Source organism: Ursus americanus, chromosome 4, assembly GCF_024610735.1.
Source record: "Ursus americanus isolate L20-20 chromosome 4, mUrsAme1.1.p, whole genome shotgun sequence".
In the NCBI taxonomy this organism is placed as follows: domain Eukaryota; kingdom Metazoa; phylum Chordata; class Mammalia; order Carnivora; family Ursidae; genus Ursus; species Ursus americanus.
The window spans coordinates 41,729,664-42,734,384 of NC_142130.1; the positions used below are offsets into that span (position 1 = coordinate 41,729,664).

The 1,004,721-nt window shown below is 38.3% G+C and overlaps 4 protein-coding genes across 45 annotated transcripts; 3 read left to right on the forward strand and 1 right to left on the reverse strand.

Moving 5' to 3' along the window:
- The first annotated feature begins 79,966 nt into the window (after positions 1 to 79,966).
- ZBTB20 (zinc finger and BTB domain containing 20) lies at positions 79,967 to 851,821 on the forward strand. Of its 40 annotated transcripts, none has more exons than XM_087861260.1 (16): positions 79,967 to 80,084; positions 82,117 to 82,211; positions 159,878 to 159,970; positions 227,695 to 227,746; positions 277,686 to 277,770; positions 280,842 to 280,887; positions 316,863 to 316,937; positions 376,233 to 376,306; positions 482,819 to 482,866; positions 598,832 to 598,931; positions 673,267 to 673,306; positions 782,787 to 782,887; positions 790,805 to 790,968; positions 791,339 to 791,526; positions 819,286 to 820,890; positions 831,535 to 851,821. In XM_087861260.1, the coding sequence occupies exons 13-16, from the start codon at positions 790,958 to 790,960 to the stop codon at positions 831,954 to 831,956; spliced, it is 2,226 nt and encodes a 741-aa protein (XP_087717386.1). In that variant the 5' UTR covers positions 79,967 to 80,084; positions 82,117 to 82,211; positions 159,878 to 159,970; positions 227,695 to 227,746; positions 277,686 to 277,770; positions 280,842 to 280,887; positions 316,863 to 316,937; positions 376,233 to 376,306; positions 482,819 to 482,866; positions 598,832 to 598,931; positions 673,267 to 673,306; positions 782,787 to 782,887; positions 790,805 to 790,957; the 3' UTR covers positions 831,957 to 851,821. The 40 variants fall into 40 exon arrangements, with proteins under 40 accessions (XP_087717386.1, XP_087717385.1, XP_087717373.1 ...); XM_087861259.1 differs by lacking the exon at positions 316,863 to 316,937 and adding an exon at positions 356,804 to 356,865; XM_087861247.1 differs by lacking the exons at positions 277,686 to 277,770; positions 316,863 to 316,937 and adding exons at positions 641,316 to 641,431; positions 650,308 to 650,362.
- Positions 851,822 to 859,579: 7,758 nt separating this feature from the next.
- TIGIT (T cell immunoreceptor with Ig and ITIM domains) lies at positions 859,580 to 874,448 on the reverse strand. The gene is made up of 4 exons (XM_045785623.2): positions 874,298 to 874,448; positions 872,962 to 873,291; positions 870,764 to 870,870; positions 859,580 to 861,965 (listed from the first exon to the last, which is right to left on the reverse strand). The coding sequence occupies exons 1-4, from the start codon at positions 874,359 to 874,361 to the stop codon at positions 861,729 to 861,731; spliced, it is 738 nt and encodes a 245-aa protein (XP_045641579.1). The 5' UTR covers positions 874,362 to 874,448; the 3' UTR covers positions 859,580 to 861,728.
- A 22,768-nt stretch (positions 874,449 to 897,216) lies between these two features.
- ZNF80 (zinc finger protein 80) lies at positions 897,217 to 897,956 on the forward strand. Its single transcript, XM_045785599.2, is given in 5 exon segments — positions 897,217 to 897,332; positions 897,334 to 897,391; positions 897,393 to 897,457; positions 897,459 to 897,844; positions 897,847 to 897,956. Coding segments are annotated over 5 exon segments (735 nt in total).
- Positions 897,957 to 952,259: 54,303 nt separating this feature from the next.
- Positions 952,260 to 985,452, forward strand: DRD3 (dopamine receptor D3). Of its 3 annotated transcripts, none has more exons than XM_087861612.1 (7): positions 952,260 to 952,529; positions 962,588 to 962,700; positions 971,815 to 971,957; positions 979,296 to 979,492; positions 980,561 to 980,638; positions 983,369 to 983,714; positions 984,842 to 985,452. In XM_087861612.1, the coding sequence occupies exons 1-7, from the start codon at positions 952,260 to 952,262 to the stop codon at positions 985,036 to 985,038; spliced, it is 1,344 nt and encodes a 447-aa protein (XP_087717738.1). In that variant the 3' UTR covers positions 985,039 to 985,452. The 3 variants fall into 3 exon arrangements, with proteins under 3 accessions (XP_087717738.1, XP_045641581.1, XP_045641580.1); XM_045785625.2 differs by lacking the exon at positions 980,561 to 980,638 and having other exon boundaries at positions 983,432 to 983,567; positions 983,667 to 983,714; XM_045785624.2 differs by lacking the exon at positions 980,561 to 980,638 and having other exon boundaries at positions 983,432 to 983,714.
- Positions 985,453 to 1,004,721: the final 19,269 nt, after the last annotated feature.

Sequence of the window (1,004,721 nt, forward strand, 5' to 3'; positions counted from 1 at the left end):
CTTTCAACCTTCTGCCTAGAGGTCTCGTAACACATCATGTCATCCTAGAGGTAACCTATAATTTTTAGGTAGGCCCTTCTGGAAGTGGAAGGGGAAAACATGAGGGGACTTTTATAGCAGTTATAATGCAGGAGCTATTGTGATGTCAACTCTTCAGGCTTGTGGCGGTATTCCCCTGGGATTTTTTTTTCTTTTTTTAAGAGGATCCTATGAGCCAGTTTGAGAACCACTTGTTTAGGGTACACAGACTCATCATCAAACATTACTATCAACCACTGTCTGAATCTCAATCTCCCTATATTAGAAATTGTGACTGGAGACAGAGAAATCCCTTACCAAGTAACTTTCAAAGGAGAGGAAATGAAATGTAAATTTGTTCTACATTTCTCAACATCTGCTTCAGACATTTAAGATGCCTTCTAGGAACATGCTAACATCCTTTCATCTTTCTTATCAACTTACTTATTACCTCATAACAACAACCTGGAGTTCTTTATGTCATTCTACATATCATTCTGAAGAGCCACCCCTCCCTTTTTCACGTTCTCCCCTCCTACTGCCCGAATGCCATCTGCATTACACCAGTACTACCCTATAGATTGATCTGCAACACACCATTCTGTTTGTGCTGTCCAATCCATACCGATCACAACTGATACACGTCAATTCCAATATGTTTCACAATCTGTCATGCATATGCCGTTTTACTAAACATTCCCAGTGAATGGAATAAGAAATGCTGTTTTCTTTTTTTAAACATTGAGTACAAGATAACAAGTATTGTTCTTCAGTTCCTTGCATTATGGCTGACATAAGACATGGATAAATCAGTACTCCACAGGGTGACAAGATACACTGGATCATTCTGGAGACCATACAACCATAAGTCAATTCATTAAACCTCTTGCATTACTATTAAACACTAAATCTTTGGAGGCAGGCGGCCTTTTGGCTGCTTTGATATACACTCCTTTCTGACTTAATTTCTCTAGCACAATGAAATGTTCCAAATGGACAAAGGCTTTGTGAAACCAGGACCTTCATTACCACTAAAATGACTACTGGACCCGGGTTCACTGTGTATGACCCCTTAAAACCTGATCACCAACTGCATAAAGTAGGTGCGAGCCTATATATTGACATTCACACTCGCCAACTTAACAGGATGTTTGTATTGTTCATCCAACAACTATTCACTGTGCATCCCCTCCCCCTGCCTCAAGCAGTAGACTCTGCGAGAATACTGGAAGGCTGTACTCCTTTAGCAATCCCAAAACAACAGCTCAGCCCTATAGCACGATCTTTTGTTCAGCTCGTTTTCAATTCAGTGGTATCTGAACAGTTCACTGGGTGATACCAGAGGGAAAATAGAGAAAAACAAAATTCTCTGAGTTGTTTTCATAGTTGGATTTATAGAATATAGAGATTAATGATCTTTGGGGCGCCTGGGTGGTACAGCGGTTAAGCGTCTGCCTTCGGCTCAGGGCGTGATCCTGGCGTTATGGGATCGAGCCCCGCATCAGGCTCCTCTGCTATGAGCCTGCTTCTTCCTCTCCCACTCCCCCTGCTTGTGTTCCCTCTCTCGCTGGCTGTCTCTATCTCTGTCAAATAAATAAATAAAATCTTAAAAAAAAAAGAAATTAATGATCTTAGAGAATGTGCATTTTAATATATTATGATGTTGAAACACTTGAATCTATACTGACACACACAGAACTGGAATACAAAGTATTTCCGGTAGGGGAAAAAAAAAAGAGAGAGAGAACACAATGTTTTGCTGCTTTTAAATAAGCCAGTCAAATAGCTCAGCCTGAAAGGCTGTGTGTGTCAGCGTGAGATAATCCTGCCCTCTCTTCCTCTCTCCTGCTTCTCCAGGGAAATGACTCACACCTGGTCACTGCCCTTGATATGATGTTTGATATTCTAAATTCCCATCAGCCCCACACAGCTAGAATGATGTCAGCACAGTTGACATTGTTAGATCCCTGCTCTGCTTACATCAACTCCCTGTCGCTCAGGCGTCAGATGAGTGTGGCAAAGGGGAGAAGGCATCATCTTCTTAGCAACCAAGCCCACATAGTAAGGATCCAAAAATGACATCTGGCACTTTGCTTTGGGGACTTCCAGCACTTCCCAGAATTTCAGCCAGATTGGAATACTGCTGCTCTGAGTTAAAAAGGTATTGCTTCTCCTCTTCTCATCAGGATATGTATACTTTTACAACACTTGAGAACAAAATGCTAATCACCGAGCACTTTTTACCATGATCCCCATCCCATTATTTTATCAATTCTGTTGGGACACCCTTCATTGACTATTTAGAAAGAATCTTACAACTGGTTAAAAATGGGAAAGCTAAAATGAGACTGTCTTATCATCCTTCTACCTTAAATCAAAGATATGTATAATATACTCAAATTGGATGGAAAACAGCAATGATTGGGCTAATTATATTAAAAGTCTCCTAAAATTATTCTAGATACAGTGTGACAGTATTTTTGTGTCTTATATATATGCATTAACCATTAATATTTATATATATTTATATATATAATATATATAATATAATATATATTATAACCATTTAGCAAAAAAATACAGTAACACAACGAACTCAAACAATTGCAACCTATAGAGACACTTAATCATGTATCGATTACTTGGGGGGAATGGGAAGGGGAAGACTTTAGGATAGAGACCCAGGAGGACATTTTCCAAAGTACTGAGCTACAGTGGAAGAACTGTGGTAGCACCATACCACCATTCTACAGCTGTCAGAATTGCCAACAAGGGAGACAGTCTACGTTCCAAAACCAATCTAAGTCATCATGGGTATCTTGACTACTTCATGTCAATGGTCCCAATTATCTCGTAGCTCTCTGCTCACTTACTTATTCATCCAACAGATGTTTCTGGGTAGGATCCCTGCCTCCATGACACTTAGAGACAAATGGGAGAGTTAGGTAAGCAGCCAGACAACTACAGTACTATGTTATCAGTGCTCTCGTAAGAAATCAATCCAGGGTGCTGAGAGCAGGGATAACCAGACCCCAAGGAGTCCAGAGCCCAGATATGAGAAGTCCTCAGGGAGGGCTTGAGTTTTCATAATTCTCTGTTGTAATGCAAATGATTTTCTTAAGTCCTGACACCTTATCCATCAAACACTACTTACAAGATTTTTAACAGGTAGCTCCATTCATTCCAGACAGCTCATGTGCCTCCTGACATGCCTGAGCTACCCTGAGTACCCACATCCCACAAAATGAGAAGCAGGTAGTACCTTTAGCCTCCCATGGCAGGGAAAATGAGAAGACTTCAGAGAACTCTCTTTTCATACCTCAAGACCTGCAGAGGTAGGGGCTGTTGGTTGGGAGATATATACAGAACCATATAGTTCCCTCACCCCTCAGCAGATTACTTTCGAAGTCATGTTGTCACTGCTTATTTACTTATCCCTCACCTTCAAGGGACCGAGCACTTTGAAAGTATAATGATTCTACCTTATTTACCCCACAGTATCCGCTAGGTATCCCCACAGTCTGACCTAGGCTCTGGAATGCAGAAGGTGCTCAATAAATAAGTTTGTTTTATGCTTCTCCATCTCTTCCTGATTTGAATCTTGGCTTTACCCCTATAGTTTAGAGCAATGTTTCCTAACCTTTTCCAAATACTAGCCGACGGAGAAAATGACTGGGTTCATAAGGTACTTTGTAGTAAACAGGGGAGGCTGTTCCAGACTGTTAACTCCAGGTGAGCCCCAGGCCCTGCCTAATGTCCCAGGACCTCATCACCCACAGCCTGCCCCTCTCAAGAGCTCAGGGGATCCACATCAGGGCATAGCTGAAGCTCCTCAGATGGGAAGCTCTTCTGGTTTAGAGAATTAAAAAGGGAGAACAAGTTAACCTTCTTCCATTTGGCTTTTTGTTCCCCAGCTTTTCTTTTCAACATTTTTCAGTGTTTCTCCTATTAGTTTTCCGTTTTAAAAATATGGTTGTTTTAGGGGCGCCTGGGTGGCACAGCGGTTGAGCAGCTGCCTTCGGCTCAGGGCGTGATCCCGGAGTTCTGGGATCGAGCCCCACATCAGGCTCCTCTGCTGTGAGCCTGCTTCTTCCTCTCCCACTCCCCCTGCTTGTGTTCCCTCTCTCGCTGGCTGTCTCTATCTCTGTCAAATAAATAAATAAAATGTTTAAATAAATAAATAAATAAATAAAAATAAAAATATGGTTGTTTTGGAACACTTGCACGTTATTGGCCGGAACAGAAAAGGACGCAGCCACTGTGGAGAATGGTGGTTTCTCATATAGTTAAACAGAGAATTAACATGCAATCCGCTAATTCCACTTCGGGGTATATCCCCCAAAGAACTGGGCGCAGGGATTGAACAGATGTTTGTATATGCATGTTACAGCATTATTTGCCATAACCAAAAGATGGAAACAACTGAAGGGTCCGTTGATGAATGAAGGAACAAACAAAATAGGGTCCATACATACAATGGAATATTATTTGGCCTTAAGAAGGAAATTCTGACACATGCTACAACATGGATGAACCCCGAGGACATTAGAAGTGAAATAAGCTAGTCACAAAAAGACAAATACTATAAATTTCCACTTATTTGAGATAGAGTAGTCAAATAAAGAAATAGGAAAAAAAAAAAGGGTAATTGCCAGGGGTTCAGGAGAGGAGACAATGGAGAGTTATTATATGATGAATATGGAGTTTCAGTTTGGAAAGGCAAAAATTCTAGAGATGGATGGTGGCGGTGGCCGCAAAACAATGTGAATGTGCTTAATGACACAGAACCACACCCTGAAAATGGCTAAAATGGTAAATGTTTATGTTTATAAACATATATATAAACACATATATATGTTACCACAATAGAAGATAGCTTTTTAAATGGTGTATTCAAAACACTTAAAATGATAATTATTACTATAACTATGTATGGAATGATTAATGGGATGCCTGGATGCACTGTTCATTTGTCCAGACATCACGGGAGGCACTTTGTTTCTCATCTTACAAAGTAGAGATTGTCAATAAATGTTCATTAGTCTCAACCCCAACCCCTGCGCATCATTACTGCAACCAGTATCTGTTGTCCAGATGGGCCCCTAATATTCTACACATTATGAAATTCTCAAGTCATTTCAGAATGAATCTCGACTTGACTTCTTTGTCGTAAGTACAGACCCGTACACTTTTCCATTCTCACTCTTGCCTTAAATTTTTAATAAAATGTGATTGATTAACATTTAAATGCAAACACAAAAGCCTGGATCGACCTGCACTTACACTGATCAATGCTTCCAAGAAATGCAAACACTCTAGTCCCTTGAAAATGGAACATAGTTTTGGACTGACAGATTTTCATAGTGTGCTTAGCATTAGATTAACACTTTTCTCGTGATGTGTTTACATAGCACAGCACAGAGTTTAACATGACTCAAAGAGCCTATTCTTTTGCTCATTTCACTTGCTGCCTTTCCAAGTAAAAAATTACACGTTGTGTGTTTCTCTCTCACCCAGTGTCTATGCCTTCTTTCTCACCTTCATCTTAGACTCTAAATTAAGAGTCCCATTTCTTATTTTTGGATAAGAAAATCAAATTGAGGACAAGTTAAAGAATAATATTGCTAGGAGTCAGCAGAGGGCAGAAACTGGCCAACAAAAAGCATCCAATTCTAAAGCCACAAAAAATTCTGTGATCAACCCAGGAAAAATGGCCAGGAACATGATTATCCTATGCCTAAACACGAAGTTTAGCATTGTAATCTCTCCAAGGCACAATACAGAATCGAGACAATGCGATTGGGAGCTTATACTTCTGTTGCCTCACCACTGTAGTTTCAACCCCTTTCAAACTGCCCAGCACACAGTAGGACTTCAATTCCGCTCCACAGTGCCACCTTCTTCCTAATCAGTGACAGTGGTCACTGAAAACAAGGTGCTTAGTAGAGGGAAATGTAATCAACTTTTAACTTATCTACAATACTTTCTACATCACTGAGACCTGGCCCTGAAGGATGAGAAAAGGTTCCCTGGATGAATTACTATCCACATGAAAAAATCATCATCATCATCATCATCATCATCATCATCATCATCATCATCAAGTAGGAGAGGGTAAGGAGGAGTTTGAGATTTGTCCTGGGCAATGGAGACCATTTAAAGGTTTTAAGCAGGCAGGGGATATGACCAGATTTATATTTGGAAAGATCTGCCATTTGGAAATGAAACTGGATTGAAGAAGAAGAAAATATAGTGAGATTAACTTTTTTTTTTTTTTTAATACAAAGTGCTTCTTGGGCAAAGTTTTGAGGGATAAAATTTTGGTCATGAGGAAGCCCTGAAGGTTCACTGGGTCCCATAATCATGGTCTATATCAGACCATAAACACAACTTCAAACCAGAAACGACCCCCAAACTAGACTAAGCCTGCTCACGCTCATTCTACACCTAAAGCATTTGGCTCAGCTCCCAGAGGGTATCTTCACTTTCTAATTTCTTACGGAATCCCTTCCTGTTTGTTCCATAGATGCCTCATATCCAATATGCTTCAAACCAATGGCCTTTTTCTGTCCCCTCTCCCTCCCAGACCACAGCCATGCATCTCATATTTATTTCAATGAATAGCATTACCTTCTCTACCAGAGTCTGAAAGCTAGGAATCTTTGTTCTCCTAGATTTCTACACACACACACACACACACACACACACACACACACACACACCCTTCATTCTATCTCCTAAATACCTCTTAAGTTCCTTCCTTCTTTTCTGACCCCATTGATTGTGCCATAGTCCAGACCTTGTCATCTTTAATTTCAACTGTTATAATAGTTGCTACTAGGCATCATTGCACTCAGTCTCCACCTGGAATCCCCGCCTACACTGTTGCTGCACTGAACTTTCCCACACACGAATCCGGTCATGCTGCTCCCCAGTTTAAAATCCTGCAATGACAAACCAACTGAAACTCTAATTCCTTAGTACAGCTCTAATTCTTCGTACAGTTCTTGACCCCCTTGCTAAGTTGTCTGTTTAGCATCATCTAGTCACCCCCAACTTCAGCACGCCAGCCTTAATTACGATCTCCGATTGAGAAACTCTTACTCAAAATGTCAAACTCCACTTCCAATGTCAATTTCCCTGTGCCTTAAAAGGAATTAGCCACTCTTTTTGCTCTGTGTTCAAAAAGCACTTGGAATATGTTAGGTTCTAACATTATTGCTATTGATTGTAATTATTCATTAACATGCCTTCCTCCTACCCCTCAAATCCTAGGTCTTAATTCTGGTTCCACTGGCTCCAGGAGTTTTTGTTTTTTTTGTGGGGGACGGGGAGGTTCCATGTGCTTTCAAATAGCATGTTTGTTTGTTTGTTTGTTTTTAAAGATTTTATTTATTTACTCGTCTTAGAGCAAGCGCGCAAGCAGCGGAGCGGCAGGCAGAGCAGGCAGAAGAAACAGGCTCCCCGCTGAGCAAGGAGCCCAATGCAGGACTCGATCCCAGGACCCTGGGATCATGACCTGGGCAGAAGGCAGACGCTTAACCAACTGGGCCACACCCAAATAGCATGCATAATTCTGTGTACGAATGTGGGTCCACATATACAGATAACTTTCATCAGCTCTCAAAGGTGTCTACGACCTAAAAAAAGTTAAATAACCACCACTGCCCTAAAACATGAGCTTTTTAAGGGCACCGAATATACTGTGTGCTTTTTTGTATAACCAGTTTATTGAAGAGTCTGATCTCAGCAGGGCATAAACATGAAACAGTTTTATTTTTCTCTAATCCTTACTTTGAACTATGTTCTGTCAAATCTTCCTTTCCTGCTCTTTAATGACATCTCAGATTTTATAGCTTTCTGCTCTCTTCCGGTTATTAAAAAGACCAGTTCAGTTGCTTGGTTCCCAATTCAAACAAACCAACTCTAAAAAATACATCTTTGATACAGGGAATAGGAAAAAAAGAATTATGTTCTTGCTGATTTACAGAGAATTTGACTAATTATAAATATGCCCATTGCACTGATCATTTCTGTAGTTCTTTCACCTTTTTATCATGATGTAGTTTCTATCATATTTTTCTGAAAAATTAATTAGTTTTATTGTGCATTCTTTCTCATTTGTTCTTTAAGAGACCTGGAAATAATTTCATTAAAACATTTTTGGAAAGTCCAGTATGCTCATCTGAAACTATGAATAAAAAATTCATCTACCATAAAAAAAAGAATTAAAAATAAATTAAAAAAATAAATAAAAAATACATCTTTGAAATAGTCAAAAAATTTGACCATACACTGGTACTAAAGAATATCATGAAATTATTGTTAACTACTTAGTATAATAAAATTGTGATTATATCTTTAAATTTCTATACATTAGAGATATATAAAGCAGTGTTTTTAGATAAAAGCTATAAGATACCTGGGATTTGATTTATAATACTTCAGATAATATATTGATAATCACTAAAGTTGGAAAATAGGTATACAGGTATTCTATCATTCCATTTTTGTGTATATTTGAAATTTTTCCTAAAGTATTTTTCTAAATTCAGTTCAACCCTATCTAAAACTTCATTCTCATACCAGTGGTGTGCTAGTAAATGTTTGCAAACCAGCTTTATAGCAGGAAAAAAAGAAAAAAAAAAAAAGAAAAAAAAAGAAAAAGAAAGCCCTGGTTCGAAGCATTAGCCAATTTTCGTAGTGTAAATACTCCCATGGCCAATTCCAAATTACCAATGTGATATCACTGAATTCAGAGTTGGGAAAAAAGCAGGAACACACTACTCAGATAGCATTTCCAACATACCCAAAATAGTAAACGTAAATAACAGCATAAGTGAAATGCCGTAAAACAAGAAGTGATGAGTTTTGAGTATGTATTGCGTTTGTTTTCCTCCACTTTAACTGCACGCCAGCCATTACTAAAAATGAAGTTGTACTAGCTGATCACAAGATTCCTAAAAACTTCACAATTTACTCTCATGAACTGAAATGAGCCAGCTCCGAAACACCTCTGCAACACCCTCCCCTTTCTCAACCACTTGATAGAGAAGTTGAGAACCACTGTTCTGACCTGAACTGATAACCTCTCCGCCACTCCTTACTCATTGCTGTGAACATACCCAGTTCTTTCCCGTCAGGCATAACCAGCCAGGGAGACAGGCCAATCACTCCCCTCTATCTGCCACTCTCCCTTCAGGTCACTCGGAATCCTTGATTCAGGAGGGCCCCTAGAAGGACATCCTGATTGGCTCCCTGTCTTCCTGAACCCCATGTTTGTCTCAAAATAGTTATGCACATAACTACAGAATGTAATAAGTGTTTCCATCCCTCATAAAGTAATAGCTAAAGTTTTCACGTATTTTTAGGCAAGAGGAGGAGAGAAACGTTTCTATTCTGAATAAACACTGTTAAGTTACTGATGCCTTAAATTACTGAATGAGCACCCTGTTGGCTTAAGTTTAAGTGCAACATATCCATTCATTGTTTAAAACCACTTAAAAATTTTAAGTAATCCAATCCATGCTTACACTTGTCTTTTTCACATTCTAAATCCTGTGACTTCAACAATGAAAAACCATAATATGTATTCCCACATCCCAGTTGAGATGACTAGATTTATTTTGACCACTTTTCCCCAGAACAGCATCATGCATTTTAGGTAGAAGGAAGAGACCCAACAGAGTTACGCTAGCACAGCATTTTATCATCACTAAAACCAACAAATTTACTAAACAGTACATACCACACTTCCTATAATCTTTAGTCAATTTTTACTCATCCAAAATAGTACATGGATCATCCATCCATCCCTGGATTTCCATGGTATGAATCAATTCTGAGATGGCACACCTAAACCACTCGGCTTATTCAACACGTGACCCATTCATATACATCGTAGAACTTACTGCCATAGTCACGTCTGACAATGCTGGAAGAACTATCTAGCCACCATCTGCACCTCCAGAGATATTAAAATAATTTCAAAGTACGTACACACACACACACACACACACACATACACACACCCCAGCTAGTAACAAGAAATATTAGCTAGAATGAGACCCATTTATATAAATCTCATTTAATACTCATAATTCTGCTAAGTACTACAATACTCCTTTTATAGAAGAGGGTACAAAAGTTCGGAATGTTTAAGTAATTTGGTCACCCACTAAGGAAGTCAGGGAGCCTGGCTGCAAATAAAATCTGCCTGACCCCAAAGCCTTCAATCTTCGCCCCAAATCACGGAGTCTTCCAAACCTGGGGCTTCACTCTGGTCAGCTGACTCTGATGACCTGCACCACAACCAGCACCATCTTAAAAGCCCACATTTAAAGCTTCATTAGTGCAAATCCACGAAGGAGCAAGAAGCAAGTCCTGACACCCACTGAAGGAAGTAAAATCTTGAGCAATTCCATTCCTCCAGACTCTCCTAAACCCATGTGAAACTAAAGGCAAAAAAAGAAGTGATCTGTTTTGATGCTTGGTTTTCTTATCTGTTCCTACCACCACAAGTCAGAAGGGGGCTATAAACTAACCCGTACAGTGCAGGTCAGGAGAACTTGTTAGGCTTTTCCAGCCTCCAGCCTTCATCTCTGGTTTGCTGCTGAAGCCCCATCACCTAGAACAGTGCCTAGCCCAGCATTAGGAGCTCAGGAAATGTGTTGACCATACAGAAACTACTTCAGAGGAGCACGAATTTGAACACAGCAAGCTGCTTTAATGCCAAGATACAGGGCTCCTTTTGTGTTCATGCATACTGATTTAAAATGGGGGGGTCCTTCACACAAGAGAAGGCAATCATAAGCTCAACAAATGTGCTGCATTGCAGAAGCACAGGCTGAGAGGTTGAACTGAAAAAGCAAAAGAGTAAAAGTGGCTTTCCTTCTTGCGAATAAATGTTCCTTGCTTTTTACGACCTTTATGCTGAAGATTATTTAAAATATTACTGAAGAATGCAGCTAGGCTGCTATGAGATAGTCATTCATTTGTTGAGAATTCCCCAGAGACTTCTAAACAAGTATGCATGATAATTTTATGTATTTATTTTTGATGGAGGCTTTCAAGGTTTGTGCCCTTGTCCTCAGCGATTTTTTAATGAGTGTATCTGTTACCTCTGAGGGAGACGACTGCTACAACTGCTTGCAATGGTTCCTCATTGACATTCAGGAAGGATCTCAGAGACATTGAGCTTAAGAGAGAATCTGTACAGCCTGTCTGTTGGGAAATAAATGGCCCCGAGTGAGCACCAGGTAGTGGGCAGTTCTGCCCCAGAAGATGGTAGTAAAAATCAAGGAAGACATACAACATACTCTGGAAACTGAAGTGATTCAAATAAAGGGAGGAAATGTCATTGAAGTGCAAATAATGGTACCAAATTAATACATTTGCTATCATTTTTACCTTCATTTTTTAAAAGATTTTATTTTTGCACGCGTACACACCTGTGCACGAGAGAAAGAGAGAGAGAGAGAGAGAGAGGGAGAGAGACTGACCACAAGAAGGGGGGAGGCACAGAGGGAGAAGCAGGCTCTCCACTGAGCAGGGAGCCAGATGTAGGACTCAATCCCTGGACCCTGGGATCACGATCTGAGCTGAAGGCAGATGCTTAACCTACTGAGCCACCCAGGTGCCCCTTCATTTTTTTTTTTTTTTTTTTTTTTTTTTTTTTTTTTTTAAATTCAGAGACTTAAATGGAAACTTAGGCTAACAGTCCAAGCAAAGGGATGCTGGGCTCTTACTCAAGTTGGTGCAATAAACCCAGCAATCTCACCTATCAGGAATATAACATCAGCTTTTTTTTTTTTTTTTTTTTTTTTTTAAACCATACCTGGAGTGGGATTGGTATATACAGGGGAGGAAAAAGGAATGATCAAAGTTATTGTCACTAAATCCCGTGAGCCAGAGCACTCTTATTCTAGCATGCCAATCAAAACCTAATCATTCTGTTTGTGTACAATTCCAACAAGTCTGTCTTTGTGGTTTGTAAGACCACAGTACACTATAAGTAACACATTTTTATCAGCAAGAGGACCTACTTGATCATATACTATACACTGATAGTGGTGAGAAAAGGTATGTGTGTCGTGCTGCAAAATGAAAGACAATTAAGAGTGGATACACATTCAAATATCATAGCAATCTAGAAAGAGTAATGTAGAAATGAGTGCCTGGTATACCCTGATGGCCCTTGAGGGCATCACTGCTCTGCAGAATAATCATTGATGTGCACAAGGAGGACCTGGAGTCATCAAGAAAAGGTTAAATAATGTTCAGCCTTCTTTAATTAAGAAGGCAGCAAAGTGTACAATCCATTTTAGAAACATTTCCTTAATAAAGACCTTAAGTTTTACATAAAATTTTAAGCAGATAAACCTGTTACCTAAAAAGGACTTATTTCTGAATGGTTCCAACTCCCTGAAACTATTACAAATCCTGCATTGTAGCCTCAACATCCCTTACCCCGTTCTCAGAGCAGAAGACCATCTGTGCCTTTCCAAGCATCTGAAACTAGTTCTTTCTTGCTTGCTTTACCTTTTAGCTAAGTGATCCAGCCCTTCTCTTAAAACCTACCCCAGGGATCATAGCGTTTGTGGCCACCAAAGCTCCAGGCTATGTAGCTATACCTACCTAGTACCTAGTGAGACCTAATACCCCATCGGTGAGCCTATGGTGCTGGAAGTCATCAGAGATATGAAGGAGGGTGCAGGGACGGATTAGTGAAGGAGAAACCAAATGATCACAGTTACTGGTTATAGCCTGCTACGGGCTGAACTAGACCTTCCACCCCCCAATTCATAGGTTGAAACACTAACTCCCAATGTGATGGCTTTCAGAGCTGGGGCCTTGGGGAGATAACTAGATTTAGATGAAGTCATGAGGGTGGGGTCCTCATGATGAGATTCATATCCTTATAAAAGACCAGAGAGCTTGCTCCCTCCCCACACCTCCTACCCTCCCTGCCATGTTGAGGATACAGAAAGAAGGCACCACCTACAAGCCCCAAAGAGTTCTCACCAGAACCCAACCATGCTGACACCCTAATCTCAGACTTCCCAGGCACTGGAACTGTAAGGAATTTGTTTAGTTATCCAATCTATGGTATTTGTTAAAGCAGCCTAAGCAGACTAAGACATAACCACGCTACATGACCATACCCAGCAAACTTTTATTCACTGTTTGCTATCATACCTTTAGAAAAGAATCTCAAGTTTTCACCTTTCCATCTGCGGATAGCATGGGAAGGGAACAATCTCCCCAGGGAGGGGGCAGGGCGAAGGAGTGAATGATGAGGCTCATCATTCCATATGTGTTTTCATCAACTCTTTGCTCCAGCAGGCTTTCACTCTGCCCTCCTATTCCCTTGTGGACACCAGCACTAGCAGTCTGGGCCTCTGTAGTAAAGGAGTGGTAATAATGATCTCTATCTTAGAAGGGAAAGAGCAAAATGTAAACCACAGACAGAGACAAAGAGCAGTGTTACTGGTAATAAGGCAGATTTCCACCACAGATAACAGTTTTTTCAAATATGATCAGACAATCAAGAAGATTCTTGAAAGGGGTTACTCCTAAACTTAAAAATAAACTCAAATATTTCAGGTGCTCACTGAAAAGAAACCAAAGTTGATCCATTGTGAGCCTCCCCTCAGGGTGAAGTCAGAAAAGGCTTGAAGGGCCATGGGGAAAAGGTATGTTCAGGTCAAAACTGAGTGTTAAAGCACCCCCATTTCAACTGGATCTCCTGGAGCCGCCAAGATTTTCAAATGCTCTGTCCCCCAAATATTCAAAATATTACCCAGATAACATGTTAATAAAACAAATCTCACTTTGGTAAGGGAGAAAACTGCCTTGACAGTCTTAGTAGCATTAAGAGGGGAAAGAGAAGCTAGATTTATTGAGATTTTAGTCTGGTTAAAGCAGATCCTTCAGTGAAGAGGCTTGGTTAGAACTGCATAGGAATCATCATATTGTGGTTGAGGGCTGGTAGACAAAGCAAAACAGGTATTTTAAAGTGAGGACTTCTGAGGTCTCGAGGTGTAAATGGTCTTTGATATTTTCTATTAAAGAGTTGATGTGTCTTTCAGGAAGCTCCTGGAATGAACAATAAAGTTATAACTTTTGTCTTCCAGAACAAGAGCATCTTGGTGAAGAGTAGAATGTGTTACCACAAAACATGGCACTTTGGCATGAGTATTATTTTGAGCTGAAGGCAATGGAGAAGAAGCAGATACAAAGATAAGCCCTCTTTCCTGCCCCCATTTGTCTAAAAGTAATAAATAATTTGTATTACGGTCACTGGAGACAACTCTAGACTTATAGTGCAGAGATGGCACCAGAGGAATCTACATAACTTTACTAACTAGCCCTTATCTTTAATGTCCTCATGTATCTACCTCCCCACAGTTTGCTTCCCCTAGAACCTCAAAGATCTTTATGTTGTCATTCCTCTAAAAATTCACTGTTCTTTTGTTGAGACACTACCTAAGCCCAAGTTCTAACCACCCACTTTGAGTTACTCATTTAAGTGCTCCCATTTGTAAGTGAAATGCAAATACAAAACAAACTTTTGTTTTCTCCATTTAATATCTTTTGTTGGTCTAATTTACAGGGCCTCAGCTGGAGAACCTAGGAGGGTAGAGGGAAAAAAGTTTCTTCCCTTACACAGGGATAATGTAATACTGATGACAAAAGCCAAGAGTAAAGTCAGGTTATTGTAGAAATAAATTCTGTGGATGGTTTCCATTCTCACTCCACAATGCCCCTAATTGTATTCAGTTGTATACATGATGATTTCCCACCCAATAAATTGGAAGCTCTTTTAGAGCACATATTATATACTGCCCTTCAAACACTACCCATTGTCTTTTCTGTCCCCCATATTGTTTCAGCGTCAAAATCATCATCTCTAAGACATGTGTAACTTCTAGAAGTTTCTATAATTCCCAACCCTTCTGGTAAGCAAAAAAGCTACTAAACAGGATAATGAGAAACACTAGTTGTGGGTTTTCCTAAATGAAAAACTGAAATTATCTTGGATTCCCTGAGCATGTTCAATGTAATTCATTCAGAGAGCACATGTTTTGAGCTAATTTTAACATGGATTGATTGTTAAGACTTCTCAATTGTTTGCAAAACAGTGCTAAAATAAGATAGCTAGGGTATGTTAAAGTGTACTGTATTTTTTTCCCCAGCAGTGCTAAGTGTTTAAGAATCACAATTGTAAAAATTCCATTTCAGTGTGTCTTTATTTTTATTACACCAGTTTGTCATCAGCAAAACACTGTGAAGTTTCCTGAGGAGAGAAGAGTTCCTATGCATTTGAAATGCCTAAGAAATGTTTGTAATTATAATGGTTATTTCAGATCATATGTTAGTCACAGGTGGCCCACAGATGACCTTTCCTATGTACCTTTTAGATCTTGTGAAATGCTTCTCTTTTAGGAATTATGTTGATCTTTTCTCACTTTCATTGCATTTTATGTATCACTGCATCAAATATTATTAATTTACCTCAAATTCCCTTCCTTATAAGTTGATGGGAGGTTTCTCAAAGATATCACTTGAAGCTACAACAAGAATGCTCCATGAAAACAATATTGGATCTTTTTACTGCCATATTTACCACACCCAGCACTATGCCAGGCATGCTGGGCATTTTCTCAATTACTCCTTAAGCCTGTTTTCACATTCCAGATTTCAAAATGAGACTCTCGGGTAACTGTGCTGCAGAGAGTGTAAACTTTACTTCTACCTCACATCATTCAATAACCCTTCATTTTCTTAAGAAATCTGGTTAGGTGTCATGTTTGGGAGTCTAGGGCATGATTATAAGCCAAATTCAACACTCTTCTCCACAGTTGTCAAGTGATGAATCCTGGAGTCTCCTGAAGGCAGTGGAATGGTGTTATATGGGATTGCATAAGTCCAAATTGACCAAACCATGCCCCTGGCTCTTACATTTTACAATTTATTTTCAGATCATGATGTGTACCTTTGTAAGTGTTAGAGGAAAAAAGGCTGAGAAATGCTGCCTCAAGAGATATGGGAGATAAGGTGAGCCAGGCCTTTATCCAGCTATTAAAATCTTGAATGGTTTAACTACAATTTGGAAGATAAATTCCAACAGCTGTATTTCCCAAAATGTGGTAGATGTAATCAATAAATGTGTGAAAGGGGCACCTTCATCGCATAACTTTGAGAAAGCTGAATTAAACAAAGTTTAATAGATTCCTGGATTTCTAGAGTCTTTAATATGTTCTGAGGGGGATTTCTATGAAATGTTTTCCCAGGTAATGTATAAAATAGAACACTCTTTCACGGAATATTTCTTAGGACAATGTTTAAAGAAAACCCACTGGTAAACACAGGGACAAAGAATTAACAAACGATTCCAGATAACTCTTCCATTCTTTACCAAAAGCAGATGAAATTAATCTTACTAATTAGTCCCACGACTTTGGTAGGAATTATCTAAATAAATATGATGAGTTATATTCCTGTCCCTCACTATTTGCTGTGGTGAGAGGTTAAAAAAAAAAAAAAAAGTATGTTTGTTAGATGGCCTAAAACACATGCCCATCCCTAATGTTCCCACCTCTAGGAAAATGGAAAAGGCAATGGGTCAGCTTCACCCATATGGCCTAAGTGAAAAATCATTGGTTACTACACTGGCATAATAACAACTGCCTTATATGATTGTCGGGATGAAATGACAGCATATTTAAAGCACTTCAGCACAATGCCTGGCTCATAGGAAGTGATGAAAGAGTGGTAACTGCTATAATTACATGAATAGCATCGCACCCTTTCTACCTATTCAAGGCATGTCATCTTTAGGCTTCTAATCTCCAGCAACTGCCTCTTCACTGACCTCTCTCTAACTCCATCTGCTAATTCTTCAAACTGCATCTGAGTTACCTTTCACAAATGCTTATCTGAGCATGTCACTCACTTACTCTGTAGAATAAAGTTCAAACACTTGCATTCAGGAAGGTCTACTCTGTCTCCTAAGGGTCTACCTTTCCAAGTTTATCTTCCACCATTTGCCTGGTTCCATAGTCTCTACATTTCAGCCCTACTGCACCTCATACACCTGAAGACCCCACACATTCTCATCCAGTCGGTCTGTTTAATCACATCATATGCTCAAAATGAGACAGGCTTCCCCTGACTCTAACTGCAAAAAATCTTCAAGGCCAACTCAATTACTATCTATTCTTGATATCCCTAAACATAATCACTTTCCCCTCTCTGCTCCCCTATACTTTTTACCTCTATTATAGCACTCCACACATCCTCATATAACAAATACTTGCACAAGTGTATTTCCGTGTGTTACTCAGAACTGGCTGTTGCAGGTGATAGAAACTGGATTTGAACTTGCTTGGGTAAAAAATATGGAGATTAAATTGGAAATATCCTGGGTCACTCCTGTAATTCATAGGCTAAATAATCAAACTTCAAAAATACCAGAGATAAATCTAGACTTCTGGGGGAAAAAATTGCAACTACAGACAAAAACGCCTTCAGAATTTCGTTCCAAAGACAAACCTGCATCACAATTTTTCTCTGGGGGTGGGATTTCCTTTTCTCTGTGAGGTGTATGTACCATACCTGTTTTTGTTAAACAGTTCTAGGAGTGGTGACAAACACATACAGCCCTAAAACCACCATTATAAGCAAAGTATAGAATAGTTTGATCACCCTCCAAAACCATCCCCATGCCGCTATACGCAAACTCAGCTCCAGGCAACCACTGATCTACTTTCTCTCCCCAGTTTTGCCTTTTCCAGAATGTCATATGAAACCACACAGTATGTAGTCTTTTGAGTCTGACTTTTCACTGAGCATAATGGTCTAGAAGATTTATCCATGATGTTGCGCCTATCAATAGTTTCTTGATCCTGCCCTATTAACTAGGAGCTCCTATGCGATGTTTTGAACAGGAGTGGCATGAGTGGAGATCATTGCTTTCTTTCTCAATCTTGAAAAGCATTCAGTAATTCGCTACTAAGTACAATATTAGCTGTTCATTTTTTTTGTACATGGCCTTCATGGGGTGGATTAAGTCTCCTTCTCTACCTAATTTGCTGAGAGTTTTTGTTTTATAAACCACAAATGTATATTGAATTTTGTAGTTTATAACTTGTAAATACAGTTTTTTCATTAGTCTGCTGATACGATGAATTATATGAATTCATTTTCAAATGTTGAACCAGCCTTGCATTTACAGGATAAACCCCATTAGTCATAATGTATTACCCTTTTTCATATAATGGATTTAATTTTCTAATATTTTGATGATTTTAGCATCTGTTCACGAGGAGTAATTTTAGTTTATTGGTAATATTTTGTCTGGTTTTGGTATCACGGTAGAATGAGTTGACAAATGTCCCCTCCTCTATTTTCTGGGAGTGTGTAGATTTGGTATTATTTCTTTCCTAAAAGTTAACGTACTACATTTTAATAGATACAAGATTATTCGGGTTATCTATTCTTGAACGAGTTTCGGTAGACTTGCAAGACAAAAACTACATCATTCAGTTATTGATTATATGGACAGAGTTGTTTGTAATAATCCCTCATCCTTTTCATGTCTATAGAATAGTAACACTTCCTCTTTCATTGCTGATATTACTCATTTTTTTCATCTTCTCTCTTCCCCTCCCCTTGGTTCAGATTGTGTTTATCAATTCTATTGATCTTTTTAAAGTAGCAGCTTTTTGTTTCATTGATTCTCTACTTTCTCGTTTTTAATATCTTTGATTTCTACTTTTTATTTTTCCCTTCATTCTGTTTGCTTTGAGGTTTAACTTTTCTTTTTCTAGATTCTTAGGCTTAGATCATGGACTTAAGACCTTTCTTTTATAATATAAGCATTTCATTCTATAAATTGCACATATAATATTGCTCTAGACACACCCCACACATTTTCATGTGTTGCATTATTTTCGTTTAATTCAAAAGATCTTCTCATTTCCTTTCTGACTTTATCTTTAACCCGTGATTATCTAGAAGTGGTGTTTACTTTCTAAAATGTGTGGATTTTCCAGATATCTTCCTGTTACGGATTTCTAACTTAGTCCCATTATGGTTAGAGAATATACTCTGTAATTTCAATCTTTTAAATTTCTTTAGGTGTGTTTTAATAGCCCAGAACACTATCTACCTTGATGAAGGTTTCATATGCATTTGAACAGTATGCATATTCTTCTGTTGTTAGGTAGAAAGTGCTATAAATGTCAGCTAGGTCAAGCTGGTTTATAGTGTTCATGTCTTCTATATCCTTAGTGATTTTATCTTCTCTCAATTACAGAGTATTGACTTCTCCAGCTATAATTGTAGATTTATCTATATTTGCTTTCAGTTCTAGCAACTTTTGCTTCATGTAAACTGAGATGTGTTAGGTACATATATATTTAGGATTGTTAGGACTTCTTAGAGATTGAATTCTTTGTCATTATGTAATGTGCACGAGTAGTTTTAAAGTCCATCACGATTTCCTCACTCTGACGTCAAGAGAAATGCCAGACCCTGAGTTTCACATGTTGGCCCTCATTGTCAAAGAATGACTCTTTCTCAAGTAAAACTGACTCAAACTGACCCATGGTTTAAGTTAGGCACTCAACCCTGGAGCTGAGTATGTAAGAATATGGCATCTACCCCATAAATTCCATGGTTGGAATGAGACAAGGAACAGTTCATGGGGGGATGGATGTTGGGAAGATGGTACCAAAAGTATCTACCATACACTCTTCTAAACAGCGCTTCATGAAAGTGCTGAAGTCATGATGTTTGTCATACTCGTCCTATTCATCCTATAGAATCTAGCAAAATGTCCACCAGAGATTTGGCCAAGACCTTGGTTGTGACTGCTTGCTTCTCTCTCTGCCCAACCCTATTTCCTTCCCTTCCCCAACAGGTGTAAATGCTGAGAGCACTTCTTGGTATACTTTCTGCACACTAACCTCCATTCCAGAGTCTGCTTTCTAGGAACTGGACCTGTGATACAATTTCTTTAAGAATCTATTAAAAGATATAACTTTGCTTAGAATAATAAACATTCAATTTTATAAAATTTAGGACATACAGAGCACTCAGATTCTCACCATGAACCCTAAGAGAACAGTTTAATTCTCTCATTTTGCAGAATCTTAGGCCTAGAGGTATTCGTAATTTGCCTAAGATCATAGGATGACTCAATGGAAAAATGAGAACTAAATCCTTGTTTCTAGTCACATAGGCATTTACGTTTTCCACCATCTTGAAAAATTTGGAGCATTTGCCTATTTCTATATTTTTACTCAGATTAATAACCTAATAATTATGGAAAATGTGTTCCAGGCACTTTAATGTTTGTTCTGTATTATCTCATTTAATCCTCAGAGGAACCTTGTGAAGTAGACACAATTATCCCTATTTTGCAAATGAGGGAAATAAAGTCTTTCCAGAACAACTTTCTAGAGGTAGAAGAGCCAACATTTGGATCCAGTTGTCTCTCTATAGAGCCAGTTCTCAACAGCAACACTATATATACACATTGGCAATGCTTTTGTGTAGAATACATTTTGTTGATTTTTCCACATATTACAAATCCATACAGTAGGAAGCCTACATAAAATCTGAAAACCTGAACTCATTCCAAATGGTTGGTTTATTAACTCAGCATAACTGAGTGCTTACTACATGCCAGGAGCCTCAGTGACCAAGATATGGTCTCTGCCTATACAGAATTTCAGTCTAGCAGGGATATAGACATTATTGTAAGTATAAATTTAGTTAATTCATGCTGTTTCATTTTTATATCAAATCATGGTAAAAAAAAAAGGTACAGAATACATTTAATGCATTTAACAGGGGGACCTATAAAATTAGAGGGTGAGGGGAGGCTTTGCTAAGGGGTAATATTCACTCTGAGAACTAAGAATGAGTACAGGTGAGTCCAGTGAAACGAGATAGGGGTTCTGTATTTGGGAGGTGAAACAGGGATGGAAGAGCCAGACGTCTATTTCAGTGGAAGATAACCAGAGTTGTACCAGGATTCTGAGTGGCTTTGACTATCCAGGCCCCCATCTGTTCTGTTTTGAGCATGTTTTACCTTATTTGTACCATGTTTTTACAATGTTTGTTCTCTCAGTTCTGTAATTACTCTGCTTGATGAATGGAAATGAAATACTGTTAGTTCTTCTTTTCTTTCTGATAAAGGCACTCATCCCTGTAGGACTTGAAGAAAATGCTGAAAGCAGTCTTTATCCCACTCTACCACCTAACTCATCAACACACACAGCTATATTATGCCTCCCACTCAGCCTCTTCATTCATTCAAGTAATGATTACCCTCTATGGTCCTCATTTGGAAAGGCAAATCCTCCTAGGAGTGAATGAATCTGGCCAAATGATCTAATGACATCTTGTGCTTTCCTTAGGACCCTGATGAACAGGTGTCAGCAAACTATCCCCTACTTTGGAAAGGCTGAATTCCTGATATAGCCCAAGACTCAGGACCTGGTTTCCCCTGCTCTGTGACTGTGAAGGCTTCACTTTGGTCTTTGGTACTCTGCTGTGTCACTCAGAAGAAAAGTCTAGAATAGCGTTCAAGCTATTGATAAGGGCGTTTTCCACTCCCCTGGCAGAATAGCCAGGCATTCCCACAGCCAGCCAAGGGACCTTCAGATCTATGAATACTCTCGGAGCTACTCAGTCACAAGCTCAGCCCCTTCCCAGGCCCCCTTGATGAGAGGGGCCGTTTCTATTGCATGATTCTATGGTCTAAATTTACCATGTTACCTATAAAACTGGGAAAAGATAAGACATTGACAAGTATTAGGGAGAAAAAGGATTCTGCAGAGATCTTTAGGTTTAAAAAAAAAAAAAAGATTCCATAGCCCTCATTTTTCTCCACTGTAAAATAAGGTAATGGGACTAGGTGTCCTCAAAGATGTCCTCCAGCTAGGGCAACCAACTTTTCCCAGTTTGCCAGAGGTGGTCCTGATTTAAAGTTGAAAGCTTCACATCCTAGAGATCCCCTCAGTTCCTGGCAGCCTAAGAAAGGTGGTCACCCATCTTTCTCCGCTGGTCTGTGAGGGCACCCTAACTCTTCACTTGATACACACGTTTAAATTTATGTTTGGCTTAAATGGCAACAACCTCCACATCATGATGTTTAATTCCACAGAAATGCAAACATTTTTGTCTTCTATCTCACATGGGCTTTAGTTTTTTTTCTTTTTAATTGTTCATTTTTTTTTTATTTTCAAAGATTTTTTTTTTTTAATTTGTCAGAGAGAACGCGCGCGCACGTGTGAGCACACAAGCTGGGGAAGCAGGCTCCCTGTTGAGCAAGGAGCCCAATGCAGGACTTGATCCCAAGACCCTGGGATCATGACCTGAGCTGAAGGCAGACACTTAACCGACTGAGTCACCCAGGCATCCCAACTGTTCAATGTTTGTTAGCACTCATTTGCCTAAATTAACAGATACAAAGGTTGAGCTTTTATTTTGCCTTGTGAAATTCTTGGATGAACCACATGGTGTGTTTTGACCCCATGTGGCATGGCATCTTCTACAAGTGGCAAAACACAGTAACATGACGTCATCAGCAATCTTCCCAAGAGCTGTTCTGCCAGCATCATTTATCTGACAGGGCAAAGCACTTCACTAAATCTAAAACGAAAGGTCACAGGTATTTGTAACTGCTACAAAAATGACCAGTTGTTCTTGGGGCGCCTGGGTAGCGCAGTCGTTAAGGCGTCTGCCTTCGGCTCAGGGCGTGATCCCGGCGTACCGGATCGAGTCCCACATCGGGTTCCTCCGCTGGGAGCCTGCTTCTTCCTCTCCCACTCCCCCTGCTGTGTTCCCTCTCTCGCTGGCTGTCTCTCTGTCACATAAATAAATAAAATCTTTAATAAAAAAAAAAATGACCAGTTGTTCTTGATATTAACATGTTTCTGTGACTCTTCCAACTGTATTCCTAGTCTCCACTCTGAAAGGAAGCAATGACCTGATCCTTAGCTACTATTCTGAAATCAGTCATAGTGACTAAAACCCTTGTTTTCTTCACAAAAGAGAAATCAGATGACCTTTGCTCTGACCTTTGACTTGATATTTACAAAAGCTAATTATGGGGTGGGCAAGTGTCCTTTATCATTCAGGGACATTTGGTTAAGGTCTAATCTTTTAAAAAAAGGAGTCAGGGTGCTGTTTAGAGCTGCATACAATATGATGAAATCTAGAAAGGGATAGTTTTGAATTTTGGCCATCAAACATCAATTTTCTCAAAACCAACCAAGTAGAACACAGAGGCAATATAAGTCAGTCATTAAAATCGGTGTTGTGACTAACAAAACAGAATCCGTCATCTGGTGGTCTGCTGGTTAGAGGTCATAGAGATACTCAGTCTGACAGTTTTAGCATTAAACCTCTCGTTTTCCACCACTACACCCTCTGCTACTGCATCAGCAAGAAGGGACCTGCAGGCAAGTACGCATTAAACTCGGAAGGTTACTTGGCTAATAAAGGGAAGAATGCCCTGAAGACTGAGTGCAGTCATAGAGCCCTATATTGCACATAGCTTGTTCACCTTTAATACAATCTTTATGCTCATAAAAAAAGATTTTTTTTAAAGGGTAAAAATTCAGAAGGCGGGGGGGGGGGGGGAAGAGCAGCATTTGGCAATTCAAACAATAATGGAGGCACACAGCATTCCTCTCTCCCCAGGCTTCCCCTGGCAATCTTTTTCTCAGGGTAAAAGTAGAGGTCTGATTCCTTTTGTTCATTCCAGCCACCGCCCTTTAGCAATCTGAGTCTGAGCAAGACTGCCACGCCCAATCATGGGACAAAGGCAGAAATAGGGGAACTCTGGGCACCGAGGCAGCCCGGCTTTATTTATAGAAATGTAATAGATTGGTCTCAATGACACGAAGGTGCAAATCAGCTGCTATCTCTGCAAATGAACAATTAAAACACGGGGCTTAAAATATATGTATGTTCTAAAATGCTATCTGATCAAAGTATTCTTTTCCTAGAAAGAAAGGGATGTGGCCAAAGGACTGATTTTCAGAAAGAGGGTGAATGCTGCCCCCTTTTGACTGTTAAGAGCCATATATACCGTAAGCCTTAAACCTGAAAACTGACTGACGCAATGGATAGACTGTGGGAATAAAGATCCTATTTCTGTTGTGGGAAATCTGATTAAATCTTAGCAACTGGAAAGCAGAAGGGGGCTCAAAGTTCATCCAATAAGATTTTAATGGGCCTTTTCTACCTTCCTGGAAGATTGGTCATCCTTCGTCCAGCCTCCTACCTCATTTTAGTTGCACTTTTTATAGACTCAATTCTGCCTGGAATAATTATCTGAGTTCACTACTCGGGTTTCTTCCCCTGGTGATAGGCTCCCCGTGAGCCTGGGCCACGTCTTTTTTTTTTGCCTAAGTGTCAGAGTACCTATATTTGTGCACAGAGTGCTCAAAAAATATGTTCACTGAAAGCAAATGTCTAGCTAAGGTCAAGATCATAGTCTAGTTAAGAACGGTTCTCTGAGCAAAGAGGAGTCCATTTGGGCCTTAAAGTCAGGATACTCACATAAGTAGTGTCATACTTTAAACCAGGAATTCTAAACTCTGAGCACACATTTCCAATAAATGTTATGCTTATTTATAGATTACACAGATCTACTACTGAACTATTCTCTATTCAAATATACACACCAAAAAAATGGAGATAAAAAAACTTAGTCATGCAAAACACAGGCATAACACCGAGTGAAATAAACTAGACACGAAAGAGTGCATTTCTGTAGGATTCCATTGATGTAAAAACCAAAAACGGGCAAAACTAACGTATAGTATTAGGAATCAGGACTGTGATTATCTTGCGGGGGGGGGGGTGCACTACTGACTAGAAGGAAAAATGGGGGTGACTTCTAGAATACTACTACGGTTTTATTTCTTGATCTTGATGCTGGCTAGGCAAATGTATTTAGTTTGTAAAAATTCATTAAGCTATACACTTAGGATATGTGCACTTTACCTATATATTATACCTCACTAAAATAGATTTTTAAACAATATTTTTCTCGAATTCCAGGAGACGGACTTGCGTATTTCCTAGAGTCCTTATCCCCCCACCCACCCCCATTTAGGATACGTCTGCTTTAATTAACAAAACTAATCAGACTCTTCCAGCTACTGGTCAGACATCTAAAAATCCATATATACAAATCTCTAGCAGGAAAGTCTGGCTTCAGCCCCCTGGTGTTACAGCAGCTACAGAGCACCTATCCTTGGGGAAGGCTTGTTCATCTCCCCCCCCCCCCCCAGGTCCCTAAGATACTGTTGCTGACTTGGGAAAGTCATTTCATGCATGTGAGTCCATCTGCAGGGGTGAAGGAGAACACTTTCACAGTAAAGAACCTCAAGTTTGCCTCCCACAACCTCAAATTTCTCCTCTGTAAAATCGGAGAAGTCGACTTCATGGTTTTGTGGGAAGGATTTGCTACATTAAAATGCAAAGAGGACAGGACCTGGCAACTTGTTGACTCTTTAATAAATTTCAGAAATATCCTAGGTTAGGAAAAATATCCTGCTCTCAGTCAGAGGACCCAAATCCTAGACCCGGTTCTGCCGGCCATTATGGCAGAACCTTACTACATCACTCAACAGCTCTTAGTTACTTCAACTGTAAAATGACCAGATAGCCTCTAAGTCACATAGGTAAACACTTAGATGTGAATAAAGACTAAAAGAACAATACAAAACTCTGCCAGCCAGTGAGCAGAGGTTCAATTTATCCCTGCTGCATGATCAGAATTTTATGACTTGCTGGCCAGTTGCTTTCTTGGCTTTTCACTTTATTACTACAATTTCCTGTGATAGTATAATTTCCTGTTTTCTCCCCTGCCTTCCTTTTACCTTACTTAACCACATTGTGTTGTTGGACCATAAAGTTTTAAAGGAAAGGACTCTGAGGAGACTTTAAGCCCTTTGTGACGGACTGGTTAGCTCTAACAGGACGTGTCCTCTGACACACTGGAGGAAAATTATGGAAGAGCAAACAAAAATGCTTTGGCCTGTGTTGAAAGGTACAAGAAGGAAAGGATATTTTAGAAGGAAGGATGTTATTAAATTTGCAGAAGCTAAGAGAAACAATACGAACTAATTGCTATAAAAAAATAAACTGGAGATGATGCTATTCAAGAAAAATCTGGAGTATTTTAAGCATAAGAAAGGCCACCTTGAAAAACAGGAGCTTAAACCTCAAGTTATAAGTCTGCTTTTGGAGAATAATCAACTCCTCAAAGAAAAGAGGAACATTGCTCAAGGTAGAGGAACACAATTCCAGAAAATACAATGATGCCCAAACATAAATATTTAATAACAATGCAAACATATGAAAAGATACAAAGGGGTCAGGAGATATATAAAGATGTGGTACACTGTTCAAGACTCTGGAATAATTGAACAGAACTAAAGAACAAACAAAGGACCATGAAATTGTTGATATGCAGCCTTTCAGGTTTATCTCATTAATATTCTTGAGACAAGAGTTGAGTAAAAGATTAGACTATATTAAGGACAGTGTGATGGATGAATAGAATTGTAAAGAATATAAGAAAATGGGAAATTAGAGTAAGCTTTCAAAGACAATAAGAGTAACAGAAGCAACACAAGATAAGTATCCCTGTAGAAAAGAACAGATAACAACAACAACAAAAAGATTTTCACTGGAGAAGGCTGAGAGGCCAACGCAAATGCCACAACTGTCCACGCAAAAGGTCAGGGCCATGATAAGGAAGGCCACCTCCCAGCTGGAGGGCAGCTGCTTTAAGCTTACTTTAGAGAATCCACCATTTGAATGTTACCTAGATTCAGGTGCATAAATTCCTTTAATAAATGATTTGTTCAGAGTAACGGACTTTGTTATGTAAGGCAAGCTTTTTCTGGATGGCGGGAAAAGCTTACCAAGTCCTAAAGCTGTATATGCCATCAGAGTACCTATGGGAAACAACTGGCAAGGGGTCTGTACGTCTCGAATGCGGGGGAAAAACGTATTAGGTGGATTATCTCCCATGTCAGCGTTTCTCAGACTGTATTGTAAATAGGAACTACATGGGATCTTGTTAAAAGGCAGATCCTGATTCACCAAGTCTGGAGCCTGAGAGTCCACGTTTCTCAGAGGCTCTGGGTGATGCCCATAACTGGATAATGGTCTATGGGCCACACTTTTAGTAGCAAACATGCATTTTTTTTTAAAGATTTTATTTTAAAAAATTTTTCAAGTAAGCTTCGCCCCCAACGTAGGGCTCAAACTCACGACCCTGAGATCAAGAGTTGTATGCTCTACCGACTAGGCCAGCTAGGCGCCCCCAAACATGCACATTTTACAGGAGAAACATCAGTAGTAGGAGACATACACCAAATCACCATTAATTCCAGCTAGAAACTGAATGCTTCCTTTAGTAAACGAAGGTAACTAGATATACTGTTGACCCTTGAACAACATGGGTTTTGGGGAGTCAAATTTACATGGAGTTCTGACTGCACGGGGTCTGCACTAAGCCCCATGTTGTTCTAAGGGTCAACTGCAATTCTGGCCCTCGAGAGGTTCACTATTTGAAGATCTTTCAAGAACTGTAGTCCCCCCACTGGCATCCCAGCAACTCTCCCAGGGGTCAAACCCTCTCCCCATCCTCACTTCAAAACACTGCTGGCTTCCCACCACCCCTTAGAGACTCCATCTTCTAGGTTCCTGGACCCAATTCCAACATGCGAGGAATGGGGGGTGTCCCCGCAGCAATAAGCAATTCTCCAACACCAGCTGGGTGTCCTACCCTTCAACTCCGTTCTGACACTATCTGCCCAGAGACCGCGTCAGATTCCAGAGGGTTCAGTTCTACAAGACCGCTGCTGGCGGCACGCGTGCCCGTGTCCCCCATTCCCTCACACACACACTTCAGAGGTCAGTCACAAGCCTCGGTTATTGTTACCTGGGCTTCTGACCAACAGGCTACCGATCAGAGGTACCCATGAGCCCCTCCTCAGGTTCACTTAGCTTGCTAGAGCAGCTCGCAGACTTCGGAGAACAGTTTACTTACGTGTGCGGGTTTCTTGCGGAAGAACGATCGAGGATACAGATGAACATTCGGAGGGAAAAGAGGCAGAGGAGGAGGTATGTGGCGAGGGTCACTTCCATGCCCTCTGCACGTGCGCCGCTCTCCCTGCACCCCGTGTTCACCAACCTGGAAGCTTTCCGAACCCTGTCCTTTTCGGTTTATATGGAGGCTTCATAACAGAGGCACCACTGATTCAATCATTGGCCATCCGTGATTGATTCAACCTCCAGCCCGGAGGTCAGGGGGTGGGACTGAAAGTTCCAACCCTCCATTCACGTGGTTAGTTCTGGCAACAGCCCCCATCCTTAGGTGGGATCCAAAAGCAGCCTCATTAACATAACAAGACACCTTTGTAAGCTCACTTAGGAAATCCCAAGGCTTTTAGGCGCTCTGTGCCAGAAACAGGATGAAGACCAAATACATAGTTCTTATTATAAATCCCAGTATCACACTCCAGAACACACCTCTCTGCCTCGATTGGGCAGAAAGTGGGAGGAGTTCCTGCCTCCTGCCGCACGCAGGCTTTTGCCCACTCTTCTGTCACAAGACTCTGCTCCCACTGGCCTTTCGTCTTGTAAAACCTGAAATTAAATAGTCACTTATGTCAGGGGTTTTAAAATGAAGCTCAGAAGCCAATTAAGAGGTGTGCCTAATGCACGTCCTCACCAGGTAGAACCACGAACTTTTGAACTGGACCAAACTGAAAACACGCCAAGGAGTCCGCACAGACACCTGCAACTTGCTACAGTAACAGACTTTTTGCTTAGTGAGAGCCTTATCAACCAATTATATTTAGACAGGGTTAGTTTTCTGTCACGAACATACAAATTCTTTGTAAACAACATTTACAAGCATTCGCCTTTTGTCAGTAAAAATCCCCTGACTTTTGCTCTCTAGGGGATTACTATGTGGGTTGCTGCCCAATTTTGTGCACCCTGAATTGCAATTCTTTGATCCAAATAAATGTGTTTGCTTACTGCCTGACAAATTTAGGTGAACAGTCTTCCTTTGTGTCCCATCCTCACTCCCAAAGATTTGCTTCTATCCTTACCTCCTTTCTCAGTCCCTCTATCACCACATTCAGTCCCCACTCTTACCTCTAGACCCTAGCCACACAGCAAAATGCCACAGTAAGAACTGGTATTGCTACAGCTGAGACCACTGTAATTGTGAAAAGACCCAGTACCCAACTAAAGTGCTTTAAGTGCATTAGAAAAAATAAAATGCTATGTAGAAGAAATAGTTCATGTATTAGACTGTCACTGGGCATTGTATTTCAAATCAAGGATGTATCAGCCATGGTGGTTACTAGAACTAGCCCTGGTCATAAGCACACTTTATTTATTAAGGGAAGGAACTACTTTCTCAGAAGTCAACAACTTCTAAATGGACAAGTATCTACATTGGCTTTTGTGATACTAGACTCTACTAGTTCTCCTTGAGGTATTAGTTTTCCATAGCTGTCACAACAAATTGCCACAAACTTAGTTGCTTAAAATAACACCCTTTTATTACCTCGAAATGAGTGGGTCAGAGGTCTGGGCACAGAATAGCCTACCAGGATTCTCTGCTCAGAGCCTCACAAGGCAGAAATCAAGGGGTCAGGCTCAACTCTTACCTGAAGGCTCAGGAGAATATTCCACTTCCAAACTCATTTTGGTCGTTGACAGAATTTAGTTCCTTGTGCCTGGAGGGACCCAGTTCCCTGTTTTCTTGGCAGACAAACCCCTTCATCTTTATACCCACACCAGCATTTCTAACCCTTCTTTGGCTTGGAGCATCTAACTTCCCCCTTCTATCAGAAAGAGCATGCTCAGTCTTTCTAAGGGAGCCTAGGTTTAGATTAGATCCACCTGGATATCGGAATAAGCTACCTATATTAAGACCAGCTGATTACGAGCCAAAATTACCTCTTCAAAATCTGTTTTTGCTACCTAAGGTAAAAAATTCACACGAGTAACCCCAGGGAGTGAAGGTCATCATGGGGGCCAAAATTTTGCCTAACACATTCTACATCACTGCAACTTATTGTTAGTTCATCTCTACCACTACGGAGCTTTTCAGCTCTGAGTGCATATAACGATCACCTGGAGAGCATTAGGAAACTCTGATGCCCAGTCCCTTAAACCAACTAAGTAGAATCTCTGGGAGTGGGACCTGACTCAGCAGTTTCTAAAAGTTCTCCAGATGATCCTAACGGCAGCCCAAACGGAGCCACCGTTCACTCTTTCCTGGGTCAGTTTATCAATCGGTGTGCTTTTAATCATCATCTCTATGATAATCCTTCTCTGGTCTGCATCTTCATCTCTGGCCCCTCTTGCATTCCAGACCCAAATCTCCAGAACACCTACTGATGAGGAAATCAGCCCCTCCAGGATCATTAGGCCTTCATATCACATGTTCTAAAAATGTCAGTCACAGCTAAAAACGATCTTCAGTATCTGTAGTCTCCTGGGAAACTGCTATAAATTCTTAGAGAAACAATATTTCTATTTATATGTGCCCTTATATCCCAACATACTTTTGAATGTATGTGGTCAGTACCCTTTACAAAAAGACAATTGAAGTTTGCTTACCTGTAACAAAGTCCTTTTCTCCTTTGCTATTGAGTAGCCATTTGGTTCCATATTTCCCCCCTGAATGTTTCAGGAGAGCTCCCCCCACCACCACCACCCACCACGCCTAATACAAACCAATTCTCAGGGAAGCCTGAGGATATAGTTTAGTATAAAAATAAAGCATGCAATCTGGGTGTTTTAAGGAACTAGGGTACGATAGTTCCCGGCCCTTGGCTGTGAACACTCCCTCCTTGCTTGAGTAATGCCAGCCTTATGAACAACACTCTAGATTTTAAATTCTGAGTATGTTTCCCCCCAGGACAATCTAGAATGATTCAATATAGATCTCCTCTAATGCCTTCAAATTCAACATATCTAACACAAATTCACCAACTAGTGTGTGGATTATTTGATTGCCAACCTAGACTACATGACTAAAAGATTTTTACCAGAGCTTAACCTTACACAGAGCTCTCAACTTAGCCGAATGTTATTTGAAGAAAACAATGGGCATACACTCTCCATAGATATAGGTTCATTTGTTTGTTTCAGGTTAAATTTTCAGAAAATCACATATCCTCCAAGAAGCTAAGAACAATTATTATATTCTTCAGTTAACATTGCTTTTGTACAATGAACATGTTAATTTTACAACCAAAGAAGCAGTATAGCCCATTGTTTAAAAAGCTAGTCCTATAACCAGACTGCTTGAGTACACATTTCAGTGTTACTTCTTTGTGATCTCAGATAAGTTACTCATTTTTCTGGGCTTTTTCTCATCTGCAAAATAGGATAATAATGATAACTTTTTAATGGTGGTGATTCTGAGAATTAAATGAGATAATGCATGATAAAGCACTTACAGTAATCACTTTAAAAAGGCAGCCATTTAAAAATAATAAAATGGGTTTCTTTAGAAGATTTTTTGTTTATTTTATTTGAGAGAGAGAGTCGCACACCCATTAGTATGGGGGAGGGGGGGCAGAGGGAGAGAGAATCCCGAGCAGACTCCCTGCTGAGCACAGACCCTGAGGTGGGGCTCCATTTCATGACCCCAAGATCATGATCTTCGTTGAAACCAAGAGTCAGACTCTTAACCAACTGAGCCAACCCAGGAGCCCCAAGTGTTTTGTTTTGTTTTTTTATTAAAAAAAAAACAATGTTGGGGTGCCTGGGTGGCACAGCGGTTAAGCGTCTGCCTTCGGCTCAGGGCGTGATCCCGGCGTTGTGGGATTGAGCCCCACATCAGGCTCCTCCGCTATGAGCCTGCTTCTTCCTCTCCCACTCCCCCTGCTTGTGTTCCCTCTCTCGCTGGCTGTCTCTCTCTCTGTCGAATAAATAAATAAAATCTTTAAAAAAAAAAAAAAAACAATGTTACTGAGACTTATTTAGCTTAACCCTATAGAAACATTATCACGAAATTGGGATGGCACTTTAGCAGAGTAAAAGAATGAAACAGACTGCCTGGTTCAGATGCTAGCTCCACCACTTACTATGTGGCCTGGTGTAAAAGTACTTAACCGTTTCCTCACCTGTGCAATTGGGACAATATTAGAACCTACCTCACCAGGCTGTTTGCAGATTAAGTCAGTTAACGTTTGTAAAGAACTTAGAACAAGACTTGGTACATAATAAGAACTATGTAACCATTTACTGTATTTTAAAATGATTAATTTCTCAACTTTTATCAAGGGTTAATAGAGTTGCTATAATAATGACTAAATTATATATTCAAACTTATTATGAACTTAGTAACTTTTTAGTTTCTTAAAAGAGAGCATCTATAATTTCACATTCTCTCTTCTTATATTTTGGAAGTTGGCAACTCTTTTGGAAAATTTCTTAAGGTTCTCATGATAAAGCATCTAATTGCAAAATCAATGTTAATATTCTAATCACCTTAGAAACAACTTTGATTTGTTCTCAAGTTTCTATTTTTCCTTAAACTGATCTTTTTGGCTCTGGGATGTGTTGAAAAATTATTTCATATGTCTCTGGAGTAAAATATTTTTTCTACCTTCAGAACAAAAAGTTAGTTTTGTTGAAATTACCTAAGAAAAATGAAGCTTCATGTATTCCCCCCCTTTACTCCAAGAATGAGATTCAAAATCATTGTAATCTTTGTATCTATACAGTTTTTTCTACTTAGCAGATTGAAATACATCTTTTAAATATTAAAGACATAAGAATTGAGTGTGTAGAAGCAGCAGCTCTTTCTGACCAAGGTTCCTCTCCCCATGCTTTAATGAACTACCATTTTGCACCGAGGATGTCTCAAGAATTCTTTCTTGGTCTCAGCTCCAGACTCTACTTCACCGAATCTCACCTATATTCCAAAACTACATCCTACGGCTCCTGAATGTGGGGCTTTCAGTCTTTATATCTGGACTCTGAGCTTTGGTGCAAAATTGGTATTGACAGTCACAGAGGAACACAGAAATTACAGATAATATAGCATATCCGGAGGGGGAGGAGTTAAGATGGCGGAGGAGTAGGAGACACCGTTTTCAGCCGGTCCTCCGAGTCGAGCTGGATAGGTACCAGACCAGCCTAAACAACCACGGAACCAGCCTGAGACGCAGGAAGATGCATCTGGATCTCTACAAATGAACATCTCCAGTGCTGAGTATTGAGAGGCTGCAATTTGGCCGCTGCTGCTCTGACTCTCAGAAGAGGCACAGCAAACTGCCAGGGAAAGCCGCCAGAGAACAAAAGCCTGGAAATACCGGCTCAGGGAGTGCCCATCCCCATCCCCCCTCGCAGGGGACACGGAGACTCTACCCAAACAGGGCTGCCTGAGTATCGGCGCGGCAGGCCCCTCCCCCAGAAGGCAGGCTGAAAAATCAAGAAGCCCACAACCCGGGCACCTGGGTGGCGCAGTCATTGAGCGCCTGCCTTCGGCTCAGGGTGTGATCCCGGCGTTCCGGAAAGGAGTCCCTCATCGGGCTCCTCCGCTGGGAGCCTGCTTCTTCCTCTCCCACTCCCCTGCTTCTGTTCCCTCTCTCGCTGGTTGGCTGCCACATAAATAAATAAATAAAATCTTTAAAGAAGAAGCCCACATCCCTAAGATCCCTATAAAACAAGGGGCACGGCCTGGGACCCAGTCAATAATTTGGGCTCTGGAAACCCCGCAACCTCTCTTCATCAGAATGACAAGAAGGAGAAGCCCCCCCCAGCAAAGAAAAGACAGTGAGTCTGTGGCCTCTGCCACAGAAATAATGGATATGGATGTAACCAAATTATCAGAAATGGAATTCAGAGTAACGATGGTCAAAATGATGAGTAGAATTGAAAAAACTATTAACGAAAAGGTTACTGAGAATATAGAATCCCTAAGGACAGAAATGAGAGCGAATCTGACAGAAATTAAAAATTCTATGAGCCAAATGCAGGCAAAACTAGAGGCTCTGACGGCCAGGGTCGCAGAAGCAGAGGAACGGGTTAGTGAATTGGAGGATGGGTTAATAGAGGAAAAAATGAAAATAGAAGATGGTCTTAAAAAAATCCACGCCCACGAATGTAGGTTACGGGAGATTACTGACTCAATGAAACGATCCAGTGTTAGAATCATCGGCATCCCCGAGGGGGTGGAGAAAAACAGAGGTCTAGAAGAGATATTTGAGCAAATTGTAGCTGAAAACTTCCCTAATCTAGCAAGGGAAACAAACATTCGTGTCCAAGAGGCAGAGAGGACCCCTCCCAAGCTCAACCATGACAAACCTACGCCACGTCACGTCATAGTGCATTTCGCAAATATTAGATGCAAGGATACATTATTAAAAGCGGCCAGGGCAAAGAAATTTCTCACGTACCAAGGCAAAAGCATCAGAATTACGTCAGACCTGTCTACACAGACCTGGAATGAGAGAAAGGGTTGGGGGAGCATATTTAAAGCTCTGTCAGAGAAAAACATGCAGCCAAGGATCCTTTATCCAGCAAGGCTGTCATTCAGAATTGATGGAGAAATAAAGACATTTCAGAATCGCCAGTCACTAACCAATTTTGTAACCACGAAACCAGCCCTACAGGAGATATTACGGGGGGTTCTATAAAAGTAAAAAGGCCCCAAGAGTGATACAGAACAGAAAGTCACAGCCAATACAAACAAAGACTTTACTGGCAACATGGCAACATTAAAATCATATCTCTCAGTAATCAGTCTTAATGTAAATGGTTTGAACCATCGCATAAAACGCCACAGGGTTGCAGATTGGATAAAAAGAAATGACCCATCCATTTGCTGTCTACAAGAGACTCATTTCAAGCCCAAAGATGCATTCAGACTGAGAGTAAGGGGATGGAGTACCATCTTTCACGCAAATGGACCTCAAAAGAAAGCTGGGGTAGCAATTCTCATATCAGATAAACTGGATTTTAAACTACAGACTATAGTTAGAGATGCAGAAGGGCACTATATTATTCTTAAGGGAAGTATTCAACAAGTGGATATGACAATTATAAATATATATGCCCCCAACAGGGGAGCAGCAAGATACACAAGCCAACTCTTAACCAGAATAAAGAGACATATAAATAAAAATACATTAATAGTAGGGGACCTCAACACTCCACTATCAGAAATAGACAGAACACCCTGGCAAAGACTAAGCAAAGAATCAAAGGCTTTGAATGCCATACTCGACGAGTTGGACCTCATAGATATACATAGAACACTACACCCCAGAACCAAAGAATACTCATTCTATTCTAATGCCCATGGAACATTCTCAAGAATAGACCATGTTCTGGGACACAGAACAGGTCTCAACCGATACCAAAAGATTGAAATTATCCCCTGCATATTCTCAGACCACAACGCTCTGAAATTGGAACTCAACCACAAGGAAAAATTTGGAAGAAACTCAAACACTTGGAGACTAAGAACCATACTGCTCAGGAATGACTCGATAAACCAGGAAATCAAAAATCAAATTAAACAATTTATGGAGACCAATGAGAATGAAAATACAACAGTCCAAAACCTATGGGATACTGCAAAGGCAGTCCTAAGGGGGAAATACATAGCCATCCAAGCCTCACTCAAAAGAATAGAAAAATCTAAAATGCAGTTTTTATATTCTCACCTCAAGAAGCTGGAACAGCAACAGAGGGACAGGCCTAATCCACGCACAAGGAAGCAGCTGACCAAATTTAGAGCAGAAATCAATCAAGCAGAAACCAGAAGTACAGTAGAGCAAATCAACAGGACTAGAAGCTGGTTCTTTGAGAGAATCAATAAAATTGACAGACCCCTGGCAAGACTTATCCAAAAGAAAAGAGAAAGGACCCAGATTATTAAAATTATGAATGAAAAAGGAGAGGTCACGACGAGCACCATTGAAATTGGAAGGATTATTAGAAATTTTTATCAACAGCTATATGCCAATAAACTAAGCAATCTGGAAGAGATGGAATCCTTCCTGGAAACCTATAAACTACCAAGATTGAAACCGGAAGAAATTGATTCCTTAAACAGGCCAATTAATTATAAAGAGATTGAGTCAGTGATAAACAACCTTCCAAAAAACAAAACTCCAGGCCCGGACGGTTTTCCTGGGGAATTCTACCAAACATTCAAAGAAGAAATAATACCTATTCTCCTAAAGCTATTTCAAAAAATAGAAACAGAAGGAAAGCTACCAAACTCATTTTATGAGGCCAATATTACCTTGATCCCCAAACCAGGCAAAGACCCCCTTAAAAAGGAGAATTACAGACCGATTTCCCTAATGAATATGGACGCCAAAATCCTCAACAAGATACTTGCTAATAGAATCCAACAGTACATTAAAAGGATTATCCATCACGATCAAGTGGGATTCATACCTGGGATGCAAGCGTGGTTCAATATTCGCAAATCAATCAGCGTGATACATCATATCAACAAGAAAAGACTCAGGAACCATATGATCCTCTCAATCGATGCAGAAAAAGCATTTGACAAAATACAGCATCCTTTCCTGATTAAAACCCTTCAGAGTGTAGGAATAGAAGGTACATTTCTCAATCTCATAAAAGCCATCTATGAAAAGCCTACTGCAAATATTATTCTCAATGGGGAAAAGCTGGAAGCCTTTCCCTTAAGATCAGGAACTCGACAAGGATGCCCACTCTCGCCACTATTATTCAACATAGTACTAGAAGTCCTTGCAACAGCAATCAGACGACAAAAAGGGATCAAAGGTATTCAAATTGGCAAAGAAGAAGTCAAAATGTCTCTCTTTGCAGACGACATGATACTCTATATGGAAAACCCAAAAGAAGCCACTCCCAAACTATTAGAAGTTATAGAGCAATTCAGTAACGTGGCAGGATACAAAATAAATGCTCAGAAATCAGTTGCATTTCTATACACGAATAACGAGACCGAAGAAAGAGAAATTAGGGAATCCATCCCATTTACAATAGCACCAAAAACCATACGTTACCTTGGAATTAACTTAACCAGAGACATAAAGGACCTATATTCTAGAAACTATAAATCACTCTTGAAAGACATTGAGGAAGACATAAAAAGATGGAAAGATATTCCATGCTCACGGATCGGAAGAATTAACATAGTTAAAATGTCCATGCTACCCAGAGCAATCTACACTTTCAATGCTATCCCGATCAAAATACCAAGGACATTTTTCAAAGAACTGGAACAAACAGTCCTTAAATTTGTATGGAAACAGAAAAGGCCCCGAATCTCCAAGGAACTGTTGAAAAGGAAAAACAAAGCTGGGGGCATCACAATGCCGGATTTCGAGCTGTACTACAAAGCTGTGATCACAAAGACAGCATGGTACTGGCACAAAAACAGACACATAGACCAATGGAACAGAATAGAGAGCCCAGAAATGGACCCTCGGCTCTTTGGGCAACTAATATTTGATAAAGCAGGAAAAAACATCCGGTGGGAAAAAGACAGTCTCTTCAATAAATGGTGCTGGGAAAATTGGACAGCTACATGCAAGAGAATGAAACTTGACCACTATCTCACACCATACACAAAAATAAACTCCAAATGGATGAAAGACCTCGATGTGAGACAGGAATCCATCAAAATTCTAGAGGAGAACATAGGCAAAAACCTCTACGACATCGGCCAAAGCAAACTTTTTCATGACACATCCCCAAAGGCAAGAGAAACAAAAGATATAATGAACTTATGGGACTTCATCAAGATTAAAAGTTTCTGCACATCCAAGGAAACAGTCAGAAAACCTAAGAGGCAGCCCACGGAATGGGAGAATATATTTGCAAATGACACTACAGATAAAGGACTGGTATCCAAGATCTACAAAGAACTTCTCAAACTCAATACACGAGAAACAAATAAACAAATCAAAAAATGGGCAGAAGATATGAACAGACACTTTTCCAATGAAGACATACAAATGGCTAACAGACACATGAAAAAATGTTCAAAATCATTAGCCATCAAGGAAATTCAAATCAAAACCACACTGAGATACCACCTTACGCCAGTTAGAATGGCAAAAATAGACAAGGCAAGAAACAGCAATTGTTGGAGAGGATGTGGAGAAAGGGGATCCCTCCTACATTGTTGGTGGGAATGCAAGTTGGTACAGCCACTCTGGAAAACAGTGTGGAGGTCCCTTAAAAAGTTAAAAATTGAGCTACCCTATGATCCAGCCATTGCACTACTGGGTATTTACCCCAAAGATACAGACGTAGTGAAGAGAAGGGCCATATGCACCCCAATGTTTATAGCAGCAATGTCCACAATAGCTAAATTGTGGAAGGAGCCGAGATGCCCTTCAACAGATGACTGGATTAAGAAGTTGTGGTCCATATATACAATGGAATATTACTCAGCTATCAGAAAGAACGAGTTCTCAACATTTGCTACAACATGGACAGCACTGGAGGAGATAATGCTAAGTGAAATAAGTCAAGCAGAGAAAGACAACTATCATATGATTTCTCTCATCTATGGAACATAAGAACTAGGATGATCGGTAGGGGAAGAAAGGGATAAAGAAAGGGGGGGTAATCAGAAGGGGGAATGAAACATGAGAGACTATGGACTATGAGAAACAAACTGAGGACTTCAGAGGGGAGGGGGGTGGGGGAATGGGATAGACCGGTGATGGGTGGTAAGGAGGGCACGTATTGCATGGTGCACTGGGTGTTATACACAACTAATGAATCATCGAGCCTTGCATCGGAAACCGGGGATGTACTGTATGGTGACTAACATAATATAATAAAAAATCATTAAAAAAAAAAAAAAAAGAATTGAGTGTGTAAGGATGCCTGGGTGGCTGTGTCGGGTAAGTGGCTCTCTTAGGCTCAGGTCATGACCCCAGACTCCTGGGATCCAGCCCTGTATCATCAGGCTCCCTGCTCAGCCAGGAACTTCCTTCTCCCTCTGCCTGCGGCTCCCCCTGCTTGTGCGCTCATGTGTGCGTTCGCGCTTTCTCTCTCTCTGACAAATAAATAAATAAAATCTTTTTTAAAAAAAATTGAATGTGTAGGAAGTCTTTTGTTGAGAATATCTTCTGATTGGAAATCAAATCTTGAGATATCTTTTATTTAAATAAAAACGGCATTTGGTGATTTTGTAATATAGTTTCCATGTTCTAGAATTGTTTTTCTTCCTCCAGTATTCCCAATTATCTTCAGGTCAGTTTCTGGTTTCTTTCTTTCTTTCTTTCTTTCTTTCTTTCTTTCTTTCTTTCTTTCTTTCTTTCTTTTTCTCTCTTTTCTTCCTTCTTTCCTTTCTTTCCTGTTCTGTTTTTTTTTCTTTCCTTACTTTGTTTTTGTAAACCAAAATGTAATTTTTGTTTGTTTATAATAGTAGTCTTTATACTTTATTTTAGTCCATGTATAGGTTTTCTTTTTTTTTCTTTTTTTTTTTTTTTAAAGATTTTTATTTATTTATTTGACAGAGATAGAGACAGACAGCGAGAGAGAGAACACAAGCAGGGGGAATGAGAGAGGAAGAAGCAGGCTCACAGCAGAGGAGCCTGATGTGGGGCTCGATCCCATCACGCCGGGATCACGCCCTGAGCCGAAGGCAGACGCACAACCACTGCACCACCCAGGCGCCCCTTTGTATAGATTTTCTTAACATTTTCACTTTCTGTGTATGCTCAGCACAGTATTTTTGTATTATATATTTTGTATTACATAATATCAATTGTTCCATTATTTGATGACTAAAAAAAAAACCCCTAAAGTTCAGTTACTTCATTTAATAACATCACTATTTCTTCCTCAGAGATGTGTGTGTCCAATTATGGATATTTGTTTTGCAGGTGTTTGGAACCCCTTTACTTTACAATCTTTTTCTTCTCCTCTTCCTCATTAAAAAAAAAAAAAAAAGAATTTAGCCAGGCAGGACCATTTTGCATCATTCATCACTTCGTTATTCTCTCAGAGATCTTGCCCACTTCACACATTACTTTAAAAGTTATAGATCCTCTTTAAATTCTTGGAGCATCTTCTCAAATTGTAAAAGCCTCAAAAGAAAAAGAAAAAAAAAAGGTTGTTTTTTAAAAACAGTTCTCTGTGGTGGCCTTCAGATGTGCCTCACAGGCCTCCACCTCCAACCATCGGGCATGTAACTACCCACCCAGGGTCCTGCTGCAATGTTCTGAGATCCCCCTCTGTGGCTGCCCTGAGGCCATGCTTCCCAAGGGCTATTTCCAGCCAGACTGAACTGGTAGGGACACTAACAGGTCCATTCCTGCATCTGCAAGCCCACTTCGGCTCTGGAACTCCCCAGTGGGCCTTGCTTAGGCTGTTCTGCAGTTCCGGATGCTTTCATCAAACTTTCTTCCTTCGTCCTTCACTTAGAGTCAGACTGGCATCTCTTATGATAGCTCCCCCACCATTTCTCACACCAGCCATTTCCCTGATTAAATACATTTAATGAATTCCTTCTTGTCCTCTGTGTCTTGGAGGAACCAGACTAACACATTGCCAAATACATAGAAATATATTTGGAAATACCTACTATGTAGGTCTGAGGCCAAAAATAATGGGTTCTCTAAAAGGAAACAAGGAAAAAACAGGACACACACTATAAAGCATTGCTCTACTTAGGTCTTTAGTTGATAATTCAATAAATTTATTCCAACTGAATTAATCTGCCTTTTGGGGGTGGGGGCTGGGTACAGCATGTGGTAGAGGGATAACGTCTGTATGATTTCCCATCCACAAATCAGTCTGCGTTTTATTAGCTTCCTATTGTGTTTAAAACATAAACTTCTTATCACAGCCACAAAGCTCTGCAAGAATCAGGTCCCTGCCTACATCTCCAACCATACTTGGAACCATTATCACCCTCACTCCCTGTCCTAAGCACACTGGCCCTTCACTTCCGAGAACACACTAAGCCCTCTCCCCTGCCTCAGAGCTTTCCCTCATGCTGATCTTCCTGCCTGAGTCCCTCCAGCCTTCACTCTTTTTCTGGTTAACTTCTGCATCTTTCAGGTTTAACTTAAATGTTCCTTTCTCAAAGAGGCTTGCCTTGCTCCCCACCTCACAAAATCAGTTACAAGACCATGTTGCTTTTCTAATAGACTCTGTTGTCTTGACCTCTTAGCACCATTTGCAATTATAATTATTAGTATTTTATTGTGTGTTAAACGCCCCACCAGATTATAATCCGCGAGCTGTCAGGAACCATTACTGTTTTGTTTCCCTTTGTTTAGAGTGACTTATACAGCTCCTAGTAGTAAGTACCCTATCCATACATGTTGAATGAATAAATGAATGAATGAATGAACAGATTTCTTAAAACATTTTTTGAACAGCTAGGGTCATGTAGTAGCTTGATGGAGTATTTTTCTTTTTGTGTTCATTCCACTTTCTGATATGGAAGGAAGAAAACCTTAGTCACAGTGCAGGATACCTTTTGGCCCAAAGCCCATAAAATGTATACAATCTATGTAACCATGAAATCCCAGAGATATATATTTATCTTATTAGTAACAAGATTACATGTTTCCACTTTTTCTAGTTTGTATGAAAGTGGTGGTAATTGTCACCTACTCAAAACCTTAGGCACTATTTTAGAAAAACTTCTCCTCTACACTGATATCTGATATCTATCTCCCACTTGTCATTATTCCAGAGAGTAGACATAGCCTTCCAAATTGTTCTTAATTTCATTAGCAGCGATAGATACTCCCTGATAACAGTAGTTTCTTAAAATCCAGCATTAAAAGATCATTTTCCTCTATGGAGAACTTTTCAACAGTTCAATCAAAATTGGAAAAGTATATGCCCTTTGACCAAGCAATCCACTGAGGAATACTATACTGTCTTATCAACTAATTGCTCCCATTTGAGTTATTAAATTTACCCTTTGTTGATATCCTAATCCACGCAGGTTTCATATGCATCCTGGAATTGTCTACGTATCAACTCAGTTAGCAGTCTTTCCTTCTATGACAAATGTCTATCCCTGCCCTCTCTATCATTTCTTTTTTGTTAATGTTGGTAATAAATTAGTGAAACTGGGTTCACTAGAACAGGACTCCAATCCTCTAATCTCTAAGTGAGAAAATCTCAAGTTCCACTGTAAGAGAAAAAAGAATAGTTTCATCTCAACTAGGAGATTTCTAGCCCTTCCATAAATCAGCATTATTATTCTACACATTTGAGAGTAGAAATTTATCTCTATTATGACTGCTTCACTTGTAGTAAACCAACAGGTAAAAGCTTGGACTTTTAGAAGTCCTCGCAGAGCCATATAAAGCTTTCATTTCCATCAGCGTTCTACCTCCTTTCCCAGAACACACAATTGTGTAACAGGTTCAATCCCACAGCACAGCAGCATTCACAGGCATTTTTGTTATCTCATTCTTTCTCAGACCTTCAGGAATGTGTCCCAACCCACACAGACTCTGTGCTCAGGTGTGCAATTCTCTAAATAGTGGACAAAAGGGCAATGAAAGAGTTAGCGAGAGCAGAGAATTGGGTAAAGGGAATTAGTGTGGCAGTAGGGCTGGTTTCAAAGAGGAGTATAAATTCAAACCTAGTCCTGGCTTATGCAGATATGCTTAGGGATGAAGAAGACAAGGAACTATACGGAGAGTCCCTGGATCACTGGGCAAATATTTTGGTTGTAGTTAGGTTAGTCCAGGTTGAAAGAGGGCCTGAAAGTAAGAGCTGACCCCCCAGGAAAAGCAGATTAACAGAAAAAAGAAAGAGGATCAGAGCTCCAGATAAATAGCGTAGAGGTTAAGCCAAGGCTACCATCCCAGCAGGAAGCTGGACTGCACCCCAAAAAGGAAGCAGAAACCCTGGCATATGGACTAGTTACATATGTTGAACATTACTGGGCAGACTGCCCCTCACTGCAAAAGCAGGTGGCAATGAGCTTTGCCCAGGAGACAAAAACTCAGACTGAAGGCCACAGATTATTTCCAGACCCTATTCACTTGTTAATTTGAGCAATTAAAGTCTGGTTTCCACTGGCTCAGGTAGTTGCAGAAGTGAGCCTGTTGGAGAAAGGGCATTAGAGCTTGGAAATGGACAAGACTGAGAAAGCAAGACCCAAGCAATTTATATCCCAGAGTAAATGAAGGCAAAAGGACGAGAAGATACTCACATGCCTACAGAACTCACAGATACTACTTCACAGAAACTAGATGCTATCTTTCCACGGCAGAGGTGTACTGAGCGGTTAAAAAGAAAATCTCTATCCTGTGAACACTCCCACATCTTCTAATTATAAGACTTCTCAGCTACAACTCCCTTTATAAAGTATATAAAGTATATAAAGTTTTTATGAATGTTTTGTGTCTGTATTCCCCTCCTGAGAACAGGCTTAAACATGAGTGATAAGCGATTCATTAGGTTAATTGATATATTGCAAGGTACCCAGTCTATTTCTTTACTGAAGGTACACAAGCTATCCATGGTAACTCTATCTATAGTAACAGCAAGTATCTTAGTTCAGCCTGCTCTAACAAATTACCAGAGGTTGGATAGCTTAAACAAAAAAGTGTATTTCCCACAGTCTGGAGGCTGGAAACTCCAAGATCAAGGTGCAGGCATTTTCAGTTCTGGTGAGAGCCACTCAATGGTTTACAAATGGTTGTCTTCTCTTCATATCCTCCCATACTGCAGAGAGAGACAGAACGCAAAATCTTATACTGCTTCTTTTAAGGGTACCAATCTCATGCGTGAGGCCCGCATTCTCAAGACCTAATTACTTTCCAAAGTCCTCACATTCTCTACTATCATATTGAGGAATAGGATTTCAAAATACAAATTTTGGAGGACACAAACATTTAGTCGCCAACAACAGCATAATCATCTATCTGGCTGCTTGCCTTGACATCTCCCTTCTACACCCTGCTAAGGTCACTTGAAGGCCACGAAGATGTATATTTTTTCTCTCACTGGGAAAAATCGAGAGGCTCAGATGACAGCCAACCTACCTTACTGCTAGTCTGACCCTAAGTTCTTTGGGAAGGGCCTTGAACTTCAAAATTGGGGGTAATTTCATGTATAGATAATTAGTGGTATAAGTGGTTAGTAGTATAAGCAGTAGTAATAAATTAGTACTAATAACTGAGATCTCATCTCACTTCCATGGGTCTATCTTGTTTACTGTGCCTAATTGATTTTATTGATTATATAGTTCTTCATTCATTCATTCATTCGTTCACAAACTAGTAATTGAAATCTAGTCTATGCTAAACATTATTCTAAGTACTAGGGACACAACAGTGAGTAAACAGAATCCTTGTCCTTGGGACTTAATTCTAATAGAAGAGTTATTAGAGAGAGCAATATAGCTGAAGCAGTGTGTACATGGAGGAAGGTGAAATAAGATGAAGTAAGAGAGATTTAGTAAAGGGTCAGATCACATAAGGCCATGTAGATCATGGTAGGGAGTTTGGATTTTATTCTCCGTGGGATGGGAAGCTGCTGAGCAGTTCTGAACACGAAAGTAACTTGATCTGGTTTACATTTTAAAAGAATCACTCTGCTATGTGGAAAAGCTAGAGTGGAAGCAGAAAGGATTAGGAAACCACTGCAGTTGACCAAGGAAAGATGGTATAGTTTTAGCCTAGAATGAGATGAAAAGCAGTTGAGATGCAAAGTGGTTGATTTCTGACTTGATTTTTAAGGCAGAACTGACAGAACTTGTTAATGTATTGAATGTGAGAAGGGAATAAAAGAGATTGGGGAGGATTCCTAGGTCTTTACCTGAGCAACTGCATGAGAAGATGAGCCATTTGCTACAGAAATATCAAGTTTGGGAGGCTCAGTTTTGGATTTTGAGTATGTTAACTTTGAGATGCCTATTAGACATTCAGATGAAGATATCAGTTAGGAAGTTGGATAGAGCCTGGAAGATGAGGGGAGAGTCAGGCTGGGGAGAGATATTTGAGAGTCACCACTGGTCTTGTACAAACTTTTAAGAAAATATATTTGTTACAATGTTTCCAGGGAAGAATTTATTTCCTTGTGATGTAAATATGGTATATTTCTTTGCAATGCAAGTCCCAACACAGAGCCTGTAATAGCTACATTCTTTTGATTGCAGGCATCAGAAACTGTCTCTAGAAAGTGCAAACAAAAAGAGGACATGAATTGAAAGGAATCTTTTGGTTCCCTCACAGAATGAAAGAAAAAGTTGAAATCTCCACTCAGGAAGGGCAGCACAAGGCTTCACCTTAGTGGTAAGAGTTTGATACCATTAATACCATTCAGTTCAATGACGTTAAGTCTACCAGGGTCCGAGTAATGCCTTGCAAAGTCATGTCTTCCCACATTCAATTCCTTCATCTATTAAACAGGAAGTTGAAATAAATCTTTGCTCTTAAAAGGGTGGTCCTTGGACCAACAGCTTATTTGGAATGTGAATCTCAGGTCGCACACTCTAGACTATCATTCAGAATTTTCATTTTAACAAGATTCCCACATGATTCATAGGCACATTAAAGTTTGAGAAACACAGAATTAAATGATTATCTAAACTGGTCAGGTGTTTCATATATCAGCTACATTGAGGAAGGTTCTTTGGATTCCTACCCATATAAATTTTATTTAAAATAGAATTATGGGAGGTGGGGAGTGCCTGGATGGCTCAGTCAGTTGAGTGTCCAACTCTTGATTTTAGCTCAGGTCATGATCTTCGGGTCCTGAGATTAAGCCCCGCATTGGGCTCAGTCCTGAGCATGGAGCCTGCTTAAGATTCTCTCTCTCCCTCTCCCTCTGCCCCTCCCTGCCTGTGCTCTCTTTCTCTCTCTCTTTATAAGAAAAAAAAAAAGAATTACAGGGGTGCCGGTGGCTCAGTCAGGTAAGTGTCTGACTCTTGATTTCAGCTCAGGTCTTGATCTCAGGGTCATGAGCTCAAGCCCCACACTGGGCTCTATGCTGCATGTGGAGCCTTCTTAAAAAAAAAAAAAATAGAATTACAAATCGTTTTGTATTAAATGATCATAAATAGTTAAATTGTGTGTTTAGTGTACACCTTGATTATACACGGGTAGATTGTATCTTGTAGAAACATGATAAACGTCTTGCTATAGATCTTGTGACCCTTCTTTCCAGGAAGTTCAGAATTACTCTTCAGACAAACTTCTCCTCTGGTGATCAATATATTTATTGTATATCATGCAGTCTTGTAAGACTCATAGATTTGATATTTTGATTGCGTCCATGTGCTATAAAGTAGTCTTTTATTTACACTACATAACTGCTTTCATTGATCAGAATTCTGCATTTGTAGTGTTCTATTATTTATACTTTTTTGTCATACTTTTATGACATTATTCTTGAAATCTCACACTATCTACCAATTATAAAAATAATAGGAATGAGAGGAAACCTATAAATATTAATGCTATTTTTTGAGGAAAAGGCATGACAATTGTTATTTGATGGAAGTAAACATTGGCAGCTCATTAAAATTTTGGCTTAGAATTGTGGTCCAGAAAGCCAATGGGTCTTGAAATGGAATGTAACCTGCCAATGAACTCACAAACAACTCAAACTACTTCCATGATCCCTTAAATAGTCATGTCCAAAAAATTCTCTTAGAAATATACCTAGTAGATATGATTTAAGGAAAATATGTCAACTTTTTAAAGCTATTGAAACTTACTCATTAGCACTGTTTGTTGAAATGTGGCCCTTAAACCTCTTCTATTAGAATCACCTGGGAAGCTTATTAAACTACAGGACCAGACCTACCAAATCAGAATCTCTGAGGGCGGGGTCCAAGAATCTGCTTTTAAAATAGGTGAGTCTTATCACACTAAAGAAGGAAAATTACTGTATTAAACATTAGATTTTCAAGTTTGGTTTTCCATTGACGTTAGTGTCAATTTCCAATGACTGAGCAAAGAGTTTACCTTTATTTTTTCACATTGTATTTGTCCAGAGTCTCCATGCTTCACACTGGAATGACATTTTGACAAGTACGTGGCTTAATTTTTTTTCGTATTTTTCCAAAAGCTTTAAATGAATATTTCTTCTTGATAACTCATTAAGACAATATGGACCAAGGCCTAGCACTTCCAGAACACCAAAGAATATTGCCTTGGCAGGATTGGGGATCACTTTTTATAGAGGATCACTGAGCCACAGTGTTGGGGAGGGAGGAAAAAAGGAAAGAAAAACCAGAAAAAGAAGACATCAACTTAATTTAATATTTTAAAGTAGAAAACTATTTATCTTTTTACAAATTTAAGAAAACTCTTCTTTAAAAACTGAGGCAACTTTATTATTTTTTATAACATATGCTTGTTAAAGCCACAATAAAGAAGGTAGAAGTTCTCTTATTATCTTACATCCCATATAAAATAATATGAATATTTCTATAGTGCCTTAACAGTGCTTAGCACATAGCAAGTACACACTCTCTCTCACTCTCTCTCTCTATATATATGTAAATATATATATAGTTTGAATAAATAAATGGCATATATAATGTGTACATTTTTACACACTTTCTTGAAACTGATTATTTTCCAGTTATCAATATACCATAGAATTTTTCTGGAGCAGTAAAAATCTAATATTCTATTGTATTTGATGTGTCATAATTCACTTAAGCAAGCCCCTGCTAATGGTCATTTACTTTCAACTTATAGCGCTAAAGGCAATTCTGAAATAAACCACCAAACAATTGTCTGGTTTTTGAGGGGACAAATTCCTAAACTGGAATTGCTGAATCAAAGTTTATATACATTTAAAACTTTAATACATCTTGTCTTCCTAAAATGTTGATCCAATGCCATTTATAACTGACTATTCTCCCACAATGGCTATCTTTGTCAATCTGATAGTAAATATAATCTCATTATTTAAATTTGTGTATACCTAATTACTAATAAGAATATATCCATTTTATAAATTTATTAGCCCACTTATTTTTTTTATGAATTGCCTGTTTGTTTTTCTAGTGGCATGTCACAGGAAATTTTAAATTCTAATTAGTAAATAAAATACCATATAAATCATTAAAGATGGAAGTTATTTATAACAAACTGAAATCAAATAAAAGTTGAAAAAGCCACATATAATGAAACACAGAGAAAGAGAGTGAGAGAGAAGAACAAAGTCATATAAGCAGAGGGATACACTGAAATGGGCATAGAAATCGAGAACACAGCCCCATGTATATCTACATAAACACACAGACACAGAGACACATGGAGAGTTGCACTGATAAAAGCACAGGCAGAGATCAAAAGTAAATGGAGACGCCCGAAGAAAAAGCAGACCAGGCACACATGCTTAGGCACAGAAAGTGATAGTAAGATGAATATACACAGTGGTCTAGAGAGAGAAAGTCACCTAAAAAATTACAGCACAAACATGTGGGGGAAAAAATCTATGCACAAAAATACAGAACAGAGAGATGCAAGAAAAGATATGCAGAAAGTAGACTTAGCAACATGAAGGTAGGCAAAATCAGAGAGGTGGCTTTCGTGAATTAAAACCCTATAATATAGTTTTTTAAAGATATACTTACTAAGGCCTTTTAAATATATGTGGCCTCATCATCCCTTGTAGCCAAAGTTAATATGTCCTGCTTTTTCTTAGGCAGATCAGATGATCTAAAATCAAGATATAATCACAGACTTAGATTTCCCTCTTCATTTTGAAAAAACACAAAGAGGTACCCTACTAATAACACATACACTAAATTCTTGTTTTAGCTGTTCCACATAAATACACACATAATGTATTCATTTTCTTTCTTCATTTAGACATAGTTATGAAACATGAAAACTTTAAAAAAAGATGTAAATCCTATAGAGAGAACCATAGGTCTCACTAAAGCTGCTCATTTTACTAAATCCTAATGCCAAAATCATCCTAACAAATCTACCATTTTCTAAATTACTGCTGGGAAGGAGATGAAGGGAAGAGCTAAAATAACAACTGGGAATCAAGCATCTGAAGAGATTACAGTAAAGCTAATCTAATTTGTTTATGAAGTTCCCTTCTCTGAGAAGGGAGAAAGTTCAAACACCATTGGTTGTTATAGTCACCCTATTATCGAGTTAATCAAATCAACAGCATGGAAATTCTATCAAACACTCATCAATCAACCATTATGAATGACCAAAAACAAACAAACAAAAAGACTTAACTAGAAAACCATCAATTCAGCCTTGCTATACAGACACCGCCAAAGTATTGCAGGGAGGCATAAATATTTTGAAATATGTTTAAATAATGTGTCCTGACTGCCAGTAAAATTTTTCCAAGCAAATGTTATTGAAAATGTTTGGGCTATCCACAAATGTTTTCACAAGCATTCCTACTAGGCAACTACTGAAGCCTCAGAAAAAATTCTGGCCAACAGGAGAATTCATAAGAAAGAAGTGCTGAGTAGAAGGTGACCTAAGGAAATGTAGTCAGGAATATCCGAGCTGTTGGGATGGTTCAAAAACAAATGCATATTTCATGAAAGCTTTAGAAACAAATAGCTCTGACTAAAAACAAACATTTGGACAGTGAGGACACACCCAACAAAAATGTTTGTTTGCTGATACTAACATTTTATTTGGCACGTATTTGCCGGAGCAGAAGCGGGCAAAAATAAGATAAATGCAAACATCTCACAGAAGGCAAAATCACAGTAAATTTATAAGTGTAAGAAATACGAGAACATTTGTTTACTGAACATAGAGCAAAAAATAGATATTTATGGCTTATTTAAAGTAATGACAATTTTACCAGCATAAGATCAGAAGCACACACAAAAAAAATCCCTAAATATTAATTCTGTTGTACATTATTGCAGCTTTTACATTCGTGCAATGCGGCATAGTTCTTTTCAATTAACTCACGTAACAATTCTCTGAGATCAGCTGATGACAAGTATTATTATCCCCATTTTACAGATGAAATATATTAGCTAAGTAGGGCTGTTCCTCGTCCCTTATATCACATTTGCCTCCCAAAAAAGATGTATGCCATACACTATTGACTAATATTGAGAAATTAACTCAGATGATAAAGGAGAGAAACTAGGAATTGTAGGAAAATATAAAAGCTTATTTAGTGGTGCATTTTTTTAACAGCAATTTTTAGAACGCCTGCTGTCCACTCTGTTTTCATCCTATATCATACTCACCATCAAATTAAGTCATAAATACATAAAATCCTATTTATTTTTCCATTTTTCTCCCTCCATTCCTTGCTCTAACCAGGCCCCAATTCTCAATGTTGTAGACAGAGGCTCAGGCTCAGACAGAGTTCTCTCCACCCTTTTCTGGCCTTGGGTTTCTGCTCTCTTTTCCCTTCTGCTTGTCTTTTCCCTCCTCCCCTTAAATGTAGTCCATTTCATAGGTTTCTGGTATCACTTTTGTTCTTCCATGCTGACTCCTTTGCTAACTCCAACTCCTCCCAGGCTTCATGGTAGGCTGGGAGGAGAGGGAGAGCACCTTTATTCCTGGTCCCACTTGTCTCACAGCCAAACCTGACATTTCCAACTGCATGATGGATTTCTCCACTTGGTGTTCTCCATTAGCACACCTAATTCAAAATGTCTAAAAGTATTCATCAACTTCCCCCTACGACAAGCCAAATCTCCTCCATTTTCCTGGATGGCAATACCATCGACTATAGACTGAATATATCTCCCCCAAATCCGTATGGAAACCCAATCCCCCAATGTAATGCTATTTGGAGATGGGGCCTTTCAGACATGATTATGGTCAGGAGGGCGAAGCCCTCAAGAATGTAATAAGTGCCCTTACAAAAGAGACCCCAGAGAGCTCTGTTGTTTCCTTTCCGGGTGAGAACACAGTGAGAAGAAAAAAGTCTATGAATGAAGAACAAGACTCCCACCAGACACCAAATCTGCTGACACCTTAATGGTGGGCTTCCAACCTGCAGAACTGTGAGAAGTAAATTTCTGTTGTTTATTAGCAACCCAGTCTGTGGTATTCTGTTATAGCAGCTCGAACAGACTAAGGCATCACCCTTCTAATAACCTTCTAAAAATCCCTCTAGTTCCCAGTGTCTGTAGATCTGATCGCTAAATTCTATTGATTTTACCTCCTCAATATCTGTAACACCCAACATTCCCTCTTGATCTTCACCAACACTATTGCAGGTCAACCACCAATCATCATCAACTTAATTTTAATATTAGTATCATTTTACAATTTTTTCAATTAGTCATCTTCAAACTCCAGCAAACGGAACGGCTTTCTACACTCCAAGTGCATTCTACACTTCTCAACTTCTGTGTTTTTGTTCAAGGTCTTCACTTGAACACTGGAGTGTTTACAACTTTCATCTCCACTTGTCCAACTTCTTGCCTTCTTTGTGATATAAACTGGTCATTATATATTTGGGATATTCTTGTATAACATTGTGTAATAACTTTCTTCATTCTTTTAAAATTAGTTCTAAATATTTTCCTGTGTCATTAAATTTTTTCAAATATATTATTTTCAGTGACTGCAAGTAATTTCTCACTTGCCATTAAACATTTTCCTATTATTGGGCATTTATATTGTTAAATTTGGTTTTGCTATTGTAACTAATATTTTAGTGAAAATATCTTATTACATAAATACTTCTTCACATCACAGATTAATTCCTCAGGTTAAATTTCCAGAATTATTTTGAGTTAAAAAGATATGAATGTTGTTAAAAGCTCTTTATACAGATAGATGGTCAAAATGTCTTCTGTAAAAAGAGCTCTGATTTAAACTTTCAACAGAACTCACATTTCAATTGTGAGATGATTGTTTTCTTCACATCCTCACCAACATTGGGAATTCTCCCTGTTTTTAATTTGCCTATTCCAGAAATTGAAATTAGAACTAAATTATTTTTAAACCTACATTTCTTTGGTTATTGATTATAATAGCAATTATCATTACTGGGTTTTAATATTTTATATATTTCTCAACTGCTCATAAATCTCATTTTACAAAATGCCTGTTAATGTTCTTTGTCTATTTTTCCTTAGAGTATTCATCTTGTTCTGATTTTATTACAAATATTACTTTCTTTCTCTGAATTGTTTACCATATGCCTAAAATTTTTTATGTACAAAATTAAAAATAAATTTTAATGTAGTCTAATTATTTCGGTTTGTTTATTGCCAAAATCCTTTGAAAGATTTTCTCTTACTACAATACAGGCTAAATTTTCCTAAACAATCTTCTTATTTGTCCATTTCTCTTAATCACACTCAAATCTCCATCATCTTTCTATTCTTGCCTTTATAGTTAAATCTTTATAATCTCATCCATCACAATAGTTTCCTACCTCCCAGCATACCTTTCTGGTTCCATCCTAATTTATTTTTCTCAGGGAAATCACAGAAATCTTTTTACCTGTGTTAATCTGATTGTCTTTCCCCAGTTTAAAATTCCCCAATGACATCCTACTGCCCTCAGGGTAAAAACTAAAATCCTTCACAGGGTATGCAGTATGATGGAACATAAGAAGTAGGAAGATAGGTAGGAGAAAAAAGGGAAGAAGGAAGGGCAGGGTAAACAGAAGGGGGAATGAACCATAAGAGACTATGGACTCTGGGAAACAAACTGAGGGCTTCAGAGGGGAGGGGGGTGGGGGATCAAGATAGGCTGGTGATGGGTATTAAGGAGGGCACATATTGCATGGTGCACTGGGTGTTATACGCAAGTAATGAATCATGGAACTTTACATCAAAAACTTGGGATGGGGCGCCTGGGTAGCGTAGTCATTAAGCGTCTGCCTTCGGCTCAGGGCGTGATCCTGGCGTTCCGGGATCGAGTCCCACATCAGGCTCCTCCGCTAAGAGCCTGCTTCTTCCTCTCCCACTCCCCCTGCTTGTGTTCCCTCTCTTGCTGGCTGTCTCTCTGTCACATAAATAAATAAAATCTTAAAAAAAAAAAAATCCTGGGATGTACTGTACAGTGACTAACATAATAAAAAATTTTTATAAAAAAAAAAAGAGGGTATGCAGTATGGTACTTGCCTAACTCTACCTATCCCATCACACTCCCCACTGGTTTCTATTTCTAGTTGGCTTAACATCTTTCCACAGATGACCTTCACATGGACTGTCTCCCCACTGTGGTCTTTTTAACTCTTTTCCCTCCTATACCTACCTACATAAAATCCTTGAGGTTGTCACTGAAATGCCATTTCCTCCACTAAGTCTTCTCTAACTCACTCAGTACAATTGTGTTGTCATTGTTGTAAACAATAGCTACCTTCTCCAACAGATTGTAAACTCCGAGAGGGCAGCTATAATGTTTGACCTCCTCCTACCAAAGTGATCAATAGTATGTATTAAAAGGAAAAGGGAGAGCATATTATTTAACCAGTGCTACACTTTTTAAATAACTATTTTATAATATGTTGTAAAATCTGGCTGGATAATTATCAAATTGATTTTATTTTTAAAATGTAGCTTGAGTATCTTTGCCTATTTATTTTAACAGATAAGACATTTTGTCCAGTTCAAGAAGAAATATTATTGGTATACTTGGAATGACTTTGAAACTATAAAAACATATGGCCAGAAAAGACAACTTGATATTTGGCTCTCTGACCCAGGAGCATGACATGCTCTGCATTATTCAAGTCTTCTTTTACCTCCTTGTTTAATTAGAAAAATTGTTCATATAGATCCTGCATATTTTTTTAATTTTGAGAAATTTTGTAGGTTTGTTGTTTTGAAGAATGAGATCTTTCTTATAATATTTTATAATAAACCATTTTATTTAGTGAAGTTTTACATTTAAATAATTTATCATGAAGATAATAGAGTTCTTCTTTACCTCACATTCTGTTCCCTCTATTATTAACATCTTATATTAGTACGGTTCGTTTGTCACAATTAGTGAACTGATACAAGTATGTCATCATTAACTAAAAACCATGCTTTATTTAGGTTTCCTTTGCTCTTACCTATGTCTTTTTTTCTGTTCCAGGATACCACATTATAATCAGTAGTCATGTCTCCTTTGGCTCCTCTTGGTTGTGATGGTTTCTCAAACTTTCCTTGGGTTTGATGACCTCGACGGTTTTGAGGATACTGGTCAGGAATTTTGTAGAATGTCCCTCACGTAATATTTGTCTGACGTTCTTCTCTAATTATTGATTACATTAGGGTAATGTGTTTTAGGGAAGGAATCCACAGAGCTTAAGTGGCATTCTTGTCACATCATATCAAGGGCACACACTGCCGATATGATTTATCAATATTGATGTTAACCTGGGTCACCTGGCTTGAGGTAGTGTTAGTCATGTTCCTCTACTGTCAAATTCGTCTCCTTTTCCATACCACCTACTCCTTGGAAGAATCTCCTTTTATATTTTTAACTGAATATTTTTTATATAATTGAACATTATCGACTTCAGCATTTATATACTATTTTAAAGTAAACAGTTATCAAAACATTTATCATTTATAAAATATCAAAGAGAAATTAAAGTATTTGCATAAATAATGCTTGAGGAAATCTAATTTTTTAATCTCATTTTACAAAAATAGACTTAGTTTGCTGTGGTTTAGCAGTATTTCTATAATTTCTGGAAATACTGAAATTGTGATGGCAATATTTAATGATTTTATAAAATAAGAATAAAAATTCATGGCAAATGCCCGGTTATAAGTCCCAAGGAAAGCCACTTTGAATAAAATTTGATTCATTTAGAAGCACTGATCCTGTATATGAACAAAAAGCAACTTATCCAGCTATGTGCCTAAGGTGCTTATTGTGGTAGATTATTTGACTCTTCACCGAATGTTTCAGTTCCTTTGTATTAGTTATCTATTGCTACATAAGAGATTACCCACACAACTTAGTGGCTTAAAACAATAAACATTTAATATCTCACAGTTTCTGTGGATCAGGAATGTGATGGCTCAGCTGGGTCTTCTGTTTAGGGTCTCACACTGGGCAGCAATCAAGTTGTCCGCCAGAGCTGAAGTCATCTCAAGATTCAACTGAAGGCAAATCTGCTTCCAAGTTCACTCAGTGGTTGTTGGCAGGAACCAGTTTGTTGTTAGCTGTTGTACTTACTGGGAGGATCTCAGTTCTATGCTGGCTGTTGGCCGGAGGTCACTCTTATTTCCTAGTTACACGGGCTTCTCCAACATGGCATCTTGCTTCGTCAATGTGAACAACCCAAGAAAGCAAGAGAAAGAATGAGAACGTTCTCGCAAGAGAAAGAGTACTAGCAAGATAGAAGTAACAGTTTTGTATAACTTAATTATGGAAGGCCTATCCCATTATTTTTGCTGAATTCTATTTATGAGGAGCCAGTCACAAAATCCAGTCCACACTCCAAGGGAAGGGATGACACAGGGTGTAAGTACCAGAGAGCAAGACCATTAGGAACCATTTCAGAAGCTGCCCACCATATGATCTCTGTGATGTTCTGCTATAGGAGGATTATACAGCCCTATATTGCTGAACAAAGAAGTGACCATGTTACTTGCTTTGGCTCATGTAATCCAGACAGAAATAGCACATTTTATAATGTTTTCAAACATTTAAAACCCTATGTTATAAAAACTGCCTCAGAGAGGCTGGGACTTCTAGAATGGTGGAGTGAGTAGTTTGGCAAATCCTCTCCTCAAAAAGCAACAAAAAATATAGACATTTGGAAAAAAAAATTCTCAACGATGAAAATTAACCAAAGGCATACAATTAAGAAACATCTACTCAAGAAAAACTATCAAACCCGTGGTAAGTACAGTGGAGTTTATGGCATGTTAGCCAGGAGATGCTCCAACACCACCCCCAGGAGAGGCTGGCCATGAACGCTATCATCTTCACAGCCAAAGTGGACCGGATTGATTTGGAATAGAGTAGAAAATCTCCATGTCCAGGACACTGTCAAAAACAATAGTGATCTTGGTGACAACTGGGGCAAGCTCCAGGTAGACTAAAGTTGTGGTTAAGGTTAGGGCAAGGAATAGACTGGCAAACTTGTTAGAATTTAATGGGGAGAATGAAGAATGGTACAGCTTTCCTCATACTAAACACACAATTAACTCAAAATGGATTTTAGACCTAAATAAAAGAACTAAAAATATAAAACTTCTAGAGGAAGATGTAATAGAAAATCTTTATGACCTTGGGTTAGGCACAGAGTTCTTAGATGTGACACCAAAAGCATACTTTATAAAAGAGAAAAAAAGTTGATAAATTGGATTTTGTAAAATCTTGTGACAATGAAATGCTTTTGACAATGAAAAAAAAAAGGTACAGACCGGGAAAATCTGCCTACCATATATCTGATGAAGATTTTATGCAGAATATATAAATAACTCTTAAAATTCAGTAAGAAGAAGACAACTTAAAAAACTGGTGAAAGATATGAATAGATATTTCACCAAAGATATGGTTAATAAGCACATGAAAAGATGCTTAATCACAGTAGTTATTTGAACTAGAAAATATAAATTAAAACAGCAACAAAATACAGCTCTTTATCCACTGGAATGGCTAGAATAAAAAAACAAACAATAACAACTGTTGGCAAAATATGGAGAAAGTGGAACCCTGGTGTATTGCTGGTGGGAATGTAAAATGGCTAGTCACTTTGTAAAAGTTTGGCAGTTTCTTAAAAGTTACGCATGAATTTATCTTACAACCCAGCACCTCTACTCTTAGGTACCTACCCAAGATAGATAAAAACAAGATTTGTCCACGCAAATCTTGTGCATTGAGGTATGCAGCAGCTTTGCAGGCAATAGCCAAAAACCTGAAACAATACAAGTGTCCATCAACTGATGAACAGATACAAATGTGATACATCCATATAACAGAAAATTATTTAGTAATAAAAGGAAGCAAACTAACAATACAATACAGGGTAAGCGAAAGAAATCAGATGTGGTATATACTGTATGCCCCCTTAATACAGAATGTCCATAAAAGGCAAATTTCTGGACAAAAAGCAGATTAATTGTTGCTGAGGGCTGGGGGTAGAAATGTGGGTTCACTGTAAATGAGGACTAGAGATTTCTTGGGAGTGATAAAAATGAAATGTTCTAAAACTGGATTGCAGTGATCAGTTGTACAGCTCTGTAAATTTACTAAAAATCATTAAATTATACACTTAGAACGGGTGAATTTATGGAAAAGAAATTATACCTCAATAAAGCTGTTTTTTTTTTTTTAAGATTTTATTTATTTATTCGACAGAGATAGAGACAGCCAGTGAAAGAGGGAACACAAGCAGGGGGAGTGGGAGAGGAAGAAGCAGGCTTATAGCGGAGGAGCCTGATATGGGGCTCGATCCCATAACGCCGGGATCCCGCCCTGAGCCAAAGGCAGCCGCTTAACCGCTGTGCCACCCAGGCGCCCCAATAAAGCTGTTTTTAAAAAGCAAAAAGTCTGTGTGTGGTGTAAGTTTCTCTTCTTTGTATCAAGATGACCATTTACGTTCCAGATAAATGCTATTTCAACAGCCTGGGTTGCAAAATGAAGACATATGTGGGGCAGAGCTGTAAGCAAACCATGATGGATGTGAACAAGAAAACAACTTTGTTGTTACAAGCCACCAAGATTTGGGCATAATAGAACCTATCCTGACTGGCACATTTATTTTTCTAAGAAATAAAATGTATTATGACATACTTATGTTAAATTCTTCCATGAAAAATTTTCATTTAAGGAGTAAATTGTTATTAAATGTATTTTTTTGTAGTTTCATAACTTTATGGTTCTTTAAATTAAAAATACAAAACTTTCTGTAACGGTTTAGTGTTTCATGCAACTCTAAATCATGTGACAAAATTATTTATACATATTTGCAAAGCACCTTACTTAGGGATGGGAGTATCCTAATGAACAAAATCAACAAGGCTTTGTGAAGGTTATCACAAAGCTTATAGTCTAAAAAACTGCTTATTATCTGTATGCTATGTATACTGTATTACAAATGGATTTGAATTTTATTTTCATATTAATATCAATTCCTTTTTTAAAATAAAGAAACTTGGTGATTGTCCTTTCAGTCTAAACCTCTGTGACAATCACCTTTGACTTACCAGGTAATTTTTATTTTAATTTGTAGTCAGTTTTTATTTCCACCAGCAGGTGGAACCCTTTAGATTTATTTTGTCTTCTTACTTTAACAGCAATATATTCGTCGTGATTTTTCATATTTAAGAATTATTTTTTCTTTCACTTAATATTCATTTCTAGAACAGAAGTAAGCAATAGTAGGCAAGAATGGTCATTCCACATTCCAAAAAAGTCTCTACATTAATAGAATGCACATCAGCTTATTCAGTTGAAGTTTTAAGTTCACAGATGCTTCATCATATGACACTTGTCATGGGATAAATGCTTAAGACAGACTCTATACTTGTAATGGAGAAAAAATACATACAAGCTAAATTTTTTAAATTTTTTAAAATTTAAATTCAATTAATTACCATGTAATGTATTATTTGTTTCAGGGGTACAGGTCTGTGATTCATCAGTCTTATGCAATACCCAGTGCTCGTAGGAGCTAAAATTTAAGACATGTCTCTTTTCTTGACCAGGGGTTGGCAAATTTTTTGTAAAGGATAAGACAGTAAATATTTTAGTCTTTGTGAGGCTTACTGTATTGAAACTACTCCAGTCTGCTGTTGTAGCCCACCACAGGCAGCCATAAACAATGAGCAAAGCTGTGTTCCAGTAATATTCCATCTATAATAGGTGGGCAGATTGGGTCTTTGGGCTATGCTTTGCCCAGTCCTGCATCAGGCCAGTAGCTCTCACATTTGCCCATGCATCAGAATCACCTGGGGGGCTTGCTAAAGCACAGATTTCTAGTTCTGCATCTTCATTTACTGATGAGGTAGGTCTCTGGAGGGGCTCGAGGACTGCATTTCTAGCAAGTTTCCTGGTGATGCTGATGCTGCTGGTCTCAGAAACACACTTTACTCTGAAACCCCTACTCTGGGCACTATTTCATAATTTCTGCTGCCATATTTTTTCAACATTTTAAAACAGCTAAAATAGACTTTTTCTTAACATGAACACTATAACATTTCTTAAAGAGATCATTTGTCAGGGAAAAAGGTGGTGTGGGTGGGAAGTAAGACTATATTGTGACTTCCGGTTCAGTCATCACCATCTATTATAGTGCTGGAATATTTTGTAATTGAGGGTGATGCTATAGAAAATACATCTTGTATGGAGTCACAAGCTGGAAATGTGCTGACCGTGTAGAAAGTTGGAAAAAGAAGCACCGACCGCTCAGAGACAAACACTGCTTTTATCTTGATATAATTTCTGTATTTTTAATGCACATTTTTACACAATTAAGGTCATATTATAATACTATATATAATATTAAGGTCATAATATAATATATATGGATATGTAATTCATAATATATTATAAATATAATATGAATATTATAATAGGATATATACTATATATTATATTAAGGTCATATTATAACATACAGTATATAATTAATAGATATTATATAATTAATATTTGTGTTAATATATAATTATTAACACAAATATTAATTATATAATATCTATTAATTATATGCTATATATTATATGACCTTAATATAACATATAGTATATATCCTACTATATAATATATTATATTAATTATATAATGTATATTAATTATATACTATATATTATAATATGATCTTAGTATTACATATAATATAATATAATATCTTAATTGTGTAAAAATATATTACAAGGTATATTAATTTTATAATATGTTTTTTTAAGCTTAGTGATCAGAATCATTTCCCCTTGCTATTAGAAACTATTTGTAAACATTTTGATGGTGTATACTATTTCCTTATATATGAACATAAATTTTATAGAGATTTTAGAATGAGTCCCACCACCTCCATAATTCTTGTGTTCTCCTCAGTCTTTCCCTTTAGAAATAATCTTGCATGAATTATCACCATTTTTGAATTTTTTTGAAAATAATTAACAGAAGTAGAATTTCTGGATATATTTTTTGAAATATCTGGATATTTTTAAGGCTCTTGATGTGATATCAGAGGGTTTTTTTGGCTAAAAGTTCACCTTTATTATATAAGACAGCCCACTTCACTACACACTGTCCAACACTGAGCACTTCCGGCAGAATGGAGTCTGAAAGTTGAAATTAAGTTCGGTTGAGAAGTAAGAGATGAAATTTATATTTCTTGCAAGCTGGCTGTGAGGACTGAGACTCAAACCCAAACTCCTGACATTTTCTGATACTCTACCACAAGGTATGGCCCCAGTCGCTGTGGCTCTAGCCTCCATGAAAAGGATCTTCAGAACTGATGATGGATAAAATCGAGGTAAAAACATGTCTACACAGTATGAATGTTTTCAAATAACTGGATTACTGGTGGAAACAATATTGTATTGTGTGTTCAACTGAGTTGATGGTTGGGGAAGCCCAAATAGTTGATACGTAAGGTCACTATGATCACATCCTTGACAGCCTGACCAACTTTATAGAGAATAACTGCAGCAGAACCAAGTTTCTGTATTTATATTTCTTGCTTGAACTTTATGATGAAAAACATAAAACTGTTCTGAGTTATTTTAACATTAAACACATTCATCCTTGGAATTGGAAAATGCTAATGCTTTCCTATGTCCATATGCTGAATAAAATTGAAAGTAAACAGAGCTAGCATATTTTGGGAGTCGCTACTATAGTCATCAAACCAATTAAAAATTCACTTCAAGGTGGTTATTACAGTACTATTTGTTGTTATTTACATGTCTAAAAAGAGACACTTCTGTAGTAGTGTACCATACTACATATATTAACAATATAAAAAGAACCAAGAAAACTTTTCCATTTCATAAGTGCCAGAATTATTTCTTAAAGCCTAAAATTTTCAGAATCAATATCTTTTTAAAGACTTTTAAAAAAGACTTTCATTTATTTATTTGAGAGAGAGAGAGAGAGCACAAGCAGGGGGAGCAGTCGAGGGAGAGGAAGGAGCAGGTTCCCCAGAGTAGGGACCCCCACCAGCCTGCTAGGGAGCTCAGAGCTCGATCCCAGGACTCTGAGATCCTGACCTGAGTCGAAGGCAGACACTTAACTGACTGAGCCACCCAGGCGCCCCCAGAATCAACGTCTTAAAGGATGAAATCCTTTCTGCACCATTATAAATTTAGCATTTTCAAATAAAATTATGTGTATGGTCATAAAAGCATAATAAATTAAGAATAATAATGCTTGATTGTCTGACTCATACCTATATGAGTCTTTATTTGACCAGATTGCCAGAGCCTACTCATAAATTAAAAAGCTTTTAAGGAATTAATAGTACAGTTTGTCCTAGGCTATAATATAGTTTATGGTTTCTAACATATTTACCAGTTTAAAGGGAAAAAAAGTTCTATTGTAACAACTGTACCTCTATTATGCTAAATATTATCCTAAAAGATTTTATGGACTAAGACTTTGCTAGGAATTTCCTCAGTTAACATTTTCCCATATTAATAATTGCTTTTTTAAAAAAATATTTCATTTATTTATTTGACAGAGATAGAGACAGCCAGCGAGAGAGGGAACACAAGCACGGGGAGTGGGAGAGGAAGAAGCAGGCTCATAGTGGAGGAGCCTGATGTGGGGCCCGATCCCTTAACACCGGGACCACGCCCTGAGCCAATGGCAGAAGCTTAACCGCTGTGCCACCCAGGCGCCCCAATAATTGCTTTTATATAAGAATTTTGTCTCTTCAACTAAGGGTAAACACATAGAAGACAGAGAAAATGTTGTACATTGTTCTTTATAGCTCTAAGCATCACGTACTTCTGCAGGTTTGAGCCATACTTTATGTCTGAAAAAATCTCATTCTACATGTCAGAAAGCTTTATATGTACTCTTCTCTTTTTCTTGAAGACACATTAACCATAGTGTACCAAAAGGCGTTAATTAAATAAAAGCAAGCTAAAAGTACTACGTGGTATGTGAGAGGAAAATTGCAGTAGTGGCTATCATGCTTACAAATACCCCAAACATAGCAATGGTGGTCATTCTTGCCCTGTGCCATGAGAAGCGGTGGGTATGAAGAGCCTCTGTGTGGTCTCAACCTTCTCCAGGATACTGTTAACAGCTATACTGACATTCCCAGCCAGACTTATAAAGCCAAGATCTTTCCCCAGAGGAAATCCTGTTCTTGGATCCTGGATTCTGGCCCAAGTCACATCTGAAATTCCATTTGCACTTCCTAATCCCACTGAGTATCTATGTTGTCTTGTATTTTCTACAGCTCTCCATGAGTGTTGTTTAACATTATGGAAAGGTATGAGAAAGTCTTGGCTAATGGTAGATTTGCCCTTCCAAAAGACACCTGGCACACCTTCCCCGGTGGTTATACTGCCCGGTGTTGTAACCATTGCATTGGACTTATTAACCATACTTAAAGTTTAGAGTACCAGGGATTGAGATTTCTGTATATTGTGTGTACTCACAGAAGAAAACACATTCTTCTCTATTGGAATTTTTTTGTTTGATCAGTCTTTTGAGTTGTTTGCAATTTCTTTGTCTTGGGCTTTAAGGGAACCACTTCTGGAAGGAAGTCTGTGGCACTTTAAGCCATTCCCACAACCCCATTGTAGTTGAAGCTTCCACTTCCTCAAACTTATTTTGAAGAAATAAGGGAAGTCTGTGGCACTTTGAGTGCCTGCCATTCCCACAACCCCATTCTGGTTAAAGCTTCCATGTCCACAGACTTATGTTGAAGAAATCTGCCTGTCAGTTAGCTCTTGCTGTGTGACAAAGAACCTCTAAATCTCAGCAACATTTATTTAGCTCACGTGGTTGACAAGGGGTTGACTGATCTAGAATGAGCCGAGGGGAGTGAGCCAGTTCGGGCACTTAGCCTCTGCAAGTCTCTCATTCTTTTCCTGGGTCCAGAAGAATGGCCCAGGTCTGTTTTGCCATGGCAATGACAGAAGCACACAAAGATAAAAAAACAAAACCAAAAACAAATGCAAGTCCTCTTGACCTGGGCTTACCAAAGGCATATTGCCACTTCCGCCTCATTCTTCTGGCCAAAATAAGTCACATGGCCACAGCATCCAAAATCAAAGAATGAGAAAATATATTGTACTTTTTTAGCAGGAATAATGTGAAGTCTTATGGCAAACAGCACAAATACAGGGAAAGGTAAAGAACCAGAGCCATTAATACAATTTATCACACAGCCACAATTTATCACACTTTTCCTTACCCACAAATTACCTTGCGGTGAATCCCAGGATTACACTACCTTTGAATCACCGAGTTACAAATTAGCATCTGATCCAACAGCAGTATACAGCCCTCATATATGTTCTTTATTAATTGTAACTATTATTATTAGGATCTTAATGCACATTAGATCTGACTAATATTTCAAAATTCTGAGAGGAATAAGCCTAGTTCTCTAACAGTCACTAGCTATGTGATGTTGGGGAAGTTTTTAAACCTTTCTGTATCTCGTTTTGTCATTTGTAAAATAGCAATGGAAAAAATTGTATCTACCACATAAGATTGTTGTGATAATTCAAATAGATAAATATTATGTGCTTAAAACTGGGGTCAGTCACTTTTTCTGAAAAGGGCCGGAGGAAGTAGACCAAAACTGATGAACAAAAGGTTTCCATGAAACTTTAATGTTGGGTTTTAGTTACTTTCCCCTATAAATGAAGATGATGGTTCTCTCTGGCAACTTACAAAGAACAATGAAGAAAATGGAAATCTGTACAGACAAACAGGTTCTTTTCCTCATACTAGAAGTCATGCCTCTGTTGACAAAATGCCCAGGAATGGTACAGAATCCTGCCTAACTTCCAACATATACCAGAGGTCACTGAAAGACCTCTTGAAAGGACAAGTATACAGTATTCTTGATGGTCCCTGGGGTATCCTACAATTCTGAACAATGTGGAGGTGCAATCAGAATTACAGTCTAGGTTCCCTCACAAACTTTCTTCAGTATTCAATCCTAGAGAATTTCAGCTAAGCATATCAGCAGTTCAGATTTTGAAGGGAGGGAAACCAAAACTAAGCCCCATCTGAGAAGAGAGGCTTGATAATTTCCTTGGTGTGAAAGGGAAAATTAAAATGAACATTTTTCTTGCATCTGCACAGTATTCCTTCCCTCCACCACTGGAACAATAAACTTGCAAAGAGAAAGATGCTTCATTTTCTTTTTCTTTTCTTTCTTTTCTTCTTTTTCTTTAGATGCTTCATTTCTAAAATGGAATCTATCTCCTTGATTTGTTCTGGGATAGACTTTTGGGGGAGCTTTTGTTCTGAAAATTTGTATCAGAGATATAAATAGAATATTTCCCATCTAACGTGCCTGGCCTAACCATAGTACACATGTGTTGGCAAATATAGTTTCTATCAATGGATAGGGAAGCCAAGGAAATTTCTCTGTACTTTTCCTGGAGAAGTAAGAAACTGTACTTCCTAATTCCTTCTCTTTGCTGGGAATTCTCCCACTTCCTCCCTTTCAGCTCATGTGAGGATGGCAATGTAGTCAGAGTATGCTTATCTCCACATGGAGATCACATCTCTGCATAAAGACCCACTCAATTAGTAGGGGAAAAAACTGCTCCTGGCTTCACCTCCACAACTAGAAAATTAGTCCTTAATCAGACTAATTAAATGCTATAAGTGTTTTTGGGCTCACAGTCAAAATTTTTAAAGTTATATTAAAAATGTGTCCCAGTTATTACGGGTAAAGATAAAGGCTGTTTTGTAGCTATTATTCAGACAGCCCAACACTTTAATTTTAGAATCCCTTCTCCCTACTCTCTACAAACTAAGATTCTTGCTCACCATTCAGGACAAAATTCAAATCCCTATTTGCCATGAAGTCTCACTAGGCCAAGAATTCCACATTAAGTAGTCTCTTCTTTGATCTTACACCACATTTATTAGCAATATGCTTAACTGCTGTTTCCACGTTGTTTATGCTGCCCCCTGCCACACACTCACACCGCCTTGTGGAAGAGGCAGCCCAAGGGAGGAGTGTCCTTCACAGGTCACTCCTCCCCTCCACTCCAACAAACAGCTGGCTCGTGTACCCTTTAGCTAATGGCTGGGTGAGAAGAACTCAAGCTAAAAGAAGTTTGAATTAATTAGCTAAGTCAAATAGATTCTCTCTCAGGAATTTGAACTCAAACTCTAGAAAAGAGGGGACAGAGAGAAAGACAAAGAGAAAAATAGACCCAGAGAGTAGTCATAACCCATTAATGAATGGTAGACCATTGGTGCTGGGGTCCTACCCGTTGCCTTGAATCCAGAACAAGTCTCCAGCCCTTATCTTCCTATGACACCATGGCATGGATCTTTATCCTGGAGTTCCATGAGATCCCATCTCTCTTATAACATGAATTCTAATGAAAGCCCTCAGTGAGTCTCTAGGACTGGAAATGAAAATAACTAACTAAAACACTAGCCATTTATTATATGCTCTCCCGTGTTTTTATTGCAAATTGCATGCTTATCTTTTTATTTACTGAGACTATAAGCTCTTTGAAGCAGAGACATTATGTATCTTCCCAAAGGAGCTAGTCCAGTCTTCAGACACACTGAGACCCCCAGGAAGAACATATTAAATTGGAGTGACATCCAATCCCAACATTGTTTCTAAAACCAATTTAAAAATTATTCTAAATGTACGTTATATGTTATTTTCAATAATAACAACTGAATTCTTTCTTTCAGATGTAGGATGTCCTACAAGACTTCTTCCCAGACAGCAGAAAGAGCAGAAAAGTTTATCAAATCTATTATTTTCTCCTGCATTTAATTTACTTACACTAGAGACAGAGAATCAGCCAACAACTTCCTTAAACCACTACTATGTATGCATGGCACCAAATGTTCTGCTGGCAAAACTTTTCATCCCTTGGTTCTTTGCACAGATAAAAATCATACCTGGAGGTGAAAAAATGCCATGGAGAGGAAGAGTGAGAAAAGAGAGTGAGCCAAAAAAGTATCAGGTACGTGTATCCTCAGCTGTTTGAACTGCCCACCATTAGCCACACCCACCTTGGGGAATAGAAGCAGAGAATGGGGTATTATCTCTCAGCCTTCATCTCTACACTGCAGTCTGACAACACACTAGAGGCTCATTATATATAAGTTTACAGACTAACTCTACAAGGCTTTAGTTTTCCTCAAGTCTGTGATGTTTTGACATTTCAAACGATTAATCTTTAATAGAAAAGATAAATCAAAGGCAGGTTACCTTGGAAGGATTTTATTTAGCAATATTCTTAAATTACATCTCATACTTTGATCCTTCCCTGGAAGTCTATACTTGAATCTGCAACTTTCACAAAATTTTAAAGCTTTAACTTTAACTTTTAAAATACTCGATAAAGATGCAAGAAAAACAACCATGTATTTTTAAAATGTATTCAGGATCGAATTACTTGTACTGTTTTTCCTAATTAATAAAAAGAAAAAAAATTGCAAAAAAGCAGAGACTATCCTGTACGTCCTTTCATTAGAATTAAGTCCCTCTACCAGCCATCACTGCATTTCTACCCTTTGAAAAGCATGCTAATTCTTGCATTTTATGAAAGGATTGGGAGAAACTGTCATTTCCTACCAATTCTTCCTAAAACATGATTTATTCTCTTCTAGCTTTTGTTTCCAGAAAGCCAGACATTGCTTCTTTCTGTGTAAGAAATGCTATTGCTATAAATCTCAATTTCCCCCTCCACTGGAAAATATTACCTAATCTTTTCATACTCTAAATAAAAATTCAGCTGTTAGTACTCAAGAAGTTTAAAATGTTATTTTATTAGCCTGTGTGTCTATGGCAGGAGACAAGACCAACTTCCATCTAGAAGTTAAAATAGAACAACTGGAGATGTGATTCGGAAGTATTTTATAGTACACAGCTATTGTTTGGCCTGCTGCCAAAACTCGTCTCTGCTTGTGAAGACATAGTCACTCTCTCGTCTTTCGGTCTAGTGGGGCCTGAGACAATGGAACTCTCCAATAGAAAACTCCTTCAAAACTTTTGCTGGAACAGTAAAGAAATATGCATTCTGTCCTGTCGTTGTGGATATTACCTTTTCCAGTATCCATCTCACTTGCCACCTGTTACATAGCAGGCATTTGGCTTGGATGGGACCTTTACCAACCCCAACTCCAGACATGGGTCCTGATTAGTATGAGCCAATCAGAAGAATTCCTATGTGTCTAGCCCAAGGTATTTGTTCCAGGATGGGCGATGACATAAGCTAGTCCTCACAGAATGAAATACAGGATTTCCATCCAATAATTGAGGGGAAAGATTTGTTCTCTTACTCTGACTGATGTGCTATGCATCTGTGAGGCTAGGACCCTAAGAAGGGCTAAGAAAATCCCAGAGAGTCTGAACCACATCCCAAACTGCACTACGTCTGGAGTTCTACCTGTTATGTGATCCAGTACATTTATTATTTAAACCAGTTCGTGCTTAGGATCATGTATGCCTGAAGTTTTCACTTACCATTTTACCATTTCTGCTGCTACATGGAGATAGCCCACCTGAGAATAAAGCCAAAGTGAAGAAAGAAGAGCCAGGAAAGAGAGCAGGAGAGACTGATTGTTGGTAACAGCAATGAGGTTCCTTCTTCATATGTAAATTAATATAGCATCCTTTCTTATTTAAATTGACCTGAACTGGATTCCTTCTACTTGTGAATGCGGACTCCTGACTAATTCAGCAGTGTTTCTGATTTGTACAATTTATTGGCTCAGACTGGATTCCCAGTCCATTGAAAGGGCTATCATAAGAGCGTGATTTGAAAACAAAACAGAGATGAAACAAATATTATGATCTTTCAGAACTAAGTTGAATATAATATAACCATTGGTCAGAAAACCTGAATTTAAGTTGTTATTCAGGCAAAATCACCAATTTGCTACTTTAAGGGATAGTACAGAAAAAGTTCAAAAATGGCTTAGATAAATTACATTACCCTCTCAATACCTCACTAGGTCCTCATCCTATATGCTCCCTTTGGGTGATTATTGTCTATTTTATACTCCAGGCTGCAAAGGAGGGTCAAGGCTTCCTCTCTCTCCACCACCACAATGAATAAAGAAAGACTGCATGAATCAAGGCTAAGAGTTCTGCTGGACTCCAGTGCTAAGGGATGAAACTTCCAATATGAAACAAGAGGTTTGACATTGCTATGGCTTCATTCCTCTCTCCACACTTATCTTTTTGAAATCTCCTCTTTGGGTGCTATCTTTATGGGGGGATCCTATTCTGGACTTTTCTTTTCTTCCATGCATCTATTACTGTCACAGGAGTTTTGGACCCATCTTTCCAATAATTTTTCTACTCCCACCACCCTTAGGCCTCCTCACCAATGGACAGAACGTCAAAGGAGTCAGACAAGAAGGCCATAAGCTCAATGATTAAAATACAGGTTGAAAGAGAGCGAAGCTGTATTAGATGATATTTCAACCAGACTATCAAAAGACATCTCATGAATCAATTCAATCCCACAATAAAGGATATCTCAATGGTAACCTAGATGTCAGTCACAGTAAACTATTTGACATTCCCCGAGAATTCACTATGCTTTTAAGCTTGCTAAGCCTCAATTCTTCTCTGTTATAACAGAGATAATAATTGTACTTAACTCATAAAGCTATGGAAAAATTAACTGTATATATAGTCCTTAAGCATACAGTAAACATTCAATAAATGTTTGGTTTAAGGCATACCTCCACCATGGTCCTTATTAGATGGCAGTAGAATTAACATGCTTCTTTCACTAGACTGTGTGATAGGTAGACTACTATGGACTATCATAGACTGCATGAGGGTAGAGATTCATGAATATTAGTAATTTGTATAAATGCATACAGTATTTAGCAAAATTAGTAAGTTCTCAATAAACATATGTCTATACATAAATAACTGAATGTTTAGAGTTTAAACTTTGATTGGCCGTGAGGGAGATGCCTTACAGATATTTTAAGTGATATACAAATCATATTTAAATCATCATATATAAATTCAAATAACAATGTAATAATGTGATAATTTTCAGGATTTATGCCTTGCATTCTTAACAAATTCAAATTTTATATCATCTCTGATTTGAAGGGTAGGTAGTATGGACAACAAAGTATGCAAGCACTGATCCAGTATGAACAGCTTAAAGTAAATGAGATTGTTCATAATGAGAATCAGGAAATAGGTCTATGCCTTTCCTTTTCTTTCCCTTGGTCTCTGGCCCTCTATGAAGAAACACAAATTCATCTCATGCATATGTACTACTTCTCTTACACTACTGATGGGAAGCGCTAAAATGTCTGAGGATTGACAGGAAGTAGAAGAGCTAGCAAGGATTGTGATTCTATGCTCCTGGACCTTTTATTTATAAGCAACCACTTATTTGCTTGTCCCCCAAATTGAAATAATCCCAAGTTTCTGAGAATACAATCACTTATGGCAAGTGTTTAGTTCTTATAATCTTTCAACAGTACCAGTCTTCAAATCTTACAATCTTTCAATAGTACCAGTCTTCAAATCCTTGAACAATTGTAAATCTTTATGCTCTGAAACCCTCCTTGCCCCTGCCAGGGTGAGCTTCTTAGTGCCACCCATAATGACAGATGTGTATGGATCCACTGAAAATTTTTCATTCAGAATGACAGTCCAACGGTCTCACAATGTTCAACATTATTTGCAAAGTGTATAGGCTACAGAGGCTTGAAGGAAATGGTAAAATTAGAGGGCAAGGAAAACATTTTTCATGATGACTTATTTAAAAAGTAGAAAAAAAATCTTACCTTTTTTGGGGGGTTTATGATCTCTAAATAGGCCGAAAAAATCAAGTTAAACATTATGTGCTTGCATATCCTTAAACAACCAAGTTTATTGTATATCTATAAAAGGTGCTGAAAATAGGTACCATATTTTCAAATAGCCAGCCTTCAAACTGAAAAGTTTATTGTCATTTCCCCTTGTGGCTTCTGTACTTGCCAAAGATTTTTATGAGGATAGCTGTTTAATCCCGATTTCAGGAAGGCATCTTGTTTTGAAACTCAAAATGAAAAAAAAGAAAAAAGAAAGAAGAAACCCAAAATGTCCTTGGCATTTTGAATATCATTCATTGAGGTACATTTCATAAACCTCAAACCATGAAAATTCTAACTAAGATGTTCAAGAAACAATGGAGTTACTAAAAAGAAGTTTTAAACCAATCTTCTCTGGAGATTTAATGCAGAGCAGATTAATTTTCTGCACAAAGAGTTTGGAGATGCACAATTTGAAAATAAAAAAATTCTAATTTCCTTTCTGCTTTTTCTTACTTGGTGATGACTTTAGTATTTCTTTACCTAGAGGCATGGTTCACTTTCTGCAGGGTTCACAAAGACAGTGACCTCTCTCATAAAGTCATATTTTTTCAAGAAAAAAACAAGTCACTAAAGGTCTTTTTGTTTCTTTCTGCAAATTACAGATAGACAAAAAATAAAATAGCTTTGTCTTAGAGCATACTTGTCTGAATTTGCAAAGGGGACAAAGAAGGACCTTGGTGAAGCTCATAGGCTTTCTTCTGACTCTAGCTTCCTAGCTGTGATTCTGGATTAGACACCAATGCATTTTCCATTGGCCTGTGAGAGGGGTGTAATTAATCTTTGATAAACTGAGCTATTTCCAGACTGTTGCATGGTTTTGAAAGATCTTAAAAGAACAGATTTTAGGACTGTTCTCTACAAAACGTTTAGCAATGGAGAAATCCTACTTGCCATCTCTACCTCATCCACCCTAATGTCTACACCTTAGGAACTAGTCCAGAAACCCTTGAACTATATAGAAATTGAGTAGCTCAGTTTTTGGGTTTTGGAATTGCTGTATAAAAAATATTTACTCAAGGACTATTGCTAAGATTTAGGAAGTTATGTTTAGACTCTTAAGTTGGATTTTTAAAATGCAATTCCTATATTCCTTAGGCTTTTTGAGAGTATGAGGATGATAGTGGTAAGAGGCCTTCTGTGATAAGATGAATATTTATCCCTCTGCCAGAGAGTTCTATAATCTAATCCTTAGAACCTCTGAATGTGTGACATAACAAAGGAGACTTTGTAGATGTGATTAAGAATCTTGAGATGGGAAAATTACCCTGGTTTATCCAGATAGCTCAATATAGTCACAAGGATCTTCACAGGAGGAAGACAAGAGGGTCAGAGTAAAAACAAGAAGATATTAGAAGTAGAGAGAGATTGGAAAATGCTATGATGCTGGCTTTGAAGATGGAAGATGGGGCCATGAGCCAAGAAATGCAGGTGGCCTCTGGAAATTAGAAAAGGCAAGGAAATGGGTTTTCCCCTAGAACCTCCAGAAAGAACAAGGCTGGTGACAACCTTGATTTTAGCCCACTGTGACTGATTCTGGACTTCTCATGTCCAGAACTGTAAGATAATAAATTTTTGTTTTTGAAGCCACTAAGTTTGTGATAATTTGTTACAAAAGCAATAGTAGCTTCCCAATGTATACCAGATCTATGGACATTCTTTAACTTTAAAACGGTCCACATGTCAACACTGAGGCATTCACTGAAAAATGGAACCTCCAAGAGGGAGAACTTTACCGGGTAAATCACATTTAAATGATTGTTCTTTAGCATTATTGTACATTTTCCCCTAGCCAAAAATGTGACTTATCTAGGGACAGAAATTACAGTAGACCTTAGGACAGCGAAGAAAATAATTTCATTCCTTACTTGATGATTAGGACACACAGTTTGGAGGAAAGGGCTTGTTCTGGCCCCACAAGTGGATGAGGCAAGAAATCTTTCTGATGCCACCACCCATCCATTGCGTAGATGCCAAGAATAAACTCTCATTCATTTTTTTGGAAAGATCTCTAGAAAAAAATCACAATAAGATTTGAAGCCCAGGCTTGTGGGTCCATAAATGATACTAACATGGGGAAAGGGGTTTGAACACCAGGCCTGACTCCTAAGAAACCGAAGTGGGGCCAGCTGTAGTGACGTATGTGTTTTGTACTAAAGCATTATCTACCTTAGAGAGAGACCCATGAGTTTTCACAAAGACGCTGGATAGAAACAGAATCAGTAGAAACCTGCCCTAGTGAGTAAATCGGTTATTTTGGGCATGATAAAATCAGTAGGAATGACTGCCTTGACTTAATAAGCATCTCTGAGAATCTTAGACTTATCATTGGGACATCCTGAATTGGAATGAAGGACATACTTACTCTATTAGATGATGATTATGAATATTTAATTTGAATAGTAAAGGACAGGTAACCTGGTTTTATAAGCTCAACATAGTAAAATGACATTATTCATAGGAGTTCCAGTTTTGATGGAGTAACTTTGATTAGACTAATTCTGTGCCAGAAACACCTATAAAAACTGAATTATAAATACATAAAATACTTGAAGACAACTGATGCAGACAGGGTTTGAAGGGCTATGATTCCTGAGAGAAGAGAGGCACAAGGTGAGCTCTAAAGTCAATCTGGCCTTTTCCCTGAAGCATTGGCTAGTTCACAGAGTGGAGGACAGAGCCTGAGTAGAGAGCTACAGGAAAGAGGACAGGGTTTAACTCTGCCAAAGTGGTTGAAACTTGAGGAGCAGAATTTCAGAGAGGAAGGAATGGCCCAGGTAAGGCCAAAACTATGCATTCAATTTACCTTGAGAAGCCTGAACTTTTAAGCTATAGATGCAGAGAGTTAACTCCAAGAAATCTACCAGAAAACAGCAGCTATGAGGCTAGAGCTGAGCAGAAAATTGTTTGGAAGACAGAGGATGGAGTTCAAAGATTGCTAAAATGGAGGAGAACCTGTAAATACCCAGGCTTTCGTTTGAGCCCCCAGAAAGGCTCTGCCTGTGGAAATAAATCTGCCTCAAAGAGAAGTTCTCGAATAAACGCTAACACCAGACTGCATCAGGATCAAAGCGCTCTGCCTGCACTCTTCTGCCTCCCAGAAGAAAACTTAATCTCCATCTAATTGTTCATCACAATAATAGCATTCAGTAAAAAATTATATGACATACTAAAAAAACAGGAATGAATGACTCAAACCAAGAGAAAAACAACAGAAACAGGTCCACAGGTGTGGGAGTTTTACTTAAATAAGTATGTTTTACTAAATAAGTTTCATATGTTTAGAGTAAGGGGAAAAGCTGGAGAATTTCAGCATAGACATGACTCCATCAAAAAATATCAAACGGAAATTCTACAACTGAAAAATAGCTGAAATTAAAACTAAAATGTTAAATTTCTGCCTTCAGGCAGGATGCAGAGATAGTAACAGGCCATAATTCCCATTTGAACTAGGAAAAAAAAAATCACATAAATTACAGAACTGTATTTTTAAAAACACCAGAGACTTGTGGATACAAAGAAGAATTGAGGAACTAAAATACCAGAGAGAAAAGAGCTTCTCTTGGGTAAGCTGAATTGCCAACTACTTTTTCCTGGGAAATATCTGTTGTGTCTATGCATATACTGAGAATAAGGCCTGCCATAGATAGAGTGAGTCTATTAACGTAAAGGGGAAACAAGTGGAGCATTTGACATTTGTGTGATCTAGAGTGAAGCCCCAAACAATAGCTGGGAAGTCCAGTAGAAGGCCACTCAGCTGAACCTAGCCCAAATTACTAACTCATATAATCAGGAGCAAATAAAACGGTGTTTGTTTTAAGCCATAAGTTTTAGAATAGTTTGTTACATAGTAATAGATAAGGTACAAAATTCTAAAATTCCCTTGTGTAGGAAGATGATTCAGATGTCTGCAGCTAAAGAAATCAAACTGCAAACACAATTACATAAACAAATACATAAACAAAATCATCTGCTCACAGAGAAATAAATGTGGTGCTGTCAAAAACACTGGTTATGGCCACTTAAAAAAGATGAGTGATTAAAAAATAAAACAACACTATGCAAATTAAAAAGTAAATTTGAAAATTTGAAAAAAAATTGAATTTGGGAAAGGAATATTTTTCTAAGGAAATTTAAATTATCAAAATGACTCAGGAGGAGTTAGATAGGTATAGTGACTAAAGACTATAGAATTGAGAAAATAGATGAAGATCTATCCTTTTAAAAAAAAGAATAAAAACCGTAAGTATGGTAAAAGACATAATTTTCCCAACTAAATCTATAAGGCTAGCCCAATAAAAATCTCAAAATTAGATAAAGGCTGAACAAGGTTCATCCTACTTATGAACATCAATCTCTGAAGTTTGCAAATTCCAAAATAAAAATATTAGTAAATTAAATATTCTTTTTTAAACAGTAATAAAATTAAACAATTTATTTGGAAATGGAAGAATTGTTCGGCACAAGTAGATCTATCATTGTAATTCAATGCATTAACAGAATAAAGGGAAAACATGATTATTTTATACATTTAGAAAAGATATTTGATAAAATTCAATACTCATTCATGATTTTTAAGATACAATACTTTGGAAACTATGAATATACAGCAACTGCTTTAACAGAACTTTCAGCAAGAAACAGAAAGGGACAATGTCAAAAATTCAGAAATAAGACAAAGATGCACATACCATAACTACTATTCAACATTTTGCTCTCAGTCTGGTCAACAAAATAAAATAAGAAAAAGAAACAGTAGATAACAAACACTGAAAAAAGAGAAAAATTATCACTATTAGAAGATGATATGAATGTTGACATAAAATCAAGAGAAATAACTGGTAACTGTTAAGTGTTTGCTATAATGTCTGCATATGAACTCAATATGCAAACACAAATAGTTTTTCTACATGTAAGTAATAAAAATTGGTAGTGGAAAAAATATCCCTGTTTACAATTGTGGAAAACAACTATAAACTGGTTTCAGTGGTAACGAAATTTTGTGTGATCTATGTAAATAAAACTATAAAATTACCAATGGACATCAACTAAGACTTATTGTAAATGACACAAACCCAATTCAAATCACCTTAACCAATTAAAAGAAAATCATTGACTTGTGATAATAGAGAATGATAAGGATATAGTTGGTCTCAGGCACAACTGGGTCTAGGGACTTAAGGAAATCCCTGAACTTTTTGCTATGCTGTACATTTATTGTTTTTGTTTATCCTGTGCTCCTTTTCGGGACCGTTGCTCCCAGAATCCAGTCATGTAATTCAGACAGAACCATCAATTATAGTGCCCACCTCCCATTTGCAGGTGGAATACATAATCTAGTCCCTATTAGGACCTGAAATTGATTTTTCTACCTTTTTTTTTTTAAAGATTTTATTCATTTGAGAGAGAGAGAGAGCACATGTGTGCGCGGGCACATGAGTGGGGGGGTGCAGAGGGAGAGGAAGAAGTAGACTCCTTGCTGAGCAGGGAGGCTGACTTGACAAGGGGCTCAATCCCAGGACCCCCAGATCATGACCTGAGCCAAAGGCAGATGCTTAACTGACTGAGCCAACCAGGTGCTCCTGATTTTTATATCTTTTGTAAACTTGAGATTCAATTTCCTTTATCCCCTATTTTCCTAATGCCACTTATTGAATGTCTCTTTTCTCCCAGTAATCTGTGTTGATCGTATGTAACATTATCAAAAAGCCATTTATGCATAAGCATGAGTCTGTTTCTGGGTTCTCTTCTGTTCCCTTGTTTGGTTTGCCTATCCTGGGCCAACCACATACTAGTTAGTAGGTTTCTTCTTTTCCACTCCCTCTACTTTCCTTTCCCTAATATCACAATCTTTAGCCAAGTCCATTCTATTTTCATTATGTAAATGAGGTTTTGGTGGAAACTCATGGCTCTGCTGTGAGTTAAATCAATGGTTTGGGGTGAAAGAGAAAATATGCAAGGAAGTGAGTGCCTGGGTACAGGAACTTAGGAAAACACAAGCCCCTGCAAATCCAGTCAAATAATTATAAAGAGCTTCATGTTTCTACCATATTGGGGGGGGGCACGTCAAGGCAAATTTTAAATAAGCATCCAGGGCCTGAATAATTTCTATCACACTTGAGTTAACTGGATTTATAGAACTCTCCCTTTAGCTGCTTTGGATGGAATTGTCTAACCTTCATAATTGGCATTGTTGTCCTAACACATTTTGATGTTTACCTCCACTTTATTTCATTATGAAAGAGTCATTTTTCTTTTAATATTTTTATTGGCTATTATCTGCTCAGGTTAATGGTGAGCACATATATAGAAAAGTAGTACTTGTCTTTGAGTAAACGGCAAAAAAATATCAAGTGTATTTCATATGCGATTTTATGTGAGGAAAGGTGCTGAGTTCTCTAACAGATCCTTCAAAACACCATCTCAAAAGTCACTTCTTCCATTAAGATTTTCCTAATTTCCTACTCCCCATTCCTCAAAATGTAAACGGTATTTTTTTTTTTTCTGACCTCCCGTAACACTTTATTTATTCCATCAAGACTCTTCTTGTTTTGGCTAGTAATATAGTGTTTTAATGTTTATGTCTAATTAGTGCCCTTATTAGAATCTAAGTCCCTTGAGAGCATGATCTAATTTGGTTAACTTTCGTATTCAGTATAGTGATGAGTTCAGTGTATTGCAAATATTCCCAAATTTATCTTAAGAGTTAAGCATTCTTTCTTCAGTATTCCCACATTGTATATATGACATATGTACACAGCATAGTAATTTATTCCTTTACTTCTCTCCTAATACACAGTAAACTCTTTGGAGAAAATTGCCAAATCTTGTGTATCTTTAGTTTTTCAGTTCCTGGGGATTTTAAATACTCATAGTTAATGAGGAAATGCACTTAATATTTCTTAAATGGATGGATGAGTAAATGGTATAGTGAAAAAAGGAAAAGAGACTTGAGTTTGAAAACAAGCTCTGCCACTTGTGATGCGGATAAAGCATTCAAAGTCTAAGTGTCCTCATTTGTAACCTAGGAAGAATTCACTTACTGCTAGTTTGGCCTCTTGTAATGCACTTTGAAACTTTAGGGAATATATACTATTTAAGATCTGTGAAGGCAACAGGTTAGGGTCCTGAAAGAAATTCCTTATAAAACTCTTCTCTAAGGAATCATTTTTATTTTCATTTTCTATCAATCATCCCCCTTGCATTCTTTGTTACCACATAATTCTTATTGTTTCCTTTTCCTCCGTTCTGCTAATTGCTAAACCAAGAAAACATCTTTGTTGCCCTTTGATACAATTATGGAATTCTTGCTGCATCTTTTGGGATGTTTGTGTATCTGTGTGTGTGTATGGGGGCTGGGGTTGGTGGCTGAGGTCTGTGGGTGTGCAATATAAATATACAACTGAGGTGTTCCTTATAGACAGAGCATTCTAACCCCCAGATTCTCACATCAGGAAAACTGGATATAAATTAGACTATTTTATATTTAAAAATTAGAATATTAGCATTTTTACACTGCTTTCCTAATGATTTATCATTATAATCCTAACAAGTCTCATGCCAGTACATTGAATAATACCTTTAAAAACTTGTTGAAAAGGATGAGTTTTAAGTAGTACATAGAGGGAGTGGCCATTGTCCCTTGGAAAAAGTTAAGGGATTAACTATTTAGACACCTTTGTTACATTTTACTGAATTTTCTCATGTAAAGCTGATTTTTCTGTATGGAACACTTGTTACAGCCAGTACATGACTTTTCAGCTAAGATTTATACATAAATTCTAAAATATTTTAGCTTCCAGATTCAATAGCAATTTGTATACTTTAGTGGACTTCAGACTTGACACCTGATTCAGTATTTTTATAGATTCTGAGATGCTCATATTTTCCTCAAAAGATAGATTTAATTGTACTTATGAGGTCAAGGCTTTGTACATATTTTTTCACCGGGGCCAATTGATTTTGCTTAGGTCCCACCAAAGCCCCTAACCAAAGGCAGGCATCTGTGTGCTTCCTTGTAAAATCCTGTTTTAGCAAGAACCCTTCTCTGTCAGTTTAGCAAGAACCTACCCCTGGCCCCCAATCTCATCACTCTTCATTTATGATCAGGTTCCTCATCCTTCACCATTCTTCAGGTGATGTGTGATCACTCTGGCCTGTCTCCAGCAAGAATCCTTTTAGGTTGGTTTAGCCAAAATTCCCACTCACTAATGTTGCTTTGTAGTAATTTTCCATCCACTGACCTTCACCTTGCTCCTTGGCTAAAATTCACACTTGCCCATGATGCAGCTGGAGTTCAGCCCAATCTGCTCCCACTGCAAAATTCTATCACAGTGGTCCTATCTATCTATCTCAGTGGTCCTGAATAAAGTCGGCTTAACCACCTCTAACAAGTATCATGAATAACCTTTTCTTTAATGCATGCTGTATGTCCCAGTGAAGTCTAAGATAATATTCAGAGATCTTAACATCAAACGCACGTTCCATAAAAAATAGTTTTCAAACTGCAAATAAATTTTTTGCATGCATGGTATTTTTCATAAAGTCCCTTAATTTGTGATAAAGTATTATGAGTTCCCTAAAAGAGTGCAACTTTTTTTTCACAGAAAAAAATTTTTTCCTTTGTATAGTGAAAGGAAATTCCTCCCCCCTCCCCCCATCTTACCCCTTTTTAGGAATCCTTCCTGAGCATCTTGCTGGCCTTGAGCTTCATTTTTTTCCCCAATGCCTAAGTATTGGACTAACACTTGGTAAGAATTTGGCACTGGGGAGTGCTATGTTGAGTGACAAATGGATGAGGATGAAGGTTTTATTGAAGCATCTGAACCGCATTTAATTTTCCGTGTTGCTTTATTTGTTCCTTCTAGCCCTCAGGATATTGAATTCTGTGGGCTCCGGTTGTGTTGCTGGTACTTCAGGCGTTTAGTAATAAGAAACATAATCTGTTTTTCCCGTTAGGATAATATCCTCATTTTTATTAAGGGCGGCTTACTACGAACTGTTTTACACAGTGTTTTTCTAAACCTCCTGAACGGACCAATTTTCCCTCTGAGCCCTGGCATTGCTTCGGCGGCCTCTGCTGACCTCCTGGCTTGGCAACCTGCAGCCTACCCCGCAGGAATCAAGCCTGACCCAGTGTGGCCTTGCGCGCCACCGCCTCGCCAGACCCTCGCTCCTGCTCTCCTTCCACCGCCCTAGATCCGCTTCCATCCTGCTGCCTCAGCTGTCTGCGACAGCGACACCCCCTCCTCCCCTCCGCGGCTCCCCCCGCCAGCTCGCCGCGCCAGACAGCGGGTAACCGCCGCCTCCGCTGGGGCATCCCGGCTCCACAGGCCTAGCGCGCTCCAGACACCTGCCTCTCACTGGCCACCGAAGCTGCCCCTCACCCCGCAGCCCCCTCGGCAATTGGCCCCAGGCCGTGCCTCGTCATCCTCTGCCTCGCCGCGAGTCCCGCCTCCGTCGCCGGGTCATTTAAGTTTATCACAAATAAATAAATAAAGGAGGAAATAGAAATGCGTAGAAAGTAAAAGCAGTCGGGAGGGGGCGGGGATGTGGAGGAAAAGAGGAGGAGGAGCGGAGGAGTACACAACCAAACCTGATCGTGTCGGTGCTGACCAATCATGACTCACTCCAATCCGGTCTGACGGGTTGTCTCAACCAATAGCCTTCCACCTCTCGGATCACTGAACAACGAGATACGATTGACCTCTCCAGAGTGGGCGAAGGTGCGGCAGAGGTGGGGGGAGTGGGAAGACTGTCGACCAATCGCCTGTTAACAATTCTCTGAGCGAAGTTTCCGCTCCCCAATGGGTGTTTGAGATAGCGGATTGGGCCTCTTCTAGCCCAATCGAAGGTGGTAGAGATGAGGAAAGAAGGAGATGGGGGCGGGGACAAGGGAGAGGAGGAGGAAGAGTGCATTTTGTTTATGGGCGGCAACCTCACGAGGGGCGTCCCACTCTTATTGGCTCACTGAAGTCAAGAGTGACATAAGAATAACCCAATAACGGGTAAAGATAGAGGGTTCGCGGCGTGAGGCACCCAATGTGGGCCTTCTGCCGAAGAAGTAGGGGCGGGGGGAAGTTTAGGAGTTGAGGAAAGAAGATTAAAGAGCGCGAGGAGGTAACCCCCAAAACTCTAATTTGTTGTGGGGCGGGTGGGAGGGAGGGGTGTGTGCGTGCGAGAGGGATGAGGCGTCTGCGAGGCACTGGAGTAGGGGCGACGGGACGGGAAAGGAGGGGACTGGGGTGGGGTTGAGGGAGCGAGTAGACTGGCGAGCCCGCGGGCCGCCGGCCGGCCGAGCGCGCGCGCCCCCGCGCCCCGCCCGCGCCCCCTCCCCCCGGGCGCCCCTCCTTGCGCCGGGCGGCGGCTGCGGCCTCGCGCGACCCGGCTGGGAGGAGGGAGCACGGGAGGGTCCCGGGTCCCTGGAGCGGGCGGGCCGTCCCGCAGCTGGAAATGTGTCTTCTGCCTTCTTTTCTCTACTCCCTGCGCCTGGAGTTGCCGCTTCCAAGAAGAGGAGCTGAGGGGGACTAGCCGGGGCTCAGGAGCTGCTAGAGGCGCCGGCTTGTCTTCCGCCCCCTCCCTCCTCGCCCTCCCCCGCTTGCCGTGGCTCTCGCGGTCTCTGGAGCGTCTTCAGAGAACTGGGGGGGCGGGAGGTGTCCTGGCCCCAGAGCCGCTGGACGCCCTTCCAGACACCGAAGCTACCGGCCCCCGCCTGCTTCGCTGCTGCGACTCTAGAGGAGGGGGCTTGGGAAGGGAAGACACGCCTTTCCTTCTTTCTCTCCTCCTTTGGGCCCCTTTGGAAACATTAAAACATGTTTACGCGTTTCGATAGCTGAGATAGAACAGTTGGAAGCTTTTTGAAAGTTTAAAAGAAACGCACTCTCCTACACTGTTTAATGCATTACTGTCTGTGTGGCTTTCTGGTCCTCTTCCACCACCCACCCCACGCCCCCCGCGCTCCCTCCCCCCGCCCCCCCCCCCCCCCCGCACCACTCCCCCCGCAGCTGTTATCCTTTTTAAGGATGCTGAAGAGGCAGGAGGCAGGGATTTTCTAAAAGTTCTATTGATAAACACACTTGCACAAACATATGCTAGGCACACACATAAACTATAAACATTAGCGAAAAACACAATATGGCGTACAGCTACACTACCTAGCGCGGTAATCCGCTGATCTCTTAACACTGAACCCAGTTGAATGGGGTCAGTAGCAGGATGACAGTTCTCTAATAAAAATCTCAATGAAACAGGAAGTAATCTGGAAGCCTGTGGGTTAAATAATATCCTCAGAATCAGCATGGCCTAAACTAAATTGAACACGTTAACTTTCTAGACGTGTGAAAATTGTCTTCCATTACTTCTAGCCATTAAAAATACCAAGATGAAGTAAAGGTGAGAGTTTCTCACTGCGTGGTCGTGTCTCAGTTTCAGCTAATAAAATTAGCAGAGGCCACTCATTCCCCCATGTTTTCAAGCGAGTTCTATCCTAAAGTTACTATCGTAACTTGTTGCTATCGAAAGTTTTAAAACAAATTGTAACGACCATTTTGTAAATAAATTCCATAGCTGTGAACATTACCTTTAGATGATAAGCAGTAACATAGCAAATTCAGTTCATAAATGGTTTACTTTCTTACCTGTTGCTCGTAATCCCAGATACATTTGCTGTCACGTGGGAATAGTTAAAATATACCCTCCACTGCCCCTCATAAAAGTTTGACCAGTCCAGGTTTGGCTACTTTCTGCATTTCAGCTTTACACGTAGATATTTCTATATTTCTAGGGGGGAAAAAAACAATTTACATTGATTTTTCAAGTCTTTGCTCTTCTAATTCTTAATCAGAATGTGGCAAAGTTGATGCACAGTGCATGGTGATACCATTGTGCCCTCTTGGGAATGGTCTTCTCTCAAAAAAGCTTTTGGAATTACCCTTGTAGAATTGCCGATGTTACTCATTGTTCAGTGCTCAAGGTTTAATTCCTAAGATTGTGGTTGTGATTTCCATTGAGCTCACTTTTGGAGGGCTTTAGGTTTAACAATATATGGTGCTCAAGTAAACAGGTGAGAGGAAGAAGAAAAGCAAATTTTCTAGAAATATATTAGCTGCTCAGTGAGTCCAGCAGTTGGGTATTTTTGGTTTTGTGATTTCAGATCTCACAGACCAGTGGAATACAGGCCTTTTGCCTATGAAGATCAGGTGACAAGTTAACTGTGTACCAGCCTCCAAAGCAATACGCCCTTTCATGGTGAGGTCCCAATTTTAACAGACTAAAGAGAAAAGTTTAAGATTAAAAAGTTATCTAATTTTATCCATTTTTGGGAAGAAGTCTATGCTTGTCTGTCTAGTTCAATTAAGATGCCAGTATTTTAAGATTGCTACTACAGCAAGAAGATACAGATAGTTCATGTGTATACTCACTAGCTACTGAAAGACAATATGAGTTTAGAGAAAAGAAAAAACTTGTATGTGAAAGTTATAATTTTGGGGGGTATGTTTAGAACTACTAGATGTGATGCCAGTTAACTATGTAGTTAGTTCAGAAAGTTTTTGTGACCCACAGATATCCAACTAATCTTGCTGTCAAATTAATATGAATTTGACTACTTGGTATAGGAATAAAAATCTAAGGAAGAAGCCATTTTAAATGAATTATTTTTATCTCAGTACTGAAAATCTGAAGAGGGCTTTCTAACCAATTGGACTTCCCAGAAAAAAAGGCATGACTGAATATCGGTCAATTTAGAAGAGCACAAAAAGATACAATTTAGTTACTGTAAAGGATCTAAAATTTATAAGTAAATTAAAATTATTTAAAATAGAATGAGTGACACATAGAGACTTCTCTAAAACATTTGGAATACAGAAGTGGAGCTTGATGGGCTCTGCTTTATTCTCTGAAATAATCATGCTTTTCTGAAATGGATGTTTAAATTCATGAAATTGTTCTAGACACTTGGGATGTAACAGTGAACAAGAGATAAAATAACCTGCCTTTGTGGAGTTTATGTTCTAATGTCACATATAGTTTGCATACTTCAGATTGCCAGGAGAAGAGATTTTTGTATGAAATTTTAAAACCTAGCAGTTTTTTCACTTAAGAGAGTGCAATTTGAAAGAATTTACAGAAGTTCGAGGAGCAGGGAGGTGTTTACTAATTGCCAATGATAAGAAAGGAAGAGCTAACTTTATTTGTACCCTTTGTTATTGTCATGAAACATTCTCCATACATTTCAGTAGGTCTTTTTAACTAACAGAGGTTTTATTTTTTCATAATTTTGAGCATGCCTTTGAAATAAATAAAATGTTACTTTATATTAAAAAAAAATCTGTGTCTTGGAATTTACTGTAAAATTCCGATGGAGCTTTTTGTCTTGTTAGCAAATCGTGGTAAAACATAAACTAAAATATCTTAATTTTTTAGTAAGAATTTGTTTTAGGAGTATGTCTGAAAAATTAAGTGCCTAAATCTTTTTCAGTTGTGGTTTTATCAAGAGAAGATGGGAATTTGTTGTAATTAATTTATAGGTGACATTAAAGAGAGAAAGAGAAGCCTGCAAAAAATGCTTTGTTATTTAAACCTTTCTTTCAAACTACAAAAGCGTTTGATTGGCACTTCTCTGATTTAATAGACCATTTGTAATGCAAGAGGAACATTACAGAAGATTTTAGCATTACTTTAATCATTTAGTCTGTAGGTGTAAAAATCCTAGGTTTCTAACAGAAGGAAACTTGGTGCTTGGTTAACGGAGTATATGATTTAACGCCGAGTTTGTTGCTTTAAGTAGTGGGTGTCTCACCTTTCCAAAACCTAGTTCATAGTTCTCAAATAACAAGTTCTGATTTTTGTTATTTTTTCTGTCACAGTGAGTCTTATTTTGTTAGCCAAATCGGTATTCAGTTCTTAAGTAGTTTTTTAACACAATTCTCCCACCGGCAGTCCCCCCATCCCCTGCTGTGAAGGGCTTGAATTTCTATACCTACATTAGATCTCTATTTATGCTAATTTGTAGCGTAATCACCTCTTCCAGAAAGGGTACGTATTAATGTACTTTATAGAACAGTTGAGGTTGCTTCTGCCTATTTGTATACAGACCTGCCAGCATCTGAAAGCTATAAATAGGAAGATTTAGGAAGAAAAGCAGAGACTATACTAATGGAATATATTGTCTTAGGTGAAATCTTTTTTTAAACAGCAAAGTGGAAGAATGTTGCTAGAATGTTAAAAACGAAGAGCTTTTCCTAATTCTAATGGTTGATCAATGTGTGTTTATGTGTATGTGAGTATACATTTTTATATGAGCATTTTTGAATAAAGGCATATTTCAGTATTGGGTAAATAATTTCAGTCCTGCCTTGTGGTCCTTGACATGTTCCCCAGTGATTTTGTTTAACTCACTGTTACTTACCAAAACTTTGCTCCAAGCAACATAGAAACATAAGCTAATTAAATCTTTGTAAATTTTGTAATAATTTTGGATTAAAAGTTATTGGAAGTTTTTTTTTTTTTTTGAAGCATGATTAGAAGCAACCCTTTGAAATGAATGAAATCTAAAGTGAAGAGTTCTTAGAACCCCGGATCCACATAAGACAGTTGAAAGTTTCAGAAAGGGGTATTCATAGGGCAAAAGACAAATCTTGATATCTGTCAGATTCATATAGTAATAAAATAAGCAATAAAGTAAAATGACTAATCTATTAATATTCATATTTTTAAGGTAAGTGTAAGTATGTGTACACTGCATTTTATATAAAAATTTGGGGTGTTATTGGCTAGACACAGTCGTTTCTTTGCCAGAGATACTAGGCTGTGTGAAGGCTAACCATCTGTCAAGTGATAGAGACAAAGAAAGGTTTAATATACTAGTCTAAAATATCTACAAACTTGTTTTGAATTGTATTGTCATTTTGTTTTGGCCTTCGTACTCTGTGTTGAATATGCACTGGGTCAGTCACCCCACTTTGTTTTATGAACAAACTATTCAAGGTCTAGATAAGGTTATCATTGCAGCTGATGTGATCCAGAGGCATGATAAAATATGTTTTGATTTTACTTTCATGTGATGATCAAAAACTCACAAGTGGGCCACCCACTAGCAGTTATACAAATGACTTCAAGCACACTTATTTTCACCCACCCATTCTGAATTTTGGGTGTCTTAACTCTTTTGCTTTATATATTCAAGCCTTGTGTTTCAAACCCATTCCTGAGCTGTTTGGGGCTGGGGGGGGGGGGGGGAAGTAGCAACAGGAATCCAGATTGCCTGTTTTAGGTACAATATGGTGTGATGTGAAATTGAAACAGCAGATTGGTGAGAAACTTTAGTTTCAAACAAATATAAACTAGTTTGTTTAGTGAAGTCATACACAAAACAGTAGTCTCTATTGACAGGGCAGTGTTTTTTTCCATACCTTCCACATTATGAGGTTACTGTGGTTCTTTGGGCCAGCAGTCTATTTCCAAAGCATCATATAGGAAAAAGAAGCCCTAATATTGCTGATTGTAATGATATACTTAGATATAGCAGACTGAGGAATTATTTATAGCAGTGCTAATTATATCAATAAAAATAGCAATATTAATACTGTGAGTGTCAAAATCCATTCTTGACAGTATGAGGTAAACAGAACTATAGTCAAACAAAGCAGCCAGCCTGTTTCTACTGTCAGCTCATGAATATGCACTTCAGGAAAAATGTACACAATTGGTTTACTGATTTAATCTCTTTTTCAATTACTTTTGACTTTTTAAAAGATGTTCTTTATTTCTAATTGAGATAATATTAAAAAGATCTGGGTTTTATTTTTGAAATTCTTGGTATCATTTTCTTACTGTCTGTCTTTAGTAAGTTTCTAGAGGCTTATGTGTCCATAGTTAAGTACTTTATAATTAATTATAAGAAATTTATTTAAATGTACCCCCATTTTTGGAACACAGATTACCATTGCACAGGGAAATTGGAAGACCCTCTAACAATTTGCAAAACAAAACAATACAAGACAAACAAAACCCACTACTACCATACATGCACACACAACCAATAAATCTCTGGCTTTATTTAGACATTAAAAAATATCCGTTTCCATGGTTCTGATTTAAGGAAAAGCATAAATTTTCTTTGTAGTTTTCATTATTTGTCAGTCTTTACAATTTTATGTTATTTAAAATTTATTTTCCTACTAATAGAAAATCATGTAAGTAAAAGTTATTAAATCCAAAGGTTTTCAACTTGAGGGGACAACATCTAATCTTTTAATTAATCCCTCATCTCTTAGATTTAACTTTTATTTTATTGCACGTTGTCAGAAATCTCAGATGTGAGTTAGGAGAGATTGTTCCGGGCCTAGTGCTGCCAGCAGTTGTGTCATCTTGGGCATGTCACGTAATCTGAATCTCTGCCTTCTTCATCTTCAGGGTCTCTTTCAGCTCTGATAATATGAGTATCTTTCTTTTGACACTTGGATCCTTATTTTAGCTTTAGGTGATATGACTGGAAGTGATATGTAAAGTACTGGGAAAGAGCATGCGTAAAATATTTGACTTTGCTTTTTAATTTTAGTCCTTGATACAGGTTTCCTTTTAGTGATACTTGCTTTCAAATATAGTGTATCTGTGTAAGTATAGATGTGTAAAAATTAAGTACTTAAAATCTTTTGTAGTTCATAACTATAATAAACTTACTATTTTTCATAAATGTTTCACCGGTTCATTTTCATTCATGAAGGTATGTTGCTAACAGAATTTATAAACAGGATTCCTTGCATTTTATTCCACATAGAGTTGCTTAACTGGAGAAAGTGGGTAATAACAGAATGAATTAACTCAGAGTCATTTTCTAATTCTGTGAAATATGTAGAGAAATAGATATATTTTTCAAAGAAAAAAGGTAAACTTGGTTTTTGTGCTTCTCAAAGCAAAAAATATACTCTGAGTACTCGGGAGCCATTATAATTTTTACTACCGCATTTGATTTTTGATCCTACATTGTACCTATCCAGGGATAGATATACATAGAAAGGAAGCAAGGGAGACAAAGTTGACTTACTTGATGAAGAAAAGCTGAAAGACTCTGTGTTAGAAAAGACCTTGTAAATACTGTACTGTCATATATAGAAACAAACAGCCATACACAATTCATTTGTACCTACTTGTAGGTATTTATTTAAGGATAACCTCAAAGTTTTCATTTAAAATTTCACTCTCAGTTTCTTTTTAATTGACTCACATTTTTTTTTTTTGCTGGTATGAATGGTAGTGAGAGGCTCAAAAGCATCACATACTTTACCTATTCACAAATGGAAACAGCAGTCTGGAGAAAGCTATACAATCCCGGGATCCTTCCTCTTCCCTCTACCCAACCCATAGCTGTAGATGCTCTGGTACTAATTATAAACATTTTATAAATCTCCTCAGAGGCAGAATGTGTGTACTGTCCAATATAGTAGGTAATGCCAAGCTATTCTGGCCTACCAAATATCTAACCAAGACATGGCCAGAAAATTATTAGATCCACCATAGGGCCCAAAAGGTGATATGAGTGCTTCAATGCATGCAAATAGGGGAAAAATTTTCTAAGGGATATTTAGAAGGGAAGCTGATTTTATACTGTTACTTAACTGAAACCCAGACATACATCGAGGAATTAATGTAAACTCTGTTCTAAAGGCACTGTGCCAAAAGAGTAGCAAAATTTTTGGTGGGAAACATAGTGAAAATGAAATAAAATATATCTGTCCTTGTACAAAAACAATAATAACAACAGCAGCCAGCATTTATTGAGCACTTACTGTGTACCAGGAATTGGTTATAGCTGCATATTCTCCCATTAATTCCATAATCCTATGAGACATGTACTTTTATTATGGCATTTTTAAAGGTAAGCAAGCTGAGGCTCAGCAAAGTTAAGTAACTTGTTCATAGACACACAGCTAGTATATAACAGCTGGGGATTCAAACTCAGGTTCAACTCTAGATAACCTAAATTCTTAAACATCACCCCACCGTGACTCTATTCTGGGACCATTTTCACTCAGTGCTTGCCCAGATTAGTACTGGTTATTTTATTTCAAGAAAGGCATAGTGGATTTGGAGAAGGCTTCAGAGAAGGGCACAAGGTGAAAGAGCTATAAGTGGGAGGGATGGTTGCTATGGAAGAGTCTGTTTTTAAAATGTAACTGTCTAGTCTAGAATTACAAATGCTGAGAGGGACTTTGTCTAAAGGTTTTACAGTGGATGGACTGGGGAGCTGCTGCCTGATTTGGTTCTGTGGACAACAGTGGAGCTGGGTAACAGATGTTAAAAGAGGCTGAGGAAATTCTGAGTAGGAGCATGTCAAAGGAAGCGTTAGATACTGGGAATCCTGGAAGGTAGAGGTCACAAAGGAGAACTAAATCTAAGCAGCTATTGAGTAATCAAGAACTAGGGATCATACAGAAAAAAAAAGGATGAGGCAGAACAGAAACAGTATCTTCGAAAGTGGGACAGATTCTACTGACTTTGGAAGGCCCTTACATATGTTGTTTGTCCCCTTCGTTTGTTTCAGAAACCAACAGCTGGCTTAAATAGGGGCCACCCAGAGTTTAGGATACAAAGATTGCTGTAGTTTTGGCACTACAAAAAAACATGGTCATCAATAATAAGAATTAGGCAGTAAGTTTAGGTCTATTACAAAGAAATGCAGTTTAGCACAGAAAACTATGTGGTAAACCTGAGAATAGCTGTCGTTAAGTGTCTACTGTGTGCCACTCAATTCTGAAATCACTTGTTTCCAGAGACATTTATTTGCTGCCTTCTGTACAGTTTTCAAATATAAGAAAACACCTGTTAGCTTTTCTAAGAGTATGAATGGTGAAATAACTTCTACTGTAATTTTATTTCATTTCATTATGTAACTTAGCTTTTGATCTCCTTTCCACAGTACTGGAGTTTTAAACCAGGCTCCACAAAGCTTAAGGTGGAATAGAGTCTAGACTTCTCTTATGTAACTGTAACTTTTCCTTAATTTGTCACTATACTGAAAGAAAGGTTCAATTTTTATTTGATGGGATAAATGCATTTCTGTCAGTAATAGGCTCAAATGATCAGCCACAGTAAAGTCAGCATACATGAGTTTGGATTATATTTAGAATAGTCAACATGAGTTAATGAAAAGGGAATTACAGCAACTTTTAAGTGAATTTTTGTTATTTCAAATAATTTTGAAGACATCAAACCGATTACAAACAGCTATGTGTGCCATGCCCTTTGTCAACAAGGTACTAGAGACTTCAAAAGTTTTTAAGAGATAATATTCATTGTTGAGCTATATTATGTGTTGGGTCATCAGAATGGAGACAAAGAATAATGAAAGTGCTGTACCACTACTTATATGTTTTTACTGTTCCTTATGACAATATCTCTGATCTTCAGACTCTTCAGTGCACTAGGTAATATAGTACAGTAATCATTTTGCGTGTTTTAAATGGATACATCACTAAGAAAAATATACTGTGAAGGTAGAAAGATATACTCAGTTTATGCATGACACCTTTCCCCTTCAGGTTCATTGTCATTGGTACTCTTGTTCTTGTTCTTCTGGCATCTTTTGGTACCTAGTCTTTTTAACAGCTATGTTGTTTGCATCTGACCTTCCTTTATATATATGACCCTTAGAGTAATACCTTTGGAAACTTATGCTCTCAATAATCCTTCTTGTTCTAGTAAAGTGTTGAGAACAAGGCAATACTGTGTTGAAATGGGTGATTTGAGCTGATATACAGTATGGAAAAAAAAATGAACAGGATTCCAAGCTCTTCTGATTCAGATATTCTACATTATATTCTCAACATTTGTCATAAAGTGAATTTCCAAAGTATATAAAAGCCAAAAATAAATGGTTGTTGCTTTTCTGTAATTTCATGTTATGCATAATACCTTTGTTTCTATTTTTTGTGTAATGATGAGTTTTATTATGCAAAAATGGGTACATCCAGTATAAAGTAAATTTCAGTTTCATGTTTTATATGCAGTTTAACTCATGACTCAAATTCTTTGATAATCATTGCTCAGGAAAGGTAGCATTTAGAATTCTACTGCACTGAACTGTGCTTCTTTAAGGGCAAGTACCATGTTTTATTCATCTTTAAAGCCCTAGTGCTGAATATAGTACTTGGCACACTGGACGGATTCAATGTTGATCAGGCTCTTTGTAGCTGTCCTAGGAAGATTACTTGGATCCTTGCTTACCAGGCTATCTTTCCCCTTATTTTCTGTTGACCAGTTCAAATTTAGCATTGTCACAATTGTTATTACCTATTATAGGCCTTCTCTGTACTTTCTAAGACCCAAACATTTTATACATGCTCATGATCTTTCATTCTTTTAGATACTTAATGAAATTCTGTCATGGCAGAAGTTTCAATATAAAATTATATTTACTGTGATTCAGAAAAGAAATATATCAGATATCACCCATCAATGGTAAAGCAAATCTACTACAATCAATTCAGGATATTGTGTTGAATAGAGTACACAGAATTACATTACCTAGTGATTCAAGGATGAAACCCAAATTTCATATCCTATATGATTCCTATCTGGATAGTAGGACAAATAACCCACAGAATTTTTTGCACTTAGTAGATTGCAATTGAGCTTTTGAACATTTTATATGAGCTTCTTACTTTTTAAAAAAAATGTACATAAAAGCTCATACAATTAAAAAATAGACTGTTAGCCTATTTTACCTTATTATCTCAGTTGTTTAGAAGTCTAGTCCAGAGAAACACTTTAATGTTAGGTGATATCATTAGCTCTTTTAGAAAGCAAAAAGGGTTATTGGGCTGTGAACAATAGGGAAGGTAATGTGATGTAAGCCACCGTGCAGGATGCACATTTAATTCCTATATAACTCTGACATGCTTTTTCATTTATAAGACTTGCTAGTTGGATTTTGGGAAACTTTCATGATTGTGCAAAGTCATAATTTGTCTTTGTACTAATGGAAACTACAACACATTGATTTGAAGTTGTTTCTAAAACAAAAGATAATTATGTCCTGAAATAATTAAAGCTGGAATTGCATTAAAGCTTACTTCAAGTGATTAATAGCTGTAGTATATTTTGGGATCTGTATCTAAAAGCATGAAGAGAACAAACACATTGTCATTTTTATATATTTAGGAATAATGCTTTCTGAGGAAAGTATTAATTCTTGAGAATCAGTATAATAAAGTCCCAAACACACCCCAGATCCACACACCTCCCTTCCTGTAACATTTTTTAAATTAAGGATTCTGAAAACAAAGTGATCTACGCATATGGCTATCTTCCCCTTCACTTCCAATTCCTGACTGCCTTTCTGAATACAATTGCCATGATACCTCGGGTGGAGACACTGCTTTGAAATGTCTACTTTCACTTGGGCAAACAACTAGAGAACAGTACTGGAGTTCATAGATAAAGACCAGAAAACAGTAGAAATTGAGAAGAAGAGCTTGGGCTTCAGAGATGTGTGAACCACTAGGGGAGAAAAAGCAGTATTTCTCATTTAAGTATTTAAGTCTCCCCACCTGACTAATATGCCAAAGTTGCTGAATGTGCTGGCTGAGTTTTCTGTGTCCCTGAGACTGCAAAGAAATAGATAGGACAACAAAGATCTTCCTCCTCGTGCCTTGGCAGGGAACTGACAGACTCTACCTTTGCATTTCACTGAGTGTGTCTGCCGTTGAAGATGCTGCAACAACCAGAACTGAGCTCCAGTGAGCTATCAGTGAAAAATAACAATCCATTTAAGGGGACCTAGTAGTGAGGGAGATAGGAAGATCAGGTAGGAAAATGAGAGTACATACTCTAAGCAACTAGTGCTGTTGGCAAAAATAAGTGCAACCTGAATTTGGGAAAAGAAAAAAAAAACATTTAAGGAAACTCAAATTCAGAACAAAAAAGAATTTCAGATACTAATAAAACACTTACCTCAATTGAACAACTCAGTGGAAAAATTGAAGGAGAATATGATCGCCTTGAAACGTGATTCAGTGAACTGAAAGACCAAGTGCAAGAAATAGAACAGAGGTAAAATGTGAAAATCTTGAATAAAAAGGATGAGTCTTTGAGGTCAGATCAGAAGTCAAAATATGTGAATAATAGAAATTACAGAGGGAAAGAAAAGAATAGATGGAGGAGAGGTAAATTAAATGATAGAAGAAAATTTTTCCGAGATTAAGAAAGATCAGAATCTGTGGATTGAAAGGGTTTACTGATTTATGGTCTTGATTGAAAGAAAAGACACACACAGGGATATCGTGATAAAAGTTCTGAACTCTAACAACAAGTTGAACTGTGTTATAAGCTCCCAATAGAAAGAGCAAAATTTCTACAAAAGGGAAAATATCAAAGTATCATAGAACTTCTTATCTGCAACATAGCAAGTTAGAAGATAGTGAAATGGCATCTACAGACTACAAAAGAAAAATGACTACAATCCAAGAATCAACACTCCGAAAATTACCATTTGCTAGTGAAGGTGAAAGAAATACATTTAGGGATAAACAAGAACTCAGAACATGTAATTACTATACCCCATCTGAAAAAAAATGCCTGAGAATCGATTATAAGCAAATAACAAACCAGAACAAAGATTTCAAGATGAAGAAGATGAAGAAGAAAGGAATATACTGGTGAATAATAAGCATTTTAATGTTATTGAGTGTGTGTGTGTGTGTGTGTGTGTGTATAATTTCATTTAAGAGAGAAAGATAGGGGCACCTGACTGGGTCAGTTAGTAGCGCATGTGACTCCTGATCTCAGGGTTATGAATCCAAGCCCCATGTTGGGCATAGAGATTACTTAAGTAAAACTATAAATAAAAACTATTTAAAAAAGTGATAAAGATAGATGACTAGTAAATATGTAATAAAATTTCAGACTTTTGAAATAAAAAGATCAAATTTCTATAGAGAAACTTTTTAAAGTACTAAACTGTCTCATGAAAACTTAGTTGGGGGTGGCTGGGTGGCTCAGTCAGCTAAGCATCGGCCTTAGGCTTGGGTTATGATCTCAGGGTCCTGGGATGGAGTCCCTGCTCAGTGGGGAGCCTGCTTTTCCCTCCCCCCCTACTCCTCCCCCTTTGTGCTCTCTCTCTCCCTCTCTCTCTCTCTCTCAAATAAATAAAATCTTGTTTTGTTTTTTTTTTTTTTAGAAGAAAACTTAGTTGATGGGGGAATGGGCAGGAGGAAAGTAAAAGAGGAGGAAAAAGAGTAATGGAGATGAGAGACACAAGGATGAGAAGTGGGAGGAAAGTGAATGTATCCTAAAGATCTCATCTATTTAGGCGGAAAGGGGATAGAATCTCATGGTGGCAAAAAAGTGTCTGTTCATTAGAGCAGAAAAGGGAGGTAAAGAAGGGAATACAATAGTGCATCCTATAGAACCTCAATATTAGCAAGGAGAAAATAGAATGCAGAGCCACTTGATCAAATAAAACATGAAAAAGGTAGTAGGAAACAATAGTGTAAAATAAGAAAATAAAAGTAATTAGAAGAGATAAAAATAAATGCATCAGTTATGTTTAATGTGGATGGACAAAATACTCCCATTAAAGACAGATGTCAGAATGAGTTTAAATACATAAACCACTCAAATTATATTACAGGAATAACGCCTACGACAAATTTAAAGAGAAGGCTTTGTAAAATGGTGGACGTAAGAGACATCAGACCAATGCAAACAAAAGGAAAACAGAAAAAAAAAGGTGACAGCATTGATACTAAAGAGATACTGTACTGATAAAAGGCACAGTTTATGAAGAAAATAACCACATAAATCTGTATACAGCAGGTTTATTTATAGTAAATAAGTACATAAAGCAAAAACTGGGAAGGTCCAGACAGTTCTGTTAAACACATAGAAATAATGACTAAGAGAAATGGAATATAATTCATAAAAATAATATATATGTAAAATCTGATGTTCTTTAAATATTTCTTTTGAACATCTGTGTTTAGGTACAAAGAAAAATTTATAAATTTTAGGAAGATTTTTACAAGCACATTTGCTGATTATAAGCTAGTGTAAATAGAATTTAAAAGGTAACAAAAATTATTAACTACTTAGAAATTAAAATACTACATAACCCTTGGTTAAAGAGGAAGTCACTTGAAAAACAATGAAAAGGAGACTATTTTATATAAAAACCTATGGAAAATAGCTAAAGGTGTCAGAGGAGAGTTGATAGCCTTATATGCCTTTGTTAGTAAGAAAAATAGAAAATAAGGGGCAATCTACTAACTTTAAGAAATTAGAATACAGAATAATTTAAGATAGAAGAGGGGGATAAAAGAGGAAGTGGGAATTAATTCTTAAAAGATGAAATTAATGAAATGGAAAACAAAATATAATAAAATCAATCTAAAAGCTTGTTCTTTGGAAAGACAAATACAATACATGAAGATGAAAAAACAAAAAAGAAAACGGGCCCAGCAATTCTATGTGGGAGATAATTGAAAGCATATGTTCACATAAAACTTGTGTTCACATAAAGCAAATGTTCCTAACAGCACTATTCATAGTAGCCAAAAAGTAGAAGCAACTCAAATGTCCATCAACTGATGTATGTATGGATAAACAAAAATGTGGTGTGTCCATACAATAAAGTATTATTCAGCCATAAAAAGGAATGAAGTATTGATACATGCTACAACATGAATGAACTTTGAAAACATTATGCTAAGTGGAAGAATCCAGATATAAAAGGCCACATATTGCATGATTCCAGTTATATGAAATGTCCAAAATAGGCAAATCCATAGCAACAGAGAGTAGATTAGTGGTTGCCTGGGCCTGGGGGAAGGCAGGATGGGGAGTGACTGCTTAATGGGTATAGGATTTCCTTTTGTGGTGATGAAATATTCTGGAATCAGTTGGTGATGTTTATACAACCTTGTGAATGTACTGAAAGCAACCAAAGTGTACACTTTAACATAGTTAAAATGGTGAAGTTTGTGTTATGTAAATTTTATCTCGATGATAATAATAATAATAAAGTTTATGGAAAAGAGACTGAGCAAAACTAGACACTAATTGGGAATGAAAAAGTAGATAAAACTGAAATATGAGAGGAATTTTAAAAGAAATCTAAATGCAACTGTCTGGCAATAAATTTGAAATCGATAAGAAGTAGAATATCTTTTATTCAAATGCAAATTATAAAATTGACCTAAGAAGAAGTAGAAAACAGATACCTATTAGCATAGAAGAGGTTAGAAAGATGACCAAATGTGGGCACTTAAAGGAATAAATAATTTTGATAATTTAAATTATTCTAGGTCATTGAAAAATATTGAAGCCTCTCCTAATTTTACTTAAAACCTAACTGATGAAGATTGTACAGAAATAAATTATAGTCCAATCTCACTTATGAAATAAATGCAAAATTTCTACATAAAATACTAGCAACTAATATCAGCAATGGATCAGAAGGATGATACAGCAGGACCTAAAATTTTGCTTGTGTGTGTTTAAGTAAGAATTCAAGCAGATTCAACAATAGGAAATATATCAGCATAGTTCATTATATCACCAATGAGAAATACTTTCATCTTCAATAGAATTGCTTGAATATAATAAAGTATTTCCATTCACACCTAACAGAAAATGTAATCCAAAATGGTTAAATCCCAAAAATATTTCAATTAACATCAGTAACTAGATAAGGAACCATTTATCACAGTTATTAACACTAATGAGGAGGGCTTAGCAGATACAGTAGGCAGATGATACAGGTGACACTAATAGTTGTAGAGAAGAGTTTACAGTGTCTTTTGGACTGATCTCTCAACTTAAAAAATTCTAGAACTCTAAGAATCTAGAAAAATTACTAAGGTTAAGTGAAAGGCAGTTGGATGGAAGATAATTGAATGAAAATCAATAGGAAGTAATAGGCATCTAGGGAAGTTCTTTTTTACCAATAGGAAAAAAATATTTCATTTCCCATAGAAACAAAAGTTACCAAATGCTTATTAATAAAATTATGAAAAATTATATAGGATCTATATAAAAAAAGGGTAACAGCTTATTTAAGGACATGATCTGATTAAAGGAAGCACAGATCATATTTTTGTATGGGACAACAATAGCAAAATGTTAGTTTTTCCAGTCATTTTATGCTTATGTATTAAGTATATATATGTAATGCAATTATAATTAGATTCTCAAGGAGGATTTTTTTTAATTAAAAATCTTTTTCAAAATTATATGGAAGACAGAGCAATCTATACTTTCAGTGCCATCCTGATCAAAATACCAATGGCATTTTTCAAAGAGCTAGAACAAACAATCCTAAAATTTGTATGGAAAAAAGACCCCAAATCACCAAGGAAATGTTGAAAAAGAAAAAGCTGGGGGCATCAAGTTGCCTGATTTCAAGCTATATTACAAAGCTGTGATCACCAAGACAGCATGGTACTGGCACAAATACAGACACGAAGATCAACGGAACACAATAGAGAGCCCAGATATGGACTGTCAACTCTATGGTCAACTAATCTTCGACAAAGCAGGAAAAAATATCCAATGGAAAAAAGTCTCTTCAATAAATGGTGCTGGGAAATTTGGACAGCTATATACAGACAAATGAAGTATATTACAGAGGCTATATACACAATACACAAAGATAAACTATAAATAGATGAAAGACATCAATGTGAGACAGGAATCCATCAAAATCCTAGAGAAGAACATAGGCAGTAACCTCTTCGACACTGGCCATAGCAACGTCTTTCAAGACACGTCCCCAAAGGCAAGGGAAACAAAAACAAAAATGAACTTTGGGACTTCATCAAGATAAAAAGCTTCTGCACAGCAAAGGAAACAGTCAACAAAACAGAGGCAACCCACTGAGCGGGAGAAGATATTTGCAAATTACACTACAGATAAAGGGCTGGTATCTAAGATCTATAAAGAAACTTCTCACACTCAACACCCAAAAACAAATAAGTCAAAAAAAGGGGAGAACATGAACAGACACTTCTCCAAAGAAGACATATGAATGGCTAACAGACACAAGAAAAAATGTTCAACATCATTAGCCATCAGGGAAATTCAAATCAAAACCACATTGAGATACCACCTTCCACCAGTTAGAATGGCAAAAATTAACAAGGCAGGAAACAACAAATGTTGGAGAGGATGTGGAGAAAGGGGAGCCCTCTTACACTGTTGGTGATAATGTAAGTTGGTACAGCCACTTTGGAAAACAGTATGGAGTGTCCTCAAATAGTTAAGAATAGAGCTACCCTATGACCCAGCAATCGCACTACTGGGTATTTACCCCAAAGATACAGATGTAGTGGAAAGAAGGGGCACATGCACCCCAGTGTTCATAGCAGCAATGTCCACTATAGCCAAACTGGAAGGAGCTGAGATGCCCTTCAACAAATGAATGGATAAAGAAGATGCTGTCCATATATATAATGAAATATTACTCAGCCATCAGAAAGGATGAATACCCACCATTTGCACTGAAATGGGTGGAACTGAATGGGATTATGTCCAGTGGTATAAGGCAAGCAGAGAAAGACAATTATCATATGGTTTCACTTATATGTGGAACATAAAGAATAGCATGGAGGACATTAGGAGAAGGAAGGGAAAAATGAAGGGGGGGGAATGAGAGGGGGAGACGAACCATGAGAAACTGTGGACTTGGGGAAACAAACTGAGGGTGTCAGAGGGGAGAGGGGTGGGGGAATGGGTTAGCCTGGTGATGGGTATTAAGGAGGGCACATATTGCAGTGAGCAGTGGGTGTTACACGCAAACAATGAATCATGGAACACTATATCAAAAACTAATGAAGTACTGTATGGTGACTAACATAACATAATAAAAAAAATTACGTGGAAGATTAAGTGCTAGCAAAAAGCAAGAAAACTTGAAAAAGAATAGTGAGATGCTAAAACATGGTAGAACTTACTCCAAAGCCCGCTAACCAAAACAATATGGTAACAGCATAGGAATAGACAAATAGATCCATTGAACAGATTAGAGAATCCTAAAACAGATGACAATTTAGTTGGAAAATAATGGATCATTTAATTAATAGGATTGGCATAATAGGTTATCTTTATGGAAAAGAGTGAAAGTATATTTCCATTTTGCACATTAAACAAAAATAATTTAAGATGAAAGGCTTAAATGAAAACAAAACAGAAAACTTGCCAAAAAATCTAGGAAACTATAAAACATTTTTTTTTTTAAAGTGGCCTCCACACCCAGCGTGGGGTTTGAACTCATGACCCTGAGATCAAGACCTGAACTGAGGGGCACCTGGGTGGCTCATTTTGGTTAAGCATCTACCTTCAGCTCAGGTCTTGATCCCAGGGTTCTGGAGTTCCCTGCTCAGTGGGGAGTCTGCTTTCCCTCTTCCTCTGTCCCTCCCCTTCAGCTCATGCCCTGTGTCTGGCTTTCTCTCTCTCTCAAATAAATTAATAAAATCTTAAAACAAAAACAAAAACCTGAGCTGAAATCAAGGACCAGATGCTTAACCGAGTCACCCAGGTACCCCTAAAATCTTTTTAACAAGAGTGAAAACTGAGAAAGTTTGAGTTAACTTAATTACATAAAAATAAAGACCTTTTATATAAAAATAATAAAAGTCATTAGGAAAATATAGATTTGGAAAAGTATTTGTAATCTATGTTATCAGGAAAGGTTAATATCCAAGATCTGTTTGATGTTAAGAAAAAAGTTACAAAACAATCCAATATAAAAAGAAAAGACATTTCACAGGAAAGCAAATTCTGTTGGTTAACATATGAGAAGATGCTCAATTTCACTAGGAATTAGGGAAATTCAAATTTAAGTAACAGCTAAGTAATGTGTCTTAGCATTTAAAATTTGCGTTAATCTGATGGGGTTAACATTTACTGCCAGTAGAGATTTGGGGAGGTAACTCTTATTTGTTGCTGGTAGAAATGTGGTGTGTGTTACCTGTTTTGAAACGCAATCTGGTAACATCTGTTAAAAATTTCACTTCATAATATTGTTTGATTTAACAATCTCATCCTTGGGAATATATCCCATAGAAATGTAAGTATCAATATTTAAGGACATACTTTTTTTTTATTTCAATGTTGTTACAGCTTGTTTGTAGTGGTAAGAGTGGAAGAAATAGTAATTCCATTAATAAAGTAATGCTAATAAATAATGGGAATTTACACCATGGATTATAATGCAGTCACCAAAAGATGTGAATTATAGTTATCTCAGGTGATCTGGAAGAATTTCCAGGAATCACTGATGAGCAAGAAGAGCAAGGTATAGAAAAGTGTGTATAACATTAAATTTTTGTATAATGACAAAAATCCCTGAATATGTGTTTTATATGTAAGATATGTATACAGCAGATATGTATATATCTGCTTTATAGCAAAGTTATTTGCAAAGGGAGAAGAATATGAAAGGGGAATGTACTAAGTTGTTAAAATGGATTCCTTTGGATGAGAGGAAATGTAGAGGGAGAATAATAGATAGTCAAGCAATGACAGGAAAAGAAAAATTGTACTAAGAGGATATTCAAAATCCCACTTATGCTTTATAATAAAATTAATTAAATTTGAATATATATGTATGAAAAGATTAAATTAAAATGTTTATAAATACTATGACTAATTTGGTGGTAATGACTTCATATTTCTAAATATTGGCACCTGGGAAGTGATTTTTTTCTTTACATTTATGATTTCTTCAATTTTATACCACGTACTTCCAGAATTTTCTACATATTCTAAGAAATCTTTAGATAATTGAGCATTTCAGGCCAAATAAACTTGTCTACAAATGATTGGTAGTTTGAGATCACATCAAAGCCTGAGTCCTGTCCATGTCAGGGCTGACATGTAGCTGATATCCTTTGGTAAAACTTAGGTGATACGTTTCAATTTGTTCAAGTGTTCATTTTCTTTGGTACTAACCGAAGTACCTTAGTACCTTCTGTTGTTAGTTGTTGAGCATTTTTTTTTTTTTTTAAAGATTTTATTTATTTATGTGACAGAGAGACAGCCAGCGAGAGAGGGAACACAGCAGGGGGAGTGGGAGAGGAAGAAGCAGGCTCCCAGCAGAGGAGCCCGATGTGGGACTCGATCCCGGTACGCCGGGATCACGCCCTGAGCCGAAGGCAGACGCTTTAACGACTGCGCTACCCAGGCGCCCGAGTTGTTGAGCATTTTTAATATTACCCCTGTCAATGTTACAAATTAATTATAACAACAGTTATGCATGATTGGAAGTCTTGCACATAGAAGTTGCTTATTAAATACCTGCTGACTTGACATAATATTTTAGGTATAGTAGTGATTTTAACAAGGTAACAAATGTGGAAATAAAAGGATTTAAGGGTATTTAAAAATGAAACTAAAAGTCAGCATATATATGATTTTTAGGCAAATGACTTCTGTGTCTCAGAATCTTAATATTTAAAATAGCATATTTTCCTCACCTATTTAACAGTCTTTAGGTCAAATGAAGTAATAAATGTTTAAGTGCTTTGAAAAACATAATGCATTGTGCAAAAAATGATGATAATAAAAGTCTGAGGGCAGTCATATTTTATATTTAAGAGACATTTTATTATATATAGATATATTTCAAGTTGCATGTTTGATGTTAAGCCTCTTGACATTTCAATAATAGAACATATTACTGATAAAGCTATCAAAGCCTCAGCCAGACAAAACAGTGGGATCCATGGAAGGTGTGAATACATTTAATTGCTTAAAGTCCAAGATGAGTCTCCAGAATTTCTTTGTTTACTTTCCTGGTGATTGTGGGAAATTGTTTACTCAGGTATGTCTCCTGATTATCTCTTGTTCTAATATAGAGATATTAATATTTTGTGGGATGTCTGTGCCTTCATCACATCTGGACATAATGGTAATGTTGCATTGTGTTTTGACTTAATAAATGGCCTTGAATAGCTAAGCACAGCTGTGTAGTCTGTTGTTATATTTTATTACAAATTCCTAGTAATTTATAGCTGTAATTACTATTGACTATAGCATGAATACTTTAATAGTAAAATCTTTATTATCATTTAGTCGCCAGACACCATATTTGCCATTGGCTAATTTTTGAGAGTATGCAACAATCAGGAAATACCTACATTATAATTTATTAGTTAGAAACAACACAACAAAAAACACATTTACATCCTTTTATTATAGAAACATAAGTATAGTCTTATTAAATTTTCTAGAATCTATACTGTAGAATACTATTAAAGATACCTAAATTCTGGTTTGGAGAAAATGGAGTACATGAACGTGTTTTTCTAAGTCCAAATATATTTTTATACCTGACTCTTTCCAAGAATACATCCTTATTTTAAAATTTTCTTGCCCCAATAATTTGGCTTTTCCTTTCTCTATAAATATTCTTGCTATTTCACTGGTCTAATTTCCTTCTGTTTCTCTATGGTTCTTCCTGTATTGGAGACAGTGTTATAAGAAAGCTTAGAAGAGATAACGATCTTTGCATTTTTTTGAACAGACCTTCTGTGACACTAGTAGTAAAAACTACCTGAATTGATTCTTTTTGATACAATGTATTTCACTTAATGAAATCATTCTAATCAGGCATATTTACTCTTTCTGTGTATTGATTATCTTTATTAAATATGAAATTAACAGCAATTGTGATATATTTTTTAATATATCTCTCTACTCTTGTTTAGCAATACTAGTGTTGCTAGAGCAGAAGTACTTTAGAATATGCTGCATGCATTCTTAGACGTATATGCCATTGAAGTCATCTTTTAATTGTTTTTCTGCCTCCTTTTAAGAAAATTTCTGATCACCAGTGATTACTCCCTCAAATGCAGGTTGAAGTTTGATAGAGAACAGTGAGGGGAAAAGTAACCTTTTATTCTCATCCTAAAGAAACCAAAGTGATCTTTCCTTAATTCTTAACATTCTTTCAGTTTCTTATAACTCAGGAAAGAAGTTTCTTTCACTTCAACGTGAACCCAGTACCTTTTATCAGTATCTTCTGCTTCACTTTGGAATTGGGTGAAGCCCAATCATTATTTCTTAATAGCATAATCAACTTTCCAAAATATGCCACCTATCATTCCATTCAGTGGTCAGGTCAGTTTATTTAGTTTATTCTTTCAAGTCTCTGAATTTATTGAGTCACTGATGCTCAGTCTTAAAACCAAGGTTATTTATATTTTTTCTGCTTATTTTTTTTAAAGTGAGTTTTAATTTGACCAAATAAAATGCTTACATGTTTAAAGCATTATATGACAGTCTTTACATTTACTGTTGCCTTGAGTGTATCAATCTTTTTAGCTTCCATTGTACTTCATAGTTGGAAATCAGTGAATAGTATAGATATAGTCTGTAAAACCAGCAGCATCCACATGTGGGAGCTTAAAATGCAGAATCTCAAATTCTGCCCAGTCCTAATTAATCATCATCTTCATTTTTAATAAGATCTCAAGTTATTCATATGTACATTAAAGTTTGAAAAGTATTCCTAAAGTGTTGTCATTTTTCAGTTGGACTTAATGTGCACAGAATTGGTTAATTATGATTCAAAGTCATTGTTCCATTTATTATCCTCTTTTATTACATTCATTCATGCATTATTTTTAATCAAAATAAATACCTACCCAAGATTCAACCAAAGAATTAGAACATTAACAATTTACATCCATCTGTATACTCTTCCCCTACTCACATTGATACTCCCCAACGAGAGTAACCACCATTCTGAATTTTTGTTTATTTTCCATTGTTTTTTCAAAAAACAATATATATAGCTATACCACTTATAAAGTTGTGACTAAATAATATATTAATATGCTGTATTTATCTCTCAACATTAAGTTATTAAGATTACACATGCATGTTTTTGTAAGTAATTATAATTCATATGGTTAACTTTCACTTTTATATGCTATTTATGACAATGCCAAAGTATATCTATCCTTTCTGCAATTAATGGGCATTTGGGTTTTTCATTTTTTTGTTAATATGAAGAGTGCTGGTATAAACATTTTTGTGTATGTTTCTTGGTTATGTTTGCAAGACATTCTCTTGAGTGTCTACTGAGATTTGAATTGCTGGATCGTAAGGTATATAATTGCCCAACTTTGCAAGAGACAGTCAAATTATTTTTCCAAAATTGTATTACCCATTTATACTCTCACCAGTGATGTATAAGAATCTCTGTTAATCCATATTCTCTTTTACCCATAGTATTTTGTCAGATTTATTAATTCTTGCTACCTGAGTGGATAAAAAATATCTCACTGTGGTCATGATTTGCATTTTCTAGTTGACCATGAAGCTGTGAACATGTATATGTCTTTTCTCTTCTGTAAAATAGTTGTTTGTGTCTTTTGCCCATTTTCTTCATTTAATTTTTTATGGGCCTTTTTATTGATTTGCATGAGTTCTTTATATATTCTAGATACTAATTTCTTCTCCTGACTCATAGCTTGTCTTTTCATTTCTTTTAGGGTATCCTAATGAATAGAAAAATCATGATTTTTAACCCTTTAGAGAACAATTTACACTTTAACCTCTACATAAGGTACAAAAATCAACTCCAGTGTAAGCCACATTAAAAGATATAAAAAAACATTACCTATAAAAAATGAATTAATAACAATTTAGCTTTGGCTATCTTACTCATTTGCCTTTTTCCCTTCTCAGATGTCCAGAGCTTGTACAGTGGTGTATTTGTCAGAGGATTGACAAGTATTCTGCTTAATGTTTCTAGTAAAGACACACTTCTTTGACAATTTAATCTGTCTCCCTTCTTAATCCTTTGTGTTTCTAGAATGTGTATTTCTTTTGTTTCCTTTCTCTGTCTCTATTTTGATTTTTAAGATAAAAATATACAATCAGATAGGTAAATAATCATGTTTTATCAGTAACTCATATATGAAAACATATTCAACTATTAATCTGCTATTCTAGATATTTGTTAAATTATGTGAAAGGCAAACGTTAAGGAAAAAGAAGTTTCTATGTAATGGAATGAAAATAGGTGCTCAAAAATATTAAGACATGGTGACAAAGAGCCGATATATGGTAGTTTTAATAATTTTTACTGTGTGCTGGCCAGATATCTTCGGGGGATGTAGATTTAGGAAAGCGGAGGCAAGAACCTTCACTGAGTCACAATGGATGCAACAGGGAGAAATGTAGGATAGGACAGTACACAGAACTAGCCTATGACAGATCATTTAGAAAGGAGCAAGAGTTAGAACTTTATGGAAAGTCATACATGTTTTTCATGATGATTGGAATTTTGAGATAAATTACTAGGACTTGACCTTTAACTGATATATTTTTGTCTCAGGAGTGGGTATTTGGTATTAGAAATTAGTGTGTAGTGAAGCAGAATTTAGAGGGGTAAGCAGTAGTTGGAAAGTGATCTAGCTATGTGAGTGGAAAGGTGATTGTCAGCATGGAATGGACACTTGAGATGAGTAAAATGGGATATAACCTATGAGGGGCAGAAATATATTAGAATGCATAGCAATTGTAGGATGTGTGGTCAGAAAGAATGAAGAATAGGATCAATATGTGGATGGTCTTTATAAACAAATGTTCTTTGGAAAAGCCTCAGTTTAGACTTTTTGGGAAGGCAGGGCATATAAACCATTATGAGGTTGTGCAACTTTTGAATGAATTAAAATCTATAGAGAACTAAGGATATCCTTAGAAATGTGGGACTGTACAGAGATAAAACTTAATTTATATGAAATATAGGAAGGAATTTTTTGATTGAGGAAATTTTTATAGTTTAAGAGAGAATGGAGAGCAAGAAACAGCTACATGCTAACATTTTGCTAATGAAGATGGAGAAAAGAATTAGTTTCTGTTCATTGCATCTGCAATCTAAAGTCAATTGGGAGGGTTCAAATTTGAGGAGAATGTGTATCTTGATATTTACGTATGTATTTACTTATTTTTCAAAACCAGTGTAGCTTTATTGACTCAGACAGTGGACGCTCTCATTGTCCAGCCCACCCCACGCTTCCTGCCAAAACATCCACCTGTATCTTGATATTTAGATACATGCTTTAAAACTTCAGTTGGACCTTGCTAATTATGTCATTTTAACTTCCCTTTTCTCATCATTTCCCATCTCTACCTGCTAATTTTTGCCTTTTGTTTCATGATGAAAATTGAAACAGTTCAGGATAATGTTGTTCATCTTTTCTTTTCAGTGAAGATGTTTTAGATGTACTTGTATTTGCCGCACAGCTAGCTGCTAATAGTCTCTGTCTTCGACATTTAGACAAGAAACTGAAGTGAAATTCTAAATGTGTGGAAGAGTCCTCCAGGGTCCAGAAATATGTACTTTCATTAAGATTATAAAAAGACCACTGAATTTGACAAAGTCACTTTATATTCTAATTAAAAAATTAAAAAATCTAAAAATGGAAAAACTCAAGCACACAGAGACTTCATGGGAAATAAAATGTTTATAAAAATAAACTGAACTTTCAAAATTAACTGAGTCTTGGTGATATTGAAATTTTGTCAATAGTGCCAATTATTCTTTGTATAGGTGCTTGTTGGAAATGGAAGGTTTGTGATTGTGTGAATGTAAACATTATGAAATCAAACTTTGTGTTCCTCAAATCTAAATTCATCTTTAGAAACTATAATCTCAGTGAAGCTATACAATCATCTTGCCCTACTTCTTTGTGTCAAACTGAAAAAAGTCAGAAAATAATTCTTTAAAATACCTCTTTCCACATAGAAAATAGTTCCATTGATTGTCAACTAACATATTTAGACTATCCTTGTAACAGATTTTCACTTTATTGTCCCTGGCTTGTTTTTATTTGCCTCACAATCTGGAACCTTTCTGGTTTAAGTCTCAGTGGGTAACAGACTGAAAATATTGCTTGATCTTTTCTTTTTCTTTTTTCCCAAGGTGGTTCTGTTCTCATCTTAAATCAGTTCAGTCAGTTCGGGGAGTGGGGGGGATAGGTGGTGGTGGCAAATAGGCAAAATGTGAAAGGTAGAATGTTGTGAATTATTGAAATTGGATAATGGGTACAAGAGAATTCCTTCATTGTATGTTATTTTTGTATGCTTGAAAATTTTCATAATATATTTTTTAGGTGCAGTCAGAAAAAGTCAGAAAAATAAAACAAATTAGCCCAACCAACAATGAGTTTGTTGCCCAGTTAGAACTAGATATGAATTCAGGAATTTCAGGGTACAGACTATAAAATTGACCTTATCTCAACAGGTTATAATTTATTTTATTTAGTAAGGTCAGTCCAGGCTTTAAGCGCTTTGATTTATTACCTGAAAGGCAAAAGTTTGGATCTGAAACCACCAAGGGAGCTTACTATCACTTCCCCTTAATTCTGACGTTTCTTCCCTTGTCAAATGTCTAGTCTGTTTTGTTTCTCTTCTTGTTAAAGCCATTTGTGGCTGTTCCTTGCCATACTAACAAGAATACTTGAGTCTCATTCAAAGGTTTTCCATTTTGTTGCTTTTTTCCCTTCAGTTTACCTAATTATTGCCTTAAGTCAAACATGTTGTAATGTGCCGATCTGTTACAGTAGAAAGAGCACTGGATTGGGAGTCCATAGTTTTTAGTCCCAGCTTTCCATGAACTAGCTTGATGACTCTGGGTAATTATTTCACTTTTTAAAACCTTCTAATCTGAATTTCTCTTTAGTTTGTCATTTGGGGACTTTTAACCATTCAAAACTACTTAAAAAAAAAATGCCTTTCTTAGATTAAGGCCCTGACACTCTGTCATTTGCCAGTCTGACTTGAATGCATCCTGGTGGTCACATCCCTTCAAGTCTTCATCTTATATGTTTATATTCCCAAAACAACTTCCATTGACTTTTTTGATTGAATTTTTTTTTCAAATAGATACTTTTTTTAGAACAGTTTTAGATTTATAGAAAAAAATGAGAACATAGTACAGAGTTCTCATATATCCCATACCCAGGTTTTATTAATATTTTGCATTAGTATGGTATATTTGCCCCAACTAATGAACCAGTGTTTACATTATTATTAAGTGAAGTCCATGTTTTATTCGGATTTCCTTATTTTTTACTTAATGTCGTTTTCTGGTCTAGGATCCCGTTCAGGATACCACATTACATTTGAAGACTTTATATATTTAAAACAGTTTTTGGTTTGCAGTAAAATTGAGAAGAAGGTACAGAGATTCCCCATATACCCCTGCCCCACAAATGCATGGCCTCCTCCCCCATTATCATCACTCACCAGAATAGTACTTTTTTTTTTTTTTAACCAAGCATGAACCTACACGGACACATCATAATTACCCAAAGTCCACTTTTTACTTTAGGGTTCACTCTTGGTGTTGTTCTATGGGTTTGGACAAATGTACAATGTTATATATTCCTCATCATAATATAATGCAGAGTATTTTCACTGCCCTAAAAATCCTTTTTTAGAATGATGGTGTTCAGTAGGGTAAGAACAGGGAATCCTGAAAGTGCAGTATTTGAGAGCTACTTCATTCAGTTTAGAACTGTTAAATAAGAAATTGACACTCAGGTAAAGTAGAAAGAAACACAAAACACAAGCCAAGATTTATTAAATGCTTACTATGTGCCTGGCATTGAGCTTATTGAATTTAGCCTCCAAGGGTTTGTATTTAGAATTAGTCTGCTGGATAAATCCTGGTTTAGTGTACTAGTTATGGGACCTTGGACCTCACTTTTTTCATCTATAAAAGGGATAGTAATAGTACTTACTTATAGGGTTTTGCGTTTACTAAATGAGATAATATATATGAAGAATGTTTAGCAGTGTTCATTATATGGTAAAATGCTTGATAAATGTTACTTACTACCAATATTTGGGTTATTTAATTTAATCATTAGAAAAACCTTGTGCTATAGGTACTTTTATTTTCCCTAATTTAAAGAAGAGGGAAAAAGGCTTAATAAAATTAAGGTCTTTGTCTAAAGTAGTAGGGATTTGAACTTAAGCAGTCAGAATCTAGAACCCACATACCTTTAATTTTTATGCTCTATTTCCTCCTAATTAGCAAGAAACAGATACAAGGGACTGTAAGGGCTTAAAGAATTGAGTCTTTAAGTGTAGTTTTGAGAGTCTGAAATATCCAAGTGATTAATCAGCTGTACTTTCAGAGTTGGTTGGGTGAAATGGTGATCTTGTTTTAACGGCCCACCCAATTTAGACATAGCTATTTTCCAATATTATTTTGTGGGATTTTTTTTTGGATGAGTAGGTAATTACTAAGATATTTTATAACTACAAAAATAATATATGTACTACACAGAAAGTTTTGAAAATATAGAAAAGTGTATAGAAAAAAGTGGACGATTTCAGTACTCAGAGACAACAGCTTTTTAAAAAAGATTATTTGTACTATTTACTATTTTAATTTGTTCCCCAGCTTTATAAGTTATGATTGACAATAAGAATTATGTATATTTAGGTTGCAGAACATGATTTTTTTAAAAAGAGGTACAATATGATGATTTAATATATGTATATATTGTTAAATGATAACCATAATCAAGGTAATTAACATACCTGTCACCTCACATAGTTACCTTTTCTTTTTTCCTTTGTGGTGAGAACACTTAAGATGTACTTTCTTACTAAATTAGAAATATATAATACAGTATTATTAACTTTAATCAGTATTCTGTACATTCTATCCCCAGAACTTATTCATCTTATAATGTCATTTAGGAAGAAATATATTGATTACTGAGGAAATTTAGTGTATTACTGAAAAATATAAAATTACACTCTAAATTTTATTTGAAAGTCATTCTCCACCCTGAACAACCAGACTAGCTATTATAAGTTTTCATATAGGTGTATATTTGTTAATTCACTGTTTTTTTCATAAAAAGCTATTTTCTAGGAACGTGTTACAAAAGTTTTACAAAAATATTTGGCTGTACCACTAGAACCATTAGTGTTAAAAATGGGATTATATCTGTAGTGTACTTTGGGCCTAAGTAAGTAGTTTAATAATATGTATTATCATTAGATTTAACTTTCTTAGTATAAAACATTCTTTTTGTTAGTTCTAGCTAGGACTTTTTTTTTTTTTTCAGTAATTGGGTAACCAGCCTTGATGGAATGGTAGGTGAAGGTTCAATTTGGAACTTACTACATGCAAGATCTTATATGAATTATTTACTCTCTTTGAAGCTCAATTTATTACTGTATAATATTAGGATAATATCTAAATACTTCATAGGGTAGCAGTGAAAATTAAATTCAATAGTTGATGTGAAGAATTGTTTTAAGCTGTTACATGGTAACCAGATAAATATAAATTGTTCATGCAAATCATTGCTAGTTAGAAGAGATCCATAATAAAAAAAAATTGAGAACCTCTGGTTTAGGAATAAAAAGAGGAAATGGATTATCATTTAATGAGTTTTCACTACAGGTCAAACACTTTATATCTGTTTTTATTGAATATTTTTGCTCAATTTTTCCTAATGAAGAAACTGAAATACAAGGAAAATGAGTGAATTATTTCAGGTCAGAACTAGTGAACGTGGAAGCTTGATTCAAACCCAGGCTTGTTTGACTTTAAAACCCATGTTCTTTCTACCCAAACACTCTGTTGTCTGTACACTTAGAGATGGAGTGTACCATTCATGAATAATTAAGAGAAAGATGAAAAGCTAATCTTTCAGGTTCTCATTAAGATACAGTGATGCCTTACATTTATTATTCCCTCCTTTACTTTCTCTAAATATTTCAAAATGATTTGCTTATTTTTTCTTTATAACAGCACTATGAGTTGGGTAGAGAACTTTGTGAGATTTCATATGTGATTAAGTATATCACCAGCTGATTTTTCTCTACCTCAGGTCACTTACCTGAAAAAAAAAAGTCATGAAGAACATTAGTGGTTTATAATGCATTTCACAAATGAATAAAATATTTTACAAAAGATGAAAAATCTTAATTTTAGTGAAGCAAATGGTATATTTCATGTCTTTTCATTGATTTTTTGTAATACCTAGGGAGTCATGATTTCAAATTCACAGATGAGAATTGCCTGCTTTATACAGAAAATATCCCCAAGAAAATCAACATTTAAATGTTCCTTGTCCTCTGGGGAGGGTTTGAGAAATGGAAAGTTCCATGTAGTTTGAGTAATCAAAGTGGTGGTAGGTTACACAGAAGAGTTAAGTAAAGGGGTAGGATCATAGAAACCAAATTGCATTCAACTTCTTTCTAAATCAGCTTTTCATAGTGTAGCTTATTTTGTTTCAAGTGCATTCTCTTGTAAAGAACATTAGGCATATTCATAGTCTAACATAAATATAGAAACACATTTCAAAATCCAAGTAGAAATTACTTTTGGATTATCAATACCTTACTTTACATCTGTTTATACAAATAATCAAGGGTTATTGAATTTTCAAAAGCTCTGGAGAGTGTTACCCTTACTGCAAAGGTATAATGGAGTATGTATAAAAACAATAGCATGTTTTGCAATGCATGTGCAGTTGATTGATCATTTCTGTCAGTAATGGAGTTGCCCGAATTTTTACAAACAATAAACAGCAAGTTATGGTGGCACCCTATGTACATTTATTCAACAACATTTATTTAATTATTGAGCACTAAATATATTCAAAGCATTCTGTTTTGCACTTTATTAAGATATAAGGATGGCTACAACATAACTTTGCCTCCAGGAGACTTGAAATTTTATAGAACAGATAAGCCTGTAAACAACTAACTCTATTTGCCCTAATAAATACTCTTGATTTTGTACAATTAATCTCTTTCTTTCCTGGGGAAGAAAACTAACTTTTTATCACGTGTTTGTTATGTATAGAGACTGTACTCAAGAATTAATACATTCAGTGGGCTTTGAGTAATGCTTTCTACTTTGTAGGTGCTCAACAAATACTATCTGTTATTCTTATCAGTCTAATATAATCATCAAAACAATTCTATGAGATAGCTATTCTTATTCTCATTTTATAGATGAACTATACAAAGACATGGATAAGTAACTTGCTTAAGGATACATAGCCAGTATTTTTCAGATTTGACTCCAGTGCCCATCCTGTTGAACATTGGTCTCAAAAATAGTGGGCATGTGCCCTAGGAAATATGCAAGGGGACATATTAGGGTTTGAGAAGATATAAAAATTTTTATGGGTATTTTTTACTTAACAAAACAAAGGTTAATGTTTACTAATGTTTAGTTAAAGTTTACTAATGTTTAGTGTGTAAGTTGTTGCTGGCAATGTCAAAGTATCATTCACATGCATTGTATGTTATACAAAGCATCCTGAAGGGAGAATGGAAGTTGATTTGAGGGTACTGTATTTTATCTGTGCCTTGTTATGAGAAGTCACAGACTAAACTATACAGTTTTAACTAAACTAACTCTTACAAAACACAACTGACTAAAAAAAAAAATAGAATAAAGATGGAATTATAGTCAAGCATATTTGAACAAGAATTTCTGTAATACATGTTATGAACATGTTGTCAGCTATATTACGAAGTAAAGACAATGATGAATGAATCATATTTGACAATAAGTCAGCCAAAAATAACGATCAAGAAGTCTATTTGAAATGTGGATTTGTATTCACTCTCATTAAGGATGAACCTCACCCTTAGTGTATAATGTACCCTGAGCCAAAGTGGCTGAAGTAATGCATAAAAAATAAGGGGCAACAAACTATATCACATTAATTTGTCAGCAAATGCTGTTAGAAGATCATCTATGGAGCATAAGAACTAAGAAGATCGGTAGGGGAAGAAAGGGATAAAGAAAGGGGGGGTAATCAGAAGGGGGAATGAAGCATGAGAGACTATGGACTCTGAGAAACAAACTGAGGGCTTCAGAGGGGAGAGGGTGGGGGAATGGGATAGGCTGGTGATGAGTAGTAAGGAGGGCACGTATTGCATGGTGCACTGGGTGTTATACGCAACTAATGAATCATCGAACTTTACATCAAAAACTAGGGATGTACTGTATGATGACTAACATAATATAATAAAAAAAACATTAAAAAAAAAGAAGATGCATAGAAAACAATGCTGAAGATTTTAAAAAGTAAATCTTTAAACAAGACTTACTGAAATGAAACTTACTTAAACGAAAGTACCAATATTTCTAATATTTCAACCAATGGTATTTGTTAGGCTGTATTTCACTAATACAAAGAACTACATTTTAATGAATCACTAGAAGGGTTACTGGGGGAAATACCTGTTAGACATCAAAATACTCTTTAAGTAAAGTAATGCATTCTGGAAAAAACCATGTTAACATAGTTTTGGAGCTTTGGAGTGGTTGGCTTGGGTAAAGTGGAAAAGATTTCTGGTTAAGATTAGAGAGGTACTTCTACACATGAAATTCATTTGCTCATCATTTATGAGCAAGCTATTTTAGCACATCAGTTAAAGTCAAAAGTACACACAAATGCTGTAGGATGTTATTGATGTGGTTAAATTCTTTTTAACAAACACTTTACAATCTAGTAGAAAACACAGAATCAAATATGGAAGATTCTTAAAATTTTAGTAGAAGTTTTACAATACTTTGTAATAAGACAGAGAATAGCCGTGAATGGAGTTTCACTGGTTATTCAGTGGCAGAGTATTGGGAAGCAATATGAAATCCATGACAGTTATGCATTTTTCATTTACAGAATGACAAGAGTTCTAATTTTGCTGACCTTTTCTGTCGGACAGGTGGCTGACTATACTATGCTCTCTTACATACATTTTTGGAAAAAAAGAAACATACTTGATCACTTTTGGGGAGAACATCTTCATATTGAATGTTTGTAGTTATTTTCATTATAATGTAATTTTTTTGCCAAAACCAATGCAATTGTAAAACTCTAGTTTGTGCATAATTGAAAAACTGTATAAAAACAGTATCTGAATAGTTTTTAAAGCTTGGAATAGAATTTTATAACTTGTTTTAAATCTTCCAAATGAAACCTTTAATTAGGTTTTAAAATTATTTTGTTAAAAAATTAAGAAAATACTACATATACCTTTTAGTTTATAAGAACAACTGACGTCTGGAAAGATGAAAATTTACTAGACAAAGTTCAAGAAAATCTTTTACGTAATTGGTGGTTGGGATTGCAAATTGAGTATTGTGACTTAATAAGTGCAGCCAATGATGCTCTACTTCCATTTGGAACTAGTATTTTGTGAGGATTTTCTCCCACCATGATGCCATTACAGCAAGTATCACAATAACCTGAATGTATAACCAAATTTTCAAATGACTATTTTACAAAGTGTAAAACCAAGCCAAGATATAAAGAATGGTAAATATTTAACCAAATTACTCTAAAATTTTTTTAGTGAGGGCAAAAATATTTTAAAATTGCTAATACAACAAAATTAAAACATTAAAAAATATCATTTATTTCTTCTTTTCTCATCCTTTAAAGTGGCTGTTCATATGTTCTGTAATGTATGTAACATGGTAGTCTATGTCTATAACTTATAAATAATTATATATATTGAGGTGTGGGCTTGTACTAACCAGTGCCCAGTCAGAAAAACAGAAGTGACTCAAAATAGAGGGACCTTAACCCAAAGAATTGGTTGCAAATGTGTTGGAAAATCTGGTGGAAAGGAAAGAAGGTGGCAGTGATACTTAGCAACGAATATCTGTGGAAAGCAAGGGCCAGTTTTGTTATCCAGAGCTGATAAGCACGGTGCTGCTGAGGCAGCTGGAGCACCACTGCTGTAGCTGTTGGAATCACCATTGCCACTGCTTTGCAGGAAGCCAGGCACCCGCACTCCTGCCGCCCTGGCAAGAGCCCATCAGCCCACAGTTCCACCGATGCCGTTGTACTTGCCAGGGCTGTTAGAGCTTTGCTGCTCTTCTGCAACTGCAGTACCATTGCTGCCATCAGCAGTCCTAAGAGCCAGATCCCAAGAGCTCTGAGCTGCAGAGGCTGCTGAAGCACCATTGCCGAGATTGCTAGTTCCAAAAGCAGAAGGAGAAAAAAAAAATTTCTTTGATCTTTTGCCAGTGCTTCTCATTCTGGCAAAGCAATGTGGGAAATGTGGTTTTCAGGTTGCACCACAGAAGAGTATGGAACGGGTGGGAATGGAGTTGAGAACCAACAGATAGATAAGTGATCTTCGTAGACTTCAAATATTTTTAATGATGGAAGATATAATTTTTAAAAATTGGAGAATCCGTTGCTCTAGAGTATAGCAGTAGTAAACTACATCTTCAAATTTTATTAACTCGTTTTAGAAGATGGATTCTGGTTTGTTATCTAAAGCTAGGGTTGTTACTCAGGAAGTAAACACTGGCACTGTATCATTTATTTACAGCCAGTATCTGTTTTGATTAGTTACAGTGACATTTCTTATTGGTCTATGCCCATGACTTATAGCTATAAATATTTTGTATATCACCCACAACTTTGTAAAATCTGCTCTGATTTATTATTTCTTTATAATTATTAATTTAACTTTTAAAACAATAGTAACAGTGAAGATGTAGCACCTGGAAGACTTCAGAATTTGCTTCATTTATAATATCTAATATTATATTTCATAATATCTACTATTTTATTGTAAAATACATTTTAATATCTGATTAAACTGCTAAAGCACAAATTAATTATTTAATGGCACACTGAATTAATGCATTTATTGGTGGAGAGAGTTTAGGTGAAGCTGAATTATTTTAGGCAAAACCCACATGAATTTTATTAAAATATTAGAGTGGTTTTCAGTTTATTTCAATTGCAGATATGACATCATAAGAAGTGTGTATTGGAGTCCCAGACCATTAAATTTCTAAAATGAACTCCATAATGATGATTCATTTCTTTCATAGCTCTTTTCATAATTAATACAGATTTAATTATGGGCAGTGTTCTTCTCTTATTGATTACTAATAAAACTATTTCCTCAACTGGTGAGACACTTCTTTTATGTTCATATTTTACATAGGTTTAACAGATGTTGGGAATATTATTTGTGTTGCGAAAGGTTCCATTATTACATTTTAAGTAGCATAATGTCATCAGTTTGAAATAGCATAGGACATTTTACTTAATTTAGTGGTAAGTCTAAATTTATGGATTTTCAACATGAAATAGAATTTTTTGATAATTTGATAATTTTGAAATACCTGATATAATTATTAAAACAAAATATAATTCATTTCAATATTTCTATTTCATAAGAATCCTGTAAAACATTATACATCTATCTATATATCTATGTACTCTGATTAATGAGATATTTCTGTATTTGTTCTTCATAGAAATGAAAAAGATGGAGATTTTATAGAGATTCTTTTCCAAAAACTTGATGTGTCCTTATATGTTTAAAAGGTTATGGTTGTAAACCTATGCGTTATTGGGGCTAAATGAGCTTTCTTAAATAAAAATTAGAGATATTGTTTCTACCCATTTTGAATCATCCCTATGGCCTGTTGCCTCAGAGGAGTTAGCAGGCTGTTATCATGCTGACTCTATTATTAATAACTGGCTTCAATATAACTGGACAGATTGTTATTAATGTTTCCAACTCTTTAATCAAACTGGTTCATGGTATGTTTCTTTCGTCACTTTAGAAGTTTGTTTATATGCTGCTTTTCTTCATTATCTTTTCTTTAAAGGATAACTTTGAGATAGTTAATATGATTATTCTCAAATATATGTTAAATAATGTATTGAAATTATCTGGAGAATCCATATGCTCTCAAACCTGTTTCCCATCATTAGTCTTTTATCAAAATTTCTTCCTAATCTCACCAGTTTATTATTCTAGAAAATTTTTACAGTAGTTTCATCAAGCCCCTTCCTCTATCCCTCCCTGATTCCATTTGGATTGATTTTAGGCCTGACTTGTACCACCCTATTAGCTATGAGACTTTGGGCCTCAGTGTCCTCATCTATAAATGAAAACATTAATATTATCTTTCTTACAAGGCTGTTGGGAGGATTAAATGACAGTGTATGTGGCACTAAGCACAGTTCCTGACACAGCTAGTAGTGGTAACTTTTAAGACTGAATCTTTACAAATAGTAGCAGCTTTTGTAGATAGGAAGAATATGGAGACTGAGTTTCACATATAGAATCACCAAGCAGGACAATGGGGATTTTACCAATCTGTTGGACGAATAACAGCCATAACAATTAAGATGCCTCTTCTATGTATCTTCTATGTGACTTTTATTTTTCCTATAGAATACACTCGATAGTTTCTGTTTCTTTTTCCTTGGGTATTGAATATAGCCTGTGCATATGAATAAATTATTTTGTAAGTGTTGAAACTTTAAAGACAGTTGCCAGCACTGTCCTAGATTGTTTGGGAGAGAGGATTGAGTAGGGAGCAGGAAGAGTTCATGTAGTATATATGTCTAGTACATTTTTCTAGAGCCAGGGAGATATTACGACTGACATTTTTATGTTTTTTAATCCTTTGATTCAAAATTTATTGTGTCATGAAAGTACTCTCTTCCCCTATGTTTCTGAAGATATTCATATCATTTAAGATCAGTTTATGGAGGTAGTAACAACAATGAAATTACAACAAAATTGTAATTCAGACATTAATCTATGTTTCTTCTCCATATGACCATATTTCTCCTGTATATTTGTGGAAAAAGGTGATTGACTAATATCCATATCTGAATAATTCTGTGTTAAAGATACTTTTGACTTTTGCTATTCATCATTCACCATTTGTTAGCCACTATTCACAGCGCCGCTGGTCACTCCTTGGACTCCCGTCTCTTCCATTAAGAGGCTTCTATGTTTATAAGAGCTACGTATGGGTGATTTTATGGCATACCTTCATTTTTCCATCATTGTACTCCTCATTACACTACTAAACAAAGCCGTACAATATATCAAGCTTTCCAGAAGGTTTTAAGAGAAGACTTGCATCGCAAAAATGTGAATATCTTGTAAGTTAATATTAGGCATCACTGTCTTAAAAAAAATCTTTTGGCCACCTTGATATTGGGAATTTCTCACTGCCCACCTTTCTTTCTTGTCATTCTCCTTTCTTCCTCCTCCTCTCTTATCTCTATGCTCCCCTACCTTCAAATTGTTACTAATTTCTTACGCAGCACACTTTGACCCCACAGGAAGAATTATTCAGGTCCCACTTTCTGAACCTAACCAGCTTACCAAGGTATTTTTCTTCAAAGGGGACAGTTCTTCTCCTATGGTGAATTTTAGGGCCAACTTCCAACTTAAACACTTTTGCAATAGAAGTGAAAGAAATAATGGGTACATGAAATGTGAAGGCAAACTGAATTTTCTTCTCAGAGATAATGCAAATTAAAATTCTGCTAGCTATAGGGCAATACTTGCCCCCCAACATTTTATTATGAAATTTTTCATACACAGAAAAAAGTTTAAGAGTATTAATTTTTGGTCTGTTAAAACCATTTTTGTTTTTCACAAGATCTTAAAGTAAGAATATGCTTTATATGTAATTTAAAAAACATTTAAATGCTATTTAGAGGTTTATATCATCCTTAAAACTCAAATTTATTAAAGTTTTTAATTAACCAAGTTTTATAAATTCCATGTATTATTGCTTCTTTCATTTGTTCATTCATTCCTTTCATTCCTTTATTCATTCATTCAAGAAAACTCTATTGAGCTTTAATTATGTTTCAGGTATTCTTCCAGATAGTAGGCTGTCATGACTTAATAAATAGAGCCCCTGTTCTAGTGGGTCCCTCAGTCCAGTGGTAATGGGAGGCATATTAAAGGACAGATGACTATAGATGGTACTGCAAAGGGCATATAAAGGTACTCCCAGTGATGTAGTTTTCATGTAATGTTTTTGTGTTGTTGTTTATAACTTAAGTATTTGTTGACTAGAATTGAAATGCATTCTTCCCACGTAAGGATCATACTACTGGCCTACTATTGGTAAACTATGATTTATCTACAATCTCTTCTAGTTTTCCTTGGGACTAATGGGATACAATTTTAAAACAGATAACCCAAATTAAGGATATTACCTAATTATGCCGCACAGAATTGACTTTATGACAAAGTCAGTACTTAGTATAGCACTTACTCATTTTGATCCATTAACCCCAGTCTTTGCTTTTCCACCCATGTGCTGGGGCTGAAACTCCTGTTCTGTCCTTCATTGCAGCATCACTCTTTTTTTTTTTTTTTTAACTACTCCGCTTTTTTCTTTTGGGAATGTTCTTATGAACAATCTTAAACTATTTCAACATTTTCTTCTGTTTAGCCTCACATGATATAAAAATATTAATGATGCCTGAAAAAGGACTTGGCAAAATTATATTTGGGATAGTGGTAAATGCTTTTGAAATTGGTTGACTTTTTTTCTTTCCAAATTAAAAAAAAAAAAAAAGATTCACCCTTCGTGTACTTTGGGAAGTATTCATTTGACAAAGTACTCTATAACTCTAAAATTAATGACATTTCACGTTCCACGTTAATAGCTATCACTGATTTCCACAATCATTTAAGATTTTTATGTACTGTGTATTTGTAGAAGACACTTTACTAGGCACGTTGGGGGCAATGGATAAAATGGGCTCAATTGGACTATAAACCACACTGCTAGAGAATAAACTATTTGTCTCCAATCTAACCTCAGTACCTCCCCATGCTCCACATTTGTCTCCAGTCTAACCTCAGGACATCCCCCTACTCCTTGCGCTCACGCACATACACATCTTTCATAAGCCACATATTGAATTTAGGTATTTATATTTATTTTGTTGGATTTCATTTTTAGCTTTCTGAGGGAGAAGCACAGAGTTTAAGGTACTGCATTACATGGCATATCACATTATGGAGTGGCAAGATTATTTGCTTACACCAATATTGTTTACATGCCTGTCTACCACCAACCTGTGGAGTCTTCAAAAGCATGAACTATGTCATATGTTTTATCTTCTCTTTCACCCCAAAGTATTGTGAATGGCACATAATGGGCACACAATCCACGTTTCGTTAATGCACAAAGATCAGAGCAAGGGCAAATTCTTTCTTGCAGAATGAGTCATTAGTATCAACGTGTTCAGAATATATCTCTAAATAATTCAAAGTTAAAACCAAGTGTATAAAATCAAATGATGGTATTATTCAGCATCTCTTACAAATCATTTATAATTGAATCCTTGCTTTTTCCATGCTTTTGTCAGGCTATTGGGAAACAAGATATTTTTTATTTTATTTGATTTATTATTTATTTAGTTCTTTAAACAATTATTTGCATTAGTATTAGATACTGGATACTTGAACTAAGGAACCTTTAAGGACTATGTAGGTTTTTTTTTTTTTTTAATTTTGTTTGTATTTTTAAACACAGGGCATTTAAACAAATAATCTATGGGAACTATATATTATGCAAGTAGGCTTTATACATTGATAGCTCTATTGATTATAGGTTGTTTTTCAGTTCAAGCAAATGGAAGCGCATATTTATGGAAATTTGGAAACAAAGGTGATTGAATGGAGTATGTAAACTTTTAAATAGAGTTGCTAGACTCTAACACTAAATGTATTGAGAACTCTGTAAATTAGAAGAGCAAATTTGCACTATACCGTATTAGTAAGTGAGGTATGAGAAGTCGTCAGGATGTGTTCGGTTTGACTTGTAAGCACAGAATCTTATGGATAGATGGGACCTTATCTGTCATTAGATACTGGGAGAGAATAGGGTGCAGGGATTAAGCACATGAGCTCTAAGCCAGACAGGCTGGGTTCAAATCCTATTACTGCTATGCTGTGTGACCTCAAGCAAATCACTTAACCTCTCTGTTTCTTTACCTTAGAGTGCCACTAAAAATAATCTCTACTTCATAGGGTCACTAGGATTTAATGAGTTAATGAAAAGTACTTTGAAGAGGGCCTGGCAATAGTAAGCACCTAAGCATTAGCTATCATCATCATAATTATTATGTTATCCACTAAGTTCTTTCCTTTTAAATTTAATTTTATTATTTTTTTATGTGAAGAAATGAAAACTCAGGACGGTTACATGGCTTGTGCAGGGTATACAAACTGCTTGTGGCAATGCTTTGACCAAAACCAGTTTTTAACTCCCACTAGGATCTTTCTACCGGATGAAATTGCCCCATGGCATATCAACATACAAAACCACTTAATTTAATAACTATAACTTCCGGAGTCTGATGGTCAATTAGGATTATTGTTTCTGATAGTCAATTAGGATTATTGTTTCAATACATGTGTCTCCTGTCCCAGCAAGAAGAGTGTATCTTGAACTCTAGAAAGTACCAAGAATGTGCCACTTAGTGTGCTTGGAATCTAGTAAAGTGTGCAGGTACAGAGAAAGCGTTGAGGTGTTACGCATTTTTCACTAAGCCAAAATATTTGTTTTTCTTTTTTAAATTCAGCTAGCTAGTTGTTGTTTAGAAAAGGTGAATAGCTTTCACGGTCCTTTACATTCCTTTTGACTCCTGCTGGTAGAACTCAAATAATGTCTTCTTATTCTCCTTGGGTTAAAACAGAATGAAACAAAACAAAAATACCTAGAACCTTATTTTAAAAATCAGGACATAGTAATATCTAATTCGAATTAGTCTGTCAAACTGTGAGGCTTGTGTGCTTTTTTAAGTGGCATTTTTCTTCAAACATTTGAATAAGGCTTTAGAGAAACAATAGGGCAATAGTAGAAAAACAGAACTGCCAGGCTGAGCAGTAAGGGGCGAGATGCATGCTGGTACCTCAGGCACACTAAGTGTATTTTAGAAAGGTTTTTCTTAAGACGTGTGACCCAAAGCATATTCCCTTTATTTTATTGCATCCCCTTTCATGTGTTATCTGTCCCCTCTTTATTAAGCAACCATCCTTGAGGGGGGTAAAGCACTATTGCAGCACCTGAGAATTTGGAATTAGTGGTTTATAATGAGAGTAGAGGGTTGGAATCTTGGTTTCCTACTAGAATTTTCCCAGGACATTTTACGCAACGTGTGGCTAGACATCATCTTCTCATTTCTATGCTATAGGTTATCTACTCTTGAAACAGCTAAAACAATACTGATCTCTGTTCTGAGCATGACCCAAGATGTAACTGATTTTCTAAAAGATTTTTGTGAGTCAGGTGAAGATATAGTTGATCTGTAAGTTATATATTGAAGTAATTAAGTTATATTTTATTAACTGAAAACTGGCTTTTAAGGGAAGGAATTAATGCTTATATAATACAGTTTTTTTAATGCAAAGGAACACATTCTAATGTTTGAAGTATGGTAAAACACTAAACCATATAAAAGGGATGATTTTAAAATTAATACACTTAATATACAATTATTGGTGCTCAGATTCAGGGTTTGAATGGGTCAGATGCATTCATAGCTTTCATTTTTATGTAAATTTTCTTTAGAATATTTATCCTCTATTGTGATGTTCCTAAGTCCCGTCTAAATGACACACAGCCAAACTGTACAGAAATATTTTAAGGAAGGTGGTTGTCTAGGTAGACAAGCAGAGTCTAGTTTTAAAAAATTGGGGGACAAGAAGAGCTTGAAACTTGTTCTGTTTTCTGATGTTTGTAATTCCGTAGCTGCAAATATATCACTTATGGGAGAGAAAGGCACCTGGAAGTGGGGAAAAGGGGTGGGGATCACGTGATGTGGTGGGGAGTGTAATACCAGCATTATTTTGGTTCTAGCAAATGAAAAAATGGTTAGAGGTATCAGACAAAGAAAAACAGGTTTTTTTTTTTTTTCCTTTTAAGGGAGGTTTATTTAGAAGCATTGATTAATTTTATTTTCCCCTCCTAATAAAAGAACAAGGGGTTTCTGCTATGATTTCAGACCCATATTCTCTGAAATCTTGTCCTGCTTATGACAGAAGCTTCTTACGGGATTTATTTTTGTTGTTGTAACATTATCTACTATATGCATTGCACCTGTTCACACAGAGTACATTGCATTGTGATATTTGTACAGATAGATGCTTCAAATAAGAAACCAATCTGTCTCTTCTAGAGTACTAGTCTATTAGTTACTTAATTAAACTTAATTCTGTTTTTGTCTGCAATTTTGCATATGGTCTTGATTTATTTACTGAGCAATGATTTCTTCTTTGCAGTTATCAGTTTTGTCTGAGATCAGTTTTCCTATTGTATGGAGTCTTTCTTTCAGAGCCTCCTTTAAGACTGCCTCTGACTTTAAAATCATTACTAGGCTTTTGTCAGAGCAGATTTGTTGACACTCTCTCACATTAAAAAAAAATTTAAAAGATTGCACAAATAAGCTATGCATTGCACTATTTCCTGCTAATATGCAAAAATGTATTTATGATAATTACATGTACTGTGTGCCAGAACTGAAACAATACATTCCTCATAATGGAGCATAAATAAAGAAGGTGGAGCCAGCTGCTCTTAAACTGTTTATTTGCAAGCAGTAATGATATAGAGAATATACCTTTTTCACTCTGTTAGTCTGGCAATACTGAACCTGTTGCTGCATTAGACGAGTTGCCTTTTCCTGGATAGGGGAAGGAGGGCTGTCTGCTGTCTGGTAGGAGGGCTTTGTCTGTGCCTTTCTCTCTCTGTTTCTTTCTGTTTTTCTTTCTCTCTCCTCCTCTTCTCTCTCTCTCTCTCACTCGCTTGCTCTGTCTCTGTCTCTCTCTCCCTCTTTGCCCCCCCTCCCTCTCTCTCTTGCTCTCTCTCTCTCTTCCCGTCTCTGTGGTTTGTAAGGTAGGTTGCAGTGTGTGTATATACACAACATCAAGAGCAGGAAAATGGACTCATTAGGGAGGCAGGCAGTCATTACCACTCACACTGTACTTCCAGGGAGACACCGATTATGAGAAGAGAAACTCAGCGCTGGGGAAGAAGGTAGGGCAGACAACTTTCATAAAAAAAAAATCCTGCTTCCTCAATCCCCCCTCTACCTATCATCTCCTTTAGCCCCCAATGCTTTTATTCTTTCTTCCTTGAATTTTAATTTTCCAGATTTAAGTTTGACAGAGCTGTTGCTAGCTTAAAATTTGGAACATTTATAGGAGGCCTAGCCTCTACTAATTTTCTTCCTACTTATTTAAGGGTGTGCCCTTGTGATTCAGTTTAATTACTTTAAAAATAATTGCAAACAAACCTATTTTTCTCACTAAAGTACCAAATAAATCAGTATCTTTCACTCTTTTATAACAAACCCCTCCGTATGTTTGTTAGTCTCTTTGCTTTTCTTGTCTGTTTATGCAATTCCATCTGTCTGTCTATATATCATGTTGTCCTTATTTATTGCTAACTGGGTTTTGTTAGTTATGTGCCAATGAGTTTTAGCTGCAGTGCCAGTGCGGGTATTACTAAAGTGAGACTCTTGTTCTTTGTTTTACATTCAAGTTTAAAGTCCATATTTACAGTTTAAATCCTTCAAGCAGGTTGAGTACTTTTTGCCAGCATATTTATTTGATGGCATTGGCTGTAAAGTGAGGGGTAGTCACTGAGGGTGGGTAAGAATCTAGTAATTATTTTTATCATCACACACTCTTCTATATTACATCTGGGGGGTGGATTTTAAAAGGAACAAGGTACTCTTGTTTTGTAACTTTTATTTTGCAGATGGACTTTTGCATTTATAGGGATATCACTGGGATTAGTAAGAATGCAAACTTTCTTAACAAACAGTTTTTATCCTAGCACAGTTTCTTTTTAGTATGTTACTGTTTATTTATGCTTGGGGAGGGAGAGGTGGGGGCTGGCCATCTTTTTATGAAGTGGAAGCTATGAAGTGTATCAGGCCATCTTATGCAACAACTGCAAGTATTCATTTAACATTTCGGGGACTATAAATAATGGATTTGTTATTTCAAACATAGTTCTGAGGTGCTTTGTTTTTCCTTTATTTTTTTTTTCTTTTTTATGGTGGGAAAAGTTGCATTTCACAACTAGCTGACATTGTTGAACAGTTTTCCCAGAACAGTGTTCTTCGAAATTCAAAGGAGTAGTTAAATAGGTCCATTCGAAATGGACTCTTAATGGAGTTTTATTTGGATTTGTCGGAAAGTAAAACTGCCATTCATTTGATAAAAATTAAGTCAGATAGTAAGATATGCAGATGTTTTGAGCATATACAGGAGGAATGATAAAAAATGGATGCTGATCTATAGGGATCTTTGATAATAACAATCACCTTTTTCGTAATAAATTATTTATTTAATAGAAGTGGCAGACTTTTTTTTTTTTTTAATTCCATTAGGCCTCTCTGACAACACAAAGAAGTCCATAAAGCAATATTCTTAAGCCACCTGGGACGCTAGAGCAGATTCCCAAACATATTCTCAAGGTTCAGACCTAGTAAAATGTTTATTAAAAATCCATTATTCCAAGAGGGTGGTGAACTTTTGCTGCTAAAAGTCTTTTTTTCCCCTTTCTTTTAAAAAATTTATTTGGAGACTTTTAATTTGCTTCTATTGCCTAAAGTGTCTTTTAAGCTGGAAAGGACAGCTTTGACCAAGAACAGAACAAATACTAAGTACACTCAGGTCCTGTCAGAGATTTTTCTCCCTCAAAGATCTAAAGGGAAACTTTTGGGGGAGTCTAATGAAAGCGTGTGTTAATGTGGGTACATAGTATATGGTATTTCAAATGTGATTTTCTCCATTTTAAACTCTTGACCCCAAAATTTGTTTTAAAACTAACATGTTAAAAGTGTACATGTCTCATGCACCTGTCATTTTCTATATTAACGTTGTGAGGACTATCTAAAATTCTACCCTTGTTTTCAAAAGAAATCTTTGATGTATCTCTTGATCAACAATTCTCTTTTTCTGTATACATGTACATGTGGGGATATCTATATGCATATATGTGAATGTATGTATATATTCTCACACATGTATGGGTAAAGAAATCACAGATTCTTTGCAGATATGTCATTTAAAAAAATTTCATGTTAAGCATATTTATGTTAATGAGAAACAAATAAAAAATGAAGAGGCTTTTAGGAGAAGATGAAAATTTCTTTTAACCTTCTAGAAAGAATAAAAGAAAGTAAAAATTTAGTCATATTTATGGTTGGCTTGATTTTTAGAATATGTATATTTTTCTTTTGCATTATAATTCTTAACCTTCAGTAGATTTAAAATATTTTTAGTATGAAGAGTAATCTTGGCCTCTTTTGGGAGGGACTGTCACAATCTAAATACTGCAGGACATTGTAAAATGTGCATAAGTAAACTTATAGGGCTTTGGGAAGCTGAAAGGCTTGTGTCACAGGAGGGCTATAGTGTGCCAGAAAAAGTCATTAACTAGCCTCACTGCTTATGGTGGGCCTGTCCTATCAGCACATGAATTCTTTTGAGAGCCCCGAAGTCTTGGTCAGGTCACAATGGGTTTCATTTTAATATTGGAGCGGACAGTTATCTAACTCACCCACATGAGGAAGTGCTCTAAAGCAGTTATTTCATGCTTTGCCATGCCCTGTAGCTAAAACAATTTGGTACTGAGTGACGTGTGTGTGCTTTTTAACTTCTATCCGGTAAAAATCAGCTTTGGCTTCTTGAAAAGGACCAAAACAGTGGAATAGCAAGACAGTATAATTCAAATGCTAAGCATATGCTGGTTTAAACTTTTTTTTTTTAAGTTAAGGGAAGAATTACTATGATTATTTTTAATATAAAGACTATATGGTAATTTCCTGGATTTTACTAATTAAGATTTCAAAACTTGCAGATACTTTTCTTCTTCACATTTTTCTCCAGAAGCCTACATTCATCAAAAGGATCACAGCTGCATACTTTCCCCTGAAATGTGAACAAATAAATGGCATTCCTGTTTATTTATCTATTTTTGAATTTTAATGATTAGTCCTTGTGCTAATTAACAAATTCCCGTATTCATAAAATCTGGCACTTCATAAATATCCAATTGTGTGATTATCTACACATGTCCTGGCTTTCTATAAATATAGAAATTATCAGTGGATGTGTTCATGGCCTTGCCCAAGCCTGAGTAGGGGCTGGCCATGCTGCCATGCAGGAAACCAAGTTCAGACCCTGAGCAAATGTATTGTCCCAGGGCCTGGCAAGGTGTGTGGAAGTAGCATATTGCTACTATTGCTAAGTAGTGACCCTTTCTGGCAAAGGAAGGACTGATGTTGACATTCTTTGAATGCTGCTAGTTCCAGTCTTCTTCAGTTCTAGGGGTAGCCTCTTTAGGTCTAAAAGTTGATAATGGATATTAAAGCGGACTTGCCTTGGAGGCCACTTTAGAAATGTATTTTAACAAACTACATTTTTCAGGGGAATATATACTGAACTTGTACGAAAGAAGTAAAATAGTATGTACATCCCAAGTTCCTTAACCAGTGAGAATCTTATTAGCATGAAAGGTTGCATAGAGCTGAAAAGAAAATCTGAGTATTTTTGTTTGTATGGCTGTGTTTAACTATTGTAAGCAAATTACAGAAGTCAAATATCACAATAGGAATAGTTCATCTTCATCAAGGACAATAAACACTAGCAGTTGAGCAAGTGCATACATACAAGAGTTATTGTTAAATTAGAAATCAACTCTTTTAAATGATTTTTTTTCATATTGTATAAGCTATTTTAGAACCTCATACAATCATTAGGTATTATTTATAATGATTCAGGAGTCATCACTGGCTATTTCTTTGCTCCAAACTTTCAAATCCCGTTTAGGATTCCTAGGTGTTTGGCAAACTTGAAACTTACAATTTTCTTTCAAACTTATGTTTCATACATTTCCAACTCTTAAATAATTTCTAGCATTTTGCAGAATCCTCTGAGATTATAGTCAATGTCAAATAGCTAGTAAAATCCTTTTAATTCTTTATCAAAAACCCAAGGGCAATATCTATATCTAGAAATTCTAGAGAATGCCTGAATTTGTGTATTTTCCGGTAACAGTTATTATACATTTAATCATCAAATAACATTGATGCCAATTACATTTACTGTATCAAAATTATATTATTTGAACTCTTTTACTTCTGATTTCAACAAAGGCAAGCTTTTGAGGCTGTGGGAAGAAATAATGCCATCTATCATTACTGTCATGTATGTAGTAACCACTATAACAGATGTTGGGAACAACATTCAAGGGCCCATAAGAAAAAAGGGCTTTTCTGCCACTCTAGCTGTTCAACTGTAATAATAATTAAGTGGTGTGCAAATTATGCTCAACTTTGGCTTCATAACCTGTCATCTACTCTAGGATCCAGCCTTCGGTGATTCTACAGTTCACTTGAAAGTAATCAGCTTGAGGACATGGTGCTTGCCTTTATGGAGTCTTTTGATACTTAAGTGAAACTCCAGCCGGGGGTGTTTTGTAGTTCCATTAACCAATGCGATGCTTTTATACCTGCTTTAAATCAGGGAAAGTTAACTACTGACTTCCAAATAAAAATATTGGGACAAGGAGCAAGGGCTGAATTCATTGGCCCACCCAGTTACTAGATGGAAACTGAAGATATTATTATTAATTTCTGAATATTCAGTCTTATCTTTGAAACTGATGGAAAGGGTGGTCATTATAGCATAATGTGTTTACCTCCATGATATCAGAAGTAATTTAGCATTGAATACCTCTGTGTCTCAAGGTATGATGAATTTAGTGTACATATCTTATGTTATACGTGTAAAATGTTAAGAATTTATTTGAAAACTTACAATATTAAGAAACTAATGTAAAGATTTGCATTCAATACATATAAAACTACTTAATGGAATTTGGAGTTTTTGAAAATTAAGTAGATTTCCAATAAATTGAAACAAAAAATGGTAATAATTATGAATTTTATACATAATGCTATTGTTCTGTTCATCAAAAATTCTTAATCTAAACTTTTTAAAAACCAGGTTTGAATTTAAATTATTTAAATTTTAATTCTAGCTAATGGTTAGAAGCCTTTAGTTTTTTACTAAATGAGCCTGGATATTTGCTATTTTTACCTTTCCTTTCAGAAATGTTCTCTGAATTACTGTTGTAATCAAATTGTGATTTGTTGTTGGCAAATTCCTTTTATAGCATGAGCTTCTTTCCAGTAAATGAAATGCAACTGGGAGAAAATTAAAGCAATGTTGTCAGTTTGCTCAGGTACCAAATTAAAACTTAGAAAAAACTTACTAGCAGGAAACTACAAATGTTCTAGGCTATGTAATTTTTCTGGTAGATGGATGTATGTATATGAAGACTGTATGGCTACTATTGCAAACAAACAAAAACACCAAAGCATTTAAACAGTGAAAATGTTATCCTCTCTTTTATGTTTAAATAGGAACTAGACAAATATAGTTGCAAGGGTGGCTTTATACTCTTGGGTTTTTTGTTTTGTTTCATTTTGTTTTTAAATACTGAACACACTACAATGACTTTTGGACTGGTAGTTTGGGTCTGCATGTATTTACTGATGTCTCCATCTTCTTAGTCAAATGCACCTACCACCTGCACTTTAGGTTGGGTCAAAAGAGCTGGAACAGTTCTTACTTTATCTAGTTCCTCAAATCAACAGTGGTTTTATCACCTCCCCTCATCTGGAGAGGGGAGAAGAATAGACATAATTGAGAAGCAAATAGAGACAAGAATAAAAGTAAAGCTGCGGGTGGAGGGGTAGGTGCTTTTGAAGCTTCTAAATTTATAATGAAAGAAGAAGACTTTCTTCCCAACCCCCAGTAGAAGCCATCTGATCTGTCCAACAAAGCACTCACTACCGTCTTCCTATACCTCTTGACAGTAGGTCTGTTAAATTCCTCCTCCACTCCAAGATAGATTCCAAAGGTGCCACCGAAAGATCATATAAGAGGAAGTCATAACATCTCACATTTCTACTGTATTCACTGCCGGGATTTCTTCATACCTTTTGCCTTTGAAGCCTTAGGTTTGGAGTTGTGAGCAGATTTTCATAGTTGGTGGACAGATTTCATTTGTTTTGATAAGAAGCCTTCCTAACAAAGCATTCCCAAAGCATGCGGCAAAACAGCATCATGAGAGTTTAATTAAAATGGATGAAGTGATCGACTGTGTAAGTTTGTGTGTGTGTGTGTTTCCTCTCTTAAAATAAAATGAAGTCAAATACTTTTTATATAAAACAAAACAAAAAACAACTCTAAACTTCCTGTCAGGCTGAATGGATTTAGGTTTCTTTTTACAAAATGGCTTTCTGAAACCATTTTTCTCTAGTGGGTTTGACCAGCACATTCTACTCTATTCCCAGCCCACTTGCTACTTTGCTTTCTAAATGTTGAATGAATGTGAATAATTTGTTAGTTAAAAAAAAAAAAAAAAGAAAGAAAGAAGCATGTTCTTATAAGAGGCTCAGAATATATCCGTGAAGGTGTATTAGGACTTATATACAATAGCTTCAATCCTATCAACTTAGCATGAAAATATATGAATAAAAGTTTTGGAAACTAATTATTTTCCTAGTATGTTGAGAGAAACACTATGGTGTGGTTAAAAAAAAAAAAAAAAAAGCACTGCCTTGGAGAACAGGAGGCATTAATTAATGCCAAAAAGGATTTAAAGTGGTTAAATCTGGAGGCCTGGTTTCTAGTCCTGACTATAATGACTTTGAATAAATCATAATCTCTCTGTTCCTCAGATTCCTTGCTTATAAAATGAAGGGAAAAGCTCCTTTTTAGATTTTCTTTTATCTTAAAGAATGTATGATTTTATTTTAAATAGCTATATATGTAGGTAATTCTGCTTGCATTTTCTACCTATAAATCATAAACATCTGGAGAGAAGGTTAGGTTGGTAATGATGGAAGAATAAAGGGATTTTAGTTGATCTGAGAGAGCACATGTACTTTATATTTTTGGTCGTTGTTGTCTTTAGCTTAAGTGGATGTCACAATGCATTATTAGGTCTATTTAATGATTGAATGAATGCAATAAACCCCAAATTGCCATTTGTCAGACAAAGTAACATAATTGCCTATGGTTGGTTTGATAAAGGGGCTGCTTTTAACTGAGTGAAACACTATGGTTCCATTCCTCTGCTCTGGCCACTAGATGGAGAGGTGGTCCATGTCCACGGTCTTGCCCATGGTAAACAGTTCACTTCTGACTTTCCACTGGCAGAGGGGCACTATATTCCTTTGGACATTTCCATGAACACGCAACATGACACTTTGCAGAAACCATCAGAGAATATGTTCTCTTCTGTACAGGCATCATGTGATATTCATGAAATGTAAAACGATTTACTCCTTCCTCAGCCACCGTTAATGCTGGTAAACCAATGAGAAGGCCAGTAATACCACTCTGGTTTTAGTTGTCACCGTAGGGCCTTTTGCCTCTTTCCAAATTGTCCATTTAGAAAGGGCCCTGAAATGAATGTCAGCACGACAGTGCCACCTTGTGTCCCTGATGCATGAGCCAGTAAAAAGGAAAGAACAGGACATTTGCAAACATTTGGCAAATTGTTTCAAGCTCTGCTTTTGCAGTAGCTGCACAAAAATCTATGTTTTGGTGTGTTTGGCAATTCTTACTACCCAAGGAGAAATTAGGATGTGTGCACTTTACACCTTCCTTCATCCCACTGTGTATTAAAAATACTTAAAAAATTACAGGCACAAACAGGGATGTGTTTAGTTGGAATTGGGGATGAAGAAGTCAGGGATTGTCAGAGATATTCGCCTAATCTAACCACTTAGAAAGCCTTCGGCCAATCATTCCAGACAGTGAGGTGCTCCTTCTTGCTCATTCTTAGAGCAACTTTTATATGCTCTGGTAATATCACTTTCACATTGTATTGCTTATAATACATTTTTGTATTGTTTTGTCTTGTTTGTAAGCGTATCTTCCAGCTAAACCATGAGCTTCTCAAGGATAGAGTCTGTGTCTTATTCATCCTTCTGCCTCCAGAACTTTCTGTGGCATTCAGCCCAGAGGAAATCTGATGTTTGAGATCTGAATGAATGATTATGTCTGGCTGGTTTTAACTTCTTATTTGTTTTATTTTTATTTTTACTTTTTTGGTTTTAAATGATATTAGGGCCTTTTCTCTTTGGAAAAATACTTCTGATACCAGCTCCTCTTCAAATTTCCCTTTACAAATTTACTTTCTCTCACATTAAAATGACTGTTTCTGTTTTTGATTAAGAAGAAATTGCATTGCCTATTCACAAGTGTATATTGTAGTTGACTCTGGGGTAAAGATACTTAATTTCTAGTTTTAGCTTTATAGCAAATTTGCTATGTTATATGGAGTAAGATACTTAACCTTTCTGGGTCTGTTTCCCATGCATAAAACAAGCAGGCTGGACTAGTTGATCTTAAGGTACTTCGGACTCAGGGTTTTTGTAGGGGTTGGACACATGTTAGTACTACTCTAGCTGTATATTTGGTTTAACTGTTTTTAAAGTACCACGATAGATGAAAATTAAATGGCTAGCCTTTGAAAGTGCTATTTGATATTCCAGTTTTGGAAGAGGAAATTAAAGCACAGAAGTTTTTCTTACAGAGGGCTGAATTGCAAGTAGGCAGGGCGAATTGTAATTTTTTGTTTAACTTTTTTGTTTATTTGATTTTGATTATTTGAGCTACACTTTTCTTCTATCCTTTATCCGTAAAATAAATAAATTACAATAACTTTATGCTTCGATATGGGTCTATAGACTATTTGCAATTTAAAGACTCTTTCATGCTATTTTGAATTTTTTTTTTAGTAATACAAATGAGTACTAAATTTTAAATTTCAGAATTTTTGCGTGGAATTTACATCTGGAATTTCAGTCCATGTATTACCCCAAACAGCAGCAAACACCAATCAGACTTTGGGCAAGTTGCTTCAGCGTTTTTGCTTATTTGCAGAGAGGTAGTAATAAATATTACCCTTCATATCTACCTCACAAGGTAACTGTGAGGATGAAAGGAATTCATGTATATGGAATTTCTTCATAAATAGTAAAGCCCTATACCAATATTAATAATATTTATCATTATTACTGTTCTAATTAAAGGAGGATTGGATAATAGAAACCTAAGTCAAAGCAAAAGCACACAGATGAATTTTTAAAACACTGAAACTAATGGCATCTCTTAGTTGGAGTGTTTCTCGGTGATTGTAGGCTCTGGAAATAGATGTTATGTTTACCCAATTACCTATATTTTGGTTTAAAAACCTGTAATAATAATAATGATAGTGTTTATGAATCTAAAATTCATGTTTTCTTTGGATAGATTTTTTACCTATCATTCATAAGTTCATTTTTGATGGTGATAAATTTATTAAAATAGAAGGGAAAAAATTTAAAATAACCAAATAGGATGAAAAATTTTATATACCTTTTTGATATTGTGGTATTTCACTCCAGTCTAGTGGTTTTTTAACTTTAGTGTACTCTAAAATTACCTCGGGTATTTGTTACAATTCAGATTTCTAAGCTCCCTAATAGGTGTGGGATGGAACTCAGGCATCTTGGGTTCTACATGGTTCACACAGGTTAGAAAACACCACTTTCCTTGGCTGTTGTACATCATAATCAGCTGGGGGCTTTTTAAATGAACAGATTTCTAGCTTCTACTCCCAGATATCCTAAGTCGGAATCTTTAGATCTAGATTTGGGCATCAATGTTTTATAAAAACTACTTCACAGTTTCTAGTAAAATTGCAAAATCTGCTTTTGTTTTTATGGTATATTGTTCAACTATATTTACTGTTGCATCTGAGTTCACATAATTCACATTATTCCCTAATGAAATATAATCTCATTTGACATAGAAGGACAAAGTTGATTACATCTGTGTAAGAAAAGTTCAGCCTGGAAAAACAATTACCACTCTTGCCCCTATAACCCTAGAATTAAGGAAAAGAGAAGTTACTGAGCACCTTTCACCTAAGTTGCTTCATTTAGTCTTTACAACTCTGTTATATACATTGGTTTTCTGCCTCTGCTACAGACAAAAAAACCCCACAAAAAAAACACACACAAAAAACAATGAAGCTCAAGAGTAGATAGCCAGTTTCAAACAGCTGTTAAAAATCAAAGCTAGATTCAGAGCCTACACTCTTTTCTACTATATCATTATTTTCCCCTAATCAATAAATCTTTACCATATTCCTATTATGGTAAATGATAATGTCTAGCCTTGAGGGCCACAAAGTATATTACCAATATGGTATAATAATTATTACTTTCACCATGTAAAATAAATTGATATATATATATATGTGTGTGTGTGTGTGTGTGTGTGTGTGTGTGTGTGTGTGTGTGTGTGTATATATATATATATATATATATATATATATATATATATATATATATTTCTTATTCTGCCATTGAGAAATAACTTTTATCCGGAGGTAGAATTCAAGTTTTCTGAATGATCAGAAGGGGTCTAAGTAGTAATAATAATCATAATTATTGAACTGTTAAAGAACATTGTCTGTGGGATCTCCTTTAATCCCCATATCTTTGCTATGAGGAGTTTCTTAACCTAGTTTATAGATGAGGAAAGTCTGAATTGGGATGGTTAAGTGACTTACTGAAGATTGCAGTCCCCTAAGTGGCAGAACCAGGATTGAACTCTAGTTCAATCTAAATTTGACAGTAGTTGGTGCTCTTAACCACCGATAGATGTAATTTCTGACTGTACAGTTAACCTTCAGAGTCAGGCTGTTCCTCTGTTTGGTAAGTCAAACCACTAAATACTAATTAATCTTTGTGGGACTTAAATTCATTTCCTTTCTAGGGAACAAACCATTTGCCACACTTAATTAATCCAGTAATTTTTTTTTAAGTCTTATAAAGTTTGGTGTTAATAATACCTAATACTTTAGGGAAAATCCACTGAAGTGAACAATCTTTTGTTTATATTTTTATTTGAGAGTTGAAACTCTTTGATGGAACAGATTATTTGAATGAAAATTTTAATCTTATCTATTATGACATGCCATGAAATACAATAATTTCATAGCATAGCCATTGCTGTTGGTCTTAAAATTATTTATTTATATTTAAGGTCCAAAGCAAATGTAAATAGTGTCAATGCCACAGTGCTTCTAAAAATCGAAAAACTGATTCCTGAGTATTTTTGATATTCTTTTTTTTTAAAAAAAAGCACCTCATAGTATAAAATGACAGCCTAGGTACACAGTGTAGTGTACAAACTAATACAATTTGTCATTTACTAAGTAAATGAATTGTTAAAAATGTTACATATACATTTTTATAGATTTAATGATATTTTAAATACAGTAGAGGTATTAATAATTTAAAGGAGCTCTAAAATGCATTTTTAGGTGTAAAACTACTTATGATTTTATAAAGTTTAATATGCATATATTTGGGAGATATTCTTAATGCCTCTATGATTATATTTTAAAAGATATATTTTTTTAAAAGACCCACTAACCAGGGGATATAGTGTTGTTTTTAGTTGACTTTCCAGTTTATTAGAAATTTGGGTTCTATTTTAACTTTCTTCTCTAAGGGTGGTCTTTTCCCAAATGGCATTCTTTTAAATTCTATCAAGCAAATGAATGCTACCGTGAAGAAAGAAGGGTGAAAATATATAGTGAAGAAGGTTACCTATACTCCTTTTTCATATGTAGAAATTAAAACATGATTTTTTAGAAAGTCCCATTTAGCAGTAGAGCATAAATTGGAAAATTTGGTCAGTGATTTATTTAGACTCCACAGGGAAAATCCTGTAGGGTGTTTTTGAATATCCTAAATTTATTTTGATTTGAGACCAGCTTAAAGGGCATGTCTATCTTAAAACAGTTCTCCATTTTCCTGAGAAAAATTCCAGTGGAGCTAGTTGTGGGAGGTAATATCCCAACAATGAACCTTTTGGGGCCAAATAAGCAATTTCACACAACTTACTCCATCCCTTTCCTTAAACCAAAGCCTGTCTTGCCCACCGGGCTTGTTTAATTTTGACTGCTAATTTTATTTCTCTGCAGAGGCAAAGGAGACAGGAAAAAGGAGGGAAAATAACGGATGGCATGTGGGTGAGGTTTTGGCTCAGGGAATAAATTTTAAAAGATCCTAGCCAGTGTAGGGCTACAGAAAGCAGTTGGTGTCTGAAATTTACCCCTGTTTTACAGATTAGGAAATAGATGCCAATAGCGGTTAAATAAGTTGGCTAAAGTTACACAGTGGTTTCCGGTGTTGGAGTCCGTCTTGGGAACTAGGTTACTCATTGCTTCAATAAGACAATTGGTCAGTCCAGTATCTGTAGATCAAGATGTCCTTCTAATATCTCTATTCTCTTTTACTTTCCTCCTCTTTTTTGGGGGGGGAGGACTACTATTTTTTAACATCTAAAAAATTGTTCTGCTTATAATTTCAGGGTTAGAAGCTGGTAGAACAAATATATTTTGACTATTAAGACCATTTTGAACTAGCTGACCTGTAAGGGCGGTGTGTATCATGTCAAGCTTTCTGCCTCTACATTATTGGTGTACGTGGGTAATGAACATGGAACAGAAAAAAATGGTCTTAATAAATTAGTTCTGAGCTCAGGGCACACTTCTAAACATGTAAAAATGTGGTGGGCACCTAATAAAAGATAAGCCATTGTTTTTTTGTTTGTTTCTAGATTTACAAAAAAAAATTTGAGTAGATAGTACAGAATCTGCTTATTATTCCCCCTCCCAACCATGGATTCACCTTTAGTAACATTTACATTAATACAGTCCATTTGTTAAAATTAATGAAGTGATATTGATACATTATTATTAACTAATACCCATAGTTAATTCAAATTTCCTTAGGTTTTTAAAAATTATTTTTCAGTTTGTTTAAATAACAACAACAAAAAAGCAAAAAAAGTTTAACCATTTCCCCCCCATCCCCCACCTCTGGCAAGCTGTTCTATCTATAAGCTTAGTTTTGTTTTTTTAATTTTTATTTATTTATTTTTTAAAGATTTTATTTATTTATTTGACACATAGAGAGAGACAGCCAGTGAGAGAGGAAACACAAGCAGGGGGAGTGGGAGAGGAAGAAGCAGGCTCCCAGCAGAGCAGGGAGCCTGATGCGGGGCTGGATCCCAGGACCCTGGGATCATGCCCTGAGCGGAAGGCAGACGCTTAACGACTGAGCCACCCAGGCGCCCTGAGTTTTGTTTTTCTTAATTTAAAAATGTTTTTTAGATTCCACATATAAGAGAGATCATATGGTATTTATCTTTCTCTGTCTGACTTATTTCACTTAGCATAATGCCCTAGAGGTCCATTCATGTCTCAAATGGCACAATTTCATTTTTTTATGGCCAAATAATAATAATCCATTTTATATACCACAGCCTCTTTATTCATTTTCATCAATGGACCCTTAGGTTGTTTCCATATCTTGGCCATTGTAAATAATGTTGCAGTGAACATGGGGGTGCATATATCTTTTTGGATTAATGTTTTCATTGTCTTTGAATGAATACCCAGAAGTGGAATTACTGGATCATATTATGGTAGTTTATTTTCATTTATTTGAGGAACCACCATAGTGTTTTTCATAATGGATGTACCAATTTACATTCCCACCAACAGTACACCAGGGTTCCCTTTTCTCCACATCTTGCCAATGATTATTTCTATGGGTCTTTTTGATAATAGCCATTCTAACAGATGTGAGGTGATATCTCATTGTGGTTTTGATTTGTATTTTCCTGATGATTAATGATATAAAGCATCTTTTCATGTACCTACTGGCCATCTGTGTGTCTTCTTTGGAAAAATGTTTATATTCAGATCTGCCCATTTTTAAATTGGATTATTTAGGGTTTTTTTGCTTTTGAGTTCTTTATATATTTTGCGTATTAACCCCCTATCAGATCTATGGTTTGCAAATATTTTCTCCCATTCAGTAAGTTGCCTTTTCATTTTGTTGATGGTTTCCTGTTCTGTACAGAAGTTCTTTAATTTGACATAGTCCCACTTACTTATTTCTGCTTTTGTTGATTTTGTTTTTGGTGTCACATTAAAAATCATCACCAAGACCAATGTCAGAAAGTTTACTGCTTATGTTTTCTTCTAGGAGTTTTATGGTTTCAAGTCTTATGTTCAAGTCCTTATTCCATTTTGAGTTCATTTTTATGTATGGTGTATGATAGTGTCCAGTTTCATCCTTTTGCATACGTCCAATTTTCCTAGCACCATTTATTGAAGAGACTCTCCTTTCCCTATTATATATTCTTGGCTTCTTTGTCATAAATTAATTGATCATATATATGTAGGTTTATTTCTGGGCTTTCTGTTCTGTTGATCTATGTATCGATTTTTATGCCAATACAATACTGTTTTAATTACTATAGCTTTGTAATATAGTTTGAAATCAGGAAGCATGATGCCTCCAGCTTTGTTCCTCTTTCTCAAAATTGCTTTGACTATTCAGGGTCTTTTATGATTCCATTCAAATTTTAGGATATTCTGTACTTGGAATATGTCATTGGAATTTCGATAGGGATTACACTGAATCTGTATATTCCTTTGGATGGTATGGGCATTTTAACAATACTAATTCTTCCAATTAGAATATCTTTCAATTTATTTGTGTCTTCATAAGTTTGGAATATCTTTCAATTTATCTGTGTCTTTCTAAGTTTCTTTCATTCATGCCTTATAGTTTTCAACTTCTAGGTCTTTCACCTCCTTGGTTAAATTTATTCCAGATATTTTTTGTACAATTTTAAAAGAGATTGTTTTCTTAATTTCTCATTCTGATAGTTCATTATTCGTGTGTATTAACAATAGATTTTTGTGTGCTGATTTGTATTCTGCAACTTTACTGAATTTCTTTAAATTCGGACAGTTTTTAAAAAAGATTCATTTATTTATTTGAGAGAGAGAGAGTGCACGCAGGATGGAAGGGCTGAGGGAGAGGGAGAGAGTCTTAAGCAGATCACACTGAGCACAGAGCCTGATGCGGGGCTCAATTTCATGACCCTGAGATCAAGACCTGATCTGAAACCAAGAGTTGGCCATTTAACTGACTGTGCCACCCAGGTATCCCAATTCTGAGAGTTTTTTTGATGAAGTCTTTAGGGCTTTCTTTAGTGCTTTTCTATTGTGTCATCTGCAAATAGTGACAGTTTTACTTCTTCCTTTCCATTTTGGATGCCTTTTATTTCTTTTTATTGCCTCATTGCTCTAGCTAGGACTTCCGATAATATATTGAATAAAAGTGGTGAGAGTAGGCATCCCTGTCTTGTGATCTCAGTGGAAAACCTTTATGATGTTGGCTGTGGGCTTGTCATACCATATATTATGTTGAGGTATGTTCCCTGTATACCCACTTTGAGAGTTTTTTTTTTTTTAAAGATTTTATTTATTTATTTATTTGACAGAGATAGAGACAGCCAGCGAGAGAGGGAACACAAGCAGGGGGAGTGGGAGAGGAAGAAGCAGGCTCATAACAGAGGAGCCTGATGTGGGGCTCGATCCCACAACGCCAGGATCATGCCCTGAGCTGAAGGCAGACGCTTAACCGCTGTGCCACCCAGGCGCCCCCCACTTTGAGAGTTTTTATCATAAATGAATGTTGAATTTTATCAAATGCTTTTTCTGTATCTTTTGAGATGATCATATGATTTTAATCTTTTGTTACAGTTGTATATCACATTGATTTGCAGATGTTGAAATATCCTTGAATCCCTTGAATAAATCTCCCTTGACCATGGTGTATGATCCTTTTAATGTATTGTTGAATTTGGTTTGTTAATATTTTGTTGAGGAATTTTGCATCTATGTTCATCAGGGATATTGACCTATAATTTTCTTTTCTTGTGCCATTCTTGTCTGGTTTTGGTATTAAGGTAATGCTGGCCTTATAAAATGAGTCTGGAAGAGTTCTCTCCTCTTCTATTATTGGAAGAGTTTGAGGAGAATTGGCATTAATTCATCTTTGAGGGTTTTACAGAATTCACCAGTGAAACTTTTTCTGGTCTTAGACTTTGTTTCTGGGGAGGTTTTTGATTACTGACTTGGCCTCTTTGCTAGTAATGAGTCTGTTCAGATTTTTTATTTCATCATGCTTCAGTGTTGGTAGGTTGTATGTTTTTATGAATTTATCTGTTTCTTATAGGTTGCACAGTTTGTTAGTATAATTGTTCAAAAGTAGTCTCTTATGATCTTTTGTATTTCTGTGGTATCAGTTGTAACATCTCCTCTTTCATTTCTGATTTTATTTATTTGAATCCTCTCTTTCTTGGTGAGCCGAGCTAAAAGTTTGTCAATTTTGTTTATCTTTTCAAAGAGCCAGCTTTGAGTTTCATTGATCTTTTTTATTGTCTTTTTAGGGTCTATTTCATTTATTTCTGCTCTGATCTTGGTTACTTCTTTTCTTCTAATTTTATTTGTTCTTTTTTCTAATTACTTGAGGTATAAAGTTAAGTTGTTTATTTGAGACTCCTCTTGTTTCTTAAGGTATGCATTAATGCTATGACTTCCCTCTTAGAACTGCTCTTACTGTAGCCCATAAATTTTGATATGTTACATTTCCATATGTTACATTTCAGCTGTCTCATGGTATTTTTTTGATTTCTCTTTTGATTTCTTCTTTGATCACCCATTGGGTATTCAGTAGCATGTTGTTTAATCTGCAGATATTTGTGAATGTTCTAGTTTACTTTGTGTAATTCCTTTCTAGTTTCATACCATTGTGGTCAGAAAAGATGCTTGATAGGATTTTAATCCTCTTAATTTTATTAAGACTTGTTTTGTGTCTTAATATATTTTCTATCTTGGAAAATGTTTCATGTGTACTTGAGAAGAATGTGTATTCTGTTGCTTTGGATATGATGTTCCATAAATATTCATTAACTTCATCAGGTCTTATATGTCATTTATGGCTGATGTTTCCTTTTTAATTCTCTATCTGAATGATCTATCCATTGATGTAAGTGGGGTATTAAAGTCCCCTACTGTTATTGTATTGTTGTCTATTTCTCTCTTAAGGTCTGTTAATATTTGCTTTATATATTTAGGTGTTCTATGTAGGGTACATAAATATTTATAAATGTTATATTTTCTTGGTGGATTGACCTTTTTATCATTATGTAATGCCCCTCTTTGTCTCTTACTACAGTCTTTGTTTCAAAGTCTATTTTGTCTGATATCAGTATAGCTACTCCAGCTTTCTTTTAGTTTCTGTTTGCATGGAATATCTTTTTCCATCCTTTCACTTTCCATCTGTATGTGTCCTTATGTCTACAGTGAGTTTCTCGTAGACAGCCTATAGATGGGTCTTGTTTTTTTAATCCATTCAGCTACTCTGTGTCTTTTGTTTGGAGAATTTATTCCATTTACATTTAAAGTAATTATTGATAGATATGTGCTTATTGCCATTTTGTTAATTATTTCTAGCTATTTTTGTAGTTCTTTTATATTTCTTCTTCTCTTGCTCTTCCTTTTTGGCTTGATTTTTAGTTGTATACTTCTATTCCTTTCCCCTTGTCTTTTGTGAGTTACCATGAGGTATACATTTATGTATAGTAAATACACAAAAGATAAAGAGAAAGAAATCTAAGCATACAAGTACACCTATCATGATGAGCACTGAGTAATGTATAGAATTGTTGAATCGCTATAGTGTACCCTTGAAACTAATGTAACACTGTATATTATAATGAATTAAAATAAAAAAACTTAATAAAAAAAGAAATATAAGGATACTACTAAAGAAAGGCATTATTTTGTAAGTCCTAATTACAATTTATCATAGGATTTAAATGAACATATGCTACATTTTAATGCTTTTTCTCCTAAATTGATGTTAATATACGAATTTAGGGTGGAAAAGGGGACCTGAGTAGAAATATGAATCACAACCTTAGTCTTCCATATAGGGTTTATAACTGCCCCAAATATCTCCTCTGTTTGGACCCCATGGGAAAATTGCTTCTTGGCCCTAGTACTACTTTGCTGATATAGTGGGTATGTACTGAGTCAATTTCTCACTGATAAAATAAATATTTGCTTTAAAAATAGATAAAAGTTTTTTGATGTTGAGGTGCCTGTTGAGTATTACCAACTGCCTTTTAATGCCATTAATATGGTTCTAGATTCCAAACAAACTCAACTAGAATATGAGTTGTATTTGGTTATCTGCAACGAATTAAACAAGTATACAACAGAGCATAGAAATGATGTCATGATATCAGACCTGCTACAAACAGGGCCCAGTGCACTAACAAGTCCTGTAAATCTTTATTCAGAAATATTTAGGAGTTCTTCAGAATACCAATACCCCAGGGTAAGTAAGGTATATGTCCTTATGTTGACACATCCGCAGACTTGGGTTTTATTCTAAGAATTGCAGTTTGAAGTAATCGAGGTCAGAAGCAGCTACACATTTGATTCACCAAATGTGTCCTATCTACTTGTAAATAGGAGCTTATTTCCTTTTAGGGTCTGATAAGGTGGTTGTTGTTGTTTATATCTTAGTAATAAGAGTCTTTGGCAGCAGCACACACAGGCTAATTGTTAGAATATAAAGCTTTGTTAGAAATGGAACATAGGCTTTTGGAAATCGTCTTAAATTCACACCAATTGGCAGGAAATTGAATATGGTTCTCTAGGAAATATATCACAGAAGGCTTAAACTAGAAGTGGTTAAAAAAAACCCTTCTTCATAGACATTTAGTTATTTTCTACCCCCCCAAAAGTAATTTTTCTTTTATCTGTATCTTTACTAAGTCTTTAGGTGAAAGGGGAGAGTGGCAGCCACAGAATGACAGTGACTAGAAGTGTAAAATTATACTTAGTGGAGTTTGGATAATCTTTAGAGCACATATAACCCAGGATATTTATCAGTGAGCTAAAAGGGGAAATGCTGTTTTCAGCATACTGCAAATAAAATGCTTAATTAAAATTCCTTAAAAATATAATAACTTGTTCTTAAATTATTTTGCTTCTAAACAAATTAAAAGTAGAAAAAAAAGAAAAAGAAAGAAAGAAAGAAAGAAAGAAAGAAAGAAAGAAAGAAAGAAAGAAAGAAAGAAGAAAGCTGGTAGTTATAAATATTTTTTTTACATGTAGGTGCTTTTAATTTTTTTTTTAAATTGTTTTTATTAATTCCTAAATTTGAGTGAGAGGGAGATGGGAATAGATTAATTGCCATTTAAATATGCAGTTCCAGATTTGTAGTCATCCTTCTGAACCAGGATGGAAAGACTATAGAAAAAATTATAGTGTGGAAATTATATTTCATGTTGTGAGACACAAAGTCAAGAAGTTTTCTGTTCTAATAAGGTGAAAGTGGTTACCAAAGAAACAAAAGTTTCTTATCACTGTGCCTGAGGCAAATGTGGCATATTAAGCTTAAAATGAATTCTCCTCTCCTGAATGCACACAACTCTTATTAATGTCTTGGAAATTATGCACACATAGGAAAAGAAGAATAAGATTTTCTGGATACATTTGAATAAGCAGCCATTGGGGTGTAGGGGCTATCTAATATCTATGGATATGTTAGTGTCAAAATGGCCCCAAATCAATTTTTGCTATTTCACCATTCTTGGGTTTAACTTTTAGACTGAATGACTTGTTTTCCTCTTAAAAGAGGCCTTTCATTTAGTGAGAGTTAGGTTCCCTGGTGGCCCGAAAGAGTTAATGCAATTTCCAAGAGTGTCCAACTTACTTCCAGGGAGTAGTGCGTGCATGTGAGAGTCTGGCTCCAGGATATTTGTTCACATCCCAAAACCAATTTGGCACAACTTAAAATGTCTGCTAGGGAGAGGATTCAGAGTGTTGTTAGGCCACGCAATTAGTGCTTTATTTCATGAGCACCAAATTCACCCAGTAGTGTTTTGTTTTAAAGAAGAGCTTGAAATTCACAATAACGGGTTTCATTTATCAGAGCCATATGGGACTCACCATCTTTGGATATATTTGTAAGGCTTTCACAAAGAAGACTCCTTAGGCATCTCAGATTTCACGGATTGGAGGGCAATCTGGATGAATATCTTTTTTGGAAATGATGAACTATCTTTTTCATATGTAGTCTTCAATTTCAGTAATCCTTGAGAAGCTCAAGAATAAAAAATAAAACCAACAGGAAAGAGTTAAGTGAATCTCAGCTTATTAGCTTTTGCTGGAAAACAAAGGCCATAATTCTTAGATCTGGTTCAAATGCCAAGTATACCTTTGATGTTGAAATTTGGCCACCTAATCTCTGTAGTTTGTGATATGATATTTATGAGAGGGAAGGTGGGTCCTAAGTCTCAACCTAGTTTTGCACTTTTTGCTAGTTCTGTCATGGTCATATGTCAGTTAATCATTGTAAAGCTACCTGCAACATGCAGACTGATAATATAGCATTGTGGGGTTTTTTGGTGTCTACCCAAAATTATTTCTTTGCTGCCTCCTCTTTATCCATACTTTTCTGATCATTAGGGGTCAATCCTAATGCAATATTTTCTTGAGAATGTCAATGTGAATTGATTTTTTTTTGGATATAGCTCATATTTTTCTAGTGATCTTTAAATTTAGAGATTTAAAAATAAAATCAAATTGATCTTCATTTGGCAGTGATTGCTAATACTTTAATTTTTGATTCCCAGAATCTGTTAAGCTATCAGTGACCTATTAACAAATATTTAAGTGTTTATTAATTAAAAATGAATGTATTTTTAAAACATAGAGTTCTCTTGTGTTCTGATAGGTAACCACTAGATTTTTAGGTTTCAATTTTTTGTTTTCTCAGTTCTCTAGACTTTCTTGTAAAGGGCACACTTGATTCCGTTTGATAAATCTGGTAAGTCAGAATATTTGCAAGTCATAAATAGTACTATAACAATAGCTGTTGACATATATAAAGTCTATGTAAACTTCATAGGGATGATAATTTATTTTATTTTTAATTGTGGCAAGTTTGTAATTACTTGAAATAACTCTTGTTCATCTTTAAATACCATTTTACTGTATTCAGCCCTATTTTATTATCCTCTAGTTTATTTAAAAAAAAACTTCTAACACTTCACTTGCTAATGATGTTTATATTAGCATGTTTTAAGTTTCCTACAGAATGTCCACTAAATTTTGTTTTGAGTTATGAGCATGTTGAATAACATTAAATTAAAATAAATAAAACATTAAATTAAAATAAAATTTTGTATTCTTGGCTACCATTTCAACTTTATATTGATACCAATGTCATATATTTTAAATACTATTTCATAAAGATTCAAAAATCTACTCTCTACCATTTCTTCTCTAATATGCACTTAGACTTTTGTTACATAGCGTACCTGTAGAGTGCACACTTGTATTGCTATATGTCATTGGCCCCCATAATAGACTAATGAAGCTGCTAGACAATAGGTAGAACTTTGGAATTTTAGAATGAGTTATAAGTGCTTAAATCGACTTGAGCATTAATTATGCTGGATGGTTGAACGTCTCCTATTCTCTCTATATTTCATTCTTAGTGAAACATTCTAAAAAATCATTTAATGTGTATAATCAATTGTTAAAATACTCTTAGGATTAAGTTATATTATTTCTCTTTTCCTGCAAACATAAGTATTGTGACCCAATGAAATTAAATGTTTTTTGATGACTGAAAAAGTCATTATGGAATTAAACATGAATTTTTTTTTTTTTTTTTTTTTTTGGCTGATGCCTGCTGTTGTCCATAGGAATTTGGGAATATTTTCTTTGGGAAAATAATATAGTGTCAGTATAGTGGTCAGTAGTAACAAAGAAATTAAAGATGGCAGAAAGACTCAGGATAGAATGTGTGGATATAGATACAATGGTATTTCATAGGTCTTTGGATTTATATAAACTGTAGGCTGTGAAGAGAAGATAGACACATGGATCCACAAGAAAGTGTGGCTGTAATGATCAATGGTTAATTCTTTATGAAAATTTTTACTAAAGGACAGATGATGGGGGAAAGAAGGACAATTTGGTGGAATGTGTGTGTGAATGGTAAAATAGTTGCATGTTGAGAGGAGAGAGTGAAGAAAAGAGATAAGGATTACATGTGGTTTTGTGGCTATAATTGCCTACTTTTCTGCACTTACACTGAGTTTCTGTTGTAGGGATGAATGGCTCCTATATATGACATTTTTGGTATAAGTGGGATTCATAAATCATTTGGGTTGAGCAGGAATTTTATTTGCTTGTATAGATAGACCTGTTTGATTTTGAGGTGTGGTGTGCTATTATTCTTACCTTATGGTCAATGTAAAGTTTATATTGTTTTTGTTCAAATTAAGTATAATTAAGTGGAGCAGATGTGTTAGTGTGTGTGTGCATGTGTACACATGTAAAGAAGGACACTTTCACTTCCGTCTCTTTGTTTATCTGTCTCTTTCTATCTCTCCTGTGTCAGCTGCTTTTTGCTTGCCAGTTTTTCTTTGTGTCTATCATTTTTATCATTGACTCCATCTGGGTAGAAAATAGGATGCTTTGTTTGTAAATTTTTAAATTATTTTAAATTTTTTTGTTGTTTTTATTCCTTCAACTTGTTTGTACCTCAAGAATTAAGGCTCAAGTATAAGGTGTTTTATTTCTCACATTCAAGAGGTGTTTCTGTTTTCTTTCTTGTCCGTTTGTCCATATGTTTACGGGTCTCTGGTAGGCTCTGCAGTGAGACAGCAGTTTACTATCTGTGTGTGTGAATTAGCTAATTGGTGTTAGCAGAAATATTTTCACATGTTTTATAAGCAAAGTGCAGCAAGGTATATAAATGTAGATATGATCCAGACACGCGCACGCTCACGACTGTCACTGCTCATGCATAGGCGCTCAGAAGTAATTAATGTTAATAAGATTTTAATGTGCTTGTGAGATCATAATGAGGAGAAATGAATGCTCTGATTAGGAAAAGGTAACTGTGTGTGTGTTTTGGCTTAGAACAAGATTTCAATTTTTATAAACCGCAATTTTAGAACTTGTTTGTGATTGCATCAATTGGTTTTTATTTTCAAATTAGAGGTCTGTTTAGCCATTTGAATGATTAACCAAATAAATGGGTGAAACCCTGATCATAAGGAATACTGCAGGTTTTCATTTGCAAGGCAATGTTAGTGTACAGCAAGGCTGTGATCATGTCTTTTGCCAATGTACCATTTTTTATGTTGTTTTTTAAAAAGCTTTTTCAGAAGCTAGTTGTGGAGATAGAACTCATTTTTATAAATGTAGGTGTTATCTATATATTCTGGAGATACCAATCAGACACTGTAACTATTGTGTCTGAGATACATTCCTACCAGTCAGTCATGGCGTATTTGGTGTCCCAAGAATTTGTCTTATGCTTCTTGAAATGTTTATTGGGAAAAAACAACCAAGATATTTCTTCCTAAACATCATCTTTACAAATTTTAGAGGCTTCACTTCTTTGATAGTGAAGTAAAATATCCCAAAGTAAGCAAAGATGCTGTCTCATCATGGACTCAAATGCTATGCAGTCAACAGCCACACTATAGGCTGGCTTGAATCCAGCTGGACACCAGGGGTCCTTCTCCACAACAAATTTTTTGAAGATATTGTTTACAGAGCTTTGGCCTACATTTGCATTATTATTTTTTTAAATTATAGGATAAATCTAAATATCTATTAAGGGCCCTTACCCTGTACCACATAGAAATTACTTATACATTTGTTCATATAAATAGTGGGTTAAGATATTCAGGATGTAATCCCTTTTAAAAGTTAAGTATAGTGCTGAAATCCAGAAAGTCTTGGATATGAATTGGGATATGAGGTATCACACTTTATTTCTAACTAAATCCAACAGATGTGGTATAGGTTTTCCCAGGTTTTGGTTATATTAATACAATCTCTGCTGGGGTTTAAAAATGATGATGAAGAAAGAGAAGGTATTAGCATTTATTGTACTGAATGATTCTGCAATTTCTGTGATTCCCAGAGGTATGGTGGATTTTGCTTTCCATACAGTCCACAAGAATGATGATCATCTGACCGAGAGAGGCATTTGCCATTAATAATATTTACTTGAATTTGTTGGGACTTATGTCATTGAGACATAATTTTACTGCAAGTTTTTCCCGCTTGTAGTTTGTAAAGGAATCCATCGAAGCTTTCTTCCGGTACTTGCATGGTTTCCTATTGGAAATTTTCCTATGCAGTCATACATGTTTTTAGATTTTCTATTCTGTGCCATGGGTCTGTCCATTCATATGCCATGATTGCATTATTTTAATTATAGAGATTTTAGATTATGTGTTAATATCTGAAGTATTAGCTTCCCTCCTCACCCCCACCAGCACACTTCTTTTTCAGGGCTTTGCTGACTTTCTTGCTTTCTTGTTATTCCAGATGAACTTCATAATCAAGTAGTAGGCCTTGAGGGGGGCGAAAATCTTGATGGTATTTTTATTGGAATTATGATAAATTCATGAATTAACATAAGGACAATTAATGTCTTTATGGGGTTGAGTCCTCTTATTCAAGAACCTGCTTCTTCTTTCCATTTGTTCAGTAACTTTTGTATCTTTCAAAAGTGTTATACTTTTTCTCCTTATAGAGGTCTTAAACATTTGTTCCTAAGTTTGTTCTTTGGTGTTCTATTTATTTGTTTATTTAACTGGTTATTAATTTTTTTTATAGACTTGGTATCCTAAACAGAGTCTTCTCTTCCATAATATTTTCTAAGTGGCTTTTTGTTTCTGTATAGGAAGGCTATTGATTTTTGTATGTTAATTTTGCAAACTCCCACTTTGCAAAATTCTCTTATTATTTATAGTAGCCTGAGGTGGATTTGAGCCCTGCTTCTAGAACAGTATCTATGAGACTATGGACAAATTATTCTGAGCCATTTTACTCTCTATAGAGCACAGACAAGAAAATCCCAAACCCCCAGACTGATGGAGACTAAATGAGATCATATAGTAAAGCACCTAATATTTTGCCCAACATATAGTAGGTACTCAATTCTGAGGTTAAGGTATTTCATAGCTGTGCATGTGTATTTCCATTACTTCTTCTTTAATTATGATTATTGCATGCGTGACTCCTTAGCCCTGGAGAGTAAGTGGAGGGAACTTCTTGATCATCTAGAGTGATTATTCAGACCAATTCATGGAGTACATTGATTCTAGGACTTATTAATTACGTAAGTGGATGTGAGCATCTAATTTAAAGTCCTGTAACCATTATGTTCTACCTCAAAAATCTGGTAACATTACTTAGTAAACAGTGAACAAACTTGTGAATGAACGTTTGTGGAATAAATATGGAACATATATTATTGATGTAAGCAGAATAATAGTGTTTGCTGGTCCATTATATAACACTTGTCATGAAGTTGATGAAAAAACAATAATTGATAAAAATGTAGTTCATCCATGACTTCTCAACATCTATAATTTAACAAAATGGACTAACTTAGCAAATAGACTCTTAATTCAGCTGCCACAATCTATTGCTAAGAAATGAAAATGCCAGAATTTCAGGGCTCATTTTACTCCTACCTCATGGTTGTTTTGAGTGTTAAATGAGATAACACATGGGCGTTATAATGCTGTTAATAATGATGTTAAGGCAGGTGCCTGGCTCATGTTAAGTGTTTGAATATGGTAGCTGTTTTTGTTATTTTTATTTTATTATTACATTGGCTGACTTTTCACTCTCATCCCCACATGCATATTTTGCAACTAGATATAATCCTACTAGGAGTGTTGTTCTATGCTTAGAATAAATGTAGGAAACGTGTCTCATAATGGCCATTAAAAAATAAACATAAAATAATATATTTTATACAATTTTTCAATATTGAAATTAGCTAAGGTGGAAGTAAGAGCTCCATAGCTGGAGGATACGAAAGCCTGCATTGCTTGTGGATGAAATTTCTGAGGAGCTGCAAGGATGAAGAATGATTTCTGTTGAAGAATTATAGGTACATTTTGTCTACAGGTTAGAGTTTTCTGAAGTTCTGGCTTAGCACTCAGTATAATTACTCCTCCACAGCCCCATAGAACTCCTTTGTTCATTCATTCATACGGAAAATAGCATAGAGTATGTATTCAGTATAAAACATTGTTCTGGGTAGGATGAGATATACAAGTAGCAAGATTAGTTACATGAACTGTCTCTATTCAAGAAGTCTAGTAGGCTGTTCAGACAGGAAAGGAGATTATGTGCAAGGATTTTGGAGCCAGATTATTTGGTTTGAATCCCTGCTCTGGTACTAGTTGTGTAACTTTAGGCGAGTTATTTAGCCTATCTGTGTTTCAGTTTCTTTACCTACAAAAAGAGACTGAAAATAGTACTTACTGTTTAGGATTGTCCTGAAGATTCAATGATTGGGTATAGGCACAGAATTTAGAGCAATAACAAAAGCTCTCAATAAATGCTGTTTAACGTTAATATTATTATGTAGAACAGAATAAAATTAATGCTGTAAAACAATAAAAACAAAGTAATGCAGTATTGTAGAAGATGATAGTAGTAATATTCACTATGGCTGGGAGAATGAAATTAGAGGAGCTTTATTAGATGAGGTAAACTAAAACCTTGAAGCATAATTTCTATAGGGCAGGGAAGAATGCATGGGTATGGGTGAGTTGATTTCTAGGTTGAGCAAATGGTCTAAGCAAAGATTTAAAAGTGGTAGAGAAGTAAAAAAATAAAACTTCTGGGACTTTGCAATCAGAAAGACTCATTTCTGAAGCCCAGCCCCACTTATTAACAGTGTGGCCCTGGGCAAAGCAGGCTCTGTTCATGTTCTCTCCATCTGAGATGTAGTCTGGTAACTCTCTCTAGGCAGTAAGCTACAGCAGTTGTGGGGCTGACCATGGCATGTGATGCCTGTTGTCCAATGTCTGTAAACCATTATTTTGTCTAGTTTTTAGTAGTTTGAGGCAGGAGACTAAGTCCTGTTTCTGTTACTTTATCATTTTGAGAAGCAGATGACCAACATATTATTTTCACTTTTCTCCTCTTTGAGTTTGGAACCTATCGTCTAATTGTATTAGCACCCAGTAGCTGGTTACCTTGTTCTGTACTTAATACACTGCATTACAATTTTTAGCTAGCTTGTCTGTATCTTCATTTGTGCTGGCTCTTTGAGCACAGGCACTAAATCTGGTTCATCTTTATCTCTGCTACCAACCCACTACTCTTCGGAGTCTGGCACATAGCAGGCAGTTAATGGGTATCTTTTACTTTCAATTTAATTACTACGATTTGTAGTTTTGTGCCATACTGTGAAATACTTTGAATACAACACTAGAATTCAGATTTTATTCAGTACTAAATCACTCAGGATTTGTGAGGTAAATTCCTTGAGCCTTTATGTTGTTGTTGTTGTTGTTGTTGTTGTTTTAATATAAGATAACTCTAGAAGGATAAAGATGGATGAAAACGTTAGAGGTTGAAAGTAATTAGATTACTTAGGATTTTAAGCAATAACAGTGGGAAGAGAAAGAGTATTGGCAGGATCTGGGGATTGTTCGGATGGGTGCTGCTAAAAGGAATGGTGAGGAGAATGATGACTTGTTTTCACAAATTGTTGATCAATTCCTTTAAAATGAAATACTAGGTTATTTTGTCTTCTTTGGCACCTAGTTAAAGGATTTTAGTGTAAAAATTTGTGAACAAAATTTCACAGTGTAAAGACATAATGTAATTAATGGTAAGGGTTTATGTAAATTCTGTTTTAGTTTTTTACTAGACTAGAGCCTGAATTTAAGATATTTTATAATTCTTAAGGGAAAAATGGATTATGGATTTTATTTTCTTATGTAGGGCTAATTTTCTGTTATACTATAAATATCATTGTCTCTATATACATTTTCCTCATTATAATCCCTTTTTTAAAAAGGATTTTATTTATTTGAGAGAGAGAGTGAGAGAACAAGTGGGGGGAGGGGCAGAGGGAGAAGCAGACTCCCTGTGGAGCAGGGAACCTGATGCAGGACTTGATCCCAGGACCCTGGCATCATGACCTGAGCCAAAGGCAGATGCTTAACTGACTGAGCCACCCAGGCACCCATGATCCCTTTTCTTTGGAATGAAATATCTTTCCTGTTAGTTTTCTTTTTCTGAAAGATTGCTTCTTCTCGTCTTTAGAATATGTTGTTGGTGATGAACTCAGGGCTAAAAGTTCATTTTATGCAGTTGAGTGGGATAATACCTGTAGAATGACTTAGAGTGGGAATTAATTTTTCTCAAAAATATTTTAACCTTGATTTTTTAATACCACTTCTCATCCAAATGTCTTCTCTTTTTGAGAGAAGTTAGAAGAGCTAATGAGAGAGTGGAAGCAGTGGTAGAAGTGGGGGAGAACAAGAAACATTAAAACAATTATGGAAACCTCCCAGTGCCAACATTTATGTATACAGTATAATAGTAGTTTTTTGAAAAGTTAAGACAGTTGTAACAAGAACATGTTAACAGTGGTCTGAAGGACATTAGTTAGAACTAATGGGTTGAATATGTGGACATTAGTTAGAACTAATGGGTTGAATATGTGAAATCGTTCTTCCAATGAGTTCTATTCACTTTGGCATAATCCTCCTAGGAAGTAATGCTTCTTAAGAAGGATGATCTAACCTAGGAAAAAATGACACACTGTTCAAATCAACAATAGCATCCTGAAAAGGTAGGGGAATATTTTTAATATTAGATTCCATTTCTCATTTCAGTTTCTGATGTGAACTATTTCTTACTCCTGTTATAGAGAATGGCACAGACAATGACTATTATTTATTACATCACCCTTTGTGCTGGTAACTGAACTATGAGGTAAATATTATCTTATTCTTCACAAAAAATCTCATAAGGCAGATATTATTTACATTTTATCAATGAAGAATCAAAGGCTAAATTAGATTGAGTAACTTTCATAAGGCTACACATCTAGTTATAGTGGAATTATTTGGAATTAGTGGTATAATAGGTGAAAATGGATCATGAAGTCTGGTTTGTGTACTGCTATGTCTGATGAAAGGCGTTTCTCACTTTTATCCAATAAACAGAGGAAGATGAGCTTTTTGGAACAGGAGTGGAAAAGGGCCAAGAAGGAAGGGCAGATGTTTGTGTTTTTAACAGTGTAAATTTATCAGAGAATGAGAAGGCTAATGCTTCACGGTGGCTTGTCGAAACTTCCAAAGCATAGTTATTGCTTTTGGCACTCTGTTAGACAGTGATGGCCAGGGCACCTGAAAAACAGTATTATGCCTTGCTAAGGCCAGTTGAGAGGCCAGGAGCAATGGTGGCCACAGGGAAGTTTTCTTAAAACTTTTAACTCTATTTGCAATACCTTTTGTGGGTAAAGTTACTCTGTTAGAGCCCATGGGACCTGATACCGTGTAATGAGTGCTGCATCATCGTCACCACTGATATGACCTCAATGTCCATGGTCTTAACCACTGTGCTATTTTGTATAACAAGCATATTATTCAGTATACTTGCATCACTTGCAGAAAAACCCAACACCTATTCCTGCAGTGTTAAACTCCAAAGTAACATGGAGCTATAGCCCAGAGAGGGAAAACAATATGTAGTATGATCTCTTACAATGAGTGGGGAACCCCCCAAATGTATAAGCAATTAGAAAACTAAGTTTCTTTTGCTTGCAAGAATATTCACACCTAAGTGAATTGCAGAGATTAAAAAATCCTGACTCTGAAGTTCAGCTATTAAAAAGTCTAGTTATTTGCCTAAGTTTCAAAAGAATAGTTCCCTAAGTATTTCAAAATGTTCAACTGGCTGCCCCAGCCATTCTCTTTGGAAGCTTCTTTCTCATCCTCATGGCACATCCCTCTGGCATGCATGACCAGCTGCAAGCTAAGCCCTGTGGAATAAGAATTCTTTCATCCCTTTGTGTGATGTGTTTCATTTTCAGAGTTTGGATGATCCTCTTCAGCAGCAGCAGCAGGCATTGTTAGTTTCAATAGGCAGTCTGGATGCACAAGAACAGTCATCATAGAGAGACAGGCTCTAGGGTCCATCCCTTCGTGCCATGGTGCTGTGTTAGATCACTTTCCTCTGCTGGATTAATGGCCAGAGAAAAAGGGAAACAAACTGTACCCGGAGCAGTCCAATTAAAGTACTTGAACTTCACTGACGTCCATCCTACTGTTGTCTTAACTTCCTAACCTATGGTTAATTATTCTGACCAGTAGAAAGGACTAACATAAATAAGAGAATTATCCTAAATTCCCTGTTTTCTTTAGTTTGACAAGCCATCAAAATTTTGTTATATAAAATGAAATAATAATGTATTTGGTAGAGTTCAACTTTTGTTGTTGCTGTTAATCTGTCTCTTTCCTAATATCTTCACCAAAGTCACTGCCAGGACTTATTGTATGAAACTGCTCAGCCTTTAAATATTTATCTCTGTTCACAGTCTACACTGCAGCATTAGTTCATTCTGGGCACTTTGGTTTCCTTGAATCTCCAATTGATCCCACTCCCATGACTGTGATATTCTTTTCCTGGTTAATCAAGAATTCTCTATTTCTGCTCTGTCATCCATGCCACTGTAAGTAGGAAAGTAATTTAGGTTTTTGGCTCTCAGCCTCGTCATTTGTGAAATGACCTCCCCTGACTCTGAAGTTCTGTGTCCAAAATACAAACTAGGATTTCAAGTAGTAGTAATTTATATGTATGTGATGATTGATAGTCTGCAGAATGTTTTCATATATTTTATTTTATATAATTCTGACCATAGATGTGTGGTGGTGGATCTCCTTTTGCAGATAGAGGTACTGCAGCTCAGGGAGGTGAAATGACTTAACCCACATCATTTAAGTAAGTGGTAACTGGCTGAACCTGAACTTTAAATTCAGAATTTTTCCTCTAGTAGGGAGAAAGTTTCTTTCTTAAACCTAAATTTCTTCATTGATTATTTAAAAGTTTTTGTGTGTGTAAGTGTGTATGTTCATGCTTTGGGAAGGGGCTTCCTTGTACTTAATTGAATTTGGGATACAATTTGTCACCCTAGTTTTATCAGTGAAGGAGTCTCCTAGGATTTCTAATTAAGAAAGATAAGAAGGAATGTGTTACCTTTCTAGTATAGAATTTTGGTGTTATTGTGAACCCCTCTATCAGATTTAAATGTATTTTTCAATTGTAAATCCATTCTGCCAGAAACCTAATATACCCATATACCTATTAAATAGTATTGTTTGCAGTTAGGAAAGATATGAATATAATAGAAGCCATCTTAGCCAATCCTGCTTCAAGCGAATAGGATACTCTCTGAAAAATGATGTATTTTGTTTATCTTGTTTACTTGCTGGTATGCTTACCTAGAGTCATTTGTGTTTGTTTCCAAATTTTTTATGCCTGTTGAATGTGCAGTTGTAATTTAATTATGCAAACTGATGAAATAGTAAAACAAGTATAAAGTGTTGTTGATTTTATGAAACCTAAGTTAGATGCTTTGGAAAGACTTTTTAAAGTTGAATCACTAAAACAGATTACAATCTGAATAGGTGTGTAAGTAACTGTGTAAGATTGCCCAGGTTGGGGGTAGGGGACAAAGGTAAAAAATCTGGAAGGATCTTGCACTGAATTTGCTTTGCAAGTCCCTTTAATCTCTCACTGACTTTAAGTAATCCCAAACCTTTAAACTCTCACTGACTTTAAATAGATGATATGATGTGGTACAGTTTAAGCAAGAAGAATAATGTGACTTAGCAGACCAGGAGTCAGTGACAGCCCTTGATCCTTCATCGAAAGGTTTGAACTTTACAGGTGTAAAGTTTTATGTTTTACCTTTAAAAAAACTAAATATGTTAAAATTGCTTTAACTGACTTCTTTCTATGTCTCAGTGTCCTATGTAAAATGAAGATAAAAATAATTTTACCTAACAAGGATTTTTTGGTGTGTGTGCGGATTAAATGAATAGTACATGCATAACACCCAGAACAATGTCGGTCACAAGTACTAAAAAAGTTGTCTATCTTCATCATCATCATCTGAGATTGTCTCCTGTAGGTCATGTATATTTATATTAAACACATAATTTCTGGATCACTCCTGCCAGTGATTGGAGTATTTTAGTAGCAAGACATAATAATTCTGTTTGGGTTATCAGCAAAACTATTCATTTCCTACTTCCATTGCATCCTTTTTTTCAGGATTTATGGGAAGAGGAAATTAGACTATATCTATCTGTTCTCAGGAGATGCTAAGATCTGAAACTATGGTGAAAGGGCTAGGTGTAGTCTCAGCTGAAGACCATCAAATGGAGAGTTTATCGTGTATTGGTGGAGTGGTGTGGAATGCGTACACAGTACCTCCTCCCCCTGTGGAGCCTAGATCTAGCCCATTTCATTTCACTGAAATGAACGCTAAACTTCATGATTGCAGTCCTCTCACAATTGTAAATAGCAAACAGAGGAAAAGGAAAAAAAGAAAAAAAGAGTGACACAAAAACCTATTAGTTAAACTCGAGTAGTTGTGTGGTAGTCAAATACTGACTGCAACAGTTGCACTCCACTCGATGCCCGCAATTCCTAAATGCTTCTGCTAACTGGTAGGTTATAGGTTTTCATTATTGAATCCACATTTAGAAATTGCTTTTTAGAGGAGAATTAAGCTTTTACCTGCTTTCTTTCTGACTGTCGGCACACACATTTTCATATCATTTCACATCCTGTTTTTCTACCTAAGAATGTGCTCCTTATAGGAAAGAAGCTTGTACTTTGCTCGTACTTCAGGGTCAGAGACAACACCAACACCGCTGATGGTTTCCCCCTTGGTTTGGATGTTATAGTGATTCCAGTGCCATTAGAGTGAATACATTATCAACCATTTATTATTATTATTATTGTTATTCAAATTAAGTTATATAATTCATCTTCCGTTAATGATTTATGTATTAACAGTGGAAGCAACGTGGAATTTAAGACATTTTCCAAAGTTGAAAAAATTTTAAGTGGTATAATCTAAAGTTATTAAGTACCCTTTTGTGTTTTAAAATAGTACAAATAGCACTGTTGGTCACTTTCAATGGCTATTATGGAATTAGGTCTATTTGCTTTTCATATTGTAGCCCATTGCAAGGGTGCAGTGGAAGTAGAAAAATAAATATTGTTTTTCTACTTCATGGCTCAACCTAACATTGGGATTACCTCAGCTCATACAACATACATTTTTTTACCCATGAATAGTATTCAAATTTCTCCTCTACTCTGTCTTTCCTGTGCCTTCATTTCAATTATTATATGTCCTTCCAATTTCAGCTGTCCCCAGCCTTTTGCCCTCAGGTGTGTATTCATATATATATTTCTTGCTTTTCTGTGTATAGTCATTTGTTAACTTGTATCCCTCTTTCTAACCTACACTTTTATTCCTTAGTTTGTTGATTTAAATTTCACCCACTTTTTTTCTTTAGCTATACTATTTCCATAGAGTTATTTTACATGAAGACAGTAGTAGAATTTATAAAAACTAGGCAGTATCCCAGAAAATAGAAGAATAAGCTAGGTATTCAGGCTTCTATGCAGTGAGGATCTACCCATTATACCCTCCTGTTATACAAGATATTATTAAGGAGGTAGAATTCAAAAGAATTTCTTTCTTCATATGAAATTCCTGTCTGTCAAAATGATATTCAGAACCCCTTGCCAGGCACCTTCCTAGGCAGAGAAAAGATTCAGCCTCAGTTTGGATATGTTCAGAGTGCACTGTTCTTCACTCATCTCCCTGGGGACCAGCCCCTTGATAGTTTAAATTTTAGGTTGTGGATTAAGGTATTTCTGTAACTGACTTGGGATGCTTTACTAAACCCCAGGTGATGGATTAATACCTCATTAGCAGTGATTTCCTGTGACACTAAAATTGAGGTAGGTAAGCAAGTTGACATTAGTGAATAATAGTGGTCAGAATATCATGGATCATGAAGTTGATATGGTAGAAGAAATGTAAAATTAGGCTTATGTACATATACAGTGGTGCTATTTCTATTTGGTTTAGAAGGAAGTTTGGATATCCTTGCAAATGGTATGAAATATGAAAGGCAGTAACTTGATCAAAGTTCTAGCTAAGTTCTTATCTCTCCGTATTGTAGAGATGTAGAGAGGACAATCTAAAGTAAGAATATTAGCAATGAGAACATTGTTCTTTCACTTGTTTTTCAAATAGTATTTTTTTTGTTATATTGAAATTTTGCTTTGTTATCTATTGAATGATTGAACAGATGTTCAAATAAAGATCAGATTGATGTTTCTTGTAAAGATCTGCTGGATATATATACATACTTCTAAAAAATACATATTTATAACATTTGACCAAGTTGATCAGATATTAAGTTCCTTTGAATTATTTGGGTTATCAAATTGCAGATAAGCTATTGCTACCTGAGTTTGTCGGCCTGATGTTATCTATAATTTTATTTAATCATTCATTCATGCATTCATTCATTCATTCTTTCACTGGGTACCTATTATGTTGGGGATTGTATGTGGCACAGTAGGGAAAGCAAAGATGATTAAGACATCATCCCTGCCTACTAAAATATATAGTCTAGTGGCTTTTATATAAAACATTCTTAGATTTGGCCTTTACTGTAATAATATGTTGGTCCCTTAACTATTTTACATGCAAGGGGTCTAAATATTGTTCTTATGATCAGATTTTTAATTTGTATTTTAGTGTTCTGTATACTGAATTTAATGTAATGCTAATACCTTTAAACAGATTATAATCCCTAAAAGATACAGTAAAATATTATAAATATAAATATAAAATATTATGGTAAGCAACTTTATCAAAAACTTTTTATAGATTTAATACTGATTTTTAATCATATCACCCTCTTTCCTTTCATCTGATTCCTTCTTTATTTGGGAGAGGAGATGGGAAAGGAAAATTGACATTTAGTAGTGAAAATCCAGTGTGAATAGAAAACCCAACAGAAGTCTTTTGGCTTCCGCCTGGTTTCTAGTTCTATAAAATGCAAGATTAGGAGCCATAGGAGGTGAAGGTGGAAAGACATGCAGGTGCCTACTGTGAAATGTCTTCATCATATATATGCCATGCTAAGGAGCTAGAAATGAGGTAGGATCCACTAAAGGGTTTTAAGTGAGGAAATGAAAACTTAGTTCTGTTGAGAAAAACAAACAAACAAACAAACAAAAACAAAAACATTTCACGTAAAGTGAAGGGACTAGAGTCTGTGAGACCAGACAATTAACAGTAATCAGGATGAAGTACAGTGTGGGCCTCAACTGAAACAGTAGCTATGAAGCTGTGAGGAACATCAAGAAGGATGGATTCTAGAGATTTTTAGTAAGTGGCATTGATTTTTAGAAGGTGGAATTTGGGGACTGCCTAGATGGGAGTTGGGTGCCATTAAGGAAAAAGAGAAGTTTAGGGTGACTCTTAAGATTTTTGTTTGAGGACCTGAGTAGTGCTGTTCATGGAGGAAAGGATTATTTTAGGAGACACAGGTTGCTGGCCATTCTGAGGTCAGGGAGAAGGTGAGGGCGGGAGATAAGGAAGGATATAATTTAGTTGAACTTCCAACATAAATTTACTTTACTTTGAGAAACTGTGGTGTGAACCGGTGACCTGAAAGAGTAAAAATTGTGATAAGTCTGCCATGCTGAAGCAGGCTAAGGAGAGTGAATTTCATGGGAGAGTATTAATTAGGGAATTCTAATGGAAAATAGAAAGTTTAGAATCTGGTCTTTATTCTTATAATCATTGTTTGCCAGATTTTCCTTAATGACAGCTTTCCCCATTTCTGCTACCCAGAAGCTTATGGTTTTGGTTAAATGTTTTAACCTTACGATGTGTCTGGGAGTCCTCAGGGAGCAGCTACTTTAAGGAGTTCTTTATGTGAGGAGTCAGGATGGAAATGAAGGCAAGTTCAAGTATTAGCCATATGAATTGCTAGTTAAATAACCTTGTACAAACTACTTAACTTTTTTGAGTTTCCATTTTCTCACCTCTAATAGAGGGTTGAATCAGATGATCTCTGAAAACCTTTTATCAGTAAAAATCCTATGATTTTATGACCCTGTGAATAGCATAACTACACCTATAGGATTACCATCTTTGGAAACTTTAACAAACGACTTCCAGTGACACCTGGTGATTGAACACATTTTTCCTTGTTTCCTCCTAGTAAGGAACTAAAATTATAAATAGTAGACTAAAAAATAAAGGACTAAAAGAAATGTATTAAGCATAAGGAAGAGGAAGCAACACAGGAAAGAGATAGAATTTTTGGAATATATAAAGGGGATGGAAGAATTAGTAGAACTGAGAAAGCTAAGATGCTTGGAGAGTGTTATGCCAAGGAGAAAACAAGTCAGTTCATGCTCCAGAACTGGCTCAAGAATTGAAAGACAATAGCTGAAGTAAAAATAAATTATAATTAATGTACTCAGAGAGATAGGAAAGATAGTACTTCCATGAAACATGACAGGATGATAAAAAAAAAGAATAATTAGAGAATAAACATTCTTATAATACTGATGAAATAACTTTAATAAAAGGATTGAAATTTTCCTGAAAATAGAGCAAAAAAATGAAATAAATGGAAAATGGAGAGAAAACATAAAATCAGACAAATAATATAACAAGCCCCAAATCTGATTAATAGTTCCAGAAAATAGGAGAGAGCAAAGAAGATTATAAGGAAGGAATGGTCATAAAATTATATTATAAAAACTTTCAGAATTGAAGGACATTAGTTTCTAGTTTGAGAGAGTTTGCTGGGTGCCCATAAAAAATGTAAAGCAGATCTATATCAAGGTCTATAACTGGAAGATTTTAGACTATCAGCAATATATACATAGTAGAAGCTTATAGTTAGAAAATATAGACCTTACACCTTGGCTTAAGAATGAGACTAGTATCTGACTTTTTTTTTTTTTTTTTTATAGCTACATTCAAAGCTGGCAGATGTGGCTTTAAAATTCTGAGGGAAAATCACTTTTAACTTGTAATTCTATATCTAGTCAAACTATTAATTAGGTGTGAGAGCAGGAAAAAGACATTTTTAGACAACTGATCCTCAAATTTTACCTTCCATTATTGCTTTCTCAGGAATCTTTTGGAGGATGTGCTACATCCAAATGAGGAGAAACTGAGAAGGAAAGAGGAAGACAGAGGATTCAGGAAATAGATGATGATAATGAGGTGAGAAAGGTCAAGAATTGACAAAGCCGTGCATTGGTCTAAAGAGTAACCAGTCCCCTTAGTTGGGCAGGAAGATGAAAAACTTCAGAAATGGATATGTTCAGAAGGAAGAATTAGAATTGACAGGATGCTTCATCTGAAGGATGTGAAATATATTCAGACACGTTGTAGAGGCTTGGAATGGGGTGAAAGTGGCAGTATTAACTGTAGGAAGGATACATTGTTACTTAAGGAAGGAAATGTATTAAAAATGTACTAGCTGGCTGAATATTGGGAGGATGAAAGGAAGGAAAGTGGGTTTATAAGAGAGCTAAGTCTTTATCTTTTGTGATAGGAAAGTAATAGATTGTCTATAACATACAAATAAAAATTAAGAATATAATTATATTATTTAGAGATAAAGAGATTAACACTAGAAATAATTTTGACGGGGAATCTCAAAGGTTGGGATATGGGCTGCCATTTTTCTTTTTAAATCTTGTGGTACTATATAGTAAACTATTTGGATGTACTACTTTGGAAACAATGAGAAATTATAATTTTAAAATTTAGATTAGAAGTATTTTGAGTTTTGATTTTCTTCATATAGAAGAGTAACTCTTGATGAAGTATAAATATTTTAGTTATCTGGAGGAACTAAATAGTTTATACCTTGCCATTGCTAACATTTGGCCATTCTGTTTCTTGAGAATATTATTCGGAGGGGTTTCCTCTTATCCCTACAAGCAAGGTACACATACTGTTTGCATGGTGAAAGTTATGGTGAGAAATCTTAAAGTTGTTGCTACAATTCTCAGACCTGAAGTATACGTTCCAAATAAAAGACAGTTAGTGTTACTAAGGGGTATGGAGAAATAGAAACACCATGGGTAAACTTCCATTTGAAGTTTGGTAGATATAGTCGTATAGGGCAAATTAAATATAGTTTATCTGTTTAGCAAAGAATAGTGTCCCCTCATTCCAAGTAGTCTAAATACTTAAGATTTTTTCCTATCAAAACTTCACATGGCTAGTTCATGCATTCTCATGGAATGCATTTAACTGTTCACTGACTCATTACCTATTCATCTATAGCTAATGTAAAACCACTTTTGCTGTGGTTTACAAAAATATGGAGGTTATGTGATTCAGTGCATGCAGTTCAAAATTTAGATTATCTTTCAATAATAAAAAAATGCTTTGCCAAAAATCCAATATGAGTGTGCTCAAAATATCAAGTGCCTTTTGAAGTTTTTAAATAAAAAGCTTCAACAACAAAACCCAACAATAAACAAACAAAAACCCCCAGAACATGTCTTGTAAACAAAAGGGTTTAGCAGACATTCTTAAACCTCCTTGAAAGAATTTTTAGAACATAAGAGAGGCAGAAACAGAGACCGAGGTAGAAAAAGGGAATTTCTCCTTGATTTTTTTTTTTTAAACCAAGGACATTTGGTGTTGAGAGGAGGAGGAAGAGAGAAGTAATGAAGAAAGAACATGATTTGTCTCAAAGATTTATTTTATAATTGATTGTAGCTTATAAAGGTTTGCATTGATGGTTGTATGGGAGGAAGAATTCTAAGTTTCAATGCTGACACTTTGAAGAGTTGCCCTGTTGTTGCAGCTGCTTGGGCAGCCTTGCTCAAACATCAATGGTGCATTGTGGCAGCTTGCTCTGCTTCCCTGTTTCTGATGGACATTCTCCAGGCAGTGAAGGGCAAAGGGGCTGGCAATGCTGGTAACTGGCATAATAGAAGTTGTTGGACCAGTTTGGAGTCTATGTGTGTGAACTGAACACTTAATGACAACTTCTGTATTATGGTCAGTCTAAGTTCAGGGTCAGAAAGTACTTTCTGGTCAATTAATAGAGATGGGAAGATAGATAGATATAGATATAGATATAGATATAATCTCTTTTTTGTGGCATAGAGTGCATATTATTTAGTTTTTATGTAGTGATTGGTAGAAGGGGCTGTTTATAGCCTAAAAAAAGTTCAGTAGATACTCAGATACAAGTAAACTGAAATATTTCCATCATAAATAATTATCTTTTAGTGTTCATTATACTTAATTATTGATCTTTTAGGTTATCCTAATTAAACATTTTCTGCTATTTGTGAAAATCTGTTCCATTTTTTCAGCTTTTTTCCTGTATATCCAATAACACTCTAATTTATTCTTTTAGAATCATAAATTTTATAAGGGATATGAAAAGTCACCTCATACTAAATAGAGCCATTATCTGGAAGAATATGGCATAATTTTAAGAGGTGATACAGAGAAGGAAGAACTGATGAACATTTACTTTGTTTATATTTTTTCTGCTAAGAGGAAAAAATCTTCAAATTGGAAGAAGGAAATGGAAATTAATGATTGAATTAATTGCTAAGGGGTTATTTTGGCAAATTTAAAATCAAAGTCCAGAGGGTTTGGCAAATTCTATTCCAGAATGATAATACTAACCATAATTTTTGGAAAAAAAAAAAAAGCACCCCGCACATTTATATAATGTTTTTTTCAGTGTTGTCAACATATATTTTCACTACATCCTTATAGTGATCCTGAGAAGTAGCCACTACTACTTTGAAGAGCAGACACTAGGTCATACCTTTTTATTAACTCTCATTTATTATTCACTATACCCAAGAAGACACTATTATTTCCATTTATAGATGTTAGCTGAATTTAAATACATTTTTTTAACTCATAGCTATCCATCAGAGCACCTGAAATCCAAACCTGGGGCATTTTTCTCCAAAGGCTATGCTTTTTCCACTGAAATTCATGGCTTCTAGACATGATCACATTTGGAGAGTTGCAATGTATAAAATACCAGATATAAGCAAATGTGTAAAATCTTAAAGGTAAAATAAAGATGAATTCTGTAATCTACGGAGTTAACTTTATCTCTGGCAAAATTCTGAAGTGAATTAATCAGTTCATCCATGTCAATTAAATATCATTGAATGCTTTAAACATTTCAATTAAAAGATAGAGATAGACTAGAAAAAAAATAGCCAACCATATGCTGTTTATAAGATTACTATAGTACATAGAAAAATAGAGATAGATTAAAAATGAAAGGATGGGAAAAAATATACCAAACAAACATTAATCATAAGAAAGCTGGAGTAGCTATATTAATAACAGAAAAAAGTACAGTTCAGGACAAAGAATATTGCCATAGATAAAGAGGACATGCATATCCTAAAAATGTATGCATCTAATAACAGCTTCAAAATAAGGGAAACAAAAACTAATGAAAATGAGAGAAAAAATGGATAATTATACTTGGAGATTTAAACACACTTCTCAGTAATTGATAGAGTAAATATAGAAGAAAACAGTAAAGATGTAAAAGACTTAAATAACAGAATCAACCAATTTGATTTAATCTCCATTTATAGAATCTTACATCCTGCAGTAGCAAAATACACATTCTTTTGAAGTACACATGGAACATTCACCAAGATGATCATATGCTGGGCCTTAAAGCAAGTCTCGATAAATTTTAAATGATTGAAATAAAATATATTGTTTATACAGAACAGAATTAATTTAGAAATGAAAAGCATAGAGAAAGGTGGGAAGGGCTGAGATGGTAGAATACTAGGGGGACCCTAGGCTTTTCTTGTCCCTCAAATACAGCTGGGTAAATACCAAATCATTCTGAATACCCAAGAAATCAATTTGAGGATTGATTTTGTGCAGAACAAACTGCACAACTAGAGGGAGAGAAGAGGCCACATCATAGAAGGTAGGAGTTGTGGAGGCATGGTTTGGGGGAGAAACAGATTGCAAGTGCTGAAGAGAGGAGGGACCCCTTGTTGCAGAGAGGCATGCATGAGAAAGAGAGAGAGTGGGAGAGAGAGAGAGGAGCATGCGGGGAATTGCACAAGAAAAACACCTTTCCAAAGCTATTGACTGGGAAAATGAGAGAGGCTGATTTTCGAGAGTTTTGACAACCATCGGGGCTCAAAGACTGAAGTTTTGGAGGTCCATGGCATGGCTGTTTTCGAGCCCTAAGGGCACTGCCGTGCTCCTATGGAGGAGGGCAGATCACCTGGGGGCAGGTGGCACGATCTGAGGATCCCCTGGGATGTACTGGGAGAGAAGGTTCCCCTTTCTTGGAGTGCACCTGGGAGAGGTGGCATTACCTCTCTGGGGACAAAAGAGTCGGCAGACTCCAATTCCCTCCCCTGCCCCTTAGCATAAACTAACTTCAGTAAGCAGCACAGCACCAACAGTGGCAAGTCTAAATTGCTAACACCAAGCCTGGCCACCCTGCACTCTGCTGGCACTGCTTTTCTTGCATAAGTGTGCCTGAGAACTAGAGCACTGGGCCCCTCCCCAGAAGACCAACACAAACACCCCCCCCCTTCCTCTGTGGGTACCATGCCTACTGACCATAGAGTTCTGCAAGCCTTCAGCTCTACTGAAAATGGCATCAGATCTCTTTTAACAGCAGACCAGAGCACACCTAGTTAAAACTCACCACACTCTGGCCAAGGTCCAAACTGCCACTGCAGGCAAAGGAAACTGCAGAGAACCGACCTGAGGAAAAAAGCAGCTAAAACACAGCAGCAGAATGCACACAACATACTCCAGAGACACCTCCTAAAGCACCAGGCCCTGAACAGTATATGACTTTCTTCATAAAGCCATTAGTCTCAGGAGCAGTAAATTTAATGGGCTTTCCTAAAACACAGAAGAAGACAGAAACTTAGACAAAATGCCAAGACAGAGGAATTCATCCCAAAAGAAAGAACAGGAAAAGGTCATGGCCAGGGATCTAATTGAAACAGATGTAAGTAATATGCCTGATCCAGAATTTAAAGCAACAATCATAAGGATACTAGGTGGGCTTGAGAAAAGCATAGAAGACACCAGGGAATCCCTTACCACAGAGATAAAGAGTCTAAACACTAGTCAAGCCGAAATGAAAATCGCAATAGCTGAGATTCGAAACAAACTGGATTTAATGACAGAATGAATAAGTGATATAGAAGATAAAATTATGGAAAATAATGAAGCTGAAAAGAAGAAGGAAGGAAAAATATTGGAATGTAGACTTGGGGAACTCAGTGACTCCATGTAGCATAGTAATATTCATATCATAAGAGTCCCCGAAGAAGAGGAAGAAGAAGAAGAAGAAGAAGAAGAAGAAGAAGAAGAAGAAGAAGAAGAAGAAGAAGAAAGAAAGAAAGAAAAAGGGGCAGAAGGTTTATTTGAGCAAATTATAGCTGAAAACTTCCTTAATCTTGGGAAGGAAACAGACATCCAAATCCAGGAGGCACAGAGAACTCCCATCAAAATCAACAAAAGCAGGCCAACTCCAAGACATATTGTAATTAAATTTGCAAAATATAGAGATAAAAAATTCTAAAAGCCACAAGACAGAAAAGTCCCTAACTTAACAAGGGGAGACAAATAAGGTTAGCAACAGATCTAGCCACAGACACTTGGCAGGCAAGAAGAGTGGCATGATATATTCAATGTACTGAATGGGAAAACTATGCAGCCAAGAATGCTCTATCCAGCAAGGTTATCATTCAGAATAGAAGGAGAGATAAAAAGTTTCCCAGACAAACAAAAACCTAAAGGAGTTTGTGACCACTAAATCAGCCCTGCAAGAAATATTGAAGACTCCTTTGAGTGGGAAAGAAAGACCAAAAGTGACAAAGCCTAAAAAGGAACAGAGACAATCTCCAGAAACAATGACAAAACAAGTAATAAAATGACACTAAATTCATATCTATCAATAATCACTCTGAATGTAAATGGACTAACTGCTCCAATCAAAAGACATAGGTGTCAAAATGGATAGAAAAACAAGACCTATCTATGTGCTGCCTCCAAGAGACTCATTTTAGACCTAAAGACACCTGCAGATTGAAAGCAAGGGATGGAGAACCATTTATCATGGTAATAGACATCCGAAGAAAGCCAGAGTAACAATACTTGTATCAGACAAACTAGATTTTAAACCAAAGACTGTAATAAGAGATGAAGAAGGACACTATATCATAATAAAGGGGTCTGTCAAACAAGAAGAGTTAAATTTATTCTCCCAACTTGGGAGCACCCAAATATATAAAACAATAATAAACAGAGAGGAAATCATTGATAATAATACAATAATAGTAGGGGACTTTAATACCCTACTTATATCAATGGACAGATCATCTAAGCAGAAAATCAGCAAGGAAACAATGACTTTGAATGACACACTGAACCAGATGGACTTAACAGATATATTCAGAACATTTCATCATAAAGCAGCAGGATACACATTCTTTTCGAGTGCACCTGAGATATTCTCCAGAATAGATCACACACTAGGTCAAAAATTAGGCCTCAACAAGTACAAAAAGATTCAGCTCATACCATGCATATTTTCTGACCACAATGCTATGAAACTTGAAGTCAACCACAAGAAAAAATTTATATCCTACTAAAAATGAATGGTCAACCAGGAAATTAAAGAAGAAATTAAAAAAAAACATGGAACCAAGTGAAAATGAAAACATGATGGCCCAAAACTTTTGGGATGCAGCAAAAGTGGTCATAAGAGGGAAGTATATAGCAATATAGGCCTACTTCAAGAAGCAAGAAAAATTTCAAATACACAACCTAACTTTATACCAAAAGGAGCTAGAAAAAGAACAACAAATGAAGCCTAAAGCCAGCAGAAGAAGGGAAATAATAAAGATTAGGGCAGAAATAAATGATATAGAAACAAACAAAAAACCCCACAGTAGGACAGATCAATGAAACAAGGAGCTAGTTCTTTGAAAAATTAATAAAATTAATAAGCCCCTAGCCAGACTTATCAAATAGAGAAAGGATCCAAACAAATAAAATCATGAATGGGATAGGAGAGATCACCACCAACACCACAGAAATACAAACAATTATACAGAATATTATGAAAAAATTATATGCCAACAAATTGGGCAATCTGGAAAAAAATGGATAAATTCCTAGAAACATATAAACTACCAAAACTGAAACAGGAAGAAATAGAATACTTGAACAGATGAATAGACAGCAAAGAAATCGAATCAGTAATCAAAAATCTCCCAACGAACAAAAGTCCAGGGCCATATGGCTTCACAGGGGAATTCTACCAAACATTTAAAGAAGATTTAACACCTGTTCTTCTCAAACTGTTCCAAAAAATAGAAGTGGAAAGAAAACTACCAAACTCATTCTACAAGGCCAGAATTACCTCGATTCCAAAACTAGACAAAGACTCCATTAAAAAGGATAATTACAGACCAGTATCCCTGATGAACATGGATGCAAAAATTCTCAACAAATATTAGCAAATCAGATCCAACAGTACATTAAAAGAATCATTTACCACGATCAAGTGAGATTTATTCCTGGGTTGCAAGGGTGGTTCAATATTTGCAAATCAATCAATGTGATATACCACATTAATAAAAGAAAGGATAAGTACCATATGATCCTTCCAACAGATACAGAAAAGCATTTGACAAAGTACAGAATCCATTCTTGATAAAAACCCTCAACAAAGTATGGATAGACAGAACATAACAACATTATAAAGGCCAAATATGAAAGACCCACAGCTAATACAGTCCTCAGTGGGGAAAAACTGAGAGCTTTTTCTCTATGTTCAGGGACAAGACAGGGATGTCCATTCTCACCACTTATTTAACATAGTACTGGAAGTCCTAGCCCCAGCAATCAGACAACAAAAAGAAATAAAAGTCATCCAGATTGACAAGGAAGAGGTCAAACTTTCACTATTTGCAGATGACGTGATCCTCTGTAGAAAATCCAAAGACTCCACAAAAATTTGCTAGAACTGATACATGAATTCAGTCAAGTAGCAGGATACAAAATCAACAAACAGAAATCTGTGGCATTTCTATACACCAATAACGAAGGAGCGGAAGGATAAATCAAGAAATCAATCCCATTTACAATTGCACCAAAAACCATAAGAGAGCTAGGAATAAACCTAACCAAACCGGTAAAAGATCTGTGCTCTGAAAACTATAGAACACTTATGACACAAAGAAATGCAAAAACATTCCTTGCTCATGGGTTGGAAGAACAAATATTGTTAAAATGTCTCTATTAACCAAAGCAATCGACACATTTAAGTAATCCTTATCAAAATACCACCAGCATTTTTCACAGAGCTAGAACAAACAATCCTAAATTTTGTGTAGAACCACAAAAGACCCTGAATAGCCAAAGCAATCTTGAAAAAGAAAGGAAAAGCTGGAGGCATCACAATTCCAGACTTCAACTATATGACAAAGCTTTAGTGATTAATACAGTATGGGTACTGGCACAAAACAGACACATAGATCAATGGAACAGAATAGAAAACCCAGAAATGGACCCTACAGCTACATGGTCAACTAATCTTCGACAAAGCAGGGAAGAATATCCAGTGGAAAAAAGTCTCTTCAACAAATAGTGTTGGGAAAACTGGACCACTTTCTTACGTCATACACACAAATAACTTCAAAATGGATGAAAAATCTAAATGTGAGATAGGGAACCATCAAAATCCTAGCAGAGAACACAGACAGCAACCTCTTTGACAATGGCTGTAGCTTCTTCTTCTTCTTCTTCTTCTTCTTCTTCTTCTTCTTCTTCTTCTTCTTCTTCTTCTTCTTCTTCTTCTTCTTCCTATCCTTCTCCTTCTTCTTCTTTTTTTAAATATTATGTTAGTCACCATATAGTACTTCATTAGTTTTTGATGTAGTGTTCCATACTTCATTGTTTGCATATAACACCCAGTGCTCATTGCAATACGTTCCCTCCTTAATACCATCACCGGGCTAACCCATCCCTCCATCCCCCTTCCCTCTGAAACCCTCAGTTTGTTTCCTGGAGTCCATAGTCTCTCATGGTTTGTCTCCTCCTCTGACTCCTCCCCCCCGCTTGCGGTAGCAACTTCTCACTACACATGCTTCCAGAAGCAAGGGAAACAATCAAAACTAAAAGGCAGCCTATGGAATGGGAGAAGATATTTGCAAATGACAAATGTGATAAAGGGTTACAATCCAAAATCTATAAAGAACATAAAAACCTCTTTCATCCAGTAAATAAGCAGATAATGTATGAAAATGTGAACAAAATATTTATCTTCCTATGGTTTTGGATTGACTTTAGCTTTTTGTTGTTCTAATTGAATTTTGTAGTAACTGTCATTTTATTACCATCCTTTTATTGTTACTCTTTTCTGTAGATAAAACTACATAGTAATATTCTAGGCATATGTCCATATTAGTTGATGTATTAATCATAGCCTTTAATCAGAACTAGCATCCATACATAAAAATTTTGTTAAAAAGTTCCCTAAATTTATATGCTAATTAGCCTATATTTGTGGGATGGTATGTGCTTGAATCTTTATGGCAGGGATTATAGAAAGTGAAATGATTGTGAGATGTAGAGGATCGATCATGTAAATGCACATATTCCCAAGTTATCTTAATTTGTAAAGTGTATTATAAATTGTCTTTGCATAACTTGTTTGATAATGTAATACAAATTTTGATTTCAAAGAGAGGATGGAAGAGAACTTAGTTCATTCACTCACTTATTTAATCATATAGTTGTCAAATTCCATAGATACCCCCAAGTAAGATATCTGATTGTAAGTCAGTGGATTCCCTTTTTTATCATGGAAAAAGAAAACTTTGGGGGGGAACTTTCGATGCAATAAATAAATGTTTACTTGACTACCATGCTAATTTAGTAACATATGTATAATTAAAAATAGTGTCACATAAATTATATCAATATTATTTTTTCTTTTCTAATTTTATAGAAGTTATATTCACATTCTTCACATTTTTAAAATTAGCATCTTTTTCAAAATTTTCTTGTCTATCTTTAGTTTTACTTAAGTTTAATTTAGTTATAGCATATTTTAAATCCAGATGTGATGCTATCACTTAAAATGTTATCATAAGACACAAATGACATTTGCATAACCCTAGGGGATTCTTTTTAACACTGTCCCTCAAGTTCATATCATGACCTCTATGAGGTAACAATATAATTCTTTGCTTTTCTAAGTGATGTTTGAAAGTCTTATTTACATTGACATCTAATACATTTGTGAATTAAATTGCCAGGAAGAAACACTAAACATGCATTAATTTTTTTGTCTTCATTTTTTTTTAAAGATTTTATTTATTTATTTGACAGAGATAGAGACAGCCAGCGAGAGAGGGAACACAAGCAGGGGGAGTGGGAGAGGAAGAAGCAGGCTCATAGCAGAGGAGCCTGATGTGGGGCTCCATCCCATAACGCTGGGATCACGCCCTGAGCCGAAGGCAGACGCTTAACCGCTGTGCCACCCAGGCGCCCCTGTCTTCATTTTTTAACTATTCTATCAGAGTGACCTGTAAGACCATCCAAAACTAAAACCGATTGAAGTCATTTCTAGCTAATATCTCTTTCCCAAATAGTAGTTTGTTGTTTAAAATAAAGTAATTGGGAATGTGTTTCATAATATGGAACCTCTCTTCTGAGAAATAATGTTGAGTAAACAGTTTGCCTCGTATCCTGATATTTACCATATTTAGTCATTACTTCCTATTTGTCCAAATGCTAGAGGTATAAAAGTAATCACCAAATGCTCCCTGTCCTCAGAGAACATGTGGTATAGAGGGAGAGACTGGTAGGTCATCAGATATTTTCAATACTGTACAGTAATTGCTATTGAAGCAAATTACTACAGAGAGGTATAGAGGCATATAGGATGGGCACCTAACCCAAGCCAGGAAAATCTTCCTATAGGACATGATGGGCAAAATGGCACTGAAAAGGTAAGTCGAAATTAGCCAGAGGAGGAAGTGTTAATGGTACTATAGGAAGAAGAAATAGCTTGTTCAAAAGCTTGGAAATTAAAAAAAAAAAAAAAGAAAAAAGACCAAAAACAAAACAAAACATAAACAAAACAGAGTGTGTGACAGGTTCATTGGTGTGCAGACTCTTCAATGTAGCTGGAGTGAAGTTTGCAGGTGAGAGTGTGTGAACGTGTGAAAGATGAAGTTATAGACGTAAGCTAGAACATGCATGGGTTACTATAAATCCCTTTTTAGATAGAAATCTTTAATGTATATTCTTGTAGATCATTCAAAATTGCTATTTTAAGACAAGTGTTTAAGAAATGCTCAATTAAAATGTAAATAAAAATTTAAAAGTAGTCACATCGTTACAAAGGGCAGATTATTGGTTTTACTTCCTATGTATGTGAGCAAAGACTGATGAATGACCTTTCACAGTAGTCCTTAATACTTAAACTCTGTGATAGTAACAGTTGTTGAGTTTGATTCATTTTGTGAAACTTACGGCTGCTTTGAAATGTACACAGTAATAATCATCTCAACATTTGGTTTAATTCAGCCAAGATTATTTATTTTACCCGACAAAACAGACACTTCTGTTGGGATATTATTACAATTATCATTATCATTTACATATGAACCCAAGGCCCTGACTTTGGCATAGGCTTTAAACCATATTAAGTAGGGTGAAATAGATAAGGGGATTAAGAGTACACTTAACCATGATGAGTAATGTATAGAATTATTGGATCATTATATTGTACACCTGAAACTAATATAACACTGTATGTTAATTATACTAAAGTAAAAAAAAAATTAAGGGCTGACTCAGTAACAGGTTTTGTGGGGTCAGCCTCCAGGAGAAGGAGTTCAGAGGTTATCAAAGAACAATGAAGCAGAGAGGCCTTAATGAAAGTCCTCTAAAGAACCCACAAGAGCAGCTTGCAGGGAGAAAGATATAAGTAAGCATGTCACACACGGACATCATTAAGAACCCAGAGAGAGCTGAATAAGCAGCACCCAGATAAGCAAAAGAATTTTGCCCCTTTCCTTTTACTTGCCTACCTACCTCCATCACTGATCCTAAAAAAGACCCAGGAAAACAGGAGATGGAAAAATGAAGAATAAGAGCTTCATATTATTGAACGCATTGGGGAGGGGAGATGGGCAAGAAACTGTTCCCTATATCAACTCTCATTGACTTGTGTCCATTTAATAAATCTGGTTGCATAATTTTGAAAAATAAAATTAAAAAATAAAAGGACTTGAGGTTGTCTCAGAATGGACACACTTATGCTGAGGACTTTTTTCTTTTAGCCAAACTAATTCAGGAATAAAGAGAAATTGGATTGAAATAAAAATAATAGATTTTTCTTATGTGTGTGGATAAACTTCAAGTAAAAAGAGAATTGGTATTTGATATAAAAATTTTATCAGCTATTAATAATTATTTGTTTGGTTTATTCCAACATCATGATCACAATGTTACAGGATTTCTATTCCCTCAGTACCTGAGGTTCTTGGGCACGCTACTTCGAAGAATGAAAAGGTAGGCAAGATGAAGAGTGGTGGGCAACAACGCAAAGTTTATTAAGTGATAGTACAAAGCTCCCCAAAGAGGGATGGGACCTGAGAGGGTTGCTTTTTTGGCGGTTAAATCTAGGTGTTCTTATGAGCTCTTTTGTGGAATTATCCTAGCATCCAGGTGTGGGCCTCTTGTGGATTTGTTGCTAAGGCATGCCAATCAGGGCTTTGATCACACACCCATCCACCTATTGGGTTATTGTTCATGTGTTGATAGTCTTTTGAGCTGACATTTGGTGACTAACTGCCTCAACTTGTGACAGTGTCCAATGTTTTATGGTTAATTTTTTTGTCTCAGGATGTTTTGCAGAAGTCATTTCTGCAGAGGATGCTAGACAGGATGCTATTGTGGTCTTGTCTAAGCTGTAAAACAGGATGCCAGTGCTGTTTTGACTTAGCTGTCCCTACTCTATACCTTCTTGTTGGGGACCCTGGCCCTGACTACCTAATTGTCCAACTAACTCCTAACAGTACTGTCTCTGGGATCAGGGAATTGCCACAATTCCAAGTAACTACACAGGCACCAAGACTTGTAAACATCCAATTCCATCATATGTAAGGTAAACATATGTATAAGAGCAAACTATTTACCACCAATTAAATCATGATTTGTTTGTGTTGAGTAAATTGTGACAACATTCTGACATAGGTCTATATTCTTTTTCTTTTTTTTCATACTCTTTGTTTTTCCGGTGTTTCCTATAAATTATAAGAATTCCAACCTTATATCAGAAAACCCTCAGAATTTAGTAAGTAGGGACATAAGTCATAGTCTGTACTCTTGAGTACATTTCTTTCTAAGGCAATTTTGGTTGCAGTATGTATAGAGTAAGCAAAATCAGCAGGAGAATAGGAGGTTATATTTTCTCACTACCTGTCTATAGAACATCCACATGTGGGACAGAAAAGTCTTGCATTCCCAAAAACAGAACCTCTTACAGTGTCCCGTTAGTGAGTACTTCATTAACAATTCAAACATTATATCAATACTGCAGTAGAAAAAAAAATGAAGAAAAGAATTGATGAAAAGTAATACCAAGGGAGAAGGAAAGTACCTATTGGTTTTGAAAGAACTCCCACTTCATATCTATAATCTTCTTTGCTCTTGGTTCTACTACCATAGCTTCTTGGCCTCCCATTTTGCACTATGTTTAAAGAAGTCATGGTACTGTGACTGAAGTGTGTGGCTATTAGAAAGTGGGAATTTACATTCAGATTTGTATCTTCAGGTGCCACACACATGCATGAGTTTGCTGTAAAATAAAACTAACATTTGGGAAGAAAATCTTCTGAAATCATATCTATGATGCGGTATTCTGTTCTGCTTGTTTGTTTGAGCTATTGCTCAAGAGAAGTCCTTTTCAGATACCATACAAGCCATTCTGTACCAAGGAAGCCCACTTTTATATAGACTAGACTAGACTGCATCTGAGTTTTATTACTCAAGAGATCCATTGAATGTGATTATGTCTGGTGCTTTCTTTCAGTGTTTCATAACAAAGTATTTGGATGAAGCATGTTTCTTAGTCAGAGATAAAGGCAAGGAGGACTGTTTATGATGTGAATGGGTTGCTACTGAAAGTGTCTCAATTACTTACTTACTTTTTTAATGTGCAATAAAGATCTGTCTTCCCTGCATCACCTGTCCTAACTCAGACTTAGAGTTTTTGTCCTTTTATAAGAGTTTCCCTCATTTGTTGCCTGTGGACCTGACAATTTATCAAGGGGCCCATGAATTTCGGTAGTTTTAGAGAAAAAAAAAAGCAATGAAATAAGTTTGTTCAGGTTCATTTTGCAATCATTTCACAACATAAATTATATTTTCACAAGCTTTTGTATATGTACATATGTATTGTTCACATATTCATATTGCAAAGAGTTTATCTCAACTAATAGTGGGATACAGTATATGTCATATCATAGCTAAGATGTCTTTATGAAAGTTTCAGATTGTTGTTCTTTTTCTCTTATAGTCCCAGTTCACAAAAATTTATTAGTAGTTAAAATTAGGTTCATTGAAATATAAAAATAGGTGAAAATTTTAAATAATAATAATAACATTATAAATATAGTGAATATTCTGGAACAATATTGAATGTATATTTGGTATATGTTGGTAAAGTGAACATGGGGGTGTGATGATTTCATACAAGTACTTTAAAAATACAAGTGGAAGAGCCTAATGATGAGTATCAGCAGTTCTCTCCTCCTAGTTCCTAGTGTTGTCTCTCTCAAACTTTGTCAGATAATCAAAGGAAGCTACTGAAACTTTTTTGTCCTTTTTAATGGTTTCTGGTACAAAAAACTTGATGACTTTTGTTGCCAAGGGTGAAAAGATCAAAACTACAAAGGCTTAATTCAGAGTGGTACTCCTCAAAGCAAAAACAGATACAAGTAATGCACAGGATTGCTTTAAAACCTGGTAAATCAACCTTAAAGTTAGTGGCAAATCAGCTTCAAGACAAAGGAGAAGAAACTGTTGATAAGATTCCTTTATCAAACCACATTGTTTGATTTTGGATTACATCAGCACATTAATGCGTTGTGGAAAAATAGATACCGTCTAATGTATGTGCTAGCAGATAATTAAATTTCAAGTTGGAAGGTCTAAATCAGCTCTTGGCATTTGTGCCAAGAATATCTGAGGGAGAAGTGCTTGATGACTTTTTGTTCTGCTTATCACTAAAACCCCATATTCTACAATAGAGATTTGTGTTTGTTTTTAATAATGATTTTCTGAGCTGTGATGTTTACTGGAAGTGTCATTGTTACAGTAGGGAGCAGGGAATCTTGCCCATAGCAAGGTGAAGTTTTGTTATACATGAATCAAAATGGTTTCTCTTGAAATTCAATTCATAAACTACCTTGGCAAGTACGAATGAGGAAGAGAAATAATTCTTCATAATACTAATAATGCCTATAAAGACTATTCCTATAATTGCAAGTAATATCATTAAGTTGTATGTATCAGTTCTTAAATAGCCTTAACTTATTAATTTAAAGTGAACATGATTTTTAGTTGAGATGAGAAAGCAGAACTTTTTTAGAGTACAAAACCTGGTGCTAATTTCTTCTTTAGAAATTTAGTTTTAGAAAAGTATAGTTTCTTTGTATTTTTTAGTGGATATAAATATTATTTGTTTAATTCAAATGACAGTAACTGTTGTTTTACTTATAATAATGGTGTGTGCTTCTTGTACAAAATGAAGCTGCTACAAAAAGTTATATAGGCAAAAGAAAAATCTATATATGCATATATAAACATATATATTTTATATATGCATATACAAAAATAGGATCATACGCTGTATGTTTTGTGGTTGGTTGAACTTTGATATAAAGAGATAGAGGAAGAATGTTCAAGATGACTAACTGAATGAATGGGATTGATCAGTTCTTCCAGAACATAGAACCCTGAGTCCCACAGAGCTTTTTGTGACCCTATATGTGGCATGAAGATACTTCAGTGAGGTAACATCTATCAGAGGAAGCCCAAAATATGATTTGCTGCTTTTCCCCCTGTCTCCTGGTATAGCACACTGCTTTCTGAGATTGATGTTGGAAGAATATTCTTACTTCTTATTCACAGGAACACCGTGTCCCTTCTGTTGCACCGTTAGGCCCTATATCCATGCAGAACAGCAAGAGCTCTAACAGCACCAACAAATACTTGCGTGCATATTGTGTTACTGTTTTAGGCTCCTTACAAGCATTATTTCATTTAACCCTCATAATATCCATATAATATAATCATTATGTCTATTTTGGAGTTGAAGAAACTGACAGTTTTATAGGTTAAAAGCAGGCTGTGTTTTTAATAACCGCTAAATAGTCAGTAGCAACAACAAAATGCTATCCCAGGTATGCTTAAAACTTGGCTCTGCCGATTGAGATTTAATCAGTATAGGGTGGGGCTCTGGCATTAGTATGTTTTAAAAGGTTCCAAGTGATTCCTTATGGTTAGCTGCAATTTGAAATCACTGATGTAGATAATGACCAAAGTAATTTCATTTTTCAAACAATTTTATTTATTTATTTAATTATTTTATTTTATTTTTTTAAGAGATCTATGAAATTGCTTTCATGGTCCACTATTTTTTTTTGAAGATTTTATTTATTTATTTGACAGAGAGAGACAGCCAGCGAGAGAGGGAACACAAGCAGGGGGAGTGGGAGAGGGAGAAGCAGGCTCCCAGCAGAGGAGCCTGATGCGGGGCTCGATCCCAGACCGCCGGGATCACGCCCTGAGCTGAAGGCAGACGCTTAACGACTGAGCCACCCATGCGCCCCCTCAAACAATTTTAATAAATATTCCTTAATGTCCACAAACAAATGTCATTTGGTTTAGCTGTTTTTTTTTAAGTATTTAAAATTTTTTTAATGTTGTTTATTTTTGCCTTTTAGATTAACCTTGTAGTAGGACTGAAACACATTAGGCTTTAACTTCTCATTTAAGGTCTGAATCTTAGAGAAAAGTATGTGTGATACTTATAAATAAAATGACTGTTAACCCTGTAAATCAAAACCAGCTTTATGGATTAAGTGATTTTTTTTTTCTCACTGGGGAATAAAAGAGGGTAAACCAGCCTGGCTGGCAACAACATGCCAAAGTTCAGTATTACATTACATGAAATCTCTTGGAGAGTAAATCCTGAAAGTAAGGCTCATGAATTCAAGACAGTAGAAATGATGGAGGAGGGATAAGAGACAAAGAAAGTGTGAACTAAAATTATCTCAAAACTATTTCGATGTGGTTGGTGATCTCTTCTTTTCCGGTTCCAGCTACCTTTTTGCATTTCATTTAAGGAAGTTGTCAACCTTTTCAGAGAATGTATTTCCAGGTTAAAATATTTGTCTTAAAATCTACCACATATAAGATGTGCTGATTCATTGTGATATCATAGAAAATTTGTAAGTCAAGATGTGAAATGTTGTTAACATAAGACTTTATGGATAGAAACACTATTTTCAGAGTGAGGCAAGGAAAAGGATGTACATTTCTAGAAAGATGCGGCCAAAAACTGGGAAAACCAGAATTTCTGGAGATAGAAGGTAATGAAAAATTTTCAAATGACATGTTTTCAGTTAATTATTTTCTCTTTTTGTGTTAAAACCAAAAGGTTAGAGTTAACTTTGATTACAACACTTATGATCTAATAATAGTCGTCTCTGTTCATCTTTGCATGACCTTTTTTTGTTTGTTTAGTTGCAAAAGTGGAGTATGGTGATAAAGCGTGGAAAAGGTGTAGCTTCCTGGTGTAGAGAATGACATTTTTCAAATGTTCAAAAAAGGTTACCTCTTATTGCTGGAATAAACTCTCAGAAAAGAAAGAACTCTTTTTCATAATCCAGGATGAGTTATTATAGTTTCTTCCCCATAGGAAATAGGAAAGGAAACCTTCTACACTACTAAATATACAGTTTCACTGTTAACTATTCAAATTTTTGCACGTAAATTTAAAGGTATGATGATATGGGACAAGGAGAACTGATTTTTCCATAAGGAATTTATAGTCATTTGAAGTTTTTTTGGTCCTAAGTTACAAATCATTTATCTGTTTTGCTAATTATCTCGTCAACAAATTATCAACTCCACCCCGCCAAATGTAAAGAGCTTCTCTAGTAAATTCCCTGATGGCCCTAAATATTGGTCATCATTTTCTGTGCATGAAAATTCTTCCAAAATGATTCTCAGAAAAGCATGCAATCCAATTTATAGTATTTGCATTCTCTTTCTCTCTCTTTTCCATAGAATTGCATAGAATCATTTGGTTCTGTCCTCTCCTTGTCTTACCCATGTCATAGTTTTCAACTGTTTTTCAGTTGTGAAGCATGATAAAGTGAACTGAGGACTGGACTTATAATCACAAACTAGAAGTTTGATTTTGACACTATCATTTATTAACTGTAACATATAAACTGGGCAGGTAATTTAATTTTTATAAGCCTCAGTTTATTCATGTGGTCATGGTGGGGATCAAGGCAGAGAGGAGATATGGTAATATGAAATTGCTTTACAAATTTTAGGTGGTATATACATAGATGTATTATTCTAATTTCAAAATAAATGGAAACTTCTGCAAGAGAAATTTAGAAGCCCATTGAGCTCAAGGTTGTATTTCTAATTTGATCCAGATATTTTTATCTTTCTTGAGTTAACTGCCTTTTCCCTATTGTGCACCAATGCAGTCTTTAACTCTTCAAAAATGCTTATTCTTTTTACGGTAATCTACTTCATACCAATCAGTCTAAATAGTGTTCACTCATTTATGGAATTTTTGAATAAAGGAATTATTTAAGTCAAAATACAGGTTCAGAAATAATAACCGATATTATAAAGAATTGGGTGCTTCGTGCTGCCATTTGGCACTTACTAACATACCCTTGCTGGTGCCGGTAGTTGGAGAACTCAACTCCCCCTGAAATATGTTTCAAAGCAAAAATTAATATTTGAAGGAAATGGATTCCTCACACTGATGCTCATAAATTTTCTAAAATGCAAATCTGGTTATGTCACCCTTCTACCTGGAAATGTCTTCCCTTTGCATTCAAGATAAACCCAAATCCTTATATTGTCCAAAGGTATTTAACCATAAACTGCTTTGCCAATTTTATTTATATTTTCTCCTTACTCCATATCTTATACTTTAGCCTTACCACATTTTTTGCCATTTCTCCTAAACATGCTATGTACTTCCATGCCTCAGACCACATGATGCTTCCTCTGCCTAAAATACCATTCTCTTCCCTTACTAGCCAGTGAAATCCTAATAAACTTGTAAAATCCAGCTCAAATCCCACCTCCTCTGTAAAGTCTTCCCTGATTCTCCTGGGAAAGTTAAACACCATTTCAGTGTACTTCCAGAGCACATGCTTCTAGAATAAGATCCAATACTTTATAAAATGATTTTTGTGTGTCTGCTTAACCTAGTAGATTATAAGCAGAGGCCCTCTCTTGTTCTCTCTTTTTGTCTGCCACCTTGGAGTCTTTGGCACACATCAGGCTCTGAATACATATTTGTCGAATGACTGACTGAATGATTCAGTCAGTGAGTCATTTAGAACTTTGTCAGGCTGTATTTCTTGAAGTAGAAAAAAAACACCCCACAACGTTTGAAAAGCAATCACTATTGCATAAACTACTTATTAACTTGAGGAAAGGACAACTTTTTAATATTTTACTAATAAAAATCAAACAATAGTAGATTGATAACTGCAGACTCCAGGCAGCATCAGAAAAACATCTATAGCTCAACGAGAGTAAATAATTTAGTTCTTAGCTTTGAGAAGAATCATTGAGTCATATGGAAAAATTGCTCTTAAGGGTAATGTAGCCCAACTGCCCACTTTTTGAATAAACGCCTCCAGTCGCTTATACTAATATCTCTGTGAGCAACTTATGATGTTAAGTTCTTATTTACTTTGAATTGAAATCTGTCTCCAGTATTACCAGCCCATTATTTTAGTATATCCCTTGATACCATGCAGAATAAATCTAATATGAAGTTTTCAAACATTTGAAAATGTTCTACTCTAATTATTCCCCCAATCCCATAGGTAGTAACATGCAGTACCCTTGGTTCTTTCCACCATTCCATAATTCTAGTTTTGCACCCTTCCTTGTCTCCTTTCTTAGAATATTACAGTGATTCTGGGTAATTCTGTATCACGATATTGATCATGTCATCTGACCATTGCTGATAAGAGTCGGACTACTAACTCCCTCATTCTAGATAATCTTATTCTGCTAGTACAGTTGAAGATTTAATCTGATTTTTTAAATGTCCATATCACATGGTTGAGTCATATTGACCTTACTGGAGATACTATCTCTTCCTATTCAAGGATACAGTAACAGGTCACTGAGATATTATCTAACAATGATTTCAGAGAAGAAGCCAGTGATCTTCAGCAAAGAGAGAGAATGCAAAAAAAAAAAGAAAAAAAATATGTTAAACAAAAGGGTGAAAATTGTGTGAACTAAATAAAAATATGATAAAATGGCTAAAAGCTATTGAAAATATGCTAAACCTTTAGATTTTGCTGCATTTATATTGCAGACATGTTAAGCAAATGTTGATAGTATTATAGATTTTAGAATTACTGTCTAATTTAAATGTCGTTTTTGGCATTTCATTTTAATATAACAAGTGTTAATAGTTTATCAGAACATCTATTTTTATGAAATTTGTGATTTCTGTAAGGTTGGATGAATTCTTTATATAGGGAAACTTGTTTCAGGAAGATATACCTTTGATTTTATAATAAAAATTCTACTATGTAAATCATAGTAAAAATATAGTAAGGAAACTTTACTGGGATGAGTTTAGTCCATTAAACAATTATGTATGTTATTTTCGTTCCTTACTTTCTTAAATACTTAATAATTTACTGAGTATGTGCAGTGTATTTACTCATTTGGCTGCTTGTGTTTCCATCTATTTATTTGTGATTTTTTAACTTTCTATTGTAAAATCTGTAGAGCCAAGACAGTTTTCTTCTTGTGTTGTACTTACTCTTATAGAATTTTATGGGGTTATGCACACAAGGAGCAAGTTTTGTTATCGAAGAATTGTTAACTGGGTTTGTGAGCACCTTCAGAATGCAGGGTGTGTAGTACCCACCTTGCTCTTAACAAATGCATCTTGGATTAGTATGTGCTGGTTAACCAACCTTAAAGCTTACATAAATTTTCCTTGTAGGTCTTTGAACCTATGACATTTATTGTAATGCATGGGCTTTAAATTGGAAGTTTAACCCTCAAAGCTGCTTTTTTTTTTTTTTAAAAAAAGTACATTTGACTGTAACCTGATAATGTGTGACTGTGTCAGTGGTAGTGGCACATGTGAGAAATTTCATTGTTTGAATATAGCTTAATTTTTTATAGTTAGAAAAAATTTTTCTATAGTTAGCTAAATTAATTATTTAATTATAATTTTCAGCTCATTTGTGCTGCTTATAAGTTAAAATAGAATCCTCTGTATTAAAATGACAAAGAATAGGGGTGCCTGGGTTGCTCAGTTAAGCCTCTAACTCTTCATTTCATTGATTTCGGCTCAGGTCATGATCTCAGGGTCATGAGATGGAGCCTTAAGACCAGCTCCACACTCAGCATGGAGTCGTCTAGTCCCTCTCCCTCTGCCTACGGCCCTTACCTTCTGCTCCTCCCCCTGCTCATATGCATGCGTGCACCTGCTCTTTCTCTGTCTCTCTCTCTCTCAAATAAGTAAATAAAATCTTTAAAAAGATGACAAAGAAGAAATGTTTTCTAGTGGATATCTTTATCTAAAAAAAATAACACACAAAGCAAGATTTTGGAATAGTCACATTGAGGTACAGCTATGTTTTTTTTTTTTTTTTGCAGTAATCTATTAATCACTGCTTAAACTTCCCCCCTAATCTCCCCCCCAATGAAATTGTTCAATGTATTGATACAAGTACTCAAGGCTTGTATGCAGGCAGCTCTGGTTGTTCTTTAGAACACTTTAGCTTCAGGTGTTCTTGCAAGAGGATTTTTATTTTAAACTACCACCTAAAAGTCCTCTTTACCTAGTTAAAATCCTTGACTTTGGATTCAGATAGATGTAGTTTTTAAGAAGCACTTTAGTCAGTTTTCTTGATCTCATGATCTTTGTTTCTAAAATCATCAGATTTCATCAGGCTGTTAAGAGAAAAAATTGTAATATTTTATAAAGAATGCTGAACATTGTGTTTGCCATTAGTAAGAGCTCAATGAATAGTAATAATCGTAACTATATTACTGTCCAATCAGATTTCTCTCTGTGTCATCTATTTGAATCAGTAACGCCCATCCTTTTACAATTATCCTGATGCACTTCTGTTTTCTTGTACACTTCCTTGGGTGATGAAGCTGAGTTTTGTTTTGGATTGCTTGCTGTTAATTCTACGGAATGTTCTTAGTTTAATTTTATTTATTTATTTATTTATTTATTTATTTATTTATTTATTTATGTATGTATGTATGTATGTGCTTCATGATAAATTCTCTGAGGTCTTTGGGTTCTTTCAGAGGGTATTTTTTTTCATTCTCTAGGCCAAATTAGAAAAAGAAAATCATTACTGTTTCTTCAGCCTGATGCTTAGCAGTGTGAGTTCTCCACAATTTTCTTTTCCTTGGGAAACAGCAAGTAAAAAGTTAAAAAGCTTTGCTACTATTTTTTTCCCCATTTTAAAAACTGTGATAAAATACTCATAACATATTTGCTATCTTAACCATTCTTAAATGGCACACATATTGTTGTGCAACCAACACCAACATTCATCTCCAGAACTCTTTTCATCTTGAAAAACTGTAACTCTACCCATTAAGCAATAGCTTCCCATTCTCCTCTCCCCCTAGCTTCTGGAAACTGCCAAATTACATTCTGTCTGTATGATTTTGACTACTCTAAGTACCTTATATAAGGGGAGTCATACAGTATTTATCTTTTTGTGATTGGCTTATTTCATTTAGCATAATATCCTCAAGGTTCATCCATGTTGTAGCATATGTGAGAATTTCCTTCCTTTTTAAGGCTGAATAATATCACATTGTATGCATATACCAAATTTTGCTTATCCATTCGTCCATACATGGACACTTGGGTTGCTTCTTTGTTTTTGTTATTGTGAATAATGATGCTATGAACACGAGTATACAAATATCTCTTTGAGATCTGGCTTTCCATTCTTTTTAGTATATACTCAGAAGTGGAATTGCTGGATCATATGGTAATTCTATTTTCAATTTTTTGAGGAACTGTTGTGCTGTTTTCCACAGTGGTTGTAACATTTTCTTCCCACGAGTAGTGTACAGGGGTTCTAACTTCTCCACATCCTTGTCAACGCTGTTTTCTATCTATCATCTATCTTCTTTCTTTCTTTCTTTCTTTCTTTCTTTCTTTCTTTCTTTCTTTCTTTCTTTCTTTCTTTCTTTCCCCTTCCTTCCTTCCTTCCTTCCTTCCTTCCTTCCTTCCTTCCTTCCTTCCTCTCTTTTTATCTTTCTCTTTCTTTCTTGTAGCCATCCTAATGGGTATAAAGTGGTATCTCATCATTTTGATTTGCATTTCCTTAATGATTAATGGTGTTAAACATCTTTTTCATGTATTTATTGGCCATTTGTATCTATTCTTTTGAGAAATGTCTATTCAAGCCCTTTGCCTATTTTTCAACCAGGTTGTTTGTTTTTTTTTATTGTTGAGTTTTAAGTGTTTTTTTCTGTATTTTAGATGCTAATCCCTTATCAGATACATAATTTGCAAATATTTTCTCTCATTCTGTGAGTACTTTTTTACTCGGTTGACCATACCTTTTGATACATAAATTTTAAATTTTTTCATGAAGTTCAATTTGTCTATTTTTTCTTTTGTTGGTTTTGGCGTCTTATACAAGAAATCACTGCCAAATCCAATATTGTGAAGCTTTTATTTTATGTTTTCTTCTAAGAGTTTTATAGTTTTAGGTCTTGTATCCATAAGTCATGGATCCATTTTGCGTTAATTTTCATATATGGTGTTAGGTAAGGGTCCAGCTTCATTCTTTTGTGTGTTTTCCTAGCACCACTGATTGAAAAGACTATCTTTTCCTCATGGAATGAGGAGAAGATACTCTGTATGGTATCTGTCTTCTTTTTATTTTATTTTATTTTATTTTATTTTATTTATTTAAGAGAGAGAGAGAGAGCACAAGCGGGGGAGAGACAGAGGCAGAGGGAGAAGCAGACTCCCCACTGAGCAAGGAGCCCAACGCAGAACTAGATCCCAGGAGGCCAGGATCATGACCTGAGTAGAAGGCAGACGCTCAACTGACTGAGCCACTCAGGTGCCCCTGGTATCTGTCTTCTTACATCTGTTGAGACTTAACTTGTGGCCTAATGTATGATCTATACTGGAAAATGTCCCATGTGCAATTGAGAAGAATGTATATTTTTTGTGGTTGAGCAGAGAGTTCTGTGTATGCCATTACTCCATAATTATTTTTTTGTATTACTAACACAAGTGATGTGATAGCTTTTTATACCTCAAACATTCCCATTTTTATTCCCAGCAAATATCTAAAATATTTTATGTACCTTGCTCTCTTTGTAGTGACTGTATAACACATCTTATCCTGCCTTTCCCCCCTCCCCATATCTCCTGCATCGACACACTTTCCTTTCCCCATTACTCAGATTTAAAAATGTTGGTTCCTCTGAGGACCTTTAAGTGATTTGTTCATAATAACCAGTGATATAACTCATTCAACCAATAATTTATTATGTGCTTACTGTCAAGGCCATTTTATAGAGAGAATTCAGTCTGCACTATATTACATAAAATAGATGCTATTATTTTGCCTTTTATTTGATGCTAAAAGTTCTATAATGTATTATATATATTGTTTGGTTTTTAAAGAAATAGTACCACTAAATAGGCCAAAGAGGTTACGATTCTTACCACTGTTGAATTTAACTTGTTTAAACAATTTAAATTTTCCCACTTCCCTGGAAGCTCATAGGAAGACAATTTTGTTCTGATAATATGACACTACCTTATCTTTTGATAAGGATGTTAAAAGCAACCAGTCTGATGTACTCAGGGTTGGATAGCATGTCCTAATTTTTGTTGACTAGTGACCTCTAAAATGTATTACATTTGAGCCCACTTAATACCAAGTCACCTGATGGAAGCACATTTCTTTCCACCAAATCATTTTGTACTAATTCAGTACAATTTTGCCCATTTAATATCAATTGACACTAAACGATTTCCTGTGCAATGTCAATTGAAAATCACTGATTTCCTGCTAATACAGCACTTAGTGTCAATTTCTCTGTGCAGCAAAAGCATTTTTTCAATTAACTACACCATATAATTTTTTGTTTTTAGTTGTTTGCATGGCCTCTCTGATAATAGTTTTGTGAAACAAAGACATAAGAAGGAGAAAAAGATGACTTTCTTCTTTGGCATTAAATAATTTAAATCTAATGATTTTATTTTCAGTCTATAGGAGGTCAAATAGCTTATTGGAAAACTTTGGAATATATCAGACAATGTGGTAGTAAACTAACATTAACTGTAAATAAGATTGTGCATTTTTAGGTATTGTATATACTAAGCTATATGTAAAAAAAGTTTGAGTTATAAAAAAAGTCTTCTCTAGTATGTCTTCTCATGATTTAGCTCAGGAAGACCTACTATTGAATACGTATTAGTGAAAATTATTCTTTTTATTGTAGAGAGACGAGCTAATTTAAATATTCTCATATATTCTTACTAGAAAAGTGAGGTGACATTACCTCCTCTAATTCATGAGAACTAAGAAAGCTTTGTGGTCTGGCACAGCTAGGAGTAAGCACAGTTGAAACTGTTCTTCCGACTAGGTAATATCAGGTTTCCTCAGTAAGTGAAAGTATTTCTGTAATACTCAGTATATATCCACTATTCTGAATGTTACTAGATAAAGGAAGAAATTGGAGTTGACTCTTCCTATCCTAGAGAATTAGGTAAGTATATATATATATATAAACATAGAAAATCAGTCAAAGCTACAAATAAAATAAATATATATTGGATGTTTATTAAAGTACTAAGCTATTTAGCTAAATATTTTATAGGATACCTAAGTAGAATAAGACATGGCCTCTTCCTGTAACAGAGATTGACATTTGATGATAAAGAAAAGATTCATAAATGAGAAATAATTAAATAACAATAAACTTTAGGTGATAAATTGTGGGACACAGTTTGTGAGTAGTATATGTCTTTAGATTTTTGAAAAGATCAATATATACCGGAATACTCTAGGGTGACTCATTTAGTTGTACCCTGGAGGAAGCTGGAAAGATGTATGGAATAAATTCTCATTAAATAGCTATGTCTATTTTTTTTTCTTTTAGCCTTCTTATACTGTTTGATCCTTCTTATACTGTTTAGCTTCCTGTTGACATTAGCTCTGTTTTGGAATATTCTTGATTAGAAGAGATTTTAACAATAATTCAAATCGATTTTTAAATGTGAACTACATGATAATATAGTAACAAATACTAGTGATGCAGAGAGAGTAGAATATAGTTTTTTTTAACTCTTGAGGAACTTTAATTGTGTAGAGTGACATATATAAACAGATAATATTATAGGACACTAATTTAATAGTGTGCAACGTTGAGCTATGAGCAAACAAAGGGCACCTATTGTAACCTGATAATTCAGGCAGAAGTTCTTGATGTCTGAAAAGATGTCTGAAATGGTCCTTGAAAAATTAATATGAGATGACTGGACAATGAGAGAGAGACGATCTCTTTGGTCAGAGGGAACTTCAAGAGTAAAACTATGGAGATTATGAACAACATAGTGTGTGGGGGAAGTCATTATACCCAAACATAACAGATATTTTACAAAGCTGGGCTCATAATGTATATACTGTTTTGTAATGCTTTCTTCATTTAATAGTATATGCTGATCATGTTTCTCAGGTCCTTAGTTATTTTTCATAAGACATTTAAAAATTGGTACATGGTATTCTGTCATATGTTTCAAATGATTTTCCTGAATTTATTGTTTGCCTTTTAATTTCATTTGTTTTTGCTATGTAGACCTTTTCTTTGTTTTATGTGTTCAAATCTGCTATTTAAAAAAATCTATTACATTTTTCTTTATGGCTTCTGCCTTTGCTTTTGTGCTTAGAAAGACCTTCTCCAACTTAGATTAAAAATTTTCCTATATTTGCTTCTAGTTCTTTTATGGTTTCATTGTTTACATATAACTCTTTAAGCCATCTGGAATTTTATTTTGATATACAGTGTGAGATAGGCTCTAAATTTACTCTGTTCTAAATATTTAACCAGTTGTCCCAGCACCATCAATTGAAAAATCTCTGTTTTCCTCGTTGATTTGATATGCATTATTTATCATATGCTAAATACTTAATTTACAAATGGATTTGTTTCATGCCTTCTATTCGATTTCCAGCCTTTCTGTTTTTTCTCTTAAGTTCTATCAGTTTCTGTATTATTTATTTGGACTATGCTATTTTAGTTGTTGTGGCTTTTACAATACAGCTTAAACCTATTAATGAGAGCTTCCTTTTATTATTTTTCATTTTGAAAGATTACTAACTATTCTTATCTGGTTGATCTTCCATAAGAACTTTAGAATGAATTAATCAAGCTCCCTCTGTTCCCTCTTGTATAGCCTTCAGTTTCACTGGACTTCTGATAAGGGTTGCATTGAATTTATTAATTGTTTTGGGAAAACTGACATATAAGTTTGTTAGGTGGAAATATTGGGATCCAAAACTTTAGACGATGGGTCCAGTAATGTTCTATGTAGCTATATATTAACCTGGAGAGAAATGCCTGCATTTGACAACAGGTGTTTGTTGTTGTTGTTTTGTTTTGTTTTTGCTATTGTTACTGTTGCTTTTCATTCTCTTTTCCTTTTTAAAAACCCACATATGTTTTTATATAAAAAAGTAAATCCTTTGAGGGGCCCCTAGGTAATGCAGTCGGGTAAGCATCAGACTCTTGGTTTTGACTCAGGTTGTGATCTCAGGGTGCTGAGATGGAGCCCTGCATTGTGCTCTGAGCTCAATGAGGATTTTGCTAAAGTATCTCTCACCCTGTCCTCTGCCCCTCCCTGTGTGTGCTTTCTCTCTCTCAAATAAATAAACAAAATATCTTTTTTTAAAGTAAGTTCTTTGAATTTATTTTGTTTAATCAATGAACAGAGGTGAGAATAGGAGGAAGAGCTGTTTCTAAAGAGAAGCACTGGGTCAAGGGAGATTTGTATCAGAGTGAAGGTGATTTATATGTTCTGAAAATAAAGAGCCAGTGGAGAAGACATTGAGGATAAGGAGAAAGAAGTGATGATTGATAGAGCAAAGTCCTAGAAACTTTAGGAGATACAAAAATCAAGTGGAGGGGGTGGCCTCAAGTAGAAGAATAGTGATTGTGGGTTGGAAGATAAATAAATGAAATTATGATATCCATTGAGTGCATCTGTAATATAGGTATTGTTGTTCTACAGGTGGGAAAATTTAGTTTTAAATATGTAGGTGAAAAACAATTTTCAGAGTACTTTGGTGAGATGAGATGTTGGATTTGTGCAGTTGAGGTAAGTGAGGCAAATATACATTATAGATGAAATGATTTCAAACTATCATGAGTAATTTGGGATAGATGGATCATCAGTAAGTGCAGTACAGTGAACATGTAGAAAGTGGATGAGGGGGTATTGTCATAAATACTCCTAGTCAAAATGGACCTTATTTAACTTACTTCAGTTTTCTCCATTTCTAAGTTTCATGCCTTGCCCCCCAAACCATTAAGTGTTAGTTATTTATTAAACTTTCCATAGAGCCTTGAAATCTGCAAAAATATTAATTCTTGCACCTTCCGTATGTCTCTTAAATGTCTCTAGATATTTAGTTATGCTCCTGACTTTGCAACATTCATTTACATTAATGTGTTTTTCTATTCATGTAATCTTCAATCTATCCAGCTAAATTTTATTCAGCCACTTACTTTGGTTTAGGCATTTTGTTAATATTGGGGACACAAATATAAAAGAGGTTCCTATTATTTATGCAGACTCTTCAATTATGATATTGCAGTATCTATAAAATTTCATGTCAGAGAAGAATTGCGATATCTTTATGCAAGTATTCACACATGTATCAAGCCTGGAAACAAACATAGAGTTTATTCTGATTTAAGCCCTTCATTTTACAGGGGAGGAAACCCAGGTTCATAGATATTTAATTATTTTTTCCTATAGATATTATAGCAAATAATCCTTGTTTTTCTCAGTAGGTACATTTTGATTTTGTGATTCTGTGAATTGTTTTTCTTGATATATTTAAATATGTCTAATTTTTTTCTTTCTATTATTGCAGAATCATGTATTTGTAATTAGAAAACAATCCTAGGTTATTTTTATGTATCTGATGTAAACCTTCATAATAACATCAAAGAATAAGGGCAACTTTGATAATTACAATCCCCATTTTAGTAACAGTAGTTTCTAATAGTAACTACTACTACTACTAACAGTAGTAATCAGATTCAATCGTATTTCTTAAGTGAACAAGTATGTAGCATGCTGTGTTGTTTAAAAAATAATAATGTCAAGGCTATATAAAGGGAAATTTTATGTAGAAGAGTTAACCCCTTGTTGTCATGATTGAAATGTATGAGGAAGTTCTTCCTAAATTTTTTCTCCTAACAGATTTCTGTACAGTTCTTGTTATCCTCACTATTTAGCAACCAGTTCTTTTCAAATGGAGTGACTCATTAAAGTGCAAAAGAGATGTGATGTACATGCTTTACTCGTTTAATATCCAGTGTGAGTTAATTTGTGAGATTGTTTTCCCAAGACACCTGTCCAAGAGGTGTACCTTGTGGGAAAATGGGCTTAACCAACAGTTAAGTTTTAACAAAAACAAGAGAGGTGGGTTGCAAGTACACGGAAAATCCAAGAAATAAAATAGAGGACTCTGACTAGCCAGATGCATAATGGGGAAAGCAATCTGTTCTTATCATTAAGGGCCTTATCAAATTATTATATTGCAGTTCTGTTCCTGCCTCTCCACCTAGGTGTAAACTTCTCTATGTCAGAGAAGGCCTAATTAATAGCACCTACCACAGTTCCTGGCAAATAGTTAGGGTTCAACAAATATTTATCAAATGAATGAAAGAAAAAAGGGGATCTGGGAGATCAGGTTTATTACAAGAAAGAAAAAGGGAGGGTCTGAAGACAAACACCATCAGGTTCATTTTTTTGCCTTGACCAATATTGCCTTCTGGCAATAGTAGTCCTCTGATTTAGTCCTGCAAGAAGGGGAGAGCTACAGAAACTTTCTGTGTACTCTGAATCAGTGCAGCATAGTTAGGAAATAGAATGTAGATAACAAATATAAATGACTTGGTTTCTCTAAAAAATAATTTAATAAAATATGTTTATTTCCAAACTACTAGTCATTTAATATTTGATTCAGAAGGGAGAGATAATTTGGAATCATTTTTAAAATCCTAACTGTTGAACTGGCAATGCTTGGAAATACTGTTTAGTAATGTTCTGTTGAAAATAATATTTGCCTTTTTTATTGTCATTTTTCCCCTTCTCTGTGCCCATCAGCAGTGTCATGTAATATTAGGAAGGAGAGAAAGGAAAGGGAGGGAGGGGAAAAAAGTATAAAATTTGGAGATAGTACAAAGAAATGATATGAGAGAGAAGAAGAAAGGAATGAAAAGAAGTACAAAGAGGAGCTGTTGGAAACTCCATACTGTAAAAGTTTACCCAAGTTGAGTTTGTCTATAGGAAGTATTTTCAAACATCAGGTGAAAGGTGTTTTTTCCTCCTTTTCTACATTGTTATTTCCTCCCTCCCTCCCTCTCTCCCTTCCTTATTTCCTTCCTTCCTCTCTTTCCCTCTCTCTGTCTAGGAAGCAGGAAGATAGCTATTGGGGGCTTAAGTGGCAAGATCTGACACCAACTCCGAGAAAACAAGTTTCTGTATAGTATAATAAGCCCTGGGGTTCATGCTTCTTTTCTTATTTCAGTTTTATACATTAATAAAGGAAAGACAAAAAAAGAAGAGGGTCTTTCATTTGCCACAGTCCCCTTCCTTGGGTTCCATTTCTTTCTTTGTTCAGAGATGAGGATTCTGTGTTTTCTTCTCACACAGAATGCAGCCATTTTTCTTTTGCTCTATTTTAAAGGGTATAATATTTCTTGAACTGAGGGACACAATTTATAATGCAATTCCAAAGTGAGATTTTAATTTACTTGTCATTTTCATGGAAGATTTCTCTAAATTTTTGGCAAGAGATATTTGGTTATAATTGGTCACATTTATCTGTCTTTATTTCAAGGATCTCCATGGTACTGAAATTTCTGTTTAAAGAATTTGAAGAATGTTCAATTATATACAGCCATGCAATGTATTTACTTATCCCCCCCTCTGTTGTGTCAGCTATTCCTTTCCAAATGTTAAACAAGGTTGCTAAAAGCTCACTCTGTGTGTGTGTGTGTGTGTGTGTGTGTGTGTGTGTGTAGGAGAAATAGAGACAGAGGGAAAAAGGGCAGTCGTTGCATTTGAACCAATAGGCACATTTCTAGGGAAGGATTTTATTCTGAAGAATTTGTTTTTAATTCTACACTTTTAATATGTTTTGAAAAGGTTTACTACAATGTTGTTGAAACTAAGTAGAAATTTCCACCTTTTTGGTTTATTTTTTGTTGTAACCACTTGGGCATTGAGTTAATGTCTATTTAACTTTTGAATGACCCCAAATATTTTATGAATCAAAAATCTAAACATTTTCCATTGTTATCTCAGAAATGACACATGTTTTAAAGCCAAAAAGTTCATATCCGACTGGATATTTAGTTGCTATCACTGTTTTAAACTTGGGGTGATCATTGTTTTTAAATAGATATTTGTAAGGAACTGAGATTTATTGCAACCTACTCATTCCATGTACTTGTCATGCCTTGTCTTACATAATGCTCTGAACTTCTCTTTGCATTAATGTAATTAACTCCTGTTTATAGAAGATGAAATTGAGGTTCAGAGAGAGTAGGTAACAACTAAGGTGACTCAGGACCTGACAAACCTTTGTTCACTTCTCTGTCTCCACTGCTGCTGCTTTAGTGGGAGTTACCATGATCTCCATCTGGGACCATTGAATTAGTCTTCCTAACTTGTTTCTTCACTAACTGTCTTGCTGCCTTCAACCATTCTGCATGAAGAGCACTTTTATTCTTGAATTATGTCCATGAATTCCAGTGGCTTCCCATTTCACTTAGAGTAACATTCTTTATGGTCTCTCTCCATTTCTCTTTAACCTCATCTCAAATCCACTGTCCTTTTCACTCAGGATATTCTAGCCACAATGATGTCCTTTTTGTTCCTAGGTAATGTCAAGTGCTTCTCTTCTTTGGAGCATTCATACATACTGTTCCCTGCTCTAGCCTTCGCATCATCACATTCTTCTCATTCTTGAAGTCTCAACTGAAATACCACCACTTAAAACAGAAACCCTCTCCACCTTATTGTTAGAGGACCTTCTTAATTTTTAATTCACCGTTTGGTTGGTTTACCATCTATTCTTCCCTTTTCCCCACAGTACACTGAAATCTTTTTGAGGACAGAAATATTGTTTTATTTGTTACTCTTATACAGTGTTCAGCACTGTAGATGCTCAGTAAATATTTGCTGGATAAATAAATGACCGACTAAATAAATAAATAAATAAATAAATTTTCATATTAATTAGATTTGTAGTCATAAAATTTATCCACTTAGCAATATATATATTCTTTACCATTTTGTTTATTTTGGTTGTCCTTTAGTGAAGTTTGCAATATGTGAAATTATGTCACTTCTTTTATTTCCTTTGAATAGTTTTCTTTGCTAAGAACATGTCATCTTCCTGCTTGGCCAACCCAAAATATATTGTAGCTTTATGTTAGAAAAATATCTCAAACAATCATAAAATCATAGTGTCATGGAGGCCCCTTCAACTCCATCTATTCCCATTACCCCCCTGGGACCTGAGCCTTCTCTACAAATCCTCCACCAAGTGGTCATGGGGACCATGCTTGGACATTACTAGGTCCAAGGAACTAAACACCTGGCAAGGAAACCCGTCTAAATCTTAATGTATTTTGGTAATCTGACATTTATGTTTAGAGTTGTAGGTGTTAAAATCATTCCAAGTTTCTCCTGTCTGTTGAATTTTCACTATTTATGCCCTTAGATTAGTTTGAAATCCTTTCAGTTTAACCTAATTTTGTTGTTTCTTTTTATTTAGAAAATCAAGGTGACTTTTCCTCTGGATTAGTGGAACAATATTAGAAAGTTTCTTTTTGATTCAGTCTTTTTGATTGTTAGTAAACTTAATGCTGAGAGTAGGAGTTTTTGGAAATTTTCTGCAAAATGTTTCCATCTCTCATTGTGCCAATTCCATTCTTTCAGCCAGTCATTGAATTTATATCAGAATCGGTTCAATGTTTTAAGTACATTTCGGTTCAATGTTTTAAGTATGTTTCTTAAATAAATTTATGTTTTTCTTGGTTCCTCTGAAAAACAGGTCCATTTTATTGATTAAATCAATTGAAGTATCATTTATGACTTCAGCCTCTTCTTGAGATATTTTTTTCCTATATGTGCTTCATCACTTAGTTTACCAAATAATGCCTACTAAATTTGAATAATGGAAGAATACCATTTTCTGAAATCGAAAAAAGAAAAGAGAAAGGGAAAAGAAAGAGAGGGAAAGAAAAGAAAATTAGAGAATATTTTAAATAAAGTGTGCTATGTGTGTTCTGAATGCCATGACACTTTCATTTGCCAGGACTCTGCTAACTCACAATTAGCTGTAGAGTAGATACTTTACAACACTTGCTATTGTTCTATTACTTATTCTTTTTTATCAACTCTGTACTGAGCCCTTTCTTCTCTATTAGCTCCTTCTTCTTAGCATATAAACTTGTGCAAGTATCTCTCCCATCAAATATTAAAAAAAAAACCAACTCAAACAACAAAATAAGAAGAAGGGAAGCCTTTTCTTTTTCTTTTTTTTTTTTTTTTGAAGATTTGCTCTGTTACTACTTTCTTTTCTTTCATTTCTATTCAAAACTTCAGGAAAGAACTTTTACTTCTTCACCTCTCATCTTCTTTACAGCCCACTGAAAACTGACTTCTGTCCTTGAAATGTAATTTAAAGTATTACCACCAAGATTATAAATCATGAAATTGTCAAATCCAATAGAATATATTTAGTCTTACCTTACTTTATTTCTTGGATGTTTTTAATGCTTTTGACAACTTTCTTTTGCAGCTGTGTCTTCCCATTGGTTTCATGATACTTTTTGGTTTTCTCCTCTCTCTGTCCTCTCTTAAGTTTCCTTTGCAGGTGTCTTCTTCTCTCTGCCCCTACATTTCTTCCTCCTCCTCGCCCTCCTTCTCTTTCTTTTTTCTCTCCTTTTCCTTCTTTTCTCTTTCTCTTCCTTCATCTCCCATCTCTCTCCTCCTCCTCCTCTTTCCCTCTCTTGCTTTCACATAATACCTCTTCTTGGGTGATTATATTCACATCTTTTGTTTCAACTGTCATCTTTATTTTGATGACTTTCAGATCTATAGCTCCAGCACATATGTCAGCCCCATCATCCCTCTCCAGACTTACACTTACACCTGGCCACTGGATATTTTCAGCTGAATGTTCATTTCATAGGCACTTCAAACTTAACATGTCTCAAACTGCGGATATTTATCTTCACTCTAAAATGTTATATTTCTCCTATCCTTTCCATCTCTTAGAATGGCACCATCGTCCACCAAGGTGGTTTGGAAGAACCTGAATTTTCCCTTTCCTTTATTTCCCTACACTTGCCTTGTAGATCTGTATGCTGGGATCAAAGGCAGAGCCAGGAGAGACTGTATGTCTCTATTAGAGGAAATTTGCCATCAACATCCCACCAATATTGGAAAAATAACCACGAAAATGCTCCTGATAATAAGTAGGTTAAAAACAATTCTCTGTAACATTGAATCTTTGAGAGGTGGAAGGGTCCTTGAGCATTCTAAAAATCCCACCCATTAACCTTACATATGGAGAAACAGCCCTAGAGAGGGGAGGTGAATATTTAACATGAAAACAAGATAATGAAAGAACATGGATTAAAGTCTAAATTCACTTCTATAATTTTTGTATCTCTTTAATATTAGAAATAACTAATTCCTCCTTACCTATGTGATGACAAACTTTTTTTTTTTTTTGGTAGGGGATAAATCAAGGCATAAGAGTATAGGAGGCAGAGTCTAAACACAGTATATATATATATATATATATATATATATATATATATATATATATATATATATATATGAATTTCTGCTAGTGGAATTTAGCCTACATTACAAAATTTGAGAGTTCTTTTAAATTACTTTCCAAAAACTTGACACTGTTTGCATACTCACCCACCATGTATGATATCTATTTCCTATATGGTTACTAACCCTGAATATTATCCAGTTTTAAAAAGTTTGTCAGTCTGATAAAGGAAAATGGTATATCTGTAAGATTGAACATATTTTCATATGTTTCTTGGACACATATATTTTTTTTCAATGACTCATGTTTTCATATTCTTTGCTTTTCTACGGGGTTATTTATATTTTTCCTTCTTGAATTTTCTTATGTTTCTTAATTTTTCTTGTGGAACATATTCTTCAGATACATTTTTTCAGGCTAATTATTTTTTCTTGGGACTATTTTTAAATATTTGTTTCATTTAATATGAAGTACACTAATCACTGTATAGTCTTTAATTTATGTTTAAAAATTGTGTGGGTAAACATTCTTTGATGCTCTCCCCATCCTATCTGAATCCAAACATGTTAACATATCTTCTGAGCTTTTGGTTGAGGACCAGAATTTTACTTTGACAGAGCCAATCAGCCCAGGTGTTTGTATTTTCCTGTTCATTTGTTCTCCCCACCACACTGTCTCAGCCTTTCTCAGGCAGTGAGGACAAATCAGGTAAAAATCATTGGGCTTTGCTATTATAATTATACTCTGTCTTAGCTTGGGCTGCTATAAGAAAATGCTGTACACAGGTTGGCTTCTTAACAGAAATTTACGTCTCACAGTCTTGGAGGCATAAAGTCTGAGATCATTGTGCCAGCAGGGTCTGGTTATTGTGAGAACCCTCTTCTGGGTTTCAAGCCACTGACTTTTCATTGTACCCTCCCATGGAGGAAAAGCAAGCTAGCTCTCTGGCCTCATCTTATAAGGGCGCTGATCCCATTCATGAGGGCTGCACCCTCATGACCTGATTACCTTCCAAAGGCCCCACCTTCTAATACCATCATATTGAGGGTTAGTATTTCAGCTTGGAAGAGATTTGGAAGAGACACAGACATTCAGTTCACAACAGTCTAGAAATGGCAAGTAGGGGCTCTGTTTGTGCCTGCTCATGTGGCTCTTCCTTCTAGCCTCCTTTTTCCTCAGACTACTCTGTGTTATTTATTTTTCTCTTTGTTTTACATTCTACTAAGTGCCTATTTATTAGTAAAGGTAATCAGCTTTGGGAAATTATCATGGTTTTGCTTTCCCTTTCCTACTTTCTTCCCAGTAAAGAAAAAACAAATTGTGAACATTGACCATTTACCTTTCCCAGCTAAGGAAGTTAAAAGGGATTTCTAGTCCTTTCTCTCTGCCTCTCTCTCTCAAATACCTATACTCTTATAATAAGGTTTTCACATTTCTCATTAAATGTTTCTCCAAAGTGGGGGCTGTTAGTAAAGTTTTGGTTAGGATTTTGCCCACTCATTTTTTAAAACTATTTCTGATATGAGAGAATGTTGCAAATTAGGAGGTGTATTAGTTGTCTCTTTTTCCTTGGCTGCCACTTTTCAACAATTAAGGAAGTTGGTCCCTTCCTTTTATTAATTACTGCTGGCAATTATTTTCTTTGGGGAACTGAGAAAAGTTCTCTCGGAAGCCTCCAAATTCATTTTATTTATTTTGAAGATAATAAATACATAATGTAGGTATTCTCATTAAAAAAAGATTTATTATGAAAAATCTCAAATTTACACAAAAGAATGATATAACAGATCAATATGTGTACATCACATAGCTTTGATAATTGTCGATAAGAGGCCAACAAACCACATCTACCCCCCAGTTATTTTGAAGCCAGTCCAGGATGTCATAGAAATTCATTCATAAACATGTTAGCATTTAGGTATAGTTTCTTTTCTTTTTTTTTTTTAAAGATTTTATTTATTTATTTGACAGAGATAGAGACAGCCAGCGAGAGAGGGAACACAAGCAGGGGGAGTGGGAGAGGAAGAAGCAGGCTCATAGCAGAAGAGCCTGATGTGGGGCTCGATCCCAGATCGCCGGGATCACGCCCTGAGCCGAAGGCAGACGCTTAACCGCTGTGCTACCCAGGCGCCCCTCAGGTATAGTTTCTAAAGGTTTCTAGAGAAAGTCTCTTTGTTGGCTTTAAGTTAGATTACCACTCCAGTTCATCTATAGCCTATTTTATGAATTTGTCCAATGGGAATACACAGAAAGTAGAGGAAGAGAGAGCATTTGCAGTTTTCAAACTGCTACCTCCTTTAGGCCCTGGTCTGTTGTACTTTTGTCATTAAAGTATGTATACAAATTAATTCATTTTAATAAATATTTATAGAGGTTTTAGTGTGAATCATAGGGTTTTCTAGGTAATGCAGTTATTGCAGTGAACCAAGATAGTGCTCTCATGGAGGTTATAGTCTAGTGTTTAACTTTGAGGTGGATCTAAAGTTCAAAGTGTCTGTTGATCAAAGAATGTTTCGTTCTTTTTTGTTTTGTTGTTTCTGTTTAATTTTTGTTATTCATTTGAGGTTTAACATGTTTCTCATTAAAACATTGGTGTAAGCATCTTGTCAAGGAGTCTGGTGAAACAAAACAAAACAAGACAAAAAAATTAGCTCTTCATTGTACGGTCTCTCTTATAAATTTATAAAGTTGCAGTCATTTATAAGAGCCTGTGGAAAGAACTTCACTGAAAACCTTATTGGCTGTTTTAATGACATCACATCTTGTAGTTCTTTTATGAGGGGCATAACATGGAAGAAGTAGGGAGAAGTTTAGCTAGAGCTCTGTTTATTTACCTGCTGTGTGATGGGTCTCAGATGCCCTATACCCTATTGCAGGTGGAAATCATTGCTTATTATTTTAATGTAAGTTTGATTGGATTGTGACTAATTACATAAGAGAGTTATACAAGAAACATAAAACAAGGATATTCTAGATCTGCTAATTAAGATAATCAGTATGAGGTAAAAATAAAGTATGGTTTGTGCACAGATAAAGAAACATACTGTTTCATTACTGTATGATAGGGTTGATAAAGTTTTTTTGGACTGAATTGCCAATAAATATCTTCAAGAATAGTTTATGGTATAAATTAATAGTTTAAGATGGCAATCTTTGTTGCACTAGGCCAAGAAAAAGACAACAATAAGCTGTCACAGAGAGGTGTAAATTGAACTACATATTGAGGAAGTATGTTATCACTAATGTTTCCCTGGGATTTCTTTTATATTAAGGATTTTAAAATTTTAAATTGTGCATTATTGCATTTGTATTATTACCTACTTACAATTGTTTCAACAAATGTATGTTGAGTAAATACTGTGCTATAGGCTCTGTGCTTGAATTTGGAGATACAGTGTGATAAAATGAAGCATGGCTTGTGGATCTTATAGCCTAATTGAGATAGATATGTATATTTCCACACACACATATGCACGTAAACATTAAATAATAAAAAATATATTAATATTTACTTCTAGGTAATGCTACTAAATTGTGGTTAGTTTTGTACTGTGGTTAGTTTTGTATCTAGCTCATTGGAATTCATATTTCAATGACTTTTAAAAAAATGCGTAAAGTTTTTTTATGCCTAAAGCTTTTTTTTCCTCTTACAGTTTCAATTACAAATTGAATCATTGCTGATTTGTATCCATGAAAGTTACAGAGACGTCTTATTTTGTAGGAAGTTTATAAGCACTAGTATTTTCCGTTATTACTAAAAGATGCCTCAGTTGCCTGGAATTTATGCAGGGAAAACAGTGAATAGTGAGTTAAAGCGTTAGATCATTGGGTTAATTATGTTCTGCTAGAGTATCATTACTATCCTTTAAATAAGAAAAAAATTTAAGTTAGAAAATTTTTAACAAGTTAAAATTAACCAGGGACAATAAAGGAAAGTAATTTAAGCAGGATTATTTATGCCCTCAATCAAAGTTTAACACAAACAAACAAACAAACAAACCAAAAAAGATGTGTATGTGGCATCTTCTTATTTTTTGAAGATGATTCTTTCCGTCCTTTGTTCTTTGATCTCTACATGAGGAGAAGCTTATAAAGTGGCGATAGGGCCAAGGGTGCTAGATGTCTTGGCACTCATTAGCTATGGCAATTAGCACCATTTAGATTGATATATTTCCAAAATGAAAGCATGACTTGGAGCAAACAAAAAATCATGATGGCATTTGTGAAGGTGGAATGACATTGACCAATAAGAAACAAAAGAAACAAAGCTCATCTTAAAAGTCTTGGAATATTTGAAAAATTGATTACATGATAAGACTGTTTCAACATAACTACAATTCCCTGAGGACTTATTAATGCTTTGGTAGCATTAAAGTAAAATGAAAAGACACCAGGGCAGTTCGCTTTAATAGCTTGCTGGCTTAAACCCCAATACATAATGTTCCTGTAATAGTTTATGGGTGACTGCAATAAACTGGTAGCGAATGTTTTCCATTTTTTGGCTCTTCATATCAGATCTGCTCTTAGAGAACATTTTGTTCTGAGAATATTATGAAGGCAATTGATCTAGTTTAAAAGTTGCTTGACAATTTTAGTATAGTGTTAACTTTTCTCCCCTCCAGATTGTGTGATTTTTGTCCTTTGAGCTGAGGTCAAATTATAGTTTAGACCTTCGTTGTTTACTCATTTATGACTAAATACTTTGTAAGTACTGCCACAAAGAAGAAAAATCTTTTATTCCCCAATGCTTTAGTTACATTATCTGTCTTTTAGATAGCAGTTTAAATCCGTCCTTCTTCTTGACAGAGAAAACAATTTGCGATGGATTAATTTCGAACCTAGATAGTTTGTTGATGAATCATTAATGATCATATTCAGAAATAAAAAGAGAATTATGATTCACCAAAAGAAATTACTGTATTTTAAACAAAATGAAGGCTGAGAATTGTCTGGGATTTAGTGAACTGAAGTATCTAATATGGGGTGCCCTGAGGCACTTAGTGCATGCCCAATCTGTTTTTTAGTTTTTAAGCAGCAAATATTCATGCTGTACACACAATAAAAACAAGTTACAGACTTAATAGAAATTGAAATGGTCTCAATGTTAACATTAGACCCATGGAAAAGTAGAGGGTATCTGAGTACCTTATTCATTCTTTTAGTCTTCAGTGTGCCTAGGAACATTTGTTTCATATAAAAGTTATATTACAAAATTAATGGATTGAGGGCGGAAAGGGAATTTGGAGGAATGTGAAATAAAGTCTGGTTATATACTGAATGCAGGTGGAAGTTGTTTGAGGAACATTTATGGAACAAAGTGCAGTCTCTTCCTACTAAGGTCCAGGCTTCCAAAAGCGACAGGAAGAGTCCATGTGGTTATATAAAACTGCAAAGAAAATTCTGGTCAGACAGAGAGCTCTGAAGAGGTGGTACAGAAGCAGTAGAAGGAAAAATTGAGCAAATAAAAGAAAAATGCGGGGAGGAGCGAGAAATAATTAGAGAAGAAATCAGGTGCCTCAACAAAAATAGGAACAACAAAAATTCAGGGGATGTCGATGCAGAGCAGTCCAGCTGAAAAAGGATTTTAAACTTGTGTGTGCAAGAAGCAGACAACATGATTGGAAATGAAGTATTTGGTTTTAGTTGACGGGTAAGGCATTACGGGGGAACACAACTTCCTACCAGGATTAGTTGCACTTTTGCAAATGTATTTTGAAGTAAAAAGCTGAAAGCCACATGTTTTCAGCCACCCGAAGCACCCAGGGCCTTATGTAATATGCGTATGAGCTGATGTGTTTTATGGAATATACAGGAAAGACAAATGACATTTTAAAATTGATATGTATGTGAGCATGGTTATGCTGCATCTATGGAGTACCAAAAATAATATCAATAATAGTCAATCAACAAAGTCAGTTTAGTTTCCATATTTTAAAAACCCTTCAAAATGTTTTGTTAAATCCCATGAAAGTGGTTTCAGTGACAAAGGTTTCAGATTTTTGCAAATGATAATGAATTCGGAGACACATAATGAGAAACACTGTAGTGAGGTCTAGACAGATTTAGATAAATTAATGACCCGACTAGTTGATGGCAGCCACAGTCTTTAACTTTGAGTAAAGGAATCTTGAAAGCAGCTCAATGAAGAAATATTTTTTCTCTCCTTTTTCTTTTTAAAACATTTAATTGTCTTTTTTAAGGGTGATAAAGAAAAGATGAAATGTAGAGACTTCATTGTACTGTACTCATTATATTCTGTCTCCTGCCTTATACATAAATCTATTCTACTTCTTCAGATTGATTCACCTCTTTCTTTAAATGAACATATATTGTACATATAATATATACTTTTTCTATATGAAAGCATGTCATAATCTTTTCCATTTATGCTCATATAGTAAGTCTTTTAAAACATTTATTGAAATATTTGTTTAGGGTGGATTGATTTTACACCAAATAGTTTTATTACAAATGAAAGACTTTCCTTCTATTAAAGGGGAATTTCTTTTAATACTGGAATGAGGCAGAACATTATTGCTACCGTGTAACTTTGTATGGTGGGATGTCCTATTGGTTGTAGAACTCTTAGTTAATTTAAATTTTTGCAGGCTGTTAGATTGAGTAAAGGACAGAATGCAGTCATGGACTGCAGGTTTTTTTTTATCTCTTAGTTATTTCTAGAATTTGTACTTTAATAGGCAATTTTTATCTTATGACAAAAGTCAACGTTACATTTTGTGGGTTATTTGATTCTTCCTTCATATATGTGTAATGCCATTTGTAATGTATGCTATTTTTAGGGGAAATCTTTAAATGTTCTTTTCCTGGATAATAGCTTGCATGAGTATAAAGAACTTCATGTTTGAACTTTAAATATAATCGTTCTGATTTCTCTTTGAAAAGAGGTTTAGGGGCGCCTGGGTGGCACAGTCGTTAAGCGTCTGCCTTCTGCTCAGGGCGTGATCCCGGTGTTCTGGGATTGAGCCCCACATCAGGCTTCTCTGCTAGGAGCCTGCTTCTTCCTCTCCCACTCCCCCTGCTTGTGTTCCCTCTCTCACTGGCTGTCTCTCTCTGTCAAATAAATAAATAAAACCTTTAAAAAAAAAAAGAGGTTTAAAACCTATGAAGTTTGGCATCAAAGACAAAAGCAACCTTATTTACTGAAAGAGCACTATTATTTTCTAACAGCTTACTTTAAAGATGGGGACAGTATATGTATTTTCCAATATTTTATATGTATACACACATACAGTTTATTAAAACCTACATTTATGTAACACTAAAAATATTACTAAATGAAGTTTCTGCGTAATGAAACTGCTCTTTTCAATGATGTCTTATATTGTTAAAATTTGTTGAAAAATTTTTGTGTAATTAATGCAAACATGAACCCTATTAAAAATGAACATATTTGTATGTGTTCTACTATACAAACCAGGCAGTCCTGTAAAAAGGATAATGCCATCATTCTGTTCTGTCATCACTAAGTTCTACTTTTACAATTCAGTTTACTCTGGTCCATACTCAAAAGTCACCATCACTTAAAAAAGGTATATTCTTAAAATTAAATGTTTGTATCTTTGTTAAACTAAATATTATGTTAAATGTTTCACACATTTCCACAGAGAATGTTGTCTTTGTCCTCATTAAAAAAAAAAAAGAAAACTGAGAAGAGACATTTTAAACATGGCTAGACTTTCAGATCAAAATAAATATGCAATTTACACATCGGTAGAACAATTTTAGGAATTCACTGCATTTTGAAACTTTGTTTCTGAATAGCGGCAGTATTTTGGCCTTTAAGACACAGTATTCAAAATATTTTGAATAAGAGGTAAGAGACATTTATCCAAAAGATTAGAATTTTTCCACATAATAATTCAGGTGATCTCCATTTTTAAAAACCTAATTTATTAAAAGTTAGGATTTGCAAAAATAGATAAATTAAGGAATGGTGGTTTATGGAATGATGTTTATGGAATTATGGTTAGCAAAATATTTTAAAAGTATAATTTCATTATAAAATTTGATTTATACTTATTTAACATATAAAAAGAATCAACTCCATATTCTAAAACTCCTATTTTTTTTAAACAAATGCAATAGTCTGTTATGTAATGGAACTTTATGTATCCAAATTAGTATTATTCTTTGCAAAGTAGTCACCTTGGGAGATATTTCTTTATTAAATAGTAGAGCCATTGCTCTAAACATTCTAATGTGTTGGAATTGCCTGTAGAGCCAACAGCCTATCCTATTGAATATTTTCATTGACAACTACTTTTTAATTTGATTTGATTTTTAGAAATAGTCAAGAGTAATTTAGAACCATGTTTACTGAATAGAACCAAGTTTATTGCCATAGCAAAACCTGGCCTATTCTGACAGTTCTGTAAATCCCTTATCATTTCCTCACCTACAACTCTACAACCTACTCCAATTGAGTGCCCTTTGTCACATCCACTCCATTCACAGTACTCTTAGAATTCTAGGACTATGGCCTGTTTTACATGATCAACAAGGGCATTAAAAAAATTATAGAATTTATAAAGCCATTTATCTTGTGTGACTTTGTGCAGGCTCTAAGGGCAATTTCAAAAGAGATATAACTTACAGTGTTTTGAGAATGATAGAATTATGGAATAAAGGTAGTACCCTCACTGCAACAGAGGATATTTAAGTCTTTGATTTTTGGATTCCTGATATGTACCTTCAGTTCAGGACAGTAAATACTTACTGAGCATGTATATTATGCAAAACACTGTAGAAAGCACTGAGGCAAAAATGCAAAGGAAAAAATACCCTTCAATGGCGGGGGGGGGGATACTCTTCAATGACTCTACTGCAAGATAGATGTAAGTGTTCTCTTGGAGTGACAAAGCACTACATAAATACAGGAGAGGGAGGGATTCGTTTTAACTAGGGCATGGCAGTTAGGACACAGATGGAAACCTTGGCAGGTGGGGATGGAAAAAAGGACATTCTAGGAAGAAGTAACTCTTTCAACTGTAGAGCATAGTTTATGTCTTTCAAAAAATGAAATTTTTACTTTCTAGTAATAGTAAAAACTATAATATTTTCAACTTTACCAGCACTATAGAGTTTGCCTCAATTTAATTCAGTTGATTAACCAATATTGATATATTATTATTAACTAAAGTACATAGTTTACATTAGTGTTCACTCTGTGTTGTATTGTTCTATGGGTTTTTACAAATACATAATGTCGTGTGTCCACCATTACAGTATTATACAGAATAGTTTCACTGACTTAAAAATTCTCTGTGCTCCACCTATTTATCCATCTCCCCTACACTCCTCCTTTCCATGCCTCCAAACCCCTGGTAACCTTTATACAGTCTCTAGAGTTTTACCTTTCAGAATGTCATATACTTGCAATCATACAGTATATAGCCTTTTCAGACTGGCTTCTTTCATTTAGCAGTATGTATTTAAGATTTCTCCATATCTTTTTGTGGTTTGATAGCTCATTTCTTTTTATTGCAAAATAATAGGCCATTGTATGGATGCACCATGGTTTGTTTATCCATTCAGCTGCTAAAAGGAAGATACCTTGGTTAGTTTCAATGTTTGGCAGTTATAAATAAATCTGTATAAACATTTATGTGCAGGTTTTTGTGTGGATATAAGTTTCACCTAATTTGGGTACACACCAAGAAGCATTATTGCTGGATCATATGGAAACACTATGTTCAACTCTGGAACAAATTGCCAAACTGTATTCCAAAGTGGCTGTACTATTTTGCATTCCCACTAGCAATGAATGGGAGTTCTCATTGCTTCACATCCTCGCTAGCATCTGGTGTTGTCAGTTGTTTTGGATTTTAGTCCTTCTAATAGGTGTGTAGTGTTATCTCATTGTTGTTTTCATTTGTAGTTCTTTAATAACATATGACATCGGGCATCTTTTCATGTGCTTATTTGCCATCTGTTTTCTTTGGTTAGGTGTTTGTTCAGATCTTTTGCCCATTTTTAAACTGAGTTGTTTTTCTTATTGTTGAGTTTTAAGAGTTCTTTGTATATTTTGGATACCAGTCCTTTATCAGAAATGTGATTTGCAGATATTTTCTTTTGGTCTATAACTGTCTTTCACAGAATGGAAGTTTGAAATTTTAATAAAGTCCAATTTATCAATTATTTCTTTCATGGATCATGCTTTTGGTGTTATATCTAAACATTAATTGCCAGGCTCAACATCACCTAGATTTTCTCCTATGTTTTGATCTTCTAGAAGTTTTATAGTTTTGTATTTTATACATATAGGTCAATGATCCATTTTGAGATAGTTTTTGACAGGTATAATATTAGTGTCTAGATTGATTTATTTATTTATGCATGCGGATGTCAGTTGTTCCAGCACTGTTTGTTGAAAAGACTATTTTTGCTTTAGTGTATTGCCTTTGCTTTTTTGTCAAAGATCAATTGAATATATTTATGTAGGTCTATTTCTGTCTATTCTGTTCCATTGATTTGTCTATTTTTTCACCAGTACCATCTTGTCTGTAGCTTTATTGTCAGTTTGACATCAGGTAGTGTCAGTCCTGATTTTGTTCTTCAGTGTTAAGTCTTTTGCCCCTCCATAGAATCAGTTTGTTGATATTTACACAATAACTTGCTGGAATTTTGATTGAGATTGCATTGACTCAAAAGATCAAGTTGAAAGAACTGACATCTTGACAATATTGAGTCTTCCTATCCATGAACATGGAATATCTCTTCATTTATTTTGTTCTTTGATTCCTTTCACCCAAATTTTGTAGTTTTCCTCATATGGATCTTGTACATATTTTGTTAGATTTATACCTAGGAATTTATTTAATATTTTGGTGCTAATTTAAATATTTTTGTGCTTTTACTTTCAAATTTCAGTAGTTAATCTATGGTATATTAAAAAGCAATTGAGTCTTGGATACTTTTAATGACTGACTCTTGCTTTCTCTTAAAAAAAATCCCTAAACTAGTATAAATACACTCAATTACTCTTTGCTTTTGTATGGTTCCTGATTGTCCTATTTTATATGTTACTAGAAAAGAAACAGCCTCCCATAATACATTCATGATACTGCCATTGGTCACAGTCTCATATTTTCATTTTCACACTTGAACATTATTCTGGAATGTATATCAAATATGGCATGATATATTTCCAACCACATTATATTCATAAATTCTATTGGAAATAAAAGAGTAGTTCTGACTTTTTCTTAAAAAGAAAAATAGCAGGCTATAATTTATCTTATAATACTTTATTTAAAGAAAAATTAAAGTACTCATTTCAACAAACCTGGAAAACACTGAAGAGTACAATTTTTTTTTTCCAGAATTCTACAACACTGGTAATATTTTGGAACATAGGTTCCTGTGGTTTTTTGATTTGTGGGAAATGATACCAGGATTAGAGAGGGCAACTCTAGACATCATTTCTTCCTAGTAATCATCAAAGGTTGGGAACACATAAAAGTGTAAGCTAGTTCACTTAAATGTAGACATAAGTACTTCCTTCAATACTGCTAGTATTGAAAGAGGAGCTGTTACCCTATTTCTTTTCTCCTATTTTGAAATCATTGTTTTTATTTCTTGACTTCTCACTTATTCTTTTGATTATACTATCTATATTACTAAATTTAATGGATACCTTTTTGAAAAGTTAACATATAATTCACATATCATAAAATTTCACCCAAAGTGTTCAGTTTGGTGGCTTTTAGTATGTTCAGGAAGTTGTGCAAACATCACCACAGTCTAATTCTACAACATTTTCACCACCCCGAAGATTCCGCAGTGTAGTCCCTGAAGTCATTCCTGGAGATCCAGGCTATGATACTCCAGTGATTTTATAACTGACTGCTCCTCTGTCTACATAATGCTCTATCAAAAATATGTTGATGCTGGAGATTTCTGTCTTTGTCTTCTCTTTTTCAAGCCAACTCTCCCTAGTTGTTTCAGCCACCCCCACTCTTTCAGGACTTCTCACCATTCTCCATGATTTTTTTTTAAAGATTTTATTGATTAATTTGTCAGAGAGAGAGAGAGAGCGTGCACAAGCAGGGGGAGCGGCAGGCAGAGGGTGAAGCAGGCAGAAGGAGAAGCAGTCTCCCTGCTGAGCAAGGAGCCTGATGCAGGACTCAATCCCAGGACCCTGGGATCTTGACCTGAGCTGAAGGCAGGCTTAATCTATTGAGCCACCCAGGCATGCCTCCATGTTTTTCTTTATAGGCTTTTGATATGACCACGTCCTTATCAAAATGGACTGTCTTGAGTAAGACACAGGCTGTGTGGTCTGGCTAGTGCACATGGGATAATTGCTATCTTCTTTATTACTATGGCTGATGTTATTGATCATAAGGCCTTGATTGATACACAGAAATTCTGAAATCTGTCAACATTCCCAACACTCCCACAATATCTGTAGTTTCCTGCTTCTAAGGAATAATAATAATTTAAAAAAAAATATTGTGGCTGGAAGAAGGCAAAGGGAAGATGAATGTGGGGAATTACAACTAACAGAAACTTAATGTCCACCCAACATAACCATAAAGCATCAGTTGATCCACTACAGTTGCACTTCTGAACTTGCCAGTATCCAAGAAAATAAACAGATTAAAACTAAGGTTGGGAATAGGTGTATATCTTGCAATAGGCCAGACATCTGTGGGGTTTGTGATAGTACTAAATGAATAAGTGTTATATTCTATCACATGTGACATTATCTGCAGTAAGTAAAATGAGCAAATAATTATATTTTGAAGGAAGAGGGTAAAAAATGCTTACATCCCATTTCTGCTGAGAGTCTTCCCAAAATTATTAAATAAAAACAACATTTGTGACTTAGGGTGAAGCTTAGGAAATAGAGGTCTTTGCACTGATTTTTTTTTTCTTTAAATGTTAGACTACTACCAGTGAATAGTTTAATGATTCTAAATGGAACCTGTGGAAAAGCAGGTCTAAGAGTAACCAGATGTCCTGGGATTTAGAATGGTATTCTAAAAGTAGCTGCCTGTATAAAGTCTTTGAAAACTTACAATGTTTGTCATTTCTTATGTTCTTTTATGAACTATTTCAAAAATACAGTAAAGCACAGAATTAATATAAATACCAAATACCATCACTCATTTAAAAAATGTTAGCATTTACCATATTTGCTTAAGAAAATTTTTACAGAAATTAATCATTACAGAAATAGTTTAAGTCCCCTCCTTTTTACATTTCCCCATTTTTGTACTCAGAGGCAACTATTCTCCTGAGTTTAATATATATGCTTTCAGTCCATATTTTCTACTATTTTTATATTGTAATTTTGCCTGTGTGACCCCATGAAAATTTGGGGTAGTTTTGGATACCAAAAAACATTTATATACATCATACCTCATGGTTTCCAATGTCATGTTTTCCAATCTAGATACCAAGGTGCTCCCAAAGTGCCACAGTGAACTTACAGGTGTGCTGTGAGATATTTTAAAATTTCAAGAGAAACATTGCAGTGTTTAACGTCTTTCAGATACCAGATCAGCCTCTAGCTTGAGGTAGTTCACAATTTCAACATTTTAATTTCAGCACATTCTTCTTGATAGTGTTATGTCTGTGAGAAGCTGGTGTTTTGGTAAGTGTTGTCATAGAAAGCAGTGTGAAGATTGTGTGAAAGTCAGTACACAACAGGGAAAAAAGGTGGCAGTGTCCAATCTGATTTCAAGGTTTGAGAAGTTGTGAAGTGCTCAACAGGCACACACATCCCAATAATAACTAATTTAAGGATGGTTATGTAAGCATTGAATTAAAATAGTATTTTCCTTGCAATTTGTGTTTATTATTTTTTTGTATGACCACTAAGTGACTGGGACATAAATACTTATTGAGCTGTTTAGAACTAAACTACAAACTAAATGGTTCTATTAGATATATTTTTAGGCTAAGTTTGCTGAGAAAACATTACTAGGACACTAAGGGCTCTGTTAAAAAATAATAATGAGACACTGAGAGCTCTTGTGAACTGAGAAATACTAGGTCATTCTCTAGCATATTTTGGTTTCACTTAACATTATGTTCATGATTATCTGTTTTGGTACGCACGGACCCAAGGCATTTTAGCTGCTGTATATAGTGCTGTGTGTTATTCCATTGTGTGACTGAGCCACAATATATCCATTTCCTGCTGATGCACATTTAAGTGTTTCTTCTCTTCCCTTCCCATCCCCTTCATTCCTCTCACTTCACTCTTTTCTTCATTTCCTTCCTTCCTTCCTTTTTTCTTTCTTCTTTTTTACTTTTCTATTACAGTCAGTGTCACAGTAGATATCTTTGTAAATATCTCCTTGTGTAAATGTGAGGGAATTTCTGTATTTGAATTTGCTGGGTTTAGAGAATATACATTTTTAACTTTACAAGGTAATGGAAAATTGGTCTCCAAATTTTTTTCCAATAATAGATATTGATAGACTTTTAAACTTTTGATAAGAAGATTGGAGTAGTGTATCTATGTGCTACTTGAATTTTATCTTTTTTAAAAAGTTGAGCTTCTCTTACATATCTATGTGCTACTTGAATTTTATCTTTTTTAAAAAGTTGAGCTTCTCTTCATATTCTTACTGGCCAATCAGGTGTTATTTTCTCTGATTTTTTCAATTGTATTCTCTCAGCACTTTTTAAAGTTATAATGCTTATTTTTTTTATTGATTTGTTGCAGCTTGTTATATATTCTGAATAGAAATGCTTCAGTGGAGGGGGAATGAACCATGAGAGACTGTGGACTCTGGGAAACAAACTGAGGGCTTCAGAGGGGAGGGGGGGTGTGGGATTTGGAATAGGCCGGTGATGGATATTAAGGAGGGCACAGATTGCATGGAGCACTGGGTGTTATACGCAAACAACGAATCATGGAATACTTCATCAAAAACTAAGGATGTACTGTATGGTGACTAACATAACATAATAAAAAATTAAAAAAAAATAAAATAAAAGTGCACATTTACCCGGGGGGGGGGAGAGAAATGCTTCACTGGTTATGTATGTTGCAAATATTTTTTCTTAGTCTATTTCATGTCTTTTACCCATGTTTATAAAGTTTGGAGTTTTTTTGTTTCTTTATATTGAGAGATTGATGGTATTTCTCATTTAATCTCTGAATATGGTGTGTATCACTTAATATATCTTCTTTTTTATTGATGTAAAATTGGTATATGAGATTATATAAGTGTCAGGTGTACAACATTATAATTTGATATCTATATACACTCCAAAGTGATCGCTGTGATAAGTCTAGTTACTACATCACCTTAAAATTGAGCCCTTTGGCTCATTTTGCACAACCCCTTCCCCTCTGATAGTCACCAATCTGTTCTCCATATTATGAACTTTTGTTTTGTTTTTTAGATTCTGTGTATAAGTTGAAATCATAGGATATTTGTCTTTCTCCATCTGACTTATTTACTTAGTATAATACCCTCCAGGTCTATCTGTGTTGTGTCAAATGGCAAGATTTCTTTCTTTTTAATGGCAGAGTAGTATTCCATTGTGAATATACACCACATCTTTATCCATTCCTCCATCGATGGACACTTAGGTTCTTCCCATATATTAGCTATTGTAAATAATGCTGCAGTGAACACAGGAGTGCATGTATCTTTTTGAATTAATGTTTTTGTATTTATATTTTGTGATGTTAAACAATTCTTACATTCTTGGAATAAATATTCTATAATTGTTATGTAGTTATGTATATGTACACAAATGCACATGCATTTTGCTCATTTGGTTTGCTATTTCCTTTAGAATTTTTGCATCTAAATTCTTAAGTGAGATTAGCATATATGTTTCCTTTCTTGTGTTCTCTTTTTTAATATCAATTTTGCTATCAATTGATCATAAAGTTACTCAGGTTTTCTATTTCTCATTGTGTTGATTTTGTTATGTTGCACTTTTCTGGGAAATTGCCCATTTCATTTCAGTTTGTAAGTTGATTAGCCTTTCATTGTTTAGTATATTCTCTCATAATATTTTAATGTTTCCTTTATCTTTAGAGATATATTCTTCTCATTCCTAAAGTTTCTAATTAATTAGTGCCTTTTTCTTGCTTAATATTTAATGATTAATAATATTTTGATCAGTATAGATTTTATTATTAGGATGAATTTTGATAATTTCACATGGTTTACACCAATATTTTATTGTCTTTTTTTTTTTTTAATAATGATTTTTTATTATATTATGTTAGTCACCATACAGTACATCCCCGGTTTTCGATGTAAGGCTCGATGATTCATTAGTTGTGTATAACACCCAGTGCACCATGCAATATGTGCCCTCCTTACTACCCATCACCGGTCTATCCCATTCCCCCAACCCCCTCCCCTCTGTAGCCCTCAGTTTGTTTCTCATAGTCCATAGTCTCTCATGTTTCATTCCCCCTTCTGATTACCCCCCCTTTCTTTATCCCTTTCTTCCCCTATATATTTTATTGTCTTTTTAAAGAACCATTTTGGCTTTCCAAAGAACCCATTTTTGCTCTCTATTGTATGTAAGTTCTATGCCGTTAATTTTTGTTATAATCTTTATTATTTATTTCCTTCTCCTTTATTTGGCTTTATTCTGCTGTTATTTTTTAACTTGCTAAGTTAATCTTTAACTAATTAATTTTACAACTTTTTAACATGTAATATATGCATTTAAAGCCATAAATTTTCTACTAAGTACCACTTTAGCTGCATCCCACAGGTTTTGATATGTAGTGTCTTTATTGTTGTTTACTTTAAAATATTTAATATTTCCATTATGATTTTTTTTACTCATGGAATATTTATAAATGTATTTTTTAGTTTCCAAACATATAGGGATTTTTAAACTGGCTTTTTTGCCTTAATTCCTGATATTACTGCACTGTGGTCAGATAACATGCTTTGTATGATATGCCTTCTTTGGTGTTTGTTGAAACTTATTTTATAGATCAGTAATCATTGAATTTTATAAATACTACACGTTAGCTTGGCAAGAACATGCAATCCTTGAGGGGAAGAGTTTCTACACATCAGCTAGTTCAAAATTATTAGTTATACTTAAATCTCCTATATATTTACTAATTTTTTTTGCCTCATCTCTTGAAGTATCTTTTGCATCATGATTCACTCTTTTACTTTGTTTAGAGTTCTGCCAGAATTTTTTAGAATGCCTTTTTGTCAGCACTCTATCTAAAATACCTGCATCATCAGATCTACGCTCTCTTTTCCCTTGCCCTGCTTTTTACTTTTGGCATTTTTCTGTACAGGACCTTGTATTTTATATTTTATATACATTGTCTCCCTTACTAGAACATAAACTTGCTAAAGACAGGAATGATGTTCTATTCACTACTGTATCTTTTGGGTCTAATCATACTTGCCTTCAACAGGCATTTCATATATAGTTGTTGACTGAATGAACAAAAGAAGAGCTGTTTCTGATATTATGGTGAGCTTCTTTTTAGTTGAAGGGGGTTGTTACATGAGAGTTCTGTAGCTCCTTGCAAAGTGTTTTAGCATTCCCTTCTATCCTGTGACCGTAGATCTGTGCCCATAAGAGTCTAAAGAAATCCACATTCTTTTTGCATTAGTTTTTAAGCTTGGATTTTATGTTCTAAGAATAAAGTGTAAATGCTGATTCCTAAGGTGCCCATAGAACATATCTGGGTTTCACATTTCTTTCATGTGACTTTTTACCACCTAGAGCCCTAAGAAGAATTCAAGTGTTAATTTTTACTGCTTCTTCATGCTAGTCTGTAGATTTTTTTCTACTTGTAATCTGATGGATTGGGCATCCATTAATAAGCATGTCCCAGTTGTTCCTCCATGCCTCTCTTTGGCTTTAGGTCTTGTCTGTTGTCTACACATTGGTGTTACTATTCTATATATCATCCTAAATATCTGGGTATATGTGAATATGATGCCCTAGGGTCCAGTAAGTCTTCCGCCCCCGCCTCCCCCCTTCGCTCTGGCTTTGAGTTCTTTTTTCTGACACTCATAGATGTTCCTGTCTATCTTTTATTCTAACTTGGCTCAGTTTATAATTACCAAATTATCCTAAATATCTGTGTATTTGACGTGAAAGAGAGATAGGATCACGTTAGTAGAATCTGACATGTTTACTGCAATTAATAGCATTTCATAGTAGCCTGACTTTACTTCCGAAAGGTCCGTTAGGATCTTTATGTGAATCCTTGTCAAATTTGTTTATAGCATGGTAATCCCCTTATGGAAGATGCACAGTAAGTATACTAATGTATCTAGCACTTGATTTAGATCATGTTGCCCTATTTCTTCACAGGCTGACATCCTTCTGTGCTGTCATATCAATAATCATTTGTGATTTTTTCCAAAGAAAATATCCTTTAAGTTAACAATTAACATCATGCAGTGTGTATTTCTCTGTGTGTGTATGTGTGTGTGTGTGGTGGGAGGGAGGGTGAGGGAGAGTAAAAGAGAAGTTAAAGGGTTTAAGTGGGAAAAGAAACTGTTCCAAAGAAAACAATAGTTGAGGAGGGGATGGGAAGTGGGTGAGAATACAATGAGACAGCTTGTAGCTAAACGAGACAAATCTTTGGCAAGGTTGGTTTAATTCTTTTCAGGGAGACAGATGAACTATCGTAGAGGCAGATAAATTATCCCAATGCCAATCTGCCCTCCCCTTCAACTCCTTGGACCTGACTTCTTTTCCTAGATAGCCAAACTGGTCCTTTTTGCTGATACCTGAGTGACATTGAGAGGATTGCACTTACACTCAATTTTGGTTCTTTGTGATTTGTGCTGTGTTCATGTCTATAGGGGAAAATTGGTCCCTCTGAGTACAGAGCAAGTAACTGTCACCCTGATGTTATGTGAAAGCTTCTGTTATATCGTGATATTAACAGGAACCGAGGATCAGCAAACCTGTGTTCTTTTGGAACTGCTTTTCTTCAACATTCTCAATACATAGCAAGAACATAGGTAATAAAGGAGGTATTCATGTCTCACAAGTGAGACACGAGCACTTCGTCCTCTTATGCAAATATTGCAATGTTTTGTGATCTTTCATCAGAAAAGAGAAAGAATCTTCAGTTATTTCTTTAATGAATCAGTTACTTTATGAAGCTTTTGAAAATGTTATTTTGCAGATAGATTCAACAATCTTATCCCTATTGTGTAAGTTAGTGGTACGCTTTCTGCATTCATCTTATCCCGGAAGGTCAAGCTTTTTATGACCTCAAAAAGTCTGATCCTTGTTTTGTATAGACAATTACCTAAATGTTCCCATTATTTAGAATGGATATTTCAACCATCTCAAGGTTTATTTTTACTAGAATTCTCAAGTGTTTTCATTTATTGAATAGCGAATCCAACTGAAGCAGTTTTTATAATATTATCTAAGTTCTTATATTTTCTCATTTTATTTTAAGATTCATGGTTGTGTGACATGTGATGTAACTTAATAGCAAACTTTGCATTTAAATGTTGTAGCTTTCACGTTTTTACAGAAGTCTGGTTGAAGCTAAAAAAATATTTTGACACCATAGGCTCTAGAGATTTATGTAGCCAGAAGAGATAAAGTAGAATTGGATGGCAGAAAGGTAGAGTATTGATTATCACAAATAGAAGGGCTGATAACTTAATGAAAGCTGATTGGCGGTAGAATTTATTATAGCAACTGTAAAGTGGAGAAGAGAAAATGATAGTGCTACTAATTAATAAATAAGTTATCTCATGACAATGTGGATCAACATACTATCATTTAAAATCTTTACAAACCAAATTTTAGTTTAATTGTGTAGCTATTTTGGTGTTGGAATACAGTTTTGAGAAGCATAAAATGAGTTTTAGAATGCCTTTCGAAAGTAGTTATCAATCAGAATCAAGTAAAAGGGTATTTAGTACTTTGGATATATGAAGGTGTGTTTTACTTGAGAATTTTAGAGGACCTAAAAAATTTTGAGGAAGAAACAATTCTTGTAATAGATGTAATGAAAATGTAACTTGAAATGGCCTGACAACATTTTCAATAAAACACTGGAAGAGAAATCAGTAAACATCTTGAAGACAAAGGAATCATGAGCAATGAACAAAATGAGTTTATTACAAACAAATCATGCCTGACAAAATTAATAGTTGTTTAAAATAGAATTGCAAAATTAGCATGGATAAAGGGAATGTATTTTTTAAACTTCAACCAAGTATTTATTGTGGCTTTTCAAAAATAATTTTAATGTTAGGATACAAATAATATGATGGATTGGATATTTATGGAAAGATGATGATTCTGTATAAGGCCAAAATGTAATGCCAAGAATATGCCTAAATTGATTGTGGGATTAGGTGGCAGTGACAAGGGTGACCTAAGGGGCTTAGGTCCCTGTAATTCCCATCAATCCCCCAAAAGTATTTTAATTCATGTAAAAGCAACTTGCATATCTCGCAAAAACATCTTCTAATACAAGTCCTCATAATAGCCCTTATAATTAAATTTTGTTGCTTAATCTCCCCTATATAGAAATTCTGTAGGCTTTACTGATGAATTTAGACCAGAAGTCAACAAATCTGTCCTCGTGTTTTTCTTTTTTAGTTGGGACATAATTGATAAGTAACAGTATGTAAGTTTCAGGTGAAACATGATTTCATATATGTATATATTGCAAAACATCACCACCAATAAGTCTAGTTAACATCCATCACCACACGTAGTTACAATATTGTGTGTGTGGTGAGAACTTTTAAGATCTACTCTCTTAGCCACTCTCAAATCTACAGTATATTTTTAACTATAGTCACCATGATGAACATTTACATTCCTAGGGCTTATTTATTTTATAATTAGAAGTTTGTACCTTTAGACCATCTTCACCCATATTTCACATACAACCCAACCCTCTTCACCCCTCCCTTGCACCCTGGCAACTACCAATCTGTTCTTTGTATCTATGAGTTCAGTTCTTTTGTTGTTTTTGTTTGTTTGTTTGCTTATTTGTTTTTTAGATTCCATAAGATTCCATTAGATGTAAGTAAGATCATACAGTATTTGTCTTTCTGACTTATTTTGCTTAGCTTATAATGCCTTCAAGATCTATCCATGTTGTTGCAAATAGCAGGATTTCCTTCTTTTTTGATGGTTGAATAATAGTCCATTGCATATACATGCCACTTTTTTTTTAAATGCATTCATCCATCTGTCAACACTTAGATTATTTCCAGGAAGTCTTAGCTATTGTAAATAATGCTACAGTAAACATTGGGTTGCAAATATCTTATTGAGATAGTGATTTCATTTCCTTTGGTATATACTCAGAAGTGGAAATGCTGGATCAAATAGTAGTTCTATTTTTAAGTTTTTGAGGAACGTCTATATTGTTTTCCATAGTGGCTGCACCAATTTATATTCCCACCAACAGTGCACAAAGGTTTCTTTTTCTCCACATACTCACCAATGCTTCGTATTTCTTGTCTTTTTGAAAATAGCCATTCTAACAGGTGTGGGGTGATTTGGTTTTGCTTTGCATTTCCCTGATGATCCCATGGTTTTTGTAAGTAAAGTTTTATTGAAATATAGGCATGCTCATTTGTTTATGTATTTATTGCCCATGGCTGCTTTCATGAGATGATAGCACAGTTAAGTAATTGAGACAGAAACTGTATGACCTACAAAGCCTTAAATATTTATCATTTGGCCTTTTACAAAAAGTTTTCCGACCCTAGTTTAAATTAATGCTTTTTTTTAACCTTTAGAAACATTTAGAATTGTCAAATCTGAGCATGTTTGTACACTGTATGAAGGAGGCAGTGAATCTGTACATTTTACTACTCTTAGTTGTATCCTGACTCTTCCATGTTTCATGGATACCGACTCATCCATTTCGGCAATAAATATCCAAAATGAGATATGTGACACTGTCAATGCCTTCATTCAGTTTCATTCAACCGTTCTTGACATTATAAAAGTTGATGATGATGTATCAGTAGGTTTAATGGGGGAATGTGAAGGGAAGTGTGATTGAGAAAAACAATGATGTTAATCTTAAGTATCAAGACAGGCTAGGTTTAATTCTCTGACAATTTATTTTGTTTAGAACTCTCTAAGTGGGGGTGCCTGTGTGGCTCAGTCAATTAAGCATCTGCCATTTATCTTGGGCTCAGGTCATGATCTCACGGTTCTGGAATCGAGCCCCGCATTGGGCTCCTTACTAAGTGAGGAGTCTGCTTCTTCCTCTACCTCTGCTCCTCCCCCCTACTTGTGCTCTCTCTCTCTTGCTCTCTCTCTCTCTTTCAAACAAATAAATAAAATCTTAAAAAAAAAAACACACAAAAAGAACTCTCTGTCACCAAATTTATCTTGGATCTTTTTCCCAAATGTAATTATGTTAGGGGCAGAACATTCCTCAGCCTGGGAATTAACTTAAAAAAATCATCTTGTTCACTGTAAATGCTTGATAAATATTTATGGATTGAATATTAATAATTATTTTTGTTTGTATTTATTATTCAGATATTTGAGTGCTTAGTGTATGCCAGGCATAATGCCTAGGGGCAAGCAATTTGTCACTGAATTATATGTAGCTAAACTGATAGGATCCCTAACGTAGGAAGATAGACAGTGAATGAGTTTATAAATAAACAAAATGATTGCAGAGAGTGATAACCTGTGGAAAAAAGAAAGCTAGGTAGTAGAATCAAGAGTGACTTGGGGCAGAGTGACTTGGGGGATAAAGAGTTACGAGGTGCCATTTGAGCTGAGATTGAATGATGAGAAGGGGAAGCCATCATGTAATGATCTTGGAGAAGAGCTTTAGAAGAACAAGTTCAAAAGCCCCCACCAAGTGTGGCCTGATAAAGGAATAGAAGAAGACAAATGTGGATCCTAGTAAGAGTTTGTGTGTGTTGTGTTAAGATCCACCATGTTTTGTGTTTGTGAGAGTGTTAGTGGGAAGAGCACATGCGGTTAGCCCTGTGTATATATTTTTAGTTTGATCATATTTTCAAAACTGAAATGTAAGTGAGCTAAAATGAGAGCGATTGAACTGATTATATCTGAATCAATTTTTATTGAATCCGAAGGAAGACTATGCATAGTTTTCTGGATAAGAATAGGAGAAGAGTGAGAAGGGAAAGCATTGAGATAGAGTTTTGGAGAAATTGGAGATTAGCATTTGTTCTTTGGCTCCAAGACCATGTAGATTTCAATTACGTGAATGATCCTTAACATATTATAGGCCTCAATAAATGTTTGCTGAATCAATGTATACTGGTTTAATCTGATTGCATTGGAGGGTACAATTTCTGATTGGATTGGAGGGTACAATTTCTGCATTAATTGGAAGAGAGGATACACAGTAGAACCAGATTATGGAGGACTTTGCAAACCAAACACATTGGATTTGATAGTGTAAGTGATTGGGAATCATTATAGAGAATAGGGTATAGCTAGATGATTTCCAAATGTTTGTTTTATTATGGTATGTAGGATGAGTTAGAGACAAAGGAGCTGAGGATGGTATTTTATTCCAGATATACCTCTTATTTTAACCAGGTTTTCATTCCCAGCCTGGCTTGGCTGCATTGGAATTCATTACTTTATTAAAAGTCCCTGGATCTAACGAAGAAAAGCTGCCTCAGTTACCAAGGTTCTTTCTTGTTTTGCCTTCTTGCTTCTATATTCCTGTTTGCCCTTGCCCTGCTTTGTTTCCTGTTTATCTGATCTTTAACCATTTTCAAGACTCTGAACATTCTGCCTTATTTTGCCCTTTTATATCTGTATCTTACTGGTATCTGCTTGATTGCATTTATATGTAGGAAGTAATTCAATAAAAATTAAATGGAATAAATTTATAACTGAAAATGTTTCTGTACAAACTATAAAAAAGGTTCTTCCTTCCTTCCTTCCTTTCTTTCTCTTTCTTTCTTTCTTTCTTTCTTTCTTTCTTTCTTTCTTTCTTTCTTTCTTTCTTTCTTTTTCTTTCTTTCTTTCTTTCTTTCTTTTTCTTCCTTCCTTCCTTCCTTCCTTCCTTCCTTCCTTCCTTCTTTCCTTCCTTCCTTTCTTTCTCTTTCTTTCTTACTTTCTTTTCCTTCCTTCCTTCCTTCCTTCCTTCCTTCCTTCCTTCCTTCCTTCCTTCCTTCCTTCCTTTCTTCCCTCCCTCCCTCCCTCTCCATCCCTCTCTCTGTCTTTCTCTCTCTCTCTCTCTCTTTCCAGCCTTTGCTCTTTATGGGATTACTGAAAATATTAAGGTTGGTGCACTGAAAGCAAATGAGATACAAATTTGTTGCTATCTCTGGGAGCACGCAATCCCTTGGTGAGAAGGATACACCAAGAAAATTTTCACGTTGTTGCAACTTTGGCCACAAAAGCAACTTGTCGGCCCTCACCTTAGTGAACTGTTATTATGACAATATGGGCCATTTATCCTGTTGTCTTGGTTGCACATAGAGTATATAATCACTCAATTTTGTATCTCACCAGAACTATTTCCAAAAGGTAATGAAGGGTCAGCTTTCATTGTAGGGTTCCACGTTTACTGAGATAGTGGTGCCTTTTTTTTCCCATTTGGGCATTTGAGTCTGGGAAATTAACAATGATATAACTGCCAGCTGCATAAAGGTGGTGCCAGTTTTGTCAGCAACTTATGAACTACTCCCCAAAGGTATATGTCTGGGAAAAAACAGTATGAATGTGTCTTGCATAGCAGTGAAGAGGTGGACTTGTGTTACATATAAAACCGTGTAAGAAAAACCATCAGCTCATGACTGAAACAGAAAACGTAATAATTGTTTGTAGAAGTGCATACTCTGGCCTGATTGACTAGGTGTGAATCCTGGTTCTGCCATTCAGTAGAGAGGCGATCTTTGGGAAATCACATAATCTCTCTATGCCTCAGTTTACATATTAATAAAATGAGGGTAATGACGTCTGATATCTAGCTACCCACCTCCTAGTTTTTGAGTTTTAAATAAGCAAATATACATAAAAGTACTTAGAATAAAACCTGAATACAGGGAAGGTTTATATTTTTGCAATTTTCTGATAATCTTTAGAAGTAAAGGTGAACATTAAAGAGCTTTCTCTCTCACCTTACCTCCTCCAAGAGTTACAAAACTGTAAGAAGATTGTTGCCACTTCTAGAATGTGGAATGATTTGAAAACAGCACTATTTTGTTTTAAAGCTCAAGCTCTGGTAGTGCAATTATGCTAAAAGGAAACATACTTAACCTTTAACCAAGACTAAATTAAGCAAAGTTCTTTTTACACTCCCCTTTTAAAAGGAAACAAATCATAAGAAAATACTTCATTATTAGAGATGTCTTCAAAAAGCAACTTTAAACATTCTTGTTATGCCTGGGGTCGCTGTGTTGTCAGTACAATCTCCAATGTCTATGCATTTACAGTTTTGTAAAATTAGAGGGCAAACAATCTTTTGGTGGGTCCCTGTGGTGTGAAAATGTTGGGGTTTGGGCTGAACTTTCAGAAAGAATTCTTGAGACGTTTCGGTGCAAAAGGTGATTTTATTAAAGCACAGGAACAGGACCCAGGGGCAGAAAGAGCAGCACTGGGGTTGTGACAGGACTGATTAATATACTTTCAAGTTGGGAGGGGGTTAGGGATAGTGTAAGTCTCTAAGGAATTTTGGAAGCAAGGTTTCCAGGACCTTGATGGGATTAGCTATTGTTAGGAAAAGGTCACTTAATACTGTCTAATAAAACCTTAGTCATGAGATCCTTCAGATGTGTATGAGTGGGCCATATGCTTGGAGGATGATTGCCAAGATATATCCTGGGGTGGGATGGGGGATAGAGATAAAGGAATTTTCCAAAAGAAATTTGTGTATGTTTTATATGTTAAAGTAGACTTACAGGATCCTGGGGGGCAGGTCAGGATAATGTTAAGCTAAGCTTGCCTTTTGCCCTTAGCATAGTGTCAACATCGAGGCAATTGAGTTCCTAGAGGAAGGTCACTCTACCAGTTTTAAGGACTTGTCAATGGCTATAGGCAATAAGGGAATTAAATTTTTTCTTTTCCCATTGTTTCCCACATCACCTGGACTCCTAGAAATATAAAAAAATACTGTGAACATGTACATCTTTCTAAAGAAAGAGACCCGTGATTTTCTGTCATCTTCTCAGAGGGACTTATGACCCCCCAAAAGATTAAGAACCATCCTCAATGGGGCGCCTGGGTGGCACAGCGGTTAAGCGTCTGCTTTCGGCTCAGGGCGTGATCCCAGTGTTATGGGATGGAGCCCCACATCAGGCTCCTCTGCTATGAGCCTGCTTCTTCCTCTCCCACTCTCCCTGCTTGTGTTCCCTCTCTCACTGGCTGTCTCTATCTCTGTCGAATAAATAAATAAAATCTTTAAAAAAAAAAAAAGAACCATCCTCTGTGGCAGAATAAGTTTTTCATCTTTAATGAAGATAAAATTATAAAATCCTATTTACTAAGGCAGGAAAATCTGCTAGTATATCTTAGGTTTTTAGTTGAAAGAATCAAGGCAAAAACGTTATTGTTTCTGGTGAACCCTTAGCTAACCAGAATTTAATTAACCAGCATTCCAGGTAATCAATGTTTACTTGTACCAAGCAGCAGTCATTCTTCAATATATTAGCTGAGCTAGTATTTCATCCAGAGAAAATGATGAATTTTATTTACTGTTAATTCTTTCTTTTCTGTTCTTCTAGTTTTGGAATTATTAACATTTTCCATAGTTTTGTAATTGTATATTTCTTATGATATGCTTAGGAATAAGAACATTATATAAATGCTCCAAAATCATTATTATATCTATCTTATTAATACAATTTAGTAGAGAATATTTATACTCATTCAGTCCAAATGTATTGTGGAATAAAGTATCTGAAACAGGACAGGGGATAGTTGGAAAGAAGGGAATTTTACTGACCTCTGAAATCTTAAAAATGTGTTGTATTTCTTATGCACTGTGCTAATGTTTAAATTCACATTAACTTTGATGTTTTTTAATTGCTTTTATTAATATGGCTTAAGAGAATATTTTAAAATAATTGATTTATGAATTCTTAGAAAGGGTACACATTCCAAGCTCAAAAACTTTAAAGTTTTTAGTTGAAGGAGTTTAAGTAAATAATTCAGAAATGCATTCTGTTTACCTGTTAATAATTAAGCAGGTTAGACTGTGTACTTTTTATAGTCATTGAGTTTTAATTTATTTATTTGTTGGTGTGTTGGTTTTTAAGAATTTATTTAAGGCATTCTGCTATTGGGAAATAAAAATGAACAGAGTAAAGCTGCACATAATATAAGAAAGGGATTGGGTTACTTTTAAAGAGACAAGTGACAAAAAAAGAAATTGACTGGATTTTAGGATTAAAAGAAGTATTTAGTACATAATCTTTCTGAACTTTTCCCCTCTGTTTGGAGGGGAAACTGAAATACCTAACAGCAAGTATGACTGAGTCAAGTGAATAGTCTTTTGTTGTTGCCCTAGAGCCTGGTTCAGTGGAACTTGATTTGATCTTAGATGGCTTCATTATGGGGTTTGGTCCGGTCACTTTAATGGATTCTTGGAGAAGTCTACCATAGAACTTATCAGATTCTCTGGTGCTTTAAAAACTCTGGTAATATCCAAAGCCAGAATGTGTATCTTCATTCTAAGAAGTACCCAATTATGGACTAGAACTGAATTAGCCTTTTTCAGTATTCGAGGGACTGCATCTTGTCCTCTTGACCATGTATGTATAGGTTCTTCCTGAGGTTCTTTAAGGATTATAAATTGGTTTTCATTTGCCATTTTCGATGAGATACAATCAAACTTCATATTTAAATTTTTATTTAGTGAAGACTTATTTTCTATAATATCAGTATGGGATAGCCTTTAGCAGTTTCTATTTGTTTTGCTGTAAGGTTATCATTTGCTTGCTCTTAATTTTTATTTATTTGAAATTGAAAATATAGTGGTCCTATAACTGAAATTGATGCATGTTCTACTTGCTTTCTTTTATAATAAATAGTATGCTTACTATATAAATATAGCCTCAAACTTCTCAAGTTTTCTACATTCCAGGCTGTGCATTTCTTTGAAAATTAAGTTAAAGATGTGATCGATTAAAATTTGGCTCCTAGGAATCTAAGAGATATAATTATAGGTGGTTGCTCTTTTTGTTTTTGACAAATCTTATTTTTCTTTCTTTTCTTTTTTTGAATTTTCTTTCTTCTTCTTACCTCCCTCCTTGCTCCATCTTCTTTCCTTCCTTCCTCTTTTATTTTTATTTTTTTAAAATAAAGGTGGCCTTCAAAAATAGAGATAGATATACCTTTCAACTGGCTTTCTTAACATTCAGGAAATCTAGTAATATGTCATCTAATCTTTTTTCTGCAATATAGACTAGGTCTTGTTTTAGTGACTTTAATGTTTATAAAAATAATTTGTGTTTATTATAGAAAATTCGTAAAGAAATCACAAGAAGAAAAATATCTGCTGTAATCTTAATATCTGAGATTAGCGCTAGGAATAATTTAGTATATAGGTCCTTACATGCTTTTTCTAATGCATACATGTTTTTTCTGATACATAGATAGACACATACATGCAGATCTACATTTATTCACAGAACCAAGCATTGCATATATGCAATGTTTGGTCTATATATGTATATAGTATACACAAAATCATTAAAAATTGTTATGATTAGTAACATTTTGCAATCTGCTTTTTAAGCTTAATGATGCTTTGTAAATTTTCACTTGCTATATTTAATGAAAGCTGGCCATTATATCACATATCATTTATTTAACCAGTTCACTGTTTAGACTATTTAGGCTATTTTAATTTCCATTCCTTTCAGTACAGATTAATTATTACAGAATATTCATTACAGATAATTATCTATTACAGATTAATATTATTTTACATATATCTTATCTTGTGTTCTTCTATTGCAAATTGCCTATTCATTTGAAAAAAATGAGAACTTTGTTTCATTTATGTATTTATGGATTATTAACTATGGTGTCATATACATTAAAATATTGATCTGTTTTATTGTTGGCCTCATATTTATTCAAGATATTTTTTGACTTTGAAAAATTTTTAATTTTAAGTAGTGAAATTCATGAATCTTTATGCTTATGTTATATTCTACTACTGTCTTGTGTCTTAAAAGGCATTCTCACCTTGGAATTCAGAAAATTATATACAAAGGTTTTTTTACAGCTCTTTGATTACTTATTATATTCAGAAGTATCAATCTGTTTTATATTTTGGTGCCTGGTAAGAGGTAAGGAACAAAAAAAATTCTTTTCCTATATAATTAGTCTCAACACTATGAAAATGCTACCTGTAAGACTTACACCATATTAGAGTCCTTGTGGTCTATTCTACTGATCTGTCTCTTTCACTGCCAATATCACACTGTCATCTATATTTCAATCTTTGGTGAAAACTAACCTTGTTCTCTACTCCTTTGCTGCAGGGTCAAAAACCAATACTTGATGTTTTTTTCTGTTGTAACCTCCTATTTGGTTTTATTTTTTAAAATTTGAACTGTGAAGCATTAGAACTACTAAAGATAATTTTATTTATTTATTTATTTTTAAAGATTTTATTTATTTATTTGACAGAGATAGAGACAGCCAGCGAGAGAGGGAACACAAGCAGGGGGAGTGGGAGAGGAAGAAGCAGGCTCATAGCAGAGAAGCCCGATGTGGGGCTTGATCCCAGAACGCCGGGATCACGCCCTGAGCCGAAGGCAGACGCTTAACCGCTGTGCCACCCAGGCGCCCCTACTAAAGATAATTTTAGTTCAATATAGTTCAACAAGATTTACTGAATGTTTGCTATATACCAGTCCCTGTGCTTGTATTAGGAACACATAAATGAATTGGAAACCTGTATGGTAGAATCCTGTGCTAGAAAAATGTATTAATGTGATGGAGGCAGACAAAGTGTGTAAATGGTCAAGATAGTGGCCTAATATTGATAACTTTATTTTTTCTGATTCTTTTTCACTTTTTTTTAATCTACGACATATTGACTCTAGCCATTTTATATGCTTTTCTTTTTTCTTTTAAACCCAGAAAAGATTAAGTGACATTGGTTTAACAGAGTTAGATTGACTCAGGCATATGAAGTATGATGACATTTTTCATATTCATGTAGTCTGTTTTTTTCTAATGAACTGATAATTGTGTCTTCCTATTTTCAGTTCTGTAAATTTTTATTGAATTTGTGCTAGGCACTACTTAAGGAGCCATAAGGAAAGAAAAATGAATGTCTTTGACAAATTTATATTTTAGTGGGAGAAATTCATTATTTATAAAATAATAGCAATATAATAAAATAATAGATATTAAGAGTGTTGTTTGCTGTGTGCATTGTACAAAGCGAGGTAATATATATTAACTCATTTACCTCTTATAATAGCCCATCTAATCCCCTAGATACTTTTTTTGACTCTGTCTCACTTCATGCACACTTTTTCTTATTGTCACCTCCTCGGAGAAGCTTTCCTGTCCAAACCAATTTAAAATATCTGCCCATGTCACTCTCAATGCCGTTAATTTACTGTTTGCACTCATGGTACTTAATTATATGACATTATAAGTTTAAGTTGTAGAAGTTTGTAGTTGTGAAAGAGCAAAGTTTTATAAAATTTAACTTCTTTAAGTCCAGATTTCTTTATCTGTAAATGGATGCAGACTTAGTGCTTGTCTTATAGGTTGGTCAGTCTGTTCATGCTTTCATTCAATAAATATTCACTGATCTTAGTATATGGTGGACACTCTTCATGAAAAAAGACAGTGTCTGCCCTTATGGCACTTCCATTCTAGTGGGGCAGACAAGAGATAAATAAAAATTACTTTTATAATATATCATGTAATGGCCAAATTAATTTTCTCCAAATTAAATTTCTCCACCTCATCCCTACAATCTGAACATTTTTTTCTAGTTTTAGTTATTTTCTGTTTATCCATGATTAACGGTTCTAATCACACTCCTTCTAAAAGATTCTAATTTTCTAAAGTTTGGTGTTGCAGGGTAAATGTGATATTACTTAGATATCCTGACTATAAGCACCTTCCTTTCCTCAATCCCATTTATCAGGACAGCTTAAACTCAGGTTTGTTTTGGTTTACTGGTATAGTTTGCTGTTTGATTCTTTGTTTTCCCTTCATAAAATATTATTTATGCATATTAAAGATCCAATCAATTAAAATCCTTAGATCTTTTTCATTTTAATATTTTTTTATTTAAAATTTTTTTTTCTGTAGATGCACTGGCTGATAGGATTGGCTTATGTTTATGTATGCATTTCCATTAGTAAAACTGCTTTTAAGATTTTGAATGGCTGAATCTCTGTGGAGATTATTAGTAAATATGACATCAAGGTCATCATTGAGATTTCAGGGCAAATTTAGAGGGGTAATTTTTGAAGGACATAAAGTATCAAATTCAATTTTTAATAGGAGAATTGTTTCTAGTAAATTTTTTTTTTTTTATATTCAGACTCACCAAATTGGCCTTAAAGGCACCTCAACATCTTGCCTGCTTTACTGCTCCCAGTCCTAGCTTTGAGTATATACTATCAAATGCATGTGGATGGAAAAGAATTTAAAACTGATTCATCCATTTGTTTGATATCCCTGCCTCCAAATCTGAGTAGGACCCTACAATAATAGCCTTGCTTGCTGAGACAGGAAACATAAAGCCATGTTCTAATGTCGGTGTATTAGGTGCTATATACCAGTTCAAGCATATTGAACATGTTACCCTCTGTTCCCTGTTTCTTTCCATCCATTTACTTTTCATTCTCTGGACTATCTTCCTTTATGCAAATCTCTTTAATATCACTCATTATTTTGAGGATAAGGCCTGTGTTTTCTGTTTTTGTTTTTCTTAACTCATCAGTACTTACCACTATATTATACACAGTAGATCTTTACAAAATCTCTGATAATTAAGAATAGATAAATACATGGGATAAAACTATTTGGGATTAGTTTTTTTTCGATTATACGAACATAAATGTAAAACCTTAATTGTGTAAATTAAGAAAGCTGATTTTTTTAAATGTTTTTTTATTATATTATGTTAGTCACCATACAGTACATCCCTGGTTTTTGATGTAAAGTTCGATGATTCATTAGTTGCGTATAACACCCAGTGCACCATGCAATACGTGCCCTCCTTACTACCCATCACCAGCCTATCCCATTCCCCCACCCCCTCCCCTCTGAAGCCCTCAGTTTGTTTCTCAAAGCTTCTAATAATACTGTAATACCCTGGTCTATATTCTAAACCCTGTACACGCAGTGATTTAAAGCATATATTTGTGCTATACTTTACTTTGTACTTGCACTGCACATACAGAAATGAATGTGTTACCTTTTTTTTTCTTTTTGAAAACTATAGATATTAGTTGACACACACAAACTCAGCTACCTACATCTCATGACTAGTTATAGACATGCTATGGAAACGTAAATTGCTTCCTTGGAAGATTTCTAATTTTAAGTATTTCCTTTTTACAGTCACACAAAAAGAAGTATTAAGGATTGCCTTTTAAGACTCTGAAGACTGAAGGTAATGTCCAGTGATATTTTCTTGAAAGTGTTTTGTCTTCTTGAAAAGTTTCACAGTATTTAAGGACTTGGGTTTACTGCCTCAGATCTTTCTTGCCCTTTAACACATTAAATATCTTTTTCTATGTCTACCTAAAAAATAATCTGAAATTATAAGTCAAAAAAGAAGAACCCTTGTGTCATGTCAGAATGTCTCAGCCTAATTGGGTGTTGCTGTACCTCTTCTTCCTTCTATATGGGAATGGATTATGGCCCTTCCCTGTTTTTGAAATCAGTTTGGAACTCTTCTGGTTTTATACCTTTCCCTTTTCTTAAATAGACATATTGGCTCAAAGCCAAAAAGTTAGCACCCATTCCTCCTCAGGACGAGCTTTATAACTAACTGTATGAGATAAAAATACGTTTGTTACAGACAACAAAACCATGCAGGAAATCATGCAGATGAAATTTAGTGGCTACTTGTAGTCAGAAGTCCAGAATTTCAGGCAAGAAGAGTACAATAGACTTGTGTTGTTTCATTGTGTATAAAGAGCTCATAGGCATTGAAGAAGGTTTCTGAGACAAGAAGGGGCTGTAATTACTTTGCTTCTTACATGCATGGTTAGATCTTCCAGCGAGAATAACATGGTAGGGTAATTTATTATAGAAGAGTAAATCACAGATTACATTGGAGGGGGATGGGGTGCTGCGATCCAACCATCAGTTTTGTGAATACATACACTTAAGCATGTGTGATAGCTTGTTTTTAATTTCTTTACACCAGTGCACACCTCAAACATTCCGTTTAGCAGTGGGATATGCAAATTGTTCCAAATGCAGCAGCAGTACTTTCACCTGAATGTCAAAACTGTCAGAGAGCTTTAAATCAAATCTTTATAACATTTTTTAAAAACCAGCCAGCCCCAAGATTGAGGCACCAAACTCACTGCAAAAACTTGATTCCTATGCTTTCAAAATGCTCCAGTATGTCAACAGGGTAATGTCAAAGTTCTAATTCACCTGCTTTCTAATTTTAACCTTTTAAGGATTTTATTTTATTTGGCTTAATTACGATATTTTCTACAAATTAATGATAAATGCCTTGATTAATAAAACCAAATGTCAGAGAAAATGACAACTTGATGAAAAATTAATACTCGGCAATATTTTAAGGTACAGAAGTACTAAAGATGTACTCTTAAACCTCATACTTCATCAGCTCTTTTTGAAGGTGGGTAACAGCATTATTCTTGCACAGTTTCCATAGCCACATATGTAGATGTGTTTTAGCAATATAATTCTCAGCTGTTGTTTTTACTACTAGCTGTTATAGATAGAAATGTATTCATAATTTTTAATCTTTCCTTTTCCTCACAATATTATTTATTTTTATTTCACTAAATCAAGGTAAACTATATTTTTGGTTGGTTGTAGAGATGAAGCTACCACATTAAGCATCCAAACAGCAACGTACGTGTGTGTGTGTGTGTGTGTGTGTGTGTGTGTGTGTATTTCAAGAGATCTCATGGTATAAAATGTAGTAGTTTGCGACTGGATATCTGTTAGACTGTTAATTCATTTGGTTATGAGTATTTCAGCTGGAATATTTAAAAATTATTTAGTAAAAGTATTAAATACAAAAGGAGAGCACCTCTATTTCAAAGGGAAATAGATTTTAATATGGGGATTTATATTTTTCTCAACGTTTTTTTCCTGAGGTTTCATTAAAAGACCTGAATACCAATAAAGAGTTGTAATTTGCTTTTTTCCTATGAACTGTTGGTTAGATTAAAAAAAAATGCTAATGATTAACAAGTATGACTATTTTCCCCCTTTTACTGAAGATTATGGAGTTAAAAGAATTTTAAAGATTCCATTATTTTTCCATCTTCACAAATATCAGGATAAATTTTGGATATGAATACTTAATTATTTGATTAAATGTTATGCAGAAATAGTACTATGCAGGAATTATAGTCTGTGTTGGTTTTTTGTTTTCATATTTCACAGATGAAGCTGCCAACCAAATGAGGGAAGGCACAATGGCCTCTTCTGTGTTGTGCTTTTGTTTGGTTTGGTTGTTCAGGGATAAAAAGACCCACATAATGCACTATCAGTGAAATGGACACACTTTGACCATCTGTTCATATAACGACATGATGGCCATACCTATCAACAGAAATTTCTGCCAACTAATGTTAAAATCACGTTTTTTGTTGTTGTTGTTGTTGTTGGTAAGATGCTAGGAATTCCTAGATAGGTGTTTCAGGCATGTTGCTATGCATAGTAAGATAAATAGAGGTAAATGTTGGTCAACATCTTGTAAATACAATTATGCTAATCCCAAGGAGAAACATTCTTCAATGGAGATTTCTGGTACTGTTTAAAATTGGAGATGGATTGTGTTGAATCTTCTTTTAGCTGGCCATAGGTTTTATTGTTTTTGTGTATTGTCTGGTTCCAGACATCCAGTCTGTACTGGCAAAGCTGCTTGATCAGTAGGGGCCACCAACATCGCTGCCCTGACTGCTTTACATACCTGCCATGAATAATAGATTTGTCAGCTAGTTAATCATTGCATTCACCGTCTCTGTTCCTTCTTAGCTCATCACTGCCCAGAGAAGTTTAAGTTCCTCTGTAGCACAAAGCTTCTATTATGTTTCTATACCTGCATTTATTTGTATACCAAAGCATCTATTCTTCTTTTTTCAAATACTGGTAAATAAGACATGCCACACTTCTTTGACAATTCTTCAATTACATATTAAACAATGTAGTTTCCCGCCTTGTTGATTATATCCTTCTGCCTTTTACCACTTTACTTCCATATACAAAGCAATTAACTTTTATTCATTAGTTACAGGATTTGGTCAAGGAAATACTAACACCTACCTCACAATTCACAACTTCGTAAGTTTCTCATTGAGATTCTAGTTATTTGGGTCAATACTTTAAGAGAATGTTATCATTTCCCCAAAAATGTTTATGAACAAAGGAGGTAGACTAAACCCAAAATAATCTTAAAACACTTTTGCTTGATGTGACAATGTTTGATCCTAGAAATGAGGACAGCTGACCAAACCTTATACAGTTAAGAGTCTTCAGTTTCAGGAAGTTGGAGTTGATTTTTTAAACTTTATGCTGGTGTGAACACACACAACAATCAGCTGATGTTCTTTGAAAAATCTAAACCTTATGGAAAATTAAACCCGTTAGATTATCTCTCATCCAACAGAAAAAAAAAAAACCCCAAAACCTAAAAATAAATATGTTTTCTAATGGACTTAATATATGTAAATTTCCAGCTTTAGTACTTATAATTTGACCATACCTTCTCTCTAAATGACTTTTTAGTCCTTTTGGAAACTGTGTTCTCTCCTTTAAGCTCACATTGTTTTACTCTGCAAGCTCAAGTAATTGAGACCTTACTGGTTTGAAAAGATTAAGGCAGCTTCCGGAATTGCCTACTGTATGACATAAGTACCAGTAGAATGATCAGTTTCTCTCAATAGGATTCATTTACCTTCATTTCCTTTGCAAGCTTGTGTTTATTAATGAATAAACTACACTCATGAAACACACTGCTAAATAGATCAATCAAAAGATATCAAGAAAAACTGTGATCATTGTCCAAGATATGTAGGGGATTTGTGTTTCCTGCTTAAATGCTGCTTTCATTCTTCCTCCCTATCTACCATCCCCCCTAATATCCAGGTCTCTCTTTGTATCCTTTAGTGATGACAAGATGTTTTTTATTCCTCTAATGAAGTGGGAAACAGATTAACATGTTTTCTTCTTGGGATTTAGATTACTTATTATAGTACTGCTCGACGTATCTTTGTAATACTCCCCAACCTCTACCCACAACTAATTAGTGACTTTCAGAATTAGGGAAAATATTGGTTGTGTGGTGGCTCTATATTTACCAGTGATCAAGGAAGTGTTACTAATACACTTGTCAGTATTAAAAAAGAATTAAGTAAATAAAGGGCCAGATGGCCGAGCCCAGGACCTATCAAGAACCCAGTATGTGTGGGCTGGTCCAACGGAATGACAGAAGCATATTACCAGGCTAAGTGGAATCAGAGTTAGGTTTTCACTTATAAGAAAAAGGCCATTTTTCAAATGTGTTTTCTTATGATAATAGTGATTTACATGTTCAGACCTCATTTGTACTAGTAACATTCAAAAGCATATAGCTCCCTGTATATCAAGAGACAGGAGTGTTTATATGTATCAGGAAAGTCTCTTGGAACAGGACATAGTGGCATCAAAGTAATGCATTACTATGTAAGCATTTTTGCTGGTTCAGAGAAGAATCCTGCTTTGTTCTCTCACAAAAACCTATGTGTTTACTGTTACAGCTTAATTATTACGTTTTATTTTAATTGAATATTTGTCTCCCCCAATAGACTCTACTATGGCTTATGATATAAGGAACCTGGTTATGTAGAGGTTGTTATAGTGTATGGCCAGATGGGGGACTAGTAAATATTCTTTAAGTGTTTTCTTACAATAAGAGCATTACAATAGTGGTTATAATAAGATTAACTTAAAGTGAAGAAATAGAGAAAACAAATTCCCTTCCTTTCCTGTGATTTAATTGTCTTTAGATGTATACATTTATAAATATCTTGTTTCCTACTGTAATTTCCATTTGCATTTATTTTATCTTATTTTGCAAGTAGGTACTTTTGGAAGCCGTTTTAAATCTTCATGGTTTCTGGGATAGATAGATGGGTTAGTGAATTGCTGGGTAGGTAAACTGACTAAATAGAATGTACATTTTGGGGGGGCGCCTGGGTGGCTCAGTTGGTTAAGCGTCTGCCTTCGGCTCACGTCATGATCTCAGGGTCCTGGGATCAAGCCCCTGTAGAGCTCTCTGCTCAGCGGGGAGCCTGCTTCTCCCTCTCCCTCTCCCTCTGCCTGCTGCCCCGCCTACTTGTGCTCTCTCTCTGTCTAATAAATAAATAAAATCTTAAAAAAATAAATAGAATGTACATTTTTAAAAGATTTTTCTCAGCTACACAAATAATGGAGAGAATATTAGCTAACCATAGGCCTCCCATCTTCTTTCTCTCCATGCCTTCTTTCCAAACTCCAGCAGATATTTAGGAACTTCCTAGGTGCTAGATATAACTGCTGAACAATAGAGACATAGTCTTTATTCTTGCAGGGCTTTCTGTCTAATAGGAAAATATAATAAACACATAAATAAACATTACAAACATAGATATGTAATTAAATGGCTTATTTTGCTGAACTCCTCAATTCTGGCATGAGTTAGGGAATTTATAGTGGAGTAATTATCTTCAATGACCTGACGTATTAATAATAGTAGATCACTTCTAGATTTAAAAAGTGCAGGTTTGCCAGATTATTTCAGATTATGTTTTATGGGGTGGGGCCTTGGGATGAAGATAGATAAAGCAATACTTGCTTTCAAGGTGAGTCATAAAGAAACCAGCTTCATAAACCTGGCTTACTATATATGATGTAGGTGACCTTAATATGTGTTTTCAAATCTCAGATTGAAAAATCATAGGAGTTTTTTAAATGACAAAATATTCTCTCTTATAAAGATTGTTCATTAATAGTCCAGAGTTTACCTGTGAATTGGGTTGTAGTAATGGTGATAAAGGAATAGGTGATAGAAATGTATATTTTTTCTTTCTCTCTTTGGATACGTGTGTGGAGTATTTTTGTCTTCTGATCAGATTGTTCATTATGCTCCCTTTGGATGTGTGTACTGTTTGGCCTTCCAGCCTCGCATGCTCATTCAAAGGCATTCCAAGTCATTATGCTGGACTTCAGCCTTGTTCAGTAAAAAGGCCATTTCCTCCATCAGCTGTCCACTTGGACATACATCCTTTTTACTCTCAAAAAGATTTTATATGCATTCAGAGTATATTAGATGGATTTGTCAAATTACTCACAGATAATCAGTTTTTTAAAGTTATAATTTGAGCTATGACCTCTCAAACTGTGAATTATAAGGTTTGACCCTTTGGTTCACTGTTTGACACAGCAGCCATTAATTACAGTTTTTAAAGGACATTTTATTTCAGTTAGAATTTGTGTTATGAAAACAGTTTAAGTATTTTTTTCCTTTAACTTTCAGAAATAGATGCTGAAATGTAAATGTATGTATGTGTGTTTACGTATATATTTAGTTTTTGTATTTATTAAATATTATAGATAAATATGTTATATATAATAGCTATTATATTTGAATATAAATATTGTATATAAATATAATAAATTGCTAACTTGCATAATCATGCCATAATCAAGTGTATTTATGCATATTTTTACCACTACATTAAATCTGTTATACATACCCATAAAGATTTTTCTATTATAACCTGTGAGTGAACACTAAGATCATACTTATTTTATATAACTCTGGTATGAGGAGGAGAGTGACTTTTTAAATATGTTTATCAGGGTGACAGAGACTTTATTTGAATCTAGGCTTTTCTCTTTTCTTTTCCTTGACCAAGGGTACAGAGCTGGGTACATACCTATGAGCGCCCGGTGTCTGACAGTAATTTGAAAGTCCTCTAGATGCAAAGTAGCGTGATGAGGGAGAATATAAACTGGTCAGGTGATTTTCATAGATGGGTGTAGCTCAAGGTACTGAGACGAAAAAGACATAGCAGAAAGGTTGGTTTAGCTAAGTGGAGAAAGATATCCAGATGTATGGATCTTTTTCTGATTAAGTATATAGCTTAGATTGTATTTGTTTCCCTTTAGACCCATTATTTGTGATTTTTAAGGAAATATTTATCTCTATTTTTTTCCAAAAGAAAAAGTAAAGGCAGTATATACTAACTAAATGTAGAATTTTCAAAAGACAGAAAAATTCTGAAATTAGTTGTAAGCAAATTTTTATTTTACTAAGTAAATTTAATCATTTTCAGATTTCCCAGAATGTCCTGGGATATGAATCTACTAGATTTCTCCCCACTAGCTTCCATTAATACATAATCAAACAATCTTTTAGATAGACACATTTTAGGAATTTTATTTTCTCGTGGCAGAAAAAAAATAATTCTTTGTATTAAATGTAAGGGCTTGTAAATATACCATGGAGATTATGAAATTTGAAAATAGTTTTCAGAGAGCAGTACGCCGAGAAAAATTCAGTTTAATTTTCACATTTTATACTGACCTCATCTTTGTTTGATAAAGATATCTATTCACCTTTTCTTGTTCTTCATATCACTTAAAAGCTAGTACAGGATGACATTGAAAATTGTTTTTATTTAGGTCCCAATCTACATCCTGAGCCCCTAATTTCCAAACTTCTCTCCCACTTTTCCTATCCTGCCTCACCTTCTTTCCCTAAGCACACAATTCTTTCCACCCACACTGCACTGTTTGCTGTCTTCTTAACACACTATGTCCTGCCATGTTTTATGCCTTTGCCCTTATAGTTCGGTCAGCCTGCTGTGGCCTTTATGTGGCCTAGAAAAATGCTTTATTTATCCTCTAATACAGCATCGACATCTCTTTTCTTGGCATTTCCTTCACATTTGCTCACATGAATATAACACTTACTACACTATATCATAGTTAGTTTTTACTTATGCGTGTCTCCTTTCCCAGATGGTAAGCTTCTTGAGCGAGGGAATATGCCTTTTTCATCTTTGTGTTTGGCTTAGACCAGGTACTCAATAAATACTTCTCGAATTGGTTAGTCTATCCATAGACTTAGAGAAACTATATCATTAGTTGTACTCAGAATTTATTCACAACACAAACAGCAAAAAGGGATCCTTTAAAAAATATGTGTACTAAATTTCCTTTGTGTCACTACATGATTTCCTTTAGGTCTGAGTATTTGTTTTGGTGCTTATTTCTGTAGCTCAGTAAGGAAACAAAAGTTGTGTCCTATATGCTGTGATAAAGTTAAGTACAACTTTAAGACAAAGGCGTTTATTAGGGGGAAAAAAAGGAGGACCAAACCAGTGACTTGTCAAAGGAGTTTTAGATCTTCACAAGTGAGATAACATGGAAATGGAAGGATTAATACAGAAAGTCTTCAGTGTTTAATACTCTAGAATTTTATAGTTATCACTATTGATGATTATACTTAGTTTGAAACAGCTTTGTATATGTATAGACTTACACAGGGTCTGAAATTTAGGCAATAATTAGCCTCTCAAATGGATCTGTTTGGAAAGCATTATAAAATAATAGCTCCCTTCCCAAAGAAAGATGCTGCTGTGTTGAGGCTGCGCTCATTTAATGGTGTCTCAACTGAAACAGGTACCTTACTTGCTTTGTTCTCCAGGAGCGGCTTTATAGATTTAAGCACTGAGTATACGGTACACAGTGGCACTATTAACAAATCGGAATGAGGCCAAGGGAAAACTCATCTAGGATCCACACACCTAAATGCAGTTAGTAAACAGAGACACTAACTCTCATTAAGCATAATTAAACCTAATATTGACTGTAAACTGTTACTTACCTTAAACTTCTCTGTAGAGAGTGTGGAAAGGGATTAACCTAGCAGATTGGGACATTAATTACTACCTCTTTCACATTAAAGTTACCATCAAGAAGGGCTATATTCATAAATAAAACATAGAAGGGATTGAGAGACTGAAAATATGTAAATTTACTTTATAAAAAGGAAAGAAAAGCCTAAATTAAAAAAAAAATAAGGGAGCTGTGAGCAATGCCAACCCCCAGCAAAATGGAACTCTGGCTAATTACTACAAAAAAATAGGCTGAAATAATCACAGAAATGTGTCCTTGCCTTCTGACTGACAGAATCTGCTTCACAGGAGACTCCTGCTTAGCTGAGTACTCTTTTTTCATGCAAAGGTTCCTCCACCGCTGAATCTAATGTGGGGTTTGAGGAGCCAATGAAGGGACCTGGGAGAAATAGAATTTCTTTCCTTTTTTTCCCCTAGTCATTAATAGCTCTTTATTTATGAAATTGATTATAATGATTATATAAATGTTGTTAGACTTGTCAGTGAGAAGGCATAGTGCTGTTTTTTGTTCGGTCAAAATGGTCTGGTAACTGGTCTCCTGCTACTATTTAATAATCTCCTTCTTGGGTGCAATCTAAAGAGTATGTTGTGAAGGATATAAAAATGTCAGGTAAATTTAAGATCGACTGTTAAGTTTTTATATTATACTGCTGCCCCAAGGGGGTAGGCCAGGATCTGGGAGATAAGAATTTAAAGAGAAAAGCAAAGTAATGACAATACAAACTTATCTACCAGCCTTAAAATTGTCTTCAAAATCTCTCAGCCTGTCTTGCTTGCCATGAATGTATTCTGTTTTCTACTTGTTTTCTGTTTCCTTTTCAATAAGGAACCATATACTATACTCATTCATAGACTTTCTTATTTCTTCACCAGGGTGGGGTTCTTATTTTTGGAACTGAATCCGACCTACAACTTTGCTTATGGCTGTAGTATTAAACCAGAGTTTAGGGTCAACATTTTAGGCTCCTAGCCAGGTCTAGTGCTCTCATGCTAAATTTTATCTTTCAGGTGCTCATGAGCACCAGAGCAATATAGTAGCTGTGCATGTGAAAAAGGGAGCCTAGAAATTAAGCCTGGAAAAAAAAAAAAGTATTCATTTTTTTAAGAGGATGTGAAGTTTAATTTTAGAATAAAACCCTTAATTTTTTCCCATGAATTTAAAGCTAGTTTCACAGCTCTCGAGATGAACTAATGAAACAGAAATAATTAATGGACAAAAATCTATCCTTCATTTCCCCCATTGAACAAAAATTCACAAACTGGTTGGATGACAGAGGATGAACAAAAACAGTGAGAGTAAGAGTACTTCTATCCTCTGTTCTTGTAACAATCGTGACATTACGAAATAACCATAACAATGGCACTCTTATTAATCAGACATATTTATACAGAATTAGTGTTGGCTTCTGCTCTATATTACCTTTAGTTTTACATGAACTTTTATTATCTATGCATATCAAAAGAGACATGGTGAATGAACAAAGAAGCCCTGTTATGAGACAAGTATTATTTGACATTTTGGGAAGCTCTTATTATAGGGTTTCCTCTTAAGTGAGAATAACGGGAAGGTTGTCATTAGTTGCACTATTACAGACACTCTGGATTGTTAAAAACAGAAATGGAGCCCACTTTTTTCCTTGAAGAAGATTCATCAGTTAGAACAGTTCGAATGATCCAAGACTTCTGTGACTTGTCCCCCCACCCCGCCAAGTCTTCTCATTTTATCATGTGAAACAATGATCCCATAAGGCATCTCTTAAGATCACTGTTTTTCCCTTGGTTTACAGAACTAGTTAGCTGTATAGTTCTCTTATTTTTTTTTTAGATGCATAATCATTTTAGATTTCTGGAAAATCTTTGATTAAGCCAAAATGCAAAAGTCTTGCAAGGTCTATAGTCCTACTGCAAACTGGGTGCCTTTTATTTTCCATATCCTAAAAGAAGGCGGCTCTAAGTAAGTCCTCCTGAGATCTTCTCCCCAGGCTTATGACGGGTCTGACCGGGAATTACGGTGAAAAAAGCATGATTATGGGTAATAAAGAATCTCCTCTTAAACTCATTGGGCCTGGACTTTTAGATTGATCAGTGGTTATCTATTTTTTTGTGTTTTGTTTTTTGTTTTCCTACAGCTTGGGATAAAATTTTAAGTCCAAAGAATAAAAATAACACTGTTAAAAAGAGGGTAGGTGAGTCACTACACTTGCAATATATCAGCTGCCTGAATAAGAACAGCGATTCTGAAAGTGGAGGAAGTAGAGATCAAAATCACCTCGGGTCTTCACATGAACCTCCCCCAAATGGACAATTATTGGTGTGGATACTTGTCTAAGAGTCAAGGATACTAGAAAACAGTTTGACCAATTGATAATTTAGCTGCTTTTATTCTTTTGAAGTTTAAATAGAGAGAATAGATTAGAGATTTTATTATTGCAGAATTTCCCCTTACCCTCCATCGTATCTTCCTGTCTTATCTTAACAGACACTGAGTTTGGGGGTTCAGTGAAAAAACCAACAAAATCCCTAATAACATATAAGCTCTAAGGAAGAAAAAAAGGCTGCTACTTTTGAAGTTTAAACACATTTAAAGGCAAGCCAAGTTTTCTGAATGAGCTACAAAAAAAAAAAAAATCATTAAACTCCTCCTAATCACCACCTATCCTGCATAGTAATAGGACAGGACAAAACTGTTTTGTACCTTAAAACATTTAAACTGAATCCTTTTAAAAAGTTGTTATTTACTTGCTTATTTGTTTTTAATTTCCAGTGTTTTGTATTATACGTTTCAAGTTGGATGCTAGAAAGATAGGCAAAGTGATTTAACTTGTGGCTATTCTATCTCTAAGTAGGAGGATACTTAAAACCTATTAAAAATAGGAGAGATATCCTTGTCTGGAGTCAGGAGATTCTTTGGCTTTGAATTCTAGGATGAAATGTCTTCTCATTTTAGGGACATTCACCAAGCCATCTATATACTAAAGAGCCATCACTCTATATACTTTTCTTTCTCTTTCTTTCTTTTTTCTTTTTTTTTCTTTTGCTTTTTATAAGGCACTTACTACCTAAATAGCTCTGGAAGGTGGCTCAAAGCAGTATATATTTCTGCATGTCTTAAATCCCCCACCAGATTATAAACTGGGAGCAAGGAATGTATTATTTATAACTTTATATCCTCATCAGTGCTGTGGATATTGTAGGTATGTAGTGCATTTTTAGGTGATTCTTGTTTTTAATGTGGACAAGCTGAGGTCAGTGAGGAGAGTCACCAAATTGAAAGGTAATTCAGTGAACTTTTTAAATATCAGAATGTGATTCATCTTAATTTTCAAATACATAAAATTTTCAAGGAAATAACTTCACCTGTGACTCACAAATCACTAGTTTCCCCTAGTAGCCAATTATGTATAGCCCACCTATGACCTAATCTAAAGCTAGTTATACTTTGGGTTTGTACTATGTCCTTAGTAACAAATCCATCCTTTCATTCATTTAAAAACATTTATTAATGCTAACTATGTGTGAAGCATACAGATGAAAATATAGGGTGTTTGCTCTCAAGACACCTATGGGCTGCTGGAGTCTCAAATACAAAAGAATTCTGTGAGTATTAATACCTTAAGAGAGGACTAAAAAGGTTACTATAGGAACATAGTAGGAGATCAAGGGAGAATTCATAAAGATAATACTGGAATGGAGATTTGAAAGGTGAATAGGAGTGTGATACATGAAAGTGGGCAAGGGGGAGGGGAAGTGGTTGTATTGGGCAACATTCTAGGAAGACATTAACAATGTGCAAGAAAGCTGGGAGGAATGGGAAAACCTGACTCATTCAACTTCATCTTAGGGTGGAAGTAATATTGGTCAGATTATAAAAGGCCATAAATCCTACACTAAGGAGATTGAATTTTACCTTATCACTGTGAGATGAATGTAAGATGATATATCCAAGAAAGTAGTGACCAAATCTATACCACATAATATTCAAATAGGTATGGAGGGTGCTGGAGGAGTCATGAATGAGCCAGCTTTCTGGCTTTGGTGAGTTTTAGTGTCATTTATAAAAAGATAGAAAATGCTATTGGCTATTACCCTCTCTTTTTTCCCAACTACACTTAAATTTCTCCAGAGATGTTTATATTCTCCATTTCCATTTCCTCACCAATACATTCACCAGGTTCATCTTGTCTGTTTCAGAGACCTCATCACTTCACCAAACTCTTATTCAGATCTCTTTGGACATTTGATCTTGCTGATCACTTCCTTCTTTTTGAAATGCCTTTTCTGCCCATATTTTCCAGGCATCATGCCCTCCTGATTTTTTTCCTATGCCCTTTATTATTCCCAGATATTTCCTTTGTAGGCATATTCTCCCATATCCAGCTATTAAATGCTGGTAATCCTCAAGATTAGATTCAAAGCCCTTCCGTTGATGCCCAGCATTTTGGGTATCTTTGTAGTCACAAAACATTGAGATGTTTTCAGAGAATGTACCATAATTCTTTTAAAGTTCTTTTTGGAGGACCATGTTTCAAAGGTTATATATAAATACTTATTATTTTATTCTTTATTATAAGTGATGTACAGTTCTCAACACATGCCATAGGGGAACCCATATGGTAAATTTGGTTGTAACTGTACATCCTATAAAATCTTCCTGATGTTTATGTCTTAACCTTAGGCAATGATTAATCCTCCTGGAATCTCAGTTTCTTAATCAGTGGTATATGGGCAGCCATCCCAGCTCTAAGATTTCGTGATGCTGTGGTTTGATATTTTACAACTTGAAAAGGATAGTGAACTCTAAAGGATGTTCAGATGACACTTTGAATTCCATAGTCAAAGTTTATAAAATATTTAACTGCCTTTTCCACATCTGCACTTCATACATTGCTTCCTTTATATATTTCTAATTCCATGTTTACTTTAAAAAAATTTTAGACAGTTTTTGCCATGATATTTTATCAGAAGTTTTTGACCATCTGAATAGATTGTGTATTCTGGTTATTGCACTTACAGATGCTTATTTAACCCCACAGGAAGCCCAGATGTAAGATGTCCAATTAACCACCTGCGGCTTAAGCTTTTGGGGGATCTTACCCTTTTGTACATATTTCCCTTGTCTGTCTTTGGTTACCAATGTTGCTTTTATTTATTTATTTATTTATTTATTTATTTATTTATTTATTTTAAAAGATTTTTATTTATTTATTTATTTATTTGATGGAGAGAGAGAGACAGCCAGAGAGAGAGGGAACACAAGCAGGGGGAGTGGGAGAGGAAGAAGCAGGCTCCCAGCAGAGGAGCCTGATGCGGGGCTCGATCCCATAATGCCGGGATCACACCCTGAGCTGAAGGCAGACGCTTAACAACTGAGCCGCCCAGGTGCCCCCCAATGTTGCTTTTAAACTTGCCTATTGTGACTGGTTCACATTGCCAATGTACTTTCAGTACTCTGTGAAAACAGCCACTTTAAGGACAGGTTAAGTTAGATATTCAGGGCACAGTATTATCCTTGGTCAGTGCCCATTTGATGCTAATGATTTATTTACATTTAGCTTATTAATTAATTTTAAAATGACCTTTGTATTTGTTATTATTTGATACTAGACTCTCCTAATTTGTGTGCTCAAAATATATTTGAGGTGTGGGAATCTCCTTAATGTTTTCCTACTATGTGTGTGTGTGTGTTGTACATACATATTTATTTTTTGTTATTTATTTAGTAAAACTAATCTTCAAATTTTCCTACTTATTGGTAGCTAATTTATTACTTTGGCATACCAAAACAAAACAAAACAAAACTGAAACAACGACAACAAAAGAAAACTCACTTGGTATTGGTATTGGTGTCCCTTGTAAATTTAGCCTCATTTTTCTTATTTATTTACCTTACCCAACATCTAACAGATGCTTTTTTCTCCCTTAGGATAATTTTTACTACACTCTTGCAATATGCAATATACCTGGATTATCCCCTCAGACCTTCCACTCTGTGGCCTTCTTTTAGTCATCTGAGAAATTTTTCCATTTGAAAAATAAATGGTCTTTCTCTCATATTTCTTTGTTTTTATCATTTAAGCATACAGTGTGATATTCTCCATTTCCATTTTTCTCTTCCTTTGTGCTCAGTTTTTGGTCCTTGACATTTTATTGTATAAAAAAGTAAATGGTTGAGCAACTTGCATGATTTTCTGTTTTAAAAATACTCCCTTAAGCTTTGCTCTCTATCTCTAACTAATTGTCCATTAGTGTTCTTTAGAGGAAGTGAGAAATCAGTTCGTCTTAGGTTCTGGAAGGAAAAGAGCTGAATAATTAAGAGTATTTATGACTTTTAGCTTATGGCCTCTTTAAATTATAGTTACACATAGTTTGGTCCCAAGCTTGCCAGAAATGGGAGAGTTTATAAAAAAAATTAAGTGCAAGTTTACCATTTCTGCCTAGTTTATAAATTCAGATTATTTCTCTTGATATTTTCAAAATGTCTATTATTTTAAACTTGAAATCTGTAGAATAAAGACCTTATTCTGCTCTAAATAAGAAAAGTTCCCCCACTCAAGTGCAAATGTAAGTATTATGCTGCAATAGGAAGCTACCAGCTGATTTTAGCTTCTTTTAAAAATTTTTATATATTATACTGTTCCTTGATTCTGTGTGTAAGGATGGCAGATGAAGCATTATGAGCTGTTTATCACTGTCACACAAAGTCAGTCGCAGGAAGTAAAAAATATTTGAACTCTAAAAAAATATTACAGTATAAATCCTTTATACTAGAAACCATGGTTTCTCCATGGATCTTTTGTGTAGAAGATCCACCAAAGAGTAAATAGTCAACATAGATTGATGATAAAAAATTCCTAAAGTTTCGCTTTTAAAGGGGGCTTTAAAAATAACGAATCTTGGTTAGGCTTTAGGAAAAATCTCTCTCCTGAAATGTTATGTATTGAAAAGCACAGATATTTGTGTGGAGGCACTCAAATAGAGATGAATCCATTTTTAGTACATTGTGTGGGGAGTGACATGCATGGAAGTCCATTAATAGCAATGTATGTTGTGTTCTTTTCATTTTATTTTGCTAATGAATTTAGTATCAGATTGATGGGTGCTTGGAACAGAAGACAATTTGCAGAAGTAGTTAGAGCAGCATACATATCCCAACTAAAGGCCTACAAAGTGATCTTTATTGGGGGTCAAGCTCTAGAGACAAAAGGATAGGTGGAAACATGTGCTTCTTATCAAGTCTGAATTGAACTAGTAACCTTTTGTCTGTGGTCTTTCTTTACAGAGGGTGACATCACCTCCTAGGTAGCATTTAGAAATGTGTGGTGTTACAGTGACCTGGAAGCACTATTGTATTTTAGTGGATAGGGTAAAGAGATGACTAAGTCCTATGTTATGTCGACTGATTACTTAGAAGGGAGACTTGACCAGCTCTCAAAGCTAGCATTCTTGTAGAGAAATTCTATTTGGGCATTCAGATAGGTATCCTTTTAGCAGTAATTTTCAAACATTTTCATAATAACCCACTGAAAGAAATACAATTAAATCATAACCTAGTACACACAGACATATATAATTGAAATAAAAATTTCACAAGACAGTATTTACACTTCCTGTGTGTGATGCCTACAAATATGTTACATTCTATCCTATTTTATCTCATTCTACCTTATGCTATTTTTTCCTTTTCTTTAAAAGTCCACAACCCACTATCTTAATTTCAAGACCACTTATAGTATACCCTTACAATTTGAAAAACAGTGTTGTGGAGATCTTTACATTTCCTGGTAAGAACAAGATAAAGACAAAATAACTGAAGAATTGCCTCTAACATGACTTCGTTTCCTTTTATCCCAACCAGAGCTTAAAATTTCCACGTGTGACTATGGTCCAATTTTGTTTTAGGAGAAGCTGGCCCCATATGCAGCCATCTAGGTATGAAGCCTAATTGCTTCCTTTGCCCTCTGTTGCCATGACAATGAGGAAAGAGACCCCGAGAACACTATCCCAGTTCACTCACAGCATTTGGATCCAAAGACTCAAAGTTGCCTCCATGGTGCATATTAGGAACTATGTGGTATTATGTTAAAATGAACAGGATTCAATGAGATGAGAGTGAAACACTCTGCTCTTCCTGTCAAAGTGAGTCATCCCTAAGTTGTGGGATGGTGACTTGGCATATTGGGTGTCTCCCTTGCATGTTGTTGATTGAAACAAATGTGAAGTCAAGTAGTCTGCATGTTTTGGTGCAGTGCCCAATTTAGCATGGTTGTATAAAGTTAACAAAATTCTTGGCTTCTTAGAATATTGTCAGAATATTGGCTTCTCAGAGTATTTTTAAGGGGCATAGTTACTGATGGCAAGCCATTGTGCCTTAATTTTCTTTATGTCCTTCACCTGAAGTGATTATGCCAATTAAATCTAGTCCACTGTTCTCAGCTAAGGGAGGGAAAGGTTAATTGGAAAAAAAAAAGCAGCTTTTGTAATGATTTTAATATGTCTTCCTAGTAAAGGACCATTATTTGGCTATCCAGGATACCTGCCCTGTTCTCTTAAGTCATCAGGAAACAGGCAGAACAACATTTAGTCACACGGAGGTGAATTGAGCATGGGCAGTTTTCTGCTATCATCTTTCTGGTTCATGTGCTATTCTCATGAGCGTTTGTCTACCTGCATGACTGAAAAGGCTGGGATTTAGCTTCATCCTTGATTTCGTTATGTTCATCCAGTGACAATTGTAGAATGGATTAAGTAATGAATTGGAGATTTATATCTGTAGGATCTGAGTGAACTCTATGAACAGAGCTCAGGAAACTGTATCCTGTTTATTTTGGTCCTCAACCACTTGGTGCACGGATGGATAGCTGACTTTTAGTTAGAGTGTAGAGGCAGATAGTAGGAGGTACAGCTATCTTGTTGCTGGCTATTGCCATTTAGGGACTTGCCCAGAAGTCTCTGGAGCTGGAGTTGTCAGAATTCATTCAGTCACAGGATGGCTAATGCTACTGTACTCGTTACCCTGGGCTGGTGAGGGGCAGAATGCTTGATCTCCAACATCCAGGTAACCATAGTAGCAGTAGTACTTGACCCACCTGCTCTGGTGGGATAGGTGGGATCGTTGTGTGGGATGAAGCATAGTCGAAGACTCCCACTTGTCAGTAATGGTAAAAGTGGTTTCCTTTGGAATGACTATTAGCCTTTCTATAGATAAAGGAACTTTATCTGCAGCAATGGCAGCTGCAATTGAAGGCAGCTTTGTTTCCCTTGTTTCCCAGTATTAGACAGGTCAGGGTAAAATCTACCTAGCTTCATAAGATGTTGTTCCAGCCAGGACCCAGTATCTATTCCTCTGCTATTTCTCTCAGCAAATGGCTTTTCATAGTATTTGCTGTTGAGTGTACTTGAGGTGTCACAAACATTCTTTTACTTTGGAAGAGACGTGTGAGTATTCAGTTTTCACTTTCTCTCAGCATTCTTATTGAAGCATGCTGGAACTGGCACTTCTTAAACCCACTCTTTGCTTGGGTGGATCCATCTTGACTCCACAGTCTCAGCTTAAAAGATACCTCTCCAAAGCAATTTTCTCAGATTATTCTAAGGTAAGACCCTCTTGTTAATCCATACCACAGTAGCATGGTTATTTCCTCCTTAACATATATAGCTCTAGGAAATTGTAAGAGTGTGAGTGTGTGTGTGTGTGTGTGTGTATGTAGCAATAATTACATTTACACTTAGTGTAACTACTGACATGTTTGAATTTATGTCTTATATTTTGCTTCCTGTTTTTTTTCTGTCTCTTTTCCATTCCTCCATTTCCCATTCCCTGCCTTGTTTTGGGTTACTTGAATATTTTTTTAGTATTCCATTTTAATTTATTGATTATGCTTTTGACTATATATCTTTGTATAGTTTTTTTAGGGGTTCTGAGGTTTCCAATATACATACTTAAGTTTTCAGTCTTCTTAGAATCCATATTTTATCACTTCAAGTTGAATATAGAAATCTTGCCACCATGTAAGTTCATTTACGCTCCCAGTTTTGCATTATTGTTGTCCTGTATTCTATCTACATACATTGAAACCCCATCAGATAATGTTATATTTTCAGTTTTAACTCTTAAACATATTTTAAAGAACTCAAGCAGAATAATAATTTATTATTTTTACTTACACGTTTATCATTTCTCTTGCTTTCTCTTTATTCTTGATGTATAAAATTTCTTTCTAGTATCATTTTCTTTCTGTCTGGAGAACTTCCTTTAGTAATTCTTTTAGAACAGGTCTCCAATCAACAAATTTTCTTAGTTTTGATTTAATCTGAGAAAGTCTATTTCACTTCATTCTGAAAATATATTTTTATTGGGTATAGATTCTTTGTTGACATTTTCTTCCTCTCAGCACTTTAAAAAAGGTGTGTCATTTCCTTCTGGCTTCTATAATTTCTTTTTTATTCTTTTTTTAAAGATTTATTTATTTATTTTTGAGAGAGGGTGCAGTGGTGGGGAGAAGGGAGAGAGGGAGAGGGAGAGAGAGAAGCTCAAGCAGACTCCTGCCTAGTGTGGAGCCCAACGTGGGCCTTGTGGGGCTCATGGGGCTCGATCTCATGACCCTGAGATCATGATCTGAGCTGAAATCAAGAGTCAGATGCTTAAACAGCAGCCACCCAGGCACCTTTGGCTTCTATGGTTTCTGATGAGAAATCTACAGTCATTTGAATTGTCAGTCTCCTATAGGTGATGTGTGATTTCCTCTGGATGCTTCCAATATATTTTTTTCTTATCTTCAGTTTCCATGCTTTAATGTTCAGATAAATTTAAATGCTGTAATGGGCATGGATTATTTTTGTTTTTATCCTATTTGAGCTTACTACACTTCTAGAATCTGTAGGTTTATCTATTTCACAAAATTTGGAAATTTCCAAATACTTTTCAGATATTTTTTTCAGCACTCTACTTTTTCTGCTTTCCTCTGATACTCTAATGACAGGAATGTTAGACTTCTTGTTATTACCTCATAGATCCCCTAGTCTTGTTAATTTTTTTCTCTTTGTTCTTCATATTAGATCATTTCAATTGATCTATCCTAAAGTTCGTGACTCTTTTCTCTGTCATCTTCATTTTGTCATTGAAAGTATCTGTGATATTTTTGTTGTTTATTTTATTTTTCTATTACAAGACTGTTTCTTGTTAGAGCATTTTTGTAGTAGCTACACTGTCTTTTTCATTTTAGCTTTTCTAGTATGTGTGACATGGTAGACCATTATGGCATTAGTTTGTATTTCTCTAATGACTTGTGAAATTACGTATCTTTTCATGTATTTATTTTCCAGTTAGATATCCTCTTTTGTAATGTGCATTTTGATGTTCATTGCCCATTTTGTACTTGGGCTTGTTACTGTTTCTGTTACTGAATTGTTGGTGTTCCTTTATATGGGGTCTGGATGTATGTCTTTGTCAAATACACATATTACAGATATCTTCTCTTACTCTCAGGTTTGTCTTTTCATTATGTTATAGTTGTCTTTTAATAAACAAAAGTTTTCATTTTAATAAAATTCAAAGTGTCAATCTCTTTTTATAGTCATCTTTTTAAATATCCTGTTTTAAAAAGAAAAACCTCTGCCTACCACAAGATCATGAAGACATTCTCTGTTGTTATCTTCTGGAAGCTTAATTGTTTGCCATTAACATTTAGGTCTGAATTTTCCCTGGAAGGTATTTTTTGTATTAAGTGTGAGCTGGGGGTTGGGTATACAAGATTCATTTAATTTTATGTATTTATTAATGTAGATGTCTAATTGATCAAGCACCATTTGTTGAAAGGTGGTTCTTTCCCCAGATAACTTCAGCAGTAAATTTATCATAAATCAAGTGCTTACATAAATAGTGGACCTATTTCTGGATGTTCTATTCTGTTCCATCAGTCTGTGTGTCCATCCCTGTACCAATAATACATTGCTTATTACTGTAGATTTAGAAGAAATCTCGTATCGGGTGGTGTAAATCCTTTACATATATTCTTCTTTTAGATTGTTTTGGTTATTCTTGGTCCTTTGTGTTTCCATAAAAATTTTAGAATCTGCTTGTCAGTATCTACAAAATGATATTTTCTGGGATTTTGATTGAGATTGTATTTTGGGAAAATTGATATCCAGTCTCTAAATGCATTGTATTTTCCACTTATTTTAGTCTTCTTTAATTTCTCTTAGTAATGTTTTAGAGTTTTCTATGCAGAAGATTGCATACTTTTTGTTGGACTGATTTCTAGTATTTGATTTTATTTTATGATCTCATAAATTGTGTCTTAAGTTTCATTTTCTAAATTTCTGTTTGCTAGTATATGAGAAAACCATTCATTTATATATATTGATTTACCTTGTAGCCAGGGATTTGCTAAATTCACTTATTAATTCTGTTAGATTTCGTGGGTTCCCTTGGAGTTTTATTAAAACAATCATGTTTTGTGTGAATAATTACAGTTTTATTCCTACCTTTCCTGTCTAACTTTATCTTATTTTTCCAGATTTATTGAGATATAATTGATATATAGCATGGTATAAAGTTAAGGTGTACAATGTGATGGTTTATACCCTTTTATGGTGGAAAATGATTACCACAGAAGGATTAGTTAACACCTCTGAAACCTCGCATAATTACCATTTCTTTTTTGAGATAAGACCATTTAAGATTTACTCTCAGCAACTTTCAAGTATACAATACAGTATTGTTATATTATATCCTCAGATATATAACTGAAGTCCGTGTCCTCCATATACCTTTAATTTCTATTTCTTGTTACATTAGCTAGGACCTCTATTACAATATCAAATAAAAGCATAATATTTGCACTAGGATTTTTTGTTTTTGTTTTTGTTTTTTTTTTTTAAAGATTTTATTTATTTGACAGAGAGAGACACAGTGAGAGAGTGAACACAGGCAGGGGGGTGGGAGAGGGAGAAGCAGGCTTCCTGCTGAGCAGAGAGCCAGATGCAGGGCTCAATCCCAGGACCCTGGAATCATGACCTGAGCTGAAGGCAGACACTAAACGACTGAGCCACCCAGGTGCCCCTGCATTAGGTTGTTTTGTTTGTTTGTTTTTTCATTGCAAATGCCTGTTATCGAATTAAAGAAGGGTTGTTTTTTTTTTTTTAATTTCTCAGTTTTCTAAGTTGGCTTTATGTGAATGTGTGTGTTTAAATCATCAAGGGGTTTTGAATTTTATCACATTCTTTTCTGGATATATTGAAATCCTTTTTTTTTCCCTTTAATATGTTAACATTTAAATTAAAATAATTTATTTTTGAATGTTAATCCACTCTTGCATTTCTGGAATAAACCCAACTTGATGTTGATGTGTTATCCTTTTTTTTATGGGAAACTGGATTGAGTTTGCTAATATTTTCCTTAAGATATTTTTGTCTGGATTCAAAACAAGAGATTGACCTATAATATGATTTAAAATACACATATAAATATATATATAGGGGTGACTGGGTGGCTCATTCGGTTAAGCATCTGTCTTCTGCTCAGGTCGCGATCCCAGGGTCTTGGGATCCAGCCCCAGGTCAGACTCCCTGCTCAGCGGGGAGTCTGCTTCTCCCTCTCTTGCTGCCCCTCTCCCTGTTTGTGCTCTCTCCTGCGTTCTCTCTCTCTCTCTCTCTCTCTCTCAAATAAATAAACAAATAGAATCTTTTAAAAAAGGATAAATATATAGATACTATGTTCTTGTCAGGTTTTGGTTGCAGATATAGTATTCTCACAAAACAATTTAGAAAGTATTCCTCTTTTTCTACCCTTGGGAAAGTTTATGTATGATTGGTGCTGTTTTTTTCAGAAAGAATTTACCTGTAAAGCTATTGGGCCAGAAGTTTTCCCTGTGGAAAGATCTTAAATTAAATATTCGGTTTCTTTCTTTGTGGAAAGATTTTGAAATATGCGGTTTTTCCATTTCTTCTTGTGTCCATTTTGGTAATATGTGTTTTTCAAAAGATTTATCCATTTCGTCTAATTTTCAAATTAATTGATAAGTTGTTTACCATATCCTCTTATTGTCTTTGTAATAACCTCTTTTTCATCTGGGTTTTCAAATTTGTCAATGTGAAATTGTTCATCATATCCTCTTATCTTTGTAATGTCTGTAGCATCTATAGCAATGCCTCATTTTTCATTCCTACCAAGGTTATTTGTGCCTATTTCTCTTTGCTTTAAAATCCATTTCTAGAGGATTGTTACTTTTATTTGTCTTTTTAAAAAAGAAATTTTTAGATTTCTTCTTTTATATTGCTTTAATTCAAAATACTTGGGATATTTTGTGATTAACATTTTGTTATTAATTTTGAGTTTATGGTCAGAGAACACATGCTAAATCATTTAAATACTTTGAAATTTATTCAGACTTGTTTTCTAACCCAATTTAAGGAAAATTTTAGTAAATGTTCTATAAATACCAAAAATAATGTGTATTTTATAGTTGTTGGGTGTAGGGTTCTATACATATCAATTAGATTAAATTTGTTAAATCTTGGTGCTCAAAACTTTTATTTCTCTATTGCTATTTTTTACCCCTGTATTTTATCATTTATTGAGATTTATTTAAAATTTACTATTATGATTGTGGATTTGTCTATTTCTCCTTTTAGTTCTGTCAGTTTTTGCTTTTGAAGGCTATATTATTAGTTGCGTACTAATTTAGAATTGTGATCCATTTTAGTAGGTTAACTAGAACTTACCATTACTAAATTCTTTTCTTCTACTATATCTTGATTAGATATAAATTCTACTTAGACTGATGTTATAATGTATAGTTACACTAGCTTTCTAAAAGCAAATGTTTGGTAAATTCTTTTTTATCCTTTTACTTTCAGTTTTTCTGTGTATTTATATTTGAGGTGTGTTTCTTGTGAACAGCGTATTGTTGTTGTTTTTAACTTTCATTCTGACAGTGTTTGTCTTCCAAGTATAATATTTAGTCTATTTACATTGAATGCAATTAATAATATTTGTGGATTTAATTCTATCGTTTTACTATATTTTTCTACCTGTTTTATGTTTGCCAATTCTTCTCTCTTAAATTCTGTTACTGGTCAACACATTCTCTACATTTTACCTTGCTAATTATATATTTTTCATTTTTTAATGATTATCCAAATAAAGCCTACTATAAATTATACTTTTTATCTTTTTCCAGCAAGGAGATTGCATTTGTCTCTGTCTCACCATTTGTACTGTTGTTGTCCTGTATTAGAATCCTTCTGGTGCCCTAAATCCTATAAGAAATTATTATTATTATTTTTCTGCCTGTATAGATTGTTTTGTAGTTACTCAGATATTAGCCTTTTTGGTGTACTTCATTTCTTCCTAAATTTCCATATCACTGTTAGCCAATTTTCCTTATACCTGAAAGATATCCTTTATTATTCTTTATAGTAAGAATCTATTGGTGAAATTTTTTTCCAGTTTTATTTTTCTGAAAACATTTTTTATTTTGCCTTCATTTTGAAGGATAGTCTCATTGGTTATAGAATTCTAGGGGGGTAATTACTTTCTTAAAGCACTTTAAAGTTATCATTGCTTTGTTCGCTGATTTCCATTGTTTTTCATGAGAAATCAGCTGTCAGACTTATTACTCCTTGGAAAGTAATGCATTTTTATTCCTCTGGCACTTTTGAGATTTCTTTTTTAACTGTATTTTATTTTAAGCAGTTTAAAACAACAACAATAAAAAAAAAACCCTTTTGTCTTCTTGTGTCAGTTTCATTGTGTTTATCCTGCTTGGGGTAACTTAGAGATTCTTAAATTTGTGGCTTGATATCTTGTCAATTTGGGAGAATTCTCAGCCATTATTACTTTGAATTTTGCTTCTGCACATTCTCTCTACCCTTTCCTTCTGAAACTATAAACATTTGTATGTTAAACACTTGTTTTCTAACCATGTTCCATGTGTATTTTTTCTGTATTTTTCATTATTTCTCTGTTTTAGTCTTTTTTTTTTTTTAAGATTTTGTTCATTTATTTTAGAGAGTGAGAGAGCAAGCAAGCAGGAAAGGGGCAGAGGGAGAGAGAAAATCCCAAAGCAGACTCCACACTGAGGGTGGAGCCCAACATGGGGCTCAATTCCATTATCCTGATGTCATGACCTACGCTGAACTCAAGAGTCAGACACTTAACCAACTGGGCCATCCAGGCGCCACAGTCTGGCTATTTTCTATTGATTTATTTTCAAGTTCATGAATCTCTTCTTCTGTTTTGTCTAATCTGCATTAGCCCCATTTATTGAGTTCTTGATTTCAGTTATTTTATTTTTAATTCTAGAATATCATTTGGTTTTTTATAGATCCCATTTCTCTGGTAATTCTCAATCTTTTCTTCTACTTTTAAAACCACATTAATCACAATATTTAAAAGTTTCTGCCTGATGATTCTCTCATCTGTTACATTTTTTCGAGTTTATGTTTATTTTTTTCCTTGGTTTTGGTTATTCAGTCATAGCTTCTGTCTTGCCTGATGATGATCTTTGCATATGAAAATTGAGAAGGCTTTGTGTGATATTGTGTTTTTCCAAGGATGGTTTAATTTTCTTCTTGCAGATAATTAGAGTAAAGTTAATTCACCTTGATCCGATCAGGAATTGATAATTTGAAGGTGGGTTTCTATCTTTGTGATAGCTAGCTTCTCTCTGTTTGGCCCTTACTCCTATATATAACCATTTAGAGATTCAAATAAAATTCTGGAATGATTTTGAAGAGGTCCCTAAACTCCAGTTTTTGCCTTCTTGATACCATAAGACCATAAGAACTCAACACTAAACATTCTGTTTAATTTTCTAGTATCCAGGTTGATGCTTTCTGCTCTTTTTTTTCTTTTTTTCAGGGGAGAGTGCTTTTCACCACTTGAAAGGGAATCTGCAAATGCCTCAAGGGTTAAAAGTGTGAAACAATGTAGTTTTCACCCTACTGCGTTTACCTACTGTCCAGGATCTTTGCTCCCCAAGTTATGGCTATCTTGACAGCTCCCAAGTATATTTTTTGTTTTCACTCCACTAGAATACTTAATGCTCTGATCCAGAGCTTTGTGTTCCATGCCTCAGCCCAGTGCTACTTAGGATCACTAAATGCAAAAGTGGTAGACATCATAGACAGGACTTAAGTTATTGTTTTTCCCTTCACAATATCTTGAATTTTAAGTTAAAACAATTTTGGTTCATTCCTGGTCCCTTCATCAAACAGTTTTTCAAATAATTTTTATTTAGCTTGTATAGTTTTTCTCAGCAGAATGGGTGTTTTGATATAAGCCACCCTATCATGGTAGAACTGGAGGCCCTCCCCTGATGCCATTTTGGTTAACAGTTTATTTGGGAGTGCATGGGAGTTAACTATTTCATTACTTTATGAAGTAATTTATGAAGATATACTGCTACTTTCAAATGTATTTATACCCCCTTTTACATGAGTTCCTTACATCTTTTTGGACCTAAATATTATTTCTTCAGTACTTAAAAGTGCAAAAGTTTTGTTAGTGAAGTCCATTTGACTTGTATAAATTGATCAGTCTCCATTTGAATAGTTATATTAATCTCCCTAGTTAAATCTATTTTGAAATTTAAAAATCACCAAAAATACCATTGCTGTTTTCTGAAAGAAAGTTTGTTATACCTGGTGGTACAAAGGATAACTTCTAGTTTAGGTAATTGCATGCATTCTGAGAATCCAAATAATGACGATAGTTTTAGTGAGCTATAATATTCTTCTCCACTTCCCCACTGTTGTAAATCACGATTAATGTTTTCCTTTTTAATAAACTGGCGCCAGTTTCCTTTTACAATGGGTTAAGGGGTTTATAAAGGGAAGTCAATGTTATTTAAAAACTCCCATTCATGGATATCTTATGGTGATAGCAGCGAATAACTAAGCATAGAAAATAGCTTTGTAAATAGGGTATAAAGAATTTTTGAAACTATTTTGATTTACCCATTTATTTTCCTGAAATTTTCTTGTCTCCCTGGATAATGTGATGAATGTAATATTCAGTTAGTAAAATCATCATCAGCCGACATACCAGTATTTGTCCTAGTACTTCCAATACTGGAAACTTGGATAAAATGAAACCGTTATAACGAGAATTGAACAGTAAGGACCTGGAGAAGCTTACTATTTAGACAGCATGAAGATTTACTTATTGTTATTAATAACCCATTGTATTTTATAGTAATGAAAGCCTCAAAAGTTAAATACTTTCTGAAACAAAGAATAAAAAATAAATAAAAGTACCAAGTAATTATTTCAGGGGCTATAGAATCCTTAGGTATCTTGTGACTTATCTTCCATCTGGCCCTGCCAAACAGAGACATGTCTTTATTTCTATCTTTCTATCTTTTGTCTGTATCATAAACTGCTATGCCCATACACATTTTTAGTTCTAAATTGTTTATACATAATTTAGAAAGGCATTGCAAATCATGGATTCTTTTGATTTGAAAGTATTAAAAAACAAACCTGGAAGTAGGAGTCAAGTAGCCAATGACCTAGCTCCAGGTACATGTTGCTGTCAGGTGAGGCTCTTATCTTCTCTGGACTCCAATTTCCTCCTTCATAAAATGAGACATTATAAAGCATTTACCTTACATTCTCAGAGTCATTACAAGGACCAGATGAAAAGTTGTATATGAAAATCTTTTCCCAAAGTAAAACTATTATGCAAATTGAGGAGGTTCTTTTTGTTATCCTCATCATTATTGGGGGCCCATGATTATGGAGGGCTATAACATTGCTCAAAAGCATAAAACAGTTGAGACAAATTTTCCATAGTTTTTCTTTTGATAAGTGTAAAGTCTGCCTTCCTATCTGTAACTTATTACTGTCCAGTGTATTTTTGTTTCTGTTATTCTATTTGCTTTAAAAAATGGCTCCAAATTTGCTTTGTGGATTTTAGGAGATCAATCCAGTAACATGTTTGGATTACTTCTTTGACAGTAACAATGAGTTATAAATTCAGTGAATTTAACAAACTGGGACAGAACTCTATGTTATTAAGAATAGGTCCCCTAAGGTCTCTGAATGCATTTTACTCATTGTTGAGTGGAGAAGCAATAGGGGACAAACTTACCGAATTAAAAAGGGGAAATAGTTTATCCTTGAACCATTATGAAATGCAGGGGATGGATGATATTCACGCAAGGCCAATTTTGTAACATAAACATAGAAAATATTAACTTCTTTAAGGGGATGTGCATTATATTAATTCATGTAATCATTAAATTAATTACTTGAAGATCACAGATCATTAGTTGATGGATTTTAAATGGAAAATAAAAAGCATGCTGAATAAGAATATAGGTATGCATTACATCAGAGATGTCATGCAAGTATACTTAGAAAACTTACTTGTTAAATTAGGGAGCATGACAGCAATCTATGAAACCAGTGTTTGTGAGTAAACAGAGTTCTGTCTACCCTGAGAGGGTTTGGCTCACTATAGCAGGTTTCAGGATACTTTTCACAGTCAAAAGAGAGTCAGAAATGAATGGATAATGTCTTCCTTTCTTCATTTATATGAATTAATCAAATTGTAATCAGGTTCTGTCACTCATGTGAGTATTATAGAAAATCTGAAAAGCAATGAAATGCATTGTATTCAAATGGACGGATATTCTGAGGATATGGATATATAAATTTGAAATATGTATTGCCTATAAACAATTTTAGAATACAGGCATGTCTCAGAGTCATTGAGGGTTTGGTTCTAGGCCACCACATGAAGCAAATATTGCAATAAAGAGAGACAAATGAATTGTTTTTATTTCCCAGTGCATATAAAAGTTAGGTTTACGCTATATAGTAGTCTATTAAGTGTATAATACATTATGTCTGAAAAAATAATATATGTACCTTAATTTATGTTATTTTATTGCTAAAAAACATTAGCCCTGCTCTGAGCTTTCAGATAATCTTTGTAATCTTTTTGCTGGTGGAAGGTCTTGCCTCGATAATGGCTGCTGACTGATCAGAGTGGTAGCTGCTGAAGGTTTGGATGGCTGTGGCAATTTCTGAAAATACGACCACAATGAAGCCTCTGCATCTCCCTTTCATGAGCAGTCTCTGTAGCATGCAATGCTGTGTAATAGCATTTTACCCAGAGTAGAACTTTTTGCAAAATTGGAGTCAGTCCTCTCAAATCCTGCTGCTGTTTATCAACCAAGTTTATGTAGTATTCTAAATCCTTCATTGTTGTTTCAACGATCTTCTTTGTGTCATTATGAGGAGTGGATCCCATCTCAAGAAACCACTTTCTTTAGTGATCCCTAAGAAGCAACTCCTCATCCATTCAAATTGTATCATGAGATTGTAGCAATTCAGTCATATCTTCTGGCTCCACTTCTAATTCTAGTTCTTTTGCCATTTCTACCATACCTACTATTACTTCCTCCACTAAAGTGTTGAACCTCTTAAGGTCATCCATGAGGGTTGGAATTGATTTCTTCCTAACTCCTGTTAATGTTGATATTTTGACCTCTTTCAATAAATCACAAATGTTCTTTTTTTTATAAAGATTTTATTTATTTATTTGACAGAGAGAGAGAGAGAGAGAGGGAGCACAAGCAGGGAGAGCAGCAGGGAGAGGGAGAAACCGACTTCCCGCCCTGCAGGGAGCCTGATCCAGGGGTCTGTCCCAAGACCCTGGGATCATGACCTGAGCTGAAGTTAGATGCTTAACCGACTGAGCCACCCAGGCATCCCAATCACAAATGTTCTTAATGGCATCTAGAATGAATAATCCTTACCAGAAGGTTTTCAATTTACTTTGCCCATATCCATCAGAGGAATCAGTATCTATGGTAGCTATAGCCTTACAAAATGTATTTCTTTTTTTAAAAAAATATTTTATTTATCTATTTGTCAGAGAGAGAGAGAGCACAAGCAGAGGTAGTGGCAGGCAAAGGGAGAAGCAGGCTCCCCACTGAGCAAGGAGCCCCATGTGGGACTCGATCCCAGGACTCTGGGATCATGACCTGAGCCGAACAGCAGACACTTAACCAACTGATCCACCCAGCCATCCCCAAAATGCATTTCTTAAATAATAAAACTTGAAAGTCAAAATGACTCCTTGATCCATGGGCTGCAGAATGGATGCTGTGTTAGCAGGCATGAAAACAACATTAATTTCATTGTCCATCCCCGTCAGAGCTCTTGGGTGACCAGGTGCATTGTCAATAAGGAGTAATACTTTGAAAGTACTATTTTTTTTTCCCCTGAGCAGTAGATCTCAGCACGGGTTTAAAACATTCACAACACAGTTGTAAGCAGATATGCTGTCATCCAGGCTTTGTTGTCCTATTTACAGAGTATAAACAGAGTATATTTAGCAGAATTCTTAAGGGCTATAGATTTTTTGGAATGGTAAATGAGCATTGGCTGCAACTTAAAGTCACTGGCTGCCTTAGTCCCTAACAAGAAATTCAACCTGTTCTTTGAAGCTTTCAGGCATTGGCTTCTCCTTTTTAGGTATGAAACTCCTAGATGGCATCTTCTTCCAATAGAAGGCTGTTTTGTCTACATTGAAAATCTGTTATTTAAGGTAGCCACCCTCATGAATTATCTTAGCTAGATCTTATGGATAACTTCCTGCAGCTTCTACATCAGCACTTGCTGCTTCCCCTTGCAGGGAAAGATGTCATCTTTCCTTAAACTTCATGAACCCACCTTATAGCTTCAGACTTTTCTTCTTCTGTATCTTCCTCACCTGTCTTAGCCTTCTAGAATTGGAGAGAGTTAGGGTCCTGCTGTGGATTAGGCTTTGGCTTAATACTGGAGTAGTATTTTTAATTTCCTTCAAGAACTTTTAGTTTGTATCCACAATTTAGCTAACTGTTCAATGCAAGAGGCCTAGCTTTTGGCCTATCTTGACCTTTGACATGACTTCCTCACTAAGCTTAATCACTTCTAGCTTTTGATTTAAAGTGAGAGACATGCAACTCTTCTCTTCATCTGAACATTTAGAGGCCATTGTGATGGTATTAATTGGCCTAATTTCTCTTGGGGAATAGGGAGGCCCAAGGAAAGGGAGAGAGATGGGGGAATGGTTGGTCAGTGAAGCAGTCGGAACTCAACATTTATCAATTATTGTTTCTGTCTTACACGGGTGCAATTTGTGGCAACCCAAAAGAATTACAATAGTATCATTAAAGATCACTGATCACAGATCAACAAATATAATAATAATGGAAAAATTTTGAAATCTTGCAAGAATTACCAAAATATGACACAGAGACATGAAGTAAGAAAATGGTGTCAGAAAAATGGCACTGATAGATATGCTAAATGTGGTGTTGCCACAAATTTTCAATTTATAAAAACCGCAGTATCTGTGAGGCACAATAAAGTGAAACACAATAAAACAAAATATGCCTGTATAACGCTAAAGCAAACATTTTGTCACATTACTCTGTAACCTTTGATTTACTTGCATAGTGCCTGGCATATGATGACTCTCAGAAAATTGTTCAATTGTATGTTGAAAAGTGAATGCACTAGTGAACACACACATGTACATGTGCAGAAGATACTCCTTACAGTGATTGTAGACCACCTATACCGAGTAATCATAGAAGGGTGAATGGAATATCAGTTTTCATTCAAATACCCAATACCATAAAAACCTTCCCCTTTCATCTGTAGTGTCATTTGCAAATACCTTCTCCCATTCCGTGGGCTGCCTCTTAATTTTTTTGACTGTTTCCTTGGCTGTGCAGAAGCTGTTTATCTTGATGAAGTCCCACAAGTTCATTTTTTCTTTTGTTTCTCTTGCCTTTGGAGATGTGTCATGAAAGAAGTTGCTGTGGCCAATGTCAAAGAGGTTGCAGCCTATGTTCTTCTCTAGGATTTTGATGGATTCCTGTCTCACATTGAGGTCTTTCAACCATTTGGAGTTTATCTTTTGTATGGCGTGAGAGAATGGTCAAGTTTCATTCTTTTGCATATAGCTGTCCAATTTCCCTTTCAAGTCCCATCTTGGCTTTGTTTGATAGTATGTTGGATCATGAAGCCATTTTCTAGAATTCTTAAAGACAATATTCTTCAAATTTTTATTTGTTTTCTTTTTTTCTTCCATATCTTCATGTTTTTCTTATTTACTTTCCATTCTAAATTATTTAAATATTATGTTGGGGTTTTTTTTTAAAGATTTTTATTTATTTATTTATTTGACGGAGAGAGAGACAGGCAGTGAGAGAGGGAACATAAGCAGGGGGAATGGGAGAGGAAGAAGCAGGCTCCAAGCAGAGGAGCCTGATGCGGGTCTCAATCCCAGAATGCCAGGATCATGCCCCGAGCCAAAGGCAGACATCTAACGACTGAGCCACCCAGGTGCCCCGAAATATTATGTTTTTTTTTTCTTTCATTTTTCATACCTCATTCCTCCAAATAAAGGTTTCTTTATAAAAGAAAATTAAGAAAATTTAAAAGGCTGAAATAAGGAAAATATTTATATTACCATATTGGCTCTCTTTCTCCCAGTCTTTTCAAAGGTTTTAATTTTAATGATTATACTATGTTGTGTCTTATTTTTTAATTTTACTTAAAATATAAGTACCTTTTCCATTTTAATAATTATAGCATACTCTATTGAGTAGATATACCATAGTGACTTAATCATTATATTTGGATATTTACATTGTTTCCAGCTTCAGCTATTTTTAAAAAAGATGTGATGACCTTTTTGTGTATAAAGCTTTTTTCCCCCCTAGCATTTAGAATATTTCCTTGAGATAAATTCCTAGATTTGGAGTAAAACCACATGTAGTGACTATGGCAGTGCCCTTTTTTAAAAAAAAATTTATTTTATTTAAAGGTTTAATTAATTTATTTGAGAAAGAAGGGGGGGTAAAAGCAGAGGAGAGGGACAAGCAGACTCCATGCTATGCACGGAGCCCGTCATGGGGCTCCATCTCAGGACCCCGAGATCATGACCTGAGCCCAAATCAAGAGTTGGCCGCTTAACCCCACCCAGGTGTCCCTAGATCGCCTTTCAAGGCAAGCTGTTTTGGAGAGCATAGATAATTGACAGCTTCCAGCTGCCATACCTTTAGATTCACCACAGCATTCAGGCATCCACATGCTTCTCCGGGGCTGCTCCTAGGCAATGACCGAGCTTATCAGAAGCACTCCTGCACAACATGAGATTCTTCTAAGGGGTGATTTTGGCTCAAGGACTCCCTACCAACCTGGCTGAGACTTTATCAGAGCTGCTCTGCATTTGAAACTCTTCTTCCCTCTTTCCTTTCATAGGTGTCAGACTTGCATCATGGTCTGAGAATTTTCCTTGCCTAAGTTCCTCCCTCTTATCACAAACAGTTTATTGTCCCAGTAAACATTTTACATACCTAATTGGTGTTGGCACCGGAGGACCTAAACTGACACAGTATATAATCATTACTCTGGCTCTTGATACATAGTGCTTAATTTTCTTTCAAAAAACTTTGTACCAATTTCCATCCTCACTGAGTGCATTTTTTCAACACTGGATTTTTCTTTCCTTTTTTTTTTTTTATGTAAATTTAACTCTCATTGATTTGATAGATAAAAGTATGGTATTTCACTTTTAAAATTTCTGTTTCCTTCATGAACTTAAATATCCTTTATTTTCCATTTGAGATCTTTTAAAATTTATTCATTTATTTCACTAAAAAACTTTTCATATAATTTATATTTATAATGCTTCTTTCTAATCACTTTTTTTTGACAGTGTATTTAAATGAGAGTCTCATTGAATACTCATTTACTAGTAGTTGAGGTAAATTAAGAACAAGGAACAAATATCATGATCACTCATTTACTCAAGACTAAACTAAAACTGTAGATGTTATTTATGATTTTCCAACAGCAGCAGTAGTAGAATCCAGGTCTCCTGTATGTCTCTAGGAAAGGCATATCGTTTTTAACATTTTTGTGATTAAAATGTGTGTGTGCGTATGCACGTGCATGTGCCTATGCATCCACACACATGAGTGTGCGGATGTGTGTAAGTGTGTGAAGTTTGCTGGGTGAGAGGTAAGGCTTAACATTTCTTCACTTTGTTTTCTTATATTTTTTCCTGTTAGTAATCTTGCTTTTTTCTTTTGTTTTTCTTCCAGTATCTTTTCCCCACATTTATTTCTAAGGTGTCCCTGATCCTCTAATACTTATTAGGTTAAATTATGCACGTGCCAATCTCTGTGTCCCCAAACACACATAGCTAATCAAGAATAAAACCATTTATTGTAAATTTACCTCTAGAATGAATTCTCCTTTCTCTGATTTTGGGGATGGATAGATGCTCATTATGATCTGGTAGACAATTATAACATGCACATTTAGAGTGTAGGTGGATAGAAGCGTACTCTGTGTTAGGTGTGAAGACTTTTATTGTACTCATTTAAAGACAAAGATTTAAACGTGCTTGTTTAAATTCAACAAGCCTTTAGAGCCATGAGGCTTGGGGGTAAGAGGTGCTTAAAACCAAATAGCACAGGAGCTAAAGAAGTAATTATATGCCAGACTGAAGATAGAGCTGAACAAAGAGTGAGTTGATCAGGGAACAGGGGATGGAAAACTGAATTATGTTCCAGGTATGCACAGACCAAGAAAACAGAGTAGGAAATATGCTTCTTCCTACATTTTACCAACTTTTATAAACGACAATGCTTTTCAGATGGTTTGCTAATCTGATATTACTTTTTTTTTCACTTTTGCTTTAATGTAAATTTAAAAAATCTGAATTGGCAGGGTGTTTTTAGTGAAGAGCACAAAGACTCCATAATGTCACAAATACTCTGGATTCGAGGGGGCAGGAAATAAAAATAATTGGAATGGAATTTCAATGTTCTTATCTCCCTGAAGACCAGTCTGTAAAAGCCAGCTCACCTCCCTCATCTATTCCAAAACGTGGCATGATGGGGAAAGGAGAAGGTGAGAATCACTCTGAACAGATTCCAGGTATTCTAAAGCAGTGAGCTTTAATTCATATTAATGACTTAAAATATTTCACATTCCCAATCACTAAGAATGTAGTGAGAAGGAGGCAAAGAGAATATATTCTTTGTTCCAAATCCTTTCCCAGGAAATCTGGCCTATGGTGTAAGAAATGGCTCTAGGACTAGGAAGGAGGGCTCCCAAATGACCATAAACCCACAAATTTTTTTTCATTTCTTTTAAGTTTGATGGTTCATTTTTTGATGAAAATAAAAACCATACCTGTAAAAACTGATGTTGACAGGCCCATCAATCTGACTACAAAAAAAGGAGGTTGTTTTATATTTTTTAGAAACATTTTCTCAAACAAGCTCACTGTGAATATACAAGTATATGTTCTTACCTATGAAAATCCTTTTAAAACTCAAGAAATTGTGAAATTTTGATGTTGAGAAATACAGATTCCATTTTAGAAGCCAGTGTTGAAGTCCGTTTCCCCATAGCATTATAACAGGACAAAAAGTCCCGAGTTAGTAAGGAATTACTGAGCGTCAGCAAATAAGCAAGTGCATTTTGCTCTGTTTTTATTTTATTTGATTTTTTTTTTTTACTGAACTGTGCAAATTGAAAAGAAGGTGTCAGTAGGATACCTTTTTATAGAAGACTAAAAAAAAAAAGAGAGAGAGAATGGAAAAAAGACGGGCCACAATATGCTTATATCCTGCATGCATCTTTCATTAAAGTTACTCTGGAATGGTGAGAAGAGGAGAATAAAAGGGTCCCACTCATTTACTTATCCAATAAATATTTATTATGCACCAAATGTATTCCAGGTAGAGAGACTGTGGTTCAAAAATGTATAAGACAAATATCTGATTTGGAGGACCTTATATTCACTGGGAGGAAAAGGGAGAATATCAGGAAAGGGGACTTGCAATTTCAGCATAAAGCAAACTGCTGTGATGGGAGTAAGCGTGGATTGGGGGAGTGGTAGACAGCAAGGTTAGAGAAGGCTTTCCTGAGGAGGAAATAGCTAAGTTAAAACCTAAAGGGTGTTCATAGCAGCATTGTCCACAATAGCTAAATTGTGGAAGGAGCCCAGATGCCCTTCAACAGATGAATGGATAAAGTAGATGTTGTCCATATATACAATGGAATATTACTCAGCCATCAGAAAGAACGATTACCCAGCATTTGCAGCAACATGGATGGGACTGGAGGAGATTATGCTGGGTGAAATAAGTCGAGCAGAGAAAGACAATGATCATATGGTTTCACTCATTTATGGAACATAAGAAATAGCAGGAAGATTGGTAGGAGAAGGAAGGGAAGAATGAAGGGGGGGGTAAACAGAAGGGGGAATGAACCATGAGACACTGTGGACTCTGGGAAACAAACTGAGGGCTTCAGAGGGGAGGGGGGTGGGGCATTGGGATGGGCCTGTGATGGGTATTAAGGAGGGCACATATTGCATGGAGCACTGGGTGTTATATGCAAATAATGAATCATGGAACACTACATTAAAAACTAAGGCTATACTGTATGGTGAATAACATAACATAATTAAAAAAAAAAAAAAACCTAAAGGATGGAGAGGAGTTTGCCAGGGAAGCATCTGGGGGATGGGTGAGGAAGAAAAGAGTATATTTCAGGCAATGAAAACAGTATGTAGGATTTCAGTAATTCAGTGGCTTGACCAGATTTGTGTGTTGAGAGAGAGAGAGAGAGAGAGAGAGAGAGATTAGGCAATTATGTAAGAGGGGCAGAAGTCCTAAGGCAGGGTGTTTCAGTGATAGTGAGGTGAGTGGATGAATGCAGGATTGAGGTTGATCCTTTCCTGTAGCATTAGCAGGAAAGGGGAAATAGATGGTTATGAATGCAGTTAGTTTGTAAGTAAGGTACCAAAAAGTAGATCAAATGGTCTTGACTTTCTCACTGAATGGGCAGATACTGAGTGGGCAGGGGGTGGAGTGGAAAAGAGGGAAGATTTGAAATAGATGTCATATGCAGAAGTGGAGAGAGTTGCTTAGGGAAATTGAGGAGATTTGTTAAGGCACTTTGGGCCCAGCTAAGTGTGGGGGCCGAGGATGCATAGCAGTTACATTCTGTGTGTTTGTAAGGGCCTCTGCTGCTCCTGAGCTCTAGGAGTGGAGAAGGCAGGTGCTCCAGCATTGGGTCTTCACCAGTGTTTCTGTTTCTCCATACCGCTCATCTCTTGTCACTGAGGACTTACAGCTGATACTTGTGACTTTCTGTCTGAGTGCTTTTTTTCTGGATTTTTAGCAAATTTGGCTCAGGTTTTGGGCAGGTTTGAAGTGCCAAAGAGTTCATGTCACTAGAAGAAGCTTTGAGCAAATAACTGGTGGCAACTTAGTGGATAAATACCCTAGCATCCTCCCCCTTTACATGGGTTAACTGTGAGGCGTGTTCTGCACTGTTTGCCAGCATAGTCCAGTAGGATCAAGCTCTAGTTCGCCATAGCAGTAAGCTGCTTAATAAATATACCCCTTAGTGACTTCCTACATGTTTTATTTATGGCTGTGTAACAAACTACCCCCAAACTCAGTTGCTTTAAACAATAAGGATTTGTTATTTCTCACAGTTCTGTGGGGTGACTGGACTTAGCTGGGGTATTTTTCTGCTCTGCCTAGTAATACCAGAGGTCACTCATGTAGCTGCACTTGACTGCAAGCTTGTTTCAGTCAGGAAGGTCTACCCTGGCTTTACTTATAGGTCTGAGGCCTCGTGCAATGGGTGGAATAGCTGGGTTCTGTCTGGGCTCTTTCTGTCCAAATGGTTTCTTATTCACCAATCTACTCAGAGCTTCTTCACACAGGGTCTGTGTCTCAAGAGAGTGAAAGAGGAGGCTGCCAGGATTCTCTCAACCTTTGTTCAGAACTGGCATAGTGTGACCTGTGCTGCACTCTGTGGTCAAAAAGTGAAAGTCCAACCCAGGTCCAAGATGGAGGGAAGCAAACTCTGCCTCTTGATGTGAGACACAATATCTAAGAACAGGGATCTTATCTTTGCTGACAGTCTATTTTAGTTCCCTACTCTGCCTCACTTCCTTTATTCCTTACTCGTGTTTCCTAGGGTTATGCCCCATATAAACTACTTATGCTAAAATCCTCATCTTAGGATCTCAACCAAGAGAGCTTGGTAAATGAGACCGAGCAAAACCAGAAAGTGAATTGAGAATATTAACAAAAGAAGAAAGTGATGGGTCATGGGGTTGGCACTAGGTTATAAAGACAATATTAAAGGGGTTCAAAGAGTAGAAACTTTGTGAGGTCTAGGGTTTGACAGTACCTATGATAACCAAAGAACTAGACATGGTAAGTTTGGCTTGGAGAGAAGCCTGGAAGGAAAGGAGACTACAGTTGTAGGTCCAACAATGGTAGAGTGCACCCGGGGACTCCAAAGAGCAAACATCAGTGGAAGAAGAACAAGATTTCCTTGATCAGCCTCTGGACAGGCTGCTGCCACCATCTTAGTTGTGAGACTCACCACTTTTGAAGTCAGTTCTCTGGGTTGTACTTTAGGCAAACACTCCTTCAACTTGTTTTGTTATAGCTGAGTCATGGCACTAGCTCTGAAGAGGAGGTGACCATTAACACAGTCGGTACATAACCCCTGACAAACAAATTTCCCCAAAAACAGCTTGAGGGAAATTTCCTGCCTACCAGAGCTGTAATCCTAAGGAAGTATGCCACCTTTTAAAAGTGGGACATGAACAAAAAGAAGATGTATGGGAAAGAACAGACGATTTCAGAGTCAAACTGGGATCAAGTCACGGGGTCATCAGTTAGGTGACACATGATGTCCCAAAAATAACTTTGCATTTTTGAACTCCACTCCTTTTTTGCATCACATGGTGTTAATGCCTCATTTGATTGTGACAAGACTAAATAGTAAAACATTTGCTAAGTGCCTAGCCCAAAGTAGAGTATAACTAAATATTGGTTTCCTTTCTTTCATTCTTCCTTCCTCTATCCTATAAAGCAAGATTCATGGACTATGTATAACATACTTTCTCTTTCTGGTATTATAGCTTGTTTCTGAAGAAGCACAACATAGGTAACCCACAATATAGTACCCTAGTGTTCTCAAGGGTTCACTATGTCTCCCTTAGGTCTTTCTCACTGTGAGGCAGTGACTAGGGAGACTGTAACTTAGTGACAATTGTCTAATCTGAGGAAATATTTTTTAGTTTGAATGGAGTGCAAGAGGATTCATTTGTACTAAGTAGCCACACAATCTGCTTGGAAGGTATTTGGCATTCATGTGGAGTTTGGCAAGAAATAAGCTTCATCTGAACTCTGTTGCGCTCTTATTCATTTTGTTAAAGCTGATGTTCAAAATATTACAGTTATATTCAAGTAAGAATAGGGAAATTTTCACCACATAATTTATGTTTGTAGATTTTTGTGAATTGTAAATTAAACTTGCAAGCTCTTGGCTAAAGTATTTGCCTCTTCATTTCAAAGGAAGGAGTTAAAATTCTTATTCTTATCATTAGTGTGATTATACATTAATTTGTTCTTACTGCCCTTTCAGAACAAAATGAAGACCAGTGATATTTGATTCCAACCATTTCACACTTAAATAGAATGATTTAGAAAGGATGCAACTGAATTGCACATATGAACTATATAAATAGCCTTTTAGGGAATAGGAAGTTATAAACAGGAACTTGAAGGTAATTTTGTCCTCATCTTCAGGTTTAATTTAGCCTGCCAGAATTTGTAAACTGATAAAAATTGTTACTTGTTCATATAATTTCTGCTTATATTGACATGTTCATGAGGCGGAAAACTAGACAAATTCAAAATTCCTCCTCTATGGTTTTGGTCTTATTTCCTCACCTTGGAAGAGCCTTTGTCCCATAATAGAAAACTGACTCCACTTCTCTCCTTTCTCAACTTCCAGCTGCACAGAATCAACCTTGTGTCACTTCAGGATAGTAATAAAGGAATTTTATCTTCTAAGTGGACACTTGTTAGATCATCAACTGATTACTGGTCCTCTAGGTCCACAGCTCTGCCTATGTTTCTCCAGGCTCCTCTAGCCATTCCACTGTCTCCTGCTTCACTAGTTAACTCTGAGTGTCCTTCAGGCTGTGTAGTTAGCTCCTCCTGCAGTGTGGTCCCCACTAGCTTAGTTCTCTGCTGGGAGGAAAGCCTGAAGCACAGGGCTCTCTTTTCCTTGTTCATAGTGTTTACTTCTTCCTACTATGCACTATTATTATTTATGTCTGTATGTCTTCTAGTATGTATTGCTTCTGATAAATTATAAACTCCCTAAAGGCAGATGTAAAATTCTTTCTTATATGTATGTGTCTAACAGTGGACAGTAGAGCACCTTGTACCAACCAGGTATTTAATGCATATTTATTAAGGTTATTTGGATGAATGTAATCTAGGCAGTTGTAAAGAGCATTGCACTACTTATCATCCCATTTTTTGTTTCTCAGCAGAGTTTTTATAACGAGATATATCTAATGTTCTCAGAATCTTAAATAATATTATAGCATCTTTTTCTTGAAATTCATAACAAATTTCCAATTGCCTAACCTTCACATTTAAAATTATTTTAACACACCATTCACAAAATTATCCCAGTCACCTGAAGTACTGACGTGAATATGGTTCCTGCCTTTGTAGGTATGACAACTTCAGATGTCAGTTGATGATTTACTTGAAATTGGATGTGGGAGCCTGCATTTTTTTTTTCTTGTCTTCACTTTTCTAAAGAGGATAATCTATCTCCTCTGAAATCTCTTCCATAGGCCAGGGGTCTGAGGAATTTGCCGGATCTGTTAGGCAGAAATCATACAATAATGCCTAAAACATCGAAGAATCCAGAAATAAGGCTATGTATAGTCAGAGAATGCTACAGTTGGAGAATGGAAACCACCTATTCTAGCCTCACATTTCATATAAGCAAACTGAAGCCTTGATAGGTGAAGGGACTTGTCCAAGATCCCACAGATGCTCAATGGTAGAACCATATCTTCTGATGGCTGAAGGAATGCTATTGTTTTTCATTGTACCCTGATGGAATTAGATCCAGAGGCATACCAAAGGAGAAAAGAATATAATAAAATTACTTCAAATGATAGATCTCTTGCAGAAATTAGATTCTTGCTGAGTTTTCAATGAGATTTTTTTTTCTTACTATCTGATGTTATCATGTCCTATAATGTATCAAGTCTGAAAACAGATCTTGTAGTGATAAAGATGTATGGGCTCTGTTTTCATCTATAAAGTGAATGTGTTTTAGTTTCATTTTTAAAAAAGTTACATTTGAGTGTGTGCTTGTTTTTAATTTAGAAAATATAATTTAGTTGGGAACTTAATCATTGTCAGTTCTTGAGATAGTTTTTCAAGCTTTGGGAAGTGTTGTGGGTTACTGTAAATGTTGGCCAAAAAAACCCCAAAAAACAAAAAAACACAATTTTGAACAGAGGTTCTTTTATCTATTTGTTTTTCCTACTTTGGTTCTGAGATCTGATGAAAAATGTTGGTCTTGCAACATTTGACTGACATTTTTTTCCGCTTCCAAAACTTTTGAGGATTTGATGTATTTGAATTTCACTGTTATTCTTACTCATTTGGTGGCACGTATTTCTTTAAATTTATTACCCAGTTTATTGCCCCTTTCTTCATGTGTTCAGGTCTCTCCCAGAAGCAAGTGACATATTTCTAGCCTATTTAGTATAATTTTTATCTATACTTCCTGATACTTTTTTAGAGCTTTCTGTTACCCCAATTCATAATAAGAGTTTTGCTTCTTGTATGGAGAACTAAACTTCTAACGAACAACTCACTTGCAAATAACAACCATAAACTCAGAACAAAAGCAAAATAAATAAAACACAATACAATGATCTGAAGGTTTTGGAGAGTGGACAATAGTAGGAAGATTTTAGAAGAGAGCTGAAACTTGGATTAAGCAACTGGCATGGAGTGGGGTGAGTTTTACATTTTTGTGGCTTTTTCTTAGGGTATCTGCAGTTGTAGTGGCAATAGGGCAACTAAACTTCAAAAGAAAGCCCACTGCTTTCTGATTGGAGGAAACCTGGCAAAGAGTACAGATGCCAGAGAGTGAGGGGCAACTCAGGAAAGGAAAGAGATAGAGATGAGGGACCTCAAATTCTGTATATAAACTGTGCCTAACTCTGGCTGACTCCTGAACAACATATATATAGGACATACTGAAAGCAATCAACTGAGAACAGAATAGAACAGAGTTTGCAATTTGAGACTAGCCAAGTTAATGGCCTGCTAAAACAAAAATATCAGTACTCTCTGGCTCTGTATAACAGAATTCAGAGTATCCACAATTAACATTGACAGTGTCCAAGATAAAACCCCAAATTAGTTCAAATAAAAAAAAAAAACCCAACAACAAATTCTGTTTCTCAAGAGAAAGGAAAATCTACAGATGACAATCCTGAAAGGACCCAGATGTTGGAATTATCAGGCAAGAAAATTAAAGTAGCTACTACAAACTATGCTTAATGAGGTAAAAGAAAATATTGTTGAAATGACTAAAAAGATAGGAAATCTGAAAGAGAAATATATATATATGAACATATATGAACATATAACCAAATGGAAAGCTTAGAATAGAAAAATACATTATCTGAAATAAAGTATTAATAGGCTTAATAGCATAATGGAGGTGACAGAAGAAGTTGGTGAACTTGAAGATAGAGCAACAAAAAGCATCCTATCTAAAAAGGAGTTAAAGAAAGAATGGAAAAAATAAGTAGACTCTCAGACGACTGAAGGACATTTAAAAAGATCTAGCATATAGGTAATTGAAGAATAAGAATGAGGCAGAAAAAAATATTTTAATATTTTAAGAATAAAACAAAAAACTTCCCTGTAAAAGACATACATAGATTCAAATTTAGTGAACTCCAAACAATAAATTTGAAGAAAATAATGCTAGGAATATCATAATAAAACTGCTGAAAGTAAAAATTATATTGTATTAAAAAATCAGATTTAGTGTTATAAAAACATAAGTTCTAATTGAATGTACTTTTAAAAAGATGAGGAAACAGTAGAAGGTAGTATTTAAGTAATAGATTTGAAGAGCCTCCCTTAGCATCACTTTCTTCTTTTATAAAATTGTGATAAAGATGAAAATAAAACTACCTCACCGGGCTAATGTACAGATTAAATTATATATACAAAACTCTAGGCAAAGCACCTTTTAGGAGGAATATAAATGATAGCTATTGTTATCTTTTTTCCCTGAGTGTTCTTTGCTTGGTTGTACCTCTTAATGTTCATTATTGCAAATAATTTCCATTCTCATGACACCTTTATCTAGTTTTGATATTGATTTTTAATAGTCTTATACAATGAGTTGAGATACTTTCCTGTTTTCTCTGGTAGTTTTTATAACACAGACCATAACTAGGTTTGAAGGTTTATTAGATGTCTTCAAATGTATTCAGGCCTGGTGTTTATGTGTATGTGTGTGTGTGTGTGTGGGTGTGTGTGCGTGTGTGTTTATGTAGGTTTCTAACTAATTATGTAACGTTTTTATTTATAGTAGTCTATTTAGGTTTTCTAGCTTCTCCCAAGCCAGTTATATTTTTCTTTTCTTTTTTCTTTTTTTTTTGAGCGGGGAGAGGGGCAGAGGGAGAGGGAAAATTTTAAGCAGGCTTCACACCCACTGCCGAGACTGAGGTGGGCCTTGATCTCACAACCCTGAGATCATGACCTGAGCTGGAATCAAGTATCAGACTTTAACCCACTGAGCCACCCAGGCTCCTGCAGGTTATATTTTTCAATAAACTTGTCTTTTCATATAAGTTCTAAAATAGTTTGAATATTTAGCTTAAATAATAGCATAAAGTTGTACATAGTATTCAGTAATTATTTTTAAATCTCTAAACAGATTTGTTCTTTTTTTTCCTTTTTAATGCTGCTTATTCATACCTTCTCTTTTTAAAAAACTTCCCAACAATTTTTTTATTAGTCTTTTCAAAGAACCAAATTTTATTTTGTTAACTGTTGTTAGGTCTGTTTTTTTTTTATTTTTAATTTCACTTATTTCTGATATTATTTTATTATTTTCCTGCTTTTACATGTTGGTTTTACTTTATTGTACCTTTTCTAATTGATAATTTTTAGTTTTTTCTTTTTAACATAAAAATCTAAAGCTGTACATTTTCCTTTTCCTTTTCTTTTTAAAATTTTTAAGTTATTTATTTTTTTATTATGTTCAGTTAGCCAGCATATAGTAGATCATTAGTTTTTGATGTAGTGTTCAATGATTTATCAGTTGCATCTAACACCCAGTGCATATCCCAACATGTGCCCTCCTGAATACCCATCATCTGGTCACCCCATTCCCTTACCCCCCCTTCCCCTCTGTAACCCTCAGTTTGTTTCCTGGCGCTGAGAGTCTCTCATGGTTTGTCTCCATCTCTGATTTCTTCCTGTTCATAAAAATCTAGAGCTGTGTATTTCCTTTGCTTCCTTTGCATCCCTTGAGTTTTGTTATATGTTGTGTTCATTTTCATTAAGTTCTACATATTTTCTATAATTTAAAAATTTTCACTATTCTTTGACCTGTGATTTATATGAAGCTTTAAGAAAAAATTCTAATTACTGGAGGTAATTCAGGGGAAGAGCATGTTTTTGTTATTAAAATCTGAGCTTAACTGTGCTTAGAGGAGGTAATATAATGATTTTAATTCTTTAGTATGTGTTGAGACTTACTTTGTGGCTTGATATAGGGTCAATTATTGTACATTTTTCATATGTGTTTGGAAGACATGAATATCTTTTAATTCTTAGGTTCAGGGCTTTATATTTGTTAATTATATTTGCCTTATTAAATTAGCATTACTTTTTTTGATGTGCTTACTCTTGCAATTAATGATAGAAATATGACCAAGTTTTCTATTATGATTGAGAATTTTGCTCTTTGTGTTTTAAGTATTTTGCATCTATGCTGTTAGATGCTTAGACAGTTTACTGTATCTTGTTGATGAACCATTTCACTTTCATTATTTAATGACCATCTTTATTCTTTAATAATGCTTTTACTTAGAATCTAGTTTATTAAACATTAATATGCCTACCTTAAGTTTTTACTATTCTTGTAGTTGCAAACATTCTCTCTCATATATTAGCTAAGTCTCTCATAAATAGCATGTAATAGGACTTTTCAAAATTTGAACTGCCCTTGTTCTCAAATACTTTTTAGACACATGGTAGATCTTTTTATTTTCTTTTAAATCCCTTAATTTTTTTTATGTTTTTCATCTTTTTATTGAGTAAATTCCTTGGAATTATCTTTGAGTTCAGTAATGCTTCCTTTAGCTGCATCTAATTTGATATAGCCTCGTTCTGGGTATTAATTTTAATAAAAATTCAATTCTATGAATGTCTTCCTTTTTTAATCAAATCTGCCTTGTTTGTTTTTTTCTTCTTATTTTTTTCCTTTTTCTTTTAAAATTTCTTATCATTTTAAATGTTTACCCCACTAAAGTCCGAGATAGATATCCTGTCACTTCAGATCTTAAGACTATGCTCTGTTCATTTTCTAACTTAATGTTCATGTTCGATATAAAAGTTTGATATAAAACTTTTGTATCTGCTGACTTATTTATGGAAAAAACTTTCTTCATGTGTTTGATATTTTTGATATGTGAGTTCTTCTTCATCGTGGTGTGCTTTTTCTATGAGACTCCAACATGGACTGGGTTGTGGAAGGTGTCCTCACAGAGCAGATTTGCTTCTTCTAGGTACTCCAGGTACATTACTTGGTTGCCGTTCTCTGTGACCACAGTTATTGAAAACCTGCTTTGTGTCCCTGAGATATCCTGACTATTGCTGAATTGGATAACATGCCTGGGTGTTGTGGTAGCATTGTAATAATATGCCAAATGCCCCGTCATTTATATTCCTTTTTCTTTCTATCATTTTGGAATTTTAATGTCTTTCTCATGAGATCAAACATTTAAAAAATTTTGTTTATATATGTGTTTGTGTGTTTTCTCTTTTAAATATAGCACCTCTGTGTTTTAAAAGGAATATTTCTCTATGAATCTAGCCTGATATTTTATAGCAAACAGAAGAGCATACTCTTCCCAGAGGCCCTTTCTACTTCTATTCCTTTGGCTTGAATACCTTTTCTCCAAGAATATCTTCCTAATTAATTCCCTCATTTGTTTCAGGTCTTTACCTGAATGTGATCTTTCAATGATATCATCACCGGTTACCCTATCTAAAATTTCACCCCCAAATCCCCATTCCAACATTTATTTCTCCCTTCTTAGCTTTATTTTACTCCCTTAGCATGGACCATTGTCTATCATTCTATATATTTTAGTTCTTTTTCTTGCTTATGGTCAGAAGTTTTCATCTATTTTGTTCATTCCTTTATCTTCACTACCTAGAAAAATGACTTGAAGAGAACATAGACTTAAAAAACCATTTTATCACCACAGGTGGGCAAAGACTATAGATTCTAATGGCTCTTTTGATGAACTTTTTGATACCAGATGGGCATTTCTTGAGGTGGAAGTATGGAGGCATGGTGGTTACTTTTGATATGCAATGCATCTAAGACCTCTTTCCTCTTTCTTTATGTAGAAACAGACCAAAGAATACACACACACACACACACACACACACACACACACACACACACAAGAAAATAATGATTTAGAGAATCATTTTACTGAGGGAGCTGACATAAGTTTGACTAAAACAGTGAAAAAAATGAAAGCACTGAAGTGTGAAAAAAGAATTTCCAATAAAGTTTTCATGATACCAAGTTTTCTTCTTCAGTGTTGGTAACCACTGTCTGATAAGCAGAGAATGCAAAGAAAGGGCCTAACTCTACATTCTGCTGCCTTGTAATTGTACCTAAAGAGCAAGTACACATTTGCCTTTTATAACTCTGCAGGTAGTACATACAGGAGGATATGCTGTTACTTTATCATAGTAAATAATAAAGTTCATGGCTATATTTACACAGGCTGAGTTTCCAGCATGTGAAATCATGGGAAGAATGTTAAACCTCTAATATGTGTTTAATGTACATTTCAGTTGATTTTTCTCCTAACTATAATAGTAGCAATTATTTTATTTATATGTGGGGAAGGCTGTGTCACCTAAGGGAAAAGGTAATAGATTTCTTGGTAATTTTTCTATCATGTTAAAATCTCTTCCATTTCTAACTGTTATTATATTCCTACTACTCTGTCTTATGTTTTTTAGTTATAGTCCCTAGCACCTACTTTTTTTCTTCCTTTAAATTCTTGTTTCTTCCATTTTTCTTTATCTAAGATGTCTGTTCCTGGGCTTTTAGTCAAATCATCTCTCTATCTTGCTGCAGACTGGCTGGCCAATGCAAAAGAACTAATTTGTAATTGAGCCTCTTTTCCTAAATGCCATAAATTATACTACCAGCTGCTTTTACATATATAATCTCATTCAATCACCATTAACAACTCTGTGTGTTAGATAAAATCTCCCCATTTTAAATAGGATGAAACTGAGTATTAGGGAGATTATGTAAGTTCCCCTAGGATACACACTTAGTAAGCTGGAATTCAAACCCCAAACTTCTAATTGGAAGTGATTGCTGTTCTCATTATAATTCCTTTGCTTCTCCTAGATATTCCACCTTCAGCCTACCTAGAATTGCTTTTGAAGTTTTCCTGATTTGCCATTGATTGAATGGGATTTATAATAAAAGCGTTCTTACAGCACTGAGGTTTCCATGTGGTAGACAGAGTTGGAATGTAGGAAAAACAACGGTGGGGGTAGCTGTTACCTACCTAATTTTACAGTCTCTTTCGATTGAAAGCTGCTGCTCCAAACCTCATATTTATGCATCTGACTAATAGTTATTGAGTGTTTATTGTGTGTCAGGCACTAAACTAGACCCTAGATATAGAGTGCCAAACAAAATAATGTGGCCTCTATGGAGTGTACGACCTAGTGGGGTGAAAGAGAATAAACACATAAACCAATAACCACACGAATAATTCAAACTGTCATAAATGCTACAAAAGAATAAAATAATGGTGAGATCTGTCATCAGTTGGAGGTGGCCCCTCAGAGAGAGTAGAAGAACCACACAATTGGTCGGGGACTGCAGATCTCTTTCAGGGAACTCTGACTCAGCTTCTATCATACCATACCAGCTGTCTGTTAACAAGAGACATTTGGAGCACTCACCTCTGCCCACCCTGGGGCCAGACCAAGCAGGCTTTCTAATCTGTTGTGAACATTTGAGACTAGGACTCTCATCATTTGGTTTTGTACTGATTAAGAGGAAAAGTAGGATGGAAAGTAAAAGAAAAGAGGTTCAGAAGGTCAGTCCTTCAAATGTTGAAAAATAATTTAAGAATGTAATTCCTAATTTTTTTATACAGCATGAATTTCCTTAATCTTCAGGAATAGATGGTAACACAATTCATTCAACATTTCTTTAACTAGTATTTAAGCCATACCTACTATTTTTTAGGTATTGTGCTAAGGACTAGAGATGTAATAGTGAATAAGACAAAAACCCCTGTTAACATGCCTATAGTCTTATGTAAAAGACAATTACAATGCAATGTTATGATTATTATGACAAGATTAAGGACAGGTCATCAGATGCTGGAGGAGGAAAATATCTAAACTGATACCCCGGGGATGTGTACATGCAGGTCAGTAGAATTTTCACATTGCCTGAGAATAATCCTTTCCATTATCATAACTTCAACTTATATACAAGGATATAATTCTTAATGTTTATCTAAATTCTAGTTTGGTTCATTTTCTTGACTATCTCTTAAATTTTGATATAAGAATTAAAGTTTTAAAATATCATCTATTTAATAAAACTATTTTCTCTTTAATGTACTGTGAAGTGTGGATTACAGAATAAATAGTTATTTACAGTACATTATAGATCAGATTTCTTTGTGAGAGTTCAAATTCATCATGTTTATAATGTTATTTAATGTTATTTAATATCAAAGTTTCTAAACTTTGATATTAAATTGTTTCATAGCCATTAATACTAGAAAATTCAAACCTAGCATTTTTAAAATAAGCTTAGTTTTTCATACATTTAGTGGCTTTATTATAGCCAGTCTGACCTAAGGTGTAGACAGACCAACTGTGCTCTTGGCCTAACAGGTATTTATCGTATGATTTCCTTTTCCTTCCTTATTGCCCTTTATCTATTTCCAGTTCACAGGGTTGATACATAGATAACTGTTCCTTCTCATACTTTCTCTTTCTGATAGGAAGAGAGATTTGTTTAAGTGTGAAGGGCTAAATCTAGCTTAGTAATTTATAAAAATAAGCATAATTAACTAGTTTTTCAAGTCTACTTTTAAAATTATAATTCCTCTTACCCTTCATAGGCTTTCTGTTCAGATAAAACGACAGAAATTAGGACACCTCAATTTAAAAAATGAAATTGGCTTTATTGATGATTAAATTCAACATTTTATGATAACAATATAATAATGATAGAGCACTCAGCTTGGCTCAGTAGTGGGTCCAGAAGTAAACACATATGAAATAAAATAAAAATATTTTGGTTTACAAAGTGTCTTTTCTCAAAATAGGTTAAACTTAAAATGTAAAGCACTTAAAATGTTCCTAAGGATGCTCACTTGGTCACTGGGGAAGTAGTTTGTGGTTTAAATTTAGGTCCAGAGCTCTTTTATGGAGCCACTGGCCCCTGCAGACCCTGCTGAGGCCCTTTTCAGTGCCTTAAATGAATTGGCTATTCGATTTATTAATGGCCCACGAGTACCCCCCTCTGCCATTTCTAGCCAAGCCTAACCAGTATGGAGGGAAGATAAACTTTCCTGCACTTCCCAGCACAGAATTGGACTTACTCAGTTCCCATTGGGGAGTACAGCTGTGCCAACCTGGAAGTAAAAGAACTTAACACACATCCTCTATAGTATATCTCCATCTGGAATGGTGCTGATAGCAACTTCACCCTCATGTGACCCAAACCATTCTAGGGATTATATCTGCATGGGATTCCGAAGACACCATTGAACAATTCTGGATCTGTGCTGTCCTCCAAATCAAAACAGAAATAAGAACTGTCAGAACAACATCATTATTCCTTCACTTGTATATTCCAAACCAGGAGAGAAAAACTGATTATAATATTTTTTACTTCTATTTGCGAATCTTGTATTATTTGTAAGCTCAGGTCATTTGCAGGATCTCTTTAGAAAACATAAAATGTGATTCTGCCACTTGTGACTGACTGTTAAGGAGCCCACAACACCTTGGCCTCATTCCCGTTGAATAATTACATTTATTTCTTCCTTATTTTCTTGTCCCTGATTGTTTCAGTAAAGTATGGGAAATAAGCCTTCACTTTTCACTCAGAAAAATGGGCGGTATTGCTGCACATAATACTGAGATTCTACTGTCTTCCTCTTCAGTAATTAGAATGGTGCTTCAGAAAGCTGGTTAGGGTTGCTTATTGTGGCTCTTATTATTGTTACAGTGTTTCCTGACTCAGAGGTACTCTGTGAACATCCAGCACCTGACTGGCTCTTGGATGAGCTGTGGAATATAGAGTGATATCTTGAGTAAGCCATCTTTCTATCTCCTTACTCCTGCTTAGGTTAGCACTTTAGCTTAAAGGGACAGATATCCTCTCCTTTTCTCAAACAACTAGAGCAGTACTAATAGTGCTTCAACAATGCTTACTTTATAGCAGGCACTAGGCTAGTTCCTTTACATGCCTGTTAACAATCCTATAGGATAGGTAACATGATCTTCATTTTACTGACGGAAAATGTCACTTGCTCAGGACCACACGATTGAAGAAAGTGTGCTGGAATTCGATTCCACGTTTGTCTGATTGCAAAAACTAATCACTTAACCACTGTGCTCCGTCACACAACTGCTGCTGTGCTGAACTCTGTGAGCTCCAGATCAGTAGATCACTGATCACATGAGTAGCTTCTCTTCGTTATTGTGACCACTTCGCGCAAGCTGACCCCACTGACCAAACCTTAAAACCATTGCGTGTTGCTTCAGAGGGGCAAGTGCTGGTTACATTACGGTTACGGGCCAAAAGGAAGCTGAACTGCTGTTAAGTGAAGCTCTATGCTGCATCACTTTATCTGCACGACAAGAATGGTCTCACCCACCCCCATCACCACCTTTGGCTGTTAGAGATCCCTCAGCTTTCGTCTGTCCACTCCTATCTCCTTTCCTTTCCCTGGTAGTTTCACAACAGTGTTTTTGGCAAGGTTAGCAAGTAACCACTTACTTACTTTGGTTGCCAATAAATTAACTATAACCTGTTAATAATTGTGCATATGTTTTGTGTGGCCTTAGATAATCTAAGACAGGCTTAGACATCTGGCATCTGAGGTTGGGTTAATATGTCTTCATACCTGATCTCCTTTATATAATTCTCTATTAACAAAAAGTAGATCGTATAAGAAACAAAATTAATACTTAAAGGAATTTATTAGGGCATTTTGTAAGGGATATACACTTATGTACTCATGACTCTTTCTTGAATGTTTCCTAAATATCAGTTTTTGTGCAATAATATGAAAGAATAAGACTGATACATGTTTTCTTGCTTTAAAATGTACCATATCTGTCACAAACACCTTAAACTGTATTATGTTTATATCTCTGTGTGAGCTGCATGTACATATTTCTTACTTTGGTTTTTTGTTTTTAAGACTTTATTTTTTAAGAACAGTTTTGGGTTTCCAGCAAAATTAATAGGAAGGTATATGAGCATATTTTTTAGCACGTTTAAGTAGTTAGCTCTATGAGGGTAAGGTATATTCTGTTTTATCTTTTAGCATATCATAATGCCAAATACAACACTTTGCATGTACTAGATGCTCACTAAATATTGTTGACTTAGTGAATAAATTAGTCTGTAATAGGTTGAACAGATTTGCATTCCTAAATTGTTCTTGCTATCATTTCACTCTGCATAATTAAAGAAGTTTAACTAAGATGATTAAAAATGTGTTATTGAATTACTGGTGTAGATTCTAAAGCAGTGGGCTGAAAGAGACCCTGGCTGTACCCCTCTGAGGAAGCAATGAAGATGAGTTTCTCACTGTAGGTATACTTAGTGGATTTTATGTGTGACTGAATTAATTTATTTCACTTAGGAAGGTTAGATTTATGATTTCCATATGGCACTCTATAACTTTTTTCTTTTATTCCTATCCTGCCAGCTAATATTTTTTTCCTTGTTATAAAAGTAATGTTTACTGGGGAGACTATATGCAAAAGTAAAAAGCAAAAATTAAAATTATCTACAATCCAATTATCTAAGATATAATCATTTTTAATATTTTTGTATGTTCTTTCTGTTTTTTCCTCATCTACACAATTTCATTATGTCCACGCAATTGGCACCCTACATGTTTATATAACATTATAGTACCACAAGTTACCTTATGGATTGTTGCAAAATACTCCTTTACATGGATGTGCTATGCTTTATTTAATTACTTTTTCAGTGTTGGATATTTAGTGTGCTTTTAGTGTTTTTCTTGCTATCATAAACATTTTTCTTTTGTAGATTTATGGATTTCAGTCATATGAGATAGATTCCTAGAACTAAAATTGCTGAGTAAAAATTTTGAACTTTAAATTCTTGATACACATTGCCCAATAGTTTCCCAGAAAGTTCTTAGCAATTCACAGTCCCATCAGAAGTGTATGTAGATGGTGTTTCACTGAATCACCATCAAAATTGATTATTTTCTCTACACACTTTGAAGCATGTGTGTAGACCTACTGGCTTTAATATGTTACCTTCATTAACTATGCTTAGGAGTATATAAATGAAACACTTCAGTTTGCTTTCAGAAAGAATTGTGGAATATTTTGAAGGGTCCAAGTAGTCCAGAGGCCACATGCTGCAATGCCCTTTCCACCTACATACAAATATGTTTCAGGTCTAATTGTAAACTCTGCGTGCTTTGAGCTGGATTTACTTTGTCTTCTGTATTGATACCTACTTCACTGGCAGTTTTCTGGGTGCGCTTGGTTGAGGCATTATATCTGGTGTGACTTCAGCATTCCCTCTTGTATCAAAACAATCTCATTTCTATTTGCTCTTGTAACCTGAAGCTAATGAACATTCAAAGTTTACTTTTATGTATGTATGTATGTATGTATATATGTATATATGTATGTATGCATGCATGCATGTTTGTGGATTGCTCTACACAAGCACCTTTGTTCCTCACCAGTGTTCTATCCAAACTGAGTGCAGATGAATCTGAGTGGTTTCATTTTAGACAGTAGCAGTCATATTTGTTCTAGGAAGGCAATTGTGTTGGAAGTATACAAAAAAAAATCATTTTTAAGTGTTTGCTTTGTCCTCTAGTGAAAGCATTTTCATTTTAGGGGCCTTGTGAGTCATCGTCCCTTGCCTGGTACTTGTTTTTGATAACACTGCCAAGGGACTCTCTGTGTGTGTTTATTCACACATATGAATTTGGTGTGGTCTGAAATATCCGCTAGGGAAAATATAGATATAAAATTATTCACCTCTTTAAGGATTGCAGTCTTTTCTACTTCTCTGCAGAAACTGCCTCAGCGTAAATACTGGCTCCACTTACAAAATTAATTTTTACTTATATGATATCTTTGTTTTGCATTTCAGAGTGCCTGATAAATTGCACGTCTGTCTGTGCCCCCTAGCTGCACAGGTATGTATATGAATTACCTATAGTTATGTAAATCTGTGTATTAACTGACGAGTTACTAGTTTTGTGTACTAAAATTGCTTACAGATTTCATAATGTGAAAATGTTAATTTTTGAGTACTTATAAATATTGACAGCTTCAAAGGAGAGTGCATTTTATACATATCTTGCATTTCACTCTATTGTAAGAATCAAATAAACATTTCTAAGATTTGATGAGGCAGAATAATTTTAATTACAAAGCATTCATCTGGTGAAGAGATTAGAGAGTGTTTTATGGAACTGTATTATTAAAGCGACTGCTGATATGGGGTCAGAGACTATTGCAAAACCACTGTTTTTTACATTATTGTTTTATTTTCAAACTTTTTTTTGCCGCTTTGGAGTTTATTTTCTATGGTGGTTGTTTTAGGTAAGGAATGGTTGCAGATGTACTGTCTGCTGCACTGTCTCAAGCACTAGAGGAATGGGAAAAAAATGTTTGCACCTGTTTAAAATCTCAACTGTGCGGTGTTGTGGTTCCTGGGCAACAGGCAGGAATTCTCAAAAGCTTGGTTGCACCTGCTCAATTGTTTCTTGCAGCTGTGTCATATGAGTGAGTGCACAGAGAAGCTTGTTAGCAGTTTGCTCTAGCTGTTACGAATTTTGTGTACTCTGAGTTTGAAAGATTTTTATTTGATGCAGACGTTAAACTATTACATTGGTTTATTATAAAACTCACTATTTTCTCCAAATCCTTTGTCCTGAGTCTCAACTTTTTTTTTTTTTAATAGCTCTTGACTGCCCTAGATGATGTGCATGTTAACTTCTCTAAAGGATACCTGGGGAAAATAGATCTCTCTAGATTACTGGGTGGATAATAATTTTTGTCCTGGTGCAGACATTTTGTGTTTGGCTTAGTTTCACCATGTTGGCAACCCCACAATGTGAGACTGGATGTAGTTATTGATCCATTTAGCTGAACAGATTTGAAAGCATTTGGCTATTAGTGGACACATGGGGCATATTCAGAAAATTTAAGTGTATATTGTAAGATGATTTCTTGATTTGTGCATGTGTCTGTTGCAGTTGGGGGGAAGTGAGAGAGGAAAAAAAGTAAAACTTACTTAATGGTTGTCCTAGAAAAGGGTCTAAAATCCGGATGTAGATTTTAAGGCTGGAATATTAACCTTTACTTTTGACAAATCCTTGTCACCTGGTATTTTTTCCTAGGAGTTGATGTTTTAAATGTTAATAGCTCTACCTATTTTCTGATAAATATCTACATTTTTAGCATAGACAAGCTTTTAGAGAATATAGCTTATAGTAATTAGGTCAAGTTCTTTAAGTGCAATATAAAAAGTGGCAACTTAATATAAAAAGTATTTAAGTAAATAATGTATTTGGTAGTCTCAAATTCCTGATATTGAAAACTTATTCAAATAACTTGCATTACTTTCCTTAACAATGCTATATTAATAAAAGGCTAAGAAGTTGCCATTAGTATTTGGTAACAAAAATCTTAGAGCTGGTGTATCTTTTCTTTTTATTGTTCCATTTAATCTGCTTTTTTTTTTTAAATCACTGTAGTATGAATTTAACCTCTGTGAGAGTAGGAAACACAGGTACCTGATAAGTAGAGGACTATCCACAGCCTTTTAGTACAATGCTTTATACAGAGTAGGTGGTGAGTAAATGTTGAGTGAATGCATGTTGAATGAATAAAACATATCTGGAGTTGTATTAGAAATAGAGAAATAGAAAGTCTTAGAAATTTGTTACTTGTTATATATTCTGGATGGGTCTTCGGACTTCCTTTAGTTCTCATACTGCTGATTAGACAGAGATGAGACTACTGATAAATACTGTCCTTAAAATGAGAAATGAATATGTAAGAATTGATCCTCATTATAATCAAGAATTTACATAACACTATTTGCAATATGCTTTATATTTATTTTTGCTGACTATGAGAAAAGTCTTTATACCTATTTTTCACACAATGCTGAGATAGTCAATGACTAAGTTAGTTCTCACTTTAGAAATACTTTGCAGCATAGGAATAAACAAATCTTCTTTGTTACTATGATCAGTGCCCTTGGTTTTCCGAGCAGTCACTCTCTCCATCTCTCCCTCTCCATCTTTCTGTCAATCGCCTGCCTCCCTCCACCGTCTTTCCCAATCTCTACTTCACTGAAAACACAAAAATGAAATTTATGTTAACTTTCTTTGTATAAGATCAGATTATATTAAAAATCTGTAACTGTTTTTGCTAAACATAAGTAATGGGCCCTGTGTTTACTGTATACATGTTTATAATTATGGTTTCTGCTATTCACTAAATTCTAACTGTAAATAAGTAGAGATGAAGCCAAGTAGAGGTAAAGTCAAAATAGGATAGTTAAGACATGCTTTGGATAGGCCTGTCTAGAGATACATTTTGTGCCACATGTGGCAGTCATATGACAATGGCAGAGGCTGCAGAATGTGCCAGTGTCTAGTGCATCAAAACATTTTTTTTAGGGTTCTCAAATTTTGATACCACTTGTTAATGTTATTGTTGGGTACCTTTAGGCCTGGAAGTACCTTTCTTCTGAGAACAGTTTTTCTTGCACCTTAGTTTATACCAGTGGGTGAGAGGCCAGTATCAAGGGCATTCTTTTTTTCCCAGAACATTAGTGAGGTAGAATAAACTATATTCCTCTGTTAGTCTCAACTTTAGAAATTAAGAGACGAGGCAAGAATATCAGTTATCTAGAATACCAAACCAGATACCAGTAGCTGCTTCACTGACTTGTACTAGAAAGTATAGTGTAAAATCCCCAGGAAGGAGAAATTGCCAAGCCCTAGGATGCCTGGGCATAACTGTGGATTTTTCTGTGATTTCAGGGTTAAAGAAATAAAGGAAGAAAATTAACATTTATTAAGAACATAGCATGTCTAAATATACTTTCTTTTTCCCCTTTCTTCCCCTCCACCCTCCCCTCCTCACTTTCTTTCTTCTTTTAATTCTACACAGTAAATGGAGGCTCACTATTTGCCAGACAACAGTGCTAAGCTAAATGAATAAAGCAAAGTTTTTGTCTTCAGAGAATGCACAGACTAGTACAGGAAACAAAGATATGTCAATAGAGCTCTTTTTGGTTTCACCACTTACTATGACTATAGACCCAATCAACTTATGTAATCTTTCTGTTCCTTTGTTACTTCTTTGGAAAATTGGAAAAATAATAATGTCTACCTCATCTATTGAGGTTAATATCAGACAATACATACAAAATTCTTAGTTTGGTGGTTTGCACATGGCAAGTACTCAATAAATCTTAGCTATACTACTATTATTTCTATCAGTACCATCACGACTATAACTTAGATACTGAAGAAAGACCATCTGATTGCCTGAGATCAGAGATCCTGGCCTGGACATTGTCACATAGATTGTCTTAGAGGTTTTAGCCTATGTTACCTCTGCTTCTTATACTTTAGAAGAGATTCTAAACATCATGTAGTGTTAGAACTTGAAGGGACCTTAATGTCATCTATCTAACATCATTTTTGTATCCATGGTGAGGAAAGAAGCTCAGAAAAGTTCATGTACTTGTCAGTGTTATGCAGTCTAGTAGGTGAGAGATACAGAAGTCGAACCTGGAGCTCTTGATTCTTGGTCTAGTGTAAGATACCTCATGTGGAATACCTTCCTACTGGAGATTTGAGAGTTGATTGCTTATCTCCAAGAAGTAAATGGACTATGTCAAGTTGCTGGAATACGAATCATAAAAAAGCTATCACTATACTGAATCTAAAAGACCTTCAGGTATTCTTATGCTGGGGTTAATTTTATCCAAGTTGATTGAAGTTTGTGTTTGTAAATAACTGATTTCTTCTTAAGGAGAATAAACCGAGTCAGATTTAGCAAGACATCTACTGTCTATGTGACTTCAGATGCTTTAAAGGGGTCTGTGAATTGCAGATACCTTTTAGGATATCTGGATTCTAACTCTCTTGCCTGAGTTTGAATTTAGGAGCTTTGGAGTCCAGATGGCCTGCATTGAAATCCCAGTTCTACACTGCAGTAGCTATGTGACCTGACCAAGGTTGCCTAACCTTACTAAACCTCATTTTTGTCTAAAATGTGGTGATAAGGCATCTGTCTTTTAAATGATAGATGTGAGGATTAAAGTAGATTAGGTATACAAAATCCTTTATTCGGTGCACTACATTCATTAGTATTCCCTACATATTAGTTTTCTACTTTCCCCTCTTGTTTTTTTTTTAAGATTTTATTTATTTATTTATTTGTTTATTTGAGAGAGAGAGAGAGAGAGAAAGGCATGCAGGCATAAGTGGGGGGAGGGGTAAAGGGTGAGATTCCCAAGATTTCCCCTTGACCACGGAGTCTGACATGGAGCTCGAGCTTATGACCCATGAGATCATGACCTGAGCTGAAACGAAGACTAGGTCTCTTAATGACTGAGTCACCCAGGCACCCCTAGACTCACTATTTCTAAATACACATGCTACATATCTGGGGCTGGGGCTATTTAAAGAAAAACAAGATGAGGATAATCACATCCACTTTAATGTCTGTGATTATGGAAATGTACCTTTCAATGGAAGGGCTTTGATGCAACTCCCAGACAACTATCACCCCTCTTTTGAAAGTCAGATACCCTGAAAACCAACCTCTTGCAAACAATGAAGAACCCATCCTCCCCAATTAAACCATGTACTCTTCCATGCGTCCTAGGGAATTAGGTGGTTCTTTTGGGAAGGTTGTCACAATCTAAGCAGCCTCAGATTTAGGGAGCATAGTTGGCAATGAGTAAATGGCTGTATAAGTCTTTCTTTTTTTCTTGATTCCAGAAGGGAATTAGTGTGGGAAACTGTCCTGATACTCTCCTGTGCAAACTCCCTCAACAGTGGAAAAGTGGATTATGAATTTGTGTGTATGATTTTACCTTAATTATCTTTAATAAAAACTAGATGATCTTAATTATAGTAAACCAGTTTTTTCCTGCCATCCTGTTTATGTTGTAGCAGTATCTGCCTAAACAGCAATCAGGAAAGAAGGAAAAAACTCCAGATAATATACGGAATAGACTATTACTCAGCAAAGTTCATAAAGTTGTCTTGCCTAACGTCAGATGTACATCTTTGACCGTGATGAGTCAAGGTAAACATTGATGATTAATGAGATTTTTTTTTTAGTTGGGTATTAGTTTGCTAGGCTGCATCACAAACTGGGCAGCTTAAACAAGAGAAATTTGGTTCTCATAGTCCAGAAGTTCAATATCAGTGTTTTGGCAGGGCCACTTCCTTCTGAGGGCTGTGAGGGAAGGATCTGTTCCAGGCTTCTCTCTTACACACTTAGAGATGGCCATCTTCTCTCTGTGTCTTTTCACATTCTCATGTCTTCATGATTATCTGTGTGTCCAAATTTCCCTTTTTTATAAGGACACTAGTCATACGGGATTAGGGACCTCCCTAATTATCTTATTTCAACTTGATTACTTCTGTAAAAACCCTGTCTCCAAATAAGGTCTCATTTTGTGGGACCCATTTTACTTTGGTTAGGACTCCAACATATTTTTTGTTTTTTGAGGGGAGGGCTCAATTTAATTCATAACAGTTGGGTTAATAGCTAACATTTATTGAGTGACTTTTGTATTCCAGATGTTTTATCTGTATTAATGATAATGCTTACAACGATCTTAGGTGGATGTTATTCCCCATTTTACAGATGAGAAAACTTAAACTCAGAAGAAACAATATGTCCAAGATCACACAGCTAGTACATGTTAAATTGCTAATATTTGAACCCATAGAATTCCATGCTGCATTTTTAATGGATGAGCTTTATAACAACTCAGTCAAAAGCCCCCAAAATACTTTGAGCATTCACTTAAGGTCCTTTTTTGAGGGGGGATCATCGTTAGGGCTTGTGCCAAAGAACATTTTATCCATCAAAAATGGTGCATTGTGCTATTGCTAAATGCCTACCATTGACTGCCTGCGTCTTCACTTCTGGATTTTTTGCTGATAGTTGTCTTTGAAGGCTTAGTGTTTTAGCTCTCCTGCACCTGATGAAGCTTTTGGACAGGATGGATTCTGAACATAGACTGCATGGGTTGATTCTGGCCCCAGTTGGTGTGGATGGTGCTGAGAGCCAAGTCATGCCCAGGGTCTGCTACTCAGCACATGTGCACTCTGCTCTCCTTTCTCTCTTTCTTCTCCCTCATCTTTGTTTTTCACTCTTAACAGGTAGTTTGTGATTTTTTTTTCTTTTCTACTGTCCCTGCTATGAGTGATAAACATTGAAAGGGATGAGGTGTGAAGAATGACAGAATAGGAAATAGCTCTGCTTCTGTGAAAGCTAGTGCCCCTGTAGGTGTTTACCGTAAACTGGCTGCAGCCTTGTTACTTATTCAAACTAAAGAGCAAGGGGCATTGTGTACCTTATTTAAGTTTCCTATCTTACCAACGGAACAGTTTGTTTCTGACTTTGAAGTTTTAAAAACAGAACTTGCTCATGACCCAATTTCGCTAATAATTCTCTTAAGTAACCCTTGTTCTCATTTATAAGATTTTTTTTCCACCCACTGTCTGTCTACCCTGGTTTAAAAATTTTATATATGTACTTTTAAAAAATTGATTAGCTGGAGAGCTGCCCATTCCTCTGTGCTGTATAATAAGGATTTAAAAACTGCACACTGAATTCTGTATAGTGTAATTAAAACTGACCCACATTTGGACCTGAGTACACCAGGACTTAGCCAAACTTGCCATGAGCTGAGTTCTGGTGGCAGATGGGAACTAATGAGGACACACTCCACTCCAGAATTTCCCAGCTGCTTGGCCCCTTTTTGTACAAACAAGGTTTGGAGCGAAGTCCGGATCCCAAGAGCATGTTCTGTAAATGTGCTGTACCCAATGATTTGGGAAATGTTCTCACAAAATCAGGCTGTTTCAAGGTATCCTTAAGACCTCAGCTACTGTCAGATTTTAAACATGAAAATTAGAAGGGGCCTTTTGTGCTGGCTCCAACCGACTTTTAATTTTAAAGTGATTTAAAATCACATTCCTCTTTCCCACACCCACCCGTTTTTTCCCTATGCCTGGGAATAGAATGATCACTCATATCCAAACCTGGCGAATTGCAGGTGGTTGTCTCAGGACAGACTAGGTCTCCTTGCAACCTATGGATCTCTTCAACTGGTTTGATGTCCTGGGACTATTCAGGCAGATGTAATTGAATCAGTTTGAAGCAGCTGTAGCTGGCATGTGGTCTCTCAGATTGCTAGCACCTGCTTGTTTTTTTGCAACTCACTAGAGTGAGAGAAGTGCCAAAACCAGCATTGGTCTTGGAGCAGATAAAGCACTTCAGACCCTATATTCCATTCTCCTTCCAATCTTGCCACATCATCATTGGTGCCTGAATTAATATAGCCCCCTTTCATCATTCTGTCTGAGGTATACTTTTCCTTCTCACTCTTCTCGAAATTGAGATCCTGACAGTACTGACCATGCTAGTCCAAAAAAATAAGGGAGTATAATGGTGATCAGGTGGCTTTGGGGCTCTCTTATCATTAGACAACTGGGTAGCCTGTGGTTTGCAGAATCATTTAAATGAACGCACCAAATTCATTTGCTGTTCTAGCACAGTCTTATTGGCACAGAGAATGAGCAGTTAATGTATAACAAACTGTGAGCTGTTATGGAATATGATAAATACATTTGCTTAGCAGGGGGGTCATAAAATGGAACTATTTCTCTAATGTAACTCTAAACTAATCGACATGGATTTCTTCAACACTTATTATGTGAAGGAAGATGCAGTCTACTAAAAAAGGATGAAAATTCTAGGACATACTAAATATATAAAATATATTTTAAAAGACACAGATTTGGAATTTTTTAAAACTGTTTAAATTCACTTAAAAATGTGTATTTACTTTCTCTTCTCTTCATCCCACTGTATTATTTGGTAGACATATATTTAACCTTCAAATATTGCCAATTTCCTAATGTTTCATTTGAACCTGGAGATGACAAAGACAGTGTATTTCTTAAAGTTTATAGTTTATGTAACAGAATTCTTTCTGACATGGTTTTGGCGTTGATAATCTTTTGAGAGAAACCAAGAGACAAATTGAGTTTACGAATAATAGTAATAAGAGTGAATTCCAAAAAAGTCATTTCATTATCATAAGCAGATGCCTACTTTGCAAGGCATGCCTATACACTATGGACACAAAGAGTTCTATATGGTCCTTGACTGTAGGAATCTTATGGTGTTCTTGTAGAGACATGATATAAATTTAAAAATAAAATAAAATATAAAATAAGCCACTGTATTAAATGCATGCTGTAGACCTGGATTTGGTGTCAAATGAATGCTGTAAAAGTGAAAGTATCAGCACTCCTGTCAAATGAATGCCCTGGACCTGATGTCCTGCTCCCCTTCAGTGCCCATGAAGGACATCATGGTTCTCTCTGCCACTAAACCAGAACTTGATCGAAGACTCCTCCTGAAGACAACACTTTTGACAACCATTACCAATTGATGGAAGTTGGATGTAAAATGAAACTCATTTGCTCTTGCTGAATAAGTCATTAAGTACTAAAGATATTCCATGGAGATAGAGTGCTCAGTGAGGTGCAAGTAAGAAATGGGACTTGAACTAGGCCTTGAAATAACGTGAAACATAGGACATAAGACATTTGAAAGGAGAAAGGATATCATTTTCAGGCTGAGAAGTCATATAAACAAATGAGTTAAATATGGAATTGTGTGAATTATCAAGGATAATAAATAGTCCTCAGTTATAAATATATAAGGAGTTATGTAATTATTAGTTGAACATTTTTCTCCTCTGCTATACTACAAATTCCATGAAGTATTATATTATTGTTTATTATAAAATACCTTCTTAGGGAGAACTTCATTGACTCCTCCTATCTGAATTAGGCTCTCCTACATTTCTATAGGTTCTTAATTTTTTCCTTCGTAGTATATAATTCACCTGATGGTTTGGGGAGCACTTTCTCACTGCCAATATTCTATATTTAAAATTGAGGGTGATTCAAAGAGGACTTTGTTCTCTATAAATTTATGTAACAACAACTTTTTAAAACCTGATTTTTGTTTTTAGCAATACTGTGGCACTCTCAACACTAATTTGGGAGATTTTAGTTTATTAATTTAAAAAATATTTTTATTTTGGGGGGAGATTTTTTTGCTACATATTTCTCATTTCAGGGAACAAAGAGACAATACATTATAGTGGAAGGAATATGAGGTTTAGAAGTAGATCTGGGGGGCATCTGGGTGGCTCAGTCACCCAGTTGAGTGTTCTACTCATGGTTTCAGCTCAGGTCTTAATCTTGGGGTCATGGGATCAAACCCAGGTCGGGCTTGGGTATACCTCAGACATAATGATGAAATGTATCAGCTCAGCACAGAGTCTGCTTGAAATTCTTTTCCCATCTCTCTCCCTCCTGCTTTGCTCCTTCCCCCACTGGCAAGTGCGTGCTCTAAATAAATAAATAAATAAAATCTTAAAAAAAAAAAAGAAATAGAAGATCTGGATTTAAGTTTCTGCACCACACCTTTATTGGCTAGTAGATATTGGGCAGGTCCTCATGTCCTTTTAGGCTCAGTTTGCTCATCTGTATATATTATAGATGACAGTATACCGAAGTACTTTAAAAATACAATTAGCCCTTCTCCTTCCTCCTCTTCCCTTCTTCCTCCTAGTCTTTCTTTTCCTTTATCCTCATTATCATAAGTATACCCTGAAACCATGTACTAAATTGTTTAGCATGGTTACTGTATAGATCCTTCTTTCTCTACCGTTTTTATTATTTGCTCTAGCTCTCACCATTTTATTTTGCACTATGAATTGAGCATTAATTACACTTACCTAAAAAAGAAGCAAGAATTCAAGAAACACTCCATAACCTAGTCCTTACTAATATTTATTGTTGGATCATTTGCTTGATACCAATTTTCTCTTTCCTTTAAAATATAATTATTTGATATTAATAATTTATATATTTAAAGTAACTTTTATATTGACCATTTTATTTTTAAATTTTTTAAATTTTTTATATTGATCCATTTTAAACATTGCCTTTTTGTGTTTTATTTATTCATTAATTCAATGGAAATTGTTCTAGCTATTGATGTAACTGTATTCACTTTCCACCTGATTGTATAAATACCTTAATTATCTATATCTTGCTGAGCTTATAAACTGTTAGGAGACCAATGTCTCTAAAAACAATTAGAATATAAATAGACTCATCCCTGAGTTGTTAGAACCATTTATTCCCACCTTTAGTATATTTGGTGACTAGAAGATTGATTAGAAGGTTGGCTAACTAGAATGTATTAACTACAGAAACAAGTTCATTTACTAATAGTCAGTTACTGCACATTTCTCAGATTAAAAAAAAAGAAAAAATAACAATTGATGTTTGCTGTTTCCTAGAAGGATAATTCCTTCAATATTTCCTTCTTTGAACATATAACATTTAATGATGGATATCTATGTGTGCCATCATGATTTTGAGGGTCTTTAAGGGAATTTTCGAAAATAATTTCTAATTTTTTGAATATATGCATTTCTGTGTATTGGGGGTAAAATGTGTGAATAGATCTTTTATCTCTCAAAATGTATTTTCTTTAAAGTATTTGAAACTTTTACACTATTTGATTCTCATTCTTTGTTAAGAAGATCAAAATAGAATTGTACTATAGGTCATAACTTTTTGATAAAAAATGTAAGTGAATTAGGGTCTTTTGAATTTTGAGATTTAAGTAAGTATAGAAACATAATGCTGCATACAGAAAAAATAGGTACACTGACAATTATCTAAAAATGTTGCTTTTATAATGTCTTAAATTTATATAGCAAATTGGATAGCTGAGTTCAGTATTACTGAATGGTTAATTTTGGGTATTAAGAGACAAACATAATTTTTAATCATGCTGGTCTGACGCCTTAAGCAAAGCAATGTATACTTCCTGGTATCTTTGCCAATGTCAGGATAAGATATACCGTAGGCCAAAAGAAAATTTATTTTTTCCCCTGTGTATTTGTCACTTGATGTCATACTTAAATTTCCATTAATAAAAAATGGGTATATTTACTTTCTGAATCCAGTTATTCGACAACATAAATAATTTTTAATTTGTTGGCTTATTTGCATTATGTTCACTTGGGGCACCTGGGTGGCTCAGTAGGTTAAGCGGTTGACTCTTGATCTCAGGTCAGGTCTTGATCTTAGGGTCATGAGTTCAAGCCCTGCATTGGGCTCCACACTGGGTGTTCACTTAAGTGATTTTAAGAATACCTTTGCTATTGATCATGTACCATCATAAAATATTTAGTATTTATTCATGTCAGTATTTCACTTGGGATTCTGAGAAATATAAATGTCATAATTTTCTTTTTTAATATTTATCTATGTATTTAAAATCTCATCATTTTCTTAAAAAAAAAATGACCAATACCTGTTTAGACCGGTCTTTGACTTTCTTGAAAGTATGGGATTAGAAAGTATGGGATTTACATTACTTTAGGGTAGCATCTATCTGTAGGATTTAAGAGGGAACAACTCCAAATAGAGGGCAGTATATTCCACTACTACTAGCAATCATCACTGCAACCGCCCAGTAAATTTTCTCTTTGTTCTTTCCTTATACTTGTATGTTCCTATCAGCTGGACACTTTGACGTCACCATTTACACTTCTGAAACTGCTGTATCAGCTTCCACTTTGTTCGAGTACAGAGAGAGTGTATTTGTTTCTTAGGACGCTATAACAAATTGCCACGAACTGGGTGGCTTAAAACAAATTTATTCTCTCGTAGTTCTAGAAGTCCAAAAGCAAGGTCCGGCACGGCCACAATCCCTTTGAAAGCTCTAGGTAAGAATCTTTCTTGCCTCTTACAATTTCTAGTGGCCCCAGGTGTCCCTTGGCTTTTGGCAGTATAACCTCAAACTCTGCCTCCATCTTTATATGTCCATTTCCTCTGTCTGTGTCTCTCTGTTTTCTTCTCCTCTTATAAGGACATCAGTCATTGGATTTAGGGCTCACCTTAAATCCAAGATGATATCATCTCAAGGGGCTTAACTAGTTACATCTACAAAGGCCTCATTTCCTAGTAATATCATATTCTGAGGACCCAAATAGACATGAAATTGTGAGGGACACTGTTCAACCTACTAGAGAGAGTAACTTTATTTTTCTATAGTAAAATCTATGGAAGTCTTATTTACAAATTTACATATTAATCCCTTCTCCTCTCTGTAGTTGACACAGTTTATCTGGTCAACATTTATAGAATACTTGTTGCCTTAGCACCTTATTGTTTTTTATGGATTTAATTGAATCATGAGTCATTCTCTTGCATATTCTTTTAAACTACTGAAACTTCTTTTTATTATAAATGCTAAGCTTGAGGCATAGAATAGGTAATTAACAGGGTTACAGTCAGTGCAAAATTCAAAACTGACTGTGGTATCATTCAGCTTTTTTGTGAAGCCGTGTGTGTTGAGATACCAAATATCTCGTGAAGCACATAGAACTTTAAAATAACTTTACTTATAAACTAAATCATTAGTTGTAGAAAATTTTTTCATAATGGTCTCCAGATTCTGTAAGCCAAGTATGCACCTGAAATTTAGTGTTGTAGAATGACAAAGACATTGTGCTAGGTTTTAGCTGTTGAAACCATGAGATAGCTAAACTTACCTCTCTATATTTAGCACAGGCAAGGTCTTTATTAGAGAGTTATGAATCTGGCTATCTATAGAAATACACGTCCATTCAGCGATAACTGGAAGTCATGAGTATCCAGGACCAGATTGAAAAAGCAGGTCTCAGCTCGGAAAGGTCAATTTCAAACTTTATGTAGTCATTTAGTGACCAAGACAGAATTAAAGCTCAGCTCTGCCCAATGAAATGCCTCCATTTTTTTGTACTTCTCTCAAGTTGATTCTCAAGTTGTTGAAAGTATTTTTTGTTTCTCATAAGGAGTAGACTACTATTAAGGTAAGGGTTTACAGAAGGAGCAAAGTAGAGCCATTCCTAAAAGAATTGGAATAGAATTGGAAGCATTTGTTGGTCCTTCCCACCTCATGATTATGGACTATTTCAGGTATGTTTTTTTTAAGAATACTCAATAAACCAAAAACTTGAATTTTAAAAATATATCTATTAGTAGAGTGGCTATATGAATTATATGAAATATGAATTCATAATTATATGAATTATGACTAGTCTTATCTATTGGGCAATTCTTTAAAGTTGCAGTTCTTATGGTGCACTTTTGTTCTGGTGCACATAATTATGGTGCGCATAATAGTATGCTCATGGGATAGGAAAATTTAGAAATAAGTATTAGACTTCCTTACCAGAAAAAAATAAGGATTAAATAGAAATGAAAATGAAAATTAAATAATCTCTGAAATAGTGATATAGTTAAAGGTAAAAATGTGGTTGTGATTTACAAAACTGTGATTAGCACCCAAAATACATTAATTGAATTAACCCATCTAGTTTGTGTTTTTCCTGTTACTGTAAGAACCGAAAAGAAGAAAGTCTCCTTCTGCTAAATCACAGATTTCTCTCTGGTATGGATCACTCTTACACCACAGAGAAAGTCAGATCTAGTTCTAGGCACTAGAGATAGAGCTCTGAACAAGAAGACCCCAATTCTGTACCTCATGAAGTTAAAATGGCGGTGGTGGTAGTGTGTGTGTATGGGCGGAGGCCATAAACAAATTTACAAATACATAAATAAGATGCTTAGGAAGTGGTGTTTGCTTTGCAAGAAGTATAACAACAAAAAATAGGATAGAGAAACGCTGGGGGGTGGGAAGTGGTCATGGGTGGGCTTTCTGAGGAAATAGTACCAGAACTAAATTAATCTAAATATGATCTCTATATTCTTACAGGTTGCTCAGGATTTTGGTCCCAAGGTGTATGTGTATTAGAAAGAGGGACAAGGGGATGCATGACCTGACTGTTAGCTATTAACAATGTACAATTAAGAGGTCTGCTTCAGGGACAACCGTTGATGCTCCTCTTTATCCTGATAGTAAACACAGCAATAATAAGCATTCGGAAATGGACTAAAGATGGTCAACTATATCTCCCTAAAATTAAACAAACTTGTTGTTTATGAAAGCCAAAATTAGTTTGGCCACAGAGGGATTAGATTCATTGCTGTTCTTAGCTGTCCTTGTCAATTCCATTGCCTACGCGTGTGCCAGGGATTGGTAGAGGAGCTACAGGGATTCTTGAACCATCATTTCTCCTTCGGCAAATAATTTTTTCTAGGAGTAATATCACCCCCTTTCTGCTTTTTCCATGTATCCAGGCTGTAAATGAAAATGGAAGGTCAAACCGAATATCTTTAGATTTAAATTTTTTTAAGTATTAGTTTCACAGCTGGCCAAGATTAAGCACAGAACTTTTTAGGAATATGTAGTTAACTTTCCATTTGAGATGAGCACAGAAATCTGTTCTTTTCATCTTTACTTTCATTCTGAAGTAGAAATTTCTCCAAATGCTTCATTCAAAATTAAATTGTTTATCTCTAACTAGACAAGGACGTGTGGTGGTAAATTATTGAAATTGATGAGATTTGATTGAATTTTCCTGAGTTTAATGTGTCTAATCAACATTGCACTCACGGCACTATTATTTTCCCATTGCTTGCTGCTGTAACAGATGACAGCATTACCATGACCCAGGCTGATACTATATGAAAAAATGCACAAGGAAGTAGACAGTCTACTGTGGGCATTTGAAAAATGGAGCCAAATAACATTTTCAGAAATTATTAAGTTTTTAGATGAGAGGGCTTAATTTTTTTCACTAGAAAAACTAAAAGAAAAAAAACCTCTCAATATAATTTTTGATAGGCTTTACCTTTTTTCCAATTTATAAAACAAACTATGATGTGATTGATAATACAACATTGTTATCAGTTATACCATTGAATCATGGTTCTGTTCTTATCACAGTCATGGAAACCAGAAATGGAGGAAAGAACTCCTTTCTCAGAAATACAGTGCGAAATTTCCACTGTGTAACTTAAGTGAGCATATTCTTTGCCATTCAAACCGTGACTGAGAGTTTTTTTTTTAATTTTTAATTTTTGAGAGGTTTTGCTTTTAAAAACAACAATCCAAATGACGAGAATCTTAAGTCACAATGGAAGATCATTATCATACTGAAGCTTCAAATACCACAAATTAAAAAGATACAGAGCACTTCTTATAACTTGTGAGCATGCACTATAATGTTATAGAATATCACAAACTTTTAAAGAACGCATATGACAATATATACCTGAAATTATAAACCATTTTGACATTTTGTTCTACTCAAGTTATGTATTTGAGAGCATAGATCAAGGATAAATTCAAGTAAACACCTGGGCCAAGGTTAGAAGTTGGCAGTAAAGTACATAAGAAATACATTTCTGATCAGTCTTGTTTGGCATGTTTCAACACCTTGAGACCTGTTGAGACCCAGAAGCACTACTTGTACAGTGCGTATATTTAGTTTATTCAGCTTGTCAAAATTTTCAGCATTATACATTGTTCTCTGTCATCATAAAGACCTGACAACAGTCTGTCTACAAAGTACCAAATAGAGGTTTGTTAATCGTAGTAGCTATAGATGCTCAAAGTAGAGACTGAAATCTCAAACATATTTTTCCACTCTTCTGTACTCGATTCTTAAGACATAAAAATACAATCTGTGGAATTATAAGATAATTTACATACTATTTTTTAGTGTAATTCAATTATTTTACAGAAGAGGAAATGGAAACAATAAATAGGTGTAGCCAAGTACAGTGAGGGATCCAGTGATGCGGTACTCTACTTCCTTATAGAGTACTTTTCACCATTTATCACTACACTGAACAATTGTTTTTGTTGTTTTTATCTTAAAAATGCATGCACACGGTAAAACATTTTTGAAAATAAAATGGTATTCAAGCTATAAAATGAAAAGTGTTTCTTCACCAACTTATAGTGCAATTACCAGAAATAAAAAATTCCAAGTATATTTGTGTACAGAAGTTTACCAGTATACCTGCATTTTAAAAACAGAGAGGGGAAAAAAATAAAAATGAAAAGAGAATCATACCATTCAAGTTTTCTTTGTGTTTTGTTTTCTTAATACCATATCTCAGAGATTTTATCATATTTATACTATAGTATATTATGCTGTATCATCTTTTTTTAATAGCTGCCTAATATTTCCATTTTATAGATATAACAAAATGTATTTAACCACTGCCTAATTTATGGACATTTGGTTATTTCTAATTCCTTTTCTATTCAAAAAATATTGCAATAAACAACCTTCTAAGTATATTTTGTACTCATTTTAATATACATAATTTCCTAGAATATTTGTATAATTAAAATGTTTATAGCTATTAAAAATTTTCCCTCATAAACATTATTCTAATATATATTTCTAGCAATAGTGTATTAGAATTCCTGCTTTCCCACAGCCTGACCAAAACTGAGTTCTAACATTTTTTTTTCTAATCTGAAAAGTGAAAATGACATTCTATCATTATTTTGATTTCCATTTTTAATTTATGAGTTAGATTAAAAAAAATTTAAAAATTTTACTAGCCATTTATATTTCTTTTTCTGTGAATTGCCTAGTAAATATTTTTAACTTTTTCTATAGAGGTTCTTTCTAATCTTCTGTTGATTTGTATAACCTCTTTATATTAATGGAAAATAACAGTTTCTGTTAGAGATGCTTAAAATATTTTTTAGTTTTTAATTTGCTTTTTGACTTTTACTATAGACTTTTTATGTGGCTGTGTTTATTGGTCGTTTCCTTTGGGATATAGAAAACTCATCAAAAAATTATCCATGTATTTTTCTAGCACATTGGTGATTCAATTTCTTTTAAAATCTCCACCTTTAATTCAACAAAAATTTATTTTTATATACCATATATTTTAAAAATATTTATTAACACTTATTTTGGGGCATGAAAATAAACTTTTTATTTCATTATTTGAAATAAAAGAATCACTTTTTTGTTGCATGAACTTTTTTAGGAAGCACAAAGCACTAAGTAAAAAAAAAAGTGCTAGAGTAAGAACTGAAATGTCAAAATTGGCATATTTTTCTTTTATTTATCAATCACTGATGTCTATTGTTTATGACATAAGAAAATCCCAAGAAACTTTTTTACTTATGAGAATTAATTATTGTATTTTGATAATCTAAGCAATGATTAAATCAGTGAAAGTATCATAGCATAAATCAAACCCCTAGCGAGATACTTTTAACAGCAATTCTAGTTCGTATGGTAATGTTAATTTTACTTACTTAAGAGAAGCACTTACCTATCAGTAAGACCTTATAACTGTACAAATAAAATCAAAATGTGAATGTTGTAATTTAAGCAGGATGCAATAGCCAGGTGATAAATAGACATATTTGTACCTTGAAAAGTTCACTTCAAGTCATCCTCATTACAGAAGGGCAGTTACTTCGTTTGGTTTTCTAAGCTCAAGAAGCAGCTTGGAGACTACACTGGCTCTCATGGCTGACATTTTTGTAAAGTTTGTAAATAAGTAAAGGATCCATTCAGCTAGGAAAGTGAAATATTTATCAATAAAAGAACATTATTCTATTTAACATCTATTATATTCATGACTAGAATTGACAAGGAGAGAGGTGAGGACAGGTGAGATGTGAAATCTAAGTGAGGGAGAGGAATCAGGAAATGTAATTTAACTTTTTCCTACCCTTTATTTTTAACAGAGTAATCATTTTTCAGTGATAAAAGTAATAACAGCAGCATGGTAAAACTTGGAAAACACAAGAAAAGCAGAAAAAAGACAATAAAATCACCCTTGATGTTACTATTCCCATTTAGAGAAAGATCATTATTAACATTATGATGTGTGTATGTATGTGTACATGCAAAAATGTAGGATTATCCTCTGCATGATTGTAGATTCTGATTTTTCAACTAGCAATATATGGTGAACACTTGTTTGTGTTAATAAATAATTTTTCTGTGGCATGATTTTTTTATTGATTATATAGTATTCCACACAATGGATGTGTTATAATAATTTAGCCAATTCTTATTCTTGGATATGTAAGTTGCTTCCAGTTTTTCTCTGTTGGAAAACATATGACAAATATCATTGTGTACAGATTTTTATGAACATCTCTGATTATGCCCTTAGGATAAATACTATAAGCAGAATAGTTGAGTCATAGATATATGTGACTGTCAAGCTTTTGATGCCTTTAGCTATACCACTTACATGTTGCTGTGGCTTCACCTTCAAGTGCCTGCTCATATCTCCATTGGTTCTTGGTCTGTAACTTTATATGGCCCAAAGAAAAGCTATCAGTGGTCTGAGAAGGATGAGTACAACGAGGTAGGAAGAGGTCAAGCAGAGTTAAGTGATGTTTTTGTCTAGGAGATGTTGCAGGCTGCCCCAGGCTACGGAGAGCAGCTCCAAAATGAGCTTGCATTTTCAGGAACAGCTCAGACTCTGTTAACTTGGCACAGTTGAAATGTCCTTATTTGCTTTGAGGCAATGGCCTGACCCTTCAGGCACACACCATGTATTCAGTGATTGAGACCACTTACTCATACTAATCATTGCACACAGAAAATACATAAAAGATTTGTATTCATCACTCAATATGTTTTGCTCCTCAAGTGTCATGAAACATTCAGGGTATATTAACTGGCAAATGCACACCTGGAGAATGTTACTTAGCTTTAGAAACTGCTAATTTAAAAAAATCAAATATTTAATTTTGAGGAAAAAATCAGTTTTGGATTTTGAGCATATATATCATCTTTCATTTTGGCCCAATTAACCCAGCAGGTGTGTGCAAATTAGGTCACTACTTTGTCACCGTGGTAACATGCTTTGGGGAGGTGGATCTTAACCACCTCCAGCACAGGTGATGTTGGCTGAGTTGGTACTAAGAGATGCTTTACAAACAAACAAGGCAGAATTTAATCTGTTAAAGTGTAGAAAATAGGTCTGGTGCCGGGTACCAACAGATAATATTCTATGACATGAAAAATAAGTACAACCTCAAATTTATATCAGCAAGAGAGATCTAACAAGCCTTAGAAACAGAACTTTCATTTCATTTCAGTTCATGTAGAACTTACTGACAATCCCTCATGAGGTGATTGCCTCGGTCTGTCATCCAGCAAGGGGTCAGGGTCAGTTTCCCTGGAATTTAAGGATGTTTTTAGAGCTAAGCCATGATTTTCAGAAGACCATCAACACCTTCCTTTCTTCTCATTTTAGGGACCAGAATCTAGTCTGTACCTAGGGGACAGTGTCTAATTTTAAAAGGAAAGTTTGAAAGGACAGTGTCTCATCATTTCTTTTAAGTTCAATTTTGGATCATTATTCAGAATAGCTTATGGGTTAGGAAGTTGGCAGACTTGGTCTATGCCAGCACTCCAGCATTAATACAAGTCTCTAACTCAGGCTTCTTCTCACCAGGTGGAAAATCAGACATGCTTCAAGATCGCTGGTAGAGATTGTGCAATCTGTTTGGCTGCTGAAGGTTCCAAACCATGTGGGCATTCTGCAGCCCCACAGAGTGGTAGAATTTCTTCACTTATCACTGACAAGTTCACACCTCTTTTGGTCATTAAAATTGTAAATCTGCATTATCAGATGCAGAAAATAGGCCAAACTAATGATATTAAATATATTTCTAAGAAAATGCATCTTCCAAGACCAGTTCTAGCATCCACTTATGAATTATATTTCCATTGAGCCTGTGGGGCCAATTCAAATGTGGCTTTGTTTTTTAGTTTGTCCTAGTATTTTGCCTTATATCTGTATCACTTGTTGTAATTTCGAAGCATTTTTATATACCATATTTCATTTTTTGTGGTATTTTACACATGGCATTTCAGAAACTCGGATCCCTCTAGTGTTTATTTTTGTTGGTTGTGACTGCCGCTTTATTACTTATTTCATGTGTTTTCAATAGTTAATATTTTCAAAATACTGAACAAACTCTTCAAGATTGCATTCTATAATTTCCCTCTCCATGCATCAAAGATGAGAGGTACACTGAAGAGTCATAGTGACTCACCCTGTGTCACAGAGTATAGGAATTCACTTTCAAATGAAGATCAAGGACCCTGGTTTCCAGTTCTTTTTTTTTTCTTCTTCTCTTTTTTAAATCTCCCAGTAGTCGTCTGGGTTTGGAGACTTACAGAGGGGTGGCGTTGCAAAGTTGGAGAAACAGTTGATTCAACTCTTTATTTCTCCTTCAGTATATACTCCCTATGTTCAGGTCCTCCTTTCCCATCTCCTCCCCAGTGGATGCTGGAAACCGTTTCTTTTGAAGAGTTGGTTCATAACATAAAGACCAGAAGTCTCAGTAAAATCTGTTCTTACTAAGGGTAAGGGTATACATTTTTCACTGGAGAACAGGATGTCATATCTACCTTGTCCCTTAGTGGAACAAGGCAGGTGGCAACACAAATGAGCATCGGAACAGAGCTTTATCACAGCGGAATCCCAGGTTGTTTTAGGAATAAGACTCGAAACAAAAATATGTGAAGGGATTGAATCCATCAAATCTAATGAAGAAAATTGTAGTAGATTCAGGGAACTTGGACCCCTGAATTGTAGTAACCAAGCTGGGGAGGAAATGGGCAGTTAAACAAAGTAGAGCTGTATCTTTCATTGTTTGATGAAATAATTTTTGCCCCTTTTAACTGGTATGTTAAAAAAAAAAAAGGCCTGGTATATCTGAAACAAAGAGCTTACACAGTCACTGAGCTGGTTGGTTTTTATACCTTCCTTTACTGCGTATTGTCCTTCAGTACAATACAGAGCCATTTCTTTGTTCTCACAAGCTAGCAGTTAAATTGTATGTAAATGTATGCAAATTAGATGCTGTCTAATAAAGAGAGTCATTAGATGGAAGAAATATTTAGTTTAGAAAAAAAAAGCAGGTGTATTGTGTAAAAGAAAATGTAAGGCTACAAAAAAGCCCAAACTTTTGTGGACAGTTATAGAAAAAAATTATTAAAATAGATTTTTAAAAGACTTACGTCTTCCTGACCTTTCCTTTGTGCTTATATATATGTGTGTGTTTTTTAAATATTTACATATAAAACTAGGAGATTGGCTTCTTTCCCAGAATTACTGGAAGCACCTTCACCAGGAACATTTGGACTTGAATAATCTCCACAGCAGCATTTTCTTTCTTGAATTAAATGAATTGTAAAATGGATGATTGGCTCAGGAACACTGACTGCTTATGTGGGTTCCTTTCCTTTAGATGGAGAGGCTTATGGCTCCATGGTAGGTAGCTTGCAACTGATGATCTTGGCTACTTTAAGGTTCCCCTTCCACACTACTCCACTCTGGCCTTATAAAGGCTACTCTAGGCTCCTTAAGAGATATGGAGACTATAAACTTCTTTAGAGGAACCAAGAGTTCCTTTTGAGTTTGATCAGTGCTGTACTGAATGTTTAACACACTGCTTAGCACATACTAGGCACTCACATTTGTTTTTGAATGATTACGTGCATAATTGAGTATATAAAGAAAAAGTAACTTGACATACGTTAGACATTTTAATGGTCAGTAAAGTGGTCATGGGTATGTCAAAGATCTTTGCAAACAGTTAGTGAAGCAATGGCTGATTAGCATATAGCAGTTACATGGTAGGGGTACAGTGGAAAACGTACTTTACTGTCCAGTTTCCTCAAGTCCACCATAACAAGTGTGTTCAGTGCTCACCAAGTGCATCACTCATTGTGGCAGCTATTGTGGGGGCAAAGGTGAAAAGGCATGGTGGTTTCTCTCTGGGAGCTTCTCATCTTCCAGAGGAATCAGACACATACCAACTTAAAACACAGCAAACCGTACACAGTAAAGTTACAGATAAAAGATAAAATTGTCTGGGAGCACCAGAAAAAAAAAGAGAGAAATTCGAACTGAAGAGTGTCTGAGGTAGGTTCCTGGAGGAACGTGGGACTGAACAAAGCCTTGAAGGTCGTCAGGAGCAGATGGTTGGCTATGGTGGGTGGAGAAAAGCAGAGTTGCAGAATTCTCCTCGTTGCAGTCCCCAGTGAATAGAAACATACTAGATTTTCTTCTATTCTCTTATGAATTTCCAACAACAGCTTGATTTTAACCTCTGTGGAAACACAAATGAGGGCTGTGATGGATACAATAAGGACTAAAGTTAAATTATAACTTCAAGTCAAAATTTTAATCACATTCAGCTATTGAATAGGAAATAAGGTAAAGTATGCAAAAGAATTTTATAACTCTTTCATTCCAAGACATTAAAAATATAAAATTTTATTATTGTTCCTAATGTCTAAGGCTGTCCATGGTAGGAAATAAAATTTAGGGGATAAGAGGTTTGGAGACCTAGAATGGGATATGTCATATATGAAGTACCTTATAGTTTACAAAGTACCCTCCTAAATTACTGTTTTATTCTATCACAACAGCTCTTGAAGCTTCAGAACTGACTTTATTTATTTCCAGTTCACAGGTGAGGGAACTGAAGTTCTGATTAATTAAGTGACTTAGCCAAGGTCGCACAGTAAATGTCAGAGCCAGGTTTTCCTGAAAGGCTGTCCAGTTCCTTTCATATACCTCATTATCACCCAAAACAATGCATAGGATAACTCTATAGCTATATAAGGAGTATACATCCTGATTCTAGTTTGATCACAAATATTTTTTATTGATATGGGTAATGCAAGACTGAAACTGAGGAAGGCACACATGGGCAAGAATGATTATTTTGATAACTGATATGGATATGAAAATCAAGATGGATCTATGGATTGAAAGCATTTTAATTTATTTTCTTGACTTTTGAGTTAAAGAAAAGATTTCAATGTGAAAGTGCAAAATATGCCGCACCAAACTCATCTTGGAGGTAACCAAAGGGCTGTGGGACTAACAGCTTTTGATATTACTTAGTGCTTATTATTGTTATTATTATTATTTCTTTTTAATTATGCAAAGTGCTAATCAGTTTGATTATGCACAGTGCTAATCAGGTTAATTATGCAAAGTGCTAATCAGTTCTTCTTGAAGCACACGAGGAGAGCAGAGGTGCTGGCGGTGAATGGCGTTGGTTGATGGGGGTAGTCACGGCAGTCATTCCTTATTAAGATAGGAGTAGACAAGATAGCAAGGGGGATTTATCCATAAAAATAAGGAGGAAAGGAAAGAGAACTATGAGCACACAGAAGATTGTGGTTTTGGCAGGACGGTGCTTACGCATAGAAAGCTGTTTTTCCCCCTGTTGCATAGTTTGGTTGGATAGTCTCTGCTATATTTTGAAGGCACTCATTTGAAGCCAAAAAGACTGCAGAGGGAAAGAAACAGAGTATTGTATAGCTAGACAAGTTGTCAAAACAACTTATTGTAGTTGGCAAGCACCAATTCCTGGGAGGACAGTAGAGGAAGTAGAATCTAATAGACCTATACATGAAAGAGGACATCAATAAAGAGAATTGAAAAATTAAAGGAGTGCCACTCTGATAAAATAAACAGGTCCATCTCAGCACCGCACTGTTATTGGGATGGCCGTCTGTGTAGCAGGTTTCCTGAGGTGAACTGAGGGCTTTGTGGTGCTGGCAGTGGTCTCCACTGAGAGTGGTGATGACGAATATGACAATAAGAGTTTTATGTAATAGCTCCTAGTTGGATCAGCTTTGTTGCTGCTGAAATCAAAGTGAATTTTAATATTAACTTGCAGGTCTGTGCTTATTAAGCTGGGTGACTTCCTGTGAAGATGAGTTTATAGCAATATGTTCATATGTTTTTATAGAACAATGACCATGGAACTCCCCTAGGAAAGCCCTTTTGATTCACTCCTCCTGTTCTATTCTGTGGTTTGATAAGCTATCAGTGAAATGCTGCGATACCTACTTGTTTGAATGTATTCAAAGAGCAGAAAGCATTTCAGGATTATTAAGTGAATATTCATTTTTTAAAAGAAATGCATTCAGTCCATGTGACTTTTCTTTGACTCTAGAATTTGAGTAGGAGATTTATAAGTCATTTATAAAAAGGAGGGTCTGGTTTCCCCTTTCCAACCTGGGGTTTATTTACTTTTCCTTTTCAGACCTCTGCCTAAGTACAACTCATCTTCATGAATGCCTGTAGTGAGCTTGATTTCTGGAAATGTCCAAATAATGCTAAAACTCCTGCAGAGGCAAAGTCATTGGTGGTGTCTTCAAAATAGGGCATATTAATGAGGCATTTGTCCAGACAGCACTGGTATTTGGAATAAAGACAGGCCTTCAGTTTTCATTTTTGTTTTAACCAGGACCAATTTCATTTTAAAATATGAAGAGAATGACATAAATCTTTGGTTTCCAAGGAGAGTCTGGAAAGGAATAGATTGTTAGAGGACAGCGCCCACAAATTGAGAAAGCCTGTTGGGGGCCCTCTGAGAATTTGGCTGGAAAATTCTGTTATAAGCAGTCCTTCTGCTCAGCTTCATGGGAACATGGTTTTAGAAATGAAATATTGCTTCTGTGTTTCCCACCCCCCTAAAACTAAGATAAAGATGAAATGTTCATATTACCACTTTATCAAAATCTTTTGAGTTATTTCTAGATAAGTTAAAAAAATTTCTGATTCTACCCAAAGGACACCATGCAAATTCCATTCATTGATGGTATACTAAACTCTTGATTTCTGATGAAGTCATTTGAAAGCAAAGATCTTGCTATGTAAGGCATTTAAGATGTTGCTGGAAAATTTCAAGGAGAAGATGATGTGAACCAAATGGTAGACAAAAATTAATTTAGTAATATCCAACTAATATGTCCAAACTCTTGCATCCATATCACACACTTGCACCCATATCATACTTGCACCCATATCACACACACTCTCCCACACAAACCCACTCATCCCTTCATGAAACTAATATTATTTGGGCACCTCCTTTTGCAAAATGGGTACCATGTGCTAGTAACAATACTGTTTACTGTCCTAGAAAATGGAGATACAATTATTCAAAAAGAAACAAGTGCCTAGCATTATGGAGCTCACCCACACAGGATAAGATGGTATTTTTCTCATGATCTTCAGATTTAGGAACAAAAAGTTTGTACTTTATTCCCTCTCAAAACTTTTCTCCTTAGTAATCTATATGATTCAATTAGTTGGCATTAGTATCTTCAATATTTGCAAAATAAGAGGTTGCGCTAGATGGTTTCCAAGGTATCTTCCTCTCAGATATGCTATGTTAGAGTTTATTTAGATTATACTATAAAATGAATTTATTCTTTATTACCATATGAAGAGCCTTGGGATCATATGCAGTCTCTCTTAGACTTTGATCTTTGAGGAAATAAGGCAATTTTTGGCTAATTTTGTGGACACAGCCTCCTTGGATTTGGGCCAAAATTGAATAGATGAAGAGTGGACTTTGGAATTTACTCTTCCTGAGTTTGAATCCTAGCTCTTTCAGTTACTAGCTGAGCGAGTCATAACTGCTTTGAGCCTCTGTTTCCTCATAGTTCCTACCTCATAGGGTGGTTATGAGTATTAGTTGAAATAAACTATATAAATCATTGAACTCAATGCCCAGTGGCACACTGGAGCATAGCTTTGCTCCATAGTCAGTCCCTTTTTCATTTCTGGCAACTGTAGCCTTTCTGGCTCTTGCTACCAAAAATATCTTGAACTAATTCAACTTCCTTTCCCCAAGCTGCTTTTCCTTGGATTAAGCCTGTACTTTAATTAACTCGGTATTTTTTCTTGTCTCCCATTACATCTTTATAGTTTATTTCTCCTTGCTGTCCTTCTTATGTACATTGACTACTTCCCTGCTTTTTGTGAGTCAATTTTGGAGTACTTATATTTACCATATGTAATATAGCCTTGATTACAACAACAATATATATGTGCAACTATAATTCCAGTCAATTATATAGAAATATGCTGTCTACCTCAGAGCTGAACTATATTTGTTTATGATTTTGACTTCTTAACTGTACTGGAAACTTCTTGAGGGCAAGGTTAGTGTCTTTAATTCTTGTATTCCGAATATTTAACATGTGCTGTATCAAGAAGAATCCCACATCCTAACAAGAGGCAAGAATTTTAAAGCAGTAGCACATGTGATCTACTAGTGGGGGAAGTGGTAAGGAAGTGGAGATGTTGAAAGCTTCATGGAGTAGATATTGGGAAGGCTTCTAAGAGCAAATGATGTCTGAGTTTGCCTACTTTATAAGAAGTTCTTAATTTCTTTTTCTTGGTGGAAAGAGGGAAGAATAAATAAGTTTGTTTTGTTTTTTTTTTAAAGATTTTATTTATTTATTTGACAGAGAGAGACAGCCAGCGAGAGAGGGAACACAAGCAGGGGGAGTAGGAGAGGAAGAAGCAGGCTCCTAGTGGAGGAGCCTGATGTGGGGCTCGATCCCATAACGCCGGGATCACGCCCTGAGCCGAAGGCAGACACTTAATGACTGCGCCACCCAGGCGCCCCAGAATAAATAAGTTTTATACAGACATAGAGCTTAATGTGTACAAACAGTTGATTGGTGGCAAGAAGACAGGATCAGGTGACAGAAAGGAAGACAAAAGTTAAGTTGGGAGAATATTCTGAAGGACCTGTGAGTTGTTCAGTGTTTTGTGTGAATAATCTTAGCTTTCCAACATAAGTGTATATTTGGTTAAGAGAACACTGTGTTGCAAGAATATAGACATTAGCTTTTTGTGTGTGAAAAAAGAAATGGTAAGATTTAGCCATCAATGAATGCAGGAAAAAAGCAATGAGGGATCATGTCAGAAAAAAGGTCTGAATCCAATCCACATTCAATTCCATACTTGTTTTATGACCTTAAATAATTCACTTCATCTTCCTGAATCATATATCCTTTCATATCACTTTCTACCTCTCATTTAAATGTATATGAGTTTAAGTCACTTCTATTGATTATAATTAAAGAGGGCTTTTGTTTTGAATGCGTTGGATCTCAGAGATTGGTCTTGTTGAACAAGAAAGGTGAATTTTGTGCTACAGTTAGGTTAAGCCAGAGGTAGGATATTTGGGAAGAAAAGGAAGATGAATAAGAATAATAATGTTCTGACCAGAAAAAGGTTCTCTAAAGATAAAAGTAAAATTATGGCTATCAGAAGACTGTACGAAGGCAGAGATACTGAAAGATGTGTTTAACAGATTTTTGTCCTGGGAGATGGACATAGACCCACAGACCTGAAAAAAAAAAAAAAAAGGAAAAGAAAAAAAAAAAGAGAGCAGAGAGTATACTAACTTCTCTACCCTGTATGTTGAAAGTTAACTCCTATGACTGATACCTAACCAAAATATGAGACAGGGGAGGAGATGTGCAGAGGAGAAAATAAGAGGGCACTGGCACATGGTTTGCAAAGCTTCAAGGCGTGCATGTTTTCATGTAAGGGCTTATATCCCGTGACTTTCTTCTACCACGAGGAGGACTCCTCTCAGTTCTCCTCCTTCACTTCCTTCTGAGAATTCTATTCATGCTGCCGAAGTGTCAGGACTTTGGTAAGGTAGAACCAGGGGAATGGAAAACAACTGGGAAAGTGACCTTGGCTGGAGGAGGGGGCAGATAACTTATCCTAAAGCGGGAGGATTTTACTAGAGTAAGAGGAAAAGAACAGAGACAGGAAGAACAATGAACAGGCATGGGGGCTGCTTATGAAGGATAGACAGGATGGAGAGAGGTCTGGGCTGGGAGGTGAAGTGAGTAGAGAGAGTTTCTGAGGCACAATTGGTGACCATATTCAATGTGCCCAAGACAGAGGGGAAGGATTCTTCTCTACCTCTTTTTGGTGCTTTTTTGAGTAACTAAACAAAATGGATTGTTTTGTTTTGTTTTTAATATGTTTTTAGCCTTGGCAGCTATTTTTTGGATCAAATTAGATAAAACCTGGGCCACGATTTTGTTCTCACATTCCCACCTCCATTACCAACACAACACAGTGAAGAAGTGAGGCTCAGAATTATCCCAGTGTTCAGGAATCTGTAGACTTCTGCGATTTATGCTGTGTTTATCAGTTGTTCTTGATGTTAATTCCAGAAAAATACAGAAGTAAAGATGATGGCTAACCAGTACGTGATTCATATTAAATGGCCTAATTTCTAGTACATTTCACCTACATGTTGATCTTAATTCATGTTTTTTTACTTGTTAGTGGTCAGATCTGCAACAAATTTCATATTAACCACAACAAATTTGTGCTTAGGTTCAGAGGAGAACACTCTACATCTCAGACACTACTATGTTTTGGAATAATCCTTGGAAGATTAGAGAGGCAAGTAATCAAGATTTCTATAAGAAATGTTAGCAAGTTGGGGCGCCTGGGTGGCACAGCGGTTAAGCGTCTGCCTTCGGCTCAGGGTGTGATCCCAGCGTTATGGGATCAAGCCCCACATCAGGCTCTTCCGCTATGAGCCTGCTTCTTCCTCTCCCACTCCCCCTGCTTGTGTTCCCTCTCTCGCTGGCTGTCTCTATCTCTGTCGAATAAATAAATAAAATCTTAAAAAAAAAAAAAAGAAATGTTAGCAAGTAAACACTATCCAATAAAGCACTGTTAGTCATCATTGTTATTTAGGAATTAGATATGGTTCAACCAGGGTAAGTGTTGTGTCATGGAATCATTCTCTGTAAGATTGACTACTGACATATGTGGACATGCTTCAGTTGATGTGTCTGGGAACTTGGTGCCACCCCAGGGCTGGGATTTCCAGGACTGTGTGAAGACTTGCTGACATAAATAATATTTTTTATAAGGTGAATTGTGTACATTATCTAATGTCCATTTTGGAAATTTTCTTTTGTTTTTACTTTTGGCATGAAAAAAGGAACACAATTTTAAAAATCCACATTTATTTTATTGTTTTTAAAAAAGGGATTCCCACTGGATTATGTAACATTAAACATATGGCTACACAAGGATTAGAAAAGCCGTGGCCATCAGGAGTAAATATTGGTAATAACACTGATGGAATTTCACACATGTAGTTTAATGTGAGAAAAGTAGAAAGACTTTCATAGAACTTAGATAAAGGAATAGTCTTGTTTCTTAACAAAAATATAAATGAAGGCATTTGTTATTAAAATGGTAGCCTTTGAAATTGGCTTCCTGCTTTCACATAAGTGGAAACACTTTGTCACATGATTTTTTTTTCTCTGATGAGAATGAAAAATAACCAAACCAATCTATACACACTTTATTATGAAAAAAAATACTTGGAAGAATTCTATTGATATAAGCTAATGCAAGATGACAATTTATTTATTAAAAAGTGTTTTGCATGTCCTCTTCTATTGACCATGTGCAACTGGTATAAACAAAGATCCTGTGTATGGTAGAGGGCTTATATTTGCATTCCTTTGCATGTTTAGGCATTCTTTAGCAGGACTTATTTTTCTGTTTATTGACAGTACTCCTCAGATCTTTGTACAATTATGTGTACATCAGCAGTGGCAGCATTTGAGTGTGCAAGTAAGAGTAGGTTCTTTAATCAAAGTAGCCAGAAGAATAGAAATATTCATTGTACTGGTTTTGGTGCTTTGGGTGAAATAGATTTGCTCCAAGAGCCTCCCATTGCACAGAACAAAATGCTATGTTCAGAAGACATGAAGGCAGCTGAAATTGGTTTTGTTTGGGGAGTGCCTGGCTTTTCATCTGCCTGGGAAAGGAACAGGCCTTATTGCCAGTTGCCAAGTGCTCTAATGCTGAGAAGTGTGTCAGCTGTGGTTACTCTGGGGATTTGGGGGACAATAAGCACTTTTCCTTGAGAAAATCAGCATAGATGCCACACATTGGAATTGGACAAATTGCTTTTATTTTCTATTTTCTTTAAAAATTAAATTTGCTTTTCCTTCTTTTCCCAGCTGTTGCAGCTTCCTTGGTTTTTAACTCAGATGATGGGAGAAACACATGTTCTCTTAAGAGAAAAACCCACTTATTTTCTCCGTGTGTGAGCTCCTTGAAGTCACATTACTGGCTAACCCTAACTGAAGAACGATACTTAGAAGGAGATGTTCCGGGAGGGATGTTCGTGAGTGATGGCCGCAGTGGATAGGAGTAATTAAATCAGTATTTCAGGGGTATCAGTGTAAATCACATGCATTAGGAAACTTGAGTTTGCCATTTCTAGGATTCTTTTAGCTGAAAAACTTGGGGCCTAACCTCCGTGAAGAAGTCTTTTTTTTTTTTTTTTTTTTTTTTTTTTAGGATTTTAATTTATTTGTGTAACAGAGAGACAGCCAGCGAGAGAGGGAACACAAGCAGGGGGAGTGGGAGAGGAAGAAGCAGGCTCCCAGCGGAGGAGCCCTATGTGGGACTCGATCCTGCAACGCTGGGATCACGCCCTGAGCCGAAGGAGACGCTTAACGACTGCGCCACCCAGGCGCCCGCGAAGTCTTTTTATTCCCCATACTTTATAGCTGGAAACAAAGTACATATGTAGAGTTGGATTGGTTGGATTAGTGCACTGTAAGTCAGGCATTAAACAAACCTGACCTTTTCTGTCAATTCTTTCACTTTCCCTATAACCTTTTACCTCTCCAAGGAGAAGTTCACATCTGTTTTCCTACTGAGCTTGCCATTATGGTGAAGAACCAAAATTCCCTTCCAAGTTACTTAGGGAAAGATGCAAGTAGCTTTTATTCTTGAAGTCCAGATCAAAGTTTCTCTACCGTCTCTTATTTTACACAAAGATGCTGATCATCTGACCTGCTGCAGATTGTGTTTTAAAATCTCCCCCACTCCATTCTTAAGAGTCCAGGGCCCACAGACTATTTATCCTTTTCCTCTGGACCTGTCTTACTGTCCTTATTGAAGGAGGCTTTATCATCTTATAATTCCTTTTATGTGAGCCTTTCTTGGAAAAGCAATTTAAGAAACATTTATTGACTATTTCTGTATGTCAGACACTAGGTTCTCTACATACCATATTGGTCAGGGTTCTGCAGAGAAACAGAACCAATAGGAGATTTTACAACTTTATACATATATAGTTATTTTAAGGCATTAGTTCACATGATTATGAAGTCTGGTAAGTTCCTAGCTCTGCAGTTGGCAAGTTGGAGACCCAGGAAACCAATGGTGTAGTTTTAGTCCAAAGGCCGGTAGACTCAATACTCAGGAAGGACCACTGTTTTAGTTGGAATCCAAAGGAAGGAAAAAACTGATGTCGTAGCTCAAAGGCAGTTAGTCAGGGGGATTTCCCTTACACCAAGGAGGATCTGCCTTTTTGTTCTATTCAGTCCTTCAACTGATTGGATGTGGCCCACCCACATTAGGGAGGGAATCTGCTTTATTCAGTCTACCAATTCAAATGTTAATCTCCTCCAGAAACACTCTCATAGATACACAGAGTAATGTTAGCCTAAATATCTGGGTATTCTGGGGCCCAGTGAGGCTGACACATAAAAGTAACCATCACACACATGGTTTACCTAATTTAATCCTGACCAAAATACAGCCCCAAACTCCATGAGTAAATACTATTGGTTATCAACAAATTTAATGATTAAATGTATGGTTTCTGTAGTGAGATTGCCCATCAGTTAAATTCTGTCTCCACCACTTAGTGTATGACAGTGTGCAAGTTATTTAACCTCGGTTTCTTCATCTCTCAATTGGGGATAAATAGTATTATATACCTTGTTGGGTTATTGAGAGAATTAAATGAAATAATACATATAAAACACTTAGCTTTGAAGACTGGAACATAACTTAGTACTCAGTGAAGGCTAGCTACTTTTTATATGCACAAGGAAATAAAGGTTCAGAGAGGTTAAGGTTGTTGCCTAAGGACACACAGCTAGTAAGTGGCAAAATTGGGATTTGAACTTACGCTCTCTGACCCCAAAATGAGGCATTTAGGCATTCCTCTCTGCTCATCTTTACTTTACGGGGAAGCAGTGTAATGTAGATGGTTAAGGCTCTAGTGTTAGACTCCATGAGTTCAAATCCTGGCTCTTTCACTTACCAGAAGACTTTAGGCAAGTTACATAACTACTCTATGTCTTAGTTTCCTCATCTCTAAAATAGACATAAAATAGTACCCTTCCCAGAGTAACAAAGAATCAAAACATTTCTAGGGATATTGTCTTCATCCATAAATTTTAAGTGGTAGAATTTCAAGTACAGGAAGACTGTAGAGGAGAGATTTCTTCAGGTGCCCTTGAATTATCCCAGCTATTCTAAGATGGGTGAGATTTATGAAATCTAGAAAAGTATCAAAAGTACATTAACATATTACAGATAGAATTGTTTTGAAACAAATTTCTTAGAAAACTTTTTTTGAAAGAGAGAGAAAATAAAAATGTTTTTCATTTAGAATAATTGTATATATCCTCAAAATGAAGTTGAAACCAATGGATAGGAGGTGAAAGGAAGCCAAGAAGGAGTCCATTGTGGGATGAAAAGCCATGAAAGGTCCACTACCTGGAACCAAATACTTCTCTCTCCAGTATATAAGACAATAAGGCTCAGAATTTCAGAATGTTGTATCTGACTTCTCATCTGTCAACCAAAAGCAGCTGAAAGGCAAGAGCCCTGGAGAACTGTTTTCCTACATATGTATTTGTTTTTAGACAAATGTGTTTGTTTGAAGGTCTAAACACCATGGAAATGGGCACCATGGAAATGCATAGTTGGGGGGTAGAAGCCGTAGAAGTATTGACTCAATCCTTGATCCTTCTGTGTGATGGATTAAATGCCACATGCTTCAGTTTGCTCTGTGTGGGGTCCTTCAGCACAATTTATAATAAGCAGCAATCCACTATGAAGGACATAAGAAACTTACTGACTTTTTTTCCAAGAGATTAATGAGAGGTTGGTTGTCATCTGGATGTTACTTATGGAAAGAGAACTCCAGAGAAAATCATTGTGTGTCTTATTTTCTCCCTCACTCCAAAATGTTTATTTACACATGAAATCAGGTTAAAATTAATATTAAAGGCAGCCTTGAAAGGGAATCATAAAACACATGTGCAGGTTGAAGGGAATGCAGAAATGAAGGCGAGAAATGTGGGGCACCCTCTTGTCTGAGAGAAGGGGGAGAAACTGGAAGCCAGTTGCATATCATCCTCAACACTTTTGTATTCTCTTTAATTTGTTTTTAAATTTATCTCCTGAAGCCAGAGCTGGAATCATTCCTTAACAGGTTTCTCCTGGAGTTACCTACCACCCATGTGCCTCCTACAATTTGGAATCTTCTGAAAGTAGGCAATAGTTGTGGATATTGTTATGTGAAAACTAATGGAATCAGATGAAAATTTTACGATAAACATCAGATGGAAATGTCTTCTCTGCTATGAGGCAGTGGTTACTTTATCATACCCGTTTTATTTTCATAGAATTATAAGGATTATTTATTTATTTATTTATTTTTGGCAACTGACATGAACTACATCACACAAAGAAAAAAAATACTTCAGAAATAGGAGACCAGGAAGGAAAATGTAATTGTGTCTGGAAATCTTTTTGCCTCAGCTAAATAAATAAGAAATGATAAGAAGTACAATACAATAAGAGATGAGAAAAACTGAGGTTCAAGCAGACAACTTTATTTAATTCCATTTAATTTTATTGGGTTGAATTTGATAGAGACAATGTCAATGGACATGTACAGGGAGATTGGTAGTGGAATGCCTGGGGCTGTTGTATCATTGACATAAATGTGTATAAACAGAAAGGGAATGTTGAGTAATTCTGAATAGAAGAGTGATTTTTAGATATCATATTTCAGTTTTATAAGTGCATAGAGCAGCAGGTTGAAGCAGATCTGTTACCTGTATTTAGTTCTTGATTTCAGTATACTGATAATCAAAGATATCAATGTATTTTTTTCTTTTCTTCCTTTGCCAACAAGGGTTTAGAATGTTTTCCCAGCATTGCTGAATTCCCAGCTAAAATATATAATTCGGCTTTATTTTTAGAGGAGGAATTAACCTTAAGTAGGTTGCTAGCAATGATTAAACATTGAACTTAGGTTGCCTTGGACTCCTTGGTTTTCTTACAGAACTCAGCTTCCACAGCATACCTGAAGGGTCAGTTTACAAACAGAAATCTTTGCAAAACTTTGATTTCATGTAAAAGTAAAGCCAAAAGAACTGAGATTATTTTAGAGAAGCCAGACATTTAAAGTGGATTATCAGAGTGAAATAAATTCAAGTATGCACGCTCCTCCACAAGCTATACTTTGGTCAGTTAGGCTTTGAGAGAATTTATGTAGTGGACAGAAGGAGCACGTGTTACAGTCCCAGAGGGGAAACACAGGTGAGACTGCCACCTTTGTAGCAGTAACTTTTCTAATTAGTCCATGAATGATAGGGAGTTGGTAAGACCTTATTTATATTGTATTATTTTGTGTACTTCTTCATTTCTTTTCATTGAAATGGTATTATTCTTGAACTTATCCATTAATAACTGCACCTGGATTCCAGTTTGGGGCAGCCCAAATGAAGCTGAAGACTTGTGTAGATAAAGTTGAGAATAGACAACATAGATAGCTAAAATAGATAACTCATACCTTCCAGAACTCAGCCTGATGCCAGAATCCACTTTTCATACAGTGATTGGTCTGTCTAGGTAATTGTCAGATAACCACTCCTCTTTATGGATATATGTTTTAATTAATCAGTACACCTACATTTTGCTATAGTTTCCTCACAGGCTGAATTATCAAAGCATTAGCAAGTTAGGATGGTAAAATGATAAAAACAAACAAACAAGAATCACTGGTTTATAGAAAGTTCTTGCCTCATAATTACATTATATACAAAGACATCCTCCTCTCAGACACATAAACAATAATTTAAGCTCTGCAACAACAAGCACCTTGTCTTTATTTCTAGAACCTCTTACAATACCTGGCATATAGTGTGTGTTCAATGGATGTTTGTTAAATAAATGAACTCTATTGTAAAAAGGCTCATCGTTACCCTAGATTTAGTTACACACTGGTTCAAGTCAAACTTCTTCCTTGTTTCTCCACTTCTAAGAGTAAGCGTTTATATAGGCTGTTCCCAACTTACAAACAGGTTGTGTTAAAAAATTTGGACAGTTTAGTCATTTGGAACCAAGAATGCATCTGTCATTCATACATTTATTACAAGTATAGATTCAGCATGCATTCTGGCCTGGGCACTGTTCTAGCTCTCGGGAAACAGTGGTGAACTGTTCTAGCTCTCGGGAAACAGCAGTGAATAAGAAGCAAAGTCCCTGTTTCCACTAACTCTTAGAACAGTGCCCAACACATAGTGAATGCTCAATAATTGCTGACTGCTGTTTTTAAAGATTGACTCTACTCTTTGCAGGGGTGTTTATTCAGAGTCCTTAGCCTCTGTATTGAGTTATCAGCTTATGTTAGTTTAGGTATATTCTTACTTTAATTCATTAATCTTCCCTGGGCACCCACTTTCTAAATGGAAGGATCTTGCTCTTTACTTACTTACTTACTTATTTATTTATTTTTGCTGTTTGGTCTTGGCAAATTATGGGTCCTTCCATGTGATTCTCACCCGAAAATAATGAAGATGTGATAATATTCTAATTCACATGGAGAACACAGCAGAACTTAGTAAATTAATGTTTGCATAGTGCTTAGAAATCTGAGGTTAAATTTGCTAAGAGAAATGTACAGAACTATTACTGCCACTAAAATTATGATAGACATTTTTCCTCTACCAAAAAATACTTCAGTTAATTGGTGTTTGTATTTTAAAAGTCGAATGCCACCTTAAAGAAAATGTTCAATGTGTATCTAAAGGAAAACAAATAAAGATCATGTCATTTCATTATTACATGCTATACAAAATTTCTAAGGAATCACTAGTTTGGGGTAAGTAAATGGTGTTTAGGACTTTGTGATTCTCCAGTCTGGACAGATGGGTGACTGCTTCTTTTAACATAAATGACAGGTGGCAGCTCTGGTGAAATGGTTTCCAAAGGTCTTCTGGTTATCACCTCTCTTCTTTAGCTGTTGCTGGCTTGGAGTAAGTAGCAATCCACTCCAATTCCCACAGTAAGGAGGGCTTTGGTTTGGTTTGTTTGTTTGTTTGTTTGTTTGTTTGTTTGGTGTGTGTGTGTGTGAGTGTCTTGTCAGCTCTTTGGTTAACTCCATCCATTCAGTGGTCTAGCTAAAATGGCAGACTAAATGTCACACAGCAACAGGCTCTGATTTTAAACCAGGTCTGAGCACACTCTTCCCAGAATAGTGATTCTTGCATGTTGACTTCATACATTATCTAGACTGAAGGGTCATTGTATGTGATGCTCACTCTTCAGGAGATGAAATGAGTTTAAATTGTAAAATTTAAAGCCAAGTATTTTGGCTGTAAGTTTTATTTACTTGACAAATATATAGTGACTACCTACCATATATATCAGGCATAGTTCTCAGCACTAGTGATACCACAGGGACTAAGATAAAGTCTGGCTCACTCAGCTTATATTTTAGTACGGAAGACAGATGGTAAGCAGATAAATAGGTAATTTCAGGAAAGAATAAATACTATGAAGAAAACAAAGGAGGGTTGGGTAGGGTGGGAGTGGCAAGCTCTTTTAGATATTATGTTCAGTATAGGTCTCCTGAAAAGGTAATATTTTAATAAAGACCAGAATAAAAGAGAGTGAACATGCCAGACTCTGGAGAAAGAACATTCCAGGCATAAGTAAGATGAAGTTATCAGGGCCTGAGGTGGGACTTAGTTTGGTGTGTCCCAGGAAAGAAGAAACACTTTACGAACTTTGACAATCTTTGAAATCCTGTAGAACCAGGTATATGATGCACACTTCATTTTCCTTATACAACTTCCAGGGCGGGAGGACATTAAGGCATCCTTGCCATAAGTTTCAGTCTTGGATTTTAAGGCATCTTCATGCTACTTTTGATTTTAGAAAAATCACAGAACTAAATGCCTTCAGTCAAGTGGCACAGGACTAAATCTACTCCTCTGGAAGTGCTTTGGAAAGTAATGCCACGAGACAGTTAATGCATCTCTTACACGGGCGAGATTAACCCTGCATCACCGGTGAGAGATGCAGGGTGACTGCAGGGCAAAATAGATGAACTCACAGCACTGTAGGTGCTTCTTTATTTTTTAGCCTTTCCATTTAGAAGACATCTACCCTCACAATCACTGATAAGCACCTCCTGCCCATTGGTTTCACTGATGCAGGAGTGGGAGGAATGTCTGTTGTAATGTTGTAATCTGTAGTGTTGTTCTGCCTCGGGAAACCTCTGAGTCTTCTGAAAATACTGGCATTGCTTATATTATGACAACCTTTCTTAAAAAGCTTTATGAAAATAGAAGAAAATGAAATTTTGACATACTTGGAGTTGCTGTCTCCTCAGTGGAGGCCTATGGCAAGTCATGTTGTGAAACACATAAGTCAGATCCTCACTTTGTCATAATTTCAGAATTTTGTATCTTAGGTATTCACAGTGACAGACATCTGTGGAAACAGATTTTTCTCCAGTACCTTCTATGGTATTGGAACACGAAAGGCAGGGTAGTCCCTTGTCCTGTTTTGTCTATTAAAGACTGTTTAAAGCCGCAGACTTGAATCTAGATATGTAGAACAGCAAGGGGCTGACGTCATGAGTAGCCCTGTAGTTGCGAAGTGCAGTTTGAACCTTGCGTTCTCGAACTCCACTGTCATTTACTCTGTGCCTTTACAAAAGTAATTGAAAAAAAAAAAATAGTTCTTCACTGGCTATTGCAGTCTTTCATAAAAGACTACCTTGCTAGGGTATATCAGACTGCAGTGTGGAGTATTGGAGGCTGTTATAGGAATGTTTGGAAATAGCTTGATACCTGAAGGATAGCTGTAGACTCCAAGGGGGGAAAAAAAAGAATGCCATAAGAATTCACCCAAAATTCCCCTCTAAATCAGTGCTTTGAGTAGTAAAAGCACATGGATTCTGAAACAAAAATATTATTTCCTTATTCAAAGTTTAATACCACTTCTCCCAAACTAGAGAAGGGAGGGTAGGGGGATGAAGGAGGGAGGGAAAGAAGGAAGGAAGAGGAGGAGAGGGACAGAGGAAAGAAAAGAGAGAAAGGTAAAAAAGGGGGAAAGAGGAAGAATGCTTCTCTTGGCATGTAGAATGTTTCTATCAAATTCTTCAGACATGTTCTGTTCTTTTTTAATTATTTTTATTTTTTTAAAAAGATTTTATTTATTTATTTGACAGAGATAGAGACAGCCAGCGAGAGAGGGAACACAAGCAGGGGGAGTGGGAGAGGAAGAAGCAGGCTCATAGCGGAGGAGCCTGACGTGGGGCTCGATCCCGTAACGCCGGGATCACGCCCTGAGCCAAAGGCAGACGCTTAACCGCTGTGCCACCCAGGCGCCCCTGTTCTTTTTTTAAATATTGTTTTTTCTCATTATAAAACCTTGAAAGTTTAAAGTTGGCTGGTATATTGTAAGAAGCATTAAGTAAATGCAATTTCTGTTTTTAATAAGGATAGCTCAAATTTCATGTGAGCTCACACCAGCCCTCCAATGTAATTAAGTTTATGGCTTTCTTAGGCACTTTCAAATATCCACAATGTGTAGTTAACAGTAATTTTTTTTAGATAAGTATTAGGACACCACAACAGTGATGCCACAGTGGCTGGTGTCTCTAGTAAAGTAGATGCAACCAGGTAATGGACATTACAACACATTCTGTTGTAATTTGTCAAAAAAGGTCCGTGACAGAGAAGTCTGTTTTAGCTGAATTTCCAAAGTGATGAAGGGCTGATGTGTTTGAATGAAGGAAAAGGGTGTGAGGCAAAGACTGTACTTTGAGGCTGCAGACTGTCTGCACAGCACAGGTATTCCCAGAGGGCTCAAACATAACTTTATGGTAGGGAGCGTACTAGACAGACATTAGACTAGTAGCTCCTAAAACAAATATGATGTCCCATGATTTCTTTTAACATCAGAAGAAGAAGGAAAAAAAAAAACCCACGCAAGTAGAAACTGCAGGTGCTCCCTTTTTATTGCACTATGTAAAGAGAAAATGTAAAATGGACAAGCTTTCGACAATCATGTTCTCTTCATCAAGCTGTTATTGTTATTTTAGTGAGTCCACTAAAAAGAATTATCTAGAGCTTCTTGTTTTTACTTCTTTGTGTACTTGATGAATATGATTACCATTTTTACCTCATGTATTTAAACCCCTCTGCCATAATCCCATATTCTGCCTAAAAGCCATGTCTGTGGGAGCTTTTCCTCCTTCCCTGCAATAGTTTTTAGGGATATGACTGCATTTAAGCAGGTGCAGTAAATGCATTTTTGGCGATTTTCACTGTTGTATGCAAGTGCAAAACGTCTGACATAATTAAGCTGACATTAATAGAGACTATTAGTAAAATAAGCTTGTTTTATGAATGAAGACCTCACACTCATTCAACATAGCCTTTCTTTGACAAATGCACTGCATTCACTTATGTAGCACAGAATTGTATGCCTGGAAAGTGAATAAACATTTGTCAGGCTACCTTCCAGAGTTTTCCATTAACCCGTCTTCTAATTCCCTTCTTGTGGTCTGCAAAGGGAATCCGATTTTATTTTTAAATGGAACAAAGGGATTGGCCTAGCATCACAAAGGCCAGTGATTGTCAGAATCACAAGAAATCTTTAGTTAATTTTGGTCCTGAATTGTTCTTAGTCCTGTGTTTCTCTCACTTTAGAATTTAAAGCATCCTATTCAAAATGGCCACCATACAGAGGAGGAGGGAGCAAACGAAAATAATAAAGAACAGTGGCAACTGAGTCGATGCTGTATAAATAAGCACATTTGCTGTGTCTCTGTTCTGCAGTCTTTATGTCCCACTGATGAGAGAACTGGTTTGAGATGTAAATTGCTTCCCTTTGATTGAACCAGGGAGGAGATGTCATGTAACTCATCTCATCAGCATAGAGCATTGTGCGCCTTTGGTGAATTATAGGATAACAGAGCTAGGAAGAATTCCTTAACCTCTCTCTGCAGCCCTGTTCCAGTGCTTAATAACCACCAAAGGGAAGTACTTCCCTTCAGTTCACCTGACTATCTTATGTGGTTTGAGCTCATTTCTTCTGATCCTGTCCTTAAATGTTTTGTAAAGGATCACTGGAAAGTACCACTGTTTTAACTTGTCATGCATATCCTATAAATTAAAATATAAAGTCGTGGAGAGATTTTTTTGTTTTTTTGTGTGTTTTTTTGGTCTGCTTCTTTGTTTTAGGTAGACAGCATTTGAAAGATCGCTTTGGAAAATGAGAAAGGGGATGAAGAAATGACCGAAGGCAATATTTTCCACAGTGTGTCTCGCTTATCGAGCTTAGGATAAACCTGGAGGGGCAGCTCTCCATGAAACTGAGAAGGGAGGAGGGCGTAGGAGTAGGCATGGAAACAGGGGTAGGAGCTCCCCGTGATATCCATGAGATTGTATGCTATATGAGCAAATAATTACTAAATTAATTTAAAACAAAAGGGTTGGAAATAGGCCCGCAATCAATCTAGCTTGATATCCCAACAAACCTGGGACTATATATATATGAAATATATATATATATATATATGAAAAAATATATATATATGAAAAAATATATATATATGAAAAAATATATATATGAAAAAAAAAAATATATATATATATATATATATATATATGAAATTCAGGGCAGATATCACAGCCCTATCATGACAGCACGGCCTTTTCTTCCTCCCCTTCTATTAAATCTACATTTTGAAGGTGGATGGTGCTGACTCATAAATTAAATTGGAGTAATACATACAGTGTATATATATTTCTGTCACTTTGTCTCAAATTAAACACGAACCTTCTCCCCTGACAAGATGATAGAAAAGTTAATTGCTCGCCCTGGCTTTAAATTGGAATTTGAATTTGCAAAATGCTAAAGGTTTATGAGATCTAAATCATGAGGAGCTTAAATTACATTCCTGTGATAAAATATTAATAAATCAATTAAAACATAAGCCGAGTATAATATTACTTTTTTTTTTGTAGGAACCTTGAACACAATAATTCATTAGGGTGTAGTGCAGTAACAATTATTGTATCTTTTTTTAATTTTCTTTTTATTAGTTTTTTTGATAAATACATCATCAGATAACATTCCACATGGTGGATTATCATTACCCCAACGCGGCCTCCAGAAATCCTGTTGCACCCCTAAACAAGAGCTCACGGCCTAAATTATCTGCTATTGCTTATCCTTGTTGGCACCAGCTGCTTCTTTTACTGAAGGGATATTTTCCTTTGGGAACATCTGTTCAATGCCAACTCTGCCATTTTGTGGTTTCTGAGTCTCTCTTCTAAAAATGGGCATAATCATAACAATACTACCTCAGAACTGGCATAAGGATCAAATTAGCTAATGTATGTAGAAACCATTTGTAGGTGGTAAAGCACCATCAAATGTTAATTATTACTATTATGAATTGGGGAATTTTTACCTCTAGAAGGGCTCTTAGACATCACTTAATATCCACCTCCTTCATTTTAAATATGAAGGATCAGAAGTCCAGAGAGGTTAAGCCACTTGTCTGAGGTCACACAGCCAGATCATGAAACTGCTGAAACTAAAATCAGGACTCCTAAATCCCAACTCTGGGTGTTTTCCACTCTCTACCCTAAGCCACCCTACAAAAATGCTGAGAGGTCACATTAAGTTTGGTATGTTATTACTCTCCACATTGTTTTCCTTTTGAAGCTGGGTTTTTTTAATTGACTAATAATTTAATTGACTTAATAATTTTAGGAGTAATTTTCAAAGGGACTTGGTGGCACAAACACATTTCCCCACAGCTGTCAGGAAGGGGTTCATTTGGCTAAGGAAAAACTGCTTTGTCCTGCTGCTCCCCAAATGAAGACTCAGCAGTATGTCTTCCTCTCCTACGGGTTCTGGAGGAAGCCTCAGATGAGAGAAGATAGTGGCCTTCCTCTTTAAATCTCTCTCCCATATAATGATGGATGAGGATTCACCCACAACCAATTTTATCTCCCTTACCTTCTTCCTGCTCTCTGGACCTGGTCTGTGTTTTTGCTGCCCCTTCCCAACCCCGAGTCCAAAGAATTACTGGGATTTGCTTTTTACTTATTTTGAAAATAAAGAGAACCGCCTCTTTAATACTGAACAGACCTTTTCCGAATAATAATATTTGGAAATGAATCGATCTGTTTCTTCCTCTGATGCTAAGGGAAACCTAGCTCGACAGGGTATCGGCAGAGTAGAGAATAAGAGACTGAGTGCTACTCCTGTTTTTCCTGGTGGCATGGGATGTGATACCTGACACGTTTTTATCATTCCATCTTTGTTTCCCTCTTCTTGCCAATAGTAATAACAAGATCAATCTATACTAGTGTGTTGAAGACCTCCATTAAATGATTATGAAATGCTTGCAAAATGACAAAGGATTATATAGTTGCTATATAATAATATTCTGTGATCTTCTAGGAATGAAAAGGCATGAGCTCAGAGTGGATAAATTCTGTGCAATCGAGAACATTCACATGTATAATCATTACCTAAGAGTGGTATAGTTTTTACAGAATAGCCAGTGCATTATGAACAGAGACAATATGGTCTTTGTCCTGAAGGTTAAAATTAGGATATATTATTTTATAAGAGAAAAAAAAGTTAATTAAGACAAAAGATGTTAATTGAAACAGGAACTTTGGAAACTATAAAATTAGTTAAGGACATCAACAGATAGTAGATCTTAATAAAAGTTGATTCTATGGTGCCATTTAGAAGAAAGGGGAATGGTTCATGGAATAGAAAAGCTATTAGTCAAAGCATGGCAATAGATCAGTTGTCAAGTGTCATGAAATCTCAAGAACATAGAAATAAACAAAACAGGCTTTTAAGAAAGCAAATGGGATTTGGTAAAGTCTAAAAACTTCATATATTAGATAGCCCTTCAGGGAATCCCTGATTTTAAGACCTGTTTATGGAGCCCAACCTATGTAGCAGAACTTATGTAGATATGATCTAATTTTTCTCATAACAATACTCATAATGTTCATTTTATGGATGAGAGAACAGATTCGGGGATGTTAACTGATGAGCACAAGGACCAAACGCCAGGATTCAAACCATGTCTGTCTGACTCCAAAACTTCATTCTCTTCTTTATTACTCAGTACTACCTTTCAGGGCAGATTTAAGGCAATGAAAAAAAAAAAAACAAAGAAATAAACAAACAGAGCTATAGAAATGTACTGGGAAAAAGGAAGCAGGAAGAGAGAAAGTGTTGTTCCTGGAGGCAGACTCACAGAAAGCAGCGAGAAGTGCAATGGTATAGAGTTTAGCTGAACAATTAGGGTACACAAAAAGATCACAAAATCATATCAAGTTGTGTAGGGTAAACTGCCCTGTATACTTGTATTATCTTTGATAGTATTGAAGGTCCTTATTTTTATTTGGATAATCTTTTATTATTAAGTCCCTTATAATTTTCTGGTTGTTTATTAGTTTATAAAGCATTTTGATGTACACTATTTCATTTGCCACTCACAGAAAACCTATATGGTAGGAAAAGAGGACTGCTATACCCATTTTACAGATGGGAAAACTGAGGCTTGGGTAGCTTAAGTAATTTGCCAAAATTTTGTTTTCCACAGTGCTTAGAAGTCCAGTGTACTTAACTCCAATGTACTTTCACTCTGTCAAGTCATTTCTTTGTTTTAAAAAATAGGAAATAATTATAAAGATTTACACCTAATGTTTAAAAGGAAGCTGTTCAGTCAACTAGAAAACTTACTTTCTGCCGTTATTCTTCTATTATAGAAAGAAAATAAGGCAGTGCAGTAGCAAAGTCAAGAGATGAAAGCAACTCAACTTTATCACTTGCCCACATGAGATAATGTTACAGCTACTAATTGGGGTTCTCTACTTCTTTCCTACATCTTCCATATTTCTTGTCATTCTACAACCATAACTTCATTTCATAGCCTTATCTGGAAGGCCAAAGTTTAGCATAGGGTTTAAAGTTCCCTATTTAAATGCAAATATGCCCATGAAAGGAGACATGTAACGGTCAACTACTTTGAATACTGTAGTTGACAGCTTACAATGTATTAGTCCAGTTTTGGGGACAGGGATGGCCAAGTACTTAATTGAGGAAAGGGTTAGAGAGGAGCTAATAAGTGAAGTCCTGCTTTTGTCAATTAAAAGGACATACATGGGGAAAAAAAGCAATCCCATTTTGTATCTTCTTGTGCAAAACGCAAACAATCAAGCAAACAAAGAAAAACGATACACATAAAAAGTCTCTTCCTTTAGAAGCAGGCACAATCCCAAATCACAAACCATGGAATACTATGAAATTTAGACCAAGTCAAGGGGGGAATGTTGAGAGTAAATTAAATACATGCAGAAGGCAGAACCTCCAAAAATAAATGGAACAACCACAAGAGACACATGCTACAATTACTTTTATGGAACAGGAAAGTCTGAGGCCACAGGTAGTCTGTGGAATCATCTGTGGGCCTTATTCTATAGCAGAGGTTAACAGAGAAGGTGGCAGTGAATGAGAAATGGCATCAGCTTGCCACATGTACCAGAATTGGCATGTGAGGGTGGAAAGGTGGGGATAAGAAACCACTTGTGAGGTGGTATGTGAGTGTGGCAAGGTGGGGATAAAAATCAACTTTGCCATGTTGATCACGTTCAGGAGGAGAAAAGGAAACACTAAATCATGACCTGTGAGATGTGTAATATACAGGACTTCATGAAAATCCTTTTGGGCTGCTGTTAACCCAAGTGGGGAAATCAATGAGCAGAGGGGTATCCCTTGAGCAATGGACATAGTGGAGTTAGTGAGAAAGCTATAATGTACTAAGAAATACATCACCAAAATGAAACTCCTTACTGCTGCAGTTCACTCCCCCAGCCTCTCTTACTCAGCAAACAACTGATCAAATTGACTCAAAATTGAGAAATAATCAAAAGAAACCAGCATTGGACCCACACTTACCTAATTATAACACAAAAGTAACATTAGGAAAAGATCAAGATATATACTAGGAGAAGAGTTGTACTAGATAATAATATATATTTTCCATAGTAGCAAAGAAATAGAAGAAATTGTAGCATCTTTAAAATAAGAAGTCAAAGAGGGGCACCTGGGTGTCTCAGTTGGTTAAGCATCTGACTCTTGACTTCAGGTCATGATCTCAGGGTTGTGAGATCGAACCCCAAGATACTCTCTCTTCCTCTGCCCCTTTCCCACCCTCCCTCTCCCTCTCTCCCACACTCTCAAAAAAAAAAAAAAAAAAAAAGATGAAGAAGTCAAAGATCAAATATACAGTATCAAAGAGATAAGACAACAAAAAGAGAAATAAAATAAGCTGTGAAAGAACAGGAAAGAAATGGAAGAGAAAAATAAAACTGTTTTAGAACAAAAAGCCACATTAGATGTGGAAAGTAGAAGGAAAGAACTAACAATACCACCAGAACTGTGGGGAGGAAAATTTTTAAAAAATAATAAAGAATTTAAAAATAGTTTTTTAAAATGATGGGATAAAGTGATAATTATGATTGGCAACTCATATCTCAGATAAAAACATTATCTCTGTAATAAATCAGAGTTCCTGCAAATAGATAAGAAAAAGACCAGCAATTCAAGAGAAAACTGGCACAAGATATCCAAATGGCTCTTAAACATATTAATAGATATTTAATTCATATATAATGAGAGAAATAAAGATTAAATTATGCATGATAAGAAATGCAAATTAGAAATACATCAAGATGCATTTTCATCTATCAAAACGCCAAAAATAACAACTTCGAATTGAGGTAAATGTTATAATATCTGCTAAAATCACAAGTACATATACTCTTTGACCTATCCTGCTTTTAAGAACTTATTCTACATGAGTAAAATAATATCTGCACAAGATTATTCACTACAGTATCGTTTGTTGTTGGAAATATTGGAAACAATGTGAATGTTTGTCAATAGGTGACTAGATTAATTAACTTCTGAATATCCATCCAATCAATATACTTTAAGTGAAAATTCAAGGTATGGAGCAGGGTGTAAAATGTAAAAATATACACATAAAGAATATATTTTTATTTTCATGACATATCTGTTTTTTTTTTAATTTTAATTTTTGCATATCTTTTTTTAAAAAGCAACAAAGTAATAGCAGTGGTTATCTGTCAGAAAATGGTGTGAGAACTGGGTTGACAGAAAACAGGGTAAAAGACTTTTTACCATATATCATTTCATGCATTTGTATTTTGGAATCATGTGACTGTGTTATCTACTAAAATTGAATAAATGAAAATTTTATGTTAAACCTTTGGCAGGCAAAGGAAATATAGGGACAACTGATATTTGTAAAGGAAAGAACACATGGAAAACAATTTCAATGTGTAAAAGAATACAATTTTTCTGGAGTAAAGGTAGTCCTGAATCTTTATATTGAAAGGATACACTGCATTCCAGCAAAATTGTGGTACTGAGCAATAAGCACTGAGGCCTATCTTGATAAAGTTACAGCACTTCAGGACTGAAGAAAGAAACCTAGAAAGAAAGCATACAGGAAAAAATATTAAAAAGGGAAAGACTGGATTTGCCTCAAAATTTTAAACTGCAATTGCTCAGAGACTATAACACCATGAACTATCCTGGTAAACAAGTAAAACAAAGCAAAATGTTGAATGATAAATTTAGGCTACCGAAAGATTGAGAGAAGCCGTGATAAATAAGTGGATTGAGGCAACTTGAAACTAGACTTCTGACCTAAACAGTGGAGGTCAGTGGGGACTATGTCACAGAATGGAATGTAAATGGTATAAATCTTGATGATATAGAAATAATAATATGGCAGAACCTGAAACCTTTGAAAGGTAAAGAGGAGGTAGGAGGAAGAAAGTGTGCACTGATTGCTTGTGTTTCATGGCAGGGAATGAGGGGTCAGTACTGTCCAGAGCTGGTGAACTACAGAACAGAGATATCGATGTGTTACCTAAAGCTGTGAGGATGGCCACATGAAGAATTAAAAGTAAAAATTCAACCCAGGTCTGGTGGTGAAGAGGAAGGAAAGAGTGGAGGACAAAAGGAAGTGTAAGGGAGTATTTTCATAATTTTCTAGAGAATCCGAAGTTGTATTTTAAAGTCATCAAATCAAAAACAGGACCTTACTTCCCTTATTAAAATATATTAAGTTAACCATTAGAACAGTGTACTCGAGTTGGGTCATCAGACCGATGGAATGAGTATTACAGAGGTATCTCAATCAGACCTACTGCATTCTTAGGGTGCAGAGGAATGAGGCTTGGAATCTGTGTTTTCAATAAATTCTCTAGGTCTGAGAAACCCTGCAGTAGAAGAATTAATCTATGAAACAATTGCCAAACTATTAGGAAGAAAACTCACAGTAATAAAGCAAATCATTAGGAAAGAAATGAAGCGATTTAAAAAATACTGTAAAGTAGAATGACAGAATTAAGATCAAACATATATTTTATAGCAATAAGCATAAGGCTAAAGTCACCTTTTAAAAATATATGGTTTATTATTAGGAAGTCTACCACTACAATTAACCATATCAAAAAAGAAAAAAAAACATGGTGCGTAAAAGACATTTGAAAAAATTCAAGCCATATTCTATCATGGTGTAATGAGTTAGAGATTAATATTGGAAAGAAAAATTTAATAATATCTCTGTAAAATTTAAACTTTCAAAATCCATGTTTGAATTAAAGAGAGATTACAGAATTTACAGAAAATAAGCACAAATGGAGATAGAACAGTGTTCAAAGGAAAATCCATAGCTTTAAAATACTAAAATGATGTGAAAAAAATAATTGTTAATATATTACCATTTATGTCAGAAAGTTGGTTAAAAGAAAAAAAACAAATCTGCAAAGCAGAAATAAAGAACTAATAAAAACAAAATCAGAAATTAATGAATTAGGAAACAGAAAAGAGACACTAATAAATCAAAGACTTGGGTTTTTCAGAGAGAATAACAAAGCAATAAATAAATCAATATCACATGGTTTACTAAAGGAGAAAGGCCACAATTGCACAAAATTAGAAATACAGAAGGGGAAGTAACCATAGAAATAGAGGAAATTAAAATAATTATAATGAATATGGATAAATTTGAAAATTTTAGATACAATGGATGATTTCTAGGTAAATATAAATTGATCTAAGAGAAATAGAAATTTAGAAAGCTTCAGGGCTAGCACCAAATAAAGTGTGTGCATGTGTATGTGTGTGTATGTATTTGCTAAACAAATCAATTTGTCAACTTTGTTAAGAGAATTTTTTTCCTTTTTATCTCCTGAATGTATCCTCAGCTTTTTTTTCTGTTAGCACTGAGTAGTCAGGTACAGACTCCTCTGGCATTTCTGTTCTTTTCTTTCGCATGAGAGGACATCTTTTCTCATTGTTTTGCTTAACAGAGTTGGGGGGAGCCCAGTAGAGGCACTCGTTCCCTGTGTCCTTCACTCAGGTTTCTTCTGCCTCAAAGGCCCGCCGGCTTGGGGAGTTAGGACTGAGAGGATAATGAGAAAAGCCTTGGTTTCTAGGTTTGGTTCTGCTACTCCCTCCTAATAATATGTAACATTTGCATTCATTGCTCCGTGGCGTTTTTTGTTTTTTGTTTTAAATCTCTCAACGAAGGGATTTGGACTAGATTCCTGGTTCATATTCTTTTCCCAGGAAGCTGTATCTATCCACAAAATTGGGGGGCTTCACAGTCTTCCCAGATCTCCTCTCCACACCCGGAGAGTTTTTTTTTTTTTTTTTTTTTGGACCTAGGTGAGAGGTGTGGTTGTTGAAAGGATCCCATTCGCCTTTTACACAAACCCTCCCACACCCAATAGTCACTTCCTCCTTCTGCCAAAATAAACTTTATTGCACCAAAAAGAAAAAAAAAAGTCATTTATGTACAATCAGATATAAACTCATCTCTTTTGACTCCTGTGCATATATTTCCTCAGCTCAGGATTAGGGCATAAAAGTCAGGCTGGTATGCCAGACATGCTCTGCCCATGGCAGGGCCAAGGAGAGGATTCTAGAGCCATGCAGTAGACAATTTTAAATTGCTTTATAAGCCTCAGGGACTGCACAGCTTTAAAGTGAACACGAGCCTCAGATGGAATGATTATCATTGTGAAAAGCAGAACAAACTGGTGATTGCAGTTCGACTCTGGAGCTAGACTGCTGTAGTTTACATTTCAGCCCCTTTATTTACTGACTACAAAACCTTAAGCAAGTTACTTAACTTCTCTGTGCCTCAGTTTCCTCATCTGTAAAATGGAGAAAACAGTGGTACCCACTTCATAGGGTTGTTGGGGGGGGGGGCTGCAGTTAAATAAGTACGTTTCTGTGTGGTATGTGTGAAGCTCTTAGAAGAGTGCCGTAGCACAGAGGACGCTCTCCACAAATGTGAACTATAGTGTGTCTGCCTACCAGTTGTGAGGTGTGTTAGCACAGGGATAAACAAACATCACTTGTCTTTAATCTGCTCATTGTGAACCATCTCTCTTCACGTTTTGGTCATGGCCGATGTAGCACCATTCCCTGTGTGAACCTGTGATTGGATCCATTGGTCTGCTGTTAACGAGTAGTTATGAGCCTTGTTGTATGCAGGATGTTTTAGAAGAAGCCTTTTAATTCTAGAATTTCCTTCCTTAATTTGGGGTTGTTGATTAAGCATATCTGATCAGTAGAGGAAGCAGTTAGAGTAAACTAGGGATTAACTTCATTTTAAAAAGGGAATTATTTTTTTCATACTTTCTCCATTTTTGTAAAGTTTTATTTATTATGTATGTGTATATAATCTATGACCTAAGGATAACTACTTTCTTAGAAAAACACAGTAACTGTGTTTCACAGTAAAGTGAAAATATAAAATTATGATTTTAACTATATTCACCATGTATTTTTTTGAGGGGCATTTAAAGTTTAGAGATTATATAAGCATATAAATATCAACTGTCAATTAGAAAACAAAAACAAAAAAATTAACATATACAGTTTCAAGTAAGACATATAGTTTGCTATGTCTTTATCCTCTTTGGTAGAGAGCATTTGGTGATTTACTCATGGTCATAGAGAAAGTGTATCCAAGGAACAATTAAGTTTCAAAATACTGAACTAGCTTACATGGAGCCAATTTTATCTCGAATTTATAAACAGTTGTATAGAAAAGAGTCACATAAAGTATCAAAGGCTGCCTTGGTTGTATATCGAAGATAAAAGCCAAGGTTCTTACATGAAAAGAAATGTTGATTTATGTTGAATTTCAAAGGAAATGATTAGATTATCTGTGTTGCCTAGTTATCACAATTGTCTCATCTGCTCTGACCTTAGTTTATTTTTTTAAAAAACACAGTTAGTGCTTTTCTGGGGAGCCAGAGACTATCTCAATACTATCTCATGTTTATTATTTTTTTACATCAAATTTAATATTTTGAAAATATATAAACCCACCATGACTACTTTCTCTACAGGTTTTATGTTGGGCTGGTGCCATCTGTGGTTTCGAAGCCAAGTGTTCTGTTGGGGCAGAATAATCAAATCAAAGTTAATGGGGTGACCATCTAAGCAGGGCTCTTTGTCATTAAGGTCCACTCTTGTGATAGTAGCACATTATCCTGCTGATTGGATTTGTAGGAAGGCATCCACCTGTGGCCACGTTGGCAGAGAAGAGACTTGCTGTGAGGCAGTCCTGGCCAAGCAGGAGGTAGCTGTCCTGGGTAGCAGATTCTTTTGCTGGAAAGCCAAATCATACAGGACAGCAAGAGCAACATTAGTAGATGGGTGATTCACACATTATTTGGTTGAGTTAGGTCCTAAGCAAAGTAACCAAACGCAGAGGAGTAGAAACTGTATCACTGCAGAGTAATGACAGGTCTTGAGCCGGGGAAAAGCAGGTATATGCTGAGACACTAAGCAGATGGTCCTAGACAAGCTTTCGGTACGTGGAGCCCTTTACCTCCATCTCAGAATGCTTTCCTCTGTTTGGACAAGAGCTATTGTAAGAATTTCCATGTCTGTTGGGGGCACTGAGGCTCTCACAGACTATGGTAAACATGATTTGGCTCACACGCTCTCATAATCAGGCTGACTTGCACTGAAACAGAGAGCGCTCTATAGCAGTGCCAGGCCTCTAGCGGTACCAACTGTTAAATAATAAACAGGCCCTGTTTGTTGGCAGCCTTTTCCCCTCCCGCCAACATGGAGTGCCCATTCTCTAGGTTTACCTGCCTGCATGTGTCCAGACACTCAGAACAGTGTGCGTGGTGTGTGAGGTGGTGGCGGCGTGGAGGCATCAGTCTCCATCTCATCTGCTTAGTTTATCTCCTCCCAGGGCCTCGGGTGAGCTAGCGAGCACGCAGGGCTCTGGCAGCCGGAACAATGGCTATACTGTCATTCTAGATAATGTTACAGGCTTTGCAGAGTGCATTGGCTAATTGTTTTTCTTATGTTCATTTTCCCTTCATGTTACTTCTCTTCCTTTGAATTGGTTGGAGGGAGTGGGGATCAGGAAGGGTGAGAGTGTTTCTGCCAATTTGCGACTTGACTTACGGGAAGTTAACATTGGTGTTCATTGTTTTATTTTAAAAGCAAGATGTGTGTGTGTTTTATTCACATCCATACTGAACCAGACATTCAGTCAATCAACAGAAATATAATGAAGACCCACACGGTACACAGAACCCCACACTAGGTGCTTAAACTTAATTCATTGTGCGTTATTTACTGTGTTACTGAGCAACTGCCTGGGTGAGGCTGAAGTTTTCTCTCAGACTCCGGATACCAAATGTCTGTATAGATCCTGGTTGAGCAGTTCAGTAAAGAGACAACCCAGACACACACACACATTCAGAAGAGACATGGTACCTAGAAGTCCTCTATTTGGTCATAGAGAATTTTTCCCATTTGCTAGTCCCAGGGGTAACAACCTCTGGATAGTCTTAGTTTTCTATTGCTTTTTTGGCCAAAGGAGTTTGGTATGCCATGCAAATGCAATGCTAAAAAATAGACTTTTCTTAATTCCCAGAAACCCTCTTCAACCCCTGACGCCCAGCAAAGCCAGGGAGAAATAGTCTATGATACCAGTCCCTGGGAGGAGGGTTTTCATTGATCAGTGTAAACGAGGCACATTCAAAGTCAGGAAGCCAGGGCCATGTAGTGGTAGAGAAAAGGTAACTATGAAGCAGAAGGAACTGGTTTTTCTCATGAACTAATTCTAAAGACAAGTGCCCCATCTTTCAAATAATGACAGCATCCCTGGAGGAAGTTTCTCCCAGGATGACCACTATGAAAAATAGCCTTTATTAGTGGTCTATGTTATAATACATTTAAAAAATCCAGTCACATCCCTTTATAATGATGGTTCCCATGTGAGCAAGCTGTCCTTTGGCTGGAATACCAAAACCATTTGCTTGAGTGAAATGAAACTTCTTCTACCTCACTAAATCACTAAATATGCTTTCAGCTGTGGGGTAATCATTTGGTTTCTTGGACTAGCATAGTTTTTAGATCCAGAATACATATTTGAATTAAGAACTCTGGTAATAGCTCAGAGGGTATTCAGAAAGTTAGGGTAGTAATTCTGTATTCAACCTAATTTTTCCTGTGTTCATGCCTCAATGATGTGTAGTGGGTACATTTGTGGTATTCTTTTCCTTTTATGAGAAATGCAAAACCCTATCTTCTCATTATCTTTTAAGAAAGATTTAGCTAATTTATAGTGTCAAAAGTGGTTTAAAAAATTCAGACAGTAATGAATTCACTCAGAATGGTTCACAAATACCTGGTGGTAATATTGATAGGGAGACACTCATTTAAAAAACAACCAGCACTGGGTTATCTGGGTGGCTCAGTCATTTAAGTGTTTGCCTTTGGTTCAGGTCATGATCGCAGGGTCCTGGGATTGAGCCCTGCGTCGGGCTCCTGGCTCAGTGGGAGCCTGCTTCTCCCTCTCACTATGCCCACCACTCCCTCTGCTCGTGCTCTCTCTCTCTCTCTCTCTCTCTCTCTCTATCAAATAAGTAAATAAAATCTTTTAAAAAAAGAAAAAAAAAGCAACCAGCACTGTATAACAAGATAATTAATTTGTATTTGTTATTAGTCTCCTATTGGATCCATATCCCCTTGCCACTGAGTTCTCAAAGGTTTAATCCAAAGGGACTCCCTGATTAATTATCCTTCATGCAACAGATTTTGCCCATGTCCACTAGGCCTTCTTCTGACAAGCAGGCTTCAGTGCTCCCTCCAGAATACTACCTGGATGGGCTCTGTCAGAGCTCTCATTTCTCCCCACATTAAGCTGCTTGCAGCTACTAGCATCCTCAAGCTCATCTACACTCTTGAATTTGATCTGTTGTTGAAGGAAAAGCAGATACCCAAAGTTTTTAGAATTATGTCTAAAATGGATACTATATAGACTCTGAGTGAGGGTGTGAGGAGCTCTCTTAGGAGTCAAGCTCATGAGTGTGGTAAGTTCTGTTGATTGCCTGACCATTTTCTCTCCTGTGTTCCAGTGAGTTCAGTTTTGATTTCAAATACACTCATACTGTATTAGCATGTATAGTTGCACCTATAAAACCTATTATATGCTATATAATATGTATGCCTATAACATTGTGTATTTATCTGTCTACCTATTTACATCTCCTCTAATTGTTCTTAGTTATTTAGATGCTAAAATTTATGAAAAGAAGCCCTTGGTGGGGGTGCAGCGCAGGGAGTGTATCTATTTAAGCACCACATATCTGGAAGTCCTCCAGGTGCTTATTCAAGATTCCACCAGATTTCATATGGTCAAGACGTGTAATTGAAGACCAATATAGTACATTACCTTACTACTTATTAGAAAACACTTTATTGCCTACTGTAGTGTTTTGCATAATATAAGAATGTTTTGGTGTATTTAATAAAAATATGTATATAGTTAGAGTTGACTCTGGTTGTTGGGAAAATGGGATTGCTGGAACAGCACTTAAATAAAACGAATAGTACTGACCTACTTAGAAAAATTAATTATGAAAGAAAAAATAATGGATTATAGTTGCAGATAATGGTTTTGGGGACGCTGCTGGTTGAAATCCATCCTGAGGCTTATTTATAATTGGCACAATTAGAGTTTTTGAGAATTCAGCAGCTTTGATTTATTTACAGGGATTAATATAGTATTTGAGTTATTGAGGAGGTGGAGAATGGAAATGGGTAGGGAACTTTTCTGCTTTACATTGAAGTTCTACAGAATTTCAAATTAATATTTTGGGAGAGAAAGAATTATCTCCAGGAAAACCACCAGGTTCTTTAACTGAGAGAACTTAATACATTTGGGTCTTTATATCAATACAATTTTATACTGGATCAGATAACAAAAATTGAACATGACTTTGCACTTAAGACTACTTTATTTTCTATGGGGCCTACAAACTAAGTGTCCACAATTACATTTCACTCCTTGAAATTTTTATTTATTCATCAAATATTTATTGAATACCTACTGTGTATTCAGGTACCATTCTAGATACTTGGGATCCAGCAGTGAAAAGATGAAGTATATTAGGAGTTGATAAGTGCATGACCCATTTACTCATGATCCATAAAAGAATAAATTGGACTTTATCAAAATTAAAAACTTCTGCTCTTTGAAAAAATTATTAAGAGAAGGAAAGGCAAGCCGCAGACTGTAGGATTACATTTGCAAAGAATATATCTGATGAAGGATTTGTATCCAGAAAATATGAAGAACTTTCAAAACTCAAAACTTCAGGGAGAGAGTGGGTATGACTTGTTAATTCCTGTATCCACAAAGTATCTGGCTTACTAGCTAATTGTTGAGTGAATGAATAAATGTCCTTAGAGAAGAAAAGGTAGAGATGGAGAAGGTAGGGAACTCCAAGTGCCAAGAAACAGTTCTCCCACTTTGTAGTTTGCCTCGGGTTAGCCTTCTGTCCCAAGAGCAGTTCCAAATGGAGAGCTTCGTGATGTGATCTGTGCATAAAGCTTAACACTTTCAGAATCGACACCTATGCTATTGCCACGCTGACACTAAGGGAAGAAGCCGTAAGCCACTGATGCTTGGAAGTAGAGTAGTGTCATGGAAAGAAATTGAAACTGAAAAAAAGAGGCCCTACTTCCAGTCTTAACATTGGCATACGATGACCTCAGGTCCAACCTCTTGGAACCTAGATTCTGATATAATAAAGAGTTATACTGCCTGCCCTGCTTCTTCCATAGTCTTGTTTGAGAGCCAAAAGTGAGAATGGATGTAAGAGCAAGTGTTGAAATGCTATGGGAAGGTAAGGGTTTGTTATGAAGGGTGACAAGGTCCCATAAAGGCAATCTTACTTAACCACTGCATTATTAAAAATTGATGTTCTCAGGACTCTCTCTTAGGCTCTCTCTTCTCTCTGGACAGTCCTCCTGGTCAATCTCATTAACTTCCATAGCTTTGATTAGTATCTTTATATAGATGACCACCACATTTTTCTCTCCAGTTCAGACTTCTCTCTGAGCCCTACTAATGCTTCCTCCTAAGTGTTCTTTAAATCTGTTCCCTCCTCTCCATACCAAAGCTACCATGCTGATCTACAATATCATCTTTCTCACCAAAATTATTGCAACATTCTCCTGATTTCCTTAATATTAATCTTAATACGCTGGTTCCTGTCTCTGGTTCTAGCCTGACTCAGATAGCCTTTTCTCTAGCATTCTATGCTCCAGTCATGCAGAACTTCTTCTGGTGTCTTCAGTGCACTCTCATTTCTGGCCTTTGCTTATGTCCTTTCCCTTGTTTGGAATATCCTCCATTCCTCCCTTCTTTCCCCTTCTCTGCTCAGATACACTAAAATAACTTAGCAAATCTCAACTCTAAATCTCATTTTCTCTGGGATGCTTTCTCTAATTCCCCAACTAATTAGAATTGCCTTACATTGTACTCCTATAATTCATGCTTTATTTTTATTGATTTTTTTGCCTAGATCCTAACCTTTAAGATAGGGAATAGTAATCTCCTTCAAGGTTGTGTCTATGGTGCCTAACACAATGCCTGGTATTGATTAGGCATTTAATAAATATTTGTTGAGTGAATGAATGAGTACATGAGTATATAAATAAGTAAATTTAATAGGCACAAATAATGTTACGTCTAATCCATTACATTTTTCACTTTAATTTTTTATTTTTTATAATATTTGCCCAGTTTGTCCCTAGAAAAGTAAAAGCAAACAAACCAGCATTTCTTGAAAATTTGTTTCACTTTATTATATGTATTTTGAATGGATCTCACTAGTCTCAATTTTCTGGTATTAAGGGTTATTCCAGAATATGAAATACCTGAACTACATGATTCCTATCCTTTTCCCTAGAAAAATTATTGTTAGAACTCCTTTTATTTATTTTTTTTATCTGCCTTAATGTTAGGGATAACTGAAGGTGTCCATGATTGGTACAAATTTGACAACTTTGTCCAAGAGACTATTATGCTGTTATCAATTTTCTTAGACTAACATTTAGGAAAATTCTATTATCACAGTCTTTGCCTCTATATCTGGCTGACTTAAGCCCCGGCTAGATGGAAACATTTTTCAATAATACTCTGGCATTGCTTTCTGTTATTTGTCTATAAGAGTCTAGGGAGGATATTAAAGATGAGACAGTGAGGAACCTGACAGAATATGGTTCCACTGACAACCGAGGAGGTTGCTTAAAATGGCATAGTCAGTTTGCAGTAAAGGTTCGTTAAGACATTTGGTATCGCACAACCAGTTTCCACATTAATAAATCCCTTATGCTTTAATTAATACCGTGCTAAAATGTTGATTCTCAAGAAAAACAACAGTTCTTAACTTTTATAGGTATCTGACACACTTTTCAATTTATTATTAACAGGTTAATTGAATATTGAATATTGAGCAGAATAATATTGTGCTGTCAGAATGCCTCCAGTGAGCGAGGCACTTTACATACCTCCATATCTCACAGTGATCCTACAATGAGAACTTATCATTTTACTAATGAGGATCCTGAAGATCAAAGATATAAAGTAACTTTTTTTTAAGCTTTTATTTATTTATTTGACAGAGATAGAGACAGACAGCGAGAGAGGGAACACAAGCAGGGGGAGTGGGAGAGGAAGAAGCAGGCTCATAGCGGAGGAGCCTCATGTGGGGCTTGATCCCATAACGCAATGATCACACCCTGAGCCGAAGGCAGACGCTTAACGACTGCGCCACCCAGGTGCCCCAAAGATATAAAGTAACTTGCTTTTAATATCACACAACTCACATAAAGGAAACCCAGGTTTAAATCTGAATCTATCTTGCTTAAATATTTTTTCTACTCCATTTCATTACCTCTCTGTGAAACAATGACTTGTTCTGGGTATGTTAGTTTACCAGGGTTGCTGTAGGAAATTGCCACAGACCTGATGGCTTAGAACAACAGAAATATTCTCACAGTTCTGGAACCCAGAAATCACAAATATGAAATCAACAAATCACCAGGGCTGCAACGCCTCCAAAAACTCTAGGGGAGACTCCTTCCTTGCTCTTCCAGCTTCTGGTGGCTCCAGCTCTTCCTTGGCTTGTGGCTGCATAACTACAGTCTCTGCCTCCATCTTCACATGGCCTTCTCCTCTATGTCTATGTTATCTCTTCCTCTGTCTTTTATAAGGACTTGTCCTTATAATTAGGTCCTATCTGGATAATCCAGAGTGATCTCATCTAGAGATCCTTAACATAGTTAGATCTGCAAAGACCCTTTTTTCAAATAAGATCACATTCACAAGTTTGGGGGATTAAGATGTAGATGTATCTTTTATTTATTTATTTTTTTAAAGATTATTTATTTATTTATTTATTTGACAGAGAGAGAGAGCCAGCGAGAGAGGGAACACAAGCAGGGGTAATGAGAGAGGAAGAGGCAGGCTCCCAGCGGAGGAGCCTGATGTGGGGCTTGATCCCAGGACCCCAGGATCACGCCCTGAGCCGAAGGTAGACGCTTAATGACTGCGCCACCCAGGCACCCCTAGAGGTATCTTTTAAGTAGCCATCATTCAACCTAATATACTGGGTATTGTAGGAACTGTTTTGCTCTCAGAACAGAAGATATATCCTTGGAATATTTACTAGTCAAAATGCAGAAAGCTAAATTTCACTTATATATACAGATATTTGCAAATGGCTAGTTGATGCTGATTTTCCATCAAGACCAGCAGAATAGTGAGTGTCTCTCTCTCACTACTAGGACAAGAATGATAACATCTGACAGGATGCTGTTTATGCTTTTGGAGGGGCTTCACTAAAGCTGTGACCCATCTTGCCTATTTGGTTGCAAATGGAGACCTCAATAAATATGTTGAAAGACATCTAGTTTCCCTCCCTGATGCCAATCTCAAATCTATATACCATCATCGTCTATTTTGGTACATCTTCTATGAATTTCTCCAACTACTTAATCTTTTATTCTCTACTACCTTTCAAGGTAGGCATTCTTTAAAATATGGAATAGCATTTCATCTTCTGACCCTATTTGTGCTTCCCCAAACTTAAAGTTTGTCCTCTAGTGTTAATATTCTGGGATTTCATAAATAATTCTGTGCTTACCGTCTTTATAACTTTTATAACCCATTATGTAATAGATCAGGGTTCAGTGCCCTTCCTTTAACTTTTCAGAAAGTTCAACCCCAGGTCATACTGTGGATATTCCAATTCCAAAGCTGCACACGTCCATCTTCATTTAAGCTTTCATGGGTTGTTCAGACTGGAAATGAGTCATTACACATGTTCAAAGATGTCTTAATTTTACATAAAAATGGAAAAACCTTTCTAGCTTGTTTTCAGCATGCTTTATTAAGCTTTTTGACCACAGGTTCATATTAAGCTACTATTTCAAAGTGATTCATAGACTCTTTTTTGAGTTGTATCTAATGTCTCAAACACCATCATCTTAAAAATACAACTTGTGTTATTTTCTCCCAAAATGTTTGGCTTGCATTTATTCTCATTAAAAATAATAGCCAACAAACAACAACAACAACAAAAAGAATAATAGCCAACATTTATCCAATGTATTTGATTTGTGAGGCTCTATATTAAACATTCCATATGAACTACCTCATTAAAGCTCCAACAAGATGGTAGAACTACTTCCTATATTTTACAAATGAAGAAACTGAGGCTGTATTGCTGCTACTTTTTGCCATTCACACAACCTAATCTTCCTACTGGTTATCTCTTTGGTTTGAATGGTTTGAATGCCACTACTTTGAGTAAGATTTTATCTACTCCTTCTCTTTTTGATCATTGGCATAATGTTGAATTAGGATAGGTTCAAGTACTAATCCATGGGAAAATCATTTATTATTCATTCATTCACTAAATTTCAGGAACTGTTCTGCACACTGAGAATATAGTGGTAAGCAGTGCTTCTAAGATGACCCCCAGTGATCTCCATATCCTATGTCCCACCTTTTTGTGTAATTCCCTATCCTTTAGTATTGACTAGATCTAGTGACTCGTTTCTAAAGGGACAAAAGCGATAGGCTGTCACTTCCAAGATTAAGTTAAAAAAAAGACTGTGGCTTTCATCTTGGGTACTTCTTTCATACTCTCTTGGGTCGTTTTCTCTGGGAAAAGCCAAATGCCTTGTCATGAGGCAGCTCTGCAGGTAAACCCAATTGGCAAGGGATCAAGCCCTGCTAGGAACCAAGTGAATGAATTTGGAATTGGATCTTCCATTCTAGTTCAGATGAAACCATAGGCATGCTTGAGTTTGATCACACCCTAATGAGGGACTTTGACCCGGAGGCTTTGACCTAGACTTACCCAGGCTGCTCCCAGATTCCTGACTCACAAAAGCTATGAGATAATAAATGTTTGGGTTTTTTTAGCTACAAAGTTTAGGATAAGTTCTTCCATCGTAATAGATAATTAATATAGCAATATGGCTAAGAACCTTACTCTCATGGACCTTAGACTATAACAGAGGCTACACACACATGCAAACATACACACAATGTGTGAGTGAAGATGATAGTAGTTATTCCAAGAGGAAAATAAATTGGGAGTGCTTTGGATATCGTGGTCAAGGAAAGAAAGATCTCTTTGTGAAGGTAACATTTTAGCTGAAGGTAATGAGAAGGTATCAGTCAGGTGAAGATATAGGGGCAGGATAGTCCTGCTAGAGGAGATAGCTAGAGTAGGAATAGTAGGAATAGGCTTGGCTTGTGTGAGGGACAGAATGGGCCACTGAGGCAGAAGCACGGTAAATAAAAGAAGAGTGGTAGGAGATGACATCAGACAGGTGCGCAGGAAAGATAATGGAAGGATTTACTGATCATCATTTTGATTTTGAATTTCATTCTTATTGCAACATATATACATTGTGGATTTTGTATAAGGGAATAATATGATCTGTTTTTCATTTTAAGCTCACTCTGGCTTCTGTTTAGAAAATAGATTTTAAGAGGCAAGAATGGAAGCAGAGAAATCAATTAGGATATCAAATAAGAGATAATCGTGATTTAAGTTGGTCATAGCAGAGATGAGAAATGGTTGGGTTTGGAGTGTAGTTTTGGGGTTGAGTTAATGGTGATTATTGGTGGATTAGATATGTAAGGTCAGGCAAAAGGAATTCCAAGGCTTCTAATGTCTGGCCTGATCAACTGGATGGATGGTCGCACCTTTCACTGAGGAAGTACAGTTTGATTGGAGGTGGTACTATGAAATCAGGAGTTTGGTTTTGTATGTGTTATGTGGAACTAGCAGGAGAAGTGCTCATTAATCTCTATTTTGTTCTTTAAGCCAGTTTCTTACTCTGGAAAGCCACCTCTAACATTCCATAGTATCTTTATTCCTCCTAAGTTTTGTTTTTCTTTTATAGTCTATGTGGTTGAATTTTGTCATAGGCTATTTGAATGCTTATGTAGCATACACTGACTCCATCCTTTCAATACAGTGAGTTAATCAGCCGTAATTTCTCTATAAGTGCTACAAAATCCACTGAGGAAAAAAATCAATGCAGTATTTTGGTTATAATGTATCATAACATAAATACCACATTACATAAATATTACATAACATAAATATCAAATACAAGTCAGTGATGTCTCCTTGATCCAGACTTTGTTATAGCTTCTAATCATGCCTTTCCCTATTCATTAGTGATTTCTTCATGCCACCCCACTCACCTTAAAAATTTGTCACATCTTTGCTAAAACTTCCATAAACGCAGTGGGGGATTTGAGTGGATCATTTTTCCCTTCCTCTACAAATTCTATAATAACTACAGTTACATACATACATTTGGCCCATAAGACAAAGTGATCCAAAAACTCCAGAGGAAATGCTAACAATGCCAACAGTAATGAGAAAGTGAATAACTATAAAACTCAGTGTCTTACAGAATTTTAAAAAAAGAAAAAAAAGCTAAATTTCATCCAGGCTATTTGAACATCAGTGCCCTGCATGAAGAGTTAGCAAAAATGTCTTTAGGTATCTTTGTGCTGCCAAATATGGAGTGATTCTCTAGCATGCTGGGAAATTTAGAATTGACTCTCAGATACTAAAATATGAAACTGAGGGGCATAGTCTTGATCTGCTAATTCTGAGCCAATGTATTATAACTGCTGTGCATTGTAAGATACTAGTATGAACTGGTATATTATAAAATTAAATTGTATTGTATAGTACATTGCATTGTTCCATCAGATTTTGATATCCTCACTTTAAATAATTCATGGGAAGAAATGATCACTTCATAATGCCACAAACTCACAGCAGGCAAAACTAATTTTACACAATATGAAAACAGATTTTATTTATTTAAAAGGAATATTAAAAAAACACAACAACAACTTTTTTGACACCAGCTGCTGAGAAATAAATAGAATACTTTATGACAAAAAAATCTAAATCTATAAAAACTGCTCCTGGGAGACCAAGTTGGGAATTGTGAAGATACATTTAAATGCCCTGGTCAATGCTATAAGCCTTATTTTGAGGAAAAGGAACTCTTCCATCTTGCTCACTCCCTGGGGGAATAAAGTGGTATTGGGAGAAAATTAGCTTTACAAAAACCCTCCTGACACCTACAACATAATGCCAAGGAAATGGCAAGCTTTAGTTGTCACTCCAAGGATAACCTCCCCTCCCCCATTAGGTCCGAATAAACATCTATAGGTAAACGGTAACTAGCGTCCTTAACTACAAACTAGAAATTACTGCTTAGCTTTGTCGAAACCAGATCTTAACTGGAAATGGAAAGAATATTTTGGAGTGACCACAATAATTTTCCTCTCACTGTGACTTTAAGAGTAGAATGAGAAAGTAAGGTGAAAATATAAGACTATTTTCTTTGAGAGAGTTTATTAGATGGACATTTTTATATACAAATATCATACGTTTTTACACAGTAAAAAATATGGGCTTGCTGTTCAATTTGATAATAACTCCATATCTGACTCTATCAGACACTGACTTCAGACAAAGAACGGGACCCATGCCATGGGTGGGTCTGGGTTTAATCTCAGAAGCGTGAGGGTCCAGGCATCCTGGCGGTGTGCAGCCCTCTTCCCTGAAGGTTCAGAGAGACAAGTATGCAGAGGGGCAAGGGTTGGAGTGAAGGAGCTAAGAGATGGGCGAAAGAGAGAAAGATGAGAACAAAGTCAAAAAGAATCAGCTATGTCAGCACCAAAGCAATGATAATACATTCTTTTGGTAATATAAACATTGTTTATTGAATTTTTACTTTTAAAAAGTGTTTAACTGAAAAACTCTTGTTGACAGTGGGAATGTAAATCTGAGGCTAAGAGACTGACTCACCAGCAGAAGTTTATTATTATCTCTGATAACAGTTGAATTCCAGTCTTCTTTGTGTACTGTAAAACGGGGCAGATCTGTATATCCATGGCGTCATAGGCACCCTTAATGAAGGGCTTGTTTCTGGTTTTGTTATAAGTTTCCTCCTTGAGGGGTTATAAGTCAGGAGTTAGAAATTTATTTGAGATTTCTGAGGGTTACAAATGTGAAAGGATGCAAATTTGGTGCTATTTTTCCTTAAGTCTTCAAGATTTAAAATACTTTACAATGTAGCTGAGTTTTAAAATGTTTAATAGGTGTTACCAAACTCTGAGGGGATAGTGTTTTTAATACCTTTCTGTATTTTCAAGGGGCAATAGTTATACAGGGATAATGGGTTTCCTTTATCTTTAGTATGTCAGTGCAGTCTAAAATACACATTAACAATGCTGCTTCGGGAATAATAGGAAGAGCACTGAGATTCCAATGATCTAAGTTCAAAGTCTGGTTTCATTCTACTTGCCGGTTGTTGGCCTTATGCAACTCATTTTAACCTTCTGTGCCTTATTTTTTCTTTTTATCTGTCAAGTGGGGTTAACAATACCTATCTATAAGGGTCTTTAACCATTCAGTGAAATAATGAAGTTCTAGAAGGGAAGCTTAAAGTGCTATGATAATGTTGATTTAAACTTTTTGACGAATATTATATAAATTCTATTTCTAAAGGCAGCAGTGTTGCATTTTAAGGGATGGCTTTGTACATATGTAATGCAATATATGTAAAAATGACTCTGTTTCTGCTGAGCATTCTGCTAAAGCATCATCAGTTATCATGGAAACATTAACCAAAACAAAGCTGGTATAGCAAAATTAGTATTAGACAAACTGAGTAATATTGTAATGATTTTTTTGGTGAATGTATATATGTCAGACTATTTTCTTATGTATAGAAAGAAATAAAACCAGAAATTCCAAAATCTCTAATTTCATTTCTTTGATTTTTCTAACATTTCTACTTCACAGAATATAAAGTTCAGATCCTTTTTACTAAAATCTTTACTTCAGCTTCAAGCTTTTCTTCACAATTCAAGGGCTACAGATAGAATGAGACTTAAACATTATTTAAGCAGAATTATTTAAAGGCCATATTAGTGTTACAAAATTGTAGATATCCTGAAATAAGTTGTCACCTTTCTACCTGCTCAAGCAGGTGCTATAAGTCAGTTATCAAAACAGAACACACATACACACACACACACACACACACACACACACACACACACACACACACAAACAGATAACCAAACAAAACAGAATGCTGGCCTAAAATATTCATCTGTTTTATGTAGGAACAAGAATGGTCATACCTAAGTGGGGCAGGGTAGTGTAATACATGGATTTAGTATTTAAGATTTGAAACATCATTGCTGTCCATGCAATTAAGAACACTTAATTAAACTTAATTATTCACTTTGAACATAGATAATTTTAGAAATAGGAAAGATACTGTTTCATAACTTTTAGGAATACAGTGATGTTTTTATTGATAGAAGAATGCATTATGCTTAGTTACAAAATGTCAAAGATTTTGCCACTTGTGAATTTGGGGTTGTTGCCCTTTGCCACCTTTTGGAATTTACTTTGATCGACTAGATTGTCACACTCTTTGAAAGACAATTGATTTGATATTGACACCTGTCATCATGCCTTCATTAGAGATAAACAATAAGTTATGTGAGTAGCACTGGTACATTCAGCCGTAACAAAATTAGCTGAACATTATGTATATTATAGAATGAAGTGATTTTGGGGAGGGAAGAAGTTGTCCAAACTGGATGCACTTTTGTGGAAAAGAACACTAATGACTGTGTATTAGTTTGGCATTCCTACCAAACCTGGGATTGTGTTTATCCAAGGGGCTGCTCTGAGATTCAGCAAAATGACTGAGAGTGGACTGGGCCAGGTGGGGCAGAGAGAGGTCAGGATTCTGCTGACCTGGCAGAACAGGGTTTCAGGTTATCACCTCCAAAATAACATTAAATCCCTTTCTATGCAATTATAACATCTTTCATTTTCCAGGAGACCCGTCTATAGAATCTAAGAGGCTTATTCTCTTTCATGGAAATACTGCAGTTAAGCTGCTTGAAATCTCAACAGATTAATATAAATGTTCAGATAAAAAGTTAGTATTTTAATGGTAGTTTTCAGACATAATTAGTAATGAAATTTAAGCAGGGCCTGGGAGAATAGAACTGTACAATCCTAGGGAAAAAAATCATATTCTTTTAGAGGTAGAAGGGTAGTCCTATTCCTCTGTGTAAAAGATGAGGTGGGTAAATGACTAGACCAAGATCTTTAACTTGGAGTATATGGAAGAGCTAGAACTAGAAGCAGGTCTCTGGTCTCTAGTTGAGTGCATATTCTAGTAGAGCTTGACTTTTTTTATATCTGGACAATAAAGTCAATATCATAGAATGATATTGGCCATATATTTTTTCTAGGCAATTAAGTGTTCACCCACTCTTATAGCATGAATAATAATAGCAGACATTTACAGAACTTACAACCTGCTAAGAAGGACCCTAATTGTTTTACTTACAGTCTCTCACTTAAATCTTCATAAGAGACTTATAAAGTGGGTACCATTGCTATTTTCATTTCATAACTGAAGAAGGAAACTGAAGCACAGGACATTGAGTAAATTCAGCAAGGAAACAGACCCATTAAGTGGTAAAGCTTGGGTTGGAACCCAGGCAGTCTGGGTACCAGAGCTTCTGCCCTTAACCACTGTGCTATGCAGCCTCCCAGGCATTTATTAGTTACATGCCTGTTTAGAAATAGCATGGATAAGTTCTCACTCTCTAGAAGAACCAGTTTCAAGAAAGAATAGAATATATGTGAACAGCAGACATAACCATTATATAAAATAAAGGGTTTGAAGAACTGGAGAATTTTACTTACAAAAGAAGAAACCATAGGAACAATGTGATAGCTATGGGGAAATGGGATTCTAACCATTTTCAATGACAACAGAGCAAAGCTAGGGCCAATGGGTGGGAATTATAAGGAGACAGGTTCTGGCTCAATAAAGCAGGGCAGCAATCAGAATAAGCAGCCTTGGTAGTGAGTCCCCTCTCTGTGTATACAGGCTGCATGTCTGGTTCCTCTTGCTATAGACAAGCTTGCTGCACTGGGATAGTACATCAGAGTACAGTTATGCTCAGTTAAGTGAGAGGTCAGGGGCGACATTAAATTTCATCAGAAACAATGTTGTAAAGAATGTAAGGGCCAGAGCTCTAGATGGATCTGGCATTGAATTCTGGCAGCAACATTTTAATAGGTGCATGAACTTAGTCAAATTATTTAACTAAGTACTATGAATCTAACTTTCCTGAATCCCCATTTCCTCATCTATAATTGAGAAATTGTATTAATCTCCTAGACTTGTGGTGAGGAGGAGTAAATCAGATCATTACATAAAATGCTTAGCACTGTGCCAGGCACATAGTAAGTGCTCAGAGTGAGAGATTCATTACATTTTTCAAAGATGAACTACAGTGCTAATTACTCTTTCATATGGAAAAGGAAGCTTGGCCTAGCAGGTAATAAGTGGTACGACTTCATGGCCACCAGTCTTTCACTGCCTTTGGATAAGGGGCCATGGACTCTGGAACGTGAAAAGTGCTCATAAAGGAAGCTTTGTAATACGACTTATTTTGAATGCAGTAGAGCAGCTTATGATTTAAAAGCATCCTGTGGTGAATGCTTTTATAATGTGAATAATCACCTCCTAATTTATCTCTTTGGTAAGTTCAGAATTTGGCTTATTGAGTCTTCTTAAAGCAAAGAGTACACCTGCACTCTTCTGCCCACAAGGTAGCAGGATTTTCATGCTGGGCTGACTTTCGGGGAAATAGGGGTGCCTCCAGGATTCAGAAAGGCATAGGCCGGGTAACTGCTAAAACATACTGAGGGTGCTGTAGTCAGGGAGAACATTAATTGTACTTTATGATGCATACATTTTTAATGAGCATGCAAGCTCATATAGGTCAGCTGACCACTGGACTGTTGCACATAGGGATGTTGCCTAAATTGAAGAGTTGGGTACTTAAAAATAATTTCCCCCATACTCTTTTTCTTCCTCTGAAATTTCAGTGGAAGTCAACATGAAATTACGATATGATACATAGACCTTTGGGAAAAACTAAACAGCATTGGCAGACTGTGCAATAGAAAGATCACCGGGTTAGGCTCTCTGAGTAAGACCTGCCATGTACTAACTGCATGGCGTGGGATAGGATGCCACTTATTTGTCCTGTGTCTTAGTGTCCTAGCTGTAAAATAATCAGGTTAGACTTAGATCTGCTGTGTAACATCTAACTAAACATTTTAGTGCATCTGATTCATAAAATGAGGTGGAACTATTTTGTTTCTTTCCAATAGAAAGACTAGAATAGGAAATCATAGAAAGAACACTTATGAATAGTTAAGAGGTTTTCTTATTGCCAATCAGCAATACTTGTCACTCTGCCTCAGCTTGAACCCTCTTTTGCAGATGTGAAGATTTATAAGACATTTTATTTTGCTATGATATAGAAATGAATACGAACGTGGGCAAACTCAAACCAAATAAGTCTTTTCTCCCATCAGCCAGCAAACATTGACCTGTGTTTGGAGAAACTTGAATGTATTTGAGAGAAAATGACCTCACTCACAAATTAATTACATCTAGGGTTAAAATAATTATGTCTTTTCATTAATTCCCTTTATTTTCACAGTATTCATGGAATTTTGCCAATTCTTTATAGAGTGCTTTAAACTCATTTATAACTAACTTGGATGAAGCATACTTTGAATATATACTGGGGACTCTATCCTCTGCAAGTTGAGTGGAGGAATACCATGCATCAGATGGTCATGCTTAAACTATCTGGTGCTTCTCAAAGAGGGCCCCTTAAAAGCTCAGAATCCACTTGGAATTTTCCTAACTTTTTATGCTGGTTGCAATCCATGCAGAATGTTGAAAGGAGCCAGAATTCATAAATGGCACTGACTTATCTTTCATCAAATGAGAATTTAAAGCACATTTCTATATAGATTCATGCATTAAAAAGGGCTACTATTCAGCCCTGAATTTCTTATTTGTCAGAAGCTTCAAGCCAATTTTTGAGAGATACTGTTAAGCTTAATTCAATTAAAGAATAATGAGACTTCAAATATAACCAGATTGAAAATGCAGACAAAGCCTTAGTAGTCCATAATCATCTTCGGAATGATCTAAAGATGCTAAAATCACCAAGATTGTAAGCATGTGTGATGAGAGGTCATCATGATGCTGGGCATAATGGCCAGTGACCATCAGTGGTTCAGAACTCTTTACGTTCCAAAGGTGAAGAAGAATTTTACTTAGACTTCCATTTTGATTCTTAAGAGGAATATTGCCATGTATGGCTATAGGCCATTGCCAACTTTTTAATGTGTAGGCAAAAAACCTGCTCAGTCTTCCTAATAAATAAGAAATAAACATTAAAAGTTAATCACAGAAAACAATTTCCATGTTCCATTTTCTCTTAAGAATGTAGCAGAAACAGGAAGCATGTAGAAAGAAGCTATCATCAGGAATAATTAGAATAAGTCATTTAATATAAATTCAAGAAAGGTGAAAACTATAGTTATAGAAAATTGTCTAACATATGGGGTAGAGATTAAGATTTAATTATATGACATCTGATCAGGAATATACTACAGAAATTTCTGTGTGCAGTCAAAGATACAGACATTTATTGAGTACTTATTCAATGTTCAATATTTAATGTTGTGATTAATATAGATAATAAATACATAAATAGTTGCCTCAGATTGATTCTATTTGACAGTAAGATTACATCTACAGGTCCTATATAATAATGAAAATCCTTTCAGTAGATATATAAATTATCAACCAATTACAAGATCAAAATCGTGTTTGCGAAAATACATTTGCAAAAATAGCTTCATCAGTTAACCCCATTTAAGCTCATTTTGATTTCTCAGGAAGTTTCTGTAGTTACGTAATTAGAATGCAGATTTTTGAAGACCTCTGAGATCTCTTGTGGGTCTTACATTTGTGAAGCCTACAAGTTTAATACCAGTAGAAACAGTCAATTTCAAAGGAAAATAAGAACCAGGCTTGAGATTTGCTTGAGATATCCTTACATCTATATTGAAGTATTGGATATGGGTTCCATGATGGAGTTCAACTTATGCTAAGGCAGAACATTTTCTAAGCAATACTTGGTTTTCTTATTGGAGAACTGACAACTCATAAAAGCCCAAGAGCACCCTCTAGTGAAATTTCTGGAGTAGACCTAAGGGGTTTGCTCTTGACCTCAGCTCTCCTTTAAAATGACCTTTGATCACCCACAATATAGAAACTGGATTTCTACTATCTGATTTTATCTTCAAACAACTTCAAACAATTTCCATATTACAACAAAAGAGGTATGCTTGTCAAGTACTTCTAGTGGTAGAAATGCTTAAACGCTAGAACCTAATATTCGATGTTCCCATGATTTTTTTGATTTTACTTACAATACCAGCCTGATGCTCATGACTTCTCTTATAGTCATATGTTAAAATAGTTTCTGGAACAAATACAACTAAATGAATAGTGGGAAGCATGAAAAATGGTACTGAATGATAATACTCCTGCCCCTACCTCCACCTGTCTTATGCTTGCCACTCTTGGTTCGGATACACTATATCCAGGAACTTCTTTAGTACTTGGCATATTAGAGGTCAAGGGGAGCAGGCTGAGATAGTAAGTAGAGGTCAAAAATTATAGGAGAGGTCAAGAAGATTAAGTCCAAGTATTCATGCACTTCTGAGTTTTTATATTATCTGATTACTGCCAAGATATATTTTTGCTTAAATCTTGAGCAGGAATGAAAATGACATACCCCACAATGCTCAGGATAGCACCTTATTATATCAGAGCTGCAGTTAGAGAGATGATTACAAAGCAGGCCCAATCTTTGCTGTAAATTAGTTAAAGCTGTGAATATAATACAACTCATTTACATTAATAACTGTTATGTAATAAATGAAACAAAGCAAATCACTACTTGGTTTTGTAGATAGCATGCTATAGAATGCTATTGTTGGAAAGAAACTTTGAGATCAGAATCTCCCCATATTAGGAAAAAAAAAGCAAAACCAAATGGATGCACTTAAATGTTAAGTAACTTGCCCAAAATTATACAATCTGATAGTGGCAGCTTCAGGACTAAAATATAGGTCCCTTGTGCCCATTCTAGTGTTCATTATGCTGTAAGAATCCACTTATTAAAGAGCTTACAATGTAATTTCAAACCATTTCATTCTCATTGGTTATTGGTTTTTATGACTCTAATAATTTATAGATATGTCTGCACACTGATAGTGAGAAAAAGTGTGTTCCTTCTAATTTCATCCTTTTTCTATCTCTATGTATGGAAGAATAAGTTACTCTTTCGGTTACTATTGGGAAGAATACAAAAACATAATCATTAGATATGACTGATATTATTCTTGAAACATGGTGCCATGCTGTGTTAACTTTGCACAGTGAAAAGAAAAAAATGGCGGGGGGCGGGGACCTGGGTGGCTCAGTCGGTTAAGCATCTGCCTTCGGCTCAGGTCATGATCCCAGGGTACCAGGATCAAGTCCCACATCAGGCTCTCTGCTCAGTGGGAAGCCTGCTTCTCCCTCTCCCTCTGCCTGCCACTCTGCCTGCTTGTGATCTCTTTCTCTCTGTCAAATAAATAAATAAAATCTTTACAAAAATTAAAAAAAAAATAAAAAAATGGGGGACCTATAAGTCAGTTTGATAGTCTAGCATTACTGATAACCACCTCCATGATTCTGTGTTCTAATAGTACTTACTCCCTAGTGTTGATGGAAGGATTGCATGAGTGAATGCAAATAAAGCATGTGAAATATAGTTGTTATTAATTCAATGCAGTATCTGTATTAAATGTTAATATCTATTTTTTAAAAAGAATAAAAATAAGAATACCACATTCTTAGGATTTTCCAGTTGAAGTCAGAGCTAGGATCTCTGTTAAATACTTTTTAGGATTATAGTCTGATTTCTTGAAAATAAAAACAAAAAAATTCGAAGATCTCTGCAGGTTATTGTTTTTAATTGAGAATGATTGTATAAGAAATTGCCATTTGTCAAGGCATATCACATATTATCTTGGTGGAAGTTTATACTTTTCTCATTTCTCAATTAATTATTATATTTTTAATCTTGGCTTTAACTTTCATCTTACCACACATGACCTTAATATTCAACCTTTCATTCACATTGTTGATGTTGTTTAGTAGATGAGGTGGCTGTGTATGGTAACTCAAGGCACAATTACGTAACTTTAATTTTGCTATAAAGTTAATAATTTAGGGGCGCCTGGGTGGCTGAGTCGTTGAGCGTCTGCCTTTGGCTCAGGGCGTGATCCTGGATCCCTGGGATCAAGCCCCGCATCAGGCTCCTCCACTGGGAGCCTGCCTCTTCCTCTCCCACTCCCCTGCTTGTGTTCCCTCTCTCGCTGGCTGTTTCTCTCTGTCAAATAAATAAATAAATAAATAAAATCTTTAAAAAAAAGTTAATAATTTAATAAAGTTTTGTTCCTTGCTCTTTGCCTACTTTGCTACTTCTCAACACTCAGTGTTGGTATTTAGAATCATAAAATCAGCATGTATTAGAATGGGAAGAGATCATAGAGATCAACAGCTCTGATTCCTTCATTGGACAGATGAAGAAACTGACACCCTAACAGCAAAGATGACTGCTGGGGTTTTATTCTACATACTGACTATTTTAGTTCTAAAAGATCATAGTTTCTTATTTTTCTAAAAAAAAAATTGGATCTGTTCAATTGATTGTTTAATTTTACATTGATACTCTGAATCAATGGATTGACAATATAAATCAGTGTTATCTGTGAATAGATCATACACAGTATTTTAAGCCTATCTATTCAAGTAGGACAGTAGGCCACATATGCTTGTCAATTTTGTAATTCCTGTCACTTTACAATGATGTTAAAGCCCATACTGAAACTCTTAAGTGATTATCTTTAAGAATTCTTCTCCAGCCATGCAACTAAACAGTCTGCGTAATGAGACTACATAGTCTCTGCATGGTCTACTAAATACTTCTAGGAAGTGGAACCCCCTTCTGGAGTTATGAGAGAAATATCACTTCTAAAATGCCTTTAAAAGTGCTCCAGCATAAACATTACATTGGAACATTTCATTAGCTTTTTGAGAACAATAAAGAAATGTGGAGCATAATAGGCTAATATGTTTAAGTGGCCTTGGTAGAACCCTACTTAACTCAGTGGGATTTTCTGCAGCATGCAGAGGTGGAAAACCATTCCCTACATATTTATTGTGTAGGACTGCCTCCTTCTTTATTGCATGCAGTTTATATCAAAGGGAAGTGACTTTACCTGTAATTCTAAAATGAAGAAAGTCTCAAAATACAAGTTTTAGGAAAATCAATATTTAGATATGATGATGGACAACCAGCAGCGCTCGTTTTTGGCACTGGGGCTATCTGTCAATAAGGATGGAAGAGGGGCCAAATTCAATCTCATTATTTCCTAGCCGCATAAGACTTAAGTAGCCATCAGGGTATTAAGATGTGTGAAGTCTCTAAATTTCTAAAGAAAAAGGCAAGATGTAAGCCAAACCTTATTGGTCACAAATTGCAAAAACCAGTTAAATTAATAAAAATGTTCAGTTACCTAAGTCAGCAGTAAAACTTTTCTGCACAATATTTTGAATTAAGTAAAATGATAAGTTAATGAAAAAATGTAAAATGGTAATTTTTATGGTTTTATTAAAATTCCAAGTGACTGCACTGAATATATTGCTGGACTTGCAGTATGATCCTTTCCAATACTCTTTATTTCTCTGAGCTTCTATTTTCTCTGTCATAAATTGGGACTCATTAGTCTTAGGAACACTGTGATCATTGTGATTTTCTTGAGCTGGTAGGGAAAAAAATGGATATAAATTAAGCCCACAATTATAATATTTTCAGTAAGTTCAAATAGACATACATGATGACAAATTAAAAGTTTCCCTATAGGTGTTGATTTCCTTTGTGTAGACAACTTGTCACCAAAATTTATTGAAAAGTAAGAATTCCTATTTGTGTGGCATTGAATTAATGATACAAAAAAAGCCTCTTGACTGACAGCTCTAGTGGCTGAAGTGGCATATTTAAACCATTATGTTTGTTTGTTTCACTTACTGTCAAACTCTGTCTTAGAAATACTATCAACTGGTTATAATGATAGATGGAATCTGTCTTTCAGTTCCAGGATATGTTTTGTATCAAAGTTTTCTTCATTGGTTTTTGGAATCTATAGGCAAAATAATACATAAACACAAATGTAAATCCCAGCTGTAATTGTTTCTCAGCATTTGGGGACATCATAAATCCCTTAAGATTTATACTCGTATTGTAAATATTACTAGAACCATTCAGTAGGAGGATGAAAACTCTAAAGAAAACTTGAAAAATAATGCATATGCTTCTTCTTACTATGAGGAGCGTTTCCTAGCTACCCTATTTACCCCAGTGGAATTTTACAAAAATGTTCCTGGCTCTCAAAGTTAATCTAACAAAGAATCAAGTAGGTTTAATTTAAAATTCACCCCTAAATATGTTTGCTGGTTTTGAAATTCTGATTTTGTGCTTATGTAATACAAAAGAACTTTGGTTTTAAAACAAAAATTGGCAAAAAAAAAAATAGTAGTGTATTATTATGTGTTCTGATCACGTATGGTGTTTTGAAAAAAAGGATTCAAAATTGACAAAATTATTTCATTGGCATTGCAGTTCAAATGCATGGCTTTTCCTTCCTACAAGTTGCATAAAGTAAAAATAAAATCAGCAAATGTTTCTTAAATGGGTAGTACATAAACTTAACTGATTTTTGTAATATGTAATCTAACAACTGCACTACAGACAAATTTTAATTCTGTGTTTTTGTATCCTTTGCCTTACAGAATTTACTACGTTGTAGTTTATGGTCAAGTTTGTAATGTGTTTTAGCCTCAAATTTAAAGTGTCTGGGAGTCTCAAAAAAGTTTCCCCCGGTGATATGGATACTGCTCAGATTCTGGTATCTATGGCCCAGCTTTCTTTGGTTTTTCTTGTAAGTGCTTTTTTGGGTAAAATATATAAACTTAGAAAGAGAAGTTTCCTTGGCTCATATTACGCTCAAGAGACAATGATGATACTGAAGTCCTTTTCATAATCAGGGCCTTTGTAGAGATTGTCCAGGTAGTCTTAGCCAAAATATCCCTCTCATTGTACTCTACTCCAGGGCAACATGTGGCGTGCCAGCTGGATGCCCTCCCTACATGCCTCAGGTGGCCACATTTCAATGGTGTCTATAGAGCACAGGCCAAATTCTCATTCTCTGTGTTAATCAGTGGGAGAATTCCCATAGAAAATGGGATGGGAGCATATTTTAGGAAAATTCAAAGAGATTATCCAGATGATTAGGCCAGGACATTATAAACTCGGGTTTTATGTAAATTTCTATAGCATTATCTTATTTGACCAAAGAATGCTAGAAAATTTGGATATATTTAGAAATTAAAAATAATCATGCTTTTTATTCCACTGTGCTTTCTCCAAAGAGAATCCTACAGAAATTTTCTTTAGATACAATAGAAGCTCATCTTGATTCATAACATCAAAGACAACTGATGTACCTAGTAATATAATTTGATTGAACTTTTTCCCATGATCTTGAAAGGATCTGAATTCTACTTGTAGAAGTCTCATTATACCTCTCTTTTCAATTAAATTCTAATCAATTCTACAAACGTTTAGTAAGTGCTTACTATGTACAAAGCACTGAGATAGATGCTCTGAGTAATTCTGTGTATGATGCTTTATGATGTGTAACATATTTTCACATTCATTATCTTATTTGTGTGGTAAAGATTTACCTTATAATTATTACTTATTTAAATTGCCTAGGTGATGCTGTATTTTGCATTTGGGGTACAGTTTTGTTTTTGGTGAGTCCAGAGACGAGTCTAGAAATACATTTAGTTTCCCTTGAATGAATGATAAAGGCATATCATTGTATCATTATATTAAGTTGAATTGGGTTGGAAACAGCGGTATTTCCTGAGATTTTCTGTTGGTTTTGTATGTCACTAGGCTCAGTCTAAAGTGCATTTTTAATAACCTAATTGAAAAGATTTGTCAACATGTTCACAAAAATAATTTTTTTACAACTTTAAGGCAATATTGATTTATTACGTTTCATATAATGTCTTTTTTAAGATAAAAAAAATTTGATTTCTCCAGAAGCTGCTCTTATTTAAAATTATGTCAAATTCTGCTGTTCAACCATGAAGACTGTAAGTACTATACAACTTCTGGAGAATAGGTCTGAAAGCTATTATTCTCCATTTAGCATGTGCACTATTCTCTAATATTGTTGCATCTAATGCCTATTGAAATGTTCTATTTCTCTATTAATAGTACATTATAAAATCTTATTTCTACATATTTCTGAGATTTTTTCAAGTCATTTTCTCAAACCTACTTTGTAAATACTTTAAAACAACCTCAGTTTTATTTTTATTTATATTATTTCTCTTACCCATAGTGTTGAAATGGAATTTATCATTTAGCATTTTTAATATTTCCAAAAAATTTAAAGGGAAATCATCTTCATTTTAAGCACTGAACATATCATTCTTTTCACAAACCCAAAACTCAAAAACTGATAGGAACATCTTTATTTGCTTTCTTTCTGATATCAAATGTGCAAAAAGGCACTCTCCAGGTAACCTTCAGCTATGTCACCCTGGGTGTTTGGCCAGAGGGCAGTCATGTTGACCCCATCTGCAAAGGCTGGCTAAACTAGAATCTTGGACTATTAGAATCCCATTCATCAAGGTCCACATAAAGTAAGGTAGGTGGGAAGCAGGAGCACAGATGGTAGGGTCGGCAGCAAGGAACTTGCTTGTTGACATTGATATAGACCCTTCTTCTTGCCAGAGTGACTCCGTGGACTTGTTTTGGCATGGAAGACTAGGCCAAAGCTATCATCTTAATAGAAGGTGAGCTGCAGGCAAACTGGAGAGATCCATGCACAGTAGGTGTTTAAGGTTGGCTTAGATTTTGTCTATCAGCTTGACTGTCATACATACTTGATTGATGTGCAGTGGGGCTTGAAAGTGCTGCATTGATGTTGAGGACTGTGTCATAAGGTTCCTGATATGGTGCACATGTCTGAATGGAGTTGGACATTGACTATCCTTGCCTATGCCAAGCAACACCAGACTTGAGTGCATTATTCTGCAGTTGAGTAGCAGATGGTGAGTGCAGACGTTTGGAGGGGGTGTGCCTTCAAACACAATATGGAGCCAGCAAACTTACTTAGAAGGTTATTGCATGTCTTGACTTTGGCAGCTATTTTTTAAGCACTGATGAAAAATCCAAGTCCCATCCATTGTTACTCTCAGAATATTCAGCATGGTTGGTGTTCCAGGCAAAGGAGATGTGAAAATCAAATGCACTATTCACTGTGTTGGTCACAGTTGGTTGAAGGTGACTCCTTGGTGTTGGCTAAATGGGCTAAATAAACATTCTCAGACTGAATATTACTAAACTTGGTCCCAAAATAGTTATTAACAAAATAAGTAAACTTCATCTAGAAGTGGTGAGAGAAAGTACCATCAAAGCACTGGAAGAACACTGAGGTCAAATATGGTACTTAAGGGTGACTTTATTTTCTTTGGTTTTTAATTCAGGGAAAGTATTATGTTCTTTGGAAATAAAAATAAGAAAGTCAAATATCTCAATAGAGATTATGGAGATCCACAGATGAATGAGCAAAGTAATTCCATATGTATAGGAAAAGTGGTTTTTATTGGTGTTTGATTTTTTCCCCCTGAGTGGGTTCTGACTGAACACATATAAATTCATTTTAGGTGTAAAATAAAGGGTGGGTTTTTTTTTTTTTTCAGATTAAAAGGTAAAGTATGCTCCTTAAAATTTTTTGTACATTTCTAAGTGGATGTGTATCTATTTTTAAGTAAGAATTTGGATCATATAGTCTATATTCTGCTTTCTTCAATTAGCATTAATTTTATTATTAGTTCTCAGTCTTAAAATACTCATTTTTAATGGTTGCATAATATTATACCTTATTTATGTACCAAAAAATTTTAAACTTCTCCATATTTGATATGTAGGTCATTTTCCACTGGTATTCTTACTGCTCTAAGGACCATTCTTATATATACACTTTTATCTTGGATTATGTTTTCAGCATGTTTTTTAAAAGGTTGATTTCTGGGTTAGAGGATGTAAACTTCTCAAGGTTCTCTTGTCAGCTCCTCCCAAATTGTATGTGAGAGTGCTTTTCTAAGTACACTCTAACCTGCTTTAAATAGTATTATCTTATAAATATTTGGTAATTTAGCAGGCAACAAAAACCTGGCTTATTTTATTTTAATTTGCATCAGTTTGATTAATACGGAGCTGGAATGTCTTTCATGTGCTTATTTGTCATTGTTTTCTTCTTTCTATAAATTGTTTGCTCATGTTCTTTACTCATGTTGTCTTGATGACTTGCAAGATTTTTGAAATGTTAAATCACTACTTTTGTCAAACCTGAGACAGTTCTCCCAGTTTTCATAAGCCATTAAATTGTTTTTGTTGTTTTTGATGTGAGAAAGTGTTAAGTATTTTTTTTTAAGATTTATTTATTTATTTGAAAGAGAGAGAGAGAGAGAGCGTGCATGCTAGTGCACAGCAGGGAGGGGCAGAGGGAGAGGGAGAGAGAGTCCTAAGCAGACTCCGCGCTGAGTGGGGAGCCTGACACTGGGCTCTATCTCATGACCTTGGGATCACGAGCCTGAGATCACCACCGGAGCCCAAACCAAAAATCAGATGATCAACAGACTGTGCCACCCCGGCACCCTGAAAATGTTAAATATTTGTACAGTCAATTCTATTGTATTTTTTTCCCCTATGACTATGGCCTTTCTTTTATCTTCTTTTTTTATCAGCTTGAAGTTAGATAAAAATACGCCATTTTTCTAGTATCATCATGGCTTTATTTTGTATTTTTAACTCTATTCCTTCCAGAATTTATTTTAGCCTAAGGTATGTGATAAGCATCTTGATTTTGCTCCCAATAGTTAATCAGTTGTCCCAACACCTTTTCCCTATTGGTGCCATCTTTATTGCTTACTAATTTTTGTCAACATTAAGATCTATTTTTGAATTATCTGTTCTTTCACTGATTCCATACAGTTTCCATTAGAGCTTCACAGTAAGTTTACACATCCACTAAGTCAATCCTTCCTTATTTTTCTTTTTTCAAAAATACATTTGCTGTTGTCACCTACTTATTCTTCAAGATTAATTTACCTCATTCATTCATAAAAATGTTCCATTGGAATTTTTATTGGAATTTTATTAAACCTATAAATTAGTATTAGTATCTTTGTGATATTCAGTTTTCACATTCAGAAACATCATAGTTTCTATTTATGTAATGTTTTATACACAAATAAATTATGTCTTTCTATTCATGTAGGTCCCCAAATTCTTTATTATATGTATTTTTTTCTTTATTATTTTTAAGTATAGGCATGCTGTGTTCTTGTTATCGTCCTTAATTGTGAATATTCCGTTTTCTAATTGTTTGGTAGAAAAGCCATATCTTCTTTATAATAGTTTTGTTATGATTTGATTTACATAAATTTTAAAATGATTACCACAATAGGTTCAGCTGACATCCATCTTTTCATAGACACAGTAAAAAGAAAAGAAAGAAAATGCAAAAAAACATTTCTTTGTGATGAAAATTCTTAGGATTTATTCTCTTAACAACATTCCTATACATCATATAACAGTGTATGATATTTATTATTTAACTACTTTATTCAACTTTCTTAATAATTTTAGTAATTTTTTAGAAGTTCTCTCAAGTTTTTAAGGTTATTAAATTATCTGCAAACAATGATGACTTTATCTTCTTTTTTTCCTTCTTATTTCTGTTTAATGTCCTACTTCATTGACTAGAATTTCCAAATAGCTAAGTAACCATGAAGATAGGAAGTATCCTTGTTCTTGATTGTGTGGTAATGTCTCTAGTTTTTTTTTTTTTTCACAGTTTTAAGGTGTGTGTTTGTTGTTGATTTAAGACAGATATTCTTTGTCATATTGGGTTAGAATACTACTTCTAACCCTTTCTTTGTTTATTAAGAATGAGTGTTGAAGTACATTACATGCCTTTTTGGATAAATATTTTTAAACTCTAACTGATGGACATAGACTTTTGTTGTGATGTCTTTTTCAATTCAGATCAGTTCTAACACACATTTATACAGTACTTACTATGTGCCAGAAATTGTTTGCTGGGCATTGGAATTCAGATGCATATTCCCTTTCTTTAAAAATATAGGATTATTCAGAGCATGATAATTCAGCAAGGGATGTATAGTAATTGATTTCCCATTATTAAATTGCCCTTGCATTACTCAAAAAACATCATATTTAGTATTTTATGAAGAACACTTTGAAGGCTTTTATAACCTAATTGTATACCATGTCAAAATGTGGATTTTAAAAATTGCTAAAAGTAAAATTATTATTTACAATCAAACTTATGGGTTTTTATATCTGAAGTAATAGTGTTCAGATTCTAATGAAGAACATCTGTAAAGCTTGATAATGTCTCGGGAAATTCATAGTTCTCTATAATATAGATTGTTTACATTCTATATAATCAGGAAATTGGAATTTCCAAACATAATTTATCACTTCGTATAGCGTATGACAGAAATGATATGAGATATTGGGACCCATCACTTTCATGATGCCAACATTGCGTTTTCATTTCTCTGGGAGTCTCCTGCATTATCTGTGGGATTTAAGTATGCATTTACATTGATTTATTTTCAATTGAAGGGGTTTTTTTTTGTATTAATTTTATTGCTTCAATGTAGTTTAGCATAATCTGTCTAGATTTTCCCATCTAGTATTATAATTTATTTTATTTTTCAGAATTCTTTATTTTGTTCTTTTATACAATATGCATGAAGATGTGATATTTAAAACTATACCCTTTGACCTGATTATATTTCACTCAAATCAAAACAGCCAATATTGATCAAGAATCAATTTTCTAGTTAGCATCATGCTAGTTGTTATGAATTATAGTACAGAAAAACATAAATCACATACTGTCAGAGAACTTACTTTCTAGTTGGTACATAAGATACAAACAAGGAAAAAATGCAAAAACAACACATCCTCATGAAATATTTATTTTTATAGTGGCTAATATAAATACAGCCATATTCTTGTTTTATGTTTAAGCAAATGTATTAGAATTCACAGCATACCTTTTGTATATTGACCTCACCCTGGCTTCTTCATGCTTGTCCTATACTATTGTACCTTTACAATTATTTCTTCACTTGCTGCTTAAAAATTGTATTTACTTTTGCAAGATTTTTAAAATTCTCTTTGGAACAACACCAGATAGACAAATGTCATGCACATTAATTTCTGAAATATTACCGGTGATAACTTGTCGCACACAAAGGTGACCCTGCTCAGCATTTGGAAATAGGAGTAGAACAGGCTACTATAATTGTAGACTGAAAATCATTGCTTTCTGAATTTCTTATTTCATTAAAAAACTTGCCCTGATTTTTAGAACCATTCACAAAAGAATTAACATGTAAAGTAGGAGAAATCTAAACGCTAACATGAAGTTAGCATCTCTACTAAATGGGAATTTTAGCAGTAATCTTTGGTATTTTAAGGAAGATTAGAGTCCTATCCTTTGGGCTTTGATGAGTTTTTTATATCATGGGAACATCTATTTTAAATTTTGTCATTTGATCTATGTTCAAGTTATAACCTTAAAATTTTATCATATTTGGAAAATTTATATCTGCCTCAATTTTTAATGCCAGCGTTGCATAATGTTTGTCACAGACCACAATACCCATCCCTGTGGAACTGTTATTCTATCTTAATTCAAAAGTAATACTATTGATTAAGTAATACAGCTTCCAAACTTCAAGGCATTTTTTCAGCCACCATTCTCCCTAACCTCACTTTGAGCTTCCTGTGTGGTATCATTCATCTGAGGTCTTATTAAAATGTAAATAAATTACACCCAGCACACTTCCTCTATTTGCCCAGCTTGTTACTATATTGAAACAACTGTCTTAATGAAACACATATTGATGTATTGTGTATTTCCATGCTAAACCAAAGTGAGAAGGAAGTTATGTGAATATATAATAGAACCCACTTCATAACAGTTTTTGTTAAAGCATTTTATGAATTGGAGATAATCTGCGCCATGGGAGATGATGTAATTCTACATGACAGAGCTCACAGAAAGAGGATAGCTCCAAAGATAGAATTGGAATAGACTTTTGAGATATATGCTTTTGGGCTTTTATAGTGCTTTGCCTTTATAAGCATAGCTAACTTTCAGTTTTCCATATTAATATTATAGTATTGTGGTAAATATAGTAAAAATAAAAATAAACAACTTTGTTATCTAAAGTAGTTTCTCTTTGGCCTCCGTATACAATATTTGACTTTAATGTTTTTTTATTATGTTAGTCACCATACAGTACATCCCTGGTTTCTGATGTAAAGTTCGATGATTCATTAGTTGTGTATAACATCCAGTGCACCACACAATACGTGCCCTCCTTACTACCCATCACCTGACTTTTTGACATCAAATTTACCATTTTATTTTTGTTTTCCATGGATTAAGGAAGCTATTTCTAACATCCACATTATGGAGTGGAAATGGTCTAACACTTGTGTAGTGTCGTACTTCGTTATATATAACATAATCTTCATAGGGCATGATTTGATAAAACCTAACTCATGTAATGATGAGCAATAAGAATGAATAATAATAAGCATGAATAATAACCAGTAGCAGACCTATGAAATACAATGGTACTTTGTTAATTGCTAAATTAGTTTGTAGAAAATAACTGTTATTGCTTGAGTATATCCCAAATAGTGGGAATAGGAGGCAACTGAGTGATGTGCAGGAGAAAAAGAAGAAGCCAAACTGGGATTAAAATTTGTCACGTTTGAATGAAGTGCTGACATGCCAGTAGTAATTGATTATCTCTGTGATCAGACTTTCTGGTGTTTGTAGCTTTTTTCTTATACTTTCCTGTATTTTCCTTTTTTTTTCCTATTTCCAATGGGCATGTGTTAATTTTGTAGTCAGAAAAAGTTAATGTAAAAATGTGTTATGTATTATGTGTTATCCCCATTTGCAAATAATTCATTGAGTGAACTGTATAAAGTCTCCCAGGGAGAGTGGAAGCCACAAGCTAAATTTAAAGGCAAAGTATTCTATTACACAAATAACCCATTGTCTTAGAACTTATTAAATTTTTGTTATCACTTTCTTGTTGTTTGAAAATTTAAAACTGGAGACAACTTAATTAAGGAAATAGTAATAATAGGAGTAACATGTTCCACACCCACTTTTTGACTCCACCTAGGAAGAAAAACTTCACTAAGTTGAAAATATGATCTGATATATGTTGTTTTCAGCTATGGAGAAAGACAGTGTTAAAAGTATCCTTTTTCTCCTGCTCCGTTTCAAAGTCAGTCTCCCTGAGGAGAACTGTATATATAATTAACATCTTGTTTAGCCCAAGTCATGGAGACTCAAGTTCATGTGGTAAGGGCATTACTAGGAGGCTTACCTGAATATTTATGTAACATGTAGCAGTTAGAGAGCCCCTAAATATTAATGGAATTAATTACATTTTGTTAGAAATACTATAGAAATATGTTATACTGGGCCTCTTACTTTCATAGAGGGTTAGTACAACTTAGAAAAATGTGACCTCTTTCAGCACCTTTGTGCAAATTATAAAAATAATTTGCTCCAACTGGTGTAGCTTGGGCCAGGGAGCATAGCTTCTAGAGTGGAGCACACCCATAGATTGGGTGCCCTTGTACAAGGCATAACCTGCACACTCAACCATAGCTGCCATATGTTATATGTTTTATTAAGTATTTGAAAATAGTTGCTCCATAGGTTCCAAAGTGTTCTTCTCTTGCACAGAAAGCCAAGGATCACCTTCAGGTGACTTAGCAAAAATATGCTTATCTAAGCTTTAAAGTAGCCTGGGACCCTAATGATACAAATCTATTACTTTGGTTCAGACATGTGATTTGAATAGCACCCAGGGTAGAAGGAAATGAACTAAAGTCACCACAAAAACATAGATGAGTTTATCAAGTCTGGCTCCTGGATGATCTAGGTTGCATTTTGAAATTGCATCTAAAATTTTGGGGTATCTTATTATAAGTTCGGATGGCTTGATATACAAAAGGGTAGATAAAAAGAGGCACAGATGGACATCTTGTTCTGAAAAGAAAGAAAGATGGTTTAAAAGGATACATAGATATATGTTATAAATATATGTATCATATATTTGAAAGTAAATAAAGTATAAATGAAGTATATGATATAAATGAAGTAATTGAAAACTGAAAACATAAGGGGAAAATATAAGAAATAGACCTATATATTAAAAAAAAATCCTATAAAGAGTCTTATATACATTTACAAATTGGGTTCTTAACCATATGTTTTGAAGAAATACATTGCTGATACTCAGACTAGAAAGAACTATCTTCCTCTGGTGTTCTTCAGTATATAAAGGGGTCACTATATTACACCATGAATATCATGATCAATATTCACTTTTATGAGAAACAAAGAATATTTTGTAGGTATACTTCTATTATAGCTCTCAGTATAGATTAATAACATCTCAGTGATGTGCGATTTGATATTCTCAGTCTTACATGATACAGACCAGGTAGATGAAACTCTAATCTGATATAAGTCAAAGAAAGATTTTAGATTATATCTGATCTAACCTCCAATGGAAGAACTGCAATTTATATTGTTTTTCTAAGTTATGCCTCTAATTGTTATTAGATAACAGTGAATGCTAGATTGTATTACTGGAAAACAGCTATTTTTGTTAATTAATAGCAGAAACAGTAATCAAGTTAGGGGTTGGGTTGAAATCCTCTTCTAGAAATTGCAAAGACTCGCAAAAGCGCACAGCCAGAAAAAAATGTCCACCTGCTTTACCTGAGAAATTAGCTGGAGAAGTGTCATTTCATAGGACCAAAAAAATCTCTTTAAACATCTGTTTTCATTCTGCTCTAATATGCAGACAGTGGGAGATGGAGGCTCCAATTTCTTTGCTGTAGACCAAGTATTACCTAAGTTTCATATTACAAGGTGAGGGAATTTTATCACATACTGCATTACCAGACTTCCTTGTGTCCTTAAGCAATTTATGTGATGTTCTATGCTTTATTTTATGGATTAGATTCCTTGTTTTCCAAATAGAAGTAGTAGTATTTGCTGTTACAGGTTCTTGACTTAAAGGTGAAGTATTACGACATTTTCGTGAGATGAGGTTTGGTGAATACTTTGATTTCTTTGACACTTTGTAAATGTGAAGGATTAATGTCGATCCAAAAATATCAGTAAGATATTCAAAGTTAATGCATCATACATTCTGAATTTCTACTGCACAAAGTTTGCTGATTTTCCCATTCCTTTCAGTCTCTATGAAGAAAAAAAAAAGTTTTGAAAATCCTAGAAGCAGATACTACATGTTTATCTCATTTTATGTGATGAGTGATTTTGTAAATCTATTCATAATTTAAAGGCTCTAGGAGAATCTATTCTCAAGGGAATTTTATTGTGGATCATTATGTAAAGCAAAAATCATTTTTAAAGTGCATATTACTCCCTATTTCAATATGGTAACTTTCTGATTTACAAGTTATTTAAGTGCCCAGAGAAGCATATCCCTTTGGTATGTTCCTGAGGAGATATAGCCTGGGCATGCCATGAAACTGCGAGGAAATAAGTTGGAAAATACTAACTTGATTCACTTAAGTATTTGGACCTATTTAGAGAGATTGCTTAGCTACTATTTGGTATGAGATTAAGTCTAGATGACATGTCCTCTACAATTGCTTGGAATGGGTTTATTCTAGCTCAGTCCAGCTCCAAATTTTCTAGCAACTAATTATGAACCATGAAATGCTAGCTCTTCTCATTGTGTGGTTTCTCTCAGCTCTGTAAAGTCATGCAGAATTCTTCATCTCCCGTGGGGGAAGTATTGCACCCTCATACTCATCCTCCATCTACCTCCCAGTCCTCATGATTGGCAGAAATTTCTAATCTCCAGAATTTTTAGACTTTCTAGAGATGTAGTGGAACAGGCAGTTGAGGATTTCCTATACACATGTAACCATTATGGAAACTCTCATTCAAAGGCAGTTGGACCTCCCCACCCACCCATACACACCCCTGCAGCTGGGCCTCCAAATCTTGCATTACAAGGAATAGAATTAGGCAATGGTTATTTGCTGAAGGAATATCATAAGTTTTTATGCTCACTATATAAACGGAGTTCATAAATTATATCACCCGAACTGGATACTTCTGAGAGTAAAAGGGGACATATTAAAGATTATTGTTATATGACAGGCATAAGTGAGATCTGGTATTTTGGCTGGGACTACCTCCACTGCTTACCCTTCCCCAAACTCCATTGGCACAATAGATCTAAAAGGGCAGGACAAGCCACGAAAACTCCAAACTTCCTGCTGAAATGGGCTGCCTTGATGGAGTAGAACATGAAAAACCACATGTCCCTAGGTGTCACAAACAGTAGCAATCTCAGTGGTAAATAAACAGAGAGGATAAATATTACAGCTAGCCTGAAGTTGCAGTTCAGGTTGGGGCAGGCAATGGACTGGAAAATTGTATCCCTGGTGGTTTGGAAGTCTGCATATATTCCAGGAAAGACCAGAGAGGGTCCAAGATATCCACATACCCAAGGCTGACCCTAAAGCCTTGTACAAAGAGGAGAGAAGAGTGATCCCAGTAAAAAGTAAGAGCCAAAGAAGATATGTAAAGTGCCTGAACTTTGAATGCATTTCCAACCCATACATATATATCAGCAAAGGATGTTAGCTTATTGCCCTCAAGATGTTTGAGTAGAACTCCAGACCAATCATTAGATGTGAACTGCAAACTATGCCTGACATAGGGGCAAGGCTTAGCTAAAAAATAAAATAGTATTATAAAAACTGACCAGAGAATCAGCAGCTGTACAGCATAGGAAGACAGACCCCACAGAATTAGATTGATCACTAAACAAACAAATAAGTAGCAATAACAGCAACAGTCTCCTGGAGGGAAAAAATCAGAAGCCAGAGGTGCTATAATATATTGTATAAAGTGTCAACTTGCAAGAAAAAAAAATTATAAGACATGTAAAGAAACAGGAGTGTGACCAATACACAGTTACAAAAGCAGTCAGTGGAAACTCTCTCTATGTTGGAGAGGGAAGAGCAGATGTCAAATTTAGCAAAGACTTGAAAGCAGCTATTATAAATATATTCAAATAACTAAAGGAAACCATGTTAAATAATTAAATAAAATATTAATATAATTACTTTTAAAATAAAAAATATCAATATAGAGATAGCAATTATTTTTAAAAGAAATAAATAAAAATTCTGGAGTTTGAAAGCACAGTAACTAAAATGAAAAATATTCTAGAAGGACTCAACAGCAGATCTGAGATGGCAGAACAAAGAATTAGTGAACTTGAAGATAAATCAGTAGAAATTATCTAATCTGAAAAACGGGAAAAAAAATGAAGAAAATAAACAGAGCTTCAGAGATCTGAGATACCAGCAAGCATACTAACATGTGTGTAACAGGAAAGGAGAGAAGAAGAAAAAGAAAGGGCAGAAAAAAGATATTTGAAGTAATAATGGCCCCAAATTTGCCAAATATGATGAATAACATTAATCTACACATCTGAGAAGCTCAACAGACTCCAAGTATGATAAATGCAAAAGGATCCACACATAGACACATTCTATGTGTCTTTGAAAGCCAAAGAAAAAGATAAATTCTTGAAAGCACCAAGAGAAAAAAGGCTCACTACAGGAAACAACATTCTGATTAACATTTGACTTCTCATCAGAAATAATTAAAGTCAAAGTGCTGAAGGAAAAAAGATTTTTAAAGTGACTATCAAGAATTTTATATACAGCAAAACTGTTCTTCAAAATGAAGATAAAAGAAAGATATTCCAAGATAAACAAAGACTGAGGCAACTTGTTGGTAGCAGACCTGCCTTACAAGAAATACTAAAGGAAATCATTTAGACTGAAAGGAAATGATAGCAGTGACTAAAATCCACCCAAAGAAATACATTGCACTTTTATTATTATGTAGATAAATATAGATATGGTATAAGTATATAACAAAATTCAATTCAAGAAAAAGGAAGAAAATAATATAGTTAGGCCAGAAGTCAATGAAATAGAAAACAATAAAATTGTAGAGAAAAATCAATGAAAACAAAGTTGATTCTTTGCAAAGACCAACAAAATTGACAGATGTATAGCTAGAATGACCAAGGAAAAAGTACAGAAGATAACAGATTACTGAAATCAAGAATAAAAGCAGGACATCACTACCAACCCCATAGAAATTAAAAAGATTAAAAGGTAATACTATGAACAAATATATTCTTAAGACAACTTAGGTAAAATTTTCTAATTGCTGGAAATGCACAAATTACTGAAAGTGATTGAAGAAGAAATTGAGAATCTGAATAGATCTATAATAGCAAAGAGATGGAATTTTTAATTATGTCATCCCACAAAGAAAAGTTTAGATGCAGATATCTTCACTGCATCCTATCCATTATTTAAAGAGAAACAATACCAATATCTCACAAACTTTTTCAGAAAATGGAGAAGGAACATTTTTAAAATTCATTCTATGACAATAATATTATACTGAGACCAAAGCTAGACAAGCATATCATAAGAAACCATTATCCCTCATGAATATAGACACCAAAGTCCTCAACAAAATATTCACAAATCAAATACAACAATCCTTAAATGTACTATAACCTTGACCAAGTAGGATTTATCCTAAGAATGCAAGTTTAGGAAACATTCAGTAATTAATTAATTAGTTAATTAATTAATGTAATATACCATATTGGTAGAATAAAAGAGACAACCTTGTGACTATTGCACTAGGTACACGAAAAACATTTGAGAAGATCCACCATCCATGACAAAAACTTTCAACAAACTAGGACTAGAAGAGACTTCTATAACCTGATAAAGGGCATCTATGCAAAATCAACAACTAACATCATACTTAATGATGAAAGACTAACTGGTTTAACTGTAAGATTGGGAACAAGGCAAGGTTGTTAGATCTTACCGCGTCTATTCAACATTGTACTGGGGTGTCTGTCCAGAAAGATAAAAATAAATAAATAAATATAAAGAAAAAGAAAAGAAAGCAAGAAAAGGAGAGAAGAAGAAGAAAAAAAAAAAAACAGAAGAGAAAGAAATCAAAGGCATCCAGATTAGAAAGTAAAAAGTTAACACTTTTTATTTGCAGAAAATAAGTTATGTAGAAAAGCTGAAGGAATGCATTCACACACACAAAAGAGTTAAGCAAGTTTACAAATTATATTTTATTTTGTAATTATACAAAATTATATTATATATTATAATACAAAATATATATTATTTTGTAATTATGCAAAAATTAATTGTATTTCTATATACTAGCAGTGAACAATGAAATTTAAAAAAAAATTCTATTCACAGTAGCATCAAAAAGAATAAAGGCATTTTTGTAGAAATTGACAAGCTGATCCTAAAATTTATATGAAAATGCAAAGGATCCAGAATGGTGAAAATAATTCTGAAAAGGAAAACAAAGTTAGATGACCTATGCTCCCGATTTTAAAATTTACTATAAAAACTATAGAAAGAAGAGTATAGTACTGGCATATAAATCAATGGAATGAAGTTGTAAATTCAGAAAATTAACCTTTATGTTTTTTGTCAATTGGTTTTGACAAAGGTGCCAAAGCAATGTGGTAGGGAAGGAATAGTTTTGTTGTTGTCATTTTCAATAAATAGTATTAGAACAATTGGTGCTAGGACTATATGAAATATAAATGAATATCCATGGTGCTAGAACTATATGAAAAAAAAAAAACCTTTATATCCTTACCTCACACCATATACAAAGATTAATTCAAAATGGATCATCGACCTAAATGTAAGAGCTAAAACTATAAGACTTCTATAAGAAAGCAGGAGAAGATCTTCACGACCTTGAGTTAGATAGGTTCTTAGATATGGCACCAAAGCATGATACAAAAAATAAAAAACATGATAATTTGGATTTCAATAAAATTAAAAACTTTAATACTTCAAAAGATATCACTAAAGAAAAGAGTGGGAGAAAATTTGCATGATTTATTTATTTATTTATTTATTTATTTCAGATTTTATTTATTTTTAGAAAGAGAACATGAGGGTAAGCACAGGGAGGGGCAGAGGGAGACGAAGAGGGAAAGAAGCAGATTCCCCACTGAGCAGGGAACCCAACGTGGGGCTCGATCTCATGACCTTGAGGTCATGACCTGAGCTGAAATCAAGAGTCAGTCGCTTAACTGACTATGCCACCCAGGTGCCCCTGCAAGATTTATTATTTGCAAATATGTATCTGATAAAGGATCTTTGTCCTCACAATATATAAAGAATTCTTCAATAACAAAAAGACAAACAACCCAATTAAAAATTGGGCAAAATGTTTGAATAAATATTTCACCAAAGAAGATAGAAGAATCAGTAATAAGAATATGAAAAGATGCTCAAAATCATTAATCCTTAGAAAAGTATATTAAAACCATAGAGAGATACTGCTTTATGCTAACTAGAGTAAATAAGATAAAAATTGGCATGCAATTACAAGTATCAGTGAAGATGCTGAGAAATTGGAACCCTCATACATTGCTGGTTGAAATTTAAAATGGTACAGTCACTCTAGAAAATGGCTTAGCAGTTCTTAAAAGTTTAAATAAACTGGGGCACCTGGGTGGCACAGTTGGTTGAGTCTCTGACTCTCGGTTTCAGCTCAGGTTTCAAGATTGAGCCCGTGTTGAGTTCTGCACTCAGTGTGGAGTCTGCTTGGGATTCTCTCTCCCTCTGCTCCTGCCTCTCTCTCTCTCTCTGTGTCTGAAAATAAATAAATAATCTTTAAAAAATAAATCTAAAAAAAGCTAAAATAAACTTACCTTTATGACCGAGAAATTTCACTTCTAGATATCTACTCGAGAAATAAAAACATGTGTCCACATGCAGACTTGTATATATGTCAGTGTTCAGAGAAGAATTATTTGTAATAGTCAAAGCTAAAAACAATCCATGTGTTCATCAACTGATGAGTGGATAAACAAAATGTACATCCACACAATGGAATACCATTTGTCAATAAAAGGGAACAGGCATCTGCTACACACCACAACATAGATGAATCTGAAAAATATTATGATAAGCCACATGCATGACACTGCATATTGTATGATTGCACTTATATGAAATGTCCAGAAAAGGTAAATGTTTAGAGACAGAAAACTGATTATTGTTTGGGGCTGGGGGTAAGGGTAGGTTGACTACCTAAGGACATGAAAGATCTTTCTGGGGTGACAGAAATGTTCTAAAACTGGACTGTGATGATGATCACTCTAAATTTATTTAAAATCCTTAAGTTGTACACTTAAAAGGGTGAATTTTATGTTATGTAAATTATACCTCAATAGACTGTTAAAAGTGAAATTATGCTAATTAAAACTAAGAAGAGAAAAACCTGGCAGGCACTCCCTTAACCAAATGACCAAGATTAACATCCCCAGTGATAAGTCATACGGATATCATGTACCCCCCAATATGATGTTACAAGAAGAGCTCTTCATTCATTTGCATTCTTCTCTAAAACTCTAATCCCAATCTAATTATGAGAAACATCAGATAAATCCAAATTACTATTTATTTTTTTAACTTTTTTAACTTAATTTTATGCCAAAAAAACTTTTTTTTAAAGATTTTATTTGTTTATTTGACAGAGACAGCCAGCGAGAGAGGGAACACAAGCAGGGGGAGTGGGAGAGGAAGAAGCAGGCTCTTAGCGGAGGAGCCTGATGTGGGGCTCGATCCCACAACGCTGGGATCACGCCCTGAGCCGAAGGCAGACACTTAACGACTGTGCCACCCAGGCACCCCCCAAAAAATTTTTTTAATTAAATTTCCATGATTTATTACTTGTGTATTTAGATTAGTACAAAAAATATCTGACCACTACTCTTCAAAACTATCAGGGTCATAAAAAGAGAAAACTGAGAAATTGTCACAAATCAGAGAAGAGTTGGGAGAAATGGCAACTAAATGCAATGTGGTATCCTAGATTAAACCCTTGGAACGGAATAAATATATTAATGGAAAAACTGGTAACATCTGAATAAAGTACGTAGTTAATAGTATTGTATCAATGTTCATTTCTTCCTTTGACAAATTTGCCATCGTTACGTAAGATGTTAATGTTAAGTAGTGAAGAAAATACAGGAGTTCTCTGTGCTATCTTTATAACTTTTTGATAAATATGAAATTGTTCCGGAATAAAAAGTAATTTAAGAAAAAGGAGTGGGGGATTTATCAGTTAAAAGAGAATTATGATTTAAATGTAGTGTGTGGATCTTGTTTATAATTCATACTAACCAGCTATAAAAATGAACAGAAAGCAAAAAGCATTCAAAAATCAATCATTTGACCTAAGATATTTAATAACATTAAAGAATTGCTATTATTTTTGATGTGGGTGATGATATTATGATTTTCAGAGGCCATTATTTTTTAGTACTACATACTAACATATTTGTGGATAGAATGATATATCTGGAATTGTCTTTAAAATGAGCTAGTAGAAGAAAAAGTAACTATAGATGACTATAGGTGACTACAGATAAAAAAAAGAAAAAAGATGGCCCATGGGTGATGAGTACCTGGTAGCTCATTTTATTATGCTCTCTACTCTTGCATGTGTTTGAGATTTTCCATAATAAAATTTTTTTGAAGTGAAAAGAAAAAAAAGACTAAGAGAAATAATTAAAATATTATAATTTCCATCTACACTGACCACAGGCAGGGCTTGTCTCTTAAAAATCATCTGAGCAATGTCAGAATGAGTAAATTATAAGAGAGGTGAGTGAACTCTCAAAAACAATCTGAGCAAGATACAATCGATGCTGAATAGTTGGGAGAACATTAAGAGCAACGCCTGAATTAGCATAGAACTCCTAAACTAGAGTGCTTTGTTGTTCTTTTCTTGAAGTTTTGTGACCTGGTGATATCGAAAACTCTTACTCATGTGAGGATTTTTTAAAAAGTAGAGTGTGATCAGAAGCAGCCCTGTGTTACTAGTCAGTGTTATGATCTATAGTTCCTCACCCCCTTCAGTTTTCTTTATTGTCTGGGGCTTTGTTTTTTGGTCTTGTGAGTTACAGGATAGGTTACTGTAATATAATACATTTGCCACTTCTCTGGAAAGCCATTCAGAATCTCTAACTAGTGCAGAATGTACAACTCTTTTGCTAAAGGGCCTCTGCCAAGAGAAGCATTCTTCCGGGCTTTGTAATTTGCATTGATTACTGACTGAGCTGTTTCCCAGTGCATCGCTGGGTGTTGACTGTAATCTATAAAGCCTTACATAGTTTTGTCCTGATTAAAGAAGTCTGACACTGGTGGTCAATTTTAATAATGACCAAGATCGATCTGGTTGACTTTAAAAAATTTCAACAGATTTTGGGACCTGAAAAGTCAAGAGGAAGTTATTCTTATTGATTACACATACTCTGTAAATCTACTATTTTAAAGGTGGGTACAGTGTACGGTACTGAACTTGTAAAAAACAGGAAGTTGAAAAGTAGACAGTATTGCCAAAAATGTTCTAGCCCTGACTTTGTTCTCCCTAATCTAATCCGACATGCCTTCAGAATATTTCACTTCCTTGATGACCATTTTTCCAGTTTCTATCCAATACTTACCCCCACTACATAGTGACAGAGTTAATGATTATCTCATGAGGCAGATATGAATAGGAACAGTATTCATATCAAAGACAACTGGTCCCACTTCCAGGTCCATCTTTGGGCCAAGATATGTAGTCGCCAACAGTGAGTTGGCGACTGTATTTTTTGAGTCCTGGCGCAAAGTAGGATCCATCTGTTTTGCCCAGCCGTTTGCCTGAGTGCCACAAAATGGTCCTGTTATTAGTCTTATTTGTGGTCCTATTTGAGGTTAGGGGATAATATAAATAAACTTCAGTCCTCCTTGTGATGAATGTAGCATGGGAATTAAAAGTGGTGGTGTTGGTAGTGGTAAGTGATGTTGCGTCTCTATTTTCTCAATTGCTCTGTTTTCTTTGGATTGGGAAACAGACATTTAAGAATGAGTTTGTCATCTGGAAGGATAGTTGTGACCAAGTTTCCCTCAACAGGATACAAGATGTTATTTTTGAGCTTCATTACCCTCACCAAGGGGAAAAAAAAGAGAGGGAAAAAATAAGGAAGAAAGTGAAAGTAAGGAAGAAACATGCAGAAACAGAAGTGAAGAGAAAGGTCAAGGAGGATGAGGAATACATGCGGAGCCGAGAAGAATGTAACGCAGCAGACTGACGATTCATAGAAATTACTTTATTATTTTGAACTGATAGTTCAGTTAACTCAACATCTGGTGAATTGAGGAAAAGGAAATCTGACTGATTAAATTGAACTGCTAGTTGTCAGTTAAATAGTTTATATATAAATATGCAGCCTAGTTTCCATCACATTTTCCTGTATGAACTAGATAGTGAATCAGTTTTTCACTAACCATATTTGAGCGGTGAGTAGAACAATACCAATCAGTGATTCAGATTTATATAGAGGTGGACAGTTTTCATATTTCTGAATTGTTTATTGGGGATTATTGTTATTCCATATAATTTCCGAGCATGAGTTATTTTTGTCAGTTTCTTTTATGAATGTTTTGTTACCTTATAAGGAAATATGTGCACTCCCCTCCTCTCATTCAGTTGTCCCTGGTGACGCCTCCATAATTTCTGTCTTTACACTGGTGCATTTTTAGTCTAATTCAGGCATGTGTGAAGCAGGGGAAAAGTTTAGTTAGTCAATGTCAGTGATTTTTTTTCTGATCCATTCATGGATGGATTCCGTGAATCTGCACCAGTCTGCATATAAAATCTATATATATCAAATAGACACAATACCTAAAATATTCTTCCATATACTTGAAGGGAAAAAGAAAATAGAATTCATAAGTCAGACGAGTTGCATTTTCTAATAATAGATGCAATTTCAGGGGTGATTTATGATCATGCTCTCATATGTGGAGATATTAAAATATTACCTTGCACTAATGTGAAGGTGGACATAAACATACCACATTTAGTGCTACAAATATATATAAAAAAAGTACTGCCATGCTGTGAAGTAAAAGAAAGATAATTGTATTATCTTCATTTTACACGAAAAAAAAAAGCTATATTTTTCTATATCCTGTACTGTCAGTTATCTAAAGCTAAAAATAGGGATGACTTAATCTAGTCTGTTTTTTTTTTAACAGTTATCTTATTTAGAGATGGTGTTGTATGAAGAAAGAAGGGATTGAAAAATAGTGTGACATTTTAAGCCCAAATATTTATAACATAGTTGGAGATTTTAATGCCTGGACTCTTAATTTGAAGATTAAAAGTACATATTAAAAAATGTGTTCAGTTATTTAAAACCAGGAGGTCCAGTTCAAATCCTGATGGTCTTCTCGTGCTGCTTCACACAGCAGTGGCTGTATCTGATAAGATATATGTATATATGATGTGGTGTCCGGCATGCGAAGCCCACCATATATTGCAATGGGCGTTCTGTTTTGCTAAATATGTTCATTTACCTCTACTTCACCATCTGCCCCGCCACTGATGCAGCCACTTGAAAGTAGTAGATCTAACATTTTTTTTCCAATTCTATTTGAAGTCATAATTTCCCTTCAACATGTATATTCAGATAATAGATTTTCTTCTTTATTCTCTAAAATTAACATTTTATGTAATCTTTAGGCTGTGAAATTGTTGTTGAGGAGTTTTTTAAAAATCAGATAGAATTTAGCTGAAATTCAGAGGCACTGAGCTTCTAGTCATATCATTATGAAGTCCTAAACAGGGAGGCATATTTTGTTTTTCAGAATTGCTTTTTTTTTTTCCTCTTTAGATCCTTTTCTTTTCATTAAAAAACTACTCTGGGAAGAGGGTTTTTTTTTTTTTTTTTCCTTAACAGAAAAAAAAAAAAAAAAGCCACGCTTGACTGATAATGCATTGCTTTGGATGGTGAAACATTATGAAAGTTTAATTTTTAATTAAATCTGAAATACCAATTATAACTGAAAGAGATTTTAACCTGTTTCTTTTCAGACTGCCTGAAGTTACATTTAGAGACTGAAATCACTGCACCTTAAAAACAAAAGATTGAGCTGCACTGCATTCCTGTAAGTGAAAGCTTCCTGTACCTTCTTCCTCTGTGATTTTGTGACCAACCCAAGAAAAGACAAAAACATTGGTAACATAGTAACCAGGCATGAGTAAAAATTTGAATATCCCTGAAGAAATATATGCTTAAATGATTTCCTTCTATAAAAAAAGAAAATTTGTTGGGCTCAATATTCAGTATGTCTTTTTTATTCAACCTAAATTGTGAATCCTTTTTTTTTTTTTCGCCTGGTTTGAATTGCATTAGGGAGGGTGTCACCCACTGTGCATCCGCACAGTGACATACACCGTGACAAGAGGGATTCTCACATTTTTGTTCAAATCTCATAGAAGGTAACGGATTTCTTATGGAGTCAAAGTAGATTCCTTTTTCCTTTGTGATGTCATTAGAAATTTTTAGCCTTTGTGTCAATGGAAATGGAGAGAAAAAAGTTCATGATGACATCACAAGATTCTGTTGCCTTGAGGACTTTGGGCAAAACTAAGTAAAATGCATAATTCCCTTGTGTGCGTGTGTTCCCCATTCTGCTATGAAGCAGTCAAAATAGCACATCTTATGTCTTCCCGTGAGCTACAAGGCTGTCTCTCAGAGCCCCATTGTTCCATAAATGCATGTCAGAGTCTACCACAGTCTGGTCTACCCTTATTTAGCTGCTGTTTTGTCAATGTACTTGGAAGAACAATTAACACTTGGGATTTCAATGTCTGAATAACAGGCAGTGAATAGAACCCGAGCATATAAAAGATTCAGACGCCCAGGGTAAGAAAACAGAAGCTTATAGTTGGTGGGGGAAAGAAGAAAAGCATTTTAATGCTGCATTCAAAGGTTGTGAAATACTACGAGAAAAGTCAATCTTTTTTTTTTAATTTTAGATCAAAACGTATGTTTTGGTAATGAAATCCAGAAGGTTATGATGTCTTCCTAAGTTTTGCAGTTTAATGTGTTGCAAGGTCTTTCCTTAGACAGTCTTAAAACACCGAAATAACATCCATCTCCTTGAGTCATTGTTGGAAGGCTGGATGTGGGGTCTACTGCATCGTGGTTTTCAGAGTGCCACCATGTCTGTCCCACAGAGTGCACTAAAGGTGATTCACTTTCTTCCATTTTCACTTTGGTTCACTGTACTCTTGCATTATTGGCTACAGTGCTTGTGTGTTGACTGCAGATAGTCCAGAAGGTGTTTAAATATCTCTACATATGGTCTGAATTTCTGCTAGGTCCATCTTTTGGTGGGAGGAGAGAGACGATGCATGGACAGAACAAGATCACTTCACCGTCAGGGTATCTGATGAGTGGAAAGGGAGCTTATGCATGGTGCCCACTGAGCACAGTGCTTGGCTGGTATGAGGGAATAAATGATGCTTATTGTTATTTTTGTCATAACCACAATAGTTCAAACCCATAGACAGGAAGGTCTACAAAGCAGGGTCTGTTTCTTACTCGGTTTTTTAATCTCTAGTGCTTGGCATAATGATAGCAATGACGAAATAGTTATTGTTATTAATACAATTACAAAATGCGTTAATAGAACTTTAGGATTTATTCTGTCAGAGAATATTTATTGTGAAGAGGGGTTGAATAAAGTTCTTGACAGTCAGGAATACAATTTTAAAGGAATTTGTCAAAGGCAAACCAGCTGTTCATCACATCACAATAGGCATACGTCTCTCACTTCTTTCTCACCACCAAGATGAGGACGGCCTGTTCATACCATTTCCTTTTTTCTGTGAAACAATCTCCAGTAATTTTCCAATTAACTTGAGTGTCTTAGATCCCATACACTGGAGTTGTCTCCAAAGATAAATCTACTTGACTCCAGGATAGGCTCTTCACCTGTTGGTCTAATTGTCATGCAGTGAATTGTGTTTCAAAGAAAGAGGCACGTAGAGGCACATGGTACGATAGGTATTGGGGCAATCAGCCCGGGGAAGTTGCGATTAGAAGCTTCAACTTTCAGTGCATAAAAAGCCAGGACCAGTTTCTCAGTTTCTCAGCATGAATAAGACCACAATATTCTTTAGAACTCAGAACCGTTTGACCCCTTATGACTCCTTCAGCATTTAGCTTCCTGGTGGTTTTTGGGTTTTTTGGTTTTTGTTGTTTTTGTTTTTTTGTTTATTTTTTGCATAAAGTCCTCTGCCCTCCCCCACCAATTTTAATTTATTTCCAAAAGGGGTCCCTTTGTTTTTGTTAAATCAGCTGCTGCTGATGCAAATTAAAGCTTTCATAAAACGTGGCCTCTGAGGCAAAACTAAAATGATAAAATTTAGGCTTAGTGAATTGTACTGTTATCATGTTGAATAACATTTAAGGACATCAAAGAACTTTATAAACACATTTCATATTTTTTAAGATTACAAAACTGAGGTGAAAGGGATTTAAGGGTAGAGCTTCATCAAACATTACAGGTGCAGAGGCTGTAAGAAGCAGAAGTCCTAATAATCTCATTTTGAAATAAGTATATTGAGGCCCATGGTAGGGCATGCAAGTTACCCAAGCCATAATGACCACCAATGCAGATCATCCTTTAGTCATCTAGGCCTGAGAACAGACCCAAATTTAGACTCTGGGGCTTTGATCTTTCCTTTACACTCAGGGTCTGAGCAGTGTTTTCTGAGGAACAAATTGCCTTAGGCTCATTTATGAGACCCATTGAACTGTACTCCCCACCACAGACTTGCCCAAAATTAATATATAAGGGGTATTCTGGAAACATTCGTTGTTATCAAAAAAGTTTTTTTTTTTTCATTTTTTCTGTGCATTTTGATATGATACCTCTGGTTGTGCAATGAGTCACATAGAAGCAGATTTATTTGGTTGACTTAATATTCTTTATGATGATTTTCAAAATGGACAGAAGACCATTAGAAACTTCAGTAGTTTAATTGCACTTATAGGCATGATAAAACCAGTAATCAGAACAGAGCCATTGTGACATGGAATTCAGACTTCCCAAGAGTGTGCATCGTGCCTGGTGTCAGAATGTCACTGTTGCCAGGGGTCATTTCTGTCAGAGAAAAGTTTTTCAGGGTCTGAAAAAAATGAAATAAACTTTAATAATTTAAAATGAATTACTTGCCCTAGTAATTTATTTCAGGTTGCCTTTATTGGATTCTGTCATTTAGCAATCCGAAGAGACCAGTGTAGGAACTTTTCTATTATTTCACCCAGAGCTAAATCCTGGATATATCTTAGTTTCTTCCTCAAATTTATTTTATACCCTCCCAACCTTCCCATCCCCACTGTGAAGAAGCTCAAGTTTCTATGTACAGAATATTAGTTCTTATGTCTTTGTGTCCCAAATGAGGAGACAGTGTTCTCCCTTAAAAAAATCCATGGAAGCTTCGGCATATAGAGAAGGAAGAACTGAAGCATGAGGATGCCAGAGCAGGGACTTGGATGTAGGTGCCCAACAAGGTTATCTCTTCAGAACTCTTCCCTCTTTAATAATAAATTAAAATTTTTTCTGTGCCTCTTATGAACAAATCTTTTTACCAGGGTAAATAACTTATACTTCCTACCATCAAGGAGTTCATAATCTGTTTGGGCAATAAATACATCTTTCTTAAAGACAGAATGTTGTATGGGTACAGTAGAGTAAGTGAATAGTTATCATTTCTTTTGGACCATCAAGAAATTATCTGATATTCACCAGTAGCCAAAGTAGAGAGAGTAATGAAAATGAAAGTTGAAGGAGCCGTGAATAGTCATGGTGTGATCTGAGGATAGGATGCTGGTTGGAGCCAGTGTTTTCCAAAGTGTGGGTTGCAAACCATTCATAGGTCATGGAATCAGTTTAGAGGATCACAGTCAATATGCTTTTAATGAAATAGTATCAAAGGGGAAAATTTATAAAAAAGAGTGAGTTACATATTTTTAAGATAATGGATTGCAAAATAAATATATTTCTTACTGGGAATCATGCCACCAAAATATGAAAGCAGATATAAAGAAGATTGGTCTTTTAAATACTAACTCACATAATCCTAACTAAGGGATAATATTATTTTCTCCCTCTTTATATATGAGAAAGTGTAGGGATTAAGCAATTTGTCCCAGGTCATACAACAGGTGAGTGTAAAAGATAGAATGTGACTATGTCTGTCAGACTCCATATTCATACTCTTCCCATGATCTGCTACTGCTTTCCAAGGTTGTATGACTTCAGTTATTACACTACTGATAACTCACACATTTATATCTCTAGTCCTGATCTCTCTCCCAAATTTCAGTCCTATATTTCTAATGTCCTTATTTAAATCTTCAAATAGATACCACACTAGTTTTCTTCAAGTCAGTACATCAAAATTGAATTTATCCTCCTAGTGAAAATTAATCATCCTCCTTTTGACTATACTAATTTTCTTCATCTCAATTGTCCAGGTCATCCTGACTCAAAATGTATCATTCTTGCTTTCCTCCCACCCCCCAGGTGTCCAGTAAATGGCCAGGTCTTATTAATTATCCTTCCTTGGTACCTCTGTCTTAGGTTTTCATCTTCTTTTGCCTACAATAATCTCCTAATTGAGAGAGATAGGGGGAAGGGAGCCCAGTTCATCCTAAGCACTGCTGCCTCATTAGGTTTCCTGAAGCAAGAGCCCTAAGATTATGTCACCTTTGTTCAGACAAAACTTTAGTAACAATTTCTAACCAATATTTATGACCATCTAAAATCTAATTCTGACCTCATTTCTGACTTATTCTTATGGTTTAATATACCAAACACTCAGGCCAAATTTCCTTAACCACTATCACCATCCCCTCTTTATTAATATTGCTCCTGCTATCTAGAATGTCCATTATTCTGTTTTTCCATATGCAAATCTAACCCATCCTTCTGGGTCTATTTTAAATGCTATTAATTCCACAAAAGCTTCCCTCTTTCACCTACCCAGAAATAATCCACTCTCCTCTGCTTAACAAACTCACTTAGCACCTGTAGTGGCTCTGCTGACAATTTGATTTTGGACTTCTAGCATTCAAAATTGTGAGAGAATATATTTCTGGTAAGTCAACAAGTTTTTGGTAATTTGTCACAATAGCCTTAGAACCTAATGTAGCATTTATCTACACTTTTTTTGAGACTTGAATTACTTTCTATATTTTTAAATGATACTTATGTGCAGACTTTATCCCTTTACTAGAAAATAAATTCTCTAGGGATAGAGTCCATATTTAATTAACATTTCTAAACTCTACAAAATCTACCACAGTAGAATCATTAATTCATTACCCATCCATGCTTAATCCAGGGAATATAGAAATGATCCCTTAGGCTCTCATGGAATTTATAGTGTCCTAAGGGAATCAGACATTAAATAAGTAAACAAAAAATTACAAAATTATTAACTGTAGTGCATGAAAAGAGCTAATAGATAAGCAAGACAGAAATGCACGGGGAAAATCTGTTATGCTACCTGCTGAGTAGTCAGGAAAGAATTCTCATAGAAAGGGTAATTTAAGTTGATAGTTGAAGCATGGAAGAACCAGGTAGGTGAAGAATTTGAGGTGGGGATAGAAACATGCAAGGAAGAGAAAGCTCCAGACAGAAACAGCATGGACAATGCCCTGAGGCAAAGACAAACTTTGTGTATTCAAGGAAATAAAAGAATTCCAGAGTGGCTAGAGGAAAGTAAACAAAGGAAGAGAATAATTGGAAGTGAAGTCAGAGGAGTAGCCAGGGTGAGGAATTTGGATTTTATTTTGAATACACTGGAAAACACATAATAGGTGTATATATTAAATCAATCAATTAATTAATTGAATAGAACAAGATGAAAATAATTCAAAGGTAAATGGTATATACAAGCTCATAGTAACTATACGTTTATTTTGAACCTTTGTCAAAGGTTCACTTCTAAGTTTGAGGGGGTTTGGATTTCTGAAACTGAGGTCTAATAGTTCACAACATATTTCTTTTTTTTTTTAAGATTATTTATTTATTTATTTATTTGACAGAGATAGAGACAGCCAGCGAGAGAGGGAACACAAGCAGGGGGAGTGGGAGAGGAAGAAGCAGGCTCCTAGCGGAGGAGCCTGACGTGGGGCTCGATCCCATAAAGCCGGGATCACGCCCTGAGCCGAAGGCAGATGCTTAACCGCTGTGCCACCCAGGCGCCCCTCACAACATATTTCTCATCTGCATAACCAAAGCAGATTCCCAACAACCTTCTAAGATAAGGTCAAGTTAATTTTATTTCCTTTCTAGTTAATAATTATTAAGATTCTGTTGTTGGTTAATGAATCTCTTATTTTTGTTTATTTTTAAGTGCTCATTGCACAATGTGGGAATGAGTACCAAGTGTTTTACTCCTAGGATGTATTTTTAACATGTTAAACCTTAATCTTTTTTTAAATTTTGGTGTATTTTATCATGTGCAATGACCAGGGTCCTGGAGGCATAGAAAGCCTTGAAATGAATCATCATTATCCTCATTATTACTACCTTCATTATTACTGAATTTCGGGATTAAAAACAATCCAGATTATTTTAAAGTATGATGCATTAATATCATGGAATACCACTAAGTCAGAATGGAGATATTGGTTTGTTTACAAAATGATAGGACATTATCCCTTTTTGCCAAAAGAAAAAAAGAAAAGAGAAGAAAAAGGGAAAAAGAAATACAGTAGAGGGAATGTGAAAATTAAACCATAGAGAAATAGGTTAAACTCTAAAGATAGAGTTTACTGCTATAACTCAGTAAAAAGACACTAGAATCTTAAAATATTATAGTGACAAGGAAACTTAGGAATTATTTATTCCAGCCTTCTCATTTTAGAGATGAACAAAATTCAGGCCTAGAATTCCTTTTTGAGACATACAGTTAAATAGTTAATGGCAGGGCTGGAACTGTAACCCTAGTTCTTAGGAGGTAGATTAACAGAACTAGACCAGCTAATCAGTGATCAACACCCTACCATAAACCTTCAAGGTCTTAGGTGGAAAAAAAGAATATTAAGTACAGGAGATGAGTCTACAGACAAGCTTTAATTAATAAAAATCTGAACAATATGTATTACTCACAATCTGTTTACTTAATGTACCAGATGCTTTGTGAAAGTTGTCTTTAATCCTTGCTACCACACTCAGCAACCACTCTGTAAAGTAGGAATCATTTCCATTTTATAATGAGAATACTGAGCTCCAGAAAGATTAAGTAACATCCAAGATTGCAAAGCCAGTAAGTGAATTTGTATTGATGCCAGGCCTAACTGATTCAAACTGTACTATCTCCTGCTTGGTGTTTTTACCTATTGCATTTTGTTATCACCTTAGCTCATGTGGTCACACAGGTCATTAGTTCTCTAATAGCCCAAACTTTGAAAAGAAAGTTAGGAAGAAAAGAAAGTTAGATTTAGCAGATGCCCTCTCTGCATTAAGTTCTTCACATTTAATTCCGTCAACAGTACCTCAAGATCAATGTTATAATCCTTAGTTTAAAATTTAGAAAACCAAGGTTCACTGAGATGAAATTGCCCGATACATCTTCGTAAAAGCTTGAGCCAGAATTCTAACACAGATCTGTCTGATCCTAGGTGTTCTTTCCATTGTTCCATCAACCTCCAAGTCTGCTCTTCTCCTGGGTGCTGGTTAGTCTTCTACAGTCCTCACACCTCAGCTCCTTATCTGGCAAAGCAGAATTGTAATGTATGCTCTCGTAGACTTCCCAAGAAGCAAGAGAGTGTGTTGAGAGGGTGCTTTTATAATTAAGTTATATTACCTTGTCTGGAAATAAATACAGTGCCCCCTATATGTTTCCTCCTTTGAGAAATGAGGAGCTAGGAAGATAGGTGGAATCTGTGACATTACTCTTTCATCTCTACATTACCTTGATTCACTCTGTATCTGTGCCCAAGACCCTAATCATATCACAAGTAAAGGTACTACTAACCTATATCATACTTCCATACACCTTTGAAAAATAAAAGAAGTAAAATTATTGTATTTATGAGGCCAATATGAAGGAAGAAGTTTTATGTTTTCCTTCTCAAAACTAACTTATTTGAAGCCTTGGAAGTCTGATTAGAGATACAGGTCAATGAAAGAACTCATTGTTGACTGCTTCTAGAAAAAGTGCAAAACTGGAAATCCAAACATACTTATGAATTGTTAGATTGTTTTCTAATGACCAGTGAGGACTACACGAGAAGCAAACTTCTTGGTAAAAGCAAGAGAGTGAGACAGGGAGAGGGACGGAGGAAGGGTGGGAGGGTAAGAGGAAGGGGGAAATAGGAGAGGAGGAAGAGATTGGAAACAGTTTTTTAATGGCAGCTCCCACTCAGACATGATCCTGAATTTCCTTCTATGTGTCAACTTTAGCAGCACTGCATGTATACACCTTCATGTCTGAGAAGGTCATTTTCTATTATTAGATAGTACACTTGAACAATTATTCTAAAACCAATTGTCACTATGGAATGGCACCAATATACTAACAAATTTATGGTGATTAGAAGTGATGCTTACCTGTTAGCATTCTACAGCTGTTACTTTATCCTCTCTGTTTCTTGAGTTTGACTTCCAAGTCTTTCTGTGTGAAAGGGTCCATTCAAGTCTTTTAAAATAAATCTGTGAAAACCATCTTTCCTACTTTGCGGAAGGGACTTTGTTCTTTGGCCCATCCTTGCACTTTGCAATATGTTGCTAGTAGCCCTAAATCAGAAAGCACATTAATACATCCTTTGAACTGCTGGGTCTCATCAGGAGAAAAAAAAATATTTTTGACAATCTTGTAACATTTTGTTAAAAATCCAATTCTGGTTCAATGTTTTGTTCTCAAAGGAATTTTGAATGAAGAAAAGCTTTTGTAAGGGGGAGGGAAGCTTATCTAGAGACTGGTGGGAAGCAATCAGGAGACTTTTGACTCTTTGAAACAGTAAATTCCAGGGAATTGGAGTTTTACACTTCAGGTTGGAGCACCTTGGCTCTAAATGCACCCCTTCATGTGTCCCAAATGGCAATGTGAAAGCAACATTCTTTGAGTCAAGTGGAGAAGGGAGGAGGCCATGCTAAACTGACATTCTTTCAGGAGGTCATGAATACAGAATGAACTCAGTCTAATGGTTAGTATCAGATTCTCAGAATTATAAACCTCCTATGGTAAAATGTCCTCAAAGATATAGGCAAATGAGTTTGCTCGTGTTGATAGTTATAAGTACTAGAAGATTAAGATTCTTGACAGTCATTTACTTGTTTGCAATTGCACTAAACGACCATATGAAATTTGCTTAACCTTTGCTATAATTTTACTGAACTATTCTTCGCTTAACTTAGTTGAAAATTGTAGGACTCTCTTAAATAACCAATATATGTCTAACATTGTTATCATTGCCACTGTTGTTGCTATCAGAATTCTGTTTTCTTCTCTGGACTAGGGCTGGCAGGAACAGCTGAGAACCTGGGTTACACATTTTACTCTCTGTCTTACCTTCTTGCAGCCCTGGAAAGTGGGAGGGGCCAACTAGACTGGCTGCTCTGTAAGTTAACCTAGATTCACCTAGAAAACTTGTCAGTGAAGCTTTATTCATAAGCTCTTTTAGCAGATAGAGAAATAGTTTGCATGAAAAACCCTTGTTTTTTAATAAGTACTGACTCCCTCATGCTTCATGAGACTTTCTGATTGATTGCATCATACTATCCACATTATCATTGCAGTTACCACGAGGGAGGCAGCAAGTGTAATGGAAAGGAAAAAGCATGGGGCTGACTCTCTGGAGATTTGATTCAGGCATTGTCAAATGGTTTTGTCTTAAGATCATTTTCCTTATCTGTAGGGGACAGTTTTGTCGATCCGTGCAGACACTTTACAAAGAAGCCAAATGATATATATGAAGTATTTAGAGCTCTATGAAATAAAGGTAGTTCATAAATATCATGTAGTACTATTACAGTAAAAGTATTAGCAGAATTATAAATCACTTTGAGGTCTCCGGAGTAAGGTGCTTCATCTGAGGTCTTCCTGCCTAGAAATTAGTTTGTTTTTTGAGTTGCCATATAGGGAGGGACTCTGTTGCTGCTAAGCACTGTTCATACATTGGAAGCAATGACTAAGAATGAATTGCCAGTAATATGTTACTCTTTTTATTTTTTAAATTTTTCTTTATTATTTTTTAATATGTTATTCCTTTTAAAGATTTATTTTAAAGGCATTCTTTTTTTTTTATAATGATTTTTTATTTTATTATGTTAGTCACCATACAATACATCCCCGGTTTCCGATGTAAGGCTCGATGATTCATTAGTTGTGTATAACACCCAGTGCACCATGCATTACGTGCCCTCCTTACTACCCATCACTGGCCTATCCCATTCCCCCACCCTAAAGGCATTCTTTACTATAAATTCTCTCAGCAGTTTCTCTTAAATTAAAAAGAAAAATTAACTGTTCTCTCTCTCATATTAGAGAGTCAATTTCTTGAGGTAAAGAACCATGAGTAAGTTACTAGTTTTCTCAGTTACTAAAACTGGTACCAGATAGATATTCAGTGTTTGTTGAGTATCTTGTGTAAAAATTTAGTAAAATTTTAATAAACATTTTTTGAAAAGGATATTGAATTTATTAATTTGACTACATATATGCCATATGAATTGGACAGTTGTTATTGAAGATTATACAGCCATTTGAAAAAGAATGAATTATATCTATTGGTATTGATCTGGGAGGATGACCATAATTTATTAAGTGAAAAGAGCAAATTTTCAGGGTAATGAATATTTATGAATAAATTTGTTGTGCGTGTTCTATGACCATATTCTTCACAATGGTCGTCTCACAGGGTTGAGAATAAAAAAGGACTGATGGAAGATTATTGATTTTTTTCTTTAAGCATTTTTTATTGTTTCATTGGGGAATATCTTTATGAAAGTAAGTTTGAAAATGAATATATAAAATTATTTTTTAAATTCCTACCTTTTGTTTCTTGGAAAATCAGCCTGAGAAAAATAATCACCACACAGAACTTTTAATTTCATTGTAATTGCCTTAACTTCCATAATACAGAGAGTAAAGCACATACTCTAAATAGAGTGACACATTGACTCAACAAATATTTCCTGAGCTCTATGATGGTACTAGTTCCTAGTTCTTAATAAGTATGATGTGTGTGTGTGTGTGTGTGTGTGTGTGTGTGTGTGTGTAAAGCTGAGCTCTTTCATGATGCCAGTTCATACACAGAATTATATGCAGAGAACTAATAGTTGAACAAGCAAAAGTTGTTGAAAGTAATTTGAGTCTTTAGTATAGTTTCCTCTGAATATACAACCTAAAAATTCACCAAAAAACTTTTTGGGGTTTGGTTGGTTTTTTTTTTTGTTTTATTTTGGTTTTGTTTTTTTGTTATTTTGTTTTTTGTGTTTTGGCCATCTCTGTCATCCACAATACATCTCTCACAATAGCTGCCCTGAAGTTCCTGCTGCCTTTCCCTCTCTCGTCTTCAAGAGCTCTCACTAACCCTCCTTGGCCTAGGTCAATTAACTTTTCTGCTCACTTCCCAACTCCTTTCTGGATCTGTCTTTTTCTTCCCTTTCTGATAGTAATCTCACTAGACTTTCACGCTTCTTTCACTCACTGAGGAAGACAAAGAAGGAAGGAAGAAGAAAAGAAAAAGAAAAGAAAAGAGGGAGAGAGGGAGAGATAGAGGGAGAGGAAAGAAAGAAAGAAAGAAAGAAAGAAAGAAAGAAAGAAAGAAAGAAAGAAAGAAAGAAAGAAAGAAAGAAAGAAAGAAAGAAAGAAAGAAAGAAAGAAAGAAAGAAAGAAAGAAAGAAAGAAAGAAAGAAAGAAAGAAAAGGTAGGCAGGAAGGAAGGAAGGAAGGAAGGAAGGAAGGAAGGAAGGAAGGAAGGAAGAAAAAATAGAGAAAAGAAAAGAAAAACACCTCTGCAAGATAAGGTCTCAGGACTATATTCCCATTGGAAACTTCACAGGAGTTTTAAGTAATCAAAGGGGCAGACCTAGAAACCTTAGGTTAAAGATAAGCCCTGAAGGCCCCCTTTAGAGGGTACTTAAATAGACTTGAGTCTATAAGTTGGGCAGAATATCCAAATTGGAGCCAAGCAAGACAGTACTGTACAGTCTGAGATACTATATTTCCCAGAGTCAGTACATTCTATGCCCCATCACGGAGAAGTCCTGACAATGACTGACCTTTTACAGATAGAGAGCAGAGGTACCATAAGCTAAATTTAAAACACAGGAAAGTTGTAATATGATAACCACAACTAATGATACACAGGCATGCATACTTTACTTCATGTTATAGCCAGTTATGATAGAGGCTTTATGACAAAGGAGGGAGGGAGAGGGAGGAATGGAGACAGAGAGAGAGAGAGGAATGAAGGGAGGGAGGGGAAAAAGAGAGAGAGAGAGAGAGAGAGACAGACAGACACAGGCAGACAGAGAGAGAAAGAAAGAGAATCCCTCCTCCCAAATAAAAATGAGAGTGGGTGGAGAGTGGGAGAAGGTCATTGGTTAGGAGATTAGGAAGCATGAAAAAATAAAACAAAATGTATTTTGACACTCCCCAGCCATTTCTTTACATCTGCACAAATCTTCCCTTGTCCCCTCATGGGTCCTACCCTGGGTGGGCTGGCTCTGCTTGGCACTTCCAGCCATCCAGCTATCTTCTCCTTCCATTTAGAGAGTGCTGATTCAGAGTAAACCATTTACAGGTGTGGGGAGATCTCTAGAATATGCTCACGATTATGTTTGTTGCTTCTAACTCCAAGGAGCTGAAGAAGTCAATAAGCAGCTGGACATGGAAAGCTTGCCCAAAGGTGTAAGGCCCCTTCTCTGCCGTATGCATCCAGTTTAGGGGATTTACACAAAGAATGTGATTCTTCTCTGTTATGTGACTCCTACGTGTGCCCCAATAGTCTGGTGAGAACAGTAACTCTAGCTAGAATGATGTCAGATAATAGAGGTATGATTAGAAAAACAAATAGTGTTTATGAAGAGATTTTAATGAGACAAGAAATGCTTATGTGATGTTTAAGTGGAAAAAAAGCAAGACACAAAATATGTGTTAGTGTTCATTTCTGAGAGGTCATTATTCATTTCTTTTCCATTCTTTTCATTTTCCAGAATGTCACACACACACACACACACACACACACACACACACACACACACACTCTAAAGAAAAGGAAAAGTGCTCTTGGGTTATCCCATCCTTATTTGTAATTTTGTTTCTTTGCTTTTGATCAATGTTAATTTTAATATTGGTAACTCTTATAATGAAGAGATTTCACCTCAAATTTGAATGACATGATACTGTTGCTGAGAATTTTTTATAGGCTGCTATTGTGGTATAATGTTCTGATCATTTTTAATGCTCAAGCAACCCTCCACCTCTGGTGGAATGATTGGGGGAAGAAGGTTGTGAGGGAGATTACTCATTATCTAGTTACTGGTAATGGATTAGTTTAGCACAAACAGGACTCTTATCACTTCACCTATGAGATGCCCAAAGAAGCAAGGTAGATCAATAGATATATTCCAACTATGCTTTTGTATATAAAATAAATGTTTAGTCAGATGATAAATTACTTCACATGACACCTATAAAGTTCAGTTAGTACAAACATTTAAATGGAACAAAAACTATATACAATCAAGAAAGTTGATATTTCCCAAACTCTATAATCTCCTGTTCCTCTAAATATTTACCTATTTATCTTGTTCTCACCTTATGACTTTCTCAGATCATTTTCATGGCTTATGTTCTAGTTTAGGTCCTGGAGCTCTTTAGAACCTAGATGTTAATTATTCTTATAATTGACACCTCTCCTGCTCTTCTGTTTTTAACTAAAAGGCTACTTAATGTCTCCCTATTTGAGTGATTCTTCTGCCACTCACAATTCTGAGTTTCTCTTCCCTCCATTTTGATGCTCCAGGCCCCAACTGCTTTTTACAGGTGGTTTCACTTGATTACTCTTAGCTCTTCCTAACTTGGGATCTCTTTCTTTAGCTCAGAGTTTCCTAATCCTCGCTGCATATTAAAATCACCTATAAAGTAAAAAACAAAAACAAACACCAAAAAATGAAACACAAAACAAAAACAAGGCATTGGCCCCACCCCAATATTCTGTTTTCATTTGTCAAAGGTGGAGTTTAGCAGCAAGTTACACCTTTAAAATGACAAAACTCTTATTTTACCTCAAAATTTTTATTTCGGGTTTGGTTTAACCTGCTGCTTCACTCTAGAAAACCATTTTTTAGCTAACAACGACGTTCCTAACCAGACAATAATAAAGCTTTAACATTATGCATAATATGGCTGTATGCGTCTCACAGACATGCATGTCATACACACATTAAGCTAATGACCAAACTTGAACAAATATTTGATAAACATAGAATTGCTATTACCATAATAATTAGTTAGAAACTAAATATAGCTGACCAAATTTTAAAAGTTCTCTTTAAACCTGAGTATTGTAAATGAAATGTCTTGCATTGCTAAAGGGTATCAGAATATGCCTTGAGTCTGACTTATGGGGGGAAATGATGGCTCACAACAATGTCAAAGGGATGTACCTTTGATAGTCAGAAGGTGGAAACAAATCAAGTGAACATTGACAGGTGAATAGATAAACAAAATACGGCATATAAATACAGCAGAATAGTATTCAGCCTTAAAAAGGAATGACATTCTAACACATGCTATAACATGGGTAAACCTGGAAAACATTATGCTAAGTGAAATAAGCCAGACATAAGAAGGCAAATACTGGATGATTTCATTTATATGAGGTACCTGAAATAGTCAAATTCATACAGAAAGAAAGTAGAATAGAGGCTACCAGGGGCTAGAAGGAGGGAAGAGTGGGGAGTTATTATTTAATGGGTACAGAGTTTCGTTTTGAGAGATTAAAACATTCTGGGGATGGATGGTGGTGATGGTTGCACAACAGTGTGGATCTACTTAATGCCACTGAACTATATACCTAAAAATGGTTAAAATGGTAAATTTTATGTTATATATATTACCACTAAATAAAATAGAAGGAATATAAATGAATGAATGAATGAATGAATGAATAAATAAATAAATAAATAAAGGAATAAATAAAGGGATGTACATTTAAAAACTCTTATGGTGTTTCAGTAAAAATGGGTTGTAGTTACCGGGTTCAGAGGCACAGTTAAAATGGGTAGTCTCGGGGCACCTGGGTGGCTCAGTTGGTTAAGCGTCTGCCTTTGGCTTGCAGGTCATGATCCTGGAGTCCCAGGATCGAGCCCTGCATTGGGCTCTCTGATCTTCGGGGATTCTGCGTCTCCCTCTGACCCCCCAACTCTTGTGTGCTCGCGCGCACTCTCTCTCTCTTTCAAATAAATAAATAAATAAAATCTTTTTCTTAAAAAAAGAAATGAGTAATCTATTCACAGATTCATTATTCACTTCATCTTAGGAAATATAAAAATTTATTAGTTTAAGTAATAATCTTTATTTTGCTATTGAGGCCTGTCATATGTATAATATTCAAGTGCTGGTATTATCCTTGATTCATAAGCAGTAATGACTGTAATAAACTACAGAGACTAAATTCTAAATAAATAAGATTATTATTAAATGCTTGTAGCTGTAGTAGAATTCTCATTTTTGTTAACTGATGGGAGAGGCAGAGCTGCAGGTTTCTTTTTCACCAACAGTACTATCCCTTACCAAATTATTTTCTTGGTAGGAAAAGCCAGGGCTTTGTATGACTCTATATTTTTAAAATATTCTTTATTTTCCAATAATGCAGTAAGTAAGCCAGTTGCTTCCTTGTTTTCTCCTGAAAATGTTGAACATTTTTGTTAATTTTTATAAATTTCTTGGTTTATAATTCTGTGAATTTTAATGTATAGATTTGTGTCACAGCTGCCACCACTGTCAGGATACAGAGCTGTTCCATCACCCCAAAGAACTTTATGCTCTTTATCCCTCCCCCAACCACCAACTCCTGCAACCACAGAACTCTCCTTTATCACTATAGTTTTGTCTTTCTGAGAATTGTCATTCACATAAATGGAGTCATATAGCATGTAACCTTTGGAGACTGGCTTCTTTCACTTAGCATGTTTAAGATTCACCCATGTTGCTGCATGTATTAATGGTTTGTTTCTTTTTATTGCTGAGTAGCATTACCTCATATAATCGTACCAGACTGCTTATCCATTCATCCACTGAAAAACATTTAGTTGTTTGTTTGTTTCATTTGAGGGCAATTATCATAGAATTGCTATAAACATTTGTGTACAGGATTTAGTGCAGGCATAAATTTTCACTCTCTAGGGTAAATACCCAGAAGTCAGGTCAGATGATATATGTATATTTAATTTTATAAGAAACTGCCGAACTGTTTTGCCAAGTGGCTATTTTGTTTCGTATTCCCATCAGAAATGGATAAGAGTTCCAGTTGCTCCACAACCTTGACAACACCTGGTATTGTCAGTATTTTTATTATCTTAGTCATTGTAGTAGATGTGGAGTGGAAACACTTTTTTCATTTTGACCGCATATTTTAAAGCTATAGATGACAATGCGATTCTGGGGCCATAATCTTTCCTGACTTCTATTTTTAGAGATATTCTATTCCTATGTACTTTTTTCCCCACAGGAAAGGAAAGTGTGGTCTATTATTTTTAGATTTCTGATACTGTTACTTCTCCCCTACTCTTCTCAGAATTGCTATTTTTCCCAATGATAGAACATTCATTTAATTTTTCAGAAATTTCTTTCTTAAAAATCTAAAAAAAATTGCCTCTTCATTCTAAATTCTAACCTAGCTTAAAAATAGTGCATGTACCTATATAAATGCTAACTATGAGGTATTAGAAAATTACTGTACTCATTCAGTACATGTTTTTTGAATGTTTGCTATACCTTGGCCAGTCAGGTGAATAATATATGATACAACAGGAAAGGGCAATCTGAAAAAAACAAAACAAAACAAATTATAGTTCTGTTTGTACTACTTTTTTTTTTTTAAAGACTTTATTTATTTATTTGACAGAGATAGAGACAGCCAGCAAGAAAGGGAACACAGGCAGGGGGAGTGGGAGAGGAAGAAGCAGGCTCCCAGCAGAGGAGCCTGATGTGGGGTTCGATCCCAGAACACGGGGATGACGCCCTGAGCCGAAGGCAGACGCTTAATGACTGAGCCAACCAGGCCCCCTCTGTTTGTACTTCTAATGTTGAGGCAAATTATATTTGAGAATGTGGTTCCTGAAATAAAATTCTTCAAGATAAGCACATCAGGTGTTGAATGGGTCTTAGTCTCTACTTTAACATTTTGGAAAAATGAAAACATATTTATGTTAATGAGCACACATTTTCTTTTAGAAAAAAGAGCCCTGTTCTGGGAATTAGAAGACCTGCATCACCCCTCCACTTCTGCCACTTTGTAGCTTAGTTGCTGGGGCAAGGTATATTTCCCTTCTCCAAATTTATTTCCTTGTCTATAAAATTCTCTCCAGCTTAAAAATTAAAAACTAACATTGTGTCTTTCCAGGATTTACATCTAGCTAGCAGTGATGACAAGAAAGGCAACATTTTTATTGTTCTTAACAAATATTTACTTTATATCATAATGTAGCATAATTAACTAATTTGTTTCTTATTCCTTGCTACAGGTCATTGTCTGTACCCTGATACAGAGGCCTATTCTCATCTTATTCAGCCTCTCAGAAGCATTTCAAAATGTGATCTAATCCTTTTGTGTGCAGGTGTGTGCATGTGTGATAATATCTACCCTTGGCTTCTATGACTTCACACTCTCGTGATTTCCCTCCTACCTTACTGATTTGTCAGTCTCTTGTGTTAGATCCTCCTCTTCTCCATTATATACCCCAGATGAGCTCATCCAATCCAGTAGCTTTAAATACTCTTTATATGCTGATGATACCAGATATTTATCTCAAGTGTGACCTCAACCTATCACCTGGGCTCCAGACATAAAAGCAACCATTTACTTGCTGTCTTCCACTGGATGGCCCTCTAGGCATCTTAAATTTAGTTAAGAGATCTTGATTTAGTAAAAGATCTTAATTCTTCTCCCTATCTCTGGTGAATGGTACCATCCTGCTGGAAGAGGCCTGCTCCGGTTATGCTATATCTCATATTTTTTTTTTCTTATTTTTATATCTTTGGCAATACAGTTTCCTCAAAAACTTAGTTGGTCTGGTCCATTTGTTTCAGGTAATTTCTGTATGTGAGTAACCACAGCAGAAACTCTCAACTAGGCATAGTTTTTAAGCCTGAAAGCTCTGTGTTTATTTTTAAACAGGCCCTGCGCTCTCCCATCCCTACCTTCTTCAATTTAATAGTGGCCCTCTGGGGGCCACTGGAAACAACAGGCAGGATGGGAAAGCATGTTCATAATCTGCTTTTGCTCTGAGCAAGTTGCCATTGTCTAACTGACGGATAATACTTGAAGGGAGATGCTTTTTCCTGCTAAGGCTGCCATTTTGCTTTAGTTTTCAGTACAGAAGAAGTTGACTCTGTGTTAAGCCTTTTTCACGTTAGCCCTTTGCAGAAATTGGTCTTTATTGTCTAGTCCCAAGCTCACTAGATATTCTTTAATATGTCTCCTCCAGCTGAAGGGGTCTCTTTTCTCTCTTTCCTTCCTAGAAATGATCAATTCTGAGTGATGAACATGGACCATTCTTTTATTCAGAAACTTTCACTGACTCCTCATTGCTTGTGGAGGTACCATCCAAGTCCAAAGTGTGATAATTAAGGTCCTTCAGAATTCAACCAGTAGAATTTCTATATATAATAAACTTCACATACTGAAATGTATTCATGCATTTAAAGGGCATGTCACACTGCCTAGAATGTTAGGTACTAAATAATGGTCATTATTTTATTAACAAAATTGCTTGGTGTTGTAAATGTTTAAAGAATCCACTGTCAAAAAAGGTTTCTCAAAGAAATATATCTTAAGACCCAGTAATCCACTTGTAGTAATCTTTCCGTAAGAAATACTTGCACATACATCACAGTTTTCATTGCAGCTTTATTCATAATAGCAAACATTTCAAAACATACTCGATTTCCATCAAAAGATAAATGGTTGAAAACATTGTTATATTAAGCTATATCAAACTATTATAAAGCATAAAATAGATCCATATATACTGCTCTGAAGAGATTTGCATAAAGTATTTTAAGTTGAAATAGGAAGTTGTAGGTTAATATAGGTAATTTACTTATCTTAACCTCCATATAGAGTGAAATACAACTGTCTGAAAGATGTGGGAAGAGTATATTCCAAACTGGTTATCTTAAGTCGTGACTGAGAAAGACTGAAGGTACAGAGTGAGATTCTGTTGCTTCTTGTTAAAATTTATTTTTAATGGTGGGATTGTTTGTATTTTTTTTTAAATTGTATCTTTTGTATGTTTATAGGAGGAGGGACAGTTTTCAATAGTTTCAAATAAAAGCTTTTTTAAGTTAAAAAAGCCCCTGTCAAAATTTAAGATGTTGCCTTGGAAGAGCCATTAGGAAATATACACAAAATAGCATTAATTAATTTGATGATTCATTTTACCTGGGAAAATAAAATTTAGTGTTTGAGGAAAATATAAAATTGAATTTAAAGTAAGTGAAGCTTTTTGAACCCTTAACAATTTTGCCAGGACCAGCCTTATTTAGGACCATAAAAAATTTGCATAATAGCACCATTTTGTAGATCTTTAACTCAATCAGGAAACAGATACCAGAAACTTACTACACTTATAATTTTCTAATAAGTCTTCCAGAATTGTTAATTTTCTGTTATTTTGATTATTACAGAAGTGCTTACTTACACCTTCAATGATTGACAAATCATGTGGCATTTGACCTCAAGTATCATAGATTGACTTTTTAATTTTTTTAAATATGAAGTTGAGACTAAATGAACGTGTGAAAGTAAGTTCTTGATATTTTTGCTCTAAGTAAGGGCAAGAAATCTCTACTTCTTTTGGTTTGTGTTGAAAAGATTCTGTGTATGCTGGAAGCATCTGTTTTTACTACCTCCTATGAAAACTGACAAGGAGCCTAGAAGCTTCTTGGGAAATTCACGTGACTAACAATAGGAGTTTCAATAATAATAGTAATAATAACACCAACAACAATATAATAATAAAACAATGTAACAACCACAGTTGGCAAATCCAGCACCAATTCATGTGAAGTATGAATTTGGATTATTAGTTTAAGATACCAAATATTAGTATAGAAACACAGAATTAAATCATATGGAGATTCCCTTCAGTAGGGAAACTATCTGTATGTTGTATTTACTCTTTTGTTTCTCCGTAAGGCTAAGCTGATTTTCTCCCTGCCTCTAACATACCACTCAAATGCTTTTTCAACAGAAAACTTATTTCTCTGTAATGACAGGGGCCTGTGGAAGTTCAGTGAAATCTAAATTGTCCTGAGAAAATTAAGACAACAGTAATCTGCAAGGCAGATACAAGTATTTGATGCTACAGTTACATTCATCTGTCTACTTAATTATTAGAACATGTAGAGTATAGATAGGATTTATAGATTTTACTTTTTTTTGAAATGTACTGAAGGCACTGAACATCAAAATTATTATGCTTTTAAAGTAAGATAGTACTATAAAATCTTGAAGTTGGAAGAGTTCTGAGAAATAATCCAGTACAGTGACTTTGTTTTCTAGACCAGGGGTTGGTAAACTGTGGCTGATAAGCCGAATCCAACTTGGTACTTGTTTGTGTGTGGCCTATGAGGTAAGAATGGTTTTTATAAATGAACATTTGCAACTGATTTCATGCTAGGGACACTATCTTTGAAGCCCAATTAAGCAAATGTTATCCTTTAATAAAGAATTCTGTTATCACTAGTAGACCTGAATGACAAAAAATATTTATGTATTTAATTATTATTATATTTTAAATTTTGTTAATAAAATAACAGTGTGATTTATGTTACATAACTCTATTTAAAATTAAATTAAAAATTTTTAATGAAATAATTTTATTTAAAAAATATAATGTGATCTGTTTTCTTACTTATTATATAAGTACCAATATAATAAAACATTCCTGATTTTGCCTCTTGACCCACAAACGTAGAAAATTTATGATTTGGCTCTTTATAGAAAACATGCATCCACCCCTATTCTAAGTGAAGGACCTAAAGCCCAGAAAAGTTTAATAATGTTTCTAAGGTATTGGTTAGACCCCTTTCATCTCTTTGGGTCCAAATATTCTAATATTGTATGGACTCTGTAATGTCTAGTTTGTTTCCTAACTCCACTTTTTACTAGCCTGTTAATCTTCAGCAAGTTACTTAACTTCTCTTTGCCTCAGTTTCCTTATCTGTAATATAGTGTTGTTGTGATCGTGAAATGAGATAATATATGTGAAATGATTGCAATAGTGCCTTGCACATGGTTATTGCTCAGTAATTGTTACTGCGACAATCAGTGTCAATGTATTTAATTAGTAGGCAATCCTTAAAAGGAGATACTAACCCATATCTGATCCTATCTTTCATTTTCTTTTAAGAGGAGTGAGGGTATTCCATCTCCCATCTGGGAAAGAATTGGCATTTATTCACATTCTCATTCTTGCAGCACGATTTGTTCATCCTTTACAATAGCTCCACAAGTTAATCCAAAAAATTATGAACTTCTAAAATACAAACATGCATACATAATTTATAGGATTGAGAAAAACTTAAATACAGAACAGTTAAATGACAGCCACAGAGGACATTGGCCCTGAGCCCAACAAAGAAGAGTAAGACTTTTTTGCTCTCTCATCCTGCATGTCCTATGGACATTTTCACCATATTTAAGACTACTTGAACTGGTCACGTTTCTTTCAGTGATGGGGCAGAGGGTCGGCTGCTGTTGTTCTTCTCTTTTTTTTAAATAATCATATTTAATTGTATTCTGTGTAATGGTGAAGTGTTATACTTCTATTCATTCTTTTCTATGTTATTCACATAAAACATTATTTGCCCAGCTTATTGATGCTTTTTATCTACTGCTTAGACTACAAAGCCATGATGCCGAGCTAGATGAAATCCAGTGAGATAAATGCCCTATGTATTAAATCATTTAGTATTTTACCTGTTAGTCCCCCAGCCCATGGCAGCTCTAGTTAAGTATACTTTTTCATGCAAAGAAAGAAAAAAAGCCAGTTTAGGACCACATATTGTCTGCTTTAATAAATCTTGAGTTTGGGTTTCTAAGGCAGACCCACTGTATGGATGACAATTTTGGGGGAAATAATTGTTATAAGGTATAGGTTATAACTTGAATTTGAAGAAGAATCACAAACAAAGAGACCATCTCAAACCTTTACTTACTAAAATGATAAGAATTGGTGTTGCCTGTAATTGCTTCCTCTGCCTCCTATGTTGTGTTTGTTCAATTTAACAGTCCAAACAAGATGTTAATTTTCTTAGGCCTGTAGATATAATTTCACAAAAGAGAGCATATTTTTTTTCTGTTTCATACATTGTCACCATCATCTTCTTGAGGTTGCTGTCATTTATAATAAAAGATGTACCTTAACAGAAAAAAGAAACACCAAGGTAGAAAAAATGCTGCCATGCTTAGTCTTGAAGAGATTAAGAAAACAAATGTATTTGTGCTTGATATATCCATAATTAGATAGGTAGTTCAAAAGGCAAGATTTTGAATAGCAAATATTGTGTAAGACCCACATATGGCAGTCTACTCTGTAGATAAGCAACACCAAATCAGAAGAAATCCAAGGTCGATAAAAATCACTAGCACTTTATATTTGCCCCAATACAGTTCTGCCATATTTCTGGAATGAGTTGAAGTATAAATAGCTTACAAGTATGTTTTCCCATAACATCCAGTTCTTCACCTAACATAGAATATATCATATTGTAATTATTAATTGAATTGTCTGAATCTACTTCTTGGGCAGAGAGCCTATTCTGTCTTAACCACCATTATATCCAATGTACTCGCATAATTCAAAATCTGATATGCAGTAGGTCCTTGTATTAGGTTGAAAGAATGAATGGATGTATTCATTAATTGATGAATTTTCTAAGGGGCATTATTATTATTTTATTTACTAGGCTGATTACCATTACAGATATATATATATATATCTACTAATAGCCAGTTGTTCGATCACGGGTATTTTCATGTGTATCTGTGCATCATTCAGTTTCTAGAGTAAGGGTATAATGCTCTATTTTCACAGGTTTAGATTCATTATTATCATCAAGATCGAGCTCAAATATTGCCCCCTGTACTAAAATTATTTTGATTCTTCCAGGTATAAGTAGTTACTTAATTCTCTGATCTACTACAAAACATTATCTAGGACTCTTTTACTGAATTTGCTTTCAGACATTTGCCATGGTTTGACAGTCTGATTATATTTGTACCTCATGTTGAGCTTAGTTCTTCTGCCTTGTAAAGTGTTACATAGTAGATTCTCAAATATTTGTGAAATGTTTTAAAAAGAAAGTTATTGTTAAAAAAAACTTGCAAAACTTATAGAAGTTTAAACTTCAAATGTATTTTATGCTTACTGAGAGCATTTGTTTCCAGCACAGAGGTCAGGGATCCATAATGACCAGTCACTTCTACCTCAACATTTCCTCCCATTGAGTAGGAGTACCTGTGAGAGCCTTAGCTCTCCTGTTACACTATTAACTAGTTAATTAACTAGTTAAGTCATTCATTCAGTGAATATTTTACTAAGCAACTGTTGAACAAAAATAAATGGAACAATTTTTGTCCTCAAGTAGATCACTGTATGATCGAAGAAAAAAATGTAAACAGATAATTATGTAGAAGGTTAATTGCTTTGAGACATGCATAAGATAGTGTGGGTCATGTAAGTGGGGCATTCGCTTGTCAGAGTCAGCACCTTCATTTTTTTCTAAGAGTGTTCTCTCATGCTCCCACAACATCAGAAGATACATGCATCCTACTAAGCCTCCCCTGTTCCCTCATTTTTTCCTTTGCCTTCTAAGAATCACCTCTCGGTTACTTTAAGCCAGAACCAAATGCAGCCTTTTAGCTTATTCCTTTCAAAAGGTTGATAATCCCTGTCTCAAACACATCTAAGCAAACTAAACTGAGGCTTTTCCTCATACTATTTCATTATTCATACTGAGATGGAATATTGGCATACATTAAATAAGGCAACACATTGAAACACAGAATACTTAACAAGTCTCATTAATGAGAATACCCTTACCCCCTGAAAATTTTTAACAGCCTTGTATACATTAGTAGTAACAGCTATTTATTGAGTAATTAGTATGTGCCAGTCCCTGTTCATTTGTATGTAAAGATCTATGATTCCAATCTCACTACAGCTCTTTTAAATAGTTGCTATTGTTATTCTAATTTTACTGGTGAGAAAACTGAGGCACAGAGGAATAAACTTGCTCCTTGCTCAAGGCCAAGTAGGTGACAAAGCCAAAATTCAGTCCCAGGAAGTCTGATTCCAGAGTTTGCACTTTTAACAAGTTTATATTCTCCTCAGTAGCCAAGTATCCAAATTAAAATTTTTCCTTATGCAACACTGAAAAGTATTCACATTTCTCTGTTTTTGTGGGATAACCTGTATTTTTAAAATAGATTTTGAACATGGTCATTGTGTTTCCCTTCAATTTACATGTACTAGAGAAGTGAGTGGTGATATACGGTATAAATGAATCAACAGTTACCATGTTAGAAATATAGAACATGCTTGCTTATTTTTAAGGAGTCATGTGATTCTGAGAGGTGAAACTGTCTAAACTGTTCATATGTTAATAATCTAAGCAATTCTTTTAAAAGAAAACAGATGCTACCATCTTTGTAATATACAAGGCAGTCTCCAGCAAAGACCTGGATGCATGTTAGAGAATGAATCTCTGCTTAATGCTCTACTCCATGAAAAAGCCCTTCACTTTTCTTTTTCCTCTCTCCTTCTTTAACTTCTACTGTAAAGTCTTTTTCTGCTTTTCTCTTCATGTAACAGCCATTTTGTCTCAATACAAATACAATTTGAAGATTCAAATAGGCTTTGTTAAAACAGTCACATATTGTTTCTTCATCTGTAAAATGAGGCATTGGATTAGATGATCTTAAAGTTCCCTATGGGAAGACTGATCTATCTATATATTTGATGGAGATCCCATTTTTTTTTTTTAAGATTTTATTTATTTATTCGACAGAGATAGAGACAGCCAGCGAGAGGGGGAACACAAGCAGGGAGAGTGGGAGAGGAAGAAGCAGGCTCATAGCAGAGGAGCCTGATGTGGGGCTCGATCCCATAACGCCGGGATCACGCCCTGAGCTGAAGGCAGACGCTTAACCGCTGTGCCACCCAGGCGCCCCAATGGAGATCCCATTTTATTAAGAAAAAATACAGTAATCTATAATCAAGACACATCATGACAGTCATTGATGTAGAACATCTTTACCCAAAATTTAAAGTCTGATTTTCTTCATTATGGTTTTTTTAAAATTCACTAAACAGCTTCAAAGAAAAACATGTTAGCTTTACTTTTTTGTGTATGTATGCAATTTGCCTATGTACAAGGGGCTGTATAAATCCACCCAATTTGAAGATCTAAGTGCATAATCAAGGGGTGTTTATTGGAAAATTCATATTAAGTAACTGATAACCTGGGACTTTGATTAATTCAGGTCCCAGGAACATGATGACTAAAATACTAGAGACGAGCCCATGTCCTTTTAAAAGCTACCCAAGTGCATCTTATATCTTCCTAAATGTCCTTGACTCTTGATTTTTAAAGCCCCATTCATCTCAACCATTTCCCCACCATAGCAAACTATCACACCAAACTCATCCTCCTATATTTGTTGTGGCACAGTATATTTGTTATGGAGCAGTACAGATTATTAGCTTTCATAATTATAATAAATGCCAAGGGAGTTAAAGTACTTTTGTATTAGGATTTTAAAAAATCCTTACGTGTTTGATCTCTTCAGCACTCCAGTGTTTTATTACAAAATTTGCAAAGCCAAATGGGCCAATCCCAACTGATCCTGGCCACCCATATACCTGTGCCTTAAGTTATATAAGGAGTCAAGTAGTTACTCCTTAAGAATTTTCTAGATATTGTAGAGCTAAGGGGAGCTAGTTAAAATTAAAAAATATATATTACCTGCTCTTTAAGATCTTAGAGAAACAGGTGGGGTGCTGCTGAATGGGAATGTTAACAATTGCCTTCTGTGTTGTTGGAGGGTTAGTAAGTGAGTAGAGTAACTGTGGTATATGGTACTGTGAAAACCTGCACCATACTCAAAACAAAGATATGCATTCTGTTCTTCCAAAGTTAAGGTGTACATAGTGTTAAAATAAATAAAACAATGAGGCATGGAAGTATGAAGGTGGAATTTATATTGATTGCAGTTCATTCCAGATCACAACACTGAAGTCCAGAGACCTTGAACTGCCTCAGGTCAGGACACAGCTAGTAGTGGTAGCGAATGGAAAACAGCAATGCACTGAGATTCTCATTATTGATGCTTCCCCAAATGCATGTGCATGGGGATAACCACTGGTTTCTTTAGCCTCCTGGTAGTTTGAATGCCTTGGGATATATTTCTTCAGCACAATAGTTGTTTTAATGATCAGATTATCATTTGCTTATGTTGTTAAAAACTAGAGTTCTTTCTGTTTTTAAACCCATTGTCCAAAGAATGCTCTGTGGTAACTATATGAAAGTAGCAAGAAATAAACGACAATCTTGTACATATTCAGTCTTTGGAGTGTTATCCTCAAAAGGGGAACTCAATCTCTATTTGCTTTTTGAAGGTATTAGAGAATAGAGTCAGTGTTTCTACTTAATTTTCTCAGTTCTGCTCATTTGCTGATTGATCTAGAATCTCTTCAGGTCCTCCAGAACTTTTTTCTTCATCTGTATCAGTGGTCTACAGACATCATGTTGGTTATGAAGATTAATGATTTGGTTGTTGAAAAGCCCAATAGCTGAAAGAATCATGGGAACTGAGTGTTCCTTGTCCTTTTTAATGATGCAGCTTCTACAGATTTTTTCTGATGATTTAGTAAAAGTGGTAAACTGGGTGATTTGGTCATACAATAATCATTTTGCTATTGGACTTTTTGAGATTTAAGTTATTGTTTTAAAACATCTATTTAAAAATTCTTGGGTTAAGGCACCGGATGATCTCTGGGTTAATCTTTAAAAACCTATTGTCTTTTGAATAGCTAAAGGAAAGTTACCTCAAGTGCTGACAGAGGATCTTCACTTTTATAGCATAGTATATATGTGCCAAATACAGTGTATTCATGCCAAAGCAGGGTTACTAAAATTCACTGTACTAATGATTTGGGGAGAAAAATGACTGGTAATACATTATATATAAACATTTAAAGGGAAAATATGATAGACTTGTCCTTCACAAAATATGCAAATTCATATTAGAAAATTGGAGCATTTACATTCACAATCCATACCATCTGTTAAATGCCCCCACATACTCTTTTTGCCCTATTTATTTTCACTTACGACTTGCTGTAGATCAAGAGTATTCTTAAGAACTCTAGCATTCCTATAAAGAATTTTGACTTAAAATCTTGAGACCCTGTTTTCCACTCCTCCTTGAACCCAAGACTTTAGTGATCTCAGGAATGTGCCCAACAGGGGAGTCTTAAAGTTATCCTCTGTATTAGTTTCCCCATGGTTACTTGAACAAATTACTACAACACTGGTGACTTTGAAACATCAGAAATTTATTCTCTCAAGTTCTGGAGGCCAGAAGTCCAAAATTAGTATTGCTGGGCTGAAGTCAAGATGTATTTTTTCTGGAGGCTCTGGGGAAAAATGCACATCCTTGCCTTTTCCAGATTCTGATGACTGACATTTCTTGGCTTGTGGCTTCATCACTTCAATCTCCACTCTGTGTCTGTGTGAAATCTCCCTGTTATAAGGTTACATGTGATTACATTTAGGGCCCATCTAGATAATTTCCCCAGCTCAAAATCCTTAACTTAATTACACCTGTAAAGTCCTTTTTTTCCGTATAAGGTAACAGTCACAGGTTTCAGGGATGAGGATGTGGACACCATTGTGGGGACAGGGCATTGTTCAGTCCAGCACGTCATCTTTAACTGTGTACCTACTTTCCATTTCCTGCCTTTCTCCCTTCTCATGTCTATTAGCATCCTTAGCCAGGCCAAGAAAATATAAGAAAATACAAGAGATATCCAAAGACTATACTTTCCTGGCCACTCTTTGTACTTTCTACTTCAGATGGAACAAATATTCATACTATTATAGGATTGGGTAAAACTAGGTCTGTGAGCAGTGGTCTGCAGATTTGTATATTTTCTTTGGCACGGTTCACATAATTTCCATCTTAATTCTAGGGACACTTGCCTAAAGAGACCCAGTCTGCCTTCCTCAGTGTTAACCTTCCTCCATCATTGTGCCTACGGCAAGGACATCCCAACAGCTCAATCAGATGTCAATTCCCTGTCACACTCCATTCAGGAAAACTGTATGCTGTAGCAGTGGGTCTTGAGTGTTTATTCTTATGCTACATAATGAAGAGGGACATTGCAGAAAGGTGGCTGTGGGGAAAACATCTGGAAGAAATAAATTTCCTAGGATCAAAGGGCTCCGTGTGCAGCCCAGAGGGTCCTCAGGGTGCTCCTCAGAGCAAACAAACAATTCTCTTGATGAGTCACTGCAATTTTTTTCTGCCAAAACCCCACATGTGTTGCAAGATCTCAAGGAAAAGGGGTGGAGTAAGGAAAGAGAAGGAAAATTAAAGAAGGCAAAGCAAGTGATTTTAAAAAGAATTTAACCATATGAATAAAAGAAATCTGCAACATTGTATCACTTCTATTGCTACAGAGTAAAATGAAGTGTAACAAAACAGTTTTTAAAACACACACCAGAAACCAGCCGGGCAAAGACAGGATGTTGAGGAAGAATACAACACTCTGAAACAATGTATTTTTTTGCTCTAATACATGAAAACTGGCAGAGGAGGGTGAAGCTCAGGACTATGTCCCAAACCCTAGCCAGTGGCATTTTACTGAGAAAAAAAAGTTACTTATGAATCAGTACAGCCATGCTTTGTTCTGCATGAGTGTTTTAATAGAGCGAGTGTAATATAAGGATCAGGTGGGCTCGTGGGAATGGAACAAAAGGTTTTGTAAAATTAAAGCAAAATAATTATAGCTCTAGGTGCAAAGCGAGCATACTCCAGCAGTTGATAGCAAGGACCTGCTTAGAATGGAGAAGGGAGGGGGCATGCTGGAAGTTTTTTCTATTTTTTTTTTATTCACTAACAAAGGCTTTTAATAGGTAACAGTTGTAAAGCGTCTTTGAAAGTAATTAATGCACCCACACAAAAATTTATTAAAATGAAAATTTAAGGAATTGTCTAAAGTGAATTAATTAACAAAAAAAAAGAACATCATGCCTTTCTTATTTTTTAAAGAAGGAGAGAAGGTTAAGCAAAGCAGATTTTTGTGAGATTGGATTTTAAAATGTTCCTGGTTTATTTAGTATCTGAATAGCCCTAAAAAAAGAGAGTTGGCGGGATTTATTATCCATCGCCTTTAGAAATACTAAATTGGGACAGACATAAAATGGGGATTAATTTGCTGTGTGTGAGCCTCAAAGTCCCTCGAAATTATGATATTTCCTTATAAAATGACCAAAGTTTTTAATAAGTTTTTGGAGGTTTGTAGGAAGCAGAATGTAGTGTTCACAAGAGGAGGGAGGTATGTTTTTTTCCCTCCAGTGGCCTTCTCCAACCTGCATTGCTCTTAACCACGCCAGTATGACTGTGCTCCCTGTTGTGGCCTCATGGAATACAAAAGGAAAGCTGCACAGTGTGTCGTTAGTAATTTTTAGTGTATTTTCTGTCTCTACAGAAAAAAACAATTAACCGCATTTATCCTGTTTCTACAAGAATTTTTAATCACTATATTTGTTTTTCCTCCTATTTTCTTTTGTATTATTTCATACTGTGATATAATTATAAAGTAGGATATGTACAACCTGCTGAGAATTTACCCTTTACCATGAGAATCATTTCTAGTTGATTACAAAAGTATCCATTTTCAGCTTGTTGTTGTTATACCTCAAAGAATTTTAGGTTATGAACTTGAGTAAGTCTTCGAAAGTCAAGTTCTCAACCTTCCATGCTAAAAAAGTCATTGGAAATTATTGCCTTTCTTCCAATATTGTTATATTCTGTTGAGGCCACAATCTGGCTTTAGAAAAAAATATGAATAAGAAAGAAAAATAATTTGGGAAGGTACTTTGGAAAATAGCTCTGGTGATGCCATATAAAAATACAGAATTGTAGTTTTGAAAATGATTTCCTTTAAATGTATGGTTATAAGGTAACTCATGGGGCACACCCTAGTATACATATAGCCTGTGAATTTTGGACATGGCTGTCTGGATTTTCTTTACCTTCTTTTTGTTGTCTTTTAAATGACCATTATCATCATGTCTTCATAAACCCTTGACTATTCTAAGATTTTTATTTTCATTTTTCAAGACAATGGATTTAGTTGGTATGAGTGATGTAGCATTATTGGGATAGTATTCTGGCCTGTGAGGAAAAGGCATATCTGTGAAGCTTCTCGGTGAGGACATTTGGCATTAAGTCGATATATACTCCTCATGATCTTTGTCCTTCAGTCCTGTATTATTTCACTTTCTCTAAGGATGTGACTATAAAAAAGAAAATCAAGAAAAGAATGCATTTATAGTATACCAAGAACCTATGGTGTCCATAATAGTAGTTCCTGTTCCAACTCTTTACCATATAATTTTAAACTATTGTATCTATTTGTCATTGAATTAGGATGGTCTGTTTCTTTTCTATTGCTGCTGTAACAAATGACCACAAATTTAGCAGCTTATAATGCCACAAATTTTGTTATTTCACAGTTCTGCAGACCAGAAGTTTGGGTTTGCTCAACAGATTTCTCTGCTCCAGATTTCATGAGATGAAAATTACGGTGTCAGATGGCTGGCTTCTTAACTAGAAGTTCTGGGAAGAATCTGCTTCCAAGCTCATTCATTTCCTTGTGGTAGTAGGACTATGATCGCCATCTCTTTATGACTGTGAGCAGGAGGACATCCTTCGTTTCTTGCACACAGGTCCCTGCATCTCAAGGCCAGCAAGAGTGCCTTGAATCACACTTGGAATCTCTCTGACTTTCCCTTTACCACAGCCCTTTTCCCCAAATTCCAGCCAGAAAATGTTCTCTGCTGTTAAGATAATTAGATTGGACCCATCTGGATAACCTAGGATATTTTCCCTATTTTAAGGTCCACAATCTTTATATCTGCAATGTCCCCTTTTCCATGTAGTGTAATGTAATGTTTCCATGTAGTGTAAATGCTTGCCGGATGTATTGGAGGTTCTGGGTATTAGACTGGTGGACAGTTTTGGGGTGCAATTATTTTGCCTACCACAGATGAATTCTAGAATGGGTCACCTCTGTTATATATTTCTAGAGTACTCTGAGGTTGTGTGTGTGTGTGTGTGTTTTTTTTCTCTAGAAGCAGAGGAAAAGACTCAGTATGAGCACTTACAAAATATGTTAGTACATTTTCTCCTAACAATTTAAACATTGCTCCTTATATATCTCATGGAATTTGGTAATAGTTATTTTTTTTTTTCACCTGATAAGTAGAACAACTAGGGCACAGGAAACCAAGCTGACCATTAGGAACTGAGCTAAACTAGAGGTTTTCTGGCTTGTGGTACAGATTTTATTAATCAGCACCCTTTTATTCTCCACAAAGCATGCTAGAACCACAGTGGTAGCCCAACTGGGAAAGGGGAGTAAGCCAAGATTGAGTGAACCAGAAATGGGATTACTGAAATGTTAGTAGAGATGATTTATGTGGAGGACTGAGATAAATGCTTGCCGGAAAAGAGGAAAATCTCAAGTCTCTCACCGATATCTAAGAAAGTGTGCTCTGGTAAGTGCAGGCATGACACAAGGCAGAGTGTAATTAGTCAGATAGATGGCAGCACTTCAATTCAGGGATTGGCAAGTTGGGCTAAGGACATAGTAGTAAGAATCCAAGTTAAATAAGGACCTCAGTTTACAGCTGTAGTGAAAGACGGAGCACCCCAGAGAAAAGAGACCAAAAATAAATCTTTTGATAAGTTTGAAGGAAGGACTAAAAAGATGAAAAGGAAAGAGGGTCAAAGGGAGATAAGGGAGAGTAACTGGGGACAAGGTTCATCTACACTTCATATTTTTGGGGGTGCTCGAGTGGCTCCGTTGGTTAAGTGTCCAACTCTTGATTTCAGCTCAGGTCATGATCTCAGGGTTATGAGATTGAGTCCCATGTCGCCTCCATGCTGAGTATGGAGCCTGCTTAAGATTCTCTCCTCGCTCTTCCTCTGCCACCCCGTCCCCCCTCACGCGTGCATAAATACACACACACACACACACACACACACACTCTCTCTCTCTCTCAAAAAGAGAGAGAGAAAGATGGAAGGAAGGAAGGAAGGAAGGAAGGAAGGAAGGAAGGAAGGAAGGAAGGAAGGGAGGGAGGGAGGAAGGGAAGACTGACTTCACAATTTTTCTCCAGGTGGGTTCTGATATCTGGGATGTAAGACACATTTGTAAATTATTTGTCAACATGTGCCACTACTGATGCAAGATTAATAATAAAGTGCAAGTTTAACTTAACAGTATTGTTTTCTAATAGGATGATTAAATACACATTAATTTCCACACACATATGCCTGGACACACACACATACATGTATCCACTGTAGAGAGTTTACATAACATATTCAGTATACATATAAATATATCTATGTGCACCTCTAAAATAGCTAATATACTTTCTGTTTCACTCTTTTGGATCCACCAAATCCTGGTGTGGGAAACAAATGGCAGGGATATGAACTCATTTGTATATAGCATTTTCCTCATTTTCAGAGTAAGACATCATTGGTGCCTACGTGAGTTATGTGTAATGGACATATTTTGAGTGAAGTATAGGATAGTAGAAAAATCAAAATACTGAGCTTCTAGTCTTAGCTTTGCCACATGTTACATATGTGATACTAAACATGTCATTTAATCATTTATAGCCTCTGTTTTATCACTTATAAAATCAAGATATCGCTCCTATTTACTTCCAGTGTTGATATCCAAATCAGATGAGCTAAAGATACCCTAAGGCATTTAAAGATTATGAAATACTATGAAAAGTATTATGTTTTAAACAAATATCAATAATTTTCATTATTACAGTTATGGCATGGTCTTTGTCTTCAAATATGCACAGTCTAATTAATATGTTGAAATTGGTTTATTATTCCTTTTTTTTTTTCATTTTCATTGCTAAATCTTCATGTCATTTCTTGTGTGTTTGGTGAGTTGCTATTTACAACAGTAAGTAGCCCTGGTTTTCAACACTATTGTATATGTGAGAGCTAATGTTCAAAATCAGGACAGTATTACATGTCAGTGTATTACCAAAGGCAATTAACAGGGAGGAATGTAAAATTAATGATTAAAAACATGCAGAATCACTATAATATGATATATCTTGCTCCATGCTTTTCTTTATTTTTGTTAAATAGTTCATTAGTCAAGTCATAATTTTCTGTGTTCTAAGTTCCAAAAATAATGAAGACAGTCAGAAGCTTAAGAGTTGAGTTGGGGACCAAATTTGACACCTTTTTTATGTGTGTGCTTGTTGGTTGGTTTTATTTCCCCTTTCTTCATGCCCCCATCCTCACCTGTGTATTTCGGCTTGGTCCTGATTCTAGAGCCAGTGGTTCTTTACATTGAACTAATGGATGGTTGGAGTGCAGGGATCAGTTCAGAGTTTATATGAGCCCTTTGAAAATATATGCAAATATACTTTATATGTATGTATATGAAATGTGTATGTATCCTTTATATGCATTTATATATGTGCCCTTTCTTTCTCCCTTAGAGAGGTTCATAACTTTTTTTTTATTCTCAAAGGGGCACATGAACTTAAAAACACATGGACCCACTGCATTACAAATTTTATACCTAAGTGAACATTAATTGAAAGGAGAAATTTTCTTCCCCCATTGCCTTTTCAACTATCCCAGTTGTGTTCCAAAGATTTGGATTGGTGAGGAAGGAAGTGAGGAAGAAGATTAGAGGGCCAGCAACTAAGAAAGGGATGAAAGAGTACCTCTATTTGTGACTTTCTCTCTTTCTTTCCTTCTTTCCCACGTTCTCATCTTCTTACTTTCTTGATTTTATGCTTAATCACTCGATCATAGTCCCCTCCCTCCCTCCTTCCCTCCCTTCCTCCTTTCCTTCCTTTTTTCCTTCCTTCCTTCCTTCCTTCCTTCCTTCCTTCCTTCCTTCCTTCCTTCCTTCCTTCCTTCCTTCCTTCCCCTTTCTCTTTTCAATTACTCCTCTTCAGAGGAGAAAGCTTAGGCAAGCATTATTTTCAGTAATGGCTAAAACCATTTTTTTAATGCTGTAACATTGTCTCTTTGCTCATTCCCTTCTCATTTCTTTTCCCATTGATGTGAACTTATTCATTTTACTACCATCTCAGTTTGGAGAGCATTCTTTTCTACCCACCAGAAGTAGTGATGCTCGGCAGAAGGCATTTCTATAGCAGAAATCATTTAGAAATCAGTAGAAAGAAAAGGTAATACCCACATAAAAAATATCCCTTACCTTCCTTTTCAACATTTTCACTCCCTATTTGAACATCATTATCTAAGCTAAAATTTTTCCCAATGAAAAAAATAAAACAAATAATCAAATTGATTTGTGAATTGTTTAACATAGAAAATTGATTAAATTAAACTGTAATTCTTCTATTTAATGATATAATTGAGTTATTTTTGAGATGTGGACAGGGCCAGCTCCAAGTTCTATGAAGAATAGAAAAAGATTACAGTTTTGACCATCCTGAGTAACAACTTACTATTACCATAAAGAGTGAATATCTCTCTACACTTTTTCATGTCATCCAAGAACATCTCTGTACCATCATTAATGTTTTTTTTAGAGAGAATGAGTTTGGGAAAGAAAGAAAAAGATGATTGTTATTATGGATTTCTGTTGGCAGTTGAAAATGTTGCTGTGCAGAGTTTTCCCTGCACCCTGTTCTTGTAGGATTTGAATTTTCCAGTTGGATTGACTTGGCTATCAAAAAGTCAAGTTGATTTTTCTTTCCCCAGATTAAGTTGATAACTGGCTGAATAAAATGTTACGAACGATTAAGAGAGGTAAGAGTCTAAAGCCATTTAACACAACAAACAAACTTTATGGGACTATTTTGTCCTTGTCCATTTTTTATTTTTATTTTTTGTAACTTCTCTAGGGAACACATTGTATAAAGTTATACTTTCCTGTTCCATGAAGTATTTCTTCCTTGACCTACCTGCCATAACTGCTGAGTTTATACTTAAAGAGAAAAAAAGTTTCCATTCCACAATTGAATCCTTTTGAAGAAAAATCAAGGTACAGTCTTTCTTTTTCACACAAAAGCATTCAGAGCACTAGTTTTAAAGAAAGCTTAATTCTTAGGCTAGATGTTTTTGACTCTCTTCCTGCTCAGAATACAGGACTACCACTTCTTGTCTTTGTTACCACCTCAGGGCTTTTTATCATTTTCTGTGCCCATTTCAGATTGTTTTACTCTCAATATCAGCTAGCCTTCTTTCCCTCTACTATTGTTTCCATTCTTCCTCCTTACCCTTCCTTTGCCTCAGTTTCCTTATTTTTCCCCAGTCTTCCTCATATGTAAGATTGTCTGTAGCTTCTCATCTTCATGAATATCTCTTAATTTTGATCTAAACTCAAATTCCATTTCTTAATAATTCCCTTCTATTTAGGCAGCCTCTTCTGTACCAATAACTTCTCTTGGTATCCATTCCACCCTCATTAGACTATGTATTTTAAACAAATAAATAAAAATAAGTTAATATTTATCTACCTTGCTAGTTGAAATGCTCATTAGAGGTTGGGGACTCTTTCTTTGGTGTCTTCTATAGAGTACATGCCACTTGTCTTTTTAGTGAAGGTGGCAATATTTTGTTGAATTAACATACATTAAAAACTGTGCGTTCCAAGTATATTAGTCATCTAGTAATCACTCAAACATTAAAGGACTTATTTATTTAAAGCATATTAATGACACTTTTTCTGCAGACAATCTTCTATTTTTTTTTACCTTCTTAAACAAAGTGTTCTGAACATGATTTGATCTTCACATAATGATCCCCCAATCATCGTTCTTGTCTTAGTTTCCTAGGGCTGCTAAAATAAAGTACCACACACTGGGTGCCTCGAACAACAGAAATGTATTGTGTCTGAGTTCTGGTGGCTGGACGACCAAGATGAAGGTGTCAGCAGGGCTGGTTCCTTCTGAGGCCTGGGAGAGAGAATCTGTCCCATGCCTCACACCTAACTTCCAATGGTTTGCTGGCAATCTTTGGTGTTCTTTGGCCTGTAGAAACATCTCCCTGATCTCTTCCTTCATCTTCATAAAGAGTTCTCCATTTTTGTGTGTCTAGATCCAAAACCCCCCTTTTTACAAGGATATCATTTATATTGAATTAGGAGACTACCCTTCTCCCATATAACCTCTTCTTAACTCATTATATCTGCAATGACCCTATTTCCAAATAAGAGCACATTCTAAAGTAGTGGGGGTTAGAACTTCAACGTATGAATTTAGAGGGGACACAACTCAATCCATAAGAATTTTGAACAATATTTTTTTGTGTAAAGCTCTACCACATTGATTTCTGAGAGATTCAGTTATAGGCATGTTTGCAAAGTGTACATAGCTCTCAGCTTTGGATACTTCATTCCTCCCCTCCACTCCCCTCCCCTCTGTGTCTCCTCTTTATTCAGAGATACAGGGTGGTTACTGCTTACAGTTATCACTGTGCTTTCTTCCCATTTAACATGAATGGAGAGGTCCCAATAACTGTTACTGTGTATTAAGGAGGAATATATTGGCTCCAAGTACTGATGAGTAAAGATGGATTTGGCAAATAGTGTATATTTTATATTATACAAAATATATATATTTATATTTTGTAACATCTTTAAAGGTTTTTCAAGGGCTCTATTTTCTCTTTTGTGGGTTGTTGGCCATGTTAAATTGAGACAAGCCTATAAGTGAATATGAGCATGCTGGATAATTGAGGCATTAATGTAATATTTTCTCATGAGAGATATGAAAACTAAAGAAATGTATCTGATAAAAAAAGAAATATATCTGATAAAAGTATTGGAAGTTGAATTATCTTGACTACTAGCTGCCCAAGACTTTACCTGTTAATGTAGGAAAATTAGAGTTCTACTTAGAATCCTGTAAGGTGTAAAATCTAAGTAGAAAGGAATTATGCTTTTGTGTGATTTGTATAGTGTCTATTATACTGAAAACATTCAATAAATACAATACTAGCACAGAATTGTGTTGAAGTCTAATGCTGTGAGTGGGTAAGGAAATGTTCACATTCAGTTTTTAGCAGGTAGTCCTCCTAAGCAGGATGAGGGGCTTGCACCCCCAGGTGCAGACCTACCAGGAATGGACCATGTAGTTCTTAGGGCACCATGCTGATGAGCCACCCACTGTGGCTGACTCTAGTTTTGGCAGGCAGAGCCAAATCGGTACTTTGATCCTTGGAGTGGCTCTTGCTACAGTGAGTGCCTCTGTTGGTTTGCCCCTCCCTTTGGTCATTACTGTGCCCACCTGGCACTATAGGACAAAAAAATGAGAGGTGGGAGGGAGTTGTGAGGGGACACTTCAGAAACACTGCCAAGTATGAAAAGCTGCTTAAACAGTTCTGGTTCTACAAGCACATGTATAACATTTCTGCCAACCCATTAGTGAATACATTTTATTTTCTATATCATTCAGCAGTCTGCTAAAAATCACCTTTCTTGATTCTGTTTTCTCATTCCTGGAGTCTAGGATCTACCATAAAATGCAGCCACACAAATGAAAGGTTTCTTCTATTCTTTTAATAGTCTTGTTTCTTAAGTATCTGAACATGCTTGGAAACATTTACTTCATTTTATGCCTCAATATTTTAAAATCAATTTCTCTGCTATATTTGAAAATCAATTTTAGTGGCTTGATGATATTGGTCAAAATTTTTACATTGTATGAAATTTGTGTTGAAAGTTTTAATAGATTATGCAATAGTTTTTCCATTGCAGTACGCTGATGGAAAATGTAAATGTGACTATACCCATTTTATAGCTGAAAGACTAGAGACACTGAGGACCTAAATATGTTATTTAAGATTGTACAGAGTGTTAATGTCTGCCACTTTGATACTGGTAGCGTCATTCAGATATTCTGGAATTTACGGTTTTAGCTTATGCTCTATGAGATGATCAAAATATTGGATCCACATTATATTCATAATGTCATTTGGGTAATGTAGATAAGAAGACAGAAAATTGAGGGGTGCCTGGGTGGCTCAGTTAGTTAAGCGACTGACTCTTGATTTTGACTCAGGTCACAACTCTCAGGGTTGTGAGATCTAGCCCCACACTGGGCTCCGCATGTGGCGGGGAGTCTGCCTGGGGGTTCTCTCTCTCCCCCTCCCTCTCACACTATCTCTCTCTCTCAAATAAATAAATAAATCTTTTCTTAAAAAGAAGACAGAAAATTGAGACATAGGAGAATATTAAATGACTTGTAGCAAATCACACAGCAAGGTCACAGGAAAGCTGATAAGATCTGGGACTCCTTCACTCTGTGTACTAGCCATGACTAGTTCTCTGACAAGAAACATTTTTCTCCTTCAGGGAATCCCAATTTTCACATTTGTAGAGGTTGGAGATTTTCACTGAGAAAGCAATGCCTCAAGAGACTAGGAACTTTTGAAAAAATTTAAGGTTTTTAACCTCAGCCTAAGTACAGCCAACTATATTGATCAACATTTAACAATTTCAGAATGTTAGAATTCTAAAATTCTTGCTTAGACAGAAATCTAAATTTGAAACTGAAAGTAAATCATCTTTCCCCTCCTTCATTATCTAGTTATCACTTAGAAAACATTTAGGTATCAGGTATTTATAGATGTATGCAAAAATGTGTAAGTTTGTAAACTATAAAATATATGGGATTTATTTGGAAAAAGGTAATAAAAAATAGCATCTACTTTGAGGTGTTTCTGTAATAACTTCCAGTTGTCATCATTTTTGACCAGAAGATTAAATTTCTGATATGAGGCTGGAGACTCAAGCAGTTAGTAAGGAAGCAGGGATCCAACCAGGCCAAAATTGTACTAAGTCATTGTTACCAGTCTAGAGAAAGAGCACATGAAGTGGTTTTCCATACTTTAACTTTCAACCAGTGAGGATTTCCAGCTGAGAAATGAGCAGATTCTAGAAAGCTCTGGCTGCCCAGGTTAGTGTGGTGCAGGCAGTCCCTATGCTCACTAACTCATCTGCTAGTTTTCCCATACAAACCTGGTCTCAGCCAGAGTCCATAGGCTAAGGACCAATAGCACAGGGTCTAAGCAGTCCCTTATTCCAAAGAAATCTCCAAAGGAGAAACTTTACATACACATTCGAGTAAGTGAGAAGAGCCTTTGTGAAGCCCCCCAGTGACTCCTCCGTGAAGAAATACTCCATGTCACCTAGAACCAGCTTTATCACCATCAATAAATATGTGTTCCAATAATATTTGCTCCAATAGGGCAGGAACGGGAGATGGCTGGACTTAAAGAAGGTCCGAGAAAGAAGAAAGTATGGGGAGAGGGCATCAGAGCGCCTGGAGTTGCAGAAGGCTGATAGTCACGTTAGCAGCATCGGGTTATCTGAGGAGCGCAAGTGACTGTGCTGAGTGCTGGCTTCCTCGGTGAAGGCCAAATAGGGTTTTCCGTCTCCATGAAATAAAATGTAATATTGTATTAAACACTGGGAAAAGTGAGAAGTTTTTCTATTATTAACTGGTAAACTCCCGTGTCATCTATTTTTCTGTCAGCTGTTTTCTTAAACATAACCATTCAGCTATATTATAAACATTCTCAAAGGAAATTCTGCCAGATTACCAACCCCGATTTGCGTTAGCTAAGACTTATTTACATTTATTGTCTAAGGCAGGCTTAGATAATACATGTGTTATTTGGTCCAGAAATAGTAAATCTTAGTTGTAGCTGATAAGCTTTAACTCTGGATACTTGAAATGCTATATATTGTGCATCTATTCAGAGCTAGTTTCTAGGCTATGTACCTTATGTACATTATCTCCTTTAATTTTCCCCAACAAACCGTTTCAGAGATGAGAAAATTGAGCCTCAGAGAACCTAAATAATTTGGGAGGATGTACCGCTAGTAAGTGGCCAAACTAGGGTTTAAACGTAAGCCTTTCAGACTCAAAGTCCTCTCCCCTCTTTTTAAACCACTCACTCAGTCTGCTTCTAAAGATGGAGAAGATTCTGAATTACCTTCTACGGGTCTATGGAGTTTTAATAAGAGAGAAGGGGGCTGCCATAGCATATGGTTTTATGGTGCTAGTTTTTATCACGTAAAACATGCTTGATTCAAGCTTGTTGTCATTTAATCTCTCAGTGCAGCCCACGAGACTGTTGATACCATAAACACTATTTTCTAAGTCTTATTTTGTGAGACATGCCTCACAGTAGATACGGTTTAGCTTAATTCTCAAATTAACCTCAAAACCACCTTAATTTTGCTAGATTAAAAATAATAGCATAAGCCTACATGTGACTATATAACTGTAAGGTAATGGAACTGATTTTTGGTGGGTGTTATTGGCACTTGTCTGGTAGTTTACAATGAATCCACATAGTGCATATCCAGATTCACTACCGATGAGTTTCATAATCTGTTAAATGGAGACGATACTAGTACCTACTTCATAATATCATTGTGAAGATTAAATGAGATAATACATATATAATTCTTAGATCAGTTCCTAACAAATAATAAGCACTCAGTGGTAAAAACTATTACTATATATGAACATTACAGAAGTAAAAACCAGATAATTACTGGTACGCACTTGATCCATAGCAGGTGCTCAATAAATATGTATTGAATGGATTAATACATTGAATCAGTTCTTCAAGCTGGCTATGGGTTACTTATCTATGGTAAATGCACTATTCGGCCTCACACTGTTGAATTTAATATAAAATAAGACGTTCAATGTCATTAAGAATTATACACAATTTGCAGGAGCATTTATTGATTCTGAAAGAGCCTTTTTGGGGGGTGGGGTTATCATTTCTTTTCCCCAAGATTTTCGCCCTTAGTACTGTATAGCATGCCTTTTGTGACTAGAATTATATGTGTGACCACTAAATGGATATAGATTTTCCCCTTCCTTTAATGGTCATGTGGATATGATTTATCTTGTGGTACAATGAGAACAGAAGCTATACAAGTATGTACAGTAGAAGAAGATAAATGGCCTGGAAGAAACAAAAAGGCAATGTCTGTCACGAATGCTTCCTACTTGTCTGCCCCAACCGACACTCACTGAAAGTAACACACTGAAAGTAAGAAAGACATCTATTGTCATGACTTGTTCCAGTTCTGGAGATGCTGCATACTTTTCTGATGACATCCAGATATTATAGTTTGGGGGAGCATTTTTTTCTTAGGAAATATATTTTGAAATCCTGAAATGTTTGCTGTTATGGATCTGAAATTATCATGCTTTAAATACCACAGTTTCTAACTGGTCATCTAATTCCAGTAAGAGTTTTAGAAGGGGTTCAAATGTTTGTCTTTCCCTAGAATATTCTTCCTACCAGTGATATTCCCACTCTATCTTTAGAAGTAGTCTGTGTATTACTTCTAGGAGTTCTGCCTCCTACTTTTATGCGTATTTGTGCCATTGCTCTTGCTATGTTGTATTCTCGTGTTTTCTGTTTAGATACGCTTTTTCTGTTTTAGAGTCTAGTGACTAAATTGTGAGCTTCTTGAAGGCAAGGGCTGTGTGTTTGTTTTTAATCTCTGGGTACCCAGTATTTCTTAGTGGTTCCTAAAATAAATTAGGTATTCAACAAATATGTATCCAGTAAATTAATGAACTTGCAATCAGACACATACACACACACATTCGATCAGGGTCATGAATAAAATTTCCTATGTGTGTTTCTCAGCTGCTTATGAATGTTTGAACTTGCTTATGAACAGATTGGTATGTTTCTGAGTTCTCTACTAATGTTGAGGGAAATTTTCTAATCTTTGAAAAAAACCTGTTTTTACCTGTTCATATTCTTTGTTTTTACAATGAGCGTTTCTTTTGCACGTGGACTCAAGTGTGCTGTCGAGTACTGATTACTTGGTTAAAACACACAGACAGTGTTACGAATCTTTATTTTTATTTGCACGCTGTTTGGTGGCTTTGTTCAAGCACGTTATCTGTTTGTGTAAAAAAAAATACATGGATTGTGTCACTTTGCTGGAAAAGTCTTGCTTCCATAAACAATTCTCAGCATTTAATATACTGGTTGGCATATAGTTGGGATTCAATAAATGTTTGTGGAATGCATGAACAAATCAGCCATTATTATTAACTGTTTTGAGGATGAGGTATGAGATTTTTTTTAAAAAGACGAAATGAAATGCCCAGCAGGATAAGAGTGAATCTGATACTCATAATTCTTACCTCTGTGTTTCTAGACTGTCACGCAGGCTCACTGAGAAGTGCCTTATATGTCTGATTTCTCAACTTCACCCTGCAGTAAACTTTTGCAATCTGGAGGCTAGAGACCTCTTTTGTAAATGTTGTCTGCCCGAACTGCATTGGCACCAAGGAGGCCTTAACAGATAAAGTGGAGGAACATATGGCTCCCCTCTGAATACAAATTGGTGGACATAACGTGGTAATTCAGCTGAGATGTCCTCTATATTGTAAACTGAAAGAGTATGATTAGAGGTGTTTATAAACGGCGTCTGATTTTCCCCCGCACACCCCTCCCCACCCTCTTCCACTGTAGTTTTATCGGCCTGAATCATAGCCATCCAGCGTCCCAGTCTCCCTGCGTTATTTGTTAAAATGGCCAGCGTGAGGAATTATTAATTAAAGCTAACAAATCACCCTGACGAGTTGTGCCCTGGCATGGCTGAAGGTTGATTGGCGAAAGTGTTCTCCTTTGGAGAAAAGACTTTTTGTGCTCGTGACGCAGTCAGGGACGGATTATTGAATATGCAAGTTAGAAGAAAAATCACAGGACAAGCAAATTGAGTATTTACTGGCAAATAATTGCTCTCTTAAGCTGTGGCTCTCTTCCTAAATTCTTAACATTCCCGAGGGTTAGAAAGAAACACAGAAAAATGCATCGGTACAGAGTACATTTCAAAAAAAATACATAGACTGATGTTTCAGACTTGTGCAGGTAAGTGTGATTGTGTGTGCATGGAAAGTGAAAGAACAAGGGGATGCAAGGGAAAGATGGGGGGAGTTTTTAATCTGGTGGGTTTTTGAGAATCAATTTGTTGTTTATTGAAATACTGCTCGGCGTATTTCTAAGTTGACTGAGAATTTAGTTTCAGTGCTGCATTTACTGTGAAAGTTAGAGAAACGAGAGAGAGGGTTTTCTCAGAGTTACTTTATGTCTTTATCAGCAGAAGGATATGTTAATGTTTTGCCCCAATAATAGTTATAAATTTTGCTTGGGTATTTGTGGATAAATGTGTAAAATTACCTCCTGAGTTAGGGTTCTTTAGTTATTCTCAACATTTAAATATGACCTGTTTTAACAGTGTCCCAAAAACATTTGGGTACAACTCTTGCATTTATTTTTCCAAGTAAACTTGGTTTTCCATTTGCACCAAGCTAGTCCTTGTTCAGAATTTCGAAAGGGACGTTACAGTTCTGAAATAATTACTTAAACTCCAGGCATCTGTAATAACAAAAGTGTCCTTATTATCAGTTGTGCGGTCTTTTTATCTGAAATGTTGATCAGATTACTGAGTTTTGTGGACATTGTGAAATAAGTGAGAGTAGTTTAGAGGCTATTTCAAAATCAGACTTGAACACATTAAAATATTAAGTGTGGAAATAAAGGCTCATTCTATGTATAAAATATAGACAGTAAGAAAAAGATATATTCTCCTAAGTATAGCAGGGTTATGTGAACAGTGTTATCAAAACATACATATCCACTGAAGGTAAATTTCATATTCTGAAAACCTAGAAAATTTGCTTTCATTGACAACAAGCTGTTTTTGAAATGAGAATAATTGGCTGGCGAAATAGCATTTTAGGGTTATAATAACTATGAATAACATGGATTTAAAACAAAGGCATAAATATAATTTAAACTAAATTAGCTAATTAATAATTGCAAAGTGCTTTAACAATAAAACATCTACATGATAGTAATAATAGTCAGAATAATAATAAAAATGGAAAATCTGGCAATCACCCAGAAATTAGATCAAATGACTCTCATAAAGTTTTAGAGAATCAGAAATTTAAAATATAAATATGTAAAACTTCTAATCTATTCCTTGAACCATGCAATATTGTGCTGGTCAGGATTTTTCCTTACTATATTGTTTTATTAAAAAGTATAGTTTGTCTTAGTATAGTTTGTCTTAGAATAGAGCCCCTAAGAAAGTTTAGAAAATATATTTTTTAAGTTTTAATTCCCACTGGATAACATTCTGTCCTCGGTTTTCCTCCTTAAAGTTTCTTGTGACTATTTGAGGGCACAATTTGGTCCATTATTTTGAAATAGCAAAGGGGGCATTTAAAGCATATGTTCAGAGACTAAACCATCTGCCGGTTTTATTATGAATACCACAGAATTATGAGGACTTGGAAACGCTCAAAAATTGAACCAGAGTTCTATGCAAGATTAAAAAAAATAAAAAAACTACAGCACTTTGATTTTAAAAGTGTTTTGCAACAACTTACTTTTGCTAAGTATTTTCATTAGTCTACTATGGGAGAATAGTATCATTATACTCTTTTGATATATAAGGAATGCATGGCAAAATGTAGTTGAATGACATGAACCTATGGAAAGGTAATGGTAATATTTTCTCTCTGATTTAACCCACTAAATTTAAGTGCCTTTTGGAATTTGGGGTGGACTTGTCAATAATGAAACTCTCAGTGAATTGGAGAAACAAAATGGTGACTGCTGGAACAAAAATGAAGTCCAGCTGCTAGCTTCTGGACTATCTACAAATGAGTTGCAAGACACATGCAGAGGTCAGACTAGAGAGCACTTCTGTAATCCAATTGTGATGTAATGGAAGTATGAATCAGCTATTGGTTGCCCATGCTGGGGGGAGCCCACTCCCCCCAAAATGAGCATACTTGACATTATTCCAGGGTAGTACTATATTCCTTTGGTGTCTGGAAGAATATGAGATCTAGAAATTAATACAAGAACAAAAATCACATTTAAATCCCAAACATAATAGTATTTCAGCCCAGAGCCATCACATAAAGACAAATCAAGATGAGTAGCATCGTTAAGATGTCTCGTGCCCAGTTAGAGTTCTCTTAACTTTGCCTACATTTTACTAAAATCAGTCTGAGACTAGCTGGATCATTATCAGAGGAAATGCAAAAAATAGACCATACCAGCTTGAGGATGAGCTTTCAGTGTTGAGATGACTTATCCTTCTTTGTTGCTTTAATGAAAACTATTTAATTAAAGAAAATTACAATGGAGGCAAAGAACTGAGGTGTTTGGTTTGAAGAGTCTAAGTAAAATGTATGTGTGTGTATGTAAAATACATATAAGGAAATAATACATGTACACACATATTATTACATGTATCCATATATGATTTTTTAAAAGAAAAATGTTTTCAGAATTGTGCACTTTGTTAGACTGATTAAGCCTAGGACTGTTTCTTGTACAGTCAGTCTAAAGACTGAACACATGTATTTTAACATAGCTATAGTTGGCTTTCAGTACTTGAAGGATGTCAGATTTAATGATCTGGTGCTGAGAATACCTATGTTGAATTTCATATGAATTTTCTCTTAGAGGTATTTTAATTTTATGCCTCCCTAAGTTGCAATCCTGCAAGTAATCAAGTGAATCTATTACCCCAAAGACTACAAAATGTCTCCATTATTTTTATTTTATATTTTGGGTGGGTTTGAGATATATATATATATATATAAAACACACATACACACACACACACACTTTTTGTTTTGTTTTCTTCATTTTTTTCTGCCACCTTGTTCCAATGAGGGAATTAAAATGGCTGACGAAGGAAACCAAACAGATAGTACAGTGAAATACATGAATTAGAAGTAGGTAAGAAAAATAAACAAAATAAAACAAAACCATAAACAAGGGCAAGGACATAAAAGCAGAGTCAGGAGTAAAGTCAGCATACAAATTACATTCAGTGGAGTATCATACATTTGCCTTTAAACTTCCTTGCAGACAAGCAAAGAGAAAACCATGACAAGTCATACAATTTACAACATTCATAAGAATAATAAAATAATTTCCATCATTCATCGCTAAAGCTCTTAAAAAATGACAAACTCTGAGTTTTTAGAGAGCTTAGTGGTAAGACAACTCCAATTGAAAATAATTAGAGCTGCAGAGACCTAAAGGTCAGGGCAGGAGCAGAAGCCATACCTTCCCTGGGACATGTGTGGAGGAGTAGACTAATCTTTAAATCCCAGGGCATAAATTTCAGGGGGGTGGGGGAGGAGCCACAATTAGTGCAGTGATGTTAGCAAGACCATGGTCTTATGGCAAATTAGGAATTAAAGAGGGAATTTTAAAATTATTTCATATAAATATGTATGTATCTATTTTAAGAGTAAACCAAAGATTTAGAAGGCATCCACGTTTATAAAAGCCATTAAAACACATTTTACCAAGTAAACCTCTTGAATCAACATGCTTCCCTGAGTTGATTGTGAAACTGCTGCCATTCTTCTGTTTTTACTTTAAGCGCCCTGCCAGTCTTTGTCAAGATTTAAAAAGAACCCTTTCTAGCTTAAAATGTAGTGTTTCTTGCCCTTGCATCCTCCTTTGGTTCATTTTCAAAAGACTTAGTGAACTGCCTGGTCTTTTCACAGGTAAATTTGATGGTTGAGTCACATTAAATAGGCAAGTCTTTTCTCCATATTGAAAAGGTGAAGCATAAGAGTTTTTTTTCCATGTTATCTTTGTAACCCAATCCATAGTAAGTTGTCCAAGGACCACCTGTATCAGAATTTCCTAGGCTGCCTGTCAAAATGAAGATTCCTGGGCCTCATTCCAGAATTTCTGAATTAGAAGCTCTGAGGAGGGAGTCTGGGGATCTAAAATTTAGAAAGTTACCCAGCTTAGTAACGCACATGCAAGTTTAAAAACCACTGTTTCAAGATTTCGACTTTAAAATTTCTGGTATATGAACATAAAATGGTAGGATTTCCATACCACAGTTTATGAAAGTTTATTGTTTTAACACTAAGACACTAATGCATGTTCAATAGTATGTGATGATTGTCTTGCTAATAAAACTGGAAAGATCAAGCTTAGAAAAACTCTGCTTTTGTTTGACCCTTTAAGTCATATCTCAGCGTTGTATAAAACATTCTTTAATTTGTTTAGCTATCATTTATTGAAAACTACTATATGCTAAGTCATATGTTGAGTCTGGGTACTAGAGATACAAAGATGGATAGGAATGAGACAGTTGGTTGTCTGAAAAACCTCAAAATCTAGGATAATTTAGAATATTTAGAATATTCTCCATACTAGGGAATTGCCACACACTCTCCTCTTGAGTAAAACTCAAGATTTTCATTGTATTATATCAGAATAAGTATACATTTGCTAATAGCTATTTCACATAGTAGGATCCTGCCACAATTTGGAAGCTGCAAAACATAAATAAACCTTGTAGGGTCCTCCATCTTCCCTTTCAACAGGAGACTGTATCCCCCAAGACTGGGATGGGAGGCATCACTGGGACCTTCTAATTCCATTTTTATCATCATCACCCAGTGATTTGTTACTACTATCCTCTTTGAGAGGAGGTGTTAGCAAGTGTACCTGATAATAGGAAAACTTCTGTATCTTTTTGCATTGCCCCTCTCGGGGCTCAGCTGACTCGTAGGAAGTGCTGGAGTCTACATGGCAGCAGCCTCCATAGTTGGCAGGTAGGGCAAAATATAGAGACTCTCAAGCTGCTCTCAGCTAGTACTCAGTAGCTCCAGGAACTGGGTATCAGTAAGCTAGCAGGGACATATTGTACATGAAGGAATTTGGTAGTTGGTCTGAAGAACAGGATGAGAGCTTGCAATTTCATTGCTGATTCATATTTTTCTGGAAGAGTACTGAAAACACCCACCCCTTTTATTATTTCCAGAACAATATGAGAAATATTGTGAGAACTTCTATATCTTTTTCTTCCTTTTTAAAAAAACATACACTTCTTGAATATTTAGCGCCATGTTCTCTTCTAGGAACTCAAGATATAGTGGTGAATAAAACAGTTTATACCTTCATGAAGTTTATATTAGGGTATAGAGTATATTGGGGATAGAAAGTAAAATTACTAAATGTAAAATGTAAAGTAATATAAAGATAAAAATATGCTTCATTTTGAGACATTTGCCTCCTTGTATTTTCCATGACTTCCAGTTATATTCATGATATTTCATAATGTGTTTTTGTGAATGTGTGTGTGTGTGTGTGTGTGTACCTTAATGCATTCATAAACTTCTCTGGGAACAGACCAGTCAATTTAGGATACTTCTTGTGGGAAGCGCTTTTTCATGGAGACCTGCACATAATGTAAAGGGAGAAACAAGACACGTGCAAGGACCAAAGAGTGTGCAGTCAACCGCAAGATAATTATTTTTCTTTTTTTTTTTGCTTGTTTGTGTGCATGCGTGTGTGTGTGTGTGTGTGTGTGTGTGTGTGTGTGTAAGTGTGTTCTGGGTTGTTTGTTTGTAGGCTTTTAATGAACTGAATGCAAGTCACCCTAGATACCTAGGAGTCTAAGAGGTAAATAAATTATGAAGTCAGTCTTCACGGGACTAAAGATAGGTGACAAACAGTTAACAGTAGTATGTGGCTTTCATAAAGTTCTATAGAGGACAGAGTAAAGAGTACTGTCCTAGAATAGATCAGGGAGTAGAGCAACTAGAAAGATTTCCCAGAGGGAATCATTATTTAACTGAGACTAACACCCTACTAGTAAAACAAAACACAAAGAATTTTTTAAAGTAAAGTTCTAATTTTTTACTTCTCACCCAAGTACCATATGTCCTTGGTGAAAATATTTTGGACACTTGGACAACATATTTTCTTAAAAAGAGGGTGGAAAGGGAAATCACCTATTAGCTCAGCACTTAGAGAAACCATTGTTAACATTATCAGATCCTTTTTTGAACATATATTATGTTCTAGGGTTATGCCAACCAGCCACTGTCTTCTCAGAAGGGAGCATTTTAATTAGCAGGCAGTATGAAGAGCAGCAACTCAAATTTTAACTCCTGTTAGCTGTCTTCAGATTTGGGCTTACAAACCAGCTGGGTCCCAGTTCTAGTTGATGTAGACAGGACAGCACAAATGCAGTGTTCTCGGGCACACACATCATAGCACCTGCTATTACCCACACCTAATGTAGGTGTGAGAGACAGACTCATTGGGTTCAAAGTATGGCCCTGCTTCCTCTCCATCTGTGTGATCTTGGGCAGGTTGTTTGACCTCTCCCTGTCTCAGTGTCCTTCTCTGTTAAATTGGGTTATTAATAGTGTATACCTCATGAGATATTTTGAGAAATGAATAAAATAATGCATGTAAAGTGTTAATCACAGTACTTGGCACATAGTAAAGTATTCACCAAATGGTATCATTATTATGATGCTTTTATTATTATTATTATTATTATTATTATTACTATTACAATTATTTTCATTACCAAGGAAACTTGCTGAAAATATATTTTGTCCAGTGCAACTCCATTATCAATACTGACAAAACAACTCAAAACACATTTCCTACTGGGGGTAGGTCAGAGATATCATCTTTGAGACACACATTAAGAATCTGGGTTTATAGCTGAAAATTATAATACAATTTAGCTCAGTAGATAAATGACATTATGCAGACTAATTTTCTGTTTCTAGGTAGAAATGATGTTTAAATCTGCCTTAAATGACCTTCATGTTACAGATTTTGTTTCAACAATTTGTGACTAACTAGGTTTGTTTTATTAAAAGGAACTTTTAAGTCTAAAGCTCATGTTTTTCACATGGTTCCACATTTCTTTAGACCATCAGTGACAGAAAAGGAGGAGAAATACAATTTTAGCTGAAGAGGCATCTTCAGGAAGGAAAAGATTCTACATTGTAGATCTGTATTTTAACATGACAGTGAACAAAGATATCTAGCCTAGCATGTGCCACATAGTAGGTGCTTAAAGGATGTTTTAAATTGAATTACATTTAAAAAGAAAAGGCATGTGAACGTCAGTGTAGATGTTCTGTGGAAGTGTAAATGATTTTAAGAGAATGAGGACACAGTGGAATAACATTGTATGAGAACAAAGCAGTTGTGTGAAATCTTGACAACACATTATGGTAACTTTCTAAAACTGTAGGCTTGCCTGTAGGCAGAACTACATAGTGAAAAGAATGTAGATTCTGTAGTTGCACAGCCATGTTTTTGGTTACCACCTCCACCATTCAAATCATATGCTCATGGATATGCTATTTCTTGTGTCTCAGACCTCAGATGGAAAATGGAGCAATAGTGGCCTCATTACACAGTATGTGTGTACAGTGCCTACAAGAGTTCTTGGAATATAATTGATATTCAATAGATGATATCCATTAATTACAGCAATAAAAAGAAGATGACATAAAAGCCCTGTGTGCAATGAATATAAACTCATCATATATATATATATATATATATATATATATATATATATATATATATATATATATATCTCCCCGTGTATGTGTGTGTATGAATTATATACATGTAATTCATACTCATTAATATAAAAACACTAATACTTAAAATCATCTTGCTTAACCTTTGACACACAGTAGGAACTCTGTGAGTAAATTTTACCTGTTTAAATGCCTTCATGCAAAGATTTGCTTTAGCTATTCTAGTTAAGTGAAAATAGAATGCAAAAATCTAAAACTAACTTTATCTTTTGGAAAAAAAAATGACAATAAAAGTGAAAGAGACCGAAGGATTTGTTACTAAAATAGTCAAATAATTTGGACTTGATGCAAGTAAAGAGCAGGGATAACACTCCACTTCAAATAGAAGAAAAAGTGAATTAACGTGAGAAACTCTGAGGTGACCCCTAATTTGAATAGTATTAATTGGAAGTATTTTAAAGATCAAAAGGCTATTATTGCTCATTGCAGTGGTAGCTACATATGGAAAATGGCTGCAGAGATTCACAATACAAAAATAGTTCATTGCTAAATTCGAAATTCTGTTAATGTCACAAACAGTGGGATGTGAAACACAAATGAATTGTGATGACAGTTGAGTCCCAAGCTGCCTATTTTTTTCCCTCTGAGCTGCCCATATTTGGTTTTTTATTTTCCTCAGTCCTGATTTAACCCATCAATATTTGTATTTTCTGAAGCTAGCACCACCTTGGAACATCCATTTAAGGATTTTATTCCTAAATGTTTCTCAGTTCCTAGGAATTTTGCTCTCACTGCTTTTCTTCCCACAGGTATGTATTCTTTAATCCTTATCTCTCACCTCAGAGTCAGTTTCGATCACTTCTTAACAGTCTTCTAGGACTCGATATTGTTCTTTACTCCTCCATTCCTCACAAGTGCTTCAAGTGTCACTCCATTCTTCTTCATCTGCAGGGCAGATTTTTTCTCCATGTTGCTTTGACTTGGGGGCACTTCCTGTCATCCTGATCATCTGCATTCATTTCCTACCATACTTTTAAGAAACATGGTTTTCTAACTGTCACTCTTTTATGGTTGAAGGTCTCTATGATCACAGATTTGGGGGAACAAACCAGATACACAATTTTATGAACTGAAGAAAGCCCCCTTTTAAATGCAGCAATTCCATATAACCACAAGTTAGCTTGACTTTTGGGAAATGTCGCTTAAAAAAAAAACTCTAAAGAGTAATGTGAAAATGACCAAATTATCTCAGCTTCGTGAATTTTGTAGCATGGATAGCAGATCTACCTCCCAGAGCAATAGTCCCGGCAAATATGTTTTATCTGGATTTTACTTCAGGCAGTGGTTTGGCTGCCTTTTACTGAGTGACCTCTCCATACCAAACATTTTACATTTAATTCTTAAAATAATCCTGTGAGATAGGTACCATTATCTTTACTTAACAGATAAGAAAACTTTGACCTAGAGAGGTTAAATGACTTGTTAAAAGGTGGAAATAGGATACAAACTCAAGATTCTAAGACTCTAAAACCCATCCTTTCTCCATTACCGAATGCTTGTGTCTGGTTTTATGTTTACCTTGTTGGTAGTGGGAAAGAAGTTTGTAGTGTAATTTAATTGGGGGCATGGCCGATTTCATCAAAGCAAACAAAGTGATGATGAGATTTTACTGTGTTATCAATTTATTTGAAATATGAACCCAAGGCTATGGATTCCTTGGATCTCCAGAAGGGTGAAGCACAGGAGTCCAGGCAGCTTTCTTTACTGCCTCCTTTAGTTTTAGGAGACAGGTTGTTACTAGTTCTCGTAGACCAGGGGGTTTGACTTCCCATGAAAGGCCTTCTGTGTCTTGTCCTCATCTTTTTCTCCAAAATTAAAATCCGTTGATTCTTCCCAACAATTGTATTCTGCGGACCTTTTCCCCACCAACTTTCTGAAAGGATTAGTAGTAGTAATAGTAGTAGTGCTAGTAGTATTTAACATTTTTACAAAGCAAACATTTAAAACATTTTTAATCCACTCATCACCATTCTATATGTTTCTCTTATGAGGCATTAATATCACTTTACTTTTAGATGCCTCTTACAGTTCACAGCTTGGAAAATATATACAAAAAAATAGCACATTGTTTTTTCCTTAGGTTCACTGAAAATAGAGATATATAATTTAGCCACGATTTCCACATACAGTAAAGCAATGGGAGGACTACCCTTCAGATTGAGAATCTTTATTTTCCAGGGTGGTACTCAAGCCTGATTTTCTTTTCTTTTCTTTTTTTTAAGATTTTATTTATTCATTTATTTTAGAGAGAGAGAGAGAATAAGAGAGAAAGAGAGTAGGAGGAGGAGCAGGGGGGAGGGAGAGGGACAAGCAGACTCCCTGCTAAGCATGAGCCCAGTTCTGGACTCCATCTCACAGGACCACGAGATCAGAACCTGAGCCAAAACCTAGAGTCAGAGGCTTAACCAACTGAGCCAACCAGGCGCCCCGTAGACCTAATTTTCTAATTTGCGCTTGTGCAGTTGGACCACTGAGTACCGGTTTGCACTCTAAGCCCCAAAACTTGCTTTAAGCAGGGACTTGGGGCTTAGCAAAGATTGGCTGAGTTTATCACTTTACCACAACCACTTAACTCATCTGGGTCAGATCTTCTAAGAGAAGCTCCTGAAATTTCCTTAGAATTTAGAATGATATTTTAGCTAAAAAAAAAAAAAAAAAAAGAAGAAGAAAGAAAGAAAGAAAGAAAGAAAGAAAGAAAGAAAGAAAGAAAAAAAAGAAAGAAAAGAAAGAAACTACAACAAAAAACCACAAAATAATCTTTCTTCAAATACTTCCCTGAAAAAAAAAAAAACAGACAAACTTTATTATACGATGCTGAATTTTGGATTATACATCAAGAAGTTTTTCCTGGGCTGTATCTCTCATGTTCACCTTTCCTCCAGTGGCAATGAATGTTTCAATGTCCTTCTCTCAAATTTGAGCCATTGTCAATTTCGATTTGTGTCCTCACTATTATTTATTACTCTAAATTTAAAATGTGGTAGATGATTCATTCTTTTACTTTTTGAATATTCAGAAAGTTTTATTATGTTTATCGATACTCACTGTAAAACTTGGCCCCAAATGCTGGTTTTTTAAACAAATATTGCCATTTTCTATAAATCAGAATACCTTTGCCTATTTTCACCCTTTCTCTTAGTTCCCAAATTCTTCAAATTTTATTCTTCTCTGGAAAGCACGGAGTCCTGATTAAGTGAAAATTAACAGTTTTAGAAGATGAGCATAGGAAAGAGATATTTTCAGTTGTTTTCAAAATGGGCTTCCTGTCATGCTGTTTGTATCATTTTCACAAATGTGATATTGAGTAGATATTACATAGACATAAGGCATATTCCCAGGTATCCATTATTAAAAATATGGAGGAAAATCCCACGTGTAGATGTCCTTCCCCCACAGCGCATTTTGACATAAGACAGTATCTTTCCAACAATGGGGTATCATGTTGTGCTTGTGAACTCTAGCATTTGCATCCCTTGGTGTTCATGTTTGTGAAAAATCTTGAAGACTTATGACCTCTTTTTCCTTTTAGCTGCACAGGCTCAATGTAATACATTTTGAATATAGATTCAATATGGTTATAATCCCAATCATGCCACATTTAAAAGCAGAGTTCTAGACTGTGTTTCTCTGCCAGCATGACTCCTCAAAGAAAATGAAACCAGCCCTAACAAAACCCTCCTTAAAGCAGAGTAAAATGGGGCTTACAAGAGCCGTTTTGAAAAATGGCTTGAACAGTGACTAACAACCAATTTTTCAGACACCATTGTAGCCATTTCAGGCTGTAGAGTGGACAGTCCACGGGGGAAAATCAATAAAGGGAGAAGATCTCTGTCACAGAAAAGAAAAAAAAAAAAACAACTAAAAATACCATTAAGACCGATTCCCTCTCTATGCGTCTATTATTGCATTCCACTAAAAGGTGTTGAAAAAAAATCAGCCAACTTCTACTAAAACGAAGTGTCCAGACAAGCAAGTCTGTAAATAATTAAAAGAATAAGCTAGAGTAGAAAAAAGGGAATGGGGGTTGGGTGGGAAGGAGATCAAGTACTTAAAATGTTGAATGTACCAAAGAGCAGAAAACTCAGGGAGAGAAAGAACTTGTTCTTCAAAAAAAGATACTTTCCTTCCTTCCTTCGCCAGTAACACAAAATTGATAATAGAAGCCCTTTGGGTAAGGTTGGTGGGAAGAACACTGTCTTCAAAAAGGCTTCACTAGGTATTCAGTTGCCCAGGGCAATCTGATCAGAGTGTCCTTGTTTCTAGAGTTGAGTAAAACAAATCAGGATGAACAACATATGGTTTAATAGTTAACTTTTAGAACAAGGGACAGGAAGATGCTTTTATGCCACGGTCCCAGCATTCGTTCCAATCTCATTACAAAAGTCTGTTCTGAGAGCATTTACAGCTTTCCGGAGAGTCTGACTTTGGCTGAATCCTGAAGATAGAACCATAACCGTAACGACCTCCTTGTCCTGGAGTCTCCCTTAATACAGGTGAATCTTTGTGCTAAAACATGCTCTAGGATCCCAAGTCCTCGTATTAATATCATTATTAATAATATTGCTCCTTTCTTATGCTGGTAGTTCTCTCTCCATTTTTCTGTTCTATTCTAGAAGTAAGTGAAAGTTTTGTGAATATGCAGAGTTGCTTTCTCTGAGTTTCTCTGAGAAAGTTTATGTGTCTTCTTCCAAGTTGGAAATTTGAGATATTTTGAAATATAGCTGTATGTGCAAGTCCAATCCTGCTTTTTAAGACCAGAGACAGGAAAGATTTTAGAAACAATCTGTTATTTGACAAAGGGAGAGGACAAAGGAAGGGAGAGAACTGTGTTTTTTGGCTGATTAAGTTTTCACTGCTCAGTATTGTTTGGCTAGTGGTGTTTTTATCAAGGTCTCTGCTTTCTCATAATCCTAATCAGACTCTTCCCCCATGACTAAGAGAACCTCCCCATCTCTTAGCATCTTCTCCATGTCTTCAAAAGTAGAGTAACCATGGGCTGGGATTTAATTTTCCCAAAGAATGTGCCTTGGGTTATGAACAAGTACTAAGGGAAAATAACGTGAAAAATCGAAGGCAATTTCATGATAAGCACGGAGGTTGGGAAACTGTTGGAAAACCCTGGTACAGAGTTGGTGTTAGTGATAGAGCTAAACTAAACAGCAATAATAACAACAAACAAAAACCCGTACTTGTCACTCCCCTCTCCCCATTCCATTTAAAAAGAACCACTACTGCAACAACAGCCCAGCGAAGAGATAGCACGGCTCTGTATTTTTGCTCCCTGACCATCGTGTATCTTCATTGTAGGTACTCTGCCATACATTAACAGAGTTACTTATTCCTCATGTTTCTCAAAGATCACCTTTGCGCATGTCTCCAAAGCTGTCCTGCCACTGTTACTATTCCCTCTTCTTCATTCTCTCCTCTTATTTGAGTTCTTTTTTTTTTTTTTGCTTTTCATGTGCTCACAGAGGCTCTTTCTCTAGCCTCTTTAACACATTCCCCTTTTCATTAGGACAGATGGGTGTTTCCATATGATGTCATTTAAAGTGATGAGATAGTGAGAATAGATTTTGAACAATATTTTGCCAGTATTATGGAAAAATTAGCAACTGTATATTCCATGTACACTTGCAGAAGCTGCATAAAATGCAAATTCGATTCATGTCTGATCTCTTCTGCATTTATATAGTGACTATTGCTGTGGCATCTAGGCACTTTATGTTATTTCCTCTTATTATTATTTACCACCTGATCATTGCAAAGTGCTTTTTACAATCAGAGAATTTCATTAACAACCCATTCGCTCTCTCTTTGTTTTTCTGCACCCTTGCATGTGAAAGTATCAAGCATCTTAGTAGCTATATCAGATAAATTACAGTAAGATAGAGTACTGCTGACAGAAGCGTGGGAGAGAAAACCATCCCCAAGCATCTCCTAAAATCCAGTTTATGTTTTGTAGTATCCAAATAATAACATTACAGAAATAATTATAGAAATTATAGAAACATTACAGATTGAACCCAACCACTAGCTATGCACTTTTATTTATCATGGTTTCCATCATTGCAATGATCAGAAATAGGAGGTGAGCAAGGGGAGTACGGTCTGCACTTCACACATGGAGGGGTCTGGGCAGTTGCACCTTCTCACTGTGGAAAGCTGATGACTTCTTATTGCTTCTTGAGCTGCCTCTAGCCCAGAATCATAGAAGTCAATCCGTTTTAAAATTCGAAAAGGTACTGTTAAAAAAATTTTTTAAGCTAAGATCGAGATTTGTTTATAAAAGGTTCATTGTGATTATAGATGAAAGTGCGTGGTTGGTACCTGAACAGTTTGATTAAATTAAAGTCAAGTTCACTCTGGGGTTTCCTTCTCAGTTCTACTCCTTGCTTTCTCTTTGACTCTAAGCTAATTGCATAACCTCTGGTTGACTTGTTCCTCGTCTACACATTCAAAGTGAAATTCAGAAGTGAGGTTATTAATCTAACTAATGTAGGCTATAACATTATTTCTCTAAATATTTCTGTGAGAGAGTTTGAGATTTTTGACTTAAGCAGACAGTAATAAAAACTAACAATTGTATGCACCATCTCTTCTTATCCTTAGACAACAGCCCTGTGGAAGTGGATGCATCAGAATCACTTGGAGTGCTTGTTAAAACAGGGACTGCTGGGCCCCCCTCCTAGAGTTTCTGATTCTGAGTCTAGGGTAGGGACTGATGATTTGCATTTCTAACAAATTTCCAGATGATGCTGGTGGGAACCACGCTTTTAAAATCACTAAGAGAGATGTAGCTTACGTACAGAAAAGGAAATCGAGGCCCAGTGGTCTCAAGTCATGGCAGTAAAGTGGCAGAGTACAGTCAAAAACCTAGGACCCCTGACTTGAAATCTTACTATCTTTCTATTACACACATTTTTCTTGACTTGTACTACTTTTATGTTTTGAATGACTTTCAGTTGCCTTGAGATCCTGAGTGAAATAGCTTTGTAAAGGGATGGTAATTGGATCTTTTCCCCTTGGATCTAGTAGCTATTCTTATTGGATTTGTGAAAAGAGGGGAGGAGGCCATTCCAAATTTTAGTAACTTGCTTTGGTATGAAGGGCTTTTAAAACCAGCCTTATACTTCCATTTTGGGGATAAGAGTAATAAACTTGAGTCTTCTTTGTGTTCATTCATCATAGCCCATAGATAGATATGAACAGGTTCTCTTTGGTGGACTTATGACAATAATCTGCTGTGACAATGCTTTGAAAAGTTTCCTCCTGTATATTACTTCTTCAGATAGTCCTGATGAACGGATGTGGCTAGGAATACATGGTGAGGCAGGGGGAAAAGCCACTGCAAGGAGATTGAGGACACTGCTTCCAGGGCTACCTCATCCTGGCATGGGTCTACTGATCTTCACGGGGAGCAGGATAGCACAGCAGTGGTTCTCAATCCAGGCTGTGCATTACAGTCATCTAGGGGAGCTCCGAAACAAACACCTGCATCTGGGCCCCACGTGCAAGAATTTCTGATAAATAGTTCTGGGGGTAGGGTCTGAGCACCAAGAGTCTTTAAAAGCTTCCCAGATGATTCAAGTATGTAATCTGGGCTAAAAACTACTGGCCTAGTGTTTAAGAGCCTAGATTTTGAAATCAGAGGGATCTGAATTCATATCTTGGTGCTTCTACTTTGTTACTCTGCAACCTTGAACGAGTTATTTAATCTCTGTCAACTATAACACTTGCTTTGTAAGATATTTGTGAGCATTAAATGAGAAACTATGTTGAAATGTTTGACGTAATTCCTGTCTTGTGGTAAGGACCTATTTACATGTTAGCTGCTGTGAATGTTACAATGTTCTTTGATTTCCTTATCTGTACAGTGGGGGGGGGGGGTTAACTTATTAAATGGAGAACAGGTATTTTAGGATTCTCTATTTAAATGCTTGTCTGTTGCCTTATCCATAGTATCCTGCTCCTGTCCGTCTTGCCCTTTTATTCCCTAAATATACATGTTTTGTTAGGCGCAGTCTTTGAGACTCAGTCTTTATTATTATATTTTATCAACTATTACTAGTCTGTCCTCCTCCTTCCTATCAATACTAAAAACTTGAAAAACAGAACAAATCCACTGAAATTCCATATGGGGTAATAGAGGTATGATGTGTGGTTGACAAATAGGTTTAAGAAACAAATGGAAAAACTTTGTGAACATGTACAAAAACATGGCCTTCCAGTTTTCTGCCATCACCCACTCAAGGAGTTCAATCATTGGTAGCTTTTGTCACAGAGGAGGAAGGGTATCCACACCCCACTTCTTAAAGATTGCAGTTTTAATTCCCTTCATTTTCCCTGATTTCTTCCTGTAAAGTCTAAAAGAAGCCTTAATGACAATTTCTAACGGCAGCCATGGTTTTTCTAAGCTTGTTTGCTTGTCTTTACCTGTGTTGACTAGGTTATACATTTGAGATCATTTTATAACACCAGTTCAAAAAATTAGATCCCTTTTGAAAAAACTCCCCTTGTTTCTCCCTTAAAATATACAAATTATGTTTTTGGATGGACAAAGAGGAATTATTTGACTGTCCAATAAAAGTACAGATGGTTCCATTTTCCTTGACTCATCTCACAGCACACATTAGTCAGGTCACATGCCTATTTGGGAATTTTTGTAGCACTAGGTCACTTGCGGAGCTTTGGGGCACATAAAAGACTATTTGCCTGGCTTTTAAGTTTGTGGATCTTACACTGTGCCTGGCATGGAGATAGGAAGGACATTTTTTTCCATTAAGCTTTTTCACTGTGTTTTGAAAGGAAAAGTTGAAACAGAGTCCCTACTGAGATTTTAACATGTTCCATGGTGGTAACCATAGGAAATAAGGAAACAGAAAATTTTTGGACAGAAGGAAGCCAAGGAGTCCATCTCAGCCTGTCCTCACCTCTCAGATACCAGTTGGACTCTGCAATATTATTTTTATCTAGGTGTATATCTAATGCTTTGTGTTTCTATAGCTTGCTTTCGGATGGAAGGGAAACATTGCTACCGATCATCATGAAAAAGATTGCTTTCTAAACCGTACTCGGTTCCCTCTTCTGGACAAATCAATGGAAACATTCGTTCGGATGTTAATAAAGCTAAATCATGGGATTTTTTATTTGGAAAAATCCATTTTGATGTTTAAAGGAATTCTCAAAGGGTGTTACGATAGAGCCTATGTAAACTCCAGTTATGGAGAAAAGTACTTGTTTCACACAAAGATATATAAACACAGAATAATGACATTTTTCTTCATTAAATTCAAGGTGCTTAAATTCACACAAGTGCACACACTCCAAGCTCCCCTCGCATACACACACATTCTCTACCTGCTCTCCTTTTCCTTAGCTTACCCCCTGCTCTAACCTCCGGGGATCAAAATATACTAAAATCTAAATCTACTCCCATTTGTGAAAGATCCTATAATGCCACTTAAGTAAAAGTGCTTGACAAACAGATTTATTGGTCTTCTTCCCTGAAAACTTAAATATGAACATTCTGAGGTATGCTTGTGTGTGTGTGTGTGTGTGTGTGTGTGTGTGTGTGTGTGTGTGGTGTGTTCTTCCTACTGACAGGGAACATTTTTCAAATAATCTGGTCTGATAAAGCTCTATTGAAAATTCACCAGTTCGTTAACATTATACCTATGCTGATAGTTTCTCTTTCTTTTCATTATATGACACTTATTATGAATGAGATTCTAGAACACCACTTTCCATGGTTACATTCACATACCGAAATACAGCTAACCAACTAGTAGTCAAGGCTATTAGTAATTTTTTGATACACATTCAACATGGCAGCAGTTATATTTTCTTTTTTAAATCCACACTAGCACCAAACCTTAAAGTGAATTATGGAAATTCAAAATGATAAGTTTTTTAAAATCAAGCTCTTACCAGGTCAGAAATAGTACCTCACAACACTGGCACCAGCATTGCTGTTGTTGCTATTTTAAACTGGACCACCCCAGATTGCAAAATCCTACGGTAACACGGTAAAATTAGGTTTTTTTCATAATGCCTTTTGAAAGATAAACATCAGTACAAAAAAAGTGTAGATGAAATCTCTCAGAGCTACAGAGGCTATAAAATGGGCATTTTTCTATAAAGACAGGAGAAGGTTTGCTCAAGGAACAGGTTGAAAGGCTGAGTGGTACAATGTTAGAATGCCTGTGCTCTAGTGCAGATGCTACCACTTAATGAGTTAACCTCAGTTAAAGGATTTAACTTCCCTGTACATCAGTTCCCAAGTCTGGCTCATGTCCACCTACAACCTCCTACACTTTAATAATGATCCAAATAATTAAGGCTATCAAATTATTTTGAAGTATCCAATATTATATACAAATACAGTCTGTTAATGGTCAAGTTTTAAATGGGAATTGGGACCAAATCCTTGGGAAAAGTTTCCTTGTTCCAAATGAGGAGACTAATTGGGTGATGTCAAAGCCTGAATATTTTGCACAGGTTGACAACAAAGGTAGAGCCAGAGAGAAGGGGCTGCCTTAGGCAGGGCAGTGACATGGACTATGGTCCTTAAATTAATAGGAGAAATGGGAGATGCTGGAATCTTTGAGGAAGCATATTATTTGATCATATGTGTTATGTTTCATGAATTCTCCACTGTTCAACTTGAAGGATGAGTCGAAAAGGCTTACCTGACAAGGGGAACGTCTGGTGAGAAGCAGGGGTTTTGGCATAAGATATTCTCAAACTTAATTCTACTTCAGAGGCTGGCTGCAAATGCAGATTCTAGGGTCATATACCTACAGATTCTGATTCCACAGTAGCTCTTGGGCGGACTTGTGATGCTTCATTCTAACCAGCTCCTCTGGTGATTTGGTTCCTGATGTCCCGAGACCACTCTCTGAGTTTCCCGCCATAGCTATTCGGTGCTCTAGCCTTCAAATTGGCTTCAGGTTAGGGGGAAAACTGAAGGAGTCCTATAATGCTCTGCAAAGCCCTACAAGACAGAACTTTTTATTTGTTTAAATGGAAATTCTATATCTTTGAAATTCTCTGTGTTTGTTCCTACTAAATTTGCATGGTTTAGCATTTAGGAAAGAATACAAATAGATCTGTTTGGTCAGAATTTTTACTTAATTTGGCACTATGGGATTTATCAGAATAAGGAGTCTTTTACAAATTTTGTTATTTTTTGGTCCTCTTTTTACGCATGTGCCCAGCTGTCTTCACAAAACTAAAATGAATTTTAAAAACATAAATGAACAGTTCCATTTAATATGTTTATTACATGTTGTCATATGAGGTACTGGTCCCATCTGATCTAACCCCTCTAAAATTCTTGTGTCCATAAGGATAAGCAAGATATATCCCCATTACTAAGAATTTTTTTGTCATATGAAAGAAAATCTCTCTCTTATTCCACATATTCAATTTCCTTGTCATTTTACATTATAAATAAATAACAAACCAATTTGGCACATGCCCACCGATTAAAAATAAAAGTTGTCAGAGTGAGAGGGGAAAGACAAAAATATGAATTATTAATTATAATATTAAGCAGCACAAAAAAGCCTAACATGAAATGATATCACCTAAAAAGAGATTTTATCAAAGTGAAAATGGGACAATGATATAGTCTTTATCATATAATTTGCATTGTTGTCATTTTAAGCCAGAAATATAGTTACCATATCTGGTGCATTTATATCAAATTTGATGAAAAGGTATTTTAAGTATGGCAGAATAGAGAAGTTATTTATAGAATCGTAAGATTAAAGGAAAGCTCAATTTTGAAGTCATACAATAAATTATCATATTGACCTGGTGCTTATATTCACTATGACATCATACTCTTGCATATTGTTATTTTTAAAATGTCCAACTACAGAAAAAAAGCAAGAATACTTAATTAGAAGAGAGAGTGTTGTTTTTCTTTTTAAGATGATTTTAGGAGTTTACATAGCTCACATTAGAATGGGGATGAATCAGTTTTGGTGTTTTGTTTTGTTTGTTTTTTTCTAAGTAGAGATTTCAAGTGAACATACATTGAGTACTGGTTTATAATTAAATATGGTTTTTTAGGAGAGAAGAGTGATTTCTTCTGAAGAAGGGAATCTATCAGGGCTTTAATGGAAATACTTCCAACTATGTCTCTCTAAGTCAGTGTTATCCAACATTTGTGAGTGAATTGTTTTCTTAGTTAGGCTAGCCTTTTGTTTTTGGTAATTTGTTTTTGATAAGGTTTCACATGTTTCAACAAATGTCTTTAAATTTCATTTCAGAACAAGGGCAGCTCTGAAAAGAATCCCCACATTTGGGGTAATCCCATAGGAGTTATCTGCATAGATTCTGAGAAAAAAATTCACTCGTAATTCCCATGAGTAGCAACTTTGGTTCTGCTTAGCAGTATTTTTGTTTTAACACTAGAACAGCTTCCTTGACTTGGGTTAAGTTTGCTAGTCCCATTTCAGCTGGTTTTGCTCATTGCCTTGATAGCTTTTTCTCTCAGGCATGATGTTGTAGGACCATCTCAATTTCCTCAGCAGTATTTTTGGTTTTAGTTTTTATCTGAATTTAGTGCTTTTGGAGGTTGAGAGACAGGTCCATATCTAGGCACAAAGCAAAAAGCTATAATTCTGTATGCATCTTTGCAGTAAGCCAACGATTTGTTTGCTGTTGTTATTGCCTAGGTGAAATATTTTTCAAATCACTAAACTCTTAGAGTCCTATTTAAGAAAAGCTTTCGTGTCATAGAATACCCAGTCACGATGTCTGCTGAATGGGTTCTAATTTTAATGAATTTCTAACTTTGGCTCTTAAAAATATATCATTCTCATTGCTATTGCCATCATCACCAAGCATTTTTTAGGCATCCCATCTGTATCAGCATCCACGAAGATGTCTCCTCAATGCAGGTGATGCAGTAATGAAATCAAATGCAGTAAAAATTTTCATTTGTCTTATTTCTCATTCTGTTCTTAACCATAGTTTCCATTTGATCAGAGAACACCAGTCCTTTCAGTGTTACTATCTTGTGCAAATATTCATCCGGAAATGACTTCCCTGGCTCCTATAGTCTAAAGAGTCTGTTCAGGGGCGCCTGGGTGGCACAGCGGTTAAGCATCTGCCTTCGGCTCAGGGTGTGATCCCGGCATTGTGGGATCGAGCCCCACGTCAGGCTCCTCCGCTGTGAGCCCGCTTCTTCCTCTCCCACTCCCCCTGCTTGTGTTCCCTCTCTCGCTGGCTGTCTCTCTCTCTGTCAAATAAATAAATAAATAATCTTTAAAAAAAAAATAAATAAAGAGTCTGTTCATTAAGCTTAGGCTTATCTTGTAAATCACATAAGTTTCATGGCCTTCCATTTTTTTCTTTTGTTTCTTTGGGGTTCACTGATTCCCACCATGTACAGCCATTTCACAGCTGCTGTCATCAGCTGCTCTCCCTTGGTGTATTTTTAATAACATCCTTTTTGCCCAATTTTGATAACCATTAGTCTTAATAAATTCCTCATAATGTTTAGTTCTTCTTTGAGTTTTACTTTTTAAACCACTGAGTAGGAACAAGAAAATAACACAAGCAGTGACAGAAAAGCAAATACAGAACTACCAAAATGAAGCCCTGCAATCTTATCTGATAACTGGGGTGCAGGTGGTGAGATATTAGCCAGAGAACATTCTAGAAACAAAAAGAAATCTACATAGAACATCATTCCAAAAGGGAAGGACAGATAGTCAATAAGTTGTGAGTAAAATCAGGTCATAGGAAAAATCAGAAGCAAACAACTGGCTTTTCGGTGCTTAGCAATTTTAATAATTACAGTTAATATTTATTAAGAGTGTTTTATGTGCTAGGCAACATGTTAAGCAACTTTCGTTCATTATTTTATACATTCATATATTTCTTACTACAGATCTATGAGAATCAGTATTTTTATTATTTCTTCCATTTTACAGAAGTGAAAGCTGAGGCTAAGGCACTTTAAGTAATTTGCCCAAGGTCTCATAGCTAGGACTGTGGAACCTGAACAGAGACTCAGGTACATTTGTAACCTGTATACTATGGTACCTTTCAAGTCACAGCCTTTAAAAAATAAATACAGGCAAAAATTCTGGTTTAAAAAAAAATTCTGGCTTGTAATAGGGACCATGAAAGACCTCAAGTCAGTTTATTATTGACTTATATTTCAGTGTTAAGAAAGTTTGAAACATTTCTGTAGTTCAGGTTTTGGAAAATGGTTCTTTCAAATCAGGTTTGCTAGTTTCATTCTCTGTAGTGGTGGAAAATCATTTTTGGCTCACTCTTTTTTTAACATTAAATAATGACCAATTAATGTTAGGAAAAAGTCTTCTGGAATTTTTTGATATAACACATTTTGGGTAAATGTAAAATAAATGAATAAATGTCCATGTATTATGTAATTAATAAAAGCAGTGCTTCTTAAGTAAAGAAGTTTCCATTGACTTAGATTTTTTGGTTAGTATTGTTTAAACTAATATATTACATTCTGATAATCTGGCATTCTGTACTGAGTAAACTTAAGACAAGGTGACGTCTTTTGATGCATGGTATTTTCATGATAAATAATCTATTCCTCAATATAACAATATTATGTTTTTTAAGTTTGAAGGGATAGTAGCCAGTATATGAAATCTAGTTTGAGGCCCAATATATCTGCTGTATACAGTGGTTTAAGCTAGCAAGTCAGTGAATTCAGAAGTCGGGCAGTCTGGAACCAGAATCACGAGAATTATACAACCTCGAATTAGAGGGATCATGCAAATATTTTGATCCAGAGGTTTTTTCATATTTCTTTTAAACAACAATCCTCTAGCACTGGGTGTTATATGCAACTGATGAATCATTAAATTCTACCCCTGAAACTAATAATACACTATATGTTAGCAAAATTGAATTTAAACAAAAATAAATAAAAAATAAACAGCAGCATCCTCTTTTAAAAATAAATATGATTGGAGCCTTTATATATGAACTAGTAAGAGTAGTATTTTATTAAACTCATTTTATAAATTAAATTGTTTATCATATTAAATATTATAAAAGTCAGTTACTAAGAATATAAAGGTGAATATGCAAAGAAATGGAAACTCAGAACTGGATTATTATATTGGCTGAAGCTCAGTGTATTATTGTATGAGGGGTGGAGTACTACATGGTGTCCAGAAAATCATGAGACACATAAGCAGTTGCATGTATCAACAGTTTTTCGTTTGTTTTTAAACAGCTTGCCTTCCAATCTCAGGGCCTTAATTTGAGGCCTACATGAAAACTAGTTAAACCTATGTACACATTTAACTATTAGCAACATGTCAGTCTCCAATATGTTTTTTAAAATTATAATACATTTAACCCAGCCCCCTGCCCACTTCCCCTCTAGCAACACTCAGTTTGTTCTCTATACTTAAGAGTCTGTTTTCTGGTTAAATGGGTGATGGGTATTAAGGAGGGCACTTGTGATGAGCACTGGGTGTTGAATTTAAGTGATGAATCACTAAATTCTACACCTGAAACTAATATTACATTGTATGTTAACTGGAATCTAAATAAAAACTTGAAAAAGGAGAAAAAAACTAAATAATACGTTTAATCTGCATGTCATTTTTATCACAATTCTAAGTTAATACAAATATATAATTTTTAACATTTACATTTTAATTAAATATTTAACTGCTCAGTCATCTCTTTGTAATCATCTGTTTGTGAGCTTGGGGACCATGAAGCATAGTTTGAAAACCACTACTTTGGTTCAAAATTTTAGGAAATAACCTTATTTTTTCTCTCTGTTCCTCTATTATTTAAGGACAGTTCAGCCCTTTGGGGATTTTTTTTGTGTGGGTTTTGATATATTTAAATTCTTTCTTCAATAGAGGTTTGAGTTCTAAAGGGCACAAATCTTGTTTTTGTTTTTTGTTTTTTGTTTTTTTTTTTTGCTTTGTTCTCTTCACAAGACTAATATTGTGCATAGACACGGGTTTGCCCAGTCACTAGTTACCATCTGTGCACACTAGAGAATTTGAAAAAAAGGGCCCAAATCCTAGTCTCAGTCCTCCTCTTATCTGTCACTCTATGTTTCTCTACTTGTGTTTCTACATGATGATGTTGATAACAAAAACAGTTCAGTGAATTCTCTGGGCTTCTGGTTTTCAGAGCCCCCAAGATGGGCCTGTGAATTGACAAATTGTGGCTTTTACAGGGTGGGACTTGGAAAGAATAAGAGTGGTAGAGTGGCAGAACAAGGTTCAGGGACAGGACCTTCTGCTGATGAACCAGAGCAAAGGGAAGGAGGGAGAGGAGGCTTCGAGGTGGAGAAGAAATGAAAAGGTTAGGTAAATGCTGGGGATGAAGAAGGAACCATTCACATGCTAGAGGCAAGATAGTTCTGGTACTATTAGTGCCTTCTTTAAAAGCTTTGAAGTGTACAAAAGAGTGATCAGAATTGACCATCTGGGCCACAAATAAAAAATCAAGTCTAAAGAGAGAATGTGGTATAAGCTGTGACACCAACCAAATGACATCAGAACTAGAACAAGAAAAATGTGTGTAGAACCCAGAATACTCTTCTGCTTTTCAACCTTCCACCAGGTTTTGGGTGTCAGGTAGGCTTGGCCATTAGGGAACTCCCTAATATGAAAGTCATGCCTTACTGAGACCACTACTTAACAAACCAGTGAGGAAATGGAAGAAAATATAGTGTGCTGTGAATTCACAGAATCCAGACTAAGTCTGTTTTTACAAATGGGTAACATTTCTACTAACTTACTTGAAAAAAAAATCAGTTTCTAGAATATAGGTGTTTACATAAAACCAATAAAATGTCTTGTGTGTGTTAGAACATTTTGCTTTCATGTGGTAGACCATTTACCTCCTCTGCAGAGTCTGTTGAAACATTTATTTTATATTCTCTATTTCATTCCTGTTGCAGCATTTATGTATGATTTGTTTGTTACTTTTATCTGTTGATCTTGCCCTCCCCATATGCTCATGTCTGAGTGGCCTAGTTTCCCACATTCAGTATGTGATCTCTAGCCCTTCTTAAATATTAATTAGTGTAATTGAATTCCCTCCAGTATTTCTAACCTCAGGCACCTGAATCTTAGTGTTTTTATTAGAAGTGATTTGTGCATTCGAAGTCCAACCTGCCTTCCCATTTCCCATCCCCCCAAACAACTTTTCTTGATTAGGTAAAGGTCGGGGTACATGCCTGCCTCAGAGAAAGTCTTCATGGGAAAATAAAAGTATTATATATCACAACCTTTCTCAGTTACAGACTGAAAAATATAAAGCTGTCTTGAATCTTTGGCAAAGGAAATCATCCAGAGTGAATACGAAAAGGATGTAACCCTGTCCAGGTGCACAGCTACAAGTCAAAAACAGAAGCCAGGCAGAGCCATGCATAGAGATGAAGGCAAAGCCTCACCTAATCACAGCCCATTCGCCTCTGCCAGCACAGCCAGGCCCAAGGACAACACCTCAAGTTCTCCTTGCTCTTCCAGTTTGCAGATCTACCTCTGACCAGCATGCTATCTCTGGATGCAGTCCATGATTACACATGAGTGACTCTATTCCTTGGCAGGAAACAGGAAAAAGGAAAAGGAGAAGAGCCTGAAAATAGGGCTAGAGAGCCATAAGCTAGTGAGAGGATTTGCCAAGAAGATTACTAATTATTGCCATTCATATCTGAGGACAAGCAAAAAAAAAAAAAAATGACTAGGCGTGTAAAAAACTGTTCTGATTTTTAGAAAGAATAAGAAGGTAGTTTATAAGGACAAACAACAGTATGTCAGTCCTGAGCAAAGGCCTAGATGTATTATTCAAACAGTAAAGCATAAACCAGTGGTTTATGACTACCCTGAAAGAAGTGGTGCTTGCTGAAAACCAGAATGGCTTCAGTGAAAGCGCCTCTCCAATACGTGATCTGATCTTACCTGGTTAGACCTACGGATGGATTAGTAACCGATTGAATGACCACACTTTTAAGTGCAGACAAATGGCTCAATGTCATAGTAGAAGGGAGTCCTATGGAATAAGTCAGGAGTATCCTAAGCCTTATCTTGGCCACCATTTTTTCCCCAATTACTTGGATGAAAGCACATCCATCAGAGTTGCAGATAACATGAATCCAAATACATAGAAAAGTTGTTGAATTAAGTAATCATGTTCCAAACATCTTGAAAAATGAGAGCGATGGGATACATCTAACCAGAGGAAATTTCTAAAATGGATAAAGGCAAGATTTTTGTCTTTATATTTTTAAAAGACTGTTCATGAACTATATGAGTGATATATGACTTAACAAGTCAGTACAAGAAATCTAAGTGAATAGGAACATCATCAGAGGAAAGTGACCAGGAGGGTAGGGAAATGAAATGTGTGATATGAGGAACGGTTAATGTAACTGGGATTGTTTAGCAATTCACAAAGAATGAGTATGATAACTACGTGCAAGTATATTAAGGACTGTCACATAGAAGATAAATTATGTTGTTTTCTGTGACTCTAAGTAGAACACAAGCCAGTGATAAAACATACAAGAATAAAATATTCAGGTCAATATAAAAACTAACTTTTTACATCCTTATGTGCTCAAAGGTGGAAAACAGACAAGAAGGAAAAAATACTAGTCTGCAGGACAAACTTAGATTATAACTTGGTTATGCCACTTACTGATTCTGTGTCTCTTGAGACATGTTTTGAGTGTCCCATAATCTGTTTCTGTACCTATAAAGTAGATTTAACCAATTCCTACTTGGCAAGTTGTAGAACTTTAGTACCCGTATTAGTTTGCTAGGACTGCCATCACAAAACATCATGGACTGGTGACTTAATGTTTTCCTCAGTTTGGGAGGTCAGAAGTCCAGGAATCAAGGTGTCAGCAGAGTTGATTTTTCATGTGGTCTCTCCCGTTGGTTTGTACATGGCCATCTTCTCTCTGTGTCTCCTCAGCCCTGGTGTCTCTTCCTCTTTTTATGAGGACAGTAGTCCTATTGGATGAGTACCCCACCCTTATGGCATCATTTAACTGCATTTATCTCTTCAAAGATCCTATCTCCAAATACAGTGATATTGGGGGTTAGGACTTCAACATGTGAATTGGGAGGTGGAGGAGGGGTCATATTCAGTCCATAACAGTCCCTAATATCAACAAATATTAAGTCCCTCAGACCAGGATGTTTAAGCATGGACAGCCGCTTTACAGGGATATTTTATAGGGTGTTAAAGCCATAGACAGATAATTGTAATATATAATTTTAATGAACTCCAACACTAATATTCTGTCATTATAAAAATAAAATCTCCAGTGGAGCATCAAGTCTGAAATTCTGCAATGCTCTGAAAATGCTCAGTTGTGAGGTAGTGTTCACTACTTACAACAATCTTCTTTAATAAATGTTTTCATTTAGTATTCAGAATTTCAGTCTAATTTCACAAATATTTACTCATATGTTAGACCTCCCTTAACTTCTTCAGCACAAATTCCCAAGATGCATTCTAGGTAAAACCTCTGTGTCTTTTGTGGGAAGACATTGCTTTGCCAAACCTTTAAATGCTCTAAGTCAGAGGTTGCACATACGTAAATGAAGGAGAATATAACTATCTTAAAACAAAAAACACACAGGCAATTTGTACAAGAAACTGCATGTAAAAACTAGAAACAGAAAGAGGTATAGTAATTTAGTCCAGAAGTTTCAAAGTCTGAATCTATAGCTTTGAGACTTGAGTTCAGAACAACAAAATGAATGATTTAATTTGTTCATACATCTTATGCTGTTTTTCCTCACTTTAATATGCATAGGTATTGGCCATCACATATTTAGAAACTAATAGTTTGGGGGCGCCTGGGTGGCTTAGTCGGTTAAGCATCTGCCTTTGGCTCAAGTCATGATCCCGGGATCCTGGGATTGAGCCCTGTGTTGGGCTCCCTGCTCAGCGGGGAGCCTACTTCTCCCTCTCCCTCTGCCCCTCCCATGCTTGTGTCCTCTCTCCCTCTTTCTCTCAAATAAATAAATAAAATCTAAAAAGAAATAAAGAAAGAAAGAAGAAAGAAAGAAAGAAAGAAAGAAAGAAAGAAAGAAAGAAAGAAAGAAAGAAAGAAAGAAGAAAGGAAAAGAAAGAAACTAATATTTTAAAGTTGAGCCTGTGCCAGAAGCCAGCCTTTGAGGTTGGTTAGTCTTTTGCTTTGTCTTTTGTGTAATGACTATTTCAGTGGAAATAGGGCTGTTGTCTTTTGTGTCTGTGGATAGTTGGAGTGACTTTTAAAAGTTAGTATTCTAAGCCAGTGAAATAATACATTCTCTTCTTTTTCTCTTGACTAAGTAATATTATAAAGTTGTACATCTTCTCAAGGAGTGTGTACCTTTTTTGTCAGGTTAACTAAAAACAAGCAAAAAACCTGGACACTAGTAGTGGTTGTAACATTGGCATTCGAACAGACTTCCTCTTGAGAGGGCCAGTTACTATAACTAGACGTTTACAACTGAGAGTCAAGTCTATAGTTTGGAAAGAGCATGGCATCTTGAGCTGGATTACCTGCATTCTAGCTCCCTAGCTCTGCCATTTGTGACCTTGAGCAGGTTTCAGATTCTTTGAGCCTATTTCATGTTATGTAAAACTCTGGGTTTCTTTTCAGGTCTGCACAGAATTTGACCCAATGTAATTTATTTCCTTCTTTGATCCTTAATTCTCTCACCTTCTGATGGGTATAATATTAATACTTTTCCTACTTACCTATCCCATGGGATTGTTGAGACAATCAAATAATATGATGTTTGTGAAAGTGCTTGATAAACTGTAAAACACTATACAAATGCTATTTCTTTCTTCTTATGAGTGGATGGGGATGCTTAACTAGAAATGGAATTGGGACCAGCCAGGAATTAACGTTGATACTGTTTCCTAAGAGACGTTAGAGGCCTCATGTTTTTGTCTATTTAAATTGCCTGAACTGATCTGTAAAATGAAGATCTTTAGCAAGAGGCATTAAAGTTTATTGTCTATTTTTCTGTGGTACTTTCCAGGGAATGTAGAAAAGATTTTTTTCCTTTCAGTTTTTTTCCCCGTGTTATTGGGCTGCTGTCTGTTCTTGAAAATACTAAGACAAATTCTTACCCTTTGTAACTATGGGGATCTGGGCCCATGGTGCTTACTATCATTATTTCCGTTGTACTTGTGGTAATTGTTGTTATTGTTATTAATTATATTTTGTAATTTTATAGCTTCTTATTTTAAGGAAAGATAAATGGCTAAAAAATAAACAAGCTGCTGTTATTGAGAGATTTGCATGAATCTTCAAACAGAACTTTTTTTTTTTTTTTTGGTCTGCCATTAAAAATAAAATACTAACTAGTGAGATGGTGCCCTTAGAGTCATGCATGAGAAAATAGAGTCAGAGCCTTTCATTTCCTCTTTCTGCCTTTTGAAATATTTCTCAAAGTATAGTTACTAAATAGTGGAAGTTTGTTTAGGAGAAAGAGTTTGAAGCAGGAGGTGGAAATACTTGAACAGTGACCCAGGCTGAAGTAGAGAGGTCTTGTTGCCCCCTCTCACTCCTGATTTTCTGTTGAAGAAAAGAGAAAGGTGAAGGGTAACCTGAGGGGGTTGAAAATAGTTTGTGGATTATGGGGCAGGCAATCAAGCGTAACCGAAGTACAAAATGTGCAGCATGGATTGATAGAGGCTCTTTGGAATAAAAAGTCCACCCACTCTCTTTAATCCCTTGGCTCTATTGTTTTCAATTCTTGAATATTCTTAATGCTCATGAAGTTTCCAAGCTGATTGGCCCGGGGCCTCGTGGATCGTGGGTTTCCTCATTCCCATAGTTAAAGACCTGAATCCAGTAGTGAGAGTAGGAGGTCAAAGAAAGCATTTGTTTTTCCTTAGGTAACCTCCGTGTAGGTTCTGTGACTTGGTGTTCAAGTGGGAATGAAATTTTACAGGAAATAAAGAAGGTTATTCAGTTATCCAATTATTTCTCACATTGAGGACCCCCCCCCCCCGCCCCCGCCCATCTAACTGTGATCATCTTCTAAAGCAGTGGTTCTCAAAGTGACCAGCAGCATTTGTACACCTGGGAATATATTATAACCCAAACTCCTGGGCCTCACCCCAACCTCCTGAATGGAAACTTTGGGGTGGAGTACAGCAATTTGTGCCTGAATAAGTCCTCCAGGTGATTCTGATACTAACAAAATTTGAGAACCACCATTCTTAAAAGATGTTGAATTACACTGGGAAAATATTTGAGCAATTAAAAATTCTACCAAAAACCAAAAGTGACTTTTGAAATTTAGAACCTTCTATTGTTTTACCCCAAATTATCTTTTATTGTTTTATCCTGAACTATTTAACTCTTTTTACCTCTGACCTGAGTTCATACCAACATCTCCCCCACTCCTTCCAAAAATGATCTATCTCTCTTTCTAGACAAACCTTACTTAGTCTGAATTATCCAACTCAAGTATCACTCCTTGCAAAAACTTCACTGGTCATGTCAACATTCTCTCAATTTTGGGTTTCTTTAGCTCTCGATGTCTGTACCATTCATCTAAGTCTTATCCGTGACATATCTTGTATAATAAACTATCAACTGTTGCAAGAAACAACAGCTTGCATTTATTCAGTACCACGATGGTCACCATAGCCTTCTGAGAGAAGTACTGTGCCTGAGTTTCTGAGATCTTAAGTAGCTTACTCTAGCTCACACAGTATGTATCAAAGAGAAGATTCTCCTTTAGCCTTACACTTCACCACTAGGCTGTATTATCTAGTAATAGTGATAAACTTCTCTCATGTTGATATGTTTTTTCTCCACAGCTTAAATGTATGCCCGATTTTAGAATTAAAGACCATAATTCCCTTATCTTTACAATAACTTTTAGAATATAGAGAATTAATGCACATCTGTTAGCATATTGTACTATAAATTCTAAACACATTTGTGGAATTTGTCTTTTCCTTAGGAAAATCTTGAAAGTGAAAGGTTTAAAATTTCCTTTTAGATCCAGAACAGTCTCCATTTATAGGTTGAGTATCTTTAGTTTAGCAAATTAATTTATTGATTGCATTTAGAATATTTAACTCACCATTGTGCATTGATTTTTATCATCAATTTTGATAAATGCATTTCAAGAATATTTTATAATGGCTTTAAAGGAGGAAATAGCTACTCCTGTTATTTAAAGAATTTACCAGTTTTCAGGATGTTAGTTTATTGTTTTGTAAGAAGAAAAACGATGAGTTGAAAATGAATCTGACCCATGCCTGTATACTTGCATGTACCCAGTGGTGATGAAAAAAATTGAAGATAATATTAGCTAAATGCTAATTATTCAGAAAGTTGTATTTTAATTGAAAAAAAAAGTGTTTTGCTTTTTTTTTTAAAATCTGTAAGCATAACATACTCTGTGAACATGTTATATTTGTGCATAATTTAAATTCACCTGACTGAATTCTGACCTAAGGAAAAGAAAGCATTGCCTCTTCCAGGTCAGGCCACACTGTGTGGCTATTTGGGGGATAAATATTTGGCCAATTTCTCTTCCTTTATATAGCTGTTTTATCAAAGTGGGGATCGTTGATCCTGAGCCAAAATCACGTGGATGGCTGCTAAAATGCATTTTCTTGAGTTCCACCCCTACATACTGAATTCCAATCTCTGGGATTGGAACCCAGCAAGTTAACAATTGTAACAGTCACTTCCAGGTGATGGGAATGCACAATTAAATTTGAAAGTCATTCTTTTTGTTGTTGTTGTTTTTTGTTTGTTTGTTTGGTTGGTTTATTTATTTATTTATTTTTGAAAGTCATTCTTATTTGCATTCCTTTTTTCTCTCTGAGGGATCAAATCTTCCAGAAAACTAAGCAGTGAGTCTCAAAACTGATGTCTTTTAGGCACAGAGCCTTGGTGACAACCTTAAGTTATTATTATATTTGCCTTCAGCAGACTTTTATTTGGTTTTGATACTTTTGTTTGGCACATACTCTTATCTAAATTAATCAACTCAAAACCCAGATTGTTCTGTGATGTAAGTATTCTTGGCCCCATTTTAAAGATGTGATCATTGAGGCTTAGAGAAGTAACTACTTTTCTGAAGGCCACCCAACTAATAATTAGATTAAGTTTGACTCCAAAATGTGTGTTCTTAAACTCCAAAACAGGACTGAGTCACAATTTGAAATCAGATCTTTTCAATCCTGCCTTTTCTCTTTCTAAAAAAAGACAGCTGTGTAGTAAAGGTGACAACAGCTAATTCCAAGTTTGTGTCCAAACTCTGAGATATTATGATGTTAGTCAGCAGTCATCTTAAATTATTTGTTGGTAGCTGAAGGGTTTAGTCAGTAAACCATCACCTTCAATGTTATCGGATGGATCAATGGAAGCATGTCAACAGAAACCTGTTTTATAGTCTTCTTTGTCTTCTCTTGTTCTTAAGAGACCTGATATATATTCTATGCAAAGGTTACTAGAAAAAGCTTTTTATCATTTTATTAAGGGATTTTCTACAACAATATCAGGCTTCATTTCCCTCAACAATGATTTGTTTTGATAAATCTTCTGCAAATACAGCTGGTACACTGTAGAGCTGACTCAGTGGTTCTTAACCTTGGCAGCACATTCACATCACCTATGGACTTTTAAAAACACACAGATGCATAGGTCTAACTCCTACAGTTACTGAATCATTGGGTCTGGAGTGGGGGTTAGACGCTGATTGTTTATAAAGCCTCACAAGTGCTTCTATAGGCATCCAGGATTGAGAATCACTGATCTTACTCATGACTCAATAAAGAATTTGAGAATATCTTATACATTAAAAGAACAATTGAAGGAAGCAAAATCCCTCCATAAATCCTACAGTGAGTCCTTTGAAATAAAAGTGGGACTTGTGAGCAGCTTGAGAAGCTGTTGCTTGGGCTATCCAAATATTCAGATTTGACTCTCAGATAATGAAAAGGCAAGAAATAAGAAGCCATTAGAGCATGGTACTAAGTGGAATTATGGGAAACCATCTGTAAAATGCTGTGGGGTTTGGAAGGACCTGTTCTTTTTAATAGACATTTTTGTAATAGAAAACAGGGTAATGGAAATAGCATATTTTAATCTATCTACATTTCCTTCAGATAAAAATAAAATAAAAGGGAAGGGCATAACCTTGCAAATGTATCTTGATCTGATATTATTTTTGCAAGTTAGACAGATATGGGGCCACTAGTCAGCCCAACTCAGGGCTAGCTATCAAATCAGAGCTCACTCTTCAAATCCCAGCACTAATCGAGATGATAAAGAGCTACCTTTTGATTAATCCTGCTCTGGACTTTAGACGAAAGATACTGCAGTTTAATTACTGAGTGAAATTCACTTTGTCTGATCTGCCTGTCTTTGCTGTAATGTCATAATATAATCAGTATCACCCCCATCTGAAACATGGAGCTGTGAAGTCCAAGGACCTGTGTGATTGGAAGAAATAAAATGATGCTCAAACAACAACCAGCCGCAGTGCAGTAATTATTCAAACCTTGTTTTCATCTGTATGTCATTCTCCTATTGGCTTGTCATGGAAGCAACTGAGAAAAGGATGGGAGAGCCTGTGATTGAAAGGGAGATTGACCTGAAGGAATCAGACCAGGTGTGGGAGGGAAGCGCCAAGCTGTATAAAATCTTAAGGCTAATTAAACTTGGTTTTTCTTTAATATATATCCCACTGGCTGCTCCTGATCCCACAAGTCCAAGCTAAACCATTCAGCTGATATGTCTCTCTGCAATTAAAATCTCCCCTTCAGTTGAAACTCTATCGTTTTTGCTTCTCTGAAAATAATTTTTCTTTTAAAACTGGCAATTACTTGACAGATTTTTTTTTCTATGAGCCTCAACATAAATTTGTAAATTAAACTCAATAAGAGAAGAGGGTTCAGATTTTTTCTGTCAAAGATAATGGCCTTTGCAGGCATTCTTTCTAGGTTTGCATGGACCCACTGCCTTACATAGAAGCACTGAATCCAGAAAGGTACCTGGCTTCCCTGTGAATTGTTACCCTATCTTATACAAAATGTTAAAGGTGACTTGCCCTAATTCCGTTAGTTAGATAGTGGCTGAGCCAGGATTTGAACCAAGATTTATCTAACTCTGAGTCATACTTTTTTGACTCTACTCTCCTTCCTCCTTTAGTCTCACTAATTTATGGTTAATACCCCTCCAATTAATTCATTTAACACATTGCTGAGCACCTCCTGTATGCCAAGCAGTGTGTTATACTCCACATATACATTAGTGAAACTTGGAAGAATCAGCTAGTATCTGTCTTCAAAGGCTTTTAAGTTTGGTGGTTCAGTTGCTTGTGTGACTTTTATTGTAAATTGACATTTTAAATCCAAAGAGCAATTGGACCGTGAAGAACAAATGTAAAATATGAAGTCCAGAAGGTGTTTTCTATTTCTCTGTTTTTATTCATAGTATCACCATTCTACCCATCACCCCAAAATCTCAGAATCAAAATTCCCAAGAAAAAGTTCTTCCGATTGATTATATATATATATTATATATCATATATTTCCAATCATCATAATTTGCCATATATGACCCATCATCAAGGCCCTGAAGTATCAAGGTTAAGCAGGCAGGCTCTGGAGTCAGATGACCTGGGTTTAATCATGGCCTTATCACTTATTGACTGTATAAACTTGAAAAAGTTGCTTAACCCTCATCTTTAAAAGAGAAACAATAAAGTGGCTTGCCTTTTAGGGTTAACATGCAGATCGAATAGGTTAATCTATATAAAGCACACAGTCTAGTTCCTGGTACATAGTAGAGGTTTAATAAATATTATCCTTTCTTCCTTTACAGCGTCTCTAGAACATTTTATTTCTTTTCTATTTCTACCAATGCTGCCGAGGTCAGATACTTACAGTGCCTGGGTCATTGCAATGGTTTTCTCTCTTTCTCTGTCATTATCTCTGGGTTCTCCCTTTCTCAAGTTATTCTGTCCACCTTTCCCAGTTACTTATACTAAAATACCACTGTGATGATGCCAGTGCCCTACTTATAAATCTTTAATAGACCTCTTTTGCCCACAGGATAGAGTGGATTAGACAGTCCAATATTCAAGGAACCCCTTCAAATTCCAGGCCCAATTTATCTTTCCAACATTATTTCCTATTCCAGTTCCCACTAACTTGTTTATTTGTTGCTCCCAGATATGTCTTTCATTTTTCTGCTTCCATGTCTTTTCTCAGGCCCTTCACTTAACCTGAGTCTTCTTATCACTTCCCCAATCTTACACATTTTTCTTAGTTCAACTGTATTTTTTCACTGTAGTGAAGCTTTCCATTGTCCTCCTTGATATGAGACGGTTCTCTCTAAATCCCTATTGTGGATACTGAATCGCCTTGTATTGCAGTTATTTTTTTGACATTATCTCAATAATTAGATATTAAGTACCTCAGACATAGGTCAGTGTCTCAATATATATCATTGTTTGCCCGGCGGTATCCAGAGAAACTCAAGCATAGTAAGTATAAATGAATATATGCCAAATGAGTAAGAGGTCTGAATTTGGAGTTCCTTTCTTCCTCTAACCACCTTTTCTTTCTCACAAATCCCTCTGAATTTGTCCTTTATTCCTAGAGCCTGTCGGTTTTTGAATATTTTAAAACTTCTCCCTCCTTGCTCCCCTTCTCTGATCACTCACTTATAATGTCTTTCCATTCCACAGTCATCCCCTCGCTCATCATGTTCACTCTTAGACTGCTAATAGGTTCTGGTTCTTCCTATTCTAGTTCATTCTGTCCCAACTACATCAATGCTAGGGTAACTTATCTATAGAACAGAAATGATAGAACCTGCTCTTTTGCTTTTTGGAGTTGTCACAAATGACAGTATATGTATATGACAGTATTTGACAGTATATGACACTATCTCATAAACTGCAAAAAGCCGTACAACCATAAGGTATAGTCTATAGTGTCTAAATATTTTCCAGTAAGCATGTAGTCATGTATTAAATACATAATTAAAAATATCAGTAGTCAGGTCTGACAAGCTGTATCATATTTCTTTTATCTAAATAAGATATACATGTGTATGTAAGGATTGTTTCTTCTATATTTTTATATCTCTTCTTTTTTTCATGTAATCCCACTCTTCTCTTGAGTAACTCACATTATTTGACCTCACCCCATCCAGAGGGCAGATAGGAGTCTTCCTTAAAAGACCTCCACTAGAAAGAGTATTTTTTTTTTAAGATTTAGTTATTTACTTTAGAGAGAGAAAATGTGCATGAATAGGGGAGGGGCAAAAGGAGAGGGATTGGGGATGCAGACCGCCCACTAAGCAGGGAGCAGGGAGCAGGAAGCCGGAAGTGGGCTTGATCTTAGGACCATGAGATCATGACCTGAGCCAAAATCAAGAGTTGGATGTTTAACCAACTAAGCCATCCAGGTGCCCCTAGAAACAGTGTTTCTTAATGACTTTTTTTTAAATCAGCAAACAGGACTGATTTTAACAGACTGACAGGAAGAATCCTAGCAGTTTCTAACCACTCCTGGAACAGCATGAAAAATAAATCAACTCTATCCTATAGCACAAAGATCAAGATTATGCAGATTATCTAACCATGTGGATTTTCTTGAAATTTTTGAGTCAAAAATCTAAGCAGAGGACAATATTTATGATATTCAGACATTGGTCCAACTGCCTACATCCAATTTTTCCTTAGGTGGTATGTTTCTATTAATCAGAACTTGAAATCACAGGCCCTAACAACCCAGTATTCACAAAGACATTTCAGCTTTCTTTTATTATTATCAGATGGAACCAGGACAGGCAGATCAGTCTTTATTCCATGGTTTCTAATGAGAGAGTGGTTTCAGAATGTTCCGCTTGAGGTTCAGTGGCAGGCAGGCAGTATGGGCCAGCCAGCCTTGTATTGGCTAGCTTACCTATGTTTAAAAAAAAAATGTGTCAGTATTCTTCAAACACATACCTTTACTGTCCCTGAATTCCTGTGGACATTATCAGTGGATTCATATTCCCATTAATTTTCTGTTCCAGGAGGTCTGACCTCATTGCTCTAAGTTTTGAGATTTTGATGATAAGTAGTAGGTGTCTTTCAGACTCCTTTCTTGATTCCTGATACCTCACCCCCAATTCTACACGTCATCCAGCTGCCACCAAAATACTCCCTTGCCTAATTCTGCCACTCTCTTCCAAGGGGATCTGATATCCCAGAGGCAGTAAAATCTTTCCTTCTTCCTACTGGTCTTTTGGCTCCTCCTGCTTGTTTGGAGTCTTGAGTTAAATTTTTCAAGTTAATATTTAACTCATGAGATAACTGTTTACAAAATTGTTGGTTGGCAATCAGGGATTTTTTTCCCCTGGATTAATATGGTTAAAGTTTAACTCAGTGGAACAGCTCATAAAAAATAATAAATATATGTATATAATTAAATAAAAGTATTAACTCTGGGAATTTTGCTGATATGTTTTCATGACTCAAAATGGAATATTTGTTCTAGTCTAGATAAAGGAAAGACCTTGGTTATAGGCCTGGCAAGCCGACTCTGTGGAAGAATTTAAGCAGAAAGGGAAGCCAGAGTCTACTCCTGGGTGGCAAATTACATGCAAATAATGAGAACATCCCTTTTTTTCCTTAAGAAGATACCCTTTATTCATATTCTTGGTAATATCACATTCAGAGGAAGTTGTGGGATTCTCTCCAAATAGCATATTGGATAATTTTAGGCTTTGATCCGTCCTGTGCTATCTTGTGATATTTTGCCTTGTCAGTGACCTTATATGGTACAACATTATCAAAACTTAGAGATAGATACAGGGAGAAATCACTCTTTTCAGGTGTTGCCCTTCAGCCATATTTATAATTCAGAAAGGACTGTTTCTTCTCCTGAGACAAAGACAAACTCAAGCTCCATTTGATGATTGCTAGAGCATATCTTGTGTTCAAATGAGAAATTGCCATGCTTTTGCTAGGGTTCATGGGTACAACCTAGAATTGAAACCGTATTCAGGTTACTTTGGTTTACTTGGGAGAAGTATTCAGCTTCTTGCAATGTAGACCTCAAGGAGCAATTGTTGGAGAAACTGGGTGGGGCAATTAAGTAAATCTGGTAGAACTATAAGAGGCTGCATATATGGGAACTTCAAGTTTAACATGGAGTTCTCTGAAATTCTGTGCCATTGAAAATACTCGGTGTGTTGGCCATATGTAGAAATCTGTTTGGCAAGTTCTAGTTGAAGTATCATTTATGGAAATTCGGAAGTCAGTTGTTAATAATTTTTGCTATAAGAGTAAACAGACTTGAAACCAAAACAAGAAGTAGATTTTCTGCTGTTTTCTGTATTTCAGAATCATAAAGCCAGACATTCAAAACCCAGATATTTCACAAGCACCTTCTAAGAGTTTGTTGTTTTGCCAGATATGCTGTGTTTATCCCAAATCAGAAGTCACTTGAGATAGAATTGTAAGTAATATATTTCAAATTTGAAGAGACTTAAACATTAGGTTTTAAGTGACCAATAAGGTAGTAGGAAAAACTAGAAAGAGAGGTGTCCCAGAAGATAGCCACAGTGTTTCAAGTAGGAGGACATGTTAAACCACATTAAATTGCTGTTGAGAAGTTGAGTAAAATGAGAATGAAAATGTGAACATTGGATTTGGCAAGAGCAGACATGGTAGAGTAGAATGGATAAAAGCTTCATTGGAGTTGGTTGAGGAAAGAATAGAAAGTGAAGATATGGTAATCTATAATATAGATAATTCTTTTAATAAATTTTGCCAGGAGAGGAAGAAGACAAATGGAAGGTAACTGGAGAGAGACTTGGAATCAAGAGAGTATCATATAAAGATGAGCAAAGAATAGCAGTTTCTTGTTTTGTTTTATGTTTTGTGTTTGCTTAATCTGCTTTCCCAGTTGAAAAACAACACAAATAAGAATCAAAGCCTCAAATCTGGAGTAAAAAGAGATGAAAAAGGCAAAATCAGTCTGGTAAAATGTAAAAGGTATTGGCCAAGATTTTGGTTCTAGGTCAATTTCTATCAGCTACCAGTAATAATGGCCCTAAATAACATTTCTGTATCAGCCTACTTATTTATTGATAACATCTAAAGTCCATTTATGATATTCTAGTTCCAGAAAGGAAAAAATAACATATTTCAGAAATCCTTCTCTAATAGAAATAAAATTTATATCATTTTTAACCATTGATAAAGCTCTGTATTATTTAGAAAGCACTCACATCTTGTTAGTTAACCCTCACAAGACTGCTACAAGGTAGATGGTTATATTGTTTTACTTATCAGGTAAGGAAACCAAGGCTCTGAAAGATTAAGTAGCTGGCAAAGTCATACAGTGTGTCATTAGCAGAGGCAGGACTGAAACCCAGATTTTTAGGATATAATTCAGAGGTTCTTCCCACCCCATAATTCTTCTCCCTCTCTACTTCCCCTGTAGTGTTTTGTTTTGCTTTTCTCCCTCACTTTTCAGCGAATCCCCTTTTCAAAAATTTTTTTGATCCAATTTCCATTATTTTTATTTCTTTCCATTCTGCTTCCCCAGGGATTTCTGAGTCTGACCACCTCCCTAAATATCTGCATTTCTCCATAAAACAGAACCAAATGCATAGGATTGGTGGTCTGTATTAAGTGCATTGGAAGAACAATCCTACACCAAAACCTTTTACTAGTCTAGTGATCCTCTGTTTCAAACAGCTCATGGAAAATCAACACTCTGACCACAATGACCAGTGTTCATGGTGGAAACCCCTTCGTATTATCTTGTCATTTGGCCTTACTAGCTTTTAAAACCAAAGAATGGGAAGGGAAGAGCAAGAAAGGAGGAGAAAATGGGAAATGGGAAGTAGGAGAAGAGATGGCATAGAGGGGTACAAGTGTTGCTTAGTGTAGGCCCTGCAGACCAAAAATTATTGTGTTTCTAACACTATTGATTTTTTCAGCAGCTGATATTTCAATCTGGGTGCAGTGTGTCTGTGAGTCTACGCACACTGTCAAGAAGAAATATGATAGTGTCTTAAAAGATTAATAATATCGCTGGTCCTCTGGAGGCCTGTCTTAATTCACTGGCCTGTTCCCTGGCATGTACTGTAATTTATCTAGTCTGATTTGAATAGCAAATGGCAATCGGCTGCCATTAGGGAAATGGGCATCATTCTTATTGATCCAGCATGGGCTGGATTTTATTTAAGGAGAACTGCAAAATGTTATTACCTTCAGGAAGAGAAACGGAAAAGGGAGCTTTTCCCTCGTGTATTTTGGAAATGTTCTACCTTTAAAAGGGGGGAATGGATTGTGGATTTAGGAGAACACAGGGAGATGATGATCCTATTGTGTGAACAGGGACATGTATGTTTTCAGCATAATTGTTTACCAGCAGGAAAGAATGCTTATGATTATGAGAAAGAGGCCATGGCCTCAGAGGTTAGAACATTGGAGAGTTAGTAGGATCTGATCTGTTTCATTGTGCAATCTTGTGAAAAGCCCCTAGTTGCTTGGAAGCCACTTGTCAATCTGTAAAATGGGCTAAAAAAAAAATCTACTGGCCACCTGTAAGGTTTACTTAGCATTTGTATCACATCCTGAGAGCTTGGATATGGTGCTGTGGAATAAAATAGAAGAAACAAAGAACTCCTATTTGACATTGGAGGGTGGGGTTTTAATATTTATAATTGCTCTTCACTTAGAACTCTTGAAGGGACAGGTTATGCGCTGAGTGGCGCATGACGAACTAGCCTCATGATTCTCATTAACCATAACAGGCGTCTCTCAGGTTAACATTGAATATATTGACTTTAATGTTCACCTGTTAGTGGCAGATCGAAACCTGCACGTGTACTGTTTCTACAGAATCAAGGGGAGCCATCAGCATTATGGTAGCAAATGTGGGAGATAGTTAGACCCATTCTGCCGACTCCCTACCCACTTTGTCACAGGGCTGGGGGCCGAAAGTGCTATTCCCATTAGAGCAGTGGAGATGTGCTGTGAAGGAGCACATGCACACCCACCCTAGCCCCAACCTGTTTTAGCAGCCTCTGAAGGGGAGAAAAGGTATGACAAAGGTGGCTAGAGGAAGTGCTCATTGCTACTGAAATTCTTCTCCATTCCACCTCGGGTTGTTATGGAAAGAAACGATAATGTGCTACAGGAAATGGCCAAGTATAAAAGCAATAAAATAAATTGAAAATGACTTTGTTTTTTTGAGCGGCAGTAATTGCTATATGTTGTGATGTTTGCATAAGGAATTAGTTAATGTGTAGCAGAATGGCATGTGATACTTTTTATTTGCCTGATGACTATAGTCTCTGAGTGAATGACTTATTAAGGTTAATAAAGAAAAATTTGCTTGTGACTTGTAATGATCCAATTGCTAGAATTTAGCATCCCCTTATGCATTGTTGCCTAAAGGGGAGAAGGAAAAAAACCCACACACATTAATGGCCGACTGGCTATGATTTTTTATAGTGGTGTGAGAACAAACAATGTCTTCTAAATTGTTGGTCTGTCTATCTTTCTGCCTGCCTGGGCAGGAACGTTATGGCTTTCTTAATTCTCCTGTGTGATTTATCATCCTAAATTCATTGTTTTGCATAACTCTGCTCAAAATGAAGAAATGTCATTATTTTGCAGCGAAAAAGTTGTCATTTGCATAATGCCTGCCATTAATTATTGTGAGACTAATGCAGTTGTTGATATTTTTAGGGCACAGTGGTACAGCCTGCACCTTGTATAATGTCATTCTGAAAACATTGGTAGTTAATAGGTGCCACAACATTGCACAAATGGAAAAGAAGATGATGAAGAAGAAGGGGACACAATGGAACAGGCTGTGATCTTTATTTAGCTTTTTTTTTTTTTCCTGAAATGCTTGGTGAGGAAAGACTATAAAAGGAAGCGAATAGAGCAGGGAGCTGTGACATCCAAGAGAACAAAGGGATTGAAAAGCAGAGGTTTTCTATTTAGACTGAATTAGTATAACCTGGGTTCTAGCCAGTTTAATGGAGGAAGTCGTGCTCCTCTGTTTTGGCTTACCTACTTCACCAAAGCCCCGAACAAAATATAAGGTTGAGCTTTTTGAAACCAACAGTTAGGATAAGGGTTTGCTCTGAAACATGCTCATGTCGTGGGAGAATTCTCTTAGCTGGGCACTTGGCCAAAGTGAAGAGGACACCCGACAGTTTCATGGAAGAGAGCTGAAGACTCTGTTTCTCAGGTTTTGCTTCATCAGTCCTCTGTACTTTATGTCAGTATTGGCATCTAGAGCCATGGCTTTCTTTTCCTGCAAAAAGCAGAGGAGTACAGGAGCAGAATATTAGGGTGAATTTTTTTTTCCCTGCTGTTCCTTGCAATAGAACTAACTTTTGCATCTGATTCTTTAGGGCAAGAGCCTACCAAAGCTTTCTATTTCACAGGTAAATGAAAGTCAGTTATAAAAATTCGATCAGAGATGAAACTCATTACACTGAGTCTGGGAGGCATAAATATTACAAATGTAGGTAACTGTTGATCTTTTTAGTCATGGGAGCTTAAAAAAACAGGCTCACATCAAATAGAATTTTTTTCCTAATTTCACTGTTTCATGTGTATTATAAATTTAGATCTTTCCTCTTTATCATTAAATTTAAAAGACATAAAAGAAATGGAGCCTCAAAAGTAGGTCTAGTTGCTAAGAATGACCAGAGATATTTAGAAAGAAGATATTGCCCTTCAATGTTTAAAGCCTGGCATTGTAAACACTGCAAAATGCGATACTTTTCAGACTGTAATCCAGATTCTGATGACTATTCCTTGCCCAAAACTGGCTACTATTTTGGACCTCCCTAAGGCCAGATGATGCTTGTGAGGGGGCCATAAGGATTTGGAGGAAACCATGAGGGGCTGTCCCAGTTTGCGTTACAATAAAACCTCAGCAGAATTCAGGCTGGGATCCTTTTGGTAGATCTCACCTTGGATTTTAAAACTTAATCTGCATGTGTTCAGTTCTGGAATATGTAGAAAACACACACTCTGGGTTAGGAAAATTTTAATTCCCTACAGTGACATCACCATCATAAATTACCACATTTGGGGTTGTAAAAAACAGATGAGCCCATGCGTCAATGGAGACCAGTCTCCATTGCTGCTCTCACTTTTCCCTTTCTTCTAGAGAAAAGGAAGTTGTCCTAACACCCCAAATTAATATCCTTTGACCGTAATAGAATCAATACAAGCATAGAATTTTTAAAACATAAGAAAGAGCTCCAACATAAGGGGGCCATGGACAGAAAATAAAAAAAGGGATTTGCACTTCATACAGTACACTGGGACAACACAGGCCCACTCCTCCTTAATCCTCTCATGTTTGTGGCCCGATAATGTTCCAGTGTCTATGATATGTATGTCTACATACAGGTATAAGTCCTACACATAGATATATATGAACACCTGATAATTAAATTAACAAGTTATGTCACGATTAGGTGACCAGCTCATCTTGGCTAGCCCAGAACTTTCTGTTTTAACACGGAAAGTCCCACATCCTAGGAGTCTTATTTGTCTCGGGTAAACCAAGGCAGTCAGTTACCCTAAGGCCTATTGATTTAATAGTTGTATTATATATTTCATGTTGTGTTTGAAAAGGCTTTTATATTTAGTGAACAACCTGCTGTTAGGAGCTATTGTTTTTTTTATAACATCCATTTGCTGAAGCATTTTACCTCACTATAGGAGAGTTGAGTAAAGAGGTATAGACTTTCATGTATTGAATGTCTAGCACTTTGATCAGCAATATTCTGGAAAGTAGCAGTCTCATAGTAAATAATCAGCATCAGCTCTGATCCCCTGTGTTCAGGAAATAATTTTAGAGCTCAAGTCTTCCATAGAAACAGGGTAGGAATCCATATGTTAGTTGGCATGATTTTCATCACCTAACATCTGATAATCGTGTCAGACTGGCATTCTTTAATACTCACTGATTCCTGCCAGGACTTCTAACTTCTCTATCCTTTGCTTTGGAGTTTTTCTCCTTTTACAGCCAGACATCCTGCTAAGAACCAAGGATACAAGATGGATAAGACATGGTCCTTCATAAGAAGTTTTTCAGCTTAACCTATGAAGCTGCGAGAATGAGTTTTATAAAGTATCTGTCTAATTGAGGCATTGAGATTAGTTAACACTATCACAAAGCTTAAGACAGAAGACTAGCACTTAAAATTGTTATTGTTTGTTTCATGGATTGGTCTGTTCATTTGTTTAATAAACATTTATTGAAGCTCTACTATCTGCTCAGCAATGTTCTGAACATTGTGGATACAAAGATGAGTCATCCTTGGTAGTTTCACAAAATAGAGAGTACAAAAGGATACCCCCACTCCCTTTCCAGATTGGGAGTCCTTCAAGTGCAAGATTGCCACTTCAGCATTTCACGCCAGTCTAAGACACGAGGACCAGTTGGGCTGGGAAAAGTCTCCCTTTATAGACTCAAAGGAGACATTATTTTTAGTTAACTATCTAATTTCACTGCACTTTTCCCAAGAACTGTATTCTAAGACCTGAGCTGTAGCATGTAGGTGGGTACCCAGATTGGCTTGTGCAGTCAGATGGAAAGAACAGAGGCGTCTGGGACAATCCAGAGCAGCCACTACACCATGCAGAATAAAAATTTTCTATTTAAAGATGATATGACTGGGATGAGATTTGGAACACTTAATTCATCCACTTATTCATTCAGTCATTTAATATCTATCAGCTGCCTATAATGTTTCAGAAATTGTTCTAATTACTGGGGATATAGTGAAAAATTAACTGAAGTCCCCTAGGAAGCTTATTTATAATGAAAGAAGAGAAAACCAATAATTAAGTAAGCAAAAATATATCATTTTAAATAATCATATGATCTGGGCAGAAAACAGCGTATGGGGTAAAAAATGGATGATAGAGAGAGTGCCCTTTGAGATAGGGCAGGTAGTGAAGGTCTCGCCAGCAAGGGATATTTGAGGAAAGATTACAATAATGAGAAGGAACTACGCATGTCGTGATCAGGAGGAAGAGGATTTGGGGCAGAGAGAATAGATGCTATAAAGTAAGTAATTTCAAGTAACAACTTGAAATATTCCAGGAAGAGCAAGAAGAAATGTGTGGCTCAAGTGAAGTAAAGCAAGAATGATCACACAGCTAGGTATGGATCAGATCACATAGACTATGATAAAGACCAACAGGAAGCTGTTAGCAGGTTTTAAAAAGGGTATGTGCTCTTGGGGTTCCTGGGTGGTGCAGTGGGTTGAGCATCTGACTCTTGGTTTCAGCTCAGGTCGTGATCTCAGGGTCATGGAACCGAGCCCCACATCGAGCTCCATGCTTGGTATGGGGTTTGCTTGAGATTCTCTCTGCCCCTTCTGCTTGTGCTTTCTCTCTCTCTAAAATAAGTAAAAATAAATCTTTTTTAAAAATGGTATGTGTTCTAGTTTATAAATTAAAAGAGATCTGTGGCTACTCTGTGGAGAATAGGCTATAAGGGTCAAAGGCAGAGTAGGAAGACCAGTCAGGAGTTACCGTAGGAGCCCAGTATGTGATGGCAATGGCAGCGGAGAATAGGGAAGTAGTTCAATTCTGAATAATTTGATGTAATTTGAAAGCAATTGCTGAGGGTCTTGATGTGGTCTGGATTAGAAAGAGATACATGAGGTGTGGTGAGTTCTAGATGTTTGCCCTGAGCAACTGGATGAATGGCATTATCATGAACTCCATGAAGTTGGGAGCTATGGGGGGATATGGAGGAAAGAGCAGATTTGGGGGCAGAGATAATTATGAATTAATTTGGGACATGTTGACTTTGCAGTTCTTGTCCAAGTGAGGAAATTGAGTAGGCATTTGGATATATGACCCAGGAACTCAGAAGAAGGATTAGTGCTAGAGATACAAACCCTTGGTTATCTTTTTTTTTCACTTCTACATATGTATTTTCTTTTTTTATGTAATAATTTTTTATTATGTTATGTTAGTCACCATACAGTACATCCTTGGTTTTTGATGTAGTGTTTCATGATTCATTGTTTGCGTATAACACCCAGTGCTCCATACAATACGTACCCTCCTTAATACCCATCACGGGGCTATCCCAATCCCCCAACCCTCCCCCTCCGAAGCCCTCAGTTTGTTTCTCAGAGTCCATAGTCTCTCATGGTTCATTCCCCCTTCTATTTACCCCCCCTTCATTCTTCCCTTCCTTCTCCTACCGATCTTCCTGCTATTTCTTATGTTCCATAAATGAGTGAAACCATATGATAGTTGTCTTTCTCTGCTTGACTTATTTCATTTAGCATAATCTCCTCCAGTCCCATCCATGTCTACATATGTATTTTCTTTAGAATACAAGCTTACAAGGCATGGATTCTGAGTAGTTTTTGAGGTAAATATGTATCCCCTATGTTATTTAATGATGAATACACCGTGCTCCTTTATTCTTTCTGCTGTCTTTGGAAAGTCCCTGATGTATATAGCAAAGAGGTCCCAATGAAAACATATGAAGACTTCCTGAGGACTTATATGGTTTATGATCTCACTGCGATGTAAGACAAGCATAAATTATTGTTTCCATAATGATATAAGACGGAGGGGAAAGCACATACTCTGTAGTTTATTAATGGAGGTGGAATGCATGTGAGTTAGAAGGGAGGTAAAACTTGAACCCAATTTTGGAAGTGGGGAGAATTTAAACAGGCAGTAAGGAACATGCACAGTATTTCAGATCGGGGAAGTCGGGAGCAGATGTATGAAGACATAAATTCACTTTCTCTTTGGGGGAAAGCAAGGATGGAGACTTGCTTGGCAAGAGCAGAATTTTTGTGTTTGTGAAGTTAGGGAAGATGATTTATAAAGGTTGAATTTACCAGTGGCGCACTGGTCCTCATCTCTAGGGTATTTCGGAATCACTTTTGGAGTTTTGAAATGTGGATGCCTGGATATCACTTCTGGAAATTCTGATTCCATAGGTCTTGGAAGGTCCTTGGCATTTGTATTTTTCACAGGGAGCTTGTTCCGAAACGTACCTCCTTCCTAAAGCTTTGATTATTTCTTAGATAAAATAGACCTTATGGACTCCTATGTAGAGTTCTCTCCAGTCACTATTCTGGTGGAGGCTCCCAAGCTGGCTCTTCTGGTTTCTGCATGTTTATTTCACTACTCATGCAGAAATTGAAGCTTATAGCTTTCTCTGTCTTTTAGTTATGCTATAGACAGAAGTTGTTTTATTTTCTCTCCCTTGTGATCTACATTACTTGTAGAGAATATTTGGAAAGTTCAAATTTAGTTTGCTGCCATTTTCCGGTGGGAACCCAGAAGTCTGCAAATTTGTTTCAAGAGTAACTTCCTTCTTTAGTAAGTGGTTGTCATACTGCCCTACGTCACTTGTACATCATTTACACCTAAATCTATAATTCCATAGATTTGACATAGAAACTTGTGATGCTCCACTTTAGCTATTTGAAATTTCCATGGTGAAATCAGAAACTCAGACTTAAAGAAGTCTGTGTTTTGGATTCTATTGAAATCTCAAAGTTTGGATGTCAGATGTTATTGGTATTATTATTTTCTTTAAAGGACTAGAGAGCCAGTTTGCTCAGTGATGGGGATATGTCTTTGAGATGTACATGGCACAATAAAGGAGTTCTAAGGAGAGGTTCTGTTGAGGCCATTCCAGATGCAAGGCTGTTCCAGGGACCTTTGCGGGAGGGCTTCGTGGGACATTGGTCGACTGGGTATCAAGGCTTGGCTTTTCTTCACATCTCTGGCCAATTCTTCTGTTAGTACTAATAGACTATACGTCCTTTTCTTGTTTTATGACTTGAGATCACCTGTGACCTGCTATGGCTCCTCCATTTTCTTTCTCCTTAATAGTCCCTTGCACAGTAACCTATAGCTGGGTGTGGGTATACGGGTGAGTAAAAACTGGAAGGAGCAGTATCTCTTACAAGGACCTGTGGGTGCAAGAAACACCGTGATTATTACATCAAGCACTGCATAGGGAATTAGACTGCATTCAACTGAATTTTTCCTTACTTGGCCAAACCTATGGTGATTTTTCCTGAATGACTGACTCTATGTTTCACGTATTCTCTATAGCATCGGCATCTATGAAACAGATATCTCCCTGGTGAAATAAACAAGAGTTTGGAAATCAAAAAGGGCAAAGTGTTATGCTGCAGGCCTAAGTAATATAACTTAGCGATATGAATTGCTATTATGGAGCCTAAATTGAAGACAAAATGTAGGATTTCAGGAGAAATAGATAGAGTAGCCCTGTTCTGATTCATAAGATTCCACATCATTGGTATTGTTTTCTAAGGAGAAGCCTAAGACTAAAATCGTTGACTATTATAGGTTTCTAATTAAGAGATAGAGTATATATCATAATTATGTAGTCTCAAACACTTTAGATGTTTGAAAGCAACACATAATACCTATAAAAACAGGAGAGGGAAGACTCCTAGGTATAAAAATGCACATAGAAAGTCACTTTTTAGGCATTTAGGGAAGGACGTTTTATGTAGATTACTATTTTAAGTAATATTTTGCTGTACAAGTAATATGCTTTCATTATGGAAAAGTTCGAAAGAAACAAAAATTATTTAAAATTGTCCTACCCAGAAACAACCACTTTTAATGTTTTCATATGTATTTTCTAGCCTTTTTTCACTATGTGTGTACACATTTATCATATCTTAAAAAATATTTAACTTTGCAGGATTTACTTAAATAATAGATCAACCTTTCCGTGTTGTTGACTAATACACGTTTTAATTTAACAATATTCCAAAAACATTTTTCATGTCATCAAGTAGTATTCAAAATATAATATTTAATAACTGCATAGTATTCTAATATACAGCTGTACAATCATTTACTTACTTAACTTTCTGTTGTCAGACAAAGATTCCAAATTTTCACAATGGTAAATACTGCCATGGTAAAAACTTTTGCTTCTAAATCTTTGTGTAGATCTTCGGTTATATCTTTTAGATAAACTGCTAGATGTGAAATTTCTGGGTCGTTAATATTTCATGTCTTTTTAAGTTTTTGGTGCATGTTGCTAAGGTGCTCTCCAGAGAGTTGTGCCAATTTTATTCTTTCTGTGGTAACATCTTAAACTTGCCTTTTAAAAGAAAATTCCATTTAAAGCTGTGCCATTAGTTTTTTCAGGATTCTCTCTGGTCCGCCAGTTACAGCAGACTCAACTCAACTTTTACCTCAAGGTTATATTTAAAGTTATGGAAACATGTTTGTAGATTAGTAATGCTACATATGAGACAACTTAAGTAATATAATCTGACAGTGGATTAGAATGTGTTCCTGTCTTGTGCCTGCTGTGTGCAAGCATTCTGCTTATCCTGTATAACAATCAGACAAAGAGAAAGGGGGGAAGAGAGGAGGGAGAGAGGGAGGGAGGGAGGGAGGGAGGGAGAGAGGGAGGGGAGGAATGGAGAAAGAAAGAAAAGGAAAGGCAGCCAAGCCAAGGCAACACAAGAAAAGGAAGGAAGGAACAAAGGAAAGAGAGAGGGAGGGAGGAAGGAGGGAGGGAGGGAGAAATGGAAGGAGGGAGGGAGAGTTGGAAGGAGGGAGGGAAGAAGTCCAAATGTCTCTCATTTGGACTGATTGAGCGCTCACAGTATGTTAGGCACTGAACTGAACATGCATGAGACATGAGTCCTGCCCTCTGCCTTACAATTCCGTGCACCGTGATTCATAAGGCATCACATGAAAGTGGGCTTCTAGGCCATATGGGACAGGCTGACTACAAGACACCTGTGCTCCACACTTGCAGGTGGACTGTGTGAATAAGTCTTCCTATCTGTGGAGTCTGGGAGAAGGGAAGTTTGGGTATCTGTTTCAATTCTATAATAATAGAGAAAATTCAAGGGATTCGTGCAGGGGTAAGTAGAGATAAGTGTAGACTAGAAATAAGTGATGGTATGGGGAGAGAAAAAAAAATCTCGTTCCCAGTTTTCCCACTGTGTCCCCTCCAGGGTAGTCTGTGCCACTGGGAGGAGGCCAGGTTCCTCCGTGTGGTAGCTTTGAGTTCCTGAGGTTTCAAAACTGCTCAGGGAAGGGAATGGCATGAATATAGACACTGTTTTCTTGTGAGGACAGTGGGATGATATTTAAAACTGGGCCTCTCGTGAATAATCAGAAAGGTTGCCGTGGACCTGGGACATCCTGGAGAGCCCGTACCGTGGAGCCAGTGTGCTTTGTCACACTGCAGGGAGGTGTGAGGGGGCTGACGGTTGCTTGATTGAGAATTAAAGAAGCCGGAGTGCCTATCCCATTGCATGGATCAGGCTTTCTGACAGTTCCTGGGTTAGCTAACACTGGTGTGAGTTAGGGGGACGATTGTAACAGTGACATAAAAATTCCAAATAGCCCTTCTGCATAGATACACATTTTGAAAATGCATAATAAATGACATATAGTGAAAATGTAAACAAGCCATTTAATAACATTTTAATGCTTGATTCTGATCTCTTAATTAAAATGTGCATAAAAGAAAACAATGGTGGAACATCTGTGTGTGTTATTGGGATAGCAGGATTTATGCTGCACCCTGGGCTTTTTTGTCCGCTTCTCAGTGTGTGTGCACGTGGGAGGGTCTTCTCTTTGAGACACAGTTCCCTGCTGGAGCCCCACCGGGTCCCTGCTCCCACCCACCATCTCTTGCCAGTGGCTGCCTCTTCTTTTCTTTCCTCCTACATTAAATACTATATGGCTTGTTTGCTGCTGAAATGAAAGCACTCTCAGCATTCGATGTGAAAGCCACTCTTCACCCCACCCCTATAACCTGAAACCCTGACCTAACCCTGACTCACCCTTGTTATCTCAGCAGATGTACACAGCATTACCTAATGGTTCTGGCCTCAGTGAATAATCTCAAAGAGCTCTGGGGAACCATGGCCCTTTGTATCTGTGACCTTGCCACAGTTATCGCTCAGCTGGACACTGTGTGGCTTAGTTGTTAAAGACAGAAATTCTACTCACCCCTGGCGGTGATTTTTAAAAAATTATTATTCGTCTGGGGGATGTATCTCTGAGCTTCATTTGTCCCAGTTGTTAAATGAGAGTAGCCACAATCACAGAAGTCAAGGGTTATTAAGTGCTGTAAGGTCTTCCAGTGAAAATGTTACGCCATGAAGTGCTTTTATTTCTATCATTACTTGGAACATACCTGATCACCAGAAAGTTTGCCTTTGATTAATCCAGCCTAAAAAGGACCTCACATGTTCTTTTACTCCCAGAAGAACTGTTTATCATTTATGCAATAGAAAGCCACAGTCAAAAGGTCTCCTTAAACATATAATAGTTAATATTTAATGGCCCCCTTTATGAGAGGGACATTGCTGTGGGACTATGTCTAATCCTCACAATGTTCCTGCAAAATCGGTGGTTTTATTCTTCATTCCACAGGTAATGAAACTGAGATTCAGATCCATTTAAGTGATGCGCTTAAATCTATATTGTTAATCAGTGGAAGACTTGGGATTCAAATTCAAGTCAATCTCTCTCTCTCTCTCTCAAGGCCATAATCCTTCCACACTATCAGGCCCTTTCAAGGATAGCTCCCATTTCCTGGAGACAGTAGCGAGATGGTGTTCTGAAAGAGTTAAGTAAAATGCACCCTGTTTGTGACAAATGTCTGAAACTTGTTTTTATAACTTGGATTTAATTCACAAATAAAGAGTAATTATCAATATGTCACAGATGAAAAGCTGCATGTATGGATCAGTGTAATTTCTGTTCCTTGGCTTATGGATGCAGTATGCCCCGGGGAGTTTCACAGATCCACATGGCATCTCCTAGTGCTGCGTTCTGTGTAAGCTGAACGAGTCAAACTCCTGTGTGTTGGGATAGCTCGCCACTGGTTACTATCTGAGGAAATCTGTATGAAATCACCATAGACATGGTTGCGTTTCTGAATTTGTTCGTAACACTTAAGTGGGGGTGAAATACCAATTTTTGGTGCTGGCTTTGTATTTTTTGATTGATGTTTATTTTGGGAAGTGTTGTCCCAAGAGAAGAAGAGGGGTGGTTCGTTCTTTCTTTTGCTACCCTCCCTTTGCCTACTTGTGCCTCTGTTTCCCATCTGATTCAATTTTATCAGTTTGCTATAATCTTTTGATGAAAAAGACATAAAATGTTCATACACTAGAAGTTATTAAGACTTTAAATCACATAAGATTACCCTTGGGGTGATATATATATATATATATATATATATATATATATATATATATATTTTTTTTTTTTTTTTGTCCTGAATTTTGCATGTTTCGGTTTTCTCTTCGAGGGTTTGCACTGTATACTGGGGATGTGGAACTGGTACTTGTTCCACTCCCTTTATTTTTCTCTCAGCCTGACAGAACCTCTGCTTTAGGCTTATTATGTATCCTGAAGCAGTCCAGTTGTTAGATTCATATGTTTAGGCTGTGGTCCTGGGGAGTTTGCAGGGCATTCTGATGTGTATTAAGGGAAGCGTCATGATCTAGCAGGAAAAACACAGGCTGTGGAGTATCAGAGGAGCTCGGCTTCTTTGCTCACTAGCTGTGTAGCTTTGAATGAGTTATTTAACAACCAGGCCTCAGATGTTTTCTCTGTAAAATGGGCATGAACAAGAATACCTGCTTGATACAGATGAAATGACAGAGCACATTTAAAACATTTGGAACCATTCCTGACTCTCATTGAATGTTGGTTGCTTCCATTTCATGTAGCAAAGAAGGGGGAAAAATAGAAAGGGTGGAAATTAAAAGATGATATTGGGTCTAAGAAAAATGTTTTCATCGTTTCAAGCCAGCATAGTGCAGGATTTATCTCGAAGGCAGAGGCCTGGGTGCTACTTCCAGATCTGCCACCAGAAAGCTGGCAGACCCTCTCTCTGAGCCTGTGTCTCTGTTCCTCGTCTTTAAAATAAGTGAGTCAGAACGCATGATCTCTATTTCATTATATAGTTTTGCTTTCTGAAGAGTTTTTCTTCTTCCCAGAGTAGTCTATGGCTGTCACTGCTGAGTGTGTAAGTCTCAAGGATTGTAGACAGGCCTATTGTCGAGATATGCTTTTCCCTTGTACAACTATGTTTACATGTACATTTATGTTCTTGGTCTATTTGTCATGTGTCTGAGTATTTATGCACCTGCGTGCTTGTTGAAAGAAGCACACTAGCATACATTCATACATTTTTCGTGGGTATGTGTGTTTATATATAACCTATATATATACAGTATGTGTGTATATATATAAATATATGTCTGTGTGTATGAGAAACAGATGCACTGTAGGCAGATAAAGCAGATAAATATAGATCCAAATAGAAGCAAAGCATATAAATATAGATGTTATATAGAGTGAAAGCAAGCAGATCAGCACCATTTCATTATTGCGTGAAGTCTTTGTAATAAAAGAGTTGAAAATCAGTAACTGACATTGAAATTATTGATTGAATGACACTGTCAGATCAGAAGGCACAGTGTAAGGTAAGAAAATAACCTGTCTTTCAACTTTGAGGAGCAATTAGCAGGAAGATTTGTTACTTTTAATTATTTGATTTATGAAAGTTTTTAGATGCTATGTAGTGTGGTGTTTATTAAGAGCACAGATATGTCACCTTTCCTAAAAATACTACCAGGCAACAAGCAATCATACATAGGGAAAGAACACCTATTCCAGTCCTGAGAAAGGACTTGATGAAGGTGACAAGATCGCTTTTGTTTGCAGGCTGTGATTGGCAGCCCTTTCCTGTTTTTAGGTCCGGACAGACAGTTGGTTTCACGTTATTTTTCACACGCCCCTTGAAGTCTGTAAGGAAACGCACCTAAGGGAGATATTTTGAAGCACAAGGCAAAAGTCACCCTTGTTGAGTTATTTTTGTGGGGACGCTTGCAATTGTGTTTAGTGAGTGTGTTGTGTGAGTAAAACTGGGCTTCCATCTGTTAGTTTCATGTCACTGTTTTCACCAGTCAAAATAATTGTGAGTTTTTGCTTTATTTTGTTTTGTTTTAGTGGAGAGGGTATTGTGAGTTATTTTTAGCAGGTTTGAGTTAACTGTGTAATTTTTTTTTTAACGTTACAAGTTATATCTTGGTCATGCATTTAAATACTGTTTGAAAATAAGGAGTGCCTCCTATTTCCCCCCAAATCTCATCTATTTCCCTAAATAGATCGCGTCTCTTCTTCAGCTTTGTTGTAAGACCATCGAGAGAAGCTCAAATTTGAAGAAAGCCCTTGAAGTTGTGCTGAAACAAGTCTTGGTTTTGCCTAAGCAAAACTGTCAAAGTTGTTGTTGCTTTCTCTGTTGTTTAGTTTACTATTGCTTTTCCTTATAAGGATGAGAAAAGAAGGCCAGGAAGATGTTCTAGTTCTCTGCTCTTTTGTGCTCTTGCTAAGCCAGAAGTTAGTGTTTCTTCCTTCCTCCTCCCAATCAAATTTAGACTTAAAGCCCAAAAGGAGGGAAGGACAAAGCAATAAGGATGTATTAAAAGTTGAGGAATAAATTAGTGCTGCCTAAAGAACTGTTAATTCATCCTTTCAAATCCGTTTGGCTACTATTACTTTGTTATTAAGTTCTTCACCAAATGATGATTTTAAAATATATTTTAAAAAACGTCCCAGTGGTCTTGGGAATAGGATAGGACATCACACACACACACACGCACTCACACACACACGCACTCACACACTCCTCTTTTCTTTGTTCTTTCCTTTTCTCCTGCCTTAACGTATTTACTGTTTAGCTTTTGTCAAGCACTTTATATAGTAAATTACCAGAAATTTTGACAAGGAAAAAAAATCTATATACACATACACACATCATATTATATACACCCATTTACACACACATACGCACAGTCATATTAAAATTGTTAATGTACTAATCATCTGATTTAATATGCATTATATTTTTAAACTATTATCTAGTTATTTAGTATAAATCTTTAAAGGGATTTTTATAAACACTCAATATTGGTCTGATTTAAAAGTTCCTGGGAAATTGTGCATTTTCTTATCTATGACCAAAAAAACATTTTCCAAATATACAGTTAAAAAACCGGGATTTATCAGAAGCAAGAGCAAAGCAAAAACCTGTTTCTTTTTAGGAGTCATTTACCCTGCCCATCGCCTACTTGGAGCATGTACTCTTATCATTGGCATGCAGGTTGTTTTTTTGTTTTGTTTTGTTTTATTTTCTAGATGGCTTCGTATTCTGCTCCTGACTTTGTGGTGCATTACAGTACCTCGTGGGCCTGGGAGTCAAATAGGTCCTGATCCTCCCCTGTACAACTTTTTAATTAGCTCTCTGTCCTTAAGCAGGTTAGCTAACAGCTCTGTAGCTAGGGTGCTAATCTATGAAACTTCGGCCAATCTTATTTACTTCACAGGGGGTTTGCATTAAATGGAATAATGTTAATGAAGTACATGGGATGTAATATGTATCTAATATGTACTTAAAGAATGCTAGTTTCCTCCTGACCTATTAATTTTAATGTAGGTCTGTGATTTCCTCCTCCTGTCTCTTCTCACCACTGTGGCAGAGCATTGTACTGTAGCCGTTAGACATCATGGCCAATGCTAGAGAAATAGGAAAAATGAATTTTAAAAAATTATTAATTATCTAATACCCACCCTGAAAATGGGTGTATGAGGGAAGAGATCTAAGGAGACCATCGGGAATTCCTGCCTCCTATAATTATGTTTTTCTAGTTAGCAAACAGGAGTGGAAGACTTTTCAACACAGTGTTGCCAAAATCCTATTCACGTCAATAAAATGGAAATGAAATATGTATCCAAATGATGCACATTAAACCTTTTAAAAAATAGGACATCTTTTTATTTTATTTCCCACTCATATACCAGGTTAATGGCTTTCATCCACAGTGGATGCTGTTCACCTTAGCTCACCGCAGATTAGGCTCCTTAACTAGCACCTACTCCTAAAAAAAAAAAAAAAAGATTGATTTATTTGTGAGAGAGAGGGGCTAGGAGGGGCAAGGGGAGAGGGAGAATCCTGAGTAGGCTCCATGCTCAGGGCAGAGCCTGATGCAGGGCTCGATCTCACAACCCTGAGATCATGACCTGAGCCAAAATCAGGAGTTGGACACAACCAGCTGAGCCACCCAGGCGCCCCAGCACCTAGTCTTTTTTGGAGAAAGGTATGTGGTCAGAACCCAAATGTCATTGAAATTTCTGAATAGTTGCTTTATGTTTTCTCTTTTAAGGAATAAGGAGGGGAAAAAAAATACTTCCCACTCGAAAATATTTGGAGCTGTCTTCAGCCTAGAGCTGATCATTTTAGCTGACTTGTAAACCCCACAAGAGTTAACATTTTATAAGGGAAACAATGACACAATCTTAATTACAATGAGTCTGGCAGCAACATTCCTGTTATCCAGGGACCTCTTTCTCATGTCCAAGTTCCCTTTTTAACCTCCTCAGACTTCACTTTCCGTGTGGCTGCAATTTTTGTATGCAGCTCTTTCTGACTTTTTTTTTGGAATTGAGAGAGTTTGGCCAGTATCATGAAGCCACATTAAGCCGCTCGGATTTCTCTGGACCTTCTTCTGCTATGCCATAATCACTCCGAAAATAGTTGTATCTCTGGAATGGAAAGAAAGAACAGGGAAAAGAAAGGTGACATGGTGAAGTGGAAAATGAGTGGTCTGGAGATTGTGAGCTTTGCTCTCCATCTGATGAGATTCCTGTGACATAGGCTGCAGTCTCATTGACAGGGCTGGGATCTAGACAGCCGCAGTATCCTACGGCAAAGCCTACACGTCGTCAGTATGTTCTTGCAGATTTTATTTTTTAATTTGAGTATATGCCAAAAGCCTATTTATTGTATAATGTTTAAAGTTTTTCTTCCTTTATGACTTCTGAGGATTTCAAAGCACATTAACAAAACAATAATTTTTATGAGGAAGAGTTATAAATAAAAGTTGGAGAAAAAGATGCAAAGTGAGAGAAAGGGAAGAATTTGAGGTCAGGAATGCGCATAAGTGAACTAGAAACAGAGTTAAAAGTGACTCTATCCAAGAGCCAAAGAATAAAAGGGAGAATGGAAAGAGGAGGAAAGATTAAAGATAAAAAATGAAGTATAAAATAGCTTTAAGGTGAACATTGTTACATAATGTAGGATTCCTTATCTTATAAAAGAATCTTTTCAAATCTTTCTCTGTGGCATTTAAAATTAGATTCATCCTGAAACTAATATTATGGTATATGTAAACAAATAGGAATTTAAATATAAACTTGAAAAAGAAAAAAAAAGCCAAAAAATAAAATAAAATAAGATTCAGTTTATACATTATTAACTTATTCTATGCTATGGAGAAAGAAACTGGGAGCTTTAAACACTGGTCCCAGCTTTGTCTCAAAATATATATCCCTGAGAAGATTACTTTCTGAGCTTCAGAATCTTCATGAATAGAATGAGGGATCCAGGCAAGTGCTCATTCATTTTTTAGAATCCATGAAATGAAATAGCATGTGGGATGGTTTGTCAACATACTTCCAGGATGCTTATTTAAGGAAGTTGCTGAATTTGATTAGATCATATCATTGATCAAAGTTAAACAACAACAACAACAACAACAGAACTTTTAAAGGTTTTGGCTGAAATGTATATGCCTCGTCCTAGATGAATTAGCAAGATGGTAGCCCCACGATTTAAAAATTACTATGGCTGCCACTGCCAAACACGCTTTTAGTTAGTTGAATCTTCAACTGGAATTTTTGAGAGATTGGCCATGCAACTTTTCCTCTAAAGGTCTCATTCACCAATTCACTGAAAGATGGCATTTCTGACTTTCTAATCCAGAATTTTTTTTTTCTTATAAAACTCCTGTTTAACCAAGAAAATGGAAATCAGTACATTCTTGGTTGCCCTGCTATTAATTTAAATTTGCATAACCTAATCAAAACTCAACCTGCCTTGCCCTTCAACAAAAAGCTATATTCTCTCCCATTACTAAATGGCTACATTCTTCTCAGTATTTTTTAAAAGATGAATTATGTTGATGTCCCATGACTTTTCCTTTAGAATGTGTCCCTGGAAATTAAAATGGACTTTTCTGTGCCCAAGACTGAAATGAAAAATAGTCCAAAAGGGCTAGTGGAAATGAACACAAAACTTTGCTGATGCTATCAGCATTATAATTTTTGTTAAGTTTTTTTCCAATAAAATGGAACTGAACTCAACTGTCCCCAAATAACTGTCTGATACTTCCTCTACACCATCATTTTGTGTCTACAGATAAACGATAGAGTAATACAGCTTAAGATTTCCTGTAAATCATGGGAATATGTTTTTCTGAGGCTTTCCTAGCTACTTGTCTTACAGAGATGTTTCTCCCATCATCATTTTGGTGTTTCAACAAATACTTGCTGAGCACAGAGAATGTGCCAAGCGCTGTGCTAGGTGCTCAACACACAACATCGATTATTAAAGCATCCCTGACAAATGGATGAGTAGGCATCTGCTTAATATTTAATACGCTGAACTGGGTGAAAAGAGATGATTGGATGATCAGAAATGATGTGATTTTGGATTGTACTTTCTTTTGGATATGATTTTTCCTAGTCACCATTTACAAACCCACATTCAGGAAGGAAACAAGCTGCCTGTCCTGCCCTTGAGCTGCCTGCTAATAAAGAGAACTTCTATTTCTCTTCCTCACCTTACTAGTTGTTCTCAGCCATAGTAGGGCACTCAGGCACAGGAAGGTCCCGTGCCTAGCAGCAGAACCAACTTCACCCTTACTTGCTGGCCTGTGATCTGGGAACTCACGGTACGGCATGGGAAACACTGAGGGCTAGGAATGTCTATCATCGTCCTGATCAAAAGTTAAATTTTAAGTGCTCTCCATGGGCATAATGTAAGAAATTACTTAAATTTCTTTTTCAAGTGTTGTTCATCAGTTTAGAATCTTTCCTCATTTTGCCCATTTCTCTTTGATTATCCTGTATTAGGCAGCTCTGTGTAGCCAAATAATTTGTGGCCTATCTTCTTCCAAAGTAAAATAGTGACATTTTCAAAGATTTCTAAGTGCATTCTTCAGGCAATTTTTAAAAGGATATGGGTAAGGTAGAACGTGTTTCTCTTTGCCTTGTGTGTCTTTCAAATAGTATTTGCGACTAGGTAAACTAGTTGGACTGTCGCATCGGCTATCACAGATACGGAGTCACAAATGCATAGAGAGAATGATAAATAGGTGCATACGGAGAAGTCTGACAGTCGAGTGGAATTGCTTTCAAGTAATTTGACACATTAGTACTTTCAGACATTCACCTGCCAGTAATCCTCATTAGAAATAAGAGTGGAATATTGGGGTCACTAGCTCAAAGTCCATTTTTCTGAGATCTGAACAATAACCAGAAGTCAGAGCTCAAGGGAATAGGAACGAAACTGTCCTAGGCTTTAGAACTGTTTCTCTAAATGAGCTCTTTCTCTCTTTCCTCTGTTCCTCCTTTCTCCTCCCCGCCGTTCTCTCCTTTCTTTTTCCTCCCTCCCCCTCTCGTTCCTTTCTTTTTAGTGCTATGAATTCATTAGATGGCATAGTGTAAATCAATAGTAAACGCTACCCGCCTACTCTGTACTCAGTTACGCAACATCACATAACCGGTACACAGAGACAAAAAGGGAAAAAGCACACACAGCCTTTACATTCAAAAGCTCTTGCATAATTTTACTTTTCCACAGCCAAAAAGAAAAAAAAAAGGAAATAACAGATGGGGAAACTTACAGTTTTTTTTTTCCCTTTTCTCAGACTGTTGAGGGAGTTAGTTAACATCCGTGGCCATTTCTAGTTGCCCTAGGCTGCAGCAAAACATCCCATAATTGTCAGTGACTTTAAAACAGGATTTTGTGACCCTCCATGATGTGGCGAATTTTCAAGTAATATAAGACTGAAGTTATTCTGAGGTGTTTAATGCTGACTTGGTTTTTACTTGTTTTGTGAAAAATCAACAACATTTAAAGTATGAAATGAATTTTAAAATAGAGAATAAGGAAGACGGCTGTGTGTGTGTGTGTGTGTGTGTGTGTGTGTGTTTTCATTTGAAATGTATCCTGATGTAATATTTATGTAAAAAGCCAGTTATATAAACCCTGTCTTTCTCTCGCCTTTTACTTTGGGGGTGTAAAAAGCTCTAATTTTTTTTTTTTCTTTTTCTCGTGACAAACTCCAAAGTCTTAATGATACAGAAAACATCTAGATGCTATAGCACAGACACTTAATTCAAACTCCCTATAGAATTCATCCCCTAGACAACAGTTCCACTTAGGAGCCTGTAGTTTCTGGAATTTTCATTTAGAACTTTCTGTCACACTCTTCCCTGGCACAGGGAATTCATTGCACCACCTTTAAGTCTCTTTGTCCATTTGTAGCTGATCACCCTTTCCCACACCCCCACTTTTTCACCAGAATAGCCCCCCTCCCAGCCTAAGTGGGAACACCATGAGATTTGTCTGAGGTCTATCAGTCTTCTGTCCCTGTTTATAATATTTTATTTCATTTAACAGACTGATGTCCTGCGGGAATCAGATATGCACCTGATGAGGGACGTTGGAGGACTTTTGGTTTTGTTTTATGCTTCCTTTGTAGTTTCTGGCTATTGAATGGTCATAAAATGGGCGCACAGGACTAGGCACTGTTGGGTATCTGCTAGAGAAAGTAAGATCAGGTGTGTGAGGGGTAGTGCTGGTGGTAGTTCCGGTCATATTCTTTCGTAACGCAATCCGAGACGGGGAGGCAAGGAGATGAATCTCCTTGTACTGGAGGTCAGGAACATTCCTTCAGGTCATACTCTTTTCCTGGATAGAAAAGCCAGATGAAATTGGTTCATTTGGTTTTACTGAAGGTAAGAGCTGAGTGTTCTTCACTTTTTTAAAAAAAGATTTTGGCTATGTCCTAGTTTGTTTACCTTTCACTTACGCGTTAGCTATTAAATTAAGGATTCCCTTTGTATGGAAAAATCTGGTGCATAAAGACAAAAATCAAAGCCAGAAGAGTTCTATCTGGTTTTTAAGGTCTCATTGCCTCAATGTGTGTCTCTCTCTCAACAACCGAGTGATTAAGAGTATTGGGATTATCATGTCTCTGTATGTGTGATGACATGGGGACATCTTTAGTTGTCTTAATGAATAATAAGTAAGCTAGTATATACTTTTTAAGTATTTTATCAGTATGCTTCTTGGTTTTTTTCTTAAGAGGATCTATAGCTCAGGTAGATTTGTTTGTGGGAAAAATAAGGAAAGTTGATCAGAATACTCTGGTCTTTCACCAGGAAATCATATTCCTATGTATACATTTTCTGAGTGTCCCTCTCCATGTGTTATGGCTGAGTTTGGATTCCAGGATGCAATTCTGTATGTATATACCTGCATCATGTAAAATACCATACTTTATAATACAACTTGAATACAATTGATGATTATTCATCTGTAACCAAGCACTTATTTTTGGGGGGCAGTTCCATATACAGGGAGTCATTTTGTGCATCCTGATTTTCAAATGGGTTGCCTGGATTTAAAAGAAAACTTAGAACACTTTAGATAGAGCATTTTCTTGGTTGTCAAAAAGAGTTGGAGGCATGCGTTATAAAACAAATAGAGGAAAATGTCTTCAAGTAAAATATCTTTGAACTTTTTTTCTGCCCGTTTCTCAGAATAGCTTCTGTTTTCATCTCGATGGGTTTTTACACTCTCTGAACCATACTTAGGGCAGAATTGACCTTTCAGCGTCCGATGGCTGCCAGCTGATTCTGGTCAGCCCTCATTTTCAGTTGTAACCAGGACCCCGGAAACATATAGGCTACTTCTAGTTTTTCTTTGGTAATGTGGGATCCAGGCTTTGAAGGGCCGGCAGGCCTAAGCTTTCCGTTCCCAGGGCATCCAAGAAGGCAGGGAGAGTTTTAAACAGTTTCTAATTTTTCAGAAGTCCTTCATACCTCTTTCAGCCTAGCTTCTCCTCACTGTTGGAAGTAGTAACAGGTATTTTTAAATGTTGCGACATGAATCTAAGCCACTGACTTACCTTACCGAGCAGAATTACTCCAGTTGTGCCTAGCATATAGTAGCCCCTTCATAAATATTTTACCACGTTTTCGTGAGCTTGTGAGGAACCTTCCATGGTTGTTCCTTCACAGTGCTTATGCAGGTGAGCAGTAAGCCTTGAGAGGAAAAAAGGGGTAAGATGAAATCAGATGCAGTGCTCTTCAGGTCCCAGCAATGGACAGATCACCCCATTTTATAAGAAAGCCCTTATTATCCTGTCTCTGTCTTTATAAAAGTAACAAATCACAGAAGGCAATTTTATGTTTCCTAGAGGTCTTTTTCAGTGGTCAGTGCTGCAAAGAACAGTGGATCATTTTAAAAAACATAATTTTTGGCAAGCTGCTTTGGTGGTCCTCATTACGTTTCATATGCAAATGTGTTAGGAACTTCAGATTCTGGGTCTCAAACATACTCCTTTTGCCCTTTGCCACAGGATCCTTTGAATCTTGGCTTTTCTCATTTTCCCTGACTGTTGTGTTTTAGACTCCTTTTATCTATGTAAGTGTTAAGATGATGACTATAGACAAATTTATATAAAGTTCTTCCTTTACATGGAGTTTCATTACTTTTAGTTACAATAATTCCGGATCTTTCTAAATCAGTTTTGACTTCAGTTAGTTATGCTGGTTATTTACAAGGCTTCATTCTGGTGGTGATATTAGGGGTGGGAGGTGATCTCCGGTAAACCATCTATGGCTTCTAAATTATAAAAGCAGTGAAAAGACAAACACGTAGAATTATTGATAGACTGCTGCTCGTTAGGCAAGCAGTTTTTAAAATGCAGATTATATAATATTGGGGGATTTTGTTGCTCCACAGTAGAAGCTTTTTAAATGTTAATTTGGGGGTTGTTTTGTTGCTCTGTGACTTAGCATAAAAGGTTTTGGTTTTAAAAGGTTTCAGTTCAGTCATTCATTTGTCTTACAGGACTTGGAATATAATACTATACATTTATTTATACTCATGAAGGAGAATAAGGCCAGTAACTCACAACTCATGAAACCAGGGGTAAATAATCCATAACTTGTTCTCCCACCATTGCCACAATATTTATATCCAGAACACAAGTAACAAACAACCAAAAACAAGAAGAAACCAGTTTGTTTTTATTTATAAAATGTTTAATCAAAAGTACAGTAAAGTTCAAATGGAGCTGCAAATCCTGGTGGTTCACAATGGTTTGATTTATTTTTTCAAACAGACCATGGATAATTAACCATAAAACATAACTTTCCCAATACAAGTTACAGTGAATTGCAAAAGTGGGCAGCAAGTCATTCACAACTGGTTGCAACTGGTTCGAGCCCTTAAAGCTGAACATGCAAACAGCTGTCCATGCAGCTTTCCCAGTGCACACTTGTATGTTCCCTCCTAAAAGGAAGTCTCCTTTACTCTCTGTAGGGTATCACTGAGTCAGCGTCCCAAGGTGTGAAGTGAATGGGTTATTTTCCATGATCACTGTGTTGTCACGCATTTATTAAATGCCCAACATTTATGATATTCTTTTCATTTCAGAATGTATCGCCATCACTAACTGGATATTCCTCACAACTTTGCTGTCCGGTGAGTAACTTTCATTATCCCTAAATGGCAGTCTGCAATATTAAGGTGCCAAGAAGTGAAGTGTGTTTCTACCAGATGCTGAAAGAATTCAACCTAAAGGCTGTGGTGTGTCCACCACCTCAAGTACTAAATTGGAATAGGATGTGTTTTGACGTTGGTGAAGGGTACAGATTTTATATCGGGTTTGTTCATTTGAAATACCATCATTTAGAATGATTAGAAACATGATCCCAAGGACCTGTGATCACAGATTTCAACAAACATTTCACAATGATTTTGCCACATGGAGGTGGAAGTATTCAAAGGACTTGTTTGGCAGGACTCTCCAGAGATACAGATTTCCAAAGGAGATGCCTGAGTGGACAGAGAGGGTGATGTGGTGAAGTTGGAAACTGATGTTCCCCATGTGGAACACTGGATGCTTTGGCATTAAACAAGCAAACACAGAATTTTCCAGACACATTTTGTGATGCTTTGAACTACTTATTATTCTGTGATATGCTAAAAATTTGAAATGCATTTGCTTCATTTGATTCAATCTTAAAATCAGACATGATTGCTCTTGTGTACACCCACAAATGGAAGGGAAAATGTCCTGTAGGAGCATGAATATAGATAGCCACCTCTTTTACAAGCTAAGAGGACCAAGACAAGAGCTGCAAGTGAGCCTAGCTTTGAAAGCTTTGAGGTCTGTGTGTCTTTTAGTGGAAAATGGTGAAGTTTCAAAAAGTTTGGTATTGTGGCCTTCTAGAATTCTTGAGATTTCAGTGGCTGGGAGGAGAGTGCAGGTCAGGACTAAGGGTCTGTTTGCAGAGCATCATCAAGTCAGAAAGAGCCTAAAAGAGCTGCGTTTGCTAGAGGTTGGCCGGCCTGGAAATGTCCTGGCAAGTGTACTGGAGAGGGAGGGGGACTGAGGGGGGGACCTGCCTGGCATCTGGTGATATTCTGCCTGGCTCCAGCAAGGCCTATTTAGTCATGAGCATCTTTTCATCCAAACCTTTAAAAGTTACACTCTTGACTTCACTTTATATGAATGTGCATAAAATGAGGAAAATAATCTCTTGGGGTAATAAAGATAGCTTTCTAACAGGGACTTTCCATATCCATTGCACATAATCCATAGTTGTCACTTAATTTTTGTTTCTAATTCTGTCACATATCTACCTCTGTCCCTCTGAACATATCCATCTCACCAGTGAAGGCCTCGAGCCTTTAGGATTGTAACCACTCCCACCACCCCACTCCCACTCCCACTCCCATGCTTTATTTGTTATGCTAGAAACTCCTGTCAGTGTGAGCGTCAAGACTCAGGGACAGGCTTACTTGGTAGCTTTAATTTGTTGCTCCCATTGCTTTCATCGCAAAAGGATCTCATCACAAAATGGTCTGAATTTCACACTCTTTCTGGCTTGCAGAGAAGCCGGTTCCTCCCCTATTTCTGTCCGACACACAGAAAGCTCTTTATGTTTCTATGATCAGATAAAAATCTGTATTGACGTTTCTTTTCCTGTGGGTGTATTTCACTTCTAGGTATGAAGATTTAAAGTATCTGGGCAAAGCTGTGTGTTTGTAGTTTCTCTGTTTTAGTGAAAAGCTCCTCAGGAAAGGAGAGCACATCTTATCCGTTAATGAATAAAAATTTATTTTCATTTTAAAATGATACATGCTCATTAAAAATAATTTGGAAAAACACATAGGAGTAAAATGAAGAAAAATACAAGTAATTATTTCTATAATTTAAATACAATCATTAATAACCATTTGATGTATTTCTTTACTCTCATTTTTCCTTGAGGATATATTTTTTTAAAACATGTTGTAAACATACTTTGTACATAATTTTGTGTCCTGCTTTCAAAATTTAACCTAAGAATTTTACATGTAATTACGTGGTTCTTATAAACGTTATTTTACGTAAATATATATAATTCCTGAAGAGGAATAGCTTATTTAATCTAAATGGGCAACAAGAGCATTTTTGGGAGTTTTTGTTTTGTTTTAACAGTTTCACTTTTTATGTCCCCACAATGTCTTGCATATAAAAAGTAAATGAATCAATCAATAATGACTAAAGGAGTGAAAGTTCAAATTAGTATATATTTTTGAATTTTTATTATGAAATCTTTCAAATACATGAACATAGATACGCTACTCCAGTGAACTCCCATGGACCCATCCCCAGGTTTGTTCAATGTTGAACTCCTGGCCCGCCATTTCCCATGCTACTACCATATTATTTTGATGCAAACCCCAGACATCACAGCATTTAGTCCATCAAGATTTCAAACACAGAAGGACTCTTTCACATGTTAATGGTATAAACATTTAGATAAATAGTTCTAATCATTGTATACAGGAGGATTTTTCTTCTAAGTGTACTGCCATTATATTTCCTAAAATGTAACAATTGATCATAAAGTCTTGTCAGAGTGTTTCATAATATTCTTAGGTATATCTGTTATCCAAAGGGCAATTTGGTTGACCAGAGAGACATTTGACAGATTTGGCTAGGCTTCTCAGGGACTTTTTTTTTTTTTTGGCACTATTTTTACTTGTGTCAGAATGATAATATACTGCTAGTTTTATCATTATGGGATATACACTGTGTTATATACAATTCTGTATCTGAGGTAAAAGGAAAACGTAGTGCTCTGACTACTTTAGAAGCCCAGTGTGGCTGCCACTAACCCATAGTGGATAAATATGGCCAACCTACTTAAACCAAACGTAACACTGGACTTAAAAGCATCGTTTTTAAAAGATTTATTGGCAGAAAGGAAAGGTTTCTTCCTAAAGGGGCACTTAGGAAGTCTGAAAAGGGAGGAATTATATATTAATAGTCTGAATAATTAAAAAAAGAAAAGCACTGTTTGGGGAAGTGAGGGTCAAAAGAGACAGTATATTGTCGAACAAAGGGCACTCCCTACGTGCTTGTAAGTATTGCTCTAGTTTACTCTAAGAATATTTAAAGGACCTAGTTTTCTGTGGCTAGACTAGATCCTTTGCACGCAGAGCTCCACAGATGAAGAGGGCTCTGTGCAAATTAGGCTCTCCATAAAGAACCTATAGTTAAGGTTTAGTCTTGCCTCACCGTCTTTGAATTGCCGTCAGTGACGGTTCAGTAGTAGTGTGTTGTCCAAAAGGTGTATTCCGCTCATCAGAAATTCAGGATGTGAGTAACTATGTAACATACTGCATCAGTATAAACTGGATTTATGTGTTACTCAGGTCTATTTAATCTTAGGAGCACATTTTCCATTGGCCTCGAAAGTGAGTAGCTAGAATATTGATGTGCCTAACCCTTGGGGAAGAAAAAAAAAAGTGCTTCTCCACTATACTAAATCTCTACAAAAATATGAGGGCTTACAGTATGGACACATATAAAGTATTTTCAGCCAAAGTTGGTAGAGGAAAGCACATGGAGGGGAAAAAGAAAAGAAAAGAAAAGAAATAACATAAGCAATAAACTATTCCAAGCAAACAGAAAGCATCTGTAAAATTTGCCAGACTTGATGGTGTAAACAATACAAACTTTCTTTCTTTCCATTTCATTTTTTCTCCTCTCAGTCTTCTGATCCTCTCTATTTCTCCTTTACCCTGGCTTGGTGTTACCACCGTTAAAATGTCCTCCCTCAAAAGGTCAGGAAAGGATCTGATGGCTTGGCATTGAGACAGGCATTCCAAGGAAAGATGGTTAGGATCTGGCCACTAACCATTTTTTTTTTTTTTTGTATATTTATTTTCTCATTCATTTATAGACAGAAATGTCCAAAGACAAGTTCTATAATTTAAATATATATTTTGTGCCACTATTTTAAAGCTACACACCTCATAACACCCATCTTTTAAAACTGCTAACCTTTTCATCATTATTTTTAAGATTGATATTAACTATACAAAAACTGTAATAAAGACGTAAGTCTTCATCTCTTCCTGCATCCTTTTCTCATATGTGTTAATTATGTAGCTCATGTCCTATAAACCAGAATATAAACTGCCTTTTAAAGATAAGAGTAAGTTTACCCTTGGTTCTTTCTAGCTGATGTATTATACATTATACCCAAGTGAACCATCAATGCGTCATCCTGATAATAGCTATAATAATAATTATTATTATTAATGATAGCGGTTGCTTCTTGGTATATGTGTGTGGGGTTTCCTTATGCTCGGCCTTTGGGTCTGGTGTTTGTTCAATTGTTGTTATTTGTGACTATCTGTATCCTCAAGCTATAAAACAGCATTTCTTGGAATAAAGTAGTATTCCATATCATCTACTTCCTTCTCCCTAGGTAAGTTCAGAATCATCATTGGATGATTCTGCTTATACAGGGCAGGGAATCCTTTGTAAATGCCTATGTCAAGCCAGGATTTTAATTTTAGACCAAAGATACAGATAGTTGCAAAAGAATAAAATGGTTTATTCATATCATCAGATCCATGTTTCATGAAGTTGGCGTATTTTCTGGATAAACTTTATCGGATGTGTAATACGTCATCATATGCAATTAAATCAGGATAGGAATTATGGCATTCTCTTAGTGAGACCACTTGGGTGATCCTGCTTTACCTGGAGCAGTAAGGGAAGATTGAAAATCCTGTTCAAGACAGACATTCAAGATGCTTTTGCAGCCAGCTCAGTCCTTTTACATTGGAAATGCTGAAAAGAAGTCTTAATTTTTTCTTCCTTCGTTAAAGATTTTTCAAAGCCTGTGATATAGACAATATACTCTGGAGATGGTCTTCTCTTTGGGGGACTGCTCCATTTGCAAACCATGCTAAGGTCCACAGAGAGTTGGTTCTGCTTGTTCTATCCTACTCTGAAATATTCTTAACATGCTGTTGATATATACTTTTCGGTCAAAAGTTAATTTGCTTTCTGTTTTTTGATGGCCACTCTGTGAATCAACCTAATGTATTTGTGGTGTGGGGATCTGTAACCTCTGAACACTATTTAAAGACTTTTATAATTAATTATTTAAAGACATTTTAGCCCTTAACTCTCTCTCTGTCCATGAACAAGTTGATTGGTTAATCATGTCTTGTGTATTTTTATTGTGACTGCTGTACACATTGTACATGAAACAGGAAAGAGAAGAGCTGTTTATAAGCGCTAATTATAATGGCAAAATTGTACTTTCAATAACTGTTCTTATTTTCTTTTTGATTATATCAAGACCTGCACTTTAAGAAGTGTGTTTCAGTTTTGCTAGTACATGACAGAGGAGAAAGATAAATCCAGTTCTATAAAGTTATGTCAAGCGTAAGTTGGCACAACTACAAATATCAATAGTTCATTCAAACCCTATCCCTCCACTCCTGGAGGACTTTGATTTCTGGCCATCCTTTGATAAAGATCCAGATCAAGGAAGAGACTCTTGGAGGTCTAATCTTTTAGGAGGAGATGATGGTTCTAGTGGATTCTCAGGAGCCTGAGTTACTTCTGAGATGGCGTATCTAGCTCTTGGTAGAATCAGAACTCAAGTTTTCTATAGATCAAATACAAAAACCCGGGGGCTGAATCCTTAAGGTTTTCTCCAGGTTATTGTTTGAACAAACTTCTGCTGATGCTTCTTACTATGTGCCAGATAAATGTGAACTAACCAACTTTCTTTCTCCCTTTCTCTCTTTCTTTCTTGTTCTTTCTTTTTCTTTCTTTCTTTCTTTTTCTTTCTTTCTTTCTTTCTTTCTTTCTTTCTTTCTTTCTTGCTGTCTCTCTCTCTCTCTCTCTTTCTTGTTCTTTCTTTTTCTTTCTTTCTTTTTCTTTCTTTCTTTCTTTCTTTCTTTCTTTCTTTCTTTCTTTCTTGCTGTCTCTCTCTCTCTCTCTCTCTTTCTTTCTTGTTCTTTCTTTCTCTCTCTCTCTCTCTTACCTTCTAAGTCCTTTAATTTTTTTTCTTTATTTAAGCAAGGAGAAATCTCCTTATAGATTGCTAAGGGCCCTGTGCATATCTGCATGTAGCCAAAGATTCTGTCCCTTCTAGGAACTCTGGTTGTCAACTGGTGATCTTGCCTTTGTCTTGTCTTATAGTTCTGCCTGTGGCGCCTGTCACTAGCAGTCAAATAAGGACAATTTTACCATTCTCTCCTGCTGCTCTAATTTTTTTTAGTGCCGGTACATGAATTTGTTATTCTTTATAATTCCCTTTGAAGTTGGAAATCCAAGGGGAATCTAAAACCGACCAGATGTTTCTGCTGCTGGAAAGGGAAGAGAGTAGGATTAAGTTTAACAAAAACTTGGTCTCCCGGAAGAAAAATCATTTCAGCTGGAAATCATCTTTAAATGCACTCATTTGCTACATATCTGTTAGTTAATTTACATTTACTAGTCCTTTGTAGACAATACCGCCTGTCAATTTACTTGGGAAAATTCATAAATTTTGTGAACAAATAGACTCATGCTGCGGTTTGCTCAGGCCTACGTCCCTTTTGAAGTTTTAGTTCTTTCAGTTGCTCTACATATTACCCTCGCGTGCTTTACAGCGCGGGTTGTCTGTTGTGGTGGTGGTTGATGTTGTTGAGGGATCACCATCATGTCACATCAGGCCGGGAGGCCAGTTCTGCAAACTGTTGTGAGAGGGTGAGGTCAATGCAGCCTGCGGTTAGGGAGGGAAGGAAAGGAGATTTGCCAGAACGCTTTGCCTTTCTTTATGCAGAACTTCATCCGCTTTAGGGATGCGTAGATCAAAACAAGAATAAGACTGATGAAGACCTTCAGGGTAAAAAAAGGAAAGTTTTGTCGTCCCTCAAGGATTCAGCTGATGTTGCAGACAGCATGAATAAACAGATTGGGAGATGAAAAATGGGAGAGAAAGTGAAGTACATGAGAGAAAAGGGCGTCCGTGAATCGACATTTGTGGGGCCTCTCTCACGGGGTGTCCGGGGCTTCAGACGCCTGCAGGAGAGGGAAGAATGGTTAAAAAATCAAACTGGAGGAGAGTCTTAGAAACCAATCAGAATGTTTTGGTGGTTTGCTTAGCACTTCACAAAAGCGTCGGATTGCAGAGATGCATTTTTATTTGCTGGCTTCCTGCACGGCATCTGTCACGCTGGCTCCTTACGTTGCTGTCAGGATTTCCTCGGTTTCCCTAGGTTTCTGGGAGGACAGAGAGCCCCTGTGGATAACTGCTTGACACCCCTTACCTCGCTCAGTGGACTAACATTTGGAAACATTTTCCACACGTCACGAGGGATGAATACTCACAACTCATAGTTTCTATTGCCCCAGCCTATCTTCATTTTAAATAGAAAGTCTGAGTCCTCAGTAATTATATTAAGCTTCTTAAGCAGCACATATCAATTGCATATACCATTTTAAGCATTTTTTCAGCCTCTCAAAAGAGAGTAGGGGAAGAGACAGAGAGAAATCACTTAGCAGCTGATTCATTTATTTTAAGCAGCTTTCCCCATTTTAAAATATAAAAAATTCAGGTCCTGGAACATTGGGTGATTTGAATGTTCTGTAAGGATTTGAAAAAAGATTTTTAAAATATCATATGTTCTACATTCAGGGACCCGGATTTTCAATTTAGTTCTAAAAACAAAACAAAACAGGTTGAAATAAGGGAGTTTCAACCTAAACAGTTTCTCCTCTTTCTTTTCATTTGTTATTATTAATTATTATTAGTAGTAGTAGTAGTCAGATGGTATGAAAAGCATTCGTTGGTCTGACTGCTGTGACAGAACTTAACCTAATAATCCAAGACTTGGAACTTGGTGTTTCAATAAAGGAAACACTGTTTGAGGTATTTTCCATTCAAACCAGCATCAAAAGTTTTTAATTAACACCATCAGAAATTAATGGGCTACATGCAGGACAGGGTTCCTCCAGACCCAACTACCGGGAACAAGACAGCAAGAGGGACCCATTGTGCATGTTTTTATTTTATAATGTATTTTTATTTGCTTGTGGAAGCAGAGTCCCAGCTGCACATGGTGTGGCAGAGCCACAAGAGTGAAACCTGCTAGGGCTGCTTCACTCCAGCAGTTTCATGTTGCTCACTGATTATTGTCCTGAGTTCTTTGTGATTGTAATTGGTTAGAAAGTTTGAAATTAGCAAGTCCTTGTCAGCCCCTGAAAGCTTTGAAATCATGAGGCTCCATACAGCTATCAAGCCAGCTGAAGCCTAATCGCCTTTTGGGTGAAGAGCCTCAGAGGGGTGAGCGCCCCTCCTCAGGCTTTGCTCCAGTCACAGTTCCCCAGCCTCTGGAGCTCCCTGTGTTGGACGGTGGCTTTGTTTGAAGTCCTTTCCTTTCCATCACTGAAGCCTCTTTCGGGATGAAAGGATGGTAGGCCTGACTAATGGGGGTCGGGGAAGTGAGCGCAAATGGGAGAAAGGGTGAAGTAGAGGATCAAGGGAATCGGGAGGAAGGAAAAGGAGAAGAAAAGGCGTAAAAAAAAAAAAAGGAAGCAGGATATACGATGGAAAGAGCTTTGTAAATATTGACGTTTTGGTTTCTGTGCAACTGGATTTGATGTCTTGGGATGGAACTCACTGGCAGAGTCTAAATGGTCCCTGGGGCTTTTCTTTTTCTCTTTCGGAACTTTTTTAAAGACTTGCCCACTTGTCAGAGGGAAGCTACATATGCTGATATAAGGGACCATAACCTACCTACTACCACCACCCCCTTTTCTAGGGATTAGGAATCCAGTTTTTCCTTTATACATTATAATGGAAGAATGAGGGGTCTATCAATTCTTCTCCTGTAACCACAACATTTCTATTGTTTAACCTTAGACTCTGGGCCCCAAGACCAAAAGTCCCCAGAAAACTCCTACACTGCTAGGTGAATTGCAAAATAAATTCACCTTCATCCTTACAGCAACACAGGAACTGCTTGGGCAGGGTTACCTAAAGTGGATCTTGTCAGCAATGATGAAGTGTTTATAGAGGCTTAAAGGTCTGAATAACTTCCTGTAAACCTTCTCATTTATGTTCAAAGCCTTCAAGCTTAATATATTTAGGTGCAGTTTTTAACCTTTACCCATTTCTCCTCTGCTTTAATACAAAACAAAACAAAACAAAAATGCAAGCCAAATACAACAACATAGATATTATTGCCGTGAATTCAGAATGCCAGGAAGTTTTTCAATAGGCCCATCGTGACAAAATGATGCAAAAATGTATCACCATTTTTGGAAAAGCTCCTTAGAGCAGTTCAAAGATTTCTTCCCTGAAACACAGGGAGATCGATACATATCAACTTCTAGGGGATAATTGGTGAATGAGTGTCAGGATTTTCACAAGAACTGCAGAGTCCAGTCTTGACATCCTAGCCAGAGAATCAGGTAAGCCGATTAGCAAATCATCATTTTTCTATTTCTTACCTGAGCAGTGTCAAGATTTACTGTCGCAAAGTTTGACTTCTTGCAGGAGTCAGAGACACTTTATGTGGAATATAATTAGTAAAAAGATGTCATTCTAACCTTCCCCAGACCATCCTTTAGGGGCTGCTAGATCAGACTGCAATATATTTTTCCCCACTCCCCAGAAGTCTTTGTAGGCTACTCTAGCAGATGTGTCTGACACTTATCTCAGCCCCTCAGCTCACCTCTGATTTCAGCTCCACTTGAAGCAATTCTGTATTAGTCCAGACTCCACCTCAGGAGTGCTTTTCCCAGGACCTTTTCCATGGCTGGGGGAGCTCAATAAATCTACATTAGATAGGGGAGAGAGGGGCTTGGCCGCTTAATGCACTGGAGCAACTCTCAAGCAAAGGAGGAACGGAAGTGGAGAAAAAAATGTTTCAGCCTCTGTTTCTTTCAGATGGATACCTAGGATACCTCTGGAGACACTATGCACAAGTCTCAGAGATGCTGGTTGAATTATGTTCCCGTTGGTACACTGGTGGCCGGCCCCTTTGACACATTTTTATCATTGCCTTGTCCTCTGCTCTGACTCACTCACCATTCCTTCATGCCTGCCTTCTACGATCACCTTCCAAATTACAACCTGTACCCAGATCCTTGTTTCAGACTCTTCTTTGGAAGGAACCCAAAATGAGATGGGTACTCAGATTGTTTGTTTGTTTGTTTGTTTGAATTAGTCAGTTCACAGCATCCTCTTCTCTGCTCTGTACTACTTCCAGTGAATCATTGACCATTCATATCCTGGTTCCCAAAGTCCAATAGAATCCCAATTACTCACATCAATAGTTGTTAACACTTGAAGAGAGAGACACTGTTTTATTCATCTGTGGTCTCCTGTATCTAGCACTGTCTTGATACATAGTAAGTGCTCAATTAATGTTTGTTGGATGAGTGAATAATGCATAATTTATACCAGTCAGTGACTTGTATTGTAGGTAATAAGAAATACTCATGCGTTTCAATCAAGTGTGAGATGTGTTACAATAAATTTGTTATGAATAATAAACTTATGAAGTATAAGTATTTGATTCACTCTTTTAAAAATTAAATTAAAACAAACACAAGATTTTTCCTATAATGAAGTTTTACTCATATACTTGTGTTTTCTAACATGCTTTATAAAGTGGGAGCCAATGGGTAATGTTTTAGTTTGTACTCCAGAAGTTGCCAATAACTCTAGGCAAATCCATGAGAATGTGTTGGAATCTAAATATCATCTTTCTTTGTACACCAAGGTGGAGAAAAAAAGGTTGAGGACTTCAGGGTCATACTGTAGGAATGGTGACAGTATCTGCTACAATTTGAAGTATCTAGTCAAATTCAATAGGCTTTTGAATGACTCTTGTTTGAGGATATTTATAGCTATGATCATGTGAGTCCATTCTGGAGTCAGACATGGTGAAGTCCTCTTGGTGCCTGTTTTCTAGACAGAAATGTAAGATCCACTATATCTATGATCAGCACTGGGGAAGAGTCTACCGTCTGTGAGAGAAGTTAATGAGGCTCCAGAACACAAATAACAATGAGATGGAAAGTTTGAAACTCTCTTCCTGCTTCTCAGTGTCCAATTTTAAAGCTATTTCCAGGGTGTGGTGACCAAGAAGATCACCCTAACACCACAAGCCTCCTCCTTGTTACCCAATGACCCAGTCTGGACTGAAGAAGGCAAAGGATGAAGAATACTCCAGGAAAAGACGTCTCAATTTTCCAAGTAGTGTGTCTTGTCCCCAGGGAAGTACCAAAGAACCTGATGTTGCATGTTAGCTATATTCCTGTGGAAAAAAATATTTTCTTCCCTACTTTCAGAAAAAATTTTAAGCATTTATTCCGGGAAGATAAACTATTGGCAGTTCCTGAATTTGTCCCAAAAAAGAAAACAAGTGTCTGTCTCAGGAAGAAATGATGATTCCTATTTACTTTATTAGCATCTATTGTGACACCTGGAGATGTCTAAAGTTATAAAAACTTAAAAACATATTCTTCAAGCAAAGTCAACTGTCTCATCTGCTGTTTCCTAAAGTGGCCTTATTTAGAATTTATACTATGCCTTCCAGCATAATTTTCTAAATACTCTCATCTTTTCTTTAGTGGTTATTGATCAACTGCCTAGGAAGCCCCTTTACACACCAGTGTTGTTTTCCAGAAAATATCAGCTCAGTTATGAAAGATCCGAAATGAGGCTCAGAGCAGTGATGGTAATTGGTGATACTGTTTGAGTTCTGTAGAGTTTGTGGTTGTATCCAGTGTGTGGTTTGCCAACTTACGTGGGATGGATATGGATCTCCTCAGAGAGGCCTGCCTAGTGACAGCTGGAGCCCAAGGGTTACTCATATATAGCCCAGCAGAGCCTCCTCTAAAGCTCCAAATCTCTCCTAGTTTATCCCAGTGAATAAGACAATATCACCCTTTGCTTTCTCTTTTTAAAGAGTTATTTACTTATTTTAGAAAGAGCACAAGTGGGAGGGGCAAGGGGAGAGGGAGAGAGAAACTCAAGCAGACTCTGTGCTCAGTGTGGAGCCCCACATGGGGCTCAATCTCACAACCCTGAGCCAAAACCAAGATTAGATGCTTAACTGACTGAACCACCCATGTGCCCCTACCCTTTTCTATGTATGCCATGACCTGAAAAAATTTGAGAAGTACTACTAGTGTTATGGATTGAATGTCTGTGTCCTCCCAAAATTCATATGTAGAAGCCCTACTCCCACCCCCCATGTGATGGTATTAGCAGGTGGGACCTTTGGGGGGCAATTAGGTTTAGATGAGGTTATGAGTGTGGCGCCTCCATGCGGGGATTAGTGCCCTTATGAGAAGAGGAGGAAGCACCAGAGCTTCCTCTCTCTGTGCCATGTGAGGAATGGTAAGAAAGTGGCCATTGCAGACTGGAAGGAGGCCCCTCACCAGAACTCAACCATGCCAGCATCTTGATCTTGGGCTTCTCATCCTCCAGAGCTGAGAGAAATAAATTTCTGCTGTTTAAGCTAACAAGTCTATGGAATTTTATTATGGCAGCCTGAGCCAACTAAGACAACTAATCTAATGGATTTTAGTGGAGTAGATGTATGGAAAGGAGAAAATAGAGAAATAAAGACACGTTTGCTGTTAGAAAGCTACACTTCAGAAAGTAAACATGTATGTAAGGTTTTTCCATAAGCGAATACTGCAAGGTCATAAGTTTATCAGTATATTTATTCATACAGAGTGTCCTGGGATGCTGCATTCGCACTGCTTGTGTGGGAATCTAGTACAAGTCATTAGCAGGCATGTATATATATATGTGACTGGGAATCTATACTCACCATTAACATGAAGCCTGTCATTTGATTTGTTTGCAAGGCCCTTTCCTTTGACTGTCCTATCTGTGAATTGTTTCGTTATAAGATAAAGATAAACATTTAATCAAAATTATTTCCGTTCTTAGCTGCATACTCTTCCAGACTGTCTTCCCTGTTTGTGGCTGTTTCCTCCATAGGGCTACCACTATCTGTCCTTTGTGCCTTTGCTACTCAGAGTACAGTAGTATTAGTAATATCAGTACCACCTAGGAACTTGTTTGAAGTACAGAATCTGAGGCCTCACTCCAGACCTACGGAATGAGAATATGCATTTTAATAAGATCCCAGATGATTTTTTCTATGCAGTGAAATGTGAGAAGCACATACATGGCTAACTAAAAGGCATAGTAGCTTCTCCACTTATGAACTTTCAACTGACAACCTTTTCTCGTATATATGTGAATACATATGCTTATCTATAGTGGCAGGTTTTCTACACTTGTGGTGTGTGTGTGTATATATATACATATATATATATATGTATATATATAGAGAGAGACAGTAGATGTATACTATATATATAGTATATATAATAACAATAATATATATGTAATATATACTATATGTATAGTACAAAACCTGCCACCATGGATCGCATTTATACTTGTTTGTATATTAGTTTGCTATTGCTGTGATAATGCTGCATAACAAATAACCCCCAAATTTATGTGGCTTATAATTGTAAGCATTTATTTCTCACTTATAGGTCTATGTGGCATCTGGGTACCTCTCTTTCAGGCTGCATTTGGGTTCATATCTTCTCCACATGCTTCTTATTCTGGGACTCAGGATGAAGAGCCCAGATACTTGAGACAAAGTTTTCTTATTGCAAATTCCATGGGCATAAGAAGCCAAGCCAAATCACTACTCATACATTTCCACCAACATTCCATTGGTCAAAGTAAGTGACTTGGCCAAACTCAAAGCAAGGGGACAGAGTTATACTCTGCTCCCACATTAACAAACAGTACCGAGAGTTATAGTAAAGTCATGTGGTATGTGTGGATGTATAGTTCTATTATAGAAAGAGTGTGAAGAAGTAGAGAAAATCAGTCTGCCATATATAGTATCAGTTTGGACTCAGAAACAAATAGCTTACACCATAGCGTAAGCAACTTAAGAAGCCTGATGTGCTAGAACACTGCATGTGTGTGTGTGTGTGTGTGTGTGTGTGTGTGTGTGTGTGTGCACTCATAGCACATTCACAATCACAGTATCTCTAACCACCCTCCAAAGGGGTCTTCTTCATAGGTTACTTTTGAATTCCTTATAATGATAACCACTGAGTAGAGAATAGAGTGTAAGAGAAAACACACTGGGTTAGAAATGAGGACCCTTGGGTTCTATTCAAGCTCCATCTCTAAATAAGTGTGGAATCTTACACAATTCTACTAATGTTGCTGCCCAGTGTTATAGCAATTAATTAGGAATGTTTCTGTCCCAGTTTTTTAAAAAATGTTCTTATTATAAAAGCATACATAGGCATGGTAGAATATAGAGAATAAAATATAAGAGGACAATTAAAATCATTCACAATCATCCAGAAATAATTTCCTTTAAACTTTGGGGATATACCTTTCCAGTTGTTGTTGTTGTTGTTGTTGTTTCTGTGCCTTTTTATTTTTGGTAAAACACTATATACACCATTTGGAATCATACTTTGTCATTTAAATCTATATTATGAGTAATGTTTAGCAGAATGTTAAATACTTTTCAAGACCATTTTAATACTAGTTTACTGTATTCTTTATTCAGTGCCCTATTTTTGTGAAATCAGATATTTTTAAGTCTTTAAAAAGCAGAATATACTTAAAAAATAAAGGTATCATTATTACAATTATAAAATTTTAGAGATTGAAGAAAAAGAGGGATAGTAACATTTAATAAAGGCCTACTCTGTGGCATGCCCTATTCTTGGAACTTTACTTAAGCTGTCTCATTGAATAACCTTCTAGCCTAGGGCCCCTGGGTGGCACAGTTGGTTGGGCAACTGACTCTTGGTTTCAGCTTGGGTCGTGATCTAAGGTCGTGAGATTGAACCCCAAGTTGGGCTGTGCACCCCGTGTTGGGCTCCCTGCTCAGGACAAAGTCTACTTAAGATGCTCCCTTGCTCCCCCTCTGCAACTCTCCCCCCACTCTCACTCTCTCTAAAATAAATAAATAAATAAATAAATAAATAAATAAATAAATGTAAATAAACATTTTAAAAAATAACCTTTTAGCCTAATGAGCAGTATACATGATGGTTAAATACTGTGGTCTGTAGTCTGACTACACAGCCACTTACTAGCTTTGTGACTTTGTGAAAGTTTATTGTCTTCTCTTTGGCTCAGTTTCCATACTTTAAAGTGATAACAACAGTAATAGTACTCACTCCAAAAATATTGTTGTAAGGATTAAATGAGTGAATACATCCAAAATGTTTAGAAAAGTAGTATTCAATAAATATTAGATCTAATTTTCTGTCTTTTGATGCCTACATTAAAGTGTTCCATAAAACTTTCCATTAAAATATAAATCCACATTGATTTCAATTTTTTGGTTTAAAAGTAGGTTCTAAGAAGTAATTTAATATAAATGGAAAAGACTAAGGGTTTTCAGCTTTATAATTCTGGCTCCCCCAGCTTCTTAGTAGTGTGGCCTCTGGGAATTTAGTTAAGATTCTCACATTCAGTTATGTTTTTATTTAAAATGGATAAATACTAGCCATTTTAGTGTTTTTATGAGGAATTAAATGAGATAATATATGTTTGGAATCTACTGCCTGGCTTAGACAATAAATAACTTTGTAAATGTTAGTCTTTTCTCCCTTGTATTGCTATGAAATTGTCTTATTTCCTTTCAGTAGCATCTCTGGGCAGACAATTCATCTACTTTTGCCAGTACCACAGGCACTCTTATATTAGTATGAGATAGTAAATACTTATAGGCTATATGGAGGCAGTGATGTTAAGTGGTGAACTGGTACATTTCTCAGTTTTCTATAGTTTATAACCAGTTTTCCTGACTCTAGCTTGGAATGTACTCTTTAGATGTACCCATTGTTTATTTGATTCGATAATAGTAATCATAATATAATAGACTTCTCTTTTTTAGCCTGTTGATTTGTAAGAGATTTTTCTTGAAATGAACAGAGAACTTTTTTATAAAGCAGTCTTTAGTTTCTTTTGTGAGCATGTAGAATTAATGAATGAATACAAAATGAGTGAGTGAGTGAATGATTGAATGAGTGACTGTATCTTATCCATCTAACAGTTATTGAGCATTGGTTATGGCAGTGTGGTGTCTGGATATCATTACTTGGCCAAGTATATCAATACTTAATGCTTCCTTTCCTTTTTTCTTTGTAAAATTTAGGTGAAAGATTAAGGTCAATACCCCCGATTGTTAACCTTCTAGATTCTAGGAGAGAGACTTGGAAACAAAGAGCTTCAGTATAAATTAGAACAAAAAAGACACTGATGTAGAAGGATAGGTGAAATGCTGTGGGAAACCAGAGAAAGTGGTTGAATCTAAGGTGAATGAGAAGGAAAACTCAGGAAGGCTGTGATCTGTTGGAGAATGAATGAGTTTTTCACCTGGTAGAAGAATGTAGACTGAGGGAATGTCAGGGGAACTGAGGCATGAAGACATTTTTAGAATCTGGAATGGTGAGGAAAGGACTAGTGTGGCAAGATATTAAGGCATTACAGAATTTAGGGGATGAGGCTGTACATTTTTCAGGAGCAGATCATGGATGCCTCAGAAGGAATTTCTAACTAGGTTCAGGGAAATCATTAGAGATGACTTGTTTTTTTAAAGTAAAGAGTAGTGGAATCCAATCTGTATTTTTCAGAAGCCAGATACTACTTAATTCATAGTGGTCTCCATTGGCGATGAACTCTGGATCAGTTAGAGAATCACAGTTCTACCCAAAACATCACATCCTCGTGGGGTACTATAGTGATGCTATATCAGAACGCACTCAACACCGAAGTTACCTTTCTAGAAAAGTCATCATATCATTTCTTACCTTAAAAATGTTTCTTCATTACTTATAAAATAAAATATAAATTTTATTATATAGCATTACGAAGCCCTTTACAATCAATCAACACTTTGATTTTTCACATCTATGAGAAGATTATACCTGTCCTGTAGGGTTGGTATGAAGTGGTTCATATAAAGCACCTTATACATTACCTTGATACATGACAGGCCCTCAGCTCGTGGCAATTATGATTGTAATCACTTTATTATCTCTTCCCTGTTCTCTCTCACCAGCCCCATTTATACCCCTGCTACTATTTTTCAGATCTAGTTGTTTGTTCTTTGTATTGTCCTTGTCTATTAGAATGCCTAGCATACAGTAAGTACATAATAAATGTATCTTTAATGAATTAACAAATCATGCTAACTTCTGAAGAGCATTCTTATGCTCATGTACTCTAAATACAAAATGCATTTCTTTGGCATTATATTTTAATTAAATTCTGCTGAATTGAACTATTTTATTACAGAATTTCAGGAGAGCTTTCTTTAACCAAAAGTCCCTCCCTTTGAAATTATCAACTCCATACAACCTAAAGTCATACATAGCAAATAATGATTCTTCAAAGTATATCTAAACACTACCAGTTTTAGAATTATCCACTCCAAACCCTAAGTAGGTATTTTTTAAGGTCACAGACAAAATGCCACCTGTACCTTCAGTGTGGAGGCGAGGAAGTATTGACAAGGTCTGCTAGCTGATTGGAGAGTTTGTTACAGCAATGGTTATGGTTTCCATTGCCCTGAAACGTTTTCTCTCTTTAAGACAGCAGGCTTGGTGTCGTGTGAGTCCTACACATGCATTTTTCAACTTTTTTTTTTCAACCTCTTTTTAAAAACAGAATAGAAACCCAGTTTTCAGAGTGATGCTGACACTAGTTGAAGACGCCAAGCGCCCATGAAGGGCGTGTTTTTTAAGCTGAATATGTTCTTATTTTCTGGTTTGTTGATTTTAAAGCCAATCTAAACATGTGAAGAAAAAAAATTCAAATTTTGCCAATTTGAAAAGAACAAAAATAGCTAAAACCTTCTTTTAAAATTTCTAGGCCATTATGAGAATATTACAGACAAAAGATTGTACATGAAAGAATTTTTAAAAAAAAAAATCAGGTTGCTTTGCCTTTCTTTAGTCACTTCAAAAGTCTTTGTGAGATATGAAAAGGAAATATACTCAAAATGAAGAGTAAATATAATTAAAATGGTTCCTTGCCTTGACATATAAGCTTCTTATGGGCAAAAATCTGTATAAATTTAATACTATGAAACTTGGGTTTAAAAGAAAGAATAAGAAGGAGTGGGCAGGGAAGGAAAGGGAGAGAGGAGGTTCGATTTTTCTAAGAGTAGGCATAGCAAATGGAGGTCGTGAAATTACATTAAATTTTAATTGCTTTTGATGAGGAAATTTTAGATCCATAGTGTTTTTTTTATTGCCAGTACTTGGCATGTGCCTGGCACACAATAATCTCTTTTTAATAGTTAACTAATGAATGAATGATATTGCACAGGCCACATTAGTTCGCTATAAGCACAGAATTTCTGGTGACAGAAGGAAGTGACTCAGTTGATTCACCATCAAGACCAAATATTTATGAACACCTGCTCTGAATTCATTCTTTAGAAGGTAGTAGAGGGTTGTGGCCAAAGGTTCACATTTTTGAACACTTAGGTGTATGCAATCTCTTTGAGCCTTGGTTTCCTCCTGTGTAAGGTGAAAATTTTGAAAGTCCCTCATTCAGAGGATTATGGGGAGAGTTACGTGAGACAATGCCATCATGCACTTGGAAGAGCTCCTGACACACAATAAGGTTCACTAAATTTTAGATATTGCTATAAATATTACATTACTTATAATATTCTGAATAAATATATGTCCTGATAGAATTGTTATGAAGATTTAATGAATTAATACATGTTATTATGGTGGCGTCCAGGACATCTAAAGAGTTCAACAACATATATTAAGCATCTGGAAAACCATACACAAAACAATGAGGATTCATATTGATAATTTTTCTGAACACAAATACAGTCTAATGGAGGAAAGGGATCATATCTATTAAGAGATTACAATCAGTGATAACAAAGATAGCAATTATTAAACATCATTGACCCTCCACTGAGCTCAAATGGGCATTCTCCTGCTTAACTCTCACAACTACATGAAACTGGTATTATTATTCCTGCTTTACACAGGAGGAAACTGAAGCACAGGTATCAGTAGAGTTAAGCACTGCTGGTATGTGGAGATAGACCCTTTTATCTGTCTCCAGAGCCTGAGCATTACACTACTGTGATATTCAAAGGCAGCTATGTGCAAACAGGTGTGTAAGTGTTCAGAAGGGAAAGTGAACACTGAGAGCTGCTTAGCTGAGGAATTGCTTCAGGAGAAGTAAGGAGCACTGGGCTGTAGGGACCAAATATTCACTGTGTAGCAGCATCTGGCTCCCTCAGTTTGCATCCTGCCTCCTCTACTCACTGGCTGTGTGATCTTGGGCAAGTTTTTAATCTCTCTGTGCCTGTATTTCTGTATCTATAAAATGGATGTAATAATAGCATTATCTTATAGAGTTGTAAAGATTTAATGAGTCAGTCAAGATGTGTGATTATAGTGGTACCAAGAACACCTACGAGTTCAATAAATGTTAGCTTTGCTGTTGTTAGTAGTGACCGCAATACTTTGAAATATTTTCCTTCTTAATAAGTTGGCACTCAGAATTTAAGGAGAGACTAATATTTCAAAGGTGTAGATTATTAGAAGACTTAAAGCGTATTTTTTTCTACTTTCAACCAAATAATTAAGTTTCAGTCTAACATGATGGGAAAAGAAAACGCATTATGTCAGAGATTCCTTTGTATATTTGGGTGAAAGAAATTCAGTAAGAGGGTATGTTTGGTAGCCTCATGTGTTTTTGTTTGTTTTTTTTTTTGCTTTGCTTTGTGCCAGTCCATTGATATTTCTGTTAGCCTTCTTAAGAAAACAGTAATATCAAATAAAAAATTATTGTCATTTTTACTTCTTCTGGACATATAAAGATTGTTTTTAAAAATGCGCACACAGAAACCTTAGAACAGAATCTTGGGGATGCTAAACCACAGCTCACACTGTCACGTTTGGTCCATTTCATTACATGAACAGTAATGTGCTTAGTGGCTAAGTGTGTAGAAATAAAAAAAAAAAGTACAGTAACCTTATTCGTGAGAAGAATATGATAATATTCATTGACAGGGGAACTACAAGGAGCAATTATCCCAAGCTGTGTCTTTCAGACAATGCTGTCAGTTTTTCTACTTTGATGAGTACAGCTGGGCTTGTGATGCAGGGCAAGAAATTCCAGTGTGGCTGAAGGACCAGGGTACTGGCTACCATATTAGCTATATGGAAGGAAAAGTATCTTAAAGGAAAGGTGGATTTTTAAAATGTTATAACAGAAATGATTATTGGCAGCACTTGGCTGGACTTGTTCTCTGCTAGTGACCCTGGTAGAAGCAGTTTATCAGAAACCCTTTTTCTTCCGTGCTTTTTAGAGGCCCTTTGAAGCCAGAAAGCTATACCAGAACACCCATATTTTTGACGTGTGTGTGTATGCGTGTGTGTTTGCATGAATGTGTTTAGACACACATCACATTTGGAATATTTTGCTGTGCTGAGTATTGTGTATCATTTGACTTTTTATAAATTAAAAGGAATTTTTAATATTTACTACTTCATGTAAAGAAAAGCAGTTGGAACTCTGGCTTTTAGATTTTTGACTTTCTGTCTTTCTGCCATTTTGTCTTTCTTTCTTTCCCTACCCTATAAACAGAGTAAAGCTTAATTTCAGTATTTACAATGTAATTTGAGGTAATTTGAGTTTTAACTTTATTTTCTGGTACTCATTCACCTTAGTCTGCACCTGTTTTTACTCAGTACTGGATTTTTTAAAAGTGTAAATCTTTGAGGCTATGAGTTAATAATTAAAAATAGAGCAAGGTACCACATATTCATTCCTCTCCTTGCTTGCTTTCTTTCCCTTTCAAAATACTCAACTGCAAACTTTATTGCATGGAAGTACAGTACCTCTTTACATACAAACTACTTTGTGTGTGAGCTATAAAACAACTAGAATTAAAACTTGTCCAAGGCCCCAAAGCCTGTTCTTCACAAAGAACCTTTTTTACCCGATTTAGAAAGTGTTTTGAACGATGCATAACTAAGTAGAGTAACTGAACAATTGCTTTTGAGCATCTGAAGCTTGCCCATTAAGATGTCTATAGCCTTTTCTTTTGCTTTTTGTGGTTTAAGAAGTGATTCATGTTCGGTATATGAAAGTTCTGGGTTCAGCCCCTTGAGTTTTTGGTGGGAGGGTCTCCATGAATCTAATAAATAAAACAAATAATGTAAGAACTGAGGGCAGTTGAGCTCGTGTGAGTATATGCTCCAAAATATTTTTTTCCTGGGAAGAAAAGATACCTCTCATATGTTGTAGTTTCCTAAATTCAGAAATAAAAATACACCCTAGTTTTCTTAGGAGGATACACAGGAATCAAATTTAGTAAACAGCTGCTTCAAATATTATCTGGAACTTCATAGAATAACATCAGTACCTTTTCAGATAGAAAAACCATTACCTACCAATAGGGGTAAATTATGAACATATTCCAACTAAGCAAAATTGTAGTCAGGTGCCTTACTCATGCAAAATTTTAGATGTTGCACCAATGAGATATAGTCTATATAAATAAAAGACCAAAGTGTATTAGACCTCAGAATGTATGCCTGGGTTAGAATTATAATGCACCTGTCACTTCTGCATTTCCTGGCTTTCGTGAAACAAGACTAGTGACCCTCTGTCATCAGTGAAGAATATGGATTTATCTTAATTTTCAACTTTTGTTTCCCCTTTTTGTGATAACAGTTATGAGATATGATGATGTACAGTGTTTCTACTTAAAATGGTTTCTGCCTTGTCCCTTGGCAGCCTAAATCTTCTAGCTAATTCACTGATCAGTTAAATAGTCAAGGTTATTATTATTATAATTATTATTTTACATTTATATAGCACTTTCCTCCAAGGGGCTTGAGGCATTTTACACACAGTAAATTACCAAATAGGAATTAATCCTTATATCGCCCTGTGGGGTAGGTACAGTCACATAAATGAAATTCTACGGAAATCCCGCCTGTGTCACAACTGAGCTCTACTTCCTCCTACCCCCAATGCACCTATCCTGCCTAACCGAAGATAAAGTGGAATACTTGTGGCCTGGCAGGGTATGGCTCCCAGCGAGATCTTTGGGAAGATGGCCCTGTGTCCTGGCTTTGGTGCTTTGAGCTACCCTGGAAAATAACAGTAGTGAGAGCAGTTCACAGACATGGTTCACCAAATCGATTTCATTTAATCCTGACTCAAGACAAGTTAGAATGTGGCTCTAAAACTAATGTGCAAAAATTATTTGGGAAGTGGATTTCAAATGAAGATTCCAAGGCTTTCTAGCTCACAAAGAGTCTAATTTAGTAAGTCAGAAAGGAGCCCTTGGAATCTGTATTTTCACCTCTGGTGATTTAGAGACAAGTGACGCTTTCCCATGCTTTGAGAAACCCGAGCTTATTGGGGAAGAATTATTAGTCCCCGTTCCGCACATGAGAAAACTGATGACTCAGGAAGGCAGCATGTCACTGTATTTGGCACAGCTGGAACTAGAAACCAAGTTTTCAGATTCCAAAACCTGTGTTCTTTTGATTATGCTACAATGCTTCCCAGAAAGGGAAATCCCAGAAATAAATAAAATGCGATTTAAATGTAAAGGAAAGGAGAGGTTAGTTCAATGTGCCTGTTAAACATTTTGCATTATTATAGACCGGTGTCTGCTGGCTCCTGTAGAACCTCAAGTTGATTTGTGTGATGCCTGCACTGGGAAGACCAGCATCTATGGGGCATGGTTAGGCTGAACGCAGCCTGTTCCTTGATCTCAGAGCCATTTTGCTCCTTGTAGCCAAGAAGTCAGTCAACTAACTCTAATCCAGCGGGTGCCTGATGGATTTGCAATGTTTTGATTTTTCACCCAGCCCACAAAAAGAGTCCTCTCCTTAATAGGTGCTGCCACCAAAATAAAAAGTGGGCTTTGCCAGAAAACCAAGAAAAGCTCTTTTAATAAGCTTCCTGTTTACGTGAGTGGGCCGTTTATGGGATGGGATGGGTTTTACATTTTTTATTTGAAGCATTCTTACTCCATTTCTAAGACAGAGAGAAAAAATATAACAGGAAATGGTTATGAACAATTTAACTATTATTTTTCAATTTAGTATTCCATTTGGGGTAATTTCACTCATTTTTTCTTAAATTAATTTTTATTCAGTTTTCTTCAAAAACTGGGACAAGGCATTATAGGAAAAACTGCAGACAGACATAGTGCATCTAAAGATTTTATTTTGTTCTGAACCTCTTACTCAGAAGTGTCAGAATTCTGTGGTGGGGTTTAGAGGTGCTTGTTTGGGGTTTTCAGAAACCAGAAAACAGACACGTGGTGTTCCTCATGGTAAAAATTCCCACACACTGCTTAAACTCACCATATTTTTCAGTAGAGACTACTGTAAATTGTACTGAGAGAATTTCCCTATCCTTCCTCTTCTCAAATGCATGTATCCTTTAGCTAGGAATAATAATTATTACTGTTTTAGTGAAAAATTTTGTGAGTCTCCAACATACCTTTTATTCTTAGGAATTATCTTCTATCTCTGAAATTTTTATCTTGTTAAAACAACAACAACAACAACAAACAACACTGTGATTATTCCCAGCCATGAAACAGACAGAGTTTAAAAGAATCTAGTAACCTTGTAACAGTGGGGTAAGATGGCATCTATTCTTTGGCAGGAGTGGATGGCAGAGACAATAGGAGGGATATGTTTGGAAATGTGATTTATATATCCCTGTAAAAATACATTTTGTACCCTTCTCAGAATTGGCCTTTCAAGACTGTCAGGTTTGATCTCTTCAAGGTTATTTTATACTCAGGGTGAATCAGGATTTTGCCAGAAGCTTAAACTGTTTAGGGGATTCTCATTAAGAAAAAGAATACAAAATTATAATTACGAATTAACCTACAGGCATTTGCAAGGGGCCATGCTAGTGAGGGCCCTGAAGTTTAAACTTTATTAAATTCCCAGTAAATCCACCTCTGTACATCCCCATTTTGGGCTTTATTTATTATATTTATTAATATTAAAATATTACTGTTTTATGTAATAACAAGATTATTTGAGGATAACATTCTTTAAATGTCTAGTCTTTAGGTTAAAAGTAATAAAACATTCTAAAAAAAAGAACAAGCCTACTTAAAAACAATTTGACTAACTGGTTCCCTGTGATGTTCATCTCTGTTTATTGAGGTTAACCCTAACCTAATGCAGGTCAACAAATACCATTAGAGCAGACATCTCTGTGTGTAGCTTGGTATTTCAAGCAATACTTGAGACAATAAACTACAGGGCAGCAAAAAATGTCAACAGTTCCTTGAAGTTCTTTGTAATGGGATTATAGCTGAATTATGAAACTAATATCAGAAACTAGAGTAGGTTGCTTTTGACCCATTGTCTCTTCCCTCTGAGTTGGAAAACATGTAAGAGCCATGGCTTTCCCACAGCATTTTGCTTCCACCACCCATTTTTACACTTAATTGTACTGTTTCGTATTGTTCTTCAGTTATTTTAATTCATCTTTTCTCACCAGAACATGATAGTAAGCATCATGAGAGCAGAAATCAGATTTTTCCCCCTGAATCTTTCACAGTGCCAGGACAGTGCTGTTTCCTTTCTATTTTTTCCTAATTTAAAATCTCTTCTTTCGCTTAGTTCTAGAAGTAATTGTTAGTCATGATCTCTTGAAAGGGGGTATTTAACAGTTTTAAATTGACCTGCTATGAAAACCTATAACCATCTCTACCCTCCCCGCTACTATTCTTCTGACTCTAGAACTTCCCCTTAAGGGAGAAAAAAACAAATGTCTTGGAGCTAAATCTAGAAATTAAAATGGAAAACAAGGAGAGGAAAAGATACTGGCCGCTCAGAAATTGGTGAGTTTCCATTCTCTGTGTGGCTAAGCCAGTTTCACCTCTTGTTTCCTCATCAGTGTGAAGTGCCTGCCTAGGAAGCAAATTCTTGGGGTTCTAAGAGATAAGAAATAAAAGCCAATTATTCTGAGGCCCTCAATACATTTTAATTTCTGTTACCACTGACCAAAATAAAATTCAAAAGCAAGAGGGTGATTGCAGAGGTGAGTAAAAATGTACAACCTCACACCCCAAATGCTCATCTGAATGTCAGTTTCAGGCATCCTCTTTCATCAGAAAAACATGTGTTGCCTTGGACAAGAAGCCCCTTAAAATATAAAATGGCACATGTTTGAATATTAACCATATTAAAAATAATTTTCACATATTTTATTTTCTTCATTTTCAAATTTCATTTTTATTGGTTCTTCCTTTTATATGTAATCAGCATCCTTTAACAGTAGCAAGGAGTTAAATGTTTGCAGAATAGTTGTGGCTCACTGAAAAAATAAATTTCACACCTACCTTAGAGCTCATATTGTATTCCCTTTGCTGAAAAAGACTCTTGCACAGAAACCATTCTCAGACTCTGAGCTTTAGCCTCATTTGTCTTCTGAGAGAAGCAGTGTTCCAATATGGGGCTGCGGTCTACACAAACGTATGCTTGTGATACGTATAGAAAATACTGTGCGTAGAATAACCTACCATAGACGAATGACTCCTAACTTTTCAGAACTCACTTTGCCATCTTTTTTTTCCCCCGTGTTTTCACTGCTTTTTAGAAACCATTTCAAAAGATCTCTGTATCAGGATAACATTGCATTAGTCCATCACTTCATATTTTTAGACTCCATATAATTAAAAAAGGATGTTAATATTGTTGACTCCGTAATATAAAATTATCTGTTTGTAATATTTGACATAATTATCTACCAAACAACTCATTTTACCAGTTCTTTCCTTAGCGCCATATCCAGATTTGTCAAGTTGTATATTTGAAGTGGTGCTCCTTATAGGCATCTTCTTCAACTGTTAGACTATCCCATAGATTGAATCTCTTAAATGTTGATGTGGTCAGTGTAGTTTAAAGCCAGTATCTTTGGGGTAACAGGTTAGTACAAGGTTTCTCAACAGCAGCACTGTGGCCATTTTGGACTAGGTAATTCTTTTTGGTGTATGGGAGAGTGCTGTTCTGTGCATTGCAGACATTTAGCAATCTTCCTGGCTTCTACCCACCAGGTTCCAATAGCACCCTTCACTTGTGATCATCAAAATTGTTTCCCGACATTGTCAATTGTGCTTTAGGAGGGAGGGGGCAAAATTGTCCCCTGGTTAAAAACCACTGAATTAGCAGTATGCATTACATACAACCAGAACCACATTTTTTGTTGTTGATTTGTTTTTGTTTTTGTTTTTAAGAGAGTGTAGAAACTTAGGATCTGAATGAAAAAAGTTGGTAGTTCTCAGCTGTGGATTTCTTCCATAGAACTGTGATGGGTTCTATTTTAAATGTCAAATTACATAGGCAGGACTCAGAGTTGCCTTTAATGATATGTGTTAGAGAAAGGGTTCTAAGATTCGACATAGATGTATATTTTATTCTTTTTGTTTATTTATTGGTCTCCTTATTATGGTGATCTTTCTGAAAGGCAGATCAAGCTGGCACACTGCTATTGACTTAACTAAATTCCCTTTTCAACATTGACTTGCTTCAAACAGTTTAATAGTTGATATTTTACCCTTAGTAGCATGTAGCTAAAGAGAGATTCAGTGAAAACTAAAGCCGACCGGTCAGCCCATCCCGGCCTTGAGACAGAAAGATGGCAAATACACAAGCAGAGATTCGCTCCACTCATTTCAGAAGGTCAGAGACCAGCAGCGAAATTTGAAGATCCCTGGCCAAACAAAGAGACCAAAGTTTTGCTTAACTTAACTAACCTGATTTCAGTAACCTGATTTCAGAGAGGCAGCCTCATATTGACTGTATAAAACTCAGCCCTCACAGTAAGCATGGGAGGCCTGCACTGTTGTTATGCCATTCTCACAGATGAGGACGTTGGGCTACTGAGGTCAGTGGCTTGCTCAAAGTCACACAGCCTGCAAGAAGTAGATGAAAGTTCCAAATTAGCCAGTACTCCATAGTTGTTGGTCTTCTGAAGACCGTTATTTCAGAGTTGAAAGGTAAACTGATGGGCTGATATTTCAAGCATCCATGAACAGGATATTTATGCAAAAGAATAAATGAAGAAAATTGACCCTTCAGATTTAGGGGAGGGAGATGATCAAGAAAAAGGGCTACTTACATACTTAATAATCAGCTATGTTATCATATGACACTATTTTTTAAAATATATAATATTTACAAAATTTTCATAGAATATCTGTTCGGTCCACAGAATCTCAAAGTGTTTTCTAATGCCCCATTTCCATCTGCAGATTGAGAGATTATTTTGCTTTTGAGCCTGGTTGGCCTGTAACAGATAATTTCGTCTCTTTCATTAACTGTCAGATAATGCTATCTGTCATAGATACTTTTTCCAGAAAACACAAGAACTTAGACCATAAAGAAGTCAGATGCCATTATCTTTTTTTAATTATGAATTTCCAAGCACCTTTTTAAATATACTGTGCCCACTAAAACATTCATAGGTCTGGAACACTGTGGTTGAAAAATTATCTTCATACTTAACAATTTTCTAAGCATCAATATTAGAAATAGGTAAATACCCTTAGTTCTTAATTTATGTCCTGTAACATTCACTAAAACATTTGGGTCACCTCTTTTGATTATTTGTCATTTTTAAAAAATAATGCCAAAATGATGCTTTACCCTCTTCTCCAATTTATTGGCTGGACGTAAGGCTGCCATATTTTGTGCTGAGAGAGGAGCAGAGGGGTGGGAAGTTTCAGAAGCATAGAGTAGACCCATTTCTTTCCAAATGTGTTTAATGACAGCAGCGTGCAATTAGATCACATTTTGGTTGATATCAGAATAAGCTGATCCAATCCATTGGTTACCTTCAAGTCTAATGACATCCATGTTTCTAGAAATGATGAAATTATATATGTAGACTCATTCTTTTGGAAGTTATTTTGCCTACGGTTGTGCTGTGCTTATCAAGGCCATTCTTCATGAACCTAGCAAAGTTACTTTTGATAAATTTAAGAGACGTGATTATCGTGCAGGAGGGAAATTCTGATGTAGCTTAAAACAATAAAGAACTTTTCATTTTATTCTTTCATATATTTCATAGGTAATCTAAGCTATCACAGTAGCTTTGATTATTTTCTACCTATATTTTTAAATTATCTTGCCCATCTTATATCTGTTTTTAGTATTTGTATCTCACTGGAAAAGGTATTGCTAGTATGTCTCTTTGTAAAGCATTGTTACAGATGGGATTTCTACCCATGAAAATGAGTGAGATACCGTACTCACCAGAGTCTGTCCTATTTCTAAAGAGAACCTCATGGATAGTTTTTAAAAAGAAAGCCAAGAGTTTATCATGTATTCCAGATACTCTAAAACCCCATTTAAGATGCCTGCTTGTTCCTTGCAGATGAAGAGAACATTGTCTCCTCTTTTATTTAAGAAGTCTTCAGCAATTTACCAATCCCTAGCATGTGTAAAATCACAGAACAGAATCACTGTTCTCAGATTCTGAACTCGGAGTTCCTGATAATTGAGCCATGGTTGCCAAATAAGAGGAGGGTTTTGAAACCTATCACCACTTACCAGAAGTTTTTATAAGCAAAGAAAATCGTACTTCTTTCTGTCTGCCTACAGAAAGAAGTGGCTAATTAATCCTTGTTAGGTGAATTAACTATATCCAGAAGAAATAGGGAACTTGTAGAAAAAAAGTCTAATGGGTATTTTGGAATTCTATCAGGATACAATTTAGTAACCGATGTTGGTGAGTAGATTGCTATTGTGGTTTATAACAGGAGAACCACTGTTAATTTGTAATATATCTACCGAGGCAGAGGAAATCAATCATTCTTGACTGCGGAAAGTATATTGTATCTCTTCAACAAGGCAATGTGTTTGGGGCTTATGGAAGTCCACTCTAGATAGCATTATGACCCCTGCTAAGAACTAGACAGCCTCTCTACTTCTCATAGGAAGAGAGACATAGGGTAAAAGGAAATAAATCAAGGAAAATAAGTGGGAAAGAAACTGGGATCAAGGATCTGGATGTGTAATCATGATAGATTACCACAAGTAAAAATCAGGGAATTTAAGGGACAAAGGAGGCATGAGGTCCATTTAGGATAGTGACAATATCTAAAGGATCCAGTCTGATCTCCTCCGGCTGGTACAGCTGTAGGAAGAACTCAATAAAAGTTTGTTGAGTGGGTTAATAAACATAAACACCCAAAGCTGCAAGATCACTAGTCCATAAACCCAGATAATGGAGAAAATCAGACTTACTAAGAAGATGCCATGGTAGCCAATTATTAAGAAATGTCAATATGACATCTGCTAAATAACTTTTATTAACAACCACATCATTTGCATGTTTCTTGTAGTCAATAAATTGTTATAATGTGGCAAAATAGGGGCGCCTGGGTGGCACAGCGGTTGAGCGTCTGCCCCCGGCTCAGGGCGTGATCCCGGCGTTACGGGATTGAGCCCCACGTCAGGCTCCTCCGCTATGAGCCTGCTTCTTCCTCTCCCACTCCCCCTGCTTGTGTTCCCTCTCTCGCTGGCTGTCTCTATCTCTGTCAAATAAATAAATAAATAAAACCTTTAAAAAAAAAATGTGGCAAAATAACTTGTTCTCTACCAGCTTATATCAATCCAATTTGAATTCTTTAATGACTGCCCTGTGTAAGAAGCTCTGGAATGTTATGTCATAGGATCATGGTACTCTAAGAGCAGAGGGTTTTATATAAAGGAAGTATAACTTTTATTTTCTTTACTTCTCTTAACAGTGACTAAAATTTTCAAGGCCTTTTTGCCTGAAAGAGCTCAGTGGCCTTCAAGTCCCTTTCCTAGTTAAGACTTACAGCTATCCCTTTTATATATTTGGATATTTTGGTTGTCTGTGTTCACACTGCTACCTTTCTGCACACTTGGACAAGTACTGTGCCCCCTCAGCTTACCTTTTTTCTGCCAAGGGAAGTTCAATTCTGTCCAAGTATATCCATACTTGGATAATTTATTGTGGACTTCTTGTTCCAGATTATTCATCCATGCATTCAGCAAAACTTAACTGAGTTTCCACTATATGCCAGGCAAAATATGAGATGCTGGGGTGACCAAGTCATTTATAAATGCGTTAAGCAAGGTTAGACCTATTACCAATTCCTAAGGAATTGTAACTTGTTCTCTATGTTCACCATTGTCCATTTACCTTTAACTTGCTCTAAGCTTATTTTGTTTCCTTGCAATATTATACAAAACCATGGTGACACCACTTTTCTCACTTTGACCTTCTCAGTGTATATATAAAGCAGCTGCTTAGTGGCTCACAGACATAAATTTAACTCAGGAGCCACAAGCCTAGTCTAGTACTATATGTGGATGCGTGTGGATGGGTGCATTTGTGTGTGTGTGTGTGCATGTACGTGCGTGTTCGGAAGAAGGGTGAGTAGTAAACCTCTGAGAATTGTTTCCCACAAATCCAGTTTAAGTAGTGCTTCAAGAATTATACACAAGTGTTCCTCCATCGTTGCTGAGGCTGTCCTTTGGTTAGTTTTGTTGTAATGATGGGCTGCATAGTAATATATTGATTCAGTACGTTTGTTTCTAAACTCCAGTATTGTTTAATTTCTTCTTCTTGAAGTTGGTATATTTTTAGGCTCTTAGTTACTTGGTGTTTAGCATCAATCCTAATGTTCTGTCTAAAGTATAGTAAAGGTTTCCTTGTGCTTCAGTTCACTGCAGTGCTTGAGAGGGAGTCGCCATAAGTAATGATTTTGCTTTATTCCTTGGCAGTGCAACCACAAACTAGACAGTGGTTCAAAATCTCAGGTTTTGCAAGGGATTGTGGGAGATTATATGCAGCCTCAGGGAACTGCTAAAATGTTCAGATTAATTGCCTAGATTCAAGTTCATGAGTCTCATGAACATTTACTTTTGAGTTAGAAGAAACTCTAAAATCACTAAATCACTATTAAATGTCAGGGTAAACCACATGGTTTTATTGGAGGAAAATGGCATCGATTAAGAAGCAAAACTCTAAAATCTAAGATAGAGTTAATGTGGAATAGCACATGCCAGGGCAGCATCCATGAAACCTGTGGCAGTAATTTTGGCCTCTGGAGACTCTTGTTCCGTCCTTTTCCAAATTCACATTATGGACACATTTTGTTTATTCACACGAGTAGACAAACTCATGAAATGGTCTCCAGCAGCAAATGGCTTTGGAAATCAGAGAGCGCAAACTCATCTTTGGTTTATAAATGTGCTGTGATGCTAAAGAATGGCTACATTAACAATCAACTTTAACAAGAAATCAGGGGTTGGAGGGTAAGAAGCAACGGGTAAAGAACAACAATGCTAACAGCAAATGACATGCCTGAAATGTAAACTTCATCATTCGAAGAAAGATTATGTAAAACACAGCTTGAAAATAGTGAACGAGAAGGCCAACTTGGTATGTTTTAAAGAGAGTTAGTTGAGAGAAGGCGTCAATTTGGCTCTGACAGTGCTATTGCTAAATGTGGAGAGAGTGGAGTTCACATCCCCCAAAATCACATCTTTCAATTTTTATTTATGCTGAGCAAAGATAGGAAGAAGGTATATTTTCCTCCCTCATTACCAGACTTCTTTTTCTTTCTTTCCTTTTTTTGTTCCCAGACTGTAAATCAGTTAACTAGGCAGGGTCATTTTTGAGAGCATTCACAATGCCAAGAGACACCAAATGGTGAGGTAGATCAAAGGGACAAAGAATTATAGAGGCATTGAGCCACTTTCCTTAGGACCCTGAATACAATGTGAACAGTCTGCTTAGCTCCAGGCCCCAACCCAAGTATTTTGCACCAGACCCAGCCTGGATTTCTTGGGAAGTTCTCCTTGTTGCTTTTCATAGTTTAGATAATCCATGTGAACAATCCTGATTAAATCAGTTACCCCCAGGCTATGGACAAAAGCATAAATGGTTTTTAGGAGAAAATGGTCCTAAAGCCTGTCTCTATATGTGTCTCTCTCTTTCTTTCTCCCTCTCCCTCTGCACCCCCCTCTCCCTCTCTCCTTCTCTCTCTATTTCTCTCTCTCTCTCCTCTACTTTCTTCTCTCTTCTTTATCTGTATATTTCCTTGTTTTTCAGTTACTCAGTTCCATTTTTTCCTCTAAAATTCTATCTAATATAACGGTAAGTAGAGGGTATTACTGAGAAGGTGCTGTTTCCTACTTCACTTCATGATTCAGGTTTTGATTTTGAATTACATTACCTATCTTGTGCTGATTATGAACAGTTTTTTGAAAGGCTGACATCTAGAGGGTGGTTATCCAACAATATTATGGAAGGTCACCAGGCATTTGTCTCTTATGTCTGATTCTTTTTAAACCAGGCAATTACTCTATCATTTAATAATCCTTACCTCAAAGTTCACTTGAAAGAAAACTCATAAGGTTTAAGGGGAAAAAAAAAAAACCTAAAAATAAAAGTTAGGCTAGACTAGGCCAGGGTGGGAAATTCCATTGTGGCTAGAAGCCCATGGCAGGTAGAGTGGAATTTAATGAAGGAAACTGCTGTGTTTTTGTGTCTTTCTGTATGTTTTTCCTTTAAAACCAAGAGCTGGGCAGGCATCCCATTCGACCTGACGTGACCCAAGCAAATTGCTTCTTATATAAAAACAACTGCAGACTCTGAGAATGTGAAAATGCACTGTATCCTTCTCCAACTGAGGAAAACGAAAGCCTGAGAAACAGGACGGCCCTGTCAATACTCGTTGAGCAGAACTATCACTCAAACCTGATAAAGGGAGATTAGAACAGATTTCCTTATGCCAGAGGAATTCATTATAAGTCGGACTTTTTTATTTATTTATTTATTATTTTTTTTAAAACAAGCTCAGTAGTAGATGGAAAATACACTTTTTTAAGGCAGGTTTTATGTAGGAAATGATAGTATGCACAATTTTTAAGTCTTTTCATTGAATTAGCATTTTTTAATTAAAAAACTAATATTAAATTTAAAAAGACAAAGAGAAGCATTTTCCTTTCCTGCCACAGCCTTGGACAAGCAAAGAAGAGATTCAGGGTGTGTCCACTGATATTGCATTCAGATGTGTTGTCTTGGCTTGTGTACTGACAGATTTATTTTAAAAACAAAGTTTAAAAAATGCATTGTGTGCTAGTGAAGTCACTTCATAAATCTTTTCCTTTATGAATTATTTTGATCACAAGGCTCGTTGTTTGAATCACTGAAGGACTATTCTCCCTAAAAGAAAAATGCCTTCATTTCCAAACTGTCAGTTCAAAAGCCAGCAACTTCCCCTGAACAGCATGCAGGGATCCAGAGGGGCAGAGAAAAGGGGACCACATGAGTTCTGACTCTAACATAAGGCATAATCCAGTTTGGATTTGCTGTGGTTCAGAGAAGAGCCATGTTTTGAAAATCTGGACCCAGACTCTTTACTCTTCAAATATATGACTTAGTTTGAAATCGTGATTCTGCTTCAGGGAAAAAACAAACAAACAAGGGAACACAGCCTTTGATGCAGCTGGTCCGTCAGAGGGCGGAAGGTTAGAATTAGAATACTCTTCAAGCTGTTGCTGAATAATGAAGGGTAGGGCTTCCTAGCTGGGCAGTGACCACAGTCCCCTGGGAGTACAGAGGACAAATATTACCTAATGTGTACAAAGACTTTAAAAGTTAAGTTGATTACAAGCTGAGTGAGGAAGGTTGGATGAGGCAGCAAGGACTAGTTGCAGCAGAGACCTGATAGGAGTCACATGTCTCCATTTTTCCCTCAGTCCTTAGGGTTAAAGGGTTGGGTACCAATAGGAAGTCAGTGAGGTTCTTGAAATGAATAGCTTGCATGAAATCATTACAAAGAAGGAAGAGAAGTAAAACGACATATTGGAATATATGTATACATAGAGACTGATAAAATAAGTCAGATGAAATTTACACTGTAGGTGATGAATAAAATTTTCCTAACCAAAGTATATTGTGCTCATAGCTAAGGACTTTGTCTTGTTCTTCATTTGTTTTCCACACAGCACCTTGAATATTGTTGAAACATAAAATTAAACAATTAGGGGCGCCTGGGTGGCACAGCGGTTAAGCGTCTGCCTTCAGCTCAGGGCGTGATCCCGGCATTATGGGATCGAGCCCCACATCAGGCTCCTCTGCTATGAGCCTGCTTCTTCCTCTCCCACTCCCCCTACTTGTGTTCCCTCTCTCGCTGGCTGTCTCTATCTCTGTCGAATAAATAAATAAAATCTTTTTAAAAAAATAAAAATAATAAAATTAAACAATTAATAATTGCCCTGTGATATCAATTTGCCAGGGTAATTGGTCAGATGGAGTGGTAGGTGGTTCTAGGCTAAACACTGGAGGCTCTCTGGAAGAGATGAATTCCAAACTGATTCTAAAGGACAGGAGAGGTGGGCAGAGCTAGACAAGGTGTTTCAGGTTCATTGAAAACCACTCACTGCTTCAATCTGAGATCTCCATTTTACTGCTGCTTCATGAAATGAGCAAGAATTGTACAGAAAGGATGAAGAGCAAGTTTGCATGACAGGGGATGCAAGTTGCTAGCATAGGAGATGGGAAGAATATTAATAGGAGATACATATTGTCAGAACTAGCGATGAGTGTTGTGAATGAGTTTGATCTTAATTCTGAGTAGGCAAGAAGAGGGAATGGTTAGAATTTAATTTGGAGTCTGACTACCTGGGCTACTTTAGAAGTTCATCTATACAAATTACTTAACAAATGCCTGTCTTAGATTAAGGCTTTAAAAATGGTGAGGATAGAGTTACCCATTTTCCCTGGATAGGTATACCACATTTTTCAGATTCTCTGTTATAACCAGAAATATCACATACCATTAATCTCCCAAGCATGTTCCTTAAGGTGATTTTCTTTACTTGTAACTCTATTTCATTTCACTTATCTAGATTATTCTGTTTAATTTAACTATAAAGATATTCATTGGCCTTACTTAGTAAGTGGAAACATATAAATAGTATTTTCTCAATAGTAATACTCTCTTTGAGTATTTTGAGAAAATACTCAAAATAGAATTTGCTCAAAAAGCAGTCTATTAGTAGAGGAAATCCTATTGACACTGATTTTAGTGCAATTTTCCAAATCAACTTCAAAATACTATCTACCATAAAACAATTATTTTCATAGTTCTGTTTTTGGTAATGGAGGAATAACTTGTACTATTCCAGGACAAACATTTCCTCAGATAGCAATACCAAACCCTGGTTATGATTCTTTAAAAACAACTACATTGCAATTAAAAACGAACAAAGAATTATTTGAAGGCATTGGAGAGGGACCAAAGGCAGACAAAATCTGGAGTAAACTGTTCTGGGTGGAATCCACATTTCTCACAGCTTTTCCTCCAAGAAACTTTCCAGTCTGTGTGATGTGGGGCAGTTAGAATTTGAGAAGCAACTTACAATCTTATTGATTTGAGGTGCCAGAAGATTGAGTTTAGAGTTGACAGAGTAACTGAAATGGAGGGAGGAAATCTTGGAAAGAATGGAGCCACAGAGGGAGGTTACCTATAAATCTGCAAATAAACTCTTCTAATGTCTTGTTTGATTTGTGAACTGTGCATGTAGAGGGGAGGCTATAAGAACCTGGAGAAAAGGAACACCTGGAAGGCTGAAAAAGCTGAGCAAATATATCTGATGAACGGAGACAAAACTAGGAGTTTGAGTTTTACTAAGGTAGAAGGATTTGGTAAATGTCTAAGGCTTTACTTAAAATCCAGAAGGGCCGTGCCTTAGGAATATAGATGATTACTCAGGGCTAAGAAATAAATTCAAGAAGAAAGGATAAAATTGCAACATTGAAAGGCTCTAACAAAGCATAAAACTAAGCCACCAGAATGTCAAAGTGGTCAACCAGTAATTTAATTGTTTGCTAGAATAAAAATACATTATTTAGGGAAATATAACAGAACACAGAGTCTTCTACAACATATCACACACAAGGCCCAAATGCAATTGAATAATAACTGGACATGGAAACAGGAAAATGTAACCTCTAACTTAAAAAAAAAAAAAAACAGTTAATAGAAACAAATCCCTGGATTATCCAGATGTTCAAATTAACAGACAAGGACTATAAAGCAAAAGTTATAAATGTATTCAGGACCTAAATGAAAATATGATTATAATGAGGGAACAGATGAGAAAATAAGCAGAGAAATGGAAGTTATTAAAAAGAGTCAAAAAGTTAAGGTATAATATTTGAAATAAACAAAAATAATTAGAGGGGCTTAACAACATATTGGAGATGACAGAAGAAAATATCAATAAATTTGACTACAGATCAATGGAAATTATTAAAGAACAGAAAGAAAAAAAACTAAAAAAATGTGCTGTTAATGATCTATAGAATGATATCAGAGTCTACTATTCTTGGAATACCTCAGAAGAATGTAAAATGAATGAAATTATTAAAAAGAACCGAAGGGTTAAAGTATGAGTGTTGAAATAAAAATAATTCATTGAGAAGACTCAGTAGCAGATTGGAGATGGTAGAAGAGAGAATGGAACAAAAATGATAAAGAAAAGATAGTTGCAAATATCCAAAATTTGGTAAAAAAGCAAAAGTATACAAGAAAAATCACATGCAGACATTGTTTTCAAACTTCTATAAGCCGAAGATAAAAAGAAAAATCATGAAAAAGATATGGGGAGTAGATTGCCTATAGAGGAATAATTAAGTAAATGTCAACTGATTCCTCATCATAAATGATGGAGGCTAGAAACAATGGAATGCCATTTAAAAAAAATATTTAAAAAACTGTCAACCCAGAATTCTATATATAGCAAAGATATCTTCCAATAATGAAAAAAGAATTTTCATATGAACCAAACTTTGTCAGCAAAACTCTTTTTTTTAAAGATTTTATTTATTTATTTATTTATTTATTTATTTATTTATTTATTTATTTATTTGACAGAGAGGGAGACAGCCAGGGAGAGAGGGAACACAAGCAGGGGGAATGGGAGAGGAAGAAGCAGGCTCTCAGCAGAGGAGTCTGACGTGGGGCTCAATCCCAGAGCGCTGGGATCATGCCCTGAGCCCAAGGCAGACGCTTAACGACTGTGCCACCCAGGCGCCCCTGTCAGCAAAACTCTTATAAGGAATGTGAAAGGAAGTTCTTCAGGCTGAAGGGAAATAGAATCAGATGGCAAAAGTTTTTTTTTTTTTTTTAAAGAATAAAAAGCACTAAAAATTGTCAATCTAAGTACATGTAAAACAATATCCTTTTTTATTCTGTTAATTTTTTAATTGACCATTTAATGCATAAATTATAACATTTTATCATGGATCTATAATATTTATAGATTTAAAATATATAAGAAAATACTACAAAAGACAGAGTGGTGGTAAATAGAATTATACAATTGTAAGACTCACATGTTTACCAGAAGCAGTACGATATTAATTCTGAGTACACAGTGATAAAGAAGCCTAGTGTAATCCCTAGAACAACTGTTTCAAACTACTACAAAAGATATAGCTAACAAGCCAGTAGTGGATTTTGAACAGAATATTAAATTTTAATCCATTAAAAGAGGAAAGAAAAGCCGGGGAACAAGAAAGAAAGAAAGAAAGAAAGAAAGAAAGAAAGAAAGAAAGAAAGAAAGAAAGAAAGAAAGAAAGAAAGAAAGGAAGGAAGGAAGGAAGGAAGGAAGGAAGGAAGGAAGGAAGGAAGGAAGGAAGGAAGGAAGGAAGAAAGAAAGAAAGAAAGAAAGAAAGAAAGAAAGAAAGAAAGAAAGAAAGAAAGAAGAGAAAAGAAAGAAGAGAAAAGAAAGAAAAAGTAAATAATGAGATGGAAAATTTAAACTCAACCAGAGCAATAATGTCATTCAATGTAAATGGTATAAACACAACAATTAAAAGGCAGAGACTGTCAGACTGAATTTAAAAAGTAAAACTCAACTATATACTATCTACAAGTAATGCACTTAAAGTATAAAGATATAAAATATCTTGAGAGTGCAATGATGTGGAGCTATATACAATATAAATAGTACACATATGAAGGCTGGATTGGCTACATTAATATTAGAGTAAACTTTAAAACAAGGAGTATTATTCAAGTTAAAGAGGGTTTTATTTTATTCTATTTTTTAAAAAAAATTTTTTTATTTATTGGACAGAGAGACACAGCGAGAGAGGGAACACCAGCAGGGGGAGTGTGAGAGGGAGAAGCAGGCTTCCCACTGAGCAGGGAGCCCGATGTGGGGGCTCAATTCCAGGACCCTGGGATCATGACATGAGCCGAAGGCAGACCCTTGATGACTGAGCCACCCAGGTGGCCCTAAAGAGGGATATTTTATAATGATATGTGTTAAATTATCATGAAGACACGAGTAATAAGCATGTATACCGAAACTGTCAGGAAAAGAGAAATAGAGAAATCCATAATAACTATTGGAGATTTTAACATCCTTCTCCCAATACTTGAATAAATAATAGACAGAAAATCAAGAAAGATATACAAGATATTAAAAACACCATAGGGGCACCTGGGTGGCTCAGTTGGTTAAGTGACTGACTTTGGCTCAGGTTACGATCCTGGAGTCCCAGGATCCAGTCCTGTGTTGGGCTCCCTGCTCAGCAGGGACTCTGCTTCTCACTCTTACCTTCCCGCATCTCATGCTCTCTCTCTCTCATTCTCCCTCTCTCAAATAAATAAATAAAATCTTTAAAAAAATTAAAAAATAAAAAACAAATAAAAACACCATAAACACCTTGACTTTTGATGTTTATAGACAATTATTCCCACTTGCAAAATATACATTATTTTGTACATTTACAAAATATACAAAGATATACCTTCTTTATAATGTACATTCTCTACACATGGAACTTTCTTTTTATTTTTTTAAAGATTTTATTTATTTATTTATTTGACAGAGTGAGAGCAAAAGCAGGGGGAGAAGAAGCTGGCAGAGGGAAGAGAAGGCTCCCTGCTAATCAGGGAGCCAGTGCCAGGGCTCAATCCCAGGACCCTGGGATGATAACCTGAGCTGAAGGCAGATGCTTAACTGACTGAGCCACCCAGACTCCCCTACACATGAAACTTTCATTAGGGTAGATAAAATCTTGGCCATCAAATGAGTTTCAAATATTTTTCAAAAGAATGAGATACTATAAAATGTGTTCCTTGATCAGAATGCAATTAAACTAGAAATAAAAAAACAATAAAGTATCTAGAAAAGACCATTTGGAAATTGAATAAATGAGTTCTAAATGCTTGCATGGATAAAGTAATGAGAGGAATTATAAAATATTTTAAGCCAAGTTATATTGAAAATTCAGTATGGGTTAAAGAAGGGCTTAGTAGAAATCTAGAGTTTTTATTCCCAAATCAGAAGAAAGAAAGGTTTAAAATCAACCATGTAGGTTTCCACTTTAGTTAAGTAAAATGTATATATATATAATTGTGTTAAACTCTAAAGTAGTAGAAGAAAAGAAATAGTAAAGGCAAAAATCCAGAAAATTAAAAACAAACAATAAAGATTTACAAAGGCAAAACTTTATTCTTTGAAAAGATAAATAAAACTGATAACCTCTAGCAAAAATGACCAAGAAGAAAAGATATAAAAAACCAATATCAGTAATGAAAGAAGGGATAGATAGCATTACATATCACACAGATATTGAAGGGAATTTATGGAAACATTATGCCAGTAATTTCAGCAACTTTAATGAAATAGGTAAGTTCCTTGAAAAACATGTTGCCAAAACTGACACAAGAAACACAGAAAATCTGAATACCACTATATTTATTAAAGAAATTGAATTTGTTATCAAAATCACTCCTAAAAAGAAAACCCCAGGCCCAGATAGTTTCAATGGAGAATTGTATAAAACATTAAAGGAGGAAATAATATTAATCCTACACAAATTCTTTAAGAAAATATGGTAGGAGAAAACACTTACTGAAATGTTTTATGAGGCCAGAATAATCCTATTAGCAAAACCTGAAAAAGATACTATCAGAAAATTACAGGCCGGTATTCCTCATCTATCTGGACACAATAATCTTTTAAAAAATTAGCAAGTAAAGTCCAGCAATATGCAAAATGGATAATAACTCATAACCAACTGGACTTTATCTCAGGTATTCAAGTTTAGTGTAACATTTGAAAGTAAATCAATGTAAATTCACCATATTACTAGAATAAAAAAGAAAAATATGATCTTTTTTGAAAAAGCATTTGAAATAATTTAATAGGCATTCATAATAAAAACTTTCAGGAAACTAGATGAGATAGAAACTTCCTCAATCTGATGAAGAGCTTCTGTGAAAACCTACAATTAATATCATACTTAATGATGAAAGACTAAATGAATGCTTTCCACTTAAGATTTAGTATAAGGCAAGGATATCTATTTTTACTATTTCTGTTCAACATTGTACTAAAGAACCTATCCAAGGTAATAAAGCAAGAAAAATAAATGAAAGGTGTAAGGATAGGAAAGGAAGTAAAACTGTCTGTATGCACATATACCATAATTGTTTACATTAGAAATCTTAAAGAATATACAAAACAACTACTGGAGCTAATAAGTGCATTTAGCAAGGTCACAGGATTTTTAAAAATTGATTATATTTTTATACAGTAGTGACAAATAATCTGAATATGAATTTTTAAAGTCAATTTACAGTAGCAAAAAACATAAAATACTTAGGCCTATAGGCCTTCAAAAGGCCTATACTCTCAAAACTAAAAAGGCCTTAGAGAAATATCCATTGTTCTTGGATGAGCACTCAGGTTGTTAAAGTGTCATTTCTCTCTAAATTGATCTTAGGGGTGAATACAGTCTGAGTCAAGATTTCAATGGGTGTTTTTTTCCCCTAATTTTTGGAAAAGCTGTTAAGTTGATTTTTAAATTCATGTGAAATTGCAAATAACCTAGAAAAACAAGAACAAAGTTGGAGTGCTCACACTATCTAATTTCAAGACTTTCTATAAATATGTAGTAATAAAGACAGATTATACCAACTTCCCCCCAGGTATCGGCTCTAAGTATGTAGTCAATTGATAATCAACAAAGGTGACAACATAATTTAATTGGGAGAAGCAAAATCTTTTCAACAAATGGTGCTTGAACAACTGGAAAAAAATATGGGAAAAAATTAAAACTTGGCCTCTGTCTCACACTACACACTATAATTTGATATGTATTAAACCTGCAAGAACTAAGATAATGCTTCTAGAATGATGCATAGGGAACAAAATGTCATGAGTTTGGGATAGGTAAAAATTGTTTAGAGGACACAGGAAACCCTAAACATAAAAGAAAAAAAATATTAAGTCAGATCTTATCCAAATTAAAAACTTCTGGTTATCAAAAAACACTGTTAAGAAAATGAAAGCATGAGGTGCCTGGGTGGCTCAGTCGGTTAAATGTCTGCCTTTGGCTCAGGTCATGGTCCTGGAGTCCTGGGATTGAGCCCCACGGTGCTCTCTGCTCAGTGGGGAGTCTGCTTCTCTCTCTGCCCCTCACCCCACTTGTGCTCTCTCTCTCTCTCTCAAATATATAAAATCTTTAAAAAAGAGAGAAAGAAAGAAAGAAAGAAAGAAAGAAAGAAAGAAAGAAAGAAAGAAAGAGAAAAAAGAAAATGAAAAGGCAAACAACAGACTAGGTGAAAATATTTGTAAAATATATCAACAAAAGACTCATATCTAGAATATGTAAGGAATGCCTACACATCAATAACAAATAGACAAAGTTTAAGAATGGGCAAATGACCTAAATAGGCACTTCATAATAGAAGATCTAGGCATGGCCATTAAACTCATAAAGAAAGGTGCTCAATATCATTAATCATGAGGGACATTCAGATCAAACGCACAGGAAGATTATAGTTCATGCTTTACCAGAATGACTGGAAGAAAGAAGACTGACACATTACAGTGTTGGCAAAGATGTAGAATACTTGGCGTTCTTATTACATTTGCTAGTGGGGAAAGTTCCAATTTGGAAAACTGGGTAAATAATCTTATAAAATTAAATGCATATATCTACCGTATGATTTGGGTATTGTGTTCCTGAGTATTTAACAAAAGGAAATGAAAACTGTGCCCTCAAAAAGACTTATACAAGAATGTTTATATTAACTTTTTTCATAATTGCCTAAAAAGGGAAACACCCCAATGTAGAAAATGGACATACAAATTGTGGTGTATTCATAGAACAGAATACTAATAAGCAAACAAAACAAAATATAATACAGACAATGTGGATAAATTTCAGAAACATGTTGTGCAGAAGAAGCCAGGACCCAAAAAACTACACATTATATGATTTTATTGTATGAAGGCAAAACTAATCTATGGTATTAAAAATGAGAATGTTGGTTGTTTATGAGAGATGGGAGTTGACCTGAAGTGGGCACAAAGGAACTTTCTAAATCTTTGTTAGGATGGTGATTATACAGGTGTATACATTTATCAGAATTCTGTGTTGTACACTTTAAAATCTGTGAATGTTGTTTTATGTAAATTTTACCTCATTTAAAAACAAAACAAAACCCCCAATGCTTGACCCTAAACAGCTTTCTCCTGAAAGTATTTCATCCATTTTGCTAACAGTTTTCCTGGACCCTGTTTTAACTGACCTGCAAAGGTATATGAAAACTTTTATTTTCTGCCTACTGCCTTGAATGCAAGAGATGTGGGTAGAACATAAATTGTCAAGATGTGGAAACCCAGGGAATGTTCAGGGTTAAGGAAAGAAGTATCTAATAACAAACCCAGACATGGATTTGGACAGGCATTGCTACTTCAGGCAAGTTTTCACTGCTCATGTTCAGTTTTTTTTTTCCCCCTTGCAGACGATATTGTTTTCTAAATGTGCCTCATTCATTTCTTGAGCAAGAAGAATAAAGTCCTTCACATTTACTTTTTGTTTGAACATATTGCAAAGTTAATAGCAAACTCTAGCTTAAAAACTTCAAAGAATGTCAGGGTTTTCAAGTTTTTCCTTTTTTCTACTATCCAACCATTAGTTTTGTTTATTCCCTGGTTTACTCTATACTTTAAAATAGTCATAGTCAAAGAAAAGAATAATTGAATATTCAAAACTGACAATAAACAAGATTTCAGGTTTTTTCCTCCAAATGTAGGCTTACCACTTCCCTGTGTTTAACTGTGAAGCTGGTATTCTGGCAGTATCATCATACTTGAGAATTCTGCTTTACCTAAAACCCTTTTTTGTTTTCAGCTTCTATAGGTGTCATCAGGTCTTGTCTGATTTTACTCTTCTCCACCCACCCCAACAAATCTATGAATGTCTTTAACAAACAATGTCCAAGTCTGACTTGTAATGCAGCCTTTCTTTGGTAGTGAATATTTATTAAAGCACTTAGTACCTGAATTATGAAATGTAGACAAGAGTACATTAACCTGGCTGAGTTATGTCCTTTCTTTCCTTTTTTTTTTTTTAACACATATTCTAGCCCAGTCTATCAACGCCAGATGGCAACTACATTTTGATACACTGAATATTTACCAAGTCATGTGGTATGCTTTTGAAGTATTTTTTTTACCCTTTCCGTCAAATGAGCTGACTCATCCCTCATTCATTTATTCCTGCTTTTAACAAGTTGCATTTTAGAAACTTGACCTCAGCTTTATCAAAATGATAAATGATGTTTTAAAATGATGCATCAGAAGTTCTGAAGACCTGACTATATCTTATGTCCTGTAACTATCTTGTATATTGTTTAATTTTTAAATGTTAATGAAGTACCAATTTCCCTCATATATTTTAATGAAACTTTACTCCAACTGCATTGCTATATTAGCACAGAGGAATGTGGTGGGAGTATATTTGTACTTAGACAGCTTTGGGATATTCAGGGAATTAAAGCATTTATGGTTGAGATAACTTAAAAAATGATCATGAAAATAACAACTGAGCAATTGATATTTATGTCCAACTCCTAAATAAAGAGACTTGTATTTCGGGTCTAATGAAAGATGCAGCCTATTAGAAATAGGCAATAGGCCTAAAAATGGTAATAAGAAAAAGAAGAAAAAATAAAAGGACATCAGAATACTTTAACTTTCATGCTTTCTTCTTGTTTTCTTGGGTTCATAGGAATATGCATTTGTAGGCACACTCTCAGGATATTTCTGTAAATAAATACTGATATTCCTTAATCTAGGGATATGAAAAATAACAGAAGAAATTTTTGATGGATAAAAGTATATGACATTGAGAAATTTGGGTGGAAGCCAATGCATATTATAAGAATTCTTCCTGGCCTATTGATCTCTGAAGAATATTTTCAGTTATTATTTAGGTTTTTATGGCTACTTGTCAATGATTTTTCAGAAATGGTAGAGAATATTGTGTGTCTTAAAAAGTTAACCATCATTGCTTTTATATAAGAGTGGCAGTTTTCTTTGTGAATACTTTTTTCAAAATTATTATAGTTTTTTCTTTTTAAAAGCAGACATTAGAGATATTTGGAGAGATTCAAACAGAGAAATATGAAAAGATCTATTCAGTTTTACCAAAAATCCCCCGTGATATTCTTATCCATTATATTTTCTAGCTCTGTTATATAATTAAAATTGCTTCTGTCTTTTGTGTGTGTGTGTATAATGACACATTTTGTATGGTGCCTAGTCTGGAGTAGGTTCTCAAAAGCATTGATTGCTTTATTAATTTATTAATGCATGTAAAACTCTCAGCAAAGTACCTGATATGTGGTATGTATTCAGTTATTCATTATTACTGTATTAGTATTGTTGTTATTATTACTACTTTCAAAAGGAAATCTTCGACTGTCCTTTAGAAGTTATCTCATTTAGCATATCTTTTTTATAAAAGATTTGAGAAAAAAATAAAAATTTAAAAATTAAAATTAAAAAAAAGATTTGAGAAATATGCAATCTACCTAGTGTAAACTTACTTTTATCTATTTTTTACCTAGTGTTAATTTAAAGTTTAATAAATGTGAGTTATAGTCTAGAGGCAGAAAAAAAAAGACCAACAATGGTATTGAATTCATTAAGGTTTGGATCAGAATTTGTTTTTTTATAAGTATATGGAACTTGAGATCAAATACATTTTCTCCCTATGACACATGTGGAATTTCTTTCTCTGTAGGCTTTGTCGGCTTATTCACCTATATGACCCTCAAAAAGAGGAAGTACATCCTGCTGAAGTATACTCATGAGTCACAAAGCAGGGGCTCAAGTCCATTGTGTACTCTTGTAGGTTTTGTAGATGTACAGCATTGTTAGTGGTTTCTTTAGAAAAGAATCTCATGGAATTGCACATTCTCTTATTAAATGGGCTCAGAAGATTTTCTACTAACCCTTTCACTTTTTTTTAACCCTTTCACTTTTAATAGTCCTTTGTGTATATTCAGCTTCTCAAGAACTGGAAATTCTGATGTCTATTTATCTTCTTTATTTTATAAATTTCACTTGAATGTTACTAACTTCATGGAGACTCATGTGATTGAATGGTAACATTTTGTATTCAGTTAGCAAGAGAGTTACTTATACAAGCATGGTGGTGAACACACACACACACACACACACACACACACACACACACACACACCAGATTTTCCATAAAGTTTATGTTGTTTTCCTTACCCTAATGTAAAGTAACAATGAAAGAATATCATATTTTCTTTGATTCCTCTGCCAGATTACACCATGGAATAATCAAGTTCTTATATTATTTGGGGAGATAGGAAATGGATGAGTATAGGTTAAATTTTTGAACTGTAAGGCACTTCAGATGTAATGAGGATTATTTTATTTAGTAACATATTGGTCAACTTCTTAAAGTTGTATTATTTTTAAATCTTTAAATATTTAATTTCTGAGCCTGCCGATTAGTCAAAAGAGTAAGAGCTGGAATAAGTCATGATATTTGCTTTACTTTTATTTTAGGAGGCACTACTTTCTATGTCTGCATTACTTCAGCTTGTTGCCTTTGGGTTGAAACTTAATGATAATCCCCTGACAATGTCAATGATCTTTGCCTGTTATATTTATGAACTCTGAAGTAGATTGGGACAAATTCCAGTTAACCTAAAGTATTTGGTTTTTCTAAATTCTATATTTCAGATGGAATTTCGTTCCTCTATTAAGCTGTTATTCTAATGGATTCTTGTGTACAATTTATCAAATGCTATCTTTTAGGAGCAGCCTTTCAGTCCTGTGTAATGTAAGATTATTATTGCATATAGCACAAGCTAGTAAAGTAGTTAACAGTACACTTTTATGAATGACACTTTCTAAATTTAAGATATTACCATTCTATTCTATCAGTGCTTGAAAGACTGGATATGGTGAGTTTTCCTTTAACAAGAAAAGATTGTCATGTCTCTTCATTTATTTGCTTCCTCTTAGCTCATTAGGTCTTTCACAGTATTAACTGAAAATGTATACAAAATGCTTAGCAAAATGTGGTGCACAATAAGCATTAGATAAATAGTTCCTATTATTATTATACATAATATATGTATAGCTCTTAATGATATTAAAAATACTAATAGTGTGATGAGTACAATATCTAGTATATAATAAATAACAAATATTAATTATGTTAATTAATAGGTGCCTTGGTACATTTTTTATTAAGATAATAATGGAGGGAATGTCATAGCGAATCCAATAGTACAGGTAAAACAACTAATCAAAACATAACACAAAATTTAGTTAAAATTTACACTTAATATACTTTTTACTCTTCTGGTGGACAACCAGATCAAAGTATAAGTAGAGAATATCTTCTGTAATGTGAGAACGCTAAACACCATATGTTTGTGAAAAATCTCTGAAGGATTACCCTTAAAAATAATCTACTATTGTCTTCTGTTTCTTAGTTCTGATCGTTAGTTTTTTTCAATTGATAGAAATCTTTTTTCTTCCACTCCTAACATTTCATCAATTAGTAAATGAAGAGATGTCAACAAAGTACCATCTAGTCAATCATCAAATGACTGTTACAGACAGCGAATGCTCTCAGGATTAAATCTCTTTCCTTTCTTCCACATAAATGTGTTGTTTACTAGCTCCTTACTCCAGATGCAGTTTGGAGAGCTACTAGAGAAATACTGAGTACTGACTGAGTACCTGCATGGTATATGGAACACAGATTCCATAGGTAATCATCATTTTAGAGATGACTAAACTGAAGTTTAAACTCACGGCTTCAAACTCATGGCAGCCTGATCCTAAATCTATGCTTTTCCTATCATGTTGCTTTTTCACTCAACCAAAGTAAATTGCCAAAAGCCTTTTCCAGACGTTAAACTTCACGTTAGACTACTGAGACTTCCCAGTTGTCCCCTATGGCTTATTATTTTAAGGTCTTTTATCTTTCGGTCACCAAAGGAAGAGCTGTGGAAGTGGAAGGAAGAAGAAAAGGAAGGGTGTGTGTGCGTGTGTGTGTCTGTGTGTATGTGTTTTTGGAGGTAGCGTTGGGGAGAGAGATGATGAACATTCCTCTCTGACTTCCTCTCCATGATAAAACTCTTACCTTTATTCCCAAGAGGAAAAATGTAGAAGTCCTCCCTTCCTGGAAAGTATAAAACTGTCTTGACTAAGCTCCTTTCCATCAGTGATTGACTAGCAGTTCTAGTCCAGAATTCTAAATCTTTTCTTTTCCTTTCCAAGGTAACTCTTAAACCTTCCCTTTTACTTAATCTTCATATTGTACTGAGGTTATTTATCTTGCAACATTTTGTAGGTTCCCCTAAGAATGTCCTTAGCAACTGACTTCCATACAAACTTTCTGGGAAAGTTTAAGGGGATCAAATCCCTTATAACTAAACAAAATAGAGCATTTGAAAGGAAATTTAATAGCAAATTAGATTGGTGTCATTACAAGAGGATGAATGAAACTTTTGGGGTTTTTTACATTTACAGTATAAAAGTCAACAAACTCTCAATTATACAATAGACTTGAAGAAAGAGATTATTCTCTTTTTTGGCTTATTGTACAATATAGCTTGTTTTTACCACATCGACCTCCAAAGCAAATCTTAAACCTGGTCTCTCTTTCCCATTGCCATTGGCTGTTGCCTTGTGCCTTGGCTATTTGCAAATGTTCTCAGTTGAGTGTTCATTAGGAAGAAGTTTTCATTAGAAGGAAGTAGACTTTTCCTCCGCCAAATACAAACTCTAGTACAAGGAAGAAAAGATACGTCTTTCACTGTCTTTGAATCAGGGCTTCCACTTGTTTTCATTCCCTTATGAAAATTTTCCAAATTTCTCCCATCTACCACAAGCCTACTGAGGGAAGGCATCAAGGCAAGAGCTGGTTCGGGTAGCCTCCTTTGTGGCCTACAGACTGCTATCATCCTCCCACTTAGCTGGTTTTCAAATAGTCCTCCTTTCTTGTGTAGAGATTTTGGAAAACTGAGAAATTTGAGAAAAATGTATTCTTTTTTTAAAAATAATTTTTATTTTGTTATATTAGTCACCGTAAAGCACATCCCCAGTTAGAAAAATGTATTCTTAAAATGTGTATGCCCCCCCCCTTTTTTTTTTATAAAGGGTCTTAAGGAAATGAATAAGGAAAAAATGGTGGCTCTTCTCTGTCAGCACTTCTGATCACCTTCAGTAATTCTGCTAATCCTCTGCATTCTTTTCTGACTTGCTCCATGCTTTGGACTTTGTGCTAGAGTTGAGTGTTCTATTTCATCAATATTTCTTTTCCTTCTATTCCTTAAAGCTACATCATTTGCTAGTAAAGAACTGAGAATGAAATATCTCTTGCTTTATGGATAGTTTTCACATACATTCTTAGTAATTGTGTGAAGTCAGAGAAAAGTGTGTCCGTTTGCTGAAGCCAAATGGCTAAAGTGATCCTGATTTAATGGATAAAGTTAATTTGGCTACTATATAGCAAAGGTTTACTTGTACTGGAAGTCTGTTTAGCTTAAGGAGACTTATTAAATCTCCATGAATCAACATACCTCCATGGGGCACCGGTGGCAGGGGTGGGGGATGCAGGAGTACTAATGATAATACTAAAATAAAATAACTTTGACATTCAACAATACTATCCATTGTAAACTGATGTCAGCCAGAAAGATACCAGAAAATAGTTGGCTAACACAAATATACTTGTTTCTGGAATTAAAAAATAAGGCTCATTTCTGGATAGTGCTGCCAAGACAAAGGAATATGCTCTTTGAATGACTGGCAAGAAGCTAAGAGGTGAGATTGAGGGACCCTCACCATTTGGATATATAATTAATTAGATTTGTCAGTAATATTTTAAATTGTATTTGTAAAGATTTGAGGTAGACATTAAGTAATCATATTTAGAATTCTTTGATAATGTATGTGTGTTTGAGAATAGTTGGTAGTAAAGAAAATTCCTGTACATAAATATTTACATACAAATGTATTATATGAATTCTTAAAGAAAAGATAGATCATCTTTGGTATTCACTCACCAGTGTAGTCTCTAGCAATGAGTCCTTTGGAACACTAGCATTTTATTTTTATATAGGCAACTCTTACGATATTTTCATAGGTCTTTGAACTTTATAATATTCACTTCAACATGGGGCGCCTGTGTGGCTCAGTCAGTTAAGTGTCTGCCTTTGGCTCAGGTCATGATCCCAGGGATCGAGCCCCGCATGAGGATCCTTGCTCAGTGGGGAGCCTGCTTCTCCCTCTCCCTCTACACCTTCTCCCTCTCTTTCTGCCCTTCCCCCACCGTTCCTGTACACAAGGGCACGCCCTCTCTCACTCTCTCTCTCAAATAAATAAATAAAATCTTAAAAAAAAATTCACTTCAACAAACATCTTTAGAATCCATAGCTTGTATGTGTGTGTGTAATAAATTGTATTATATTTGAAATGAATGTGTATACATTACTAAAGCATGCTATTATCCATAAGGAAAGAATTTTTTAACTTCTAAAGTAATTTTCTGGGTTGTTTTTTTATGCTTAGAGCTCATGAATTTATTTAAATTATATCCTAAATATGCTTTATCCTGCCCACCCACAACTACATAATTCTGTGATGTAAAGCCTTATTAGTCTTGTTTTTCTGTATTACTAACTACCTTGGCAACATCAATAATTAGACACAAAATGAACTGCAGTGATATGCAACAATGTGGATAAACCTTAACAATATAATATTAGTAAAAATAATTAAATCTCAAAGCATTATATGCAGCATAATAGCATTTTATAAAGTTAAAAGCAATCAAAATATATACATATTAGATACATATTATATATAGATATATGTATATACACAAACATAAATTTAGGCATACCTGTAGACATGATAAAACTATATGGAAAGGAAAACAAATAAATAGTAAACATAAGAATCAGGATAATGGTTATCTTAGGTGGGAGAGGCAAGAATATGAGATGGGGCAAACTGTATGGAAAGATGGAAAGGTTATTATAAAGCTCCTAGTTTTTCTTTTAGGGACTTAGTTTGCTGGTGTTTATTAATTCATTAAAAAAAATAGCCAACTATATGAATTAAAGTAGGCCAAGCATGGACCAATAATGAGTATGCATCATGTGCCAAGGATTATGATCAATCCAATTCTGTGCACCTGAGGGGTGGGGGTGGGGGGAAGCCATAATCACTCCATTAGTTATCTGTTGCTACAAAAAAAAAAAAAAAAAAACCTCAAAACCTAGTGACTTCGAGTAATAAGCATGTATTATCTCTCGTTATCAGGAATTCAAAAGTAGTTTAGTGAAGTGGTACTGGTTTCAAACCTTTCATGATGTTGCAGGCAAGATGTCAGCAAGGGTTGTAGTCATCTGAAGGCTAGAATGGGGCTAAAGGATCCGCTTCCATGGTGACTCACTCACAAGGCTCATAAGTTAATGTTGACTGTTGGGCTCAGTTCCTTACCATGTGAACCTTTCTATAGGATCATGACATTAGGGGTTGGCTTCTCCAGAGTGAATGATCGAAACAACTAGGAAGACACAGTAATGGTTTTTCTGACCCAGCACTGAGAGTCACATACCACCACTCTTACCACATTATATTGGTTACTCGGGCCAACCTGGTACAATTAGGCAAAATATGCAAGTGTGTGAATGCCAGGAGGCAGGGATCAGAGGGGGTGATCTTGGAAGCTGGCTACCACACAAATCAAACCTTGAATATCTAGCTTTTCTATCTACTGCAACTCTTAAATTCCAAACATTTCTCCTATTCTGTTCTTGGTGGCTTTGGAGAATTTATTCTCTCCAGAGTTATAGCAACAAGAAATAACTTTCTGCTTTGATATAATAATACCAGCTAGCATTCTCATTTCAGTCTTTCCATTTAATGTTTTAATAAACAATATAGTAGGTTTCTTCTGCATGTGCTTTCAATTATGTTGCGCTATTATTATTTTTTTCTTTTCCAATTCTAGAATTTCTCATTTTTAACCTTCTAGGTTACATCTTTCCTAAATATCCTTAGAATTATTAATCATTTTGCTGTTATCATGGATGTCCCTTCAAACTATAGATGTATTAATTTGCCTAATTAAAAGTTTCCTACTGTTCACTTCATAACATTTACCCAGGTGGTTTTCCATGCATTCAATACACATTTGTAGAGAACCCATCATGTGCCAAAACTAGTCTCACTGTCAAGCAGAATTGGGAATGTATGGGAGTGAAAATATGTAGGGAAAAGAGGGGGAGTGTTACAAGGGAAAGTAAGGGCAAAATATAAAGTAAAAAATCAAATTAAATAGCTGGAAAGATTCTCAGTTGTTTTACTATCCTTTTTGAGGATTTGTAAGAACTATTTGAAAGAACTATACTTCAACCATGCCAATTCAGTAGTTGACTGTCACACTTAAAGGTCAACTGAGAATCATGTAACAAAACTCCAGGTTCAGGCTTTGTGAAATTTTAATACCTCTGGGACTTTTCACTCCTCCTTATGGGTGAAATACCTTAAAATGGGGGTTCAGTGATCTGATGGAACATAAAAATGTGTGTATATTTATGTTTGATAACAAGACAAACTTGTCTAGTACTTTTTCAGTAACTGAAATTAGCCACACAAAGAGTCCCTCTCCCACTATTGCTTCACGCTTTTCACAATGCATTCAGGTGAATAAACCACAGAGGGATCAATTGAAGAACGTGCAATGTATTTATTGTCCCCCAGTGTCCTATATCCCTTCCAGCCCACATCTATGAAGAAAGGGGTTTTCATTAAAGGGTTTCTTTTTTTCCTTATTAGAATTCATTTCATTAACAATAGAATAGGAAGAAAATTATTCAGAACAAGAAGCCATCAGCACAACAAAAAAGCACATGGAACAACTAAGAAAATTCTGTAGCCTCAAAAGAGGAATACTCATGAAGGAATAAGCATGTTCCAACCATATGTTTTTATGTAATCGTTTATAAATGTATCCAACCACATGAAAACTAAAAATAGCCATTTTGGCGGGAAAGATGACCCCTTTCCTTAACAGTGAAGATTTTAGGATATTTATTTTTCATATAAATGGAGAGATGATTAATGATGTTGTAAGATGTCATAAAATATTTTTCCTTGAATTTTTTCTTAGCTAAGACTTCTACCTTAAGTCACTTGAATTCTAATTCGAATTTTGTAGCCTTTTGGTATCAGATCAAGTACCACTTACTAAAACAGATATGGAAATAACATATCTTAAATTCTTCTGAAATTGTTTACAGTATGTTCTAGGATTACATACCGTAATCTCCAAAGAAGTGAATGACTAAGAAGACAATGAAAAAGGACTGGCCCACATTCACTTATTTTTGGAATTCATTTATCTGGTGACCTTCAAATCTGGGAGGTTGAACCAGAAGAGTTTTAGAACCCAGGGTTGCCAAGTTTTAAGAGATAGTAAAAATTAGCTAGAAAGGTTTCTAGAATAAAGACTAAACTCAATTAACTTGCTTGGCTAAGTATTTAAAACCTGAAGTTTGCAGTTTTCCAACCTGCTCTGATCTCAGCCAGACATTGGCAATCAAGAAAAATGTTCCTTTTGTGGTACTCCAATTACTGCCACTCTCCTAGATGAAAACTACAAAATATCAGGGTGCCCTGTTGCTCACAGATGAAATCCTTACGCTGCTGCCTTCAGTCCCACTCCACCAAAATTTCCCTTTTCCACTCTGAGCTATTTGTTCATTCCTGGATTGCCAATATCAGTTAAGTGTTGATCATATTCTAGAAAATCAGAGTAATTAACAATAAGGTGTGAAGGAGGTTTACAGGTTCACAAGGCAGATTTGCATTTTAAAAGAGGGTCTTGTTAAACACAAATGAACTTCTAATAGATAGAATGTGTGAGAGAGATTTTTCTCTCCAAGGGGTGGGGGAAGATATCTAGAACTCTTTTTTAGCCCAGGGATACCTATTCCTCTCTGCAGTCTCTTGCCATTCACTCCTCTTTTTGTCCTACTACCTTTGCAAGCAGAGTATATTTAAAATTGAGACTCATTGGTTAGAGGGTTAATTGATAGAACCTTGTACAAACCCAAAAGATCTTTGAGGCCTCAAATTAGGTACAAGAGCCCCAATCTCATAGGAGTCAGTTTAAACATACAAAAATGCCCTGCATTATCGGATTAGCTCCCCTTTTAGGGTATTTACCTGTTTAATTATTGGGCTGAAGAATAATTCGTAAGAACTTTTCCTGCAATTACTGAAAGCTCTAAAGAAATCTCTTCTAGTCAGTGGCAAGGTGGGGGAAACTCAGAGAGTTTTTTAAAAAATAAAATCATTGATTACATTCATATAGATGAAAAACTAAAAACTAACTGAAAAACTAAAAACACTCCCCATATAATTTTTTATGTCAGGTAGATTAAAGGAATTAAGTCAGAACACCCAAATGTTTTGCTGGGCCAGAGAATTTAGAGTTTCAGAGAAGAAAGAGCAGAACATGAACATCTTAGAAGAAAGAGGAGTGTTATGTACAGAGATCCAGGAATATCTTAGAAAAATGTGCCAGATAATAAGAAAAGCTCTCTGCTCCATGAACTAGCCTTTCTCCTCCAGCCCCTCTTACTGCCACGTTTCCCTTTTCTTTTGAGAAAAGATTATCTATGTCAGAAACTCATGAAACATGTAGTACAACTTTTGACCAGAGTCCTGTGTTTTCAAGTTCAGCCTGAGATCGAGCCCCACATTGGGCTCCCTGCTCAGTGGGCAGTCTGCTTCTCCCCTCATTCTCCCTCTGTGCCTTCTCTCTCTCTCTCTCTCTCTCTCAAATAAAATCTTTTAAAGAAAGTAAAGTTCAGCCTTTCATTTTCTGGCCTCAGTACATAAGGTCCTTAGTCTTTTCTCCTTTGATCTTTGTGGGCCATCAATGTCCGTGTACAGTACAGGGGTCACCCAGAAATGTGATGAAACTATGTCAGCAGAGAGTCCAACCAAAGACCCCTGCCCTCTCACCTGTGGCTCAATATTAGCTACTGTTGGCAGTTTTTCTTCAGTCATACAAGTGTCCTAGAAGTTGCAAAGGGAAAAGCTGGTTTTATTATTTAAGAAAAATAGTAACTGTTGAAAATAGGTTACCTTTTTACAGTATTTATAGCTCTTTCACTTCTGGTTTCTAAAATGTCCTTGAAGACCATTTGGAAGGGGTTAATAATAATGATGTTCACAGAGATTATTTGAATTTGCCAATTGAGCAAATAGTTGAGTTAGGATTTAAATCCAAGATTCAAAGAATTTCATTTCAGATCTTGTGCTTTTTTTATTATAACAAATTTTAAGGGGAAATAAGCCTTCTTGTTTGAAATAGGGCTAACAAAAAAGCCAATACTACCTAAAATTAGGAATCCTAAATAATTCATTGAAATATGATTTCCCAAAATTACTCTCATCTTACAATAAACTTTTAGATGGCAAAATCTCTCTGGCTGAATCATTGGGATTAAAGTAATAAACTCTTAGTTATTTCTCTCTTTACAGAACTTGACCAATAGTGATTATTTTAATTTGCCCTAAAGAGAGTGATTATCACTGCAAATGGTGCTATAAATAACTTCTCTTAAAACTTCTTTGTAGGATAGCCCCATAATTTATCATCCAAACTGGGCACTTTTGAGAGTAAAAGTGACCACTACTAATAATTGTACTTGAACAGTTGGAACTAGAATTATTCTGAGTAAACTGGGAGATATGGTTACCCAACTTAACAAGACATAATCCTGAGTCTGAGAGTGATGTGTTTTGAGTGAAAAAAGACCACAGAATGAAAATCTTGTATCTGACCTATAACTTGTCTTGATTTCCAGCTCCCCTGAAGTTGGTTCTTAGTAAGCACTACCCAACACTTCAGTCTCATGTTCTGCCCAAGAGGTGATGGATTGTTGCATCCGTTTAAGACCAAGTCAGAAGGAAAAGTATCACCTGCTGAGACTCAAACCCTAATTTTTTTATACCACTCAGGAGCTGGGGGCTCCCATCTAAGCTTTGACTATGCATAACCCAGACTCTCAGATCAAAAGACATGTTCTATGCAGTATTCCTCAGAAAACTTTAGCCACTTTTATGGGAGTCTAAGTGACAAACATTAAACCAACATTTGAAATGTTAAAAGGGAAAATCTATTCAGCAGTTTAATCATTTTTACAGCTGATCAAAATAAGATTATATAATGGAAGGGTCTTAAGTTAATAATTAATAAAAATAATTATGCTGCTAAAAAGTAGATTTTTATATACCAAAACTAAATACAGTAGCATAGAACTGTGTTTAATCTTAGAACATCTTCGTAACAGGAACAAAAATAAATTTTAATTTGAAAAAAGACACTATTTATGAGAATGTATTGTTATGCATCATCAGTGTAACAGTCTTCTTTGCCTATAAAATGCTGTATTGAAAGGTGACCCTCAGAGAGTGGTACCATCAACAGGGTAAGACTACCAGAAAATGATAGATCAAGAGAGAGAGTTTGAATTATTGCTAATTGTTGCTGAACTATTTGGAAGTTTTTCAAATGAGATTAATTTTCTCCACCAAGTTTAAGAAGTATTTTCCCAGTCCGTATAAAGTTCAAATTAATTTCATTTGGTTCCTGAAAATAAAAGTCTTTTTTTTTTTTTCCTTGCACTTTAAAATTTATTTGAGGTAGAAAGTTTCCCTTCTGGACATATTGCAGCCTGGAAGTGGTAAAATATCGGGGGGGGGGGGGAGGACTAATGAAACTTTGTTGTGGAATAGTTCACAAAGGAATACAAGATGCATTACATAATGCAGCCCTTTGTTTGTGGAGCCTCTGACAGAATCCTGCAGTTTGAGCTCCAGCTGAAAACAGCCACCAAAGTCCTCCCTAACTCCAGGCAGTTCGGAGTCTCTCTCCTCACCTCCTGCTATGATTACTCTGGCTTCTTATTAAATCACACCTTATATTTAAGGTCACTAACCTAAAATGACTCAAAGCTACTTGTTTCTTTCAACAGTTCCCCATTACTTGTAATATTTGGAAGGCTTGAAAATAGCTTCTGTCCCAACTTCTGTAGTCTTTTCTCCAAAAGCAAGTTCTATAACAATTTCCTCACTCATGGGTTAAACCTCAGGTGAAAGATTTTGGAAGCTAATTAGCATGCTAAAGACTTGAGCATCTGGGTGAGTCACATTCATGCTACCTGAGGGACAGAGAAAGTGTCTCCTTGCAAGTGATATTTAATAAGGGCTGGTTCCTCAGTTTTGATGCAGCTGGAACTGCATTGCATTGTGTTCTTTGTATTTAATAGAAATCTTGTTTATATGATCTCTTCTTTAAAACATCTATCCCTTTGGGGCTATTCTAATGTTTTATTTCTTACTTAAAATAAATTTCTACTAATTTTGGAAAACTTTTAAAAGTTTCTTTTATTATATGAGTAACTGAACTAGGTTGTAACAAATTCTTCTCATAGAACTTCTTTAGACTGGATTTTTTTTTTCTTTTTTGACCTGGTTTAATTCTCTTTTCTTAGTACAATTACAATTTTCCCATTTGCTTTCAGAGTGAGAATTTCATTACATGTATTGAATGTGTAGTATATATAATCAAGATGTAAAGCAAATGAGTATTTATTAAATGCCAAGAATGTAACCGATGTTTGCCATTTGGTTAAGAAGAATAGTTTGGATAATTTAAATTATGAAAGTTATTTCTTGGTTAGAAAAATGTTCAGGGGCGCCTGGGCGGCACAGCGGTTAAGCATCTGCCTTCGGCTCAGGGCGTGATCCCGGCGTTATGGGATCGAGCCCCACATCAGGCTCCTCCGCTATGAGCCTCTTCTTCCTCTCCCACTCCCCCTGCTTGTGTTCCCTCTCTCGCTGGCTGTCTCTATCTCTGTCGAATAAATAAATAAATTCTTTAAAAAAAAAAAATGTTCAGTAGCAGAAATCCTGAGTTGAGTGGCTTAAACAAATAGTGGTTTGTGTTTCTCACAGAACAGGAAGTTCAGAGGTAGGGGGTCACTGGTGTGTGATAAAGTCAGGGCCAACATCTCTGGGGTTCTCTTTGCCTTTTGTTCATGCTTGTTGCTTTAGTATCACCAAATAGTTGCTGCAACTCCAAGCATCATGTCTATGGTCAAAGAAGGAAGAGGGGTAGGGGTATCAGGTGTTGTAAGGAAGTGTTGAATCACTAGATCGTACACCTGGAACTAATATTACACTGTGTGTCAACTAACTGGAACTTAAATACCAACTTAAAAAAAAAAAAAGAGGGAAGAAGGGAGATGCCAAAGGATTGGCCTTTTACCTCTATCTTTATCAAAAAAGAAAACGCTTTCTCAGAAGCCAGCAGATTGCCACATAGATCTTAGTAGAACCGGGTCCCAAAGCCACCCTTGGTTGCTAGGGAGGCAAGGAAATCAGGGAACAGATTTGTCATAATTGGCTCAGAAATATCATAACTCATCATGCCGGACTGGGCACATTGCCATTCTGAACAAAATAGGGGTCTGTAGCTAGGAAGAACTGGGGGAATGGGTATTGGGTAGGCAAGAGTGTCAACTCTAGCTGTGTAGGCAAAACAAAAGGAAAGTTAATGTGGACCACAAAAACTACAAAATGATTTATATGGAGGTAGAACACAGGATAACTAAAGCAATTAGATCAATAAAGAATAACAATAGGACACTCCAACTAAGGGAAGAACAAAAGCTTAAAAGCAGGAACATATATGCTATATTTGCGAAGTAACCACTGCATTGTGAATTCCTTAGTTCTTTGAAGGCAGGAAGTAAGCCTTATTTCCATTTATTTTCCTAGTGTCTCACACACAGTAGATGCTTATTGAATCATAGTAAATGAATGCGTAATATTCCAACCCAGAAGTCCAGACATGACTTCACAAATTATGGAGATAACAGAAAAGAAAATTTAAAATTTAGGACTCCCTTGACAATACCAGGATAAAGGCAAACACTAATACAGTCCGGCTATACTTTAGAATACTTGTTGGGAAGGATTTGAACCTGGGATGCCTAAGCAAGGTAGAGCAAGAAGTGGAGGTGAAATGCCAAGTTAATAAATTGAACTTGATCTGTGAAAGCCTGATTATGTTTGTGGAATCCAATTTTGGTAATACACAAACAGCAGTGCTCGCCAGGCCCTCCATGCGTTAGAAGCACCAAGCCTGCTGCTGTCGTTTACTCCTTTTGCTCCAAGTTCTGCTCTCTGTGACCTTCAGGGATTTCCAGTGCACTAGGAGCTTTGGAAAAATGAAAAGTAGCTCATTGGAGATTTCCTAGATGACTACTCTACAACAATTGAAATTTTACATTTATTCGGTGTCTGTTGTATGCCAGTCACCCTGCTGCAGTTTTTAGGAGATTATGAAAATAACCCTGACTACAAATTGTTTACATTCTAATTAATAATTTAAATGTTTTGATTGATTTAAGATAAAGGAAAAAAATTTTAATACTGCCCCCCAAGAAAGAAGAAGAAATCAAATCAATCAAAAGGATAATTTGACTGGCTTTTATTGTTATTGTGCTAATTTAACCAAACATCTGAGCCAAGAGTTAAACAAACTTGTTTCTGCAAATACTATACAAGTAACTTCCACCAAAGGGAAATTGCCTTTCTCACTATAGGCCTGCCTTTTTTTTTTTTTTAATTTAACAATGTAGAATTTAAATCTACTTTACAATCTACAATATGGCTTAATAGTAGACTGAAATAATAGATAAAAATAATTTCATTTTTGAATTGCACCTTCATGAATCCCACATAATTTCAAAGATTTGACATTACCTTTCGTTTGTACAACCTTGATTTTACCTGAGAAATATGCCAACAGATTGGGCGATAGGTATAGTATTAAAATAGGCAGCCTTAGTTACTTGGCATTTCTAGCACACTTATGGTCTATGGCCATTTAATGAAGTTTACTTGTTACTTTAAGCTTCAGCCTCCCTGTTTAGATTAGAAGACTTCAGATTTATTTGAGCTGAAGAGTACTTCTTATTTGACAAAGGAACATCTATTTTGTTTTAATTGATTGAGTGATATATTTTCAGTGGCAGATCTTTAACAACTCCTCTAAAGTCTTGTAACATTGCTAATATTGTACTTGAATAAGTTACTTAATTAATCTGGGCATCAGTTTTATCATCTGCCAAATGAGTTAACTGGACTTCTGCGATTTCTAGCTACTTTTGGCTCTAAAATTGTATGACCTCATTCTTCCGTTCAATTCAAGAAATATTAGTGGAACACTTACATAATGCAAACCAATATGGTGGAATCTAGATGGATACAGAGGTGAATAACATGATCTTTTTATGTAAGTATCTTACAATTTGATGCATTCAAGGTTGAGGTGTCTATTTCCCAACACATCCTAGCTCCTTATGTTTGAGATGTCATTTATGAACAAGGGTATATAATTTATTCCCAAAGGGGTGCAAATTTAGTCATCTGTCAATGTTTCTCATATCTAGATTTGAAGAACCGAAAAAAGGGTCTGAACTATCATGTTAATAATATCGTGCATTTGTATCCCACCTTTACTTCAGAGAATTTAGAGCATTTCAGAACTATTATCTCATCTGTCCCTAAAGAAGCCCAATGCATGTAGAAAAGGATAAATATAGTTATTCCCATTTTTGTGATTAGAACCTGGATCCAGGGTTTCCTGGAGTTCTGTACTGAGCCAGTGAGTGAGAACACATGATTATTTAGGCGCTGTCATTCAGGCCTGCACAGCCAACTTCACTTGGGTGCGACAGTTTCTTTTAGCAAGTTCTGTAGGGCCTGACGGCTACATTGTCCTCCACACCAGATCCTTCCTTAGTCCCTGTTCAAACAGCAGCTTAGCCATTGATGATTTCAGTTGTATCAACAGGGGGAAAAAAAGTTTAAGGGAAGAATGGCTGTGTGCAGCAACACTTGTGATAAGCAAACAGTGATACCATGATATAATGTTTCAGTGTTGGGTGTACATTAAAATTAGAAGTGAAAAGGGGATGCCTGGGTGGCTCAGTCAGTTAAGTGTCTCAGGGTCCTCAGGTCATGATCCCAGGGTCCTGGGATCAGCTTCTCATTGGGCTCCCTGCTCAGCGGGGAGTCTACTTCTCTCTCTCCCCCTGCCCCTGCCCCCTGCTGGTGCACACTCTCCCTCTCTCTCAAATAAAATCTTTTTTAAAAATAAAATAAAATTAGGAGTGAAAAGAAGTTGGGCACTCCTTCATCACTCTAATCAGACTACAGAGGCCCAGCAGCCATAAAGAAACCTATACTTATGCTAAGTGAGAACATCATTCTAAACATTCCATCCTGAAAACTCTACGTAAGAAATTTCCTTTTTTTTTTTTTAAACAAATCTTGCAAGCAGCTCCTTGGAAACAGGTGATTATATTTCCTTCTTTACCTAAATCTTCCTAGGTAGTAAAAAAGTCATATCCATGTTTCTTCTCATGGTTTCCTTAGTCAAAAAATTTGCATCTAAGGCCTAGGAAAATGTTTGGCCTTCACAATTCAATGTTTAAACAGGTGCACACCGCACTAGGCTGGCTGAGGAAAGGTAGTCTCCTCCTTCTGGAAACCCTGACGTTAAGAGAATGATTCTTGTGTCGACTTTTACAAGTGCTTGTAAAGGAAAGTTCAGGTAATTCTTAAATCTTATTACCTGGTTACTAACCAACTTGCCTCCCCCCATTTCTGTGTTCTCATGAAGAAATTGATTTAATAGATTCAAGATATTATTAAATACATTCTGCATTAATATTATATGTCCTCTTTGAATCCAAGTGGCAATACAATAGAATTTCATTTTATAAATAACACCTTTCAAGCTAACACCACAGGGCACAGTACAAAAGAATCAAAATAGAACACAAATGCTGTAATCAAATGCAGACCCCAGGAAGGCTGATTAAAAAGGCATGTTGCTAGTAAGAGCAGCCGACAGGGTAAGTATAGTGGGTCAGAGCAGAAAAGCCTGCTGAACAGAAGGGCAAACTAAAATAAAACGGACTCGCCTGCCTGACTCACATGGGCTCACGGCTCTCCTTTGTCATCATCCCCCTCTGGACTCGGGAATCACCAGGGAGAGGTGTGTGTCTGTGTTTGTTGGGGAGGTAGGGCTCAAACGTATGTAGGGTCATTAGGCTTATCCTCAGTCCTTACACACAACACAAAGGACGAACATCCCAAAGACAACTGCCTGCAGCTGGCAGCGATGCCGCCAGTGATTGTGAGACAGGCTGACGAGGCTTGCTTTGCTCCATGAACCACTGGTTTTCAGAAAACGCAACCGTGAGGAAGCAAGCAGGTCCTTTCCATAACATCAAGCACAGACAGTACTACTTTTGGCCAGGCATGGGGAAAACTGGGTAAATGAGTGAGATGCAGACTTTGTGGCCTTAGCCTAGAGATAGTCTCCTCTCCAGAGGACCCTCTTCTCACAGAACTGCTTTCTGTGCTTTTGGCCTCTCACTAACACAACCTTTCCTAATGTCAACAGTTTGTGTTTTAAAAACCTACCTCTGATTAGAGAATAAAAGGTTCAGACCTCTTTTTATTTTTATTATTATTTTTTAAAGATTTATGTGTTTATTTGAGAGAGAGAGCGAGCATGCAAATGGGGGTGGGGAGGCTGCGGAGCGGAGGGGCAGAGGGAGAGGGAGACTCCCAGCTGAGCAGGGAACCTGATGCAGGGCTCCATCCCAGGACCCTGAGATCATGACCTGAGCTGAAACCAAGAATCAAACCCTTAACCAACTGAGCCACCCCAGGTGCCCCCAGGCCTCTTTTTAAAGGAATTAAGGAATTAGGTAAACCAGGGTCAGTATTTCTGCAAGATACCTCCTTGTCTATATGTAAAACCAGTTCTGAGAGTGATCACTGTATACCTTGAGGAATGTACCAAATTGGTCATTTCCTGATGTTTCTCTGTTTGATATTAAGGATATAACAATATAAGATAGGAACCATAGGAAAAATTTCCTACTAAATATATGATACATTTTTCTGAAAAATAGCAACCTATACTTAACAGCCCCCCCAAAAAATGAGTCAACAGCAAACATGGATTCTGGAGTCATAAAAAGAAAAGGAAAAAAAATGGTAATTAAGACAATTTTTACCTCCCTTGAAGTTGTGGGTCATTAGTAATGACTCTCTGATTATCCGTTTAGCTGAAATTCTGGACTGGGATCACTGATGCATTAATTTGGGTTAATAGTTTGGTATTTCTGTGTAATAAAAAAATTTTAAAAATAAAATCAAATAAAGATAAAAATATAAAAAAATAGTTTAGTATTTCTGTACATCTTTTTCTTAATCTGTAAATTATAAACAAAACACACATGGGCAGCACTTGAGGGAAAAAGGTTATTATACAAATACTAGAATTATTACTTTTTAAAAAAAGATTTTATTTATTTATTTGAGACAGAGAGAGAGTAGTGCGTGGAGGGGCAGAGGGAGAGGGAGAAACAGACTCCCCGAGGAGCAGGGAGCCTGATGCAGGGCTCAATCCCAGGACCCTGAGATCATGACCTGAGCCCAAGGCAGATGCTTAACTGACTGAGCCAACCAGGCGCCCCAAGTATTGCTACTTTTAATAGAATCTTATTTTCCTTAATTCTAGCAGTATTTATTTAGCTATGCAGAGTCAATTTATTAGTAAAGGTGAACAGTATTATAGTTAAGTTGAGAACATTGGATTATAATCAGCAAAGTGGGTATTTTTATAAAGTATGTGAGCACATAATGATAACTTGGAGTTATCAACGCATTGCCACTCCAGTCCAGATTTACCTTTCTTTACCTTCTCTACAAAAACGTATCTGAGTCCTTTAAATATATTTATTTTCCAAGCTGGTGTGAGTGCACTTTGTCAGTAGGGGGTTCGGAGAGACATTACAGGAAGAAGAGGTTTTTCTTGCTGGTTCCTGGGTATTCCTTTGGCAGATTCCAGCAGTATGCATAGTTTCTCCAGGGCCTGGCTCCTGCAGCACACGCAGCTGCTTTGGTGTCCAGCAGCTGGAGAACATGTAGCTTCTCCAGGGCCCAGCGACCAGCAGCCTCCCCCAGGACCCACCACACATGTATGCACGCACATGCATGTACACATGCGCTCACACACACACATTGGGTGGTTTGTGTAGTGGAGTGCCTCCGATGAGACACCTCCCTATGAACAGCCTCCCTGCTCCCTAGAGTGCAGATTTCCAGCAAGATCTGCTAATGCAGCTCTCTAGCAATTTCCCTGCTGTTCATTCATCAATATCTGTGCCTGGTCCAAGATCTGGATCCCACTCCAGGGCTGGAGGGGACTCTTCCTTGGGCACTGTATCTCAGCCCTACAAGTAATGGTTGCTCCTTATATTTGCTATTCTTATATAATTTAGAATTCTCTTTACTTCTTACTAGCTACTCCCTCATTACTGCAATCCGCTGTTATAGTTAATAATTCTTTATATTAAACTTTTCCTGTTCAAATTGCTGTGTGGTTTCTCTCTCCTAATGGACCCTGACTAATACATACCCAAAGAATATTAGAATAATCTATATTCTTTGGGAATATGGAAAAGTAAATACGATAAGCCATCTCTTTATGGAATGGATTAGCATTGGTACAGGGCACCTTATCTAGGCCTGGCTATTAGATGAACAAAAACTTTTGAGAGGGTGCCTGGGTGGTAGGAAGCCTACTTCTCCCTCTCTTTCTGCCACTCCCCCAACTTGTGCTCGCTCTCTCTCTGTCAAATAAAGAAATAGAATCTTAAAAAAATAAACTTTTGAGAATCTGATGCTAGATTGAAAGATGATGTAATAATATGATGTTATATACTATTTTTAACTATGCATTGTTTTAAGGACCATTTTAAAAATATTTTACTAGATTTCACTGAGGATTTCTTATATGTGAACTATAATAAAGCAAACCGCAAAGGTCTAGACTCAAAAGTAATTCATTGACCTTGAAAAGATGTTGCAAAATAACACTATGATGTGAATTGGTAGATTATTAATGCTAGGATAATAATGATACCCATCAGTTCCTGAGAACTCAGAAAGTCCTTAGCACTTTACATTAATTTATGGAATCTTCATAGCAATAGAGGTGGGCACTATTATTATCCCCATTTTACCAGGGGGAAAACAGAGGCTTGGAAAGGTTAAGGATCTGGCCTAACATGATATGTGTGGTAAGCTTCAGAGCTAGGATTTGAACCTAGATTTTCCTGCGAGCCCTGGTTCTTAACCACTGCCCTTTGCTTCTAGAACACTACCACTGAAGCAGATAGCAAGTTACCCGGGAGAACAAACACAAAAACTTGCTTTTCTTGTTTTCATCAAATATCCAGGAAAAAAAAACAAAACAAAACTCTGAAGTATCCCTAGAATGTACGCCACGCTTTGAGCTATTTCTGAGACAGGTAATCTCTCAATTGTACTCAACAAGATATGGACAAAACTGGAGGAACACTGGTGATCCAATCCCCCAGAATCAAAGTGTTAACAGTGTATCAAAAACCTAGCAGCCTTTATTCAGAGCCGAAGTGAAGGCAGATGAAATATTAACAGCAGTTCTAGCAGCACAAAATGAAATATGAGATCCTGTATCAGAAATTATTAGTAACCTGTTAAAAGAAATGCTGAAAAATGGCAGTTACCAAATTAAAACTGGGAAACAGAGCCCAAATGGGAAATTTCGAAAAGTTTGGAGGAAAATAAATGACAGATTGTCCTCTTGGCTCTTATTACTATGCCATCCTAAATCCTACTTGGCAATACATGGTGGAGGTGAAATAAGAACTGCATCACTGCCAGTGCTGGGCCTCAAATTTGTAGTCCTAAGTGTCTGTGATGATGTCTGAGATTGATTGGAAAAGTAGTTAGAATGTGGTAGCATTTAGCTTTATCGAAACTGAAGAGTCTGGAGACTCTTATTATGAAAGGCTTCCTCTCATTTGTGAATTGGCCCCTTTGCTCCACTTTTGGATGGCTGGCTTCCTCCAGGCCGAGCTACACTAAATGCTCTACAATGGGAAAGCTATTCTCCTCAAACGCCTTCACATTTAAAGCATCTATCTGGTTAGGTTCATGTTTCTGACTCCAAATATCTAGCACCAAAAGAAAAAAAAAATAAAAAGAGGGGGGGTTACAAATACAAAATACTGGATAGGAAATGAGGGAGATATTTTTCCATCAGTAACTGGGAGCAGAGAAAGGACTATAAGCAGAGTGGTTGAGCAGTTGATGCCAGAGAGAAAAAGGAAATGAGCTATAGGACCATAGAATCTTAGTGTTGGCAGAGACTATGGAGTTCATGTGGTCCTACCCTATCATTTTTCAATGAAGAGACTGAGACATGGGGAGTTAAGGGACTTGACTTGCCCTAGACACATAGTTGTTTACTGACAGTCAGGCCAAAAACATTTCCCAGTTCCCAGTCTGGAACTCTGCAGTTCAGCGTGCTATTGCCATCCTCTACTGAAAATTAACACTAACCCAGCCTGGAACATAGAAGAATTCAGCATCTGTATGGAACAAGAAACATGATGAATTTTGAGATGGAAATCAGTCTGGGAAAAAGAGAGGGGAAATGGATGATCCTGCTTGGTTGTGACTCATTGGCCAAGCTTGTGCAAGACATTTTGTGTCCGTTTACTCCCCCGTGCCTTCCCACAAAAAATAATAAAACCTTCGGTTATAATCCTCCAGGGTTTATATTTATGCATTCAGATTTGATTTCCTTGGGAAACTGTCCTGCGTGCAGGTTATCTCCAGGTATGGATTGGTGGCAGTGCTATTGATCCCTGTGATTTACAGGAGCCCAACTTTCCTTCTCTAGCAGTGAAATATGTTCCAGAGTCTTCTCCATAGGACACTCCGAACTGAGAATCAGATGTAAGTTCAAGATAGAAGAACTGTCTTCTATTAACCCTTGTGTTCTGTTAACCACATGGAGAACTTGAGCAATATATGGGCCTTTTAATCAGGCTCATGAGTTAGGTGAAAAAAAAAAAAATATATATATATATATATATACACACACATACATATATATATATGTATATATATGTAGAATTTGGAAGCACAGATTAATTTAAAGCAAAAGAGTAGCAAAGAAGATACAATAAAAATGTCTCAATAGGATTCCCTGTGAAATAGCAGTACAGGTCTTTTAAACCAAATATTTTTCAGAATAGAGCAACCGGAAATGAGAGAATCAGACAGTATGATGAAAACTACAGATGGAATGCTTTGCATGAAAAGTGATTATAGACAAGAGAGGGCTCAGGACAGGGTAGGCGTGGAGTTGGGAAGGAGGGGGTAACTGAAATAAGAGAAGATAATGCTTGACCAGGTCTAGTAAAATATTCCCTGCCACAACCACTGTTCCATGAAGAGATTGAGCCAAGAGGCCTGAATAAACTAACCTTAAGTTCAGAGTTGCCATTATTGTGGGAGGCATCAGGGAGAGCACATCCGGATTTGTGTTACACAGTAATCACTGCTGGGTGTCAGCATTCATCAGCCAGATGGTCAGACCCACAATTAATCAATTAGGCTGGGATGATCAACTGGACTAAGTTTTCCCCTTTGGTAAAAAACCCTCATCATGTGGTCAAGGCCAATAGCACTTTTATCCTGTTGCTTTTGGAGAACCTTCTAAAAATCCCTCTTTTCTTTTTTAGGCTCCTAGTTACTGGACACTGTTAAGCTTCAAGCTGCTTTGACAATATAGATACCCCAAATTGGGACTTTAACATAATAGATTCTCAGCATCCTCTGTGTTCAAGTATAATGTCTAACACACCCAGACAGAAATGAGCTTTTTAAAGCAGCGTCTCTGAGGAGTGTTACTCAACTCATTTTACTGGAGCCTTCGTACGGGTTCCACTCAATCCAGGGGAACAACACTGGAAATGACTCTTTCAGTGGGCACTTAGGAAGATATGATAATCAAATAAAAACAACAGCAATTTATTGAGTGCTCACCATGTGACAGATACTGCTCTGATAAGGACTGACAAACACTGATTCAGTCCTTATAAATATTTCAACAAGGGTGATAATACTCCATTTCAAAGACAAGACAATCGAGGCTAGAGAGTTCATCTGCCTAAGGCTGAGTATTTAATAAAGATGTGTTGAAATAATTTAGTACACTCTGGAATGAAAACTAAATAAAATTTACTCTCCATGTTCTGACATATCTTACATACGTATGCATCTCTAAGAGATACCAATTAGTAATGTATAGTGGGTCCTTATTATTCCCTGTCTAAAGAAGTCTTTTACTAGTGTTTCCGAGCTCTGCAGATCTTACTCTCTTTCCATGCCATTCTTGCTGCACACTATCTGACGTGAGATTGCTTTCTTCCTTTTTATGAGGTCATCACTATTATTTGCTGATAATTCTCAGTCTCCACCTCAGTCTCCTTATCCAGATACGGTTCCTCTAAGGTTGTTTCAGATATTAAGATTTTTCCTTATCCATTGGCTCATAGGGCAATTTGCCTCTGACTGATTTGTTATGTTGAACCTTGTTTTTCCCTCTGATATTTTATTTTCCCTCTCCTCTTGCTGTATTACGGCAACACTGCAGAGGGAGAGATGTTGGAAAGTCTGTTGGTGGGAAGCCTCTATTTCTGATGGACATCTATGCTGACCCCATTGAGTATATGTACGGACACCATATCATATGTCCTTTGCGTTTCACCATTGAACTTGGCCCTCTCTTTTCTCTCAGCTCTTCTCTACCTCCACTCAAGCTCGACTTAAGGAGTACTTCTCTTTAGCCATTTTGTGATCAGTATTTTGCAGGTTATACAAAGACACTATTGACTCAAATGTACATCTTTGAGATATGTCTTTTATTTATAATTGCATTCTTTTATGGAGTAGGAGGCTTCTTGTTATTTAACAGCAGTGCTTTGCTTTTATGTGTTTGTTTTGCTACTTACCAAATTGGGAAAGCAATACCAAAATGCCAGGATAGTATATAGGTAACCACTGTTTCTTAAATCAAGTGCAGAAGCACATGGAAAAAAAAAAGTATTCCAGAAATCTTAATGAACCTCTATTCTCCTCCAGGGCTCTCACAGTGCCCTTTTTTCCTGCCTGTGGTACTCTGATTTGTTCTTGTTATGTTTGGTAGGCAGCTGTTCGAAGTTTTTCCCTGGCTGCTCCTTTTTCTGCAATCCTACAGTCTTCACCCCCCAGCCGTGGAGGCTCTTTCATTTTGACCTGCAGTATCTCCGTGTATTGCAGAGCCGAGCGCTGCCATCTAGACTGCCTTTCTGCTTCATTTTGCTCCTGACCTAAACCCCCCTGCTATTCCAGGCCTGGCCTCTCATGACCAGAGACTGCTGACTCATCCTGGCCTGTGCCAAGCTGTGCAGTCGCTTAGCGATGTGGACAGGAGTCGAAGGACTAGAATGAGATCACTGAACTCATTTCACTTGTTGCTTACGGTACAGTCCAGCATGAGCTGGAAATGTAGGAACCTCAGCCTCCCGAGCAGAAAGAGTAAGTAGATCACACACACTGCATCACCAAGTCCTCAACAAGCAGTGGTGGGGTGGTGGGTGGGGGCCGGCTTTCTCATGGCCGTGGCCAGGGCATTCCGGTTCATCAGGAGTGTTCCTTTGTCCTCTCTTCTTCCTCTCCTCCACGATCGTACCCTCCCCCGCTTCCCTGAACTTCCCTTCTGAAAATGTCCGGATGGCACAGCAATGATCTGGGCAGAAATGAAATTTTGCTAATAGGCAGCCTCTGCAAGAAATCCTGGAACAGTGACACTGTTGAAACTGCTTCGTTTAGCTTGTCTACTGGGAACTCACATGAACTTCCCAACAGAATTCAAGGGGATGAAAAAAATCATTTTTGGTGTTGTTGTTTTTTTTTTTTTTTTCCCTTCTTGATTCTCTTTTTCTTTCTGTTTTGAGGGAGGTAGTTTCAGGAGACATGGCTGCATTCTGGTGTGGTGTAAAGTTTTCCGTCGGGAGACAATAATGTACATTCCTCTGGCAGAACGGGATGGGGTTTTTTTTGTTTCTCTTGCTGTTGTTTATTTATAAGACATTTCCTCTCAGTTAGTGGAAGTTAGATCGTAAGAGGCTCCAGTGATTTTCCTTCCACCTCCCCTCCCTAATTTCTGTGCTTCAGCACTCTGGAACACTGTGAACTCGACAAACTAATCAGAGCAGGGAGCTTAGCAGCCAGGCCTGGACACTCTCAAGAGACTGTGCTGATTCTCAGTCGACACTCCTTGGATCAGGAACCACAGTCCTGGTGAGTGGTGAGGTTCCAGAATTTGATGTGTCAAGGATTCTATTCTTGGTGTCTCTGAGGCAGTCAGGAAATAAAGGGTGTTTAAAAAAAAATACAATTTTTTTAAAACGCTACCAAACAATCCAACGGAATGATGAAGATTTTAGTGTTCACAGCTGAGAGCACTCTATGGACAATGGCAGAGCCTTGAGTCCGTTCTCAGGAGGATCCTGCAGGCATAGGTTTCATGCTGCCACCGATGGATGTCAGCCTTGACATGCCTAGCAAACATGCTTGTGGGAGGAGGAAGGTAGGTGAGTGTGTGAGGGCAGGGAGGTAGCTTTCGGGGTGGTAAGAGGGGGAAATGAAAGTGGGACTCTTCGTTCATTTGGAGTTTCTCTCTACCAACTTCACGCATCGCTATTCTGGACATTTACATTCTGCTCAGAATATTTAACGTCCCCAGCTAAACGGGAAAGAAAAGTAGATGCATACCAAAGGAATATTGTTAATACTGTTTTTCTAAAGATCACTTTGCTAAGAACTGGTTGCTTTTAAATGTGAGGGAACCTCCCCTCACCCGACCTTTGGAAAATATTATTTGTCACACCCTCTTCTTTATTCTTCTGCATTCATGGTATCGAATAGAAGAATGCAGTGAGAATCCTTATTTGGTTCCAGGGAAATTTATCATCCTGACATAGGAAAACTAGATGACTGTCCTCACAGTATTAAACCCAAATATAGTATTGCCCTCAATATAAAAGACTCTGATTGAGTGTGCTCTGGGAAGTTGTCGAAGGAATGGAATGGGGGTGGTTGCATCCTGTTTGATACGAGACTAGCAGAGGAGTCAACAGACGAGCTTTCAGAGCCAATGTGTGCCTTCCGTGTCCTTACTGATAACTCACACTCTCCCCGGAAGTGGAATTTCAGCTGAAATGTATATTTGCCCTTTGCCATCAGGTGACTACTAAACTGCTCTTACAAAGGTATTTGATCTTACCATGTTTTCTTGTCTTCCTTCCAATTTCAAGAATCTGGCATATTCCAAAATATTTAAAGTGGAAAAAACAAAAAACAAACAAACAAACAAAAAAAACATGGTAGCCATAAAAGCATTTGAGTGTGTGGCAGCATCTGAAGTAAATTGCTCTTTGGAAAGAGGGAGGAGTCTTTGATGTCCCCAATATGGTTCTCATACGCTAAAACTTTGAAGAACCACAATCCAGCCTAAGGGGCACTTACTAGATGTTCTTAAATATTTGGAAAGAGATGCTATTTTATTGTTTTAGTTGTCCTTGCTGTTAACACATTGCCAGTAGATTCCTCCTAAAAGTCAAAAATGCTTTAGCAATAGTTGATTTCATGTTGAACCAGATGTGTATTGTGTGTGCCTGTTGTGTGCACTCTTGTCCAAGCTGGTGCAGTCATCCAACACATTACATTGATACTTAGCTTTGAAATTTTGTTTGCTACTCTGGACGATTCAGATTCTTAACCAGAGAACTCACACATGCTCAAATATCCCAAGTTCTCTGCAGAGACTGACCCCTGCTACAGCCTCATCAAGGTCTGTCATGACCTCTACAACAGAATCAGGCTTGTATCATGATACCTATAATTTGTGAGGCACATCAAATTCCTCACCTGTCATCATGACAGGAAGCGGTCTCCACGTTTTATTAGGATGAGTATGATAAACATTTCAGTGATATATAACGGTAAAGTTTGCCTATTTCAGTTAGGCATGCTAGTTATGGCCATACTATTTGTATGTTATAATGTCTCTTGGGGATTTTCCATTAGTCTCTTGTTTTCTAAAGAAAGAGGTTGAATAGGAAAATGGTGTTAAAATTTTAAAAATATGGTATAAAAATGTAACTAGCTTTTAGCCCATTACCACCAAGACCTATGTAGGAGGTTGTGCTTCACTCAGTTAACACTCAGGCTGTAGACTCCCAGGAGAATTATCTGTAAGGATGTCTATTAGGGCTATACCAAAGGCAGGCTGGATCTCCAACACTTCGAAAACATTTTGATGTTGAAATCTCCTACATCTAATATATAAAACTTTCTGAGCATCTGTAAGCAGAGAATAGGTAAACATGAATATCTCAGAGTGTATCCCAAGAGATGACATTTTAAAAATATAACCTGCCAGAGAGATTTTCCTTATTATTGGCAAGATCTGGAGGTCCACATGGCTATGGAAGAATTCAACGGCGAAGTTGGAGTATATACATCTGAATATGATCAGTACATCTCTGGAAGGCAAGATAATGATGTGTTTCTTTCTGCTTAAATTATATTAATACCTGATTTTGTTTCAATGCCTGTGTTATAAACCTTAATAGTGTACTATCATTAATTCAGTTTTTCAGGCTCATCTCAAAAATTTGTAATGTCATTTCAGAGGATGCATGCTGTAGAATGTATACTTTCCTGCATGCACATTTTAGCTATTAGTGCTTCCTGCATGTTACATTCATTTAATTAGGCAGTCAGAATTAGACAAAAATGACATCACTAAATAACAGAATTATGATTACACCAATAAGAAATTATTCTCTCTTATTTGTATAAAAATGCTTTTTGATATTTGATTCCTTTAAAAAGATACATATTTTTGAAAGTTAAAAAGAAGTTGATTCATTGTATCATGTGTGACCGTGTATGTATGTTAGCTTGTAAGTGCATATATACTTGCATTATGGCATACCTATACTCAACTATTGAAAATATGACTGACTACTACCTAGGTTTACTTGCCTTTGAATTCAACCAGATGTTTTACAAATTGACCTTAAATGAAGTGTAGTTGACATTTTATCGCACTGACAACACAGAAATTTTGTACAAATATTTATGAACAGTATCTATAAAAGGTGAGATTTGGTTAGCCAATAAGATTAGTAATTATCCTTCATCAAATATACATGTTAGATTATAAATGTAAATTCTATTATGCACAGTCTCAAAATAATAATTGCTATATGTATAAAGTAGTTAAAATAAGTAGAAAGTAATTAAATTGCTATTAATTATCTTAAAATTGAGGCTATATTTAATGAATTTGCTTTATTTTGTAAGAATGAATTTATGTACAAATTCCCAATTTATTCCAGTTTCTCAGTTACTTAGGTGTATGCTAAATACTTTGATGCTGTATTTACATATCAGCATCAGCAACTATAATTTTCCAGACACCTTTTCAAGACACCCCACCAGATCATATCCTTGCCCAGTCACACTTGTTTCTCTGAAGTTGTTTATGATAACCCAAACTAAAAGTTAACTTCCCCTTCTGACATGGATAGCATTTTAAAAATCTCTAGGTTTCAGTTGGCACTTATCATATACTGCTTTGAACTGAAGTTTTTTGTAGGTATGAAACTACAGGTGGTTAGAAGGCAGGTAGTGCATTTCATGTTTGTCTCCCTCCCAACCAGTGTCAAACTGCTCAGTCTGAGTGGAAGATCAGTGAGTAGGTGATTAAGGAATATCTGTATGTCAGCGCATTCAGTGTATATGTTTTACTTATCATAACAAAAGGAGTATGTCCAGAAAGCAAATCAATAGATTCTTCTCTATCTGAACCCCTTAAATTCCCATATCAGATCTTCGGACTCACTGACGGCACCTGCCACTATCTACAGAGGTGCCTTCTCAAATTTCCACAATGCACAGGATATTCCTGACAGAACATGGGGTCTTGAGCTTGCAGTCGTTCCATTCATTTTCCAGGACTCTTGAGGGGGCCACATACCCAGCTTGTTGCGCTCACACAGTCTGACAGGACCAGACTCACCTAGAATTTATCATATTGACCAAAGGCCTCTCCAGCTTGCCAGTAACTCAGTCAATCAGTGGTTCTTCCTTTCCTCAGAGCCAACATCTAAGGAGCTCAGCCTGATGTCAGATATGGATAGGCTGATGTCAAGACTGCCTCTGAATGCCCTGTGAACTAGACAGTAGTGGGGGTGAGGGGAAGACAGACAGCACAATAAAGACAGGGGCAAAAGGACAGGCAGCCAAATCATTCGCCCTATTTTAACAGGCACTAATTAAGTGCCCCTTTTTAGGGAAATAATAGCTGAAAATAGCTAAGTGCAATTGTTTCTCATGGATGAGTAGAGAAATTGGTGGGATCTCTTGGTGCTGCTTCAGTCATTAAGCCACAGGACACTAAGGCACCGTTAGTGCTCTGGGGCATCAAAGAAGAGAAATTCCAGCACCTTACATGGCAAGTGGCTGACATGAATTACATTTAGGGAGTAACTTCATATACTATAAACCAACCCTGATAAACAATAACTGAAAGAAACCAAGATACTGTATAAAATGTGCTTTAGTCTGTTGTCAGTGATCAGTCACCTTGGCCGTCCTCAAACTACATTTAATTCTGTCTTCTACACTGAATTCTTTTCCAGATCTTCAAATATATATAAATGAAATGTACTAGTTTCATTTCCATCTATTTTCCCTACTTATCCTTTAGTAAACTGAATTCTTAGATGTAAGCAGCCAGAGGGAGAAAGAGAAGTGGTTCACATAATGGATAATTAACCCTTGAACAATGGAAAGTTAACTCTCCATAGACATGCCAAAAACTGAAATGTTTTGTTGTTGAATTTGCCCTCCTTTGGGTGTTAACACATTAAGGACACCTCCGTTAGCACAAACGTGGCATCAAACAACCTGTTCATCCTCAAGATACAAATGCCACACTCACCTTCCAGTTAATTCTGGCAGGATTTGTAGCCTGATGTCCTCTTGGGTAGCCATGTACAAACCACTCTGAGGGGCAAAATTGTATGAGTGCCTAATCCACTTTTGAAAATGAAAGAAAAGGATCTGTTTTATGAAAGGCACCTAATAAGGAAAGACACAAATTGTAATAAAAGGTATTAGCGCCTTGCACCTCCAGTTAATTGCCTTCTTAGTCAAGAGGAACCAAAATAGTGTAATAAATGTTAAAGCTACATCATGAGCAGAGATTTGTCTTTACCTTTTAATACTGAAATGAAAAGAGTAGCAAACCTTAAACTACCCATGCAGTCTTAATTTAGGCTCCTAAACTTTCAGTTGCTTCATTTGTCTAACGAGAATAATACTACCCACTCAACTTACTTACTGGTGTTGTTATGAGGATCAGATTACAAAGACTGTTCTTCAACACATTCATAAAGCATGGATTTAACATTAATTCATTCACTCACTCGTTTATTTATTAATTCAAGAAACATTTTGAACCCCTACTCTGTGTCAGGTATTATTCTAGAAACTAAAGATTGATGCATTTATTAACAAGTATTTATAGGGGAGCACATACTGTACACCCAGAGCTTTTGCAAGGGCTGGGGATACTACAGTAAACAAAACAAAAAGAAGTCTCTGTTTTTGTAATGCTTACTTTTTAGTCAGGGGAGAAAAATGATAAGCAAGTACATATGTCAGATATATCATGTTGGATAGTGATAACTGCTACAGAGAAAAGTGAAGGAGGAAAGAGAGTGAGAGTATGTGTGTGAGGGGTCAGGTTGCAATTTTAAATTGGAGAGAGGGAATGCCTCATTGAGGGGGCAACATTTGAGAAAAGAGAGAAAGCAAAATTTATAGATATCTAGGCAAGAGCATTTTTGACAGTGGCACCAAATGCAAAGGTCCTGGACAAGAATGTATCTGGCAAGTTTGAGTGATAACCGAGTAGTCTTTGTGGCAGGATCAGGGTAGGCAAGGAAAACGTGGTTGGGGATACTGTAGGGGAGGCAGTGGGGCCCGAGCATGTAGGCCTTTATATGCTGTCGTGAGGGTTTTGACTTCGTCAGTGACAATACAAACATGAATAAGACATGACCTCAAGTTGCTCCACAGGGGAGACAGATAGGCAAACAAGTTGGGATGATGCTATATGCTAAGTATCATAATTGAATGATGTTCAAGGAACTTTGGAGGCGCAAGAGAGTGTGTTCAGCTGAATGTACCTTGGGGCCCAGGGTCAGGGAAAGCCTCACAGAAGAGCTAATGAATCCGTGCTGGGCCTTGAGGGATTTTCCAAGATGGTCAGAGAGAGGAAAGGCTGCAGGGGCAAAGGCACTTCAAGAGGAAATTGCGTGGCGAGTTGGGGATCCGTGTCACTGATGTTTAGCAGAGCGGGGGGGGGGGGGGGAGAAATGATGCTGTAGAGGTAGTCAGGGAACAATCATGTTGGGCCCCGATCACCATGCAAAGAAGTTTTAACTTCATCTTGTGGCATTTGGGGAGCCATTGAAAGTTTTAAGTAGGGAAGGTTAATGATCAAATTGTGTTATGGAAGCTCGCCCTGGCAGCAGGCTGGAGGATGGATTGGAGGGATGGGAGAGTGGAGGCAGGAAAATGAGTTAGGAGGCAACTGAAATTGTCAGACAGGAAACAATGAAGCCCTGAACTAGGACAGTAACTGTGGGAATAGAGAGAAGGAGACATGTTCAAGAGATAAGAAGCAGAATGAGCACAATCTAATAACCTTTGGGCTGGGTATCGAGAGAAGAAGGCATTTTGGATTGCTCCCAGGTTTCTGCCTTACACAACTAAGCGAGGAAAGCTCTGAGGAGAAGGAGCAGGTTTTGTAGACAGGGGAAGATGATAGATTTGCTTTTGAATGTGTTTATTTTGAGATGGGGGGGGCATCCAGACTTCTGGTAGGCTGCTGGATTTAGTCAGGAAAGCTGAGGACAGGTCAGTGAGAGACAGAAGTTGGGCAGCCATCTGAATTGTCAGCATCACAGTAGCAGTTAAAATTATGGAGTGGACTTTTCTCAAGGAAAATTTATTGACAGAAAGCAAAGGGAGCAGATCCTTAGAGTATACTACATTTATGAACAGAGAGAGGAAGAGGATCCTTAGAGAAGATTATTATTATGAGCAGCTATCATAAGCCAGTCGTTGTGCCAAATGGTGGGGGAACCAAGATGACTGGCACCCACAGTTTGTACAAATGGAAGAGGTTATCCTTACTATCACCAGCAGCCTGGGACAGTGCTAGCAGAGGAAATGCCCATTTCCCAAATCCCCAGAGAAAGTTGTGCGGAATACTTAATTAGCATCAAAGGAGATTATTATAAAGGCAGAATCCTAGAATGTTTGCTGCATGCATTTTTGCTATACAGTTCATTCCTGATTTCTCTAATACTCATATGTGTATGTTCCACTGTTAGCATGGGTTCAAGCTATTGGCAAAACAAGCCAGGTGTAAATTATGGTAGAATTGAAATCGATAGCGCTTTGAAGCACTGGAGTGCCCAGTTCACATCAGAGCGTGCGTCTGTGTTCACTGAAACATGGCTATCAAGTGCACCCCGAGTCATTAGATGTGTTATCCAGTGAATAACAGCATAATGATATTTTAGCAGAGCAGCCTTATGATAAATTCTGCTTTAGTGAAACTCCATATACAGAGCAATTTCTCCTGGCCGTGTATATTGCATGGCAAAGAAAGGATATCCTGCTGCGTATCAGAAGGCTGTAATTTCATTTAGGGGTTCTATTGACATCGTAAACTGCAAGAGCAGAGCTCAAGTGGCTATTTAAGTCATAGGAACTTCAAGCTAAAATTACTGCCTGGTCCTAATCGCCACCTCCAGGGGACTCCTGCCTATACATATGTGCTTTATATTTCTATCTTTGTGTCTATAAATACTCAATCACTCCAGGGGCTGAAGTGATAAGCTGTCCTAAAATATGGCAGGTATCAGTCACCTTTGTAGCTAATACAGGCTAAGGGCCAAAAGCAGCTATATTATTCGTTGAAGGTCAAATGCTAAAAGGGGCCAGAAACCCCTGACAAGTTCAGGGATTGGGGGTTCCTGTTTATCTTGCTTACAAGATATTCTCTACCAAATTTAAGGTCACGGTCTTCTAGTATGTTGAGGCCAGAAAGTAGGGATTATAGACTTATGCATACAGCTGGGTTTACAGCCAATAGGTCCTTGGTTTACTTTTTCCCCTCTCTGTTTTGACGCAGATCACTTATGAAAATAATAGTACTGAATAGTCTTATACCCAGGAAGATACAGGTTATATAGTACCCCATGGAAGTGATTCCCTAGATGTCTAAAGGGGACATTTTTTGTCTTGAGATATAATCAAGCTGAAAGTTAGAAGCCGTAATAATTGACTTGAATGTCTATGATGCTTTAGAATTGATTCCAGGAGACCAAAAAAAGAAAAAGTCAGAGCTAAGTATGGATTTTTGTTTGTTTGTTTTTTAATGAAAATTTCATGTTCATAACCCTACGCTAACAGTCAACTTTGTCAAGAGTAGACACTACAAAATTGGACACTGGAGTTCAAACTTCTTCAGCCAGTATGGTGCTGGTATTTTATTTGGTCACTCTCATTCCTGGGGTTGGGATTCATCATGCCGTCTTAATAAGAAATTCCTGCAGAATTATCATGGCTAAGAAAATCATGGTAAGAATAGAACTTATGATTCCTTGTAAGGTAAATGTGTTCTATAGTCATCTTATTAACCCTTATGTCACCCTGTAGAGAAGTGGAGGATGAGGAGGTGGAGAGCTGGACCCACACATAGTGGCTGACTGAAACTAAAATTGTCACTTTCCATATCAACTGGCCTATTGTTCTACCACCTCAGTGCAGTATTTCTTTATTGTTTAAATAGTATAATAAAAATTAAAGTCTTTGGGAGCCAAATCTCTCTCATCTGTTACCACTATACTTTCATTATATTCTTGAACAACATAATATGCCATTGTTAAACATTCCTGAGCAGGGCTACTGCTCTAGTAAGAGTACCCTCAGATCATTTATAGGAGTATAAAAAGATATTATGTAGGCATAGACAAGCTCTGACCTGAGATAGTACAATCCTTCTATTGCTCCTCTGGATTTAGGCAGCATAGCAGAGTGATTAAGAGGACAGACTGCCTGGGTTCTACCATTCACTAGCTATGTGAGCTTGGAAAAACTAATTCTCAGTACCTCAGTTTCTTATTCTGTAAAATGGGGATAATGATACCTTCATCATAAAATTATTGTGGGGAGTAAATGATCTAATGAATGTAAAATATTTCAACCAATATCTGGTATACAGGAAGCACTCAATAAACATTAGCTGTTGTTATAATCACCATTATCATCCTCCTCATCATTTATTCCTTTCCTGTAAAGTCATGGTTAATACCTGTTAGGAAAAAACCTACACAAGTGTGTGCCTGCCCACATATACAAATACACATGCACACACCCCATCCTCCTAGGAAGGCTTGCTTACCCCAGCTGTGGGCTTAAGCTTCACCTTCATGTTAAGCTCAATGTCTTCTTAAGTGGAGAATATAATGAGGAACTCATACCTTGGATGCAGAGGGTTTGGGTCTAAGTTTAGCCTTAACACTGGTTTCAAGTACTTGATGCAGAATTACTTAGATGCTGGACTCCTATTACCTACTCCCTCCAGTTGCTCTCATCTATCACTTAAGTCCTTTCTAAACTATAGATTCTGTTAAGCACACTCTAGTCCTGATCTCTTGATCAGTTCACCATTATAGCTCAATAAATTATTGTATCAGCTCAGTCAATAATTGTAGGATGAATGAATGAATGAATGAATGAATGAATGAATATTCTACTTACAGCCTTTTCACTTAGGTCCTAGTCCTGGCTACCCGATGTTCTAACTGCTGACCTCATTGTCTACCTAGGTCACTGTATTCACTATCCCTGACTATTATTCTCAGTCTTCCAGTCCAGACTCTCCTAGTTATTTTGTCTTCTTGCCTGATTTAAAACTCTGAATACTCATATCCAAAAAATATAATAGGCCTACCCCTCTATCTGCTTCATTTTTTCCTTCATGGAGCCATGAACACCATCTTTAGAATTGTGTTCTTTATGCCTCTCTCTGTGCCTTTTTCCCATTTGAAATTTGAATTTTAATCTTACAAGTGATTCATTTTCCATTCACATTTTAATCTGATGTCCTTAGTTCTAACCTTGATTTTGATCTTCATATCATGTTGTTCACATACCCCTTTCTGTATTTATTATATTTTGAGAAAAATATGCTTATATCAATAATAAGTAAGTGAACGCTGATATCAAGCCCTATCTGTAAGAAATAGCATTCAACAACCTTGGCAGACTGAGTGTTGTACCATTTGCTATGCTTCCCACAGTGGTCCTTATCTTAGCTCCTTGATGAATTTTCAGAGATTGTGTATCTTGAACTTGGTCTCAGTTGCTCTATGGCTGCTCTACCTCTAGGCTGGTGCTAAAAACATCCAAATATTAATTAATGTAGAATTTAATTGGGCGATGTTGGCATTAGTATAAAGTGTGTCCAATAGTAAATATCACATGTGAGAAGGAAAAGAACTAACAGCAAAATGCAACATTGTTGCAGCCAGTAAAGACCATTTACCATGGTATGTTGATATATTTATTGTGTTCCCTTTATTGTCACTATTTTTTTGACTCTTAAAAAAAGGGGAAGAGGTACAGTTTAAATTTAGAAACAATTATGATGATAATCTTAATTAGTACCTGTCACAGTAGTTAACAGTGTTACTGACTATCCAAGATACAATAGCTGCTCACAAGGAGCTTATAGTTTGTATAGGCTCGTTGCAGAGATTAGTAATTAGATCCTAAAACTAATTAAGTGGAAATTACTAGTCTATTATTATGCACCAAAATGGACAATGAAGAAAGGTAGTCAATGCTACAAAAATTCACGTCGGGGTGGCCTCTACTAGCACATGGAAGGCTTCATAGTAGAGGGAGAGCTTTAGCTGTGTATGTAGAGGTAGACGTAGTTGTAGATATAAAAGCTGAGCATTGAAGAATGGAGGGAAAAGGGTCTTTTGGGGAGAAGGAAAGATGGACTGCCATGGTGTGATATCAGAAAACAGAGAAGTAGTGAGAATGAAGAAAACTTTCAAACAAGGAGAAAGCATGGCAGTGGGAATGAAGTTGGTGTGCACAGGAAGTAATGAAATTAGAGATGAGATCCATGTTGGTGAAAATTAAGATATGAATTTGGAAAGGCAGATGGAATCCAGAATCTTTGTGGGTGATGAGAACATACAGTTGTACAATTAAAACTCAGTAAGGGTTTGCTGAATAATTGAGCAAGCAAAAATAATGAAAGCAGTGTTTTAGGAGTTGACCTGGCTATCGTGTGCAGAGTGCTTTGAGAGGGATGGGTCTAGTCAGAGATGCCAGCTGGGAGAAAATTGCAGTCACTCAGATGTAGAGCAATCAAAACTCAAATGTAGTCATGACTGCGGAGATTTTTTTTTTTAAGGGGGGAGATAGATATTTCAAAAACACATTAACAGCACTCTCGTTGTCTCTTCCCTGCCAGCCCTAACTCTAGTCTCACCTAACCATAACTTTAACTGGAAAATATCTCCTAAATGTGGGGTCCTCCTTACCTTTTGGTTTGATTTTAGTGAATTTGGTTACTACTTATAAGGCAGAACCAGATTGGGGAATGGACCCTCAGGGTCACTCAAGCCTCTGACCAGTGAGGGCTTTATTATATCCCTGAACAACATAATATGCTCTCAACGTTTGACTGCTCAGGGAATAAACTCAGGAAACACACAAATTCCTCTGGGTTCCCATTTGTGAGTCCTGGATGTGCACAACTCTGCAGGAAATCTCAAATATCATAAAGTTCTGACATGCTTGGGGGGTTCAGGAGGAAGGTTCTTTTGGTTTTTTTTTGTTGTGGTGGTGGTGGTTTTGTTTTGTTTTGTTTCTGTTCTATCCATCTCTATGCTCCCCCTGCCCCCCAAGGGGGAAGGTTCTATATAGTTCCCAGCTCTCACTGCCTGACTCCTAAATAACAATAGAAACATTTTCCTCCATTTTTCTCCCTTCCTTCTTCAGTTCAACCGGATCAATACCAAAAGACTGTATGCTAGCAGAAATCTCAAGACAATTCCAAGCATTGTCTTCACCCTGGAAGCAATCTCAGAGATCCCAAGGGTATTCTCATACTTTGTTTTGAGAAACAATTCTCTTTAACTTGTCCTTTACTGTGTGCCTAGTTCACCCATCATTATCAATCATGTTCCCAGTTGGCCTTTCTTTGGACGGTTCTGACACTTCTTGAAGAGTAACAATTTGGCCAGTATATCACATCTATATTCAACTTTCCGTTGACCAAAAATTGTGTGTATGCATTGCTATGTTCTATTCTTAAAGTAAGGGCCCCATTTTATACTATAGTTATTTGAGTATTTTCTTACCTACTCAGAGCTCCTTTCAGGTAAGACTATGCCTTATTTTTCTGCCTTTTGGGTTTAGCATAATGTATGCCCCATGGTAGACCACCAGTGTACATTCTTGGACACTCCGGATTTCATGCATTTTTTAAAGTAAACTCTATACCCAGCGTGGGGCTTAAACTCACAACCCCAAGATCAAGTCTCATGCTCTACTGAGTGAGCCAGCCAGGTGTCCTGATTTCATATTTTGAACAGGGACAACCCTCCATGAAGTTTTGAGTCTCTAATGTAGAAAATACCTCCTAAGTATCAAACTCTCTTGCCTCCCCAGCCAGCAGTCCCAGATACATACTAGGTCTAATTTTTCCCAGCAGTTGGCATAGGGAATGCGAAATCGATGACTCTGCTTGTCAAACCTGTCTGTCTGCACAGTGTAGAGTAGCACCATTTAGAGGAAGGGTGTTTAGAAAATTAAACAAGGACTGTCTGAATAGGAGACCTATCGGCCTGCAATGGAATGACAGGTTTCTGCCCACAAACTGGGGTTAAGACCTGAATATTGATGCTTCTTTTCACCCATTTGTGAGTAATGGGTCTCACCCCATTAGTGGGTGAATGTGTTACACCACTGGAAGTTGTTATGCATTCTCTGTAGGTCTGTATGAAGGAGCCGTAGATATACATAAATATGTACTTGCTGACAGATCTCTGTATTTATCTGCCTGTCAGTGGGAGCAGACAGGGCAAGCTCTTTGATGGGCAAGAACTGCAGGTCAAAGCTGTGCTCTTGCTCTTGCTGCTGCTGCTGCTGCTGCTACTTCTGCTGCTCCTGCTGCTGCTGTGGCTCTATCATTGGAGTCCCAAAGGAGGCTAGGGGCAGCTTGTCAGTTGTCATTCTAGCCTAATCTGAGAGGCCAGCTCTGGTCACTGTCATAATTAAAGAGACCTTGCAAATGTTGACTGCCAATATTGGACAAGTGGAGATGGACTCTTAAAGCTATGGCCACCTACCATCTATAATCTTTCAGTTGTGCCTCGAGAGTCCCTACCTCACTGCTACCTCCAGGCACTGTCTCTAATGCTGTTCTGATGCTGTCTGATCCTCCCGGGTTCTGAGTCAAGTGCATTTCCTGCTGCAGGCTGTGCCACTCTCTGTCTCTTAGCCTCTACTTCGAGACACACCCTCTCGCAGTTGGAAAAAATTATTGCGTTTCAAGTTTCTAAGGGAAATAGTCTACTGAACTAGGTGCTTATTTAAGAAGCAGCCACACCCCTGCAAATACGTACATCAGTGAGCGTGGTCTTGATCATCTCAATACGCAATACTAAGAAACAGAAAAATACTTTTTTCCTCCGAAGTAACAACATAGTCGTGATGGCAAACTGAATTTATTATTACTTTGTATATAACTGAGGAAAATAAGCAGAGCAAACTTGTGTTTTTAATCTAGGCCCGTTTACCAGTTTAATTTGATAGTGGGAATTAATTGTGCAATTCTTAATATAACTACAGTACAACCACAATTAAAGGACATTCTTTACAGTCATTGCCCCTCCCTCTCAAGCTTATAAGAGGGCATGGACCATTCTTTTCCCCAAAATTCAATTTTCCTCAAGATTGTGGAATTATTGCAAAAGAAGTGACAGGAGTATTTTTGTTTTTTGGTTGGTTTGCTTGGTATCCATTTAGTAAGAGTCTGACTGAAAGACACAAGGAAGGGAGCTCATCTTAGAGAGTGTTTTCTGACTGTGCCTTTTACCAAAAGGTAGTTGGAAGAGCAGAAGAGTTTTGTCTCAGCCAGAATTTGGAAGGAAAGAGAATAACTCATCAGAGAGAGGTGAGATGATGTAAAGGGCTTATTTCTGAGTGTCAAAAAGGTGAAAGACAGATGTTTCACTGAGCAGGAAGGGCACTGGGCTCCAATGTAGAGGTTTCTATTCTGAGTTATTTTTGTTTGGTTTGTTTTCTTCTTATTACTATTGTTAATATGTCTGGGATGTAACAAAAGCAGACTGATTTTTCTGAAGATCACCTCCAAAAGGATAGAAATTAGTAATTTGATCCACCAGATTGACAGACAATTAAATAAAAACAAAACAAAACAAAAAAAAAGAAACTCTGTTTACAATTAAGGATGTTTACTGAGCACAGGCTTTTTTTAAAATTAATTAGAGATTGATATTTGGGAGTTAGAAGTTGATGCTTCAGTGGGAGTGAGCTAGTTAAGAGCCCCATTTGGCTTTTTGCTTTTGCTAAAAGTCCTACAACTCAGAAATATATCTTACGTTATTTTAAAGGAGCATATGAGTTTGTAGCTTTGCTCTAACAGTCTGCACCTGCTTAACATGTTGAAATGGAATGATTCATTAGGAATGAAGAATTTTTTAGCTGCTGTCACAAAGGTTTCTCTGGGACAGTGTTTCCCAAGTGTGTCCTTGATCCTCAGAATCATCGGGGTTACCTGTGAAATATGCACATTTGTGGATCCCACCTCAGACAGAGAATCGGAAACTTCCATGGAACAGTCTTGGTATTTGTATCTGACATAAAAAACCTAGTCAATCAGTAGGATCAGGGAAGTTTGGGAAACACTACTCTAAGAGATTTTTTTAAGACACATGGAAAAAGGGAATGACGTATCAATTTATTCGATATTAAAGTGATCCCTATATACCTTTCTCCTGTGTTCTTCTCAGGAATTCAGAGGCATTTCAAGTGAGTGTTTCTCTAGGCCAGGGTTTTGTTTTGTTTTGTTTTCTTATAGCATCTCATATCTCTCCTTGTCCCTCCATATTAGTGACCCTAAGACTTTGTATCCCCCTCCTTTCTACTCCTCATCCCTACCTAATAAATGATCATCATGTAAAATAGAAGTTCCTAGATTAGGAATTTGGAGCTTGAATTCTAGTTCTGGCTGAAACTCTGAGCTATGTGACCTATACCTCTGCATAACTTAAGTGTTCACATTAGAACAATGATGAGGTTGCACAAAATGTTATTTGTGAACGATTACCACCTTGACATTGTTACAAATAATAAATAACAACAAAGTTGTAACTTTGTTTAGGGACCATAACCATAAATGACGATTTTTGTGCTTGATGGAAATGTGTGTTCAGGTTTAGACATGTGTAAATATTATTTCCACTTTTTACCTATTTCTGAACCTAAGTTAAATTACAGTTTAAGATAATAAACTTGGGCGCCTGGGTGGCTCAGTTGGTTAAGCATTTGACTCTTGGTTTTGGCTCAGGTCATGATCTCAGGACCTGGACTCCAGCCCCACATCAGGCTCCCTGCTCAGCAGGGAGTCTGCTTGTCTTGCTCTCTCTCTGCCCCTGCCCCCACTCATGCACACACACTCTCTCTCTATAAAATAAATAAGTAAATCTTTAAAAAAATAAGATAATAAACTCTTTGGAAAACTTACATTCTGCTTCTAACTGTTAGAAGTATCTTCCAGGGGGAATTATTGACAAGGGCTTGTCATATTGAAGCCACATGATGGTTAGTGATATGTTAAGAGAGTAAGAGAATTAAAGAAGAAAGAAAGAAAGAAAGAAAGAAAGAAAGAAAGAAAGAAAGAAAGAAAGAAAGAAAGAAAGAAAGAAAGAAAGAAAGAAAAATGAACGAACAACCTGGTGCAGGTGCCTCTTCTAGGAGCTAACACTTTCAAGTCTATAGAGGTAAGGAGAATTAGATCCTTCAGCTAAATGTTGGAGGATTGGTAGTGACAATAATTTTTAAATACATATAAATGGCCAAGGCTTGGGATTGTTACAAAGCCATATGAAAACTGTGTGGCTGGGTGCAACTGTAAAAAATAGGAAAGGGAGAAAATGCTGCTCCAGAGTTCTGAAGGTGAAAACAGAGAAGTGTAGTGGTAGAGGTTTACGTTTCCTAAACTCCCTTGTCAGCTCAGCATGTCCTCAGTGTAAATACACATGTGACAGTGGCCTATGCACTCATTCACACTTCAGAGAAGCCCTTGGTTTCCTTTTCTCCCTCCATTTTAGCAGTGGGCAGCCTGCAGCCTTTTGATGCAGCTGACTTTGTACATTACATGACTGAACTCAGCTATGCCAAACATCCTTGAGGAAGTTGACATTTGTGTACTTTGAAAGAAAAAAAAAGAAAAGTGAATCCCAACTGCTTCCTCCTGCCCTTTTGATTAAGAGAACGGTAAGTCAGCAGGAGAGGTGCTGCTTTTAACAAGCAGGGGTGTGCAGAACTGATTGGTATCTTTCTTTGAAAAAAAGTAGAAAAGATTGATGTTAAACAACACTAATCAGAGTTGATTACAGGGACTGAATGAATTCATTGATGGGAAAGAGCCATGGTTCCAGAGACAACAAAAGAGATTAGATAATAGTCAGGGGAATAGTATTTGGAATTGTTCTGCTCATCTCTGACACCCAGGAATCAGTGCCCCTAGCTCTTTAACCACTCTTTGGAATAGACTTATCTATATACTGAGTGCTCTTCTCTGCTGGGAATGCTCTTCTCCCTGAGCTTTGCATAGCTGGCTCTTTCTCTTCACCTAGGTCTCAGCCCTCCCTGACCATCTTATCTAAAGTGGTGCTTCCATCACAACCTGGGTGGGCCCTACCCACTTCTGGAACCTCATTTCCTGCTATTCCCAAATATCACCTAGTACTCTGTCGGGAACCACCTGTAGTTCCTTGAATGGATTATACTCTGCCTTTCTCTGTAATTTAAAAAAAATTTAATTTTATGTTTTATATTTTGTACTTTTGCTCTTACTATTACCTGGTATCTCTTTCCATCCTCTCTGGTCTTTGCCAGATCAGTTCCTCCCATCGTACAAGTTTCAGCTCAGGCATCATCTCCTCTAAACTTAATGAGCCTTCTGATTAAAGGTTAGGGTCCCATGCCTTGTTCTCACATAGCTATTTATGCTGAATTCAAGTATAGCAGCTATCATCCTATGTCATAATTAGTTGGATTTACTTTCCTTTCTTCCCAAAAGACTGAAATATTTGAGGGCAGGGACTATGTTTCCTTATCTCTGTATTTTTAATGCTAGCAAAATACCCAGAACATTTTGGATGTTTATTAATAAAGAATCAATCAATCAATACTTCCTTCCTATGTTCCTCCATGTTTTATTTTTTTTCTCCATGTTTTAAAATGACTGCCTGAAATAAGTAACAACCCAGAAGAAGAAATTCTTACACAGAATGGATAACTCATCAGTTACCTGTTTACCAAAAAATTAATGGGACAAAAGAAATGGGGAATCAAATTTAAGAGATTTTATAGATTGTTCCAGATAACACTCTGGCTGTAAATGAGGAAACCTCTGGGGAAACAGCTTGTTGGGCTAAGGCTATAATTTCTGACCAGTGAATAAATGTGTTGCTTATTATACAAAAATTAGGCTGCTGTTATTAAACTTACAATTAATTATAATATACTGTTTATATAGGCTTCTCCATTAGGAACCCCCATGTATTCAACATAATCATCAGCCTGATGCTGTATTTTGCCTCATGTTAATAATCTTATACATACTGAATATACCACCTGAGTACCTTAGAATCTTGATAAATATTATCTAGCAATGAATATATTATACTCATTATTTTTAATAGTCTCATACATTTAAACTCCTACAGAAATGTGTTTTCTTCTTATACAGCAACAGGTAGGTAACCAGATCTCCATTCAACACATGGAAAGTAGATCATATGGAGAATCACCCCAGGCTTTTCTTTTTAAAGATTTATTTATTTATTTATTTATTTATTTATTTATTTATTTATTTATTTGAAGGGGGAGAGTGCGAGCAGGGGGGAAAGGCAGAGGGAGAGAATCTTCAAGCAGACTTCCCTCTGAGCACTGAGAATGATCAGTGATCTCATGATCCATGAGACCATGATCTGAACTAAAATCAAAAGTCAGCCCCTTAACCAACTGAGTCTCCCAGGCGCCCCTCACCGTGGGCTTTTAAATGGAATTTATCCCAACAAGTTCATGATTACATTTTATTTATTTTTTTTTTATTCTAACTAGCTAACATATAGTGTAATATCGGTTTTAAGAATAAAATTTAGTGATTCATCACATACATACAACACCCAGTGCTCATCACAAGTTCTCTCCTTAATCCCCGTCACCCACTTAGCCCATCCCCTGTCCCTCTCCCCTCCAGAAACCCTCAGTTTGTTCTTTATAGTTAAGAGTCTCTTATGGTTTGCCTCCCTCCCTCTCTCTCTCTCTCTCTCTCTTTTTTTTTTTTTTTTTTTTTGCCCTTCCCCTATGTTCATCTGTTTTGTTTCTTAAATTCCATGTTATGGGAAGAATCATGGTATTTGTCTTTCTCTGGCTGACTTATTTCGCTTAGCATAATACAGTCTAGCTCTATCCACATTATTGGAAATGGCAAGATCTCATTCATCTTGATGGCTGACTACATCTTCTTTATCCATTCATTAGTCGATGGACATTTGGGCTCTTTCCATAATTTGGCTATTGTTAATAGTGCCATGATTGCAACATTTTAATATCATTTTAGATTTGACTAGTAACTCCATTGGGTCTAGAAAGGAGTAGCTATTTAATAACATCATAAGAATGCTATTGAGCTAGAGAGGGAAGAACCTGAAGCATTTTATGGTTCAAGGTGATAGAGTCCCAAGGAAGCCAAATACTGGTTTACCACATCGGCTGAAATATTGGTTGCACCAGTGGCTACAAGATGGGGGAGCTCAGGAACCATTTTATCATTGCCATGAAACTTTCATTTTAATTTCATATGAGATTATTCTTGAATTGGTCAATCTCACATTTTTCAATACAGTTCTCCATCTTACATTCTCCAGTGTATCGTGGAGATCTTTCCATATCAAAACAGGGAGAGCTACCTTAACTTTTTATTCAGCTGCACAGTATTCCATTACATAAATGTGTCATAGTTTATTGTACCAGTCCCTACTTAGAAACAGTTTTCATGATTTTAAACAATGCTCCAGTGAAAAACTTTGTACATTAATCATTTTGTAGATGTGTTGGTTTTCAGCAGGATAAATTCTCAGAAGTAAAATTGCTGGTTCAAAGGGTTACATTCATCTTAAATTTTGAGAAATTTTGCCACATTGATTTCCAGAAGGGTCATATAAATGAGCAGTCCCAATGCTAATATGTGGAAGTATCCTTTTACCCCCAGCCTCAATAAAATAGTGTCTTTTAGACTGGATTTTTGCCAGTTGTATAGGTAAAAGATGATATCTCACTATATGTTTAATTTGCATTTTCCGTATTATGATTGATTCTGAGCATCTTTTAATGTGTTTGATAATTTGGGTGTTTATTTTTCTATAATGTGTCTGTTTATTTCCTTTACTTCTTTCTGTTGGATTCTTAGTCTTTTTCTTATTGATTTCTTGCTATTTATACATTAAGGAGATAATCCGGTCATCTATGTGAATATTGAAAATTCCTTTATCTACATGAAAATTTTGCAAATATCTTTCCTAGTTTACTTTTTAAAAAACTTCTCTGTTTATGGTGCATATATTTTTGCCATACCGGAGGTTTTTTTTTAATGCAATCTTTTCTATTATGACTTCTAGATATTAAGCCATAGGTAAAAAACCCTTCCCCATGCCAAGATTATGAAGGGATTTACCAATGTTTTCTTTTAGTACTTTGATAGTTCGGATTTTTATATTGAAAAATATTATTTATTTAATGAGATTTTTAATCCAGAAGATATTTTCAGGATAAAGGAGGCTCTGAGGAAAGAGAAGCCATAATGTACCCGGAGCTTACTGAGCTGTGGCTGACCTACTATCATTTGCATAGTATACTAAATCTCATTCCTTTCTGCCAATAAGATACAATACAATTATGATGAAAAAGAACAATCTGGATTTTAAAATTAAACTTAAAAATGACCATGTTTAGCCTTTTGAGGTGTTCACCTTTCTTCTTTTTCTATATTGCTCTTTGTTTTATTCTTTGTTTCATCATTTCTGTGAGAAGGCGGTCTACTAGGAGAGAGGCCATAAGCTAATGGCATTATTTATTGGTTTCAAATTCTAGTATATTATGCAATTTAGCTCTAAACCCCTATTGCTTGTAAAATACAAACTGGTATAAAATAGTTATAGAACCTAGCCCTTGGAGCCAGAGGCCCTGAATTCATTTGCTGTATACCAGAACATGTCTCTTTGCCATGATTTCCATCTGTATAAAATGGAAAGAATGAGATCATTATTTCAATAACAGTAAGAAAGCAAATAGGTGCATTTTAGAAAGTGCTTTGAGTTCTACAGAAAATTAGTTCATGAAGTTATTAGTTGATATTTTCAAATTATATGATACGTGAATTTTTGGAAGGAGGTTTTAGTTAGAAAGCTTTTTTCCCCCATACTCCAGTTAATATTTGCTTACTGTCTTCTATATTTTGCTTTCATTTTCAAAAGTAGTCTTCCAAAAAGTATCTGTTCTAGGTTCTGGGGTAAACAAATTAGACAAATACAAAAAAAGTCATGATTTTCAAGGTGCTAGGATCTGGAGGGGAAGGGCAGAAAATAAACAAATACATAAAATATCAAGTATATTAGAAGTCAATAAATGCAATAGTGAGCAATAAAGAGGGAAGGAGATGGGAAGTGTTGTGAAAGAGATATTTCTATGATATCTAGAACCAAAGAATTCTACACATTTAGCAGTGGGCCTTAAAGGATATCTCAGGGTTCCAAATACACTGAAATGATTGTATCATAGGGAGAACCAGAACTAAATATAGGTAAGTAACCAATCGTTAATGAATATATAAGGTCAGATGACAGCTTACATCAAACTTTTCTACAAATATTTTACAAGTACACAGATACCATCTCTGTCGTCTGAGCCAGACTCACCATCAGCCCTTAAGCAACTCTATAGGATTTGTTACTGAGAACAAAGGACCGATGCTGACGTGATTAGGCACTGATGAGAGTCTTGTTTAAGTCATGTGATGTGATTAACCTCAGTAGATGGAGCACAATAATCTCAGCTGGAATAAGACTCATTAGATGTGAAGACCTTTTCTCTACCACTAATGTAGCATCTCCCTATGAAGTCCAAAACCTCAGAGGCTGTGACAGGTTACTCTCTACTGAAATTATGGTGCTAGTAAGTTGTTTACTGAACTTTCTTTAGATTTATATTCTTGACAGAGTAATGTTCTTTGGTTGGCACTTAAGTTCCCCTGTTATCTAGTCCTAATTTACCTAAAAATTATCAATTTTATTTCTTGCTACTCCCTTTCACAAACTAAATTATTTGCTTTACCCAATGCATGATGACCTTTTTGTTCATGTGGTTTATTCTGCTTGAAATGCTTTCTCTTTCCTTTCCATATTTTGAAATCCCGTCTATTCTTCAGTACTTCTGCATCTGGAATTTCCTTCCTTAGCCATTTCTTAAGGTCATGATTAATACATATTTAATCTAGTTAGCTATTATTTATCTATTTACCCATCTATCAATCTGTTTATCAACCATCTATCATATGTCTATCTACTCATTCTCCTAAGGTACTTGGTATTTATTGTATAATGAATAAATGGATGAATGGTGAAATGGAGATAGAGGACAGCTATGGAAATATGAATGAGTAGTAATTAAAGGTGATCTTGAGTAGATCCTATAGTCTGGTTATGAGAAAATATTAAATGAAATGTAATGTATTAAATATTAAATAAAATGTAAATGTACCTTGTTTGAATTGGTCTAGAACCAGGGAGGCTATCTAGTGGTTTCCCATGCTGCTGTCTTGTGTAAAATAATCTGGAACAAGGTTTCCTCTTAAAATTTATAAAGTATACTTCTAGCTGATATGTCTAAGCTACCTCATAAGGGTATAGACTCTGCTGACCTCTCTCACTTGATACCTGTTGGCATGCTAAGGTTGGATCTTATTTCCTACCTGAGCTCTAAACATAAGAAAGCTCATACATTTAATAAGGCTTTTGTGCTCCTGATTAGTTGAATCTAGTGTTTTCAAACATTGCTGCTTTTCTCAGGATCTGAGCAACAGATGGTTTATTTTTAAAATTCCATTCTTTCTGAATATTTTCCACAAATAAAGGATGTCCTGAGAGAAGAAGAATTGAGACATTAATTTAAACATGAGTCCCAGTTCTTCATGAAAAAGCAAGCACCAAGATGCAGCTGGTTGTTAGAAAGAAGTGCCTTGTGGGAGCATATAGCTTGGCCTCAGTCAGGAACATAACACACTCATGTCTGATGAGACTAGAGAGAGAAAATAGCACTTCAAGCCCAGAGTCAGGTTTAGTTATGAGTTGAAGGTGAAGTCAGTACTATTTAAAGTTTCATTTTATTTATAGGACTCATTAGTAAGTATAGGGTTTCCAAGAAAGTAGAAGACGTGGTTCCAGAAGCCTTTCAATATAATGAATATGATGAATCTACTACAAGTATTATTAATACATATTAATATATATATTAGTAATACATATTACTGAAACTTATAACCAAACATACAAAGTAAGTAGGTTACTAATTAATTTATCTAATTGGAAATCTCAAAGGAATTTTCTGTTCTGTATCATGTGTGGGATAGGGCCATCAGGTGAAGTATTATTGTTTCATACAAATTCCACTGGACCGCATAACCAGCGAAAAGAAAAGAATGAAATAATCTCTGGAAACTGATGGATTACATTTAGGAATTACCAGAACAAGGAGGCTGAGGAGAGGGAGACAAGAGGTTCTAGAAAGTGATGCCAACACACAGACTGCTTCTAGTATAACACATAGGCACAACCTTCACCTGAACCCCTGCCTTACATCAAGTCTTCATCACAATCTGTTAGGAATCTTTTTCTATGATTTTATAATGTAATTGCTCTGTGATTTGATAATAGAAGTTAAGCCTATATATTTCCATAATCACCTTCTCCAGAACACATCCATTATGCAAAGGAGGGAAACATGTATGGCAATAATGATAATGTTTTATTTTAGGTGTACTAAGTGCTTTCATGTATATTATCTCATTTGGTCCCCGTAATAAATCTCTGAGATAGGTACTATCCATTTTAGAGGTGAGGAAAATGGAGTCCTAGAGAAAGAAATTTTATAACATTTTATTTGGAGTTCTCTTTCATACACACACACACACACACACACACACACGCACACACGCAATAATAGATAAGAAAGCAAAAAGGAAGCTCTGGGCATGGTTTGCACTTCTGAGTAAGAACTCCTGTAAACCTACTCTTAAAAATTATCTTAAGGGAGGTTTCAATAAGTCCAAGGTAAATCTGAGTCTTATCTGCCTGTTAATGAATTTGTGTCATTTGACAAGTTTTTCAGCATTTCTAAGTCTTGGTTTTCTCATACATAAAATAACAATAACAATAAGAACAACAACAATAGTGGTATTTTAAGAATTAAATACAAATAGTGTAAGTAAACTGCCCAACCCATAAAATCAGTCAATGAACGTTAGCCAAAATAAAAATAATGATTATCATTATTATCTTATTTTCAAAAACAGCAGCAACAAAGGTGGGAAAATTCTTAAATTTGTTGAAAAGAGGAAAGGTACTTAAAAGATGACTGGTAACACCCAGGTGTTTGCATGGAAGAAAGAGTCAATACCCTACCTCAGAAAATAATCCTCAACAAATAAAGTATTGAAAGGTGTTATAATCTATAAGTCAATTACCTAAGAAATAATACCAAGTATATCACCTCTCTATGTTCTTCTTTCAACTTCCTTAGCTTTGAAGAAATTCTAAGGCACAAGTACCTTGCAGGGAAGCATCTCTATATGTTCAGAAAAACAGAGCATTTCTGAGCCCTCCAGAAACTATTCTGGTGCAAGCACTATAATAATTGTAGAGCATCATGAGGCTACTTTTGCTTCCAACTCCATGGAGATCACAAGATCTCTATATAGAGATTCCAGATACTATTCTGAAATGGTGCAGAGATCATGCATTTCAGGGAGAATACCAGGAAGGAAGACCTATCTAATTTTGAGAAGTGCCACATATAGCCTGTGCTGCTCCAACAGCGTCCTAGCAATCAAAATCAGTGTGCTGATGGAGGGTGTCCAGGAAGATATATAGCAGAACAGCTCATAATGCTGTTTTGGGTCCCTCCACCTAAAAGAATGTAAAGAATCTTTTTACTTTCCCCAAAGTTGAGGGGAGAAAAGACTTCACAAACTGGACATAACCCACCAAAAATTCAACAGTGGTTATTGTTGAGCCAGAGAATTACAAGGCTTTTTTAAAGGCTCTTTTTAGTGCTTTCAATTTTTTTATAACATGAATTACTTTTATATAATCTATTTTAGAGGTGATTCATTTTAAAATATCATATAAGTTTTTTAATGCAGAGGAAAAATAAAATTCCTCATAACCTTGCCATTCAAATATTCTTACTGGCATTATTTTTTAAGCATATAATTGGAAATTCAAACAGAATAGAAAAAATATGTGTAATCAAAAGTAAATATCTCCTTGTCCCTCCAATCAAAAGTGTCTTGTGTGTTCTCCATGAAAAAAATTTTCATGTATATGCCGGTATATATACACAGATGTCTTCATTTTATTCATGCAAGCGGATTTATTATATATGTCATGTATCTTATCACATAACATATAAATTTATCTTATTCTTTTTTGGCAACTTCATAGTATTCCTTATAGGGGTGTACCACAGTTGTTTAACCAGTCACTGAATATTTGGTGAACACTATTACATTTATGATCAGAAAAACTTAATATGCTTTTTTTATGTGTTTGCTAGACCTTATCCTAGAGTAAACTAAAACCTTTCTATTTATTATATGGTCACAGGAGAAAAATCACTGTATGTGTATGTATGTATGTATGTATGTGTGTAAGATATTAGAGATGATTGCCTTGATCTAATAATTTTATAGTATAAGATGTCAGAATGGCCACAGGCAAAGTGGATAATGTTTCTTTGTAATCCTGGCTGAATTGTGGCTTCACATGGAAGTTGGCATACTTCTAGAGAGTTTTAATGCAGTCACTGATTACAGTGGCTGAGATTTTACTGCAATTTCCATTGAGTTAAAACTCATTTTGTCTTCAAAACAAGTCTTTGGACTTCTGCAAGATGGCAGTGTAGGAAGATCCTGAACTCACTTCCTCCTATGGGCACATCAAATCCACAGCTTTATGTGGATCATTTCCCTCTGAAAAAGGTCTGAAGATTGTATTAACTGTTCTGTACAAAAAAGGATAAAAGGGCCACATTGAGATGGATAAGAGAGGCAGAGGCATAGTCTCACCCAAAACCCCACTGCTGGTGTAGCAACCCAGAGGGATCTCACCGGTCTGGAACTTCTCCTGGAGGAGTGAGGGGTTGGTGCCCCACATCAGATGCTCCAGCCCCTGGGATCTGTACCAGAGAGATGAGTCCCCAACATTTCTGGCTTAGAAAACCAACAAGGCTGACCCTTTTAAAGGGTTCCCATGCTGTCTCACTTGCCCTGAGATCCAGAGGAAAAACAGCAGTTTGAAAAGCACCTGGACTATAAGTAAAGGACATTTATTTGCTAACTTAAAATCCTATGCTAGAGCAGTGGGGGTCACTTGAAACACGGCCTGTTGGAGGCCCTGGTAGATACTATTTTTACACTTTCCACCTACCCTGTGGCACAGGCAGGTGAGCTCCGACGTGGCATCCTCCAACCATCTTGATAAGACAGGCAAGGCAAGTGGTCACAGCACTATTCTGCTGCCTTGCTGAAGCAGAAGAGTGCGGGTGGTTGCAGGACTACCTCACTCCCAGGCTGGGGCTGGTGAGCACAGTTGCAATATACTCTCAGCCTAAAGTTGGCACACAGACAAGACACTGCTCCACTGCATTATTGAGGCCATGGGTGGACCCAGTCAGGACATTTATCTGCTGCCTCTCTGAAGCTGGCAAGTATGCCCTGCCCTTACACTCTGCAGCTGCCTAACTAAAGCCAGTGGATGTACCAATCCACACAGGGGATGCCCCTTAATGGCCTGGCCCTGGAGGCCAAGGGTGCTGGCATTCTTGAGCTCCATGGATTCAGAAAGACAGTTCTTGATGGTCCACCACCGCCAGGGCACTGAATAGACAGACTAAAACACAGTCCCAGTCTTCCTGTGTAAAAGGCCTATATACTTAGCCTGGAGCTTCAGCCTAAGGATAGGCTTTAGTTTTCCTCCACATCTAGAAACTAATATGGTGCTTCCAGGGAATGTAAGCAGGAAAGCACCATCCTTGTACACCCCCTTGGCCTCACTACAGATTGACAAGACCCCAGAAAGGAGCCTGTGCACACATTTGGATCCCCAATTTTGCAACTGTTGCCCAGAAGACACCTCCAGAACTCCTGGTCTGGAGGCCAGCAGGGATTATGATTGCAGAGCCAAAGGACTGCACATGTTTATATACTTTAAAAGCTACTGCCTGAGGGTCTGGCTTTCAGTCATCCTGAAACTAAGTGCTCAGTTAAATTCCTCCCCTTGGAACACTCACAGGTCTTGGCATTCTTTCAACAATGGGAACATATCAAGAAAATCAAGTGGTTTAGATAATCACAAATGTTTGAAGGACAACCAAGAACTAGGGTAAAGTTGAACAATAAAGTTCATTATCCACATAGGCCACTCCTTCAAGACTGAGGGAGATAGCTGTTTTGCCTATACATAAAAACAAGCACAGAGAGTCAACCAAAATGAAGTAACAGAGAAAGTATTTCAATGAAAGAGCAATACAAAACCCCAGAAAGAGACCTTAATGAAGGTAGATAAGTAATCTACCTGATAAAGAATTCAAAGTAATGGTCATAAAGATGCTTACCAAATGGGGAAAGACTGGATGAACATACTGAGAACTTTAACAAAGATATAAAAAATATAAGAAAGTACCAAACAGAAGTCACAGAGCTCAAGAATACAAAAGCTGAACTGAAAAATACACTATAGGGATTCAACAGCAGACTGGATGAAACAGAAGAATGGATCAGTGAGGTAAAAGACAAAGCATGGAATCACCCAAACTGAGCAGCAAAAAGAAAAAAAAAATAAATTATGACAACTTAAGGGGCCTACAGGACAACATCAAGCAGAATAACATGTGCATTATAGGGGTCCCAGAAAGAGGAGAGAAAGGGACAGAAAACTTATTTGAAGAAATAATGGTTGAAAATTTCCCTAACCTAGGGAAGAAACAGACATCCAGGTCGAGGAAGCCCAGGGAGTTCAAATAAGAGAACCCAAAAAGAGTCACACCAACACATTATAAATAAAATGTCAGAAGTTAATGATAAAGAGAATCTTAAAAGCAGCAAGAGAAAAACAGTAACATACAAGGGAAACCCCATAAGGCTATTGCCAGATTTCTTAGTAGAAATTTTGCACATCAGAAGAGAGTGGAATAACATATTCTCAGACGAGATCAGGCACGTTCAGGGTGGTATGGCTGTAGACTGGAATAACATATTCTCAAAGTGCTGAAAGGAAAACACTTCCAACCGAGAATACTCTACCCAGCGTGACTATCATTGAGAAGCAAAAGAGAGATAAAGAGATAAGCAAAAGCTAAAGGAGTTTGCCACTACTAAACTGGCCTTACTAGCAAGGTTAAAGGGACTTTAAGCTACAATGAAATGGCACTAATTAATAACAAGAAAATCTATGAAAGTAAAAATCTCACTGGAAAAGACAAATATATAGTGAAGTAGTGGGTTAATCCCTTACAAAGAGACTATGAAAGTTAGAGGACAAAATAGTAAAATTAAAATTATAATAATTAGTTAGGGAAGACATAAATAAAATGATATAAAATGTAACATCAAAAATATGAAATGGTGGGATATAAAAATACAGAACTTTAGAATGTGTTTAAACTTAAGTTGTTAAACTTTAAGTAGACTGTTACACATATAGGTTGTTTCTGTAAGCTTCATGGTAACCACAAAGCAAAGATTTATAGTAGATACACAAAAGATTATGAGAAAAGAATCTACGCATACCACCAAAGAAAGTCATCAAACCACAAAGGAAGAGAGCAAGAGAAGAAAGGAACAGAAGAACTATAAAACAACCAGAAAAATTTAACAAGATGGCAATAAGGATATACCTATAAATAATTACTTTAAATGTAAATGGACTAAATTCTCCAATCGGAAGACAAAAAATGGATTAATGAATTAAAAAAAAAAAAAGACCCATCTGTATGTGCCTACAAGAGACCCACTTCAGTGTAAAGACACACACAGACTGACAATGGAAAAAGATATTCCATGCAAATAAAAATTAAAAGAGAGCTGGTATTTCTATACCCATATCAGACAGGGTGGACTTTAAAACAAAGACTGTAATCAAAGACAAAGAGTGGCAGGGTGGTACATAATGAAAAACAAAGGGGTCAACCCAGCTTATAAACCCATCAAATGTGTATATGAACCTAACATAGGAACAACAAAATATATAAATCAAATATTAACAGACCTAAAGGGAGAATTTGGCAGTAATACAATAATAGTAGGGTACTTTAACATCCCCACCTACATCAATTAATAGATTATCCAGACAGAAAATCAATAGGGAAACATTGGCCTTAAATAACACATTAGACCAGATAGACTTAATACATATATACAGAACATTCTATCCAAAAGCAACAGAATATACACTCTTCTTAATTGCACATGGAATATTCTCCAGGATAGATCATATGTCAGGCCACAAAACAAGCCTCATTAAATTAAAGAAGATTGAAATCATGTCAGAAATCTTTTTGGACCACAATGATATCAGTTACAGGAAAACTAAAGAAACTACAAGTACATGGAGACTAAACAACATGTTGTTTGTTTAACAAGAACAACTACAACTATGGGGTCATAGAAGAAATCAAAACATATCTAGAAACAAATGAAAACGGAAATACTAAACAGACACACTAAAATCTATGTGATGCAGCAAAAGTGGTTCTATGAGGGAAGTTCTTAACAACACAATCCTACTTTCAGAAATAAGAAAAATTTTAAATAAATAATTTTTCACACCTAAAGGCACTATAAAAAGAACAAATAAAGCCCAGAGTTAATAGAGGGAAGGAAATAATTAGTTGGTATAGAAATAAATGAAATAAAGACAAAAAGGGGAATAGAAAAGATCACCAAAACTAAGAGCTGGTTCTCTGAAAAGATAAACAAAAGTGACAATCTTTCACTAGACTCACCAAGAAAAAGAGAGAAGGTGCAAATAAATAAAATCAAGTTATAGAGGAGACATTACAACTGATATCAGAGAAATACAAAGGATCACAAGACTACTGTAAACAACTATAAGCAAACAATTTGCATGACCTAGGAGAAATGGATAAATTCCTAGAAACTTAGTCTTCTCAGACTGAATCATGAAGAAGTAGAAAATCTGAATAGACTAATTATTAGTTAAGAGATTGAATTAGTAGTAAAAAGCCTTCCAAAAAACAAAAGTTCAAGACTAGACAGTTTCACTGGGAATTCTATGAAACATTCAAAGAATAATTAATACTGATTTTTCTCAAACTCTCCCCAAAAAAGAGAATAAGAGCAAACATTTCCAAACTCATTTTTTGAGGCCCCATTACCCTGAAACCAAAAGCAGACAGGGATATCAAAAAAAAAAAAAAAAAAAAAAAAAAAAGGAAGAAGAAAAAGAAAAGGAGAGGGGAGAGGAGAGAAAAAGGAAAAGGAAGAAAGTTACAGGTGAATATCCCTGATTAACAATAGATGCAGAAATCCTGAATAAAATATTAGCAAACCAAATTCAATAATGCATTAAAGAGATCATACATACATCATGATCAAGTGGGATTTATTCCAAGGATGCAAGGATGGTTCAACACCTACAAATCAATCAACATGATACAACACTTTAACAAAATGAAGGATAAAAATCATATGATCATCTCAGTACATGCAGAGATTGCATTTAACAAAATTCAACATTCATTTGTGGTAAAAACCCTCTACAAAGTGGTTATAGACAGAACATACCTCAACATAAAACCTTATATGACAAGCCCACAACTAATGTTATACTCAATGGTAAGAAGATAAATACTTATCCTCTAAGAACAGGAACAAGACAAAGATGCCTATTCTCCTTACTTTTATTGAATATACTATGGCAAGTCCTAGTCAGAGAAATTAGGCAAGAAAAAGAAATAAAAGGTATCCAATTTAGAAAGGAAGAAGTAAAATTGCCAGTGTGCAAATTTCTTTGCTATATATAGAAAATCCTAAAGACTCCACCAAAAACTAAACAAACAACAAACAAACAAAAAAACCTATGGGGCACCTGGGTGGTTCAGTCAGTTAATCATCCAACTCTTGGTTTCAGCTCAGGTCATGATCTCAGGGTCGTGAGATTGAGTGCTCAGTGCTCAGCAAGGAGTCTACTTGGGATTCTTAACCCCTCCCGCTCCTCCCTCCCCCTTTGCTCCTCCCCCTGCTTGCACTCTCTCTTTCTCTCTCTCCAAAGTAAATAAGTAAATCTTTAAAAAAAAAAAAAACTATTAGAACTAATGAATGAATTCAGTCAGATTGCAGGATACAAAATCAATATACAAAATTGTTGTATTTCTATACACTAATAATGAAATACCAGAAACCAAAATCAAGAGAACAATACCATTCAAAATCTCATCAAAAAGAATAAATACCTAGGCATAAATTTAACCAAGGAGATGAAAGACCTATACATTGAAAACTGTAAAACACTGATGAAAGAAATTGAAAGAGACACAAATAAATGGAAAGATATTCTGTGCTTGTGGATTGAGAAAATTAATATTGTTAAAATGTGCATACTATTCAAAGCAATCTACAGATTCAGTGCAATCCCTATTAAAATTTCCAAGACGTTTTTTCACAGAACTAGAACAAATAATTCTAAAATTCATATGGAACCACAAAAGACCCTGAATAACCAAAGAAATCTTGAGAAAGAAGAACAAAGCGATATGATATTGGCATAAAAACAGACACATAAATCAATGAAACAGAATAAGAGAGCCCAAAAATAAACCCACATGTATATGGTCAATTAATCTACAATAAAGGAGGCAAGAATATACAACAGGGAAAGGATGGTTTGTTCAATAAATGGTGTTAGGAAAACTGGACAGCTACATGCAAACAAATGAAACTGGACCATTATCTTACACTATATACAAAAGTTAAAATGGATTAAAGACTTGAATCTAAGACCTGAAACCATAAAATTTCTAGAGGAAAACATAGGCAGTAAGTTCCTTGACATTGGTCCTAGTGATGGTTTTTTGGATCTGACTCCAAAGGCAAAGGAAACAAATGAGACTATATCAAACTAAAAAGCTTCTGCAGAGTAAAGAAACCATCAACAATAAAAGGCAACTTACTGAATGGGAGATGTTTGCAAATCATATGTCCAATAAGGGGTTAGTGTCCAAAATATATAAAGAACTCATACATCTCAATAACAATAAAATAAAAAATATAATTTAAAAATGGGCAGAGGACCTAAATAGATATTTTCTAAAGAAGATATACAGATGGACAACAGGTGCATGAAAAGATATTCAATCGCTAATCATCAGGGAGATGCAAATCAAAACCACAAAATATCACCTTACATCTATTAGAATGGCAATTATAAAAAGGATAAGAAATAACAAGTGTTGGCTAGAATATGGAGAAAATGGAACCCTCGTGCAATGTTGGTGGGAATGTAAATTGGTACAGCCACTATGGAAAACAATATGAAGTTTCCTCAAAAAATTAAAAATAGAGTTACTATATGATCCAGCATATATACTATCTATCCAAAGTATCTCTCTGAAGAAAACAAAAACAGTAACACAAAGAGATACAAGCACCATTATGTTTATTGCAGCATTATTTATAATAGCTGAACATGGAAGCAACCTGCGTCCATCCATAGATAAATAAGTAAAGAAGATGTGGTAGGGATACATGATGGAATACTACTCAACCATAAAAAAATAAAATCTTACCATTTGCAACAGCATGGATGGACCTTGAGGGTATTATGCCAAGTGGAAGAAGTCAGTCAGAGAAAGACAGATATCACAAGATTTCCCTTGAATGTAGAATCCAAAAAGCAAAACAAACTAAACAAAACTCAGTCTATAGATACAGAGCACAGGTTGGTGGTTGCCAGAAGGTGTGGGTGAAGGGGATCAAGAAGTACAAACTTCTAGTTATAAATTAAATGGCATGGGGATGTAATGTAAAGCATAGAGAATATAGTCAATAACATTGTATTAATTTTGTATGGTGACAGATGGTAACTAGACTTATTGTGGTGAACATTTCCAATGTATAGAGATGTCAAATCACCATGTTGTACACCTAAAACTAATATAATAATGTATGCCAATTATATCTCAAGAAAAATAAATAAATAAGTCTCTAAAAACAGAAAATAATTTTATTCCCATGACAGGAAGTAATTCCTTTCATTTTATCTCCTAACATAAACAAAGAAAACTACTAAGAAATCATTAAAAAGTTGATGCAAAAACAAAACCCCTTTTGAATGTATAAGCTACATAACTTTATTCTCCAAGTACTTGCTAAGGTCCCAGATACCCAAGACGGAGCCAGATGCAGGAAAATAATTCATACCAAGACTTATTGTAAGGCCAGTAAAAAGGCAGTTGAAGCTTTTTGAAACCATATTGCTGCAGGTTGAAAAAAAAATAACCTGTGTGCTTTTGAATAGAAGGAAGAATTTTGTTTGTGGGCATTGGCATGATTGCTCTATGTAAAATGTGGAGATTGCACAACTCTAGTACAGAAAAGAAAATGCGCAAGCAAGCCATATTCTAACCTTGAATATGTGGTTGCTTTTAATGACACAGTGCATCAAGGTCAAGAGAAGGTGCCCTCAGCAGATGGAAGACTTTCAAAGTGAAAAAGCTTCATTTACATTTAAAATACATTGCGTTTCACATGATTTCTGAGGAACACTTGGTTGTTCTAGTTATAGCCATGGTTCATTTCTGTAATCATGCATCAAGTAACTGACTCACCTCATATGCTTCCCTGGGAGGTGTTTTCTGTGGAAAGGTAGGGAGAAAGAGGTGGAGGAAGGTATTCCTTAATATCTTGTTACAAACCCACTAGGTGTCACTGCTTTCAGTGGGACTCTGGAAAGGAAACTGTCAGAGGACATGTCTGTGTCTTGGCAAAAATTAGATTTCATGGCACCTTGACTTTTAGCCTCTAAAATACATGGAGAACTGCTTAGGGGACTTTCTCGTGTTTATTTGTGCCTGTGGTTCCTTTATTTTGATTTTTTTCTAAGATTGAGCTTTGCAGTATTTATATTTGAATCCTATTTTGTTCAGAAACAGTTTGTTGAAGCTATTCTAAAACAAGTATCCACCTTAACTTTTTAAATACGCAATGAAATTATTAAAGGCATTTGAGTGCTTCGGTAACACACAACGCATTCACAAAGTTTGATCTCACATCGTTTGCAGGCGCTTTAGAGATGAGATGCCACATGCTTTCATGCCAGTGGTATGGAAGAGATTTTCTTTTTTCTTCTTTCTTATCCTGCCTCTCATTCTGTGTTCTTTTTCTCTTCTTGCTCTTCCTTTCTCTCTCCCAGTTTCATGAAAATTCATTTATCTGTGACATTTAAAGACTCTGTCTGAGAGGTGTCTGGAGCTGTGGCTGGCTGTGTACATCAATAGTTTCTTGGAATCTGGCACTCTGTCAATATTTGGGGGCCTCAATAACCGCACTTAAATGCATTGCCTGCCAGTCATCACTCTCCTGGTGTCTCAGTAACGAGTCCGAACGAATGGATATTAGCATGTCAACTTCTTTTACAACTGGCAAGACTTTGTTGACAGTATATGGGCATCTTGCATTTGCCTGCTGCACCTTTGTGTTTGTGTGCTTCATTTATATGATGTCATTTCCCCCTCTATGTACAAAAATAGGAATCTCTAAAACATGCTATTATGACACTGAAATAAATGGCATCATTGTACAATCATGATTAGGTGGGTTTTATAGTATATAGCTATATGCATAGGCAATACAGTCTTTATTATATTCTAGGTATTTCTTTCTTGTTTGGGTTATATTTGGACCAAAATAGTTGTTGCTATTTTATGGTAGAAATATATATGTTGAGACTTTATAGGTGAAGTCTCCATAGTTTATGTATGAGTCTCATGTGATAGAGATTTAGCTACATACAGAAGAAATATTATTAGGTTGGAGAGAGAAGATTATTCTCTGAAACAAAAACAATTTATATTTTCAAACATTTCTCAGTTATCCTTTCTACTCATCAGTGAAATGGCCCATTTATAAGTTAAATCATTAAAGCATTATTACGTCAACTTTCCCATGAAATGTCTAGATAATAGCATATTGGCCTTTCAAGGTTTGTGAGAGAGACCAATAGCAGGGCAACATTTTAGTTACTGAAATATTGTGTGCTCTCAACCCATGTGTAATCATGACCATATCCTATAATAAGAATATGTCAGGAATCTGGACTTTAAAGAAAGGAACATGGAAGATGAGAGTTTACCAGCAACCAGTCTTACCTTGAGGATCTGCATCCAACCTAGGATAAGTACAGAAGGATTTGCAAGCTTTAGGTCATGCTCAGATTAAATAATCCAGGTTTCCTATATCCAAGAGACTATTCTGGAACTATTAATGCCCCTGGATAGAATTATTAACTGCTGCTTCCTTGGACTCGTTGGACCAGTAATAACTCCTGAGTTGAATGAATTCACCCAAGCTTCATTTCATTCAAGGATCTTTCCCATTCTGGATCTTCTATTCAGGTCCCTAACATATGAGTACTTGCATTCATATAGGATCTGCTATATACCATGGCAAATTTTCTTGTTAGGACTAAAAAAAAAAAGTACCTAATGAACAGTATTAATGCAGTTTCAGTACAACTTATCACAAACTCAGGCCTTCTAGGGCCTTTACTTATATTTCAGAAAAGGAAATACACATATTTATTTGCCTCAGAATTATAAATCATATGTAAGGCTAAAAGTTCCCTTGATCAGCTATAAATGCTGCCTCCAGATTTTATGTCATAATATGTAAATCGTTGTTTAAGTCCAATCAGTCATCATCTTTGATAGGATGAAGGCCTCTTGGGAGTGTCGTATTAAACTAGACAGCATGGATGGACAAAGAAATGTTACAAGGATTCCAACCACCAAAAATCATCTGACACTTTCGTGCAGGTCTTGAATTCAAAAAGGAAAACATAGGCACAAGGATTGAGAGAAGAGGAAAAAGGAAAGCATAGGTATGCATGAGTTTGTAACATGGCCTGCGTCAAGGAATTTAGTATTTTTCTTCATAATTCATTTACAAAAAAATATAGTAACATGTATGGATCCAGTATAAGAAATAAAATGCCCTCCTGCCTCTGTCTATACTGAGATTGTTTTTGTGGTCTCACAGAGGAAGGGAAAAATACAATATATGGCAGTAATCAGAAGATTTTTATACCAAAACTTCAAGATTTAATAGAGAACATTTTCAGCACCTTCCATGAACGAATTAGAAACATCTCTATTACTATCAGTAAGACTTATCTGCTAGGCTAAGATCTTAACCTCCTCTTGCTGTGGATTCAGAATTTTATGAATATACATTATATCTGTTCTTTATTATATACTGTTTGTTTAATGTTAGACACTAATCCTTTCTGGGGCCGGGGAAGAAAGCAGAATAAGATGAGAACATAGAATCATCCTGCAGAATTTATAGCTAAGGACAGAAGGAATTTTGTTTTCTTTTGGATTACTTTAGACACACTTTGGAACTGTAGTTGAAATTTGATGGGCTGCAATTTAACCATCTCTTTCCATTAATACTAAAATGTTTTCTTGCCTAAAGCAGGAAAGATTTGGATTCTTCTTCCTTAGAAATCCTAGCAACTTCTTCAGCTCTTTCTTCGCTGGTGTATATTTTGTCTTCTGATAACAGAATGAAGCGACAGAAATGAGGACAGTGGGACAGAAGTGCTGAGAAAATACCTCTGATCCCACCTCATCAGGGAAGGTGCATAAATTGACTCTTCAGCATTGGCTACCCATGGCAGAAAAGAAATAGCTGCCTGACTGGATGGCTAATAAGCAACAGAATACTTGAAGGGGTTGTTTACAAGGTCTATCTTAACATAAAGTGAAATCTATCATTGTTATGGAGATGAGGCATGTTGGTGATAGATATCAGTCAAAGACAGACCCACAACCCCCACCCCAAATGGCACAAGAGGTAAATGGCCTATCTAGTTTTAGTTTTGTTATGATCCATCTGAGGGATATCTTTGCTCAGAAATCTGTCTCCCTTTATTTTTTAGGCAATAAATTGTTACTCTCAGTTTATGAATGATTGAATGATTTATATAATGATTACTACCTTGACCTTCCTAAGAAGTCTATTTGCCAACTTTCAACTTAAAAGGACCCCAAGTAAGAAGTGTTTTATTACTAAAGGAGTGCTTTTTAGGACTCACCTCCAGATCTAGTGTAAAGAAAAAGCAAATACTGAATTTTGAATATACATACAACAGAATGGGGGCCATTGCCTTTGTTCTTTTAGAAAAAAAAATGAGCTTTTGAAATAACTATATGGTTCTCTATAATCTATGCCCTCTTTTCCCCAATAATTGTAAAGTATATACTTCTCAGTTTCTACTCATGTAATAGTGACTTAAAAGCTACGTGCTTAACTAGCAGTCATGGATCCAGTGACCATTTATGTATCTAGAAGTAACGAATATTCAGTTTTGTAGGTGAATCTCTTAGAATTGTACACTGGGGGGGCGCCTGGGTGGCACAGCGGTTAAGCGTCTGCTTTCGGCTCAGGGCGTGATCCTGGCGTTACGGGATCAAGCCCCACATCGGGCTCCTCTGCTGTGAGCCTGCTTCTTCCTCTCCCACTCCCCCTGCTTGTGTTCCCTCTCTCGCTGGCTGTCTCTATCCTGTCGAATAAATAAATAAAATCTTTAAAAAAAAAAAAAAGAATTGTACACTGGGAATAGACTAGATTAGGGTTTAGATTAATAGATTAAGTAAATTATAACGGTTATAAGAATAGATTGTACCTTTAGAAAATATACACTATAGACTTCTATAGAATAAAATTCTATAAAAACAATAGGCTAGTCAAAAATTGAGAATAGTTTGGATAAAGGAATAGATAGGACTAAGTATTTTAGAGGAAGATTCTCTAGAAATTTAATAAATGAGCTGCTTATTAAAAACATTGTTATATTTATATTTAATGTAGTTTAAAAATAAGATCAATATAGAAATTCAAACTCTTGGCCATAAGTGTTGCTCTGTGGCTGATCACCCAGGAAGGCTGCAGTTATGCTCTAGCTCAGCTTGTGGGAGATGGTACTTTCACATCTACCTTCATTGTCTCTTCTCTGCCAAAATGAAATTCACTATTTGGGAAACTGTGCCTGAAAACAACCATTTTAATACTTCTATCTGACATCGAATGTAACCTCCATGCAAGGAAATATCCCAGGTAAACCCTGGTAAACTGATTTGCCAGTCCTGACAATGCTAGGGCACTAGGTAATAACCAACACAATGCCGTCCTAATATGTTTTGTTTCTTGGCACAATGAGAGTTCTGGTGAACGAAGGCAAAGCTAGAGTTATGATCTCACTCCACTTAACTAGCAGAGCTTTAAATTTTGTCTCAAATGACAATCAATCAATCAAATTTCTAATCTATTTATTTGGTACCAAGCACGTCAGAATTCTGAAGAAATGTTTGTTAGGGGACCAGTCAATATGGAGAAGTGGTATGCCATTGGTGTCTGTCCTGGATTCTGGTCCTTGATTACCTTGATTATTTAGACACATGGTTTCCAATACGAACAAACTCAGTGTGGTCTAAATTAGTGGTAGCAGCATTTCAATATGTCAAAACAAAATCCATTTTATTTAAAATTATATTTTAAGAAGGAGTAAGCAGGGAAAGTGATGCAAAATCACATTAACAACAGGACACCAGAGATTCTAAATGGTTGTAAATCACTATTTTAGATGTCGAGAACAGGGAATGTGTGCTTTCAAAGTATAGTGCTTTTATGCACAGTGGCCAAATAGCAATAATTTGAGACTTCAGAGAGAGGACAATCATTTAAAATAAACACTCAGTAAAACAGTAAATAAACAGAATGTCATTAAATAACGATTAATATCAGCATTCTTCACAGGAGGGAAAGCAAACCTCCCAAGGGGCAGTTCATTCCTCTACTCCCTCAGCACATATAAATATATATAAAGACAGAATTTCATAATAACTGCACTAGCTTGCATATGTTAATAACTGCTAAACTAATACCACACACCTGAACGCATATATCCATGTTGCTTACTCTATGTGGGACATTTCTTCTCTCTTCACAAATTAAAGAGTCTGCAAGGGAAGACATATAACTGTGTTTCTTCTGAATCTTCTTCTAAGTCTTGTGTTTTCCATTACTGATGATGGTTTGGTAAATGTCACTGATGGACTGAAAATAAAGAATGACTAGCTCTGTGGGCAAAATAACATCTAGAAGTAGAGCATAGAAAGTTAACCAAGAGTGTGAAAGGTAAAACAGAAATTTAAAAATAGCTGTAATAGTGAAATGTGTAAGAAGCATGCAGAATATAGACATTTCTACTATTTCCTCTGAGCATAGATCAGACACTTAATCATGCTTGTTCTGAGTTCACTAAAATTTGAATGAGCATCTTACAGAGAGAGTTATAAAACCCCTCCCAATAAAATTTAAATGTAACATTTTGAGAAAAAGAATTCTTTAAGGAAAAGTCAAAGACATTGAGACTTTTTTACTCATCTTAGAAAAAGGAAGGTTGAGACGCTGAGCTAATACCAGTTTTTAGGCAAGTTAAGGGAAATAAGAAATGAGACTTTCTCTCTTTTCTTCACTGAGGACCCATAGTAATAAAATACGCTTATCCTGTGACAGAAAATGTATAGGTTTGATAATGAGGTAGGTTCTTGATAATGAGGCTTCTGAATACTGAAAGGGAAGTTGTGGGACTGTCTTCTGTGAAGCTCTTTAGCTTAAACTGGATAGATTCACGTCTTCCTCAAACATGTGTCAGGGAGAAGAGAAGGAATGATTTCTCAGGAGTTTCCTCTCAGGAGGAATCTTATGCAGGCTCCACACTGGGTGGGGCTCGATCTCACAACCCTGAGATCATGACCCGAGCCAAAATTAAGAGTCAGAAGCTTAACTGACTGAGCCATCCAGGCGCCCCAACTTCTCTCTCTTTTTAAAGTCGCTGTTATTATTCAGAGGCAAAAACTGCTGGAAGCTACAGGGACTTCTAAATATGCTTGGCATATGTTAAAGCCATAGCAGTGCCACCAAGGTTTTAGTGGACAATTCTCAGGAATCACAGGATGTTACCCTTTGTTACATATAGTCACATATGTATCCATCACACTGTGTTCTGGTCATTTCCTATAACAACTGATTTACTACAAACTTGGAACGGTGGGTATAGCTGCTGAAAAAAATTTGCTTGTGAACAAAGAGATTAGAGCATATCGTTCAGTGTTCTGTAAAAAGTTATAAACTTTTAGTGGAAAAGTTATCACATTTCACCCTCTGCTTGTTGCTGTCAGTACTCAAAGCCAAACCCATTACCATTAAACTTACACCATTCCCTTGCTACTATACTAAATGAAGTGTTTTTGATTCATCCCCCAGTAAGTGTTGGTGGTATTTGCTATAAAAAAGGGCAGGGGCCCACAGAATGCAATTAGGGAAAAGACATCCTCAATTACGAAAAAAAAAAAAAATCTTCCATACTCTTTCTGCTTGCCCTGCACTCATCCAGGAACTGGAGTTACACAAGTAAATAAGTTTCCATCAGTAAAGAGTGCTCATAGTGAGGGAAACAGACAAGTAAATAGGTAACTCTGGTACAAAGAGATATGCATTGGAGTAAAGGCATGTGCAAGGTACTATACAGATTTGCCTGGGACAATTCTGGCTTGTGCCTATGGTCTTGGTATAATTATTCACAGGGGCTTTTCACAAAATATGTCCTGGTTTGGACAACAAATTATATGGTTACCCTATAAATAGCTATAACCATCAAATCTGCCTGGGGTTGTCTAGCAAGATTTTCCACAGATTAGGACAGAAAATCAAAGAGATTAAGAATTCTTTGCCACACATGTTGTCTACATCCAAATGGAAATGAAAAACTTAGTAGACTGGCTGACTTTCATTTCTTCCAGCATTGTCAGAGGAATAGAGTGGGATTTTAACTCATGTGCGGTGAGGGGAGAAGGGCAAAACAGGACAATCGAAACCCACTTATTGGTATATGATATGCACAAGGGGTGTCTTTAAATAAGCCATTAAATTATGGATCCCCTAAAGCTCTCAGGATTGAAAGGTGGTGTGAGAAAAGACTAGAAGCCATGGAGGAAATTTTAGAAAGACAGCTTAAGGTTCAACATAAGGAATCTTATTTGGTGCCAAATTTTGTACAGAAGGGTTCGAAAGCAGGATTGAGTTGCCCGTGAGGCTGGGAGCCCTATGCCCCTGTTGATGTGCAGCAAAGGCTGAATGGCCCATGAGCAAACTCAGTCACAAGGTCAAAACTCGGGCCGCTGATTATTTAGGGTTCTGTACACATTGCCGATCCTATGATTTTACATTATGCATGGGGTCTTTTTGAGTAGCTTTTAAGTAAGAATCCTATGCTTGGGAAAATGCCTAGACGCTAAAAAAACAAAACAAAACAAGAAAAAAACAAAAGGTAGAAATATCATGAAAAACAAATAGAACAAACAAACAAAACACAGTTTGTATGAGCTAAATGCTCTTGTGACCCACTCTGGACATACACTAAAAAAAGACCAGGGAATGTCAATATAGATCTCGTAGAGCTTATTCTTTGCCACTCTTATTACAAGGAAAGGAGCTACTAAACACATATTCAGAAGACACATCTCCCTCAGAGGTCCCTACCTCTTGGACACATACTCATTTGAAGACTAAGTTGCAGAGAAGTCTTGCTTACCAGTTTGATTTGCATAGTTCCAAGTTACGTAGGAATGGGACTGGTGGCAAAGCTATCATTAAAGAGATACAAAGCAGAAGACTGAACAAAGGATACATTCTGTGCAAAGTTTGAAGTTTATACTGTCTCGGTGAGCCTTGTCATGGTAAGAAAGGCGTCCACCCCTTCCCCCACCTAAAAAGAATAACAGAAAGTGACAAAAGGAGGCTCCCTGGAGGTAACACCAGGAGCAAAGAGTAGGGGAACTAAAGACTGTACACACGAAGAGAGAGAAAGGGGTTGGCATGGACACAGGAGATGTGGCCAAACACTCTGCATTCACAGCAGAGATACGTGATTAGGTTAGAATCACTTTCACCTCTTCCCCAGGGTATGCAAGTAGGAATAGGTCAGGTTGGGGCAAAAGGAATGGCATCTTGACGAGGCTCAGCTTTCCCAGGGGCCTAAGAAAGGTGGCAGTACAGCTAGAACCAGAATATTCTCACTGGTCCTTTTATATGAAATCGTGAATATCTACATTTACAGATTAAAATGTTTTCCAGTACACCAGAGAGAGAAAAGTCTTCTGAAAGCAGTGGAAATGACTTTAGTTCTCCAGTGGTTAAGAATATAAGGGCTTAAGAGTGAGGAAAGCTAGTTTCAAATCTCGGCTACTTAACAGATTTATGGTAACATATTTAAATTTCTCTAAGTTTTAATTTCCACATGTTAAAAAAATGATAATGCATACACCATTGAGCTCCTGTAGAGACTCTATTACACATGTAAACTGTGTAACACATGTAGTTTTGGCAAATAATTATTGATAATGAAATTTTTATTCAGTGAGGATTGTCATCCATTTCCATAACGTCTGGTCACCCATACCAAGCTCTGCTTCATTTTACGTCATTACTTTCTGTCTGGTCCTTGACATTCCACACTGTTTCAGCTTTGACCTACTTCCCCAGATACTATGATATCTCTCTGCTTCAAAACTTCATGCTCCTGTGTTCTTTGAAAGGTCTACCTGCAATTATTTGTAAATTCAGTACTAACAGTGTGCAAATATTTTAAATCATAAAAAATACGTGCTTTTAGGAAATACTCTTCTTGTTCTTGAGCTCTGAAGGCACTCTTCATCTCTGATAATATTGACCCTGGGCCCAATTCATGTTGAGTGAACAAGGTATTATTTTATACCCTCTTCCCAGGAGGTTAAAATGACTCAGCAAAAGTCGCTCAGTGATCTCAGATGAGGAATCCAATGAATCAGTCTGGAAATCTTGATCTAAAATCTGCCAGGGTCTCCATTTACTGAGAAAAAGTCAGCCGAGAGAGGATGATCCCCAGTAAATTTTATATTATGATATTACTTTTTTTTTTTTTTACTACATGCTTAAAATGTTTTCTGGATTTGGACTGGCCCTCTGATTACCCACAGAATAGAGGGAGAAAGCAGTGTAAGTTTCCTTCTCAACAGTTAAAGCAGTCCTTGTCACCAAAACTATCATATGTTAGATCACATGTCAGTGTCTGTGACATAGTCAGGCCTTGGCTTCTCAGGATCCACTCATTACAAGTGAATTTATGTGCCTTGAAGCATATGGCCTTGATATATGATCCCAGAGCAAAAGAGCAAGGTATTTCAAGCTGGCCACAATTTTATTGACTCTCACAGGCCTGCTTTGTAGTCATTCCAATAAACTAGACGAGAAATTTCTGATGCTCCAAGCTATCCAGTCTGCAGGACTCCATTTCATGATTCAGAGTCCAACTAAACAACTCAAGAGTGCTTTTGTGTGACACTGTGACCACAGGAATAAATAATTGCTTAGTAATTCTCTTTGAGGCAGAAAATTCTAAACATGGAGGAACCATTTCCCCTTAATGGGAGCCAGAAATCCTGTAAGTGCTTGAAATGGCATTCACAAGTCTGAATGGTAAACAGATAAAAACAGGAGCGCACCAGTTGCACAAATGACTTGCTTGTCACAAACTTGTCATTGCAGTAATCTAACATTTCTTTCACAGAGCCCGATGGAAAGGATGGAACAAACAGGCCCTGCTGACGTTTTGGCTCTGCTAAGCCTTCCTCGGAGCTAAAGCATCTGCAGCATCTTCCCGTTCTAGACCCTTTATCTGCTGAAGTTAGCTGATACTGTACATGTCAAAGAAATGTTTGACTATTGCATTAACAAGTTGATGACAAGCAAGTTATTCCTGCAGCTGAAATACTGCTGCTTTTAGCGGGCTGCCATCTTGACCTTCGTCTTCTCCTATAGGAGAACCCCAGCAGAGCAGAGCACTGGGGAGATAGCAGTATTGTTGCCCCAGGCTATACAGATAAACAAGGACCACCTATTTGGAACTTAGGCGCAGCGGTATAAGGGACACACCAGGCAATTCTATTCAGGTTATGGATAGCATTTCCCTGGAAAACATAAGCGTTGCAAACACACTGCACTGTCCCAAGGATTCTCTTGCTGGAATAAAGGGAGCTGCACAGAAATTATTCCCTACTGCACCTCCTCCATCCCCCACATACATTGGGGGACCCGTATATACTTTATAAAGCTGGGAAAGTTAATGAAAAGTGTATACCTGCTTCAAACCTAGTTTTTGCCAGTTCTTGGAGTTCCTCCCATCAGTAGCCTCTCTCCTAACGTCCTCCTCATTCAGGATAGCATCTGGAACTCTCTAGACCTAGTCAGAGCGATGCTCTTGTCCCTGAAAAGTCAGGTAAGTCCATTAGCCTCCTCACAGAAACCTTCAACAGCCCTCTCTAACACACCACCGCTTCATCTCCAACCTCAGCTGCCAGCAGGGAGTGCTCATACGCTGTGCAACTTCCAGTTCTTGCCTTGCTGTTTGAGTAGCCCTCCTCCCTTGGGGGATCCACCCTTGGTGTTCCTTGGGTGTGCAGTGTGGGGGTCCCAGGCTTATCAGCATACAGACCTGATCTGGAGCCTGTAACAGGAGCCTGGCCTGTTGTGCCAGAGTGTTCTGCCTCTGCTGGTGCCTTGGGCGTATCAGCACTGGGAACAATGGAGCCTTCGCCCTAAGCCTTTTCATAAAGCTGAGCGTCTCTTACTCATCAAGGTGTCAGGTGCCCGGTATTATTTTTAGACCCTTGGTTAAAGGTGCATTGGTATTGTTTTGTCTGGTTTAAATATCGACGAGAAAAACTTGCATTCTCAGACTTATTTTCTGCTGTTGGCTTAGGTGCTTTCATTTTTGAAAGTCTTGTGTAAAAGTGGTTATCATCGTTCAGCCATGAGAACCCATATTTCTTGACAAAGTAGTGATGGGGCTTACATTTCTCTTAGATTTGGTGAACTGAGCACAGTACTGTCTCCCAAATGAAATGTGCTACTCCCATCCCAAATATCTCACACTGCAATCTATACCTCTGCTTTGTTACCTCAGAAGACAGGTGGGAAGGGTATGAGAGAGGGTCCTGTGTTTTTCACAGTTAAGGATATTACCTCTGGAAAAGGAGGTGGAGGTAGTTTGAGGCAGGGCACTTATATTTTCTGTAAAAGAACACATGTGAATGAACTACTTGAATTTTAAATGGAGTTCTAGTGACTTTTTCTTTCTTTTTAAAGTTCCTAATAGGATTTCTGTAATGACTTTGTGTTTTATTTTTTTAATAGAACTTAAATGGCAAAGAAATAATATGCTATTTTTGATTCAGGAAAAAAACAAAGTCTTTTTTTTATGGGAACTCTCTTTTTAAATACACATCAGGGAATAGATAATGGCACCAACAATAAAAAATGTTCTCTCTTCATAGTCTGAGGGATAGCTGATTAGTGTATGTGTATGTGTTTTTAATATGTATTTACTTATTTGCTTGCTTATTTGTCTATTTATTTTAAGAAAGGAAGGAAGAGAGAAAATAAAAATTCTTATGCTGGAGTAATCTCATCAGATTCATAGGGTTTTAGGACTGGAAAGGAACTCGATGATAGTCTCTGACTTTGTATCACACTCGCACTTGGATATGTGGATACTGAGACCCAAAGATGTTTAATAACGTGAACAAAGATACACAAGATTGTGGCAGAGCTAGGCCTAAAAATTTCTTTTTAACAAACAGTCTCATTTGAATAATTCACATTGATGTACTTAAGTCTAATAGGGCTTTCGTTTTTGGAATAACTGGGGTTGTGTCCTGGCTAAGCCAATTTAGGGATATATATTTGAATAGTTTGGCGACATTTCTTCCTAAGCTGTATTTTACCTGAGTCACGTAAGGAACCATTACAATTTCAGTTAAATTTTTTCTCTTATAAGATTTCAAAGAAACACTTTCCCCATTCCCATTTTGGCAGCTGAAAACATATATATAATTTTTTTAATTCTTTTTTTTTATGATTTTATTTATTTATTTGACAGAGAGAGAGACGGCCAGCGAGAGAGGGAACACAAGCAGAGGGAGTGGTAGAGGAAGAAGCAGGCTCCCAGCAGTGGAGCCTGATGTGGGGCTCGATCCCAGAACGCCGGGATTACGCCCTGGGCCGAAGGCAGACGCTTAACCACTGAGCCACCCAGGCGCCTCCGAAAACATATATTTTTAAATGGGTCTGTTCCTTTAATAAGTATTCATTTAAGTAGGTCATATTCTAACATTCTTGGAGATAAAAAATCTTTTATCAGATTAAAAGAAATCTGGTTTTTATTCCCACTTTTAGCCATGTTTGAGGTGGTCCTTGTTAATTGTCAGTTTGAACAAAACACTGATTAAGTTAAAACATCAATGTTTTTGTGTGTTTTGGTTCTTTTAGTTTAGCACAAGGGGAAAATAAAAAATGCATTTACCTTTTTGCAGCCATGATAATTATATACTCTATTTTTCATTTATGCAAAACTTTATTTTTGAGGGTTTTCTTTTTGTTTCATTTCTCCGTTTTTGCATTTTCCAAACATCTGTACCGTGGCTGGTGGCGAGAGTAGCAGTGGCTGGCACTTTTCCTCCACGCTTTGAGAGAAAGAGAATTGGCTGGAATAAAACCTTGCCTTCCATATGGTCGACTTGAAATACAGCATTGAAAAGGTATCGTCTCTTTTTTCTTTTCTGAAACCAGAGGTGAAACGCACGAGTAAATAGCAATGTTGGTGCCAAACCACCTGTTGATTCATATCAGAATAGTCCTTGGCAAGGCACCCCCCACTTAGTCATTTGAAAACCTGACTAGATGATCTCTGTGCGTTGGTAGCATCATATCAACAGCATGTGCTGCTGGTCAGTCACTTAAGAAAGCCTAGACTCTACACATAGTTAAGAGATGAATTGAAAGTTTTGCTTTTGCTTTGACAAAACGAACCCTTTGTAAGTATGTTAGGCTGTGAAGTGTTTGCTGATTCCTGGAGTATTGGGATCTATTGTCAGGGACAGTGAAAAGAAGGTGGCAGTAGAGCTTTCTCTCACCTTGATTAATTCTAGTTGGGAAAAGCAGTAGTCTCTGTCTTATCAATTATTTTAAAGTAAAATTATTTTAAAGTAAAGTAAAGCACATAAAAATATAAAGAGTAATGTGAACACGCAAGAGTCCACACCCAAATTAAACAAATCTTTGGCACTCTTATTTCTAAACCTGTTTTTTGTCTTTTATTATTCTAAGTTACATAAAACGATGTGCACAAATTAAGTATGTAGCTTGATGAGCTTTTATGTAGGTATGACAATATCCAATCCAAGGTACAAAATATTCACAATACCTAGGAAGAGTTCTTTGTGCCCTCTTGAGTGTGATATCCTCCAAACCTTTAACAAAAGGTTAAAAACAAGCAACACTGGGGCGCCTGGGTGGCACAGCGGTTAAGCGTCTGCCTTCGGCTCAGGGCGTGATCCCCGCGCTGTGGGATCGAGCCCCACATCGGGCTCCTCTGCTATGAGCCTGCTTCTTCCTCTCCCACTCCCCCTGCTTGTGTTCCCTCTCTCGCTGGCTGTCTCTATCTCTGTCGAATAAATAAATAAAATCTTTAAAAAAAAAAAAACAAGCAAAACTGTTCTGACCCTCTATCATTATCATTAGTTTTACATAAGCCACAAGCCGTAGTGTGGCCTATATAAAATGTATTCTACTGTAGATATCACGAAAATTTGTTTGTTGAGTCTCTCATTGTTAGATGTTATTTCTGGTATTTCCCAATCATAACTAATACTGCAGTTAACATTTTTATACATGTTTTTACATGGAGGAGGAATTGCTTAACTATAAGAAACATGCATTTTCAGTTTCACTAGGAATGTAAAATTTCTCTCCAAAGTTGTAGTAGTAATTTATATTCTCATTAGCCATCTGTGAGAACATCTCCACATACTTCATAATATTTGGGATGGCTAGACTTTCAAATGTTTTGTCAATTTGATAGGTATTAAATAGTATCTCATTTAAAATTTTTTTACTTATAAACCGTTGGGATTTTCTTGTGTGTGTTGCCTGTTTATATCCTTAGCCATCATTCTATTAGGTTATTTGTTTTGCTATTGTTATTTGGACCGGTTTTGGTTTTGGTTTTGTTTGTAGTATTCTGGATTCTCATCCTTTGGGCAATAGAGATTACAAATATATTTTCCTAATCTGTGTCTGTAGTAGCTTATTTTGAAAAGTTTCTAATTTTAATGCAGTTAGGTTATTGATATTTTAACCGTTATAGTTTGTGCTAGGGCACCTGACTGGTTCAGTCAGTAGAGCATGCAACTCTTGATCTCAGGGTAGTGAGTTCAAGCCCCATGCTGTGTATGGAACCTACTTAAAAAATGGATAGATGATAGATAGATAGATAGATAGATAGATAGATAGATAGATAGATAGATAGATAGAGATAGATAGATAGTGCTTTTATGTCACTTAAGAAATCCTTCCATAGGACAACTTTCTTTTATTTTCTTCATTCCTTTATTTTCTTCTAACAGTTTAAAAGTTTGGCCTTTTACATTTAGATCTCTAAACTTCTTGGCATTTATTTTTGTATGTGATATCTTACATGTACCCTATTTTATTCTTTTTCCATGGATAACCCAATTATCCCAGCACCATTTAACAAGTTAGCCATCCTTACCCACTAATTTGTAATGCCATCTCTTGCTTACATTAAATGTTTTTTAGGGTCTTTACTTCAACTAGTAAACTGTTTCTCTATTCTTGTGCTAATACCACAGTGCCTTAATTATCATAGCTTTCTAATATTCTTGCTATCTGGTAAGGCAAATCTCTCTACATTGTTTTATAAAATTCTCTTGGCTCCCCTTGCCTTTTGCTATTCAATATAAATTTTAGGATTAGTTGGTCAAGTTTTACAAAAGACTTGTTGATTTTTATTTGTAATTACATTAACTTGAGAGAATAATCTGGGGGAGAATTGACATTTTTATAAAATTGTGTCTCTCTACCCATTAACAGACTATATTCCTCTACTAAATCAGATCTTCCTCATGTTCTTTAATAATGTTTTATAAGTTTTACCATAAAGGTTTTGCTAGAACCTATTTTGTTAGATTTCTTCTTGTATTACTTAGATTTTTGTTCTTTTATGTATAGAGTCTGTTTTCCATTTCATTGTTTATTGGTTATTACTGGTATATATTCAGCAACTTTGCTGAACTCTCTTATTAGTTCTAATGACTAAACTTAAAATTCTCCTAGATTTTTTACATAGGCATGTATATCATATGTAGATAATGACAGCTTTTCTCTTAAATTCTAATTCTTAAGTGTTCAATTTCTTTTTCCTGTCATATTGCATGACTAAGCCCTCTATAGAGTATTGAATAAAAGCAATGATATGAATATCTGTTCTGTTTCTTACTTTAATGGTAATTTGGGGAATGTGACATCTGCTTAGCATTTTGATAAATTGAAATCATTATGTTAAAGAAGTTTCCACCATCTATTTATAGTTTGCAATGCACTTTTAATCAGGAATACTAGTCAAATTTTATCTAATTCTTTTTCTGTATAATAATATGATATAGTTGCCCATTAATATGTTAATATTTTAGGGGCGCCTGGGTGGCACAGCGGTTAAGCGTCTGCGTTCGGCTCAGGGCGTGATCCCGGTGTTGTGGGATCGAGCCCCACATCAGGCTCCTGTGCTATGAGCCTGCTTCTTCCTCTCCCACTCCCTCTGCTTGTGTTCCCTCTCTTGCTGGCTATCTCTCTCTCTCTCTGTCAAATAAATAAATAATTAAATATTTTAAAAAATGTTAATATTTTATATATTAATACCTTTCCTGATATTAAACATTTCTTACATTCCTGGAAAAAAACTTTATTTGGTCCTGGTGTGTTATTTATTTATTTATTTTCTTTTAAAGATTTTACTTATTTATCGGACAGAGACACAGCAAGAGAGGGAACACCAGCAGGGGGAGTGGGAGAGGGAGAAGCAGGCTTCCTGCTGAGCAGGGAGCCCATGCCGGGATCGATCCCAGGAACCTGGGATCATGACCTGAGCTGAAGGCAGATGCTTAACAACTGAGCCACCCAGGCGCCCCCTGATGTGTTTTTTTAATCCACTGTTGAGTTTAATTTGCTGGTATTTTATGTAATATGTTTGTACAGGGAGATTAGTCTTTAATTTTCCTTTCTTAAACTGTTATTGTAGAGTTTTGGTGTCATGGTGATATTAGCTCATAAAATAAATTGAGCAACATTCATTTCTTTCTCTTTTTTTTTTTCTATTTCTGAAATAGTTGTCATATTAATAGGGATTACCTATTCTGAAAATGTTGTTAAACTTGCCTGAAAAATCATCTAGACCTGGTATCTTCTGTCTGTAGTGGGAAGATAGATTAGGGTGGATTTCTAATTATCAGTTCACTTTCTTCCATGGTTATTGGTTTATTCAAGTGTTCTATTTCATCTTAAGTCAATTTTAGTAAGTTTTTTTAGAAAAATATACAATGAATGGTTAATCTACACTTTCAAACTTATTGGCATAATGGTGTCATGATTTTTAATTTTATCTTTAATATGTCCCCCTCTTATTCCTAATATTATTTAGCTGAGTCTTTTTTCTTACTCATTGTTAGACATTCTTCTGTGTCATTTACTTTTTTTAAAACCTGTCTTTTGATTTTGTTAATCTACTTTATTGTGTCTTTGTATTCTATATCATTACTTTGTGCTTTTATCAACATTATTTTCTTGAGGCTACTGTCTTATAGAAATACAAGATTGTTTTTTTCTTTTTCTAGATTCCTGTGTTAAATTATTGCTCATTTAATTTTGATGGTTTTTCTTATTTTCAAAAATGAATTTTACTAAGTTTTCTTCCAAGGTTTTAATTAGCTGCATAGCTTGCTTTGATATGTACTTTTGTTCAATTTTAAATATTTTGTAATGTCTGCTTGATTTATTTTTAACCCTTTGATTACTTGAAAGTGTATGTTTTTACTTTCTAAACATAAATTTACTCTATTTTTATTATTGATTCAGAATACAATTGCATTATAATGAGAGGATGTGTTTTATATGCGTTCAATTAAAAAAATTTTTTAGCTTTTTTTGTGACCTGGGACATGGATTTTACTGCTGACTTGAAATATGTAGGTGGCTTTTTGGTTTCTGCAGTGCTCATATTAAAATATTTGTTTGTATACCTAACTATATATTTTTCTAATAAAAAATAATCCGTCTTTTAGTATTTCTGGCTTTCTCCTTAATGTAAAAAAAAAGGTGACTAGCATGTTTTACCTACTTACTAATTATCAATCTGTTATAATTATTGAATGAAGTTTTAGTTTTACCTGTTTGTTTTAAATATATGCAAAAATGGTTATCATTGATTTTTATAGTTAATGCCTAATTATATTTACTCATATATTTTAGCTATTGCTGTGTCCACCATTATTCTTGGATGATGTGGCTTCCTTTCTGGGTTCACTTTTCTTCATGTTGAATTACATCTTTTAGGAGAGCCCTGGGGAGTATACTCTTTTTATATATCTAAAAATGTTTTTATTTTATCTTTTATCTTAAATAGCAATTTATCTGGGTATTTTTGTTCAGCAGTTGAGGATATTACTCAATTAATCTTACCCAATTGTTCTTCAACTATCATTACTTAAGAGAAATCTGCTATCAATCTAGTTTTCATCTCTTTGTAGGTAGTCTGCCTTTTCCCTCTGGTGACTTTTAAAAGTTTTTCTATATCCTTGATGTCTTATAGTTTCTCTCAAATGTGTCTAGATATGGATTTATTTTGAATTATCAGTCATGAACTCAGGGTATACTTTCTAATCTCAGGACTGTAATGCTAGAAAATTCTCAGTTATTATCTTTTCCTTTATTGTTTCTTTGTTATTACCTCCATTTTCTTCAGGGATTCTTATAAGATATATATTGGTGTTTCCTAGTCAATTTACATATCTCAATTGCTCTTTCATTTTCTAAAAATATATTTTACTTTCTGTGATTCTTTTTCTGAGTGCATTCCTTAATATTACCTTCCAACTCACTAATGCTCTCCTTGAAACTGCCCAATCTTAAATCACCCTATCTATTGCATTTTTAATGTCAATGAACCTGTTTTTCATTTTTAAGATTTCTGATTGGTTCTTTATTTACCTATTCTTATCTTACTGCTCTCTGTTGTTATTTAATAATTTCTTATTCTCTTATAAGTATGATTTTTTATCTTGAGCATTACAAACATATTCATGTTGAGGTCATTGTCAGACAATTCTATAAAATCAAATTCACCTGCAGTGAATATTATAATTATTAATTTTGTTGGTTGTTTTTCTTATCATTAGATTTCTTACTATGTTTTAGAATTTTGTTTTGCAGGTTAATGTGGGTCATAAGTATTTTTTTGACTTGTCTCTTGGTTTTCTTTCTTCCTCTCTTTTTCTTTGTTCATACATCCTTGACTAGTGGTTTTACAGTTGCCTCTATTGGGATTCCTCAGCTCCTAGTCCCAATCCAAATGTTGTAGTGGTAGCTTTCAGCTTTTTCTCTTTAAGGGTATTTGATCATGAGGCTGTGTCTTTATCCTTCCATCTCTCAGTGCCTACAGCTCTATAAGCTATTGCACCAAGTAGCAGTTCGCCAAATTTTTTGCAGCCTCTTGCTGAAGTAGTGAGCTAAGCTCAGGTCCATCATATCATACGGAGCCTTTTATCCTCATTACTCCAAGAGCTAGACTTCCACCCACCTCTGTGTGTTTCTGGGTCCAGATTTTAGCAGGCTTATGGCTTCAGCCCCCTTTGCTGCTTTTAGTTTCTTTGTAAATATAGTCACTTTCTTTTTTAAATTTCACTCTGCTTCTTCAGTTTTCTCATTTTATACTGTATTAATTTTTTTAGTTAATAGTATCTCTTAAGTGACACTCCTTTGATTTTCACCTCTCTTTTATTTAGATATATCATTTTAAAACAAATATTATAAATAAAAGTTATTATTGAATGTTTAGCTGGACTAGACACTGAACTTTATAGATAATTATCTTATTCAATCCTCTCTATAATCAGTTATTTTTATTACCACTGTATAAACTAGAAAATTGAGGCAAATAGGCTAAATAAACTCCCCCGTAGGAAAGAGGTTATAACTAGTAAATGGCAGAAGTAAGATTTGAACTCAAGTTTCTCCACTACCAAAACTAGTGCTCTTAAAATAGTATTCTATAGATAGATTTTGTGTTTAAAAAAAAAAAAACTATGCTATGGTGTTTGTTTTTTATTTTTAATAAATTAACTATTATTTATTTTTGTAAAAATATGTCTGGTCCTACCTCAAAAAATTTATTTTATATTGTTTGTGTTTTTATACATCCTTGGTCATGTCTCTGTCCCCCTCTTTTCTTCTCTCCCTCTCTCTCTTTTCTTCCTCTTTTGATATATGATGGCTCTATTTGTTATTAATCTAGCAATTTAGAAGTTATAAAGCATAGTCTATTTTTCTGATAATGATTACTATTATTTTTTAAAATCCAGTCCTGTTTTCTTTAATTATCATCATTAATGAAATTGTATGCTGTATGAAATGAGAAATTTAGGATGCTGTTTCTTCATTTCTCCTCCTATTCAGTTTCCCATTTTTTGTTATAATACATTATGTCAGTTATAGATTATTATTAGTTTTACAATACAGCTGTAAGAGAGGATAATCACAAAAAGCTAAATCACTTATTTGGGTAACAGAGAGCTTCTAACACAAAGTAGGTACTTAACCAAATATGTATTGAGTATGAAATGAATGTACCTTTTTTATGTATATACACGTGCATACAGAGAAAGAAAACAGCTGAAATGTCATTAGAGTATCCCTCTACTTCTAGATGACCCACCTATTCATTTAAACTTTGGATTTTATAAACTGTTGGGCCACCATATGATTTAATAAGTACTCTTTCTTTCAATTCTTTTGTTAGGCAAACACATGCTTTGTGAAACAACCCTTTGCAATCAATGTGCCTCTATCCAAGTTAGTCCCACTCATAGCTAGTTCCATCTTTGCCCCTTCTATCCCATCCTACCCCTACAAATAATAAAGATACCTGGCAACTTCCATTCTCACATCAGCAACTACTCTTAAGTTTTCATTTGCCAGATACTGTGTGATTCTTGAATGGGAAATAGTGATTAAATATCAATAATTGTATCATATTCAATTGCTAATAGCCCATGTTCTTCCAGAATACTTCATGTTGTTTACTCTTTAAATAGAAGCATTTTGAAGTAGTTCTTATTGCTTTATTTTTTAAGGATAGTTCTTAAAATCTCCAATTATAGTCAAAGGAAATTCTTTGTAGAAGATGCTAAGAAAATTGGATTTTCCTTTGAATACCACTAGATATTAACAAGAAACTTAATGATGATCTGTAACACGCTAAAAAAATATGATGCTTCTATTGTAGCAAAGTATATTAAATAGAACAATGTAGATTAACAAGAAAAAAGCAAACTTGTGTAAACTGGGTCATTGCTGATGTGCAAATTTTATGGAAATTTTATGGCACATTTGATCAATTTATAAGAAGTGCATATTTGTGTTTATAAGAACACTCAAGCTTCCTATGTGGCATGATTTTAACAATCTTTTATATGTAAGAACAGATTGAAATTAAACTGTCTTCCTGGCTGTTTCTATTCTTTAAATTGTAAAAATGACTTTTATTATTCTCTATTTAAAAGTCACTGATCTGGGAATCAGGAGACTTAGTTTCTGGTCCCAGTTCTGTCATTTAACTAGCTCTATTCTCTTGAGTAATTTATTGAATTCTTTGAGCCAGTTTTTTTATTTATAAATATAAAGAATTGGACCTGATGCTCTGTAAAGCCCCTTCCAGTTTTCATGTCTAATATTCAGCATTGTATCTGTCTGTATCTCTCTCTATTATGTATAAATATCTACATATAAAAACTTAACTGCATATAGGTTCCATACATCAACAACCTAAGTTATTCAACAGAATTCATAAAGAAATATCCAAGAATAGGATTAATTTTCTCCTGAATAAAGCAGTTAAATTTAGCTGATGAATAAATAACTGGAAGCTACAGTAGGTTCTTGATCTGGATAAAAGCAGCATGATATTTTCAAAAGTACTGTTAGGCAGCAATGTATAGAATGGATTAGAATGGAAGAAATCTGGAATAGAGACCGGCAGAATGATGCCATGGTTCAGGATGACATAAGGAGAGTCCAGAATGTAGTGATAACATCAGACATAGAGTAGAAGCAAAAGATATGAAGATACTGAGATAAATATTTGCTTAAAAAAATCTAAAAAGATTATGAAAAGGAAAATCATAAAAGAGGAAATACGAATGTCTAACGAACATATGAAAAGGTATTATAACTCGCTAGCACTTCAAGGCATTATTTATAAAAATAATACTTCTCAATGCTAGTAGGTGTGCAGTTAAACTGGCACTCATATAATGATGGTGAGGATATGTATTGACACAAAATTCCACAATGTAAAATGGCATTATATTATCAAGAAACTTTCTTTAAAAATGTATCTTTTTGGCTCAGTAATTTTACTAATAGGAATCTATCTATCCAGAATAGAAACTCTAGACTGAGATTTATGTATAAAGATGTTCATCACAATGTTCATTTACAAAAGTGGAAAAAGAGAAAAACAATCCTAAATATTTATTTGGAGAGATTATTAAACAAATTGTGGGACATCCATAGATATCATTGCATGTATACTTATTAAAGATATTTTTAAAAATTCTTTTACTGGGAAATGCTCATGAAATAATGCAACAGAAAGAAACTTGTACACCTAACATGATCCTAAATTTGAAACATTAAAATATATGGTTATAATTGAAGGAAATACATTAAAATGTGAAAAACATCTGTACGGTATAATTAAGTGATATTTCTCCTTTTTCTTAAACTTTCTAAATGTTCTAAAAATACTATAATAATTAGAAAAATAAAAATTTTAAGCAAACAGCAAATAATGTAAATAATATTAATTCCAAATTTGATGATAATTCAAGAGATGAATACATGTTTATCATGTATTTATCACCCCTTAATGGAATTAAATGTTTTGCTTTTCCAATTTATTAAGCTTTTGAAATATCTGTGATACAGATTTTTGGAACCATATCATATTGAATATGATATGGCATGTATTTTCTGAATCAGACAACGTTGTTTCTGTTGTGCCCAGTGCTTCTCAGAGTATCTGTTTTGCTTTTTTGTGTTTTGTTTTTTTGGATCCTTGTACATTTGCCTCAGGTTATCAGCTTGTGCTCTGACATTCTAGAACCTCATTTTCTTTAGTCCATCAGTCAGTTCTGACATTAATACACTCAAAGCACATGCACATGTATACAAAATTATTATAAGGGAAGAAATCTAGATCACTCTTTATGTTTTCAATTGTTTTAACTTCTAAATTTCTCATCCTGTAAAAGTTTCATAATCTAATAATAATAGCTTTTTGAGTAATTGAGACACATGAAAATGAAGTAAAGGACACAGCCAATATGTCAGTATAAAGTCACTTTTATTGGTAGAATAAACTACTACCGATAAAATTTATCAGGCACCCATCTCAAGAATAGAATCTTGGCTACTCTGTGTAAGAATGAATAAACATAACAACTTACTTAGCTCTGTACACAGAACTTAGCCAAAAAAGAAACCCAGTTAGATGCCAGAAAGAATGAACCAGATAAAGTTTTATTGGCTCAAAATACACAAGTAACTTAGTCCACTCCTTTTCTAACAAAACTGCTTAAGTAAAAATGTAATCTTTTTTAAAATCTAAATTCCTTACACTAGCCAATGGCAAAGTACTGGAGTAACTAAACATTTCCAGACCGCACCCTCTTTCCCTTCTGCCAGGAGAATGAACCACTCTTTCTCCAGCTCAGGCCTCCACTGACTACAAGTTAACATAGAACTATTTATACGCAAGTTCATCTCTTTTTCAGAACAGTAATTCCAGTGAAGGTAGAAGTTATGTCCTATTTACCTTTGTTACCTCAGGTTCTGGCAAAGTGCATGATTGTTGAATGAACTAATGAAAGATTGGCAGCTTACTTTAGATGATTTTAGTATCTATAAAGATAAATGAAGGAAAAGTTAATTTGGTTTCAAATGTTCGCACCCTATGTATTATTATATAACCAATCTCACTAGCATTTAGGCAAGTTCTTTTACAGTGATACTATGACCAAATCAGGAACATCTTTGGGAGTAAACATCTTTCAATGTGGCTTCTGGTTAAGTGATCAGTTAAGGGGCTGACTCTTGATTTTGGCTCAGGTCAAGATCTCACGGTCCTGGGATCGAGCCCCGCATCGGGCTCTACACTCAGAGTCCTCCTTAAGGATTTCTCTCCCTCCCCCCCCCGCCAAAATAAATAAGCAAATCTTAAAAAAAACAAACAAACATGTATTTTTCTGCAAGGCATAAGACTAAGAGTTAAAGTAGTGTAGTTTTTAAGAGCTCTTGCAATGACTGGTATGAAACCCACAATAAGCTACTCAATCTCTGAAACTCAATTTCTTCATCTGAAAGATGGGAATAGTAATAATGCTTACCGTATAGCCCTTGCTCTGGAGACTGGATGAGATCTTGCATATCAGATAGCATCATGCCTGGCTAAGCCCTTGGGCTATTACTACTAGAATTAATTCCTCCCAGGACAGCTGGTTTTACTTGCACATGTATCTTGACCACTGGGACAGAGGGTAGGTATACCAGTAGGCCTCACACTGGAATCAGAGAGCTTAAGTGCCTATGCCAGTGCATTTCAGGCTTTAGAGCCTAAGAATTACTTGGGAAGTGCATTTAAAAGGTAGATCGTTGAGTTCCACCTCAAGACATACTAATTCAGTTGATTTGCTCTGGGGTGTGACCCTGATATATGTCTTTTTAACATCCTCCTCAGGTGATTCTTGTATAGCTGGTCCCAGACCAAACTCTAGGTAACCCTGCCATCATGACTCCATCCCAGACTCAGTTGCATATCACCTCCAGCCCTATGGCATCATTGCCCAGGACTTACCCTGCTGAATACTTACGTGGCTTTGCTGCCCCCACTCCTTCGTGGTCCTATCCCATTGAAAGTGGAAGGTAAGAATAGGAAAGACAAAGTCAGTCAGGAGAACTTGAGTAGCTGCAGTAAATTATTTGTTATTTTGTATTAGTTGGACTAATGGTCTTTTGCATTAGTCCAAAACTGAGCTGATGTGACAGGTAAGCTTGAACTTTCGAACAATAGTTTTCCTCCAATAACTGTAAAATGATTGGCTGTAGTGAAGTTTACCTCCTGGGTTTGTTTTTTTGTTTTTTGTTTGTTTGTTTGTTTTTTGTTTTTTTTGTGGAATTGCTATCTATAGAACTTAGATGAATAAGCACAATTGAAGTGCAAAGTGTTAAATGCATGCTTTGATGTAGTCGATGCATTTGCACATTGAAGTAATTAGGATGTATTTAAAAGCATTCTGCTTGCAATACTTTGTTCTCTATTTCCTACAAATCAAATTAGTGAGGGTAGATTTGATTTTGACATCATTTTGAAAATATTTTCTTTTTCTTTTTTAAATTTTCTGAGTATTACATTTTTACAAAGTTCAAAACACAACCAACTGTGACTAAATTCATAAAAACAAAACAAAAAGTCCAAAGTGCAGGAAAATGAAAAACAGCACAGAGTAATATGCAGTAGAACAACATAAATCATAGCTCACAAATATAGTTGTAATAATACACCTTATCCATATCTGATCAATTAATAACAAATACACATTCAGATAGCAGATAGCTCATTCTTTTCCTTTGATTGAGAGCCCCAAATTTAATTATTCATCTCAGTCCAAATAAATATGAAAAGGTAGCCAGACCTTCTTAGAAAAATCTTAACCATCTCCTATTTTCATTGTGGTATATGTAATGCAATGAGTGAATGTGAAGAAAGAATATAAAGGGTGTTTTCCTTGTTTGCTAACAAAGCATTCAAGCAGGATTTTTTTTTAAATAAAGTTAGACTTGATAGAACCAAGAAATGCTTATGGAGCTATTTGCACAAAGACAGACCTGAGTTTAAATCCCAACCCTGCATACTGTCTGTATGATCTTTGACAAATTATTTCACCTCCCTGAGCCTCAGTTTTCACATCTGTAAAGTGAGGGTAATAATATCTACATTGCAGCATTGCTGTCTTAACATTCAATGATGTATTGGAAGTGTCTGGAATTTAGTATGTACTCAACAAAAGACATTTATTATTATTAAGAAAGAAAGTTTGAAGGGATAAGAACCCTAAATCTGCTGAGGAAAAAAGACCAAACAAAAATATTCTGTATTTTCACATTCTCAGAGGCTATTTACAGGCGTCTCGGATTTTATCCCAGAATTTTATCTGCAGAAGAGAGAGTTTTACCTTTATAATTTTCTTGCCACCCAAATTGTTGTCCTTAATGTAAATCAGTGACCTCAAAACACATGTTGAGAAATACCATTTATACTTTTGAAGTGCATATTTGAATGACTATAATTTTCTAATACAAATTATTATCATATTCTTTTGTTGAAGATAAACAGTACTTTGGCCTGGGTACAGATTACATAAATCCAGTTCCTCTTATTTTTTCTATACTAACCTTGTAGTTTTAGAAGTATATGTGTTTATGCATAGAAGTGAAGGGGAGAGAGAGAGAATGGACAAGAACAGTAGATTCATTTGTGCTTCTTAGGAAGCAGAGAAGCTATCTTGTTCAATCCTATCGTCAGTGATGAGCTCTATGTTTCATATATAGAAAGTGTTCAATAAATGATTGTTGAATTAATACATGGGGAGGAACAAAATGCTAAGAAAATATCCGTATAGCATAAAGGAGCCAGCTCAAAAGAGGTGTATGCAGATAGTAAGCAGAGAGCTTAAAACTTACTGAGGGGTGTCAATACTCCTTTAGTTAGGAGGGCTCCATGTGGAACTACTGGTAGTCATTTTTATTCAGAGCCTCTAATTTTCTCTGGAGAAAGCAGCAAAACCAGAAGAGCCAACTGATCCTCAGTCAGAGAGCCATGACATGACCTTCATAGAGCTGCAAGAACCATAGAGATTTGTTAATACAGGGTCCTCACTTCCCAGCTGAAGGAAATGAATGATTTCCCCAAACATTTGGTGACAAAGTTTATTGATACTCAAACTTCGGTTTCCTGATTCTGGTCCAATTCAGTTTATATTGTACCATATTGCCTTTGTGTTAGCAGACTGTCCCCCTGGAGGTTCCCATATATCTGAAGTGGCTTCTCTTCTTTTGACAAGACAGTGCAATGGGACATCCAGCAATGCCTCTGATTAGAATCTTCTCACCTTGTCTGGCATTTTCCTTAGAGCCTAAGAGGCTTCAATAAAGAGATTCTTCCTTTGACTCTTAAATTCATTTTTTTAATCAAGAAATAATCTATATTAAATTATTATTAACCATAAAAAGCTCATTCAAACTACTTTAGCTCCTTTCAAGTGATTAATTGGAGCTAAAAGGAATGGAGAAGAAAGAACCATTATAATTTGACTGGAGAAAGAGAAGGAAGAGTTCTGTCCTTGAGATGTTAACTAGGTCAAGGCAAGGCTGGGTAGGCTGTGATGGGGGAGAGGAGATCCAGAGTACTCAGCAAGTCACTGAGAGATTTGAATCTCAGAGAACAGGGGAGAGAAGAAGAGGTGAAGGGATAGAAAGAAGAAGTAAAAGGGGGGGGGGGGGTGCTGCACGTAGACTTCATAATTTGGTCTTTTGCTTCATTATTTACTGTGTTTGTAACCCTTGTGCTCAGTGGGGAAGGAAACCTTGGGTTCAGGTCATTCGTGTCCTGATATAATTTATATTGCTACTGTCAAGCAATAACTAGAATTCCTTGAATCAATTATTAACGACATCCATGAAAGAAGAAATAAAGCATTTAATAGGTAAATATCTTCCCCTTCCACCTAAAGAATGGAGGAAGTGTTGATGGGCTGTTGGTGAGTTAAACTGGCATACCAGGAATTTTTATAAATGGTTTTCCCATGCTCCATTGAATCTGTAGCTGAGACTTTAGTTGTATACCAGCTGTGCGTGCAAAATCTCATAATTATTCTTACTGTATTAAGCATTTTATAGCAATTTTAGCTCCAAAATGCTATGCAATAGTTTTTATGCAAGTGTACCAGACATGTAAGCTGTTCCAATGAAAACATTTCCTTTCATTTAGACACGTGGTTTTAGGTTTCCAAACTTAGCTCTTTGCATTGATGGAAGAATCTTTAGGCCAGACATCAGGTTTTCTGGTGGGGAGTTGGATTTTCTTGCACATACTTTATTTCTCCAGGCAGCCTCATGAGAAAAGGGGCGTTCCACTGAGTATACAACAGTGATATTAGCAAATACTGCTGCTGACTACTAGCTCCTCCACAGCCCGTCCTGTTGAGAAAGGCACTGGAGAGGAAGCTAGGGTTATCTCGGCATCCCTCTGGGGCGTAATGACAAGCAGGCAGAAGGACTTGGACTTAACCTCTCTGCAGAAGGCTGACACCTTTAACACTGCCGCACATGCTGCTGCGCCCTGCAGTGGCAAGTCTTGGGCCCGAGCCCAAAGCTGGTGTGGAGTTTGAACCCTTGGCATTCTGGCCCAGGGCCAAGTGCTATCAATGGAACCCCACTGACACCTTTAGTTATTCTTCCTAGATTAGGATAGTAATTTACTTGTCTCTTTGATTTCAAGTGTCTGGTTTTGTTTCCAGATGCCTCCCAGCTCATCTGTATTCCAGGGGTTTCAAAAGACTTTAACCTCATTGGTTCTCTCCTTTGTCAGTTCCATTTGGTGAACACAGGAGGGATACAGAGACTACAGAGAGGCGAGGGAGGGGGTAGTGTGCGCGTGATGTAGGGGGCATGTGGGGAGGGCTTGGTGAGACTGCAGGAATAAATGAAAGGCATATTCACTTTCAGAACGTCAGCTATTGTACTGGAGCAAGTCAGGGTGGAGTAAAAGAGGTGATGTGTAGGACAATGTAGTGAAAAGTGTCATTAGATGGATTCATGTATAAAAGCCCTCCAAACAGCAGTAATCTCAAACTCCCCCAAATGACCGCAGTATATGAAAGAAATGGAGAGACCATAGACATTTTATCCCAATGCCAATAAGGTAACAGCACTTGGATTTTAACATGCTATGGTAGGAAAAGGCATTTATGCAGGGGTGTCATTTCATGTTTACAAGGGCCTGTCTAGCACTGTTTATTGATTTTACTGCAGTTCTTTCCCCAGGACCCTGTAGATAGATAATTGCTAGAAATGTCCATCATTAGCAGAGCAACGAGTGCAACCATCACACTAGGAAAAAGATACACATAGGACCCTGCAAGCAGGCATCAGACGGGGGTAGGAGTCACACAATAACACGTGCAGCTATAACTCTAGGCAAACACACACACAACACCCTGTGTAGCCATTGCACTGAGAAAATACACACAGCCCCCCATGCAGCCATCACACATCAGGAAAATACACACATGACACCCCTATGCAACCATCACACCAGGCAAAAGCACAGACATAAAATGCTAAGTCAATAGGAATGAACAGCTCATAAAAGCCTACTGGAAGAGATCACATCACAGCCAGGTACATCTGTTCTCAGCACTAACCATTATCGTTAGCTTAAAATGCTTAAAATCGCTGCGCATCCTCAGGTCTAGGGACAGATTATTCCAAGAAGATTCTGCTAAATAGATTTGGCAATGCAGTGAAGGGGACCTCTACTACATTAAAGTGATGCATTTTGCATCTCAAAGGCTGTCAGCTGTATTTAGAGGAACTCTGTGATTGAAGAACAATGCTCTAGGATGGAATAGCAATTTTTCCAGCCCTTCGAAACCTGGGGGTGACTTTTACCCCAACTTGAGTTAAGTGTACAACTGCAGGGGCAGCTATCAGATTGGGAGGTGACTAATAAAAGCCACATTGGAAACGGCTTTCATCTGTGCTGCAAAGTAAGCCCCTCCATCCTGTTCTAAACTGGAACTCTCAGGTGGGATATCATACCCAGAGGTCTTCGTGAGGTCAGACTTCAAGCCATCAACTGGAGATAAATAAGTAGGAACTACAGTCCTTGCTTCAGAGGGTTTTCTGCCCAACTGGGGGGAATAAAGGAACCACCCACCTCTTCTCTTGCCAGAGCCTTCTCTTTATCCTCTTGCCTTGGTCTGTGATGTTATCTTCACTGTGTGACACAGGGGTCACGCACTGCAAGGGAAGCTCTGTGTGTCCTTCTGAAGACTGGCCCCAAAAAATAGTTAGAAAGAGTTTCAAGCTTGCAGTTCCATGTTTCAATTACAGTGGCGTTATATGTTTCTACTGAGTGAGACAAGTTTCAAGCTAGCTTGTTAAGAATGATTTACACCATAATTCGAGGAAAAAACAAATGTGAGTGACTGAGATTTGAAAGGGAAGAGTAGGGGGGAAGTGCCAGACTAAACGAATCCTAAGTAAATAGGGTGGGGTGGGGTGGTGGGTGTTTTTTTGTGTGTGTGTGGTGTTTTTTTTTTTTGGTATTTTTTTGTTTGTTTGTTACTTTGCCTTTTTAGAAAAAAAAAGAAAGAAAGAAAAAAGAAAGAAAGAAAATGTATTGTTGGTAATTACTTCCTCACCTGGGTGGAATGAAGCAAAAGAAAACAGAATTGCTCCATTTGCTCCTTAACCAAATTTTAAGAGAGGACAGGTGTTTCTCTTAATTCACATGACATCTTACTGGGAAAAAGCAGTACTAGAAATGAGAACTAAGAATTCCACTTCTTTTTTTTTTTTTTTTCAAATGTGGTGGAAAGGTTTTGTTAGGGAGAGAAAAGCATTTTCCATAAAACAATGCAGTAGTGACATGAGGTAATTACATGGTGACTGGGACACACCGCATGGCATACTGGAGAAATTGCATGATACCTACGTGATAACTATAGTAACTCTAGTTATCACTACCGTATTATCTCCTGATAACTATATAATTAGTTTGTGTCACAAAAGCACCCTAAACGTATGCCTGTTCCAGCTACTCTGGTAGGAAAAAAAAAAAAATAAACTTTTTTGCAAGGGGGAAAAAAAGCTAATGAAGAAAGTTGCCAAGAACAGATATTTTGTAATCTGTGCTAAATCTCTGCTGGAAAACATGAACAGTAACGAAGCTGAGAAGACAGTAAAAGAAATTCGGGGCAAGGTGCCAGACGCCCAGACGGAAGGAGAATGTGGACCAAAAGATTGCGACAATCGGGTAATTATGGTTTATGAATTTCAGCTTTAATCTGTAGTTCAGTGAGTCCTGATTAAATATCTGTTAAACACAATTAAAGTTTGTTTTTGTATTTCACCGTCTTGATCAGAATAATTAGAGACTGCGTGTTTCATGTCAAAAGTAGCAAGAGGAATTTTAGTGAATGAACATCGTTTTTAAAAGCCATTTGTAGCACCAGCTGTTGGCATTATTTTATATTTTAGTGTTATCAGCATAAAGATGGTCCTCTGGATGCTGAATAGTTTCCAGCAGGACAAGGATGTTAGGCTGTCACGATGGGCCTGTGCTGCCGAGGCTTCAGTGTTGGAGGGCTCATATTCACAGGAGGTAGTGGACAGGGGAGATGTAGGTCAGGGAAGCAGATATTTTAGGTGAGAGGAGAAGGAAGACGTTTGAGTTACATTTATCCAAACAAGGAACTGAAAGGGGATTTCTTATGGTGTAGTCATTTGTGTTAACACCCGAAAATGCTGGTGAGCCTATGGAGCAGGTCGTATAGACATCGTGCCTGAGGGAAGGGCACAAGAAAGGTATGATAAGCTGTATTGGAACTCTGTCCTGGTTGGCTTTTGGCTGAAAACCTGGACCTTTTATTCCTGAAGTTGGTAGAAGGTAGTGCTGAGAGAATTTGCCATACTAATCATTCTTTGGCTGGGGATAGCAGTATGAATTCTGCGAAAAGGACAAGTTGGAATATAAGAAGGATTAACTAAAACTGGGTAAAGGAGCAAAATAAGATTCTGCAAACCAAAACTAAGACTATGATTTCCATACGCATGGGCCAAAAGGGAAGCTGGGGAGTTGTAAATTGCTATCTCCTAAAAATTATGTGAGGGTATGTGCGAATACTTCTATGCAGTTTACCGTGATATGAGCTTTAAAGAAATAAAATACTCTCTTGCTTGCTATTTGAAATTTGGGTACCTGGAAGATTTCGATCCCTGTGGTACACAGAATGATAACCCCTTCCCCATCCTAATCCTCAGAACCTGTGAATGTGTTGCCTTACATGACAAAAGAGACTTTGCAGATGTTAGTTAAGGATCTTGAGATGGGAAGATGATCCTAGATTATCTGAGTGGTCCTAATTAATCACAACAATCCTTATAAGAGGAAGAAGGAAGCAGTAGGGTCAGAGTCAGAGAAGATGTGACAGTGAAGCAGAATCTCAGAGAAAATGAGACAAAAGATGTGGTACTGTTGCCTCTGCAAATGGGGAAACAGCCACGAGCCAAGGAATGCAGGCTGTGTCTAGAAGCTGAAGACAAGAAGGGGAGTCTCCTCTGGAGTCTCCAAAACAAATGCAGTCCTGCACCTTTATTTAAGGACTTCTGACTTCCAGAACTGTAATCATTCCTGTTTTGTAGGCCATGAGCAGAATAGGAAACCAATATAGAACCTGTGAATCTGCTCTGTGGATTTCATCTCCATGTAAAAGTAGTCTAGCTAAAAGTGCATCTGGGGATGAGAAAAACAACCAGCCTCTACGAATTTCATCTCCTAAAGCCCATTCTCCAGGCTGTCTCTGTGGTGTCACTTGGAGGTACCTGCCTATGTATTATAAATTAAAATCATGGGCAAATTCAACCCCGCCCACCCTCCAATAATACATTCCACATGAGTAGAAATATTTACAGGAAGGGAAGACTATAAGGTGAAAATAATTTCCCCAAAAACAGCAGTTAACATTTGAACACATAACCACAGGTTGAATCATTTCTCTTTGTCAATTTCCACCTCCAGAAATGGCAATTTCATGTGGTCCCACATACCCAGTGTTATCTCATTTAAACCTTCTAGGACTAAAATTAAAAATTTCTTCCAAGATTATAAAATTAATAAATGTCAGAGTTATGTCGGGCTAATAAAATGCTTATGTGCAACATTCAGGTAAAAATGAGATTAAATCCCAACTGGCCAGAGGTGTTTTTTGCAGAGTTGAGGATGCAGACATGTGTCTCCCGTGCTATTCCACAAAGTGACAGCTTGAGTCATGAGAAAGCTGTAGGGTAAAGTGAGCATAACCCAAATAGACAAAGACAATGATTGAAATTTGCTACCTAGCATCTGTGTATTCAAAAGAGCATATACTACCACAGAGGAAGATAGCCTAGCAAGTACTTTAGAATGGTATTGCTTAAAGGATTCCTAGCTTCTTTGCTTTAAGGCTTCCACCAATAATCTCATGAAAGCTGTGAACCCTCTCCCCACAAAAGGACAGCATCTTGTCAAAGGATTCACAGGCCCTCTCAAGCCTATTGATGGACCTCAGATTAATTACCCTTGGTTTACAATTGTGTTCCAAGAAAAACACTGTGGGACTGACTGGTCTGACATGATTTAAGACCAGAATTATGTGATACTTATTTACCACATGATTTTGGACCAGTCATCAATGTACACCAAGGTCCAGGCTTTTAATTAGTAAAATTAGTACTTCTGGTGCTAATGTGCTAGGAAAGTACATTTTTGTTTTTAAAACATTTGAGGTGCATTTAAAGACCACCTGAAAAACACTGGTATTGCTCTTGCTTGCTGTCCATTCTTTTATCATTTAGTCATTTATTCATTCATTCATTCTGCAAGTGTTTATTGAGCCCTTACTGTTTATAGGTACTGGGAATATGATAGTGAGCAGGACTCACAAGGTCCTCTTTCCTCAGGGAACATTCTAGATAGAGAAAATACTTAATAAATATGTAAATACTATACTAACACACACCAATGGATGAAAAGAAGAAAACAAGAGTATAACCTAATAGAAATAGCATGTAAAAGAAATAGCAGGAAGATCGGTAGGAGAAGGAAGGGAAGAATGAAGGGGGTTAAACAGAAGGGGGAATGAACCACGAAAGACTATGGACTCTGGGAAACAAACTGAGGGCTTCAGAGGGGAGGTAGGTGGGGGATTGGGATAGGTCGGTGATGGGTATTAAGGAGGGCACGTATTGCATGGAGCACTGGGTGTTATATGCAAACAATGAATTCTGGAACACTACATCAAAAACTAATGATGTACTATATGGTGACTAACACAACATAATAAAAAATAAAAAAAATAAAAAAAGAAATAGCATGTAAGCAGGTGGCATGTGGCTGAGACTTGAATGATGTTAAAAACCAGCCACTTGAAAATCTGGAGGAAAAGCATTTCAGGTAGAGTGGAATAGCAACTATAAAGACTCTGAAATTAAAATGAGCTAAGCATGTGAATTATGAAAGAAGGTCAGTGCATAGAAGTATATTAGAAAGGTGATCAGAGAAGAGTCAGGATCCAGATTATACAGGCTTCATGCTGAACAGTTCAGATTTTATTCTAGTTGCAAAGGGCAGTCATCAGAGATTGATATGGAAGGGTCTGATTACACATACAAAGAAATCATTATCATTGCTGTATAGAGAAAGGAGTATAAAGGAGCAAGAAGAGAAGTAAACCCAACTAATAGTTAAGAAGATGCCCAAAGCTGAAGATAGCAAGTAGCCTCATGGCCACATAATATATTATTACCTCATAGAAGATTTGAGATGTCTCATGTTGAGAAGCCAAGAGAGCAGAAACTGATTTATGAAGTATAGCATCTCTTATGTTTTTGGTCTATTAAAGGATTGTTTTGGCCTAAAAATGTTCTTCCTGAGAGGAAGAGGAAAAGGAAATCTGAGCACAACAGTCTAATGATATTGGCAAATGAAGCAGTTACTTGGTGGGGAGAGGATTGTTGAGGTAACTGAGAAAGTCACCAGCAACCAGGAACCTCAATAGATAAGGGTGTTATTGAGGGTTTGGGCCCATTTCACTAAGGTTCCTTACAAGTCTGCTTCTTCTGTTTTCCTGAGATGAGCTTAAGATCACAAGTCTTCTGAACTCTCTTCTGCCCCTTTTAAATATGGGTTTAGGGGCACCTGGGTGGCTCTGTCAGTTAAGCATCAGACTCTTGATTTCAGCTCAGATCATGATCTCTGGGTCCTGAGATCAAGCCCCACATCAGGCTCCACCCTCAGCATGGAATCTGCTTGAGATTCTCTCTCTTCCTCTCCCTCTGCCCCTCCGCCTGCTTGTGGTCTATAAACAAACAAACAAATAAATAAAATCTTAAAATAAAATAAAATAAATATAGATTTAAATGTCCTGCTTCTCACCACCATCTACCCCTCAAAGTAGTCTACAGAGAAGATCACTACAGGGATTAGGGGCAAATGTAATGTGACTTGAATGAACGTCAGGAAAGGAAGAAATTCCGTTGTTCTTGAGTTTCCCAATAGAATTAGATATTTGTGCAATGTATTGGGGCTTTAGTGAGTCACCGACATTACCTGAAAGAAGTATAGTTCAATTATACTTTGTCAACCAATTGAAATCCTTTAATAAATGGCGAACTGTGATAGATACCCCCAGGAATAATGACCTATATAAAAATAGTGATGTAGTGTTAGCTTATGGACAACTTATTTTCACTAATTTAGAAAATTATATAATTCATTGCTCAATGACATTCATAAGTAATGCAAATTGGTAAAATATGCAACTATATATAAAAAGATATTTAGAAAATCATTCAAAAGACAAGGGGCAGGAGCCTTTTCCAACTGACATTCCTATGAGACTGTAAGTTACAGCTTCAGGGTTCAGTGTGAGAAAACTGCCCTAGAGTGAAGGGGAACCAACTGAAAGTGCTGTTGAATTTCATAATCAGAGTTCCTAGAATGAAAAAATGCAAATTATATTTCCAGGGAAATATGAGTGTGATAGTATAGTATTATGGAATAGCCATAGTCCATGGACCAAAAACAATTAGGTACTATATATGAAAGACCTGTTGCAAATACAACATGCATGGAGATTACGTTAAGTGAAGGCTTAACAAATGGTTATTACTGTTGTTGGTTGTTGTTGTTTAAATTAAAGCTGAAGTATTATAATAGAATTTCCTGCCCTTTTGCCACCTCAGGTATTTATGCTGTTTTAAACCTTTCCCTCCCTCCAGTTCCCAAACTGCCCTTTCTCTGGGGAACAGAATATAAATTATCCTATCTAAATTTTGAGAATGACTATTCCCGTGTGAGAGAATATCAAAGCTGAGAAGAGAATACAGAACTCTTAACAACCAGTACTATTCATGCCAGCTCATCTGCTACCTCCTAATAAAACTGGTTGTTAATCTTCCCTGATTTGTCTACATCTTTCAGGTAATAAAAGTGTCTAAACCATAATGCATTCTTCCAGAGAAGATAATCAGGTAACTTAATACCTCTCTGCTCAGCAACACAATGTCCCTTTGTATCCAATCCTGAATTGGATTGACATTTCTAGCTGACGCTTTACATCAAAGGTCATTTTGCTCAGTTCACTATCTGATCTTTTTTATTGTCTTCTAGCATATTCCTAATTCTCAAAAAGATTTCTTCATCCCTGGCGGTATACTGAGAGTTCCCAATTTCATTATCTCGTTGGTATATTTCATTAATTATTAAGATCTCTCTAATTGTAAGTTTCTCTTCCCAAGAAAGTGTCTGAGTCTCATCATTAGAGATATTAATAAGCTGAATTTTGTGAACACCCAAAGTATAGTTAAGTTGGGCATAACTCTGAACTGCCAAGGGAACAGAGATCTCCCAAGTAAAAAACCTCTTTGAACTGTAATGATTTCGTAAGGGTGATTCATTACTTAGTAAATTTTATTAAAAATGGAATGAATCAATGTGAGTAAAAGATTCGGTTTCCTTCATTTATTTATGTTGAGCCATTCCATTCATACAGGTTGGAAAATAATTCCCCAGGCAAGACCAACTAATGTTTTGTGTGTTAATATAGATGCTAAGTATCGTTTATTTTCTCTTCAGTTTTGGCTGTCTCTATTTTACCCCCTAAAAAAGGAAAAGCATAAAAATATTATGATCTAATAAAATAACAGGATTTTCAAAATTTATTTACTAAAAATTAAACTGTAGTCATTGAGTGTTTAATACTATCAAGGTTGTTAACAAAAAAGATTGGACTGGGATTAGAAGTCAAAAATATATTAGGAAATCACATCACAGAAATATGAAAAATATGGTGCCCTTTCTAGAATCTAAAAGCCCTGAAGATATAGTACTACTACTAGAACTAAGGGAGATGGGATCAAAAGAGAGATCACAAGAGAATATCCAACTTTCAGAAGGATGTCTGAGAGCTGAGGAGGAGCTATATTTTGCATGAAACTTTCATAGTGATAGAGCATTTACCAAGGTACAAATAGTCTATAGAGTGCAAGATGGCCTATCTCCCAACAAGATTTAATAGTAAATGCAGTTGAGATTAGGAGGGTAGGGAGGATTGAAAGAAAAAGGTCAACATAGGTTAGATGAGGAAACAGACCTGTGGGAGATACTTTGAAAATCATGAGTTCATATTACATAACTGTTCATCTTTATCCTACTTTGTAGAAACGATGTGTGAACAAATCCAGAGGTGGAGGAAAGCCCACAGGAAGGAAACAGTTAACTTCTCTCTGGCATGCTTATTCTGGTCTTTAAAAAAAAATTATGTTTATATTGGATGGTGGGATGTTGTTACCTTCCATTGAGAGAGGATAAAAAAAGGAAAAGCAGAAGGAGTGGAAGGCAACAATACCTGTGTTATCTTCCAACGTATTTTTGAATGACTCTGATCTAACTTCAGTTTCAAGCTGTTTAAATCTATCTCACTGACGGGTCCAAATCTAGTGCTCACATGTTTGGGACAATTAAAATCAGCAGGGTCTGTGGCTCCCTAACCCAGGCTTTATTGTATAAGGGGTAAACAGCCACTTGTAATTTAGTGAGTGAGTGCAGGTCTTTCATGATGCACATACCAGCCCCTCTGAAAACCGATCAATTTCTGTGCTTGGCAGTGGCATTCATAAGGCCCCTATGGAGCATTATCCCATGCCTGAGGGTCATTACTCTTCCACAGAAGCACTGACAGTTGTGATGAATGGCGGTACCTGGGAAGAGGAGTGTTTGGATGTTTAAACAGATTACATTTTCCTTTTAGAGCAGTAGACATTAGATCACATCTTAGACTGTCTACCCATGTGGACAGTGAGGATGAAATCAGAGCAACTCGTATGTGACCCAGTGAGATTCAGGTGTACCAATCATCATTTCTGTTGGGGGAAATGGACTTGACTTTGCATCCTGTCACGATATTGTATGTGCTGCCAAGCAATGGGTGATAGCCACATACAGCTGCTGAGATGCTAGGCTGTCAACAGGCATGAGATTCCGTCCATCACTATTATCTACAACAAGACTCATTACCTGCCAGCCAGTAAACATCCTATTTACACCATCTGCAATGAATTAAAAAGTGACGAAAAGAATCAGTATCTGTTTGAGTTGCAACATGATTGTCAAGTTCATTTTCATCTCTGGAAGCCCTTCAGTTCTATGAGAGACTTTGGGGAAAAATATATGATGAAGAAACCCAGGAATAGCCTGGCAGTGACAGTTGTCACTGACAATTGTCAGGTTTTTAACCAGGCATTTACAAATACAATTAGCTTCTTAAAGTGTAAGAAAAGTCCAGGCCTTTGTCAATTGCGTTTTTTCAGTTGTTCCCTCTCTGGTTTTCTGGTGTGCTAGAACTGGGACTCAGTGTTTGATACTCCTAAATTGATGCTGACTACAGTGAGAAATATTTCATAAAAATGTATATTTCAACATAAACTCTGAGGCAAAGCTGCCACTGTATCCAGAGAGGAAGTGATGATTAGTTTCTAATTTACACGTGCAGTGATTTCTTTGGCAAGTGTGAATTCCATGTCCTACAGTAAGGTTCTCTGTAACTGTTCCTACTTGAAGCAGTTATGGGGGTATTAAAAAGATGCAGAGGTCTACTGGCACTTGAGGCTGTTTACTTCTCATATAAGCAAACTAGCTGTCTGTCCAGATTACATGTGCGGGTGGTCAGGTGGTGGGAACTGCAGAGCAAAAGATCAAATAGAGGTGTTACCCACAAACCACGTGAGAAATAGAGGAAAGATTTGACATTTATTCATATGCATCACCTTTTATTAGCAGAATCTCTTGGTTTTTTTTTTTTCCATCTTCCTTTTTCTTCATCAGATATTCCAACAGCAAGGAAATGACTTTCATTCTTACTTTGAGGATAGGGTTTCTCGGTGCTGCTCAAGGTACTGCTCTGAGCAAAGAGACCAATTCTGAAATGAGGGTATTGAAGATAAGCCCTTCTGAAAATAGCCCTGGCTATGCAGTAGGATTTCACTCCCAGAAATCCATCTCTTCCTCCCACAAATTGCCCTTGTGGTAGTAATATAGGAAGGAGATTATATATTACCTCATCTCCTTACAGAGAAAAGGACAAGTGCTATGGGAAAGCTTTGTTTCTTTTAATCATTCCAGGCATCCCCTGCCTTCAATATTTCACTAAAGAGGTCCTCAGTTGCCTCTAGAAAGACACTCTAGTGAGAGAGAAAGAAACAGAGTAATGAAAATGATGACCTCATCTGGAAAGGCTTTCTAACCCAAAGGGATAAGCTAGCTGTGACCCCCATCCTCAAATCTGTGAAGCAGACAAAGATAGAAAGGTACTACAAAGTTATGACTACCTCCTCAAAACTGTGCTTGGTAACTGTTCAATCTGATACTACGGTTTCGCAGGAGACATCTTTTTTCGCAAGCTCATCTTTATGTTTTTATAAAGAGGGGAAGTCACAAACCTCTATGTAGATTTTTAAAGCTACTGACTTTGTGCTAGAAATAAGGAAGAGAAATGTCACATTGTGGGAATAAGGAAGCTATTTTGCAGAACCTAGGAAGGGAGTGAGTAAGTTTCATTCTCCCTTCCTCTTATCATCTACCCATTCCTGAACTTGTATACTGTATTAATTCCATTAGGGCAAAGTTAACTGATGATGGAGTCTTTGCTTCTCTCAAAATAAAATCTTTTTATATTTGAGTCATTTCAGTCCTGAACAGCACATTTTCAAACTACAGGTAGAAGGAATGTACCAGATAAGTTATGCCGTGAATTTATGGTGTTCATTTTAAATAATAAATTGGACCAGCCTAAATAGTAAGTTTGGGTTAGGAAAGCTAGAATCCATTTCTAATAGCATCAGAAAAAGGAAGTCCGTATCTGTAGTAAATGTACACGTAATCAAACACAAAATTCTGTTTTCACTGAAATGCCAAAGATCAAAGAAATACTTTAAGAAGGATGGTAAGAAGAGGTTATGTGTTTGGGAAAAGTAAAGTTAAATTATGCTTTAATCTGTTATATTTTTCCTACAAAATAACTTAATGTACATGCCAGAAATTGATAAAAGTTAAGCTACTGTACTCATAAAGTGTTGATTAACACTTTGCATACCACATCATACATCTATATAGAATACAGCATGGTGGAGCTCTTAAAGTCTTTTATGTGTTACTAATATCCATTTGTTTTGGCAGTCCTATGGTAATGTCTTGGACTGGATTGCTTCTCAAGTCTAAATGAATTGAACATGAGGCATTACTCCCAGTTGTTTTATTGGCAAGATACCATATAACTGTCTCATGAAATAATTTGGAGAAGGTAAATTTTTGAAACTACCTTAAGAACATACTTTTAAGTGGGGCGCCTGGGTAGCGCAGTCGTTAGGCGTCTGCCTTCGGCTCAGGGCGTGATCCCGGCATTCTGGGATCGAGTCCCACATCGGGCCCCTCCGCTGGGAGCCTGCTTCTTCCTCTCCCACTCCCCCTGCTTGTGTTCCCTCTCTTGCTGGCTGTCTATCTCTGTCTAATTAATTAATTAATTAATTAATTTAAAAAAAGAACATACCTTTAAGTGACCCAATATCGGTAGTCCGATTTGGACTTACTTTCTGTGTTTCTATTAAATAGTGTTATTGAAAACAATAATTCTGAGGGCAAAAATCTAATACAAAGTAATAGGCACCATGTTCATATGTATCAAACTTCTAAGCTTCTGCCTTGAGAGCAAGTAGAGAGAGACGATATTGGAATACCTGACCTTTGTGCCTAGCTTTGTCTTACTCTATCAAACACAAGAAGATTGTATGTGAGTGTGTATGTGTGTGTGTGTGTGCTTTAAAACAACTACAAACATGGATCAAATTGCCTGATAGAGCAGCCAGCGGCCACATCTGCAGCAAAGTCTTTTTTGTGGGAGCTCCTAAAGTTCATAACCATGGAGTGATCCATAATTACATTGTTTAGAAATCCACGTTCAGAAAAAGCTCTTTTGACTTTAACCATTTCCTCCATTAATTTGGGGCTGTTTGGAAACTGGCCATAGGAATATTTATTTGAGTCTCTGTAACTTTTCTATTATTTCAGTGGTTCTAATGTAGAATTGATTAGTGAATGACTAAAAGAGATAAAAAACCAGGAGGAGTCAAGTGAAACTTCAAAAAGGTACCACTGTCCTTGACTTCATGATCTTTTTGGATTAGATTTGATAATCCTTGATGTCCATTCCCAGAGAACTTTAACTACGGACAAAATAATAAAGAGATATGGTTAAGCTGTAATAGTAAATAGATACCCAGGTATCTAGAATGTCCATGTTTTTAGGAGCAGATGAGTTTCCACTTATTTATGAATTAAAAGTGTTCTAGGGCACCTGGGTGGCTCAGTTGTTAAGCGTCTGCCTTCAGCTCAGGTCGTGATCCCAGGGTCCTGGGATCAAGCCCTGCATCGGGCTCCCTGCTTAGTGGGAAGCCTGCTTCTCCTTCTCCCTCTCCCACTCCCCCTGCTTAGGTTCCTTCTCTCGCTGTCTCTCTCTCTGTCAAATAAATAAATAGAATCTTGAAAAATAATGTTCTAAAACAATAAAAGTTCTGTAAGCCGTATTTCCTTGAAGACCATATTGAAAAGTTTACAAAAACATCTGGACACAATCAGGGTTTGTCTAGTCACATTGTTACATCTACTTACGTCCTTTCTGACTTCAAACGTAATGCCATTATAGGCTGGAAGAATATTTTACATTGAATACCATGGGATGAGTGGCAACTTTGCTTAGGATAATTTGTAAGAATAAAATCCAAAATATTATCTATGGTTTCCATAGAAGAGCATTTTTCCCCCCTGAATAGCCCACTTGTGATCTAACACTCTTTACTAGGTTGTTTGTATAAACGTCTATCTTCATTTCTCTCTATCAAATGTTAGCTATCCTTCCGACCCATTTCAAATGCCACTCCTTTTATGAAACCTTTCTACCTCCTTCTCTTCACCTCTCTCTGTAGCAAAAGTCATTCTTCCTACAAATGCCCCCCAACAAAATTTTGGTGAAATTTTCTTCTATGAAACTTAATACTTAATTTGCATCATCATCTGTAATTTGTCTAATCCCCCTATGAAGTATGATTCCTCAAGTGAAATAACTTTACTTGCTATAAAGTCTTAGAGGAGATTCCCAATAAATATTATAACTCAAATTGAATCTCTTTCATTGGAAACAGAAATTTTTCTTGAGAATTTCCAATACTACTTATAAGACAGACTGATAAATAAAAACATCTTTAAATTCAAAATTAGACAATAAAAATAATTTTTAATCCTTATGAGTCTACAAGCTCCCTTTGTTTCAGATGCTCAGGCATCTTTTACTCCAGATCCTCTTTTAAAAAATCATCTTAAGACCCCATATGTTCAAAAGATAACTCATAAATTATGACTCTTAAAAAAGATAACAAGTACACAAACTGGAAGAAAATTAAGAGATTAAGAATAGGACCAGAAAATAAGAAATCATAATTTTCTTCCTGAAGGGCGAATGAAAATCCTTAAAGACAACAACAACAACAACACACACACACACAAAGAAAAAGAAAGAAAGAAAAAGAAAGAAAGAAAGAAAAAGAAAGAAAAAAGAAAGAAAGAAAGAAAGAAAGAAAGAAAGAAAGAAAGAAAGAAAGAAATGAAAAGAAAAGAAAAAGAAAAACTAGAAAGCTAAAACAACCTACTTGTCTTCAAGGCTTTCTCCATAAATGAAGAAGAAATAAAACTGAAGAATGGCAGACTTGTCTGGTATCATGCCTACACAAAGCTATGGACAAAGTGACTTGCAGTTTGGATTTCAATCCATTTGCAGTGAATGTGAATCAGTTTGATAAATGTATATGTTCTATGCAAGATTTCAACCAAACTATGGAATAGTGATGTAAATACAACAAACCACTGAACCAAAATGTACCCAGGAAATACTTTAATTGCATAAGAAAAATAAGATTGAATGTGATAAGTGAGGGAAAAATAATTAAAGAAGATATAGTTATATAGAAGTAGAAAGAATATTTTATGGAGGGAAAATTGAGGAAGCACACGGATAAAAGCAAAATAGTAGAAATGGAGTGGTTGGGGTCCATCACTCGAACAAGAAAAATATCAGATTTGAGGTACACTGCTTAACTTACAGGTTCACCAAAGTCGAATACCAGCATCAGTGAAAAAAAAATTAAAAATAATCAACTTATAACTCGTTATGGAATCAACCCTGCCCACAGCTTTCTAGGAAAGAATATTCTTAGTATGATGATTAGAGAAATGAAAAAAAGAGAAGGCTCAAAGGAGGACAGCAGTAAATTGTTTATGTCCTAAATCGGGCATCATTAGCACTTTTATAGTTTGGTGGAAATTGCTGTGTGAAAGCCAAATTTATGTTTACAAAAAGAAAATGATACTGTAGTAGAGAATGGATTGTACTGCATGGATTCAAGATATGAAGAGCCATCGTGGTACTAGTAATACTACCATGGTGAAAAAATTCAGCAGCGAAGCTATATATTGAACATTTAACAGGATTTTGCCATTAATTTCATAATATTCTGGTAAAGTAGGTAGAAATATAGGACTGATAGAAGAATTGTTGCATATAATTGTCCCACTCTACTAGGTCATATGCTACAAAATTAACACTAACACACAACATGGCCTGCTTAAGAAAAGGTATTATTTGTAGTTACAAGGACTGGTGAACAAGACTATCTAAAATGAGCACAAAATTCTCTTTGGTTGGATAAATATTTAGTGAAAATTCTTCAAAGGATTTTGTTTCCTTGAATAAGAGGAACATCTGCCATTATATAGAATAGCTATAGAATTGTCATCCCCTGTGTTTTCTCAGTAGCCAAAGGTCAGAAATAAATATAATAATGCTTTGGTATATTAAGAGGCTTTCATATGTTTCTTTCTTTCTTTGGGTACTTTTTCCTTTAACCACTATGAAGAAGTGATTTTCTTATCCATGACTGATTTTCTTCGAAGTAGGTTTCAGGTCTTAATAATTAGGAAGAAATTAGATTCCTGCAAACATTTTCTGTGCTTCTTTTGCTTTATATTATTGTTTAAGAAATAATACAGCCATGTTTTTAAAACTTGGTTTCCTCTTGGTGCACTTGTAGATGAACTGAATTTTGAGACTAACTGATCTCCTGCACCTCTCTCGTTCCTTAGATATCAATTGCATGAGAAAAGTGAGATGATGTAAGAGATCAGTACTGCAGGCAGACTTCCCACAAGTTTTCATCGTACCTGATAAAGAATGAACGGAAGCTACAGCCATTGGATTCCTGCACAGTGCTTTGTGCAAAATGAGCATGAATTTTCCTTTTGCCTCTCACCCCCAAATAAGCAGGAATCCCCAACATAATCAACAGTAGTTCTGATTCCATGGCAATAAGCCCAAAACCTGAGTAAGGCATAGAATATACACATACACATGTATCGCTTCCAGGGAACCACATGGTTTTTGATCAGGACTGATCTGCGTGTAAATTTAAACCTGCTGTAGAGGCACCTTCTTCACTGGTTTCATGTAAATGCATAAATGCTATTTGAGGAAAAAAAGAAGATATCCAAGTACCCTAAGAAAAATTACTAGATTATAAATTGTCCTGAGATGGCACATCTATCATTGATGAAAGCACTACTCTATCTTTGGCTTAAGAATTACAAACAATAGAAAATAATATAAAAACTGAAAATGCACCCTTTAAATAATGTTGCAATAAGGTAACATTTTCCACTTAGTGGTGGAATTTTTGTATCTCCTTATTGTAAGCCTTAAACATCATCTTCTTGTAAACCTTACATAAAGTATATGTACTTAATAAATGCTTGTTTAATAAAGAATTAGGTAATTTAATGAAAGCTGTAAGCTGTTACATAACATTAGGGAAGAGGAGGTATTAGCCCTACATCTGACCTGCATGTCTATAGTTTACACACACACATACACACACGTGTCCCTAATCATTTGAATATCCCATCACTGCCCCAAGCATCTACCACTTCAGCCATCCATTTTCTTTCCCAGTTACTGTCCATGAGACCCTTTCCTTAGGCCCTAGCACTAGGATTATTTTAGAAGTCTCTTCTCTCGCCCCTCACTTCCCATTCAGTCGATTACTAAATTCTGCCAGTTCTCCCTCAACAATATCTTTTCAGTTGGCCTCTTCCTTTTCATTTCCAGCACATCCGAGTGGGCCTTGGAAAGGGTGGCCCTTATCCCTTTCTGAATTTAGAAATAGGCCACCCTTCCTTCAGGATGTTTTCATAAAACCTTTAAGCGTCTAGAGTAATTGTTCCCACCAGCATTTTCCACATCTCATTTCTTGACCTAGGAATACACTGCTTCATTCTACCTGGAAATTAAAATCCAAATTCCTCATCTGGCTCTAATGTTCCTCTATTACGAGTTATTCTCCTTGGCCTCTTTTTCTTCCCAAACTCCAAGGTCCTCATCAACTTCTGTTTCCTCTAAAGTAGAATGAACAAGGGCTTCAGTTGGACATCGTGGTAGTCATTGTGAGCATGAGTCAGTCCCTCATATAGCTCCATGCACCTGCAGTGACGCTCCTGTTTCTCGTTACCCTGCTTTAGCCAAGTTGGGGGACTCACCCTTTCCCACTTCCCTGTCCTTGTTAATGCTGTCTCTCCACTCCATGATGCTCTTGTCTCTCACTTCAGAAAACATATATCCACCACTCCTTCCACATTTTTTATCCTATTTATTACCCTAAAGACTTAATATATTCTGTGTGCACTCACTTTTGTGTTGCTCTGGAAGTGTTAGGCAGTTTTGCCTGTATAAATTATGTTATTTCCTCACTCCCAGCAAGATTATAAGTCTCTTAAGGGAGTAGAGAGCATTTTCTTAAGTGTGATACAGAACTCTGCATAAAAAAACTTCTTCAGTAAATGTTTGCTGCTGACTTCTTAATGAAATATGTGACCATTAGGTCTCAATGAGACATTGGATTCTTCAGCTGTGATTAAAAAATAGTTGTATGTTACGTAAGGACTCAGTACATCCATAACCTATTGGTTCAGACCAGGAGCTTAAAAATGTTTGAGGAACAGGTAAAGCATTCAGGACTCTTAGGCAGGGTATTGAGTTGGAGGGCCTTGAATGTGTTCTACTCTGTGAAGAACTTCAAAGGTCCTATGTTTCCTGGACAAGCAATAGTGCTCAGAGGCAGTGGGGCAGGTTCACTATTTGGTAGAGGAAGCTTGCCAAACGTTGCGATCATATTCAGATGGGTTTCTCCTTAAATGAGCACATCTGACGAGCATCCCCACCCAAGCTGCTCTCTGAAGATGTAAGTGGGCAACAAAGCACAAGTGTGACTCAGTCAGCTGCCAGAGACTGACTGGCTCCCAAAACATCCACACCCACCACTTTACACTGTGCAAAATGTACTATTTTGCTCTCGTTGTGCCAGCCCAGTGTTTGAGATTTATCAATGAATCAGGAAAGGAGAGAGGCCATCAATATTACGTATCTCAAACATTCTTCATTAGAAGATTTTAACAGACTTCCTGGAGGTCCCATGGGGACAACTGTTATGTAAAGAAATCTCCTTCTGACTCTGTTTTAGCCCACCTAATAAAAGCTGATGGCAGTGCATGGATTGCTTCAGGGAACATAGTTTTAAGGTTAAAGAAGAACTAGAGTTAAATTTTATATCTTGCTCCCCCCCCCCAAAAAAAAACTGTCTTTCTGAGAGTATATGGAAAGGCCTTTTTGGCCATGAGTTAAAGAGCCATTTTCGGAAGATGGTTCAGATCTAAGATTTGAAGAGACCATTATCTTAACTAGAGGTTTGGATTATGTATTAAGTAATGACAAAGATCACCTTCCTCCAACCTGATGAAGAAAAGCAGACTCTTGAGAAAACCTTGGTGCCCATGGTATGGATTATCAGTGATAATAACACTTTATACCATATCTAACTTCTGCTTCACTGGAAGGTAGGTATTATTGTCCCCAACTAATAAATAAGAAAATCAGGGCTCAAAGCGGTCAAGTGGCTTACACACGGTATACAAGTATGTAGGCGTCTTTGATAAATACCCTGATCTCTCTGGTGCCAATGCCAGTGCTCTGAATCCCCACACTCCTGCCTTCCAATTAAACAACACAATGAACATGAAAGCATTTTACAAGCTATAAAGTGGCATACAAATGGTAGTTTATGTAGGAGACTTAACGTCCTGAGGACAATTTCCAAATTAGCCTGAAAAGAGCTTTTGTAAGTGGCTTCTATTCTGAATAGTTTAAAGATACTAGCAGCCCTTTTGGTTATATACAGAAGGCCATAAGTTGTCTTCTGTGGCATCCAGACCATCCAGTAACAACAGAATTCCTATTCCTTTTTGACTAGCCTAGCAAGGAGTATAATCCAAAATCGGTTTTCCCTCCTTTGTATACAGGGACACTTATGGATAATGCCATCCCAAGGAGAAAGAACAGGTGTGAGCAGAATTCTTGTATTTTAATATATGCATCAACTTCATGAGCCATTTCATTTTAGTTTTCTGACAGGATTTCTTCATGATAGCCGCATGAAATAGGTAGTAGTTCTTCTAAATTTATGGTTGGTTAAAATTAGCTCCTAGAGATACTATCTCCCATGTTCTAGATACTAAGTAAACACAGATTGAATGAATGAGTCACAGTTTTTAACATAGTTGGAAGATACCCTTCACATTTGAAAATCTAGTTTTTAAGAGCACATCACATAATTTTATTGGCCTTAGGTAATGTGCCTTTTTTATAAAGTAGATTTCTTCCCCCCCCAAATCATTGTTTTTTTTTAATTGATTTACTTTCATTATTTCAAAAATGGCTCTATTCATTAATGCTCAGAATATTAGTGAGAAGATAATTTGTAAACAAACACTTAAAATGATATAAGTAAACTATTATTTCAAAAATTCTTTAATGAGGTGAAACATAAATGCTTACTGTTTTGAACTTCATTTATCTCTATGACCAAACTCAATAAGCCTAACTATGGCTAGTCTTCCCCCAGTGATGGTAGGAGATTGTATCGTATACTCTTTGTGAAAGTGGAAACCTGGACCTTCTTGTTCACTGCCTTGCCTGGTGCCAGACATAGTAGGTGCTCAATGAACAGTTGCTGAATGAATGAATGAATGAATGAATGAATGAATGAATCGCTTCTAATTTGTTTGTCATTTAGTTTTGTAAGGTTTCCTAGAGTGAGGAGGGAAGTGTTTAAATTAACAATATCTATTTTCTGAGACTTTTCATACTTGCTCTCAAAAGTAAATTTTGCATGAAAATCTTTAAAGAAGACTTCAAAAGACTTTTGAGTTAAGCTATTATAAAAAGAGAACTCTTTCCTTTCTTAGAAAATAGTTGTTACTTTCATTTTTGTTTTTATGACCATTGAAACCTTACCTTTTTTTCTTGGTCTTAAATGTGTAAACTGTTTATTATAAATAAATGCAGATGTTGTTAAAAAGCTTGGGAAATATAAGTCTTTGGGTGTAGACAGCTGTAGTCCTTGGTTTATTCTGGAAACAGCCCATTTTCTAATAGAATTTATATCACCTAAAGGTTTTATAGTAATTCACTACATGTTGTTTAGAAAATGAAGTGTCAAGAAAGTAGGCACCTTGGTCTATATCATAGGTAGTCAAGAGATGATACGTGATGCTGACCTCACCGATCCAATTCTTCCCCCTGTTCCTCTGTTCAAAATCTCCTCTACACCATTTATTTAAGATAGGAAAAGCCAATAGGACTCAGAAATTATTGATTATTTATGTTTTTCTGGGTATTAAATGTGTGTGAGATTTTTTGGTTTCAGTCATTGTTATCAGTAGTGATTCATGGTTTCAGTATAGATATCTCTGCCTTTCATTTAAGCACCCCCCCCCTTTTTTTTTGCACTGTACCCAGGAGCAAATCCTGGCTGTGAATGTGCCAGGAACTAAGCAATAAGTTATCTGTCTATTGAATAAAGCTATTGAGGAATCAGTATTTATACATTTGGAAGGGAATTTGGCTGTGTTATTCTGAGTGGGTCTGATTCACCTGAACCCAGCCTGTGTACCTCACTGCCAAAGGAGAAAAACCAAGTAGGTGGAACACATGTATCTTTTGTGTACCAGTCTGCTAGACCTCAAACAAGATTACTGTTGACAGGGAAAAACAAATTTCCTTTTCATTCCACGGGATAACTTAGCCGCTTTCAGATGCAAAAGCCCTTCCCCCCAACCTCCTTTCTCCCTCCTGAACCCCCTCCCCTTTAATTCCTGTCTGGAATGGATTCCTCCCAAATGAGGATAATCCTGCCTTAGCTGTTTACTCACTTGGTTACCTTCCTGGGCTCTGCATCGTCCACAACAGGCTTGGCTGCTTGTATTTATTCCTGCCAGAATGCACTTAGAAGTTTTTATTATTGTTTTGGTTGAGGTGGCACTTTAGCTTTAAGCCCTTATATTTATGATTTATAACTTTCTGTCGAAATTGCATGTTGGACTAGAATTTCCCCAGCATATTCTCTGTTTAGACAAATATGCTACCTAAAATCTGAAGAAAATGTTGGACATGGCAGCCCAATATTCAAGAATTCATTTCATTCACCTGCCTTCGGAAGTAGCTGATGTACCTCAATGCATTATGTATTGAACATATCTGGACAGTCAATAATAAGCCATAGACACACACCTAACCTTAGGAAACTATTATGAAAAAAATCTGTGTACCTTTTAATAAAATGAATTTTCAATGATCATTGTTTTGGGTTTCAGAAGTACCTGTGGATAGCTACATGATAGTTAAATTATGGTTATTCATTCTTTAGTGGTAATAGCCATATGGTGCTATAAACTCCAAGAGAACTTTGCAAAGCCTGTCTCACATATATTACTTCATTTCATCTTCATACCCACTCTACAAAGTGGGTATGATTACTCTTGTAACTTGCTCAAAGTCACCTTGGCTGGCAAGTAATTTGCTCAAAGTCACCTTGGCTGGTAATTAGCATTAGAAGGATTTGAATCCCTATCTACCCATCTCTAGAGCCTTGGCTTATTCTATTAGATGTACCCATAAACCTCAATAGTCTGAGTTACTTATTCTTCTTGAGTAATAATCCCCCATGAATACCTTTTGTCATTGTTGAAAGAACTGGCCCACATGTACTATCACAGCCTACAGGTTGTTTTCTTTGTTTTTTTAAATATAAATTCTCTTTCCTTCTCCCAGGGATGCTTAGTTTGTAATCAGAAGCTAACGTTAAAGGATTTATAGGGGAAATTGGTAAATTCCTAGACAGGAGTATGGTAATCACTCAAATGGGGCATCATAATTTAAAAATAATTGCACTTTCCCAGTGTTGTTGGTTACATAAAACTCTAAGCAGACATCTACAAGTTCAATCCTAATCTATTGTGTTGTATATTCTTTCCAAGGAACTCCATCACTGACACATTTTAGTTAAACATATATTGTAAAAAATCATGTGAGGAATGTTGTAGAACTGACAGAGAGTGGCACTAGAAACCTTAATTTTAAATTTCATGACTTTTGTGCAATTAGAAGCTCAACCTTCACATTGCATTAACTTAGCTTTTTTGCATTTAATTATAGATATTGGGTTAAAGCTATGGAAGTTAATATTTTAAGCCTCCATTAATGGTTGTAATCGATTTTTTGTATTATTTTTTGCTATAATAACCAAAAGAGCACTTAACCTGGACAGGAAATAAATCTGGGATTCTGGAGATTAATGTTAAATCTGCTAATGTATTGTCCTACCATTCCCTGGGAGCCTAGGTTATCTGATGCTATATGCCAGAGCTTACAGGTGACAAGAGTCTCTTCTAGCTTTCAGTATTTCTCTTTGAATTGTCATAACAGCATCATTTTTTTTAAGTTTCACAGTGGGATGTATTTTAAGCAAATGGAGGGTGGGGATTCCAAGATGAAAGGAATTGACATTAAAAAAAACTAAAGGAATTGCTTAATTTGTAAATTTAATCCTGTATCATGATTCCTCATTAGGGATATTTGCTGTTCTGATTCAGTACCAAGCACAGGGGGCAAATGGGACAGAAAGGGCACTAACTGTATTGAAGATGGCACTAGAAATTTGGAGGGCTCTTAATAATTAGGTACTTAAGCTCACCTAGAGAAGTGATTAGTGTTTAGAAGTGGAGACACGGCTACAGGAACACAGATAAAGTAGAAGGGAACAAAATGTCCAGTTTGCCACAGTTCTTTCAAATAATTGTAGCCTGCGCAAGGGATGTGGCAGCACTGTCCACGCCGCTCACACAGCCCTCACAGGCTGCTGAGTTCCAGTACTGCTGACCGTGTGGCACAGAGGCAGCCTGAACATGAGGATCCCTGGCTATGTTTTTTCCTTCTTCAGGTCTCTGTCACTGATTCACTTGATACTCTCAGATAAGCTGTTCACTGTCCTGATTTTCCACTTCTTCTACTTGTGACGTGGATAAAACGTCTTCCCCTCAAATAATATGAACGTTTATAACATATTCTTAAAAAGCATGGGTCAAAAACAGTTTATAATTGAGAGAAGATGAACACTTATAGCCAGAGTCACTGGGCAAACACGTAGTAGGATCTCACCAGAGGCTTCAAGGTACAAACATGGATGAAACATTGTCCTTGAGTAGCTCTAGTGAGAGCTGTGTGAACCAGAAGGGTGGACGCAATCTAGAAAGAGATCAAGTACGTATGACAGGAATGATATCAGTGCAGTGCAGAGGAGGGCCTAATGGTAGGATATTTGAAACGCAAAAATAAGTAAACAATATTAACATGATGTAGAGGAAAGAATGCTGGAATAGGAGTTCGTTCTGGCCTTGGCTACTTACCATGCATGCTCCAGAGTAATATTCTGTTCCTGTGTTTCTTTATCTATAAAATGGGTGTACTGTTTGATTGTTTGTGCCACAATGTATACTGAGAGTCAAATCAGAACTCTGTCTGTGGCAGCACTTTGAAAACTTCATGGTGCTATGTAAATGTCTAGCTAAGTTATAACTATCATATCACCAAAAATGGTAGAGAATCAACATAATTCAATAGGTGATTCAACCAAAACTTATTTCACCCAAAATGCCAAATAATTGTGGCAGAAGTAAACATTGATGCTTAAATCACATGAATAATGCCTCTGACTGAAATGTTGTTGTATGGAATTGTAATGTCTGGGCCAGAGACTAACAAAGTAATTCTGACTTGCCAAAATTACAATCTTCTGAAGCTAGGAAAGAGAAACTTGAAAGTGGAAAAAGCCTGGACACTTATACATTAAAAATGACAGGATGAAAAAGAAGGAGGACTGTGCTTTTCCAAATGTCAAAATTTGAAATGCTAATAAAATCCAATAAATAGGATATTTACCATGGCTACAACAACTAGCAAAGGTTAGCATGGACAAGGACTAGAAACCATTAAAGGTACTGAAGGCCAACAATCAATGAGAATGCCAATCCTGGAAGAGTTTTAATCTCACTGGCATGAGCTCGAGTCATGGAGCACCTTTCATAGACTGAATTCAACTGTAATCATTATTTAGAAGAGATTTTTTAATATACGTATTATTTCCTTACTGTGCTGCTTTTTTTTTTTCCCATAGCAGAAGTTACTATTGAGTCAAAGTAAGAAAACTGTTTTTACATGATTTAACTCCCAACAGTTTGAGTCAGATGACAGAATGCTCAGACACAAACAGGACCTGTCTCTACACATCTTAGACAGAGAGCAGAATATTCAAACATGTGTATCTTGCACTTAATTTAAACTGCGTGCTTGGTTACCTATCTCTTTGGCAATTCAGTATAAAGTTTTATTACTGTGAAATAGAATAGGGTAGGGATTTATGTCACACAAAAATGAATTTCCATGGATGGGAACACACATGAAATAATTTAGGTAAGCAGTATGTCAAATGAAAATTTAAGATGTTAGAGCTGGTGGTGCAAAGGGAGGAAGCAAAGAGGAGGTTTGTGTAATAGATGATAAATGTATCACCAAGGAAAGAAAAAGGGCTGCAGTTGCTATAGGAAGTTATTACTAATGTTGAAGAATTGTGGAAAACATCGAAGAATGAATTTTAGGACCAAGAAATCAAAGCAACTGATTAGATGAAGGGAAATCTCATTTGAATGTCAATGGAAAACATAACACTTAAAATAAATGTGAGCCTTTATAGATCCAAGAATGAATGAAAACCATGGGCCTAGAGGTTCTGTAGGTTTAGCCATTAGAGACATTCCTTTAAATCTTTTTTGCAAAGGTTACCGAAGGAATGACGATGAGCACAGATCCCATCACCTCTGCAAAAATTCTTCCTTTCGTTGATTCAATTTTGTTTTACAACAGTCCCAATTTTGGGAAATGGAATGTGAGCATGTTCACTCTCATGGTTCTCTGCTGGTTTATAGTGTAACTCAGTTGTGATGGAAGGGTATGAAAATCTTCTTTTTGTCATTCCATACTTCTTGCCTTTTTTTATATGTTTGTGTGAAGAAATTTATAGTAGTAAGTCTCTGACACTGTGGTAAAGGAAGTCCTATTTTTAACTGGCCTTCAACTCTCCAGTCTTCAAACCTAGGCTAAAAGTCTCAAAAGAACTATAAAGACACTTATTAGGATTTAGAACTTAATTAGCTAATTTAGATAAGGGACAGAAGAGGAGGATAAGGAAAGTTTAAAGTGTCTAACTTGATGTCAGCTGCCAAGAGAGGTAACATGGGAGGAAAAAGAAGGGTTTGCCAAGAAAAGCAAGTAATGCTTTTGATTTGGGACTTGTGTTTAAGGTTGCTGCAAGATGTTTAGATTTTCTCAAACTATCCAGGAACCATAGACAATTCAGATCTGGAGCTCCAGAGAAAATGCTGGGCTAGAGGTAAAGATTCAAGAGTTACTTGTCAGGAAGTGGTAGGTGAAACCATGTAAGACTGGATGACATGATTCTAGAAGTTGTGAGGAGAAAACCCAGTGCAGGATACAAGGAAATTCCAGTATTCAAGGAGTGGACAAGAAAGTGGAGCCAAAGAAAAGACAAGAGAGGACTGTTAGTGACAGAGAGTGGGAAAACGAGGCCAGTATTGAGGAAACCAAGGGTGAGGTGTTGCAGGGAGGGGTTGTGGTAAGGCCAACTAAAAATAAAACAGAAAATGTCTAAGGAATTTGGCTCAAAAGAGGTTAATACTGACACTGAGTATAAGGTACCAAAAGTGCAGCGCTCTATTTGAGATAATAGTTTATAGCGATAATTTCATTAGTAGTAGTGGTGGTAGATGTCCCATAGAACTCATGACATTTTTTTATAATCCCTTAGTTCTCATATTTCTCAGTTTACCTCTTCACTTATCCCTCCCTTTGGTATTGTTTTAACTTTTCAAAATATTTAATGTGCACTTTATTTGGGGAACACAGTTCTTAGGAAGGTAGTCCACAAAGTATATTAAAAGGCTGTGGATATCGTAATAACATTTCTACACCAGAAAAACCCATCATCCCTATCTTCTACCTAAATGGAACAAGAGAAAAAGCTGGGATTTTTTTTTTACCACCTTCTATAATTTCCAAACCACTTATGTTCTAGTCAACATTTTTTCAACTAGAGTTCTGTGGAGGGTGAGAAAGTGAATAAAACATGTACTGTCCTCGAAGATCTTACACACCAGTAAAGAATTCATTACATGGTGACAACGTGGTCAAAGAAACATAAATAAAGTATCTTGGAGAGAGAGCCAATCTCTGGTTTAGGGGAGTACTTAGTTAAGCTAATATTGTTTTTTATGAGACCTAAACCTCCAAATCTTAGTGTCTTAATATAATAGAAGTGTCTCTTTTGCTCATGTGAAGACTGGCCAAGGATCCAGGTTGGCAGAGGTTCTGTCATCTTCAGCACATAGCCTCCAAGGTCACCTTGTGTGTGATTTCCAGTCAGAAAACTGTTAAAGAGAAAGAGCAATAATTACAAAGGAATGTTTTTTGGTCCAGGGCAGGAGCAGATTGTGTCATGTCTGCTGACATCCCACTGGCCAGAATTTGGTCACAAGGCTGTAGCCATCTGCACAGAGGGCTGGGAAATGGAGTTGAGCTATGTGCCCAAGAGGAAAAGTAAAGGGCTTTTTTTCATATTAGCCAGTGACTGCCTGGGCTCAGGGAGGGTCCTAAGGTAAGATTTAGACCTACATAGGTAGGGTCACAATGGCAGTAGGGACATGTTAGCTTTCAATATAAGCTCCTTGACAACATCGTTCTCTCATCTGAGAGAATTCGTCTATTTCAGAGAAAAATCTGCAGTGCATACTAATTTACTTCACTGATATTAAATGTTAAAGCCAAAGGAATCATAGGCTTTCTCCTTAAAATTCATTTCAGAGGTAAGGAAAAAGAGTCCAGAGAGCCCATGCCCCCTGGGTCTCACCCTGTGAGGCACTGTCGAAACCAGAGTAGAACTCAGGCCTCAGCTGCCGTTCCAGAGCTCTTTCTATAAGGTAGGTACAAGCTGTAGCATCTTTGTAGGGGAGGGGCAAGGGTTAAATTGCAATCACCACAATTATGTAGAAATAACCATGGAGCTTCATCATACATTGTTTCTGTCATCATATTTTAAATTCCACTGCCAAACTAAAGGGAGTCAGCTAGTGCTGATGTAAAATCTCTTCTGTGGTCATCAGGATAGTCCATATGTACTTCTTATGGGGAAAAAAATCTTGTTTTTTTAATCTGAAGGCCAGTGTTTATGTCCTCCTCTTCTCATGTCTCATGTGCAAATATACAGAACCAGCGTAGATGAAATCAGCATGTTTAATGTTAGTCTTTTACCTCAATTTTAAAGGAAAGAGGGAACCAGAGGTCAGTGGTGAGTGAGTTGGATGGCTATAATTGAGTTTGTGCTGCTTACATTGTTATAAAATTTTAATTGGCATCAATGCTTAAATGTATATCAGAATGCACGTCACAACTTTTGTACAAAAATACAATTGACGTTAGAACATATTTTCTTAAGTGATAATGATAAATTATCTCAGAACTTGTGATTCTTTACTTTTAAAAATCATAAGGTCAGTTCTTTAATTAAGTGCTCAGTGCCCATGTAGTCAAATCACTTGTATCAGGATAATCTGCTAACCAAAAAAAAAAAAAAAAAAAGATAAAGAAAAAAAATTATGAAGGGAGGGATTCAATCTATCTTCATAATAATTCACCTCAGAATGACTTCTTTTATGGTCTCATAAGATCCACTTTTCGAAGACTGCCTTTCAGTGCAAAAAAAATTGGAAATGATACTGGGTACAACAAAGAATTTGTCCTAAATTTACTCATGTCAGTTTCAGTCATGAGGCTTAGTTATTTTTTTTTCTATTAAATAATAGGTCTCATTTATAAACATTCTCTTTTCCAAAACAAGGCGAATATATGGTCAGCCACTGGTATAGAAAATATAGACATAGCAACGCCTGGGTGGCTCAGTTAAGCGTCCGACTGTTGGTTTCTGCTCAGGTCATGATCTCGCTGTCATGGGATGGAGCCCCACGTGCGGCTCTGTACTCAGCATGGAGTCTGCTTAAGATTCTCTCTCCCTCCTGATCATTCTCATTCTCTCTCAAATAAATAAATAAATAAAATCTTTAGAGAAAAAAAGAGATATAGATACAGGTACAGATCTAGATAGGTATATACAGAGATATAAAATACTCAATTGGACCTACTTGTAGATATACATTAAGTGGTACAGAGTCCAGCTATGTGTGCCCCCCAGCCTTTTTGAGAGTCTTCTCCATGTGTTTCTACGGAGGCAGATTAGACAACTACTTTTTATACCTCTGAGATTATGGCAAGGTATTACAAAGACCATTAGATAATGAAATACAGCTTAACATTTATAAACACCAGATCTGAGAGTGTTTGTTGATGGAAGTCTCAAGACCCAGCTGCATCTGGATATGTGAGTATTATGATGACAGTGCTCCTACAGACCTTGCTGTTAAAATGCTTCCCTGTGAAGTAATGTGGATATTGTCTTATCCACCCAATGTTTTGGCAAAGAGAAGAGGCTTATTGATAAACCAATACCACATTGAGTGCTGGAACTTTCTATTTCTCATGTAAGAATTGCCCTCCTGTGAGGCCCCAGTCAGATTTTTGGGCCTGCCATCTAGTGGCCACTGCAGTAACAAGGCAATCGGCACATTTTGGTCTTCACTTGTAGACTGGAGTTTAAATGTGGCTCACCTGCAGATAAATAGGGAGGCTCTCCAGCCATTAGGCAGAGTCCCCTCTTTTTTTGTCAGACATACTGCCATTTTAACAGAGCATCTTCAAGCAGAACATTTGTTATATTCACAGGAAAACAGATTTTTCACACAAAATTTTATACTTCCCACCTGAAATTTAAGAAAGAAGAGATCAAGAGAGAGAAAGAGAAGAGAGAGAAGGAGAGGGGAAGGAGGGGGAAGGAAGGGAAAGAGAGAGGGAGGGAAAGGGAGGGGAGGGAAGGGAAGGGAGGGAAGGGAGAGAGGGAGGAAAGAAGGGAGGGAGGGAGGAAGGAAGGAAGGGAGAGAGGAGAGGAAGGAAGGAAGGGAGAGAGGAGAGGAAGGAAGGAAGGGAGGGGAGGAAGGAAGGGAGGGAGGGAGGGAGGGTGGAAGGAAGGAAGAAGTCTTTTATTATTGAAAAGAACTGTGGAGTGCTGAAGGGAAGGGGAGGGGAGAGGGGAAGCTGGAGAGCAGGCACATTTTCTGTCAAGTAGTTCTACTTGTGAGACTAATTCTTACAAACTGTGCACCCAGCAGAGTAAACCTCTTATTTTGCTGCTTTTGCTCTGATCCCCCACATAGCTGTAATGTTCTACTTGTTTTTCCCTGTCCTATAAACCACATAGGCATTTGATATGATACATAATGTTGGCAAAGGGACAATTTACAAATGACTTAAGTAGGTAATTATTTATTAGAATATCGGTCTATAGAAGTCTATGTTACTGTAGCAAAACCTGGTAAGAGGTTAGTTTTGTCTCAGTGTTTCTATTATAATCCCTGTTTATTAGTTTTCCTTTTTCCAGGGACTTAGGAGTGGAATGTAAAAAAGCACAGTGGGCTATTATTATTATTTATTATTTGTCAAAGAAACATGCATATACAGAGCAAAGGCCAGTTTGTGAACTATGCCAGACAGTCTCTAGCCCCAAAGACCTCACAATACAACTCTTAAGCAGGTCCTGAAAAATGCAAGACAGAATGAAAACAGATGGATGAATGATACTTATTCAATATCTTAAATATAGAACTCAGTGGTGCAGGTGCCTCTTCAGATGTTATTTGAAAGAAGAGACAGAATATCTTGGCATTGTGTCATTTATTCATAAATATTATAAATTTTATATTATTTGAGAAACTATTCTAAATATACAGGTGGTTTGAGGGAAGGTGTGAAAGCTGATTCCCTCAAATGAGACAAAGGGCAATCGAGTGAAGAGCAGGGACCGAACATAGTTAGAAAAAGTGGAGGAGAACCAGACCAAGGATGGAGCCAAGGAAAAATAAACCCCAAGGGGATACATAAAGTTTGATGAAAAAGAATTGCAAGGGTTTTTTTTTTGTTTTGTTTAGTTTTTTTTAAGAAAGAATCAACCAAGAAGAAAGATGATCTTGGCAGCTCTGTCCTGAATATACTAAAATTGCCAAGAGGCTCCAGGAACAATAATGGCAAAGACAATGATTTAGTTAGGGAAACTGCAATGCAAGGGTGTAGAATTCTGTGTGATGGATGGAGGGCTGGGTCTTGAACACTGTATCTATGTAGCAGGAAGAACAGTCAGATTTAGCTAAATGCAGAAGTAAAAGGTGGAACAGAAGTCAAGTTTGTCAGATTGTTGAGGAAGACAGAAGTCAGTGAAACTATCCAGTGAAGCTATGGTATTTTTTTGAACATTCCTTATCTGTCCTACATTATGTTAGTTATTTGGGAGTGTACTATAGATGTAAGTCAGGACCCCTGAGCCAAAAATAAACCTATGTTCAAAGTGAAAAGATAAGATTGACACACCTTCAGCAATTAGAAAAGATAAGGCTGCTGATGTTACTAGGCATAGCAGAATTTTCTGGAAGAGAGAAATCAGCCGGCCTTAGAGTAATCATGGAAAAGCCATCCAGGAGATGAGACCCAAGCTGAGACTTGAAAAATCAGTGTATGTGGAACTGACATTAAAAACAGAGAGAAACATGATGAAATTGTCTGGGTGGATATCAACAGGGTGTTTGGGGGAAGGGGCTGTAATATACCCCTGCCGAGTGAGATGGATGGTTTGAGCAGGACAGTAAGGAGAAACAGGTAGGATGGTAAAGTCGGGCCAGTGTGTGAAACTGAGACAATGAGGATTCCTCAGAATGTGATGGGGCCACTGATAAATTCATTCTAGAAACATTTATCCAGGGTATATTGTGTTTCAAGCACAAAATAGAGAAGGCTCTTCCCCTTACGGAGCTTACATTCTAATGAAGGAAAATAGAACCTCCCTCCAGCAAAAAAGTGAACAAATAAATGAACAAGATAATTTCAGAGAGTGATTAGTGCCGTGAAAAACATTAAAGTGAGTGATAGAAAAGAGCATGACTGGCAAGAGTCGTGATGGCCCAAAATGGCGAGAAAAGAGTAAATATTTGAAAGTGAAAATTCTTAGGACCTGGATATAATTAAAAGAGAAATTACAAAGGGTGATTTACACAGGTGATTATAGCTATCCAGGTCGGGAAAATAGAAGTTTGCTAATGCCAGTCATATAAACTGGGAAGATAGAAAGTAAGGGAGGAAAAACTCCCTGCTCCCATAGTCCCTCCTTCTTACGGTGATCCACTAAGCCTTGGTTGCCACCTCCAGTTTCTTACAGATTTTAGCCACTGACTCGCTAGCACTCTTTTTGTTTTTCCCTCATCACAATTCCTGGTCATTTCTGTGTTAAAATATATAATCCTCCCAACACCTTGGGTCTCAATTCCTTGACTGTCTCATGATCTGTCCTCCACCCTAACATAACTATTCACTTCTATGGTTACACTTTTGACCTTGTCATTACAAATAATCACTTTTCCATAATCTCAATTTCAAGCATCCCACTCTTTAACCACCACGTTGTATTTTTGCAGTTCCCTTATTGCAACAACTCCAGAACCTACTGGGACCTCTCATTCATCAGTTCTACCCTTAGTCCCTCATATTCTCACTTCCTTATATAGTTTAGATTCCTTGGACAATGATTGTAATCTTTTTCTTTCACACACCCTTATCTTCCTTGACCATCTTTTGCCTCACTGACCTTTCCTGGCAGATCCCAACCATCATGATCATATGCAACTCCATGCCTGCTGTAGCCTACATGCCAGCTGACTGTGGATGGAGAAAAACACACAAGTAAACTGATGACTCATACTGTAAACTCCTGATCACTCCAAGAGGTTCTCAGTGCTGCCCTGCAATAATGTTGTGCTTCCCTGTCCATTCACTTCCCCATATATCCACAAGAGGATTTCATATGTTTCCCTCTCTCAAACTTCCAACATCTCCTTCCCTATTCTTACTCTCAACTTATGACCCTCCTTCCTACTTCACAGAGAAAATAGAAACAGTCAAAAAAGAATTTGCATGAGCACTGGCTCTCCAGCACACCTACCCTCCCATCTGCATGCATGCCCACACACTGCCTTCTCCCCTATAACTATGGATAAACCCTGTGTGTTCCTGTCTCAGCCCACCCCTCACTGTGCCTTCAGTCAGTCCCACCCCGTTCACACACTCGTACACAGTGCTCCTGCAGAATCTCCCGTCTTTCTCTTACTTTACCAATTTTTCCCTATCTTCCAAATACAAACATGTTGTAAATTCTCTTAATCCAAAAAAAACCCTTTTCTAACCCCACACTCCCTGCCAGCTACTAACCCATTTCTTTGATTCCCACTGTAGCCAAGGTTCTGAAGAAATGCCTGTACTCACTACAAACACTCTCTACTTCTACTTCCTAATTCTCTCTTGGTCCTTCTCTAATTAGCATCTGCACCCACCATTAAGATTCACCAGTAACTTCCAAGTTGCCAAATCCATTAACTAATTCAGTCTTCATCTTTCCCCATCTGCCAGCATTGTTTTCCATGGCTCCTTCTTCTTTCACCATTAAAACACTTTCTTTCCTTGGTTGGCTTTCAGTCCCCCCACATTCGCTTGATTTTTTTCCCCCACCTCCCAGACCATTCTTTCTCAGTCTCCTTTGCTAGTGTACTCTTATCTCTGTACCATGTAAACACCAGGAGGTCCTAGAGCTCAATTCTTGAACCTCCTCCCCTCTTTATCTCCATTCACTTCCTTCAGAGTCACACCCCAGCTTATGGTTCAAGCTTGCACCTCTGGTCCAGGCCTTTACCCTGAATCCCAGGTTCACAGGTTCCAGGTTCACATGTCTAGGTCTGCCTACTCAACATCTCCACTATGAGCCTAAAGGACATTGGGGACCCAACATCCCCCAGTGGAATTCCTTATTGTATTCAGAGAATATGGTTTTCCCCACCTTAGTAAATAGCACCTCCATCCTCAGAGTTGCTCAAGTCAAAAGTTTATTTCTCTCCCAGCTTTTTATTTCGGTCACAAATTCAACTTATCAATGAATTTTGCAGTTCTACCTCCAAAATACATTCAGAATCTTACCACTTCTTATCCTCATCACCGCTACTATCCCGATTCAAGCTACTACCATCTCTTGCCTGGATTATTGGAGTAGCCTCCTAATTATCTTCCCTGCTTCTGACCTTGCCACTTACAGTTTATTCACAAAACAGTAGCCAGAGTGATTCTTTGTAATGTATGTAATGTAATATAAGTCATACTGTCTCACTCCTCTGCTCAGAACTCTCTAATAGTCCCCATCTACTCAAAGGAAAAGCCAAAGTCTTTATGGTGTTCCAAAAGGCCCTACATAGTGTTTCCCCTGTTAACTTCTGTGTCTTTCTTTAGCACTTGATCCCTCACTCACTCCTCTCAAGCTTCATTGACTTCTTTGGCTTCCATACCTACTGTATGTGATTTCACCTCAGGGCCTTTGCACTGGCTTTTTTCACTGCCCATAATGCTTTTCCCAGAAGATTTTTGTTTGCTCACCACCCTCAGGTCTTTGCTCAATTTTCATTTTTTTTTTAAGATTTTGTTCATTTATTTGAGAGAGAGAGAGAGAGAGTATTAACGGGGGGGAGGGGTAGAAGGAAAAGCAGGCTCCCCGCTGAGTAGAGAGCCCTATGCTGGCTAGATCCCCAGGACCCATGACCTGAGCTGAAAGCAGACACTTAACCAACCGAGCCACCTCAATTTTCATTTCTAAGTAAGGCTTTCATAACTACCATATTTAAAATTATACTCTCCCCCCCACTTTGCTTCATTTCTCTTCACAGCACTTAACTCCCTTCAGATATATGTTTTATTTACATATTTACTTCCCCCTATGATGGAATATAAGTCTAATGATTGCAGGGTTTTGTTGTATCGTTTTCAGGGTTTTTGTCTGTTTTGTAATTTAAGAAATCCTCCTAGTGTCTAGAACATTCCTTAGTGTATAAAGGTCCTCAGTAAATATTTGCTGGATGAATGAAGAAAGAATGAGTGTTTCTTTCCCGGAGTTTGCAGGTGTTTTTGTTAAATGCAAAACTTAATATTGTGGCATGGGCCCCCTGATTCTCCATGGCAAAATTTTCAGATTCTTCAAAATTAATTTTGAAAGTAAGTGCACTTTGTGCAGGTTTATCCAGAATATTAGATAGGCCACTATTTCTGTTTAGCGCCCAAAGCAGCAACATCTAAAGTACTTATTATTTTTTTCATGTGGTAAATGTTTATCAGGGAATATGAGCATTCTAGACACAGGTAGTCACACGTGCAAAGGCTCAGAAACATAAGAGAATATAGTACAATGGACTGTTACAATATCACAAGTGACAGATAATGGAGGCCTGAGCTAATGTGGTGCAATGGGAACAAGAGACCTAGAAATGTGAGAAACATCAGTAAGTAAAAGGTCCCTAGAATGAAGAAACCTGGTTGATGGGGAAAACAAAATGCTGCCTATCTTTACCAGGCTATAAAGTGGAACGTGATTGTGAAAGAAGTAGGTAAGAGTGGAACTTGAACTTAGAAGACATGAGTTGTAAAAGTCCTTTTGTAGGATATAGACTTAGAATCCCTCATTGTTACAGTTACTACAAAAATATTCAGTTATGTTCATTGGTGACCTTGTTAGAATCATTCCAGAAGGTATTCCCAGAGTAGGCCCTAACTCTCATTCTTCCAACCCCCTGACTGACAGTTGAAATAGTTTGAGGTTCTAAATTTTCTACTTAGTGACCTCACCCTTCCTGAAAGTTTTTTTTTTCTTATTTTATACTGATATTACTAGACCCATAGAGTAATGTATATGTGTACAGAGAGGTACACACACAATAGTTTTAAACCCAATTAACTGTAAATATCGCTTTCTATGCACAAAATCCTCCCTCAGTTATTAAAAGAAATTACATTAGAATTACAAATCTGGTGATTATTTGAGGGGTGATGAAAAAGCAACAGATGGTTCCCAGGTATGGGGCTTGGGCAGATGGGTGAATGGTGATGCTATTTGCTCACATAAGGAACATAAGAAGAGAAACTTGGAAGGAGAAGATGATTCAGCTTTGGACATGTTGAGATATCCAACTGGAGTTGTCCGTAGGTCTTTTGATATAGAGGACTAGAGGTCAGGAGAGAACTAATGGCTCAAGATACAGATTTGAGAGATATTAACATATTGATGATAATTAAAACTGGGAATCATGGGTATCCAGTGGGCAGTGGACATAGTAGTGTGAAGTATGTGTAATAAAACATTGCCAGATGTGATCTGGACATGAAGGAACTTCTAATCACGTATCTGACATTTTCCTAGACTAATTTCCTCTTAAATGCACTCCCACGCCTCCCCTACACCAGCCCACATCCTATCCCCAACCTTCTTTTTATTTAAAAACATCTACATTTCAACACCTGAACCCTTTACTTTGCATCCATGCCTGATCTCTGTAACAACAGGATACCTCAAAGGTGAATGCAGAGAAAAAGAACATACATAAGATCACACCATTAGTGAACTCTAAGCTCTCATTATTTTAAGAAACTATGGAGTAAGCCTATTTGCATCATGAACAATGTCCCCTAATTTATATATTCGCTGAGTTTTTGTCAGATTTTCTTTGACTGGCATGGATCATATTCATCTGTCATAATACAAACCATTGGGATATTTAAGAAGACCTCTGTTAACAAATGAGAGGGAGATAATCTTTACTTTTTTTCTTTCCACTTGCAGTGAAGGAAACAGAGGCATTCAGAACTGAAGTTACTCTCTGAGGGCCAGTGTCCCTGTAAGTCAGCCATCCTACGGAAATATAACTTCCAGTTTTATTGTGCTCCTAGATTACTTATTTTTTCCTTGCCTTGAATTATTTAAATATGTTTTCTGGCCATACCACTTTTGTCACCTCTATACCTTGGTAGGTTCATTTATTTACCTTTTTATTTTAGAATATTTTGTATCTGTTCTTTCCCCTCATACTTGAAATTTTCTTGACAGAGGCAGCCTTTGAATGGAAAGTGTATGTTGGTTTTAGAGTAGTAGTTGTAATCTCTGTTGTCCCGAATTTCTAGAATCTGTGATTGTCAGGGACTCCTCTTTTCTGTGCCTCTTTATTGGCACTCTCACTTTCTTTCTTGTGTCTTATCTTTATCCCTCCAAAAAAGCTTCTGTGAAATGTGTCTTCCCCACCAGTCTTAATGCTACACTGTTAGTGTATGCAGTCTCTATGGTAACTGGGACACATTCCACAATACCAAGATTACTGGAGCAACCATCATAGTGGGGAAATCGGCACATGCACTCCTTTGGCACTATGGAGGTTTCCCCATTGAAACTGGAATCAGATAGTACTATTTTAATATGCAGGGCAAGGAAGGGGGCAGAGGAAATGCTATGAACCCAGTCTTTCTACAGGCACGTTATTGGGTTTTGTTGGAATTTCTGAAGTTGATCTTATTTTTCATAAATACAGCTAGACTGGTGCATAGCTTCTGACCAGACATGGATAAACTGGTTGAGTTTGGGGAGGATGGTATTCCTTATTCTTAGAGATATGTGACTAGACTGTAAACAAGCTAATTTTACTGAAATTAGGATATATTCTTAGGTAAACTCAGGGAAAATTTACCAGTAAGCTTTAAAAATTATTCACTATCATTGTAGAGGCAGACTTTTTCAGGTGATTTCCCCCAACAACTGCATATTGACCCAGTGGGAGCGAAAGGCAAAATGGCTGTCTCCCAATATCCCTTAGGGTGGAGGCAGTTCTGTTGGGAAGAAGGAAGGAGAACGAAGCAAGAAGGCTCTTTTGGTTTCTTCCTCTACGACTCAGCTTCCTCTCAAATATGTGCAGAATTGGACTCCCAGGTACAACCTAATAGAAACAAAGGCCTAAAGCAGCATTTTACAACCTTGGCCCTGTTGACATTTGGAGCCAGGTAAATCTTTGTGGGGCAGGACCGTCCTGTACATTGTAAGTTGTATAGCAGCATCTCTGACCTCTACCCACTAAACGCCAGTAGCAACTTCTTCAGTCTTGATGACCCAAATGTCTCTAGACGCTGCCAGATTTCCCCTGGTGGGGGCAAAAATTGCCCCAGGGTACAAACCTAAAACAAGATGTGAGAATTCCTTCAAAGGCCCCGAATATTCGTTCAGTGGATACTTAGCACATACTTGCTGAATCTTGACTACCTTCCAGGCGCTCTTTTGTGTATCAGGGATGCAATGATGAACAAAGAAAGCCCTGATCTCCTGGAGCTTACATTCTAGTGGATGCGAGCCACGTGCTCCTAACCAGCAGAACCCTTTGCCTCGACACAGCCTAACAGCAAATGCTTCAAGCCAACTGAGGGCCAGCAAAAGAAAAACCAAGTTCATATTTGAAGACTCTTTCTCAGTTTATGAACCTCAAAAACGGCACTGATTTAAAAATGAAACTTGGCAAGTGATTAGTTCATATGTTTTAGTTTATAATATGTTTTAATCATTTTGGGTGTTTTCAAAACAAATGGTGAGATTAGGGGTTTTTTTCCTTCTATTTTTGGCCTCTTTCCTCTGGAGAGTCCTTCTCTTGTGTTTAGTTTTGGTGTTCTTAGTATATTTGAAGAATGCTTTTAAGTGTTTGAAATGTGTGCACGTGGATGAAAGGAGATGAGGAAGAAGAAACATTAAGACTTCGTGATCCCTGATCAAACAAATACCCCTACCCCAGCCCCTAAGCAGTGTTCAGGCATCACTTCCTCAAGGAAGCCTTCTCACAAAACCCTCATGGCAAAGTCCACCACCCCAGTTGTTCTCCTAACACTCTTCATGTATCTTTATCATAATCAAAATTAAGGAACGGACTGTGAAATTAGTTGTTCAGTTGTTTCCCTGTCGACTATAAGTTCAGTGTGGCTCAGCATGTTGCTTGTTCTACCCACAGTTCTACCGTCTTCAGCACAGGGGCTGGCACACAGCAAGAGCTTAAGAAATACGTGTTGACTGACTGAGAAACTCAGCTTTTGCGATGTCCTGCCCATACACTTATCCCATGCACTGCCTGTGGATTACCCTACCCCCACTATCAGACTTTATCGTGTTGATCATTAGCTTATAGACCCTAAAGTAACGTGTAAATTCCTACAATCACGCTTATATCAAAAAGTCTAAAGAACAGCTTAAATTCATTAATCTTAGGGATATTTCAGGCTTATTTAGAGATTGTAGGAATGTAAGGGAAAGAACAGGGCATGGTATTTAGGAGTATTTTAAAGTATTACTGATGCCCTGCACATTGCTCAAGAATTACAGGGTTTATTTTTTTTATTGTTTTTTTAGAATTACAGGGTTTAGAGGATAAGTGTGTATAATTGCCCAGACAGAAATTAATGTGATTTATTTACTAGTTTTCTTGGTTGATATCTCTTTCTCTCACTAGATTTTAAGCTCCATGAAGGTGGAGGACTTGTCCTCTCAATAACTTTATTCTTTGTGCCCAGAATGGTATTTGACACATAATAAGTATTCAGTAAATATTTGTTGAAGGAATAAGTGTAAGCATTCATTAAATCAATCCTATGTTGATTGGTAGATTAATTGCTTATTACTGCATCAAAAATGCAGGAACACCATCAAGTCCTTATTCATTCATTCAACAAATATATTTTGATGCCATGCATCCTAACATCTAGAAGAGTGTCTAACACATAGTAGGCATTCAGTATTTGATAAGTGAATGAGGTAATGAATATTCACATATACTCAAAGATGGTTCATTTACTAAGTGTGTCCATTTACTAGGGCTGCTATGACAAAGTGCCATAAACTGGTGGCTTAAACAACAGAAAAATTATGTCTCACAGTTCTAGAGCTAGACACCCAAGATCAAAGTATCCACAGGGTTGGTTCCTTCTGAGGGCTCTAAGAAGAATCTGCCCATGCCTCTCTCCTAACTTCTTGTGGTTTGCTGGCAATCTTGATATTTTTTGGCTTATAGAAGCAGCACCCTGATCTCTCCCTTCACCTTCACATAGTGTTCTCCCTATGTTCATGTTCAAGTCCAAATTTCCCTTTTTATAAGGACCCCACATATTTGATTAGGGGCCCACCCCACGCCAGTATTACTCGATCTTAACTTTATTAGTCACATGTGCAATGACCTTATTCCCAATATAATCATGTTCTGTGGTACTAGGACTAGAACTTCAATATATGAATTTGGGGAGGACACAATTCAACCCAGTAACACTAAAATAACAAATCTTCGGATAGTATTATTTTGATGATTAATTTCTATTTTGAAAACATCAGCTTATCAAAATAACATCTAGTTTCATGAGTCTGTATGGAAATTGGTATAATGATATTAATAGCATCTACTATATTACACAAAAACTTGTATGTTTATCATATAAAGAGGGAACATGAAGAAAGTCCAAGAGGCATGAATGTTCATAGCACATTTTGTTGAATAATGTGTGACCAACAATCAGTTTTATGGGGAAGACTGCTAAAGATTCTGAAGGAAACTGTATATGAATCAAAGGCATTTGGTCTTTATTTTACAGACATCAAGGAACCAGCACAGAATTCAAAACTTATTGAACTATGGAAGGGTATAAAAAGGGTGAATCATTTGTAAATTATTCATCAAGGAACCTGACTTTAAAAAGAAAGAAGTAAAATGATGAAGTTGAAGAATGGATCTTGGGAACTAGCAGTTCAGAGGTTTTTGGTGACCTTGGCAGTTTAATTAGAAACAGCTAGAGAAACCAGATTTTAATGCATTGATGAATAAATCTGGGGTTTATTTATTTATTTATTTATTTATTTATTTATTTATTTATTAAAGATTTTATTTATTTATCTGACAGAGAGAGAGAGACAGCCAGCAAGAGAGGGAACACAAGCAGGGGGAGTGAGAGAGGAAGAAGCAGGCTCCCAGGGGAGCAGGGAGCCCGATGTGGGGCTTGATCCCAGGACCCTGGGATCATGCCCTGGGCCGAAGGCAGACGCTTAGTGACTGAGCCACCCAGGCGCCCCTAAATCTGGGTTTTAGGAAGCTTGAAGAAGGTACAAAGGAGGGAAAGATCAGGTCCACGGAAGACGGTTTGTTATTCATTAATTTGTTATGGTTGCTATTGTTTGTTTTAAATGAGGTCATGTTGGCAGGCACTAAAAAAAAAAAAAAAAGTAAAGACAGAAGAAAGGAGTAATTGATATAATAAGACCCTGGAGCAGATCATCATCAGTACTAGAGAGAAAGGTCTCTGAGATGTGATGGGTGGGTCTGACAGAGGTGAAGGGAGGAGATGCTATTTGATGATCTCTGTTTCTCTGTGAAGAGAGAGACAGGTTAGTTGAGAATGAATAGTAGAAGGTAAGTTAGAAGGAGTTAGAGTGATAAATGGAAGATGGGGGATAAAAAAGGAAAATGACTGGGAACAATAAAAGAACTGTAAAGTAGTTCTGAAACACCAGCTAGAAACCAGGATTCTGGAGAGGCCCCACGCTGTACAGTTCGGGAAGTCCAGCATTGTTCAGCAGCCGGGGAGCTGAGGACAACACGCATGAGTGCGTTCATCTGGGCTCAAGAACTAGCTAGGTACACTTGAGAACCGTAGATGAGGGAATTAATGAAGCTAGTAGATGTCTTTAAAGTTTACAACCTTGGGGTCCTGGATGGTAGAGAAGAAGTTGGAGATTGATAGTCTGGGGGAAAAGAAGAGGGAGAAAGTGAAAGTCAGAAAGATTTTGGTAAGAAGGTAGAGTACTTTTTTCTGGAGCCATGTATATCCCAATAAGGAAGCCTGTCCCTACCACACATGTCTCTTGACACCGATCTGAAAGAAATCACAGAAAGTAGACTGAACACTTTGGAGGGCATAGACTAGACCCAGAAAAGGCCTGCAGGTTAGGATTTCATTCCCAACTCTGCCGAATAACTTAATTTCATGTAACTTAATGACTTTGCCATCATTACTACCATTGTTGCAGTTTGCAGATCCTTAGGAAAAGGGTGTTACTTGTGTATATAAAAGTAGAATAAATGGGTCAATGGTGATAATTGACAAGAGGCAAATATGTTTAACTTTTTGCCTCAGATTCCAAAAGTGTACTGATATTTCCCTCAAAGCACACTTGTTTATTTCTCTCATTCTAAGATTCTCTGTTTATTCTGTTAGTAGGTCTCCAGAGCTGGCACTCACTCCTTTGGCACTCACTTCTCCCTTTTTGTGTCTCTTTTTCCTTGTTTCTTCCTGCCTTTACACATTGAATGTGGTGGTTTGTCTCAACAGCATTCTCCCCACCCAGTGACCAAATAAAGTATTCTCATAAGCTTTGGATTGTATTTTTTTTTTCCAAGAAGACAGGGCTAAAAAGTTGGTGCTTGGTTAGAGAATACTCTTAGGTACCTCCCAGATGACACTGTACAGCTAAACCCTCATGCCATATGCATTCAGATGACTTAGGTATCTCTCTATGGTATTCCAAAGGAGAGCCCTGTTCCTGTGGACTTAGTCTCTATATGTCAGACTGGCAAAGTAGCCAACCATGTTATTCACTGTGAGATACCATGCTCTAGTTATCCTCTACTTGCTTGAGTGACTGTCATGAACATAATACACTGGGTTTAGTAGTTTCCGAAACCCTGTGAGAATTTTTAAGCTCCTTCTCTTGATATTGTCTATCTATAAGTTCAAAAAATAACTTTGGGGGAATTTCAATAAATAACCCCAAAGAAGTTCCTTTTTTCCTTACAAATATAAATCCCTATAAAATTCCATTTTTTCCCCTACTCATGACTCTATTAAAGCTCTTTCCAGCACTGCTAAAAACCAGCTGGTCTAGAGATTAATATGACCAGACATACCATGAATTTTTTAAATCTCAAAAGTCCCAGCTTCTAGTTCTTGGTCAATCAAATATAGGTTATATTTGCTTGTATATATAATGTATATTGTCACAAGTCTTTTCTAAATTCTTTTTTGGTTTTACTGTCTCTAAAATTGTCCCTACGTGTTTCTCTGTTATAAAGAGGTAAAGGAAAGAACTTGAAGAATGGAGGGGAGAGAGTATGTAGTGATGGAAAGAGAAAGCACACTAGGGAAGAAGGAAAACCAATGAAGAGATGGAACACTATTGATTTCCCTTTTCCCTAATCCCCTAATAGTGCTTTTATGTTTGGTTTTGATATTCCTCTTGCCTGATGCCCCAAATGACCTCCTCCTAGCCATTTGTTCTGCAAAAATGATCTTTTCACTGCCAGCAAATATCTCCTACCTACCCAATAGGTCGAATCTCCTGCTCTAGCAGCTTAACATTCTTTCCAGCCCCTCCAGCCCCTTACCTGCTGACTTTGGGGACTTGGACCCATTGTCATTAGTTCCTCCCTCCCCCTATCCTGTCCTGGCATGGAGAGTGTTAATGGCTGATGTAAATCTGAAAAGAACTCGACAATAATTTGGTTTTACTTTATTAACATTCAAAATATAAACAGGTAAACTACAAGTTGAATTCATTAATTCTTCCTCTACTATTTAGAAAGATGAAAACTGCATTTTTAAAGAAGGGATTGATTGGTGTCATGTACGCATTTGTTCACTTCTGTTTATGCAAGATAATGAGTATTAACATGGAGGTAAAACAATGGTATGTATAATTCCATCAGCACTGTTTATAATAAAAAGGAAATATCTGAAAAGAAGAGGGGAGAGAACACTTGCTGCACTGTACATATATTAAATTCTTCCAATTTTGTTTAAAAGGCGTATGAGGAAGAAAAATTTTAATAAGTTGAGGAGGAGTTAGTGTTCTTTATATCATGTTCACTGACACTGACCTAAGATTGCTAAGTTTAGAAAAGACTAAAATATGATGGAGGGATGCCTCCTTATAAGGAGCATAGAGACCAGAGACATGTGTTCCATTAAATCCTCTCTGAGATTGAGATTACTTGAATAAGACTAGGATCCTCTTTTGGGTGCTGAAATGTCCTACCCTGGAGAGTCGTGAGTGCTGTGTCTGGCAGACCTGACTCGTAATTTGCCTGTAACTCAAGATATGCTTCCTAGGGGCTGAGGCCCCATTAATTGTTCCAAAAAAGAAAAAAAAATGTTTCAAATAAGTTTGTAAGGACCAATTTCTAACACTTAAATAGTTCTAGGCAGATTTTTATAATGTTTTCTCAGCTGTTTGAGAAAGAAAATGTACTTGGTGGTGGGGAAGGGGTTTCTTTCTTAAGTAGGAATTAGCAGAGTTGATAATATAGACCATAAAGAGGTCATTCATGAGGCCTTCGTGGATATCACAGAGCAATTGGAAAAAATGAATAAGGAACAAGAAGAGAGGTTGTTATGTTTATGATAAATTACCTAAGTGGGCTGATAACCTGTCAGTGATAATGGAGGCATAACTTTCTAAAACATACGTTAGAATGAAAGGTCCTTGAGAGCAGGTGTAGAGTCCAGTTAGCAGAGTGATTAATAATAGACTCTGAAAAAACATTTGTTAAATTAATGAATTAATACATGACTCCATCTGGGCAGTTCTTTGCGTAGTCTCTCTTATCCAACCAATTCTCAAGAAAAGTTCAAAAACTTTGTTAGGTTCTCCAGTGAGATAGTTGAATTTTAACAAGGGAATAAAGTCACTAATTTTTATTGATTTATTCATTTTAATCCCATTCACATTCCTGTTCTTGTTCACCCACCTAGGTAACCACATTCTATTGGTAGTTGGACCAATTTTGCATGAAAAGTAATGGGAAATGAATTCAGAAAGGTAGTGAGGGGTTGGGCTTCATAGGCCATGGTAAGGGCTTCAGAATCCCAAGCTATCAGTGAGGCTGGAAAAGTCTGATGGGAGTCTCTGAAATCACAACAACCCAATTGTAGGATTACCAGATGAAGCAGTTTCAGCCAAAGTCTGGAGCCACACATGTAAGAGCTTGATTTAGGCTACATGTCAAATATAAAATTTCTGACCACTGTAGATAAAATAAAACAAGCTGTGCCTCATTGGACCCCCTTCTTTGCCTACTGAATCAGTTTAACCCACCTAACACTCCCGGTTGACAGCCATACCTACGAAAAGCTTAGGGAGTGATAGGGAATGTGTTTTAGAACTTTCATAAGGTCTTTGGTTCCAAAGCACAGTTTTTAAGACACTTCAAACAAGAATTTTAAATATTAGATAGGTTTCCCCTTGTACTGACTGTCTGCTGTGCTAAGAACTATGGAATTCTTGGGCATTTACTAGTGTGTGCATAAATCACTTTGCAGAGGAAAGAGAGGTTGAAAGTTCACACAAGACGTGCATGCTCTATGACCAAGTCATATCAGAATGAGCCAATTTGGCACACGTGCTTTTGAGAATGTGAAAGAGCTGATAGTTTGCCTAAGATGGGTCGTTCAGGGGAGGTCATTTTCTTGTCCATTTATGTATAAATCTTTAAAATTCTGAAGCCATAGACTAGTATAAGTGAAGGAAATACCCCAGAATTTTTCTTATCATGTAGCAGAGATGACAGACTTAAAATCCGATGGCTCTTTCGATAGCTTCTAAAAGAACTGGGACTTGTCTGGCTCCATTTGTCTGCCCAAGAAGTATTTCCGAGATTTATCCATGAGGGTCTCTAGCAGAACCTTACATTTACTGTCTAAATTAATGATACTCCTATCTTTTGCCATGACAAAAACTCTACGCTATATACATTATGTTAAAGACTTTTTTTTATTTTAGCATGTGGACATATTCTGTAAAAGCGTTTTCAGTTTCATCACATTGACAAGCTGATTCCATTAAATCACCCACCACCATCATGTTCACTTTTTTCTTTTTTGAAAAGTTAGAAAACAGTGATCATATTGGAGTTTTCAAGGCATTCACTTAGGCAAAAATAAATCTGGAAAAACCTGAGCCTATTCCTTGAAGTGAAAAAAAAAAAAAGATGGTTGTATCATTCTTCTCATTGGCCCTTTTCTTGAAGCTGTTAAAGACAAGGAGGGAGGCTGGATCTTTTTTATCTTTTCTAGTAAAATGAGATGTTAAAAAAAATTGTGGCTATAGATCAAACTTCTCTACCTCAGTATTTACTATATATTATTTGTTATTTAAAATAGAAACCTCAGTACATTGAATGAGTAACATGAAAGTGTTTAATTCAAGCATTTTTGAGCATTTCTGCACCCTCTGATAAAATGTTATTTGGTAGTACTTTTGGGTTACACTGCCGTTTTGAATTACAGCAGATATATCCTAGCTCTCCCATTACTGTGCTTTCCTCACTGAGAAGAAAATAAAAATCATCTGATCATGCTACTGCTGGGTCATTTAAAGCATTGAGTGGATGTGTGAAATGAGGGGAAAAAACCACTCAGTATGGGGTTAATTAGCTCTGTGGAGTTGTGGGTGGGTCACTTCCTCAGGACCAAATCATGCAGGAGGAACCATGCACGTGCAGACTTGTAAAATTAAAAGAAAGCTATGAACCCTCAGACTCTGGGGGCACAAATTGATTGCTTTTGGAGACACGAAAGAAACCCTTTTGCACAACGAGTATTTAAGGCTTCACTGGTCAAAAAAGAATGGACTTCCCTCAAAGTGTCTGGTGTAGGCCACTGTTGGGCACTGCAAATGAAGCTGCAGTTGAGAAAATCTTGGCAAATCTGTACTTTTTGCAATTGACCTCTGCTGGACTCTTTAAAATCATATTATCTTGCTCGCTTTCTTTGATATGCCTTATTTTCTGGGTCTCATCTTGGAAACAACATACTTTCTTCCTGAAAGTATGCGAATCCTTTCTGTTTTCCTGATTGTATTTCACAGACTGCCACAGGTTCCCTGGCTACTGAGATCAGCTCCACCATGGCCTAGAGGATCCCTACTAGCTTATTTACAGTCTTAAGTCCTTCCTGAAGTAGGAGGTGAAAGAGCAGGCAGGAAACATCCTCGGTGCCTAGATCGTTAGTAGGTAAATCTGAGAATTTAGGTATTTATAAGGAAATTTCACAGGCAGGGTTTTCTAGGGAAGAGAGAGATTGTAAAAAAGACTCCTTGAGCCTATGCTAACCAAGGGCCGGAAGCCAGTGGAGATTACTGTGAGGAGATCACTGCTGAAGAATATGCTAGTGAAGTGTCAGTGCAAAACAGTCCTGTTTTCTTCTGCTTCTGCCTAAACCACTCTAACATCAGTAGGAACAACCATTCATGGAGTGTATGGACAGAAAAATCCCCAAATATGTATTATAACTTTTGAGAGAAAAATAAATATATGTGGTTCGTGCACACATATGTATATATCTTTACTTGCATTTAAAGTATAAGCAACATTTGCTTCTTGAGTTGGAGAAGCAGTAAAATTGAAAAATTTGAAAAGTCTAAAGCAGAATCCACCACGACCACCACCACCACCACCACCACATACAAACATAATTGCCATACTTCCTCCATGGCCTGTGGAAAAACCTGAATCTAGATCTTGTAAAGACAGTTAAGAAAATGCAGATTCCCTGGAGAGGAAGTATTGAATTAAATAAATAGATTTTTCAGATAACCGAGAGCAAGTTGGACTTCTGGAAGACAGCTGACTGAGAGTGTCCCCACAGAGGCAGTCCCAGTCACATTTATTTCTTTTTCTTCAACTGCCTGATATGATAGGCATGTAGAGGTGAAAATATGGATGTGGAAATAAGAAGAGATGGAGGGAGACAGGCCATGAGTAAATTCTATGAATTCTTTTTCTTTTATTGAGGTTTAATTGACATACATTATATTAGAATAATATATTGGTTTCAGGTATACAACATGGTGATTCAATGTTTGTATATTTATATATATTGCAAAATGATCACCACAAGTTTAGTTAACACCTGTCACCATGTGTAGTTACAAATTTTTTTTTGTTGTGATAAGAACTTTTAAGATTTACTCTCTTAGCAACTTCCAAATATTCAGTAGAGTATGATTAACTATAGTTACCATGCTATTCATTATATCCCTATCACTTATTTATTGTATAAATGGAACAGTGTACCTTTTGACTACCTGCACCCATTTTGCCCTCTGGCAACCACCAATCTGTTCTTTGTATTTATGAGCTTGATTTTTGTTTTGTTTTTGTTTTTTGTTTTTTGAATACCACATGTAAGTGAGATCATACGGTATTTGTCCTTTTCTTATTTGTTTTATTTCACTTAGCATAAAGCCCTCAAGGTTCATCTATGTTGTCACAAATGTCAATTTTTGAGATGACTGAATAATATTCCATTGTGAAAATATACCACATCTTCTTTATTCATTCATCCACTGATGGACACTCAGGTTGTTTTCATATCTTGGCTGTTGTAAAAAAATACTGCATTGAACTTGGGCATACATATATATTTTTGAGTTAGTATTTTCATTTTCTTCAGATAAATACCCAGAAGTAGAATTGCTGATCATATAGTAGTCCTATTTTTAATTTTTTGAGGAAACTTCATGCTAGTTTCCATAATGACTATTCTAATTTGCATTCCCACCAACAGTGCACAATGGTTCCCTTTTCCCCACATCTATGCCAACACTTATTTCTTATCATTTTGATAAATTACCATTCTAACAGATGTGAGGTGATATTTAATTGTGGTTTTGATTTGCATTTTCTTGATGATTAGTGACATTGAGCATCTTTTCTTTGTATCCTATTGGCCATCTGCATGTCTTCTTTAGAAAAAAATGTCTATTCGGGGAGCCTGGGTGGCTCAGTTGGTTAAGTGTCTGACTCTTGGTTTCAGCTCAGGTCATGATCTCAGAGTCATGAGATTGAGCCCCGTGTTGGGTCCTGCGCTCAGCATGAAGTCCCCTTGAGATTCTTTCAGTCCCCCTCCGCCCCTCCCCCTCACGCCTACACCTGTGCACACACACTCTCTCCTCCTCTCTCTCAAATAAATAATATCTTTTAAAAAAGAGAAAAAGATAAATGTCTGTTCAAATCCTCTGCCCATTTTTTAAATCAGATTTCTTTACTATTAAATTATATTAGTTCTTTATATATTTTGGATATCAACCCCTTATCAGATCGGATATATAATTGGCAAATATTTTCTGCCATTCAGTAAGTTGCCTTTTCATTTTCTTGATGGTTTTCTTTGCTGTGCAGAGTATTTTTAGTTTGACATAGTCCCACTTGTTTATTTTAGCTTCTGTTGCCTTTGCTTTTGGTATCAAATTCAAAACGTCATCGCCAAGACCAATGTCAAGGAGCTTACCACCTATGTTTTCTTCTAAATTCAAGTCTTTAGTCTATTTTGAATTAATTTTTGTATATGGTATAAGATAGTAGTCTAGCTTCATTCTGTTGTGTGTGGCTATCCAGTTGCCCAACACCATCTATTGAAGTGACTGTCCTTTCCCCATTGCGTATTCTTGGCTCCTTTGTCATAAATTAATTGACCATATGTGGGTGAGTTTATTTCTGGGCTCTCTATTCTGTTCTGTTAATCTATTTGTCTCTTTTAATGCCAATACCATACTGTTTTGATTATTATAGCTTTGTAATAGAGTTTGAAATCAAGGACCTTGATGCCTCTGACTTTGTTCTTCTTTCTCCAGATTTCTTTGGTTGTTGGGAGTCTTCGTATTTCCATACAAATTTCAGAAGTCTTTCTTCTATTTCTGTGAAAAATTCCATTGCAGATTTTATGAGATTGCATTGAATCTGTAGATTGCTTTGGGTAGTATGGACATTTTAACGATATTAATTATTATAATCCACAAGCACAGAATATCTTACCATTATTTGTGTCTTCAATTTCTTTCATCAATATCTTATAGTTTTCAGTGTACAGGTCTTTCACTTTCTTGGTTAAATTTATTCCTGGGTGTTTTATTCTTTTTAATGCAACTATAAATGGGATTGTTTCCTTACTTTCTCTGATAGTTTGTTTTTAGTGTATAGAAATGCAACTGATTTCTGTGTACTGATTTTATATCCTGCAACTTTACTGAATTCACTATTAGTTCTAATAGTTTTTTTGTTTTGTTTTCTAGTGGAGTCTTTAGGATTTTCTATGTATGGTATCATGTCATCTGCAAATAGTGACAGTTTTACTTCTTCTTCTCCAATATAGTTGCTTTTTATTTCTTTTTCTTGACTGATTGCTCTGGCTAGAATTTCCAATACTATGTTGAATAAAAGTGTCACATCCTTGTTTTGTTCCTCATTCTAGAAGAAAAGCTTTCAGCTGCATCTATTGAGATGATCATACAATTTTTATCCTTTATTTTGTTAATATGGTGTATCACACTGATTGATTTGCAGATATTGAACCATCCTTGCATCCCTGAAATAAATCCTACCTGGTTATGGTGAATGAACCTTTTAATATATTGTTGAATTAGGTTTGCTAACATTTTGTTGAGGAATTTTTAGTCTATGTTCATCAGGTATATTGGCCTGTAATTTTCTTTTCTTGTGGTATCTTTGTCTGGTTTTGATATCAGGGTAATGTTGGCCTCATAAAATGAGTTTTGAAATGTTCCCTCCTTTTCTATTTTTTGAAAGAGTTTGAGAAGAACCAGTATTAATTTTTCTTTGAATGTTTGGTAGAATTCACCAGTGATACTGTTTGGTTGTGGACTTTTGTTTGTAGGGAGTTTTTAAATTACTGATTTAATCTCCTTACTAGTAATTGGTCTGTTTGGATTTTCTATTTCTTCATGATTCAGGTTGTATATTTCCAGAAATTTATCCATTTTTTCTAGGTTGTCCAACTTGTTGGCATATAAGTGTTCATAGTAGCCACCTAGGTCCTTTGTATTTCTGTGGTATCAGTTTTACTGTCTCCTCTTTCCTTTCTGATTTTATTTGAGCCCTCTCTCTTTTTTCTTAGTGAATCTAAGTAAAGATTGTCAACTTTGTTTATCTTTTCAAAGAACCGGCTCTTGGTTGTATTGATCTTTTCTATGTTTTCTTTTTGTCTCTATTTCATTTATTTCTGTTTTGATCTTTGCTATTTCCTTTCTTCTACTAACTTGAGGCTCTGTTTGTTCTTTTTCTAGTCCCTTAAAGTTAGGTCATTTATTTGAGATTTTTCTTGTTTGAGATTTTTCTTATTTCTTGAGGTAGGCATTTATCACTGTGAACTTTTCTAACAGAACTGCTTTTGCTGTGTCCATAAGTTTTGGTGTACGTTTTATGAATTCTAACAACTGATGTTAATGCTTATTGTACTGTAACTTTTCAAAATTCAAGTTGATGGTTAGCTTGACACCTTGGCTGTTCAGTTCATTCCTGTCATTTAAAACAGCATAAGCAACGACTACATGAAGCAACCATTAGCCTAGTTAGGTTGTCAAAGTCAGCTTAATGCTTTTTTTTTTTTTTTTTTTTTTTTTTGTAGTGATACTGAACAACAACAACAACAAAAATGTTTCTTTTGAAACATTTTTTGAAACATTTTTGAAACATTTCTTTTGAAAGGTCTTAGGCCTCTATTCTTCCAAGTTCTGATCACAGCATAACTAACCTCATAAAAAGTCATTAGTGAAGATTAGAACAATATCCTATAATGAGTTAGCTATGAAGAAATTGGCATAGTTTATCTCTTCGATTCATGTTGTTATGAAAATAATGTGTTGCAAAATAAAACTATATTTCTTTCTCCCAATCTTTTTTTTTTTAACCAGATTATTACAAGTTACATTGGGACTGATTTTTTTCCTAACAAAGGTTGAATAACACTCAAAGGCTTTAGTAGCCAAAGTCCATCTTTAGAAATAGCTTTCTTCTATAATGTACTGCCAATTTCTTATGTGTGTGTATTTTGACCTTCCTGATGTCTCTGCTATGGGCTGCCTGTTGATTGGTACATGTTAGTGCTTTGCTTATAAGAGTTGGGCAATAGTTCAGTGATCCAGTCCAAATGTGGGCCATAGATAGAATAGGCTCATCTTCTATTTAAGAAATGTAGCAAACTGCTTTAAATGAAGTTGGTTCAGACAAGGTCATTGGAACTCTTCATCTAACCCTGTGTGCTGTATGTAATGGACACTACTGCTGAGCTCCAAAACTGCAAGGTAAATAGACAAGAAAGCCAGTAACTTGCCATCCCTGTGAGAGCTTTCTCTAAGTCTGTTATTAGATTTACATTCTTAATCATATGGGGCCCATGTTGGTCATTTAAAAGGGCTTGTTCACTGGTTCTCCTGATGTCTTTGAAGATTGTCCTGGGAATAATAATAGTGAGTTCTTATATTATTTTTCTGGTCTTTTCTAACTTTCTTTAAATTGGAGATTGGGTTTATATGCATATTCATACCAGGTTTATTAAATATTCAGCTAAATTTCTTAGACATGAAAGAATTAATTGTTAGAATGTTTTACTCTAGCTAATCATATGTTTAAACTACAGTACGTTCAAGTACATTTTTCCTCAATTCTATTTGTGACATATACACTTGGCAAATTGAATTGAGACGTAAACATTATAGATCCGATTTTGAATTTAGTAACTTACAGATTTTTTTTTTTGTATTGCCTAATCCTCTTCAAACTGTAGAATGTATTTTACTCAACTGTGTTGTGATTCTGTACAATTTTTAGGATCAACATGTTATAGGATTTTGTAGTCATAAAGAGCTAATCACGATGAGAGAAGTTATTGAATGCATCTCCTGACTGGAGGCAGAGCTGCATTTATTCCATCCAAAATAGATGAAGATCTTTCCTATTTTTAAATAGCCATGAAGATAGAAATTTCATAACTGCTCTTAGCAATCTATTTGATTATTTACCACTTGCACATTTAGGATGTTCATCTTTAAGTCTTAACTTAAATTCTTCACTGGACAGTTTAATATCGTTATGCCCTAGGACAAAAATGTCGATCATTATCTTCTTTATAACAACTCTTACAGTCAGAAAACCATGAAAATATACCTCAACTTTTTCATTCTGAAGCAAAATTATCTCAGTGTTTTTTTAAACATTTACTTTTATTTTTATAGCTCTTTCTGTATGAGAGTGGCAAAGGGGACTATTTTAAAAAGTTCTGTCATATATGATGCCTCTGAGAAAGACACTGCATATTTTAATTTCTCTGTGCTGATGTGGAAATAGCCACAGCTTTTTCATTATATGCTGATGGACAGAGCGTTTGTGTTCATTTAACCTTGAGGTTGAAACTTGTTCCCAAAAAAGTAACTGACTCATAGCATTGGCTAGACCCAAGAATAAAGAGCATCAGTTTTCCTAATCTTAAAGCTCATCTTGCCCCCACTCCTAAAACGCACTAAAATTAACTTTTCCTTGACCTCTCTCTTGTGCTATTTATTTACTGATTTAACAACTTTTTTCTATCATCTTTGTCTCCTAAAATAGACAGACAGCATTTATTCAACAAATGTTGGAGTGTCATGCTGTGTTTAGGACACTATGCTAGGCTTGGGAGATTCAAGTGTGAACTGTTAGCAAAGACTCAAAGACAAAGATGTCCTAGGCATGTTCAGGGAGGAGCCAATAGCCTGTCACAGAATATAAGGAAGCGGTGCTGGGGGTGGGGAGAGAAGCCCGAAACAAAGAAACAAACAAACAAACAAACAAACAAACACCAAGAGAGGTGGATTGGGGCCAGATTGTGAAAGATCTTGGATTCTCTTAAGCAAATAGTTGATGGTGACAAGGACAAAAGTAACATTTTTCAATCTATACTGTGGAAAGCTCTTTCCAAGTCTTTAAAACACATACTGTGCCCATGCTGTGTTCTTGGTTTAGTATCTAACAGATCATTGGGTATAAGTACCTGCTTAATTTATATCCTTTGGTATAAATTTTATGTCATGATTTTTCCCTTTGAATTAAAAAGAAAAAAACATTTGAGGGAACCATTTGAGTAAAGACAGCCTTCTGTTCACACTGATCTGGATCTTTCTTTCTCCTGCTGTGCCCGTATTTATTCCAAAGCCCTCTGTACCACTAACATGTCACTTTCTGTGTTTACACACTGAGGAATCTCAGGATGAGTTTCCCTTATAACAGACACAACCTTTTTGCTAAATGGCATTAATGGTGGTCTGTGAGCAACATTATGACCAGGTATTTCTAATTGATTGGACCACATGATAACAATGCCAGACCTTTTTAGCATCCCCTAAAGGATATCAGTGTACTATAGTAAAAGGTCCTGGTATACCAATCTGTTTGAAACCCATGAAGCTACAGTTTCAGGAGTTTGGGATATAGAAGGAAAAGTTGTTTGGGATCAGATTGTAGAGAGCTCTTAACTGTCTTCATAACAGAGTTAGATCTAATTCAGGAGCTGTAAGAAATCATCCTGAACGTATTAAACAAATTCAGTCCCTGACACTATCTCCTGCCCTGCCCTGCCACCCGCCCAGCTCTCCAGCTTTTATTTCATTCTTATCTTTCAGGTCCTATACCTGTAAGAATCAGGAAGACTCGGGAGGATTTGTATGGGGTGGGGTGGAGTGTCAAGTTGTCTTAGCAATGTCTCAGACCTAGAAACAGTCCTAGACCTAAATGCTGAACTTTCGCTTTTGAATTCTCTCTTTTTATTGATCATTATTTCATCATCTAAATTTTTTAAGGTAGACATTTTTCAGATTGAACATAGCATATTAAGGAGAGGTAAGGCATCATTGATTTCCTTATCACTCTCCTCAAGGTGGATCCAAAAAAATGGGTGGTCTTGAAAAGCAGACCCTAAGATATGAATGATTTGTGGCATTTATAGCCTTCTTAAGACTGACCAAGAGGAATGAAAATACTTCAAGAGACTTGTCTTCAGGAGACCCCAAAATCTAGCTAGTGGGAGATTGCACATGCTCTGTATGCACATCCGAATAACCCTTCCATCTGACTTTGACTTGTAAACCTTTTGCCAGATCGAAAATAGAGAATTAAAAACCTCTGAATTCAGGGCGCATGAAATGTCATTAAATCTAGCATAAAATTTCTTGAATCTGTCAGATAAAGGAAATCATGTATCCATAGAGAAGATGGAATATCAATTGACAGGAACCTATGAAGCTGGCACTTATTCTGAGAGACATATGAATCTAAAAATCCAATAGTGCCTCAGCTTTTGAAAACACGGAAGCCAGAAAGGTATTAGAAAAATCAATAAGGTAAAAATCTTCATCCTACTATTTGGAATGACTCCCACATAAGAATTAATTAACACAATACTTCTAGAACATTAAAAGGATGTTAAAATGTTATCTCTACCCATAGAAAACAAAGATACAAACCCACCTAACTTCTAGAGAGAGGGTTGAAAAGATTGGAAAGATTAAAGGCACATGTAAGAGGTCATTTCTGCCCTGTTGTCACACCGTTTACCCTCTTCAGATAGAAGGATAGGTGTTGAGCTTCAGTTCATCTGAATTCCTCAGCCCTATCATCAATGCTGTGACACATTCTAATTTTCTGATTCATTTGTGATGAATAAGCTCTCTCTTTTCTATTCACAGTGCTAAAAGTAACCAATTTTTGTGAGTGAGTTATGATTACTTATTTTCCATTTTTGTATTGCGCTATTATTTTCCCTTTGCAAAGTTTCTCTCACTCTCTCCGCCAGTGTGAATCCCATGTACAGAAAAGCCTTTGGACAGTACTGCTGCCTAGGCTTCAGTCAGTGGAGAGGAATGAAAGACTGACAACCCGATTCCGTTTTTAACCCAGCCAGATACCTCAGCTGGCAAGTGGCTCAGCTTCCGCACCATAAAATGGGTATAATAATAGCTTTCCCTTACCACTGTGAAATATTTAGAATACAAATCAAGCCAAACCTGTCTCCTTCCAAAGGAGAAGCTTAAACTAGCCTACAAAATCCTGAATGAGCCCAGATTTCAAGGGGAAACATAAAATGGGAAATACCTAGATGTAGTGTAATTTAGTGGTTAAAAATATGTAGACTTTGGAATGGTACAAACTTATTCAGATCCCAACAGCTGTGGGATTTGGGGTAAGTTTCCTAATTTCTCAAATCTCCCTTGTTCTGTAGTAAATTGGAGTTAACAGTATTTGCTCTTCTAGTCAGGGTGAAATGATCTAGTGCTAATGACGCTTTTCAAACTCTTCTGCATAGGTGATCCTCAGGTTAGAGTGAGTGATCCAGTCAGTCCTCAGGGTGCGGGCCATTGCCGGAAGCAGTCTGCCACACGTGAGACTTTTCAGAGGTCTCAGCGTTCATCCTGCAGATACATGCATATTTTGCATTCCCTTCCTCAACATGTTCTTATTTGTTTCACTGAACCAGAAGTTCCACAAGGACAAGAACAGGGGCTGTTTTATTTCTTCTGTAACATCCAAGAAATAGTTATCAGATAAATAAACGTATGCACAAATAAGAGTTTAAACTACTTAGCCACAAGGACAACTGACTCTCCAAGAAGACAGCCATATCTTTATGATTTATTCCGTGGCCTGGTGCGCTCCTGTTACGTTGCTCCACATCCCTGGGTATGCCCACCTTCAAATTGGAGAAGCATTTACTGAGCAGGATGCCTGCAGCCACAGAAGGTGCTGACTAAATAGCGACTCCTCTCATTTCTCTGCTCACTACTCCTCTACGTCACTGTTCCTAAGCCTCTGTGGACTTTTTTAAAAAAAGAAATTGTAAAGAACTAGGTAAACCAGAGTCTGGGAGGCCTTTAGAGGAGTCTGTGTGTCACTAGCCACACGTGTCCATGTAGAGCTTTATTTCCTATATGTTTTGTTTGCTCCTGGCTCCAGCTTATAGGGACTTGTTCAGCTTCCTGGAGCTGATAAGCAGTGGGATCACACGGGCGTTTTCTCCCCTCTCCCCTAGGCTAAGGGTGGCTAAACTGGAATTCATGAATGACCTTCATGGAGTCTGGAAGATTCTTGAAACTTGGTGTTTTTAAGGAGTTTTTTGGGGGAGGGATTCTCATAGGGATCCGTATCACCTCAAAATGTTGGAAACCATTGCCCTTGAACATTACATAAACTGAAATCAGAATTGACTAATCTTTATTAATAATACATTTAATTAATAACACGTTTAGTTCTTTAGAGGTTGACACTATACAATAATTTCTACTGGGAAATCACAGAACACAATTAGACTTCACCATAAACCACCCCTTTTCCCCCTTCTACTCTTGCTTCCCCTGCCATGTTTTAAGGTCCTGATTCTTTTGGGCTTTACAGTTATATATTCTTTGCTAGGTATTTATGCTTTGAGCCTAGAATGCTTAATGCAAATGTTTTTCATCATATGCAAAACTATCGTAGATAATTCTTTGCATTTCAGATGAAAACAACTTACAGACATATAAGGTGAATATCACTTAGGCGGAAAGAGCACACATATCAATAAAATAACAATTTGAACTGAACAGGAATAAGCCTATGTAGATTAATACATATTCTCAAAATTGCAGATTGTAATTCAATCAAGAAGTAGGGGCCTTTTGACGTTTATGAACATTTATAAATTGTATAAGAACTCTGAGATTAAATTTTTAGCCTTAGTATTACATTTGGGATAGGTATTATTGTTTTTCATTAATATATAAGGACGACAATTATATCCAATAAAATCTTCAATTTAACTTGGCTTTAATTTGTCTTAGACTGTGACATACACACTGTGATTTTTCTCCCCATCTTGGATTCCTGTCATTGACAGCCTGTGTGTCACTTGACATCGGGGAAGGATATTTCTTCTTCATTCCAGACCTTGCGTGTATTAGTCAATCTGGGTACAATTTACATTGATCTCTTTTGATCACATCAAGAATTTAACTTTGACTGATTAACTTTTATGAATAAATGCTCCTTAAAATTTGAAATGGAAAGTTATGTGCTCAGATATAAGAACACAAATGCTAGGTATAGTTTTTAAAAAGCATAATGTCTTATTGAGAGTTATTGGGTTTATAACGTGCAACAGAGAAATGATAAGTGAGCATATTTCATAGATAACCACTAATCACATTTTTCTCTTTCTCCCGAAGTTTGGGGGGAAAAGCAAGCTCAAAAAAGTTAGGAGGGAAAAAAGGAAGGGGGGAGCAGGGAGGGAGGAAGGAAGGAGATTTAAAAAATAGACTGGTGCAGTGGTCTAGGATCCTGGCTTGTAGAAGGGACTAGAACGTAGCAAAACTTAGAACTTTAAAGTCTTTGAAGACTAGTCAATCTTTATATTTCAAGTTTGTGTGTACTTCCAATGAATCATACATAATCTCATTATCTTGCTTAAAGTTTTCATTAAACTCATCAATTTTGTGAAATAACTTGAAAGCTTCCAGCTTCTCTTGCGTTAGCATACATTATGATCCAGGCTGCAGATTTTCATCTTAACTCTTATTGTTCAAGGGGGGGAACACCATCCCTCACACTTACACGTGCCATGAAGAGGAAACTCTTCCTTTGGAGGAACCTCTATGAATGTGCGCTTGTCTAGAAAACTTGTTGAGAAGTGAAATCTCTTTAATCGACGGGTTTGTTTGTGTTTGCTTTAGGCTTATTCTATGCTAAGTTATATAATCAGATCCCTCCACTTGATCTCTTTTAGTAGGATTTGTTTTGCACACTTCTGGAGGCCTCCTATGAAGCAGTTAAAATCATGGTGTCAGAGAGGCAAGAATTCGATCAGCATATATTAATAGTCCTTGATATATTTGAGTGGGGTGTGGGTAGAGAGACATGCTTTGTTCTTTCAGTGTCCCCGTTTGGTTTATTAATCTCTCATGGCTCTTCTGCTACTTCAGTTTTATTTTTCTGTAAGAGAAGCTGTCAAAACAGTGGTGAGCAGGCCAGTGACATCATAGCTCATTTGGCTTGTGAGTTGAGGATTACAAAGGAGAATTACCTGAGTTGAAATACAGGAGAAACTGTTAAGATCAACTCCCCACAAACCTGAGGTTTTCATCGTTAGAGATGTGTTTTGGGAGACAGATGTTTTCCTTTGAAATCATTTTGTCAGAGGGGACACTCCTAGGCTGGAGACAAGGGGCAGAGAAAGCAGTATATGGTCCTCAGTCTGCACCAAGCCAACACGAGGCTGCCTCGCATCAGGTTGTCAGCTGAGGGGCGATGATGCATGTGGGTGTTACGGCTGTCCAGAGGATCTTCTGGGCATTAAACATACTGAATTTACCCTTAGAAGAGCCAAAGTTTATCAGAGTTTTATTCATCTTTGTCAAAATTAGTTAAAATTTGCCCTGTACTACACAGTAGAGCCTTGACCTGTTCTGGTCAATGCTGCCCAGTAGATGTCTATGCAGTGATAGGGGATGTTCTACCTCTAAGGCGGCCACCAGCTGCAGGTGGCTCTTGAGCCCTTGAAATGTGGCTAGTGTGACTAAGGAACTAAACGTTCCTGTTTTTTTATTCAAGTTTAACTAATTTAAATAGATAAGTATAGATAGTGGCTATTGTATTAAAGAGCACAGCTCTAGAAAATACCTATACCATTCGGATCAGAATGACCTTAACAAAGAAAGAGGTTGGCACTCCTTGTGCCTGGAAATACTGTGTTGGTCATATAGCAGGAGTCGCACCTTTGGAAAATTTTATGGGACTGATCTCTTTTTTTTCCCCTCAGGCTACAGGTAATAAAACAGGCCCCTACTGCGCATCCTCAGGAGCAAACAGTTCTGTCTATACCTTAGATTGGTTTTCCTTCTCCCTATAGTATCACTGGGTTTATTTTTAATTCCTTGTTTTTGTTTTTCCAGTTCCGTGACCTTCAGTCTGTGGCCTGACCCTTCTCTTTATGTAAGTAAGAGTGGTTTCTTTACTTTTCAAGAAGGCGTCGTATTTGGGAAATTTGGATCTTTGTTGGCATGTTTTCTCGTTGACTTTGTTGTGGTTTCCAGTACTTCTTCGCTACATCTTAGCTTCCTTTGGGTTTGGAATCAGTGTTGGTGGTGGTGGTAGTCGTTGCCATCCATGAGGGGGCCTGAGAAGAGCGGGGCCTCAGGCACTGGACTCCTATAAAGACCGCCGTTTACTCAGCCGCAGCTGCTGTTTGCGGGAGTCACTGCTCCTCTCCAGTAGAGCTTACGTTCTTCAGCCGGACACCCGCAACAGTCGGGCTTCTGCTCCACAGTCAGTCAATGGGCAATTATTTATTCTTCAGTTACACACCCATCTCTAGGTCCAATAGTTTTTAATTTCAACTTCTGGGTCAGAGCTTTCATTTATGGACAAAATTTCCAATACCCTTTTACTCAAGAAGTACGAGCGTGGACTATAAGGCTTGATCCACTTAGGATAAAATTTTGTCTGTCATCGCAAGTCCAGAAAAAAAAAAAAAGAGGGAGAAAGAGAGAAATCCGGGATTATGTGTGCCAAGAGGTTTATAGAAGGTACCGTCCTTTTTTAGAAAAGATGGGAAGTCATGTGAAAAGGGAGAATAAAAAGAGAGGGAAAACTTGATTTTAGATGAAAAGAGAGAATATTTGTTGTTTAAAGCCCAAACCAGGCTGCACGGAACGGGTTGGATAAGTTTTACCTCAGGCTGCTTGTAAGAGATTCTGCAGCAATGACCCCAAATAATCATAGTGGCTCACCGCATGAGACACCGCCCGAGACATACTACAGGTAGGGGCGGTCACCTTTTGTGATAAATAATCACCAGCATCTTCCCAGCTGCTTTGAGCTCTCTGGTGGATGCTGTCCCTTACTCGCAACATGTCTTACTTCAGCGACTTCTCAGTCTGAGGTATTTCTTGTGTGGTAATCATTTACACAGAAAGGGGGTTCCCCTGGTTCGCTTGCATGTGTGGGGCTTCCACTAACATTCCTAGAAGCTAGTTGCAAATATATTCAGGGGAGCAGAATCCCCCAAAGGACGGACCGTAAGGCTAAAGTCCAAAGTGACAGCCATTTGACAGAGAAAGGAGATTGGTGAAACTCCCCAAAGACGGCAGGGACTGTGTGTAATGCATTTATACAGCAGGGGTGGATCCTGCCTGCCCCTGACAAGTCTTGTTATTCCGTATTCTCTGTGTTGATAGCGCGGGTCTGTCAATGCTTTGGAGGGTGTCAGTGTGCATGCTTATGGTTACCACTCTACGTTTCCGCGTCCCTACTTCAGTTACCTAGCGCTGCGTATTTCTAGTCCTCTGACTGGCAAATCATTTTCGTTACAGTTCTTTTGTGTAAAAACAGTTCACATAATAGCTCCGTGTTAGACAAGGCATTAATCCTCACATCACCGGGGATGAGTCAGCACAGTGCACTCCTGCCCGCACGGCTCAGCTATTATGACGTCAGCACTGTAGGGCAAGCCTCAGACAAGCAGTACAGGGGACTGGAGACCTGTGTCACAGATTAGAAATCAAGGGGGAGACCTTTGAGATAAAAACGTAATTGAAAGGCTGTTTCTGGCTCATAGGAAAATGTGAAACTGATTCTATGCTACATCAACCATTAATCAGGCAGCTTCTAGAGAGATCCTAGTTTTGAACCAGAGACAGGGCTGAGAATGACCTGTAATGGGCTGACAGCCCATTCCTATGCCCACTAACCTTGTCCCACCCCCGGGCCAGCCTTCATGCTTGCTTGGGTTGTTCCAAATCCTGAGGCTACTTTTGTTTCAAGGGTGACAGGGCCTGTGACAGTCCTGCTGTCCTCAAGTGCCCCACAGACACAGCTGATGGCTCCAGGGGTGGTGCCCCAGATACCTATCAAAGGGAAAGAAAAGTTTCTTGGGAACAGATCAGAGCATTATCTCCCCAGTGTTTCTAGCTCTTAGCGCCTCTTCAATGGCCTTCTCCAGACAGGTGCAGAATTCTGCCTTCTCTCCCTGGCACTGCATTTAGTCCAAAGTCCCAACCTGGATTTGACACAGATTTCACTGGGAACTGAACAGCTTCCAGATGTTCCCCCCAAGAGTTTTCCATCCCATTACTCTTTAGCAGAAACAAAGAGGAGCCCACTGTAGCCTGCCACACTGCCTTAAAGCAGGTAGCACAGACTTAGCCTGTTTGAGAAACCAAGTTATTGTAAGTTAGACCTCTCTACAGTTCAGCCTCAGATTCATTCTCAGAACAATACCTTTCAGTATTGAAAACTCAGTACTGAAAAAGCTGAAAATTCATGGCCTCAGTGACATCCTCTGCTAACAAGACATTCCTCCATCACATCCTCTATCCCTCACTCTTCCTTTCACCCCGTGATAACCGTCAGAAAGTGCCTTACTGCTGCGATCTTCTGCCTTCATTAGATTGCTAATAGGCTCCATGCTTAGCTTGTAGAAGCTAATGCTACTGCTTGGCTTAGTTTTAATTAATTATCATGCACAGCTCTTTATTCGGTTTTCAGTCAACAAACATTTACGGAAAGCTAGTCACTATGCTTGGTTCCTGGAACTCCAAGATAAATAAGAAATGCTCCCTGTTGCTAAGAATCTCACAGTCTGGTAGGGGTGATAAATAGTAAATAAAGGCTTTAGGATGTGATGGACACTGGAATGGAGGCATAAACAAGATGTAGCAAGAGGAACAAGAAAGGAGTGCCCACCTGCAAGCTAGGTCTAAAAGTCTACAGAAAGTATTGAAATTTACTGAGTCAATGTAGGGGAAGGGAAAGAAAAGGGGATCATAATATGAAAAAAGCAAGAATATTTTCAAAGTCAGGAGGTGTCGACCATCAGCCAGCTCTGGAGGACAGTAGTTCTGCGTGGCTGGAGCATGGTGGTTGAAAGGGGAGCCTGGGAGATGAGGCTGGAAAGTAGGTAGGAGGTAGATTGTGGAGCGTCTTGGAAGTCACGCGAGGGAATTTGGATGTGATGTGGCAGGTTTGAGGAGGCTTTGAAGAATTTTAGGCAGATTTATGTTTTAGAAAGGGAACAAAAGGAGCACTCTGGCCATGTAGAGATGAATGATTGAGAAAAGGGACACCAGGTCAAAAGTAAAAACCAAGAGCTTGGACTGTGCAGTGGGGGTGGGAGTGGAGAGGAGACGCTCTCTGGTTGTGTTGACATAGACACTGACATCTGTGTGATGCCAGCATATCTTGGCCTAGTGCACAATCCTTGCCTTCTAGGAGAAAGGTTGCTGTGTTGTGTAGGGCCAAATTTCAGACCAAAACACTCTTTACAAGAGCTTTACAGGGGACCAGAATTTGAATCTGACCTCATTCTGAGCTGCTGCCTGCAGGTCTCCAGAGAGGTGTGACTCCTCAGTAGATTTGGGGGACCATCAGGAAGGTAAGGAAGAAGCCATTTCCAAGTCCTGCTTTTCATTTCTTTCACATGAAATTGAAATATTTCTTAATAATATCCCCCTAAAGTCAAGCAATACCCAATTTTCTGTCATCTCCCTATGCTGTCTTTTTCTAAGAAGTTCCAAGCCACTGAGTTGAATGGCAACGTATATACCACTGGTGTTGCAACAGTTCAGTATGTCTCTTACTTCTTTCTGAATTAGAGTTCACCATAAATGTGCTTTTCTCTTGTTCACTTTGGGCTGCCAGGACAATTTAAAGGATATTTTCAATAGCTTATATTTCATGGACCATATTCTCTTTTGTAAAGGGGAGGGTATGTGTGGGTGTGTTTAAGTCTTCTCTATATTGCTTTCTGGAGAAAGGTTTGAGAAGATGAACAAGATGAGGAGTAGGGACCTATTGAAAGCCCAGGTCCCCCCACTGACCTGAATGCAGACTGTAGGCTGGTGATCAGATGGTCAATTATGTGTTTGTCAAAACATAGTGGGCTGCATTCCAGACTGCCAGCTTTGGAAGCCCAGCTTCTGCCAACCAAATGTCATCTGGGAACATGCAACACTGGGCACTGTGAAGGAGTTTGAAATAGACCATGCCACAGCCAACCTACTGCCAGTCTTATAGCACCAATATGGCATGCACAGCCGGGCCCCATGTTTCAGAGCTCAGGAATTCACTGTACTAAATTCAAGAGGTCAGATGGGTTCATGTTTTCAAAGCCCCTGTTCTCTGCTTTGAACATTGTGACTTGCTCCTCAGTGATTTCCAAGTGATTTTTCTAGTCATATCTCTGTGGAAACCACCCTTTTTGTGATGGTTATGAGAGCCTTGTAGAAGTCCCAGAGGAAAGAAAAAAAAATAAACTTGCTCTGACAATGACTGTGATTCCAAGAGAGGGATTCCAACTCTTAGGAAATTACATTAAAGGTGCATAGCTTTTAAAATATCAGGAACCACCTTGGCAACTTATAAAAAGCAGAAGGGCTTTGCCTATTTTATAAAGTGATTTGCATATACCTGCATAAATAATGTCCCCACCTGTACTTTTATGCATGTAGGTTGAATAAATTAAATTCAGTGATCTTTAAAATATTCACTGTCTTTCATTGCTCAGATACCATTTTCAGGACCCTTCCTTCTAATTTTTTTCCTTTGGTAGTAGTGGCTATTTTTTTTTTTCAATCTTTTGACTAATTCAGAGAATGAAAACACTGCAGACCAACCTACCACACCTAAGAGCATTACCTCCCTCTGCTTGCATTTCTTTTAGCCTTTCTGCCTATCAGACCATGCGTTCCATATGCTTTTCATAAAGGAAAATGGGGGAGTATATTACCAGGATGGAAACTCAGCACATAATAGGATTAAGCTTCACTACCTATATGTATCCAGACTGTGCTTGTACACAGCTCAGGGACATACTGATAATAACCTTTTTTTTTTTTCCTTTGGCCACTGCCACCACTCCTTCAGAAACCATCCAACCACTAAACCATATTAATTGTAAGTTGATCCTTCAAATCACAGCCTGATCAGTGGGCCAGCCTCAGGCACAATCATCCCATAAGATATTATTAAGCACTTACTACACAAAAGGAATCGTGTTTAGTAGGGAGCTAAAAGATAAATCTAGGACATTGCCCTCGCTTGCTCTTAAGGAACTCAAAATTGGATTAGGAAAAGAAGTTATACTGTTGAGTATTCCATATGCATATGAGACAATAAGTAACAATTCCAAAAGGAATGATACAGTCCAGTAAGTACTACAGGATTTCATTCATGAAAGAGAACCTTGAGGGCTGGAAAGCTTCATGTAAAATGTGATTTAGCTGGGTCTTGAAAAATGGCTAGAATATTAAAAAGGTGAAGAGCAAAAGAATGATATCCCAAGCAAAGGCGTAAACTTAAGTGTTAGAATCTTTGAGGGGGTCCAATAAATGGCACTCTTTTTTCCCACTCAAGTTCTAAACCCACTGGAAAATAAGACAAAAGAACTGATAGCTGGGGAACAAAAATTTTTGATAAGGCTTGGTTGAAGGATGTATGAGAGGTAAAATGGGCTCATTGACTCCCTTCCCTTCTATCTAAACTTTAGAAAAGCCCTCCCAAGGGAAAATTTGGATCTGCATAAGAGCATTGCTCTTCTAGGTCACTAACTCACACTTGTCTAAGTAGGAAAAGAAGGAGAAAGAGGCTAACCTCCGGCCCTTGCAAACCTCAATAGATCCATTCCCCTAATTAAGAGACATGGAACAAGGGCTGTCATATCAATAGGATGATTCACCTCCATGGGAAAGTATAAGGAATGAGACAGAGACAAGTTGTGTTTAGAAAACTTCTTTCTGGAAACTAGAAGTCGGGAAGAGGCATTCCTACCAGGCTTCTGATCCACAGGCTGGAAAACAAGAAGAGGAAGTACTGAGTGAGATGAAAATGAGAACCATAGCCAAGAGGCCAAACAAGGTACTCATCTAAGGAGACATATCTGAGGTTGGAACCTGTAGTCATAGAATTATTGGAGATCTAAATTGAGGGTTTCTTTTCTGACTTTCAGAATTACCCGAATTAGAACCCCAGGGAACAGGCAAGAAATTAAGATAATGGACTAAAACCTCATTGGGAAAAAATACAAAAACTCTTATCTTTGGTTAAACTAATAATCACAATAAGAAATAGCATGTGTTGAGTGCTTGCCTTGCTTGAGGCACTGGACAAAATACTTTTAACAGCTACCTGATTTAACCTTTAAAACTACTCTTATTTCACTAAGCATAATCCCCTCCAGTTCCATCCATGGCAGTGCAAATGGTGGGTATTCATCCTTTCTGATGGCTGAGTAATATTCCATTGTATATATGGACTGCATCTTCTTTATCCATTCATCTGTTGAAGGGCATCTTGGCTCCTTCCACAGTTTAGCTATCGTGGACATTGCTGCTATGAACATTGGGATGCATATGCCCCTTCTTTTCACAACCTCTGTATCTTTGGGTTAAATACCCAGTAGTGCAATTGCCGGGTCATAGGGTAGCTCTATTTTTAACTTTCTGAGGAACCTCCATACTGTTTTCCAAAGTGGCAGTAAGTCAAGCAGAGAAAGATAATTATCATCTGGTTTCATTTATATGTGGAACATAAGGAATAGCATGGAGGACATCAGGAGAAGGAAGGGAAAAATGAAGGGGGGAAAATCAGAGGGGTAGATGAACCATGAGAGACTATGGACTCCAGGAAACAAACTGAGGATTTCAGAGGGGAGGGGAGGAATGGGTTAACATGGTGATGGGTAGGGGCGCCTGAGTAGTGCAGTCGTTAAGCGTCTGCCTTCAGCTCAGGGCGTGATCCTGGCGTTCCGGGATCGAGTCCCACATCAGGCTCCTCCGCTATGAGCCTGCTTCTTCCTCTCCCACTCCCCCTGCTGTGTTCCCTCTCTCGCTGGCTGTCTCTCTGTCACATAAATAAATAAAATCTTTTAAAAAAAAAACATGGTGATGGGTATTAAGGAGAGCGCATATTACAATGAGCACTGGGTGTTATACGCAAACAATGAAGCATGGAACACTACATCAAAAACTAATGAAGTACCGTATGGTAACTAACATAACATAATAAAAAAAAACTACTCTTATTCAGTAGATGCTATTGTAATCCCATTTTTGAAGACGAAACAGAGATTAAGCATGTTTGAGTCATTTTTTCAAGGATGCCTAGTAATTAATACAGAACCCGAATCCAAAACTATCTGTCTTAAAAGCCTCGGCCAAATTTCATCAAACACAAAGTGAATGTCTACTAAATGCCGAAGATATGATGGCAAGCAAGACAGGTATGGTCTCTGCCCTACTTGATTTACAACCTGGGGGGTGGAAGACATATTAATCAAATGGACACACAAGAGAACTTACAATTACAAACTGTACTTGCTGCCATGAAATAAAAGTTCCAGGAACTCTAGGAGCAAATTTAAGGGGGGAATCTAAGTGAGTCTAGGAGTTTGCGAGGAGCTTCCTGGGAAGTGATATTTGAGCTAACGTCTGAAGATGAAAAACAAGAAATGAGATTAGGTGGTGGTAGAGGTTTCTAAGCAGAGGGTACAGCATAGCTGAAGGCATCAAATATAGCTGGATGGGGAGAATTTGGTGAAGAGCAGCCCAGATTGAGGTTGAAAAGGTATATGATGATGTCAGGATCTTTATAGGCCACATTAAAGACCTTCTTAAGGACGATGGGAAAGCAAACTTAAGAAGAAAGGTAGCATAATCAACTTTGTATTCTTTTTTTTTTTTTTAAGATTTTATTTATTTATTCAACAGAGATAGAGACAGCCAGCGAGAGAGGGAACACAAGCAGGGGGAGTGGGAGAGGAAGAAGCAGGCTCACAGCAGAGGAGCCTGATGTGGGGCTCGATCCCACAACGCCGGGATCACGCCCTGAGCCGAAGGCAGACGCTTAACCGCTGTGCCACCCAGGCGCCCCTCAACTTTGTATTCTAAAAAGATCATGCTACTCTTGCACATTTATCACAGACAGATGGAGACATCCACACAAAAACCTGTACACCAGTGTTTATAACAGCTTTTTTCATAATATCCCCACACTGGAAACAACCCAAATTACCTTCAATGAGTGAGTGGTTAAACAAACTGTGGTATATCCATACCATGGAATACTTCTCAGCATTAAAGAGTAACCCTCGATACATATAATTTGGATTAATCACAAAGGTATTATGCTGAGTGAAAAATGCCAATCTCAAGATTACATACTTTATGATTCTATTTATATGGCATTCTTGAAATAACAAAACTATAAAGATGAGGAATAGATTAATGGTTGACAAAGGTTATGGAACAGGGGAGAGATGGAGCTCCCTATGGCTATCAAGGATAGCACGAGATAGCCTTATGATGCCACTATTCTGTATCTTGACTGTGGTGGTGATGATGCAAATCTATATAGGTGATACAGTTGCATAGAACTAAATATACATATGCGTGCACACACACACACACACACACACACACACACACACGTGCATATAAAACTGGTGAAAGCTGAATAAGGTGGATGGATCGTACCATTGTAAAACCAAGGTCAGTTTCCTGGTTGTGATATTCTACTATGGTTATATAAGATATTCCTATTGGGTGAAACTGGGCAAAGGGTATACCAGATCTCTCTGTATTAGCTCTTACAACTGCATGCTAATCTGCAATAATCTTAAAAATTAAATGTTAAAAACAAAAAAGATCAAGTAGTCCATTGTGGTGAGTGGTTTTGCAGGGCTAAAGTAAGGAAGCTATTGTAGCTTAGCAGATAAGACATAGACTAGGCTAATGACCTAGAATGGAAGAAAAAGAACTGGAACCGAGAGATAATACAGAAACAAGATATACAGGATATTCTCATGGACTGGCTGTGAGAGATGGAGGAGAGAGAAACAGCAACTGTGACTACTGGTTTTATACTCATAAAACTGAATGGAGGTTAGTGCCATTCACAGTTATATGAAATACCGAAGGAGAATGGGAATTGAGGGAAGATTACAAGATCTATTTTTGAGATGTTTAGTGCAAGGTGTTTTTGATAAAGATAAGTGAGCATATTGACTAGGCAGTTGAATATATACAATTGGAAATCAGAAGTAAAGTGAAAGCAAATGAGGCTTTTGTCATGGATGATACTGCCTAGGGCTAGGGGTAGCTTGAGGAGAAGGCCCAAACTGAAATAAGGAACTCTTACTATTTAATCAGCTGGGAGCAAAGACTGGGGCTGTGAAATAGCTTCAGAAGGAACAGCTAAGGGGGTAGGAGGAAAACCAGAACACACTGGCACAGAAGCCAAGAGAAGAGAGTGTTTCAAAGACGGTAGTCAGCAGTGAGACGTGCTGCTGAGAAGTCAAGTCAGTCAGGAACTGAGAAAATGCATTTAATATATTAATGTGGAGGTTGTTGTTGACTTTGGCAAAAGCCGTTTTGTTGAAGTGGTAGAAGCAATAACCTGTTTGTAATGGTATGGGGAAAGAGTGAGAGGTGAAAAAATAGAGACCACAATTATGGATAACTCTTAGAAGTTTTCCTGTAGAGAAAAGGGGAATGAGCTAGTGTAATGACTTGGGAATGAGGGCGTGAGGTCAAATGACTGTTTGAGAAAAATGGAAATATTGGTGTTTTTGTATGCATTTGGGAAGCATACAGTAGCAAGGAGAGATTTGGTTTATGGAAGAGAAAAGAGGTTTGGGATGATTAGTAGTGTAAGATTCCTGGTAAGGCTAGAGACTTGGAATCCTGAGCATAAACGGAGGTATTGCAGGAGGGACATCTCCCATTGTTACAAGAAAGAAGATGGAAGGATGGAGGCAGATACACACCACACACTGAGAGGTTGAGTGGTTTCCCAAATGATAGCTCCTAGGGGACAGGGTCCTGCTAAGAATAAGTGAGGTGATGATTTGAGGAAAGTGAAAGTTTAAAATAGTTCTTTGGACAAATGAGAAGCAAGTTGACCAGAGATTCTCCTTGGCAATATGGAAGCCCTGGGTGAATCTGGTGGGTTAATGTTGATACCCATCTGCATTGGGTGATTTTTTCCAGCAGTTCAGTGACCAAGGTGAAAGCTCAGAAAATTAAAATGGGGTTTTATCCAAAATGTGTGAAAAGACATTAGGGGGTTTTAGTTCCTTTTCTTTTTTTTTTCTTTTGTTTTCTTTTTCTTTCTTTCTTTCTTTCTTTCTTTCTGTCTGTCTTTCTTTTTTTCTTTTTCTTTTTCTTTTTTTTTTTTTTTTTTAGCCAAGGCTAAAATAAAAGGCAGTAAAAAGGTTCAGTTCAATTCTCCAGATAGCTAGTGAGCCCTACATTACACCAGCCACTGTGTTGCATAGAGAAAAAACAGAGGTGAAAGAGGTACCATCCCTGCCCTCAAGTAGCTCGTAGTAATGCAAAGTTTGAAGGTTGCCATTTGATCCAAAAGGCCAGGAACATGTGGTTAGACAACTTTTGTCAAAAGACACAGAAACCCACATTGATCCTTCTTTCTTCTGCCTGCTCTTTCCTCCCATCCTGGCATTACCTAGTTACGTTCTTGCTTTCTCAAAAACTATCTACTGCCTGCCTTATTGCCAAGCTTCTAACATGCATCGTATACATATCAGTGACAATTCTGACTTCTCCCATCTTCATTTGCCTAAAATATGATCATTTAGGAACAATTAGATGATCTATTTGAAGTGTGGTATTGGTACTGCGTCAATTTCCTCTAAATTTTAAGACGTGGCATCTAACTGTACAGAAAGGCTGTTTATTTAAAAGAGGGAGGGAGGGGAGAGTGGGTAGGTAAGTTGACAAAGGACAGAAAGAGGGAAGGAAGGAAGAGGGAAGGCAGTGAAGGAAAGAAGAAAAAACTAATTAACTACAGAAGATCTTATGTAGCAAACCATCCTTGTTTTTCAAAGAACTCCCATTTGAAATGAATAATTGAGCCTCCATTTCTAGTGTTGACCTACACCGTCAACCTCCCAAAACAACTTTCAGACGTGGGGACATACCAGAAAACTATAGAATAATTAAATTCCAGCATCTGGCAACATAACACAAGATATGAAGAAGACCTGAAGAACGTGGAAATTCCTAATTTCCAGTAGAAGTAGGATTTTGCTTACTCAGATTTATTCTAAGCATTAAGAAATGGTAAGAGAAATAGGTGGTGGCAATGGTGGCTTTCCTTTATTTGAACACATTCCTTTCTGCTAGATTCCTTTAGGAAATGACATTAGGGCCATTTGACTCAAAACTAAATTGCAGATACATCTGGGGTAGGACTTGGCAGCTGTTGAGCAAAGCAGCTGTATTTTTTTTAATATTTACTTCTTTCATGACTCTATAATTCACACATACTGCAAAATATTAAGAAACTATAGAGTACAGAGAAAACATCTATAATGCCACTATACAGAAACAACTATTATTGACAATTTTTTAGATCACCTTCTCTGGATTTTAACATAATTGGGCATACATTGTATGTATAGAGCTGTATCCTATTTTTAAATTAAATATTATACAAGTGCTTTTGGTGTAATTACGAACTCTTTTTTTAAATGCCACTGAAATACCTGAAAAAATTTTTAGCAATCATATAACCCCCTAGAATTTACTGAACTGTGCCCTCGATATAGATATATGGGTTATTTCCAGTATTTCAGTTTTAAAGTCCTATTAGGCAGGAACTACAGTGTCTCACCTGCAGTTGTCCAACCTGGAGGAAAGTTGAGGCAGGCAGTGATGTCACCCATCAGGAAAATGGTCAGGCAGTGATGCCATCCTATTAAGAGAGTTACTAATTGCTAATGACAATAAACTCATATTTGAATTTTTAAGTAGCTGTTGCAGGGTTTATCTAAGCTCTTTTCTCCCCAAAGTAAAAGTTCTGACTTTTATTTCTAAAGAGTACACACTTAGTTTTGTTTGAATTTGTTACAAGGATGATATAAAAAGAAGAACGTAAAATCCATTCAAAATCTCACTGCCCAGAGAGAACCACTATTAACGCTTTGGGAAATATATTTCCATACTTATCTATCCATCTGTCTCTTTTTCTTTCTCTTTGTCTTTCTCTATCCAAAATGAAAGGCGGAGTTGCTTGCTGTCTGGTAATCTGCCTGAATTTTATTCAACATCATAATAGGCATTTTCCATTTCATAGGTATATTATCTACATTGTCTTTTTTTAATTTTTTAATAATTTATTTTTATTAACATATTATAATATATTATTTGTTTCAGGGGTACAGGTCTGTGATTCATCAGTTTTACACAATTCACAGCACTCACCATAGCACATACCCTCTCCAAAGTCCATCACCCAGCCACCCCATCCCTCCCATCCCCCTCCACTCCAGCAACCCTCAGTTTGTTTCCTGAGATTAAGAGTCTCTTAAGGTTTGTCTCCCTCTCTGGTTTCATCTTGTTTCATTTTTTTCCTCTCTTCCCCAATGATCCTCTGCCTTGTTTCTCAAATTCCACATATCAGTGAGATCATATGATAATTGTCTTTCTCTGATTGACTTATTTCGCTTAGCATAATAGCCTCTAGTCCCATCCATGTCATTGCAAATGGCGAGATTTCATTTTTTGAGGGCTGCATAATATTCCATTGTATATATGTGTATATATATACCACATCTTCTTTATCCATTCATCTGTTGATGGACATCTAGGCTCTTTCCATAGTATGGCTATTGTGGACATTGCTGCTATAAACATTGGTATATTATCTTTTTGATAGCTACATTGTACTCCAGTTTATGGATAATTTATTGAGTCAGTCACTTATTGATGGACATTTAGGATATTTGGATGTTTTTTCCTAACTAAACAAGGCTACAATAACTATTTTTATACACATATACATTTTTTAAATGCTCTTTCCTAATTATCTCCTTAGGATAAATTTCTAGTAGTGGAACTGTCAAAGTAAAATTTATCTATTGCTAAACTGTCCTCCAGTAAACTTATATCAAATTATACCCCCCCCCAGTGAAAAAAGAGATTTCCCATTTCCCTGCATCTTCACTAATTTTGTAAATGCCAGTTTTTATAATTTTTGCATGTAAGTGAATATTTTCATGTTGGGGGTACGGGATGCTTTTTCCAAGCATGAAACCAAAGTCTAAAATCTATTATTTATTTAATTTATTTTTTAGAGGGGGAGGGGCTCAGGGAGAGGGAGAGAACAGATCTTATGCAGACTCCATGCCCATCGTGGAGCCCAACATGGGGCTCAATCTCACAACCCTGAGATCATGACCTGAGCCAAAATCAAGAGCCAGATACTTAACCAACTGAGCCACCCAGGCACCCCAAAGTCTAAAATCTTAAAGAAAATATGTTAAATTTTATTATATGAAAATAAAAATGACTGTGGTAGAAAAAAATTTTTTTAACTGGAAAAAAAATTGTGACATATCCCTAATATTTTAAGAGTGGTTATAAATCAGCAATGAAAAGGTGAATGACACAATAGAAATGTGGAAGGGCAAACAAGCAATCTAACACATGTTTAGCTGCTTAGTCTAATTCTTTACTGCAAAATCAGTGCTCCCTGAAGTCCTATGAGGGCACCTCCAGTGCTGTTTGCTGTGCCCTGGTGGCATCACCCACCCTCACTGCCCCCCTGGGAAATATGGTGGGGAGCAAAGCACCAGTCAGGGGACCTGAGGATCTCTGGGCGGGGGACAGTTAGTACTTCCCTTGATTACATATATTTATATTTATTTGACATCACCATCCTCCAAAGAGGCAAGCTAATTGTTCACTCACATGAGTGTAAAAATGATCATCTGAGCTCTGCCATCAGACTCCAAAATCAGTAAATTATCGGGAAGGGAAAAATACACACTGGCAACATTGCCTGATCCATGTCTCCAGGGCAGAATTGACACTATTCTTCTACCAGATGTAGATAGAGATTTCTGGATGTTCTCATAAATAAAGTGCTAGAGGCCATGTCATCAATGTCCTCCACCTTTCCCTCTCTCTTTCTGACTCCCATGTGTATTACTACATATTTAATGACATGGAATATTTTTCAGCAACTTCAGGGAAAGTGAAAGACGCTGGAGAGGCAGAAATGCCACACTGACAGCATCAGCCCTTGCCTCCACAGTACAAACTGTGACAAGGCGTCTTCCCTGTGTTTTGGGATAGGGAGCGTCTGGGTTCTTGGAGTGAGTTCCCTGAGTCTTTCAGAGGAGCAGGAGTTGTGCAAAGCTGTTCTGAGTGGTAACTGGAGCATTCTTTCAGCACGAGAAGTTCATTTGCAGATGATAAGGGATGACATGTGCTCCAGGGCATTCTTTCTCCATCTTCGGCAAAAAAAACTGTGTACAAGAAAGTTGTGTGTGCCTTAAATCCTTAGACAGTGTCCAGAAAGAAGGAAGGGAGGCAAAACATGTTAAAGATTATATGGAAGCCCCTTTAGGCCAACCACAGACTAAGGTGAACAGTGGGAACCAGGCCTAGTCAACAGCTTGTTCTCTACCTGAACAGTCAAACTCCCTAGGAAGTGTGAGGATGTGGTTAAGAGCCAGGTGTCAGTGGTGCCTGGTGCAGTTAGAGGCCATCCAGCTGGCTCAGTGTACCCAGGGCTCAGAGTACTGAATGTCTGGCTTTCTTGTGCTCTTAGGAAACTTCACCTATTATACACCTGCCTCTATAAATAGCTTATACTCAGAGGCCAAATGGGGACACAGTAATGATGATTAATGTTGAATAATGTTGAATGCTATTAAATAACATTATGAGTATTCCTCTTGGTGTTTATCACCGTTCTCTTTTCCTTCCCAAACATCATGGCTGCCGGCTCAAACCTGGGGAGGGATGAATAGATAGATAGATAGATAGATAGATAGATAGATAGATAGATAGATAGATAGATATTACATATATAGATGGTACCTACACAACCTACTTATTCAAAGAAGCTGTCTACTAGGGCACTTGCAGAGGCATCTTGTATAAGAGATCTTTGTGGTGATAAAATTAAGATTTTTTTTTCATTTATGCATTCCTTCTCTAGTCTGTAATTCCTCATTTCTCATAATGTGGGGATACTGAAGACAAATCAGGCATAACATCCTTATCCCAGAGAATCATTTCCAGGTATTTATTTAGAATGGGCCACCATACCCCGCACACTTTGGTAGGCTAAAATGGATTCCACCTTTAGTTCCTCCTTGTAAATTTCTAGGCTTTTGGTATGTGGAAAATAATTATCACCTCTAACTTAAAATTAACCCTGTATTTTGGGAAGAGAAGCATGTGTCTTATGACAGAATTTGAATAAAAGGTACGCCTAAATCCTTTAATAACGTCCTTTGGTCTGGTCTTCACAAGCAAGGCAAGGATGTGTAAGAGAAGTAATAGGAAATCTCCAGTTAAAATCCTCTTCTGGGGGTGCCCGGGGGCACAGTCGGGTAGGCATCTGACTTTTGGTTTTGACTCAGGTCGTGATCTCGGGGTCATGGGATTGAGCCCCACATCAGGCTCCATGCTCAGCCGAGAGTATGTTTAAGATTCTCTTTCTCATTCTCCCTCTGCCCCTCCCCCCTCAAATAAATAAATGAATCTTTAAAAAATAAAATAAAATAAGATCCTCTCCTGGGATTTGTTTCCCTTTCTTGTTTCCATCATCGCAGGGCTTGAATAATGTCCACTACATTGGTTCTTCACTAATAGCTTCCACATATTCCTCTAACCAGTTTTATAACAGTACATTTCAGTAAACATTAGAAAGAATCTTAATACTGTTTACTTTTCCCAAAATGCATGAAGTATCTGTTAACAGGATGTCTGCGTACTATCCCTGTATGTATAAAGAATCAATTTCTTCATCATCTTATTACCACCAGTCATTAACATCACTCATCTAGAATAGGTGAGGCATGCCACTTTATAGTAGGCTGTGTGTTTACCACTCTGCCCTAGCTTTGTAATATACCTAGGAGAGTTTCAGAAATGTACGCTAACATCCAGAAAACTACTTCAGAGATCTGAATCTTGGTGCAGGAATCCAAGAGAAATCTTCTTGGCCACTATTATTTGGAATTTTTCCCTTTTACCCAAACAACAAGGAACTACAGCCAAAATACTTAGAAGAATTCCTTTTGAGCCATTTTGGTGTTGGATTCTGGTTTATGCCTTCTTAGAAAATGGGGGATTACATTTAAATTCCAGATAAATGTTTTTACCTAATAAGAAACGGATGTGTAATTTTTGACTGTTGTAATAAAATGATCTTTCATGAAGTACAGCATCTAACACCCATCTCTACTCTTGGATGACCAAGAGATGAAGGGATGAAGGTCTTCTTTAGAGAGGAGACAGAGAGGGTAGCTCCCCAAATGCATGTGAACTTTAAAACAGGAAGGGATGCAACTAGAAACCAGAAAAACAACAGAGCACTGTGTGCACGTTAATAGCACCAGCAACCCTAAAATGAATTGGGCTTTAGTTAAGGTGGAATAAAAAACATGAACTCTAGATATTCATCCGTTTCGAGGCTTGTGCAGAGTTTCGTTTCTTCTCAACTCTTAGCAAAATTCTTTTTGTAAAAATAACTTGATCTAAGAAGAAAGATTTCCCCACACCACAGTCAGATTATTTCATGGGAACAGTACACCCATTGGCAGACCACACTGACTTGTGGACCAGCCTGAGGATCCAGGGAAAATAGACTGAGTGACCCAGAGGGACAGAGTCGGGGCCAGCTGTGAACAGGAGTCTTCACCATCTTCCAAAACCTACCCAAAATCAGCCATTTATTTCCTTTCCCAACAATAGGCATTGGAAAACTTAAAGATCAAAGTTCCTTTTAAGGCCTGAGCTATTGATGTATTTATATAGAGACTATTTCTAGGTCAGCTGCAACTACCTTTTTCTGTGGCTCAGGACCTCCAAGCAGTCCCATACAGGAACACAGGCACACACACAGACACACACACACCCTGTCTACTGATATGAGCTTTTCTCCTGCCTATTAGATGCATTACAAATTTGCTTTTAATGGGGCCTCTCTGCATTCCAACAGAAATATTTCTGGATCTCTCCTGGCTCCCACAACGTTTGCTGGGTGCACATTTAATATGTTTTAGCTTTACTGCCTGAAGATGGAATCAGGGACATCTACCTGCACATGACAGTGCTTTGGCTCTTGCAGTTGCAGAACTTAATGTATGTATCAGTAATGAAAATCTTAATTAAGAAAGCTGCATCATTGTCCATGAACACTCATTTTTCTCCCCCTGCAAAGCCCTTTGTGTGTTGCAGTATATACCTGGTCCAGACAGACAGAGCCCTCGAAGAGCTTGTCTGGCAGATCTTCTCTTGATTATTAACAGCCAGCAAATGACAAAGTCTCACTCTCCTTTTGTCTTGAAGCTGAGGCTTGGAACAGCAGAGCACACAATGTACTGTAGGGTTTGTTTGTGTTTTTTTAAACTTGCTTTTATTACGTTGGTGGGTTTAAAAATCCGACAGTGTTGATCAAAACTAATTTAGGTAACTTAGAGTTGCCAAAACACTAGCAGATGCATATTTACACATATACTCTCAGAGAAATGTAATTTTCCATATAGAAACAATGCACAAACATAAGAAAGGACCGTTTTAAGCTGTCTGCCCATGTTCCTGATGCCTTTGGCCTCCAGTGCTTGAAGCCTGTCATATCCCTACTTATGTGACCTTAGCAGTTACTTCTCTCCCTGTGCCAGTGTGCGTGTGCCAATTTGTCAATTGCGCAGACAGTAAGAAGCTTTGGAAAATGGAATAACTTTAGAAAGACAACTAACTATACCCATAAAAAAATTGAAAGAATTATTAAGAAGGTCTTCTGAAAAGGTGGCCTGTACTTATGTTTATGAACCCATGTCCAATTATAATACTTTAATAATGCTCAAATCATAATTTCCAAAACATAAAGTTAATTTATTTAAAATTCCCTTAAAAGAGGCGCCTGGGTGGTGCAGGCAGCTGAGCATCTGACTCTTGGTTTCGGCTCAGGTCATGGTCTCAGGGTCGTGGGATCGAGCCCCACATTGGGCTCTGTGCTCAGCATGGAGTCTGTTTGAGATTCTCTCTCTCTCCCTTACCCTCTGCCCCTCTCGCTCACTGTCTCTCTCTTTCTCTCTCTCTAAAATAAATAAATTGTCTTTAAAAATAAATAAATTCCCCTTAATGCCTCAAAGCATTTCACTCTTCAAAAGTAGCAACTCCTACTATTAATTCCATGACCTTGAACCATGACCTACATCATGAAGAGAGAGATGAATGTATCACCCACTTTTCAGTCTTCTACATTTTCTGTCTTTAGTCTGTAGCATTAACCATTTTCTGGAAAGGCCATGTAAATAATTGAATTGGGCTCTCACCGTATACTATACTGGAATAGGAGGGCATGGCCACCTAAAGAAGGTGTAGTAATAAATATTTAGGACCTGTCTTCTTACTGTATACATACTGTCCTCATCAAGAGGGGAGCAGACACACTGTCTGATGGCACTAGCATGATCTGTTTATTTACTTCTTAGAACTTGACATGCTTTTGCTCATTTATTTTCAAAATCACTGTAAAAGAGGTAATGGTCAGTTTTCTGCATTTCTGTAGCACAAAAAAAAATTGTATAAATTTTCTCTATATATCATATGTGAGGAAGACCTTATGGGAAAGTTGTTTTTGAATATTCTGACAGTAAAAACTCATGATTGCACTCAGTACTTTTAATTAAGCTTAAATATGCAAAGTAAATATAACTAGACTTCTGATTTTATACTAGAACCATAGTAAGAGGTTAGAAGAGATGCTACCAGGGCTCTTGGTTGCTAGATAGGAAACACTATGAACAGGTTGTTTTACTCAGGAAGATTTTCCTTTTCAAGAACCATCTGGCCAACCCTGCCATAATTCCTAAAGCAACTGTTAGAGTAACTGGGCTAGAAATATGTTGCAGGTATGTAGTGTGAGGCATATAGTTGGCTATCAGTAAATGTTTGGAAAATAAATAAATTAATAAATTATGAATGAATAGGGAAAAAATGAATTTGTTGGCATTTCAAAGATTAAACCAGAAGATCAGATACTTGTCTTAATTTTGGAAAGTCCTTGATCAGAAGTTTGATGTGTGCTGAATTTTTAGACTTTGATATTTAACTCTCCAAACAATAAAATACTCAGTAGAATTATGATGAATCTTTTAAGATTTAAAATTTGAGTAGATCAGTTACTTTCTGCCTCTGAAACACATACACACACACATACATACATACATACATACATACGTACATACATACATCCTTGTTTTAATGAGATAGATCTAGATGGATGGATGGATGGATGGATGGATAGATAGATAGATAGATAGATAGATAGATAGATAGATATTCATGTATGTGTATAAACAATCAGTGGATCACAGTGTAAAACCTACAATAATAATGTTTCAAAAAAAATAGGTAGATCATATCTTTTCCCATTCAGCTATCTACAATTTGTTTAAAATTGAAGAGCAACTAGGCCCATTAAAAATGGCAGGTGGCAGGCCTTCTGATGATTTACCCTCATCTCTGCCTTGCTGCTATACCTCAATGTGTTTCTTCATCGTTTTTGTGCTTGAAATACCATATGTTGTACCAACTTTGGCCCAGTCAAGAAGCTGAAGAAGCAAGCAGGTTTGGGGCCAAGAAGTCTCATGCAACTGGAGTAAAAGGTCTTTCAAAAGCATACTGACTATAAAGATGCTCTTCAGTTCAAACCTGGCCACCCTTTGCTCTCACACAGAAATACATTCCCTAGCAGGATTATACGTGATCCTGTCAGCGAGCATGTATCAGCGGTCCTCTGGAACATCGTATTTATGTTAGCGCTCAAGGAGATGTTCTTAATGCAACATACAGTTTATTATATTTAAATGCCTGTGACTTCTTTATTTCAAAAGCAAGTACCTTTAAACATAGTAATGGCATTTCTCTATATGCAAACCTCTGTACATAAAAAGGTTTACATTTTAAAACAAACATGTTTTTGAGTTTTATCCAAATTCAAAAAAAGCATCTGAAAAATTTAACAGCTGAAAAACACTTTCTCCTTGCTGGGAAAACTTAAACCTTGCTAGGCTTTATGCAACTTAAAAAAAAAAAAATCACTTCTGTGCTGAGAACTAACATGAGAAATCTCAGCATGAAAGGTTGTTGGAATATTTTTTTTCTTCATAGAGCTAAAACCAATCGTTGGTTTTAGAGTGATACCACAATATGCATATGCTTTGTCAGGAACAAATATGATCTAATTTCAAGGGCATCCTCACCAAAACTTAGGTGGGGGGCGGGGGGCGGGATGATAAAGGCTACTTAAGCAGCAATCCAGTGTCTGAAAGCGAAGGTTGAGAATATCATTGACCATCAAGGCCTAGAAAGGCTGCTAACCCTGAGCTGGTTGTTACTGTTTGAAAAGCCTACACGTCTCTGTTTCGTTATTGTCTCAGGCGATCTTTCTTTAGCCAAGAGGATCTCACAAGGAAGTTCCACTCTGTGATGCTGTCCAGGACTTTGTTTTCTATTTGTTTCAGCCCGGCGACAAATGGTCTGGTACCTGCCGTGATGACCAGCATGCAGTTGCTGAGCAGTGTTTCAAGTCAGAACAAATCACATGGCTGTGTTTCTAGAAAGCTGAACCATTTTCAAGATAGTATGGAATTGGAAACACACACAGACGTGTCCACGCAATCGTAGGTTTATACTGGACATCTCTGTTCAGGCAGATTCAGGCAAATAGCAAACAAGAAAACAGAGTGGACCGTGCACACTTAGCAAGTACAGCTTGTTCAAACACGTGCAGCCCCTGCTTCTAAGCATCTCCCGGAGAAGTGACTTTGTAAAGAAGGCCCCCATTCAAGCATCACCCCTTTATTACTCCCCCGGAGAATAAAGAACACAATGTGATTTTTTTTTCATAGCATATTGGCTACCTTTAGATTGTGGTACCTGGGGTAGTGACTTCGGGGACCAGGGATGGAGAGGAGACGACAGCACACCTCTATTATTGACGGGGTGATTTTTTGAGAGAAACAAGTCCTTCCTTGAAGACAGGCTTCGATATTTCAAGACCTCCTCAGAAAAATTTTTCAGCACCTTCTGTGCTCCAAATTGAGGCAGTTTGTATCATGTTTCAATATAACTGAGTAACAGGCTGGCAAATTCCCTGCTTTCTTATTCACCAAAATCCAAAATAGAACTCACAAAAACTCCCTCTTTCAAGCCCCCACCCCACCAAAAACACCCCCACTACGGCCCCCCAGGAGGAACAGACCAGTAAAAAACAACCAGTAAATAGAGCCAGCCCTGAAAGACAAATCCCCAGCTGTAACGGTGGCACTTTGCTCAGTACTGTGAGCTTGCTAGAGCTGGCACATTTTTTATAATACAGATGCAGAAATGTGCTGTCTGAGGCAGAGGGGCGGCAGCAGCCCCTCTGGTGTTTCTTGTCTAGAGTATATTGCGCAGGAGTAGCCTCCCCCGACCCAGAATAAAAGACTTGGACTGTGTTTTTTTTTTTTTTTAATTACGACCTGTGACTTAATTTTCATCATCTTTGTAGGAAACAACCTTTTTCAGACTTTCACAGCATCTTCAAAATTCAGACTTTCACTGTCTTTGTCTTAGACACACATAAGCACGCACATTTACAGACTACATATTGAAAGTGAAATGTGTCAATACGGACCACTTGAGAGGTTTCCTAAAGAGCACATATAGGTGTGTGTTGGGTAACGAACTATTTTACAATGAACATAAGATAATCAGGCCGATGGGAAATCATGGTTCAAAACCAAGATGGACAGTAATCTTTCTGGACCATGAGATTCACATTCTTGAAAGGGCAGCTTATTTTATGGAGTACCCCTTTTTTTTCTCTAAAATTATTTTCTAGAATAAAATTTTTAAAACAAATAATACTGATTAAAGTGAAAGGAAGGAAAAATGTACTCCGACCACAGATCCAGTTTAACTTCCAAAATGGGGCCAAAATGTTGTCCCAAATTCAAATCTGGCCTCTAAAGGATACCGAGTAGAAACGCTGAGGTCTGTGCAAAAGAGCCCAAGGTCCAAAGGGCATTTCCAATAGCTCAGGGACAAATTCCAGGGGCTCGGAGTTGTGTTTGACAACAGGCCCTGCCTGTCCCTGTGTCCTTCGGGACAAGCCGATTAATCTTTAAACCTCAATTCCCTGAGCTATAAAATAAGAAGAGTAATAGTAATTCCTTCACAAAACTCCTATGAAGATTAAATGAGATGATCCTTGTGAAGCATTTAGTCCAGAATCAGCTACACAGAACATGTTCCGTAAGGGTCATTATTCATCCAGATTATTTTAGCCTTGACAGTATCTTTGGAGTAAGTGCCTCACCTGGTCGCGGAGGTGATGCACACTTTAGTTGTTTCTACTATGTTTCTCAGTTTATACATGATGATTTTTTTTATTACCACCACACATACCATGACGCAACCAGCGTTTTGTCTTTTCAAGGTGATATTCATTACCCACTAACAGCGTGCCAGGCACTGTGAAGCCATTCGATGCATACCATCTCATGTGATGCTTACAACAGTCTTCTCAGTTACCATTACTGTACCCATTTTGCAGATGGGGGAGCTGAAGTTGAGAAGGCATTAGCCGCCTGCCACAGTTTCACAACTACACAATAGTGGAGTCAGACTTTGAACCAGCCAGCTAGTAAAAACTCTAAGAAAATAATTATAAATAAACAGAAACCAGATGCTTATCATAGATAAATATATTTTTTACCTTCTTATTGTAGACATTTCAAACATTTACCCAAGTAGGAAGAACATCATAGTGACCCCTCATGAGTTCCTCGCTCAGCTTCCACAATTTAGCAGCACACAGTGAATCTTGTTAGATAGATCTATATTATAAAACTGGAAATAAACTATATATTCAACTCTAGGAAACTGGTTAGATGTATTATGACGTATCCACTAGATAGAATTTTTTGAGCCATTAAAATGTTGATAAAGAGCTTATAATAACTGGACTTTTTATGCTACATTTTAATGAAAAGATGACATACATAATTTACATATTGTATAATCCAACTACTTATTTTAAATAATAGATTGTGGATCTTGGAAACCTAAGATTTTTTGTTTTGTCTTACTACTTTCTGACATTTCTGAAATTACCTATCATGGACATATTTCATTTTTAATACAAAAATTATTTCTCCAATATTCAGGAAAATATAGGTGTACTCATGTGTAAAGAGAGAGATTACTTATCTGACTTCACTATGGAAATCAGTTTATGTACAGAATATTCCATGTAACCGCTAAACAGAAGTTTATCTCCTCTTAGTTGTCAAAAAATTTTTTTCTACTTTTACTGTTAGGATTTGATGTGTAGTGTCTTAAATTTACGTGCATATCCAGCTTTATGATCATATGCTTATCATAATTCAAACATTTCTTAATGACTCAGGGTCATCATTTTATTTATTTATTTATTTATTTATTTTTAATTTATCTTTAGGGTCATCATTTTAAACAATAATTGTATTGTGTGTCTACTGGTGCTAATGGGGACGTGGAAGTATAAAAATAATGCTGTATATTTGACTACTGTTTTGTGGTTTCCAAGCAGTTCCACATGGCATTAACCATTGGTCCTTAGTGTATAAGATTATTTGCTTCTGTGTTTATTTACCCCCAGACTGCTATAATATTTTTAGTCCTCGTCTCTTCTTTTAATAGTTTTTATTTATCTTCTTTAGCTATTAAGTTACTTCTTGTTGTTCAAGCCTCTAAGATCCTCATTCCTTCTGGAATGCACTACTTCTAATTCGGTTTGGTCTAGGGAAACAACCAACCAACATTGTTTAGGTTGCATGTAAAGCCCGTGCATTCACTCCTTTACTGGACAAATATTTGTGAGCAGGGCACTATGTCTTCAGCAATGGAAAGGATACACAGATAAACAAGACATCGACCCTGCCCTCAGTGAGCTTTAATCTAGCAGCAAAGGTGAGACATGGGCCTACTTTGCTAGCATCCATAGTGGTAGGTGCTGGGCTCTACCAGAAGAGCTGATACTGGATTTGGGTCTTGAAAGGCAAGGAGGATTTGAGCACACAAAGACAGAGAAAAAGAACATTTCTGAAATCATGAGCAATGCCTGGAAGAATCAGAGGGGAAAGATTCTGCAGAGAAGTGGTTGAGTTTAACTAGAGCATGTCGCGTGTAGAGGCGAGTAGTGGGAAATAAAGTGGTGAAAGCAGATCAAGACCAGTAAGTGAGAGGGCTTGATTAGTAGGCCAAGGAATTTGGACTTATTCAGTAGACAACGGGGAGCTATTGAAAGTTTTTAGCAGGAGAGTAACATAATCAGAGCTGTGTCTCAGAAAGATTAATCTGGCAAGAGTGAATAAAGTGGATCTGAGTAGGGAGTGACCAGAGGACACAGGTCAGGTAGGAGATCATCACAGCAGTCCAGGAAAAGGCAGTGAGGGCCCTAACTAGGGCAGAGGCAGAGGGAGTGAACAGAGCTGGTGAGCTGATTTATGAGACATGGCACAAAGACGATTAATGCATCATATGTGGGGAGCAAGAGGGAGGAAAGCACCGAAGACATGGCTATGATTTTGAGCCAGAGTGGGACCATAAACAGAAGCAGAGGGCTACGGAGCAGGGGCAGGTATGGGAGAGGAAGACGCAAGTTTAATTTTGAGCACACTGAGTGAAGGTACTGACTGGGGATCCATGAGAGATCCTCTGGGCTTTTGGAGACACGAGACTACAGGGCAGCAGAAAGTCAGGCTCGGAGATGGAGTTGTTGAGCCATCTCTGTCTCAAAGACAAAGAGGACAAAGACATAAGAGGCAGAGCCCATCAGAGACACGTGAGGTTTTCTGTGTGATTTCCCTTATGCCACTTTGGGCTGCTTGTGGGTCTTTTCACATCCTTCCTCTTAACCAGATTTGGAATGCCACATAAATGTCTTGCGTATGAAGGAATTGCTGCATTATACGTAAAAACATACAAAATATAATCTAAAGTAAGGAAGTAATTTGCAATATAGCTAATGGGGTCAGTTTCACATTAGCCGCAGTCTTTTATCTTCATACATAATATATTCCTGTGTGACCTTAGAGAAGTCACTGTTCTTCTCTGGGTCTCAGATCCCTCGTCAGTTAAATGAAAAGGTTGACGAAGATCCTCAGTCCCCATAACTGGCTGCCAGCTGCCAAAACTGACATTATATCAGAATCACTTGGAGAAGAGAGGGGAGGAGGCCAAGACTCAGGATCTGTATTTTTTAAGCCTCCCTCGATGGTTCTAATACACAGCCTGGGTTGGTAAGCACTGAGCTAGGCTTCTCAGCTCTTACATTCTCAAGTGTTCTCAATATTTAGACTGAGTGTGCTTTTTTAGCCACAACTCACAAATAAGAATCCAAAATAACAAATTTACTGTCAGATTCAGTTCATCTATAACAAAATACTCCCCCTCTCCCCTTTAAGTTAGGAGTAAAATATAAAGTGTATTTGAAAAGCACTGAATTTAGAAGTCTCCTGTGATGTTATAAAATGTGAAAGCTGTGTGTATGGGAAGATGGACAGGGAAGAAAACCAAGGAGGATACGACCGTGCGCAGGCACAGCGCGCTCGCCCGCGGCCACATCCGGGGATCATGCACATACCCAGAATTCAAGTCTGCCCATGCTCAGGAGTTGGTTTTAATGCTCCCGCTGTGCTTGTTGAAGCGTGGGGTCCCTGTGCTGCCTCTGATCGTACCTGTCAGATCATATATATATGCACTTCTGAAGTCCCTGTGCGGACTTAGTCGTGCAGGCTGCTGTAACAAAAGAGCTCAGACTGGGTGGCTGATGAAAACAGAAATGTATAGAATTCTCACAGTTACAGAGGCTGCGAGTCTGAGATCAGGGTGCCAGCAAGGTCTGGTGATGGCCCTCTTCTGGGTGGAAGACTTCTGTTTGTATCCTCAGCTGGCAGAAAGGGCTAGGGAGGTCTGTGGGGCCTCTTTGGTAAGAACATGAATCCCGTTCAGGAGAGTTCTGCCCTCGTGACCTGAGCACCTTCCAAAGGCCTCACTTCCTAACACCATGACACGGGGGATCAGGTTTCCATCATGTGAATTTGGGGGGACTCAAACATGCACGCCGTAGTACGGGCCCAGCACATGTCCAGACTGGAATAGAGGAGCATAATAAAATTCTCACGGGGGCAGATGAGCTTTCTCATTAATGGGCTTGTCTTTAATGTATCCCTTTGTTTGGTTTTCATCATACACCTCACAATTTAACTTTTACGTAGCCCTGTTATTACAGCATTGCCTCGGCATTCATAGGCGCTACATTCTGAAGTCCCACAAAATCTCGAGCATGCCGTACTAGGCCACAGAGGTGGAAAGAAGGAGGGCTGAGGTATCAATTCTTTCTCCACTTTCTATATTCTTTCTCCCTTCCTCCCACTGAGCAAACAGATTGCTGCACCTGACAGATTGGGCCAGGTTAACCCAGACTGGAGGAACGGGTTGGAATTTGGGAGCTTCCAGCTTCCAGACTAACTGGGACATCCCATTTGCTCAACAATTATTTACTGAGGAACCGATACAACTAGGGCATTCTGCTCGGTATTTACATCAGAAATCAGCAACTGATTGTGATTTTGATTTCGCACTGGATGCTACCAAACTTCTAAACATAAGTACAGAGTAGAAATAATGATAATGGTGCTAGTACTTTACATAGATCTTAACAGTATTTGCACTGAATTATATGTGGTGCCCTCACATTCCCCTAGGGAAATCCTTCTCATTTGTATCACTGCCCAGACCCTTCTTCCATGCTTAGGTCTAGTTATCCTTACCTCTTACCTCTCCCCAAACTGGCTTCGAGACTTTAATTACACTCAGGTGGTCTGGTAACCTCATTAAAGTAGTTTACTCCAAGGTGTGAGTGACATTTGACCCTCTTGGAGAAATTTGTATTTTAAAAAAGAAGCTCCTTAGACAGCTGGGTTTCTTCCCAGTCAGTGACACGTGAAAAGAGATGTTTCTGAGTCTGTCTCTCGGATACATCCTCTTTGCCTTCTGTCCCCCAACACACAAATCTTTACTTACATTTGTAAAAGAGAACAACATAGGCAATCAGCCACGCATCCCAATTTATCTTATCTACCACCACCACCTGTTCTCTCTCCTTCCCTCTCTCCTCTGCGTGTTGCTATACTTTTAATGTCACGTGACACCCCTTTATCTGCCCTCATGACCTACCTACATCAGACACCTGCTGACCTCCACCATGCTGGAATCACCACCTTCGTTCCTACTCTGTCCCCACTATGAATCCCGAGTCATGCTCCATCTCCTATTTATAATCTTACAACTGCTCTTTCAATTTACCTTTTTAAATCTTGTTCTCCTGCTTTGGGAGATAGTTTAGAAAATAAGTGAGGCTTAAACACTGGAGGCAGATGCTACTCACTAGGCACATGAATATAAGCAAGTTAATTATCATCATCTAAGCCTCTGTTTTCTCATATGTAAAATGGGCATATTGTGAAGATTAAATATGATACATAGGTTCAGCAACATTTTGTTAAGTCCCCAGTACATGTTGTTACTACTATTAATATTATTTATCATCTCCACTCCCCTCAACAACTTTGATTTGGATTCCCTCTACTGGTTCTACCTTGGAGGATCCAATTCTTTAGTGTTCTGTACTGGTCAGAACTAGTTTTCTGGACCTTTTTGGCTTTACACACAAAGTAGATGATGAGAGACCTTATTTTCTGAACGTAGACAGGACATAATTTTATAAGTATAAACAAATCTGTGGGTATAATAAAAGGTAGGATTTGAAACCAGGTCTGTGCAGGAAATCAGAGACTTATGGCTTCTGCATCTTTTCTTGGAATATGAATGTTATACTCTGGACGAAGATGAATTTCAGAATCACAAGGTAGTGCTATAATTAAGAATGTGACCTCTCTGATAACTTTTCATATCAAGAAAGCAAGGTCGATTACACACGGAAAAGTGTCTACATTTCAGGGAGACACTTCTTCCACCAAAAGAGAAAGCAGAGGCTTTGAAGTCAGATCTGGGGCTGCCTCAAAACTCCACCAGCTTAAAATCTATGGACGAAAAAGATTCCACGCCTCCTATCATTAATCTGCTACTGATAAAGAAACTGAGGCTCTGATAAATCAAATAATTTTGACCAAGATTAATGATATCCATCTTGCACACATATTATGAAGATTAGAAATTATGTATAAAAGCTTGGCATGTTGTTTGGTCTAAATAAATACGTTTTCTGGAAATCTAGAGCCGGGTTTCTCTTCAAGATGAAAAGGGACTGAAATTATGCCCACATTCCATATAGCCAGGCTCTGTATTGAAAAACAAACGAAAACTTAACTTATGTAGGGTTTAACTAAAATGGAAATAAATGTTTTCCACATTTACATTTTCGATCTCAATTTGCCCAATAAATGTATTCAGATAGACAGGTTGAATATAAACTAAGTATTTTGCAACATTGACTTCTAAAAAGAAAGTTTTCAAAGGATTCCTGGTGTACGTCAGCAGTACAGAAGTATCTTTTGTATATAAGGGAAACATAGGGTGATCTGAAGCTGTGTCATAAAAAAGCCATAAAAAATGGTCAGTTAACATTTTATGGAGAAATATGGAGGCACTTAGTGAAACCTCACAAAGAAGAAACTCTGTATTTCGATATATTTAATGCCTAATTTCCAAGTAGAAATATTACTCTTATCTAAATAAATCTTGAACATTTTAGATAAGTTGAGAAATTGTATACTGAGTAGTTTTGTTTTTTATTTCTAATGAATCAGTAATTTTGACTTGCCTTCTATATGCCTCTTTAATTTATGGTGAATAAAGTCATACCGATTTTTCAAAAATTAATACACAATCTCAAGTCACAGAGTTTCCAAATTATGATATTTCCAATGGCAAATGAATAACATGCTGTCCGTGCAGTTAGTGAGTTGAGGCAATTTGAACATCATGATAAAGTGGGAGGGGGATTACAGGCAGTGTTAGAATTAAAGGTCTGTTGATTCTTCAGTTTAAATGCCATTGTTGAAAGATTTTTCACTCAGATGTCAAAGTCTGTGGCCAGCCAAAACTTGGCATGCTAGAACTCAGCCCAGGGAAACATTGTGTTCTACAGATTTAAAAACCAAAATCTGTTAAGAACAGAAATGTTGGGCTTGGGCTGATTTCTCATGAATCAGAACCAGAGCAGAGCCAAATACCACCTCCTCTTTACGAAAGGCAGTAGTGCAGGTGGATGTTAATGGGAAATGTTTGTTCAGATGGAAAATGAAGGGAAATTAGCATTAGATGTGATAATACAGAGCACTGGGTTAAAGTTTTGTGTAATTAAAGCATGTTTCCTCGAGAAGTTTGAAACATTTTAGAAGCTTCTAGTTAATGGGAAGCAATATTTACACATCTTCCAAGATTTGCAAATTGAGGTTCAGTTTCTCCACATTGCATCCCTTGTTACTGGAAAAACTTGAAGCAAAACTTCATTTGCTTAACTCCCGATACACTCCCTATGTAGAAATGTTTTCCAAACACCATGTTTCCCTTTCTTTAATTTGAAGGTTATAAACCAGGGGCCTGGGAGCTGCATCTAGCTAGCCCATAGACTAGGGCGGGGGGAGGGGGACTGGTATCGAGTATCTTAAAATAATCTGAGAGTTTGAGCCAACCTTTTAAAGATCAACAGATCTTACCCAAAAAAATCCAGCTTTTTTTCAACTTCTGATAATTTGGAGATCTGGCAGTATTAGATCTACATTCTTTCATGACACCAATATCTGGACCCGAGCAAGGGCTGCTCCCTGCAGACAAGCCATGTCCTTTTCAGTTTGACAAAGTCCCTATCACCCCATATTTTATGCCATACCCACTTTACTCATTTACTCTATCACCCTGGCTCCTAGAAGCGCTTGACTTTTCTTTCTTTGTTTATGGTGGATATGTAAGCAAGTTCTTTGCTTTCTTTGCTTGTGGTATTGAGATTTAAAGCTTCCAAAAATTTGTTTCCAGCAAATAATAGTGTTGCAAATGCTATGCACAATGGTAATCAACAAAGCATTATTGAAAATGATAAAAATTGGAATGTAACCAAAGTGTCCAAAATTAGGGAATTGCTTAAATATATGTTGATGTATCTATAGGATGGAATACTATGCAAGACTTAAAAATACATGTCTTAAAAGAATGCAGGTTACAAAACAATGTCTACAGCAAGATTCCTATTTTATAGGAAAAAATTTTGCATGTAAGAAAAGGGTTAAAGTGATGTCTCAGGGCAGTATTAGAAAAATATATACATATGCAAATAAGCTAATAAATAAGCCGCAAAGGTAGCTTTTATAGATTCCCTTCCCCAAGGCTTCCTTATTCCATTTTGACCCAACAGTTGGAACATATATGGAGCTATTTTTCAATTTTCTTTGTAAAGCTGATTTTTGTTTTGCCTTTATACTTTAGAGGATACGATCAAGAATAAGATTTCCATAGTTACTTTAAATACTTGGCTTGACCACATACTAAACTATCATCATGGTAAAGCAAGAGAACCAGTTCCTGTGTTGGCCTGGAGTGGGTTTGTTCTTCTATGGAATCTTTTGCTAATACCAAAAGTTATTCAAAAAATTTTTAAAAGGTCTTGGAACAGAAAAATACACATAAATATGCACTTAATAACATGAACATAAGAACTCTTAGGGGGCCGGAACTGAAACTCATCATCACAAAGTCATCAATTTTGTAGCATTCGGCTACCCATAGGAAGCAAAGCTCGCAAGTAAAAGCTGTCTACACATTTATGGAAATTCTTCTGATGCCAGCACTTAGCACAGTGCCTGGCAAATCAAAAAGCCTGAAAAAGTATTTGTTGAATAAAATATGAATAAATTTGCACTCCCCCCAAGGAACAATTGACCCACATGTCAAAAACTCAGTCACCTTTTAAATAAAACTTGAGCAAAAAAATTCGGACTTCACTCATAAAACTTCCAAATATAGTTTGAGTTAATAATGTCATAACTTTTTTTTCCAGAAAAGGGAAATGTTTGTTTATGTGTGTGGTTGAGTACATGTGTATGAGTTTGGGGAAAAAGTATAAAGGAATAAGAGGTGGTCCTTTCAAGGATGGGTGCAGCAATGAAGACTCCACCTCTTAAATATACCTCTCCCTCCTGGCAGTGCTGGCTTTACTGTTTCTGATTTGGATGTTTCGTCCATCTATCTCCACTTCTCTAGAGCGTTCTTTCCCTTTGGGCTCCACCGCATCTGTTTTCATAATTCTCTTACTCACATGAATGATCCTTCTTGCTCCTTTATCCAGTCTCCCTTCATGTGCCCACACAATGTAAGTGTGCCCTTCTTTCTTCCCTGACTGCATTCTTAAAGTCTGTGAGCAGTTTCATGGAACCCATACAGCTGCAACCAGACATTCATATCACCTCCCTAAAGATCCGAGTATCTAGTTCTAATCTGTCAATTCTAGTACTACAAAGATGGGTTTCCAGCTGCCACTGGATGTGCCACCCACAACATTTCAAACTCCTGCTGCTATCCTTTGAGTATTCTAGAAGTAGTCAAAACAACCCCAAATACACCTTGTTCTTTCCTATCCCCATGCTTTTATTCTGTGTCCCTTGCCTAACACCTCTCTTTCCAAATTCTAACTGTTGGAATTTTCCCCATATTCCAAAGTCTATCTCAAATACTGCCTTCTCCAGATAACTTACTTCAGTGTCCATCATCCAACAGTATTCCTTAAGCGACTAAACCTACAGATTTCTGTTAGCAACCTTTTATGGTATTTGCTTTATTTTATATTGTATTTTAGTTATGTGGTGCTTATTTTCTTCTGGATTTTAAATATTGGGTTTATGGTTTCTTATTTATCTTTGGAGCTATTTTCTGGAGCTTAGATCCTAGCAGAGTCCTTGGCTCATAGCAGGTCCTCATTAACTATTAAATTGGTTTTGTGTAATAAATTAAATTGTGTTTATGTATTAATGGCTGTACAAGTGTTATAATTTGAAAGACCCAGAAAGTCCATCCATCCAATGTCTCCCCTACTTTCTGAGCCATGATATCTTGCTTTAGGGACTTTCTCTTCTACAAATGGGGATTTTCCACTATGTTGTGTCTTTTTGTTCCCTAGCAATAAACTATTAACTAGTTAATACTTGAGTTCCCCTACCTTCTAAGATTCACTCATTATCACCTAAAAGGAAACAAAGTCTTAAAAGAATAGACCAGATGTCAGGTATGTTCTCAAGGAGGTAACAGATAAGTAAAGGCGTCCGAGAAAGGTGGGGGTAATGGAAAGTACCCTGGGCTGTGCCACTTACTAGTTGTATGCCTTAGTTTTCTCATCTGTAAAACTGGACAATAATAATGATTTCTACTTATAGAGATGTTCCAAGAACTAATAGAACTAAATACTAAACAACAAAGTACTTAGAATAATATCTGGCACACTGTAAGTGCTAATAACTGTTGGCTCTTAAGTGTTCATATATATGGTATATACATAGCCTGCATGATCATATGCATAGTAAGTATATATTCATATACTTAATGGATAATACATATACATACATATTTAACAAATATTATAATTGTTTCAATTATTATTTCACCCCATGTACCCAATGGCAGATGCCAAAGAAACTCCTAAATAGCCAGAGACCTTAAGTATCTGGGAATGGAACATTTAAAAGAAAGGAGAACAGGGACACCTGGGTGGCTCAGTTGGTTAAGGGTCTGCCTTTGGCTCAGGTCATGATCCCAGGGTCCTGGGATTGAGTCCCACATCTGGCTCCTTACTCAGTGGGGAGCCTGCTTCTCCCTCTGCCTGCTGCTCCCTCTACCTGCTGCTCCAGTGGAAATATACAGTTCTTACCCCTGCTCTCTCTCTCTTTAAATAAATAAATAAAATCTTAAAAAAAAAAAAAAGAGGGAGAACAGGCTTTGTCAGACAGATGAGGGTTTGACACACAACTCTGCCACCTCTGAACTGTGCACATTAAGGAAGTTACTTAACGTCTCTGAGCCTCAGATTTTTCATCTACAAAATCTGAACGCCTATCTTTTACATTCACTTTGAGGATTAAGTGAGCTTTTGTTCTCCCTAATCATTTTGAGATTGAATCTCATTCTTTTGGTGATTCCTATCCTTTTTCTGAATTTCACATTTATTTCCTTGACAAATCAGATTCCAGACTTCGTGCTTTGGACCAAGCTTAGAAGAAATGGGTAGCGTTGCTTTGGGGAAACGGTGGCAGTACTAGCTAATAATTTCAAATTATTAATAATTTAATGCAGTAGTGAAATGTTAAAATATGTACCAATTAATATGCACCAAGCCTAATAGAGAACCAAATTGTGGCTAAATCCTTAACCTAGAACAAATTTAGCAGTCCAACCAGGTTTGTTTGTTTGTTTTAATAAAGTATGTTCTACCTGTGGAAATAATTAACTGTACTAGTCCACGGGTTTTACAGTTGGTCATTTTTTAAAAGTACAAGAATTTAGATTTTCACTGAAAAACAAAAAGTCCCTTCCATGCAGTCCTGCTTGAAAGGAGTGTGTGGGGGTCAGAGGGGGGTTGGGGAGAAGGAAAAACAAAGGAGAAAAAAACGGTCATGAAAATACCTACAAACTCCTGGATATTTGGATCTGAAAGAAAAAGAACCTTATAATGTACCTTCTCACATTTAGTCCTGTTCTTGTAGTGCTGTGATGTGGCACTTAATGCTCTGGGGGACCTAGAGCAAGTGTTACAAATGCAACCAAAAGTCTCATGAAAATGAGCCTCTTAACAGTGTGTGAGCTGGTCTGCGATGGCCTCAGGAAATCCCCCCAGCTATTCACGTCCTTTTTATCCACTACATTCTCTGACTCAAAGGGAAACCTCACTTCACCTCCTTGACCAGAATTGAGCCGACATTGATTTGGTTACCCGGTGCTTTATTTATTCCTTTATTAGTCTTCATCATTTGTATTCCACTACAACAAAAGAATATATCTTTTCTTTGCATTATTTTAAGTTTAAGGATGTGCAAGTGTGTGTTTGTGGGAGAGCGCATATTTATGTTTGCGTAAGTTAATGGGTAGCTTGCTTTTATTTAAAAAATTTTCCATCAAAACTGTGGTACTTAGAGCCTCACCATCACCAGCGTTGTACCAAATGACTCTCCTTTTTTTTTTTTTTTTAAGATTTTTTTATTTATTTGTCAGAGAAAAAGAGAGAGCCCAAGCAGGGGGAGCAGCAGGCAGAGGGAGAAGCAGGCTCCCCACTGAGCAAGAAGCCAAATGCAGGACTTGATCCCATGACTCTGGGATCATGACCTGAGCCAAAGGCAGATGCTTAACCGACTGAGCCACCCAGGCATCCCCCAAATGACTCTCCTTGACATATTAGCTGAATTCCTAAAACCGTCGCACAGAAAATGAGCACTTTATTTTATTTTTTTTTAAAGATTTTATTTATTTATTTATTTATTTGACAGAGAGAGAGACAGAGAGAGGGAACATAGGCAGGGGGAGTGGGAGAGGAAGAAGCAGACTCATAGCGGAGGAGCCTGATGTGGGACTTGATCCCATAACGCCAGGATCACGCCCTGAGCCGAAGGCAGACGATTAACGACTGAGCCACCCAGGCACCCCAGAAAGTGAGCACTGTAAAAGAGAATCATGTTTTTCTATTCGCTTACATAATTAGGTCAAGTGTCACATGGGAAAAATAAGTGGCCCAATGCATAATTAAAAAAAATAAGAATCACAACTTTTACCTCAATGATAATGATGCATTTATCTATGGATAAATCTACGGGCATTTTATGTGTCTTAATTGCCCCCAGGAAAACCAATAAGTGAACCCAATTAAACAGCAGATATGTTGGAAGCAAATGCTACGTATAAACCACTGGTACTGGAGGCAGTTGGAACTTCAGAGAAGTAGAAGGCAGGGTTTATCCTCAGGCAGCTGATCGTCTAGTTAAGGATACATGACAGAAAAAGTGGAATTGCACACAACAACTGAAGATTTCAGTAACAGTTCAGGGTATTCACGTGGTTTTGGCACAATTATATTTATAATTTATATTAAAATATACCACACAGTTGATTTCTGTTCCAATGGAAGGACTCACTGATTGGGTAGCATCTATCCCTATAGCCACCAAAATAACAACAATCCATGAGCTCTTCATCCGAACTTGAGTGACAGATTTGTTTAAACAAAATTTGGACAATTTGGAAATTCAGATTTGCCTTGTGGCAGAATACATGTCCCCGTCCTTTTTTTTTTTTTTTAAGATTTTATTTATTTATGTGACAGAGAGAGAGACAGCCAGCGAGAGAGGGAACACAGCAGGGGGAGTGGGAGAGGAAGAAGCAGGCTCCCAGCGGAGGAGCCCGATGTGGGGCTCGATCCCAGACCGCCAGGATCATGCCCTGAGCCGAAGGCAGACACTTAACGACTGCGCTACCCAGGCGCCCCCTGTCCCCGTCCTTTTAAATGTTGAACGCCTGGTAGCTTTATTACAAATTTTCCTTCAGGAATGCCGGTTGAACTACAGATATTTCTAAGTAGATGTTTGATGTTAAAGAGACCAAGGAATGGCCTTTGAAGAGATTTTCACTACTCCATACCAGCTTTGGATGCCATGCTTTCTTCAGTTTTATAATACTGAATTTGTTCTCACTCGGAATATGTTCAAAGTAGAGTTGGCCAGAACACAATCATAATAAATTCTGCAGCAGTTTCTATTTAATGTATAAGTGGTCATAATCAACCCAGAGATCATACAGGGATTTAAAGGAAATAACGTCATTAGTTACCACTTTAGTTATAACCTGACAAAGAGATTCATGTAAGTTCGGGGGGGAAAACCGTGGAGGTATGCATGATCTAGAAATATGCAAACGACCATGCCCAACGTTTCTCTACCTGAAGAGTAAATAATAATAACATCAGTAATGCCAAGCAAATGGGATCCTTAGTTTACAAAGCATTCTGGATACATCATCTCTTGTGATCCTCAGTGTGTGATCTCAACAACCTGTGAGATTGGCAAGGCACGTATTATCCACATTTTACAAACAGAAAATCTATGAAGTTTAAAAGGACAAGTGACTTCCTAAAGGACACAGAGATCTTAAAAGGTACAGCTGCTTCTGATGCTCCCATTGACTGGCTCGGAGGAGACAGCAACCCAGACAGAGTCTTTGCCTCACCACAACTGTCCTGCAAGGTACACAGGAGTTGCCAGAGTGCAACCTATAGACTTAAATCTTCAGAGGATGGAGGAGCTCTCTGGCCAAAAGGCATACCTGCTGTGATTTCATGGGAGAAGGAAAAAAGATGGTTAGCTGTCTTCTATAAAGTGAGTTTTTTCCCCCCACCTTATACAGAGTCCTTGGTAAATTCTGAGAATTTTCATACTTACTGAATGGATAAAATCCTGGTGATTTTCCACAAAAATCATGGTTGTGTCTGATCTAGTTGTGTCAGTTTTTTCCAGCCCCCTAAGAGCTTAGGATTCGATATCTTTAAGAAGTCTCTTTTTTTTAAGATTTTATTTTTATTTATTAGAGAGAGAGAGAGAGAGAGAAAGCATAAGCAGGGGTAGTGGCAGAGGGAGAGGGAGAAGCAGGCTCTCCACTGAGCAGAGAGCCTGACCTGGGGCTCAATCCCAGAACCCCAGGATCATGACCTGAGCCAAAGGCAGATGCTTAACTGCCTGAGCCACCCAGGCACCCCTAAAAAAAAGTTTAAATTCTGATCTAGATAGTCCTTCCCACCTGTCAGAAATTATGTCTTTTCTGTTGAAAACTTTGTGAATAAAGTCAGTTGTCTTTGAGCTGGCTTCCTGGAGCGTCTTACTTATTTAAAAATATGGTGTGGAAATGATGGAGATCTTGGGCCACTTTACTAAAACTGAATGTCACTGGGAATTGATAAAGAAGTGTGGTTCTGAATCCCAGAAGCCACAAGCCTTCATTGGCAATATAGAATTCAGAGCTGTCACTAAATTTTGCTACCTGATGAATAGAAAGGTGGAGTTTCAAATCAAGAAATTCAGCACTTAGTTCCAGAAGCTAATAACGTCAGTGGTTCCTCCATTCAATACCGCATCCTTTACAAGTCTGCAGACTTCCAGCCTTCATTTTGTCTTGCAGAATTAGACCTAGCATCTTGAGCTTCTTGAATTTTTACTATTATTACTTCGGAGCCCAGCTAATGCAAAAAAGCAAGGCAATATCCCCAATATCTTGGTCTCAGGACACTCACGATCCAAATTAATGTTTCTTCCATAATGATAGTCCTGCAGTTATAACATGTTTTCATATTCCTGATCTTATTAAGTCTTACAGTAACCTTATGCATGGACAGGAGGGCTATTATTATTATTATCAACATCATCATTCCCATTTTGTAGATGAGTAGATAAACAGACTAAGAACATGATCTGTGGTCACATCGCGGGTGACAGAGCCACAGTTATACCCAGGTGAGCAGGTGACCTCACTCATAGCACATGTTTTTCACCAGGCTTGCCAAGGCTCATAGATTTGCCCCATGACAGTGGTTCTTAGCCAGGCTTTAAAATTACCTAAAGAGATCTTTAAAACATAGGTACTGACATATCCACTTCTGAGTGTCTGATTCGCCCAAGAATTTATTTTTCCAACAATTTTCTAGGCAATGCTGATGTTGCCAAGGAGCACTGTTTTAGGAGTGCTGCTCTACCGAGTGTATACAGTAACTGAAAGGCAATGATACATTAAGGCAAGAGAGTCTTACATGAAGGAAGTTTATTTTGCATGATGCTGCCTCACACCTCATTCTTTTCTCCATTTCTGACTCCACTGGGAAAGAGCAGAAGAAATGGGGGGAGAGGAGCTGGTAAAATGTACCTCACTGTATAGAATGAGTTTAAATCTTCTGGCACTTAAGAATTGAACAGCAGGGGCGCCTGGGTGGCTCAATCATTAAGCTTCTGCCTTCAGCTCAGGGTGTGATCCCGGCGTTATGGGGTCGAGCCCCACATCAGACTCCTCCGCTATGAGCCTGCTTCTTCCTCTCCCACTCCCCCTGCTTGTGTTCCCTCTCCCGCTGGCTGTCTCTCTCTCTCTGTCGAATGAATAAATAAAATCGTTAAAAAAAAAAAGAAAGAATTGAACAGCAAAACATTTCAGTTTGCTTCTAACTAGAACCTACTATTGTAAAGATTAACTTGAAGGTATGATTGCCAACCCAGCAATGAGGAGCCACTATAAAACTGGACGTGGACAAATGTGATTAGATGGATCTGTAGACAGCTGATCCATTAATCAACAACCTTTGGATGGATTTCTCCATGTCAACCTGGAAGGATGTTCTTAATGGCAAGAGAGAGAGAAACCCATTCTTGACCTATCCTAGGCAATATTTTTCTGATGGCTGGTGAGAAGTCCTTATATCACAGGCTCAGTTTGAGTCAACAAGGTAATACATCTGCTAAATATATAAATATATATATTTATCATCTGCTAAATATATAAATATAAATATATATTTATCATCTGCTAAATATATATATTAAAATATATATTATATGTAAAATATATAAATATATATTTAAAAATAAAAAAGAATAAGCTTGCCTTTTCTAGCTTCTGGAGGCCATCTGTACTCCTTGGCTCGTGACCCCTTCCACAAGTAATGCCAGCCTCTTGTCTCCGTCATCATATCTTCTACAAGTAGCTCTCATCCTCCTGCCCCTCTCTTATATTAACCCCTGTGATTACATTTAGAGCCTACCTAGATAATACAGGATAATCTCCCCATCTAAGTATCCTTAATTTAACCGCATCTGCAAGACCCCTTTGCCATATAAGGTAACAGTCATAGTTTCTGGGGTTTAGTACATGGATATTTTTTTGTGGGGTCATTATTCAGCCTACCATAATCCCTTCATGATGTGTTTCTCGGACTGCATTAAGAATATGGTACTTCTTTCTCAGCATGAGTATTGAAGAGGTTCTTTAACAAAGAAGAAGGCATGATACCAGGAAACAGAAGAACTGCGTTTTAGTACTAGTTTTGCTTCCACCAAGTTGTGTGACCTTAAGCTCGTATGACAAAATGTCTCTGGAGAATATTTCAGCTCTTCTCTGTAAACTGACAGAACCAGAGAATCTCCTAAATACTTCCTATGTCTAAGCTTCTATGCTTTCTTAAATCTATCCACCTGTTTCTAGATGATATTTCAATTTAAAGGCAAGAGCTTGCTTACCATCTCTAATATTCAAAATAAATCTTGTTCACTTTTCTTTTGAATTCAAAATTCACTTAAATTTGGAATTTAGAATGTGCTATCTGAGGACTTCTTGCTGTAAAAATCGTAGCGAGGCTAGCAAAATCACCAATGCAAGTGCTTTTTGCTAGTTAATTCTTAAATATCCTTAGCCAATAGTATTACTTTAGTCTAAGCACCAAATCACCAGTCTTGTACATACTGGACACGTGAAGCACAGAAAGAATACATTGTAATTGCACATAAAGAGCTAAGAGAGAACAGTGGTTGCTGCCAGCTCTCCTGAGATACCGTCTACCACCATGGGCAGGTGCGATCCTGGGCAATACGTTAAATAAGCCAAGCAGAGTGTAAAGACCTTGTTCCAGAGATGTGGGTCTCGGGGCATGTATGACAAACCAGAGGACAGTCACTGAGTGACTGCTGTCATCATTACAGGGGCCAAAGAGGTGGCAAAGGGCTGGGGTTTTATTTTACTTTTTTAAATTTGTCTTCTTCTCAGATAAGGGCATGGAACGTGACCACTGATTCTCAAAAGGAAATAGGGCTAGTTTGATAGAAATCTATCTACAGCATTAGAGTCATCCCACAAACACCCACTTTAAATGATGATTTACGGAGGGCCACGAAGAATAATTTGGAGGAAGTTTATAGGAAGGAAAGCTTTGAGAGCTGAACCAGAAAAGGTGCTTGAAAGTAAATCAAATTATGGCATACATTGAATTATGGCATTTATTATTATGTGCAGAGTATGCATGGAATTTTGAACTAAAAGCCGAAGAAGCAAAGGTCTAGAAACTCTCATGCATAGTAAATAAATTAACCCTTTAGTCTCTTACTTTCTACGCTCCCCATATTTGGTGACTTGTTCATACAAATGTACACTGAAAAGGACTAATAAGCCTTGCTCTACCACGTGTACATTCAAGTATTTGTGCACATGATTCAAATACATGCCTGCAGGAGATTTTCTTCGGTCTCATGTAGACACAGTCGGTGTTTCAAAGACCAATAATTCTTTGGGAAAAAAAGAAGGGCTGTGTGTGTTTATGACTGTCAAACTTTCCTAAGCTTATTAAGTTGAGATCCTTTGTCCTTTCCTTCTATAATTTGAAGATTATTCTAGTAATATGTTTGGTGAAGAAAAAAACCTGCCAAAGAAGTCAGGGTCTAATAACTGTATTAATGACTATTCTAAAACCCATGAGTTCAGTATACTATACCATTCAGAACCTAGTGTTACTTTGTACTTTAAAGATCCATTTTTATTGCTTTTTTTTTTATGCTAGAAACTATATAGTATAAGGAAATCAGCTTATCATGAACAGGTCATCAGCTCTTGAAATATCTGCCCATGAGAAAAAAAAATATGATTGGAATCCTGTCACCAAAGAAATGGTTTAAAAATCTGTTTATTTCAAATGTTAGCTTCAACTAGTTATCTTTATTTTGCAATGACTTCAGTTCTTTTGCCCATTCATTCATTTATTACATGACCACTATATAGTAATCATTTAGGGAAAAAAAGAACATGCTCTATTGCTCTGCAAACCTCAAATATAACTATATGTTTTTGTGTGTTCATATGCTTTTTTAAAGAGCACATTTGTGACAGGAAATGAAGAATGGCATAGTCGGGGAAAAATTAAAGAGACACGATGTAATTATCCGAACTGGAATTAAGCCAATTAATAACCCGTGTGCTAACACTACTCTCAAAGTGCTGAAAATGCCGTCAGATATTTAAATGCCCAGGGTGGTCATAGGCAGCAATCGTCACCTCATGCATTCTCAACACCACACAGGGACCTGGCTCACCCTGGCTCCCGAGGCAGGGCTGCCACCTCAAGTGAGCTGCCGAAGAGGTACAGGTACGGACTGTATAATCCGAGCACTAGATTCTCTCCAGTGATTGTGCCCAGATTTCCACTTATTTTTTAATGAAATCAAAACACTGGTGTTCTATACACTAGCTCATTCTATACACTAGCTCGTATTTACTGAGTGAGACCTACCGTATCCCCGCCCAGCATCGTGGCTGAGGATACAGGCTTCAGAGTCAGATTGCCTGGATTTCCTCCCCAGCTCCACACTTACTAGCTGTGAGCTCTTGAGCACGTGACCTGACCCTTCTATTCCTCAGTTTCCTTTTCTATAAAGTGAGGCTTCCTAGTGCCTAATTCTTTGGGTTGCTGTGACACCAGAGTAGGACACAAATGTAAAGTACCTAGCAGAGTGCTTCACACAAATCGGGTACTCGGTAATATGTTGGTTATTATTATGAGCTGGGAAATACACTGATGTCTGGGTAGAAAGAGATCAGACAATCCTCAGATGATCTTTGAAGTTTAAGTTCTAGAACTTTGGGAGTCTAAACTTGATAATCTCTGCTGCCAACCCTTTTAATAGAAATCTGTATATTAGATCCTTGCTTTGCTATGAGTATTCCTGTCCTGAACCTACATGCTTTGAATATGACACACTCGACACATCCATAGTATGCACTTCTATTTATTTACACCCTCATTTTATGCCTGCCTCAATAGGAATTACCATGTAATATCATCCGTGGACTTTACATCTGTTAGCTCATGTCATGCTCAAAAAAAAACCTTATGGGATTAATATTATCCCCTTTTACAGATAGGGAGACTGAGGTTCTGAGAGTGGCCATGACTTCTGCAATGTTATAAAGGTCTGTTTCACTCCAAAGCTCATTCCCTTTTTCACCCAGTTCACCCAGCACGAATTTTACTGAGCGCCTCACTGCTCTGCTCTTGGCTCTTGCCTATGGGGTGCTTTGAGCAGGAGGACCCACCAATGTCAAAAGCAGTTGTCCCTCCTCCCCCTAAATTGACTGACTGTGGACCATGTGTTTTAGACAGGTCACAGCAGCCATTGTTAAAGCAGTTGATGTGCAAATAAGCTAAACGACTCTGGCTATGGCTTCTCTCAGTTTACTGGCCCTCCAGTGGGCTCCCAGGTGCCTGACATTTCTTTCAGTTTTCTTGTTCCACCCTAAGTAGCGACATCGTCACTGAAGTGTGACTGAGAGGGAGTTTTCGCTTTTATATACACCATGATTCTTGTTTCAGGACAAGAGACTTAATCTCTCTAGTAATATCTGATGGCGTTGCTCTCTTCATAAGCACCTCTTCCCCCCTTTAAAAAAAAATGTACCTTCAAGTATCTGTTGTCAAGAGGGAAATCCTGACTAAATATGATCATACATGTCCCCCCAAAAAAGATAGCATTGGATATGTGGGCAGATAATACCGTTTCCCCAAATTTCCTATTTTAGAAGCTCATTTCAATTGCAATATACAGGAAAAGTTGCCCACAGCTCATCTCCCAGGTAGCAAATATAATCAGTGATTTAGATAGAAGGGCATTGTAGGCTGAAAGCCTCAATCCCTTTCACCCACAGTGTGCCTATATTTTAAAAATGAGTTGTGGGACAGAACGACATCTTCCTACATGGTGATGTATAGCAGATGATAAACAGAGAGCGAATCCCGAACTCCAGGAGAGGTCTTTGTAGACGGATCCACTGGCCTTCTTTAGCTTGGAATGTGGCAGGACCAGCTCTACGTTGCTGAGACAGGGCCTCTACAATGCTGTATTTTTCTGCTTTGCTCTGAGACTGAATTAAGACTTAAATCCCTATCCCTAAAATTCAAAATGGACCAGAATATATTTCCACGTAGCTGTTCAGACCTCTTAAAAACTGGAGGTTTGTGCACGAACTATAGTGATGGAAGGAATCCTGTTCCAGGTACAGGGTGATAGCCATACCTGTTGGGCCAGGGTCTGTGAAGAAAGCTGGAGGTTAGCTGGTAGAACAGAAAGAGCACCAGCCTGGTGGGCCTCTGGGGCCCTGGGTTCCAGTGTCGACTTTGCTACTGCCTTTGTGATTTATTAGCCTGAGTCTCTGGGCCTCAGTTTCCTCGTCTGCTAAATGAGGGCGTTGGGGAGATTGATCTCCGTGGCTTTTTCCGGCTCTGGTATTCTCTGGGTCTGCAAATCGCCTTCAGTGTCTGCCATAGTCTGCCTTGCCAGCTCTGTTTGTCACAAAGATTAATCCATTTTAACTGTACCTTAGAGTGCTCCCGGGAGAGAGGATGGATGGATTGTTTTGCACCTATTATTGCATCAGAACTTTTGCCTTTTTAGACGAGAGATCGTGCCGTGCCTAAAATCTGTCTGCCTGTCTGCCCACTGACTTTGTCTGTGCTGATCTCTTGCCACGGTGCCTCTTCTTCCAGCATCCATCTCCCTCCAAGATCTAGACTCGGCATCTGACTGTACCTGTCTTGTTCTCTGCAGCATCTGTCTGCTACACTCCTAGACCATCGTTAATAAACTTTCACACATTACACGCAGACCCTAATATGTTGGCACCTGAACATAAATATCTACCGTTCATAAAACTGGGGGAAAACTCCATTTTTTTAAAGACCTCTATCTAGTGCCATTTGTATTTGCACTTTTTGTTTAGTTGTAAGTTTTAATAGTTCCCCCTTTGAGGATTTGTCAGTACGAGCAGTATTGCTTATCAGAACACACCAACAGTCTTTTTGTAATATTCGCTTTTCCCCTTTGGTTCAGCCGAGCCTGCTGACAGATCATTCAAATTCAATTGTTTTATGTCTAAGCCGAACAGCTAATTACAGTCGGGATGATTAACCTGACTGGCAGTGTCGCTCTCCCTCGCGCTCTCTCTCCCTCTCCCTTTCTCTCTCTCCCTCCCTCCTGTTCCAATCAGTCTTTTTCTCACACTCTCTCTCTCTCCTTCCGTGTCTCTCTCTCTCTTCCTCTCTCTCTCTCCCCCCCTCCCTCTCTCCCCCCTCTCTCTTCCTCTCTCAGTCTCTCTCTCCCTCCTTCGGTTGGTCTCTCTCTCTCTCTCTCTGTCTCTTGCTCTACTGTTTTTTTTTTCCTCTCTCTCTCTCCTAAACGTGGTCTGCTTGCTGATGGCAGAATGGCACTCGGAGATTTGTGCATTGTGTCTGGTTTCCTACGGGCAGGCTGACCCAGTGCCTCCAGGGACTTATCAATAGACCACTCAGAAGAGACACAGACAGGAGAGAGGAGGAGGGGTGGGGGGAGAGAGAGAGAATCAATATCAAGAATAGAAGGAGCTCCGAAGCCATTTTTTTTTTAAAGAAGTATCGGGACTTGGGAGAGGGTGACAAAGAAGGTTTTTCAAAGAGGCAGTGGAGGAGGTTCTAATAAATTTGGAAGGAAACAGTTCCCTGTCTTGGGAAAAGGAGAACTCCTGACTGATTAGCATTCACACCAGGTATGAGATGTTCGCTACCCCTTATCACTGTGTCGCAACCGAGATGGAAAAGCCTTTTTTTTTTTTTTAAGGAGACTGAGGGAGCATGTATTTCGCTGTGTTTGTTGTTGGGGGGCAAGGGGGGTGGCGTGAGATCTGTGGGCATTTGTGTATGGGAGCAGAAAGAATGGAAGCAGTACAACGGGGGGGTGGGAAAGAGTATGGAGTATGTTACTGTCTTCCCTGTCTTTGTGCACCCCTGGGGGGTTACCCAAGTTCATTTCTAGCAGGTGGATTTGGACGGGAGTTACTTAACGCTTGACCGCCAGTTTTGAAAAAAAAGAAAAAGAAAAAAAACGTTGCTTCCTATGTCTATTAAAGGAAGCTCCAATTTCTCTCTCTCTCTCTCTCTCTCTCTCTCTCTCTCTTCCCTTCTCTCTCTCTCCCCCCCTCTCTCCCTCTCTCTCTCTCCCTCTGCCCCCCCATCTCTCTTCCCCTCTCTCCCTCTCCCTCTCTCTTCTTTTTTTCCTCTTCTAACCAGACAGCGGGAGGGTTCCTGGCTCCCAGCCAGCCCAAAAGCCTCTAAGTGTTTTGCACTTGTTTCAGGGAGTAGCTGCCCGGGGATTTTTCAGCATTTTCACTAGAGAACAAAGAGTTCTTTACAAAGGGAAGGGGGGGGGGAAGTGAGCTTAATGTCTGATATATGTTTTTCTATTTTTATTAGTTTTTTGCCTAAAAAGAAAGAGACAGGAACAGAACATTCACTCTATAAAGACACAAAGACATTCAAAAGAAATCCAGTTATCTTTTCTCCCCATCACCCCAATATATATACATAAAAAAGAAAAAGGAAAAAGACTAATGAAGTTGGATATGTTGCTCTTTTCTCCTCTTTTAATCTTTCTAAATCCAACTGTTCTTATGCTCACTCAATGCTATTTTTTTCTACTCACAATAAAAGTTGCTCCGGATGCATCTTCTGGGTCCCCAAAATCCTGGGCAGGAAAGAATGAGAGTACATCAAATAATCAGTGTCGTGGCGAGAACATCTTCTACTTTTGCCACTTGGGTAAAAAGTTAATTAAGGAATTTGGGCTCCCCAAATACCAATGGGGTGCATTAGTTCATCCAGCCTCCCAAGTTCTTGCATCCATCTGTTTAAAAGGTACCGCCTGTGTCACTTGTCAGTTATTAAGAAAAGGTACTAAGGGAGCAGATACTTGTATTTTATTTTTGTTTCCATCTAATTACGTAAATGACAAAAAAACCCCAGAGAGATTACTTGCCCTAACCATGATACACTAGTTCAAGCGAAATGTAGTCTAGACAGAGATTTTTCTATGATTCTGATTGCCATGTAGCTTTGTGTTCTCCACTTGATTTTTTGCCTATGCTTGTATATTTTTACCATGAATTTGTGTTTGTAGCAAACATTCCAGAATGCTTATCATTTTCAAATTAATGCTCTGACAAAAGGAAAAAGAAATCAGCATGTGAACTGTATGTGCAAAATGTACTAAACAACTCCATCATTTATAAATGGATTTATATCTTTATTCTAATATTCTTGAATTATAAACTCAAGAAAATGTTTTCTTTCTAAAAGTTCTCCCCCTACTGCATTTGTATCTCGATTGTCATTTGGAAATCTTAAGGTACATAATAGACATAAAACTGAACGAGGGGAAAAATGCAAAAGCTCCAGAAAAATGCTTAAATATATATTATGTACAGTACCTAAGTACAGATAACTATTTTACTAAGTAAAAATGAGCTACAGCAGTTGTTTCAAAATTCAGGAACTCTTTTCTTTCTTTTCTTTTCTTTTTTTCCATTCACTGAAAATATAATCTATTCCTGGCCCTGGGGAGAAAAACTGTAGGGAAAATATAGATATATACATTTTCCATATTTTTAGAATGCATTTATGTAACTGCTTCTTAAGAGTGTAACACATATCAGGGCAGAGTGTGATGTCTACTAGTCAGTAAACCCTTCTGGCTGGGAGGTGTGAGCGCCTTATGTTTGAAGTAACTTGATAACAAGGAGTCTTTTCGGGAAACCTTACTGTGTATGTGTTGCCTCAGTAATGACCCTCAGAGAAAAAACAAGAGCTAGGTGGCCACTTGAACTCGCTGAAAGACGTTAGATTTAGGGGAACTTTTGACAAATCCAAAATTTTTTAGGGTAGCTCCCTTCTTATAGTTGTGTGTTTTCTTCGGGAAAATTCTTGTATTGCCTCCAGACTTTTCTATCTTTTTGTAAAGATTTTTAATGCTTCTAATAGTGCTTCAGGAGAAAAGGATCTTTAAAAAGAAAGTCATCAAAATAAAAGAAACTCGGTCTTTAAAAAGTTTTATATTGAAGGCAAGAGCTTTTTTTCCCCCCCTTTTGGCTCGTTTCTGATTTTTTTCCCCTGAACTCTTTTGTTGCTGTGGGCTGTTGTGCTTACATTTTTCGTTTTTGTTTTGTTTTGGGTTTTTTTTGCTTTTTTTTTTTTTTTTTGCTCTATTTTTTTTATGTGACCAAGGGGGTCTATGGAAAGGGCAGAAGGGGTATGGTAAGAGGCTGTTACTGAAAGCTGCACTAGCCCCTCTTGATCCCAACTCAGGCAGCTCCTATCAGCTAGTTGTGCCGCCAAGAGTACAGTGAAAGGTGATAGCTGTCATTCTGGGATTCTTCGTGGATCTGACCTGAGAGTAACACATTCACAGTCGAGGAGAAAAGGGAAAAAAAATAGAGGAGGAGGAAAGAAAAGCTCTTTGAGCTGGAATACACTGGCCCTTTCTTCCTGTAGGCAATCCGCTCCAGTTCTTGGCGACGTGTCCTGCACTATCAGATATCATATGACTTTTTATTTAGATTCCTTTTCGGAGAATGGCCTGTTAGGACTCTGTTTGTTTTCTTTTATTTAATTTCCCTCTCCCCTCACCCGCTAGTTCTGTGTATCTGTGTGTGTGAGAGAGAGTGTGTGTGCGTGCATGCATATGTGTGTGCAATTTTTATCTTTGTTTTTGTTCTGTTGATCTGATGCTTTATTTAAGGACAAAGCTTTAATTATGTCAGTATACTGGTTTAATCATTTGCCAAAAAGAAACCTCATTCTAGGCTTTTTGGGGGGTCCATTTTTAAACGCGTCCATTAACACAGGAGGCTAGAGATCCTAAATGCCTGCTGGTCGGCCCTTGGCCCACTCCCTCACCTTCACTTAACCCTCCCTTCATCAGCATGCACGGCAGTGTGAGTTAGGAAACACCTGTGCTGAGTTCAGAGGGAAATAAAAGTAGAAGCAACTTCTTCAAATCTGTACTCCTAGTTTCACTTTAATAAACTTTTTTTTTAATCGTTGGCTTTTTTTTTTTTTTTTTTTTTTTTTTTTTTTTTTTTTGGCACCCTCTGTTGAGTTTGAAAGCATCAGAGATCTTGAACGATGTTTCTGTGGAGCTTTTGTGAGGTCAGCTGAGCACCCCTGGAAAGTAGAGCAGGGTCTGAAAGTCATTCAGAGACTTCAGAATTAAGTGGGAGATTTCAATAAGATCTGTGAGGTCTGTGGGCTGTGCAGGGTTTGGTGATAGATGGTGAAATGGAATACTTGGGGACCCTAAGAAGGAGAGAGAAATCCCCAGGCAGGGGTAACACATGCATTCCTGCTGCATGGAGTACTTTGAGAATCATAGTGAATCAAATTTTTATTTTGTGTGACTTGCAGTTTAGCCAATCGATATGCGTTGTCTTCCCTCCCATGTTTCCTGTGTAAAACAGAGGAATTAAAATAACATTATTACAGGATTTCTCCTAAATTTTTGATGTATTTCTTTTTCAGTTTTGGAGAGTTCAGATTTTAGTTAGCAAAAGAAAAACGTAACTTCTCTAGGTGTGTAAACGGTTGGTTGCCTATACGTTATTCTCATCATGACGTACCTTATCTGTACATGACATGATATATCCTGTTTGTATCAGGATTTTTTTTTATATGGTAACAAGGAGACTGCTCTGAACGTTCAGATGACCATTACATTCTTTAAACCCATAGTTCTTATTTCCTTGTTACTTTCTCTAAAATGATTTTTCACAGACCTTACATTTCTGATGCTAATCTCAGCCAGAGGTGAGTTCTGTTGAAACTTGGAGGGAAATTTATTCCACCCCTTTAAGAGTACCCAAAAGGAAAGGGAGAACTATTTTTCGTTCAACAAAAAATTTTAGAAGCCTTTTTTTCCCCAGCGGAAAACTCCAAAACAGCTTTGTCTCAGAACGTTAAACTTGGCATGGATAAGAAATGTGAGTTTTGCTTTGTTTGAGGAAATTTGTTTTTGAAACAACAATGTTATAAATATTTTTAAATCGCCTGCTGAGCATGCGCTGTATCTGACTTTATTCATAGTTTTAAACACACACCAAAGTGCAGTCTTCTGAATGGCCACAGGTAAGGCTGTTGATTGGTATGATCTTTCTCAGAGGTACCTTCAGTGAGTCTACTCAGTTTTCCAGAAGGGAAAAGGGCGAGAGCTGAGTTTAGACCTGGACTCCCTTCTAAAAATCATAGAGCAAAAGTAGATTCCCCCAATAAGGCTTGCACATTATACTTAGGGTAAGTACTATTCAACTTTCCTTTCTTACAGGAGTCGCTTGCCTTAACTTTTCGGCTTAATAGTAGCAAAGTAAATGAGGAGAAAATTTATTCAATGAGGTATTTGACTGAAGGAGGAAATTTGCAGATTTTTAAGGGCATCTATTGTGCATAAATTTGGGGATACGAGAATTTGCCAGTAAAATGATAGCAGCTCTGTGCTTACAGAGCAAAGATGTGCTAGTCTGAACATGCCTGATCTCATCTGGAATCGAAAGCTAAATCTAGGTGGGCCTGTAATAATACCAGAAAAGGAACACATGTATCTTTTGTGCAACCTTTTTTTTCTTTCCCTTTTTTTTTTTTTTTTTTTTAAAGCCAGGCTTCCAAAGGGAATGACAAAGAAGTAGATTCTCCTCTTGCTTAATAAGCAGTCATATTTTGTTTCTGGAGATATGTGTTTCCAGTTGTTTGGGGCTGTTTTGTTTTGTTTTGTTGTTGCCACTGCTGTTGAAGTATATTCTTTCCTGTCAGTGATTGTTAACACTTTCCATTTTTCAGAAGGGCTTTATCTCCATTAACTCCGTTTGATGTTTCTTCACTTGGTTACCTTTCTCAAGTCTGCGATGACCCTCCCAAGCTTTGCAATTCTGATCGATTCTTGCCAGAATATATTTATTCATTAGCTGTTTGTTATAGTTATGCTGGAGATAATCTCGTTTTTCAGGCCTTTGTAACTAGTCAAACAAATTTCATTTTGAGGTGAAATTTCTCATACTTGTTCTTGACTCAGTACTGAACTTGTCTTGGAAAGGCTTAAAAAAAAATTAGCCGTTTTGTTGGGGTTTTTTTTGAGAACTAAATATTTTAATAAATGCAGAAGGATTATTTTACAAAATACATACTGATGTGCAATGTTTTTCCAATTTGTCTTTCTTTTCATGTTTTAAAACAGAACCTGAAAATTAAATGTATAAAAAAAAGAGAAAAAAACCTGCCAGGTTAATGCTGGTATTTTAAATGCCCAATTTAAAATAATTCAAAGTTTTGATTTCTATGCAGCATATCACCTTTCAATGTCAGTCAGTAATACTTTGTGCAGATATACATACATATACACACATACACACACAGAGACACAACTCCACTTTATATTTATATTAATTTTATTTTTACATCAAAGAGGATTAGCAGTAATGCAAACTTTTATTAATTTATTATAGTCCATTTTTTATAATTTAGAAATCCAGTTAACTGTTGCCTCCCTCTGATTATTTAACATGTGTATATACTTATTAATGTCTATTTGTATTCTAATAAGGCATCTTAATTTATAGAGTATTTTTATAAGTCTTTCACACTTGAATTTTATGCAGCTATATTAACATTCGAGTTTATTCAGATGTGGTTTGCTTTGTTCCATATCTGTTACCATTTTAAAAAGTTTTTCACTTTCCCAATCTAGAAAGACTATGGCCATTTTTCCCTATATATGATTTCTATGTATCTTCAGTATTCTGAAGAAGAAACTTTCTAACCTTGTGATGTCCTGGAAAGCCTTCAAACAAGTGGGAGAAGTAATCTTTACCTTGTTACTCCCCAAAACTCCTACAGTGTTTGCCTTCCCTGTACCGCCCCTCACCACCAGCAACACTGAAAAAAACAACAATAATAAACATGATATGATAATTTTTCTGATCACAGAACCAGGAAATACCAAAGAAAATTGTGGCATATGTAGGCAAATGCCAGGAGCTCCTCCAGTAAGATCAGCTGTTTTTGTCCTTTTTTTTTTTCTCTCCTGAATTTTGTTTGTGACTTTTTTGGCTTGCTGAAGCATATCCCCATAATCTTACGAAGCCACAGCAAATTCCCAATGCCACAACAACACTGTGCAGCTGGGGAGAGCCCAGAAGACCTGATCCTGGGTGGCTGCAGACTTCCTCAGCAATGATGCAAGGCAGGAGGAGTAAGTAGGCTATACTTCTCTTTGCTTTTTACCTGGGCTGCTCCGTGGGCCAGGTAGAGCGATTTTCTTTCTATTGCTTTCCCCTTAGCTATCTAGGGCTTTTCCTTCAGTAATCAATGGCTTCCTGCCTCTTTCCAAGGATGGTTTGTATAGCAAAGCATCCCATTTTTCTTTCATACTGAAACATAGAAAGCTTGGGAGATTGGGAAGGGTGAAGGAAAGGGGCTCAGAATATCTGGGAAATACTCAAAATGGCCTCGGAGTCAAAGCGGTTTGGGGGCTGTAACTTTTTCATCCTCTTGAGAGCCTCTAAGAGGTTGAAAGTAGTGAATGGGATAACTGTAGGGTGCAAACTATGAGCTAACTGATGCAGTAGATGGAGCTCTTCCCCCTAAGTCTGTATTTAAATTAACGTCCCACTCTAGTTTGTGGGGCTCTCTGTTTCAAGGTGTGTCTTTACTACACATGTAAAATCAAGGGCCCAGAGAGCTGGAGAAGAGATTTCCTGGCACTTTTCAAAAGAGATGAAGCATTTGTTCTGAAACACAAAACACAATGCAGGCAAGAAGTAAGACTGGGGTGGGAAATGAAGTTTACATATCTAAATTTCTCCCTATCTTTGTTGATAGTCCTAAGTGTGGGGTTAAATCCTAACACTTATTATACGAGTGATTATTCCTTTAAATGCAGAAAAATGTATGGAACATGTAGGATTTGGGCCGTGTTCGTTACAGATCTTCCAGGCTATCTGAACTGTGCAGATCTCCTCTCATTAGATTCTGCAAAGGAATCTTAACACTGTAATGCAATTGTTTCATCCAATTAGTCTAGAGAACCTGGCTGAAATGTTACAAATTCTGAATTGTGACAGCGCAGAGGAGGGCAAAGCAGCTGTGTTAGTAAGGTGCCTTTATGGAAGCCAAAATATTTTCAGCAATCACTGAAAATAGATCCCAGTATCTGCTTTAATATGGAAAGAACTACTTGTTTATTTCTTTCTAAATTAACTGAAATGAATAATTGCCATAAAATCCGTGTCGGTGTTGTTATTCTCAGCACCAATAGAATAAGTTCGATCGTGTCCCTCCCTGCTTCCAGATCTGTATTCTGTATGTAGTAAATGATCTTCCTTAGTGAATGCCTGCTCACAGATTGGAGATATTACTGCATATCTCTTGTTAAATCTTGATAAGATCATTTGGCCAAAGTAGAACTAGGCTTGGCTTTAGTACCCAAAGAAATAGCATTTTTAAGGGACTTGGATTTCCTTTGCATACCACGTGTCTGAGTCCGATACGGTCCAGGAAAATAGAGAGGATGAGACAAAATTATTCCTAAGCAGCCGCCGTAGGCCAAACACTGAAACAGTGCCAACCTGGACCAATCAGGCCGGCTTCTCAGAAGATACACGCTTTTGTCGAACACTTACATGAAGAGAAAGAGGGAGGAAGCCCTTGAAATTGCATTCGTATGAATGATTCCTCACTAATTTCAATAAAGTCCATGGTAATAAATTCACAATTTTTAGTCTTTTGTACAGTAGAAAATGTGAGCTTTCTTGTCCAGCTAAGGATCTCTAAAGGTTGTACTCTGACATCTTTTGAACAGAACTATCCTTTTGAATTTAAGCAAGTGAAAAACTTCTCACAGAGAGCAAAGAGTAAAATTGATGGAAACTCAAAATCAATTCCAAACCCATTTCTGGCATGATGAGAATAACATTTGTGCTGTGTTTAAAGCAGTTTAAAACAAGAAAATGATAAAATGATCAATATACTTAAAGCCAAAAATAACCAGGAGAGAACGATCTGTAATCCATTCCCATTCCTGAAACCCTCACTTTTGATCGAACATGAAAATAAACGAATATATGTTTTATAAGGTGGCATTGTCAGCCTTATAATATAAAGCAATGATGAGATGCCAAGCTTTCAAGTCTATTAGGCTATGTTTTCAGAGTTCAGCCAAATTCCTAGATTTAAACTATTGTGGATTTATTTATTTGTGCATACCCTGACCCCTGACCGTAGAAAGAGCAAAGTTGAGGAATATGTAGAATGAGGTAGTGAGCCACAGTGCTTCTTCACAGTCTATGTACTCTATTTATTTTAAAAAAAAAGTTTAAGCCACAGCAAAAAACAATATTTTCAGCTCTATCTAAAAATCGGTGAATTAGTCAATGTGGAACAAGCTAGAGATTTAAGAATACCTGACTCTCGACGAGTTTATTAAATTCAACACACACATAAATACAAATCATGCATATTTTATGTGCTTTAATAGACTGAAAGACTAAGTTCACACTAATAAATTTTGGACCTGTGGATTCAAGGTCAGTGAAATGCCACTGTCCAGGTTTACAAAAACCTTTCTAAATATAAGATTTTGCCCCACTGAGTGATTTTCTACCAATTTTCCAGAGTTATTTGACTGGCTAGTTATATATTGATCAGATAAAATAAATTGTCCTTCTGGATGAAGAAGCCCTAGCTGAAAAAATTAAAATGACAACAAATTGCATAAGCACGTTTAATCCCGCTGACCTAGGGTGCAGTAGAAATGACGATAATTCTAAATGAGCACTGTGACGAATGTCACTACAAAGAAGCATGTGTGATTACATCAGTAAGGATGAACTCAACGGGCAGGGTTAGGAGGGTGAGACACAGGAACTGTGACAGAGTGGGCACTAGTGATTAAAGTTACTGGAGATGTTTCTAGCCTGTGGCTGGCTGGAAAATTAACATCCCGAAAAAAAAGAGTCGGTCACTTTTATAAGTAGATAGGAAGGCAATACTTTCTCCTATAGGATATAATTAACTGAAGAATTCACCTTTGCTGAGAATTTTAACAACCTCCTAAAGCTTTGGCTGTCCGGTGTGTTACTAGTTGTAAAGAGCTGTTGTGCACGTCTGCTTAAAGATTCATATAAGTGTAATTGTTATAGCAACTTGTTATGCTATTGTTTGAAGTTGAAAAGCTCTGCCTTAAGTGTCGACAAAGCAAATGTCAGCATCATAGAATCATAATCATTGCATCTTAGAGCTCGAAGGAGACTTAGATATCTCAATGTGGGTGAGTGGGTTAGCAAACTCTCCAGAAAAAAATACCGAATACCTGGTTGCAGCACCCTGTAGAATTTGAGGAAAAAAAATTTTATGTATTACAATGACTTATATTTGGAAAACAATTGAAAAGGAAAGCTTAAGAAAATCGAGAAAGGGTAGCTCCACAAATTCATCTTGACTAGTGGTGCTGTACAGTGCATTCTGTGAGCCAGGGGTCTAACTAGAGGAGAGTGAAAACAAATTCAGAAAAGCATAAGGTTTTATTTTCATCAAAAGGGACAGGGGGGTTAACAGATTAAGAAATGCTATTTGAGCTGAAACCATTTACTTTGCTGATGAGAAAATTTAAACAGAGAAGTGACAAAACTTTCTCAAGATGAGAAAGGTAAATTGTATTAGAACTCAGGCTTTCTAGCTACTGTTCCTATACCACATCCTGACCCCTAACACAAGTTTTATAAAAATAAAAAGTAGATGATATTCCAGAAGTAATTGAGGAAAAGAACAAAGGAACTCAGCCTTTCGGGTTCCTACTGCTGTACCAATAATCTTACCTTAATGGGGCAGGGAGGGGCAAATATGAATGCTAAGGATCAGGCATTCTGGGGAATAAAAGAAAATGTACCCAGATCTTGCACTCCTTGGACACCCTCTGCTGTTAACACTGTTCTCCTCACACTCATATCTCCTCCGGGGTAACTCAGGGTAACTTCGTATTTCATTTCTCTTCTTCCGTCTGCCCCCACCAAAAGAGAGAGGGGGGGAAAGACGAAAAAGAAAGAAGAAAGAAAGAAAGAAAGAAAGAAAGAAAGAAAGAAAGAAAGAAAGAAAGGAAGGAAGAAAAAGGGAGGGATGGAGAGGAAGGGAAGGAAGGGGAACGGAAGGAAGGAAGAGAAGGAAGGAAGGGAGGGAAAAGAGCAGAAAAGAAGAGAAGGGAGAAGAAAAGAAAGAGAAAGGAAAAAATTGAGAAATTGCAGTCAGATTTTTTGGAAAGAAGTCCTTCTTCCTAGAAATCTTTTTGTACAAATGGGTGTATCTTACTATCTTATAGAGTCTGAGTTCTAATCAGAGGCTGCTGAGTCAACCAGTTTAAACGCATTACAGACCAGGCTACTCCTTGTTTCCTAAGCACACACCACATTTTCACATCCCTGTTTCTTTTCTCCTGGTGTTCTTTATTTCTACAATACTCTATCTTTTAATGGCTGTTCTCATATTCTGTCTTATAGATTAGTCATCTGTGTATTTATCTGTAAGGGAGGGAACAGGTCTATGTAATTTGGGGCACTGCACTTAATTTCACTGGGCCTCACTATCCACATCTGTAAATAGGAAAATGGTAACTACCTTGGTGAAATATTGTAAGAATTTCATGAAATGGAGTGTATAACGTGCTTGGCACAAAGACTAGCATGTGGCCATCATTCAATATCCTTGTTGTTGTTACTGCTACTATTATTAATATTCCCTTGTCTGTAGTTCTTTCCCAACAACATTCTTCTTGGGGTCATAGGCTGATCTCATTGAGTTCATTATCTCCTCAAGCAACAAACACAAACACAATGACTTTTCCGTAATAGGAACTGAATAAAAATATATTGAACTTTCTTGTGCAAGTTCATAGGGTCTATTACTTCCTTACGGAGATCCTTACATTGTTTCCTGGGAGTTTAGAATAGTGGCTGCTTGTGGCCAGTGCCGCATTCTCTTTCAGGTTCCCCACAGACCCCCCCCCCCCCCCCACTTAGGATTGCTCTTCGCAGCATCCCCAGAAGTGTCAGCTTATAGTTCTAGTTCATGTGATTAATGAGATTGTTATACTTCTGTCTGTAGCCTGAACTAGAAACTTTCACTTTGGAGAGCAGGTCAAGATATCGAATTTAATTTTAGTTGCATCTGTTATAAGCCAATTGTGTATTCATTACATTTATAGATTCCCTCTCCAGCCATGTATTTTCATGGCTGTTGAGAGCACCTGAATCTGTGTTGAACGTCCTTAGATTTTACTTTGGGGACCTGAAAATGAGGCAGTGAGACAATTTTGATAGCTAGCTATCATCTTTGGCATTTTTTCCCTTTATGTCTATTCTGGTCTGTTTGAAGAAGAGGGCACATACAGGGCTTTTTATCTAACTTGAGTATGGCATGGTAATTCTGTGTGGATGGCTATGGTCAGCGCAGTTCATCTACACGTTTCTGTTTGTCCTGGCATGCAACCACATTCTTTGGAAAGGGGAAACTTCTGAAAAATGGAAGTGAGAAAAAAACTTGAGGCAGGTCAGGGTAGAGACCCAGCATTAAACGCACAGGTTCGGCTGTAGTGCCCGGCATGCAAGGTGGACCCCAGGTGTGTACGGACTTACTGGTCCTTTGAGGTTATAGCGAATCATGAGAACGTTTTGAAGGAGCAGATCACGTGACCATGGCCCAGGCGAGACTGACAGCAGGGTATGCTCAAGTCAGAAAGAATGTTGCATCTTACACAGCCAAAGTTCCATTTCTTTGCGAGTGTGCTGGTATTCAGCAGGGGAAAGGGTCGCATTTAGGAGAACTGGTAATTCAATAAAGGTTCTGACTTTGCCAGAGTAATGGTGTTGGCATCAAGAGAAGAAAGTTTTGCAGATTTCTGTGTGTGCACTTGCTGTTACTGGTGTTCCTGGTGGGTGGCTGAATCATCCTGATGGTATTCAACAGGAACCAGCTGCTGAGAATATTAAAATGCAAGCATTTATTCCTCTAGAGAGACAGTAGCATCTGCAAAGTTTTCCTATCTTGATAGTACAGATAATCCCAGGGAGCATTCTCTAGTAGTTTTAACTTTCTATTTATGTATACATTTTCTTTTCATCATTCTTGTCAGTATCTCAAGTTTTAACTGGAGAGAAGAGCGCCTGAGTGCACACCGGGTTGTAGAGACAGATAGTAAACACTTAGCCCAGGACACGGTATTGCCTCTTGGACTTTACCTTGAATTCGGATTCTCAAGAGGAGAAACGGGCATTTCCCTCCCTCCGCCGGCCTTCCCCATAGAGAGCCGCCCAGAATCCTAGTCCTCGGTGAGCCACACCAGCAGGAAGGGAAAGCCTCGGACCTCCCCACCCTCTCCATACAGGCTCTTCTTTGGAGCTTTCCTTTTTACTTGTACAAACTGTGAATTTGTTACTTTCCCTGTGTGATATGTTGTTGTTGCTGTTGTTCGGAGCTTAGCATCAACAGTTGGGGGAAATGGAGGTGCAGAAAGGCAGTTTGGACTCAGTAATCTACTAGGTCTTTTCCATCTCTAATATTTATGAATAATGTATTGAACTGATGGAAAAATGTTGAATATGTTCATTATGAATTATATTCACCGGCGTGTTGCCTGGAATACAAAAGAGCAAAGCCGTTGCTGCTAACTGGTTCCTTACAATAAATGCACTGGTAGGACAGAGCACTGTGTCCCTTCCTGGCCCATTGTGTGTCGTCCCAGCACACGCTCTCCGCGTCTGAGTGGCAAGTGCAGACTGGGTACCTGATGGGATGACAGCCAGCCGAGGTTCTGAGGGGACCGGGGACGCCCTTCTTGGAGTCTGGGTCCTAAACAGAAGCAGCTTTCTTGAACATGTTGATAGTACGGTGTCCTCCCGGAGGAGTCCCCGAAGCTGGCTTCACGCAGCAGATGGTGCTCAGGGCCTAGTGTGCTGCAGGGGTTAGAGCTCTTATCACCAGAAAGGAAACTTATAATTCTGTCCCTTCGTTAAAAACAAAAACAAAAAAACCTTCATATGGATAACTACTTTGTCAGCGGTGTTACATTCTGATGACATGAACAAGTGAGAATGGCAGATATTTCAGAATTAAGTAACTTATTACATCTAGCTTCAAAATTCATTATCTATGTTCTTCTCTCTCGGTTTTCTTTCACAATTATGTTTTGTTTAGAATGTATTAAAATAAAACTGTATTCCCTACGCATGTACCAGATAACATTGGGAAACATTAACCAGAAGCATGAGAAGAGGCAAGAAACCTAAGATATTTTGATTCCCACAAATAATCAACAAAAGAGATAATGAGTTAAAAAAGAATACCGAAATAGCCTTTCTCTGACCAAATAACAGTCAGGCCCATTTTTTAAAATCAAATATAGCACTGGAAGTGACATGCAAATATGTACCAAAATAGAGAAAGACTGTCTAAGGTCAGGGACTTAGAGGATGCAGCCCTAATGTACAGTAGAAAGCAGTTGCAAGTTGAAGCAAAAAGAGCCAAAACTCTGACCCTCATCCGAGATCCCAAGAGAACAGGAGTGTATCGATGAGCAAATCCTGCCTCCGAGAAGCCTTTGCTCCTGTTGTAACCCTTCAGAGCCACGGACTAGCTCTTGTGAAAGGGGAGTCCAAGACCTCACTTGTACCAATACCAACTTTCATGAGGGGCATTAAACTCAGCCTAACCATCCCAGCTTTATTTATCTTTATAACATTTTGGAGGTGATTTTTTTCTTATGCCCTATCAAGAGCTAAAACCCATCAGAGCCCATGAAGAGCAGGGGTAAACATAGAGCAGCCACGTTTATCAATAGTTTATAATAATCTCAGAGGGAGGAGAGAGCGAGGAAGTATGAGAAAGAGAAGAAAGAGTTAAACTTTTTTCAGAAAATTGCCTTGCCCAACCTTTCAATCAGGTAGCCAGAGAACAATAGTGGCTGCCCGATTCCAGAGTGGTATAACCTGAGAGCAGATGTGACAGGGTTTTTTTCCCCAGCTCCACCCTTCCTTACAGGACAAATCACTTAACCCAGCTATGTAATAGTGCATTTGTCAAATAAATAGAAAGGCATCTATCCTCATCTCCCTCACAGCGGTATTGCTAAGGCTGATTGTACACATGTATATAAATATATATATTATAGCTATCTATTTACAGCAGGGGAGAATGATTTAAAAATAAACAAATCGGGATTTCATATATGCAGCTGTTGTGAAGGTCAATCACTTTTTTTTAAGACCTGCTTAGCTAATTACCAATTGTTAAAACACTTGCAAATGATGACTGAGCCTCTATCACCTCTGTGAAACGGAAGACTTTTGGAAATCTAAGCATGATTATAGAGATTCAAACACATGTCTATCTACTCATGGACCCATGTGGCCTTACTAAAGGCAGTACAAGCCTACAAAGCAAAATAAAGGATTAGCTTTGCCAATAGATACTGTAAAAAAATAAAAAAATCCTTAATCAAGATGTAGAATCAAAGCACATTTCTGAGTGTAGGAATGCACTGGTCCTCTATATTAGACAGTTATTTTTTAGGAAACGGGACAAAGATAAGGAGAGGATAAGCTTCAACCTATACGAACATTCTAGCCATCTGCCCAGGCTACGGGTTTGTCCCAATGAGAATCAGACTCAGTATAGATAAAGCCCCTGAGATCACTGGAAGAGGGGCCACTTTCATCTATTTTGTACTGCTACTATTTTTTTTTTTTTTTTTTTTGGTGTTCATTTTGCTTCTTGTTCCATCTCTGCGTTCTATATGCAGACCTCAGTGGAATGGCAATGACATGAGGGGGGCAGGTGAAGATAAATAAATGTGATGTTTTCAACGTGACGGGTACCCTCTACTAGCTTTTCTCTGGGCCACTGCAAGCACCCAGGAAAGAGAAATTGGCTTCCATGGAAAGTGAAGTCACAGTTCCAACTTAGCATAATAAGGAGAGAGAGAGGGAGCAAACATACTGTTAGTGAAACAAGGAGTTTCTACCGGCTATGACCAGGTTCTCCTGTTTCCTCTCTTTTTCCCCAAACTGAAAAGAGTCATTGTGGTAATTCACCTGTGCCTTGAGCCTGTGTACACTTGTCCAAGGACTGCTCAAGGTAAGGCCAGAAAGAACTCAGGGACAGGACTTACAGCCAGGAAACTCCTCTTCTCTTTAGTAACTTCTGCTTGTTTTGTTGTGTGTGTGTGTGTGTGTGTGTGTGTGTGTGTGTGTGTGTGTGTGTGTGTTTTCAGGGAAATTTGTGTTTTTAGAAAATATGTTTCAATTCCCAGACATTGATATCCTGGGCATCTTTGGGTTGTGACAGAAGTGGGGATTAGTGCCTGTGACAAATGTAGCAGAAGCCAGTGCAGTTGTAATCTATCAAACATGTTGGCAGCCCCCAGATTTTTCTGATCCTTGCTGCAGGATTCAGTTGCGTCCTTACCCTAGGAAGAGAGGATTCACTGAGAGTTTTGAGAGCAGTGGTGCACCTTTCTTAATTTTAGTCTTAGTAACTATGGGACCGGCATGGCTTAGTGAAAACAGTAACTGGAATGAGGACCACCTTCCTGGGAGGTGCAAGCCGCACAGTTGCTCACGGTCCCATGATTAGGAGGGCCGTGTGCTTGGTTTAATGCTCTGCTGTTGCTGTCTTGAAATTCTTAATGATTTTTAAATAAGGGACCCCACATTTTTATTTTGCCTCGAGCCCTACAAATTGTGTAGCTGGTCCTATCTGGAATTTAAATTTTCCTGGCATGCCCACTGAAGGTAACAGGCACATGTCTTTTCTTACTGAAAGTTATCCTCTTTTGATTCATCAGAAGCTAATTCCTGTGTTAAACTTGGAAGATTTCTGTCCATATAATGTGGTTCCGAAGAACCCATCGCTCCTTCCATCCTCCAGACAACTTGAGATGATTATAATCAAGATGGTCTTGTCTTGTAATCAGAAGCTCAGTAGTAGTTGTCTCAGCCAAGTATCTTTTTGCTAAAGGTTGATACTTGGGAAGAAATAGTTGTGGTGGAGAAGACTTTGCCCTTTATTAGATGATGAAAATAGGCTTCAACCATTACATTCAGATTGAGAAAAGAACATTGAACATTCAGGTTACCTTAGACTAGGACTTCCCAAGCATTGTGCGATCAAACACACCAGAGAATTCTAAAATACTTGTGGTCACTCTCGCAGCTCTGGCCCTGGGCTTGTGTCTCTTAGACTGCCACCACTGCTGGCCACCATAGCTCTGTGTCCTCTGCCCTCCTCCCTTCTCCTGCCTTCAGCCCATAGCAATCCCTTCATCCTTCTTACTCCGAACTGGCATCAGGAGGATGAAGTTCCTCTCTTTAGTCTAATAATGGCTACTTATAAGAGTGATTCTTGCTAAATTCTGTACATACACACTAACCCCTGCTACCACCTTGAAGAGTGTGAATGGCAGAATTGTAAGATGGGTCTGGATTAGACCCCATGGAGATGCATGGGCCTGTCCACAGTGACAGTTTCTTAGAACCAGGCTTTCACCAGAAGAATCCAAGTCTCCGGACTCCTAGCCAGGTATGCTTTTGACGACTCAGGGCATCCTCAACGTTCCTAAAAGATCTATTCTAAATGACTGGCCCACAAACCAATTTCTAAGTGCCCATAAGCAGGAGGAGGAAGAAATGTGCAGGAGGAACTAGGTGCAGGGGGAGTTACGTGTGAAAAAGAACCTGACTGGTCACCTGAAGCTTCCTGGCTTCTCTGAACCTATAAAAATCCTTCCTACCACTAATGATGCCTCCAGAGTTGTTGGGATAATCCAGAGAGAGGTTCACTTAACGCAAAGCCCCACTTAGAGCAGAAACTCTGGGAGGGTTAGCTTCCCGCACCTCTCCCTGCTCCTTCCCCCACCCTCTTTTCTCCAGGTCTATTCTCCCTTCCTGTGAAAGGAAGGAGAGTGGGAGGAATCTGGTGGAGAGGTCCTAGACTGTGTAGTCTTTGCGAGTTTAAGCTGTAGATTAGAATAACCCATCCTTGCCTGAACCAGGTGGGCCGAAGTTTGCAAGTTTTTAAATCAACGCTGATCTCTGTCTAGCACCAGCACAGCCATGGCACAGCAGAAAGCCGAAAGCTTTACTCATCAACCAAGGCATCTCCAGACAAGGCCCAAGGCAAAAATGGCAAAGGAAATTGAGTCCTTTTCAGTCATTGCCACTCCCTTCCTCCTTTCCTCGGCCTCCAGGGCCCAAAGTCCTTGTGTTAATCTGACTTCCATCTTCTACCTCCCCATCCCTTCCCCTAGCTCCAGCTCAGAGCTACTTTAAACCAAGGTAGCCCTCTTGGGGTTGAAATGCTTAGAGCAGGAGGCATGAATGGCTTAACCCCCTACAGGGTGCTTGCATTGCGGAAGAGGTGTTGGAAATTGAAATGCACCTCATTAACAAGGGGACGTGTGCTCCTTGCTTACTGTAGGTGGCTGTCCCTTCTGAGCCAAACTCCTCTGCCTAGAATCCGCCACGTCCTGATACAACTGTACCCACCCACCCCCATCTTTATCTTTGGTCACATATGTGATGTGAACTCAGAAAAGCAAACTCTTCCTGGGAGAGAGAGAGGGGAAAAAAATGTAGGTTTACACAGTGAATAATCAAACCCCAGATGATTGCAGAGGGTCTCTGTTACAAAAATATGCCACAGTAACATTTTTTTTGATATGAAAATAAGTTTCTATCTTGGATAGTCAAGGCCCTAATGGGTATGGTTATGAAAGTAGAGTAAATAAGTTTAAAACTGACTGCTTTGTGATAAATCAAGGCTCCTACCTCCTGTGAACTCAGAGCATTTTGCAGATTTGAATAATCAGTCACCTTGAGTTTCCTCTTTTGCAGGCATGGGTATTAAGGCTTAGATGGGACATGGCTTTTTCCCCCTGGTCACCCAACTCACACGCAGAGCTGAGTTTGGGGCCCTCAGCCACGAGGAAGATGTAGCTCTTCTATCCAACCTTGGGGGGAGCTCCTGAGAGCACCTCCCTCTGCCTCCGTGAGCCTCTCCACATTCTAGTCTTCTCTCTTCACTAGTTGTTGCTGCTGTGATGTGAGAGAAAATGTTAGCAGGAGAATCAAAGGCAGGCGATGGAGCATTAGGAGAACATTAGCAACTATTGAAAAGACATTTTGACCTATTTCTGTAGTTATCAATTTAATAGTATTTGTTGCCAGGAAATGTGCTGATGGCAGGTGGGAGGTTGGATTGCACTAGCAGCCTGCTCTCAGGGGCCCTCCAGTTACAGGAGGTGGTAATTCTAGTTAATAAAAGGGTGAACTTCAAACACATTTTAACCAAATCAAGTTGTAGCGGGAAATATCATATTACTGATGTTCAAGCCGACTCACAGCTGGTAACATTAGTCCACGGATGGGCCCCAAATTCTGACTTTGCAGCATTTTCAGATGAGTTTCTGGCAGTGAGAGAGTTCCCCAGGCACAATGTTATATAGGAAGAGGAGATTTTTTAACTAATGTAAGAACTGGCATAAATGAAAAATTCTTTATTCTTGTTAGACTTTCTATAAGATCGTCAGATATTCAAATAATACAAAATGAAGCCAAACTTCAGGTGGTGCAGAGGAAATCTCCTAGAGCCGGGAGTTTTAATTTTTTTGTTGTTTTGCTTTTTTTCGATGACATGTTGGCAAATGATAAAAGCGATTCACTCTGCTAACCAGAGATGCTGGGCAGAGTTCCCCCAACACTGATTCCATGCCACAAAAAGCACAAGGCACGGCGAAGAGCACAGGCTTTGTGTCCCACTGCTCTGCTCAGATTGGAATCCCAGCTTAGCCCCTGCTAACTGTGTGGCTGGAGGAGAGTCACCTAACCTCTCTGACCCTGCGCTCCTTACAGAGAAAATGGGCAAAGTTTAAACCTTTCCTAGTTCGCATGAGAATCAAATAGAGAGCATATGTAGAGAAATCCACATATAAAAAAACTGCTGGGCATGTCCCGAGTATTCAAAGGTGATCATTGTTCCCTTCTACTATGTTTGCTTCTGTGGTTTGCAAGGCCTTTTTTTTTTAAGAGTTTTTTTTTTCTCAGTAAAATGCATAGCTTTTAATATGATAATAAAAGCGAAGGGGTGCCTGGGTGCCTCAGTTAGTTAAGCATCTGCCTTTGGCTCAGGTCATGATCCCAGGGTCCTGGGATCCAGTCCTGATTGGGCTTCCTGCTCAGCAGGGAGTCTCCCTCTTCCTCTGCCCCTCCCCCCTGCTCATGCTCTCTCTATTTCTCTCTCTCTCTCTCACTCTCTCTCAAATAGATAAAATCTTTTTTTTTTTTTTTTTTTTTTTTTTAGAAAGCAAACACTGATGCAGGTATCCTGCAGACTGATCTGGTCAGCTCTTTTTGAGTGAATAGCTGTTGGCCACTTTATCTTGGCCCCAGTTAGCCTAGACTTCCCTTAGTTAGCCTTCTCTGGGTTCACACAGTCGGGCCATTGGACATATATGAGGTAAATCAGCTGGACCCTCTGCTAACAGATACCCCAGTTCTATGGGTGCAGGTGAGACAATGGATCATGTGAGCGGCTGGACCTCTCCATACCACTTCCTTACCTGTCCTACTCTAGCTCACCTGGAATTAGGAAAGATGTCAGACACCCTTCTGTGGGATTGCCTCTTGCCTGGATTCTTTTCTAAACTTTTTCCATGTGCCCAAGTCTCTGTTTTCACAGAGATTAATTCTGATTTGGTTCGCCTACACTTTTGAAGCTCTAAAAGCTTTCCATTGTGGGTAGATTGTCTCAAATACTGTATCTGAAGATGGAAAAAGAAAACTCTGCCCAAATGTAAGCACCATTGAATTGAAGAAACAGTTTTTTTTTTTCAGTTGCATTCTTCGAGGAGCCAGACAACCTTGAATCCTTTACAAAAGCACATCAGTCATGCCATCCTCCCCCTTAAATAGACACACGCGCACATATACACACATACACGCCATCTGCGGAAGGCCACTATTCATGATGCAAAGGGCTAGGGTATCCAAGAAGAAGAAAAATTGAAAAAGAAGGTGATTCTATAGATAGAACCTAGACCTAGAAGCCAGGACATCCAAATTCTGTTTCCTCCTGCATGGGCCCTGCCTTCTTGTATGGACCACCGCATGTATGCCGTGCCCCAGTTCCACTGTCATTATTTCTAGAGCACATGCGTTCTGACTCATCCTCCTGAGGGGCTGGCAGGGACTCATTTGTTGCTGTCCTGACAGAACTGGGATACCTGTACCATGGGCAAAGCATTTCCTCACTTGGCAGGATGAAACCCCAACTCGTACCTTCCATCACTCTAGAGTGGATACGGGACTAAAGTTTTCACACTAGTAGGGGAAGAAAATCACGTCATTACAATGCCAACTTCTAATAGGGTATTAATAATCATTAATATCTAGGACTGATGCAGGACCACTGACCTGGCCTATCATCCATATGGACTCCTTCATCCATGCATGCTTTTGGTAAACATTAGTTATAGGGCAATTCAGCGTGAGAGGTGTTGCGGACATAGAGTACATAGCCCTCCCCTCGCAGCCTAGTTAAATCCCTACGCGCACTGATGGCTAGTTAACTTGAAGCTTGGTCCAGGTCCCTTCCTTTTTGTGCACTGAGCCATTTTAGTAAGCCTGTGGAAGGGTTGTTCCATAGCCAGAAGGTCTTACTTCTTCCCAACTGTTAAAGCACTTATTTATATGTCTCATGTGGCACTGATTACATACTGTTCTCTACTAGAGTATGTTTATATGTGTCTCATTCCTCCTACCACTGCACAGTAAGCTTCATAAATACAGAGATTGTGTTTATACACAGTTTGTATCCCCTCCAACACCTAGAAAGTACCAGCAGAATTAAAAGGTACATAGTAAATACAGTAATTTTAATGAGTCAAATTAACAATAGCATATAAGTATTTGGCAGCAAACTCTTTTTGAACTCCGTAAATGCCTGCGCAGAAGCCAGCCTACAGAGAACAGCACTCAACTGTATCTGTAAAGCTTAAGGATTTTTTTTTCCAAGGTAGTATTTATAGGTTTCATTCTTCCCTCCTCTTGGCTGGCAGTATTTGCACATAGTAGGTTTTTAATAAGTGATTATTGACTGATTAATTTAAATCATAGAATAAAGCAGCAACTTCCCATTTCTTTATGTTAAAATAATCGTTTTGACCCCCATCTACATCTTTATGTTCAGACCCTGTCAACCCCCACAATGCAAACGTCCTGAGATTTCATTCTAAGTGGTACCTGGCATAGGCTTAAGAACGGTCATGAGCTTCAGTTTGGCCTTTTTCTCAAGCCTCTTACAGGGCAGAAGAAATTCCTTTTTTTTTTTTCCTGTCTCCTCTTCCTCATAGAGCTGTGAAATAATTTAATGAAACCTATGTCTGTATAAAAAATCTTTTAATTCCTGGAACAAACGTGATAGATTCATAATATTAGATTGAGGAAGCTTTGGCATCCCAGCACATCAAATGATTTTATACATCCTATGTTTTGAACATTTTCATGGACCTTAGGGGTGAGGGGCTTATCACTCTAAACTATCAGGTTAGGTTCATATGATCTGTACCAGCCACATTAATTGTGTCCTCAGCCCAAACGAGACGGCTGATTTAATAGGTTCTCTCCAGCCACACAAAAGCATCACCATTACTCTCCTAACTTGATCAAAACATAATTTCATCCACACAAAATGGTCTGACACCAGTCACTTTCATGCTAGGTCACAGGACGTGATATGGCAAAGAATTCCAAAATAGATACAAATTATTCCAGTTTTTCCTTGGTTCTTCCTCAGAGAATCTGTCTCACAGAAAGCCGGGGGAGCCAGTCCCTCCTAGGCTAGACATTCTGTTGAGTCATGTTTACTGTCCCCCTCAGAAAGGTTCCAAAAGCAAATGCGAGAGGTTGCCGAATGCAGGGCCATGTGGCGTGCACGCTACTGAAGTGAGAGGCATAGCGCACACCTGCTTTTTGGCTGTGGCAGGCCATCTTGACTGTGCCATGCCACAAGTTAGCATTTTGGATGAGCAATTGCCATTCTGTTGTTTTCTTCTCAACACATGGTGTTCAAAAACAGTTAAAAGAAAACTGTACCCATTTGCTCATCCCAGAAATCTAAAATTTCAAAGAAGCATGCCAAATTAATTTTCACATAATATTTTCCAAGCTTTTTCTTTGCACTGAGAAATGATATTTCACTTTTTGAACTCTTGGTGTCCCGGCCTGAGGTAAATGGGTGCAGTTTCTCTTTAAATGGCATTAAACATATCAAAGCAGGATTATATCTGTCACCGTCTTTTTTTTTTTTTCTAATGGAATCAAAATCCTTCAGGGAGTGTCCTAAATCCACATTAATGTCTTTGAGTGCTAATGTTTCCACTGGGACTTTTACATTAGCAAAATACAAGTGTGTGGTTTCCCCCCACCTCTGCTGTCTGTGTAAGAAAGAGACGACTGCACATCCGTTATTCTCCATGGCCTTCAGCTAACCCGTGTCAAGATGGTCGAAGATGACTAGAGATTTTTGGTGCTAATGCTTCCTTTTCTACCCTTTCCTTCCCACATGTGGCTCACGTGCTAAGCTAATGTGAGTGCTGTTTCCAGCATGGGTGAATCTTTGGAACCCCAGCCACAAATTTTATTCAGAAAAGGCTTATGTGCAGTAGCCCGTCAGTGCTATCTTTTGAGGGCCTGTTACAACCTAAATTTCACCTTTGGCTCTGACTGTGGAAAAACTAAACAAAGACCCAGGGTTTTAGGACCTCGCTATTGACATTTTTGTTGTTGATTTTGGAGTATTGGTGGTCATGTGTTCTTATTCTTGCGATACAGTTAATTTCTGTCTACCTCAACTGCTCTTTTTTATTTCTTTAACAAGGCAGTGAGAGTGGTATGTTGTCAACTCTTGATTACCAAGGGGCAGAGAAAGCCTGCAGTGTCGTAGTTAGATAATAATTATAAATAAAGGATTGTAACATAATAAATAATAAATTATTCTCACGTCACATTTCATCTTAGAGTGCACCTTTTTCTTGCATTTGAAGATATTCTAGAAAGTTACAGTATTTCCGGAATAATTATTTTTATATGTGGTATAGGAGGGGCTGGAAAACTGTAGCAGCACTCTCCATCCTCTTGTCCAGTGCCTGCCTTCTTTCTGTGGCATCCTGGCCACAGAGGGCTTTAGTTCTGGAGCTGATGGAGGCAGCCATCCCCCCTCCCCCTCAAACGAGCTGGGAGGTGCCCTGCTGCCTCAGCTCACTCTTTTTGTACTTTCACTTCCTGCAGCCCTCTATAGATCACCACCACTTCCCATGACTCTATCCCTTCCTCTTTCTCCCTCTTTTACACCTTTCATCCTTTTCTTTCCTTTCCTTTCTTTCTTTACCCTGCATGAAATGAGGCAAGGAACCTTGTGTGTGTGGAGGGGGCCAGGCTGGAGGGGGATCTCCCAATGCCCCAGCTTACCACTAGGAAAGAAACTCAGTGTTTTCATTTAAACAACCTTTCCCCACAGCTAAACCTTTATTATGTGGAAGAAAAACCCAAACTTTTCCTTTCCACGCTTTACAAATGACAAGGTAAGCAGAGGCAGCGATCATGTCAACCCTGGACTGAACATGAAGCCTTAAGTACAAACTATAGGCTCACCTTTAAATATTTTTGACGATAAATCCCTATCTATTGGCAATTAATGAAGAACTGACTGTGCTAGATTTTTGTGCGGATTGTGCATGTCTTTCTGGTGTTGAAAGATTTGGGGGGTTTTGTTTGTTTATGTTTTTAAGCATTAGTTGCACAAAAGCTTTGCAATACCAGGTAGACTGTCTTTATAAATGAAACAAAAAATACCCTTTTGTACATGAGTCATTTGAATTTTCCACATTAATATTCTTTTTGGTGGGTCCAATGGCCGTTTGTTCGTGTTAGCATATTTAAATGTCAAGGTGGCAGAAAATGTGTGTTTATATTTTATAAACTTCTGCACACAATTTAGCACCATATAGCAGACACGCACTAAAAATACTGCCAGTGGCACTCACAGTTGTTTCATCTCTGGGTTTCCCTCTATTAGTAAACTTTGGCAAAGAACGCGGGCTTTATAGACGGACAACTGGGATCCACACGTGAGCGCTATAAATTGCATTCTGCGTTTTGAGTCTGATCAAACTGCAATGTTGCTGAGCCTCAGTTTCTTTCCCTGAAGAAATGGGGATGTTAATCTGTACTCTGGAAGGTTTTTATTAGGATTAAATGAGATGATATGCGTAAATCCCCTAGCATAGGCTCTGAACATGGTAGGCAAATGTTATTGCTCTCCTCCCTTCTTTTTAAGAGGAATGCCTGGGTGACATGATCATTTCATTGGTCTTAAGCTTACTATTAGTGATTTTTCTCCATAACCAGATTACTTCAGCCCAGCATATTCATCAGGTTTTAGCCACTCAGTTTCTGTTGATCTCAAAGGAAATCACTGTGCTCTGCCGTACACTAAAATATAGCTGTAGGTGAGATGGCTTAGAGCTTAGGTAGTGTGCTAGGGCTGACAGACGCAGGCTCGGCCAGGTTCCTTGCTTCATCCCAGTTCCACCCTCATCCTTGACCTAAATACCCTCTCAGAGACCAGGCAGCAGCAGAGCAGCAAGGCCTAAAGAGCCCTGTTTCCAAGCTACGAAGGGCAGTGAATTTGGTAGATTCTAAAGGGAAAATCATGGTCAAATGCTGGGAACAGCTGAAATCAATGGCTCAACCTCTAGATTTGTGGGGTTAGAAACATTCCAAATTATTTCCAGTCTCTGCCTAAAGTATAATGCAGAGTTTTTGCCTTTTCTCCTGATTCAGAAATCAATGGTTATGTTTTATATTCATCCAGAATGGCTGCTCGATTATTTTAGGTGGTTGTGTTGCAGATGTAAAACTCTGAAACAGCACAAACCATGCCTAATCATATACTTTTCACTTTCATAATACTTGCACATAATTGGAGCTCAATAAATGTTTGTCTAATGAATAAATTAATCTAGCTACTGGCTTCTTGACCACAATAATGACAATGTTACAGTATAGGATCCTATTTTTACTGCCCAGCAATATATTTTATACACACATATCTATATCTATAGATCTCTCCCCCTCTTGGGGTGTGTGTGTGTGTGTGTGTGTGTGTGTGTGTGTGTTGTTTGTTTAAATAAAAGACCTTAAGGGACCCAATTCCACTGGATCACTGATAGTCCTGAATCCATCTGTGGGCTCATTACTGATAAAATTGCCAGCTACATAATTAACTCTGTGACCATTGGCAAGTCCTCAGTTTCCTTATTTACAAGATGATTAGATTAAATAATCACAAAGGTAGGAAAGCCTTCCAACTCCATAATTCTGTTCTTTCTCTCTAGTGAGAAATGTCATGTGTTTTTGAGAGATGTGCTGTTGTTGAACTTTGTGCAAGTTTTTCCCCTAATGCAAGAATCACAAATGAAATCTACTAGGAGGCTGGAAACACACTTGCTTTTAAAATTCAGGGCGGCCATTGAGATAGCTGTCTTTTCATTTCAATTGCTTATCATTTAGATACGGACTCAACATGGTGCGGTCAGCCTGACCCCCAGGGGAGCCTGCCCTGTTTCTGCCATTCCGAAAAGGAGACAGAAAGCTTCCAGATCCCCCTTCTGGAACCTTTAAGTGCACCTCCTCACTGGTGGGAGTGAGGCCTGCCAGTTTCAGTGTAGATTCATAGATGCTTTTCTAGGCTCACAGGGTGTGCTTGGTGCTTGACATTAACGACACAGTCTGCCTTAGTCAGCCCCACCATTTCCAGAGTGGGGTGTTTCTGGTGGGGTTTTTTCCTATTAATACCTGTGTATTTAATGTTGTGTATGATAGAGCCTGATTGTCCTCATCAGGCAGGTAGGTTTTCATGTCATTAATACACTGATTTGGCTCATTAAAGAGACAGCAAACTGCCCTGTATGGTGTAACACTTCTTTTTTTTTTTTTTCCTCCCTCTCCTTTTTTTCTCTTCCTTTCACTAAAAGGAAAAAATCCTAAATTGTGCCCTTTGGATTATCGGCTTCTCCTTGTGCATTTGCATTTCAAAAACCTCTTTAGATGAACAATTCAAGGTTTCCATTCCAACAGTTGCCTTTGGATGTGTCCCTGGTGACTTTATGGTTGTGGACACATCTTCCTTTCAGCTCTTCGTGAATATTCTGTGTCCTGGCCCTCTCAGAGACACACTGGCATTCAAACAATAACTTCTCCCCTCGCTGATGCTTCTTGATTACCAAAGTGACCATGCCATCTCTATTGATTTATCTCTTTTCCAAATGCTCCCTACATTCCTGAAGAAAAAGAAAGTCTTAACATTTAATTTCTTCCATGAGAAGTTTTGATAAGCACCCAAGTCTTCGATTTTGATGACTGCCAAGGAGAAGACCCAGACAACAGACACCCAATCTTATTTTTGGAGACTGCTTTATAATATAAATGTACAGCACTAGGGAGTACCTAAGTCTTGCACATTTGAATGAAAGAACAGGGTTGCTGCCTCGTCTGTGTCAGGATCTCCTCCTCTTTGGCCTGCAATGCAGTCCTGCTTTGGTTTAATTAATCCATTAAGGTCTATCTTAACCCTAGTCAGTAATGATGGAGGGGCTCACCGGAGCCATCGAGAATGGGAGAAATTAGATGGATAATGATTTTTGTGCTGATGATGTGTTCTGTCTTTTTATATAGTTGATCCCGTGAGGGGCATATTTCTTTAGTGTATTCCTGCTGATGTTCTCAAGACAGATATATTACAGAGAAATAAATCAGACTATGAGTTTTTGCTAGTGTCTAATTCTTGGTGTGTAAATTTAGTGTTTCAAATTCAAAGCTATTTTTAAAAGTGTATTTTTATCAATATAATATCAAATAATCAAGAGGATAAGAGAAATTTGAGAAACTCTTATTTGGGTATTATTTTTCATTACACTTAGATGTTGTTATGGAATATTTATGTTAATAGTCTTCTTCTGATTACTCCTTCCTTCATGAGTAAACTGTTTAAGACGATTCTTCCTCAATCCAATTCATCAAGTGTTTACTGATACCTACCACATACATAGCAGTTGACAGTTCTCAAAAATCAGGAGATTTAAATGGCTTCATAGGTCTTAAAGTAACAAAACAGGACAGTTGGGGTTTTTTATATATAGCTCTTTGAAATCAAGACCTAAGGCTGCAAGGCAATAAATTAATCATAACTATTGGTTGAGTACCCATAGTATTTTTCCTTTGTCAGTGGAATTTATAAGGAACTACAATATACATTTAAAATACAGTAAGTTTTTTAAGTATGATAAGGTGGGTGGAGTCAGTTTTACTTTGTTTTCATTGGCTGGTAAGTAATCTTGAAGTCTTTCTAGGAGAAGCAGGGTTTAAGTTATAATTTGAAGGAAGGAAAGATGTTCTTCAGTGCATGAGGGATTATGCCACAGATGCAGGCTTTGGGGGAAAGGTTCAGAGATGAACTTTCCCCACATAAAGGGAAGAGTCTCAGTGGCAAGAAGCCAGAAGGCAAAGGAGATTTGCTTCGTGAATGTAAGTGGGCTTTCGTGGCACCATTTTCTGACAGATCAGATGAGCAAACCTAGAGAGGGCTTTCAGTGCTGGGAGTTTAGAATTCACAATTGATCTGAAGTGGGATGGAAATCCACTGGAGGACTGAAGAGAGAACTATGCTAGTCAAACCACTGAGAATATGTCTGTCGGGAGGAGGCAATTTTCACATCTTAGATACAGTGTCATCAGAAGCTGCCCAAGGATATTTTAAAATGTATATTTGAGTTAACATCATTATAAGAAATTTTCTAGGGGCACCTGGGTGGCTGAGTTGGTTAAGCATCCGACTCTTGATTTCAGCTCAGGTCATGATCTCAGGGTCATGAGATCAAGCCCCATGTCCGGCTCCACGCTCAGCATGGAGTCTGCTTGTCCTTCTCCCTTTGCCCCTCCCCCTGCTCTCGCTTGGGCTCTCTCTCAAAAAAGTGAATATATAAAATCTTTTAAAAAAAGAAATTTTCTGTATTTGACAATTGTCTAATATATGAGGAGTAAAATATTTTAAAATGTGTAAGTTTAGCAGAAGCTTGGGGCACTAGATCATGTCATAGACTGTGGTTATATAGAATTTAGATTGTAAAATGATTTCAAAGGAGAGAGAGAATGCTGTAGATGGAATTCAAGTTGCTAGCAGAAGATGTGATCAGAGATATTCTGAAGAGGAAGCATTAACAAATTCACTTAACCCTAACTAATAGACATAGGCTATACGAAATGACAGAGGAGTGTGCCAACCCCTCAAATGCATGACTGTCAAAAGAAAATACTGTGGCTGTGGGAGCTCGTTGTGGGACAGTATATTTAGGAGACAGTAGAGGAAGAGTGAGGGAATAATTGAAGATTGAGCCAAGATTTTAAACTATAGAACCAAAGACAAAAAAAAGAAGCCGTTTTGAGAAGCTTTTTAGGGGAAAAACAAGCTTGAAGGAATCTTACAGGATTACCTTAGCCAATGCCCATATTCTGTGTCTGGGGAAAAGGGGGCCTAGGAGAGAGAAGTGTAAGAATTTGTAACTTGTAGAAGAACCAGGACTTGGGCACAGAGGTCTCCGATCGTGGTCAGGGTCTCCTGCCACTGTGCTCAGCTGCCTCAGGAAAGGACTTGTCCACTCACCTCTCGTGAGTGTCAGGAGTGAAACGAAGAAAGGCTGAATCTGTAGGGGGCCGGGCTAACACAAAATGACTTGTGTATATCCATTGATGAGAGAAAAGGAGAAAGCGATCTTAAAATCTCTGTCACTATCTCAGCTGTGGCCAGGATGGTCACCAGAAGAGGGGAATGAATCCTTTAGAGTATTTCAGAGCAACTTCTCATTCCCCGCCAAGTATCCATACCACGTGTGTAAGAGGGCACTTAGAGAATCACAGAGACCCAGCTTTGCAAGCGCAGAGGCGTATTTACATTTTATCTAACTATCACTCTTCAACTTGGTCCTTAATAGTGAGGGAAGATTCTAGGGGTTGCTTGAGTTAGAATAGTTAAAATTGAACCAGACTTAGTTGGTTAAAACAAAACAAAACAAAAATGACAGACACTGAAGAAGCCTTCACTCGAACTTAAACTGAGAAACTGGTTTGCTTTGGACCTTGACTGGCTTTCTTCAGTCCAGCCGTGCAAAGGCTCGGCCAATGTATAATTCAGAAAACATGCTTTGCTTGCTAAATATTTTTAAATTGGCCCCTTTTCTTCAGGAAGACCTCCTAGGTTTTGCCTGAGGAAGGACCATAAACTCGAGCCATGCTAACTCCAACTGTTAAGGTCTTCCAAGGGATGGAGGAGATGCTGCGCCACTGTGACACCTTGAAGGGGGCTCCCCTGCATAATGTGATCTATGTCTTTAGGAATAGAGCTTTGCTCCCATGTTAATACATTCTGGAAATTGCTCAAGAGGCAGCTTTGGCATTAGAATAGCAACTTTCAAAGCAGTGAACGTCAGCACTTCTATTTCTCCTTCTTCTTGGCGTGCATTACATGAAGCTGGAAAGACTAATTGGCTAAATGAAGGGACTCAGTGTCGCAGAGTTGAAATCCTGGCATGTACGTGGGGAGGTGGGGAGAGACTCTGCATGCATATCTATATGGCCTCCCTTTGTGAATTATCATAATAGACACGGTTCTGCCCCTTCTCTAGTTTCCCCGCAAAATGAGTTGGGGTGTGAAGTGCATGGCACAGAAATTCACCATGCTTTGTATCTATGATTACTTGTCTCTGTGTGCATCTTTTCTACTCCTCAATTACATGTTTACCTGAGGTTGCTGAATAATACATTGTTTTAAAAGATGTGCCCCTGAATTAAGGTTATTGTATGACAATTATAATATGGCTGCATACAGCTGATTACTATAAAGGGGAAAAAATCAGTAAATGTCATTTTTTAAAGCAAACAAGGAAATCTCTTATTTGTTTTATAGGTATTAAATTTGTTTCCTTGACCTCTGCCAAGCATTTATAAAGACTGATCGATAATGGAATCAAAACTGTTCATATGAGATTGGTTTCCTGTGACAGTAGTAAACTTAGCATACAGGCTGTTTCAGTCATTGTGTCCCACATATGCTTTTCGTGAAAGAATATTTCAAGATAAGCTCTACGACTCATTTTTAAAGTCTAGAACTCATTTGGTTCAGCTGCCCTGCCTTCTAGCAACACTTTACCTAAATTGTCACAAACAAAAGGAGACAAAATGTATTTCATAAAACTTATAATAGGACATCACAATATTTCATATAAGGATTTAACATCTCCTGAAATATGTTAGAATTTTATAGCTAAACCAAATCCCCAATGCTTCTTAAGCCCCCTTTTTAAATGTCTAATCAGAATTATAGATAAAGAACATCTATTAACACATCATCTTACTGATAACCATTATCAAATCACCTCTTAAAATATTTTGGGCAAGGAAGGAGGGAAAGTTCTTTGACCTTTGCCCTGAACCCTATCTAAGCTCTTCCCATTTCCATTAATTATAGAACTTTGAATCCCAAGGTTGATGTAAAACATAGGGTGAATTTAAGTTTTCCATTTCTTGTTAACTTTTGTCATCACTGTATTTATAAAGCACATTTTATGATTAGTGAAATTTAGGAGAGCTGAACCTGATACAGTGGTGGTCTTTAATATAAACACCTCACAAACTAATAATTGTTAAGCTGTTAATCATTGAGAAAATAATTCGAAGTCACTGGGTACCATTTATGAAATTTTATGGTTCAAGAACGTTCCATGGAAGCTCAATGTTGAAAGAGGGTCTTGGTAACATAACTGAAAGCTAAGTAAGCTTTAAACATTGGTAAAACCAAATTTGAAAATGCCAGTTTTGATTCAAAAATCGAATATTAAAATGTCACCCTTTGACCACGGAAGAAAAGGGTTTACCTTATGGGTAGGGCCAGGTGCTTGCAGCCGACAGATAGGAAACGCCATTTCTACCGAACAGAGGATGAAATGGCAGTGAACTTTGACCAGTCATTGGTCAGTCATTGGTCACAACACTCTGTGACTGACCTTAAATATATATAACAACTTTTTATCCGGTAGCTACCATATAATTTCATTCATTTCATCAGTATGTGAATATGAATGGACAGATATCATGCTCCCCAAATGTGAAATAGGAAAGCTAAGGCTCCTCCAGGTTAAGTTCCTTGTTTACTGTTACCTGTATAATTAAGAGTAAAATGAAGACCAGAACCAGGCTTGGTGTCTAGAATCTACAGAGCCTTGTTTTCAGGGCCAGGTGGAGCAAGTTATGTGTAGTTGGATTTTAATCCACTTCAGAATCTGCACATTATCTTATAAAATGTCTGACTGTACCCTGTATTTCCTGTAGATTTCTAGAAAGGGAGCTACAACTGGGGGTAGAGGGTAAACCTATTTTCTGACAATGAAGTGTTTTTGCTCTTATAATCTCATCAGCAGCATTACCAAAAAATTCCTATTGTGTGTCAAACTCACATAAGGTGATGACAGAGAATGATATATTCACAAAATGTACCTTCTTGCTGTGGGTTCCTCACACGTCAGACTAAAATGGCTCTCACAGAGCCCTCACTGGTGATTGTATGAGATCCTACTTCACTACCATGAGGTTTGTAGATCTTCAACCCCAGAGAGGTGGCAGCAACAACTCCAAAGGGGCCTCTGCCCTTTGTTGTCTTAGAGCAGCTGCGCGGTGTCCTTTGAATCCCATTGTGAGAAATCCCCAGGACAAGGTAGGAAAGCCACAGTTCAAGCAGAAGATACAGTGGCCTAAGCAAAATGTAGTTAGTCTTCTATTTCTCTTCACTTTTTACCCTGCTGTCATGCCTGAGGGAGAGAGAAAACTGATTTAAAAAGAGCAAGAACTCCTCCAAACTTTGTCCACTTCTCTGTTCAACAGGGCTGGGGAGGGGGCTGCAGAAGCTGTGGGAGAGAGATACACTCATGCTTGGTCCATTCCTTGTAGCAGATGGTTCTTCGGGTCATTCTGTGAGAAAGTGCATGATGATACGGGCAGAAGCATAGTGGGGGTGGGGGTGGGGGTGGAGGAGAAGAGACAGATGTCAACCAGATGAGGGACATTGAGGGAGAGGGAATATTTTCCTTGAGAGGTTCACCAACCGCAGAGAGTTTAAAAAACAACAACTGCAGTCTTAAAATGACTATAATGTCTTATTTTTCCCCTTCATCAGGAAATTAGCATTCTGAGAGTTATGTTTCTGAGTGTGTCTTGATGTATGTCTAAATCACGAGTGCATTTTTATGGCTGGATTGTAAACCCATCATAATAGTGAGGGGTTAAAATGGAACGCCTTCAAAAGATAACCTATACCTACTGCAGGCTTGAAACTCGATTAGCCCAGCTATTAAAACCAGGAGGACAAACTGTTTCTTCCCTGGATACAAAAGCTGTTAGGCTATGGCCTGACCCAGTACAAAAGTTTTCTGAATCTCTCTCCACTTTACAAAACGTCAGCTCATTGCTGCCGGCTGCAGTGAAGCTGTTTACAGCTCTGTGCTAAGTGGAAAGTTCAAATCAATTATTGTCCATTAGAGTTTAGGTATAACTGATGAAATATCCCCAGAGGAGTATTGTAAATGTATCAAGACGTCCTTCCCCATTATAGAAATGGGGACGCATAGTGAATTACTTACCTTCTCTCTTACCCTTAATGCCTCTGAAAGGCTGCTGGGCAGACAGAGTTTATCTTGTCTTGCTGGGGTTTAAAGTAAGGACTTTACCATTTGGTGAACACGTGTAGTAAGCTGACGGATATTCCAGTTTCCAACTCCCTTTACACCTTCCATAAGCTTCCCTGTGGACATAAAGGACTAAGACACAAAAGATGGAAAAGAAAACCCTAAAAAAAAATATGAAAACTGCAACCCAGAAGTTTCCTACCATCAGATTCTTTCAGAAATAGTAAGTTTCTGATTAACAATCAAATGGGAAAAGCTTTGACTCCAAATCCTCAGCAAGTGACAGTGAGATTTAGTGCCAGACAGCTTGTGCCAGGATGCTTTCTTTCATAACACGAGGTCTCTACCTCAAGGGGCAGAGGGGCAGAAAAGGAGACCCACTCACTGCTCATGTGTGAGAGGGATTAATTTCCCCGATTCTGTTCTTCAGTTACAGAATCAAACAGTCCTTTCACCCTGTCCAGACCAGAACTGAGAGGGAAAAAAGGGTCTGATTTGTGGTCTTCCATGACAAGAGATGGAACAGAGGCTCTTGACTTCCTTTAAAGTTGTCTGTACTTACTCTCTCCCTTAGTTCTGCCTCATAGCAATCTCTGTGCCCTAGAGATCTGAAGGCTGAAATGCATGTGGCCTCATCTTGTCATGGAAAAGCTTGGATATTATTCCTCAGAGACTATGATTTGAGACTGTGATTTTTCAAAAACCAGAAAGTGACAGGGAAAGGTCGAGGAGACATCATTCTCCTATGTCAGCCTTGCCTTCACCCATGTGTACAGGTGGGCAGGCCATCTTTTTATTTAGAACTAACCCTGTTCAGCTCCAACACCTGCACTACAGGGAGGCAGCGGAACACAATTCCACAAACCAGTCATACTGGGGAGAAGACGCATCTTTAAAATGCAGCACTGATGTCTTTGGGTAGATGTCTAACTCCAAAGATGTTTCTTTCCGCTGACAGCTCTGTCCGTGGTGCTAAGTAGGAAATGGGCTGTATCTCTTCCCTGTGGTCCATATTGCTTACCCCCAACTCTCCTGGGTCTTCCAGTCACCTGTCTATAGAGACGCTAATTGCTGTATGGAAATCTGGTTGAGATGAAAACCAAGCTTCCAGGATATTTATTGGGTCAGATTTTCTTCTAGGTCACTCAGGTAATGAGAGATTTCCTGTTGTTTTTCACCCTTATCTAGGTAGGTCTGTTTTTTTTTTTTTTAAGTTGAAAAGGAGAAGTCCTTTGAAATCTACTTTTGATAGCTAAACCATCACTCTTTACGAGATCATGTACTGTGAAAACTGTCACTCACTCAAAGGGAGCAATCTGGCTCCATGCCCAACTAGATTCACCTCCCCTCAACTATACATCTAGCCCCACATCACCAGCTTCTAATAATTTATGATATTTAAATAATTAGTCCATCTCTTTCCTCCACATTCACAGTAGTGGCCATTGGCTTGCTGCACTCAGCATGTATGGGGTATATTTCTCTTTGTTCAGATTTCGTTTACTCGACCCGGTATATCAGTTGTTTTCACAGCTCAGATTGTACAATTGTGTCCTCTCAGTATTTTAGGAGAATTATTTCCTGTGCTAAGTTTGAGACTTAAATTTAGTGATCAAAATCTGAATCCTTCAAAATAATCACTATTATACAAAGAGATCGGCCTTCAGATTTATCCTGTGACTTAATGACAAAATGCCGCAGAACTATACAGATCCGTATCTTTCTTCACTGGAGTAGAACTTCTGGATTCTATACCTGAAAAGCAGCCTACATATGATAGCATTAAATATATACCCCAGGACCAAATGTGTGTTTAGACTTATTTTCCTGCCCCATTACTATAGATAAGAGTGTGTTTAGTCAGTCCTTTTCAAATCAGCTTCCCTGTTCTGAAGCCTGTTTTGCCTGCCCTCTTCTGAGTATCAGCCAGCACACCCATAGATTGCTAATATGCTTGCTTAGATTTAAGGAGCAGTCCTGATATTCAAGTTTCTTCTAGCCATTATTTGTGTTCCAAATTATCTTACTGCATCTGTATTAATTTTCTGTTTCCAAAAGTAAGCTCCATGTATTTCAAGGCAGCACGGTTTCTTTTTTACATTTTCCAGGGAACTGGTGTTTTTAATGTCATGTGAGGACAACATTACACAATGGATCTTTGGCAGGGATACACAGAAATGAATACCGTGTGCGAACAAACATTAAATGGCAGTCTTAATTACAGAGTTTGACTCTGTTGTTTTTAATGCCCTTCAATTTTATAATTTGATGGAAAATGCATCAACACAGCTATTTTCTTTCTACCCTAAATGATTAAGAATTGATATACCCCCAAGCCATAGTAGATTGTTAGATCGGTCTGATCAGGTAGGTCTTACATTTCATCCACTAGAGGGCAGTAGGGATACACATCCACACCAACCAATATGTGCAACATATGGTCGATGTGGAAACATAGTAGCCATAGCTTTCGTGTGTATGAAAAATTCCCATTACAGTGTTGCTTCACTTATAATTATATTGAAAGTAAACACTAATTCACAGACGGACTACGCATATTTTATTTCAACATACCCCACTAGTGTTTTGTCTATTCTAGTTTAAAATGCCCGGAATAATGAAACTTCCACTACTTCCCCTGGGAAGTTGTATCAAAACCCAATTGTTTTCACTGCTTGATTTTTTTTTTTTTTAATATACTCAACATCTATTAGTCCTCCTTCAAGTTCATCTAGAACTCTAGTATCACTCCCCTTTCCTTTACAATAAAGCTAGTTCTATTCTGGAAAGCAAGTGTTTATCGAGCTTCTACTATATATAAGGCATCACTAAGTGAATGAATGGCTACAATTAACCAAGGTTGCAGCACTGCATTGGATGGATTTGCATGAGTCAGAGAGCCAAAGGAGAAGCTTACCCAGGTTAAACATCCAAAGGAAAGTTGGTCTGAATTCTAAAATGAGTGACATCCATAAAGCTGTTACAGCTTGAAAGAATTTTTATTTGTACTTAAGTTCCTGCGTCAGAACTCCAAAGGCATTACAAATGCATGATAATAGCCGATATCACCTAGAGAAATGTGAGGTGTGCAGCTGACATGGCAGTGGATTCATGCCAAGCAAATGACCTGGATGTTTACTCATGAAGGCTTGATCCTTCTTCCTTTTGCAGCTGGTTGTCAGATTAGCCTAGAAACTTCAGAATCTATATTGGGGCTCTTTATCCCCATTTATGAAGGATAGGAAATGGGCCTTTGAATCTCCCCCAAGATAGTGGCACCTTGCTGTATATCATGTTGTATTCTCTCTTCTCTGTCATTGACTTTCTGGATCCAATCTTAGTCACACTGTACACACTACACAATGGAAAAGAGGTCCAAGTTCATGTGCAATACTCTGGTTTGCATCATTAGTTTCTTGGCATATACTTTGATTATTAAGTATCTGAGAGGGAGGTTGGAAGTAATCTAAGCCAAGAAAGTTCCTTTAAGGCTAGAACTCACAATTACACAGTTGTTAAAAAGTCTTTTTTCCCCCTTACATTAGGGACATAGCACAATTTTTTGCTCTATTGGGTATATTCATCTGGAAGGATTTCCATAAGCTCTCCCGATCACCAAGAGCAATCCCCAGATAGACATGTATGCAAACAAGAACTGTTCAGATTCTAAGAGCAAAAATTGAACATTGCAAAAATTCTAGAAATGATACTATTTTCTATTAACATCCTTTGAGCCTCTGTACGAAGTAACCTATTCTCCAGAGTTTTTGAAATAAAGTGCTTTCCTTTGCCAATTAAGAAAGCAAGAGGGGCGCCTGGGTAGCGCAGTCGTTAAAGCGTCTGCCTTCGGCTCAGGGCGTGATCCTGGCGTTCTGGGATCGAGTCCCACATCGGGCTCCTCCGCTATGAGCCTGCTTCTTCCTCTCCCACTCCCCCTGCTGTGTTCCCTCTCTCGCTGGCTGTCTCTCTGTCACATAAATAAATAAAATCTTTAAAAAAAAAAAAAAAAGAAAGCAAGAATGCAGTCCCATAGACTGTCTTTCTTTAGGAAGATAATAGGGAAGGGTAGAGTGTCTACACAATCCCATAGCCCAGGTTTCTATAGCAAACAGAGCTTAGACTTGAAATTTATGTCACCTGTAATAAAATCCACACGGGTATTTTATATGGAAGTAATTAAGTACAAATGTGCAACAGCCATTTTTGTGTTTTTGTTTGTTTCAAAATACCAGAGGTGATTAGGCCATATTATGAACTCATTACTTACTTAATTTATTTAAGTTGAAATGAGTTTTTGAGTTATACAGGGGCCAAAAACAAGAACTCATTAATCCATTCTGCACATCTCCAAAAGGAACAAAACAAAGAAGTTAACGCCTTTATTTTATTATGTTACAACACACCAATATTTTGAACACTGATGAGGACCCAAATGGTCAAAACATCTGTATTTGGTAAGAAAATAAAACAAATAAACTCTTTTTTTTTTTCCCCCACCACTTGGTCCTTTCAGTGGTGTGCTGAAATTCAGAATGAATCATTAAAGGTATTAAAATGGCATGTCTTTTTTAGTACATTTTCCTATGGAAAGTTTAAAAGACTCTTCAAACATATTTGAAAACAGTAAATAAATAACCTACAAAACTCAATATTTTCTTAAATTTGGAAGCAAACCACAGTCATTCTGGGGCTTGGGACTCTGTGCACCAAGTTTCAAACCAGAGCGTATTTTGGTATTTTGATGGTTGAGTTACAACCCCCTGAGAAGAGGGACTGCTTGTGTGCAGTAAGGACAGCTGCCCGCGGAAGTACAGCAGAGCTACTAAAATAAAGCCAGTGTTTACTTGTCACTGCTGACCAGGAGATGGGAGACTCAGTAGATCTGTTCTGTAGGCCATGAGAGGAGCTCTGTCAGCACCATGCGTCTGGCTTTCACTCTCCACGTCTATACTTGGCCAGGTTCTGGAAGGAGAAGAGAAGAGGAACACAATCCACTCATGGAACCCAAAACAAAAGAAAACAAACAAAACCCTAGTTGTCGGAAGCAAACTGAAGATGTCAAAGAACATTTATGACCCCAGGTTACTTGTTCTAATGCTTGAGTTTTCATCTTTCCGGTTCTAATTATTCTTTTTAGTTAGTTTTTAAAGTATTGCCAAAGAACTCAAATTATGATATATCTGACCACACTGGTCAGGTGGTTGATACTACTGTCTCCGTTAATGTATATGTTTGCGTGTCCTTTTATGACATGATTCTCAGTAGCTGAGGCACGTGATCGCTGCCTCCACCATTGGGGATCCTGAACACAGGCAAAGTCTATGCTTAAGTATTTTACAGAGAGGTAGAGCTTTAATACTGGTTGACTTGTTTCCCACGTCTGTAGGTAACTAAGGTGACCTGCAGTGGAAACAGCCTTCTCTTTTCCCACGAGAGGAATGGAGAGGAAAGTATCTGTAATTTGCACACGTCAGCTGAACATTTTGAGGAATTGATGAGCTGTTCGCGTAATCTCAAATTCAGGGAATTGTCTTGGATTACTATCTTTTTAGAAGAGGGTTTTGGGAAGTATACTCTCAGCTGATCTGAGGAGTAACAAATGGTAACCTTGTTCTTATACCGCAGCCAGCTATAGCAGTACCACTGGCTGGACATCAGTGAGACCCATGTTTTGAATTCTTTTCCCCAGGCGCTCAGATGCATTGGTACCAAGCCCTAGGGTCTCTCTTGACAGCTCTCCATTTTAACCTAAATTAGAATCTTTGACTATGAAATAGAGTTTTTCTTTATACCAAGACATTTATTCATTGAACAGATATCTATTGAGCCAGTACTATGTGTGAAGCACTATACAGGGCCATCTTATTTGTAAGAGAACTGAATTTATGATGTTAACCTCATGAAACCCACGTTCTAACCAAGAAAACCAGCCAGACAAGACTCACAAAATCAGAACTTTAGATTTGAAAGGAGTCCTTCACTTTGCAGAGGAAAGGATTTAGCCAAGACAGTTCAGTCATTTTGTCCATTTTGCCCAACACATCTAATTAGCATCAAGAGCCAGACCCAGAGCTCAGAGCTGCTGGTCATCAGTCTGATGCTCTGTCCACTGGACACCCCTCCTCCCCCGAGTCAAAGGACATGAGCTAAGCAGAGACCAACCCCAGCAACTTAGCGTTGTCAGGATTCAATCCAAGGGTCTGAGCTAACCAGTCTTCATTGGGGTTTTCTCATTAGGAAGAGGCTACGAAAATTAAGTATTACAGTCAAGACTGCTGCCTGGAAGTAGAAGGGAGTCCAATCAGTACATGATGTCGTGAGCCTTTTAATACACTTAAGGCCTTCATTGGGGAGTTTTTTTCTGGGTCTAGACAATAACCCCTGACATTTTCCTCATACTCTCTTTCTTCTTTGGCACTGATCAGTTCCTTTAGTTCAGTTAAGCAGTGACATCATGACATAGCCTGGCCAGGCTCTGTAATGCCACAATCCCGGGCCTCACTTGTAGTGAGAGTGTCAGGTTTGTTTGAGGGGAAGTAAGTCTTCAAGTAGGAAGTGTTTTTAAAGAATGAAAGAATTTCTGCTCAGAGAATTATTTCAGTCCTTTCTAAATAATATCAAACCACACTGATTGTTCGTTGACCAGTGATCGTCACTATTTGGAGAGCCCAGCTCCAAGGGAAAATTGGTGAAAGCAATGAGTTGCCAGTCAGTGATACAGAAACCTGTTCCACCTGTGCTAAAATCCTGGGGCTAGGGGTGGGGGTGGGGTGAGGGGAAGAAAAGAAAGGGAGCAGAAATGTAAAGAAGGAAAAGGAAGAGAACCCTGCAAAAAGATTACAGATGCCTTTACTTTTACCTGAATTTTTCATAATACACATAAATAGCTCCATAATACACATAAATAGCTTCATTGTAAACATATACCATAATTTTGAATATATTTTTTAAAATGGCCTCATTTTACAAGGACAGAATTTAAGAGACAAGTATTCACAAACATATTCAAAGGCATAAATAATTTTGAAAGGCTTTTTATTTTTGTTATGAGGGACAGAAATCTCCTTAAATATGTTATCACACCCTTTAGGCTAGCAACACTCCTGCATCAGAAAACCTCCTGCAACTAAATTTCAATTCTTCAAAATATGGAGAAAACCAAGTTCAGGAAGATTAAATCACCCAGAGTCAGGGAAAGTAAATTCTGGATTTTTCTCTAATTTCTCTTCTCCTCCCAATGCTTCTCCTCACCACCCAGACATTTCTTGCACTTTTCGTCTTCCATTTTGATAATTCATTCAACATTAGAACTCATCAATTAAGGAGGTTTTTGGATCCATGGTACTCACTTCCTGGATGTTACTTTCACTGAAATACATGAGTTTAGATTAGGAAAACTAAGAATGAATCTCTAGATGAGTTGACAGAGAACGTAGCTATTCATTTACGTTGTAGTCTGTGGTCCTCTATGGCAATCCACAGCTGCACGTGTTGCTAGCTACATGTTTTTACCTTCTCATGACCTGCTTGATTCTCTTGTTCCCTCTTAGTGAGAGCTGGAGACAGCTTAAGGTAAAGCTGTAGATGTTTACGTGGTTTCTTAGCAAGAAGCTACTGCACACACTGTTCAGATACTGGGGGAAATGAAGACCAAGACTTCATATAGCTTTAATAGGTTATTCAGGCTCCTGGGACGAAAACAGAAGCAGTATGGTAGCATAATTTTGGAAACAGATAGTCCTGAGTTCAAATCCCAGGTCTGCTACTTGGAAGCTGTGTGACTTTTGTCAAATTACTTTTCCTGTCTGAACTTCTCTGATCCTTCGTTTTCTCATCTGTAACATGGAGATAATCACAATTGCTACAGAGAGGGAGTGGCGTGACTTAGGCAGTATGACATGTGGGGCTGTAGGTGCAAGAATTTGTGGCACTTCTGGGCCCAGCATGTCAGCACCCACCTCAGTTGGCCCCTAATTTCTTCTGACCATATGGTTGTAAGAAAAGCCCCCACAGGGTCAGTCCCCTGAACTTTTCAGCTCAACATTCACCTTCTGATTACAGGCCTAGGAACTTGTGATGTAAGACACAATTATCCTTGTTGCTAACTTCAAGAATTAGAGTGACTTTCCTCCAGACATCCTAGTTTCCATGAGTAAACCACTCTCAACTTATTATTATCCATGAGTTTAGCTAAACCTTTGTGATATTGTGTCTGTGATCAACCTTTAATGACTTTTATAAGTTTTCTGCCTACTGTGTCACGTAGTTTTTTACTTTGTTTTAAACGCTTTCTTTTGAAGAGGAATAAGATGACCTCTAATTCACATATTTAGAACTGGATAAACAAATCTATATTCACTTTACCCAAGCCTTTCATTTCCTTATAGACATGTACCATATCCGTTTCTGGATTTGATCATTAGGAATGGAAATCATTGTCTTATATCATGGTTATCTCATTGATTCTGAGCTTTCTCCTGTCCGTGTGTATGTGTGTATGCGTGCACCGAGGCACTCCGTCCAGAAACGTTGTCCCACAATGGGCTGCCACTGGCTTCTTCCAGAGCTGTTGTGACTTAACTCTCCCCTTCCTCTGTCAAAATTATATAGTAAGGAGGCTTTGGGCTCTAACCAGAATTATCTTGATGTGAATGCAATTATATTTGGGCCAAGGTTCAGCTTACAAGCAGCTGGCAAAATGTTCAATCAACATGACCGAAAGGAAGAATGGTAACAGGAAATGTGATTCTGTCTGTAGCAAAGTGAGAAACTCACTTTAAGGAAAAGGTAGAGACCGAAATTGTCACTCATTTTGGAGATCCTAAGGAAGAGGTACAAGGCAATGCTTGCCTCGCCAGTTTGTCCCACTGGAACTGGAAGCTGGACTTGGCACTCTCAGGGGCCCAGAACCAAGGTTCGGTTGGTTCTAGCTGAACTGTGTTGCAGGGAGAGGCTGGGGCTACCATTTCCACAATGCCAGCAGAAATCTGCCACTAAAAACCCTACAACTACCTCTCCATTAGCATCGCTAGCACGAAGTAAGATTTGAACTTTATGTGACTCATTGTGAGTGGGCGGCAGCCTACTGTGGAGGCAGTCTGTGAACCCAAGGTCAACATCCCCGGTGAGAAATCCCTGCTGGTAGCAAGTCATACAACCAGTCAGCACTGAGATAAGGAGATCCGAATCCCCCTGAGCTTTGTCAGAGCCTTTTCTGCTTTGTTTCCAATCCTGTTTCTAAGCATATTTGGTAAACTGTTTGGCCTGTACCAGGCACCATAGTCTTCAGGAAATAGGAATGTCTTACAGGTGTACAGTGCTTTAGAGGACACTTTTACATAGATCATGTGCCCAACTCTGTTCATGTGCCCATTTTATGGATGAGGAAAACTGATTAAATTAAACTCTGTGTACCAGTGTAGCCAGGAAATCATAGTGCAAGGATGATCTCACAATACTAAGTTTTATGTCCTTTTCATTTCACCACCACATGATAACCAGGTCATCTCTGGACACCAACAATAGACTTTCTTCCACTTTCCCCTGAATGTATCATATTATCCTTGCTTCTACCAAATTTGATCTGAACTGTTTGGGACAATGGTAAGGCTCATGCGATCATCCTGAAGATGGGACCGTTTAATACCCAGAATAGCAATAACACAGAGATTTCCCTGAGTTCTGCAACATCCACACCCTGTGGAGAACATCCAGTAAGCCCAGGATCAACTTTCTGTGTGGACATTCAATCCAGAGAGGAAGTCCTTTTCTTCTTTTCCTGACTTCCTTTCCATAGTCAGATCCCACTCCCACTCCTTCAAACATGTTCCAGTGTTATTTTAATAACTGAAAGGCATCTGTACCTTCCATCTTTCTGTGCCCTTCCCTTCTTCCTAAGGAGCAGAATCTCTGAATGATACTAGTAAGTTCTGAAAAGCCATAGCGGGGTAGATAATGGGTAAAGATCATTGCGTTTCAGCTCCCAGATCCATTACACTCCCGCCTTTCACCAACATGCAGAGTGTTGTGTTTTTTTTTTCTAACAGAATAAATTAAATATGAAAGAGAAGGACTAATGTAATTCAAATTAAACATGTTAATGACCCTATTTTTCCATTTGGTAACTAGACCGGATGTGGTGGAATGCCAGTTTTTTACTGAGCCTGTAATTTAAAACTTTCAACAAGGACACTTTTTTTCCCCTTTTATTTCCATTCTCCACTCCCACCCCCTTTTACTCGGACAGACACTCCTTACTGTCCAATTAGTTTTGGAACATGAAAACTGTCCTCACTGCTGCCTGGAGTCATAGGGGACCTGGGGTGGTTTATCTCTGTAGGAAGGCTTGTAAATCTCCGGTTTCACTGGCAGTTACCCTGCCAGAGCTCTTTGCTGTCCGGGGCTGCGGGCGGGTGGGCAGGCAAGGAGGTGGCGGGTGCGTTTCACGAACCTCCTCTCTGGCCCCGATCGTTTTGTGATCGTTTTGTTCTGTGTGTACACGCTTGCTGCTTTAGGCAGAACTTGGACATTCAGATTCAGGAACGGAAGAGCTTGAAGTTTTTAACCCTGCAAATAGCCATCCGTTCCAGAGACAGTTTTTCAAGGAGTCACAGCCATGTCCTGAGAGCTTGTTACCATCCAAACTGAAAGCCTAACAGACTCAGTGTGCCCCAGACAGCTCCCCAGTTTACTACCTCTGCTGCTCTCCTCCAAGTCACTTTTGTCCCCCTTGCAGCCCAGGAGTAGTCATTTGCCCCAGCACCTCCCAACCCTTCTTCAGAAGACAGGACTGCACCAAATGAAGCCCTTCCTCTCCTCCACAACTCACATTTGCCACCTGTCTACTACATTAGTTAGCTACCGAGTCTGACTTTCCTCCAAAGCGTGCAGGTTTAATCCCCGATTTCTCTTCCCCCCCAGATCTGATGTCCCTTTGACATTTTACCTGCTAGAACTGGCTCTATCATATTTCTTTTACTTTGGTCACTTTCCAGTGTTTAAAGGAAAAACTCTTTGATCTGAACACATTTCGGGTTTGTTTTTTGGTTTTTGGTTTTTATTTTTCCAGTTTCCCTGAGAGGGAGGAATGAAGGGGAGAGGGGGCTCTGGCCCTGTTACTTCCTGTTTGTTTTTGTTCTGGAGAATGCAGACCATCTGTGTCTCTCACAAGCCAGTCGACAGCCATCGTGCTGATTCTGATATTTAACTTAGTTTTTCCCTCATTTCTCTCTAAATAGTTTTCTATTCCTCCTCCCAAAACTCCTAAGCCCCTCATTAAATCTTTCTTCCTGAAATTTCTTATCTTAATAGTACCTCTGAATACATTTCAGTCTCCATTAAGGCCAGGATTCAAATTAAGTAAACAATAATGGGAGAGAAAAAAAGAGGCAGGGGGAGGGAGGAAGCAGTAGGCACAAGGAGAGAAAAAAAAGTAGGTTCACTTTTTGACACTGGATTTCATAAATTCTCAGATCCAATTCCTGTGTCCTAGTCTCCATTGCGGGACTGCAGCCTCACCTGTCAGGTGGACTTGGCGTTTTCTGAAGAAACATCTGTGACTATTAGGTCTCTTTAAGAGTGACCTAGAGGAGTCCCTCCCTACCATATTTTTCCAGCCACACACTTTGGTTAAGGTTGTACTTTCTCATAATAATTCAGATGGTTATTGCCCAGAACTAGTGGAGATCTTCTCACTTTTCTGTGGGCTGCCCTGTGAATCCCATCAAGTAGTCACCCTACATAAAAGTCCTGTGTTCTTTCTTTGCTTCTTTTTCATGCAGTTTCACCAACCAGGGTCTCTTAACTAGATCCCCTTCGGGTAGATGACCCTAACTCTGTAACTTAACGAAAATTTAACTTTTTCATAGTACAGTTTAATGGGCCAGTTCCTGCGAAGCCAATTTCCACCTTCATTTCCAATGAAGGAACTTAAGACACAATATTATATTCCCCCATCCGTATTTTTAAAAAATCAAAGGACTTTGATTTTTTTTTTTCCCTTTAATTCCTAAGGTCAGGATTAAAAAGCTTAAATGAATTCCAGGTTTCCAACCCCCAGAATCATATTTCAGCTGGTTCAAGTCTACAGCATGCTATCTGCAGTCCACTGGTGGAGGGCTAGTGCTTGTGGCCTTCACGGAGGACTGGACATAGTGTAAGCCTGGCAGCTTTCTGGAGCTGTGGGCTTGCTTTCCCGTCTCCATTCCTTCGGCCGCTTCTGCTTGTGCCTGCTGTAGTGCCTTCAGCCATGAACACACCATTTAATCAGTGGTGTATTTAAATGGACCTGGTACAGTCAGCAATACTGAGGCCAAAATCGATTGGCTATTTTTAAAAGACAAAAAAAAAAAAAAAAAAAAAAGGACAGAAAATTGCTCTTTTAATCTAGGTAAATCAAATCGTGCCTGCCTGCTTTCCACCTGTAGCTAAGTGTAGGCAAGTGCATTCAAATTGATGATAGTACTTCTTTGTGCTTCTTTATTCATACTTACCCACTTGGGGTAAAAGCACCAGGTATCTTCAGAACTGAGTCTTCACATTCGCATGAGAAAGCTTGTGCTCTTTTTCTCTTGGAAAAAAAAAATTATCTTCCCTTTTGCCCTTAGAAGATTTGAATAAAAACAGAATACATTCAACCTTTTCTGCCTTTTTGTTTTTTTCCTGCCATGAAATCATATCTGACTGTGACATCACAGTGTGTTGCTTTGGGCAGCCCTGTGATGTATGAAGGCGAGGACCTTAATTGGGTTAACAGAGCACACCAGGAGCCATGGCAGCCGAGCGCTGCTCTCCCACTAGGCAGTTCTCTGCTTTAGGCAGTGAGAAAGAAGCAGAGACCAGCTTGGGAGGAGCTCTTTTTCCCACGGATTGTTGTGTTTTTTTGTTTTTAAACTCTGGGGCTTTCTCTTCTTTTAGTATATTACTAACCAATGAAATTAATTTTTAAAAAGAAAACGGCTTTGTTTTTCAAACTGCAAGGGGGGGGCGGGGAGGTGGGAATGTGCTGGCAGATTTGTTCTATAGCATTGATTTGTAACCAACAAAGGAAATGTCTACTTATGAGACACAAATCAATGCAACCAGACTGTGAAAGTGCAAACAGAGATGTGAGAAAATTATTCAATCATTAGTCTTCTATGGAATTTGAAAACGTGGAGTCTTTTGATGGAAAGAGAAAGAAAGAAAGAAAGAAAGAAAGAAAGAAAGAAAGAAAGAAAGAAAGAAAGAAAGAAAGAAAGAAAGAAAGAAAGAAAGAGAGAGAGAGAGAGAGAGAGAGAGAGGGAGGGAGGGAGGAAGGAAGGAAGGAAGAGAAAGAAAGAAAGCAAGAAAGAAAAAGAAAGAAAGAAAGAAAAGAAAGAAAGAAAAAATAACTAGAAGAAAGGAAGAAGGCAGGACATGACAACTGGTTCTAATTTTGTCAAGGTTTTTCTCTCACGATTATGGAAAGGTCAGGCAAGGTTATGAGATTCCTAAAAGATTAACAATGTTGTGAATGAATTTTGGAACTCATTAACCATGTCCTCAGATGATGTTGTGGAAAACTGGTAGAAGACCAGTTTATGCCTGAATTTCTACTTTAGTCTGCAGTAACCTTGACTGCTGTAAAATAGACACTTTCTTGCAAACTGTCTTTATCCAAAAATAATCTGTAACATGTAGCCCTAGGTCTTACATAGTATTTTTAATTGTATAAACACGTTACAAAAATTAACAAATCAAACAAGTAAAAAATGTAACTCTAGAAAGCTAAAGATATTTATTTTGTAAAACTTCACCAGTTCAGACCCACTAGGAAATAGACAACTCATCTGAATTCGCTGAAAGTATGAATCCTCGTGGAGTACTTTTATGTAGTCTGAACTGAGATTTCAAAGTGTTAACAGAGTCTCTTGAGAACTGACTTCAAAATAAGAATTATCAGTAGCTTATCAGTAATGTGTATTTTAAAATATTTAAAAAGTTTCCCCCCCTCTTATAAGTTAAACATGGTTCTCCCTTTTCCTTCCCCAACTATCTTTTTTTTTTTTTTAAGATTTTATTTATTTATTTGAGAGAGAGACCAAGAGAGCGAGAGCACAAGCAGGCAGAGGGAGAAGCAGTCTCCCCACTGAGAAGGGAGCCTGATTCCGGGCTGGATCCCAGGGCCCTGAGATCATGACCTGAGCTGAAGGCAGACACTTAACGGACTGAGCCACCCAGGTGCCCTCCTTCCCCAACAATCTTAACACTGTTTTCTTAGAGAACTAAAAATCTCTATTGCTTAAAAATCTCTATTTTCAGAGATAGGGAAAAGGTAAATTTCAACACAATCCCTATCCTAACTATCACAGATTGTGAATTATGCTGATTTGCCCTTGGGGGAAAGGGAGAAAAGATGATCAGATGTTACTTTTCTGAACACTTAAATTAATATAAATAGCTTCACAATTTTTTTTTAAATCTTTTCATGGGATTCAATAAGGCCAGAGTCCTGTTCAAAATCTACGGAAAAACTGGAAGTCCAGAGAAATGTTTTAATTTGATGATTTATTTTTGCTTCCATCCCTATGATGAATTTCCAAGACTCTCACCTTGCCATAAAAAGTGTAACATCTCTTTACTTCTCAAAGTTATCATGTTAGTCACATTGCCTACATAAATCAAGTGAGTGAAGTGGAATGGATCAGAAACCTACAAGTAAAGTAAACAAGAACTGATTACTGAGGGGCCCCTGGGTGGCTCAGTTGGTTAAGCAGCCGACTCTTGATTTCAGCTCAGGTCATGAACTCAGGGGCATGAGATTGAGCCTTGTTCTGATCTCAGGGTAATGAGATCGAGCCCCACATGGGGCTCCTTGCTCGGCGTGGAGCCTGCTTGAGATTCTCCCTCTCCCTTTGCCCCTCCCCCCTTCTCTCTCTCTCAAAAAAATAATAAAATAAAATAAAAAAAGAACGGATTACTGAACAATTACTTTGTTGGGGTGTTTTTTTTTTTTTAAGATTTATTTATTTATTTGAGAGAGAGAGAGTGCGCGAGGCCGAGAGGGGCAGAGGGAGAAGGAGAGAGAATCTTGCCACACTCCCCATGGAGTGTGGAGCCCAAAACAGGGCTCGATCCCACACCCCTGAGATCATGACCTGAGCCGAAACCAAGAGTCTGTCACCCAAGCGACTGAACCACCCAGGCACCCCAACTGAGCAACTTCTTTGAAAATAAGAACGCTTGCAATAAAAGAGCATAAATGTCACACTCTTGTTACACAATAACACCTCCAAGTTTGATTTCTGGCAGTTCAGACTCCTGAATTACAGCCCTTAACAAAGCAGTAAATAAAGACCTCCAAACACCCAAGTGAGTGTCCCAAAGTCTCTGACCAAACCCTGCTTTCAAGCAATATTGTCTCTGTAGCACTCATTTACCTGGCATTCCAACCCAAAGTAGACTAGAAAGTATATCTAGCATAGACGTTTGGAAGGAGAAGGTTCTTAAAAATGGAGGTGGTGACGCCAGTGAGCTACAGCAGTGGACAGTGGGCTGCAGCTTAGCCTATGGCCGTTAGACTGAACAATAAGGGATGGGTCCAATTCTCAAGAAAAATAAAGGTGTATTACTGAGAAACAGGAGCAAAGAGTATTCACAAGGATGACCCTGTATCATATGAAAAAATGTAAATGATATCAGCATCTCTGTTTATAAAAACAGGTATGTATAAAAGTTTTCCATGGAAAAAAAGTATAAAATATGGTTTATTGCTTAAAGAGGTAAGTTTATGTCATTAAAAAATATATATATATGGGACATTTCATTCCCCAGTATGGTTTGTTGTTGTTGTTGTTGTTCTTTTTTTTTTTTTTTTCAATTTGAAAAAGATTGAGTTTTGCGGTAACATTAAAAGCCTAGAATCTAGCCAGAACTACTCAAGAAAAACACCTTAGAAGGAAGGCTGTTTATTCTTGAACATTTTTTCAAGTCCAGACCTTTTAAAATAAAGATGTTCGCTGTCATTGATCTTGGTTGTATAATGTACGGTGTCATCTGGAGTTAGGCACAGTTGCTCCTATTCAGCTGGTTTACTTTGTAATGCGTCATTATAAGTGACCAAAAACATGGTACAGGAAGTTGTTTGTGTGTTTTTTCATTGCTTATGCAACTTCCAAGCAGAAAATGTTCTTGAGACCAGATGGTAAAGAACAGTCAAGTGCAAGTTCTATTCTCCAGATGTATTGATGTTTCATGTCTTCTTGAAGCCAGTTCAAATACATTTGTAAATTCAAGTCTTAACTTCCAGTAACCCTTTCACTTCTGCTAGCCCCTATTTCAATGGACAAAGAATTGGGCTGGAATATTTAATTACAGGCTCTCTGAAGCCAGCTGTACCGTGGCGTGGCAATGCCACGGCCGCATACATCAGCTAAGTAAGCGTCGATCACACATGCTTTGGCACGCATGTAGTCACTGTGCTACAGTGATGGCCGTGTGTTTATGTTTATGGGACCAAACCTCTTTTCAACTTTATCCTTTCCAATAGTGCACTTTGTAAAGACAATTAAAACCACACACACACACACACACACACACACACACACACACACACATTTACCCAGTGTTTCTACTTGGCATGTGGGTGGTTTTTTGTTTTTTTTAATCTGCTCAGCAATTTGGGAGTTTGCTTGGAACACAGATGAGTTAAGATAAAAAGCTGTTTTTCAAAAAATGTCCCTAGTAAGTAAAAATGAAGATACTATATCTGAATGAATGTGAAAAGTTGTCCCCTTGTATATTTTTAAAGCTTCCCAAACCATCCCCAGTTCTCAGCCAAACACAGCCTACCCAGATTGTCTTTAGGAAAGTAGCAATTCACAGAGATTTGCAGTGAACCGTGCATCAAACTGCACTCTCTTCAGTTCCTGCTCACAGCTCCACCATTTTAGAATATGGTGAGATATGCCAGAGCCCTACCATCTGTTTAATGGGCTAATTATGTTTACCACATGCCTACTTCACAGGAATACCATGAGTGAGGTTGCCAAACATCATACAAATATATATGTTTGTATATATAGATATAAAAATACACACATAAATAAAATCATATACATATATAACAGCATCCAGCATTTCTGAGCTTCATTCTATCTTTTACTATCAGAATATATCATGGCCCATCACTTAAGCCCAGCTAGGCACTGTCAGAGTTTATCCTAATTCATGGCGTGGCCATCGGACCAAGGGGGTTTGGGGGCAGATGAAATTCGGATTCTATACACATACCTCTGCCTGCCTATTTTCACTGTGCCCCGTAGTCTCCCCATTAAAATCTTGACATTTTAGCTTCATAATTAGTACAGTCAAACTTTATGACACTATATGTTGCTATATGCAATGTCTTAACTCCTTCTTTTAAGAAAGAGTATTTCTTTTATTTTATTTTATAAAGAAAAGAAAAGAAAAGAAAAAAGAATAGGAAAAAGAAGGGTCAGGCCATTCAAAAACAATCTCTTCTGTACAAGGCTACAACTTCCCTTTACAAGGCCACAACTTTTATTTACAAGGCTACAACTTTTTTCTTATGTACCACGGCTCCTATATTGGACTGTTCCTAAAGCCCTTTTTCCTTTTATGAGGACCTTGCAGCTTTAAACAATCTTTTTCTCTGGTGTTCTCTGAGCACTTTCTAGATAGGTGTCCTCAGTAACTCCAGTCATCATGTGGGCTACTTATCACTCGCCAGCCATGAAAGTTATCTCTGGGTCCCAAGTTGAGTCAACCTAAGTTGCTTCTTGGAAATGGGGCATGAGCTAGGTGGGTCGTGAAAGATAGGAGGAATCTTGGGCAGGGAAGGAGGCAAATGGAAGGCATTCTAGGTGACAGGAATTAGACCAGCAGAAGAACAGGAGAGAGATGGAAAAGAGCGAGTCATGAGTAACTGCAGTGCCTAGTCAGGATATGATATAAACTCCAGGTACTGGGTTTTCTGTGTGGCTCCTTTGTCTATGTAAAGCTGGCTCAGCAAGCTCTGGGCCTCCTTGGCATCCAGGCTGCAGTGGCCTGAGGAATATTGGGAGAAATAGCCACGTCTGTACACAGACTATAAACCCCATATGTAGCATTCGCTTTGAGAATGAAAAACAGTAACAACAGATGAAACTATCATTGATATAACATTTTATTTGGTCTTTTCTAAGATACAGGAGTATTTTAAAAAGCTTTTCTTTTTCCCTGAGTATAACAGTGTTTTCTTACATTGCTTTAACTGAAGTAAATTATTCAAACAGAGCTGTTTTGTTTTATTTGTTTGTTTTTGTTTTTGCAGCTTTATGCTTACCAGGGATTTCAACAAGTTGAAAGAGAAAAAAATAGCCAGGACATAAATATAGAAATAACCCAATCAGATAAGCTTGCATGAGCATGAGTGAGGGCCTGTGATGAGGATGAGGAAGAACATTCCTCACAGCCAGGACGATCATGTTTTTATTCAGTGTGTAAAACTGACTGAGAAGAGATATTGACATAGAAAAAAAGGGAGAATTATTCCCCTGTCATTTTCCCACATATACAAGGAAAAAAGTGACACCTAGAACCCAGGAACCTAAACCAAAACCAAACCACATAGACACAGATCGGGAGAAAGCAACGTGCTCACCACAATGAGAGGAGGGGGACACTCTGTCATCTTGCCTTACTTAAAAATCAGCAAATGTTAAACTGGAAAGAAACTTAAAGAACCATCTAATCCAACACTCCCATTTTACGGATGAGGAAGGTGAGGTGAGGCTCAAGAGACGTTTCATGTCTTGTAAGATCATGCAGCAGTTGACAAACATGGCTGGGGACCTAGGTCCTCTAATTTATAGTCAGATGTCTTCCAGCTGAGCCACTCTGCCATTTCTTCAGTTTCTCTGAAACTGGTTTAGAGAATTCTAACTTTGCCTTATCCCACCAATGTTGCTTTGTGTCTCTTAATTGTCAACGAGCATCTCGGATAATTGCTTTGGACTGAAGTTGACTTTATAATAATGGACTGTTGGATTCTTATAAATGATTCTAAAAATTAAGATGGGTTCTCAGAAGTATTCTCAGTATTCTACAAATAGGGAGAAGCTCACTAGATAAACATCTATGACTCTTTTTCATAAGAATCTTAGCATTCCTGTAAACATGGCGTGATCATATTATTTTAAAAAGTTTCTGGAGTTCCAGACATTTGTCGGGGTACATAAAGCAGACCAGATCTGCTCATTTACCCCCTCCGAATTGTCCCTGAGATGTTCTTAAACTGCTGTGCCTTTATAAGGACGTCATCCCCACTGCCATCGGTATCACCAGCGCCTACCATCAGCAGCATGGCCAGTCACTGCATACTGACTGCCTATCAGGTTCAAAAAAAAAAAAAAAAAAAAAGCTATGCTTGGTTTTACTGATACTTCATTCAGTGTTAGAGGCGAAAGAGCATGGTGAGAGCCTGGCATAGCTCAGCTCCCGTCTGTGAATAAAGAATACATCGCTGACAATAGGTATTCAATAAATGCGTCATGAAAGGGGGTGGGGGGAGCATCCACCCTTTCTCTTTAAAAAAAAAGAAAAACTCTAGATCATTTGAAGATATGAACTCTAAGCTTCTGATACAATGTCATGTGGTTTATTGCACCACATATGGTTATTATGATCTAGTTGTCAGCAACAATCCAGAAATACTCTTATTATTGCAATGCAAACAATATAATAATCCATTTGTACATGTTAAATGTGTCTGGCCCACCGAGTCATTGCTCAAGTGCCAAACACACCACTGTGAAGGCACTGGCTGATGTAGTGCCCTGAAATTTCAGGTACGTGTAATCACCTCACAAACACGTAGGAGAGGCTGGTTTGTGAGGCCAAGGGGAGAAGAGGCAAACACCCGGCTCTTCCAGAAGCAGGACTCGTTCAGTGATATAGTCACAGTAGTTAGAGGGGGAAGACTTTTACGAAGAAAACAGTGGTGTCTCATGGCTGTCTTTATTAAAACATTTAGTCAACCGTGTACTAACTCTAAGATCAATTGACTTCAGTAAATTGTGAATGAAATAAGCAGAAGATTCGAGCCCCATCGGCCACATCCCACCATGTGGTCCTGTTGTTATGTGAGGTGATTTAGTGGTGAAGATCCCTTCTGTTGTTCTGCATTTGTGTATTTGTGAGAAAAACCTAGAACTCATTTCCTCCAGAAGCCACATGCATATGGCGCATAGCAAAGACCATCAGAGAACAGCGGTGCAGGTTTCATTATGCCCTGCAGCCCGGTTTGCAAGTGGGGATAAGAAACCATTAGTAATTTTCCTTCTTCTTCCTCTCTCTTGTCTTCTTTTTTCTTCTTTCTCTTCTTTCTTCTATTTAAAACTCTTTTGCTTATGGAACTTAGAAAGTATTCTAAAAGGAAAATAGGCAGAGTAATTCCTATTTGGAGGGAAGACACACCATTTTGACCTATAACTATATCCATATGCCTTTTTTATATCGCTAAACAACTGATGAGCAGCAGAAGAGCCAGGCCCTGGTCTTCAAAGTGGTGTTTCCAAGGACATTCTTTGGTTTGAACCAGCCTCGTCCACCGCTTCATGTTATCAAACAATCAAAACAGAGAAGAAAGTTTTCCTTCTGTAGTCCTGGCCCAAGTGAGGGGCAGGATGTAGCCACCATCTGTAATTTTCTGTGAAGTCCTCCCTTGGTCCAATTTACGTGATATCTAGAGTTATGGGGCTCCTGGGAATGCACACTCAAAAAATAATGCCTGGGATGATTGTTCTTAGGTTGGCCATGATGAGGCAGTGAGGAACTGAAGACATGCATGTTGCAAATTTATATGATTTTCCCTCATGCACTTTTCACTTGCTCTCTGGAGCCTAATCTTTTTTTTTCCTGACATGGGTGGTTTAAAGGAAAACTCACCTTTATAATTTTCGAGTCATTTTTTTCAGCCTGTCCTATTACTTGCTTTTTGGTAATCACCTTAACGGGTGGCTGAGTGGGGATCGTGTATGAAAAGACCTCATCGTGTCTTACAAGGCAGAGATCATGCTCATGGGAAAAATACAAGCCTTCAGATGCAGGGTTCTCTCTCCAAAGCAAGCGGCTCAGGTTACAGTGTCTGACACTGTATCACCTCCATAGTGGGCCGCTGCAGCTGGGTTTCCAGTTGCTTTTCACTCTCTGGAATTTTATGCAATGACTGTAGCCAAGAACCTTTGGAATATCTCTCTCTGGTCAAGCAAAAAGGGTACGAGAAAAAGTCCTTTGAAAATTAAACCTAGCTGGTGCTAGCTAGTAGCCAATCCAGTGAGACTTCTGGCCCACCTCCTACCCCTTAGACCCTGCCTTTATCTTGGGGTTTGGGGGCTTTTATACAGTCGTAGAGTGGTAGAGAAGGTATCTGTCTGGTGTGTTTAGGGCTTCTTGCTATTTCAAATTCTTTGAAGAAGAATGCTTGTTTCCTTCAGTTTATTAAACTAGCTCGGTTAAACATACCAGTCATCAAGCCCTGTGATGCATGATTACTCGGTGTATTTAAAAAAAAAAAATCAATTGTGCTGTCCCCTTTCTCCCTCTGCCTCGTCCCTGTCTGTCTCACTTTACTGTGAGGCACTGGGAGTAGAGTGTGTGTGTGTGTGTGTGTGTGTGTGTGTGTGTGTGTGTGTCTGGGAGGAAGACAGACTCCCTACCTGTAAATGGTTTGCTATTATTAGACGTTCAGTTACCAGGGGTTATGTAAGACAATTGAAGCTCTGTTTTTTAACAGAGACATGATTCATGCCGCTTGTAGTAACAGTAACCACCTCCGAACGAGACAGAAACCAGACGCAGACAAAGGCTGGAGAAATCAATGCCGACTCGGTACAGCCATTCTGCTGATACCCTCTGCCTTTCAATCAGAGCAGCACTTAGGTTATCAGGAGAGGAGGCGCCTGCTCATTCTGGGTCTTTCCTGTCTCCTGGGGCTGCCAGGTAAAATCATGTGGGCTGGAGAGGCATGCAAGAGAAAACCGGGCCTTGGGAGCAGAGCTGTCTGAACTTCCTCCCCAGCTCCCTGGACATACTGTCCCCAGGGTCTCCCCAGTGTTTCAGATACACCTGGAGGAACAGGGATTGTCATCTGCACTGGCTCAGAAACCTCTGGAACTTGGAGGTTTGGCTCACCCACTCAAGTAACTTTGCTCGAGTGACGCTCTGCAGCGGGCTGGGAGAGGAGGGGACAGAGTGGCATTTGACTGATTTATGACAGCTTCTCCCAAAACCTGAATGGAAATGGACCAGGCTGTCAGCTCCCACACACCCAGGGGACCCATTCCTAATTCTTCCAGTACTCATTCTTTGAGACTACAATGATTCAGTACTTCACAGAATGCAAAGTACTTCCACATGCTCAGCTTACTTTAGCCTCACAACTTTATAAGATAGGCAGAGCACACATTTTTAATCAATACTGTTTTACAGGTGAGAGGTTTTACAGCTGGAAGGTAATTACGCCATTCATTGATTCCTTGCTCTTGATTTTATAAGGTTCAGAAAAATTGACTTGACCATGGTCACACGGCTGGCTAGTTCTTATCAGATCCAGAAGACGAGGCAAGATCTTCTGATTCTGCACCTAGTTCTCTGCTCCTCAGATTTGCCACAGATCTCTTTGGCAGCCATGGTATTTTTAGCGGAAAAAGGGGGGGGGGATTTTCTTCTGAAAACCTAGGTTTCAGAGTAAGCTTTACTGCTCATTGTCGGGGCCACTTAAATCTTTCTCCCCCACTTTAATCTTCCCATCTATGTGACTCATGATGGGGGGAGCTCATTTTCAGAGAGTGTCCATGAAAGTATGAAAATACCGCATAACCTTTCATGTGTCAAAATCAATGTAATGCACGGCCAGTAGTATCCCCCTGTCTCTGCCACAGGTGACATCCTGGGGAGAGATGCAGAGATCTCAGACTGGACCCAGAACATTAAAGTAAACACCTTTTTGTACTACAAAAAGAAGAAACTAAGATATTTTACTGTAGAAACTGTCCACGGCTCTCAGAAAACAGCAGCCTTGACCCGGTGCCCTGTCACACACCCAAAAGGCAGCCCACCATTCATTTTCACTCTCGAAGGTGTAAATTGTCCAGAAAGACAACTCTAAACAGGAGCATGGCAGAAAATATCAAAGCCATATAGCTTCACCGACCCAATTAACTCCCGCAATAAAAATTCCAGCTTTAAAAATATTCCTTTATTGATTACTACTACTAATAAATACTCTAATACATTCTTAGGAATTTTAACTAAGGACCAACACAGAATTTTCTCGTACAGAATTTTTACCATTATCCTACTATTTTCACACATTACATAATACAGTCTCTACCTATTGTAAAGTAAACATAAGTAAACATTCTCATTTATAAATAGTTTTTAACTAAATCTTTTGTTTGTATAACATTTTTTACCCAGGAAGGTAGCAAAATACTTCCCAGACTATACTTTAATTAAATGCATTTCCTCTTTTGCTAAAACATGAAAATCATTTGTTGCTGCAGTTTAAAGGAAGAAAGCCGTACTATCTTCTCTCACATAATAGAACTCCCTGACTAGGCATCAAGAGACAAAATTTCTAGTCCTAGCCTCACTATGAACTCACTCTTAGGGAACCTGTTCAGACCCAACCTCAGATAACATCTAATCTGAAAAACTCAAAGCCCTTTAATATCTGGTTAATGCGCACTTGCCTGGGGTGGATAGTTACTGTGTGCTCTTATGTGCTGTGGCAGTAAAAGAAGTTTATGGGAAAGATGGAATTCATTGTTTGGGGGGGTCGCATGTTGTGCTGCTGGTAGCCAAGCTGCCTTGACTCCATATTTTGAAGGGCAGGAGTTGAAGGCAGGGCAAAGCACTCTATGTGATGATTAATCTAGTACTATTATGAATGGATATGTCATCGACTACAGAGAAGATATCATTAATGGAACCAAGGGAAGGAGAAAGATCAGAAGTAAAGAGGGTAACCTCCAAGATAGGAAGAGAATGTGGAAAGAGGTATAGATACATCAAGGAAACAAAATGATGAAAGCTCAGAGATATTGGGCAAGGAGATGAGGGCCAGTAAGCTTACCACACTTGGTGGTCTAGATCGTCTTACCAATGTAGGAGGCAAGGTCATGAACTGAAGAAGAGAATAGAGAATGGATACTTGGAGAATGGAGAATGAATATCTACTTGACAAAGTAGGACATACTAAGAAAAACTACCATAGGCTTGTATTTAGAAGCAACCCTAAGCAGAAGTGAGGGTCCAGATGACATACATGTGTCAGGTTTTGTACTGAGAGCGGGAGAGAATGTTAAGTGGTGATATGGATTCATGGTTGAAGAACATGAGAAAAGACCCTGTATACAGAAGGTCAGGGAGCAAGGAAATCTGGAGGGTTATTGAGAACAGTGTTGAAGTGGTTGATCATGGAGTAAGGTCAGGCTGGACAAAGACATCCAATGAAGCCAGCAGGAGCCAACTAATGGGCCAGGAGAAAAGAGGGGATTCCTTAGGCACTGAGGAAGGGGAGTTCTCAAGCTGTGACTGGAATACTTGATCTCAAATGTGAAGCTTGGAAAGAGTACATTGGAATGAAGATGAGGGCTACAAAGTAGCTGGAGAGGATAGTAGTAAAGATCTATGGAGAAAATGGAGTTTTATATTGAAGCATCAATCAACGTAGAGAGGAAAAAATAAATCAAATGTAGAAGGTTTTGGAGAAAGTTAAAAACAGGTTCAAGAAGGCAGCAGAGGACCGTGATGGAGAGTCTAGTACAAACCTCTAGCGAGGACCTCGCTGAGTAGGGGTGGGATGCAGGCAGGAGAGCGCAAGCTAGGTGTAGGTTAAGACATAGAGCACCGTGCTTAAAACCTGGCCTTAAAGCCCTGCTTTGCTGCCTCCTGGCTTTATGATCTACGGTAAATATTTTTACCTTTCCTAAATGTCAGTTTTCTCATCTATAAAATCAGATTAAAATTCCGACCCCCTAATGGGTGTTTATAAGAAATAAACTTAAACAGGGGCGGCTGGGTGGCTCGTTTGGTGAAGCGTCTGCCCTCAGCTCCAGTCATGATCCCGGATCCTGGGATTGAACCCCACATTGGGCTCCCTGCTCCCTGCCTGCTTCTCCCTCTCCTCCTCACTTGTATTCTCTCGCTCTGTTGCTATCTCTGTCTCTCTCTCTCAAATAAATAAAATCTTTAAAGAAGAAGGAAGGAAGGAAGGAAGGAAGGAAGGAAGGAAGGAAGGAAGGAAGGAAGGGAGGGAGAGAGAAGGAAGGAAGAAAGTTAAACAATGTATGGCAAGTGCCATGTACAATACCTGCCACCCAGTGAGCATTTAGTGAATGGTCCTGTGGAGGTGATAGAAGCAGGAAAAGGAGAATGATGTTTACCTTGGAGACAGTGGCGGTGTGCTCTCCAGGGTAATGTCATTTTGATGTTTCTTGGTACCTGTTTCTCCATTTAGCCACAAACAATAATGGCTAGTCCAGAAAACACACTCGGTGCAAGAAGCAAGGAATAGATAACTTTGATATAACACAACGTGCTGTACCATAAATCGTGTCCATGTTGGAATCCTCATTACATAGTTTAAAATGACCTTATAACCAGGACCTGTGGCAGGCTTTGTGATCAGGAAGATTCCAGTGTCAAGTGACTTAGAGAAGGAGTTCCCATCACCAGTTATTCATTAAAGCCAGAAAAATTATTACCATCAGTATATGTATGTCTACATATGTGTATATGATATGTATGTATGTATTGAAATAGATATCTCTCACCTGATGCCAAAGATCTCTTATTTTAAAAACAAGAATCAACTGTACCTGATAGCTCTAAGTCTCCTGGGACATGCAAGTGTTATTAACGGTTTGTGAATTGTCAAAGAGAAACCAAGAGGTCTCTATGGAGAAAATTAACATAGATTTAATGTGACAAACAGCAGGACCTTCTATTGGCAGGGCCATCCCAGGGGTCTTCAAGCCATCAGAGGTATTTCTTCTGGACATGGGTATTAACTAGTGGTTAATTAAAGAGCTAAATTTTTTTAAAGGAGCTAAAATATTTTAAAGTAAAACATTTCTTATAGCATTGGAAAGCTGAAGATGGGGTTGATGATTAGCTTGTCTGGCCATGATGCCTTTGGTGCCTTCTTCATTAAATGGTTTTTCTCACCACTTTCCAGAGAGGTGGTGTTAGTGATGTAGACTTGGGAATTCATTTCAGGTAATTAGTTAAAAAGTTAAAAGTCAAATAGATTTCTTTACCGGTGTAATGGTTTAACAGGTTGATGAGCTACTTAATTCCCACGTCTTTCTTCTCGGGGGACTGTTAGAGTTTTAAGGGCCCTTAAAAATAATAAAATCCACATTTTCTTACAGATGGGATAGCTAAGCCACATAGAGGTTAAATGTCTCATCCAAGGTCATCCAGCTAGTTCTATCACTTTCTCTTTTCATCCTCTTATTCCCCTTAACTCTCCCTCCTTTTTTCTCTCACCAATATTTTGTGCCCTACCACTACCTCTCTGCTGATTATGTCTTAGACTCACCCTGCCTTTACAAAATTTCCAATGCCTCAGATTATGAGACAGTGAGTCTTTGCCAATTAGTAAACCTTTGCCACTAATTCGTCACTACATTTGGGGCAAAGAAAGGAGGAAAGTGGAACAATTTTAAATTTACTGTGATCTTTGAGACAGCTTTATCTACACCTGGGAATTGCTGTTAGACAATTAAGGTTAGTAAAGCTCATTGAATCTCTCAGAGGAAAGGTGTTATTTGAATTATTACCAGATAATTATTGTTAAAAATAACAATAATGTAAAAAATAGGAACTTTGCATGTTAGAGACATTATCATTTTAATTTCCAATGGGGGTTAGTAGAGCCCTGGGGGATCTAGGAACATATTTTTTTCCATAATGTGCTCTATGCCAGAAACTCCTTGAATTCTGTCTAATGCCTGATGACCTGACAAACTGGCCCAGAATCAGAAGCCAGTCGTGCCGTGTGAGCTGTTAGCCAAGTTATTCAACAGAAATGCTCCTTCGAAAACAGTAGGAAGGCGAGTGTCAGACATAAGACCTGTGGTACCCAGTCCAGTGTCATCAGTATCACCTGGGAGCTTTCTAGAAATGCAGAATCACAGACTCAATCCCAGACATGCTGAATCAGAAATCCTGCATGATTCATTTGTTCATTAGAGTCTGAGAAGACCGATAAAAGATGTTCTTATCTTCAAATAGAAAGGAGTTAGAAAGGAGCTCTACTTCCTGATTCTGAAAGAGTTCCTTCACCTGAGGTCTGTGCTCCCAGTCTGAATCATCATGGGAATAGCATAAGCGTCTTTCTTGTGCTGAGGTCACAGTGGGAACTAGGAATGTGTCGTGCTGTGTTGGAACAGTGGTTGTATAGTTAGAAACAAACAAACAAACAAACAAAAAAACAAAAACAAAACAACATCCCCCTCCCCGCAGACTTAAAGTCAGAGAGATCTGCTCAGATCTGACCTTGAATTCTGACCTCACTATCCACAAAATGGATACTTGAGCTGTCTTTATCTCACTTTTCCTCATCTGTAAAATGGGCATGCTAATTTTGCTCTGACATTGCTCTGAGGATTCAGTGAGAATGTATTTACACGTAAAAATTCCCCCATGCAGTCCCTGACAAAATGTAGACATCTAACAAATGGTAGCTATGATTGTTACTATTACCTTTTTTGTAAGCGTTCGTCACGAAAGCCCCATCTGTCATTTCAGAATGATTTGGTGTGATTTCCAAAGAATGAAAAGAGCCACACTGAAATGAGACCTCCACAGAAAATTCCTTGCGGTGATGTGTGGCAGTGTGTTACATAACAGCTCTGCTCTCTGAGGGCTTCCAAGAGAGAGCTGCAGAGACGTCAACAATAAAACAGACTGGAATGGAAATGACCCACTGTCTCCTCTGCCTCTGACACCATCAAGAACGTTGCCAGCTGGGTTCCAAGAGCAGATTCTTTATTACAGTGATGATGTAAGAGGCAGGGAGAACAGCTGGATTTCCAGACTCTGGGAAGAATGTGTAGCCCCAGCAGCCTCTCAGAATTATCTTTTGACTTAAAAACTGTGTACATTGGATATGGGAGTCATTGCAGTAGAATAAATATGAAACCTCATGAAGTCATTTTCACGGAGTCTTTTTTAGAGCATACCCACCCTTTAAGCAATAAAACGTGACACACTAGGCAGTAGTTCTGATTAATAGACCCCTAGGTGTGTGCTGAGGCGTGCGGGGAAGTAAGGAGAGGGGAGAGGGGACCGTTTGCCAAAAAATGAAAGGAAGATTATAGCAGTGGGATGTGGGGCTGGGAAGGAGGAGTTTGATTAAAGGACAGAAAGATTATGTCTCCATTTAATTATAAAATGCGCAATTTAAACCAAATGTTAGGCATATTTAAAATGTACACTTCCGTAATTACACAATGGATTTGTATGCTTCCCGGTGATTTTTCATTGCAATGTACTAGACATATCGGTCAGTGATATCCTTTATCATTTTAATGGAGTTGCCAGGGGGAGAAAAGAGAAGGAAGCTGTGTCTGGTGAAGTGTTGATAACCTGTCCAGCCATAAGATGGTTTAGCAAGAACTATAGAGAGCTCTTGAGCCCAATTTGCTGTTTATGTGGCTACTGGGGTGTTGCTATTGAATGGATGTCTCAGTGCATAGCATGGCTCCTCCACACTGGCCAAAAAGAATCTGATTGGTAGTACCAAGTCTTTCCTCTGGTGAGTAACAGTAAGTAAGTACTCGCCTGGGAAAAGCAGATGAAGTCTTGTCGTACTGTAGGCTAACATTTAAGAACTGAGCTTTTCTAGCCAAGTAAACACTACTGAGATTCCCTAGAAAAGTCTGGTTTTCTCACCTAGGTAAACGCCGTTATCCCCACATGTTTTTTTTTTTTTTTTTTTTTTGCGGGGGGGGGGCTTTTCATCTCTGGGCGAGAGGAAAGGATTCTGTTTGAGGATGAGGATAGAAAGGAGATTTAACAACGAACACCTCTATCATGAGAGGTTAAGAAGAGAAGAAAAGGGAAGAGACTTGGGAGCACTCGTCTATGCATTTCCTCAAGTAAATTGGTGATACAGTGAAAGAAGAATCAGTGAAAATTTAAACAAACTTATAGGATCAATCCCAGGCAAAACTACGTGGAGAAGATGCACAGACATGGGTCGCATCATAGCAGGACCACCAATGGCTTATGCTTCCAAGAGTCAGAATTTCACCATAGAATTGCTGTGGCGTGTTTCCACCAAGAACTTCAGCTGAACCCACTGCTTTCCTAAAGCATGAGAAATTCCTTCATCCTGGTTTTCACCCTGAGTTTATCACCCCAGTGGTATTTGCAATATTGTCATAATTGTTTCTGCTGACAGTATTAGAAAGGTTTTTGCCTCCTTGTTTTTTAAATCCACCCTCATTTTTTAACATTATTTATCTACAAAAGGATAGTTATTATTTCAGTTTATTGAAGTGAATAAGTGAAACAAATTTCTCTATCTTTTGACCCCAGTGTATCCTTGCTGGCTGTGTACCCCATGAACCCCTCACTCTCTCTGGCCTGGTCACCGTGGATGGTCTGCTGGGTCTGTTGGTGTCAAGCAAGCACTGATGGATATTTAAAGATCTGTGACCTTTTCTATCAGTTATTGCTGCTTGGCCAGGAGCAAGGATGTGGCCTTGAGCGAGTCAGTTCCCTTAATCTCATCTGAAAAATGAGAGGCGATGAGCTTTCAGGTCTTTCCAATTCAGTCTCAGTTTCCATGACTCTAAGCAAGAATCTTGATTCCTTTTAACTTTGGTTCAGGAGACATCAGCCAAGCACAAATCTCTGTGCAAGGCATTGCATACTATAGGGCACACAAAGTAAACATTGTCTCCGCTTCCTAGGGGCTTATGGAGAGGGGAGCCAGATTACACAAATGATCGTTAGAGTCCATAGAACAGGCCAAGGGAGTAGTGCAGAAAGTGCTGGAGGACTCAACCAGGGCACTTTCCTTTGGGAGAGGCTTCATAAATGATGTGGCATTTGGATGGAAAAGAGTGGGACTTTGCTGCAATATGGAATGGACTGTAAAGAGTGGAAATTAGACTGTGTCTATATCGTAGGGGCTTTGAATGCCAAACTGAGAAGTTTGAATTTAGTCCAGTAGGCAAAGAGCAAAGGAATGATACATTTAGAATGGTACTTAGGAAAAATTAATGTGATATTGAGGTGAGGGATGAGCTGAAGGTAAAAAGAACCCTGGAAGAAGGGAAACCATGGGGAGGCTCTCACGAAAGTCCTGGCACAGGTGACAAAGGGGATAAGTAGGTGCTGGGAGAGAAAGTAGGTACTGATTGAGGAAGCACAGCCTCCAGTCTCTTGGCAGCTGATTGGATATGAGAAGCAAAGGAAAAGGAGGAATTGAAGATGACTCCTCCATGGTAGGACCAAATAACTGGGTGAAGATGGTGGGAAATGGGCCATGGCAGGAAATGGGAACATATTTTGAGGGAGAGACAATGATTTCTGTTTTAAACTTTCTAAATTAGAAGTGCCTGTGAGGCATTTGATGGAGGTGTGAGCTTCTCAGAGATAGAGGCCCTGTCTTACGCATCTTTTCCAGGTGCCTGATAGATGCAGTGCAAACACTGAATGAATGAATGAATGAATGAATGAGCTAATGAATGAATGAACCAATAACCAGAGGTTTTTAAGAATGTGGATCTGGAGCTCTGCAGACAAAGAGGAGCTAAAGATAGCCATGTGGGTGTTCTCTATGGAGAAGTAATTGTTGAGGTCATGCAGGGTGGGTGTAGGCAAAGACTGAGAAGAGAATCTTGAGGAATATCTACATTTAGGGAATAGGAGAATGAGGATGAGCCAGTAAAGGAGGCAGAAGAGAGAGCTGAGGTGGAAGGAAAGTCAGATAATGCAGGGTCCCAGTGAGAAGGGAGGACAGTTTTGGGAATAACGTGGTCATCGGGGCTTGGCGTGGCCAAAAGGGAAAGGCCTGGGTGAGGACCTCTGGGTATGAGGCTGGAGACAGACAGCGGTCAGCCGTGCGGCCCCTAAGGCTGGGAGCCACTGTTAGAGGACACAGGAGATGGCGGAGACTTTGTAGTGAGAGGCAGAGGCCCAGCGGGAGCGCAGAACTCGGCCAGGTCAGCGGTGTTTTCAGAGCAGGTAAGAACTAGGTGCTAAAGCAGGAGAGACAACAGTGGAGTCAAGAACATCAGCAGAAGCGTTGGCTGTGGCAAGGTTGGGGACACTGCCCCCCACCCCCACCCTCCACCTCGGCTCCCATCTCCCCACCACGAAATCCACTCGGTCCGCACAGACAGGGTGCTGTTGAAGATCTCACGCCACCCCCGCCCTCAGGTGCACAGACTGAGAGTGGAGCCAGGCGACATCCTCTCTTCTGCCTCGGCGTCCCCTGGTGGGCCGCTGTCTGGTGCAAAGGTGCAGGACCGGACCGTCGCCCAAGTCCCGCGGTTCTGTCTCCGTCAACGTGACAGCTCACCATCACCTGTCATTTAACGCCTTCTCTTTCTTCCTTGTCTGCTCTAGATGCAGCCGCTCTCTGTCCCCTGCCCCAATGAACATCTGCACTGCGCCCAAGCCTTGGAGTGATTTACCTGAAGAGTGACACCATTTCTTTGGAAACTACTGTGAGTACATTAAGCCCCCAATGAAAGGCTTCTCAGTTCACTTAGTTTAATTAAAACAACAACAACAACACAACCACCCCCACCTCACACAGTCGTAAATGCAGATGCAATTTTAGACGGCCTCATGTCTTGAGCACAGCGAGGTCACGAGACTCAGTGCTGAGGTGCCCATCGTGGCCCTCGGTTGCCAGCCTGCAGCGCCCACCCGGAGCAGCAGCGTGCCCTCCTTGCCAGACAACGGTGGGGCCGGATCCGGGTGTACTTTGCAGGGACTGGTGCTGTTCTGCTTGGTTATCGGCACCCTCACCGGAAGTAGTCACAGCCCCCCCCCCCCCATCTCTTGGCCCGTTGTCACCTGCTGTGCCACTCTGTTGAATCTCACTGCTACTTGTCATTTCATGCACCCGGTCATGTCCGGGGCCAGCTGTCCTCCTCGGCATCTCCCTGTTGTCTGAGTTGCATCTCAGCCAGTGCTCTTGCTCCCTTGCTAGGGGGCCAAGACCCTCCCTGGGGACGTGGGGCTCCTTCAGCCACATCTCTCAGCCATTGCTTCCAGCTCAGCCCTGCCCTCTGGATGCACGGCTCTGTGTGTGTGGTTGAGTTCCCTCAATATCAGGCATTTATGTGTGAGAAGTACAGTCCTTACAAGGCAAGGTGCACAGATAGGTTGGGCTAAGGGGCATGATGCCTACAGGACAAGACTTATGAAAGATTGATATCAAGTATTCATTAACCATTGCTAGAAGTAACAGATGAAGAGATGCCTTTTTTTTTTTTTTTTACTGAGAAAGCCAGAAAGTTAAATTATTTAGAGGCTATGCATGCAAAATAACTTAATTATACATTTTAAGACAAAACCTCGTTCTAGTTGTATTCTCAAGTTTTCCTGTATATGGTATGAGGCGGGTCATGGGATGGTGTTTTATAGACATCTCTGTTGCTGGAAAACGCTAACCCTGGGAGAATAACATCCCTGTTAGGCCTTCGGGTAGGATTTTCATATTCGTATTTTCTATGTCTTTAGCTATTCAGGCATAAATCATACCCAAAGGGACAAAGCTGGAGTCTTTGTTTTGTTTTGTTTTGCATTGCTGTTCCCCTTTAATGCTTTTAGTCACCTGGATTGTAATTAGTGGCAGTGGGTGTGTAGGTGACAGGCAGGTTTGCCTGGCCAGCATGGAGATGGGGACCACCAGAGTGATCTGCAGTACTATTGGATTCAGGGGACTGGGGACTAAAGACATGATGGAAGATCAAAAATAGTTTCTCCATACCCATGCAAGGAACTTGCTTGTATAGACACCTTCATTCTTCCTCAAGTTGAAGTGGAAGGAGTGCCTTAGAAATTCCCATGTCTGGATGGTTTTCTGGGTTTCTCTGCATTACAGGTTAACTATGCTGCAGCAAGTAGCACAGTTGTGCTAGGGTGTAGCCAGGGTCCCCAGGATCTGTAGCCTTTGGAAGAGGAAAGTGTCTTCACCACTCCTACCTTCCTGCAGAGAACTCAAATCCAGACCCAGGAATCAGCACCTACAGTTTCCTGAAAATCAGGGAGGCCCACCAGTGAGCATCTGTTTCTGCCCTAGGAAGCATTTTACCTGTGCCCAACACCAGTGCCTGCTTTCATGCTTCACAGGTCCTACCAGGGACAGATTGGGCTCTAATCTTTGCAGGCTCTGCTTTTCAGAAACTCAGCTTTCTCATATATAAAGAAGAAACAACAATAAAGTTTATGCATCTGGTAGGTACCAAACCAATAAGGTGAATAAACTATAAAAATGTGCACTAGTTACAAAAATGTGCCCTTCCTCTGGGTTGACAGTGCCCTGGACCAGGTCTCAAAGCTTGGGGGCAGGTAGGGAGGGGACAACTGTTAGATTTTGAAACCTACCCACTGCCACACCACTTGCACAACCACAGTCAGCAGCCCTGCCTACTTACCTGGATTGTTGTGCTAATTAAATAGATAATACGCGTATCATGTCCGGCACAGCAGAAGTGAATGCATTTACTCGACCGACTGAGATTCACTGGGCAATTTACTATGTGTACACTGTTCTGCGGACTAGGGATGTGGCCGCAAACAAAACACACAAAATCCCTGCTCTCACGGAGCCCACATTCAGCTTTCTTCCTGCATAAATGGCAAATAGACAAAATGGGTACATGGACGCTGAGAGAACTGACTTCACTTTATTTTGCTGTGTCTTTCTTTCCGGAAAGTAAAATTGAGAGGGAAGGGTGACAGAAACAGAGAAGGGAAAGAAGAGGTCCACTGATTAGTCTCCCCTCTACACGCACACAAAACCCCGGAGCCCTTCTCTGCCCTGTTATGTGGCCCAGGAGGCCGGCCTCTCTGGACTGCACTCCCAGGCTCTCTACCGCTTTGAATTTGGCCTAAAGGAACATCAGCGAAGGTTGTGCGCCTAGAAGGAGAGTGAGGGCAGGGTGTTGATTCGTCCAGCCCCCGCCCCCAACTGCCCTTCTGACTAGACTCAGAGAATGCCACGCCTTCCTTGCCCCTTGGGTTTAACAGTTGAAAGCTGACATTCACAGCTTTGCACCGCTGCTAGCCCTGGTGCTTCGCCCTCCCTTGAGCACCCCGCTACCTCCTCTGTACCTCACTACACAGTCCTTACATTAAACTCTCTCCAGCTAAAACCTTTGAGCGTGCCAGCTGTTTCTTGCCAGGATCCTGACTGATACAGCGAGGGAGAAATACACTGAAAAACATTATAAATCGGCCTTGCCAAGAAGGTTAAAAAAATTGAGAGAATAAAATGTTTTAATTACGAAAACATCTTAAATTGATCTGAGAACATTAGACCAAGTAGTAAAAGGATAAATTGTAAGGAGACATGATAAGCGTGAGTGCCAACGTTGGCTTTGACGCACAGGCCATGGTGCCCAGGTTTCGTGGGCTTTGATGGCCCAAGTGTAGCTTGCTTACCCTCAAGTTCGAGAGGGGCTCTTGGTGTAGCAGCAGCAATGACAAACACGTGAGTAGAAAGACAGTGTCAGGAGGGTGATACAGTGATATGGTAAGATCAAGGTGCTGAAGAAGAGACTGCTTATCCTTACATGCTTTTCGGCCTTTGCTACAATGACCGCCATTTGCCCCTGCCAAAGTCTAGACATTAGAAAAGATTACTAAGGTCGAGGAAGTGCCTCCTTATCGCTGATGAAAACCGTGGAACTGATGCTCTCTCAGAGCTACCATCATTGAGCACTGACCATGTGTCATTGCTCTGCCAGTCACTTGACATGAATTATCTCATTGAATCCTCACACCAGCCCAAGGAGGTAGGTGTTGTTACCCCATTATTTCCACTGAGACCCAGAGATGCACAGTCATCTGCCAAGCCACAGACTACTTGATGGTAGAGCTGGGTTCCACTGGAGGTGGTGTTACACCTCTGCTCTCTTCCTCTCTCACCAAACACTCTCCTGAGCCTTTTCAATGTTGTGTTGGGAAAGAGAATAAAGAAATGGTTACCATTCAAAAATAAAAAATAAAAAAATAGGGGGGAAGGCATCGTGGGTCTAAATTGTCATGATTCAACGACTGAGTAATTATTTATCAAAAGGAGGTTCTGACTCATTCTTTTCTATCCAACAGGCTGATAAGTGGAAGGCATGTTAATGTGCAGGAGAGCCGGGGGGGGGGGGCAGCGAAGAGAGAAAATTAGGAGAGGGAGATAGAAGAGAGCACTCTCCTCTCAACAGCCCCAGGAGCCTGATAAGAGCTCACACAGATAAAATATTTATTTTCCATATGTTGCAGAAAGCATTGCCATCACTGTATGTGTGCAATATGTGCAAAGAAGTGTGAAATATATACATCAAATGCCACCGATCTGGTTAATTTCCATGCATTTAACATGCCTAATACCTACCATCTCATCAATATGTTTCAATGCAAATTTCTTTCCACATGCAATATGTCTAGTAAGGAAAGAGCCAACATCAGCCACAACCTCACTCACTGCTATGTTTCAGCCCAAAACTTGTTGCCAGGACCAGCACAATGAGAGTTAAAAACCAGCCACCAGTCACCTTAAAACGCCTTTCCAGTTCTTAAAGGAGCCCTTTTTCTCATAAGTGTTTGCAGTGTTGCAGTGGGGAGATGAAAATGTTTTTGTTCTCTTCGGACAATTGGGAGATATTCAGTGAGAATGTCAGAACTGACCGTTGAAAGGCAGGTGCCTGCAGACACACTTTTTTTTTTTTTTTTTTTGAATGCAGGGCTCCACCAGTGTGGTGGGAGGAAGTGCACAATGATTGGTCTGTTTCTCTGTGGAAGTGTTCAGGGTACACCCAGTTTTGCTTTGCATATATTTACGAAACATCTGCCCTTTTCTTGTTCTTAGATCCTTCCCCCTCACCAGCCCCCTTTCCCCTTTCTCCCGATTTCTTTCTTTGTTGTTGTTGGCTTGTCTAACTTTTTCATTGGAGCTTTCATTTTCCGGTTGAGGGGCGACTTCATCAGAGTGTATAATTTTAACATTGAGGGAGGGAGGGAGGAGAGAGAGAGGGAGAAGAGAGAGAGAGAGAGACAGAGAGAGAGAGAGAGAATGAGAACTGAAAAGAAAGAAAGAGGCTGAGCGGCCAGAGCTTGGCAAACCAACCTTTGGCATGGTGACCGGGAGGAAGGTTCTGGTCTGGTCGGGAGTTTGCCTCTCTGCCGTGCTGCCCCGAGTAGCCTGTGTGCTGCTGCCCTCTAAAGGCTCCAGGGAATAATGCATAGCCACAGAGGCTTGGACAGACTTGCCCTCAGATGTGCCATGTTTATATAATTCTTTTTGCACAACCAAAGAAAGTATTTTCAATTAATTACGACAGGACTTGCTTTTTCCTCCTTAATAAACTATGAACTGCAAAAATGGCGTCAACATAACAGCACCTGTGCGTGTCTAGACAGACTGCTGCTACATTTCAGTGTTTCTTGGCTCCAGAAAAAGGAGTCCAACAAAACTATCAGAGAGGGTGAGATGGGAAATGAATTGCTTCTAAGGACAGTGAGTGGCTCTCTGTTATCTGTGCAGTTGGGAAAAGCCCAGTGGTATCAGGATAAGCAAATGAGGGAGTAAGGTGGAAGGTCGAATTTTTAATATTTTCATTTTGTGGAGGTGGCTCCCAATGCCTCTGTCCTGCGAGTGTTCTCCATAGGTGATCCTTGAGACAGCAAACAGGAGAGTGTGGTGTAAGATGCCAGGGAGGAAGCAGGATCAAATCTAGGGAAGAACAGTACCATTGTTGCAGTGTTAAAAGAGTCATGTTGGTTGTTTGGTCATGTACTCATGTTTGAAAGAGGGCTTTTTCAATTTCCTGAAACAGAAATCCAAAACTAGCCGAGGCCTTGTCTATAAGCATCAGAAATAAATATTTTTTTTTTAAAAAAAGAAAGAAATCGTTTTTCTGTTAAGTGATATCTACCATTAGTATTTCATCCTGATATTTAAAGGACTCATGAGGACCAGCCCAGCTTTGTTTATCAAAATGGTCCTACTCTTATCAAATGCCCTTCATGGATTCAAAGGAAAAGCAGCCAGTCAAGGTAGATTTCACTGCTGCATAAAGAGTAGGGAACCTTAGGTGCTTGGATGACTCAGTCAGTTAAGTGTCTGCCTTCAGCTCAGGTCGTGATCCCAGGGTCCTGGGACTGAGCCCCACATCAGGCTCTCTGCTCAGTGGGGAGTCTGCTTCTCCCTCTCACTCTCTGTCTGTTCTCTCTCCCTCTCTCTCTCTCTCTCTCTAATAAATAAAAATGAAACAAAAAGAGTAGGGAAACTTAATTGGGATTTAGACTATGACTATTCTCAAAATATACCTTGATTTCAATTCCGCTTCACTCCATCCACAAACAAATATTGAATGACAGCTTTGTCTAAGCTACTCTGCTTAACAGTGCGCACTAGAGAACAAACTCGGGGTGGAGAGCAGCCAGGTTTGCTGTGTTCCCTACCCTACGCTAGCGCATCATAGGTGCATCGTATTTTAAGATGAATATGTGACTAGATGAATGGTGGGAGGGAAGAAGGAAGGAAAGAAAGGATGAACACAGGGAATTAAAAAATAACTAAGACATTTTTTCTCAGAGAGTTTACAGTCTCATGGGAGGGATAACCACATAAATAACTATTATTGAAACAAAATTTAGTGAGTAAAATAGGGAGAAGTAAAAATTTTTCTGGAATTTCAGAAAAAGGTGGGACGGAGTTGAATTTCAGAGAGAGACATTCTATCTGGTAGAGGTAAGTCAAGACAGTTACAAGATGGGGACAACCTTCAATAAGTAAGAAGGATAAATATCATTTCAGCAGAGTTATAAAAGGGACATTCAAAGCAAGGGAACTAACTCAAACAAAGATGTAGAGCCAAGGATGTAGATACCCCAAGACGTTCTGGGAATTTTCAAGAACTTTGAGAGTCCTGTGCAGCCAACATATAGGGCGTGTGAGCTTAGCTAGGGCATATATAGAATCAGTTGCAGTGCTGGACTAACTTGGTTTTCTCAGAGGGGTCAAGGAGGATAGGGAGCCAGTAAATAAACAACAGTCTAAATAAAAGTGTTAAGGTGAGAGTGGTGGAAATGGAAAGGAAACATGGATGTGAAAAAATATGAAGGAAACAGAATTGTCAGGACTTGGTGAATTGGCTTTAAGGCAGGGGAAGGTGTTGCTCACCTACAGTTTCCAACCTGATGACAAAGCTGGTGACAGACAACAGTGATGGAAATAGGGAGGGGCCTGAGAGGGGGCACCGGTTTCCAAGGTTAAAAAAGAGTTGAGCTCTGGAGACGTTGATCTTGGATATTTTCTTAAACTGAACACCAGAAACCAGGCCCTTGGAGGTCCATGTAGACACTCAAGACTTGGGGGTTGGTTCCATAGTCACCCATCCAACAAACAGTTGGTAAAGCACTGCAATTTGTTGCTTCTCTTATATTGGCTTCCTCCATACTGAAAAATGTGTCTGCAAGCTTCCCCTCTCTCTTCATCTTTACCATGCCATCTCTGCCTCCTGCCCTCTGAAAAAGCAGATTTGATTTCACAACCTGTTGGACCAGAAACACAGCATGCTAATCATAACACCATATTCTGCGAGGGCAGATTTAACTACCCCGTACAACAAATTCCAATACAAAATATTCCGTATGACAAGTCCATTGCCAGGCTTATAGAAACAAGAAAAACATGGAAACAAAGCTACTTACAACAAATTCTGTTGCACACACAGTCTTCCACTAAAAAATAAAATAATTTCTCTGGTCACCATCCACATAATGATAGAAAGAGGCACAAAGCCAAGGAAATTGGAGGGCATGTTCAGGGTATGACTAATAACCCAGTTTGGCTGGGACCTAGGGTACATGCAGTGTAAGCTAAGTATTTCTGTGTTTATGTCAGTTTCATCGTCCCAGAGGGGAAGGACGCCAGAGCCGAGCCATACCCAAGCTCTTTTGCTTCCTGTTCCTGACCCCAAGCAGCAGTGGGCAGTAATTACATTCTAGTTCCCTTCACCCATCTCTTCCTCCCCCCCCCCCCCCCGCAAACACACAGTCACACTCCCATACTCCAGAGTCATGTACTAAATCAACAAACAAAGGGAATCTTCAGCTTTGGATGAGTAAAGAGTTGGAATAGAGGATCTCCTTGTGACACCTGACCGCTTTACCTGCTAGAAGCTAAGCTCATTTTTTCACTTTTCATTTGCTACTTTAACAAAAACCTCTATCACTACCCTCTCATCTATACAGCCTGCAAATTTAGATTGTGATTGGAAATTATGTGTTAATCTAAAGTAAAATCTAATAACAGCAATAAAGTTGATTGTTCCATAATGCGTTCCATGAATAGAAACTTCAAGCTGGAAGGAACCTTTAAGGCCTTCTAATCCAAGCCCTTTATTTTACAGATGAGGAAACTGAAGCCCAGAGAGGTGAAGTGAGGTGCCCAAGGCCACACAGCAAGTTAGAGGCACAGCTAGTACCATAGCTCAAGTCTCCTGACTCCCAGTCCAGTGCTCCTCCCATTACTCCACGGGTCCTGTGTCTAAGCTTCCTGACAAATGCTAGAACGGTAAACCTCCACTAGTATTTTTCCAGACCATGTTAAAACTCTTAAGGGGGAAAAAAGGATGCTTTCTTGGATAATGTCAGCCATACGTAGCTCAATCTGTCTAAAGTTCTGGGACAGGGTCTTTTTATGCAGCCAACAGAGTCCAAATGTGGTGCTGTTTGCTTGGCCCATATGCTTTCATGTGTTCCCAGTTAGGCCATTACTGGAGGGAAAAAAACAAGAATCAGCTTGTTTTAAAACAAGGGACATACTGGACTCCCTCCCATCCCCCCTCAGAAAAAAAAAATCAAGTTATCTTTAACAGATTCTAAAAATGCCTTTTCCCAAATATGCAGTCAGTTCCTTCAAAGGGCCCTTTGTTTATTTTCAGGAAGAAACCCAAGACAGCTGAAAACCAGAAGGCATCTGAGGAGAATGAGATTACTCAGCCGGGTGGATCCAGCGCCAAGCCGGGCCTTCCCTGCCTGAACTTTGAAGCTGTTTTGTCTCCAGACCCAGCCCTCATCCACTCAACACATTCACTGACAAACTCTCACGCTCACACCGGGTCATCTGATTGTGAGTACACCAGTAAGGTGATGGTGTCTTCGCGGCGCTTGGAGCGTGCTTCTCCCCTGGGTTCTGGCTTTTTTTTGCATTTCGAACAAGCCGTTTCCGTTTAGTCTTGTAGAGTAGTCAAAAGGAACTGCCTCCATTTTGATTCAGCCAACGTCTATATTTTCAAAGCTAGAGTGTATTTTGAAACCAGGTGTCCAGCCACTTGGCCTCAAAAGCCTGATTCATTACATGAACCACATTTTCTTTCATAATGTTCACTCAAAAAAAAAAAAAAAAGTTGGGTTACTGTTTTCTAATTATTCTTTTGTCCCCACGATCTGAATAACAGCACTTCCACCATGACTAAACCGAACCACCAAATATGGACCTCAAAAAGCGAGTTAGACACAGGAAACATCCATTTTGAAATTACATAATACAAGTCAGCTTTGCATTAGTTTTTGGAGTCTCATTTGGCTTGGCTGAATTTCCGTCCTTCCAGTTTTTAATTTATTTTGAAGTGGTTAAAGGATAGCATAAATTTACAGAAGAAAAGAGAATGGCTTCCAAGAATTCAGAATCCACCCAGACTTCACGTAGCCAATAAGAATTCAGGTTAAAAATATTTTTTAATTAAAAAAACTGCCTACGGGCTAAATTTGGAAATGGGCAGCTTAATGAGATCGTCGCCATTGAAATCACTCCATTGCTGTTTATTTTTGCTGTCTTCCCACTAATCTGGGAGTCACTTCTTCAAATTCTATTTTAGGAAAGTTGATAAATCATGTTTGGGAGCTTTTCTCTTTTTGAAGTGTAACCCAATACTTCAAAGAGAAAGGAACATGTGTGGTGACAATGGAAAGGAATGGAATAATTTTGGGGTCCGATCTGAAAGAATATTTCTTTTGGTCTGAAGATACCCAACAAGTATTCTGAACTGATTTCCATACATGCCTGTCTAGTAACAGGCAAAGAGCTGGCATGTTCTTCTTTAGAAGGAGGAAGAATAAGATCGAGATAGTTTTGTTTTCAAAAAGGGACTCCCTTTATCCTGTCCACGAACATAAGCATTATTAATTAGGAAATGAGAGTCTAGATCTCCTATTGTTATTTTTATGACAAAACAAATGTAAAACTCTGCAAAGTGGGCAAGAAGTGGATGCGTCTGGGAGATTCCATTCCCTACTTACTTCATCATCATAATGCCTTAAATAAAGGGACAAAGCCCAGGGGTTGAGGCTGGGGTGAAAGGAGCTTGTTCTTGTGGTGGCGGGGCTGAGACCCTGCTCCAGCTGTCACTAGAAAGTGAAACGAGAAAGAACGGGATCCGACTGTCGAGAGCCCGTGTGATTTGTACTAAGTTGCTGCTTCTGTAGAGAACCTGGGGATAGGAGCAAAGACTATGTTCTGTGGACGGTTGTAATAGTAACATCCTTGGCCCTTCTTGCCTGGCAGTCTCAAGCCTAATAGTAATTACAGGAAGAATTGGAAAATAGCATGGCACGGCGCCCGCAGGCATGTGCGTGCTGTCCCTACCTACCAGGAAGGTAGCCCGTTCCTGTGGAGAAGGGCCTGGAGCTCCTGCACACACACCTTCATCACCTGGCTTTCTGCCACACCTTATGGGGAAGATTACATAGAATGGCCTTAGCCCAGAAATCCCCTGTTGCAGCAAAATGAATGTTCTGCTGAATAGAGAAGGCACCAGCTTCATTTATTGTACTTTACCATAAGCATCCTCCAGCCAGGTCTCGGCATTAGCCTGGAATACGAACCAGAAACTGTATGAGCGTGATGCTGCCACACAGCTCAGACGTGACCCAGAGGGAGCCAGGAGATCAGAGCTCACAGTGAGGTGTCTGAATGCAGTTGGAAGGAGAACAGATAGGGAGGAGACACCTCATCTCCGGCTGCGTAGCAAGTCATTCTGATTTTGCCATTAAGCTATGTACGTCCTCTCTGTCCTAACCTGTTGTTGAAATCGATTATACTTTTCTCCAAATATATTTGGATTGTAGTTTGTCCTGATTTGAGCCTACACTTAGAAGAAAATTGTTTTTAGGAAAGATTCACAGAAATCTGTCCATTTGGAGATTGCTTGAGAGAAGACAGGAAAGAGGTTTATTTTAAGCTGTTAAATTTTTTGGATGCTCTTCTTGCATTCAAGAAGATTTTTTTTTTTTTAACTTTCAAATGTCATTCTTACCATAGATTAATTTAAAAGCCTAATTTCTTTAAGGTAAAATATTCTGTTCCTATTTAGAACTAACAGATTTGGGGCATTTAAAAATAGTGCCCTTGACTTGTTAGTCTCTTTAACTTCAGAAACATTCCACCAGTGTGTGGTGTTCCAAGCTTTCACAAGTGCCTGAATTTTTATAGCACCTTTTTATTTGTTATGTGTTTAGCAAAATTATTCTTAGTCATGCTCTAATGCCCATTTCCTGTCAATCATGATAATTCTTCCCAATTTATGGATGAGAAAACTGAGAAAATTGACACTTCAGTAGATGAATGACTTGCTCGGGAGTTAACCCGTTCAGATACTGCAGGATGTTTATGGATTCGCTCTCCCTGTGAGCAGCCTGAATTCTCGGTTCCAAGCCCATAAGTGGCATTCTTGAAAATGTGCAACCACTCATACCGATGACGGAGTTCTAAGACACAGTAGATCAGCGTCCCCACAAAGGAAGAGTCGGCTCTGCTGCCTGCGAACCGGTAAGGGTGGGTGAGACATAGCGCTGTCACAGCTGAAGGACACAGGCCAATGTTTTAGACAAGCCTGACCCCTAGAATTCTCATCGGCTACTTAACCTGCCGAGCCACTTCAGATTTTGCCAGAGATCCCAGAAGTGTCCAAAACAAGAAGGAATGGGGTTGAGGAGTGCTTCCCCTTGTGAGATGGCGAGGTAGATGCTGCCACGGAATTGTGTGCCGCTTCACGGCACACCCGCTAACAGTGACCGCTTAGCGACATCCCCTGTGACCTCCTAGCTGGTGGCCCCTTCACCATTTCTAAAAGTCCAGTGGTGAACAAACTCCCACGACGAGAACGCGAGGCGTTGAGATGCGTTTTGGAATGCGAAGGGTACAAAGCCCTAGGTGTTTGACAGAACAGTTCCCTGCCGGGGAACAGGCTGAGGAAGAGCCGAGCCAAGCTCTCTTCAGACTCGTAAACAGGCCCAAACCAAGTCAGCAGAGCAGATGAAGCCCTCCCTAGCTTGACAACTATCAAGCTGTGGCACGTCACAGTCGTGTACATGTGACAGACTCGACCAGAACTACGACTTGCCTGCTTCTTCCACTTTGTTTTCCCCAAAATCAGGCTCCCATCGGAGGGAGAAGCGCTTCTCCCCCCTCGGCGGTGCTCCCCACCGTCGGCCCTAGACCCACTATTCTGATGTCTTTGTGCGGTTGGAAGCTGACAGCCGCGGTGACTTACCTTCGGTGTTCTGCACTGGCCTCAGCAGGCTGTCTCATTTTTTGTGTCCTCGCCAAGATGCACTTATGCATTAACAGTTTTTATTTATTTTTAATTTAACCTTTACACATCACCAAACTGTTGTGTGGGTGGGTTTAACTTTAGCTCTGTAGGTAGCGTGACTCTGCAGGGGCTGAGCACTGTCTGAGGAGACTGCGGGCCCTTCCTTTCTCTCTCTGGCCTTCTACATTCATCGGTCGCCCCCTCCCAACCCTTCGCTTTCCCCCCCCCATCACCAGGCTAAGTCCCCGAGATTAAAATTCTTAGTACACTTGGTTCAGTTTGAACTTTTAAGCAATTTTTTTAAGAGAACAAAACAAAAAGGATTTTTTATGGCAAACTCCATTAATGCCACATTAAGGCTGACATTTTAATTACCCCAAAGTCAGGAAATGCAAAGTTCAGGTTCCCACAGCAACAGAAACTGTCCCCTTGAGTGCCAGCCCCACAGCAGCCTCTTTCATTGCCCGATTACACAACGCCGGGCGTGGGGACGTTGTTTTGTCTCCACGTATGTGGAAAGGAGCACGGTTTTTACCCTTTGTCTCTTTCCTGTAACTACAGTTGAGGATATGGGTCTTTAGCTTCCCTCCCCAGACCATCTATACGTATTATCCTGGAGCGGAAGACTGTTATGGCCCTACATGTGCACACGGACAGAATTAAAGTTGCCGTGGGAACATTAACTCTGATTTCCGGACTTCCGTGCCAGTCACATTTAAACCATAATGTTGTAATTTTTGGCATGTAATAAATGTGCATTTCATGTACACAGACAGAAAGAAGCATAAAATGTATTTTAAAGAGCAATTAATTACTAACTTTGTGATTAAAAAACATTTGGTGCATGTTCCTTCCCATTTAGCATCAGCTGCTGGTCTTAGCCAGGCCTAATAGATGACATACTGCGCCTCATCCTGGATTTCAGATGTACTTACTGTATGTTCCTGTTCTTCGAGATAATTAATTCCCTTAGTAAAGCTGTAGGGGGAAAACAAAATGGAAGGAATATGCAAGCATGTAAATAGGGTAAAGGATATTTTGAAGGAAATGATTCATTTCTGCAAATAAACCTCTTAGTCCCTGATAAAGAGCCAGAAATCTGCTAAGTGGGTGTAGACAAAGGTTTCTGGCCACCTTAGAGCATCTGGTCCAGGGCTATAGGAACAACTTGAAAGCAGATTTCCCCCTGAATTCCGGGCATGCCCAATGGTGGAGTAAGTTTACTCGGTAATAACTTTTCAGGCTTCAGGCTGAAAAGTTATTTTACTCTGTCTGCACTCTTCAGTTTATATTCAAACTGGCAAAGAAACATTGTGGGGAATCAGGTAAAATACAGGCTTTGCCGAAGCACCCGATTTAGAGCATAGTATCGTCTCTTCCTGGATTTGAACCTGGTTGGCCCGTTTGTGCTGGAGAAGAACGTGTTTCAAACTAAATGCTTGAACAAGTTTGTGAGTAAAAGGAATGGGTAGCAAGACGCTGAAGGTACAGTGTTTAAAATCACAAATGCTTGGGCACGCGTTCGAAACTGGGCGAGATAGCGTTTTACCGAGAGGATGTGACGCTTGAACTGTCCAGTAATGCTCTAAGGGGAGCATCACACTCGTGAAGAATTTGCACCCCTGTTCTTGCTATTAGTTCGTTCTCTCTCCTGTCGTGTATCCGTTTTTGTTCCGTTTGGTGGCGTGTGGTATTTAACCTTTAAGAAGGATCCTGCAGTTTTACAGCGCTCTGATTTGCTTTCACTGGGGCTGTCTGTATGTGTGAATGTATGTCTGTGTGAGTGAAAACTGCTCAAGCAAGTTTGAAGGTCTCCTTGGCAAATCTGACTGTGCATTCAGAAAGTTTCCAATCAGAAAGCTGATGCCGTGTAAAACCTTCCAAAAACTTCCTGAGGCACCTGTTCACATGAAAAGATTGGATTTCTGCTGGAGGTGCTCCGAAGGCAGTGTTTATAACCGAAGATCTCTGTTTGGAGTGCCAAAAAATGAAAAACATTTTGGCCCCCAAAAAACCTCCATAAATGTTCAAAATGTATAATCAAACAAAAGCTTCATTTGGATTCAAATGCGTGTATCTCAGCAGATGTGTCTAAACTAACTGGAATCCCACAGGAGCAGCTGAACTGGATTTGGGTATGTCTTGATAACTGAGAGAGTTATTCTTAGGCTTTGAAAGGACAAAAATGGTCCATCTGTGAAGAACCGTAATAGAGACATGGCAAAAAACAGCATCCTCTGAAAGAGTTTATTTATGGAATTTAGGACAAGTTGGACAATCCTGAAAACATTTTGGGGTCACACTAATTTGCAGAAGAAATATAATCAAAATGGGCTGAAATGAGCAACCACAGATAGCTATTATCCTATGGCTTTGCTATTCATTTTCTAGTAGATTCCATATCGGTTCAACAGTAAATAGAGTATCTTTGGTGTTCTCATTGTCCCCAGAGTGCCCTGCGTCCCTCTGTATTCTACTTCCTATAAAGAATGACATATTTACCTTTTCATAGCTAACGGTTTCAACTATCTTTCTGCTGTGTCGTTAGTCAAATAAACCCCTTACCTATTAAGTGTGGATTCATTTCTTTAAAGATAGTCTTGCCCTTTATCCACAGTCACCTTTCTGCCTCTGAGTTAATTGATACATAACCTCTTTGGAATTACTTTCATTGCCATTGATGCCCTCTTATTTAGAGGTTTCAGTGCCTAGTCCAGCACTTCGGCATCGGAAGGCCAGTTAATGTTTTTATTTGCTGTAATTCCTAGAGTCACTACTTAGCACGTCTGGGGACACATTTATTGTTAAAAGTCTTTTTCTTGAAGTTTCATGTCATAGTCTACCTCTTTTTATAAAATTGTCCTTCCTTTTAATAAAACTTGTTCTGTCCCTACACTGCTAATTTAACTAGATGTCTTCCGTGGTCACTTAATGCAATGATTTCTAATAGTCCTGTCCCTCATTCATGCACGCATTCCTTCCTTTAGTCATTCAGCAAATGCTACTGAGCCCCTGCTTCTGTGGCAAGTCCTCAGTGAGGGCTGGGGTGAAGACACCAACAAGGTGCCGTCCCCCCACTTTAGGAGCTCAGTGTTCCCACACGCCTGGCTAAAACTAGAAACCTGTAAAGGGGGATGTGCAAATGCAGTATTAAAGTGTTCCTGAGGAGGGGGCCTGAAGCAGTGGGAAGGGGGCATTAGACCTGGATCGTGAAAGAATAGGTGTGTGTAAGGTGAAACAGGGAGGGAACGGCATTCCAGGTGGGAGGAACAGAAGCAAAGCCACAGAGACAAAAAAAAAAAAAAAAAAAAGGCAGTGTGTTTTCAGAAAACAAAGCGATTCAGTTATGATACTGAGACCTTCTTAGGCTTCACCTCATTTTACTATAAACCCATGGGGCCCTTTACATTTGGGTAACATTGCCTGTCATTAAAATTCAGCTGGGCTGAATTGCATATCTTTTCTAGAGACATTTCCTTCCCAATTAAAAAATAAAGCAAGACACCCACTTATAAATTGATTCAGTCAGTGGATATAAGAAAGTATTGAGGGACCTGGTAATAATTTATTGATGAACAGATTTTAAAATAACTTTTTTTTGAGGAAGGTTCATCCTTGGAGCCACAGAGTTACCTTTAAGTGTCACACTGGAACTCTGTCAATGACTTGCAGTCTCCCCAGGTTCTAGCAATCTGTCTCTGTCCTCTTTTGAAATCCTCCCAGTTCCCCTGGCAAGTCTGGTCTCATGACCCATTGCCGCAAGCTACTCCACGCCATATTGCTCTCCCAAATATTGCATGAAGGTGCCTTTAATTGTCCACATATAATTGTTAAGACTTACTGCTGGTTTTCAGGGCTCTGTTCTTCATTTTGCCATCCCATATCTTGCTAGAATACATCTGTAATTCTTATCTGCAGCAGCTAGTGACAGTTTCATATGTGCTTCCTCCACGCGTGGCAAATTTCATTATATAAAATTAGTGTCTCTCCGTATCTGTCAGGGATTCTCACATCCTGACTTAAAAAACAAAAATTGCCCTCAGAGAAGGATCGTTTAGGATCAGTTGAGAGCATGCATTGAAGAGTCTCGGAATTCCTTGCTTTAAGAAATTTCAAGTCAAATCCTTCCACCAATCACTTCGCATCAAGTACCACAGTCAACCCAACCCCCCCCCCCCCCGCCCCTGGTTAACTCATCGGCTGAATAAGCACTTTTCGCTTTTCTCCTGCCTCTGTATCCTTTGTTCTCTCCAGGGAATGTGTACCAGTGAGTCCTTTTTATCAGCACTGGAAGGGATGAAAGGACCTGATCTAAATCCAGTATTATTCAGATGAGGAAACTGAGGCCCACAGAGGGCAAGTGTCCTACCAGAAGGTTTCCACATAATGAGTTGAAGAGCCAAAAACAGAACCCTACTCCTTCTCCCACCATACTGTGCTGCCTGCTACCCAGTTGGCTTCAAGGAGAACTTACATTTCCTGAACAGAGAGTCAGGACTGTTCATCTGTCAATTTACTGAATGCTTTCCATGTGGAGGACCGAGCCTATGTATTATGTAGGATGCAGTTTTATAAACCAGAGCCCTATGTACAGAGATTTGGAATCTCGTAGACAAGATCAGATACCTTCACAAACAAGTACCTTGAAGAGTGGTTCAAGATCTGTCCCACATGCCTGGATGCACCACAGCCTTGACTCATTCACTGGCAAGCGTGTGTAGGGTACATCTTATGTGCCTGGACCTACACAGACATCTATGGGGATACAAAGGTAGAGACAGCCAGACCTTGCCACCAAGAATCTTCAAACTTAAATCACCATTATCTGAGATAGAAGTTAGAAAAGTCATAAAATACATTATAATCCAGTTTATAGTAATATCCAGTTCAGTTGATCAGGAAAGGTTCCATTCAAGCTGTCTTGAAAAACAAATAGAATTTCTTCAGAAGTAAGGCACGAGGGTAAGGGATAAGGAGTCTGCATTTTGGTGTAAGGCTATGGATAGGTTTCAAGTAGGGGCTGCCATGCTCAAGACTTTGCTGTAGGAAGCTCTAATTTAGCAGCAAGTGTGTGGAGGGTGCGTGGATGTGAGAAGGGGTAGCTGGGGGGAGGAGAGAGCCTGGGAAGCTTTGTCAGTAGTTCAGACTTTGGGTAACCAGAAGGCGGCTAGAGATGCGCCAGGTTCAGCAGACTTTGTGGATGAGGGTGGACAGCTCTAGCAACTGATCGAATGTTGGTTAAGAGAGAGGAGATCATCAGTGCTAACTCCAAGATATCAAAAAGAGGAGACAAAAGGAAATGTTTAGAGGAGTAGAATACGGTTCAGTTTTAAACAACGCCAGAGAATGAGACACCAGGGGTAGACCCAATGGAGACAATTAACATAGACCCAATAGAGACAAATAACGCACAAATAGAATAGTGGAGTCCAGCAGGAAGATTTGAAATTAGGGCTAGCGAATGCTTTCACCAAGAAGCCAATCTTGACACCATGAATATGGGAGTAAATTCAAAGAAGGCTTTGTTGAGAGAGAAAAGAAACATAGAGTACTTACAGTGAGTGATAAGAAAGAGAATGTGGAACCAGCAAGGAGGAGAAAAGAAGGCCTGAGATGTAGGAGAAACATCAGGATAGTCCAGAAAGACCCTCAGGAGAAGGGTCAGCAGTGCTGGGTCCTGCAGACACCAAGGATTGGTAGCTTCCTGGTGGCTGCTAAGAGAGCAGAGTCAGATGCAACCCAAAAACACTGTAAAAGGGGGTTCAAGGGCAGAGAGAAGATGGATGAGAAAGCAGCAACTTGGCACTACTTTTTAAAGAAGTTTAGTACTTTACAAAGAAATAATGAACAGATAATACAAAAGCAGGTAGGGAATATTTTTATGAGACAAGAGTCTCAAGCCCATTTATAGACTAAAGAATAAAAACCAGTGTTAAGGGAGACTCTGCAATTAAATAGGCGAGGTGAGAGAGAATTAAATCTTCCGTGTACACGGCATTTGGAATGATAAATATATGAAAAAGAAATGTGAAGTCACTACCCAAGCCCAACAAAACAGTAATTGTATTATATTAGTTCTTTCCCCACACCTTTCAAGCATGGCTTTCTCTTCCTTTTAGCTAATAAGAATGAATGCTCTGTACGAATTGTACATGTCTTCTTCGGATGCCTTCACAGATAGTCACTCATCCTTAGTAATCTCTAAGCATTAGCCAGAGGGCAGGGACCACATACTTTGAGCACTAAAATTTTCCCAAAAATTTTTAAAACAAGTTCTCTTAAAGCGTAATCTTTTTGAAAATGTCACATTCTGAGAAATTCTTTTATGATAGGTTCAGTTCAAGTAGCTCTGTATGACTAACAACAAACTTACGTGTTGTTCTCATGTACTTCTTCATTGTCACAAGACATCCTCACGTTCACTATTTTGTGGAGGATTTTTTAAACTTTTTACTTGGTCTGTATCCTTCTCTTTGATGGCTGCAGACATGCCTAAGGCCACTGTCACCTGGACACACAGTATCTGCAATTACTTCTACTTCAAGACAGTGTTCTGGAACCAACTAAATCAAATGTTACTTTCCTCTGCTATTAAATTACTTCTAAAACAAATAAGAAAATTATTTTATCACTACTTGAAATTATATAAACAACCACATGGAAGAACTGTGAATATGAGTCTTGTCATTTCACAAGGAAGAACAAATTCCTAGTTGATGCCAAAATGGACCTTGAGTTTCCCCTTTACTCTCCAACTCCAAAAAAGAATTTCTTCCTGCTCATTTATCTTCAGTGGTTCATGTTATCGGTTTTATACCAAGATCTCATGCAGTATTCAGCCAGGCATACATAATTTTTAAGAGTGCTTGGCATGGCATGAAGAACACCACATGAAGAATTGCAAGTAGTGAAATTAACTTTATCATTACTTTCTTTGTAATCATTTTCTTTTCCTTTTCACTTATTGTCTCTTTGCCTCATATCTCAACTGGGTACTTAGATATAAAGGAGACAATAGAAGAAAGGTATATATGCATTTGAGCTACAGAGCATAATTCCACGTCTCACTGAAAATACACATACAAATTCTGAACTTCAACCATTAGATGTTAACTCCAGGGGAAAGGATGCATAGCCTTTCCTCAGGGGGATACTTAGGTTTTTGCATGCAGGATCGGATGATTAGGATTCCCCCCTCCCCAATTTTAAGGAAGCACCCAGAAATCTGGTTTATTCCATTTTATTCCTGACGTAAGGTTCCCAGAGGCTTGGTTGGGTCCTGGGCTTCTGAAGTAGACATTAATCCTGGGTTAACATGCTGAGAGGCCCTCTAAGCAGACCTGGGCACTGTCCTTGGGCAGTGATATAGGAAGAAGCTTCATACAGAGGCTACCCTCTCCCTCCAGGCAAAGGACTCCTGTAGAAGAGGAAATGTTGACCTGGAGTCCTGGTATTAAGTACCATGACTGGGCCTCCCTCCCCAAGTCTATGAACCTCCTAAGAATATATGCACACATGCCTATGTGGGTACTGTTCTGAGACACAGTGTATCACTTTCTTTCGGCTGGGGTCAAAGAACAAGAGGAAAGAAAAAGCCACCTTCCCCAGGATATATTCCAAACAGAATCTGCATGCTCAAACCTGGCCCCCAAAAGTAAACTAAAAAGCAGGTCCAATGTGAACATCGAAATGTGGACTGGCTCCTAAAGCTCTTTCAAGTCCCTTTGAGATGCCTGTGGGGCAGAGGAAGGCATAACAGATTTCCAGAGCTATTTCTTCAGGATCTGACAATGGAATAGATTTGGACCATGTGTTGCTCAGAAAATGGGTTCTCACCCCCACGGTCTATGTATGTGCTCTTTTTAACTTGAACTTCACCCTATGAATGCATTTTATGTGTCTTTACCTAACCTCCCTATATTTCCGTTTTCTCCTGTGCATAATGAGAATGCAAATAGTATCTGTCTCCTGGGGTTATTATAAGGATTAGATGGAACGCTATATGGAAAGTTCCTAAAACAGCACCAGAAAGACAGCCAACACTCAGTGAATTTAAGCATTAGCTCTAGTATAAATGTTTTAAATTATTAAGTAAATATGTACTAAAATTGATGCACTGTAAATGATGATGTCATAGCAGCAGGGCCCGCATCCTTCCCCCTGAGAGTGACTGAGAAGAGGCCCAGATCTGTAGGAGAGCACGTGGGACAGTGACCCTCCTTACCTCAGGAAAAGGCCAGCACCTCTCTCCTTGTCCCTTCTGGGATTCAGGCCCAGGTAGACTGAGAAGCCTCTCCATTATCTTTTTGCCTTCATTCATTCCCTCCTTTGTCTCGGTGTGGGTTTTTGTTCTAAAATTTGGAGAGGACTCATATTTACTAAGCATCCACTGTGTGTCAAGTGCTATCCTTCTTATAAAACGTTCCATTTTAGAGATAAGGAAACTGCAGCTCAAACAAGTTAAAAAACGTTTCTGAGCATTTTCTTCTTGGTATAGGGAAGGTTTAGAATATTACTAAATGATGGGACAATAGGATAGTATTGACCTATTAAGTTTCTTCTTGTCCTCAAGTGCGTTCCAGTCAATGAGGGACTTTCAAATTATAGGGAAGAGATCTATGTGCTGTCTTAGCTCAGGATACGTGGTCATAGAAGCTGGACCCAGCCCTGCGGTGCAGCCTCCTTCCACGGGAGCCACCTCCCAGCACTGATAGCTGAAAAGGCCAAAACAGCAGGTCCTTAGAACAGGCAAACAGCTATGCTACCACATCCCAGGGCCCTCTCCAAAGAGACCTACTTACAACTAAAGAAACTCATCTTTCATCTTTTTGAAAGACAGTCTGCCTGATGGCTTCAGAGTATTTTGAAATAATTGAAAATAGAGGCAAAGTTGGAAGAGTAAATGTGTTTCACTGCAGAGAAGGATTGCTCCGAATCACCCAGCTCACTTACCTTCTTCTATTCCGAAGCAGTTTGCAGGAGTTGAAAAAATATATATATAATCTTAAGAAATTCAGTAAGACTTATTGGCTCATTGTACCAAGTAAGCCTTTCCTGTCCTGTGGTGCCCACATAGTTTTTGGTAATGGAGATCGTTTTGGACATTTGCTTCTCTCAACTCCAGAGCATTTTCGCAGCTGAGTATAGCATTCCAGGGACACGTGGGTATAGACCTTGAGCTATAAGTCTCTTACTGAGAGGTGCAGATCAAAGGCTAACCTAGGTTGTATGAAGTCCGTATAAATCCCAAGTCAGAGTTTTAAAACAATGACGTACTGAATTGTAATTTCTGCCTCTCATATGCAGTATTCCTTAAATCACATGTTGACACCTAATCAGCAGAATCCAAAGACACAAATTAGATGGTACAATATTTACAGAGAAAATATATGTGTAGCTTAGAAAGTAACAATCCCTCAGGGCTGCAGTCCCACCCAAAGAAAAGGAAAAAAGGTAGCAGTTGCACTCTGAACTCTCAACATTGTAGCCAAGAAAGGAATGAATATAACAATAGAAGAAGAGAGATTCAAGACAGAACATCTCAGCTGAAGGAGTCTGGACTTTCAAGAAATATGTTTGAGAAAGATTCAGAAGAAATTCTAGGTAAGACAAACCATCCCTGTTCCTCAAATAACGTGCTGGCACTTAAATTATTAAATGCTGATTTGGACCAGGCAGAAGAACTTGTGAGGGCAGAAATCCTATCTTGTTCACTGCTGTATCCTTAGCACCTAGCAGAGTATTTGGCCGTAGCAGTGCTCAGCAAATATTTGTTGAATGAATGAATGAATGAATGAATGAATGAATGAATGAATGAATGTGATGGGGAAGAGGAGCAAAGAGAAGGGTAGAGCGTGTTTCTGAGCATTATGCCCATTTGTATAAGTCCAGGTAGGGATTTTTTACTGGATTTTTTTTCCTTCAGCGGACCTACAAAACAAAGTGCATCAGAGATACCCTCTGGTTTTTATGCTGGGAAAACAGAATGGTTTTCTGTTGGATGTAGGCTGCTACATGTTTTGATTCTAGTAACAATATGGCAGGGTTAAGGTCAACTTTGTAGTATAATCTGGTGCCTGTTTTTGATAGATATCATGAAAATAGATACTTATTTTCAAGATGCTCAAACAGATGATTAGGCGAAAGCTCCAGCAAACCTTGAAACAAGAAAAAGGAAAGGTTTTCCCACTCCCACCTCCCCTTACTTTACCATCCTGCAGAGTTTTCTGCAACCCCACACCCTCCTCCTTGTTTCACCCTTTTCTCTGGTCTAATCCTTGTCTAGGGGACACAGCATGTGCTGTCAGTCTAGCAAGGAGGCAGCTCTTGGGAAATCCACCCCCCACGTGGTGCTCCCCAGCTCCTTTCATGGGACTGATTTGATCAGCAGCAGGCAGAGCTGGCCCAGGAAAACAAGAGCTTGGCTTAGAATCCCAGTGCCCTCCTGCTGGAAGGGCCCTCGAGAGAGTTCTTCACGCCCATCCTCCCTCAACTGGCTGGACACTAGAAGAATGTGTAGGAAAACAAACTCCTGGCTGAGTGAATAGAGGATTAAATGAATGAGAGATGAGTTCACTCCTCCAGAGTCTCCACCATCCCACTTGAATAGAAAGCTAACTTTGAAGCCTCTCTGTTCTCCATGGCACGATTTTGTATATACTCAGCTTTGGAATATGGTTGCCATCTGTGGCCAGTGCCTAGGACTAAGGAAGCACTGGGGTGAGTAGGAGGGGGCCAGGAGGGAAGAAAAGAGACACTTAAAACGAGCTAATGATCTCCTTTGTGTTGGAGTCTAGGTTTCCGAACTTTAGTCCTGTACTTCAAGAACAAAACACCAGTGTGTCTTAGACCACACCAGGCGCCAGTACATCAGATAAAACCTGCGCTGTGTGGTGTTCAGCCACTGAGCCTCAAGAAGTTCTGAAAGCGAAATTAAAGGAGCAAACTGGGGAAACTGAAAGGAGTAAAGGCTTAGGGAAAAACACAATCAGGAGGGCTCTGCAGATATGTGTCTTTGGGGTTACAGTAGTTCAAAAATGAATCTACTAATTAAAGAGTTGGAAAATGCTAGAAATCCCATGAATTTAAGGATCTTTAGAAGAAATGAGATACTACTCCATACACTCTGAGGACATTGTGATCCTTTAGTAGAATCTCAGGGTGCAAGTGACCTGGCTGTTGTGCATTGCTGCGCGTTTAAACGGTTGATTGAGAGTTACAGACAGCTATACTAGAGGGGTGGGCAGGTGGTCTTTTAAAAACAGAAAAAGAGCTTAAAGCAAAGCTCAGTAAGACCAGAGAACATCTCTGAAAGGCAGCAAGTAGTTCACAGAGCTTCCTAGTTTCCCTGATCTTATCTGTACAAATTGTTGGTTATGGCGCAGACTCGTATGGATGATTTCTATACCAAAACGACAGCCAGAGAATAATAATTAAGCTGAGAATATACACCAGAGGAGAAAATGATTGCAACAAAGTTAACTTTGCTTTTGAAAAAGGTTAGCTAGTTGGTTAAGTACAACATCTGAAGGCAAATACTGTTATATGTTTATCAGTAATTCTGTATCTCGAGTTTGAGAAATTTACAGGGTAGGGAGATGGAAATCCTTTTGGCCTTGCAAGGAAAGAATCTCATCAGAAATATATGTAATAGAAGTTTAGAAGCACTGACAATCCTAGGCAGGCACAAATCACTTTACAGAGCAAAGTGATGGCCCAGCAGGGTATCACACTGGTGCTTTAGAGTGGTTCAGTCAGTAAACATTTGTTGGCTGCATGTGCTCTGGCCTTGACTTGCTGCCGTCTACCGTCAGGGACGAGACACACAACTGTGACTCAATGACAATTAGAATATTAGTAAAGCCCTAAAATCTATCAGGTATACAGTTTCTTTTACTAGGAACCCTACATGCCTCCATATTTTGTTTTATTTCCCCTACCACATCCCTATGAAGCAAAACCATCTTCATTTTACAGGTGGGATAACTGGTCCACAAAGAGATCATTTAATTCTTTGTCTTTATATTTGAAATGATTCATAATCATTATATGACCCTGCTCAGTATACTGTTTTTCCTCATTATTTTAGGTTTCCAGGAAAAGGACATATTTTATCTTTCTCATTATTATTTTTAATTGGTTTTCAGAGAAGTTGGGATAAAAACAGAATCTAACAAATATCCCATGGAGAAATTTGGTGTTCTCTTTTCTTTTCAATAATAAATTAAGACCTTCTCTGCTCCTCTCTCCTGGCTCTCTAAGCAGATATTCAAAATCCCATGCCAATTTTCAAACAAATAAGAGCTCATTCTAATAGCTGGATCACAGTCCCCTCTGTTGAGGAAATGGCCTTGTAAATTGCAAAAGTTACTTTGATTATAAACCTTACCAGTTTTACCTGAGTGTTTATAAACAGTACCGATATCAGACCTGGCTCTAAGTCCAATGATAAATTTATACCCAGCATGTGAAAGGCCAAAGAAAAACCTACTGTCTTTTATTCCCTTTGGTGACCTACAGTAAATAGTGTGTATTTACTTATTTACTTTGTAAATGAGGACACCCAGTGGCCACCAAGTGAAAATATTCTAAACAATCTCCGACACTGTTCATGCAAAAATACATACCCAGTTATCAAAGCTGATTGACAGATACCTCTGTAACATCTGTGAGCAAGCAGTTTAGCTCCCCTAAGTTAGGCAAGAGTGGTGGGAGTTTGGCCTGATCATGTTTATATCACATCAGACCTTGGTTGTTTCTTCTCACTTTGGGTTATAGGGTATTGGCTCTGCTTTGAGCTCCACTGACTCCTCGGCTAACAGGAGGACCTAATGAGCAGTCTCTTGGGAGAAATGGAATCCAGGAGATTGGGACACAAGGCCTGTGTCAGAAACCATAAATGAAGGAACACAGTTTGTGAGAGACTCAGTGAACACATAAAAAACCAACTGCCTTAGACCTTAAATGCATACTGAAAATAGAACTATGGCTATTCCCTGATGAGAGGCAGTAGATATTAAAGGAGAGAAAGAAGAACATTACACAGAACTTCAGAGTCAGAAAGACCCCCTGGGACTATCACATGCAGACATACCTCAGAGAAAAGGTGCCACCGGAAGTTCCAGCTACATTGACAGCACGTTTGGGAAGTTCAGTGGAGACCTGACCTAACAAATACTCAGTTAGGACCCGCTCAACGTAAAGAAATGTGTTAGGCAGTGTGAAGGGTCCAATAATTTGTATTTGTAGCTATAGTTATAACAAGGTAAAGTACTAGCCTGCAGGAAGCTTGGAGTCTTCTTGTAGACATAGATGAGCATGAATGAGAATGAGACAATAATCAGTAATGTACTAAATTATGTGGTACGTGTGTAAGAAGCTCAGATTTATTCCTCAGCATTCAGGTGCAAGAAACATTTCCTTAAATTTCTAAAGCAAATTAAACCTGAGGCTCCTATAAGAAGTTAGTAAGAAATTCTGTGAAGTTTCAGGGCTCCACTCCCTTCCCCAGACTTGGACAGGACTCGTGAAATTGAGTGAAGTCAGATCCGAAGTGCACTGGGGTCTCCTTCATCCACATCGCTACCGGACAAAGACCCAGGTCCATCTGACTGCCGGGCTCTACTGCATTAGCTGGGTTTCGAGATGCCCCTCACAGTGGTCCTTGCCCCAAGATCATCACTGTACCTCTCAAGGCAGTGACTTTTTAGGTCCAGCCTCCAGAAGTATACCAAGAAATTACCCCCAACTAGAGTTGTATGTAAGCAGAGACTTCAAACTTTACCACTGTCCCCATTTGAGAGGTAGGTGATTCTTTTTCTCCCATCAGATCACCTCAGTCTAACTCCAAAGCACCAGCCTGCCCCTCCTCACACTAGAAAGGGCCTTAGCTTAATTCCCCTTAGAAGGCCTAGATTCCAAAAACAAAGCCCTCTGTCTTGGGGCTTCGTCTTTAAGGCTTAACTTCTGATCCGAACTCTGAGGCCACAACTTCCTGAGGCAAGGGAGTCCAGAACCATATGCAAACTTAGCCATTCTTAATTGCCTTATTTTTATGAAAGTTTTCTCATTTAGTGGGGGGAAAAAGACCAAAACAAATTAATGTTTCACTCTATTATCTCACCAACCAGTTGGAACTAAGAAAAGAACTCAGGATGGACTCCAGCAATCAAAGCAGGCTCCACAGAGAAGGAAGAACTTTGAATAGGGCTCTCAAATGGTACATAAGGCTTAGTAAGTAGAGAAAGCACAATATTTCAGAACTCAGAACAAATTCAGTGGAAGACCAGGATTAAGAACAAATGCAATACATGTAAGGGATGGCGAAATGTCCAACTTCTTATATCAGTGCAGAGATTTTATTTGGGAAAATGAGAAAATAAGATCAAACCAGTGAAGTAAGATGAGATGATTAGAATGTTACCTATAGCTGTAGAGGACTCTCTTACAGCTTAGTATCTTTTCTCGTATGACATGTAAATAATATAAAAACATTATATGAAAGAACATATAAAGAATACAATAAAAATGAAATATCTTATTCCTTATCAGAATAATTATGAAGTATGCCTTCTACTTCATTTACTTACCAGTGTCCCCCAAGGCTTTGAGTTCCGACGACATTTATGTAGGCTCTTTTTCCTTCATCTTAGCATGAGCCAAAAGGACTTACATCTTATTCTTTCTTAAGGAAATCCTGTGCCTGGTTTTATACTGGATCACCCTAGATGGGCTGTTGAGATGTAGTTTCAGCTACTTGTCTTAAATTAGCACACATCAAACCACCTCTGTGCTTCTCACTTAACTAGTAATCCAGCAAAACAAGTTTACTTTTTCCCTGGTAAATTGTCCTTGCTTTTCCTTATTGCTTTGAGGTAGAAGACCTTCATTTCTCTCAGTGAAACAGTCTATCATGGCTCAAGCCCACGCCCTCTGTAGACATATAGTGTAGCCCCCTTCTACCAACAAACTATGCTTGAAAACCAGTTGTCACATTGGAACTAACTTATTTTTTCTAGGAAGACATAAGTAAAGAGAACGTTTGAGCATAAATCCCAAGATCTGCTTCAAAAGCAGTTTCAAAACAGTGCAGCAACAGAGGACCAAAGGAAGTTCTGTGGCTTGGGAAGCTCTGTGATTATTTTAGTAAAACAGCTTTTTAAAAATGACACTATGGGATTCTGTTTTCTCACTCGTTGAAGTTCAGATAAAAGTTTTCCCAAAGTCAAAAAATTAATTTCTTATATAAGTATACTTTAAAACCAGTTGATATTTTCCAAAGGAATGCCATTCCTGGGAGTTACACTGGATCTTTGAACTCACTAAAGATAAAACTTTGTTTTTCATTTAAAATGACCATATGGTGCTATAGAGATCAAAAGAAGAACAGATTAGTAAGTAAGAAGGTGCTGGTTTTTATATAAACACTTTTTAAATTTATAGTTTCTTTTCAAGCAGAAAAAAAAAAAAAGAACCAAACTTATTAGCTGTACATTTGAAAATAAAGATCCTTCTCTAAGGCCTATCCAAAGCCAAGTTCAAACTGCATACTTTCACTGTGAATTTAAGCAGATCCCTTTGTTCATTCTTGTATCCCGCCCACGGATGCAGCATCTCTGTGTTTTTGTTCCCCAGATTTAGTGAACAAAAGAAAAGGTTACAATAGGGCAGCAGCTAAATTTGTAAGGAAAGAGCTTTATAAAAAAAATCAAACTCCTAAAAGGTGTCTCAAAAGGTTTATGATATAAGAGGATTTAAAGGCATCAACCTCAGATTTCATTGACTTTCCTCCTTAGTCCCAGCAGGTCCTCCCTCCTCAAGAAGAAGCCATTTCATTTCAGCTTTGGAATGAGGGCATAGGTGTCTTTCAGAATGTTGTCTAGAATTATAGCTGTCCAATGCCTTTGTTCCCAGAGTTAAAACTTAGCTTTCACAATCTGTACTGTAAGAGAATAAAGAAGGTGTTTGAACATTCAGTGTTTCACTGGAATCAGATGCTCAAAGTATAGAAATTCATGAAGGATGTAGCTTGATAATACCCGAAGCTGAAGTTTTAACTTATACTTAGAATGGGTTCCATAACGTTGATGTTCAATTACTTCTTAATTGTTTGATTATATCCTCACCTCATGACTAAAGGGATTTCAGTTGGCCTAAAAGGAAGTCCAATATATTAGTAAATACGTAGGAAAATATACTTATACATAATGATAAAAAAGAAATCAGCGTTGAAGTAAAATAAGGAATTGACACTCAAATGAGGCTAGGGGGTAAATTTTACTTAGAAAGGCATACCATGAGGTCCCATATCATTGCGGAAATGCCGTCTAAATTTTGATTCTGAGCTCCAGGTATGATTTTCACAGGGTCCCCAAAGATAAAAATAGACCCAGCTTCTCCTGGGCACTGGGGTCTGAGAGAAGCTGATTGATTAATGTACATTTCAAATATCAAAGGTCCTTATGGATGAATTTCTTCCACTGTTTGAGATTTCAGATCATCTATGGCCTTATGGATCCCTTTACATGAGGGTATTCTCAGTAAATGTTTCACTCATGAATTGGTGAAAATTCAAATGACCCAAACAACTTCATATGTCAGTCCGTTGTATTTGCAATGTTAGATGCATAGTCAGGCATTTCTCAGTCTCTTCTTGGAGGTAACAGCAGAATGAATGTGGAATCAAGCAAACCAAAGGACTGGGCTGTCTGAGGGAGACTGTGAGAGCCTCCAGAGCCGAGTAAAAGGGCTTCCCTGGGACTTTCCTTTGGCCCTGAAAATCCCACCAGTATCATCAGTCTCTTCCTATCCTTCAGACAAAATGTAAGGCTCTTACTTTTTGGTAGAGGGAAGAGAGGGAAAGGATGACAGGAATAGAGGCTTGGTCCAGATTTGGGGATGGGCCTGAAGATCACAGGGCAAATGTGTTCCTGCTTCACAATTTTGCCTCCTTGTTCCCCATACTTGAAGCTTAGGAAAACTTAATGGTGTAGCGGAAGGAAAGAAGGGAGAGAGGAAGAGAGGGAATGGAGAGGAGGAAAGAGGAAGGAAGGAAGGAAGGAAGGAAGGAAGGAAGGAAGGAAGGAGAGGAAGGAAGGGAGGGAAGGAGGGAAGGAGAGAGGAATGAAAGAAGGGAGGGAGAGAGAAAAACAAAGAAAGAAAAAGCCAACCGCCAGTTTGAGGTACTACAGAGCTTGCAGGTGAAGTCTATCTTGTTGGCTAGATTAGAAGTACATATTAACTTAAAAAAAAAAAAGGAAAAGAAATGAAATGAAAAGAAAAGAAAAAGGGAGGGAGGGAGAGAGGAAGGAAGGAAGTCATGTTAAGTTTGTATTTATTTATTTATACCACAATATCTCATTTTTCACCGTCAAAAAACATTAAAGGATGTTCCTAGTTCTTCCATGCATTTGTGTTACCCGTCAAAGGGGATACACCCTGATAAAGACCTGTGTTTGGCGTCACCAACTGTCAAACTATCTAGCTCTGTTACATTCCTCCAGATCTCAACTAGCATAGTACTATATCATTTCTGTTCTCGTTTTTCCCTCTTCCTTTTCAATCCTCTTTTTATTTTTAAGTCCTCTTCAGAAAGCTAACTGCTGTCAGTTAGGCTAGGACTGTTGAGTTGATCTCAAAATTTAAGTGAATGGGAAGCGTCAGGCAGCCTGGCCCGCTACCAGATGCAGGCATGAAGGCAGCATTGGTTTCAGAGGCTCTGCTTACTCCAAGTAGCTAAGAGCAGCCTAAGGAGAGACACTGGATTCTCAATTCATGGCGCTTAATTTGGGGAGGAACACAGACCTCTTTGAGATTCTAACGAAAGTCACTGACCTTATCCCTGTGAAAGTAGAAACATGCCCATTCATGAAAAAATGGGGATACCCCTAAAGCCCACACATACACTTCCTAAGGACCTTTCGATACTTAAACTGTACTCCAGATTGAGTGAAAATTCATTAAATGTATGAATGAAAGTTCAAGGAATAGGAAAGTCATGCCCAACTACAGGACTGAGATCATAAATAGGAATGGTGTTATAAACACTTGAAGCAAGGTAGGAAGTTGACTATTTCTGTCCACCTAAAATAATAAGCAGTGACTAAAAGTATATACAGACTGTTCCCCACATTCATAGGTGGTGTCTTCCAGAAAATATGTTTGAAAGTCAAATTTCTGAAAGTTGAACAACTGATTTATGTTTTATGAGAATAATTCTGTTACCAATGCTTAGAGAGAAAAGAAGGAAAACAAAGAAAGCAGCTTCGAATGATTCCTGTACCTTGGGCATAGATGATAGAGGTGAAGTCTCACCACCGGGAGACAGCCCACACACCCCCTTTACAGCCAGGAGTGGGTGTGTAAGGCAGTGCAGCTGTCCTTCCCGCAGGCTGGTGACCCTCCGTGGTTCATCTCCAGTGGGCTATGCTAGGTGTGTGGAGCCAGGGTGAGAGGAAGAGTCTTGTTCTGCCTGCCACCCTCCGCTTGTGTAAGTGATTTCCCCAGTGCCCCCTGCCGCCCTCCAAATGATGCCAGCGGGCTGAGTCTTGGATCAGCCAAGAGGGTCCCTGGCTGCACTCAGGGTAGAAATCAAATGCCAGCCAGCAGGAGGTAAAAGCAGAGTTAACTGAAGGTATAGAGACAGTGCAGGTACAGAGTGTCTGGGAGACTCAGAAAGGAAAGGAGGGAGTCTTGTCTTTGCTTGGGGCCTGGGGTTTTTTACTGACAACTGTGGTCTGATGCACATGTCCTCTCAGGCATCCAGGAACTGGTCAGAACAAGGACAGAGTCCGGGTGTCCGTCATAAGCCACTTATTCCCTGGAGCCAGGGGGTCTTGGCGTCGAGATGTCTAGTGCCAGTGGTCTGGAATACGCACACGATGGCCTGGCCTGGTCACTCCTTAGATGTTATCTATTGTGCTGAGAGACTCCAAAGAAATCATTAACTCCTTGTCCCTTATAAGGGGGGCATACATTAAGCCACGCGTAGGGCAGGGGTGCAGGTCCTAGCAAGAATAGAAGCAGGAAAGGGAGCAAAAAGCAGGTTTTTATGGAGTCCTTCAGTTTCCCTGTCTCGCAGAGATTGTGAAGATGCCAGTGAGGTAGAAAGCACGTGTAGGGCCATGTGCTTCAAACGGTGAAAGCCGTGAGCGAGCAAGCTCTAGCCTCCTGTCGTGCGGAGGCTCAGCAGTTGCCCCCCACGCCGGTATAAAGGTGAAGTGGGCATGACCGAGGTCTTGGCACTGGCAGGGGCAACAGCTTTAGATTTGGGAAGGAAGGGACCTGCGTCGCCACATGCATCCCTGCTTGCTCCGGAGAGGAATGGGTCTTTCCTAGCGTGACCAACTTGGCAAGTAGCACCAACACACGGTAGCCTAGGACCATCACTAATCACCTGATACGTGAAAGGGCAGCCTCAACACAGTAAAGGTGTCAACGTGCAACGTGGGAAAGAGTGCGATAGGAGAGACTGGGCTGTGGAGGCCTGGCCGCCCCAGCCCTGGTTCATGAGCTGACCCACTTACCTCATGTGAGCCTGGTGGCCCAGATTGAAAGCTCAGGGGCTTTTCGGCCCTGCCATTTGACTTAGATGTGTTGACTTGACCGAAATTCATGTGGGTTTTAATTTGAGAGCTGGTGTTTCCTCCCAAATCACAGCGACTTCAAATTCCCATCTCCCTCCGTAGCACCTCACCCTTGCACTGGTCTCATTTTATATATCCGGGCTGAGAAAGGACTGAATTTCACACCTAATTAAAGGAGATTGTATTGCCTGCTGTTTCCTTTCTTGTTCATTTTCCCTCACGCACAAGCAGTTTTTTATTCTCATGCTAAGTCCTATCCCTGGACACCCGCAGTTTAAGAGACAGGCAGGAGCTGGGTTCCTACAACGCAGAGCCAGGCCCTCCATCACCTCTTTCACCACGAGTCGATTTTCCCTTCAGTCCTCACCCCGCTGCAGCCCCATCTGTATTGTGCTCGCTCACAGAACACAGTCATTCAGAATACATGACCACTCTCAGTGGTAGGATTCCTTGCGTGTTTCTAGTGAATGCCATCTCAGGCTGACTCTATATTTTTACTCTAGTGGAAAGGAGGTCGGTTATTATTTTTAAACACACAGAGAACCATTTTTATCACTCTTTTCATTTTACCCTATTGGTTCTACGTTCACACCACCGTGGGGGTATTTTTTGGGGGAGGTGGCATCCCCAAATATACATAATCTTTGTAAAGTTGTATGGTTTTGTAGAGTTGAGAGGGTGGTTGGTATTTTCTTTTTTTTTTTTTCTTTCTTTCTTTCTTTTTTTTTTTTTGAATAGCCCAAATGCCTATTCAGTGCCAATCTAGGAAAGAATGGAGTTAGCATTTTCACACCATTCCTTCCTATACAGTCCCTGAATAACCATCTAATCAAGATTTGTTTTCAATGGGGAACAAATCTTCTACAGTAGAGTATTTCAGATTTATTCCATTGGAATCTATACATTAATGCCCATTGGATGAAAGGACCTGCTTCACAAAAGCCTGGACATTGCCTCGCTGTGGCAGAAACTTTTTCCCACTGTATTAGTGTTAAATATAAAAGAAAGCCTGGGAAAGAATTGCTTCAGCATTGTGTGCGGGAGGGACCAGGCGTGCCTGAATGGAGAGGCAGGGTCCCCATCGCATCTGAACTCGTATTAGCAAAGCCCATTCAGCCTTTCATGGCTGCTCGCTGCAGTGTGGGACCAGTGTACTCAGGGAGATGTTTAAAACTTGTGTCCATAAAAATCCAACTAGGCTTGTCGGGCCAGGTTGTACGTGTGTACAGGTTTGAGATTGTCTCTGTGGTTTTTAGTGAAGTTGGTGACATGACTGCAACAATCATAATTCAGACTATTTCACAATTTTTTTTGTGATTATCTCTATAGGGTTACCTGATTGTTTAGATAGACTCAACCAGTTCAGTCAAACAAGCACTTTGAATTTTTCGCATGAGATTTTGAGTGTGTGTATCTGTGTATGAGTGTGTGAGTATGAGGACAGCTTTTGCTGTTGACCATTTCCCTCTAAAGCAACCTCCATCATCACTTACAGTGTTTTTATCTTTTCTTCTATGTCCTGAGGATTAGGATGGCCTTAGATCTTTAGGCAATCTGAGTTTCATTCTTCAATGATCCAGTGTTACGGACTGAGAAAAAGGATCCAGGGGTGTGGGTTCTAATCCCAACCCTGCCTCTTACTAGTTGTATAAAACTTAGGGTAAGTCATTTAAACACTTTGGTAGCCTCAACCTTTTTTTACATCAAATAATAATAATAGGACTTGTCCTGAGAACATATAGGATGGTTTTAAGGAAAGACTAAGATGCTGTATGTGAAAGAGTTTTGTACACCGTGAAATACTACATGAATATCGATTATTAGGATAACTGTCATAGAGTTTCTCCCCAGAATTATCAGAAAGGAGACAACTCTTCATCATGACAAATCTAGTGATGTTGCTGTGCCTCATGCTAAGAGCAATTGTGTGTCTAAAGAGTGTTTTCACCTGTGTGGAAAAAAGTTACTTAATAAATCTATCCTCCTCAGAGGTGGTGATTTTATCAGACTCATCCAGTGTTAGTGCTTACCGTTTTACTTAAATAAAAAAGACTTTAGTGATAGTAAAACTGTATATAGAAAACTGTACATTTTAGTGCCAGGACAAGTTGTTTTATCTCTTGCATTGTTCCATTTATAAACTTAAAAAAGAAAAAAAAAGATGTCTTTAAGTTAGATTTACTGAGACTATGTTGACGTCCCAAGGCCTAGAAACGTGAACACCATGCTAATTCAAGGGTAGGTGTAGAAGCAGCTGGAGAACATACTGAACAGACGTTTTCACACAGCTTTACAGTGGATTTATGGACACCCAAGGGCCAGACTTCATTTAGGGCAAAGCATGCAATACAATGAAGCAGGTAGGAGTGAAAACTCTAGAGCCAGACAGCCTGGGTTCAAATGCCAGCTCTATCACCCATTGCCTATGTGGCCTTGAGTGAGTTTCTTAATTTGCTATGGCCTCAGCTTCCTCGTTTGAAAAATGGGGGGTAATAATACTACCTACACGATAAGGGTTGCTGTGATGATTAAATGAAATAATCTGGTAATACATGGTAAGCGTTAAAAAAGGAATGTTTGCTCATGTTGTTATCGTGCTCTCTGTGCATGGGGGCTCAGCAAGAACTTAGAATTTGTCTGCTGACTGATTTCCTGAACATCTTCCTGGCTTATTGGGGCCTTCCTCTGGGGCTATACTTTGTATTAGCACAGTTAGAGAGGATTCACCATGATTCTTTAATCTGGCAATGACAATTTGTTTTTACAACAGTGAAAAAAATAGAAACTGTAGCCCAGTGCAATATTTTCGGCACATCACAGACCCAATGGAAGTCAGAACAAGAACGAAATCTCTTATGTAAAAATCAGTGCAAATCGTATGACTGAAATAGAGCCTCTAGGTGTGTATTAAGTTAACTGGATATATGTGAGTCTGACTAAATGGAAAGATGGGAACAAAGGACATAAATGAGCATACAAAAGGATGCGGTCACACCGACTGAGCTCAGACAGCATGAGGAGATTGAGTTTAGAGCTCGTGGAGCTCAGACTCCTGAGGCAGAGGAGAGAGAGCCTAGGAGGTGGGCATTCCTCCCGTCCGCAGGTCATTACCTCCGGGGGCTACTTCTCACAAGACGCAGGAATCCTGGTCACAGGCCAGCAGTGCTTGCGCCACCTGGTTGTCAAAGCCCACTTAGTTGGCCTCTCTCAAGCTGATTGTTCAGTTGTGAAGGCAAGGATGGAGAATATAAATGAAGAATGGTTCGGAGAGAGGGATTCTTTAGAGCTGTTTGAGAAGTGAGGTCAAAAAACGGGAAAGCCCTAAGCCTTAGTGTTATAGCTATATCCATTTTAATTCTCCATCGGTGATCCAAATGTAACCATTATCACGTGTCTGCAGAGCCCGGGGTTTAAGGGTGGCCATGGGTCAGGCTATGGACAGCCTCCACGTAGCTGACTGCTGCCTTCCCACTGGGAGACGTTTGATACTTCCCTGTAGCAAGTGCACAGAACACGGTATTGCCTAGGGTGATCACACCGCCCATTCCTGGCTTACTCCTGCTGTCCTCACCTAATTATTAACAGTGCTCCCTTTCACTCTCAGAAGTGCCCAGTTTGAACACTAAATATGATCACCTAGTATATTACAGTCTCCCAGGTCAGTGCTGCCATCTCCGACCTTTTTTATCATTCCTTCCTCGTTAAGCTTCAGGAAATGCAGAAAACGACCCATGTCACATACAACCACTTTAGAAGGTCCTCAGATGGGTTGTCGGAGATGACAAGAAGACAGTATAGATATAGAAGCAGTGGGTGAGCGCCCCTCCAGCTAGCAGACTGCACCCTAAAGCCTGTCCCTTAAGTGGAAAACATGGTGGCAGTTGTTTGGTGGGTATCTTAGTCTGGACTGGATTTTCCAAGGGTTTTTGCATACATGGTATGGACTCAGAAATATACATATAGGGGCGCCTGGGTGGCACAGCAGTTAAGCGTCTGCCTTCGGCTCAGGGCGTGATCCCGGCGTTATGGGATCGAGCCCCACATCAGGCTCCTCCGCTATGAGCCTGCTTCTTCCTCTCCCACTCCCCCTGCTTGTGTTCCCTCTCTCGCTGGCTGTCTCTATCCTGTCAAATAAATAAATAAAATCTTTTAAAAAAAAAGAAATATACATATAAATAGGAAGGGAGTTTATTTTTTTAACTATGAAGATTGTTGCTGTCTATGAATAAAATCAGGAACTTTGAAAAATTGGAGAAAATGTAAGCTTTCCCAAAGGACCTCGGCTTAGACCTGTGTAAAGTAGAGGTAAAGCGTTCCATGAGAACCAATCTTCCATTTGTTTCTCAGGTTTTATGTGCTAAAGTTGTGGGAAGAGCGGGCAAATGACCCATCTGTTTATTAGGCTGTCCTACTTCAACTGGCAACCCTGGCTGAAGCTCTAGGGCATTGATAGGAATTCAATACCCAAAATAGCTGGGGTATTGTTGGAGCCAAATTCAAGGCCTCGTTCCCATAGACCATCATACCCACAGCCCTATCCCTGTGCAAAGCGTGTCCATCTCGCCACTGAGCCCGCTTGTGTCTGCAAGGTCGGGGGTGGGGGGTGCTTCCAAGAGCCATGAGCGTGACCCACCTGAGACCTGGGTGTTAGGAATGCAGTCAGCTAGCTCTCACCCACACACCCTGTCTTGTGTCTGTCTTGCCACCGTGCAGGTGACATCAGTTGCAAGGGGATGACCGAGCGCATTCACAGCATCAACCTTCACAACTTCAGCAATTCCGTGCTCGAGACCCTCAACGAGCAGCGCAACCGTGGCCACTTCTGTGACGTGACGGTGCGCATCCACGGGAGCATGCTGCGCGCACACCGCTGCGTGCTGGCGGCCGGCAGCCCCTTCTTCCAGGACAAGCTGCTGCTGGGCTACAGCGACATCGAGATCCCGTCCGTGGTGTCGGTGCAGTCGGTGCAAAAGCTCATTGACTTCATGTACAGCGGCGTGCTGCGCGTCTCGCAGTCGGAAGCCCTGCAGATCCTCACGGCCGCCAGCATCCTGCAGATCAAAACAGTCATCGATGAGTGCACGCGCATTGTGTCGCAGAACGTGGGCGATGTGTTCCCGGGGATCCAGGACTCGGGCCAGGACACGCCACGGGGCACTCCCGAGTCAGGCACATCGGGCCAGAGCAGCGACACCGAGTCGGGCTACCTGCAGAGCCACCCGCAGCACAGCGTGGACAGGATCTACTCGGCGCTCTACGCATGCTCCATGCAGAACGGCAGCGGGGAGCGCTCCTTCTACAGCGGTGCGGTGGTCAGCCACCACGAGACTGCACTCGGCCTGCCCCGTGACCACCACATGGAAGACCCCAGCTGGATCACGCGCATCCACGAGCGCTCGCAGCAGATGGAGCGCTACCTGTCCACCACCCCCGAGACCACGCACTGCCGCAAGCAGCCCCGGCCTGTGCGCATCCAGACCCTGGTGGGCAACATCCACATTAAACAGGAGATGGAGGACGATTACGACTACTATGGGCAGCAAAGGGTGCAGATCCTGGAGCGCAACGAATCCGAGGAGTGCACGGAAGACACCGACCAGGCGGAGGGCACTGAGAGTGAGCCCAAGGGCGAAAGCTTCGACTCGGGCGTCAGTTCCTCCATAGGCACCGAGCCTGACTCGGTGGAGCAGCAGTTCGGGCCCGGGGCGGCGCGGGATGGCCAGGCCGAACCTGCCCAAGCCGAGCAGGCCGCAGAAGCGCCTGCCGAGGGCGGCCCACAGCCGCACCAGCTAGAGACAGGTGCCTCCTCCCCGGAAAGAAGCAACGAGGTGGAGATGGACAACACGGTCATCACTGTCAGCAACAGCTCCGACAAGAGCGTCCTGCAGCAGCCTTCGGTGAACACGTCCATCGGGCAGCCATTGCCAAGTACCCAGCTCTACTTACGCCAGACAGAAACCCTCACCAGCAACTTGAGGATGCCTCTGACCTTGACCAGCAACACACAGGTCATTGGCACAGCCGGCAACACCTACCTGCCGGCCCTCTTCACCACCCAGCCCGCGGGCAGTGGCCCCAAGCCTTTCCTCTTCAGCCTGCCACAGCCCCTGGCAGGCCAGCAGACCCAGTTTGTGACAGTGTCCCAGCCTGGCCTGTCAACCTTTACTGCACAGCTGCCAGCGCCACAGCCCCTGGCCCCATCCGCAGGCCACAGCACAGCCAGTGGGCAGGGCGAAAAAAAGCCTTACGAGTGCACTCTCTGCAACAAGACTTTCACCGCCAAACAGAACTACGTCAAGCACATGTTCGTACACACAGGTGAGTGTGCAGGCCCCTCTGGAGGCCTGGAAATAGGCCGTGGGTGTGAGGGGGCTGTCGGAAGGGAGGGGCAGGACAGCAAGTGCAGGGGAAGGTTTGGAGTCATCTTTCAGATCTGAAGGAGACCCCACTGTCAGCCACCTTCTAGAAACACCAACAGTACCCCCATCGTAGGCAGGAAGCGTCTGCTGCCGAAATACAAAATCACAGAAACCCTATGGAGAAGGGCCAAACGGGAGAAAGTCTGACAAAGCATTTGCAGGCACAATATCCCTTAAATACCTTGAACTTCGTAATACATTCTCTGAGTCCAGGTGTTTAGAACTGGAAATGTCCTTGGAGATTATATACTCCAGTCACTTCATTTTACAGACCAAAGTCATAGAGGCAGAGCAGGGATGAGAGTTTTAGTCTGTAGTGAGTTCTGTATGAGCCATCAGCTTGAAGAGGCCGCAGCAAGGCTGATGCACACTTGTGCTGCATATATGGTCCCTGAAATGGAGAAGTGATAGACTCATTCTATTTTCTATGGCTTATTCTCTATTTTCAGCATCTAGAGCCCACAGTCTGGTCTGGGCACCTTTTAAAAAGACGATAGACTGGGACACATTCAGAGGAATATAATTAGGATGATGAAGGGATGCAAAGCCATGGCATAGCACGGTTGAAGGTCTGAGGGCTGTTCGACCTGCAAAAAAGAAGACTCAGGCATCATATAACATCCAAGTATCTGAGCTTCAGGGCAGCATAATGTAGCAGTTCAGCTGGAGCTCTGGAACCGCACTGCCCAGGTCTAACCAGACTTAGCCACTACTGAACTTTGTCACCTTGGGAAAATTACTTAATCTTTCTACACTTGTTTCCTTGTCTATCTAATGGGGATAACAGTAATATATCTTTCTCAGAGTGTCATTTCAGGATTAAGGAAATTAATATGTGAAACTCTTAAAACAATTCCTGGCGCATAATCAGCACTCTATAAATGGTAGCTAACATTAGCACTGGGAGCTTTATTTAAATGGTTGGGAGGAGAGAGACATTAAGCTTGTTCTGTTTGGCTTCAAAAGGTAGAACTGGACCAATGATTGGAAGCTATAAAGGAGATCCTTTCAACTAAATAAAAGGTTTGTTAGCAGTCTGAGCTGCTCTAAGATGGGATAGACAGCCTCCCAAGGGACTGAGTTTCTATAATTAGAGGTGTTCAAGGAGAGAATGGATGATCATTTCATAGGGATGTTGCAGAGGGGCCTCAGTCATTTGGTGAGTAGTTGGGTGAGATGGTGTTTCACCTCTGGATTCTGTGATTCTAGAGCTAAGATCTCCTGACTGCCCAGCGAGTGCCTTTTCCAGCTCAATAATGGGACAGACATAGAAGTGAGAATTTCACAGATGCTCCTCCATATAAGTGACCACATATGCAATATGATTTCACATAGATTCTCTCATATCTGAAAATACCCGCCCCAGTGATGATCACCGTATTTGAAATGCCTATCGTGAGTTACAATACACAAAAACAAATTCGTTCCTCTGAGCAGCCTTGCTTCTCAGATCAGCTAGCGGGAATCTAGGGGATAGGACATAAGGGAGATAAATTTAACTTGGTAAATAGAAAGGAAGGAAAATAACAGATACTGAGACAAGGTACCCAATAGGAAAGTGAACAACTAAAACAGAACGTTACTTACGATGAACTTTGCTTTCTTCGCAGTCAACTTAAGTCAAGACATTAGGTACATCTGTGTATGTGCCTTTGTGTGAATCAGTTATTCTTAAGGATGACAGTTTGCACAACTCCAAATTAACATAGTAACTCACTACTGAATTTAGAAAGAAAATCAGGTAGTGGTAAGTCACTAAGTTTATTTAGGGTAAATGTGAATGCACTGATAACCTGAGATCAATCAAGGGCAATTTTCCATGTGATATGGATGTCATCATTATTTGGTAAACTGATCAAATAGTAGTATTCCTAGTTGTGTGGCACTTTATGGTTTACAGAGTGCTCTCACATAGTTAGTCCTTTCGTCTTCTGAATAGTTGTCATATAAAACATCAAATTAAAGATTAGGGAGGAAAAAGAGACCATTTGTGGAAGTGTCTCCTTACCCAAGTTCACTTTGCTAGTCTTGGATCCATAACTGTTTCTACTCTCCCTCCCCCTGCCCCCATGCATCTCTTCCAGTAGACCTAGTGGATGGAAAATTCCCATATTCTATTAGATCGCATATTGAAATAAGGCTTTAAATTTGCAACATAAGATTTGCAGTGCACTATCAAAAATTGTCTTTTTGCCATATAAACGCATTCGTCCAGTGGATTCACTAAAGGATTCTGTGGTTAATCCAAATAACTGGATTTGCCCATGAGAAAACCAGCAATGGGTTTGTACATTTAGACATCATAGATACAAAAGTTACAAGTAAAGTCATAAATCTGCGTTATGCTCAAAGTGTAGCCTTCAGATCTCTAGTAGACTATGAAGGTCCTCAGTAAATTATGAAGTTTTTGTATTGAAATGTATAAAATGGCCACATCTGGGAACAATTAATTATAGATATCACTTGAGCACCTCATTTAAAAGAAGTGAAACTCTTCCCATTCACCCTGAATTATTTGGCAGTGGCAGTTTAGAAGGGCCGTATGTCTATCAAGACTTTTGTCTAGCTGAAGGAGTCCATAACCTTACAAAGTTAAAGTACAATTGGTCTAGATTTTTCAAAAGGCAAGACAGCCTGAGCATATGGAAGTAATTCAGAACCTGGATTCATTGCAGCCTCCATTTCAAAACAAAGTTCTCTCCAATTTCTTGGGAAAACATAAAAAAAAAAAAAAAAAAACAGGGCCTCCCAACTTCACAAGAGCCCAGTGGAAATGATAAAAATCCAGAGCAAAAAATCTAAATGTCAGTCTAAAAAGATTCTAGAAAGTACTAGGGATACTTGGAAGAGTAGGGACGGTTTCAGTATTCTTACCTCTAATCTAAAAGAATCTCACTAATAAAGAATAGCTTGGCAGAGCTGAAAGGAAAGAGATTTGGGTTCTCTGCAACATGGCTATTATGCCTGCTCCCTGGATTTGCATTTCAGTTGCTCCAACTTTAATGTCGATAGTACTTACTATCCACAATTGCCGAGAATCTATTCTGAGACATGGGCTCCAGACAAAATTCTGTGAAGCTCTATATTAATGATCCACATATTCATTGAAAGGAAGTGTTTGAGAAGAAATGAGTAGTCTGACTTTGGAGCTAAGCTCTGCGGTAGAGAACCAGAAAGCCCTTGGCTGTAAAGCATATTCCATAATGATTATAACACTGAAACTTAGAGTGACGACATAAGTTGTTGAATTCGATTATTTGGGTTCAGTTTTGGTCCCTTTAATTGGCTGTGTGGCCTTAAGCAAGTCACTTAATTTTATAACCCTCAGTTTCTTTGCGTTTATAATTGGAAGTCATAATTTTCCTGCCTTTTAAGTAGCTGTAAAGGTATGGTGCATTTAAGAGCTTTTCATAAAAGGTAAAGTACTAGTTAATGTTTAAAAAAAAACCATCGTCATTATTACCCGAGTCCCCTTTCTTTGCTATCTCATATCTCTGAATAATAAGCTCTTGACAGATTTCCTTCCTCTATGGAATTCAAACACTGAAGCCACGTGATGATACTTCTTGGGTTTCCCCTGAACATCAGCATTTTTTTTTCACTTCTTAATGATTTTTTTAAGAGTAAAAGAAAAATCCCTCACCTAACCTCTCTACTCCCAGCCAAGCCACAGTGGTACTCCATTTCTCCTAGGAGTGTCTCAAGTTCACTTTACTACAGCTCCATAGAAGTTGTGAGATATGAAAGCAAGAGTTAAGGACGTATTTGAAAATAAGAGAATCAGAGAAAAACAGATAACACAAACCATCCTGTCATGGAACCAAGCAGGCTCCTCTATGTCCCCTCCCCTCAAGAGAAAAGACAAAAGTCAAAGGAATGGGAATGGAAGGGAAAGACAGAGGACAGAGAAGGACAAGCTTTGGTGTCAATGTGGATATGAAGGCAAGCAGTAGGGAACATTCGAAGATAACCCTGGAGCAGTGGTCCTCACGGTGTGATCCCCATACCAGCAGCATACAAATTCTCAGGCCCTTCCAGCCCTGAAGCAGAAACACTGTGATGGAACCCAGCATTCTGTTGTTTCAGTCAGTCCTGATTCACAGTAGGTTGAGAATCATTTCCCTAGAAGGCTGGGCGATGACGAGGTGGCATCAGGTTGCTTTTGTTACATAACATTGTTCTCTAAAATTCCACTCATAAGAACCTATGCATTTGGAAAAAGTAAACCAGTTGAAAATAACAGCTTGATTTTATAATGGATAAATTATATTATGAGGCAAATACCTCATGAACAAAAGGTGAGCTAAGTCTCTCAAACTGCACAAGTACCACAGCAAATGTTCGCCTTCTGGCACTTTAAAGTACGGACATGTATTATCATTATGTGGTTGTTGCAACACCTTCCCATTATAATGTGAACTGTGTGAGCCAGAAATAATTGATAGGTAGATAGATAGATAGAGATAAAGATATACCTTACACATAATAAACATTCAATAAATATTTCATCAGTGAATGAATCAAATAACCAGGATGGCATTTGAGGATTTATTTACCACCAGGTATAGGCTTACCAAATTTAGCAAACAAAAATACAGGATGTCCAGTGAAATTTGAATTGTGGATAAAGAACAAGTGTATTTTTATCTTAAGTATGTCTCATGCAGTATTTGTGACGTGCGTAGACTAAAACACTATTCATTGCTTTTCTGAAAGTCAGATTTAACTGGGTGTCATACATTTTATCTCGCAATACTACCCAGGTAGAACTCTCTTTTAAGACCCAATCTTAGGACTTTTTGCTTTAAAATCTATATATGGGGGTGCCTGAGTGGCTCAGTTGGTTAAGCATCCAACTCTCGATCTCAGCTCAGGTCTTGATCTCAGGGTCATGAGTTCAAGCCCCACTTGGGCTCCGTGCCCAGCGTGGAGTCTACCTAAAAAACAAAAAAAACCAAAAATAAATAAATAAATAAATAAATAAATAAATAAATAAAATCTGTATATGAATACAGGCTAGCATAGGTAGTTGCTTAGCAAATACTTTTTGAGTAAGTGAATGAATGTTCAGAAATGTGGGCATGCTTTCCAGGAGAATTTAATTCAAGGGACTTATACATAAATGCATTATTTTCTAGCAAGACTTAAATTTCTCTTTCTTTTTCTTGCTGGAAAATTTATTGTATCTGCATTTCTACTTGTGTTTTCTTCACTAACAATGATAGATGTTTGGGTTTTTTTCTGAATCATACTATCAACAGCGCATTTATTGGTGACTGTTTTGGGTCCATTAGTGTCCTCTGCATAGATGATAATTTTGTTTGTTACTTTAAGAAGCTCAGCTATTTCAGCCATGAATTTGATATAAACAGACACAGGAATAGTAGTAACATAACAATGTCAGAAAGAGTGTAAAAATACTGGGATCAAGGTAATGATGCGGTAATTCTCATACAGAATTTGGGCTATTATTTATATCAAGCCGGTAGAGTACCGAACAGGTATATGATTTGAAGTAAGAAAGCCTTGGTTGTACCACCCTCTGAGTGACCTTATACCAGCTCTGCAGTCAATCTGAGCCTTAATGTTTTTGCCACAAAATATGTAGATCTTCATAATACTTTATGTGGTTGCTCTAAGAATCAGATAACATTATTTCTGTGAAAGCACTTACCCATAAATACTGTAAAATTATCAAAGCCATTTAAGAACATACATGTTATAGTAACATCGTACATCTTGCAGCATAATCGAAAGAGCAGGAAATCGCTAACGGGAGGAGGAGGTGATAATCCGGCTAGGCTGGTATCATCCTCTCATCTGTTACTGACTCGTCGGATGACCTCTCTAATGGAGATACCATCTTCTGGGGACATTAATGGCTACCCCACTCATAAAGTTGTGAGAAAAATTAACATAGATGAAGTTCCCTGAGATCTTCAAAATTCTGCCTCACACCAAAATATGTTAGTTGTCCCTGAAGCCACAGATGTTTTGTGAATGCAGCATGTCCCCCAGTAGGCAGTCCCTTCCCCCAGTCAGCCTCACAGTCCAAGCTGGCCCCAGGATCGCACCCTCAAAACTGGAGAAAGGCTGGCAGACAGTCACACCAGCTGTATCGCAGGGGTGTAGGCCTCCCTTCAACTAGACCTCTCCGGTGGAGAGCAGACTCTTCAGCCAGTGAAAGCTGCGTGTGACCCTGTCTGACCACCCTTCCATTCTTGCCACTGAAACTTTCCCATTTTCTGTTCCAACCTTGATGTTCTTCATTCAGGGACTCCTGCTTTCCTCGCCGGTGACCACCTTCCCCTACCCATACTCTCCTCTTCCTTCCCTGCCACCTGCCCTCCCCGCAAGCTCCCAGTCTTAGTCTTCTGGCCCCACACCAGACTCCCCTGAACAGGAGGGTGTTGTGCTAGAGCAGATGGTGCAGAGGCCAAGAGAGTGGGAGAGACAGGTGGGAACAGGGCTTCTGAAAAGCATCCCGGTAACAGCATTCACTGTACTTTCTGCAAGCTAGGAGGAGCCTGGTTAGAAGGAGAAAGAATCAGCAGAATAATGGGTTCCTGCTGAGCCCCCACTACAGAAGTCACTATTCAGAATTGGGGTGTCTCAGCCCAGTCAGATATCTTTTACTTGAACTTTGGGCAGACCCTCTGTATCTACGAACCGAACAGGCTGTCTCTTCCTTTTTTTCTTCCTCACTTGTCAGTGTTGGTAGAGTGTCAGTGCTGGTCCACAAGAAGAAGTTTAATAAAAGAGGCTCTTTAGAGAACAGGCATCAAAAACTGGAGAAAAGTATATGCGTGGGCCACCCCCACACACCGTTGGCATTGGAAAGGACACTGCCACCCCTTCGGTTCTTCCCCTTGCTGTGCGGTTTCTTAGGCTCCAGAGCTCAGTTGCCCTCTGCTCAGGACCTCTGTGTCATTTTATTCACGGTACCACTGCTTTGATTAGCATGTGTAACTGAGAGCAGACTATACCCTTAACGCTGAATCACGCAGCTGCAATATAATCGCTTGCTTTGTGATTATTGATTATCTGAAAGGTTTGTTGTTTTTTTTTTAAATCCTGAGTTGGCTTCCCCATGTCATGCAATTGGTTTTCTCAATTGGTTTCATTTATCATCAGTTCCTTTCTACTGAAAAGAACGGTTGATTTTTTTTTTCCTTCAAATGATCACGTACTCTGTGCTAAGTGCTTTATCTTTTTAATTTTCAAAATACCTTCACAAGACAGGTACTTATTGTATTATTCTTGAGTTACAGATAAGGAAACTGAGGCTTATAGAGGTTAAGTAACATACCCAAGTCACTCAGCCAAGGAAATGGAATTCATATCTGACTCCCACATCTGTATAGCCCAAAATGGAGCAGTTTAAAGTGAAGGGGCTTATATGAGCTTCTCCCTAATGTTATAATTCTAGTGTCTGCTTTGGACTTTGTGTCTCTTCCTAATGCAACGATGGACTTGCCATTCCTGGCTGTAGGCTCAGACCTGAAAAGCCATCCCCTTTCACTCATCTTAACTCTTCATTTCTCCACATTGGAAGCAACAATTAGCAGACCTCATCTGTTTCATGTATAATGTTGAAAGCCCTTTTGGGGTCCCTATTAGCAATATGGAGGAAAATAACAAGAAAGAAAAATGTTAACATTTCTACAGAGTGATATTGTTTCAAATCCACACATATATAAATAAGTGAACATTGTGGCTGCCTGATTCATCAGTTGTTGGAATACCTATGCTCTACCAACACAGCACCTTAATAATTATAGAGAGCGTTTTCCTTTAAGGAGCTCCCAAGTGCTTTGCAAACCTTTTTCCTCATTAACTATCATACCATATTCTGTGGCACGGAAGGCAACAGGGTACTTTGTCCTATTTAAAATGTGGGACTGCTAATGCGGTGAGTGATTGAAGCAGGTTGCCCTCAGGTCATGTGCTGACAAGGCCTAGACTAGAGTGCTCAGGGGTTTGGGGTCAGGATGGGCAGAAGGCCACTAAATCTGCAAAGGGCCGTGGCAAGTGCTTGGTTCAGCTCCTCACTTGGAGAAGGGGAAACGAACCCAGGGAGACTTAGAAAGCCCAGGGTCACACAGATAATTAACAGCTGAACCAATACGACATACATGCAAACAACATACAGATGTATGCTATGAAGGGAAAGATAACAGCTGTGAAGAATCAATTTCTAGTCAGATTAGAAGGTTGTGAAAGCGAAAAGCCTTCAGAATGACCTTGCCTAGAGGAAAAACACACTGCAAGAAGGTGAAAGTTTCAAACAGCAAGAACATTTTAACATAAAGTTTCAACTTCCTAGCAGCCAAAATACCATCTGGAACTTAAGAAAGCAAGCTGCCCATTAAAGGTGACAGGCGGATACATTTTAAAAGCTAGTTGACCGGCCTGTCATAGCCTCTCCAAAGTGTATTCAAAGCGCATGGATGGCAAAGACCAGCCTGAGGCCAAGCCTGTTCACAGCTGACAGAAACGTTCCAGCTACAAATACCACGTATGACTATCTCTCTTAGGGAATCTCTCATTTCCAAAGAATGTACCTACATAAACACCATGCTTGGCCTAAATGCATCATTTGGGAATGAGGCTGCCCTAAATTCACCCATTTGTCCAGAAGTGAACTCCTTCTCTTCTAACCCTGTGATCCTACCGACCATACTGTCCTGTCCGTGAGAATGAAGGGAAAGAAATCAGAGAAGAGCTGAGAAGAGAGGGAGCTAGGCCAAAACGTTTGTGAATAACTAAGGGAAAAAGAGTTCAAAGACCAATGACATTGGTTAAGGAATTTGTGGAGGGATTCCTGAACAAAACAGCCATTTCTTAACCATCATGTGCTTCAAAACATGTCCTTTTATGTTTACAAACACAATGAAAAAAGGTTTCTGGTGAGGTAAAGGTTCATAAAACGGTCATGAACGTGAAGCACTGAGCCTGACACATACTCAGCACCGAATACGCACCAATTGTTTTCATTGCCATTATTACCATGACACCTCGGACCTCTTCTGCTTCATTATGGGAAAAAGGGAAACGGTCAAGGCCCATATTTTAATTGGAAGTTAACTCAATTTTAAGAAATAGATTTCCTACCCCGAGACATAGTCCAGATGTTGAACAATGACCCTAGAGAGTTTCAAAGGCTTGGGGCTTTACGCTGGGTTATGGAAGAGTACAGAGAAGGACTTTCTTCTCCAAGGTGGGTGCCTCCACTAGGCAATCAGTAATGAGGTGGGACAGATGGAAGCACCCTAATACATCTCATCTCACCTGTCAAGAGCAGAGTTGAGAACTAACAACACCAACCAAAACAAGGCTCTGTTTACCCAAAGAGATGTCACAGGCCCATGGACATTACTTACAGAGGAATACTTCATATGGTCAGTTAGTAAAAATATTTTTATTTGCCTTACTCTTCTTCACAAACTTGAACGTTTGGTTTCTAAGCCAACAGCAAACCAAAGCAGTAAATTGAGGAGAAAGAGGGTTTCAGCCAACAGACTGAGAACAAAGAAAGAGAAAACTATTTTTTAAATTGACCCAAGAGTTCAAAAATGCGTATGGAACCATTTAATTGGGGCGGGGGGAGAGGATAGTTTTATACTAAGAATACTATGTAAGTATTCCCACACCACCCTTGGTGGTCTGCAAAGTGATTTCACATGTATTTATGTCAACACCAGCACACTGAGGTAAGTAGGACTATATACCTCAGAGGCATTTGGAGATTTGTCAGAGTGCCATGCCGAGGGTTGGCGCCCGGATTTGAACAGGACCATTTGACTCTGAGATCATTGTGTTGTCCACCAGCTACTCAGCCTCCACACCAGACAAGGCCAGTCCGCAGCTCAGGGCAGTCAGGACGGAATAGCCAATCAACTCTAAGGTTACATTTCAGGAGGATTTCTGTCTAAAATAAATAAAATTGAAAGTGTAGCTCTTCAGAACGACTTGCTCCTGTGTTGGCCAATATCCTCCAGACCGATCAGGGCAAATTGCATTTACTAGACAGAATACTGGAAATGGAAACTATCCCCAAAGAGCCAAGCTATGTAACCACTGACCTTAGTTTCTAAAGATTCTCAAGAGCCTGAATGCTTCGGAGATCTTTCCTGTCTCTTATTTCTTACATGTGTTTGATAAAATCAGTGGGAAACACACAGTTAAATCCACACATTAATGATGATGACGAAAATGACCCCCTAAACGTAGCCCTTCCTTTTTGTCCACAGAATGACCTTTGCAAACCTGTGGTGGGGAGTCTCTTGTAGCTTTCCAAGAGAGCCATTTTCTGGCATGGGGAGGTGGAAGACGAGCCCGTCCTGGCATCACCCGAAAGCGAGGTTTCTCAGGACATGAGAGGCCAGGAAGGACTGGATCTTTCCGATCAAGGGTGAACCAACCGGGTTTTTTTTTAATGTTTTTGTTTTTGTTTTTTGTCGTCTTGTTTCTCTGTCTCTCATTGTCCCTCCCTTGCTGTGTCTCGCTCTGTTCCGCTTGCTGTCTCTTCCCCTCTCGACAGGTGAGAAGCCCCACCAATGCAGCATCTGTTGGCGCTCCTTCTCCTTGAAAGATTACCTTATCAAGCACATGGTGACGCACACGGGAGTGAGGGCGTACCAGTGCAGCATCTGCAACAAGCGCTTCACCCAGAAGAGCTCGCTCAACGTGCACATGCGCCTCCACCGCGGGGAGAAGTCCTACGAGTGCTACATCTGCAAAAAGAAGTTCTCCCACAAGACCCTCCTGGAGCGGCACGTGGCCCTGCACAGTGCCAGCAACGGGACCCCTCCCGCGGGTACACCCCCAGGTGCCCGCGCTGGCCCCCCAGGGGTGGTGGCCTGCACGGAGGGGACCACTTACGTCTGCTCCGTCTGTCCAGCAAAGTTTGACCAAATCGAGCAGTTCAACGACCACATGAGGATGCATGTGTCTGACGGATAAGTAGTACCTTTCTCTCTTTCTTATGAACAAAAACGACAGAAAAGAAACAAACAAACAAAAGCTATGGCACTAGAATTTAAGAAATGTTTTGGTTTCGTTTTTACTTTGTTTTTGTTTTTGTTTCGTTTCATTTTGTACTACATGAAGAACTGTTTTTGCCTGCTGGTACATTACATTTCCGGAGGCTCGGGTGAATGATAGTTTTCCCAGCCTCCCTCGGATGGTGGCCTTAAGGCCTGGTAGTGCTTCAAGAGGTCCACTGGTTGGATCTCTAGCTACTGGCCTCTAAATACAACCCTTCTTTACAAAAAACAAAAAACAAAAAAAAAAAAACAAAAAAAAATCTTAAAAAAAAGTAAAAAAAAAAAAATTTTTTTTCACTTGTGAAGAGCACTACAAAAATATATAACAAAATCTAAAAGGCCTACTGTCTTTAAGTACACCGCTTGCAGTGTTTCAGTGGACATTTTCACAATTCTGGCCGCTTGGACTTCACAGTAACCAGTTAAAACTGTGGAATATCACTTCTGGTTGAAAACCCAGAGGAAAGGCCCTGCTGTTTTCCACCTACCACATTTTCTGATTTCATAAAAGGGCTGGGGGGGTTGGGAAGGGGCAGTGGGTCCGGTGGTGTGGGGAAGGCGAATGGCAGGCTTCTCCCCCAGATTTCTGCTCGCGTCCACACACCCTGGCCCACCTCCTCCGTGTCTCCCCCTTTCAGCAGAAGCCAGGAAGACTTGGACAAGCATCAAGCAACAGTGGCTATCGTATTTATTCAGTGTCTTCGCTGAGCCACAGCCTCAGCACAATCAAGAGGGACTTTCATGAAGGGCAGGAATGCAGATAAAACAAAGATATCAGAGGTTTGCACCTACGTTTCTAGGTACAAGAGAAGGATTATTTCCCACAATCTTTGCAAAAAACAAAAACAAAAAAAAAGTGTCAGGATATATTCTTGTGGAAGAGAAAAAGAAAGAGAAATGGAGGGTGGGGGGTATAATAAAAAGTTCTTGAGGCTTTTTTAATTCAAAATTTTATAGAGGGGCAAAAGTGACGTTTACCAGATAGAATGCTGATTTTTTTAATATATTTACAACAGTATTTGTGTAAAAAAAAAACAAAAAAAAGTGAGATTGTTAAAAGTAATTTTCTTTCGTTTTGATTTTGCATACACTGCCACCAATCCCTTCTCTTATTTTATTTCACACACATATATATATTTTTTTGGTAAGTCAAGACTGTTAAGGTTAGCGATACTGCTTCCAGATAGAAAGAATAAAAGGCAATTAAAGTTATATTTGAAAGAGAGGAAGGATATTTTCTTCATATTTTTTTTATTTTTTCTTAATTTTTATTATTTTAAGTATTGCCTGGGTTGATGAGGGCCTCTGTGGCCAGCCCATCCCTGCTGTAATTTGAACTGCTGCTTTGTATTTTGATATGTAGTTCTTTGACTTTTAGCAAGCTTAAGTTGCTCCACTGACTTTTTTTTTTCTTCCAACTGATCCATCTAGAATTCTGTTCTTTTTCATGGGAGGACTTTATCTTTCAGAAACAGATTTCCTGCTTCTCTAAAAGTTCATTGAGGTCTTATGATTCTAGAATGTCTCTTGACTTGACTTCTTTTCTTGAATGAAACACTAGTAGTCTAGAGGTCGTGACAAATGGGTTTTCCTTCTGTGGTCAGCCAGGAGGAGGAGTTCATGCCTCCTCACCCTTCACAGCTGCAGAGAGCAGAAGCCTGGTACAGATCAGGATGCTTGATGCCAAAATTACTCTCCTCCTTTCAGATATCACCTTCTGACTATTTCCACCGTGGTTGAGAGGGCTAATGAGATGATCCTCCTTCAGAGGATGTAGTAACCCTTGCTTTTTGGAAAGATTTTAAGGAAATTAACAAAAATTTCTCAGATACCAACATCCATCATTCAAAAGGCCACCAGTTCATTGCATCATCCTGGATGCCACTCTCTCTTCCTAGTTGGGATTTCTCTCCTCGGTCCTGATCAAAGTATTGTAATAGGGATTTTTCCATTATAGACAGTGTCCTGAAGGGATTCCGACTCAATTATGAGAATTCTTACACTTAACAAAAACTCCAAAGGTGATTTTATTGCTGGGCATATTTTAACACTCTTAAAGGGGAAGAGTAAATCTTTAAACAAAGCAGAAACACCAAACTGTAATTTTAAAAAAGAAGCAAAGACAGAATTTTAGTTTCAAAATTACTTTGCATTTTAATTTTCCTGTCAGCAACTTATTTGCAAAAACTGTGCATCAAATGAGGAGACATCTTCCAAGGGAAGAAACTCTATAATGACTAAATTGGTTTTACTCATATATTTTAGATATTGGTTAACTTGGATCTTTTCCATACGTTCTTGGTGATGTTTAGTAGGGTTAGTGCAACTGGAGTACATGTGGGTTTTATTTGGTCCTCCGGTCCTCAATTCGGTAAATATTTTACTAGAAGTTTAATGTAGACTTGGATGGTTAACTGATTATTGGGTGTCACTCATCGTGATTTCTAAAAGGAGTCATATCAAGAACGGTGTGTCCAAAATTGACCTGTTTTAGAAGTTAGTGGGAAACAGCTTCAAAACTAAGAAAAAGTCCATTTTTCTCTTGCTAATTTTGCTTTTTAAAATAGCAGTGTGGAAGACTTTAATATTTCCACTTACTACCAACAGAGGGGGCGTTACGTAATTAACCACGTCCTGGGATTGTTTTGATATCTTGAAAAACAAGTCATTCAACCCAATATATAAAAAAGAAAAAATTAACATTAAGGAAAAAAGTTGTTCAATCTAGAGGGATAAATGGCATAAACTCTCTCAGCATACTATACAAATGAGCTAAAAGACACTTAAAAATATTTTCAATTATTTGACAGTAGCTGATTTAAGATAGTGTCCTTATTCCAACCTTCGCAAAGTAAGCAGAATTTATAGTACCTCTAAAAAAATTGATCTTGGGTGCCATTTTGGGCCCCATTTAGCTATCTGCTTCTCAAATCAGAGGGAAACCCCTTTGCCTTAATGTTGATTTGCCATATGAAAAGTGAAGCAGTTGGGTTAAAACGAAATCCATATTTTGTTATAGAACATACAGAGGGAAAAAATTCCAGTTGGGTTTGAAGCACTAATATTCATCCTTTCCCTTCAAATGAAGTATCTCTTTTTAAAAAATGTTGGAGAACTCCCAGAGAATTCGTGGTGAGGTGATGCAGTCATTATAACCACATGGACTCTCCAGGTTTGCATAGCAGTAGACTTTTTCCTACCGTATGTCTATTCCTCTCAAACACTCATAGTCTAAAATAGTTGACAGACTTGTACTCTGGAGAGAGGGAGAAGCTAGACTGCAGTGGAAGGTCTAATCTGGGGAGCAGTGAACTTGCTGTGGGGTTATTACAATATGTTCTGACCTCCTTAAAGGGCAACTTTCCCCACGGATCTAAACCAGACTGGACCGATTTCTAAAGGATAGAGATGCTTTTAGATTGCCAATCCTTACTTTTAAATTAAATAATTACCAACATCTTAGGAAATGGGGAAACATATTTTGCTTCAGGAATAGAGGATGAACATGAATCCTTTTATTTTTTAGTTTCAAATCCAACAATCTTCTTACATTTAGAACTTCATGCTAGGATGCTATGAGTGCTAAAAAAAATTTTTTTTTCAGTAGTCAGAGGAAAAAATAGATAAAATGGAAGCAAATGTTCCAGATTTAAGACCTCTTAGGATGAATACAGGGAACAAGAACTAGTTTGGAAAAGAACTTTTTTTTAGTAATTTATGATTTAAAAGTGGATTAGCTGAACAAGGGAAAGGAAAAAAGTCAAAGGGGAATATTTATGTCCAGACATTTAGATACAGTGTAAGAAAAATGAAATTTCCCAGCTCTGAAAACATTGGTAGCATCTCAGCATGGAAGGTAACTTTCCCCCCTATTACTATAATAAATGCAAATATTTATACTAAAAAAACAAAAAAACAAAACCCAAGTGGTAAAATATGGCCCTCAAAAAGAAAGGAATTGGAACAGATGGATCTGATACAAATCTACACATGGGAAAAGATTAAGAAACAAGCCAGGCAAAGATAATTTGAAATGAAAGTCTTGATAGCAAAACGGTTTTTACTATATATTTTAATTGAGTTGTAAACTTCAGCTCCTGACAATAGTTTATAGACTTTTTCCTGCCCAAACTCCTAACTCTCTGAAACTGTTTGTGCCATGAGTAAGTGTGGTGGATAACTTCCTTCTCGTGTTCCAGCTTTAGTCCGTTCCTTCTTCATAGGCATTTTGGAGGTCACGGTAGCTCCCAGCCTTAGAAGAAAAGACTTGGATTTGCTTTGTTGAAAAGTCATGGGTTTTATTTTGTATCATCCCAATATTCTTTAAGGACCAAGAAAACCCTTTAACCCATGAATAGTTAGAATTTGTGCATTCTGATAGGAGAAGAACAAGATTTCCTCTGGGCGTGTGTGTTGCAAGTAAGTCCTAATGCCTTGACCTACGTGTACCTCCATCATATAAGCACGCCAACAGTGTGTGGCCAGCCCATACGTACCCCAAATCTGTTTTCCCTCAGCAGTTCCATCAAATGAATCGTGCCCCTTATAAAATCCCTCAGGTCCCTGACAGAACATAATAAAGGTTCATGTCGCTTCCTCCATGTGCTTCCTCCATAATGCTCCCAACACCTGTTGCCCCTAGGAAAGGGGGCAGTGAGCTAGATCTGGCTGGGATTCACACCCAACATGCCCATTCAGGAGCCCTCCTCTGCTGTTATGGAAGATGTTATTTAATTAGCTGAGGCTGGGAGCAGAGGGTACGTGATTCTGCAGCAAAGTTATCAGATAACCAAATCAGATCTGCCTCTGCTATGCAGAAAGAAACAAAATGAAGGTACAATGTAAGAGCAGACACAACCTGAGATGCCCTTGGGATTTGGGAGAAGGGAGGGTGCCCTTTCTGTTGTGACCTGACTCTTAAAAGAAATCTCCTGAAAGAATTCTTTAATTTAGTAATGAGTTGAAGTCCAGGGTAATGGAAGCCCTGGGGAAGAGAACAAAAGGACTGCAAAGTGTATTCAGCACCCAATAATGCGAAACCAAAAAACATCCAATCACAACACTAGGAAGTTTGGCAAGAAGTATTTAGAGAAATCTCTGGGCTTTCCATGGGTAGTAGGGTCGACAGACTTTCTTTTGAGTGATTTCTGGCTCTGAGAAACCTCTTTACTCACTAGAAAAGAACTTTCTTTAAATGGCCAATTTTATCCCCCAGAAAAAGAAATTTAAAAAAAATAAAATAAAAATAGGACACTAAAGACAGAACCATGTGACCCGGTAACAAACAAAAGGAAGGGTGCACTAGAATTTCAATAGAGTCCCTAATTCCATAGAAAAAGCAAGGCAACCCAACGCCTCTCCATCTGCAGTGAAGAGAGTGCTTGCGCTGACCCCGCCACCCGGGGCTTTCTGGGGCTCCACATAACTTCCCCATTGGGTTGGCGGCAGCCCCTTTCTCTTCTTGTTGACATGAAGAAAAGGACTGTTCTCTTAGGTGCCCAGGAAATAGATTGCATGGGGCAAACTTTCAAAAGCTATCTCTACCCTGGTGCTCCGGCAGCATATGGTGAGAAGAAAAGGGACACAGAAGAGCCCTTGCTCTCGAGTGAGAATATTCTCGTATCCCCAAGGGCTCTCCGTGTGGAGTTGCCATTTCTAAGACCGTTTAAACCTCCACAAGAGGAAAAGTTGTGGTGACTCAGTGTTCATATAAACACAAAACGTGGAAATTGCTAACCCAAAGCATCGTTTCTAGCGCTAGGGATTAAGCTGATTAACCTAACCAAAATTCCCCAAAGATTTGTCTAAGTCTCCGAATACATTTTTTCCCCTTGAACCCCGAATCCACAGTGGTCAGCGGTGTACATTGACAGATCCCAGACAATGGTTTGGAACACCAGGGTTTATTTCCGGTTCTTTTCAGGATGAAGACGTAGAGGATGAGGGTTGCACCACACGGGTTCTTTTTCAGAACTGTGTATTTCACTGAAAAAGCGGTACAAATGCCCCGGGTTGAAGCAAGTGACTGCAACCCCTGGATTCTGGTGGTTCCTCAGGCCCAGCCTAGTGCTCCATAAACTGAAACCCTTCGGACTAAAATCTGATCTGAAGTGACCTCAGTTGAGGGATTTTCACCAGACACCACTTACAGTGTAGAATTATTCCCTTAAATCAGAAAGCCCAGGGAAGAGAACAGAGGACAGAGGGGTCAGAAGGGTGTGAAGACATAGACATTTCTTGTTTTTAATGGTTGCATCGTCATCAGAATGAGCGCTCTTCATGATTGAAGATGATGGAAACAGTGGCTTTGCAGGGACGCATCACACTTGTCCGGAACTGATGGTTCTTGGGAAGTGGTTGCTCTTTTTTCATATCCTATTTCAGTGACAGAGGTCTGGGCTGGGTGTAAAATAGGCATCATCTTAGTCAAAGAGCAAATCCCATAAGACATGGTCACAGGTGCCTGGGATGTCAGTTTTCTTCATTTCCTTCATAGGGAGAACAGTCTCTACAAAAGCTTTCTTTCCCTGTACGGTATATATTTCTAAACTCGGTTTTCCTCACTTTTCATAAGCATCTGCTTTATCTGGTGGTTCTTTGTTTAAGTGCAAACTCACGACTTTCAAATCTTCAAGGAAGGAGCATAATCTGCAGATCATAGAGGAAATCTAGCCACGTTTGCAGGAGTCCTGGCTTTTGAGATACTTAATTAGGGTAGAAAAAGTTGCTACTAGCCCTCTTTCAAATTCAGGGCTTTCCTTGGTTCAGATGCCTCCATGAGATTCTGATACACCTAGAATAGAAAAAAAAAAAAATTAACCCCATCAGAGACATCTGTTTCTACTCCTGTTACAACAGAAGTTTGTTATTGCCCAGCAAAATCATTGTAATTTATATGTAGATTCCAGCAATGAAAAGGTCCTAACCCAGCTACTATGTCACAGCTGCTGTGCAGAATGTCCGTAAATGAGCACACGTTCTGCACGTACACATGCAGGGTGAGGTGCTCTCAGTACAGAGCTGTTCCACGCTCGTATTGCCCAGGGACAAGATAGATTCTGGAACTTGGAGCTAGTCCGGGCTCTCACAGATCTCCTCTCTGCTTCTGCTCTGCCTTCTTTGGGTGCACCGGTGCCGTCCGTTCTCTGTGATGAGGTTCTGGGGCATTCTGAAGGAGCTCAACCAGCAGTAATTTCTATGTACCTGTTTCATGAGAAACTTGACTATGCCATGTGGAGGAGGGCGCTCTTAATGAACTCCGCACTTGCACTGGATTGACTGGCGTGCGTGGACGTGTGGTTTGCGTGTGTACGTGTAGTCTGGGAGTGTCTGTGCCTATCAGAGGACGCACACACAGGCCCAGGTCCTGGTGCGTAGATGCAGTTGCCTCTGCCTACCGTTGTGCTCCAGACTTGTGGCTCCCTTCCCGGGAAGCAGTCACCTGCCCACTCTGTTGCTTTTCAGAGTGTTTCAGAGTTGGGAGAAACAAAGGCAGCTTGTTGGATCCACAGCAATCCTACGGTGACAGGCTGTTTTCCTCCAGAAGAAGGTAGAACAGAAGTACTCAAGTGGCGAGCAGACACAGAGAGCAGCAGTCTGGGGCACCTCTCCGGGTCTTCTGGGAGGGAGGAACACCGAGGCCAGGGAGGCAAGACCCGCACAAACTGTGATCTGAGCCGTCCATGGCTGAAAGGCCTCCATTGCTCTCCTCTGTGCAGCCCAGCGTGTGCCCACAAACACTGCTCGGCTGTTAAGTCTCACTCCCAAACGGAAGCTTCCTGACCCTGCCTGTATCTGCAGGACGTCATCCTAATTCCAAACTGTGTCTCCGGAAACCAACGTGGCCTTTGCCCAAGTCTTTCCAGGAGTGGGTTGTTTACCATGTCTAGCAAACCAATAGACTCTCGGGGGAATCATTTTTGGTAATCTCTAAGAGTTGATGGCTCTGGCCCATCTCACACATTAAAGTAGAACGCCATTCTTGCACACTATTCTGAACAAATGGACCTGGCTCTCGTAGCTGACCTTAGAGAACGGCCTGGAAACAGTCGGATTCAGTTTGCTCCCTCCCATGCCCTTCTTTTAGTAGGTGGCTTATTATTTTTTTTGTGACATGTAGATGATTTCTGCTAATTTACAGAATTCAGAGGACGTTTTCTTTCCTCTTCTACTTTGGTGACTTTTCCCCTACCCCATTAAGTAAGGCTACTTACAGTTAGAATCTTTTCATTGTTATTATTTTTTAAAATGTATATTGTCTTTCTATATCCAAAAGAAGTCTGTGACTGTAACCATAGGTATTTCTTTTTACTGGAAAAAAAAATGAGGTTTTTTTTGTTGTTTTTAATTCACAGTACTAGTGACTCTGTGAAAGAACGTGAGTTACATTTAGGTATGCTTACTTAAGTACAGTACACTACGTTGCAGTATTTCTGAAAGCTAGAACATACACATTATATATAACAACTCTATATTGAAATATATATTACATTATATTCATTTTAACTTTTGAATCCGCCTATGATCATGAGTTGATTGACATATTATTTCTTCGCATTTATCACCCATCACCAACCTGCTGCAGTTAATCTGGTGCATTTAATAATAATCACGACTGCTCTAGTTTGCTTTTTATATTATCAGCTTCAGTATTGTCTTTACAGGATTTTAGAATTTTTTTAAGCTCAGACTTAGCAAATGTAGGAAAGTGAAAACATTTTTTTAAGAAAACTTTGTTTTTTTCAGTGTGGCCGATACAAAGAGGTTCATATTCGAAGTGGTCTTGTTTAGCTGACCCTCTCAATATCTGAAGAACAAAAGAAGTGCATATGAATGTATCTGTGATTTTCCCTTTGAGGACTGTCACTGTCTATATTTGCTTTAGAAAATATGACCAAGGGGCTGCTTAACCTCCGTATGATCTGACCAACAGTTACAGGCTGCCGTTCAAAGGGCTGCTCATAAGGGAATGAAATGCCTAGCGTCCCAACTGGATTTCCAAACCTTGATTTCCATACTGCTTCTTTACGGACTACTGTTTGTTTTCAGTGTGCTTTACGATTATTTTACCTAGTCTTCAATGCTCCCCTGGAGGCAGCTTGACAATATAACATTCATTTTCCTAGGAGATTTTCTTTCTTAAATAAAACCAGAATTTGAGGAACGTTTTCATGACAGAGGCCGATAGAAATAGAACCGAGAAATAGCTCATTTTTTAGCCCACAGAATCCATAAAATGGTGGCTCTTGGGTGTCTGGCCCTCCGTATCGCCATTCGTCTGTGAAAGTGGGGATTTGGTGCCTTTCTTCTCCAGCCAGGTCATCATGGAAACTTCAGGAATGAGGCATCCTGTCTTCCTAGCAAGAAATATTTTCTAAGTAGTATTTTCAGATAAAGAGCTTCTTCGGCTTCTCTTAGCTACTCAACCCAGTGCCTGGAAAACTCCACTGTTGGGTAAACTTTACATCCATCCTGGAGACCTAGAGCCGGATTCATTCTCTCAGTTCTCCATTCAGGACAAAATGACAGCAGTTTTTGATACTCTGTATGAAAGCCCTTCCCATACTGGACCAATAGTAAAGCCTCTCAGTATGACTATAACACCAATTCCTTCCTTTCGTCTCTCCTAATAGATTTTTATTTCCAAATCCCATCCCATTCTGCTGTGCTCCCCCAACCGCAGCCCTGAAACAAGTCTTTCCCAACCTCCCCTTATTCAAGCTCCCAGCAGTGCCCCCCACTTGTGAAGCCTGGCAGACCTACTTCAGCCTACTTCAAAAGGGCAACATTGAGTCTAGTAGCAAAATTATGAATCTGTTTCTCCATGGTTTTCAACTAAATATATTTCTACAGGACGGACATAATTGTGATTTGGGAGTCAGTGAGGCTGCTCCTTTTCCGGTGATCACATAATACCCAAACTGTATCAGTTTCATTATTTTCCTCTTTCCTTTTCCTAACCACGTTCTTTTATTTCTTGTTTCTCTTTAGGACTACTTTAAATTACCTTTTCTTCTCCTCATCACCTGAGGAACTCGAGTAATTATGACCCCTGAGTGCTCATTTCCCTCCTTTCCCCCCACCCCCTTCCCGAATGTCCTTCTCTAAGTTTTATGCAGTTAAAGAGCATTGACAGGAGTCAGCTCATCAACTTGAGACTCGTAGGCAGAGTGAAGAAGAAGAATGTCTTCACTGTACCTTCAAATTTTAAAAGTTATCAATATTCTTTTGAGAGTGGGAGGACCTGAGTCACAGTTTTAAATGTCAGCTGTACTAGTGAGGTCATTAATTCCTTTCACCTTCACATTTGGCCAAAGGTAAAGAAAAAAAATATACTTTCTGGGTTTTTTTTCTTTAAATATCACAGCGTTCAAATTTCTGATATGAGTAGACCATTTCTGAGAGGAAAAAAAAATCATCAATGTTGGCTGTTTCAAGTCCTGCTAATATTTATCCAGATGACATATTTACCCCATACTAGATTTACAGAAATCTGAAGAAAGAGGTAACATTGTAAGATAATTTTGATAACTGCTCAAGCCTTAGTAAACTCTTTCAAAACAAGTAAAGCCACTTCCACTGAAGTAGGAGGAAACAATTAGGAAGAATTTTTTCATTTGTTATCTTTTTGAAAAACAAATAATTGTTGATTGATTTGGAACTTCAAGCAGTAATTTACTGAGGGATGAAAAGATCCGTAAAGTGTCTAAAGTGTCTATTTTACAAACAGTTTTTTTTAGATATATATATATACATATATGTATATATATATGTATATATATATATCTGACTGGATACTTGAAGGGCCATGTAATGTACTCCCCAGTACCTAAACACTCAGCATATAATTTAGTCATCATGCTAGATCTCCTTTCAGTGAGTCATAATTGTCTGGTTGGCAAAATGTTGCCCAAAAGACTGATACTGTTCTGGATCTGTCCGTTACAGAATGTTCATAATGTAATACCCGCTTTCCTCACTTCCAGTCCGTGACTCTTGCCATGCTCCTACAGTGCCTCTTGGCTCTCAGGAAGACAAATTCTGCGGCATTTAGAGTACTACCTGGTTCTGAGTGCACAGACGTGCGCTGTTTTATTTCTTGCTTTACCCACTGACAAACAGAATCAACATGTAGTATCAGAAATGTATTCCTAACGTGACGAGAGGCTTGACCCATCTCTCCTGCCTTAATTAAACCAATTTATAACATCAACTCACACCACAGAAAGCAATGAAATAAAGAGAGAGTTCAGAACCTTCCTGAGTTACACATCTAGTAGGACCCCAGCGTTTCTTCAAGCCAGTATTTATGTTGCCTACGGTGGCGATCTTCACTTGGCACGTTTTCCCCGTCAATCCCATCTTCCTCTCCTCCTTTGTCCGTTCTCCCTCTATCTCTTCTGTAGAAGGACTCTTCATCTAAAGTACTCTTCTCCCCAGGCTTTGGCTTCTGAAACAGTAGAAGACTCTCTTTTAAATCCTAATGACTAATGTTTAAGGTGTAATGTGGCGTAGGAGAGGATTCAGTTCTGCCACGTCCCGTTTGGTCCAGTTAATCGCAAGGATTTCTCCAGGATGCGTCTTTGACATTGTTCCTTCTGGTTCCCCGAGAAGAGCTCTAACCCTGAGACCAGGATTTCTCCCCACAACCTCTGCATTAGTCTAGGTTAATGTGCAAATCCTGCTAGCATTCTAGAGACTCCAGGATGTGACTCTCTTATTGCTTAGGAGCCCCCTGCTTTTCGAAACTGACATCTGTCAGGAGCAGCAAGAGCCCTACCAGTCACTAATGCAGCAACACGATGGTCAGAAACATTATAGTACATAATAGGGAGGATAGGAAGAGATTTCATTCTTCTTTTCCCCCATAAAAAGCTTGCTTCCCCGCCCCACCACCACCATGCATTTCAGAAAGCCTGCATCTCATTTTACAGATATGTAGTTTTAGGATTCGCAAATATAGCTTAGGAAATGTTCTGAGATTGAAGCTGGTAGCAAACCAGTTTATTTTCTGCACTGGACTTTAGGACAAGTGTGCACAGATACAATTCCTTCAAAGAAAGTGAAACTGATATAGTAAAGCAAAGGGATAATACTTTGACACATTAAAACAGTTGTTTGCTCTCTGTAAACCTTGACTTAGGCATAATTATTATTTTTAGAAACCTGAAACTGGAGGAATGTGTATTTTAGTAAAGTTTGTTGTCAGTTTATTTGTTTCCCTTTATCTCTTTCTTCTCGAGATAGTGAAAGATTTTGATTCTTTAATTTGATACTGTCCCTGGCCATAGGTATCAGTCAAATAATGCCCACCCTTACCATACGCTTTTCCTTTTAGAATGAGAGCCTTCCTTCCTGCCATTAAAGAGTCTTTTCTCCTTGAAAACCTTATCTTCCTTTACAGTTAGCATGAGAGAGCTTTGAGGAGAGGGATTCTCTCTGCACTTTGAGGGTAGAATCGTTAAAATAAAAACTATTTCTTGAGATAAACCCCATTTACCCAAACTAACAGGTCTGAGGCCAAAGAATGGGAATTGATTGCAGATGAAGGTCTTGTATTTTACACTACAAATCTTTATTGCCTCCTCCAATTTTTGGAATAAGGCTGGGAATAACTGAATGAAAATCTGCTTTGGATGTTTCTTACTAATATCTAATGCAGAATACCCAGAAAAGACAAAGAAAGGGTGCTGCTTAAATGCACAATCAGTCCATAGATTTCTATAATTATTCAGATTTCTCTTCTACTCATTTCAAAAATATGTGTCCATGAGGTCTTCACTAGAGAAACATCCGCTTCTCCATTGTTCCTCATCTCCCCCACCTGGCACTGGAGGGGAGAGTCACAGAGGGAGACCGGTGCCGCATCGCCAGCCCTCCACCCATCTGTACCCCACCACCACCACAAGATAAGGAAAAACCAAATTAGAAACTTTTTTTGAAAAAAAAAAAAAGGGAAATTGTAGTGCTTCATTTGAAAGAATACTGTTTTTAACTCAATTTACAGATAGCCTGACAACCTTTTTATAACCTGTCTTTTGTGCTATAATTTGCATTTTTAGCTCAATCTTTAAAATAATTGCAATTTCAATTAAGTGAACAGAGGAAAAGCAAAGAGGGGAGACAGGGCAATGTGATGGGGCTAAATCCGATACAGTTCTGGATTCATAAGGCCAGTTCTCAGGGTTACCAGGGAAAGCTAACACCACTCACCCTTACCATTCTTGCCCATCCTTACTATTAGAGTCTTAAAAGTTGGTCAGAAAACCTCACTTCCTTATGATTGAAGACTTTTCTTATTACTGTCAAACCCACATTGAGAGAAATGGTACAAACCCCTGACGGCACCTCTGCCTGAGCTTCCTCCAGGGCGCGTGCGGAGAGATGCCGGGAACCGAAGTGTGGGCTCGAATTTGATACAAGACTCAGACATAGTCTCAAGTGCTTTGTGTATGTTCACTGCCAAGGGGTTCGTTGAAGAATAAGGCCAGTTTCTCTGCTCCTGCTGTCCTTGGGACAAACTTTGACTTGGAACCCTCTCTACAATAGATTCGTAGGAGAAAATTCTCAAAAGCATCGTCAGCAGTTCAGCTCCTTCCTTAGTCCCATTGAGTTGAACCTCAGTTTTCCTGAGGAGCCCTACTGAGGTAGAAATCAAAGGTAACTTCCGTATATTGAATGAAAATTGGCTTTTTGCCCTACTTGTTGAAAGGATTGTGGTTTTCAGGAAAAATGAAAGCAGAATTTCTTAGTAATCCTCATCATGGCACACAAAGGCAAGAAGCTGATAGGCTAGAGAAAAACCTATGATGAACTTTTATGTTTTTAAGCAATCTGACTGTGCTGACCCCACTATGCCAAACGCCTTTGTTTCTACAATCTGTTCTCAATTATGGATTGATTCTCCTGAGACTTCCAGCACGCGTGTGTCGTTTGAGCAGACACACAGGTTTCCATTTGGAGAATGGAGACCCAGACAAGCCAAAAGCATCAACTCTCACGAGTATCAAATACAAATCATTTCTCCAGAATCACCCAGTTCTGCCGTATCCCAAACCAATTCCAGACTAATCTTAAGTGAGAAGTAAGCTCCATAAGATATCCTACTATGAATGTTTTTTCTTACAGAATAATACAAGAAGAGGTACAAAGCAGATTCTTAATTTGGGTGTAATTATAATTCACTTTTATATTTAATAGTTGTACTGTTTGTGTGAGTGTGTCATTGAGCTATTAGTACCAATTTTCAATCTGTCATCCTGAGAGGGGCCTTGAGAATTTCTGCAATTTCTGCATATGTGTGTGTAGATCTGTATTTATGTGTTGTCAGAAAAACAAAATGAACGGGGGAAGAACGAGGGGAGGGAGAAGGTGGTCAATGTGAAGAAGGGACTGCTCCTAGTGTCCCTATTTCTGTTAGGTCAGGTGGCTGCTGCCAGAAGCCCTCCAGGAAGAGTTGATTGCACTATTCTAAAATAAGAGCCCAGCACTGTTAAATTTAGAACCATGTTTTGGGAAACAGGAAAGTTTTATCTTTTTCTGTACCCATTCTCTTTAGCATCAGAGCCGTTTGACATGATGAAAACCATTCAGTAAAAACCACTACTGACCTTTGCATTAAATAGCTGTTTTCCTCTTCTAAATACTAGCCCTGGTTTCAACTCATCTACTTCCCTTTATTTTCTGCCTATTGATTTTAACATTTTACAGAAGAATACAGAGGCGCATGCTAGTTGTTCCTCTCCTTTGAGCTGAAACAAACAGGGGCAACAAGAAATGACTCACTGAAGAGTGAGGTCAAGACTGAATTTCCCACTTGTGTGGCACTGGTAACCTTTAGCAAGAACTGTTTAGGGTTGACCTTGGGTCTATATTAGGGCTTTTTTTTGGGGGGGGTTGTTTTGTTTTTTTGTTTTGGGTTTTGTTTTGGTTTTTTTTTTGCACTAAATATGACTGCACTGCATTGCACTACTGAAATGTATTTACTTGTGCTGGGAGAGAGTGTGTGAGGTATGGGGGAGAAAGAGGCAGTTATGAAACAGGAAGCATCACAAAAACGGAGAATTCTTTCCGCCGTGCTTGGTCTTAGCAGGGTTGGTGAGAATCTGTGGAATCTGCTAACTCTTGATCAGGCCCAGAAACTGCCATGCTGATAGGATCTGTTGTCTTATGGTCAAAAAGCTGGGCTGGTACAGTAAATTGGAGATGTTTAAGGAAAAGTTTGCCCAGTGTTGTCTCCAACTATGCTTCTGGTAAGAGTTGCAATGGGTGAGGGAGCCAGCCGAGGTGAGGTTGAAGCCTTCACCTTGGCCTCCACCACAAAACCCCTTGCTGACCCACATTCCAGTGTGGCAGAGGGCGGTGGCGTGTCCTGCTTTCAAAACAAAACAAAACAAAAAACAAAAAGACAGCCTTGTCTGTATTGGAGACATCCTTTCAGCCTGCGCATGCTTTTCCATCCCTGGGTGAGACCTAGATGAGCCTAACCAAAGAGGAAGGCCGTGCACGGGGTTAAATCCTTTAAGATGGCAGTAAGGGAACAGTGCAATAAACACTGAAAACCAGTGAGGTGAAGGGTTTATTTTGAAACAAGGTAGGCCAACTTTGAAACTGAAGGAAGGGTTGGAGAATTGATCAGAACCTACTTACTAGCTGCTCCATCGTAGACTATCCTTTATTAAGCAGAAGACCTTAACAGTGCCTAAAAGTTTAGTTTGGAAGTTGCTGAACTTTTTCAATTTTTTATTGGATTTCTTTTTATTGCCTTTTCAAACCTGAGAAGTAATTAGCGTGTGACAGCTCTTCAGTGACTATTAATAAAAGAATCTTGCACCACAGGAAAAACAATCAATTGTGTAGGGCACAATAACACCAGCGTGGAGATGCTGAAGAGCTCTCCCAGAATCCAAGGCGACAGCTTGGAAGATTCTGGTTCTGTGAGAAAGGGTCACAACACATATACATGGGTAATGTTGAATTTCTCTGAACACTATCACATGTGGGGACATCAATTTGGAAAACTGTCAGTTGAGGTCTCTTTCCTAAGATTACAATATTGATACTTCTCTCTCTCTCCTTCTCTCTCTCTCTCCTCCTTAGCATCCATCCAAGTCTACTATTACAAGGTAAAAAATTTGTAAGGGAACTGTCAGCCTTGTGAGTCAGAAAAAAACACCACTTAGGGCTTTCAGAACTAACGTAAGCAATCCCTTAAGCACTCAAAGCATTATCTCAGTTTTAAATAGGAAACTCTAAATTCAGAGCTATTAACAGGTACTTAGAGATGTGTATTGCGTAAGCACTAAGACGGTATTGACTGCACCAAACCAAAGGTATAGAAAGAAATAATTCACATTTTAAGATACATTCACATTAACTGTCCTAGGATACTTCTCTTGAGGCTTTGGGGAAACAACTTCTTTTGTGAAACTTGCATACCCATTCCAGTTTTGTCACCAAAGATTTTAATCACCGGAGCCTAATCTCCTCTCTCCCAGATAAAAATAATATGACAGGCTCAAGGGGTATGCTTTGGTGGTCAAGGGATGACACTTTGGTTTTCACTGTATTCACGGTGATATTTACAGGACACTCGTTATTAGAGGAGCTACCGAACTGTCTTCATGACTTAGGGTTTGGCCAGAGGTTTAAAGAGATAGGTGAAAAATAAACAATAGTACCTTGACACTGTAAACTAGTCTTTAATAGAGTCATGACCTGAAGACTGATGGAGAGAAAGAAACTTCCAGGGAAGAGAGTGAGCTAAATCACATAGAACTAAACAAGGATCGTTGGTGAAATGTGGGGCAGTGTAAACAACAGAGCGGATCGCTGCTCTTCGTGGCCAGACCCACAGCAACGGCCGGGGGCGAGTCAGACAACTGGCAAGTGAATTCAAGTATTGAAACAGCCGCGCTCTGGGTTTCGCTGTGGTTGGCGGAGCCCATGGCAAGGACAGTGCTGAGGCTGCCCTGTTGTGATAGTGCCTTTCTTGTAGCAAGTACTCGGTGAATAATTTGTTCAGTTAGGCTTTTCTGGACCGTTACCCCCAGTCTTCTGAGGAGGTCTGAAGGGATAGTGTTCACTTAGGATGAAGGGACAGGATATTGCTCCTGGGATGATGTGATTTGATGATATTTGCACTAGATTCTAAACTCTACTTTAAACTGGAGCAACTGAATAGAGAAAAACCAAGGATGGTTCAATGTTAAAAGAAACCAAAAGCAGTATTTTCTAACTGATGCCTCTTCTTTTTCTTCTCCTTACTCTTGTTCTTCTCCTTCTTCTTCTTTTCCCTGGAAGGGAACTTCATACCTGCTGATTACCAAGCTCAACTCGAACCAATTCTTTTCCTTCATATTTTTTCCCCACACTGAACCTTCAGTGTGAATTAACCATCAGGTAGGAATGGTTAATGTAAAGGGCGTCTGTCATTACAACTTTGCACCCCTCCTCTGCGTCATCAAGGGCATGAGGCAGTGGGGTGGGGGGGGGGACGGCGAGGCTCCTCCAGAGCCACCAGCCCTTAGGACGGGTGAAAAGCAGAGATTTCCTATGGAGAGCTGAGCTGACACATATTTGTCCAGAGGACATTGGAGCCTGTAATTAATCCCAACGAATGCTTAGAAAGAGAAGGAAACCCACGTGTTGAAGAAAAACAAGGAAGGTGATGCCCACAGTTTGCCTGTTTCCCCTCTCTCTCCTCTTTCCCACCTCACCCCCCTGTCCTCTATCAGAATTGTATTTCATCTTTGTATTTATGTTACCAGAAGAATTATTTGGTTCCTTGGTTTTTCTCTTTATCAGTGGTCTGGGAACTCTTCCAAAATCAGAAACAGGTACCATCAGTGGCTCCCCTGTAGCTTACCAGTTTCTCAAATGCTGTCCACCTGGTCTTGACCCAGTCAACTAAGATAACTCGGAAGCTTTGGCTGGCTCAACCACCTGTCACTTTATTTTCATTTTGTTTTCATTTCCATTTGAATTCTGAGTGATCTTATGGGAAGGTGGAAATCACAGAAAAGGTTTAGAGGCTGCAATTCTAGGGCATAGCTTGTCAAGAGTTTGTATTATCCAAAATATAGCTTTCTACGCCTGTTTTTCTGTTGAATCTGTTGCCCTGATTATAATTTCTATTATATTTGCGGTTATTTTTATAAGAATAGAGTCCATTTGCTATGTCTATTTGAGTACTTTTTTTCTATTTTCCCCACATGGATGCAGTACCAACCTGTTAATGAAATATCTTTTTATTATATTATTAATATGTAATTCTACTGTAGACCAAAAATATAAAAACAAATTTGCTCATTTTAAAGATATAAAGAACTAGTGAGTTAAAGATTAAGAGTTGAAGGAAAGACAGAAGAGCAGTGGTTAACTATGTTGAGTTAGAAATCTAAGAGTAGCCTTACCTATTTTTTAACCAGTGCTTGCCAGTCATACCATAGTTGGGATTATATAGTCTTGGCTCCTTCATGCTTATGTTCTATAATTTTTGTTTGTCTGTTTTTCTTTGATGTAATTGAGGTTGCACATCATGCTATTTTTGGCGATGCCTGATTTTATTATATTGTACTTTTATCAGTCATTTCCTTTAGAAGGATGGGGGGAAAAGTTTTATTTCTTTTTTTTAATTTAAAATTTGTTTAATGCACTGGAAATAAAATTGGACACATTTCACTGTTCAAAAATTCAAAACCAAAACAGAACAAAAACCACAAAGAAAAAACCAGCAACCAAATAAGCAACAGAAAAAAAAAAAAAGCTATGAAAAAACCACCTATTCCTACCGAATACACATATAAAATCTATCTCACACAAAAGAGAAATATCATCAAACAAGAAATATAAGTCCTAGAAGTTACAGTGCTGGAAAGAAGACAGCTGGGCTCAGTGGGGATGGGAGACATGGGGCATTCCTTTGAGATCTGAGATCTCGCCCTGGTTCCAGTGACTGCCAAAGGGGTTAAATGTGGGAGAGGCAACTATGGAGGAAATAAACCCAGCATTTCTGGAACTATCACCGTTTTATCCTATGCTTGGGCTCCATTGGGGGTGCGGGGGGAAGATGTGCTATGGTTGAGAAGGTGGCTTGTATGGAGGTATGGGTACAGTCCACAGCCCCACGCAGTTCAGGTCTCTGTCCACCAACTACCTCACGTGTTTCTTTTCTCCGTGAGGATTTCAACGGACGGGCCCGAAACATGGGCGAGACCGTTCATGACTCGTTAGAACATCAGCCAATGCTAAAGAACCTCTTGACTGCAAGCCCACCCCCTTCTTCAGCATTCCCGGTACCAGCAGAGCCAGTCAACCCGTACAAACGCACAGTGAGAGGGAGACAGAATTTGCGTAGCGGAGCGGCTGTATCATTTGTTTAACGTTTGCTGGGTTTTTCTGGTTTGGTTTTGTTTTGGAGTCGGGGTGGGAGTGGATGTAAGTACACAATCCTAATACAGTAATTGTTTTGCATCTTCCATGTTTTATGCAAAAACAGACATTTAAATCAATAACTAATTGTGCCCTAGACTGAAAGTTAATGTTTAGGAGAGGAAAAAAATTGTTGGAATTTTTTCTACATTTTTTTGTGAAGAATCTTTTTTGGAAAGGAAGGATACATATTTTTGTTGTGTAATATTTTCTATTTTTGAATGCATTTTATTGGTACAAGACTGTTTTTTTGGTGAAGACATTATTTAAAAAAAAAAAGAAAAAAACTAATCGAAAAGTTTGCCCTTAAGGATATGCTGCAGTTTTGAGGTTAAAAAAAAAAAAAAATAACTGATTCAAGATGCGTGTTAAAAGTTGGGATTATATTGTTGTTTTTTGTAATTGTTACAAGAAGAAGTTTGTACCCACTGCTGTTTATTTTGTTTCAGATGAGTAAGTAAAGGGATTGTTCTTGTTTTATTCTTTTTTTAGAGAAAAAAAGCTATTTATGAAATGTCAAAAACACTGGACTGTGAGTTTAAGTGTGGAAGCATTTTACCACCCTGTGTCTTCGACCAATTATGGGAAACCCCTTTTCTCTTCCCCCCCGCCTTAGCCTTGCCAAATGAGAAAAAAATAGAACAGCTCTCAGATGATGCACACCACTGAAGCCCTGCTTTAATTTTTACGGTTCAAAAAGTCAGAAAACCAAAGTTCAATTTGTTTCTGAAACCCCACTGTCCGTGGCCCTTTTTTGTAGGACACAGCCAGTCGGCTCTGCCTCTCCGTCTTGGATCATTGCCTTCTTCAGGACAGGGGGCCAGCTGTGACACAAAGAGAAGCAGAAAGGTGGTGAGCCTGAGGGTTGAGGTCTCCTGGAGCAGATGTGAGTGGGACTTCAGCCTCTCAGCGGGCAACCAGGCTTCCCCGGCCTGTGGCCAGGCTGCCCCACTGCCGGAGGAGGAGAGAGGCTGCCCACGCCTCCACCCTCCGCTTCTAAGGCCCTTCTGTTACCGTCGCTCTCCAGAATGGCTTTGCCTTTCTCAGCAGCCCGCATTCCACGGACGGGCTGGGGGGAGGAAGGATCCAGTTGAAAGAAATGGGGAAGGTAGGACAAGGGACCCTCTAGCACGAGGGATCTTGTCCGCCTCAGCTTTGATTCTGTGGATCGTCCACCCGTCTGCTCACTGTGAAGACGGAGAGGCAGAGTGCCCTACGGCTGTTCAATAGCTTTCTGTATTTTTTCAACATTGAAAAAATAATTTTTAAAAACTGTGATTTTTTTTTTAAATCATTTGGCTGGAGGGAAGGGAAAAGGGAAACACCAAAAGCTGTAACATGATTAACTGGAGATATTTAACTGGGGGCACTTTCTAGACCAAGACAAACGAATTCCGTTCTGGACCCTAAAGCAGCCAAATCTTGAGACTGTCAATGACAGAAAGCTGAAGAGAGGCCTCCATTTCCTCCTTTCTCCTTTCTTCTCTCTGTCTCAAAATTCTCTCTCATTCTCCTTTTCCAACTTCCCTTGGACTACTGCCCCAATGGCCCTTGGACTCCCATTTCATGCGTGTGTGCACACGTGCGCGCACACACACACACTTGCAAAATACCATTTTTCTTAAGGATTGTGGGACCGAATAAAATCATGTGCCTTCATTTTTTCCTTTTATAGTTAGATGAACCTCTTCCTTTTTACAGTGCTTAAAAAAAATAGGGGAGGTTGAAGTGTTAGTGGGACTTGGGCATCGCTTGCGAAGTAATTTTCATTTAACACATTCCCCCTAAATATGAACACAGACACGTCAGCCCCTTCAGGATGCTCTTTGGCCATTTAGAGCATTACCTAACCAGATATGTGACAGCCTGAACCCATTTGACTTTAGAGCAATTCCTGACAATTCTCTTTCATACACTTCTTTCATTTTTACCACAAATGAGGTGAGCAATGGCAAGCAGCCTTGTTCTCCGGATCTGGTGCTTTTGCGTGTGGCATGGGGTGGGCCTGGGGGTGGGGGAGTGGGTGTGTTTCGATAAAGGGTGCATTCCTATAGATCTCTGGTGCTGAAGGGCCTCGAGTTCCTTCCAGAGACTGCATTTGACACACTTTAAGTACACACAAGTGAATGGTATCACATGCAATATTTTAATGGAGCAATGGGAGAGGCTCTTTGAAACGGGGTTTTGCATCTTTTTGTAACATTTTGATTTCTCTGGTGCCTTATTCCTACTTGATGCTGGCACTCACATACCCACAGGGAACGGACACAGAAGTCAGCCTGGGGAGTGGGGACCCTCGAGCAGAGCGATGCTCGAGTGTGTGGGCGCGGGGGGCGTTGGGAGGTTGGTGTCAGTTGGCTGGGAAGGGACTAGATGGCATCTCTTAGCCGAAGCCAAGCAGGAACTGCACAAACCCACACAAAGTGAACAATTCCGACCTGCAAACACACCGCAAACCCACCCTTCCTCATCTGAGCTTTCCTTCCTTCTTCCTCTTTGATCTCCGCCTTCTCGCAAAGGTGCTGCTGCTGCTGCTGCTAGGTGCCCGGAGTCCAGAATGCCCAGTAATCACTCAGGCACAAGCCTGGCACTGCCACGTCAGCCCCCGGCACGACCAAACCCAGGTTTCTCTTGCTCGGGGCTGAGAACTGTCAGATTTTTCTCATCAAAAATGTTTTCCAAGGAATCAGTGGATTACAGTCATTCTGCATTGAAAATGCACTTTAAAAAATAAATAAAAGCTCCAGACTGTTTAAAATGTACAGAGGGAGCAGGGGAAAGATAAACATGTGCTAGTGTCTGAACCCAGTTCAGTTTATCTCCAGTTGAAACAATATACACTATATTATGTATAAATGTATACACACTTCCTATATATATCCACATATATATAGTGTATATATTATACATGTATAGGTGTGTATATGTGCATATATACACACATGCACATAACAAATCCAGATGCTCATTACAGATGCTACACAAACAGCAGCAGAGGAAACAAGGTTGGACTCTTGCAACAGATCACAAAAAATAAAAACAGCCACTTGCAGTGATTTTGGTTACTTCTGTATGTTCACAAGGAATGGATTGTAACAAAGAAAAAAAAGGAACAGTGTTAGCAAAAGAGGAAAAATGGGCGCAACCATCTCGATCCAATGGGAATGCAGTAATGTTCTATACCATTTCATCTGTTATTTCTTTTAGTCATGTTGATTTGATTTCAGTTTTTGGCCATTCAAAAAAATTCTTTAGACTCAAGTGACCCACAACAAACTGAATAAAACTACAGTGAAAGCCCTTTTCAATGGAAGATGTCAGAAATCTCAAAACCCTTGGCCTGGCTCAGAACTACCATGTGCAAATCAGTACTCTCTTAATGTTTGAAATAAAAACTGAAAAAAACAAAAAACTTTTTTGAAGCACCTTAATGTGGCCATCCATTCGAGGAGTGGGTGCCACTTTTTTCTTTGAGCACCTTATTGACGTGTTTTGCTATCTGCTGTCTTTCTGTTACCTGTTGGCTGAATGGCTAGCCGTTAACACACACATGTGCGCAGACCAGATGTCTGGGCATGTGCGTCCTCAATGAAGTTTACTGTGGTGACTGCCGAAAGGTGAACCCATTTCCTGATTTTCCCGCCACAGTGTTGTGATAAGATTCAAAGAAACCCTATTCCCTGCACAGAAATGTTTCTTATCACATTGTATCTTAGTATGGAAAGGAATATGGTCCCTTTTTTGCAATCGCTACTGTACGCACACGCACCTCCTCATTCGTCCACGTGGTCTCTTCAACGTCTGTGGGTGTACTGTTCATGCAGTATCTATTTCCCAATGAACTTTGAACGGAGGGCAACTTTTCTAACCAGATTGTCTTTTCAGACTGAAGACCTGGGAACTGGGGAAGAGTTTGGAAAGAGGGAAAGGCAAGGAAAGAGCAAGCTTTAAGTTGAAAGAATAATTTCCCTACAGGAGCTGGGGCTCGATGACTGCAGAGACTATACCCTCCAATCTTTGCAGGTGGGCATGGAACACTGCTTTTATCAATCTGTGTACCCTATAAACCCATGTATACACAAACACACACATCCATCCATCCATCAGTATATACGTGGTTTGGGACGAGCAGGTCAATAGTTTTGAGAGGGAGTTTGTTCCTTTTTTTTTCCTCATTATACTCTTAAATTGTTGTCAGTTATCAAACAAACAAAAAATTGTTTTGAAAAACCTTGCATACGCCTTTTCTATCAAGTGCTTTAAAATATAGACTAAATACACACATCCTGCCAGTTTTTTCTTACAGTGACAGTATCCTTACCTGCCATTTAATATTAGCCTCGTATTTTTCTCACGTATATTTACCTGTGACTTGTATTTGTTATTTAAACAGGAAAAAAAACATTCAAAAAAAGAAAAATTAACTGTAGCGCTTCATTATACTATTATATTATTATTATTATTGTGACATTTTGGAATACTGTGAAGTTTTATCTCTTGCATATACTTTATACGGAAGTATTACGCCTTAAAAATACGAAAATAAATTTTACAAGGTTTCTGTTTTGTGTGGAAGAGTAATTGATGTTGCTAAGAATGATGTTTGTTTTTTGGGGTTTTTGTTGTTTTTTTTTTAAATGTTACCAGCACTTTTTTTGTAAGTTTCACTTTCCGAGGTATTGTACAAGTTCACACTGTTTGTGAAGTTTGAATATGAAGGAATAATTAAAAAAAAAAAAAACTCTTCCCTGGGTTTCCTATTGCGTCTTCTTTATATTGTGGCAGGGTTTCTGTTTCAGGTGGTCCTTCACATTCTCTCATACCCTGTGATCCAGGTCGAGGTGGAGATTATCCAAATTGAGGATTGTACCGAAAAGGCCAGAGAAATTCTCAACACATCAGTCCTCTTGGTATAAGACATAAGAATCCCAGAATCGCAAATTTGGGCATTTTCCTCCTCCTGTCCAAAACTCACATGTGATCATGTGGTTCATTTACTGCTGTCTAGATTGACTCACTTTTTTTTTCCTTCCCATGTGCAAATTAGTATCTATTTGCCTCCTGTGGAAATAACTGTGTGACACCACGCCCTTCTACTCTTGTATCCAAGGAAAGCTCATGGCTCAAAATACGTCCCCATTTGATGACTTTGGGGACCCCCAAGAGGCTCCTATCTGCTCCATAGTACCTTTCTCATATGCATCCCCACCCATAGGACCTCTCTAATCTCATGATCTTCACAGGAATTACTGGCGTATAGGAGAGAACATACATCTTCTTTGTCCCTAGGGCAGTCAACCCGACTGAAGTAAATTCACCAAGTCTTCAGTAAGCACCTATATTTCACTCAACATTGTGCAGTTTGTGAGGGGAATGAAGAAAATTACTTTAACCCTGGTAAGCCTTGAAATCTAACAATTCAGAATAAAGATTCCTATAAGATCAAGAGCAAGGTTGTTCCACTCAGACCATTGGTGCCATGGCAGTTCATAAACCGAGAGCTATATGGGCAGGGTACGTCAGAGAAAGGTCCAAGGAATAAGCAGTTGAGTTTGGGGACTCCCAAGGACTTGCAGGCCTTGGGTGGGAGGAGGAGAGTGTGGATGGACATTCCCACCAGGGTGTGAGGAGCACCAATGCCTAGGCAAGGACTTGGGATGGGGAGAATCTTAAGGAGAACTCTGGGCTGAAAGGTGACCCCTTGAATTTAAATATTGACTTGTTGCAACTCAGTCACTGAACTCCCAAGTTCTCCTGATACTCTAGGAAGTAGAAAATAAAAAAACAAACATTTCACGATGCACAGTTTGCCCATATTTGATTTTTGTGAACTCGAACAGCATCTTGATGAGTTATTTATTTTAATAATTTAAAATAACAATTCCATATTCAGATGATGCTTTGCTGCTCACAAAGTAAGGTGGACCGCTTTGGCCCTTGTCCTTCTGAGGATGGCATCCCCATAGGGTGCAAAGTGAAGACACCTCTGCTGTCCTAGCACTTTCCTACTACTTCAACTATCGCAAAATCTTCTGCTAGTCCACCTTCCACTATTCCAAAGAAATCACCTGCTAGTTAAACTTCCATGTCTTGAAATCAACTCAATTGTAAACACAAATATGGAGACTGAAGGCAAGGACAATACCCTGTTTTAAAAAGTCATCAATATCCTGGATATGTGTGCTTAAAAGTTTATCTCAAAACACAAAATTTTAAAATACAGAGAACTTGCAGACCCCAACGATATATCTGCAACTTTAGCATTCCTTGCACCCCAGGTTTTGAGAGTTTGGCAATTCCAGATACCCAGGTTGCTCCCAACAAGGTCTGATGCCCCCTCGGGGACCTCTGTGGCATCAGCAGCAGCGCCAGCCGCAATAATGAGAACATTAATTCTGTATTTTATAGCTTACAAAGACTCCACCACATTTTCTTCATCTTCCCAAGAACCTTAAGTAGTAGATATTATTATCACCATTTTACAAATGAGGAAACATTAATAATGAGGATCACGAGGTTAAGTGGCTTATCCGATGCCGTAAAGCTAAATAGCAGCACTTAGCACTTAACCAAGTATCCTCTCCGTCCACAACACATCCTAGCAACTTCTCTTTGGATCTCTGCAAAATCAATTAGACTTTTAGCACCAGAGGAAGTATGCTTCACATGAAGTCAGAATGACTATAGTCCAGGGCAAATGGTCTTGCATAACACCTACGACTTGCAAACCTTTTGACAACCATGATCTTGTTTCCATGAACTGGATCCCTTAGCTACCTCAGATAGCTTTTGGGAGGAGTCTGAAATAAATGCGCAGTGTGCTTTTGGCCTCATGCTCTGTTTTGATTAAAGGAAGAACACGGGAAAAAAAAAAGGACATAGGAAAATAGAACGGAATCTCCATGTTTATTTCTGATGGTAGCCCTTCCAAGTGCACAGCATCCGTAGACCCATCCAGTGGCTTGTAAACATACCTCTTCTGTGTTTTCTCCATATGCAAGGGAATTACTAGAATTGTGATGTCTAATACACCAGCCATGTCATTATTTACATTTAAGTTAATTAAAATGAAATGAAATCTAAAATTCCATTCCTTAGTCACATTAGCCACATTTTAAGTGCTCAATAGCCACACGTGGCTAGCAGCTGCCGTATTTAATGGCACAGATACAAAATATTTCTATCATCACAGAAACTTCTATTGGATACTATTGTCCTAGACTCTACCTTCTGCAAAAGAAATTCCATCAAACATCAAAACACCTAATTCTGATTTCCTGAAAGCTCAGGCTCTTGCACACATAAGACTCCTCTGGGCCTCTTGGCAGGTGTACCTTGGAGGGGATGTGGAAGTTTGCTAGTTACAGCCATGAAGCAGGCCTGGGAAGAACCAGAAGATGGAATAAAATTCACCCCCCACAGCCATGCTGCGGAGTCCCTCCTCTTTGTGGGTGCGGCGTGCCCACCAGAATGCCGCCCCATGTATGCAGCACACGTAGCCACCCTGCCCGTCCAGCTCAGCTCTGACGGAATCTGTATGAACCTGAGTGTGTGACGATGCGTCTCCATGGGCTCACAGGTGAGAAGGAACGAGTTGTGAAATAAAATCGCATGGGAAAATCCTGTCTCCTCACGAAGATCATCTAGCTCAAAGCTCCATGACTCAAAATTTCTCATATTTGTTCAGGGTAATTCTCTGGAGTATAGATCAGACTGTATAGGCTCGGGCTTAGAATGTGGGGTAATAAAGGGTGGGGGTCAGTATATTTATTCCCCCCAAATTCTCATTCATGCCTTCATTCATTCACCCCCTTCTCCTATCATGAAATCCCAAAGGGATCCAAGAGAGCTTAGGATCGCCCCCTGTGTGCACTTACCAATCTCCCACCATCTTCTACCCTGTAATCCTTTTCTATGTGTTTTTCAAAAGACGTGGTAAGAGGGAAAAGCCTCCTCAAACCCTACTTTGAATCAGAGAAAAAGAGAGAGACTACCAGTCAGAGAGATGCCCTTCCCTGATGCCAGCTTGGCTTGGGTTTAGGGTCTAGTGCTGCATGGTCCAAGAAGAATATAACGGGAGCCACGTATGCAATTTTAGATTTTCCAGTAGCCGCATTAAGAAAGTAAAAAGAAGCAGGTGAAATTAATTTTAATAACATTTTTGTTGAACCCAATATATCCCAAATACTATCATCTCAACATATCGATATTTTTAAATTACTAACTTGATAGTTTACTTTCATATTACTCACAATCAGCCTTCAAAATCTGGCCCTATGTTACGCGTCTAGCACAGTGCATCTCAATGCAGACTAACCACATCTCGCACACTAGACCGTTCCACGTGCAGAATGGCTGGACGGGACACGTGTCCAGGAACCTGGCTTTTAGGGGCCTGTCTTCTCTGGTTGTCCATGGAAAATCCAGTTCGGTGAATTCCACTTTAAAATTTATTTTCTGTCTAATTCAATCTCATTTTAGTACCTGACCCATTTACCACATCTGTGGGTCCTTTTGTACTTTTATCACCATCCAAATGGTATTTGTAGACGCTTCCCTGTTACTATTATCGCATTAAATAACACTGTAACTCTCAGTCTAGCCTTGACCCAGTGGACTTCTCCTCCCAATCAAACTGCCACTCCCATTTTTGAACATTTTAGTTCATCTCCAATCCATGAATTGTGTTCTACCCCCAAGCGCTTGGCACGAGTTCTGCAAGAGTGCGGTGAACCGCTGTGGCACAGAAGAGCATTTTACACGCATCTACCTGTCTTCCAAAGGACTTAGCGCTCGGGACAGATTGCAGCTCATTGCTCCTGACCACGTACCCATTTGGTAGAGAAGTGAGAAAAAAAAAAAATCACAATCCAGGGCGTAGGAATTGAAATGTCTTCTTGCTCAGCCTGCCTCCTTCTTAGGGAGCCGAGCAGTGCTTGATTCCAGCCATTGGCAAACGACAGCCTTGCTTCACATTCTCACTCAAGTCCTCTGCCCAGGAAAGAACTCCTGTCCCCTGGGAGCCCAGCCTCCCTTCCCACTCCTGTAGGAGAGGGAGTGGTAGAATAAAGGCCTGAATGCCAGTTAAACAGAGACCAGCGCTTAGATGCCACCCAAACCCCAGCGCGAAGAGCTCAGGGGGTGACCTTAAGGGTTCTGAACAGCCAGGGAGAGGGCGTCCATCTTTAAACTCTCTATCACCCTCTTTCTCCCCCTCCAGGAAGAGTCCCTATTTTTAAAATCCAAGGTTTTCCTTTTGGTGGGACACAGATTCTTTTCTCACGGGCTTAATGGTGGGTTGACAGAGAACAGGTGGGTCCTGGCCGGGGGCTAGGAGGCAGCTCCCACAGCGGGCCCCACACTCCCGCGCACGGCCCCGGCGGGCGTCTGGAAGGCCTCGGGTCCCCTGCAGCTGGCCATCCCCGGACTCGGAGCACACCCAACAGAAGGACGCTCGAACTCTGTGCCCGAGGAATAAATCCGAAGGCCTGCTGGCTCCCTCGGTGCCGGGATCTTCCGTGTGGGAATTTCAGCAGTTCTGTTCAGTCTCTCGGCCCTCCCTAGACAAAATTCCTGCTCTCACCACACTAGGCTCACTGTTCCCTCCGTCCTCCCAGGCCACCTCGCCCCAAAGCCTATCCTGACCACCTGGGCCTGCACCAGCGTCTCTTCCCAAAGGCCTGGGTCTCGTATCCCTGTCTTCTTACTCCCTCTAATGGAAATGTCATTATCCCACTTAACTGTAAGGTCTAAAAGGGCTGAGACCCGAAAGCACGGTTGAGTCATGCTCGAGTCGTGGAAGCCGGTACCATGCCTTGTTCATAAAATGCCTTGAATGTGTGAATGTTGATGAAAATGACCATGAGAAATGAGGTGAGTCATACCATCATCGCCGTCGTCATCATCTTCATCATCATCATCCGCAAAACTCTGCCAGTGCCCCGCCCACCAAAGCCCCGCCCAGCGCTACTAGGGGAAGGCATTTCTCAGGACCCCCGGGTCTGCTCCAACCGCTACATTCAAAACCAAATCATTTTTTTAACTTTGCATTCATAATCAAGATACAAGCTGCTCGCTCCGGGTCTGCCACAATGCAAGGGAAGGGAAGGGGCAGAGGAAATGACGAGAAGAGGATGACATTCATTCACTCAGCTGAACATAGACTCGCATGCACAGCAGGGACGAGGCCGCAGACCCTTCCACATCCGCCTGTAACGGCAGAGACAGGACCGCGTCTGCCAGGCGAGGCCTCTGGCCGCTAACTAGTCTCGGCCAGGAAGCCGAAGCTTCCAAGGCTCCTGTAACTCAGGACGTTGAAGTAGTCATGTGGCTCGGCGTAGTCATCCCCTCTCTGCTCTGCGTAGAAGCCCACGGGCGCCGTCTCTGCGTGGCTGCCGCTGCCGGCGGATGACAGAGTGCGGGGGTTCCACTCCTCCTGCTCACGCGCCACTGTCCTGACGCCGCTGTCTGCGCAATGGGCTCTGCGAGATTTCTTCTAAAAACAAACAAACGACTAAGTGAGGATGTGGGGATGTTATTCAGAAGTTATTCCCCAACATTAACATATGGTTACAATGATCTCTCTCTTCCTTTCTTACACACACACACACACACACACACACACACACAAGGTTGTGTTCTTACCCACACCAATCTCCTAACCCTTATTTGCTCAACCTCATCACGACTAGATTCCGGGACTAACCACTCCGGTGAGCCTACACTCGCTGCACGAGCAGTGAGCCCTGCACCCTTTACTATTCACGACTCACTAAGCCCAGGGAAGCAGCTTTCGCCTCAGCTCTCTTGCTCTCTTTACTGCATCTGACACCATTGACTCCTGCCTTTTTGCAATGTTCTCCTTCCCTGGCCTCCATGGCATCACTCTCTCGGTTCTCCTCTTCCTGTGAACCCACACCTTCCCCTTCAGCTGGGCCCCCACAGGAGCTCCCCAAATAAAGGGGCTCCCCAGAGCTCTGCCCTCTGTTTCCTCACACTCAACACTCTCTCTGAGTCACTTCATCCATATGTCCCTCTTGCAAGCACCCTCTGCCCTCCGAAGATTCCCAGATCTCTGCCCAAACTAAGCCCCCAAACCTCTGCCCCGAGCTCCAGACCTAGGCCATCACAGCAAGCCCAGACTCACCATGTCTCAAATGAGAGCATCGTGTTCCCTCCCCCACAAACTGCTCCTGTCCCTGCATTCTCTGTCCTGGTCCGTGGCACCAGCTGGCCAGAAACCGGAAGCCCAATGTTCAATTCCGATCAGCCATAAAATCCCATCCTATTTTACTCCTCAAATAGTCCAATTTTACTCGCTCTAAAATCGCTCCCTTCCTCTCTGTTCCTACCCCCATGTCTCATCTCCCCCCATGCTTCTACACCTGCCTGCCTCTGGATGCCCTCTTTCTTCTCCTCTGACTTCCACATGGCCACCAGCATGGCGACAGTTCAGAACGGGAAGTTGGATCATGCCGTGCTTCTGCCTCAAGCCCTGCGATGGCTCCCCTTGTCTACCGAAGGGTGCTTCCTCTCCTATAGGAGCCACAGGTGGATGTCAAGGGGTTCGTAAAACCCCACAAGTCAGCCCATAATTTCGCTCCGTTCCCCGCAGGAGACTGTGTGTGATGCCCCCCAAAACGCATTTTGTGATTTGGGCACACGCACCTTTCCAGCGGCATCTCCTGCAGTACTTCCCCACCCAACACCCCAACTTCTGGTACAGGGCCTGGGTGCCAGAGAGACACGATTTATGGAGAAGCGGCTTGAGCATGCATGGGCTAGCTCCTTTATGTAATCTCAGCAACAACCTTATTGAAGTTTCTACTTTTGAATGAGCTAATAGGTGCCAACAGGTGAAACCACTTTCCCTGGACCTGGTTCTGACTTGAGGCCAGGCCATGCTCTTTCTCTTCAGCTGGGCTGCCTCTCATCGTACAGCTTCTCAAATGCCATGCACCATTTCCCACCTCCCCTCTTCTGTATGTGCTACTCCCACTGTCCACTCCTTGTAGTTCCCCAAAAAGTTGTCTACTCTTTCTCCAGACTCAGACCCATAGCACATTGTCCAAGAAGCCTTCTCTGACCCTTCTGGGGGAGTGACGTTCTCCTTGGATGCAAGAATATGTTCCTGGACATTCTCTGGTGTAACATTCAATGCTGTCCAGAACTTATTGTTACCCCTCTCACCTCTTCAGGCCCCAGACTGAGCTCCCTGAGGGTAGGATCGCTGCTGTGTTCCTCTTTACAACCTCACAGCCCATAGCAGACATTCAATATATGTCTTAGGACTGAAATATGTATGTACACACATTCTTCCTCAGCCCCATACCTCAAAGAACAGAATTTTCCAAACCCGAATAGAGACTCATGGTCAGATAACTACCATTGCTCTTATGGGAAAATAGGACAGACAGCAAAATCTGTTTGGGAACATGGAGTGTATGAAGTCAGCCATTACCCCCATAGGAGAGCATCGCGGGTGCAGGTTGTGCTAAGCCGAGGAACTCAAAGACCAGTAGGCACAGGCAGGACGGCAGAAGAAATGCCTAATGACACCCAATGCAAAGGTGACCCCTCTCGGTCTTACTGGAGACCGCTCTCAACATGCCACTCACCCCCACCGTAGGTCTGGATGACAGAATCCCAAAAAGCCACACGCAGGCTTGGAAAATCACAACAAACACAGCCCAAATCTCATTCTTCCCACCACTCCCGCGGCCGTGGCTTCCGGGGTAGGATCAGCATCAGGCCTGGCTAGCGTCAAGCTCAGCGGTGCCAGAGTATAGACCAAGGGCTGGGGGCTGCATGGATGTACGTCATGAGCAAATACCAAACTTAGGGCCGGCGCCACCCTGCAGGCCCTGGGGCGCTGGGCCCACGGAGAGGCGTGGCCTCGAAAGCACACACACAGGAGTCAGGTGCCTCTCCCCACCCACTGTTTCGCTCATTCCTTTGCAATAGCAATGGCTGCCCCCTTCCCATCGGTATGCAGAAAAAGCGTGGTCATCAGGGATCATGCGGATGCTGGACTTAAAAGAGTGCTACATCCCTCGATGTAACCCAGTCCATTTAAGAAAAACAGATACCCAATTCCTTCTCAAAGAACAGACTGTGACCTTTGGTGCTGATGTGTTCTCGTTCCCACTCTTCAACAGGCCACCCTTGCCCTGCAATCTTAAAACCATTTTGGCTTCCAAGGTCTTCTGGGAAATGTAAACATGCCTGAGCTGCGTCTCTCAGCTGTTCAGTTTTCATTTCATCCCGCATAGGGGACTCTGTGATTGTCAGGATAGGACACAAGCCGGGGCTGATGTTGTCCTGAAGGACCAAGGGGAGCTACAGAGGTTGCAGCTGGGTCCTAGGAGGACAAACATTGCCCCCGGGAGAATGGGAGGAGGACGGACAGTTGGTGGTCACTGTTACGGAGCTGGACACACCCATCTCTCCTCTCCCTCACAGAAGGCCCCCTAGGGGAACTTTTCCAATAGCTGCTTAGCAAACAATATCCATTCACTTAGTTGTAATCAACCATGCAGTATCAACATTTTTGAGTACCACGTATTATGAAGTGTTACGGTAAATAAAATTCATAATAATTACAAGAACTTCATAACCAATACTTATTACTATATGCCTGGAAAAATGCCAAGTGCCTTACATGAATTATTTGACTCGAGTTTTCCCACAAGCCTATGGAATGCAGCATCATAATTATTTCCGCTTTACAGATACCACCATAGTAACTCAAATGGTAGAGCCAAAGCTAGGTCTGTCTGATTGCCAAGTCCGTGCTCCTAAATAATGCGGTCAACAGGCTCTCCAGGTCTGTAGGGAATGCTGTTGGTACCCCGCTCAGATCCTCCCTACCTGCCCAGTGCTCCCATTCCCCAGATGCTGGGATTATGGGTTGCGGGTGGCTCACAGCTGCCCCTTCTCTGGAGAATTGCTCTTGGGCCCTCTCTGGTGAGCAGCCGGTCGGTGAAGACTGAGTTGAGCGTTCAAAAACCCAGCTCCCTACCTCAAGGTACAACCAAGTCTGCATACAATTCTTACTGCAGCCAAGTCTCCAGCTGAGACCACGTCAAGATGAGCTTTCTTCCCTCAGCCCTATCCTGCTCTCCTCACTACACTTCCCTGATAATCCATCCCAATAAATCACTCTCACCAGAATTCACATGTCAGGCTCTATTCCTGAGGACCTGATCTCCAGAAATCAGTTGCTCCTGGAAGGGGCCCTAGAAACAGAAACGGGATGGGATTGTGGAGGGGAACCCCTCCCCAGCTGGTTGGGAATATGAAGCCCCCCACTGGTCGTGAGATGGGATGGGACACAGATGGAAGGGGACTCCGAGCTGGTGCCATGTCTCTGATGTTTGAGAAGTACGGGAAAAGAGTGATTATTAGAACTGTGGGATTGGGGGCGCCTGGATGGCACAGCTGTTAAGCGTCTGCCTTCGGCTCAGGGCGTGATCCTGGCGTTATGGGATCGAGCCCCACATCAGGCTCCTCTGCTATGAGCCTGCTTCTTCCTCTCCCACTCCTCCTGCTTGTGTTCCCTCTCTCGCTGGCTGTCTCTATCTCTGTCGAATAAATAAATAAAATCTTAAAAAAAAAAAAAAAGAACCGTGGGATCGAGTAGCTTTTACTCCATTCCCCCCGACGCACTGAGGAGAGAACACGACAGGCTCAGATCTATCAGCACCTGGAAGCAAGCAGCACTTGGCAGCATTTCAAGAAACACCCATCTCCAGCACGGAAGACCAGGCACAGGACCTAACCGTAAGAGAGACAGAACTTCCAAACAGGCAGGATTCCAAGCTTGGGCAAGTCTCCTGTGTCTAGAAAAGGAGGGGCCTCTATGACCTGGGAGGAGGCTCCCTGGGTAGATGCACTGGGGAGCCGCCTGCTTCTCTTGTAACATGTGGAGAGGCAAAAATGGCCCACTTTCCCTTGATGGAGGTTAGGGCCCTGTTAGGACCTGTCTCCACCTCCCCTGTAGCCATCAGCCCTGTATTTAGGGCAAGAGCACAGCCTGCACTAGCTGAGGGAGTGCCGGGAATGCTGAGGGAGGAGAGAGGCTGTGCCTAAAGGATGTGGCAACAACGGGAGGACGTGTCTGGGAGTGAATCCTCAGAGTGATGGGCTGGGCTGGGCAAGTAGAGACTGGACGAGGGGTAACGTGTCAATATTGGGACCCATCCATGACTTAAGACGTAACACTCTCACAAGGACCCCAGAAAAGAAGGCTGATACTCTGCTGTCGAGAGAGATGCTAACACTGCTTTGGCAAATTATGCAAGAAAAAAACAAAATGCTCAGAGAAGTGGGGATGCTATAATGCATGTATGTGAAATCATAAGGGACATATATATATATATATATATTGGTCTCTACCCTCAGTTTCTACTAGTGTTTAGTCTTTAACCCTGGTTCCTGACACAATGCTCCTTAAACCCTTATAATTTCCTGAATACTAGGAATGTCTTACACAAGGCTTCTAAATCTCTTGGAATTTTCTGGTGACAGAAGTGTCTTTTGTTCCAATGAGGCAACGTTGGGCGGGCTCCTGGATGGAGGTTGGTGACCAGAAAGACCAAGCCGTGATTAGAAACTTGGAACTTTCAGCCTCACCCCACTCCCATTCTCCAGAGAGAGGAGAGGGGCTAGAAAATGAGTTAATAATCAATCATGCTTACACAATGAAATCTCCACAAACATCCCCCACGTATGGGGTTCTAAGAGCCTCCAGTTTGCTGAAAACCTCCACATGCCAGGAGGATACACACCCCAACTCTTCAGGGACAGAAGCTCCTGTGCTTGAGACCCTTCTTGACCTCATCCTGTGTATCTCCTTCGTCTGGCTGTTCATCTGTATCCTTTATCATCATCTTTATTATATAATAAACTAGGAAATATAAGTAAGTGTTCCTCTGAGCTCTGTGAGCTGTCAGCAACTCAACAAATCCAAGGAGGGGGTTGGAGGAACTTCAGTTTAGAGCTGGTCAGTCAGAAGTACAGGTGACAATCTGGGACTTGCAGCTGGTGTCTGCAGGGAGGGCAATCTTGTAGGACTGAGCCCTTAATTTGTGGGTTCTGATGTTAATTCCAAGTAGATAGTGTCAGAATTGCATTGATTGTAGGACACCCAGATGGTGTAGAAGAATTGGTCAGTGTGGGAATAAACCCACCCATCTGGTGTTTAGAAGTGTTCTGTGCAGTGTTAAGAGTAGAGGAAAAAAGCAGAGTTTTCCCCAATATAACCTACTAAATCAGGGACTGGCAAACTAAGGCCCATGGCTCAAATCTGGCCCACCACAGATTTTTGTACTGCCCGGGAGCTAAAAATGATTTTTATATTTTTAAGTGGTTGAAAACAAATTCAAAAGAAGAATAATATTTCATGACACATGAAAATTATATGAAATTCAAATTTCAGTGTTTATAAATAAAAGTTTGTTGGAACACAGCCATACTCATCCATTTGCATATTGTCTGTGGGGCTTTCATGCTACAGTGGCAGAGTTGAATTGTTGCAACAGAGACCGCATAGCCCACGAAGCCTCAAAGATTTACTACCTGGCCCTTTACAGAGAAACGTGGCCAATCCCTGTACTACATAATTTTGAAAACCCAATAGCTGATTACGGTTCTAGGGAAGATCCAGGGGACACTCTTTTACAAAGGTAGAAAGGAATGTGCTAGCGAAGAGAGCATCAGCATCATTAGGAGCCTTGGTGGTTATCTCTCCTCTGTGTGCTGGGGCGGAATGCTTTTATAGAACTGGATCCCTGGTAGCAACACGGATGAGAGACCCCAAAATAATACAGGGGCAGATGGCAGAACTCAAGAAACAAAGGGGATGTAATTACTGCAATGGCAGCCAGGGAGGCCTGACCCACAGGGATATTAAGATGGCTAATAAAGCTGTGTTCCTAAGAGAAATAGAGATGGACAGCCAGCAGGGGCGTTACTTGTACACGTAATCAAGAGATCACGAATACATGAGAGAAGGCTGAGGCCAGCACCCCCTGGAATGTCAAGGTCTCTTGCCCAGTTTCCGGGTCTGTGAGCAGCACTAGGGTGGATACCATCTCCATTCACCCCTCAACTCCACTCTCCACCCAGCCTTCTGGTTGCTTCTCTCCCGATTGTTTCCAAAGGAGACTGAACCATAGATCCTGCATCAGTGAGCTCCCTCGCCCTCGGGCTTGAGTTTGGGTTCGGCCAATGTGCAGCAACAGTAGGGGAATGGAGGCAAGAAGAGGGAGGTGAGGGTCTATACTCCCGTGGCATTCTCTCTGCCAAGGGTGGCCTTGGACTGGCTGCAGCCTTCCCTCAAAGATTACAGTACTTCTCAAGGTGGTCCCCTCCACAAACCTCTCTCTCTCCGGGTTCTAATAATCATCCTCTCCTTTCCCCTGAAGACTAGGGGTGACACCAACACGCTGCTCCACTTCCCCTAATGGTTTCCTTATGTGCTGCCCAGTCCTTTGTAAATGTCTGTTTTAAACTGCCCTTAACCTACCCACCTTGAGAGCACTGCGTTCCCTGCTGTACCTAATTATATCACTGTACAGTTGCTGAAAATCAAAGAGAAAGAAAATTTTAAAAGAACCATGAAAAAAAGCCCTATCTGCAAAGGAGCAAAAATAAGATTCACATAATTTCTCAACAGAAATATAAGAAACCAGAGACGATGGAAAAATGTTCTCCGTGTGCTGAAAGAAAACACTTGCCAACACAGAAGTGTAGACAGCACAGAACAGATACATCCCTTTTAAGTTAAGGAAAAATAAAGATATTTTCAGACAAACAAAAACCAGGATAATGCATCACCTGCACAAAAGGAAATACTAAATAATATTCTTCAGACAGAAGGAAAGTGGTCCTGGTTACAAGAAAGGAGATGCAGGAAGAAGGGAAGAGCGACAGAAAGGGTAAACCTAAGTGAGTACTGGCTCTCAAGAGTAATTTCTTTCAGGGTTTAAAAGAAATTTAAAATTAAAATACATGAGGATAATAGCAATAAGTTGGGAAAGAAAGTAAAAAGAGTCACCGTGTCCTAAGATTCTTGCATAATCCAAGAAATGATAAAAGCACTAATTTGTACTAGACTTTAAGAAGTCAGGGGTATATTTTGTCATCTCCAGTGTGACCACTAAAAGAAGAGCAAAAAATGTCGCTACCAAATAGATCTTTTTAATAATAATAAGTACTTAATTCAAAAGACAGCAAGAAAGAATAGGGGAAAAAACAGGCAAAACAAATACGAAGAAAATAAGACAGTGGCTATAAACCCACTTACATCAGTAATAACAGCAGGAAGTGCGCTGTCCAGACAAGGAAAAGTCGGGGATGAAGAGCTGGGCTGTTAACTGAGTGGAACCAGAGTTGGGGGGAAAGTGAATCAGGAACTAGGGAGGGGGGTCTAGGATGAGGTGGAAAATAATGTTGGCAATCCCAATCTTGCCTTCCCCAAAATGTTTGGTGAGTGGAATTAAGGTGACCTGGGATGTCTTAAAAAGTCCAAAAGGGCAGACAAAACAAGTGGTGGAAATTCTTTCACTAATCAGTAGCTACCAGTCTACAACACAAGCACATTAATATTTTTCGTCACTGCTTACAAAGCGTTCACAGGCAACGGCCACCTGCTCAGCACAACTGTGTGATGGAGAGCCGGCCGAATCGCAGTCATCCGCGCTTGCCATATGAGGAAATGGAGGCCGCGGAGATGCGCCACCTTCCCTGCGATCACTCAGTGCTGACACTAGAAACCACGTCCTCCACTTCCCCATCCGGCGCGTGTTCAGCCCGCGACCTCTTAAGCTAGAGTAACAGAGGACTTACAGCCTACTGATCTTGCCGTGTCCCTTTAACTCCTAAATTTGGGGAGCGTTTATTTCTCATCCTACGGAAAGGTGGTTAAAATTCAATAGGCTAACGTACACAGCTCCCTAGCGCAGAGGAGATGCCCCGGACGCGTCAGACTCACAACAGATAAATCAGTCTCTCCAGGGAGTGGCTTCGGGGACAGGCAGGAGCTAGGAACTGTAGGTGACAGCAAGATGGGAAGCATACAGGTCCAGCCTTTCTGGGTGGGGTTCCCACACCAGGAAGGGGACAGAAGAGCATAAACAACTTGACAAAAAGGCAGAGCAAGGACCATAAAAAAGCACGAAACACAGGAAGGGAGACCACATCTTGGTCTTTCTCTGGACAGGACGGGGACATGAAAGGACGACGTGGGGGTGGGGGGTGCCCATGACTGAGATGTGCAGCCAGAGTCATTACCTTTCTGGTCAATGTGACCACCATGATGACTGCTGCGCAGATGACTGCCAGCACTGTGGCCATGGCTCCCAGCAGTGGGATCTGGAACACAGCACTGCGTTCAGCCACTGGAGGGGTGACAAAATGAAGACGAGGGGGTGAAAGCCAGAAGCAAACGGCAACCATTACACCGCGAAGCCTCCGTGTCAGGGCACAGAGGTGGGGGCTGCCCAGGCCTTCCTCTGAGTTCTGGGGTCATGAAGCCCAGCCCTCCGGACAGCAGAGCATCTGCCTGGCCTGCTGTGGAATCAACGGCTGAGCTCTTGAGCGGTGTGCACCTCACACATTTGACCCCAGAGCAGACCCTGGTTAACACTCTCTTCCTCTAGTCGACAAAATCGCTTTCTATAATCATCATGAAATGAAACAATGACACCCAGGGAAAAAAAAAAACAGAAAGTGAACATTTTCTTTTATTAAATTTCATGTTTATAATCATACTAGAAAAAATGTTTAATTAAAAATTAAAATAAAGTTAATATTAAATAAAGTACAAAAAAGGGGGCAAAAAGCATATAACCTTTCCCCGTAAGCCTATCACATTATTCCAGCTTTATCCTTTTTTTCTCAGCACCTGGCGCATAGCAGGTGCTTCATAATATTTGTGGTATGAACTAAAGCATGAACAAATGAACTTCTTTCAAGATGTAAAATGTAAGGAGGAGAAGCAGAAAGGGAGTTATGAAGAGAAGTGGGATAGCTCCTCCAAGGAGAGTGTGAGAGAAACAGGACAAGGGCCCAGATGTGAGCTGTGCCCCGGGCAGAAGGGTTTCCAGGCTGCCGCGTCCCATCCCCGCCTCCTTTCCAGGAGCTCAGGTGGACCCCAGCTGTCCAGGGAAGTCCTGAAAGAAGGGGATAGCAGAGGCTGGGCCCTCTTCCCTCTAAGGCTTTACACGGTGGGAAAGGTGTCTAAAGAGTGCAGTCACTCGGGCAAGGCAGTGCTCCCAGTAGCATAGGGTACGAGGGGGAGGGAGCCCGAGCAGTCCAGAACAAGTTCCTCCTGCCCTGCAGACTCAGCCTCTTGCTTTGGTCGCAGGTGGGGGAAGAGGGCAGATGGGGAGCAAGGTGGTCATGGAGAACACAGCTTCGAGGGGCAGAAGGGCTGCGGTGGGCTGTCTGTAGAACCAGATATGGGCTCTTACCCGCATGCGGCACTGACCTATGTCAGAGCCAGCCAAAAAGAAGCATTTGAAAAGAAACTCAAATAGCCTTTTATCTTCTCCTTCTACACATATTTTGCTCAGTCATAAAACTTCATCTCCAGCACAACTGATGGCAGCAGATAGAAGTTCGGAGGGTGTAGGGTAGTGAAACCAGAGCATCTCATGCCCAGAGCGGCTGCAGAGCTCAGCCCCTGCCTCATTAGGTATGGGAGTGGCTGGCGTTCACAGCGGATGCTTGCTTGGGGCTCACCTCGGCCCAGGCCGTTTAAGGGCATTTTCTTATAGTCAGGAATTCAATCCTATGGTAGCGCCTCACAAGGTGACATCAATTTTCATTTCTCAGATGAGAAAACTGATACACAGAGAAGCTAAGTCATCTTGTCTGAAGTCAACAGCAGCACCAGGATTTGGACCCAGGCTGGCTGGTGTCAGAGCTTGAGCTCGTGAGCTCTCGGCTATACTGTCTCTTAGATGCAATAATCCTTTCTCACTTTCCAGAGAACTGCTTTAAGTGTTCAGGCAGATAATGAATGTGAGAGCATTCTGGAAACTGTGAAGTACCATACAAATGTAAATTACTGTATATTGACACTTAGCACACACTGTGTTTTAATCCTTTATAAAACTTAGACGCTAATTCTAATTTGCATGATTGATACTAAACTAATAAATGAGAACCTTCCCCAAATGACCTTAATGACTTCTTCCCAACGAACCCACGTAAGATGCACTTCTCACCCAAAACAGCGGTTCTCAATTCTGGCTGCACATTTGAATCACCAGGCTTTTAGAACCCACCACCTCCCAACTTTGCCCCTGGAGATTCTGATGAAGTTGGTCTGCGATGGGGCACCAGCATCAGTATCGTTAGAGCTCCCTGGTGACTCGAATGTGAGCCGAGGGCGAGGGGCCCTGCTCGTGCAGAGCGTTCGGCAGGAACCCGTTTCCTGTTCTGGAGGATGAAGTCCCTCAGCCACCCTGCTCCAGAGGGCATACCTGAGCTTTGCAGGACCTCCAGAAAGAGCGTCCCCCTGTAAATCCCATCAGGGTAGGTGTGATAGGTGCAGAAGTACTCCCCAGTGTCATTCCTGGTCAGCGACTGCAGGGTGAGGCCCAGGTCGGGGCCGGGGGCCACTCGCTCCCTGAAGGCTGGGTAGATGTGCCACCCCAAGTTAGCATGGCGAACGGCCAGAAGCTGGTCCTGCTGCTGCCAGTTGACCTGAGTCACTTTGGCAGTGGTGGAGGAGAGGTGACATTGCAAGGTGACAGAGCCACCTTCCTCTGCAGAAACGTTCCCCGTTGTTACTATTCTGCCTGATGCAGCTCCTAGGGAAGGGGAGAGAGCGTGACTGAGTCCTGGGTCAACAGCTGTCCGTGAAACTTCCCACAGAAGTCCCGAAGGGCTTTGAGGCTAGGATTGGCTTCAGGAATGACAGACCCTCCTGCCATCCTGTCACTCCCCGCATAGACTGTGACTGCGGCACAGCAGGGCCCTGCCCCACTCAGGATATTCTGCTGCAATCTAGCTCATCGATTATTTCCATGGGCTTATTTTGTCTCCCTACCTGCAGCATAAGCCCTGTCAGTCACCACTTCTGTTGCACTTTATCTTCCAGCAGCCAGTTCTGTGCTGGGCACAGTAGCCTTTGAAATGAAACCTGACTGTTTGGTTGACTGCCATTTGGGGGTGCCTGGAAAAACCTTCAGGAAAGCCACAAAATCCAAAGGAAAGGAGGGTTGGAGAGAAACTGTTTCTCCCAGACAAAACCACCCTCCTCAGCGCTGACCACCCCCAGCACCCTGGGCACAGCTCAACCCTCAAATGGTTCAAAAAAACAACATAATTAAATTATACTATAATTTCTCAGCATTTGTGCCACCTCAGAAGCACTTGTCCATGATTTTTAATACAGAAGGAAACATATCTAACATAAATCCAGTCTATAATGGTAGTATCTCTAGAATCTGTGAAGAAGACATTTTTGATCCACAGAAAACAGACAACGCCTTTCTAGAAGTTTCCTCAGGGACAGAAACCAGAACGATGGAGTACGAGTGAACTTCTACAAACAAACTGATCATCCCTCCTCCTTGTCCCTTTCTTTCCCTCTGTTTCCTTTCTTGGGTTGTCCAGTCAGGCACCCCAACCCCAAGGACTTCATCTGCCACCCAAAACAGAACTGGACCTCCTTCCCACAGGCTGGCTTTTCTCACACGAGGAGACACACGACTCTGAAAACCATGCGTTTCCTTCCATCACTCCCCCTTCCACTCCCAGCCTCCCTTTCCTCCTCCACTTCCTCCAGGTCCAAGCTGGATTGTTGGGCCTTACCTGAGGCTGGGGGTGGAGCCTGCCTCAGGCCCTGGACCCAGATCAGGAGCAGATACCACCGCATGCTTCTGCCCAACTGGGGGCCCACAGGAAGCAGCCTAGGCCTCTTCTGCCACTGAAACTGGAGGACTGCAGATGGCAGGCCAAAACTGAGCCTGTGAGGAGAGAGGGTCTCGGAAACACTGAGTTCAGCAAAAACAATGTCAGAGACAGAAAAAAAGCTCTCAACAAGTACACAAACTGCATAGGGTGAGCCACAAGAAAGACCATGAAGGAAACACACTAAAAAATAAACAAAAATGTGGTTAGAGGCACATTGGTCTTTGGGTTACTATTAGTCAACCTACTGTTTTTAAGTTCTGTGTTAATGCACTTGTTTTTATCAGCCTTTGTGTCAGGAGCTCAAGGGCTCTGTGTGTCTGTGTAATGCCCGAGATTCTGAAGAACCGGTTGGTGATGGAGTTCACTCAGCTCCCCCAGCTTCATCCAGCTAAGGAATCTGCACCTGTACAAGAAACCTAAGTTGGCACACTCACAGACCAGGACCCGTGCTTGAAATCTAATGAACCATGAACCAGAGGCGTTTACTTCAGAGACAAGATGTAGGCAGGACAAAAAGTCTTGGAAAATAGGGCAACTTCCCTTTGAATGAGGTCCTCTTCTTGAATCGGATTTCTTCTGTCTTGTTTATCCAGACTGAGACTTCATTGAACTCCGGCTTAGTTTCTCTAACCCAGTGGAATCCGAGGAGACCAGAGGAGTGAGTTTTCTTGTGACTGGTGACCCCCATGAAAATCAGCCATGCGGAGAAGCGTGAGCCCCAGTTACCTGACCCTGGAAAGGGGTTGGTTGACACTTGTCTGGAGTCCCCAGCTCCTGATCAAGTCCTACTGCTGAGCCATCCTTCTTCCTTCCCTCCCTCTGTCTGTTCCTGCATTTATTTGAAAGTCCCAAGGGCCTGCAAATCACCAGATTCAGCACCAGGCTCTGGGGAGACAAGGTAAATAATCATGGACCCTGCCATCAGACAGTCAAAACTTGCTCTCTGGTAAAGTACACTCTGAGGAAAGAACGTGGAGGGTCTCTCTTCGTCTGCCTCTAGGGCTTGCCTCTGCTACTGTGGGCATGTCTCATGGTGTATGTCCTGAAACTCAGCTGCTGTACCAGGGGAACACGTAAAGCCTCCATTCCAGGCAAGCACACTGTCCGGGCTTCGGGCCTCCTCCCCCTCCCCCTGTAGGATGCTCCATCTCACACCAGTTTCCTCTCCTCCCTGGGTTCCCCCCATTCCCAACTGGACATCATAACCCATGCACCCACCTCCAGCCCACCTCCAGCCTCTTAGACAGCATACGCCTCACCGACCTCTCTCTGCCCTCAGTCTGCCTGTCCCTCAAGTCTCACATCAAGAGACATCTCGGGGCGCCTGGGTGGCTCAGTGGTTAAGCATCTGCCTTCGGCTCAGGGCGTGATCCCAGCGTTCTGGGATCGAGCCCCACATCAGGCTCCTCCGCTGGGAGCCTGCTTCTTCCTCTCCCACTCCCCCTGCTTGTGTTCCCTCTCTCGCTGGCTGTCTCTATCTCTGTCAAATGAATAAATAAAATCTTTAAAAAAAAAAAAAAAAAGAGACATCTCGTCCACCTCCTTCCAATAGTCCCGGGGCCCGCAGCGGGAGAAGTTGTAATCCCTTCTGTGTGTCCCAGGGAGGGTATATGGGTTGAACAGCACAGTGTTTCCAAAACTGGCTGGCCAGGCAGAGGAGCCAGGGGTGGGACAGCCGAGAGCGGCTCGTGGAAATAGAGCACGAAGAGAGGGACACTGGGGTTTAGGCCATAACAGATCGACAGCCTACATTTCCATAGTCTGTATAGGTGGGTGAAGGCCATAGAGGCAGGACCTGTCTTATATAATGAGAAATCCCAAGAAACTTAGACTAAGTTAAAAAAAAAATGGTTAAAGAATTTCTCTATTTGTTTCTAAGCAATCCATCTGAAGAGGAACATAGTCAAGCCCATTTTGACCAGTCATGCTTTCCAGAGATATTTGAAGGTGATGAGTAATAGCTTATGGTGAAAAAAAAAATACATAGGTCCAAATTCAGTTTGGTTTTGTGACCTTTAGAAAATTGCTCAATCTCCTTAAGCCGCAGTTTCCTCCTCTGTAAACAAGAACGATAGTGCCCACTGCCCCCCAGCCAAACCCTGTAGGCTTATGAGGATTCAGGGAACTCATTTGTTTGGCAAGCTGTTTAGAACAGCACCTGGAACATAGGAAGGGTTCAATATATCAGTAATAGTATTGATAATAATATTAATTAAAGTAAAACGAAAATTGGGGGAGACTATCCCTCTTCTCTGTCATGCATTTGGGCAGGAATAAAGCCCTGGTCTCTGGATCCCAAAGCCAGGCCACCTAACCTCTTCATTCTGTCATATGCAAACAATATACCAATATGAGGATAAAATATGCCTGCAGAAAAACGGCCACTATACCAAGCCGACCATGAGAAGACCTTGGAGGAATGTGAATGACAGAAGAGTCTCTCCAGGAAACCTTCCAGAAGTCCCTCCCGGACCTCCTACCGGGGCTCATCTGGACACATAGCCGGTATGGCCACTCACTCGGCAGCGGCCACAGCCAGAGCTGAGCCGGCCAGGGGTGAGAAACAGGTCTGGGCCGAGAGCTCCCAGGGCCACCCTGAGCCTTTGGAGCCAGTCGTCCGTCCCTGCAGCCCAGCGCCTGTAACAGGGCGTGAACCTCTGTGGTCATTCGGATGCTATCTCACATCTCTAAACGAAAGTTCTGAAACGAGTCACCATAGTTTTTCTCCACTGACTTTGACAGTTGTGGGCCGCACAGCTTGGTTAGCCCTGGTACAATTGTACAGGTGCTGGAAAGGGACTCCATTTGCATCTAAAGGGGGAAGAAGTGCTGGCCTAGAACGTAGAACATTCCCCAGATGCCCCAAGCGCTCTCAGGGCCCAGCCTTCCCCTCGCCCTGCAAGCCCCCTGCCAGCTCTACCTGCTCCCCCTAGAGGCCTGGCAGGATCACCGTACTGGGTGAGGGGGCTGAGACTGGCCCCACTTTCCTCAAGGCCCACAGCTTGTACACAGGAAACACCACCTGGGGCACAGAACAATCTCCCAGGGGTGCTTTTGAGCTTCAGCCTCTCCGAAGGCTTCCCTCCAGCTCAGAAGTGGTGGGGAGCTCCAGGGATACCACAGGTTCCTCTCCCTCCCCTTCCCTGCCTTTAATCAAGTGCAACATCCTGCAGCTGCAGAAGAGGGGACCTTGTTAGCCAGGGGCGCCCACTCTCTTCCTCACAGACTAGCGCCTCCTGGCGGTAGGCTCTATTGTGGAGAGGGGGTGGCGGCACGGAGACCCCTGCCTCCTGCAGGTGCACAGAGGGCTGAGGGAGCAGGGAAACAGGAAGCGGGGGGGGGGGGGGGGGGGGGAGAAAGGGGCGTGGACACTCGGGGCACCTGGAAGAGCCGAGGCCCTCCAGCATTTGCCTTAGCAAAGCCACCTCACAGCAGAGCTATCTGAGCAGAGGAGTGGTCGTTCCAGAGCCCCTGCAGAGAGAGCTACCTCAGAAAATCAGAGATTCAACATAAAAAGAATGTCTGTGACTTCAGGATTTTTAATAAGTCTGTGAGCCACAGGGCTTGTTGGCTGAACTGGCTCAGGACAAGTGCAGATGAGGAGATTTGGGGAGTGGGATTGCTGACCGTTAGTCTAAGCTCCCTCAGGTGAGCTGACTCTGAGGACCTCCCCCACAGAGGCTGCCAAGGAGTTCAGTGAACGGTGGGAAATTTCCTTTGCCTTCTCAGCTGTGAAAATAGGACAGAGACCCCCCAGGAGAGGCTGGAATGCAGAGTCAGAAGAAAAAATCTTTGGGAAGAAGCAGCTGATCTAGCCTCAGCTTGGGCCTCTGGGCATATATTCACAGCCCACCCACCCACCGACCCACCCACACCACTGCCCTCTTGTCCCTTCTCCATCCTAGAGGTGATCATACCATCAATCCAGCCCCAGGCCCCATCTGCCTTGAGAAAGGTACCCTCTACCCCCGGAGCCTTACCCCCTACTTCCTGCTACCGGGAGCCCCCGGCATCCCAGACAACGAGGATGGGGAATAGAAATACAAGAAAACACAGCACTCAGAGAAGCTCCTAACCATCGAGGACTCTCCCTCCCCCACTGAAAAGAATGCCAGGCCTAAACGAGAGCAGATCGTTTCAATGTTACTTAAAATATACAGACATACAACACGAAAGAAAACTTCCAAATTAGGTGTTTTGAAGTGAATTTCCAATTGATCGACAAATGATTAAGATTGCACACAATACAAGAAAATCAGATCCTAATCTCTCATAAATATTGAAGGAAAAATTCTAAATAAAAATTGTCTCACGGATGCCAATAGTATATTGAGCAAAATACACAGGACCAGGTACAGTCTATTCCATGATTGCAAAGATGATTCAATACTAAAAATTCATTCACATTAAGTACTATATCTACATAGAAAGAGCAAATTGTCATTTCCTTTGATGCTGAAAAGAAAATTCAGTCCCCTGACTGAGAAAAAAACAAAACAAAACAAAAAACACCAGTCAGCAAAATAAAAATCGATAAATTATTTCTTAATGTAATTACACACACACACACACACACACACCAGCCCCAAAGCCAACATATTTTTTGATGGGAAGACACCAGAGGTATTCCCACTGAAGTCAGGAATAAGACAAGGTACTTACTCTTACTGCAACAAGTTAACCACTTATCAGAAGTATGAGCCAGGAACGCCCGGATGGCTCAGTTGGTTGAGTGTCTGCCTTTGGCTCTGGTCATGATGCCAGGGTCCTGGGGTCCAGCCCCTGCTCAGCAGGGAGCGTGCTTCTCCTTCTGCCTGACACTCCCCCTGCTTGTGCTCTCTCCTCTCCCTCTGACAAATAAAATAAATCTTTTTAAAAAAGTATTAGTCAATTTGATTAAATAAGAGGAGAAATTAGAGGCATAAGAATTCAAAATAAAGATATAAAAACTCTAGTTATCCATGTCAAATTGGCAAAATATAAAATCAATATAAATAAATAGTCTTCCTACGTCCTGGATGATGATTATCAACCAGTTAAGAAGATATTTGGAAAAGAACCCTCATTCACAATAGCAGCAAAAAAAAAAAAAAAAAAAAGATACTTAGGAATAAATTTAATAAATTTAACAAGAAATGCACAAAAACCACACCAAAAAAAAACCTTCCTAAATGAATGAGATATTCAAACATACTTTTAAATTAAACCATAAAAATACTAAAAGAAAACATGGGTGAATACCTTTAAAACCTGAAAGTGAGGACAACCTTTTTAACTGTGACTCAAAATCTAGGATCAATAAATACGGTTTGGTGAGGAATTTGACTACATAATTATTTTTTAAAAAAAAAAGGCTTTTGCATTAAAAAAATCATAAAGGTGAAAAGACAAATGACAGAGTAGGAACAAATATTTGGAACTTATTTCACAGCCAAATGACTCATCTCCTTAACATAAAGAATTCCCAGAAATCAAAAAAGACCAACAACCCTGAACATGCCAAAATACACGAACCGACGGTTTATAGAAAAAGAAATACAAATGTTCCTTAAACAGATGGAAAATTCCTCAACTTCAGTTGTAAAAGGAGAGATGAGCATTAAAACTACACTTGGGAGGCGCCTGGGTGGCTCAGTCACTGTGTCTGACTCTCGATTTCGGCTCAGGTCATGATCTCAGGGTCCTGAGATCGGTCCCCTCCATCCCCTCATGGGGCTCTGTGCTCAGCGGGGAGTCTGACTGAGATTCTCTCTCTCCCTCTCCCTCTGACCCTCACCCCTTGTGTGCCCCCCCCCAAAATAAGAATAAAATAAAACAAAATAAACTACACTGTGATACTATGTCTCTCCATCCCCCACTGGATTGGGTGAAGTCAGAATTGTAACAATACACTTTACTCCTGAGGCTGTGGAGAAGCGAGTAGTGCCATAGGATGTTGCTGGGAATACGAAAGGACATCATTCCTTTGGGGGAGAGTTCATCAGTATCTACCAAGGTCACAGCTGTGTTTACCCTTTGACCCAGGAATCCCACTTCTGGAAATCTATTCTAAGGCTATAACTTCACAAATACAAAATGCCATATGCACAATGTTATTCACTGAGGCATTATGCGTACTTGCAAATAAACATGAAATGGCTCAAATGTCCACCAGAGTCTAGTTGAATAAACTGTGACCCCAGTCCCTATGGCATCCTCATGTGAAGCACAACGAGGCAACCGTGAAAAGAATGAGAGTAGTCTCCATGTATTAATGTGGAGGGATCTGCAGACGTGTGAAATGAAAAGGCATGGTCCACAATGAAAAGGCGTGTATAATATGCAACTCTCATGGGAAAAGGTAAAGGGGAATAAGAATATGAGCACAATTTTGCCTATGTTTGTAATAAGAAACACTGTAAGAATTAATCAGAACTCAGTTTTTTTTTAATTAGTTAACAGATGGCAGAAGAGGGGGTGAGGAGGGAGGGGACTGAGATGGAAGAGAAACTTCTTTGCGTATAGCTTTTAACTTCTAGGATGTAAATGTTTTACATAACTAAAAAAAATACAGATTATGTAAAAATAAAAACAAAAGGCCATTCCTAAAATTGAAGGAAAAAAAGAAACAAATTAACCTAACGCATTAAAAATTAATAGCAGAACCACACAGAGAAAACAGTCAACTGAGTTTAAAACTTAGTATTTTGTATTTCCTTGGTGGGATATATTCTAGGACAAACAAATACATTCTGGTCATTCAGTTTTCTTATTATTTTGAAAAAACAACATAACAAGTAAGTAATTATATTGATGTTGTGAGAAACAAAGATTTTCAGCATAGAGGAAATAGAAGTATAAATTCAAATAAAACCCTGTAGTGTTAAATTCGAATTTGAACTATCAATACAGTTGATTTTAAATCAATACATGATTTCCATATATACATAATATATGAATATATATATTTTCTTGAATGAATGAGTTCTGGAGTCAATGCATATAATATATTCTTTTAAATCATATATTTAACCAAATATATATATTCTTTTAGATCATCTCCTGAAAGCCAGAGTGAGAAGCCTCAGAAGAAACCAAACCTGCCCCCACCTTGATCTTAGACTTCTAGCCTCCAGAGCCATGAGAAAATAAATTTCTGTTGCTTAAGCCGTCCAGTCGTGGTATCTGTGGGTGTTATACGAGCCCTAGCAAACTAATACAGGGTGATAATGACATTGTGGTTACATAGGAAAAATTTTTAGAGGTTTTTACTGAAGTTTTTAAGTGTGAAATGTCCTAATGTCTGTGATTTTTAAATCCTTAAAAAATAATTTTTAAAAAAAGGTACACAATGTTGATCGTTGAATATAGGTGATAGGAATATGGGTATTAAGTATTATCTTTCTACTTCTCTATAAATTCAAAATTCATAGTAAAAAGTCAAAATTGAAGGACAGGTAACATTCAGGTACAGCCGGGAGAAGGTAGCTGGGGCACCAGGAAGGATGCCCAGGCAGGATGGGGAAGCCCAAGGACAAGGACAAAGAGTTGGTACTGGGGAGGGAGGGAAGGCAGACCCCTTATGAGGAAGCCCCCACCTATTTCAGGATTGAGCCCTGGGGCCTCTGTCTTTTAACCCACCTGTACGTGATACAGGGTGATTAGAATTCAAGTGTGCATGGAGTCAGGGGAATTGCCAATAGGAAGGCTGGGAGAAGAGAACAACTAAAAATGAATTTGGTTTGGCTGTAAAACATTACTAATCTCAGTCGCTTACATTAACTACCAAACATTTAAGTATAAATACCATTTAGCATAATAATAATTATGCATGAAACTGAAAAATACAGTTGGAAATATATAATTAATTTAAAATGTCATAATAAGTAAAGGAGCTTTTCAGGATTTAGCCAAATTCCTCATATTGGATAGGCAGTTCCTAGTCTGAGCTAAGGCTGCCTGATTCTCTGTCACAACAAATCTAGCAGCCCGAACACATTTCTGCATGTCAATCAATCAACAAATATTGAGCACTCACTTTGCAAAACTGCTATGCTAGGCATTATGGTTGATACAAAAAAGAAAAAGTTTATCTAAGGAGTCTTAGTAGAAAGTCTTAGACCCAAACAAACATAACGTAAAATAGCAGGTGGACTGACCGTACGTGCGAACGAACGGTGGAGACCAGCAAAGTAGACTGAGAGGATAGTCATTTGTATTGGGTAGAAAAGGAAAAAGGTAGTTGTGCGGTTGCAGCAAGGCTATCTACTCTTGGAGCGAGGAGATACGTCTAAATGATACAAAAGCACAGGCGGAAGCAGTAACAAGTGTTGGCAGGCGGCCAATGCCTGGACAGAGTCGCGATGACAGTGTTAATTCACATACCCAGACTCGTGGGCTCCGAGGCAACACTTAGAAACATGATGGGACCCTCGGGCATGCTTCGACTGAATGTTTACAAACACACACTAGGACAAACAAAACAGCATGGACGTGGCTGGTGTCCCGGCTCAAGGGAAGATACGATCGAAGTCTCAGTACAAGTGGGGACTACTGGTTCGTAAGGGTGCCACCTGATCTCACAGGGGCCACTGTGCAGGGCCTGCTCCCTTGGGCAAACAGAGCAAGTGGGAAACACAGATGCCCGATGCTCCTTTAAAAGGCGCTGGGGACACGGTGCCTCCCGTGGGGCTGGAGGGTGAGTGGAAGAGTCAGACCGTGACTCAAAACAGGCGCACATTCTCTTGGCCTTGTGGAATCGAAACCACCTTTCCAGAGTGTCGAGAAGACTTCAAAAGAAAGGAGAGACGTGATCTGAGGAATGAATAACCAAGTAGAATTCTGCCACATGGGGGAAAACGGTCACAACTGAGGTGTGGCCTCCAGAGCTCCATTTGGCTTTCGGTAGGACCCTCCCCAGCCCTTCCACCAAGCCAGACCACCTCCTGCCTCACCAGAACGATCTGCTGGGAAGATCATAAGACTGCAGACAGGGCTAAGCCCAGCAAGGCTTGTTATATTCCTGCTTCTCTGAACCAGCACCAGAAGTCCGAGGCTCCTAGGTCAATGCTTGTAACTTGGGCTCTTCTTTCTTTAAGGGTTTCATCTGAACCAATTTCCCACCCTTCCTGCCCACCCCACTCCAAACGCTTCTATTCTGCCGTCTGGGTCTCGTGGATTGTCATCAGAAAGATCCCTTTTACCCTCAAAAGGGGTTCTTTAAGTCACTTGTTTTCAGAGTGTGAGCCTAGTCCAGCAGCAGCACATTGCTTGAAACTTGGAAGAAATGCAAATTCTCAGGCCCCAGCCCAGTCCCACTGAATCCCAGTCTCTGGGGCTGGGACCAGCAGTCCTCCAGGTAACAAGGCCTCCGGGTTGTGAAATCCTCCTGCATGGACTGTCCTCCCAGATCCGAGAGCAGCCTGTCTCACCGCCTTGATCGCTGCAGCGGCCCACCTTCCTTCTTGCATGCTCATCAACATATCCCACCCTAAAAAGCAATGAGGTCACCTCTTCTGCTTTTGATATTCAGCTCTAACTTCTAATGCCACCACCACCACCGCGACATAAACACACTACTCCTACATCATCCTGTCTGAATTTCTTAGAACCAGTTCTCTTTCCTTTTACTCTGAAACAATGGTCTCCACAGTTTTTGCTTTTAATCAGTTAAAAAAAAATTAAGCAATGACCTTCCAAATGTATATGAAGTATGTACACATAGGGCCGTAGTAATATACTTTATACATTATAAAACAAAACCTGAGAACAGAAAAAAATAGATGTTACATAAAAATATGGAAATAACAAATGTGAGATCTTTATGTACCACAGTGACTCATTTTGTACAAATTATGTTGCAGACATCAGCTTTGCAGGAATTGAGACATTGCAAGGGCCGTGCTTCCACAAGTTTCTAGACCCAGAGACACGTGGGCCCTCTGACCAGGAATACAAGCTAGACTTTTGCAGTTGTGTCTTAGTATATAGTAACCAACAGTGCTCCTAGAAACAGTCCCAGGTTTGTAGCCTTTGCCAACGGTACGGGTGTAAATACTCCCACGGTGGTGATTTCAAGCTGCCAGCATGATGTCACTGAAGGTGAAGTTTGAAAAGTGCCCAAGCGTCTCGAACAAGCCAGTACAAGCCAGCTCCCGTGCTGGATTTTTGTGCCCAAAACTTCTTGGTGAAGGTCTATTTTTCAATTAATTCCCTTTCTTCTAGGGAACTGGTTTCCTAATTAAGCATTCTCTAATTAACACGCTCCCTTTTAATTTTTCAAAGCCTCAGCTACGGCCGCGGTAGATCAGTCCTTCTGGCTCTGGTGGGGACCCCCTCACCCGCCACAGGAGCAGATGGCCACCTGGGATTTGTCCACTGGGGGATGAGAGCAGTGGGTGAGAGAAACAGTGACAGCCATGCCTTGGATCCTTGCCATGTGACCCTATGTCGAAGACATGGGCTAATGCAGATTCGCCCAGCCTATACAGGGGGAGGCTGTAGCTCGGATTCCTCCCAATCCCGTACTCTTGAACTGCAATTGCTTCTGCGCTCTGTTCCCCTCCCCGTGTGCAAACCCCAAACCTGACAGCAGCGAGGAGGTGGAAGCTCTTGAACTTTTAGAACCAAATGGAAGTAAAAAATGTATAATTTTTAGAGAGAATTTGCACACACACACATGAGCCCATGTGAACGCACACACGCATGCAGGGGAGGGGCAGAGGGAGAGAGAGAGAAAGAATCTTAAGCAGGCTCCACTTCCAGCTCAGAGTCCTACCTGGGGCTTGATCCCACGACCCTGAGATCATGACCTGAGCCAAAATCAAGAGTCAGGAGCTTAATCGACAGAGCCACCCAAGTGCCCCTAAAAAATAATTATTAATGTGAGATCTTATTAATGTGAATGAAGCTACAAAGCTAAGAAGAAGTAAAATTTGGATTTGAACCCAACGAGGCTGACCCCAGAGCCCATGCTTACAGTGACTCATATTTACTGTCCACCTCTGCTATCCGGTGTCTTTGGAGTAGCTGGTACTGAAGAGGGTAGAAAACCCAGAGCAGTGTGCCCCTGTCCTCAAGACGCCTTCCAAAAGCTTACAGGATCCCTAAGAAAGCAAGACTAATGTAAGTGAAGTAATTAGAAAATCTTAGCAGACAGCCTGTAATTAGCTGTAATGTAATATCCCCCACGGCTAAGAAAAATGCTTCCTGGTGGAGACCATGAGACTTAACCCCTGCCTCCAGAGCTATAATCACTCTTTTAAAAAATCAGAATCTAGGTCAGACGGGGCCCTCGGCCTGCAATCTGGTGCTGTAATTCCCTCTCCCAAGGAATCCCACCTGACCAAAGGACAGAGCCATAGAACAGCTATATGAAGTTGCAGTTTAGGCACAGTGTTTTTCACTTTTCTCAGACTAATGAAAAAAATATTTTTAGACCTCTGTTTAAAAGTTCCTGGTTCTCACATGCCACTGAAGCCGTAAGTCTGAGCTCTGACCTTTCACCCCATCCTCTCTCTCTGGTAGTATCAATTTTTGAAGGCTGCCCGCTGTGGTCCATCCTAAACGAACAATGTGGTTAGAAGCTAGATATCCCTAGAGGAAGAGGAACTTTAGAAGTCCAAACTTTTTTCTATTCCCACTGCTGTGGGATAAACTACCTGAAAACTCAGTGACTTAAAACAGCAGCCATTTTTCTAAGGTGAGAAATCCATAGCTGGTGAGTATATTAGTTTGCTAGGGCTCCCGTAACAAAGTCCCACAGAGTGGGTGGTTTAAACAACCGAAACTAATTTTCTCACAATTCTGAAGGCTAGAAGTCTAAGACTAAGGTATTGTCAGGCAAGGTGGATATTTTTCTGAGGCCTATTAAAGTAACCAGGTTAGGTCCAAGATGGCGTCACTCATGCTAAGCCCCACATCAGCAAACCAAAACTTCACTAAGTTTCTGTTAGGCTCTCCCAGAAAAGGAAGGCCTAGATCAACCAATCAGCACAAGTTACCCAACCTGGCTCTAAGATTTATCTTTGCTCCGTGTAAGGAAAGCAACTCTGTTTTGACCAGTCAGCAAATGCCCAGTATAACGTCCTTGTTCCTGCTCACAATGGTCTTTAAAAACCCTCTCCGTTTGCACAACTCTTTGGAGCTCCTTTCTAGCTTATAGACTAGATGCTGCCTGATTCACAAACCGTTGAATAAAAGCCTACTAGACCAATAAATTGGCTGTTGAAAATATTCTTTTTAACAGACCTCTCTTCCTGCCTTGTAAGTGGCCATCTTCTCCATGGGCCTTCACATAGCCTTCCCTCTGTATGCGTCTGCATCCTAATCTCCTCTTCTTAAAAGAACACCAGTCGTATTGGATTATGGCCCACTCACGTAACCTCATTTTACCTTTATCTCCACTTTAAAGACCCTCTTTCCAAATATAGGCACATTCTAAGGTACATTCTGAAGTATGGTAGTTAGGATTTCACCATCTGAATTTGGCAGGGGCATACAATTTGGGCCATCACAGTAAGTTTTTTGCTTCTGGTGCATCACTGATGTCATTCCTCGGAACTCAGTTGGCAGATGGGAGGGTCTGGAGGGTTCAAAATGGCTTCAATTGCATGTCTGGTGCCTTGGCGAGGACGGCTGGAAGGCTGAGCTCAGCTGTGCCTGTTGACCAGAGATCAAGCTTGACATACTCACCCTGGCCATCTCGGGGTGGTCAGATATTTTACATGGATGCTAGTACCTCAAGAGGACCGGGCATGACTTTTTATGACCTAGCCTCAGAAGTTACAGAGCACTACCTCTTTGGCCAAAGTAGTCTCAAACTTGCCCAGATTTGAGAGGAGGAGACATAGACCCCGCCTCTCAATGGAAGGAGTCTCAAAGAATGTTGGGTCATTTTTTAAATTGCTGTAAGTTATTTATAGTTCATCCATACCATCTATAAAGTTTCCTACCACTCAGTCATCTTGACACAAATGAAAAGAGCTCAATAAACATCATAGTTATTTTCAGTCTTGTGGGTTCTTCTCTGCTTCTTGAGGGCTAATGAAGGTGACCAGGGTTTATAAGAACCAAATGGTCCCTTTCTGGCCCCACCTACCATCTGATCTCATTAATTCTTCAGAATCTTTCCTAGTGGTCGAAACACTCGAACTTTTGCATAGTGGATCCTTGTTCGCTAATTTGACTGCTGTGCAAGGTCATAGGAAGGCCTGACTTCCTATAGTCTCCACACCCACCCCATCTCTTCATCATGTCTGGAAGATATTTTGTGATGCCCTCTGTTTCCTTTTTTGAGCTATTTTACTGGACACTGACCTGTCACTCCTGTATCTCAGAGCTACCAATTTTCTGTCTTGCATGCCACTTGCCCTGCTCCCATCTCAACCCCTTCTTTTTATTGTAAAAATTGGCATTTGTGTATGTCTGACCCAGGTGGGGAAGGTCTTCCAAGAAAGACTAGAAAATTTGCTGAAAAGACTGGAATGCCCAGGAGACAAGACTCCATATGAGAAGACAGCATAAGGCACGGGCAGTCTGATTTAGGAACAAAGCCTCAGTTATCAGAATCTCCGCTCCTATCAGTTCTTAAATGGCATGTGCCACTTGGATCCATCCTGGCTCCGAACCCTTAGACATAATCTGGATCCTGGATCCTGGATCCTGGTGAGAGAGAAGACTTAAAATAAATACAAAGATCTATTTCCCTTCCTACTTTAAGACCCACTTCTGACCTGGACACCTGATGATATGGGGGGGGAATTCTCTACCTGGGTGACCCATAGGCACCTAAAACTCACCATGCTCCTAGCTGAATGCAACATTTCCACCCCAACACACTCATTTCTGTGCTCTCTTAGTTGGTGGCATCCATCTAAATGGTCATCCAAGTTAGAACCTAGAAGTCATTCTTGACACCTGGTTTTTCTTTACCACTACCCAACATCCAATTACCAAGTCCTTAAATTTTTGGAATCTTCCCCCACTTCCACATCTCTCATGTCCCTGCCAAAATGGAAGCTTTCATCATCTCTCACTTGGAATACTTCAGTTGCCTCTCGTTAGCCCTTGGTTTGATCCACCTAAAACTCAGTACGAACCTGTTGTTATTTCCTTAAATCGTGTCTGCAGTGCCTCTTAATCTACAAAATAGAGTCCAAAGATTTTCAGCAAAGGTGTTTCATCTAGCACTCAGCTCCCCCACGTGAGTAGGTCCTGATGACATCTGCAGTCTACCTCTCTTCATTCACTCTTGTACTTTTTACACCTACTACCTCAAGCTGATTGTTCTTTTTCCAGCATATTGGCTATTTATTAATTGGAGTAAGCCAGGTGGCATCAAAAAGATTTTCTATATTATTAGGCTCTTCTTTCGGCTAAAAAAAGAATTTTCTTGGGTTTTGTGTTTGTTTATTGGGTTGGTTTGGTTTGGTTGCCTGTTGGGATTTCAGGTTGAAGACTTCAGCACCCTGCAGTTTGGGATATATTGGAGGCAAAATCAAACAAACAAACCCAGGGAGCTCACCATTGTGTCATTTCTCAAGTCTTGAGTTTCAAGGCAACACATCTTTTCCTTTTACCTTTCAGGGTCTCTGTGGGTGTGTTGTGTTATGTGAGGAATTTTTTAGCTATCAGAGGGAAACCCAGTGAGAAATGGAGCTATCCTTTCTTGGCCAGAACCAGAGTCCATCAATTAAGCTTTAATGAATAAATCAAAGACACTTCTTGAGAAATATTTAGAGACTGCACCGGTTGGGCATTTCGAAGGATTATGCTCTTTCTATTATGGGAAATGTTGAAGAGGGGATTCCCCAGGGAAGTGCTGGTCTGGGCTCTGGGATGTACTCTGAATGTTGGAGTGTGCTACTCTCTATCAACTCTTAGGGAAGAATTTCAAACTGTGAGCACAATAAATAAAAACCTATGAAACTGAGCACTGTCTTATGAAGACTCTAGAGAGACAGTGAGCTGGAATAAATCAGGCTGTCTTGTATCAGGCTAATTCCAGAGAACAGCACCACGGTAATCAGTCCTATCTCTACCAAAGGTCAAAACAGTTCTAGGACATTCCCAGATGAGTTCCATTTACTCCCATTGTGAAAGGGAAGCCAAAAAATCTTCAAGACAGTTGAAGGTCTCAACTAGTAACAGCCACATCTGTCCGGTTGCTGATAGAAGAGACTTCAAGTTGGCAGCTTTGGGCAACTGTATGGGGCAGCCTTTAATGGCTAAGAAAACAAGAAGCCTAGGACAGCCGAGACTGGGAAAGCATGGTTTGGGAAATCCCCCATTTAGGCTTTAGTAAAGACTGTATTCAGAATCCCTCCCTCCTTATCCTAGCCCACCTCCTGTGGCTGGGAATGATGGCTTGGGAAGGATGGGAATGGGAGGAGTTAGTTAATGAGTTCTTAAGGGTGGAATGATAATCCGTGCAGACACTTAGAAATGGCAAGACTGGACCAGGCTTTTTGGCAAAGGACTTTGAGAGTTTTGAGGTGGGGAATCCTGAGATATATTGAATTAAAATAGAACACAGTGGTCCATGGGATATTTGTTCTTTAAATCCCAAATTGGAGTTATAAATGTAGTTATGGTTTTATGAATTCATGAATTCTGCTTCTGATGGCATTTTCTCTTTAATATCTCCTTCCTATTCTGAGATATATGCATTTTTTTGACCCTTGGATCCATTATGTCCCATATCCCAAAGTCTCACTGAAGACTGAGATAACCCAAAACTGGTGAGGGAGAAATTCATAGATCCAGATAATTCGAGGTAATCCCTCATTTTCCAAATGAAGAAACTGACGGGTGAAGTGAATTTCCCGAGGTTATCCAGCAAGTCCATTCTATCTCAAACCTAGACCTCCCCATTTGGAGTTGTCAAACCTTCCTAGACCAAGAAACAGTAAAGCTTTCTCTCTGGTTTCCTAGTCCTGAATCTTTTCAGCAGGATATTACAGAGTGCGACTTTGACATCTCATGACAACCTGTGAAGGATTTGCTGTTGGCCTGGTAATGGGGAAACATGCCAATGAAGAAATAAATAAATTTTATTTATTTATATATACGTATATGAATAATTGAGGAGTCGGGCAACCTGTCAGCAAATGGTAGACAAGTAGAACAGACAAGAAGCACATGGGAAACCTCCAGTCAGAAAGAATATTTTCTGAGGAAAACAGAAACTCATCCTTCCCTACGGCGACCACCATGGGGAGGGACTGCAGAATTCACTGGGCGTCTGAGAGGCAGGTGTTCAGCTCGCTGCTGCAGCTCCGGGGCCCAGAGGCAACTCCCACAGCAGGGAAGGAGGAGCTGGTCCCAACTGTGGCACCAGTAACAATTGGCTCTTGCACTGGAAGTGGGGGGCTCCCTGGTGAGGCGGAAACCGAGCATCCCACACAAAGGGAAGTTGGCTTCCCAGACAAATAACCAATGGCTATGCTTCACTGAGTTTTAAGTTTTGGTATTTTTCTTTGTTGTCTGTGGGACTGAATATCGCCTGAAGCAGTAAGCAGTAGTGAAAGACTTCTATGTGGGCAGGTCATTGTCCTCTTTGGGCCTCCGGAGCATGACGGTAATACCGCAATAGCTTGCTACAGTGACAGATGGTCAGGAGACTTTTGTGGGGAACATTTCGTAATGTAGGAAAGTATCAAATCACTGTGATGTGCCCCTGAAACGAATAGGATATTGCATGACAACTACACTTCAGGAAAAAAGGGGTATAAAACACCTTTTTCTGAATTACAGAAGGAATCAAATTCGACACGCCGTGTAATCACTCAAGGACCGTGTGCCAAGCACTGTGCTTCCTACTCCAGGAGCTAGAAAGGTGAGTTCAACAGGAGGCCTGCTCAGGCGAGCCGGGGGTCGTGGGGAGGGTCAGGCTGAGCACGTGAGCCGCATCACCAGGCAGAAGGTGAAAAGTGACATGAGATAGAGCCTGAAGGACTAGGGACATACAAAGGAGAGTTTATTCCTAATGGGGAGAATCAGAGAGAATCCACGTTTTTAGAGGAAGGGCATTTTCGGGGGGCCTCGCACGTTTAGGACTAGAAACTTGCCAGGCAGGGACAAGGCACAGGTAAAGAGGTGAAGGAAGAAATCACATGTGAGCCTGGAAAGGATGAGTACTTTCTAACAGGAGGAAGAAGAAAATTGAGTTAACAAGTTTCTAGAATCTGGCTGGCCACCAGAAGTGCCTGGGGAGATTTAGTTGTTTCTTTGTTTCCTTTTGCTTTAAAAAGAGTCTTAAGCTCCCCTGGCTTCCCTCCTCTAGGAGCCTGGGCTGGGGGAGGGGAGCAATCAAAAGACCCCCAGCGCTTCATGCTGTTTGAACTCACCTCTAAAAACATTTCGAGGGGGATTGGGATAGGCCGGTGATGGGTATTAAGGAGGGCACATACAGCATGGAGCATAATGAATCAGAACTTTACATCAAAAACTAAGGATGTATTGTATGGTGACTAACATAATAAAAAATTTTTATTAAAAAAAAAATTTGAGACCTTTCTTTTCCATTGGACTTTTCTTCTGGAGGCAAAATACGTGCCAGCAGTGAAATATATCACTCGTGTCAGTCTCTTTAAAAGTCACTGTTCTGTTTTTCATTTTTCTGCCTGCAGGTCAGGAGACCTTGTTGCTAAGAGCTCAGATGCCGTGAGCTTTTTGAGTTGCTCTTGCCCATCTCCTTACTGAAGCAATGAAAGGGCAGCAAGGCAGGCTTGCTGTGGTGGGAGGGGTGGGACTTCGGGGCATTCAAGGAATCTGTGGGTGTGTCTGAGGGCAGGTGTGGGTGCCCCACCCAGCCATGGGGTGTGTAGGGTTAGCCGCGGCTGAGGGAGGCTCTAAGCAGGGCTGGGAGCCTTCTGGTTCTCTTCCATCTCCCAGGCCTATTCCTGGCCCCTCCGCTCCCCTCGTCTCAACCAGCACAGAGTGAAAAGGAGAGAGGAGGTTTGGCACCACGGCAAGGCCCTGGATGTTTTCACACTAAGTTCCTCTTCCTCCTCCTCCTCCTCTGTGTTTTCTGCAGAACCATGGTAGACAGATCTGACGAGGTGAAGGCAGATCCTTCTGACATCCACATTTGAATAGGATAAATTTGGAGAAGACTCGAGGCTTAGCAGCACAGATGAACCTATGAAGGAGCTGGTGCTGATGGAAAGAAGTGGAAGGGCATCCTGCCGTATTCAGGGACTTTCCAGGTGGAAAGAACCCGCTCCGGGTCTTCTTAGGGAAGGAACTGCCATCTTTTGCTGCTCGCCCTGGACCCGGGAATCAGATTCTAAATTGAAATGATGGGAATATTTCTATTTCTGCTAACTGGCAACAGAACAGATCTGAAAACTAAAACATGTATTTTTTAGAACAGGTGAAACACAGTGTTCACCAGGGAAAGTTCATCATATGGAAACACCTTCTAGAAGAAGTGGACACCACAGAGAAGTAGAGGTCACGGAACTGCTGTGGTTCCAAGAAGCTAAATGTTCTGTGTGGTGCTATGGAACTTCATCTGCATAACAGACAAACAGGGACCTCAGCAGACACTGTCTGCAGAAATGTGTCCCTTCTGAGGATGGATTTAGACTCTTCAAAGAGTTGCAAGCCTGATGATCTCCACTCACTCAGGGCTTCTGGAAGGAGATCCCCACAGAGCTTGTGGAAATGGAGCCTGGATGACACTGTGGATGTCCTATATCAGGTGTTATTTAAAACAAAATAACCAGGGCGCCTGGGTGGCTCAGCTGTTAAGCATCTGCTTTCGGCTCAGGTCATGATCCTAGGGTCCTGGGATCGAGCCCTGTGTCTGGCTCCCTGCTCAGTGAGCCTGCTTCTCCCTCTCCCACTCCCCCCTGCCCCCGCTTGTTTTTCCTCTCTCGCTGTCTCTCCCTCTGTCAACTAAATAAATAAAATCTTTTTAAAAAAAATTTAAAAATAGATAAATAAAACAAAATAACTTAGCCTTTGGGAAAGTTGAAATGGTAACTCCACGTTTCAATTTTTGAGGAACGACTATTTTCCAGAATGCCTGCACCATTTCACATTCCCACCAGCAGTGATGAGGTTTCCAATTGCTCCATCTCCTCACCAATACTTGTTATTTTCAATTGAGTCATCCCACTACATGTGAAATAGTATCTCATTGTGGTTTTGATTTTCATTTTCTTAATGGCTAATGACATCGAGCATCTCTTCACGTGCTATTGGTTATTTGTATATCCTTTGTGAAGAAATAGCTTTTCAAATTTTTTGCCCATTTTAATTGGGCTTTTTGTCTTTTGATGATTAAGTTGTAAAAGTTATACAACCGTCAATATACAATTTGTAAATATTTGTTCCTATTCTATGGGTCGTCTTTTCACTTTATCAGTGGTGTCCTTTGAAGCATAGAAGTTCTTAATTTGAATGAAACCCAATTTATCTATGCTTTCTTTTGTTGCTCATGCTTTCAGTGTCGTGTCTAAGAAGCCATTACCTAAACCAAGATTGCAGAAATTTACACCTACGTTTTCTTCTAAGACTAATTGTTTTAGCTTGTACATTTGGTCTACTATCCATCTTGAGTAAATTTTTGCATATAATGTGAGATAAGAACCCAGGTTCTTTCTTTTGCACATGGATCCAGTTGTCCCAGTACCATTTGTTGAAAACATTATTCTTTCCCATTATAATCATTCTTTTTAATAAAAGCAGCTCTTTTTTCTAACAGTTTTTTATAAGGACAAGTCAAATTAGGCTAGGACCTACCCTAATGACCTCAACCTTAACTTGATCGTTTGCCAAGATCCTATTTCCAAATAAATCACATTCACATGTACTGGGGGTTAGAATTTCAGCATCTTTTGCAGGAGATGCAATCAACCTGTAACAGTAAGTATGTATTTTCTATATAAATAGTGCTCTATTTTGTCCTAAAAGGAGGTACTAATGGAGGCAGGTACTATTGTGTGAATGTGGGCACAGTCTCCACTAACAGAAGTAGATACTACACCAATCCGTTCTCCTTAAAAGCGAAAGACAGGAACAGAAAATGGGGAAGACAGGACTAAGATGGAATTCAGAGAAAACTCCTTCCTCTCCCTGCACCTTGACTTGGGCCTAGACTCTGGGGAATTAAGGCATGTTTGAGGTGTTCTGGGGTATTAGAGAAAATATGGATTCTTCTTTAAGGGGGAAGAATGTGCTCTGAACAGAATACAGTCCTATGGAGGCCCCAGGAGGACGGATTAGGAACTGAGGGCTTTAAGAACAACCATAGCTAGTGGTCAGTTACAAGTTACTCTTTGCGTGGAAGCCCCTTGCAATCCCCAGCCTTCAGCAGAGTCTTATTACACTCACAGACTGGTCTGATATCAGAGAAAAAGTCTATATTCATGTGTGGACTACAGTGCCAAAGGGAGACAGAGGCGTAGTGGTGGACACACTCCCCATGGGCGTGTCCAAGGACCCAAACGTACAGGTGACAGTCTGCACTCACAATGGTTGTCGACTGGAGTAGCCCCGGCTGACACACAGCCTCGTGAGAAGCCCTTGAGAACTGCTGGTAGCTGACTTTGAGTACAGCATGGCTTCTGATGTGACCTAATTAGTACCAAGTCCCGACTAAGATACTCAGGCTACTTAAAAGCATTGCTACTGATGGCTCAAATGACTGCAAGTATTAATCATTTCAGAAACTGTTCTGTATCATTGAAACCATATACTGAAAGGCAGATTCACTAAAGAAAAAACATAGACTTTTTCAAGAAGCAAAGCTAACTCATTTTGTAGTTGCCCACACTATCATGTTATGATGTTAGTATTTAGAGGTCAGCATTTCTTGAACTCTTAGAAGTGGATACAACCGACACCAAGGACCACACTTGGAGAACTACTTCTGGAAAGAACTCTGTCTCAAGTGTGCAGCCTCCCGAGACTGATGGGGTCACCCGTCCTGGGCAAGAGAGTCCAGCACCTGTGCAGACCAGCTCGTGCCTAGCTGCCTTTATCATGGCCATCCACTATGGCCTCCCATTCTAGAGAGAGTCCCGCTGTCTAGAAAATACAGCTGACCCCTCTGCCTTATATCGTCACTGCTCTGACTTCCAACAAATCCTATGGATGAGAAAACATTATTGGCTTTCCCCAGGAGATGTGTTTGTCCAGTCCTTCATTTCTCCAACCCTAATATTTACATATGTTATGAAAGTGATCAAGCAGGTGGTATCAACAAAAATCCATACTAAACACAATCTCAATTATGAAATATTAGATTTTACTTTTTGACATCAGGAAAATGAAAAGAGCATCTGCTATCCCCCTTCTCTTCAACATTGTAGATGGAGGTTCTGGCCAGCACAGAAGATAGAAAAATAAAACAAAGTTTACGTATTGGCTGAAGGTCACCCTGTCAAGCCATTTCACTGGGGGTCCTAAAATGGTAGTATCTTTAGCTCTCTTGTCTTGAGCTGGTCATACTCTGAGAGAAGACCATTCCAAACAGCAAGAAGAGCAATAATGGGCAGAGGTCCCAACACTCAGAGTGTCAATGACCATCAGTCCTCTTCTTTCTATCTTACCAGAACCTTCAAATTAGCCTCTCCTTCTCTCATTCCAAGATCCTCTCTTCACGGTCATAACCAGTTCCAGCTTGGGCAGGGGAGGACAGTGGATCAGGGTCCTGCTCAAACTGCTCTCACCATCCTCCCCACAGTGGCCTCCACTCCTCACCAGTTCCAGAGGGACTTGGCACTGCTGGGCGCTTAACTTTCCAAGATTCTGTAATGTCAACTGTGATGCTTCCAATTCCCTGCTACAGCCTAGGCTAGAACATTCTTGGACTGCTAAGTAATGTTCTATTCTGTGGAGAAGCCGTTTACCCATCCTCTTTCCTGGACTCCCTCCAGGTGTTTGCTGTTGTAAACATTCTTGTACACGTCTCCTGTGGCACGCATGGAAAAACTTCTCTTTGGAAAGACTGGTAGGAAGCAAAGCCAAACTTTTTCAAAGTAGTTTTACTAATAATGACAAAACCATACACCACATAAAACAGATCTTGAATTTTCATGCCTTCTTCAATAGCCGGTATTTGGACTGGACTGACTTTAATACCCAGCCCCTGTGTACAGTTTTACGTGGGTCAGTGCAGAGAATAAAGCAGCATTCCCTGTGTCACCAAATTCCTCGCGTGCATGTTCACATGCATATTTGAGTGCATGTTTGGAGGTTCTCCCTGACCCAACTGGAGGGCACCTCCTCCCGCTCGAATGATCTTCCCTCCAGGGTAAGTGAGGATTCAATTCCCAGAAGTAAAAAAAGTGAAACTGAAGCCCCCTGGGACTTGTAGTCCCAATGCTGTGGCTGCGCGCAGTGCACTCTGGTATCTGTAGTCGCAGGCACGCTCTGCACTGGTGAAAGTGCTGCCGTGTGCACCTTTTGTCTTGTTAGATGGTGGCGGTATTCTGGGGAGCAGTGTTTGCACCTGTCCACGACCTTCACTTGGAAGGACTGAGGGCAGCCGGACCAGGCCCAGCGGACCCTATTCTGAGAAATACCACTGGAGACTGCAGACCCCTGGTCCCACTGGAGCATGCAATTCCCAAACCAGAGTAGACCTAACAGCTTGAAGCGCCAGTAAGAGACAGAGAGAGGTCTTTGCTGAAGCATCCATCCAGGCAACAGGTTAAACCCAAGACCAGTCCGCTTTGTCTTAGAAGGCCTGCTTCAGGGAAGACTCGGGAAGCCAGCAGGTCCTCCAGGTTGGGGCAAACCAGAGATCAGGAAGGGTTGTTGGAGAGCAGGAAGGGCACTTGAGACCAGCTACAGTCTCCCACAGGGAGACCCTCCTGGAGAAGATGAGCCTTGAACACAACAGGCTGGGGACAGATGAGAGTCTGCACTCCAGGGTTTTCCAGAAGCAAGACGCTGCAGGAGATGCTATCCATGACTGTGACTCACGGGGACCAAGTAAAGACACTGGTTCATGCAGGGAAGACCCTCTACAAATGCAAAGAACGCGGGAAAGTGTTCAAACGAGAATTGCCACCTTGTTTGACATCTGCGGGTTCACACTGGAGTGAAGCCTTAGGATTGCCACATGTGAAAAGGTAGATTTTGCTCGACACAGGAAGAATCACACCAGGGAGAAGCTCTATAAATGCACAGAGTGTGGGGAGGTCTTTAACCAGAGGCCACACCTCACGCACCACCACCAGATCCACACTGGCAGGAAGCCCTCTAAGTGCAGTGAATGTAGAAAGACCTTCAACTATCACTCTGTTTTTGTCCAGCGTAACATGACCCGCGATGGTGAAAAACCCTTCGAGTGTGGGAAAGCCTTTCACTACAACTCTTCCTTAACTCAACACAGGAGGATTCACACCAGAGAGAAGCCCTACACAGGCAGCAAATGTGGAAAGACCCCCTTCTGCTCTGACTTTATCTGACACGGTAAGACCGTCACAGCACAAAAGCACTATGAGTGTAAGAATGTGGGCAAGGTTTTTCCTACAGCTTCTCCCTCACTCAACACACCATAAGTCACACTGGAGAGAAGCCCTATGAGTGCAGTGAGTGTGGAAAGGCCTTTGCCTAGCACTTTGCTTTCATCCAGCATACGACGATACACATTAGAGAAAGGAAACGTTGAGTGCAAATAGTGTGGGAAAGCCTTTGTGACAGCTTTTCTTTCCCTAGACGCTTGAGGAGTGGTGCTGGGGAGAAGCACTCTGAACGCAGTGAGTAGAGGAAAGCCTTAAGCTGCGCTCAGCGCTCACTCAGCATTGAAGAATCCATGCCAGAGAGAAACACCTTGAGCGTAAGATAGTGGGAAGACCTTTTGCACCTGCTTACCTCAGTCAACATCCAAGACCTTATACAGGGAAAAGACCTCTTGAATATAACAACTACGGAAAATCATTAGGTCACAGGAAACATCGTACTTGGCGTCTGAGAATTCCTGTAGAAGAGAGAGCTCAGCTATTGCGCACTTAGAAGAAAGGTCAGCCACACATCTGTCCATAGGCTGCGTCACTCAGCTGTCTCAGGATTATTTCAAAGAACAAGCTGGAGGGAGCTGTAGAAGAGAAAAGAAAAGGAAATGGGTGCACAGCATCTCTTAGATGTCTCTGAAAACCATGCATATGAAAATGTGCATATGTTTCTTTCTTTGCGGCCCTCTGAAAGTTAACAGGGCCTTGCCCCTTCTTCGTCCTTTATCTCTGTATTCACTTAAGTCTAGTGACAGGAGAGTTGGACAGTGGAGAGCAACTCTACAAAGATTTGTTGAAAGCACTCTTTATGGCAAAACATTGTCTCTAGTCTTGATGAGCAGAAGTCTTTGTGAGAAATATGAAGGCTAAAGTCATGAAATACTTGAAGTTTGTGAGAAGCTAGAATATTAAAAATACTGCCACGTAAGATTATTTCATATTTAAGGAGATGCGGGTCTACGTATGAATAAGCACATCTTCCTGCATCATTTAAGACTATTGAAGGTTTTGGGCGCCTGGGTGGCTCAGTCGGTTAAGCATCTGCCTTCAGCTCAGGTCATGATCCCAGGGTCCTGGGATCGAGTCCTGCATCTGGCTCCCTGCTTAGCCAGGAGTCTGCTTCTCCCTCTTCCCCTCCTCTCACTCATGCTTTCTCTCTCTCTCCCTCACAAAAATAAACAAATAAATAATCTTTTTTAAAAAGGTTTTAATTTTTAGGTGCGCCTGGGTGGCTCAGTTGTTAAGCGTCTGCCTTCGGCTCAGGGCGTGATCCTGGAGTTCTGGGATCGAGCCCCACATCAGGCTCTTCTGCTGGGAGCCTGCTTCTTTCTCTCCCACTCCCCCTGCTTGTGTTCCCTCTCTCACTGGCTGTCTCTCTCTGTCAAATAAATAAATAAAATCTTTAAAAAAAAAAAGGTTTTAATTTTTAAAAAAATCTTTCTTCATGTGGTTTTGAACACCCAGCCCTCTCCATTTTTCTTGACTTCTGTCTACCTGTTTTGATTCATTTTCTCAGGGATGCGAGGATGGTCCCTGAGCTGTGTGGCTTTTGCAGGTGAGCTTGACCTCTTCCCCCAACCGGGCTTCTCAGCTTCTTTAGTCCTCTCTAGGGGCTTCTCCAAAACCATGTCAGCAGTTTTCTAGAGGTTGAACTGGAGCTAAACCAACCAAACAAAAAAACAGAGCTAACTTAATCTAATGAAAAACTCAGGAAAAAATTTAAAAACTTTAAAAATGAATACAATGTCTTAAAATGTAAAACCTGGAGATCCTTTGACATATTAATGCAATTTCTAGAAATCTAGTAAAAGAAATATACTGACAAATGTGCAGAGATATGTGTACAGAAATAATTGCCAAAAATGTGTTTTTATATATGAAGCAGTGAAAACAACCTAAATATCTATTGGTAAAGAAATAAATTACAGCACATCTGTTCTATGAAATACCGTGGAAGGATAAAATATCTCTGTGTGTACTGAGGTTAAAATATCTCCCAGATACAGCATTGGGTAAAAAAGTAGGATGCAAGAAATAAAACTAGATCTGAAGGGAGAAACATAATACTGTTAACAGTGGCTCTCAGAAATGGGATGGATCCGGGGTGTAGGGAACTTTCAGTTTTTACTTTACATATTCAATATTATTTGCAAGTTTTAAGTAAAGAGCATGTATTATTTTTGTAATAAGTGTTTCAAATATTTTAATAAAATGGCCCCTTGGAAAGAAACTGACTCCTATTATTTCTTATGAAGCATGGATTCTACAGGATTTTTCAAAATCCTGGTGTTATTATGCCTTAAAAAACAAACCTTGAGATCAAGGATCCAGAGCTACTTGACCACATTTAATAAATGATAAGGTAGCTTAAAAACATTGAGCCAACATACATGTAGAAAAACACATGTAAGGGGCGCCTGGGTGGCACAGCGGTTGAGTGTCTGCCTTCGGCTCAGGGCGTGATCCCGGCGTTATGGGATCGAGCCCCACATCAGGCTCCTCTGCTGTGAGCCTGCTTCTTCCTCTCCCACTCCCCCTGCTTGTGTTCCCTTTCTCGCTGGCTGTCTCTATCTCTGTCGAATAAATAAATAAAATCTTAAAAAAAAAAAAAAAAGAAAAGAAAAACACATGTAAAAAAACCAAGAGCTCAGCATAGGCTGCTCTTCAATGAACATTCATTTTCCTTTAAAATCCTAGTAACTTGTAAATGCCCTTTTGCGAGTGGTTAGATTTTAGGTGTCAGGTTTTTAGCTCCTTGGAGGTGATCACAAGGGAAGTACTCTGAGTACTTGCAAGGAATGTCAATGTATTTTGTGTACACACACACATATATACACACGAATGTAAACACGTTCGCTGGCCACAGCTGATTTCTAGATGTTTGCCGCAGAGGGACTGTGGTTAGGTATACTGGATCTACTTTCAGTCCTCGTGATACGGGTCCGTGTTCTGAATGGAGAGAAGTGTGGCTGCTTCTTTCTACCATAATATTCATGCCAAGCAATCAGACTTTTTTCCAAAAAGGAAAACAAGTGAGTATCTACTGATCATACCTTAAGATTTGCCTGCACCCTCCCTCACAATACACGTGAATATTTGTTAACATCATGCACTGGGAATCACGTACCCTCCGACATGCTTTCCCAATTTGGAAATAGGCAAGGAGTGAGATTTTCACACAAGCGTACCTGTAACCCACAGGTACAAGTCTGTTCAGGCATTTCAGTTGCAGCAGTTCGCCTGGTAGAGTGGTCCCACAAGAAACTGACGGTGTGAGTTTTGTTCTCCTTTAGCAGGAGAAGTTGGCAGCTGTGTCATCATATACGTAGATTCTGCCCATTTGGGGTCAGTTGCTGAGAGCGGACTGTGAAGGAGAAGTGAAAAGACCTTCCAGCTTAGAAGAATGTCTTAGTCCAGGTTATTATAACAAAATACCATAAGCTGGATGGCTTATAAGCAGCAGAAATTTATTTCTCACAGTTCTGGAAGCTGGCAAGTCCAAGATTCAAGCCTCGGCAGATTGGGTGTCTGGTGAGAACCACTCCCTGGTTCACAGACAATTGTCTTCTCACTGTGACCTCATGGTGAAAGCAACAAGGGAGCCTCCTTGGATATCTTTTACAAGGGCACCAATCCCATTCATGAGGCTTCCGCCCCCATGACCTAATTACCTCCCAAAGTCCTCACTTCCCAATACCATCACACTGGGGATTAGAGTTCAACATGGATTTTGAGGGGACACAAATGTTCAGTCTATAGCAGAGGAGAAATGATCATCTACAGAAGATCCCATGAGGGTCATCGAGTAGTTCCCCCTGGTCATATAAGTGTAGACTAACAGGTGTCAGGCCCTGGGAGAGATGAATACAAGATCTTTGGTATTTCTTATGGTTTTAAAACTCTGCCTCCACCCTGAGAAGGAAGGTGACCGCCCTGAGAAATAAGGAGAGTAGCTTTGCATCTGAGAATGGTGCTGGTGGTGGTGGCAGTCAGTGCGACCCAGTGTTCTCCAGGAGGTTATGACTGTCACTCAAGTTATAAGTGAAAGTGGTTATGCAATGATGCAAACTCATAAAAAGGTCCTTGTAACGGACAAATATCCACAGAACTCTTCAAGGCCAAATGTAACTGCAATACATGGGGCAGTGAAAAAGTAACTGCACGGGGTGGTATCAACTGACCAAATTTCATTTCCCTCTACATCTGGCATTAGAAGAGGGCTAATCCACTTTGGAGTAAGTACCCAGTGTCCTTAGACAATTTAATTTAAGGGGAATGGGAACCCAAAAAGCAAGACACTGAGCTTCACGATAATGAAGCACGTGGGACGTAAGAGTGATCAAGTGGCTACATGAAAATATAGGGGGAAAGTTCCGTATTTCAAGTCTGTGGGCCAATTCATTTCAGTTATAGGTAAAAAGGTGTTTTCTTAAGGCTAACACTATGCAAGCCTTTTGAAGAGCTAATCCATTAAATACTACATTTGGCTCGTTACCTATTTTTCAATGAAGGATTTTGAATGTATATCTCTCCCTTAATTTCCATAGTTGCTGCTAAGTCGGCTATCAACTTATTAGCATTCCTTCATAGCTTATTTTTCTTTTCTCTGTAGCTTTTTCAAGATGTGTTTATCTTTATATTCTATAACTTCATTACAGTGTGTCTAGGTGTGGCTTTCCAATTTATCGCATTTGGTATTCATAAGGATTTCTGAATCTAAAGATTCCTCTACTTCAACAGTTCTGGAAATTTTTCCTTCATTATAACTTTGGGCATGCATCTCCTTCATTATCTCTACTATTATTTTCCGTAATTCTACTTAAATGTATATTGTACCTTCTCACTCTATCTTTCCTCTTACCCTACCTCCTATATTTTCAACCTCGTTCTTCTATGCTTTCAGAGTAGTTATTTCATATCTATCTTCCAGTTCATTAAGTCTCTCTTCACCTGTATAAGTGAAATTTTTAAATGCCAGTGGTTATATTTTTCATTTATACAAGTACTAATTGGTTCTTTTAAAAATATATATACTGGGTAATTTCTTACCCTTTTAATAGCTCTTTTTATATTTTGTATCCAATATTTCTAATATCTGAAATTTTTAAACTTCTGATTTCGAGTCTTGAGGTTTCTCTTGATTTCAAGCCATGACATCTTATTTCCTCATATATTTTGTGATTTTTAATTTTGAGCTAATGTTCATTGGTATTATATCTGTAGGAATTCTTTAAGGCCGGAAATCAAGAAGCACGCCTTCAGGGAAAATTTACTTGCTTCTAACAGGCACCTGGAGACACTACCCAACTCAGACTATTTTGGATTCTCAGCTTGGGATTTTCTAGCTCATATTAGTAATGGGAATTCTAACCTTAAATCCAATGAGAGTGACTCATGGTTATGAATTTCTCTGGAGAAATTTATCCTTCCTAGCATCCCAAGAGTAAGACGGGCAATTGTATTTACTGGGCTTCCTCTCAGGGGCACTTTTTTCCTACTTCCTCTTTTCACCAAGGATATCACCTTTTGGGAGCACTAGCTTTAGGCAAAAGTCTTTGATCCTATCTCCCACATTGCTCACACCTTGAGATTTGTCTTGTCTTTCCTAAATGTAGTTTTCTCTGATTCGTGCTTTCTTGTCATATTTGGTCCGTTGAGAATTTTCCTTTCTTGCCAATACAACTATTCATTTTTTTAATATACAATTTTTTTCCAATTTTACTTTCTTTTTAGGCATTTTGCACTAGAGGGACCTTTTTTTAACACCTAGTATTCCATATTGCCAGAAACAGAACTTCTAATTTTCTTTTCACTAGCTGCAGCAGGTTTCTCCAACCTTTTGAATTTACCAAACAGTAAATTGTTACAAAAAAAGAATTGACAGACATAAGCTTGCCAACTTTTTATTTTGTAAAATAATAATTTAAAAACAAACAAATGCCTAACTACCACTTACTTTCATCATCATCTCGTAACAAAAAGTTGAGAAGACATTATGAGAGAAACAGCTTTTAACTTAAATTTATTTTGCATTTTGCTGAGATTGGTGACAACTTTGTCATAGACCATCATTGGTCCATGGGCTTAGCAATTGGGAACCACTAAGCAATGTCAGATGCCATGAAAACTACTTTATCTGAAAGTGTACTCACCGTAAAATCTATTAACCAGAAACTCCAACCACCAACATCAAGCCAACTGGCAACTGGGCTAATGCCATTAAATTTATTCATTTGCAGTTGAGCAAATAACTCCCAGTTTATGAAAAACAGAAATAAACATAGGATGTGAAGTCTGAATCTTGAGTCCCTCCTCCTCTTGGGAAACTCACTTTAGCTCTCAGCCTCATTGTCTTCATCTGCGGATATTTTGAAGACTGATAAGAGGAGTGTTCTCTGGAGTGATTAACTTCTCTATTATGGCCCTCCCTTCCAAAATACAAACTGAATTCCCTCAAAAGGAATAAACACCAAACTCCGCACAAGAAAACTCTTTCCATTATGGATCTAGAACAGGAAGTGTGTTTCATTGGATCTTTTCATTCCTATCACGAAGGAAGAAATTAGGGTGAACTAAGACTTCCAGGAGAAGAAAATTTGCTGACAAGAAAGATAACCCCTCCAAAATTTAAGCTCTACAGAAGCTGAGACTTTGTTCATGGCGATATCCCGAATACCTGTAACAGTGCTCGGCACACTGTGAATGTTCAGTGAGTGAGGAATAAGAAACCAGATCAGAGCTTTACAACAAAATGAGCCCCAGTGAAATTATTACCAACATTACCCAACCGGAGCAGAAATCCTGTGTCCCACTTCATAGTCTCCCTCCTCCCCATCCTTCCTACCATGCAGTGCTTCTCCAACACGTTCTACAGTCCCAGAGACAGAACCAGGCTTTGGGAGAAAAGGCAGAATCAAAGAATATCCTACGCCACCCTTTTAGAGTCCTTGCATTCTGTGCACAAGGCTGTCTTGCAATAACTGTTGTGTATGGTGCTCTGTGGTGGCTCTGAAGCCCTGCAAGACCATCAACCAACTGGGTAGAGGATGGTCAGATAATATCCATGAATAACAATACTAGTTAACATTCATCGAGCATTTTCATTATGCCAGGCTCTATGCTAATTCCTTTATATGAATTATCTCATTTAATTCTCAGAGCAACCCACTGAGTTTGGTGCTATTAATCCTCATTTTATAGACACAGAATCTGAAGCTTGGAAAGGTGAAATAGCTCACCTGGGGTCACATAGATAATACTCTGACTACAAAATCTGTGCTCTTAACCATGGCGCTATATATAATACAGACTGTACACGACTTCAGAGTCTTTGGCATGGGTTATATGTAAGCATATCCATATTGTGATGTGACTTTTCTTAAATATAACCATTCCTTTTGATTTTCTTATGCTAGTATATAAGTTGAAAAGATAAATACAAAAAAAGAAAACCAAGTCTAAAAATGAAAATAGTGTTTGAAATGACTAGAGAGAAAAGAACAAAAACTGCTCCTTTCTTATATTGTTTTCTTCCTCCTCTAAATATCTAAATATCTCTTCTTTACCACCACCATCCTCTATCCGATTATCGTTTCTTACCTTCACTACTACTGCGAGACTTTCTACCTGATCTCCCTGTACCCACTTTAGCTCCTCCCCATCTTTTCAATCCCTCAAGAAAGAAAGCAGGGGACTGATAATAAGCATCATCTAATCATGTCCATCTTCCCACCTAAAACCCTTTTCAATGGCTTCCCTATATGCTTAGGAGAAGGCAAAAGTCCCTAGTGGAGCAAATAAAGCCATGCCTGTCCAGCCCCTGCCCATCTCCCCAGCCACGCTGTCTTTCGTTACTTCCACTTCAGCGACAAGGCTTTTGCACATCCTGTTCTCTCTCGCACGATGTGCTCTTCCATCACTTCACCTAGTGGAGGCTGACCCATCCTACGACTGCTTGCCCTTATATCACCATGCAGGCCGTGCACACGCCTGCTGCACGACAGGAGTTCAACAGGTATGGTTAAGTGAGTGAATAAAGGGAACAAACCCACGGTTGCCCACATGCCAGGTCTCTTGGTATCTAGTTTTCACTCTGAATCCTCCTGAATGGTGATGCTGGAATTCTTTCACCTCCTGCCTCTGCCACAGTTGACTCAGGATCTGGCTCAGACTGAGCCTGCCGGTGGATCTCATAATCAAATCCCACCGGGAAAGACAAAGCCCATCTTGGAGGAAAGATGCTCGGTGAGGTAATCAGGTGGAGTGATCTGCGTCTCTCAGGAAATCTTGAAGCTAAAATCAACCACTGAGTTACCAGAAAGTTGGGAAGACACTGGGTGGTATGCACACACACCCCTAATTAACTCAGTAATTGGTCAACATCATAACTTCCAGCACAATTAGAACAACCTGGTGAGCCATTCCTGAGTTCTTGCTCTTGAAATCTCAGCTGCTTTCTCTGGCCTCTGAGGCTCAGCCACCGCTCTGAATTCTGTACTTACAGCACTCCTCTCTCATCTCCCACTGCACTCCAGAGTATTCTCTGTTGGCTGTGGCTGGCCTTTCCCGTCACATCCTCATCAGCTCCTTGTCCTTGTCCAGGTCCCACAACCTTTGAAAAAGTACCCAAATCCCTGACCCTGCAGGGCCAGAAGGATCTAAGTTTCCATCCCCAAGACCCTCATCCTGTTAATTAAAACAATGGGAGTTGAATATGTTCTTTGGCTTCAAATCTCCCAGTTGTACCTGATTAGACCTGGGAGGGATACACACCTGTACCAGATACTGTAATTAGCTTGCTCCAGATTTATTCCAACCTCCTCCCAGTATGCTTTCCTGTGCTGAAGAGTCCAGAAAGCCAAAAACTGTATTTCCCAGGCTCCCTTGCAGCTAGGATTCCAGAAAGACTCCAGTTTCACCACATAAACTTGAAAGGAAGCAGACAGAAAGCACCCATCCGTTTGTCAGCCGGGACTGAGGCAGAGGCAGCATTTTCTGGAGTCAGCAGCGCCCTAATTCAGTGGCCTGCTGTCGCAGAAATGCAGCTGCTTGGATTATGGCTGATGTTTATATGACTTGGGAGCCTGGAAGCATTCTTGGAAGCTCATCCTAGAACCAGATCTTCTAGCCAATATCTGGTAATATTAGTCTCGGTAATATTTCTGCTTCAATTCACTAGAGTGGTTTCTGTTGTATGAAGCTGAGTTCACCAATACAAAGCTCAGAGTGACTGCACGCCCTTGGGCCACCAGGCACAGACTTGTTCGGTCTACTCAACCGTGATCCAGGGCCAGGCAGTTTCCCATCTGTGAACATCGGTCCCTGGTCAGCACCGTTAAGAGTCCTTAAAGTCCACGGGCAGCACCCATGCCACACAGCAAGCCCATGTCCAGCCTTACACCAGACTAAAGGATCATTCCCGGGAATGATCACCCAGAGGCCAGGACTTAAACTGCTGCCTCCAATGGCCTTTTTTGCTGTCCCTATTTATGGACTCTGCACTTTTTGTTTGCCCCATGAGTCAGCTTATGGACCCTCCCAACGAACTCCTTGTTACCCCTGCTTCTTAAGCCATGAAACAAAGTCTTAAACTACTTTAAACAATCCCTTCAAATCTAAATCAATATCCCTCTTCCATGCCCACAGCTCTCTGTGTCCACTCCAAGGTGGAGTTTGTCACATTGTGTTATAATTACCTGTTTCACTTCTCTGTCACTCCCACTAGACTGTTTCTACATTAGAGTGAGGTCAGGGCCTGTTTCATGGAGTATTGACTCCTAGTGCTAAACAGCATGTTTGACATGTAGTAAATGCTCAACAAATAGTTCTAGAAGTTGTTAATGAATACATGAGCATGTGATGTTAATGCGGTGTTTCTTTTTTTTTTTTTTAAGATTTTTTTTATTTATTTATTCGACAGAGATAGAGACAGCCAGCGAGAGAGGGAACACAAGCAGGGGGAGTGGGAGAGGAAGAAGCAGGCTCACAGCAGAGGAGCCTGACGTGGGGCTCGATCCCATAACGCCGGGATCACGCCCTGAGCCGAAGGCAGACGCTTAACTGCTGTGCCACCCAGGTGCCCCTAATGCGGTGTTTCTTGCTAAACTCCAGGGTCTTTCCCCAGTTCTCTAAATCCTCAGCCAATCAACAAAGCACTACTACAGGGAGAGAGAGAATTGCCAAAAGTCCACTACTTGGACAAATAGACAATTCTGGAATCTATCAATCATATAAAAATTGCATAACTTCATGCTTCCTCTGGGAGATGTCAAAATTCCATGAAGGTAAGTTATTGTGTAACCTCTGCAGAGCCTTTTCTCTGTGTTATGATTTTCCTGGGCTGGGAACTGAATATATTTCACTATTGTCTATTAAGGCATAATTGTAATGAGATTTCTGAAATGCAAAATAAAATTCTTTGGCCATATCAAAGCCCTCCTTGGCAGCTCCTTGTCTTGAAGATTGGCATTCACAGATCTCCAGTCACACCCGTGTTCCTGCTCATGGCAAGCAACACACAAATGAATAGCGCATGGTGTCAGAAAAACAATCCCGAACACCTGTGTGTGTTTGTTTGCTTTTGGCATTTCATTCAACTGCTAGCTATAAATTAATTATCCCAGTCAAAATTAATTTCTCCCTCTTCTGTTGCCCAATAGCACTTTCTTTACTTTGCAATTATAGCACCTAGCACATTTTCCCATGTATTGCAGAATTAGGTTCACCAGTATACTTGTTAAGGAAATGTTATACCATTTATTCAAAGACTGGAAGAGAACCACAAACTATCATTGAGATGAGGGTCCTAGGTGGTTAATTAGCTTTACTCACTAACTAAGTGGCTAGTTCTCACACACCAGGCTCAAAGCACTTGGATTCAAATTTATTCTACAGCAATATTATAAATGATATTCATTATATTTGTATAAGCTTTAGGCTTATACACTGTTCCCCAAAGAGTGTGTCTCAGCCACTTGAATCAGAATCACCCACGGTTGTAAATAGTACATGCAGATTCCCACACTCCACAGTGGAGCTACAGAATCAGAGGTCCCATCCGGAAGAGGGAACACAATAGCATAAAATCCATTCTGAGACCAGTCTCTTGGGTAGTCCACTGTTTTACCAAACCTGGGCCTGCACATTATAGGTATTTAATAAATTGTTGCTGCTGCTTTTAAATTCTTTTGCCCACCGAGGTTTGAGGGCTACTGAGTAAGTATATAACTCACCATGATAAGAGAAGTAAGTATAGATAATAAAAGCAAATAATAAATAAGTTTTAAAACGTTACTAAAATAAAAAAGAAAAGAAGACAGGTAGGTATGAACAAAGGCTTAGGAAACACCAAGGTGGAGGCAATCAATTCTACGCAGAAGGCTCCAGAAAGACATTTAGAGCAGATTATAGTAGAATGGGTCATTCAGAATGCCCTGGAATTAGCCAATCAGAGAAGCAACACAAAAACACTGTGGATGGGAGAATGTGAGCTGGCTTGGGTGTCAGAGATGAGCAGGTCTCTCAAGATAGCCTAGGAGGCAGAGGGCAGAGTGCGGGGAAGGGAGATTGGTAGGAGGTGAGGCTTGCTGTAATGAGTGGGGCCAGACTGCAAGGCATCTTGGCCATCTGTGCTTTCCTCTGTATTCTCAGAGCTGTTAGGGATCTCAAGAGGCAAAGTGGCATAGCTGCCCTCTCACCTACCAACAGGGTGCTCTCAGACACAGAGCTTCCACGTGCTCGGGGGTTTTCAGTGTGCTGTTGGCCTTATACGGCCTCCAAGTGACCTTTGCATTTACTTGGAGGCCTGTTACATTAACCAGTCAAGTCAGAGAGCCTCCATATGCTGAGATCTGCGGTGGCCACTGTGACTTTCAAACATACTAGGTGTGTCTGGCTTATGATTTATCTGAAAAGGAATCACAACAGTGGCCATGAGTTATTTTTGGTGTCCATGGTTTTAGGGCCCAACAGTACGTTCTGAGAAACCAGTTTCCACCATGGGCAGAGCCCAGCTCCCGGGACTGATCATTTGTTCAAGCTTCAGAATGAAGAAAGTTGAGGTAAGGCTGGGTAGCAGGTGCGGCCTGACCAGAGTTGCTGAGGGCACTGTAGATCTTGGTGGAAAGGGTGGGCTCCCTTTCTCCCTGCCTCCCAGCGGAGGAAGGTGAAGCAGGTCCCCTCCTACAACATTCAGACTTCAGTCCCAGGAACTCAGGCAGAAGTGATGTCTGTAGGAGGAAGGAAAAACCTCACTACACCACAAGAAAGGTGGGAAAGACTCAAATCGAAGGTTTATTCTGGACCTTTTCCCTGTGATTCCACCGGGAGGGGAAAAGCACCCTGAGCAGTGTCCTGACACTATTTTCTCCTCCTCACTGGCATGTTTCTGCCTCCAGGGGGGTCCTGTCCCTCCAATCTTCAATGGAGTCAGCGAAACATAGTCCTTTGCTCAACACCAACCCATTCTCTTATGCCCCTGAGCTGGATCTTTCCCATAAGGAGGTCCACACTCAACAATTCCTAAATCCTGACCAGACCCTCTGCATGAAGGGCCTCCCTGAATCCTCCCAACAATCTCATGAGGTCCAAACTGTTACTATCTCTGTGCTACAAAAGAGGAAACTATGATGCAGAGAGGTGACGTCATCCATCCACAGTCATCAGTCCCTGCACAGCAGCAGAGCGGGGCTGTGAACTCAGGTGTTGTGACTCCACGACCATATGCTTAGCTTCTACGTGTGGTCAAGCTCCTACATGTGGCATGCTGCTTCCCCGGCAGAAACGAAGCTTGCTCATGAAAGCAACACAGGTCCATTGTGGGAAATTTGGAAAAATATCAAAAAGGTACAAAAAGGAAATAAAAGTCATCCACAACCCCACTACTTTTACCTTTTGGGGAATGGTATAAATTAAAAACTGAAAATTCCTTCTTATCTCTAACTTTAGCTCTCAAAGGTATCCACTGTCTTTCCAGACTTTCTTCTTTAATGTTTACACAAATATGTGTAGGTATATACATACACCTGCAGCAATTCTTAAATAATAATAAGCCTTTGTTTGCACATTATGCAATAAGATTATTCTGCCTGTTGCTTTTTCCCCCCACTTAATACAACATCTATTCAAGCCTTTTTTTAGTGATTGCATAGTAATCCACTGTCTGCTGACCCATAATTTATTCAACCAGACCTACAATAAATATCTTTGTCCGTATATCTTTATGTACCCTTGCTAGCGGTTCTATAAGACACACTCCCACAAGTGGCTCCCAGAGCATGTGCATTTTTCTTCTTGCTAATTGTCAGATTACCCAGTGGATCTTTAATTCTTTACTTTATGATGGCAAAGAGGGGATTGTTGGGAATGAAGCTACATGCATTATGTAATGAGAATCACACATAGCTTAGTGAAGCATTGTAAATGACACTGAATGAGTGATATGAAAGGGGCTCCTCTTGTACATTTCAAGCGCTTCCTAAGAAACCGTTGGAGAAATGCCTTCTCTTGCTGTGGGTAAGAGCATGTGTCTCTTTCTGGCCTCTCTGGAATTCTCTCTGCTGGCCACTGCTTCTGCCCCACGTGAGCCCACACTGAGGTGTGTCCCATCTGGTGTATGTGACTTTATATACTCTTTTCTGAAAATGCACATTCTTGGTACCTATGCTTTCCCTACATCTACTTCAAATACCAAATCTTTGCCAACAGATCCCCTCAAATGTCTGCTCCCTGCAATTCCCTCAGAGAAAGCTCACCACCAATTCCGCTGCTTGTCTGCCTGGCCTGCGTGTCTGCTCCCGAGCTGTCGAATCTGAGGACTCGTGGCCTCTGATCAGTGAGAGAAGGGCAAGGTCACTGTTCTCTCAGAAAGAGTAACTTCAGATTGAGTTGGACCTGTTCAGACTCTCCAAGTTCCCTCCTGAGTGGCTGCTACCCTAACCTGCTCGCACTCCCCAGCCTGCCCACCAAAAGCCCACCTCCTCGGGACCCTCTGCTGTCAGCCCAAGCCGGGACACCCACTCTTCAGATAAACACTAACCCCTTCACTAGACACACAGCTCCCGGTATTAGATAGCCCCCCTGCCTGAAAGGCCGTGTAGCCAAATGCAGAGCATGTGGGACCCTGGAATCAGAAAGTTGGGGGTTTGAATCCTGACTCTTAACCCTGTTGGCTGTGTGATCTTAAGCAAGGCACTTACCCTCTCTGTGCCTGGATTTCCTCAATTATAAAGTAGGGGTAATGAAAAGAAGGCACAGAACCGTTGAGAGCACCTGGTGCAGCATGCCTGGCGCACACAGACATAATAACCTGTAGCTATTCTTAATATCATCCCACAGCCAAGCTTCTCAAGTGACGCGTTACTGGTAACGTCATCGTAAATTTTAGGATTGTTTCAGATTTAGGAATCTTATCAAGCTTCTTTCATACACGAGCCTTGAAAGAGGTTCCGAATCTTAAGCTCCATTAGCCTTGGATCCAGCCCCGCTCGGCTGGTGGTACGTAATGAGGTGGGACCCTTCTGCACGGCTGGAGTCGTGTGACAAATATAGCCCCTTCCGAGACGGTCACAGCTCCAAGGAGGGACGGTCAGGACCTGCAAGCTTTACATACTCATTCAACTATGAGACTCACTCAGCCAGCCTTCCCCATTTCAGAACCAGGATCAGGGAGCGACGCCTGGGTGGCTCAGTCAGTTAAGCCTCTGCCGTTGGCTCAGGTCATGATCCCAGGGTCCTGGAATCAAGTCCCGCATCAGGCTCCCTGCTCTGTGGAGAACATGCTTCTCCCTCTGCCTGCTGCTCCCCCTGCTTATTCTTGCTTGCTCTCTCTTTCTGACAAATAAAATCTTTTAAAAAAAGAAAAAAAAAAAAAAACAGGATCAGAGAGTGACGGAGCTGAGGTCAGGCGGCCGGCCAGCTAGCTGGTGTGTAGACATATCTGCAGAAAGTGTACTCCAGGCTTGGAGTTCCTCCTACTGTCGTCCCCAACCTGGGGGGGTTAAGAAAGCTTTTGGTTACTGCTGCACCTGCGAGGGAAAACGCTCTACTGACATCACTGAGGCTCATGCCCCAGGTACCATGTAACCTGCATTGCTTGGGACAGTCCCACCCAGTGAAGAATTGTCACCACCCCCCCCCAAATGCCAGTAACACTCCTCTTGAGAACCATCTGTAGGGCTTGGACCACAATAAGGCATTATTATTGTTTCCCATCCCGGTGAACTAGTGGGCGTGTGGGGTAAGCCGTCAGGGTTACCCCTTTAGCCTGGAGGCTGGGTTAGAGTTCTAGATCCCCCACTCCGTGCCTCCTTCTCTGGGCACCACAAAAGTGCTCACTGGGCTACCAGCTCAGAGGGGTGGGAGGCAAAAGCATATTGTCTGATCTATAAAGTTTGTACTTCAAACCCCCATGTCATACCCTTGCTGGTGAACTGCCATTTGGCATCCTGCCTACAGGCTTAAAAAAGTCAACTCAAGGAAAAACCCCAGCCACTGAACCTTGGGTGTCCCCAGGGAAATATAACCCACTAGTTCCACAGCCCTATAATGCCACCGATTCTCTCTCCACTCTCTCTGCCCCCATCCCCAGGGCTTGAAGTATGCCAAATATGAACGGCCTCTAAGTCTTATCACAGGAGCCCAAGAAAATAATAATTAATGAGCCAACGCTTTCTGAGCTTGCTCTGTGCCAAGCTCTGGCACTTTACAGACATTATTGCTCTTAATCCCAAGCAGCATGAAATACAGCTCACATGAGAGAAAGGCAATGTGGTTTGTGCTAATCCCGCCCCTCGGCCTGCGTGGGTGAGTCACTCTTGGACTGAGGCTGTGCTCTGGGCCCCTGCACTCCCAGAATCCCTCAGGTGTCTCAGCAGCTCAGGGAGTCGGGGGCCCACACAGGGAGGATTTATCTCCCACATGTCTTCTGCCATTAGCAGAGATAAATCCAGGTATTGTCATTACGGTAATGGCCTCTGTGACTAAGACGAGTTAAATGGAAAGTCAGTGAATGTCAAATATCTTGAAAAATCTATTCACCATGAAGTCACCTTCTAATGTGTTCTGAGGAAACAATAACATCCATTTCCACTGCAGACACTACTCTCCATGGTAAATAATATCACTAGGTGACTCGATCCTGTAAGTCCCCAGAAATTGTTTCTAATTATTGTCAGAGGCACATCAATTACCAATAGAGCCTCCAGGCAGCCCTCGTCATGGCTCTGATTAGAAACATGTTTTACTTCCATTTCTTCTGTCAAGCCTCTCAGCCCTCTCCATATTTAATTGCTCCGTCTTGGCTGCAGGCCTGCGCCGCTCACGCTGCTGTCTGAACCGCGCCTCTCGCGGCTCAGTCGGCACCTCAGTCTGGTCTCGGCCCCCGTCTCGGCCCGCACCTCACCTTCCCTGAGAAGCTCCTCAGCACCTGCCGAGGACTCACTCTGTCCCTTCAAAGAAACAGGAGCTCTGGTGACCGGGGTTGAAGCGGATAAAACTGCTTCAATTGAGAGCAAAGACACAAACCCGCGCCGGCCGGCATCTGTGATAAGCACAGGTCGTACGTTCTCATCGAAGCCTCAGAACAACCCTGTGAGGGAGGTGCAGTTACTGTCTCCATTTTACATTTGAAAAAACTAAGGCGCAACGAGGTGAAGTCACTCTTCCCCGAGCCGCATAACTAACAAATGGAGGACCAGCTACCCCCCAGAGGGAGTCGTCCTCACTTCCATTTCTCTCAAGCATCTCTCAAGCCCGGCGGTGAGCTGGACTTCCTCTTTGCTGTCCCTCTCCCTCCTTATTCCTCGCCTCTGCATCCCTCCCACTTACCCTTTGAAGATTCTACTTTAGTTGGACTCTTTCCAAAGCCACTTCCATCACAATTCTTGGTGCTTTCCACATCCAACGAGACTTCACAGAGTTGGGCTTCAGGGAACACCACCATGTAAACTACAACAGGAAGTTGATTTGGTTCTACCCCACTCAGCTGGCCCCCCATTCATCTGCTGCCTAGACATCACCACCAACTACAACTGCGACTGTGCTCTGCTTCAGATCTCCCTCTCGGACCAGGGCCTCTTCTCTTTCCGGCTCATCTTTTCCAGTGTCACAGCTCCAGCCGTTCTTGGACCACACCAGGACCTACGAACCACGGCTCCTGGTACCCTTTTATTGTCCCTCACCCCTTCACAACCTCCTGCACTCCTAACCCAACTTCCCTGGGCCAGCATGGCGTTACTCCTTGTGTATACCTGTCTCAACCCACTCTCCCTTCATCGTGCTCAGCGGGTAAATCCCTAAGCTGAGTTCAAGCCAGCTCTCCCCTTACTCCGTGCCTATATGCAGGCAGCTGAGCACGACTGAAGAAAACGACCACACTGACTGGGCTCCCTTTAGTTGTTACCACAAACCTCAAGGGGACCCCGTGCCGCCCGGCAGCCTACAGTATTACCCATGTCCACTCACCTTCCCAGGACTCTTCCACCTCTTCTCCCTCCAAACCTCCAACAACTGCTCTCTTCCCTCAGGAGCTCACAGCTAATAACTTCACCTCCCACATCACTGAGAAACTGGAGCAATCAGAAGAATTTGAACAAGTTTCTACCATCACACCTGCCCGTCTTTCTGCATTTCTGCCCATGCGCTTTCCCTGCCCCCTCGTTGCTCTGGGTGGACTGTCCGTCTGCTATCTAAAGCCAACTCTTCCATTTAGCACTCGATCCCACCCCCTCACGCCCACCCAAGGATACAGCTTTAGTACCAGCTTCCTCCCCTTGGAACCCCCATGTAAACATGACGTTACTTCTTCAATCAAAAACACAAACAAACAACTCCCTCTGACTACACATCTAAGCCAAACTGCTGCTCCATTTCTGTTCCCCTTTACAAACTCCTTCAGATGGTTGTCTTTATGCCCTCTCTCCCCTTCTTTTCTTCTGTCTTTTCCTGAACACATCCCAAGGAGACTTGTGCTCCCTCCCTTCACCTGGAACAGCTCTTGTCAAAGGCACCCATGACCTCCCATTGCGGAGTACAATGATAAATTCTGCTTCTAACTTGAACTGCCAGCAGTATTTGACTCAGGTGTTCACACCTTCCTTAAGATGCTTGTTTCCCTTCCGTTCCGGGACACCGCTCTCACCCGTTGACCACCCAAGTCTCCTGTGCTTATTCCTCAGGGTCACCCTCAACAGTTAGATGTTGCCATCTCCTAGGTTTTCAGATCTTTCCCTCCTCTAGCTGCAATCATCCCTCAGGTGACAGGTCCAGCCTAGACCTGTCCGTTGCCATCCAGACCCATGTAGTCAACCGGTCTCCTCGCTGTTCCTGGGACACACCGAGCACACTCCCGCCCCCGTGGCTTTGTGTCTACTGTTCTCTCTTCTTTGATTCAGCCCCCAGAGAGCTTGTCCCTTTCAGTGTCTACTGAAGAATCACCACAGAGGTGAGCTTTGTATTTGTAACAACAAGGATAGACAACCCTGGAGGGTATTATGCTACGTGAAATAAGTCAGACGGAGAAAGACAAATACCGTATGATCTCACTTCCACGTGGAATCTAAAAAACAAAACAAATGAACTAACCAAACAGAAACAGACTCACAGATCCAGGGAACAAACTGTTGGCTCCCAGGGCAGGGGGGAGTTGGGGGCCTGGTGAAATAACTAAGGGGATTAAGAGGTATAAATTTCCAGTTATAAAATAAATAAGTCACGGGGATGTAATGCACAGCATAGGGAATATAGTCAGTAATATTGTAATAACTTCGTATGGTGACAGATGGTAACTAGACTTATCGTGGGGATCATTTCATAATGTATAAAAATATTGAATCACTGTGATGTACACCTGAAACTAATAGGATATTGTATGTCAATTATACTTCAATTAAAAAAAAAAGAAGTGAGCCCTTCACCGCCTAATTGATCTAACATTGAACCACCATTACCTTCACCACCTGTTCTCCCTAGCCCCCACACCAATGTGTTTTTCTCCATAGCGTTTATCCCTATCTGGAATCTTATATATTCAGTTGCTTATTTATTTATATTTGTCTCCTTTCACTGGAACCCAAATTACAAAAAGAGCTTGGACTGCTTTTTCCTTAGCATCTAGAATAGTATTTGGTTCATAATGGGCACTCCTTTCAAGTGTATTGTGAATGATGGGATTTGGGATTGGAACCCATGCAGTCTACCTCCAGTGGCACTGGGTCAAAACAGTAGAAGAGGGACATCCTTGGCACCAGGGCCTCCAAGAACTGTTCGAGAACATGAAGGATTGGAGGTTCCACCTCCAATCAAAAGCCAAAGAGCCAAAAGAACAAAAGCTATTTATTATAACCTTATTTTTGCCCTGTCTGGCAGGCTGAGAAACCCAAGTTACATATCTCTGGTATTATGAGAGATTCAAAACACCCTTGTATCCTGAGAACATCATTTGACCTGACATGTAACTACATCCATAGATAACTGTGGGTTTCTTCTGAGCCTTTTTTCTTTTTTTTTTTTTAACTCAGCAGTTTCCATTCCAGCTGCCATATGTTCACTCCACCTCCAACCTGCCCTGAGGTCTTCGTCCCCATCTGAGCACACCTGTGCGCGTCCACGGATAAATCCGCGCCCATGCAGACGGGGACATCTTGCCCTGCTTAGATGGCAAATGCATCTGTAACACTATCATCACAACTGTCATTTGAGCAGAGCTAGATGGAATCGGAAAACTCATTGGTCTACTGAAATAAGGATGGATTTTTCAATTTTTCAGCCCTGCTCCCTCTTCAAAAAAAAAAAAAAGCTAACCCCCCCCCCCATTCACCTAGATATTCATGCCAGGACTTGCGTGAGAAAAACACTTCTTTCTGACCCCTGTAGTGATCAACCGATGCCTCGAAGCAGGAAATTTGATTGCCCTCATCTCAGGCTGAGTCTCTGTTTACCAATCACAAAATGACTCAACCCCTTTTTAAAAGCCAGCTGTGACCATTGACTCTGTGACCTCCTGCGGTGCTGAACTCAGTTTAAAAAATAATAATGATAAAATAACAAAGGTTATCAAAGCTATTATGCTTCCATTCCCAACCCTTCGGGGGCAGGAGGAAATAGAGCAAGTGGGCCAGACCTGAGGAGTTGATGACACACATTTCCCCACTCCAGAAGCCTCCTGTAACTTGTCCCATACCAGCCGTGACTTCCCAGTACGGCTCTCCTCCCTGCTGTTCGCCATCAGCAAGAGCTGCTGACACGCAGGCTCATGAGTGGCGCCGAAACTTATCGAGTGTGTCCTTCCTGCCTCCACCCTCACAGCCTGCCAGCCTCTGTTGCCACGCGGCTCTTGCTCATTCACTCGCTGCTCACACTAATCGAGAAGATGATCAAAGAAAGACTCCACTGACTCACCCCTGCCTAGCCCAGCGCGGGGATTGGTCAAGCATGTGCGTTAAATAGGACCAGATTCGAATCTATTCTTTTCACCCGGCTCACTGGCTCGCGCTCTCGCTCTCTTCCTCTCTTTCATTTTTCAAAAAATAAATAAATGAAGTCTGGGCTGGCTGAAGATTTCAGCAATGTGGCTCCGTGCAGATGGATCCTGCTGAAGCTGGTGCGGGCTCTCTGGGGAGTAGCATGAAATGCTGGTTTTCAAAACCTGAGCAGCGTGTAAATGGCAGCTAAAAAGGAAATGCAGATTGGTGCTGAGTGTTAATTGTCTCTTCCTCTCTTCTTCACACACTTCAGAGACTGTGTGGTGGCAGAAGACAGGGAAGCGGGCCTGCCCCCTCGTGGGGTGGGCTCTTTTCTTTCAAGCTGGACTGAGAGAATAACACCTAGAGTCCAAGTCAAAACATGGAACGGGATTTTTTTTTCTTTATTCTTTTTTTTTTTTTTTCAAGTTCTCATCTGATGAAAGTCAGGGAGGTGGCACCAAGCTTGTAATGAAAGTAAGATTCTGCCGAGAATGAGTCGATGAGATGTGACACAGAAAGGGGAAGCAGGATGTCTTTGTTTTGAAATGACAGGCGATAAGCTATGGGGGTGCCTGGTGAGATTTTAGTCCATAACTAGGTAGCAACCTGTCAAATGCAGGCCCTTAAATGCATCACAAGAATTCTCACTTGAGATGATTTCAATTCCAGCTCCGTGTGTGCGAGTGTGTGAGTGTATGCACGCACGCATAGCAAACATAATTGAATGCCAAAAAACACCGCCATGTCCTGTTAAGGGTACAACTGTAATCACACTGGGACGGCAGCTCTAATTCCCTCCTTTGCCTTCCACGCTTAGGCAGTGACAAGGTCAGCCTTATGACCACAGCCCAGGCTCAGAGCCATTTATTTTCATCCCTGAAGACTCGTGTTAGCTTTCTCCTGAGACATTAATCAAGCAGATTCTTGATTGACTGTCTTTTCCTTTTATGTTTTTGTCTAGATGAAGTGGGATTATTTGAAATTGTGCAGTTTTGAATAAGTGGGGGGGCCAACAGAGAAGAAACTGGGAAAATCAACTATCAGTTAGCCAGGGGAAAAGAAGAATCTAGAATCTTTTTTTAAAGCCATGAAATCCCTGTGCCCTACCAGAGCCATTGTGCCCTGTACCTGCTGATGCCTTGTTTCTCCACGCATGTGTGAAAAGGCTATGACTCCCTGCTGCTGTTGCCCAAGTGCCAACTCCATTCTAGCTTGCCAGTTGGAGGCAAAGATAGGCAATGACAAATGAAAACAAGTCACCGTCTGGATCCATTCTCTCCTTCATGCCCAGGAATGTGTAGGTGAACTGGTCCCCACCCCTGCACTTCACTGGCATGACCAAGAAGATCACGTAGTGAACATTTTCAAAAAAAAAAAAAAAAAAGGCTCTCTCCTGCTGCTGCCCCCATCTTGGCTGGACAGTGTCCTCCACAACCCAGCCTCTCCTAAGACGGCAGGGAGTGAGCTCCTTCTAGAATGGGAAAACCATGAGCTGGTACTTGCTCCAAGTACAAAATGGCCTCACTCTAACTGTGTGGGTGGAGGAGGCAAAGGATATCCTTTCAAGGAATGGCAAGAAAGACAGTTTTGGGGTGGAGGGAAAATATCCTGGCTGACCCTACCCTCTCAACGAGCTTCCCTGGCTAGAAATGGGCCTGAGGTATGGGACATTGTACTGGGAAGCCAGGCATCCCTCCTTAGAAGCACCTCCTAAGTCTGGTCCAGTCACTTACTTGCCACCTTCTGGCTATTGTCCAATTTCTCAAACCTATTTCCTTTCCCACAAGGGAGTGCCCCCCCCCATGCATGTCACCCTAGAGAGAATCAGCACAGAGTCACCACTAATAAATGGGAGTAGTGGAGGTTGTCACTGAGGAGAACGATGATGGCTAATGGACATTAGGGAGTAACTCATCTTCCCATCCCCCTATGCAAGGGAGAGTCTGTGCCTCGAGAAGGAACCCCCGAGTAAATATCTATGCGCTTATAGCCCACCCCCTCCCAGAGGTGGAATGGGATGATGTAATATTTTATTTGGTCTCAACATTAACTGGATTCCAGTGGTATGTTATATACGAGCCAAAGAAAGCCTCAGGCAAGGTCTCAAAGCTGTTTAAATGTCACTCACTGCCTGGTAAATGCAGAAGGGAGTTGTTGTCACAGAAACAATGCCTCTGTTCAGTGATTAAGTTGGCAGACCTATCCAAGTGGCTCACATGTAGCCTGGTTCCAGATTGACCATGGCAACCAAAAGAGATGACACAGTCATTGCTGCCTGTCCAGCTCTTCCCATAGGTGACCAAAAGGGAACCATCATAAATCAGTTCTCCAAATCTGTGGGACAGAGATCAGAACTGAGGTTATTTGGCTGGAGGACGTGATTGAGGGGACTGGTGGCGAAGGAGGGGGAGATTGATTGAGAAGGATCTGAAGTGATGGAAATGTTTCTGGAGTGATGGAAATATTCTACATCTTGATTGCATGTGGGTTTCATGAGCATCTGCATTTGTCAAAACTGATCAAATTGTACACTTAGCGTCTGTGCATTTCACTGTATGTAAATTATACTTTCATTATAAAAAAGCTATTCTGTTTCTCTTACAGGAAGCCAATATAGGGACAATTTTGATACTCCTAATCTCCAACCTATCTTTCTGGTACCAGCTGGAAAAGGGCAGCCCAGAAGTTCCATTCCTAGCTCACTATACGCCACTATGTGCATTGGTAGATGGTACCCAGGACTTGGAGTCTAAAGCCTGCATCAGAAGCCCCCACCACCCACCTCTACCACCACTCACCAAGCCTATGACTTTTGGAAAGTGCCTTGATCTCTCCGAGGCTCTGCTTCTTCATCTGTACAATAGAGGGTAATGATCCCTGCCTGTGCTGTAAGAATATTGGAGGAAACAAAAAATGTTTCATAAGCTGGGAAGAGCTGTGGAAATACAGAATGTACACTCTCTCAAAAAGATTATCATTGTTTAAACACCTGCCTGAAATGGACAAGCTCCTTGGTGTAGTGTCAAAACTCCAACTGGACAATATAGTACAAGAACTTCCATAAACAAAGATACAACTAAATAATTATAAATGGTGGTATGAAGTACTCCACAGCACCCAGTCATTAAATAATGTTATAACTCCTTATTTCTTTAATCGTGCAATCTATCCCAAGCTTTCACTGGCCTGAGAAGCAGGAAGTTTACTTTCAATCAGTTTGGGGGTACCCTGATCAACTCCCAGCATAGACACTGCCTTCTGATACCCTCAGATTAATTATGTACTATGTTCTTTGCTCTCTCTACGGAGATGGTAGAATAAGATGGTAGAGTAGGACTTTATCACAGTGCTGGCTTCTCTTTACAGGGAGGGGAAATTAGATGTTAACATTTGTTGGTAATGGTATACATATGTGCGTGCATAAACATACCATATGTGAACATGTATATACACATATGTGTAAATATAATGGTAGCAACATCTTCTCCAGCATCTAAAGCCCCTCACTGACAAGTCACAGTACAAACTGATAGAAAGGGAGACTTAATGGATGCCACTCATTTCAAGAAGCATAAAGTGAAAAACACTCCCCTTAACTGTAGAGAATCAGACACTCTCAGGTTGGATGAGATGAAGGAGCCCAAAAACATGACATAAACAAATTCTTAAAGTAGCTTGAGTGTGTTCTTCAATTATTAAAATGGTTGCCAATGTGGGAGAAAAAAAAGAACAATACTAGGATTGTCCCAGGGAGAGAACAAATACCAATGGGTGTTAGTCACAGAAAACACAGAGAACCTGAAAGTTAAAAAAAAAAAAAAAATGCATTTCCAACAAAAGTTGTCCAACAATGGAATAGGCTTTTTCTATTGGTGAGAGAAACTCCTCAACATTGGAAAGTGATAAGGGGATTGTGATAGGATAATAGAGATGATGGACTAGAGGCCTTCTACATTCAATGTTGTTTATCATTCTGACGCTAGACAAAAGATGCACATTTGCCAGAGTCTTTTCTTGGAATTATCAGGTATTTTTAAGAGTAAATTAATTTAGAAAGAGAAGCAACAACACTAAGGGGACTTACAGCAGGGAGAAGGATTTAGATTCCCTGGAGTCCTATTAGGAGGGTGTCTGGCCATCTCAGGCACAGTATCTTGAGAGACTGTGGCTACATTGGACCAAGGTGGGTTGCTGTCAGTATCCAAACAGTCTAGTCTGGTGATCTGAAAAACAACAACAGTCCACCCTGATCTGAGATTCAAGACAGGAGCAGGCATGCCAATAAGAAACTCAAGCAGTGTTTCTTCACTGTTTCAGGATTCCACACCCCTTTGAGAATCTGTGAAAGTTATGGCCCCTCTCTGCAGAAAAATGTACATTTGTACAAACATACACCATCATGTTTAAAATTTCAAGGGCTTCTTTGAACCCCCTATAGTTCATTTAAGAACTACAGGTTCATAATACTAATCACCATCAATAGTTGTTACTGATGTTGATGATGATGATGATGATGGATTGACTTCTTGCATAATTCAGTCTTCCCAAAGCCTGAACAACTCTAGTAAATAAACATCGTGGTTGCAATCTAACAAGCTCTAAAGTAGGAAGAAATCATAGCCCACTTATCTCTCTCCTTAGTACCTTTCCACCCAATGGCAGAACAAAGAGACGCCAGAGAAGTTGGTAAAGATATTTCAGAAGACAGCTCTTCTGTGCTTCTAGGGAGATTAGAGTGTAGGCTGAACCTGAACCATCAGAGATAAATACACAAAAATATTTCTGTATATTATCCATGACCATAGAGAGCTCAACTACTCCCACTTTCCAATTTAGCTCTTCTTTAGGTTGGCCCTGGATGTTGTGCCCAAACAGGTCCACAGAGACTACTTGCCTCATTATTTTCTTTAAAGTATCTTTGCCTGGCATTTAAACCAATTTCAGGTCCTTATGAAAAGAGCAGTAAGCATGGTATGTTAGTTATAGATTGCTGTATAAGTAATTACTCCAAAATTTAGCAGCTTAAAACACCAAACATTTACTATCTCATAGTTTTTGTGGATCAAGAATGTGGGCACAGGGGAACCTGGGTGGCTCAGTTAGTTAAGCGTCTGCCTTCAGCTCAGATCATGATCCCAGGGTCCTGGAATTGAGCCCTGCATCAGGCTCCCTGCTCAACAGGGGGCCTACTTCTCCCTCCCCTCTGCCTGCCACTCCCCCTACTTGTGCACACTCTTGCTCTCTCTCTCTGTCAAATAAATAAATAAAATCTTAAAAAAAAAAAAAAAGAATGTGCGCATAGATTAGCCAGAAGCCTGTATCTCAAGGTCTCTCACAAGACTGCAATCAACATGCTGGCTAGGACTGCGGTCTCATCTGAAGGCTTGACTGAAGGAAGATCCACTTCTAAGCACTTCATACATTTGTTGTGAGAATTCAGTTCCTCACAGTATTCTGGACTGTAGGCATCATCCCTAGGCTTCCCTCAGCTCCTTGCCACGTAAGTCTCTGTATCACATAGCTCACAACATGGCAATTAGCTTCCCTCAGAGCAAACAAGCAAGAGAATGAAAGAGAAGGTGGAAGTCACACTTTTCTGCAATCTAATCTCAGAAGGGACATCCCATCTCTTTTGCTGTATTCCAGTAGAAACAAGCCATTAACATCTGCCTGCACTCAAGGGGAAGGGATTACACAAGGGCATAAATAACCAGGAGGAGGACATCATGGGGAGCCATCCTGAGACTGCCTACCACACATGGGTTCAAATTCTGGCTCTGCCACTTATTGTAGAATTTCAGGCAAAAACCCAACCTCTCTCAGCCTTGGTTTTCTCCTTTTTGAAGTTAGAGTCATAACGCCTAATTTGCAGGGCTGTGATGAAGATTAAAGATACAGAATGTAACTCCTACAGCTCAACAACAAAAAGATGACAACCCCATTAAAAATGGGCAAAAGCACTTGACTAAGTGTTTCTCCAAAGAAGATACACAAGTTGCCAACAAGCACACAAAAAGATGCTCGACATCATTAGTCATTGGGGAAATGCAAATCAAAACCAAAATGAGATACCATTTCATACCTACTAAGCTGGCTATCGCTTTTTAAAAAGGGAAATAAATCTTGGTAAGGATGTGGAGAAATGAGAACCTTTGTACAGAATAGGCAAATTCATACAGACAGAAAGTATATTCAAGGTTACCAAGGACTAGGGGAAGGGAGGAATGGGGAGTTACTGCTCAAGGGGTACAGAGTTTTTGTGTGGGATGATGAAAGCATTTTTAGAAACAGAGAGTGGTGATGGTTGCATGGCATTACAAATGTAATTAAAACCATTGAATTATACACTTAAAACTGATTAAAATGGCAAATTTTATGTTATATCTATTTTACCACAACTTAAGAAAAAATAAATACAGTATAGTACTGTAGCGGCTCAACAAATTATAGAATTAAATACTTAACCATCAGCAGAGGCCATACAGGCAATAGATCAGATGCCTTGGACTATGGTCCTGATGGATCTGCAATGTGAAAGAGATTGTAAGGGGGAGGGCAGATTTGCTTCCACCAACAGCTATTCCCTTGGTGGCCATTTTTGGAGCACTGTATTTTCCACAAATTCTCAACTCTAATAATCTGGGAAGGAATTAAGGAAGAGACTACCATATTGCCTACAATAACTCAGGGGGTAGGCAAAATTTATACAAAAGCAAATTTGCCTTCATTAGATCATCCTCTTTTCATCACAGTTTCCCCTCAGGATTTGAAGTCATTCCACAGTGTTCTAAAGTTGCTCGGCTACCGTGGCTTCTTTCCTACGGCAATCTAAATCAGTGGTTAAGGGCTCAAATGTGAAGCCAGGTGTCCTGGGGTTCAAATCCTGGCTCTCCTGCTTCTTGATAGTGTGATTATGAGCTGGTTGTCCAATCTCTCTAATGCCTAGCCCATAAGGCATTATAAAGTATAAATGAAATTATGCATATAAATTATTTAGGAAGGGGCTGGCACATATCAAAGTGTACATTAAATGGCAGCTAATATTATTTTAGAGCACTATTAGTTTCCTACCAAAGCTTGTAAGCATCTGTCTGTGCAACTTTAAATGAGGGAAGAATTCTTTAACTTTAGTTTCCAGGTACCTGATGAATAAAATAGACCATTCATTTTTCCATGCAAATATTTAATGGACACTTACTATGTGAATGGCCTTCTATTGTACTATTATGCAATCTTGCTTTGTTCAACTAAGTAAGTGGGGACAGGGAAGAGAGGGAGGTATGAATTGAGTAATAGCCATGACTGGAGTAACTGTAAGAATTAGATGAAATCCCCAAAGCAATTAAAATCTTCTAGGTAGTTTCTAGTGTCCAAATCACCTTATGCTTACAAATATTTTTAAAAACTCAATATGACTGTGCCAGCATCTTTAGATAAAACACACTGCTTCCTGAGTATGACTAATTATGAACACCAAGTCTGTTCTAACCTTTCTTGATAGGAAATAAGACTCATTTTGGTACCGTTTATGATGATTATCTGATAGCTAGACCAGAAGGCAAGGAACACCTGTTTGAGTGTTCAAATTGTGTAACACTCCAACAGCCAGCTTTTTCTTTAAGAACGTAAAGAACTAGCAAAAGAAAGATGAAGAGTTGAGCATATGAACCCTTCTAGGTGCTGAGAGCATGCCATGAGCCATCCCATCACAGTTCAAATTGCTCCTACAGGGATAATTTCAAATTATTTTAAAACAGATATTATGCTGATTGTTTCAAATGACTGATTGTAATCAAATAATTGCTTTTTAAAAAAATGTTCTAATACCCTATTCATGCCCCCATCCACCAAAATATTCTAAAGACATTAGACAACGTAGACAATTTTTACCCTCATTCTTCAATCCTTGCTCTTCAAAATGTAAAATACCTACCCATATGGCAAGGAAAAAAAAACCTCTCTGTTAATTCATTCATACAATGAATTCAATAATTATTTGTTTATGCAACCTTTAGTTATTGAGTGCCTACTATGTGCCAGGGAGAACGCAGTAACATATCCTTTCACCACCCCTCATAATAAAAGTAGAGGTCATAGTAAGAAAGAATGAATGATCATCAAGCTTCCATTTGAATCATTCCAGTGATAAACAACTCACTATGTGGGATCAAACTCAGTACTGGCAAGCTCTAATTGTTAGAAAGTTAATTCATATACTGAGCTGGGCATAGGCGAGGCTCATGTTCCAACATAATATCTGGTATAGGTTGCCCTCAGGCAAAAAATCAGAAACGCTGCTAAGGTTATCCCATACCAAACACAAAAGAGAAACCCTTTGTCACAGAAGCAAAATTCCCTGTAGCGTTTGCTCCTGGCTCCAGCTACGTCTTCACTCCCTTAAGCCTTCAGCATCTCTACACTAAGAGCAGATTTACAAAATAAGTCAACTTTCACTTTAAACATTTTTCTTCATTTTGCAGGTAGGGTTGAGAAACTGACCACATCGACCTCTTAAAGAAGCCATTCTAACTATTGCTTTACAGTAAGCTAATAAATGTCAAACATAAATTGACTTCCTAAAGATGAGTAAGCACAGGAAAATTACTGTCTTTATAAAGATTCTGTGATTCAAAAGAAAAGAATTTGGTTCCAATTCTGGTTATGACAAAGTAAGTTCCAACCAGCCTGATTCTCTTGCAGATGACAGCTATAAACTTTGCACAAAATACAAAAAGTAAACTACCTGAAGGCACCAAAGAATGAACAAAGCAGGCAGATTCTGGAGGAGTGTTAAAGGAATATAAAAAGGAATGAGTACATGTCAAATTTCCCCCTCTTCTTGGTATTTAACTTGAAGGCAGACTGCAGTGAGTAACTGCTCAGAGCAGCTAAAACTCCAATAGAAATTAATAATCTGTCTGGTCTGAAGAACCAGATGACAGTGTTGGAGAACCACAGCCACTGGAAACTGAGGGATGAATCCCAGAAAAAAAGAAGCCAGAGTGGAAGAAGCCCATAGCCTGTGTGTAAATTCAGTCTAAATCTCTGGTTCACTCCTGAACCACGCATGTGTGGGGCAAACTCCAACTAAAGATAAAAGAAATGAATTAAGATTTGAGTTGCCACCTAAAAGACAGAACTTGCATTTTTAGTACAATCAGATCACTTGCCTAATTAAATAATACCAGCAAAATAAATTTATAGAAGAATATGACAGAATCCATACTTACCATTCACAATGTCAAGGATGAAGTTACTCAACACACACAGACCTTGGAAAATGTGACTTTTTCTCAAGAGAAAAATAAATGAAGAGCAACTATAAAATGACCCAACTGTTGGATTAGCAGCTATGATGACTACGCTTGATGAGTTAAATAAAACCATGCCTGCAATGAAAAAAATGATAGGAAGTCTCACCACACATATAAAAACTATATTTAAAAAACCAAATGTAAATTTAAGAACGGAAAGATTAAAACATTTTTTTAATCACTGCATGGACCTAACAACAGAATGGAGATGACAAAGGAAAAAATAAAGGTAAGAATAGAAATTATCCTATCTGAAGACATAAGAAAAAGTATTGGAAGAAAAAAATAAACAGAGCTTTCAGAGACCCATAGGACAATATCAAAAAATCTAACACAAATATAATTAGTGTCTCTGAAGGAGGAAAGTGTGAAAAGGGATAATAAAAAATATTTGAAAAAATAATGGCCTAAAGGTTCCCAATGTTAGTGGAAAATGTAAATTTACAAACTCACCTTTAGGCACATTCACCTCTAAGCAGAATAAACACAAGGAAAACCATAGGTAGCAGTATTATAGTCAAACTGCTGACTATCAAAGATAAAGACAGAATCAATCACTTTAAAGTACTGAAAGAAAAAAAAAACGCAATCCAGGATTCTATATCCAGCAAAATTATCCTTCAAAAAAAGAAGACAAAATAAAGAACGTTAAAAGAATTAATCTGCAGTAGAGGTTAGCTATCAGGAAGTATAAACAAGTTCTTCAGGCTAAAGGCAAATGAAACCAAATGGAAATAAAAATCTTCAGCAAGGAATGAAGAGCGTTAGAAATTGTTAATATCTGGTAAATATACAGGACTACTTATTCCTCTCATTTCCTTAAAATACATCAAATTGTTTAAAGCAAAAACAATATCATTACCTTGTTGGAGTTTATAATGTATGTAGATGAAAATACATATAACAAACATAGCCTAAGGAATACGGGTGGAAATAAATGGACCTTTATGGTTGAAATATTTTTACATTTCATGTGAAGTGAATATTATTCATGTTAATATTAATTGTAGACAGAAAATGAAAAGTTACAGGTGTATAAACCAATGTATAAACAACCAATACAATGCAATACAAATACATGTTGCTAAAAGCCAATAAAAAATTAAAATGCAATTCTAAAACATGTATAAATAATCCCAAGGAAAAAGATCACTCAAATGGAAGGGGAAATAAGTCTTCTTTGAAGGAGAAATTTCCCCCAAATGTTCTTGTTTCTTTTTTTTTTTTCTTGTTTCTTTTAGAATTCTTGAGAAAGAACATTTTATTTATGAAACTAAAATCAATAATAATAAAGAGAAACGAATATAAAAGAAGGAAAGATTTCATGGAGACTTAAAACAAGCAAGCCGTGATTGTGAGAATTAAAAACAGTCATAAAAACAAATGAATAACAGATTGAATATTGCAGAAAGCTGAAAGACAAAATTGAAAACATTTCAATTACAAGCAACAGCGATCGTGGTGGCATCTGGGGGAGAAGCATAAAAGGAAAGATGTAGGAAATCCTCCCTAGGAACAAGGGTCCTGGAAAGCAGGATTGGGCAGAGGGACAAGTTGAACTGTACCATATCTCCATGTCTGCTTCCCAGGGAAAACCACCTACAGTACTAATAAAAAAGAATGGTATTCACTGTTTTTAGAAGTAATAGTAATGTCAAATGTAATTCTTTAGTCAGAAAGATAATAAATAATCTAAAAGATAACAAAATAATCTGAACATAAGATGTCCAATTTTATTAATAAAATCTAGGACTTGGGAGAGGAGACAGGAAAGAAACAAAAGAATGATAAATTTCTCACCCAACACAAAAGTTGTCAATAGATATGTCTTTTCTTCTTAAATAAAAGCTCTACGATATAATTTTATTTCAAAGTGACAACAAAAAATGACGTAAAAGGAAACTTAGGCGTCACTGAACTTCAGAAACCAACTTCTTTAAAACAAGAACTATTCCATCCAAAAATTTTTTCTTTAATGTTAAAAAAAAATTAAGAGAAAAACATTAAAAGGGTTAAGTGGTTGTGTGAGAGTTTTTCAATATGTGTTTCTTAATGGGCATGAGTTTAAGTTTCCCAGAAATAACACTTCATCAAATGTCTCTTAAGCATCTGAAGATACCGCTAATATTAAGCAGCAAGAACAAAAATATTTTTTTATTTAAAAAGAGAACAAAGCTTGAAACTTTGGAGGAAATTAATAGGGACAGGTTGTTCTGAAAGAAAACATAGCTTATAAAAAAGACAAATTAGTTTCAAGAGGAAAAACTAAACACATCATCGGAATATTATTAAATCTAGTAATTATGACAAGCCCAAAGAAACTACATATGAATACAAAACATCAGTTGGTCCTCTTCATCTTCCTGAAATATCTGAGATTTTGCTTCATTATTTCAGAAAATGCTGCTTTTCCATTTCCATCAATTGCTCAAATCATACAGTGTAATTTACTTCATTGTTATAGCATGACTTTCTCATGTGCACTTAGTTTTCTCTGAATTTCTAATTGTATTTCTCTGTCTTTGCTGCTCTTGTCATTTCTCATTCATCACCTTCTTCTCATCAGTAACATACTGTTCTTCCGGGTTCCTAACAATCAAATCATAATGTATATGCCTCTCTTTAAAGACATTCTTCGTGGCTCTTCCGATTTACATTATAATTTGGACTGTTTAATTTTTGGCCTGTTAATCAGTTGTTAAACCAGGAAATTTTTAAATGTCACTCAGGGGTTAGTTCCAATAGTTATTAACTCCCTATAATGAAGGAGGGAAAAATCAATAAAAAATGACCCAGAACTGATCCAGATATTAAATTTGGCAGATAAGGACATTAAAAGCATTATTACAACTGCATTCTTGATATTCAGAAAGTAAAGTACAGGCATGCAAAGGAAAAAAATTGAATTTCTAGACATGAAAACTACAAATTTGGGGATAAAAAAGTGTATTGAATGGGATTAATGGCAGATTAGACATCACAGAAGAAAAGATTAGTAAACTTGACATTAAAAACAGAAACACAGTATGAATATTTATTTATTTACTTAGAGAGAGAGAAATAAAAGTCAGCCAGATTAGAAAAAAATAAAACTGTCATTATTTTCAAATGACACAATCATCTATTTATTAAATCCAAACGAATCTACATTTAAAAAGTACTAGACCTAGTAAGTTCAGGGCTGCAGGACACAAGATCAATATATAAAAAACAATTCTATTTCTATATATTACCAACAAACAACTGGAAATTGAAATTATAGAATATCATTGCCAATAGCATTAAGAATATAAAATACCTAGAGATACATCTGACAAAAATGAAAGATCTATACACTAAAAACTACAAAATATTGTTGTGATAAACAAGACCTAAATAAATGAAGAGCTATATCTTTATTCATGTGTTGAAAATTTCAATATTGATTTGTAAAGAAGACCCCAAATTGATCTATGGAGTATGTATAATTACAATCAAAATCCCTGCAGACTTGCCTGGTAAAAAGTGAACGCTGGTTTTAAACTTTGTATGGAAATGCAAAGTACCTCGTATAGCCAAACAACTTTGAAAACTAAGAGCAGTCAGAGAGGTCTGATGCTACCTGATCTCAAGCCTGATACAGCTACGGTAATCAAGACAGTGTGGTCCTGGTGTCAAGATAAACAAGTAGATTAATGGAATTACAGACAATCCAGAAACACACACACACACACACACACACACACACACACACACAGACTCATTTTTGACAAAGGGGCAAGAACAACTCAATGGAGAAAAAAATAGCTTTTCAACAACCGTAGTAGAAAAAATATGAACTCCAATCCATGTCTTGTACCATAAACAAAAATTAACTCAAAAGAATCATAGACCTAACTATACAACCTAATATTATGAAACTTCTAGAAAAAAAAAAAAGAAAAAGAAAATCTTTGTGACCTGGGTTAAGCAAAATTTCTTATATAAGACACCAAAATACAATCCACTGAAAAGAGAATATTGATAAATTGGACTTCATCAAAATTTTTAACTTTTGCTCTTCAAAAGACACTGTTAAAAAAAATGAAAAACAGACACAGACTGTAAAACATATTACAAAGCAAACCTCAGGTAAAATACTTGTATCCAAAATGTATAAAGAACTTTCAAAACTCAATAAATCAGAAAATAAAATGTATAAAATGAAGAAAAGATTTGAAGGGACACTTCGCTGACATGAAGACGTACAGATGGTAAATAGGTACATGAAAATATGCTCAACATCATTATTTACTAAGAAAACACAAGTTAAAACCACAATGAGTTATCACCTCACATCAACTGATATGACTGAAATAAAAAGAGTGGCCATACAAGGATCAGGAAGGATGTTGCAGAGCTAGAACTTTCATACACTGTCAGTGGGAATGTAAAATAGTACCGCCGCTCTGGACGACACCATGGTACCCTTTTACACCTACCACACAATCCAGCCATTCTACTCTTCCTCGGTATTTATCCGTAAGAAATAAAGTACATACCCACACAAAGACTTGTATGCGTATGATCATAGCTGCTTTGTTTGTAATAATAAAAAACTGGAAATGGATAAATAATGGGATACTATATGGTGTTAAAAAGAAATGAATTATTCATACACACACAACACGAATGAGTACAAAATAACCATGCCGAGTGAAAGGCAAAAAAGAATGCATGCTGTATGATTCTATTTAAAGAGAATTCTTAACAATGCAAAATACTTTGTAGTGATAGAAAACATAGACATGGTTGCCTGGGAATGGAGGTTGGATTCAGAAGGGGATAGTTGGGCAGGACTACAAATGGGCACAAGGAAACTCTGTGGGTGATGAATTCGTTCACTATCTTTCATAGTAATGTTTGCAGGGGTGCCACATTTATGTTAAAACTGAACAAACTGCATACTTCAAATATGGGCAGTTCATCAATTATACTCCAATTTTTAAAAAAATTAGGGGTAATCACGAAGCGTAGTTAGTATGAGAGACACTGTGGGAGTCAGTCCTCCATCATGAATAGCCCCACCAACAGGACCATTTTGCTCAAAATGTGCTCTGGCTGCACCCTTCAAAGGTTACCTGGACAGTCTGGAGCACAAAGAGAACATTCTCTCCCTGGTTTTGTAAACTTTTCCTTATACAGCCTAAGGTCACATAGTTTTGAAGTTTTGTGGAATTTCCTTTACTTTAATCAGACAGCTAAATCTTTTTCAATTTAAGATCCATCAACCATTCTCCACAAAGTCTTAGTCCCATAAGTAGGGTCAAGTCAGATCTTCTACTTAGATAAATTGATATTTTATATGCAACTAAGACATTTTATTATTTTAAACTGTTTTATAGTATAAATAGAAATGCTTTCTATTTAATTCTTTGAGTCTTAACTGCAATAACCAACATTGCAATATACTAGCTACCCGTCCCCACTTTGAATTAACTTCAAACTGGAAAGCAAAACTATCTAGATTTTCAACCACAAGGCCAATAACTTTTAAAAGTACTTTATGTCTTATTGTCTCTCTTTGCCAGTTTCTTTTACCACATGAGTAATAAAGACTGGTATGGAATTTAGTTACTTTGCTTAGCCAACTTGTAAATAATTGAAGTCTTTCCATAATGTACATTTTACTGACTATGTGATTGCAAACATTTAACACTGCCTCATTTCAATGTCCATGTTTTTACTAGGGTACATCATCACCCTTGGACATGTTAGCTTGGCATCCCTTAACTAGACTAGGGCTGTATGTACTTGGCCTTCATTTTACAGAGGTTTCGGAATGTGTTTACCTGTTATTGAAAACAAGACAAAAATAAAACAAAAGTAAGTTACATAAAATAACATTCTCCTTCTTAGAATTCAGGGAGTCTTCTTCCAGAAAAGGTTTTACTGGTATTTATAAGCAGATTCATAAACCCCTCCATCGCCCCTCTTCTTCACCCACCCTCTTTCCCTTCCTCCATGCTCCCCAAAAGGCCTAAAGCACTTGACAAGCCTCTGGCTCGGCCTCAAGTGGTTCCTTTAGAAGAAAAATCTCTGATGAGTAGATCAGAGCTGATTGGAGATACCTGCCTGGGGGAATTTCCTAAGAATTGAGAGCAGACACGCTTCCCCAAATCTTAGGAAAGTTGTTCGTCCTTGAAGAAGCAGATCATTTGCTCTGAACATTAGTGGCAAATGACTTGAAAGCAAGAGGAGACTTTGTTTTACTTGACTGATTTCCAAAGAAAAAAAGCAGGAGCTGGGCACCTGGGTGACTCAGTCTGTTGAGAACCTGACTCTTGATCTCAGCTCATGTCTTTGTCTCGGGGTCATGAGTTCAAGCCCTGCATTGGGCTCCACACTGGGCATGGAGCCCATTTACACACACACACACACACACACACACACACACACACACACGCTCAAAAGAAAAAAAATGTCTTTGCAATATGTTATGTTCCAAGACTACATTAGTCTTTTTGGTGGAAGGAAGCAAGATTAGAAGTGACTTTTGTGAAACAACACAACATGCTTTCCTTCAAAGGAACAGAGAAAAGCAGGTAGTCAGTCACTCGAAGGTCATCTCATGGAAAGCTGATGACAATGCACCATAGTTTTGTAAGATCAGAAATGCTGGCATTTCTGGTACGTCTTCGAAGGTGTGGAGGGAAGAAAGTACAATGGATTCAGGATTTAGGGGAACCTGCCAGGGCATGCCTTCTGAAACACAACTTGACAGGAAAACCACCATTTAGATGGAAATACAATGAGGAAACTGAGTCTAAAACACGGACTTGGAGAAGACAAAAAGTCACACTGTGTCATTTTGGGATGTCATTTAGGGCATGCTACCTCAGTTACTGAGGTGAACAGGGATGGAAGCCGATTGACACCTTGACCATATTCTACAAATCAAAAATCAGAATACATTATCTGACAGATATGAATTTACTTATGGGATAGAATATTTTAAATTAGAACTGACTGAGAGTATGGTGGCAGAGGAATAGGGCAAAAAGACAATCTAAGTTATATCTACTTAGTGAACTCAACAAAAAAGCTAACTTGTTCAAACATTCATACTATGTGTGTGTATTCATTTATCCACAGAAAGACTGAATAAATGAAATTTAAGATGCTTATTTTAAGATTTTTTTCTAGACTTTGATATTGTATCCCTCTATGTCTTGTGTAAAGGACTCTAAGGATTAGATACATACAAACCCCAAGAACAGGAGGTGCAAGTTTTTGAGAATGACTCATTAGGATACAAGGAAGGAGTGTTCCTCTCCTGCCTCTCCCCCACCTCACTTCCCCCGCCAAGCCAGAAGAGACTCTCATACACAGTAGGGCTGCTCTGTGTTGGTAGAGCTTGAGAAACAGAAGCCCAGTGTAGGCTCAGTTGACTCAGGAGCCCTCCTGAGAGGTAGGGAGAAGGAGACTTCCAGGATGGAGAAGTAGCCCCTCCTCCGTCAGCTCAGCCAGTTTCCAACCCTACAGGGCAGGATTAACTGTTTGTATCCTCTTTATTCCTCTTCTCATTCCAGTTATTTTAGTACTGGCCTCTCAACTTCCCTAATGATTTTCCCCACTTCCAACTTAGGACAAACCACAGAAAGCCAAATATGCACCCCTAACCATTCACACAGGACACCCCGCTCCAGCCCATGTAGACCTTCTCCAGATCAACAACCTCCGATCAGGGCATACCTAAAGCCTTCCCTTCTTTCGCTATCAAGCTGTCTGCTTTTGAGTCTCTGCCACAACTAGTGACAGTGGCTGACTCCCTTGCTGTTAGAGAGCTCTGAATAAATAACCTTTGGTTTTCTCATTTGTTTGGTCTTTATTTCCACAACATACTTACATCTGTATGGAGAGCTCGATGCTGTGCTAGAGCTTCCACAAGCATTTCAGAGAAACCAGAACATTCTTAATAAGTGAGTCCAATTCTGTCACTATCTTGGTAAATCCATTTCCCTCATGGCCACATCCGGTTAAGTCCTGTCGACTCTATATCCAAAACAACCCAAATGTAGTCATTTCTCCCCATCTCCAATATCACCACTGGAGTCCAAACAACTCCAACGTGCTTCTGAATTGCCACACTGGCCCCTTCACTGGCTTCCTCTCTTCTTCCTCTTGTGACCCATTCTCATATATAGCAGCCAGAGGGATCTGCATATTAAATATGTCATTTCTCTGTTTAAGCCTTCAAATGTCTTCCATCCCACTTAGAATAAAATCCAAACTCCTATACCATCTGGCATATTCCCTCTCCAGTCCCACCTTGTTCCACCCCTCCTGTCATCCACTACACTCCAGTGACACTGGCCTCCTCAAATGTGCCAAACATGTTCCCATCTCAGGGCCTCTGCACCAGCTGTTCCCTCTGCCAGGAATGCTCTTCACCCTGACCTTTGCACGGCTGGCTGCTTTCTGTCGTTAGCCATCATCTCTTCAGAGAAGCAAAGAAAGCACCTACTCTGTTGTAGTCACCCAATCACTGTCACATCACCCAGTTCTACCTCTTTCTGCATAATGCTAATCACTACCTGAAACTTTCCTTTGTTCGCTGGTTTTATTCTCTATCTCCCTTATCAGAGCAGGATTTGTCTGTCATGATTACCCACTGTATCCCCTATCCTAAAACAGGCCTGGCATTGAACTGATGCTTAATGAGTATTTGTTGAACAAATGAATGAATATCTGCATGCATGACTGAGGAAGTGAATAATTGAACTGCCTGAGACTTTGGAGTCTGGTATGTGAAACTCTTCTCCCTTACTGCACCCTAGCTCAAACCTTACTCCTAGGCACTGTAACACTCAAATCAATTCCCAACTTCTCTGGAAAGTCTTATTCCACTCAGAAGATGGGCCTTTCCTTCTTCACATACAGCTCTGTCTGTAAGATTCTTTTGGATTTAATCACATCCCACCTTGATGCCTCTCCCTTGCAGCCTGCTGCCTAGTCCTGATCAGCTCATCCCTTGCTTCTTAGCTTAGCACGTGTGCATAATCTCCCCACCCAAATGCACTTCTTTGTACCTTCCATAAAAAGTGTAGTAAATATAGTGGAGACTCAACTAGTTTGTTGGATAAATTTTTTTAATGCCTATCAGGTAAAATTAGGATAACATAATGCTAAGTTGTGCAGGACAGAGCCAACCGTAATGAAGTTAAAACGGTGACCTCAGAGCACTTCCTTGGGTCCACATGGATTCCCCGTTAGCATAAATAGCTATGTTTCCCATTGCCCATTCATTGGTTTGCTCTGCACAAAGTCAATTTCATCTCTCTCTCTCTCTCGCTCTCTCTCTCTCTCTCAGATGCATTCTGTGCTCCAAAGGCATTGCTATGGGTGGACGGGGATAACATTCACTGAGGATAGGCTTATATGCCCTGTGGGCAGCCAGCCAGAAATTGCAGTTTGAATGATATTTTTTTTTTTTTTGCCTGGCAAAGAAAAGAGTTGCCTCACCACCTCAGAGCTCAAACACCAGTTCACCTGGTTGTTGAAGGCTTCTTGTTATTTTATTAAAATTATACTCCTGAAAACTCATAGAGTAGTCACTCCCCTAGAGCCTGGTTTGTGATACTGGCTCTTTCTAAAGTATGTAAAAGAACTAAAATAATGTTTTTAGGAGTGAATTTTCAAAAAGTATCAGCAATTCTACAGGTTACTCCGGCTTTTTTCCCCATCTGCTGTGACAGCAGGTGTGATTTCACAAGCCCACTCCCATCAATCATCCTCTCCAACCTGTCTCTGGTGCCTGACAAGGTGTTTATGTGCATAACATGGAAACCATCACTTGATCTTGCGAACAAATAAGGCTGCCTTTCAACAATACTCCAAAGGAAAACTTCCGTGGAAAGCTAGGTGCTGAGCGCAGGTGGGTGACTCATTGAATCACCAGTCTCACCTTCTTCCAGGGGTTGCAAACTCAAAGCCCTTCAGGGGCAAGACAAGGACTATGAGACTATGAAGCATCCTTATGTAAAACAACAGCAGAGAACACTGTGGTCTAAATGGATAGTGCACGTTCTAACCAAAAAGTACTTTCATCCACTTTACATAAAAATGAGCTGGCTGAACTCAAGCTTTCTGCAGGCATAAGGTGGTCACCAGTGTTCGATCTTGATGACTCTACTATGTCAGTATTCTAGCCTGAGGCGCAAGCACTCAGGCTTTTCAGAGGATCTTAGAATTCATAAAATTATGGACAACTGGAGCTGGAAATGATCTTAGATGTTATTTATTCCAAATTCATTTTTTCCAAGAAAGGAAACTGAGGCCCACAAAATTAATAAGCCAGTCACAGCCAACATGTAGCAGGCTTGGGACAAAACTCTCATTTCAGACTCCAAGGCTGATGATCTCTCAGCTACTTGCCTTTGCTCTTTCTAATGTGCTGATAACAACCCCACGCTTCATGTTCGTTTAATACAAATATTCCCTTTAAAGGTTTCTGAAAGTTGTATTAATGATAATAAAACATTCAAATGATAGAGTCTGGATTAAAATAAACTCAATAAAAGAGAATTTAGTCCTTTAAAGGTGATAACAATAATGCAAAATGTGTACAAATATTATTCACAATAATTTGCATGGTAAACAGACTATAAAATTAAGATTTCAACAATGTAAAAGTATACAACATATGGACAAAGACTAGAATGAAATTTGCATAAAGAAATTAATTAGAGTGGCATGATTGTTCTTTTTAAAATCATTTTAATGCTACTATAATATTCTTTATAGCATTTTAGGTGATTCTCTTTAACAACAGTGCTGGGGGCCATTCTAATTTCAAAGGTAGCCATTCACCACATCCCACCCTTTTGTTCGCTAGCAAAACATCATGTTTTGTTCAGGTACCCATCTTTTCCCCTGTGACTCAGGAATGACCTGATAAATCTATCAATAGCAGTGTTCTCATCCCTTTGCTAGTAACTGGGTCAAGCATGGGCATATGATGTACACCTGACAAATGAAACACAAAGAGAATTTGCTGAGGAACTTCTGGGACAGGGCTTCTTCCATCTTTTTTTTGGTTAATATTTATTTATTTACTTATTTATGGAGAGATTTGAGAAAGAGAGTGAGTGCAGTGTGGGGAGGGGCAGAGGGAGAGAGAGACTCTCAAGCAGGCTCCTTGCCCAGCACAGAACCTGACACAGGCTGGATCTCACAACCCTGAGATCATGACCTGAGCAGAAATCAAGAGTTGGATGCTTAACTGAACTGAGCCACCCATGTGTCTTCAATCTATAAGCAGGTCTTTTTCTCTACCTCTGGAAGTTGTGCAAGAATATGAAGACCTAGAGCTCATGCAGCCATCTTGTGACCATGCGGCAAGCCAGTATGACAACACCTATATGCTAAGATTGGCAGAAGAGAAGGAAAGAAATGATTCCTGATGAATTGGTGTTAAGTCACCTACCTCTGAACTTCTTCTGTGAGATAAACAACTTCTTATCATTTAGTTCAGTTGAGAGGGGGATTTTCTGTTATTTGCCGAAGTTTCAGCCAAAATAATAAACTTGATTCTTCCCTTTGTATATTGGAAAGCACACTTGGATACCTTTATGAGTAGGAGAATATACTTGCATATTTTCCTTTCCTTTTCTATTCCTAAGGCATAGGCAGCATGACTACATTGAAATTGTCTAGCATCTCATTTCAGAGGTGTGGTCAGGATGGATATAAGCACAATCCACTTCCCTAAGCTACCAGTTATGGTTCTACTAAGTATCCTAATATAATCAGAGCCTGATGACCAGCAGCCCTTTGATATGGCATATTTATGACAAAAGAGTTGGAACCAGTTTAAAAGAGAAAAATCTTCTCGTAAGAGAAAATAACATAGGAAAGAAGAGGAAATAGCCATTTCCGGGAATAAGGATACCATCCCAATAAATTTGAGTTTTTAACTCCCTCAAGAGCTCTAACAACACCAAATACCTTTGTTTTGATGGTTGTATTTGTCCTTTTTTAAGCCAGACAATTTTTAATTGTCTGTCATTTTTCTCTGGAAGTGACCATATTTCAATCATAGCAGTGCAGTAAGTATCTGGACCTCAATGACAAGTTTGCTAAGGGGCTGTGGAGGGAATAAAAGCTACCACTGAATGCAAGATTATTGTCATTAACATACAAAGTTCTACAAGTCCTGTCTGCTGGTGAGAACTAAACTTTTGAGGATTAGAAAATGTAACCTGTAGAGAATGAACTATAGATATACTTTATACATGCTGAGTATCTTGAAAAATCAGATATGAAGATAAAGGGGCTCCTTTGTACTCTGGGGCAGGGATCAAACCATTAGAAAGTCACTTATCCAAGAGAGGCATGGTGTGTGAACACTCAAACCCCAACTTATGGCAACAATAATAATAGTCTATTTCCAATCTCAGAGAACATTTCCTCCTGGAAATTCCTAAAGGGCTTTAAAACTATTTTTACAAAATAAACGTATATATTATTTTCAAGAAAAGCACAGTCTATTCTATAATAGAATGCTGTCAATTATGAAAAAAGTAAAGTACCTCTCCTATCCCTCCATCTTTTTCCCCATAAAGTCCCAAACCCCCAAGAGTAAAACAATTGAAACATGGCTCACACAGTCTAGAGTCTCAAGGCCCCTTTTGGGCTGCCAAGTCCTCACTTTCCCAGCCATTTCTACTTCTGCTGTAACATTTGTCCTCCATCTCCTTCATCCCCCACCTCCCACACTTACAGCCTCCTGACTTCCAGGGTAGCAATAAAAGCAAATAATAAATAGTCTAGTGTCTATACCTGCACCTGTTTTACAAGCTTGTTCTTTATACCAGTGTTTCTCAAACTTTAATGAATATCCTGGGCATCTTGTTAAGATGAAGATTCTGGATTCAGTAAGGCTGATGTGGGGCCCAAGATTCTCCATTTCTAGCAGCTTCCAAAGTGAAGCTGATGTTGCTGGTCCTGGTCCATGGTCCACACTGTGAGTAACAAGGTTTTATAAAACTTCTAAGAGAAACAGCATCTGAGATTCAAACAAAACACACTAAATAACAAAATGGTAATTGTTTCAAAATGTGATGGGATTTGAGAGAATTTGAGATGTGGTTTCCTGAACACTAAATCAACAAGTTCTGGAAAGATGGAGTCTTGGTGTATCTATTACCTACTGCTACACAATAAAATTATTAAAACCATATCAAACATTTATTTTGCTCATGAACCTGAAACTTGGGCAGAGTTTTGCCATGACAGCTTGTCTCTGTTCCACATGCCCTCAACTGGGACAGTTCAGTTGGAGATTGGAGGAGACACTTTCAAAACGACTCACTCTTATGGGTGGCAGATTGGAGCTGGCTTTCAGCTGGAAGCTCTGCCAGGTCTGTAGGACAACCATCTTGGTTCCTCTCCATGTAGGCCCCTCCATGGGCTGCTTGGGCTTTCTCATAGCATCATGACTGAGTTCCAAAAGCAAGTGTCTCAGGAAAATAAAATGGAAGTGTATGACATTTTCATGGCCTGGCCTCAGAAATAACAAATTGTCCCTTTGCCATACTTTATTAGTTAAGGGAGTTACAAAGGCCTGCCAGGTTCAAGAAGAGAGACATGAGACTGCACCTTTTGATGGTGAAGTGACAAAATTCCAGAAGAGCATGAGGGATGGGAGATACAATTGTGGTCATCTTTGGGAAATATAATCTGCCATACTCATCAACCCCAAATCCTTTTTGAACAAATGATAAGTTAATCATGATACAAATTTTCTAATTCTAGCCCAACTCCATTCCCATTTATATGTATTTTGGGGGAAGAAGAAAAGAAGTATAGAATACATTGGAAGAAATTGAGGAAAAGCTGGAAGAATAAAAGATTATCTGATATACGGAAGAAAAAAACAGGAAGAAAATAGTTGGAAAAGTGAAGACGGGTGTATATAAAAAAGGAAGTAGGATGCAAGCACATAGAACAGTAGATCTGAATATAAAAAAACTATCATTTTCTTCCCTACCCTCACTCTGCTATCTGTAAAAGAGTGGAGTGGATACCAATCTGATTGGTTGGGAAGCCTAATATGTTATTTACTGCCATTCTCTGGTTGAAAGGAATCAAGATTGGAGCCTCATACTGGCCAGTAATAAATGAATTGAGCTATTTTTCTCTTACAAATAATTTATGGCAGCAGCAGAGTGAATTCAAACGTAAGACCTAAGTCTTTCTCAGACAGTTCTCATTTATGGCAAGACCACAGTGTCATTAGAGAGGAATAAGGGTTGGGATCAGGAAGAAGCAACCATACTGTCTAGACCACTTACTGCATTTGCCAACTTACATTTGCACTCTACAACATGAGGTCTGATTCCAGTGAAAAACACACCAAGGGGCTGGATAGGTACTCACGCAGTTTAAGATCATCATAATCAAATCTTCCAGTTCACAGTGAGAAATGCTACTTGTGTTGAGACATGGAGACAAAATGTTCTTCTGTTCATGCAAGGCCTTCTAAATTGGCTCCTCACATCTCCACATTTGGTCTCCACACTATCTTGCTGAGTGTGAGCTCCGTGCAAGTTTAAAGTGGTGCAAAAAAGCCATGTTGCACTCGATCTTTGGTGCTGAAAGTAAGATTCCAATGATGAAACCAAACAATTATTAGCCTGGAACAGCACTGCAAAAATGAGAAGGGAATATTTCTACCACAAATTTCACACCAATTCCCTTTGAAACAAAACCCCTGAGCACGCCTATATATCAGAAACCTACCGCCTCTTAACTCTTAGTCTAAACCTCCCATTGCAGGTTCAGAAGATAAAACCTTCCCTCATGAAGCACTGTTGGCTGGTACGTGAGAAAGTTCCAGTCATGCTATTGAGATGGGTTCCTGGAAGGAAGACGAGGAAAATGATCTGCTTTTTTCTTGATTTTTGCCCAAGCATGTCTGTTCTGTAGGCGTCCTGGAGTTCTTCCCAGAAGGCAGATCTCAAAATCTTCAGTGCCAATCATGAATAAGAGTTCCATTTACTTAAAATAATTAAACTTGTTCAATGTTGTATGAATGAAAAGTGCCAGATTAAAAGGAGCAATTGCTGATCTTCACCTACACGGATGTCCTGAGAGAAAGGACTGCCTCACTCACCACCCCCTTTCATTTCCTACACCAAACCCCTTCTATTCACCAAGGCAGTCAGTCAGGGAGTCTACCAGCAAGCCGCAGCATGTTCCAGCCTGAGGTGACTGCCTAGATCTGTGACTTTCGGCATGGCAGTTAACTCCTCTATCCATTGCTCCTATATAGAATTAGAATAAGAACGGTTGTCCCTCGTTATCTTCCTTTGAACTTTGCCCAAAAAAGGCATTACGAAAATGCTGAGGGAAATTTTGTCAGCAACATTTATGGCTGCCCTGTGAGGATACACCATGGGATCCCAACACAAAAAGTTTAGAAATGTGGCCTTCCCTGCTACATTCATGCATTATCAGAGCAGCAGTATCATTAGACATAATAAATTCAAATGTTAAAGAAAATAAACATAGGATACTCAAAGGTGGAACCATGGTACTGAAAATGAGCAGTTAAGACCTTAAAGTCTTTTTTTTTTTTAAAAATGAGTTTTATTTATTTATTTGACAGAGAGAGAAAGAGTGAGCACAAGTGGGGGGAGGGTTGGAGGGAAAGAGACAGAGGGACAAGCAGACTACCCGCTGAGCAGGGAGCCCGACGTGTGATTCAATCCCAGGACCCCGAGATCATGACCTGAGCAGAAATTAGATGCCTAACTAACTGAGCCACCCAGGCACCCAAGACCTTGAACTTTTAATACACTGCTGCTTCAATCTACTCGCACACTCTCTCTGATTTTATGTATCAGACATGCCAACCCTGGACAAAACATATTCTCTTGATCCCCTAACCCACAGAGGAAGAGACTAAGGGTTCACATTCAAGCTGGGAGTTCCAGTTTTATGGCACTTTCAATACCATTATGCCACATAACAATGTATGTATACCCTATAAATCAAAAGCAACCTTCAATATGGGGTCTACTCTCTCTAAGCCTCTGTATTAGTTTCCTAGGGATGACATAACAAAATACCACAGATTGGTTGGCTTAAACAACATAAATTAATTTTTTCACAGTTCTGGAGGCTAGAAGTCCAAGTTCAACATGTCAGCTGGTTTGGTTTCTCCTGAGGCCTCTTTCCTTGGCTTTCAGATGGCTGTCTTCTTGCTGTGGCTTTTTCTCTTTGTGTGACTCCCCGGTATCTCTTTGACTTCTTATAAGGACACCAGTCAGATTGGATTAAGGACAACATTTTAACTTAGTCACCTCTTTTAAGATTTTATCTCTAAATATAGTCATGTTCTGAAGTTAAGGATTTTAATATATGAATTTGGGGTGGGAATGGGGGGTGGAGGGATACAATTCAATCCATAACAGCCTCTGTAAAAATGGACATCATAAGGATTTATGTAAGATGCAGACAAGAACATGAATGAGAAAATGCTTTATAAATTGTAAGTCACCACACAAATATTGTATCATTGATATCATCATTTTTGTCATTATAATTATTATTCTCTGTGACATATTGTCAGTCTCCTGGGAAATCTAAAATTTTCACCTTTTGAAGAATTACAGCACGGTGGTTAAGAGAACATGCTCCAGAATTAAGATGTCTGGATCCAAATCCGGGCTCCACTATTTGTTAGCTGTGCGACTTTCAGGAATTATTTTATCCTCTCTAAGCCTCAGTTTTCCTATATGTAAATTGGGGATGTAAAAATAATATCTACTTTTTGGAATTGTTGAAAGGATTAAAAAAGAGAGTGCATCAAAGTGACTGATTAATAGTATATGCTCAATTAATGTGGTTGTTAGCAATAGCCATATTTAAACCTTGTTGCTGCTGCTTCTTTCTCAGCCAGCAGAGGTCTCCATCAGAGTCCAACTAGGACTAGCTTCCCCATGACAGTCTGCACTGCAGCTGCCAAGCACATTCATGATTGGCAGAGAGAGAGTGAAAGGATTGCCACCCTGTCTGAAGGAAGAAGAGCTCAAAAACAAGAGAAGAGGGAATAGTTAAGATTCCATGGTAAGATGTTAGTTATATGAACAAGTGACCATAGTAAGATTAAGTTCTAATGCTGCTTCAGAGACTTACTGACATGGCCCTTAATTGCAACCCACTTCAGCTAGTTCTAAAGTTGAGTTAAGAAAACTTACTCACATATACCTCAGAAGAGCAGTGAGAATGAACTGGCAAATGTTTTTGTAGAGTTCTCTGAAGGCAAGGAGTGCTGTTAAACAAATATTTAACATTTCTCACAGTATTACGCTTATCTCATCTTTTTATCACCAGTTATAGTCCATGCCTCAGTTTTGCTGCCACTGTAATATATTTCCTTTAACCTTCTTTTCCCAGACAGGCTTACACCTCCAAGTTCAATTATTCTGTCAATTGTGTTTTAAATTATACTGATTTATATTAACCACTTGTGGTATCAATGTGTTGATCTGTTGCTTCTTCTGTACCAATCATCTTTACACCCACCAAAAGCTGCCCTGGCAATTAAGCTGAGGAAGGTAATTTCAAGAGAAATTAAAGCATAGAAGGAAAGACAGTGGAATAACTGGGATGAAAAAGAGCACTGAGGGGAAAACACACATGTACTAAAAAAGCATAGCACGCAGCAGATAGATGCTCAGAGGGAAAAGAGGAGAGCGAGATAGAAAACGGATCCTGCTTCTGCCTGCTACACCTCGCTTTCAGCACCAAGGACAGAGCCTCTGAAGGGCTGACCCAAGCACCGATCAGTTTAGGGTCCCTCCCAAATCCTTTAGAGAAAACGTTATGAATTTGAAAGCAGCTATGAAGCATGCAGTAAGGTCTAATAGGAAAGCTGTAAGAGCAGCCCACAAGTGATTTCACCTTAGAGGCAAAAATGGGTGATTTTCTTTCTGTTCATTTCCACAGTTTCTGTGTCCTTGGAAAGGCAAAGTTTGCTTTGCTTGGGCATGTCTGCTGTCAGTAAATGACTGCAGGAGCTGAGGTGCTAAACTCCACAGTCTCCAGAAACCAGAAGAAATTTTCAGGGTAAGTAATTTTTCTTTTTGTTTCTAATTTAATACACAGCATTTTCCTGGAAGGTTATTTAACCAGCTTGGGGTTCTGTGGTTCTCTAAGAATATGCATTAAAACTCTGTACCCTCTCTTATTTAAAAACCTGAAACCCTAAGGAAACTGTTTTCATTTTTTCCTCATTTTTTGACAATAGAAACCTGTTCTCTTTCTCTTTTTCCCCCAAAATTAGATCCTCATGGGCTCTAGAAGCTATATCAAGGCAGAATTAAAAGATGGAAAATAAAAAGCTGTTACTATCCCTGGGATTTGTATGGAAGTTGATTGTATTCCCCTTAAGGGTCTTACTTAATTGTAAGGGTCCGTTATTTTAAACTCCCCAATTTAGCATCCTGGTAATCCAGGGCTGAGGGTTTGGAGAGGCACTGTTTTCAATGGTCTATTTAAAGTCAGGCTGTTTCCAAGTCAGAATCCAATTATTCCCAACAGAGATATGCAGTACTTGAGATGATGATTGTGTATGTTTTCTTTAATGACAGCATATGATTTTGAGGATATTGTTGTTTTTTAACTGTTGGACTTTCATTACTTCTTGTAGCTTATTGGGTCAACGGAAGTCATTGCAATTAGGCATTTGTTCCAGTCCGTGCATTTAGTTTAATCGAATACTATCAAAATGCACGCACAAATAATAAAGCAGCAATAGCAAAGTGGAACTTGGATTCTAAACTCATTCTGCATGCCTGTTTGCACTTTATAGGGGAAGCCCTTTGCTTACTGATACTAAAAGGTCAGTGAGATGTCTGTCCTTGGGTATGAGTGAAGAATCGCTGCTTAACACACCATTGGATCTCTTGTAGCCAAAGAGAAGCAAATATGATATGAAAAAGATCCTTGCTCAGACACTTGTTTATTTTTAGTTGAACATTTTCAAAGGTCTGCATGGCTAGCAGTGAGCAGGAGTGTCAAGCAAGGAAAACACTGACAGTATCCGAATGAATGCCTGATATTAAAGCATCTATACAGAAATCTGCTTTTTATGGAATATGAATTAAAGCAAATACCAAACAGATCTTACTCAATATTAAATTCAATATCTAATGCACTGAAGTTTTCCACTGATTAATATTTGCTTATTGATTGATCCATTGAGTTCCCATTTTATCTCTGATTAAAATGATAAAATGCTTGGTGATTCAAACTTGTTATGGAAAGTGGGGATTCTCTGCTTTACGGGGCAGGCTTAATTAAAGGAAAAAATGTATATAACCTTAGCTACTGGATCTCATTGGCCAGCTATGGTTTTTCTCTGTACATTTGCCAAAAATGTAAATATGCCAACTATATAAATATGCTATGTATTTTAATGCAGTTGTGAATCTTCATTAGGAAAGTACACTAGACAGCAATTTTCAAGAATAAAGTGCCATAGAAATGCTAAAGACTACCTCTAATAATAATGACAATGTAACTCCCACTGTTTCTCTGTGCAGTGTGCACCTGCATTGACTTCACTGAGCTTGGTCACGTGCTCTGAAAAAGCAAGGTTTTAAAATGAGTCTCCATTTCAAGTTTGTCTCCCTCACCCCAACAGTGAAGTAGTTAAGAACATAAGGTCTAGAAACAGATAGATCTTGGGTTGAATCAACTCCATCATTTATTGCTGTATGACCCCAGCAAGATAATGAACCTTTCTATTACTTACTTTCTTCATCTGCAAAATGGGTTTAATAATAGGACCTACTTCCTTTATCAGGTTGTCGTGAGGTTTAAATATAATAATAGTTATAAATTTCAGCCATAATTATTCACTTTTTCAGACAATATAACAAGTCTGAATTGAAGCCCAGAACCAGAAAAGTTTTGCAGACTAGAGGTCAGGATGTAACTGATGGCAAAACACAGGGATCTATGATGCAAGTGAAGATTTAGTCACAGAACCCTGCTATTACGGTGTTCTGTTCTGGGTTTAGGAAAAACCACTTCTAATTGGAAACGACTCCATACATCAATGTCCACCCCCAGTACAGACACATTAAATAAGTTGTGTTTGATATTTAAGAAGACCCAAGATCAAAGCTAGGCTCAATACAGCCCCTTACATATTATATAATCTTGAGAAATTTATGGAACCTCTCTTTGACTCGGTTTTTTTAATCTATAAAAAGAGGATATCAATATCCACCTTCAGGGCTGCTATCAATACTAGAATGAAATGATATATGTAAAGCACTAGTGTCTGGCACACAGTAGTAAACAGAAGAGATGGTGACGACTGTCTTCAGAAGGAGATTGAGAACTCAAGTGTTTTTGTTTTTATTGTGTTTGTTTTTTGCCTAATTCAATATTCTTACAAAAAGGGAACAAATAATTAAAACCTGGTAAACCTTAATGAGTATCTTCCTAACATGCCTAGTAGGGAACCGAGTACCAACAAGGCACCCCACAAACGTTCCAGACAGAATGTAGCTCAGCACTGAGGGACTGAATATCAGTGAAGCAGGATGTATGTCATAGATGATGGGGAGCTGACTACTGTCTGTCCCTGTGCTTTTTAAAATAAATTATGCACTCACTATCAGAGATGCTAGAATAAACTATAAAGACCAAGATAAATCAATACTTTGAAAGAAGTTCAAAGGCTCATTAAAATTTGTGAGTAGTGTTATGTATAATGAATCTTAAAAGAGTAAGACCAGCCATAATCTTCTACTCCTCGCCTTCTCCACATTCTCACCGCTTATCCATCCTTAACTACTAACACTCTTTGCTGAGGTCACCAGTAATCTTCTAATTTCCAAGTCCATTAGCCAGTCTGCAACTGTAGCTTACTTGACCCCTTCACTTATTCCCACTTCCCCTTTAACAATAAAAGCCACAGTACTTCAAGTGCTTGTGCCAGACCTTATGCTAGAGCCATGATTCTCAACTGAGAGAACAATTTTGTCCCCCAAGGCATATTTGACCATGTCTGGAAACATTTTTGGTTGTCACAACCTGGGGAAGGGGAGTGCTGCTGGTACTAGTATGTACAAGTCAGGGATGCTAGTAAACACCCTGTAATGCACAAGACAATGACCCCCCACAAAAGAATTATCCAGGCCCAGTTGTCAGTAGTGCCAAGATTTTACATATATAATATTATTTGATGTTCACAATAACCCTATGGAGTGGGTATGATATCCACATTTTGCTGGCGAGGAGACCAGGCTATCAGAATGAATTACTTAAAGAGTGATTATTAAGTTAACAAATTCTTCACACTTCCTGCTTCTTCCTACCTAAAACTAGTTTGCTATCTGGTAATATATTTATTAGAGGGAAAAATAAAGGAAAAATCCTAACCCAGCTCTATGTTATATAAGCAATGCTGGTTTAAAGGAGGAAAAAAAGAAGACGAAAGAAAGCTCTAAGCAGGGATAGAGTTGAAACAACTAGCTGAGAGGTGGGGAGGAATCTAGCCTCTCACTCACCTTCTGCTTCCATCCCCCACACCAATTCTTCAGGAACTGCCTACACCCACCTACTACTACACAGAACCTAAGACCAGATACGGTACAATGCAATAATAATAATAAATTGGAAATCCATGCAATTATGATTCCAACATCAGGCTCACAATCGATTTTCAGAGTTGAGGGTTTCCTTTTGTTTAATTAGCCATTGACACTCAGCTGTACTATTTTTAAGTAGCTGTCAAACCTCAACAGAGTAAAAAGTCCAAGAGGTAACAAATATCCCAAGGTTTTCTGCTTCGATCTTACCTGACAGGTGAGATGAGGCTAAGACATCATTAGCCAACTACAGACTCCATGAAAGACTGATTTCTGGCCACTGTTTTCCCAACTGGTCTAGTTGCAGAAGGAAAAGTGTTCTGGGTCTGAGCTGGCCTCAAAGGTAGAAATATCTGTGAACAATCAGAAAGCATTGTATTTTTCAAAAAGCTCTTGGCAGCAGCTTTGCTATCTCCAGGGTAGCAGCTGCCCTTTCCAAATAATGAGAAAATTATAATTATTATCAAAAACTATTATTATGTTTTAAAATATATTGAGTACAAACAGTGTGCCAAGATAAAGAACAATTTTCTTTAAAACAATTCTCTGAATTCATTCCAAGTCGGCCCCTTACAATCATTTGTTCATTTTAACACTTGCACATTCCAGGATGAAACATTTCAAAATGAGGCACAAAAATGACATACATGATTAGGCCAATTCCCTCATCAGCGGAGAGCTGCAGATACCAGGACTGAGAGCAAAGTCTGGCCACCAAGCCAGCCTCTACCCCTGCCAGGGCCGGGAGCAAGTGTTCCCATGGAGGCCCATATACTCCATGTCTAAGTATTTTAGTTATAACCAACGAACCAGTGAATAAAATGTTTAATACTCCTGCCTTGAAAAATATACATCCATAACCATCTGGAAGGCCAGGTTTGAATTTAGGATTCCTAGGTCCTTATGAGTTCAAAATAAATTGTGAGAGGGTAGGAGAAGCTGCCTTCCACCCCAAATCCTGCCCCAGGGACTCCATCCTCTTCTCTCCCCACTTCAGGCTGTACCCAAGCTACTCAACTGAGCTCCCCCAAAGAGCTACCTCTAGAGCTCAGGGGCCCCAGATATACATGACACGGTCTACCCTCAGGGTGATAGATCCAGAATAGGGCCTATGCTTTGGAAACAGCCTCAATGCAGTTTGGGCAGAGAATTCTGTGATCTTCGTGCCCAGAGTGTGATTGAGAATGAGAGCGTGGATTCTTGGTGGACCTGTTCCTTGGCGCTGTGGGAGGGTATGACCTCATCCCGTGGGAAGGATATAACAGAGGGGGTCCAGAGTGGGACCCTTTAAAGCACAGATCCCAGGACAGAAGTCCCTCTTCCAGCACACAATGCTTTAATGCATAGGCATTTCCATATTTTTCTACAGAACATGGTGATTTTTTTCTCCTTCCTTCCCCACCCCCACCTCCCCCCTGGACACACACAAACCTGGCTATGAGAGTCCAGAGTCCCTTCTTTAGGGCTGCCCCAACAGGCTGGTGTCACAGGGGCAGCTGATGGGTTCTGATGCCTTTCCTACCCTAAGTCCAAAGTCCCCACAGTTTGAGAACTAGTTCATCCCAGTGGAATGATGACATGACAGTTGTATGGCTTTCAGATGCCAAAACGGAGTTTTGGAAGAATCAGAAAGCCTGCACGCTAGTTCTGCCACTGATAAGCTTTATGACTTAAGACGTGTTACTCATCTCTCTGGGTCTCAATTTCCCTGTTTGAAAAGTGAGGGCTTTGGACCACATCAGAGGTTGAAAATTTACGGTCATGGGTCATTGGCCCATGGATGTGGAATTCTGGGGGTGGGGGGAGAAGAGACTTCATAGGGCTTACACATTTTTTCAATTGGTAACCTACCTTTTAAAATTAGGAGGTTTCAAATAAAATTCCACACATGGATTTTTCCTAAGTATAAAAACCACTGCATTGTCTCTATACTCGATTACTCTTGAGTTTTTCTTCCACAAGCCAGCATCCCACACCCAACATGCCCCATGCAAGATACAAGAGAGAGATGGGAAACTAAAGGAAGAGACAGAGGAAGGCAGGAGAAAAGGCAAATGGTGGCAACAGAGGAGGATAGAGAGAAAACAAGGAAAGGGGGATGGGAAACTAGGAGAAACAGACCAGTAAGAGAAAAAGAGCTCACACTTATATAGTTTTCTAGGTATCATAGCTTTCAATGTCCTACATATTTAATAGATCAATTAATCTTCATAAAAACCCTATGGGGTGGATTCCATTGTTTGCTCCACTTTACAGAGAAAGAAAATAGAGCTCAGAGAGATGCAGTAACATGCCCAAGGCCCACCAGTAGGAAGTGGCAGACCTGGGATTCTAATCCTGCAACAGCTCTCCATCTCACTCAGAGTCCAAGCACTGCTCTTTCAATGGTCCTGCACAGCCTCTCGATATCACACCCTTCCACTCTGTACCTGCCTCACTTGGGTCCAACAACTCTGGTCTCCCTGCTGCCTTCCGCACACCAGCCTGTCCTGCCTTTGTACCTGCTATCCCTCCTGCTTGGACCACTCTTCCTGCAGATATCTGCATGGTTGACTTCCTCATGTCCTCCAGGTTTTGACTCAGTTATCACCTTCTCCACAAATGCCTCCTGATTACCCGGAATAAAAATTGCCCTCAGACACCCTATGCACACACACATAATCCTCCCCATCTCCTTACCCCTTCTCTGATTTATTGTTCTCCAAAATGCATATCATTATCAAACATACTACATCCTTTATTTATCTTATTTCTTACTGTATTCTCTTCCCCCAGTGGGCTCCAACACGAGAGCAGGAATGTGTATCCCTTTTGCTCATTGCTGTATTTCCAGTGCTTAGAACAGTACCAAGCATATAGGAAATGCTCAATAAATATTTGTTGAAGCAATACATAAAAATGTACCCAAGCAGCCAAGCTCAGAAGAGTCCAGTTTTACCAACATTGTTTTCTATTTCCTCCCAGGAAACCCACTGGGGTCACTCTTCTCCCTCTGGGCTATGGCGCCTCTGAGCCTGCTGAGTGGCCAGATCAACTCCACCTGTGGGGCGGAGAACTCCACAGGCGCCAGCCGGGCCCACCCACACGCCTACTACGCACTCTCCTACTGTGCGCTCATCCTGGCCATCGTCTTCGGCAATGGTCTGGTGTGTGTGGCAGTGCTGAAGGAACGGGCTTTGCAGACCACCACCAACTACCTGGTGGTGAGCCTGGCTGTGGCAGACCTGCTGGTGGCCACCTTGGTGATGCCCTGGGTGGTGTACCTGGAGGTGAGTGAGCCCCAGCTGCAGGCTACCTGTGTGACCGTACTTGTCTTTGTCTTCCCTGAGTTCCTGGCCTTCTGAGCTCAAAATGCTCCCTGCCACGATCTGGGACTAGAAAGGAAGGAGAGCTCCTGTCATTCTCCCTTTCCTGAGGGAACTGAAGCCCTGAGAGCAGCCATTATCTGACATCACTCACCCACATCAGAACCAAGGAGCCAGGAATGATTGTGTTCCTGGGTCTCCAGCATCCAGATGACTGGGCTTGAGTGATGCAACTCATCCTAAAAATGCATCAGGTATCATCTCTGTGCCAATCGTGTCTCAAAGATGTGGGGGGTGGAGGGAGGCAGTCCGTGGGCATCTTCATCGGTGTTTCAATGTATCTAGAGGTGTGGGAATGTGCTAGAAGGATGCAGGACAACAGTGAGGGTGGAGGGCGATGCAGAAGGAATCATAGAAAAACCAAAAAAAAAAATTTATTTAATGAATAAGAGGAAAAGAGAAAAAAAAACAGTCTGCAAATAGATCAGACTTCTTTTGATAGTTTAGTTACCCTTGGACTCAGCTCTTTTCTCCTGGGTACCAGCTCTCTACAGACTCTGCTACCAAACAGACCAAAGTTTCACATTTATATTTTTGATGCCTCCATTAATAGTAGAGAGCCCTCGCCAGTCAGATAATGCAGCAGGCCCTGGAGAATTCTTCTGGAGAGAAACATTTCTTAAATTTGAAAGTATTTTCATTTGAAAGTGCAAAACAGAGTCAGGAGGTGATCAAGACAAAACATCCATTTGCTAACAAAGGAATCAGGGTGCCTACACCTGTTCAAGAAACAGATATTCTTCCCAGGAAAACATGCAATTACTAAAGAGTTTTTTTAAAAACACTCTAATGTACTATTAATACGTCTCTCCTGCATTGTATATCATGTATCATTTTCAAGAGGTATCCAGTGAAGGATCCAAATGATGCTATGATTAAGAGAAATTAAAATTCATCAAATTAATATCTCAGTTAATATTAATAGTGAAGGTGACAGTTAATTAAGTATGACATATCACAGGAGAGCAAAAACCTCAAACATAGACTGCCTAGGCTGATACCCCTATTAAAGAATAACTGGGAACTAAAATTAGACTTACGCTCTCAAAGGGGAAACATAAAGGAAAGAAATCAAGAAAATAGAAAAGGAAAGGAAAAGCAGAGAAACATCTAGGCTGATTGGGATAGATGTAAAGGCTAAACTAAGGGAAGAGTTGGAGAAAAAAAAACAAGCATTAATTTTTCCCAGTTAGGATAATCCTTATGGCAAAAGATCTTGTAATTATCTTGACTTTTCTGTCAACCCAAACTGACTGAGACAACCTTGAAGTCAGAAGTTATGTCTTTGTTCTTTTTTTTTTTTTTCCCTGTAGTCCAAACACACTACCTGGCACATAATATGTGCTAAATAAATATTTGCTATATGAATGATTAAATGATCTTTTCTGAAATGTATGCATTAGATGGGCAATTCCTGCTTATACCATCTGCAGTCACGTCTATTGTTTCAATGAACTGTTTATTTTTTTTACATTCAATAATAATGAGACTGAAAAGGAGTTAGACACATATGATATTTCTGCTCAAGAGTAAGGCAGATTTAAAGTGCTACAAACCCGTATGAATTAGTTAATGATTCATAACACCACCCATCCCGCACCTCAAAGTGTTTCTGTCCACCCCTACACATTACAAGGATTCTTAAGTCTTTCAGAAGGCTGAATGTCAGAAAGAAATATAGGATGAGAACCTTCACTCTAATAAACATTTTCATTTAATTGCCTCTGAGATAAAACCAGTCTGCTGGTATCTGTAACAAAGCCACTCAAGATCCCTCCTCAACTGTCCATTTGGGGTTGTTTCCAGGACTCTGGATAGACCATATTGGAAAATCTCTGTAGATACTGGTGTAGGATATTGACATTGTGATTTTTCCACACTAGACATCCATGGCATCCCCTGCTAGCCACACTGCCAAAATTGATGATGACCCCCTTCTGCTGAGCATAGAAGAGCAACTGAGCCCACAGAGAGCCAGCATGACATCTTGCCAAAGGCTTACTGGACTTTCTGCAGGTCGCATCTATGAGGTCTCCCCTATGAGATGAGCTCTGGTGAAGCTCTTGGTTTCCCCCTCATAAAAACCAATAGGCATTATGTCCAACAGGTTATTTGGTGCAAGTGTTCAGTAATCAAGAGCATGGTCAAATAAGTCTACAATCATATAAAGAAGATTCGGGAGACATCTCCCCACTGGGAAATGGGCTTTGGGACTTCTTTTTGGTCTTCCCTACTTGCTTTAAAGCTCTAGTCAATGCAACTTAATATTTCTGTACCACTTTTGCCAACAGTCCACTAAGGGTCTCAATAAAAGAACATGACTCAAAGCAGCCATAATTAAGAGAAAACCAGTTAAGATATTAGAAGGTTATAATCGAAAGGACAGGGTCTCCCTAACCCACCTCAGTATATACTTTTCTTCATCTTAAATACCTGCCTGCTTTCTGTGGACCTCAGAAGCAGACAGGATATTTCAATGAGAGAAAAGAGTACTTTGAGCCCTTAAAGGGACTGTGAATATGTAAGTCCATGTGTCTCAGAGAGAAGAGCAAAGCATTATTCTCACTAACTTGTCCTAATGGTGGGACAGTTTGAGTAACTGGTCTAGTAATTACATAATTATACGTAAGGGCTCCCTTGGAAAGAGGAAAGGATGCAGTGTTGACCATAGCATAGAGACTGCTGTAGGCTTAAGGGCCCCCAAGAGGACAGCACAGAAATGAGAAGAACACCGTGTGGTGGCCAAATTCACAGCTTCCTGTGCTTTGATTTGAATACATCTATCTTCTTTGAAGGAAATATTGGCTCATACTGGCTAAATACCTTCCTTCAAAAGAAAATTGCCTAATTTTGCCAGGCGCCAGTATGTATGCTGTAAATATTGGAAAACTTTACTCACTGTGGCTTAAAAAAATAGGAGTTACTTTTCTCACACGACCAGAATTCTGGAGGAAGGGGATTATTGGTGTTGATTCAGCTGCCCCATGGTGTCATCAAGGACCAATCTCTTCCATCCTTGGCAAACTGGCTTATTTCCTACTGCTGCTCACAGGATGGCTGCCATGGCCCTCAGCATCTTGCCCGTATTCCAAAATAGGATGGGTGGGGACAGCAGAGAAAGAGAGAAAACAGCCCTTTCCCTGGAGTGCCTCAAAGCATCTCCTAAGGGACTTTATTTAAGTGTAATTAGCCAAAATTGGATCATAAGGGAAGGATACAGGGGAGGATAGAAAAGAAAGTGAAGATGTGGGTTTTATTTAAAAAGAAGATGCAGTATAAGGAATTGTTGTGAGATAGGCAAATAAAATGTCACAGAACATTGTGCTTCTGGAATTCACCGGGATGAAGCTCATTCCTTCACAGGGTTATGCAATGAGAAAGACTCAGAACTGGGAGTCAGAAGACCTGGAATCAAGTGACTAAAATGGGGGTGACAAGTATACTGTTCCTATCTCATAGGCTTGATGTTAAGCTCAACTGTCATCAATTGAGAAAGTGCTTTGATAACTAAAAAGTGTGAACTATAAATATCTCGGTGAAGACACTTTTAGTAGTAAGTAAAAGAAAACTTAATTCCAATTGACTTAAGCAATAAACAGAATGCACTTTTCCTTCCACACCAGGAACTTTAAAAGTCCTATAGTAGGGTGGGCTGCAGGCACAGTTTGAACAGAGCTCCAGCTCCTTTTCTCTCCAGTTCTCTCAGCTCTCTTCTATGTATTGGCCTTATCCACAGCATAGGGTAGGCTATAGGCCTCACATGTGTACACCACACCATTCACACCAAGAGGAAAAATCTGTGCCCCAGAATTTCCAGTAGAAGTGTTAAGGTGTACTTTGATTGGACTGGCTCCAGGCACATGATTTTCTCTGAACCAGTCACTGGAAAGAAGCATCGGTTGAGCAGAGATGATGTCCTTCCATGGCACACATCAAAGTTCTGCTTAGGAATTTCATGCACTCCCAGGGGAATCCAAGGACTATTGGAACGAAGGCAGAGGACAGCCAGCACGTACACCCCACAGTGGCTTGCACGGCACCGGCCTCATCATTAAGGCACAGAGGAGCCTGGGCTTGGGCAGGGGGACAAACAGGGGCTAGTCAACGATCTTCTTCAGTTTTCTTTGTCTTCAACCCTAGCAGAGAAGTTGAGGATAAAAATCATGCAGGTGATCTCAGAGTAGGTTATATTTCAGAGGGCTCTGGCCTGGCTGTCTCTTTCATTCAGTTTGCAGCATTTTCTTGAAAACTCTTTTCTGTGCCATAACAAATAGTTCTATCTCTGATTCCCTCTCAAGTTTTTAATTTCCTGCTTTAGAAGCTGCAGTCCGTGTGGAGCTCCCTCTCCAAGCACAAACATCCCATTTTGTTCCACTCGGTTAAGCACCTTTTGTGAAGTTTAATGCACTTATATCAGGGTAGAAAGGCAACATAAGCAGCCAGAGGAACCTTTAGAATACTAACTCAGACTGCTTGGGTCCCAGTGTGGACAGGAAAAAAAGACATGAGAATTGAGTAATATACACCAAGCAAAAAAGAGTGGGGGAGGGACATGGTTCAGGCAGGGAAACCCACCACAGACAGTGATCAAGGTCACATAGTGATGATGGGAAAGAGCATGACTGTTTTGAAACAGAGGAATCTTTGACCCTTGTAATGACGTTGATTATAAAAATAAAGGAGAGTCTGCATTTTCAATGGGTTCTTCCATGACTCTCAGGCATCTAAACTTTGAGCAGTTCTGAGCTAAATCTTTTTTATAGAGAGCTGCTTGTTCAAAACACAGATTATTGGGTCTACCCCAGATCTACCAAACCAGAACTTCCAGGGGTGGCCCTGGATGTCTGCAGTAACTGTACCAGCCCCCCTGCACCAGCTTCACTCCTACCTTGGGTAATTTGTGCAGGCAGCTGGCCACCTGCTACAAACTGACATTCGGGAACCACTAATCTGTAAACTGCCCCCCATTTCACAGATGAAGAAATTGGGATTCAGATAATTGGATCCCCTGTCTTGTCTCACAGCAATACCCCTGCACCCTAAAAAGATTCCAAATGGTGGCAAACAAAAATGGAATGCAGAGGCTAGAGAAGTAATTCCATTCTTGCACCTTGGATATCTCCCCAAACAACTAAAAATCCATCCCTTAGAGCAGGAATTCTTAGGGGAGTCCATCAACTTGGATGTAAATAAAATTACTTCTTTATTTTCACTAGACGAAAACTTAGCATTTTCTTCAATTATGAATGTAGGCATCAACCCACAACAGAAGAAATCCTTAGTGTCCCCAATAGAAATCTTAGATTTTTATGTTTTCAAATAGCATTACAGTTGTTGTGGACACCTTGAAATACCATTTACGCTCACAAGTACTTAGAAATTACAGGAATATTGGACCTGCCACCAGGCTTTGTTATTGAATGTGTTATTACAGAAGCATGTATATTAAAATACATGGAACATGTATTTTATCCCATGTCCCATGGGATCCATGGGACACAGAATGGTCAAGGAGCCCCGACCATTTCTGAAGACAATGTCGTGCCCCCTACCTCGACCCCCATTTCCCCGGACCAGCATTTCCCAAACCTCCCAGGCAGTAGAGAATCACTGCAGGGACTTATTATTCTGAGTGGGGCCTGAGAATCATTTTGTTTAACGAGAGCCTCAGGTGATTTGGGAAATGCTGCCTTATAATCAGTAAATTTGGGAAATGCTGCCTTAGGCTGGGTGTGTTGGAAATCAATAGCCACCTGCAGCACCTGAAGACACTTTCTTGCTTACGCCCACCTTCTGCATTGCCAACGGGAGTTAGTTACATTCCTAGCAAGTGAGAGTAACACCACCTGGCTGCTGCGGAACCCTATAGTGAGTTATTCATTAGAATTTAGGAGAAAGGTAGAATCATGTCTCTAAAGAGCCTTAAATCCATCAGATTTTGGTTTTGCTCTAATTTCAAAACTCCCTTTCCCTTTTATGCCCCCCACGCTTTGTCCTTACCTTTACCATCAGCCCTTCTCCCATCGTATCATAGTTACTTCTTGGCGTCTCTCTCCCGGGCCCTCAGTTCACCCACGCCCACTCACATATGCGTCCCTCTAATGTGCTCACTGTATGCTGAGGCCCTGGGGACAAAAACGGGTTTCACTCATTTCAGTATACTCGCCCAAGCAAAGTGTCAGGCCCTCAATAAGTACGGGCTGTGTGGTGGATGGGCGGGCCACTGCCAGCTGCCCTCCCTCCTACGATGGTAGAATGGAGTGGACTTGTATGCCTCCCAGGAGGGGTACGGCAAGGTGCTAACCTGTGAGAGGCAAAATAGAGTAATCGTTAATATTAAGGGTTTGAAATTCCAGCGTCTTTTACTAGCTCTGTGTCCTTGGGCAAATCACACAACCATTCTCGGTCTCCATTTCTTTACTGATAAATTAGAAATAATATTTATCTCATCGGGTTACTATGAGACAACTGTGAGAGTTAGTTAGGCCTGGGCATGGCCCTTTGCAGCTGTATTGATTGCTTACTCATATTGACTTGATGTGGACTCCAGTAAAAAAATAAAATAAGTATTTTCATTATACATCCCACCAGTTAGAGACTTATTTTAAGGAGTAAGGGCCAGGGAAGGCTAAGTGACACCCCGCAGTGGGAGTTACTCCAATCCGCTGACCAGACTGTTTTGTTTTTGACACTTAGCTGAGATCAAGGAGAATGGGGATTTTGATGGCAGAATTACAGACAGGAGAAGAGGACAGCCAGAAAGGGGGGGGGGGGCACAGGAGAAGCCAGGGGGACAGCTTGAAGGGCTTTGGTCGTGAGGGGCTTAAGAACCAGGGTACCAAAAAACTGCTGGATATGTGCTTTCACTAGACCCCGAGGCCAGCAGCCACCCCAGTCTTTTGCACTATTTTTGGAACCCTGTGATAGAGGCGATCAGAGAGAGCGTGCCTTATTTCCTGGAAGAGAAGTGATGCCGTTTGTCACACAAAAATCCTTGATGAGCACATGGTTTCCTCCCTTCCCCTTGTGTCCGTCCATTCCCATCCTTTTCCAACACCTGCCCCTCCCGACTTGATGCACCCCTAGAGCAGGGCAGGCGGTGACCTACATTCCTATGCGCTGTCTGCCTCTGCTGGCTGGGCCACCCTGGGTGGGGTGCTGACCCTTCCCAGTTTTTGTCCCTTTCTCTGCTGTGAAAACAGTAGCCACCTCTCATAGGATTATAAGCAACAATAGAGGCCAGGTATGTGAAGTGCTTTGCAGAACATCAAGACTTAGTAAGCATTCAATAAATGTTAGCTATCAGTATTAATACAGAGTACATCAGAGACCATTCACTCTTCCAGAATGTATTTGCGTGCTGGGCCCAGCTCTAGGAGCCGGGAATGCAGCTGCAAGCACGTCAAAGTCCCTGCTCCTGTAGAATTAAGTAACAGTCCTCTACGTTCCTATCAAATAAGTGTATAATTTGTCCCCAAAGAGCTTTAAGAGCACGGACAGTAAAAAACAAATTCAGTTTTCAGAATCTGAAGTTTCAAAGCTGTAGAAATTCCCGAAATGGGTCATGTGGGCCAGTGACCCATGTAAAGCAAGTTCTCGATAAACGTTAGATTGAATTAACAATGTTAGGATCTCATGATGATCTCTGGCTGTTTTATTTAAGGATGCCTTGCTCCTCAGTTATCATATAAGTTCTTCAAGGACAGGGCCCAAAGTACATTCTTAAAACCTCTTAAAACACATAACAAATCCTCCTTCTATGAACTATTAGGGTCTTCACAACTACTTACTTTATGAATGAATGAATGAATGAATGGGCAAATTAACAGCCAGCAAGCACTGGAGTTTGCTGTTGTTGTAACTATCCTCTCTCCCCTACATTTTCACCCCAGCTCACAGACACAGGCATTCACAGTTTTACAAAACAAAAAGTGGGTTTTACCCAATTTAAGACGCATATTGCATAGCAGACATATGTTAAAATGAGATTTAAGGGGCGCCCGGGTGGCTCAGTCAGTTAAGCAGCTGCCTTCGGCTCAGGTCATGATCCCAGGGTCCTGGGATCGAGTCCAGTGTTGGGCTCCCTGCTCAGCACGGAGTCTGCTGCTCCCTCTGCCTGCCGCTCCTTCTGCTGGTGCTCTCTCTCTCTCACACAAATAAATAAATAAAATCTTTAAAATAAATAAACAAACAAACAAACAAAATGGGATTTAATATACAAAATTCAAAGCTTCTGCAAGAGGGTTTTGCAGCATACAACTATCCTCTGTACCGAGAAAACCGTCCTGGTTTCCTTAAATCAGTGTGCTTTTATGACAGTACAGCTCCCTTTTTATGAGTTTCTCATCCTCAGAATTCCTATAAATTCATATTAGGCCTTATTTCTATAAAGCCAAATGGTTGAACTAAAAGAAATTAAATCCACAACCTAATGGACAAAAACAATGACTTCTTCACTAGTTTGAACTTTGCATTGTTGCTTTTAGACAAAATATCTTTGGTCAGGGTTTCTCAAAATAGAGCCTGGAGATGACCAAACACAGGGATAAAATCGGATGCCGAAAAGAAACAAATCGAAGGGGAAAGAAGTGATTAGGGAAGAGAGGCTTTCCAAACCTTTCTTCAGTGGAGTAAGTCAGGAATGAGTAGGAAAGGGACCCGGCCAGGTAGCAAGAATCTTGGGGGACAGAAACAAACCGGAGCCACACCACCATCTCTACGCGATCGCCCATTTGGACCACATCTGTTTTTCCCTTGAGAAGCTACGTTAGAGGCTACTGTACCTGTTTTTCACTCCCCTTCCTCTTAAGCAGCCATTGGGCCTGCCCAGCAGGGATATCACGCGCACCCAGCTGCCGCAGGGGCACCGAGCTTCTCGGTCTCTCCTTGAAACCATGGGCCCCACACACAGAAAGCTGGCAAATGCCCTACAGCCTCGGGGCCCAAGGATGGAGTCTATGGACACTCTGAAAGTGACAATCTCCCCGACACATCTCTCTGGTTTGATTAGGTTATGTAAAAAATTTTAAAATAAAATAGAAATGTGCTAGAATCTAAATTAAATTACTTCAATTCCTGAGGCTCGGTAAGCATTAGCGGAAGGAAGCTTCAGAGCTTGGAACCCACATGTAAATGCGTGAGGTCGGGACAGTCCTCCTTGGTGCTGTGAGTGGTAGAGAGCACCTGCGCCCCTTTCCAATCCCCTGCACCCACCTTTCCCCCCACCTCCTGGTGACTGAAACCAGGGTGCCCAAGGCAGGCAGGCTGGCACAGACTCATTTCACATAGGTTCTTACAGATACCGTTCCAGAATGCTTCCCAGTTTAAAACCAGAAGCCAGATAGATTTTCATTTTAGAGGTAAGTTTCATGAAAAACGTGTCCTCTGCTATTCCCTGGGTATAAGTGAGCTCTTCACTGTGCGGAGGGCTTCAGAAAGGCGGTTTTGGCACAGGGCACACAACTGTCCCTCAGCCGGGCCCTTCCACTACCAGCTGAATGTCTGTGGGCCTATCACTTAACCGCGAGGCGCTCTAGCTGCCCCCTGAGTTGGAGCTAGATCTGTAATTCTCAGGCCCTGGCGTACGGGCATGGGGGCAGGGGGCCTGGAGGGGGTATTTACAAATGAAAATTCATCCCCTCCAGATTCAGAGATTCTGACTCAGTAGGCCCAGGGAAGCGTTCAGAAAGGTGTATCTTTAATGAGCACCCCACTGTGGATGCATTTGAGAAACTTTGAGAACGCTGGACGAATTTCAGCTCTAATGGAAATTCAGCAAATTTGTCCTTTCTTGGGTGACCATCTTGAGCAGCCCAGCAGTCCCGCAGTGTCTGCCTGCCCTTGGCGGCAATGGTGCCAACCACAGGGAGGGTACGTCCGCATGTGCAGGGGAGCCCCGGGAGGACAGCAGAGCTGACTGGGTCGCGGGTGGGAAACACTGACAGCCTGTCTCTGCCGCCCAGGTGACGGGTGGAGTCTGGAACTTTAGCCGCGTTTGCTGCGATGTTTTTGTCACCCTGGATGTCATGATGTGTACCGCCAGCATCCTGAACCTCTGTGCCATCAGCATCGACAGGTAGGGCTGGGTTTCCCTGCCGGCAGGTCTAGGCAGCCAGGTGGTGTGGGAAACCAGCGTGGGGAAGCTGTTCCTGCTATATCGGGCGCCCAGGCTTTGCATTTGAGGGCACGGGGGTCTCGGCCAAGTGGAACTTAACCACGAGGACATCTTCTTCTCTGTCTCTCTCTCTTTTTTTAACTATGGTCTGCAGTAGAGAAGAAACCCCTACGGCAGAAGATAAGCAATCATCCCATAAGTTTCCTAGCCTTTCCTTCCTCCCAGGCCGCTAGAGAGGATTCTGGTTTTGTCTTTTCACCATCCTTTCGGGGCTTTTGTGATTCCTCACTGGGAGCAAAGGGGGCCCAATGGACAAGGACAGAAGGGGAGCTGACAAGAGTTGGGAGGAAATCTTCCTGTTATTTTGTTGTTTTTGGTAATGTGGGGGAAGAAAGGAGGGAAAAGAGGAAGAGGGAGAGGAGAGAGAAAAGCTTGGGAGGATTTGCAAGGAAGGGAGAGAGGAGAGAAGTGAATGGGGAAAAGGGCAATTTTAGGAAGTATGGCTGTGATCTCTTTATTTATTTATTGCCTTCATAGAGTTTAAGGCAAACAAGTAAACAATGATGTCTCTTTAGAATTGCTTTTCGGTTGCTGGAGTGGATCTCTGTGATTGTGACTCAGATCCGCAGACGTTCCACCCCGAAGAGCGGGCTGCCCTGGCCATGGGCGCCTCTGTTTCTCATTTCCCCTCTTGTTTTGTTTCCTCACCTCTTTCCCCCTTTCCCCTGCCTGGGCCTTGGACTCGCCCATGGCTCCCCTGGACATTTCCCAGCCCACAGAGAGCCCTGGGGAAAGGAGTTTGCTCTCCAGCCCGAGGCCTCTCTTGCTACTCAAGAGCCTTCCACCTTCCCTTCTCTGAGTCCCCTCCTGCCTCCCTCCCCTCCACTGTCCACCTCTTCTCTCTCCTCCGCCCTTCCCCCTAGCAGTGCCATCCACCCTCTCCTTAGCTTGAACAGGGGAGCCCAAACAAGGTCTGCAATCACTGAGAACTTACCCGCTGTGCTGAGGCTTTGACACGCGCTCGCTCGTTTCATCTTCACAACTCAGCCGCTACTGTTATCTTCATGTCCAGCTCTCAGGGGAACTAAGGAATTGGCCTAAAGTCACAGGCCTTGTATGGAGCAGTGCCAGCATTGGAATTCATGTCTCTCTGACTCTAAGTTCATAATCTTGGGTTTTGCGCTATGCCCCCTCAAATCTCCAGCTACACCCTTAAGATCTCCCCTGAGTTTCAGACCATATTACCACCTAGATAGCTCATTGGCTCCTCAAAACGTTAAAAGCCAAACCATCAAAGCACCAACCCATCTTGACTTGCTCATCCCTTATGGGGAACATCACTGCCTTATAGTCTCAGGTTTTGTCCCCTTCCTCTTCCTCATCTCCCACATTGAAGTAGTCAAGGCTTATAGACTCCATTTTTTGCCATTTCCCCCCCAGATTTGCCCCATCTTTCCTTTTTTACTGTGCCTGCTTATTTTAGGTCCCTAGGACCTGTCACCAGACTTCTGCCACAGCCTCCTAACTGGGTCCTACATGCCACTCTCAGAATCAGTGTCTCCTTGGCCTGCAGGATAAATGTCAGAATGACCTTCACAGCCTAGGAGTCAAAGTTTTCTGCACTTTGGCCTCCATCCATCTTCTCAATCTCATCTCTTTCTGGGTTGCCCCATATTCCTCCCTTGCCTCAAGGTCTACCACACCTGCCCCCTGCCCCTCGAAGCCCTTGTAAAATTTTCTACAACTTGGTTCAGTCACCCCTCAACTCTCACAGTGCTTTCTCTGTAACTACCTCAAGGCATGTCCAGCCTGCCTCTAGCTAGAGGTCCTAAAGTAGGTCCTCCTTTCCCAGTGTTTGACGTTTGCACAACCCAGGGCTGTGCCCTCTCTATCAACAGCCTAAATTCCCTTTTGTGTGCTGAGATGGGAATCTTGAACAATAACCAAAGAATGGACTTGCAACCCCACCTTCTAGTGCAGACCAACCCCCACTGCAGACCAGCCAGTCAACTGGATAGTCTTTTGACTTTTATTACTGAGAAAGAGAATTAAAGAACGTGTCCATAAGACTGGGACTTATACCGTTAAAGAACGTGTTTAAAAATAAAGGGAGATAGTCACATAATTCTATAAATACTCCCCAAAACACTGAATTGTACACTTTAAGTAAATGAGTTGTACGATATGCGAATTATATCTTGATAAAGCTGTTTTAAAATGAAGGGATAGTTAGGGATTTTATAATATATTTAGCTCTCTGAGAATAGAACTCTGCTCAGAACATGTAAGTCTTTTGTGTGATTTCTGGACACTTAGTACCTAAATATATAAGTGACGTAAGAAACAGACTGCCTCTGGTTTGCTCATCACCACCTTGACCACCCCAGACCCGTACAGTAGTCCTAGCTCCTTTTCACCTGTGCGTCTCCCTGCTGTGCCTGTTACAGACGTTGAACAGAGCGTATCACCCGAACTAAGTGGTCCTTGCCTGAAGGAAGCCAGTGTTTCTAGTACAACTATGCACATTCAGCAAGAACATGAGCGAGTGGGTGAGATCAGCCTTGGAGCAGGGAGCCAAGAACTGTATAAAGAGCTACTAGGAGAGGTTCTGGGGCAGCCCCCTCCTTGCCTCCTGGCTGCCAGCCCTACTCTACCCGCTTGAGATGGTGCCCACACACTCCACCCACACACATTCACACGCGTGGAGCTGGCAGGTGAGGTCGTGCCCGCACAAGCGTTTGAGAACTGGATTCAGCCAGCGTAGCTTTGCGAACCTTGAGTTGGCCAGGAGAGGGTGCCTCTTTCCAACTGCACAAGAGCACCCTGGACCGGGCACAGCCACGCTTGACATACACTTCCACAACCAACAAGAATAAACCTTGAATTGGCTTCTGTCCCATAGAGGAAAAGCCCCAGAATGCATTGCCCTCACTACCTGAAATCTGAGGAACATGCCAAGCTTTAGACCCCCGTCGAGAAGGATGCTTTCTTCTTGGCTTGTACATCGACATGAACCCATCCTCACCAAACCTCAGATGTAGCCTCTTCTCTGTTCCAGGAATGAAAATCGGCCTTGGAAAAGCTGTCTCCACCATCCTTCAGGGCAGTGAGCAGTGCACAGCATTAAATTCTGTTCATGGCATGCCAAATCGCTGGTCAACTCATTAAAAATGCAATCATTCACACAGACCTTTGGTCTGCACACAATGCTACTCGCCAGTCTGACAAACTTGACCAAATGGATTCAAGCATTTCTTGGCCGTGAAGCCTTGCTATGTAGTAACAGGGTAGTAAGAGCTAGGAAAGGACGTTTTGAAAAAAAGCAAGTAATACTATTGTCATTAGATTCTTAGGCATAGCCCGGGATGCCTGAATTAATGCTGCCTTTTCTTCTTTAAAAAGCACAAGCCCCTACTCCCCCCACCCCCACCCCTTTGGCTCCTTGCCTCCCCAGGGGGCCAGCCCCCTCCCACAGCATCCTGGGTCAGAACGAGCTCACGGAGAGGGCTGAGAAAGTGTCAGAGGAGGAGGACACGTTCTGAGCGGTGAGAATTAGAGTCCTCCGCTAGGGGCCCGGGAATAATGCAACCAAATTCATTCACCAGGGAGTTCTTTAAGTGGCTCTCAAATGGCACCCATCACACAGGCAAGCCTCCCGTCTTTGCAGCAGCACAATAGGTACCAGATGAGTCACAGGCACCTTGGATTTTTAGTTTGCATCTAAATAAGCACTTTATATTTGCAAAGGGCTTTCCAGTCATTTGCAAAAAGCTTTCTCCTCCAACAATTCCACTAGGGGAGTCCACAGAACTAAAGATTTATTGAGCCCCCTGTCTGACCAAATAAAAGGTGGTGAAAAGCAGCCCTCACAGGGCTCTGGGGCTCATTAAACCCAGGCAGGGAGTTAGACTCAGGCCCTCCCGCCCAGGCCAGGCTCTTTCCTCCCCCACCGCCAGCTTCCCGCGGGGGCACCCACATCAGTCCCACACACACACCTCCCAGCCTAGGACAGGGCTTCAGGTGGAGGTCACATCCCGCCAGGATCCCGAGACGCTCAGTAGAGAGACAAGCCTGCAACCCCCCAGTCACAGAACTGGGGGTCAGAAGGGGCATCAGAGCTTAACTCATTTGTGCAGAAATGTCACATGCTGTAGGGGCTCCCACAGCCTCTGATACAGGTCTGGGACTGGAACCGGAGTCCCCTGACTCCCCCATGGTGGAAGTAGGGATGGGGCACCAAGAACGAGCCCCTGGCCATGCCAGCAGCCCACCACTCTTGGTGCTGTTTCCTTGGAGTAAAAAAGGCGTATTTCCTATGTCTTCAGTGCCCTGGCTCCTGCGAGCTAATCTGAACTTGCATGAGTCTAAAAGCAGCAACCATCAAATAGCTACCATTTCTGTAGCACGTACCATGACCAAGCTAAGAGCTTTTAATTCTTGCTAACCCTTACAGCACCCCAGCAAGATAGGGGTATTGTCCTCATTTTCCAGTGAAGAGTCTGAGGCTGGACCGTGTAGCTTGCCCAGATCACACCACCGGTAGGTACAGGAGTAAGAATCCCATCACCCTCTTTCTTCTATGGCATGTGACCTGACGCAGGGGCGCCTCCCACAGCCTGGGCCCCTAGCTCTGAACCCCCCACGGCCTGGCTATAAAACCCGGCTCTACCACCTAATAGCAATGTGACTTCTGGCAAGTCAGTGAACCTCTCTGGGCCTCGGTTCCCTTAACTGTTTAGTGGAGATCATAGCAACTGAGTTATTACAAGGATGAAATGAGTTAATATTTGTAAAGCACTTCAAACAGCTGCCTGGCCTATAGAAAGTGTTATATACTTGTTTGTTTGGTAAATAAATACATTTAATCTTCCTCTTCATGTTCCCAGCAACAAGGGGCAGATACCCATGCAGACACTGATAGGGATAATCACAGATCCCTCGGGCTAGCACAATAATATGACAATAGTAATAACACCGTTTTTTGGAATGCTTAATAGGTACCAGGCGTCGTGCTAAAAGACTTCACAGAGATAATCTTATTTAACGTTCATAACAGCCCTATCCGGCTGCATCATTACCCCCAATGTACAGATAAGGAAATTGAGTCTCAGGGTGGCCAAACTCTGGCCCAGGGCCATTGCAGCTAAAGGGAAGAACTGGGATTCAGACGCTAATCAGTCTGTTTCCAACCGCCACGGACTTAGCTACCTTGCACGCTGCCGGTGTTCTGGCCACGCCAGACGGAACCCGGTGAACTAGGAGCTCCCAGGAGAGGAGACGAGGGAGAGAGAGGGGTGCGCGCAGAGTGGAACAGCGCGGTGAGCGCAGCGGCCGGCCGCAGACGCCCCAGGCTAGCCTCCGGCGCGCGTCCACGCCCAGCCCTGCCCTGGCTGCGGCCGGTCACCTGCGGCCGAACATTCGGGAGAAGACCAGAGGCGGAGCAGCCTGCCGGGGTGAGGAGTCAGGGTCCCCGCAGGCCTCCGGGACCCCGCCGGGCCGAGCCTTCCCTCCCTGCCTCCCCACGGGGCCCGGGGAACCAGCAGGTGAGCGGTGAACTTCTCACCCGGCCGCGCTGGCAGTTCTCGCTGCATTAGGGTGCCCTCCGCTGGCTAGTTCGGGAACGGCACCTACGTCTCCGACCCCCGCCGCTGGCTCCCAGGCGGTAGAACCCTGCGGGCGGGCAGGCGGGTGGGCGAATTCGGGGGCCTCGTTTATTCCAAGAGTTTAATCTTGTTCAGAAAACAATACGAAAAAAATCAAACGTAACAGTAATCAAACAATACGAAAAAAATCAAACGTAAATGTAGTTTCATCTTCCACTTTTTACCCACGTTAAGAATTTCTGACAAAATTTTCCTAAATGCAGACTTTCTGCCGGATTGTAAGACGCACGTTTCTGGGGTCCACTCAGGAAGTATCTAATTAGAATAGCCAGAGGCGTGGCCTGGGAATCTGTATTTTCACAGGACGGCGCCCCCCCCCCCCGTAATTAATAGAATCGAACTAATTGGGGAACATTCTGGGAATCCAAAGTGCTCTCAAATAGACACCAGCCTTGAATGCCAGCTGTCCTGAGGAAGCCCTTGTCTCCACAAGGCCTCAGAGACTTCACAGTGCCCCAGAGAGGGCGTGGGGCACACAGGACAGACACTGGCCTTGGAGGTGGGAGACCTGGCTCTTCCACCACCAGCTGCGGGACCTTGGGTTCATCACGTAACCTCGCTCTGTCTCCAATTCCTGCTCTGTCAAGTGCAGCCCGCGGTGCTTACACGTACTGAGTTAACAGGAGCGTGGGAGGAGGTGCTGAACAGTAAAGCGGACCTAGAACGACGGGCTCAGCGGCGTGCTTGCGGCCAGCTCAGGATGCCTAGCCAGAGCTGAAAGGCAAAATTTTAGGAACTGTTGGAGCCGGGTATTAAACCTTTGTTGTAGCTTGAAATGGGCAATGGTGGGAGTATTTATACCATGAAAATCGACAAATGGTACCAATCAGGACTGTTTTCCCCTGGAGAGCCAGTTCTCAGCTTTCAGCAGCAGGCGGTGGAATGTATGGGGCCGTCAGGCTCTTTCTCACCAAAGGGCATTATGTAAATCGAAGGCTGGGGCACAACGCTAGGTCTGGAGAGAAGGAAGTGGGTCATACCTTTCCTCCCCACCTCCCAACAGCTGTTTGGTCGCCATAGCCCTGTGGGTTCCAGGCTCAGCCTCTCTTCCAAGGCGCCTCAGGGATCACTGCGAGGGGCCAGACATCCTTGACTCAAAGCCCCAGCCCACTGCCCCAGCAGAGTCCGAAGTCCTGAGGAGAGTGACAAGCCTAGAGGAACACCAGGTGCTACTCGCCTGCTCCTTGATCACCAAGTTAGCGACTCAAGAGAGGATTTATAACATACGTGCATCAGAAGAGGGGAACTGAGGTCTCACGGGCCTCCGTTGGGGTGGGTGATGGGATCTTAATCTGACCTTATTAAAGATCTCTATTTCTCGCTCTTGAGAAAGAAGCCACGTCACACGTCATGGTACCAAGGCCAAGTCCTGCAGAGTCGGCCTCCATCTCGGCGCTCAGAGCTGATTCTGAAGCTGCCCTTGTGGGAATACGAATGCTAACATATGAACTTGAGGGCCAGATGCACAAGAGGTGATGCTTTAGGCAGGCGTGTGTGCCCCACCCGCTCCAGCCCAGGGTCTGTGCTTCCCTTCCTCAGCGCCAAGCCTTGAGGGACACAAGAGGAGCTGAGGAGGAGCCTGCTCTGAATCTGGCCTCTAGCTTCCCCGGACACGGAGAAGACAAAGAAAGCTTGAGCCTGTGTAGACACAGCTATACACACTAGATTCCTTGAGCTTGGCTAGGATTCGAATTGTCCTCTTAGGTGGAAGGCTTTCGGGATGCACAAGGCAAGCAATCAACAGCTTCTTACTACTTGTGTGGTGAAGGACCTCTGAGGAATACCAAGGCTACAACATGATTTATCAAGTAACAAATCGTACGGGAGCTATGTCTCTGTGGCCATGAGGCATGCAGTTGCCTCATTATTGAACTTGCCCAGTTCCTGGTTAAACCAGGCCCACCCAGGATAATCCCCCTTTTGATTAATTCAGTCTATTGATTAGTAATCTAATCACAGCAGTACCATCACGTGGTATTCTCAAGTTCGGCCTCCATTCAGTGTGGGGGATAGTACAGGGCAAGCAACTTGGAGGCCATCTTAGAATCTGCCTTTCTCAAGCAGTTTCCAGCTGGGGGGTCCAGGATGGGGAGGACATGATGATACCTACTTTTGGAGCCTGGCATCCGGGACCAGCCAGGAGGCCGTGGCCATCACGGAGAGCAGCCGGTAGGAAAGAGATGCATGGGTAAATGGGGAAGACATCATAAGTAAATGTACAGGACCGGCTATCTTTCTGCTCGGTGGCTGGCAATGCGTGAGAGGAGTTGCCACAGAAAAGATGATGTCCCATAACACAACTGTGTGTTGACCGTGCAAGAGCATGTGCTGTAGACAAAATGTTTGTGGCTCCCCCAATTCGTATGTTGAAATCCTACCCTCCAAAGTGATGGTATTAGGAGGTGGGACCTTCGGGTGATGACGAGGGCATGAGGGTGAAGCGCTCGTGAATGAGATCAGTGCCCTTAGAAAGGAGACCCTGGGGAGTTCCTTCGCCCCTTCTGCCCCGTGAGGGCACCGTGAGAAAGTAGCCATCTATGATCGAGGAAGCGGACCCTCACGAGACACCGAATCTGCCAGGGGCTTGGTCTTGGACCTTGCAGCTTCTAAACTGTGAGAAGTAAACGTTTGTTGTTTAAGCCACCGAGTCTCTGCTGTTTTTGATAGAGAAGCCTGAATGGACGAAGAGAGCATGAAAACTGGATTTGGAAATAAGCCTTCACTAGATATTACTCATCTCTACTTTTAAGATCTCCGCCACTTGACCTTCGGCTCAGGGCGTGATCCTGGCGCTCCGGGATCGAGTCCCACGTCGGGCTCCTCCGCTGGGAGCCTGCTTCTTCCTCTCCCACTCCCCTGCTGTGTTCCCTCTCTCGCTGGCTGTCTCTCTGTCACATAAATAAATAAAATCTTAAAAAAATAAGTAAATAAAATAAAATAAAATCTCCACCACTTGGAATAGTTGTCACCAGGAGGGTTAGAATTTATATTAGGATACAAGCAGGGGTAAACATCCTCTTTGGGCACAGTTCTATCATTATCTGAAAAACTGTGGGAGAGAGTAAAGGCACACAGGCCAGCACCCAGACTCTTGGGGGTTCGGGTATGCGAGTACAAGTTTCAGGCACGCTGGGCCTCAACCACCACTGGCTGAGAAGCCCGCCAGCAGCCCAGGCTGTGGCTTTACTAACTTTGTTCTTTCACCGTTTCCCTGCTCAGGGAGTTCTTCATCTCTCTCAGCTCAACCTTTCTACATTTTCACTTAAATACCCTTTCTCTCTTTCTCCAACCAAACTCTTTTTTCCTGCCACATGTATCACCTAGATTAGTTCTCTAGGAACCTCTGTCCACTATTGGAACCATTCCCCCATCCCTTCGCTTCATACCCATCCGTCTCCCCTTCCTTTCGCAGGTACACCGCGGTGGTCATGCCAGTTCACTACCAGCATGGCACAGGACAGAGCTCCTGTCGGCGCGTGGCCCTCATGATCACAGCCGTCTGGGTACTGGCCTTTGCTGTGTCCTGCCCTCTCCTCTTCGGCTTCAACACCACAGGTAACGATGATGGCCCTCTGATGACACCCATGTGATTCACGGCACGCATGAGTGGCTCTGAGTGGTGCTTAGACTGGAAATTTCTGACCCTGATCAGCATACTTCAGAATCAAATAAGGATGCCATAGACTGCAAAGCTTTGGGTTTTGATTCAAGGTCAAAGTGGAACCTCATCAATTACTGGCGCATGAAGTTCTTCCCAGTTAGTGAAAAGTCTGGCCTACCTTTATTTTGAAAGAAATGTCATTGTATTCATGGGAAGCGATGTGCCAGTTAAAAAATTAAACTAAATTAATAATTCAGGTGAGATTTGCTAATGAAAAGATGACAGTTCATAATGGACTTACAGTGCAAATAATACTATAAAAGCCCTCAAATGGGATCTATATTTCTGATTTTATACTAAACAAAAACCATTTCTGGCATTTGGGAGCTAGTATAGATCCCTAAGTTATTGGAGAGTATATTTCTTATATCTTAATATACAAAAATTCTGGCCGTGATGGTTGGCACATGGTGCATCGTCTGTTGGACAGATGGATGGATGGATGGACGGATGGACGGATGGTTGGATGGATGGATAGACTTATGGATTCATTAACAATGTGAATATCTGAGATGTTTGGTTTTTAGACATAAGACACTGATCCAGATTTACACCTCGTATGGATCACTGCCTTCTTGGGCTGTTCCATATACATTTCGGGCATTGAATGAAAACTACTAGCACATGTAATAAAGTTACAGGTAATGACAATAAACACTGAGCATTTGCTGAGAACTAATTGAGTCACGTTCTAGTGTTCACCTGGATTTGTTTAATTCCTACTATCTTCCAAGTTCATTAGTTGCTGGTGTATGTGTACAAGTCACATAGCTGTGTATTTATATGTATACAGATATTATACATAGCATATTGCATATAAATACAGGCAAATCCTAACTTATGAATAGTCATCAAAGACTCCTTTGCTGGCCAATGATATAAAAGTCAAAACACATTTAGGAAGACAGATAGAGGCTCTGGAGTGAAAAAAACCTACCTTCAAACTTCAGCTCTGCGACTTACCAGCCGTGCTCCTTGAACAAGCTACTTGACTTTTCTAAGTTTTCTTATTGACAAATTTAGGATAATAATACACTGAAGCATACACTTGAGCAAATTTAAATATATAGACTGGGTCTATATATTTAGTTGGAAACTTTCCAGCATTTATTTTTTTATATGGCCCCCCCTACACATAAGCCCGTCAACTTCATTTCTGAAGCTGCATGTTGTGTTTGAACTCTTTATGATACGTGACATAATAATGTATGTATCCTACATCTTTACTTACTACTCTTTGGGGCTGTAATGAAACCATGTGTATCTTTGTATGTGCTTCAGGAGATTTTTCCAAGCAAATTTCAGCTCTAGGTAACGTTCACTTTAATCATCGACTTTAGAATCTGACACTACATATGATATAATTCCACTGTACTTGCTTCATAGAGCTTTTTTATGATTAAGTGAGGATTAAATTGGAATAACATATGTAGACCCGCCAAACACACACCACACGCTGAAGGTCGGGTTTCTTTGTCTGCTACATTGAGGGTTAAGTAGTGAGTCATCCAACGAATATTTGCCTAGTTAACTCAGGGTGTTCCTAAAATATGATATTACTAGCATGTTTGCATTACTCATTACCCTTAGTTACTTTGTTGTTTTCACTGAACGATACTTTATATACACAAACATGGTCGTGGACACATACATACTCCCCCCAAAGCAACATTCCCTAACACAACTCTAAGAGGCTGCCTAGCATTAAAATACTATTTTTGATGAGTGTTAAATGTGCTCTTTGGGTCCGTCTGTTAACTAAGCCATGTTCTAAATCTTAGTTTCTCTTTTTTTTTTTTTTAAGATTTTATTTATTTATTTGACAGAGAGAGACAGCCAGCGAGAGAGGGAACTCAAGCAGGGGGAGTGGGAGAGGAAGAAGCAGGCTCCCAGCAGAGAAGCCTGATGTGGGGCTCAATCCCAGAACGCCAGGATCACGTCCTGAGCCGAAGGCAGACGCTTAACGACTACACCACCCAGGCACCCCTAAATCTTAGTTTCTATACAAAAATACATTATTCTAAGTTGGAATCTGCAGTATGGGAACTCACTACCCCGGGAGACCAAGGCACTGCTGACCCGTGGCCGGCAGCAAATCCCCACCAACATTCAATCTGCCTAGTGGCTCTTCATATTCATTCTGGGAGGTTGGTGGGGGCTGTTCTACTCATTCTCACAGACACAAGCACACACACACCCTAGTAACAGTTAAAAACAGTCTCAAAATCTGATATTAGACAGAGTTCCCAGTTAATGTCAACATCAAAGCGCAGATGAATGATGAGCTAATTGCAGTGTTGTTGCCACCAGTGAGATCATTATTATTCCAGAAACAAAACTCAGAAAACTGTCTCTCCGAAAGCATTTTCAAATATAGAATTGAGAAGGCAAAAACTGCCCGTGGCTCAGCGTGTACACTCTGGTTGCTCTCTCATCTCTTTCAATCTGTCTCTTACTTTAAAGATGTACATGATTTATTCTGTTGCAACTTTTTTTAAGTCATTGATTGATTGATTGATTGATTGATTGACTGCAGTAATCTCTACATCCAACGTGGGGCTCGAACTCACCACCCCAAGATCATGTTCTTCTGACTGAGCCAGCCAGGTGCCCCTCTCTCTCTTACTTTTAAGTTTATTAATAAGACTATAGTCTTAGCATCCAAGTGTCAGGTCCATTATAAAGGCCCGTGAATATTAGCTACTGCTATTGTTGTTATCGCCGTGTGTTAGAAAAGGCTTCTGTGCATCAAAATTGAACTATGCACCCACTCCAAAGAAAATCTGAGCAGCAGTAGTTCTGCTGGTGGTTATAGAGATCAGTCCGCTCATCCTAGGACACAGTTCAGGGAATTAGTGAGCAGAACTCGAGGCAAGGAAGCCCAGTCGTCCTTCTCTGCCTCGGTCTGACCTTCACAGTACAGCTTCATTATCTTGATGGATGTGGGTTCCTCTAGCACCTCTTCCATCTATAAGGAAGCTCCCAAGTTCATTCGAAAGCCCAATATAAATGACTTCACTCAGCCATTTGTTTGTACTCACCCTGAGAAAAACAGAGGAGAAAAGGGCAGGATACCACCAGTGACACCTGATAGCGGAAGTGGATGGATTTTCACTAAGCAGTGCCACACAGGGGAACTTTCTGGCAGAGTTCTTTTTAATGAAATGAGCTGCCATGTGGGATTGTAGGCTGCCAGACAACATAAGGCAGAAAAAAAGTTGAACTTCAGTTTCCTTCATCTCGGCATTGTTCTTATTGTCCGAGAAAAGGGCAACATGCATTTCTGGATATGCACATAAGGCAGGACCTTGGGTCACAGAGAGTTCCAAGGTTGGGGGACCTGGCTGATCAGCGTTGCCCCAGCTGCCAGCTGGGGCCCAGCAGTCTAGCTAAATACCCCCTCATTGACAGCATGGAGTATTGGTACTAGAGGAAACTCAAGAATCCCTGAATGGGCAGCCCAATCCTTTCATTTCACAGATACAAGACTAATAGTCTAAGTTTTCCTTTGAAACAAGGAAATGGAGGAGTACTATCTAGATGTGAGCAACAGAATCCCTCGCCTGGCTTTCAGAACACCGGAGCTGGTGGAAGCCTGGTCGAGAAACACATCATTAAAAGAATAACAGGCTCATCCTAAATCCGGATGCATCAGGCTCTCCTGTCTTCGCAAACAAGGGGAAGATAAATCCTTCCATGAGTTTTAGTTCATGAACTTGTCAAGTCAACCTGCTTTTGGCCTTACCCTTCATATCACTGTGGGACTCAAGTTCCCAGGCTAGCCCACAAAAGCCTCTTCCAACCCTTTACGGAGCTATTTAGTGTTTTTGTCACCCAGCATGGTGCCTGGAACAGACTAAGTACTCCATAAACTTTTGTTGAATGAATAAGTGGATGAGTTCTTCTTATCATCTTTTCTTCCTTAAGTGTTGAAATTAGTTGGGGTAAACATCCTCGATATCAGAGAATGAGGCATAAACCCCTGGTTTCCCCCATTATCTTCCAGCCAGTGTCTGCTTATGTGCTTATGTAAAATGCTCATTTGTCCACTTCCCTCAAGTATTCGTCCTTCATGTATTCACCCAGTAACTACTGTACTAATAGCACAGTACTGTTCTGGTTAAATAGTCAAGACAAGGCAGCTCATCTCCTGGCGGGGGGGGGGGGGGGCTCACTACCCTCACCACCTCATCTGGGACTCAGCAGAGAGAAGCTTCTGGAACTCCTGCCCCACCAATGGGACACATACCCAGACCAAGCCCAGTGGGGTCCAGGACAGGGCCTCACTCACTGGCCACCAGCCTCCAGTGCCACTTTACCCGCTGACAGTCCTCACAGGACTTCGCGGCCTGGAGAAAATGTGGGAGAGGCCACAGAGCTCAATCTAAGAATGGGCAGCAGTTTACTCGGATAAGAGAGGAAGGCAGGGATGACTGCACAGGCTCAGTGATGGTACACGGAGGGCCTTCGTGGCCAGCAATTCTGGAATAGCTCTGTGTTCTCTCTTCGCTCTTTCTTGGGTGTACGCTTTCCATATTTTAAAGGAAAAATAAAGACTTGCCCGTAAAACATAAGGTATAAGGGGTTATCTAGACACACATAAATGCAGGTCTCCCTTCTACCGTAGATCGCGAGCTGCCCCGTGACCGTCCCTGGAAGCAAACACTGATAATCTTAGAGATAATGCTTGAAACAAGTATGTGTGCATGTGTGGGTGTAGCTACTTTTTACATGAGTAGAAGCATATTATACCCACTTCTGCTCCTGGCTTTTTAAGAGTAAGAGTTAATACCCTTGGGTATGAAGGAGCGCCCTTGTCGGGATGAGCACTGGGTGTCGTAAGTCAGTGTCGTATGTCAGTGATGAGTCACTAAACTCTACACCTGAAGCTAATATTACACTGGACCTTAACTAACTGGAATTTAAATAAAAACTTGAAAAAAAAAGTCAGAGTTAATATATAAGATCTAGAGGTCAGCTTCCCAGGACCCAGAGGAGAGGAGAGAAGGGCAGAAGGTGTATCTGGAGGAAGACGGGGGCGTACCTCGCACACCAGCAGAGGTAACCAGATGAACAGCGGGTATCTCTCCCTGCCACCGTCCTGGCCCCCTTCTCACCAGCAAAACGTGCTCAGACAGCTCCTCACAGGAAGCGTCTAAATCGTGGTCAGATGCTGACAACAGGGGAGCTGATTTCAGGAAGAGGGCCGATCACTGCCTGCATGACTCCTTATAGATGCAGAAAGACCAGCAGCTGCCACCCTAACCTACCCCAACCCCATCTCCCCCAAAACACCAGAGAATGCCCACCTGGTGACCACTGCTCGAAGTTTTATAAGCCATCTTCTAAAGGAGGCTGATGCAGACTTGGTGAGAAGACATTAATTTTACCTGAATTTTACCCTCCTCCCAAGACAATCAAAAACTTTGGGAGCAGCTCCTAAAGACCCTCGTGTCATTATAATGCCTTGCTGAGAACGGAGTACGCTTTTTTTTTCTTTTTAACTATTAGCTGTTGCTCCTCTCCCTCCCCCAGAGGTACTGTTCTTTGTAACTCTCTACAGGTTTCCATTCCAAATGATACCGTGCCTTTTAAGTTCAAACAGCTCAGAGGAAGTATATAATAAATAATAATAGTAAAGAATAAATAGTGATAATAATAGCTACCGCTTATCCTCAGTTAGTCTCACAACCACTACACGAGACCTTATTTTTATCCTTCTTTTCAGATAATGAAGCTGAGGCTTGAATGTGCCCAGGTTCACACAGGTAGTAAACGGCAGACCTGGGTCTCACACCCCAGGCCTGGCCTCTGTCTACCTCCAGTGAGGGGCCCATATGGCTGGCTGCCGCCCTCTCCCCGCTAGCTCACACCTGTGGCTGTATCTCCTGAGGCCAGATTTGGGGTTGTTGAGAATCCCCTGCCCTTTATGAAGATTGGTTGGGTGTGCCAACAGCCGTTGCTGACAGCGCTGGGCAAAGTGTAAATTTGCCATTCCCAGTGGTAGAGGGGGGTTAGTCAAAGTGGTAGAGGGAGGCGAGTCAAAATCACAGAAAGAACATTGGTTGTAAGGTCACAGTAACTGGAGAAACATATCCAGGCTCTGCCTCTTTCAAGCTATGGGATGCTGGGCCACTTACTGAACCTCTCTGAGCCTTAGTCTGCTCACTTGAGAATAGAGTCAGTAATGGCTCCCGTGCCGCATAACGTTGCCACAATGATTAGGTAAGATGATGTGTATAAAGTCCTTGGCACACCATCTGGAAGATATCAGCTTTCTTCCCTTTTCTCTTCTAGATGAGGCAGGTTACAGGCCCTATTCTGGGAAGAAAGGAGTTTCAACATCTGCTAGCAAAAAAGGCAAAACCACAGGGACTCTCTAAAGTGTAGCGACAGGTGCATTTCAGGTCATAAAGCAGGGACAAAGGTGCTCCTCATTTCACATTGTCCACAGTGGCAGTATCCTTAACAGCCCTCTCCCCATCCTACCCTGTCCAGTCCTGAAATTCCCTAAAAAACAGAATTGCCTGCATTCAGCCACCACCACCTGCCCTGCACCTCAGATTCAAACTGGAGACCCGGCATTCTCAACAAAAAAGCCTTCCTCTCTTTGCCTTCAACAACCCTTTAATGCCTCCACACCAGCAGGCCCTTTTGTGGGGGCTGCCTCGCTCCCAGGAGCCTCTGGCCTGTTAAGTCTGATGCTTCTCCAGCTTCCAGGCCACATTCCTCTGTGACACTTAACGCAGCATTCAGGAAGATCGCCTGTCTGTCTAGACTGAGCCCTTCAAGGGCAGACGTGTTTGCAGCCCAGTGTAGAGCAGCGTCTGGCATGTAATCACTGCGTAATTTTCTTTTTAAGGGAACTGTGAGCAACACAAGGATGAAGTGGACCTCCTCCCCTCAGGGTACTGACACTGACAACATAATATCCTGCATCCCCACAACTTAACAATCAGCCGTGTGTGCTAGCAACACTGAGGAGGCAAGGCAAGGGTGGAGGGGCACAGGGGACGCAAGAGTCACTTCTGACTGAGGAGCTGGTAGAAGGCTCCACCAGTGAGACAGCATGTGGACTGAGACACAAGGAAGGGGGAGGGGGACCCAGAACTCTTGCTTCCTGAAGCTCCATGTGGATTAAATGGTGGAGACACCACACATGGTGTGGGGCCATATTGTGTGCTCCCCACTGATGTGTCCTGCTTGGCTTTCTCTTTTTCTCTCATTCACAGGAGACCCCACTGTCTGCTCCATCTCCAACCCTGACTTTGTCATCTACTCTTCAGTGGTGTCCTTCTACCTGCCCTTTGGCGTGACTGTCCTCGTCTATGCCAGGATCTACGTGGTGTTGAGACAGAGGAGACGGAAACGGATCCTCACTCGACAGAACAGTCAGTGCATCAGTGTCAGACCCGGCTTCCCTCAACAAGTAAGCACCTCGGCGGGGCAGAGGGAAAACAGTGCCCAACCCTGGAGCTTCCCAGCCTTGTGTCCAGAGCACCTGCTTTCGCTCATGCTGCCACACTGGACACACACATCTCACACGCACCTTCTAATCTGCTCATAGTGGCTATGCTTCAGAGTAGGAAATCAAATCCAAAAGGTGCATCGTGAGTCTTCCCTAGAGCTCACATTGCTTGGCAAGATGATAGGATAGTTTCTGGACTTCTTCTGCTTTCCAGCAAAGTTTTTCATTGCCCCCAAAGGGCCGACGGTACAAATATCACACCGGATTTGCAGTTTTAGGGTGGCAGCTGTACCATGCACTGCTGATAGGTCCCCAGGATTAGCTTTTTAGGAGACCACTTATTCCAAGAATCACTGGGGTCCATGGAAAGCTCTTTTCCTTACTAGGTCTGCCCCTGTGTCAAAGTGCTGACCAGCTTATGAAATGGAATGCTGATGATGCATGTTCTTGGGCCTTTCGAGGCTCTGAGAAGGAGAGCTGCCTCAGCACTGATCTTCCCTTTGCTTGGGCTGGAAAGTCTGCTCATCCCAGTGTCTGGCACATGCTTGCAATCTGCTAGGGAAGGGACAGCAGGAGTATTATACAGCCTCTGCCTTCATGGCGTTGAGAATCTAGACAGGCAGATAAAGCACCCCTCTACCCAAAGTTAACTCACAGCCCCAGGATGTTTGTGAAATAAGATGAAGACAATTAAGCACTGAAATAGAAGTGCCATAGAGGTTATGAGAGAAGAGGTCAATATGCTCAGGAAAGGGCTTCACGGACAGAGTAAGAACTGAATTTGATCTTGAAGGCAGGTCTAGTTCGGATGGCTAGATTAATTTATGATGACCTGAGTGAGAGTCAGTCTCTCAAAGTTGAAGTCCCACAGTTTGGGTAGAACTAGAATATTGGTTCCCATGAAACAGGAGGTAAGGACCTGAAACTGAGGTTATGAACAAACATTGAGGATATTCAAAACATTGGCATCTGTATGGTTCCTCCATGTAGACCTTAACCTACCACTGTTTCTCTTTCAACCCACCCTAGTCTTCCTGTCTGAGGCTGCACCCCATTCGGCAGTTTTCAATAAGGGACAGATTTCCTTCAGATGCCACGGGGCAAATGGTAAGTAAGCCATCTTTGATTATAGGAAAAAAATAAGATAACTTTTCTCAACACTCTGACTTGACTTGCTTCCACTTCTACCCCAAAATGCAATGGCCCCAATCCCTTACTTGTATCTATTGTATATAACAAATGTGAGATCCTGATTTGAGCTTCAGAATAGGAATCACCAAATGATATGCAGAAAGCATATCACTATTGAGCTAGATCCCAACGACTGGAGCCAGTGACTCTTAGACATGGTGTGAGGGTGCCATCCAGAATCACTTGCCTAGAGGGAACAGGGTGTCAATGGAACACACATGGGAGAGCCAAGAAAAGCAGAGAATAGAGGCTAATGTGAGACTTTCAAGTGCTCTATTTCCCACTATATATGAAGGAAAACCAAAAAAATTTCATGGTCACCCTTATCCTTGTCCTTTCAATTCAAGCCAGCCCTGCATCCCCAAGCAAGCTGAGTGCAGAATGGAAGTGTTAGAAGATCAATATTCTTCTCCCTGAACTCCAAGAAAATGTTAGGAATAACATTTTAAGAACTCATGAAGGTCTGAGCTTTTTCCAATCTCTGTATAGCTAATTAACCACTTTTTACACAGGCCCACTATAGCAGTTTGAGATTCTTACTGTAAATAATTTTTTTAATAGGCAAGAATTTTCGAGTTGCCTATAGCAGAGGCCAAAAGGAAAAAAGTGGAGACTACTAAAGAGAGAATAGAGAAGCAAGAGACTGGCATAGCCAGGAGTTTGGAGAAATAGGTTCTGTCCTACCATCTGGGACTGGAGGGCTCTGCCAGCCAGACCCAAAAGAATCCAGTGTTTCTTCATGCCAGTCATGGAGGTAGTGATGCAGGTTTGCAGAGAGCTGAAAAATACACTCACCAATGTATAGTCTGGGAAGGATCAATTTTCTTCTTTAGGATTAAATTTCCACATCTGTAAAATAGAGACAAGTCATACTAGATCAATGTTCTTAAACCTGAGATTTCATAAGGACAGTCAAGAATTTGTCTCCAGTCCCTTAGTTTCCGAAAGAATGCATTTGAAGTTAAATATCAACACTTTTAGAAGATTACTAGATGCCAGCACAATCATAATCTTGGTTATAAATGGCCATTCATGTAAAACACAATATGCTTGTATTAATTATTTAAAAACCCCATCAAAATGAAAAAAATTTTTTAAATTATATTATACTAGAATCCCAATGAATACCTCTGTAGAGCATATGGTATTTTAAAAATGTCATATCGTTTTAAAAGGCCCATTGCTTTGATTCATTCAACAGTGTTTCTGAGTGTGCAGGGTGCACTAGCACTGTGATTCCTGGAACTGAGGAGAGAGTAGTGAGCATTCTTGGTTGTTGACACTAACATATAGACAAAGGAATTTACTGGAAGGGTACCAAGTAGCTCAGACTCAGTCAGAAGGCTGGAGAATAACTTCAGATGAAGTTGTTCATGCCTAAGGAAGAATCTGGTTGGAAGACCTACCATCACTGCTAGACAAATTCTGAAGTGTTCAGGCTTCATCAGCTCCAATTCAAGGTCTTAGGTGCAAATCTCCAATGGGCTAGGCTTGGTTTATGTGCCAGAGCTCTAGATGACTGGTGGGGATGTGCAGAGAGTGAATATATGGCTTTTATGACTTCAGTAATAGGAGCTAAGGGGTCCTGCCTGCTACTCAGGATTAACACAGTGTCTGATTCTTCAAACATGGAAAGAAGTTCAGGTGTTGAGCACCCACACATCCCCACCAAATACCAGAAACGTCCACATACTCACAGGGTCCACTCATCCTAAACCTATTTTTCCCAACTTCTTCTTTTCCCAACTTCTGTTTTACAAATGAGGCTCAAAGATATTTAATTAACTTGTCCAAGGATCCATCTAATAAGTAGGAAAGTTGAGGTGGAAATCCTGGGTTTTCCTTTCCTTTCCTATCCTTTCCTTTCCTTTCCTTTCCTTTCTTTCTTTTACTTTTTATTATGGAAAATTTCAAAAATAAAAAAGTAGAAAGACAAATATAACAAATCCTTCAGTAGCCGTGAGCCAGCTTCAGCGATTAACTTGTGGCCAATCTTATTTCATTTCATCTGCACTCCCACCTACCCTCATCCATGCCTAATGGATTCATATGAAGCAAATCCCAAACATCATAACATTTCAGCAAAAATATTTCTGTGACGCTCTCTAAGGAAGACTCTTCATAAAATGTATAATCACAATACATCACCCTAAGCAAATAAATAACTCCCTAATATCATTACATATCCAATCAATGTTCACATTATCCCAATTGTCTTGTAAGTTTTTCATAGTTGGTTATATGAATCAAAATTCAAATAAGACCCATACTTTGCAGCTGGTAAATGGGATTGTTGTTGTTGTCGCAATCTATTTGTTGGAAAAAACTGAGTCATTTGTCTTACAGAGTTTCCCACATTCCAGATTTTGTGATTTATATCTTAGTAGAATCATCTCACGTGTTCCTCTCTATATCCAGCTCATTCTAACTCTAAAAGGCCAGGCTATAATCCTATACTACCCTCCTGAAGGGATTACTGTGATTCTCAACTGTTCTATATCTGGTAGGTGTTTTTTAGTTTTGAAGACAGAAGCAGATTTCACGTACCTTAACTTTTCCTGATCCCCTTACTCTCAGATGTGCCCTCAGTAGATTTCACAAAAAGATGATTTCCTCAAACTTTTTTGCATGCTCTTTCCTTTTCAGGAGCATTCGGAAGATAAACAGTATCCCCAGAAATGTCAGGACCCCCTCTTGTCCCACCTGCAGCCACTCTCCCCTAGCCAGGCACATGTGGAGCTGAAACGCTACTACAGCATCTGCCAAGATACTGCATTGGGGCGACCAGGCTTCCAAGAAGCTGGAGGAGAGTTGAAAAGGGAAGGGAGGACTCGGAACTCCCTCAGCCCCACCATGGCACCCAAGCTCAGCTTAGAGGTTCGAAAACTCAGTAATGGCAGGTTGTCAACATCTCTAAAGCTGGGGCCCTTGCAGCCTCGTGGAGTGCCACTTCGGGAGAAGAAGGCAACCCAGATGCTGGCCATTGTGCTTGGTGAGTTTGGGTCATGTTGAGTTGGGTTGAGTTGGGTTGAATTTGGTTGGGTTAGGTTGAGTTTGGTGCAGCTGGCAGAAATGGAAATCCAATAACTGTGATATTTATAAATGTTTGCGATTCAGTTGAGAAGGGTTTGCATATCCATGTTAACTCTGGTGAAAATTCAAAAGACCTGGGCTGAAATTATGAAATATAAAATTGGACAAGTGACCTAAGTGAATTGCATTTATCCATTGTGTTTGTTGTCTATCACGTGAAAGTATAATGGATAAATCAAATAATAAATAAGATAATAATTAAATAAAAGTGTCTGGCACATATTGGATATGTAATAAAGGCTTACTTATTCAAAAATATTAAGTGAAAAAATAAGGATGCAAAAAACTGCTGTCATATGGTGTGATAACATCTAGATTATTTCAAATACAGAGAAAGAAAAACATGAAAATTAATTCACCAAGATGTCAAAAGTGATTGTCTTTGAGTGGTGGGTGGTTATTTTTCTTCTTTCTACTTTCTTGCATTTCCCAAGTTTTCCATAATGTACAAAGTCAGGGTTAGTTTTATAGTAGAAAAAAAGAAAATTTATTTAAATAAAGAAAAAAATTGATAAGTCATATAGAGCATATAGAGTTAGTGAAGGCAATTCCTCCTGTTCACTGCCACTGGCAAACCTCGCGCTCTTGTATCTCAGGGACTTTATGAGAACACCTGGATGTAATCTCAACAGGAGGAACTGTCAGTCATGTCTTCAAGGTCTTCTTCCTAATGGTGCCTAGGATCATGTCTTGCACAGCTAGACATTAAGTAAATATTTGAATTGAATTGAGAAGTAGAAAAGACTAGTAAAGAGCTACCTAAATATCAAACTAGAAAATCGATTTAGGAACAAAGGCCTGAGATGAATCAAAGATGTAAGCATGTAATTTTCTCATCCAAAAAGAAAAAGGAAAAAAAAGTGGCTAATCACACCTACTTCGTAGGGTTGGTGTAAAAATTAAATGGGTCTGTAAAATTCCAGCATGGTGGCTGGCACAAAGCAAACAACAGTGAGTCATTTTCATGTTACAACAAAAGGAGTAAGCAAACCCCTTATCCAGTTTCTCTCTTCCTTTGCAACCCAGGAGCCTTCATTGTCTGCTGGCTGCCCTTCTTTTTGACCCACGTTCTCAATACCCACTGTGGAGCCTGCCACGTGTCCCCAGAGCTTTACAGCGCCACCACGTGGCTGGGCTACGTGAACAGTGCCCTCAACCCCGTGATCTATACCACCTTCAATGTCGAGTTCCGTAAAGCCTTCCTCAAGATCCTGTCTTGCTGAAGGAGAGGGAAGCATACTCCCTGTGCCCACCCTTAGCTGCCAGGCCATTGCGCCACTGGCCAGGGCCTGCTCAGAACGACTGTGCTGTGTTCTCTGGCGTGGGGTAGGAAGAAGACTCCTGGAGCCAGGACCTCCCCGAGGAGCAGGTGTAACCAACTGCTTCTTCCTAAACAGAATGCTCTACCCAGACCCCCAGCTAAAATCTGACTTCATCCTGGCAGTCTTCAAGTGGTTGGGAGGTCCCCGAGTGACAAGCAATAATTCAGAAAGAAGCTGATAAAACATGACTCTACACACACACACGCAAAGTTGTCATCAGAGGCATGATTCATCACAGTGAAGGAAAAATGAACAGATCTCATAATTGTCAACTCGCCGGGGTCCTTGGAATCTCAGCCAGTAAACTGTCTTGCAGAATAGCCAGTCTCTCTTCCTTCAAGCTTCTAATTAAACTATCAGGCTGACCTTGTACTGTTGTGGGCCCTTTTGGTCATTCCTTTTGTTCACGCTCTGCTGAATTGTAAAGGCACGGCCCATGCTTCTACCTCTCTGTTGAATCTGGCTGCAATTGGTGAGGGAAATTCCTCACCCTGAGGGAGACATGGTCCCACATTGGGACCTGGGCTTCCTTTCAAACCTTGCTACCCCTGTGTTGTAGCTCTCACTAAGAAGGCACTCTGGCTCCATTCCCATGTTCTCGGAGACTCAACTCCAGAGTAATTCAGGATGAGGATGTTAAGGGAAAAAGGAATGGCGGCTCCCACTGTAGTATCACTTTAAACCGTATGGTTCATAACATGCCTTAGACACGCTTTTCATAACGTGGCAAGGTTTTCCTACCCAGGAACCTTCATCTCCTGCTTCACAGAGACCCAATACTTTCAGACCCTAAACCCATTAAGTCTTTGGTGTCTACAAAGTGCCAGTCACCTCCCAGTCTCTAGACTGATGACAATGAAGAAGATAGCTCCTGCCCTCAAGGAGCCCACCACCCGCTCCTGTGTTTGTTCCTTTACTTGTAAGTGTGGGAGAGACTCCCCTAGACTGCCAGAGGACCTCAGAACTGAGGGCACCAGGCAGAGCTGCTGTCCAAAGACATCGCATGGACAGTCTTCATAAAGGCCTAGCGCAGAACCCGAACAGGACCACTCCAACAACTGAAATGAAAGACAAAATAAAAATAATGTGCTGATGTCATTCAAAATTGCATTTAGAAGGAACTTGAATATTCTCACCCCTTCCCTTTTTACCTACAGAAGCTATTTCTCATTGACTAGAGAATCCAGATATAATTTATGGATAATTTATGAAGTGTTATCATCCTGAACTTCAATAAATTTACTGTTAAGAGCTGTTAGTGCATAGGTGTGACAGAAGCCCACTGTGATGCTGATAAAATTTAAAGTGCACAAGAACTTTATGAAGAATCCGAGGCTGCTTTGCCCCATCTTTACTCCTCTAACCCTTTAGTGTGTAAGAAGGAAATATATACGCCCAGCGATTTCGTTACCTGCTACTCCTGAATGCTTTAAATGCCAGCATTTTAAAAATTTTATTGCCTAGAACAGTATTTATATTGTAATTCTAGTGGAAAAATCCTGTGTGCCTACTAGTTCTTGTACCTCCTGCCATCTAGCTCAAGAGGTTTATGGGGCAAGCAGAACTGGGGACTGAGACTGTTACATATCTGAAGAAGTAAAAGTACATGATTCCTAGGTTTTTCCATGCAAAATAAACAGAAAACCAGTAGGACAGTGGGTTAAAATTAATAAAATTCCATGTCAAAATGAGAGTTCTAAAAATAAAAACATAGACAGCGCCAGTATTAATATATTTATGAGGAGGAAGGATAGCAAATATTGTGTATCCTTCCTTTACATCAAATCATTAAAACCTTAGCATAACCTTAAGAAGATAAACTCAGTTTTCAAGATGAGGAAACAGGCTAAGGGAGGTCAAGAAATTTGGCCCAGGTCACACACAGTCAGTAAGTGGCAGAGCAGAAATTCGAGTGTACGTCTATCTGATTCACAAGCCCGTGCAACTAACCGTCCATGACACACTGCCTTCCACCAGAGAGGGGAAGCGGTGGGAGAAAAAGATGGGGAGAAAAAAACAGAGCCAAGGTCCCTGGAAGAGCCTCAGCCTACTTGACCTGCCTCTGCCGCTAAACTTTCTAAAGCAGACAGCCCAAGGCCCTGCTCTCATTCTTCTGCCATGTTCAACTTCTAGAAGAATCACACAGCAAATTCATAATCTGTTTGTATAGAATCATGCAACAGAATTTAGAGAGTATTTGGTTCTACTCTCTCCTTCATTTACATAAAAGGAAACTGAAGTCCATTACTATTGTCCCCATCGGCTCTCGACAGACAAGCGTGCCAATATACTGACCTCTTCTATAAAAACTATAAACTCCAGATAGATACGAGGAGAAAGTCATCCAGTCACCTTCACCATTAAACTGAGAGGGATCTTTTCCCTAGACAGGAGCCTCTTATCCCTAATCTGAGACAACATCCCCTTCCCAGAATTTTCTTCTGATCCAGAAAGAACTTTCTAGAGGAATTCCAAACACTATCTTCAGCCTTTTCATCCTGGGATTCTTCATTCTGTCATCTCTACCTCCGTAATTCCCACCATGAATCAGCACTTAACCTCAGAGCTTGCTACTTTCAGAGCCAGCATGGCCAAAACTTCCAGGAGAGACATTGGCAGGAATGAAGCAGGGCGGAGTTCTTGGGGCAAACCTGTTCTGGGGCCTAAAGAAGCCTCAGAGCTGACCATACTATTTGAGTGAAATGCAAGTAGTATGGAAATCCAGAGAGATTACAACCAACATTCAACTCTAGATCATGAGTAAATATTTCCTTCTTCCAGAACACCATCCTCTAAAACTCCTTTCATCGACAATTTACTGAATCAACCACTTATTCAATAAATATTGATTTACCACCTTCTATGCGCCAGGCATGGTACTTAGTGCTGAGAAACATCATCGAGGGAGACAGGGTCCCTGCCCCCAAAGCTTGTGGTACAGTGGGGAGGTTGAATTTGTGTGTACACTGAGGACCTGCTTTTTGTCTATAGTAAAGGGAATTCATGGTTTTTGGAAGTCCTACATTCAGCCCTGAGAGGGCTTCCCAGACAAGTATTGTCAGGGTTAAGACATAATTAAAAAGTAGGAAGGATGCTCCGGACAGAGAAAACCTTTGAAGAGCTGAAGATGTGAACAAGCGAGGAGCGTGCAAGGAATCTCAAATAATTCTATCTGGCTGTAGACAAGAGACCATAGGACAGCAAAGGAAGGGGCCTCATCTTTGGAGACCTCCTCCAGCTCTGCTCACGTAACAACTGACCTAGAGGTGATACCACTTGCAGAAAACCTCTAGATCTTTCCTCCACTTCCCTCCATGTGGGCAACACATATCACAGACGACTTACTTAACTGACTTATTTAATTAGTTCCCTCTGAGCTACAGTGAATTTCAATAAATGCAGAATTCAATTTGAATTCTTTGCTCTTTTCTCTGCCAGAGGAGGAATGGCTGGCTGAATGGATGTAGAGTCAGAAACGGTTAAAATGAAGGCAGTGCAGAGAGTTTAGGTCAGAAATCGAGGGGTGGGGGGAGTCAGTCAAAGAGATTTGTTTTCCTGAATGCTTGGGTCAGAGCTAAACAGAGAAGCAGAAAGGCTCAGGGATTTGCTCGGAACTGGCTCTTTCCTGCAGGTCCTGACTCCCAGGCCTATGCTCTCATCCTTCGGTATCTGCTGACATCAGAAAACTGAAAAAGCTTAATTTGAATCAACACACAAAGAGCAGAGAGGGGATGACAGGCAATTAACTTGATTCCTCCTTTCTACCTAATTCTCTCCTCATCAGCTTAGGAAGGGAGTGGGTTTCCATGACTACCTCCTGACACGGAGACTCAGTGGAGGGTGATGCCAGTGTCAGCTCCCTTCTGTCGCACACACTGACAGAGGCAGAACCTGGGAGTCGGTGGCAAGCACAAGTCCCAGGACCTCTTAACCCACACACCCCAGTGGCCTTCCTCACTAGACAAAAATGAGACGACGTCATGAATTAGAAGTGCTTTGCCAACTATAAAGTTCTAGCAAATGTGCGAGATTGTTATCATTGATATCATCACCATCATCATCATCATCATCCCCCTAAGCAGCTATTTTTATTCCTATCTGGTTCACAGCCCATCTTTCTTTCTCTTTGCTGATTCTCTAATTGTCTCATGTTATCAGGCACAATCTGTTCAGCCTCCCACATGAAATCTGATTTTTCTCTTGTCTTTTATTCCCTACATGTGCCCAGGATGCTTGGCTGAATTTGTAGTGAAGTTGTTAGGCAAATGGCTAGTCCCTAACAGCACACCCCTTCCCTGCTCCCCCAGCCACGTGCCCAAATATAACATGATCCGAGGCCAGGCTGATGGCAGATGTGTGCTTGCTAAGGGTGACCTGTTCCCCAGGGACCTGGGGGTCTCTGTTCCTCTCCTGGCCAGGGAATGGGGAGCAGAATGCACGTACTTCTCAAGACTTTCTGTCTTTGTTCCTCATGATGTCTGAGCCTAACACCTTTCCTCTTGCTCCTGAGAGAAGGGCACAGGATATAGTGAATTCATTTCCTAGGGTTGTGGTATCAAACGGCCACAAACTGTGTGCTTAACACATTAGAGACTTCTCTCCTAGTTTTGGAAGTTCCAAGTCCAAAATCAAGGTGTTGGCAAGGCCATGCTCTCTCTGAAGGCTGTAGGGGAAGATCTTTCTTTGCCTCTTTCCTAGCTTCTGGTGGTTGCCAGCAATCTTTGGTGTCCCTAAGTGGGGTGGCATAACGCCAATCTCTCCTCCATCTGCACATGGTATTCCCCCATTGTGTGTGTGTGTCCAAGTTTCCCTCTTCTTATAAATCATCAGATTAAAACCTGCCCTGATCTACCGTGACCTCATCTTAATTTGATTACAACTGCAAAGACTCTATTTCAAAATAGGTTTACATTTACAGATTCTGGGGGTTAGGACTTCAACATAACTTTTGGGGGACACAAATCAGTCCATAAAGTATGGTGAAAGCAATCTGGAAGGCAAGAGGACTTGGAAATTGGATGACATGGGAAAATGCACAAAACTTCTGTCATTCAGAATGTAAGAGGTCAGATTCCAGACTTGGCATATAGTCTTTTTAGTGGTTTGAGTTAAGTGTGCAAACTTCCTGGCCCTCAACTTTCTCATCAGTAAAAGTGATAAGTCTGAATTCTTAAGCTATGATAAGACAACCTAAAAATAATTCTAGAAGGACATAAATTATCTTCTGAGCCCTAAAAACCTACAAGCATGCTTATTAATAAAGTCAGAACTGTTCAAAGACCATTCTTAGTTGTTTCTGTCTTAAAAAAATAAAATAAAATAAAATAAAATAAAATAAAATAAAATAAAATAAAATGGAACTCAACAGCAAACTCATTGGAGCTGAGGAATTATCATGTAGTTCCCCTACTTCAAGTAGCATCACTCCAGACGGGCAAAGGTGAAGGATGGTGTTTTGTCTTTAAGAAAAACTTACGTAATGGAGACTTGCATTATGCTTTGAGCAGATTCCATATCCTGCATATTAAAGACCCTTGAAAAGCTTGCAATTTATCACAACCTGAAATCATGGGATTTGAAAGCTGGAAGGGACTTTAGCCCAGTCTCCATGTCATTGCAGAGATTCTAACATCCCTGACCCATGATCATCATCCAGCTGTATGAAAAAACTGGATTACATCTTCCCAAGACTTGTGACAGGTTATCCTTTAGAAAATCCCTCCCTCCTTTCAGCCAAAATCTGCCTTCTTATAAAATCTACCTTTGCGCCCCTATTCTCTCCTCCAGCACAGAAACTTCCATTCCATCTCCCCAATGACAGCCTTTGTGGGATTAAGACAGTTTGCCAAAGTCTCAATTCCTCTTTCTTTACGCCAAGTAACATTTTCTTACACTCTCCATCTTTGTTGATTTCTTCTGGATGTAGCCATGTTGTTAGTGTTTCTCTTAAAATATGAGGCCCCAGATAGAATATAATCTTCTAAACGTTGTTTGTTTAACCAGTTCAGAGTACCATGGACTTATTTCTGCGTGATTGGAATATTCAATTTTTAATGACCCAACAAATTACACAGACTCTTAGGGCTCATATTGAAACCCTAAGAAGGAGATTTGCACATTGAATGGGTAATTTTAATGGGATAAACCTTAGGAATCGGCCCCTCTGTGTGAAGGAAATAGGATTCAGCAGAGGGAGGAGTTGAAATGTGATGTAGTCACACAAGGAACTCAGACAATCTCACTGGGATTTCTCAGGGGGCGGGGCCTTTTATGGCCCCAGCCAGTAAATGGAGGTGGACTACCCCTGGGAAGGTGTCTTGCCTTAGGCAAGGAAGCTCTGTGCAGTTGAAAGTTTTCACTGTCAACTCTCCTGGCAACTGGAGGGAACAAATTCCTCAATTCTGAAGGGAGGATCTGGGTGCACACCACATATGCCATTTGGCTCCACTGTCCTACTATAATAAATTCTAGAAACAGCTTCATCAGGAATCTTGTTGGTCTCTCTTCCTGTGGAAGTTGAGTGGGATGGATGATAATCTCTGTCAAAGCAACTGGTCTCAATGCCAAAATAATTCTCTTCATTGCCTTCTTCTGTCATCTATTCTAGATTCCTCTCACTACTGATTAGCACTCTCCTGGTCAAGGGGCAAATCTGATGAAGTGACCCTGAGGGATATGGTGCCCTTCTCAGGCCTTGGCTGTTATACTTATCCATGTACTGGTAAAATTAAAAAAGGAATAAAAAAGAGACACTTCAGTGGATCATCTGGGCACCAAATGTATTCTTCCCCGTCCCCATTGTGTAACAACATCCTTAACTTCTCCTGATTATCAGGATTCAATTATCCTTGCCAGGAGGCTCCATCACTTATCTGTTGGTCTCCTGGCACGAGGAGTTCCAAATGACTAGGTGAAAGTCATAACTTAAAGCTTAATGGGGTTTTCACACCCTACTACATATATTCCTCCTTGAAGAACAAGGATCTTTATCTCAAAAAGTTAAACCTAGCATTACTTCATGATCCAACAATTCCACCCCTAGGTGTATATCCCAAATAATTGGAAACAAGGATTCAAAAACAAAAACAAAACCACTTGCATAGAAATGTTCATAGCAGCACTATTCATAATAGCCCAAAGTTTGGAAAGAATCCAAAAGGCCATCAGCACATGAATGCATAAACAAATTGTGGTATATCCATACAGTGGAATATTATTTGGCCCTAAAAAGGAATGGAGTACTGATACATGCTACAATGTGGATGAACCTCAAAAACATTATGCTAAGTGTAAGGAGCCAGACACAAAATGTCACAGATTGTATGATGTCATTTACATGAAATACCTAGAATAGTTAAATCCATAGAGATAAAAGTAAATTGGTAGTTTTCAAAGATAGGAGAGGAGGGTATGGAAAGTAACTGCTTAATAGGTGTATGATTTCTTTGGGGGTGATGAAAATGTTTGGAACTAGATAGAGGTAGTGGTCTCATAATAGAGATACTAAATGCTACTGAATTGCTCACTTTAAAATGGTTAATTTTATGTTATATGAATTTTGCCTTAATATTTTTTTTAACTTTAAAAAGAAAGAAAAAGAATAGGACCTAGAGGTTCCATGTTTTCTGATCGGAAGACTCAATATTGTTAAGATGGTAAATCTCTTGAAATTGATCTGTATATGTAATGAAATCCTTTTCAAAATTCCAACAGATCCTCCCTCATCCAGAAACTTACAGGCAGATTGTGAAATTTATATGGAAATGAAAACAATCCAGAATAGCCAAAATAAGTTTTTAAAAGAAGAACAAAGTTGGAGAACGTTTACTTCCCAATTTCAAAACTTACTATAAAGCTACAGTTATCAAGAGTATGGTATTGGCATAGGATAGATATATAGATCAATGGAACAGAACTGAAAGTCTAGAAACAAATCCTTATATCTATAGTCAATTGATTTTCAACAAAGGCAATCAATCGAGGAAAGGAAAGCTTTTTAAATAAATGATGCTAGGACAATTAAATATTCATATGCAGAAACACAAATTTAGACCCCACCTCATGCCATACCCCAAAATTAACTCAAAATGGAACATAGAATTAAATACAAGAGCTAAACAATAAAACTTTTAAAAGAAAACTTAAGTGAAAATCTTTGAGACCTTAACATAGGCAAAGATTTCTTAGATATGACACTACAAGCACCATAAAAAAAGAAAGAAAAGATAAATTGGACCTTATGAAAACTCAAAATTTTGCATGTCAAAAGACACCATTTAGAAACAAAAGACTAGCTTGTAAAATATTTGCAAAACACATATCTGATAAAAGACTGCATCCAGAATATATAGGGGGTGCCTAGCTGGCTCAATCGGTATTACATGCAATTCTTGATCTCAGAGTCATGAATTCAAGCCCCATGCTGGGGCATAGAGCTTACTTAAGAAAGGGGGGGGGGCGCCTGGGTGGCTCAGTCATTAAGTGTCTCCCTTCGGCTCAGGGAGCGATCCTGGAGCCCTGGGATCGAGTACTGCATTGGGGTCCCTGCTCTGCGGGGAGCCTGCTTCTTCCTCTCCCACTCCCCCTGCTTGTGTTCCCTCTCTCTCTGGCTGTCTCTCTCTCTGTCAAATGAATAAATAAAAAATCTTTAAAAAAGAAAAGATAGAACAGAATATACAAATAACATTTACAACTCAGTAATAACAAAACAACCCAATCACCCAATCCGAAAAAAGGCAAAATATTTTAATGGACATTTTAGTAAAGAAGATATAAAAATCACTTATAAACACATAAAAAACATGATCAACATCATTAGTAATCCAAGAATGGCTAAAAAAAATTCTTTTTTAAGACAGAGAATAACAAATGTTAGAAAGTGGGTAGAGAAATGGGAATCCTCACACATTGCTGGTAAGAACGCAAAATGGTGCAGTCACTTTGGAAAATGGTTTGACAGTCTCTTGGAAAGTTAAAAATAGATTTACCATATCATCCAGTGATTCTGATCCTGGGCATCTACCCAAAAGAAGTGAAAACAAATATCCACCCAAAGACTTGTACATTAATATTCTTTATAGCATTATTCACAATAGCCAAAAGTTGGAAGCAGCCCAAACGTCCATCAGTTGGTGAACAGATAGACAAAATGTGGTGTATTCATATAACAAACTATTCAACAATGAAAAGTAACAAATTAATGATACATACTATGACATAGATAAATCTCAGAAACTTTTACTAAGTGAAAGAAGCAAGCTACCAGAGACTATATATTGCATTATGCCATTTATGTGAAATGTCCAGAAAAGGCAAATTTATACAGAGAGTAGATTAGTGGTTGCCTAGGGCAGGGGGTGGGAATGGGGATTAACAGTGAATGGGCATGAGGATATTATTGGGATAATACAAACATTTTAAAAACTGGTTGCACAACTTGGTAAACTTAGCTAAAAATCGTTGAATTATACACTTCAAGTTGGTGAATTATATGCTATGTAAAATATGCCTCAATGAAGTTATTTAAAAAATAAAAAAAGCAAGGACCTCTAAATCTGCAGAGTCCAAAAGCACAGAGACAAGAAGTTCAAAATTCCTCAAGTGGGTCAGGGAAAATAATGTTAAGCAGGGGCACTTCTACTTCCATTTCTTGTTTCCTAGATCCATGTGCTCTACTGATGGCGTAAGCACCATTAATGGTCTTTGATTTAGAGTGTATCCTGTGTCTAAAGGCTGGTGCTGCATCATCAGAGTATCATCTCCAAGTTGATGCCTCCATTGTGCATCCAAAAAGCTGATGCACATTCCATCAGGCTAGCAGCTTCTGGGAGGTGTAACATGTAATAGAAGCAGTAGAGCTCATGGTCATGTGCTCATGGCCATACCTCCATTGACATAAGCAATTACCTTGGTCTGATGCAATGGCTGGCAGGATTCTATTCCAGTGGATCAAATGTTACATAAGCACTGTCTGGCTGAGATTGTATGAGTAGGAAGGGCAAGTCCATATTGGAATATTAGCCAGTTCCAGTCAATTCTTATCAAGATGAATCACAATATGGAAGCACCCGTTGTAATTAACTTGCCATTAAGAAGCTGGTTGATCTTTCAAGAGCGGGAGCCATACTGGGAGCCCAGTGCAAGTGTCTGTTGCTAGGAGGCTGGATATTCAACAGTAGTAGTAATTAGATCAGCCTTAGCAAGCAGGAGCCCATATTTTTGGGCCACACATAGCCTCCATCCTTGTCACCATTTCTCAGGCCATTTTTGTTGTATTTGTCCCTTACCATCAAAATTGGGCAAGGGAGTATTCTTTTCTGTCTCTGTTATGTAAGAGCAGAACTACCTTCTCTTGATGATCCAGGTCAATTAACCTTGCTAGGATGGTGACTCCATTTCTCCCTTAATGTCCCTACTATGTCAGCACCGATAGAAGTTGGCTGGTATCAACTAGCTAAGACATTCCGTTTCCTAGGTTGTGTAGAGTTAACTGGACAAGTCATTCACTACTGCCCACAAGTGGTATACATTCTTACTTCAAATATCTCTCTTGACAGGCTTTGTCCATTAGAAAGAATCCCCCTCATCCCCATCTTTCAGAGACATCCCTGAGTAGAGCTGCACCTGTGAAGGACAGCAATAGGCTACTTTTGGTTTCAACCACATACTGAGCTTACCTACTCATAAACCGAATGCAGCTTTTCCCCTCACCCCAGGTAGCCGTAAGTATGAGCTAAGCATGAAGCATTAGTGAAGAGTGGTGAATGACATGGAAGTCCGGGCCACCTACCATGCAGCTTGTTATCGCTCTCTGGCTCTGCTCATACCTGACCCCAGACGTACGACTTTCTTTCCTTTTGATTGTTGCTGGGGGTCTGAGAACTTATGGTGGGCAGTTCTGGCTGCATGAACGCTTGGTATCACATGGTCAGTTTCTCTGATTCTGTCAAGAACCAGTAGGGTCCCAGGAGCTATTTTTCAAAAGGTATATAGTTCCCTGCTACAGGTAGCTGGCCTCACTTCTGAATCCTAGAGGTCTATTTGGGTTTTCCTGTTGAGGCTTACCATAAAATCTATAGGGCATTTTTCGTATCAGTGATATTTCCTATATCATAGAGTTCCCCAGGTCATATGAACCAAGTCACTCCGATTCAATTGTAACAAGGACTTTAGCAGATCACATACAGAGTTCTCTGGATCTGAGACGGCCCTTCAGACTTCTCCCACACTTAAGTACATGGACCAGGCCTTTATACACCCATATTGATCAAGTATGAAAAGCAGCTATCTCCAAGGAGGAGGCCCAACTTGGGGACTGTGGAGCATGGCTCTCCTCAGCTGAGGACCGTGCCCGGAAAGACACTCAGCTGAGAGCCACTGGCCATTAGCCACCAATACACCCACAGCTGGGGGAATTGTTGCCTTAGTTTTAAAAGAGAAATCTAGGGGCGCCTGGGTGGCACAGCGGTTAAGCGTCTGCCTTTGGCTCAGGGCGTGATCCCGGCGATCTGGGATCGAGCCCCACATCAGGCTCCTCCGCTAGGAGCCTGCTTCTTCCTCTCCCACTCCCCCTGCTTGTGTTCCCTCTCTCGCTGGCTGTCTCTCTCTCTGTCAAATAAATAAATAAAATCTTAAAAAAAAAAAAAAAAAAGAGAAATCTAGGCAGCAGACAATAACATCCACGATCCGTACTCACCTAAAGTTCCTAGATGTCTTCCATTAAAGTTCTACTAAACCAAGTCTCCCTCATCTTGAACTCCTGTGTCCTAAGATGTGTCCTAGGTTTTTAGAGCCTGTGCTGGATCTTGTATTTGTCATCTATTCAACTTGTTGGTTGTATCCTAGCATTCCAGCTTGCAAAGTCACTTGGAATTGTAACTCTATCATCTGCCTTAGACTGGATTTGAAATTTGAATTATCTTCAAATGGAAGAAGATATCAAAGGGAATGTGGTCAAGTTATTGATAAAACATCGAGGCTCAAATGCTCAGACTCAAACAATATTTGTAGGATATGCACAGGTTATCACCACTCTTACGGCCATCCACAAATACACCTGCCGTTGTTGTCTAGCCCCAAGTTAGTTTTCTGTCAAGGATGCTGTGAAAATATCTGTAAAATGTTTTCTTGAATTCAATATATACCATTGTATCAGTTAGGATTTCTTTGCCGCAGATGGCAGAAAACTCTATCACAAATTGCCTTAAGGAGAAAGTTTACTATTATCACTTACGAAGAACACTATAAATAGTATGAGCTTCCGGTTGGCAGATTCAGCGGCTTATCAATGTTGTCATGGATCTAGGCTCTTTCTAGCTCACCTCTCCGCTCACCTCAGAGTGCAGGTATCCCCCTCTTTTTGAAACTTCAAGTTACACCACTTTGCTTTCACAAAGACCTACGTTAGTACATATTTTTGCTAATCAAAAAAATCCAAAGAAGATTTTCTCTTATACAAAAAAAGGTGAAAAGTGGAAACAGCATTGCAGCCAGCCATTACAGAGGCTGCACGCCCTCAGGGCCGCTGGAATGGCCCCGCCAAGCCCCTTCCCCAGGAACTCTGCACAGCATCTCAGCATCCAGCCGGCAGAGCTTTGAATGGTGCCTGTGAGCGTCTGTGTTTTATCTTGATCTCTTTCGTGCATCTGTTAGCAAGATGTGTCCTAAGGTATCAGAAAGGGCCCCCCGGGAGATTATTTTGGGGGTTAGGGAACGCTCAAATGTTTTTATATAAATTAATGGTAATTTATTCCACGTCGGCTTATAAAAGACTTCATGGGAATAGTCCACTTTCAGATCCCGGGCGAATCTTGTATTGGCTTTGAGCTCAAGCTGGCTCCTCACCCCCACCTCCAATAGTGCGAGGTCATGATGGGGTGGTTCCAGGAGTCCTATCCCACCCAACGATGTCCACCAGCAGCAGACCCACTCCCCTCCTCTTCGCGTCATTTCTTTGCCCGTTACCCCTTGCAGACTTCTGCTTATGAATCATGAACAAGGAGTAAGTCACTGTTGCGCTCTAAAATCCATCCTGGCAAAGGGAATGGAATACCACAATTGGCTTAAATTTACACTAATCACCTGCAGTGGAGTGGATGTCAGGGCTTACCCATCCACAGTTGGTAGAATCTAACCTGTTCCCCTTTGTGAAAAGCCTTCAGCCTTAAGGCACTTCTTCCATTAGCTGTAATCACCAATAGATTACTGATAAAGGCTCTGAGAATTCCTCTGTGCTGCACGTGACTTCAATTTCCTGGCATTTAATTCCTCCAGTGCTAGAAACTTAAATCCATTCAGAGAGGTTCCCTGTTTTCTTACTTTCTCACCCATGTGGGACTTCAATTCTCACTGCACCTTCCTTTCAAAATCGAAGGTGGTATATCCCGCCGTCCCTTTCCTCTGGCCCCAGTATCTGAAAGTTGGTTTTCATTTTCCCCAGGTCCCCTTGGGAGCCAAGCTGAGTTTCATCTTCTATTTCCATAACAAATTGACTTACACTAAGCAATTAAGTTTTAGTGGAATTTACTCAAGATCTGAGCAGACTGTGGAAGAGGGAAGGGGCAGATCACCGTCCTCCTGGCTTTATCCCTCTCCTATGCCTTCTCACCACCTTTCTCCCAAATCTGGCCTTGGGGCCCCACATCTTCTCCTGTCCTTGATGCCCAGACCCTGCGAATCTCCATTCCTTGCCCAGGTGGGCTAATATCAATACACTCCTTCCACGCTATCTCTCTAAGAAAAATCCAATTTCCTCTCTTTTTTGCACCTTGGAAAAGACAGAAGCAAAATAAATAATAGAAAAACATAAGAACTACCTAACTTCTGTTAACACTGCACCACCTCACTTACTCAAAGAGCGAGTTGCCCCACGTTTGTTCTCTCGACTCTAAGCAAAGCTTTTACATCCTATGGCAGTCTTTAGCACTTTTTGTAAAGCTTGGTTTATTCCTGACTTTAGCCTCCTTTATTTTGTTCTTGAAGGTGCATGATAGCCTTTTGTGTTCAAGCTTATCTATAATCCCCTCTCTCTGTCTTTTGTTCATGTACCTTTTAAAAAACCTGAGCTCTGCAGAGAGCTCCCTGTACAACCACCTCTTTCTTTAGATGTCTCCCCCTTTATCTGTGGATTACTTCCTATTATATTATATAATCAGCATTTTATTGTTTAAATCTCCTCCCTCCCCCAAGTCATATTCCTTTCTAAATTCTCACATCACAGAATCACACCTGTGGTAAATACTCTTTTGAAGTGAAGAGTTAATTTGTAATGCAAATAATTACCTCTTTATTTATCTCGTTTTCAAGTAGGAATTTTCATATATCAAATTTTCATAAGGACCAATTAGGAGCAAATTATTTAGCACCTTTCTCCTCCTCTGTCACTTATTCTCCTTCCCCCTCCCACTGTCCTCTTGTCCTTTTCCCCTCTGGTTGTTTTCCTACTTCCTTCCAGGATGCTCGTAAGCCCCCTGGGCTTTAATACTTTCCGTTTCATATACTGGAGCAAGCTTTTGTTGGTACCAGGCAAACTCACCTGCCATTGCCTCCGGAGAAGTTCATGAGTGGAGCCAAGGGAAGAAAGCCCTTCTAGAAGGAAGTGGCTATCTCTGTAACCCCTGACAACTGGGGATTTCCATTTCCTCACTGACCTGCTTCTATAAACTTCAATCAAAGTCCACCTTCTTCTGCTGACAAACTCTAAAGAGTAAATCTTTCTATGCGTCAGCTTCTTGAGGTGTAAAATGAGGGCAATGATCTCTGTCCTGTCTACTTTATGGGTCGTTGGGGGAAGGTGGAAATCACGTGTGAGAACATTTAGATCGGAAAGTGTGATCTAGCTATAAACGAATATCTGTGACTTGTGCTTAATCACAGGTATGTTGTCTGAAAATGTCAAGGATGAGATTTTTGAGTGTGAAACTGAGTAGAAATGAACTGTCTTGAGGGAGTATTTTGAGCAAGGAACATTGAGCATAGAAAGCACAGAGGCTTTTTTTTCTCTTTTTTCAAATTTTTGCTTAAATTCTAGTTAGTGAACATACAGTGCAATATTGGTTTCAGGAGGAGAATTCAGTGGTTCATCACTTACATACAACTCCCGGTGTTCATCATAACAAGGAGTACTGAGTTTTTTAAATCAAGAATTGCCCTGTCCCCACATATATGGGGATTGAGAAAACGCTGAAGAAGTAGGAGTGTTTCATGAGATAACAAAGTGACGATCCTCCTAGATGATTTATTTCACTTTTGAAAATATTATAAAGACAAAGCTGTCTAGAAGACTGATATAGAGAGAGGGGAATGGAGAGAAGGGCAAGGCTTGCTCAGGATTTGCAAAGGGAGGTGAAGTGAAGGAGCCAAGTTCCTGTGAGATAAAGGAAGTTGTTCTAATAGAGTAGAAATGGAAAGGAAGGAGGAAAATAGCTTTATCAAGAGAAAATAAATTAAATGATGGTTTAGAAACAAGAAAGACCAGTCATGAGATATGTTAGTAAGAAAGAAAGAATTCAGTGACAATTCTAGAACGAAGCTGGAATATTGGGAGGAGTAAATCCTTTCAATGAAGAAGAAAGCGAAAGCGTGACTGCTAACTCCATCCCACCTACCTCTCCACTCACACCTATCACCATCACCTTCAAACCTTTACCAGGTTCCACCCTGGGATAACATAGGAGAAATTCTAAAGTTCTTAGATTATTTGTTTAATTTTGTCTAACCATAAGCAATATTATGGCAGTTGAGATCAGAATGTGTGTTCTAATTCCTGTCAAAGAAAACAAAAAATAAGGAGACCAAATAAATAGTTGGTTTTTGTTGTGTTGCCTTGGAAGTTGCACGAACAGAACCCACTCACTGTTTCGCCTTTGATTGCTGAAATTCTAATATGTGCCAAGAGTTGTGCTGGGCCCCAGAGACCTAATGATGAACGATACAAGTGTGATGTCTGTCTTCATGGAGCAGATAACTTGGTGGGAGAAACAGACATTACATAAAGATGCATACATATGAGTGTATAATTATCGGTTGGGTAAATATTATGGAAGAGGCAAGGAGGCTTTTATGAGCAAGAATACTAAGGGAAACTAACCTTCTATAGATTGAGGGGCCAGGGAAGGCCTTTCTGAGGAAGCAATACATAGAGAAGCTTCTAGGATAGAAATAACTTTTCCATGAAACGAGTCTGGGGAAGCTTGTTCCACGCAAACCAAAGAACATACGTGAGGGTCCCAGAAGGGAAAAAAACACTTGTGAGTTCAAGCTTTAAAAGAAGCTCTGGGGGCGCCTGGGTGGCGCAGAGGTTAAGCGTCTGCCTTCGGCTCAGGGCGTGGTCCCGGCATTGTGGGATCGAGCCCCACATCAGGCTCCTCCGCTATGAGGCTGCTTCTTCCTCTCCCACTCCCCCTGCTTGTGTTCCCTCTCTCGCTGGCTGTCTCTATCTCTGTCGAATAAATAAAACCTTAAAAAAAAAAAAGAAGCTCTGAAGGAAAGCTAGTGTGTCAAGAATTGTGCTATCCAATCCAGTAGCCACTGGCCATATATGGCTATTTAAATTTAAATTAAGTAAAATTAAAACTCCAGATCCTCAGTTGCACTAGACACATTTTCAGTGCTTGGTAACCACATGTGGCTAGCGGTCACTCTAGAAACAGCACATATTAGAACATTTCCATTAACACAGAAAGTTCTATTGGACAGCATTGGTCCAGAGCAGACGTAGGGATTTAGAAAATACTTTAAATAATATTTATATGCGATTTTCATAACATGGGAACATTCTTATGATAAATGAAAGTTCAAGGATTTTTTTGTATCAGTATACAAGCCAGGACAAAGAATGATCCCAAACATATTAAAATAAATGTGTAAGGACTTATAATTTTAGCTCCAACATGTAAAAAGCTGGTAGACATTACTCCCATACTTACAACAAGAAAAAATCTAAACAAACTGAAAACCAACAACTTTTCTTGGACCCATTAGAGAATTGAGGCCTCTGGGCAACACTACATAGAAACCTGGCAATATAAGCAAATCCAGAAAAGCACAGCTTTTCTGAAACCAGCTCACCTGGGGCAGAAGCTTCTGGAGCCATAAGCTGAGAGGAACTCTTTTTTTTTTTTTTTTTTAAGATTTTATTTATTTATTTGACAGAGATAGAGACAGCCAGCGAGAGAGGGAACACAAGCAGGAGGAGTGGGAGAGGAAGAAGCAGGCTCATAGCAGAGGAGCCTGATGTGGGGCTCGATCCCATAAAGCCAGGATCACACCCTGAGCCAAAGGCAGACGCTTAACCGCTATGCCACCCAGGCGCCCCGGGAGGAACTCTTAAACGGTCATTTTAACAGATTGCTGGAGGCTGAGTATGAACTAGCGTGAGAATAAGAGACTCCAAGGGGCCACGGTATTGGGAGACCCCACACCAGCTTCTCATGATGAAGAACCAAGAAAAATCTCTTCATGTCTCTTGCAGCAGAAGGTAAGTACAACCATTTTGAAATATGCCCAGAGTGTTCTTCATAGCAAAGGCCTATATTACAGAGGAAAGACTTTTTACCGGAGTCTTACATCACCTCATGGGAAGGGTCATTACCCAAATCCTTCTCTAGCCTTTCTATCTCACCTACCCCGCAGGGAGCAGGGAGGCAGGGAGGCAGGGAGTAAAAAAACCAAAAAACATTCTGAAAGTCACCTCAGGGACACAGCCCCACTAAAAAAACTGAGATTTAGTGATAAGATTAGAATGTTTCCCCTCCCTCACACCTTACTGCCATTTCAACAGGGCCCCAATGTAAGAACTGGATTATAACTGAAAGAGCTGCAAGTCACAGGCTCTATCTAAGAAGGAGTTCTTAAGGAAACTCAAAACAACAGTGGGAAAAAACAAGGACACCGAAAGAATTTGAAGTTTTCAACACCTACAGCTATAACAAACATTAAACACAGCCCAACTCCTAGCCAGATTCACATAAAGCCTCACACTAAAGGTCAATTTACCTGAGTTCTTATTATCTGATACATCATTTCTGGATTTCAACAACAACAACAACAAAAAAATACAAAGTATACTAGAAGGCAAGAAAAAAGTATTGTCTGAAGAAACAAAGTAAGCACCAGCTATGACGATTTTCAAATATCAGTCAGGGCATTTAAAATAACTATGATTGATATATTATAGATTCTAATGGGAAAAGTAGACAAGATGCAAAAGCAGATGGGAGAAATGAAGCAGAGAGATAAAAACTAAAAAAAATAAAAAAGAAATGCTGGATATCAAAAACACAATAACAGACATGAAGAATACATTTGGTGGACTCATCAGTAGACTGGACATGGCCAAGGAAAGAATCAGTGAGTTTGAAGATGTGTCAATAGAAACTTCCTCAACTGAAATGCAAAGAGAAAAAATAATAAAAACAAAAAACAGGGGTGCCTGGGCGGCTCAGTCGGTTAAGCCTCCAACTCTTGTTTTGGCTCAGGTCCTGATCTCAGGGTCCTGAGATGGAGCCCCTCATTGGACTCTACACTGAGTGTGGAGCCTGCTTAGGAATCTCTCTCTCCCTCTCTACACCCCCTAAAAGAAAAGAAAGAAAAAAAAACAGAATATTTATGAACTGTGGGACAATTTCAAAAGGTATAACATATCAGTAGTTGGAATACCAGAAGGAGAAGAAAGATAAATGGAGCTAAAGAAATATTTGAAATAATAATGGGCAAGAATTGTCCAAAATTCATGACAGACATCAAAACACAGATCCAGGGGCGTCTGGGTGGCACAGCGGTTAAGCGTCTACCTTCGGCTCAGGGCGTGATCCCGACGTTGTGAGATCGAGCCCCACATCAGGCTCCTCTGCTATGAGCCTGCTTCTTCCTCTCTCACTCCCCCTGCTTGTGTTCCCTCTCTCACTGGCTGTCTCTATCTCTGTCGAATAAATAAATAAAATCTTAAAAAAAAAAAAAACACAGATCCAGGAAGCTCAGAGAACATCAAACGAGATAAATATTTTTAAATAATAAATAAAAATAAAATCCACACATAGGAATATCATATTCAAACGGCAGAAAACCAGAGACAAAGAGGAGGGGAAAAAACCTTGAAAGAACCTAGAGGAAAAAAACCAACTTAATCTGTAGAGAACAAGAATAAGAATTACAACAAACTTCTCTTCAGAAACTAGGAAAGCAATAAGAGAATGGAATGGAAAATTTGAAGTCCTGAAAGAAAAAAAAAAACCCTTACCTGGATTAAATATTCATGATAAGAAGCAACCTCTAAAAGTTAAAAGCAGAATGAAATAAATGAATCTGTGAAGAGAGTCAATTTAATCACACAGAGAGGAGTCGTTTCAAATGACTTCAAAAACACAGTAACTTGACTATACCTCTCTAGGACATGTATCTCTCCAAGAGCATGAAGAATTATAAAGAACCTTAAAATTGTTATGAGATATTACTTGTCAGTAATAACACCGAAGTTTTTATTCTGACAATATTACATATGTCTGTGTGTGATTGAAGCAAAATAAGTATTTAGACTGCTGTCATCAGGACCTGAGTTTTTAGTGTAAAGAGATACAAATATAAAAT

Excerpts from the sequence above, each read along its gene's own strand:
- TIGIT (XM_045785623.2), bottom strand. The coding sequence starts at position 874,361 with ATGCGGTGGTATCTGCTCCTGATCTGGGTCCAGGGCCTGAGGCAGGCT. Across the intron at positions 873,292-874,297 it reads GGCTCCACCCCCAGCCTCAG|GAGCTGCATCAGGCAGAATA; the intron begins GTAAGGCCCAAC and ends CCCCTTCCCTAG. Across the intron at positions 870,871-872,961 it reads GGAGGTCCTGCAAAGCTCAG|TGGCTGAACGCAGTGCTGTG; the intron begins GTATGCCCTCTG and ends TCACCCCTCCAG.
- ZBTB20 (XM_087861260.1), top strand. Across the intron at positions 791,527-819,285 it reads TCACACCGGGTCATCTGATT|GTGACATCAGTTGCAAGGGG; the intron begins GTGAGTACACCA and ends GCCACCGTGCAG. Across the intron at positions 820,891-831,534 it reads GCACATGTTCGTACACACAG|GTGAGAAGCCCCACCAATGC; the intron begins GTGAGTGTGCAG and ends CCCTCTCGACAG.
- DRD3 (XM_087861612.1), top strand. The coding sequence starts at position 952,260 with ATGGCGCCTCTGAGCCTGCTGAGTGGCCAGATCAACTCCACCTGTGGG. Across the intron at positions 979,493-980,560 it reads GACCCGGCTTCCCTCAACAA|TCTTCCTGTCTGAGGCTGCA; the intron begins GTAAGCACCTCG and ends AACCCACCCTAG. Across the intron at positions 983,715-984,841 it reads GATGCTGGCCATTGTGCTTG|GAGCCTTCATTGTCTGCTGG; the intron begins GTGAGTTTGGGT and ends TTTGCAACCCAG.